Source organism: Ictidomys tridecemlineatus, chromosome 2 (assembly GCF_052094955.1).
Source record: "Ictidomys tridecemlineatus isolate mIctTri1 chromosome 2, mIctTri1.hap1, whole genome shotgun sequence".
In the NCBI taxonomy this organism is placed as follows: Eukaryota; Metazoa; Chordata; class Mammalia; order Rodentia; family Sciuridae; genus Ictidomys; species Ictidomys tridecemlineatus.
Genome location: NC_135478.1, coordinates 135,426,952 through 136,580,384, shown reverse-complemented (window position 1 = coordinate 136,580,384; position 1,153,433 = coordinate 135,426,952). Strand labels below are relative to the sequence as shown.

The following is a 1,153,433-nucleotide window of genomic DNA, read 5'->3' as shown; positions in this document are numbered from 1 at the left end:
AATGCTATAGTATCCCTTGAAGATGCTGGTAGGATTTCCCCTTCCTCTATTGTTTTCTCTTTGTTTTCCACTATACAAAGTCTAATCTGGGACAGAAAAGATCCATTCTTTATAGGACATATCAGGGCACATGCAGGATTGCCTGGAGCCCTTAGTTTGGGCAATGATTTAGCAGATAAAACTACACATGACATATATATTTTCTCTACACTAGAAGAAGATACAAATTTTCATAAAAGGTTCCATGTCAATGCTAATACTTTACAAAAGCATTTTAAAATAACTAAGGAACAAGCCAGATATATAATAAAATAATGTCAAAATTGTGTGACCTTTTTACCACAAGTTAATCTTGGAGTCAATCCTAGAGGATTGATACCTAACCATATTTGGCAGATGGACATCACACACTTGCCAGAATTTGGAAAATTAAAATATTTGCATGTTACAGTTGATGCTTCTTCTGGATTCTTGATGGGCTCCCTTCATGCTGGAGAAAAAACTAAGGATATTATAGCTCATTGCTTACAAAATTTTGCCACTGTGGGCGTTCCAAAACAGTTAAAAACAGATAATGGTCCTTGTTATACTTCTACCTCTTTTAAACAGTTTTGCTCATCATTTGGCATTACTCATATAACAGGAATCCCATACAATCCACAGGGACAAGGCATAGTTGAAAGAGCTCATCAAACTATTAAAATGTACTTATTAAAGCAAAAAGAGGGAATTGGAAAGGGGTATATATCCTCCAAAGATAAACTTAAAACAACGCTTTTTACTCTAAACTTTTAAAATTTGGATTCATCAGGGCTTAGTGCTGTGGAAAGGCATATGTGTCCAAAAAACGTACATAAGCCTAAGGTACTTTGGAAAGATATTCTAACAGGACAATGGTAAGGTTCTGACCCAGTGATTGTCTGGAGTCGGGGTTCTGTTTGTGTGTTTCCACAGGAAGAAGAGCAGTCGATTTGGATTCCAGAGAGACTAACCAAAGCAATTTCTACAGACCAAAAGAAGATTATTTGACTCAAATCCATAACAGCTGATATCCAGAGCTCCAGCTTGGCTATTCTTACATCTACGACAGTGATTAACCAGGATGCTTTTTTCAATATCCATTTTATTATTGCCTTTTCCCACATCATAAAGTTTTATTTTATTTTTTGAGCTATACAGACCTAGGTTAATGTTTTTTTGATCAGTTTTATTTTTTGACTGTGGAGTTTTAAACTTTGCAATGGAGATTTCACCTGTGTAAAGCTACAAGGCCTTTACTATTGACTTATGTGTTGTACGTTTGTGTGCACACTTCTGTTTTTTGTTGTATTTCTGTATGTGCGTATGTCCATATATCATGTATGAGGAGTGCTCATGAAAAAATAGATCCCAAATATTTTTTTTTATCCACATGATTTTAATGGTTTAATTTAAATTGGGTAAACATCTGTTGAGGATTGTTTTAAAATGTGTACAAATAAGGAGGTTAACAGATCTATTTGTTTACTTTCACCTTTCCTTTTCATTATATTTAATAATAATTCTGTTCAGGATAATGTAAATTGTTCAGAAAATTGTTTTCTTAGTACCTGTTGGAATGTTTCATAATGTTTTTTTAGCATCATTGCCAGAATTCCTATCTTCATCCCAGTGCTGGTGAAGACAATGATAAAACCAAACTACAGCTTCTATGATAGCTATCACAGTAAACTGTATAAACTGATGCATCAATGAATAATAACTCAACAAGTAATGCTCAATCAAGGAGTCGATTTACTTTGGGAGGAAATGGACATATTGATAGATTCCTCCGCTTTGAACTGCTTGCAGAACTTGCCTGGACTATGTATCATTTGTATACATTGTGAATTATCTGTTGGTACAGCAAATTGTGGTAATGCTGGTGTATCTTTGCTGATGTTGTCACCGGTGTTACAGTTTTTCCAAAGGAACCATCAGTTGGCTTGGTGTCGTGGCATTTCTGTATCCTTCTTCCTTCTACTAGTGATGGCCAAAATTGGGGGCCAACAGAGGTGAGGCAAAGAACCTCACCCCCCCAGCGGCACCAAGGCCAAATTTGGGGGCCAACAGTGGTGAGGCAAAGAACCTCACCCCCCCACTGGTGCATAGGCCTATTCACAAGTATGGCTGTATGCTGGACTGTTAGTCAGTGATTGGTATGATCCAATTGCAGTGGTACCAACCTAAGACAGGAGGCTGACGTCAGCTCATCCGATGATGGGTAAGAACCATATGTTGTATTGGACAACCTAACAGGCACGGTCCCCTAGCCACATTGCTTGTTGTTTAATTAAACAGAAGTGGGGAGATGCTGAGAGCCATAGCCAAGTAGGAATGATGCATGGCATTTTTGGTTGAAAGATGACCCCAGCAAGCCATTGAGATGACAATGATTATGTTAAGATGTGCATTCAATTGGAGATTAGACCCTTGCTATCTACCTAGACCTGCTACTTTGGAGCTCTCATGGGACTCCGGGAGAGTTCCCATTGGTTGGGGAAGTGCGGTAGAAGGGATTTCCAGAGGAGGGATTTCCTGTTGGTGTAGTGTGTCCCGGGAGAAGGCCGTGTGCGTGGCATTGGTGGGAGGTTTGGAAATAAAGCTTGTTCCTGCTTCAGTGGCTCATGATTTGTGCCCAGCCAGACTGCGGCACTCACACAAAAACCTGCACAAAATAATGTTAAAGGCAGCTTTTTCAATAATAACACAATGCTAGGAACAACCAAATGTTGGGTTGGGTTTAATGGGCAAAAGTCTCACAAACTTTGATATATCTGTAAAATGGAATACTACTCATCAATAAAAAGGGAAGATCTTAATGGATCTTATTTTTATTTTCTGTGGCTGCTGCAAAAAATTACCACTCACTCAAATCATCTTACAGTTCTGGTGGTCAGAAATCTAAAATGAGTTTCACTGGACTAGGTGTCAGGTGTCCTTCTAAGACTGTAAGAGTTCTAAGATAATCTGTCTTTTTCAGTTTCTTGAGTCTGTCTACATTGCTTAACTTAAAGTCATCTTCCTCCATCTTCAAAACCAGAAGCATTGGGTCTAGTCCTTCTCATACTGCAGTCTCCCCACAGCATCCCCCCTCACTCCCTCTCCATTATCCTTTCATCCTGCAGGATAATCTCACTATTTTACAGTCAGCTAGTGAGTTGACTGTATTTCTTTTTACCATATAGCCTACATTTTCAGTGGTTCCTGATATTAGAACACAAATATATTTTTTTTTATTGTTGGTCGTTCAAAACATTACATCTTTCTTGATATATCATATTTCACGGTTTGATTCAAAAGGGTTATGAACTCCCATTTTTACCCTGTATACAGATTGCTGAATCACATCAGTTACATCAATTACATTTCCATTGATTTACATATTTCCATTCTAGTAGAACACAAATATCTTTAGGGAGACATTAATCTGTCTCCACACTCCTCAAGTCACTCTCAAAAGGTTTCATACTTGCCAGGTGCAGTGGCACATGCCTGTAATCCCAGCAACAGGAGGCTGAGGCAGGAGGATTACAAGTTTGAGGCCAGTCTCAGCAATTTAGCAATATCCTAAACAATTTAGCAAGATCCTGTCTCAAAATTAAAAAAAAAAAATTAAAAGGGTGGGGAGTATAACTCAGTGGTAGTGTCCCTGGGTTCAATCCCCAGTACTACAAAAAAAAAAAAAAAAGAAAGAAAAGAAAGAAATTGGACTTTTTCTTCAAACCATACATGAAAATTAACTCAATGAAAATTCAAAGTATAAAACTGCCAGAAGAAAATATAATAGTCTTTATGACATCGAATAAATAAAAGCCTTCTAAGAGGTAACACGAAAAACACAAACAACAAAAGAAAAAAACCTCATAAATAAAATGAACATTAAAATTTTTGATACTACAAAGACTACCAACAAGAAAGCATGAAGACAACCCATGGAATGTCAGAAAATATTTGCAAATCACATACAGCATCTGATAAGGGACTTGTATCTAGAATACATTTGAGAAACCCTCTTACAACTGAACTGGACCATTTTTAAATGGGCACAGGATCTGATTAGGCTTTTCTCCAAAGAAGATGTACAAATGGACAATAAAGCATCAAAAGACACTCAACATCATTAATTATTAGGAAAATCACCAATTAAAATTATGAGATCCTCCTTCATACCAACTGGGAGGACTTCAAGCAAAAAAACAGATTATAACAAGTATTGGTAAGGATGTGAAGAATTCAGAACTCTTATACATTGCTGTTGGAAATGTAAAATGGCACAGCTGCTTGGAAAGCAGATGGGCAGTTCCTGAAAAAGTTAAGACATAAATAGAGTTATCATTTGTTCAGTAATTCCACTCCTGATTATATATCTGAGAGAATTAAAACTTGTGTCCAATATAAAATCTTATATGCCAAGTGTTCACAGCAAAATTGTTTAAAGAATGGAAACAATCCAAATGTCCATTAACTGTTTAATAGATAAACAAAATATGGCCAATCGATGCAATTGACTGTAATTATTCAGCAAGAGAAAGGAATGCAGTCCGTTGGGCATGAATAAACCTTGAAAACATGCTTATGTGAAAGAAGCCAGTAATAAAAGACCACATATTACATGATTCTATTTATATGAATCATCCAGAATAGGCAAGTCTCTAGAACTAGAAAGTTGAATAGTTATTGTCTAGAGACAGGAATTTGGGAGAAATTGGTATAAGTTTTCTTTTGGAGTGATGAAATTTTTCTAAAATTGATTGTAATGATAGTTGCACAACTGCCGCAGTCTGGCTGGGCACAAAATACAGGAACTCCTTTATTGCCCGAACTCCACCGGCACTCCACAGGCACTCCCCGGGAACTCCCCCCCCCCCCAGGGGCTCCACGAGAACTGAACGTGAACTCAAGGTGAACTCAAGGGGAACTCCGGGAGAACTCAAAAGTAGCCACCCTATTGCCAGACAGCAGGGGTCTATATACAACTGAATACACAGCCTGTTTCAATCCAGCATCATCCAGTCACAGCAATTATACACAGTTTAACTTCATTATCATCATCTTAATGGCTGTAATCAATTAATCCCAGGAACCCCAAGTTCAGGGAGTTTCAGAGTTTTGTATCCAGCATGTAAGGGGAGGGGCTCAGAAGTTCACAGTCTGCAGAAGTTCACATAAAAGCAGCTTTTTCTTTCACTGTTTTGGACAAATTAACCCTTCAAAGACAACACCTGAGAAGGGGAGAGCTTCTTTTCCCCTTTCCTTCCTCCTCCTGCCAGCTGTTACCATAGAGCCCAGTTGGTAACTTATCTTAAAAATGTAGACATCTCTGTGAAGCCCAGCCCAAGGCCAGAGGCCTTGTTTGCACATTTCTACCAACTACTATACTGCATATGTTTGTTAACATTTCTTTGGGATGGGCTATCTTCAAATCTGTTGGGGGCTGTTTCCTGGGCTTCATTAACATTCTGAGAGTTGCTCAGCTTTTCGCGAAATTCATTCTCAACATGGCCTCCATTTTAGATTTCACTCGATATTAGACCCGATTTACCTAACTACACTGACTACCTAATTTTAAATCTGGCTTCATTTTCTTGTAGGAATGCCCAGCCTGGCTCCTGTAGCTCCAGATCCTCATTTTTCAGCACCTGGTAGCCATCTCCAGCAAGACTCAGAGGCAGGCATTCAGGCTTTCAATAAATCGGTTCCAGCCAAACCCCGGCTCCTGACTCTGCCCACTTCAGGACACTGCAGTAAACTGGGTTGACTTCTCTATTTTCCAGGGTGACACTTTCCTCGCTCATCTTCCGCAGTTAGGAAAAGTCCTCACCACCCATACGTCCCATCCAATCTCTGGCTGAACCACACTCAGCCTTTTTCCATAGAATTAAAAAGATTACAGCCACATTCTTCCTCTAAGCCTTTTCTGAAATGCGGAATCCCTTTCCACCCTTGCTCCTCCTAAGAGCCTTAGGTCATAGAATAAGACATGACAGTGCCAGCGTTGAGAAGCAAGGGGTCGGGTTGAAGAGAGGTGTGTTTGTGGGGAATGTTAGGTGCCTGGGGACAGACACCCCAAGGGAAGCTGTGTCTCTCTGATTCCTTATTTGTCACCCTGCACCAGGCTTCCAATCGCCCAAGGCTCCAGATATTGCACTGACCTCTCTACCTACACTTGGAAATTCGCCCAGCTACCGCTGACATCACAGGAATCCCGCTCTCTCATTGGTGGCTATTTCTTAACCACGCTCTTGAGTGGGCAGGAAGAGGGAGGGTGCGCTGTGGTCTCTGGGGATCCGAGGGGAGGTTTCCTTGACGACCGCAAGCTGACTGCGCAGAGCCGCCCACGTGGGCCTCCCTGCTGGAGAAGGGATCCCCAGGGCGGACTGGGCAGCCTCGGCAGAGCCCGAAATCCGGAAGCCGGAGCCCTGGAGCCTCCCTGCTGGTGTTTACCCGCCGCACCAGCACTGGACCCAGGAGTCGCCAGGCCACCGCCAGCTTCTGTCGGGACCTGGAGTCAGGCGGTCTGGAGCATCCCGACCTCAGACTGATCTCTTGCTCGCACAGGGCATCAGTTTTTGTTCCCCCACCCCCGCCCCCTTCCCCACACCACACACATCTTCGGTACTGGGGATTGAACCCCAGTCATTCTACCACTGAATTGCATCCCCAACCCTTTTTCGTTTTTTGTTGTCTGATTTTCCCTTTGCTTTTGTTTTGTTTTGTTTTGTTTTCATTTTGTTTTGTTTTGTTGTTTGAGACAGGATCCCGCTGAGTTGCTCAGGCTGGCGTCAAACTCTGCTAACCTCTTGCCTCAGCCTCCCAAGTAGCTGGGAAAACAGGAATACGCCGCTGCCCTCAACAATGGTTCTTAATTTTGACTTCATATTGGAATCATCTGGGGTTTTAGAGAACACTGACACCTGGACCGGTTCCCAGAGATTCTGATGCAGTTGGTCCATATGTGGTCCAGGCAATGAATTTTTTTTTTTTTTTTAAGGCCTCTCAAGTAACTGCAGTGGCAGCTAAAATTGAGAATCACTGTTAGGTCTGAAGGGACACATCCTGGGTGTCTCTGGTGGGTGACTGGTTCTTTGTGGGACAATAGTCTCCACTTTGGTGACAGTGTCACTGGAATTGGCAATCTGTCTGGCAGTGATGCAAGCAATCTTACCAATGGGATCCCCGAAAACTACAATAACCTAGCATCACCAATGTGAGAATTAAACCCAGGGCCTCACACATGCTAGAAGAGGTGTTCTTCTACTGAGCTACTTAGAAACTGATGTGACTCCATTTTTGAGAAACCAGCTTCTACCTCAAGGCCTGTCCTAAGGAAGGGGGCGTGACCTTTTTCCTGGGAAAAACCCACAGAGCACTCCAAAGCACATACCCACCCTGCTGAGTGGTTTGTCTGCAAATTACAGGAGAGATCTGTGGCACCAGGTGTCCCTGACTCAGTTAAGCTAGGTGAGAACCCATAGCAACCCCCTAGCAACCACCAATCAGCATGAGACAGGGAAAATACCTGGGATGCCAGATGACATTCCCCCCCCCCCCGTAGTTTATGGTGGTTGATAACATGTTGGGAAACCATGTAGTTTAGCACGTACATCCCTCATGGCCTAAACCAATCAGTTCAAAGGAATCCCCCTCTTGTACTAGCCAATCACCCCTACCCAACTTTTCCCCCCCCACAGTGAATGTGCTAATCAATGTTAAGAGTTGTTGTTTGATTTTCTCGAGGTATAGGATGATTTGTTGTGTGATGTTGTGATGCATAGAGTATCCCCCCAAAACCTATAAAATCTCACTGAACAAAGGACTGGGACTCACTCCCTGGGACGGCTGCATCTGGAACGGTTGTGAGTCCAGGCTTGAGCTTGCAATAAAGACTCTTGTGTGATTACATTGGATTCGGCTCCTGGAGGTCTATTGGGGGTCCCATGAATCTGGCATTACACTACTGAGCTATCCCTCAAGCCATCCAATCTCCATGGGTAAGCCACCTCTGGGTGAATGGAGTTCTCATCACTCTAATTTTATCACCAAGAAGCCTGGACCAAGGAGATTGGATTTTAGTCAGATCACAAAAGAAAGAGCTGGATGATGGCAAAATACAGTATCAAAACACACCAATGAGTCCTGGAGGGAGAAAAGTAAATAGTGAAGCTCTGGGTAACAGTGGGTCCCAGAGGAGGAAGTTAAACAATGAATTCCAACTGAGTGCTGAGCTTTCATCCCTTCCCAGTAACAATAAATTTCAGACTTTTTACAATTTTTTTCCTGACCATCCAAACTGACACATTTTGCTTCAGTCTCCAATAATTAATTCACCCTCATTGTAACCTATAAAACAGACTCCTTCTGTAACCAGGGGCCATTTTCCACACTGAAAATGAGCCCCTCTGATACCTGACTGACATCACTGCTGAATAAAAGGAAACTTGATGATCCATTTGAGATCTGCTCCCATTTTGTTTATTTATGCTTATACTTACAGGCAAAAGGAGATCAGAGAATCCTCCCTGCATCTAATTGTCTTTAGCTCTACTATCCTTCATATTTTGGACAGAAACATGATTTCCTCACTGTTAAGAGGCTCCAGATGTTGCACTCACCTCTCTACCTACACTTCGAAATCCGCCTAGTTACAGCTGACATCACAGGAATCCCTGTGATGAGCATGGTGTCTGGTGCAGAAGTAGCGCGTGCTGGACCTTGAAGGATGCTGAGACATTGGTGGAAAACAATGGCTGAGACCAGATGGAAGGACCACTTAGAGTCCTGTGGACAAAGCACTGGAGATTCTGATCAGTTGACCCAGTAGCAGCTATCTTGAAAAGCACTGTCCCAGACTGGAAGGGATCCAAGGGTGAGTTGGTGAAAACCAAGGAGCTAAAGCCTTCAAGGATCAGGCAACACTGGCTAAGAGGCATCATGCCAGGCTTTGTAGTAGAAGCAGGTCTGCTTCTTTTTGTGTGTATTGCAACCAGTCACCTAAGTCATCAGGCCCTGTGCTTTCTGGGTCCAATATTGAGCTGGATATCTGGCATTTTTGCTTCCTACCTAGAAAATGAAAAAGGAAAAAAAAACATTCAAAGATAATGTCAGATCGGTGGGGGTGACTTAGGAACAAAGCACCAAGCAGCCCGAAGGTGCAAAAAAATATCAATTAGGCACTGACGGAATCACCTGTCAATCAGCAGGATCTCCTGGCAAATCCTGGATCTCAGCCAGTCACCCACCGGACCCGACCAACTTCACTGGGACAAGGGACTCTAAAAATCCCTTTTCCTGTCCCAAGCCCTTCCCTTCCTGCCATAAGCCCCATAAAATTCCAGTCCTATTGAGCCCCCTTTCGGTTTCTCCTCAGATCTTCTTCTTATCTGCTCTGATAGAATTGCCCTGGGGTGAATCTCAATAAAGCCTTCTTCAGCGGCCTTTTAAAATCTGCCTCCTTTTGGATGCTGCCATTGCCTGACCTTACAGATAATAGTAGGAAAACACACACACTCACACACACACACACACACACACACACACACACACACACACTTTTTAGCATCATAATGCAACTGGAGTTTGAGACAAAATTTGATTCTCCACTTCTGTTGGCAGATGGGGTCTGTGTAAGTTGCCGGTCTCTGCATCTGAGAAAGCCCATTTTAGTGTTAGTACTTCCTCACAGCAGGGTATGACTGCTGGCAACAGCTCCAAGGGTCCCAGCTGACAAAGCCAGATTCTTCTCCACTACTGTTGAGTGACATGTTGCAGCTTTTAATGGTGGGCTATGCCTCTGGTGTCGCAACACACCCCAGCAGCTCACCACCAATTACTTCTTTCTGGTTCTTGTTTCATGAATTTGAAAAACAATATCTACAGATGAGGAAAAGTGAGTGTAAAAGAGTAGGATTTATTCAACTGAGAAGAAAAGAGACAGAGCTCCCACAGGGACAGGAGGGGACCTGATACTGGTTGCAGTATAGAGTCTAGGGGTTTATAGAACTCTTCAACTAGAGGTGGAACCAGGATGGAGCTACATAATTTCATGCCAGTTGGACATTGCCCTTGTATTCCAAGGGCATAGGGTCAAGGGCACTTTGCTCAGAAATTGCAATTGTTTATGGGTGCTTTTTCTGTTTCAGTGGTTCATGGGTGTTCCCTACATTTCAATGATTTACGGGCACTTCCTTTGAGACAGTATCTCTCCCTTTATGCCCAAATTCCTGTCTCATACTGATCTCAGCCCATGTTTAGAAGGGAATCGAACGTTCATTCCATTTAAGGAACATTTTCCAATCCCCTACTTTGAACCAGGAACAAAACAGAGATACTGGCAATCCAAGGAGGATTTTAGAAGAGTAAATAAAGAATTACAAAACAGTGAGGCAAATGCTGTGAGGTAAGTAAGCTCAAGGAATATCACAGGAGCCCAGAGGAAGAACAGGCTTGCTTTTCCTGCAAGGTGGGGGGAGGGGGAAGGGGAAGGGGAAGGATATCACAAAGAAGAAGTTTGATCCTCCCTCAGCAGACTAGAGTAGGTGTCAGATATCTGCATGTGGGAGGCAGGGAGTTCTCAGCTTTCAAGAGCCAAACAACCATGATTAGAAGTGATGTCAGCAAGCAGTAGGGGCTGGAAGGATGGTGCTGGTGTTCCTTCAAGTCCTCCCTCTTAGGACCAGCTTGTGCCAGGACCTGGGCTGGAACTAGACTAAAGGTTAGAGGCATCCAGATGGCCTGCAGGAGGGAAATGGGGGGGGGGAGCAGGGGGGAGGGGGCTCAACTGGATACAAATTTATCTGACATCAGATAGACTTCCCTGGGAGACAGGGTGTGGCTATGCAGAGAAAAGAAAAACTCAGCAGGCCCCCAGAATACTGATTTATGACTAACTATAGAGAAATTTTAAAATAGGCCTGCCCTAGCCCACCCTTCCACTCCCTCCACCCCATCCAATCATTTCTCTAATCTCCATCTCTGTTCAGCAGTATGTGTGGAGGATCAGGATACTGAGGATACTTAGGTTCCAGGGTCTGGCAAGGTAACCCAGTCCTTTCCAAGCATCACTTTCCATCTTTAGCATCACTAGGCAAGTTTGTTAAAACACAGATTTTTGAGCCTACCCACTATTTTCTGATTCAGCAGGACTGGGTGAAATCCCTAAATTATGCTTTAACAAGTGATTCTGGTTCAAGGACCATGTTTTGAGAACTGCTGAAGAAACCTTGGCCTGGTCTAACTTTAACCAGGAGCCCTAAAGAGGCCCCCCTCAGGCTGAGGAACAGGCACTGGATCTGGAAACCAAGGCTTTGGTTGTGGGCTACTCAGTTTCCACCTGCATGAAAGGAAAACTTGGAGTGTCAAGAGCTTAGATGTGAAAGTCCTTTGTAAAAGGAGAGGTGAGATTCAATGTTAGTTATTATTCCACTCAAATCTAGAGCTGTAAAATTTGTTTGTTTTGAGGGAGGATAAAAAAAATAGGTAGAAAGAAGACAAAAGAACCGGCTTTTAACTTTAAAAGCCTTGTGCTAAAGTTCTTTATACCTTCATTCCCAAAGCCAATATTCCTCCCAGAATTCTAGGAATCTACAAATCTTCATTCATAACCTTAGTCACTGCAAATTCACCCACTTATGAAAATTGCCCTGTGCAATGTTAATTAGCCCACTAATACATGCATTTTTAGAATAGATTGAGCAGAGATATGAAATCAATAATATAGGGTAATTTCCAGTATTATCTATTGATCAATAGATAATGAAGAAGACATGAACCTAAGGATCCTGAGAACAGCCAGGCCACCAAAACCATCTTGTGATCACCAGTCAAATGTTGTACCAATGTTAGAGTAGGTAGCTAGACAGACATCAGCAAGGGAGGTGGGAAAAGGAAATTTAGGATCTGACCCTGGTGATACCAGTCCTGGAAATCAAGATCGGGTTCTTTTCCCCCCAGTGTTGAAGATTAAACACCCAAGAAACTCCACGAGGCAAACACAGAAAGTAAGTTTTATTTGAGACAGAACAGAGATAGTAGACTTCTCCAAAGAGGATCTGGGACCCAGAGCTGAAGCTCTTGGGAGGGAGTATGTGTCTTGCTCCTTTACAGATCTCTCAGGTTTTTTCCCATCTTGCCTATCAGACCAAAAGATTAAAAAAAAAAAAAAAAAAAAAAAAGAGCCACCCAGGGAGTTCTCTTTGGCAAATTCTTGTATTGGGAGGAGTGATGGGGGCATGCTCTTGATGTGTTAGCATTTCATTTCTTTTTCTTTGAATCCTTTCCCCACCTTCCCAACCCTATCATTTATTATCTACTCTGACTACCTGTCTTTTGCCCTGTTTCACTGAGTGGCACCAAACTGGGCTTTATACCACCCAGGACAGCTTTCTTGGATCAAACTCCATGTCAATCTAGAGAAAATGCTTACAATCTATGCTGTAAAAATTTCCAACATAGCAAAATTGGCACGGATGCACAACAACAGTGGGAAACTAGAGTAACTGCTCCAAATAAATAATTCATGGAGTGATGTTATAGAGCAAGGGCCCACCATAGTACCAAGGCAGCCACAGAGTTCCTCCATTCCTGGTTTTTGCAAGCATGCAGCAATTATTTCAGACATGTTGCTCAGAGAAGGAGGCATGATTTTATCAGAGGGATAGGAAAAAAGGAAAAGGGGAAAAAGGGGATGGTCTCAAAGGAGAGAGTGGATCTTCTTAGAGAGGAGAAGGATGGGTACCCCTTCTGTCCTCTAGTTTTATTGGAAATCCCAGAGAAGTTTCCAAAGAGTCCCACCCAGGTCCACCTCTTGACTTTTGACAGACAGCAGGATTGCATCAGACTTAAAAATCCCCACTGTTCATGATAAAGATCCAGGTTAACTTTGGGTCACTGGCCCACACTGACCAGTTCTAATTATCAACACTCTCTGAATTCTAGAATCTGGTCTGTGTAAAGGTGGTAAGAGTAGCCCCCCACACACACACACACCATAGGGTAATTTGTTCTTCTTAGCAGCAAGGAGGAGGCTTTTGGACCTGCATTTCTCCTGCAAAAAAACAGATCCTTTGCTGAGGAACATAGGATCTTTATTGACTTAAGCCAGGCAGGGCTTCAGGTAAATTGTTTTTTCTAAAAGAAAATATATCAGGATCAGAACAGTAGGTCCCCATTTATAGAACAATCCCCTTAACCTCTTGTTCCCACAACTCACCGTTTGCTTGTTTTCTATCAGATCTCAAACAAGCCATAAAAGTCCATGACACAGAAGCCAGGAAGACAACTCTTGCACAGTGGGAGCATTATTTACAAACATTAAAACATTAAAAAAAACCCTTGTTGCTTTTTCTGTTTGTTTTTTTTTAATTTTAATTTGTTATATATGACAGCAGAATGCATTATAATTCATATAACACATGCAGAGCACAGTTTTTCACATCTCTGGTTGTACTCAAAGTAGAGTCACACATACCATTCGTGTCTTCATATATGTACTTAGGGTAATAATGTCCATCACATTCCACTCTCTTTCCTACTCCTATACACCCTCCCTTCCCCTCCCTCCCCTTTTCCCCTTCGCCCTATCTAGAACTCAATTAATCTTCCCATCCCTCCCTCCCCACCCGCAGCATATTATGAATCAGCATCCTTGAATCAGGGAAATCATTAAGCATTTGGTTTTTTGGGATTGGCTAATTTCACTTAGCATTATATACTCTAGCTCCAACTATTTATCTGCAAGTGTCATTATCTTATTCTCTTTTAATGCTGAATAATATTCCATTGTGTGAGATATATATATATATATATATATATATATATATATATATATATCACATTTTCTTTATCCATTCATCTACTGAAGGGCATTTAGTTTGGTTCCACAGTTTAGCTAGTGTGAATTGTGCTGCTATAAACATTCATGTGGCTGTGTCCCTGTAGTATGCTGTTTTTAAGTCCTTTGGATATAGAAGTACGAGTGGGATAGCTGGGTCAAATGGTAGTTCCATTCCAAGTTTTCCAAAGATTCTCCATACTGCTTCTCATATTGGCTGCACCAATTTGCAGTCCCACCAGCAATGTATGAGTGTGCCTTTTTCCCCACATCCTTGACAACACTTATTGTTGTTTATATTCTTAAAAGCTGCCATTCTGACTGGAGTGAGATGAAATCTTAGAATAGTTTTGATTTTAATTTCTCTAATTGCTAGAGATGTTGAATATTTGTCATATATTTGTTGATTAATTGTATATCATCTTCTGAGAAGAGTCTGTTCAGTTCCTTGGCCCATTTATAGATTGAGTTATTTGGTTTTTTGGGGGGGAGGGGGGTGTTAAGATTTTTGAGTTCTTTATATATTCTAGAGATTAGTGCTCTATCTTATGTGCATGTGGTAAGAATTTGCTCCCATTCTGTAGTCTCTCTATTCACCTCACTGATTCTTTAGCTGAGAAGAAGCTTTTTAGTTTGAATCCATCCCATTTATTGATTCTTGATATTAATTCTTCATTATAGGAGACTTATTAGGGAAGTTGGGGCCTAATCCAATATGATGGAGATTTGGGCCTACTTTTTCTTCCATGAGGTGCAAGATCTCTGGTTTAATTCCTAAGTCTTGATCCACTTTGAGTTAAGTTTTGTGCATGGTGAGAGATAGTGTTTTAGTTTCACTTTGTTGCATATGGATTTCCAATTTTCCAAGCACCATGTGTTGAAGTGGCTATCTTTTCTCTAATGCATATTGTTGGTGCCTATGTCTAATATAAGATAACTCAAAATATATGTTTTTGTCTGTGTTCTCTATTCTGTACCATTGGTCTATAAACCTATTTCAGTGCCAATATCATGCTGTTTTTGTTACTATTGCTCTGTAGTATAGTTTAAGGTATGGTATAGTGATGCTACCTGCATCACTCTTCTTGCTAAGGAAAATTGCTTTAGCTATTCTGGCTCTCTTATTTTTCCAGATGAATTTCATGACTGCCTTTTGTATTTCTATGAGGAATGTCATTGGGATTTTGTTTGGAATTGCACTAAATCTGTAGAGTGCTTTTGGTAGTATAGTCATTTTGACAATATTAATTCTGCCTATCCAAGAGCAAGGTAGATCTTTTCATCTTCTAAGGTCTTCTTTGATTTCTTTCTTTAGCATTCTGTAGTTTTCATTGTAGAGGCATTTCTCCTCTTTCATTGATTCCCAAGTATTTTATTTTATTTTTTATGCTATTGTAAATGGGGTAGTTTCCCTCATTTCCCTTTCAGAGAATTTGTCACTGATATACAGAAATGCCTTTGATATAGGTTGCTGATTTTATATCCTGCTACTTTGCTGAATTCATTTACTAGACCTAGAAGTTTTCTGGTGGAATTTTTTGGGTCTTCTAGATTTGGAATCATATTGTCAGCAAATAGTGCTAATTTGAATTCTTCTTTAGCTATCCAATCCCCTTAATTTCTTTCTTCTGTTTTATTTCTCTAGCCAGTGTTTCAAGAATTATGTTAAATAGAAGTTGTGAAAGAGGGCATCCCTGACTTGTTCCAGTTTTTAGAGGGAATGCTTTCAATTTTTCTCCATTTAGAATGATGTTGGCCTGGGACTTAGCATAGGTGGCTTTTACAATGTTAAGATATGTTCCTGTTATACCTAGGTTTTGTTTTTGTGTTTTTTTTTTTTTAGTGTTTTGAACATTAAGTGGTGCTGTATTTTGTTGAATGCTTTTTCTGCATCTATTGAAATGATCATATGGTTCTTATCTTTAAGTCTAGTGATGAATTACATTATTGATTTCTGTATGTTGAACCAACCTTGCATTCCTGAAATGAACCAAACTTGATCATGGTATACTATCTTTTTGATATGTTTTTGTATTCAATTTGCCAGAATTTGTTAAGAATTTTTGCATCTATGTTAATTAGAGATATTGGTCTGAAGTTTTCTTTCTTTGATGTGTCTTTGCCTGTTTTTGGAATCGGGATGATATTGGCCTCATAGAATGAGTTTGGAAGTGCTCTCTCTTTTTCTATTTCCTGAAACAAATTGAAGAGTATTGGTATTAGTTCTTCTTTAAAGGTCTTGTAGAACTTGACTGTGTATCTATCTGGTCTTGAGCTTTTCTTGATGTCCCTATTTCCTTCTTGAAATTGATCTGTTTAAATTGTGTATAACATCCTGATTCAATTTGGGCAAATCATATGACTCTAGAAATTTGTCAATGTCTTCGATATTTTCTATTTTATTGGTATACAAGTTTTCAAAATCATTTCTAATTATCTTCTGTGTTTCTATAGTGTCTGTTGTGATATTACCTTTCTCATCACATATGTGAGTAATTTGAGTTTTCTCTCTCCTTCTCTTTGTTAGCATGGCTAAGGGTTTATCAATTTTATTTTTTCAAAGAACTAACTTTTTGTTTTGTCAATTTTTTCAATTATGTATTTATTTCAATTTCATTGATTTTAGCTCTGATTTTAACTATTTCCTATCTTCTACTGCTTTTGGTATAGATTTGTTCTTCTTTTTCTAGAGAATTGAGATGATAAATTAAGTCATTTATTTGTTGACTTTTTCTTCTTTTAAGGAATGAACTCCATGCAATCAATTTTCCTCTTAGAACTGCCTTTATAGTGTCCTAGAGATTTCAATATGTTGTATCTGTGTTTTCATTCACCTCTAAAAATTTTTTATTTTCTCCTTGATGTCTTCTGCAACCCATTGTTCATTCAGCAGCATATTATTTAGTCTCCAGGTGTTGGAGAAGCTTTTATGTCTTATTTTATCATTGATTTCTAATTTCATTCCATTATGATTTGATAGAATGCAGGGTAGTATCTCCACTTTTTTATATTTGCTAAGAGTTGCTTTGTGGCATAGTATATGGTCTATTTTAGAGAAGGTTCCATGAACCACTGAGAAGAAAGTGTATTCTCTCATTGAAGGATGAAATATTCCATATATGTCAGTTAAGTCTAAGTTATTGATTGTATTATTATATTATTATAGCTTCCTTCTTCAGCTATTGTTTTAGAGAAGGTTCCATGAACCGCTGAGAAGAAAGTGTATTCTCTCATTGAAGGATGAAATATTCCATATATGTCAGTTAAGTCTAAGTTATTGATTGTATTATTATATTATTATAGCTTCCTTCTTCAGCTATTGTTTGGAAGATTTATCCAGTGATGAAAGAGGTGTGTTAAAGTCACCCAAGATTATTGTGTTGTGGTACATTTGACTTTTGAACTTGAGAAGAGTTTGTTTGATGAACGTAGATGCTCTATTGTTTGTGGCATATATATTTATAATTGTTAAGTCTTGTTGGTGTATGATTCCCTTGATCAGTATGTAGTATCTTTCTTTATCCATTTGATTAATTTTAGCTTGAAGTCTACTTTATTTGATATGAGGATGGAAACACCTGCTTGCTTCCACAGTCCATGTGAGTGGTATGATTTTTCCCAACCTTTCACCTTCAGTCTGTGTATGTTTTTTCCTATCAGATGAATCTCCTGGAGGCAGCATATTGTTAGGTCTTTTTTTTTTTTTAATCCAATCTGCTAGTATATGTCTTTTGATTGGTGAGTTTAGGCCATTAACATTCAGGGTTATTATTGAGATGAGATTTGTATTCCCAGACATTTTTGTTTATTTTTGGTATTTAATGTGACTTGGTTTCTCCTCTGATTATTTTTTCCTTTAGTGTAATACCGCTCTCTGCTGATTTTCATCATTGTTTTCATTTCTTCTTCATGGAATATTTTGCTGAGGATGTTCTGTAGTGCAGGCTTTCTAGTTGTAAATTCTTTAAACTTTTGTTTATCATGGAAGGTTTTTATTTCATCATCAAATCTAAATCTTAATTTTGCTGGATGGCATCCATTTTCTTTTACAGAATGGTATATGTTGTTCCTTAATCTCCTGGCTTTGAGGATCTGAGTCAAAAAATCTGCTGAGATATGAATTGGTCTCCACCTACATGTGATCTGATTCCTCTCTCTTGCAGCTTTTAAGATTCTATCCTTATTCTCTATGCTAAGCATTTTCATTATAATGTGACTTCGTGTAGATACGTTGTAATTTTGTACATTTGGTGTCCTGTAAACCTCTTGTATTTGAATTTCCAATTCATTCTTTATGCTTGGGAAATTTTCTGATATTATCTCATTGAAGAGATTATGCATTCCTTTTGTTTGAAACTCTGTGTCTTCCTCTATCTCAATAACTCTTTTTAGTCTTTTTGATGCTGTCTCATAATTCTTGGATGTTCTGTTCATGGTTTCTTACTTTCTTCACTGTGTGGTCAACTTTATCTTCCAGGTTGTATACTGAGTCTTCATTATCTGACATTCTTTCTTCCAAGTGATCTTGTCTGTTGGGTATGCTTTCTATTGAGTTTTTTATTTGGTTTATTGTTTCCTTCAGTTAAATGATTTCTGACTATTTTTTTTCTTTTCAGACTCTATCTCTTTCTTGAAGTAATCTTTTTCTACCTGTATTTGCTTTCTTATCCTTTGTTGAAGTGATCAATTTTTGCTTGTATTTGCTCATTTAGGTCATTCTTTAATTTACATATCATTTTAATTATGAACTTTCTGAACTCCTTCTCTGACATTTCATCAACTTCACTGTCCATGGGTTCTGTTATTATAGTGTCCTGGTTTGTTGGGGACACATTCCTCCCTTGTTTTTTCATTTTGTCTATGTGTCTTCCTTTCTTGCAGTGTGGACCTGAGATATTACAGTTTCTACTCTATATTCTTATAAGTACCCGTGCAGATTGTCTGTACCTCACCTTGATGTTGGGCCTCCAGACCCTGCTGGTGTCCCTCCATGTATGCTACTACAACTATTGCTGGTGGCGGCAATAGCAGAGGTAACCCGAGATAAAAGTGGAGGTGCCCTATGATGGATACAATGTCTTACAGAGATGGGGCTGAAAGGGTGGGCCTTACACTGTCTTTGGGATACCTGCTCTGAGATGCAGCTGCTTCTAGGCCCTGTCTGTTGTCAAAAAGGTAGGGGCTACTGCATGGGGAAGGCTATGGTGATGTCTTCAGTGTCCCAAGATGGAAGTGGTTTAGGCTTGGGCTCCCAAATAGAGGAGGTTGCGAACTCCAACCTACCCTGGGCCTGGGTCCCATCTATGTCAGTGTGGGTGAATCTGGGCTGGGCCTGAGCTCTTACATTGGTCTGCTGGTTTGAAGAGGCAGGACTTTGTCTGAGCCTGAGCTCTGGCTGGTGCCTGCCAGTGGCTGAATGGACCTGGGCCTACTGTAGGCCTGGGTCCAGCGCAGGTCGATGTGGGTGGATCTGGGCTGGGCTTGAGCTCTCCTTTTCTGTGTTCTTGACTGAAATCTTTCCTTCAGGAAGACCTGAACTGAAGAAACTTCACCAAGTAAGACCCACATACCTTCCCATGCCCAGTCCTTACAAAGTTTCCTTTAAAAAGTGGAGCCTGAGCCCCCAAAGCATTTCTTCTTTTTAGATAGACTACATTTTACTTTGAATGTTGTATACTCTTCACTTTCCTAAATAAATCTCTGTGCCTCAATATCTGACATGTGCTGAAATCCTTTTGCGTCATCAAGGACTCTATCATCCTTAGTTGAGATTCCCTTCCCCAGGATCTCTTCAGACCTCCTCTGTGATTGTTTCTCCTAAAATACACTAGCCCCTTATCTGCAGGGGAACATATTCCAGGTCCACCATTGGTGTCTGAAACCATGGATAACACCAAACCCTATATATACTATGTCTTTTTCCTATACATACTATCTGAATTTAATGACTTCTTCATCCCCGCCCCCCAACCTTTTCATCCTAGCTAAGCACTTATCATGTACTGTGGCCAGAACGTTTGCAGTTTGAGGTGTGATGATGAAACTAGCACAAATTTCTTTTCCCTTCTTCACAGTTTCACAGATAACTTGTTCTGACTGTAGACTTAACAACCTCAGTATATGATTTTTTTTCTTTCCTGATTAAAATGAGAACTTTCACCTTTTTACTTAAAGTAGTTTACAGCTTTTCTTTGGTATATTGAAATTGCTGCCCTATAATTCTTGTCCTTTGGGGTCATTAATAAGCAAAATAAAGGTCACTTGAGCTCAAGCATATGACATCATGACAGTCAATCTGATAATCCAGACAGCTACTAAAAGACTAACAGGTGGGTAGCATATACAGCATGGATATGCAAGACAAAAAGGATGACTCACATCCTGGACTTTAAGGAGCTGGGCAGTGTGAGATTTCATTACACTGCTCAGGATGGCATATCATTTAAAATGTATGAATCATTTATATCTGGAATTTTCCATCTGGTATTTTCAGACCACAGTTGATTGCATAAAACCGAAACAGTAGAAAGTGAAAACACTGATGGGGAACTACTGTAGTTATAGTTGTGTTACTAAGGACTGTACCTACATCAGGCTACCCTGAGATGCTTTGTATAATGCAAATTTTGCTGACCTAAATCTTGGTTTGGTCCCATCACTACATTTCAATTGTCCATGCATCTTAGATGAGTATTGTGTACCCTAAGGTGTTAAAAAAAGTTAGCTTGTGTTAAAATAATTGCTGGGTGAGTGGGGGGGTGGATTGTTCCTCAGGTTTTATGGTTTGCTATTAGGCTACTAAGATCACCTGCCCTCCACCCCTACTCCTGAAGTTTCCTTGCTGCCAACTTGTTTGGGAACATCTCTTCCCAGAAGACTGCATCTCAGCAGCCTCTTTTTTCCCCCTCCAAGTCAGGGCAGGCCGGGCTCCCAGCTGTATGCCAGGCGCCATCTCCTGGCAACATGATTTTATCACTCTTTTCCTTCTGTTTTAATCGAATGCTCCCCCGCAAAGTGTTCAGAAAAAGAACCTCTCTAATGTCAGAAGGAAATGTGATTTTCTTGTATTTGGGAGTTCTTAATGTCTCTTTAAATGTCTCCACTTCTTGTGACTTGACATACCAGTATTCTGGACCGAGCTGGCCAGGAAAAGACGTTTATAATTTGCCAAAGTGAAATGCAGATTGGGTGGATCTCATCTTCCCTGAGCAATGGAATTGTTTCCTGCATGGGTGTGGCCATAGCACAGCAAGGAGTCTGGGTGGCTGGAAGAAGTGTGCCTGTGTGCAGCTTCTGGACTCTATTCAGTAGGCTGCAATTCTCTGCAATCACCTAGCATTTCTTGCTGACAAAATCACACTAGCAAATGTGAAATTCACGTTATGCTCAGATAGTTCCCTGATATAGCAATTTCATTGGAATAAATTCAAGTTTTCTTATAGCAAAAGAGAATGTACTGCTATAATGCTTCCATTAAAGAACATGCCAGTATGAAGATACCTCTAAAATAAGTTGTAATTTTGAAGTGAAAAAAAAAAGGGTTAAAAAAAAAGTGCCACATCTCTGTAGTCTGGCATAGAATGTGTTAGTGGACTTAGGAGACCTAATTAATAACCTGAGACTTCCTCTGAGCCTTCTGTCAAATTATCTGACCATTTTCATTTCAGAATCTTAGAGCTGGGGGAGGGAGTATTAGAGCAGCAATGTATACACTCAGTGCATGGGGATCTTGTTAAAATGCAGAGTCTGATACAGAAGAGTAGAGCATATAGCCTGAGATGCTATAGTATCCTTCCAGGTGGTATTGATGTTGCTGATCCACAGACCAAATTTTGAGTATAAAAGTCACAGAAGTCTTCATGGGGTCTAAGATGCAGCTCACTATTAGAGTGTTTGCCTAGCTCATGCAAGGCCCTAGATTTGAAAATGAAAAAAGGAAGTCTTCCTAGTAAATGATCCACACAGTGTATAAATTATAATTTGTTTTAAAGAGAGAGAGAGAAAATTTTTAATATTTATTTTTTAGTTTTCTGCAGACACAACATCTTTGTTTGTATGTGGTGCTGAGGATCGAACCTGGGCCCTATGCATGCCAGGCGAGCGTGCTACCGCTTGAGCCACATCCCCAGCCCTACAAATTATAATTTTAATGTTCTTTTTTTCACAGTACTAGAGATCAAACCTACGGGTGTTCTCCCACTGAGCTATATTCCCAGCCTTTTTTATTCATTTGTTTTTATTTTTATTTTATTTGGTACTGGGGATTGAACTCAAGGATGTGCTACCACTGATCTATACCCCAGCCCTTTTTAATTTTCCTAAGTTGTCAAAGGTGGCCTCCAACTTGTGACCCTCTTGCCTCAGCTTCCTAATTCACTGGAATGTGCCCAAACACCTGGCTTAATTTTAACATTCTCAACCAATGGCCTTCTAGGCCTTGCTTGAATACTTATTTTATTTTTTGTGGTACTGGAGATTTAACCCAGGGGCACTTCACCAACTGAACTATACCCCAACCCTTTTTATTTTTTATACCGAGGCAGGGTCTGGCTAAATTTCCTAAGCTGGCCTGGAACTTGTGATCCTCCTGCCTCAGCCTCCCAAATTGCTGGGATTGCAGGCATCCACTTACCATTCCCAAGTAAGTTATACTTCTAATAATGAAAAAAATATTTTGCTTTAAAACAGGTTAAAATTCCTAGCATATTTTCTTTATCTAAAATTCATTAAGCTGGACTCTACTCTTTCATGTGTAATATCATTTAGTGCTCACAATAATGCTTTATGGTAGGTACCATTATCAATCTCATTTTATATATAAGGTAAGCATAGATAGCTTAAGAGTTTAAGTAATTTGGGGCTGGGGATGTGGCTCAAGCGGTAGCACACTCACCTGGCATGCGTGTGGCCCGGGTTTCATCCTCAGCACCACATACAAAGATGTTGTGTCTGCCGAAGACCAAAAAATAAATATTAAAAATTCTCTCTCTCCCTCTCTCTCTCACTCTCTCTTTAAAAAAAAAAAAGAGTTTAAGTAATTTGCTGTCCTGGACCCCAAGTTCATCTCCACTTCTCTGTGGTAGTTAAATCTTATTGCCCTGGACTTTCCCTTCAGCTGAACTACACTGAGCCAACCAAGCTCTCTTGTCCACCAGACACCCCTTTGGGCATTTAAAGACACCCATCTTGCCTGCTCTAAAGATTTGGGGACCACCTTGTTCTCTGTTTTGAAAAGAAAAATGTTACCTTTGTGGGGTGGTTAATTTTATAAATTATCTTTTTTTTTAAGAGAGAATGAGAGAGAGGGGGAGAGGGAGAGAGAGAGAGAGAGAGAGAGAGAGAGAGAGAGAGAGAGAGAGAGAGAGAATTTTTAATATTTATTTTTTAGTTTTCAGCGGACACAACATGTTTGTATGTGGTGCTGAGGATCGAACCCGGGCCGCATGCATGCCAGGCAAGCGTGCTACCGCTTGAGCCACATCCCCAGCCCCTTTATGAATCATCTTGACTGGGTCATGGGTACCCAGATAAACATTATGCTTTTTATCTGTGAGGATGTTGCTGGGTGAGTTTGACATTTAAGTCAGTAGGCTAAGTAAACCATATTTCCCTTCTCATTTGAGTTTCATCCAATCCATTAAAGACCCGAATAGAATAAAAGACTGAGTAAGGGATAATTCATTCTCTCTGCCTGATGACCATTTTTGGACTCAGACAAAAACTCAACAATTTCTGCTCTCCTGCTTCTCAGGCCTTCAGTCTTGGACTGGTTTACACTATCTGGTCTTTATCTTACCCATGGCACATCTTGGGATTTCTCAGCCTCCATGATCATGTAAGCCCATTAAAATAAATCCCTCTCTGTATCTAGATTTCCTGTTGTTCTGTTTCACTGCAGAACCTTAGATATATTTTTGTACTGAGAGTAAAGTGTTACTGTCACAAATATCTAAAATTGGGGCAGTGGATTTGGAACTGGGTATTGGATAAGAGGTACAAGGGTTTGGAGAACCATGCTAGAATAGATATTCTGGTGATATCTCAAATGGAAATGAAGAACATGTAATTAGAAGCTGGAAGAAAGACCATCTTTGTTATAAAGTGGCAAAAAACTTGAATGATCTGCATTTCTGTGTTTTGTGGAAGGTAGAACTTGCATGTGATAAAACTGGATAATTAGTTGTATAGACTTCTAAGTGAAGTGTTAAAGGAAGGCTTGGTTCCTCCTGAATGCTTAGAGTAAAATGTAAGGCAAGAGAGGTGAATTGAAGAAGGAATGTTAAGCAAAAAGGAGATAGACAAAAAATTTGGGAAATTCTCAGCTCATCCATATTGCAAAAATAAAACAGGTTGTTCTGAAAACCTGACGTGGCTGAACACCATTTGATAAGGAGATCATAGAGAGCCAGACATGGAGGCACATGCCTACAATCCCAGCTACTTCAAGAGACTAAGGCAGACGGATCTCAAGTTTGAGATCCTGGGCTACTGAGCAAGACCCTGTCTCAAATTTTAAAAAGAGGACTTGGGATATAGTTTAGTAGGAAAATGTCCCTAGGTTCAATTCCCATTATTAAAACAAACAAAAAAAAAAAGAAAGAAAAGAAAAGAAGAAAGAAATCATGAGTGTGGTTCCTGAATTTAAGCAGCCATTTCAACAGAAGCCAGAAATAGAGATAGAATTATTCTGGCAGACACATTGCCAATTTCAATTAGTGGGGACAGAGAAGGTATGACAGAATGGAGAAAGACTGTCATAATTCTTGGGTTTTGTTGGATTTATCCATAAAGCTATTCACTATGAACATGCATTGTTTTTCAAGGAAAGAGAAGGACCCCAAGAACACTCAGGACTGCCACTTCCATTACAGCAGGCCCTAGAGAGCAAGGCTGCCTTCACCCAACAGAGCAGCATAGGGAGAGCTGCCACAGAGATCCAAAGAGATGGGGCTACCCCTCCATGCCATAGGGATGGCGATTCCACTCCAGGGGGTCTGGAGGGTAGAACATCAAATGAAAGAGAATTATTCCAAAGCCTGAAAATCTAATGGTATTTGCCTCACTAAGTTTTGGACTTCAGAGGGATGTATCATCCCTTTCTTCTTTCCTATCTCCCATTTCATAGTGAAAATGTCTGTTTTATGCCTGTCTCGCCATCGTATTTTGGAAGCATAGATTGTTCTGGTTTCACAGGTCACAGCTAGAGAGGAATTTTGACCTGGGATGAATTATAATCCAGGTATCACTCAAATATAATTTAGGTGATGTTTAGATGAGACTTTGGACCTCGGACTTTTAGATTTGATGTTCCTGTGTGATGAAACAAATATGTATGAAGCACTGCTGCTATAAACTGAAGTACAATGGTTGTCTAAGAGAGGTAGTTAAGCCATTTTTTGAGAGGCAAACTGACTTAGGACATTTTTTATAGATCACCATTTTTACTTGAAAGAATGCCTGATAGACTAGAGTTATTCAGACATGGGTATTTGACAGGCATTTCCTTGAAAATGAATGAAGTAAGAGAGCCTGTTACAACTGAGCTGGGAAAGTAGCTTAGTAGTGGAATGCTTATTTAGCAAGCAAGAAGTCCTGGGTTCAGTCAATCCCCAGTATCTTAAAAAAAAAAAGTGTTGATTGCCAATGATAAAATTTGAACTTTCTAACAAAAATTAGAATTTGGAAAAGCTGTACCCAGCACCATGAGCTTGATAGTTCCTTTCTTTTTTATTTATTTCTTTCTTCCTTCTTTTCTTTCTTTTTTTAAAAAGTAGTAGATGAACACAATACCTTTATTTTATTTATATATATTTTTATGTGGTGCTGGGGATTAAACCCAGTGCCTCACACATGCTAGGCAAGTGCTCTGACACTGAGTCACAACCCCAGCCCTTGACAGTTTCTTAATGTTTTAAAACTTTTTGGATGAGATCTGTAGTCATATTAATAAAAAATAATTTTTATACTGCCTAGTAAAATGTGTCAACTTTTGAATATTTGTATGATGTATTAAAACAATTTTCAAATGATCAATGGATGATTTTAAGAACTCACCATGAGAGCTGGGGATATATCTCAGTTGGTAGAGTGCCTGCCTCACATGCTCAAGACCCTGTGTTCAATCCCCAGCACCACGTGCACACACACACACACACACACACACACACACACACACACACACAGAATTCACTATGGATAAAAGATTCATTTAAAGTTCAAGGCAGATTTTAATGCACAGAATATAAAAAGATCATTGACATGGTTTCAGATTCCACAGTACAACAAATCTTTAGGAAATTACCACTTGAAACTTTTGGTAGTATCAAAGAATAGCCACAATGATAAAAAAAAAACTTAAAATACTCTTCTTGCCATCTATATATTGATGAGTCTATAAAAATGTGACGGTTTGGATCTGAAATGCCTCCTGTCAATCGCCCATGTGTTAGAAGCTTGGTTGATCCCTACTGTGTTGTTGAGAGCCACAGCCAAAGGGGCCCCAGCAAACTCCCAGTGCCAGTGAAGACAATGTAAAATGTTAAGAAAATTGTTTTCTTTTAGTGTCTTCTGGAATGTTACCTAATTTTTTCTTTAGTCATTATTGCCAGAATTCCTATCTTCATCCCAGTGCCGGTGAAGACAAAGATAAAACCAATCTACAGCTTCTGCAATAGCCATCACTGAACCGCTTGCAGAACTTGCCTGGACTATGTATCACTTGTATGCATTGTGAATTCACCTGTATGCACTGTGAACTATCTGTCGGTGCATCGACTTGTGGTAGTGTTGGGGTATTTTTGCTAATGATGTCATCGGTGGTACAATTTTCCCAAAAGGATCCGTCAATTGGCTTGGTGTATCTTCCTCCCTTCTGCTTGTCAAGATCGTTCAGCTAAAACTTGGGGGTCAACAGAGGTGAGGCAAAGAACCTCACCACCACCACCACCACCACCACCCCTCCCCCCGCTGGTACCTCTCCACAGGTGTGGCTGTATACTGGACCGGTAGTCAATGACGGGTAAGATCCAATTACAATGGTACCAACCTAAGATAGGAGGCTGACGCCCTGAGGTCAGCTCATCCAATGACGGGTAAGGACCATATGTAGTATTGGACAAAACTAAGGCAGGCAGGGTCCCTAAGCCACATGCTTGTTGTTTAAACAGAGAGGGGGAGATGTTGAGAGCCACAGCCAAAGGGGCCCCAGCAAACTTCCAGCTGCCAGCAAACTTCCAGCTGCCGGCTGATGATTGGCTCACAGCGGCCCTAGCAACATCTAGCTGATTGGCTCCTCTGAGGTGATGCTCATTGGGCTGTTTCCCTGCCCTTTCAGACCACGGAGCTGCTCATTGGGGGACTTCTTTGGCTCCGCCCACACGACCCAGTCAATCGGCCTCAAGAGCAGGAGGATTGTGGGAGGTGGAGAGGCTGGTGTTGGTGGGAGAGGCTTGTGGGAAGCCGGTGGTGGCAGTTGGGCTCTGAGAGTTTTTTCCTGAGGAGCTGTTTTGTTTGGCATGTGTAGTTCAGAAAAATAAAGTTAGTTTCTTTTGACAAGTGGCTCCTGAATTGTGCCCAGCCAGACTGCAGCACTGTGTCATTGTTAGAAGGTGGTGGAACCTTGAAGAGACAGGGAGTAGTTGGAGGATGTGGGTAATTGGGGGCAAGCCCTTGAAGGAGATATTGGAACCCTAGCCCCTTCTTATCTCTCTTTTTGCCTCTCAGCTACCATGAGAACAGGCCTCCTCTGGCATGTGCTCCACAGTGATGTACTGTAGGCCCAAAACAATAAGGCCAAGTGACCATCTACTAAAACCTCTGAAATTGCAAGCCAAAATAAACCTTTCCTTATTTTCAGTTGATCATCTCAGGTATTTTGTCACAGTAACAGAAAGCTGACTAATGCAATAGATTTTTTTCAATACTTAAACCATACATTGCAACAGACTGAATAAAGAAGCAGACATGAGACTCCAACTTTTAGTAAGTTACACATAAAAGAATTTTAATTTTGTAATATAATACAAGGTCAGTTCTTTTTGCTAAATGTTTTTCTGTTTTGGAAAACATAGGGTTCCTTTTCTTTTCTTTCTTTCTCTCTTTCCCCCCGCCCCTGCCCCAGTACTGGGGATTGAACCCAGTTGCACTCTACTATTGAGCTGCATCCTAAGCTTCCACCCACTTTTTGAGACTAGATCTTGTTAAGTTGCTGAGGCTGGCCTTGTACTTATAATCTTCCTACCTCAGCCTCTGGAGTAGCTAGGATATAGGTATGTACCATATAATAACCATGACAAGATTATTTATTTTTAAAATTTTTGGCGGTTTGGTGGAGACCCCGGACAGTGGGAGTCTCAGGCCCAGAGCCCCAGCCAGATTGGAGGAGCCGGGGTGGGACTTCCGGCGCGGCCGGCGCCCAGTGTCCGGTGTCCCTTGGGCCGCTGCTGGCGCGTGAGACGGGTTGCGGTGCCCTTCGTCTGTGCGGCTGGGTTGGCTCTTGACGACCGCACGCGGAGTGGGGGGAATGAATGATGGCAGTTCGCCGTGCATTAAAAGCTGTTTTGGTAGACCTCAATGGCACACTTCACATTGAAGATGCAGCTGTGCCAGGCGCACAGGAAGCTCTTAAAAGGTTACGCAGTTCTTCTGTAATTGTTAGGTTTGTGACCAATACAACCAAAGAAAGCAAGCAAGATCTTTTGGAAAGGTTGAAAAAACTGGAGTTTGATATTTCTGAAGATGAAATATTCACGTCTCTGACTGCAGCCAGAAGTCTAGTAGAGCAGAAGCAAGTCAGGCCCATGCTGCTGGTTGATGATCGGGCATTACCTGATTTCAAAGGAATACAAACAAATGATCCTAATGCTGTGGTCATAGGACTGGCACCAGAACATTTTCATTATCAAACTCTGAACCAAGCATTCCGGTTACTCCTGGATGGAGCGCCTCTGATAGCGATCCACAAAGCCAGGTATTACAAGAGAAAAGATGGCTTAGCCCTGGGGCCTGGACCCTTTGTGACTGCTTTAGAGTATGCCACTGACACCAGCGCCATAGTAGTGGGGAAACCAGAAAAGACGTTCTTTTTGGAAGCATTGCGGGGCACTGGCTGTGAACCTGAAGAGGCTGTCATGATAGGAGATGATTGCAGGGATGATGTTGGCGGGGCTCAAAATGCTGGCATGCTGGGCATTTTAGTAAAAACTGGGAAATACCGAGCAGCAGATGAAGAAAAAATTAGTCCACCTCCCTACCTAACTTGTGAGAGTTTCTCTCATGCCGTGGACCACATTCTGCAGCATCTCCTGTGAACCCTCCTGTGAATGTGAAGCAACTTGACACACAGCTTTCATTGTCTGGAATGGATCCCTTACCAACTTGGTGCAGCATCAGTAGCCACGAACCATTCAGAGCTGATTATGCTTTAACCCTCTTTTATTGTGCATTAATTAGAAAGAAAGGTATTGAATTGCATCCAGCTACTAAGCCTTGCTAATCTCTTTTGTTTTATTTTGTAAAAGAAGATGAGACCCGAAGAAAAGAAAAGCTGAGATTTTATGCCATTCCCTCTAAAATATTCATCAGGTTCGCAGGGCTGGGAGAGAGAAGCTCCAATGGGGAATGGTGTTCTCTGCTGTCTCCTGCTGGAAATCGGGAGGGGGATTCAGACTGTGAATAAAGATGAATGGTGGTTTGTAAATTATAAAGTGATGCGTTGAAAGGTGCATTAGCCTCATGTTTTGAAATTGAGTTCAACTGTGAGACCTAGCCAAAGAGCCAAGTGGAGTACAAGACAGAGGCAGCAAAATGAATTGTCCTTCAGACTGTCGAGTGAATTTACTTTAACAGATGTTGAAAACTAGATTTTCTGTTGAATTCCCAGCATGGGTGACTTCCTTTCTCTTCATTAGCCAGAGATGACTAATTTAAATTTAGAACCTGATTTTAATTTAAAATAATATTTCCATTAATAACCTATTCATTGCAGATACCTATTATACTGTGTAACAGTTGTTTTGGAAATTTTATGTAAAATTAAAACTATCAGTATTTTACAGATGTTTTAATTAGACATTGTTATTAACAGGAACAGTGCAGAAACTAAAATCAAGCCTTTAATGTCTTATAGACCATGCATTTTTGAAGTTAGTGTCCACCAGGGTCCTATTAACTGTACATTTGCAAGATTTCATTATTTTTGCCTCTGACACTATGGGAAAAATCTTTTAGAAGCTATTGGGACAGATTCAAGCTTTTATGTACTTGGTTACTACAGCTGTAAAATGAAATCTCGTCTTGTAGCATGGATTATTCTTCTCATGTTAAACCCACCCAAATGAAGGGGACTAAGTAGGTAATGATTTTCCTAGTGCATTTGCATACTGTGATAATCCTGGGCCTTTGCAATTGTTTTACAGGGCTCTTGGGCATTGAATTATTAGAATGTAATTGTACATCATTGTAGTGTTCACCTTATTGAAGTGCACGCTGATGTTAATGAGCTTCGGGTTTTGATGCTTGTTTAGAGATCAGCTCGGTCTTGGATGGGAGGGAGCAAAGTTAAATAAATGATAATTGGGAAAAAAAATAAAATAAAATAAAATTTTTAATATGTTATTTTTACTAAATATATAATATGTTTGTTATTGTCATGGTCAACCTATGTGGGTACGTGGATCCCCAATCAATATTTTGTTGGGCATTGAGACTGATAGTATCACATTCCACCCAGAGTATATGGAGAGATTTATTATTTATAATGAGGCTTTATAAGGAGAGCAGGGCAGCCTGCCAAGGAGGTCTATCAATGGCTGGAGAAAGCAGTTAGGGGAGACTGGCTTGGAGTTTAAAGGGTGGGACTGGGACAAGGGTTCCCTCATGTTGGCTGGGGTTTGTGTGGTCTGAACTTGTCAGTGCCAGAAGAGAGAGCATGTGAGCTTTCTTCTCAGTTTGCCCAGATATGAATCCAGTGGGAAAGGAGAAGGGGTAAAAAGAAATCAATCCCTCCAATGTAAAGAATGGTGTCAGCTATTAAAATTCCCCCTGATGTCTGATGACTAAAATATTCCAGGTATCATTTAATTGAATTTGAACTTGTGACAAGTAAGCCATTACAGGCTCTATGAAGACGATAGCATGAGGCTGTTAAAAGGAGGTGAGAGTTGTGTTGAGTGCCTTACTGAAGAACCCAGCATCAAATTTTTAGTGAAGTGGAATGTGTGCCTTCATCACTACCAATGATGTCTGGAACTTCAGAGGGGATAAGAAGTACCTTGATGAGCCTTCATACCGTGGTTTTGGTAAGTGTGGACACCTGAGTGATCTTGATTTATATTTTAGGTATCTCTGAGGCAAGATTCCCAGGGTTCTTTACCCCACATGGTACATTCTTGGATAAAGAGTTGTTGTTGCCATTGGCTGACCCAGATGGCCAGTTCCTTGGAAATAAATAACCCATGTGCCTGTAAAAATGTGCAGATAGGGTTGATTTTTCTCCAGAGGCCAGTGTTCATATGACTGCCTCAAGTCCAGACCATGTGATGACCTTTAGATCCCATCCTTGGTTAGGAATGTCCCAGCAAAGGGTTGAAAACCAGCAGTCCTCCAGCAGCTCCATCAGGCCCAATGTCTGCCAGGCTGTCCAGGAGTGTTCAGACATCCACCGCTGTTTTCACTCTGTAAATCTTGAGGGACTCTGAAGGTATCCAAGGGGTTTTTAGAGGGTGATCTCTTGCAGCATGATGGTATCTGGCAAAAGCTGAGACAAGACCCAGGGCTACTTTAAAGAGGGCCTCGGTCTCATTCTCCAGGCCTTAAACATCAATTATTGAAACTTACAAATTAGGTTGGTTATACCTGTGACAGAGGCTTGGTGGAACTCAGCAAAGGCAGCTAGAGCAGCAGGGATCAAAGTGCAAGCTCTCCTGCAGGCAGCAGCCCAACTCAAAGAGTCCTAGCCAGCAGGCAGCAGATCAAATGCATGTGTCAGCAGGCCATGGAGCCAATCAGCAGGCCAGAGCAAGAGAAGCAGGACCCTTTGTTGTCACCACTCTGCTTGCTGGGCCAATTGTTGGACTCACATCCTGCCTCCTTGGGTGACTTCAGAGTTATTTCTACAAAAATTAAATTTTTTTTTAAATTCTCAATTTTAATTTCAAATACAGTAAATATCACTAGATACATCTCACATAAACAAAAATTTTGCCTGGGTGGGGGGCATGTCCTAGGTATGTTTTAAGAGAATGAAAAGATCCTAAGACCAAAGAGTTTGAGAAACACTGACATATATTTATAAAACTGAAACAAAGGCACATGTGACAATGGTTATCCTTCTATCACGGGATGCACCCTGACGTTTTCCTCTCTTTTCCATTATATTTCAACCTCTTAAAAATGCTGGTTATGAGCACCAAAGGTTCACTAGCTGCAGCTTAAGACACTCAACCAAAGCATGAGGGTAGTATAATGTAATGTGGGGTCAGTTTTAATTTAACTTAAATATTGTTATTTAAATAACAAAAGTTTCTAAAGTCACATGAACTCTTTAGGATTGTATTCTCACTTCTAAACAGAGCTGAATTTGCCATAAAGTTAATGAAGCTCAGCCTTCACCATCTCTCACTTGTACAGGCTTCTAGAACCTTAGAACTATTTTTGTTTTTTTGGCTGGTTTGCATACCACTTGGGTTTTTTTCCTCCTCCTCCTCCCCCTCCTCCTCCTCCTCCTTCTTCTTCAGGATGGTCATGCAATGTGTATAAGCTTCAAGTTTCACAAAACCTTGATCCATACCTGATTCTAAACCATATTTCTTTTCCAGTATTTAAGCTGGGATGTTTTAAAATAATAAACTTTTTCTTGTCTAATTAGAAACAATGGTAGCAATTGGAAAAAAAGCCACTGTCATTAGGTCCCTTTTGGTGTCAAGGAAAGAAACCCACCTGAGTTAGTTATCTCAAGGAAAGGGAGTTGACCCTAAGGATACATGTGTACCGACACCAGGGAATCATCTGAAACAGTCTGTCCCTTTCTCCTGTAGTGGCCACATGATCTCTTGTCATGGTCTGCCTGCTTCTTGCTTGTGGGTCTGTCCACTCTTCCCTCTACAGTAAAGACTGTGAATCAGGGCTCTGTTTTGCCTCCACTTTGTAGGGTTGGCAATGAGCCCTTACCAGCTCTCATAGCTAATTGACTTTGTGTCTATTTACTAAGTGACAAATCCCTGAATGAGGAATCAGATGAACATAGATGAGTTTTCAAACCAGGTCACATCGGAGAGTGCTGGGCAACCTGATGCGTGTCACCCTTGGCTCAAATGCCCAAAAAGCCATAGTGGGGAGTGTGGGGGACAGAGTGGGATACAAACCTTGGTCAGTCAGGCAAGAGCTGGGCCATGGGTAGGGAGGGGAAAGTCTTCCTGCAGCAGTGGCTGGGTGTCTCTCTACATGCCAGGCATCCTGCCCACCTCTGGTCACTGCTAAAGGTCGTAGAGAGTGACCACATGAATTGGGGGAGCAGAAATGTGAAATCTCAGGGATGCTACTTACATGAAAGCATAGTGCATTCATTTGGTATTGCTCTTATCTTTGGGTTTTGTTGAGTGAATTTTTTAAAGTGAAGTGCACACAAAAAGTGAGAAACTCTTGGTTTGGACAGGAGGCTTCATGTACCTTCCAGCCCTGGCATTTCTACAGATCTGGGACTCCTAGAGATGCTCTAGCATTTTCTTTTTGCCCTTCCCTTAGTGCTCAGAAATTGAGACTTTTTAAAAAGATGTCCCATGTGTCATTTTAATACCTTGTCTTTTTTCTTCTTGAGCCAAGAGAAATGTTTTAAAGGAAAAATACTGGACCATGCTGTTTTAACCATATATATCATTTGTAAGAGTCAAGAGATAAAAGAATGAGTGTTATTGTGTTTATGTAACATAGATTTTCTCCAATTAAATTTATCTAGATAATTGCTCTCAATCTGCAAAATACAGCTTTTTAAAAACTTTAGTTTTTGTAGTGTTTTGATAATGATTTGAGTTGGAAGCATTTTAAATAACTACTTTTTTTGTTGTTGTCATTTAAAATGGAAAGTTTATTTGTTCAGTACACTAAACAGGATGCAAGGACCATCGTGACAAATATACAGAAATATGCAGATCAACATAAAACAATAATTTAGTTTAAATGAAGGGAAATATTTGTATATTATGACAACATACCCCCAAGAAGACTTTTTTGTTAAATTAATTATACACTTCAATAAAATAAAGGATAATGAATTAAGTAACATCAGCCTGTTAATTTTTTATAAAAATAAAACTCCAGCTCTTATTAATCCATGCCAATTAAAAACTATAACATTAGTAAACAAGCACAGAGAAGATGCAGTCAATTACCTTTTTTGCTTGAACAGTACAGAGGAAAATGGTTATTACAAATGCAGCAGGCATACTGTTAGGCTGAACAATCTAGAACATAGTACACTAAATTTCAGTCTCAAATTGTGCTAAATACACATCATTTGTATGGCAGATCTTGGCCTATGATATGATTTAGTGCCAAGACAGATTACAGTTCATTACAGGAACACACAGATTACTGTTGGTTTTTATGTTCTTTTTAACATATATATGTGTGTGTGTGTGTGTGTGTGTGTGTGTGTGTGTATATGTATGTATATACATATATATGTATGTGTATATGTATATATACATATGTTATATATATACACACATAATATGTATGTATGTATATATATTTATATATATGTGTGAGTGTGTGTGTGTGTGTGTTGAGTGTATAAATATATATATATTTTTGAAGCCAGGTATCCAGGAGGAATATACCGGAAGTAGTTTGGGGTGCATGGGGTAACATGAGGCTCTCCACAATGAGGTGCTGGATGAAACAGAAGAAAAGAATATTTTAAAGTGTCATCTAATTCCACAATAGCAGACTGGTTTCCCCCAATGAAAACAGAAATTTGGTGAATTTGGTGTACTGAAAAATGATAACCAAATTCCAATCATAGCACCAATTATATCTTTCCATTACAAACTCGTGAGCACATGAAACCAGTTTGAGACCATTGGCATGTTTAAATGTTCCAGAAATGTCTTGTCCAAATGCGTAGTCAGCACCACGTGGTGAAATACCCCAGCAACCACAATCATCTGGATCTGTCCATAACAGATCATACATTGGGCCCTCATGTGGAACTTCTTGTAAACGATCCAGGACTCTTACACGATCAAGTGTATCTATGGATGGAGAGAGGCCACCATGAAAGGTGGGTAGTAGTAGGTCCCTCAGAGCAGACTAAAGGTTCAATGTATGTTATAAGTCAGATATTGCTCAGACCTGTGCTTGCCGCCATCTCACATATATTCATGCATATGTAATTTAATGAATAAACTGACTTTCATGATTACATCATTTTCAAAGCAAGGCCTTGTTTTAGGAAAGTGTTGAGTTTAACTAAGGATACTTTGCTTTATATGATATGAAATTCCCTTCCTGACCTGTCACAGTTCTTAAACATATGGTTATTTTAATCTGATCAGAAGCACTAGAAAGTTAAGAAGATATGGAATGTTTTAATCACAAATGGGAGTTCTTCAAAGGTATTTGGTGGAGTGAAGTTGTATAAAGGATGTATAAATGCTGCAAAAACAGACTGAAATATTTTGATGATATCAGAAGGAAAAAAGGGGGTGTTTAGGATGCAAATTTGGAAAAACAAACAGTGAGAGATTGCAGCTTGTATGGTTTTGGGGTGTCAATATACCTAGTGGCTTTGGTCCTGGCCTCCATGTAGTGTTGCACTCAGGAAAGAGCCTTCCACATTCTTAAAGAAGGTGGACACAGCAGAGGGGCAGCCTGGGAATATCTCAGTGGCTCAGCATCTTTCTACCTTGCACATGTGCTTGGTAGTGACAAGCAGATGAAGCTCTTTGCTCCTGTGATACCATCACAGCATTCTTTGGAGAGTTTTAAAGTAGATGCCACACTTCTAAGGATAAACCATACCTACCTTCAGGAGTCACTGGCCATCCCGTGTATATCCTGAGTGTCCATTTGCAAAGACATTGGTATGAGTTCCATGATGGCTTATTTCAAAATGCTTCTTAGACAATTCCTCAGAGGACACCATATTTTTTTCTTGTAAATTCACTTCTATACCATCCATTTAAGTTTCAAATTTGTGTTCCTTAAAATACCCAGTTACTCCAAGTTGCTTTATGACTAAATAAGTTTGGAAAATTCTATGTAGATTCCTTTCTTGGAGAATTACCACTAAATCACTGTTTAGACTATCAGTATTTTCCAAATTTATCCATCACCATGTAAAACCAATGAATATTTAGAAGTACTAATATTTGGGATATTGATATTTAAATTCAGGATTGTTGTGTTGATTGAAACAGAGAATGCACATGGTTTCTAATGTGTAAACCTAATCAGGCCTCCATTAAAGTACAGTGATTATTATCAAACTTAGGTAAAAGTTCTCCTATATTCTGAGCAACACACACAAAGAAGACTAAAACTGACTCTGCCAGCTGCTATTGGGTGATACTATGTGAGTGGAGACGGCTATTACATTCCTTTTCTCTTATACAGTAATTCATTTGGGGCCAGTGGAGGAGAGGATGTGAATCCAGGAGAGCACAGGGTTACTGGCCACAGCTGACAGTCTACAGAACACTCAGGTGCATTATTTTCTTTCAGGGCAGCTGGATGACCACTTCTGGCACTCAGTCCCAGGCAGGTACACAAACTGAATCAGGACACACCTCTGGTTCTCATGGGTCACTCTGAGTTGCTTTGATTTTGAGTCTAACAGTGACTTGTCCCTGCTCAACTGCTTTTGCTTTCATTCAGACAACAAAGTGCACTACTGTGTTAGATCTTTGTCAGGGTGTCATCAGAACCCTGGCATTCCACATTGTGACCTCTTCAACTCCCTGGAGCCAGTGAGTCTGAAGTCCAAGATCTCTGGGTCCTAACCTAAGGTATTGGCACCCACCCACCTTATTTTCTAAAAACCTCTGATGAGGCTAAGAGTCTCTCACAGGAGTCCTTTAGCCGCAAACAACATGTCTCGAACAATCTGCATCCACAGGAAACTGTTGGGGGCCACCCTGAACTGGAGCGGAGCACACCCCCTTAGCCCTGAATAATGGGGATATAAAACTGGCATAGCACGCAGTACAGGGCAGGTGGGCCTCACCTTTGCTTAGCAAGGGAGTGCAGCTCTGGGAGTGGGTATCACCCAATGGGACTGGACTACACCTCTGTGTTTGCTTTAACACAATCCCTTGTCTTATTTGGGTGGAATTTTCTATCCAATGTCTTTCCCCTAAATGAAAACAAGGGTACAGGGTATGCTCACTCTCTTGCCTCTTGCCTCCCTTGTTCCCCTTGCCCTCTAACATGGGAGCTGAGGTCTCAGAGCAGACCTTGAACCTCCAAAAAGGTATTTCTGTGCTTGGGTCTTTTCATTACCAGCCCATTTCATGTGGAGTGACCCTGATTCCATTGCCCACGTGGGACGTGGGCGACAGGAACTGCTGCTTTTCCCTGGCTCTGAATCTTTCCAGAAAAATCTTCTACTCTGGAAGAAGCATTAAGGCCAATGGACAGGATCCTAAAGCAGTGCTGTGGGATAAGTGGAAGTTTGGGTGGATCGCTGCTTTGGGCATGCTTGCCCAGTTGCAGCCTGTTATTCTCTGCCCAACTTCTCTGCCCTGAATAGAACCTGGGTTCTGTCAGTGTTCAAAACATTAGGAAGATTCCCTACTACTGGTCCAGTCACTGCCAAGGGTTCCTCTCTCAGATTGGCATAATCCATGATAAGCACTAAATTCAGGAAAGGAGGTAGAGTTTTCTTGCCACCATGTTGCCAGCACATTCCAGATGTGATGGGGAGGCTAAAGATCTGATCTCTCACAAAAAGTGAATGATATATGTCAATGAAAATGAGGCCCAAAGGGTGGTGGAATGAATTAAGTTTATCTTCTATAACGATGCTAGGCTTAAGTTTCTAACACTTAGGGATAGATGAGGGGTCTTAAAAATGGCTGTAAAACTCTTTTACATGCTTCCCATCAAGATGTGAGGTTTATGTGTTGTGATGGCAAAAGTGCGACATCTGTAGTTGAGGGGAGAGATAAAGAATGTCCATGGACTTCTGCCGTTTCTAATATTTTATTTACTCAAATCACTTGGTACAATTTCACTCTATAGGTTATTAATCAAGGAATGACAATCCTTAATTCTGGGCATTGCAATAGTCATGATCAATTCAAAGCAAACAATTCTAAGCTAATTCCAAGCACTGCAAACACAATCATGACAGACCTATTACAGACATTCCTTCCTCATGCTGAGCTTAAGTGCTAGATTCAAAGTCTTAAGTCTTAGATCTTAAGTCCAGCAGAAGCACACTCAGACTGCAGCGACCAGGTCAGGAACCAATAGAGGCTTTTCCTGGGGTGGAGTTCATGGCTGGGTGAGGAGAAAGCTGCTGTATAGTTGGAAAGCAGTGAGGATGAGGCAGAGGATTAGGCAGATGAGAAGAGTTGGGGTGTCAGGCTCTTAGGCTTGTGTGCTTCAGTGTTGGATGGCTGAATATCTGTCCCTTTGTTCCATCATTTATGCTAACTCTGAGGGCTTCTGACGGCCCTTTCAATCCCTATTAGCTGTTACCAGGTTTCTCAGTGATGTCCTTCATTCTGAGGTCAAGCTATTTCATATGGTGGTCTCCGCCCTGAACTCTTGCCTTTTGTGTTTATCAGGGCAAAGGCAAATGACAGAGACTTCACTCTGAGTTTTATCAGGGTTGTGGAAGGTGACTTATTTTATCAGGCTATGCCTAATGACCATATTGGAGGGCTCCATAGGCATGTCTAGTGGGGACTGAAGTTTTATTTCAAAATGGAGTTACTTAGGCTAAGGCCCTTCTTAAGGTTATCCTTACGTCTTAAGGCTCTCCTTATGTCTCCTGCCTGGAAACATGAATAGACTTGTAACTACTTCAAACAATAAAATATGATGGAGGTGGTACTATGTGACCACCAAGGCTGGATGATAAGAAGCAATGAGACTTTTGCCTTGCCCATTGAAACCCTTGTACTGGAGCTACAAGCTGTCAACTTTTATGTTAGACTATCCTGAGGCTGCCATGTTTGGAGGACACCCAGATGCATGGAGAGGACTCATATATGCACTCTGGTCAAAGATCTTGCAGAGCTCAGTGTGCAAGACATCTCAGCCCAGGTGCCAGACATGTGAATGGAGACTCCCAATGATTCTAGCCTCCAGCCATCAAGTCCCCCTCATGTCTCTGAGTCTTCCTAGATGAGATACCAAAGAACACGAAGCAGAGGCAAGCCATCTCCCTGTACTCTGTCCTAATTTCTGACCCAACAGAACCTGTAACCATAATTCACTACTAATTTTTTGAGGCAGTTTGCTATTCAACCATAGTATCCAAAACAGATCTTGATGATAGTGGAAGCCTCTTCCACTCCCATACTTGAAAATCTAATATTCTTGAGGAAAAAACAGATCTGTTCATGGCAGTTTGTGCCAAATAATTGTTTGTTTTTTGAAAGGATTAATGCTTAGTATTGTAACATAAGGTGGCAGGTTTTATGCAGAGTGCAAGAATAGTTATGTTCTCAGCACAAATAACATGTAAAATGATGTGTACATTTTTTCTATCATGAGGAAGACAATATTCCATGTACAGTATTAAAATAAGTTAAATGAGTGAGAATTTTTAGACAAATTCTTCAGTATATGAAACTAAGGTATTTCTATGCTATAAGACAACAGACATATACAGTTAAAATTTATTATATGGGTATCAGGCACTGCTCAAAACACAACATCCTTCTATCCATCCATCTATCCAGCCTGCCAACCAACTTAGACAGTGGCAAAAGAAATTATCAAAAAAAGGGGAAATAAGTAGATAGCACTTCCCCCATCAAGCAGTTGCTAACACCTCTGAAGGAGGGGAAAGGTGGGACTTTCCAATACAAGCAATCACCCCCTGAATAGCTGTTTTCTGCCTTTTGGTCATGTAGACATGGGAAGAAAGGAAACCATAAATCTTTAAAGGGGTAAGACAGCCCCACTCCCATGGGCACCAACTCTGGCTACCCTGCCTACCCTCTCTCTTAAACAAAATTTACATTTTACTCTTGCCTTGGCATTTCTCAGGTATTTAATCTTCAGCACCCCAGGGGAACAACTACCCCATTCTGACTTTCAAGACCAGTATCACAATCATACATCTAACTATTCATGCTTCCTTCCTTCCCTTCATTCATCATTCATCTCTCCACCTACCTCTTTATCTGTCCATCTGTCTGTTTGTCCACCCAGTTGGACAATGAATCAACATAAACGGAAATCTCCAAGGGGTTAAGTTCTATATTAGGCTCTGGGCATCTGAAATTAAATAAGATCCACTTAAGATAGTTCTCACTTAAGATAGTTCATAAGTGCCGAAGTCCGGCTGCAGCAAGATGGGGGGGGGGTGTAACGAACAACTTGTGTAGATTGATACAGCAGGAGTGGGAGCTGTTTATTGTAGGACAACAGAGGTATTTATACATTACATATAGCTTATCTTAATTAGCATAAACTAGATACAGCAGTCAACCAATAAGGAATCTCCACACTTAATGCCTCGCTGGCATAACTTCACAAACCACTCCCTCTGGCAAAATGCCAGGCGCCATCCTGACTTGTTTACAGACTCTAACACATAAGTTAGGAGAAGTGCTTATACCAGAGAAGTTTTGACATGTGCAGGACTTTGATGTTTCTGCTGGCCCTTGGTTCAGTGTGGTTTGTGTCCTTATGATAAGATCAGGGTGGGTCCCTTGGTTCAGCTTGGCTTGTTCCCTTATAAGGAGATGAGGGCAGGGCTCTTGGTTCAGGGTGGTGTTTTGTCCTTATAAGGGGATAGGGGCGGGCCCTGGTTCAGCTTGACTTTTGTCCTTATAAGGTAAAAAGGGTGGGCTTGGTTCAGCATGGCCATTGTGAGGGAATTTCAAAGAGCAGGTATATAAGAGAGTGGCCACCACTGGGTTTTTGTCCATATGTACAGGAAGCTCTTGGTGGTGACCTGTCGGACTCCCAGATAGTTAGTGCGTTTTGTGGTGGTTGGTGGTTGGTGGCTGGTGGCTGGTGGTTGGTGATTGGTGGTTGGTGGTTGTGGTCTTCTGGGTTTTTTGATTTGATTTTTTTTTCCTTTTGTTTCTTTGCTTTCATTTTTGGGGCTTTTTTATTTTAGTTATTTGTTTTGGCTTATTATATTTTTTTAAGCTAGCATCCTAAGATGGTGTTCCGTTGTAGGATCCGCAGTGAGAGTAGTGAGAACAGTGTAGAGAGACGAGGGCGGGGCTCCTATGAGCCTGCCATCACCGACCATTATGAACTTCTGCGGGACATTGGGGAAGGGGGCTTCGCCAAGGTGAAACTTGCCCGCCATCGCCTCACGGGGACAGAGGTTGTGGTGAAGGTTGTGCCAAAAGTAGGCTGGAACCTCCCCTTCCTGTCTGAACCCCGTATGATGGCGGGCTTGGATCACCCAAACGTGATCCGACTCTTCCAGGTCATTGAGACCCTCAAATACGTGTACATTATCATGGAGCATGCAGGTGGGGGACATCTACGGAGCCTCATCTCGGAGCCTGGTGGCATGCCTGAGGAGCAGGCCCGCAGACTCTTCAGGCAGATGGTGCGCGCTGTGCAGTACTGCCATGACAAGGGCATCGCACACCTGGACCTCAAGCCCGAGAACTTCGTGCTGGATGCCAGTGGTACGGTGAAACTCATTGACTTCGGCCTGAGCACCAGATTCATAGCCGGGAGGAAGCTGAGCCGGTTCTGGGGCACTCTCCAATACTTTGCCCCAGAAGTTGTCCGGAGGGAGGAATACGAGGGCCCCCTGGCGGACATCTGGAGCCTGGGGGTGGTTCTCTATTTCATGCTGACAGGGAGCCGCCCATTTATAGCAAACAGTGTTGGGCGGGTGAGGAGGCTGATCATGGAGGGAGCCTATGGCATTCCTGAACATGTTTCCAAGGGAGCTCAGAGCCTCATCCTTGCGATTCTGAAGGTGCACCCCAGGCAGAGGCCCAGCCTAAAACAGATAATGAGCCACCCATGGCTGAGCCAGGGCAAGGAAGATTCACCCTGTCCTTCTGGCGAGGCTCTCCCCATCCACCCGGATCCTGCCATTATAACAACCATGTTCGACATGGGTTACGACCCCTATAACATCTGGGTGTCCCTGTCACATAAGAAATACGATGATGCCATGGCTACCTACCTCCTGCTCAAGTGCCAGAGAACCCAGGGGGTGGGTTGCACATGCCAGGAGAAGCCCCTGCAGCGTCAGGTGGTAGGGCCTCGCTCAGGCCCTGCAGATCCTCCTAGGGTCGACCCCAGGAAGTGTTCCAGTGAGCCTGCCCTTCACTTGCCCTGTGAGCAGCAGCAGCAGCCAGAGGAGGCCAAACCGTATCTGCAGAAGGGTGGTGGCAGTGCCAGCGTGCCTGGCATTCGTCTCCGCTTTTTCCACGTGGACACACCCCCTCCCAGCCTAGCCTCCCAGCACCACCCAGTGCCCAGCACAACCGACCCCTCCAGCCTCAGTAGGGAGATCACAGAGGACCGCAGCTCCTCCTCCCAAGCTTCCTCCACAGAGCCAACCCACCACTGCATCAGGGGTTGGAGGAGGGTGAGGAAGAGTATTGTCTCCTGCCTTCGACAGCTGTGTTTCATCCCGTGCTTCAGTCGGTCATTGTTCAGGAGCACAGTGGTTCCAGTGTAAACCCCCAGCCAAGACCAACAGAACCAATGAACAGCCCGAAGACCGAGGTGTGCCAACAGGTTTCCAGGCAGGAGCGCATCTGGGTCCACCAGGAGTCTCCTCTGCCCCCACCTGTGAAGACACCTCATAGAGACTTTGCCTTGGGTCATGTCCCCCTGTCCTGCTCTTTGTCCTGTTTCTCTCCTTGCTTTGGGAAAAATTTTTAATTTTTTTTCACAAATTATAAAATTGTTTCAAAGATTTTAAAAATGCAGTTTTTGTTTGTTTATTTTTAAGACAGGGGCCTCGGGATAAAGGCCAGTGCCCAGCAGCCATCCTTTCCAAGGCCTAGACTATTGTGCCTCCTTCTCCTGCTCAGTGTAAATACTCCCTCACCTTGAATCAGGGTACATTGGGAACTTACTTGCCTTGAGCCAATGTAGGTAGGGACTTATTCCCCTTGACCTAGTAGAGACAGATTCTTCCTTGAGCAAATATAGACTTGATTCACTTTGAACTGATTACTTTGGCCAGAAGAAATTCTTTTCCTGGTCTTTAGGCCCCTCCATGAATTGTGTGGGGAGTGTGGGGTGCAGGTGTTGAAGATGTTGGTAAACATGGCGCCCGGACTGCTTCTCTTCAGGGAGTTTAGGTCCATGACACACTGAATGGCACGTGAACCCTCACCTCCAATCCCTGTGAATGGCGCACCTCCAATCCCTGAAGTGGCGCGAACTCTTGGCCAATGAAGAAGTAACAGCCCACTCGCCTTGCTCCTCCTCATCCTGTGTTAAGCCCATAAATATCAATACCCTGTTTGTGTTCATTTTCTTACTTACTCTCTCTTACTCTCTCCCCCCTCCCCTCTCCCCCCCTCCTCTCTCCCCCCCCCCTCTCTCCTCTCTCGCCTCTCTCTCCCCCTCTCCTCCTCTCTTTCTCTCTCTACTCCTTCTCCTCTGTGACTGGCCGTTATGGTCCTGCTAATGTTACCACTGTTGACCGGTGACGAGTTCTTGCTTCCCCAATGTTGAAGAATAACACCAAAGAAGCACGCCAAGGCAAGGTCAGAGTAGAAATTAGTTTATTAAAGGACAGCAGAAAAGATTTCTCCCGGAGGAAGAAGGGGACCCAAGGGGTGGGACACAGGTGGGATTGGAAGGGATTATCACTTCTCTGGGATGGGCTATTTCCAAATCTGTTGGGGCTGTTGGTTAACACTTCTTTGAGGTGGACTTTGGCCTAGGGCCTTTTCAGGACTTCATTAACATTCCATGAGTTGTCCTGTTTTCCCTGAGTCATTCTCAGCATGGCCTCCATTTTAGATTTTACTCGGTATTAGACCCGATTTACCTAACTACACTGACTACCTAACTTTAAATCTGGCTTCATTCCCCCCTCTAATTTGGGAACTCCTTACTGCTATAAGGAAAGGGGGCGAAGAAGATCTTTCTGGCTTCTTCAGGCTGAAAAGGGATGGTGTGTGGGGCAAGCAGTTTGGAGTCCCCTTTAAAAATATGGTCTATCGAGTGGTCCATGATAGGCTGGAGGGCCATTTGAGTGATGGGTGGTCTATAAGAGAAACAAGAATTCATTAGTACTGGAACCATATTGATGCAGCAATAAATGCCATAGCACAGGAATATGCCAATGAGTATGATGGCAAAGACAAAGACTAAAAATGTTTTCCACCAGGAAGTACCAAGAACCAGAAGCTAAGATATTGTTTCCATGACAAAGTTGCTGAGGACATGGCTTCTATCTGAGCATGTAAATCTTTAAGGATATTTGTCACATTGCCAGAATTGTCAGGGATGTAAACACAATATTTAACTTTTAGGGTTACAGATGTTCTTTTCCTTAAGATACAGTCTAATAATTTAATGTCATCTGATCCTGTAAAATCCTTTTACTAGTATGACCTCTGTGTCTAATAGAGAAATCTTTAATTCTGTTACTTAGGGATGGATAACCATACTAGCAAACATTAAGCCTACCTGTGTAGGTTAGGAATATCTGTGGGCCTTAAACTAAAAACTACTCTGGCAGTTTCTTTTGATAGTTATCAGGCATTCCTACCTAAGAATCTCTTTTGTAGCCTCCAGTTTACTTATTTATGGAAGTTACATTTAAATATTATTATTATTATTATTAAAATGTCCAGGAATAGCTGTGTTTTGGCTTTGACTGTCTTTGCTAAGTGTATAAGATGAAGCAAGTCAAACTGACTTTTGTTTCTATCTATTGTTAATAGTCAGCCGAGTTACCCTGGGAGTCCTCGGGAACTTCACAGCAGCTTCTCAGTTCTGCTAGTGCCATTTGCGCTAGGATGGGTCCAGGCCTTGCTTGACCATGTGGCTTCCCTCAGAAGCATCAGGGATGTCTCCCTTTTCTGATGACCCTCCTCTTCACAGCAAATGCACTGATTGGCTTTCTGTCCTCCACTGGTCTCATTCATCTCCCTGATCAGGAGGTTATGTGGCCTAGAGTTGCAAAGCTCTTTGGAGAACTCCCCTATTCCCTGATTCAGACTGACTCAGAGGGCAAAAGCCAAATTTTTAATTTTAAAACTTAATCTTAAACATCCAGCAAGTAAGTTTCAGCAGCCTTATACTAAGAGTACTGGGCTTTAATGTCTATCTCTCTCCTGTAGGTGATAACTCATTATCTTAAATTAACCCAGGTTGTGTGTTCTTAAATCAGTACCTGTGCAAAATATTAACAGGCAATCTTTAAGCCATTTATAAGAAAACTACAAGATAAAGTTATCAAGAGTAAAAACATTTAGTTCATATAATAGCTACCTTGAATTTTGGTGGAGTATATCCCCTGTTTGAGATCCTGGCAATCGTAACAAAAACATCTTTTGGACACAACTTTAAATGTACTGAAATCTGGCCTACTTCTTTCATAGTCACTTTCACATGTAGTGAGATGGGACATAGAGTCTCAACTCAAGTAAGGCGGGGCTCTTCATAAATCTTAAATACTATAGTTCTGAAGCTGATCTTTGCTTTTTAGACATCATTTTACAAAGCCTACATAAATTGTTGTGAACTTGAGCAAACACAACATAATATCACATCTAAAACAAGAATTAAAGAAAGGCTGAAAGCTTTTAACCTTTTGTAGAAAAGTAGCAAAGCACTTTCGTGTTTTGCAATAAAACCTTTACATAGATTAGGCTCTTCATTAACTTAAAAATACATTTAAATTCTATCTCGGTGTAAAAAGTAACATGAAACTTTACATAACTTATTGATAATAAGTATAGTTATAGAACACAAATGATATAAATAAATTTCCAACATGTTTTTCTTTTAAGCCTAGAATTACCATACAATTTTAGAACACCAGCTTGATATAATGCTCTTTCTAAAGCTTCTACCTTACAGACTTGTATACCTGGAAGATATGAACACATTAATGGCACCAATTACATTGATGTTTTTAAATTAACCAAGTTTAGCTTTTAAATAAATAACATAGCACAATTCTCTAAAACAACAGCACTTGTTTAACCAGCTGTTTAATTTCTTTAAGATTACTTGCTCAAAACTTACACTTATAAGCAACTTACACAGACCTTCTTTATATCATTTACTTAAACCCTATTACTTAATCATATAGACTTTTATCCAGAAACACATTTTCCCTCTATTAAATCCATACCTAGAACCTTCTAGTTTCTCTTTTTTCTGTTAATAAAATCTCGGACAGGTAAACGGTTGTTTTGGCTTGTTGAGTTTATGGAGCTTTTCCATCTTCCTTTACAGAAGACACCTGCGGCAAGGCACTGGGGACTCCAGAGTGTTCTATGGCCTCATTTCCATGATCCTATGGGCAGGGAAATAAGATCTGGGCCAGTGGGAAGGAGAGGGCCTGCCTGCAGCAGTGGCTGGGTGCTTCACCACATGCCATGCATCCTGCCCACCCAAAGGCTCCTGCTTGTCACACCTAAGGTCATAGACAGTGAATGAAAAACCAGCCTCTATCTCAGAGCAAAGCCTGTCCAAGGAAGGGACATCACCTTTGTCCTTGGAAAAACCCACAGAGCACTCCTAAGCACATTCCCACCCTGCTAAATTGTTTATCTACAAATAACAGGAGAGATCTGCTGCACCAGGTGTCCCTGACTCAGTCAGGCTAGGTGGAGATCCATAGCAGCCCCCTAGCAGCCACCAATCAGCATGAGACAGGGAAATACCTGGGATGCCAGATGACCCTCCCAGTAGTTTATGGTGGTTGATAACATGTTGGGAAACCATGTAGTTCAGCACATATACCCCTCATGGCTTAAACCAATCAGTTCAAATGAATACCCCTTTTGTATTGACCAACCACCCCTACCCAACTTGTTCCCACCAGTGAATATGCTAATCATGTTTTAGAGTTGTTATTTGATTTTCCCTTGGTGTGTGATGATTTGCTAAGAGATGCTATGATGTATGTGAAGTCCCTGCCTTCTCCAAAGAGTGTATAAAACTGCTGCAAACCCTGGGCTGGGGGCCTCTCAGCATCACCAGTTGCTGTGTGTGTGCGCAGAGAACTGAGCTAGCTCGCAATAAACACCTCTTTGCTGTTTACATCGATCTTGGTCTCTGGTGGTCTTTTGGGGGTCCCGAATTCGAGCATAACATGCTGGTGGAGTTCGGCAATAAAGAGTTGCTGTTTTGAACCTATAAGTGCTTCGTGGCGGCTTGGTTATTTGTGCCCAGCCAGACTGCCGGCAAAAAAGTAAATTATGAAAAGTAAAAAAAAGGGCAAGGACTTCTTGAGGTTCAGGGATAGGATGAATCAAATGTGTGCTACCAAGAACACTAGAGCATTGGGAATCAGAGAATGCTTTCTCCTTTTGACCTCGGATCTCTAACAGGAAATGAGTTTGTACCAGGACAAACTGCCCCAGAAGACAGTGCAGAGAGCAGAACCTGAGTGGCCTAAGGTTTGTTATGATGGTAATTGATCATTTAGAAGCTTTACCACCAGGAGAAAAATGAGGTAAAGAGGAAATGTGAAACGGTCACAAATCATCACCCTACACAAAGAGGCCTCCAGTTTCTGTGAAAGATAGAAACTGTAAAAAATAAATAATCTAACAATAAAAATTCTTAAGTGGTGTGGGGGCGCAGGGGAGATAGCACTTAAGTTATTTTAGAAAGATCACAATTTTAAAAAAACAACCTATGGTTTTGAACTGGGTTTAAGATTATTTTTTTTTTTATTGTTGGTCGTTCAAAACATTACATCTTTCTTGATATATCATATTTCACAGTTTGATTCAAAAGGGTTATGAACTTCCATTTTTACCCCATATACAGATTGCTAAATCACATCAGTTATATCAGTTACATTTCCATTGATTTACATATTGCCATTCTAGTGTCTGATGAATTCTGCTCTCTATCCTATCCTCTACTATCCCCCCTCCCCTCCCCTCCCTTCCCCTCTTCTCTCTTGACCCCCTCTACTGTAAAACATTTCTTCCACTTGTATAATTCTTCCCTTACCCCTCACTTCTTCTTGTATGTAATTTTATATAACCCTGAGGATCACCTTCCCTTCTCTGACTGCTAGCGATGTTGAGCATTTTTTCATGTACTTATTGATTGATTGTATGTCCTCCTCTGAGAAGTGTCTGTTCAGGTCCTTGGCCCATTTGTTGATTGGGTTATTTGTTGTCTTTTTGTCTAATTTTTTGAGTTCTTTGTATACTCTGGATATTAGGGCTCTATCTGAAGTGTGAGGAGTAAAAATTTGTTCCCAGGATGTAGGCTCCCTGTTAACCTCTCTTATTGTTTCTTTTGCTGAGAAAAAACTTTTTAGTTTGAGTAAGTCCCATTTGTTAATTCTAGTTGTTAACTCTTGCGCTATGGGCCTATCCATGAACAGGGTATATTTTTCCATCTTCTAATTTGGAATTTGGAGCCCGACCCCACAGTATATAGATAATAGCCAACTTTTTCTTCTATCAGATGCCGTTTCTCTGATTTGATATCAAGCTCCTTGATCCATTTTGAGTTCACTTTTGTGCATGGTGAGAGAAAGGGATTCAGTTTCATTTTGATGCAAATGGATTTCCAGTTTTCCCAGCACCATTTGTTGAAGATGCGATCCTTCCTCCATTGCATGCTTTTAGCCCCTTTATCAAATATAAGATAGTTGTAGTTTTGTGGATTGGTTTCTGTGTCCTCTACTCTGTACCACTGGTCCACTCGCCTGTTTTGGTACCAGTACCATGCTGTTTTTGTTACTATTGCTTTGTAATATAGTTTGAAGTCTGGTATCCCTATATCCCCTGATTCACACTTTCTGCTTAGCATTGTTTTTGCTATTCTGGGTCTTTTATTTTTCCATATGAATTTCATGATTGCTTTATCTATTTCTACAAGAAATGCCGTTGGGATTTTGATTGGCATTGCATTGAACTTATAGAGAACTTTTGGTAATATCGCCATTTTGATGATGTTAGTTCGGCCTATCCATGAACAGGGTATATTTTTCCATCTTCTAAGATCTTCTTCTATATCTCTCTTTAGGGTTCTGTAGTTTTCATTGTATAATTCTTTCACCTCTTTTGTTAGGTTGATTCCCAAATATTTTTTTTTTTGAGGATATTGTGAATAGAGTAGTTGTCCTCATTTCCATTTCAGAGGATTTGTCGCTGATATACAGGAATGCCTTTGATTTATGCGTGTTGATTTTATATCCTGCCACTTTGCTGAATTCATTTATTAGCTCTAATAGTTTCTTTGTAGACCCTTTTGGGTCTGCTAGGTATAGAATCATGTCATCTGCAAATAATGATAATTTAAGTTCTTCTTTTCCTATTTTTATGCCTTTAATTTCTTTTGTCTGTCTAATTGCTCTGGCGAGTGTTTCAAGGACTATGTTGAACAGAAGTGGAGAGAGAGGGCATCCCTGTGTTGTTCCAGATTTTAGAGGGGATGCCTTCAATTTTTCTCCATTCAGAATGATGCTGGCCTGTGGCTTATCATAGATTGCTTTTACAATGTTGAGGTATGTTCCAGTTATCCCTAATTTTTCTAGAGTTTTGAACATAAAGGGATGCTTTACTTTGTCAAATGCTTTTTCTGCATCTATTGAGATGATCATATGGTTTTTATTTTTAAGTCTATTGATGTGGTGAATAATATTTATTGATTTCCGTATATTGAACCAGCCTTGCATCCCAGGGATGAATCCTACTTGATCATGGTATACAATTTTTTTGATATGTTTTTGAATCCAATTCACCAGAATTTTATTGAGGATTTTTGCATCTAAGTTCATTAGAGATATTGGTCTGTAGTTTTCTTTCTTTGAAGTGTCTTTGTCTGGTTTAGGCATCAGGGTGATGTTGGCCTCATAGAATGAATTTGGAAGTTCACCCTCTTTTTCTATTTCCTGAAATAGCTTGAAAAGTATTGGTGTTATTTCCTCTTTAAAGGTTTTGTAAAACTCTGCTGTATACCCATCCGGTCCTGGGCTTTTCTTAGTTGGTAGTCTTTTGATGGTTTCTTCTATTTCTTCAATTGTTATTGGTCTGTTTAGGTTGTCTATATCCTCCTGACTCAATCTGGGCAGATCATATGACTTAAAAAATTTATTGATGCCTTCACTATCTTCTATTTTATTGGAATATAAGGATTCAAAATAATTTCTGATTATCTTCTGTATTTCTGAAGTGTCTGTTGTGATATTGCCTTTTTCATCCCGTATGCTAGTAATTTGAGTTCTCTCTCCTCTTCGTTAGCATGGCTAAGAGTCTGTCAATTTTATTTATTTTTTCAAAGAACCAACTTTTAGTTTTGTCAATTTTTTCAATTGTTTCTTTTGTTTCGATTTCATTAATTTCAGCTCTGATTTTAATTATTTCTTGCCTTCTACTTCTTTTGCTGTTGTTTTGCTCTTCTTTTTCTAGGATTTTGAGATGAAGTATGAAATCATTTATTTGTTGGTTTTTCCTTTTTTAAAGGAATGAACTCCAAGCAATGAATTTTCCTCTTAGAACTGCTTTCAATGTGTCCCATAGATTCCGATATGTTGTGTCTGAGTTTTCATTTAACTCTAAGAAGTTTTTAATTTCCTCCTTGATGTCTTCTAAAACCCCTTGATCATTCAGTAACCTATTGTTCTTTCTCCAAGTGGTGCATGATTTATCCTTCCTTCTTTTATCGTTGATTTTCAGTTTTATTCCATTATGATCAGATAAGATGCATGGTATTATCTCTACTCCTTTATATTGTCTAAGAGTTGCCCTGTGACATAATATATGGTCTATTTTTGAGAAGAATCCATGTGCTGCTGAGAAAAAAGTGTAATTGCTTGATGTTGGGTGGTATATTCTATATATGTCAATTACGCCTAGGTTATTAATTGTGTTATTGAGTTCTATAGTTTCCTTCCTTATTTAACTTTTGTTTGGAAGATCTGTCCAGTGGTGAGAGAGGTGTGTTGAAGTCTCCCATGATTATTGTATGTTGTCTATTAGACTCTTGGACTTGAGAAGGGTTTGCTTGATGAACATAGCTGCACCATTGTTTGGGTCATATATATTTATGATTGTCATGTCTTGTTGGTGTATGGTTCCCTTAAGCAGTATGTAGTGTCCCTCTTTATCCCTTTTGATTAACTTTGGCTTGAAATGTACTTTATTTGATATGAGTATGGACACTCCTGCTTATTTCCGCAGTCCATATGAGTGATATGATTTTTCCCAACCTTTCACCTTCAGTCTATGTATATCTTTTCCTATCAAATGAGTCTTCTGTAGGCAGCATATTGTTGGGTCTTGTTTTGTGATCCATTCAACAAGCCTGTGTCTCTTAATTGGTGAGTTTAAGCCATTGATATTTAGGGTTATTATTGAGATATGGTTTGTTCTTCCAGCCATATTTGTTTATTAATGTTACTAAATCTGATTTGTTTTCCTCTTTGATTACTTTCCCTCCTTTACTGTCCTACCTCCCACTGTTGGTTTTCATTGTTGTTTTCCATTTCCTCTTCCTGTAATGTTTTGCCAAGGATTTTTTGAAGAGATGGATTTCTAGCTGCAAATTCTTTTAACTTTTGTTTATCGTGGAAGGTTTTAATTTCATCTTCCATCCTGAAGCTTAATTTCGCCAGATACACGATCCTTGGTTGGAACCCATTTTCTTTCAGTGTTTGAAATATGTTATTCCAGGATCTTCTAGCTTTCAGAGTCTGTGTTGAAAGATCAGTTGTTATCCTGATTGGTTTACCCCTAAATGTAATCTGCTTCCTTTCTCTTGTAGCTTTTAAAATTCTCTCCTTATTCTGTATGTTGGGCATCTTCATTATAATGTGTCTAGGTGTGGATCTCTTATGATTTTGCACATTCGGCGTCCTGTAGGCTTCTAGGATTTGGGATTCTGTCTCATTCTTCAAGTCTGGGAAGTTTTCTCGTATTATTTCATTGAATAGATTGTTTATTCCTTTGGTTTGGAGCTCTATGCCTTCCTGTATCCCAATGACTCTTAAGTTTGGTCTTTTTATGTTATCCCATAATTCTTGGATGTTCTACTCATGGTTTCTTAGCAGTCTTGCTGAGCTGTCTATGTTCTTTTCAAGTTGAAATACGTTGTCTTCATTGTCTGATGTTCTATCTTCTAAGTGATCTACTCTGCTGGTAGTATTCTCAATTGAGTTTTTAAGTTGGTTTATTGCTTCCTGCATTTCTAGGATTTCTATTTGTTTGTTTTTTATTACCTCTGTCTCCCTTTGTAATTGATCTTTTGCTTCCTGTATTTGTTTATGTAGTTCCTTGTCAATGTGATCTTTCATTGTCTGATTTTGCTGTTTCATGTCTTCCTTGAGACTCCAGATCATCTGAAGCATGTATATCCTGAACTCTTTATCTGACATTCCATCTGTTGCAGCTATTACCTCTTCTAAAGTTGAGTTGACCTGCATTGCTTGTGGTCCTTTCTTTCCTTGTCTTTTCATACTGCTCGCCTTTCTTTCTGCTTGGTGAAACTGTTGTGTTTTTGAAATTTTCCCCCTAATTATTTATATTGCTCTTGTATAGTTGAAAAATCTCCCTTGCAGGGTGGGTGGTGGCTGTGCTCCTCCTCTAATTGGGGTGATTTGTCTAATGCGCTGGCGGGCCGCTAGGCCTGCTCTGCCGGTCGGTCACAGGTCTGCCCACCCTGCGGGCGTGGGTGGCAACTCTGCTCTACCCCCACTCCAGTTGTGGTAACGTGACTACCACACCCTCGGGTCGTTGGGCCTGATCCGGATGCGGGCGGCTGCTCTGCTCTGCCCCTACTCCAATTGGTGTGACGTGTCTACCATGCTGGCAGGCCTCTAGGCCTGCTCCGCTGGTGGGTCACCGGTCTGCCTGTCTCTGGCAGTAGGGGAAGTTGGGGGTTGAGAGTACTTTGGCCCTTACGGTCACGCCCATGAAGAGATTTTGACGTTTCCCGGTTGTTTGTATCTGATGTGGGTGGGAGTAACACACCTGGTAAAGCAGATTCTGCTGAGAAGGAATCTCTTTGGCCGAGCTTTGGTGACTTCCCCTCTCTGCTATGGCGGGCCTCTGGCTCCTTGCCGGAGTGTTCGAAGGGAGGGGTGGAACTGGTTTGTCTCTAGTCTGACATGATCTTTGATTTTAGTTCCCACTTCCCTATTTCGTAAAGGCTTGGTTATATTTCCTTCACGTCATCTCGGCGGGGGGGGGGGGAGCCGTTCGCCAGGTGGGCAAGGCTGTTAGCAGAGCCCGGAGGGCATGGCCATGTGCTGGGCCATGCGGGGACCCTTCTAGCTGAGTCGGGCCACCGGGGGCCGCCTGAAGAGCGGGGCAGCTACAGCTGCGTGGCTAAGATCTGGGCGGGTGGTGTGGCTGTTCCCAGAGCGAGAGCAGGGCCTCCCAGGAGAGCCGGGATGGTGGGGGCGTCTGCCGGTTTGGGCAGCCACTCCGCTCCGGGCCGCCACTGCTTGCAGAAGCTGCTGGTGGCCACGGGATTGGACCTCTGTGCCTGCCAGGGGGCCACCTGTAGAGCCGGGCAGTTGCAGCCGCTTGGTTAATAGCCGGGCGGGTGTGGTGGCCGCTCGCAGGGCGGGTGTGGCGGCTGCTCGCAGAGCAAGAGCCGGGCCTCCCGTGAGAGCCCGCATGGCGTAGGCCGTCTGCCGGTTCAAGCGGGGCCGGCCGCCCTGCTCCAGGTGCCGACCGCTTGCAGAATTGGCTGCTGGCTGCGGGACTGGACTTCTGCACCTGCTGCGGGGCCGCCTGTAGAGCCGGGAAGCAGTGGCTGCGTGGTTAAGAGCGGGTGGGGCGGCCGCTCGCAGGGCGGGTGTGGCGGCTGCTCGCAGAGCGAGAGCGGGGCCTCCCGGGAGAGCCGCTTGCAGGAGCGGCTGATGGCTGCGGGACTGGACCTCTGTGCCCACGTGGCCGGTCAAGATCCACTTCTCTGGGACAAACTGTCACTTCCAATAAACCTACCCATTCTCGGCAGCTCTCCTCTTAAGGGAATTTTGCTAGAAGTTCCTCCATAGGTAGGCTGCGGCTGTTCCAATGGGTCTTTCTTATCCCGTTAAAGTGGAGACATTGGAATCGCTGTTTCCTCGCCGGCCGCCATGTTGGATTCCCCCCCCTTAAGATTATTTCATTTAAGATTTTTTTCATGGGCTGGGGATGTGGCTCAAGCGGTAGCGTGCTCCACCTGGCATGCGTGTGGCCCGGGTTCAATCCTCAGCACCACATACAAAAAAAAAAGATTTCTTCATTTACTTGAGTGACACATAGTGAAATGGTTTCAAGTGTTTTCCATTGCCATTGTTTGCATCTGGAATGTCCCCCCAGAAACCCATTTGGTAAAGGCTTGGCCTCCACTTGGTGCTAATTGGAGGTGGTAGAAACTGTTAAGAGGTGGGACCTAGCTATTTGGATCATTAAGGTGTGCCCTTGAGGAGATTGTGGGACCTCAATCTCTTCTCTTTTATGTGCCTGTCATGAGGTGAGCAGTTTTACTCTGCTATGCATTCCTATGAATTCCTATCCTGATGTGTCACTATAGGCCCAAAGCAACAGGAACAACAGATCACAAACCTCCAAAACTGTAAGCCAGAACAAACCTTTTCTTTTTATAATTTGTTTATCTCAGGAGTGTGTTATACTAATAGAAAGTTGACAGACCCTTAGTACAGACTTTTCAGAAACAGAATGAATAAATAATTTACTGCTACTTGCAATTTAATTAATTTTTGCAATAGTTCTAAGTAGCAGCAAATTAATTAAATTGCAACAAAACAAAACAGAGGCAGTAGATAGACCAAAATTTCTCTCTTAAGAGTACTGTGCTAGACACAGTGGTGCAAGCATGTAAGCCACTTGGGAGGCTGAGACAGGAGGATCAGAATTTCTGAAGCCAGATTTAAAGTTAGGTAGTCAGTGTAGTTAGATAAATCGTGTCTAATACCGAGTGAAATCTAAAATGGAGGCCATGCTGAGAATGATTCCAGGAAATGCAGGACAACTCATAGAATGTTAATGAAGTCCTGAAAAGGCCCTAGGCCAAAGTCCATCCCAAAGAAGTGTTAATGAAGTCCTTCCTGACCAGATTACTTCTTTGGCCCACCTGTGTCCCACCCCTCGGGCCATCCAACCTACATTCCATCACCAAAACTATAAAAAGGGGACACAACCGCACTTCCATGGATTCCACCTCTTGGGTCCCCTTCTTCCTCCTGGAGAAGTCTTTTCTGCTGTCCTTTAATAAACTTCTAATTTCTACTCTGACCTTGCCTCGGCGTGCTTCTTTGGTGTTATTCTTCAACATCGGTGAAGCAAGGACTCGTCACTGGTCAACAGCGGTAACAGTTCCAGGCCAGCCTGAGCAATTTAGCAAGATTATGTCTCAAAATAAAAAATTAAGAAAGAACTAGAGATGTAGCTCAGTGGCAAAATGTTTCTAGAATCATTCCCTAGTACTGTAAAACAAAGCTGTGCTGGGAAATGTTGTGTCAGGATAGAACAGAACCAAGGGAAAGAGCTAAAAGGGTGACTTGGTTTGAGTTGTATATTAAGCTTTAAGTCAGATCTACCCTTAAACTTTTCATGCTAGGGATTGAACCTAGTGCTTCATGTATGCTAGGAAAGTACTCTACCACTAAGCACATAACTTTTCATCTTACATGAGTTTAATAATTTATTTTTACAATACTCTTGAAATATGTACTAATTCATTAGAGTTCAGTTCATTATAATTGGAAGCTACTATAATTGTGTTGCTTGCTTTCATTTTTTTACTCAACAATTAAGACCGAAAAAAAAGGAAAGAAAGAAAAACTATCATAACAAGCCAATTCAAAAAATGGCAAAGGACTTAAATATCTAAAGAATAAATAATAAATAATAAATAAATAAATATCTTTAGATATTTATCTAAAGAAGATATTCAAATGGCCAATAAGCACATGAAACATGTTGAACATCACAAATCATTAAGGAAATGCAAATCAAAACCACAATAAGATACCACCTTGCTCCCATTAGAATGGTTACTATGAAAACCAAAACAGGGCTGGAGAGGCAGCTCAGTAGCAAAGTACTTGCCTACTGTGCATGAGGCCCTGGTTCAATCGCCTGCACTAGAAAAAAAGAATCCAAGCATAAAATAAAATAAAATGAAAATAACATTGTTGGCAAGGATGCAGAGAATTGGGATCCTTGTAATCTGATAGTGGGAATATAAAGTGTGCAACCAACCACTATGGAAAACAATGTGATGGTTCCTCAAAAAATAAAAAAAATTACTAATTGATTCAGCAATTCCACTTCTGGAGGTATACTCAAAAGCACTGAACGCAGCATATTAAAGAGATATTTGTACACCAATGTTTTTAGCAACAATGTTTGCAATTCCAAAATGTGAAAGCAACCCTACTGTCCAAGGACAGATGAATCGATAAACAAAACAGTACATACCTACAGTGTTACATGGAATATCACACAGCCTTAAAAGAAAGGAAATTTGGACACATGCTACAACACAGATGAATCTTAAAGATATTGTGCTAAGTGAAGCAAGCCAGCACAAAAGGACAAATTCTGTATGATTTCACTATGGGAGGTACCTAGAGAAGTCTAATTTGTGGAGACAGCAGAATGTTGGTTGAAGGGAAGGGACATTGAAAGTTATTGTTTGATGGGGAGAGAGTTTCAGTTTGCCAAGACAGAAAGAGTTCTGAGGACTGATGGTGGTAACAGAAGTATGACAGTGAGGGTGAACTTAATGTCACTGAACTACACATTTAAAAACCATTAGAATGGAAAAAAACAGAATGGTAAATTTTATGTATATTTAATCACATTTTTTTGATGGAGGGGGTACTGGGGATTGAAATCAGGGGCACTCAATCACTGAGCCACATTCCCAGCCCTATTTTGTATTTTATTTAGAGGCAGGGTCTTACTGATTTAGTGCCTTGCTTTTTGCTGAGGCTGGCTTTGAACTCACCATCCTCGTGCCTCTGCCTCCTGAGCCACTAGGATTACAGGCATGTAATCCACTACGCTGGGCTTAACCACATTTTAAAAAAAGTTTCATGGACAGAGAACTTGCTATAAAACAGACTGAATAATTTACATAGTTTGACCAAAGAACAACTAAAGTACACAATTAGATCACCCTAAGAAAGTGAAAATGTTTAAATCCCATCTGCTTTTGTCATGTAGTATTTTTCAACTATTCTCATTGGAATGGAGCTATGACCACCTATTAGTATATTAATAATAATTGGTAACATTTATGAAGTGATTCTTCCCTGCCATAGAGGTACTGTAAGTTTTTTTTTAATTTTTAAGCTTGTTCTTTTAGACAGTAGAGTGTATTTTGACACATTATACATACTGAGAATAACTTCCCATTCTTGTGGTTGTATATGATTTGGAGTTACATTGGTTATGTATTCATGTATGAACATAGGAAAGTTATGTCCAATTTATCCTACTGTCTTTCTTATACCCATACCCCCTCCCTTCCCTTCATTCCCCTTTGTCGAATCCAAAGAACTTCTATTCTCTCTCCCCCTTATTGTGTGTCAGCATCCATATATTAGACAGAACATTTGATAGACTATTTAGCATGTAGTCTCCAGTTCCATTCATTTACCAGCAAACACCATGATTTTATTCTTCTTTATGGCTGAGTAATATTTCATTGTGTATATACAACATTTTCTTTATCCATTCATTTGTTGAAGGGTACCTAGGTTGGTTCCATAGCTTAGCTGTTGTGAATTGAGCTGTTATGAACATTGATGTGGCTGTGTCACTGTAGTATGCTGATTTTAAGTCCTTTGGGAATATTCCAAAGAGTCAAATAACTGGATCAAATGCTGGTTCCATTTCAAGTTTTCTGAGGAATTGTCATACTGTCTTCCAGAGTGCTTGCACCAGTTTGTAGTCCCACCAGCAATGTAAGAGTGTACCTTTTTCTCCACATCCTTGCCAACATTTATTGTTACTTGCATTCTTTTTTAAAAATAACTTTTTTAAAAGATTGACACAATATCTTTATTTACTTTATTTATTTTTATTGGTGCTGAGGATCGAACCCAGTGCCTCACATGCATGAGGCAAGCACTCCACCACTGAGCTATAACTCCAGCCCCTGTTACTTGTATTCTAATGGAAGAGATGAAATAGCAGTGTAGTTTTTTAAAAATAATTTTTAGTTATAGATGGATATAATACTTTATTTATTTATTTATATGGTGCTGGGAATTGAACCCAGTGCCTCACACATGCTAGGCACGTGCTCTGCCACCAAGCCACAACCCCAGCCCCATCTCAGTGTAGTTTTAATTTGCATTTCTGTAATTGCTAGAGATGTTGAACACTTTTTCACGTATTTATTGACCATATGTATTTCTTCTGTAAAGTGCCTTTTCAGTTCCTTTGACCATTTATTGATTGGGTTACTTGTTTCTTAGTGTTGTTTTTTTGAGTTCTTTATATATCCTGGAGATTAATGCTCTGATTTTCTCCCATTCTCTCTTCACATTCTTGATTTTTTCCTTTGCTGTGAATAAGTTTTTTTAGTTTGAGGCCACCCCAGAGGATTGTTTTATTCACCCAAATATCAGATGTTGTGGGTTGAATTTCATACCCTCAAAAGATGTTCAAATTCTAGCCCCTGGTACCTGTGAATGAGATCTTATTTGGAAGTTAGGTTTTTGCAGATGTAATCAAGTTAAGATGATGTCATACTGGGTTAGCATGTACCTTAAGGCTAGTTGTTTATAAGAGGAAACTCAAGGAGAAGGCCATGTGAGGATGGAGGCAGATTGGAGTGATGCATTTACAAGCCAAGGATTGTTGGCAGAAATTTTAGAAAGGCAGTGAAGGATCCTTCCTTAGAGACTTCAAAGGGAGCATGGTCTATCCAATACCTTGATTTCCAGAACTCTGAAATAATAAATTTATGTTGTTTTAAGTGATTGTGTTTGTGGAACTTGTTATGTGGCAGCTCAAGGAAACTAACATGCCTGATAAAATAGGTATTATTCTCATTTTACAGATGAAGAAATTTCGGCAAAAAGAGGTTACAAACTTGCTTAACGTATTTTTGGCAGTTTGGGAAATGCAACTAATTTTTAAAGGGTCTTAATTACATAAGCATTATGTTTCAAATATACTTTTTCATTGAGTCCTAAATATGCCATAATTACTTAAAGTATCATAAATGGCAGTATAATTATGTCTTCCATACTATGTATGATTGATTCCAGAGTTATTTAAATATTCTAATGTTGGAAGTAGTATAGTCAGGCTCAGGGGTTATCAAACTTCTTCCCATGGCAAAATCACCTGGTTCCCATCCTAAGTTTCTGATTCACTTCTGGAATGGGGCCTAAAACTTACACTTCAGAGATTCCAGGCCAGATGCCATGTATCAGACTTCCAATTCACCATCTATTTGCTGAGTGACCTTGGGCAAGTTACTCAATATCTCCATGTCTTCATTTCTTTGGATGTAAAGTGAACATAATAAAGGCATCTACCTTTAGGGGTTGAAGTGAGGGGTATGCATAAAGTACAGATGAGCCAGACATGGTGGTGCACTCCTGTGATCCCAGCAGGTGGGGAGTCTGAGGCAGGAGGATCAAGAGTTCAAAGTCAGAGAATGAAGATGACAGGCCAGAGGGAGGCAGCATTCTATGTCGCTCTGTGATCTAGATCTCACCTATTGTATCTCTTGAGAGTGTTAGAGGACCCCTATACAGCTGCTCTAGAAATCACCAGTGATGTGACCCCTCAGAGCTCCAAGCCTCAGCGTTTGAGCAGTACTCTGGACTCCTGGCTCCTGACACCCAAAGCCCAAAATTAGAGAAAACACAGGGCTAGGGAGCTCCTTAGCATAATCACCTATCACCACCTCAACAGAACTCCCAGACTTCTTTCAATTGGGAACTGATAAGGGTTAGGGAGATGGGGCTAAAGTTTGGAGCCTAACAGAGAAACCCAGAACTGGGAAATCTCTAGGTAAGATAAGGAGATAGTACCAGGTGCCCAAGTCATACAAGCGGTCCCAAAAAGAGATCTATGAGGTGCAGTCTCTCTACAAGGACTGGCGGGTGCCACTCCCTGCTTCCAGGTGCCTTGTACTAGGACCAGCCTTCCCCCCTGTAGTTACTTCCACCATCCTGAGGCCAGAGACACCAGCTTACAATAGACAACCCCATCTATTGGATGGGAAGAGAAGCAGGAAGAATATAGATCTCTAAAACTAGCAACAATCCTGGCTTCTTCCTTCAAGAATTTTTTTCCTTCTCTCTTTTTCTTCTATCACTCTATCCTTCCCTCACATCCCCAACACATGTGAAACCAAGAACTTTGCATGAAATAGGATTCTGAGGACTAAGTCATCTGAATAATATAATATAGAGGTGTTGTATATGCCCTTTTTTCTTCTTTCATTATTCTTTCCCCCTCCAAATTTTACTATTTTAGCATCCTGTATTTTTCTGAATACATATGTGTGTTTGTTTTATGTACTTTGCTGTCTTCCCATGTACTTGTCTACTCTAAATTACTTCCTATTTTATTGCTACTAACCCTCTTCATTAGATTTCTCCTTCTTACTTCCCAAGATATATTTACTCTATATCCTCACATCCTACCTCCTCAGCATATTGTCCTATGCCCCATCCCCAGTTCATGGTTCACTGTCAGAAACTATAAACTTTTTTTACAAAACTACTGACTATATTATAGATAATAATTGAATCCAACATTTCTGTACATTGAGACTAAACTGTAAACATCTTAACAATAAATTGTTCTTAGGTGATTTATTGTTAATATTGGGATCTGTTAACATTGTCCTTCCCCACAAAGGATAAGTCTTAGAACCCTACAAGAGCACTACAAAAGACAAGGGAAGAAAGAGCAGCTGTATAGGGGTTCTCAAACAAATTAAGACATCACATTATTGGAATCATTTGAAGCCACAGCTCAAGAAAAGACAGAGAAGGAGTTCAGGATGTACATGGTTAAAATGTTCCTTGAACTCAAGGAAGATACAATAGAGCAAATACAGGCAGTGAAAGATGACTTCGACAAGGAGCTACATAAACAAATACAGGAAGCAAAAAATCACCTCAACAGGGAGATAGAGGTACTAAAAAAAAATCCTTGAAATGAAAGAAACAATAAACTAAATTAAAAGCTCAAATGAAAGCATAACCAACAGAGTAGACCACCTGGAAGATAGGACATCAGACAATGAAGACAAAATACATAATCTTGAAAATAACATAGATTACACAGTGATAATGGTAAGAAACCATGAGCAGAACATTCAAGAAATATGGAATAGCATAAAAAGACCAAAATTAAGAGTTATTGGGATAGAGGAAGGCATAGAGATCCAAACCAAAGGAATGAACAATCTATTCAATGAAATAATACCAAAAAACTTTCCAAACATGAAGAATGAATTGGAAATCCAAATTCAATAAGCCTATAGGATGCCAAATGTACAAAATCACAACAGATCCACACCAAGTCACATTTTAATGAAAATGCCCAACATACAGAATAAGGAGAGAATTTTAAAAGCCATGAGAGAAAGGAATCAGATTACATACAGGGGAAGACCAATTAGGAAAACAGACCCTCAAAGCTAGAAGATCCTGGAACAACATATATCAAGCTCTGAAAGAAAATGGATGCCAACTAAGAATCTTACATCCAGCAAAATTAAGCTTTAGATTTAATGATGAAATAAAAACCTTCCATGATAAACAAAAGTTAAAAGAATTTATAGCTAGAAAACCGGAACTATAAAACATCCTTGGAAAAATATTCCATGAAGAGGAAATGAAAAACAACAATGAAAATCAGCAAAAGGAGGTAGTACCCTAAACAAAAAATTAATCAAATAAGAAAATCAAGTCAAGTTAAATAACAAAAATAAAAAAATATGGCTGGGAATACAATCCATGTCTCAATAATAATCCTGAATGTTAATGGCTTGAACTCATCAATCAAAAGACATAAACTAGCAGATTGAATTTTAAAAAAAGACCCAACAATATGCTACTCCAGGAGACTCATCTGATAGGAAAAGACATACACAGACTGAAGGTGAAAAGTTGGGGAAAATCATACCACTCACATGGACTATGGAAGCAAGCATCCTCGTATCAAATAAAGTAGACTTCAAGCCAAAGTTAATGAAAAGGGATAAAGATGGGCATTACATACTTCTCAAAGGAACCATACACAACAAGACATATAAATCATAAATATATATGCCCCAAACAATGGAGCAGCTATGTTCATCAAACAAATTCTTCTCAAATTTAAGAGTCAAATTGAATACAACACAATAATCTTGGGTGACCTTAACACACCTCTCTCACCACTGGATAGATCTTCCAAACCAAAGTTGAATAAAGAAACTATAAATCTCAATAATACATTAATAACTTTCACTTAACTGACATATATAGAATATTTCAACCTGCATCAAGCGTGATACACTTTCTTCTCATCAGCACATGGATCCTTCTATAAAATACACCATATAATATACTGCAAAGCAAATCTTAGCAAATACAAAAAAAGTAGAGATACTACCCTGCATTGTATCAGATCATAATGGAATGAAATTGGAAATCAATGACAAAATAAAAATAAAAATTACTCCAACACCTGGAGACCAAACAATATGCTACTGAATAAACAATGGGTTGCAGAAGACATCAAGGAGGAGATTAAAAAATTCCTAGAGGTAAATGAGAACATAGACACAACATATTGAAATCTCAGGGACACTATGAAAAGACTATTAAGAGAAAACTTCATCGTATGAGGTTCATACCTTAAAAAAAAGAAAAAGTCAACAAATAAATGATCTAACATTACATCTCAAAACTCTAGAAAAAGAAGAAGAAATTAACACCAAAAGCAGTAGAAGACAAGAAATAATTAAAATTAGGACTGAGATCAATGAAATCTAAACAAAAGAAACAAATGAAAAATTGACAGAACAAAAAGTTGGTTCTTTGAAAAAATAAATAAAATTGACAGATCCTTAGCCATGCTAATGAAGAGAAGGAGAGAAAAATCAAATTACCAGCATACATGATGAAAAAGGTAATATCACAACAGACACTACAGAAATACAGAGGATAATTAGAAATTATTTTGAAAACTTATACTCCAATAAAATAGAAGATATGGAAGGCATCAACAAATTTCTTAAGTCACACGATTTGCCCAGATTGAACGAGGATGATATACCAATTTAAACAGACCAATATCAAGTGCTGAAATAGAAGATGTCATCAGAAGTCTACCAACCAAGAAAAGCCCAGGACCAGTTGGACACACAGCTGAGTTCTACAAGATCTTTAAAGAAGAAATCACACCAATACTCTGCAATTTATTTCAGGAAATAGAAAAAGAGGGAGCATTTCCAAACTCATTCTGTGATGCCAGTATCACCCTGATTCCAAAACTAGGTAAAGCCACATAAAAAAAGAAAACTTCAGACCCATATCTCTAATGAACATAGATGCAAAAATTCTCAATAAAATTCTGGCAAATAGAATACAAAAACATATCAAAAAGATCATGCACCACAATCAGGTGAGATTCATCCCAGGGTTGGTTCAACATACAGAAATCAATAAATGTAATTCATCACATCATATGATCATCTCATATGAAAAAGCATTTGACAAAATACAGCACCCCTTAATGTTCAAAACACTAGAAAAACTAGGGATAACAGGAATATATCTCAACATCATAAAGGCTATCTACGTTAAGCCCCAGGCCAACATCATTCTAAATAGAGAAAAATTGAAGGCATTCTAAACCTGGAAGAAGACAGGGATGCCCTCTTTTTCCACTTCTATTTAACATAGTTCTTTAAACATTGGCCAAAGCAATTAGAAAGACAAAAGAAATTAAAGGGATATATATAGGAAAAGAAGAGCTTAAATTAGCACTATTTGCTGACAAGATGATTCTATGCCTAGAAGACCCAAAAAGCTCCACCAGAAAACTTCTAGAACTAGTAAATAAATTCAGCAAAGTAGCAGTATATAAAATCAACACCCACAAATCAAAGGCATCTCTGTATTATCAGTGACAAATCCTCCAAAAGGGAAATGAGGAAAACTACCCCATTTACAATAGCTTCAAAAAAATAAAATAAAATAAAACACTTGTTGGGAATCAACTTAACAAAAGAGGTGAAAGATCTATACAATGAAAACTATAGAACCCTAAGGAAAGAAATCAAAAAAGACCTTAGAAGATGGAAAGATCTACCTTGCTCTTGGATAAGCAGAATTAATATTGTCAAAATGACCATACTACCAAAAGCACTCTACAGATTTGCCACAGTCTGGCTGGTCACAAGATCAGGAGCCACTCACAGCTTTGTAGATTCAAACAGCAATTCTTTATTCCCGAACTCACACCAGCCTCTACAAACAAGTTCTGGGGAAATCCAAGTTCTGCCCGCCAAATACATATACTCCCCCAGGCTTTTAATCCCAAATACCTTCTGAATTCCATGAGAACTCAAGGGGAACTCAGGCAGCAGGATACGCCCTATTCCCAGCAGGAATAACCTTAAACCTGGAAACGCCCTAAACCCAAATTGTCCTAAACCCTAAAGCCAAGGAGCAGGATACTTTCTAAAACCTGCAGGATACACCCTAAACCTGGATCCACCCTTTAGTCAGACCCTCAGCAACTTAGCAGACCCTGTCTCAAAATAAATAAAGAGGACTGGGGCTATAAAAAGCATCCCTGGGTTCAATCCCTAGCACCAAAAATAAAAACAACAACAACAACAAAACCCCCCAAAAAAACCCCAAAACAAAAAAAACCTCCAGCTTCCTACTGGAAAATATTTCAGATCCACAAATCTTTCCGTTTTATATAGGCTGTATCTAGAAGACAGTGAAGTGTTTTGATTAACTTCTCAGTAATTAGTTGTAAAATTTTTGTGTCTCTTCTTATGTGTTCCTTCAAATTTTTCTGATGATCAAAGAGATTTGAAGTACCAAACTCATTAGGGAAAATATTATGATAGAAATATAACCAGTGTCAGCTCTTTTTACAAAATATTATTTGGATGGAAAAGCTGTTTTTATGGCAGCATTTAAGTTTACTTTCCTAAATGTCCAGAGGGTGGCAGCACCATGCCGGAATTTTGCGGAAAAAAATATTGTTCTGAATTCACACTCCCAAGCTGGCTCTTTTGCATTTTGAACTCCTTTTCCTGGATCTCAGATTCTTTCATATCCTTATTTAGACTTTAGACCGTCACTTAGGTGGAGCGAGCCCCCTTCTTATTGGAGGACGCTGGTCAATTCATGGATTGGAAAAAATAGTCTTTTCACTTTTGGCCACAAAAGACTAACCTAGAGTGTGACTCTAAACAGGTGCCTGTGTTCCTTAGAGCCTCAGTTTTCCATTTGGGGGTGTGTGTGGGGGGAAGGACAGCGGAAGACTGTCAAACCCAGGACTTCGCACATGCTAAGAGATTCTTGGAGGTCTCAGCCCTGACAGCCCACATCTCCACAGTCAGGGCTTGTGACCTGCAGGGTGGGTGGGTCCAGATCAGAGACGGGGGGGGGGGGGGGGGGGGGGGGAAGCACTCACTGGAGTTCCAATGTGTGAGTCAGAGGCTGTAGGTGACGGAGACTCGCAAGGCGAACTCTGGGGCATTCTGACTCCCTGGAATAAAAAGTGTAAAACGGTACTGTGATTTTAAAACAAACCGGGATGTATTCGGAAACTCCACGGTGAGTCACGATAATTTTTAACATAAAACTGAAGACGTCAACAAGATTCTGTGCTTTAGAAGCCTTTTCCAGAGGCTACCTATCCACTCCTTTCTGCCCTTGAGGTTACTTCGATGGAGACCGTCACTTGGGGCAACTGTTTTGTTTACTTGAAGCTTCACGGAGTTTGTTCAATAGAAACTTTTTTTTTTTTTTTTTTTGAGACGGGTGTTCTGGCGCCCTCTGGTGACCAATCACGAGTAAGGCACCACTCACCTAATGAGTTTCAACCTCTCAAACCAAAAAATCAAAGTTTTAACATTTTGGGTTATACATTACTTTGCAAAAGCAAGGCTTCTCTCAGATGCTTCCCACTAAAGCTGACGCTATTTCTAGGAGTACTTGTTGGTTTTCTATAAAATGAATCAAATCTTTGTAGTTGATTTAACTCATCAATTTTTCCTCTATTGGTGCTTGGAGTCCAATTACTAATGCACAATCTAATAACTTTCTCTTCCTCCTCCTTCTTCTTTTCTCCTTCCCACTCCTCCTCTCCATTCTACTCTCTTACCTTTTGCTCCTCCTTCTCCTTCTTCTCCTATCCTTCTTCATTTCCTCCTTCTGGGTGTGTGTGTGTGTTTTGCTAGTATCAAACCCAGGGCCTTGAACATGCTAGGCAAGTGCTCTACCACTGAGTTCCATCCCCATCCCCGAGTGTCTGTATTTCTGCAGCCACTTACCCACCCCATGGTCAGCATGACTCCACCTACTTAGTCTTTACCACTGTCCTTGACTGGATGCACAAGCGTGAAACCCCTGGCTGCTTTCCCAGGAAATAATTCATAAGCTCCCTAGCTCTTTCATGCAACTCTTTTTCCTTCCACCAGATTTTTGTTTCTGAGGTTGCAACAAGATTCTTTATTGATCAATCTTAAATTATGCCCCCACCATTAATATAAAAAAGTCAAGGTTAAATAAATTGAATATGGGAAGTCATAAAAGTATATGTAATTTAATATACACATATTCCCTGAATAATTTTGATTTAGGTAAGAAAAAAGCTATCTACCAAACAATTATTATTTTGTGAGTTTTATTGAGATGAAGCAATTGTTGCCTCCATTTCTGTCTGTCCATCTCTATATTCACTCGACATTAGCAGGAGTAACTTGAAATTGAACACCTGTTTCTATTAGATAAAATCATCAAGGTCAAGCTCCTGAAGCCCACCACTGGAGTTAGGGACTCAGTGCTGGAGAGAATATTAGAGTCCAACTTCTTCACCAGGGCAAGAAGCCCTTTCTTGGCACTGCTGACTGACAGGACATTTTGCTGGATGCTAACTCTGCTTCTGTCTACCCTTGGATCTCTTCCAGGTAAACTTTTCATCTGAGCACCCCAGTGTCTCCTACCCCTTCCAAATGAGGCAGAGAACAACAGCCTAAAAAGTTCATTAATGATAGTTACTAGTGTTACCAGTTCTGATGTTTTAACATCCCTGACTGGTTGGTGCTGTCCAATGTGGCAACCTCTAGCCACATGCACTTAAAATGTGGCGCATGAGGTAGATATTGTAAATATATTCTGGAGGTGTAATAAGAGTACAAAGTGTCCCATTAATAATTATTTTGATTGTGTGTTGAAATTATTATATGTGGATATACTAGGTTAAATAAGATATATTGTTGAAATCAATTTCACCTGCTTATTTTTCCTTTTCAAATTTGGCTGCTCAGCAATTTAAATATGCATACATGGCACATACATTTCTATTGTACTCTATTTGCTGCTCTCTAGACCTTTCTGGCCCAGACAGAGGTATTTGTCTGACCATCTCCACTTTAAGTTCTTTTGGGGGCTAAATCCTTCCCTAAAGATCACGATCTGCCTGGTTTCTCCTAGTTTGTCTCCTCCTGGTTAGTCTCATCCTACTGCCCAAGGAGTTATGTGACACATGATGGCTACTGTGAGAAAGCATTCTAACATGATGTCCTAGGTTGTTCGCTCTGTTCTTGGATAACTCTAGCTGTTAGAAGATTCATTCTTATATTGTAGCCCAAAATATGTTTCCCTATTACAGTCTTCTATGTGAATAAATGTGAGTCATGGTTAATGACTAGATCGTAACAAGTTTATGGCATTTATTTAACCAATTCCTAGTCATCTTAGGTTTAAAGAAAATGAACCATAATGATAATTCTCCTCATAGTTAAATCTTTTTTTTTTTTTTGTACCAGAGATTGAACTTAGGAGCGCTTAACTACTGAGCCACATCCCCAGCCCTTATTTTAATTATTATAGTGAAACAGGGTCTTGCTAAGTTTCTGAGGGCCTTACTAAGTTGCTTAGAGTGGCTTTGAATTTACAATCCTGTTGCCTCAGCCTCCTGAGCCACTGAGATTACAGGCATGGTCCACTGTGCTGGGAAATAGTTAAACATTTTTAAACATGTTAAATGAGTTCCTTTGGATAAACTCTGGCCCTTATAATTACTGAATTAAATGGTATATACTTCTTTAAGTTTCTGACACCATTCTGCATTACTTCAACAACACTGGCTATTATAATACAAAAACTCTTTGTAATTTTTTGTTGTTGTTGTTATTGTTGTTTGCTTCTTGGTGGTACTAGGGATTGAACCTAGGGTCTCATACATGCCAGGCAAGTATTCTACCACTGAGCTATATCCCCAACCTTTTTTAAATTTTATTTTGGGATATGGTCTTGCTAAGTTGCCATGGGTGGCCTCGAACTTTTGATCCTCCTGCCCCAGTCTCCTGATTAAATGGGATTACAGGCATGTACTACTGTACCCAGCTGCCGCAGTCTTGGCTGGGCACAGAATCACGAGCCACTCACAGCTTTGTAGATTCAAACAGCAATTCTTTATTCCCGAACTCACATTGGCCTCTACAAACACATTCTGGGGAAATCCAAGTTCTGCCGCCCAATTCACGTCCCAAATGCTTTCTGAATTCCTCAAGAACTCAACGGGAACTCAGGCAGCAGGAACGCCCTATTCCCAGCAGGAATAACCTTAAACCTGGAACTGCCCTCTAAACCCAGATTGTCTTAAACCAGGAACGCCTTAAACCCAAATTATCCTAAACCGGGATACTTCCTAAAACCTGCAGGATACACCCTAAACCTGGATCCACCCTGGTCCTTGAGCAGGGTCACCTTTCTCAAAGACACATGCAATGTCACAGCAAATTTCCAAGGCAAGACCATTTAACATGGGGTACGCTTGGCAATGGCCCTCAGCATCTCCCCCCTTCTGATTAATTAAACAACAAGCAATGTGGCTTAAGGATCGTGCCTGGTAGGTTGTTCAGTTCAACATATGGTTCTTACCCGTCATGGGAAAACTGACCTCTAGGCGTCAGCCTCCTGTCTTAGGTTGATACCACTGCAATCGGATCAACCCATCACTGACTACCGGTCCAGCATTCAGCCATACTTGTGGATAGGCCTATGCACCAGTGGGGGGGTGAGGTTCTTGCCTCACCTCTGTTGGCCTCCAAATTTAGCCTTGTTGCCAGTGGGGGGGTGAGGTTCTTTGCCTCACCTCTGTTGGCCCCCAAATTTTAGACCATCACTAGTAGAAGGGAGGAAGACACAGAAATGCCACAACACCAAGCCAATTGACGGCTCCTTTGGAAAAATTGCATCACTGGTGACACCATCAGCAAAGATATGCCAGCACTACCACAATTCGCTGCACCAAACAATAGTTCACAATGCATACAACTGATATATAGTCCAGGCAAGTTCTGCAGGCAGTTCAAAGTGGAAGAGTCTATCAATATGTCCATTTCTTCCCAAAGTAAATCGAGTCCTTGATTGAGCATTACTTGTTGAGTTATATTCATTGATGCATCAGTTTATACAGTTTACTGTGATAGCTATCATAGAAGCTGTAGTTTGGTTTTATCTTAGTCTTCACCGGCACTGGGATGGAGATGGGAATTCTGGCAATGATGCTAAAGAGACATTATCCTGAACAGAATTATTAAATATAATGAAAAGGTAAGGTGAAAGTAAATAAACAGATCTGTTAACCACCTTTAAAAACAATCCTTAACAGCTGTTTACCTAATTTAAATTAAACCATTTAAATCATGTGAATAAAAAAAAATTTGGATCCATTTTATCATGAGCACTCCTCATATATGAAATATGGACATACACACATACAAACATACAACACAAAACAGAAGTGTGTACACATAACATACAACACATAAGACAATAGTAAGTAAAGGCCTTGTAGCTATACCTAGGTGAAATCTCCATTGCAATGTTTAAAAACTCCACAGTCAAAAAATAAAACTGATCAGAAAAACATTAACCTAGGTTTGTATGAGCTCAAAAATAAAATAGAACTTTATGATGTGGGAAAAATGCAATAATAAAATAGATATTGAAAAAAGCACCCTGGTTAATCACTGTTGCAGATGTAAGAATAGCCAAGCTGGAGCTCTGGATATCAGCTGTTACGGATTTGAGTCAAATTATCTTCTTTTTGGTCTGTAGAAATTGCTTTAGTTAGTGTCTCTGGAATCTAAATCGGCTGCTGTTCTCCCTGTGGAAACACACAAACACAACCCCGACTCCAGACAATCACTGGGTCAGGACCTTTTCATTGTCCTGTTAGAATATCTTTCCAAAGTACCTTAGGCTTATGTACATTTTTTGGATTCATATGTCTTTCCGCAGCACTAAGCCCTGATGAATCCAAATTTTAAAAGTTTAGAGTAAAAAGGGTTATTTTAAGTTTATCTTTGGGGGATATATACCCCTTAAAAATCCTTTTAATTTAAGTCTTTCAAAAGCATTCTGTCTTAGTTTTTAGAGTTACTTTAGTCCTTTTAATTTTTTGATATGGTTTTAAACTAATTTCCTTCTAGTTTAACGTTTTCTAAATTGGCTCTTGTCTATAAATTTTAACAACCTCATCTGAGACTTGTAATTTCTGCACCTCCAAAAATTAAAATTGATGGGCTTTTTGAAAAAATTACTAATAATCTCCTTGTTCTTATATTTTATCCAATATTTGACTTTAAACTTCTCTCTTTTACCTTTTTCTATCTTAAATGTCTGTATCTAATAGCTGTCTTAGCCTTTTGCTTTTTTTAACTGAAATATCTTACTTGACATTTTCAACCATTTTTTATCTTATTTCTATCTTCTACTTTTCTTCTAAGGTTTTTATATTTACCCTTAGTTGCTTTTTTCTCTCCTAGTTTTCTTTTGTTTCCTATTTTGTGGGTTTTTAAATTCTTGTCTTTGGGCTGGGGATGTGGCTCAAACCGTAGCACGCTCGGCCTGGGTTCAATCCTCAGCACCACATACAAACAAAGATGTTGTGTCCGCTGAGAACTAAGAAAAAATAAATAAATGTTAAAATTCTCTCTGTCCCCCCACTCTCTCTCTTTTAAAAAAAAAAAGAAGTCTATATAATAAAATATAAAATTCTTGTCTTTTTACATCTTTTTTATCTTCCTATATCTTTTTTATCTTTCTACATCTTCTCTCTTTTTTTTTACCTTTCTGTACTTCTGTTTTTAAAGTTTTCCACTTCAAATTTTTAATCTTCTTTATCTAAATATCTTTTATCTTATTATCTTCCCATTTTCATGGGTTTTCTTCCCTCCATCATGAAGGCATCTTAACCATCTTCAATTTAACCTTTTAAAGCCTTCCAATTAAAGGCTTAAATTACATCTATACTGTAATTTTAAATGTACTTTTTCATCACCTACAGCTTCACTCTTTTAAAGGAGGTTTAGATTCTGTTTAAATTGCTTAAATGTCAGTTTACATGGCTGTCCTTCAACCAAAGGCTCTTTTTTTTTTTCTCCATTAAGAAGCTTTGTCTCAATCTGCCATGTACAAATACCTTTTTCTTCTTTTTTCCTTTCTCAAGCTTTTAAAGTAAGTCTAGTTTCCTCAAAATCCTTTTAAATGGCCTTTACAACTTTTTACTTTACCATACAGAGATTGAGATTATCTCATCTAAAAACATTTCTCTTTCCTTTAACCTTTTATATTAAAATATATTTCCACATCTTGAATATTTTTATCTCTCTTTTAACCATTAACACTTTTTATAAATTCACATTCTGAAACAACCCTTATAAAATTTTTGAATTTAGACAAATTATTCCACTTTAATAAGATGAAATATTTTTATGTTTTCTAAGGTACTATTATACTGTAATTGAAACCCAACTGAAACTTCTTATACTCTTTGTATATAAATTACACATGATAGAATCTTAACTTTTAGTAATCTTGTTTTATCAAAGACAGACCAAAGCAATATTAAACTTTTTTCCATTTACCAATTTATGAAAACACATATAATGTTTAAATATATTACCTTATGGAACTTAATAAGTAAAGAGTACTTGATTTCATATTTAGTGGTTGATATTTTAACACTTTAGCTTTGTAAATTAATTAGATGTCTGTAAAAACCAAGATCTTAGACAAATGTAGTAAACAGAACTAGCCATCTGTTTCTTGTTGAAGAAAAATCCTTCTACAGGATACCATGATGGTCCCATTGATATACTTAATAACTCGTCTTTAAAAAGCCATGGGCTACATTTTTGTATTGTATCCATATGCCCTACTTGTTCTTGGTCTCACTGGGGTGACTTTTTTCTCTAACAATTTCTCTTCCTTGGAGGCGAACAACTTGAAACCTTGAGTCAACCATTTTCCCCAGTTTGCCTGAGAAAGTTCTAGGAACAGGCAACTTGAAATAAAAACAAAATAAATCAAAACAAGAACACATTGTTTTTTGAAATGGTCACCCATTTTTTTTGTTCTCCTTCAGGAGCGAGCAAATTCACTTACCTCCAAGTTTCAGATGTTCCCCGTACGGGCCACCAGATGCCGCAGTCTTGGCTGGGCACAGAATCACGAGCCACTCACAGCTTTGTAGATTCAAACAGCAATTCTTTATTCCCGAACTCACACCAGCCTCTACAAACACGTTCTGGGGAAATCCAAGTTCTGCCGCCCAATTCACGTCCCAAATGCTTTCTGAATTCCTCAAGAACTCAACGGGAACTCAGGCAGCAGGAACGCCCTATTCCCAGCAGGAATAACCTTAAACCTGGAACCACCCTCTAAACCCAGATTGTCTTAAACCAGGAACGCTCTAAACCCAAATTATCCTAAACTGGGATACTTCCTAAAACCTGCAGGATACACCCTAAACCTGGATCCACCCTGGTCCTTGAGCAGGATCACCTTTCTCAAAGACACATGCAATGTCACAGCAAATTTACAAGGCAAGTCCATTTAACATGGGGTACACTGGCAAGGAAATTTCGATGCGTCATTCCTTACTTGGTAATGGCCCTCAGCACCCAGCAGTATTTTTTAATTCTTATAAAATGACTTTTTAAAATGGCAATTTATTGCATTAGTGGTATAATGCTTTAACTTTAGGGTATTCTATGCATTTTCCCCACACCTAGTTTTCTTTTCTTTGCATTTTCATATTTTTTATTGTTCTTTTTTAAAGAAAATTCTAGATTGGTTTTTCTCCCCTTCTTAACAAATGTCACCTGGTTACTCTAGCCTTGCAATAATCACAAGAATCTACTTTCTTAAGTTATTTCCAGATGGAAGAGCAAGCAGTCTATTTCTGATTGTCCCATGAGTCCTGAGTGACCCACGATGACAACTTGCTACTTTTGTGTCTTGTAAACTGGAAAAGATGAGCACCCATGTCCTTGGCTGAGGTGCAGAATCCCCTCCTCTAACACTTGCTGGTAGAGACAACAGGTAAGAAATGAGTGATTTCTCCTGCTTGTAAGGAAGCTCCAAACTCTCTCTCAAGGTTTGTTTTTCTCTTTTATCTTTCTGTTATGGTTTATATAACAGGTGTCTCCCAAAAGCTCCTGTGTGAGACAATGCAGGAATGTTCAGAAGTGAAAATATAGGGCTGGGTTTGTGGCTCAGTGGTAGAGCACTTGCCTAGCACTTGTGAGGCAATGGGTTCGATCCTCGATACCACATAAAAAATATTGTGTCAATCTACAAATATATATATGACTGATCAGGTTGAGATGAGAGTTGTAACCTAATCAGTGAATTGATCAACTGATATGGATTAACTGATGTGGTAGTAACTGTAGGCAGATAGGGTGTGGCTGGAGGAGGCGGGTCATTGGGAGGGTGCTTTTGGGGCTTATATGTCGTCTTGTAGAAGGGAGCTCTCACTCTGTTTCTTGTGTCATGAAGTCGCTTTCCTCTACTACACTCTGTCTCACCTTGGACCTGAGCAACGGAGTCAGCCATATGTGGACTAAACCATGAGCCCAAAATGAACTTTTCCTCCTCTAATTGTTCATTTCAGGTTTTTTTTTTTTTTTTTTTTTTTTTTTTTTTTTTTTTATCACAGCAGTGAAAAAGCTGACCAAAACACAAGCCCAGGGAAGCTGGGGAAAGAAACTCACTGACAGCCACAGGAAAGGCATCTTGTCTTCTTATCAGTGGGTGCCCTCTAGAGAGTGTTTCACAGGGCATGAGTGTTGCCATATTTTACACCTGCTGTGGTTTGGATGTGGTTTATCCTCCAAGGGTTCATGTGTGGAAAACTTGGTCCTCAGTGGTGATTTTCAGAGATGAGGTCTAGTGGAAGGGCCTTAGGTCACTGGAGGAGCTCTCTGGAAGGGACTAAGTTTTGGTGGGACCCCTGAGTTAGTTTTTAGGAGAGAGTTGTTATAAAAGGAGTAAAACTGCCTGTCACCCTGACCCCTTGCCCCTACACCTTCCAGGCTGGTTATGTGATCCCTCCCTCTCACACATGCTCCTGCCACATATTATCTGCCATTAGGCCTTTATCAAAGGCTGAACTGATTGATGGGAACTTCCAGTCCTGAACTTTCAGCCTATAAGACTATGACCTAAACAAACATTTTTTTCTTAGTAAAGTATCCAGCTTCAGATATTTTGTAATAGCAATGAAAAACTAACTGCTGGGGTCCCCATTTGAAGACTTTCATCTATATGCCTGTGCCCCAGATCTCCTTGTCACCGATTTCCTAAAATTTGTCCTTCCAAGTCCATGGCCATTTGAGTCAGTGTGAATGTGTCACTATAGTTCTCTACCTCAGGCTACCCTCTTCTTTCACAAGAAGACATAGCATATAGAGTTCTGGCCATATAAATATTCCTTCATTCCTGTTTCTCAGGACCACCCTTTAGTAGAGTGTAGTATAGCAGAAGTCCATTTCCAGCAAGTGATGGCCTACTAGGCAGATAATTATAAACCTGGCCTGTGTTTCCTTCTCCCCTATTAACTGGCCATTTGGAACTCCTCACAAGGGCGTTGGCGTGGACTGAGAGATGACAAAGTATGGAGGTCTGTGCCACCTGTGTGTGCAGGATTCTGTGTGTTTATAGACCTTCTTGTAAGGATGGGCATATCATTTACATTTTATGAGAAACCTGTTGTGTGTAACTAAATTTTTATGTTTTGATGGAGCATACAATGCTCAGTTCAGGATGGGCAGCTTTGGTCATAAGTGTCTGCCAGGGCTTGGAAGTAATTCAGGAAGGTTTTCTTTGTTGTTGTTTGGTCTGTTTATTTTGCAGTACTATGGATTGAACCCAGGAACACTCTATTATTGAGCTACCTCCTGGCCCCCACCCCCTTTTAAAATTTTGAGACAGGGTCTTGCTAAGTTGCCTAGGCTGGCCTCAAATGTGAGATCCTATATCTCACCCTCCTGAGTTGCTAGGGTTGCAGATGTGCATCACCATGTCCAGCTGTTTTTATTTACAAATAGAGAATAGTTGAAGGCCTTTCAGGAGCTGAGTCTTTCCAATAAGGGGTGTGCAGCCATTTTATGGTGACTCCTTTGGAAGCTGGAGGAATAAATATCCTAACTTCACTATCCTTCCTCTCTCTGATCACCTTCTGGGTTTATTGTGGGCAGAACCCAAATGGAACCCAGAGAGCAAAAGGTTTATTAATGACTGCAGACAACCTTATATGTCACACTCCTACGGCACAGAACAGGTGAAGAAGGATCAAGAGTGCACCCGTAAGGGCAAAGGAGAGGTATCCTCTATCAGGTGATGCTAATCAAGGTCAGAGCAAAGGAATTAAGGATAAGGCAAGAGATCATAAAATTTAGGTTGGGAAAGGAGAATGACAAAGATACAGCAAGACAGTAGTAGGAAAGAGTTAGGATACCATAACCATTGCCACAGTCTGGCTGAGCACAAATCACGAGCCACTGAAGCAGGAACAAACTTTATTTTCGAACTTCTGCGAATGCCACGCACGCGGCCTTCTCCCGGGACACACCACACCAATCGGAAAAATCCCTCCTCCAGAAATCCCTCTTCCCACATTTCCCCAACCAATGGGAACTCTCGGGAATCCGAGCTAGAACTCCAAAGTAGGCTGAGGCGGACAGCAGGGGTCTAATATACAATTGAATACACAGCTTAACATAACCATTATCATCTCAATGGCTTGCTGGTGTCACCTCTCAACCACTCCATTCTGGCAAAAATGCCATGCATCATTCCGACTTCGCTATGGCTCTCAGCAAACCATAGGGTCCAAATGGAAGTTGCTGGAGTACTTAGGTGGGGATACCAGAGAGCTAGCTAGAAGGTGCTCTTTAATAAATGGGCCAGATCCTGCCTCAAATATAAAAAGGGCCGTGATGTAGTTTTATAGGTAGGATGCTTCTGGGTTTGATCCTCCATAGTGAAAAAAAAATACAACTATAGCAGACTTATGAATGGAAAAAGTCACTTGGGACCTATAGCAACAAAAAGTGGCCAACTGGCTGACTTGAGGGTGGAGGAGCAAATCCCTTCTCTTCTTCTTACTCAGAGATTCCTATTCTATTGTGGGAGTTGAGTGGCTTTCTAGAGGAAAGGATCTGTCCACACTCAAACTGATTCCTAGGGGTTTTTTCTTTCTTTCTTTTCTCTTTCTTTTTATATGGTAATGGGGATTGAACTCAGGGCCTTGCAAGGGCTAAGAACACACTTTACCATTGAGCTACATTTAGCCCCTTAAGTTTGCTTGCTTGCCTGCCTGCTCTGCCTACCTCCCCTCCCCCACCCCCCTCATACCACCTCCCTCTCATGCTGGGGATCAAACCCAGAACCTTGCACAAGCTAAGCAATCACTCTGCCATTGAAATACACTCCCATCCCTGCCAGTGGTGCTTTTTCTAAAAGGCAAAAGGATGTGGAGATGGGGGCATCTGAAGGTTAATTTAGAAATAATTACCTTCTTCTCATTTATAAATACTATTTTTATCCTTCATCCTTACCATATCAGGCTTTATACACAGAATCCCTAGAATGCAGGGTAGTGGGGGTCTTCTCTTCTTCCACAGAGTGGCTGAGAGTGAAAGAGAGTTATGTATTTAAAGAAAATTAAATTTAATAGTAAGTTAATAAAGAAAAGACAAAAGATTCAATGCTGCAGTGGACATCAGGCTAAGCTTGGCCCTCACCTTGGGGAATGAGTCAGCCATGGCATTAGGAGACCAGATGAGATCCACTGAACAAGAGGCTAAGGTCCAGTACTAGAGCCAGGTGAAGCAGAATGAACCTGAGTGCAGCACAAACGCAGTGTGCTGTATTGCTAGTACTTCAAGCTTCACTTTCTCCTTCTGTAAATGGTAATAGCATGAACTCATATCCAGGCTCAGATTATTCACATATACCATCCCAATAGTATCCACTCAGATAGATGCTGGCTCACACTATTCATGTATACAATCCTAATATTATTATAAGAATTTTATACCAAAATGAGGCGACTAGCATTCTCACCATTTCACACATAAGGAAATTGAGCAAAGAAAGGGTAAATGAATATGATTTCAAAGGCAGAACTCAAATTCATCTAACATCTTTTACATCTTCCACAGTCCCAAACAAGTCCTCATTGAAATTCCATCAGAGGACTGAATTTCAAAACTTAAGAGTGGCAGGGCCCAACAGCCCATGCCCATAATCCCAGCAACCAGGGAGGCTGAGGCAGGAGGAGTGCAAGTTTGAGAGCAGCCTCAGCAACATAATAAGGCTCTAAGCAACTTAGTGTGACCCTGTCTCAAAATTAAAAAGTAAAAAGGGCTGGGGATATGGTTCAGTGCTAAAGCACCCCTGGGTTTAAGCCCCAGGACGAGAGAGAGAGAGAGAGAGAGAGAGAGAGAGAGAGAGAGAGAGAGAGAGAAAGATTGATTTAGGCATAAAAGTGAGTTAAAGTTGACTATGTATGCAAATATTATAAAGAGTAAAATTCTAAAATTGCTTAATTGATTTTATAAAATTAAGAGGTGGGGCTGGGGTTGTGGCTCAGTGGTAGAGTGCTTACCTAGTATGCATGAAGCACTGGGTTCGATCCTCAGCACTACATAAAAATAAAATAAAGATATTGTGTCCACCTAAAACTAAAAAAATAAACATTAAGAAAATGATGTGCTCTGAAAACAGTTTATTAGTTTTGGAAGTGCTCAAAAATGAATGATTTCTGTTGAATCAGAGTGATGTTAAAGCATACACATAAGTCTCATTCTTCCCAATAGTTTTCAACAGAACTGATCTCATTTGCCAGGCTCAGCAGGAGAGCTGCCATCTTTGAGATCACACTTGCTCTGACTTGTCAATACCTACCTCTGTGTTTTCCTCATGCCAAGTAACAGGCTCAGCTATCATAACCTCTAATCCCTTGGATCCAGCTGCCTCTCAGACTGTTAGAACCTAAGCCACATAGTTCCTATGGACAGCAAGCCTCTTTTAGATCTGAGTGTTGCAAGGAAATGAAAATGAGATGGAGGAATTAATTAAGCAAAGGCCCTCCATCCATACTGATAGAAGTAGAACTCAATGATTATAATGAGCTATGAACTGTTATTTTTTTTTTGCACTTTATAGAAATTACAGAGAGAAACCAAGACTCTTGTAAAAATAGGGTTACTGCTTTCCAACCTTCAAACCCTCAGTAAGGCGATACGGGAGTGACGTTAATGTGATGGAGGCAGGCAGCACTCTTAAAAGAAGATTGTCAGTTCCCAGAAGCAGAGTAGAGATGAGGCAATTCATAACTGAATACTTTTCTTGTTAACTTTATGTATTTCATCAGGCCATGGAAACAGAAACTGGCACCTGTTAAACAGAGTTATTACCCTGAGAAGCTAATACTGGAAGGGATGAGAAGGCCATCCAATGTTAGATTGAGTCAGGTGTCCTGGACATCCAGGGCTGCCTCTCCAGTTACTCCCCTACCCTAACCTGAAATGTGGGGCAGGGCCAAAGGTACAATGGCAATCTATATTGGTTCCTTTCATGGGGAGCTGAATGGTGGCTACTACTGATGTGAACACTCACATGAACTATCCTTAAGGATTTTTTTTTTTAATTTTTCATTTTGGAGGGAAAGAAGAATCTCAAATATGGGGTAATGGGATGCTGTATAAACAAATTTCAAACATTCCACCAAAAGAGAGAGAAACTGTGCTGTCAGAGGGGAAACAATGTTTTATGTCTCTATGGTCTTGTGTCCAGATTGGTGTGCTCTATAGATATAATAGGACTCAACAAATCTTTGTCATCAATGCTCATAATGAAAAGCCTTTATTTTTAAAAAAATCATCCAGGACTTTTTGGGGCAGTGGTCAGAGAATGAAAATACATATGCTTTTTTTTTAATCTCATGAAGCATTAATGAGTTGTCCTTTTACAAAAAACTATAAAAATATTTTTAAAAACTTTTTATTGATTTTATTATTTTTTTAAGTACACAACATTGGAATGCAAAAAAAATTTTCAAACTATTCTATAGACTTCTATTCCCATTTCATCTCCTTTTCTTTCTTAATACTTACAGATATTACTTAAGTTTCTGTTTCTTGCTAGTTGTGTGATCTTGAAAAAATTACATGATTTCTTTGAATTTTATTTTTAGGTCTGTGGAGAAGGGATGATAATAATAATACCTGCCTCCTAAGGGTGTTTTGAAATATAAACAAGTTCTTGTGTGTGAATGTATTCAGTAAGATTCTCAATGTACTGAATTGCTATAAAATTACTGGACTTAGAAAAACATCCAAAAATGGCAATTCAGGTTTGCTGATGATATTAAAAATTATATCTTTTTATAAATCCAAAGAAAAAAGGAAAAGAGCAAGGAATAGTCCATAGTTTTGAAAGTACTTTAAAAGAAAGACTATGACATGTAACTTAAAGTTTTTTTCTCAGATTTGGACCAGTTTTCTTTTCTGGTCAGTTTGAATTTTCTTTTCTTTTCTTTTTTAAAAATTTTGTTTAAATCAAAGACATCTGCCATTCTGGGTTTTTCAGATATAACAACAACAACAATAACAAAAGAAAAAAAGTCCCACAGCATTTTTGGTTTTCTCTATATTTGAATTGATAGTCTTGCCATCTTTTTTTATAATATTTTTTTTTCAAATAGGGCACACCATTTAACCTTCATGAATCCTGTCATACTCAATTAAAATTTTTGTGCAAAAAACCTCATGCAGGGCTGGGGATGTGGCTCAAGCGGTAGCGCGCTCGCCTGGCATGCGTGCGGCCTGGGTTCGATCCTCAGCACCACATATAAACAAAGATGTTGTGTCCGCTGAAAACCAAAAATAAATAAATAAATATTTAAAAAAAAAAAAACCTCATGCAGTAAGTTTCTGTTGATATGTCCAAAGGGAATTTGAAGAGATTAAGTCAGTGTCTGTCTGTCGCTCTTTTCCTCTCAGAATTGAACCCAGGGGTACTTTACTGCTGAGCTATACTTCCAGGCCTTTTTCTTTTTTAAAATAACATTTACTTTTTATTCTCAAAACATTGACATGAACGTACAAACAAGACTAAACTTGATTCCCTCATTAGCTGTCTGTGTGCCATGAAACACTTGTGACAAACAAAAACATATATAACCTTTAGGGTAAAGTTTAACAAGGAATCCAAATATTTTCCCCCAAATCAGGGTAGGAGCAGGAGAAATCAATAAGTTAAAAATCAGAGGTTTCATTTTATAAAAAATAGTTTGAATAATCTTATAAATCTTCAATGCTTACAAAAGCAGGGAATACATTTAAAATAGTCTTTTTAACACAGATTCATTTGAACAATGTGAATATGGTAAAAAATAAACCTCACTAAATGATATTTCAGTAGTCTACATTCTCTTCTCAGCAAATTCCACATAAAAGTTAACCAATTTATAATTCAGAGTAAGACTTTTTTTTAATATTTATCTTTTAGTTGTAGTTTTTATTTTTATGTGGTGCTGAGGATCAAACCCAGGGCCTCGAATGTGCTAGGCAAGCACTCTACTGCTGAGCCACAACCCCAGCAATGTCCCCAATCCTAATAAGACTTTAACTGCCAACAAGGTCAGACTAGTTGTAGTTAGAACCAGAATACCAAGCTCTCTTCCATCTAATATACTACACCGAGGTTTTAATACAGTTCAATGACAGGTACTGATAACAGTACTTGACTGCGTGGTTTCCACTATGAATACTGCATTGCAGCTTAAAACATGCTTTGGTCAGTAAATTAAAAAGACATAGATCAAATAAAAAGACCAGAGTAGCTGTTTCAGAACCAATTTCCTGACATTAAGAAAACTTTAAATACATTGAAAAGACAAGGAAAAAGTATGATCGTACCTAAAGTTTATTACTTTTCAACATTTAGCTTTGTATATTAATAATTTCCCTGCTTAAAATATTATTTCAGGGCTAGGAATGTGGCTCAAGTGGTAGCGTGCTCACCTTGCATGCGTGAGGCACTGGGTTCAATTCTCAGCACCACTTAAAATTGAAATAAAGATATTGTGTCCACCTAAAAAACTAAAAATAAATATTTTAAAAAATATTATTTCATACTCCTGTGCACTATGGACCTGCAAGTGAATTTGCTGATAATCAGAGGCAATATTATCTGTAGAGGAACCACCAAATGTTCTTTGGTACTCCCTCTTCTACCAATTTCAGTCCTGTTACTGCATCTGCTGCTGAAAAACCAATCTTTGAAGTTAGAATCAGAAGGCAAAAATGTCAGAACTATTGGCATTTTTATAATTGCAAAAAGCGGCTTTAAATGTCTATGATCCCTTGTGTTTGTTCTTTTACTACCGGTACTTCTTTGTTTTCTTTTTTCAGAAAGGCAACTAATGTTATTATTTAAAAATATAGTTCCCCAGGGGGGGGAAAAAAAAAGAAACTCAGAAAGAGTAACAATTCCCCTTGGTTGAGGCTGAAATGGCAAATATTTGTTACAATAGTCGACTGATTCAAGGGCCCAAACCAAAACATTGCCCTCAAAGTAGCCAGTGGTTTGGCCCACGGAATTGCCGGTGTAAGCGCAGCCCATGTTTTGTCGGGATAACATAGTTAACGCCTAGCCATGGTGTCCTGAGTGGTGGCCAAGAATTCAAACAAAAAGATTGTCACAGTGAAAGAGACTGCATCGGACTCCCAGGCCTTTTAACTTTTTATTTTGACATAGGGTCCCATGAAGTTGCTGACGCTGGCCTCAAATTTGTCATTCTCCTGCCTCAGACTCCCAGTAGCTGGAATTATAGAACCAGGTGACTGCACCCAGCACAGACTAAGTTGTTTATTTTTTAAATCATATCATTGATAAATAGTCAGTGAATGTCTACTATTTTATACAATATGCCAAGAAATGGAATATAATTCAAGCTTTGGGGAAACTTACATTCAAGTCATAGGAAAAGTAAAAGGAAAGGTAGGAAATTTGGCTATAAGTGAGATTATTATTCTATGAGAAAACAGTCCTCCTTCCATCATAGAATTTTTTTCAGGTTTTTTTTTTTTGCTATTTTGTATAATTTTGATGTTGAAGTCTGGGAAATCCTATGTGGGGAATTGTAATAGGGTAATTGAATTATTTTTTACTTTTTTTTTTTTTTTGAGAGAGAGAGAGAGAGAGAGAGAGAGAGAGAGAGAGAGAGAGAGAGAGAGAGAGAGAATTTTTTGATATTGTTTGTATGTGGTGCTGAGGATCGTACCTGGGCCATACGCATGCCAGGCATGCTACCACTTGAGCCACATCCCCAGCCCCAGGGTAATTGAATTATAAAGGGATCTGAGGGTGGGGTTAGAAAGAACAAACAGGGACTTGATTATTCATAAGGTTTAGGATTTGTCCATTATGTAAATGAGCTGAGAACTAAAGCCATTATTTGAAAACATTCTCAATAAAGACCAGTATTTTTTTTTAATGTCATAAAGTTACAAATGTGAGATCAATGTTAGAAGACAATGAATGAAGAAGCCAAACTTTGATGTGTTACCCAAAAAGATGCTAGGAAAATTCCAAGATGGCATACAACCCCAATTGGAGTAATTTACAGGGTTGCTTCCTGGTGGATGGTAGACCTAAGTTGAACTTTCATGGACAAGCAGGATTTAGCTATGGTAAAGAGGATTGTGAAAGAATTCCATGTCCAGAAACTCAGGTTCAGGAGCTAGTATTACCATATTTGCACTGATTAGAGAGAGAGGGGTGAGGCCAGAGGATGAACAATGATCAGATCTAGAAAGACCTGATGTTATCTTGCAGGTAATAGAGATCCAGAAAAGGATTTAAATTATGAGAAGGTCTTAAACAGATTTGCCTTTGGGTAAAGTCCGTTAGAACTAGTATGGTGATTAGATTGAAGAACATAGTTCCATTTTCCTAAATGGCTTAGAAGAAAGCAACATGTAATAAACCTATTTCTCAAGCTTAATTTAATTTTAATTTCTTAATATTGTTCTCAGAGACATACTAGAGCTCTTGAGTAACTGCCCAATTATATCAATTAAACTTGCAAACTTCATGGAAATATACCATGCTAATATGTTAGTAGGTTTTTTTTTTTAAATAAAAACAAGAATTTCAAGATAATCTGGGTATTGTTCTAGAGATGATTTTACCTTTTGTACAATCTCTATGGTTTAATTCCTTTGGATTTACCATTTGAAATCATTAGTCATGCCATATGTCATGAATAGTTATATACTTAGAGGATCAATATTCCTTTTTTTTGAAGAGCACAAATAGCTCCATGGAACAGATGTCACTTTCAAGGGTTTTTCATAAGTGACTGAAAAATGAAATCACCAAAATGTATTCTTAGTTTTTTTAGTTTATCAGTATTGTAAGACTTAACAGATACAATTTTCAGTAATTTCATTTCCATAGTTTAAAACACACTCTGAATTAAAGACTCTTGTGACCTTCAAAAAAGACAAATTCTGGGGTTGAGGATGCAGTTCATAAGTAGAGCACATGCCTAGCACGCAGGGCACTCTGGGTTCAATATCCAGAACAGGAAAATCATCATCATCATCATCATCTGGAAAACATCTATGGTGAAAACATGTACATTTTGCCTGTTCTTTTAAAGATGCTAAGGCCTATTTTTCTCCAGAAAGAAGTGATGCTATTGATATTCCTCCAAACTTTCCCCAACTGTTGGCTTCTATATTGCTGAGGGCTGAAGTGAGGCGGGGAGGCCAAGCATGATAATGCATACCTGCAATCCCAGGGATTTAGGAGGCTGAGGCAGAGGATTGAAAGTTCAAGGCCAACCTTAGCAACATAGTGAGGCCCTCCCCAACTTAGTGAGTCTCTGTTTCAAAATAAAAAAATAAAATAAAAAGGGCTGGGGATGTGGTTCAGTGGTAAAATCCACTCCGGGTTCAATCTCCAGTACCCAAAAAAAAAAAAAAAAAAAATCAAAGAATATAGAAAAACTTATAATAAAAGCAATGTCACCTATCCCCCTATCCCACTCCCTATACAATTTTCTACAATTTTCCAGTTCAAAATTTAGACATTTTCTTTTTATTTCCTGCTATATCATTGAAGATTTAATAAACTTATACTACACCTCAGTTCACTAACCTCCCTTCTAAATCCTGTTAGTCATATCCCTATTTGTATTTAGTTACTGTACTGCAGTTTGCAAACAGATGGCCTACAGGCTGGATCTGACTGTAGATGTGTTTTGTTGAGATTACAGAGTTAAAAAAAAAAAGACAAGATTAAAAATTTGCAAGATTTATCATTTTTTTTAAAGAACCACACAAACATGTGCAGTCATTTTTTTTAGAGAGAGAGAGAGAGATTTTAATATTTATTTTTTTAGTTATTGGCTGACACAACATCTTTGTTGGTATGTGGTGCTGAGGATCAAACCCAGGTCGCACGCATGCCAGGCAAGCGCTACCGCTTGAACCACATCCCCAGCTCCAAGATTTATCATTTTTTAAAAATTTAAATGCTTAGTTTTTCACAAAAATTTAGTTGTGGCATATCTTAGTTTCATAGTATTGCTATAACAAAGTACCACAAAATAGGTTGCTGAAAAAAAAAACCAGAAATTTATTCTCTTGCAGTTCTGGAGGGTACAGCTCCATAATCAAGATGTCAGCAGGACTGTGCTCACATCAAAAGCTCTAGGGAAAGGGCTGGGGATGTTGCTCAGTGGTTAAGCATCCTTGAGTCATTCCCCAGTACCAAAAGGAGGAGGGGAACTCTGGTTAGAAATCTTTCCTTGCCTCTAACTACTTTTAGTTGCTGCAGCAATTCTTGGTATTTCCTGGCCTATAGTTGTATCACTCAAATATCTGCCTATAGTTATTGTGGATTTTTCCCCATCTGACTTCATCTTAACATCTTAATTATGTATGTGAAAAGCCTATTTCCAAATAAGATAAATTTCTGAGTTTCCAGGTGGACATGAATTTGGTGGGGATACTAACATGGCATAAGACAAGTAAGGCCCCTATCCCAATAACTGACTCAAAACTGGTCAAGTGACTACACTCTGGGAATCAGGAAGATTCCAAAGTTCTCATTACATCGGTAAGGTAAACATGTGCACTGATACCTGAGCCCTACTTTTCATTTATGTGACCTACTTGACTCTTGTAAGCATTTCAGTTTGCTAGCCATGCTATTTACCTTTATAACTTTTAAATAAAATGTCTAAAACTCTTATTTCGTGTTTCATAAACTTTTGTCAGTATCTCATGATGTCCTTGCTATTTTGTAAAACCAGGATATTTGATTTTTTTTCCTACCTTTTCCTCTGTTTTGTCTCATAGATTTTTTTCATTTTCCTCCCATCTTACAAATTTTCTTAGTGGCACTTTTTTCTATTGTTATGGATTGCATTGTGTCCCCTCAAAAATTCTTATGTTTAAGTTCTAATCTTGAATACCTCAAAATGTGGCCTTACATATTTATTGCAGAGGTAATTAGTTAAGATGAGGTCATACTGGAGGAGGATAAGTCATTAATCCAACATGACTGATATTCTGAAAAAGAGAAATTTGGAGATAGACATAAACAAAGGGAAATGCCCTTGTGTTAGCTTTCTGTCACTGTGTGTGTGTAGCGGGGAAATAATTGAGAAAACCAGTTTAAAAGAGAAGAGATTCATTTTGGTTCTCAGTTTTGGAGTTTTCAGTCCATGGTTAGTTGGTCCTGTTGTTCTATGCTTGTCATCAGTTAGAACATCGTGGCAAGAGTGCCTGGTGGAAGAAGTTACTTCCCAGTGGCCAAAGCAAAGGGGAGAGATGTGAGATGATGATTAAAAGAAAGAAACTAAGGCTTTTTTTTTCTTTCATTTTGCATATTGTTTTCAAGGTTCATGCATGTCATAGCATGGATCAGAAATGTCTTCTTTTTTATTGCTGAAAAAACATTCCAGGGGTGGGGATGTGGCTCAAGCGGTAGCGCGCTCGCCTGGCATGCGTGCGGCCAGGGTTCAATCCTCAGCACCACATACCAACAAAGATGCTGTGTCCACCGAGAACTAAAAAATAAATATTAAGGGCTGGGAATGTGGCTCAGGTGGTAGCGCGCTCGTCTGGCATGCGTGCGGCCCGGGTTCGATCCTCAGCACCACATACCAACAAAAATGTTGTGTCCGCCGAGAACTAAGAAATAAATATTAAAAAATTCTCTCTCTCTCTCCCCCCTCTCTCACTCTCTCTTTAAAAAAAAAAAATAAAAATAAAAATAAAAAATAAATATTAAAAATTCTCTCTCTCCTCTCTCACTCTCTCTTTAAAAAAAAAAAAACATTCCACCATATGGATATGCCACATTTCATTTATCTTTTTGTCAGTTGATAGATATTTGAGTTGTTTTCACATTTTGCCTATTATAATTTATGCTACTATAAACATGTATGCACATGTTGTGTAGAAATATATTTTCAAAAGTCTTGGGTATATGCCTAGTAATGGAATTGCTAGGTCATATGGTAATTCTAGGTTTAGCACTTTGAGAAACTGCCAAACTGTTCCCCTCCCTGCAGTGCTGGGGATTGAACCCACAGCCTTATGCAATGCAAGGCAAGCACTCTACCAATTGAGCTATATCCCCAGCCCAAACTGTTTCCTAAAGTGGCTGTACCATTTCAATCTTCCCACTAGCAATGTCTCCATATGGTTAACAAAATTTAACTATTGGTTGTAGTCATCCTGGTGTTTGAAATGCATCTCATTATGGTTTTGATTTGAATTTCTCTATTGGCTATTATCACTGTGTTGTATATTGTACTTCTAGAACATAGTCATTTTGCATAACCCTTTAACCATTTTTAACTGGGTTATTTATCTATTATTGAGCTATTGGAATTCTTTATGTATTTATTCTGCATACATAATATGTCAAATATATGATATATAGCTTGCAAATTTATGGTTTGTCTTTTCACTTTCTTGATGGTATCATTTCAAGAACAACAACAAAAGATCTTTTGATGTAGTCCAATGTATCTACCTTTCCTTTTTTTGAAAAAAAAAGTTATTTTTTAGTTGTAGTTGGACACAATACCTTTACTTTATTTATTTTTATGTGGTGCTGAGGATCGAACCCAGGGCCTCGAATGTGCTAAGAGAGTGCTCTACCACTGAGCCACAACCCCAGCCCCTCTACCTTTCCTTTTGTCATATATGCTTTTGGCATTTTATCTGAGAAAGTTTTATGTAACTCAGAGTTGCAAAGATTTATTCCTAGGTTTTCTTCTCTGAGTTATATAATTTTGGCTCTTACATTTAGGTCTCAAACCCATTTTTTAAAAATTTTTATTTCTTTATTTTTTTGGTGGTGCTGGGGATTGAATCCAGGGTCTTGTGCATGCTAGAAAGCGCTCGGCCAACTGAGTTATATCCTCAGCCCCCTTGATCCATATTTTTTAATATGGTATCAGGTTGGGGTCCAACTTCATTCTTTTGCATATGATATCTAGTTGTCCCAGCACCATTTGTGGAAGACTATTCTTCCCCAGTGAATTGTTTCAGCACATTTGTTGAAAATCAACTCACTATAGATATAAAGGTTAATCTATTTTTAAATGTTGATTCTAATACTCCTGTTGTAATGTTCTGTAAATAAGATTCACATTACCAGTTAAAAGTTCTGGTAGGGGGCTGGGGTTGTGGCTCAGTGGTAGAGTGTTTGCCTAGCATGTGTTGGGCATTGGGTTTGATTTTCAGCACCACATAAAAAATAAATAAATAAAGATATTGTGTCCATTTACAACTAAAAATATTTTTTAAAAAAGTTCTGGTAAGAATTATTTTCTGTGACCTGTTTCACTAACAATATATTTAAAGATGTTAATGACTCTACTTATGAGAAATTTAAAAACATAGATGAATTGTTCATGTTTGCTTATACTTTCTGTCCAATTCTTAATTGATGTAATTAATAATTTAATATTCTTATTCTGCAGTTGAACTTCTAAGTATTCCTGAATACCAATCTTCTAGAAATATGCAGATTCTTGTAAAATTAAACATTAACAGAATATTTATCCCAATAACATATGTTCCTTTAACATTTTGACCTACTTCAATGCATGGATTTCCCTCTACAACTAAGGTATAACTAGTATATTATAGTTGTAACATATATAGTTTTGTTCTAGGGCATGTATCCTAAGGTTTTGGACCAACAAATTCAGCACATAATCACAAAGTGATTCTGGGATGGAAATAAAAAATAATTTTAACTCTGGTACTATCTATCTTGCTTTGTGTGTGAAGGATTCTGAGGCTATATTTAGGATGAGTGGGAAGGAGTATTGCCATTCATGGAAGTGGATGGAAATGTGGGGTTATACCAAAATATTTAGGAATTTAATTTAGCTGTAATAGAATTGAAAAAATCAATGGCTTAAACACATTAACAATTCTTTTTTTGTTAGGGATTGGTTTAAATCTATGATGTCCTGGGGGAGGCAGGCCCTTCTTTCCTTTACACAGTCATTCTTAGCCTGTGTTTGTTCCTTTGCAGTCACATGATGGCTCCTCAAACTCCAGAACTGCATTTGAGTTACAGGTGCAAATATGTAAGGGTGAAGGGAAGAAGACACAGGTAACTAAACTGACCTTCCATTTTAAGCATTTCCAAAAGCTTCATTCAAGAACTCTCAATTAAGATTTGACAAGCTTGTCACATTCCTCACCTGCAAAGAATGCTGGTAGATGTAGGGTTTTTTTTTTTTAGCTAGGCACACTAATACCCCCAACAAATCCTGGTATCCTTTGTAAACAAGGAAATACCTTAAAGGAAGACAACTAGACGTTTACTCCACTATTCCTGTTCTATAAACAGGTACACTTCAGCTTTACTGATTCAGCAAGAATAAACATTTTCTAACCCATAGACGCAACATTGCTCTCTTGCAAAATGTTGCTAGTATGATGAACTTTGTAAAAGATGAGCAGGGGGGAAGCAAATCTATTACTTCATAGTTTTACTATTTTTTTTTCTTTTTTTTTTAAAGAATTTTTAATATATATTTTTTAGTTTTCGGCAGACACAACATCTTTGTTGGTATGTGGTGCTGAGGATCGAACCCGGGCCGCACGCATGCCAGGCGAGCGCGCTACCGCTTGAGCCACATCCCCAGCCCCCAGAGTTTTACTATTGAAACTGATCTTTCCAGTTATAAACTTTTAAATAAATTCTTTTTGATTTTGTCTTTTTTTTTTATTACAACAGAATAGTCCAGACTGGGTGATTTATAAAGTATTTATAAATTTATGGTTCTGAGTGCTGATAAATTCAAGCGAATAGAACCAGCACCTGCTCATCATCTGGTGAGTGCTTTCTTGCTGTATCATAACATGGAGTGCATTGTATAGAGTAAATGTAGTAGTTTGGGTCTCTTTCCTTTCCTTTTTTCTTCCTACTTTCTTTTTTCCCTCTCCCTCCCTTCTGGCAATAGTGATTGAACACATGGGTGCTCTACCACTTAACTACATTCCCCAGACCTTTTCATTTTTTGAATGAGGGTGTGACTAAGTTGCTCAAGCTAGCCTGAATCCTGTGATCTTCCTGCTTCAGGCTCCCAAATTGTTGGGATTATAGGTGTGTGCTACTGTGTCCAGCTATACTTTCTTATTTTACATCAGGAATATATTACCATAATTGTATTCAGTATAAAGCGCAGGAGCACTAATATCACTGTGAAATAACTTGTATTCTTAAAAGCATGGATTCAAAGCCAGACAGACCAGGCTTAGGATCTCAGATCCAACTTACCAGAAGTTTAGTTTGGGCCAATCTCTCTCTGCCTTACTTCCCTCATTTGTAAACTCATAATAATTTTTACAGTATAGTCATCACATAATTTATGTCTAAACTGGGAAATTTATGTCATTGAAAGGAACATTATTATTATGCTTGAACAAGTGGCATAAACCAGGACCACTCCAGGCAAACCCCAAAGTATTGTTCTTTTGAGAAGATTAAATGAGAAAATACAGCAGTTAGCACAGAGTCTGAAACATGATAAGTGTTCAGTAAATATTAGCCAGTCTTAGTTTGAATTACTAAATTGAAAAGTTCCATTGTCTAAGCACGATCTTCTTTTAACATCTGACATGCTTTCTTATGAGAGAATAGAGGGCTCAAATGAGAGTTTAAAATTTTTTCAAGGTTGAGGAAAATCTTAATTGTAAGTCAAACGACCAACTCCTCTAAAGGGAACAATATTGGCAGATACTGCCAAAGTTCCTAGTTATAAGATTTTGTAATGATAGTGTGTGACTTATATGTTCTTAACGTTATGGACTGTTTTTACTATTAAAAGCATTAAGGGAAAAATCATAATATTTTATGATTTAGTATAGCATTTGGTCTGAGGTCATTTAGTTTTAAAAAAATTGTGAGGACTGCAAAAAAATTTTTATGCATGAGTCATATTTACCAATATTTACTATATTAGAAATAAAAATTGAGAAAATTAAAAGAGCATTCATTTATTTAAAATAACAATGGCCACATTATAATTTAACCCATTTCAATGAAAACAAAATATTTAGATATTTAGCTTATTGTTTTACTTTTCTGCAAATCTCTTTATTGCCTAGTTTAATGTAACTGAAACTAGATCCTCAGATCTGCCTTTTTATGCTATTTGTTGCAAAATGTGGTTTTGGTGGAAATACATGAATAAGAAATGTTGTTGCAAAAGGGAGGAGTATTTTAATAGCTTTTCTAGATAACTATGGTTATTCTCTGATAATATAACAAAACAGCATGGTAGTTTCTTACAGGTTCCTTACAAGTGAAATATGAAATGTCAATGATCTTTTTGTACTTTGCTACATTAAACCCCATGTCCATCTTGCACTTTCAATGAATCTTTTTACTCATTTTGTAACATCATCAATTGTTCATTTGGAAAATACTGATTCACTAACTTATGCAGATATTCCAAATGTTTATGCATTTTAGAAACTAAATATATTAGAATATTCTAGAAAAAATATGACATCACAAGCACACATTCCATTTACTATCAGAATGATGATGTCATCATGCATCATAATGCCCCTGTTAAACTCTACTATATATTTGTGAGAGAATGACAGTTAAAAAAGGAGAAACTATTTCTCATTACTATGAAAATAGTTCTAATTATGCATATCCACTGAAAGGGTCTTACTACCAGAGAATGCTTTTAAGAATAGCTGATATGGTATGATATGACCTATCAGATAAACAAAGAAAGTAAAAAACTTACCATCTCACTTAAAAAGCAAAACAAAACAAAAACAAAAACACACAACCACATACAAAAAACAAAAACAGCAAAATACAAAAATATATTCCCAGTGGCAATTTAAAATCTTTCCATGCAGGCAAAAATAGGCTTATAGAAACACCTAGCCTTTAATGTGAAGCCATTTCCATTTTCTGGAGTTTGAATACCATTAATTAGGAGTATTTAAAAATACACATTTGAGTAGTGAGCTCAAAATGCTCTATTCACAGAACCCCCTTCCCAAGATATATATTTGTGTGTGTGTGTGTGAGAGTGTGTGTGGTGGATTGAACACCCCAAACATTATAGGTAAACACTGAGCTATAGCCATATTTATTTTATTTTGATATAAGATCTGGCTAAGTTGCCCAGGCTGGTCTCAAATTTGTGATTTTCTTGCCTCAGGCTCCCAAGTAGCTGGGATTACAGGCTGCTCCACCAGGACCAGCTCCCAAGATAAAATCTTTGAGGAAACAGGTGGGTGACAGAACCACATTAAAAATATTTTAGAGGGCTGGGGTTGTGGTTCAGTGGCAGAGCACTTGCCTCACATATGCGAGGCACTGGGTTCAATCCTCTGCACTACATAAAAATAAATAAACAAGGGTTGGGATTGTGGCTCAGCGGCAGAGCACCCACCTAGCATGTGCTATGCCCTGGGTTGACCCTCAGCACCACATAAAAATAAATATATTAAAAAATATTTTAGTACTGGGAACTACACACTTATGGATCAAGTTTTTTTAAAGTATTAGATAACACTCTCAAGTGAAACTGGTTATGGATTTAGGGAACTGCTAGATAAACTTCTGTGTTCTCTTTTTTATATTATTACAGGCTTTTGAAAATGGGAGGATGGGGCAGAGCGAATGCATATTTTGGAAAAAGCCACTTGATGAATAGTTTTTAGTAGGAGGATGACTATAGGATGTTTATTTTGCAATACATTCAAGGGAAAAATTGTTTTAGGCATCTTCTATTTTTCTATTCAGTTTCCCAATGTCTTTCCATTTTTTTTCTGGTTGCACAGGTCCCACTGTGTGGACGTCATCTGGGAAATACTCTGACTTGATTACCTATATTCCCTTTCCTTTATCCTTTAGCAAACAAACACCCTTTGTATTCTGTCAGTGAAGTCTTATTTTAGATTCAGTCCAATCTGTGATTAAAGTGACATCAAGCTGATTAAAATTATTTGTACCATGAATGTTGGAGAGTTACCAAGTGTTTAAGAACCAAGTATTAAGGGGTGGGGATGTGGCTCAAATGGTAGTGTGCTGGCCCGGCATGTGCAAGGCACTGGGTTCGACCCTCCACATAAAAATAGATATTGTGTCCACCTAAAACAAAAAACAAAATTATTAAAAAAAAAAACCCAGAATTAACTGATGATCTGAACATATAAACTTGCAAAGGGATGACAACGTATAGTTCTTGAACAGACTATTTAGTTTTCCATACTAAAAGCCAATAAGCCATTTAAATTTTAATCTAATTATCCTGAGTACCCAGCCTATAATTGAAGGGCAATCCTACTAAAACAAGAAATGCGATGTGAGGTCATCATTACATGGTTGTTTGGAAGTCCTATAGCTTTAAATATTAAAGTGAAAGTGGGTGAAGAACTAGGAGGATGGCCCTGATTTTTACAAGATATTTTATTTAAGGCCCTCGGAAAATTCTGGGATTTTTTTCAGTTGTCTCTCTTGACATTCCATTTATTCCCTAGATCGACTTAGTTTTTTTCTTAAGTAAACTTTAATGTCACCGATCTTCGAGGCTGTGATTAATAAGTGTATTTTTAGGTTAAGATAGATCCTGAAATTTGGGAGTACGTGAGAGTAGTTAACCTAAGGTCATCTCTGTCCTCTTTTGCGGGTTGCAGTTGTTCCCATCCCGGGCTTGGCTGAAGGCTGAAAACGGGGTGATTTAGTAGGTCATCCTCCTACTAAAAACACATTATTCCTCCCAAAGTCCAGGAGATGCTTGTTCGCTCCATGACCTTTCACTTAACAGACAGGCAGTGAGGCGTCTGCGGAGAATCAGGGCCGAAGCCGGCAATTCGCCCAGGACTCAAAGCAACAGGCATGATGGGCGTGCCACCACTGGGAGAGCCTCAAGCGACAGCAGTGGGAGGAGCACGACTCCTCTCCTTTCTTTAACCCTTCTTCACAAAGTCCCACCCTTACCGGAAGCAAGGGTTTCTGCTTTACGCCACTTCCGGTGCGGAAAGGCGGACCCTGGCGGGAGCGAGTACGCCAGTGCGCGGCAACTTTGTTCCCGCCTCCCCTGCCCTCGCCGCCACTCACCTTCAGCTTTGTCGGAGCGTGACGTGCGTGCGCGCTCTCGGACTTGCGTCTGGGCTGAGGGGAAAAGCCGAGAGAGCAAGGCGAGAAGGAGGGGTTGTGGAGGTTAGGGCCCCACCACCAAGTCCCGTAGCCCTCCTCCTGACGAGGAGCGCAGAGGGAAGGGGAGGAGCGAATCGGGGTCGGCAGCTGCACACCCAGAGCTTCCTCGTGGAGTGGGGGGAGCGAAGGAAAGGGGGAGCTCCGCTGCTTCTGTTGGTGGTGGCGAAGGAAGAAGAAAGTCAAGGCCCGTACCCACAGCCACAGACTCAGAAACGCCCCCCACCCCCATCTCCCCGGAAACAACCCCCCGCCCAGACCCACACACTTGCCGCCCCAACCGTGAGCCGCAGCCCGGTCGCCCCCGCCTCGCCCCGCCCCGGCGCCCGTCCCCGCGGGCCGCAAGAGTGCGCGAGGCCTTAGGCCGGGACTTGTTGTCAGGCCCAGGCCACTTCCGAGGCGACCGCGGGGTGTCGCCGCCACCACAGGAGGACGACGTCGACGCGGAGGAGCAGGCGGCGGAGGCGTGTTGTTGTCTCGCCCACTCCCCTCCCCTGAACTCGCTCCTAACGTCAGGGCGCGATGGAGTGAAGCGGCGACGAAGGTGGTACTTCCGCGTTGCGCTCCCGGAGCTGAGAGCGCGGCGGAGGCCGCTCCCCCACCCCCGGGGGCACTTGGAGGACTCCGGACTCCCCTGCGGGCCAGCGCCCGGCGCATTTGGTGTTTTTGCTGCCGAGGATAGGACGACGAAGGCGATCGAGAAGCTCTACCCTTCGGATTCCTGCTTTCTTCAGGCCCGGAGGCCTCTGCGTACCCCACTGTGACCTGGAACCTAGGGACCCGAGTCCCGATCCGGATTATCGTGGCGCGTTTCCCTGCCGGCCCTGGTGCTCAGTGTCCCTCCGCCGCCGTTCCCGTTTCCGGAGGGGGCGATGGCCAAGATCTGACCCGGGAGGAGGCCGCACCCGCGCCGCGCTCTGCGGCGGGCTCTAGGCGATGCCGAGCAGCTCGGACACGGCGCTGGGGGGAGGCGGGGGCCTGAGCTGGGCGGAGAAGAAGTTGGAGGAACGCCGCAAGCGGAGGAGATTCCTGTCCCCTCAGCAGCCGCCGCTGCTGTTGCCGCTCCTGCAGCCGCAGCTCCTGCAACCGCCGCCGCCCCCGCCGCCTCTGCTCTTCCTGGCTGCCCCCGGCACGGCCGCCGCCGCAGCCGCCGCCGCCGCGGCCTCCTCCTCTTGCTTCAGCCCGGGCCCCCCTCTGGAGGTCAAGCGGCTGACGAGAGGCAAGAGGCGCGCAGGAGGGCGGCAGAAGCGGCGCCGCGGGCCCCGCGCCGGGCAGGAGGCGGAGAAGCGTCGGGTCTTCTCGCTGCCCCAGCCGCAGCAGGACGGCGGTGGCGGTGCTAGTAGCGGCGGGGGTGTGACCCCGCTGGTGGAATATGAGGATGTGAGCTCCCAGTCCGAGCAGGGGCTGCTGCTGGGGGGGGCCAGCGCGGCAACGGCGGCGACGGCTGCCGGGGGAACGGGGGGCAGCGGCGGGAGTCCGGCCTCCTCCTCCGGCACCCAGCGGCGCGGGGAGGGGTCGGAGCGCAGGCCCCGCCGGGAACGCCGCAGCAGTAGCGGCCGCAGCAAAGAGCGCCATCGCGAGCACCGGCGACGAGATGGGCAGCGCGGCGGCAGCGAGGCCTCCAAGTCCCGCAGCCGCCACAGCCACAGTGGCGAGGAGCGTGTCGAGGCCGCCAAGAGCGGCAGCAGCAGCAGCAGTGGTGGCCGCCGGAAAAGCGCCTCGGCCACGTCCAGCAGCAGCAGCAGCCGCAAGGACCGAGACTTGAAGGCCCACCGGAGCCGGACTAAGTCGTCCAAGGAGCCGCCTTCGGCCTACAAGGAGCCGCCCAAGGCCTACCGGGAGGACAAGACCGAGCCCAAGGCCTACAGGCGGCGGCAGCGGTCCCTGAGCCCTCTGGGCGGCCGGGACGACAGCCCGGTGTCCCACAGGGCCTCGCAGAGCATGAGGAGCCGCAAGTCCCCCAGCCCGGCAGGAGGTGGCAGCAGCCCCTATTCTCGGCGGCTGCCGCGCTCCCCGAGCCCCTACAGCCGCCGCCGTTCCCCCAGCTACAGCCGCCACAGCTCCTACGAGCGGGGTGGCGACGTGTCCCCCAGTCCCTACAGCAGTAGCAGCTGGCGCCGCTCCCGCAGCCCCTACAGCCCAGTGCTCAGGTGAGTCCCGCCCCCCTGTCCTTTGCTTTGGCTTCGCTGGCGGAAATCCCAGGAGTCAGGGAAAGTGATATGAGACTCCTTAAAACCACCAAGTCCAGAACCTAGAGTAGAGAATACCACCTAGGGTGGGACATCTATTAGGGGTCGGCGATTCGCGCGCACATGACACTTTTTAGGAGGTGAGAGGGACTAGGCAACCGGGCGAATGGAGCTTTTCTGTTCTGGCGGTGAAGATTTCTAAGAGTTCAGAGTTTTAGACTTGTTGCTTTAACATATTAACAGGTATTTCTGAAAAGCTCGAACCTTTTCCAGCCCAGTTAGTTTAAATTGTTTTAATTTTGAAAGCTCAGTAAGAAGAGGTTTCACTGATGGCGATTAGGAGTGGACTGCAGTTTAGGGACCAAAAGCTAATCACAATCGGGTGATGATGTCAGAATTAGAAATAGATTGCAAATATTTTGTAATATTCAGGGATAGGGAAAAGCAGCTTTTCTATAAAGTTTATCCTTTTACTATGTGAGATGTTTAAGTGGAAGTTGATAGTAATAAATTCTGAAAATAATTTATTTTGTGATATTGTGTGGGTATAGCTTTTTACGTGATCTTTCAAAGTCGTCATTTTAAGAAGTAGAAAACGACAAGGTTGTGGTTTCTCTGTTGGTTTGTGATCACTCTCAATTGCCAATAACGTTATAAATCTAGGTAGTGTAACCCAGTGTAAACAAGTGAATGGATTAGAACATTTGCCTACCATATAAACCTGAAATTGCTTAAAGTTAACTAGGCCTTTAAGTATCAGGATCTTTGTTCAGAAAAATTTAAAGGGTTATAATTTAATCTTTAAATTGGAGTAAAACTTTTATGTAGCTATTCTGTTTTCTTGTGATGCAATAATATTCTCCAAAAAAAAAAAAAGGTGTATTGACATATGCTTAGCCACTAAGCCAAGTGAATTAAAACCTTTTTGAATATTTTGTAGGTTTTGTGATTCTTAGTTTCCTTAAGCTATTTGGAAATTGTAGGCCCTATGATTTAAGGTATTGCAAAAATAACATTTGGATTGCTGTTATTTTCCTATTGTTTTTAGTTTTCAGTAAGCCCAGGTGGGTACTAAGTACATCAAGTATGAGGTATGTGGAATCTAACTCAATACAATCTGTGTATCTGTAAAATTTGCAGATCTCTTTGAAGTCTCAGCATCATAAGTGTTTATAAGGATGTGATGAGAGTAGAAATCTGAACGTGAGTTTGTCTTTAAATCAAAAGATCTACAAAAATTTCTTTATTCTTACAGTGTTCGAATACTTAACGTGGCCTGTTGATAGTTTAAGAATATCTTCATTGAAGGCTGGGGCTGTAGCTCAGTGGCAGAACACTTGCCTACCATGTTCAAGGCAGCACCACATAAAAATGAAACAAATAAAATAAAGGCATCTGTATAACTACCAAAGGGAAAAAAAAAGAACATCTTCATTGACAACTTTTTCAACAAATTTAGCAATTATATCTTTTATTGTTTCTATACTTTTTTGTTCATTATATGAAGCTTTATATTTTACTATTTATTGTAGTATTTTAGATTTGGCAAATGGTTTGCATTTTCACAATTGGATTTGTTTTGTTAACTAAATAGGGTAAGTTTCAGGATTTCAGTTAGTGATTTTAATTATGTGATATCATTTTAAGAATAGACTAAACATTTTTTCATTTTTTGTATTATTTATTTTCACAGTATTGGGAAATGGATGCAGAGTACACTACTACTAACCTGTATTCCCAACCCTTTTTACAATTTTATTTTGAGATGGTTTTGCTAAGTTGCCCAGGCAGGCCTCAAACTTTAATCCCCCTGTCCCAGCCTCCTGGATGGGCTGGACTGTGCAAAAGAATGATTTTGTATTTTTAAAATTTTTAGTTGCTAGATGTGTTAGGCCTTATTTTGTATAATACTGTACGTATTTTATTTAGTAATGGTTTATATGATTAGGTTTATCTATATTTTGCAAATACCTGAACACATGTGCTCAGTACTGTTTTAGTGACTGGAATATAGAACGGGAGAAAGACAAAGTCATTGTCCTCATGGAGCGTACATTTTAAAGGAATATTCATTACTGAATCATTTCATGGTGTGTGTATTGACCACCAATATTTCTAAAGAATTGGGTTTGGAATAAGCTTTTGAATATCTTGGCCAACATTCCTGACAGTTGACCATTTGGTGTGTAGTTGAGTACATTTAGAGGTAGGAAATACATTCCTTTGAGTCAGCCTGTTCCATTACATTTTGGACTTGAGTTCTGGCACTGGTTTGGCTAGTTCTTTAGCAAGACTTTTGAAGACTGAGTGTACTAAACTGTAATGGGGAAATGTTTTTTGTTTTTGGCTTTTTAAGGAGCAAGTGAAAAACTTTTTTTGTAAACAGCCCCATGGAAATCTAAGATGGTTGAATTATTATTGAATAGCTTGAATTGTTAGAATTGTTCATATGAAATAGAAATCCATGTCCATGTAACTTTGGAATGGTACAGCGCAAACTAGTTTTTTAAAACTGAGCCATAAAACTTTTCTTAAGCTGTGGTTCAGATTTTTTTTTTTTACAATACATTATGTATTAGTCAAATGTCCTACTTCAAATGTGGTACCCAGAATTAACAGTTAAAATAGCTGATTGAAAAACTGAAAGATTTTTTTAAAGCTAACACATGTAATTATTATTGTTTAGGAACAAATAATTGAACTCATTTGACCAGTTTAATGCAAAAAAGTTTTATATTTACTTCTAAAATTTAATAATAATGGTAGGTGTTCCATGTTTGTTAATGAGCAAACTGCTCCGTTATAAGCTCCATGAAGGCTGTCCTGTGTTGCCTACTATTGAATTCTTAGTGCTCAGTTTTGTATTTGGCACATATAGGTGCTTAATAAATAATTATTGAATAGGCAAGTGAATGGGTTATGGTGTTTTATTGAATATGGAAACTTATTGTGGATCTGGATTATGTACTTTTGGGGGAGACTAGTGATTGGACCCTAGAGCTTTTACCCCACTGAGCTATACCCTCTGCCAGCCCTTTTTAATTTTTAAGACAGTGTCTCACTAAGTTGCTTAGGGCCTCACTAAATTGCTGAGGCTGGCTTTGAACTTGTAGACCTCTTGCTTCAACCTCCCTAGTTTGCTGGATGTGATTATGTACTTTATTTAAGTGTTTATTATAGACTGAGTGTTATGCTGTAAGAAAAAGCATTGTGATCTTTTCTTCCGTCCATGTAGACTTTACATATTAACAAATTGTCAGTGCAGATATTTTTAAGGAAATGCATACTCATCTAAATTAGTATTGAAACTATGGTAAAAAGATATTTTTTGATGTTACATCCTAGAATATTATTCTTCTCCATTCTACTTCACAACCTGTTTTTTGCCCCTTTTTTTTTTGTATTTTCAGTCCTCAGCATGTGCATTTCTTTCTTTTTTTTTGTTTTGTTTTTTATAATTTTATTTTTTCAATGTTAGTGTGCAAAAATACAATTGATTTTTGTGTATAGACCTTTGATGTTGTCATCTTGTTGAATTCAATTATTATCTCTAATATTTTATTTGGGAATTCCTTAGGATTTTCTGTATATAAGATCATGTTACCTGCAAAAAGAGACGGTTTTACTTCTTTTCCAGTCTGGATTTTTTTTTTCCTTTTTCTTTTTTTAATTTGTTTTAGTTAGTTACACATGACAGTACAATGATCTTGACATATCATACATTAGAATCAGATGGGTGCATTTCTTTTCATCAGTTCTTCCTTAGCTTTTTTTTTTTTTTTTTATGCTTGATTGAGGTGTGTAGTCACTGAATCTTTCTGATTGGCCTTACAATAAATGTGAAGTGTATTGAAAAGAAGGGCTGTTCAGGAAAGGAAGAAAATGGTACTTAGTATAGTGTTTTACTGTTTGCCAAGCATTTATAAATACCTACCATTACATTTGCCTACAAATCCTTGTGATAGATAGTCGGAAGCATTCTCATTGATGGAGTGGGAAATAGAATCTCTAAAAAGTTAATTTGTTCTAAGGTCAGCTTAGATTCAAATCCTGAGCCTTTTAAAAAGTACATGGTCTTTGCTGGGCACCCTGGTGCACACCTGTAATCCTAGCAGCTCAGGAGTCCGAGACAGGAGGATGATGAATTCAAAGCCAGCCTCAGCAAAAGTGAGGCACTACAAAACTCAGTGAGATTCTGTCTCTAAATAAAATACAAAATAAGGGCTGGAGATTTGGCGCAGTTGTTGAATGCTCCTGAGTTACTATCACAACCAAAAAAAGTACTCGTCTTCATATTGTGTTGTTTTGAGCCTCAGCTGGCATTCAGGAAGCTGGCTATCTTACTAAATGACCTGTTTTGCTAACATTCAACCCATTGGGTGTTTATATGTTAATTTCTATTCTTTGACCATTTTTTCAATGTTTTTAGAATTTTTTTAAAAAATGCTTTTTTTCTCTAAACATTCAGCTTATCTTTTTTCTTTTTTTTTAATTGGTTGCTCAAAACATTACAGTGATCTTGACATATATCATACATTTGATTCAAATGAGGTATGAATTCTTATTTTTCCACATGTCAGCTTATCTTTATTAATTCATAGGTTTTTTGTTGTTGTTGTTTTTGAGATACTAAAATGGAACCTCTTGCTTGTGGCCACCTCTCTACCTAGAACTATACCTCCAGCTCCAATTTGTAATTTTTATGAACACTGAAAGGATTTAAAGCTTTTGGATATTCTACTTTTCTACTTTGTCTTTACAAAGATTGGCCTAAAATATTTCTTTAAGATATTATAATTAATTATCGAAGATTGTTTTACTGTGGGATGTGTTGATCTTAAGTCAGTATGATTAATTTTTATATATAATTGGTTCTTTTTATCTCTGGAAATTCCATATTATCAAGAAGCAGCAGAAAGCTTTATTATGGAATAATATCAAGACACTGAGAATCTTAAGAATATAGGTACATCCTAGATATAATAAGTGGAACTATGTTACTTTTTAGCCTATTCTATGGAAGTACCTCTGTTATGAATGTTTTATCCTGAAAACTATTGTTCAAAATTATGTAAAATGAAGATATTTTCAAATTTTAAAAGAACTTGTATTTCTCATAAAATTTACTGACTTGATATGTACTTGATAGAAAAAGTATCAAAAATATAGGATACTAGAATAAGTGCATAAATTCTCAGGAGTTGGAAATTGGATTGAGGTGTTTAAAGTCTCTCAGAAGATGTCTTTATATGTTGCTCCTTCTCTCAAGAGTCTTATATATCTAGTTTTTTATTTACTTTTTTTAGTATATATATTTTTAATTGTAAATGAACATAGTACTCTTTATTTATTTTTATGTGGTGCTGAGGATCAAACCTAGTGCCTCACACATGCTAGGCAAGTACTGTACACACCCATTTCATCTTCGAAATATGTTAAGAAAAGTAAATTATCAGAAAAGGGAGAAAATGCTACTTTTTTTATTTTGATGAGAATAAAATGTAAATAAAAACTGGAATTTGCATAAAATGTAATGAAAAGGGTAGTGAGAGGAACTGAACTACAACCCAGCCCCTAGACCTCATTTTTACATCTAGTCGGTCCTCCTCATATTTCTTTTCTTTAAACACTAATATTTATTCCTGCTTTTCCATTTCCAGTGCAGGCCATCATTTTAAATCAGTGACCTTAGTGCAGGCCATCATTTTAAATCAGTGAACCTCCTATTAGCACTATCATTCTGTTCTTCATAGTTTGATCTAGTTTAAAAACATGATTAGATAATGTCCCTTCCATTATGTAGAATTAAGTCTGAATTTCGTAATGCATTGTCAGTTAATGACTTTCAAGTTCTGGCCCCCTCATCAGAACTTTTAATACATACTTTTACTTCTTTGTATTTTTTATATTTACTGATCTTTTAGCTTGAAATGGTAGGAGATAACTTCAAACTCTTTTCATCTTCTTTGCCCCACTTGGCATTCAGAAACGCATTTCAGATCCCATTTTGAAGACTTTCTTCATTCATCTTGGAAAAGTTGTAATTTTTACCCTGTGTTCCCATAGCATTTTGCTTTATCTTTGTTATAGAACTTTTAAAAATTCTAGTTAATATTTTAATTAGTTTGACAGCTTCAATTGTGTTTTTCCTGCAAGATTATAAGCTTCTAGAAGACAAATTCCAAAGCACATTTATTAGTAGTAGTTTAAGTAGTTTTAAACACATTTTTGCTCCACAGAGTAATGCAAAATAATCAACACAAATACCGTTTTATCTCTAAACTTGCTTGCTTATTTGGTTCATATATACTCTAGGATTGGGGAAATAATTGTTCTAATTTGTAAGTAAGGGATTTAAGAACTTCCCTTTTCTACTTTACTGGAATGAGTAGAGGGAGCTAGTAGCTACTTTATTATGAATATGTGTTCAGATCTACTCTTTATATTTACATTCTGTTATACTGATCAGGATAAATGACCTGTTTTTCTTGGTGAATTTGAATTAATCTTTAAGGTGGAAATTCAGATTACATCAAAATTTTTTTTATTTTCCAACTCTGGAAAAGTGTAACTGGTTCTGAAAAATCAGTTGAAAATGACTGTTGCTTTCTATTTATACTTAAGATTATTCTAATCTAATCCCTTGTTCTGTACTTTTTTGTGGATATTTTTTCTTTTTTGTTTTTGGTGGTGGTAGTAGTTGTTACTTTTTTTTTTTATATGTAGAGATTTAAAGGCTTTGAAGTAGGTGTTAGAAGCAAAAGTATCAAGCTTTAATCAAAACATTACTCATTTGCAGTGACATTGTTTCTTAAATTTCTACATGTTTAAGTTATGGGATAATTTACTTTTCTTAACATATTAAAAAGATGAAATGGGTGTGTACTAGAGAATAAAATGTAAATAAAAACTGGAGTTTGCATAAAATGGAAATGAAAAGGGTAGTAAAAGGAACTGAAAGTGGTAAATGGGTTATCTGCCTCTCTACTGTTTGTGCATTTGCCATTGCATAGAGCACTTTTGCTGGGATATTTTGGCACTCTAAACACAATGTATTTAAGATTAACTATTTCATCTCTTTTTGGAATCTTTCCTTTTTTTTTTTTTTTGCTACTACTCTTATTTTTCTCCTGTTTACAAAGACAATACAGGCTCATGGTAGAAATTTTCAGTTAGCATAGAAAAGTGTAAGAAAAAGGGCCTTTAAATCCAGCCACCTGAGATGATCATACTTTACATCTTGAACGTTTATCTAGACTTACATAAATAAGAACATGCTATAAATATTGATGTGGCTGCATCATGATAGTATGCTGATTTTAAGTCCTTTGGGTATAAACCAAGGAGTGGGATAGCTGTGTCAAATGGTGGTTCTATTCCCAGTTTTCTGAGGAATCTCCATACTGCTTTCCATAGTGGTTGCACCAATTTGCAGCCCCGCCAGCAATGTATGAGTATACCTTTTTCACCACATCCTTGCCAACATTTATTGTTGCCTGTATTCTTTTTTTTTTTTTTTTTTTTTAATTGAAGCCCAGAGAGGTTAAGTGATTTTAACCTGTCTTGGGACTTGTTTATGGATTCTCAGACTTAAGAAATTTTTTTTTTTAGAGAGAGAGATTTTTTTAATATTTATTTTTTAGTTATTGGCGGACACAACATCTTTTGTTTGTATGTGGTGCTGAGGATTGAACCCGGGCCATACGCATGCCAGGCGAGCACGCTACTGCTTGAGCCACATCCCCAGCCCGTTGCCTGTATTCTTGATGAATGCCTATGGAACCAACCTAGTTGTCCCTCAATAGATGAATGGATAAATAAAATGTAATATATGTATATACCCAATGGAATATTACTGAGCTTTAAAGAACAGTTTTGCTGTGGGATGAAATTATGGCATTTGTAAATGGTTGGAGTTGGAGAATATCATGCTAAGCCAAATAAGCCAGTTCTACAAAACCAAAGGCCAAATGTTTTCTCTAATATTCGGATGCTAATTCACAATAAGGCAGGGATGTGGGTGACTATGGAAGAATAGCCTCACCTTAGATTAGGTAAAGGGAAGTGGTGGGAGGGGAAGGGAGGGGATGTAGGGATAGGAAAGATAGTAGAATAAAACAGACATTATTACTTTATGTATATGTGACTACATGACCAATATGATTCTGTAACATGTACCCTTAGAAAAATGAGAAATTATATCCCATCCATGTATGATATATCAAAGTGGATAAATGCATTCTACTGTCATGTATAACTAATTAAAACAAATAAAAATATTTTCTTAAAAAGAACATGCTACAGTGCTGCTTTGTCCAAAGTACTATTTAGTCTATTCTTTTCATTGGCTTCTAGCATTCTGTTGTAAGAGTGTAGCATAATTTGGCCAAATCTACTATGATGAACTTTTAGTATATTTATTAGTTTTGCTATGTGTTATGTATTAATAGTCAATTTTTTGTAAATTTTTCCAACTGTCTTAGAAAGATTGGATTTCTTAGGAGTAAAATCACTGAGTCAATGATAGTACGCATGTTAGAAATTTTGATAGACTTGTCAAATCGCCCTGCGTTTTTACCAATTTACATTTCTCATTAGTGCCAGTTCTTCAGTTTCACCAACACTTGGACTTGTCAGACACTCCATATTGTTTTTATTCGTACTTCTCTGATATCTAAAAAGGCTGAATGTATTTTCATGTGTTGGATACTCTTATTTTCTATTTTTTTTAATATATTTTTTTTTTTAGTTATTGGCGGACACAACATCGTTGTTTGTATGTGGTGCTGAGGATTGAACCCGGGCCGCACGCACGCCAGATGAGCGCGCTACCGCTTGAGCCACATCCCCAGCCCTGGATACTCTTATTTTCTTGATTCATTTTTCTTAAAAGAGGCTTTTGCTTATTAAATACTATTTTGTATTTAATAAGCAAGAACATTGCATGAGGTTTTTTTCCTTTTAACTTATTATGTAATGTTTTATTTTTAAGTTTTTGATTTGTGTGTCAGCACCTGTATTATTAGTAAAACAGTAGTTTCTCCCAGGTAGCCAATGTTAAAACTTTAGTAATACTTATCTTCCTCCTTGCCAAGTTTTAATGAATTACTTATTCCGTAATTCCTTTTACAGTGGTCTTTAGTACTTTTAGTACTTTTTTTTTTTTTTTGGTACCAAGGATTGAACTGAGGGCTAGCCTTTTTTTATATTTTTATTTTGAAACTGGGTCATACTAAATTGTTTAGGGCTTTGCTGAGTTGCTGAGGCTGGCTTTGAACTTGTGATCCTCCTGTCTGAGCTTCCAGAGCCAGTGGGATTACAGGTGTGTGCCACCATGCCTGGCTTTAGTCCACTTCTACTTAATTTGGAAACTCCATAGTTTAGGGATTTATTGTTTGCTTTTGGACTTTCTGTAGAACCCTTCCATTTTCAGCATTTAGACTGGTCTTAAAATACCACTTTCATTGTATTCTTTTTCTAAAAATCATTATTAATTTGTAGTTGGATACAATACATTTTATTTATTTATTTATGGTGCTGAGGATTGAACCTACCGCAGGCCTCATACGTACCGCTGAGCCGTAACCCCAGCCCTTCTAAAAATTACTGAGGGGGGGGGATTATTTATTTATTTATTGGTACTGGAGATTGAACCCAGGGATGTTTTATCACTGAATTACATCCCCAGTTTTTTTTATTTTTATTTTGTGGTAGGGTCTTAATGAAGTTGCTTAATAGCTCACTAATTTGCTGAGGCTGGCCTCGAACTTCAGATCCTCCTTCCTTGGCCTTCTGAATTGCTAAGATTACAGGCATGTGCCACCATGCCTGGCCAAATTTTATTTTGAATCAGAATATTAATTGTATGTATTTTGGGGGTACAACGTGAAATTTTGATATATGTTTCTATTATGGAATGATTGCATTAGGTGTAATTAAAAAATCAATCACATCTTTAATTTTTTCTGGTGAAAACATTTTGTATGTACACTTAGCAATTTTGAAATACAAAGTGCATTATTATAATAATCACCATTCTGTGCAATAATAGCTCACTAAATCTTTTTTCTCTGTTTAGCTGAAACTTTGATCAGCCTGTCCCCTTTCCCTATTTATCCTCCTCCTCCAGCCTCTTTAAATAACAATCTAGTCTCTGCTTCTGTAGAAAGTGTATAAAGTCAAAATCAAATTTTTAAGATTCTGTATAACAGTGAAATCATGCAATAGGGTCTTTTTTGTGCCTGGCTTGCAGAATGTCCTTAGGTTCATCCTTGTTGTAACTGATAGGATTTTCTTTTCTTTTTTTTTTTAGGCTGAATAGTATTTCATAGTGTGTACATACCACATTTTCTTTTTCTTTTCTTTTTTTAATTTAAATATTTATTTTTTAGTTGTAGTTGGACACAATATCTTTGTTTTATTTATCTATTTTTATGTGGTGCTGAGGATTGAAACCAGGTCCTCACACGTGCTAGGTGAGTGCTCTACCACTGAGCCACAACCCCAGCCCATACCACATTTTCTTTATTCATTCATCTGAGAATGGCCACCTACGTGAGTTATTGTGAATTATTGCCTATTGTGAGTAAAACTGCAGTGAACATGGGAGTACAGATACTTCTCTATCGGACTTAGTTAAGTTCCTTTGGATTTATATCCAGAAGTGGAATTGCTGATTGTGTGGTAATTTTATTTTTATTGTTTTGAGGAACTTCCATACTGTTTTCTATATCAGCTATATTAATTTATATTTGTACCAACAATGCAAAAGGGTTCCCTTTTCTCCACATCCTCACCAACACTTACCTTTCCTCTTTTTAATAATAACTATTCTGCTCGATGTGAAGTGATATTTCTTTGTGTTTTTTCTTTTTTTTTTTTCCTTTGTGGTTTTTCAATTTGTATTTCCATGATGATTAGTAATGGTGAGCATTTTTTCCATGTACTTACTTCCTGGCCATTTGTATGCCTTCTTTTGAGAAATGTTTATTTAGGTCCTTTGTACATTTTTAAATTGGGAATTTTTTTTTTCCCTATTGAATTGTTTGGAGTTTCTTATATATTTTGGATGATGACTTCTCTCAGGTATGATATACAAATATTTTCTCTCAAGTAGTGGATTCTTTCTTCACTCTGTTAATTTCTTCCTTTGATGCGCAGAAGCTTTTTAGTTTGATGTAGTCCCATTTGTTTATTTTTGCCATCATTAACTGTGCTTTTGGGATTGTAGCCAAAAAATCTTTCCTCACATCAGTGTTGGGGAGCTTTTCCCCTCTTTTTTCTTCTTCTACTTTTGCAGTTTTAGAACTTAAGTCATTAATCCAGGCTGTCTTGAGGAAGTTAGGAGTGGGATTGCTGTGTTGTATTTTGATTATTTGACTTTCTAAACTGCAAAATTTTCCAAAATGGCTGTCAATTTTGTATTCTGGGTCAGCTGTGTATGAGCTTTTTGTCAGTCTTTGATTAGCTATTCTAGTGGATGTGTAAAGTTATCCCATTGTGGTTTTGTATTCAGTTCTCTAATAATGTTGATCATCTTTCCATACATTTGCTTTCCCTTCGTATCTTTTACTGTCTTGATTTTTTTTTTTAAGTTGGGCTATTGTAAGAATTCTGTATGTATTCTAGATACAGTTTTTTGTTTTTTTTTTAAAGCACTGGGAATTTAATCCTGGAGTGCTGTACCATTAAGCTGCATATCCACCTCTTCTTATTTTTATTTTGAGGCAGGATCAAATTTTCAATCCTCATGCCTTAGCCTCCTGAATAGCTAGAATATAGGTGTGTGACACCGTGCCCATCACAGGTATTTTGCAAATATTTTCTCACAGTCTGCTCAATTTTCTTAATAATACTTTTGAAGAGCAAAAGTTTAAAATTTTTTATGAAGGCCAACAGTATTTTTTTCCTTTTATGACTTGTACTTTTTGTGTTTTAAAAAAAAGAATTTGCCCAATCCATAGTCACAAAAATTTTCTCCTTGGTTTTACAATGTTCATCTTTCATTTATCTGTCTACATTCATGTATAATGTGACATCACAGTAGCACACTTTCATTTTTTTCCTCTCTTGTACAATTCTTTTTTGTTGTTGTTGTTGTTACCAGGGATTGAACCTAAGGACGCTTAACCACTGAGCCACATCTGCAACCTTTTTATTTTTATTTTCAGACAGTCTTGCTAAGTTGGGAAGGCCTCACCCTTCCCAGTTGCCAAGATTATAGGCACGTGCCACTGGGCCTGACTCTTGTACAACTTTTGTTGTGTTTTATTTCTAAATATTGTTGACATTCATGTTATATAAATATGAAATTTAAAAATGTGGAGTCACTATTTACTTATTTACCTTTTCAGATGCTTTTTGTTCCTTTGTGTAGATTCAAGTTTACATATAGTGTCCTTTTCCTCTGGCTAGAGGAATGAGCTTCTTATTATTCAAGTCTGCTGTTTTGTATGTCTGAAAGTATGTATGTATTTTGAAAGATGCTTTTGCAGAATATGGAAACCTGAATCAACATTTTTTTCCTTTTGCTACTTCAACTTGTTCAGTGTCTGGCTTTGCATAGTTTGATGAGAATATCTAGTCTTGTTTTTGCTTCAGCAACTTGATTGTAAATACTATGAGCTTCTTTTGTAATCTTAGTATCTCTTAAACACCTAGTATTGTAGGTTTCAGTAGGTACTCAGCAAGTGATGTTAACTTTATTAGGATAAGAAAATGTCCAGTGCCAGAGGTTTTTTTTTAAGCCTGTTAATATTAAGGTTTAGTGATAGACCATGAATAAACTCTCAGTGACTAGAGAGGGACCAAGTATGTGACTTTGTACAAATCAAGTGTGGAGTGTGATGTCCTCCAAGTATGGAGTCTCCTGCTACTACTACTTTTTTTTTTTTGGTACTGGGGATTGATTTCAGGAGTACTTAATTACTGAGCCATATACCCAGACCTTTTTGTATTTTCATTAGAGGTGACTCTCACTGAGTCACTTTGGCCCTCATTAAGTTGCTGGATTGGCTTTGAACTTGAGATCTTCCTGCCTCAGCCTGTGGAGCCACTGGGATTATAGGGTATGCACCACTGCGCCCATTCCCTGTTACTCTTCTTACCAACTTTCCTTTTTCTCACTTTCAGATATACATCTTGAGGCATGGTTCATTGAAACATGAAACAGTTTATGCTCAGTGGACCAGAACTTGTTTGTTTGAGCTAATCTGCAGAAAGTCAGCCATGTGTCTTTTGTTTTCCTTTTGCTTTTAATGTGGCAGAAGGAAGTAAACTTTCAGAATCAACATGAAATATTTCTTTTTAAATTTTTTTTCTAGTTTTAAAAATAACATAGTATATGTGATTCATATACTATACAGTTTATTCTTATTAATTTAATTTTTATTATTATTAGTTTTGAGACCATTAATAGTCTCTTACTGTCATGCCTTGGCTAGTCTTGAACTTCTAGTGAATTTCTCGTCAACCTCTCAAGTTGTTGGGACCATAGCTGTGCATCACTTACTTAGCTGCCAGTTGCTCTTATAAATTGTACAGTTCATTGGCTTTAAGTATATTCACAGTTTTGCATCCATCACCATTAATATTAGAGCATTTTAATTACCCCCAAAAGAAACTCCAGTTATATACTCTCCATTCCCACCTCTTCTAACACCTGGCCACTGTCAATCTATTTTATGTCTTTATGGATTTACCTATTTTGGACATATCATTTAAATGGAATCATTCAGTGCATGGTCTTCTGTGACTGGCTTCTTTAACTTAAACATGTTTTCAAGGCTCATCTGTGTTGAGCATGTATCAGTAAGCTATACCTTTTTATGGCTTAATAAGATTTTTCTGTATGAATAATAGCACTTTTTTTTGTCAGTTGATAGACCTTTGGGTTGTTAGCTTTTTGGATGTAATGATTTATGCACCTGTGAGTATTTGTGTATAATTTTCACATGAGTGTGTGCATGTTTTTATTTCTCTGGGATATTTTCATAGGGTTGTTCGGTCATATGGTAATTTAACATTTTGAAGAACTGCCACACTGCTTTCCAAAGTGGCTGCATCATTTTTATATTGACACCAGCAATAAATAAGTATTCCCCTTTCTCCACATCTACCAGAAAAGTGGTGTTGGAAATAGTATCTCATTTTGCAAAGCCCTGGGGTTCAACCCCCAGTTCAAAAAAAAAAAAAAGAAGAACCCCATCAAAAAATAAATAAATAATAAGATTTTAAAAAAAAAAACCCTTTTTGAAATGGTATTTCATTATTATTATTTGATTTGCATTTGTTTAATGATTAGTGAAGTTGAGCATCCTCTCATGTGTTTTGGCCACTTGTTTTATCTTTTTTTGAGAAATGTCTATTCAAATCCTTTTCCCATTTAAAAATTTGATTGTGTTCTTATTGCTGAGTCTTGGAGGTCTTTTTTTTTTTTTTTTTTACATGTATTAGATATAAGTCCCTTACCAAATATATAGTTTGCCAATAGTTTTTCATTCTATCACTGTTGATGTGTCCATTAAAACAAAAGTTTTTTAACCTGATGAAGCCTAGTTTATTATTTCTTTTATTATTTTTTTGGTGTCATATCTAAGAAAGTTTTGTTGAATCCATGGTTACAAAGATTTATTTCTGTATTTTTTTCTAAAAGTTTTAGCCCTTTAATTCATTTTGAGTTTTTTAAAAAGATTTTTTAATACTTTTTTTTTTTAGTTGTAGATAAATGCAATACCTTTATTTATTTTATGTGTTGCTGAGGATCGAACCCACCATTGAGCCGCAACCCTCACCCCCCATTTTGAGTTTTTGTAGGATAAAGAAATCTACTCTCATTCCTTTGCATGTGGACATTTAATTGTATCATTACCACTTGTTGAAAAGATTTTTTTTCCCTTTCAGCTGTCTTGGCATTCTTGTCAAAAATCGACTGACCAGGCTGGGGCTGTAGCTTAGTGGTAGAGCGCTTGCCTAGCATGTGTGAGGCACTGGGTTTGATCCTCAGCACCACATAAAAATAAATAAATGAAATAAAGGTATTGTGTCCATCTGCAATTAAAAAATAAATAAAGGAATATTGACACATTAAAAAAAAAATCGACTGACCATAAGCTGAGGGCTTATTTCTGGATTCTAAGTTCTAATCCATTGATTTATTATTTTAATCATTCTCATGCTAGTACCTCATAGTCTTATTTAACTTTGCATTAAGTTTTGAAATCAGGAAGTGAGTTTTCCAAAAAGATTATTTTGACTATTTGGATTTTTTGGATTTCCACAGTTTTGTTATCAACTTGACAGTTGGGGCTAAAAAAAAAAAAAAGCAGTTGGTTTACAGATACAAGAGTACTTGAGCTGGGAACAGTGGCACAGCCTGTAATCTCAATGGCTCAAGGGGGTGAGGCAGGAGGATCTCAAGTTCAAAGCCAACCTCAGCAAAGGCAAAACACTAAGCAACTCGGTGAGACCCTGTCTACAAAGAAAATACAGAATAGGACTGGGGATGTGACTCAGTGGTTGAGTGCCCCTGAGTTCAATCCCTGGTACCAAAGAGAGAGAGAGAGAGAGAGAGAGAACATTGAATTTAAATTTAAATCCTTAAATTTATTTATTAACATCTAATATGTGAACATGGAATGTCTTTCCCTTAGACTTATTTTTTTTAAATATTTTATTTACATTTTAGTTTTCGGCAGACACACCATCCTTGTTTGTTTGTGGTGCTGAGGATTGAACCCGGGCAGCACCCATGCCAGGGGAACGCGCTACCGCCTGAGCCACATCCCCAGCCCCTCCCTTAGACTTTTTGTAATGTCTTTCAGTGTGTTTGTGGTTTTCAGGGTATAAGTCTTGCACTTCTTTTATTAAATCCTCAGGTATTTTTTTCTTTTTAAGGCTATTGTCTGTCAGCCCCTACCCCATATTGGGGATTTAGCCTAGTGGCTCTTTACCACTGATTTATACCTCTAGTCTTTTTTTTTTTTTTTTTTTGAGAAAGGGTCTCACTAAGTTTCTGAGACTGGCCTTACACATGAAATCATCTGCCTCAGCCTCCCTAGTCGTTAAGAGTACAGGCATTCACCACCACACACTACTACCACTACTACTACTATTACTTCTCCTCCTCTTCCTCCTCCTCCTCCCTCTTGTTGTTGTTATTATTATTATTATGACTATTAGGTACCACAGATTGAACCCAGGGGAGCTTAATCACTGAGCCACATCTCCAACCTGTTTTATTTTTTTTATTTTGAGACAGGGTATTGCTAAATTGTTTAGGGCATTACTAAGTTGATGAGGCTGGTTTTGAACTTGTGATCTGGTCCTCTAGCCTCAGCCTCCTGAGCTGAAGGTATTATAGCAGTGAGTCACTATGCCTGACCATACCCAACTTTTTTTTTTTTTTTTAAATAAGGCTATCATAATGGGGATTGTTTCATTTTGGTTGTCATTGTCAGCATGTAGACTTAAAATTGTGTACCCTCCTATATTGACCATGTAATTCTGATACTTTGCTGACTCATTTATTACTACTACTACTACTTTTTTTGTTTTTTAGTGGATTCCTTAGGATTTTTCTACATACAAAATTTATCAAGTGAAAATACTTCTGTTTTTTTCCCTCCATTCTGGATTCCTTTTATTTATTTTTCTTGCCTGTTGCAATGATTAGAACCTCAAGTATGATGTAGAAGTGGCAGGAATGGACTTTGTTTTATTCCTGATTGTAGAGGGAAATTTAGACTTTCTACACAAAATACTTAGCATTGGGTTTAAATTTTTTTTTGTTTTTAATGAAGAATAATGGCTATGAGCCTGGTGCAACAGCATATGTTTGTAATCCCAACTATTCAAGAGGCTGAGGCAGGAGGTTTGCCGTTTGAAGCCAGCCTTAATAACTTAGTGAGACACTGTCTCAAAATAAAAAAATAAAAGGGGCTGAGTAAAACACTCCTAGGTTCAATCTCCAATGCTGGGGGTGTGGGGGGTGGGAATCAGTATTTTGAAAAATCTAGGTTTTTATGTCAAGAAAGATTTTTTTTTTAAGTGCCTTGGTTGACCTCCTATTTAAGCATATATAACTATCCACTATTATTCTAGAGGCTTGGCATAGAGGAAAGCTCCTATTTTCTAGTCAGTGTGTAATGATTTGCCATATTGGTATCCTTATATTCTGTGCCCTGAAGAAACCTATGGACAATGTTTAGTAATGAATAATGAATGCATTAATGTTGGAATGATTAAAAAAGAGCCTGTCATGTGATGATTTAAACATTCCAATAGCCAGGAGTATCGACTTCTGCCTGTAATCCCAGTGATTTAGAAGGCTGATGCAGGAGGATCCAGTCTCAGCGACTTATAGAGGCCCTAAGCAACTTAGTGTCTCAAAAAATAAAAAGGGCTGGAAATGTGGCTCAGTGGCTAAGTGTCCTTGGGTTCAATCCCTGGCACAAGGAGAAAATAAATTCCAGGGGAAAAAAACAATTTGTTCTAAGGCACCAACTCAGAAAGAAGCTTGTTTTTTCAAAGAATCAGAAAGAGGGTCAGGGTGCCTGGAGACTAGTGAGTGAAAGAGGGTGTAATAAAGATGAGAGGCAATTTAAGTCTTGTGAGTCATAGTACACAGTTTGGTTTTTATTCTAGTTGCAGTAATAATCCATTGGAGATTGGCGAAGGTGTGGCATAATCTAGTTTATGTTAAAAGATAAAGACACGAAATAGAAGACAATCTGTGATTATATGCTAATATATAAATTATATGCTAATATAATTTTAGCAAATGAGGAGGTTATGCAGGAGGTCAGAATTTAACTTGAGCTGTAAAAGATATGTAAGAAATAAATGGAGGAGAAATAGAATGGTGTGATGGCAATAAATAGTTGCAGCCTTTGAATTGGAAAACTTAGGTTCTTTCTGTTCATGGTTCGTAACCTCTAAAGAAATTTCTTAATCTCTTTATTTTAATTCTGCCATCATCTTTCTCTGAAGTTTGGTTGCTGTGAAGAGTAAGGAAAATTAAATATTCTCATAAATGTGTTTCATAGACTTGTCAGGTTCAGTGTGTATATTTGTTTATTCAAAAAAAAAAAAGCCGTCCGTCTGGCATTAAGCTATTGGCTGGTGGAGTGATATAAAAGTAAATGAGACTCAGATTCTGTTCCTTTAAGAATGTGATAAATATCTAAAATACAAAGTTAAGAGTGAACCTGGCCATAATAGGAGTGCAGAAAAAGCCAGGTACAGGGGTACATGCCTATAATCCCAGTTCCTCAGGGAGCTCAGAGTGCTGAACAGCAGGTTCAAGACTAGCCTGGGCAATTTAATGAGATCCTGTCTCAGAACAAAAAATAGAAAGTGCAGGGTATGTAGCTCAGAGTGCGTTTGGGTTCGATCTTCGTACCACCTTCCACCCCCTCAAAAAAAAAGGTAAAGTGCTATGAGATTCAAAGAAAAGAGAGTGTGCTTCTTGCTTGGAGCTAGTGGTAAGGCTTTTTTTTTTGTAATTAATATATATATATATTTTTTTTAGTTATTAATAGACCTTTATTTATATGTGGTGCTGAAATCAAATGCAGTGCCTCACACTGCCTGGTAGGCTTTTTGAAGAAGGAAGGACTGTTGCTCTAGGCATTAAAAGATGGGTAAGATTTCAGTAGAAGACAGGAAAAGTGGTACACTTGGGAGCAAATCTATGGAAGTAAAGACATGGAACTGCTGGGCAAATCTAGTACTTGATAGAGAAAGTGAGATTAGGACTAGATAGACCACGCAACACCTTGTTGGTAGGCTAAGGAGGTGAATTCCATTCAATAGGAATACCATTAACAGTGTATTTACTGGTACAAATATTGAGCACCTGCAATTATGAAGTTTGTGCTAGGCCAAGTCTAGGAACATAAAAATAATCTCGGTTATATTGGAGAAGATAGCTTGTTTAATTATGTTTTTTCCAATGAGATTTGAGCCAAGTGTCATAGGTTCATGGAACAAGGAACATTTCTAGCTGCCTTACATTAAGGGAAGACTCGTAGAGATGGTTGACACTATGTTGAGATAAAAAAAATTCCTTTATTTAGCAGATAAATGAGGTGAAGAGAGAAGTGTGAGATGTTATAAGCCTGGTATTTTATGTGTTTTAGCTTGACTGGACAAGGACTTTATGTGTATGCCTTGGCTAGAAAGAATTTTTGTAGGAAAAAAAATTATTTTTAAGTTTTGTTAGAGTGGTAATTAAAAGATTATTTAGGTGGCAGGATGGAGTCAATTAGAAAGGGTGTAGATTTGAGAAGGAAAGATGGCAAAGAAACTTTGCACTGGACCAAGTGAATGTTGATTTAGAGCAAATGTGGAATAGTAGTTTTGGAATAAACTGTCTTGAAAATTGGAGAGATGTTTAAAATGTAGAGTTGGTAGGACTTGGAAACCAATTGGGTGTGGAAGAAGGGAAGAAAGGGGACTATGTGGAATATAGAATAACTTCCATGTTTCTGCTCCTTTGCTGTGTGCCATTGCCAAGAATAGAATATATTTAAGGAGAAAGAAGATGGATTTGAAGAGGATATCTAATAGTTTTAGCTATATTATACTGAAGGTACATGTGTGATAGTTGGGAGTGAGGAGGGTGATAGGTTATTCAGCAATATTAAGGTGATCATTTAAGTTATATCATATAATTATAAAATAAATTGTGTGAGAGAAAGAATATAGTAAGTAAGATTTCAGTGAGGATATAACCCAGATTGTATTTTTTTAGAAGTTTATAGGAAATGAGAATTTTTCTATAACTGGAAGGATTGAGAAAAATACAACAGTAAGTATCATCACTTACTCCCCCATCCCATGTCTGTTTTTAAAGATCTTAAAGACTTGGATTATTTATTTCTTGAGGGGAAAATAGAATTGAATGGCAAAGATTTAGAAGTGATCAAGTAAGTAAGCCAGTTACAGCCATAGTGGAGCCTAGCATACTGTCTTTCAAACTTTAATGGGGATATTGTTAAAATGCTGGTTGTGATTTTAGTAGGTCTGATCTGGGGTCTGAGGTACAGCATTTGTGGCAAGCTCTGCTACTGGTCTTTCGACAATACTATTCTACAGAGTATGGGATCCATAGCAATACAGAGGAGTTAGTTTTAGGAGGTAGAGGAACACTTCTCTGAAATGAGGTGGATGGAAATATAAAATTTACATGAAGAGGTCATGCTTGATAGTTTTGGAAAGAGGTTGTGAGTTAGAAGAAAATTGTGAAAGTTTGGAATAGCTAGCGAGAAGAGGAAAGTGAGTGAATGTGGATCATGTAATAATCAGTGAACACTACGGATTAGTTTGGTTATGGTGTCTGTAAAAATAAATGGAGCAGAGATATAATATGTAAAGAGTTTGACTAAGAAATTAGTGAAAGGGATGCTTGAGGGAGATGAGTTTTTGAAAAAGTAATACCACTTTATATTTAGTGCAACAGTGCTTTTCAGTTCAGTAAGCATTTGCATCGCTATTTAGGAAGTTAACAGGGTTTTAAAATTTTGATTAATATTAATTTACTTTGGTACTGGGGATTGAACACAGGGGCTTTCTATCCCTGAACTACTTCCCCAGCCCTTTTTATTTTATTTTTTTGAGACAGGGTCTTGCTAAGTTGCTGAGGATCTTGTTAAGGCAATCTTTCTAATTTCCAATCCTCCTGCCTCAGCCTTCTGAGATGCTGGGATTATAGGTGTGTACCATCGTGTCTTGCCAACAACAGTTTTTAGAATGTGAAAAAAACAGAAACGTTAGGCTCAAAAATAATATAGATACTGGCTACTGTATTGAACATCACGCGTGTAGAACATTACTATTATCCCAAAAAGGTCTATTGGATGATTCTGTTCTCAAATATTTTATCTAATAAAGATTTGGACATTACTATAGTAGAACTCTTAGGAAGCTCAAAATTTGGATGTAGGCACTTAAAAATCTGGGTTTAAGTCCTGGTGTACAGCTAGATGAGTCAAGTTTGTAGAAAGAAATGAATCCAATTTACATTTCAAGAGACTTAATGAAGGAACCACAGAAGGTGGTAGATCAAAGGAACTCAATGGGGATTTTTTTTTTTTTTTTAAACTAGTAACAAGGAACTCCAAAGGGGTAAGAAAAATATAGTACTTTTGGAGTCTGGTCATAACGGTGGAGAAAAGTTTGCATGACAGGAGCTGTGATGGTGGTGGTGGTAGTGGTGTGGGGGATAAAGCTGTCAGAATTTGTGTTTGCTAATTAGGCACAATTTTCAGAAGACCTGGATTTTTGGAGAGCTTAATATAATTGAGTGAGCAGTATACCATGGTCACTTTCTAAGGAAGACTAATTAGCTTAATCCTGGTTCTATTTGAGTTGTGTGAATTTAGAAAAAACTCTTATAAAAATAGTGAAGTTTCGTGTGTGTGTGTGTGTGTGTGTGTGTGTGTGTGTGTGTGTGTGTGTGTGTGTTACTGGAGATTGAGTCTCTGGCACTCTTATCACTGAACTATTTATTTTTTACTTTGAAACAGTCTCATTAAAGTGCTGAGGCTGGCCTTGAACTTGGAATCCTCTTGCTTGAGCCTTCAGAGTAGCTGAGGTGACAGGTGTATGCTGCCACACCTGACTAACTTTTTTAAAGAGGTCCTTTTAAAATCATTGAAAACAATCAAGAAACAATTAACTAATATGTGTTCATTGTGGATTCAAGAAAATAGAAATATTAAAATCACTTTTTAAAAATAATCTCTTATTTATAAAAGGTTAGACTTGATGTGTACTACTACCCTGTTCCAAGTCTTTTAGTAAGACATTATAATGGTATAATTTGTTAATAAAGTTTTAAAGAACACTTCTCTCTCACCCTCATAACTTTGTATGGCTTAAGTATTAAATTAGATAATGACCTAAACTTGAGTTTTGTTATTATACTTAATTTTACGTTCCCAGACCATGTTTGTTTTAAGCAGTAAATATATTATTAGAATTTATTAGCAAGTTTGCAATGTCTGAGAGAATGAAAGTTTTTAGGATATAAGATAAGGAAATTTTGTAAAGAAATAGAGGAGTTTGGGAGGAATGGATGGTGAATCTAAAATCATTTGGTATAGCATTCAAGTACCATTAAAGATGTCATATTCAGAATACCCTTTTTTTACAGAATAGAAAATTTCTAAGTTAACTGATAGTTCTTTTATTCAGATCTTGTTTGTAAGAGAATACTTCAATAAACCAGAAGAATTAATTTGTTGGGATTTGACCTATTTTTGTATGTCTTTTCTTAGACAGGATTCATTCATAAATATCTCCAGTAAATATAATTTGTTGTGTTTGTACGAAACTGATAGTTTTGCCAGTGTTGGAAAGTTCATTTTAGAAAAGTTGCTTTCTAAGCCTTTTGTCCTGTTACCTTTGATGAGATGGTGGTCTCTTTGCTTTCTCCTACTGCTCTCCAATATCTAATCAGGGGATAGAAATGTGACTTACATCAGACTTGTTTTAAGATCAACAGAGTTTGAAGGGAGAGGAAATTAAAAATATGGTCAGATGTTTTATAACATTTGTTTCCATATTAAAGATACCCAAGTTATTTTGCAACCAACTTAATGACTTCACATTTAACCAAGCATTTCTGCTCATTTGCATGAATAATTGTAAGCTTATTGGTAATTTTAAATTGGTGCATAAGAATACTTAGTAATAAGCAAGTGTTGGATTATTTTCTAAGATAGTGTTCCCATTAATCTGAAACAATCTTAATATGAAGTTTTATGTAAAGTACCCAGTTTGTTTGAAGTGCTGTCTCAATGCTGAACACTAGTTGGCCCTCCACACATACTTATTTTTGAAAGGATGAGAGAGAAATTTAATTGCATTTGAGTTTATCCTAACCTTAATCATCATTTTGTTTTCATATTATAATGCAGAATGTTTTTTAACACCTCCTTCCACTATATTATTAGTGTCAGCTATAAACAGAAATTTCCAATTACTTTGTCTGATTTTAATTATGGAGTCCTATAGTTTCTTTTTTTTAATATTTATTTTTTAGTTATAGTTGGACACAATAGCTTTATTTTATTTATTATTTTTATGTGGTGCTGAGGATCGAAGCCAGCACCTCCTACGTGATAGGCAAGAGCTCTACTGCTGAGCCACAACCCCAGCCCCTATAGTTTCTTTTCTTCATTTATTTACCCTCTCCCCATAATTTCTACAAAATTTCAATTACCTTATTCCTATAATTTTTACAGCATTTCAGTAAGAGCTGTTTCCATGGCAATATGTTCATTGGGTTGGCCTACCTAATTTTGTTTAAAAATCTGATTTTAAGACCTGATGTACAACGAAGTCAGTCAAGGTTCTAAAAGTAAATGGGATCCAATTTAGATGGTTCAAGAGGTTTTAATGAAGAAACTGCAGAGGTGGTGTGGATTAAGGGAATTTATAAGGTATGTTTTTGCTAGTAACAAGGAACCTTGAAATGGCAAGAAAAATACTGTGCTGTTGGAGTCTGGTTAGAACTGTGGAGAAAAGAGAGGGAGCTGGGAAGAAATAATCTTGCCTTTCTTTGTCTTCTGGTCTTCTGCCAGTGTCAGACAGCTCTGGAACCCAGATGAATCTGTTGTAGTTAGTGTACTGGGTACAGAATAAGGCAGAAGAGTATTTGCTAGATAAGATAGTAATAAAAAATAATAACCAACACAATTACTAAGGAATGTGACTCTGATTTCAGGTAACAATATTACACATAAGTTTCTCATCTGTTAAATGTATGTAATTTAATAGGCTAATGTGGCCATTAAGTAACATGCAGAAATAGTATCAAGAGTCTTTGTCTTGTGAGTATATTAAATTGTTTTATTTTCATAATGTGTGGCTTTGAAAAGCTTTGGAAAAGCTTTGAAAACTCAGCTTCATTTCACTTGATGCTGTGCCAATTTGTTTTGGAACTTTGGTTTCCATCATCTATATACATATAGGTATATTTTTTATGGTGCTGGAGATTGAACTCCGGGCCTTGCAGATGCTAATACAAGTGGTCTCTCAGCTACATTTCCAGCCCTCATATTTTTAAATCTATAGTAATTTTTGGATTTTTCAGTAATTTTTGATAGTGAATTATACCATTATTATTAAGTAGTTTCCAGAATTTAGTTTTTTATAATTTTGTAGTCTGGAGCCTGATAACCTATAGTTATGCTTACTTTACCTGTCTGGACTTTTCTCTTCTGAGAAATTGGAGTATAACACTTACCTAGTTCATTTTTTTTTTTTTAATAACTTAATCTTATTTGTTTATTCTTTTTTTAATGTGGTGCTGAGGATTGAACCCAGGGCCTCACATGTACTAGGCAAGTACTCTACCACTGAGCCACAATCTCAGCTCCTGTTTTTTATTGTATTATGGTAAAATAAAGTAATAATTGTCAAACACTTTGAAGACTCAGTTTTATACATACATATAAGTTTTTTTTGCCATTTATTTATGAAAAGGTTATCAATAGCACTTCAGATTGAGAATGGTTGTATGGTTTTTTTCATTGTATTTCCTGTATGAAGTCATGCATATAAGCCATTTTGTATAATATTTGAATGTATACATTTTATGCCATTTTGTGTTTATGTGGGTGAAGCGATAATGCATATGCGTATTTTAGTCAGTGTATAACTATCTTTCTGAAATTAATCTTCAGAAAAGATTTTATTTATTTATTTATTTATTTATTCATTCATTCATTCCCTGATGGTAGCTTTTTACTTCTGAACTTATGGGTATTTGGAAATGTAGAAACTGTTTTCCTGGTAAATTGATATATCCTCATTGCTTGCTTCTGTTTTCTGAGATAACAGTGATGCTTTGTCATTTTTTTCCTCCTGATTTTTACAGTCTTTTCTTTTTCTTAATAAGGTATACTTTAATCCAGTTTCACCTTTGAGCATTCATAGGCCAGAGAAGGAACAATCTATTTTCAAGAAAATTATAGTTACTGGATCATTCATACACACACACACACTTACTTATTTATTTTGGTGGTGCTGGAGATTGAACCTGGAACCTTGTACATGCTAGGCAAGTGCTCTACCGCTGAGCCACATCCCCAACCTCACTGGATCATATTTTAACTATAAACCACTTTTTGATTTTTAAAAAGTCTTCCAGAAAAGCTATATTATAATTTTGAAATTAAATAAGCTTCATTTCATTTCACAAACTTAAGTTAGCACTCTTTGTAAATTTTAGACTAACTTTTTCAGTTACTAACTAAATCTTAATTATTTTCCACCAGACGATCTGCTAAATCCCGAAGCAGAAGTCCATATTCATCTAGGCATTCAAGATCTCGTAGCAGGCACAGATTGTCTAGATCCAGAAGTCGTCATTCTAGCATTTCTCCCAGCACACTAACTCTGAAGAGTAGCCTGGCAGCTGAATTGAACAAGAATAAAAAAGCACGAGCTGCAGAGGCAGCACGAGCTGCAGAGGCAGCTAAGGCTGCTGAGGCAGCCAAGGCTGCTGAAGCAGCTGCCAAAGCTGCAAAAGCCTCAAACACTTCTACACCTACCAAGGGGAACACAGAAACTGGTGCCAGTGTATCACAGACAAACCATGTGAAGGATGTGAAGAAACTTAAAACTGAGCATGCACCTTCTCCCTCAAGTGGTGGAACTTTAAAAAATGATAAGGCAAAAACAAAGCCACCTCTTCAGGTAACAAAGGTAGACAATAACTTGATTGTAGATAAAGCCACCAAGAAAACAGTTGTAGTTGGGAAGGAGAGTAAATCTGCTGCTACAAAGGAGGAACCAGTATCTCTTAAAGAGAAAACCAAACCACCTACGCCAAGCATAGGAGCTAAAGAGAAGGAGCAACATGTGTCTTTAGTGACTTCTACATTACCACCATTACCTTTGCCTCCTATGCTGCCTGAAGATAAAGATGCTGATAGGTAAGTGCAAACAAACTGACAGTAACTATTAAAAGGAAAAATAGCAGTTTGGAGTAAGAAATGATTTAACTTCCCTTAATCCCTACCTCCAAAGTTAATTTAAAAAGACTTAAGTGAATGAATTTTCTTTATTATGTACATCTTTGCTTATAACATTTCAGAATTATTGTTTATGCTGAGAAGTTTGGAAAAAATTGCCACTGTCTTGGGATATAATACAATATCTTAAGATGAGTATTAGAAATGCCAATAATCTCTTTGACTTAGTTATCCATTATAATAACTATCATAACTGGGTCATTTTGTGAGACTCTTCCCTGTGTGATATGAATCTCATTTATTTGTTTCTGTTTTTTGTTGTTTGTTTTGTGATGCTGGGAAATTGAACCCAGGGTCTGGTATATGTGAAGCAAGAATTCTACCACAGAGCTTTACACCCTCAGCCTTATCTCAGTTATATCTAATTTTCTTTGGTGGCCTTATTAATTTATCACATTCTTTATGGATTTATTACTTTTTAATAAACTTTTTAGTTTAGTCTTTTCCTAACTCAGATTATATTAGATTATTTTACAACTAGGAAAGTGAAAATGAACATATTGTCTAATACTGTAACAATGTTGTATTACAGACCTAGAGCTCTGTTTGTAAGAGAGAAACTATTGTTGGCTCCTGCCTGCTCTTCTTTCATCCTTTTATAAAGCAGAAACCACTCACAGCCAGCCTCCCCATTTCTTCTCCCCCAAGTACCTTAAAGTAACCATCATTTTGTGTTTAAAATTTTGTTTTTATAATCTTGTATACTTTAAAGAAACCATCTTTTCTGTTAGAATGTGCTTTAGGAAACCTGAAGATAGAAGAAATCTTTATTTACTTATTCCATGTAAATTTTAAAAGAGAATAGTTTGTATAATCTTGTTAGGCATATCTTAGGGAAAGTATCTTATTTTTGCTTTCTTTAAATATGCCTCTTCTATTCCTGGTGAACTGTTTTTGTTTATGTCTCACAAAAATTAGCAAAAGACTATGTGTTTTGTGTGACCTTTCGGTTTTGCAAATCTGTACTCCTTTAGTACATTGTTACATTTCACTTTATTGGATGACCAAGTAAATTATCTCCTCCTCTCTGACATCTTTTTTTTTCTTATAAATATTCAGAAATTTTAAAAAGTTGAAAGAATAATAAAACTAACATCTGTATAACCTCTAAATATATTCAGCAGGTGTTAGCATTTTCCTTTATATGCTCATGTTCTATCTCTAGTTAATTAAGAGAACTAATATAGGAGATGTATGTGTGTGTAGTACTTTTTGCTGGACCATAGGAAGATAAGTGGTAGCTGTCATGATACTTTACTCTTAAATACTTCATTTGTCTCTCAAGAATGATTCCAGGCTCCTTTTCAATCATATTACCATCAATTACCTAAGAAAATTAAGAGTGGCATAACATCATTTACTACCTATTCATATTTAAATTTGTCTGGAACTCCCCACCCAACCCCTCCACTTTTCAAAGAATCTTCTGGATTTGTCTGATTATTCTTACTGTCCTTTAATTTAATTTGTTCCTCTGGAGCCCTTCTATTTCTTGTGAATTGGAGATTAGGTAGTCCTTGATTGGATTAAGAATAAACGTTTTGTTATTGTTTTTGCCAGAATATTTAGGTGATTTTGTGTACTTAAAACTGTTACTACAGGAAGAACAAAATGTTGTATATGAGGCTAGGTATATAGTTCAGTGGTAGAGTCCTTGCCTGACACTGACCAAGTCCTGGGTTCAGTCCCCTCAAAATCTTGCCCCCATCCTCCCAAAAAAGAAGAAAAAGAAAAAAAAATCATGTCTATTTTAGTAATAGTGATGCTGTCACTTGGTTAAGGTGATAACCAAACTCAAGATCTCCCCATATATAAGGTACATTTTCTCCTTTGCAAGTAGAGGTAAGTTGTACTTTGTAGTGTTTTGAGTATTTTTTTCTCTAACAACCTGTCATCTAATAATTTCACACCCATTATTGATATTTGTCTTAAATCAGTTAACTATAGTAGGGGCTCCATACAGATAGTGATTTTCTAATTCTATCATTCCTCTTCATACCAGCTGTTAATAAAGCTAATATAAATGCCTCTCCACCTGATTTAATCGTTCTAGTCTTGTGGAATTTTATTTTCTGTTACTATAAGTCACTATTTTTATTTTTGGTACTGGGGATTGAACCCAATGACCCTTTACCACTGAAATACATCCCCAGCCATTTTTATTTTTTCTTTTGAGACAGGGTCTCACTAAGTTGTGTAGGGCCTTTCTGATTTGTTGAGACTGGCCTTGAACTTGTGATCCTTCTACTTCAGCCTCCTGAGTTACTGGGGTTACAGACATGTCCCACCATGCCCATCATCACTGTTATTTCTGATGCTTGAATTATCTGAAATTTGGCCAGTGGGAGCTCCTTTTAGCTGATTCTTTTATACTTTATATATGATCTCATTTTTTACTTTTTGGGATACCGGGGATTAAATTTAGGGGCACTTGACCACTGAGCCACATCCTCAGCCCTATTTTGTATTTTATTTAGAGAGAAGGTCTCACTGAGTTGCTTAGCATTTTATTTAGAGGGGAGGTTTCACTGAGTTACTTAGTACCTCACCATTGCTGAGGCTGGCTTTGAACTTGGGATCCTCCTGTCTCAGCCTCCCAAGCTGCTGGGATTACAGAAGTTTGCCACCATGCCCAGCTGACCTCATTATTTTTTAGTGCTTTCTTGCTTCTTAGCCAGATAACTTTGAATTCTACTTCTCTTCCCAAACTGTAGACTATTTGTCCAATATAAGATAGACTGTTATCAGTGTGTTTTCATGTAATATCATTTTCTTTTCTTTTTTTAGGATCATACCAAGTATAATGTTTCTTTCTTTTTGCATTTAGGGTGTTAGATCTTTCCATGTTGTTGATAGGTCCATGTCCAGTATTCTTATCTATAGAAATGGATGCATAAGTCAGGTGTGACACATACACATCTATAGTCCCAGCTACTAGGGAGGCAGAGAAGGAAGATGCCAAGTTCTAGGCCAGTCTAGGTAACTTAGTGAAACCCTGTCTGAATAATAAAATAAAAAGGGCTGAGGATGTAGCTAAGTGGTGTAGCACTTGTTTATTAACACCTGCTAGGGCCTGGGTTCATTTCCCTAGTACCTCCAATAAGAGAAAAGGGAGAAAAAAGAAAGAAATGGCTGCATTATGCTTTTCACTATTTATTTTTTCTATAATTGTTATAAACTATCTTTATATGTTAACAGTTATGTGATAGTAATTTTATAGGATAGGTGCATGTTAAAGTATATGCATTTAAAAATTGGTAGGCACTGCTAAGTTGTATCTTCGTTATTTGTTTTTTATTTTCTACCAGGGATTGAATCCACAGATACTTAACTATTGAGCCACATCCCCAGCCCATTTTTATTTTATATTTTGAGACAGGGTTTCTCTAAGTTGTTGAGTCTGGCTTTGAACTTTGGATTCTGCTGCTTCAGCCTCCAAGCTGGGATTACAGGCATGTGCCTCTGCACCTGGCCCACATTGTATCTTAATAATGCTGTATACCAATTTATATAATCAGATGTGTGGAATTATTTTAACAACATGGATAGTGAATTTTGCATTTTCCTGATTGATAATGGGGTATATTTAATTATTGGTTATTATTTCCAGTGAATTGTATGTTACTGTCCTCTGCTGAATTTTTCTTAAAGTTGTGTCCCTTTTAATAATTGGGTTTTGTTTTATTTTATTTTGATATCAGGCATTGAACGCAGGGTGCTTAAAGGCTGAGCTATGACTCCATCCTTTATTATTTTTTTGTTTTGAGACAGTCTCCTTAAGTTGCTTAGAGCCTTGCTAATTTGCAAGTGGCTTTAAACTTGTGATCCTCCTGCCTCAGCCTCCTGAGTCACTGAAGAGTCATGTACCACTACATTTAGCTTAATAATTTGTCATTTTAGGTGTTCTTACGTTAGGAATTTTGACCTTTGCTTCTTAGAGTGTATTGCTTTTTGACATTTTGTTGTTGTTATATTGATATTTTCCACTTTTATGTAATCAAACCTATTATTTTTTTCTTTTAAAATTTGCAGATTTATCAAGTTAAAAAAGATTAACTCATACATTGTTTTTAGCTATGGTGTGAACAAGGAAAAAGTTGATTCTCTGCTCTTACCGAATTCAGTGTTGTTACCAATATTGTTTATAGAATGACTAATTTGAAATTCCATGTATAAAAATTCTTACAGATAACTCTATCTATAATTTTTCTGTTGACATGTTTTATTCCTTTGCCTAGTACCTTACTGTTTTAACATCTTTAGGTACATGACATATTAGCTTTCACTAGAAGCAAACATAATATAAATTTGAAGGGACGGGAGTAAATTAATGATTAGTGAACATCTCTGCTGTTGAGATCCAACTTGAATGCTGCTGTACAAGACTGGTCCCAGTGTTATGAAGCTTGCTTTTTTTTTTTTTTTTAATCTTTGTTTGTTTATTTTTATGTAGTGTTGAGGATCGAACTCAGGGCCTCACAGTGCACGGCAAGCGCTCTGCCACTGAGCCACAACCCCAGGCCCCCGCCCCCCAAGCTTGTTTTTTTAAAAATGGAAACCAGGAATCTGAATATTTATGTAAATCTTTTGATTTAAAAACATTGACAATTCATAGGTTATTAGAGAACATTGGATAGATCAAGTAAGTTCTTTGATTTCAACCACCTTCCTGATCTTTTAAAATTAGCTGTTTTTAAAAAATATATATTTTTTTAGTTGTAGAGGGATATAATGACTTTATTTTATTTTTATATGGTGCTGAGGCTCATTCCCACTGAGCTACAGTCCCAACCCTCACCATTTTCTTTTTTTGACTGGACAAATCTCTCTTAATTTTTCTTTTCCAGAAAGTTTCTTTGTAATTATTTTGCCTTTATTCCTTTTTTTTTTTTTTTAGTTTGGTACTGGGATTGAACCCAGGGGTACTCTCTACCACTGAACTACTTCCCCAGCTCTTTTTACTTTTTGAGAAAGGTTCTCACTAAGTTGCTCTGGCTGGCCTTTAACTTGTGATCCTCCCATCTCAGGCTCTTGAGTCACTGGGATTACAGGTGTGCATCACTGGGTTGGTGCTTTTGACCTTATTCTTAAACAGATTTTTTAATAAATCAGCTTGTTAAATTGCATTAAAAAAATTTTGCTTAGGTTTTGTTTGGGTCTCTGTTAAATGTAGTAGGGTATTTTAGAGACAGACAGCTTTACAGTTTCACCATTTCCCAAACAAAAAACATTCTTTTTTTCCATTTGTTCAGATCTAGTTTTATGTTCTGTAGTCAAATATTTTATTTTTATTTTTATATTGGTCTGACAGTTCTTATTAAGCTTTGTTTTATAGAATATGGAAACTTTAAAAAATCATTTTCTTTTTTGTTATGCAAGTATTCAGTAAAAATGTAGTATTTTCAGTTATGTAATGTTATTCTTCCAAAGTAATATTTGATAATTCATGTGATAACATCTGAATAGAAGTATCTTTTTAAATTAAAAATTTTTTGAATTGTAAGTTAAATTATGACTTGTAATCTCTCTTTTCAGTGTACATTTGAATCTTCACACAAATTAAAATTTTTGGCTAAAGTATAATTACAGGTCAGAGGCTACAGTTTTCTAATGAAGTTATTTCAAATAGGCATATTTTCATTGTTCAAGTGGGATATTTTCTAGAAAGAAGCTTTTCTCTCCTTTAACTACCACACTATTCTGGGAATCCATTTGTGTAGTACTTTATCCTTCTACTTACCTGATTTTGTCTTCCAAACGGTAAAGTCCTATCTCAAAGGAACTATAGTGTAATATATTTGTTGTTATTGTTGTTAAGTCTTAAATGCCTTATAACACCTAGCAGGTAGAAGTTCACAATATTTGTTGAATGGAGAGTCAGTAAAATTGAGAGTGGGCTGTGTGATATACTGCTTTAACTGATTTCTCTTTAGTATGTTTTTCCCATTAAAGAATCTTCCAGTGAGTAACAGGGTTATTAAGAAAAGGCACAGTTTTATTCTGGTAAGTAGTTTTTGTCAGATGGTGTCAAAGGATCTATTTGTTCTCATAATAATATTGTTCAGTATGAATAGAGGAGCAAATGAAAACTTAAAGGTTTTACATTGATAACATTTTTATTAATTTTGGACCATAACAGTATAGTCTCACTACTTTTTTTCATTATCAGATGCCTAACTGCTTTGAAAGTATATAAAAATCCAAATTTTATTTTGATCATAAGATTCTCTTTAACATGCCGTTATCAGAATATGAATTTTCTGGTTATCTGGGAAATTTAAAAATCATCAAGCATCAAGTTAAGATATAATACCTCTTAGTGCACTCATAAAATTATAGAACTAACTGAGCTTAAGTTTCACATGTAATTTTAGTGAGCTGGAGGCTTAAAAAAAAGTTTTAGAAGAATCTTCGGCTAATTTAGAGAACCTAAAAATGAATTAGTTGTTGTTTATGGTTATTTAGATGCATTATAAGAAATAGTATGTTATTTATATGTAGCATGTGGTTTTATTTATTTCTTTTAGGAAAACATCTTTTGCTTCTCCACTGAAATCAGTCTAGATGATAACAAAATGAATGAGTTTTTCTGCAAAGGGTGTTAGTTGATTAGTTGATTTTTTTTCAATTTTAATTACAGTTTTGAAATTAAGGATATATTGTTTTTTAAGATCAACATTATTTTTTAGAGCAGTTTTAGATCTGCAGAAAAATTAAAAAGATTCTGTAGAGTCCTCATTTTCCTTGTTTCCATCTTTCTTATTAGTATCCTATCTTTGTAAGCTACATTTGTTATAATCAAATCAATATTAATATATTAACTCAAGTTCCTACTTTGTACAGATTTCTTTAGTTTTTTCCTAATTCTGTCATTTTACCTCTAAATTTTATAATTTTCAGTTGAATAGAGTATATAATTTAGTTGGAAAGTAGGGAAATTCAGATTACTGTCCCCGTTGTCGTCGTCCTCCTTAGTTATCCTCCAGTTAGTGTCTTGTAATGTGAAATAGAATGGAAAAGTCATGGCCATTGCATGCTGCTTAAATGTAAAAATGTGAGCACAAAAAAAATTTGGTGTTTTATTTGTGTGGCCCTCCCCTTTTTTTTTAAGCTTAAGAGGAAATATTTCAGTAAAAGCCGTTAAAAAAGAAGTAGAGAAGAAACTCCGATGTCTACTTGCTGATTTACCACTGCCCCCTGAGCTACCAGGAGGAGATGATCTTTCAAAGAGTCCAGAGGAAAAGAAAACAGCAACACAGTTACATAGTAAAAGGAGGCCTAAGTATGTGCTTGCTTTTTACCTGCTCTTAAATTGTCCAGAAACCATTCTGGCCATTTTAAATTTACAAAACACAAAATTAAAATTTAGAATGTAAAGTATATTTATTTTTTCAACGTAAAAATATAAACAAGTTTCATTAGAGTTTTGAATAAAAAATTTTATAATTGTAAACTTATCTATATTAACTAATAAAACCAAGTTAAATTTTCTTTCAATGTTTTTAATGTATTAATTTCTTGGGGTATTATGTGTGTTAAAGATAATTTTATAATAGAGTTAAATAACCCAGAAACACTGAAATTAGACAAGGTGGAAGTTAGTGTTTATTGAACTCAAACAAAATTAGTACTGGGCAAGCTGTTATTTTGCTATGTGTACAACTCCTTTCCCACATAACTAAATGCATTCTTTGCAAGAGATTGTATGGGAGAAAGTTTGAAACCTGTATAATAAATTAGCTACAAGTGCCTAGGTAAAATTTTTTTCTTGAAACCTTCTCATTAGTTCTAAGAGATAAAACACTGACTACCTTTTAAAAATTCTCAACCAAAGGAAAGTGTGAGACTTTTGAGTTATATTTTACTTTAGAATTCCTATTTAGGTAGCATCTAATATAAGAGTAGGAAGTCTTTTTAGTGTAAGTAGAAAGCTAGGAAACTTTAAAAGTGGCCTCCTTAATTATCCCAGCCTTTTTTTTTTTTTTTTTTTTTTTTTTTAAAGAGAGAGAAGAGAAGAGAATTTTTAACTTTTATTTTTTAGTTTTCGGTGGACACAACATCTTTGTTTGTATGTGGTGCTGAGGATCGAACCCGGGCCGCACGCATGCCAGGCGAGCGCGCTACCGCTTGAGCCACATCCCCAGCCCCAATTATCACAGCTTTATTCTTTGACTTTCTGTGATCTTCTGCAATATTAAAATTTCTTATAATATATCTTATATATTCTCTGTGGATTGCTGTTGGTGCCTCTTAAACAGATTTTTTTTCTAATGTTTCCATTTTAAAGATTATTTCATCTAGCTTCAAAATCTAAATTTGTCATTAGGGTTTATAGTTAGATTTTTGTGTTTGTTTTCAATAGCATAAATTTATTGTCAGTGAATGAAAGATGAAATTTTCTGGAGGTTAGGGTACAGAACTTTGACTCTTTCTACTATTGTTGCTTTGACTGGAGTTATATTTTATTTCTGAAATCCCTTAATAAATGCTATGCTACTTCTCTTTCCTGGCTTAAGTACTAGTCTACAGAAAAGTCAGTATGTTGAAATCATACCTTGGTTTTTATAGCTTATGTCCAATCAGTCTAATTTGTCTTGAATAGACAATCACTATATTCAATGGAAAACAATGGATATAAGATTAGGTACAGGATGGATATTGATTTATTAAAAAGTTGGTTCAATTTGCTTGATTGTATATGAAAACTTCAGAACTGTATTTAATAGAATATGTGGGCCTCGCTATGGAGAAATCAAAGAAAAAGATATTGACTGGGGAAAACGCTGTGTGGATAAATTTGATATCATCGGAATTATTGGAGAAGGTACTTATGGACAAGTTTACAAAGCCAGGGATAAAGACACTGGTAAGAATGCTAAGTTTTGGGTATCTTTGGATCTGTGGAATATACTTACTTTGTGTTTCTCTTCTATATATAGTTTTAGGAATTTGCAAAAATGCAAAATTCCAATTTACTGTTCCTTTATCTTGTTTTAATTTTATTTTGTATTCACTTACATAAGAAATGTGTACATGTAAGTGGTTGTATATACATATGTATTTTCAAAAATGTTTCTTTAATATTTGTGATGTTCTGTATGATGCAGTTTAGGGTTTTTTTTTTCCTGTTTTGATGAAAAAAATACAGCACATACGCACACACACAGACACACACATACACCTCCAAACCCTTTACCTATTAGTAATTGGAGGAAAATTATCTTGATTTGAATTTGTCTATAGTTTAAAAAAAAAAAAAAAGAAAAAATTTACCCCCCTGTGGAAATTATCCCTGGAGGCCAGATTTGCCAGCTTAATCTTTCAGAATGTATCCTGGGAGGAAGTTTTTATAAGACTCGCAAGGAGAGAAAATGTAGCTGTGTCAGAAGCATACAATAATGCATAGAAGTAGTATTTAAATTTCTTTACTTACAATTCTTTGTTGACATAAACCAACAGATTAAAATTGCCAGCTCTTCGAGGACATTTAGTGTAGAGGAGACAGTTGTATGGGAATTAAGTGTAATGTGTCAGTTACAGTATAGAATAACAATTAGCAAAAAGAGATTAGATTAAAACTTTAAAAAACTTTAATAAACCAAGGAAGCATACTGTGTTATAGAAAGATATAAAATTGAATATAATAAGATTTAATGATAAAAATTATTAAACTTTTTTCTTTCAGAAAATTTACAAGAACAAAATTTTTTTTTTCTCCAAAGTGAAATGAACATACTTTTATTTTTATAGTGAATTTTTTCTTATACCAGTTGATGCTCAACCTTTAAATATGGATATGCAGCTTGTGATAGGTTTTGTGTGTGTCCATGTGTGTTATTAATTAGATCTTGTCTGATACAAAACTCATTCATATCTAAATTTTTTTTTTAATTTTTTAGTTGATTTTTAAAAAATAAATGACAGCAGAATGCATTACAATTCTTATTACATATATATATAGCACAAGTTTTCATATCTCTGGTTGTATATAAAGTATGTCCACACCAATTTGTGTCTTCATACATTTACTTTGAATAATGATGTCCATCACATTTCACCATCCTTGCTAACCCCCTGTACCCTCCCTTCCCCTCTCACCTCTCTACCCTATCTAGAGTTCATCTATTACTCCCGTGCTCCCCCTCCCTGCCCCACTGTATGTGAGCCTCCTTAGAGAAAACATTCTGCTCCTATCTAAATTAAGAGACAGTTTAATATAGTGGGAGGAAAAAAGACATATTTTGAGACAGCTAACCAGACTTTAAATCTCAGTCTTACTACTAGATGACTGGTTAGCTTTGGTTAAGTGATATATTTGAGGATATTTTCTCTTATATTTTATGTATATATGAGAATATTAACCCTTTGTTTCTTTTTAAAAAAATGGATGGTAGTATAATATATTCACTCTTTAGCATCTTGTTTTTTTTCACTAAATGTATCCATTGGAGAATATAAAACAACAAATATACAGACCTATCTCATTCTTCCCAATAGTTGTATTTCTTGAGTTGTATAAATATTCTGTAATTTATTTGAGAGACTTAATTTCTTAAACTGCAATTATTATTTGGTATGTTGGAAACTAAAGTGTAATTTACGGATTATAATTTAAAAAAATATTTTTAGTTGTAGATGGACATAATACCTTTATTTTGTTTATTTAATTTTATATGGTGCTGGGGATTGAACCCAGGGCCTCACACATGCTAGGCCAGTGCTCTACCACAGAGCTACAACCCAGCCCTAGGGTTTATAATTTTAAGAGATAAAAACAGAAATTATGAATTAAAATAAATTTAAAATTAAGCAAAGTGTCATCTGTTTTTGTTAGCTGGTAACTTGATTTTATTTAACCTTTTAATAGGAGAAATGGTAGCCTTAAAAAAAGTGCGTTTGGATAATGAAAAAGAAGGCTTTCCAATTACAGCCATTCGAGAAATTAAAATTCTCCGGCAGCTTACACACCAGAGTATTATCAATATGAAGGAAATAGTGACTGATAAAGAAGATGCTTTGGATTTTAAGAAGGACAAAGGTATGTATGTAGATTTTAATAACCATTTTTTTAATAACCATTTCTTAGTTTGATATTTAACATGGTTTGTCTTTTAACCTTATTTCTCATTATTATTTATTGTGCAGTAGAAACTAGAGTACTGGTTTGAGTTAAGTTAAAATGTGTAACTTGAATTTTTAGCATTATGATCCTATTAATAAGGCTTTTAGTCCTTTTATACATGAAAGGGAAACCTCTCTCTTACCAAGTAGTAAATATTGAGTTAAGACCTTAAACAAGAAGGTGATTTAGAAATGTTATTTGCATTAATCTCATCCATCCTATAGCCAAATAATATATTTGCTTTTATTCCATTATATCCTGAATCTGCCACTTCTTTGATCTGTGGAATCACCTTCAGTCACTTTCATCTGTGGAATTACTACTTTTCTCAATCCATCTTTATCATTTTTGATTGCTCAACAACCTTCAATCACATGGATAGTGAACTTTTTATACCTTCAAGTCATTATGTTTAATTCATTACATGTGCTGCTTCCTGGGATTAGACCTCTTTAAGACACACATGCTCACACACACAGTTTGAAAAGCTGACTTCTTACCTGGAGATCAAGGTCAGGTCTTATCCTGAATGATGCTTCATTCATTAGGCCTTACCTGACCAGTCTTCCCACTTTCTATGGCTTGTAGATACACAGTTTAAAATATATTTTTCCCACTGAGATTAATTACATTAGTTTATTACTTAATTGTTTCTCCTTATGAAGATGGGAACCATATTTGTTTTATTATTGTTATGCCCCCTACCTAGCTCAATGATTTGACCATAGAAAGTATTAAATGACTAGTTGCAGAATGAATAAGCTACTTATTATAAATAATTCCATCTATGCTTTATTATTTTTAAAAGACTGCTACAGGGCTGGGGATGTGGCTCAAGCGGTAGCGCACTCGCCTGGCATGCGTGCAGCCCGGGTTCGTTCCTCAGCATCACATACAGACAAAGATGTTGTGTCTGCCAAAAACTAAAAAATAAATATTAAAAAAAAAGACTGCTACAACCTCTAAACATATAAAATGTTTATGTACCTTCAAGTATATTATATTTGTGATCATAATTATTTTTTTCTTACCAGATTAGAAATTCTTTAAAGCCTTTGTTTTGTTTTGATTTGATTTGATTTCTGCATATATATAGCTCTGTAGTTACAGATTTTCATATATTTGTACCTTTCCCAATTTCTCTACTGTAACCCTATTTGTAATTGTATAAATCAGGATAAATTAGAGTGAGAAAGTTACATTTAGGTACCAGGTATTAGTTAAGGATATTATTAATAGAGTATGGAGAAGTGTGAAATTTGAAACATAGTCCTTTTTTTAAATCTAATAAATTTGATGAGAACTGTTATGGGGCAGCATGATTTGGTGCAAAGGGAAGTAGGTTTGCGTTTCTTGGATTCTAATCCTGATCATGCCAGCTCTGTGACATTATACTAATTGTGATTGCCATACAGGAGCAGGAAAACAGTTTGGGTATGTTTCTGACTCTGAGGGCTAGTCTAATAAGTTTGATAGGATAAATAACATGTGAAAGAATAAGACTATATATTTAAATATGGAAATTATAAACAATACAAAAATTAATTAAAAATATTAACTTACAGAAAATAAACATTTGCAGCATTATAGCACAGGCCATTAACTAATGTGTGTATACACACATTAGTTATATATATATATAACTAATATATATAAAAATTAAGGTACTTTTTAAAAACTTGGTTTGGGACTGGTGCTATAGCTCTGTTCAGACCACTTATATGTGAGGCCATGGGGTAAATATCTGGCACTGCAAAAGGGGGAAAAACAATGATAAAAACTAGGCTATACTTAAAAATGGAAAGTTAAAAGAAATACATTCTTAAAAACATATATCATTGGGGCTGGGATTGTGGCTCAGCGGTAGAGCACTCGCCTAGCATGGTCGTGACCTGGGTTCGATCCTCAGCACCACATAAAAATAAAGGCATTCTGTTGTGTCCATCTACACCTAATAAAATAAATATTTTTTAAAAAACAGATATCATTGTCATGAACACAAAGGGTTTAAAAGAAGACGTACAAATGAACAACAGTTATATGAAAAAAATGCTCCACACCAGTGACCATCAGGGAAGTGCAAAACTAGAATGAGATGGGGCTGGGGTTGTGGCTCAGCAGTAGAGTGCTCGCCTAGCAAGTGCAAGGCCCTGGGTTTGATCCTCAGCACCACAAAAAAATAAATAAAATAAAGGTACTGTGTTCAACTACAAGTTAAAAAAGTATATATTAAAAAAACATCTGATTAGCTGTGAGTGATTGATTAACCTGTTAAAAGGAGAAAAGTGAGACACAGATTGTGATCACAGGCATGGAAAGGAAGTCAGATGAGTAAAAGTCTGGATCAGGCAATAAGAGAAACATAAATAACAAGCAGTTATGTGGGTTAGAAATGGAGAATACAAGAGAAAGCTAAGGAGCAGATGCTCTAATAAGACAGAATTCTGCAGGTAAACTGTACATTGGGAGAAATGCAAGTGGTGAGTGATGGAAGTGGCAGAGTACCATTTAGGGAATGTAATTTTTTTTAAAAATATTTTTTTGGTTGTTGATGGACCTGTATTTTATTTATTTGTTTATATGTGGTACTGAGAATCGAACCCAGTGCCTCATACATGCTTGGCAAGTGCTTTACCACTGAGCTACAACCCCAGCAGGGCATGTAATTTAAAAAGAGCTACTGGGCTGGGGTTGTGATTCAGTGGTAAAGCACTCACCTAGTGTGGGTAAGGCACTGGATTTGGTCCTCAGCACCACATAAAAATAAATAAAGTAAAGGCATTGGGTCCACTTACAACTAAAAAAATAAATAAATAAATAAAAATAAATAAAGAGCTATCACTTTGCTGTACAGTTTTTGAACCTTCTTAAGAGGAAGCAAATAATTAGCCACTATTTCTTTAAGATGAAAAGAGGGACAGGACAGTCAGGCTTAGGCAATTGTTTTACTTTTGCCTCTTAGCAGTAGTATGATGAGTAAGTTCTTCACTTTCTTTGAGCCTTGTGTGTTACAAGGAGATAATTACGTGTTTCAGCTTTTTCTAAGTATTAAAGTATTGAAAGTATTTTATATGTGACAACATATGAAATTTCTTAAATAGTTTACCATTTTTTATTTATGCTTAACATTAGAGTCAGCCCATATTTTGGAATATTTCTCTTAGAATATAACATGTCATAGGAGAGACTTTATATAATAGTTGAGCCATTATGCAGTCCACATAAGACAGCAACCCCCTTCCTTTCTTGTCACATGTTATAGGTTGAGAGGTTTTGTGCCAGGTATCATATCTTTTTTTTTATATTTTTTATACCTTTATTTTGTTTTACTTTTTTTTTTAATGTGGTACTGGGAATTGAACCCAGTGCCTCACGTGTGCTAGGCAATTTCTCTGTCACTAAGCCACAACCCCAGACCCCAGGTCCCAGGTGTCATTCTTAAGGAGTTGAAGATAAATATAAACTGTGACATAACTGTTCTTTTAAACAGGCATAGTTCGTATTAGGTTTACCATAAGAGGCTGTAAACAAGCAATAAGAAAAAAATAAATGAAAGAAAAAAAGCCTCACTGTAAAAAATGTAACTTAAATGGGATTTTTTTTTTACCTTTCAAAAAGGCAAAAACCCTTTTTTAAATGTAGTGATTTAACATTTGGTTTAGTAAACACTGGAAATATAGAAATAAAAATCATAAGTAAGTAGAAGGGGAACATATGCATATGAAGAATGTAGGAGATACAAATACTGTAGTGTGCCTGAAGAGTCATGGGTCTTTCCATCTTTCAGTTACTTTCCAATTTTTTTTTTTTTGGTGCATAACAAGCATACACATTATTTATACTTTAATGTTTACGAAATTGAGGGCCACTTTGACATTGTGCTAAATAGACACATTTTTATACCATTGTATAGCAATTTAGAAAGAGAGCTGGGGATGTAGCTCAGTGATAAAGAGTGCTTATTTTGAGTGCAAGGCTGTGGGTTCATTCCTTTCTACCAAAAAAAAAAAAAAAAAAAAAAAGAATATTGTAGTTCTGTAACTTGGATGTATTTTATTAACTTTTCCCTTGTAAATGTATTCAGGTTATTGATTTTTAAAAAATTTTTTAATTTTTATTTTTTTAAATTTAAAAAAAATTGTTCTTTTTAGTTATACATGACAGTAGAATGTATTTTGACAAATTATACATTCATAGAGTATAACTTTCCATTCTCTCTTGTTGTATATGATGTGGAGTTACACTGGTTGTGTACTTGTACATGACCATAGGAAAGATTATGTCAGAGTCATCCTATTGTCTTTCCTATTCCCTTTTTCCCTATTCCCCCCTGTCCAGTGTGGTGAACCTGTACTCCCCTCACCCCACCCCCTGTTGTGGTCAGCATCTGCATATCAGAGAACATTAGACCTTTGGTTTTTTGGGATTGGCTTATTGCATTTAGCATGATAGCCTCCAGTTCTATCCATTTACAGATGCCATAATTTAACTGTTCTTTATGTCTGAGTAATATTCCATTGTGTATATGTACCACATTTTCTTTATCCATTCATCTATTGAAGGGCCCCTGGTTGGTTCCATAGCTTAGCTATTGTGAATTGAGCTGCTATGAACAATAATGTGACCATGTCACTATATTATGCTGATTTTAAGTCCTTTGGATATATGGGAGGAGTGGCATAGCTATGTCAAATGGTGGTTTTTGTATCTATGTTCATCAGGGATATTGGTCTGAAATTTTCTTTCCTTGATGTGTCTGGTTTTGCTATCAGGGTGATACTAACTTCATAGAATGAGTTTGGAAGGGTTCCCTGCTTTTCTATTTTGAGAATAATTTGAGGAGAATTGGTGTTGGTTTTTCTTTGAAGGTCTGGTAGAACTTAGATGAGAACCCGTCTGGTCCTGGGCTTTTCTTTTCTTTCTTGGTAGGCTTTTCATGGCATCTTCAATTTCATTGCTTGAAATTGATCTGTTTTAAATTTTCTATGTTCTTCCAGTTCAATTTGGGTAGGTCATATGTCTCTACCAATTTGTTAGATTATTGATTTTTAGGTTCCACTAACAGTTTTTTACCAAACATCATTCACTGTAAATCTATGTGCGTTTGTTTAGACTTGTATTGCATATATTCCTAAAAGGGAATTGCTAGATTAAATGATAAAGCTTTTTTATGTTAATAGTTATAGCCAAAAATTAACGTAGAAAAGCTTATACCAGTTGGCATTCTAATAAAAATTTTGTGAGTACCTTGTTTACTGAAAGTCTTATTATTTTTCTATTTTGCCCAACTAATAAGAGAATTAATATTTTTTTCCATATGTTGAGGTTTCATGTTTTATTATATTTTTGCCATTTCTTTTGTAATTGCCTGTTCCTCTGACATTTTCTGATTTGAGAACTTATAGATCTTAATGTTTCATGTGTCGTAGATAACTTTTTCCCTCCCTCTCTCTCCTTCCTTCCTTCCTTCCTTCCTTCCTTCCTTCCTTCCTTCCTTCCTTCCTTCCTTCCTTCCTTCCTTCTCCCTCTCCCTCTCCCTCTCCCTCTCCCTCTCCCTCTCCCTCTCCCTCTCCCTCTCCCTCTCCCTCTCCCTCTCCCTCTCCCTCTCCCTCTCCCTCTCCCTCTCCCTCTCCCTCTCCTTCTCCCTCTCCCTCTCCCTCTCTCTCCCCCCTCCCTCCCTCCCTCCCTCTCCCCCTCTCCCCGTCTCCCCCTCTCTCCCTGTCTCCCTCTCTCTCCCTCTGTAGGGATTGAACTCAGGGGCACTTAACCACTGAACCAAATTTCCAGCTCTCTTTTTATTTTATTTTAGAGACAGGGTCTCACTGAATTGCTCAGGGCCTCCCTAAATTGCTGAGTCTGGCTTTGAGCTTGAGATTCTCCTGTCTCAGCCTTCTAAGCTGCTGGAATGGCAGGCATGCACCACTGCACCCAGTTAGTTTATTTTGCCTGTTCTTCAGTTTGGTTTTCTGTGTTCTTTTTATTTTAAGTGTGTCTATTTGGTGGCTTTGTTTTTTTTTTTTTTTTTTTTGAAGGAAAGTAGTTTGTCTTAAGTTTAGGAAGTCCAGTACACTGGAAATTTACAAGAATGTTTTCCTCAAGAGTTTTTTTTTTTTAAATAGCATATTTACATTTTTAAAAATATTACAGTGTTGGGCCATCTTTATCCTATATAAAGTTCCCACGTCTTCTGAGCTCTCTGTTTCATTGATATTTTTGTATATCTTGGTGCTGTTACTTCAAGAAATAGAACCAATAAGATATACATTAATATATGAAGAGATTTATTTTAAGGAATTGGGTCCCATGATTATGGGGGCTGACAAGTATGAAATTTTTAGGACTGGCCAGCAGGCTATAAATTCTAGCAGGAGTTGATGTTGGAGTCTTGAATCTAAAGGCAGTGTTTTTTCCTCTTTGGTATACCTCAGTCTTTTTTCTTTTTATCAGTTGATTGGATGAACCCCACCCACATGAAGGAGGGCAATCTTTTGACTTCAAAGTCTACTGATTAAAATAATAATCATACAGGTTGGGCATCTCTTGTCTGAAATGCTTGAAATCAGAATATCCTGGATTTCATATTTTTTTGGAATATTTGCATATATGTAATTATATCTTGGGAATGGAACCCAGGTCTAAACAAACAAAAAAAAAAACTTATTTTGCCATGTATACCTGTATGTATAGCCTGAAAGTAATTTTATACTCTATTTTTAGTGCACCCATGTTTTGACTGTAACATGTCATGTGATGGTAGATGTGTAATTTTCTACTTGTGTTATGTTGGTGTTCAGAAAGCTTCATATTTTTGAGCCTTTTGGATTTTGGATTTTTGGATTAGAAATGCTAAGTCTTCATTAAATGACAAATGACGGCCTTTCACAACATCTGGACTAGTTTTACCCACTGGGTATTATCGCCTAGCCAAGTTGGCCTTTTAAAATTAACCATCACACTAAAATAGGATGATTTTATCAAAGTAACAGAAAATCCAACTGAAACTATATAGAAATCTATTAACTTACTAGAGAAACAGTCCAAAGATAGGGCAGCTTTAGAGCTGATTTATGTAGTAACATAAGGATCTATTAAAGATCCAGGTTCTGCTAGTGTCTGCCTCATTCTCTCTTTTTGAAAGGGCATGTGGTCTAATCTGGTGACAGAGCCTGGCTTCTCATGGTTCTTTGAAATATGAGAAGGCTTTTCTCTGAGGTGCCTTCCTTAATGCCTTATAGACTGAAATGTACTTATGCCTAACATTTTTCTATTTAGAGGTAGTCTTATGTCTCTACGACAGGTGGAAATTGGAAGCCAAATGTGCTGCATCATAAAGTTAATAGTTTAATGGCCATTTTTAATTTAGGATGCAGCAGGTTGTTAATATCCTCTTTTTCAGCATTCTGACTTTTATTTCAGTGTATGAAGTTATTACTTCTGTGCTGCTCTTCCGTTGCTGGGCTTGTGAAGAGTTTAAATTCATTTTACCTGTAGATTTTCAGGCGCCAAACTTCAACTTGTGGATTCTGTGATCATTTTAGTGTATAATGGGATTGTCTAACAAATGTTATGCATTCATTAGATTTGTTCATTTTTCATATATTTGGATAATAGAATTGAATGATTTTTGCACTTTTATGAAGCTTTTTTGTTATTTGTCTCTGGCTTTAAGTGAGTTTTTATAAAGTGATTTGGAATTTTATATTATGTTAAATCAAATTGAATATAACCAATAAATTTGAACTTGCATGAATTCAGATTCTTTTTATCACTTTGTTATTTCTGCAGTAGTCACTTTGCCAAAATTCCTTTTATTGACATTTCCAGGCACCTTTACTGTTATATTTTTAATACCTCATAATGTTCATCCTATATATTTTATTGAGTAAGAAAGGCTTGCTACTTCTAAAATGTGGACACTGGTTGCATTTGTCCCAGAGTATAACTGAGGTTGCTCATGCTTCTCACAATACCTCCTATTCTTAGACTAGATCCTGTAATAAATGGTAGCAATTTAATGAACCATTCTTAATTAAGCTAAAGAAAAATTGCTCAAACAATGACAGATGTGCTTTTAAGATGACGGCAGTATGACTGTAGATGAAATAAGTTTTAGGTAAAGTTCTAAAAAGCAACATAATTGGGTTGGGGCTGTAACTCAGTGGTAGAGTGCTCACCTTGCATGTAAAGGCACTGAATTTGATCCTCAGCACCACATAAAAATAAATAAATAAAGATATTGTGTCCATCTACAACTAAAAAAAATTTTTTTATAAAAGCAACATACTGCTATCATGTATAACTAATTAGAACAAAAGAAGAAAAGTAACATAACTGAAAGAAAGATTAGTTCCAAAAATTAAAATATTGTAAATAAATAACTAGAGATCACTTCACAGGATACGTTTTAGAAATAATAATTTTGACTATTTAATCCTTTCAAGATATTTCTCTTAGCCATAGGTAGCTCAAAGAAAATAATGAGAACATTACTAAAGTAGTGACTATGGAAATCAGTATGGAGGTTCCTCAAAAGACTAAGCATAGAACCACCACACGACCCAGTTAATAAATACTCTTTGGTATTTATTCAAAAGAATTAAGTCAGGGATACATGCAAACCCATTTTTATAGCAGACACAGTTCACAACAGCCAAGTCATGGAACCAGTTTAAGTGTCAGCATATGAATGGATGAAGAAAATATGGTATAAATACATCATGGAGTTTTATTCAGCCATAAAGAAGAAGGAAGTTACGTTATTTGTAGGAATATGGATGGAACATGATAGCATTGTATTAAGGAAAATAAGCCAAACTCAGGAATTCAGGGGACATATGTTTTCTCTTTAACATATGTGGAAACTAGAAAGAAAGAGGAAAAAAAAAATGGGAGTGGGCTGGGGATGAGGCTCAATCGGCGCGCTCGCCTGGCGTGAGTGCGGCCTGGGTTTGATCCTCAGCACCACATACAAACAAAGATGTTGTGTCCACCGAAAACTAAAAAATAAAAGTTAAAAATTCTCAAAAAAAATGGGAGTGAACATTGTGGGAAACAACAGAGACCAAAGGGAGGGAGGAAGAGAGAAAACAGAGAAGTCCAGGGGAATTGAGTTCACAAAATTATTCTGTGTGCATATACAGATATGTCATAATAAATTCCACTGTTAGGCACCAATAAAAATTAATTTAAAAATCAGGGTCAACGTTGTTCAGAAAAGGAATTAGAAACTTTTAATAAATTGATAATATAGTGTTTTATTTGATTTACAGAAACATATAATGCTTACTGTGGGCCAAGCACTATTTTAAGTTTTTTACAAATTTAACTCTCATAATCCTCATAGCCATAGAATAGGGAAGGAAATGAAGTACAGGATAAGTGCAAAATAGTGACTAGAAAGTGGATTGTCATTTCAGGTTGTTTGATTTTAATAGGATGTGAAAAATCTAATTATGTATCCTGGTATACTTACAGGAAAGTATATTTGAAACTGAAATTTTGAGGCCACATACACACCTATGTCCTCACTCCCAGTTGTGGTGCCATTAAATAGATTCCTTGTCTTTAAATTCCTGTTTCACTTTTATTAGTGGGGGTGTTTCCTTATCTGGCTCACTATCTTTGGTGGTCTTGCAGGCCTGAAAGTAGGAATGAAGATTGTGATATGAAGAGCCAAGAGCTTATTAAGTTTTCAAAGTTTGAAGCTTGAGGGCCAGAGATTTCTTTGGGCCTCTTTTCAGTATAAACACTTCTTGTTTTGAGATAATTAGTTTTAGGTTGTCAAAATGATCAGACCTTTCTCTTTTGCCATTTTAAGAGTTGATTTATTTTTTTTATTACTACTACCACACTTAGCCACTATTTCTTGTAAAATGCAGTTTACATGTATCTTTTTTATTTGTTTATGACCGCTGATACAAGTGAGAAAGGGAAGAATGTAGGTTCCTGAGAGGTAGGGTTAAGAGAATAGAGGAAATATCTTCTTTCTTTCTTTGTCTCAATTTGAACAAAACCAGGGTTAAAGGAGAGTGGAGGGATATCCCAATTCCCCCTTCCATGATATGTATATTTTGGGACTCTTTAAATTGTCTTCCTTAAATTATTTTTAGTGCTGAATTTGAGAAAGAAGAGTTCTAATAAAACTTACACTTTATTTTTTGATTATGCATTTTTTTAATAAAGTAATGGTATTTGGTTGTAAGGAATGATTTTCTATTTTCCTTGTAGCAAGGAAACTTATACCTCTTGATATTTTGTTCCTCTGTCAAGCCTGTCCTAACCTTTGACTTTGGATTGATTACTTTTAAAAATACTAAACTTGCTGGAGGAAAATTATACAATCATGTAGGTTATTTTCTCCTCAGATTTATGGTCTACAAAGCATGGACTTCAGGGCCACTAGATCGTCCTTTTCTTTTGGCAAATCCTCCTCTAGTCTACAAAGCAAAGGTTCCTGTTCAGCTTCTTTTCTCTTTCTCTTAAATAGAAGACATTGCTTCATTTTCTGCAGAGAAAGTCACACTTACCAGGTGAGAACTCACTTTCTCAACTTCTAACTTTACATGCACTTAACTTACTCTGTACCTATTTCACTCTTCTGTCTGAGAGAAAGTAATATTTTTCCTTCCTATTTGAAGATGATTCCTTTTAAAGCTGAGGAACTTTAGTATTTTTACCTGTTGTCCTCTCCTGGTGCTTCTTACTTTCAGCACTAAACATACTCACATCTCTCGCGTCTTAGAACAAGAAAAACATTTTGTAATTTGAGTCTGCTTGTGAATTGTTACTATCCTTTTCCTTTCCCTTTGTGTCAGGCTTCATGAAAAGAGCAGTTGGGACTTACTGTTTGTATTTTCTCACTTTGTCATTTATTCACTGATTGTTCTGAATTTTCAAACTACTTTATAAAGATAAAAATACTAATAATCTCCTGTCAAACCCAATAATAATTTCTTAGGTTTTTTTTTTTTTTAATTTGATGTGAGCAGCATTATGTTTTCTTGCTTCTTGAATCTTCTGGCTTTTCTGAAAGAACTCTTACTCAGATTTGCTTTCTTACTCTTTGGCTATTGCGTCTTAGTCGTCTTCTCTGTCTCTCTTTCTCCTCTACCTTATCTTTCATTGTTGGTGTTCCTGAAGGTATGTCCTTGGTGGTCTTTTACCTTCTTCCTAGATACTGTCTTTGCGGTGTAGTTTTTATACTAATGTCTCCATGCCATTACAAGTGCATAGAAATATTTCCAGATCTGAGCTCAGGTTATTGACTAGATACCTCCATGTTCACATTTCAAAAAGGTATCTCAAACTCAGCATGCCTTTCATTTCTATCAAGTCTGCTTGATCTTAGTCCTGCTTTAAATCTCAGCCTAAATACCTCTTCCTGATACCCTAGTCAGATTTTCTCTTTTGGAATATCACTGTGTTTTTAAACGTATCCAGTTAAAGCATTCTAATATTGTAGTTTTTTATTGACATTTGTTTGCAGTGCTACATTAATGAGGCTCTTGAATTAGTGGCTCTTACTTTATCTTTGCACTTATAAACAATAAATTTGTTGACTACTTTGTTGAAGAAAATAAAATTCCAAAATAAAGAGTTTATATGATTCGTAATTTTTTAAATACTTCAGACTAGAATTTGCACATATAAATATAGAGCCTTTGGCCCACATTGACTGTTTCTGTTCTTATGTCTACTTCCAGCTTTACCAACATATTAGTCTTGAATTAAAGTAGTTAAGTTAATATACATGTTACTAGAGTGGATAATTGAAAGTTGGTCCTTCACATCTTTTTCTTGAAATGGGGTTCTCCATCATTAGGAATGATATTGCTGAAGAATTTTAAAATGCATTTTTGTAAGCTGTGCAAGTTTTGATTTCCAAATGTTTTGGTCATGTGTCAAATACTATTTTGGAATCAGTAATAAATGAAAATTAAGTTTCATCTCCCTTAATCTGTACCACTGAATTTATTGTTGTTGCTGCTGCTGATGATGATTCATGTAGTTTCTCCCTCTTTCCAGTACTTGGAGAAGCAAATCAATAAAAGCTTTTATTCTCTTGATTTTAAAATCAGTTCTGCTAACGGGTTGTATTAATCAGCCTTTTGCCTCTGTGACCAAAATATTTGATGAGAACAACTTAGAAGACGAAAGTTTATTTTGGACTTAGGGCTTCAGAGGTTCAGTTGGTGGTTGGCTGACTCCATTGCTTTGGGCCTGAGGTGAGGCAGAACATCATGGCTGAAGGGCATGGCACAGAAGAGCAGATCAGCTTATGGAAGCCACTAAGAAGAGAAAGAGTGGGGCCAGAGACAAGATATAGTCTAAGGGCATGTCCAGAGTGGCCAGCTCTTCCACCCAAATCCCACCTGCCTACAGTAACCACCCAGTAGTCTATTTAAATTATTATTGACATTGATTAATCTACTGATTATAGCTCCCATGATCTAGTCACTGACTAAAAGCCCCATCTCTAAACCTTGCTGTATTGGGAATCATGCTTTCCAAATAAACTTTTTGGAGGACATTTGTAGAGCCAAGTCCTAACAGGTATTTTTCTGTATGAAGACATTTTTTTGTTGTTAATGTATTTCAAGGTTTATATTCTTAATGTCTGTATTAATGGAGAAGACTAGTGGGGGTTCATTTGGTTCTATCTGTCCTTTTTGCTCTGATTCTTCTTTACTTGTAGTTATCAGTCACAAAGGTGTCTTCTTTAAGTGCTAAACAGGTGGGGACAGTATTTGGTAGCAGAAGTAGTAATAGCTACCATGTGTTTTCTAGATAACCTCATCTGCGTCACTATTAAAACTGAAAGTGAAAGGGTTTTCTTTTGTGGGGAGGCTGTGCTGGGAATCAAAACCAGGGCCTGGAGCATGCTAGGCTAGTATTGCTTTATTTATTTATTTTTAAAGAGAGAGGGAGAGGGAGAATTTTTTTAATATTTATTTTTTAATTTTCGGTGAACACAACATCTTTGTTTTGTATGTGGTGCTGAGAATCGAACCCGGGCCGCACACATGCCAGACGAGTGCGCTAACGCTTGAGCCACATCCCCAGCCCCTAGTAGTAGTAGTGCTTTACCACTGAGCTGTATATTCCCAGAATCTCAAGAGAAAGAAATTCTGTATAAAAATACCATTTTAAAATAATCCTATTTTTTTAACTCTTTCCCCTAAACTATTAGTTACCTTATAAATAGCCATGATTTTTTTTCACTTCATCTAGAAGGATCCCTTTACTTTTTTTTTTTTTTTTTTTAGCTTAAAACAGCTGAAACATGCTATTAATAGGGTAAAGGGTAATTAACTAGATTTAATAGACTTTTACTGTGGTTGTCTTATAGTTCAGAGCTTATCGTATTACTTTCTCGGTCTTAACTTTAAAATGAAAATATTGAAAGAAAATTGGGAAATAATCTGAGTGAGTTGTATCTAAAGTGGTAGTTGATATATTTTCTTCAAGATATTTTATTAACTTTGGAAAATAGGCTTTTTCAAATTATTTCTGAATTAATCTGGTTTCTCCTCAGGTTGTTAGTTTATGAGGCAGATGATTCCATATTTTTGGAACTTTCACAGTGCTTTTGAGAACTTTTAAGCACTTTTAAGAACACTACTAGCTGGGCATGGTGGCATACAACTGTAATCTCAGCTGCTTGGGAGACTGAAACAAGAGGATCTCAAGTTCAAAGCCAGCCTCAGCAATTTAGTGAGACCCTAAGCAACTCAGTGAGATCCTGTCTCTAAATACAATACAAAAAAGGGCTGGGATGTGGTTCAGTGATTAAGTGTCCCTGAGTTCAATCCCTGATTACAAAAACAACAAAAACCACTGCTGTTCAGTAAGTATATGATGCTGGTCATGTATGTGTTTATTACATTTTCTAGAAATACCATTAAAATAAATAAAATGACAAGTGAATTTATTTTAACCCCAAATATAAAAAAATTGAAATTTCTTTTTTTGTATTAAATCTTCAAAATCCACTGTGTATTATATACTTAAAACACCTCTCGCCTTGCTGTAGCCTTAGTTCAAACCGTGTTTGATCAATGCTTTTCAGTTAGACACTGTAGTTTTAAAATGTAGCTTGATATTGGCCCGGGGAAGATATTATTCTGTATGTTTGGGACCACCCACTACCAATTTATCCTACTTTATATAACAGCCTTGGGCCTTTTGTTTTTGAATATTTACCTTTCAAAGATTGATGTTAATACCTTTATTTCTGATTAATGATAGTCTGTTGTGTGGATGAACTGAACATTGTTTATCCATTTACCTATTGAAGAATACTTTGGTTGCTTCCAGCTTTTGACATTTATGAACACAGCTGCTATAATTTATGTACAGGTTTTTGTGTGGGTGTAAATTTTAAATTTCTTTGGGTAAATACCAAGGAGCACAGTTGTTGGTTCCTTTGGTAAGAGTATGTTTAGTTTTGTAAGAAACTGCAAACTGTCTTCCAAATGTGATTGTTACCATTTGGTATCTCATAAGCAACATATCAGAGTTTCTCTTGCTTCATATCTTCATCAGCATTTGATGTTACTGTTTGGGATATTTGCAATTCTAAGATATGCAATACCTTTTAATATGCAATTCTCTGATGAAGTAATGTGGAGAGTCTTTTAATATGTTTATTTGCCATTTGTATATCTTCTTTGGTGAGGTATCTGTTCAGATCTTTTGCCCATTTTTTATTTGAGCTGTTTTGTTATTGTAAGATTTTAAGAATTCTTCAGGTGTATTGCATACCAGTCTTTATCAGATGTGCATTTTGTGAAGATTTCCTTCTAGTTTCTGACTTGTCTTTCCATTCTCCTAATCGGGACTTTCAAAGAGAAAAGTTTTAAATTTTAACAATGTACAACTTAATTTTCTCTTTCACATATTTTGATTTTGGTGTTGTATCTAAAATCACCATGAAACCTAAAATCCGTAAGTTTAAAATTCATTTTAAAATTTTTGTGAAAGGTATAAAAATCTATGTAAAATCATTTTTGTTTGAATACTTATGTCCTCTTGTTTCAGCAGCATTTGCAGAGAAACTATCCTTTCTCCATTGAAATGCCTTTGCTGCTTTGTCGAAGATAAGTTTGACTATTTTTTTCAGGGTCTATTTTCATGTTTTCGACTTATCTGTTTTTCACTGCTATCACATTATGTAGATTATGGTAGCTTTATAGTATATCTTAAAGTTGGATAGAGTCAGTTCTCTAAGTTTATTCTCCATCTTTTCTCCAGTATTGTGTTGTTGTTCTCAGTTTTTTTGTTTTGTTTTGTTTTGTTTTGTTTCTTTGCTACCCATATAAACTTATCTGCAAAATAACTTGCAAGAATTGACACTTTGACATTGAGTATTCCTCTCATATACCTGAAATATTTTTCCATTTGTTTATATTTTTATTTTTTTCCATTAGAATTTTGTAATTTTTTCTTATAGATGTTATACATATATGGTTTTAATTTCAAATTCCATTTGTTCATTGTTGGTGTATAAGGAAGCATCTGTGATTTGGTATCTGCCATTACTTTAGGGACATTTTCTGTCATTGCTTCAGATATTTCTGATGTTTCCTTCTCTCTTCTCCTCTGGTATAACACCTCTTGTAATTATTCATTGTATACTTTGTTCTTTTTTTTTCTTTGAATGTCATTTTGGAAGTTTCTTTTGACATATCTTCAAGCTCATTGAAATTTTTTTTAAAAATACGTTTTTAGTTGTAGATGGACAAAATACTGTATTCTATTTATTTATATTTATGTGGTGCTGAGGATCAAACCCATTGCCTCACATATACTAGGCAAGTGCTCTACCACTGAGCTACAACCCCAGCCCCAACCTCATTTATTCGTTGGCTAAATGTGGTATGAGTTATGAGTCTATCAGTGATATTCTTTATTTCTGTTAACAGTGTTTTTGATTTTGAACATTTCCTTTTGAATTTTTAGAGTTTCTGGTTCTCTATTTATGGTAGCCATCTGCACTGACCTGTTGTTCACTTTTTTTTTCCCAATAGAACTTTTAGTATAGCTATCATAGTTTTAAAATGTTCTTGTATGTCTGCTATGTTGACCCTTATGCTTACTTTGTTTTTTAAGACTGTTTTAACCTATCTTATTAGGTTTTGATTGAAAGCTCTAAATAATATATGAGATTTGAAAGAACTAAGGTAATAGGCCTTTTGTGTAAGGTTTCTTCTGAACAGAGTTAGTAATAATGAAGGTTTTGTCTTGTGTACAATATCTGATATTTTCTTAATCAGTGTGATATTGGTTTTAGGTTTCATTCATTACTATAATGAACTTCGAAGAAAGAATCCTCCCGTTCCATGTTTACTGGGAGTTATTTTGCTGTTTTTAATTAGGAATCGATTATGAACTATGATTAGTTACTTACCATGAAGTTAAGAATTTTTCTCTTTTCTCAGATAGTTGTAATGCATTTTGTTAGGTTTTCTATTCTTGAATTGATAAATGAAACTTTAACTTGATTATGATATTCTAATATATATGATATATCTTTGGATTCAATTTGTACAAGTTTTAAGGTTTAATCAGTACAGTACAGTTGTATGGTTTATGTGTTTATACTAAGTGCTATTTTATGTTTTGGTTGCACAACCACATTAGTTTTAGAAAATAAAGTTGTAACTTCTATGTTTTCAAGAACTCTAGCTGTATAAACAATTAAATTGTATGTTTATTGAAAGCTGGACTGTCTAAAGTTCATCTGGGACCACTCCCCTTTTTATTAAAAGCAGTTCTTTTAACAACTTTTCAGTTTCTTTTAATGAACTCTACTCTGGGGGGAGGGTTCTGCTGAGACAATTTGTCTAAAACACTGAACAATTTATTTTACATTAATCATACTCCTCAGGTATTTTTTTATCATAAACTTTCTTTAGGAAAAGGAAACTAGTTTGTGTATTTCCTTTATATTACATTCTTGGAAAAATTTGAATGTGATTAAAGTGATAAAGTAGCACTTTCAAAAATTATTTCCTAACCATCAGCAGTATTTTATTGTTTTACAATAACTCTTGTATAGGTACAATGTATAATTAAAAGTCTTTAATGTAGTAATTATTCTCATTCTTAGGTGCATTTTATCTGGTCTTTGAATATATGGACCATGATCTAATGGGACTGCTGGAATCAGGCTTGGTTCATTTTAATGAAAATCACATAAAGTCATTTATGAGACAGCTCATGGAAGGTCTGGATTATTGTCATAAGAAGAACTTTTTGCATAGAGACATTAAATGTTCAAATATCCTTCTAAATAATAGGTATGGATATGAGTTTGATATATATGTTTAAAGTAAGTGTTATATACTATATACCTTGATTCTGTAAAAAGAGTTTCAGATTAGTTCATTGCTTTAAACTATTTTAATGTAATCAACATTACAGCTTTGGGCTACCTCTAAAGTTGTGTTAGATATATTTTAATTAAATTCACTTCCAGTGTAGTTTGTAATGTACATATAATAATACTTAGTTGCCTTTCTTAAAATATCATGAGTATTCTAATAATTGCTGATAAGCTTTCAGCTTTACATTAGAATTTTTAGAATTTTTTAAAACATTTGTCACAATTAGAAAGTGAACTTTTCTGAAGTTGTGTATGACGCTTATGTTAACTATTTCAGTAACTGCATAACCTGAGCTCTGGTAGTTCTCTTGTAATTGTTACTCTTATAATTTTGCTGTTTGTTAGTTTAAATGAGGCATGCCTGGTCATGATTTTAATTAATAGAAAATGTTCTGTGTGCTCAACCCCACTAAGAGCTGGAAAATTAAACAAATTTTAAATGATTTGACATTTCTTGAATATTATCGACTTGAAAAAGTTTTCAAGTCTTATTCCTGAGTAATGAAGATTCTCATTTGTTTTCATTGAAGTACACTTTTCTAAATACAAACTGAACATTAACAAAATTACTATTATACAAATACTATATTATAATAATGATAGTAATAATAGTAACAGAGTAATTCTTTGGTACCCATGGGAGATTGGTTTCAGGAACCTCCTCCCCTCTTGACCTAAATCTGTGGATGCTAATGTTCCTTATATAAAATGGCATAGTGTTTGCATATAACTAGTACATTTTCCCATATACTTTAAATCATCTCCAGATTATTTACAATACCTAATGCACAGTAAAAGGTTATGCAAATAGTTGATAATTCTGTATTGTTTAGGGAATAACAACAAGAAAAATAAGTCTGTATAAGTTTAGTACAGATGCATTTTCCCCAAATATTTTAATCTGCATTGGTTGAATCTGCAGATTGAGAACCCATAGCTATGGATGGACGCCTCAACTACTAGCAGCTGAAACTGTTTAAAGAAAAGTACTGTTTGTCATTGGTTAATTTTTCTATTGCTTGACTTTTCTTGTAAGACATTGGCAGTATTGCAGTGTAATCAAAGTTAATGTGTCTTTTTGATTAGTTCAAGGAATAGAGTATGAATCTACATTATCAATTCAGAGTAGAATAACAGCTGTTGTCCATTTTTTATTTCCACCAGAGGGCAGATAAAGCTTGCTGATTTTGGACTTGCTCGTTTGTATAGCTCAGAAGAAAGGTAAGAATACTCTTAAATGAACATTGTAGACACTGAAGTCTATTTTTAGGATCTGTACTTAAAACACCTTATTTTTTAATCATATTTTTTAAAAATGACATTAACTTTTCATGTTTAAATACACAAAATAATGACACTTTTTACTATATTGGATTGCCTAGTTTAGTTATAAAATTTTATGTAGTCAATTTAAAAGTAATTGATTTTTGGCACAGATAAATATAGTTTTGTTAAAATATGCAATTTTAAATATGACTGAATTTTAAATAATTTTAAAAATTAATGCTTATTTCTGATGCAGATACAGACATTAAGATATTCTTAATTTTTGTATTTTCTAAGAAACCTTAATGTATGCTTTTAAAATTATACATTTAAAAAACTTTTTTCTTTTTTGGCGGAGGGTGAGGGGTGGTGGTGCTAGGGATCAAACCCAGGCATGTGCTCTACCACTGAGCTTACACTCTAGCTGATAAAACACCATTTTAATTATTGTTTTAGACTTCACTTTGTGTGTGTTATGTCTGTAGTTGTGTTACTTTTTCTTTGTTTTGATAACTACTTGGAACTCTTTAAGCAAAATATTATGAGGAAGTTATATATGTAAAACATAAAAACGGTAGAGCTTCTGTGGCTAAAGTTGGGTGTGTATCTGATTTGATTTCCTTTGGGTCTGGTGATGAGAAATATGACTTGCCTTGTTAGTATATAGCAGCTAAAACTGTTTAAAGAAAAGTACTTTTTGTCATCTGGTGAATTTTTCTACTGCTTGACTTTTTAACATGGAATTTCAAAAATAAAATATTATGTGAAATAGCAGCTTTTATACAGATAAACTCTGAAATTAACAGATTCATGAATATTTGATCAGTTTAGCTCAATCTTATTTACTTTTGGATTTATTGATATATAAATATAATCTGTGTATTTTAAAATTTTATGGCAATTGTGTCATTTCTTTAGTGTCACCTTTTAATAGTAATGAAACATAAGTTGATTGAATTTCTTAGAAATAGTTGTTTGCTTTCAGTGAATCTTTGCCAATTTTTGGTTAGTTGAGGAAATAAATAAAAATTCTTTTGTTTCAAATTTTCAGAGTGAAAAATCTTTTGATTTTTCGGTACCAGTGACATCATTGTGTAAAATCTTTGCATTGTTTATTGTTCTAGAGTAAAAGTTTTCAAATAATGATCTGAGAGTTTGGAGAAACTCCCCAGAGAGTATTTTATGAACAGAGTTGTGATTGGACAGGGGTCTTAGTTCTCTATATCTACTTTTATGAGAGTTATTTTCTTTTTATTTTACCCACTGAACTCAAAGTTAATATTTGAAGAAAGGGTTGTATGGATTTTTGGTGTGTTTGTGTGTGACTGTTTTATAAAATTGTTCTAGAGCCTAAAAAGATAATGCTCCTCAATTTGCATTTGTGAAAATTGATATCCAGACAGGATTGAATGATTTTCTTTTTAAAAACTTGTTTTTAATTGGAATATAAAAGTTGTATATATTTGTTGTGTACAGTGTGTCATTTTGCAATATACATATATTGTGGAATGCCTAAATGATCCAAGTAACATGCCTTACCTCAGGGTTTTTGGTTTGTTTTTAGTTTTGGTAAGAATACTTAAAGTCTACTCTCAGCAGTTGTCAAGAATATAATATATTGCTGTTAAGAATCACCATGTTGTCCAATAGATCTCTTGCACTTACTATTCCTGTCTCACTGACATTTTATGTTCTTTGACCAACCCTTAATCCCAATCACAGCCTCTTGTAACCACCACTGTATTTTATACTTACATGAGTTCAACTCTTTTATATTCTACATATAAGTGATATCATACAGTCTTTGTTTTTTGTTGCTGGCTTATTTCACTTAATAATAATGCCCTTCACTTTTATCTCTGTTGTCATAAATAATGGAATTGCCTTCTATTAAGAAGAAGAGTATTCCATTGTGCTTACACACACGCACACACACATACACACACATCCCATATTTTCTTTTAACGATTCATTTGTTAATGAACACTTACATTATTTTCATATCTTTGCTATTATTAAGGATTGAAAGACTAAAAGTCAGAAGATATTGGCAATGTATAGTTCAAGGTTTTCTGCTCTCAATTTTTTTCTTATTCCATCATGTGTAATAGTGCCCTTTTGTAGAAGATGAAAAGAAAAGCTGATCTTAATGTGTACTTAATATAAAACTTAATTGATATGATATTTTTGAATGACTAAATTTCTGTGCATTTTTTTAGGGGGCACTTTAGTTAATTAAGGGTTTTGTTTGCTTAACTGGTTGAGATTTCACTGTAATTATATTATCCTTAATACAAGTATATGTTTGTTGTACTTGAGTATAAATCTCATTGTTTTTATTTTCTTTTTTTTTTTTTTTTTTTTTTTTTTTTAAGAGAGAGTGAGAGAGGAGAGATAGAGAGAGAGAGAATTTTTAATATTTATTTCTTAGTTCTCGGCGGACACAACATCTTTGTTGGTATGTGGTGCTGAGGATCGAACCCGGGCCGCACGCATGCCAGACGAGCACGCTACCGCCTGAGCCACATTCCCAGCCCCTTTATTTTCTTATTACGTTTCAATGAAGATGGGAAACACCTCATTACCATTTGAATCCATCCAATCACTTCTTATCATGCAGATGTCTGTCTACACCATTTGGAATAGAGTTGTTTCAAAAAATTTACTATTAAGCCATATTTTATAAATCAAAACTCTATTTTCCCATTGATTTCTATTTTAAATGTAGTGTTGGTTTCCAGTGAAGTGTCAGAAATATGACAGTTCACTGGGTCATGTTCTTTATTACCCTGTTGGATTCATGGAGGAATTTTGAGTTTAGAAAAACAGGAAATTTAAATCTTTTAATTTTGCATTTTTCAGGTAATATTAACTGAATTTTTCTGGTCAGTGAAATTTATAAGAGAGATGATTGGTGTCATTTTGTTTTATAAGCAAATGTCTTATTCTGATTAAGAGATTTATATACTCCTTTAAATTGCCCTCTCTCTTTTTTTTTAATAGTAAGCTTTCCTTTTTTTACAATTTTTTTAGTTGTCAATGAACCTTTATTTTATTTATTGATACATGGTGCTGAGGATCGAACCCAGTGCCTCACACATGGTAGGCAAGCGCTCTGCTACTGAGCCACCATCCCAGCCCACCCCCTCTTTTTTAAGGTAACAGTTATTCTCTTCAAAATCCATTGGAGAAATAGGCTTTATTTTTGTAGAATGCCTTCAAAATATGTATTTTCTTCTAGTGAATCTTAATAACACTCTGATTTTAAAAGAAATTTTACTGTAATATACCCATGTACATTTTAAGTTACTTTGAAATAGTTTCTAGTTAGCTACTATAGATAGAATAATTGAAGTGTTTAAAAATTTAGTGTAAGGTTTTTCATTTTAAAATAGAGCAGATTTCAGCCTGTTACTGTAATAGCATCAACCACAACTGTCATTTAATTTTTGATATGCCTTCTTTTTTAATTGTGAGAAAAACTGGTTAGAATTATAGCTAGTACTTTAGGTCTGTAATCAGTATGGACCTCCCTGTTACATGTGCTATAATAGAAGAAAGAAAGAGAGTCACTAATTTAAAGTTAGGACGGTAGATGATGAGAAGTAATATTTGTTTTAAACCTGAATTATTTCCTCATTTTGAATATCAATATTCACACTTTATTCTGTTCAACATTGGAAACTTTAGAACTATATAACCTATGTTTCAGTACTATTTAGTTGTCAATGAACCTTTATTTTATTTATTTATACGTGGTTCTGAGGATCGAACCTCACACATGCTAGGCAAGCGCTCTACCACTGAGCCACCACCCCAGCCCACCCCCTCTTTTTTAAGGTAACAGTTATTCTCTTTAAAATCCATTGGAGAAATAGGCTTGGTTAGTTGAGGAAATAAATAAAAATTCTAGAGCCTAAAAAGCTAATGCTCTTCTTTTAAAAGATTCTGTGCAACTTTCCCAGAATCTTCGAGTCATAGTATTTCCCCTTTTCTGAGTCTTTATTAACAAATTATAGGTGTTTTACTAAAAGATGTAGTTACTCTGTGTGTGTCGTGTGTCTCCCATATGACATATAAATTAAAATTAACTTCATTTCCTGAGAGGAAAATATGAAGTTTACTTTTTTGATACAAAGAACATAAAATCCACATCCTAAATTAGGGAATTTTTGGTTCTAGTCCTGGCATTGTTGTTTAATCTGTTGTGGAATCTTAGTTAAATTACTTAACCTCTCTGAGCCTTGTTATTCTCGATATAAAATCTCCCAAGTCCTGGCGTGGAGGGGAGCTAAGTGGTAGAGCACTTATCTAGAATACAGAAGACCTTAGGTTCACTTACCAGTACTGCAAAAAGTAAAATCTCCAAATCCGTTACTTACATAGTATTGAAAAGCATCTTTTATGGTTCTAAAAATTACAGTCAAAATAAAATAGATTCTTTGAACAGTAATCAAAGAATCTATTTTACTGCATTTTTGTGTGAGGGAGAAAAGAGAGGTAAGTAAAAGAGTTTTGAGTTATAAAACACAATAAATACCACCCTCCCACAGACCTTTTTGAAGGCAATATCACCATCTAGTGGTCCTCTAGAAAGTTGCAATTAAAAGCAAAACTGTTTTCTCAAAGCTGGTACCAGGAAAAACAGTAGGACCTTATGATAGTCATCTAAGGACTAGATGAAAATACTCAGCATTAAAAATTGCTTCCTAAACTCAAGTCATTATTGCTTGTGTACTTAGTCACTCAGTCTATAATTATGTCATTTTAAAGGCAGATTATATGCATACTTCTGGAGGTTTTTTTGTTTGCTTGCTTGTTATGTGGTGCTGGGAATTGGACCCAGGACCTCATGTGTGCTAGGCAAATGCACTGCTGCTAAGTATACATCTCTATCCTATTTTTAAATTCTATGTGCCCTAGAACATCAGATGTATTTACAGTAAATCCCTCATTCTGATCCAGGAGAAAACTATCCCAGTCTGGTATAAATCAGTGCAGGGAATTGTTGGGGAACCAGGTAATAAAGAAGCATTGGACAAGAACCATGTTGTCATAAAAGATTACTATGTAATAACATAGGACTAACAATAATACAATTAAACAAGCTTCAGGAATGGATATGTTCATTTAGATCACTGATTTAATATTTAATTAGATAATCAAAATTAAATTGTAGTTCCTCTGGTGTAGATATGGTAGTCTACGTTTTAAATCATGTAAAACGAGAAAGGCAATTTAGTTCTTTTGGATCACAGTGTTGCCCCTTCCTCATGTTGAGGAAGTCTCACCTGTGTTCTTAATGTTGAACACTTATTAATCTAAATTTTAGGCTTTGGTCTTTTTTCTCATCTCAAATCCTTTGTGTTTGCTAAACATCTTCACCTGTATGATGTGGGGTATTTTAAATTAAACCTTGGTTTCAAAACCACTCTGATCTCTTCCCATAAAAAAAGTTGCTCCTTTCCTTTATCCTGTTTTAGTTATCCAGTTACTCTCATAGGTATGTCTCATATGATCCTTGTAAATAGAATTCTATTGGCTTTCCAACCTCTTTGTCCCTAATTTTCTTCTCTCCTGCAATTTTTACCTGATGGCATTCCCAGCACTCCAGATAGTAATGATGTTGAACTATTATCAGTTCCCTAAGCATGCTATGCTCTGAAATGCCTTGTCACTATCTAAGATTTTTTGTATTGTGTTATACCTCTTATTGCCTCAGCCTGCAAATTTTTTTTCCTTTAGTGTGCAGTTAAGGTGTTACCTCCTTTGAAATCTGCTGTGAATCACATAGGCATCATTGGATGCATCTTCCTTCATTTGTTCCAATTATATTATTAATTGTTCTATATAATACTTATAATACATTTTGGAATATATATATATATATATATATATATATATATATATATATATATATATATATACACATTATATCTATATTGCTTTCCAGATTTTAGGACTCTAAGCACTACAACCATGTTTTTTGTTTGTTTTATTAGACTAACCATGCTTAGGCAGTACACTGTCCAGCTCAGAGTCTCAATAAATATTTGTTACTTATAAATATTTAAATATCTTAACAAATATTTTAAAAAGCAAAGGAAAGAACAAACTTAAATAGCATTTGTGTATGGTACCTTATTATGTATAGTCCTCCTTTCCCAAGAATTAAGAGAAAGTCCTCTGAGATGGGTGATGTAGGTTTCATTATTCTTAGGCACATGTTAGGGGAAACTGAAGTTTACAAAATTTAAGTGTATTTGCATCATCACACAACCAACACAGTGGTAGAATGAGGAATGAACTGAGGTCTTTTGAAAGAAAGATAGTTAATTTTCTTTCTTTTTTTTTCAGGTTTTTTTTTTTTTTTGTAGTTGTAGATGGACAGAATGCTTTTGTTTTATTTGTTTATTTTTATGTGGTGCTGAGGATCAAACCCAGGACCTCCTGTTTGCTAAGCAAGTGCTCTACCACTGAGCTACCTCCCTAGCCTAAGATAGTTTATTTTCATTATAGTGTAGTGCTTCTCTGATAAGATCCTGGACCCAGCCTTCATTATCTAAAAGTATCTTCCAGGAAGAGTTCCTGAGGGGCCTATTAGATGAACTTTATAAGGTACCATTAGGCTAATGACCATTTTTGGAGTTCTTTGGTACCAGAAGGTCTACTGAAGTTACTTTCTCTACTTTCTTACTCTCCAAATGTAACATTTTATTTTTGTTAAGTGACATATGTTTTAGTTCTAGCCTTCTAGCAGGTTAGCAAGTTGTATGGTATTTCCATTTCTGAATCTTATTGAATTCCATTGTTTTTTAAGCAGCTTTAAAGTTTCTTAAACATCTAATGAGAAATCTATAAATAAGATATATTTTGATAGCATTATTTAAAATTACCTGACATTTCCCATGAAGGTGGTGTTATCAAAGATTTTTTAAAAAAATATTAGTTTACCTCATTGATAAAGTGATAGTATGCACCTTCTTTAAAAAAAAAAAAACAACAAAACTGGTTATTAGATTTGCAGAGGAAGAAGCTTTTTTGAGGAGGTACTGGGAATTGAACCCAGGAATTTTTTACCACTGAGCCATATCCCCAGTCCTTTTTTACACTTTATTTAGAGACAGGGTCTCTCTGAGTTGCTTAGAGCCTGGCTAAGTTGCTGAGGCCAGCTTTGAAGTTGCAATCCTCCTGCCTCAGCCTCCTGAACCACTGGGATTACAGGCATGCACCATCATGTTCCAGCTTAATTTTTGCCACCTAAAAATTATAGCTTACTGGAGTTACTAATTAGTTTTTCTAATTTAGGTAGATGATGTGCGGGTGTGTTCTGCTATGTAATATAATTTATTGCTTGCAATTTATTTTTAATTATGGAAATAAATTTTTAAGTGTATAACACCTAAAAACCTGATTTTTTAAATTTTTTAGTTCTGTTTCTTCAGTAGGTACTTATTTGTTGTGAAAAGAATAGGAAAAGAATGTAAATATTTTTAATTCACAAAAATAAAAGGAATCCTGTACGTATTATCACATCAGTTTGCTTATCATGTGTGTGTGTGTGTGTGTGTGTGTGTGTGTGTGTGTGTGTGTGTGTGAGATCTTTAGGATGTTGACATTGGGTGGCTAAACCCAGAAGACCCAAGTTTGGAATGTTCATTTTTGAGGATTCTTGAGTTTTCATTTACTTACTTTTGGATGATCTGTTCTCATATTATAACAGTGCATTAATTTTCCTGGGATTTAGACGTTAGCCAGAAGGCTTCAAAAGATAATTCAATCTCTCAATTTTTGTCTTTACATTTATAAACACAATGTCTTAGTGATAACATGAATATTTTCTCAATAATACTATAAACTGTTGAATGGGATGATGCACAAAATTGTCCTGTACTCTACTAATTCTGCCTACCTTGAAATTTCCTTTTGACTGCAGTCATTCTGTCTGTATACTTTCTCAGTGTTTTCTTCTTTCTCATCAAATAATAAGGTAGAAAGTGAGGCATAGTACCTATTTTGCATAGTTTTTGAGTAAATCTCATGAATTTTTTTTGAAACCAGTTTATTGAAAATATTTGAAGCATATTTAAAAGTCCACTCACTTCTTGAACAATCTACCTTGGCTTTATCTGCTTGCTTTAGAAATTGTTCATTTGCTTAGCTATTTCAGGGAACCAAAAGTTCAATGTGATTGGGTCATGAACCAAATAAATTATTTTATATATCTTCTGTGGATATTCACCAGGAGGAAGTAATACTAAAATTGTGACACATTAACATTATGTCTTACACTATCAGTTTGACTGTGCTTTGGAAAGAGAATTGGTCTTTTAAATCTGGAAACAGGGACAACCAGTTAGAAAACTATTACATTAAATTTAGATAGGATGATTCTGGCTGAAACTAGGGAATGGGCATAGGTATCAGAGATAAATTATATCGTAAGTATATATTGGAGAATTATTAAAACTTGGTGATTGAAAATATGTTGTGAGCCACAATCCAGTCTCCTCTCTTACTATAAGGTTTCTGTCATAGCATCTGGATAAATGGTTTATTAGTTAGGATAGGCTAAGCCTATTTTAACAAAAATAACCTCAAAATTAGCCGTATAAAGAATGAGAATTTATATTTCTCACTTAATGATATCAAATAATTGTTGCTTACCTAATTTACCATTAATATTTAACCATATCATCAGGTCAAATGATGATTGTTTCATATAGTGATCCAGGAAACCAGGTTGGATGATCTGCCATCTTCTACAAATGCCTTCCAAGGCTGTTGCCAGAAGTAAGAAAATAGGGAGAAACGTTATGATGAGCCAGGCCTAGAAATGGCATGTATCACATGTATTCCCATTCCATTGGAGAGCATTTGTCATATGGGCACATGTCACCACAGTGAGCCTGGGAAATGTAGCATAGCTGGGCGGCTGCCATAGAAAAAAGGAATAACAAATTTTAGAGGACAACTATCGTTCTCTGCCACAAATGGTGATGCTGTTTGCTGAGACAGGAAGCAGGAAGAGAGAAGCAATTTGCAGCAAAAGGTAATAAATTTACTTTTGGATGTGTTTTGATGTAGGTACTTGTAGGACTTACAAATCTGCATGCATAATAATGGACAAGTGATCTTAATAAGCATCAATTGGAAAAAATTAGTCTTATTTTTCTATAACAATATGTTAATCCAGGGATTTAAAAGTTATTTTTCTTTGGGAAACAATTGAAAATAGAAAAGGAGAACTGCAAAAAATGGTTATGTTAGTTGTTATGTGGTTATGGCATAAGTCAGTCAATTAAAGATGTTTACTCTATGCCAGACATGGATCTGAGTAATACTATTGGCTAGATATTAGAGATGAACTTATTTATATGGTGATAAGAGAAGTTTTGAAAGGGTGGGACAAAGGAAAAAATTTAAAATATAAAATAATAAGCGTACTACAAAGCAAATAAAATAGTGACTATACAACCCATATAGGAAAATGATGGTGGTAGCTAGGATAATTTTCTCTAGGGCAATTTAGGATGGACCTCTTTAAGGAACTAAATTGCAGGTAAGACCTGAGTGATGAGAATGAAAAAACCTGAAGAAGGCCTGGGCAAAGAACATAGGAATTAAAAAGTAGAAATATTGAGTTAGTGGATAGCCTGGGAATAGACTTGGAAAGTTTAAATGTCATAAAGATGCCCAGCCTGATAGTAGTTGGTGTACATTGATATCATTATACAATGATATCAAATGAGGTAAATTTTATTTTGTTGCAGTGGGAAATCTTGTTAAAATACTTTAAAACAAGTAGGTGATAAGATCTGATTTTATGCTTTAAAGACAGCAATAACAAAAGTTTTTAAAAGAATTGAGGGAAGGTTAGGGTTGGAGGGAGGAAGCCAGTGAAGGGATTGATACATTAGTACCAATGAAATGATATTAATGACTGATTCAGATTATAGCTGTTGAGTTAGATTTAGGATTTAAGGGAAAGAGGATCAAGAATGACTCCTGGATTTTTGATCACAGAAGCTAGATAGGATAATAGAAATCCCAGATTTGCTTTCCAGTTAACTGTGGCTCTCCTTATTTGATTCAAAATCACTATAAATTACAATATAAAAGAACCAGTACAGATTTTATTATATGTGTTGTGGGAAAAATTAAACCTTTTATAGCTAGCTTAGTATATTCTTTTATATGACTCTTTTTTCCCCCTTTCTTATAATCTTGAAAGCCCTAAGGTAGGGAAGACCATAACCATATTTCATCTTCCCTTTCCTTCTCCTCCAATCTCTAGAATTCCTAGGATTGTAGAGGCAACACATTGGAATCTATCATTAAACTGATAGAAAATTTGTAACAGAAACTAATTTTTAGAAATATTCAGAAAAGCCAGTAATATATATACATTAAGTATATTTGCTGTATGCTTAGAAGTATATTTCATCTCGTTTTGCATTTAATCATTTTTTGAAAATGAACTGTTCTGAATTTGATGAGGTCATTAAAAATTAAGCTAGTTTTAATTGTTAAAGATGACTATGTAATATTTCCTGGAGTTTGGATATAGTGTATAGAATGATCTTTTATTTAAATATTCCTTTTCAATAAAATTTAACCTGAATTTGTATAGTTTCTGAAATTCAGTATGCTTTTTATGTAAAAATAAAATTAACTATTTACAGATAGATTTATATTAATTTAAACATTTTAGACTTAGCTATTCAGTTGCACTTTCATAACATGACTATAACTTTCAAATGCTTATAGACCCTTGAAATATCTTAGAAACTACTCATCATGATACTCAGTTTTGTTCTCCCATCCAGCTAATTTTATCTATGTCACCTAAAGTTACAGGGCCACATACATTAAGGTGCCTGCCCTGTGTCTGGCCTTGTTCTGGGCTTTGTATGAGGGTTCATATTAAAGAATGGTATGGGTTCTTTTGACTTCCTGGGAAGATAGAAAATATAAGAGAGTTGAAGACAGTGGTAAGTATATGAAGATCAATTATTATGAATAGAAATTAGAATTTATGGAGATGGATTTTTGACTATGTTGTGAAGGAAGTACAGGATTTAAATGAGAAAAACTGGGAAGGGTTTTAAAATTTCAAAGGAGCAAAGCATAAAAAGGTAAACATTTTTACAGAATGATTTAGAGTAGCTAAAGATCAAGGTTCTTCCTCATTATTCCAGTAAATAAACAAAAATGACTAAGAAAAATACATTAATATTAGAAAAGTCTAATCCTAATTTGCCATTACAGATTTACATCTAGACTTTTAAGTTTTTTACCAAAGCTATCTAAATTTTCTTCTGTCTTTGAAACATTGTTAATGCATTCCTATCTATGATAATGCTGTGATGCCCAGATTGATGGCTTTACTATTAGTGTTTAAAAGTATTTGGAGAAATGTGGCTGTGTGGGTTCTGAGCAAGTTAGACGTATCTTTCAATGTCTGGGACTTCAGGTCTATATTTGGCAAGAGGGAATTGCTTTATAAGTTGTATGTTTCTTTTCCCCAAACTGGTCCAAATCCAAGCCAATCCCTGGTACATGGGCGTGGAATATAGTGTTTCTGAGGAATTTGCTATGATATAAGAAAGATTTAGAATTGATAAAGATGTATGTATTCACCCACAAGTGTATATTTTAACCATGGATCGGTTAAAAGCATCTGACTTTTTAGGGCCCTCTTTTTTCATGTGTATCACGTAGACTTTGACTTTGCCAGACAAAATTTGTACTATGATGGTCCAACTTAACTCTAATATAACTTCACTAGATAATCTCTTCTATGGCAAAGAAAGAGTTTCCGTATGTATGTCTTCTTTTTAGTTGGTCACACACACACACAAAAATCTGATTAAAGTGCCATATCTGTTTTTAGTGGTTCTTTGCAGGATAGACCCCAGTTTCTGTAGACTACATTTTTGTACTCTCTGTTCACAAGCCAGAGTGGGTCAAAATTAATGCAGTTTTGTCGAAGACTTGGACAGTTAAAAACTTTTGTTAGGGGCTGGGGTATACTTCAGTGGTAGAACACTTGCCTAGCCTCCATGAGGCCCTGCATTCAATCCCCAGTACCACCACCACCACAACAAACTACAAAGAAAAAAAATCTACTCCACCACTTTTGTTAGGAAATCCCAATTTGAGTCTTGTCATCTATTAGTAATTTGCCAGATTTGGCCAAAATCAATGAACTCCCTTTTAAATAAGTTAATTTTTAAAATATTTTATGAAAAGGAAAACATTTTTTAACAGTTGAATTGATACAATGACCTCCTTTTAACGAAATTACACTTAACAGTCAACTACTTCTTATTAATTTCCACATATAAAGGAAGTTTTTAATCAGGTTTCTCTCAGGTGCATTTTATAATCCTCTGTTAGATGCCTTAATATATCTGCATTTGGTGGGCAGATGAAAGTGATTTTAGTTAGGATTGTAGAACTGCTTTGATAATTCAAAGTAATATTTTTCTAAGACAATCTCTTTTACTTCTACAAATACTAATTCTAAAGGGTCCTTTCTGTGTTTTTTAGTCGGCCATATACCAACAAAGTTATCACTTTATGGTACCGTCCACCTGAACTGCTGTTGGGAGAGGAACGATACACACCAGCTATTGATGTATGGAGCTGCGGGTAAGATAGACTCATTCATTGGTTTATTCTACTTAAAACTTTTGGTAGTGGATTAAATCAGAACATTTGGTTAATGGTGGGTGTTTTTTCCATTAGATGTATCCTTGGTGAACTCTTCACTAAAAAACCTATATTTCAAGCAAATCAGGAACTTGCGCAGCTAGAATTAATAAGGTAAGCTGCTGATGATAATATTTGTGGGATTGGGGTATGTCATACTCCATAGGAATTTTAAAAATTTTTCTAGCTTGTCTTTGCAGGAGGAGGACAGCATGGTTGTCTTGAAGGCTAATGACTGCTAAATGGAGGAGAAATCAGAATGTAGGCTCTTTGATAACTATAAGGATCTTAAAGTCTCTAGTTCTTTTTTCTTGGGAGAAAGGGGATGTTAAATTACAGGATTTGAGGCCCTAAAGATAAGATTAGGAGGTAAAAGTAAATACAAAATAGGAGAGAAAAAATAGTAGGCACTTTAAAAAAAAAAAAAGTATTGCATAAAGGAAAAATAAGTGTTTTAGAATACTGTAAAGATATACTCTATTTTCTGTGCACCATGGTATATTTATGGTATATTATATATGTATACCCACCAAAATATGTATATGCCCACTAGCATAGGTCTTTACCATTTGGAGCCTATCGTACAATCTAGCTCATAATTGGTTATTCATACATGTTAAGTTAACTTTTTCTTCATCTTAGTTTTAAAAATAATATTTAAAGGGGCTTTGCTTTTATATATTTAAGAATATAAACTTGGGCTGGGGATGTGGCTCAAGTGGTAGCGCGCTTGCCTGGCATGCGTGCGGCCCGGGTTCGATCCTCAGCACCACATACAGACAAAGATGCTGTGTCCGCCAAATACTGAAAAATAAATATTAAAGTTCTCTTTCTCTCGCCCTCTTAAAAAAAAAAAAAAAAGAATATAAACTTGCAACTTATAAGACTTTCATGAGTTTCAGAGTAAGGATGAAGTCTTAGGAAAAATGTTAATAGGCACAGATTTATAGAATTTTACTTTGCCAGTTGAACAAAACGAACATAAAAGTAACAAATACTAATCAGAAGGATCACAACTTCATCTGATAAATTTTAAAGGTATTATTCAGAAACAGAAAACTTAAAAAGAAGATCTTTGACATTGACAAATAGACCTTCTTTGGGGGTTTACCCTCCCCTGCAAAACAACAACAACAACAACAAAAACAAACAAAAAAACACCAGAATTCCAAAACCTTAGTATTAACCTTTTTGGTGTTTTGGTGAGTTGTTGTTTTTTTTTTTTTGTTGTTTTGTTTTTTTAACTGTAGGGCTCTTTAGCGAAAGATGAGTGTCAAGTTAGAACCTGCTCTTGCTCTGGACATAATTTGGCTATAATCAGAAATACCTAAGCCAGAAACTAATACCGCTTTAATTCAGCCATTTGCCTCATTTGAAAATGGAAGTATATGTCCCAGACTTGGCCAAGGAGCTTTCCAAGCACAGAATTATAATGAAATTACAAAGAGAAGGGAGTATTGTCCATTTTCTTTTGTTGTATCTGAATACCGCAGACTAGGTAATTTATGAAAAATACAAGTTTATTTAGCTCATGGTTCTGAAGGCTAGGAAGTTCAAGATTGGGTAGCTGCATCTGGTAAGGTCCTTTATGCTTGTTTGGAAACTGCAAAGTCCCAAGGTGGCACAGGAAGGCAGACTAAGCTAGTAGAGAGCACTTGCTTTTATAAAAAACTATTCTTTGAATAACCCAATTATAAGTAGAGCCCTCACGATCCATTCACCTTCCAAAGTTCCCTTCTCTTGAATACCATCAACATAGGATTTTGAGGACTAAGTTTCCAACATATGAAATTTGTGGGACCCATCCAAGCTATATAGCAGGGAGAGAAGGAATTCACTTGATGCACAGGAAAACTTTTATCTTTCATTGTGTGACCAACAAATAAACAATGATCAGGAGGAACTAATACTCACCAAACTAAGAAATATATTTTTATGCTAATCGAACATTGAAAAAAGTTAGTTATATATTAGTAGAAAAATAAAACCAGAGTAAACTTCAAAATAGTACTGACTATATTCTCTAAATAAAAATAGAATAAAACTAGAAATTAATGTAAAAAATGGAAACAGTCTCTCAAGTATCTAAAAATTTTAAATATGTTAAAAAATGATAGACTAACTATGGGCTCAGATGGTTCAAACCTGTGCTTTTAGAAAAAAATTACACCCTTAGATATAGTCATGTGCTATATAGGGATGTATATAGCAGGGTCTGTTTTGTATACAGGGTCTGTTTTGGTCAACAACAGACCTGTATACAATAGTGACCCCCATTATAATGAAGCAGAGTTGGATTTTGTGGTGCACACTTGTAATCCCAACAACTCAGGAGACCGAGGCAGGAGGATCACAAGTTTGAGGCCAGCCTCAGCAATTTAGTGAGGCCCTAAGCAACTTAAGACAGTGTCTCAAAAAATTATAAAAGGACTGGGGATGTATCTCAGTGGTGAAGCACCCCTGGGTTCAATCTCCAGTACAAAAGAAAACAAAACAAAAACCTGAAAAATTACAGTCTTCTGGTGATGTCATAACTGTCGTGGCATCATAGTGCAAAGATAACTCACTTTTGTGGTGATGCCGAACAAACCTACTGTGCTGCTAGTCATATAAAATTATAGCACATACAATTATGTAAGTACATAATACTTGATAAAAATAATGAGCAACTGTTACTGGTTTATGTATTTACTATACTATACTTTTTATTGTTATTTTAGCTTGTACTTCTTCTACTTATATATAAAAAAAGTTTACTGTAAAACAGTATGCCGTGTTACGCTGGCAGCAGCCTCATACAACTCGTGTTTACTGCCTCTCTTGATTGCATCAAGAGGCCGCGTCAAGTGATTGACCTATTCCATCTAGGTTTGTGTAAGTACACTCTATGATGTTCATACAACGACAGAATCACCTAAACACAGTTTTCAGAACGCATCCTGTCGTTAAACGACACAACTGCATAGTACTAAGAAAATGAAATTAAATGAATCATACATTCACCTGACAAGCTAGGGAAAAGAACCAGCAAAATAAATCCAGGGAATAAGAAAGGCACTTAATGAGTTCAATAAGAAAAATGTAGAAAAATACATTTAAGATATAATCTTATTCTTATACACATGCAATATAAATTAACCTAGTAACTTATTATGAAAAAAAAGTATAAAGAAATACAGTGAGGGGCTGGGATGTAGCTCAGTTGGTAGAGTGCTTGCCTTGCATGTACAAGGCCCTGGGTTCAATCCCTAGCCACCCCCTTCCCCCCAAAAAAAGAAATACAATGAAAATTGAATAACTCCAATGCCATTTGATTCACCCAACTTGAACCTAGAACATAATACAAAACTCAAATATGTGAAATAGTGCTGACAAATCATTAATCAGAGAACAAGGCTCCAACATTTTCATAGGTGAAATCTTGCAGGTCTTTCAGAAACCAAAACTTTTAATATTCTTTTAATTACTCCATAATGAAATAATGTAGTAGAAACTTTCTTATCCAGCCTTTTGTTGAACAAAATTATTAGGTTATTGATATTCTCCATTCCTTCTATAAATAAATGTTAGCTTGATAATTTGGCATGCTAAATGCTTATTAGCTAGTAGGCTGTCACTTGTTAGTAAGACTATGTGTTTATCCTGTCAAAGAATGTTTATCTTGTCAACCAGGGAGGTGGGTGATTGTTTTCATTTTTTTATGCAGATATATATGGTTTAATTAAATATAGACAAATGTAGTACTTTGCAAAAACTTTATATTACTATTTTATTAGAGATGGACAAGTAACTGCATAATTAGAAAGAAAAATTAAAAATTTGGAAGGGATTAGCATGCCAGTTGTGTTGAAAGTGTTTTGAATTTCTAGCTTTATTTCAAGAAACCCAAACTAAAAGTTGTTGATGTGTATTATGGTTGTGGTTTGTGCAAAAAAATTAATGTAGAATTCCATTCAATAAATACTGTGTTAAAAAAGAAAATCTTGGGCTTTTGTCAGAAGATTGGAGAATAAATGTATATTTAAAAATTTTCAATGAAAATAAAATGCTTAAATTGTGTTTCTTTGAATCCTCTTTTATATATATAATTCCCTCTAATTCATTATTCCATTTAACCAACTGTTGGTCCTAATTTTATTAGGCATTAGGGCTTTTATCCATGATAGTTAAGAGGTTTATACACAATAGAAACTTTCTTCTAAGACTATCACCTGAATTATTTCAGTTAAACTTCATAAAAACCCTAGTATTTTCCTTCTGTAGATAAGAAAACTGAACCTCATTGAAGAATTTATCCAGGGTTAGCAAGTGACCAAATCAAAATTTAAATCCAAATATTGTATCTTATCTTAGAGTCAACTTTTTAATCATTACTGTGTTAAATAAAAGGTCTAGAACTTTTTATATAGTCTGACACAAATATCAATCTTTGGCAGAGGCATTTTGAGAAATTCCTGTTAAGATATTAATACAAGGTTTCTAAGGGATATATTAACAATTAATTTATAGGTTCATCTCAAGAATTCAAGAAAGTTTAAGAAATCTTAGTATAATTCAGCATTTTAATAGAAGTAAAATAGTGTGCCTAACTGCATAAGCTTTTATAAAGGGGTGTTCTTTTGACATGATAAAAATATGTATCACAAACTAATAGCCAGAATAATATTTGGTGGCAAAATGCTAAAAATTGTAAAGACAAAAATGAGGAAAAGTTGTCTTTTATTGTTGTTTCCTGTTCATGTATTAGAAGTACTAACCAATTAGCTAATATTATTAGGAAAGTGAACCTGTAAGAGGTACATAAAGTGAAAGCAGGATTGTTGTTAATTTGTGTAGGATAACTTTGTATATAGACTTATACACAGAAAATGAAAATCACCTGAAACACTTCAAAATAAAGTGTTCGGTAAGCCAGGTACAGTGGTGGCGCATGCCTGTAATGTCAGTCAATCAGGAGGCAGGAGAATATTAAATTCAAAGCCAACCTCAGCAATTTAGAAATGCACTAAGCAACTTAGTGAGTCTGTGTCTCAAAGTAAAGAAATAAATAAAATAATTTAAAAAGTGTTTGTTAAAATAGCAGAGAAATGATATTAGTATACACTGTGGAAACACAGTGGGGGGAAAAAGATACCTTTAATAAAACACCTCCACCATATGTAACTCAGGAATTTTAAAACTATAATGTCCCACTTAGTAAGATTCTTTGAAAAACTGTTGTAGAGGCATACATTGTTTGGTTAAGAAGCCTTTTTTTTTTTTTTTTTTTTTAAAGATGGCAGTTCATCCTATATTTAGTCAGTACATTCCTAATGAGAATTTCAAAAGACTGTTTTTGAAACTTAATAATGGATGTTGTGTTTATCTAGTAAAGATAAACGTGGAAATAAGTAGGAAAGTTCTTAAAAAGGAGGAAAATTGTGCTGGGCTTGGTAGCACATGTCTGTTTTCCCCGGTACTCTGGAGGCAAAGGCAGCAGGGGCAGCAGGATCATAAGTTTGAGGCCAGTCCAGGCAGCTTAGACCCTCTATCAGAATAGGGGCTGGATATGCAGCCCAGTGGTAGAGCACTTGCTTAACATGCACAAAACCTTAGGTTCCATTCCAGGTACTGAAAAACAACAACAAAAAATTCGGGAAAATTAGGGATATCATGTTAAGCAAATAATAGTAGTTACTAATATTATAATGGCTTTAGTTAAAGCCATCTAGGCATAGATATTTCAAATAAGATGAATAATTGAACTATATATATATATATATGTTGTGTGGTAGTTACTAGGCGCTCAGGATACAATGGGGGCCTAGGGGAGAAGGGCAGAAAGCTTGTTTCCTACTTGCTTGTGGACTAGTTTCCTTCTTGCTAGGGGCAGACAAAGCAAATAAGCAAAATATATTAGGTGGTAGTTAAGTGTAGGGAATGATATACCACAAGGTAACAATAGAGCAAAGATCTAAATACAATGAAGGAACAGCAAATAAAGATTTTATGACATGGGTGTGCTTTTTTAATGAATATATTAAGTCAGTTTATGACCTATATAGGTTAAAAAAGCTCAGCTCATTAGCTTAGTAGTATTCTATACAGTTAATAAAAAGGAGATGTTTAATCTGGAAATACTGACAAAAAAAGCAACATAAAAAGAGCCATTGTACAGAAGGATGTGTTTAGCTTAAATACACCGAAAGAGTCTGGAATTGTTAATCTGAACATGGACTTATGAGAAAGGTAGAGAGGGAAATTTTTATTTTCTGCTTTATATATTTCAGAATTCTTTTATTAAGGTACCAAATATTTATAATATGAGAGATGCTTCAGTTTTGATTTTGTAGCTTTGACTTAAAAAAATGAAAATGAAGGTTCTGATAAATGTCTCAGTGTAGTGAGGCGGCAGATTATATTGAAAAGGGTGTGAGCTTTAGAATCTGTCATACATAAGTTCTATGCTAATTCAGTTACATCTGGCTCTTGTTACTTAGGGTAAATTTTGTAATATTCTAAATTTGTTTCTTCATTAATAAAACAGGACTAATAACATGTTTAGGGTTGTAAGAATTAAAATATGTATTCTATGTACATATTTTCCCCCTCACTTTATTTGCAATAATGCTAGATTTTTTCCCCCTGTTCTAAAGGCTCAGACACAATGAGAGCTATGATAAGTATTAAAGGCATGTAAGGAAACTGGTCAGTAGTGGAAATACTGATCAGTCTGTTTTAAAGAGCTTTTCACTACAATGATTTTAATTATTTATAATTGGATTTATTCCAGGGAGCATTTTAGGAAGATTACTAAAGTTTTGTAATAGAAGTATGATGGTTCAAAAAATGATAGAAAAAGAACAGAAAACCTAAATGGGATGAATTGAATGAATGAATGAGAGCAAAAATGTTCTTTGTGGTCATAGATGATAGGCTCACACTTTAAACTCCAGGCTTTCTAGAATAGCTAGCTAAACAAAGAGTTGGCTTGCAATGTGCATGCAGTGTGTATTTCTTATGGAGAAAAGAAGACTTAATCACTGAATAAATTATAAGTAGATTAGAATTAAAACAATCTTGCTTCTGGCTTCTGACACACCGTATCCGAATACATACAAAACTTTAGGCCTAGATGATCACTCAGGTAAGATTGTTAAGATTTAACAGGAATGGATTTGGTTTTACTTTTTCCAAAATATAGGAAAAGAAGGAAACATTATAAAAGATGAATCATATACCTTCATATACCAATAGCATAAAATATTCTGTACAATTACACTTCTTAATCTTTTTGGTCTCAGAACTTTTTTACACTCAAAAATTATCGAGGATCTCAAAAGCTATTGTTTTATATTGATCGTATTTATAATTATCATTTTAATACAATTTAACAGCATTTCAATTTTAAAAAGTCTTTCAACCTAAGATGAAAGTTGCTGGTATGAGTGACATTGTTAGACATTTTTACAAATCTTTAAATGTTTGGCTTAATAGAAATCATACTTGGAAACTCATTTGTAATGTGCTGTTTTCAATAGACTTTTTCAGATAATTATGCATATTCTTTTTGAAATGACAAAAATTATGTAAGTGGAAGTCTTTTACAGGTTAGTTGTAATGTGCAATCAATTCATTTGAAGGAATATTTTGTACTATATAATGAAAACTGATTGGTCTTATACTTTGAGTAGGTCTTTTATCTGATGATTTTATGATGTTATTCATTGATCAATTGAAAATGTTGGCTCACTGAATAGAGCAGAACTTCCAAATGTAACATGTCATTTTATATTTGTCTTCACTAATCTTATCAGAAAATCCTTGTATTTCTAATACTTGTAAAAATCTTGTAAAAAGTTGTCAAGCTAATAGTACTGAGTACAGGTTTTCCAATATTCTAATTTCCCTTGAAAATTAAAATTTTACAATTGACAATAAATACTGTTTGTTTTCCTTGAAGTGAAAAGCGCTTTGTACATATTTGAGAAAATATCTGGTAGATACCCAAATCTGAATGCCAATCATTTGGTAACTTCTTGCGGGTAAAATGGAAGTCCATTTAAAAAGCAGTAACTTCACTTTGCAGCTCAAATAATTGCATAAATATCTTTCCTCATATTGTACATATGCAGCAGAAGTGCTGTATGAGTATATCCCATTTCATCACAGAATAGTACAAAGATATATATTCAAATGTGAGAATCAAATAATATTATTTATTGCTTTAACAGGTATATTATGTGAAACTGATTCCACTTAGTCCCCCAAATTGCATGGTAGTAAAGAGTACTTACCACTAATATAATATAATAAGTTACCAGTAGTTTATCCACCATTGTTTTTGTACTATTCATGCAAGTTAACATACTTGAAAAAGACAAATAATGTCTTAGTAATAATTTTGACTGCTATAAGGAAAGTCTCTAGATCCCACTTTTGAGAACTTTTGCTATTCTCAAATCTTACGAATGAATACTGATACAAAACATTTAAATTAACAAGTAGAAAATGTAGTATTAAACTGAAATACTGGTTTTATTAGGCTCAAGTGGTATTTCCTCCTTTGAAAGTAAAAATGAATACACATTAGGAAATCTCTTAATAGAATTTATGACATTAGTAGCCCCGGGTAGAAAATGCCCATGATAAAAATGATGAGTTTCTTAGAAAACTAGTAAATCTGAAGCACATTTTTAAAATATAAAAGCCACAAAAGTAAAAACTCATAGTAAAGAGTAAATAATACTTTCTTAACAGGAATAAGTGTCAGTTTGTGTATATATCTGTCAATATCTTTATTATGTGTGATACTTATAGAGTTAACTAATATTGTGCACTACCATCATCGTTTTATCATATTTGAGAATTGCTACATAATACAACAAATCATAATGATAAAGACAAAATCATTTTGAAAAAAATATAGACAGATTCTAACTATAAGTGAAATTATTGTAAATCTGGATATCTTCAAAGAAACAATGGTTAGTACTTGGGAACTCAGAAATGTCAGATGGGTATCTAAAAATTTTATATATCAATATTTGAACTTTTCCTATATGAATTAGTTGCTTAGAAAATATGATAGGCTAAAAGCATATTAAAAGCATGAAATAGAATCTATGAAAGGAAGTACAAAGCTCATTGGAGAAATATGTAAAACTGAGGAAATGAAAGAATATTACTGGGATAAAAATATTAAGCATTATAAAGATAGCAGCCATTTCTAAATTAATTTATAATTTGAGAGCAGAAGTTAAATCCCATGTAAGGCACCATGTAGTATTGACACCAGACTGGATCTGCTGATCACAATAAATTCCCTTAGGCATTTGGGAATTTAGTATATGCTTTACCATGTGATGCATTAAAAGTTGTCTTTAGTAAATGATACTGGGATAGCCAACTGACCACAAAAGCACATATTTTGTTAAAATGCAGTTATCAATTGCTGTTGTGACTGCTAGTTTCTAGAAAGTTCCCATCTTATCATGTCTGTTCCATTGTGTATGCCACTACTAGTTAGAGATCTTCAGTACTCAGTTATCTTCCACAGCATATATAATAAAACAATTTAAACTTTTTAGCTAAGGTTAATAATTTTATTATAGGGTTTAATAGGCAGGTGCTAGTTTGTGTAATTTTATAGTTCTGAAATAAAATTAATCTCCATTTTACAAGAGTAGGTTCCTAAGCAGTGCAATTTGACCAATATCACACAGACAGGATTCAATTTTAAAGTTTGTTTTCAGAGTTTGACTTCATTATAGGTAGACTCAGTGACTCAAAACTTTGTGTTACCCCAACTCTCTGCTTCCAGCTGACCTTGAGCCTGAAATTCCACCTACATTGTTTTACTTAATCTTTTCCCCAAATGGTTATTCTTCGATACTTCCATGACTTTGCATGTATTATTCTCTCGGTCAGTGATAGTTTCTTTTATTCTCTTTCTCACCGATTTATGGTCTACTAAACTCTAGAATTATAACCAATATTCTTTGCTTCTTCCCTTAGTTTTCAGGTTTGTTTGTGATCAAAAGTATCCTTAATTATCTCTCTTCTAGTATACATTATACTTCTACTATTAATGTACATTATTTTGTGTGGTATTAATTTATGTAATTACTTGGAGAAGTATACAAAAACAAGAGACATAGTTTCTGAAATCATAGTAGAAGAAACATGTAAACAGTTAAAATACCAAAGCAGATGAAACTAATGTCAGTGAAACAAGTAGTATGTCAAGAATGGCTATTCTAATCAGCATTTGAAGTTAGAGAAGAATTTGTTGAATAAATTGCATTTGATCTGAACCTTGAGAAATTAAGTGAAAAGGATTCAGCTGCTTAGAATCTAGGGAGAAGAAACATAGACACAAAGGAGTGGTCTGTGGAGAGAGATGCATTAGGAGATGAAATGAAGCAGACAATTTAGTACCATATCAGGGAGAGCCCATGTCCTGGGATTCTGACCTTCCCTAAGGGAGGAAGTTTGAGAAAGTTGTGAAAATTGGGTTTAAGGCAGAAGAAAATGGGAATATATAAAAAATAAGATCTTGGCCTGGGGATGAAGCTCAGTTGGTAGAGTGCTGGCCTTGAATGCACAAGGCCCAGGGTTCAATCCCTAGCACCAAAAAACAAAAAAACATAAGATCTTAATATTTTAAAAACTTATAGAAATACTAAACTATATTGAGACCAAAAAGTACATTTCAATGACAAATTTAAAGAACACAAAAAGTTTTCTCATATATATGTGTGTGTTTCTGAGGTAGCATTTTAAAACTCATCTGAAGAAAGTTTGACAACTTTGGCCATCTCTTTAGTATGCATTGTTACCTGTGTTTATGTTATGTGTAGAATATTTTTTATCTTGGACTCAGAGATGAGTAGACTTTTTTTTTCATATGTGGTAATTAGCTGACAGTGATATACACAACATATTTGATATATTTAAGTTAAGCATATTTAACCAATATTTCATTTACATATTATTAAATCAGTTTTTTAATGTTCACCAGCTAGAGTTACACATATTTGTAGGATATCTTCTGAAAATTATAATAGTTATCAAATTAATGAGTAGTTTCAAGATATAGATAGCAGAGAATAAAGGAGTTAAAATTTTTAAATGTCTTGTGATCAGTGGCACTACTTTAAACTGATCTTTAATATTTTAAGATCGTTATCTTTAGGGTCCTCCAATTTACATTCAGTTTCAGTCTTTACTACAGTTAGCTTCCTGAGGTGGTATACCACCTCAGAAATCTGTTTATGCCATTACTGTAAACAATTTTAATTCATTTGAAGAGGAAGTGCCAGGTAGCCAGAAAACAGAGTGAGATATATGCTTAAATTATTGTCATAACATTTTTTAAGTTGGTTTTAAGAATAGGCCATGTATTTTGAAATATGAATGTTCTCTACGTACTGGAATGCTTGAGTTGCTAGAGGCATATACTGAAAACAATTTGATTTCTTTAATTATCCTGTGAATTACTAAAATATTTAATCAGACATTTATACATTGTATAAAAGCTTCAACTTTTGTGTACTTGAAAATCAGTTAATGTTTGTAGAATAATTGTGAGTATAATTTTTTTCTATGTGGTTCATAGTGATATACTTCTTTTTGTGTGTTGTTTAGCCGTATATGTGGGAGCCCGTGTCCTGCAGTGTGGCCTGATGTAATTAAACTACCATATTTCAACACCATGAAACCAAAGAAGCAGTATCGTCGAAAGTTAAGAGAAGAATTTGTTTTGTAAGAAGTGAATGCTTAAGCATCCATATTGCATTGAATTTGTTATTTTTTTTTGTGTGTGAATTCTGAATGTTACTTGATCCTCTTGATTTGTAGTAGATCTATCCAGTTCTGCTAGGCCATTTAATTTTGAAGTTTGCCTTTGGTATATGCATATTTCCTTTTCACCACCACTGTAGAATCAGTGATTTGGATAGTATGGTTGGTGCTTATACCAAAGAATTTCATTGATATTGTTTTAAGTTTTATTGGTATAACTTTTAAGTTACTTAAGTTTAGGATTTCACTTTGGTTTAGAAAACTATTCTGCTTGGTTTCTACTTTGATATAATAAAATTGCCCATAGAATAATAAAATACGTTGTTTTCCCCAGTTAGTTATAAAAATTGTGTAATTAAATATTTCTTCAAAGGAAAATTTGAGATTTATTGGAATAAAGTATTATAAACATAAAATGCTAGCATTTAAAATAATTTGATTTTTAATTTAAAAAATTAACTAAAAATATTTTGTTAAGCTTCTAAAGAAATACTATACTTGTGTCTACAAAACATATATGACTTTTGTAATCCTCTCATATAGTATTCCTGCAGCTGCTTTAGACTTATTTGATTACATGCTCGCCTTGGATCCTAGTAAGCGGTGCACAGCTGAGCAGGCTCTTCAGTGTGAGTTCCTACGAGATGTTGAACCCTCAAAAATGCCTCCACCAGAGTAAGTAGATTTTTATTATATTAGATTTCACATATGTAGACTCTGGACAGTTTTAATAACATCTGTATATAATGATCAAAAAATATTTTCCATGCCTAAATAAGTTGAAAGAGACCAAAATAAGTAAATAAAACTGCAGTACTATGTGTAATTTGCACATCTAGAATACAGTTAGATGCTTGCTTAATGTTGAGCTAATCATGGGATGCGGCCTTTCTCTAGCTAATGTTGGGTTAGTTCAGCAAGATATTGTAATGTGTTTCAGCTTTAAGAAAATATTGTTGCTGCTAATTCTGTCAATACTTACACTGCTAGTAATATTTATAGATAAAATTTTGAGTATTGTGGTATTTTTCATGTATTATATTAATCTTTATAATCCTCTAAGGTAGGTATTATTATCCTTCTCACCATTTTACAGAGGAGGAAGCAGGCTCAAAGAGGTTAAGAAACTTGCCCAAGAATACAAATCTAGTAAAGGGTGGAGCCATCTCTCAAAATTAAGAAAGAGAAATTCTGAAAATATTCTATAGCATCCTCCTGCACAACAGAAAATCCTTATCACTGACTAAAACAATTTTAGTATCGGAAACATGTATAGAATGAGTTATTATCTGATGGAGGGAAACTGCATTGTTTCAGAATCAGAATAGCTGTGCTTTTGAACCTTCACATTCTCATGACTCTTATAATATCTTTAGGATTGATTCTGAGAGAGAGAAGGGGAGAAAATGGTTCATTTACTTCTTTCTTGATAGGTTTCTAGACCCTAAGTAATTTTTAACATGATGGGTTATATTAAAAATAAGACTAATCTTATGTGTCTTTAAATAAAATTAACATAGTTTGTATGAACAAACATGGGCTTTGGAATTCACATTATAGCTCGGAAGATATAGCTCAACTTATCAGGTTGGGCTTACTGTATTTTGTGAAGCTGTTATATTTAGCATCATTAGATTTTATTGAGGGTTGGGGTGGAGCACTTGGCCTCGCATGTGTGAGGCACTGGGTTTGATTCTCAGCGCCATATAAAAAAATAAATAAATAAAACAAGATTTAAAAAGATTTTATTGAACTATGTTTGGATAGGCTTTAGGATGATTTAAAAAAAAAAAAAAGGTGAAAAGAGCCTGTCATCTGACATGGTGAGGAACTGAATCATTCACTATTAAATTGAGTTTTTCTTTTTTTTTTTTTTTTGCTTATCAGAATGTGTTAGTAGTCTCAAAACTTTGACTCTCCTCCCTGTCAAAGAATTTTTTTATAACTTTTAATTTGTAATCTTTTCAACTCTACCAAAAAAAACAAAACAAAAAATAAGAACAATACAATGAGCATTCATATCTTTTACCTAGATTCACCAGTTGTTATTATTTGGATACATTTGCATTATCACTCTATATAAATTTTTCCCTGAACTAGTTGAATATTGTTTTGTGGAGGTGACACTTCATTTGTAAATATTATATATCTGTAAGAACTAAGACTTTTACGTACTTAAAATACTATTATAAAACATAAGAAATTTCACATTATAATAGCTAGTAGTCCATATTTAGATTTCCCTAGTGGCCCAATAATTTTTATTGACTTTTTAAAAAAAATTAAACTGATTCAAACTTCACACATTGTATTTAGTTAGTGTGTCCTTAGGACTTTTATTGTGTCATTCTTTGAAAACCCCAAGCTAGCTGTTTCATAAAACATTCCACAATCTGGATTTGATTGCTTTCCCATGATTAGAATTAGTTTAATGTTTTTTCAGGGGGAGAATTCTGTCTAGCCAGCTGTGGTAATACACACCTGTAATCTCAGCATTTTGGGAAGCTGAGGCAGGAAGATCTCAAATTTGAGGTTAGCCTCAGAAACTTAGAAAGACCATGTCTCAAAAAATAAAAAGTACTGGGCATGTGGCTCAATTGTTAAGCACCCCTGGATTCAATCCCCCACTATCCTCCAAACAATAAAGAATATTATCTGCATGGTGATGTGTGCTTTCTCTTGTATCACATTAAGAGGAATATATTATTTTATCCCATTATTAGTTAATTTTAATTTTAATCACTTTAGTTTGTGCTCATGAGAGAATTCTGCTAAAACTGTATTGAGGATATTTTCTGTTGATTTCTAAACTTTTAAAATTAAGGGTTTAAATAGTTATAAAAGATATAATTTTTGATATCAGCAGTTATATTAGTCTTTCCCTGAACTAGCAAATGTATCCAGTAGGATCTAAATATGGTAACATTCAGTGATCACTTAGAAAATGTTCCACAGTTAGACATTGTTCCTTTTTCATCTTGAAATTCCATCACTTCTGTAGGTTTTTATTATAACGTAACATGCATTACATTAATTACCCTATATATATACATCTCATACGTAAGTTAAAAAAGGAAAAAATCAGTGAAATCTAATGAAGGTGTACCTGTTGATTACTATTATTCTACAGTGAGATACAGTTCCACATTCATTGTTATTTTATTATTTATTTATTTATTTTTGTTGCTTGGGATCAATCCCAGGGCCTCATGGATGTGCTCTACCACTGAGCTATAGCCCCAGCCTTATTTTTTATTCTTAGGAATACTCTTAATAAGTTAAGTATTTGAGAGTAGAAGGAGCTCTTCATAATTATATTACTGTCTTTGAATTTCTTCCATGTTATGTATCCAAAAGTTTTAATCAAGTGATTTTCAATAACTTTAAGACATCAATTTAAAGTTTTTTTCCTTCAATTTTCTTGATAGTAAAGAATTGGAAACCATGTTAACTATGAAAGGATTTCTTAACCAGTCATTTAAGTATTCAGTTTTCATTGGCTTTATCTTTTTTTTTTTTTTTTTTTGATACCTGGGATTGAACCCAGGGGCATATAACCACTAAGCCACATCCCCAGTCCCCTCTTTTTTTAAAAAATTTGAAACAGTGTCTCACTAAGTTATTTAGGGCCTCACTAATTGTGCCTACTGTGTGAGGAACATATTCCAAGTGCTTACCTATAGCTTTGAACTTGGAATCCTTCTGCTTCAGCTTCCCCAGCTTCTGGGGTTACAGGCATGGAACCTGGCTATCCATATTTATTAAATGACTTTTTGTAATACTTGTAACTTTTTCTTATGAATTGTAATTAATGTTAAATCACCTAAAGCACTTAAATTTTATCACAGCATACCTGACTGCATTTTTTTAAATTAAAAATAGATATGTTAGTACATATTTGAGGGACATTCTGTAAACCAGTAATATGGAATGTATTTTGTTAGATAAATTAGTAAAGCAGTCAGGTTGAAATTATAATGGCATTGATTTAATATTTAAGTAACAAAGTTATGCAAGCACAGAGCATTTTATTTTGTAATTCAATGCAAGAGTAGCAAAAAATATAAATTATGAGTTAAGGACTATGAAGAAAAGCATGGGTATTCCTTTGATAAACAATTTTTTCAGAATAATCAAATGAGAGTGGAGTATTAAATAAATCAGAAAAAACTCCATTAGTTGTTTTATAAGGTGAAATATGATTATCATTGGAATAAATATTTCATGATATGATCTGGTGAAAATAGTTTTAACCTCCCTTGTTGAATGATGGTCAGTTGATATCAAACATGAATATTGTGCCTACTGTGTGAGGGGCATATTCAAGTGTTTACCTATATTAACGTATACTGCCTCTACCCCCATAGAGTGGGTAGTATTGTTAATACTGTTTTTAAAGGTAAGGAAACTGAGGCACAAAGGCCAAGTTACTTGCAAGCCTGAATTTCAACCATACTTCCTCCATTTAGTTATTTGGAAAATATTTCTGATCTATCTTAAAGAATCAGCATTGCTAACCTTATTATTTTAGCTGTTTGTAGGGTAATGTTTATCTGGCCTAGAGTCAAGTGTTGAGATAACCCTTAAAGAAACTCTGAAGTTTAAATTGTGGGAGGAAACACCCTTTTTATGGATTACTTTGCTCTGCTCTTATGAGGTTCTCCTGTAAGAGCACTGCATTTCTTGACCATCACGATGTAAGAGGGGATATCACTTCATTTACCCATTCTGTAGAACTATAATATATCTGAATTCAGAGTATCCCAGTAGAGGCTAAGGCTTACATGCCACACACACACACACACACACACACACACACACATACACACACACACACACACACACACACACACACAGAAAGAGAGAAAGGAAAGTCTTTGGAGGATTTGTAATACCTTAAAGCTTCATACCAATATTTCAAATTGTACCTTTGTTTGTTACTCCAGGAGGTTTTTACACGCTGAGGCAATGCACCATAGTAAGATGGCTGAGAGGTATGCCTTTGTTTTGTTTTCAGACCTCAGGTGCATAGACTTGGTTTAATCATAATCCTTGTGTCACTCATCATTGGTCCATGCATGGCTCTCTTTTATTTTTTAATTAGTTATTTTAAATAATGTTAATAAGCAGCCATGAACCTACCAAACAAAAGCTAGAACTTTGAAAATAACCTATTTTAATCATATCATAACCCTTCTTCCCACTTATCCCCTTGCCTTCCTCCACCTGAGGTAACCATCATCCCTGTTTTTTTTTTGTTTGTTTGTTTGTTTTTTTCGGTATATACTTTTTGTTGCCATCTGTATGTACTCATAAATTATATTTTAAAATTTTAGTTTTTTAAATTTTATAAAAGGTGTCATGCTATCTGTAATCTTTTGGAAATGACCTTTTTTACTAATATTATATTGCTAAGATTCAACCACAGTGTTGCATATGCCTTTATTTTATAACACAAGTAATTGCAAAAGAGGAGGTGTGAAAGAATTTGCTTGAACATGCAGGCAATTTTCAAAGTTCAGTCTTAGGAAAAAAGACATGTGGATATGGAAATTCCCTTAAAACAATTTCAGGTGTAGCCCTTTGGAAAGGCTTCATGTGCTTCTCGAGGTAAAACATCCAGGTTGAGGACTTACAGGTATATATCACCAGGTAGGGTTGCTTAAAGAAATTTATAGATATTCTGGGCAAGTTTACTAACCTTTCCAAGCCTCAATTTTCTTATCTTTAAAATAAATAAAATAGTAATGTTTGCACAGGATTTTTTGTTAGGGTAATAAGAAAACATTTATAAATCACATATTTATGTCTTTCTTTAAGCAAAATTATTCAGTAGTGATAATACTTTTATGAAATTACATTCAGGTCATCATTTCAAAATTGTGGGTGATTTTGATAGTTAATTAGTTATTCAGAACTCTGTTGATGAGTGATGACCTTCTCAGTGCCTGAAGTACCTATTTTTGAAATTCATCTGTAGCATCAGGATAATTTCAGAGCATTTTATTATCAAGAAATAAAAACTTTTCTTAGGAAGTTTTCCCACAAATGTCATATTCTAGCCTGTATTTTTTTTTATCTTGTATCTAATTTCTGCAAACGCATGTTTCTGCCTCCTTCATGTCCTATTCAGTGTAAGATGTATATGATAAGAATTGCCTATAAAAATGTTGCACCAAGGATAATGTTAGCCTACTTTTATGAATATATATTCTTCATTCAAAATTTTTATAAGTGATTATTTATTGATTATTTAAAAGACAAAAATTGTTCATCTATAAAGAAAAGCCCTGAAGGACATGGGGCAAAGATGATTTTTATTGGAGGAGTTTTACAAAGTCTACATATGAAGTCTTCAAGAATGATTTGGGGGCTTGGGATATAGCTTTGGTGCTACATAGTAATGTTAGCATATTTTTTTATTAAGAAATACCATTCATGGGCTGGAGTTGTGGCTCGGTGATAGAGTGCTTGCCTGGCATGTGTGAGGCACTGGGTTCGATTCTCAGCACCACATATAAATAAATAAAAGATCCATTGGCAACTTAAAAAAAAAAAGAAATACTATTCACAATTTAATACTCATATATATATTTTCAGCCTTCCTTTATGGCAAGATTGTCATGAGTTATGGAGTAAAAAGCGAAGAAGACAGAAGCAGATGGGCATGACTGATGATGTTTCCACAATTAAAGCCCCCAGAAAGGACTTGTCTTTGGGCTTAGATGACAGCAGAACCAACACACCCCAGGGTGTGTTGCCATCTACACAACTGAAATCTCAGGGCAACTCAAATGTAGCACCTGGTCAGTAATATTTTACATGGGTTGATTTTCTTCACATTGTTTTATGGCTAATGTTGATTATATTACTCTGCTGTCAAAGCATCTGGCTAAAAAGATGAAAATTAAGGTTTATTCATGGAACTTGATGTTTCCTTATTGTTTGTGCCAGTATAGAAGTTTCATTGCTTCTTGGCAACCACAGTTTTTAGCAATCTCAAGGTAAGATAATTTCTAAAGAAATATCAACTTATTTATGATTGGTGGTTGGTCAGATTTCTCTTTTTCCCTTTTTCCCTAGTGCAGGACTCAGTACATCTTTTACTAACACTATTCTCCGGGAAGTTCAGCGCTCAATGTCTGTGGATACTTACGGAATAGGAAGAAGAAGATAGGAAAGACAGCCAAAAATCATAATGGGAACTCTTTCATGCCATTTATAATGTCCTCAGGTCACTCAATAATATGTATTTGTTACATCATAGAATTTCAGATATTTGTGCCAGAAATAAAATGATAAAGAAAGATATTTTATAGCCACTTATTTTGGTAAAAATTTAGATTTCTTCCTCTGACTCAGTCTGTCATAGAAGTAACCTTCACATATAAAGTACCTGAGACTTTAAAAACCAAAGCAATGGTTATTTGTTGTTCAGACATATTCCGTCTTGAAATAGTGAAGTTTCCTTCAACATAAGAATATTTGATACATATATAACTTTAGGAGACACATCTGTTTTATACAGTGAGGGTTAATCTATATCAAGTTCAGTATTATTTTGCTTTTTAAAAAAATATGTAAAATATGAAGAAAGGCAAAAGAGAACAGTAATTGTTTATATTAATATGTTATGTTTTATATACTGTATTACTCTAAGAGGATTTGAGAATGGAAATAAAGAAGTTTAAAGGGTATAGTCTATTATCTCAGGTAATAGTTGTCTTATTTTCATGACTGTCAGGAGGAGAGTAGGAGCAAATCTAGAAGAAAAGAGGGTAGTTTACTTTAGCTGGTAAAAAATGAACTGCCTTCTGAGCTTATTTTATACTTTACTTAGCTCTGAATTATTTTACAACTCTACTTATGGTGGAGAGTTTTAATATTTTTCTTTTACTTTTTTGATAGTTTTAAAAACACATTTATATTAAAAAGTGAGAATTTGGGCCTGGGGTAGTTCAGTGGTTGAGCACTTGCCTCGCATACATGAGGCACTGGGTTTGATCCTCAACCCCACATAACTAAATAAATAAATAAAACAAAGATAAAAATATTAAAAAAGCAAGAATTTTCTTTCTGCTTCATTTCCTTTATCATCAGTGGATTGAAATAAGAAAATGCTTCTATTCCAAAAGAGACGCTTCTGTGAGAGGGTGTTTCCCTGAGTTCACATGGAGATTATTTATGCTAATAAGAAAAATAAAAAGGTATCTGGGGCTGTGGCTCAGTGGTAGCTCACTTGCCTGGCATGTGTGAGGCACTGGGTTCAATTATCAGTGCCACATGTAAATAAATAAAATAAAGATCTATCAACAACTAAAAAAAAAAAAATTTAAAAAAAAAAGAAAAAGAGGAAAACTGGCCCTTGGGGTATAGCAAACTAACATGGTTCTTTATGAATGCTCGTGGATCATAAGAAGAATTTGCTCAAGTTTGTTTTGAACTAAGAAGTAAAAAAAGTATCTCAAAATATATAAGTGATATAAAAAGATAGTAATATGAATGGCATTAATCATCAGCCTTTCATCTTCTTAGAGTCACTTGTCTATGAGTCTGACATCTGTGGTAATGGAAATTGCTTATCAGTATCATCTGACCACCATGTATAGTATAATATGCATTTGAGCCTTGTTGTTAAATGTGATTCACGTAAGCTTGCACAAGAACCTATGTCAACCATCCCAAATCTAAACTGAAAATTGGAAAGAACAATTGAATCTGTTATACTGGTGATGAGTTAATGCTGTTAATACATATAATAAGCATGTTTCTGAAAGCATTCCTAACTTATTGAAAGTAAAAACAGATTTTTTTTCAGAGTTGGTAATACATCCTAATTTGAATTTACTTCAAAGATAAGGTTAGATTCTTGAGTAATAAACTTTATTTTAAAGAAGAAATAGGTGTATTAGTTTAAGAGCTAGGATTCTGGAATCAGACAGAGTTGAGATATAATTTCTGCAGCTTATAAATTCTATGACCTTAGACACTAAGTTACATAGTCTGTTTAGGTCAGTTTCTTTTTCAATAAAATGAGGCTAATATGAGAGCCTGCCTTGTAAGGTGGTTGTGAAGAATAAAGGATATAAAATGCTAAGAAAATATCTGACACTCTGTTAGCTATCATCATTATTCAATTTCCATTCACAAAGTGATATTTCCTGGTTAAATCTTTAGAGTGGGATTCTATTGATAGCTTTGATTTTTCTTTTGAAGTATTTACTTCTTTCGAAGTATTTACTCTTAAAGATTACTTATTGAAAATTGACTGCAGTTGTCTTTTGTTCTAATTTATGTTCCAGTTACATCTTACAAGTCATGATAGGGAACTAGGTTGAGGTGCCCTTTTCACAGTGTTTTTGAAGTACTCTCCCTTAAATGTATATTTTAATATGGTAACATGGAACCATTTGGAGGGTGGGAGGAGCTGTGGATTATGGCAGTTCTAATTAATACAAATTTTGTCTTTAGTAATAACAGGCCCTGGACAGCAGTTAAACCACAGTGAATTGGCAATTCTACTAAACCTACTACAGTCTAAAACAAGTGTTAATATGGCTGATTTTGTCCAAGTGTTGAACATTAAGGTAAACTCTGAGACTCAACAGCAGCTAAATAAAATAAACCTTCCTGCTGGAATTTTGGCAACAGGTGAAAAACAGACAGATCCATCAACACCACAGCAGGAGCCTTCGAAACCATTGGGAGGAATTCAGCCTTCTCAGACCGTCCAGCCTAAAGTGGAGACTGATGCTGCTCAGGCGGCTGTGCAGAGTGCATTTGCAGTTCTGTTGACTCAGTTAATAAAGGCTCAACAGTCAAAACAGAAAGATGTGCTACTAGAAGAAAGGGAAAATGGATCAGGACATGAAGCATCATTACAACTCAGGCCACCTCCAGAACCTAGCACACCGGTATCGGGTGAGTGTATAGATACCTGACCTACTTACTAACACAGCTGTATTCATATTGTTTTCTCGATGTTGCTGATTTGCTATAATGCAGATTGTTAAGTGACATTGCTAAAGAGATGGGTCACTGGTGATAGGTTGGTTTCCTAGTTTGTTTATTCCCCAAAAGAAATTCTTTAACAAATTATCCAGGTGTGACATAATTCATTATGAATGCTTATAGACTTTTGTAAGGTCAGCCTAAGGTTAAAAGATAATCTTTTATTCCAAATACAAAAGAATGTGTGATCAAGGCATAAACTTTATTCATACTATTATCCTGTACTTAAATGATAGTAGGCAACATTACTTGTAAACTTGTAAACTTTTCTCCTTTTCATTCAGTGTTTTTCCAGAGATATAACATCTGATCATCTTTAGGACCACCCATAGGAAACATCATCTATTTTGAATATTCAGTTGTCTAGCTTTTGACTCTCTTTTTGTTTTGTTTCACTTAGGGCAAGATGACCTCATTCAGCATCAAGATAGGAGGATTTTGGAGTTAACACCAGAACCAGACCGGCCTCGGATTCTGCCTCCTGATCAACGTCCTCCTGAGCCTCCGGAACCACCACCAGTCACTGAGGAAGATCTCGATTATCGGACAGAAAACCAGCATGTACCTACCACTAGTTCCTCATTAACTGACCCTCATGCTGGAGTGAAAGCAGCCCTGTTACAGCTGCTTGCTCAGCACCAGCCCCAGGATGATCCCAAAAGAGAAGGTGGTATTGATTATCCAGCAGCAGACACTTATGTGCCCACTTCAGACTACAAAGACAGCTTTGGATCCTCTTCTTTCTCTTCTGCTCCTTATGTTAGCAACGATGGTCTAGGAAGTAGTTCTGCTCCACCATTGGAACGACGTAGCTTCATTGGAAACTCAGATATTCAGTCTTTGGATAACTACAGTACTGCTTCATCTCATTCTGGTGGTCCACCTCAGCCTTCTGCCTTTTCTGAGTCATTTCCCAGTTCAGTAGCTGGATATGGAGACATTTACCTCAATGCTGGTCCCATGTTATTTAGTGGAGACAAGGACCATAGATTTGAATATAGCCATGGTCCTATTGCAGTCCTGGCAAATAGCAGTGACCCTTCCACAGGGTCAGAGAGTACTCATCCTTTGCCAGCAAAGATGCATAACTATAACTATGGTGGTAATTTACAGGAAAATCCAGGAGGCCCCAGCCTCATGCATGGACAGACCTGGACCTCTCCTGCCCAAGGGCCTGGATATTCACAAGGATACAGAGGACACATTAGCACATCAGCTGGCAGAGGTCGAGGGAGAGGGTTACCATTTTGAGTATCTGTTTTTCCTCAGGCACATCATTTTTATCTGGAAAGACTTTTCTAGCTGCAATTTAAGGCAGCAATCCAAGAGACTTGAATAATATTAATTCAACAACAGCTTTATTTTTATGTGGAAAAGGGTCTTGCATACAATAGTTAAAAAAAAAAAGAAAAAAAACTTTGCTTAAATTCATGCTGTTCTTAAAACTAGATCTATTGATTGTACATCTTCACAATTCTAGTTAACAATTTTATTTTGTATTCTTGCAGTTTTAAGTGGATGCTAATCTTAGGGACATAAGCCTTTTATGACCCTCTTGCAGATCTTCTGAACTATGCACATTTGTGCTTTTTTTGTAAGTTTGGACCAACTTTTATGTAACAAACAACCCCTTCCTGCCCCCCTCCAGTTTTACAACAATCAGAAAGGGCACTGATTTATTTGGTATTTTTCTTTTTACAAAGCTACCTTTAGTCAAAGGTCACTGTCAGTCTTTGCACCTGCTTTCAGTGTTATTGTGAAAGGTGTACTTTGTGCTCATTTCAGAAAATAAAACACAACCTTTCTCTTGATGCAACAGTTTTATAAAAGAAAATGGTCAACGTTATTTTTGTTTGTTTTGCAGATTATCATAGCCTAGCAAAATGCATTCAAATGATATAGTGGGTTTTATATGAAAAATATGGGGTGGGGAGGGTTAAGTAAGTGCCTTAACTGGTGAGCTTAAGGTCTGAAAAGGTAGTTAACCTTTACACCCATTTGTCTTTTAAAGGGAATCAATGCATTGTACTGAAGAGGCAGCAAGCTTTCAAGTTTGGGGTGGCTGCCTATTCAGTCCCTGTGAGGTCCATTCCCTCTGCCTGTCACACTTCATTTTCTGCCTATATTTGGGCCATGTTATCTTTCACTACCACCTTCTCTTGGTAGGGGAGTGAGAGCAAAGAAAGGGAGTAGACCTGCTGTCAGTACCTTTTGTTACTTCTGAGAAGTTCTAAAAAGTTTTGTTATAAATGGTTGAAGGTAATAGCTAAATGAGAATTTTAAGATACCGTTTTCTTTCAGGCTGCCATATTATCCCTATTTTCATTTGGAGTTTAGAAGCAAGAATTAATAACATAATTTGCATAAATGTATTAAAATGATCATGGGAGGAGGGGTGGCAAACACCATATTTTTTAAGTTATGCAGTTGCCATTTTAAGAAAAAGTCAACTCATTAACTAGAAATATTGCCTAGATTGAATTTATCGAAGCAAAAAGAAATAGAGAAGACTTCTTATCTTCCTTCCTCTCAACCTTCTATAAAGTTTATTATGACTTCTGCCAGACATACAGAATCTTAGTTCATTTTAACATTTTTTTTCTTTTATTGAAGGTAACAAAGAAAGATGGAATAATTGTTATTTAAACAGTAATGTTTTTGGGTCTCTCGTTTTGTGCGTGTGTGTGTGCACGCATGCGCGCAAGCGCACGCTTATAATAATTTTGGAAAGGAACCAAAGGTAACTAACAAGTGTTTCCATCATCATTAAATGGAAAAACAGACTCTGGAAATCAAAAGTTGTGCCAATTAACCATTTTGTTTTAATTGTTTAATCTTTTGATTGGAGTCTTAAATTGGAACAATTGTTACAGAATGAAAAATGCTCCAGTTCTAAAGCCAGTTAACCCTGTGCTCTCTGACTTGTGAACCTGCATTTCAAAACAGGATGTGGGAAACATAGTTTGGTAACAGTAAGCATATTTTAAAGAAGCTAATTTACATTTTACTATTATAAAATGAATTGATGTCAGTTGACCATTTTATTTTTTGGTGGAATTTTTGTTGTTTGGGAGAAAAAAAATGAATGAAAGAAAAATTATTTTGCTTTTATTTGAATATTGGAGTACTAACAACTTATAATAAAACTACATTACAGGAAGTGAAGAAATATTTTGAAATTTAGCAAAATAGCTACAGTATTCAAGTCTCTGAAATTTTAATATGGTGAGTCTTAGAGCTTTAGACTTTCCTATAAGTGACAGTATCTAAGTTATTCTTAATAGTCACACTTAATAATTCTGCTGGCCATAAGCAGCTAACCCAAAATTGAAGATATTTATGTGACATGAATAGCCTGTGTTTTAAAAATTAAATATTTTATATAAAAGTGAACTGTGTTTGGATAGTTTTTCATAGTTTTTCTAATTAAGCATTTCAGTTACTTTCTTTTCCTGGGAGAGTGGCTGGGAGGACAGAGATATTGTTGACTTTGAAATGGAAATTTTGAACTACACTTTCTAACATTATTCTAAGACCGCATTGCTTATGAGACACACCAATATCTCATGTGCCACTTAGAAGAAAAAATGTTGCCATTTAAAACACAACACTGAGATGCCATGAAGTGTAAGATAATCAATCCCAGATGTAAGATTGTTATTATATGAAACAATGTGTCATATAATTGATGAAATATGATGTAAAAAACCCTAATGCCAGCCCTCCATAACATTTATACCTCAATTCAGTGAATTTGGATTAATAAATAGAGCATGGTTGGGAAGTTACCGATTCTTTAGGTTATTTCTCCTACAGTAATCAATGAGCATTGCATAAAATCTAAGGAATATAAAATATTGCTTAAGTGTTTTGGGAAGAAGCAGGTAAGTGAGATTGTAAGTAATTTAAAAATAGGATGTGACCTAGGAAAAGAAGAAAATATCTTTTTTCATACAGACTTGAAATTTTAAGTTACTTTATGTAAGGCTAAGTTTATTGATTAGAATAAGTTGTGGAATGTGGTTTACGATAACACATTAGCTATGATTCAGTGTTTTATTCTGTCAACAAATATATACTTGGTTCCTGTCATTCGATATCAAATTAAATCATATTTCTAGTAGGCTGCCAGTACCATTTTAAAAAATGTCTGGAGAGGCTAGTGGTATTTGTTACTCCCAGTTATATCTAAATTGTACCTAAGTGAGTACAAGAAATGGAATTTTGAGTTGTCTTTGTAAAATTTCAACTCGAAATTTGAATAGAGAAAGTCTGGTATGGAAAAGTCTCTGAACAGATTTTAAGTTGAGTCTGGCCAATTCATGATGGCCCAATTTGTAGGAAATATCAAGATTTTTTGAGAAAAATTAAAAGAGAATGGGTTAAATATTTCCAAACCAAAATGCTTAGTACTTCTAAGTTAAGGTTTTGATTTATTTGCTATGAGTGTAATCTAATACTGATTGGTTACTTACCCCTCTAGGTTTGTTGTTTTAAATAAAGCTGAAATATAAGTTTTGATTATATATCTACTAATTTTCAAGGCTACTGTTTTTGATACTTTAAAAATATGAACAGCTTTTACCAGTAACCAAAAATTATATGGTAATTCTCCAGCTAAGCAAAATGAGGCTCAAAGGGTTTTCCAGGACCTTTTTCTGACAACTGGGGTGACAGAGCTTGTTCCTCTAAGCCACATCTACATTATTTCTTTTAATTCAGAAAAAAAATAGGAAAATTTCAATTTTGGAAAACTTAATTAGAAACCTGTATACGTGGACTGTATATATAGAGAGACAGTCTTCAAAAGAAGAAGTTCTGTGCTTCTATTTATATATTTAAAAAACACTATACTTGTGTACCTAATTAGGTACATAAGTACCTAATACTTATGTGCCTAATCAAAGATTAAGTACTTACGTACTTAATCTTTGATTAAGAGTGTTTTGTATTTATAGATGGAAGATTTTTGTCAGCAAGCTTGCAAACATATCTTTTTAAACCCTTTGATGGTTTTATAATTTCAAGAGACTTTATAAGGGGAATAATAAGGGCTTGTCATTTACCAAAGACATTTTCCATATTCGTGATATGACGGGGTTTGTCGGGTGGGGTGTGGTCTTTGTTTTTGAGGTACTGGGGATTGAACCTAGAAGGCACTCTACCACTAGCCCTTTTTATTTTTGTTTTGAGATAAGAGACTTGCTAAGTTTCTCAGGCTGGCCTTGAACTTGTAGTCCTTCTGTCTCAGTCTCCTGAGTTGCTGGGATTACAGGCCTTCACCACCACACCTGGATTCCAGTTAACTGTCTTAAATTGTTTCTAGTTTTTACTACTAATAAAAGCTGTTTATAGGCTGGGGACATAACCAAGTGGTAGAGTACTTGCCTGGCATTCTTGTGGCCCTGGGTTTGAACTCCAGAACCACCAAAAAAAAAAAAAAAAAAGCTATAATTAATAAGCTATCAGTCATGAAATCTAATTGAAAATGTGGAAACCAAAACTTTGATCATAATGGAAAGAACTTCTTTAAATTGTAGAGACTAACAAATTTAGTGGGTTTTAACTTCTTTTCATAGAACAAGAATTTTCTAATTGTATTCAAATGAGACTGTAGTGATTATAGAGTATTACCCTTTAAAATTTTCCCCAGTTTTAAGTTAATTGTTGTAAAATTGTTGTATTCTTTTACAAGACCTTTTAGTAAAGTCTTGTAACTTAAATCTACTCTATTAATATAAGCCACTTGTTACTTTTTGGAAAAAAAATCCTATTTGATAGTCTATAAATTGCTTAAGAATTCCATCCACCCCTCCCCCACCTTTTTAGTCTTATTCTCTCTTTACTTATATCCAGAACATAATCTTAAAATAATCTTTTATGGTAATGGTGATCAATAATCTTTTATGGTAATGATGATCACTTGTAATCCACTGAGCCATATTTTGTTTGTTTGGGGGTTTTTGACAAAGCTAAAAGCCTGAAACAATTTTCTCTCATCTTTTATCCCTGTGTATATATGTATGTATTAAAAAATAGGAACAAAATGCAGAGATAACCATTAATATTTTCCCTTTGATGGATGTACATAAATACATGTTTATTCCCCCTTAGAATAATGGGACTATATTGCTCATAACTTTGTAATTTTTTTTTCAATTTATAATATATTGTGGACATCTTTCTATGTCAGCCAATTAAAGTACCTATCTTCTTTTTAATGGTTATAAGTTATTCCTTTATAGGACCATAACTTAGCAATTACTTATTCCCATACAAAACTTTTATGTTTCAAATAATGTGAAAGTACACATATTCAAGCATTCATAATTTCCTCAGAGTAGCTATGTTATAGCACTTAAAAAATGTTTGCTTAAGTTTAATCTGATCTCAGGAAAAGCTTAACAGCTTTATATTCTTATTCCTTCTCATTCAGTGATGGTTACCTACATTGGGTATTCAAAATTTAGATCTTTTTTAGTTTGATGATGAATCATCTTGTTAAATCTGTATTTCTTTGAATATTATTGAGATTCGCTATTTCACTTGATATCCGAGTCTTTGTTATTAACCATTTGTATGTTTAATTATTAGCTTTTCTCTCTATTGTTCTGAAGATCTCTTTCTATAAGAGCCCTTTATGAATTACATACCTAAAAGCCTGGTTGTTATTGGAAAATATTTTTTACATTTAATGTAGTGAGGTCCATTAATCTTTTGGTTGGTCTTTGAAAAAAGCTTTCCTAAGATTAGTTAAATATTTTTGAAAATATTATTTTTTTAGTTGTAGTTCAATACGATACCTTTATTTTATTTATTTATTTTTATGTGGTGATAAGGATGGAACCCAGCCTTTCAGGTCCTAGGTGAGCGCTCTACAGCTGAGTCACAACCCCAGTTCGAGATTATTTAAATATTCACAGAAGTTTTAGTTTAGTTCTTCTCTGGCTTTCTACTTCTACTTTAAAAAAAATTTTTTTTTGGTTCTTTTTAGTTGGACACAGTACTTTTATTTTGTTTATTTTTATGTGGTGCTAAGGATCGAACCTTGGGTCTCGAATGTGCTAGGCCGCAACCCCAGTCCCTCTATTTCTACTTTTAATTCTCAACCATTTAGAATTTAGTTAGATGTTGCAAGGTAAGGATTCAGTTTTATACCTTTTTTTTTTTTTAGTTGTTGTGCTAATCGTGCCAATAACATTTTATTTATTTATTATTTTTATTTTTTGAACTGGGGATTGAATCTAGGGATGCTTTACCAGTGAGTCACATTCCCAGACTTTCTTACATTTTATTTTGAGACAGGGTCTCGCTAAGTTGCTTAGGGCCTTGCTGAGACTGGCTTTGAACTTGGAAGTCAAGGATCTTATACAAAAGGCACTCAGTGTATGGTAGCTAGGAAAGCAGCTATACACAGTATATAAGAAAGTGTAAAGCATATTATACTTTCCCTAGTTTGAAAATATCATCAAGGTCTTATTTGATTGTATTCCTTGGCTTTCTGTTGTATACCACCCTGATCTTTCTCTTCTTTTTACAAGTACTACACTTGTATCCTTTAGTGGGGCAGAGGGGAGGCACCAGGGATAGAACCCAGGGGAGCCATATCACCAGCCCTTTTAAGATATTTTATTTAGAGATAGAGTCTCACTAAATTGCTTAAGCACTTGCTAAATTGCTGAGGCTGGCTTTGAACTTGCAATCTTCCTATCTTAGCCTCCAGAGCCTCTGGGATTACAGGCATGCACTACCACATGTACTATGCATCTGATGTGTGTGTGTGTGTGAGAGAGAGAGAGAGATGTGTGTGTGTTTTGAATTAGTATTCTAATTCCCGGGACAATCAGTAGCATATGCAGATAATTTGTTGTAGGACAGAAATATTAAAAGTAGTTTTGTTTCCTTTTTTAAAGTTTTCTATACTGCCTATTTTTCCATGTGAGTTTCAAAATCATTTACATCACGTTACCTGAGTTTTAATTGAAAGCACATTAGATATTTAAGTTTATGGGGATTATTTCATTGAGAGCATATAATAATTTTATGCCCCTCATTATAAGTTGCAAAATTTATTATAGTTCTGGTGTCTTCAAAAATATTTTTCTTGTTCCTAGATATGGACTCTGCATGAGTACTGCATTATTTTAAGCTAGTCATTGCTTATATAGGAAAGCTATCCTGTTTTTGCTTTTGAAATTGGCCACATTCCTCATGTTTTCTAACATTTTTTAGTTCATTAGAGTATAATGAGCATTCTAATTATTTTCTGAATGTCTAATTTTTCATGTTTGACCCTTATGTATAATAAAGTATATATCAGAAATAAAAGTTTAGATTTTTTTCCTGAAATTTATTTGATAGAATTAGATGTTAATTTTTTTAAATACTGGCAGGTTTATGTGGATTTTTCCTTTGATCTATTGATGATACCAATTATATTGATAGAATTAAATTGTCCATTTAAAATGTTCCTGTATTGACTGAGCATGAATTTAGGATTTTGTATCTAAGTTTATTCATATGAGATTAGTCTGGTTTTGATTAACAGGTTATGACAGATTGGCAGAATACATTGGAAAATTTTATTTCGAATATATATCCTGAGGGCTGTGGCTGTGGCTTAGTGATAGTGCACTTGTCTGGCATGTGTGAGGCACTGAGTCTGATCCTCAGCACCACATTAAAAAAATAAATAAATAAGGTATTGTGTCCCTTCTACAACTAAAAAAAATTAAAATAAGAATGTCCTGAGAAAGTGTTAATTGAAGTGAAGCAGTTTTACTTTTTGTTTTTTTGTTTTTTTAGTTGGATACAATACTTAATTAAATACTCCTTTTAGGTGGATACAATATCTTATTTTTATGTGGTGCTGAGGATGGAACCCAGTGCCTCACAGTGTTCTACCACTGAGCTACAGCCCTGATGTCTTAAAATATTTTTTTAAAAGTATTTTAGTTGTCAATGGACCTTTATTTAATTTATTTAGAGGCGGTGCTAAGAATCAAACTCAGTTCCTGACACATGCTAGGCAAGCACTCCACCACTGAGTCATCACCCCAGCCCCTAAAATGTTTTTATTGGAACATTATAGTTACACAAAAAAGATGTGTCCATTTTGACATAATAATACACACATGGAATATAATTTACTCCACTTTAGTCCCCAATACTTTTCTCTTCTTCAAGCCCCATTCACCTTCCTACACTGCTCTTCCTTTCATGTATTTACTTAATTTATAGATATACATAAATGTGGAACACACTGTGGTATGTGCATATATGCATAATTTTGTCACTTTTATTCCTCAGTTCCTTTCTTTTCTCATCCCTCCTTTCAGCTCCCTTCCTCTACCTCAGTGATGGCCCCTTTGTTTTCTTGAGATCTGTGCCCACCTCCCCATTCCCTTTTGTTCCCCCTTACTTCAGTTTGAGCTCTTTTACTTATAACCAGATACTTCTGGCTCTTTTCTAGAAGGTAAATCTTTCACACCTTTTCTGTTTTCTTAGGTGTTCTTGTTCTGTTCAGGGTTGTGGTTTTAGTAAATAATGGTAACTCCTTTTTCTGGAAATTCATATATTCTGCCTTATATTTAAAATGTATCATGCAGCTGCACATAATAAGCTCAATGTTTTAAATACATAAATCATCTATTATGTATCCTTTTTGTGTCTTTATTTCTCTCCCCCAGTCCCAGTTGTGTTCCTCAGGCTGGCCTTGTGTTCCTCTTGGTCTTAAGTGATCCTCAGGCTTTAGCTTCCCTAAGTAGCTGGACTACAGGTAGGCATGACTGCACGCCTGGTTTTTTTTTTTTTTTTTCCTGATTAGCCTAGCTAGGATTTGTCCCAGTCTACCTCCATTCTTTCTCTAATTACCAGGGACTAGTCTACAGTTTATTTATTTATTTATTTTGCCATTTTGATTTTGATTCTTTCCTTCTTCCTTTATTGATTCCTAATTTTAAGTTGAATGACTGGCTTATTTATTTCTCTTTTGAATCAGGAAAAAAAGTACTTTTTTATTTTTAAGAATTTTTTTTTAGTTGTAGACGGACACAATATCTTTATTTTGTTTATTTTTTTATGTGGTGCTAAGGATGGAACTCAGTGCTTCACATATACTAGGCTAGCTCTCTACCACTGAGCCACAACCCCAGTCCCAGAAGAGAAGTACTTTTAATGTTAAGAATCTCCTTATTGAATTTCTGTGGCTTTATCCTATAGATTAAGAATACTGTATGTTTTGTGTTTGTTGTTTTCTAAGTTGGCGCTGCTCATATGATCCAAGGTTATTTAGGATAGCGTTTCGATTTCGAGGTGGTTGGATATATTTGTTCTTTAGTTTTTTGTTAATAATTTGTAGTTCTAATACATACAATTAATTTTTGTAGCCTGCTTTGGAAAATTTATTTTAAAGGGATCAATTTTAGCCTGTTAAGACAAACATTTTGTAAATATTTTCTGGGGGCTAGGAAGAGTATGTTCTTCACTACAATTTATCATATACTTTTAAAGCATTATTTTTTATTAACTAAACACTGGTGAGATTCCCTATATCCTTATTTATCTCTCAAGGAGAATTGTAAAATAAAATATGCTGCTATTATACTTTTTGCCTTATACATTCAGAGCTGTATTATTCAGTATATAAAGGTTCATACCTACTTAATCTTTGTTCCATTTCTTTAAGTTTTTAACATTTTCTACATCCAACTTTAGCATACAATTGTTCTATTTATTTTGTGTTCTCTGCTTGCTTACCCTTGCCTCCCAAATACCTTGCTAGGTTTGTTTTTAATCTTTTCTGAAGAGATTTTTTTGAAAATTATATTTTGGGACCCTTGTTGATTTGTATTGTATTCATACTGTTTTCTAATCACCTTTAAGTATTTAAAAGACAAACTCCTTTTTCTTTCTTGTGATGGTGGGAATCGAATGCATGCTAGGCAAATGTTTTACCCCTGAACTACACCTCCTAGCCTAAACATTTGTTGAGTAAATAACTTAAGGAATAAGAGAGTTGCTGTAAATGATCTCTCTGTTTCTCTTTGGGGGAAGGAGATACTAAGGATTTAACCAAGGGGTACTCAACCACTGAGCCACACCTCCAGCCCTTTTATTTATTTTTTTAAATTTTGATATTGGGTCTTGCTAAGTTGGGTCTTGCTAAGTTGCTGAGGCTGGCTTTCAACTTGTGATCCTCCAGCCTCAGCATCCTGAGTTTCCGGGATTACAGGTGTGGGTCACTGTGCCTAGTTATATGATCTCTTAAATAAAATGAAATTTGCACACTTTTGTTTTATTCTAACCCTCTATTTCCAACCCCTTTATTTTGCAAAAATTAATGATTTTAGAACTATTTTTTAAAATATAATCCTAAAGAACAAGTATTTGGATTTGCTATACCAGATATAAAGATTCCTAAGGCAATATATTATCTATAAATATAAACGTGGGGAGTGGGGGAGACAGATGTTTAAATAAATATATACTTCCTAGGTCTAAATGGCAAAAGTTTAAAATATTGAAGAAGAAAAATTGCACTTTGACCTAGCACTTCTATTTCTGGAAATCTATTATTCAGAAATACCTGTATGGATGGAAAATATATGAAATTATTTATAGAGAATTACAAATATTCATCTATAGAATAAACATTAAATATTATGGAAACAATAAAAATGACTACTTAATTAAAGATGTCCATATACAGCGCATAGAAAAGAGGTAATCTGTATGGCTTTAGATAAGTTATTGAAACTGTATCTCAGATTTTTTTTATTAGTGAAATGGATACAGTACCTGAAGTTTTGCTTTGGGGATTAAATAAGCTTGGAGTCAAACTATGTTTGTTGTTTTTGTTTTGTTTTGTTTTGTTTTATGGTGCTGGGGATTGAGCCAGGGCCCTGTGCATGCAAGGCAAGCATTCTACCAACTGAGCTTCATCACCAGCTCTCAAGCTAGGTGTTCTTAATCCTCATTTTCACTTTCAGATCATTTTTATTTCCTCAAAACTACATACCTTGACTCTCTTGTCATCTAGCCATATTACCTATTCTTGATGCAGTCATCTCCTGAACTCTTGACTCATTCTTCACTTTGCCCACCCATTTTTCAAAATGGTAAATCCTGGCTGACCATCACTTTTTCCTATTTCTATTTCACATTCAACATTCATAAGGATATTCTTTCAAATTTTAGCTTCTTTGTTTCTTCACCAGTTCTCCAGTGATCCTATCCTTTACCTCATCCTAGTTACCATGCCCTCATCATACCATGGACTTTATCAAAACCAACAGTATTAATCTCAACTTGAGGCGTGCTACTCATTCTGAAACAACTCTTCTAGCTTGCACTACATTCCCTCTAGTCCTCCAGCTACCCTTTTTATTACAAATGCTTCCTTGCCCCACATGCATCTTCAACTACTCTGTCACCTTTCTTCCCTGTACTTCCTTGGGAAAACTAAAATTATATTTATATTCAAACTCTCAAAATTCTGCTTTTTGTTTGCATCCATGCAGTTGAACATTGCTGGAAACAATCAAGGATGCTGACTGGTTTCATTTTATCTCATAATTACTAGCCTTATATAGGCCCTTAAAGTCCTTAACTACTCTATTTCATTAATTCTAAAACATAACACATTCTCATACTTATCTCTGAAATGAGGATATATCTTACATGTGGCACTGTGGAATGTCATAATTTAATGTTTTTTTCCTTTCTGTACCTAATATAATGGTGTCTTATAATCAGTGCCAACTTAGATTTGATTTTAGAATAGCATTATTCCCTAGTCCTTTTCATTCTTTGATTCTTCCAATAATTTGATTCATTAATCCTCTGTATTGAAACCTCCAGAACTTACTCTGTGTATATTTCCTATCACAGACTAGGTGGCATTATCAACAGATATTTATCTTCACATAGTTCTGGAGGCTAGTAGCTTAAGATCAGTGTCAGCAGCTCTGATTTCTTCTGAGGCCTGTCTCCTTGGCTTGCTGATAGCTGCCTTCCCACAGGGTCTTTCCCTTGTGCTTGCCTCTGTCCAAATTACCACTTCTTATAACGCTAGGTGCAATGGCACACACCTGTAATCCCATCAATTTTGAAGCCTGTGGCAGGAGGATTGCACATTCAAAGCCAGCCTCAGCAAATTAGTGAGTCCCTAAACAATTTGGTGAGAACTGTGTCAAAATAAAAAGGGCTGGGGATGTGGCTCAGTGGTTAAGCACCCCTGTATTCAATCCCTGTTACCAAAAACAAGGGGGGTGGGTACCAGTGAGATAGGATTAGGGTCTATTTTAATAATCCATTTAATCGTTGCTTTAAAGACTGTCTCTGAGTATAGTTACCTTTTGAAGTAGTAGCGGATAAACATGAATTTTGTGGGGTACAATTCTGCACAACACTCCCCTGTCCTTGTTTTCAGTTGATCACTTTTTTTTTTGTATAAAACAGATGAATAAAAAAATCCCATAGTTCCATCTTTTGTAATTGTCCTTACTTCACTAACTTCTTGTTACTGTGGATAAACTAACTGTTCCTGGAAAAGGCCTGCTTGTCAGAGAACTTCCCTACAGCTCACCTTTCTCTCTTGCATATTTTTTCCCATATAAGTTTCATAAGGGTCAGAGGTGTTTTATTTTTTCTTGTTTTGTTGTGTTCTTCTTAGTTTTTATATTGCTGCAGTTCTATATTCAGTGACTAAGAATAAAATGGAACAAAGTTCAATCAGTCCAAGAAATTCATAGAACATACAAGAACAAGATGTTACTTGCTAAAGTAAGTTATCATTTGGAGGAAAAAAAGAAAAAGAAAGAAACTCAGATCTGGCACACAGCAAAGACAAAGAAGGTTATCTTCCAATAGAGATCTGGAGTAGAACAATTGGCAGATCAAAGAATGCACTTTACCAATAGGATCATTTTCAATTAGGGTATGTTACGTGCATATGGTTTCAACCTGTGACTATTTTGTTTTCAATTCTTCTAATGGAAATTTCTTTTTCTTCTCTTTATTGTTTTTCCCAATGTTGTTACACATTTTTTGCTACCACTGCATGTTGAGTTTGATGGAATCAATAATTTAATAATGGTTTACCATGGGGAGTTGTATTATATTTAGACCTGAAAAGAGAAGCTGGAGTCAGTCAGAGTACTAGTGGGGATGTACTGCAAACCTAGAAGAGTTATTTCAGAATATGATAGTATGCTTGAAATTGATATTAATGTTGTTGGTGTTGAAATTATCCAGAGGTTTTCAAACTTTAATCTGAATAAATACTGAGACTTTGAGTTGTCTAACGAGGTGTGTTTTGTTGTATGTTAGGTAGACTTGGTTGTGATTACTTTTAAAAGCATATGGAGGGGATGGGGTTGTGGCTCAGTGGTAGAGCACTTGCCTTGAATGTGTGAGGCACTGTGTTAGATTCTCAGTACCACATATAAATAAAAAAATAAAGGTCCATCAGCAATTAAAATGAATAAATAATTTTTTAAAAAAAGCATATGGATGCTAAATACATGGAATGCTAGATTGAATCCTGGAACAGAAAAGGATCATTATTGGAAAAATTGATAAAATCTGAATAAAGTTTGTAGTTTGTTTGACATTTTTAGTTTTAGCAAATGCACTATGGTTATGTAAGATGTTAACACCAGGGAAAATTGTGTAAAGGTGACATAGTAATTCTGTACTACTTGTGCAGCTTTTCTAAGAGTCAAAATATAAAATTTAACAGTTAAAATATCAAGTAAACATTTTTTTAAAAAGTACAAAATAGGCCAGGCCTGGTGGTGCACTCCTGTAATCCCAGTGGCTCAGGAGGCTGAGGCAGGAGAATCCAGAGTTCAAAGCCAGCCTCAGCAAAAACGAGGTGCTACGCAACTCAGTGAGACCCTGTCTCTAAATAACCTTCAAAATAGGGCTGGGGATGTGGCTCAGTGGTCAAGTGCCCCTGAGTTCAGTCCTAGTACCAAAAAAAATAGAGTGTATGAATATATATAAATAAGCCAATTTATAGAAACTGGGCTGCCATATAAAATGTCTTCATGCTGACATTCATTTCCCCTTTTGTCAACAACGTTCTGCTTTCTATGGGGAAATTATTTCATCCTCCTCGGTCTGTGGTTCACATTGGCACTAATTCCAAAGTTGGTCCTAACATGTACAATGTTAGCCAACAATGAGAATTTCTTTATCTACAAATAAGAATTTTTTTATTTACATTTTATCAGAACATTTAGGACAGTTGCTCAATATGTCCTGGTACCAACTTAAAAGCAATGTTTTCCCCACAGAAATTACTAGTCCAAGTTTTTTTTTTAAAAATCTAATAATGTAAGCATGATTCTGCTAATCACTCAGAACAAATGTCAGCAACTGGTGACCTGGGATTGGGATTCAGTCGTTTTATTTGACTCAAAGTGTCCAAACACTTAAAAAAAATTGTTGGGCTTTTTACACTCTTAGTGGGACTGTAATTAGTAGAACCACTACGGAAAGCATTATGGTGGCTCCTCAAAGGACTAAGGAAACACTGTAGGACCTAGCTATGCCACTTCTCAGTATCTATCCTGAAGAATTAAAGATATCCTTAAAATAATAATAATAATATATATACACACTATATATATAGTTTTATATATATATATATAGTAATATATATATATATATATAGTTATAGGTAGACACAATATCTTTATTTTATTTTTATGTGGTGCTGAGGAACGAACTCAATGCCTCACATGCCAGGTGAGCACGCTACCTCTGAGCCACAACCCCAGCCCCAAGAATTACAGTTATCTTTCTACAATGATACATGCATACCTGAGTTTATAGCAGCACAATTCACAATAGCCATTATGGAACTCTGGAACTAGCTTAGTTGTGTATTAATAGGTGAATGGATGAAGAAAATGTAGTATGTATGTGTGTATATACATATACACATACACATACACATACAATGGAGTTTTGTTCAGCCATAAAGAAAAACGAAATTATGGCATTTGGAGCAAAATATAGATCATCATGTTAAGTGAATAAGTCAAAGTTGTTTTCTCTCATTTGCAGAAGCTGGAGAGGAAACAGGAAAACAGGGGTAGATATACAAATCAAAGGGAGATCAGTAGAGGAAAGGGAACAAGGGGGAGGACGCCTGGAGAGAAATCCTTGGGCATGATATTGGACAAATTTAATTGTATGCTGTACAAATATGTAACAATAAATCCCATCAACACATATAACTATAATGTACCAATAGCAAACGTAAAAATTTTTTTTCAAAGCTTGAGTGTGGTTGCATGCCTGCAACCCCAGTTGTTGGGAGCCTGAAGCAAGAGGGTTGCAAGTTGGAGACCAGCCTGAGGGATTTATGGAGACCTGTCTCAAAACAAAAGGGCTGGAGATGCAACTCAGAGGAAGAGTGCTCCTGGGTTCAAGCTTCAGTACCCCCCCCCACACACACACCAAAAAAAAAAAAAAAGCTGGAATCACAGATGCACCTGGCTCTTTCTAGAAAAAAAAATATATATATATATGTATATATATATATATATATATATACATATATATATATATATATATATTTTCTCCCCGTCCCTGAATACCAGTGATGAGATGCTTTACTACTGAGTGACATTCCAGCCCCCAACCCCTTTTTTTTATTTTTAAATTTTGAGACAGGGTCTCACTAAGTTGCTTAGGGCCTTGCTAAATGACTGAGACTGGCTTTAAACTTGCAGTCCTCCTGCTCTGCCTTCAGAGCTGAGATTACAGGCATGTGCCACCACGTCTGGCTGTGGGAGTCTGTTGAAAAATGAGAACACCCTGCAAAGATATATTTTCACATTGGGGTTACAAAGTGATTAGTTTCTCACCTTCTTTCACATGTTAAAATAGCTAGGAAAAAGATCCCAAGAGACATGCTCCTTCTTTTGCCTTAGCAGTCCTCTCTGGTAACTAAATAATACAGTTGCTTCAGTAATATACGTAGACTACCAGGTTAAAAGATCAAAGGAAGAGGTAATATGGACCTATTTACTTAAATGTTTTAGAATCATCAAATTAGAAATCTTTTTTAAACATTTATTTTTTTTAGTTGTAGGTGGACACAATACCTTTATTTCATTATTATTTTTTAATGTGCTAAGGATCGAACCCAGTGCCTCACGCATGCTAGGCAAGCTCTATATCTCTGAGCCTCAACCCCAGCCCAAATTATAAATCTTAACATGTTTAAGGGTCATTTGGTAACAAAAACAAAAGGAAAAGCGTGCTGATACTTCTGAATGATGAAGCTTTCCTAGAATACAAAGTAAACAAGAGGAAATGAAATTTGAGTGCTGGACTCATAAAACACAAATTTATCATGAATAATGTGCTCACCTAAAGAGAAATGAAACAGTTTCCCTTGGCTGCCATTATCCTAGCTTCATATTTCATTGGATTTTAGTGGTATTTCTTTAACAAATCTAAAGTATTAGAAATCAAGTCCTATTGGGACCTGGAAATATTTGCGGCATTCAATGATATTGTACATTGATGTAATGAAAGTCAGCCTGTAATTAACAACTCCAGCTTCACAGAACATGCCAGTTTTGCTTTTCCCACTAGTCATTCCCCTTATAAAAACAAATTAATAAGAGTAAAACTTTTCCTTTTTACATCTCTATGAATGGTATGATGCTTTTAACTAATTAGGGTTCAAAGGCATGAAACAAAATTTATTTACAAAAGTATTAATTATAACAAAAGTATTAATGTGAAGGGATTTAATACAGATATTTCGGGTCTTAAAAAAATCAGAGGAGGAGCTAGGCTAGAACTCTTTGTAATGCTTCCTGAATAATATAGAAGAATCCACTAGGGAAGTTACTGGCTCTGAGTTCAGGCTAGATTTGGAGATATCACTAGCAGTAGCAACATCTCTACAACTAAAGATGCCAATATATATATATATATATATATATATATATATATATATATATATATATTTATTTATTTATTTATTTAAAATTAATACACTTTACTTTTCTGACCAGTTTAGGTTTACAGAAAAGAGCAAAATGTACAATTAATTCCCTTATATCCTTTCAACTTCTCAATTTCCCTTATTGTTAACATCTTAAAATGGGTGCTGGAGTGAATGCCTATAATCCTAGGTTCTTGGGAGGCTGAGGCAGGAAGATCCTGTATTCAAGCCCAGCCTGGGCAACACAGCAAAACCCTATCTCAAAACAAAATGAAAATCTTGCATTAATGTTATGATTGAGGAGCCAATATCCATATATTAACTAAAGTCATAGATTACATTAGGTCATTAGGGTTCACTCTTTGTATTGTATATTCTATAGGTTTGTGAAATAGGGTTACACGGTTATATGTATCCACAATTACAGTATCATACAGAATAATTTCACTTCCCTAAAATAGTGCTTCACCTCTGTCCATATACCCTTCCTTCCTTCCTTCCTTCCTTCCTTCCTTCCTTCCTTCCTTCCTTCCTTCCTTCCTTTCTTCCTTCCTTCCTTCCTTCCTTCCTTCCTCCCTCCCTCCCTCTCTCCCTCTCTCTCTTTCTTTCTTTCCCAGAGGTGCTTTACCACTAAGCCACATCTCCAGCCCATTTTATAAATTAATTTTTAAAAATATATTTTTAGCTGTAGTTGGACACAATACATTTTATTTATTTATTTTTATGTGGTTCTGAGGACTGACCCCAGCACCTCGCATGTGCTAGGCAAGAGCTCTACTGCTGAGCCACAATCCCAGCCCCCATTTTATTTTTTATTTTGAGACAGGGTCTCACTAAGTTGGTGAGGACCTTGCTAAATTGCTGAGGCCAGCCTCCAGCTCACCATTGATCTTCACCACTGTGCAGGGCTTCCCAGCCCTTTCAATTCCTGGCAACTAATAATCTTTTTACTGTCTCCATAGTTTTCCCTTTCCAGAATGTCGTAGTTGGAATCATCTGGTACGTAGGTTTCTCTGTGGTTTCATGGCTTGATGCTCATTTCTTTTTTATTGCTGAATCACATCTCATTTTCTCAATGTACAAGTTTTTTAACCCATTTACCTACTGAATGATGTTTGTTGCTAACAAGTTCTGAAAAAAATGAACAAAGCTATTACAAATACTTGTGTGCAGATCTTTGTGTGGACATAAATTTTCCACTCATTTCAAAAAATATCAACAAGTGTGACTGCTGGATCATATTAAAAGAGTATGTTTAGTTTTGTAAGACTACCAAATATCTTTCAGATTGGCTGTACCATTTTGTACTCCAGCAAGGAGAGTTCCTGTAGTTCCTATCAGTGTTTTGATATTTTGATATCATAATACGTGTATAGTGGTAATTTCTGCTGTGTTGCAAATATTTCTCCCCAGTATATGGCTTTTCTCTTTCTCTTCTTTTTTTTTTTTGTACCGTGGATTGAACTCAGGGACACTTGACCAATAAGCCACATCCCCAGCCCTGTTTTGTATTTTATTTAGAGACAGGGTCTCATTGAGTTGCTTAGTGCCTCACTTTTGTTGAGGCTGGCTTCGAACTCGGGATCCTCCTGCCTCAGCCTCCCGAGCTGCTGGGATCGCAGGTGTGTGCCATTGCACCCAACTTAAGTGTCATTTACAGAGCAGATTTTTTTTTTTTAATGAGATCCAATTTCTGAGTTTATTGTTCATGAGTCAGGATTTTGCTGTTGTTTCTTAAAAAAAAAAAAAAAAAAAAAGACATCGCTAAGTTTTACCAAGCTCTTTGGGCACGGCAGTCTCCTTGTTTGCCTGTCTTCAGAGCTTGTCATTGCTCCGACCTTTACACTTTTTAATATCCAGGACTCGCATCTGTTAAAGAAGGGAAGCTCTTCGTGGGAGGACTCAACTTCAACACCGAGAGCAGAAGCTGGAAAACCATTTCAGCAGCCTTGATCATATATCTGAGATGCTTGTCAAGGCCTGAGAGACTCAGCAGTTGCGCGATTTTGGCCTCATCGCCTTCACCAACCCAGAACGTGATTCATAAGCTATGAAAGCCATGAGTGGCGGACAGCCACTGGATGGTCGTCAGATCCGTGTGGAGCCTGCAGGAAAGTCTTCCCAGGGCGCCAGCGGGCGTTCTCGGAGGCCCCCGGGAGTGGTCGTAGCCACTCTAGAGTGGGGACCAGGGCTAAGAGAGTGGCAGCTAAGAGTTGGCCTGGAGGATACGGATATGAATATGGATGTCCCCAGACTATAGTAGCAGAAGCCAACGTGTTTAAGATAGCTACTCCGGAAGGAAAAACTTTTTTTTTTTTTTTTTTTTTTTGTAGTACCGGGGATTGAATCCAGAGGCCCTAAACCACTGAACCACACCCTAGACCTTTTAAATTTTTTATTTAGAGACAGGGCTTTGGTAAGTTGCTGAGGCTGGTCTTGAACTTGTGATCTTCCTGCCTCAGCCTCCCAAGCATGTGTCATTGCACTTTGGCAGGAATAACACTTTTAATGGGGATCATCCTTCCAAATTGCTGTATTTATTTATTTATTATTTTTTTAATATTTTATTTTTTTTAGTTCTCGGCGGACACAACATCTTTGTTGGTATGTGGTGCTGAGGATCGGGCCGCACGCATGCCAGGCGAGCGCGCTACCGCTTGAGCCACATCCCCAGCCCAAATTGCTGTATTTATAAAGATTTTTCCAGCTGCGCTAAAACATGCTTTAGTACACCGACTTCTATTTTTTGATTGAACTCCCAAGGTAGCCTGTTAAAGATATTTTTAAAAACACCATGTGTTCTTAACACACACACACACACACACACACACACACACACATATATATATATATATATATATATATATATATATATATATATATATTATAATCATTTAAAGATTTAAAGACAGATTCTGGGACATTCATAGAGCCCAGATATTTTTCCTTTTACCAGTTTTTTATCATTTTTTGGGGGGGGTGGGACTCTCAAGATCATTGCTTCTGGAAAATAAATAAAAATTTGCCCAGGTGAATTTTTAAATACTGAAGTGCATCTAGGGACATTTTATTTATTTTTATTAGAGCTTTATAGTTTTATATATAGTAGTTGGATTCATTCCAACCAACTCATACATATGTAGAAATTGATTCCAGTACATGACCCCCCCTCACTCCTTTTCCCTCCTGTCCTTTCCTCCCCTCTCCCATTCCCCTTCCTCTACCCTACTACAACTTCCTTTTGCTGGTCTATGAATTTTTATTTGATTTATGTTACCCTATTCTTACTTACTCCCTTTTCTTTATCTTACTATAGCTTCTGCATATGAAAGAAAACATTCAACCTTTCAGTTTCTTGAGTTTGGCTTGTTTCACTTAATATGATATTCTCCATTTCCATCCATTTACCAGCAAATGCTATAATTTCATTCTTTTTTTTATGGGGAAGCAGAACTCCATTGTTTGTGTGTGTATCTCCCAACTTCTTAACCTATTCATCTATTGACAGGCCTCTAGGTTGATTTCATAATTTAGCTACTATAAATTTATAGTAGCTATAAACACTGAGGAAGCTGTATTGCTGTAGTATGCCAATTTTAGATCTTTTGGGAAATTACCAAGGAGTGGGATAGCTGGGTTCCTGGAGAGGTTGTTCCATCCCTAGTTTTTTTGTGTGTGTGTGTGTGTGTGTGTGTGTGTGTGTGTGTGTGTCAGGGGGAGGTACCAGGGATTGAATTCAGGGGCACTCAACCACTAAGCCACATCCCCAGCTCTAGTTTTTGTGTTTCACTTAGAATCAGGGTCTCACTGAGTTGCTTAGGGACTCCCTCTTGCTGAGTCTCATTCCAGCCTCCTGAGCCGCTGGGATTACAGTTGTGCGCCACCATGCCTGGCATCCATCCCTAGTTTTTTGAGGAATCTCCATGCTGCTTTCCAGAGTGGTGGTATTAGTGAGTAGTTCCACCAATAATGTACAAATGTACCTTTCCCCTTATAACTGCATCAGCATTTATTGTTGTCTGTATTCTTGATCATTGCTATTCTGACTGGAGATGAAATCTTATTGTAGTTTTGATTTGCAATTCTCTAGGTACAATTTAATAACCTGTATGTAATGTTTATAACTAAAAACTGTACCAACTTGCTGAGGATGGTCTTGAACTTGCCATACCCCTGCCTCAGCTACTGCAATTATAGGTCTGCATCACTGCACCTGGCAGGATTGTTTTGAATCTACAAATCAAGTTGGGAAAAAATGACTTGCTGACATTATTATGAGTCCTCCTATCCATGTAGATGGAGATTCTCCATTAATTTAAACTTGATGTCTTTCTTCAGTTGTAGTTTTTGTCATATAGATCCTGTACATTTTTTTTGTTAGGTTTATACCTAAGTATGTCTTTCCCTTTCACTTTTTTTGGCACTAATGTAAATGATATTGGACTCTTTTTTTTTTACATTTATTTTATTTATTTATATGTGGTGATAAGGATAGAACCCAGGGCTTCACACGTGCTAGGCGAGTGCTCTACCACTAAGCCATAACCCCAGCCCACTGATATTGGATTCTTAATTTCAAGTTTCAATTGTTCAAAGCTGGTATATAAAAAATGAATTGATTTTTGTATATTAACCCTGTTCCCTGAAACAACATAGAAACTAGTTGCTTATTAGTTGCAGTTTTTTTTAATCCTTTGTGACAACCGTGAGCATGACTGAATCTGTGAAGTTTTATTTCTTCTTTCCTGATCAATATATAATTTAATTACATTAGCTAGAACTTCCCACATGATGTTGAACAGAAGGAGTGAGAGAGGACATCCTCACTGTTCCTGATCTCAGTGGGAAGGCATCCCCACTGATGTCTTATCATTAGTGTTAGCTTTAGGTTTTTGTGGATGTTCTTTATCAAGTTGCAGAAGTTCCATTCTTTTCCTATGTTGCTGAGAGTTTTAATTATGAATGAGTGCTAGATTTTGTTAAATGATTTTTCTATTAGTCTGGTGATATAATGAATTACATTGACTTTTTTTTTTTTCCCTCCCAGTGCTGGGGATCAAACTCAGGGCCTCACATATGCCACATTAGTGCTATACCAACGAGTGACATCCTTAGCCCACACTGACTTTTGAATCAACCTTGCATACCTAGAATAAATATCACTAAGCCACAGTGTATGATTTTTTAATATACTTTTGGTTTGCTAATTTTTTGTTAAGAATGAGTGATACTGTTGTATAGTTTTTTTTTCCTTTGTAATGTCTTTTCTGATTTTAGTATTAAGGTGATGATTATGTATAGAATGTAAGGTAGTGTAAATTTTTATCATGAAATCTCTCAATAAAGAGAAAATTAAAGTGTAACCTATAGTCAGTTTTAATGAATCTTAATATTTTCTGAATTTGGATTCCTTAAGATACATTCCACTCATCTAGCTAAATTTATTCAAAGTCTATATAGCCTCAACCCCAACCCTGGATAACTGTCATGGATATAACATTTGTAACTTTGTTCATGTTTGTATATTATTGCCTTAAATTTATGTCTATAAACAAGATAAAATATTGTTTTCTTTTTTAAAATTTATTTTTATACTGGTGATTGAATCCATGGATGCTCTACCACTGAGCTACATAACCAGTCCTTTTTTAAAAATATATTTATTTTGAGACAGGGTCTTATTGCTAAGTTGCCTAGGCTGGCCTTGATAGGATATAGGATGTTCCACTTATTAATAATTAATAATCTTGCTTCAGCCTCCCAATTTGCTGGGATTACCAGGTATGTAAAGTATTATTTTGCAGGTTTTTAAATTATATGGTAAGAATATCACATATCCTTTGCTTTGCCTTTTGTTAACATAAAATTATGGTTTAAGATTCATGTATCAAGTGGCCATAATTTACTTGAAGGCTGATTTCTATTACACTGTGCAAATATACAATTTACCTTTTCTACTACTAATGGTCATTTAGATTATTGCTAGTTTTTTGATCTTACAAACATTACTACAAAGAACATTTCTGAATATACCTCTGTACACAAATACAAGTGCAAGCATTTCTCTAAGTTACATATTGTGGTAGAAAAAATTAACTCATATTTTTTTAATTCTCATTTTATATGCAAAAATAATTTTGCAAAGACCAAAGCTTTCAGACACCTTTATTCAGCAAGAGGATTAACATATTTTGATGCTGAGTTAATTATAAACACAGTGAAGTTATGATCAGTTATCACAAAGTTAGTGAGCAAATAATTTGACCTATTATCACAAACTCTAATAAACATAATTTTTTGTGCTTAATTATTTTTAAAAGTTTACATTTTGGGGATACTGGGGTTTGAATCCAGGGACTTGTGCATACTAGGCAAGTGCTCTACCATTGAATTATATCCTTCAGCCCTCTGTTTTACTTTGAGAAGGGTCTTATTAATTGCCTAGGAGAGCCTGGAACTTTTGATCCTTCAGTGTCACCTCAAGTTGATGGGACTTCAGGCCTGTGTTAACATGGCTGGCTAATGTTTTATTTTTCTATAATACCATGTTGATAGGTTAACAGTCTTTGGAGGACATTAAATACAAATATAAGAATTTTTTTATTTTTAATTTTTTTAAAAAATATTTTTTAGTTGTAGATGGACACAATATCTTTATTTATTTTTATGTGGTGCTGAGAATCAAACCCAGTGCCTCACATGTGCGAGGCACCCGCTCTACCACTGAGCTACAACCTCAGCCCCTAAGAATGTTTCAAAGGATTAATCTTTGAGTAAACACTAAACAAGCACATTTAATGTAAATTTTATGGTACGGCCTATGTAAAATTTGTATATAACCTTATAAAAAATCCTTCTAAATATATCCACATTCTCCAAAGTAACTTTAACAAGTCTTAAAGAACTTTCTTATTGAATCTTTTTTTTTTTTTTGGTACCAGGGATTGAACCCAGGGATGCTTAACCACCAAGCTACATCTCCAGCCCTTTTCTGTATTTTATTTAGAGACAGGGTCTCCTTGAGTTGTTTAGGGCCTCACTAAATTGCTGAGGGTGGCTTTGAACTCAGGATCAGGCTCAGCCTTCTGAGTCACTGAGATTACAGGTGTGGGCCACCATGCCCAGTTTAAATCTTATTTATGAATGTTTTCAGCCTCAATCTTAGAAAGGCTTGAATCACACAAGCTAGGGTCACAACTTTCCATTACCCAGATGATATTGAGCTTTGTCAGGTTTATTATACTGCCAAATGCAGTAGTTGGTTATACTAGTTTATATTCCTATGAGCATTTATATAGGATGCTCCATATATTAATAATTATGTTTAATTTGAATTTTATCAATCCTATGAGTGTAATGATATTCAGAGTGCTTTAATCTATTTTTTATTATTAGTAGTAGGGATTAATTTGCTTACTTTCTATCTGGATTTTTTTTTCTTCTTTAATTGTCTTTCTTGGTCTGTTGGGCTGCTTGAGTTTCTTTTTTTCATTGATTTTTCTGAATTTCTTTACATTATTCTGAATGTAAAATGTGTTATGTACACTGTGAAAGATATTATCCTTTAACTTTGTAGTATCATTTGTTGTGCAAAAATTTTAAATTTTAGGTCAAATTTGCCAACCTCTTATGTTTTTGTATATTGTATAAGAATTCTTATTACAGGTTCATAAAAGGTAAACTAAATTAACTAAACTTTAAACATTTAAGTTTGGCTTTTGTATTCTACTTGAATTTAGTTTTGAATGGTATGAGGTAGGAATCCACTTTTATTCATTTCATATTCATAAACAAGTGACCAACATCACTTCTTGTCAATTTTCCTCCAGTAATTTATAGGGCTATTGTGTAAATTTTTAAAAAATATTTATTTTTTAGTTGTAGTTGGACACAATACCTTTATTTATTTTTATGTGGTGCTGAGGATCGAACACAGGGCCTTGCATGTGCTAGATGAATATTCTACCGCTGAGCCACAACCCCAGCCCTTATTTAGTAAACTTTTTACATGGTGTTTCTAAGGCCTCTACTTTTGTTTCATTCATCTGTTTATTGCATCAATCAGTCTTTAGTTTTACAGTTTCCTTGTCTGATAGAGCGAGTCTATTTACCTTTCTTCAGGATTTTTAAAAAATATATATTTTTTAAATTGTTAATGGACTTTTACTTTATTTATTAATTTATTTCTATGTAGTGCTGATAATTGAACCCAGTGCCTCACACATGCTAAGCAAGCGCTCTACCACTGAGTCACAACCCCAGCCCTTTTTCAGGCTTTTTATGACTAACTTTGGTCCTTTTCTTCTTTCACATAAAATATTGGAATTGCTTTGCAAGACCCACAGAAATTATTTGGAGGTTGTGTATTTATAAATGTACAATATTACCTTTCTATCAATGAATTATCTCTTTCCTTTAGTTATGCTTTTTCAAAAATGCTTTATGATTTTTTTTGTTCTTTCCTCCTCCAAGATCACAGCTTGGTATGGAGTGTGTAGCATTTTTGATGGGTATATAATTGTTATGGTTTGAATGTGAAATGTGTGAGACAAAGTAAGGTTTGGAGGAGAAATGACTGGGTTATAGTCTTAACATAATCAGTGAATTGATCCCTATGAGAATAACTGAGTGGTAATTGGAAGCATATGGAGTATGGCTGGAGGAAGTGGTTCATTCAGTGTGTGGCTATGAGGTGTGTATTTTGTATCTGGAGAGTGGAGTCTCCTAACTTCCTGATCATCAGTGAGCTGCTTTCCCCCGCCACACTCTTTTTGTCATGATGTTCTGCCTCACCTGAAGCTCCAAGGAACGGAGCCTGCTCTCTATGGACTGAGGTCTCTGAAACCAAATTTTTCCTCCTCTACAATTGTTCTGGTCAAATCTTTTAGCTGACTAAACAAACAAACGAAACAAACAAAAAACCAGGAGTACTGTAACTGCATATTATTCTTGGACCCAGAATAGTTCAAAATTTTCCTCTTCTTTGCAAATAAGGTCATTTTCATCTCTTCTGTTTTAACTCTCATAGCTCAGTTCTTTCCATTTCTCTAACTAGTGTATCTAGTTTTAAGGATGCTTCTTCTTCAATCTAGGTGCCCTATTAAAATAGATCTTCTCCTTTCCAGTTAATAAAGTATATTGCAGCAATAAACTTCCAGATGCTGAACCATCACTGAATTCCTGAAATAAAACTTTATTGGTTCATTTTTGTTTGTAACTGAATTGTGGTCATACCATATTTAGGATTTTTGACAACTATGTTCATAGTGAAATGTCCTACAGCTTCCGTTTATTTCCTTAGTAAAATTTGAGATAACTTGTTATCACAGGTTTAAGATATGTTACTTTGTTTTTCCTAAAAGGTTATAATAATATAGGTATTACGTATTTAACATAGGTTTGGAAGTCTGGTGTCTTATAAAAGAAGACATGTTTATCAACTCAATATCTTTTAAATAAATTATTCTGGTTTTATTTCATTTCAATTTTGGTAACATTTTTCTAAAAAATGTTCATCTGTTTTCAAGTACTCTGATAGTTCGTATTGTTACTTTGAAAGCCTTTATCTGTTGTAATACAATTTCATTTTTAACCCTCAGTATATCAGGAAAAAGAGTTATCACTTATTATCTGGGTTTAATTCTTAACTTGGAAAAATGCAGTATAAAATTATTTAGAAACAATTTTATTAGAACTTTTGAAATGTCTACATAGGAAACCCAAATTTTAATTCACTATCGTCCTGGTTTTGAGGGTATTTTTTTATGTCCCTGAATGTAACTAGATGCTCACCCAAATGTTATGAACCCAGAGCATATTTATCTTATGAATACTGATACTGAAAATCAAGTATCAAATTGCCTCTTATTAGGATCAGTTTTGCACTTGCATCATCATAATGTAATACTTTATATACATGCATATATTTTTTCCTGCCAAAGGATGGCAATATTTGCTTCATAGTTGGAAAATATTTTTACTTTCATTTATAAACACAAATTAGAATAGACTATTATATTGATCTCTTTCTTTAGAAAAACCTTTGATACATACTTTTAGTACTTGCCTACTTCCAAATCCTATCAATTATAATGGACAATACAATATTTTTATTCTTAGCAATCTATCATACAGATTAAGCTTGAGAAAATTTTTCTAAGATATTGTCTGAAAATTTTATACTCTGAAGTTTTGCTTATAAGCTCTACTTTACCATCGTTTTTAGAAGCCATAGGGCATATTTGTCTAATAATCATAAAACATGTTATTTTTCTTGATTATTAAGGATCAAAAATGCTGTACTCCCAGTTTGTGCATGGTGGCGCACACTTGTAATCCCAGAGGCTCGGAAGGCTGAGGCAGGAGGATGGCAAGTTCAAAGCCGGCCTCAGCAAAAGGGAGGCTCTAAGCAACTCAGTGAGACCCTGTCTCTACCTAAAATACAAAATGGGGCTGGGTATGCGGCTCGGTGGTCAAGTGCCCCTGAATTCAATCCCTGGTACCAAGAAGGAAAAAAAAAATGCTGTATTTCCAATTGTCTGAGGAAAGCTTACAGATTGTGTCTTTAGACTGCTTTTGTATCTTCCTGAAACATAATGCAGTACTTGGAGCAATGCAGTAAGAAGAGCACAGGATGATGCAATACTGACTTATTTACTACTGCATTATCCTTTGGGTGATTCCATCACTGTTGTTTTCTTACTATTTTATACATTTTTAAAGCACAGTTCCTGATGTTATAACAAAGATTAATATTTTTCCTTTTATTCTTTTGCTTTTCTTCCTCAATCTTTGTTTAGTTTATCCAAAGAGGCAACTTTGCTTTATTTATTTTATTCTCTACAGTTTGCTTTATTTCATTAGCTTATTCTTGAATCTGGTGGGGCGGGGTATTTTTGTTGTTGTTGTTGTTGATTCTATTTATTTATTTATTGAGGGAAATTGTATTTCAAATTCTACAAGATAAAAATCCATATTGAAGGGAGGGGTATTTTTTGTTTTTGTTTTTAAAATTTATTGATACTTCAGTTAGAAAACATCATCTGTATATAAACCAATTCTTTGAAATGTGCAGATGCTGACATACAACATTCATAAAAAATGTATATATGTACCTGTAAAGAAATATATGTAAATCATATAGATATATTGTCTATTTTGTATGTAGGTTCTCTGTCTTTACAAATTCTGTTATCTCCTTATGCATTTTTTAAATACAAGTATTAAAATGTCCAGAGAGTTAGTTTAAATATACCATTTTAGATGCATGTTTCTCAAACCAGCAAACAGGTCCTATTTTTCTCATCCAATCTGATTTTTTAAATGTTTTCTTTTTAAAGGAAATTTTAGACTCACTGTGACTACTGAAATATTTGGATTTTGTTTTATTTTTACACCTTTTTTCATCCTTCTTTGACTTTTCTTGGATTCATAGTTTATTAAAACTTCAACTGGTCTGAGATCTTTAAAAATTTTGGTACCATATTCTTTTTTTTTATTTAAATACTTTTTAAAAGTGTTGATGAACCTTCATTTTATTAATTTATTTATATGTGGTGCTGAGAATCTAATCCAGTGCCTCATACATGCTAGGCAAGAGCTCTACCATTGAGCCACAAGCCCAGCTCTGGTTCCATATTCTTAAGAGCAATTTTGGAAAGTAAAATACCCCTTTATATATTTTCAAGTTGACATAAAACATTTTTATCATTTCAAAAATTACAAAGTCATTTCTGTAATATTAATAAATTAATTGTATTGGTTTAAAGTGCTTAATGAATTCTAACAATTGAATATATACCATCACTCCTTAACACATGAACAAAGTTTTATTTAATAGAATATTTGTATTATTTTGAATTTGCATTTTCATTATACTGCCCCATGTAATTTAATCTCAATATAGTTTAGTGCTTAAATGTCTTTTACTGCTACCTTAATCACATCTTTCAAAGTATATTAAAATCATATTTATTGAAATAATTTTTTTTCAAAACTTAAAATAATAATTCCAATGACTACAAATCTCCAAGTGTTGAAGACTGTTGTCTTCAACAACTACTATTCAATTGATAAAAATAATAGTGTTAATAATGCTAGAACGAGTTAATAGTGATTGTGTTACTATTTTAAAATCTCATTCACAGATTTAAAAACGGATAGATAGGTGCTGTGGTTGTGGCTCAGTGATACAGCACTTGCCTAGTAACTGTGAGGCGCTGCGTTTGATCCTCAGCACCACATAAAATTAAATAAATAAATAAAATAAAGGTATGGTGTCCAACTACAACTAAATTTTTTTTTAAAAAAAGGGATAGAAAAATATCTTGTCATAATGATGCCACTAAATTCTTGTACTCCTTCAAAGTTGTATGCTAAGTCATAAATTGATCTATCACCAAATTATTTTTATAGTCTGTTATTAACAATTCAAGGTTTTTTTTTTCCATTTTGTTAAAAGCAAAGAACTGAAAACTACTCCTGCTGGGTGTAGCAGCACATAAATGTGAAGGCAGAATTTTAAACTCAAGGCTAGCCTCAGTAACTAATGTAACCTAGTCTCGAATTAAATTAAAAATGGTTGGGGATGTAGCTCAGTGGTAGAGCATTTGGTTAGCATGCACAAGGCGCTGGGTTCAAATACCTATACAAGAGGGAAAATAAGAAAACCAATCTCATAGAAGACCCCATTTTTTTAAGTAATGCTCAATTTCTTGGGAAGTTATCCAAAAGGCTTTACCGTGACTTATCTATGTCTTTAAGAGTCATCTTGCTTGTGGTACTTAAAACTAGAACAGAATAAAAGCACCACCATAACATAGGAAATTATACAAATTTCCTAGAGATAACTATACACACTAGAGATTTTATGACTGATAATTTATGAGTGAGAACAGAATATACATATTTGATAAGCTGATTTTCTAGTTGGACACACTATGTCCTAAACTATATTTTGAAGACATTCTCTCCTATCTTTTCAGTGTATATGGTACCTCATCAAACTAAAGACAATTTTATTATCTCAGAAATTGACATGTATCTTAAAATCGATAGCATAAGTTTAACTGGCAGTGTGTTTACTAACTTATCATTGTTAGGATTTGGATATGAGGTGTCCTGTGTTAATGCAGGAATATTCATAGGTAAAATATTGGACTGAGAGCTGTAACCTAATCAGTCCATACTAGTTTGAATGAATTAATTGGGTGGTTAATTGCATGCAAGTGGAGCATGGCTGGAGGACCTGGGTCATCGGGGGCATGTCCTGGAAGGGTTCATCTTCCCTGTGTCCCCTTCCCCTTTTTGCTTTCCAGATAGCATGAATGCAGCACTCCTCCATCATACCCTTCCACCATGATGTTCTGCGTCATCTTGGGCCCAGAGCAATGGAGCCAGCCCACTATGGATGGAATGTCAGTAACTGTCAGTTAAAATAAACTTTCCCTCTTCTAAGTTGTTCTTTTTGGGTATTTTGGTCACAGAGATGAAAAACTGATATATTATATAAAATAATGAATCTTATAATAGTCTTAGGTGAAAAATTTTAGAAATTAAGAACAAAAATGGGGAATGATATTGGCCAAGTTACACTGTTTGCCATGTACAAACATGTAACAACAAATCCACCATTGTGTACTAGGATAATGCATCAATAAAAACTATGGGGGAAAGAAGAAGAATGCATCAATAAAAACTATGGGGGAAAGAAAGAAAAAGTCACTAGTAAGTTATGAGGTATACTGATAACTACCATGTGTCTTCTAGTAAAAACCACAAAGTATTTGTTAATTTAAACCTAAATACCTAGTAGGAATGAAAAAAAAAAAACAGAAATGACTGAGTATCAATAGCAGGATACTGGAGCCTACATAAAACAATACAGATCCATGGACACTAACAATGTACTGACAAAGGTTAATGAAAATATTTCTTTAAAATATGTTCCAGAAAGTATAAAATTACAAACTTACCTCTAAAGCATGTTCTTTTAACATGAAGATGTAATGTTAATATGACAGAAGTAAACATGGAACTTTTCTTCCTCCTTGAAATCATGCAAATTATGCTGAGACAGGGATTGAGACACATTTATCAGGCTCTTTATCATGATTGAAATGGTAGAAATACAGAAAGCCTGCTATACAGCAGATCAACCAAAACCAATCATGCTTTTATACAAAATTCAAATATTCTAATTCTTAGATGAAGCAGTCTTACCATTTACTTGTTGTCTATAAAGAAGTATTTTTGCTTTCATGTATGTTCATGTTCTTAGCTTTCTTTTCCCACAGTTCACCCGCAGAAATTGTTTTTTTAAATAGGAGATAAAAAGGCAATGTCAACAAACAGTCATCTCCTTACTTGACAGTATTTAAAAAAAAATATTTGTTTTGGTTTTTTTTTTTTTAATGGTAGGTGGATACAGTAACCTTTATTTTTAAGTGGCCCTGAAGATTGAACCCAGTGCCCCATGCATGCTAGGCAAGCACTCCACCACTGAGACACAACCCCAGTCCACTTAACAGTAATTCTGAATTCTGAAGATTTCCACATGGAATTAATGTAACCCATTTCTAACACATATTTTGCTTCTTAGGGTTGTCAGAAAGGTCTGCTTAGGGTAAAGGGAAGGGACACATCTTGATGGGGTAATGGCAAGGTTCTGGAAGAATATGGGGAAATTTGAATACTGTTGGGGTAATTTTTGAGAAAAACAATATGGTACAGCTATATTTATTTTAGTTGTAGATGGACACAATACCTTTCATTTTATTTATTCTTATGTGGTGCTGAGGATCGAACCCAGGGTCTCGAATGTGCTAGGTGAGCACTTTACCCTGAGCTAGGACCCTAGCCTACCACAGATTTCTTTTATGAAATGGGAAAGGATAGAAAGTGGAACTAGTATTATCCCTTTACCATGGGCATATTCTTAGGTAGATCTTTTTCTAACAAATACTTCATATGGGAATTGAGGATCTGAATTTGGATTCTGTTAAAACTATCCATGCCTGCGTATTTCTTGGAAAGTAAAATACTCCCAGGAGTATGCATACCCTTGTTTGAAGACCCTCTCTGCAGTTTACATTGTCACCATTCTTTAATTATCTGAATTCCTAAGAAGCACACTCAAGGATTTTTTCAAAAAAGATGCTCAGCAATTCTATGAAGAATTCTAGAATGTGTATTCTGAAATATTAAATATCCAATCACTTTCTATTTTAAAGAATGATCAATTCCTTTCACTCAGCTAAACAAAGAATAGAAACTAACAAAATGACCAATGCCATAAGAACTTTGATTAGAGAATACAGTGATGATGGTGTATATACATTAAAATGTTTTCTTAAAAAAGTCAGACAAGGCCAAATCTCTGTAAGTAAATATTGGTAACTTGGCAAGAAAGAAATTTTAAATATATTTCACTTATAAAAGTACAGTAGTGAAATAAAATGCACAAAAACCATTAGAAGAGTTACATCTGAATGTCTTCCAAATATTGTATGAATACATTCACATAAAATTTTTCCTAATTTTCTTTTCTTTTTTTGAGACACAGTCTAGATAAGTTGATCATGCTGGCTTAAATTTTGTGATCCTCCTGCCTCAGCCCCCTGAATAGATGGGATTATAGGCACCTGCTATCATACCTGGCTTCCAAACTTTTTTTGGCCAATAATCCCAACAATCTCTAGAGACTGTAATAATTATTTCCAACTGTCATTTCCTTAAGATATTTCTTACCTATTAAGTTCAATAAAGCTATTTACAAAAGTATCCTATTTTTGTAGAGAATCAGTAATTTTATATAGTATAAGTTCATCATACATCATGATCTCAACATGGAAAGATGTTAGAGAATAAGAGCTTTTAAAATGCTGAGTGTAATTACTAATCTGTTCCTTTTATATACATGGAAATAGGCAGATAAATATCATAGTTATAATTAGAATTTCTATATTTACTCATCAAATATTTAGAGCCTACAAGTTTTTTTAAAGAGCGTATATTTTTAAATACTTTTTATTTTTTAAAATTTATTTTTATGTAGTGCTGAGGATCAAACCCAGGGCCTCCCACATGAGAGGCGAGCACTCTACTGCTGAGCTACAACCCCAGCCCCTAGAGCCTACAAGTTTTATAGGCACTATTCTAAAAACTGAGGACACAGGGATAAATGAGTGCTTACTATGTGCCAGGCCCTAGCCAAAGAGTTTCACATATATGAACCTATTTAATCTTCAAACACAACACCTCTGACAGATACTGTAAATTTCCTCATTTTACATATGAGAAAATTAAGGCACAGAGAAGTAAACTCATCCAGCTAATAATTGGTAGAAAGAGAATTTCCAAAGTGCTGGCTCTCCTGGAACTATCATTAATCTAAAATCCTTCCATTCTGTTTTGTCCCCATGAGAGACCCAATGAACTGAACATAACTGGGTATGGCTCAAACATTTCATTCTTAGATTTTTTTTTTTTTTGCGGGGGGGGGGTTGAAACAAAATTTTAACTAGCTCTATCTAGTTTGTGCCTTCAAAACATCTAAAAAGATTTCATTGCACATTGTAAGGCTTGACTTTGTTTTTCATAATTGAGGAAATATTCATTTTTTTTACTTCCATTGTTATAGATACATACACATAGCTTTCCTTTCTTTAGGAAACCATTTCTCTACTCCAAGTAGGCTCAATGGGGCTAAAGATCACAGAACTGTCTTCTAATATCAGGTTGGATATGTTATTCAAGCTCAAGGGCCTTACTGCAATGGTCAAACTTAATTGGCTTAAGAGTACAAAACATGTCTGAGTATGACTTCTTCAAGACTGATGGAATTAAGAGATGCTCTTTTTGTGATGGAAGTTATTTGGGTTTGTTGGTAAATATCTTCTTTGGTTTCAAAAGTAAATAATTATAGTGATAAGAGATAGAAATTCAGATTAAATACATTGATCTACCTATGCATGAATATCCTTGTCTTTTCTGGTTTAATGAGTATAAACTTATTCTAAGTGGGGTTCTGTGATTTGAAATCAAGTTTCAATGTGTTTCAATAGAAGCATTAAATAAAATATGCATGTAGAACAATATAGTGGATACAAATAGAACTTTGCTATTTGCTTCCTTTTTAGGAATATAGAATTGTCTATAGCTAAAAGAATAGACATGAGATAGAAATAGTTTATCTAATTCATTTTCAAAAACAATTTGCAAAACATTTACCTATAAATTCTAAGTGATTACAAAGCATTATTTTAGTTATTCTACTTCTTTATCATACCACAAAACCACAATATAGCTACAAAGACAAAATGTTTTATTTTAAAACATTAGAAAAACATTTAAAAGACAAATGTCCATTATATAACCAGGAATGTTAAATATATTGAAACTGTAAGTCTAAATGTGATAGGCACTTTCAGAGAACTAAATACTGAAAATTATCCTACATTCTTCTCTAATAACAACACTTGATATAATGAAAAATACCAAGGCCCTACTAATTATTCAAAATCAACATCTTTGGGTTCAACTTATTTTCACAAGTAAAAGTTTTGTCCAAGATGTTCCTGACACATGAAGCTTCCAGTTGAATTTCAGAAATGTTAACAAAAGTATCTTCCTTTTTTGCCTGTGAATGTTTGAGTATTGCTGTATTGTTGGCTTATGTCCACTACAGATACTGGTTCTAGGCCAGCCCAAGGATCTTCAAGCATTGAAGGCTTGAAATAACTTTCCAACTCATTAGACATTCTTTTTTCTCTACCACGCCCTGATCCAAATGGTGTGGATGTCCTTGGAGAACCCTTTAGGAAAAAAATCATCAGTTAAAATAAAAAAAACATTTAGTAGAGGTAACTGGTTTTTTTTTTTTTTTTAAGGCTAATGGGGATCACATTGCTGGTTAAAAGCTGTCATATGAAACCAGGTATGTTCAATTGCTAAGTCCAAGTTTCCTTTAATCTAGTTTGTTTGTGTTAAAGGTATTTAAAAAAATTTAGCATACTTATTTAATAATAATTCCATGCCCACTGTCCCCTCAACTACTTTTTTGAGTTGCCAATGTAATAAATCTGCAATTATTGAAGACTAATGGTGATGAAATCAAGTACAAGCCGTGACAAAAGACTTTTTTTTTTCCTGGAGAAAAATTAAAACTTTTTTTTTTAACCCTACACATAACTTCTAAAACCTTTCTCATAGAAATTTACAACTCATTAGCTCCAGGCTCAAAGGGGTGGGGTTGGTTTAGCATATACAAAGTTGGAAAACACTAAGCAGAGCCAAGCCAAAGAAATCCTTGACACAATACTCCCGTCTTGTATTCACTGAGAAAAGGGAACTTCCACTATTACCGACCTTCCCTTGAGAGAATTTGGCCCAGAAGACAATGAAGCTCAAAAACAGAGTTTAAAGAAAAAAGAAAGAAAAAGTTGACAGTTGCAGGAAGATGGCAATAGCCTATAACCTAGAAAAGTTATATACTGGGATTCTTTCACTTTTGCCTCCCTCAGAGCCCAGTTGCTCAAAATACTTAACTGAAACGAACTGGTAAGGTCCAGAGCAAATAAGAGATAACGGAGAATTAGGGCAGCCTACTGGTTAAAAGCACAAAGGCTCTAGAGCAGAACTACAGCTCTACCATTTTTAGAATAATCTTAAAATACTTCTCTAAGCCTCAATTTACTCATCTGCAAAACAGGGCTAACAACAGTTATCTCACCTCACAGAGGATTAAACAAAATAATCCACACAAAGGGAATATTAGCACCATGCCTGCCATACAGTAAGAGCTCGGCAAACGCTGGCTATTATTACCTGGGGGTGGGTCTGCTGCTGCCCCGGGGAGTAGCCGAATTGCTGCTGGGACCCCGCGGGGGACTTGGAGTACGAGCCAGGGTAGCCGCCAGGAGACGGTGACCCGAACCGGCCCCCCGAGAAGCTGCCGCCGTGTCGCGGAGAGTGGCTGCTTCCGTAGGGCCTAGACCGGTGCCCGTAAGGCGGCGTGTGGTGCGGGCTCCCGTACCCGTCCCGAGGGGAGGGCGGCCGTGGTCCGCCCCCGCCCGGGGTACCCCGGAAGCCGCTCCCGCCACCCCAACCTCCTACACCCGGGGCTGGGTAAGGAGGGGTCGGGGGTCGAAAATTCGGACGATGCATTTCAGGAACCAAAGCCGAAGTCCTCACGGCCGCGTTCTCTCACCGGAACTGTGCCGACCAACCCGCCACAGATAACTGGTTGTCCTTTGCCAAAGCAGTCCTCCAGCTGCCCGCGCCCTACCGCGCTTGGGTTCCGACCTTATAAAGGTTCCGCAAAAAGCGGCAACATAAATAGATTACTGCACAGTGGGGAGATAAGGTAGATTCAAGTGAAGGAAAAAGGATAAAGGAAAAACGGAACACCCAGCCGAGCCAGCACGCTTCCAGAATGGCGGTCTTCAGGCCGACCTACAGGAAAGTAGTGCGCTCGGCTGAGGGCGAGACTTGGGTCGCACTCTGACCCGCCCTACTGGGGCGGGGCTTGGCGTGTCCGCGGGCGCCCCCAGTGGCTGCGGGTGGTACGGGCCTGGCTCACACCCGGACTCGAGACATCTGAGAAGTGCGCGATGCAGGCGACGCTTGCGAGGGTGGCGGCTCTGCGGAGAATCGGTCTCCTCTCCGGCCGGGTCGGCGGGAGGGGGCTGTGGACAGGCCGCCCGCAGTCAGGTACCTTCTAAGACTCTGTCCGGGCGGCAAAAGGTGCCCAGCCCCAGGTTTCTACCGCGGGGTGTCTGCGGAGAGCGTCCCCGTCCAGTCCTCTGATCTTTCTCGCCTCCTGGCGTCCTGGCTTGGTGGCTTGGCAGTCGTCTTCGCCAGCTCTCCGGGCTCCGCGGGTCCTCGGGTCGCCTTGCTTGGTAGCCACTTTCCAACCCCCGACTCCGGCCTAAGGGCTCGCCACTGCGGGCGCGTTCCCTGCTCGGTCACACTTGGCGCTCCCCTTGATGCTTTCCTTTACTCCTGCCTTGCCCCCAAGTTTAAATACTTAAAAAGTATACATTATTATTATTACTTTTTAAAGTACGCCTAACGCTTAGCTGCATTTCAGAAAGCAGCTCTCTGCTTTGAATAACTTGAGAAGCTGTAGTAAAACAAATGAACAAATGCTGGACTTCACCCTCTTCGTTTCAGTTCTCTCTAAAAGGGAGATAGTCAGGGAGAAGGTTAGGAAGTAGACTAATTTTCAAAAAGAGCAAAATGTGGCCAAAGCTCTTAAAATCTTGATTGTTTTATAAAGTTGTGGTTAGAAAAAAAAAGTGTAATATTTAAGAATGACACTTCATGTATAATAAACACGACTTTGTATCAGATGTCTGTTTCAGAATCTTATTTAGAGGATGAAATTTAGGTTTACTACTGTTTTATAAATCTTTCTTTACTACCTCAGAATGTGGTAATAGGGATCCACTCTGAATTTTGAAATCTTAACCTTAAGACTCATTAAATCACAGCCTGATGGGTAGCTGGGACCCATGCTTTTCATTGTTCTTCTTTCAGTCTCTTTGACATGTTCTGTGACATGCCTTGTTGAAGAGCGTGATGTCTTCTAGGCTTCCATCCTCCTTGATGAACGGAGATTTAAACACAGACTTTTCGTTTTTTGTGGTTTATTCTGGACAAATTCCATGGTTCACCTATATTTCTTTTCTCCTGTAGACATAAATTGTAGAGTCATTTAAGGTAAGAAAATGCCATCAAGGCATAGTGATGGAATTAAGCCTTGAGGACTCCAGTTTATCCACATTATTATAGTCCTGTCCTGGCTAAAAATCCTTTTTTTTTTTCCCAACCATCCTGCTTAACTTATTGTCCTGTACTTGAAGACTCAGATCTTTATTGAATAAAAGCTGGGGATGGCAGAGGCCTTCCTTAGTGTGGGCAAAACCCTGGGTTCAATTCCCAGTACTGCAAGAAAAATAAAATGCTGTCTTCCTCTCAAGTTTAAATACTTAAAAAGTGTACATTATTAAAAAAGTACTAATTTACTGAATAAGTCACATACATCATGTAGATCAGTGATTCTCACCTTTTTTGTCATCAGTCTACATTATGGAGGGGCCAGAGAAGTGAAGGTAGTGAGGGAGTAGAGATCAGAATTACCTTTTTTTAAAATAACTTCAAGTGATATAAACAATTTGGTCTCAACTTTGTTAGTAAGGTAATATAAGTAATTTTTAAAAAAACTTGGCTTATGCTTCGGAATGTTTTTAGCTTTTACACATATTAACTTGCATTGGAAATGGGAGAGGGTTGGGGTTGTAGTTCAGTGGTATAGTACTTGCCTGTCATGTGTGAGTCATTTATTGGGTTCAATTCTCAGCACTACATATAAATAAATAAAAATACAGGTCCATCAACAACTAAAAAAATTTTTTTAAAAAAGATAGTATGGGGAAGAAATATAGTGGAAAATTTTGACAGGTAGATTATGCATGACTGTTTGCCTCTCAGCACATTTACAAGTATATATGAGGACTGAGGGAGAATGAATTCTTAGTAATTATATGAAACTCCAGATCCAGTTGGTACTCTTCTGAGACTAGGCTACTTTCTTCTTTACAGATAGGAAATTGTCCAAGAGAAGTTAAAATGACTTGCCTAAGTTCACAAAGCAAGCAGAAGTAGCACTAGAACTGAAGTTCCAAGAATTTCAGGCAAATTTGCCTCCTAAGAAATATAAATTGATAAACATTGCATCCTTTGAAAAATGCAGTAGGTAAAGAAGCATGTAGAATTTTGAAAGTGGAACTACTGTGCAGCTTTAGATTTAGAGATTAGTAGACTTAACCTTAACTATTGAATCTTTATAAGTATAGCCAGGGTGTTGTCATGTTTTTACCAAGGAGTTAAAGTCTAGATGTCTGAGCTGGTGGGCATCAGTTCCCCCAGCATTTATCTGTATTGAATTTCTTTGTGTGGAGGTGAGCTTAGGGGAAGAGAGATGAAAGGGAAGGGAGGAAGGATCAGTGACTAGGTGCTATCTTCAAATGGCATTGTGTACAGAGGGATCAGTAGGTAGAAAAACCTCAAGAACTTTCTGAACATCTGCCTGAGGAACCCCCCCAAAATAATTGGTTAACTTAGTGGTGGTGATGTGTTTTAGAAGTACTTCATTAAAATATGAATACCAAGACAAGGAAATTTAAGTATAAATGTAAATGGGCTCTTGTCTGTTTTTATAAAGCTGTGGATCTTTATTTATATCTAAGTTTTTTTGTGTGTTCATTTTTGTGGGTTTCAAAGTTTGTTTTTTTTCTTCATAGAGCTTTATCTTTTTAAAAATATATAGTTTTAGTTGTTGATGGGCCTTTATTTTATTTGTTTAAATGCAGTGTTGAGAATCAAACCCATGGCTCACACATGCTAGTCAAGTGCTCTACCATTGAGCTATAACACCAGCCCACAGAACTTTATCTTGAACAACAACAACAACAACAAAAATACTTGGACGCAAAAGAGCTATTTGTAAAGCAGGAATTAGGGTCCCAGAGCCCTGCTTACTCTATACCCCTACATTTACTATCCTCTGCCTTCCACTATTACCAAAGAGGCTCTGGGGCCCCTCTGAAGAATTCCTAGAGCTCTGTAGAAAGGGTTTGAATACCACAATCTGAAGTAGGTGTCAGGTATTAACCAGTGCTACAAATACATATACTTTGATTAGTTTTTACTAAGTAATATGGAGAAATAAATATTTCCATATTTCTTCATTGTCAGGGCTTTCTAAATTAAGAAAACTGGAACCGGGTTAAAGGATAAGCTGTGAAAGTTAAAAGATGACTGAATAGCTAGTTGAAGAAATTCTAGGAGGTATATGTTTATATTTTAAAAGATATGAAATCCAGAGCCTTGGAGACAATGCCAAGACTGTAAATCCAGTATGCTTGTTTTATCTTCCCCCTGGAGACATTTATTTATATTCAAAGGGTTAAGAACCCAAGGGCTTTCTTTTCTTCCTGAGGAGAATTTGTTTACCTTAGGTAGATTTAGCCCTCTCCTTTGTAAGGTAACAGTGGCAGTTAGATAATTATCCTGTACAAACTCCCAGATTCACAATTTTGGCATTCCTTTCCTGTGGTTCTGTTCTTCCAATGTGCAGGCCTAACCAAGGGGTTCTCATTCCATCATCATGAGGTATTAGGTGTGGGGAAACGGTGCATTTCTTGATGTAAGGCATAATAACTCTCATCTGGGCTGCAGAAACCTTGTGTTTACTTTCATCTTGTAAATAAATGCAGAGATTAAAATTTATCATGTATTTTTGATGAACACTTCTCAGCATGTACTTACTTTCTTAGAAATTATTATGTGTACACTTAGAGCATGATTTTTTTTTTTTTTTTTTTTTTTTTGCTACTAGGGGATTAAACTCAGGGACACTCAACCGCTGAGCTCACATCCCCAGACTTTTTTTTTTTTTTTTTTTTTTTTTTTTTTATTTAGAGAAAGGATTTCACTGAGTTGCTTAGAAGCCTCATGTTGTTGAGGATGGCTTTGAACTCCCCATCCTCCTGCCTCAGCCTCTTGAGCCGCTGGGATAGAGCATAATCTTTTTTAAAGAGCATAATCTTTAATATTTCCTGAAATTTTCCCGATTATCTCTTTTCCTTATAGAGCTGCCTCTTGTCAGCTGTGTCATGTTAAGGTCTTCTAGTAGTGGAAAAGTAAATGCCTCTCTAGGATGTAAATAGCTCATTCACTGATGTGGTTAGGGCTGTTTTGACCATAATAGATCACTTAACTCTCACTTAATATTCTTATTAAAAAGAAGAATTAAAAGTGACTTGTTTTCAAGAGTCTCTAAGAGTCAAATTCCACTGCTTCATTAAAATTTAATCTTGGGCTGAGGCTGTGGTTCAGCGGTAGAGCATTTGCCTAGCGCGGGCGAGACCCTGGGTTCGATCCTCAGCACTACATAAAAACAAATAAAATAAAGGTATTGTGTCCAACTGCAACTAATATATATATATATAAATTAATCTTTTTATTTCTAAGTATGCATAGTGGCCAAGCATAGGTGAAATGTTTTATACAATTTACTTCTTTGTAGACTAATATATTTCACCCAGGTATAGCACAGATATTAGTGTATTAAATCATACTTATAAAAAGTTTTAATTGAAAATAATAAAACTGTTGGGCTGGGGATGTGGCTCAAGCGGTAGCGCGCTTGCCTGGCATGCGTGTGGTCCGGGTTCAATCCTCAGCACCACATACAAACAAAGATGTTGTGTCTGCTGAAAACTAAAAAATATAAATATTAAAAAATCCCCCCCCTCTTTAAAAAAAAGAAAATAATAAAACTGCTGACAGAATCCTCCTACATGAAAAAAATAAGAGCATATGAATATTGTTTTTCAGACACAAACACTAGAGGTTTGTTTTAAAATGAGTAAATAAAATTTTAATATCATTAGAATCTTCATTTTTGTATTTTCCCAGTTAAAAAAAATGCACAGTTGCCATGATTTGAGTGTCCTTTCCAAAACTCATGTGGAAATTTAATTGCCACTGTAACGGTATTGGAAGGTGGGGCCCTTTAAGGGACCTTTAGTTCATGAGGGCTCAGATCTCATGATGCATTAGGGAGTAGGTTAGTTTTTACAGGAGTGGGTTATTAGAAAAGTGAGCTCAGCTTCCTTGGCTTTCTCTTGTTTGCCCTCTTGTCCTCTTGTTTTCTGCCATGATACAGCACAAAGGTCACATGCAGGCATCATGCTCTCTTGGACTTTCAAGCCTATAGAACTGAGAAATCTCTTTTATAAATAAATTATGCAGGCTGAGGTAGTCTGTTACAGCAGCAGCAAATGAATAAAGATAACACTTTTTGTGTGAAAAAATGTAAAATTTTTTAGGAAAATAGAAATTTTAAAAAATTGATATTTTATCTAAGAAGCAACCACTTAACACTTAAATAGGAAAAAATAAATCTTAGGTAGTTTTACTATTTAATAGGAGAAGGAAAGCTTTTTAAATGGAGAAGATAATTATGAATGAATAACTGTATAATCTGAGGTTGGAAAAACATAACACCTATGTAGAAAAGAGTTAATATAGCAGGCCTCGGGCTGCTGTTTCTGAAAGACCATCTTATAAATATGGTCTCTGGGAATTTAGCACTTGTATTGCTTCATAATTAATGAAGGCAGTTCATGATGTTTAGCTGGTTTGACAAACAATGTGATTTATGGTAAGCATCCGCTTTTCTTCTGGGAGTCTGAAATTTTAGTACACGGTAAGTAGAGTACATATGTGAATGTCTTCAATAAAAATCTTGGGTTCTGAGTCTCAGGTTTTCCCCAAAACATGTAATATGTATGTGTGCATGTACATGTATACATACACACACACTTTTTAAAATAAATTATGTGTCTGTCTATCGCCTTTTAGGTTCTCTAAGAAACCTGTGCATGAACTTTTTCCAGTATATGACTGTGTCTTTCCCTTTTTGGTCCTCTTATATGTAATTTTGCTGCAATAAACCTTAGCTGTGAATAAAACCATATGCTGAATCCTGTGACTCCTAGCAAATCACTGAAACTATGGGTAGTCTTGGGAAATTTTGAGATAATACCAAATGCCATAAAAGAAATTATTTTTTATTTAAAAAAATGAAAAATTGAAAGCAAAGAATAGACAGGGAAAAATTTCTTTTACTAAATAATGACTGATAAAAAGGTAATATTTCTACTACCTAAATAAACTATATAAATCAATAAAGAGAAAGATAAATGTACCTATAAAAATATGGGCCAATAACAAGATAATTTAAAAGAAAAGGTATGAAAATCTTTGATATACAAATTAATGACAGTGGCATGCAAATTTTTACTTGTTAAATTTGTGATAAGTAAACAAAAAAAAAACCCAAATCAAGATTATATACAGGGTTATGGAAGATGATAGAGAACACTGTTTTCATACATTGATGGTACATATTATATATAATCTTTCTGGTAGGCTATTTGATAATATATATGTTAAAAATTTTAGCTGGGCATGATGGTGCAATGTGTAATCCCAGTGACTTGAGGGGTTGAGGCAATAGGATTGCAAGTTTGAGGCCTGCAACTTAGTGAGACCCTGTCTCAAAATAAAAATAAAAAGGACTGGGGATTGGCTCAGTGGTAGAGCACCTCTGGATTAAATTGCCAGTAAAACACACACACACACACACACAAATTTTAAAGCATTTGCAACATTAACATGGCTAGGCCACCCCAAGGCCTCCCAGTGTCTGTAGAAACAAGGATTCCTCTTCTCTATTCTCTCAAATTCTCAACACTGAAATGATTAATTTTTATCTGTATTACTTGAAGAGAAGTCTCTTGGAGGATTCAATGGCTCTTCACCCAAAATGAATCCAAAAGTTTTCTCTAGACATCTCTTCCAGATACCCACTGGAAGCTATTAACAAAAAAGCAGACCATAAAACATATTTTATCCCACAAACATGTTCAATACCACATTTCTTCCATGCTGTTCCTTCCCTTCCCTTTCCCCCTAGTTATTGCAATATTCTGTGAAATAGGGCTCAATATATTTTTTACATTATTAGAAGGAGCTCCTTGTATTCACAGTCTAATATTGGAATACCCCACTGTCCTCCTTCTGGCACTCCAATCCTCATGTACATTTTCTTCTATGCTGTGATAATTATAACTTCTCAAGTTCCTAGAAAGATGTTTCATCAACCTAGAGTGCCTAGAGTGGGCTCTGTTTTGTCAGTTGTCCTCTGGAGGAGATGCCTTTTTCTGATTTGCATTATGGGTCTTGGCTTTGACCATTCTCCCAGAGGAGAACCACTTTTAACAATATTGAGGAATTCAAAGGATCTCTTGAGTTTGTGGTACTCTTACATTCAACAGTTATTTAGGGGGAAGTAACAGTGATTGAACCCAGGGGCACTTAAGCACTGAGTGACATCCCCAGTCCTTTTTATATTTTATTTAGAGACAGGATCTCTGCTAAGTTGGGCCTTGCTAAGTTGCTAAGGCTCTGAATTTGGGATCCTCCTTCCTCAGCCTCTTGAGTCACTGGGATAACAGATATGTGCCACCATGCCCTGCACATTCAACAATTTGTAACTATCATTTTCTCCGCTAGTTTCTTATTCAACTACTTCTGATCCTCTGGACAGCTACCTAGCTACAGGGTGGACCATCGAAGAAGGCTGAGCATCTGAGAAATTTTTTTCTTCAGCTTGTTGATTCTGGACTATAAATTTTATACCTATGAACATTGAATTATGAAATCTGTACATTGGTACTGTTTCCTAGATATCTACATACCAATCTATTGTAGTCTAGCTTCTAAAAGATTTTTGAAGAATAATTCTTTGCCTGTTTTTAAGTTGATATTTGAAAGTTGTCATCATTTATGTGGAATTTATGATAACTCAAATGAGGGTAAGACCTGGGACGTGTAAGGAATATGCATCTCTGTAGAACAGAAGAAATCAGGTTAATTGGTTGTAGACTGGTTGTAGAGAAGAATAGATATGGAGGTTGATCTGGAAATTTATTTCTTCAAATGATTTATTCATCCTTTAATAAAGTCTTTACATACTCTAGTTTGAAAAGACTGCTTCTAAAGGGACAGTGAATCAGTCTAATCTGAAAGGACTTTCTAGTTGTTGGTTTTGATGCTGTGAACTTAGAACTCACTATGCCTCCAGTGCTTGGCATCCTTATTAGTCAGGATAGGCTAGGTCTTGCTGCACTACAAATTAGCCCACAATCTCAGTGATTCAATACAACACTAACATGTTTCCTGCATATCTTGCTATACTATTTGAAATGTGTAGCCCCCAAGGGTAATAGAGGATTGGAGGATTTCATGGGATGCTTTTAAGAGTCAGGCCAGGAATTGGCTTTTATGAGTGCTGCCTGTCTTATTTTCTATACCCATTGTTTGACCCCAACCTAACTGCAAGAGAACCTGGAAAACATAGAAGAGCAGAAAGATTAGGATTAGCATTGATTTGTACTTTGATTGTGGCCTGATTTAACATTGACTCAAAAGCCCCCTTTCTGACACTTTTTATACCATTATTCCTATAAATTTCTCAAGTTTTCATTAAAACAGTATTGTCCAACAGTTCCAAAATCTGCTTGGTTGTAAATTTTACAATAATAGGAATGTTTTGAAGGGAAGGGAAGTTCTAGGAAATAAGGTGTCAATACTTGTTGAATCATACATTATTCATCTAAACTATTATCCTCCAAATGTCCCTAAGCAGTGTAATTGCTTCATACCTTTAGTGTTACTTCTGCACTAAGTACCTTTTGGGGTTTATAGTAGGATCTGAAGTACCATAATAGCTGAAGTCTGATTGACTTGTACTTTTTGAACTTCAATGAGAATCAGTAAGCTGGTGTTCTTGGTGGAATGCCTTTAGCTTTGTTCTGTAATGCCAGTTTACCCTGAAGTTTAGCTAAGAATTGCACCTTACATCTACAATTATGAATGGCATCTCCTAAGTTATTACAGGATAAAAGTAGTTTATGATATCATATATAGCACAATTAGATTTTTTGAACAAAAATGGTATGACTGTATATCCATTCATCCATCCACCTGTTGTTGTTTTTTTTAATCTCCAAAGGCATTTGCACCCAAAACACTAGCAATTATGAGCTTTGACAAAAAATGAGTGATTTTAGTTTTGTTAATTTTATTTATCTATATTTTCTTAAAAAATTTTTGGTGCTGAATTGTTTATTTAAAGAGAAACGTTAGAAATTAATTGCAAAAGTTGAAGATATTTGTTTTTTTACATTCTTTCTTACTATAACAAGAACTTCAGAAATTAATATTAATTAATTGAATTAGTTTAGTTTCTATTTTATTATTATTTTGCTTTGAGATGAATGACACTATATTGCCTATATTGGTCTCAAACTTGTGGGCTCAAGTGATCCTTCTACCTCAGCCTCTTGTGTAACTGGGACTACAGGCTACATGCATGTGGTGCTGTGTCTGCTTTGTATTTTTATTATTTATTATTTATAAACATTTGATTTTTAAACATTTGAAGCTGAAAATTCATACCCCCTTCCCCCTGAGATTTCAGAAAAAGAACACTAATTAAAAATTATTATCTCACAGGATTGTTTCATGAAGGTTATATTAGATAGAAATAGTGTGGATTCATGAATAAGAGAATAATTAATCTGTAATTACTATCAATATAAACACGAGTTTGTTTGTTTAGGTTTTAGTGAAGAATAGAATAGAAATGTCCTTGAGTCCAGGGAAGTTTCTTAGTTTCCTTTTTCACAAACCTTGCTTATTTCCCAAAAACCTAGAAGTAAAAAACAATTACTTTCTAGCAGTCCACAAATTATAGTTTCCCTGTAATGTCTTCCAGTTGATTCTGATTTCCCTGGGCCACTACCCTCCAGAATAACCTGCCATGCTATTAGAAACAAAGCTTCTTTTATGACTTCTAAGGCATTCTAGAAAAAGAACATCATGCTAGCTATTATAAAGCTTCAGAAGATTAAAAGAGCATGCCTTGAAGAGATGTCCATCTTTTGCTTTCTCATTCATTAATTCAGGTAGTTAAGTTCTTTTGTAAAATATCAAATAATCTTTTTGGTGTATATCACATGTTATATTTGACATTGATATTTCCTAAGTTTGTTTTATGACTTGGCCTTTTTTTGTGTCTCAGTAGTTGGATAGTTCAAGTGGAGAGGAATACCATGATTACTGTCACATAGATGAGCCACTAGTGTTGTCATCTGTCATTTATCCCCACTCTGGTGCTGCTCAAGTTTATTTGTGTTGTAGAAATCCTGGGTCCAAGTACGAGGAAAGTAATAGCAAGCAGCTCTGGCAAGCATCTGGCAGCTGGAAGTTTGCTGGGGCCCCTTTGGCTGTGGCTCTCAACATCATTGATGGCTGCTTCATTATAATTATACTTCTCTGCATGGTTGCCCAGCTATATCATCATAATAGCTTTCCATTACTAGAGGCCAAATAAGACAGAGGGATATACAAACTGGCTCAGTGTATTTCAAAAAATTACAATTGATGCCTTTCCCCACTGCTTTTCCCCTTATAATCACCTTCCACTTCTACCCAGCTTATTAATTCTTTCACAAACGGGCAAAATACGGCTCTGGATATCCTTTTAAAGAATAGAGCATTGAGAACTGTATCATTTTTTCCTTAAAATAATCAAATATATTTTCTTGTTTTCAAATCTGAATTTTAAGTTATTTGAATAAATGGTGTGACTGTAATACATATATGATGATGATAACAATTGCAAACTGTTAGTGAGCATTTACTATATTCCAGGAAGTGTGCTACACACATTACATACAACATTTCACTTAAGTCTATGGATCCTATGATGTGGGTACTTCAGAAGGGGAAAGGGAAGCTCAAAGCGTGAGGTGATTTCACAAGTGTTATGTACAATTTGTTATATTTATATAAACATCATTATTATGTAGAATATATGTAATATATGTAATAATATAAGTATGTAACGTATAATTTATTATACATAAATCATTCTTCAATAAAATTGTTTAAAAAACTTAAATACATCAGAAAATCAAAACAATTCCTTTGTGATGGTGCACACTTGTAATCTCTGAGGTTGAGGCGGGAGAATCACAAGTTCAAGGCTAGCCCATGTTTAAAATTACTGTATATTGTATTATCTCTTAGGCTAAGTATCCTTTTTTTCTTCCTCCTTCCTCTCAGTTTTGTTGGCTATTCTTGAGTATGTACTCATCAAGGTGAATTTTAAAATAAATTTTATCAAGTTTTCTTTCCCTCTTCTTCCCCTGTGGGAAGTAGTAGAGTCTTCTTCCCCAATTACTTTTTTTTTTAAATGGAGTCTTGCCATTTTTCCCAGGCTGCCCCTAAACTTCTGGGCTATCGTGATCCACCTTGCTTGGCTTCCCCTAATTTCCCCTAATTTCATTTTGATGATAATGGCATTCAGTGTTATCTGTAGAGTTCTCATGGCTGGCCTCAGGCTTCCAGGTGAGCTAGCCCTATCTTTCTCTTGCCTCTTTAACATGATCAGTTCTTTTTATTTCACAGTAATCATGCTCTATAAAATCAAAAATAAGAGTGAATTAGTGCCAGTTGCAGTGGCACACTCCAGCAAGAGGGGAGGATCACAAGTTCAAGGCCAGCCTCAGCAACTTAGTGGGGCCCTGTCTTAAAACTAAAAAGAGCTGGGAATGTAGCTTAGTGGGAAAGCATCCCTGGATTCAATTCCCAGTAAGCCTCTCTTCCTCCCCCAAAAAGAGTGAATTAGTGAATACTGAATACTGTACCATTGCTCCTAGAGCAAATCAGGTTAGGTTTCTGTAAGCCTCCATTAACTCATTAAAATATATGCTTGTTTTATGTGTGTTTGTGTTTAAAGACATTTTTAGACAAAAATATTGTTTATTTATTAACATTGATTTCATGATCAACAGCTCAATAAATCAAAATTGAATAAAGTGTTTCTAACACATGTATTTTCTATGTCAGGCACATTTCAGCTTTGCTGTGCTTAGTAATACCAGATAGCACTTCAGCATTACTTTTGTGGGCCATTTAAAACATCAACAAAAACACAAAAATTTGAAAAAATGTGAAAAATTCCCCTAATAGACACTTTACAGTGAAAGCTGTCACAAGAAGACTGAGGTTGCCTAGTTTGATCTCAGCTGAGAATATATGTATTGGTAACTCAGTTTTCCTGCATTATCTGTGTGTTCAGAAGTTGTAGAAGCATTGTGTATAGTGATTTTGAGGTTGCAAATTATATATATATTTATTTATTTTGAGTTGGGATCTTGCTATGTTTTCCAGTTTGGCCTTGAACTCGTGATCTTTCTGCTGTAGTTTCCTGAGTTACTGGGATTACAGGCATGCATCACCATACTTGGCCTTTTTTTTCATATATATATATATAAAATATATATAAATATAAATATATGTGTATAGTATACAATATAAATCTTAAATATATACACATATATACATATATACAATAACATATACTTATATATACACACACACATATACATATACACACACATATATATGTATATATAATTTTTTTGCAGTGCTGGGAATTGAATCCAGGGCATTATACATGCTAAGTGAGTGCTCTACCACTAATATACATCACAGGAAAAGTAAATTTTAATGAATAGTCAAGCTATCAAATAAATGGATTGACTGTAATTTCTCTTTGATGCTACTGCAATGTGTGTAAATAATGAATCAGTAAAAGCTTCAGAGTGGCAATATTGATAAAAAAAAACATTGCAGGAGGTGCTGGGATTGTGGCTCGGTGGCAAGAGGCATTGAGTTTAATCCTCAGCACCACATAAAAATAAATTAAATAAAGATATTGTATCCATCTACAACTAAAAAAAATTAAAAAAATATTGAGGGGCTATGCAGTGGGAAGTTCATGGGATGATGTTCCACTGTGTTGCTCATGAATATGATATATAATGATATATAATATTGAATAAGAATAGTCAATGGTCAGCATTCAGAAGTGATGGGCCCTAATCAAGGTCTGGTTCAAATGCAGAGACCACATCAGGAGGCTAGCACATAGAAATATTAATGTGCACTGAAGGATATGGAAAATGACAACCCCCCAAGACAATGTGACCCAGGAGGAGGGACAGAGGAAGAAGGTAAAATATTGATCCTTCCCCAATAAATCCTTCCCCAGTGACAAGACAATTGGTGGGAAGGAGGCAAACATCAATCCTAAAATGGCAGTCCCTCGTAAGAGGACAAACATTGATCCTTTCCCAGTGACAATGAAGCCATACGTTAATCCTGTCCTAGTGACAATACAATGATCGCCCCCCCCCCCCCAGGACAAGGTAAGTACTGGGCCTGAACCTTGGACCCTCCATCCTTTCTCAATAAACAGTTTTCAAATTCTCACAGCCTGTTTGCTGAGTGCCCAAACTGACACATTCTGTCAATAATAAGTCACCTCTCAATGTAACCTATAAAAAGCCAGGCCCCAGTTGTAACTGGTGGTCATTTTCTATCCAGAAGGTGAGAACCTCCGCTGAATGACTCTGCTGAAGAATGAAAGACATAGCTGATCCATGAAGTCTGCTCACGTCCCAGTTATTTGTGCTTTCATTATATCCAATCTCTTTTTCACATCCAAAACTATGCGGAAACTGTTTTGATTATTTTTGCTTACACACACCGTCAAGGTCTAGTTCAAATGTGAAAGACCTTGAGGCTCTCCCATCGGAACACTCTAACCAACTTGTTTGTCCCAGAGAGGTGGGAAAATGGAAGGTGGGAGTCAACCCAGATGGGAGTTACAGGAAGGATTAAAACTCAGCCTAAAGAACATAGCCAAAACCATTTCAATACCTATTTAACATAGATTTTGTACTATGCTCTACCCAACACCATATAAGCCCCTAAGCTAGCACGCCAAAATGGGTTTTTCTGCTGTCTGGTCTCCTCCCACATCTCAGTGTTCTCTCTCTTCTCAATTCAATAAATCCATTTACTCTTCCCTTCTGATATTGTTTGTAGATTTTATTCTTGAAACTTGCAAGACAAGAACCTGGAAGAATATTGGCAAAGCCGGGAATCTCAGAGCTCTGGTTTCAATATGATATATAATTTATCTTTTCATTATTAACCTTATAGAACTTCTGAAGCATAGGTAGAACTTTGATTTTAAAAAATGTGAAAATTTGCTCCAAGGTCTTACAAAATAATGACTATTTATAGCTTTATAGTATAAATTATATAGAAATAAATTTTATAGTAGAAATTATATCACTTGCTAGTCAGGGATTATGATCCCTGTGGTAAAAGTTAAGCTATCTTGTAAGAAAGAGATTGGATGTGATATCTCTGGGTAGTTTGGAGAAAAGGGTCCACTGTACAGAAGGCCATCAGGAGTTAACAGTGCTTCAAAGGTCAGTTCACACTGGAGTGGTAATGGGTGGAATGGTGGTGGTAGGGTGAGGTGTGTCTTTTGCAGTTTAATGTGTGTCTGAGACCTGATTAACAATGGCTTCCAGACTCCATTTTAGGACCCCTGAACCAGTGCTACTCATTTTGAGTTTTTTCTTTGACACTCATCCTGAGTATTCCCTTTTTCCTTCTCCTTGAATGACTCCATATCTTTTTCCTATTTATCTTGTTGGTGATTAGTTTTAGATTACTAAAAGAACTAGTAATTACTTTTAGAACTAATTCTCTTAGAAAGTTATATTATAAACTCCTTGATTATTTCTATAAGTAATTTTTCTCTAGAAAGGATGTTGCGAGGGGAAAAATTCTGACATTGCAGTCGAGGGGAGAAATAATGTCCATGCACTTCTGCTCCTTTCAATGCTTTATTCACTCAAATTACTCCATACAATTTCACTCTATAGGTTCTTAATCAAGAAAACGACAATCTTTAGAGCTAGGCACTGCAATAGACATAATTAATTCACAGTAAACAATTATAGATTAATTAATTCACAGCAAACAATTCTAGATTAATTCTAAGCACTGCACAACACAATTAATCATGATGGGCTAATGACAGACATTCCCTCTGCGGCTAAGTTCAAAAGTCTTAAGCCTTGGGCTTTAAGTCCAGCAGATGCACACTCACTTAGACTGCGGTGATCAGGTGGGGAACCAAGACAGGCTTTTCCTGGCATGGAGTGGACGACCAGTTGAGGAGGGGATTGTAGGGAGGAGTTGCAGCTCTCACCAAGGTCCAGACGAGGTGGTAGAGTTTGAGAGCGGTGAGGTCATGTAGAGGCTCAGGAAATGATGACAAGTGATGGGATGTTAGGCCCTCATCAGGCTCTCCAGCTGCATCCTTGTTTCCGCTGGCTGAATCCCTGTTCATTTGCTCTATCATTTATACTAAATTGGGGGGGGGGTTGACCTGCCTTTCAATCCTTATCAGCTACCAATGACATCATTTACCCAGAGGTCAGAAACATCTGGTCTGGTGATCTCCACCCTGATCTTCTGGCTTTTCCCTCTTATCAGGCGAGAACAGCCTGCCAGGGGCTTCACTCTGTTTATCAGGGTGAGGGGAAGTAACTTGTTTGGAGGGATCTGTGGATGTGCCTGGTGAAACTGCAGGTTAAACTGGAGTTTTAAAAATGGAGTTGCTTAGGCTCAGGCCTAAGGCCATCCTAACAAAGGATATATGGGAGGTAAAGAGTTTGAAAATATCCATGAATGGAAATATTGGTTTTACTTCTCTCATGGCTCATGGCTTGATTGGGTTTTGAATATAAGAGAGAAATAATTTTTCCCCTAAACATTTAGAAAGTTTTGTTCCATTTTTATTTTAGATTCCACTGTTGTTGAGAAATCCAGTGTCACTCTGAACAACAATACTTTATATAAGGCCTGCTTTTTTTCCCTTTGAAATGTTTATGACAGAAAAATGTCAGTCTTCCATATTTTTAAAAAATTTTTTTTAGTTATAGTTGGACACAACACCTTTGTTTTATTTATTTATTTTTATGTGGTGCTGAGGATCAAACCCAGTTCCTCACATGTGCTTGCCAAGCGCTCCACCACTGAGCCACAACCCCAGCCCCAGTCTTCCATATTTTTACAGTGATGTTTTGTTGGGCTTGGTGTGTGTCTTTTTAAAATCGATTATTTGGGGGCATGAAAAAGGACTCTATGCCTTTTCAGTTTTAAGAAATTTATCTCAATTATTTGCTTGGTAATATTCTCTCTTCTGTTTTTTGCTGTCCCATATTATTGTGATTTATTTTTTTATATTTTTATGTTTTTTTTGTTTCATATATATACAAAATATATATATTTCTATCTTTCTGCCTTTCTATTACATTCTCATTTTTTAAAATATTTTTAAATTTCAAAGTGAGAGTTTTATCTTCTGAACATTCTTTTTTAAAAAAAGTACTTTGTGCTGTTATGGATACAAAATCTCATGTTTCTAAGTATATCAATGACTTTCTTTTTAGGGAGATAAAATTTGCATATGGTAAAATTCTCTTTTTAGTGTACAGTTCTATGAGTTTTGACAAACATATGAAGTCATGTAGCTACCACTATATTTAAGATATAAAACAGTTCCCTTGTTCAAAATATGTAATTATTTAATTTCCCTGTACCCTGTCTTTGTTCACTTTGATCTGTTTTCTATGCCTATCATTTTGCCTTTTCCAGGAGGTGTTATAAATGGAATCACAGTTAAAAAAATATTTTACCTGTCTTATTTGTTTCCACTGAGTTTCTTCTTCATGTTTGTTTTGGTGGCTTCTCTTTCCTTGACAGAGGCTTTCCCCACATTTTGCTGATTCTCAATTCTTCCCTTGTATGATAAGAGAGAGTCTCACCATCTCTAGCAGTCAGAGAAATGCAAATCAAAACCACCCTAAGATACCATCTCACTCCAGTAAGATTAGCAGCCATTATGAAGGCAAACAACAACAAGTGCTGGAGAAGTTGTGGGGAAAAGGGTACTCTTGTACATTGCTGGTGGGACTGCAAATTGGTGCGGCCAATTTGGAAAGCAGTATGGAGATTCCTGGAAAAGCTGGGAATGGAACCACCATTTGACCCAGCTATTGCCCTTCTCGGACTATTCCCTGAAGACCTTAAAAGAGCATACTACAGGGATAGTGCCACAACGATGTTCATAGCAGCACAATTCACAATAGCTAGACTGTGGAACCAACCCAGATGCCCTTCAATAGATGAATGGATAAAAAAATGTGGCATTTATACACAATGGAGTATTATGCAGCACTAAAAAATGACAAAATCATGGAATTTGCAGGGAAATGGATGGCATTAGAGCAGATTATGCTAACTGAAGCTATCCAATCCCTAAAAAACAAATGCCAAATGTCTTCTTTGATATAATGAGAACAACTAAGAACAGAGCAGGGAGGAAGAGCAGGAGGAAAAGATCAACTTTAAACAAAGACATGAGGTGGGAGGGAAAGGGAGAGAAATGGGAAATTGCATGGAAATGGAAGGAGACCCTCATTGATATACAAAATTACATATAAGAGAATTTGAGGGGGAAGGGAAAAAAAACAAGAGAAAGAATTAAATTACAACAGATGGGATAGAGAGCAAAGATGGGAGGGGAGGGGGGATAGTAGATAATAGGAAAGGTAGCAGAATACAACAGTTACTAATATGGCATTATGTAAAAATGTGAACGTGTAATTGATGTGATTCTGCAATCTGTATTTGGGGTAAAAATGGGAATTCATAACCCACTTGAATTGAATGTATGAAAAATGATATGTCAAGAGTTTTGTAATGTTTTGAATAACCAATAAAAAAAGGAGCTAATTAGATACTGTGCAAATGGATAGGGCTTTGTTGTGGGCTGAATTATGTTCCCCTCCAATTCATATGTTGACTCCTTAACCTCCAGTAGCTCAGGATGTGACTGTATTTGGAGACAGATAATTTAAAGAGGCAATTAAGTTGGATGGAGGCCATTGGAGTGGGCCTGAATCCAGTCTTTCTGGTTTACCTATACAAGAAGAGATTAGGACAAACAGAGGGACATCAGAGTTGTAAGAGCATAGAGGGATGACCAAGTGCAGAGGCAACACGATAGTAGCCCTCTGAATTCAAGGTGGAAGGCCTTGAGAGAAACCAAGCATGCTATAGCCTTTTTTTTTCTTATATACATGACAATAGTAGAATGCATTACAATCATAATTATCCATTCACAGCACAATTTTTCGTAATTCTGTATATAAAGTATGTTTATGCCAAATTATGCCATTATACATGAGCTGTCTTTTTTTGTTTTGCATTACAATTCTTAATACACCTTTATACCACAATTTATCATATCTCTGTTTGTATATAAGGTATGTTGACACCAAATTCACATCTTCATACATGTATTTTGTATAATGATGAGGGTCTCCTGCCACCATCCATGCTATTCCTCTTCTCCTTCCCTTTCCCTCCCACACCTATTCTCTATAAAGGTAATCTTCCTCCCATGCTCTCCCTCCCAACCCCATTTTGAATCATTCAGCATTTGTTTTTTTGGGATTGGCTAACTTCACTTAGCATTATCTTCTCTAATGCCATCCATTTCCCTGCAAATGCCATGATCTTATTCTTTTTTATTGCTGAGTAATATTTCATTGTGTATAAATGCCACATTTTTTAAATCCATTCATCTACTGAAGGACATCTAGGTTGGCTCCACAGTTTAGCTATTGTGAATTGTGCTGCTGTAAACATTGATGTGGGGCTGTGTCCCTGTAGTATGCTGTTTTTAGGTCCTTTGGATATAGTCCGAAAAGAGGAATAGGTGGGTCAAATGGTGGTTCCATTCCCAGCTTTCCAAGGAATCTCCATCTGTTTTCCAAATTGGCCGCAGCAATTTGCAGTCCCACCAGCAGTGTATGAATGTACCTTCCCACCCCCTTCCCGTATCCTTGCCAGCACTTGTTGTTTGTCTTCATAATGGCTGCCATTCTTACTGGAGTGAGATGGTATCTTGGAGTAGTTTTAATTTACATTTCTCTGATTGCTAGAGATGATGAGCATTTTTTCGTAATTTGTTGATTGTATATCCTCTTCTGAGAAGCCCATTTATTGATTGGATTATTTGTATTTATTTGGTGCTTAGCTTTTTGAGTTCTTTATATACCCTAGAAATTAGAGCTCTATCTGATGTGTGAGGGGTAAAAATTTGTTCCCTGGATGTAGGCTCCCTGTTCACCTCACAGATTATTTCTTTTGCAGAGAAAAAAACTTTTTAGTTTGAATTCATCCCATTTGCTGATTCTTGGTTTTAATTCTTGTGCTATAGGCGTCTTATTAAGGAAGTTGGGGCCTAGCCCCACGTGATGGAGATTAGGGCCTACTTTTTCTTCTATTAGATGCAGAGTCTCTGGTTTAATTCCTAGATCCTTGATCCATTTTGATTAACTTTTGTGCAAAAGAATTTTCAGGAAGTATAAGAACTACTTAAGTTTGAGGAGATAGGGAAGAGAGAAGATTCAAGAATATTACTTAGGTTTTCCCTGCTTGGGTAAATGAGCAAATGGGCATGCCATTCATTGAATTAAGGAACACAGGGCAAGTTTTGTGAGAAGACGGAAATAATACATTAACTGACAATGATGGAGCACCATGGCTGACTGCTTATAAGGCTTTGCTTTATTTAATTTTTTACAATCTTATAAAAATAGGTACCAGTATTATCCCTATTTTATAGATAAGGAAATCAAGGTAGAACAATGTGAACGATGAAAATAGAGTAGCAATTTGAATGTGTGTCACTGTAGTTAAGTATACATCTCAGTTTTCATTAATAGAACATGGAATAGGAGAGAATATGATGGCTTTTGTCTTAGTCTGTTTTCTGTTGCAAAATACTTGAGACTGATAACTTAAAGAATATAGGTTTATTTGGCTCACATTGCTAGAGGTTGGGAAGTCCAAGAGTATGGTACCAGCATCTGGTGAAGTCTGTTTCATCATAACACGGGGAATGCATCACATGGTGTGACAGAGTGAGCTTGATCGCTTGGATATCTCTTTCACCTCTCTTTTTTTTAATTCTTTTTACATATGCTTGTCAGTAGAGTGTATTTTGACATACATGTATCATAACTTCCTATTCTTGTGGTTGTACATGATGTGGAGTTACACAGTATTCGAACATAGGAAAGTGTATTATTGATTCTACTGTCTTTCCTCTTCCCATCCTCCTTCCCTTCTCTTCATTCCCTTTGTCTAATCCAATGAACTTCTACCCACTCCTTATCATTTGATAGCATCCATATATCAGAGAGAACATTTGGACTTTGGTTTCTTCTTCCGTTTATAAAGCCAGTAGTGCCATCTTGGGGATCCCACCCTCGTGACCTCATTTAACCTTAATTTCCTCCTAAAGATCCCATCTCTAAATGACATTAATATATGAAACTTAGGATTAAGTTTCAGCACATACACTTTTTTGTTTATTTTTTTATTGGTGCATTATAGTTGTACATATTGGTGGGATTTGTTGTTGCATATAACAATATAATTTGGCTAATATAATTCCTTAATATTTCCCCTTCCTTCTGCTCCTCCTGTCCCATGGTCATCTTTTTCCTCTACTCTACTGATCTTTCTTTGATTTTCATGAGACCCCCCCTTCTTTTCCTTTTTCCTCTCTAGCTTCCCTATATGAGAGAAAGCATGTGACCTTTGACCTTCTTCTGAGTTTGACTTATTTCACTTAACATAATGTTCTCAAGTTCTATCCATTTTCCCGCAAATGATATAATTTAATTCTTATCTATGGCTGAATGAAACTATTGTGTGTGTGTGTGTGTGTGTGTGTGTGTGTGTATGCATACATACCATATTTTCTTTATCCATTCACCTATTGATGGACATCTAGGCTGGTTCCATAGTTTGACTGTTGTGAATTGTGTGCTATAAACATGAGTATGTATGTATTGCTATAGTATCTGGAACATGAGCTTTTGAGTAACACTTCAAATCATAGCAACTTTCCTGATTGTATCTTTATAGAATGATTAGCCCATATGGGGAACAAGGGTTACTTAATGGGAGTTCCCATTCATTTCCTACCTATCATAGCTATTCTAGTACCTCTTTCCTCTACCAATTCAGATGTGAAACTCAACTTCTTTTCTTTGATTTCCCCAGAACCACTCACACAGAGCACTTGTGTTTGTGCTGAGCTTTACAGAATCAGTTTGATGATTTTGGAGAGATACTATTTGCAACTTGGAGTATTTGTTATTTTTTAAAGCTATTTGGTTATCTTTCTTTTTCCTTTTTCTTTTTGGTACTGGGGATTGAACCCAGCAGTGCTCCACCACTGAGTTTTATTCCCAGAATCTTTTATTTTTCATTTTGACATAGGATGCTTGCTAAGTTGCTTAGGGCCTCACTAAGTTGCTGAGGCTGGCTTTGAACTCACAATCCTCCTGTCTCAGCCTCCCAAATTACTGGGATTACAGGTGTGCACCTCTGTGCCCAGCTGGTTATCTTGCTGATGGAAGTTTTCCCTGGTGATTTTTCTCTTTTGTTGCCCAGTTTCCTTTCTTTTAGTTTTCCTTTCTGTTCTAACTGCTAAGCTTACCTGCACCCCCAAATTCCCATTGGCTTCTTTGGCAAAACTGTTTCACAGTGTCTTTGATTAATTGTTTCTTTATTCTACCATTTTCAAGCCCTATACAAGAGAGAGGGGAAATGTGCTGTCAGGAACTGCCACATTGGGACCGAGCACCCCTTAGCTTTGAGCGACCAGAGTGTGGAGATGTGGCAAGTTAGACATGGGCTCTGTGTGTGTGAACTATGAGCACTGAGCACACAGGGTGGACTGAACCAATGTTGCCCCTGTGTTTGGGCTGGCGACATATGAGTCTTTTCGATTGCTCTGCCTATGATCCCTACACAGCATATGAGATGGATGTGGCCTTCCTAGATGTCACTCAACCTGCTGACAGCAAGACATCAGGAAGCTAGACTCAACCCCCTGAAACTTGACCCCTTTCCTTATTAGAATGGCTTCTCCCCAATAAAAGGGTTCAGCACATGCTCTTCACTCTCTTTCTTGCCTGCCTTGCCCACCTTGTGGGAGCTGTGGCTGAGGAGCTATCAGGGAACCCAAAGAAAAGGTACTTTCTGTGTCTGTGTCTTTATTTTGTCCCCAAATTCACTTGGAGTGACCCTGACCGGTTTAGTCATGTGACACAAAAATGAGCTACCTGATTTTGAGCATTCTGGTCTCTTTTATTAGCATACTAATTATCAAGTATAATATAAGAACCATATGATCATCTCAATAGATTCAGAAAAAGCATTCAATAAAATACAGCACCCCTTCATGTTCAAGTATATGGATCCCTCCCTTCCTCCATGCTTTAACTTCCTCACAGATTCTTTAATTCCTAGTGAGTGCCTGCTAAGTGACAGCTATGGTTCTAGACCGGGGAATGCAAGACTGACAAGTCCTGCCCTATTGAGATTGTATTCTAGTGAGAAAGATGGTAGTAAAACTAATAAATAAGCCTACAGTATACTGTAAGGTAATAAGTATTATAAAGAAAAATAAAGCAGGAATAGAGATTCATAGGGGTTCTGTTTTAGGTAGAATGATCTGGCAAGGTCTCTCAGTGTGATATTCAAGAAGAAATTTAAATGAAGTGAGAAGAATGCAAATATATAGTGGAAGAGAGTGCCAGTCCTAAGGAATAGTAAGTGCAAAGGCCCTGTCACATCTTGTGTTTTCTGTAAAGCAGTTATTGAGACCATCAGAAAGGCAAATTTTGGGGGCAGTAAACTCAGTTAGAAGAAAAGGAAGAAAATCCAATTGGAGGGAGGAGCTGCCAGACTGCATGTCGACCTGTTGAAGTCTGTGCCAGCCTTGTGGGGGGTTCCATAGCTGACAGCCTGAGGCCCACTACAGCACCTCTGCAGTGAGTGGAGGAAATGACTAGGCCTTATTTTCCACTCTGCTCAGTCATTTGACCATGGACTTCCCTGGTCAAATGGCATATGCTGTTAGCTGAAATAGGCTGAAGTGAACTCTGACTAAGCTGATACTGGAAGTTGTAAGTTAAACATGCTTTCTGTATGTGGACAGTAAATCCTTTCTTGAAGAGCAATCTGCCCAAGTCCCTAAAACATGATCAAAGGACTGCAAGAAGGCTGGAGAAGAGTGAGAAAGAGAGTGATAGGGAAGGAGATTGGAGAGGCAACCAGGGGCCAGAATAAGCAGGATATTTTAGGCTGTGGAAAGATGTTGGATTTTTTTTTTTTTATTCTGGGGACCGAACCTGGGGAACTCTACCACTGAGCTACATCCTTAGTCATTTTTTTTCTGAGATAATATCTCACTAAGATGCCTAGGATGACCTTGAACTTGTGATCTTTTTGCTTCAGCCTCCTTAGTTGGGATGACAGGTGTGCACCACTGTGCCTGGCTATGCCTTGCATTTTAAAAGGATAACTGGCTGCTACAACAGGCTGCTTCTGCCATAAGCCATGATTTCATTTTATTTATTGCTGTCTCACAAATCATCCCAAGACAGTAGCTTAAAACAATACTGGTTTATTTTTTCTCAAAGTCCTGTGGGTTGACTGGACAGTCTTCAGCTGGATTTACCTGAGCTCACTGATGTGGCTGCAGATAGGAGGTGTTTGAGGTGGGCCTGGGTGTTTTATACATGGCTTTACTTATATGTCTGGGGCCTCAGCTGGGGCTGCTGCAATGACTGAGATGGCCAGGTCACTTTCCATGGGCTCTGTCATCTTGTGCTTTTTCACACGAAGCCAGAAACATTCTGAAACATCAAGCCTTAGGAAGCAAGCACTTATCCAAGCCTCGGCCAGTGTCAAGTCTCTTGATGTCCCATTGCTGAAAACAAGGCAAATGTCCAAGCCCAGAGTCAACATGGGAGAATATGCAAGGTTATGCATATCTAGAATTGTGATTCATGGGTACTGTAGCTGTAGTAATCTAGTATGCTAAACATTCTTTTGGCTCTTTTTCATTTTCTGATCCTCTGTTCATCAATTTTCCTTCTGATTATAATTTGATTTTCCACATAATAGTGCTTACAAGAAAATAATGCATCAATCACATGGACTTAAAATATTTTCTATTGCTTTGACAGTAATTTCTTATTGTGTTTGCTTATTTCAAGGAGTAAACATTCAGTGTATGGAGTTCTAGTGTTCATTACTGTAGTAATGTGGTCTTTGGACCCCTACCTAAGAATTATTGTATTCCTTGTGGTTCATCTCAAGCCTATGAGAAAATGTATGAATTCTAACCTTCATTCTTAATCTGCTTGTGATAGAGTTACTTTGAGAATTAAAAAAAAAAACATGTTGAATCAAGTAACTCTCAATCATTGTTGATGGGAATGAAAAATAGTACAGCCACTTTGGAAGACAGTTTGGCAGTTTCTTACAAACTAAACATACTCTTACCATACGGTCCAGCAATCACGCTCCTTGGTATTTACCCAAATGAATTGGAAACTTATGTCCACACAAAAACATGCACACAATGTTTATAGCAGCTTTATTCATAATTGCCCAAATTTGGAAGCAACCAAGATGTTCTTTAGTAGGTGAATGAAGAAGCTGTGGTACATACAAACAATGGAATATTATTTAATACTTAAAGGAAATGAGCTATGGAAACTTGAAAAGATTTGGGGAAACTTAAGTGCATATTACTAAGAGAAAGAAGCCAGAAATGCTATATTTATACTACATTTTGATAAAGGCAAAGAAGTTAGTGAAGTGGGAGATGAATAAGTGGAGTGGAGCACAAGGATTTTTAGGGCAGTGGATAATATAATAGTGATAATATAATAGTGATTACATATCATTATGCTTTTGTTAAAACTCATAAAATGGGCAATATCAGGAATGAGCCCAAATGTAAACTATGGACTTCAGGTGAAAATGATGTATCAATGCAGATTTATTGATTATAATAAATATACTACTCTAGTGTAGGATTTTGAAAGTGGAATGTTATGCATATGTAGGAAGAGTTCCTCTGGAACATTTTTGTACCTTTCACTCAAGTTTGCTGTTTGCCAAAACAGTTCTAAAAAATAAAGTCAATTAAAAATAACTGAAGTGATAGTTCCCAATTTTTCACCTGAAGGGCTTGACCTCAATCATTATGAGGTCATAATGACTAAACTATGTAAGTCATTTGGCTAAAATTTGATTTTGTGATTTAATGTTGATTTTGAACATGTTTGTTTGATGTGTTATTAATGTACATATCAATTTAGCTGATGAGTGAAGAGAAAAAGGGAAGTATGCATTCGATTGTAAACTGTTTAATATACTTTTAAGATTCATTATTTCCTCCCTGTCTTGAGAGAACAAATATTTGGAGATCTTTGTTGTTGCTTTTACTATCCTATATATTACATGTCACTATTTTAGTTTTTATTTTTCATTAGAAAAAAATATTTCAGTGTTGCTGTGGATGCTATTAATTGGGAATATTTTATTATTAGAGGCTTTAGTGGACATTCACTGGGATCAGGGTGAGGTTTTTGTGTTAAGAAGAATCATTGTGAAGAAAAATTATTGTTTTTGATAACAATAGAGACTACATTAAGCTCAATGTGGAGAAATCTGCTTTGTTCTTTCTGAAAAGTATTAATTAATATTCTTAGAATGTTTTTGTTTTGTTCCAGATATTGACAACGTGAAGCCATTGGCGGGTGTAAAAATTCTAGATCTAACAAGGTTTGTATTGTTTATTTTCATTTTAGTGATTAGTTTTTCCCTTCTCTCAACAATTTTTAATTATTTTTTTCGATCATAGGGGGATACTTATTGCTTATGTTCAAATTTTGGAGGAGAAAAGAAAAGAAAAATTCCTGGACTCGCACTATTCTAAGAGACAATTAGTGTAATATTTGTGCATTTTTGTCAATCTACACATTTATATATAATTTTAAAAATAATTGGAACTATATTGGAATTACAGTTTTATTGGCATTTAAAGCATACAACAGTATGTTTTTTTAGTTTTATTTGAATTTTTGGAAATACTTTTTTAACTTTTTTGTTCCCTAAACAAACAAACAAAAAAGCATAATTATTCTTAGTCTTATACCTCTATCAGTTGAAATATGAGATATTTAAGTGCTTATGAAATACATTAAGAAAATACCTGACTTGGGCCTTAAGGACTTCATGAGATTACTGTATGGGAATAGCTAAATATACAGTTTCCTTTTGAATATTTTTCTGTTATTAAAAATTAAACAGGGCTAGGATTGTGGCTCAGCAGTAGAGTGCTCGCCTAGCACATGTGAGGCCTTGGGTTCCATCCTCAGCACCACATAAAAATAAATAAAATAAAGATATTGTGTCCAACTACAAGTAAAAAATAAATATTAAAAAAAATTAAACAAAAAATGTAAGATGATATTGTATTATATAGATTTTAGTTTTAGTTTTTAATTACTTAATAATCCCCCAGTATTTCACATTTATAAATTAGGCTTCCTTGGATACAAATATTTGCCTCAGTTTCAATTTCTTCTTCAGGATAGAATTCTAGAAATAGAATTACTAGATCAAAGGGGATATACTTTTTTAAAGCTCTTGATACATATGGCCAAATAACAGTTTCTACAATTTTGTTTCTTGCTAGTATTATATAAGCTTATCTGTGTTGATGGACTATTAAGAAAATAATTAATAAAAAATTTCAAGTTGGTCTTTTTTTTATTCTTGTTAACATTGTAGAGTGCTGGCAGGACCTTTTGCTACTATGAATTTAGGAGATCTTGGAGCAGAAGTTATAAAAGTGGAAAGACCAGGTAAAGCTATTGCTTGTTTTTAAAAAATAGAATCAGGCTAATAAATATTTTTAGTAATTCCTTAAGTTTCCATGTTTGGATATCCTATAAATGGGATGAGGAGATAATTTAAATGATTATTTTCTTTTTTCCACTTCTGTGTTCCTCTGAACCTGTGCTTGTGATCCCTTTTTTACTCTATAAAGGTGCCAAGGACTAAGACTGAAGTTAGTTCCTTCTCACATACCTGAAACATTCTGTTAAAACATATAACAATGATGATAAAAACAATTATAGAGCCAGGCTAAGTTCTAAACCCATTGCCGGGCTGGGGTTATAGTTCAGTGGTAGAGTGCTTGCCTACCACTTGTGAGGTACCAGGTTTGATACTCAGCACCACATTAAAATAAAGATATTTTGTCTATCTATTAAAAAAAGAATAAACCCTGTTGACTTTAATTTAATCTTTACAATAACCATATAGGCTGATATTATTCCTTGTTTATAAATGAGAAAATAGAAGCATAAGACACAGAGGTAAAGCAATATGTTCAAGCTTACATAGTTAGTAAAGAGTATCTAGGTTCTCAGCTCAGATTCTGTTTTTTCTAGGCTCCATACAAGCTGCACCATTGAGATTGAGATTAGAGTGAGTGTGACCACATTCCCTGAGCATGGGATGAAGGGATGGCAAAGACAAGGGCATGATAAAAGGGAAGAAATAAGATACAGAAGGAGGAGAGAAGGAAAAGGAATCAAAGCCCATCAAAAGCAACCCTAATACCCTAACCTGTCATTCTATTCTATTTTTAAAAAAATAAAAAAAACTTTACCACTTTAGAGTTTAGAGGTTTTGAGGCGGGGCTGGGGCTGTAGTTCAGTGGTAGAATGCTTGCCTAGAATGCTTGCGGTACTGGGTTCAACCCTCAGCACCACATAAAAATAAACGAATAATTAAAGGCATTCTGTCCATCTACAACTACAGAAAAATAAAAAAATAAATAAATCAAGGGCTTGAGAGGACAACATATCAGCTTATATTAATTTTTTAATCTCACATCTTTCTAGTTTTTTTTCCTTCTTTTCCCATCAAATACATGTCTTCTGTATATGCAATTTTGCAATTTTCACTTTTATTTGGTGCTTTAAACATTATGGTGATTAGTTCATGCAATTATTGATAAAGTTGCTTTGAAAAGTATCTTTGTTGTGTGCCATTTTTTTTCCACAAGCACTTAAGTGGCACAGATACTTTCTTCATGTCATTATTCTGTAGACAGCTTATCTTGGAGTTATCAAAAATTAGTATTACTATTTATGTTCTAAGATTTAGTCCTTATGGATTTGGAACAGAATTCTCAAATTAATGAGAATGGTCTAGTGCTGATTAGTGTGCATCTATCCATAAGGCTCATAGGGATGAATTTATAATTATATCAACATTAATTTACCATCTGTGATAAACCATATTTTAAAGTAGAATATTTGACCTGGAAGATTCCATTTCCTGCTAATCAGATCTTCCTATGAGGCTAAAGCAGTTAGCAGAAGACTCTCTGATCAGCATAGGAGTATTATATATTATTGTATTTTATCTTGTTATATTCATCTGAGCCCGTGTTTATCAGTCTCAGATAATAGAAGTGCCTGGAGGGTCCTGCTTTCCTGAGACATTTGCTTCATATATCCAGTCAACAAAGTTTATCACTTTCTGTCATTACTGGATACATACTGAAGAATATTTATTTTTTTAGCTGAACACTCCCCACTCCAGTTGTTAAAAGCTTCTAATTTATATATTTTGATTTGATTTCAACATCAGAGCACCTCCTGATTTCAACTATTGGTTTTCTTGTGTCTTCCTTTCTTGTATGGAGCATCCCATCTAATTTTTCTTTCTATTTCAGTTGGTCAACAGTTTAGTAATTGTACTTACATTACTTTTATAAATTATTATTCCTTATTTACTTATCCCTGTTTCTCCTTTGTACTTTAGGTTCCGCTATGAGAACTTTCTTTGTCAAGGCCTTTATTACCTCTCAAACACCTAGTAGGTGTTTACTGCTCCTTTTTTGGCTGATAAACCCTCTTGCCCAATACATTTTAATGTTCATAATATATATTCAATTGTTCTGGGTTTTTGAGATACTTAACGTGGATATGAGGAAAAATGACTAGTAGCAGTTTCATTGAATGCAACTTGATAGTATTTCTAAATTCCAGTAGACTTTCTTTTTATGTCTACTTTTCCATTTCTTCAATTAAATAAAATTTGATTGCAGTTTCTGACTTAGGACTTATTCTTACTTATGTGATCGTAAGAGCATATCAAACTTAATTATAGTTTTTATCTTTTCTTTTAGAGTTAGCAAGTCCATATGTGTAATCTATAATGCCTGCAGGACCTGGCAGGATATGTAAATGAGTGAAACGGGCTGGAGGGGCAGTAAATGAGGCCACTAAAACTCCAGATTGTACCTATAAGCAGGGATATGAGATCAGGAATTTTGGTCTTTTGTTCACTGCCATTTTTGCCCTGGATAGAGCAGTATCTTCACTTAGCTGGTGCTCAATAAGTGTTGAATCAATGAATGGATTGAAAAACCATTTAAGAAAGGTTAAGTTTTTACATGAGATTTCCAGATTTTGAAATCTTAGCAGATTGTTAAAAACTTAGAAACTCTGTGGGTCGAATAAAACATGTTTTCAAGCTTTCTGGTTTCATAGTTTGTGATCTTTTATCTTATGTTTCGGGTCAAATAACACTAATCTTTCTGCCTTTCTAAAATCATGGCTATATTCTAAGGACAAGAGAAGAGACAAGCTTTCTTAGGCCTCCAGTGTAACTTCTGACCTACTTCTACCTGATAGATGCATGCAAATATTTAAACTAAATGAATCTCAACTTTATATTGGCATTGTTGCTTCTCCTCTTCCTTCTATTTTAAAATATTGTGAGTTAATAAAAAAGAGAGTTGCTGGTGATTCTGAGAGGTCCTATCATATACCAAATATCTGGGCTTTACATACCTTTCTCACAAAGTCACTGATGGGCTTATTATTGGGTAGTTCTCTTTGTGGACCCTTGTAGTTCATTCTCCCCAACTCCCTCCTTCCTGTCAATTTTTGAGTATGTCCTTCCATTGGTATTTAGTATTTATTGCTTTGTGTAATTATTGGTTTATTTCCTGTTAGAACTAATACTTCTTTTCTATTCTTACTTGTGCACTCTATTTCTCTTGTGGGTTTTTAAAAAATAAATAGATTTATTTTTTATTCTCTTTTTCCCTTCAAAAAGATTATGCCTTGATCCATCTCAATAAAGTTTAATGGTTAATAGATTATATCATTTAAATGACTAGAATTTAAAACTTTATCCAAGTTCATAAATTCTTTACTTTTTAGAGGGCTAGTAATAAAAGTTAATTGTTATTGCCTATATAGGTAATTATAATGGTTAATATGTCACACTAATACTTATTCAGAACTTATAAAAATCTCTCATGATGTTTTGAAGCTAAGAATTAACAGCTCATGTTGTTATTTTTAGGAGCTGGTGATGATACAAGAACTTGGGGGCCACCTTTTGTGGGTACAGAAAGTACATATTTTCTCAGTGTTAACCGAAATAAAAAAGTAAGGATATAATAATTTCCTTTTTTTTTGCATTATTTATGTAGTTTTTATATTATCACAAAGCTTTGGATAGCATTATGGCTTTTTTTGTAGATATAATTAATATTTCAAACAACATGAAATTTTCTTTATTCATCAGTTATCAAATAGAAGCAGGGATTTTAAAATTAATCTTTCTCTATTAACTTAAAACATTTCATGAGAATTTATAGTGGAAATCATTTTATGAAAGAGAGAAATCATTTGATTCTTTACATTGTTTTAGAGAATGCTAACTCTCTAATACTCATATTACTATTGAAAACCATTTATTATAATCCTTGACATCATTCTGATAGCGAATATAATTAGTAAAAATGATTTAAATAATTCTTCATTAGGGATATAATTTTGCTTTAAGAGGAGAATCTACGATGTGAATGACTCTCTTGTTGGACTGTCAATAATAAAATAAAGCCTTTATGATAATATTTTAAATATATATATATATTTATTTTTAGAGCATAGCTGTTAATATCAAGGATCCAAAAGGGGTGAAAATCATCAAAGAGGTACAGTATACTCTATGGAAGGCATTTTGCCTACCACTTGTTGTAATTTGTGATTTAAATATCAGAGCAAAAGTGTTTTAAAACTATATTGTATGACAATTTGTTATTTTCCTATAAACTACATCTAAGAAGTTAAGTTGGCTTTTTTAGTAAATATAATGTGCCCTTGTATATCGTGTATAATTATAGTCCTAGCTACTATCTACCGGGTGTTTTTTTGCATCAGATTCTGAACTTGGGCACTTATATTATCTCCGATAAACCTCAATTTGCTTTGTAAATGAAGCATTAGATCCCCATTTTCATAGAATGGCATTGAGTCTCATAGGGTCTAAGTGGTGCTCCAAAGTAAGTGGTGCTCCAAAGATTACATAGCTAATTCTAAATTAAATTATATTTGGCTTAAAGTTGCCTCAGTATATTGAAAACTTAAAATCTAATTTAGTATGTAGACCAACCAAAAACTAATTAAAGAGTATGTTCTTATAACAAATAATGAAATCTCAGCCAATTTCAGTTGCAAACTTCAGCAAATCACAAGCTTCCAATTGATCAGACCATGTCCATATGAAGCAAATGTCGGACTACAACCAATCACGTTATTTTGGAATGTCAGTTCATTTTTTTATTTCTAAATACTGCCTGCCCACTTGCTGGGCAGTGGGTGGAGAACTCTGAATCTCTCCTGATTCTGAGAGCTGCTTAAATAATAAATCATATTATTCTCAAATAAATTTTTCTAAATTTAATTTATTTAACAATTTTTCTTTTAACATTAGTAAGGGAAAAAACTGACATTTGAACTCAAGTAATATCATTGGAAAACCTAAGCTTTTTATAGAATTTATTCAGATAGCCATTATGTCCAGACCTGACTCATCATCTTTCATAGAGGGGAAGGATGAAATAACAGTTAAAAGTACTATCTTTAAGTGAGTTTCTAATGCTGTCTTGCTAGCTATATGAGTTCAGGAAGGTTATTTAACCTCTTTGTGCCTCAATTTCCTCATCAATTAACTGGGAATAATATTTTTTTAAATGTTTGCTTTTTTTGAGAGAGAGAGAGAGAGAGAGAGAGAGAGAGAGAGAGAGAGAGAGAGAGAATTTTTAATATTTATTTTTTAGTTCTTGTTGGACACAACATCTTTGTTTGTATGTGGCGCTGAGGATCGAACACATGCCAGGCGAGCTTGCTACCGCTTGAGCCACATCCCCAGTCCCTGGGAATAATATTATTAGTTTTTTTTTCTAGAGTTGTTGTTAGAATTGAGTTTTTAATGTGCAAAATGTGTAGAAAAGAGTGCCTGCCACCTAGTCAACACTAATTAAGCAATATCTATTATTTCCTTATGCACATGAGGATGGTTTCATTATGTGAAATTAAACTTGTTTGCTGTCTTTAAGTTTTATAATCTACTCTAATGGATGTATGTATTTGATTAGAAAACCAAGTCTGAAATCTTAAATTAAAAAAAAATATTTCTTACCAAACTAACTTTAACCTCATACATTCTGCTGCTGCTTTCTTTACTTACCTGGGTGTTTGAAAAATCATTTCTTTTAATTTTTTAAGATCAGAATCAATGATGATCTCTTTTGGTTCTGCAGGATCAATCCCACAAATTTGGAATATTTTTTTTGTTTACTAGATATATTTTGAACCCAAAATTGCCCTGAGATCATACCACCCTGCTTTTCCATATCTTTTCTACAATATCACTTAGATTTATCTTTATTTTTCTTTAAGTTGATAACTCAGTTTGATTTTTTAAATTGCTCTCCATCATTGTTGGCCTGCTTTATTTTCTTACTGTAGCTACCATCACCTTGGACCTAGCTCTCATTGTCTGCATTCTCAGTCCTTTCTCTTCTAATTCCTCTTCCTCCTTGTCCTTGTCTTCATCTTCCTCCTCCTCCTCCTCCTCCTCTTCCTCCTCCTCCTCCTCTTCTTCCCCTTCCTCCATTTCCTATTTGTTTTCCTCTTCTCTTCCTTCTTCTTATATCATCTAGGCCATTGTTCTTTTCTCAATAATACTTCTTCTGGTCTTTTTTTTTTTTTTTGGTATTTGTAGATGGACAGCATGCGTTTATTTTATTTGTGTATTTTTTTCTGTGTTTCTGAGGATCAAACCCAGTGCCTCCCATATGGAAGGTAAGCGCTTTGCCGCTGAGCTACAGCCCCAGTTCTTCTTCTGGTCTTTGTTGCTTATTTAGTTTAGTTTCAGTGTTCAAAGTCCTGTTTTTTGCTTCCACATCAGAACATTCTTTTATCTCATCCTGAATAGTTAAGGTTTCAGATTTAATTGAACAAATATATTTTCATTAGGGTTTCTCAGTGGGACAGTGTTAGGTGGAATGTGTAACTGTCGCTACACATTATGTACAGATGAATATTTTAGGCCAACATGTATAATTCTGACCTAAATAATTGAGTTGCTGGTACTTCCTTCCCATATTATTTGGATCATGCCAGTGTGCTCTATGAGATTGTAATAATTTAAAATTAAGTTTCATTGTGGGCTTTATTGCTCTTCAAGTCTGATGAAGTAAGTACATTTTAACTCACATTAAATTTAAATAGATCATCTGGGACATTTTATTTTTTGGTGATGGTGCTGGGGATTGAACCCATGGCCTTGTGCATCTTAGGCCAGCACTCTACCAGCTGAGCTATATCCCCAGCCTAGAAACATTTTTTATGTTATTTGCTTTTAGCATAAGTTATATTTATATAACTTATATATAATTCAGCCTAAAGGGAGAATTATTTTTGCCTACTCTTTTATATTCTTTCTGACAAGGATTTCTCTTTTGGCCATAAGAGTAGCAACAACAACCTGTACATTCAGATCTTAGTGGCTACGATTACTCATATAATGAGTCTAGTTTATAGAAATAGTCCCAAAGCATTATGCAAAACAATTAGCTGGATAACCAAGAGTTTCAAAAGTATAACTCCTTTGTCTATGAGGCCAACCAAAACCAGGCTTTGTTAAAAGCAAAATTCTGCTTAGAAAATCTACATGGAGCTTGGTATTTTCATAGCAATATGATTTGATCACTTTCGAACATATGTCATCCTATATTTCAAATAATTTGGTATATTAATTAGTTGACAGACTATCCCTTTTATGGGCATATATCATGATCAGGAGAGCATATAATGTAAGACCATATAAAAACTGTGAGTTTTGTTTTCTGCCAGTATTTTATTATGAAAATTTAAACCATAAAGTTGAAGGAATAGCAAACCCTTTACTCTACTTAGATAAAGCAATGTTAGCATTTTGCTATGTATGCTTACACATGTACAACATGTAGACTCTGTGTGTGTGTGTGTGTGTGTGTGTGTGTGTGTGTGTGTTTGAACTATTTGAAAGTAAACAGAAGATGTGAGATTTTGCCTTTAAATTCCTCCAGTATACTTCTGTAGTTAAAGATATTCTTTGATATAATATTTTAAACTTAACTTTATGATTTCCTCATATGTGTGGTTAAACTTTTATTTTTGCTTACCCTGTCCTAAATTATATCTATAGATAAAACTCAGATTAGATACTGTATATTTCACATTGATTTCACTTATTCTGTGACTGAAAGGAAGATCATTTTATTCCTTTCTTAAGTAAATAAATAAATATGGTGGTTTTTCTAATTCATACAAAGTTATTCTTGCCTTTTATTCTGGGAAAAATTCTATAATAGATTTTTGGGTGATTTGTGAGCACTCAGATAAGGAAGAGATGATATACAGTAATATTGAAAAACAGTCTTTTTTACTCCTCATTTTATTTTCTAGTAGATCCTGGTTTATCTCTTCAAAGAACCAACTCTTTGTTGCATTGATACTTTTACTTATTTTTAATTACAAATTTCACTAATTTTGATCCAGATCTTAATTTTTCCTGTCTCCTACTAATTCTGGAATTCATTTATTCTTCCTTTTCTTTAAACAAAATTTTTTTGTAATTATAGATGGACAGCATGTCTTTATTTTGTTCTATTTTTATATGGTGCTGAGAATTGAGCCCAGTGCCTCACACATGTGAGGCAAGCACTCTGCCATTGAGATATAACTGCAGCCCATTATTCTTCCTTTTCTAAGACCTTGAGGTGTAGCATTAGATTATTTATTTTGGATCTTTCTTTTTTATTTTTTTAATATAGACACTCAATGCTATAAACTTTCCTCTTAGAACTGCCTTCATACTGCCCCAGAGTTATTGTATGTTGTGTCTCTGTTCTCATATTCTTCTAAGAATTTTTTTGATTTCACCCCTGATTGTTTTTATGATCCATTTCTCATTTAAAAGTACATTATTTGATATACAGGTATTAATATGATTTCTGTTTTTATCTTGTTATTGATTTGTAATTTCATTCTATTATGATGTGATGAGAGGCAAAGAATTTATGTATTTTTTTCCATGTGTGAAGACTTGCTATGTGTCCTAAAATAAGATGTTTTTTAGAAAAGGTTCTCTGTACAGCTAAAAAAGTGAATTCAGTTGTTGACAGATGAAATAGTCTGTAGATGTCTGTTACGTTCATTTGATTAATAATATTTTTTTTTGGTTTTAAAATTCATTTTATTTATTTATTTATTTATTTTGTTGGTTGTTCAAAACATTACATAGTTCTTGATATATCATATTTCACACTTTGATTCAAGTGGGTTTTGAACTCCCATTTTTACCCTGTATATAGATTGCAGAATCACATCAGTTACACTTCCATTGATTTACATATTGCCATACTCGTGTCTGTTGTATTCTGCTGCCTTTCCTATCCTCTACTATCCCCCCTCGATTAATAATATTTTTTAGTTCTGAAGGGTCTTTATTTATGTCTGCATGATCTATGTATTGGTGAAAGAGGTATATTAAAATCACCTTTTATTATTGTGTTGTGGTCTTGTTGGTTCTTTATATCAAGAAGGGTTTGTTTTATGTATGTAGGTGCACTGATATTTGGGGCATAAGTATTTACAATTATTGTATCTTTTTGTTGGATGATTCCCTTAACCAGTATTAAAGTGACCTTCTTTGTCTATTTGGGTCAATTTTGACTTAAAATCTACTTTGTTAGATGTGAGAATAGCTGTTCCTGCTTACTTTTGGTCTCTATTTGCATGACATTTATATTTCCATCTTTTCATTTTTAGCTTGTGAATGTTTTTGCCTGTAAGGCGAGTCTCTTGTAAACAACATATGGTTAGGTCTTACGTTTTTTACTCCATTCTGCCAATCTATATCTTTTGATTGCAGAGTTTAGATAATTTATATTCAGTGCTATTATAGGGAGATGATTTTTATTTCCTTTATCTTGATTTATTTCTATTGCTTAATTTAGACTTGGTTCTTCTTCAATTGACTATTCTTCTTATGAGATTCATCCATATGCTTTCTCTGATATTTATTTTTCATTTCTTCTATGTGAAATATTTCATTGAATATATATATATTTATTTAAAAATTTGTTCTAATTAGTTATATTTGATAGTAGAATGCATTTTGACACATTGTACACAAATGGAGAAAAATTTCTCATTTCTCTGGCTGTACAATAATGCAGAGTCACACTGGTAGTATAATCATACATGTATATAGGGTAATAATGTTTGTCTCATTATACCATCCTTCCCATCCCCATACCTCCTCCAGCCTCCTTACTTCCCTTTGCACAATCTAAAGCTCCTTCATTCTTCCCTAACTGCACCCACCTGCCATTATGGATCAGCATTTGCTTATCAGAGAAAACATTCAGCCTTTTGTTTTTTTATAGTTGGCTTATTTAGCATGATATTCTCAGAATCCATCCATTTACCTGCAAATGCCATAGTTTTATTCTTCTTTAAGGCTGCTAATAATCCATTGTGTATATGTACCACATTTTCTTTATCCATTCATCTGTTCAGGAACATCTAGGTTGGTTACATAGTTTAGCTATTATGCTAGCTTAATGGTTATGAATACTTTTTGTTTCTATCTTAAATTCTAAAGAATAGTTTTGTTGGATATAACACTATTTATTGGTGCCCATTATCTCTTAGGGATTGGTATGTATTATTCCAAGTCCTCTGACTTTTAGGGTCTGGTATTAGAAATTAGTAGAAATCCTAATTAGTTCACCTCCAAATGTGACCTGGTGTTTTTATCTTGCAATTTAAAAAAATTATGTCCTTGTTCTGTATCAAGAAGAAGATTTTTTATCTGTTTCTTGAAGAGGATTTTTTTTTTGGTGGGGGACACAACCACTGAGCTACATCCTCAGTCCTATTTTGTAATTTGTCTAGAGACAGGGTCTCACTGAGTTGCTTAGCTCCTCACTTTTCCTGAGTCTGGCTTTGAACTTTCCATTCTTCTGCCTCAGCCTCCTGTTCCACCGGGATTACAGGTGTGTGCCCCCTGGCCTGACGAAGAGGATAATTTTTAACTTGTCTGTTTGAGGTTCTAAATGACTCTTCATTTTGGATTTTCATCTCACTCCTAAGATTTGGAAAATTTCCTGATATTATTTTATTGAAAAGGTTGTACATTTCTTTTAGTTTTTGTTATGGTGCCTTCTTCTATGCCAATAATTCTTAAATTTGGTCTTCTAATATTATTCCAAATTTTTTGATTATTCTGATGATCTCTTTACATGTTTTTTTTTTATTGTTGACTTTGTTTTCAAGTTTATATACTTTGGCTTTGAGGCCTGAAAATACGTATTCTATGTGGTCTAGTCTATTGGTGATCTTTCAATTAAATTTTTAACTTGATTTATTGAGTCATTTTCAGTTTTGATTCTTAGAATCTCTGTCTCTTTATTGAAATGGCCTGTATGTTTTATTCCTTACATCTTTTTTTAGTTCTTTGAGCATTTTAAATGTGAACTTTCTAAATTCTTTATCCAACATTTCCTCCACTGTGGTGTCAATGGGATCGGTTGTTGAAGTGTTGTGGGTTGTTTGGCGTGGTAGTTTCCTTACTTTTTTGTATTGTTTGTATGTTTACCCATCTGCTGGAATGTTTATATTTTCTACTTTTGTGCAAGGAACTATTTAGTGAGTTTCTTTTCCTTAATTTCCCAGGCTGGGCAAATATCCAAGTATTCATATTCCCATTCAGTGTATGTCCTCTGTTATGCCTAGTATCAGTACCACTTTGAGAGAAGATACTAAACCCTATTAGTTACAATAACATTGGAGCAAAGCCATGTTCTACTAAGCCTTACAGGGGAAAAACTTATTGAAAATGTTCTTCACAGCCTCTCTAATATAATATGAAATTGTAGTAATGTTCTGAATATGTTGAGAAATTAGTTATTAAAGATAGTAAAATTATTACACTATATAGGGGATGAAAAGTGGACAAGAAGAAAAATTGGCAAAGAAAAAAAGAAAGAAAAAGAAAAAATACAAATAAAAGAAAAAGAAGAAAAAAGTAAGGTGAGTATTTGAGGCAGGAGAAGGTAGTGCAAGAGAGAAAAGAATGACTAAAAGAAGGAACTGTAAAATTGAGGCAGGAAAGCAAAGATAAAATAATTACTAATAAAGCTTTAAAACATCAAAAGAAATAGAGCAATCAATTGGGTCAAGGGCTGCAAAATCAAATAATAAGGGGATATTTATCAATGCAATATGAAAAGTAATATTTGTAAGATCAAAACTATTAGAGGTATTTATGATATTTTATGCCAAAGAGTGGAGATTTCTTATGGAATCTTCTTGATTTGGATTTCATCAGGATTTGTAACCTTTAAAAGATACCCACTACTCCTCAGCTTTACCTCTAATTTTCCCTGGATGTGGAGGTAGGATTCACACTGGCTGACTTCTGATATAATTCTAGAAGGTCTCCTTTGATCTTTGAGGTGTCCAGGTTCCTACTAGCTTTCTGGTGGGCTAGAGAACATGGCTTCTAATTGTCTGTAATTTAGGAGCCAGTTATTCCCTGTTAGTGAATGCAGTCTGATGTGTCCCCCTAAAGTAAAGCTTCATGTATCTAGCACTATCAAATTAAGTGTGGGCTTCCCTGTGTATATTTTGGGGTGTGTGGGGAGTGTGGTGATATTAAGTAGAGTTATTGTAGTCTGGTTGTTGTGGTGCTGGGTGCACTATGGTGGTCTGAAGTGCATAGATCATAGGTCACAGGTTGGTGGGCTTGTATCTGGTGGCTGGTTTCTGTGTGATACTGCTCTGTTAAGCCCCTTTGAGGGCTGTGCTGCCTTTGTGTATGTGTTGAGGTTCTCCACTGGCCTCTTGGGGTTATCCTCAGGAAATGCCTTCTGTGATTTTGTGTGTCTGAGTTAAAATTGAGTTAACTGCTGACTCTGGTTCTCACAGCTATGGATCCTCCTAGAGATGATAGGACACAGGAGCTGCTTTCCTGGTTTCTGTGGTTTTCTCACCAGCAGTACTTGTTAGTCAGCCCAGGGGCCCAAGTGTTATTGGAGGGTGCTGTGTCCACTAGTTGTTACTGTTGGGTATGGGGACACAGTGTGCAGGGCTTAGGGCTCTTGTTGACTGCTGTGGGATGCTGAATGTCCATTCCCTTCTTCATGGCCTTCTTTATAGCAGCAAAGAGCTTGGTGGTTATCTGCTACTATAGATCCTGTGATTGCAGACTCTCTGTGGTGCTCTGTGGCACAGAAGCTCCCACCATGACTGATGTAGATTATTAGGGTACCATCCCTGTGACTGGGGTAGAGTATTAGTTGGCCCACCTGCATCTGAGTTCTTTTGGCTTGTGGTTGTAAGTTGCTGAGCACTTGCTCCTCTGGGGCTTCCATGTGAGCAGTCTGTGGCTCAGAAGCCTTCACCCTGGCTGAAGCAGATTTCCCAGGATACGGTCTCTGTGACTGGGGTAGGGTGTTAGTTGGCCCACCTTTGCCTGAGCTCCTACTGCTGGTGGCTGGTTGCCGTGAATCATGGAGTGCTTGCTCCCCTGCTCCCCACTGGAGGGGTGTCTATGTAATGGTGCTGGCTAAGCACTTGGTGGCCTTTGGGAATTGTGGAGCCTGTGATTGCAGGCTCTATGGGCTCTCTGTGTTACAGAAGCCTCTACCCTGGCTGCCACAAATCACTGGGGTTTTACCTGTCACTGAGATTGTGTCAGTTGGTCTGTCTTTGCCTGAGCTCCTGTGGAGACCGGGAGTGCTGGGTTGGGGTTAACATTCTCCTGGAGTGATTTGCTCTCAGGTCAGCTCCACCCCACTCCCCTTGTCCTTGGTGAGGAGGAGTGGATTTCAGTAGCCTTCAGCTAGCAGCAATCCCTCTACAAGTGCTTTCTAGATGGATTACTGAGACAACCCACTTCAGAGTCTTTCCCTATAGCTTTATTTTTTACTATCTGTAGATGGGAAAAAGCTGTATTGATTTAATTTCCTCTAGGGAGGCTGGTTATCTACAAAATGACTTTCCTGCCTGGCAGTTTTCAGCCCACAATTTGGGTGCAAAAGTGTAATCTTCTTCACTATCTTTGCTGCTTCTGTCCTCTTTCACCTTGATCTGCTTTTCATTCAACTGTTCTTAAGGAAGTAAGCTCATGGGCTTTTTCTGTCCTTCTTTCTTTCTGTTACCCCTTCCTTCACCCCCACCTTTATCAGGGTTCAGGTTCAAGGACTTCTGTCCTTATTTTATGCTCCAGTAACTGTATTCCACCTCTGTCCTGTTAGGAAGAACTTGATATAGATAACACCATTTTGAAACATTTCCTCCATCTTACAATAAGAATCACCTCATGGCTACTCTGACTCAACCTGACCTAAACCACAGACAATATTCTCATCATGCAAGGAAACCCCAACATTCTGTCATCATAAGAAAGGGAATTGTTATCTGGGACTGAAATCCTGAATAATACCTGGTTCCTTAAAAAGGCGACACCACAAAGATCCTTCCCTGACAACCCCCATCAATGGCCTAACCACACATTACATCACCCCTCTCCCCTATATCTACCCCAAGATATAAGAGGAATACTGAGTCTCATTCTCTACTGGATGCCCTTCAGGAGGTTTGTCCTGAATAAACCTGTGTAGTATATCGTTGAGCTGCCTCTCCTCTCTATTTTCTTCATTCAATTCTTTCCTTATATTTCCATGTCTCAAACTGTCCAATATTGAGTTTTAGAGTGTTAACTCTGTCATCCACCTCTCTGATTAGCTGTTCTTTTGCTATTTAGTTTCTGAAATGTGAATGAGTTGAGGCTTGCTGCCTAGATCTTCTCTGCCATTTTCTGAGTCCAAAATTCCCAATGACATTCTTCCAGAAATGCTCATAAAGAGCTAAAAGGGTCTCCAGGTTAACCACAGAATTGTTAATTCAAAACAGCATATTGTATATCTTTCACATCTCAATGAAGACTAGATATCAGTATTCCAACTGCTTGTGATCTTTCATCACCTAATAACTTGATAATCTTAGAATCTGCCAGCAACTGACTGGTTTTCATCACACCTTTTTTTTGTCCTCTACATTTTCTAGTCTGTACCATCTCATACTATTTTTTTTGGTACTGGGGATTTAATCCAGGGGTGTTTAATCACTGAGTCACACCCCCAGCCCTTTTTAGTTTTTGATTTGAGACAGTGTCTTGCTCAGTTGCTTAGGGCCTCGCTATTGCTGAGGTTGGCTTTGAACTTGAAATTTGCCTGCCTCAGCCTCCTGAGCCACTAGGGTTACAGGTATTTGCACCATGCCCCACTGTTTATATACTTTTGAACCAGCTTCATGGTGCTATTGTAGTAAAGTCCTGAGGCGAAAACAACAAAGGTATGTTCTCAAAGACTCAACCTTTCAGAGCTGGATGCAGCAGGACACACCTATAATCCCAGCCACTTGGGAGGCTGAAATAGGAGGATCACAATTTTGAGTCCAGCCTGAACAATTTTGTGAGAACCTATCTCAAAATAAAAGTACCCTGGTTCATTCCCTATTACCACATCCTTCTGCCCCTGGCAAAAGACTGAATCTCTTGAGAGGCCAGGAGGACACCATGAATGACTTTTCTAAGACTATAAGAAACATATAAGATCTTGAATGGGGGTTATTATGGTTTGGATATGAGGTGTCCCCCCAAAACTCATGTGTGAGACAATGCAAGAAGGTTTGGAGGAGAAATGATTGGGCTATAGCTTTAACATAATCAATAGATTAATCAATCCTTGATGGCATTAACTGAATGGTAACTGGAGGCAGGTGGGTAGTGGCTTGAGGAAGTGGTTCCTTGAGGGTATGGATATGGGGTATATATTTTGTATCTGGAGAGTGGAGTCTCTTTCTGATCATCATGTGATCTGTTTCCCTTAGCCACACTCTTCTGGCATGGTATTCTGCCTCACCTGGAGCCCTAGGGAATGGAGCCAGCCTTCTATAGACTAAGACTTATAAAACCATGAGCCCTCAAATAAACTTTTCCTCCTCTATAATTGTTCTGGTTGGGTTCATTTAGTCACAGTAGTGAAAAGGCTAACTAAAACAGGGGTATATATCCTAAAAAAAAAAAGAGAAGGAGAGAGAATACTTTAGATTACCGACACTCTCTAAATATTACTATCTCATAAGTCACTAGTACATATTTATTTCAATAAATATTTTTCAGTTGAAGAAAATAATTTCTGTCATATCCTCTTTTCCAGGGATATTTAAGCAATAAATATCATAATGCATACATATTGCATTCTTTGGTGATCATAAACACTGCTGGGCAAATTTATCAGTAGCAATCTATAGCTTCCAAATTCAACTTGTTTTTCTTAAATATTACAGAGCCAGACTGTATGGTACTCTGAGCAGTCCTCCTCCTCCTCTTCCTTTTCCTCATTGTGCTCTTTTTCTCATCCTTCCCTACCTTGTCTTCTTTGTGCTGGGGATTGAACTCAGTATTAACTGAGCATAGCTCTTAGTTTTTATTTTTATTACCTGAGTAATGCTTGTTCATGGGTATTATTAGTCAGTTTCTGTAACTATAAGTAACTGAGCTAATAAACTTATAAAGGGAGAAGGTTGTTTTGGGAGAGTGTTGTTTTGGTTCAGTTTTAGAGGTATCAGTCCATGATAAGTTGGCTCCATTGTTTTGGGTAAGATAGAGCATCATAGTAATAGTGCATGGCAGAAAAAAACTGCTTACCTCATGGCTGGAAAGCAAAAAAAAAAAAAAAATGAAGAAGAGGGAATGGGGTCTCACTATATTTTTAAATGGCATGCCTCTAGTGACCAAAAGACCTCCCACTAGGCCTTACCTCTTAAAGGTTCTACCACCTGACATTAGCACCTCTCTGGACACCAAGCCTCCATACACGGGCCTTTGGGAGACATTTAAAATCCAGACTATAGCAATGGGTAAAAAGATTAATATTTTCATATATCATATTCAACTGTATCTTATGCTTTTGTATACTTATTTCTCCCCCAAAATATGAGAAAATATCATATGTGTTCTTTATATATAATCTACTTTTCTTGTTAGCATGTTCTAAGTACTTTCTAATATAACTAATTATTGGCAAAAAGCATGTAATCTTCTTTATTCAGATTTAACATATTCTGGATAATTTGCTATTAGCATAACTTCACACTTTTGTCTCACTGGATACTTTATGTAAATCAAGATATGGCTTATAATTATATAGAAATTTAAAAATACATACTGCATATGGTTCAAAATTTTTTATTGTAGCAAAATATATGTAACATAAAAATTTTCATTTTAATCATTTCTAAGTATTCAATTTAGTGGCATTAATTAAATTTGCAGTGTTATACCATTACTCATCTCCCAAATGTTTTCATTACCACTTTAAACAGAAACTTTGTATTCATTAGGCAATAACTCTTTATTTCCTTCTCCCTTAACCCCTGGTAATCTCTAATCTACTTTCTGTCCCTATGAATTTGCCTGTTTTATATATTTTAATATGGGTGGGATCACACAATATTTGTTCTTTTCTGTCTGACTAATTTCACTTAGCATACTGATTTCAAGGTTTATTCATGTTGTAGCATCTATCAGAACTTCATTTCTGTTGGCTATTTTGAAAAATGCTGCTGTGAACATTTGCATACACGTATTCAAGTCTTTGTTTTCAATTCTTTTGAATATGTTTCTAAGAATGGCATTGCTGGGTTATATAATAGTTCTATGTTTAACTTTTTAGGGGATCCTCCACAGGGTTTTAAAAATAAAAATAAGTTATTTAATGCCATTTACATAATAAATAAGGTACTATATCCTGTACCATGAGAACTACACAACAGAGAGGTGACCAGCAAGGAAGTCTAGATGTATTTGTACAGTTTGTTTTCTTTAGTGCCTATAGGAGTGCTTTGTAAATAGCATGGTTCAGAAAAATTTGTGGAATAAATTAAGGAATAACTGATTTTTAAATTTAATACTAACACTTCCTCTCTGATCCCTGAAGCAATGCTTGGTAGAATTATTAACAATAAATAAATGCAGCTGGGTGCAGTGGTGCATGCCTGTAATGCTCATGGCTAAGGAGGCTGAGGCAGGAAGATTATGAGTTCAAAGCCAGCCTCAGCAAAAGCCAGGTGCTAAGCAACTCAGTGAGACCCTTTCTCTAAATAAAATACAAAATAGGCTTGAGGCTGTGGGCTGAGTGGTAGAGTGCCCCTGAGTTTAATCCCTAGCACCCAGTCCCCTGCCCCCTGCAAAATGCATCTATTGAACCTAACCTTGGGGTATGGCTACATGTTGAGAACCAGCTTAATTTTTAATTAGCATCTGAAATTTGGAAAGAATGCCTTTATGACTGGAGATTTGAGTCAAATTTTCTATGTTTGCTCTTTTTGGATATAGTTTGAGCATGTCCCCAAGGGTTCTTGTGATGGAAGTCTGGTCCTCAGTGTGACAATGTTGGGAGGTGGTGGAAATTTTAAGACATAAAGCCTAGTGGAGGTGCTGCCCTCAGAAGGGAGTAAGGTAGTTCTTGCGGGATCCTGGTTGTTTTCACTCAAGTGAGGTGTTATAGAAGAGCAAGCCTGACTCCTTCCTTCCCTGCTCTCTAGCTTCCCACTTCACCAAGATCCCTATTGCATGTGTTTTGCCATTGTGATGCTCTCTGACACGAGGTCTTCACCAGAGCTGAGTTGATACTGGCACTAGGCCCTTGAACTTAACACTGTGAAGAAAATAACTTGTGTGTGTGTTTGTGGTGGCGTTCAAACCCAAGGCCTTGCACATGTGAGGCAAGCTCTCTATCATTGACCTATACTACCAACCCTAAACCACTTTGTTTTTTCTTTTGGTATTGGGGATTGTATCCAGAGATGATTTGCCATTGAACTTCATCCCCAACTCTTTTTATTTCTTTTAATTTTGAGATACTAAGTTGTTTAGAGCTTTGCTAAATTGTTGAGACTGTCCTCGAACTTGTGATCTTTCTGCTTTGGCCTCCCAAGTCACTGGGATTATAGGCATGCACCACTGTGCTAAAATGCTTTTCTTTATACAGTACCTAGCCTCAGGTATAGCTACAGAAAATTGATTAACATGTTCTCTCTCTTTCTCTCTTCCTTATTCTTCTCTTCATTCTCCTTTCTTTCCCCCTCCCTCCCTCTCCTCCTCCTCCTGTTCTTCCTTCTCCTGCTCCTCCTCCTTCTTTTTCTTCTTCTCCCCACTACTTCTTCTTCAGCTGTGGATTGAACCTAGGGCCTTATTCTATTCTTAATGTTTTTATCATTCCTCTCCTGAGAGGTAATTATCTGGGTTTCTAGGGCCTTTGTTTCAAGAGCTCTGGAGAATGAAAGCTTCTTTCCTTGATATAGCACCTAAGATTTTCTCAGCCTCTTAATTTGTTAAGCAAGTCATTTCCATCTATAATCTCCAAGTTTAGTTACACATTGACAATTTATTATTTTATTATTTATATTTGTACATCCAAAGTTATATTAATTTAACCTATACTATATAAAGTAGAGGTTGGCAAAGTCTGTGAGCTAAATTGGGCTTGCTTTTGTACACCCATGGATGTTACTTTTTTTTTTTTTTTTTTGACGGTGCTGGGGATTGAACCCAGGGTCTTGAGCATGTGAGGCAAATACTCTACCAACTGAGTTATATCCCCAGAACCCTGGATGTTACATTTTTAAAGATTGTTAAAGAAAAACAGAAGGGAGACTAGAGGGAGGGGAAGAGGAGCGAGGAGGAGGTGGAAAGGGAAAGGGGAGGTACAGAGAACAAAATTGACCAAGTTATTTTGTTATATTGTGTGCATGCACAAATATGCAACAATGTGTTCTATTACTATATATAATTATAATGCATCAATGTAAAAAATTACAAAAGATTGTTAAAGAAAAATAAAGAAGAATGTGTGATAGAGAATGTGTGTGGATTGAAAAGCCTAAAATGTTTACTACTTGACCCTTGATAAGTTTGCTGACTGTTTATCTGGAGTCTTATTATGTTAATTTGTATGTATGTGAATATATTTAAAATCTATGTGAATGTGGGAATAACAATTTTTATTTATTTATGTATTTGCAATGCTGGGGCTTTAACTTAGGGCCTTGTTCATGCTAGGCAAGTGCTGTATCATTGAGCCTATCACTAGTCCAAAAAAAATTGTGTTGAATAGTTATTAGGCTCCTGGATATATTCTAGAATGATTATAATCAATGTCTCTGAGTGATCTACTACAATTTTTGTCATGATTTTAAATAAAAAAATTTTTTAGAAGGTATGCAGTCACATTTGAGATTTTGAAAATAAAATTAAGATTAATGTTTGTAATGGTTGATTGTCCTCTAAATCTATTTGCTGTTATCTAGTAATCAAAATCTAGGTTCTGTTTCTGACAGTTGCTGATTCACTGGGCTGCAAAACAAAACAATGGTTCAAAAAGACATTTAAAACTTTGGAAAGAAAGCATCTGAAAAGTGTGAAGACATTTCAGAATCACATGTAAACTAAGTGCATATGATGAGGTATATTATAATGAGGTATATTGTAATGAGGTATATTACATAAAAGGAGTGGAGAGTAGTGAAGATACTGTATTTCGTTATTTTTGGTAAAGGTTTCAAAACATGTTTTCCTAAACTTTATATATGCATATTCTATTATATACCTATACTTCTTTTTATATTTTCAATTAGTTCTTTTTAGTTATACATAACATTAGGATTTGTTCTGACATAACTATAACTATAAAAGCATAGAATATAATTTGCTCTAACTCAGTCTTACTTTCTCTTTCCCTTCCCTGCTCCCTCTCCAATTCCCTTCCCTATACTCTACTGATATTTTTAAAAATATTAATTTTTTAGATTTAGGTAGACACAATATCTTTATTTTACTTTTGAATGGTGCTGAGGATCAATCCCAGTGCCTCATGCATGCTAGGTGAGTGCTCTACCACTTGAGCCACAACTCCAGCCCTATAAATTTTTTTTCTAAATTAGTGCCTTGTGGATATACATAAAGGTGAGATTTGCTGTGGTATATTCTTATATGTACATAGGAATGTTAAGTCAGGTTCATTCCACTGTTCTCTTATCCAGCACCCCCAGCAACTGAATACTCTTTTTCAATTATACTGATTCCTCTTCTATTTTGATGAAATCCCTTCCACCACTCCTCCCCTTCTTATTTTGGAGTAACTTCAGTATATCAGAGAAAACATTTGATCTTTGACTTAGTGTGTCTGGATGATTTCACTTAGCATGATGGTCTCCAGTTTTATCCATTTCTCGGCATTTTCTGCTTTTCATAGTGGTGGCACTAATTTGCAGTCTCATCAACAATGTATGACTGTACCTTTTCTCTGTCATCCCTACCAACATTTATTATTATTTGTATTTTTTTTATGCTGAGAATTTAACTCAGGGGTACTGTACCACTGAGATACATGTCTAGTCCTTTTAATTTTTTATTTTCAGACAGGGTCTCACTAATTTGCTTAGGGTCTTACTAAATTGCTGTGGCTGGCCTGGAACTTGTTATCCTCTTGTCTCAGCCCCCCAAGCTGCTGGGATTACAGGTGTGCACCACTGTACCCAGGTTATTTGTATTCTTTTTTTTTTAAAGAGAGAGAGAGAGAGAGAGAGAGAGAGAGAGAGAGAGAGAGAGAGAGAGAGAATTTTTAATATTTATTTTTTAGTTCTCGGTGGACACAACATCTTTGTTGGTATGTGGTGCTGAGGATCGAACCCGGGCCGCAAGCATGCCAGGTGAGCTTGCTACCGCTTGAGCCACATCTCCAGCCCCTTATTTGTATTCTTGATAATTGCCATTCTGATTGGAATAAGATAAAATCTCAATGTAGTTCTGATTTGCATTTCTCAGATTTGCTGGAGAAGTTGGAACATTTTTTTTCATATATTTATTAGCCATTTGTATTTCTTCTTTTGAGAAGTGTCTGTTTAGTTCTTTTGCCCATTTATTAATGCATTATTATTTTTTGGTGTTTTTTTAACTTCTTTTTTTATTCAGGATATTAATGCACTATCTGAGAAACAGGTACCAAAGATCTTCTTCCATTCTGTAGGCTCTTTCTTCACACTCTTGTTTCCTTTGCTTTGTAGAAGCTTTAAATTTGATGCCATCCCACTTACTAATTTTTAGCTTTACTTCTTGTACATTAGGAGTCTTGTTAAGAAAGTTGAAACCTATGCCAATATGTTGGGATGTTGGGCCTATATTTTCTCCTAACAGTTGCAGAATTTTTTCTGGTCTAATTCTTAGGTTTTTGAACCACTTTGAATTGATGTGTTCAGGGTGAGAGATAAGGGACAAGTTTCCAGCACCATTTGTTGAAAAGGCTCTTTTTTTCAACATAAGTTTTGGGCACCTTTGTCAAGTATCAGAGGTCTCCATCTATGTGGATTTGTCTCTGTGTCTTCTTTTTTTTTATTGGTTGTTCAAAACCTTAAAAAGCTCTTGAGATATCATATTTCATACATTAGCTTCAAAAGCATTATAAACTCCCATTTTTACCCCAAATACAGATTGCAGAATCACACCGGTGACACATCCACATTATTACATAATGCCATACTAGTAACTGTTGTATTCTGCTATCTTTCCTATCCTCTACTATCCCCCCTCCCCTCCCCTCCCATCGTCTCTCTCTACCCCATCTACTGTAATTCATTTCTCTCCTTGTTTATTTTCCCATTCCCCTCACAACCTCGTATATGTAATTTTGTATAACAATGAGGGTCTCCCTCCATTTCCATGCAATTCCCCTTTTCTCTCCCTTTCCCTCCCACCTCATGTCTCTGTTTAATGTTAATCTTTTCTTCCTGCTCTTCCTCCCTGCTCTATTCTTAGTTGCTCTCATTATATCAAAGAAGACATTTGGTATTTGTTTTTTAGGGATTGGCTAGCTTCACTAAGCATAATCTGCTCTAGTGCCATCCATTTCCCTGCGAATTCCATGATTTTGTCATTTTTTAGTGCTGCATAATACTCCATGGTGCATAGATGCCACATTTCTTTAATCCATTCATTCCTTGAAGGGCATCTGGGTTGGTTCCACAGTATAGCTATTGTGAATTGTGCAGCTGTGAACATCAATGTGGCAGTATCTCTGTAGTATGCTCTTTTAAGGTCTTCAAGGAATAGTCCGAGAAGCGCAATACCTGGGTTAAATGGTGGTTCCATTCCCAGCTTTTCCAGGAATCTCCATACTGCTTTCCAAATTGGCCGAACCAATTTGCAGTCCCACCAGCAATGTACAAGTGTACCCTTTTCCCCACATCCTCTCCAGCACTTGTTGTTGTTTGACTTCATAAAGGCTGCCAATCTTACTGGAGTAAGATGGTATCTTAGGGTGGTTTTGATTTGCATTTCTCTGACTGCTAGAGATGGTGAGCATTTTTTCATGTACTTGTTGATTGATTGTATGTCCTCCTCTGAGAAGTGTCTGTTTAGGTACTTGGCCCATTTGTTGATTGGGTTATTTGTTATCTTATTGTCTAATTTTTTGAGTTCTTTGTATACTCTGGATATTAGGGCTCTATCTGAAGTGTGAGGAGTAAAGATTTGTTCCCATTATGTAGGCTCCCTATTTACCTCTCTTATTGTTTAAGTCCCATTTGTTGATTCTTGCTATTAACTCTTGTGCTATGGGTGTCCCATTTAGGAATTTGGAGCCCGACCCCACAATACGTAGATCGGAGCCAACTTTTTCTTCTATCAGACGCAGAGTCTCTGATTTGACATCAACGTCCTTGATCCATTTTGAGTTAACTTTTGTGCATGGTTAGAGGAGGGGATTCAGTTTCATTTTCTTGCATATGGATTTCCAGTTTTCCCAACACCATTTGTGAAGATGCTATCCTTCCTCCATTGCATGCTTTTAGCCCCTTTATCAAATATAAGATAGTTGTAACTTTGTGGATTAGTCTCTGTGTCCTCTATTCTGTACCATTGGTCCACCCGCCTGTTTTGGTACCAGTACCATGCTGTTTTTGTTACTATTGCTCTGTAATATAGTTTGAAATCTGGTATCGCTATACCGCCTGCACACTTCCTGCTTAGAATTGCTTTTTCTATTCTGGGTCTTTTATTTTTCCATATGAATTTCATGATTGCTTTATCTATTTCTACAAGAAATGCCATTGGGATTTTGATTGGCATTGCATTAAGCCTACAGAGAACTTTTGGTAATATCGCCATTTTGATGATGTTAGTTCTGCCTATCCATGAACAGGGTATATTTTTCCATCTTCTAAGATCTTCTTCTACTTCTCTCTTTAGGGTTCTGTAGTTTTCATTGTATAAATCTTTCACCTCTTTTGTTAGGTTGATTCCCAAGTATTTTATTTTTTTTTGAGGATATTGTGAATGGAGTGTTTTTTCTCATTTCCATTTCAGAAGTTTTGTCGCTGATATACAGAAGTGCCTTTGATTTATGCGTGTTGATTTTATATCCTACCACTTTACTGAATTCATTTATTAGTTCTAGTAGTTTTTTTGTAGACCCTTTTGGGTCTTCTAGGTATAGAATCATGTCACCTGCAAATAGTGATAATTTAAGTTCTTCTTTTCCAATTTTTATGCCTTTAATTTCTTTCGTTTGTCTAATTGCTCTGGTCAGTGTTTTGAGAGCTATATTGAATAGAAGTGGTGATAGAGGGCATCCCTGTCTTGTTCCAGATTTTAGAGGGAATGCCTTCAATTTTACTCCATTCAGAATGATGCTAGCCTGAGGCTTAGCATAGATTGCTTTTACAATGTCAAGGTAAGTTCCTGTTATCCCTAGTTTTTCTAATGTTTTGAACATAAAGGGATGCTGTACTTTGTCGAATGCTTTTTCTGCATCTATCGAGATGATCATATGGTTCTTATCTTTAAGTCTATTGATGTGGTGAATAACATTTATTGATTTCCGTATATTGAACCATCCTTGCATGCCAGGGATGAATCCTACTTGATCATGGTGCACAATTTTTTTGATGTGCCTTTGTATCCGATTTGCAAGATTTTATTGAGTGTTTTTGCATCTAGGTTCATCAGAGATATTGGTCTGTAGTTTTCTTTCTTTGAGTAGTCTTTGTCGGGTTTCAGAATTAGGGTGATGTTGACCTCATAGAATGAATTTGGAAGAGCTCCCTCTTTTTCTATTTCCTGAAATAACTTGAAAATTATTGGTATTAATTCTTCTTTAAAGGTTTTGTAAAACTCCGCTGTATACCCATCCGGTCCTGGGCTTTTCTTGGTTGGTAGTCTTTTGATTGCTTCTTCTATTTCATCCATTGATATTGGTCTGTTCAAATTGTGTGTATCCTCCTGACTCAGTCTGGGCAAATCATATGTCTTAAGAAATTTATCAATGTCTTCACTATCTTCTATTTTATTGGAATATAGGTTTTCAAAAATAATTTCTAATTGTCTTCTGTATTTCTGTAGCATCTGTTGTGGTATTGCGTTTTTCATTCCGTATGTTAGTAATTTGAGTTCTCTCTCTTCTTCTCTTCATTAGCATGGCTAAGGGTCTGTCAATCTTATTTATTTTTTCGAAGAACCAACTTTTAGTTTTGTTAATTTTTTCAATAGTTTCTTTTGTTTCAATTTTGTTGATTTCCGCTCTGATTTTAATTATTTTTTGCCTTCTGCTGCATTTGCTGTTGTTTTGCTCTTCCTTTTCTAGGGCTTTGAGATGGAGTGTGAGCTCATTTATTTGTTGGTTTTTCCTTTTTTTGAGAAATAACCTCCAGGCGATGAATTTCCCTCTTAAAACTGCTTTCATTGTGTCCCATAGATTCTGATATGTTGTGTCTTTATTTTCATTTATCTCTAAGAATTTTTTGATTTTCTCCTTTATGTCTTCTGTAACCCCTTGATCATTCAGTAACATATTGTTCATTTTCCATGTGATATTGGATTTTCCCTTCCTTCTTTTATGATTGATTTCCAGTTTCATTTCATTATGATCAGATAAAATGCATGGTATTATCTCCACCCCTTTATATTTACTGAGGGTTGCCCTATGGCATAATATATGGTCTATTTTTGAGAAGGATGCATGTGCTGTTGAGAAAAAAGTATATCCACTTGATGATAGTTGATATATTCTATATATGTCAGTTAAGTCTAGGTTATTGATTGTGATATTGAGTTCTATAGTTTCTTTATTCAACTTTTGTTTGGAGGATCTGTCCAATGGTGAGAGAGGTGTGTTGAAGTCACTGATAATTATTGTGTTGTGGTCTATTTGATTCTTGACCTTGAGGAGAATTTGTTTTATGAATGTCGCAGCAGCATTATTTGGTGCATAAATATTGATAATTGTTATATCTTGTTGGTGAATGGTTCCTTTTAACATTATAAAATGTCCTTCCTTATCCCTTTGGATTAATTTAGTCTTGAAGTCAATTTTATTCGATATGAGGATGGCCACCCCTGCTTGCTTGCGAGGACCGTGTGCGTGATATATTTTTTCCCAACATTTCACCTTCAGCCTGTGTATGTCTTTTCCAGTCAGATGTGTCTCCTGGAGGCAGCATATTGTTGGATTTGTTTCTTTAATCCATGTTACCAGCCTATGTCGCTTTATTGGAGTGTTTAAACCATTAATGTTTAGAGTTACTATTGATATATGGTTTGTACTTCCAGCCATGTTTGATTATTTATCTCTTTTTTTTTAAATTTAGTTTGTTTCTCCACGATTAGCTTCCCCCCCCCTCCCGCTGTCTATCTTTACTGAGGTACTTCCCACTGTTGGCTTTGGTTATTGTTTTTCATTTCTTCCTCATGTAGTGTTTTGCTGAAGATGCTTTGCAATGCTGGTTTTCTGGCTGCAAATTCTTTTAGCTTTTGTTTATCATGAAAGATTTTTATTTCGTGGTCGTACCTGAAGCTTAATTTTGCTGGAAACAGAATTCTTGGTTGGCATCCATTGTCTTTCAGTGTTTGAAATACTTTGTTCCAGGATCTTCTTGCTTTCAGCGTCTGTGATGAAAAATCTGTTGTTGACCTTATTGGTTTACCCCTGAATATAATCTGCCTCCTTTCTCTTGTAGCTTTTAATATTTTCTCTTTGTTCTGTATATTGGATATCTTTATAATAATGTGTCTTGGCGTTGGTCTACTGTGATTTTGTATGCTTGGTGTCTTGTATGCATCTACAATTTGTATATCTGTTTCCTTTTTTATTTCTGGAAAGTTTTCTGCAATTATTTCATTTAGCAGGTTACTCCTTCCCTTGGTTTGAATCTCTATCCCTTCCTCTATCCCAATGACTCTTAAACTTGGTTTTTTTATGTTATCACATATCTCTTGGATGTTTCTCTTGTGATTTTTAACCAGCCTATCTGAGTTGGCTAGACTCTTTTCAAGATGATATATTTTGTCTTCATTATCTGACGTTCTGGCTTCTACTTGCTCCACTCTATTAGTTATACTCTCATTTGAGTTTTTAATTTGGTTTATAATTTCCTTCATTTCTAAGATTATTGTTTGATTCTTTTTTTATAATCTCTATCTCCTGATAGAGATGCTTAACTTCTTCTTTTATCTGTTTATGTAATTCATTCTCAATGTGTTCTTTCGCTGCTTGAATTTGCTGTCTCGTATCCTCTTTAAGGTTCCATTCCATCTGTCTAAGATATTCCTTGAGTTCTTTTTTTTTTAAAGAGAGAGTGAGAGAGGGAAGAGAGAGAGAGAGAGAGAGAGAGAGAGAGAGAGAGAGAGAGAGAGAGAGAGAATTTTTAATATTTTTTAGTTCTTGGCAGACACAACATCTTTGTTTGTATGTGGTGCTGAGGATCGAATCCGGGCTGCACGCATGCCAGGCGAATGCGCTACCGCTTGAGCCACATCCCCTGCCCCTCCTTGAGTTCTTTTTTTTTTTTTTTTAAAGAGAGAGTGAGAGAGGAGAGAGAGAGATAGAGAGAATTTTTAATATTTATTTTTTAGTTCTCGGACACAACATCTTTGTTGGTATGTGGTGCTGAGGATCGAACCCGGGCCGCACACATGCCAGACGAGCGCGCTACCGCTTGAGCCACATCCCCAGCCCATCCTTGAGTTCTTTATATGACCATTTTCCTGATGACTCTATATCTTCCTGAATATTTAGGCTGTCCTGCATTGTTTGTACTCCTTTTCTTCCTTGGTTTTTCATGCTGCTCATGTTGCTTCTTGTTCTGTTTGACTGCTGAGTTACTGTTTACTCCTATAAATTTATTTGACGCTTGGGATGAAAGGTATTAGAAGGGAAGGGAAGAAGTCACTAAAGAGAATGAGAGTAAGCAGGTAGAATTCAAGGAAGGGGGAATAAGAAAATTGAAAAGAAATGTAAAGACAGAAGAAAAGAAGAAAAAATGAGAAAAAAATAGAAAATTAAAAAGAATTAAAAAAAAGTAATAAAAATGAAAATTAAAATTTAAAAAATGAAATAAAATAAAATGAATCAAAAAAAATTAAAAAAAAATTTTTATAAATGCAGTCTTAGAGTTCGATTAACTATTCTTCCAGTAGGTGGAGCTGTGCCCACTGGGCCAAGCTTCTCCTCTCAGTAGGCGGGAGCCAATCACTGTGCAGCAGCTCTTCCTTCCGGACTGCTCGGGTCTCCAATCCTGAGTGCCTAGGGCCTTCTCTTGTGTCTAGTCACTTCCTCACTTTTTCTCGAGCCAGGCCCCGCTCACCAGTGACGCTCACCACAATACTGGCTACATGCCAGGTCTGCTGCTCCTGTGAGCCCTGTTTTCATGAACGCCTGGGCACACTCTCCCTGTTTACCATTCCCTCGGACCCTAAGTTTGTAGAGCTTGGGGCTGAGAACCCACAGCGAATTTGGTTGCCCTCTGGTAGCCACGCCCCGGAAGCTGGTGCATGAGACCTCAGTTGTCAGCACTGGTGGGAGCGGTAGCCAGGAGTTCTGCTCCACGGGTCCCATGCCACTCCTGATTTCTCCGTGTGGGCAGGGCTGTTCGCAGAGCCGGGCAGACGGGAGCTGTTCACACGAGGGCGGGGGATGGGGGCTTGTCTTTGCAGTGCCGAATTGGCGGGAGGGGGGGGTCATTTGCAGCGCTGAACCGCCAGAGGCGGTTCACAGAACCAGGCCGGTGGGGGCCCAGGCAGGCAGCGGTTCGTACGTTCGCTGCAACATGTGGGCAGCGGCCGTTCTGCGGCAGCCGGAGGGACTATGCTCCTGCTTTACGTTGCCGAGATTCACTCGTCTGGGACAAACTGACACCTCCAATAAACTTACTAACTCCCGGCAGGTCTCCTTTCAGCGGAATTTTGCTAGAAGTTTCTCAGCAGGTCGCATGTAGGTGTATTAATGGGTCTCTCTGATCCTGTTACTGCGGAGGCATTGAAAGTGCTGCCTCCTCGCCGGCGGCCATGTTGGGTCCCCTCTCTGTGTCTTCTATTCCATCAGTCTTCATGACTGTTTTAGTACCAGTAGTATGCTGTTTTCATTACTACAGCTCTGTAATATAATTTGAGGTTCAGTATTGTGATGCCTTCAACATTGCTCCTCTTGCTCAGGATTGCTGTGGCTATTCTGGATCTTTTATGTTTTCAAGTGAATTTTAGAACTTTTTCTAATTCTGTGAAGAATGTCATTGGTATTTTGATGAGGATTGCATTAAATCTGTATAGCACTTTTGGTAATATGGCCATTTGATAAGATTAATTTTGCCTATTCAAGAACATGGAAGGCCTTTTTTTTTTTAATCTTCTAAGGTCTTCAATTTCTTTCTTCAGAGTTCCATAGTTTCCATTGTAAAGGTCCTTCACTGCTTTGTTGTATCAAATCCCAAAGATTTTATTTTATTTTTTGATGTTATTGTGAATAGGATAGTTTGCCTAATTTATTTCTCAGCAGATTCATTATTGGAGTTTAGAAAAGTGATTGATTTATCTATGTTTCTCTTATATTCTGCTACTTAACTAACTTTATCAGCTCTGTAAATCTTCTGGTAGATTTTTTTGGGTCTTCTAAATGAAAGATCATGTCATTACCAAACAGATTATTTAACTTCTTTTTTAATTTGTATCTTTTAAAATTTTTTTCTTTTGCCTGATTGTTCTGGCTGGAGTTTCAAGGACCATGTTGAATACTATATATATATAGGCTCTTAACCTCTCAGTCACATCCATAGCCCATTTAAATTTTTTTTTGAGACAGGATCTTGCTAAATTGCTTGGGCCTTGCTTAATTGCTGAGGCTGGCTTTGAACTCACAATCCTTCAGCCTCAGCCTCCTGAGCCACTGGGATTACACGCATGTGCCACTGTGCCTGGCTACCTATACTTCTTAAAATATATTTAGACAGATCACTTAGCCTAAATATTTCTTACTTTTGAAGGATGTAAAAACTACTTAATATCATGTTAATAGCTATTATTTTACTGACAAATACTTCAAATAGTTGATTATGGCTTCTCATGTTTATATGAATCTACTTTATCTATTCTCTATTTTTTATGGACTATTGCAAATTAAGAATCAATTGTATTTGTTGAAATTAAAGTCCTATTATGTGGGAAAGTTGTTACAATTTGTAAGTCCCTTAAGAAGTCTGATTCATCTTTACCTCTTCCTTCAGCTTGCAGCTGTTTGTGATGTATTTGTGGAAAACTATGTCCCTGGAAAACTGTCCACAATGGGCCTGGGGTATGAAGATATAGACCAGATTGCTCCTCACATCATCTATTGCTCCATCACAGGTAGTTCAATCCCATACCCTTGCTAGGGAGTAAGTTTTTCAATTATTTCATTTTCTTGCTTCTATAAGAAACTTCTTGCAGGTATTGGTTTTCTTAAGCGATTCTGCTTTCCCTTTCCCTAAGCCATTTAGACTATTAAACATTAAGGAACATTAACTTAAATGAACATTTTCATATATTTATCTACTGTTTGTATTTCTTTTTTTTATATTTATTTTTTAGTTATTGGCATACACAACATCTTTGTTTGTATGTGGTGCTGAGGATCAAACCTGGGCCACATGCATGCCAGGCGAGTGCACTACCGCTTGAGCCACATTCCCAGCACTGTTTGTATTTCTTCTTTGAATTGTCTGACTATGGTTTTGCTATTTTTCTATATTGATGTTTTATAAATGTTTACAAAGTACTGTTATCAACTAATACAGATGAATTATAGGTGAAATATTGATTGATTTTAATATAACATAGAAACTGAATGTATCCCTATAATGTATCAGGAAGTGCCAAACCAAGGGAAGGGGAAGAGTATTATAAAGTCTTTTGATTGTTAAGGCCTTGCCAGTGAACCTTGTGTGTGTGTTTATGTGTGTAGATTATAAGGAAAAAAGTCACAGTATTACTTAGTTTTTCATATTTTAAGTGGCTCTTAAAATAGAAACTTGTTAATAGTTTTGTCATAAAAATTTATAATATTTTTAGTTTTTATTTATTAATCTATCAGATATTTATTGTAGGCTTATGATCTGGGAAGTATTCTATTGCTCTGGTTGCAAGAGTAAAGAAACCACACCTGTGCTCTCTAGAAGATTTATATTCTAGGATAGGGAAATATATATATATAATATATATATTTATTTAATGCAGTTTAACACAGATAAGGGCTACAGGACAAGAGGGATGGGGCAAAGAGGAGATGTTTTATACTGGGAATAGAGAGAAGGCTTCATTGAGGAGTTGACATCTGAGCAGAGATTTGAATAAAGTAAAAGAGTGTACCACTTAAATATTTGAAAGAAGGAACTGACTACGTTTGAGGACCAGCTATGTCAGTGTGGCTGAATCAGAATGAGTAAGGGGGAATGTCATAAGAAGAAAATCAGGGATATATTCATTAGCAAGATCATAAAAACAAAACAAAACAAAACAAAACTCATGGGCTACTTTTAAGGAATTTGGCCTTTACCCTGAGTTACATTGTAAGCTAAAAAGGGTTGAGCAGAAGAATGATATTATCTGACATATTTTAAAAAGGATATCTCTAGCTACTGTGTTGAGAATGGATGTAGAGAACAAGGCAGAAGCAGAAGCACAGTTATGAAGCTGTTGGAAAGTACCAGGCTAGAGATGACAATGGCTTGAATTAGAGTGGTAGTGGTGCAGGCAGTTGCAGAGTGATAGAATTCTGAATGTTTTCAGGTTAAAATGGATAGGATTTGCAAATGGATTATAGGTGAGTATCAGAGAAAGAGTAGGGTTAAGGATGATGTTAAGATTTTGCCCTGAGCAGTTAGAAGAACAAAATTACTATTTACTAAGATGAGCAAACAGGAAAAAAAATTTGTGGGGAAAATGTCAAGAGTCAGGTTTTGGATTTATCTTTGAGATGTCTGTTAGATAGTCAAGTGGGGAAGTGAAGCAAAGGGTTGGAACTAAGAGTCAAGAGTTCAGAGAAGATGGAATATTTGGTAGTTGTGAGCAAATGTGATCCCTGGGTGCAATCTTTGAGAGTGAGTGCAGAAGAAAAAGGACAGTACCTGAAGTTGAGGTCAATTCACTCCAGTGACTAGAAGTGTAGATGATAACTAGGACACGGTAGAGAAGGTTGAAAAGGAATTTTTCCCCAACATATGCTCAAGAGATTTTATATTTCTCATTAAAAATTAGAAATGGTTTTAACCATGTGGCTTTGGTTTATATCTTACATGTTCTTTTTTTATTTGTTCTTTTAGTTATACATGACAGTAGAATGTATTTTGGCAGAATTTACATACATAGAGTATAACTTATTCTATTTAGGATCCCACTTTTGTGGTTGTACATGAGGTGGAGTTACTCTGGTTGTGAACACAAATTCAAGGCTAGGAAAATTATGACCCATTAATTCTACTCTATTTCCTATTCCCCTATTCCTCCCTTCCTTTCATTTCCCTTTGTCTAATCCAGTGGGTTTCTGTTATTCCCCTCCCCTACTTCCCTTGTTTTGGGTTTGCATTCACAAATCAGAGGGAACATTTGGCCTCTGTTTTTTTGGGGGTTGGCTTATTTCACTTAGCATGTTATTCTCCAGTTCCATCCATTTACAGGCAAATACCATAATTTTGTTCTTCTTTATGGTGAGTAACATTCCAGTGTGTATGTATGTCACATTTTCTTTATCCATTCATCCTTTGAAGGACACCTAGGTTGTTTCCATAGCTTGGGTAGTGTGAGTTGAGCTTCTGTAAACATGGATGTGGCTGTGTCACTGTTATATGCTGTTTTAAAGTCCTTTGGGTATAGACCAAGAAGTGGGAAAATTGGGTCTAATGGTGGTTCCATTCCAAGTTTTGTAAGGAATATTCTTACTGACTTCCATAGTGGTTGCACCAATTTGCAGTCCCACCAACGATGTATGAGAGTACATTTCTCCCCATATCTTTGTTAACATTTATTGTTACTTGTATTCTTTATAATTGCCATTTTGACTAGAATGAGTTGGAATCTCAGTGTACACTGTTTTAATTTGCATTTCTCCAATTGCTTAAGATGTTGAACATTTTTAATATATTTATTGGCCATTTGTATTTCTTCTTCTATAAAGTACTTCTAAGTTCCTTAGCCTGTTTATTGATTGGATTCTTCTTCTTCTCCTCCTCCTCCTCCTCCTCCTCCTCCTCCTTCTTCTTCTTTCTTCTTCTTCTTTTTTTTTTTTTAGTGTTACATTTTTTGAGTTTTTGTATATCCCGGAAATTATGCCGTATCTGAGGTACTGGTGGTGAAGATTTTCTCCCAGTCTGTAGGATCTCTGTACATGTTATCAATTGTTTCCTTTGCTGTGAAGAAGCTTTTTAGTTTGATACCATCCCAGTTATTGATTCTTGATTTTACTTCTTGTGCTTTAGGAGTCTTATTGAGGAATTAGGTTCCTAAGTCTACATGATAGATTGTTGGGCCTATATTTTTCTTCTAGTAGGCACAGGGTCTCTGGTCTAATGCCTGAGTCCTTAATCCAGTTTGAACTGAGTTTTGTGTTCGGTGAAAGATAAGGGTTCAATTTCATTTTAGTATGTCTGGATTTCCATTTTTCCCAGCACCATTTGTTGAAGAGGCTATCTTCTCTCCAATGTATGTTTGTGGTGCTTTTGTCTAGTATGAGATAACTGTATTTAGGTGGGTTTGTCTCTGTGTGTTCCATTCTGTTCTGTTGGTCTTCATGCCTGTTTTTGTGCCAATACCATGCTGTTTTTGTTACTATAGTCTGTAGTATAATATAAGTTCTTGTATTGTGGTGCCTCCTGCATCATTTTTTGGCTAAGCATGCTATTCTGAGCCTGTTATTTTTCCAAAAGAATTTCATGATTGCTTTTTCTATTCCTGTGAAGAACATCATTGGTATCTTTATAGGAATTGCATTAAATCTGCATAGCACTTTTGATAGTATGGCCATTTTGATAACATTGATTCTGCCTATCCAGGAACATGGGGAGATAGTTCCATTATCTGAAGTCTTCTTCAGTTTCTTTCTTTAGTGTTCTGTAGTTTTAATTATAGAGGTCTTACACCTCTTTTGTTAGGTTGATTCACAAATATATTATATTTTTGAGGCTATTATAAAGGGGATAGTTTTCCTGATTTCTCTTTCAGCTTATATATCCTTGGTGTATAGAAATGCAATTGATTTATTGGTTTTGATTTTAAACCCTGCTACTTTGATGAGTTCATTTACAAGTTCTATGATCTTTATTGTAGAGTTTTTTTTGGGTGTTCTAAATATAGAATCATGTCCTTGGCAAATAGGAGTATTTTGAGTTCTTCTTTTCCCATTCATATCCCTTTGGTTTCTTTCTTTTTTTTCTGATTGCTCTGACTCGAGTTTCCAGGACTATGTTGAATCACAGAGTGGTGGTGGTGGTGGAGACATGAATTCCCTCTTATTCCAGTTTTTAGAGGGAATGATTTCAAATTTTCTGCATTTAGAATGATGTTGGTCTTGGGTTTAGCATATACAGCTTTTACAATGTTGAGTTATGTTTCTACTATGCCAAATTTTTCTAGTGTTTTGAGCATGAATGGATTCTCAATTTTTTTGAATGTTTTTCTGCATCTCTTGAGGTAATCATGTGATTCTTGTCTTTCTTGATGTGTCAGTTGTGTTTATTGATTTCCATATATTGAACTAAACTTGATCCCTGGGATGAACCTCACTTGATCATGGTACACTATCTTTTAAATATGTTTTATATGCAATTTGCCAGTATTTTATTGATAATTTTTACATCAGTGTTTATCAGGGACATTGTCTGAAATTTTCTTTCCTTTGAGTCTTTGTCTGGCTTTGGTATCAGGGTGATACCATCTTCATAAAATGAGTTCAGAAGGGTTCTTTCCTTGAAAAGGAATTGTTAAAGGCATAGGAAGAGAACCTCCTAGAAGTCAAGTACATAAACAGTTTATTTTCATAGCCAGTTTAAGCTTAACAGTATAGAGAGTTTGAGCAGAAAGACATAAAGCATAATGTATTCATTGACCTGAATTACTTGTATTTCCTAAATTTTCTATGCTCTTTCTCACTTCTGAGGTTGTTGACCATGATGTTCTCATTGTTTGGAACACTGTTCTTCTGCCATAACCTGTTCTCTCTCTCCTTTTCCTTTAGATCTCAGCTTGGATATCATTACTTCTGTTCAGATTTTCTTCGTCTCTAAAGATTGGGTTGAGTACTCTTGTCCATGTTTGTGTTTGTCTCTTTACTTGCCTTTCTCTCCCTCTTTCCTTCAGGTTCTTGTTCTGTTCCCACATGGTAGGGGCTCAACAACTGTTTCTTGAATCAATGAATGAGTAATCAAAACTTGACTAAAGAGTTTTAAATAGCTGCCATTATCTCTGCATTCTGCTTTTCATAGAGAAGTGGTAAAGATATGCATACATTTTCTGAAAAAACTTCCAGAGGATAACCTGGATGAGTGCATACTTGGCCTAATTTGATATTTCTTCTATGGCTTGTCTGTAGTACTCTACAGTTATCATTGATTTACGATACCAAAAGAACTTGTACATGATGTAAATATTCAATTATTGACATAAGTCACTATACCTTAAGTCTTTTCCTAAGGCAGGGAGCGGAACTAGTGCATTTAAAAAGATTTCAAAAAGAACTAAGCAAAAACTTTACTCCTTATATTACAGTAAATTCATCTTTAAAAAATCTCGTTTTACAGCAAAAAAGCCATAATATCTGTTGTTTATAATGTTTATTATAAAATTATAACAAAATTCTTATATTTCTGTGCATTCAGGTTGATTATTATAATATTTTGTTTTTCAGTATAATTTTCTTTGTGGTATTATCATAACATAAAGTAGGTTGTAAATTCAATTTTCACATGATTATTATTTTAGGTGGGATGAAGAGTGTAATGGTCATTAACTTCTTCTTTTTTTAGTACTGGGAATTGAACCCAGAGGTGCTTAACCACTGAGCCACATCCAAGCTTTTTTCTTTTTTTTCGATTTTAAATCTGTATTTTTTTCTTTTATTTAATTTTTTAAATTAAAAAAATGACAGCAGACTGCATTATAATTCTTATTACAGTACAATTCTTATACAGTACAATTTTTCATATCTCTGGTTATATATAAAGTATGTTCACATCAATTCATGTCTTCATGCATGTACTTTGGATAATGATTTTTTCTATATTTTATTTAGAGAGACAGAGTCTTGCTGAGCTGCTTAGGGGAGTTATTAACTTCTTTCTTGAATCCAGTTGAGAGACAGGTTCTACATAAGGTGGATCTCTCTATATCACTAGATCTGACTCTTTTTTAGAGTTACTGTTTTTTCTGTATGTAATAAGTTTTATTGTTATATTTATATATCAATTTTTATATCTGTGACAGAGAAGAGAGATTTTTTCCTTAGAATTTCAAATCCAATGGAAATATTAAGGTCTAAAGTACTTAAAAATTTTTTAGTTGTAGATGGACACAATGTCTTTATTTTTGTTTGTTTATTTTTATGTGGTACTGAGGATCAATCACAGGCCTCATGTGTATGAAGCAAGTGCTCTACCACTGAGCTACAACCCCAGCCCAGGTCTAAAGTATTTAGATAGGTAAATTAACATCTTTTAATTATCCTATTACAAAATGCTGTATAACTAACATGTGGAAACATATTAAAATAACTATTTCTCTTTTCTATGTCTGTGATTGGCTGAGAGTCAGGTGATATAGAATGGTTAGGTTTGGCTCTAGGTTGTGGGTTGAGGGACCTGGTCTTCTCTGCATGTCTTTTATTTTTCCTGGACAAGCAGCTACCAAATGCATGATCTCATAGTGAAAAGTGGGAGCAATAGAGAACAAGCCCAATTCCACAGACATATTTAAGTCTCCTTCTTACATCACATCTGTTAACAGGCTATTGTAAAGGGGATAGTTTTACTGATTTCAAAGCAGTCTCATGGCCAAACCCAATACCAACGATGGTTTCATTCAGTCTCAGTAGTCTTTAGACAAATGTAAATTAAAGCAAAATAATATTCTATTTCACACCTATGAGATTGGCAGACATTTAAAAGACACCCATGGCAAAGAGCATGGGTTTCAAGAAGGATGAAAATAGGAAATAATGCATTTTATTGCACCATTCAGCCAAATAAAAAGTTATTCACTTGGGGAATCTCACATTCCCCAAAGGTTCACATTTATAACTAACAGAGGTTAAGGTTGAAAGTTTTATTGAGTATTGATTTATGACTGGAGAATCTTTAAATTTTCTGCCAATTCTCAAATTGTGTATTTTAATGTACAAAGAGGTTTGGAGAAAGATTATCTAACCCAGTAATTCTCAGCTAAGGGAGAATGGGTGGATCATATGGTTTCTGTGATAGAACAGGAGAGTAAAAGTGTGACAGGCAGAGGCATGTGTAATCTGAAAAATTACTACTCATTATTCTGTAATTTTCTCCATTCCTATCTCCTGATGGTCTGTAGAATAACATTTACAGTTTATTCTCCTTTATTTCCTGATAAGGAAACAGGTCCAGAATGTTTAAAAGACCTAAGGGTACACTTCTATTTATTAGCAGATTGGCTTAAAATTCAGGTTTCTTGGCTTAATATAAAGTGACTAAATGTCTTCCATACTCAGACAGATCATTGTTAATTAAGTGCTGACATGAATTTTGTGATTATAAGACACTGAACTGCTCTACTTGAGAATTACTTTTGCCATTCTTTTTCATTTATTGTAATCATGTTTGCAATGGTGGAAATCATGAACAAATTTGCTAGTCAGAAAGTCTAAATTAAACAGATTCTGGAAGCAAAAATCACTTATGGGTCATGAGCTTGTGTCATTATAAAGCAAAGTTCTCTTTTGTAGAAGTTTGGTATTTTCAGTAATTAATTTTTTAAAAATATTTTTTCTAGTTGTAGATGGACACAATAACTTTATATATTTTTATGTGGTGCTGAGTATCAAAACGAGTGCCTCACACGTGCAAGGCAGGTGCTGTATCACTGAGCTGCAACCCCAGCCCAGTAATCAATGTTTTAATAAGACTGATTATATCAGTCTAAGGTTGCACATGTCATGATTGGAATCCTAGACTTTCCTGATGTTTCCCAGTGGTATTGCTGTCTTGTCAATGCTTTCCAAGTCCAAGTTGTCTGTTCTCACTCACATGTTGGCCTCATTGCTGATGAGAGTAATCTTAGAATGGCTGGGAGATTTACTTTAATGCACTCTGACAGTTGTGTGGTTGAAATTGCCTCAGTCTATGAAATCTGGTCTGCAAGACAAAAATGCTAAACTGATCTCAAGGGAGGAAGGACCTGATTGTTTTTATTAGTATGTCCTGTTATCATTTCAGAGGAAGCTGAGTATGCACATTAGGGGGCAGTGTTTAAAAAGCTATTTTCAGGCGATGGAGTCAGTGCTGGCGCAGAGATGAAGTTGCACAGCAGTTTTTTCATCAGGCCCTGCAGCTAGTGGGCCACAAAGCAGGGGCATTGACAAGTGAGATAGAAGAACCAGGTTGTACTCTGAATCCAGAGAAAATTCAGGTGCTAGGGCTCCAGGGCCAGGCAGTAACCAACAGGAAGAAAAGTGCTTTATAGAGTGTGGGGCGGAGGGCACTGTGTTGTCACACCTAGCCTCCTGAAATGTCTTCCTAAGACTCTTTTTGAAATGAAAAACTTAATTATAATTAATCCACATGTGTATACAAGTAAAAATGAAGTTTCTCCCATTTTGAAGGGCAGCTCACCAAATATTTGGTTTGTTTCTCTGAGATCTTAGAAACTCAATGGAAAGTCAACAGAGAATAAGAAGGATGGAAGAATTAGATGTAAATTTCACCTAAATTTAGTTTCTTAAGAGCAGAAAGTGAAGTTAAAAAGCAGACATTTTGGATGCTATGTGATATGTTGTTGGATCAGAAAGTATTGCCTGGGGTTGGGAACATTATCAAAAATGAAGCTGTCTTTGACAGTGGTTTCTATCCAGCTGTTAAAGTTTGTCAGTTAACAGCTCAACAGACCCATAACCTTGTGAAGAATTTAAGTGATTTCAGAATTTTCTTTTATAGGTACCATAAAACAGGATCAGTGGTCTTTAAACAGTAAAGTTTAGAAGCGTTTTAATTGTTAATACCCCTGCAAAGTAACTGTGTGTCACTTAGGGGAGAATAACAGAATGACATATTTCTTTCTTTATTGTCAAAATAAAAACAAAAACAAAAAAAAACCTCCTCAACATGTTGATGCATGCAAACTGCAGCTAGAAATACTATAATCATTTGGACATCTAGCTGAGGATCTGAACAGCAGGGGACCTGTGTGGTCTGTACACTAATAGGCCATCTGCTAAGTCATATGAGACTTGCTCTACTTCAAGGCCTATTGATTTAGTGCTTAAGAATGAATAAAATTCTATTGTCATCAACAGCTTGTGAAATACCCTTGTAATAGCTTTGAGAATATAGATACAAAGATGAAGGTCAACTGGAAAACTCTATTTGGAATTATAACTCTTGTCTTACCTGATTTTAGCAATAAATCCAGTATTTGGGGGAAAAAAAGCCAAAACTTGATACTAAGTGGGAAATATCAAAACTGTCTTCCTACAAAATGTTTAATGATATCTAGCACCCCTCCAAGGAAAGAACAAATTATACAACTCAACTATCCAACAAAGTAAACGTATCATCCACAGTGGGGCTCTCAGAATTATTTAGTCCAGCACATAAAAAAGAGGAAACTACAACTACTTAGAACAGATCTCAAAAGTTGCAAACCTGGATTTTCTAACAGTGAACTCCAAACTAATATGACAGATGGTTCTTGTACCTTAAATGTTGGCAGTCCTCAGTGCACTAAATACAACCACCTCTGTGTTCTCCAAGTTGTGAAGAAGGATGTCAAAAACAAGGAAAGTTAGTTTCATACTTTTCCTCTACCTAGAGAAGCACAATATGGATTTTTCAAATGCTCAGATTTGTCTTTCCTATTCTGCAACTGCAGAAAATACTCCATCATGATAGCAGTGTTGAAGATTGGACATAATAATGAAAAAAAATGTTTGTGTGCCCTTTTGAGAAGGAAAAACAGTGCATTTTTTTCCCTAGTGGGTAGAAAATAGGTCAGAAATAAAAATTATTTCAGGATGCTAATATTTTCTCTATCTGTAAAGTATCTGACATTTAATTTCCTCCATATTTTTATAATGTTTACTTCCCTTATTTAATAAAAACTTGTAGAATATCTATGACACAGGTAAATGAAGTTACTGTAGTATTTAAGAACTGCTATTGTTATTATCTTTTTAATGTGTGTCATCTTTCCATCTTATGACTATTTTTCCCTTACATTAATTAATCATTAAGATATTTCATTGGATGTACAGCATATTCCATTTATGTATATTTAATATGTGTAGCAATGACAATAATAATTTTAGAGTGAAAAAAGGCTACCATTCACTAGACATTACTTTTGGAGAAAATAGCAATGTTTTATGTGAACTACTAGAGAGAATCTGTGAAGGCACATATTTATACATTTTTCTTTTTTAAAAATTTGTTTTTTTATATATATATGAAAGTAGTATATTTTGACATATTATACATATATATAGTAGAACTTATAATAAATAGGATCCCATTCTTGTGGTTGTACTTGATGTGGAGTTTTCCTGGTGGTGTATTCATATATGTACATTGGAAAATTATAGCAGATTCATTCCACTGTTTTCCCTATTCATATCCACTCTCTCTCCCCTTCATTTCCCTTTGTTTAATCCACTGAACTTCTGTTTTCCCCCTCCCTAATTGTATATTAGTATCCACATATCAGAAAGAACATTTGACCTTTGGTTTTTTTGCAATTGACTTATTTCACTTAGCATAAAATTCCCAAGATCCTTTCATTTACCAGCAAAAGTCATAAGTCATTCTTTTTTTTATGACTGAGAAATATTTCTTTATCCATTCATCTGTTGTAGGGCACCGGCAGTTCCATAGCTTAGCTGTTGTGAGTTGTGCTACTGTAAACATTGATGTGGCTGTGTCACTCTAGTATGTTGATTTTTAACTTCTTTGGGTATATACTGAGAAGTAGGATAGCTGAATCTAATGGTGATTCCATCCAGGTATTCTGAGGAATCTCCATACTGCTTTCCATAGTGGTTGCACCAATTTGTAATCCCACCAGCAATGTATGAGTGTATCCTTTCCCCCACATCCTCAACAATATTTATTATTGCTTATGTTCTTGATAGTTGCCATTCTGACTGGAGTGAAATGAAATATCAGTGTAGTTTTAATTTGCATTTCTCTAATTTCTACAGACTTTGAATGTTTTTTTCATATATTTGTTAGCCATTTATAATTTGAAAGAGGGTCTCTCTAAGTTGCTTAGGTTGGTCTCAAACTTTTGATCCTCCTGAGAAAGCTTTTTAAATCAAAGCAATCACTGCATAGCCCTTTATATTTGTAGACTTAAAATGGTGTGTCCCTTAACAATTTAATTTTAAGTTGTACTTTTTTCCTTTGTGTCTTCCATATATATTATTTATAAAAGTTTAGCAGTAAGACTCCTCTTCACATTTTAAAATATTTCTTTTTCTTTATTTTTTTGTTCACTTCATTACTCCTTTCTTTTGGAAGGATAAATATATTATATTATTGATTACACTACGTTTGTGAGAACATTGTGTATGTCAAATAAAATTCCTTATTTTTCTTTTAGAAAAGGGGTTGGAAAAATGCCATTTTGACTTTTGTGAATTCCTCAATGGCATCTTTTTAATCTTTTGCCTTTCATGGACAGAGTGCAGAAATCCTCATAAAGTCCTCATGCAGGACCTCTGGACTTAATTCACAGGGAATATTCAACAGAGTTAGACTTACTCTTTAATTTTAAATAAAAAATGCTTGAGAGTTGTATGAAGCAAAAGAATAGCATTTACTAGAACAAAGGTAAAAAGATGGTCAAGATAGTTTTTAGAAAGAACATGTTAGGCAGATTTGTCCTTTTTAGATATTAAGGCTTATTATATAAGAATAATTAAGACAGTGTGGTACTTACATAAGGAAATAGATATAGACCATGTAATAAATTCTGGAGCTCAGAAACAGACTGCCACATATGTGGAAGTGTGTGTGTGTGTGTGTGTGTGTGTGTGTGTGTGGGTGGGTGGGTGGGTGTGGTGTGTGTGTAACATATTTATATATATAAATTTTAGCTTAAACTGTAGATCATTAAAGAATGAATTCTAGAGTAAATGATGGTGGAATAATTTTTTATCCTTATGAAAAAAGTTAAAATTGAATTTCAAGTTTATTGGAGACACTAAAGTGATGTTCCAGATAGATTTAAGTTCTGTATATAAATAGCAAAACTTTAAAACTTTTAGAAAGCATAATTATGGAATATCTTCATGAGCTCAGGATGTGGAAGAATTTTGTATATAACACACAAAAGTATAAACTATAAAGCAAAATATTCATAAGCTTGACTACTTATTAAAAATTTAAGTTTTTATGTATCAAAAGATACCATAAACTAGGCAAGGTGGTACTTGCCTATAATCCCAGCAACATGGGAGGTTGAGGCAGGAGGATTGAAAGTTCAAAGCCAGCCTCAACAGTTTGGTGAGAACCTAAGCAACTTAATGAGGCCCTGTTTCAAAATGAAAAATAAAAAGGGCTAAGGATGAGCTCAGGGAATATGCATACCAGGGGTCAATCTCTGGTGCAAAAACCAACAAAACCAACCAACCAACCAACCAACTAACAAAAAAACTAAAAAGTAAGAAGATAAGTCATAGATTTTTGGAAGACAGCTGACAAAGGATTAGTGGTGGTAGTATCCAGAATAAAAAAAATTCTTTCAAATCAAAAATAAAAGAGGAGAGAGAGGGGGGGGGGAGGAAGAGAAGAGAGGAGAGAGGAGGAAGTGAGGAAAGAAGGAAGAGAAACAACAGAAAAATGGGGAAACTCCAAAAAAGAAATCCTTTAGTAGGTAGATAAGGATAAATTACTCAATCTAGGTAATCTTTATGTAAATGCAAAATGAAACAAAATATTCCACTTCTCACCCATGAACTTGACAGACATTTTAAAGTAAAACAGTACAAATTATGAGTGAAGCAAGGGTAGTGTTGAACAGTGGTGGTAGTACTGTAAATGGTATATCCATGTTAGCAGGCTATTTGGCAAGCTCTTGTGAAGTTTAATGAGTCTACCCTCTGACATACTGTTTTATTTTTACATATATACTTATGGGAATGGAAATGGAAAGTGGAAGTTTCCTAAACTTTCCAGAGTTCAGAAATAAAAGTGAGGAAAACAAGTTACAAAAGATGATATACAGAATGACACCATTTACATAAAAAGTTAAAATCATGCAAAATGTTATATGTATATATTTAGTAATGCCCTCATGTGTACTAAAACTGTAGATATACATGGTAATGAAAAGTATTAAATTCCAGAGAATGATTATCCTTGGAGAGTGAAGAGAAGGGATATGGGCTAGGGAAGAAATACACACAGGACTTCAACTATATTTGTAAAATAAGCTGTCTGGTTGATATGTATTTGTTATTCTGTGTTTTACAATTGAAATAATAGTAATGAACGATTAAGAAATGTTCAAGTAATTCTCTGCTTATTTCCTTGTTTCTTCTCTTCATTGCCTCCCCACCCCTAAACAAATATTTTTTGAGCTTCTGCATATTCCTGGCTGTGTTGAGTGTTTAGAGCAAACATTGAAGACATGGTTCCTGCCTGTAAGGAGCTTACAGCCTAGTGCTAGAGACATTTTATAAACAAGTTAAAAAATAAAATATGCTGTATATTAACAAATTGTGCTTTAATGAAAGAGCCAGAGAGAGTACTGTGGTAGAGGCTAATAGAAGAAAGATGATTAGGGAAAGCCTTTCTGGGGAGGTAACATTTAATAGACATCAGGGATGAGAAGGAAACAGCCATGTAGTGAGCTGGAGAAGTAGTTCAGGGAGAGAATACCAATTACAAGAGTCTAAGAAAACCAGCATGCCTGGAGTACCAAAACTGAGAGCAGAATGCCAGAGAAGACACCTCAGAGGTGGCTGCTGGAGGGGGTTCAAGCACTAGAGGATAGGATCATAATCTTTAAAAGAAATAGGACTCAATTCCTGGTGACTTGTCTCATTATGAACTCTGGATATTAAAATGAGGTTCATGCTTTGGAATGTAGCTTAGAGTGTCTTTAGATTAAGGCTGCTATAATGTTTCAAAGTAAATCACAGAGAATGTGAGCCCAAATATGTATGACCAGTTGTCTAGCCATTTCGGTGTATATTCATATCCTGGCAATGAGGATACAAAACAAAACAAAACAAAATAGTGCTGCCATTAGATTCTTATGGGATGAGCTAGTCTTTGTCTGTCTCTCTCTCTCTCACACATACATACACACATATATATCCACCATTTTCTGTATATTTACCACACAAACCCTTCATTTATTTATTCGCCTATTTACTGTGATGATGAGGTTCAAACTCAAGGCCTCATAGATACTAGGCAAGTGCTGTACCAATGAGCTATATCCCCAGCCCCACATCTTCTAAAAAGTTAGAATAAGTAGAAATCAGCCTGTTCTGTAAGTCCATAAACTTTTGAAAAGGAGAAAAAGAAGGCTGAAGAAATGGAAAAGAAAGAAAAAGAAAGGGAGGAAGGAGCAAGTGGAAAAAAAGGAAGAAAGAAAAAGAAGGAAAATGAAAGAATCCAAATTAAGTCAAATGAACTATCAAATATCAATAGGCAAAGTTTTGTTTTGTTTTTTAAACTTTAAGAACCACAGTCTAAGCTGGGCATGATGGCACAAGCTGGGAGGCTGAGGCAGGAGAATTCTTTGAGTCTAGGAGTTCAGATCAACCTGGGCAGTATAGCAAGACCTTGTCTCAAAAACACCAAACCAAACCAAAACCAAAACCCCCAAACCAAACAACCAACAAACATATGCCCCCCCCTAAAGGAAAAAACCTCAAAAACAAAGTGAAAAATCTAGTAGTCCAAGTTAGTTCATTTCTATACTGAATAAATATTCAGTTATGGATATGACAGTTTTTGACACTAAAAGGTCCTCTCATAGTCACAATAATTGAAAACTACTGTTATAAATTGATGGGTGTCTCTGTTGTTCCCTCTCCTATTAGTAAATATTTTTTCTCTAACTTCAAGGTCAGTGATCTTTAGCAAAAGTATGGCTTGACATTTACGTTTCATACTAAACTCATTATTTAAACAGATAATGACACCATCTCTGCAGAGGAAGAAAAACCATATAGCTACATGGTTTTAAAACATAGACCCTAGGGTTGGGGTGGTGGCTCAGTGGCAGAGCGCTTGCCTGGCATGCGTAAGGCACTGGGTTCGATCTTCAGCACCACATAAAAATAAAACATTCTGTCCATCTATAATTACAAAAAAAATTAAAAAAATATAGCCCCTAAAGCTAAGGACTGAGATTATATTTTATCTGTAGATGTGGACCATTTCCAGAAAGTGACTGCATGCCTTAATTTTGTCCCCCAGTGCATAACCTTTTTATCTTAAAATATTTATTCTTATCCATACATACATTACAGATGTATTACAAGCAGACACTTGCATTATTGGCTCATTTTTCTTGTTCATGGATAAAATCCCGGGCAAGTCCTATACATTTTTTAATGCTTATTCCATTTAAAAAAGTTCAGTCCAATCTAATATCAGAATTTCAGACTCTTGTCCAGTTTATGATTTCCACTTTTCTCCAATGATTGTTTATACTCAAAGTGATTCTGTTAGGATCACCTTGTGCTATAGGCAGCCCATATGGTAGAATTTCTCTTCAGACAAACTAGTTCTGTTCTCCTTATGGGTCACTTGGCCTACAGGGGGAACACCCTCTTCCTCTTTCTCACTGTTGACAGGAGAATAGTTTATTTCAGAACTCTGTTAGTTCTGCTGATGTAACCGTAACATCTTGTCTTTGGTATTTTTTTAAAGGTACTTGCCAGGTGCTTCGATATTTCCAAATTCCCAGAACATAGGCTAAAGTCTCCAATGCTTGTTTTGAAGTCTGTCTCATGTGGTTTAAAGTAGGCAGGTTTTCCTTCTATGTTGAGAAGCAGTGCATATAATAGGCTTTTTCCAAGGAAATCCTTGCTAGAGGTCTTATTTATCTGTTCACCTTTTCTCTAGTACTTAATCAATGAGTGGTAAGATAAGGGCAGGAGATCTGATTTCCCAATCTTTTAGTACATCCGGCATTGGTGTTCTGTCGTATAGGGCATTCTTTGGGGGTTTGAAACTTCAGCATGGACAAGGAATCTTGTGAACATTCTTTAATTCAACTTTTGCTAAAGAAATATGTTTTTCTGGGAGTAAAGGATAACACTTCAGAATTTATGTAGATTCTTTCCATCTTTGCTTCCCTCCTTTCTGTTTTCCTTTGAGTATGTATAAGGGATGAAAATGCATAATGTCTTTTCATCATGCATCAAATGGGTCATGGATGACACTTCCATAGCAAAAGACATGTTAGCAAGAGAAAAGCATAACAAATTTTACTTAGGAAGATTTTATGGGCTATGGAAGCCTGCAAGGGTGAAGATCCAAACACTCAAGAGAAAACTGTATTTTTATGTTTGGGTTTGATGAAGAAGGGACAGTTACATAGCAAAGTGCACAAAAAGGCATGGTTTTATGGTAATAAATGCACGGAAATTTAAAAAGATAACATTAAGTAGAAGGAACCTGAGATTTTCCACCTCATAGTTAAGTGTGAAAAGATAATATTTAATAGGTTAAATATTTAATAGTTTTTCCTTTATGAAACCATGGAATTAATAAAATCACTTAACAAAACATAGATGAAATGATTCTCTAGTATGTTCAAAGAGATGATACTACTCTTCTTAAAAGACTTCTGCTGATATGTAGAGTGTCATGATATGCAAGTGAACACCATTTCATGACAATATTCACACATAAATGTGGGATCTTCTCCGGTTCCTAAGTATTTTTCTTTTCCTTTTACTATTGATTGATAGAAGAGAAATCAAAGACTCAAATAGGAAGCTGAGCTGTTTTTCTACATGCACTAAAATTGTAGCATTATTCTGTGTCTAAAAATGTGGTATAAATCTAGTATGACTTTTTGCCCACCAGAATTAGTTGGATTCATATTTGGACTCTAACTTCTGGTGTCTGGATATAATAGTTCCCAATTTAAAGAATCTTTTGAAGACCAGGGACCAACAAGAGGGAAAATATGACAGTGTTCGTTAATGTCAAAGCAGTAGTTATTTCAAAACCTTCCCAAATTGAATGTTTCATAGATTGTGCCAGATAAACGTGCCAAGATTTAGACACCATCCCAAAACCCTGTCATCAGAACTAAATCGTTTTCCCTTATGGTAATAGGCTTGGAAAGTAAATCTATAAATTTAAAGAAGCAATGCTCGATAAGAAGACATTTTATACTTAAAAGGATAAAGAATAAATGTTAAAGTTCAGAAAGCATTTATTTCATGAGTGCTAATGATTTTTTCCATTCTTTAAATTGCCTTCCAAGGCAGCATTAGTGCAATAATAACAACTTTCAGCCCTTTATTTGAATCACAGTATGTTTAGTCACAAAGGTCACAAGTATATGGAGTAAGGGTCATGAAACATGAAGGGTTGGGATGTTTGTAGAATACCAGATTATGGAATCAGTGAAATCTTATTTGTAAAAGAAACACATCAAACCCATAAAAAATTTTCAAATAAATAATGTCAAATTTCAAAATTTTGGCAAACAGTTGATTTTAAGAAAGAGTAGCTATCTAAAAACCCAATTAAAAAGTGGGCAAAAGACTTGAATAAACATTTCTCCAAAGAAAATATGTAAATGACAAGCACATGAGAAGATGTTCAACATCATTGTCTAGTAGGGAAATACAAATCAAACCACAATGAAATACCACTTCACACCCCTTAGAATGGCTGCTATAAACAAAACAAAACAAAACACCAAACCCCAAACAAACAAACAAACAAAAACCCAGGAAATAGCAGGAGTTGGCAAGGAGGTTCAGAGATTGGAATCCTTGTATGCTATTGGTAGGAATGTAAAATGTTACAGCCACTGTGGACAATAGCATTGGGATATGAATGTAACTACTACCACACAGAAATTCCACTTCCAGGTATACACATGAAAGAATTGAAAGTAGAGTGTTGATGTGGATTTGTATATGTATGTTCATAGCAGTGTTATTTATAATAGCTAAACGAGGAAGCAACCCAAGTGTCCACTGATAGGTAAATGAATTGTATATGCAACAATGAAATATTATTCAGCCTTAAAAAGAAAGGAAACTCAGACACATGCTATAACAAGGATGAACCTTGAAGATATTATTATGGTAAATGAAATAAGATAGTCATGAAAAGACAAATACTGTTTTAATTCTACTTAGATGAGGTATCCAGAGCAGTCAAATTTTATAGAGACAAAGTGGAATGGGGCTTTCCAGGGTATGGGCAAGGAAAGCATCATAAGTTACAATTTGTCAGTTACTAACTATTTAATAATAGTTACCATTTAAAAGTGAAACATAGTTCCACTTTCCAACATGAAAAAGTCATGAAAATTGATGTTGGTGATGTTAATACAACAATGTGAATATATTTAATGCTATTGCATTCACTGTATGTTTAAGAATGGTTAAAATGGTACATTTTATGTTTTATATTTTTACCATAATTTTTAATAGGTTAAATGAACAAGAAAAAAGGAAAATCTAGTCTCAACTATGAGGTATGCCATGGAAGGAATTCACTAGTATGTCAAAACCATAAGAAAATGTTATTTTAATGTATGTTGATAGTGGCCTACAAATACAAATATTTCATAAATATATATTGAATATATAAAGCACTACTTAGTTCAAGAATAAATTAATACTATGGATATAAATTAGATGCCTTTTCATTTAAGAATTTTGTCTTCTATTTCTTTTTAATCTGAAAGGATTAGCATGCTCTGGGACATATGGCTGTCACTTGCTTATTATTAAATATTAACCAATATCCTGTTTTTGAGTTAAAATCCTATTCCATATGCTAACTTTACATCTTTAGATTATCACTGATATTCATCCTATTTTATCATTATATTATAAAAAATTTATAAATTCTACGATTGTTTAGGAAATTCTCTAAGTATTGAGGAAATGGAATTTAAAATCTTCCTCCCTCCCTCCCTTCCTTCCTTCCTTCCTTCCTCCCTTCCTTCCTTCCTTCCTTCCTTCTTTCCTTCCTTCCTTCCTTCCTTCCTTCCTTCCTTCCTTCCTTCGACTAAGCCCAGGGGTCCTTAATCACTGAGCCACATCCCTGACCCTTTTTATTTTGAATTTTGAGACAGATCTCACTAAGTTGCTTAAGGCTTCACTAAACTGCTAAGGCTGGCTTTGAACTTTTGACCCTTCTGCCTCAGCCTCCCAAGTCACTGGATTACAAATGTGTACTACTGAGCCTGAAAAGAATTACCCATTAAGATAAATAGGTATAATCATGAAAGTTCTAAGAGAATTTCTGGTTTTACTTCAAAGTGAAAATAGACTATATTACAATTATTTAAAAATTTTAAGGGTTTGGGACATAGCTCAGTGGTAGAGCACTTGCCTACCATGTATGAGGCCCTTGGTTTGACTTCCAGTACTATTTAAAAAAAAAGTTCTGAGTTTTTATACAAGGGCACATTTTCCCTATGTAGTCCAGCTAGAAATTTTAATAATGGTTTCTAACAGCACTCCAAGGAAAGCCAAATGGTAGTGTGGAAACAGCCTTCACCTCAGTTAGACACCCAGAATCTTATTTATTCTCTCATCATCCTCATACCTTGAATCATCTCGCCCCACAATATCCTCAAGCTCTTGTTTCCCACAAATTCTTGGTTCTGTGTTTAACTCAGCATAAACAGTGCAGTGATTTTTGTGAGCCATATATATATTCTTGTTCACCCACCACAAAAAGATCTTATTTAGATCTTGTTTAATCTTTCAGTGTTTAGTTTTTCAGTGAAGATGTGCAAGATCAGTTATCAGTAACAAAGTCTTCAGTTTTTCTCTTCAGTGTTTTATGTGGATCTTTTACTTCTTTGAATGGGATAATCTATGCTTCTGTCTGCTAATCCTGTCACCATTTCTGATCTGATTTGATCTGTCACTTGAATTATATGTTATGTACATAAAACTGTGGGGATTACTGGACATAAACCTTTTGGTCCATCCATGACCACCTTGTGCTATGCTATTATCTGAGAAAGACAAAGTTAAAGTGGGCAGTGTAGAACAATGGACAATGTAGCCAGATAATTATCAGATGAAGATAGTGGGGAAAAAGAAATGAGACACATAAGAATCTTAGATTATGAGATACAGAAGTGGAAACAGCAATATGTTAAAAAATATTTTCCTCTCATGTCCCCACTTGTCCCCCACCACACTCCAGCATTTCCCTTGATTATTTTGTATTTTGAGATAGGCTCTCACTAAGTTGCTGAGGTCAGGGACCTAGAAAGGCCTGTGGGCCAAAGGTAACCAGCTATCTCTTTTTGAAGCAAAGTTTCATTGGAACACCGCCATGCCCATTTGTTTATAAATTGTTTATGGGTACTTTTGTGTTACAACAGGGTAGTTGAGAATTTACAACAGAGACCCCAAATCTTGCAAAGTATGCAATGTTTTCTCTCTGTTGCTTCCTTGGAAAATTTTGTAGGTCCCAGATCTAGAGTACTTCATGGCTGAAGACAGGTCTGACACTACAGGATGGAGAGAAAAATGGTACTTTATTTCTACCTTTTGAGCTTCCAAAGTCTAGGCCCTGAGGATATTTAGAATTGAAAATGCATTATGATGTAAAAGCCAGAAATCTTGGGTTCTGTGCCCACATTCCTAAGTATGGAAATAGTTCATCACAGTGAAAATGATTACAGAAGTACTGAGAAATGTTAGTAGGAAAGTTTTACATTTGATTTGGCAATGTAACATAATGTCTAATATTTATTGGATAGTAACTATGTGATAGGCACTGTGATAAGTATTTATTATGTTACATAATTGGCATATAGGCAAATTAAAGCAAAATTATGATATCAGTATTAATTGCTTATAAATTATGAAAACTATGCAACACAATTAAAACCTATCAATTTTGATACATGAGACTGGTATTATAGTGTTTTGTAACTTAAAGTGTTATGGGAACACAGATAAGGAATTGACTAACTGAAATAGTGGATGTGTGCTGTGGTATAAAGAAGTATTAACAAGGAAAATAATAGTTAAGTTGGCTTTGACATTATTAGTTTTATTTCCAGGCAGAGAGTGGTGGGAAAGGACTTTCTAGATATTAGGATTAGTCAGGCAGAGAAATTGAGGTATAGGTGTGTTCAAAGCACAGTGCAGAGTCCTATGGTAATAAAGTCTTACGTAGGTACAGAAAAGTAAATTGCAGTCACACAGGATTTTATAAGCCAGACTTATGAGCTTCATGTTCATCTTTTTATCAGTAGAAAATGATAAAAGATGTTATGTAAGGAAATGTCATAAATAACATTTTAGGAAGGTAACTAACTGCAGACTGAGAGCTACATTTAATAAGGGAATATTCTAATAGCAATCGACCTTTATAGAGCTATAAAATAGTGTTATAAAGTGACAATGACTGCAAAGGAAGCAGAAGAAGTAGAGATAGAGTGGAGGAGACAGGTTAAAGAAAGATTTAGCTTATGAATTGACTAAAAGAAAGGCAAGAACAAGGATTGAGATGATTTTGAGTTTGAGCCATTGGAGAAATATCTAGGAATCTAGAAGAGATGAAAAATGAAAATATGTTTAATATTGGGAGCCTTAGAAGGAGAGAATTTCAAGGGGAAAATGAAATCATTAGGATCAAATACTGTGCAGAGGACATTTCTGTCCTTGTGTTCCCAAACTCTTTTTATACTGTTTTGATTTTAACACTTATTAGATTGTATTCACCCATCTAAACATGCTTGTATTCATGCATGCTTCCACATGCCTGTTCATTCATCAGCAATCAATATCCTACTCCTGTCCTAAAATGTAATTATTTAAGTGATATCCCTCTTCTCTCAAGTGTGAATTACAATCATCTTGATAGCAATATTATGTCTTTTTTCTTTGTATCTTTTTTTACAATATTTTTTTAGATGTAGATGGACATAATACCTTTATTTTATTTATTTATTTTTATGTGGTGCTGAGGATTGAACCCAGTATCTCATACATGCTAGACAAGTGCTCTACCACTAAGCTACAACTGCAGCCCCTCCTTTGTATTCTTAATACTCGCATCATGGCTATGATGATGTTATAATCAAAAAATGTTAATTATTGAGCCAAATGGGCTACAGATTATAAAAGAAATCATTAAATTAAAGAATTAAGAGGTTATTGTTGAACCTGTAAGAACAATTCATTAGAAGCCAAATTAGAAAGATGTTTAGGAATGAATGGAAGTGAAAATATATACAATAAGCAATCTATTTTTCATGATTTTTTAGGTTAAAGGAAAGATGAGCGTTTGGATAGCAGCTTCCAGGGACAAAGAGTTGAGAAGCTTTGATAATATCAAAGTCCCCAATTTAACAAGCAGTGGTGTGGGAGTGATAACATGTTCAGTAGAAACTGAACTTCCTTTTTTTTTTAAGTTGTAGATGGACATAATACCTTTGTTTTATTTATTTATTTATTTTTATGTGTTGCTGAGGATTGAACCCAATGCCTCACATGTGCTAGGCAAGCATTCTACCACTGAGCCACAACCCCAACCCTTAACTTCCAGTTTTGAATTTGATTTACTTCCTAGTTAGCTGTCTGTATTATGAGAGAGGATGTATTATTTATCTCTACCCTGCTATGATTCTCCTGTGATGCAAACAGCAGAAATGAGCCCCAGTTCTCAGTCAGCTATGTGATCAGGAGGCAACAACACGGGCAACTTGATTAATATCACAGTTTAACAACAGTTTCATGTTGTTAAACTGTGATATTAATTAGATTGAGTGTATTAAGTGTTTTCTTCACCTACAATATTTTTAACTTATAATGGGTTTATCTGGATAGAAGTCATGGAACATTTGTATTTATTTTTGGATTGCAGAAATTGTTACAGTACAATGTAAAATTTTAGAGATTATCTAGTACAACATTTAAGCTGTGTATATATATTTTTAAAACAAAAGCTAGCATAGCTAGGTAATTAATTGTTGACTAGATGCCTTCTAAGTCTGGTGTCAATGCTCAATTCTTTTTTTTTATTGGTTGTTCAAAACCTTAAAAAGCTCTTGACATATCATATTTCATGCATTAGCTTCAAGTGAGTTATGAACTCCCATTTTTACCCCAAATACAGATTGCAGAATCACATTGGTTATACATTCACATTTTTACATAATGCCATACTAGTAACTGTTGTATTCTGCTACCTTTCCTATCCTCTACAATCCCCCCTCCCCTCCCCTCTCATCTTCTCTTTCTATCCCATCTACTGTAATTCATTTCTCTCCTTGTTTATTTTCCAATTCCTCTCACAACCTCTTATATGTAATTTTGTATAACAATGAGGGTCTCCCTCCATTTCCATGAAATTCCCCTTTTCTCTCCCTTTCCCTCCAACCTCTTGTCTCTGTTTAATGTTAATCTTTTCTTCCTGCTTTTCCTCCCTGCTCTATTTTTAGTTGCTCTCATTATATCAAAGAAGACATTTGGTATTTGTTTTTTAGGGATTGTCTAGCTTCACTAAGCATAATCTGCTCTAGTGCCATCCATTTCCCTGAGAAATCCATGATTTTGTCATTTTTTAGTGCTGCATAATACTCCATGGTGTATAGATGCCACATTTTTTTAATCAATTCATCCTTTGAAGGGCATCTGGGTTGGATCCACAGTCTAGCTATTGTGAATTGTGCAGCTGTGAACATCGATGTGGCAGTATCCCTGCAGTATGCTCTTTTAAGGTCTTCAGGGAATAGTCCGAGAAGGGCAATAGCTGGATCAAATGGTGGTTCTATTCCCAGCTTTCCCAGGAGTCTCCATACTGCTTTCCAAATTGGCTGCACCAATTTGCAGTCCCACCAGCAATGTACAAGTGTACCCTTTTCCCCACATCCTCGCCAGCACTTGTTGTTGTTTGACTTCATAATGGCTGCCAATCTTACTGGAGTAAGATGGTATCTTAGGGTGGTTTTGATTTGCTTTTCTCTGACTGCTAGAGATGGTGAGCATTTTTTCATGTACTTGTTGATTGATTGTATGTCCTCCTTTGAGAAGTTTCTGTTCAGGTCCTTGGCCCATTTGTTGATTGGGTTATTTGTTGTCTTATTGTCTAATTTTTTGAGTTCTTTGTATACTATGGATATTAGGGCTCTATCTGAAGTGTGAGGAGTAAAAATTTGTTCCCATGATGTAGGCTCCCTATTTACCTCTCTTATTGTTTCTCTTGCTGTGAAAAAACTTTTTAGTTTAAGTAAGTCCCATTTGTTGATTCTTGCTATTAACTCTTGTGCTATGGGTTTCCTATTAAGGAATTTGGAGCCCGACCCCACAATACGTAGATCGGAGCCAACTTTTTCTTCTATCAGACGCAGAGTCTCTGATTTGATATCAAGGTCCCTGATCCATTTTGAGTTAACTTTTGTGCATGGTTAGAGGAGGGGATTCAGTTTCATTTTCTTGCATATGGATTTCCAGTTTTCCCAACACCATTTGTTGAAGATGCTATCCTTCCTCCATTGCATGCTTTTATCCCCTTTATCAAATATAAGATAGTTGTAACTTTGTGGATTAGTCTCTGTGTCCTCTATCCTGTACCATTGGTCCACCCGCCAGTTTTGGTACCAGTACCATGCTGTTTTTGTTACTATTGCTCTGTAATATAGTTTGAAATCTGGTATCGCTATACCACCTGCACACTTCCTGCTTAGAATTGCTTTTTCTATTCTGGGTCTTTTATTTTTCCATATGAATTTCATGATTGCTTTATCTATTTCTACAAGAAATGCCATTGGGATTTTGATTGGCATTGCATTAAACCTACAGAGAACTTTTGGTAATATTGCCATTTTGATGATGTTAGTTCTGCCTATCCATGGACAGGGTATATTTTTCCATCTTCTAAGATCTTCTTCTACTTCTCTCTTTAGGGTTCTATAGTTTTCATTGTATAAATCTTTCACCTCTTTTGTTAGGTTGATTCCCAAGTATTTTATTTTTTTTGAGGATATTGTGAATGGAGTGTTTTTCCTCATTTCCGTTTCAGAAGTTTTGTCGCTGATATACAGAAGTGCCTTTGATTTATGCGTGTTGATCTTATATCCTGCCACTTTGCTGAATTCATTTATTAGTTCTAGTAGTTTTTTTGTAGACCCTTTTGGGTCTTCTAGGTATAGAATCATGTCATCTGCAAATAGTGATAATTTAAGTTCTTCTTTTCCAATTTTTATGCCTTTAATTTCTTTCGTTTGTCTAATTGCTCTGGCCAGTGTTTCGAGAACTATATTGAATAGAAGTGGTGATAGAGGGCATCCCTGTCTTGTTCCAGATTTTAGAAGGAATGCCTTCAATTTTTCTCCATTCAGAATGATGCTAGCCTGAGGCTTAACATAGATTGCTTTTACAATGTCAAGGTAAGTTCCTGTTATCCCTAGTTTTTCTAATGTTTTGAACATAAAGGGATGCTGTACTTTGTCGAATGCTTTTTCTGCATCTATCGAGATGATCATATGGTTCTTATCTTTAAGTCTATTGATGTGGTGAAAAACATTTATTGATTTCCATATATCGAACCATCCTTGCATTTCAGGGATGAATCCTACTTGATCATGGTGCACAATTTTTTTGATGTGCCTTTGTATCCGATTCGCCAGAATTTTATTGAGGATTTTTGCATCTAGGTTCATCAGAGATATTGGTCTGTAGTTTTCTTTCTTTGAGTTTTCTTTGTCTGGTTTCGGAATCAATGTGATGTTGGCCTCATAGAATGAATTTGGAAGAGCTCCCTCTTTTTCTATTTCCTAAAATAACTTGAAAAGTATTGGTATTAATTCTTCTTTAAAGGTTTTGTAAAACTCCGCTGTATACCCATCCGGTCCTGGGATTTTCTTGGTTGGTAGTCTTTTGATTGCTTCTTCTATTTCATCCATTGATATTGGTCTGTTCAAATTGTGTGTATCCTCCTGACTCAGTCTGGGCAAATCATATGTCTTAAGAAATTTATCGATATCTTCACTATCTTCTATTTTATTGGAATATAGGTTTTCAAAATAATTTCTAATTGTCTTCTGTATTTCTGTAGCATCTGTTGTGATATTGCCTTTTTCATCCCGTATGTTAGTAATTTGAGTTCTCTCTCTTCTTCTCTTCATTAGCATGGCTAAGGGTCTATCAATCTTGTTTATTTTTTCGAAGAACCAACTTTTAGTTTTGTTAATTTTTTCAATAGTTTCTTTTGTTTCAATTTTGTTGATTTCTGCTCTGATTTTAATTATTTTTTGCCTTCTGCTGCATTTGCTGTTGTTTTACTCTTCCTTTTCTAGGGCTTTGAGATAAAGTGTGAGCTCATTTATTTGTTGGTTTTTCCTTTTTTTGAGGAATGACCTCCAGGTGATGAATTTCCCTTTTAAAACTGCTTTCATTGTGTCCTATAGATTCCAATAAGTTGTGTCTGTATTTTCATTTATCTCTAAGAATTTTTTGATTTTCTCCTTTATGTCTTCTGTAACCCCTTGATCATTCAGTAACATATTGTTCATTTTCCATGTGATATTGGATTTTCCCTTCCTTCTTTTATGATTGATTTCCAGTTTCATTCCATTATGATCAGATAAAATGCATGATATTATCTCCACCCCTTTATATTTACTGAGGGTTGCCCTATGGCATAATATATGGTCTATTTTTGAGAAGGATGCATGTGCTGTTGAGAAAAAAGTATATCCACTTGATGATGGTTGATATATTCTGTATATGTCAGTTAAGTCTAGGTTATTGATTGTGATATTGAGTTCTATAGTTTCTTTATTCATCTTTTGTTTGGAGGATCTGTCCAATGGTGAGAGAGGTGTGTTGAAATCACCCATAATTATTGTGTTGTGGTCTGTTTGATTCTTGAACTTGAGGAGAATTTGTTTTATGAACGTCAAAGCACCATTATTTGGTGCATAAATATTGATAATTGTTATATCTTGTTGGTGAATGGTTCCTTTTAACATTATATAATGTCCTTCCTTATCCCTTTGGATTAACTTAGTCTTGAAGTTGATTTTATTCGATATGAGGATGGCCACCCCTGCTTGCTTGCGAGGACCGTGTGCGTGGTATATTTTTTCCCAACCTTTCACCTTCAGCCTGTGTATGTCTTTTCCAGTCAGATGTGTCTCCTGGAGGCAGCATATTGTTGGATTTGTTTTTTTAATCCATGTTACCAGCCTATGTCGCTTATTGGAGTGTTTAAACCATTAACTTTTAGAATTACTATTGATATATGATTTGTATTTCCAGCCATGTTTGATTATTTATCTCTTTTTTTAAAATTTAGTTTGTTTCTCCATGATTAGCTTTCCCCCGACGTCTGTCTTTACTGAGGTACTTCCCACTGTTGGCTTTGGTTATTGTTTTTCATTTCTTCCTCGTGTAGTGTTTTGCTCAAGATGCTTTGCAATGCTGGTTTTCTGGCTGCAAATTCTTTTAGCTTTTGTTTATTATGAAAGATTTTTATTTCGTTGTCATACCTGAAGCTTAATTTTGCTGGAAACAGAATTCTTGGTTGGCATCCATTGTCTTTCAGTGTTTGAAATACGTTGTTTACCTTATTGGTGTACCCCTGAATGTAATCTGCCTCCTTTCTCTTGTAGCTTTTAATATTTTCTCTTTGTTCTTGTATATTGGATATCTTCATAACAATGTGTCTTGGTGTTGGTCTACTGTGATTTTGTATGCTCGGTGTCCTGTATGCATCAACAATTTGTATATCTGTTTCCTTTTTTATTTCTGGAAAGTTTTCTGCAATTATTTCATTTAGCAGGTTACTCATTCCCTTGGTTTGAATCTCTATCCCTTCCTCTATCCCGATGACTCTTAAATTTGTTTTTTTTTTTGTTATCACATATCTCTTGGATGTTTCTCTCGTGATTTTTAACAAGCCTATCTGAGTTGGCTAGACTCTTTTCAAGATGATATATTTTGTCTTCATTATCTGATGTTCTGGCTTCTACTTGCTCCACTCTATTAGTGATACTCTCATTTGAGATTTTAATTTGGTTTATAATTTCCTTCATTTCTAAGATTATTGTTTGATTCTTTTTTATAATCTCTATCTCCTGATAAAGATGTTTAACTTCTTCTATTATCTGTTTATGTAATTCACTCTCAATGTGTTCTTTCGCTGCCTTAATTTGCTGTCTCGTATCCTCTTTAAGGTTCCATTCCATCTGTCTAAGGTATTCCTTGAGTTCTTTATATGACCACTTTTCTGATGACTCTATATCCTCCTGAATATTTAGGCTGTCCTGCATTGTTTGTACTCCTTTATCCATTGATTTTTCATACTGCTCATGTTGCTTCTTGTTCTGTTTGACTGCTGAGTTACTGTTTACTACTATAAATTTATTTGATGCTTGGGAGGAAAGGTATTAGCAGGGAAAGGAGGAAGTCACCAAACAGAATGAGAATAAGCAGGTAGAATTCAAGGAAGGGGGAATAAGAGAATTAAAAGAAATGAAAAGACAGAAGAAAAGAAGAAAGAAAAAAAAAGAAAATTAAAAAGAATTAAAAAAATAATAATAGTAATAATAAAATGAGAATTAAAATTAAAAATAAAATAAAATAAAATGAATTAAAAAAATTTTTTTAAAAAAACAACAACAACCAAAAAAAAAAAATTTAATAAATGCAATCTTAGAGTTTGATTTACTATTCTTCCAGTAGGTGGAGCTGTGCCCACCCGGCTAAGCTTCTCCTCTCAATAGGCAGGAGCCTGTCGCTGTGCAGCAGCTCTTCCTCCCGAACTGGGCGGGTCTCCAATCCTGAGTGCCTAGGGCCTTCTCTTGTGTCTAGTCACTTCCCCACTTTTTCTCGAGCTAGGCCCCGTTCACCGGTGATGCTCACCACAATACTGGCTACACGACGCCAGGTCTGCTGCTCCTGTGAGCCCTCTTTTCATGAATGCCTGAGCACACTCTCCCTGTTTGCCATTCCCTCGGACCCTAAGTTTGTAGAGCTTGGGGCTGAGAACCCCCAGCGAATTTGCTTGCCTTTTGGTAGCCACGCCCCTGGAAGCTGGTGCAAGAGACCTCTGTTGTCAGTACTGGTGGGAGCAGTAGCCAGGAGTTCCGCACTGCGGGTCCCGCGCCACTCCTGATACCCCTGTGCAGGCAGGGCTGTTCAAAAAGCCGGGTGGGTGGGGCCCGTTTGCCATGTGAGCAGGGCCTTTCGCAGAGCCTGGCGGGCGGGAGTTGTTCACAGGAGGCGGGAGGGTTTGGTTGGTGGTCATTTGCAGCGCTGAACCACCAGAGGCAGTTCACAGAGCCAGGCCCGCGGGGGCCTCCAGGCAGGCAGCGGCCGTTTGTACGTTCGCTGGGACGCGTGGGCAGTGACAGTTCGGTGGTGGCCTGTGGGATTGTGCCCCTGCTCCGCGTTGCCAAGATTCACTCGTCTGGGACAAACTGACCCCTCCAATAGACTTACTAATTCCCGGCAGGTCTCCTTTCAGCGGAATTTTGCTAGAAGTTTCTCAGCAGGTCGAATGTAGGTGTATTAATGGGTCTCTCTGATCCCATTACTGCGGAGGCATTGAAAGTGCTGCCTCCTCGTCGGCCACCATGTTGGGTCTCTTCAGTAAATCAAATTTCAGTCAGAGTGCTGAAGGAAATTATATTCCTCTTGGCAGATCAGGTCTTTAAGTAGATAAGAGAAACTTAAGAGAAAGTCCTTTTCTGCATTTTCTGCTTCCCAGGTGCTCTCTGTTTGAAGTTCAAAGTGGCTATTTTGGGTATAGTTTTCTGATCCCCACTAAGTGCCTATTGTATACTAGGTGCCATTTTAGGTGTTGGAGATAAAGCAGTCCTCAATTCTTAAAAATGATAAATAGCTTCAACTCTATATAGAAAATGATTATAATAAATAACCCCCAGATCTCAATGCTTTTATGCAATAAAAAATTTCAGTAGTTTAATGCTTTCTTGTGTTTTTCTTTTTCCTTTGGTGCTGAGGATCAAACCTAGTGCTTCATTCATGCTAAGCAAGCACTGTATCTCTGAGCTGTATCCCCAGCCTTTTATTTCTTTCTTTAGTCATAGTCTAATGTGGGTCAGAAAGGTTTTGCTCCATGCAGTCATTCAGGTATCCAGCCTTATTGACCAATGAGATAAATTAAAAACAAGTGACCTCCTTCTCTTAAAATCAGTAACAGGTGTGAAGGGCTTAGGAAAGGCCCTGTGAATGAGGGACATTTGAGCAACAGTCTGAAGAAGTGAGGAAATGGTTTATACAGTCTGTAGGAATCATATCCAGAAAAAGGGCATTCTAAGCAGAGATTAGTTAAGTGCAAAGGTCCTAAGGTAGAAGTGAGCTTTGCTTGATCAAGGAATATCAAGGGGCCAATATGAGGTGCAGAGTAGGGGAGGTGAAAACTAACAGAAAATTAAGTTAGACAGGTAGTTGGGGACCAGATTCCATGGATGGTGTGGGAAGTTATAAGGACTTCATCTTTTACTTTTAGTGAGCTGGCAAGCCCATGGGGGGATTTTTGAGTTTGTCTTATGTTTTGAAAGAATGAAGCAGACTCCAGTTAGAACTGTATTGCTTTAATCAATTAGAGGCTGATGGTGCCTTGGACCAGGAACATGGTGCATGTGGTGATAAGGGGCCAGATTCTAGATATGTTTTAAGTTAAAAGTGACAGCATTTGCTGATAAATTGAATGTGAAATATAAGAGAGAGAAGAATCAAGAATGAATAAACAGGAATATTTTAGTATATTAGTTAGGGTAAACAAAATTCTTGATTGAATAAGTCCCACATCTCAATGATTTGTCAGTAGTTTAATTCTTTCTTGTGTCACAGCATGAGTTATTGTGGGGGTTTTGGTACCTAATCATCCCAGAACCTGTGCCTTTTCATTTAGTGACAACCATTTCCTTACGTATTGGAGTTCTGCAGTGGATCCTCTTAACCCAGCTTTCAGATATGTGGAAGACTACATGTAGGAGTTATGAAGATCAACCCAAAAACAGCAAGATAAACTGGAAGAAATCCTCATCTAGGTATATGTGATAAAGTTCATAATGATAATTCATCAAAGATTGATGATTCTAAAGATATACAGTTTCTTGCTTTAACTGCCTGATCCTATGATTAAGCTAGGGCCACAGGTATCATTTGCTGTTCCTGTGCCTTCCCTGCCAATCACCCTGGCCATGAATTGCTTTCAGAAGTGTTCTTGTTTCCACCCTTTCTGCTTTTCCATAAGTATCAAAGCATCTCAACATTCGTGAACTTTTACCAGTCTTCACCTACTTTCTCAAACTCTGTTATGTACTGGGAACTTGGCTATAGAAACAGAAAAAAATGGGTGGGGCTGATGAAGACCAAATTCTGCTTCTGGAAAACTGTCAGTTGTTCTTTGACATAGTTTACCAATTCTAGAAGTAATGCTTGTTGTAGGTTATCTTTGGAGAATTTTGTACTTGTGGATAGAGACATTTGGCCTCTTGCCTTGTGACAGTTCTTTTGGAAAAAGAATGAGCTTGAAAAACTGTTACTAGTGTCCTTCCAGTTGGTCATGCATAATTGAGGAGTTCCATTCCAAGAGAATAATTTATATGATTTTAAATAAAGCAAATGAAAGCAAGAGGTTTTCTGCAAAATTATTTTATTTTGCTCTTTGAGGAAATATGCACATGTACTACTTTGCAGGAGTAATGTTTCTGTTGTAGGACAGAGGAAGCCTAACTCCCAGTTCTGTAAATGAAGGAATAAAAGGGGAATATTTGTAATTGGATATCATCACAATTAGTCATCTCAGTTATAAAAGTCAGGTGTGTCTTTAGGAGGTAGTGACCAGGCCCTGTTAATGCAGATTGATAATGAATGGCCTCTTGCCACTAGTGGTACCAAATGATGATGGTAGTAATGTGATTGTTTGGATAAAGTGAACATTAAGTAGACAAAAAAAATAAAAAACTTCCTAATGGGTAAAAGGTTGCACAATCAACACAGATAAAACCTTAAAACAGAAATTAAAGATAATTTGATAAATAAGATTCCTTTAATCCAACATTTCCCCCCCTAGAATTCTAAACCTTTGGTTCACTGCCTTGTAAAAAGTGTTGTTTAATTAACTAAGACCTGTTAAAGATAAGGAAGTCTAACCCAATCCCTGGGTTATTAGGATCATGTTGGGAAAATAGTAACTTTCCCCCCCAACTCATTGGAAGATGGTTTGTGGTATTCTCAGTAAAAATAGGATACATACGATTTATCTTTCAAGAATGTGCTTTTTAGTTCTTTGCATCAATGATGCTTTTAGTGGGAATTCTCTACTAAATATGGTATGTGATATTATCTTCCCTATAATGTTCCTTCCTTCTTGATCAGTTTTAATCTTTATCATATTTCTCTGTACGTGTTTTGATGGAATGAGAGGAAGCATGAAGACATGGCTCTTTGCTGCCATGTTAACCCAGGAGTTTAAAGAATGAATTTAATGCATTTTCTGATAGTCCATTTGGCTGTAATGATATTTCCAGAGTGTTCCAGAAATTTATTTGCATCTGGTGAAAAGTTAGCATTAATTAAAAACATAAATTTGGCTTTGAAACTTGACTGTATTAGGAGGAAAGTTGGTATTGGTTAATGACTTTGTGATAAGCCTCTTACCAAGTATTCAGGCCATCATTCTATTAGGTCAAGTAATAGTCCCTGAGTGACAACGGAGGAAACATCACCTAATCTAAATTCTATGTGGAGATGACAAAATCTGAAAGTCTCTTATCAGTTTCTTGAGCCCATTTAACTTAGGACTGCAATGGAAACTACTCTGTATGCAATGGTTTATTAATGTGGAAATTTTTCTATTCTTGGCACAATCCTACAAATACATAGAAATATCCATTTTCTAGGAAATAATGTCAATCTTAGCATAGTTTCTTATTATAGCATGATAAATTCTAAATTATTTATTTCTGGGTTAGCCACAGAAAAAATTTGAACCTGAGCTGATTCCCTCAACACAAAATGTTTTGCCATCATCTTCCTTACCATTATTGGACCATTGAAAGAAAATGTAAATGCCTTTTACTATTAGTTTAGGTCAAATAATGAGAAAGGTAAGTTCATTGAAATGAACCCACAATCTGCATGGAAGATTAAAATTTCTGTTTTGAGGTGCTGGGGTTGTAGCTCAGTGGCAGAGTACTTGCCTCATATGTGTGAGGCACTGGGTTCGATCCTCAGTACCACATAAAAATAAATATAATAAAGATATTATGTCCTCTACAACTAAAAAAATCTTTAAAAAATTTCTGTTTTGGCATCTCGGAGTCAAGTGTATTCACCATCTGTGAAGAAATCAAATTCATGAATATAGTCAGATCTCCTTTTGATATTTGTCACACATTTTGCAAAAAATAAAAAAACAGAAATAAAAATAAAAACAAAAGGCAATTTTCATTTATATTAATATTATTCTTTGTAATTATTATTGCCAGAAATATAATTATAGGATAAATTAGACATTTATACCATCTATTTTTAAAAAGCTATTATTGTTTTTTACTAATCATAAAATTAATAGATGGTCATTTTGAAAATAGAGAAGTATAAAAAAGAAAATACAGATTATAATGCTACCACCCTGACTTGAGATAATTATTTAATATTTTGGTACACTTCTAAAATAATTTTTAATTAAAAACTATCAATCAAATGTGCATAATTTCAAAAGAAACAGTTTTATAGAATTTATCATCTAAAGCCAAAGGAAAAGGCATTCAGTGGGACTCTGGGATGATTTGGTTTTTATTCTCTGGAGCTTGGTGGATAAGTGTATGATTCACTCCTGAGATAGAGAGCTAGAGGATGTCTAAGGGCTGCGGTTTGGGAAGCCACTGCAGTCCTGCCAGTATTTCCTGTGAATCAGGGTTAGAAAGGGGAAAATACTGTATGCTTGTTTTTGATCCTGTCCAAGCTGGTGTTAGTTCTGATAGTGCCTAGAGTTGAGGAAAGACAAGTGACCGTCTGGAACAGAGATAGATAGTCTCACTACACTAAGAGACCCTAGACATTAGGAATCTCCACTGATGGAGTAAGGGAAATCTTTGAAGAACCCATTATAATGCTCTGTATGATAAGTAGGCTTTAAACCCCTGCCAAGCTCAGAAATGAACAACACTAGATCATCATGATAGCACCAATTATGAAAGACCTTCATTTACTACTGCCCAGCTTCTCCCTTAATCCTTCTAGCTATGCCCAGCCATGGGTATGTTATAAACTATGCTCAGCAAAATGGGGTGCTACACAGATACTAATTTTTTTTAAGTGCTACTGACCATATATATACGGTGTGTGTATGTGTGTGTGTGTGTGTGTGTGTGTGTGTGTGTGTGTGTGTGATGTACTTTGAGACTGTGTAACTATTCTGGGATCCCTTGAACTTTCATCTGCCAGTTTTATCATACATTGATGATTCTTGCCTGAGTAATATGATATCGGTAAATAGTGATTTTTCTAATTACACGTTTTTTTCTATATTTATTAGTTGGCTTTCTACTACAAGGAAGAATTTTCCTTCTCCTTTATTTATATCAGTTTGGACTCTTACTTCCATATTTTATTCAATAGGTTATAATCGTTAATTGTCATTTTTTATTTTGATGCTCAAAATTCCCTACATGTGGCCAGTGGGAATATCTTCAAAATGACTCCTGTGTACTTTTGCTCTGTCCTCATTATTTGTTGAACACCTTATAAACTTTTGACTCAAGATTTTCTAGGTTCATCTCTGCATCCCTACATGCTCCTAGAATTAAACATTTTCTTCAAAGAGTCCTGGTTCCAATGAGTGGAGAATGATATTTAAAAATGAAGGTCTGGGGGTTGGGGTTGTGGCTCAATGGTAGAGTGCTTGCCTAGCATGCATGAAGCATTGGGTTCAATCCCTGGCACCACATAAAAATAAACAAATAAAATAAAGATATTGTGTCCATTTACAACTAAAATATATTTTTAGAAAAATGAAGGTCTGGGCGCTAGATGTGTTTTTACTGTAACTATAAACTTTTTAAACCTCACTTCAGTTATTCTATAAGTGGTTGTTTTCACCAGGGCCATTACACATTATGCATGTATTATATGTTTTTTTCTTCTGATTTCATGTTATTTCTCTTCCCTGGAATTTGGTGTCATTGAGAGTATTTGCTAAATTAGAAGGTATTGCTTACTCCAAAGTCTGCACGTTTGAAAAAAATTTATTTGCTCTCAACTTTGTACTGGTCAAAGATTATTAGATTTTATTTGATGTCTTCCTTTCTTGGGTTACTTTTATTGTTTTATTTCATTTATTTCTGTTAAATAAAGATGAAGATTGTCCTTAATTGGGTATTTTCCTCTTGGCAGTGCAACAAGGCTAAAGGTGATTCTTGTTAAGTTATTACTCATTTGGTTATCCATTTATCTGGATTTCATTTTAGATGATATTTAGTCTTGGTTTGTAAAGAGGTCTGCACTGAACATTTTTGTGTTCTTTGCCTAAAATGTCCTTTCACAGGCTGACGTAGTGCTGCTATTTGGAGTGTGGGAATCCGGCTATAGGGAATTGGTTTTATGTGAGAGTCTGGCTGGGTTTTTATTTTCTTTTCTACTCAAACAGTTTGTTTTACATTTCTGTCATTTAAAATTTGATTTTCCCCTGAAGATGAAAAATACATAACAATGGTAGTTCTTTTCATTCCTTTATGATTTCATGGTGCATCTAATCAGAATGTGAGCTGCATCCATCTTATAGAAATAGTGAGTCTTGGGTTATAGAACTAACTGCTGATGTAGACTAAATTCCATTAAAATATATTTGAATTCTTAATCTGAGGACAAACTCTGTGGTTTATTTTCATTATATCAGTGTTGTTTGTAATATTTTTTCCCACCCCACTTGAATAAATATGCTAGGATTTAGAATAATCTTGTCTTTGTATGTTTGTATGTCATTGTGAGTGTATTTATGGCCACTTTTAGCAAACTGCAATGGCATGTAATCATGACCTTTATAGTTGGGTGATGATATATATTTGGATGATGATAGTTTTGAAGACTTTTTTTTCCATAAAAAAACATTGTGTATTATAGACAAGACAGTATCTTGATACCAAATAGCCCTAACTACTTCAGTTCTTTGAAAACAATTATTTTGATAGTTGTAAAGAATATCATAGGCATGCATGGAATATTATAAAACATAAAAATATGCACCAGTCAGATGACAAATATTTATTAAGTTCTTACTGTGTACCTAGTATTATGCTACCTAGATGGGAAAATGAAATATATGCATATGAAATAATTATCAGGCAAAACATACTTTTATATATTAGTATTGCCAAATTGGACACCAAATTGGTAAAACAAAATAATAATTATGTTATAAATTCAGATATCAGTATAAAGTTTTTTTCCTGCTCACTATGATTTTGCTACATCACAGAATGGAGAACATTTATATTTTCTTTTCTGACTAGGGACATATGCTTACTAGTATGATATTTTAGATGTTTCAAGTGCTTTGCAATTAACCAATTTTGCTGCCTCTCTGTGATAGAGATTGAGGGGTCTAATTTTAAATCTAATTGAAGTAGAAATTACATTGTCTTTGACAATGAGTGAATTGTGGATATTCTTAATCACAAGAATCACAATTCTTAATCACAATTCTTAAACATATTTGATGCTCATGGAAATATTTTGTAAAATATTTTTTGTAGTAATGAGTACCAACAGCTCAATAATTATTTACTGAATCATGGTAAGTAGCAATGTGACCTTGGATAAGACACTTAGTTTCTTAAAACTTAATTTTTCTCAACAATAATTAAAACATGAAATTTATATCAGATGTATTTTAAATGAGATGTCATATGAAGCATGAATACAGTTCCTGGAAATGGCAAGTGCTTTATATATGCTATTGTTATAACCCCAAATTACCTCTATTATTTGGCCTTATGGAATCATTGAGTGAGGTGTTATTTTAAATTGGCTTACAGGTTACCTCATTGGAATCCTGCTGAGGTTAGTTTGCAGACTTCATTTGGATGATGATGGTTTTAAAGACTTACAAGAATAAATATCTTCCAGGTTAGAAATAGTGTATCAGTACTTGAGAGGAGGAGATAAAAACAAACAAAACAAAACAAAATGAAAACAAAATGAGTATGACTAAGAATGTAAATTGCTATGCATATAATAGAATGACACATTCTATTAAACTGACTATGTAATTGTGGGAATTTTGTTTTGTTTTGTTTTTGGTACTAGGGATTGAATTCAGTGGCACTCACTGAGCCACATTCCAAACCTATTTTGTATTTTATTTAGAGACAGGGTCTCTCTGAGTTGCTTGGTGCCTGAGGCTGGGTTTGAACTTGCGATCCTATTTGTTTTAGCCTCCCCAGCTGCTGGGATTACAGGTATGCACCACCACGCCCAGGGTGGGAAAAATTTTTTTCAAGGTAATGGGAAGGTTTTTCATGGGAATAGAAAAAGTCAAGTGCAAAGTGACAAGATTGTGAAATTTTGGCTCATTTGCTGATCATGTCTCATATTCTCATGTCTCAGTGGAGGAAAGAGGTACAGTAAGGGAAATGTCCACAAAACAAAGCACAAGAAACAATCAAACAAGTAAGAAACCTAAAATGCTTTTGAGAAAACTGACCTTAAGTGGCTAAGGAGAATCTTCACAATACAGTATAAACTCTACTGTTCAGATGAAGTAGAAGCAGATTGGAAAACTAAAAAATTGAGCATTAGTTCTAGTTTTGCTGTTAATTGGACAAGTTATTTAACCTCTCTGGATCTCAGTTTTCTCATCTGTAAAGCAAGAAATTTTGCCCCAGACTCATTCAACTCTAATATTCCTTGGTGTACTTTTAGACATAGGAAATGAAATTTATATGTAATTTTAGAATTTATTATTTTAAACATATTATTGTGAAAAAAATTTAAATTCCTTGGAAAGAAGCATATAATGGATCTTAGTATGCTGCTCAATAATGACCAATTGGTGGCTGATCTTGTTTTATCCACAAATTTATTTTTGCTCCCCCTTCTGAATATTTAAAATCTTATTTCAGTCTATAAAATTTTCTTTGTAAACATTTCAGGATATATTTAATAGAGAAAGACTCTCCTTAAAGTTTACATGCCAATACCATTATTACATGTAAATACAAACAATAATAATTCCCATTAACTGTGCAGATGGTATTCAGATTTTCACAGTTCTCTTTCTCCTTTCTCTTCCTTCTCCTCCTCCTCCTCCTCCTCCTCCTCCTCCTCCTCCTCCTCCTCCTCCTCCTCCTCCTCCTCCTCCTCCTTCTTCTCTCTCTCTCTCTCTCTCTCTTTTTACAGTGTGTAATTTGAGTTGGGCTCCAAATGAAGGCAGATCATTGCAAATGTCTCATTTGACTTATGGTTCCTGCTCAATCTCTTTTTTTCTTGTTTAAATACTAGTTCATTAATCCTGTTGTATTTTTTGTGTTTTGCTAATTACATTACCATGATCTTTAAATTCTTATTTTTTTCTTTGTAATAAATCAACAAATCTACAAACTTGATCAGATTTTTTTTTTTTCCTGTTTAGGGCTATGGTTGTGGCTCAGCTGTAGAGCACTCGCCTAGCACGTGCGAGGCCCTGGGTTCAATCCTCAGTACCACATAAAAATAAATAAACAAAATAAAGGTATTGTGCCCAATTACAACTAAAAAATATTAAAAAAAGAATACATGATAGAGGGCTGAGGATATAGCTCAGTTGGTAGAGTGCTTGCCTCGCATTCACAATGCCCTTGATTTAATCCCCAGCACCACAAAAGGGAAAAAAAAGAATACTTGATAGAAAGTGGTGTGTTGATCTACTATAGGGCACATCATGTCTAGATATGGATCTTTTTGTGATGTTAGCAGCCATTAATGATAATGGCTTAGATCTATATATTCATTAGAAATTATAAAGTAATGCTTTTCTAACTTTGCTGTTCTTTCATATATTGGTTGGAAGATCTCTATAAAGCAAATCATCAACCATTTGATTACCTTAAGGTATAGTTCACTTAAAGGCAGGGTAGATGTAAAAAAAAATTCTTTATTTACCAGTTGTTAAAATATTGAATTTATTCCTTACAGTATACAGAATTTAACATACTTGATGTGTTTCAATCCATTGTGGTTATTATCCATATTGATTTTCACCTTTTCATTTTTGGCCAGTGAAGGCTTTTTCAAGTTGGCTTCTGCATTTTTTTTTTTTTACATGATGAATGTCTTTGGTAGCTTCCTTCATTTATAGTAACAGTGATTCCAGGAGAATTTTGTACATTTCCTGTTCCATTTAGGAATCAGACATTTCCCTGAGGACTCTTAGTTCCTTTTTGTGGAAAGTAATATTTAGAGACCCATAGCCTGGATACTAAGAATATTCTGGGCTACTGAACTAGTTTTTGCTTCTAGTCCTTTTTAGTAGACAAAAAAAATAAACATTTTTTTTTTAAAATAAAATGTACTGTGAGTTTATATCCTATTATTTTAATTCAGAAACATTCTTCAGACCTGGGGACAAGGTGGTAGAGTGTCTAATACAACAACAAAACAACAACAAGAAACACCCTTCACACAGAAAATGAGTAGAGAAGGAAGCAAAGTCTATATATTTACATACATTTTTAAAGAATTACATTATTTAATGTAAAATATTTTATTGCCTTCTGTTCTTTCAAGTAAATGGTCTATTGGAATTTCTATTAGTATTAGCAATCTAGCTGATAACCATGGTATTAATTTTAAACATATTGCTTATTACTACCAGCATAGGTCCTAGTCTTCTTTGAAACCTCCTTCTTTTTTATCTAAAAAAGCCCACTATTGACTAGGTCACAAGTAAATTGGCCTGTGCAGAGGCCCAGAGGAATTAAAAAGCCTTGCCTATTTGGACTTAACCTTTTTAAGTCTCAGTTTTTATAATTGTAAAAAGTAGCTAACAGTTCCTAACTTACAGAGTTATTGTGTGGATTAAGTAACCTAACTGACAAAAATTCAGCAAGAGTGCCTAATGCCAATACCTCCATAAATATTGTCATTATTATTCTATCTATAGATGTTGCCAATATCTTGTTTGGAGCATGGAATTGATGAATTTAATTAAAACATTGAAAATAAGAAGACAGGGAGGCAAATCTGAACTATTGGGAAATATCAATAAAAAATGGGAGTTCATAACCCACTTGAATCAAATGTATGGAAGATGATATGTCATGAGCTTTGTAATGTTTTGAACAACCAATAAAAAAAATAGTCTAAACTAGAAATTTAGTTGTCTTCACTTTTCCATTCTGTTCTCTACTCTCAACAGGTTATTTCAGATATTACTGGAGAAAGTACAGATTTAATCTTTGTCTTATAGTCAGTTGTATTAACCATTTTTTCTATTTCCCAAGTGTATTTATTCACATTGTTATGGTTGAATATAAGCTATCCCCCCAAAGTTCCTGTTAATGCAGTAGGTATACTGAGAGGTCAAGTGATTGGATTGTGAGAGCTTTAACCTAATCAGTCCATCCTAGTTTGAATGGACTGACTGAGTGGTAATAGTAGGCAAGTGGGGCATAACAGGAGGAGATGGGTTACAGGGAGTGTGCCCTGGGAGTGTGCATCTTCCCTGCAGCCCCTTCCCCTCTCACTCTGTACTTCCTGACCCTGCCATAAGCTGAGCAGCTTTGTACCCCTGGGCCTTTCCCAGATTATGTGCTGCTTCATCTTGGGCCCAGAGTAATGGAGTTGCCTACCTATGGACTGATACCTTGTCTATGGACTGAGACCTCTGAAACTGTGAGCCCGAGTAAACTTTTTCTCCTGTAAGTTGGTCTTGCCAGGTATTTTGGTCACAACAATGAAAAGCTGACTAACACAGGACTTTAGATAGGGCAGTGGGAAAATTGAGGAGTTGAGACTAGAAAGCAGGCAGTGATCAATCCATGCAGGGCTCCCTAAGTCAGGATAAGGGGTCTGAATTTATTCTGAGTTGGAAAGTCTCAAGAAAGCTTTGGTTGGAAAATAATACACTCTGATTTACATAAAAAAATCAGTGTGTTCACAAAAGACAAGAATAAGGGAAGGAGACCAGAAATAGGAGGCTAATGAAATAGTGTAGATGAGAGATTTTCTTTTGCTCTCTTTTTTCCTTCTATTATCAGGCAAAAGCTCCATCCTGAAGCTCTTGGTTGCTGGGAAGCCTCAAAGCTGCTCCAATTCAGGTTCCTGTGAGGAGAGCTGTCCTAGCAGCGATTACCTATTGAGGGTCCTTAGCCTGACAGTTTACCCAAGGGTGCATGATGGGTTCTAAGAGTAGGCACATAAATTCAATTACTTTCTTCTGGGCAGAGTTCATAGCCTCTCACCAGTTTGTCAAAGATATTTGTGACTTTCCAAAGGGTAACAGCCATGGATAGACAGGGTATTGAGCACTATAGGAGATGATAGGAGTTATGGGAAGCAAGAGCACCAAAGGTAGATACAATTAAGAAAAATGAGTGCAACTAGAAGTAGGCAGACCAGATCATTTGGGATTCAGTATAAATAGTAAGAGATAGGAAATCTTTTCACTTCAGTTTCTTTCCCCCACATTTTTACTTACATTTCTGAAAATAAAAGTTTTACCTTATAGTCAATGTTCCTAACAGCCACAAGATGGCAAGATTGCTCCTTAAAATGCATGTAAGTCAGAGGTGGGGGGAAGAATGTGTGTCTAGTGTTTCTCTCCACAACCTCTTTAATTTGCCTTGTTCCCTTACTTGGCTATAAAGAACTGATGTGTTTAGATTTTTCCTCTTTAATTTGAATTCGAACATAGCTGTTTTTGAAATTGTAAATCTAAACATACAATTAGAACTAATTGGATCTCATGCTCATCTATTTTTCAGCTCCTTATTAAACTTTTCAATAAATCCAATCTGTCCATTGTCAACAGAGTAATCTTAGCAAACTACTATTTTGACAATGTCAAAATAGTACCTGTTTTTAAGCTCTATTTATTGTCATAAATATTTGTTGATAGTATTAGTTGCCAGTATTCAAATAGTTAAGATAAGAATAAGGTGAAAGAGTGGAATAATTGTTACTGATATTACAGAAATATCTATCTATCTATCTATCTATCTATATAAAACATACATATATATACAATTGTTGTTAGCTTCTTTAAATGAATAAGTGTAAGATTCTAAGTACAAAAATTTTCAATTTTTACAGATTATTAACGCAATTTAAATGCTGAGAATCTATTCTCATTATTTCAACACACCTCAAGGCAGTTTTCTTTTTGTTATTATCAATATTTTATGAAAAATATAAGCTACTATATTATTAGTGCATTGATTAATGCATATTTATTGATACATTGATAAATTTAATGCTCAATGTAAAATGTACTTTTTAAATAATCTTTTTTGTAGTTGTAGATGGTCAGAATGCCTTTATTTTATTTGTTTATTTTTATGTGGTGCTAAGGATAAAACCCAGTGCCTCACACATGCTAGGCAAGCACTCTGCCACTGAGCTACAGCCCCAGCCCTAAAATGTACTTTGTTTTGCTGTCTTATCAAATTGAATCCCCATAATGTATCTGTGAGATAAATGTGAATATTGCCATTTTTCAGATGAATATGTTGAGGTTCAGGGAAATTAAATGAATTATCAAAGATTTAAAGATTGGCAAAATTGTAATTTGAATTCAGACTTTTTTCAACCCTGAAACTCATTCTATTTTTTTTTTTCATTATGTCTACTGCCTCCAGTGAGAGTAACTATTTGTATATTTCTTTAATAGAAATACAGGAAAGTTGCAATTTAAAGTAATTAGGATATTTGTGCCTCCCTCTTGTAAGCAGAACAAAATGAGAATTTGTACCACAAGGGAACTATTATGGTGCATTTTTATTTAGTAAGCCATTTATTTTTCTGAGCACATTTTCCTACAGGCCTTTATTTAGAAGGTAACATTTAGAGCAGTGCTAATGGTGGTGGTTGGGGGTAGGTCTATCCCTGTCTGAGGGATTTGGGCTGCTGGCCAGAAGCACCTATTGATTTTCATAACCTTGAGTGGACTGAAACTTAATCCTTGACTTCCTGTTGAGATAAAAGGTGGTTCAGGAGTACAGAGCATTCCTGCCTTTTGGTGGCAGCTTCTCTTTGCTCTGAAAGGCCAGTTCAATGCTGAGAACCACTTGTGGTTTGAAAACCACTGTATCCAAGACTGTAAGTGGGATAGGGTACTGTTTATAGCTACAAACTAGCAAACTTTTCATTCTTTAAAGCTTGGGATAAATTTCTATATCTCTGCATTGGGAACATTGACTTGTACTTTACATCCCCTTTTGGCTTTTTTAAAGATTTAAAAAGTAATAGTTCAGAATTTACACATTTTGTTTTGAAATGGGGAGAAAAACTTTTACCTGAATCAAGACATGAGTTTTAAAAAAAAATTTATTATTTTTTCTTCATACAGTAGTTTTAATAGAAAGCTAAGTATAATGAAAGAAGATTGGCTATGAATAAATGATTATTGAAGTTGGCTTGATGGCTTATTATAAATTCTATTTTTGTTTGAAATTTTTCATAATAAAACATAAGGAGAGATGTGTTTTGAAGTCTTCTCTGTCATTAAAAATGACAAATATGAATTAATCTTAAACAATTTTATTTATTAATAATAAGTGATGATTTTTTTCTGAGGATTTTTGTTTTACATGCTGACATTTCTGACAAAGACTGTTTCTGGTAGCAAATGCATCTGGTTAGGTTAGTTGGTTATTAGTCATTTACATATTCTAGTTACTTTATTCACTTATATTTTATAGTTTTTTTTTTAAATTTTGAATAACAAGTATTCATTTATTCTTAGTCAATAAATGTTATTGAACACTGTCCTAGATAGTGAGGATACCGCCGTGATTCAAATAGAAGAGACAACATAAATCAATAAATGTATAAGTAGATTGTATATATATGATATATATATATATCATATATATATCTGATGATAAGGACTATGAAGACAAATATAATTGGCTAAGAGGAATTGAAAGTGCAAAGTGAAGGTGCTCTTATAAAAGGTCATCAGGGCAGTCTCTCTGATAAGAGACATTTGAATAGAGGCCTGCAGGATGCCAGGGAATGAGGTGGAGGGAACATTTCAGGTGGCAAGTGAAGCAAGGCCTCAGGGAACCCTTTTTCTGAAACTTCTAGAACAGGGAATAATGGGTATAGAAAGCAGTTTATTCCCTCTCTGGTTGATGGATTTGGAGACAGACTCATGTAGCTCCCGACATAATTTTTATTACTGAGCAATAAATACCAAGACTGAAGAGAGCAGGAGAGAAGAATTCTTGTGTTCTCATGATTCTTGTTGATGCCCCCTCACTCCTCAGAAGGAAGGAAGTAAGGAAGGATGGGAGGAAGGAAGGAAAGACGGAAGGAAGAAAAAAATGTGACACCTTAAAAAGCACTGTTAGAAAATGTAATTGTTTTATTTATGTCCAATTACTTTTTTTTCACTTTAAAAATTTTTATTTTGTTTTTTCTAGATATACATGACAGTAGAGTATATTTTGATATACATACACGGAATATAACTTATTCTAATAAGGATCACATTTTTATGGTTGAAAATGATGTGGCATTTCATGGGTGGCGTATTCATATATGAGCATAGGGAAGTTATGTCAGATTCATTCTACGGTCTTTTCTATTCCCATTACCCTCCCTTTCCTTCATTTCCTTTGTCTAATCCAATGAACTTCTACTCCTTCCCCTCCAACCCCACCATTGTGTGTCAGCATCTACAGAGAGAACATTTGGCTTTTGTTTTTTGGGTTTGGCTTATTTCACTTACATGATAGTCTCCAGTTCCATCCATTTACCAGCAAATACCATAATTTCATTGTTCTTTTGCCTGAATAATATTCCATTGTGTATGTGTACCACATTTTCTTTATTCATTCATCCATCTGTTGAAGGGCACCTAAGTTGGTTCCATAGCTTAGCTATTATGAATTGAGCTGCTGGAAACATTGACATGTCTGTGTCACTATAATATGCTGATTTTATGTCCTTTGGGTATAAACTGAGGAGTGGGATAGCTGGGTCAAATGGTGGTTCCATTTCAGGTTTTCTGAAATGCTTTCCATAGTGGTTGCATCAATTTGCAGTCCCACCAGCAATGTATGAGTGTACGTTTTCCCCCACATCCTTGCCAACATTTATTGTTGCTTGTATTCTTGATAATTGCCATTCTAACTAGAGATGGAATCTCAGTGTAGTTTTAATTTGCATTTCTCTAATCGCTAGAGATGTTGAACATATTTTAATATATTTGTTGACCATTTGCATTTCTTCTTCTGTGAAGTACATGCTCAGTTCCTTAGCCTATTTATTGATTTATTTTATTTTTTTTTGTGTTAACTTTTTTGAATTTTTGTTTTATATATCCTAGAGATTAGTGCTCTGTTGGAGATGCAGGTGGCAAAGATTTTCTCCCACTCTGTAGGCTCTCTCATATTCTTGATTGTTTCATTTGCTGTGAAGAAGTTTTTTAGTTTGATACCATCCCATTCACTGATTCTTGATTTTACTTCTTGTGCTTTAGGAGTCTTGTTGAGAAATTAGGTTCCTAAGCCTACATGATGGAGTGTTAGGCCTACATTTTTTTTCTAGCAGACACAAGGTCTCTGGTCTAATGCATAGGTCTTTGATCCAGTTTGAGTTGAGTTTTGTGTAGGGTGAAAGATAGGGGTTCAAGTTCATTCTACTACATCTGGATTTCCATTTTTCCCAGCACCATTTTGTTGAAGAAGCTATCTTTTCTCCAGTGTGTGTTTGTGTTGCTTTTGTCTGTTATGCTATAACTATATTTATGTGGGTTTGTCTCTGTGTCTTCCAATCTGTTCTATTGGTCTTTATGCCTGTTTTTTGTGCCAATATCATGCTGTTTTTGTTACTATAGCCCTGTAGTATAATTTAAAGTCTGGTATTGTGATGCCTCCTGCTTCATTTTTCATGCTAAAGATTGCTTTGGCTATTCTGGTCCTCTTATATTTCCAAATGAATTTCATGACTGTCTTTTCTATTTTAATGAAGAACATCACTGGAATTTTAATAGGAGTTACATTGAATCTATATAATGCTTTTGGTAGTATGGCCATTTTGATGATATTAACTCTGTGGATCCATCTTTCCATCTTTTAAGGTCTTCTTTAGTTTCTTTCTGTAGTGTTTTATAGTTTGGATTATAGACTTCTTTCACCTATTTTGTTAGTTTGAATCCCGAGTATTTTACTTTTTTTGAGGCTACTATGAATGGGATAGTTTTTCTAATTTTTTTTTCAGCTGATTCATCATTGCTGTATAGGAACACAGTTGATTTATTGGTGTTATTTTTATATCCTGCTACTTTAATGAATTCATTTATGAGTTCTAGAAGTTTTCTGTTGGAGTTTCTGGGTCTTCTAAATATAGAATCATGTTGTGGGCAAATAGGAATACTTTGAGCTGTTCTTTTCCTATTCATATCCATTTAATTTACTTCTTTTGCTTAATTGGTCTGGCTAGAATTTAAAGGACAATGTTGAATAGAAGTGGTAAAAGAGGGCATCCTTGTCTTGTTCCTGTTTTTAGAGGGAATGCTTTCAATTTTTCTCCATTTAGAATGGTGTTGGCCTTGGGTTTAGCATTAAGGCTTTTAATGTCCAATTTCTCAATTTATTATTTATGTTTTCTTTTCATACTTGAGAAAATATAAGAATCTATGGAGACACTGCTTTGCTTGTTTGTATATTGTCATGTGCAGATCAAGAGTTGTAAATATCAACTGGGGCATGGGAGGTAAGTTAGATGAGTGAATCAAGTTGAGAAGTTCAGGAGTAAGGAGTGGTAGAGCTCCTGGCAGGCTGACGTGTTCTTGTCTTGTGCAAAGGGGAGAGCTGTTAGTTCAAGATTGTTGCCCTTTAAGAGTGTTGTTAAGGAAGTTGGTTCCTTAACAATATATTAGAGTGTTAACCTACATTTTATCTGGCAGTTGCAGAGTTTCTGATCTAATTCCTAGTGGATCCTAGATCTTGGATCCACTTTGAGTTGACTTTTGTGTGAGGTGAAAGATAGGGATTGTTTTTATTCCTCTACATATGGATATCCAGGTTCCCCAGCACCATTTGTTAAAAAAGGCTATTCATTTGTCCAGTGTTTGTTTTTGGCATCTTTGTTGAGTACCAGATGACTGTATCAGGGTGGCTTTGTCACTGTGTCTTCTGTTCTATTTCATTGGTCTTCATTTTTATTTTGGTGCCAGTTCCATGTTGATTTTTTTCTTTTCATAACTCTGTAGTATATTTGAGGTCCAGTATGGTGATGCCTCTAGCATTACTCTTCTTGCCTAGGATTGCTTTGGCTATTCTGGGTCTCTTATTCTTTCAAATGAATTTTAGAACTGTTTTTTTTTTCTAATTCTGGGAAGAATGCCATTGGTATTTTGATGGGGAATGCATTCAATCTGTGTAATACCATTTTGATAATATTAATTCTGCCTATCTAAGAATGTGGGTGGGAGTTCTTTCCAACTTCATGTGTCATCTTCAATTCATTTCTTCACTGTTCTCTAGTTTTTATTGTAGAGGTCTTTCATCTCCTTGATTATATTTATTCCCAAGTACTTTTTTTAGGTTATTGTGAATATGATTATGGCATTTGCTGGTAAATGGATGGAACTGGAGAGCATCATGCTTTGTGAAATAAGCCAGACCCAAAAGTCAAGGGTCAAATGTTTTCTCTCATATGTGAAAGCTAGACCAAAATTAGAAAAAATAAAAAGGGTATGGGAAGGACACACCATGAAGAGAGATCAGTGGAAGAAAGGAAGGAAATTGAGGGGGAAGGAGGAGAAACGGGAAAAGGAGGAATAGTGGAATGAAACTGACCTATGTATATATATGAATATGAATATGAATATACCACAGTAAATTTTACCTTTCTGTATGTCTATAATGCACTAATTATAAAACCCCATAAATACATAGAAGAAATACCAGTAGAATAGAGGAAAGGGGACAGGGGAAGGGAGGAGGGGAAGGAAAGAGGAAGTATTGGGGACTGAATTGGAGCAAATTAATTCCATGATTGTATAATTATGTCAAAATGAATCCCAATATTATGTATAACTATAATGCATTAATAAAAAAAAAGAAAAAAGAAAAGAAAAAAAGTTTTTCTGTCATGTAAAAATTTAAGCCTTTCTTTGAATTTATTTTCTAATTTTTCAACAAAAAACAGAATTTGCATTTTTTGTGTTATCTCTTGACTTTTAATTGTTGGCAACTAAATAAGATTATTTTAAGATGTTTTCAGGCCAAACAAAACACTTATGCAGGTGGGATCAGCAGTTTTTTACTTTCTGGGGTAGAACACTGTAATGAATTCTTGGTGTCTCCTTTAAGGGATTGAATAGATCTAAGTAGGAACAAAATGCTGCAAGATTTCTGGAAACAAATGGTTTCAACACACTATTGTGAAATGGTTATAGTGCACCCTGCATGGTGCTTATCATGTCTATTCTTCTTGTTTTAGGTTATGGTCAGACAGGCCCCATGTCTCAAAGAGCTGGTTATGATGCCATTGCCTCTGCTATTTCTGGTCTGATGCACATCACAGGGCCTGAGGTAGGTATTCTTCTTAGAATGTTAATAATTTTATATTCCACACAATTTTTCTCTTCATTAACCTATAGGATTAAGTTAGAATTAATTTTAAAAAGAAACCAGTGAAATCAAATGACTTACTAAAGTAAAATGGAAGTGTGTTCATTACAGTTATACTGAAGCCTAAATTTCAGTATGGTCCCATGAAAAGAATACTCTTTTTAGAAAGAAGCAATAAATCAGGTAGTGAACACATTTCCCACATTTATCATATTATCCAAACTTAATAACCTTTGTGTGATTTAGGAATATTTCTTTTGTAAAGTAGAATGGCTTATTAGACCATAGATGTTCACTTTTGCCAGAGTGTACATAGCAGAGGGTTTTTAATATGTGTACATAGCAAAGGGTTTCTTTTTTCTTTTGGAATATTATAAGTAACTATGTATTTGAAGATTTGTTACCTAAATCCTCAGGCTTAGTCGAATCTGATTTGTCTTATGTGTTAGAGTTTGACAGTGAAAGAATTATTTCATTTTATGACAATCTCTCGCCACCAGTATTTGCTTGGTAAGTTCCTAAGGAGTATATAAAGGGACAAAATGTGGTTGTTTAGATTTTAAAAGATGGAGTCTGGGGGTAAACAATATGAAGTGAGAGAAAAAAAAGAATACTGAATTCTAATAAATAAAATTACTGAAAGGCATGCATTTCAAAACAAACTGAATTTGTAGGCTTACAAATCTTGTTCTAGCAGGTATTCTTTCCCTGAATCACTTTGTTCAGTCAATTCTTTAGGAAATAGTGCTGCAGTGTTGGGATAACCAAGGGGAGTAACTTCAACTCTTCTCTTTTGCAGTCTTTATTTCTTTTTAGTTCAAAACACCTGTGGGATTTTAATGTCTTATGATATAAGTTCTTTTGTGCTTTCATCCTCTGTTGTTTAATTTTTATAAGTCACAGAAAAAAATGTGTGGCTTTTTCTTAAAATATTCAGAGTACGAGTTTCTTTCTACTTATTTAGAGAATGGAGCATGAACATATTTCTCTTTATTTTATCCCATAGTCTCTTATATGGTCAAGCATGCACAGTAATGAGTGCTGATTTTAAGGACACTGAATTCAATTGGGAATATGTGAAAACATCTGGGTCTTTTAAAATTATAAAAGTGCTAAAATGAATGAAAGACTGCTGAAGTGAAGGACTTTCATTATTCCTATACTACACCATACTGTTTCTGAAAGGGATAACCATACAGTGTGTCCTCAGCCTTATAATTTACCAGTCAACAACAACTTTCCTTTTCTTTGGTACCATACTTGGGTAATTTTTGTTATAGCTAAGCAAATAATAACATGTATTGAGCACTTACTATGGTGTCTTTAAACATTGTTTTATATACTTTTAAGTATATTAAATTAAGCAAACTTAATTCTCCTGTACTGTATCTCTTTCACCTAGATACAGTTCTCACTCTTTAGGTCATTCATTGGACCAGTGAAAAGTTATTGCATATATTCCAAGGACTAAGGAAGGCACTGGGATTAAGCACACTGTAGGATAGGCATAGTTCTTGCCCTCCTGGAACTGTCAAGTGGGAACAAGCATTAGCAGAAGATACCCATTGCATACCAATAAAAGGAGTGCTGAAGAAGAGTACAGGGGGCTATTAGCATTTATAATATTATACCTCAGACCATTATCATACTTCTAAGTATCTTCACAAAATGTGGTTGGACAGCAAAAAATAAAAGCAGATTAAAGAAATCAGGTCATACTGGGAGTTCTTAAGAAAGTTGTTTTTCCTTATCTTATCAGCAATATATGTTAGTTCCCTAAATCTCTCAGCAGCAGCTTCATAGGTGGGTTCACTTATGAAGCCCTGGATAATTTCGCTTGCTAGCTTATGCTCACACAGGATTGTATCATGTTGTGTGTGAACTTTTATCAAACTGCACAGCTGTATATCTGTGCTGCAGCATAACTTCATGCTGTCAGATGATTGATTGGAACCAATTCAGGTTGCTCTATTGTTAGGAGAATTTGCCACATCACCCTTCACAGTGGAGCCTCATCTTTACAGGATGGTCAGTTAGGAAAGGTTTCTCTGAAGACTTGATGTTTCAGGGGGGACTCAACTTGGCAAAACCATGCATGATGCCTCCCTCCATTCCAGAGAGTCTGATAGGTTTGAGGAATCAAAAGAAGGCCAGTATTATTGGATTATTGTGAACTAGCAACAAAGGGTGCAAAACAAGATTGAAGAGGGAAGGAGTAGTGTGGCTATATTTATTGTTTATAGATATTACGTTAGTTTGATGAGAAGAGAAGGTACATTATTATGCATAATTTTTTAGAGGTTATCGCATGTATTTCTCCCTGGAAATTGAGTGATGTTCCAAGCATAGCCTGGTACTCTAATGGAAAAACTCAAAATGTATTTTTTTCCCTAGTGAGTAATATGCCATTTTTATCCCAGAGGAGGCATACCCAAATGTATAGTATGGGATAAAATTTATGAAAGCAGTTTTATGATGGGATTTAAGTCAAACTGGGTACAGTTGACCTCCACTCAGTCTAAAATCTAACTTTTTAGGTTTGTTATGGTATTGTCAGACAAGATTCTGATTTGATTGTGGAGAAAAAGAGAACCAATTTTGTGTACCTACTCTGTCTAGGCCTATGCTAGATGTTTTTCTTGTTATCTCTTCAGCCTTCATGTTGCTCCTTCCAGGTAGGTATAGGTACATTCTGTTAACTGAAGCTTAGAGGTTTAAATAACTTGTTCAGAGTGTTCAGATGTTCAAAATATGTTTTCCTCCTGGAGCCTGTATTCTTTCCACTCTTCATGATGTCTACAGAATGAATCTTGGTTTATTGTATTTGTATTTTGTTTGTGCATGCTGCTTGATATATGTTACACTTTAGTGAACAGGCCATTGGTACAGTGACTCAACTAAGAGGCTGAGGCCCAGCTCCAGTGCACACCTGTGTAATGTTGCCCAAATGGGTCTCAGTAGAATATGAGCCTTTAAGAAAGACCATGGTCTTTGCTTGGGTCACTTATGTCTCTGTGCTTAGAATAGAGCCTTAGTAAACATTCAATAAATGTACGTTTAGTGAATGAGTAAATGAATGCCTGGCACTGTACTCTGTGATCTTGTATATATTACATAGTTTACCGTGTTCCAGAGAAGTGCTTCTGAAAGTGAAGCTCACATACCTCCTCTAAAAGATATTGTGCAGTGCAAATTTAAGATATCTTTTGTAAAATAAAAAAAGCATGAAATTATGTATAACATAAGGTAGTCAATTTCTTATTGTAACTGCAGGTTCTTGAGTTCCACCCTCAGAAATACTGATTTGCGGGTAGAGCAAATATGCATGTTTAATGATGGGCCCAAGTGCTTTTAATAGAGGTGTTTTGTGAACCACACTTGGAAATAGTTATGGGAGATATTATTATTATTATTAAAAATGGTTTTACTTTATAAATAGCAGGTATTCTTTCATAGATTAAAACAGAAGTTAATAACTTATTAAGGTCTATAACTATATGCTTAAATTATAATCTTATGTTTAGAACAAAATCATATTCCCTTATTTTTTCATTCGTGGCACTATGCTAACCAATTTTATTCAAAAGAGAATATTCTTTTTTTGTTTTTTTTCAGCATAGGGCACACAGAAAAGGTATTGGGAATGAAACCAATAAGTATGAGAGATTCTGGAAAGTAAATGACACAAACATGTATGATATGAGTTCTAAGTAAAGGGTTAACTATAAGTCATGGCACACTTAAACATCAAGAAGAATGATGCCAATTGAAAAATCAAACATAAATCATACCTGTTTATTTTTGGATTAGGTACCACAATAAGTTACTCTATAAGGAGCAGATAAGTTAGCTAGATCAGATATACATTCATAAGAAAATCAGAAAAATATATAACTTCATAAAATTAAATGTTATGTTATATTGTAGACAATACAGAAAATTGTAAAATAGAGATGTCTTTTTTTTTTTTTTTTTTTTTTTTTTTTTAGGATACACAACCTTTGAAACCCTACTGAGTTTTATAATTCTAGAGGTTTGGGGGCTAGGGACACTGCATGTGTGCATATATGAGAGAGATGTGTTGACACTGATATCAGTTATTATTCAATTCTGTTCTAGTGCTCAATAAAATAGGTGTTCTTAATTTAATTTTTTTCAAAATTAATTGAGAAAATTTCAAAATCTATTTATAACTTACATTTAATGTGATAGAGAGAAGTTCTTATTATAATTGGAAGAAGTGAGATGTAGCTTAGGGTAGGACTTCAAGGAAATGGTAGGACTTGAGTTGCTTGGTACCTTAAAAGATGTATGTGATTCAGATGGAGGGAGACATTCCCAGTGGAGATCACACTAGGAGTAAATACAGGGAAGCAGTAAAGAATCAGGTGTATCTATGGGCCACTTACAGAAAAACTGAGAGTTAAAATTTCAGAGCAGTGTGGGAAGGTTGGTTGAGGACATACTTTAGAAAAATCTTCAAGGTCAAATAAAGAAGGTGTGATGTAGTTTGCTCACAGTATAGTTAGGTAGATTTTTTTTTAGAAGGGGAATGATATGATGAAAGCTGTGCTTCTTAAGATTAGTTTGACCCAAGCATACAGGTTGAATTAAATCAGGTTAACGAGCTTCCTAGATATTTGTTTTACCTTATAAGAACCAAGGAAATGCACATAATTACACAAAGAAAAAATGTTCTTACATTGCTGTCAAAGGCACTGTATTGTATTTTCTTTAACATTTTATTTAATAAAAAAGATGTTATACATTCATGTAATACTAAATCCAAAAGTCATATAAGTAGGTTGACCATACACTTTGTCATACAAAATAGGACATTTTTAAGAGTGTAAGAGGGCTTTCTATCTACTAACAGTGTGACATAAACAGGGCCTTTTTCCCCCTATTATCTAGGAGTCTACAATATAAACCTTATTTCCTCTGACCCAACTCATCTTCTCCTTAGAGGCAATCTAGTATTGTTGCTTACTTTTTGCATTATTTCAGAAATATTCTATTCAAAATCCAAAATACCCTTCCCCTATTTTGAAAAAAACACACTTGATGGCATAGTTTTTCAATCTTTTAAAAATTCATTTACAAAAAATGAGGTAAATTTACATACATTATAGTTAAAAATCTTAAGCATATGATTCAGTGATTTTTTTTATTTTTACAAAAATAAAATACAACTGGAAAAATGCAACTTAGTTCAAAGCAGCATATTTACATCACTCCAGAATTTCTTTATGTGTCTTCCCAAGTATATCATCTCCTCCCAGAAGTAGCTACTGTTTTAACTTCTTATACTGTAGACCGGTTCTACCTTTTCTTGAACTTCTTGGATGGAACCACATAATACGTTATATATGTAAGCATAAGATATATGCTTCTTTAGCATAACATAATATTTTCGAGGTTCATTCACTTGTGTGAATCATTAGTGTGTTTTTGTTGCTGTATAGTATTCTACTATATGAACATACCCCAATTTATTAAATGTTTTATTGATGAGCATTTCAATTGTTTCCAGTTTTTGCCTATTATGAATTAAATGCCTATGAACATTCGTTGGAATGTCTTTTGCTGGACATATACACCCATTTCCCTTGAAATATTTAGGAGTAGAACTGATGGGTCACAGTTTCAAAATAGTTTTAACTTTAGTAGACTGCCAGTTTTCCAAAACGGAAGAGTTTATTCCTTATTAGTAGGATTGACAGTTTTGAATTCCTTTATCAACTCTTGACAATATAATCTTTTAATTTTGAGCCATTTTTATAGTGGGTATGTTGTGATTTTACATTGTGATTTGAATTCACATTTCCCAGATTAGTAAAGATAAACATTTTTTCATATATTTAGTTGCAATTTAGATATACTTTGTTGTAATTTCAATGTCTATGTGAATTGCATATACAAATGACCATTTTTTTTTATCTGAGTTAGTCTTTTACTCAGTGATTTAAAGGATTACTTTCTATGTTTTGGATATAAGTATTTATCAGATTTCAAAATGAACTGATATTTTCTCCTCATCTGTGGCTTATATTTTACTCTCAAAATGGTATCTTTTGATAAGTTTTAAATTTTAAGTTAAATTATTTTTTCCTTTTATCATTATTCTTTTATTGTCATCTTAAAGAAATCGTTGTCTGCCTTCAGTTTTATTCTATCTATATTTTTGATTTTTATTTTTAGAGTTAACTGAACTAAACATTTTGTACTATCTTTTATTTTGCTCCATATATATTGGAGATTATTCTATATCAGTACACTTGCTGGATATTTAGCTGTTTTCTATTATTTTACTATTACCTTAAGATTACTATCTTTATTTACACCTGTCGTTTTATACATATACAATTATATCTGTAGGAAAAATCCCAAATACAGGACTGTTGTGTCAAAGGATTTGTTCATTTTACATTTGGTAGATGTTGATACTCTGTAAGAATGAGCCAATTTACACTCCTATCAGCAAAGTCTGAGAATAAGGACCTATGTAACTTTGAAAGATCTGTGTAAATAAAACAACTAGAGATGTGACCCTTCTCAACACACACACACACACACACACACACACACACACACACAAACACAGACAAATCTACTATATTTGCTAACTGGTTGAAATATATGTTCCCTAAAAATGTGTCATAATTAATTTTGTGTCTCTTGTGCTGAGTGGAAAACTCCATGTTTATTAAATCCTATAGGGGTTACAAATTCATAGGCATATCAGATATATTTCTTATGACATATCAGGATATCTTGATCTTGATCTTATTTATTTATTATAAATGTTAATATCAAATAAAAAATTAAATAGCCTATGTTAAATAATCAACTTTTTCTTAACTTATATTCCTAAGATGATACAGCTTAAACACAGCAGGCCATTGATTAGTCAGAGTTAATGGTGAAATAAATTCATTTCCTCAGTTTTATTTATACTTTTAAAAGTAATTATTTTATAAACAACACATATATATTTTAAAAGTTAAGAAATACAGAAAATAACAGAAAAGAAAATAACAAATGGTCCTAATCTTACCATTTAGAAGTTCCTACTTAAATTTTGGAGAGTATTAGACCAGACATCTGCTTATGCTTACATGTGGGCAATACTCAGAGGGCATGATGAATAAAAATAATTTTATGAGGATGAGATCATAATACTCTTGCTAATATAAAGCAAATAAGTATTAAATTTAATTGAGTTTAACAGAGAAGCAGCTAGTTGAAGTGGAAGTTATTGCTTAAATTTAGCTAAATTATTTCATCTTAACAAAAGAAATTGTTACTAGAAAATAGTTTTGAGGTTGAGACAAGAGATTATGGAAACCCATAAGATTAATTAGAGTTGTTTCATGCTTTTAACCTACATTTTCAATTTTAAACATCATGGATTGAGTTCATGCTATGAAAAATGATTAGCATTCCTACATTTCTTCCCTCTACCTTCCCGCCTATCTCTTCTTGACTGTTGCTGATTAAATATTTGTACTTAGACAAGGTTTAGTTTACAATTAAATACTTTTGTTTGGTAAGCACTCTAATCTTTCTTGAAAGTCTCATGACATTTAAATTCTGTTCTAAGACAATAATTTCCCCAATTTGGAGTAGAACTGGGATGAGACTGCAGAGAAGTTGTGGTAGGAAGCCAAGCCATGAAGGGCTGAGAACAGTCTCTTCTGGGTTTAGAGTTTAGCTTTCTTTATGAGACCCAATCAATTATCTGTGCTAGCTAGGCCTACTCCATCCAGCTAAGGGTGAGCCCACTCCTGTGTGAATGTTACTGGCAAATCCTGCCAGCACCTTTGGTCATGGCTCTGTACCCGAGTCTTTCTCCTTTAAAGATATTTTTGTGACTTTTCCCAGTGTCATCTATTTCCTATTTTTATTGTGCTCTTACCTCCCTTAGAGATTTTTGATGTTTTTTTCCCCTCAGTATCATTTGGGCAAGGAAGATGCAGAGAGGGTCTGTTTCATATGGGTAGCACCTCAATCTTAATTTCTTTTCTTGAACTTTGACCTTCAAAGTTACTAGTTATCCCCTGTTGTCGTTTGGTTGTTAAATGGACCAATTTGTATGACCTAACAGACAATCACATTATCAACAAAAAACCAAAACAACAGAGATAAAGATGTTTGTGAGTACAAATGAGTTGGTAGGATTCTGCTTCAATGTACTGTTTACTACAGAAAACTGGAGGATTTTTCAATTTTGCTTGAATTTTCTTGAATGAAATAATGTTTCAAATAATGAAACATTTGAATTATTTATTATTTTATTATTTAACTATAATAAAAACTCTAAGGATGAAACTGTACTTTGATAAACTATAATTGTGTTATGAAAATGTTTTGAGGTAACTTCCAAACAATGTAAGATATTTTGTGAAACATGACAAATATTGTTGAAAATTTTCAAGTATATTTGCTATAGAAGTGATGAATAGTAATTTTCAAAGTAGTACATTTTTAGAATTTATAGCATATGATTCTTTGTATTTCCCAATGCCTCTTAGAAATATAGTATATAACAGCTATTAACTTTATTAAAATTTACTAACACTAATGAATAATAGAACTGTGGTAATGTATTGAAGTTTGAAAATAGTGAGGTATTCTGATTTTGATTGGAATAGTGTGTGATATAGCATGAAGACTATGTGCTTTGGAGTTATACAGAGTTCAGATCTAGGCTCTGCCATTTGTAATGCTGGTAACTTTAGACAAGTTACTGTAAGCCTTTATCCATCTGTGAGATGGAGAACATGTCTATTTTTCATGGTGGTTGTAAAAATTGTACCTATTGTAGTTCCTAATAAGAGTAAGTGCTCAATAAATGGACTCTCGAATTATTTTCCTACATTGAGGTTCAGTCCTGAAAGGGTGACATCATTGGTAGCTTGTCTGCCCATTACCATAATATTTCCAGTTACTCTCCAACCCCTTAGCCTTCTTTATTCTTTTTTTTCATAATACTTACATTTGTATGCGAAGTTTAGAAATGTAAACTTTTTAAAATTATCTTATTTAAATGCCAATTTTAAGATAAGTTTCATCTTATTAGTTTATTTATTATTTTCACTTTTAACATGTAAAATTCTTTAAGGCCAGGGGCTGGTTGTTTCTGAACCCCCGAATCTACATTCTGGAATGTAGTTTTCCTAATTCAAAATATCAATTTACTGAATGTGTAAATACATTTACATGTGTTAAAGCCACTAAGTTCCAGGTTAGTTTGGTAAAATTTCAAATAAATTTAGAGAAAATAAGGTATCATGTTTTCCTGCTTTACAAACCGATTTGTTGATGGCCTGTATTGACTGCTTAATTTAGTTTAATTAGTTTAAACAGAATTGTATGGGAGTAAAGTCAGTCCCCAGTGACTAACACTTATACTTCTGATATTTGTTATTGGTGCTCATTTGCTATTTTAGCTGTTATTCTATAGAAATTATATCATGATGTAGTTCTACCTTGCTGTTTTCACATTTGACCCATAATGGAAGGAAACTCAGAGGGGGAGGGGAGATATGGAGGGAGATATTGAGAGAGAGAAAGAGATCTGTGAAACTTTCATAGGCTTGCAACAGTTCTCAAATTCTAAAACCTCTTTTGGGGTTCTAGTCATAGGTTTCACAATTATGTGTACACACACAATCCCAGTTTTTCAGAAATAACATTGTTTCTTTTTATTTCTTCACGCTGGTTATATCCTTATTTTGAGATATGCTTATTCTTCTTCCACATTGCAGAGCTGGTAGATCATTGTAATTCATCTACATATAGCATTAATGTGCCTGAATTTGTAATACTGAGTTAGTTTGTAGGCACCAAAAATGCCAGAAAAATGTCAACAAATTAAAACATCTCAGAGAAATGTTAAAAAAGTCTTTTTTTTTCCCTAAAGGAGGAAATATTGAAGTAAAAATAAATGGTTTATTTTAATGTTGTAGGACAAAAGGTCACTTAAGTATACATGAATACCAATAAAGAAAGAGACTTTAGATTGGTATATTATACATGCATTTATTTTTTTTCAAATTGTTCTCAGTTGGAGGGTGTGCATCCTTGGCTGTTCCACTTCCTGCAAACTCCAGACCAGGGGCAGTGTCTGAGGCTTCTTCTTTCATTTTTTTGGTGGTACTGGGATCAAATCCAGTTGTGCTCTATCACTAAGCTATAACTCCAGCACTTTTTTATTTTTTATTTTGAGACAAGGTATCATTAAGTTGTTGAGGTTGGCCTTGAACTTGTGATTGATCCTTCTGCTTCAGGCTTCCAAGTCACTGGGATTACAGATGTGCACCATTGTGCCCTGCTTGTATTATTTTCTTGAAAATTGCAGACTAGATTGTGTTTTTACCTTAAAAGTGATAAATGTGTGAAGTAGTATCTATCTTAATTAGTTCAATTTATCCATTCTACATGTTATATGTATTTCAAAACAGCATGTTGTACATGCTAAATATATACAACAAAAGAAAAAATATCATTGTCAAACAATGGTAGAAGCATCCAGATGAGTTATGTGTGAAATCATGCTATTGTAGTCTTATTCAAATGCCGGTTTTATGGTTACCTTCACTCACTAATAGTCATTTGATTAACCCACTCAGATGATCACATTTTATATTTATGTAAAGATTCCATTTTGGGATCTTTGTTTGATTGCAAATTCCTTGATTTTATTAGCTCTCTTAAACTTTTAAGCCCCCCACCTTTTTCCTATGCATTTAGTCATTCAATTCTCCCTACTTCCCCTGCTCCTGTCTATAACTGTGACAAAGTAGAATGGTTGTCTCTTTACTATGTGAGTTCTGAGCTTGAAGTATTCTAGGTTAGTAATGGTTTACATCTGGGGTAGGAAAACTCCTGATGAGTTTTAAAATGAATGTGTGGGACAAGTTTTTTTTTTTAATATTTATTTTTTAGTTGTACTTGGGCACAATACCCTTATTTTATTTATTTATTTTTGTGTGATACTGAGGATTGAACCCAGGGCTTTGCATGTGCTAGGTGAGCGTTCTAACACTAAGCCACAATCCCAGCCCGTGGGACAAGTTTTATTAGCATTTTGTGCTTGGAGAAGGGTTGGTAAACATCCTTCATGTATGAGATGGGCTTGCAAATCTAAATTTCTTCTTTCAAAATGGCGGTAGTGCTTATTGAATGCATTACAGAGTATGCAGGAGTTCTGTTCATCCCTTATGACTTTACTCCTTTTTTGGCTTTCTTAGGCATATTTTGCTGCTTCTTTCCTTGCTCCTGTATAATTTGATTTATGCTGCTAATTGTATGCCTGTGTGCCTTCTTTAGAAATAAGTGGTCTGATTCAGGGAGAAGGTCTTTGGGATATTTCCTTTGTATCCCTGGAGTATAACACAGATCCACTATGATTTGGTGCTCATTGATTATTTGTTATGAATTTGGAACTTTTAGTTGATCCGGGAAAGATTCAACTTTAGTTTGATAATAAGAGGCTGTTACATGGTAGCCATAGTTTGAGATTCCTTCTAGAGTTATTTAAGGTACACATTTAGAAAGAAAAGGAGTCTTTTTAACTGGGAGACCATTTAATCTAAACTTCATACTCAGAATATGTGAATATAGAATTTCTGGTTTGTGCATATTAGAGAAAAATAAGGTATAATTGTTAATATTCAGTTTGAGGGAAGGATTAAAAAACATTTAAATAAGTTAATAACTTCTATATAATGGTTTTTCTCTCTGAATCTTATGAAAGAAGTAACCATTCCCACATACACTTTCCCCCCCTAAGCAAATGGTTACTTCTGAGAGTGTTATATTCACTCTGGGTTATCATACTTCAAAAACAATTTTGTAATCCAAGAAGATAATGAATTGAATAACCCAAATTGTCTCACGAATATAAAATAGTTTCTTCAATGAAAGCCTATAGTAATTGGACTTGTTTACACTGGTTAAGGCAAGAAAATTATTTCTGTTTTTATCTGTTTTGATGGAGAAGTGTAATAATTATTTTTATTATTCTTAGAACAACAAACAAGAGAAAAATCAGCTCACATCAGAGAAGAGGTTTTAATTAGCTGAATGGGGAACTTTTTGACCACTAGAGTAATGAGCACAGTGATGTACAGAGAAACAGATTATGTAGATTTTATCAGCATGGTGTGGTGGGAAGATCCTGGACTTTGAGAAAATCTCTCTCAAAGTCCCTGAGCCTTGAGGCTGGGGTTGTGGTTCAGTGTAGAGTGCTTGCCTTGCATGTGTGAGGCCCCGGGTTTGATCCTCAGCACCACATAAAATAAATAAAAACCCAAATAAAATAAAGATATTGTGTCCATCTACAACTAAAAAGAATATTTTTAAAAAAGTTGCTGAGCCTCAATTATTTTTTAAAGAATATTAAGGCATATACTAAAAGATACATTTAGGTTAAGTGATCTAATATGTAGATAAGCACCTGGAGAATAATGCTAGCGCTGAGCTTTTACCTTACTAGAGCATCCTGAGAGATCTGGAAACTCTAAAGAGAGAGGAATTAGCATCTCTCCTAGATGATTTAGAAATTTATCAGCTAAAGACAGGGTGTTGGACCAAAGAACCGTTTGAGATTTTTTACAGAGTTCAGAGGAGGCCTGTTAAATATGGGATGGCATATTTATAGATATGAATAATGTGAATATGAATATTGTTTTGTTTCATAAGTTAGAGCCATTGGCTTTCAGATTTGTTTTTGTTGCTTTGATCCACAGCACAGAAAGCTACCATACTGAAACTGTGACTTGGATGCTTTGTTGAGAAACAGTATGAACAGAAGTAAAATAAATTTTTAAACTATTTCTTAGTCCCTCCCTTAAAATATCACATTCCCCAACCTTCCATTCCATTTTCTCCCAGTCTTACCCTATTTAAACTCATGAGGACAGCCAGACTACATGATATTTTAGGCATCGCACTGTGGGAGCTAAGTCAAAATGATTTAGATGGTTTTTAGTCACTAGACAAGAAAATAGTGTAATCAACTAATGTATTTAAGGAATTTTTGAAAAATTTTAATTTTGGATATTTTTAATGTAGTAGGCTCCCAGTGAATGAAATTTCTCAGTTATTTTCTGAAAATGTTTTGGTTTACATTTTTCTAAGTAGTATAGAACATGTTTCTCCAAAGATAAATTTGATTGTTTGCAGTTCACTCAAATTGTATAGAACAAACCATCCCATATAAGGGCTTGATCATTTCTTGACAGTAGTTGTAGAAATGACAACTCAACTCACATATTTAAAAATTTTTACTCTTTACTGATTGTCTGAAAAGGCAAAATGATAGGTATTTTTTTTCATTTTTTTTTTTTTAGTTTTAGGTGGACACAATATGTTTTATTTTTTATTTTTATATGGTGCTGAGAATCAAATCCAGTGCCTCACGCATGCTAGGTGAGCGTGCTACCATTTTAACCACATCCCCAGCCCCACAAAATGATAAGTATTGAATAAAATAATATGTGAAGAAAACGTGGTAGCAAAAAGAAAAGTAGTTTTTGAGTCAGAATTCTTGAGTTTTAGTTCTATTTGTGCCCTTTGTTCTCTGTGACTTTGACAAGTTACTTTATTGTCTAAGTATTTCTTTTGTAATCTATAAAATAGGGATAATATTGATACTTACAGCATTTCCAATGAGAGTTAAATTTGATAGGATATGTTAAAGCATTTTGAAAAGACATGAAGTATTACATAAATATTAAGGAATGAAGGAACCTGAATATACCTTCTTACTGACTTATTAAGTCCAAACTTGATCATGTAACCTTAATTAGAGAAGGCAAATTAATTCAGCAAAGTGGCAAAGGCAGCAGATTTGGGCTCATTTGATTTGGGATATCATCTTGACTTCTGAACTTGCCTCAGTCTGGCTAGGCACAAAATCACGAGCCACTCAAGCAGAGACAAACTTTATTTTTTGAAACTGCCATCAATGCCCCGTACGCCCCGGGAAGAATCCTGATCCACCCACGCACGGTGTTCTAATGGAACCCCAGAGGAAGTTCCTCCCCCGGAATTCCCTTTTACTGTACTTCCCCAACCAATGGGAACTCTCCAGGAGTCCCGTAGCAGGCCGAGGTGAACAGCAGGAGTCCAATATCCAAATGAATGCAAATCTTAACATAATCATATCATCTCAATGGCCAGCTGGCGTCACCTTTCAACCAAAAATGCCATGCATCATATTACTTGGCTGTGGCTCTTAGCATGAACTAAATGACTCTAACATTTTACCACATTTTAAAAGATCTAGCTGATCTTTAGTTTCTCATCTGTAACAAGGATTGCTTTCTTTTAAGGCTGTGTAAAGAGAAAGTGGTTTAAAGAGTAGACTATAGAATGTTATAGATCTGTAAGTCTAATACCTCTATGTTATGCCTTTAAATGTTTGGAAGGATAGAAAGATTTAATTTATTAGAAAGAAGATAATATTTGGTAATCAAATATTCATAAGAGGTCCAGGGAATATAAAAATTCAACTTGTTACTTTAATAAGTTGCCTGTTAACTAAATTGCCTGTCTGATGTGGTAAGTCCATGTAGGACCAAGGTTAGAGAGTTTTTGGTCTCTTCTGGCCTTCATAATCCCTTCCTTCCTTCCTTCCTTCCTTCCTTCCTTCCTTCCTTCCTTCCTTCCTTCCTTCCTTCCTTCCTTCCTTCCTTCCTTCCTTCCTTCCTTCCTTCCTTCCTTCCTTCCTTCCTTCCTTCCTTCCTTCCTTCCTTCCTTCCTTCCTTCTTCTGTCTTTCTGGGAACCAAATTTATTGTGTTTTTGGCTCTGACTTGTGCTTTGTTGACCTGGAGGTTTATGGGTAAGGGTTGGGCTGGGCATTTTGAGCATTCAGGATATGATGAAGAAAAAAAATCTTCCTGTACCAGTGTCTAAGGTGAAACATGAAACTTCTCTCTTGATGTTTCCTACCATGTGTAGCCTCACTTCATCCAGTGCACTGCAATGCTAATACTCTTTTCTCCATTTTGTGTGGGATATGTTTGACATTAAGTAGCAGAGATTGATCTTTAAACAACAAATATAGTTTCCTGCTCTCTAGTTCTCCCAATAAGTGTATTAAACTATAATGTCCTCCCAGGTTCTAAAACAATGATTAAGTTTGGAGGACTCTATTAGTGTCATTGAGAAGCACAGGTAATAGATTTTCTTTTGCCTGTTAATTAGATGAGACAGTGAAAGTTAGAATCTTTAGTTTTGAATCCAGTGTTTCAACATTAAATGGAATTTACTTCATTCAGGGGAAATGTTTCTTTGTGGAAATTTGTATGTGAATGTCACTGTCAGCACATTTCTAGCATTGATTAGTGAATCCAGTGGATGGTGTATTTGAAACAGAAAGTTCAGATACTGTCTATTTGCAGTCTGCACCCATGAAGTATGAAGCCAGTGATGGTGGCAACTGTGTTCTGTGTGTACTAAAACCCTTGTTTGATTCAAACATACTCTGTTCTTTGTTTCCTATGTGTCCTTTGCACTTCTACTAAAGATGTTTTTCTTACTACTTAGGGTGAGAGTCATGCTAATGGTGGTTTTCACAATCAATCTGTTACCTTTGTATGAAGAGATTTAATTTGCTTTTGATTGTTTCCCCATATCAATTTCATTTTTCACCCCCTCTAATCAGTCGATAAAAAGAAGATCAACCTTCCAATTTCATGAATCCATCCTCTCTTCTCTGACCTTGATTGAGATTCTTACTTTGTTTCTTTCCCCTGAATTATTGCCAGGTGGTTTCGATGGGTTTCCCAGGGCTGCTAGTATCTTATTATTTCATCTGTGCAGATTTTTATATTCATTAAGTGTTTTTTTAATCTGATTTTCTTATTTAGTTCTCCTACCAAATGATATAGTAGATATTATCCTTATGCACATTTGATAATTAAGAAAAAACTCAGAGGCAAGGAGTTTTCCAAATGTTCTGCAATTGGCCAGAGGTTGAAGAATTCATATTTCAGAAAATAGTTTATTAAAAATTTCTTGACGGGCTGGGGTTGTGGCTCAGCGGTAGAACGCTTGTCTCGCATATGTGGGATCCTGGTTTGATCCTCAGCACTACGTAAAAAATAAATGAGTGAAATAAAGGTATTATGTCTAACTATAAAATAAATATTAAAAAAAAATTCATGAACTTTAGGACAAAAACGAAGTTTTCTGTAGACTTTATTAGTATAATGAAGGACCCAACACAGAAACACAGATGCATTTAAGGATCATTTTTTTAAATTTTGGAAATGAGATCAACTACTTAAAAAGAAAAGAAAGTTCTAATGTTTGTTGTTTTATGAAATAATTAGATTGAGTAATGTAACAAGAGAAAAATGCTTGATGAGTTTTCAAATGACTCCTTATTGAACATAAGCCAGAATTGATTTACAGTTTCTATGTTCTTTTTAACAAAACAAGATATAAAATAATAACTTCAAAAAACACATGATTTTTTCCTTTCTTTTTCTTTTCTATTTCATTTGGAAAAGTCTGAAAGTAATGAGAAGAGATATAGAAAAAATGACTTAAAATGTTAGTTTTAATTTGTGCCTGGGAAATAATTTTAAAAATTTAAATTCATAATTTAGGAAATTGTGATGTAAAGGAAACAAACAGCAGCAGCAACAACAGGGTAGTTGTGTGTTTTACCCCTTTTTTTCTATATTGAATAATTAAAAAAAACAAAATCCCAAAGAAATTTCTGCCATCATATTATTATATTTTATGTTTTAAATAAATATTTCAGGTTTAACTTTTGACTCATGAATTATAAAATAGTTTTATGCTTATAAAAAGCTGTAAAAATAGCATAATATGCTATACTTTTCACTGTTTCCTGTAATGCTAACATTTTACAAAACCATAATACTATGTCAAAACTAAGAAGTAAGAAAAACTTTATACTTTATTTATATGTTATTAGTTTTTCTACTATTGTTCAGGTTTTAGTGAGTTTTGAATATGTGAAAGAATGGGGGATAAGGGAGTATAAGAAGATAACATTGATCCACTGAACTTATATTCTTCCCCTGTCCTTTGTTGTGTGTTAGCATCTACATATCAGAAAGATCATTCAACCTTTTTTTTGTGGGGGGAGGGGAGCTTGGCTTATTTCAGTTAACCTGATAGTCTCCAAATTTTATTTCAAAAAGCCATAAAGTCATTCTTTTTTTTGTGGCCAAGTAATATTTGGAGAGGAAAAAAAAAGATAGCAATATTGAGGTCAGTGTATGTGTGTGTGTGTGGAGACTTTTAATATTTTTATTTAATACTTTGTCTTTTTACTATAACTATTGTGCTTTAATTTCTAACTAGACTCTCTTCTTTTTCTTGTCTTGTTGATGAGGGACATATCTCTTAGCTTTATGGGAAGATTATCACAAAATTTTCTTACAAAGGGACTATATTAATTATCTAAATATACTGGAGATATAGCTCAGTGGTAGAGCATTTGCTTAGCATGCATGAGGACCTGGGTTCAATCCCCAGCATAACCCCCCAAAAGGATAAAAGGCTCTAAATACATTTAAAGCAGCTTCTCTGAAAAAATAAAAATTCTATTAATTTTCCAGGATTAAAATAAAAATATAGTTCAGTTTCTAAAAGTCTACATATAAATTTAAGTCCAATTCTTCCAATAAATTATGGTTGTAATTCTTGGGTATATTGTTTAAACAAGGTCAATTATTTACCAATTTTCCCTTAAATGGATTTTTACCAAGTATTCTGAGGATGAATCCCCAAACCTGTTGACATAGACAGTACTGGCCCACTTCTCCACCGTTAAGGGGAAGAGAGACATTGTTTTGTGTTGTTGCAGCAGTGGGCCTCCCTTGAAGTTCCAGATGTGGAAAGGGAGCATCATATCCCACATCTATACAGTCCCTTCTCAGATTTTCTTCTGTTGCACCTGGGAATAGTTAGTCACTTACAGCCACAGTGTGGTTCTCTGTGGGGCTTCCTGCTCACTAAGTGGTAATTTGTTTTCATTTCCTTATTTTGTTGGCATGCTGACAATTCTTCAGTGACAGGAATATATTTATAATGGAATCTCATAGTATGGTGTTGTATCTAAGAAATCACTGCCAAATCCAATATCATAAAGAGTTACTCTTTGTTTTCTTCTGTTTTATAGTTTTAACTATTATGTTTAGGACTTTTTATGTGCTTAATTTACTTTTTTTTAAATTGTGAATTGACAATTTATAATTGTATAAAATTATGGGGTACAAAGTAAAGTTATAATTTGTGAGAATAGTGTGGAATAATTAAATGAAGCTAGTTAATATCCATCACCTCAAGCACATAACACTATTTTGTGGTGAGAACATTTGAAAATTTATTTTCTTAGCAATTTTGAAATGTATAACACTGTATTATTAGCTGTGTTCATCAGGCTACACAATCGAACTTAGAAACAAATATCTTCCTCCCATTTAATAAGTTTTGTGCCCTTTGACCATCATCTCCTCATTTCCCCTGACCCTCATCCTTGGTAACCACCATTCTACTCTTTGCTTTGTGAGTTTGATTGTTTTAGGTTCTATATATAGGTGAGAACATGTGGTATATATCTTTCTGTGCCTGTTTTTTTTCACTTAGCATTATGATCTCCAATTCTGTCTATATTGTAAAATGACAGTCTTTTATTCTTTTTAAAGGCTGAATTATATTATATTATGCATGTACATCACATTTTCTTTATCCATTCATCTGCTGATGGATACTTAGGTGGAGTCCATAACTTGGCTATTGTGGGTAGTGCTGCAGTGAACATGGGAACAAAGACATTTTTTTGACAAACTGATTTCTTATATTTTAGGTAGATACCCAGAAGTTGGATTGTTGTATCATCTGGTTATTCCTTTTTTAGCTTTTTTGAGGAAACTCAACATAGGTTCTCATAATGGTTATAGTAATTTATATATTTATATTATGACCAACAGTGTGTGTATATGTGTGTATATCTGTGTGTGTGTGTGTGTGTGTGTGTGTGTGTGTATAAAATCATTGAAAAGAGCATTCTTTCCCGATTGTATTATCTTGGTAAGCTTATCAGAACTAACGTCATATAAATCTAAAAATTTTTTATTATTTATGCATTTATCTTATGCTAGTACCACATTGCCTTTATTACAAAAGTTTTGTAGTAAGTTTTGATATTGGAATATTAATGATACAGGATGATCACTGCAAACAGAGTTGGTTTTATTAACTTTTTGCAATCTTTTCCTTGATTATTTTGGCTACTCTTTTCCCCTGGTGTTTCCATATAAATTCTAGGATAAGATTTTATTTCTGTAAAAATGTCAACTAGGATTTGTATAGGTGGAATTACATTGGAAGCATTGTTGTATTAAGAATATTGAGTCTTCTGATTCATGACCACAATATGTCTTTCTATTTATTTAGGTTTTTAACTTCTTTTTACCATGTTTTATAGTTATCAGAATATACATTTGTACCTCTTTTGTTAAATTTACTTCTATGTATTTTACTCTTTTTTGATGTTATCATAATTGGAACTATTTTATTCATTTCATTTTTTTGCTTGTTTATTACTTTTGTGTAGAATACAATAGACTTTCATATATTGTCTTGCAATCTTGCTGATTTATTAATTCTAAGAGGTTCTTAGTGGATTCTTTAGGATTTACTAGATACAGGATGATCACTGCAAACAGAGATGGTTTTATTAACATTTTGCAATCTTCATTTCTTTATTTATTTTTCTTCTTTAAATGCACTGGCTAAAATCTCTAATATAAAGTTAAATCATAATGGTAAGAGTGGATTTACTTGTCTTACTCCTGATCTTAGGGAAAAATCATTCAGTCTTTCAGCTTTAAGAATGGTATTAGTTGCATATTTTATGCTCTTTATGAGATTAAATAAGTTCATTTTTTTGCTCTTTATGAGATTAAATAAGTTCATTTCTATTCCTAGTCTGTTGAGTGTTTTATTATGAAAAATGTTGATTTTTAGTAAATGCTTGTTCTGCATCTGTTGAGATGATCATGTTGCAATACAATGTTAGCCTGAAGAATGAGTTGAAAAGTGTTTCCTTTTCCAGAGTTTTTGGAAGGTTTTATGAAGAATTAGTATTAATTATTTAAATGTTTGGTAGTGGTGGTGGTAGGGAAGCCTGAATTTTTTGTTTGTTGTTGAAAGTTTTTTGATTACTAATTTAATCTTTCTAATAGCTGTGCATTCAGTTTTTCTATATATTCTTTAGTTAGTTTTTCCATTTATGTCTGGTTAGGAATTTTTCATTTCATCTAAGTTACTAACTTTTTGACATACAATTGCTCAATAATCCCCTTGTAATCCTTTTTATTGCTGAAAGGACATTAATGATATTCTTTTATTCCTGATTTTAATTAAGTCTCCCTCTCCACTTCACTTAGAAAATTCAGCTAAAAGTTTTGTCAATTTTGTTGGTCTTTTCAAAGAATCAACTTTAAAAATTTTCCTGTTGGTTGTCTACTCTTTATTTCATTTCATTATTTCTTGCTCTGATCTATATTATTTCCTTCCTTTTTCTTGCTTTGGGTAGAGTTTGTTCCTTCCTTTTCACCCTCTGAAGGTAGAAGACTAGGTTATTGTTCTGAGATCTTGCTTTTCTAGTATAGGCAGATACATTTCCCTCAAGCACTGCTTTATTTGCATTTCATAAGTTATAGTATCTTGTGTTTTTTTCCATTCATCTCAAAATATTTTCTAAAATTTCTTATGATTTCCTCTGTTACTCATTGATATTATGGGAATATGTTTTTTACCGTTGACATATTTTTGAGTTCCAAATATGCTTCTGTTAGTTTAATTTCATCCTGTTGTGATTTGGGAATATATTTTGTATGAAGTCATTTAAAATTTTATTTTAACATTTTTAATGCTGTAGGATACGGTCTGTCCTAGAGAATATTCTATGTGTATTTGAGAAAAATGTTCATTTGTTGTTTTTAGCTGTGTTAGATATTGTTGGTTTATATTGTCATTTTTAATTTATATCCTATTTAGTTGTTTAATCCACTATTAAAATTTGCTGATTTCAGTTTACTATTATTTATTCTTGAATTGCCTATTTCTACCTTCAAAACTGTCACTTTGGCAGTTCTGTTGTTAGGTGCAATGTATACATATATAATTTTTACATCTTCCCAATGTCTTGCCTCTTTTTTTATTATGAAATATCCCTCTTTTTCTCTAATATTTTTTGTTTTAAAGTATATTTAAAATATATTTTCTGATATGAATATAATTACTCCAGTATTCTTATGGCTGCTAGTTGCATGATCTATCTTTTTCCATGGTTTTATTTTAATATATTTGTATTTCTGATTCTAGAGTGTGTTAGTAGATCTCTTTCAATTAGTGATGAATGACCTTTTGGTCATTTTTACCAGTGAAAGTGTTGTCTATAATAGGGGGTAATATATTATTTCATTTGTATGATTTATATAATTAGTATTATTGTTTTTTAAATGTTTATATATCTCATATTGTTATCCTGGATAATGTAGTTATATTAATCAGATATAATCCCCTGTTATACAAAATTAAAATATAATTTAACAAATTTATTATCTTAATTTTCCTACTTATTTGAGAAGAGGATAGAGGATAAAATATATTTATTTTATAGCAAGATACCACATGTCTATAAACTTAAATTTGAACTTTTATCTCACTTTTTTTTAAGAGTAAATTAATGTTTTTTTTAAACTTTTTATTTTTTTAAGAGAGAGTGAGAGAGGAGAGAGAGAGAGAGAGAATTTTTAATATTTATTTTTTAGTTCTCGGTAGACACAACATCTTTGTTGGTATGTGGTGCTGAGGATCGAACCCGGGCTGCACGCATGCCAGGCGAGTGCGCTACCACTTGAGCCACATCCCCAGCCCGTAAATTAATGTTTTAAGAAATCCCTTTCAGGTTAACATATAGATTAAACCTTAGTTTTATATCAGTACATTAGTATTTGACCATAGAGAAAACCTTTAAATAGCTTTAACTGATTGTTCTACATACATATAATCAACTTAGTTACACATAAACTTGTTGAAATTTGCCCTTTACTTACATAGACCCCCATGTTGTTTATTTCTTTTTTAAATTGATTCTAAAAAATATAAATGGCAGTGGAATGTGTTACAATTCATATATATACTATATATCTCATAATTTTACATTAAATAATTTTAAATTCTAACAACAAATTTGAAGTTTGCTGATTCAAGCCATTACATCACAAGTTTTGATTATAGTAATAGAAGGCTGCTAGATATTCCCTGTTCTCATGGTACTATCTTCCTTGAAATCCTGTTGAAAAGGAGTGTAAAATTTTTAGCCACTGCAATGTCTCAATTATTTTCTTTTAACATTATTTAGAACTCTTGTAAGATGATTAACATTGTATATGCATATGCTGCAGGAAAGGATAGTTTCTAAAAATGACTCAATAGCAGGTGGAATTAATAAATAAGAATATTTATGAATGTCAACTGGATGAAATAGGAAATGTGAGTTTTTTTAAGATATCTTTTGCAAAGAAAGGTTTAGCAAAATTCAAAGGAGTCAAAGTAGAAACTGTCTGATATAACAATGACTGATAATAATGTGGATAATTTCCATAGGTGATTTGTATAGAGAACTTAACTGTGTGTCAGACACAGTTCTAACATTTTTACATGTGAGCCAAAGATTGGATCATTACATAGACTTACATGAATTGGTGGTACTAATAAAATCAACCTTTATTTATAATTCCAAGGACATAAGCAATTAAGAGGCACAAGTAAAGCAGATTCCTGGATATTGAGAGAGGCAACCAGATTCTTTCTTACCACCATAGATAAAACTCTCAGGTTCAGAGCAGAAGATTTTTTCATATAAGAAATTATATAGACTATCTCATATAGAAAGCAGCATTATAGGCCATGAAATATCTTTATTTTATATCCAGATAATTGTCTAGCTCATGCCCCATGTCCTATAAATCTATAGATTCTAGGTTTGTCATAGTAATCCTAAACCAGAGGTATCTTGATAAAAGTCTTTAATAGAGAAGCAGTCTTTTTTCTTTTCTTTTCTTTTCTTTTTTAAGTAAATGCTGTTAGGTTATTTTCTAACTATTAGCTTGATCATAATAAATTAGGTCAGGCTCTCCAACTTCTGAGAGAGCTTTGTACCTAACAAAACAGGATTCCTTTACTCCTTCCTTTCCAACAGATAAACTTATTTAAATTCAAATTCAATTACTTATTTATTGTTTAGAACAAACAAGGTCAAATATATTAAACGAAGAACTTCTGATATGTTTTAAAAATCTTTTATTTCATGGTTTGGTATAATTTGATTATAGGATTGGGGAAAGAAATATAGTGCTAAATATACAATAAAATAAGTATATTCCCATCACAGATACCTCAATAGTAATTTGTGATTTATTTGTGAGTGTGTTTGTGTGTTGTATATGTGCATGTATACTTCATACATAGTTTTTAAAAAATTTGTTTTAAGTAGTTATACATGACCACAGAATGCATTTTGATTCATTATATACAAATAGAGTACAATTTTTCATTTTTCTGGTTGTACACGATATAGAGTCGCACCATTCATGTAGTCATATATATACTTGGGATAATGATGTCTGTCTCATTCCGCCATTTTCCAACTCCCATGCTCCCTTCCCTACCTTCACTCCCCTCCACCCAATCCAAAGTTCCTCCATTTTTCCCTTCCCTTGCCCCCTGCCTCCATTATGGATCAGCATTATCATCAACATATCAGAGAAAATATTTGGCCATTGGTTTTGGGATTGGCTTACTTAGCTTAGCATGATATTCTCCATCCATTTATCTGCAAATGTCATAATTTCATTCTTCTTTAAGGCTGAGTCATATTCCTTTGTGTTATATATACCACATTTTCTTTATCCATTCATCTATTGAAGAGAATCTAGGTTGGTTCTACAGTTTAGCTTTTGTAAATTGTGCTGTTATTAATATTCATGTGGCTGCATCACTATAGTATGCTGATTTTAAATCTTTTGGGTATAGACTGAGGAGTAGGTTAGCTGGGACAAATGGTTGTTCCATTCCAAATTTTCTAAAGAATCTCCATACTGCTTTCCAGAATTGTTGCACCAATTTGCAGTCTTACCAACAATGTATGAGTGTACCTTTTCCCCCACATCCTCACCAACTTTTACTGTTGCTTGTATTCTTGATAATTACCATTCTGAGCGGAGTGAGATGGATTCTCACTAGAGTTTTAATTTGCATTTCTGTAATTACTAGAGATGTTGAACATTTTTTAATATATTTGTTGATTGATTTTATATCTTGAGAAGTGTCTGTTCAGTTCCTTAGCCCATTTATTTTTTTTTAAATTGAGTTATTTGGGTTTTTTTTTGGTGTTAAGTTTTTTGAGTTCTTTGTATAACCTGGAGATACATATATAGTTACTTCCTTTATTTAAACTTAGAATATTTAATGAATAACATAATGTTTTAATTTTCAATTTTCTCTATTTTTCTCAATCCAACTTTAAAATCAGGATGGTGATCCAGTTCGCCCAGGAGTGGCCATGACTGATCTTGCCACTGGCCTGTATGCATATGGAGCCATTATGGCTGGATTGATACAAAGATATAAAACTGGAAGAGGACTGTTCATTGATTGTAATCTACTGTCATCTCAGGTACCAATTCAAATAAGATTTTCAGTAATAGTTAACAAATATGTGTTTGAGTTACATTTTCATATTAAATCCTATGGTTACATGTGCAAAAAAACCCCACTAAAACCGAAAAAGCAAAACAACAGGCGAAAGAAGCAACAGAAAATCATAACAAAAATCGTTCTGTTTGATCCATGTTTTCATATTAAAATTAACAAACCATGAAGATTTTGTTGTAATATGGATGTTATTGAGGTAGAATTTTAAAGACTTCTTAATAGAATATTTTTGTTCTATCGTGAGCCAATGGTATAGTTTCTCCTACTTTATTGTCACATGAACTTTGTAACTACTATTCATTAGAGCTTCTTCACCTTTTATGTGCCTTGGACCCCTTTGGTAGTCTGGTAAAATTTGTGAGCTTATCTTGAAATCATGTTTTTAAATTAATAAAATGAGATACTCAGTGTTACAAAGGAAGCCAATATATTTCAATGTAAAAATATTTTTTATATTATAATAAAATGTGATTTTTACTAACATATTAAACTGGAAGATATAGCAATGGGTCTAATACCATTACAATATTGAGACATGGTTGAGCATAGATGATATTTCAAGAAATCTGTAATAACTAATATGATATGAATATATATATATATAATATTTATTGGTGATAAAGTCATAGGTAGTGCTAATATTCTGGTGATTTTGTTATCTATATTCATAATTGAAGAAAATGCTAAATTTTTGCTAGAGATTTATGAAAATAAAGATATAACTTTTCTCATTAAAGTTAATTAACTTTCAGAATTCTGTCAATGAATTCCAGATTAACACCCCTAGTTTAGACAGTTATTAGTTATGTTGTGCTAAATACTAAACTGTTGAAATGAAAGGGTTAATGTACTCTCAACATGACATTTTGCCTCCTTTTTACTGGATCAGACCCAGATGCTATACCATATGTGGAAGTTGATTCTGAATAGATAATTTTTCAGGGTAGAAAAAAGAAAATATCTAATTTGTGCAAGGAGACATTTTACTGTGGGAAAAATTACTTTCTAGACATAGAGACCTCAGTTGGGAATTTCGGATTTAAATGGCATACATGGGAAAATAGTAAACTTGGAACACTGCTTTGGAGATTTTTTTTCTCTTAAGCAAAATTAAGGAGGTGTATGGAAATAAAAAAAAAACATCAATATGGTTGAAGGTGAAACACTTTGTATTTGTATGGGTTTTTAACAGCAGCTTTGTGTCACATTTAGAATTTTAATGGTTTTATAAAAGGATTAAAGAACTCTCTTCAAATGAGTAGTTTTGTTCCTTTACAGAGAAATGCTTGTTATGGGAAGGAGCTGAAAATCTTTTCTTCCCTTTCTTAATTTTAGAGTGTAAGGCACCTCAAACCTCAGGTAGGTTAAATTATTGCACAAATATAGCCCATCTAATAAGTATAGAAGCCATGAAGTTTTGATGGGTGTGTGACCTGTGCAGTCAAGAGGGTCTGGGCTTAGTTTAAATGTCCTGTTTTAACTGTCTTGAAATTCTTAGAAATTTGTATGTAACAGAAGTGAGTCTGTATTATGTATTTGGGGAGTTCAAAACCCAATTGAGTCGAATGTATGAAAGATGATATGTCTTGAGCTCTGTAATGTTTTGAACAATCAATAAAATAAAAAAAAAAAGAAAATTTTGAACAAAAGACCTATATTTTAAATTTTGCACAGGTCTCCCAAATTATGTAGCAGGTCCTGGAATTGGGACTCTACTTAAGTCTCCTGATCTCTACATAAGACTACTTTATATTTCAATTATTAATTAATTTAAATTGGAAAAAAGTTGTATCATAGGGTTTAAATATTTTCTAACATGTAACTAGAAATTCACCATGTGGAATGTTTTTCTGTGGGGGAGCATTTGGAGGAGGATGGAATCACCTCTAGAGCTGCTTCAAAGTGAGTGTACACTCATGCATACATATACACAGATATAGATTTTAGTCATTTTTTTGGTGTGTGTTGTGTGTTTGTATGTTTGTTGCCCATGTTGATCCTTGAGACTGTTAAGTTTCATGATTGTAGTGACAGTGTTTCTTTTTGTTTTCCACGGTATTCTCAATGTCCTGCCTAGTATTAGTCAACCCTAACTTTTCATAACAGAAAAATCTTAAACTTCACTTTGTCTTTCAATTTGAGTTAACATTCTATATGCAAAAAGAAAACACAACAATCAAACCACAAAATGATTAAAATGTGCTTTATGTAAATGAGATGGGTTATTTCTAGATAGTTTTCATAGTAGCATAATAGGAAACATTATCCCTTCTTTTTTAGTGTGTATATATATACACACATGCTCACCTGCATTAAACACAACATTTGTACATAATTTTAGCTGCCTGTGAGTTTGATTTTATGCATAAGTAAAAAACACACTTTTCTACTTGTTTTGATTGTATTTCATAGGATAACATATGAATTATTTGTCAGCTGACAAAAATGAATCCTGTACTTCTCTTCAAAGTGATCTAGTGTACAATATACAAATTATATTTGATTTGACTAGTAGCTAATTATTAACTCAGAGATAATTGCCTCAACCACAACAAAACCATTTCAAGTAGTTCATTGTGGAGACATGACAACTGCCGGGATGTGGTTTATAGTGGGCATCAAAATTTTTGTAGTTTCAAGGGTATAAACTTTTAACCCTTGTCATAAAATTCTTTTGATTTTTTTAGTCTTAATATGATTTAAAGTTGTTCACTTGAGATTGTCTAATGTCAGAATCTAAATTGTGTTCTTAGATGATATTGGTAAACAACAAGGAAGTGGGTTGGGATGTGGTTCTAATTACTGTGTTGCTCTTATTCCTCTATTGTGGCTCACAGAAATATCTTTTGGAAATTTTAATATCCTTCCTGTACTTAATTGTAACCAGGCTCCCTTAATTACTTGCTACAGTGAGTTAGTTTTTTAGCACCATAATTATTTTCATGTATAGGACATTTTGTTGTTTGCGATACCACAGTCTTTTCCCCAAATTTGTATATTGTTTGTACTAAGTATATCTGAACATATTACTCATTATTTTAGAATATTTTTGTCAATAAACTTTTGAATCTCAAACAAGTATATTTTTTCACTTGAATTTTAGAAATTCATATTTTTGTATCTTCATATACCTATGCTTCAGCTTTCCATTTTACTCTTTTTCAAAAGTAATTTTATTCAGGTGTATATCACAAATAAAATTCACCCTATACTGCTACAGGTTAATGATTTTTAGTAAATTGAGTGAGTTATGCAACTATTACTATAAATTGTTGTTGGAAATGAATACTCATATAATCACCTCTGTTCTGGGCTGAGGTGGACAAGTGTTGAGTAGGTAGAAATCGGGCAGGAAATGACTCAGGAGAATTCAGGGTCCATTTTGACTTCTGTGGATCCTAGGAACTTTTGTGTTGCTGGGCTCTTTCCTATATAATAATACTTTAAAAATATGTTCTATTACAGCATTGATATGAAAGTACAAAAATGACACTTTATTATGTGTTTATTATTATTACATTCATTTTTATTCTGATTTTAAAACAAAATTAAGACATTTTTGTATACTGCTAAATAATTGTGAATATTGGACATTGTGCCTAATCATGAAGTCATTGTGAAGAATTATGTTGAGAATAATCAATAAGTTGGCAAATTTGTAGGGAGAGAAAGTTATATATTCAAGAAAGAAGTGAAGACTGAAAGCTGAGCTTATGCTGAAGCAGTGGCAGAGGACTGAAGAGTAGAGAGGCACATAGTCTATCACCAAAGAAACTGAGACAATAGAGTGTAGATAGAGAGCTCAAGAAATTAGGGAACTGTAGTTTTTGGTTTTTAAAATATTTTTATTAGTTGTTGATGGACCTTTATTTAATTTATTTATTTACATGTGGTGCTGAGGATCGAACCCAGTGCCTCACATGCTAGGCAAGTGCTCTATCACTGAGCCACAACCCAGCCCAGGGAACTGTAGTTTTGCATTTGAATTTCCCTTTTTTGGGGTGGGGGGAGTCTGTTGCTTTCCAGTCTTAAAGGTGCTTATCAGCCTAACAATACTTAGTTTTCTGTGGCCAATTTTTAAAAAATATTTATTTTTTAGTTGTACACAACACCTTTATTTTGTTTATTTATTTTTATGTTGTGCTGAGGATCAAACCCAAGGCCTCTCACATGCTAGGCAAGTGCTCTACTGCTGAGCCACAACCCCAGTCCAACCAATTTTTAATTCTAGTCCAGCTTTCATTCTTTAACCAGCATTTTCCCTAAGACCTGTCATTACTCTATTGACTTAAACTCAGGGGATACAAATGAATATTAACATTAATCTGCAGTACCACATGAATTTGAGGATTTTTTTTAATTCTACGAAAAATGTCATTAGAATTTTAATAGGGATAACATTCAACCTGTAGATTGCTTATTACTTTAACAATGAATAATATTTTAATCCATGAATACAGGATATCTTGTCATTTGTTTGTGTCTTTTTCCATTTTTTCACAATGTTTACAGTTTTCAGTGTATGGATTTTTCATCTCTTGGTTAAATTTTGTTTTGTTCTTGATATTATTATAAAAGAGTTCATGTTCTTGATATTTTTTGGATATTTTGTTGTCAGTATATACAATGCTCTTGGTTTTTATAAATTGATTTTGTATCCTGCAACTGTGCTTATTAGTTGTAACAGTTGTTTGGTGCAGTTTTTAGGGTTTTCTGTATATTAAATCATGTTATCTGCAAACAGGAAATTTTACTTCTTCCCTTCTAGTTTGCATACTTTTTATTTGTCTTGTTTAATTGTTCTGTCTAGGACTTCCAGTATCATATTAAACAGGAGCATTCTTCTCTTGTTCCTGATCTTACAGGAAAAACTTACACCTTTTCACTGTTATGCTCTTCATTGCATGCTTGTGGTATATGGCCTTTATTGCATCAAAGTATATTTCTTTTATACCTGATTTGTAGAATTTTTATCATGAAAGGATGTTGAATTTTGTCAGTGCTTCATATGCAACAGTGTAGGTGATTATATTTTTTATCCTTCATTCTGTTAATGTAACCAAAACAGTTTTGAATGAAAAGAACAAAGCTGGAAGCATCACATTTCCTGATTTCAAAATACACTGCAAAGTTATTGGAATCAAAACAGTGGAGTACTGGCATTAAAAAGCCGTAGAGACCAAAAGAACAGCATGGAAAGCACAGAAATAAATCCACATATTTATGGTTAATTGATTTTCAACAAAGATACCAAGAAAACATTTTGGAGAAAGGACAGTTTTTTTGCAATAAATTGTGTTGGTAAAATTAGATATCTACACACAGAACAATGAAATTGGACCCTTATCTGACACCATATACAAAGATGAACCCAAAGTGGATGAAGGACTTAAATACAAGACCTAAAACTGTTAAACTTTTAGGGGGAAAACTTCTTGACATTTTTCTTGGTAATGAATTTCTGCAAATGATCCCCCAAAGCACAGGGAATAAAATAAAAAATATACAAATAAGATTGCATCAAACTAAGAAGATTTTTCACAGAAAAAAATTAAAAAACAAAAACCTATGGAATGGGAGTAGATAGTTGCAAACCATATGTTTAGTAAGGGGTTAATGTCAAAATTATATAAAGAACTTAAACAATTCAAAAGCAAAAAAAAAAAATTAAATAAATAAAAAGAAAGAAAGAAAAAGAAAAAAAGAAAAGCCATACCGGTTGAAATCATGATTACAAAAACAAAGTGGAAAAATAAAAAAATAAAAAAGCCCTTGCACACTATTGCTGGGAATGTAAGTTAATACACTATTACAGAAAATATCATTCTTTCTCAAAAGAATTAAAAATGGAACTATCCTGTAGGAACTAGCAATCCTACTCCTGTTATACACCCAAAGGAAATGACATCAAATATTGAAAAGGTATCTGAACTTTCATGTTCATTGCAGCATCATTCATGATAGCCCAGATATCATGAAGCCCAGATACGGAAGCAACCTCAGTGTCCCTCAGTGGAAGATTAGGTAAAGAAATGTGGTATACATGCACCATAGAATACCATTCAGCCTTAAAAAGGAAGGAACTCCTGGATTTGTGACAATATGTCACAAATGGATATTATGCTAAGTTAAATGGGAACACTATGTTAAGTGAAATAAACCAGGCACAGAAAGATAAATACTGCATAATCTCCACTTACATGTGGAATCTAAAAATGTTGAACCCAGAAATAGCAGCACGGTGGTTACCAGGGGTTGGGAGTAGGAGTGGGGTATTCGAAGATGTTGGTTAAAAGGATACAAAACTTCAATTACAAGTGATAAGTTCAACAGGTCTATTATACAAAATGGTGACAATAGTAATAATAATATATTGTTTTCTTGAAAATTACTAAGTATATATTTTAAGTATTCTCACCTTAAAAATGACAAGTATGAAAAGTGATAGATATATTAACTAGATTAATTCAATAATCTCATAGTATATGCCTATGTTAAACATCTCACTATATACCATACATATATATATATATAATTTTGTCAATTAAAAAAGCCAAAAATCATTAATAAAAACAAAACAAAATTTTAAAAAGTGTGTAAGGTATTCCTAAGATAAGGAAGGCAAAGGCATACCAAAGAATGAACAATTTGATAATTTCCAAAGAAAACTACAAAAAGTTTAGATGATCTATTATTTTATGTTTTTATTTTATGCCATTGGATTAATTGCAGATTGATTTCAATAATATAATATGGCTTTCTGTCTGTTTAGAGAAGATTCAGTGAAAAGCAAGTGCATTAGGAAGATGACCTGCTTTTGTAAAACTAAAATCATAAATTACATTTATTGGCATTGTATATTTTTATATGACATGGCTACAAATTAAGGACATTAAGGCTTTAAACTTGTAGTAATTGACAATTACTAGAAGAATATCCCAGAGGACAAAAGAATAGAATGAAAGATAAATTATATGGTAATCTAATTTAAATTTATATATTAGATAATTTAAACTTATTATGGGATAATTTCAGATGTTCTGGGAAAAAAAGACCCAAATTAAGATTATGATATAAAAGCAACTGAAAGAGAAATGTTTATTTGTGTTGACATGTATTTCCTGGGAATTTAGATCTTCTCCTTGCAGACTATTATAGAAAATCGTTCATTGACTACTCATAAGGACTTAAATGTATTAGAATCACCTATATTCTTTGCTAAACTACTAGAGTTAAAAAAATCTTTTTTTTTTTTTGTTCTAGATTCATCTACTCCGTCTTTGCACTTTCTGGGGTCAGGAAATTTTACGTAGAATAAGATTATGTCCTCTGGTGTTGATTAATTAATGACTGTTTATCTGTCATAAGTTATCAACCAACTAAGCATTAGTGGGTTATGTCTATTTGGCCTGGACTATTATGCATTCATTGTAGCTTCAGAATGAGTAACCCACTAACATCTAGCATGGTGGCTGAGATTTAATTCCAGGACAATTACTCCAGTTCTTTACAAAATAAATATGAGGTATAATTGTGAGTACTTTTAAAATGTTTGTCATTCTTTTATAGTCTAGTTATTATATACCAGTAGTGCATAAGACCTTAATTAACTGGAATGTTTAGCACTCTGGATATTATGGGTAATTTCATTTTTCTAGATGACTAAAAGTTAAAAGGAAACTATGTTGGTTTCAATCCTTGGCATAGAAAATTTTCTACAATTCTTTAATTTATTTTTCCATTGTGGTGAATTCCATATACTAAATTTATTTTTACCTTAAAGGTTATTAATTTCATTCCTAGTTATTTTCACACATTGATATATACTTTCAGGGTAAGAAATTAAGTCATATTTGTTAATAGAATCCATTCATCCAAGCATCCATCCATCTTGCCATCCATCCATTCCTTTTCCACATCTTCTACATTCCAGAGTATACAATGAATGATAAGTAAGCCAGCAAGTTGACTGCCACATGGAACTTTCACTCTAGTTAGAGATACAACCAACAAACAATATGTGATAAATGCACAGAAGAAATGAACAATTCAATAAAGAGAACAGGGATACTTATGTTAGGCTGGTTAAGAAAACCTGCTCTGAAAGGGCTCAGTGGTGGAGTGCTTGCCTAGCATTGAAAAGTTTCTGGGTTCAATCCCCAGCATAGAAAAAATACCCCCCCCCCACCAAAAACCAAAAGCAAGCAAACAACTCCTTCTCCCAAATTATTCTAAGGAGTTAAAATTTAGGGATAAGATGGAGATTGCCATATCACTAGCTATGTCAAGATTGTTCCAGACAAGGGGCTGGGGCAGATCAGTGGTAGAGTACTTGCCTAGCATGTGCGAGGCACTGAGTTCAATCCTTAGCACCAATAAAATATAAAATAAAGGCATGATGTTTACCTACAACTACAAAAAAAAAAAAAAAAAGAAAAAGAAAAAGAAAAAAAAAGGAGTGTTCCAGATAACGGGAACCATAAAGGCAAAGATCTGAAACAGCACTTATTCTTGGAACTAATAAGAGATTGGTTTGATTGACAGACCTCTAGTTGTTTACATGGACACAAAATCTGACCGTTTATACCCATCTGAAGAGTAAATGTGGGGTATAGCATTTCAAATAATAATCCAAAACTCTCTAAGTAGTACTAAATCTTCTTGAATTGTTTAGTAGAATTCATTGTGAAACTAAACAAACAAAAAAGACTGGCTTGTTATATGTCTAATTAGTTTTTTTGTTTATTTAGTTTTTCTATTTATTAGTGTTAGTAATAAATAGAAAAAATGTTGCATTATATAGGCCATTTATATTCTCCAAAGTTATTTTTTTGTAGGAATTTGTTTATTTCATTTAGGTTAATTTGTTGGCATACAATTGCTTATGGTATTACTATATAAAGTCATGTATTGCTTAATAATAGGGATACATTCCAAGTAAAATGTCTTTATGCACTTTTGCCAATGATTTTTTTTGGGGGAGGGGATAGTGGAGATTGAACTCAGGGGCCCTTGACCACTGAGCCACATCCCCAGCCATATTTTCAATTTTATTTAGAGACAGGGTCTCACTGAGTTGCTAAGTGCCTCACTTTTGCTGAGGCTTGCTTTGAATTCAAGATTCTCCTGCCTCAGCCTTCTGAGCTGCTGGAATTACAGGCGTATCACTGTGCCTGGCTTGCCAATGATTTTACCAGAGTATAATTACACAAACTAAGATGGTCACTACACCTCAAGTAATATAACCTATGTAACTACTGTCATCTGTGATCTATCATTGACTGAAGCATTATATGGCACATGACTGTAATTCTTTTTATTACTGGAAAGTCAGTAGAGATGTTCCCTCTCTCTTTCCTGATTTTGGCAACTTGAGTCTTCTCTCTTTTTCCCCCCTTAATGAATTTAAATTAAAGTTTGTTGATTTTTAAATTTTTTCTATGTTTTTATTCACTTTATCTATTTTATTTCATTTATTTCTACTCTTTATTATTTCCTTCCTTTTGCTAGCTTTGGGTTTAGTTTACTCTCCTTTTTACAGTGTTTTTTTCTTTTTTTAAATTTTAATATTTGTTTTTTATTTATAGTTGGGCACAATACCTTTATTTATTTATTTAATTTTTAATGCTTTAAAAATTTTTAATTGATTTTTTAAAAATAAATGACAGTGGAATGCATTACAATTCTTATTACACATATACAGCACAGCACAATTTTTTATATCTCTGTTTCTATATAAAGTATATTCACACCAATTCATATCTTCATACATGTAATTTGGATAATGATGTCCACCACATTCCACCATCATTGCTAACCCCCTGCCCCCTCCCTTCCCCTCCCACCCCTCTACCCTATCTAGAGTTTGTCTATATCCCACTATGAATCAGCCTCCTTATAATATAATAATGAGAAAACATTCAGTATTTGTTTTTTGGGGGATGGGCTAACTTCACTTAGCATTATCTTCTCCAATGCCATCCATTTACCTGTAAATGCCATTATTTTATTCTCTTTTATTGGTGAGTAAAATTCCATTGTGTATATATGCCTCATTTTTTTTTAATTCACTCATCTATTGAAGGGCATCTAGGTTGGTTCCACAGTTTAGCTATTGTGAATTGTGCTATTATAAACAGTGATGTTGCTATATCCCTGTAGTATGCTGTTTTTAAGTCCTTTGAATATAGACCGAGGAGAGGGATAGTTGTGTCAAATGGTGGTTCCATTCCCAGATTTCCAAGGAATTTCCATACTGCTTTCCAAATTGGTTGCATCAATTTGCAGTCCCACCAGCAATGTATGAGTACCTTTATCCCCACATCCTCTCCAACATTTATTGTTGTTTGTATGCATAATAGTTGCCATTTTGACTACAGTGAGATGATATCATAGAGTAGTTTTGATTTGCATTTCTACAATTGCTAGAGATGATGAACATTTTTTCATATATTTGTTGATTGATTGTATATTCTCTTCTGAGAAGTGTCTCTTTAGTTCTTGGCCTATTTATTGATTGGGTTATTTGTTTTTTTTTTTTTGTGCTTAGCTTTTTGAGCTCTTTATATACCCTAGAGATTAGTGTTCTATCTGATGTGCGAGGGGTAAAAATTTACTCCTAAGATGTAGGCTTTCTGTTCACCTCACAGATTGTTTCTTTTTCTTTTTCTTTTTTTTTAATAGACTTTTACTTTCATTTATTTATATGTGGTGCTAAGAATCGAACCCAGGGCGTCACACGTGCTAGGTAAGCACTCTACCTCTGAGCCACAATCCTAGCCCCAGATTGTTTCTTTTGCTGAGAAGAAACTTTTTAGTTTGAATCCATTTCATTTATTGATTCTTGGTTTTAATTTTTGTGCTATAGGAGCCTTATTAAGGAAGTTGGGGCCTAATTCCACATGATAAAGATTAGGGCCTACTTTTTCTTCTATTAGGCAGAGTCTCTGGTTTAATTTCTAGGTACTTGGTCCACTTTCTGTTGAGTTTTGTGCATGGTGAGAGATAGAGGTTTAATTTCATTTTGTTGCATATGGATTTCCAGTTTTCAACCATTTGTTGAAGAGGCTATCTTTTCTCCAATGCATGGTTTTGGCACCTTTGTCTAATATAAGATAATTGTAATTTTATAAAACTGGAACAAGATAGGGATGCCCTCTTTCACCACTTCTATTTAACCTAGTTCTTGAAATACTGGCCAGAGCAATTAGACAGATGAAAGAAATTAAAGGGATACCTATAGGAAAAGAAGAAATTCAATTAGTGCTATTTGCTGAAGATATGATTCTATACCTAGAAGACCCAAAAAGCTCCACCAGAAAACTTCTAGAACTAGTAAATGAATTCAGCAAAGTAGCAGGATATAAAATCAACACTCATAAGCCAAAGGCATTTCTGTATATCAGTGAAAAACCCTCTGAGAAGGAAATGAGGAAAATTACCCCATTTACAATAGCATCAAAAAAAAAAAAAAAACAAAATAATACAAAACGTGGGAATCAACTTATTGAAAGAGGTAAAAGATCTATACATTGAAAATTACAGAACCCTAAAGAAATAAACCACAGAAGACCTTAGAAGATGGAAAGATCTCCCTTGCTCTTGGATAGGCAGAATGAATATTATCAAAATGACCATATATCAAAAGCACTATGCAGATTTAATGCAATTCTGATCAAAATCCCAATGATATTTCCCATAGAAATAAAAAAAGCAATCATAAAAATCATCTGAAAAAATAAGAGACCCAGAATAGCCAAAGCAATCCTTAGTAGGAAGAGTGAAGTTGGTGGCATCACTATACCAGACCTTTAACTATAATTCAGAGCAGTAGTAACAAAAACAGCTTGGTAGACCAATGATACAGAATATTGTATTTATTTATATGTGGTGCTGAGGATCCAACCCAGGGCCTTGTACGTGTAGGTGAGCACTCTACCGCTGAGCCATAACCCCAGCCCCATTTTTCCAGTGTTTTTTAAGGTAGAATTTTAGGTTATTCATTTGAAACTTTAAAAAGTGGGCATTTTCAGCTATATTTTCCTCTAAGCACAAGTCATTTCAAAATATTTTCTAATTTCCCTTGTGATTTCTTCTTTGATCAGTTGTTTTTTTAAGAAATGTATTGTTTAATTTTTAGTTGTTTGTGAATTTCCCAACTATCCTTCTATTATTAATTTCTAACTTCATTTCTTTGTAGTTAGAGAATATTCTCTGTGTAAATTCTGTCCTTTTAATGTCCCAGGACTTGTTTTTTCTGGTACAAATGTTCTGTCTTAGAGTCTCTATGTTCCAGGTACACTTGAGAAGAATGTGTTTTTCTGTTGTTGGGTGGAGTGTAACATATATGTTTATTAAATCTAGTTGGTTTGTATGGATGAACTATGTTTAACATTTTGAAGAACTGTCAAATTATTTTCCAAAATGACCTACTTATAAATTGCAATTTATGAGGTTTCCAATTTCTCCATATACTTGCCAATACTTGCTATTCTATACCTTCTCTTTAGCTATTATAGTTGGTGTGTAGTGTCCAGGTTTCCTCTTCCTTATAGGGTCTGCATGTTTGTGTCCAGATTCCTCTTCTTATAGGGGCTCCAATCAGTAAACACATTTCTTAAATATCTTATGTGTAAGTCTGATTGCATTGTGAGGTGTAAAAATTTGGTCTTAAACCTGTTAATTTAGGAGGAGACAGCATAGAATTCAGCTCATAATATATGGTATCTACTTTTCATTTTTTTAAAAAAGTTTAGCTTACGTTCTTTTATCTAAAATACAACTCTCTTCAATTGAATAAGGTGATTTTTTTTTAAAAAAGAAAGCTGCCAGATCTCTGCTTTTAATTGGAATGTTTTACCCACAAACATTTAATGTAATTACTAGAGTATAATTTATGCTTATAATTTTTTCTATTTTTTATATGTTTCATGCCTTTTCTTCCTCTGTCCCTCTATTGCTGCATTTTTTTGGTTAAACATATATCTTCTAATGTATCATTTTAATTCCCCAGTTTTCATATATATATATATATATGATATATATATAATATTTGAATTATATATTATTATATTATTTTCTTAGCGGTTTCCTGGAGATTAAAATTAAGACCTTAATTTAAAGCAATGTACCTTGGGTTAATACAAATGTAATTTGAATAGTATGTAAAACTTCCTTCCTGTATAACTTTGTTTATTCCCTTCTTCTCTGTGTTGTTACTGTTATACATTTATATACATTGTATGCTCATCAATACAGATTTACAATTATTGCCCTATTCAGTTCCCTTTTCAATGAGATAGAAGAAAAAATTTTAAACAAATTTATAAACAAAAGATATTTATGCTGCCATTTATAATTGCCTATATAGTTAGACTTACTGATGCTCTTTTTAAATTAATTACTTTATTTAATTGTTCTGATTTGTTATACATGACAGCAGAATGTATTTCAGTTCATAGTACACAAATGGAGCACAATATTTCACTTCTTTGGTTGTATACAAAGCATATTCACACCATTCATGTCTTCATACATGTACCTAAGGTAATATTGTCCATGTCATTCCACCATCTTTCCTACCGCCATTCTCCCTTCATTCCCTTACCCCCCTTTGCCTTATCCAGAGTTTCTCCATTCCTCCCATGCTTCCCCATCTCATCCCCATTATAGATCAGCATCCATTTATCAGAGAAAACATTCAGCATTTGGTTTTTTGGGATTGGCTTACTTCACTTAGCATGATATTCTCCAACTCCATCCATTTACTTGCAAATGCCAATATTTTATTCTCTTTTATTGTTGAATAATATTTCATTATTTATATATAATGCAGTTTCTTTATCAATTTATCTATTGAAGGACATCTAGGTTGGTTCCACAATTTAGCTATTGTGAATTGTGCTGCTATAAACATTGAGGTGGCTGCCTCACTGTAGTATGCTAGTTTTAAGTCCTTTGGGTATAGACTGAGAAGTGGGTTAGCTGGGTCAAATGGTGGTTCCATTCCAAGTTTTCTATGGAATCTCCATACTGTTTTCCAGATTAATTGCACCAATTTGCAATCCCTCCAGCAACGTAAGAGTGTGACTTTCCCCCCACATCCTTGCCAACACTTATTGTTGCTTGTATTCTTTATAACTGCCATTCTGATTGGAGTAAGATGAAATCTTAAAGTAGTTTTGATTTACATTTCTCTAATTGTTAGAGATGTTGAATATTTTTTCATGTATTTGTTGATTGATTGTATATCTTCTTCTGAGAAATGTCAGTTCAGTTCCTTAGCCCATTTATTGATTGGAGAAAAGATAACCTCTTTAACAAATGGTGTTGGGGAAACTGGAAATCCATATGTATCAAAGTGAAATTAAACCCCTATTTCTCACCATGCACAACTCAACTCAAAGTGGATCAAGGACCTAGGAATTAGACTAGAGAGTCTGTGCCTAATAGAAGAAAAAGTAGGCCCACATCTTCATCATGTGGGATTAGGCCCCTACTTCCTTAACAAGACTCCTAAAGTGCAAGAAATAAAATCAAGAATCAATAAATGAGATGGTTTCAAACCGAAATGCTTCTTAGCAAAAGTAACCATCAGTAAGGTGAATAATTGAGCCTACAGAATGGAAGCTATTTTTTACTACATGTACATCAGATAGAGCACTAATCTCCAGGACATATAAAGAACTCAAAAAATTTAATACTGTTGCTCTTTATTTCTTTGGGTGTTTTTGTATTACTCTCTAGAGGATTTTCATTTCTGTCTTAAGGACTCTTTCTTCCCCTTTCAAAGATTTTGTGTTGTTTGTTTAGTGACCTTTCTTCATGAACTTGATAGTATTTGTTCTTTGAGTTGTGTAGCTTCTGGAGTGTCTGCTTAGTTACAAATAGTGGTCAGCTGTAGATTAAGTAGAGAGCTTAATTACCTGGAGCAAATCTGCCTCCCAGCCTTTACTGAGTCACTGGGTATTGGAGCAGAGTTTACAACTTTACCTCAGCTGTCACTTCATGCCTCTGCAGGACCTCCCTCTGGTTAAAGAACTCATGTTCTGTGCAAGCGAGGATTCATATCAATTTTGATTCAAGATTTACATCAATGATTCACGTACCCATTTTTAATTTCAGCAATTTTAGTTTTTTTTCCATAGGAACAGGGGGCTTAGACATTTTTGAGAGACTGTTGCCAGAAATTTCAGGGTAGCTATAGAATTTGTATATTTATCTATGAAATTCCAGGAACACTATGTTTACTTGGTGGATAGTTTGTTTTCAGTTCAATCAGTTTATATGAAAAGGACTCACTGATAGAACAGATGATAGTTCAGATGAATTCTGAGGTTTTCTTTTAAAAAAGCAGCAGAAATTTAAAGCATAATTTGGAATCATGGAAATCATTGCATCTTTTCTGAAATGATGCCTTCCTTTCCACCAAAAAGCTCTGTAATTTTTTCCTATCTTTGTTTTGAACTCAAGTCAGGCCACAATAATAAAACTAGTTCATTCTCTTTTTGTCTTCTGCCTCATCTATATGCTTAGTCTGAAATTTGTACTGAATTGAATAAAGACATACTTTTAAAATTCTGTGACTATAATTTATTTTTCAATGTATTCAAATATGATGTCTCAAGTTTAATAATGTATGATTATATAAGCCCCTGATGGAAATCCAAGAGCATCTGCTAATCATTTTAACAAAGGAGTTCTTGAGAATGTAGTTCACAGACTCTATTTCTCCAATATTGGCACCTTATTGAAAATTTGGTCTGTTCTGATATACATTCTACTTCACCACTTCATCATATTATTTAATGAGACTGATTTGAGAACATAAGTTCAGAGTAATACTCGAAGGATATTTTCTGTCAGCAGAGGCTGTACTTAAAAAAAATTTGTTTTGTGTTTGTTTTGTGTTTGTGTAAAACTGTCAAAAACTTCTTTCCTTTTTTTTCCTTTTATATGTAGTCATATTTGGCAATGAGTTTGTGTGTGTGTGCTCAAACCATATTTGATGGAAGCTTATTTGTTGCCACCAGGACTAACTGGGAATGAACCATTGTTGTTGTTGTTGTTACTGTTAGAAGTCTCACGTTGAGTGTGCTTTGACACCTAGGAAGACTGAATTTGTCTCTGGGCTACACCTTGACCCTTTTCAATACCAGTACTCAAATTTTGCTGCATGTTGGAATCACCTGGGGTATATCCCAAACTACTTTTGCCTGTTTCCCACCCCCAGAGATTCTATTTTAATTGGTATAGGGCCCAGCCTGGGCATAGAGATTTTTAAGTACTCTCCAGATTATTATGATGTGCAGTAAAGTTTGAGAACAGTTGTTTCTCATAATGATTCGCAAACTTATGATATATGAGTCACCAGGGTGCTTAAAAAAACAGATTCCTAGGCCTCCCACTCAGGCATTCAGATTCAATAGGTCCAGGGAAGGATTCAGAAATCTGCATTTTGAAGCAGCAACCAGGTGAATCTGATACAGTAGACTTGTGGGTCACAGTTTAAAAAGAATGGTTGTCTTAAGGTATATTTCTAGGTATGTATATTCCGCATCGTGGAACTCCTTGGATGGTTTCACTAGTATTTTCTTGATACTCTTAAAATTAAATGGCATTGAAGTTCCTCCAAATGATTGATATTCCAGACTGAAGTCAAACTTGTAGGGATTTCTTGGAAGGCCTGTGGATTTAGTCATGGACATCATTGTACTTCATGTTTTTGCTCTATAAGCTACCATGGGATCTTTGTTGGACAGGGATCTAAAAGAACATTGAGCGGTTAAGAAAGAACCGTAGGGCTTTATGACTTTTATATATATATATATATATATATATATATATTTTAGTTTTAGGTGGACACAATATCTTTATTTTATTTTTATGTGGTGTTGAGGATCGAACCCAGTGCCTTGCACATGCCAGACGAGCACGCTATCGCTTGAGCCACATCCCCACCCCACTTTATGATATATTGAACACAACTTTAGGCAGCAAGGATATGGACTAATTGGAAATCGGCAGTTTAGTATTCAGTGTGACTTGCAGTCTTTTGGAATCTTTAGAATTCTTCATCCCAAACTCTTGACTTGATGGGAAACAGCTGCAGAGAGACATCCCTGAGGCCATAGACATGAACCTCACATCAGAACTCATATAGTTGTGACCAGAATTCACTTATTGGTCTTTTTAATTATATTCACTCCTGTCTATATTAATCATGGCATCTATATATGACAGAATTGAAAAGCTAGATTAACTATTAACTTGAAAATATTCCCTTCAAAACGATGAGGTTCTTAAGTAATTATGTGGTGAAGGGTGTTTGTTAATTTAAGCAAAAGCTATGTTTCATTAGTGTATGTGAAAATATCAGTTGCATAAATGACTGAAATGTATGAAGGCTATATAGAAAATAGAGTCATATCTTTTTTTTCATTGTTCTTCATAGTGGCATCATGTACTTCACCTGTGTAAGAGGATGGATGGAAAGACTTTTCCACATCTTTAACGAGAAATACATGTTAGGAAAAACATGCCAAGGCTATGCAAATATGCAACTTAGTGAGTCAAAGGTTTATGCAATTCCACTCTTTAATGATACCTACTATTAGAAGTGTGGTGAATACTTTAGGAAAAAAATCATATTAAAACAACTCATTGTTGACTCTTTCTTGAATTGCTTCCAGAGACATATATAATTATTTTCTCTTAGTAGTATAATTGGTCATACATAATGGCTTTGAATGAAAACTCAACTTTAGAATTCAGTTAAATCATAATGTAAACTTTCTCTATAAGAGAATTTTCAAAAAGTAGTGGCCTATCTATTTAGGTATATAGGCAATTTTTTCATTGTCGGATACTTGCCCAGGTCCCTTCTGTACACGCCTATGATTCTCTTCTACCATATCTTACTTGCTGCATCCCTTCCTTTTTTGGACATTTCACAGTGCAGGTACTGCTGAAGGGGGAAACTATTCCCAATTTACATTAGTGTTTGGAGCAGGTGCTTTCAGTCTTTATCACTAACCACTTTTCAACAACTAACTGACATGCTCTGGATGGTGATAATATGTCCTCATTAGGTGACTGACATGCTCTTAAGAAATAAATAGTATGATTGCTTGAGGAAAAGAAAGCACTCCATTAAATTATCAGAAATTCCTCTTACTTCTTATGTTAATTGTTGGGATTGGTCCAGTCACAATTTATATATTTAAATAAAGAATAGTGTGTGGGATTTGAATGTAAAGCAATTTGGCAAAAGTTATGCTAAAATAAAAGATTATTACTGATTCAAGGTTGTTATTTATATGAAAATTCTGAAGTAGTTTTACAAAGGATTAATGTAACTCTCATTCTCTTGCACGTGTTTCACCTGTGTTGTCACTGGATGGCACTGTGTGCTTGTGGACTACACAGGAAATGGGATCTCTTTGGTAGTTAAATATTGTACTCCCATATTTCTTGAGAGGGCTTTTAATAATTTTTTGTTAAGTTTGTAATTGTTATATGCTTCCAGTTACATATTAAACTTTATATTGTTTTTTAGTAGGAGAATATTTTAATCTGAATGCAATTTTTTTCCCTATAAGGTAAAATTTGTGTGTGTGTGTGTGTGTGTGTGTGTGTGTGTGTGTTTAATTAATTTCAACCTTGTTGTTGAATTAACTTTTTTCCATTGTTAACCTTCCTCTATAGATCTCTGGGGTACTGGGTAGGAGCCAGGACTCTGGAGCCAAGCTACCTAGATTTAAATTCTCAATATTTTACTAAGTAGCTGTGGCCCTTGGGCAAGTCATGAAATAGATCTATGCTTCAGTTTCCTCATTCTTCAAATAAGAATAATAATGGTGTCTGTCTCCTAGTATTAATGAGGATTAAAATGAATATATGTAAAATGCTTTGGAAATGCCCATTACATAGTAAGCACTAAATAAATGCTGACTTTTATCATCTTGTTATTATTACCATTACCTTTTTCTTTTTCACTTATGTTAGTATTATGTTTGCACACTTTTGTTAGTATTACATCTCTTAATCTTACATGTTCTGCCACAGGAGCCTGCTGGTTATTGTAGAGACTGGTTATTACCCAAAGCCCTTACTTTTGAAATCTTGCAGCTATTTAGAATGTAGACATAAAGTGTCAGGGTCTTTGTTATGGCCTTTTTTTTTAAATCAAAGAAATATGCATGTTAAACCACTTCGACCAAAACTAAATGAAAAATACTGATGACATATATATCCTGGTTGGTATTTAGAATAAGCAGAGAATTAAGATGTCTTGAAAGTTCAGGAAATACATCTTTGTTGGTCACCTGCAGTGGAAACCTGAGAGGAAAAAGTACTCCAGCTCACTTTAGTCTCTTTCACTAGAGATCTTGAGTTAACTGAGGTCTAGTGACTCTTTTGCATTAAATTGGTAAAAATCAATGCACATTAAAAGAAAGCTTGACAAAAATTATTATATTCATGACATATTAGTGAATACAGGTAAAACTCTTTTGGTCTTTTAGTTTTGTTTATTTTTCTATCTAAAAATTTGTCTTGATTTTAGCTGGACTGTATGTTGGGCTTTTTCTTGAACTGGCAAGTATGTCCTATTGGAAGAATGTTGAAAATCAGAGGTAAAATTTTTTTCAAGATGATTAATAAAAACAGTATTTGGATTCTTATCCCTGCCCCAAATTTACCTTAATAACCATATAAAAGGTCACATTATAGTTTTTTTCCTCTTTTTCTTTTTAAAATATGACCCTTTTTTCTCGTGTTAACCTCAAAACATGGTTATGTCCTTCCTTTATCTTTCCCTTCTTTCTTTTACCAGCTGTCTTTCCCCTCTTTCTATCTTTTCCTCCTCCTCCCTCATCTTTCTCTGTATTTCCTTCCTTCCTTCCTCTATTTGTTTTCTTGATTCAGTAAAATTGATATTATAGTTTTTGAGCTAGGGTAGAATTCCAATTATTTACTATTTCTGAGCATCTTGACAAAAAAAAGATTAGTTACCATGTTAAAGTACGCCTAAGACTGGAAACAGGTTTAGTGGAAGTAGAGGAGGGAAGACAGATTTTTTTTTTAAAGTGGTACATTGGAGTAGAGATGCCTGTCATGAGCTCAGATTACCCATTCTTTAAAGTAGAAGTAATTATTGCTAGAACAGTGTTCAGAAATACAAAACCCATTGATGGAAACTGTTTTTGGAATTCCCATTTGTCTTTGTTCTTTCTCAAATTTTGTACTCTGTATTTTTTTCTTGGGACCTTGAAAGTGGTTACTAGAAAATGCTTTTCTGGCAGTGGGTAGGACTATGATGTTCATGCCTCCAGGGAAGGGAATGATAAATGAAAGTGCTATTGTCTTTGGAAACACAGACCTATGTATTAGGGCAGTATAAGCAGCAGTTATCTGTATATGAATCCACTTGATGTAACATGAAAGGGAATTTTTCTGACCACTATCATATCTAGTTTCATGTTCAGACATTCTTATTGATAGAGTCATTTAATCAGAGGTTTGTTTTGTGAAGGATTTTATTTTCATTTGCCCAGGTTTTCAATTTTCCATTAAATAGCCATACAAAGGTGTTAGGTAAGCCAGAAAACCTTCATAGTTTTGAGAGATAATGATCACATTTCCCTAGAAATAAAAATTTTCAGTTTTCATATTTGTTTACGAGTATACAATTAAATAATGTGCTTGTCTTTAAAAAATCCTTTTTTTTTGCTGGCTACTTAATTTTGACTTGAAATCTATATTACAGTGTTCTTTTGTGCTGAAATTACAATGGTTAGAAAATGGAAAAAAGGAATCTAAAGGTGGTATTTCAATTTGTCCAACAGTATTGAATTTAAACTTGAACTTTCTTTGCTTTAATTCTCAAGCAAGCACAATGCCTTGGTTTTTTCCTGTGTGATCATCTAAGAAATTATTTTGGGTAGAGTATGACTGCAAACCAGGAGTTGCAAAATTGAATGCTTTTAATATGTGTGGTAGCTATTAAAATGAATGAACTGAGTTAGATGAAAAACAATGGGAAATAGGATGGATATATACTTCCATTCTACATAGGATGCATATGTCCTGAGGGTATAACTGTTACTTATTCTGGCCAACTACTTAAGGTGGTGATCCCAGGGCAGAAGTATATTGGTAAATGTTTAACAACTGGTTGCATACACATACATAAAAGTTGTGATATATAGCATTTGCCTATTTTCACAATGTAAATATTCCCATGTATGTGATTTTTAAGCCTGTACTATGATTGTCAAATAACCTGTTTTGAAGAGATATTAATCACTGGCTATTTTGAGTAAGTACAAGTCAACCCCAACAAAGCACTAGCCCAATATATCCAGGTTTGCAATATTTGAAGCCAGAAATCTGAATTTTTTATAAAATTTCTCAATGTTTGAAATATTATGAAGGTCAAAAAATTAATAAACTAAATCATATTTATAAGGTGCCAATTTGTCACCTCTGTAGGTAAATTAATAGTACTTGCTTAGAAATTTTATTAGAAATCAATTTTGCTACTTTGTAATCAAACTGCAGATCTTTTTATTAAGTGATTTCCGCTAGCACCTTTCTGAATCAAAGGTATTTTAATGTGTGTTAAATATTTGGAAAAGGTAAAAATCATCAATTTAGAAACTATTCTTTGATTAATAAAACAATCAGTATATTTAGAATTTCTAAAGCTGACTAATTCGGTTTGCTATATGAGGGAGTTGTTTTTCCCAGATGGATTGTATTACTGAAAGGTAGAAAACACCAGTCTAATTCATGGAAATTATTGAATTATACAGCAAAACGCTAAGTAAGCTATTTGATCTGCATTCCCTGCATGTTTTAAAAATAATATATTTTTATATTTTTGAGTATTTTCTTTGAGACAGGGTCTCACTAAGTTTCCTAGGCTTCCCATGAACTTGGGATACTCCTTCTTCAATCCTCTGAGTAGCTGGGGTTATAGGCATGTGCCACTCTGCATAGCTACTTTTGAGTACTTAAAAAGCACTTTTTATAATGTTATTCTGAATGCATATAAAGAAGACTTTGGAGAAGTCAGTGATATTTTGTGAAGTTGATCCAAGTTTTAGGACTTTATGATCCATAGTTGTGTATTGAGGTGCTGAGCTGAGACTGGGTGTTGGGCCTCAGAATCTAAACTTCTTCCTACCATTCTCTGTTGAGAATGCCAAAAAGATTCAGACTATGCTCTTTTCCAAATTGTCTAGCCCTCCAATTGTGGTTAAAAAGTAAGTGGAGGATATGGCTCAGAGAATGATCATAGTCTGATGAATACAAGAGTTGATACAACAAAGCAGAGTAGCTCCTGAAGAGTTTCATCATATTATAGTCTTTTAGCATATTCATGGATATGTTAGAATGCATATCGCATACAAATGAGCTGAATTAGTGACATATGAAAATATGCATTTATGATATAGTATATCATCAACGGCTGACTATATTGGTGAACCTTTGAGGTCCCTGAGAGGTGGTGTTGAAAAATCCAAATGTGTCTACAATCGCAGCTTAGACCTTAAGGGCCATCCAGCTGTGTCATATTGTCTATTATTGTCTATTGTTGATGAATTCTGACTGTGATATGTTAGTGGTTTCTGAAATCGCTGTCCTTGTTTTCTTCTTTGCTGAGATGTCTTAGTAAGAACAGAAGAGAGATTGGCCAGATGTTTGTGTAAATGTGGTCATAAAGTGGCAATTTTATTTGCCTGAAATATTTTGTGTTGGGGAGTCAGGTAGGAAGGTTTGAAAATAATGTTTTTGTCCTGTGAGCTCAACTTTGGGATGTCTCCTAGGTCTACTTCCAATCAGGTTGCTGCCCCCAAGTTTTCAAGATCACTGAATTTTAGAATGTTTCCTCTGTGTCTTCTCACAAGACTTTGTGTTCCATAAGGGCAGATAATTCATCTCTTTTTACTACTGTCACCCAGCATTTAGCACAGTGCTTTGACCAAGTTATCACTCAATAACTATTTGGTGAATAAAAATAAATAAAATATAAGTGCAAGATTTTTAAAATGTTCAAATAAAACAGAATTAGTTTGTAAGAATATAAAATATATTTTCTCTCCCTTGTTATGCTTAGAGTTTTTTCCCCATCACTGAGTTTTTTAAAATTAATTAACCCAATAATTCTTGGCATTAAGTAACTTTGTTCCTTGCATGAATTTTTGCTTGAAGTGTAATGTCATAAGACATATTTTATCTGTTGAATCAGTCAGTCATTGACATCATAATTTCTTGTTCCCATCTACATCTGGCTTTTCACCTTTCCCCAAAAGTCTCATGAGGTCACTTTAAGAAGAGTCACTCCTAAAGAACTTAGTCTTGCATTCTACTGAGTCTCCCTTGCTATTCTGGGAGCCCTTCTTTGGAGGCTCAGGGGAGCAGAGCAATGCAAAACAGTCAGACAAGGATTGTGCCAACTGTGATGTGGATCATAAAAATCGTCTTTAGATATGCCTTTACAAGCTTGGATTTTAGCTAATCAGAATGATCAGATATAGGCAGACTGTGTGAGTCAATTTGTTTTGTTTCATGCTGGGGCTTGGTTTAAAATTTGTTGTTACATGTAGGGTTGTTTTATACAGTTCTGTTACTTAATGGTTCTAAGAACATGCCTGGATTACAAATTCTTTCTTCTATGAACTGGGGAATATGAATATGCCTGAAATTCCACTAAGAGAGATTTATTCCTTAACTCTCTGGAAGGCCTTTGGATCTTTAAAGGGTAATATCATGAATAAACTTTACTTGACACCATTTTTGGTGATTTAGCTCTGTATTCCTGCTATTTTTCTCTTTCTTCATTTTGATGCCAAACTTGATGTGTTATTTGTATTAGAGGTTCCTACTTCCTACCAACTAGTTCTCAATCCTTTGCATTTATGATACCCACTGTAATTCCTCTACTTTATTGCCTTTAAAGACTAATTTACTTTTTTAGGTAAATGTTTAAAATTTATATATGACTGCAGAATGCATTACAATTCTTATTACATATATAGAGCACAATTTTTTCATACCTCTGGTTATATACATAGTATATTCACACCAATTCTTTGTCTTCGTACACGTACTTTGGTTAGTAATGATTATCACATTCCACAATCATTAATTACCCCATGTCCCTTAACTTTCCCTCCAAACACTCTCCCCTATCTAGAGTTTGTCTATTCCTCCCATGCTCCCTCTCCCTATCCCACTATGAATCAGCCTCCTTATATCAAAGAAAACATTCGGCATTTGGCATTTGTTTTTTTTTGGGGGGGGATGGGCTAACTTCACTTAGTATTATCTTCTCTAACTCCATCCATTTACCTGCAAATGCCATGATTTTATTCTCTTTTATCGCTGAGTAATATTCCAATGTGTATATATTGTCACTTTTTTTAATCCACTCATCTATTGAAGGGCATTTAGATGGATTCCAGTGTTTAGCTATTGTGAATTGTGCTGCTATAAACATTGATGTGGCTGTGTCCCTGAAGTATGCTGTTTTTAAGATCTCTGGGTATAGACCGAGGAGAGGGACATCTGGGTCAAATGGTAGTTCCATTCCCGATTTTCCAAGAAATCTCCATACTGCTTTCCATATTGTTTTCACCATTTTGCAGTCCCACCAGCAATGTATGAGTGTGCCTTTTCCCCCACATCCTCACCAACTCTTATTATTGTTTGTATGCATAATACCTGTCACTCTGACTGGAGTGAGATGAAATCTTAGAGTGGTTTTAATTTGCATTTCTCTAATTGCTAGTGACGATGAACATTTTTTCATATATTTGTTGATTGGTTGTACATCATTGTCTGAGAAGTGTCTCTTCAGATCTTGGCCCATTTATTGATTGGGTTATTTGCTTTTTTTGGTGTTTAGCTTTTTGAGTTCTTTATATACCCTAGAGATTAGTGCTCTATCTGATGTGTGAGGGGTAAAGATTTGTTCCCAAGATGTAGGCTCTCTATTCACCTCACAGATTGTTTCTTTTGCTGAGAAGAAGCTTTTTAGTTTGAGTCCATCTAATTTATTTATTCTTGATTTTAATTCTTGTGCCACAGGAGTCTTATTAAGGAAGTTGGGGCCTAATCCCACATGATGGATGTTAGAGCCTACTTTTTCTTTTATTAGATGCAGGGTCTCTGGTTAATTCCTAGGTCCTTAGTCTACTTTCCGTTGAGTTTTGTGAAATTCCACTAAGAGAGATTAGGGGTTTAATCTCTTTGTTGTGTATGGATTTCCAGTTTTCCCAGAACCATTTGTTGAAGAAGGTATCTTTTCTCCAATGCATGTTCTTAGAACCTTTGTAAAATATAAGATAACTAATTTACTTTTGTTGAGTCCAAGATTCTCTTTCTTTGTACCCCTTGATCTCAGTTGACTCTTCAACATACACTATGTGTTCTTCTAACACTATTCTCCAGACACCACATCTTCCTATTAGCCTTCCCACCTTTACAACCTTCTCTTTCTTGTCCCCTTCTTGATTGACTAGTGGCCTGCCCTTCTGCTTTCCATTTTATTACTCAGGGTAGTCATCCACTTCAGTGATTTCATCCTTCTCTTCATTTTCTAGTCCTACATAACACATTATCAGAAAATTTTCATAAATGTAGCTTAAACAACACAAAGTTATTATCACTTGGTTTGTATGGGCAAGAAGTCCAGAAATGACTTAGCTGGATCTTAGGCTAAGATCTTAAAAGGATGCACTCCAGGTGTCTGCTGAACTGCAGTTCTCATCTGAGGTGCAGAAGTTTCTATCAAACTTAATCAGTTTGTTGGCAGGATACTATGGTTGTAAAGCTCACGGAGGCTATGTCTTCCAGACCAGCAGGAGAATGTCTTTAAAAATTTCTCAGTTTAGATCAGGCCCAGTCAATATAATTGAGCTTCACTTTCTTTGAAAAAAGGTCTTGCTACATTGCTTAGGCTGGTCTTGAACTTCTGGACTCAAGTAACCATCTCAACTCAACTTCCTAAGTCTCAGCCACTCTGCCTAGCTAATTTCCTTTTTGATGAACTCACAGTCAACTGTTTACTGACCTAATTATGGAAGTGATACCCCATCATACGAGGTGTGTATTGTAGGGGGAGGGAATCTTGGTGGCTACCTTCAAAACCAACCTGCCACAAGCTCCTGTGTGGATGGCCACTAAATAGCCATTGCCCTCTCTCATAACATTAAGTAGCTGGATTGCAAACACTCCAAGGATATCTCCACTTGGACCATGTTTTTAAATTAAATGCTTCTCCCCCAACAACAACAACAACATCTGAACAAACCAACCTCCCAAACCCAGTATATATCTTCATTAAGAAAGCTTCTATAAGTAAATTCACATTCTTTTTTTGGGGAAGACTAAAAAATTATAACTTGTTTTCTATTCCCTTACAGTCTGTTGCCAGCTCTTGTAATTCCTTTTTCTCAGATTTTCCACTTATTCTGTTTTCATACTATCCATACCTGTGCAAGCTGAGCTGTATTCTTGTGAGGAAGCTGAATAGTCTAAGGGATATCTACATGTACTGTATCCCCTACCTGCATAGTTTCGTGCTTTCTGACCCCTTTTTGAATTGGATAACATATTATTGAATTGTGTTGAATAAGCAGTAACAGAAGATCATCAATAAATAGAGGAAAATGCAACCTGAATTAGAGGAAAACCTGGCAATTAGAGAATTGGAGATATACTCTTAATAGTATAACTAAATAAATAGTATGAAACTCTTCCCAAGATGAAAAACAGAAGAAATGCTTTCTTTTCAGAAGAAAGCTTTCTTTATAGAAGAAAGCACATTCCCTCATGAAACCATGAGGGAAATGTGTGGAGATCAGTGAAAATCAGTCTTTATTCAACTTTTTTAGCTTTTAAACTGTCCAGTGCTCTCTTGTAGAAGCTATTGGTCATTCTAATTACAGATAAACCCCACTCCCTTTTCCTGGGACAATTCTGATTTCAGAGGAGTATTATTGTTTGATTTCTATACCCATCCATGAATCTTTATCATCATCCTGCACTCAATTTTAGCCCTATGACATCTTGGTCCCTGAAAATTTCTTTCTTCCCTAAGCCACCTTTACTGCTCTCCTCACCCTGAATATGGGACCTCAGGGCCTGACATCACTTTCTAACTCACTCTCTGTTTGTCCATCTGGTATGTGGTGAAAGGAGGACTTGTTTGGAGTGACCACAGCAGACAGAGCCAGAGTTCAGAGGGAGAAAAAGGCAAATTTGAGCCCATCACTTTCTATTCTATGAAGAAGATTTCTGTTGTTATACTTTTCACTGGAAATTGTGTCCAACTTTTCTTTTTCTCTTGAAGCATTTCTTCTTCATTAAGACTCACCTGTCAAATTAGAGGAAAACTAGCACCTACAGTTAGTGTTCCTCACAGATAGTGTTCCTGCTGCTGGGGAGAGAGCCACAAACATGTTGGATAAGTCCTTTGCCTCCTGAAGCCTGCATTATAGTGGACAGAGATTCAGAAGAGGAAGTGACCCATCTTAGTGAGTTAGGAAAGATTTCACTAACTTAACCCTTCCACTTGTATTTTCCTTCTTACCCTCTTACATATTAATGTAGGATTTCATATCTTCAATTATTCTTTATTTTCTTGCATATTTAGATGAACTTCAATTTTTTTATCCTCAAAAATAAAAACTTTATTCCTCCTGCTTACCCACAGGAGCTACAATCAACAGGATCTCCTTCCCTCTTTACACAAACCTCTGTAATACTCTGTGACTCCACATTCTTTTTATTTATTCCTTATTACCTTTTAATCTGGATTTGATCCTTGCTGCTTTATTGCCACTGTGTCTTTAGGAATATCAATGATCCCCTGGTGATCAAATCCCATGTCTTGACTCCATTTTTATTCTCATTCGTTCAAAAGACCTATGAAGTTTCCATTCTTATAACTTTGCCCACAATTTCTTTCACTTGGAAAGCCCTTTTCCTTGTTTTTGCATGACTAAATTCCCTTTATCAAGGTCAGTTCAAATGCCATTTTTTTTATCACTACTTGATTTAAAAAATTCTCTGTGGCTCTGATAACTTATATATATATTTAAAATATTTTTCTTTTTAGTTGTAAATGGACACAATACCTTTATTTGTTTATTTATATGTGGTGCTGAGGATCAAACACAGGGCCTCACATGTGCTAGACAGTCACTCTACCACTGAGCCTCAACCCCAGTTTCTGACTGATAATTTATATTTTGATTTATAAATTTTAATCTTGAAAGATGTAGTTCTCAATAGTGCTTATTAAACATCTGCTAAATGCCCAAAGGAAGTAATAAATGGAAATAAATTGCGTTTAATTCTTAGAGCTTTTAGAAATCAGTGTTGTGGACAATGCATTATTTTATTCTTTGAGCAGAAATATTTTGAAGAATTTTTATCAAAAATAAAAAAAAACATGTTTGAAGAAAACATCTGAAACTGAAGACATGCTGTCACAGGAATAAATAAGTATACCATGTCATTAGATGTTACTTTCCCACATTTCCACTTATTCATCACATTTTTAAAAGTTGTTTATAACCACTTTTTGAGTCATATGATTGACTGGGTCAGTGGTTCATGGTAAGAAATATGCTTGATATATTATCCTAAACAAGCTTTTGAAATTCTGTCTGTCTTTGCTGTCTGGTCTTACCTTCTGGCAGTTGATATCCAGTTACTTTGTATATCTGATTTTGATTCAGAGGGATTGGCAAACTTTGAGCATAATAAAAATCTATTTTTATTTTGAGTTCACATATGAAATAAACACAGAAATGATTTGACTGTCATTAGTGATAATGCAGAGGAATGGGAAATGTGTGTTGTTCCTTCCATTAAATTAAAAAATTGATATGAAGAGGGTTTGACAATATGATTTTTCTTTGCCAAGTATATAAAAACAGAGATTTTAAAATTATATAACAACTCTATTGGTTTTCAATGATTACAGGTAAAAGGTTTATGTGTTGAAGTTTATAATATCACAAAATAAGTCAGACCATATTTGCAGAATACTTTGAGTTCTATACTAAATATTAGTAATAACCAAGGTCATATTTATCTGTAGGGGTTTACATAGTTGAAAGGATGCCCAGTCACAATTTTTTCTTTACTCATTAGTATGGTACAATTAAGCTTTCCAGAATCAAGACCACTCAGAAATTGTAAGCAGCCTGATTCTGTGTGTAAAAATGGCTCATGCACTTAGTTACTGGGCATAGAACCTTGGCAGATTATTAAACAGTTTTGTGCTTCATTTTTAATTTGTGAGATGGAATCACCAAAATACCTCTCTCATACAGTTATGAGGATTAAGTAAGATAATTAATGTTTGGTCAGTGCATGATGAGTGCTTGAATGAGTGGTAGCTTTTTAAAAAATTTTATTTCTCTTTATTCATTTACAAAACCCAACATTTAATAATGACATATTATATGCCTATCATTATATTGGGTATAATGAAGGGGATAGACAAAATAGCAATAGTAGTTGTCCCTGCTATCCCAGAGTTTAGAGTCAGTCTTTTTAAAATTTATTTTGGAATTTTAAAAATTTTTTATTCTTTTATTTGTTCTAATTTGTTATACATGACAGTAGAATGCACTTTGATATATCATAAATAGATGGATATAATTTTTCATTCTTCTGGTTGTACATGATGTGGAATCCCACTGGTCATATAGTTATATATGAACATAGGGTGGTAGCTCTTATTAGTAGCAAATACTAGAAACTCAAAATGACAAATGTGGTGTGAGTTTTTAGAATTCATATTTTCTTTTCAACATGGGTTAGCCAAAATACTCTATCTACTCTTGGATGGTTTTTCCTCCTGAACCCTTGTTGATCTGAAAGAATCAGTTCACCTTAAGATGTGAGAGATGGTATTTGACAAGCAGAGTAATGGTATTAGGATTAGAAAAAAAAAGATATGGGTTACTCAAAGCTCTTTCTAATGGGAGGCCAAATTTCTCTTCTCAAGAGATATATTCTTTAAAAATCTAGCTCCTTCATTTCTCTTTTAACATTTTCCCCATATGATGTTTTATAGTTAGTAAGTGAGTGAGGTTGAGCAGAATCATGTGAGGAGAATTAATTGATTCAGTTATCGATGTATTTTTCTAAGCAAGTTCAGAGGACAGTGGGCTCTTATGAAGGGCTTTTGTTCTACCCCAGTGCCTTGAGAGCCCACCTTGCAGGGAATACAGTGAAGCCAGGGATATAACCAAGGATATAGATGCAAAGCTATGCACTACCTAGGTAAAAGAGACTGAGGCAGGGAGGTAGCAAAGAGGAGATGGTGGTGAAGGGATGGCTCATTGACTGAACTGACCTGGGTATGAGTCATGGTGTTTTCATTTACCAGCTGTGAGACTTAGACAAGATATTTTATTTCCCTATGCTTTAGTTTCTTTCATCTATAGAATGGAAGTTGTAATAGCTACCTCACATGAGGTAATTTGGTGTCATTCATTATTGCCCTTTCATCTTCCATATAACATCCAAGTGATTTAATTACATAAATCAATGGTTTCCCAGGACACTTAGAATAATATCTCAGATCCTTATTCAGGCCTACAGTGACCCTTGTGATGTGGCCCTTAGCTTCCCTGACCCCCTCTTGTACTAGCACCTCTTTTACTTACCACATGCCAGCTACAATGGCTTTCTTGTTGTTTCTTACCATGTGGACACCTTTCAAACACACACACACACACACACAAACACACACACACACACCACACATTCAAGTTTTTTTAAGTGATTGATCTCATTGGCTAGGATGTTTTCTTCTGTATTTTCAGATTTGTAATGCTTTCTCCAGGTCTCAGATTAAACATAACATCTGCAAAAAGTAAATGAGCCCCTTCTGTGATTCTGTTTCATTTTCTTGGCAGCATTTACCATATTCTGATAGCTTTCTACTTATTTGTTTATATCTGAATGTAGTTGGATACTGGAATGTAAGCCTCATGAACAGAGGATCATGTCTGTCTTGCTCACTGCTATATCTCCAGTGCATGGAATAATTCCTGGACATAGTAGGTGTGATATCAGTGTTTTTGAGTAGATGAGGAAATGAGAGATGCTGATTGACACTAAAATACTTGTTTCCTTTCTTCACTCTGTGACTCCTCTTCTTTATATGTTTTCCTGTAAACAAGGAAACACAAAGATGAGTCTAGGGCATCTTTCAGTGCCACAAAGCAAGGAATGCTAAGAACAAAAACTCCTCAAGAACGGAGGTTGTGTCATAGAGAGTCACAGGAACCAATTGAAAGAGCTCCCAGAGGCCAAACTGGAATATTTTGGGCAGTAGTATTGAATTATATAGCAAAATATAAAATGAATATTCACATGACCATGATGATGTAAATAAGTGACCTGAAAAAACAAATAAATAAGGGAGATTAATAATGGCTAATTGTTAATTAGTGTAACTAATGGCTAATTATTAATTAGTGTAACTCCCTACCATTTCAGTGTGGGTTGCATGTAGTGACATTCTTCCAAAGAGAGCAAGCTGGAAAGAGGGAGGAAAAAACAGTAATTGTGCAGTGGATAAAAGTAATAAATTCTGCCTCAGCCAAATGATCAAAGTCAATATAAAATCATGTTGATAGTATGTATCTTTGATATGATATATTGGAAATGTCACTTTATTTTTGTGGTCTTCTTTCCAAAACCCTGTAACTACAATTAAATTATGAGGAAAACATCATAAAAATATTAGTTGAGGAACAGTCTCAAAATACCTGATCTTTACTCCTCAAAACCATTAAGGAGAAACTATTGCAGCTAGGAGCACCCTAAGGAGACCTAATGACTAAATATAATGTAGTATTCTGGATGTAATCTGGAACAGAGAAGGACATTAAATAAAAACTAAGGAAATCTGAGCATATGGAGTTTAGTTAATACTAATGTATCAATATTGGTTCTTTTTTTTTAAAGAGAGAGAGAGAGAGAAAGAGAGAATTTTTTAAATATTTATTTTTTAGTTTTTGGCGGACATAACATCTTTGTTTGTATGTGGTGCTGAGGTCGAACCCGGGCTGCACGCATGCCAGGCGAAGCATGCTACTGCTTGAGCCACATCCCCAGCCCTCAATATTGGTTCTTTAACTGTAAAAGTATAATAAACTAATGTAAGATGTGGAGTATATGGGAACTCTGTAACTATCTTGGTAATTTTTCTATAAAATTTAAAACTGTTCTAAATTTGTTAAAAAGTTGTGAATATTTTTCACACGATGCTATATTCTTCTGTTGTATAATTTTAAGTGCCAGCATTATTTTCTATTACATGTCATATCAAAGGTATTTAACTTAACTCTTATTTTGGGGGCATTTAAATTGGTTCTAGTAGTTTGTAACTAAAATTTTTTTTACCATGCCTGTGATTAGAGGAAGGACTGTCTTTGACATGAAGATTTATCTTCTTTTGTTTTATATTATTTCCGATTTTGTATTTATCTTCTGTTTTCCCTAGTTGATGACTTCAAAAACTTTTCATATGTTGATGACTGTTGATTCTGTCAAGGCATCACAAATTTAGCTTATTCTGATATGGGCTCTTATTTTCTTTCCCCTTTTAATTGTTCCTCTCTGACTTTATTATTACTTTTAATGCCATCATAGTTTACCCAGATATTCAGCCAGGAATATGGAATTTATGTTTATCTTTTCCTCTCCATCAGTGTTCTATCTCTTAGACTCTAACCATGCCATCTTTTTTATTCTTCCTGCCCCTGAAATATATCTTAAATCCACTGATTTTTTTCTATGTCTCTTGCCACTGACCTAGTTTGAGCTATCATCAACATGCCTGGACTCTTGCAGTGTCCATAACAGTTCTCTTTTTCTCTTGTCTCTTTTTAGTTTATTCTTTGCATATAATTGCAAATGCAGTGGGAAGCCCTGTGAATTTTAAATAGAAGGATGACATGATACAATTTGTTACTTTAAAATGACCATTCTGCAAGATATTCAAAGAATGTTCTTTACCATGACTTACAAAGACTGGCATGATCTGGCCTCTGACAACCTCTATAATATTATTTCATGTCTCTTTTCACCATGCTTCAGTTGTATGGTCTACATTCAGGTTTTTTCCTCTGTATGTCTGAAACTGTTTAGTTATCTTGCCTACTGTTCTTAAATCCAAAGGAGGTTAGATTATATAGTTTTCATTTACTCATTTATACTCCATACCTAGCATAATACCTTATATATAGAGTCACTCACTATTTGTCTAAAAAACAAGTAGTATCATTTTTTAAACTCTTTTGTTAAGAAATTTAATGTTCAGGCTCTGTTTAGGTTTTATGAAAACATACAAAGGGTTTTATAGTACATATTTTCTACCCTAAAATAGACACGACTTAAGCCACAGGCCAGCATCATTCTGAATGGAGAAAAATTGAAGGCATTCCCTCTAAGATCTGGTACAAGACAGGGATGCCCTCTCTCACCACTTCTGTTCAACATAGTCCTTGAAACACTGGCCAGAGCAAATAGACAGATGAAAGAAATTAAAGGCATAAAAATAGGAAAAGAAGAACTTAAATTTTCACTATTTGCAGATGACATGATTCTTTACCTAGCAGACCCAAAAGGGTCTACAAAGAAACTATTAGAGCTAATAAATGAATTCAGCAAAGTGGCAGGATATAAGATCAACACGCATAAATCAAATGCATTCCTGTATATCAGCGACAAATCCTCTGAAACGGAAATGAGGACAACTACTCCATTCACAATATCCCCCCAAAAAATAAAATACTTGGGAATCAACCTAACAAAAGAGGTGAAAGACTTATACAATGAAAACTACAGAACCGTAAAGAAAGATATAGAAGAAGACCTTAGAAGATGGAAAAATATACCCTGCTCATGGATAGGCCGAACTAACATCATCAAAATAGCGATATTACCAAAAGTTCTCTATAAGTTCAATGCAATGCCAATCAAAATCCCAACAGCATTTCTTGTAGAAATAGATAAAACAATCATGAAATTCATATGGAATAATAAAAGACTCAGAATAGCAAAAACAATGCTAAGCAGGAAGTGTGAATCAGGCGGTATAGCGATACCAGACTTCAAACTATACTATAGAGCAATAGTAACAAAAACAGCATGGTACTGGTACCAAAACAGGCGGGTGGACCAATGGTACAGAATAGAGGACACAGAAACCAATCCACAAAACTACAACTATCTTATATTTGATAAAGGGGCTAAAAGCATGCAATAGAGGAAGGATAGCATCTTCAACAAATGGTGCTGGGAAAACTGGAAATCCATTTGCATCAAAATGAAACTGAATCCCTTTCTCTCCCCATGCACAAAAGTTAACTCAAAATGGATCAAGGAGCTTGATATCAAATCAGAGACTCTGCGTCTGATAGAAGAAAAAGTTGGCTATTATCTACATACTGTGGGGTCGGGCTCCAAATTCCTCAATAGGACACCCATAGCGCAAGAGTTAACAACTAGAATTAACAAATGGGACTTACTCAAACTAAAAAGTTTTTTCTCAGCAAAAGAAACAATGAGAGAGGTAAATAGGGAGCCTACATCCTGGGAACAAATCTTTACTCCTCACACTTCAGATAGAGCCCTAATATCCAGAGTATACAAAGAACTCAAAAAATTAGACAAAAAGACAACAAATAACCCAATCAACAAATGGGCCAAGGACCTGAACAGACACTTCTCAGAGGAGGACATACAATCAATCAATAAGTACATGAAAAAATGCTCAACATCGATAGCAGTCAGAGAAATGCAAATCAAAACCACCCTAAGATACCATCTCACTCCAGTAAGATGGGCAGCCATTATGAAGTCAAACAACAACAAGTGCTGGCGAAGATGTGGGGAAAAGGGTTCATTGGTTCATTGTTGGTGGGACTGCAAATTGGTGCAGCCAATTTGGAAAGCAGTATGGAGATTTCTTGGAAAGCTGGGAATGGAACCACCATTTGACCCAGCTATTCCCCTTCTCAGTCTATTCCCTAAAGGCCTAATAAGAGCATGCTACAGGGACACTGCTACATCGATGTTCATAGCATCACAATTCACGATAGCAAGATTGTGGAACCAACCTAGATGCCCTTCAATAGATGAATGGATAAAAAAAATGTGGCATTTATACACAATGGAGTATTACTCTGCATTAAGAAATGACAAAATCATAGAATTTGGAGGGAAATGGATGGCATTAGAGCAGATTATGCTAAGTGAAGCCAGCCAATCCTTAAAAAACAAATGCCAAATGACTTCTTTGATATAAGGGGAGTAACTAAGGACAGAGTAGGGACGAAGAGCAGGAGAAGAAGATTAACATTAAATAGGGATGAGAGGGGGGAGGGAAAGGGAGAGAGAAGGGAAATTGCATGGAAAGGGAAGGTGATACTCAGGGTTATACAAAATTACATACAAGAGGAAGTGAGGGGTAAGGGAAGAATAATACAAGTGGAAGAAATGATTTACAGTAGAGGGGGTTGAGAGAAAAGAGGGGAGGGGAGGGGAGGGGAGGGGAGATAGGATAGTAGAGGATAGGATAGAGAGCAGAATTCATCAGACACTAGAATGGCAATATGTAAATCAATGGAAATGTAATTGATGTAACTGATGTGATTCAGCAATCTGTATACGGGGTAAAAATGGGAGTTCATAACCCTTTTTTTGAATCAAACCGTGAAATATGATATATCAAGAAAGATGTAATGTTTTGAACGACCAACAATAAAATAAATAAATAAATAAATAAATAAAATAGACACGACTTTAAAAGGAGATATAGGAGAAGAAACAAATACTATCATAGCAAGGGAGACAGCAATTTCAGTGGAATAGTTTATCATCTGGGTGACCTCAGATAAGTTATGCCTCCTCCTCCTCTCTACTTCTTTATTTAGTCATCTATTAAGTAATTTGACTGAATTTTCTCAAGGCTTTGATTCTTAAATAAGATGTGCAACTAATAGTTCACTGGTTAAATTGTTTTTTCCCCCAGCTTCTGTTTCTGGATTCAGGAGTTCTGGGTAGGTCTTAGAATTCCCTAGGTGATTATAATGTACAACTAGGTTTAGGAACAATTGATCTAGGTCATTTTAACTTTGTCATCTTAAAATTATAATCATAGGATAAGGCAGTCAAAGTGCAGAAAGAATCTTATGGCATTGTATTAATTCAGAGTCAGGGAAAATATTTTCTTGCTTGGGTTATGGGAGTTGGGCTTAATACAAGATGATGTTGAAATGGACTTTCAAGAATGCTTAGAAATATGGGGAAGTTAGTTGCATGGTTGGTGTTTAGTCCAATTTAGTTGGAGGCCAGAACATATGCACATAGCAGGAAGAAAAAACTTACTTGTTTTGATGCAATGGACCATAGTTCTAGTTTTGTTTTATGAGAACATACAAAGGGTTTATAGTACATACTTTACCTGCCAAACTTATTTCCCTTTTAGAGACTAAAGATTCTATTATTGCAGCTTGATCATTTTGAGGAAGTGACACATGTGATCAGGTAGTGACAGACATCATGAAGGTGCTTTGGACAATATTTGAGCATATTTTTCCTCAAATCTTTTCGGACTGTTCTTTTTGAGATCCACTTTGACCACCCCATTGGTTTTATGGTTAGAAACAAAAAATATCAGGACACACTCTGTTATCTAAAATAATAGTTTTGCTGTCAGAATGATTATTATTAAACCAGAGATGGCTTTTTTGTTTAGATGAAACCATATAAAGGCAACATTCTGAGTAAATTATATAGCGTCCACTTGATGAAATAATGAGCCTAAGTGTAGGGGATGAAAGTAATGATCCAATGCAATATTTAGAATGGATATACAGTATATAGTTATTAACCTAAAAGTCACATCCTGCATTCTTTTAATTTGTGGAAAATTTGTCATTAATTGCCCAGGAAACCTCTGATTTTTCATACACAATCATGTCATAGCTACTGACTTTCTCCCCCTTCTCCTGCCTTAAAATAAATCCTTGTAAATAGTGGATTACTTTCAGATTTGTAATGCCCCCTTTAAATATTGAGTTACTAAGTTTAGCCCTGTTGCTTTCTTTTTGTAAACAGAGTTCATTTTCCCCCTTAACTTTGCCTTTGAGTAGTTACTGACAAATCACACTTTGTTTTTTCAGTGGCAACGAGCTTAAAATCTTATTTAACCTTCTGCCAAGCGGTAGCCCTGCTGATTCTGAATTGCTTTTTGTTTTCATTAATTACCACTGCATGGAGGAAGTAGATATGGTCTTCCACTTATCAATAATTTCTGAGATAGGTTCTGACCCGTCATTTAAATTCACTCTAAGTGGGTCAGGGTCAGAAACACAGAAGTCAAAAATTGAAAGAATAAGGTAGTGGGTAAGAGATGGGGCAGCCAGGTTGATAACTAGCTTAGAACCCAGCCCTTGACAATTCCAGGCAAATATCTCAGGTTGTTGTAGGATTTACAGATAAACTTGTGATCATCCAGCTGATCTGTTACCTCATGCAGGCCTTGCTAATGTTGCTCTATTGACCACCAGTTGACTTTGAAGTAGAGAAGTAGAAATAACAAGCCTCTTGTGATTAATTGCTTGCAAGGAATTACCTTTATTAATTTGAATTCTTAGCCTCCATTTGCATCCAAACTCCTTAAAGGGTGACTTTCATTAGGATTTATTTGAAGGAAAAAACAGCCACAACATAACTACATCAAAGCTAGATCAAAGAAGTGCCTCTCTTATAGAACTTCAGACCTGATAAAATTTCCCCAAATTCAGGAAGAGGCTCTTTGAGGAAGTGATTTGATTGTATTCCTTCTGTATTTTTATCTTCCAGACTGTTAGGATGAATAATAGAATCAGAAGCATAGACCTTGGAAGCAAATTTAAGATCATGTACTATTTTGCAAATTGTGATCCGTGTTCATGCTCCCTGTAGTGATGTTGCAGGCTTGACTCTGATTCATCCAAAGCACTTTGGAAATTTCCTGCTTATATATTAGGATATCATGTGTTATTTGATTTTATGTAAGAGTTTTGATTTTTTTAAAGTTTAAAAACAATCAGTTTAGTTTAAATGTCCAAGACTTTACAGAGAATGTATTTGAAGGTCAAATAAGTTAAATTATATACCTGCAGTCATGAAAACTACTTAGAGGTTGACAGAAATTAGAAGTCATGAATCTGGACTTCTCATCCAGGGCATTTTTTACTACAAAATGTTGATTTTATTTTCCATTTTGAAAGACACAGAAGTGATCTGTGAAATGGTGATTAGCACTAGGCAGCCCCAGGCAGCCCTGGAGTGCTCCATGGTTCAAATGCCCAAGACCAGATGGAAGTCCAGAAGTGGATGACTCAAAGTTTATTAGTTTTGCCACCTGGGCAGTGCAGCTGAACCAGCTGCCATAAGGCAGTTCCAATTTCAACAGAGCAGTAAATGAATGTAAAAATGCACATAAAGCTCAAGAATAAAGTAAAGGAGAATAGCTGTTCCAGCAAGGAGATTCATCCAGGGTGAGTCCTATTGATATTTCTTGTAGGAGGTGCAGCTGCCATGCCAGGTAGAGGAAAAGAAAAGGTTATGGCATCAAGCCCTAAAAAAAAAAAAAAAAAAAAAAAAAAAAATCAACCCTTGAGTCATTCCCGGATCTAATCTCAATGTTTGAATTGATGTATTTGTAGGCTTCCAGTCACATCTGATGATCTAGATAGGGAAAAAACAAGTCAATGCAATATCATGGTTATGTCATGAAGTCAGAAGCATCTCTCCCACCCCCACCCTGGAAAATATGGGAAACCATTTGATCAACTCCTTTACATATTTCTGGTCCCTGAGGTACAGGTATTCATTGGAACCCCAAACCCCAAATTCACATCCTTATGCTATCCTCATAGATAATTGAAGTATTGTAGGATTTCAAGATCTGTTCATGAAATACTGCAAGAGTCGGAAGTGAACCCTGAGATTTTAGATGATTTCTTTAGTAGATTCTGTGGTGCTCACAAAGAGAAATGAGTATAATAATGAGGGTATGGGGGTTAGGGCTAAGTTGGGAGTGGTACAGTAATTTTTGTTTAAATGAGGATGGCTCACTAGTATATTTGAAAAATATCAAAAAATCTTGCTACTCTGTGTCAGGATTCTTGAGCAACATGTATCAGAAAACCCAACTAAATTGACTTAAACCAAATTCAAGTTTACTAGTATTATTTTTTATGTATGAGAATTTTAGAAGAATGTAGCTTCTGACTTTGGTTCATCTTCCCAGTAATGGTTTTTATGTGTTGCCTTGGTGAAAAGTGAAAGGATACAGGTGGAGAGGAGAAAAACACATACTCATGGCCCATGTATTTTGTTATGGCTCTGATGCTCAAGGCTGGACTGAAGATCCAAATGCTTGGTCACCTTCTGTCTTCAGATGATCTTTTCAGGAACTGAATGTTTATGTGTTTATATTTCTCAGTTGACTATTATTTAGTCTCAAGCAATAACATAACACTGAGTATAAATGCCTGTATATTTTCTAACTGGTTAGGCAGTTTTTTTCTTCTATAATGACATGAGGTGAAATAACTTTCATATAATATTCTGTTCATGAATATGGATAAACTTAACTGTTTTTATTTTTCTTTCTTTTTTTTTCTGGCAGGTGGCATGTTTGACCCAGGTAGCTGTTAATTATCTCATTGGCCAAAAGGAAGCAAAACGTTGGGGCACTGCTCATGGCAGTATTGTTCCTTACCAGGTAAAAAATACATCAGTTTAGCCTGTTTCTATAATCTGAAGTTTTGTGTGATATGAATTTGAGAAATAATTTCTTTTTACACTCTCCAGGGTATTTTGTAATGTATTTCTGTCTGATTATAACAAGGTTCTGTTGTTCACTTTAAGTTCTGTGTTTTGCATATTTCTTCATCAGAAGATTAGTAACAGGACACTTAAATGGATTAAAGGAATTTGCTGAAAGTGAGTGACTTTGGGGCTCACATGATGGTTTGCTTTTTTTTTTTTAATCCAAAAGGAGCATTGACTATAGCCACTTTATAAAGCAAGATTTGTTACCATGTCATTCACAAAACAAACGTTACTTTTCCCATCTGATGATAATATTATCACAGGATTGGAGTGAAATGAAAATTTGCCTCTGACTGATCTTAATTTTTGGGCAATGCAGATGGCTTAGGAGCTGCTCTTTTTCAGTAAGTGTCTGAACTTATCTTTAGAAATTCTGGACTTTGGTTAGTATGAATTCTGGACTTTGGCTAGTGAAGAAACTGTGATCTTTCAAAAGTATAAATAAAAACAAAAACATTTCCTCTTCTTTCAAACCCCTAACCTGTGCTTAGTATAGTTGCATCACATTTCATTGCATTTATTAATATATCTCTTGTTTTTTATACTATATTGTAAATTTCAGAAAAGGGGTATCTTTTTTATAATCATATCTTTTTTTCACAACCAATATAAGCACAGACTAGGCACATGTAAATTTCTGCTGAAAGAAGGAATGAATTTTACTTAAGGTATTTCAATATTAGTGCTCTTGATAGAAAACATAAAGGTCACCATTTTTAATTTGCCAGCAAATCCAAGAATACTGCTAATCATCCTGTTATTTTTAAGAAATTGTTTCCCTGGGTAAAACTGGTTTTTTTTTTACACTTTTTAAAAATTCAAATTTGAAAAAGCAGTGATCCAATGTGTATCCAGGTTTCTTCCCTCTCTGTTTATGGTCCTTTTATTCCTGAGGCATTCCTATGATTTCACCATAGAAGTGCTTTTCAACACATTAAGTAAGCACTGGAACTTACTTGTATAATTTCAATAAAGGAGATGCTTCCTTCAGTGCCTCCTCTCTTTTTTCCATCAGTGGTTTCATGATCATCTTAGGGACATTTTGTTTCTCTACTTGCTAGCCCTTTATGACTGATTATGGACTTCTAGCCAGAGCTACCTTACTTTATGAAAGTCCTTGCATTTTTAAAATCTCTTTAAATATCATCAAATTAAGCCTTCTTATTTTTCAGATAAGAGATATGATACCTAGATTGAATAGATGAACTCCAGCTCTGGTTTTCTGCCTTCTTGTTGAGAATTCTTTTAGAGCCTGCTATCATTGAGAGGAGATTGCTGTGATCTCAGTTCCCTTCCTCAAATTCACTTCTATAGCCTCATAATCCAATTTGCTCCTAGCTCAGAAGTCTTATTAAATAAATTATAGTCATGATTAATAATGGAAATCCTTCTCAAGGGCATTTTAACATGGAATAATGCTGGAATCTATGTGAATTCTTATCAAATAATGGAAGTTCGGGCTTTAGACTTTGATGGAGAAAGTTTTTCTGAGGTGAAAGTATGTGTAATACAATTCTGAACATCCTAAAGGCAGAAGTAGAAATTTTATTTTTTTGTTTATTTTTAAGACAGGGTATTTCTTAAAAAAATTTCTGTAGACATCAACTACCCCTCCTAGACATTCCACATAGAATTCTGGCATCTTGAATACACTCTTAATTATTTCACTGTGAGATAAAAAGAAATTTAGACTCTTTGGCTTTTATTTTGTAAGGTCAAAGATATGAAAGAGTCAGTGTGTGTGTGTGTGTGTGTGTGTGTGTGTGTGTGTGTGTGTGTGTGTATGATATGTGTTATATATTAAATATGTATATATATGCATAATGTATATATATGAATGTGTATATGTGTGTGTGTTCTTCAAAGATGGAAATGTGCTTTTCCTGTTGAATTGTCCCAGTGATATAAATGGTACTGTGATTATTGATCATAGTTGATTGCATCTTTATTACCTGTAAGAAATAAGAGATCTACTAGGGTCTTTCCTCAGGAGCCCAGAATTAATTTGTTTCCTCTTGGTAGAGAACTGGTTCAGCCTATGATTAAGAAATAAATGCAAATTTAGGTTGAATGAAGCTAGCATAGCAAGATAGTTCCTGGATATGCTTAGAGATCTTAGTCTGTTTTCAATTTTTAAATATATTTGGGGAATATTTTCATGGGTGATTGCCAAGATAATTATAATCCAGTTTTCTATAATAATTACAGCTTTGCATCTAATTTGAATTGTCTGAATTTTGAGCAGAGTGTCTATACTGGAAGACCCCAGTGGTCTCAGATGCTAGGTAAGGTGCCCAGCTCATTTTTCTCTCAGTCATTGTTAATCCTTTCTGGAAAATCATAGACCTTGAGATACATGAAATGAATTTTTTTTAGAAAGAGAGAGAGAGAGAGAGAGAGAGAGAGAGAGAGAGAGAGAGAGAGAGAGAGAGAGAGAGAGAGATTTTTTAAATATTTATTTTTTAGTTTTTGGCAGACACAACATCTTTGTTTGTATGTGGTGCTGAGGATCGAACCCGGGCCGCTCGCATGCCAGGCGAGGGGGCTACCGCTTGAGCCACATCCCCAGCCCCATGAAATGGATTTTTATGAAAAGTAATGATCCTTTATTTGTGTGTTATTTCATAAACATGAAATGCTTAGCTTCTTAGATGGATTATCCATTGAGCTTTGTCCCTCTCTATTCTCTGGCTGCCAACTTTTTAAGAATGAGCAATTTAAACAAAAGTAGATATAATTGAGAGGGCAATTTTCTGTTTGTTGAACAATTAACATATTTTTGGATGTTTTTATGAGAATTCAGATTTTTAAAAAGAATATTTTGATTTCATTGATGCTTTTTTTTTGCATTACTATTGCCCCAGAAAAACACCTAGCCTAAGGAATTAAGAATTATGTAATGTTCAGTGTATATTTTTAACGCATTGGTATGTTTTCCAGTCCCTTAAACAAGTATTTTTGTAAGAACAAGAGAGTTTTTGAGATGAAAAAGGAGTGTGCATAGAAAGAAGATAGCTAGTCCTCAAAAATAAGGCAGCTGTCCTTTAGATAGATGACTGACATTATTCTTCAAAGCTCTCTTCCATTTCTTAAAAAAAATCTTCCTAGGAGCCTACATTTGAATGTTCCCCTCTGCTTGTGACAGGGCTGATCTCCAACTCTTTCCAATATCAACAAGGTTCCATTTAAAATATACTCATGTTAACAGGAGACTATACTGAACATTTTGAAGAAAAGCAGAGAGTTTTAAAAAAATATTTATTTTTTAGGTGTAGATGGACACAACACAATGCCTTTATTTTTATAAAGGTTCTGAGGATCAAACCCGGGTCCTACCCGTGTTAGGTGTGTTCTACTGCTGAGCCACAATCTCAGCCCAAGCAGAGGGTTTTTATTAGAGGAGAAACTTACCCAATCTCAGAACAGGAGGCCTCACATTTCTAATCATATCCTTTAGCTGCTACCAGGAAGCTTTACTGTCTTGTATTCCCCACCTTCTATTCCTTTCTCCCTTATGAGAGTCCTTGTCTCTCTTCTTTTCAAGAAAAACAGACCCCTCTAGGGCTGGGGTTATAGCTCAGTGGTAGAGTGCTTGCCTAGCACATGTGAGGCACTGGGTTCAATCCTTAGCATCATATAAAAGTAAATAAATAAAGTAAAACTATTGTGTCCCTCTACAACTAATATATATATATACCCTAGACCCCTATCGTCTTATATGGAGTTATGACACTCTCTAGTACAAACATAGATTTTTGGGTAGTTATCCTAAATCTAAGCAATTAATAATTTTTTGTATAAAGACAATTCGTTGCCAAGGGCATGCTGATGTGTGGATCTAAAAGAAGCTTACCATTTCCCCCTCAGTTACTCTACATGCACAGTCTCATGTGCTCCTAGTACAACCACAGCTCTTTCCACTACAGTATTGCCTCAGGATCAGGACAGATTGCCCAAGAGACCAATCCTGCAATGAGGCTATAACCACAACTATCTCCTTCTCTTAAAAGACTACCAGAACTAATCACATAATTTTTGCTTTTCCATTCTACTTCTTTTCTTTTGTCTTCTCTTTCTTGTTCTTCCTTCCCTCCCTCTTTGTCTCTTTTTCTTTCTCTCTCTCTCTATGTAACCCAGGCTGGCCTACAATTCCTGGGCTCCAGTGATTCTTTGCCCTCAGTCTCCAGAGTAGCTGGGACTTTAGGCAAGTGCTACCATGCCCAGCTGTCCCATTATTCTTTCATATTCATTTGCTTTAATCACCAGGACTCCAAGCCTCACAGGCTGTTTGTTGTCACCTGGACAATTTCTTATATGCCTATTTCTTTGACTCTGTCATTCCTCCTGCCATCAATTTTGATGGCTGTAAAATCTACCTAGAGGAGTCATGTAAAGCTTGATCTGTCACTTCTTTAACCTGTCCTCTCTCTTAATGATTTTTTTTTCTATTCTCACTTGGCTCCAACTCATGTATTTCTCAAGTTTCAAAGTGCATATGGATCATTTAGAGGTCCTATTACAATACAGATTCTGATTTGAGGCAATGTTGATGCTGCACCATGAGCACCAAGATTACAGATATACACTTCATTGTTGTTAATGATGACACCATTCCTTTGTACTCAACTGGCAAAATCACAGTGCTGATTAGACTTAATACTTTATCTATTCCATGCCTGTACCCAAACATAGTATATGGCCAGAAAACACACTACTGTGCTGTATGCCTCGAATCTATGGCCATCTCTCTGAAGTGGACCCCAGTCTTACCCAGCAAACTTAACACATTCATCTAATTTGTTCTCTCCCTCTCTGAGATGACTACTTCTTATCTTCTCTCTCCTCTGATCTTCTCCATCTGTCTGTTTATTTTTAACTAGACTTTGTCTTTTATTTCATTAAAAAGTTGTGCAGTCAGAATGGAACTACTTCATCTTTTCTCTACTATAGCTCCCAAACCCCTACATTTATATGCACACATAATTCACTGAATTTGCTCCTGTCATGATGGTTGGATTGTCCCTTTACATATTTTGTGTATCTAAAGACATCATTCTTATACTTTGTCTCCTCTATCACCTGTGTTACCTACGGTGGATAAGCACATGAACTTATCTCTCAACTTCAAAAAGCCACCAACCTTCTAGGTCCCCAAGGTATGTCTTTTTCCATCTACAATTCCATTTATTTTTTTTTATTACAAAACTCCTTCATAGAGTTTTGGGTGGTGTTTGTTGGAGGGAAGGACTACACCATCTTTTTAAAAATGACATTTGTGTCTCATAGGCAAGGATTTTTAATAGCGCTGAACCTAGGAGTTTGGGTGGAGTGGAATAGCTAGGGGCAGTTTACTTTTGAGTGGTTCATTAATGAAAATACCCCTTTTATGCTGGTTTTTGAGCCTTTCAAATGAAGAGCCTTCAAAGGGAATTTTTTCTTTTAAATGGCTTGATAAATCACATGTTGATTTCTTCTAAACTTTTCTTCTGAAATAGCTTCTAACTCAAATATTAAAGAAAACAATTAGTTAGATGATTAAATAACATCTTCTTTGCTTTAGTTTGGGTTTATTCAATCAAGGAGTAAAGTAGGAAGCTGTGCTTTGTTATTTCTGGTAGGGACATTATGCTGTATATTTAATTTGGCACAAGCAGAGACTTAGTAAATTCCAAGTTTGAGGAGATGCAGCACTTGGTTATCATTCTTTAGAAAATGTCAAAGTGCTGTTAAATCATGGCAGATTAGGTAACATCGAGAATCTGTTTTTTAACCCATGTTAAAGATGTTTTTGGAAAGTTAAAATGTAAATGATATTCATTTGTCTTACATGACTTTTTTTTCACCTTAGTTATACTAAGTCGACGGAAGTGTGAAGGTACAGTTTAAACAGGCATATGATTGTATTGTATATTTAACTCAATTGATAACACTGTATTAATGGCGATAAAAAATCATTCTGGCTACCACTGAACACATACTATGTGATTGATATATCTCTATATCTGAAGGCCTCTATATTTATGTCTATAGATACAGATATATATGTAATTTTTTCTTTTCATTTTATATTGATGAAAGGGAGATTTGGAGAAGTTTAGCAACTTTCCTGTGTCCTAGCCTAAATTGTAGCTATGGTTTTAAGATTTCAAGATTTATTTCCTTTCCCACTATATCCAAAATGGTAGTTCTTGCAGTGCTTAATAAAGTGTGGTTAGCTGTCTTTTCATTTCTTTAGCAGATAGAAAAATTCTTCTGTTTTCATTATCTCTTTGATAAATGATATACTTATGATTCTGGAGAGACCAAATTAATAAGTAGACTTGCTAGATTTCTGAGCTATGGGATAAGTGTAGGTTTCCCTCTACCTTAGTTTCAGTTCAGTTTCCCTCTTTCATATAATTCTTTTTTTTGTATATTTTTTAGTTGTAGATGAACACAATACTTTTGTTTTATTTATTTATATATGGTACTAAGGATCGATCCCAATGTTTCACACCTGCTAGGCAAGCCCTCTACCATTGAGCTACAACCCCAGATCTCATATGATTCTTGACAAACCAAGTAAGTAATAAGTTCTTGATCCTCCATGAGTAGAGACTTTTTAGTTCTTTTTTTTTAAGAGAGAGAGAGAGAGATAGAGAATTTTTTAATATTTATTTTTTAGTTCTCGGTGGACACAACATCTTTGTTGGTATGTGGTGCTGAGGATTGAACCTGGGCCGCATGCATGCCAGGTGAGCGCGCTACCACTTGAGCCACATCCCCAGCCCAGAGACTTTTTAGTTCTGAAAGTTCTAGGAGAGAAAGAACTGGGCCGCCAATTTCAAGGAACTCAGAGACAATATAGCAGGCATAGCCAGGAGAGCTTGGAGTCAGATAGACCTGGGGAAACTAGGAGAGATAGTATTTTGTGCAATACCTGACTCTAGTAAGCATTTAGTAAAAGGTGGTTTCTATTACTATTGCTGAAGTCTAACTAATAATTATAACTTTGTAAATAATAGTTTCTATAAAAGTGTTAAATAATCTCTTATGAAAACTACCCACGGGAGCTTGGGGCAGAGTAAATAAAGATACCTTAATGGAATTTTTTATTTAACTTTTTTTTTAAGAGGAAAAGGTGGGAAAATGCTGTGGTAGTTTTCTGATTAAAAAAAAATTCTTCTCAAAAAATTCTCAGATCTTTTTCAGAAATTGTAGTATTGAGCCATTGCCTCAATGTAGCATTATAGAAAGAAATACATTTTAAGGAGGATCACATGGGATACCACTCAGTTGTTAAAGGGATTAGGGATTCTGTTTTACTGAATTGTCTAATTAGTTGAGATTTAGTATCAATTAATAGTTAACAAAATGAAACATGACACATTTGATTTTTAGAAGCAACCTTTAAGATGCCTGCAAAATGGGACTTACAAAGATGCAAACCCATCTTTTTGAGAGCAAAAAGTTATGGAATGTTTCTCCTGAGTTTTAAAAAAGGAGGGAAATTCAGAGTATTTTACACCTATTTGTATAACCTCAAGATTGCAGTGAGCTTTGATAATGTTTACCCATTTAAAAAAAATCCCTGGAGATTTATTGGGAACAAATGAGCAGGTAGTAGCAAATATATTAGATTATACCTCACAAGTTTCTGCAAACTTTTGGATTAATTATCACTGGCAAAGAAATTGGATTCCTTGTAAATGAAAGCATAGATTGTCTGAATTTCCCTCAACCCTTTCAATCTAAAGGTTTTGTCTAGGTATCTTTTACATATTTGCTTCTAAGCTTGTGTATGCTTGATCCTTATACATTTGAGATTCTTATTAAAACAAAATAGTCTTTTTTCTTTTATGACTTTGGTTACTTTGAAACCAGTTGGTGAGGGCTTTGCCATAGTCCTAAGAAAACAGGACATTGGGCAGTCCAAGAAGTAGATAAAATTAGGGCAGATGTGCCAATTACTGCCATGGTAGTTGCCACCCCTGGGCTTCTCCTAAGGAAAGGTTTGATTGTCTGTGATTTAAAACAGAATTCTGAACTTAAAATAAATTAGGTAATATGATGTCCAAGGGGATCAAATTACATAAAAAATAAATGTACTTAAGACTGTTCAAAAATTATTTTGATTTTTTAAAATAAGAATTGCATACATTTGACAAATACTTCTAAGTGCATTTTACTGAGAGGTAAAATGGAAGGAGGCACAAGGAAAGGTAATATAGTATAAGAAATAAATTTATAATTCCTTTAGAGTATTATCAGCTTCTCTGAATTCTCAGGACATGTTCAGAATTGGTGGTTTTGTATGTTTTCTGTATCTATCAAATTTGGCTAAAATTATTCCAAAGAATCAAATGCCATTTTGAATATTCAGTTAATGAGAAAGTTAAATAGTCATTACTTTTAGTCGTATATTAGTAACAATCATTATAATCATCAGATAACATTCATGAATGACTAATGTGCCAGTTATTATATACTTTACATACATTAATTCACTCCTTACAACAACCCTTGGAATAGGTTTTGTTCTCATTCCCACTTTCAGTTGAGGAAACTGAGGCATAGAGTGTTTAGGTAACTGCTGTAAGAGAGCAAGTGGCATAACTATGATTCTAACCAATGTGAAAGTACTTGAGCCCACATCATTGCAGAGATAGACAATAGTTCTGCATGTTTAGTTTCACTTTCTATCTTCATCCCACTTTTGAGGAAGAATTATGTGACATTTCCCTCTACATAATTTCCCTTTTAGGACTGCCAAGAGCAATCGAAGAGGTATAAACAATTCTGTTGTTTACTCATCATAGGGATCCTTAATTATGACTTAAAAGCAAATTTCCTTCAGGAAATCAGGTTGTGCATCTTTTGAATAAATCTTTTGATTGCATATGCTAAAATTGTATTAGAATCATAATTAAGTCAACTTATAGGAAAACAGCTCTATCTAGCTTCATCTACTTATTGAGAACAATACTGTCCTTGAGCAACATAGGAGTTTGAGGTGATTTTATCAGCCATGAGCCTTAGAGTTTCTAGTTTTCAAATGGCATTTCTGTGGGGTTGGTAGACAAGGGCAGGAGTTGGGGTGGGAAGGAATTGGGGCATGAGGAAGGGGCAGCCTGGGGAGAAGCCAAGTAGGCATCTCTCCAAGTACTCCAACACCATTTCAATCAGAATAGTTCTGCTTTTTGTGGTGGTGTTTGTTGCTTTGAAGTAGAAGTTTCACTGCTTAAGAATGTTTATTTGTTCGGAATAAATCAACTTGTACCAGTGGATTCTACTGGTCTAAAAAGTGGATTTTGGGTATGTTTGTGTGTATATTTTGGGGAAGAGACTCATTTCTCTCCTTGTTGGAAATCAGTAATATGACTTCTAGAACTGTGAACACAGAATCAAAGAAAGGGTTTTATCTGGTGGAAAAGGAGACTTTGGTGGGTAGAGTTTGTGTATGGTCTGGCAGAGCTCTTCTGTGTTGGTGTGGACACATTATTCCACAGCTAAGAGACTAGTCTTGTGGCTGTGTGTGAAATCAAGGCTCTCTGGGTCAAATATATCATACAGGACTAGATTTGGACACAACTGGATTAGATGTAGTTGCACATCTTGTTCAGTTCTTAGGAGTGTCCAGGAGAAATCTTGTTGAATTTCTGAGTAGATGGGCTTAGCATTAATAAAAAATCCTGCTGGATCCCTGCTCAGGTGCAGATTATCTGCGGAAAAAGGAATGGAGTTCTGATATGGTGCAAAGTACTACTATACTATGATGCAGTATTGGGCAGATCAGATAATTACAATGAAAGAAAACCTGTGAGAAGTTAAGTGCTGAAGTGAATCCATACTGGAGACTTGAACAAATCATGTGTGAGGATGAATATGGCTATGAAGTATCTCATTTTCCTTCTTAGATTTGCTTCTGGCATTTAGGAAAAGGAATTCTGTTGCATGGACTCTGCTAACAGGGTATAATAAGTGTGCTGCTGAATGGGATTAGTGAGATAGAAACAATAAAATCATGTTAGCAGTTCTTTTGACCTACTTTTAACCTGAAAATTTTTTCTCAAATGTCCCTTCCCTCTTCTCTCTGGAAGGTAAGAGCAGGTATGAAATGTTCTAGGTCCTGGCCCCTGAGTGGTCCTTGGAGTGGCAGCATTGGCATCACCTGTAAGTTTGTTAGGAGTGATAGATTCCATTTTATTCTATTGAACTGTATCTGCATTTTAACAATATCCCCAGGAGATTCATTTGCAGGTTAGACTTTGAGAAATCCTGTTCTAATGTATACTTGAAACTCTTTTTGTCATTCTAATGTGAGTCCACTAGATGTCACTCTTGTAACCTGGTAATGGGATGGCATTTTTCAATCAGGACTTGCAAGAATCCCTGAACATGATCATATTATTAGATAATTTTCATCTTTCCCTTAGAGCTACTGATATACACATTGATTATTTAAGGTACAGTTACCTTACTCTGTGGTTGAAAGTACTGGAGAGAGATTCCTGGAAATGATTTTCATTTGTTGAATTAGTACTCCTGCCCACTGTCTTTCCCTCCTTCTTGAAGCCCTCTTGCATGGGTTAGCTTGTCATTATGTAATCTTAGCACAGAACATGCTGCTGATGCTCTGACTCGCTCACTGAGAGAGCATTGCCCTGGGTTTCTGAGCACAGAAAAAGAATAAACATACAGGTTTGGTCTCTGTGAAAATTATTGAGAGCAGAAAGGAAACAGGATTGTATCCTGAAATTAGTATCAACCTCTACGATCTGATTGATGAAAGAAGTGCTGACCTTTCTGAGCTCTTAAGGTGTCTCCAGGGTGGTTTTATAAAGAAGTTCAAGCTTAGGAAGAAGTGTCTCTTTTTAGGGTGTTAGTTTCAGCCATGAAAATGAAAATAAGGACATTTACAAGTAAAGCAACATTCCCAAAGGAGAGACATACTTTCAGAGATGTACAAGGTCCATAAGAAAGGTCCTGTTAACAACTATAGTTAGGTCTGCAAGTTAAGAAAGATGGGCAAAAAGGTTAAAGACTCTGCTTTAGAAGATCCAATTTTTTACCAGTTGCCCAGCTTGAGAAAAAGTTAGTTCTTGAAATAAATCAAAACTCTTGCAAAACTCTCCTCCCTCTGAGTTTGATGTGGTTTTTCATCTGTTTCAGTTAACAAGGGTAGCAAACAAGTCATAAAGTAGCAGGTGTGTGTGTATGAGTGCTTGAGAGTGCTTTGCAAGTGTATGTATTTCCTCTTTTGGATGTCAGGAAGGGCATTTGATTTATAATATGTATCACTAAATGATTAAAAATGTTTAGTTTGATTGATTTTAGCCAAGAAAAATATTCTTATTGATGTAAAAACAATATGGTTTTAGCTTAAGTATAATTTTCTTTTTTTTCAAAATATTTAAGGTGACCATTGTATTTACTTTTAAGCTTAAGAGTCCTTCTTCAAATTCATTTATTATGATATGATTCTTTTTTTTTCTTTTTTTCTTGTTACTGGAATTGAACCCAGGGACACTTAACCACTGAGCCACATTCCTAGTCCTTGCTATATTTTATTTTGAGACAGGGTCTTGCAAAGTTGCTTAGGGCCTCACTATGTTGCCGAGATTGGCTTTAAACTTGAGATCCTCCTGCCTCAGCCTCCTGAGCTGTTGGGATTATAAGGCTTGTGCCACTACACCCAGCTGTGATGTGATTCTTTTATTTTTTATTTTTTGGTGGTGGGTATTGAACTCAGGGGTTCTCAACCACTGAGCCACATTCCCAGCCCTATTTTGTATTTTATTTAGAGACAGGGTCTTACTGATTGCTTAGGGTCTTGCTTTTGCCAAGGCTGGTTTTGAACTCACGACCCCTCTGCCTCAGTCTCTCAAGCCGCTGGGATTACAGACGTGTACCATAGTGCCTGGCTTATGATGTGATTCTTTATGACCATAAGCAGAATTAATTTTAAAGCATCTAACTGAAAAATTAATCTTATATTTTAAAACAATATATAAAATTATGGAAAACAAGCCTAAAATGCTCATTTCTATTCCTAGCCACAGCCTAAACTTCTAGTTCTAAAGTGTTAGGATTTTACATGATTGTGCTCTTTAATGTTGATTTTTTCCTTCCTTCTTTTTAATTATTTCTGCTGAGACTCTGAAGTTGCCAGAGATGGTAGCATATTAACATGTATTATTTTGAACTTGGGTTGTGGAGTCAGGGAGTCCTTGGCCACATTATTTTGTTTCATTAAGTTTCTACATTTATGAAAAGGGATACTACTACCTGATTCAAGAATTGTTGATAATTCATTAAGACAGTGCATAAAAAGCACATGGCATGAAGTCTGGTACATATTACATGTTTATTATGTGGTAGCAATTATTGTCATTCCTGTATCCATCCCAATACGCCAGACCTGTTGTTGTTAACCCCATCTCTCTGCTGTTATACCCAGTCACCAGCTGAGACAATGGTTCCTTATAGTTTTTCTTTACGAACACTTCATGAAGAATTCTTGCCTTTCCTCTGTCTGGCAAATGTGTGCATGATGCAGTAGGTCAGTAAGATTGCAGAGCAGTAGGGAGCATGTTGATCCTAGAACAGTAACAGGGAAGGAAGTTTTCCTTACAGCCCACATTGAGTTCTCAATGAAAATTTCCCACAGCATTATATGTGGTGACCCAGCTCAATAGATTTGTAGCACCATTAGGATTGTCAGTAGAGCCATATCACAGGCTGGTGATCCCAATCACCAACTTAAACATTATTTCTAAAAAGAAACACTCTGAGATGGACAAATGGACAAATCTCAATTGATTTTTTTTTAAGTTCCAGATTGCCTGATTTTTTTTTAATTATTTTTACTGATTTGGGATGGCTTTTTTTTTCTTTGTTTTAAGTCTAGGGAGGACCTTTATACTTTCAATAGCTATTACTCACACACATTGGGGTCATTGGAACATGACCTGGTTAGCAGCTTTCGAGCCTCAAAAAGCTACTATGAGGAAGTCTGAAGAGACCTTTCATCCTGCACACGTCCTAGAAAGAGTCTTTGCACTTCCACCATAAGCAGCCCTATGGTTTTATTGGATAATATCCTGCTGATGAAGAATGAAGAGGACTCTGACCAACTGTGTTACTGTGCTGTCTCAAATAGAAGATATAAAATATTATAGAATTATCAGCACTTAATTAAAAATGAACCTAGTTTTTCTTGCTGTGGTTTTGCAATTGCATTGGATTTTTAATTTCTTTAACGCAGTTAATATGTATTTTTGGTAATTGCCTAAAATGCATTTCATAAAACCTTAAAAGGAGTGTGGATTGCTCCTTTTTACTCCCTGTGCCATTCTTGTTTCCATTGTAGGAATCAAATCAGTTAAGTTCAGTCCTAGTTCAAAGAAGCTGGGGAGGGAGGTAGGGAACAAAACTTATAATGGTGTTACTGTGTTGATTGCAAAAGAATCTGAGGTTTGTTCAGCAAATATAATGGTGCATTGAGGTGTTGTGTTAATATGAGGGGCCAGAAAATGAGCTCTGTGTTTAGCAAATCTTCTAAGGGCATAACCTAAAAATTGGGAGCAAGTTGATAAGTACAGAGGAAGCATGAGACCCAATTTGACACAGACCATGCTAGGGTTATGGTGATAGTGAGCTGTGGAGGGGGAGTGAAAGGAGAAGGGGATTTGGTGGTATGTTGGATGAAGATGGCAAAATAATTGCAATCTAGAGAGAAAATTGACAGTTTTTTAAGAAAAGTAAAGCCTCAGGTATTTATATTTATTTTGAGTGTATAAATTTTAGAAGCATAAACAAAGAATATCATTTGGAGATCTTCATTCCATTTTCCTTTCACAGACTTGATAGAATGAGAAATGGTAGAAACTAGTGGAAGTTGGTACTGATGGGTAAGGAAATCTAAAAAACATCAAAGATGGATGAAGCAGTGGGATTTTAACATTTAATATACAGAAGTGATGTAAACAGAATAAGTATAATAAAAAAGCAAAGAAAAATTGACAATACTGAGCAAATAGATTCTCAGTATGTAGTAATATATTTAGCGATACACATGGACCAGTGGCTCTTGTTTTTAAACTGAAATTGATTTGAGAAACACATGCCAGCTATGGAATACTTTCACAGAGAGGTACATAAACCCATAATACATCTATTTTTTTCTGTGATTTTAATTACTTTTTAGATTTTTCCAGAACCCATGCCTGGACCCTGTTAAGATTCCTTACCAAATACCATGTACATAGTGTGTGAATAGTGAAATTATATTGAGAACACTGGCTAAGTAAATTTGGCTAAGTAGTAGTATGAGATAAATAATACCCTGAGTCTAAAACATCTCCCACAAATGTCTTATTCATAGGGCAGTTTTAGAATTAAGGAAGAAATGGAATTATATTGGACTTGGACCTCAGACTAGACAGAGATTGGTACAAGAAATATCCTATGACTATTGTAATGCTTACAACTCAATAACATTCAACTTTCTGAAGGGAAATCAAAGTCCCCTCTCCACACCCCCAAAAAAGATGCCATCACATTATTATTCAGTTTTAGAGAATGGAGCTATGATTAAATCAATGTGTGTATTAAGTTAAAATTGAAAGTAATATTTTAAAAAGTCTATAACTTGTAGGGAATCTGGAAATGCTTTAATACATTAATGGAAGGGCAAGAAAATGTGTCACATATCAAAGATTAGGAGCTCATAGAAAAACTTTTGCATCCATTTTACAAAGTAAAAGAAGCAAAAGTTGGGGAGAAAGTAGGCAAAAGATTGTTCAAGTGAGAACAGGGAAGACCTCCAAGTGTGACAGGTCAGGTGTAAATAAGAAGCCAGTCCAGCTATAAAGGAATCCAAGAAACAGCACAAAAAGGATGGCAATCCAGAAATAAAAGCTTTTTTATCCATGAAAGGCAGAAGGTCAACTGGAGAATCAATGAGACTGCTTGATGATCAGGGTGCTGAAGGGGAAGAAAGGAAATCTAGAGACTCAATGAATTTTTTTGCTTTGGTCTTATTTGAAACACAGAAATCTCCACTGTCATCATGTCTTTTGAAGCAAAGAGGTGAGATATGTAGTATTAGATCAAATAGTGGTAAGGGAACAGGATGTTCTGCCTTATTGGTGTGGTGGACATAAGTAAATTGCTGAAACTTTATGACACCATAAGGGTCTGCAGAAACTCAAGAGAATAAATGGACCTAAACGTGTAATAATTTATTACACTCGTTCTTTACTGTTTGAGAATTACATTCTTGCTTCCATTCTACTGCCGCCTTCTGAGGAGGCTCTGCAATCTGTTGACTGGTTAATCTCACTCATTCACATTGGTGGACCCCAAAAGTTGTGGGATAATCACCCACTTCATTTAGTTTTAAGGAGAAAAGCATCCTGTTTTCTACAACAGGCTTGGGCTATTTGAAAGATAAATAAGCACCAGGAAAAAAACCCTAATATAATTTGTTTAGACTTTTAAAAGTCAGTTAAAAAGTTTTAAATAAACCTAATCCAAATTGTGTTACCAGGCTATTAGGAAGAATATTTTGTCACACATAGGTATTGATAGAGGAAACAAAAAGTAGAATGTGTGAGCCTGCTGTTGATGGAGACGGGTAAACAGTGAGGTACCCAGTAGGGATTTCTGCTGGCCCTCTTTAGTAAAGATCTTTATAGATAATCTGGAAGAGTAAGCACATAATGAAATTTCCACGGGTGCAGGACTAAGCTTTGTGGCTATTGAAATTATGAATCAACAGAAATATATATTAAAAGACCGTATAAGGAGACAAGAAGGTGACAGGGAAACCCCAGTACTGTGACAAATGCTACCCATTTAGGGAAAAGAAACCAGACTAAAACTGTAACATCATTGGTTCTGAATTAGTTAGAAACCTAGGAACCAACAAAAGAACTTGGGTCCAGTGCAGTGGCACATGCCTGTAATCCCAGTGGCTTTGGAGGCTGAGGCAGGAGGATTGCGAGTCAAAGCCAGCCTCAGCAGAAGCGAGGCACTAAGCAACTCAGTGAGACCCTATATCTAAATAAAATACAAAATAGGGCTAGGGATGTGGCTTAGTAGTCGAGTGCCCCTGAGTTAAATCCCTAGCACCAAAAAAAAAAAAAAAAGGTGTTTGGAATCATTGTAGATGTATCCTTCTGAGTAAGCCAACAGAATGTTGGAAGGTTTAGAAGATAAATGGAGACTGGAAGCAAAACTGCTGTGCTCTTGTGCATTATTTTAGGTCCTAAGTCAAAAGAAGAGAATGGGGAGATGAAAGGATCTAGATTATAATTCTTCAAAATCTTTTGAGGACCAAATTAAATACAAGTGAAAGTGTCTAGTACAATAGTCCATGCCAAATATTTAATGTGGAATCTCCCTGGCTAGAAGAAACCAGTCTCTTACCTGGTACAGGAACCTTCTGAGAAATTTTATTCCAGATGTTCATCCAACTTCTCTCCCACTCAGCTGTAAGAACTCACTTCTACCAATGGAACAATTTACCTTTTTCAACAATTTGACTATGCTTAGTTGAAAGCTGCCTTTCTGTAATTTATAGATCAACAAAATCACAGAGGAGAAAGGGGACTTGAAAGAGATATTCCGATGAACCTCTTATTTTATGATTAGGGCCAGGAATATGTAGATGAAATCAAATGTTAAGAAAGAAAGTAAATGTCAAAAAAATTACTAATCTATGAACTCTAAATTATCAGTATTCAATCATAAAATTCCCTACACACAAACCTATACATCACTATTTAGTTCATAGTTACTTAATATTGATTAATTATAGTGGTCAGTGGTCAACAGTGTGGAGAGTACTTAGTATTCTATTTTTGAGTCATTTGAAAAGTATTAGTTTTCCAGAGTGACATTTTCCAATTCCAGTGTATAAATTAAAAGATGGTCCCAATAGCTTAACAACAGGTCCTTCGCAGCCTTGAAAGAATCTGGTTTGGAATATATTACTGATTTTAGATGAAGGCCTATAAGAAGCTTGCAATAATCATTATTTATGTGAAATAACTATTATTGCTAAAAATTTTTGCTTAATTTTTAAAAAAGGTGTATCTGAAGCCTAAGCTATGAAATGATATATACATCTTTATCTGCTTTCAATTTTCAGTTTTATCACAAAATTTTATCCTAATTCATCTAAGGATAAATTCTTCATGTCTATGATTATTGTTATAGTTATTAGAAGTTAGCATTAATTTATTAACTCACAGCTATTCCAATTACTTATATAATGTAAGTTAATTTGCATACTAATAATACATGATATTGATCTATACTAATTACCATCATCCCACGTCTTAGGATGTGCAGAGCAGATTTGACAGATCTGAGACTTGAATCCAGGTTCTTTTAAAGCTCAGGAATCAGAAACTTCCTTGAAATTGAATTATCTAGTGTTTTAGTCCTTGACTCTTAAAAAAAAATGGGAAAGGAACCTTAGAGACCTATATATGGCATTTCACAAAGCACAACAACAGAATCTCTTGGGTTGATCTCTAAACTCAAAACTATTTTTTTCCTTCATACCTCTCCTTCCCCTTCTTTCCCTGGAAGCATTTCTATTAGTTAAAATTCTTATCTCTTTTTCCTCCCTGCTGTCCATGAAAACCTTAGGCCCATACCCAAGAGCTTGAGTAGTGGATATTCAACATGCCTGTGTTACCCTCCAGACAGATGTATTGACTCCAGCTGGTGGAATGCATTCTAGGTTCAATGATGGCATCTTATTCTCTTTCTTACTTCACTAAAACTTGGGAGATTATAAATCTAAATGTCAGATAGGGATGTATTTCTAACTACATGAGTTCATAAAGCATTGCCTCAATGATATTTCTGTTTGCATTATTTATGAGTATATTTATTTATCTTGGTATTTTTAATGCCCTTAATATCCAGTCCCATTGTGACTTCTTGTTTAGCATTTATTAGCAGCTTTTAGCACCAAGCCTATTGTCAGGCTGATTTATTTCATTGTCTATTCTGTAGCTAAAAATTCTTTAGATCAGGGATTGGCAAACTATGGCCCATGGACCTGCTGATTTTATGTGAGCCTTGAGGTAATGTTAGTTTTTACATTTTTAAATGGTTGAAAAAATCACATGAAGAAAAAATATTTTGTAATACATGAAAACTACAGGAGATTCAAATTTCAGTGCATATAACTAAATTTTATTTAATCATAGACACACTCATTTGACTATGTGTCTAAATGCTTCTGAGCCACAACAGCAAGAGTTGAGCAACAGGGACTTATATTCTGCAAAGCTGAAATTACTTACCATGAGCCTTTCACAGAAAAAGGTTGCTGACCTTTCTGCTTTAGAATGTTTCCAAAGACCCAATCAGCATCATTCTGCATTCCCTCTTGGGCTTTTGATCTTGTTAGCTTAGCACACTGGGCACTCTCCAAAGTGTCTACAAAAAGTTATTAGGAATGCTTCAGTTATCTATTATCTTCGGTCAACTCCAGACATTTTGCTAATAATGTTATTAATGGTTTTTTCCTGCAAATACACCATTTTTTTCAGAGGTGGCCATAGTAAGTGTTTGGGGTAGAAAAAAAGTTAAATATAAAGAACTATTCCTTTTATTTATTTATTTATTTATCTATGTATTTATTTTTATATCTACAAAGTCCTTTTATTTTCCATATAAGGTAACATTCACAAATTTTAGGGATGAAGCTATTATTCAGCCTAGCATATATACCATCTGAAAATGCACTAAAACCCAAACCCAATTACCACCTGTTTTCTTTTTTTATTTAAAAAATTAAAAAATATTTTCTAATTAGTTATACATGACAGCAGAATGGATTTCATTTCATTGTACACAAATGGAGCACAACTTTTCATTTCTCTGGTTGTACAAGATGCAGAGTTGCACCGTTTGTGCAATCATATACATACCTAGGGTAGGATGTCCATCTCATTCCACCATCTTACCTACTCCCTATATCTCCTCCCCTACCCCCTCTCCTTTCTACAATCAAAAGTTTTACCATTCTTCCCATACCCCCATTATGGATCAGTATCAACTTATCAGAGAGAACATTTGGCTTTGGTTTTTTGGGATTGGCTTACTTTGCTTTGCATGATATTCTCCAACTCCATCCGTTTACCTATAAATGCCATAATTTTATTCTCTTTTAATGCTGAGTAATATTCCATTGTGTATATATACCACATATTCTTTATCTATTCATCTACTGAAGGGCATCTAGGTTGGTTCCACAGTTTAGCTATCGTGAATTGTGCTGCTATAAACATTGATGTGGCTGCATCACTATAGTATGCTGTCTTTTGAGTATAAACTGAGGAGTGGTATAGCTGGGTCGAATGGTGGTTCCATTTCAAGTTTTCTAAGGAATCTCCAACTGGCTTAGGTATCAGGATGACAGGAGTCTCATAGAATGAGTTTGGAAGGGCTCCCTCCTTTTCTATTTCATTGAATAATTTGAGGAGTATTGGTATTAATTCTTCTTTGTGGGTCTTGTAGAACTTGGCTGAGAATCTGTCTGGTCCTGGGCTTTTCGTAGTTAGTAGGCTTTTGATGGCGTCTTCTATTTCCGTGCTTGAAATTGATCTGTTTAAGTTGTGTATGTCCTCCCGATTCAGTTTGGGCAGATCATATGTCTCTAGAAATTTGTAAAATAACTTCTTCATAAAGGGTTGACATTTCATATTTTTAATAAAATCTTCATGAAAGTAGTAAGAATCAAAATAAAAGACCAAAATTTAAGTTCAAAGATCATAACTTATAATCTAGTTTGTAATATCTATATTTGGATTGCTTTGGATGTCTTGCAAGTAAATATAAAATATCTGCAAAAGAATTCCTTAGACATTTTTATCCTCAGACAAAGAAAGATATAAAATACATTTTCTTTTTCTTCTTATCTGGCATAAATAGTAGGCAGTCCCATTCAAATTATGACATTTAGTATGGAATGGTACCTGAGGGTACCAAGGAAAACAAACCTCAAAACCAGGCTCCCACAGTTGCAGGCAGTTTTGGACTAACACAGACTAGCCAGATAAATCAAATACAAAACATGTTTTTATGGGGATCAAGGATTCAAAGTTATTCACCTTTTTATGATAAAAAATTCATAAAGACCTGTCTACCTTTCTGATGGTTACATCCTTGCTCTCTCCTGGTCTTAAGCAGCGCTTGGTTCCTGGAGGCAAGTGGATACAGAGGTTTGTCCAGTGGAAATCTAAATTGTGGATATCTGAAAATGTTTCCCAAACAGTTTCAAATTGGCTTGATTTCAGCCTAGTTTGGAGGAGCCATTGTAACAGGTCAAGAGGTGGATCATTAGCCCAGGTGAGGTTAGCTTTCTGACAAATATTAATAAAGATTTTTATTTCTGAAATGAAAGCTGGTTCATTGTCCTTTAATAAGTTCTTGACCACTTCTCTTGATTTTCCTGTATGGGTAGGATGTCCTGGGTAGAACATTATAACTACTGCTGAATGGTATGAGACCCCCTTCAGCAAGGTCAGAATTTCCCTCAAGTGTTTAATATCTTTATTACTGGCAAGTAGATGACCTTCATTCTTACCAGATGGCCCCATGAACATATATGACCAGAAAGGTATACCTGGAATCTGTATAGATATTAATCTTCCTGGCAGGCAATTACGGTGTCTTTGTCAATGCTGAGTTCTGCCTTCTATGTCAACTTCCTGGATGGTAGGGACTTTGCCTCTTTCATCTATTCACTTGTTACCATGGTGTACCACATATGTTGATGCCCATGTTCCTTGAAGCTGTTTCCACTGGTGAAAGTTTTCCAATCTGGTTATTTTAGTGATTGATGTGCTAGGTTAGATATGTTGGAATACACTAAGTCCATAATTTTTGTACAATGAAGTTCTAATATGTTTTTGTTGGCTTGGAAGCTGAGTGGTGAGACTAGTAGTCAACTAAAGTTTAGCATTCAGATTTTCTAGGCAAAATAAACCCTCTTTTCATCTACTATTCCACCTATGAGCCAATAGTCAAAATTATTTTATAAAAGATTCAATAAAATTTCATAAGTGGCAATTATAGTTCTCAGATATGGGGGCCATCCTGTCACAGTTTGTTGTAGCTGTTTGGATTAGTAAGCAGTTGGTTAGGGAATATCCTCTAGCATCTGGATCAATACTCTATTTCCTCATACATGGGGCCTTTCCTTCTCATAAGCACTTAGATAGAAGAGGAGGTCTTGGCCCAAGAGTGGAATGGGACATTCCAGTATGTACAGAAAGCTGTATTTCAGAGTTAGGTGCCCTATCTGACACTCAAGTGACTATAGAATGAAAGGTCAGGATTTCTCCAGTATCAACTAAAAAGTCAATTAGTTTGTTCCTTATTGTGTTTCACACAGGGCTCATGAGGGGAAATGTAGATTGGGTGACTCCAAAGCAGACTTTGGACTCTTTTAGTCCTTGTAGAAAGCTCCCTGACCAAATTGAGTTCCTTATTTGGTGTGAGAGTGTGAAACCTAACCTGTTATTTTATCCTCTTATTTTTTGAACCTTCCTCACAAAAATATATTATCATACATCTAACTTAATTCATATTTCTCTCTTTCATATGTACTAGTTCATTTTGGCCTTATTTCCATTCTTAAATTTACATTTGAATCAATCCTTCCAAAAGACAACTGTTTTACCCCTCTAGGCTAATGCTTTACACTGTGAGAAGCACTAATCCTTTCTTGCTCTTATAGGTGGTGTCTTCTACATATAGCAGTTTCGATCTATATGGCTGGATTTGCCAAGAAAAAATTCCATCTTCAGAACATCATCAGACAAAATTTGGTATTATTTTTTCAATTTTTTAAAAACAAAGTACAAAAACTAAAAATTAAAAAAGAGCAAGAATATTGTTGTCAATTAAAAACACAAAACATTTTTAAATGAAAGCCTGTAAAAGACTACTGTTGCAAACAATTTTAATTTGGCGGATGCCAACTTGGTAAAGTGCTTTCTAAGCTTTGCATTGTCAAATCCTACACTTTGAATATATAAATTATAGAAAATGCCTTTAACAGAACATTGTTCATTGGGAGAACATAAATACATTTAATATACAATATAGTCAGTAAAATTAGCACCACAGCTACATGGAAATCCTTTATATACACCAATGTGGGTTTTACTTATAAAACAAAACTCAGAATCCATGCCTCAGTACCATACTGTAATAATGTTTCTCTGCTTTTTAACAGGTCTACATAAGTTACTAGTACAATAGCTTCAGACCTCGTACAAATTTAGAAGACAGTGCTAGTGACCACAAACAAGACTTAACTACTGCATGTCCAAGTACAAATTCACTGGAAATTGCTGCACATTGAAGTTTTAAAAATCTTTCTACATATAGGAAAAATACAGTATGGATGATACAAGTACATCTTAAATATCTAATAACCAATGGCTGGCTACTCAATCAAAGCAAATTGATGGTAAAAAATATTATAGGAGGTTTCTCTGAATAACCTTGATAGCAACCATATAAAATTTCCTTTAAATGCTTTTTCAAAACAATTTCTTGATATTTACAGAAGCATCACTAAAAACTTCTTATGCTTAAGTTTCCGATACAATGCATATTGTATAAAAGAGAACACTATTTGTTTCCTTGCATAAGTTAAACCTATGTACATCTTAACCCTATAAATATCTGCATAATATTTAGACACTCTCAGACACACATCATACTTAGCCCTGATATATACATGCATCTCTATAGGGTGTCAAATATACCATAATAATTTCATGTAAGGTTTGAAATTTGGTGACAAAATGAGAATAATCAAAAGTATTATTTTGCATGATTTAAAATATTGAGTTTGTGCCTAGGTAAAGCTTTAGTTCAACATAAAAAGAACTTTCATTTAATTAAGCAATATTATAATCTTGACCACTTTGTAAACACTTTCAATAATAGATTCAGATATTTTATCTCTTATATTTACCTGATTTACTTATTTTTTAACCATGTGTTTATTGTACATTATACTTAGTCATAATAGGGGGGTTCATTTGACATAATCATACATGCATGGAATACAGTTTGAACCATTTCAGTTCCCAGTACCTTGTTCCTTTCCTTCTTCTCTCTCCTTTTTCACCTCCCTTTACTCTGCTGGTCCTCCTTGTATCTATCTATTGTTTGTTTCTGTGTGTGTGTGTGTGTGTGTGTGTGTGTGTGTGTGTGTGTTGTGTTAGCACTTTATACATAAAAGGGAAACTCACTGTGTTATATATGTACAGAACATAATTTTGTCAATTTCACTTCAGTTTCTGCTTTTTCTGCATTTTTCTCCCCCCCTACCCGTTCTACTCCATTAATCTTTCTTCTATTTTCATGGGAAAATCTCCCTCTTTTCCTCCTTATTTTGCTCTAGCTTCTGCATATGAGAGAAAACATTTGACCTTTGATTTTCTGAATCTGGGATTATTTCAGTTAGCATGATGTTCTTCAACTCTATCCATTTATCAGTGAATGCCCTGATTACAATTTCTTTTTGGTTTAGTAAAACTCCATTTTGTGTGTGTGTGTGTGTGTGTGTGTGTGTGTGTGTGTGTGTGTGTGAGATCACATTTTCTTTATTCATTCATCTGTTGTCAGGCACCTGATTTGGTTCCATAACTTGGGTATTGTAAGTTGTGCTGCTATAAACATTGACGTGACTATTTCACAATAGAATACTGATTTTAGTTTTTTTTTTTTTGGATAAATACCAAGGAGTAGGATAACAGGTCATAAGGTGGTTCTATTCCTAGACTTTTGAGGAACCTCCATACTGATTTCCATAGTGGTTGTACTAAGTTACAATACTACCAACAATGTAAAAGTATATGCTTTCCTTGACAGCAGTTATTATTATTCATATTCTTGAAAATTTCCATTTTAACTAGAGTGAGATGAAATCCCAGTGCAGTTTTGATTTGCATTTGCCTGATTTTTAAATATATTTTTTTTCATATATTTGTTGGCAACTTATGTTTCTTCTTTTGGGAAATGTCTGTTTTATTGTTTTGCCCATTTATTTCTTGGGTGGTTTCTTGGGGGGGTTTGTTTAGTTCTTTATGTATTCTGGATATTAATTCCCTGTCAGAGGAATACCTGGCAAATATTTTTTTCCCCATTCTGTAGGCTCTCTCTTCATTCTGTTATTTCTTTTGCTGTACAGAAGCTTTTTAATTGCATCCTGTTTCACTTGTTGATTCTTGGTTTTATTTCTTGATCTTGAGGTGTCTTGTTAAGGAAGTTGGTGCCTGTGCCAATATGTTGAGTACTGAGCCTACATTTTTCTTCTAGCAATTGCAAAGTTTCTGATCTAATTCCTGCAAAGACCCACTTTGACTTTTGTGCAGGGTTAAAGATAGGCATCTAATTTCATTTTTCTATATATGGATACCCAGTTTCCCCAGCACCATTTATTTTAAAAAGTCTATATTTTCTCCAGATGGGTTTATTTCTGTGTCTTCTGTTCTATTGGTCTTCATATCTGTTTTGATGCCAATTTTGTTGTTGTTTTTGTTACTGTACCTCTCTAGCATAACTGAGATCAGATATTGTGATACCTACAACATTGCTTTTCTTTCTTTGTATTGATTTGACTCTACTGGTTCTTTTATTTTTTTTTCCTGAATGAACTTTAGGTCTACTTTTTCTAGTTCTGTGAAGAATGTCACTGGTATTTTGATGGAGATTTCATTGAACCTGTGTAGTGCTTTTGGCAGTATGGTCATTTGACAATATTAATTTTTCCTATTTAAGAGTATAGGAGGTCTTTCCATCTTTTAAGGTTTTCTTCAATTTCCTTCTTCAGAATTTTATAGTTTTCATTGTAGAGGTCTTTCATCTTATTGGTTAATTTCATTCCCCAGTATTATATTTGTTTATTGTTTTGAGATTATTACAAATAAGATAGCTTTTCTAATTTCTTTCTAAAGATTCATTAGTGGAGTATAGGAAAGCTATTTATTGATGTATGTTGTTCCTGTATTCTGCTACTTTGCTGAATTTGTTTATGAGTTCTAGATGTCTTATGGTGAAATTTTTTTAGGGCCTTATAGATGTAGTATCATATCATCAACAGAGATCATTTGGCTGCTTCTCCTGTATGTATCCTTTAATTTTTCTTCTCTTTTCTGATTACTCTAGCTATAGTTCCAAGAACTATGTTGAATAAGATGAGTGTGAATATCCTTGTCTTGTTTATGATTTAGAGGAAATACTCTCAGTTTTTCTCCATTCAGTATGTTATTGGCCTTGGGTTTGTCATATAGAGCCAAGTTTCTCCGGTGCTTTTAGCATGAATTGGCACTGGATTTTGTCACATACCTTTTCTGCATTTATTGAGATGATCATGTGATCTTTTACTTTAATTCTGTTTATATGATGTATTATATTTATTGATTTCCATATGTTGAATCAAACTTGCATCCTTGCGATGAAAACTATTTCATCATGGTGTACTGTCTTCTTGGTATGTCTTAAAAATGTGGTTTGACAATATTTTATGAAGGATTTTTGTGTCTGTATTCACATCAGAGATATTGGTCTGTAGTTTTTTTTTTTCCTTTCCTTGATCTGTCTTTGTCTGGCTTTGGTAATAGAGTGATAGTGGTTTCATAGAATGGATTTGGGAGTGTTCCTGCCCATTCTCTTCCATGGAATAATTTGAAAATAATTGGCATTAATTCATCTTTAGTGTTCCAGTAGAACTCAGCTGAGAATCCATATTGTTTTGGGCTTTTTACTTGTTGGCTGCTTTCTTTTTGGGAAGACTTAATTGCTGATTCAATCTTGCTGTTGGATTTTGGTCTGTTTAGGCTTTCTATATTCTAGGCTTTCTATATTCTATATTTAGGTAGGTCATATGCATATGAAAATTTGTCAATATCTTCTAGATATTCCAGGTTATTGGAGTATACATTTTAAAAATTGTTTCTAAAGATCCTCTGTATTTTAGAAATGTCTGTGGCGATATCTCCCTTTTCATCTCTAATTTTGTTGATTTGGGTTTTCTCTTTCTTGTAGTTAGCTTGGTTATGGTTTTATCAATTTAGTGTATATTTTTTAAAAGATCAGCTCTTTGTTGCATTGATCCTTTTTGTTGTTTTTTATTCTCAATTTCATTAACTTTAACTCAGATCTTAATTATCTCTTGTTGTCTACTGATTTTGGAATTAGTTTGTTTTGTATGTCACCTTCTGAGTTTGTTTTACTTTTATTGGGCTTTGAAGTATAACATTAAATTATTCATTTGTAATCTTTCAGGTTTTTATTCTAATGTAGGCATTCAATGCTATAAGCTTCCTTCTTAGAACTGCCTTCATACTGCCCCAGAGATTTTGATATGTTGTGCTTCTCTTTGCATTTGTTTCTAAGAATTTTTAGATTTCTCTCCTGATTTCTTCTATGACTTATTCTTCATTAAAAAGTATATTATTTAATCTCCAGGTGTTTATACGATTTGTTTTATTTTTTGTTTTTTTTTAATTGATATCTAATTTTATTCTCTTATGTGATAGGTAGCAAGGAATTGTCTATCTTTTTTGTATTTGCAAAGATTTGATTTATGTCCTAAAATATGGTCTATTTTTTTAAATTTTTGTTCTAATTTGTTATATATCACAGCAGAATGCATTACAATTCATTTTACACATATAAAGCACAATTTTTCATATCTATAGTGGTATACAAAGTATATTCACACCATTCATGTCTTCCTACATATACTTTGGATAGTAATGTCCATCACATTTCACTGTCTTTCCTACCCCCATCCTGCCACTCTTTCCCTTCCACCCCTTTACCCTATTTGTCTATTCTTCCCATGTTCTCCCCCCGCAACCCCACTATGAATCAGCCTGCTTATATCAGAGAAAACATTCGGCATTTGGTTTTTTGGGATTGTCCAAATTAACTTAGCATTATATTCTCCAATTCCACCCATTTACCTGCAAATGCCAAGATTTTATTCTCTTTTATTGCTGAGTAATATTCCATTGTGTATATATACCACATATTCTTTATCTATTCATCTACTGAAGGGCATCTAGGTTGGTTCCACAGTTGAGCTATTGTGAATTGTGCTGCTATAAACATTGATGTGGCTGTGTCCTTACTATGCTGTTTTTAAATCCTTTGGGTATAGATGGAGGAGTGGAATAGCTGGGTCAAACGGTGTTTCCATATCCAGTTTTCCAAGGATTCTAAATATGGGGATTTGACTTTGTGTCTTCCATTCTTTACTATTGGTCTTCATGCCTGTTTTTGTGCCAATACCAAGCTATTTTTGTTACTATAGTCCTGGAGTACAATTTAAGGTCTGGTATTGTGATGCCTCTCGCTTCACTTTTCTCACTGAGGATTTCTTTGGCTATTCTGGGCCTCATGGTTTTCCAAATGAATATCATGACTGCCTTTTCTATTTCTATTCTGCCTATCCAAGAACATGGGAGATCTTTTCATCTTCTAAGGTCTTTTTCAAATTTCTTTCTTTAGTGTCCTGTAGTTTTCTTTTACCTCTTTTTTTAGATTGATTCTCAAATATTGTGTTTTATTGAGGCTATTGTGAGTGGGATAGTTTTCCTAATTTCTCTTTTAGTTGATTCATTACTGGATATACAGGAACACAATTGATTTATGGATGTTAACTTTATATCCTGGTACTTTGCTGAATTCATTTGTGAGTTCTAGAAGCTTTGTGGTACAGTTTTTGGGTCTTTTCAATATAGAATCATGTCATAAGAAAATAGGGGTACTTTGAGTTCTTCTTTTCCTATTTGTGTTCCATTAATTTCTTTTTTTTTCTAATAATTGCTCTGGCTAGAGTTTCCTGGACTGTTGAATAGAAATGATTAAAGAGAGTATTCCCGTCTTCTTCCAATTTTTAGAGGGAATGCTTTCAGTTTTTTTTTTCATTAAGAATGATGTTGGCCTTAGGCTTAGCATATATACATTTTAAAATGTTGAGATATGTTCCTATTAGCTCTAGTTTTTCTTTTGTTTTGAACATGAACCAATGATGAATTTTGTTAAATGCTTTTTCTGCATCTGTTGAGATAATCATATAATTCTTGTCTTTAAGTATGTTGATATGATGGATTGTATTTATTAATTTTTGTGTATTTATTCAACCTTGCATCCCTGGGATGAATCCCAGTTGATCATAGTTCATTATCTTTTAAATATGTTTTTGTATGTGATTTGTTGGTATTTTTGCATCTATATTCATCAGGGATATTGGTCTGAAGTTTTCTTTCCTTGATGTGTCTTTTTCTGGTTTTGGTATAAGGGTGATACTGGGTTCATAAAATGAGTTTGGAAGTATTCCTTTCTTTTCTATTTCATGGAAGAATTTGAGAAGTATTGGTATTAATTCTTCTTTGACTGTCTTGTAGAACTTAGTTGAGAATTTTCTCTTCCTGTGCTTTTTTTTGTTGGTAGGCTTTTGATGCTATCTTCAATTTCATTGCTTAAAATTAATCTGTTTAAATTTTCAATGTCCTCCTGATTAAATTTGGGTAGTTCATATGTCTCTAGAGATTGGTTCATGTCTTCAATATTTTCTATTTTCTTAGAGTATAAATTTTCAAAATAATTTCTGATTATCATCAGCATTTCAGTAGTATCCATTGTAATATTTTCTTTTTCATAATGAATTTAAATAATTTGAGTTTCTCTCTCTTTGACTTCTTTAGCATGGCTAAGGGTTTACCAATTTTATTTATTTTTTTCAAAGAACCATTTTTTGTCAATTTTTGGATTGTTTTGTTTCAATCATTGATTTCAGCTTTGATTTTAATTATTTCCTGTCTTCTATTGCTTTTTACATTATTTTATTTCTTCTTTTTTTCTAGCACTTTGAGATATAATGTTAGATTCTTTATTTGTTGACTTTATATTCTTTTTAATGAATGAACTTAATGTAATGACCTTTCCTCTTAACACTGCCTTCATAGTGTCCTGGAGATTTTGATATGTTGTGTCATTATTTTCATTTACCTCTAAGTATTTTTAAATTTCATCCCTGATCTTTTCTGCTATCCATTGGTCATTCAATAGCATATTATTTAGTTTCCAGGTGTTAGAGTAGCTTTTATTTTTTATTTTATCATTGATTTCTAATTTCATTTCATTATGATTTTATATAATTCAAGGTGTTATCTCTATTTTTTTATTTGCTAAGAGTTGCTTTATGGAAAAAGGTATGGTTTATTTTAGAGAAGGATTGGTGTACTGATGAAAAGAAAGTATATTCAGTCTTTGCTGGATGAAATATTCTATATATGTATGTTAAGTTCAAATCTTAATTGTATTTTTTAGTTCTATGGCTTCTTTCACTTTTGTTTGGAAGATCCATCCTGGGTGAGAGGTGTGTTATAGTCACCCAGTATTATTGTGTTGTGGTCTATTTGATTCTTGAAATTGAGAAGGGCTTGTTTGTTATACATATATGCTCCATTTTGGGGAGCATAAATATTTATGATTGTTATATCTCATTTATGTATGATTCTCTTAAGTAGTATGAAATGTCCCTCTTTGTCCCTTCTGATTAAATTTGTCTTGAAGTGCACTATATGTGATACGAGGATCATATTGTTTATGTGATCCATATGAGTGGTATGTTTTTTTCCCAATCTTTTACTTTCAGTCTGTGGATATTTTTAGCTATGAGATGAATCTATACATAATTCGGTATTTTCCCCTCATGGACTTTAAGATTTTATCCTTATTCTATATTTTAGTAATTCTCATTATAATGTGCTTTGGTGTAGGTCTACTGTAATTTTGTACATTTGGGGTCCTGTAAATCTCTTGTAGTTGATTTTCCATTTCATTTTTTAGATACAGGAAATTTTCTTATATTATGTCTTTGAAAAGATTGTAAATTCCTTTGGTTTGCATCTCTGCTCCTTTATCTATCCTCATAAATCTTAAATTTGATATTTTCTTGTTATCCCATAATTCTTGGAAGTTTTATTCATGGTATCTTACCATCTTCTCTGCCTGGTCAACTTTATTTTCAAAATTATATATTTTGTCTTCATAGCCTGAGGGTCTGTCTTCCAAGTAGTCTAATCTGTTGGTGATACTTTCCATTGAATTTTTAATTTGGTTTGTTGATTCCTTCATTTTGAGGATTTCTGCTTGATTTTTTTTTCAGAATCTCCGCATTTCTATTGAAGTGATCTTTCACTTCCTGTATTTTCTTTTTGATTTCACTCCTTATACCATCCTTTACTGTGTAGATCAGTTCAACTATTTACATTCTAAACTACTTCTCTCATATTTCTTCCACTGTGGTGTCAAAGGATTCTATTATTGGAACTCTTTGTTTGTTTGGGGTGATTTGTTTTCTTGTTTTTTTTTATGTTGATTTTGTGTTTTTCCATCTAGCAGTATTGATCTGAGGCAGTACAGTTTCTACCCTGTAGATGTATAGTATCCCTTAAGGTTTCCAGTATCTTGCCTTTAAGGGGGAGATGCATTTTGACAGCACTCAATGTAAACAACATATAGCCTTAAATCTAAGAGCTCCCATTAAGATGTCTACAGTTTTGTTGCAATAAACAGAAATGATGTGTTCAATTATAGTCTACAATATAAACAGCGAGTTTACTAAAAGGGTTTACAATTTCAAATGGTGGATAAGGAGAGAAGAGAAATTGTAGAGGATGTGATGTTTCTGAGGGGAGAAGAAAGAAGATAGAAGTAAAAATTTATGGGAAGAATGAAAGTAGAATTGATAGAGGTTGGTTGTTACCTGGAAAAAAGAGAGAAAGAGAATCTAGGGAAACAGATAAGTGAGATGAAAAATATATACATAATAAAAAAGAAAAGATAAATAAGTAAAAATATAAGATTACACAACAAAAATATAAAACACTATTTATATATCCCAGTCCTCAATAAACTGATGCATGAAAAATATTTGGTTCCAAATATGGTAGAGGTGTAAGAGAGGAAAAAAGAAAAATCTCAATGGAAAGTTAAACTATTATTTCCTTTTATGTTCAAAAGTTTCTCAGTTTCCCTTTTCTGTTGATAGATGGGATTGTCTGGAGTTTAATGGAAGTTTCAGTTTGGTGGGTACTGGACTGGCTGCTGAATATGCTGATAGCAAGATGCCCTCTTACCCCCTTCCAACCTTCCAACCAAATGTAACCAACCCTGACCATCCCCATTCATTTCAGGATTGGCAAAGCTGGAGAGAGCCTGGATTTCTCCAACCTGTGCTCCAGTCTCTAACTTTTCACAGGATTGCCTGGCCCCAGACTGGCCCACACAGACCCAGTCACTATCCATGGATCTGGGCTTAAGATACCCCAGGTTTGGCCATATTGCAGTCCCAAGATCTCAATGCCATTCCAATTTGCAGAGAGACCACTAGGGTTGCACTCACACAAAGGGGCCATTCTGTGAAAATGTAGCAAGATGGAGGTGGCTAGCAGTTCCATCAGGAAGAACTTAGGTGCAGCCAAACACTTAGGCATCCCAACACTGGACCTCAAATGGCGTTGGCAGCAAATCTGCAGGCACCACTGTTCCCCAGACCCTGGCTAGTGTCCCAAGATAGAAGTGGCTTCATGCAACCAAACCTGCAGGCACTCTGGCAGTGGACCTCTGGGTGGGGGAAGCTCTTGAGAATGGACCTCCGGAGGCAGTCTTTTACAATTTTTTGATTCTTCTAGGTGTAGGATCATATCATTTGCCAGCAGTGATACTTTGACTTCTTCAGGATTTTGCTGTTGGTGTATACAAAAGTTACTGATTTTTGAATGTTGATTTGGTCATTGAATAAATCTGAGGGAAAATTTTAAAATTCATTGAATCAAATGAAAACATAAATGCAACATTTCATAGCTTATGGGATATAACAAAAGTAGTACTAAGAGGGATATTTACAGCAATGAATGTCTATATCAAAAAGTAGAGAAATATCAAACAACCTAATAATGAACCTCAAGACCTAAGAAGAGCAAGAAAAATAAAAATAAAAAACAAACTCCAAATCAGTAGAAAGAAAAAGAAATAAAGATCAGAGCAGAAGTAAAATAAATATTAAGAACAATACAAAAGATTAATGAAATGAAGAATTAGTTCTTTGAAACGATAAACAAAACTGACAAATCTTTAACTATGAGGGAGAGAGAAAATGAAAGAGGGAGAGGAAGAGAGAGAGAAGACCCAAAGGAATAAAATTAGAGATGAAAAAGGAGACATTACAGGTGATACCACAGAAATTCAAATTAAAAGCATCATTAGAAAATATTTTGAAAAGCTACTTGCTAGTAAATTGGAAAACATAGAAGAAATAGACATATTTCTGTATACATGCAGACTATCTTGTAAAAAAACACAAATAGATTCAAACCATTAATGAAATTCAGTGAGTAATAAAAAAGTCTCCCAACAAGGAAAAGTTCAGGATGGATGGTTACATGGCTGAATTTTGCCAAGCTTTTTTTTTTTCCTTTTTAGATATACATAAGAGTACAGTATATTTTGACATATTTTACATACATGGAATATAACTTATCCTAATTAGGATCCAGTTCTTGTGGTTGTATATGATGTGGTGGAGTTTTGCTGGTGGTGTATTCATATATGAATATAGGAAATTTATGTCTGATTCATTCTACTGTCTTTCCTAATTCTCCTTTCCTTCCCTTCATCCCTTTGGTCTAATTCAAACTTTTAAAGAAGAACTAACACCACTTAGGTATCATATCTCAATATAATAAAGGCCACATATTATAATCAACATCATACAAATGGGAAAAAACCAAAAGCATTTTATCTAAGATTGAGAATAAGATAAGGGTGTCCTCTCTCATTATTCTTATTCAATACAGTAATAGAAATTTTAGCCAGTACAATTATGCAAGAGAAAGAAATAGAAGGCATATGAATAGGAAAAGAGGAAATAAAATTATCCTGTTTGTAGATGATATTATTCTATGCATAGGCAAACTTACTTCTACTATACCTGGAGATCCTGGGGTCATCTAAAGCTCCTGCTGCAGTTATTTTGATGAGTGTCCCTATTCTCTGCTTCCAACTTTATGATACTTGTTTTGGGATCTGGAGAAATAATTTTAAAGACAAAGCACTATGTTGGGGAAAATGAAGAAGACCAGAGGGGTAGTCCAACTACAATAAGTATTTGTTATTTTAGGCTATTTTCCAACCATCTTCTGCCTCCATTTCCAACAAATGATAAACTTTAATATTTATAGTTATTTTCTTCCCACTTTCTTCCTTTTCTTCTATTATAGTGGGAGGGAATTCTTAGTTTAACCTGAGGAAAAGTAATGTCTAATAGGTTTTACAAAGATGCATCTGAGTGTAGAAGGCTGAATTACAATTTGAAAAAGGGACTTATCCGTCAAGGAGGCAGCTGAAAACAGAATTCAGCCTTGAAAGTTCTAATGGAGGTACTACCCATAACAGTGTGGGCAGAAGGCCAGAAAGGGATAGAGAAGCAAGAAATCTGGAAGCTGTCACCTTTCTCTGTAGCCAGAGAGATAAGAATGATAAGTTTCTGGAACCCCCATCAGAGCTAGAACTATAGAGGAGAGGCCTCCTGGTTTCAAGAAGTTGTAGTCCTGCAGGGACCTGGCTACTTAGTATAGTGTCTATACTAAGAGGGAGCTATGAAGAAGTTCTTTGTTCTATTCCTCTGCCCATTCAATGAATCTAGTGAAAATCCTTATAGTGAGGGAACTTGGTATCACAATTCACAGGGTTAGTGTCAAGAGCTCTCATGACATCAGAGAAAGTTGAGAATGGATGGCAAAAATAAAATAATTGGGAGATAAGAGAGGAATAATAATTCCAGGGAGAAAGAAACTTATTTATTAATGCACAGAAAGGGACAATAATGACAACAGGCAGCAGGAAATATGGAAGGAAAGTAGTCTCAGGAGATGAGACTAGATAAACAACAATAATAATAGCTAATACTTTGGGTGCCAGATACTCAGCTAAATACTCTATGTGATTTATTCAATCAACACATGGTTATGAAGCCATATCATGTAGCAATTATGATTCTTGGCCACAAATGTATATGATTTATTTTTTACAATGACTCAGATTTGGCTCTGAGCCTTTTTCCTGTTTTGAGAAGTTGTACCTCAGTTATGATTTTAGCTCCAGCCTTCTCCTAGAGTTGCATAAAATTCCAGAAGATTTTTATGGCAAGAAGATAAACAGGGAGGGACTCTTAGCCACTGGATTCTTCTCACCCCCTCATTTTTACCAAGTGATTTCTTGAAATTCTTGAGTTCTCAAGCTGTTGGTGGGACACTGTAGTTTCTTTGAAGGCCATGAGCCCCATCGGGATGACCATTCTCTTTGTATGTTTTCCTTTATTATTCATAACGCTTTCGAACAGGATTATACCTAGACCATTTATATTGGTCATCTATGATAATTTTTATTATTATGTTTTTGTAACCTATTCTATTTTTAAGAAATATACACTTTACATGTTTTTTTTAAAGTCTATGAAATGTTCCATTTTATCACCAACTCTCTTGAGCAGAGTTACCAAAAGTTTTTTGGTAAAATGCCATATGGTAAATAATTTAGGCTTTGAACCAATGTGATCCTGCAATCTGTACACATGGAAAAATGAGAATTCATACCCCATTTGAATCAAATGTATGATATGTCAAGATTATTGTATTGTATTGTCATGAGCAACTAATTAAAAAATGATAATTTAGGCTTTGAAAGCCAAAGGGCAAAATTGAGGGTTTTATGCACGTACTTAAACAATAAAGAACAAACAAGTTTCATAGAATTTTAATTGATTAAATATAATACAGTCATTTTTTGTAGTACAGATTTTTCTAATGAGTAAAATGGAATTTTTTTTGGTGGGGGGAGAATTATACTTCACTTCATCAGAATTGATTGCAAATGTTTATTTCTTAATGCTCTTCTATAATAAGAATTTACATATTTCAACTTTGAAAATGTCTTTTTACACAGAAAGGTGCTGCCAAATAGTGATATCAATCTGCAAGCATATGATTTTAATTCAGCGCATTCATCGCCTGGAAGGCATTTGTAGAATTTATTAGGTTTTTCTCTTGATATTTTCCTTCTACATGTCATTGCATTGCAGATTAATCACTTTCAATTGAAAGTTAGGTGGAAACTCTTCAATTGCACAGTTAAATGGGTTTTGAAATATGAAATTTTCCTTTACAATTGCATCAAGGTCTGAAAAACACTTCTGTAGTTTGAGCTCACAAAATAGATTTGTTCCAAATTCGTGTGGGAATGGAAATCTCACTTTTTACTTTATCTTTGACAACATGGGAAGTATATGAAGAAACCTGACATTACTTGTGATTCAAACATTAGTAGACATCAAAATAAGATCTTACCATTGTAAAGTTTTGCATGTAAGTGCTATTTTACCTTGTAATTTTAGATTTAATTAATTAAAAGGCATTATCAAGTTCATAGAAAAAGCTAATATCTAAAGATATTCAGTGTTTAATGATAGTAGTTGGGGTGTTCTTTTTTAAATTTATTTTGTATTCTACTTTGTTACATATGACAGCAGAATGGATTACAATTCATATTACACATATAGAATACAATTTTTCATACCTATGGTTGTATACAAAGTATATTCACACCATTTGTGTTCTTTTGATTTGGAAATATTTCACTCTTGATCCTGATCTCAAAAATCACAGTGAAGTTTTATCATTGCGAAGGCATTGAACTCCTGAGTGGTAGGGTCAGTTAGAAAATTGAACTTCTATTTCTACTTGACTGGACTGACAGTGATTAAATATGTTGGAGCAAATGAAGATTAACATTTTATTCACTGTATTATTCATCAGAAAGTACTTTTCAGAAAATACTTAAAAATATCATGTGACATGGATGACATTTGACATTATTCATATGGTAGTTCTGAATGGTTTTTTGAAAAATACCTGCTGATGATCAATATAATGAATAACCATAGGCTTTAAACATTCTTCATATTTTTAATATAATAAATATATAGCATGGTCATTTATCACCAAGTATTATTATGCACATAACTCTATATGCTGTACCTTCATTTGACTGGCACTGTGGTAGGTGTTTTTACACCACCATCACCACCAACATGGCAGTATTGCCTTGTACTATTTTGTTACCACAGTTAAGTCATCACTAAGTGGTAGTTTTTTTATTTCCATTATGATCTTATCAACCATCATCATAACCACCTTACTTTCCTTTTAGGTACTGGGCATTGAACCCAGGGATACTTTAACCACTGAGAGACATCCCCAAATCATTTAAACTTTTTTTTTTGGGGGGGGGCGGGGGACAGGGTCTTGCTAAGTTGCTTAGGGCCTTGCTAAGTTGCTGAGGCTGGTCTTGAACTTTGAGGCTAGTTTTGATCTTTCTGCCTCAGCCTCTTGAGTCTCTGGGATTATAGGCATATGCCACCATGCTTGGTGAACATTTTACATTTTTTTAAAAAATTATCTGTTCTTTTTATATATACATGACAGTAGAGTATATTTTGACATGCTTATACAAACATGGAGTATATCTTATTCTAATTAGAATCCCAATCTTATGGTTATACACGATGTGGAGATTCATTATGGTGTATTCAATGTATATACCTAGGAAAGTGGTGTTAGATTCATTCCACTGTCTTTCCCATTCCTATCCCCACTCCCTTCCCTTCATTCTACTTTGTCTATCTACTGAACTTCTGTTCCTCCCACTCCTTGTTGTGTGTTAGCATCCACAAATCAGAAAGAACATTCGGCCTTTGCTTTGGGGGGGATTGGCTTATTTCACTTAGCATGATAGTTTCTGGATCCATTCATTTATTGGCAAATATCATAAAGTTATTCTTCTTTATGGCTGAGCAATATTCCATTGTGTATATATACCACATTTTCTTTATCCATTTATTTGTTGAAGGGCACCTAAACATCTTAAATTTTTATAAGATCTGTAAATTTGTCCAAGTCTCTTTGCTCCACATATAATTTTTACCATTCTAAGATGTAACATAGCTTAGCATATTTCACTTAAATTGTATTGAATTAATGTTTTATCAACTTTTTGAAAATTTTCTTGCTTGCATTTGTTTTATGCAGTCTATTTGTAGAGACTAAATTTTTAGTTACTTCAAAATCACTGATTTTAGTTACTTTTGCTCTACTTTTTGTGTAAAGAATGACTGAGTAGTATTCATAACATCTGTCCTTGTCAGAAATTAAGAAAGAACTTTGAAAATAATTTGATTATTTTAAATTGCCTAGTGAGTTGATGTCCTTTATCTTTGAGCAACTCTTTTTAACAGTCCTAAAGAAGTTCATTTTCTTTAAACATATTTCTTCAACTGCTACAATCAAACATCATGTAGTAAATTCATTATTGGTAAATAGTTTTCCTTGCTTATCCAAAGAAAATGAGCCACTCAGAAATTCATTTTGGTTGTGGTCTTATTTTTATTTTTTAAAAAATTTTTGTGGAGAAATTCAGCTATGATGAGATGAGATATTGTTTTAATTTTATAATTTTTCTGACATTGCTTTCCTATGAGTTAGGAATGTTGTGATGAGCACTTGATCTGGTATTTATTGTCTCCTTTTAGCACAGTTTTAGTGTCATTGCACAATAACAAGATGCACTGTCATCTAATTCAATAACAAAACAATCCACCTTCCAGCATGTACTAAAAGCATGGCATTTAAAAGTCCTTTTTCTTTTCTTGTTTTGACAAGTTAGGTATACACTGGTAATAATAAAAAATGTGCTATGGCAATACACGTGACAGCTAACATGCTGTTAAGTTCTAAAGGAGTTGCTATGGTTGGTGGTGCATTAACATGTGTGAAACAATAAACGTGAGGGTGCCACTTCTGCCAAGTTGGTACAAAATCAGCCACAGATGTGATATTTGAGTGTGGTGTATATATGTGGTGAATGAGCATATTTACAGACAGTAAAATTTGAGTTTTTATATTTTTCATTTATCATGAGATAATTTCCTTTTTTAAAAAACAATTTAGAAATGTAAAGATCCTTTTTAATTTGTCAGCTATGCAAAAATGAGCAGTAGGCTGAATTTGTCTAGCAAGTTACTGTTGCTGACCTCTGCTATTGAGAACCACTGATCTCTGATTCAGTAGAATATAAGAGACATTGAAAATATAGACATCTAAGTCCTGCTTTAAGACTTAGCATATAAGAGTAGGAAGCCTTGTTTTCTTGTTTCTCATTAAATCCCAAGCACAGAGACACTCAGCAAGTATTTTTTGAATAAGCAAATAATAGACAATTTCTGGTACATAATAAGTAAAGATATCTTGAATAAATGAAATGCTTGAATGATTTTCTGTCTATATTATATGATATGGGAGTCTAAGTATGATGGGATTGACATGAATTATCTAATTTTTAGTATAAAAATAGGGAAAGACCATCCCTGAGAAGCATGAAGAAGTGTTTAATAGCTGGGAATAATTTTGGCCAGGTTACTAATTTAAATAAAAACAACTTGAGAACATATTATTTTGGATAATTTCAGATGTGAGAAAGGTTTAGCAGGCAAATAAAACACTCTGGACTATTTCTATGAGGTGCTTTTATTGTTAGACTTTCCAACAAAATTCTTTGAAAAGTGTTATTCAGAGAAAATGAAAAGATTTTCAATAAGGAAAGAAATTCATGCCAAAGAAGTTACTAGCCAATAGCATTTTTCCAGAAGCATGAACTCAGTCTTAGGATATTTTAACTATTTAATATGCTAGTCTATTTAAGTAATATCCCCCCAACTTTTGTGTATCTTGCTTATCTCAAAGATGGGGATAACTGTGGAATCTATAATTCTAACCAAAGCTACATTTTACCTTACATTTTCAAACTCAGCTCAGTCAAATAAAGGAACTCAGTAAGCTTTTAAGCATCACCTTTGGCATGAGGCTGTTCCTCATATGCTCAGTCTTATCAATGCAAAGGAATTTCTATTTTAGCAGCCTTAACTTTGTGTTCTCTTATGTACTAGAGCAAGACTGGAACTGATGAAGAATTGGAATCTCCTTTGAGGTCAGGTGAAGCAATGATGAAGGGATTGCATCAGCATGAGGAGCAGTGAGAATAATGGAAGAGATTTTTGAAGTCTTTTAAAAACATTTTTATAAATGCAAACATGACCTTAAGGTTAGCAGGGGGTTTAAGGGGAAGGGGCACACACAGACATTTTCAAATAGAAGTAAAATTTTGGCAATAGCATGGAACCAAGCAAAGACTGTGAGCAAGGAGGCCAGTTAAGCCTCCAGACAAGAGGAAATGATGGTAACAGGGATGAAGGAAGAGAAAGCAAGCAGTTTCAATTCCTCAGTTTTTAACTAGCCGTTGAATGGATGACATTAAGACCAGGCACTAAAGTCTGGAGACATGAGGATACGATGAACTAACTTTTAAGATTCTTTTGGTGCATATGGGATCTTCAGTGAAGATTCAATTAAATGTTTGTAACTGAGGAAAGGCATTCTAGCCCAGGTTTAGTTTCCCAGTAGGCTATCTAATCAGTCCTTCGTGATACCAACAGGGCACAGGCATCTTGTCCCTCAAAAAGAGAAAATTTGAGCAGTACAGAAATAAGTGATTTAAATTACAACATATCCTTAAGTTTGGTAATTTTAAAAACAAAGTTTAAATTTTTGTTATAATTTATTTATTTTTATTTCTTTTTGAATGACAAACAGATTTGGGAGTCACTGGTAGAAAAATGATTATTGAGATGATTGAGTGTGATCTCAGAGAGGACCAAGAGCAGTAGTTGTCTTTCCTGATTACGCATAGGAATCACTTGGGGAGCTTAAAAAATATCCTGATGACTGAGACCTTTCCTCAGAGATTTTGATTATGGCTCAAGAAACACTGGCCTAGAGTGAGAAGAGATCCCAAGGAAGAATCTTTGGGAAAACAATATTTAAGGGTCAGGCTAGAGAGAAAAGTAAGACAGGCTGCCAAGCAGTTTTGGAAAAGAAAACATTTTTAAAAGCATAGGGCATAGTTGTATCATTTGTACTTGATTCAGATAATGAAGAAGTTCAAAAAACTCAGCCAACCAACCAACCAATCAATCAGTATGATTCTTCAAAACTTTACACTACCAACTAAATTATCCTGGGATGCATAAAGATGAAAATTATTGCTATGGTTCAATATGATATCAAATTAAAAAGCTTTTGTACAGCAAAGTAAATAAGAGAGAGAAGGGAGAACCTACAGAATAGGACACTATCTTTGCCAACTGCTCCTCAAGGCATTAATATCCTGAATATACAAAGAACTTAAAAAAAACCCACCAAAACCCAAAAAACCCAATAACCTAATCAATAAATGGGCAAAAGTACTAAACAGACACTTCTCAAAAGAGGAAATACAAATGGTCAACAAATTATGAAAAAATGTTCAACATCTCTTGTGATTAGTGAAATGCCAATTAAAACTACAATTGAGATTTCATCTCACTCAAGTAAGAATGACAATTATCAAGAAAACAAGTAACAATAAGTGTTGGCAAGGATTGGGGAAAAATGTCCACATATACATTTTTGGTGGGACTGCAAATTAGTTCAACCACTCTGGAAAGCAGTATGGAGATTCCTCAGAAAACTTGGAATGCAACCACCATTTGACTATCCCATTTCTCAGTGTATATCCAAAAGATAAAAAAACAGCATACTACAGTAATGCAGCCACATTCATGTTTACAGCAGCACAATTCACAATAGCCAAGCTATGGAACAAACCTAGGTGCCCTGAAACAGGTGAATGGATAAAGAAAATGTGAGATACACACACACACACACACACACAATGGAGTGTTACTCTGCCATTAAGAAGAATGAAATTATGACATTTTCTGGTAATTTGCTGGATCTTGAGACTGTTGTGCTAAGTGAAATAAGCCAGTCCTCAAAGTCAAAGATCAAATGTTTTTTCTGATCTATGGAAGCTAATCCGAAATAAGGGGAAGGGAAGAAGGAAGGAGGGAAGGAAGGAAGGAAGGAAGGAGGGAAGGAGGGAGGGAGGAAGAAAGAGAGGGAGGGAGGGAAAAAGAAAGGAAGGAGGGAGGGAGGAAGGAAGGAAGGGGAAAGTAAGGTTAAAAAAAGGAGAGGAATTTTATTAAAATAGAGGAGAGATCTGTAGAGTAGATGAAGGGGATTGAGGAGGAGGAAGAAGGGACTGGAAAAGGGAAGAATAGTGGAATGAATCTGACTGAACTTTCATATGTGCATGTGCATTTTGGCACAGTGGGTTTTGGCATCTGGTGTATCTATAGGACACTGATTAAAGAAGAAGTAAGCTATAAATGGATGAAGAGGGACCAATGGAGTGGAAGGAGGGGAGAAGGGGACAGGGAGAGAGTGCTGGGGACTGAATTGGAGTGGTTGTGTTCCACGCTTTTGTGATTATGTCAGGATGTATCCTGGTATTGTATATAACTAAAAAGAATAAATTTAAAAGAGAAGATTCTTGTAGTAATCTGAATGCTAGAGGAGGGAGCTTGGAAAAAGATATATAAGTGTCCCATTTTCCCAGATGTGGAACACCTATAAAAACTTAAATATAGTATGTAATATATAATGTACTTATATAAAAATAGGAATGTAATTGCATTATAATATAATAATATTATTAATTAATAAATAATAAGCTTTAGATTATAATTTCCAACCAATTTTAATACACTTGTGTCAATTTCATTGAAATATTCACAGGATTGTAAATTTGAGAATTATTAACAATGGTTCCATTCAATATAGGAAGGAAGTTGAAAGATAAGTCTACAAACAATAATGTAATTTTTATTGAGACACAGCTCAAATACTATAAATCTGCCTCTTTAATATGGTACAATTAAGTGTTTTTTATTATTTTCACAAAGTTGTGAGACTAACTCTACTAATTCTAGAGTTTTGACCTATATGGTAGGATAAGAATTTGCTTCTAGCCATTATATTTGTAAAGTACAGTTTTGTCTAAGAGTATGTTGAAATAGCTCTAGTTTTTAAATTACAGAGCAAAATCCAGGCATGGTAGCACATGCCTGTGATCCCAGGGGCTCATGAGACTGAGGCAGGAGGATCACAAGTTCAGAGCCACCCTCAGCAACTTAATGAGGTTCTAAGCAATTTAGCAAGACCCTGCCTCAAAAAATAAAAAGGGCTGGGGATATGGTTTAGTGGTTAAATACCTCTGGGTTCAATCCCTGGTACCAAAATTTGCCAAAGAAACTCATTAAAAATTGAAAGCAAACCCTCAAACAACAACTCGTTTTAAAAAATAGCTGGCACTGAGATATTCACTAAAAGTATATCAGCTCACTAAACAACACCTGCCCATACAAAAAATACTTAATTTTTTAAGACAAAGAAATGTTATTTTACTTCTGTAAAAGGAACACTGGCATCACTTATATAAGAATAACAACTACTAGTTTGTCCTTTGTATCTTTCCTATTTCTCCTCTTGTTTCCATTGTCTCCATCACAGATGTATGTCTTTTAGAGCACCACAGACTGTCACTCTGACCTCCCTGCTTCTGTTCTTGCCTCCCAATCATGATGTCAACTGATGTATTCAAGGATAAAGACCCATTCTTATGTTGGCTTTCCTGGTCCTGGAGGTCTGTCTGTCCCTCCTCTCCCTCATCTCCTACTAACCATTCTTCTGTTTTGCTACACTTCAGGGAAACCACCTGCTTTCATTTCCTCAGACCTGTCACTCCTCTGCACCCTCTAAGTCTTTTTGTCTTCGTGTCATTTTCCATCTTCCTGGAACATTCTCCACTTCTCCCAGCCCTTCACCTGGTAAACTCCTACTTATACTTCAGATTTTGTCTTTAAGTTCATCTCTTTAGAAAGTCTTCCTTGACCACATCCACATACTTCCTGCTCTTCTCTACTGAGTCAGATCTCTCACTGTAAAGTCTTAATCTATTTTTGTGCATTTACAGTTTGTGATTTTTAAATATTCATTATATAAACCAATAAATTGTACATTCAATAAGAGCAAGATTAAGTCTGTGTAGTTTATTCTTATATTCCCCACACTTAGCACACTGTCTGGCACATAGTAGGTTCTCAGTACAAGTTTTCTTGATAATAATGAATGAATAAATGAACGATCTGTTGTTCTCAATCAGCCTCATTGTGTGTTCCATATTCTTTGTGATCTATTCTGACTGGAATGCTTTTCTTATATGAGGCTAATGTGTTCATTGCATAAATTAGAATACTTGATTTGCAATTGCCTCAAATTCAGACTTTAAGTACAGGAGTGTGTTCATTGGCCACATATCTATAGCTGAAATTAGATTTGATTATAACTCAAACTAGACAATCGTGGAATTGAAGGAAGTCCATTTTCTATAATGTATTGGTACTCTAATCTGGTTGATTTTCTAGAAATATTTCACCATAAAATCCCTGGGATTTAGACTTACTGAATTAGAACTTTTGGGTGGGTCTGGGTGTTTGTATTTTTAATAAGCTCTCCAGGTGTTTCACATGTTGTGTGATCAGTACTAGACTATAGAGTGGCATTTGAGAAACAATCTTTCAAAAAACTTGCCAAAATGTTTGATGCAACTGTCTTCTCACTTTGTTTTGGAGGTGGGTTGGGAGATTGAGAAGGACCAGAGCATTGTTAGAGATTTCTATGTCTTTTGTGGGAAGAAAATGGATGTTAAATTAAGGTCTTTTAAAAAAAATTGACTCCTAGTTATGCTCATGACAATTTCCTTATCAATTCTTTCCCTTTCACATATCAAATATTGTATTATTACTTGACTTCTCATGTGTACTATTGAAACAGCTTGTTATATAACTGTTTAACAATTCCGTATACATTTGTGTCTTGAAACTCAGGAAATATACAGTAGGCCATTGTGAAAAGACAGGAGATTAAGATGATATAGGACCATGCCAAAGAGTGACTCTGTAGTAACTGTGGTCTCAAGAGGGGTGCTAGGGTTCAAGAGACATATACAAGTTTAATATTCTATATCAGTTAATATTAATATCTGTGATTCCAGTTGTGATAGGCAGGAAGTGACAGTGGAATTATTGGATGGAGGCCACAAGGAATCATGTGGGATTTTAGAATAGGATCCCAAGAAAAGCTTAGTCAGTTGTAGTAGTCCTTAGGCATATGAATGTTTATGTTGAGAGCAGGGAGAGGGCATGGAAGGGAGGAAAGAAACCATTGTTGTCTAGCAGCATATCTGAGTTATGCTGGGTTAAGTAATGGCCATGGCCAGGCTTAAAGTCCCAGCAGGGAACTGAAGTCTGAAACTGGACAGGAGATAAAACTTCAGCTTGAGGAGGAACAGTGCCTGCAACACCTAGTGCTGTTTGTGCTGCACGTGGCATGTTTGCTAAGTTGGGCAGAGGGGAAGGTGAGACACTCTGTTCACATTGGATCCTGGGTATAAGGAAGTACGTAAGTATCTGACTTTCTCTGCTACTGGGATGGGGTTTCTGAGCTGCTTCCAGGTTGGTTCTCACTGGCAACATGAGAACAGTGGAAGACTGCCTCATCACATCTGCCTGCTGTTTCTCTCAGCTTAATTATTAAAGAACAGCTAGAGAAGATAGGAAGAAAGGAAGGAAGAAAACAAAAATAGGTCTTACAGAAGCCGGGGAGGGATCAGTTTTAATGAAGAGACAGTTCTCTTGTCTTTTGAAACCTTCTCTGAATTCCTTATTTTGATTGCCTTGTTGTCTAGTTTAGGAACTTTGTGTCAGTCTTGAATTTTCTTTTTCATTTGCTCTACCCAACTAGATGTTGATTCTGCCTCCCGAAGCTCTGCTCTGTCTCCCTTCCTACCCTTAGCCATTTTCTCTGCCTCCATGTCTTCCTTGTTGCAATGTCTCCTCAAAGAATTTTTTTTCTCTCTATACTGAAAATCTGAGGGTCAGTATCCAGCTTAGAAGGCTTCAGTGGTTTCCTTTGCTGAACAAGACATTTCCTGAATATTTCTGAACCTTCATATATGCAGCTAATTCTCATTGTTTATGATTTCTGTATTGGGAATTTGCTTACTTGCTAAAATTTGTTACCTCCAAATCAATACTTATGGTGCTTTCACAGTTTAGAGCATTGCACAGGGCATGGGAAAGTATGAGTCACTTGACATGCACATTTCTGGCTGTGGTGAAACAAGGCCATGATCTGCTTTCTTGTTTCAGCTTTCATGCTACAAATAAATGTTCTTTTTGTGATCTATTTAGTACCATGGTTTTCAAATTTTTATGCTTTTTCCTGTATTTTTGTTGTCTAAAGTAGACCCAAGTATAGAACTGGAGGCTGCCTACTATTCCTAAACTCAAAGAGCCTACAATGTGTCTGTGGGAGAAAATATATGTTAGATAGACTTCGATGAGGCCTGAGTTGTAGGTTCCTTAGCCATGAGTTCAATGTTAATGAATCACAACCCATATCAGAGGCATACATATAAAAGGTTGTGCATTGATTAGTCCAAGGCAGTGTTGGGGCCAGCAGCTCTCAGGAATCTGACCTTTTGTTTTTCGCGGGACAATGGTTCAGTATTTGTTAATTCAGTGTTTGCTGTGACTTTATAGCTACTTCAAAAACAAGCATTGATTGACTATTGATTCAATTAATTCTTATAGATATGCTGCTATTATTGCTGTTTTATGAATGAGGAAACTACAGCTCAGTGGGGTTAAGTAATTTCTTCAAGGTCAAGTGAGTTGAGTATTTAGAAAAAGTGCTCAGAACAACACCAAAGTTCTTTCCCTTAATGATAAGGTGCGTGACCTACAAGAAATGAATTACAGTAGATGGGGTAGAGAGAGAAGATGGGAGGGGAGGGGAGGGGGGATAGTAGGAGATAGGAAAGGTAGCAGAATACAACAGTTACTAATAGGGCATTATGTAAAAATGTGGATGTGTAACCGATGTGATTCTGCAATCTGCATTTGGGGTAAAAATTGGGAGTTCATAACCCACTTCAATCTAATGTATGAAACATGATACGTCAAGAGCTTTGTAATGTTGTGAACAACCAATAATAAAAAAAAAGACTTAGCAGGGCAGATGAACTACCATACTATTTGGACCTGCCTCCTTTCTAGTCTTTTCTTTTTCCTAGTTTTCTTTCTGTAATAGAACATCTATGCTGCTTCTTTATAGGACACATTTAATTTCCTGAAAATGCCATATTCCTTCAGCTTTTCTGCTTTTGGGCACAATGTAATCTTTGCACTTTTACTTTGTTCTTTGTCTTGGTAAATTCATACCCATTCTTCTCACATTTTAATGATACCCTTAAAAAACTACATTGACCTGGGGTACTCAGTTATAGTTGGATGGGAGTAAGAAATTCTGATGTACTATTACAGTAGGGTAATTATAGATGACAACAATGTACTGAACATTTCAAAAAGCTAGAAGAAAGAATTTTGATTTAAACATTACACAATGTATATAGATATCAAAACATCACAAATACCACATGCTTATGTACAATTTTAATATTTTTCTGTATCAGTTAAAATAAATTTAAGAAATTAAAAAATTTAAATCACATCAACATGGAAAAAACATAAAGCAGGTTGCAGCCACAGACAAAAACATATTCCTAGGTTCTATGTGGCATGGCAGTGAGGATTAACTAGTGAGAATCCTGGAGGGAGAATGAATCTTCAGGGGAGATTTGTGGGATCCTCAGCTCCAGCTGTTCTTCGCTGCACATATATTCCCCTAACTTCTGAACCTGGAGGATCAGGAGGGAATCACCACAAGAAAGATCATTTTTGCTTAGTCCCCATGTATAAAGTTGGTTGGTTTATATGGAGCAGAGGTACAGGAAGAAATATACCCAGAGATCCTCACTTTCAGGGATTCTTTTCATTATGTTTAGGGTAAGTAGGGAGGGGAAAAGGAGGGAGAGAGGATGGGAAAGTAGAAGGGAGGAGAGAGAGAGAAAGCTAATTGTGAATGTGGTTATCTCTTGGCTTGATTTTCATTATTTTCTTTTGCTCACTAATGTTTCCTAAATATTTCTGACATATATATGAGTATATATCACTTTTCAATAAGAAAATATTTTTTAAAGTGCCTTAGCTGTGATTTGTATTTAGAGGAAAATACAAATACTATATGCTTTAATTAATAACAAGATTTGTGTTCATTAACTCAGCATCTATGGTGTGTTATGCACTTCATCTTAAATAACTCTCAGCAACACTGTGCAAGATATATATTATTATGGTCATATAAATGGAAGAAGCTGATGCTCAGAGAAAATACACGACTTGCCCAGAGACTCATGTGAAAAGTGGCATAAGAGCTAGATAGTCCAACTTGAAAAACTATGCATATTTCTTTCATGCCAGTTGTTTCCACTATTATGAACATTCGGAAAAATGCCAGAAAAGAAGATTCTATTTTGACCAGTTCTTATCTGTGACTTATCCAATTTATTTAATTTTCTCCTTTTCTTAGTTACTTGAAAAGAATTTATTGCCGTATAAATGCTCAGTAAATGTTGATTGGTTACTTTCATTGACTACAGGATTTAAACATGGAAATAGGATGCGCCAGGAACTGTTTTTTGTTTTATGTTTTACATTTGTGCTTGGTTTGTTTGTTATTTTTATTTCTTCTACAGCTGGTTGGCATATAAGTAGTAAATGGTAATGTCCGGTGAGGAAAGATTTGGAAAGATTGCACAAAAGAAAATCAGTCACTAACATTCAGGAATGCAGCTGTGAAGTTAGGTTAAGGCAAAGCACACTTTCCTGTGCACTTCAAGTTTCTTAAAAAAAAAAAATAGACAACAACTTTATTGTATTTTGTTTTCTCTGGGGTTGCTCACTGGGAAGGTTTAAGATCTTGCCAAAATATTGCACATTGTTTAAAAACATTACAAAGAAATTTCAACCAAACAATGAAATTCACTAAATTCAACAGTTTTAAAAGATATTTTTAGCTGGTAAAGACTTTTGGGATTACTTCCTTAGTGTTTTAATCATCACTGTTCAATCAGAGATAACATTCAGCTTTGTGCTGATATTTTAAAAGATTATTTAAAAATTTCCATTTTATTTCCTGAGGTATAGTAAGATGAGAGTCTTCTGATTTTCTCTTCTTTAATTTAAAAATGATGTTCATAAGACATTTTTCACAATTCTTTTAAGTAAACAGGAAATACAATTATTTCCTTGGGATATGTATATCTGCATGTTAAAAATAGTATAGGTTGAGGAATATAATGTGTTTTCTAAAATCAGGGTTATTAAATACATACTTGAAATAAGATCCAGTGTTTTTTTTTAAATATTTTTTTCGTTATACATGGACACAATATCTTATTTTGTTTATTTATTTTTATTCTGAGGATCAAACCCGGTACCTCACATGTGTGAGGCAAGTCTGCCACTGAGCCACAACCCCAGCCCAGTGCTATATTTTTGATATGATTTTACTAGTTGGAAGTTTTTTTTTAAATAAAGATTTTTTTTTGAATGTTCTTCCGTTTTTTTTTCCCAAGTCCAGTAATGGAATAAGAGTTGAAGAACTGTCAGAGTCACATGGAGACAGCCTTTATAACATCATCTGTCAGGTGTCTATCTCTTTAGTCGTCTGGAATTCTGAAGACTGATTGAGGCCATTACAAAATGTACTTCAGATTTGAGACCCTACATCTTTACTGTTCACAAAGCCCTTTGCAGTGGTGAAAGGAACTGGCTGTTGAAATATGCTGAATGGTTAACTCTTTTCATATTTTTCTTTTATTTCTATTCAGATGCATTTATCTCATTTAAAAAAAAACTGTGCATGGATGTTCTCAAGCACGTTTTTTTTTTTCCTATTGAGTTCTTTATATATTATCCATCATTTGCATAGGATAGCTTCTATAGTTTTGCTTCTCATATTTTCCTAGGAAATATTGCTAGAGGCTATAGTTTTATTTCTCAACTGGAAGACATCATTTCAATGTTATATTAATTCTTAATATAATTAATTTTTTATGTTAATGGAAAATGTATAAATTATTAAAGAAAATAAACCATACATCTGTATAAACTTTGAAAAGACAAACCCTACAATTTATAGAGAATGCTCTCTAAGGGAATGGGGAATTCTATGAAGAATGCTTGTTAACAAGAAAAAGTAATGTTTGTCTAAAACATAGGAATAAATATGACTGAGGAACATTTCTGGCTTTAATAACTACAAAGGATTCAGTTCAAGTAACTTAGATTTTCTGTTCTCCAAGAATTTTAATCTCAAATTCATACTGTTTTTTTCATGAAAAGAAATTGTAGCACAAATATGTAAAAACATAGAAGATTATTGGGTTTTAAGGAATAATTCTAAGAATCAAGATTTGTACTATGTATAAAACACAGCACATATCATGTGGTATAATTTTATACCATAGTAATAATTATTATTAAACAATTTCATGGAATTAATAGGTGAAAACTACTGCCTGTAAAGCCTGAGGAATAACATCACGATAGTATGTGTGATTTATAACTAGAAAGTTAAAGTTTTCTTCTCCTTTTACTTTGCCTTGTATGAAAAAATGATTATAGAAATAATAGGTATTTAATTCTTTGGTTTTGTTCATACTTAGCTATAATAGAATAGGGTTTACATAGAATTTAGATGAGTGAAAAGTACCTTAAAACTTTATAAATTTTATCCCTGAAGAGCATTATGAGATTTTTTAAAAAATGAGTTTTTAAGTCAATAACACCATCATAATTTGGTGATATTTATAATACTGACATTAAGAAGTATATACTCCTAAAGAAGAAATATAATGTTGGTTATTCATATCTTTGGACAAGGTAACTTAGTTTTTTTTTGAATAGTCTTTTTTCCATCATTTTATTGGTGCATTATAATTAAACATAAGAATGGGTTTGTTGTTACATAGTCATGCATGCTCATTATATAACAATATAATTTGGCAATATAGTCTTCCAGTATTTCCCTTTTCCCTTCCCTCTACCCTTACCCTGATCTCTTTACTCTACTGGTCTCTCTTTGCTTTTCATGAGACCCTTTTCCCGCATTTCTTTTCCTTCATCTTCCCTAGCTTCCACATAGGAGAGAAATCATATGAACTTTGATTTTTCTGAGTTTGATTTATTTTGCTTAACATAATGTTCTCAAGTTCCATCCATTTTCCTTCAAATGACATAATTTTGTTCTTTATGGCTGAAAAAACTCCATGGTATACAAATACCACATTTCATCATCCATTCAGCCATTGATGAACACTAAGGCTGGTGTCTTTTCCTTTGCTATGCAGAAGCTTGTTAATTTGATGCCATTATGTTTATTAATTCTTGGTATTATTTCATGAGCTTTAGGAATCCTATAGAGGAAGTTATTACCTGTCTATATGTTGGAGTGTTGACCCTACATTTTTTTCTAGGAATTGCAAAATATTTGGTCTAATTCCTAGGTCCTTGATCCATTTTGAATCCACAGAGTGAGAGATGGGGATCTAGTCTGATTTTTATTTTTTAAAAAATATATTGATATATTTTATTAATTTTTTATTCAACAAATTCAAATTTTCAGGCAATTTGCAAAAAATAAATTTCATTTATTTTACAGTATTAATTAACCAGACTCTACAATACAAATATTTTTGGCAATAATATTAATCAACATTTAATCTGTATTACATTTCAAAGCTCACAATCCAACCTGATCCTGTGGTTTGAATCAACTTAGGTAATTAATAAGATACTCTGAGTACGGGAGTTCTAAAAGAGAACATGACACTAAGCACCCATAGCTAATGAGTCACATTGAGAATGACAAGGGATTTGGTTTATTCAGTTTCAACATTGTGCTCTTTGCTCTTCAGGCTGTGACTGAATCTCTAAATTTTTTTAAAATTTAATTTGTTATATATGACAATAGGATGCATTAAAATTCAAATTACATATATAGAGCACAATTTTTCATATCTCTGGTTGTACACAAAGTAGAGTCACATCCTTTGTGTCTTCATATATGTAGTTAGGGTAATGATGACCATTGCATTTCACCATCTTTCCTACCCCTATGCCCCCTCCCTTTCCTTCTCTCCCCTTTTCCCTGGTCCCCTATCTAGAGTTCATTTAACCCTCTCCCCCATCCCCTCACAGCATATTATGAATCATCTTCCTTTAATTAGAGAAATCGTTAGGTATTTGGTTTTTTTGGGAGATTGGGTAATTTCACTTAGTATGATATTCTCTAACTGCATCCATTTACCTTCAAATGTCATGATTTTATTCTCTTTTAATGCTGAGTAATATTCCATTGTGTGTGTGTGTGTGTGTGTGTGTGTGTGTGTGTGTGTGTATATATATATATATCACATTTTCTTTATCCGTTTATCTACTGAAGGGCATCTAGATTGGTTCCACAGTTTAGCTATTATGAATTGTGCTGCTATAAACATTATGGCAGTGTCCCTGAAGTATGCTGTTTTTAAGTCGTTTGGGTATTGGGTATAGACCAAGGAGTGGGATAGCTGGGTCAAATAGTGGTTCCATTCCCAGTTTCCCAAGGAATCTCCATACTGCTTTCAATATTGGCTGCACCAAATTGCATTCCCACCAGCAATGTATGAGTGTGCCTTTTTCTTTTACATCCTTGCCAACACTTATTGTTGTTTGTATTCTTAATAGCTGCCATTCTGACTGGAGTGAGATGAAATCTTAGTTTTTATTTGCATTTCTCAGAAGAAGATTAACAATCAACCAAAAAATATATGAAAAAATGTTCAACATTTAGTCTGATTTTTCTACATATGATAACCAATTTTCCCACCACTATTTGTTAAAAAGACTATCTTTTCTCCAGGGTATGATATCAGTGTCTCTGCCAAAGATCAGATGACTGTATCTGAGTGGGTTTGTTTCTGTGTCTACTGTTCCATTATTCTATCTGTCAGCTTTTATGTCAGTACCATGCAATTTTTGTAACTATAGTTCTGTAGCATAATTTGAAGTTAGGTATTATGATGCCTGCAGAATTGATTTTTTGGCTTAGCATTGTTTTTGGTTATTCTGGGTCTTCTTCGAAGTGAATTTTAGGATTTTTTCTAATTCTATGAAGAATGTCTTTGGTATTTTGATAGGGATATTTTATTCAATGTGTAGATTGTTTTTGGTTATATGGCCAGTGAAGGGATATTAATTCTTCCTACCCATAAACATGGGGCATCTTTCCATTTTCTTGTGTTTTCTTCAATTTCTTTCTATAGTGTTCTATCATTTTCATTGTAGAGGTTTTTTTTCCTCCTTGTTAGATTTATTCCCAAGTGTTTTCATCATTTTTTTTGGGGGGGTGGTACTGGGGATTGAACTCAGGGATGCTTAACCATTGTTCCCAACCCCAGTCCTTTTTTTAAAAAAAATTATTTTGATACAGGGTCTTGCTAAATTACCTAGGATCTTGCTAAGTTGTTGAGGCTGGCTTTGAACTTTTAAAACTACTGACTCAGCCTCTCCAGTTGCTGGGATTACAGGCATGTACCACCATGCCCAGTTCCTATCTTTTCTTGTTTTGGGCTGTTGTGAATAGGACCATTTTCCTGATTTATTTCTCAAAAGATTCATTATTGGTACATAGGAGAGCTCTTGACTCTTGTAGTTTTATTTGGGTATGTATAATTGTTTTTTGGGACAACTAATTAAGGCAACTCTCTTTGAATGGACACTTTGGGTAGAGGTAGCATTTTTCTTCCAGTTGACCTTTGATTCTTTTGAGGAGAAACAAGGTTATTGGGAATTATCTATAGCTATATTCGTTGAATGCCACAGTCTGGCTGCAGCAAAATAACCGGGGGGTGACGAGCAACTTATGTACATTGATACAGCAGGAGTGGGAGCCGTTTATTGTAGGACAGGAGGGGTATATATACATTCCACACATCTTATCTTAATTAACATAAACTAGATACAGCAGTCAACCAATAAGGAATCTCCACACTTAATGGCTCGCTGGCGTTACTTCACAAACCACTCCCTCTGGCAAAATACCAGGTGCCATCTTGACTTGTATACAGACTCTAACAGTTGAAATCATGGATTTCCCTGAATTCCTGACCTCAGGGCCTGTTATGATTTGGAGGTAAGGTATTCCCCCAAATGCTCATGTGTGAGACAATACAAGAAGGTTTAAGGGAGAAATGATTGGGTTATGAGAGCCATAATTAATTGATGACCTGATGGGATTAATTGAGTGGTAATTGAAGGCAGATGTGATTTGTCTGGAGGAGTTGAGGCATTAGGGGCATGGCTTTGAGATATATATATTTGTATTTGACAAATAGATCTCTCTCTCTCTCTCTCTCTCTCTCTCTCTCTCTCTCTCTCTCCTTTCTGATCATCATGTGAGCTGCTTCCCTCTGCCACACTCTTCCACCATGATGTTCTGCCTAACCTGAAGCCCTGGAAAGTGGAGCCAGCTGTCTATTAGAGTGAGACCTCTGAAACTGTGAGCCCCTGAATAACCTTTTTTCCTCTATAATTGTGCTGGGTGGGTCTTTTAGTCCCAGCAATGAAAAAGCTGACTGAAACAGGGCCTTTGTACATGCTTTATTTCCTGCATAGGATGATCTTCCTTTATTGTCAGTAGAGCTGATTCTATCTTATGCTTTAGGGTCTTTTCCTATCAGCATAGCTATCCCTTCTTAAAGAGATTATCATATATAAAATTTCCCTAGAGACATGTAAGAATGTATTAATAGTGATTAACTGAAACTGGAATTGAAGAAAAAAAAGTTTTGCTTTTCCTTTATAGCTTTTTTTTTGTTATTTACACATTTTGTCTCCAGAATGTATTAATTGTATTTTTGAAGTTCTTCTTTATCAGAGTGAAACTTTCATGGGATGGCTATAAATATGAGGTCCTGTGATGCCATTACATATTGAATTATGTTATAATACACACTAGAAACACATCTTTATCTGGCACAGGAGTTCATGTTGTATAAGCTCATTGATACCCTTGATATTTTTCTTCTTCAGTTACATTCCAACCACTTATTCATTCAGTCGACAATACTTTCTGAGTGTCCATGGAACTAGATTATAAATCCATAGACCCTATCCCTGTGGAATTTGATTCCTAAGGTGTCCTAATGGATACTTTATTGTGAGGGTATGATACCGTAAATACAAAAATGGAAAAAAAAACAATTACAGATTGATGAATGCTGTGGCAAAATAACAAGGGACTAAGAAATAGAATAAAGGTAGAAGAAGTTTCCTTCCTTTTAGATAAGGTAGCCAAGGAAAATCTGCTATTAACAGTCATGAAAGGAACTGAAAGTCAGTATCACAAATCCTCACTCTCTTGTCTCTAATTGACACATATCAAAATTTGTGGTAGAAATTGCCATCTTCTTTATTTTTTCTGCTGGTACATTTTGATTTTTCCCTTTTATATTTGTTTTGTTAGATTTTGGAGGTAGAGGTTTTGTAATTCTGAGTTTCTTTTTTCTTATGATCATCTTTTCTGAAATGATTGAGTATTACTCACTATAAAAAAATAGTAAATGTTTATCAAATGAGAATATGGTTCAAAAAAAAGGTGTAGCTTTTTCTTTCTGCCTGTAATTAGTTAGTAAAGACAGTGTCTACTGTGACCATATATAGTTTTTGATACTGAAATAATAGCATTGACATGTAATATTATCAATATTTACTCTGAACAGGTAGGGAGTAGTACAATATGTTGAGAAGAATGAGAGAATCTATTTTGTTCTGTACTTATAGAGTCTTTAAGAGTCTTTTGATTCTCTGAGTCAACTTGATTATTATAGTAGTACCATGGTGTAGTTCTGTGTGACTCTGAATATGGCTGGCTGCATAAAATATATAAGAAAGACAAATACCAGTAGTACTAGTAAAAATAAACTTTTATAAGAAGAAAATTCTCTTTTTAGCTCACTTGTGCAGGAGTGTTATAAGGTAGTTTATTTTGGCCCAAGATTTATAATACTTTGTTCTTTTGTTCATATGTGTAAATATTATTACTATGAAACTGTCACACTTTGTGATATTTTTTAAAACTGTGATATTAAAAAATATCATAAACTTTTAGAATTTTCCCACCATCTCATTTGGATCTTGCTGTTCCCAGCTTCCAAGTCACTTTCCACCCTTTCAGCATATAACTATTAAAGAAAAAAATGTTTTGACATATTTTCTTGCCCTGTATATTATGGGGTGAGGAAAACACAATTAAAATAAAATTTAACCATGAGGGAAATCATGCAAATCTAGACCAGTCAGTGTGGTAACCAGTTTCAGTTCTGGGAGGTGATCAGTGATGAAGATAGTCCCCACTGGTACCTACCATGGGGTCAGTGAATTGAAGCTAGACTACATCTCTGGTACTACAGTGAAGCCCAGGTGACAAATATATTCCTCATGTTATCTTGGGTCTAAAATGGTAGATCTACAATGTAAAGCCATGACTTTGTTTGCTTTCTTTTGGCCACATCTTCAGACCAGATAACTTTGTTTTTGGTCAATCTGCAGCAGGTAAAAGCTGAGTCAAGAGCCACTATTCAGGGGAGACTGAGCTGATTGACTCAATTCTAGATAAGATATGGAAGGAGGTTGAGATCGCTCATTGCCTGTAGAAATTCCGGCTGACCTAGTCACTGAGTGTGGGCACAGGCCCTTGAATGCCTGCTCATCAGCAACATTCATACATCATGGATACCTTCAGAGTGATGCAGTCACCCCAAAACATCTTACACTGTGATTGAGCCCTACAAGACTACTTCTCTGTTCATCAGTTCATGGAAGAGAGTGATAAGATGTATTGTGTTGACAGCAAGGCCTATATATTATCTTCTTCTTTATCCCCAGGATGATCATACCAACCTACAGGAACCTGAACCAACTCATTTCAGCCACCGTGAGCCATGCAATCACCAGCCTTTTCATAACCATTAGCCTCTGCTTTCTTAGCCAGTTTTATGCTGACCTCTGCAACCTGTTAGTCAACATGGTACTCTTTCCACATTTCGACTTCTTCATGCCTGGTTTTGATTCTCTCACCACTGTGGGGGCCAATAGTACTGTACATCACCATGTTTGAACTTACCCATCAGGTCTTTCATGCCAAAAATGGATGGCCACCTGTTATCCCTGCCATGTTCAGTTTCATTCATTGTGGCTAATGTTTTCTGTGGACAGATATCTGTGAAAGAGGTAGATGAGCAGATACACAACCTGAAGGGCAAGAATAGTATCTACTTCATTGGATGGATCCCTAATGGGCTGTTAAAATGACTCTCTTGCCTCTTGGTCTCGAGATGGCAGTCAGCTTCATTGGCAGCAGCATGGTTATCCAAGGAGCTTTTCAAGCACATCTCCATATTCTGCCAAAAGGCCTTCTTCCACTGGTACAAAGGTGAAGGCATGAACAAGATGGAATTCACTGAGTCGGAGAGCAACATGAACAAGCTTGTGTATGAGTATCAGCAGTACAGGGATATCACTGCCAAAAAGGAAAGGGATTTTGGTGAAGAAGTAGAAGAGGAAAAGAGCCCTACTTCATCTCATCTCTCAGTTCTCTCAGCCTTCTTCCTCAATTGACCTTTTCCTCTCCCTGGGAATTTGTGTTTGCTGCTTCCATCTTGTTTTATTCTTTTGGAAGGAGTATAGAACAATGCCTGGCATATGGTTAATACCCAGTAAACATATATATTTTAAAATAACCTATCTTCAAAGCATATGGCTTTAACTTTGGTAAAGAAAAAAATCACCTAAATCTGTTGACTAATGGTTCAAAAAATTATAAAATTAAGTAACTTCCAAAACAGTGTGTAGGATTATTTCTGTCTCCGAAGATACTCTAGACTTAATGGTGTTGTGCTAGCATGGATATTATCAAACTTAGTACATCAGTAAGGAATATGTTGATGAGTCTGTGTCATATTATTTCCCATCACCTCCTATGTATTGCATTGTGCCAGAATCCCAAGCATTAAAAAGTTACAGACTCCATTTAACCAAATAATCATACCATTTGGAAATGATAGTTTTGGGTATGTGACCAAAGATGAATGGTATTTTTGTATGTCCATCATTTTGTGTTTGTATTTATCTCATATTTATGTTTTGTTGGACAATTACTTCAGAAGGAGTTCATAAATAACACTTATTCATTCAGTATACCATGCCAAGTTCTGATGATAAAGATCTGGGGTAAATATGATTCCTGCCATCAAGGGAGGTGTGTGTGTGTGTGTGTGTGTGTGTGTGTGTGTGTGTGTGTGTGTGTAACCTAGGAATTTATTGAGAGTAGTAATTAAGATATATAGACTTTTAACATAGCTGCTTTTATTTCTCAAAAAATACCTATAATGTCTGAAAGATAGTCACTGCTCTTTAGTACATTTGTTTGCTTATGTCTCTATGTAGCCTATTTTAAGAATTTTATGGGCATATACCTTTACTGATAGGCTGCATAAGGTTTTTGGAATTTTGCATAATCTAGTGACCTTCAGAATTATGTTGCCAGGAATAGAATTATTGCTTGGGGGTTTACTCTTCACACATTCGTACATGTGACTAAAAAAGTAAAGAGCTATTTTATATTAGGAGTGAACTTAGCTTGTCTTATGTAGTCCCTTGAGAGAACTCAGTCTCAGGATTTGGTGCCTTCAATCTGTTTTATTGGTTAGGAAGAGGTCATGGGTCACCAGTCTCAGTCAATTTCTCTTGTTGACAAAATAGAATAATTCCCTGTGTACAGAAAGGACCATGTGAAAGAAGATCTAAAGCTTTGGCTTTGTTGTCTAACCTCTTTTTTTTTTTTTTCTGTACTGAGGATTTAACCCAGGGGTGCCTAAGCACTGAGCCACATGCCCAACCCTTTTAATTTTTTTATTTTTTATTTTGAGACAGGGTCTTGCTTAGTTTCTTAAGACTGATAAGTTGCTGAGGTTGGTTTGAAAGTTGACATCCTCCTGCCTTAGCCTCCCAAGCTGCTGGCATATGCCACCGTGCTCAGCTGTGATATAACCTCTTACCTTTAACTCATAATTATAGTTCTAACTATAATGTCTTAAGTTTAGGAAGGACTTAGGACTAAAGTGAAACAGCTTATTAAAACAAATGTATTTGCATTAAATAGCAAAGAGCTAGAATAAAACAAAAGAGGAAATTTAATTTAAATTGCAAACTTCAGAAAGTTTATCAGAGATCTTTGAATATATACATTTTGATTAAATGATAATTTATGCGTTTTATAAATTTCATCAATTTTTAAAGTTGTGAAATCACCTAGCTTTGTGTCTGTTATTTTTGGAAAGCATTTGAGTGATGAAATATTTGATATTATATAGAGAACTAAAAAATGTGTCCCTGCTTTATAAGATCTTATATGCTAAGATTACATTCATTCATTCATTTTTATTGGATATAGAGGGGAGAAGCAAGTATAGACCTTACTTAAACAGTAACAGAAATAAGTAGAAATTATCAGGGTGATAAGTCCTTCCAATTGGAGATTTATGGTGCTGCCATCAGATTGTTATATGGTGGGATTTGGTGTAGATACATTCTCAGGGAAACCTCTCTGGGGAAGTACTGATGAGTTCTGAAGGAAGATTAAGAGTTACTAGGCAAAGGATGAAGAATTGTGTTTCCTCTGCTTAAAATTATTCATTTATGTTGTATTGTACAGTGTATGTTTATATTAGAAATGGACCAAGATTGGTTTTAGAACTGATAAAGCTTAAATAATTTGCCAAGTTTTGTAGCTAGCTCATGAGAAATATTGGACTAGGATTCTGGTTTTATTATTAATGTTATTTACATTAGGATAGGTTCATGATATAAGAACAACAGAACAAAAATGAACTTATCTTTTTATTCATTAACTTATTTATACACCTTATAATTGTAAAATACCTACTGTATAGAAGGCTCCGAGCTACTTGAAATGAAAGATAGAGGTAAATGACATGTTACATTTTCTTAGGAACATTTCCTTTTACTATCTCTTGGAAAATAGAAAATACATGTGTGGATTAATAGAGTGACATTATGTCAATAGAAAAATATAGATAAAATGTAGGGACTGAGATGAGGAAGGGTTGTGTCTATTTGGAATGAGTTTGTGATGACTTCTTGAAGGAAATGATAATTGATCTGGGCTCGAAAATGAAGGACATTTGATAAAGTAAACTCTGTAATCAAAGGCAAAAATGTCATGGCATCAGCAAGAAGCTCCTGTTAGGTGAAACTAAAATGTGTGAAGAGAGGGATGGTAGAGAAAAAAAAAGAGAGGGATGGTAGAAAGTAAATTTGGAATATAAATTGAGTCTTTATTATGGATTAAACACTTTAGGTGAGGGGTAATCTTTAATTTTGTTTTTAAAAGGGGACAAACTAATGGTAGTTGTAGTGTAATAGTGCTAAGTGTGTTGGGTAGAAGATTAAAAAAATTTGAATGTGTAGGAATTCTACAGAGAAATGGCAACACAAAAATGAATATATGCAATTTAGGAAGTAAGTGTGACAGACAAAAAAATAGACAAAGCCAGGTGTGACAAAAATCATGCCCAGGATGGGAAAAAGAGAAGCTATTCTCCTATGGAGTTTGGAAAGGCTTCAAAGAAAAGTGGGGTTTTACTTGTTAATCTCTACTTGCTGTGTCTTCTTGGATCATAGGTTTTCTCTAAGTCAATCCTGGTCTAATAGTTTACAATGAAGTTTTACTTCTAGGTGCCACCATTATGCCATGCTTTCTGTCACTCAGAAGACTGCCTTAGCCCCCTCAAAGTCACTCATTCAACAAAAGTTTATTGAGAACCTCTTATGTGCCAGGCACTATGCTATGTGCTGAGAATAGTATAAATGAAGATAGCCACTTTTCCTGCCCTTTAGTCTGGCAGGAAAGATGTGTTAAGCAATTGAAATAACATGTGATATATTATAATCAGGTAGTATGGAAGTTAAAGCCAGGATTCTGGTCAATGATCATAACATTCAAGGAGACTAAAAATGGTCTTAGTAACTGTTTTTCCCCACTTTGGTACTGGTGGTTAAACCCAGAGGTTCTTAACCATTGAGCCTCATCCCTAACCCTTTTTATTTTTTATTTTGAGACAGGATCTTGCTGAGTTGCTCAGGACCTCACCAAGTTGCTAACTCTGGCTCCTCAGCCTCCACCTCTGTGTCCAGTTTGACATGTTTTAATTTTGCACTGCCAGAATCCTTGATGGCCACTAGAAATAATCCAGATTAATTCTGAAAGGCATGAAATCTCTGCACTGTTTGTAGGGTGAAGAAAGAGGGAGAATTCATGGACAATCGAGTTCATGATTGTAACCTTGGATAGTACTGCTTGAAATTCTGTCAGGATTTACTGGCTGGGTGATCTCCTATTAGCAACTTAAAGCCACTGCCTTCAGCTTCTACACTTAGTAAAATGGGGATTTTATATCTACCTCTTAGGATTATAGGAAGATTTAAATGAGATGAGTACTTGTAGTGCCTGATACTACAAAGTGTTCAATTATCTTTTTCACCTTAAATGCCAATTAAACAGCCACATGCATTTAAAAATAGAATTTAAAAAGACTTGAATAATAAATGAAGATAGGCACTTTCCTGTCTTCCAGGGTCTGTAATCTAGCAGGGAAGATATGTTAAACAAGTAATTAAAATAAAGGTGTGATGTATTACCAACAGGTAGTATGGACATTAAAGCCAGGACTCTGATCAATGATTATAAAAGGAAATTTAAAGTAGTCATCTTAGTTTAAGTTGATTAAATATTTAAAAAGAATGCTTCTAGGAGGACAGTGTTTATATCTCCACGTAGATTTTTATCTCATCTCTGCTGATTACTACTTTTTAGGCAAGAAATTTAAACTTTTTGTATTGCTTCTCCCACATACAAAAAGAATCATGTTGTCTCTTCCTTCTTTTTTAGCAAATAGGTATAAAGATTAATTTACATCATATATTTTTTCATGTTTAGATAATGGTGCTATATAAATGGTATTTTATTACTTTCCTCAATTCTATTTTTATACTAAAGTTGAAAATTATTTTTCTAATTCCATTTTTCAAATGCACATGGCTGTTTATTTAGCATTTAAGGTGATATGTGGACATTTCTCACAAAAACAGTAATTTGTGTCACTTTATATAGCATTTCAAAAATCCTTTCTTGCCAATCTTGTGACATGGAACAATTGTTAGGTGGGCTGTGTGCATATACAGATGCTTAAGCAGATTTTATTGATTATAAATAAAATAGCTTAAAAATAAAACTTTAAAAATATAATTTATGCTGCCATTTTTTGTGCAAAAAAGTGGGAATAAAGGAACATTGGGTGTCTCTTGGGGACAGAAGGGTGGTTGGTTTCTTTTCATTGCTCTGAGACACAGATGCAGTATGGAAAGCCATCTTCTGAGCCATCTCAGTGCAGAATTCTGTGTGTTCTCAGGAGTGCAGAGATGACAGGACAGAGCTCAGCATGCTGCATGAAAGCCCTGACACCACACTCCCAGTCTGAGATTTCTATAGGGGACACCAGTATTGCCAATAAGCTCCAATGTGTAAGAAATGTCTTATTATATATTTTTAAAAATTGACATAAATTCAACTCTAAGTCCTTTCCCCAGTTCAAAGGAGATTCAATTTCAATTATTCCAGGGCTCCCTATCTCACAGAGGGAGGTGTAGGAGGTGTTGTACAGGTGAGAGACCCTGAGTCTAAATCACTTTCTTCTTTGATGCCCATTGTCTTCCAATTTCTCTAATTAAAGTGTTACTTATGGTGGGAAGTTCTTGTGGTATAGTCTGTCCTTAAAGAATGTTTTTTAGCATCTGTGATAATTGTAAACAAACAAGCAAATACATTCCCCACTTGCCCAAAGCCCCTTAGTCAAAACCCCAATACATCTACTTTAATCTGCTGCACCAATCCCTTAGACTTTATGGTGTCAAGACTGTTGTGTCAAAGAATCAATGTTTTATCCTGTCAATTTTTTCAATTGTTTCTTTTGTTTCAATTTCATTGATTTCAGCTCTGATTTTAATTATTTCCTGTCTTCTACTGCTTTTGATGTTGATTTGTTCTTATTTTTCTAAGGCTTTGAGATGTAATTTTAAATCATTTATTTGTTGACTTTTTTTTTTTCTTTTAAGGAATGAACTCCATGCAATGAACTTTCCTTTTAGAACTGCTTTCATAGTGTCCCAAAGATTTTGATATGTTGTATCTGTGTTCTCACTCACCTCTAAAACTTTTTTAATCTCCTCCTTGATGTCTTCTGCAACCCATTGCTCATTCAGTAGCATATTATTTAGTCTCCAGGTGTTAGAGTATATTTTATTTCTTATTTTATCATTAATGTTTTATCCTGTCAATTTTTTCAATTGTTTCTTTTGTTTCAATTTCATTGATTTCAGCTCTGATTTTAATTATTTCCTGTCTTCTACTGCTTTTGATGTTGATTTGTTCTTATTTTTCTAAGGCTTTGAGATGTAATTTTAAATCATTTATTTGTTGACTTTTTTTTTTCTTTTAAGGAATGAACTCCATGCAATGAACTTTCCTTTTAGAACTGCTTTCATAGTGTCCCAAAGATTTTGATATGTTGTATCTGTGTTCTCACTCACCTCTAAAACTTTTTTAATCTCCTCCTTGATGTCTTCTGCAACCCATTGCTCATTCAGTAGCATATTATTTAGTCTCCAGGTGTTAGAGTATATTTTATTTCTTATTTTATCATTAATTTCTAACTTCATTCGATTATGATCTGATAGAATACAAGATAATATCTTTACTTTTTTATATTTGCTAAGAGTTGCTTTGTGGCATAGGATCCATGTGCTGCTGAGAAGAAAGTGTATTCTCTCATTGGAGGATGAACTATTCTATATATGTCAGTTAACTTTAAGTTATTGATTGAATTATTGAGTTCTGTAGTTTCTTTGTTTAGATTTTGTTTGTAAGATCTATCTAGTGATTAAAGAGGTGAGTTAAAATCATCTAAAATTATTGTGTTGTGGTCTATTTGACTGTTGAACTTGAGAAGAGTTTATTTGATGAACATAGTGGGATGGGCTCAAACTAAGAAGTTTCTTCTTAGCAAAAGAAACAATCTGTGAGGTGAACAGACAGCCTACATCATGGGAGCAAATCTTTACCCCTCACACATCAGATAGAGCACTAATCTCTAGGATATATAAAGTATAAAGAACTCAAAAAGCTAAACACCAAAAAAAAAAAAAAGAATCAATAAATGGGCCAAGGACCTGAACAGACACTTCTTAGATGATGATATACAGTCAATCAGCAAATATATGGAAAAATGTTCGTCACCACTAGCAATTAGAGAAATGTAAATCAAAACTACTCTAAGGGGCTGAGGATGTGGCTCAAGCAGTAGCGCCCTCACTTGGCATGTGTGCGGCCTGGGTTCGATCCTCAGCACCACATACAAACAAAGATGTTGTGTCCGCCGAAAACTAAAAATAAATAAATAAATTAAAAAAACTACTCTAAGATTTCATCTCACTCCAGTCAGAATGACAGCAATTTTGAATACAAACAACAATAAGTGTTGGTGAGGATGTGGGGAAAAAGGCACACTCATACACTGCTGGTGGGACTGCAAATTGGTGCAGCCAATATGGAAAGTTGTATGGAGATTTCTTGAAAAACTGGGAATGGAACCACCATTTGACCCAGCCATCTCTCTTCTCTGTCTATACCCAAGGGACTTAAAAACAATGTAGTACAGGGACACAGCCACATCAATGTTTATAGAAGCACAATTCACAATAGCACTGTGGAACCAACCTAGATGCCCTTCAGTAGATAGATGGATTTTTTAAAAATGTGGCATATATACACAGTGGAATATTACTCAGCAATAAAAGAGAAAAAAATCATGGCATTTGCAGATAAATGGATGGAGTTAGAGAAGATAATGCTAAGTGAAGTTAGCTAATCCCAAAAAACCAAATGCTGAAGGTTTTCTCTCATATAAAGAGGTTGATCCATAGTGGGGTAGGGAGGGGGAGTATTAGAGGAATAGACGAACTCTAGATAGGGCAGAGGGGTGAGAGGGGAAGGGAGGCAGCATCGGGTTATAAATGATAGTGGAATGTGATGGACATTATTATCCAAAATACATGTATGAAGACACAAATTGGTGTGAATATACTTTGTATATAATCAGAGATATGAAATATTGTGCTCTATATATGTAATAAGAATTGTAATGCATTCCACTGTCCTATATAAATAAAAAATTAATTAAAAAAAAGACTGTTGTGACACCAAAGATGTGGGAGTGCATTGGGTTCAGGTACTCTCAAAAGAGAGTCTGGGTTTCCACTTGGCTTGAGTTTCTAAGGAGACAAGCCTCTTTCCTCTATCTCGGTAAGAGGGAATCTTTGGACCCTTTTACTTGTGGGTCATACAGATGTAACTGCTTCTGCCACATTTACCACTCACTCTCACACAAAGGCAGTACTTTAATTTTGTCTCCATGCTACAAGTCTTGGAAAACCATAGCAAGTGAGAGAAGTTCTCTTCAGGCCATTTATGCTTTAGTTCTGCAAGCAGGACTTCCCTGTGACAAGGGAGTGTAGAATGTCTATCTTTTCTCAGAAGGGAGGAGTGAGGCATAAGAAGGAAAAATGGAGAATACAAGTTACTAAATATGGTTTTAATCTTCAAGTTACTAAATATGAAATAAACAACAAGTTATTCAAGAGCAGCAAAATGAAAAATCAAATTAAGATCTTAATATATTACTCTGCCACCTAAAGACAGATATTAAACCATATTTTCTTCAAAAAGAATAATTCTGTTCTACTTTTATGGTCTGATTTCTTGACCATGGGGAATTTGAGCTCTGTATCTTGGGCAAATATGACATATAACCATCAGGTAGGGCTAAGGCAAAAACAGGGAATAATGTGAAAGGATTCATGGCTACATTTACTTTCTATTTGGGTCCCTCAACTAAACAACAGAACTTTGAAAATTATTTGAGTGACTATTTTTCTCCATTTTTCTGTGGAGGATATTTTTGAGTTTAATAGGAGAGAAATTAGTTCATTACACACAATGGATATTTCTGGGAATTAGGGTCTATTTTTCTTATTGACACCCATGGGTATTTGGTACTAATCCTTGCTTATCTAGTAATGCAGTCTTGTGAAATAATCAGAATTGTGGTTTAGAGAAGGCTTCTTATGTGTTTAAAGTGGATGATAATCGTGCCTACCACATAAGATTCTTAAAGGATTAAGGGTATTAATGTATATGAAATGCTTAGAACTTAGGGAGTACTATGTAGGGGATAATGTTAATATGCATAGGAACTATTTAAGTACTTTGCATCTCTGTGCTTTCTCACTTAATTCTCCTTTAAACTTTCCTGAAAAAAATATAAACTCCCATTTCACAGATGAGCAATATGAGGCTTAGAGAATTTGTTTCTTGAGCCCAGCCTATAAGTGGAAGAGTTGGAAATGGTTTCAAGTACAGAAGGAAGTATCCTCTCTGCAGATGTGGGGCAGAGAGGAGCTTGGGCTTACTAATTTTTAAAGCCTCAATTTTTAAAGCCTCAGTCTGTATTCTGTTAAGATTTGTTCCCTATATGTCTGCATTCTGCTTTCAACGAAAAGTAAAAATCAAACAAAAAGTTACACAGTGTTAAGGCTGAAAAGATAAATCTTAGAATAAGTCTGTTGAGTACAGAGCTTACACGTGTGTTTGTGTGTGTGTGTGTGTGTGTGTGTGTGTGTATATATTTTAATCTGCTTTACACTCTACTGAAAAATATGCTATAATTATAGGCATTTAATGAAGAATATAATGGACACTCTTATAATGATTTGCATTTTATTTTACATAGTATAATGCATAGTTTATTAGTTTTTTTTTGTACCAGGGATTGAACTCAGGGGCACTCAACCACTGAGCCACATCCCCAGCTCTATTCTGTATTTTATTTAGAGACAGCATCTCACTGAGTTGCTTAGCACCTCACTTTTGCTGAGGCTGGCTTTCAACTCATGATCTTCCTGTCTTAGCCTCCCGATCCACTAGGATTATAGATGATTTAGAATTGAATTCAATTTTAATACAAGTCATTGGATGCAACAAAATTCAGAATACTTTAATATCTTTAAATTAGCAGATGTTCTTACAGGACTTCATATTTTATATTTTCACATCATCATGCTCTGAAGTAAAATAAAAGCAGGTCCTCTGTCACCCTGCATGTGGATTATTCATAATGATTTAGGTATAAGGAATCTTGTTTTTCCTAGAAAAAGTCATTCATGGTCCTTAAGTTTTACTAATTAAAAGCTTTTAAAGATGATTGAAATATTCATGTGTGAAAAACTCCTGCTATTCTTTTCATTGGCAGGCATGTCACCATACTTTCTCTTTTGTTATTGTTTCAATGTATATCAAAATTTCCGCGCCCCCCCCCAAGGAAGAGATCTTTGCAAAGCCATAATAAAGACTAAATCAGAAAAAAAACTTTATGAAGATTTTCTTGCAAAAGTAAAGCTTTTGCAGAAGAGTCACTGAACCCATATAACACAGTTTTGGGTTTCTGGTTTTGAAATCAACAACAAACATTTATAATAACATCTACAAACTTTAATTTGTTGGGTTCACACCCTATGCCAGTTTATAGCCTATGTACTTTATCTCCTTAATTATTAATGAAAAACAATAAGGTGAATGTTATTACTGTTTCACATAGGAAGGAACTGTGGAATTAAGGAATCCAGATAAGAGAGTTGAGAAATGGAGTGATCTGAATCTCAATCTCTGTGATTATCCCGTTCTCTTAACTACTGCATCATGATATGAATAGTATAGAAAACACAGGCTATTGGGATCACACAGAGATCGACACTTCCATACCTGGGAGACATGAGAATATGGGAGGTGGGTAGAGGGAATAGTGGGGAGAAGCAAGAAATTCCAGGTAGAGGCTTCTGTAAGGAAGGTTCTTATTATTGTTATGTGTAATATGTTGAGTATATTAAGTAAAGCGGGAAGATGATAGCAGAGAGCTAAGGTCCAAACTCTGGAGAATATGTGCTGAAGAGCTTGAGCAATATCTTGTGGAGTAGAGACACTGATGGATTTTAGACCTATAATTGATGTGGTAATATTTGTGTTGTAAGTAAATAATCCTTAAATGGGTAATTACAGTGATGGTTTTAGCAGGCAAAACTGCAAGTATAAAAATCAGTTTCAGTCTTTCCTTTGAAAGATGATGAGACTTTGGATTAGGTCAGTGGTAGTAGGAGGTCCATTTGAGATATAATTAAGATACGAATCTACAGGACCTAATAATGCTTAGCTCTGGGTAATGGGGGAGCTAACAATAAATGCCAGTTTTCCTACCTGTATGTATCTGGTCAGTTGCAAAATCTCCATTTGAGAATTGAGTCAGGGAAATACAGGGAGAAAGTCAGGCAGAAGATAAAATGATTGTGCTTTGGGGCACATTGGGTTTGGTATAGTCAAACAGTGATTGTATAAGGAAATTGATTGTGAGTCTGAGATGCTGGGCAGGGATTAGCAAGCTCAGGAATCATCAGTACCTATGGTAAATGGAACTATTTGAGTGATTGAGATCATGTTGCAGGTGAGAACAGTGGACTGTAGATGGAGCACTGGAGTACCTAGGTGGGTTGAAGAATGGAGAGCCCACCAAGGACACAGAACGGGAGTGAATAATCATAGTTATGACGAGAACCAACAGTATGTGGTGTCAGAGAAAGAAAATTTCAGGAAAATAACAGTGTGTGATGCTGTGGAGAAATGTTATGAAATAGGGTTAAAAATTTTCCACTGAGTTAGAAAATGGAGATAATTGGTGATGTTTTCAAGAAGAGATCTAGTAGAATGATATTGACTGAAATCATGGCATATTGTGTTTAGAAGCAAATGTTAGACTGGAAATTGAAACAGAATGTGAAGACTTTTTCAAGTATTTTGGAATAATAAAGGGAGAAGATGAGTAGTAGCTAAGGGTGTATTATTGGGGGAGTGTTTTGATAATGGTAGAATTTAGCAGGTTTCTAGAATGTGAGAAAGGTGGCTACCAAAGGGGAGCATTTAAAGACACAGGATAGGGCTATGATTGATGTGAAGGTCCCATATAAGACTCTAGGGTTGGAGTAAAGAGTCAGAGGGTGGACCTTGCCTGGGTCTACAGGTCATAGCAGGTGGGTGCACTTGTAGCTGATGTGTAGCTCATGTGTGTTTACAGTTTAGTGATAACAGTTGGTTTCAACCATCTATAAGAAGAAGAAAGCAATGATAACTCTTGAAAATAAGTGTGGTAAAGGATGAAGAGACCAGTGAAGGTTTGTACTAGTTTTCATAAATGTTAGACTTAAGAGCAACAATAATAACACAAAGCAACAAAGATTCATTGTAGGGATTATATCTTGTTTTGTAGTAAGAAAAATGTACAGATTTTGCAGAAATAAGCTGTCAATAGTTGAAGACATGGACTTTAAGTTTTCACTTTGTGGTTTTGTCTATAGTGCTGAGACATGGGCAGGAAGAGAGTATTTCCTTTAGATAAGTGATTTTCCAATCCAACTACTCATAGTAGTCATTTGGAGAATTTAAAAAAAAATGATGCTGAGGTCACCCCAGAGACTCTGGATTAACTGATCTGGTGTAATAAAGGTCAGAAATATTTCTTAAGGCTCCCAGGTGTTTTGATTCTACAACAAGCATTGAGAACCACTGCTCTAGGCAAGTTGTCAGTAAACATTTTCTGTAAAAGGACAAAGAGTAGATATTTAAGGTTTTGTGGACTGTACAGACTCTGTTGCATCTATTTAACTCTGTAATATTGCAAAAGAAACGTGGATAACATATAAATGAATAAACATGCCTAAGTTACAATGAAACTTTTTCCTTTAAAATTTTTATTAGTTTACTTTTAACTGATGAAAAAAATTGTATACATTTTTACAGTAAAAAATGATATGAAACATAGATACATTGTGAATATTTAAATCAAGGTGAACACAACTAACTCATTTGTGTATGTGTGTGTGATGAAAAGACAAAATTTTTCTAGCGTGATATATGTTTTTTATTAACTGTAGTTACCATGTTATATAATAGATTTCTTAAACTTATTTATCCAATCTGACTGAAGTTTTGTTTCCATTTTTGATCATATTTCCCCTTCCTCCACCAGCCCCTGGTAACACTATTCTACTCCCTGTTTATAAGTTAGACTTTTTCAGACTTCACATGTAAGTGGTAACATGTTGTATTTGTCTTTCTGTATTTGGCTTATTTCACTTAACACAATGTCCTTCAGTTTAATCCCTGTTGTTACAAATGTCAAAATTTCCATGTTTTTTCTCAGGCTGAATAATATTCCATTGTGTACATATTATGGTTTAGTTATGAAATATCCTCCAAAAGTTCATGTGTGAGACAATTCAAAAACATTCAGAGGTAAAATGATTGGGTTGTGAGGGCCTTAACTTAATCAGTGAATTAATCCCCTAATGGGGACTAACTGTGAGTGGTAACTGAAGACAGGTAGGGTGTGGCTAGAGGAGTTGGGCGTTGGGGCCTGCCTTTGGGTTATGTATTTTGTATCTATGAGTGGAGTCTCTCTGCTTTATGATAATCATGTGAACTTCTTTCCTCTGCCACATTCTTCTTCTATGATATTCTGCCTCACCTTAAACCCTAAGGAATGGAGCCGGCTGTCTAGGACTGAAATCTATGAACTATGAGCCCCCAAATACTTTTCCTTCTCTAATTGTTCTTGTTAGATCATTTAGTGGTAGCAATGAAAAAAACTGATTAAAACAGCATGTCTTATCATACTATCTTTCTCCATTTATCCATTGGTAAATACTTAGGTTGGTTGCTTTTATAAATAATACAATAAAACAATGGACACTGACATGAATTTGCTATAATTTTCACGTTACAAATTATTCTTCTTTCAGTTTTCTTCCAAACATTTAAAAATGTAAACAAACAAAACAACAACAAGAAACCCCAAACATTCATATCTCACAGATATATTCCAGGGCTGCCGTTTGTTATAGACTGTGTTACTCAAAGTATGATCCTGAACTAACAGTATTGGCATGGCACTTGGGAGCCAATTAGAAATTCAATTTTGAGTCTCACTTCAGCTATTCTTAATCAGAATCAGCATTTTGACAAGATCTCTAGATGATTTGTTTGCAGATTCAGGTTTGAGAATCATTTATCCACTCTAGACTATCTTGCCCCTATTTACACTCATCAACCCTGATGTTGTCTCAGTCGTCTCTCACTGAAAGCTTGAGAACATTCAAGGAGTACTCTGGTAAGAAGCTGTCATCCAGGTGTTTGGAATTGCTTCACAATTTGGTTAGTCTGGCTTTTTAGGTCCTAGAAATACAAATATAAGTTGACATGCTGTTATGAAAATGAAGAATTTAATTTATATTCTAACTCTTAAAGAGAATCTATCTTTGTATAGAATAGAAATTCCAGGGTTCTTAGAGGCAGGGCCAAGCATTTCTTTAAGAAACACTTTGAATTTATTCAACAGTTTCTACAATAACTTTTTTTTGAGACAGAGAACTAAAGCCAAGAGCATGTCACAGATCATTTTAACATTGCTTTGTGGGAAGAAAACCATGGAAGAATATTAAATACCTAAAAACTAGCATCTATAATGAGATTATTGCTGAAGTAAGTGTCCCTTTTTGAAATGTACAAATTCAAACAGTGAATTATTTAAAGCAATTAATACTTTTCTTCTAAGAGTCATTTCAGGTATAGTGGAAAAAAGTGAGACTCAAAATGCCTTATTACAACTCTGATATGAGCACAGTTAACTTTTTTGGGGACCTTGGGTTTTAATCTGTAAAACGAGGGTAATGTTTTTGGACCAATTTTTTTTCATGGAATTATTCTAAATATTAAATTGATTTTCACATGTTATAAATTATTCTTCTTTCGGTTTTTCCAAAAACATTAAAAAATGTAAATAAAACAAAACAAAAAACAGCAGCAACCAAAAAACCCCACAACATTCATATCTCATAGATATAGTCCAGGAAATGCACTTTGAGGTGTACTAATTGATTTTCATATGTAAACTAACCATGCTATTATGTACTCATAAGATCTAGAGTAAGATTGTATTTGTGGGTTGGCAAACCAACCACTGAGACTGTCTAAAATAGTTCTCAGGCTGGACTGAAGTATTTGTTCTACAAGAAAGAAGCAATTTTCTTTTTGCTTCAGTTATTACACTTCAGCCAGTTTACTTCCCATTCAACTCTGGTAAGAATAAGATTAATAATAGGGCCTCAGCAAGACTAAAATGTCAATTCCCCTAGGATGTGAAGAAAAACCACATGCATACAAATGTGTTTAACATTGATTTCCCATGTTATTTATTTTGGCTAATTTCCTTTAAACTCACATATATGTGTAGATTCAAGCACCTGTTGAAGAGAGTATTAAACATTTACTTATTTTGTTCATTCACCTTTTTTATTATCTCATTCTATCACTTGTTTAACCTATAAACAATCACTTCTTTCTTAAAGCAGTCATTGCACAAAGACAAAACGTCATAGGCTCTTACACTTTTCTGCTATCCTCACATGATCATAAGGAAATGACAACTTTTGACTTTTTTATTCCCTTTCAACAAGTTTGATCTTGTGGAAATTTTAAAATCTGAATACCAAACTGATATAAAAATATAACATATAGTTAATAGGTCTTACTACCAGAGGCATTAACGTAACAGCACTTTAAGGATTGAAAGCTCTGATAATAGATTACTGAAGTGGTTAAAAATATATGCAGAGGGGCCCTTTCCAGCCATTCTCCCTGTACATTTCTGTGATATGTACATTATGCTCCAGCCAAACCAGACTGTTTCTCAAAGGATCATGCATTTTTCTGTGGTTGGAACTTTACTTATAATATGCTCTATATTTAGAAAGCCCTCTAGCCACCTCTTACTGACAAAATCCTATCCATCCTTCAAAGCTCAGTTCACAAGCCTCCTCATTCACATATCCTTCCTCATCCTGCCAACTGTATGTGATATTTATCTCCTCTGAGCTCTCAAAGCACTTTGTATGTACCTCTCTTGTGGCACTCAGCTCATTTTGCCTTATGTTTTAGTTATTTGTGACCTTGACTTCTTTCCTCCACAAGGCAGTTGGAGAGCAGGGACTATGTCTTCTTTATTCCTGAAACTCTTGAAAGTTAATGCTCCTGTTTCCTCAAGATCATTCTCAAAGAAACTAAGCCTGGGCAAAAAGGGACATTATATGAAGCCTAAGTTTCCTTTGTCTTTTGGGTAATATCGATCAAAGGGGAATATGTTTAATAAGGGAATTGTATCTAGGTTAGTAGAAATGTAATATATTAAGTAGTTGAATGAAGATGCATGTAGAGACTGTAGAGAAATCCATGAATTAATGAGGAGGAGAAAGAAAAATGTTGGCATTCTTGCAATTGTGAGGATGAAGTGGAAGAATTGGAAGTTCAGTTGGACAGTGTAACTGATGCTGTTGATGTCCTATTTCATATCCCTTCTATCCACGCTGAGTTCTCCTGCAAATGTGGAGATAGTTCCTGTACTCACTGACAATCATCTTTGTCTATCTGAATCTCTGATTGAGGACTTAATTTGTATCACATATACTTGCTTACCCTACCTAAGGCAGTTTGGGAATGCCAGAAATTTCTTGACTCAATGGGTAACTCTCAACCAGTGAGGTGTGGAGGTCAATGGTCAAATCTTTCTCTAGACAATTCTAAGGTATATTATAGGTGATTCTTCAGAAAGACCCTAGGGGGATTGAATCTCAGTTAGCCAGAACAGTAACACATTCTTCAGTGGTTTTCTCTTTTCCTGATATTCTTTTTATATATCCCTAAAGTGTGTTTCCCAGAATCACATGCCAAATAGGATCTTCTTTTTGAGTCAGCTCATTCTGAAACACTATGATTAAGGAAAGTTGAAGTTTTAGAAAAGAATAAATTTCTTCTATTAGAAGGCAAATCTTCAAATTAATGATGCTGGAATGACAACTGCTACAGGTAATAGAATAATGGAGTAATCATTGGGAAGAAATGTGGTTTTAGTTGGCATCATTTTGGAGAAGGAATTCTGGAGGTGTGTTAGAGAGATTTGTATAATGAACAAAGTATGAAATTTTAAGAGGATGATCTTGGGTTGTAAATTAAAGTGAGTCTTCATGATTGAGAATATAATGTGTTCTATATACTTTTTATAATGTCTTTGGTTAAAATCAGTATAAATATAATAAATATGGCATATATACACATTACACAAATCCATCATGTCTGATTGCTATTCTTTTGGCACTTCAGTGTAAAAAGTGAATCTAGAAGGGGTATAACAAAGGGATTTACATTGTCTATCTTTTACACTATTGAAGACCCTTAGTAAGGACTGATTCTGATTTACCACTTGTGGAATTTTTCCATATTTTTATTGGTGCATTATAATTATACATAATGTTGGGATTTGTTGTTATATATTCAATGTTCACATGATATAACAAGATCATTTGGTCAGTATCATTCCCCAGTATTTCCCTTTTCCTTCCCCTCCTCCTTCTTCCTGGTCCTCTTCCTTTACTCCTTTTTTCATGAAATTTCCCCCACCTTTACCCTCTCTAGTTATTCTCTGTATAGAGAAAATATACAACCCTTAACTTTCTGAGTTGGGCTTATCATGGATTACTTGAAAATTCATTATACTATATTTATTTCTCACATATGTGGCAGCATAGTATTCCTTTGTATTCATTTATAATGTTATTTTTTTCTATTCAAGTGAGATTTTGAGATAACGCTATGAAAAAAAAACAGAAGCAAAAGAATTAAAAAGTCTAATCCTTCAAAGGATTTAAAATATAAAGGAAGATAGGAAGAAGAAATTAGGACTTGTAGATGATGAGTGACAGAAAATTCTAACCTAGATTAACTTAAGGCAAAAATAGAATTTATTATTTCACGTAACTAAAAGGCCCAAGCATGGAATTAGTATCAAACCAGCTTGATCCATGGATCGTTTGTTTTCAGGCGCTGATCCTAATGAGGTAATTCCAGTTTTCACACTTTGTAAGGCAGATGCCAGAAGTTTTAAAGCCTCTTCACCACAATAAAAGATAGCACACTTGGAGAGAGCATTCATACCAGATTCAAGAACTGTTTGTGTACCTGTGTTCAAACAGAAGCCAGGATAATTAAATGAGGATATGCATTTGTTTTACTTTTTGCTTTCCAATCTGTATACCATACTACTAATTTATTTTTCTTATATTATTGGCTAGGACCTCTACACTGAATAGAAAAGGTAGGATTGGTCATATTTGCATTATTCCTTATATTAGAAGAAAAGTGGTTTAGTGTTTCACCATTAAGTATTCAAATATCAGTTGTGGTACTCCCTTTTTATTTCTAGTTTGCTAAGTTTTTTTTTTCCTTTTAAACCATGAGTTGATGTTAACTTTTGTTACCTGCTTTTTTTTTTTTTGGCATCAAATGAGATGATTATGTAGATTTTCTTTTTTATTCTGTTAGTGAATAAGCAATTAATGTTAATTAGTGTTAATGACATTAATTTTTGTTTCCTGGCACCAAAACCACAAGATCATAGTACATTATGCTTTTTATAAGTTGCTGACTTCAATTTGTCTTGTGTGCACATTTGATTTTCATATCCATGTTTTATCTGACTTTGATATCAGGGTAATGTTGGTCTTATCCAATGAACTTGGTTGTATGTCTTCTTCCTCAATTTTCTGAAAGAATGTATATAGGAAGATTAAGTTATTTTAACTTATGATCTTACTCAGATTCTCAAAGGGAATCAGTTTTACCCAAGTTCATGATTTGACAATGGGAGAGGGAAAATTTTGAAAAAAATTGAGGTACCATTGCTACAGGAAAGTTGAGTAATAAGTCAGATAGGAGATGTAACAAATGGCAGTTATTCATAAAGAGGCAGAAGAAGGCTTCTCATGACCAGGAACAGATAAGATTTCCTGGTTTGGTGGGGCAGAAAAGATGGAGGGGTGGAATGAGGGTACAAGTCATGAACAGAGCATACTGACAACCTGGAGGCTACCCAGTGTTTACTCCTATGGAAAATCTTGGGAGCTGACTTTGGTGTCCACCCAAGAAGTATCTGTTAATGTGTTGCCTGTGGCAAGGACTTGCACAAGCTGCTCTTCTCATTGGTATTTAGTGAGGATCTGACTACCTGTGGCATGTCTTCCATTGGCTTTCTGCTGGTGTGATGCATTTCTGTGTCTGCATTTTGCTCACTTCCTATCCTACTTAACTAAAGTGATATTTCACCTTTCAGGGTCTTTGGATACTCACCTGACCTCAATCCAATCCTCAGAATTAAAGGGTGTAAAACCTGTATCCCAAAGGAGTGATGGGAAGATGGGAGGGGAAAAGCTTCATGAACATGCAGTCAAATAGGTTTGAACAGAACCAGATGGAACTCTCTAGTACGAGTAATCATCAAAAAGCAACCCTATCTATCCTTTGAAGTTTCTAAAATGATTTTTGTTTTATATCTTTTTATCTTCAGGTTCATCTTTAGTTGTGACTTACCTCTTTCTTGTCAATCATGAATTTTTCTTCTTCTGAGATTAAGCAGATAACTGATTTGATTCTTTTTCTCTCCAGACTAGCCTGTATTTCACAAAGCCTGTGGTATATGAAAAAAAGTGTACTAGGTGATCTTCTAAACGAGAATTTTCCCTTATTACCAGGTGGTAAAATTTTTATTAGACTTTTATTATTCTAAATTTAAGAAATCATTGTAGGGCAATGCAAGATATAGTATTGCCTTATACATGTCTCTTAAGCTTTTTAAAGGGTTTCGTGTATACTAGGTAATAATAAGGCTGGACTTCAGATGATTAGACTAGGACTCTGCTCTCTGTTTGCTCTATAATTCTGCAAAAGCAGAAATGTTGGTCACAAAGAACTGTACAAGAGGACAAGGAAATGGAATAGAAAGTGAGGCTACTAATTTACTTACACATATAGGACCCTAAGAGGGGCAAGCAGAAATGATCAATTGAGGATTCAGGAAAGGCTCATTAATGATTCTTATTCTCTGGGGCTTGCACTTACAATTTGGCAGTGTGGGATTTGGCTGGTCAATTAATCTAAGATGTGATTAAGCCCTAGGGGAAATGGACTCAAAATGACCAAATTCTGATTGTAGCTAGACATGAGTGTAATAACCTAAAATAGGAAATATTTCTTCCTAGAAGGGAAGTTTAAATAAGATCAGAAATAACAAGAGCTATAAATCAACACCAGAAAGCAAGTTGGTGATTATGGAATATTTGAACAAAGAAGGATCCCTAAGGAATAGCCTATCCCAATCATTTGACTATTCTTGTTGTCTAGTTAGGAGGTCTTTTCCTATTAACCACAATGTTTCATTCTTTCTGGTAGCCTTTCAAAATGCTCCAAGTTTCTCACTTTAATATTTTTGGTTTCAACACCTTTTGTTCCCCATCAAACATTACAAATTGCTTCATGGAAAACACTTTAGTGAGTACTCAAGAGACTGAAAGCTAATATTTATTGAGCATTTATGTGTCAGGTTGCTTTATATGGATTATCTCTTTTATCCTTCATAAAGGATGAAATAGATATTATTATTTCTTTATCTTTTTTTTCCAAATGGGAGAAACTGAGGTATATGGAAGTTAAATAACTTACTGAAGGTCACACAGTTAGGAAGGGTGGCTTTAGGATCTGTGTGTTTGAACAGTCTATGATTCTGCCTCCATCATTTTTTTTTTTTGAGCTGGTTAAAACATTGGAGATGATTTGGTATAATCTGTTTTTACTTTTAAGATGAGTGAATAAAGAAGGTTATGGGATCTTTGTATATGCTGACGTAGAAAACCAAGCTGCATGCTCTTTTTATTCTTTCTGACATGCTGTGGCCTGGAAATCAACTGCTTTAGTTAAGAAGGGCAACTTGTTACGAACTTCCATGGCAGTAAAATTCATAAGATAGAACAACAAAACCCCTAGCAATCCAGTGCAAAGGCAATGTGATTTTTTTTTTGTTTTCCTGGTATTGCTTATTTGCATGTGCTTTCTTTCTGTTCTTTGTTAAAAGTCCACTTTTGAAAATATTTGTAGCTTTTTGGCTTGAATGTGCTGTGATGGGAATTTGAACATCCATTTTAATAAGAACTACATTAAGTGGTTTATTGAAAAAAATCTTCCCCACCTCCTTTTAGAAAATCCTCTGTCATTGCTTCATCCTGGTTGGGTAGGATCCACCCTCTTCAGGGTGAGAGGAAGTTCAGCCTCCAAACAGCTTAAGTTTTGGCCTCTCTAGAGCAAGCACTGCCAACTTTCTGATTTATGTGTGGTTTTAGTGATGAGGACTACTGTCTTCCATGGATTTAGGTGAGAACAGTAGAGACTTTTTACTGGAAACCTCATGTTGCACTTCACTTAATTTCTAATATGTTAGAGGTCGCCCAAGACATGATTATGTCCATGAAAGCATTATTTGGTCCCAATATTTTGTGGCACTTATTATATTTAAAACTGTAACCTTATTCCTCATGTCCTATGTTCACTCTTACATGTATTTTTCCATTTTCTTTCTTTTGCCTTTGGGGAGTAGATGATATAAACTACATGATAAACATAATAATTTTCTTTTTTGCTGTCATTTTCCATAATTTTAGTAGGTTTTGCACAAAACTGCAAGTGCTTCTGCTGCTGACCTGGCACAAAAATAAGGAAGTAGATAAACTTAGCAATATTAAAATCCTTCTGTCAATAAATAAAGAGTCCCATGCAGGTTTTGTTCACTAATAAGTAAAATAAGTCTTGTCATACTGCATGAAGCTGGATAGTGTTTTACCCACCACACACTTGAGTAGGGTGCAATTTATTTATCTTACTGTATTAAAAGGGTGGTAACATTTTCAGGAACACTGACTTTTGCTAGAGGAATTGCAATCCTAAAGGGACAAGGGAATAGCATTTGCAAAGGAGGTATAATAACAGTATTTTAAACTGTCAGTATGTTGGGCAGGAGAAAAGATACAGCAGGCATAAAATGGAGGAGCTATTTTAAAATTCAGGAGGAGTGTTTCTGTAACCTGAACAGGCCACTTACTGTAACTGGACAAAATACCTAAAACTTAATTGCTGTCTGAGGATGCCCTGTGTTTGCTTTTGATTTGCTTAGATGATTCTTAACTTCTTTCTACTCTGTTTCTTTATAGGATTGATGCAGTTTGATGACAAGCATGTTTTCATGGTTTCTTTATCTATATGGCAAATGTTGAGTTTACAGTGTGAATGTGTCCTTTTAATCTCTTTGAAGATTAAATTTGAAAGTATTATTGGCTCCTGGGGACTCTTCATGACTGACTTGCTGGCTGATGAAAAGTAATCAGTGTAGATGGGATTGTGTATTGCATTCTTGGTCACTTCTTTTTTTAATTTTTTTAAAGCTGTAGATGGACACAATACCTTTATTTTTTATTATTTTTTGGTTATTGTTATGTGGCGTGGGGGATTGAACCCTGTGCCTCAGCCATGCTAGGCAAGTGCTGTACACTGATCCACATCCCTGGCCCAGTCACTTCCTTTTTAAAAAATAATTTATTTATTTGTTCTAATCAGTTATACATGGAAGCAAAATGTTCCTTGATTCATTGTACACAGATGGAGCACAATTTTTTACTTCTCTGGTTGTACCCAAAGTAGGCTCACACTATTTGTGCCGTCATACATGTACATAGATTGATGATGTCTATCTCATTCCACATCTTTCCTACCCCCTGTCACCTCCCATTTACCCTATCCAAAGTTCCTCCACTCACCCCATACTCTAACCACTACCAGCATAATGGATTAGTATCCACTTATCAGAGAAAACATTTGTCCTTTGGTTTTGGGGGATTGGCTTAAAGAAACTGTGGTATATCTACACAATGGAATATTACTCAGCAAAAAAGAGAATAAAATTATGGCATTTGCAAGTAAATGGATGGAGTTAGAGAATATTATGCTAAGTGAAGTAAGCCACTTCCTTTTTTTTTTTTTTTGGTGGATGTTCATCTTCAGGTTTTAGCAACATAGGACAAGGAGTTAAGGAAGGAAGGCATGAGAAAAAAGGAATTGCATTGGATTTACTCAAGGATTGAATGCAAAATGGACTGGTATAGATCACTTTGGAACTGAAGCAGACACAAGTACTGTGCTCTGCAGTGGAAGAACCCCTGCCTGCACCCAGGAAACTCCTCTTCTGGGTGACCTTGAGCAAGTTACTCAATTTCTCTGGGTTTGAATTTCTTTATCAGAGAGATAAGAGTTGATGAGCTTTCTAATGGAGTTAGTCTTCCAGGATTCTGTGTAAAAGAAGGAAGGAGACACTGTTCTTGCTCATTATGCAAAGGTCCTGACACCTTGTATAAGAGATACCAAGGCAGAGACCTCTACAGTCATTCTTTGTATGTTTTCTTGGTGTGAGGAAGATATTACTTTGGAGAAGTCTCTAGCTGTAGTTGTCACTCTGTCTTTGAACACAGGGGAAATTCTGATGGACATCTGACAAAATAGAGAAAAATGCTTCTCAGGCCAGCAGAGGCTCTGGATCCCATGCTCTGTCAGATCCTTACTACTTACAGAGAGATGTACCCCAGCAGCACTGGGAATAAATGGTTCTTATTCCTAATTCTGGTTTTGTCATACAATTATCTGGGCTTTTAGCCTAAAACTCAACAGCAGAGCTCTCTGCTATGCTGAGCTGGGGTATATAGTTCAATTTAAATTTCTAGGCCTTTTCGTCACCTAAAATACAAACCTAAACCTCATTACCTTTCTGCAAGCTGCAGAGGAAATCAGAGATGGGAATCTCCTAGCAGATCCCTCAGAGCAGTTGAGGAGTTTAAATAACTGGGCCTCCTCCTGGGCTGTTTTGACAAGACTAAGGTATCAGTTTACTGATGGCTGGAAGAAGCAAAAGAGTACCAATCATGGGGACACAATGAATTTGTCCACAGGTAAACAACACATTTAATATTTCATACTGGTTTGAAAGTGATAGAAGATAGGTGTTACAGGAGATGTGTAACGTGAGTGTGGACCACAATTTTTCCATTTCTGCGGTGAAGCTGCAGTTGTATCCTTTCCCATTACCATTAAGATGATGTTTCCTGCTTTACACTTAGCATTTGAGTATGTAATGTTTTAATTACTACAAAGCACATTTACTCCTCTTCTTATAATATGAATGTTACTTAATACACAAAATTAACGTTTTTAACAATCAGAAAATATCCTTTTTGGTTTATGAAATCCTATAATCCTACTATTTTGGAAGATTTTGGGGGGGATGCTGTTAGGAAAGTTAAATGGCTTATATAGAGTAATTAGAGAGTTCACCTCATTAGTGCTTGTTCAATTTTAAGCTAATTTATACTATTTTTTTTTATTCAGAAAGTTGCAATGTAGTCATAAAAATATAGCTAGGGGATAAGTTTGCCAAAAATCTGTCCTCATCTTTTGAGAAGTTTTTAAAAGAGTAAATAATATTGCAGTGTACTGGTTTTTTAGGTGCTCATTCATATTCAATGACAGCTGAGAGAATTCTGAATTTTTACAATGATCATTTGGCTTGGGAATAGAAACAAAGGATCCCTCAGCTATTTTTGCTGAGTTTTAAATTATACATATGGAGAGAAAACTGGAAATATAATGATAGTCTAGGTTCTTGGTCTAAAACAAATGTCGAAACAATGTCTACCTTACAAAAATAAAAACTTCAATACATTTTTTAAAGGAAAAAGAGAACAAAGATCTTTAAGGCCTTCTTTTAAGACTGCAACAAAGAACCTGTGAATGAGAATGAGAACTTAAATGCACAAACTTATAGAAAATGCTTGATATTCACTTATTCTCATCAGATTAAAGTTTACTGTTGACATCCCTTTTTTTGAGTCAAGACAATTGTTTTCCTAACTTACTTGATTCTGTGAATTAAATTGTTGTTGTGCTATCTCAAAAACTGGGCAAAATGATTTTGAAAATTTGAGAACAATTATAGATATTTTATTTTATTAAGACAATAAAAGTAAAAAAGCACTTGACTATTTGAATTAGTGTAAAAATTCATTTAATCATGTTTTATCTTTTAATTTGATGAAAATATAAAATTTTGTGTGTACTAAAACACAAAAAGTATGTCATTATTTATGATCTGATAAAAAGTGGTCTAATTTAAGTCTTCAGAAGACAGAAATAGTAAGCTTCAAGACTTTAGAAGGTCATGCCAAAACAACAACAAAAAAGAATTAAAAAGTATTGTTGGCTCTGTCTGTGAATTATTGAAGAACGAACAACATTGACAATACTTTGCTTTTGATCTTTACCCATTCAGTTTTGGCAATACTCAACAAAAGGATTTGGCAGATTTGAGCTTTTAGAATACTTTTTGAAGGAATAAATTGGAGTACTGCATTCCCCCTTTACCCTCAATTTATTTCTCAGTGCACACAGAAGAATTGGCAACATAGACTAGAAGAACATTTTCGTTTGTATTTCTTCTAAACTAGACTATCTTAGCTTAAAACAGGACCCATTCTCTGAAATAAGAGTGGTCCAATTCATTCCCTAGTGAGGCTAGTATAGTTTTCTATTACCAAAATCTCACTAACCTACCCCTGAGTTCAGATGTTTTCTTTAGTTCTGTTTTACCTATTTCCCTTGGAAGGATATTAATGATTTGTTGATTTTGATGCCAGCAAGCTCTTCCAAGTCATTCAGACCAAATGTACTTTTCTGTAGTCTTATTAGTCTTTATGTAAAAATGTTTAGAAGGCAAATTGAAGGTGATGCCTTTCTTTTTAAAAATACAATATTCCTAGAGCACTAACCTTAAAAGCAACTTTCATTACAGTTATCTCCTATCTTAATGTCAAAAGACAGAAGCTTTTAGCTGTTAATGTTTAATGTGCATACTTGTGTGTTCTGTTTATCATATATGTTGGAACTATTCTTTAGAATTTATTCTTCAGTTATTTTTCTAGAGATGTTCATCTGCAATAGGATTTTAGGGAAGCTACTCACTTTCACTTGAACATGTGTGTTCCAGAAACTAGGTTAGAAACTGGCTTTGCTGAGAAGGATTGACTTTGATTATTTTTATCCCTTCTAGGATGCTCTGTCTTCCCATGGAAGGTGATCTCTTGGGTTACCCAAGGTGATCACAGTTCCCCACTGTGGCCTCTAGGTCCTTCTTCTTCAAGGCTGCTGCCAACTCTATAAAAATATTTCACTCCATTTCTCTATCAGTTTGCCTAAGTTATTGTTTATTACTGAAGCACCTCCCCCACCAACCCTGCCACTAGTTGCCTGTCCCTATGAAAGGAATTTCCAATTTATAGAATTAAAGCAAATATATTTCACTTTTTATTTTAAAATTACAAATTGAATTAAGCCTATAGCACTAAAATAACACTTATGAGTTTCTTTTGTCAAAAGTTTTATTGGTGCACCACACATGTATATAATGCTGGGATATGTTGTTACATATTCATACATGCATACAATATAACAGCATGATTTGCTCAAAATCACTCCCCAATATTTTACCTTTCTCTCCCCTTCTCCCTCCCCCTAGTCCTTTTCCTCTACTCTACTGATCTCCCTTTGATTTTCATGAGATTTCCCCCACCCCATTTTTCTATTCCCTTTTCCTCTTACGAGTTTTATCTAATTACAAAATTAAAACATTTTATTGTTAAAAATTTGGAGAGCTCAGGAGAATACCAAAATGTTAGGGAAAGACAAAACAAGCAAAACCAAAACAAAATAATAATCATTTGCTGAATGATAACTATAGTTTTATATACTTACATATAATTTGTATACTTCAAATAGCCCATTAAACTATAACCATCTATTTATAATCTCCAAGAGATTTGGGCATATTTTTTAAAATTTTTTTTAGTTGTAGATGGACACAATATCTTTATTGTATTTATTTATTAATTTTTTTATGTGGTGCTGAGGATCAAACCCAGTGCCGCACACATGCAAGGCAAGTGCTCAACCACTGAGCTAAAACCCCAGTCCCAATTAGGACATATTTTATGAACACAAACATAAAGGCCCACAAGATTCTGAAATTTATATTCTGTTCCACTGTTTCTTACTGCCTCAGTTTAACTATGATCATTTTCTTGGTTTTATAATAAGTTTGACATTTGTTTAAAAAAATTCTCTAGCATTTTTGTTTTTAATATTTTCTTGTCTATTATTATCTGTGTATACTTTCAAAGAAATTTTTGAGTCAAAATGTCAAATTAAAAGCATCCTTTCAATGTCATCCTTGAATGACATTGTTTTAAATATAAAAAGTGATTTGGTTAGAGTTAACTTGTTGTCCTGTTAACCCAATTGAGTCTTCCAATCCAGGAACATGGATGGTGCTAGTCAGCTCTTACAGTATGCCTCTAGCTAGGTTTTGCAGGTTTTTTCATATAGGTCATATAGTTATATACTGCTTATTTTATATTTGGCTCATAACTGGCCACATCTCCAAAATATTTCTAATTAGCTCTAATTTATATGCCTTAAAATGTTTTCCTCCAATTTAATTAGTTATTTTAAGTTATTTTTGCATCCAACTTAATACTGTTTCTCTTGAATCCTATAAAATTTACTTATATATGTGACATTATTTTATTTGTTTAGTTTAAAGAAGGCAACAGTGACATCATAGATTTGAAGGGATTAGAGAATATTATCACCCATGCCTGAGAGTCAGTGTTGTGATCTCAGTCATGTGTTCTACAGCCAGAATGGCTGGGCTTGATCCTCGTTCTGCCAGTTTTTACCTATGTATCCTTAATCCAGTTACTTGTGTTCTTGTGCCTCAGTGTTATCTTCTACAAAATGGGGATGTTTGAGGATTTAAATGAGTTGTCAGATATAAAATGCTTGAGGTAGTACCTAGATCATACTAATACTATATTAGTATTTGCTTTTATTGTTATTATTCTTATATTTATTTTAAAATTTTGATTTTGATATGTCATTTATTGATGTTTTGTTTTTCACTTAAGTACTCTTTTGTTTATTACTGATATATTTGATTCTATTTCTGACATGTTATTTGAATTCTAAAAAATCTTTTCTGATGTCTTCTTTTGTATCTTTTAAAATTGTGCCATATTGATTCTCTTTGTTCTTTGGAGGGTATACATATGCTTTAATTTTTACAACTATTTTTCTTTTAAAAATTAATTGAAGATGTATTTTTCTAATTACCTACATTAAGAATAAAACCATTTTAATTGTATCCCTTGATGTGAATTGAAGTAATTTAGACTCTAATTTTTTTTTTTTTAAATTTACTTGTTCCCCTACTTTGGCTTCTAACTTCTGTTGATATAGTTGTTTATTTGTGATCTCAGTTATCACTAATTTTTTTTTAAAGAGAGAGTGAGAGAGGGAGAGACAGAGGAGAAAGAATTTTAATATTTATTATTTTTTTAAATTTTATCGGCGGACACAACATCTTTGTTTGTATGTGGTGCTGAGGATCGAACCCGGGCCGCACGCATGCCAGGCAAGCACGCTACCGCTTGAGCCACATCCCCAGCCCATATCACTAATTTTTTAAAAATATTTATTTTTTGTAGTTGTAGTTGGACACAATAACTTAATTTTATTTATTTTTATATGGTGCTGAGGATTGAACTCAAGGCCTTGCACGTGCAAGGCGAGCCTCTACCGCTGAGCCATAACCCCAATCCCTCAGGTATTATTAATTTTAAAATGATATATCTTTTCTTTCAATTATTATCATAGCCATTTTAGCAATCATTTAGATTCAGTTCTGAGATTAAGTGGGAGCAACATTCATTCCATATCTTTCATAGCACAACTTGTATATTCACGAGGTTTTTTTGTCTTATCTGTCTCTTCTGTGATTGGAATGAACTGGAATAAACCTCTCAACTTTTATGTTTCCTTCAAGATGCATGGGTGACATATTCTATAAGCTCTTATATAATTTGTCATTACCCTTTTGTTCTCTGTACAAGAGAATGGAATTTTTCTGGATGTAGAAATCTTGAGAAACAAAAATTTTTCCCATTGGAAAACTTTATAATTTTATCTTGTCTGTGATTTTTGTGATTACTTAAGCTAGGCCAATCTACCTTTTAAAAAATTTCATGTTTTGGCCTTTAAAAAAACTTTGAAAGATATTCTTCAGAATTTGTCTAGGTTTAATTAATTGCACCCTGTTTAAGGTGAAGTTTTGGTTAGTAGATTTAGATTTTTATTCAGCTCAGTAATTTTATTCATTTAAAAAAAAACTCTGGGCTTAAAATATGTGGACTAGGCAAAATGGCTCATCTCACATTTCCCTAACCTATTGACACAAGTCAATTTTTCATTATGCATTAAAAAAATTTTGAAAGAAATAAAAAACAGGAAGAAAAGAAAAAAGGTCAATTTATTGATTGTAGTGGCAAAAAAAGCGGCAGGGGATTCTTCCTGCCTGGTTTACCCAAATCCTACCAACTTTTTCTAACCTTAGTCAGAGTTCATATATTCTTCTTATGGTTGAGCATTGATGGCAAATATGACATAAATAAATGGCTTCTTGTTCACAGGCAGAAATCCAAAGGTGCAGGAGGGTTTTATATCCTCCATTCCTTTAGTTTATTTCTAACCCACAGTCTTGCCCCTTAGAGAAGAGGTAAGATTAGACTCTTTGTCCAGAGATCTTATGACTAACCCATCAGAAGCCACACCCCTCTTGCTGACTCATTTCCTCCTGAGTTTGATTTAGAAACCAACTATTTAAGTCTTATTGGTGCATCTAGTTAACTTGTTAGGAAGATGAAGTTTGACTAGGAGCTAGTGGCTAAAATGTTTTATCCAAGACAGAATTCTTCTAGGTATAGAATCATATCATCAACAAATAGTGATAACTTGAGTTCTTTTCCTATTCGTATTCCTTTAATTTCTTTCATCTGTCTGATTGCTCTTGCTAGAGTTTCAAGAACTATGTTAAATAGGAATGGTGAAAGAGGGCATCTCTGTCTTGTTCCAGTTTTTAGAGGGAATGCTTTCAATTTTTCTCCATTTAGAATGATGTTGGCCTGGGGCTTAGCCTAGATAGCTTTTACAATGTTTAGATGTGATCCTGTTATCCTAGTTGTTCTAGTGGTTTTTTTTTTTTCCTTTTTAAAAAAAATTATTTATTTAATTTGTTATACATGACAGCAGAATGCATTTCAATCCATACTACACATATAGAGCACAATTTTTCATTTCTCTGGTTGTACACAAAGTAGTCACACCCTTTGTGTCTTCATATATGTACTTAGGGTAATGATGTCCATCTCATTCCACCATCTTTCTTACCCCATACCTCCTCCCTTCCCCTTCCTCCCCTTTCCCCTATCCAAAATTCCTCCATTCCTCCCATGCTCTCCACTTCACACCCTCATTATGTATCAGCATCCACATATCAGAGAAAACATTTGGCCTTTGTTTTTTTGAGATTGGCTTACTTCACTTAGCATAATATTCTCCAGCTCCATCCATTTACCTGCAAATGCCATGATTTTATTCTATTTTATTTCTGAGTAATATTCCATTGTGTATATATACCACAATTTCTTCCTCTATTCATCCATAGAAGGGCATCTAGGTTGGTTCCACAATTTAGCTATTGTGAATTGTGCTGCTATAATCATTGATGTGGCTGTGTCACTGTAGTACGCTTTTTAAAAGTTCTTTGGGTATAAATCCAGGAGTTCGATAACTGGATCAAATGGTGGTTCCACTCCCAGTTTTCTGAGGAATCTGCATATTGCTTTCCAGATTGGTTGCACCAATTTGCAGTTCCACCAGCAATGTATGAGTGAGCCTTTTCCCCCACATCCTCTCCAACAATATTGTTGTTTGTATTCTTTTTTATAATTTTTTTCTAATTTGTTATATATTACAGCATAATGCATTACAATTCATATTACATATATAAAGTATATTTTTTCATATCTCTGGTTATATACAAAATATATTGACACCATTCCTGTCTTCATATATGTATTTAGGATAATGATGTCCATCTCATTCCACCATCTTGTTTACCTCCTTGCCCCCTCCCTTCCCCTCTCTCCCCTTTGCCCTATCTAGAGTTCATCTAATCTTTCCATGCTCCCCATCCCAGCCCCACTATGAATCCACCTCCTTATATCAAAGAAAATATTTGGCATTTGTTTTTTTTGGGATTGGCTAACTTCATTTAGCATGATATTCTCCAACTCCACCAATTTACCTGCAAATGCCATGATTTTATTCTCACTTATTGTTGAGTAATATTCCATTGTGTATATATACCACATTTTTTTTTATCCATTCATCTACTGAAGGGCATCTGGATTGGTTCCACAGTTTAGCTATTGTGAATTGTGCTGCTATAAACATTGATGTGGCTGTGTTCCTGTAGTATGCTCTTTTTAAGTCCTTTGGATATACATGGAGGAGTGGGATAGCTGAGTCAAAATGTGATTCCATTCCCACTTTTCCAAGGAATCTCCATACTGCTTTCTATATTGGCTGAACCATTTTGCCACCAGCATCCCACCAGCAATGTTTGAATGTGCCTTTTCCCCCACATCCTTGCCAACACTTATTGTTGTTTGTATTCATAATAGCTGTCATTCTGACTGGAGTGAGATGAAATCTTAGAGTAGTTTTGATTTGCATTTCTCTAATTGCTAGAGATGATGAACATTTTTTCACAAATTTGTTTTACATCTTTGTCTTATATAAGATAATAGTAATTTTGTGGGTTAGTTTCGTCCTCTATTCTGTACCATTGGTCTACCAGTCTGTTTTGGTGCCATTACTATGCTGTTTTTATTACTATTGCTCTGTAGTATAGTTTAAGTTCTGGTACAATGATGCCATCTGCTTCATTCTTCTTGCTAAGGATTGCTTTAGCTATTCTGGGTCTCTTATTTTTCCAGATGAATTTAATGACTACTTTTTTCTATTTCTATGAGGAATGTCATTGGGATTTTGATTGGAATTGCATTAAATATGTATAATGCTTATGGTAGTATGATAATTTTGACAATATTAATTCTGTAAGGTAGATCTTTCCATCTTCTAAGGTCTTCTTTTTTTCTTTCTTTATGTTCTGTAGTTTTCACTGTAAAGGTCTTTCCCCTCTTTTGTTAACTTGATTCCCAAGTATTTTATTTTATTTTTTTGGAGGCTATTGTAAATTGGGTAGTTTTCTTCATTTCCCTTTCCGAGGGTTTGTTACTGTTATATAGAAATGCCTTTGATTTATGGGTATTGAATTCCTGCTACTTTGCTAAATTCATTTATTAGTTCTACAAGTTTTCTTGTGGAATTTTTTTGAATCTTCCATGTATAGAATTATATCATCAGAAAAGAGTGCTACTTTGAGTTGTTCTTTTCCTATCTGTGTCCCTTTAATTTCTTTTGACTAATTGCTCTGGCCAGTGTTTCAAGAACTATGTTAAATAGAAGTGCTAAAAGAGAGCATCCCTGTTTTCTTCCAGTTTTTAGAGGGAATGCTTTCAATTTTTCTCCATTTAGAATGATGTTGGCCTAGAGCTTAGGGTAGATAGCTTTTAAAGTGTTGAGATATGTTCCTGTTATCCCTAGTTTTTCTAGTGTTTTGAACATGAATTGGTGATGTATTTTGTCAAATGCTTTTTCTGTGTCTATTAAGATGATCATATGATTATTATCTTTCAAGTCTATTGATGTGATGGATTACATTTATTGATTTCTGTATGTTGAACCAACCTTGCATCCCTGGGATGAACCCCACTTGATCGTGGTGCACTATAGTTTTGTATTTGATTTGCCAGAGTTTTTTTTTTTTTTTGAGGATTTTTGGATCTATGTTCATTAGTTATTAGTCTGAAGTTTTCTTTCTTTGATGTATCTTTGCCTGTTTTTAGAATCAGGGTGATATTAGCCTCATAGAATGAGTTTGGAAGTGTTCCCTCTTTTTCTATTTCCTGAAATAATTTGAGGAATATTGGTATTAGTTCTTCTTTCAAGGTCTTGTAGAACTCAGCTATTTATCCATCTGGACCTGGGTTTTTCTTGATTGGTAGGCTTCTGATGGCATCTTATATTTCTTTCTTTCTTTCTATTTTTTAAAATATTTATTTTTATTTATCTTTTATTTTTTCAAAGAACCAACTTTTTTAAACCATTTTTTTTTTAGTTTAGTTGGACACAATATCCTCATTTTATTTATTTTCAAACCCAGTGCCTCACATGTGAGAGGCAAGTGCTCTGCCACTGAGCCACAAACTCAGCCCCTCAAAGAACCAACTTTTACTACTCAGATGACTCTGATTTGTGAAACTAGTTGTTCTTTTCTTCATTCTTTATTTTCCAAGTTAAGGTGAATAACAATAATAATTACAACCACAATTATATTTTTAAGGAAAGTTTCTCATGTAATATTAGATGTTTGTCTTATTTGATCAGATTCCTTGTTCTAATTCATTACTTATATACTGAATCTTCATGTTATATTTTTCATAATTTTTATAATTTGGATGCCATTTATATATATTTTTACCTTTCCTCATCAGTCTTATCTGAGTTTGTAAGTTTGCCCTCCCTATAACTTATGAGATTTTCCATAAACTAGATTTTAACTGTACAAGTTTTAGTATAGTTAGTCTCTTGACACATACCCCTCCCCTTACTTTTTTTTTTAGTGAGCCTGTTAATTTTCTTTTTCTTTTATTTATTTATTTATTTTTTTTATTAATTTTGTGTGTTTGTGTGTGTGTAGTTTTTCTTAATTCACTTTTATTTTCTATTTTTTTGGAGAGTCCTGAGTGTTACCTTTAATTTCTGTGAAAGCTCAAATAAATGCTTTCTAAAATTTACTTTGTTTTTTCTGATATGTTAAAAATATATTGTTTACCTTTACAGGTTGAATTTATTTCCTTTTGTAGGGAAATAATATATTTATGGAATTTATTTCATCTTTTTATATTTATTCTTAAACAAAAAAGATCTCTTTGATATTTGCAAAAAATATATATACATTTTAAAATTAACATGGGTGAATTTGTTTCAAGTCCTATCAACATTCTCTTTTATGATATTAGGATTTATTCTTTAGATCTAAAGTTGAATACTAGATAGGGTGAATTTATACTAGTGATCCAGTAGTCTGGAAGAAGTTGGAGACATAGTGTATCCAAGCAGGGAAATTTCCTCTCTGCTTGGTTTATTGTCTGTACATAAGGAAACTGCTATTCCATGGGCCAGCTTTCCATAGCTAGTCTCTTTCCTTCTGGCTTCCCCTCAAGAATAGTGCCTGGCTATGTCTGGCCTCCTTCCTGGAGCTCCTGCCTGCTGTTTCAGGCAAAAACCCTACTCAGTGGGGAAAGTCAGATTCCTAACTCACTTCATCCACCAAAATAAACTCCAGATGGATTAAAGATTTACATGTGAAAAAATAAAATAAAACTTTACAAGTACTTGAAGAAAATAGGGGAAAACATTTATACATGCTTTGGGCAAGAATGTACATTAAATTCGATTCAGGGGCAAATTAAATTACCAATAGATTTTTAACCATTTTAAATATTCAATGTCTGCACATGAGAAAGATCACTCCATATAAACTGTTATATAAAAATATTTGTAACGTGATTTGATGGTCAAAAAGTGAGTCCTTATGTACAATGAACTTTTACAAATTAATAAGGGTAATATGAAAATAACTAATAAGAAAGCATTAAGGGATGATCATAAAAATTGAAAATATGAATGATTAATAAGAACAAGAAAAGAAGTCCTCCAGTTATATTACTAGTTAAATAAATGTAAATAAAAGTAATGAATTATGATTTACTTTATTAATAAATGTATATTAAAAAGAGTACTACTTCTTTAGTATATCTTAGGAAGTCTCTTTTTCTGAGACATCATTCTTTTTAATGATTGCGCACACTTTCAAGGTTTGGTTATAACCCTATAGATAGATAACATATCATTTCCATTTTTTGCTATTATAATAAATGCTACAATAAACATTATTTTTATATGAATAAAATATGCTTATCATAGCAACAAATTAGATTACTGTGAATGAAATTATTATAATTAAGAGTTTAGAGGAATTAATGGCCAGATTTATTTCTGAAAAGAAAGTAACAAAGCACATTTTTCCAATGGTGTATGAAAGAGCCCTTGTCCAACCTCTAATTGTCTCTAATATTGGGAATTATCACCTTTAATTTTTTTTGCCATCCTAATGGTGGAGGAATTGAGTAGCAATGTTATTTTTTTTATTCTCCTTCTTTTTAAAATTATATTATGTGGGTTTATTTTGACAAAGTCATACATGAATGAAATTTGATTTTAATCCCTGTACCCCCATTTCCTCCCTTTCTCTCTTCTACTATTTTCACCTCTACTTATCTTCTTATATTCCTTTCATTCATTTATTTTTTTAAAAAAAATTTAGTTGTAGATGGATCCAATACTTTTATTTTTTATTTTTTTAGTTGTTAATGGACCTTTATTTTACTTATTTGTAGGTGGTGCTGAGAATCGAACCTAGGCAAACACACTACCACTGAGCCACAACCCCAGCCCCTGTTTATTTGTTTTTATGTGGTGCTGAGGATTGAAACCAGTGCTTTAGATGTGTCAGGTGAATGCTCTACCACTGAACCACAATCCCAGCCCCTATTTAATTATTTTTGATTGGTACTTTCTACATATACATAAAGGTGAAATTCTCTGTGATACATTTATATATGCATATAATGTGATTTTGTTAAATTCACTCCTTATTTCTTTTGCTTTCCTATCCATCCAGCAATGCTATTTTAATATTTGGTTCTCTGAATTTTATTGAGTTTGTTTATCTTTTGTGTTTACCGAATATTTGCATTTCCTATTCATATGTTTCTTTTGTTTGTTTTTAATGTTTTTTTTTGGGGGGTATTATAGTTAGACATAAAAGTGGGCTCCATTTCAACATGATCACATATACATAGAATATATTTTGCTCCACTTTGGTCACCAGTACCTCCTTTTCCCCTTCCTAACTCCCTCCTCCTGTTCCCCTTACTCTATTCTATTGGTCTTTCTTCTATTCATTTATAGTTCTTTAAAATTGGTATTTCATCCCATTCTGTTCTTCCCTTTTTCCAAACCACCTTTCTCCCTCTCTGTCCCCTTTCTTTGCTCCATTGATCTCTCTTCTATTTTTTTTTAAAGTACTAGTGTTTTTTTTTAAATTTTATTTGTTTATGTAACTTTATATTCAGTGCTGAGAATTGAACACAGGGCCTCACACATGCTAGGCAAATGCTCTTCTACTGAGCAATAACCCCAGCCCTCTCTTTGATTTTTATGAGATTGCTTCTCACTCTTTTATTTTCTTAACTTCTGCTTTTGCCTTTTTTGACCAATATGCTTTTAACATTGTTGCGATTTTCCCAATTCTTATTATCTTTGACTGTTTCTTTAGATGAATAGGTCTAGAACTCTTGGTTTTCTAACTTCAATTTAAAAGGCCTTATTTTTCTGGGCATGGTGGTATAAGCCTGTAATTCCAGTAACTCAGGAGGCTGAGGCAAGTGAATCATAGGTTCAAGGACACCCTCGGCAATGCAGAGAGGCCTTGAGTAACTTAGTGAGAATTTGTCTTGACAATAAAGTAATAGAATGAATCAGACTTAATTTTCCTATGTAAACATAAAATACACCACAGTGGATCTCCATATCATTTACAACCACAAGATTAGGATCCTAATTAGAATAAGATGTACCACATATTTGTATGAATATGTCAAAATATACTTGGCTATCATATATAACTAAAGAGAATAACAATAACACAAAAAGAATGGGGATGTAGATCAGTGGTAGGGTGCTCCTGGGCTCATTATTCAGTATGAAAAAAAAAAGGCTTATTTTAAAGGCCTTCTCAGTGAGGCCTGGTGGTCTTTGTAATCTCAGCAACCCAGCAGGCTGAGGCGAGAGGATCCCAAGTTAACAACCAGCCTCAACAACTTAGCCAGATCCTCAGCAATTAGCTGTCCCAAAATAAAAAATAAAAAGTGCTGAGGATGTAGCTCAGAGGTAAAGCTGCCCTGGGTTAAATCCCATATCTATCTATCTATCTATCTATCTATCTATCTATCTATCTATCTATCTATCTATTCTTTAAAATTTATTGTCTTAAATTTTATTTAATTTTTAATTTTTAGTTTTGTGTTTCATTCTACATGGAATATATTTATTTATATGGTGAAAATAAGGACTCAATTCTCCCTCTCACACTTAATACAGTTCTACATTTCATACACCAAATTCTTTTATATGTAGAGATAAACTACTAGGTCTTTCTTTCATGCTAATTAATAATTTATTTATTTATTGTTTGATTAAGACGCTGTTATAGCAAATATTCTTAGGTAGAAAAGTCTTTAAATTACTATTGTTTTCATAATTTTATCTTCTTAAACGTATTTTTCTAGCATATCAACACTAATATCACTTTAACCTTATTCAAAATTTAATTGCTTTCAAAGTATATATATTTTTAAGGATTATTTCATAATATTTTGGCATCAAATCTTTCTTTCCAAGGACATATTTTGCCTATGTACTTGTCCAAACCTTATTTTGTGTTCAAAATTAAAATTTTACAGCTATTACATAGACTTTTTATCACTATCATGAATAGCAAATTTTCTCTATCTTAACTTTTCTAGAAAATTACTCATTTATGTTTAAGCACAGCTGCTTTCAAATGTGTCATCAGAGTTGCATATAGTATTTTCAGAAATTTTTCTAATTTCTCTGCATCTGTTATGATGCTTTTGATTTATTTGTTTTTGTTAATTTTAGCCCTTTCTCCTTTCTTTTTATCCAGTTTTTGATAATTTGTGCATCTCGTTTCTGGAGAGAGTTTTGGATTTTTTTCTTCAAGTTTCAGTTTTTTCTCTATTAATTCTACACTTTAAATTCTTTTGTCTTATTTTGTGGCTTTTTTTCCCTGTACTTTCTCTTAAAATTTTAAAAATGTGTACTTAATTCCATTATTTTCAGTTTTTCTTTTTTTTGTCTTGTTACATTTTTTATTATATCAATATCAATCACAGCAACTGTAAAAGCTGGAGACAGTCTGAGAATAGCTGCCATTCTTAAACCAGGAGTTTATTATTCTAACAATTATGATGACTTCTGTCTTTATCTAGTAGGGGTGTTTATAGACAAATTGTACTGGAAACTATTTCTTCAGTTATTTTTTTTAAGATCTTATTATATGGTCTCAGTTGTAGTAAGCAGTTTTGAGAAGTTGAATACATTAGTTATCCTTGTTCTCAGGTTACTGGGTACAGATAATTTGCCACTGTTATTTTTCTTGTTAAGAAGACAGGCTATGAAAACATGAAGTGATGTTAGACCATGAAAGCACATATTTATGAGCAGAAAACAGAATGCACGGTGCTAATAACAGAATCCCCTTTAAATGTCAGAGTTTCATTAAAGACAAAAGAGGAACTGACTCTGGGGAAAAGTATCATGATTCTCAGAGAATAGAAACTACTTTGAGTTTATACTATTCATTAAACAATATAATTAAAAATAATCGGTAGAGATTTTAAATGATGATTAAAAATTCAGATGATTTTTCTTATTTAGACTATAAAGGGTAACAGAGAAAAATATAAATGTGGAAAAATTGGATGTTGGAACCTCACCTGAAATCTTCTGCTGAGTGAGAGATGAGCCTGGTTGGCTGAGGAAAATCATCCTTATGGCTCAGCTGAGGAGTTCCCAGAGGGCTCTCTGAACTTAGAAATAAAAGTAAATTTACAACTCAAGATCAACAGCAATTCTTCTTCAAGTCTCAAGTGTAATTTCTTCAGGAAGGTCTCACCTCACCTACTTGCATCATTAACCTCATTTGAATTTTCTTTTATTATTATTAAGTACATAGGATTGAACTAAAAAATCTCAATGAGTCCACAGCACATTGTAATCACTGGTCAGTAGTAAGACCCTCCTCTCCTCCTTTGTCTCCATTATTTTTTTAATTGTTGGTTGTTCAAAACATTACATAGTTCTTGATATATCATATTTCACACTTTGATTCAAGTGGGTTATGAACTCCCATTTTTACCCCGTATACAGATTGCAGAATCACATCAGTTACACTTCCATTGATTTACATATTGCCATAATAGTGTCTGTTGTATTCTGCTGCCTTTCCTATCCTCTACTATCCCCCCTCCCCTCCCCTCCCCTCCCTTCTTCTCTCTCTACCTCCCTCTACTGTAATTTATTTCTCCCCCTTGTATTATTTTTCCCTTTCCCCTCACTTTCTCTTGTATGTAATTTTGTATAACCCTGAGGGTCTCCTTCCATTTCCATGCAATTTCCCTTCTCTCTCCCTTTCCCTCCCACCTCTCATCCCTGTTTAATGTTAATCTTCTTCTCATGCTCTTCGTCCCTACTCTGTTCTTAGTTACTCTCCTTATATCAAAGAAGACATTTGGCATTTGTTTATTAGGGATTAGCTAGCTTCACTTAGCATAATCTGCTCTAATGCCATCCATTTCCCTGCAAATTCTATGATTTTGTCATTTTTTAATGCAGAGTAATACTCCATTGTGTATAAATGCCACATTTTTTTTTTTATCCATTTGTCTATTGAAGGGCATCTAGGTTGGTTCCACAGTCTTGCTATTGTGAATTTGCTGCTATGAACATCGATGTAGCAGTGTCCCTGTAGCATGCTCTTTTTAGGTCTTCAGGGAATAGACCGAGAAGGGGTCAAATGGTGGTTCCATTCCCAGCTTTCCAAGAAATCTCCATACTTCTTTCCAAATTGGCTGCACCAATTTGCAGTCCCACCAACAATGAACAAGTGTACCCTTTTCCCCACATCCTCGCCAGCACTTGTTGTTGTTTGACTTCATAATGGCTGCCAATCTTACTGGAGTGAGATGGTATCTTAGGGTGGTTTTGATTTGCATTTCTCTGACTGCTAGTGATGGTGAGCATTTTTCCATGTACTTGTTGATTGATTGTATGTCCTCCTCTGAGAAGTGTCTGTTCAGGTCCTTGGCCCATTTGTTGATTAGGTTATTTGTTATCTTATTGTCTAATTTTTTTGAGTTCTTTGTATACTCTGGATATTAGGGCTCTATCTGAAGTGTGAGGAGTAAAGATTTGTTCCCAGGATGTAGGCTCCCTATTTACCTCTCTTGTTGTTTCTTTTGCTGAGAAAAAACTTTTTAGTATGAGTAAGCCCCATTTGTTGATTCTAGTTATTAACTCTTGTGCTATGAGTGTCCAATTGAGGAATTTGGAGCCCAACCCCACAGTATGTAGATCGCAGCCAACTTTTTCTTCTATCAGACGCCGTGTCTCTGATTTGATATCAAGCTCCTTGATCCATTTTGAGTTAACTTTTGTGCATGGTGAGAGAAAGGGATTCAGTTTTATTTTGTTGCATATGGATTTCCAGTTTTCCCAGCACCATTTGTTGAAGATGCTATCCTACCTCCATTGCATGCTTTTAGCCCCTTTATCAAATATAAGATAGTTGTAGTTTTGTGGATTGGTTTCTGTGTCCTCTATTCTGCACCATTGGTCCATCCACCTGTTTTGGTACCAGTACCATGCTGTTTTTATTACTATTGCTCTGTAGTATAGTTTGAAGTCTGGTATCACTATACCACCTGATTCACACTTCCTACTTAGCATTGTCTTTGCTATTCTGGGTCTTTTATTTTTCCATATGAATTTCATGATTGCTTTCTCTATTTCTACAAGAAATGCCATTGGGATTTTGATTGGCATTGCATTAAACCTATAGAGAACTTTTGATAATATCACCATTTTGATGATGTTAGTTCTGCCTATCCATGAACAGGGTATATTTTTCCATCTTCTAAGATCTTCTTCTATTTCTCTCTTTAGGGTTCTGTAATTTTCATTGTATAAGTCTTTCACCTCTTTTGTTAGGTTGATTCCCAAGTATTTTATTTTTTTTGAGGATATTGTGAATGGAGTGGTTGTCCTCATTTCCATTTCAGAGGATTTGTTGCTGATATACAGGAATGCCTTTGATTTATGCGTGTTGATTTTATATCCTGCCACTTTGCTGAATTCATTTATTAGCTCTAATAGTTTCTTTGTAGACCCTTTTGGGTCTGCTAGGTATAGAATCATGTCGACTGCAAATAGTGCTAATTTAAGTTCTTCTTTTCCTATTTTTATGCCTTTAATTTCTTTCGTCTGTCTAATTGCTCTGACCAGTGTTTCGAGAACTATGTTGAACAAAAGTGGTGAGAGAGGGCATCCCTGTCTTGTTCCAGATTTTAGAGGGAATGCCTTCAATTTTTCTCCATTCAGAATGATGCTGGCCTGAGGCTTAGCATAGATTGCTTTTAAAATGTTGAGGTATGTTCCTGTTATCCCTAGTTTTTCTAGAGTTTTGAACATAAAGGGATGCTGTACTTTGTCTGAATGCTTTCTCCGCATCTATCGAGATGATCATATGGTTCTTATTTTTAAGTCTATTGATGTGGTGAATAACATTTATTGATTTCCGTATATTGAACCAGCCTTGCATCCCAGGGATGAATCCTACTTGATCATGGTGCACAATTTTTTTGATATGTTTTTGAATCTGATTTGCCAGAATTTTATTGATGATTTTTGCATCTAGGTTCATTAGAGATATTGGTCTGTAGTTTTCTTTCTTTGAAGTGTCTGTTGGTTTCGGAATCAGGGTGATGTTGGCCTCCTAGAATGAATTTGGACGTTCTCCCTCTTTTTCTATTTCCTGAAATAGCTTGAAAGTATTGGTATTAGTTCCTCTTTAAAGGTTTTTTAAAACTCTGCTGTATACCCATCCGGTCCTGGGCTTTTCTTCGTTGGTAGTCTTTTATGATTTCTTCTATTTCCTCAATTGTTATTGGTCTGTTTAGGTTGTCTATATCCTCCTGACTCAAACTGGGCAGATTATATGACTTAAGAAATTTATCGATGCCTTCACTATCTTCTATTTTATTGGAGTATAAGGATTCAAAATAATTTCTGATTATCTTCTGTATTTCTGAAGTGTCTGTTGTGATATTGCCTTTTTCATCTCGTATTCTAGTAATTTGAGTTCTCTCTCTTCTTCTCTTCATTAGCATGGCTAAAGGTCTGTCAATTTTATTTATTTTTTCAAAGAACCAACTTTTAGTTTTGTCAATTTTTTCAATTGTTTCTTTTGTTTCAATTTCATTAATTTCAGCTCTGATTTTAGTTATTTCTTGCCTTCTACTTCTTTTGCTATTGTTTTGATCTTCTTTTTCTAGGATTTTGAGATGAAGTATGAGATCATTTATCTGTTGGTTTTTTCTTTTTTTAAGGAATGAACTCCAAGCAATGAATTTTCCTCTTAGAACTGCTTTCAATGTGTCCCATAGATTCTGATATGTTGTGTCTGTGTTTTCATTTATTTCTAAGAATTTTTTAATTTCCTCCTTGATGTCTTCTATAACCCATTGATCACTCAGTAACCTATTGTTCATTCTCCAAGTGATACATGATTTTTCCTTCCTTCTTTTATCGTTGATTTTCAGTTTCATTCCATTATGATCAGATAAGATGCATGGTATTATCTCTACTCCTTTATATTGTCTAAGAGTTGCCCTGTGACATAATATATGGTCTATTTTTTAGAAGGATCCATGTGCTGCTGAGAAAAAAGCGTAACTGCTTGATGTTGGGTGGTATATTCTATATATGTCAATTAAGTCTAGGTTATTAATTGTGTTATTGAGTTCTATAGTTTCCTTATTTAACTTTTGTTTGGAAGATCTGTCCAGTGGTGAGAGAGGTGTGTTGAAGTCTCTCATGATTATTGTAGGGTGATTTATTAGACTCTTGAACTTGAGAAGAGTTTACTTGATGAACATAGCTGCACCATTGTTTGGGGCATATATATTTATGATTGTTATGTCTTGTTGATGTATGGTTCCCTTGAGCAGTATGTAGTGTCCCTCTTTAACCCTTTTGATTAACTTTGGCTTGAAATCTATTCTATTTGATATGAGTATGGACACTCCTGCTTGTTTCCGAAGTCCATATGAGTGATATGATTTTTCCCAACCTTTCACCTTCAGTCTATGTATGTCTTTTCCTATCAAATGCGTCTCCTGTAGGCAGCATATTGTTGGGTCTTGTTTTGTGATCCATTCTACTAGCCTGTGTCTCTTAATTGGTGAGTTTAAGCCATTAACATTTAGGGTTATTATTGAGATATGGGTTGTTCTTCCAGCCATATTTGTTTATTTATGTTACTAAACATGGTTTGTTTTCCTCTTTGATTATTTTTCCCCCCTTTACTGTCCTACCTCCCACTGTTGGTTTTCATTGTTATTTTCCATTTCCTCTTCCTGTAATGTTTTGCCAAGGATGTTTTGAAGAGATAGTTTTCTAGCTGCAAATTCGTTTAACTTTTGTTTATCGTGGAAGGTTTTAATTTCATCTTCCATCCTGAAGCTTAATATTGCTGGATACACAATTCTTGGTTGGAACCCATTTTCTTTCAGTGTTTGAAATATGTTATTCCAGGATCTTCTAGATTTCAGAGTCTGTGTTGAAAGATTAGCTGTTATCATGATTGGTTTACCCCTAAATGTAATCTGCTTCCTTTCTCTTGTAGCTTTTAAAATTCTCTCCTTATTCTGTATGTTGGGCATCTTCATTATAATGTGTCTAGGTGTGGATCTCTTATGATTTTGCACATTCAGCGTCCTGTAGGCTTCTAGGATTTGGGATTATGTCTCATTCTTCAAGTCTGGGAAGTTTTCTCATATTATTTCATTGAAGAGATTTCTCATTCCTTTTGTTTGGACCTCTATACCTACCTGTATCCCAATGACTCTTAAGTTTTGTGTCTTTATGTTATCCCATATTTCTTGGATGTTCTGCTCATGGTTTCTTAACAGTCTTGCTGAGCTGTCTATGTTCTTTTCAAGTTGAAATACTTTGTCTTCATTGTCTGATGTTCTATCTTCTAAGTGTTCTACTCTGATGGTAGTATTCTCAATTGAGTTTTTAAGTTGGTTTATTGCTTCCTGCATTTCTAGGATTTCTGTTTGTTTGTTTTTTATTACCTCTATCTCCCTGTATAGGTGATCTTTTGCTTCTTGGATTTGTTTATGTAATTCATTGTTGAAGGGATCTTTAATTGTCTGATTTTGCTGTCTCATGTCTTCCTTGAGACTCCAGATCATCTGAAGCATGTACATCCTGAATTCTTTATCTGACATTCCATCTGCTGCAGCTATTACCTCTTCTAACATTGAGTTGACCTGCATTGCTTGTGGTCCTTTCTTTCCTTGTGTTTTCATACTGCTTGCATTTCTTTCTGCTTGGTGAAACTGTTGTGTTTTTGAAATTTTCCCCCTATATATTTATATTGCTCTTGTATAGTTGAAAAGTCTCCCTTGCAGGGGCGGGAAGCGGCTGTGCTCCTTCTCCAATTGGGGTGATCTGTCTACCACGCTGGCGGGCCACTGGGTCTGTTCTGCCGGTCGGTCGCAGGTCTGCCTACCTTGCAGGCGCGGGCGGCGGCTCTGCTCTGCCTCTCCTCCAATTGGTGTGATGTGTCTACCACACCCATGGACCGCTGGGCCTGTTCTGCCGGTCGGTCGCAGGTCTGCCTACCTTGTGGGCGGGAGTGGCTGCTCTGCTCGGCCCCTACTCCAAATGGGGTGATATGACTGCCACGCCGGTGGGTGGCGTGGGTCGCGGCTCTGCTCTGCCCCTCTGGCCTGATGACAAAGTGAGAGAGACTCAGGTGTATGTGACTCACTTTCTTTACCAGGAGACCAACTGTTTCTGTCGCCACTGGTATCAATGAAGTTATCTCCTCCGCTGCTTTCTGATGACCTCAGATCTCTGCCATGTTGGTATTCCATGCAAATGGCAACATTTTGTTCCCTTTGCTGGGTAACCAAAGCAACGAGTGAGTCCTGACCGGCCCTCACAAGCCCCGTCTCAATCCTGTTGCCACTGCCTATGAAGGCTCAGTTGGTATTTACCTCCACAGTATTCAGCAGGACCCGGACCGAGAAGCAATTTCCGTGGGTTCTTTAGCCCTGGGCCAGAGCAGTTCCGGGAGCCAGAATTCGGCCACTCCGGGCTAGGTGTATGTTCTGATAGGAGCAGGCTCCAAGAAGCAGTTTCCACGGGTTCTTTAGCACTGAGCCTGAGTAATTTGTCTGGGAGACGAAGGCGAATGGCAGCCTGAAATTACTGTTCTATAGCTGAATGAGCTGCGATCAGTCGAAAACAGGGATGGTGACGTCAGCTCTCCAAGATGGTGGCCGCTGGCTTTCTCTTTGACCAGTGTGGAGAACCGAACTGGACTGCTTCCTTCCCCCGTCTCAAACCCAGAATTCAGCACTGAGTACAGTGATTGCACAGCTGGCAGGAGCCCACAGAATCTGCAGTGCTGTATCTTTGTGTTGCTATCTCGTCCTTTCCCAGTGCGCGCCGCAGACTCTAGCCGAAGGGCGATTTGCTGAATAAGCAGCGTGACCCTCCATGCAGACAAATCACTCGCGTTTGAGCCCCCGTAGCTGATCCTCCTGCGATGAAAATCCTTCCTCTAGGTTTTGGAGCACCCCAGTTTTGCTGGAAATTCCTAACAAGATAGCTTTTAGCCGTTGTTCTAACTCGTCAGTCATTCTCCCGCACAGTGATGCGGTACACGGGGGTGATGCACTCCCTTCGCCGCCATCTTCCAGTCCCCCCAGTTTTTCTTTTTTAACAATGATTTTTAATTATTTTTTTTTAGTTTTTGATGGGCCTTTATTTAATTAATTAATATATTTATATAAGGTGTTGAGAATCAAACCCCAGGTCTCACATGTGCTAGGTGAGCACTGTGCCACTGAGCTACAACTCCAGCCCCCCTTTTTAATAATGCTATTTAACACTATGTTTTTATAAGTGAGACTTTATATCCTGAAGGTTTTAGTCTCTTTTTCATTATAGACAGTAATTGCAGTTTTCATTTATTTTCTTTTTTTTTAATAATGAGAGAGAGAGAGAGAGAGAGAGAGAGAGAGAGAGAGAGAGAGAGAGAGAGAGAGAATTTTAATGTTTATTTTTTAGTTTTCGGCAGACACAACATCTTTGTTTGTATATGGTGCTGAGGATGGAACCCAGGCCGCATGCTTACCAGGCGAGCGCGCTACCGCTTGTGCCACATCCCCAGCCCTTCATTTATTTTCTGATCTAGGAATTATAATGGGAAATATTTATGAATTTCCAAAAAGTTTGGCTTAGTTTTACAAGCTTTTTATTATGCTTTTCTAATTTATTGGTTTATGATCAGAAGATGTGAACTATATGATTTTTCAGGCTTTGAACGTAAGCATTTCTTTTTGTTCAAGTATATGATTTAATTTTTAAAAATGTTCTGTGGGGATAAATTTAATGTTTGCTCTTCATTTAAAGTATGTGAAATTGTATTTTAGGTGTTTATATCAAATTTTCTTTCCTGATTAAATTTAATTTTTTCTATATACCTACATATTTTTAATGTGCTAGCTTCATTGTATATTTTTTTAAAGAGAAAGTGAGAGAAAGAGAGAGAGAGAGAGAGAGAGAGAGAGAGAATTTTTTTAATATTTGTTTTTTAGATTTCAGTGGACACAACATTTTTATGTTTATGTGGTACTGAGGTTTGAACCCAGCAACCCACGCATGCTAGGCGAGTGCGTTAGTGCTTGAGTCACAACCCCAGCCTTCTATTGTATTTTTAAAATTAATTTTATTGGTGCATTATAATTATACACAATAGTGAGATTCACTGTGATATGTCTGCACACACACATAATATAATTTAGTCAATTTCATTGCTCAGTACTTCCCTTGTCCCTCTCTTCCTTACTCCCCTGATCCCCTTCCTCTTCTCTGATGGTCTTCTTTCTTTCTTTCTCTTTTAAAAAATACTTTTAGTTGTAGATTGACACAATTCCTTTATTATAATTGTTTTTAAAATATTTATTTATTTATTTATTTATTCATTCATTCATTCATTCATTCTTATGTGGTCTTGAGGATAGAACCCAGAGTCTTGCACATGCAAGGCAAGCGCTCTACTGCTGAACCACAACTCCAGTGCACAATGCCTTTATTTTATTCATTTATTTTTATGTGATGCTGAGGATGGAACCCTTTGCCTCACATGTGCTTGGCAAGCTGTCTACCACTGAGCCATCACCCCAGCCCTAATGGTCTTCTTTTTAACTTCATGCAGTTCTGTGGTATTTAGAAAGATGGATATTAATATTTTTCTCAGATTGTTTTGTTATTCAATTTTCTTTGCATTTTTATTAACTTTTGCTTTATTCTCTTTATTGTTTTTAATTTAATATCTCTGTGATTTAACTTTTAAATTACATGTTTTGAAGTTAAATCTTTCTCATAAACCCTTCTTTTTATTATGGTTATAGTGACTTTCTTTGTCATGTTTAATACTGTTAGTCAGCTTTTCATTGCTGTGACCAAAAGACCTGACAAGAACAACTTAGAGGAGGAAAGGTTTATTTCAGGCTAATGGTTTCAGCGGTCTTTTTCCATAATCAGCTGATTCCATTCCTTTGGAACTGAGGCAAGACTGAACATCATGTTTAGTTTTATAAGAAGTGGAGAAAAGCTTCTCAGCTTACAGTAGCTGGGAAGCAAGGGGAGGGAAAAGAGAGAGAGAAAGGGACAAAATATAATCTGAAGGGACACCTAGTGCCCAGCGACCTATTTCTTCCAGGTACACTTCATCTACCTACAGTTAGCACCCAAGTAGTCCATTCAAATTTTTAACCCATCAAATGGATTAATCCACTGATGAGGTTACAGCTCTCATCATTACCCAAAAGCACTACCTCTGAATCATCCCCCAATGGGAATCATGTTTTCAAAACACGAGTTTTTTGGGGGACATTTCTAGATCTAAATTACAATAAATACTTATAAACTTAAACCCTATAATGTTGAACAGTAATATAACCACTCCTGCTTTCCTTTTGTTTGACCTTGAATGATAGTTTTTGTTCTTTTCATTTTATTATATGATTTTTAAAATGTTTCTCATTAACAACATGTTGTTGGGTATTTTTTTTAAATTTTAGTTTTAGTTGTAGATGGACACAATACTACTACTACTACTACTACTACTACTACTAATAATAATAATAATTTTATGTGGTGTTGAGGTTTGAACCCAGTGTCTCACACATGCTAGGCAAGTGCTCTACCATACAGCCCCAGCCTGGGTATTATTTTTAATACAATCTGTGGTTATATTGGTGTAGCCATCTAGTCCATTCACCTTGTGTAGCAGCCACTAATTTTATTTCATTGTTTCCTTTTTTACCAAATGATTTAATTTTGTAGTTCTTCTTCATTATTTTTGTTGGTTTATGAACTAAGTATCCATCCCCCACCCCCTTGTTTTTTGCTTGCTATTTTGGAAGTTCTGTGCTTTCTTGGTTCATTAATAGTTATCTTACTATTCCTAACACTCCCAAACAGATTTCTTTAGTTTTATACCAAGAAAAGCCACTAAGTCTACACCACCTAGATGACCTGTTTCCTTTTTTACTGTCAAACCACTTCCTTCCCTTGGTACATTTATAGCTCAAGTCCCCTAGTGTTGGCAATCCCTAATCCAGTATCTATTATTTTGTTATTTAAAAAATGTCATATGTTCCATGGTGTGGGTGTACCACAGGTTTTTTTTTTTTATCATCCATTCATTGAAGGACATCTATCTTGTTTCCAGTTTTTTTGTTTTTTGTTTATTATTAATACATCTGACAAGAAAATTAGCACACAGATTTTTATGTGTGGACCCAAGTCTTATGGTAGTTGCATGTTTAGTTTTATAAGAAGTGGTCAAACTGTTTTCTGCAGTGGCTCCAATATTTTATATTCTTATCAGAAGTGCATGAGTGATCCATTTTCCCTGCCTCCATACTAATATTTATTTGTTATCACTTTTTTATTTTAGCCATTCTGATAGGTAAGTGGAGATATTATGGTTTTAGTTAGCATTTCTGTACCCACTAATGGTGCTGAACATCTTTTTACCCAAACAGGTAAAGTTTTTAATTTTGATTAAGTCCAGTTTGTCACTTTCTCCTTTTTCTTTTATGGATTATGATTTTGGTATTCAGTGTAAGAATTCTTTGCCTAGCATTAGATCTCAAAATTTTCTTCCCTTTTTTGCTAAAAGTTTTTTAGTTTTGTGTTCTATATTTAAGTCTGTGATCCACTTTGACCTGATTTTTATATAAGATGTAAAGTTCATTTTTTTAAACCTATGGATGCCCATTTGCAGCAGACCATTTTTGAAAGGACTATCTTTTCTCTATTAGATTACTTTTGTAATTTTTCCAAAATTAAGTTGGGCAGATTTAAGGGGTATTTTTTTGGTTTCTCTTTTCTGTTTCATTGATTTATGGGCCTATTTCTTAGTCAATGCCATACTATATCTATTGATTTTGTAACAAAGTCATATTTGCTATTTATAGAAAATCTTATTAATGTTATAATTATACCTCTTTCAGTCATCTTATATTTATTTCTTTTGAAATGTCATCTGACTTTTCTAGTAGTTTTATCCCATCAGGAGTTGTCTGTTCTAGTATTCTTCTTGGTCTTTCTCCTATTTACTGTTTTTTTTTTCTTGAATGCTTTATTGTTTTTCTTTGGCCATTAATGACTTAGTCCAATTTTAGTGGTTAAGACAAGTTTGTAGGTCACAGTACAGGAATTTGGTTGGGGGAGGAGGCCAGCATTGAACTAACCAGCAAGCTGTCCATCTTCTTCTGCTTTGAGATACTCCTTTCTTTGCTCTTAAGTCTTGTTTGAATGTGTGTAGCCTTTGGGAATGTATTTGCCTATTTCTGTTTCTTTCATATAGTTTCTCTGAGACCAAGGAACTTGGGAGGGTCCTCCTGGAACAGTATTCTTGAGGGATGATCCCACCGTCTCTTGGTTCAGACTGAGCTATGGGATTCCTAATGGTGCCACAGGCATCTTTGCTGTTGTTTCCTGGCCCAGAGTAGAACAGAGTCCTAGGCTTAATTTCTCCTTCAGAGATTTCACCATAGCCTTGGATTTGATTTAATGCTAAGACTGACCAGCATTCTGGTTATCTCTTTGCCCTCAAGAAGTAATTGAATGGGACTTTGAAGTCAAGGTTTTTAATTCACTTAATCGAACATTTACTGAGTGATTATTAGGTACAAAAGCTTCACTAGGAGCGATGTATGGGCAATCCCTGCCCAGAAAGTGCAAATGTTGTTGAGATAGAAGGAAAAGTAGAACAATAATGGAAGTGTGATAAATGCTACAAGAGAGATGTATTACAAAATTACATATAAGACGAAGAGAGGGGAAAGGGAAAAAAACAAGGGGGAGAAATGAATTACAGTAGATGGGGTAGAGAGAGAAGAGGGGAGGGAAGGGGAGGGGAGAGGAGGGGAGGGGGGATAGTAGAGGAGAGGAAAGGCAGCAGAACACATCAGACACTAGTATGGCAATGTGTAAATCAGTGGATGTGTAACCAATGTGATTCTGCAATCTGTATACGGGGTAAAAAATGGGAGTTTATAACCCACTTGAATCAAATGTATGAAATATGATATGTCAAGAACTATGTAATGTTTTGAACAACCAATAATAAAAATTAAAAAAGAGAGATGTATTAGTATGAATAATCATATAATAAAGTGAAAATTAATGTAGTTTAATGTTTTTATTTAGCAAAAATAACATTTAAAAATTTTTGACCTTTGGAGTCAAACTTTGATACACTAATAGAAATCAGAAAAAAAGATTAATATATCAAAATATTAAATCATAAAACATCTCAATATATTATGTCTTTAAAAAGGAATAAATTTCTAGATAAAATTATTTATAGTTATGACCTATATTATATAATGAATACCTATGAATTGAAAATTAAGATATCAGTAGAAAAATAATTAAAGAATGTAATTCCTATTAATAACAATAATTCTATACTTAAATATAGGAAATTTAAGCCTTACTATGATTAATGTAACTTAAAACAAAAATCACAATTTTGTGGTTTAAATTTGCAGAAAGCCAAATTGATAATAACTAGTTTTATAATGTTATTAAATACTTTTGCATTGCCTCAGCCTATGTAAATAGGTAATCTACTTTGGAAAACTACTTGGCTTGCCTTTTAAGAAATAAGTACATAATTATGCTTTGGCTTATACTTTCCACTTTTGCAAATTTTTCCTAAGGATTTTTTTTTATGATAACCACTAATAACAAATTTAATACCTGCTAGGGAGAATGGTATCTTTGTTTTTTTTTTTTTTGGTACCAGGGATTGAACCTAATGATGCTTAACCAGTGAGCCACATCCCCTGTCATTTTTAATTTTTATTTTGAGCTGGCATCTTGCTAAGTTCTTTAGGGCCTTGCCAAGTTGGTGAACCTGGCCTTGAACTTGCAATTCTCCCGTCTCAGCTTTCTGAGTTGCTGGGCTTATAGATATGTAAAACCTCTGTGCCTGGCTGGTATCTTAAATTATATGTATCAACTTGATGGATTGTTAAATAGCCACTGAAATTTTATAAAGTCTGCAGGTGAACTATTTGTGCTATGGTATTTACATAGCAATAATTTTATTCAACTCTATTTATGTATCATGCATATTTTTCTGGATATGAGTAGAAGAGTTTATGAAAAATGTAAATTAGCTGTTAGTGTTATTATCTGTTATGGTTTGGATATGAAATGTCCTTCAGAGGGTTCATGTGTTGAAAGCATGGTCCCCAACAGCAGCAAGGTTCAGAGGTAGGGATTTTAGGCAATGAATAGATCACAAAGACTAAATTTAATCAATGGATTAATATACTTGATGGTTTAATAATTTGAATGAATTACTGGGTAGTAACTGTCAGCAGTGGAAGTGGGTAATTAGATTATAGCCTTGGAGCCTTTATCTGTCTCTGGCCCCTTCTTCTCTCTCTCTGTTTTCCAGCTGTCATGAATTGAGCACCTTTCCTTCTCCATGCCCTTCATGATGTTTCTGCCAGTCACTGTGGACTTTCAGAATCCTCTGAAACCATGAGTCCCAATAAACCTTTCCTCCTCTAAGTTGTTCTTGTGAGTTATTTTGGTCACAGCAACAAAAAGCTAATACATTACCTTTTATAAGTGCTATTCCATAAGAACGTTTTTGCAGTTAGTAATATGTTTTCATATGGCAAGTGAGGGTGTGTATGTATGACTTTGTATTTTGTATATTTGCCAGAATTACTTCTAAAGAAACTTCCAAAGGAGAATTTTTATTAGTTTATACTGCAAATAGAAAAGAGAGAAGTATGATACTCAGATATATTAATTGTCTGATTAATTTTCCTTAATTATCCATCTCTTGTATAATTTCCTCCCCTCAAAGACTGGTGGAACTTCATACTTGCTTTTAGCCAATAGACTATAGTAAATGTGACATACTCACTTTTGTGATTATGTTAAGTCCCACAAGTCTTTGTCATGGCACATTGAGCTGAGAGAGCCTCTCCTTCTGGCTTTGAAGAAACAAACAGCCAAATTGTGAGCTTCTCGTGGACAGGAGCAGTTTCTAGCAAATGAGCACCTTACTACTACAACCACAGGGAAATTAGTCAACAGGCTAAGAGAGATTAGAAGGGAATTGATCATTCCCTAATGTAGCCTCCAAGTGAAAACCAAGTATGCCCAGACTTTTAATTTATAGAATCTGAAAGATACTAAGGGGATGCTGTTTAAACTGTCAAACGTTTGTAGTGATTTAATTGTGCAGCATGGAATACAAATACCTATGATGAGTATATATTTCATTTGAACCTTAGGCTTCATGCTATGTTAACTGGTTTAGGATTAATGTATATTTTTTTTATGAATATAGCCCTAAATTGTTATACTTATTTCATTGTTTAAACATTGTTTAAAAATCTTTTGTGTTAGATTTTTGTACTGTATATTACTGTGAAATAATTTTTTTCTGAGTTCTGAAATAGTTGTACTAATAATCCAATAAAATACTATGTCAGATTCATTTGTTTCTGAATGCAAGGAGCAGAGAATCTCTCAGCAAAGGGAGGTTTATGTGAGGATCAGATGGGAAATCTCAGGAAATGTTTATTAGTCGAATGCTGTAATCTGTACTGACTAGTTTCTGTGCCAGTTCTTTGCTATTGTTTTATACCTTCCTTATTTTGGGTTGTCTGTATTGCTGCCATGTTCCTGACTTACCACTAACCTTCAAATCACATTTTTACTACTGTCTTCACATTTAAATGAATCAGTCTTTACTTTTCCCAGTACCAAGTCTTTGGGAAAATAATGAATTTTGATCAGCTCAAATATTTGGTCAGACACAGGCTACTGGTTGGCCTGTGGATGAGCTGAAATTGGGTAGGCACCTTGGTCTAACTTCTATTAATCATGGCAAGAGGGAGGTCTATGATAGAAAACTAGTTTGCCTAGGCTGCAGGGATTTTAGGTAGGTAGATTGCAATAAATTGATTGTAGACAGGCAATGACAGCTTCTTTTCTATAATCCATCAGTTACCAAGAGGATCTTTGTTGATTTATTTACTTTGGTACTGGTGTTTGGACCCAGGGATACTTTACCACTGACCTATACCCCTATATTTTTTATTTGTTTCTGAGATAGGATAGTTGCTCCAGGTCTCACAAAGTTGCTGAAAATGACTTTGAACTTGTAGTCCTTCTATCTCAGCCTCCCAAGTCATTGGGACTATAGTTGTATACTGGCTCCACCAGCAGGATCTTTACATGAAGAGTACCATCTTTTTAGTTTTTATATGCACTTGGAGTTTTGGGCAGTGTAATTCTAACATAGTGAAAAGAAATTGAAATGCCTAGTAGTGCACACAAATCCATAAACAGATTCATTTCTAACCAGAGTTTTAATATTTGTTAGGGTCCTTAAATGACACTTTCTTGTTTTTCCTTTTTTCTGCCTATAATAGAATGCTGTAAATATATTTGAAAATTATTATTACCTGAAATGTAACTTTAACGAACATACATTGAGTGCATTTTTTTGTAATGAAATGCAGCAGAATCATAAAGGAATATGTTCATTTATAGGGTGATGAGTTACTGTTGCACGGAAAAAAAAAGCAAAGTTCATGTTTACATATTGTAAATTGATATTGTAAATGGATCATTCTTCATGGGTTTTATTGATTGAATTTCCTTGGCTGATGACAAAGGTATAAAAAAACTAGTTAATGAGAGATTTGATAGCAGGAATTCAATTTAAAAAATAACTTAATTAACCACATCCACTTCTGTATATTGCTAGCCAACTTTGAGCCTACATGGAATCCCCAATATACTTATGAATCACTTGATTCATTACTGAAAAGGGAAAATTAATTTTGGCTTGAATTAGAAGGAAAAGGAGAAGGTAATAATTTAGTTGATAAAAGCTTCTTTCTCAAATTTTGCTTTTTAGCCACAAAGCTATACTACATTCACTTTGTACTTTGGAGGGTTCTCTCTTTGCATGTCTTCTTTTCTGGTGTCTATGAGAGGAAATGAGGAATTGATTCAAGAATTTGGCCACTCTTTGTGCTTTTGCAGTACAGGGCCATTTTGAGAAAGTCCACTGCCAAGAGGCAACATGTGGAGGGAAAAAGGGTTGGGAGGCTGGAAATCTTGGTGGAAAATCTGGTTCTGGTCATGACTTTGGTGGTTGGCTCTGGCTAGTAGCCTAACCTCTTTCAGTGTTTTGTCTGCAACATTATAAGGACAATTAATAAAAAAAGCTGTGTTATGTGGTGCTTCTGTCATGCAAGGCACTTTGTTAAGCTGTTTGCATTTATTGTCTTATATACTCCTTGCTAAAGTCCTTGATTTAAATGTCTGCACTGTGCAGAGGAAGATAAGGGCAAAGGATTATATGTTGCTGGCAAGTCACAGAAACATGAACCTGTTCTCCTAAACTTTGCATTCCACTTCCTCCCACTGTGACTGGTTAGAGTTTCAGAAAGGAGACCAGAAAATCTAAATTAGCACTTAGTGTGTGGTAAGTGCTGTGGCTGAGATATCAAGGGCTGCGGTGGGAGTTCATGGACTGAGATCAGAACAGAGCCTTAAGAAAATCAGATGCTAATGTGAATTAGAAGTATGAGAAGGACTTGACAAATGAAGAGGACAAAGGATGTTCTGGTGGGCAAGGAAGAGCATTCTGTGAAGGCATGTGAGTAGGCAGCTGTAATGAGGCATGCTGCTGTTACTAGCTGCAGGGAAAATCTCTTGAGAGTGATGATGGGAAATTATGGTGTAGAAGTGGGCAGGAGTCAGATTATATTATATAAATTGCTTTACAGAAAGAGTATGCATGCATACTTCATCCCAAGTTTTTAAGAACCATGGGGAAATTGTCTTACTGGCTCACTTTTTGTGTTGCTGTGATTTGTATCTTCATTTGAATGGACACAGACCTACCTCGTTTTTTATTTGCCTGGACTATTGTACAAGCCATAACTTTTCTCTTCCTTCCAATATATGGGTACTTGAATTGTGATAGGGTTACATCACCATAAACTCATCATTACTTAGAAATATAAGTAAAATTTATTTAATACACCTAACCTCCTGATGATCAGAGCTTAGCAACACACTACACTGTAGAGGATTGGTTATTTTTGCTCATGACGGTATGGTTGATTGGGAGCTGTGGCTCACTGCCACTGCCCAGCATCATGAGAGAGGATCTTGCCTTATGTCAATAGCCAGAGAAAGGATTCAGATTCAAAATTCACAATACAGTTTGACCTGAATGCTTTCACACCATTGTGAAGTCCAAAAATTGTTAGAAGAAACCATCATAAGTCAGGGATGGTCAGTACTCTCTTGAGTCTGGAAGCAGAACTTTGACAAGGTGTCTCCCTGCTCACGAACTCACAGAGGCTTGGTGTTATTGATTAAAGTCAAGCTTCTTTAACATGGAAGCTATTAAGTCTCCAATCCACTTTTTCAACTATTTCTAAAATCTCTCTTCACCAAACCTGTATTTTTATCTTAATCTACTTGTTCATATTTCTGCCCTGTGTATTTGTTTATGTAGCTCTCTCACAGAAATCCCCATTTACCTCCCCACATATTTGAGTATGCAAAGACTATTTTCTTCAACCAGGTGGAGAGCTATAACAGCTGCTTCTTAAACTTACTCCTGAGACCTCTGATTACCCTCAGAGATCTTCAAGTGTCACTCTTTGCAGCTCTGAGGATTTTTTTAGCCTCTACATTCTACTTTCAACATCTCATCCAGTTTTTTAATATCCATCTTGTCAAGTTCCTGGAGATCTGTCACTGGATTTTGCTTTGTTATCTCATCTATACCCCATTCTTCCCTCATGAGCATTTGTTCTGAGAGGCCCCAGCTCAGCATCCCTTTTGGTCTCCAGTTTGGAAGGGTGATCAACCTGAATCCCATGTGCCTCTTGATTTATTTTGCCATTAATTCCCTTAACAAAGGTCAACTAATTATCTATCTTTTTGCCAGGCACTGGAGGTGTAGTGGTGAGCCAAACAATAGACATATCCCCTTCTTTTAATTAACTGTCTAGAAAAAGAAAACAATTTATAATCACTTAAATAAGTATTTGATTGCTGGAAATGAGAATGTATGATGCAGTGACAGCCTTCCATTGGGAGATGGGACATGGCTAATGAGGTCAAGAGTTGTTTGTCAGGTCAGCTTGGGACATGACTACAAACATTAGGCTGAGACTTGTCACCATTTCTAGGACTATACATTAACTTATACTTGGCATCATCCCTAGGACTATGCACTAATCCTGAGTTGTGTGAGTTGTGGCACACTCACAGATAATACCAGGTCCTCCTGAACACTTTGCAGAGAAGAACTTTGACCTTGCACGTTGGTTTCTTCTTGCCCCAGTTCTCTCCTTTGGCTGCTTAGGGTTATTTGGTGTTCTGGCATCTCACATTGGACTTGTAGTAATTACCATTTATGACATTCCCCCCCTCCCGCCACCCCCAGATCAAGACCATGCCTAGGTGTCCTAAGGCACTATTTACACCTTTTGTTGTTGTTGTTATTGTTTGTTTATTTTGTTCTCAGAAATCCCATGAAAGAGAATTAAAATAGATTTAAATGCTTCTAAATCAATCTTTAATTTATAATATAAACTAAAAGCAATGTGGTAGGAGTTGGTAGAAATGTGTTGTGTGGTCCTATGTTTATGTGTTGGTATAGTATTATGTTACTATGTGTTTAGAATGTGGTATAATTAAATTTTTAATAAACCAGTTTTTAATTGACTAGCTTTTTGAGTGGTTGGTATGAAGAAAACACTTGTGCTAAAAGTTTACCATACATATTAGTTTGTTTAATTTTTTTGGAAAAATTTTCAACATATTCTCAGAATCATGTATAAAAAAATTTCTTGGTCCTTTCACGGTTTAATCTATGCCTTCATGTTTAGCATTATTTTCATCTTTGAATCCCTTGTTACAACTAAATATATATTTCTGGCTATCTTGTGTGCTCTATTCTTTGCTCTTCAGATCAGACTTCTAAACTTGTAAACTTGTAGTTGTTACCCCTTTTAAGATATTTCAGTCAATCTGTGTTCAATGTAACCTTAGGCTTTTTCTTTTTTTCTTTTTTTTTTTTTTTTTAGTGGTGCTAGGGATTGAGCCCAGGACCTTGTGCATGCTAGGCAAGTGCTATACCCCCTGAACATCTTCCTTAAATAGAGTACATGCTCAATCAATGCTTATTGGATTAATTATCAGGAATTTTGGGTATCCTTTCTGATTTATTACATTTAACTTAAGAAGATTTTTGTTATAGTAGTTAATTAACATAATTTGAGATGATTTGCTATTCTTCATTCTTGCCATTTTAGATAATTAATCAGTTATCAAAAAACAAGTGTCCTCCGTAAGCCTATAATTACTAAGAATCACTAATATTTTATTTTGAGAAATTTTCATGATCTAAGAATACTTAAATTTGTATTTAAATGAAGAAATTTCCACAAAGACTAGTTTGCTGCTATTTGTTTCAGTAAATGCTCAATTGTTTTAAATAAAGGGACCTATGACATGTGTTTATTATTTTATTATCAGTTTAAAAATGAGATGTCTGAGGCACAGTGAAGCTAAATAGCTTGTCTGGGTTGTGCCAACTTGCATCTGGCATAGTTGATACCTTAACCCATGTGTCTTCAAGTCTTGACTCTCCTCCATATTCCTGATCTTGTTCACAATTATCAGAGATATAATTTTAAATGAAGTCTAATTTCACATTTAATTTTATCATTACTCTTTGGTATATCACAATAATACCTGGACTCCTAAATTATCTGATGAGTTAATGTTTTTTTTTCAATAGTTGGTTCATTTTTATTGCTGGATAGTATTTCATTGTTAACGATTTTAATGTTACTGTTGGGATGTGTGTTGTATTCAATAAGGAGGTGCTTTGCAACCTGTCTAGGTTCCTACTATTTATATTATAGAAAATGGTTTGACTAAATTTATTTGGCAACAGACTTCCAAAATATATTTATAAATCCAGTTGCCAAAAGCTTTTATATAACTTTCCGTATGGTACCTGTTCCTAAAAGTAATTTTAAAAAATCTTCCAGTGGTCAGCCAGTGCTTTTAGTTTATTTTCAGTTTTTAAAAATGTTTCTTACTAAGAACACACTTGCCAGATTTCACTTAATCGCATTTTTATGGTTCAGTCATTAACCTGCTGAAAAAGAGTAGCTTAAATGGAAACATTGACATAAGCCTCATTACACTGGCTCCAATGTATTGCTATCATAAAGTATCCATCTTCTATATGTTTGTTTTCATAGGACACTATTGAAAAGGTAATGGAAAATTAATGTTGCAATGGAGAATTTGATTCTGTGTATAAATTTTTTAAACACTCCAACATAGTGTATGTTTACAACATCAAGGGGTTTATTTGGAATTAAGGTTTATCATAAACTTTATGATATTTAAAATGTTTTACAACTGGCCATATATTATTTTTGCTCACCATTTTCAAGTTTTTCTCATTTTTTGGACAAAATATTTGTTATGTATCTCTCTTTGGGCTGGTGACAGACTATTTATAATCACTTTCAATAAGAAAAAATACCAAGTTTAGCATCCTGGAGTGGTCAGTCTATCACAATTTCCCTCATAAATTATTTTTGACATTTAATTCATAAAGTATGCCATGGTGTGATAGTATCAAATAATAGAAACACTTGAGTCTGAGTTGATCATTTGAAAGATTCTTTATCATCATCATCCTCATCACCACCACCACCACCATCATCATCGGCTTCACAGGTTTGGGCAGAGAAACTGATCTATTTAATTTTGGAAAAGAAAGCAAGATGCGGGGAATGGAAGCATTTGAGATAGAGGAGTACTAGAGTATGCATAATCTTGGTGAATTATTTCTTTTCAGACATACATGATGTATGTTTAGGTGTGTGGAAAGCAATGGGAGTAGAACAATATCCTGATTTATTTGAAACTTTATAAAATTGCCTTATCAGTTGGATCATCCCAGATATCAATATATGAAACTTGAAGAAATGGGTGCTTTTCTTCTAGATATCAAGCTTCTACCAGATTTTAGGTGGTTTTAGTTAATGGTTTGTGTAAATTTAACTCTGTACACGTTAATGTTTCTATAACTATAAAATGCCTATAAAATGAAGATTACAATAGTGTCTAACTGATAAGGCATAAAAGAATTATTGCATATAGTAAATATTCAATAAAAATCATTACTATTATTATTAAATAAATGAGTAGATTTATTTTAAGTTGTTTCAGGGCAGAATGGCAGAACAGAATTTGACAGGCTTGGGTTTTCATCCTGGTTTCTTATTTAATGGTTGTTTAGTTAAGCTAGTATCCTCTTTGAGGACTGATTTTCTTAAGAGTACAATGGTATAGTTACACATATTTTCAGGCTTTTGGAAAGAATGAGATTACATACGTAAATTACCAATAAGAGGTGCTCAATGAATGAGAGCCATTATAATCATTTACAAAAACAGTAATAATTAGATTGAGTGCCAAGGACCCTATATCTTTACAAAATAACATTACTTTATTCAAACATAAAGAAAAAAGTCAGTGTTCTCAGAGAGTCATGTAGTTGAACATTACCTCTCAGCCAAAAGAAATATATTACAGTGTAAGTGGTTGTAAATGCTATGTTCTATTTATACATGATGAAGGTGTTGTGGACTGTGGAGCCACGTTTTAAATATCATGTGTGAGGGCTTTCTTGTTTCTTACCTTGTAAAATGTCCTCATTTTAAAAGTCTCTAAGTGTATGTAAACATGTATAAACTAGCTCCAAACTCTCATAATAAAATAAGAAAGGTCTTCTAGACCAGGCCATTTTCTTTTGCACTGTTTTATTGTAATCTTCCTATCAGGATTTCATGTTTGATCTTAAAATCACAGAATTTTATAGCTGGAAGGGACTAGTCTAACATCCTAAATTTATACACGAGGAAACTGTGATCTGACAAGTTTAAGTGATTTGCCCAAGGCCATACAGTAAGTTAGTGGAGGAATCCTGGTCTTTTGTTTCCAAGCCCAGAACATTTAGGGAAAAGATATAAAAACTGGATCTAGACAAAACTGAAGGTTCTTTAGCAAAGGGAGAGGTGGCATTTGGGTACTGCAAAGTGACTCTTAGAATACAGATGAAAGGAAAAAGTAGTAGGGGCTGGTGCTCAGAATCTTTACTTAACAGCAGAGGTTGTCCCTTGTGAAATTACCTGGATGGAGTGGTACACCACATATTATGGTATGTTTGGATAATAGTTATCCAGGATGTCAGGTTATTCTCAGGTATGTTGGGATAACAGGTACCCAGGATGTCAGTTTGACCCAGAAAGCCAAGCAGCATGTAGGTTTCCAAGGAGTGGGGCCTCAGATTCAGTCAGAAAAGTAATAGCACCTTAACTCTAGGGAAATTGTGCAAACAAATGCTTAAGGATGTTGCTTCTTTTTCAGTGTGCCTGTTTCCTGAATATAATAAATTTATAATAATATATACATTTGAAGGTTGTACGGGTCATTAAGCAAGGTAATCAGATTAATTTAGCATTGTATCTGGCACACAAGAGTAACCACTCAATAAACAATAGCTACAATAGCTAGCAGTGTAATTTCAGGTGGTCAGTCTCTTTTCAGTAGAGAAGACATGGAGATATTAATGGCTCAGATTTTTTAAAGTAATCACTGAAAGAGGCAATATTGGAACAGAATTAGCATCCATACTAGTTAAAGCAAAAATGGCATTTATTTTGAAGTCAGAGAGAGCTGAATTTGAATCTCAGTTCACTTAGCAGTGTGACACTACCTAGACAAGTCACAGGCCTTCAGATACCTCTCATGTAAAATAAATCAATAATCATGTTTTAGATGGTATATATTATTTCAAGGTCATCATTATTATCATCACTTGCTATCTATCAAATAAATACAAATATCTTAGCTAGGCATATGGTGCTCCTCATAGTTTAAGCCCAATTATCCTCTTCAACCTAACAATTCTTTTTTTAGCATTTGATGTATGTTTAGGTGTATGAATGTATCTGTTTCCCTTAAAACTTAAAATGTGTCATTCTTGGAAGAAAAAAACTCTTTCTCAAGTTCATACCTTCTATTTATACTTTTAGCCCCCTATTGTGGGCTTCCATCCTGGAATCCTTCAGAAAAATATCTTAATTTATTTTTTGATTTTTTAATTTATTTATTTTTATTAGTGCTCTATAGTTATACATAGCAGTTGGGTTCATCCCAACCAAGTCATACATGTAAATAAATTTCAGTTCCTGATCTCCCCACTTTTTCTTTTCCTTTTTCGCTCCCATCCTATCTCCCCTCTCCCATTCTCCTTTCTCTACTCTATTTGACTTACTTTTGCTTGTCTATTAATTTATATTTGATTGCTTCGTTTTCTTATCCTATCCTCCCATCCCCTTTCCTTTATTTTAAATACTATAGCTTCCGCATATGAGAGAAAATATTCAACCTTTGAGTTTCTGAGTTTGGTTTATTTTACTTAGCATAATATTCTTTATTTCCATCCTGCAAATGCCATAATTTTATTCTTTTTTTATGGTAGAGTAGAACTCTGTTGTATATATTTACAATATACAATTTCTTAACACATTCATCTATTGACAGGCATTTGGGTTGATTTCATAATTTATCTATTGTGAATTATGCTGTTATTAACATTGATATATCTGTGTTGCTATAGTATGCCAATTTAAAATCTTTTGGGAAAATACCAAGAAGTAGGATATCTGGATCATATGGTGGTTCCATCCCTAGTTTTTTGAGGAATCTCCACTGCTTTCCAAAGTGTTTGTACTAGTGTGCGGTCCCACCAACAATGTACAAGTGTATTTTCCCCCTACATGCTCACCAGCACTTATTGTTGTTCATATTCTCTGTCATTGCCATTCTAACTAGACTGAGATGAAACCTTAGTGTAGTTTTGATGTGCATTTCCCTGATTGCTAGAGATGTTGAACATTTTTTCATATGTTTGTTAGCAATTTGTGCTTATTCTTTTGAGAAGTTTCTGTTTAGTTCTTTTGACCTTTTGTTGATTAGGTTATTGGTGGTTTTTTTTGTGTGTGTGTATTGTTTTTTGATTTTTTTGTATATTCTGGATATTGGAGGAGATGGCTTATTTTATATGACCTCAAGTGATTAAAAAGTATTTTCAGTAAAAGTGAACTATACAGAGACTTGTTTGGATTAAAAATAAAATACCTCTTTTAATGGGCAGAAACAACAGTCTAAACTTGCTGATTTTGGATGGTGTTGACTTCTGGCTCATTGAAAATCTTCGCAGATGGAAGACAGCCCTGCTGTGGAATGCTTAAGGTTTTATAACACTGCAAAATCTCTGTATTTTTGATTAGTGAAAGTTTATAGAAATAATTGGGTAAGCAATGATTGAAATGTAAGTGTGTACAGAATAATATCAGAATACATCTTTTTTTTTTTCTTGTGAGAGCTTTGTATTCTGGAGTTGGTTGAGGTATATTTTGAGACATTAATGCCATAGAAATTGAGCATGATTCCTTCCATAGACTAAGCCTGGGCCTGTTTTTCCTTCTTAAATTCATACATGGAAGGGCCTATTTATCTTTCTATTGGCAGATTCAGGTTTAACTTAGTATCCACATTCATGAGGACTTGAGAAAGGAAGTAATTAAACTGTGCTAAACTCTGATCATTTTACTTTCTGAATATTAAGTTACCAAAGAGAATATTCAGTAGTTCTATTGTCTTTCAGTGTTTGGGCTCTTAATATAGATCTTTCTAATTATACAATTCATTTTTTTTCTAACTATAGCAATTCATTCTTCTGGTATCTACCTTGATCTCACATACACATTAGGTGGTCTGAGTTAGACTTCCATGACTGGTCACCCAGGATAAGGAAAGATTCTTTTAGAGATTGAGCCCAGGTCCTGGAACATGACACTCTCATCAAGGTCCTGTCAGATGCTTTCCATTTTTTCCATCACCTTCCTCAGTTAGAAATGTCTATGTAATTTCCCAGATGGAGCTTTCTGGAGTTGATATACTTTATATATTTTGTTATTCTTTAAGGACTACCTTTCACCTGCTTCCATGGTTTAGCAGGGCCCTCCCCAAAGCATCCATTCTCCACTGAAAGAGCTGAGTAGCTACTTCCACTTCCTATGGTTCACTAAGCTCAGAGGTGTTTGAGTCTGGATATTGAGATTTTAGGCCCCTAAACCAGAATGCATTTATATTTTGATGGCAGTGACTTCCAGTATTATGTCCAATTACCTGGTAGTAGCTATCTAGGGTGTTTTCTAGAGGTGGTACTAAGGCTGATCCTGTATGAGTCAAGGCTTAATTTTGACCATGGTAAAAAGAATAAGAAAAACAGTCTAAGCAGGACTGAGGTAATCATTGCTCCAACTATGGGACACCTAGAACACCTAAGGGAAACATTCACCATTTCCTTTTATCTTCACCCTTAGGCATGGGTGATCATCCTTGAGGAAGGAAGTTTTTTATGAGAATCTGTTCTCAGTGTGTTTGCCATTCTCAGTTGGTCCCTAACTTTGAGTCACTGATACTTCCTCTTCTGCTCTATTTCATGCTTCCCAATTTTGCTCTAAAGCCTTTTGTATATTGTCTAACATTTGTTGAATTGCCTAGTTGGATTCATACATTGGTGTTAATTTAATGACCTGTACTAAGCTCCTGTTACATAGCAGATATTGTCTTAGATGCTGGTATAACTACAATAGGCTAGCATGTTAGACTTTTATGTTGCTCTTATCTGCTATCCAGACTCCTACACACATCAGAGATCACGGTCTTTACTTCATATGCCATTTTCAAAGGCTTGGGATTTTGCTTTTGACTGTATTCTCTAAGTTTCTGACTGAGTTAGTTGCCTTATTTCTGCCCCTCTATCCTTTACCTTGCTATCTCAATACCTTGTATGTGAATTTGGAGCCAAGTTTCTGAGCCTTATCCTCACAGCGGGGACCCTGAAGCCACTAGTTAGTCATTTCATGGGTCAACTGCCTGCTCTGGGACTTTCAAGAGTTGTTCTATCAAATTTCTTATTCATTCCCCTATACTTTGTCTTGCTGACTGCTTTCCTGAACAAAGCTTATTTGAATTTTCCACACTTGGTTGAATTTATGCTGTCAGATGGGCCTGTATCCCAATGCCTCTTCAGGTCTAGTGGGCAGGTTTAATATCAGGCCTCTCATTAATCCCTGTCTTACTGTGCATGTCATATATTTTGTCATTGACAAATTCTGAGATATGATAGAATTAAGATGTGCTTGGAAAATATTATTGGCAATCCACTCTAAAAACCACTTTAGAATATTCTTATTCTAACTATAGCAGATATCTTTTTCTAGCTTGATTTTTTGCTTGAAGGTAGTGAAATGTGATGGCAGTTTGACTAAAGTTCTGCTCAATTCATTCTTGTCACTAGTCTGAGGTAAATGTAGGCTCATTGTCAGAAATGATATTTTCATGTATGGCACATAACTCATGGAACTGTGTTGTTGTAACATGTTTGAGATACAACAAAGAGAACTTTAAGAAAACTTGATACGCCAGGAAATTTTTATCTTGGAGTGTTACTGAAAAATCACTATGGACTCCTATATAGTATTTTTGGTTACTTTCCATAAAGAGTGGGTGTTTTGGGTAGGCTATTCCAAATAATCTGGCTTAAAATTCATTATAATATAATCAGATCAGAATCATCAAAATCAGTTTCTGGCCCATACTTTTCAGGAAGAAAAACCTCATGTACCATTTTATATTGTGTCCAAATTCATTATGACTGCCTTCTTGAATAGAGCAGACTTTCCTCACAAAGGACTATAAGAAAAATAACATTCATTGACAACTTGTGAAGAATATAAAAATTTTAAACAGTTTCCCATTTCCCTCTTTGTCATTACTTCTACATCCAGTGCCAGAAACAGAATGAAAATTCTATATCTGTTTGATTTGAAGTGAATTTAATTATCTTGAAGAACCTCAAAAATACCTTTGAACATTCAAAGTTCCTATGGAATTGGCAAATCCTAGCCTGGATCTGGGGCAGGAAATAAGTATATAATATTGCTTTCAAGGTTACTCTAGAATTATGTAATTCAAGATGAGAGCTTACGTTTAGTAATGAGTTCTCAAAATGGTTTATTCCATCTAAAAAAAAATGTACTGACAAAACCAAATTGATAGTAGGTGAAATTGGAGACTCCTGGGCTCATTTACCATTTGCTGCATCGTTCTGTCCCATCGATGACACTGTTCTTGATTTGTAAGCAGTCTGTGCCTCATTGCCATCTGGCTCAGCCAGCTCCAGCACCATAAGGTGAACTGAACTGTTAGTGGTAGGAAATAGTGCTCTATATTTGTCACGATGTACTAGCACAGACCCCGAAGTCAACTGCTTGACATTCCAGAAAACATTCTCATGGCAGTGAGTCAAACTTCCTGGAATGTCTTTTTCCAGTGGATGATGAAGTCCTTTAGCAATGGTTACCTTTTGTGGAAGAAAATCTTGTTGAAAAGTAAGTAGCCCCAGGAAGGCTTGGAGTTTGTACTCTTGTTTCTGAAGTAGACACCCTACCAACTGTAGGCACTGCATTTATACCAGAGAAAACACTAGATGTACAGATATGGTAGGTTAAGAAGATAACATAGGAAGGTCCAATTGTACATTTTTCCTTTTTCCATTTGATTATATTTATATTGAGCCAATATGGGGCTTCTAAAAGTTCTTCTGGATTTTCTTCTGTAGTCAGCTTAATAATTAGCACATCATTACACTAGCCTAGTAAGCCTAAAAACTCAGAAAGAAATTTCTGGGAAGGACTACTGACTTCCAAGAGCAATGTAAATTCTAGATTGATCCTTCTTTCTTTGCATCATATCTGCTCAGTGTTCTCTACCCCTGTGTTTTATACCTTTACTCCCAACCTTAGGTGTTATCATGACTTACTTCTGAAACTACACTAACTAAAGGATATAATCTCTGATCTCCCATTTCCTTTTGCTTTACATGTCTCCCAATTTGTTTAGGACGCTTGTCAGTTTCATTGGGACACCTAATCCTTGTACTAATCAACCTTCTCAGCCTTGCAGAAACTCTCCTGCCTCTACCAGGAAGGAATTTTATCATGACTAGACCATGAAGACTATCTTGCTTTCATTTGGTCTCCTTACCAGTAGATTTGTCACCCGTAAATATCAAGAAGGATTTCTTTCATCAGGAAAAATAAAACCTGTTCTCCTGTGATGAAAGGCTTGGTTTTGACCTATCCTTTTAAAACTGTAGACATTTGCCTGTGTTGCCTGCTACCTCCATCAATTCACACAGAAGTAATTGTTTCCTTCCTCCTAAGGCTTGAATTCCTTACAAGAGAAACAACCCAGCCCTGAATGTTTGTGCCCAATTTAGGTGCTTTTGGTTTGAGCTCTCTCTCTGATGGAAAATTTGCCCATGGTGTGTGCGTGCTTGGCATCTTGTTGCTTGTCTTGCCTGGTGTGAAGACCAAGGCATCCTAGGGAGGGAGGAGGATCAGAGTTGGTGAGGCCCTGAGTGCCAGGATGCAAGGGCTTAGAATGCACTGGGAGTTCCTTTCATGCAAGTCTTAGTTTTTTTTAGTAATTATTTAATGATGATGATGTATCCATTACATAGCCCCACTTCATGTCAACATCCATTTTACGTACTGCAGACTGTGACTCTCTAGTTATAACCTTAAACCACTTCACTTCTGTAATCACAGAATGAAATCTTTTGTGTTCTAATCATCCTTATCTCCTGTTCTTCCACCTTTCTTGTTCAACTCTTCATATTGTTCTTTCTTTTTCGTAGATTTCACTGGGATTCCTTATCAGCTGATGCTGCTCTCTTTGCCCTGTCTGTGCCTCCTTTCTTTACCACCTTCTTCCTTAGATAATCCATGGCTCTACTGCTCAATAATATTCTGGCTAGTCTTATAATTTTCCTATACCTGTCCTTTTCTTTCATATCTATCTGGCAAAATCCTATACTCAGTTAATGTAAACATGCCTTTATTCTTTGGGTAACTAGGAGATGGTGGAGAAAATCATTCAGCTGGGCTCTCAGCACTTTAGCTCTCAACAGCGTTTCTCTGGTCACTTCACTGTCCCTTAGTCTGACACCTCAGAACTCTTTATAGTCTTCCAGTTGCATATCTCCCTGTCGCTACCCTCAGTTAGTGACCTCACCCCTTGTTTCATAAAATAGAAGAAGAATTCAGTGGAGCTTCCTCAGCTTCCCTCCACCCAGCCCTCATGGGAACCTGCCTCTGCATCTGTGCTTCTGTTGTGCTCTCAGTCCTTGCTTGTTCCTCCTGTTTATCACCCAGCTTCTCAGATGTTTTCACCTCCTCTGTTTGTTTAATTGGATCCTCAACCCACTCCAGACTTCATTCAGTTGTCATCATAATGCCAGCTCTTGAAACCCACCTTGCAGGCCTTCTTCAATCCTCACCCTGCTCTCTGGCTGTTTCTCTTCTGTCTGTCTAGACTTCAGATGGGGTGGTCTTCAGATTTCTCACCTTTTTTTCCCCTACTCTGAAGTATAAACTCTTCCTAAATTATCTCACTTTTATATTGAATTCAGTCATAGATTATAAGCAAAAGAGTGAATTTTTATCTATAGTTCAGACTTTTATCAGGTCCCCAAGTCCTACTCCGGTGAAATTTCCAATGGGATCTCAAAAGCTTCTTAAAAACCTAAGTGTAAACTATGAGACCTTCCTTTCCCTTATCCTTTAACTCTTAATCATCATATTCAATCCATTACCAACTCCAATAGGTTTTACTACTTAAATATTTATTCAATCTATTTTCTTCCATCTGTGTCATCATGACCCGTAATCTAAGACAACATCATCTTTTGCCATGATCATTTTTGCCTCTTAATTGGTCTATTCAAGTCTAATCTTATCCTCCAATATGTTGTTACTTCACAACCAGAAAGTTTTCTCAAATGCAAATACAATTATTTAAGCCTTTTAGTGACTTCCCATTAGTTTTATAATAAATTATTTCACAAGATCTTGGACTTCATATAGCTCCTTGCCTATTTCTATAGCCTTCACTATGCTGTTTTCCCCTATATTCTCTTATGGCTTATTGCTTCTTTCCACCACAGGTCCTTTGCACACATAGTTTCTTCTGTCAGCAATGACATTTCTCCCAGTTCTTACCTAATTAATGCCTACTTAGTACCTTAGCTCAAAGATCACTCTTATAGAGAATCTTTCCGATTTCTCAGCCTTCAACTGAGATAATTAGGCCCACATATTGTCAGATCCCCATTGTGGCCTATACTTTCCCTTTCTAGTACCTGTCTCTGCTTGTAATTATTTGTGTGAGTGTTGACCAATGTCTGTCATTTTATTGAAATGTAAGTCTTCTGTGATGGACCATAGGTATTTAGCTCATCATTTTGTACCCATTGTACCTAATATCTAACACATCATAAATTATGTTTTAAAAGTATTTTTAAATACACAAATGAATGTGCTTTTAATCAATAGCCATTATAATAATTCTAAAAGTAAGTACTGATCATTCCTACCTTTTAGAAGAAAAAATTGAGGCTCTGAAATTAGGTAACTTGCCTGATATCATCCAGGTTGCATAAATAGTAGATCTGGATTCATTTTTGCTATTTCATTTTTATTATATTGTTTTATTGGGATAAAGATCTATTTTAAAAGATCTGAAGTAGATATTTTATTTCAGAGTTTTGTTATGAAATTAAAATTATTTTTTATTAGTGATGTTAACTGCATGATATGGGGTCCAATGTGAGAAAAAAAAATATCCTCCAGTTTAAATGAACTGAGAATGTGTTAGCAAATTTTAAAATATATATTTTTATCATTAAAAATAATAACATTCAAATATGCTTGTGAGAGGATCTTAAATTAAAAAATGAAGATTATTAACTTATCTATAGTGAAATACTAATTACATAAAAGTGAACACAAAGAGACTAGAAAGAAGTCTACTTGCAGGTAATTCTTCTGGGTGATGGTGTCATGGGTAATTTATTTCATCCTTGTATTTTCTCTATACTTGCCTGATTTTCTATAATGATAATGTGTTATTTTTAAGTTTGCATATAAAATACATTTATTAAATAAACACTGGTGAAATAATAATTATAGGGAAGAAAATTTTAAAGAATACACAATCATACCTTAGTAGTTATAAGAACTGTTTGATAATCTTTAAGTCTGATAATAGTCTGGTGGCTCAGCTGCTAGTCAGTTTTTACTTCTCAATTGATAATCAAGTAGTTGTCTCCTTAAAATTTTAAAATGTTTATATTGATAAAGATATACTTCATGATATGTTAGAGAGTGAAGGAATAAACAGGAATTTCTTCATTTATTAAAAGGAAATTAACACCTTCCAAAAAATTAACTTATAGAATATGTTACTGATCCAAAGTTTTGTAAACCTTTGTTTGTGTTATACTTATCAGCATGTGGTTACTTCTCCCCTTGTTTCCTTCTGATTAAAAACAGCAAACAACCTGTGTAACTTCATACTTATCAATAACTCATTGAGACACCTCAGCTGAAATCTTCTTTGTACCTCACCCACAGTTCTATTACAAGATTCCCTTCTGTAGCTTTAGAAACACTAGTGCATGGACACTAACTTTGCTTTTGCCCTTGTGGACAAGGGAAAATGCTTACAATAGTTCACATGATATCTTCTTAATAGCATTCCTTACCAAATCAAGCAAGAGTAGAATAAAATCTCATAGGTTTTGCATGAAATCTATTTTAGCCACAATTTTGTTATCTGGAATTAATTATTTGATTGATTGCTTATACTTACCAACTATTTATTAATTGCTTATATTCTTTAGATATCATGTTAGGCCTTGTAGGAAGATTAGAAGAGAAAAAAAATACAATCTACCATCACTGTACACCAGAACTTTCTATGATGGAAATGTTCTATACCTGTGCCTTCTAATCCATTAGCCACATGCAGATATTGAATGCTTGACATGTATTGGTGTGACTGTGAGTCTGAATTGTTAATTTAATATTTTAAATAACAGCTTTATTGAGATATAATACAATACTATTTTATTGTATTGTACATATAATTCAATGATGTTTTACTATATGCAAAGTTATGCAGTTATCACCACAATCAATTTTTGAACATTTTCATTACTCTAGCAAGAAACCTGATACTCATAGCAATTGCTCCCATTTTCCCCCAACTTCCCCAGCTCTAGGCAGCTGCAACTTCCCCCCCCCCCCCAACTCCATGGATTCTCCTATTTTGAACTTTTCATCTAAATAGAATTTGGTCTTTTGTGATTCACTAATTTAATTTTAGTTTGTTTAAATTTAATAGTCATATGTGGTGAGTAACTATCATAAGAAGCAAGTGAAGTAATAAGACCAAAGACAGATGCTTAAGGAATGCTGAAGACTGAAGAGAAGAAAATCCTGTAAAAGGTGCATAGGGAAGACAGATCAAAGAGATAGGAGATGAGTCTGGATAAAGTATAGAGCTAAGACAGGATCCTGAAGTAGAGGATGGTTAATTATACCAAATAATGCAGGGGAGTCAAAGAAGCATAGCTTCAGTATGGTGATAGTATAAAGACTCTTGATGCCAAAGGACACTGCAGCATGGTGTTGGTGAGCAAGCATAGGCAGGTAGGCTGTGCTTTTATGTCATCAAGAGATGGAGGGAAGGAAGAAAAATTCAAGACAGCTTGAGAAGGATGTCAGGATTGATGAAAAATGTTTGGTTGCTGTTAGGATATTTTCCTGGAAACTGGAGCCTACCTGTAGGCAGAAGACAGGGATTCAGTCTCTGAGAATGTGGGTAAAGGAAGCACTATGTTTATTAACATAGGAGTAACTTCTACCATAGAGTTAGGCATCATTGTTCTCAGAAGCAGAAGCAAGTGAAGAAAATGTAGGTGAAAATACAGAGCAAATTTTACATAGAAAGAAAGGAAATTCAGAGTTAATATACTTTGGGAAATTTGAATGAGGCCTTCTGAGGGTAAAATTTGGGTCCTCCTGCTGCACTGTGATCCTAACTGGAGAAGGGTGGAGGGAGCATGGGAAGGATCTTCAAATGGTTTGGGGCCATGGGTGTCATGGGTTTCAGTCACTTATATGTCCACAGCTCACTCAACCTTCCTTCTTTCCTCTTTCCTTGCCTCCTTCACTCTTTCTTTTGTTCCTTTCTTTTATCCATCTATTCTTACACTTGTAGCAAACAGTGCCTTTTGCTCTATAGTGTTCTCTGCCCTACAAGAAAAAATGGAAACAAAACATAAAGCTTTTAATCCATATTACAAGGAAAATGAATTTCATGTTATGAGTTATAATAATAAACTAGCATTTTCTTAATTTTTGAGTCACTTTTTTTCCCGATATTGTCATAGTGGAAGATCTAGGAAGTACTTTGAAAATTCTAAATAAAAACAGGTATGCTAATGTAAGAGAAAAAGGTACAAGGTAGTCGATATTGAATTAATTAATAACATTGTTTTAGAGAAAATCTATATAGATTTCTTAGATCCTAAAAATCAACTTTTATGGTCTTTTCAACATGTAAACATATATTTACATATATTTTTCTCTTTTAGGCTTTTAAAACCAAGGATGGCTATTTTGTAGTTGGAGCAGGAAATGACCAACAGTTTGCTACTGTGTGCAAGGTAATCTATAATCATTGGGATGAGTGGATGATATATGCAATAATTCATTTTGTGCAAAGCTAGGGCAAGTTTAGTTTTGCCTAGCACAATGATGCTAAGTCAATAACCAAGTTAGAACCCCGTACATTAGTACCTAAAAATATAGCATTTTCAAACTTATCATACATGATAATGACTGGATTTGAATTAGCACACAATTTTTTTAAATTATAGCATTCAGTTGGATTTTGAAATGAAGAAGTTAGCTTAAATTGTTCTTAAACTTGATATATCTATTATTCAATATTAAAAGGGGAATAAAAGAAAATGAATTTTAAGGCAATATTTAATAATGGGAATTTTCCTCCCCTCCTTCCTTCTCCTAGGTCTTTTGTTTTTATTTAAGACCTTAGATATCAGTTTACTTTTCCCCTCCTTCGCTCTCTTCTTTCCTTCCTTTTTTTCTTACTGTCTTCCTTCTTCCCTTTTTCTGCCTCCCTTTCTTTCTTCCTTCTTCCTTCCTTCCTTCCTTCTTCCAATATCAGGTTTAATTAGGTCCATATATAGTTAAACACTCCCAAATTTATTTTGTTCATCATTAAAAAATTTCTAACTTTTTCAAAAATTAACCTTTGCTTAGAGTACCTTTTATCAAAATTCATGTTTAAAGATTTTATAAATTAAGGTTGTATTAGAATGTTGTTCCTCACCAAGGCCTGAAAAAAAAGGCGTTGGAATCATTTAAAATAACATGGTAGGGATATTCTAAATTTTAAACATTGCTTAGACATTTAAAAAATGTTTTATTATATATATCTAGAACTTTTGTTCTTTGTTTTTACTTAAGACATTAGATATGAGTTTACTTTTTCCAGTTTTATTTTTCTTTTTCTTGCATGTAGAAAAAGAAAAGGCTTTACTTATTGAGAATTTTCTTCTGATTGGAGGACTAGGTTTTTGCTAACCACATTATGGTGAGCTTTCAGCTTTTTAAAAGATGCCTGTGAGTTCCTTGGAGGAAACTTATTTATTATAGTAAATTTATTATGTACAAAAATTATTTATTACTGCACCTCTTTTATATGAGGTTAATGAGAAGAGCTAAAAACCACAGCAAAGTGGTGGGAAGTACCACAGTAAAGGTGACAAATGGAGATAGTTCCGACTGTAGGAAGGGCTGGCACATCTGAGGTGGGAAGGAAGGGAGCTTTTATAATGGTGACTCAGTAAGTGTAGAGAAAATTGATTCAAACATTTGATCTGGGATCAAAGAATCTTTATTATGAACGGTCAATGTTAAAAATATGAAACATACGGAAGTCCTTGCCTGTGAAGTCATTTGCGTACTCTAACTGCAGAGATGTAAAAGCTGGTTCATTGCTCTAAACAAGTACAGATTTTCTTCCTGGGCCATATGTTTTGGAGTTTTCTCTCTCTCTAAAAAAAAAAAAAAAAAAAAATTAAAAAGGAAAGGAAAAAAAGGTGGGGAGGAGGAGGACTGGTTGACATATTCTTCACTGTTGAAAATAACTATACTGAATACTTTTAATTTTTGATTCATTACTGTTGATCAATTTGAAACTTTTGAACTTCTTTATAAATATTTGTAAGAACATTTCAAAAAAGATTTTTATTTCAAAGCAGAATATTTGCCATAATTGTTAGTACTAAAGTTATGACTTATTGGTATGGTGTGTAACTATATAGTTTTTTTTTTTTAAAAGGCCATCAGAGGCCTGGGAGAATGGCACACCTTAATTTTCCCATATGTGAATCAGAAATGATAATCCCTCTTTGAACCATTAAGGAGATGTCTACAAAAACTCTTTGAGGTACTCTGAAGAATAATTTTGTGTGAATGGGATTTTAGTGTTATTTACATAATTTACTAGGCATCTTGAGTGAGTACTGCAATTTGGTCTTCTCAATCTTCAGAGCGAGTTATATGCTTACATGTAAATCTGTCCTAAAAATATTTTCTTACCAAAGAAAAATCCTGTTTTCCTACTCCGATGCAAAGTTGTCTTATTCTCCCAGTCATTTTTAGTGACTATAGTTAAGTATTTTTAATTCAAATATGCCTATTGATGAGGGGTTCATTGCTCAAACTGTCCTTATAGAAGGTGAGGTCCCCTTCATTGTTTTTGCTCATTGTTTTTGACAATGAGCCTGTAAAAATTGTTCTTTTTATAAGTAAGTTTCATCAGGAAGAAAGAGACAGCTGTACCTCCTGGGGAGAAATGTGGCAGCATTGTTTGTGATGAATGAATGGGATTTACTTATCCCTTCTCTTTCCAAAATAGAATTTGATATACTGGTTGATTTATACATTTTGAGGAGGGTTTCCATTAGGGAACTCTTAGGGTCAGGGGTTGGAATGGAGCAAGAACATTGGTTCAAGACTTGGCTGTCAGAATGTCTTGCTGTGTATAAAATGAACCTTGGTTTGTAACAAATTTTATTTTATGTCCCTTAACATGATACAGAAGGGTAGGGAAAGTGAGCATATGTAAGCTATTTTAAGCTGATTGATGCCAACACTAATGGGTATTTCTATTTGAAGTATATTGACATCCTTTTAAAAATCATTTAGACTGAAGGCTTCTTTTATTGGAGTCAATATGCATTGGTTCTCAACTTTAGTATGCATAAGAATCTCCTGGAGGCCCATTCTCAAAGACTTGATTTAGTGTGTCTGATGTGGGTCACAGGGAACTTCAATTTTAACAAGCACTGTAGTTGATTTTGGGGTAGGTGGTCTAAGGACACTCTAGCATAATTCTTAAGGCCTATTGTAAATCTTGTTACTAGTCAGGTAACTTCTGGCAAGGTACTGAATCTTACCTAAGTTTCCGTTTCCCCATGTATAAAATGTAGACTAAAACACGTAACTACAATAACTTGCATGGTTTCTTAAGAGTTTGATTAGGTAAGTAAAACAGTACAATCCTGGCTCATAGTATGCACTTTATAAATGGTCTCTATCAAAATTGGATGGGGAGATTGTGATTCTAGGGAGGATCCAGTAAGTACTCTTCTCCCTACTCTTCCACCCAGCACAGTGATAAAACCTATGCAGGATGCATGGAGTATCTGAGGATTCTGAAAAGTGAACAGTAGGAGAATTGAGTAAGAACCTCAGAATTTAGAGTACTTCTAAACTGGCAGTAAATTTACCAGTTTTTCCATTATATGAATACAGTGGAGCCTGAAGCTGTAAAGTGGATGCCAGGCAACAAAGCTAAGATCTAGAGATGCTCTTTATTTCTGGTGCAAGGAACCTGAAAAGTAAGCTCTAATGTAAGAGTGTGGAAGTCCTCTGTTTTTTTCCCTCCCCACTTTCTCATGCCTAGCCCTTGAGTAATCCTGTAAGTGGCAGGAAATTTCATCTTCATTGCTTAACTGAGGTCCTAAAGAAGGGATGAATCTTTATTGCTTTTTCTCTATTTTTCCACTGCTTAGCTTTTCTTCTCTGGCAGTATGCTTTAGAGTGGGGTAACTAATGGGAAGCCCCAGGGAACTGGAAAGTTCTGGAGAAATTGCAAAGAGTGAAAAGCTTTGAAAAGCAATCCTTGAAGTTGTTCCTGAACTCCTGGGCTCACCCCTGAGCTGCACATGCACTGGTCTGATTCTAATTAGCACACCAAACATCTTGAGAACAGGGTTGACAATAGATGACTGCCCCAGTTGTAGTGTGATGGAATGTTAAGTGAGGCATATGTAGGACACATTCAAATAATACTGCAAAGACTTTGAAACTGAACCAACATTAGAACCGAACACATAGAAGGTAATTGGGAAGTTGGACCTAACCAGGTCAGTTGTTTGCAGAAAACAAAAACATCAGAAATGTTCTATAGGGGCTGGGATTGTGGCTCAGTGATAGAGCGCTTGCCTTGCACCAATGAGGCACTGGGTTTGGTCCTCAGCACCACATAAAAGCAAAAAAATAAAAATAAATAAAGTTTAAATAAAAAAAATGCTCTGTAGGATTCAAACAAGACCCAGGGACTCCTGACACAATATTCAAAACATCCGCGATACAGTCCAAAATTACTCAGCATATGAAGAACCAGAACTTGCATGACAAAAGACAATCAATAAATGCCAATGCTAGGACAACACAGATGTTGGAATTAACTCATGAAGACTTTAAAACAGCTATTATAAAAATGCTCTAACAAGCATTATAGACACTGTTGAAATAAATGGAAAAGTAGAATTGTTTAGATAAAGAAATAGAACATATGAAAAAAAGAAGGAAATTCGAGAACTGAAAAGGACAATAAGAAAATAAATAATACTTTACTGGAGATGACAGAGGAAATAATCAAGGATTTGGAAAATAAATCAATAAAAATTATTCAGGCTGAACAACAGATAGAGTAACAGTAACCCTTTTTTACTCTAAATCAATTATTGAACATCTGTATAGAAGAAAATAGTAACCAAAATCAAAATTGATAAATGTAATACTAAAAATTTTCAACAAATTTCTATCTTTCTGGATAGGAAAGGGAAAACAAAAGAATGAAAAAAATAATAAATTTCAATAGTAATCTCAAAGTATCAATAACAACATTAAATGTGAATGACTTAACCACACCAATGAAAAGACAGATGTTGTCAGAAAAGATAGGAAAAACAAAAACAACAGCCAGGTGTGGTGTCACAACCTGTAGTCCCAGTGACTGAGGAGGTTGGGGGAGGAGGATCACAATTTTGAGGCCAGCCTCAGCAACTTAGTGAGATCCTAAGCAACTTAGGAGACCCTTCCTCAAAAAATAAAAATGGACTAGGGATGTAGTTCAGTGGTAAAGCACCCTTAGGTTTAATCCCCAGAACCTGCCAACCCCTCCAAAAGAGTGGAAAGTTAAGGTTTGAGCAGATTTAATAAAAGAAAGGGTTAGCCAACTGAATGTCTGATGGAAGATGTTCCAGCCAAGGAGGTAGTTGACTGTTAAAGTCCTGAGGCCCACATATGGTAGACACATTCCTGTTCCAGCAAGAAGCTAGCATAGTTGCAGTGAGGAACCTAGGGGGAAAATATGGCAGAAGGTGATGTCAGGGGAAACTGACTCTGCTCTGTGGAGCCTTTGAGGCTGTCATAAGGAGGCTGTTGTCAGCTCTTTGTGTCATCAGGTGATGGGAGCACTAGAGTACTTTGCCGTTTCAGCTATCATGTTTTACTATTTTTATGGAGCCAGTCTTCTTTTTCTTCCCTCTCTTCTTTGAACAATATACTTCTTTATCATTTCTTTTAAGGGAAACATTGCTTAGCTGCAATAGTTCACATTTATTTAGTACTCAGTAGTTAAGCATTTTCATAGACAGTTTCATTTCATCCCAGGCAACACTTTTTTTCAAGCCCCTGAAGAATGGATGTGATCACAGCCCCTGAAGACGTCTGTCTAGAAACAGTTTGAACATCGGCCAGCATAGCTGCAGACAGAAGGACAATTACTTTGACCCACCGTTTCACACCAACTTTAAAAGAGAAAAGAGGTTCAAAAAGTCAAATACAGAGGACATGTGGGCACCTCAGTCTCCCTTGAGTGTAGTCACTCTGTACATTTTTATGTAGCTATGGTGTATTCTGGGTGAGGCCAGACTTATAAATTTTACCTATGATTTCTTGAAGGCACTTGTTTTTTCTTGAAATGACTTCTGAACTCCCAGTTGGGGAGGCTTTCTGACCACTGGACAAGCCTTGAGACCATTCTGGGATCAGATGTGTTGATAGTGAGGTTTCTAGCAAAAGCACTGTATTTGGTGTCGCCATTTTTAAAATCTCGAGAGTAACGCTGTCTATATCATTCCCTAAAGGAAACGAGTAAGTGGAACATGGGAAAGAGGAATTACACCATTGAGATGGTCTCTTTGCTCCAGGGAATCTTCTTCACTTCTCTCTCCTTTGTAAGATGATTAATGGATTAATTTTATTTAAACTGTGGGAAACAAATGAAACCATTAAATGTTTATATTGAAAGCAAATACATAATAAAGGCAGTGAAGTTTTCTGTAGGCCACATGGCCTGCCCCCAACCCATAAATGCACCTTCTGACTTTCCAACACAACTGCCAAACCCTGCCTCCACACATTCTTTTCAAAACGTCTTTTCCATTCCAAATCCACTTGGTACTTTCATTATGGTCTTGTTAAAATTGCAAGATGTCCAAAGGGATTTGCAAGATAGATTTTCCCTTTAGTGAGAAGCAGCAAAAGAGGAAGTATATAAAAGCATTTCTAGTCAGTATTTCTTCAGGGAGACATACTAAAGAAAAGTAGTGTCACTCCTATAGGAAGAAGATCTTTTAATTTGATGTCATTTTAATGGTTAGCATTTGGGCAAATGTATGGCTTTCCCTTTATTTTAGCACCTTGTACAACATCCTGGATAGTACTATTGGGACAGATAATATTATTTTATTTACATGTGGAACAAATAAGTGAAGGTACCTATAAGATATATGTTGATTGTGGGCTTCATGTAAGGGCAGGCATGTACTTAGGATTTTGGTTCATAAAATTAGGTCAGTTTTATCTGATTTTGAACCTCTCTCCATATTTTGTTCAGATAAGACTTTTTGCGGATCTGATAACTCTTCTCATAATCTCATATATGAGTACAAGATATTATGGAGGTCTGAAAACTTTTTTTCTGTGCTCTCATTGTAGGCGTATATACATAAATGTAGTGAAACCTTATTGTAAATGACAAACCTATTCATTGGCATGACCCATCCTAATTGTGTGATTGTTTCTTCCATATCCCCTTGTTGAGAGTTATAAAGATCAGAAAGGAATGGTCTTGGAAGGGACACTTTCATAACACTCTAAACTTCTCTTTGTGGGTTTTTGGATCTGAATGAACATGTGAGAGGTTTTTCCATGTTGAAAATTTCATCATATTACTAAATTAGACCCAGTCACTAGGATCCAGTAGGATTTACAGGTACATGAAATACTTTGCATATATTTTTCCCTTTTAGATCTTGAATTTGCCTGAGTTGATTGATGATTCCAAGTATAAAACCAACCATCTTCGAGTGGAGAATAGAAAAGAGCTTATTAAAATACTATCTGCACGGTAAGCTTGGATCTAGTACATATACATTTAAGAATTAATATGCAATAATAATTTATTTGGTGTTTTGTGGAGTCTTTTGTGCTTAGTGAGATTGGTTTGTAATTCTCTTCCACTTCCCAAAATTGGGTTAATGGAAAGCTATTTTAAAGCTATGGTTTTCTCTGTTGTTCAAAGACATTTGAAAGTATTTAAATGTTTTATTCAGTACTTAGTCATAATGATATAAATAAGTCACAATGACTTGAATCAGGTTTCCTCTCTGTGGCTTATAACTGTTTGGATTTAGTATATCATACATAATAATAACAACAATAATAATTTAATATTATTTTGGTTTTTTACTGTGTTAAATGCTCCATACATTATCACTTTTATCACTTATAATCATTGCCTGAGGTAAGTTTTATTATTCTCATCTAACAGATACGGAAACTTTGGCAAACAGAGGGAAAACCAAGAGTTTACTGGTTTTTCTGAATCGCTTGTGTGAATCAAGATGATGATTCTGGGCCATTGAAAATACCAGATTGAGTTATGAGTCATAAAAGATTAATGTTATTTAATGACAGTACTTAATTTCCAAATTATCCATTCATGTCAGGTTATGCTTTTGTATTGACTTTGCCTCAAGGGGGGGAAAAAACCTCTAAACCCCAAAGTAATAATTCCTACTGTATCATAAAAGTTTCACTTTCATTTGCTTCTAAACTTCTCAATCCATAGATACAGTCTTTGTGGATTTTTCAGATCCAAAATGCCCATATGAAGAGTTCTTCCAATTGAAAATTTGTTTTAATCATACAAATAAATTAGGCCTTTTTGTTCAAATACCATATCCCATCTTTTGAAAAGGCCCACTTATTTCTATGTAATATCTATCAAAGTTCTAAGAAAATATAATTGTGCTAATGTTGCTTTTTTGTTGTTCTCTTTATATTTTGGGATTTGTACATGAAATTATGAGTTAATATTCATTTGCTGATTTTCTCTTTCTGGATTTTAAATATTTCTCTACACGGCCTATCCTCTATGTACCAAATGCTGTTCATGTCAATGGGGACTCTGTGTGTGAGATTGATACCCACAGAACAGGGGAATGAGAATTGTGGCCCCTTTCTTGGTCATTAGTTAAATACGATTCTGATTCTACCGCAATGCCCCAGAGCCCTCAATGATTAACCTTTCTCTACATGAGAATTGGCCATTTATTTCAGCCTTTTGCCTCTTTGCCTCTTAAGCATTTTAAATTCATTTAATTCATTGATATGACTTTTTCCTTTCACACCATGGTTACCAAGTTTCAATAATAGCCACTTGTGAGAATCTTATCAAAAGCTCTTTGATAGTCTAAATAAATTATGTCCACGCTGTGAGAAGAGCAGATCCCAAGAAAAATATAAAAACTAGGCAGATATAAGTATCCTCCCATTATTTAGTTGCCAGCACTTTGATAGCTTCAGAAACCACAGAGTTAAGTCATTGGTTTCCTATGTCCTCAAACTTTTATTCCTTGCTAAATTCTGTTATAAAATTTCATTGTGCAAAGACTTTTAGCAGGATGTATTACAGATTTTTATTCTTCTTCTTTGGGGTAAATTAGTCTGTCGCCTTCTTTGCACTTTTGTACACACAGAAATGGGAGTCTCAGCATTTTTGAACTCTTAAGGTCTGTTATATTTCTATCAGACTCAAGAAGATCAAGTAGTCACAGTACACTGAAGGAGATGGGGTTAGTCTGAAGGGAGGAAAATGGGGAGGGAAAGCGCATCATCACAGATACTGCTGTTAAAATACAGCAGTCTGTTTGGAGGCCAGGTTCACGCTCTCTTCTACTGGTTTGTTGACATTTTTTGGTGCTGTCTTATGACTTGCCATTTTCTGAGTCTCTTCAGCTCAAGTCTCTTCTCCTCTCTGTGGATCAAACAGTGATGACCAGGGGAGATTAGAGAATTGATTCCTTCTCATTTATTATTTCATCATTTGCTTTTTTGAACAGGTTGGCACTGGATTCATTGGTGCTGCTTATTGCTTGGCTTTCAGAAGTCTTTGCTAATGTATTGAAATTTATCATTTTCATTCTATGATTTTAGGTTTTTTTTCTAGTACTCAAAAACTTTAGCCATTTTCTACAAATTATGAGATTAAATGTGGTCTCTTTAGTCTGATATCCAGGGTTTTCCACATCTCACATCATCTTTCCTGCCTGCTTTTTCTCCTAATCTGCTTCCATAAAAAGGTCCTGCTCCAGCCACACTCCCATTTGGTTTCTTTTGTTTCTTCTCTGGAATACTTCCCAGACCAGGCGTTCTGTGAAGTACAGTCCCGCCTGAAAGGCCAGTTCTACATCTCCATGAAGCCACCCCTGACATCTCTATCTAGGCTCCCTGTCAGGTGACAGCACCTGCAAGAAAACAGGCATTCTTTTTGTGCCATGTATCTAGCCATCAGTTTTCAAACACAGGCACACTCAGTGTTCACTGTTGCTGGGAATGAGTTTGCTTAGGGGTCTGCTTAGCCTGACCTTCTGGTCTTGTGCATGTTGTTTCTCTCATTTCACAGCCACCTCAGAACTTGGGAATTACTGTAAATTTGTTTCATTAAAAACAAAGCCACAATTAGCTCCTAATCACAAAGAGGAAGCAGGGAGAAAAGAAGGAGAGGAAGCAGCATTTGGTGGATGCTAAGTACAGGCCAGATAAATATTATTATTGTTATTATCTTTCCCACTTTGCAGATGAAAATTCTGAAGTTTAGGGAGGTTATTCCTAAGTACAGGCACATAGTAAATATTTAGAAATGAGACTCAGAAGTTCATGCCTTTTTCATATATCACAATATCATATTACTTCCCTGAAGTGGTACATGATGTTATTGTGTCCTTGTTTGTTTATTTGCTAAGTCAGTATTTACTGAGCACTTACTACATGGCAGCACTTTTGCTAGCCTACCATAGGGATAGAGAAGTGAATGAAACAGACCAATTAAGTTATTGAACAATAATTCAGGGAAGGGAAAAAGAGAGTGCCAGAAGTTGGGAGTGAGGCTGGGGCTTTTGCATTTAGGTTGGTTAGGAGGACCTGTCTGATAAAGTGACATATGATCAGAAGCCTGCAGAAAATGAGAGCAGGAGACTTGGAAGACATCTGGGAGGAGCATTCATGATAGAGGTGCAAGGTGGAGGGTTAAGGAGTGGCATAGAAGACCTGCCTGTAGGTGGGTGAGCAAGAGAAAGGGTGAGGAATGGGGTTAGAGAGAGTGGGGTAGATGGTAGCAGATCAGGTAGTGAAAGTCACTATAGCCTTATGAAAAACTTGTAAAATAAAGGAATTCTTTTGAGCATAACATGGGTTTAATTATCAGCGAGTTTGGTTTTCTAGACTGAAGAAAGAAGTCTGGAGGAAACCCTGTACCTGTAGAGATGTCAACGTGTTCCAGTGATGTAGAGTCCATAAGGGCTCCTTTCTTATCTGGAGAGACCAGAAGAAATCATGAGTGTCAGTGTTTTTGCTTCTCATTCAATCATTTGCACACCACTTATCAAATATTTATTAAACACCTACTGTGAACCAGAGACTGTTCTGAATATGGCCTTAAAAAAATAGGCAAAAATAACCTGTCCCCTGGACTTTGATTAGGGTGACCCTTTCAGACTTTCTCAAATACATGTTTCCTTTAGTTGTCATTGTCCTTGTTGTTTTGAAACTTGACACAACAACATTTGTTTTGATGAGCCTAAGAAGTTATTCTTCCATATTTGTCATATAACCTTTTCAAAACATTTGTTTTTTGCTTTTGTAAAAAATATTGTAGCTACAGGCTGTGCCTGCTAATCATTTGTTGTCTGTTTTTTAATTTTTTTTCTTTTGAGCATGTTGATATACATGCTACTTTTTTTTTCCCCAGGGTGGTTTGCCAATCACTTCTATAGTAAAAGCATATGTTTAGTGACAGTAGCTACATTACCATGTGGGTGTACCATGTTTTTGCCTGTTGTCTGCTATTAAACACTACATCATAGGCACTTTTCCTCAATGCTCATACACATTTTCCTCAGCTTATATTTTTACTTTAGAAAATCTTTAAAATATGTAAAAATGTAGCAGGATTTGTGAGAATGAATTAGCAGTGCAGATTACTTTAAAAATAAACTCTAGGAATGATGGATTCACTGCATTTATTAAAAAAAAATCTCACCCTGTAAACCATATTTGATCTCCAAAACTGAAACATTTATGGATTTTGACAGAGTCTGTTCTCTTAAATAGACATATGAATTTCCTCTTGTGCTTCAAAATCTTACTTTGAAATATTTATCTTGAGCAATTTTGAATATTTCCCTCTCTGTCCATGATAAGCATTCATTTAAAATATTGAGAATCAGGTGTTCTCTTTGTGTGCTACAAAACTCATAGACTTTTAGAAGTGCCTGTTAGAGATGTACATCACTTACCTCATTTGTCTGTTGTTCTTGCTAAGTACAGTTTGAGGCTGCTCTCTGATAGCATCGGACACATTCCGGACAGCAGCTGCCTGTTTTGGTCATCAACTATGTTTTCTACAGCCAGCACACACAATTCCCCTCAAGTGCTCTCAGGTGTTGCTATTCCCCAACCATGCCTGTGAGCAAGTCTTTCTTAATTTTTTTTTTTTTTAACGTGGAAGACTGTCCCCTTGAGCTTGCCATTTTATCCAGAGTGTTGCAGAAAGTCTGTTTACCCAGCTGCTAGCACTGAAACCTAGGTACAGCTAAAGCATATTAAAAATCCCTAGCTAAAACAAGGAAAAAGAAAAATTAATAGAAACTAATTCAGGGCCTTATAAAGCAAAACTCCTTATTTGCAATGCTAAAGAAAAACAAATTCTTAACCCTGTGCTATTGACACACCGGATGAATGATAGTTAGGCATTCAAGAGAGAGATGGAAAGTTGTGATGTCTGCTGAATCTGAGTAGGATAAACATAATGTATTAATGATTGGGGAGAGATAATAATAAGATATGAAATGAGGATGAAGGAAAAGAGAAACGGTGGAGAAAATACAAATACAATTCATTTTATTCTTTACTCTTTCTTCTCCTTGCCAACAATTTATTAGCCACTGACGGTGTACCCTGGTCCTGTAGGTAACAAACATGAAAGATGAAGCTTAGGTTTTTTGAGGAGTTTATGGCTTAATCAGGAAACAAGTAAAAGATGGTTTTTTTTGTTTTTTTTTTGAGTGAGATAGCTTGTTTTTGGGAAGTGCCAGGGTTAAAGTAGGCACACTGCCTTCTGGGGTCCAGAGAGGGGGCAACTACTTCGGGTGTGCGTACATCAGGGAATGCTTCCTGGAAGCCGTGCCACTTCAGATAAAGAACAAAAAAATGGGGCAGGTGAAGAAAAAAGTTAATTTAGAGAAAGAAATATTAACCTGATACTGATAGAACTTTTAAATTTGTAAAAAATGTTACCCAAGTAGAGGGAGTATATATCTAAATGGTCCTAGCAAAACTATTTCTAAATATTTGGTTACATGGACTCCTCATAAATAAAAGTAACAACATTAGATAAATTTGCCTTTTCAAATATCATGGCAATTTATTTATTAATTAAAATCAATAATTTATTAAAATTATAATTTTTGGTTTTCAATGATTTGATTATTTTCTTAAACTAAGTTTGTGATATATAATATTTATTTATTATAAATATTTACTTATTTTTCAGTTAACTGTATTATAATATTGTGAAATTAAATGACATATTTCAGGACCTTTGAAACAAAGATGCTAAGTAAATACTTGTTGAGTTGAAATAAGGGTTTATTAAAGACCTTCTAATCTGATCATTTTTAAAATTTGGCATCAAACTACTTTTTTTTAAGAGAGAGTGAGAGAGGAGAGAGAGAGAGAGAAAAGGAAATTTTAATATTTATTTTTTAGTTCTCGGCGGACACAACATCTTTGTTGGTATGTGGTGCTGAGGATCGAACCCGGGTCCCACGCATGCCAGGCGAGCGCGCTACCGCTTGAGCCACATCCCCAGCCCCCATCAAACTACTTTTAATAGCCTTGCAGAATATGGTGGAGTTGAACCTGGATCATTTCTTGGCTCTGAAATTTCAGAGGTGTATAATTTAATGTTAATTTTAAAAAAATCCTGACATTTTGATATGATTAGGCAAATTTGACTATTCTTCTTCCCTGCTTAGGTCTTTTGATCCAGAGCTTTAAGGATGAGTTTAAACCATTAACCTTAATACGTGTAATTGCCTCTCCCCCTTGTCAGCATTGTGCCAGCCACACGGAACCATTTAGTACTTCTTATAATGTGGCCTGATCTTTTAATCCTCCATGTCCTCCTGCATGCTTGTTGCTTTGCACTGAAATGTAAAGAGTCTTCATCTTACTGGTCCCTATTATTCCTGTAAAATAAGCACACTTTTCAGAAGCTTTTTCTGCCTCTCTTGTCTGTTGTAGGCAGTCCCTCCTACGCTGCTACATCAAAGCATCTTTCGCACTCAGCTGTCATCAGTCACTTATTTCTCTTCCTCCTTGACAAGACAGTAAATTTCCTAAGGCAGAGACTATGTCTTTTTGATTTTTATTTCTAGTGCCTATTTGAGTTTCTGGCACTCAATAAATGTTCTTTCAGTTAGTGAGTGCATGAATCAATGATGGGTGAAGTTATCCAAGTATAGCAGAACTGGCCAAAGGGAAAAGAGGGAAGATCTCCAGTGTCAAGGCCTACAAAACACAAAGAGAACAGAGGTGGCCAGAAATGACTCTGCACTCATCAAGGAAGTTTGTATCATGATCAAAGAATATCAGAAGGCCTGATTTGGAGACCCTGCTCTTCCATTAACTCTGTGGTCTTGAGCAAGTCATCTGATTTCCCTGAGACTTAGGTTCTCCTATATCTAACATATATAACAATACCTATATCACAGTGAGCCTTACAAATGGGAACAGCATGAAAACAGTACAGTGCTGAGTGTTCAACAGTGCCCAGACTATGGGAGGAAGCTCTTGATTGTAAATTATAAGTTTCCTAATTTTTAAAATTTTTCTTTTCTTGCTTTCTTTTTTTAAATCATTCAAGTTCTATATCATTCTTAGATCCATGAACCTCATGTATTGAAGAGATTTTTTTCTGCCAAACTGTAATTATTATAAGAATCTATTTAATAAGTTTAATTTAACTGTCAATCAGGAATCTTGATTGGGATTACATAACTATGTATTATTATTATTCTGATTTGATTTAATTCTAGCAAGAATAAGGCATGAGATTTTAGTTGGTCTGTAAGGCCTTGTTTTAGGTAGATAAATCGTTTCAATTCTTTTTTTGGAAAAATTAAAAATAGCTCACAGGACTTAGGAATACATTTAACTTGTACAACTTTCCTAATGAAGGTTATTAATAGTGCCCAGTTTTTTGTTTGTTTGTTTGTTTTTAGCCCAGAGTAGATTTTAAGAGCCCATATTTTTTCCCTTTCAAAAGACACTTGTTCCTCAGTGTGGGCAATGGATTTGAAACTTGAACTTGCGAACACTCCACTTAAGTTATTCCTTGCATTTGTGGCTATACTTCTGTAAAGAATGAAATGCTTTTCTTGTGTGTCCTTTAGTTGGTATGCTGTGTTAAGAACCTCTATGAAAAGCTTTAGCCAGGGTCTTTGAACTCTTAAGTTGGATACATCTGTGAATTCTGTGCTGTTTTTAATGGGTAAATTTTTCAAAGTTTTAATGAATATATTTGACCTTCCCAACAGCAATTGAATTAACTTTTTCTATTAAATAACATCTATCATTTCTTTATATTTTTAGTAGGAAATAGACATTTAATTTCTCACATTTAATTTCTATTAGCTCTCTCTTGCCCCTTTCCTCTTTGCTCTTTTCCTAAACCCTCATTTCATTCCTCCCTCCTGCTTTTCCTTCCTTGCCACATCTTCCTGCTCCTTTCCTGCCTTTCACAATTTGAACTGTTTAAAATTAAGTAATAAATGGACATGGATCACTTTCCTAGTTGGGTTTCACTTATTTGTTTGATAAGTTACAAGCACTGGAAGGAACCACCATTCCATTACACAGAGTTTACTGATTTCAGAGATCCTCAGGTTTTATATCATAGATTTTTTTGTATTAAAATTTTGCTCACTATTAAGTTTCAAACAGTACAGGGAGGGTTAAAGGATGAATTCTTATTCTTTAGTGTAAATAAATTTTTAACAGTCCTTTCCTCAAACTGGGTTTTAATGTAGAGTCAGTAGTCATCAAAGCACTGGCTGTCTAAGGTGGGTGAAGAGTTGTGGAATGGAAGAGCAATCAGGAGCTCCAGAGAAGAAGTTCTTCCTCCTGACCCTCTTTCCCAGGACTGGTAGGTTGTGGAAGACTCGGATGAAATCTACCCTTCCCTTAACCTGGCAACCATCAACTCTCCCATGTCTACATGTTTTTAATATACTTAGAGACACTTATTGTTTTTCTCCCTCTGAAACTTTTTATGTTGGTCTATATTCCATAATGACCACATTTTAAAATCTCTCGTGCCAGCCTTCTGCCTGATTTCTATTAGCTTCTTATGAGGTTGCATTTCATTTGATGTATGTATATCTTCAACCTGCATATTTAGTTTTGTAACCTTCCCCCAACCCCTCGTAATGCTTTGAATCATATCATTGTAGGTTTATCTGGCATCCACTGCAGCAGGGCTAATTGGGATAAATGGATCTGATGTTCAGTGAGGGTCACATTTGTTTTCTTATGCATTCTTTGGCAGCTCTGCCATTATCAACTAATAGATGGTCCCTTGTAAAATGTCTATATTTTATGTAGTACATTTTCTAAATGTTGGTTATTTGGAGAGAGATTTAAGTGGCTATGTTTTGTTACTATAAAATCAGCCTGCAGGGTAAAAGGAACACGGCTCTGGAATGCATCCTTTTGGCTCACCACATGCAAAGGGAACCCCTGCAACTCCAAACAAACTCCTCGTGACCAGGGCTCTTTCCACCCTGTTAAGAGAATTCTTTGTGACTGAGAATCAAATGATGTCCTTAAGTGAGTCAGGATGGAATGGAATGTCATCCCACTCCCCTCACCCTCTACTATTTTTTTTCCAGGAGGACTATAAACCATTCCACACTGCCTTTTAGTAGAAAGAATTAGGTGGTGGTTGTGGGATATTTATATGTACGTGTTGGGAGGGGATGATGGTGGGGGAGGGAGTCTAGTAAACTCTATTTCCCTGGATAAAACATTTAATACCCTCATTTCTCCATTGGAACTTAATGTATATTTTTAGATTTATAGAATGTTAGAGCCCTAAACACTTGGGTAGCTGGATAGAACTTTGGATGTCATGAAATTTAACCCTTTCCTTAGTGTAAGAACTTAAATATAACAGTACTGTGGGCCAGAGAGGTTGAAACCTGATGGTAGACTCCACAAGCCAACTCTCTAAAGGCCTTCCTTTTGGGAGGCTGTAGGTTCATCTCTCCAGATTTTTCTGGCTGACCTTGTTTTGCTCTTGACTTTTGAATTGGATGGAGAAACTGTAGTTTGACTAAATCTCCTGATGCTCTTATTTGCTTCTTAGACTCTGCGACTTATTTCCATCCTGCCCAATTTCCTGCCTGCCTGTGGGTCAGACTGAGTTCTATTCTGCAACTACTTTGCCTCCCTCAGCTTGGGTTCTGTTCTTCTCCTTTTAGCTTTGGCTTGCCTGCATAGTCCTTCCTTGGGTCTTTGATCTTGCGTCAACGGATGTTTCTAGTATAAGAGCTGAGTCCTCTCATCCAGTGCTGACAGCTGGCATTCCTGCTGAGTCTTGATTTCCAACAGCTGTCCAGCATCCTGGACGATTCTCTTGTGACCAGCTACTCCCAGCCATCATCACCTGGACAATTCATGGTAGTTTTGGCAATTCATTCATTGCTTTGATCATCAGACTCTATCTACCTTAGTTCTAGTTTAATGTGCTCTCCCCAAAATCACACTGTTTGTTGGTGAGACTTAAATTGGAATTTCTTGATTATCAAAGACTTTTTCTTTTTCTTTTTTTATTTAATTAGTTACACATGACAGTACAATGACCTTGACATATCATACATTTGAATCAGATGGGATATAATATCTCATTTTTCTGTGTATACAGGCTGCAGAATCACATTGGTCATGCATTCATATATATATAAACAATAATAATAATGTCTGCTTCATTCTACTATCCTTCTTATCTCCCCAAACCCTCCCCTCCCCTCCCATCACTTTTCTCTATCTAATCTAGGGTAATACTATTCTCTTTTTTTTCCCCCTCACATCTTTCATATAACAATGAGGGTCTCCTTCCACCTTCCATGCAGTTCAAATGGGGAAGAGAGGAAGAGCATGGGAAGAAGATTACCTCAAAGCCTTTTTTTCATAGTACTCACAAAATATTTGCTTACTCCCCCTTTTTTTTGACTATACATTTTATATTCAGAATAATCCTGACTAGGAAAAGAAAATGAGTGTCATTCTCTTTTCCTACTTCCTTTTTTTTCTCTCTCTCCCACCCCACCCTCTCCCCATGGAAAGTCATATATACACAACTTTTAATCTTTTAATTTATGAATTTGCATTTTCCTTTCTTAATGATCTTTCTTTCCTCTTTTGTGAATTGTTTTTCTTTTCTCATTTGCTAACTTTGGAAAAAGAAAAATCCAGACATTGGAATGTCTGAGTTTATTTAAGTCTCAGTACTCTGTTCAATTTAATGAATGGAAACAAAAAAAGGGAACTCAAAATGCTGGCCTGGATTGAGGTGGCTCTGGGATTGGCATGTATTGGTAACCATTCATGTGTACTGTTTTTGATAAGTAACAGTAATGAATAATCTCAAGCTATTTTCAAATATATCAAAACATAGAAATATATTATAAAATACAGAAATTTAGAACTATTAGAAAACCAGAGAGAAATTGCTAGAAACACAATTGTTATTTAATAATTTAGCATACTGTTATCTAAAATAGAAGAGGGAAAAGAGAATAAAGTTGGTCTCTGAATGTGTACTTGTTAGTACACTTTGTTCACATAATAGTTGTTAGATTAAATACAGAAAGTATTGAAAAAATACTGAATATAATATTAAAGTAACTCTTAAAAATTGCAATTAATAGAATTTCATGTAACAAAATATAAAAATCAATGTACAGAAAACAGTACTTTCCTATATAATCCAAATAATGTAATGAAGGAGAGATTCTTGTATGATTATCAGCAGCAGTAGCAAATACAAAATGCCTAGGGATAATGGTAACAAGATATGTGTGGGACTTAGGTGACAAAATCCCTCCCAAACTATAAGAATTCTTGGCTAACAAGACTGAGTATCATGGATATGTTTATTTTTCTCATGTTAATTATTTAACAAAATTCCAAACATTGTTTCAATGGGGGTATTTTTAGCATTTAACCAATTCTAATGTTAATTTTCAAGAATAGACTAAAAAAATTACAAAGTATTAAAGATGACAATCCCTACTATATATTAGGAAACTCTAATGTTAAAGCAACTGATATGCCTTTTTTTAAAAACTGGAGAAAATATTTCCAACAATAACTACAATAATTGTAGTTATTTTACAAGGAGACCACTAAAATAGACCTGGAAAAGAAGTCACAACAATCTTTGTAGATAACTTGAAAAAATAATTTACAAAAGCTGAGATCTTAATGTTGAATTCATACATTAAAGGATGTCTTACTAGAAGTTAAATATATGCAAATTAAAATGACTGAATTATGTTTTTCTTTTTTAAATCATTCAAGTATTTAATAGTAGTCAATAGTTAGTGGTTACTAATGCAATGTAAATGATAATTAGTGTTACATAATGCATATTAAGATATGTAGATTCATTCCCTGCTGGGGAGAAACATTTGGACAATAGGCATATAAAGCCTTTAAGGTGTCATTCTTAGAGCCTCAATAATTCCATTTCAAAGTATTCATTCTTCATGTGCTACTAAGTTAATCTTTAGAGGAATCAAAATGAAGACAATTTAAAGTGCACAATTGCAAAGTTGTTAACAATAATGTATATTGTGAGGCTTGTAAACATCTGCCATGATGCTAGGAAATAAATATATACTTTGGAATATTGTAAATCCACTAAAAGTTAAATTTATCAAGAATTTCTTATTTCATGGGAAATGCTTTTTATATAATATTAACTTAAAAAGGCAAACTTATGAGCTATCGATGGCCCTCCATATCTCTGGGTTCAATCAAATATGGATCAATTAGAAAAAAATTGTAATGATCATGTACAGACTTTTTTCCTGGTCATTATTGCCGAAACAAAAACCAATTTACATTGTATTAGATACTATAAGTAACCTGGAGGTGACTTCAATTTATGGGAAGATGTGCCTTGGCTGTTTGCAAATACTATGCCATTTGCATAAGTGACTTGAGCATTCAAGACTTTTGATATGCTCAGGGGGGCCTAGAATCAATTCCTCATGGATACCAAGAAACTATATGTTAACAACAACACTATGGAATAGCATCAAAGAAGGAAGCTAGGTTTTAACTCTGGTTGTTTCTGGAAAACATTGTAGGTGATTTTAGTTTTCACATCCGTAGATTTCTCTCTGCTTTCCAAAGTTTTAATATGATCACATTGTTAGTCAATAAATTAATAAGGGGCTGTGGTTGTGGCTCAGTGGTAGAGTGCTTGCATAGTATGTGTGAGGCACTAGGTTCGATCCTCAGGACTACATAAAAATAAATAAATAAAATAAAGGTATTGTGTCTATCTACAACCAAAAACTAAAAAATTAATTAATTAATTAATAAAACCAACAACATTGCAATATAAGCCCATTCTTAAAAGAGAAGTCAAGATTATAATCAAAGTAACCACAAATAAAAAAAAATTCTGTGCTCTAACCTAACTAGTAAGCATACCAGCAATTTTATTCCAAGCTTTTGGTCAGTGAAGGCCCAAAATATCATGGAACACAGAAGTAAAAAAAAAAAAAGGTAAGCAATTAACGCTATTTATGGAAATGACTCCTGTCATCAATTCATGTTCTTTAACTTTCACTTCATGTGAATATCAATGTCAAAGATATCTGTGACTGTTTTCTAATTTTAATGTTATCGTAGATAAATGGCTAAATTTTCATAATAATGTCCTATTCCATTTACTTGCTTTTATCCTTACAGATTGAGAAATTTGTACATTTTCATTGCTTTGACTTTTTAATGGGAGGGAAAGTATAAATTTGGTAAGAGGAAAAAAAAAGCTAGCTCTTATTTGTGTATTACAGAACTTAATTTTCAGTGGTAGAAAGAATGTTTTGATGAAACACAGTCTACCAATGACTTCTGCCATAAGTAGCAGAATCTACTAACAATTTATGCATGCTTTTTGTGGTTGTTTACTGTATTAGTCAATAAAACTTATATACTTATTTTAACAGTAACCATATGAAGCATCTTAAAGCAACATACACATATAAAAACTGTAAATTTAGAAATGTCAGTAATTTTATGATCATTGGTTACCTTATTTTTACTAAATATATGACTACACACAATAGCAATTGAATGTGACATTTGATTAAAATTATTATTTTTCAGTATAATAAAATAAAAAAAGTAAGAGTAGGCTTTATTTTTCCCATTCTGGCTTTAAGCTTGAATTGTTTATTCTATCCTGTGGTAGCCCACCAACATTGCCAACTTACTAATAGTACTTTTTCCCATCTCTTGCATATGTTCCTGAATTATAAGAGTTTAATTGTGAGCCACAAGTGCAGTAATAGGGGTAAAGCAAATCGTGGCATGGTTTAACTAAGGGCAAGAAATAGTTTTTCAGTTTGCAGCTCAGTTAGATTTAAAATTCTAAATGTCCATAGTCCCCTCTGGGCATATCCAAAAAGAAATGAACTCAGGCAATCACCTTTCTCAGAAATATTCTTGAGAGGGAGCTAGTTATATAATTTGGTCCTGGGAGTCTACAGGTATCTGATGGAATGGTCAAAGACTTAAGTTTTATTTGTGTTACAGTAATAAATTCAGAATTCCTATGTCATATGCCTCTGCCATTATTCTCCGTTCCCCCTTCCTTGTCTTTCTCTGCTAATAGTGAGTTTCATAGGTAGCAAGGAAGAAATCAAGCTAACTCCTCCCTTCTTCCTCCAAACACTAGTTTAACTCATGAAACTTAATCAAAGAATGTTTAATTAATGCCAGAACTGTCTGGTATGCTTAAAAATATATATTACTTAAATTCTTACTTTAATTAAGTAACTAATTATATTCAGTAGAAATTTAAGAATCAGAAGCAGCAGAGGGTAATATCTTTATTTTGCCTTAAAGCCAAGCCAGTGGAGATTTGTGGGGACAGGTAATTAATTTGGGAGATGATTCCAAGAAACAGAAATGAGCCAGTAGAGATAGGGGGACATGAGGCAGAGAAACATGCATTGATGACCAGATTATTGTTGTGAGTAGCTGGGGCTCAGGCATCTGCGGACACTGTGAAAACTGTGTGGAACATACACCAGAGGATGGGGGTGCTGGAACATTTATCACCTACCTCCTATCCCCCAGTATGAAGTTTTCCCCCTAGAGGTATAATACACTAAACTCCTATGGTGTTGGAGAAAGACAGGCAAAGAAGAAGCATAGGCATTTGAAATGGGAAGCTGTCTATACTTGGAGTAGGACTTATGGGGCAAGGGATGGAGCATTTCTATCCTCTACAGTTACTGGTGTCAGAGGACAAGAAATGCTGAGTAGAATTGTGGTTAACATAAGATGAAGGTCAAATTAAACTGCTCAAATTTCAATACTTATCCTACACTACTAAGACATTATAATAGTCAAGTTATATAACTTCTGTTTCAGATGATTTTTTTAATCTGTAAATTGGAGTAATAAAAGCAGTGCTAATTTCTATTTCTAGAGTTGTTGGAGAATTAAATGAGAGAATACAGTAGAGTTCCTTGTTTTAGGGGACTGGAAGGTAGCAGTACAGAGTGGTGGTGGATTTTTTGAGTAACAGTTCTGCTAATGAAGTGTAAGTTTTCGCTCTTATTTGGCAGCTACATGTTATGTTGACTTGCATTAAGTCTTAACCACAAACCCCCTATATAAAAAAAAAGAACACAAACAAAACCACCCCAAACCTTGGCAGCTACTAAGTCTTGTTTTTCCTTGTGCCTTTATTATTTCTGGGCTTAAATGCTTTTTTAATATATTCTGCTTAAAACAAAATCAACTCTATTTAAATCAACCTGATTGCTGAGTCTACCAGCTTCTTGTTATTTACAATTCGGATCAACATAATATCATCCAAGTCCCCATTTAGGTTAAAAAATAGAAACCTTCCTCCATGCCCCAAAGTAAAACTGAACTCTCTGGTTGCATTGTTTAAATGCTGGGTGCAACCTTAGCATTCATACATTGGTGTCATTATGTAGACTTCATTTCTCTATTTTATCCACAAAGATATTTTGGGTGACTTTGTTTGTAACTTTGGGGAAATCAAGGAATATTTTGTCCATAGGGTTCCTTTCGTATGCCTTTTTAGTACTAAATCAAAAATAGAAATTAGTTTGGTTTGGTATTACTTGACTTTAAGAAAATTATATTGATTACTAATTCTTACTATTTCCTTTCCTAAACACAAAACAGTTATGTAAAAATCCTTTATTTAACAAAAAAATATGTGAAGCTCCCACTCTGCTAAGCATTATTTTGAGACCCAGGATGACTTTTCAGGAATCCACACCAAATTAACAAAATCCAGTTTCTTATCTCCCCAAATGGGCAACAATGCATCTATACAAGGTTGTTATGACAATTCAGTGAGATAATATGAAAGCAAATAACAGTGTCAGATCAGAGAGTTGCTCAGTATGTCAGTTTCCTTTTCTAGGTTCCACAGAGAGTAAACACAAATAATTCTTTTATTGATAGATTGATCAATGGATCTATCCACCCACACATTCATCATCTTTTGTTACTTCATTATGAAGGGGTGGTATAGTGAAGAGGTGGGTAGATGGGAAGAGCATAGATTCTGGAGCTCATGGTGTTTGGATTCTAATCCTGTTTCTTGCTACCTGTATGACCTTGACAAAACACTCAAACCTGTCTATGCTTAAGATTCCTGATCTCCAAAATAGGGATGATAGTAGTATTTATGTTACAAGATTATCATGATGATTAAATGTGTAATATATGTAAAGCACTTGAAAATGTTGAGAAAAAAGAATACCATGACTATTTCTAAATTTGCAAATTGTTTTTATAGTTTTGTTGATGTATATTCATAATTAATATAATTATATATACATATGTATATAAAATTAGGAGTTCTATTTTTGCATTTATTTATTTCTGTGTACATGTCATACTTTATACATATTGGTTATATATTTACTTTAAATTGATCATATAGTAAACTGTTATAAATATCCCTTAGTAAAATAGGCAATTTTAACTATTTTGTTGGAATTTAGGATAATTAAAATTTTCTATTGCTATTAGAAATATTTTATTTGAATATTACAGTGCAAATGGAGTTGTTCAAACTCAATGAACTGTAGTTATTACTTATTAACAAATTGTTTTAAAGAAAATTTGACTTGATCTCTAGCATCTCAGCAAAATGTAAACATTCCTTTTTGCTACTTAATACAGCATATAATGATACTCAAAATTATTGAGTTTGCATTTTAAAAATAGCATGTAGGACATGTTTCCCTGTGATGATTTATTTTCATCTTTTCCTTTTGAATAAAATATCATTTCTCCATTGATAAGCAGGTTGTGGATTATATAAATTTTTTATCTATGCCATATTGAACGATAGGTAAAGTATGATATAGGGATATTTGGCTTATAGAAGAGAAGATTTGGTGGAAAAGCATGGCTTGTTTAAAAAATCTGAAAGAATGTTATAGGGAAGAATATTAAATGAAGTTACTCAGGACTCAAAAAAGATTAGAGGGAAGAAGTTTGCTGTGGCAGATTCAAGAATGAACATGAACAGCTGTGTTTTCACATTTGCAGAATTGGTTTTTTCACCAGAAAGAAATCTTAGAATCTTCACCAGGGACTGGAAAATAGTATGGGAGGGGTTAGGGAATATGGATATGGAGCAGAAAGATTGGGAAGCTGGAATCCTAAATTAGATTTCCCAAAGTAGATGAGTAGCTTCTGTTAAGTACTGTGTTCCCTGACAGAACACTTATACCCTGTACCTACAAAAGAAGGTTGGGTGACCACTCTTCTGGGTTCCAAGGGCTGAAGGAAACTGCCAGTAAAATTTATTCCACCTTTGGAATCCTTTGAAACCATAAGTAACGTTTCCTAATCTATATTTCTTTTTCTTTTTACCATTTTTATGTTAGTGTATTCTGTACAGTAACAAAATTATGTTCCCTTTCCTAAGGCTATTCATGCATGGAAGGCACCCAATGAGAAAATGGGTAAATCTGTACAACAGTAGATTTTCATACTTCATTTGAAAATTTCCTTTCTTTAATAAGTTTAAATTAAATTCAGTAGAAACATATTAAAAACAGGATTTTAAACAAAAAAATTAAAGAGGGGTTGTAGGCCTCTGTTTTACGGTGTATTGTTTTTCATTACCATGTACTTGAATTCAGATTATGTTTGATACATTGCTAATAGTTGAATGTGTACTTTAAGTGATTTTAGCTTAATTATTGGTCTTTTTTAGGTGTGTCAGTACAGGACAAATAGATTTTAGAGGAATAAGTGTCACAATGACATTCCCAATAATAATACCTAATTTTTTATTTAGTGTTTCCTTTCACATGCTGGGCCCTAAAATGAGTTTCATTTATGTTGCACATATTTCCTTTACCCCTCACAAAACTTTTACAAGGTAAGAATTATTATTATATCTTTATCATTGATTATGAAAATAAAGTTTAAAGGATTTAAGAAAAATTACATATCTATCACCTCAGATAGTTTATACCATTTTTGTTTTGGTGGAGAGAACATTGAAGATCTCCCTCTTAACAACAGTTCAAGTAAAAAACAGGATATTGTTAATTATAGTCACATTGTGTTTGATTAGCTCTCCAGAACTTATTCATCTTGAATAAATGGAACCTTGTTTCTCTTGACCAACATTTCCCCATTTCCATCTCCCCTAATTAGATTTCACATATATGGTTAATCTAACCTAATAGTGATCTCATCTATTTTTATTATATGTGCATAAAACAATTTAATTAGATTATACACACACACACACACACGTATTCACATAGTATGCACATGGTAATTGCCTTTCTGGGTCTGGCTTATTTAAGTTAACATATCATCCTCCAAATTCATCTATGTTGTAAATGTCAAGATTTTTATATATATATACACACACACTAAATGATATTTTAGTGTGTGTGTGTATATATATATATATATATATTGCATTTTTAAAGTTCCTTTATCCATCAATGGACACTTACTTTGGTTGTTTCCATATCTGTGTTTTTATGAATAGTGCTGAAATAAATGTGGGAGTGCAGATATTTCTTCTGAATTTTTTCTTCTTTTATTTAATGTGGTGTTGAGGATCAAACTCAGTGCCTCATACATGCTAGGCAAGTGTCCTACTACTGAGCCACAACCCTGGTTTGCTGGATTATAAGGTAGTTATTTTGAATTTTTGAGGAAATTCCATACTGATATCCATAGCGGCTCTACCCATTTACACCCCTCTCCACATCTTTACCAAGACTTTTTATCTTTCATATTTCTCATGACAGTTATAACAAATGAGAGGTGATGGGATCACAATAAAATAAACATTGCCCATACCACTATTAAGGATGCTTTTCTGTATTTTCTTCTGTCTATTATATGGTTTCATGTCATATACTTTAGTCTTTAATCCATTGTTAGTTTTTGTATATGATGTGAGAAAAGGGTCAAATTTCTTCTGCATGTGGATATGCAATTTTCTCTTTGTCTTTTATTGAAGAGACTCATCTCCATTTTGTGTTCATGACACTCTTGTTGAAGAACAGTTCACTGTAAATATGCGGGTACTCCATTCTGTGCTCTCCGTTCTGTTCTATTGGTCTATATGTCTGTTTGATGCCATGACTATACTATTTTGCTCACTGTAAGTTTGTAATATATTTTGAAGTCAGGAAGTATGATGTTTCTAGTTTCGTTCTTTTTGCTCAAGATCTCTTTGGCTATTCTGGGTCTTCCGTAGTTCCATATAAATATTAGGATTTATAGAAAACTATTTCTGTAAAGAATCCTATTGAAATTTTGATGTTTTCATTAAATCTATAGTGCATTTAGGTATTATGCACATTTTAGTGAGGGTAAATCTTTAAACAAAAAATGGAAGACTTTCTGTTTATGTGTCTTCTTTAATATCCTTCCTCGATGTTTTATAATTCTTAGTGTATGAATATTTTATTTTTCCAAATTTTTCTTGGGAAATCAAGGAAAATTGTGAAGGGGGAATCAAGTAATTTGTTAGAGAATTAGCTTCAAACCATGAAAATGACTGGAGAGATAGTGACCTTCATTCACACACACAACTAAGTGAGAGTCCAAAGGAAAGTGATATGAAGTGACCATATGTTCTCACCATGTAGATACATAGATATAGTACAGGCATTAAACATGGGGGTAGAGTCGGAGTAGCATAATAAAAATTAAAATATCATAATGGATCATGGAAGGGCTCAGATTTTTATTCTGAGGTTATTGTGTATGTGATGCAAGATAAAGTAAATGTAAAATCTGGGAACATTCTAGTTTTATTACCATCTATCTTCTCGAGAACCAGAATTACTCCAAAAATTTTATACATTGGAAAATCACTATAAAATAAAATTAAAAAGTGCAAAACTGGTTTAATATACTTAATATAAAAACCTTTTACACATTAATAAGAAAAGGGAAAAGCTCAATAGAAAATTGCTAAAATAGAATCAGGCATTTTGCAAATAAAATATGGAAATTACCAAAACCACTAATAATCAGTAAGATGCATTTTTCCCTATCAAATTGAGAAAAATAAAATCAAATGATGAAAATAATACTCAATTTTGGCAATACAAGCTGCCGATTTTGTGAATTTAGCACTTATCCTTCTCAGTGAGACCTTTCCAGTTACCCTATTAAAAAGTGCAACACTTCATGAAAGGGTATTATTTTTCTGTTTAATTTTTCTCCACAGCAGTTACACAAATTATGTATGTTTTACTCATTTATCTCTCCCATAGGAAAACTATATGAAGATCATGACTTTTTGCTTATTAGATTCAGTGCTGTAACCCCATACAGTGCCTGGCACCAAAAAGTAACTCAATAAATATTTGTTTAATGTATTAAAATAATAATGTCTTGAAGTCATGCACATTTAAAGGATTTCCATTTCTAGGAATGAATTCTAGGGAAACAAGATCATGTATAGTCATTTAGCTATAAGGATGTTTATTGTAGCAGTATACACAAATCTTAGGAAAATAAAACAAATATCTAAATAGGAAGTTTACTTAAGTACCTTAACAATGGATCTTATAACAAACACTCTTCAGTCATTAAAATAAAATAATAGGTAACTTTTCTTGACATGGACATGTGATTGTTAAAATTGAAATGGTAACAAAATACTGTGATTACTTTTAAATTTTTAGTATATGTTCATACAAAAATGCTAAAGAATAAGCAAAATCATTTCTGTGTGATAAGGTTTAGTTATAGTTAGTTTTATTATTTCTTTGGTGCCTGTTTACAATTAAATAACTTTTCTACAATTATTCTGTTTTGCTTTGCTAGTAATTCTTCATAAGGAGATCTCAACTAAAGAGGCTTATTTTTAGAATGAATAGCCTCTGGTATGAGACATCACTGGACTTTGGAAGCATGGACATGGACAACTTTCTCATATTATGTTTGGGGCAATGCTGCTTAGGCCTTTTTGACAGAACTATTCTTCTCATGTCAAATAATTATAATAGTATGATTCACAGTTTATTTAAAATCTGTATAAAACATTTTTTTAAATCTGTACTGTGAATGATAGTATGAACCAGAATTGTTAATGTGTTAATAATTAGTATGAGTCTTAAGATATATTGGCTACTCAACCTAGTATCTCCATGTGTTTAAAAGCAAGTTGTAGGGAATGTATTGAATGACCCTGACAGGAAAGGCAGTGACTAAATTCCCTGGATGGACTCTTATGCCATCTTTTGTGTGGCCTGCAAATTGACATGCAGAAAATGGAGAAAGCTAGTGAATGCTAAGGGGAAAAAGATAACTTTAACTATAATTTATCGGTAATATGTAGAGATAAATTCCTGAGAGGAAATAAGGTCTGAGGAAATTACAGGAAATATTAAATCTGCGATTCTGTTTACGGTAGAAACGCCGACCAACAAATTCCAGCTGTTTCTCTGTGGGTTACAGAAGTGTCATAGGCCTGTTTATAGTTACTGAATTGTAGACTCAGCCTGGATCTTATGGAGTCCCATTGGTTTGGTTGGGTTTACACAGATTTGTCTAAAGGGACATTTCCTATAGGCAATGCCTTCTGGAATGCAGCCGTGCTCCACAATTTTGTTTCTAAAACTTTGATTCCAGTTTCTTCCTTCTCCCTGCCAGCAGTTTGCTTCCTCTGAGAGCTAGTGTCATTTTATTTATTTAACATTTACATAACACTTTTACCATGCACTGTTCTAAATACCTTCAAAGCATTAATTAATTTAATTTCCCATTACAAGCTTGTAAACTAGGTTGTGTTTTTTACACCAACACAAAATGCAAAAATCTTAAGGGAGAAGAATTGTTATGTGTCTACATTACCGTGAATATCTTCTTACATGAAAAAAAGAAGGTAAAGTCCATCGACAGGCTATAGTCTAGGAGAAGAAATTTTAAATGCCTTTAAAATTATGCAAAATTTTCTGTAAGTCAATAAGGAAAGACAAACAATTTCAAATGAAAAATGGATATGAAGAAGAAAGAAACAAACAAAACAATTCCCAACATGTAGTGGCTGTTAAGCTATGAAATGATGCCTAATTTTTCCAGTTGTAGGAAATACAACTTAAAATAAGCATGAGATACCATACTATCTCTATCAGGTTGACAAAGCTTTAAGTCTAACAATAACAAAAGTCGATGAGAATATGGAATGTGGTAGAAATAGCTACTCACATGAACTGCTTGATAGGGCTATTTAACAAAATGTAAAATAGTTGAAATTTTGTCTGCTTTATGACTTGGCAGTTCCACTTTTCTATATTTGCCCTAGGAAATTAATCTCAAATGAATAATGTCATGTGTAAGGTCCCATTGAAGTTTTGTGTATAGTAGTAAGAAATTGTAGACAATGGATTATAAAGTAGGAGAAAAGATAAATGTGGCATATTCACACGAGAAGGTGTCTGTGGGTACAATAAATGAGCCACATCTACATGTATAATAAGTATAAATCTTGAAATTAAAATATTGGAGTATAACATGTACAAACACCCAATATGAAACTTACATTGCTTATGGATTTGTCCAAGCAGATATATGCCTCTGTAATACAAATGCAATAATATGAACAGGGAGATGCAAACAAACTTTAAAATGATGGATAATTCTGCATAGAAAAAGGGGCTAAGATTCAGAATAGGTACAAAGGAGGTTTTACGCAAGTTTTAAATATTTTATCTTTTTAACAATATGAAGCAGATATGCTAAGATGTTAACATATTTTTACAATATGAACATGAGTATTTGTTATTTTATATTCTATACTTTTCTATTCCTAAACTTTTTGGTATATTTGAAATATTTCACAATGGTTAAATAAAAATCAAATTTAATAATTTAAAAACTAACTGTAGTGGATGGTATTTCTTGTGAAATTTCTTTTCAAAATCCTTGGGAAACATTGCTTTGATTTTAAGATAGATTCTCACCCCCAAAGTTTTATGTTTTTAAGTTTTATATTCAATTCATATGGTACTATCATTATTTGCAATTCTCAATTACTTTTGTAAATCTCTGCAATATATTTATTTAGCTTTCTGATTTTACCACAAATTTACATGGAGCTCAATGCCACAGTTTTCTGAACCTCATCTTCTAATAGCAAGGAATATTAAGAGATATTTGTCGGTACTTCCCTGGAGAAGTCACCCTGAAGGTCTAGGGGAATCCACAGTTGTAGATATTCATGTAAGGGAATGATGAGTACAGATGTAAAAAGATTATGGGTTTTTGCCGCAGTCTGGCTGGGCACAAAATCACGAGCCACTCACACCTTGTAGATTCAAACAGCAACTCTTTATTCTGGAACTGTCACCGGCACTCTACTCTACACGCAGGTTCTGGGAAAATCCACACCTCCACCAGGCTCTGCATCCCAAATACCCTCTGAATCCCATGAGAACTCAACGGGAACTCAAGGAGTGGGCACCTGGAGGCAGCAGGATACGCCCTATTCTCAGCAGGATACACCTTAAACCTGGAACCGCCCTAAACCGGATTGCCCTAAGATCCACCCTAAACCCGGATCTGCCCTGGTCCTTGAGCAGGGTCGCCTTTCTCAAACATTCATGCAATGTCACTGCAAATGACCTAGGTCCAAGGCAAGCCCATTTCCACAATGGAGAGTCCTCCCTCTAAGCAACGTGGGGTAGGCTGACAAGGAAATTGCCATGCGTCATTCCTACTTGGCTATGGCTCTCAGCAGGTTTTGAATTTTAAATATTCAAATATCAAAACTTACTTTCAGAAAACTGCCTTTAACTCTCACAGAGAGAGTATAGCATCAAGACAAGTATACCTTTTTATTAATGTGTGCATAAAAACATGAAAATTGAATGTTTGCAAATTAAAATGTTGGAGTATAACATGTACAAACACACAATATGAAACTTACATTGTTTATGGATTTGTCCAAGCAGCTCACCCAGTACACTATTGACTGGAGAGTACTTTTATCACATAAAGTCATATTTTATATGTTAGTTTGTTACATTGGATTTTCATGAGATAAAACCTCTCTGAAATCTATATTTCTAAAACCCTGAATATTCATGTAGGAAATGATTGAGAAATTTCAGAGATTTAAAACCTTGACAGAGTTTGCATATATATTCCTTGAAATTTTTTTCTGACTCAAAAGTGGGAAAAAAATGCATGACATCAAAAGGGATATGATTTTACTTGTGTCACAGACCTTGCCCTAGTCTTTGCTCAAGAGAGCTCTGTAAACCATAGAAAAAGTAACTTTGAGCACCTTACAAACTCTTGCAGGAGAGAAGGAAAAAAAGAAGCATTTCACTTGCTGCGAATTGCTGTCATTGATTTCTGAAGCCATCAGATTTTGTCCAGGGGCATACACCTTCTTAGGACAGGGAGCCTCATTCAGATATGGATTCAGCATGGAGCCCACAAAGCATATTCACTCTTCGCTTGTAGGATTAATGCTTTGGACTTTGTCTCAACTGTTAGGAGGATATTTAAAAATCTCTTCAACCTGTTTGGCCTCTCTACAAGCTATATTGATGTTGGCATCTCTTTAAATTGTTTCAAAACTGTCCTGTTTATTGGTCTGGTAAAATGTGCCTGATTTATTACTTCCTGCCCAGCTTGAGATCTCTGCATCATCACTCCCTACAATTGAACTCCGAGGCTAATGAAGACCAAGTGGGATTCCTGACCCTGGTCATCACCAAACCCCAGGATGCTTCAGTACAAACAGATGTTTTATAGAAAAATAAACAAATGACAACAGTACACAACAATAAATAAACACATAAATACATTCGAGAAGTCCCAGAAGTTTAGACTTGTAAGCCTAAAATATCTGAGATGATCAGTAATAAACATGAATGCTATATAAATTAATAAATTTTTATCTTAGACTTGCAGTTATAGACATACTATTTTATTATTGTATTTTTATTGTAAATAAAGGTCATTGACTGGGCATTTACTATTTGCTGTGCTAAACAACTTGCAACAGAGAGAACAGAGAGAACTGGAGCTAGAGAAGTTAAACAACTGACAATATCACAAGACTAGGTAAGGTTATGATTAAAAGTCATTCTTGTCTTCTCAATACATTTTATTGATTGATTTTCTTCTATATATGATAACACTGTGTAGTGAGATGAGATCTGGGTTTAGAATGCAGACTTGAATCTGAGTCTCAATAATATTTTAATTAATTAATTTTTCATCTACAAAATAGGAATAATTTATCCTTCTCATAGAATCTTCAAAGGATTGGTCCAGAAAAGCTTGCCAATGTTATGAGACATTATAGAATCACAGGTTTGAACAATAGTCAGCTGAAAAGAAGTCAGGAATGGATGGATTCTAGGCAGCTCACCCAGTACATTTTCCTCTGTTCCCCTCTCCTTCTCTCAGTCCTGTTGGACAGACAGTAAGTTGACAGCCAATGGCTGAAGGGTGGTATCACATATTAGAGTTTTATAGGGTTGTTGTTAACATCTGTGAATCTACCCTACTAAAAGGGCCTGGGGAAAACCAGGTTCAGAGCCCCACAAGCTGTTAGATTTGAGCCTTCTGATTCACAAACTGCCTTTAAAAACCTTTCTATGCCTTTGTTTCCTTGAATATGAGGATAGTATTACTCACATTATAGAATTATGAGGACTAGAAACAATAGATGCAAAGTTTTTTCTCGTGGAGCTTGGCATATATGGTTTTCCGTTCATGGAATGCTAAGATGTTAGACTTCGAGTGCCATCTTTTTCATCCCTCTGGTCCTCGGCAGCATATCTTCCACAGAGCTTTGCTTGCTCTGTTGTCCTGGGCATCACTGCCAGAAGTCAAGCAGTATTTAGTGGCAGTTAACATGTGGGCTTTGGATCCAGGATAGAATTTCTGCTTTGCTACATAATGCTTATCTAAATTTTAAAGTTACTTAAATTCTCTAACCTTTGATTTACATATCCTTAAAAGAGAGCATAATGAGTACCTCTCTCATAGGATTGTTACAAGGATTAATGGACATAATGTGTGTAAACTAATGAAGACAACCAATTGCATAGAGCATTATTCTTAGTAAATGCTTAATAAATGATTGCATTTATTTAAAAAATTACTAATATTATTAATTTATATTTTTATGGAGATCATATGGATAGGAAGTATTGGCAAAGCTGGGACTATACAAATCCAAATCTATTAAAAACTCATGTCTTTTCCTTGAAAGCATTCTTTCTGTGTTTGAATAATTCCAATAAATCTGACTTCCAGTGAGTTCCCTATTAATAAATAAACTTATTGTCAGTATACATAAGATGATGATTCTGTAGGCTCATAGGAAACAATGGATTTTAAGGCCCTTTGAATTCCTGAGATCTTATGATTCTCTGGATAGCACAGAAAGTCCCTAAATTGAAACATCATGTTTTAAGTATTTGTAAATTATGGGGAACTGGAAATTTATTTTCCCCAAGAAATACTGCTATACAGAATTTAGGGAACAGTGTAGAAAAAGAAGGAAGAAGAGAAGATGCTGTGACATTCAATTTAAACTCAAGGACTTAAATTGTCTTCCTTCCACCAATCTCAGTTTCTTATGAAACCTAGTCATAGTGAAGGTTTAGGGAAAAAAATCATCATACTTATTTAGGCTAATGTGATTGAAAAACTCTTTTTCTTCCCAACTCATATATCCATTCATTCAGCAGGTAGTATCAACTACTTTCTGCATTCTAAGGATAAGATAGTCAATAAATAGTATGTTCCTTTAGTGTGAGACAGGATAGTGATCCTGAGGAAGGAGGTAGTTGAATAGATTTGAGACATACCTGTAATTGGTGACTTATTTGAAGGAGGGAGATTGGAGACAATAAGTTTTAAACTAGTCCTTACCTCTATCTAAGTGTGAAGCACCAGAGTCCATAAGTGTGATAGTTACTAAGGGAATGGAGGAATACTGCTTAACCATTGAAAAGTTGATTGCACAGGATGATTATATATGTCATAAGAAATGATGGGAAGGAAGGAGTTCCAGATAAAGTCAAAGATAAGAGTTTAGGCAAGGGACAAATTCTAGGTTTGTGATGAAATGGAAATTATAAAGTCATCAGGGCCATGGTATATTACTGGTGGTAATAGTGCATCAGGGTGGAATTACCCTATGTACTAAAAAAAGGGAATTGGGGAAAAAAAAGCCAAGGCTAAAACATGGACTTTGGGGTTTTTCTGCACAAGGATCTCAGGATAATTTAGTTGAGTGTGTTACTCAGCTTTGCATTACTATGACAAAATACCTGGGATATTCCAGCTCATGGTTTCAGAGGTTCCAATCTATAGTCAGTTGGCACTGTTGCTTTTGGGCCTATGGGAATGCAGTATATCTTGACAGAAGTGTGGTGAAGGAAGCTGCTCACAATGGCCAAGCATCAGAGAGAGAGTCTCTCTCAAGGAAGGCCATACCCCTCAAGACCTAAATTTCTCCCACTGGGCCTCACCTCTTTAAAGTTCTAACAACTCCCAGTTGTGCCACAGGTTGGTAAGCACATTTTCAACACCTAGGCTTTTGGGGGATACTTATCCAAATCATAGCAGTGAGTAAAAGAGAATAAGGAATCTTGGGATTGGCAAAAGAATATAAGAAATAGAAATCATCAAAGAGATATGAAAGAAAACTTAAGTGTAGTGAGTGTCACTAGACCTAAATTTAGGATAGTCAGAAGCATCAAATAGTATGTAGGAAAGAAGGACAAAGACTCAGAAAGGAATATTAGATTTGACAAGTGATCACTGGAGACCATTGAAGACTGGATAAAAAAAGAGCATTGACCACCAAGCCAGATTTTAGAGGGTCAGATAAATAAACAAACAAACAAACAAACAAAAAACCTTTTTCAAGTGGGACTTATTTATTACTGACAATAATATGGAAGAATTGATAGATTTGAAATGCATATGTTTTTACTATGAAGTTTCCTTATCTCTAGTTTCATTGGCATAGGTCTGTTCTCTGTATCAGTGCCTAGTATGTCAGTCCCCTGCTTAAAGACCTCATTCCCAGTGGAAATTCAATATCCCTAGCATAGGAGACAAGATGCTTTACACTCTGATTCTAACCTTCCTCTCTTATTTCATCTTCTCCCACTCATGACACAGGAGATTTCAGATTCTTTCCAGGTTGGATCTTCGTACACATTGCTCTCTCTCCCTGGAAATCCTCCCTCCCATCTTTCACATGAAAAATTCTAGCTTGTCCTTCAACACTTGGCTCAAATTTTACCTTGTTATTGGACTTTTTCCTGCCTTCCCAGGCCCAGTGCAAGTTTCCCTCTTTGATGCTTCAACTGTAAGTTGTTCTTTCATATCTTTGTCTTAGCATCCTGAATTGTAATTCATCCATTTCCATAGCTGTGTTCTCTATTAGACTATATAATCTCTGAACACAGGAACTACCTTTTTATTGTTTTGATTTTCACAGCTGACACAAAACAAATTTCTACTAAAATCATAAGGATTGAGTAAATATTAATGTAAAGGAATATATATTGAGCCATATAAGATGTAAATAAAGAAGGAAATTAGTGGAAAAAAGGAAAGTTTTCACCTATGCTATTCCTTTTAAAAAAATCTGTGATCATTTATAATGCATGTGATGTGTGAAGCTATGCATCTTCATGTATTCTGCTACAATCATTTTGTACTAGAAAGTGACTTTGGAGTTCAACAGTTTCCACTTCAGATGCAACCTCTGACCTTAAAAATCTCTATGAATTTGAGCAAGTTAATTTTTCTGAACCTGAGTTTCCTATTGGTCAAAAGAGGATAACATTTTCTTACTAGTAGTTTCTCTTTGTTCTTAGATTTGACTTCTTTGATACTTAATCCATTTTCTAAAGAGATGGTTTGTGTTTGTTTTTTAAAGTTAAATTCTGTGTTTTCTGTCATATGCTGAAGCTAGAGTAAAATAAAGGGAAGGGGGAGGGAAGGATAGGATAATATAAAGAACCAGTCAAATACAAATTAAAGACTAGTAAAAGGAAGTCTAGTAGAGTCGAGGAAGGAGAATGGGAGAGGGGAGGGAAGACAAGAGGGAAAATGGGAGATCATGAACTGGAATTGATTTCCATGCATTTATGAGTTTGTTGGGATGAATCCAATTACAATATATAACTATAATGCTCTAATAAAAAATTAAATTATGAAATTAGGAAGTATAAACTCCAGTGTATCTTTATTCAGCAGTACTTCATATACCTAAATGATGCTGTCTGGTTAATAATACCCATTCCTGGCATTAAGCAAATTCAACAAAATTCAAGAATTGTATATGTGGGTTGATTTAATAAGTTCACAATTAAGTCTGGATTATGAAGCTCCACATAACTTCCTAAAAGAGGCCCTTCCTTTGAGGCTTGCTGAGCTGAATCTAAGGACACCCTTTCTGTCTTTATCTGCAGGAGTCTATTGCTTTGAGTGGCTTGGATCATCTCCCCTCAACCCCCCGGCAGAATTTTTGTGGTTAATAAAAACATGTGCTTACAGCTTTTTTTGCATAGATAAAGGAAAGGATTCCACATCAGATTTAGATCAGAGATAGATTTTCAGAAGAAAATGACGGATCTGTCCTCTGGGAACAGCGGAATGCAGCGTGTTCTGTCTCTGATTGATTGAGTTTATGGCATTAAAGAACCTTTCCACACCCACACCCACACAGAGATGCAAACAGTGGTCACAACTGCAGATTCAGACTGTCTCTTCCCTAAGTCTCATTTCCAAAGTGCATCCGTTGTTTTCCATAACATGAAATAAATCCCTCTCTTTTGCCCAGTGGTGAAAAGCTTATATAAATACTAGAACTTCAGCTATTCCCTGGAGTTTTCTTTTGGCTAGCCTGCAGCCATGGGTCTGTTTGGATATTGACATGCATTTTCTCTGCAGATCTTTCAGGCCACTTGGGTAAGTCCAGTGGTGATTAATTTACTTGTCTTGAAAATTTATCAGACTAACCATTATAACACTCCATTTATGAAAAAAAAAATTGAAACCCTGATTGAAAAGGCTCCAGGTTTAAAGTAACTCTTTTATTCTTTTAGCATATATCTTTCTGATGATATGTCTCTCTATATATTTTAGGAATTCTTGGCCTAGGAGATGATTTTAACAATTCTTGAAAGAAATACTAATGTGAAGAATTGATTAGAAACAAGACACTTAACCTGAGCCATGATGTTTCTATGAAATAATTTTTTAAAATATTTAGAAATGAAGTTTTCATTTATACCAAAGAGTTAACATTATTGGGCTGAAATTAAAACATATAATGAAAATTCTTTAGTCATTGTAATTGGAGAGAAAAGGGAAGGCATTGTACAAAAAGGCAAGAATCAATGCTTGGTGTATACAGAAGTTACTCATTATCTAAATATGTGGATAAGATGAATTAATTCCTAGTGAAATATAATACTATCTTCATTAAAAACTTTTTGTTATGTTCTTTTGTAAAAATTGTTGATCAAACATCATTGTGCATAGAGTAGTCTTAGAGAATATATTAATTTTATTTTTCCTTTTAGTTCTTGGTTTTTTTAAAAAATTATCTATTATTTATCTATCAGTAATGGTGATCACAGAAGTGTCCTCCAAATACTGATACTGTTTTTGCACATTTTTTTAAAAGATGAAAAAAGTATCTTTTTCTAATTTCCTGTGGAGTCTGCCAATCTGAGGCCAATTCTGGCTATGTACAAGAGAAACAGAATTCCATGCATATGAAATATTTTAGCCATAGTTCTGCTGGTCTTTTCATTTTGGGGGAGTATTTTACTTGTTGGCAATAATCCACTTTATCTAGTATTTTAAAAAAATTCTTTAGTTGCCAAGTTTATTAATTACATATAAGTGGTTTGATATTTTAACAATGAGCAATTCTGAAATTCCTTATACATTAGAAATTATGATTGTGTTTTGTTGTCCCTAAGGATCCAAGATTTTCCTTCTGTGTTTATGGCCCTAACAGAAAAGAGGTAAAAAAAACCCCACCAAATCTCATTAATAGATTAGCTCCCCTTTTCTTAAGACCTAATAGAGAAAATGAAGAAATATATATGTATTTTCCTGTCTGTGAGGTTCATTTTTAAATTATAGAATTTAAAAAGAGATAAAGAACGTGGATAATTTGAGTTTTGTTGGCTTTACCTGAAACACAAATCTTTGCATGTCTGTAGTTTTAATTCACAAGTCACAGTTCAAATAAACTAATAGTTAAGACTATTTTTAGGCCAATGATTATTACTTTTAATTCTTATGTACCTTAAACATAGCTTTCTTTTAAAATAACTATACTTGTTTATTTTTTGTTTTAAAGCATACTTTTGTTTATCAACATCTCTCTACCCTGGTATACTATACATGAGACCTAAAAAAAAAAAAAAAAAGAGCAGTCCCATCAGCAATGTATGAGTGTACCTTTTTCCCCACATCCTCACCAACACTTATTGTTGTTTGTCTTCATAATAGCTGCCATTCTGTCAACATCACATTTGGAATTCAATACTGTCTTCCTTACAATCTTTCTTTTCCAATGGACTCTGTCAGAAAATACACAGGGATAAAATTAAGAGAAATTACATATCTAATGGAGTATTTTCAAACCCTGGGATCTGGGTGGCCACTCAAGTCATTTCATATAGACAATTTTCTCTCAAAACTTGGCTTCAAGAAAGCCTAAGCAACACATACTTGTCACTATCGGTTACTGTGAAAGAGAACCATATGAGGAAAGAAGTTGTGTTGTATTCTGTAGATTGTAAAAAAAAAAAATGCATCTTTTCTTTGTTCCTAGGTTTGAAGAAGAAATGACCACTAAGTGGTTATGTCTCTTTGAAGGCAGCGGGGTCCCATATGGCCCAATCAACAATATGAAGGGTGTATTTACAGAACCTCAGGTTTGTTTTTTGAAGTCCTTGGTTGCTTCTCTTTCCTATCCAGATTGATATCAAAAGGTACATTAGTCGTTGATCTTAAGTCACATAATATGATGTTTCAGTGTTATGTTCAAATTGTTTGTGGTTTTGGGATAAAATAAAAATAAAAAGTATGATTGTAGAACTGGCTGTCTACAATCATACTTGTGTCTATTGGGTCTAACATATTTCATTATCAGCCACTCCATAAAATTTTCAAGGTGAAAGCTTTTACTTTTTTCTGAAAATTAGAAATATAGACAATTGAAAAGTTGGAATCAGGATTTCAGAGATTTTTTTTGTAGAAAGAAATATGAGAAATTTTACAGTTATAGCCTACTTCTAATCACCACATAGCTGTCTTAAAATATACAAAGCATATTTAGTTTTGCAAATTAGAAGCTTTTGTATGTTTTGATTAATATGTCTTTTTTGTGGGGCAAGATTTATACTTTAATAAAATTTTGCTCTATACATTGCTTAATAGGTTCTTCTTGGGGCACAGGAAGAAGGGTCACCACCCAAAAATATTTTTTATAACATTGTTCAAGTGGATTATTTTTAGATGTCAAAAATATCTAAAGGTGAATCAGGGTATCGCCTTTCCCATATGCTTACTGCTACTTAACCAATAGAACTATAAGCAATGTACCATGTCTTAAATTCACATATTAACCCTAAAATGTAGAGGACCTCCATTTTTCTGTGAATATTTTATTATGATGTTTCACATATCTTGTCAGTTTCCAACATTTCAAAATCGTAGGAATTTTTTTCTGTTGGTACTTCATATAGTAGCAGATTTTTGTTTGAAATGAATTACTGAAAATGAAATATCCATTTTCTGAGGAAGAAGATCTTTGTTGGGAAACTGAACTCTTTAACATTGTTACATTTTTCTTGCATAAATGTCTGCTTAAAAGGAAATTAGAGTGTATTTAATTCAGTAAAAATTACAATATTTACTGGAGAAGAAAGGCTAGAGAATTCAGAAATGCTATTTTTTTTTGCCCCAGTGAAGAATTTTATTCACAATAAAACAATGGTCAATATGTATTGGAGATAAGAGGCCCACTTGGTATATACTGTGTAAATTCATCTGAAAGGAAGCCCAAAATTCAGTGGATTAATATCTGGTGATTCCTTGATCTCCACACCTGAATATAGGCCAAGTACCTGGTTTCTTTAATTCAAAACTGAGAATCAGCCTTCTCATTTTAAGCTGTGGTATTTTAGAGGTGTGTAGGACTTCGTATTTGTCTCAATTTGAGGTCATATTTCACAAGAGATATTTCCTGAAAGTTTTCCCATCAGCATTTCTGTTGTTTCATCTGTGTTTTATCAGAGATAAACAAAGAAAATCAAAGAGTTATTCTTAAATATCAGTAGGTATATTCTAATTATCTGGGTTTTTTTAAGGTTATGATATACAAAGATACAAAGTCTTATTATTTTTAAATTTTTTTAAATTATGGGCTGGTTCAGAGTGGATATAGGCTAAATAGAATTTTTATATCTGTTTTCCCCTTTTAATTCAGCTTAATTAATACAAGGGAAATTTAATTAATTTGTTATCTTTGTATCTCAACTGCTTTGGACCTGCAAAGTATTTATTTTTGGTCTATGTCATGGTGTCATATTTTTAGTACTTAGCCTACTTACCAAATGGAGAAGTTTGATATTATGTAAATCAAGATACCAGATTTCCACGTTACCCTCAAAATTTCTAAACTGACCTCTTAACCCCATCAAAAAGTGGATCCTAATTATTACAGTTCTAAAGTAAAAAATACTTAACCATAGCATGATGTTTATTGATAATTGGAAACCAGTAGTAAGGGTTCTCTTTCATATATAATTTCACTCTTCATTTGTAATTTTAAGTACAAAAATATATGTCTGTAATTTATTGGATTTTTAGAAAGACTAGAGAGTAATGTACTATTATTACATTTTTTAAATAAGCCAAGATTACTCTGGAAATTGTAAGTATTCTAGTTATGTTTTGCACGAGAATCAGGGTTATCACCTTTTCCTTATGCTTAGAACTGTTTGTCCCTTTTCAAAAAGACTTCTATAATATTTTGCATTGTATAATGTGAAAAAATCAAAAAAACCTTGTATGAAGTATATTATTCAAAAGCACCTTAAGGTGACATCTATGAATGACAATTTAGAAAATTCTTTCATTTATTCAATAAACTTTTATTTTATTTACTAGGTGAATTAGTAAGGATTTAGTATGAATTTAGTATTCTATGCCTTTCTGAAAAATAAACTCAAAATTTACTTCAATAGCATGCATACAATAAATGTTCATGTATATGTAAATAAACAAATGAATAAGTTGTTAACTGTGGAAAGTGTAGGTTTTCCAGGGCTGGGGATGTGGCTCAAGCTGTAGCGCACTCGCCTGGCATGCATGCGGCCCGGTTCGATCCTCAGCACCACATACCAACAAAGATGTTGTGTCCGCCAAGAACTAAAAAATAAATATTAAAAATTTTCTCTCTCTCTCCTCTCTCACTCTCTCTTTTAAAAAAAAAAGATGTTGTGTCCACCAAAAACTAAAAAATAAACATTAAAAAATTCTCTCTCTCTCTCTTTAAAAAAAAAAAAAAGAAAGTGTAGGTTTTCCAAATGATCAGATGGTTCATGTACCCTAGCACTAATGAGCATTATCTTTAGCACTAGTTGAATTGCTCTTGATGATTTCAGGGGGACTGATGCTTGTTAACGGTTTGGGTTAAGATGATGGTTAACATCATATTTTCAAATTTGGTGGACAGTTTTATAACTTTGCAGGCTTTAGTTTTCTTAACTGTTATATGGTATAATAGGATCTTATCTCGCCAATGTTGAAAGTGTTAAATGAGATGTTAATTAAGGTAATAGTACAAGAATTGACAAATGCTAAATGCTCAATGCATGGTAGTGGCTCTCATTATAATGGTGCCCTTGATGATTATATTCTTATTAAAACACCTTCTTTAAAAATACCTGTTTTAGTGAACAGTGGTACATCCAGTGCTGCCACAAGTATGGGGATCATTAACTTAGAATCGCAATCTACTATCCTTTTATGAAAATGTATCTGCAAACGATATGCCAAGAGTTCCCAACCCTTCATTATTTCTGATTGCTGACAACCCTCTTATTTTTCATTTTCCATAAAAGTGTTTTTTTTTTTTTTTTTAAGTTTGATTTCCGTTTGAGGTGTCCAAGGGAGCTTTCGCTCTGATGAGCAGCAGTTTCTTGGCCCTGGGTACAGGGAACTAGCCACTTGTGTTCAATGTGGGAATGCACCACTGGCGTAGTGGCCCAGCTCTCCATGTGCGCTGTGCCAGCACAGCTGCTCATTTGACTGAAAATTACTTTTGGTGAAGTACAAGGCTTGGAACATGGCGCAGGAAGGAAAGCTTTGATGAAGTGAAAAGGGGTATGTCCAACCAGGGAAAGAAAAAAAAAAAAAGGAAAAGATTGGGAACCTCAAGGAATAGAAGAGAATTTTGCATGCTTTTTATTCAATGGACCATGTATGTTTCTCATCTGTGGCTTGAAAATCTTGGTTGACAACAAAAATGTGCTTGATGGTAGAAACTATATCTAACCTAACAAATTCATCATAGTTCATATTCCAAGAAGATTTCATTTTTTTACTCAACTGAAATGGGAGATGATATGTTTTATCTTGGATAGTTGGAAGATTGTCTACCTTTTATCTTATGATAAAGTGCTGTAGACCTTTGCACAGTAAAAATGAAGTCACGGTTGTCCACGGTTAAGTCAATCAAAAATACTATGGGGGCATTTGTTTGCATTTACTGATATTTCTGACAAGTTTTGACTAAAAATTCTTAAAGTGGTAGTTTTATTGTTTTTCTCCCTCAATGACAAATTATCTATGGAAAGCTCTGTGCATTATAGAGCATAATATAGGTTATCTGCACATAGATTTTAATAGCCAGTCATTTTTTCAAGTACTTTCTTAAAATATCTTCTTCTAATCAGGCCAAGATTGTGTAGTACATTAAAGGAATTCTTAAAAAGTTTCAAAAACTTACTAGATGACCTCAGTATGGTCCTATTTAACATACCCTTGGGAACATGTGCATGAAATACATTGTGGTTTGAGGGTTTCCAACCCAAATAAACTTAAAAGAAAATGCAGCTTTTAATAGAAACTATTCAAATTCCTGCAAAAATAGGTATGGATGTCACCATTGAAAGGGCTTAAAAGCATCATTATCTACACTGAACATCAAAAGAGAACACACCATCCTGCTTTCAGAATTTTGCTTAAGATTGTATATTTAGTTATTCTCATGTATCATCATCTTTGGTTGAACTGCTAAGTTAAAAAATATGAATTATGAATTATTGGAACTTCTGATTAGTGTTTTTTTTTCCTTGATGCCATGACCTGAGAGTACGGTAGAAGGGCAAAGGGTATCCTAAAACTGGTGTTGCTTAACAGTCTTTCCATTTGTACCACACAAGTTGAATATATCAGGTGTAAAACATCACTCTGAAGCATCACTTCTGAGAACTATTGGGAGGGAAATATCAAAATTATTGAAATATCACAGCTGGCCCTGATTTTAACTGGTGCCAAACACCTGCAGGCTCTAAAAGGACACCAAAACAAAACCCCGCCCTGTGGCACCAAGCCATCCCTAACAATCCTTCCTTAACTTTGCATCACCATCAAAACTAATTTAACATTTTCTACAGAAACTCTATTCTTCCTGTCCCTGAAGGCCATTACAACTCCTTTTGCAAATATTTCGTATGGGATAAATATGTCATAGTAACAGAGTGAAGTATTGAAATATTTGATGGCTGAAAATTATCTGTTGTTTTCATCTCATTATTTGTGGAAGTCTGTGAAGTTGGAGGTTTTATTAATCTCTGAGCTAGCTCATATTCTCTAAGTGATTTTGTTTTAGCACATTTTGGCAAAATATCTGAGCATCTGGGGGGAAAAAGGCCTTCAATATTCATGTCACAAAGTGTCAAAAGCACCCCCAAATACAGAGCTGTTTTTTAGTCCTTTCTATTTCTCCTACAACCACTTTGCTCTCCTTCTTTCTCTCACACATACACACTTGATCACCTTTTGAGTGACATTAGTTAATGTTTGTTGAAATGCAGTTGTGTACTCTCAGAGAGTTATACAAGTCAAACAAAGTTGTTTCTTTGTCTTTAGGACTCTGAGTATATGTGCAGTGGTCATTGTAGCTGGAAAATTGTTGATGAAGATGTGAGGTAAAATAATTTGTCTGAAAATATTTCCTAGTAGGTCGGGAGATACAAAATATTTTTTGAATATCTTTAAAAATATATGGCACATTTTATTTTATTTTTTTATTTTTTATTTTTCCCTTTTTTATTGTTGGTTGTTCAAAACATTACATATGACATGGCACATTTTAGATGGTGTACAAATTCAGATAGCACTGCGTGTGTTTTTTTCATGATAGCTGGGTATGATATTTTCAATTTTTAAAGAAGCTATATATCTCAGACTTATGTGAATGAAGTAAACATTGTGTTTATTTTATATTAAAATATAAATTATATCCAATTTTATTTTATTAACAAAAATCCTAATGCAAAAAACTCTGTTATTATTTAAGAGGAAATTCATTGAAATGTTGAATGAAAAGTAACATTATGACTTACAAGTAACATTACTGGCATTTTACATTTACTTTTCTGGTTGCACTTTTAATTGACAATGATTTCTTTGAACTACCATACTTATTTAAATTTAGAATGCCTTGGACATCACTTACTGTATATTTTAAAGAAAAGGTGAGAAGCATGGTTTAGGACAAATTACCTGTTCACTCATTTAGTCATTCACTCCTTCATTCATAATATAAATGGATAGCCTGCTATGTGTACATTCTTCTGTTAGGAATTTGGCAAGGGGAGAGGTTGATAGTTCACTTTTGTTCTCTTGATTCATTGTCTTCTATCAGGAGGTTGCAGTCTAGCTAGAAAGCCTTCTGTGTCATAGAAGAATCATACAAAAATGCTCTATTTTTAATAGCAAGAAATAATATGCATAAAGCATTATAAAACTCTCCTAATTAGAGGTTTAACAAAAGTTTAACATTTAACAAAAGAGTTCAAAATCTTAATCTTGAAACTTACCAAAGAATTCTTTATTCTTTTAAAAGCTTCTTGTAATAAGGTTATCTTTATTATTAAATTTCTCTTCATTGATTAGGAAGGAGATAATGGAGGGTTTCAGCTTTTATTATTTAGTGACTTTGAAATTATTTCTGGTCTGAAGATATCAAAGTTTTCTTGATGTTTTATAAAATTAACTATCTCTGTCTCTGCCTCTCTGTTTTTGCCTCGTCTTTCTTTTGTGTGTGTTTATGCACAAGCATGCCCTTTATTCACCAAGTTTCAAATATGTAGCTTATGTTTTCTGAGCATTTCCAAAATATTTCACAGTAGACATATGTAGTATATTCATTTTGCAAATCTTGACTTTTCAAGCCAAAGACATAATATATTTTTTAAATGAATAAAAAAATGAAAATCAAGAAAGGGTAGTTAATTGTATCTGGGCATTTTGAGACCCAGAATGAATTGTAATTAGCACCAACTAATTTTAGAAAATGATTTACCACAATGCTCTAATAGGAATATAATGTAAGCCACCTATGTAATTTTAAATTACCTAATAGCCAAATTAAAAAGAAATAGAAAATTAATTTTAATTATTTTATTTAAACATTTTATCCCTACACTGTTTCTCAGTTTAGATGAGCCACATTTCAAAAGCTCAGAGGCCACATGTGTCAGTGGCTACTGTTGCAGTGTTTGTCTAGCCAGTTACAAAAATATCTGGTAGTTTGTTCTTTACTTTTTTTCTGCAGGTTTGTACACTTTTAATTATTTTAATTTTTTTAGCTATTCCAATTAAATTAAATTTTAATTTGGGGATATGAATTTCATCTTTTAGAAGTCTCATTTTATATCAGTATTCTACTGTTTATTTGTTTTTGGCTGCCACCTAAATTAGTATTGATTTTTATGTAAACTTCAACCTTTTGTACATCAGAAGGAAAAGCTTTTGCTCAAACAAATATTTTTCTACAGTAACAGTCTGAAAAGATGTGATAAGTTATCGGCTTTATTTTGTGATACATATGCAATAATTTATAGGGACTATAGCACCAATATTTAAATTTCTTTTTCTAAAATGATCTTGAAGGAGGAACAACTTCTGTACTGCTTTCCATAGGGTTGTACCAATTTCCATTCTTACCAAGGATGTGCAGGTGTTCACTTTCTTCCATGTACTCACTGGTGCTTGTTTTCTATTGACTTTTTGATACTAGTCACCCTAATAGGTTTGAGGTAGTATCGCATTGTGGTATTGATCCTAATTTTTCTTATGATTAATGATGAGGAGTTCATTTTCATATCCCTGTTGGCCATTTGAATATTTTCTTTAGAAAAATATTCAAGGTCGATTGCTCATTTTAAAATCAGGTTATTTGTTTGTTTTGCTACTAAATTTTATGAGTCTCTTAAATATATTGAAACTTCCATATGGCCCAGGAATCCCACTTATTTTTCTTTCTCTCTCTGTGTATGTATATATTTTTTGTTTCATATTATATATGTACTTATATAGTATGAAATAAAGTGACTATTTCATAGAAATATCTATTCTAACTTGTTCATTGAAACATTATTCACAAAAGCTAAGATATGGGAACAACCTAAGGGTTGATGGATAATTAGATAAAGAAAATATAGTATGATATTATTCAGACATTATAATAAGAAATCCTGCAATTTATAATAACATGGATGAACCAGAGGATATTAGGCTAAGTAAAATTACTCATACATGAAAGATGAATACCTTATTATTTCATTTATATATTCAAACTAAAAAAATCTGAACTCATAGCAACAGAGTAAAATGGCAGTTACCAAGAGTTAGAAGGTAAAGAAAATGGTGGGAAAACTGGTTAAACTCTGCAAACTTTCTGTTATAAGATGAATAAATTCTGCAAATTTAGTGTACACCATGTGATTAGAGTTAATACAAATGCATTGTCCACTTAAAAATTTGCTGAGAATAGATCTTAACCCATGAAGTTCCAAGTTTTAAAATCTGTATTTCAATAAAATTGACAGGCACATTAATATAGATTAGAAATCATAACCTTGACCTTACATTTATTATTATATTAATTACCATATTATATTATGTTTTAATTACATCATGATCTAAAGAGACTTTGAAAAGGGCTCCTATGTTCTGTGAATTTCAGCAGTTAGAAATGGTTCCTGATCTGAGGTAGATAAATGAATAAACTCTCATTTCTTTTCTTTCTTCTCTTCTTTTCCCAGCCCCCGTCCCCTCCTTTAATCCTCTTTCCTTTTTGATGTCCCTTGTCTTCTGTTAAAGAATTTCCTTAGTATTCATTGTAATATAGGTTGTTTATCAATGAATCAGTTCTCTCAGCTTTTGCTTATCTGAAAGTTCATTTTTCTTGTTTTGAAATTTACTTTTGCTGTATATAAGATTCTTGCTTGACATTTCTTTAGCAATTTGAATTGTCCTGTTCCACTGACTTCTGACTTCCATTGTGTTTGATGAGAAGTTATATGTTGATCTCATTCAATTTCCTTGTATGTGATATGTCATTTTTTCTTTGTTCTCTTGAGAATTTTCTTTTTGTCGTTGAACATTTTGAGTATAATATGTGATATTCTCCTGACATTTATTCTACTTAGAGTTCATTGATCCTCTTAGATGTGAAAATTAATGATTTTCATGAAATTTGTAAAGCTTTTTTTTAATCCTTATTTTTTTATCTCTTTTTGGTACTCACATTTATGTGTATGTTGGTACACTTCAGTGTGTCCTGCATTTTTCTGAGGCTTTGTTCATTTTTTTTTCATGTTTTGTATGGATCTCTCTTTAAATTTGCTGGCTCTTTTTTCTATGAGTTCAAATCTGTAGCTGAACTCTTTCAGTGAATTTTTCATTTCAGTTATTATACTTTTTGATTCCAGAATTTCCATTTGGTTTCCTTTAATAATTTAAATCATCTCTACCTCTTTCTTGATATTATCTCTTTGATGAGACATTGTCATCATATCTTCCTTTAATTCTTTAACTATGGTTTCCTTTTGTTCTTTAAAAATATTTATAATAGCTGCTTTGAAGTTTTTTTCCTGCTAAGTCCACCATCTGTGACTCTTCAAAGGCAGTTTGTATTGCCAACTTTTTTCTTTCTGTATATTAGCCACATTTTACTATCTATGTAGGTTTTATAACCTTTTGGTGATAACTGGACATCTGAGATCCTTACCCTGTCACAGAAGTTGTTTTGTTTGTTGTTTGCTAGGTCAAACAACAGTGACTCAGTGATGAGTCAATTCTGAGAGGTCTGCTTTTCCTGTGCTACAGAGATTCTGATGTCCCAATTTTGATTGTTTTCAATTCTTTTACTGTTTTACTGTGGAGTCACTCTTTTTTTTTTTGACATATCCCCTTACTGGTAAAAGTTGTTTTTGCCAGTTATATTTTTAGCCTTTGAAACTCTGTGTGTATGTGTGTGTGTTTATCTGTCTTGTAAACTACTATTACATTTAAAGGGAATTCACATTTTTTATGTGTTCCACCTTCAGCCAGGGACTAGTAACTTCGAGTTTTCCTCTGTGATTACTGCCGAGTGGCTATCACATTGAATATGTACAAAGTTAACCAGATGTCCAGAAATAAGTATGATTTAAATTTTAATTCTACCTTCCTAGATATCATGCTTGAGTCAGAGCAGCTTACTGTTGATTCAGTGTTTATTTGGCGTTTCTTTAAGCCCCCGGTGCCAGTGGGGCCTCTGTCTTGTTGATGGGTCAGGGTGCAACTTGGTGAATGTTTTCATGTCTTTCCCACATCTTGCTTTGATTATTCCTTTGGGTACAGCCTAGCATATGTGCACAGATTTTCTGACATGTAGAGTTGACTGTGATCTTAGGAGGGCTTTTCTTGATTATCACTTTCCCTGGTTCTTTCTATTTAATACTAGTCTGTTGCTTTGCTTATAGCACAGAGATACCAGATTTCTCTTAATTGTTGTCCCATAAGATACTTATTTTTTTAACAATGATCTTAGGCATGCAGTTCTCCATTCTCTCCTCCAAATAAGGTTAATCAATCATAGCCATAGATAAGGAGTTCCTCATCCTTATGACCTTCCTTTTCTCCTCAAGAACATTTTTGTCACTGTATTAAACATGGGAGATAGGACTTATTTTCCCTTAATAATACTTCTGTTCTAAGAATGAACACTAGAAGTCTTGGTGTAGGCAAAAACCTTCTGGCTTGTTCCCTCTGGAGTGGTTCCTTTCACTTATAAGAAAGCTATAGCTGGTACAACAGAAGCTCACATTTCTTAGCCTGCTGTAACTGTGGCTGCAGTATTATGTCTGCCTGGACTATAGGCAGCTCAGGCTAAGGGTAGTGAGAAACACAATAGGCTGTCCCTAGTGAGATAAAAGCATAGTAATTTAGCAGAAAGGTGAAATTGGTAAAGAGGAAACTTCCATTGTTTTGGTGACATCTGCTTAGAGTGGAATGCCTAGGTTAAAGTTTTTGTAACATGGAGCTATACAATGGATGATGGTGATAGGTTAATGGAGTTAATGGTGATAGGTTAATGGTCCAAATGCTATGGATTCACTCTTCTTATTGAACTTGAGTAGATTTTTTGTTGAATGAATGTTTCACCATTTGCTGTATTTTCCAGAGATTTTAAATGTAATTTTAAAATAATTTTCACTAAGAGAATTACTGTATTGCTAGGGAGAGTGCCCACTATTTCTTATTCTACCATTTTAGAAGTCCTATCCTGCATGCTTCACTATTCTTCCTTTGACAATAATCTGAAGTCACCTTTTCTCTATCAGAAAACCCACATGCTAAATGTCTTTTCTTTTGTGCTTGGTGCTCATCTCATTCCATCGATACCCTTAAGAAGTTCTGATTTTGCCTTGTTGGGCTGCTTATCTTACTTGTCCTTAACATGCTGAATTTGCTCTCCTGTCTCATTACTTTGTTGTTGTTGTTGTTCTTTTTAGTTATACATGAAAGTAGAATGTATTTGACATATCATACTTACATGGAGTATAACTTCCCATTCTTGTGGTTGTACATGATCTGGAGTTACCCTGGTCATGTATTCATATATGATCATAGGAAAGTTATGTTCAGTTCATTCTACTATTTTCCCCTTTTCCATCCCCCTTCTGTTACCCCAATATCCCCCTGTCTAATCTGGTGAACCTTCATTCCCCTCCACATACACATTATTGTGAGTCTGCATCCACACATCAGAAAGAACATTCAGCTTTTGACTTTTTGGGATTGGCTTATTTCACTTAGCATGATAGCCTTCAGTTTTGTCCATTTACCAGCAAATACCATAATTTTATTCTTTATGGTGGAGTAATTTTCTATTATGTATATGTATCACATTTTCTTTATCCATTTATCTATTGAAGGGCACCTAGCTTGGTTCCATAGCTTAGCTATTGTGAATTGAGCTGTTATTCCTGTCTCCTTGCTTTTTGAACACTACTTCTAAAAGACCAATCTAAAAGTTTTATGGTAGTGTTTTTGGTTTGATCTGTCAAAGAATATCTTGGCCATAATTATCCAGGGGCCTTGTTAAAACTCATGTTTCCATACCTAACAAAGTCCAGGGATTTCTATTGTCTATGGGCAGGGCTCATAGACAATATGTCTTGGCATATGTAGATTTCTAGGAATTATTCTGTTGCAGAGTTATGTACCTGTAGTTCCCAAGCAGTTTCACATCATCATATTCCTAAGTTTTTCTTTCATAATGTCTCTGGCAGTTTTCAGTTGTATAGGGAGGCTCTTTTTGGTCCTTTTGGCCAGAAATCTATGGGTTTAGTTTTTAGTCTGTCTTTAGGGCCAGGTTGTAAGGGAACAGAGATAGGAAAAGAGTGATGAGATTTGGCTGCACTGTTTTGAAACTGTACATTTCTGTTCTGTTGAACCCAGAGGAAGGGCCTCATCCTCAGGCCTTGGCTTTTGTTGGCTCCCATTGTCTTTGTTGTTACTTCTGTGGCTACTACTGCTATTGCAGTTTTGCCTGAGGTCCAGGGGTTAGGAGAATGGATGAAAGTAAAAGAAGAATATGGAGGTTTCCACATTATCTCTAAGTATTATGCATTCCCTTTCCCTTACCTTGAGCTAGAACTAAAAAAATAAAATAAAGTAAAAATCTTCCCCAGAAGCTGTCTGCAACTGAGGGCTCACTTTGTTTGCTGTGTTAAATTCAACATGGGTACAGCAGTAAAATAAATTTGTAGTCATAGAAAGTAGAAAATTAATCTTATCCTAACACTTATTTGGTGGAAATTCTTTTCTTCCTCAGTTCATCTTCTGCTACTTCTGAGTCATCAAATGACTGCTCTATGTAGTCTGTACAGAATCTATAACTCTGTTCTGTCTATAAGACAGTAGAGTACTTCTCCTCATCCCTGGAATCGGAATGTTTCAACTTAAAAGCAAAATCTTCTACTATTTTTAAAAAGTTTCTTTAAGTTGGATCATCTTGCTTGAAGAGCATCCTGATACAGTTGTTAAATTGAAGTGCTCAAAAAATTCATATTCTCCATGTTCCCGGTGATTGCAAAGACAGAGGCAGGAGGATTGAAAGTTTGAAGCCAGCCTTAGCAACTTAAAGAGAACTTGTTTCTCAAAAATAAGACAAAAATGTCAGGGGATGTAGCTCAGAGATAGAGCATCCCCGAATTGGATCACCAGTACTCTGTAACTATTTATTTATACCATTAAAATTTTTATATAACATGTAAACAAGACAAACAAATAAACTGGATGAAAGTTTTAAAAAATAATAACTAGACTGGGGCTGGGGGTGTGGCTCAAGCAGTAGCGCGCTCGCCCTGCATGCCTGCGGCCCAGGTTCGATCCTCAGCACCAAATACAAACAAAGATGTTGTATCTGCCGAAAACTAAAAAAAATAAATATTAAAACACTCTCTCTCTCTCTCTCTCTCTCTCTCTCTCTTTAAAAAAACAATAACTAGACTATTATATAAAACACCATTTCTGGACTGATTATAAGGTTTATAGTTTGATATATTAATATTAATATATTTATACTCAGAATTGCTTTTGAATGCTTTATGTATTAGGATTCTATTTGCTTTAAAATATTTTCTGCTTAAAAGACAAAAAGAAAATCGTCTGATTTACAAGAATGAATAGTTAATGGTCCTATACTACTTTCCTCAAATATCAATTTTCCATGTCAGGCATTTGAAGTTACCTAGCACTTATTCAGCATTTTTCTGGTAAATGCATTGTTTTCAAGTGTGAGAGAAACAGAATTTTCAGAAAGAGAAGAAACTTATCAGAATCTGCAATGATTAAGACTGAGTGAAAACAAAAAGTCTGTTTGCTCAGGTCTATGCAATACTAAATTATCCATATAGTTTTTTAATGACAATTGTAATATAAATCTGATACATCTTCTGGTGCCAGTAAGTAATAATAAGCTCAAAAGTGATAGGAACATGGCAAAGATATGAAGGAGTCATCTTCAAAGAGTTCACAATAGCCAAAGTGTAGCAAAATAGTGACCAAATATAATTATATTAATGGATTATAATTAGTAGAATAAAATAAATATCACTGAGAACATACTAATATAAACAAATAGTAGAATAAATAAATAAACAAATGTTGAGGAATTTTAAAATCTCTTTATACTGTAGAATTTCAGTTAATAAAAGGAAAGAAGAGAATAGAAAATTGGCCTTAGATAAATACCATAGTTATGATTACTGCAGGAAAATCTTGTGGATTCAAAAGTTATGAAGAGAAAGAATTTTTACATAATTTCCACCTTATTAGTTACAAAGGAAAAAAATAATAACTTTATAGTGACAGAATTTAATAAACACCAGTTTAACCAAGTAGTCACCCGTGCTAAGCTCTGTTATTTCAGGTATTGTTTGATATGGCATATAACATTAATTTCTTGCCCGAAATGCATAACCTTAATCAATAATGGGAAAACATCTGACCAACTCAAATTGAGATAAATTTGTTAAAATAGCTGAATAGAATTCTTCAAAAGTGTCAAGGTTATTGGAGATAAACACTAAGTAGCTTTTCAGATTGGCAAAGTTTAAAAAGACATAACATCCTAATGAAAATAAGATATACTATAAGTTGGTATAAATATGTCAAAATAGACTCTACTATCATGTATAACTAAAAAGAACAAATAAAAATTTTTTAAAAAGAAGAAAAGAAAAAAATTGTATATTTACATGCACTGTGGGCTCCTGGACCATATCTCAATTCAGCGAAAAGAATATTTACACTTGCTAGAATTTGAATAAGGTCAGTAGGTAATGGTATGTTATCAATTTTTATGTTTTGATTTTAATAATTTTATTATGTTAATAGTAAAATGTTAATAGTAACCAGGTGTGATGGTACATGCTTGTAATCCCAGTGACTTGCAAGGCTGAGGCAGGAGTATTGTACTTTCAAAGCCAGCCTCAGAACTTAGCAAGGCCTTAAGCAACTTACTGAGATCCTGCCTCAAAAAAAAAAGAAGGGCTGGGGATGTAGCTGTGGTTCAGTGGGTAAGTACTCCTGGCTTCATTCCTAGTACCAAAATAAATAAATAAATAAAAGTTTTTAATAGTAGGAGTTGGGTAGGAAGTATATTAGAACTGCATTTTGGGGGTTGGGGATGTGGCTCAATCTGTAGCGCGCTCGCCTGGCATGCAAGCGGCCTGGGTTCGATCTTCAGTACCACATACAAAGATGTTGTGTCTGCCAAAAATATATTAAAATATATATAAAATATATAAAAATTTTAATATAAAATATATTAAATTTCTCTCTCTCTTCTCTCTCTCTTTAAAAAAAAGAACTGCATTTTGTAACTTTTCTTCAAGTCAAAATTATTTCAAAATAAAAAATAAAATTAATACAAAAATTTTATTTCAAATACTACATATTACATAAACACAAAGAGCCTTGATTTTTAACATATACAAAATGTAAAGTAGCAAGGGCCCTGTATATATGCTGTAGGTTTTGGTTTTCTATCATTTCACATTTATCAATTTATAAATTGATAATTTTTATCATCTTTTTACTAGTCCAGAATCATGGCACATTGAGTAGTGTAAGGCCTAAATTGTTATTAATATTTTTGCATCATAGTTGAGATTTTTTTTCCAATGCCTGTAGACCACTGAGACAGCCACACACTCAATCAAATGTTCAGATATTCTCTACACAATTGTAGTTGATCCCTTGTCAAAAATTTAAATGAAAGATAATTTAAATTCATTTTTCTTTACAAAACAGATTTTTGCTAATTTACAAAATGTAATTAAAATGTTACCAGAATGCAGTTACTCCTGGAAGTACATCTCTACAGATTCTTAGTTTTGCAAAATAGATATGTCTCACTTAACTATTTTGAAAAGCACTATATCACCTAAATTGGTTTCAGATGCTATCCAGTTTCTAGTGGTATACTGAGTGTCAATAGTGGTTCCAAATCTTCTATGTCATCAGATAGTGGCTCTCAAAGAGGATGTGCCTTAGAGTCAGTCACCTGGTGAACTTTTCTAAAAATGCAGATCCCAGAGTGTTAGCAGCGGGGGTCCTGAAAAGACAGGTCTAGGGTGAAGGTAACTATATTAGGAGTTTTAAAGGATTCCCCAAGAATGCATTGTAGGACCATAAAATACTTAAGATAGAGAAGAGCATTGTGATATGCATGTGGTCTCTACAGTTGGTCAGACCTGGCTTTTTGTTTGGACTCTTCCACTTACTCAGGGAATGACTGTGGGCATAACTCAGTCTCCATATGCTTTAGTTTTCCTCCTCTATAAAATGAGTATTAAATTGCATCTCATTGTTTTTTAAAATGTGTCTATGAGATACTTCATTTGAAGAACTTCAAATCATGACAATTTTGGATTTTTTCAGATGATTAGATGTGTTCTGGAAAATGTGGTAGTAAAGGAAGAGTTAATGCAGGAAACAGCAGAAAGAAACAATAAAAAAAAGTAGGAGATGTGAAACTTCCTTGAGAAATATGAATAGCTCAGATAGTGTGTGTGGTCAGAGTATAGTGTATGAGTAAGAGGTAGCAAGAGACAAACTGAAGAATTCAAGATTCAGTGGAATTCATGGAATTATTCATGGAATATTCATATGCTATGCTGATGAGTTTGATCTATATCCAAAATAGCATGACACCAGCTCCTGGAAGTGGAGCAGAAATGCTCAGACCACTAGTGATATGTTCTGAAAAATATGAGTACCTCTTGATCTTTCTGCGGGTCAACACCCTTCTGGACAATACAACCCTGGATGATATAAGATGCCTATGTACAGCAACACATGAGATATATAGAGTACAACCATCCTATAGTAGAAATGCAAGAGAGAAGATAGAAGTCTTCAAATCCAAGCTACTTTTAACACAGTCTACCAAAAAACATGCATTGTGAGATTTCTCAGAAACTTGCCTGATTTAGCTCGCTCTCTCTCTCTTTTTTTAAAATAAATACCTGCCAACTACAACTCTTGGTTTGAGCTTCTAATAACCTCAAATTCTGATAATAATCAAGCTATAGATAACCAATTAATGAATACTGTGAAGAGAGATGTTATGCTCAAGGTTAAAGTCAGTTACGTCAACATACATGTATGGGCATTTTAGGGAACAGTGTGAATTCAACTGCAATTGGATAACATAACCTGCTCTAAGTTCTGCTCCTGTCCTTCTTGGGTTGTAAATGTTGTTTTAAAGAATAAGACTGTTCCTAGTGCCGCGGAGCTCCATTTTACTTATTCTCCAATTGTTTCTAAAATAGGATGGAGCCAGGATCTAATTGTGCAGGGATACCCATGTGTATGAGCAGATACATGCAAGGCAAAATGCTTATCTATACTTTAGAATCCTTTTAAATGAAGTGCTCAGTGACACCACAGTTTTGAAACAGTGAACTGCATCCCCCCAAATTTATGAATTGTAACCATGGCTTAACTTAAATTGGAGAAATCTCATAGGAATAATGGTGATTGAGCTAGTCATGGTAGCACATGTCTGTAATCCCAGCAATATGGGAGGCTGAGGCAGAAGGATGGTAAGTTTGAGGCCAGCCTCAGCGACTTAGTGAGGACCTAAGTAATGTAGTGAACCCTATCTCAAAATAAAAAAATAAAAAATTTATGTGACTCTGTGGTAAAGCACCCCTGGCTTTAATCCCCAATCCCTCTCTGCCAAAAAGAGAGAGAGAAAGAGAGATAATGGTAATTGAGTGGTATTTAGGCTCAGAGAAGCATATCTATGCAAACTTTAGTAGAGGTAAAATTAAATAGAACTATATTTTTTTTCAGAGACCCAGAAACTTGTATGTTGTACAGGAGGAGCCTAAATGGAGGTTAATGTTTCCCCTTTAGGCCAGGCTTACAACACTGATCTTTTATCATCTGTGGCCTGAAGAGTTCGTTCATTAACCAATGCTTTATGAGTACCAACTGACAAAGTAATATGATAAGGACTGCAAAGAAAGAATTATAATACCTGTTTTACTTTTTCAAAATAAATATGAAATTAATTACTAAAGAGGAATGCCACATTTTTCATTTGCAATGAGAGAGATCTTTGCTTTAGAGCCTGAAGTATATATGTCTATATGCCAGGTATATCTTTCTGGTTATTAAAGAACCAGTGGGGAGTCAAATGAGTAATCAGGGCATTGCTGATAAGGATGAGATTGGAACTCTTAAAATAACATGTTTTTGTTTTTATTTTGGGGGGTCTGGAAATAATTAAATTAAAATAAAAACTTAAAAATGATATGGAGTGGTCCTGTGGACACCTCTTTTGGTTTCCCTCAATGATTGCTTCTTACATAATTATAGGATAATAATTCTGACATTGGCACAGTATCATTGGAGAGTTCTATATCATTTTATTATATGTGTAAATTTGATTTGTATGACCACAAGCACAAACAGTACATGGAACTGTTCCATAACCACAAAGATGTCTTTCAGAGTCCTAGCTCACAGCCCCTCACTCCTAATCTATGGCAACCATTATTTTGTCTTCTGATCTATAATCCCATCATTTCAACAATGTTATATAGGGCTGGGATGTAGCTCATTTGCAAAGCGTCTGCCTTGCATTCGCAAAGCCCTGGGTTCGACCCCAGTTCCAAAAAAAAAGACAAAAAAAAAAAAAAACAACAATGTTATATAAAAGGAATAATACTACATACGACCTTTTAGAAAACAACTTTATTGATTTATATTCAAATTCCATAAAATTACCTTTTAAAGCATATAGCTCATGATTTTAGTACATTTCAGACTTGCACAACCATCAACACTATCTAATTTAAGGACATTTCCATAATAACTAAATGAAATTCCATTAGCAGTCACTACATATTCTTCCTTCCTAAGTTTCAATAATCTTTTTCTAAATAACTACTAATCTATTTTGTGTTCTAGTCTTTTCATAAAGTGGAATCATTCAAAATATATCTGTTTGTATTTTTCACATAGAATAATCTTTTCAAGATTCTTCCATGTTGTAGCATATACAATCGCTACTTCATTCCTTTGTAGGACTGAATAATATTCCATTGTATGTGTATACCACATTTCACTTATCAACTTATCAGCTATCATGAATAATATGTCTGTGTAAATTCATATTCAGGTTTTTCAATGCACATATACTTTCATATCTCTTGGGTATATGCCTAGGAGTAAAATTACTGGTTCATATGATAACTCCTATGTTTAACATTTTTAGTGGATAAACTGGTTTCCGAAGTGACTCTACCATTTAAAAATCCCATCAACAATGCATTGGGATTCCAGTGTTTCTATATCCATGCCAACAATTACTACTTTCCCTCCCTCATTCCCACCTGTATGTCCTTTTTCTTCTTCTTCTTTTTTTTATACCTAGTCATACTAGTAGTTGTGAAGGGATATCTCATTGTAGTTTTGATTTCACTATTGATAGTGATGTTGAAAATTTTTAAAAATCTTTTGTGTGTCTACTCCAGTAAAATGTCTATTCAAATATTTTGCCCATTTTAAGATTTGGATTATTTTGTATTATTTTTGAGTTCTAAGAGTTCTTGAAATCTTCTGGATACAAGTTTCTAATTGAATATGAAATTGACTTGAAAATGTTTTCTTTCATTCTGTGAGTTGTCTTCACTTTCTTGATGATGCCCTTTACACTTTGAAGCACAAAAGATTTTAGTTTCTTTGAAGTCCCATTTACATATTTTTCTTTTGTTCCTTGTGTGTTTGGTGTCATATCAAAGAAATCATTGCCTAATCTAAGGATATGAACATTCATGAATGGACTGTTTTATTCTACAACTTTTGTCTTCCATATATTTTGAGTAATTTTTCCTATATATGGTGAGATGTAGAAGTCTTACTTCTTTATTTTCATGTTGTAGTTGGTATAGCACCAATTTTTGCAAAAATTATTTTTTCCCCATCAAATTATGTTGGCATTCTTGTTGAAAATCAGTTCACTGTAAATGTAAATGTAAGGGTTTGTTTCATTAATTTATATGTCTATCTTTTTCCCAGAAACATTTTGTCTTGATTACTATAACTTTAAGTTTTGAAATGAGAAAATGTGGGTACCTCAACTTTGCTTTTTTCTTTAAACATTGTTTTTTTTTTCCAGGTCCTTTACATTTCTGCCTAAATTTTATGAATAGCTTAGTAATTTTTGCTAGGAAGCCAGAGGAATTTTTGATAGGAATTGTGTTGAATCTATAGATTATTAGTTCAGGTAGTATTGCCATCTTAGCATATTAAGTCTTCTGATGTATAAAGTGGTAGACATTTCTATTTTTATGCTTATAATTTCTTTTGAAAATGTTTTATAATTTTTAATGTACAAGTTTTGCATTGCTTTGATTAAATTTATATCTAAGTATTTCTTCTTTATAATGCTGTTGTAAATGCAATTTATTTCTTAAATTCACTTCTGTGAATTTTTTAATAATTATTTTTTTAATAATTATTGTCATTCTGGCAGTTACTAACTTCTCATCCTGGTAAATCTTAAATACATTTTGCTATATGCAAGAAGCCAGACACAAAGAACTGCATGTTATGTAATTTAATTAATATAATATTCTAGAAGAAGCAAAGCTATGGAGTCAGAAAACAAATTGGTGATTGTACGTAGGGGTAGAGACTCATGGTATAAGCTTAGAACAAGGGAATTTGGGAGTGATTCAACTGTTCTGTATGGCAATACAGTGGTGGATAAAGAACTTTATACATCTGTCAAAGCTCATACACATTTCAGTCTGCACTATAAAAATTACTTATAATTAAGAGAAAAATCCAACCAGAATATCAAGAGAACCCAAGATGGAATCCAGACTGTGACAGACGAATGACATAACCATAAGGAACGGGTTAGGAAAGAAAAGAGCTGAACTAATATGGAAAACAAATCTTTTGACCAGATATGTTAAAGAAAAAAATGACCACGTACAAACAGTGTCCTGTAGTTGATAAATCTATTTTTTAAATGGGCATGGGTTAAAAAGTGTGAAACTACCTTACGTATACACTAGGGTTGAACAAATAAGTGAATATATTATAGATAATGAAAGTAAGATTTCTTATGTTGTAGAAAGAACTTGTAAGGAAGCATAGTGAGAATGATAGAATGAACCCTGTACTGCTGGACTGAAATCAAAGATAGAAGTCCCAAATCATATATTCTTTTAAAAGTCATATATATATATATATATATATATATATATATATATATATATATATATATCAGTTAGTAGTCAAGCACTTGGTGTACTAGAAGCAGTGATACCCTAGTAGTCAGAACATATTTAACTCCTAGATCTTGCTTTTTGAATATTTTTCTCCCATTAAAAATATCAGAGTTTCTTAGAATAGTAGTTTCTAGTTCAAGTGCAGAAAAAAATCTAAGATAAGTATGGACCTGTGGTATTTCCAGAAAAAAAAAGTAAGTATGGGGACTTGTCAAAAAAAAAAAAAAAAGGAACTTTCTTACTTTTTTTTCTTTTCTTTTCTTTATTGTGGTGCTGGGGATTGAACCCAGGGCCTTGCTCATGCGAGGCAAGTACTTTACCAACCGAGCTATGTCCCCAACCCCTTTTTACTTTTTTAAAAGTACTATGTATAGAATCAGAAATATGAAAATTGTGCTCTATATACGTAATAAGAATTGTAATGCATTTTGCTGTCATATATAAATAAAAAATTTACATAAAAAATACAGGAGCTAACCTGAAAGAACTCCTAATGACCAAAACTAAAACAGATTACACAACAAAATGACTCAGGCAACAAATGTAGACCAAAATTCTTTGAATTACAAAGAATAAAATAAACACTAATTCATACTTATACAGTAAGTGATAAAAATAAATAAATGAATAAGGGAAAAGGATCATTCTTTTTGAAGAACTCCAGTTAATGTGGAAGAGGTGAAAAAAACAGAGAATATCACAGCAATAATTACTGTGGTCAGAATACACTGGTGAATGATTACATGAGAAGGTGAATGTTTAAAGAGAAATAGAATATTTGCAGTACTTTACCATCCACTCCCAAACCACAATAGGAAAAATGTTAACTTTTTAGTGGAGAAAACTGGTAGATACACATTAACTGTGTTTTCCTGGTAACATCATCAGTAATAATATGTCAATATAATGTATTCCTGGATGTAATTTGCTAATTAATTGTGAGATAATATTCTCAAAAGTTCATAACCTCGGTCTAATCAAAAGAACACAGCAAATGCAAGTGAAAAGCATCTAAAAAATACCTGATGCAATCATCGTAATTGAGTAATTCTGAGTTGGAGGAGGCAGGACCACTGTGTGATCCTGAATTAGGTCCTTGTGTAGGAAAAGGACATGAGTGGAAAAGTTGGTGAAATCTAAATAAAGTCTCTAGTTCAGTTATATTATTTTCTTAGTTTTGGCAATTTCAGCATGGCAGTGTGAGAGGGTAGCATTAGGGGAAGCTGTGTAAAGAGGACACAAGAACTCTTAAGACTGTTTTGTAACCGATGTGATTCTGCAATCTGTATTTGGGGTAAAAATGGGAGTTCATAACCCACTTGATTCTAATGTATGAAATATGATATGTCAAGAGCTTTGTAATGTTGTGAACAACCAATAAAAAAGACTGTTTTGTCAAGTCTGAGATTATTTCAAAATAGATAATTTTAAAAAGTAAACAAATATTACAGTGAAACAGCACTGTAGATACATATGCATTAGATACAGAACATTCTTTTAACTGAAAATAGGCACAGGTGAGAATATTTTGAAAGCATGTATTTGAATTTAATCTCTGATAGAAATTGTGAAAAGAGTAGAAATCATAAATGAAAATTGCAATGGGGAAATTCACAAAATACGGGCTGTTTTGAGCTTTATTAGCTTAGAATAGCAAAGAGACTTTATTTTTTATTGATAATGAGTACAAATGGCTTTTCCTTTTAAAGTAGAGGAGACCTATGTTGCCAACATAGGTTTCATGTGAAACTCTAATAAGAATTAAAGTAATTCAGAAAAATAATAAGTAGGTAACTTAGAAAGGTATTCAAAAAATTTCAACTGTAAAAAATCCTCATTTTGACTGCTCATTTGTTCCAGGAACTGAGTAAATGACAGAGTTACCAATAGCATGTGGCTCTGTTATACCATATGATGCTTTGGAATTTGGCCTATCCTTAAAAAGGAGCTGGATAGCTTCCTGAATTTAAAGTTTAGAAGACTATCAGAATAATAGAAAATGGCTCACTTATTCAGACAGACAGAATAATCAAAAGCATATAATATGGAATTTTTGTATTGAGCCAGACAGAAAAGTTCAAATAAGGGTTGACACCCAATTCACATTCAGGGGATACTAATAGTTAGTTTCCTAGATATATGGAAGAAGAAGAACAACAACAACCAAAAAAAAAAAAAACAACTAAAAGACATGTAATATCCTTATAATACTAGAGTTAATACTAGAATAGTCATAATTTTCAATATATAGTATTGAATATAATTTAAAAAGCTACAAATGAAACAGGTTGAAGAAATTCTGGTTGATGTTAAAGATAAACTTTGTAAGGGCTTTCATGGTTTAGAATAATTTGGATCAGAAAATCTGAGTTTTAATTCTGTAATTTAGAGTAGGTCTACCCCTGTGAACCTCAGCTTCATGATTTGTGAAATGGGGATATTATATATCTCTGAATGTTATCATGGGATCCAATGAAATAATTTATAGGAAAGAACTTTATAAAATATTAATCATTACATTTCATGAAAAACATTTATCTTCAGAGTACAAAATGCTACAAAACAAACAACTAGGACTCTTTCAAGGTATTTGCTGTAGTAGGAAGAAGAAAAGAACAAATTCTTGGCAGTGACAAACCAAATTTAAGGTGAGAGATTTGCCACTCCATCTGTGCTCTCACTTCTGTAATATTTCTGGTTCATGGACAAAAGTATCCCAGGTAAAAATAACTTGAATAAGAGTTTCATTTTCCTATATAAGCTGGCAGCGTGTGCACATGCTTCTGCAGTCTTTGAAGGAGGTGTTTATTGCTGCAATTTAGATGGCAAGAGAAAGAATGGAAAAGTTTGAAAGGGAAGCAGTTTCTTGTATTTATCTTTCAGATTGGCAGGTGTAATTTCTAATATTTAAGTTCTGAAATCAGATTTCAGCTCAAAACGAGTAAACAAATTTAATTGCAAGAGTGGCTAGTGGATTTAAAATAGTTATAATTGTCATGCACTGAGGAATATGGTAGAAAAACCTAGATTATGGAAAATATGATAAAATGAGAATGGTCAGGTAAGAAGCAATACTTTCATTGCTTGTGTTCTACCTTTAAATGGTTTTCACTTGAATTTATTGTTGTCTAGTCTTTAAAATCAAGAAGTATTGCCATTACTAATCAAACCATTTAACTTCAGGTACTTTCTTCTTTTGTTTTTATCCTTCTTTTCTTTTTCCTTCCCTCCCTTTCTCTCTGTCTTTCACCAATAATGAAACACATGACATTCAGAATCAGAAGTGGCTGCCTCTGTCATTAGTTAAGTGATCTTGAACAAGTCAACTTTGGTTTCCTCATTTGCAAAATGCCTGACATTGTCCATTATAGGGTTGTTGTGAGGATTAAATGAGATAACATAAATATTGCTTAATACAGTATTTGGTGTGTAATAATAACTTACAAAAATGTAAGTTCTCGTTATAATTCCTACTATCATCCTTGTAAATTTTTATTTATTGGGTAGCTTCTATGTGCCACACATAGTACTTGGTGATTATAATCCAAGCAGTTATGCAAGTAGATACCATTACAAACTCGCTCTTATTGGGGAACCTTGAGATATATTGAATTTAATATTCATTTACTTCTTTTATATACATATAACATTAACATTATCTTCTTTAACCTGAACTTTACCCCTTCCACTTTTTCTGTTTTGGTCATCAACTTTCTGGAGTTTTCATTGCCACCTATTTCTGTCATCTCCTGCCTTTTGACCATGTCTAATCAATCTCCTACTTGCTGGGCCCATTGTGACTTCTTGTTGGACCCATTGAAATTTGGCTATTTTCATTTCTTATTTGAAACTGCTCTGTTAAAGGCCAAAAAATATGACTTCCTATTAGTCCAGTCTTGACCTTATACATGATGTACATAACTCTTTGCGGTAGTGACCTGGGTAAAGAATGTCACTTTCTTTTTCCTTCTTCTTCTTCTCTCTCTCTTTTTTTTTTTTTAAAGAATGTCACTTTCTAAAACATTTTTTTTAGCTTTGTTGATGGTATAATCACATCCTTTCTGTTTCAGTTTTATCTTCTAGTTTCTGTTCTTTTTTCTCTCTTTCAGAGACACCAAGGAATAATGAGAGGTATATAGGCTAGAATCAAATAGATCTGAGGTTGAGTCTTTACTCTTCTAGTTTCTATTTATAGCAGAGAGAACATCACTGGATTCTCCTAAAATTACCAAATCTCTCTTGGCTTCAGTTATCATAACCTCTTGATAACCCACCACTTTCACCCTGTAGGGCACAGAGTGTAAGATTTTTGTGTCCATATTCATGCTCATAAAAGATTCTCAATAACCAGACAAAAGATAGCCTCTTCAACAATGGTGCTAGGAGAACTGGAAATCCATATGCAGCCAAATGAAACGAAACCCCTATCTCCCGCCATGCATAAAACTCAATTCAAAAGTGGATCTAGGATCTAGGAATTAAACCAGAGACCCTGTGCCTAATAGAGGAAAAAGTAGGCCCAAATCTTTATCATGTTGGATTAGGTCCCTACTTCCTTAACAAGACTTCTAAAGCACACAAAATAAAATCAAGAATTAATAAATGGTATGGACTCAAACTAAAAAGCTTATTTCCAGCAAAAGAAACAAGCAAGATAACATATCTTTTATGGATGGTTAGCCTTCTTTCTCCATTACCCCAGTACTAATCATGGTTATAGAGATTGAAGCTGTAGATAAATTTAACAACATAGATTTTTTTCTCACCCAGATTATCATGCCTACTGCTACTGTTTAGTGCTCAGGCTTTACTACCTGGGTGTACCAACTAGTGGCATGTTGATTTTATTGGAAAAGGAAGGATATATGCACCCTAGTATTGACATATAATATTGATATGGATTTGTCTTCCCTGTCCATAATGCTTTTGTCAGTCCCACCATCCAAGAACTTGCAGAATTTTTATCTGCTATCATGGTGTTCTATATAGCACTGATTCTAACCAAGGAAATAATTTCACTGCAAAAATATCTAGCAATGGGCTCATGCCTAAGAAATTAACTTCTTTTATTATGCATCACCCAGGAGCACCTTTCCTAATAGGCAGATAGAATGAAGATACACACTGGAAGAATGAGGTTATGTCTCAAAAGTAGGAATATATGCTTTGAGTTACAGTCTAATATATCATGCTCTTACTCCTGTGGCCAAAATACCCTGAAAATCAAGGATTAGGAATGAATCATTTTACTGCAATACCCAGTAACCCATTCTTAGATCTGGGTTCATGTTCCCAAAACTCTAAGCTCCCCTGATTTGTCAGCATTGTGTCCCAGGAAAGAAATGTCTTAACCAGATGAAACAATGATGATTACATTGATTGAAAGATAAGACTGCCACCAGACCTTTTTTTTTTTTTTTTTTTTCTCATATCACTGAAGCAATTGGTAACAAAGGTGGCTGGCTGTTGTCATTGATCCTGATTATCAACGAAAAATTGGGCTGCTACCACACAAAGGGATAGGGAGGATCTAGGGCATTGTCTTAGGACTCTCTTAGTACTTCCATGTCCAATAATAAAAGTTAATGAAAAACCACATTCACCAAAACAAGATTCAGACACTTCAGGAATGAATGTTTGGATTACTTCACCAGGTTAGAGCACTGACTAGCAGAATCTTGGCTGAGGGTAGAAGAAACATGGAGTAGTTAGTAAAAGAAAAAAGGTATAAACACAGTGACAACCTCATGACTAGTTTCATTAAAAAAAAAAAAAAGACTGTAGCATCAGTGTGTATGTTCTTACTTGCTTTTGCTTGTAATGTGTGTGTGTGTGTGTGTGTGTGTGTGTGTGTGTGTTAACTTCTATCTCCTTTCTTATAGATTTTTTTTAAAGGTATTAATTAGGGGGGCTGGGGATGTGGCTCAAGCTGTAGCGCGCCCGTCTAGCATGCATGCGGCCCGGGTTCAATCCTCAGCACCACATACAAACAAAGATGTTGTGTCTGCCGAAAACTAAGAAATAAAATGTTAAAATTCTCTCTCTCTCTCCTCACTCTCTCTTAAAAAAAAGGTATTAATTAGGTAAGAAAAAATTCAAATGGGACTATGACTGAATTTGGGGAGCAACATAACAGAGGGATAATTGTTGGAATTTGTTTCTCCTTAGTCAGAAGAAAGGGTGTATTTTAATATATATATATATTTAAAACACACACACACACACACACACACACACACATATATATAAATATATATATATATAGTTGTTGGTAGACCTTTATTTTTTTATATGCAGTGCTGACAATCAAACCCAGTACCTCATACATGCCAGGCAAGTGCGCTACTGCTGAGCCACAGCCCCCAGCTGCAAAATAATAATAGTTACATCATCAAAGGGGAATGAAGATATGGGGGGATGGGAATAGAAAAGACAGTAGAATGAATCAGACATAACTTTTAAATGTTCACGTATGAATACAACCAGTGAAACTTCACATCATGTACAACTACAAGAATGGGATATGTCAAAACACATTCTACTGTCATGAATAAATAAAAAAAATAAATAAAAAAGAATAGTTACATGGTGAGTGGAAATATTGAGTTGTATAGTACAAAAAGGTAGATGTAGATGTGGATGTGGGTTGCCAATGGTGTGCACTCTATCAGCTCTACTGGGTTGTTTCTCAGCATCTCATTCACCCTTCTATCTTCTGCTTTCTGCTGTTGGAGCAGAGCTTCTTCACTTCACATTTCTGCATTGCCACCTGACTTCCTGTTTAAATCTTGCACAAAAGAGGCACTAGAAGGGGTAGGCATGGTGAGAAGGACACAAGACTTTGTCTTTCCTGTTTTTTTCTGCTTTCTTCTCATGCACTCCAGGTCTTTTGTGGCTCCTAGACTCATCACCCCAGCAACACTTCACCTCAGCAGCAGCCGGTCTTTCATGTAGCAGCAGCTCAATCAAGTTTGCAGTTTTCCTATCACTTACAGAAACAACTTCAGACTATCTTGTCAGAGAAAGGAGCCCTAACAGGCCAGCACCTTTTTTTTTTTTTTCCAGAGATCTGAGATTTAGCTTCATAGGCCTTTCCTTTAAGTTTCTAAGCTTAATGAGCCCAGCATTTTGCAGTTTTTCTCCGACTGTAGTTGCTTCTTGTAGATGTTACTGCTTTTAATGCCTTAGAGTTCCTTTTTTATCCTTTCAGTTACTGAATTACCAACTTTATCCTTTTTATCAAATTACTATTTTTAATATGCTATCTCTGAAAAGAGAAATGATGTGATTTAGGTTTTCTAACTTGACCCTTTCTGATACTGAAAGTCTCAGAAAAAAATATTTAATTTGGAGAAAATTTTATGTATCAAACATATAAAACATACCATAAAGGAAAACACCTCACAAATATTTGAGATTATCCATTAAGGGAATAACAGATTGAGTTGTTCCCTCTCCTTTAGCTTTAGACTAATGTTCTATCTATCTATCATCTACCCATTGGAAGAAAGATTTATTTTGTCCCGTAGTTTTGGTCCATGATTACTTGGCCTGGTTGCTTTTAGGCTTGTAGTGAAGTAGAACATCTTGGTGGGAAGAATGTAGTAGAGCAAAGTTGCTCATCTAATAATAGCTAGGAAGCAGAGAGAGCTCACTTTTATAACAAAGTCCTTCCCCTGAAACCCATTTTGAATCCACAAGTGGATTAATCCATTGAAGAGGTCAGAACGCTCATGATCCATCACCTCCTAAAGTCCCCACCTCTGAACACTGCTTCAATGGGGACTAAGCCTTCAACACATGAAGTTTTTGGAGACATTTAAGATCCAAATCATGAGAGTAGATCTACTTGTAGATACTATAGGAATAGCCCCCAGCTTCCAAGATATAGAATGCTTTTCTCATTTCATATTAATAAGTCATTTTCTCTCTTTCCTACTGGGAGGTTCACACTACTGTTGTAGATGGCAATGTCAACAAGAGTAAATTTCTATACTGGTTGATTTATGAAATTTTATTTAGAAAATTCCAACTCAAACTAACATTTTGCTTACTTTCTAGAAATTTCAGAACACAAGATTTGTTACAAAAATATAGTTTATGCATAAAATTCAATGATATAATTAATTTCTACCAAACTGTTAAGTCAATAATGAAATGTAACAGATGAATGCCCCTTTTGATCTCTATTTTATTGACAAATAATTTGGTAAGAGTATCAGTAGAATTAAAAAAGACATAAAGAATGTCCAGATGAAAAAGATATTTAGGATAAAGTTGTAAGTTGTCTTATTTATGAAAGTATCTCTAGCATAAATTCCTTCAAAAAAGTATCTCTAGTATAAATTATTTCTCGTTAAGAATGGCATGCGCAATTTGAATTTTAGTATAAACTTCAAAACTTCTTCAAAAGACTGCCAATTTTTACTCCATTCAAAATCAAATCAAGAATGCTTATGTCAGCATACCTTGACCCACACTGGATATAAGTCTTTGTAAATTATGCTAATCTGATTGGCAAAGGGAGATGGCATTTGCATTGCACCAACACAAGAACTTTCATTTCCTAGATCAAAAATGAGAATGGTCATTTTGTCCATTTGCCTTCACTGTTGAAACACTTTGCCTATTTTTTCTGTTAGATTATAGGAAATTTTTACTCTTAAACATTATGGATTTTATAAATAGCAAATTTTCCTTAATTGCTTGCATTTTAGCTTTTCTTATGCTATTTTTGTTTTGTTTTGCCAAATACAATATTTGGTTTTTAATGTATTCATTTAGTTTAGTCATTTAATGTAGTGAGTCTTTCCTTTCTGATTCCTGGGCTTTGTGTATTGTGGGAAGGTGTACCTTCTGTTAAAGAAAAGTGGTTAAAGGTAGTAAAGGAATCTTTATTCAAGGAGGGATTGTTATGATAGGTGGAGGAATTACTGTAATAAACCTTGCAGAAAGAGAGAAAAGATGATTACAAAATAGAGTGGGAATTTATAGCCAACGAGCAGGATTGAAGTGAGTGAACAGAAAATTAGTAAAAGAGAACATTAGGGGTAGGAGAGATTCTGGTTAAATTTGCCGTAATAGGAATCTTGCTCAAGGCAGGCTAAGGGTGATGGATATCACCTGGGGATGGTGGAGGATGAGGAAACTGTTTAGATATTAAGGAGGATAGATATTAAGGATGACTAAACTACTTATGTCACAGAAACAAGCTTGAAAACCTGAAATTTCAGGCATAGTTGACAAAGAGCTCAGAGGAGCCTGAGGTAGAGCTCAGTAAAAGAAAAAATTATTATCAACATAAATTTCACATACACATGGATCCTTGACTGGACTCTATCCTGTTAACTCATTAATCTATATGTCCTTAAATTAATACCTTGCTAGTTTTTTCTATTGTAGTTATACGTTAGGCCAAAGTTTCAATCAATATTCATCTTTTTAAAAAATAATTTCTTGTTCATTTCATGAATCTGTTCAGCATAGATTTTAAAATCATGGGGGTTCATTTAATTTGTAGATTAATTTGAAAATAAATGTACACCTTTATGATATCGAAACTCTCATTTAGGAGCATGGTGTTTTTCGGGGATTTAAGTGTTTTATGTCTGTAGATGGACAGTTTTTAAAAATATGTTTACACATTTACTTTGGCTTCATTCTTACTGATTTTATGAGTGCTTTTTAGATTCTTAATGAGATATTCCCAGGTTTCATCTTTTAATTTGTGGTTGCTAGCATATAAGATAGCTATCATTAATTATATATGTTGATATTATTTCCAACTGACTTTGTAAATGCATGTTTATTTTAATATTTTCCAAATATTTCACTGGATGTCAGATTGTTGGTAAAGAGTATCAGTTTTTTTATGCAACTTATTCCTAATGTCTTTTTCTTATTATATTGAAATTACTAGGACTTTCTTCTTGTTATAAGAGATTTCTTAAAATCTCCCAATCATTAATCAAATCTTTATCTATATTCATCTTTCGAGTTAGTTCAACTATTGATTTTTTTAAAAAAAATTGGCCACAATGTTTTTAACTTACTTAAATGCTGATTATTCCTCTTTTTCCTCTTCTTCTGAATATTTTATAAACAGTATTTTTAAAGGAATGAAATTCTTCTTTAGCCTTATTTATTATATTAATTATAGTCGTTTATAAATTTCTGTTTCAAAAATTTTGATTTCTTACAAATCAGTCCTTAATTGTCATATAGTAATTGTGCACATTTATGGGGCACAGTGTGACATTTCAAGTGTGTATACAATGTGTAATGATCATGGTAATTGGCATATTTATCACCTCAAACATTATTTTTTCTTTGTGTTGGGATCATTCAAAATATTCTCTCATAGCTATTTTAAAATATATTATTAGCCATTGTCATCCATAGTTCTCCTATTGCTCACAGCATTTTATTACACTTTTGCTTTGCCTTAACTGTTGTGTTTCTTGGTAGTTTTTTAAAAGTTATATTTGAAAAAATTCAGATGAGTGGTTTTGATATTTTGAGGTTTTTCCACCCCCAGGCATAAGTGGGAATTCCTGCTCTTTAAACAGTGATTTTGGTGAGACTACTGGTGGTAGTGATAAGTGCTGGTAAGTATAGGGGGTGCTTCTGTTATTCATTCCAATGCTGAGCCACAGAGCAGAAGTGTTTTTTCGTTATCAGTATGTTTGTCCTTGACATCTGGGTTATCAATAGCTTTATATTTAATTCAAGTGCTGCTATGTAGGTTAAGCAAAGATCTATGTTAATCTTTTAAACATCATTATTTTCTCCTAACAGTTGTAAATTTAATATGGCAGAATAATGAAGTTGTAAGTACTGATCTATAATGAAATCCTAGAGAGTAAGGAGACTATAATTTATCCTATACCTTAATTCCTATTCTCACTTTGGCACTTTGCATATATTGCTATTTGTCTGAAGCTATAGAGGGAGTTGCAGAAGAAATACTGGAACATTCATGACTTGTTTAGGAGATGGTGAGTGAATATAGAACTGTAATTGGAATTTAGGATTTGCATTAAGAATGAATAGAAGATAAAGACATAGCCACGTTGGGAAGTTGTTCACATTTATGTCTAGGGAGTTAGGACACTGTCAGGAATGCAGTGTTGATGGGTTTTGAGCAAAGAAGCATGTTGGTAAAAATGGCTTTGCCACTGGTGTTCAAGCAAAGTGTAATGGAAAGAAGGAGATTTAGAGTCTGTCACTATAATACAGGATGAGATGATGAGGGTCTGAGAGAGGAGTTGGAATAGAAAGGAAGTGACAGAGTTGAACAAAGAATGTTAGAATTTGATGATTTCTTGGATGAGAGTGAATAAAAATGAATACTCAAGAAATATGAAGGTTTCAAGCCTAGGTTATTATAAAGAAATAAGTATGATAAAATTAATTAAAAGGATCAAAGAGAAGTGCTATTTATTTTCTGTCATTTGAGTACTTAGACAAAATCATGTTTTGTGTCTTGAATTCTTCTATACTTTCTGTCCAATGACACTAAGAGGTTCCACTAGATACATAAGGAAGCAGAGGTAGAAAAGATGGTGTTGAAGGTATGTTCTGGTCAGATATGAGGACAATCTGGTTGCAATATCTGCCATCTTACTTGTCACCAAAGGTATTCAGTCAATCTAACTACTTAGACTCACTCATCTTCCATTCTGAATCATAATGAATGATATCAGAATGAAACCAATTCAGAATGTTGATCCTTGAGAACACTAGACTTTTCAATTTTTCAAAAGAAATTTTAGAAATGTAAAACTATTTTATCCATAAAAGTTTCTTTAAAAATATGTAAAAATCCTCTGTTAAGGCCTTTTAAGGTTTTTGTCTTTGTTGCTATTAGTAGATATTCATTTAAGAAATTCCCCATTTTTATTGTTTGTTTTTCTTTGTAAATAATTTTAACCATGCCTTCTCTAGCTGAAGATTTCCAGTAGTTTTATACAGTTGTCACTGGATAAAATAGGCAACTATAAGCTATATGCCATGGAGAGTGCTTTGTTCATAGTAAACCCTCAGTAACTGGTCAATATTAGGATTCTCCCATTAACAAACTTCATTATGTTTTACTGATCATGCCATAAATTAGGGTAGTGTGTCTCAAACTTTAGTGTGCATTAAAATCATCTTTAGGGTTGACTAAAATGCATATTGCTGGGCTTCACCCTCAAGGTGATTCAGTTGGTCTTGGGTGGATCTTGAGAATGTGTATTTCTAAAAAGTTCTCAGATCACATTGATGCTCCTGGTTGGAGACCAAACCTTGAGAAGCAGTGGTCTGGAAGAGATGGAGGGGATGCTATTTGAGTTAGTAGTGAAGGCAGTTACTCTGTATTAGGAATTCTGTTCCCTGTGGCTGTACGTTCTGAACCTGTGTCGGCTATACTCTTTGTTTTCTGAAGCAGCAGAAACCAGTCAGCAGGTGACAAATTTCATTACTCTACTTTCTTTGAATTTTCCCAGGGAGTGCTAAGTATACCACTGTTAGTGCTGGCACTTTTCTGTTATTTTAAGGATTTGTTGGTTTTTCCAAGGTAATTTTTTCCTCAGTCCAAAAGATGTGAATAGGAACACTAAGATGATGTATTTGATATGCTGCAGAATTTGTTTTCCACTTAATATTAATTTATTATCTATTATTTTCTTTCTTACATCATTTTCAATTCTTAATTAATTAGAGTTACAAATGGCATTGCTTATAAACATGCTTGTTGTAAGCACAGCAGTGTGGCTTTCAGCATCTCTGTAGTGAAAGTTTAAGTGCTTGGAACTCTAGCTTACATTCCTTTAAGTCTTTATGATCTAAATATTCTTTTCCATGATGCCAAAAAGGTTCTGTGTGATCATCTAAAGTTTGAAATTCTTTTTCAAATCAAAGGCACTGCCAAACTCAGAAGCAACTGTGTGAAGAAAATGTGTGGAAACACCACTCATTACAGGTTGGTTTATAAAAAGAGTTGCAGATTGATAGGTCTTTGAAAAATGTTTGGTGACACAAAACTCTTTCAATCAGTTCCAAATCTGGCAACTCTCTTGTTGCATTAAATTTTCTTTCCCTCACTTTTCTTTTCTTTCTAACAGAGACAGACACATCCCTTTTCCTGCGCCCCATTTTAGATGACTGATGGAAAAGTAAACACCAAATATGAGCATGTGGGGATGGTTTATTTCTTTTTGCCTTGACTAGAAGGCAGTGTTGAAAAGGAGACACTGCTGTCATTTCACAATGTAGGAAATTTAGAAAAGGTGTTAGAGCTGTTTTAAATAATTTCTATTTTTGGATTATGCCATTCATGAGGGTATGTAGTCTTTCCTTTATAGAAGGAATTTGTTTAAAGTATATCTGAGATCTCTTGGTGACAAATAAACAGTGTGTTCAAAAGAAAGCCCTGTAATTTTTTCATTAGATGATTCATGCTTAAAAATGTCAAATGATTAGAAATGAAAGACCAATGATGGGGTCATTAGAAACATATGGTTATGGGGATTATTATGCATGCCAACTCTAAATATGGAATCTCAGTCCCTTCTTTTGTCCTTATAAAGATGGCAGTCTTTTGTGCTTAGTTCTGTTCTTTTTATATCCTAAACTCAGTGTCTTTACAGCTCCTTTGTGTGAGGCAGTATGGCACAGTGGACTCTAGGGTGAGTTTGCCTGGGTTCAAATTCTGACTCTACTATTTATTCACTGAGTGATGTTGAAAAAGCTACTTAGCCTTTCTGTATCTCCATTTCCCAGTTTAAACAATGAAAGTAATGAGTATATTTACCTTGAAAGATTATAGTGAAAATTGAAAGAGAGAATACATATAATGTCCTTAGAACAGTTCTTGGTACATAATAGGTGCTCAATCAATATTGGCTTTTATTATTTACTTTGACTAACTTTCCTATTTTGATTTTCATTACTGCCTGCGGGGAGTGGGGTGGGGTAGGGAGATGTGTGTGTTATGAGAGCCCCAATGTAAATTGCTACTCAGGATATTGCTTCAAAATGACTCAGACTTGAAATGGTTTAAATATTGTAAATTTATATTGTCATCTTTGTGAAAGTTGAATATATGATATTTTGGTCAGGGGTTTAGAGATAGCTTTACATACAGATGCACACACACATACACACACACACACATAAAGGAAGAAGGATTTTATTTTGTGGCATATTGACAATTGTATGTCAGTTTGTCTGTTTCATGGGATTTGTAAGCTGAGAGACTTTCATGCTAGCTTAATACAAATAAGATAAAATATTCTTAACAGTGTATGCTAACTACATGTGAGATTCATTTGATGATGTTTTTCATTTTCTTTATAAAACATATTTCAAGACCAGTAGCAGTTATGTTTCAGAAGTTTAAAATTCAAAATGAAGTGATATGGTGAGCAGTGGATCTACCCTCCCTAAGCATTCAAATTTCAGGTTCCACTAACCTAAAGTGAATGCCTACTGTGTCAGACAACCAAGCCAAATGTACTTGTGCATATCATACATTAATTTAATCTCTCTCTTTTTTTCTTTTACCTCTCTTTACTCTGGGTTAGGCATGTGTCAAGTGTATGTGAGATGGAAAAGGTTGAAAGGATAGTTTATGGACTCAAGGAATGAAGAATGTGGTCAGGGATTTGGACTAATAAACATGAGCCTGAGAGTTGGGCTGATTCAGCTTGAAGGTGATTAGGGGAAATGTTCCTTGGGTCTTGATCAATCAATATCAGATTGTTATCCAAGTAGACAGAGAAAGGAAGCACTGTATACAAGGAAAAAAAGAGAAGGTGAGAACTTTAAGAAGTTTTAGAGCAGAAGATACATGTTGAGAAAGTAGTATGATATAAAAGTTGAAATGTTCAATTAAAGCCAGATCATGAACTAACCAATTTGAACTGCATAGGAACTCTATAATGCAGGTAGTATTATACCTATTTTAAAGATGAGGAAACAGACCCAGAGAGCTCAAACAACTTTCCCATGGCTACACAGAAGTAGCAGAGTGGGTCTTCTGACCTGAACTTCAGTCGTCTGCTCACTATCATAAACAGAGGAGTTATTGAATTTTTGGTCTCTTAATGTCCCTTTTTGCTTTATATGATAAGTGAGAAAAGTGAGAAAGTATTGAATTAGTTTGATTAATGGTGAAGAAATGGTCTATTTGGATATCTAAACTACTATGAAATTATTAATAAAAAATAACAATAGCTCTTAGAACAGAAAAGGAGATCCTTTTCACCTGCATGACCACATGCTTATTGAGCATGCTCCTATCACATATATGGGCAACCTTCAAATCAGTCTTTCTGAATACCCACCTGTTCAGATGCCCAGGAGATGAGATGAAATCCCTAAGGGAATAGACCTAAGGGAAGGGGCAGAATTGAATTGTGCAGATTTTAGATGAAGTTAACAAAATCATTCTCAATTTCTCCTTCTAGAAGAAGGATCTAATACTTATAAATTATTTGATATCTTAGAATGACTTGTGATAGCAGAAATATTAAAAATAATTTAGTCTAGAACTCTCAAAACAAAAGAAACTTTAATCATGTCTTATAATTGCTGCATGACCATCAGGGGACAAATAATCACTCTTTTGAGAGAAGATTTATTAACCTTGAGCCAATATTTCCTAAGGAAGGTCCAATGTTAGGCTTCAGCTAAGTGTATTAGTACATGTGACTTTTTGGGAATGCAGCAAAGCTATAGAACCATGCATTCTTAAACAGACCCAACAAATTATGAAAGATTAAGAAGTATCTCAAATATGGCATCCTAAATAATGTGTGTGTGTGCACGCGTGCGCGTGCATGCAGGAGCTTGGGCATTTGTATTATTACCTTCAGATTACTTGGTCTGTAATGTTAGATTCTCCAAAGTTGATCCTGGAAAAACAAGTAAGAAGTTTTCAGAAACATTTCAAGTTTACATTTGGCAAAACATTTTCTTTTAATATTAAGAAAGAATTTTCATAAAGTAATAATTCATTGTGTCATCCAAACAGTAGAATCAACATTATGTTCTACAACAATAAAGCTTTAGGCCTGCAAACTAATGTTTCATTTGTGAATTGTAAATTATGATATTTAAATTATGTTAACTCAAAACCACATCATTAGTCTCTTGGCGCATGTGAATAAATAGAACCACAAATTTTAAGTTCCATTGAGTTGCTTAACAATTTCTGCTTTTAAAACTTGTGGCAGGCTACTAAATCTCTCTACCTATAACATAATTTCAGGTGATGCAGGATAGAATATGAATTGCTACAATAACTGTACAAGCTAAAGTGACATATTATATAATAGTCATAAAATGCAAGGAACATTATTGACATTTGTATTAAGTAAACAAAGATCCAAAATGTATAAAGGTGATAAGTCATAAGTTCAATTTAATTTTCTGTTTACAATTAAAGTTAAAATCTGAGAATCATATCATTTATGAAATTTTTATGTGTCCTCATTTATGTCATATTCGTTTCTTTTAAGGATACCTCTGAAATTTTTTTCATTTTGTTTAAATTATTGACCTTGAAATTTAATTTTGTTTGATAATCATGTATCTAATCTAAATAATGCATATTTTAGAATATTAAGTAAATGTTGTTATTTACACTTTCAGATTACTGATAAAATATATACATCAAAAAACTATGATTATTATTATTCAAAGTACAGGAATAAAGACACGAATTGGTGTTAATACACTGATATACAACCAGAGATATGAAAATTTTGCTCCATATGTATAATAAGAATTGTAATGCATTCCACTGTCATATATAAATAAAAATTAAATAAAAAATTAAAAAATTAAATAAAAAATTTAAAAAGCTATAATCTTTAGCTTTGTAATCTTTTGATGTTTCTGTCTACTCTGAGAAGAAGAAATTTTTGTGTATTTTAATGCTTTTGGAGAATACTTTTTATATTCTTTCTTCCTTTGAAAATGTATTTTGAAATGTAGCTGGAGAACAATTTCTAATTTTGAAGGCAAAGAAAATATCTGTAATTCTCTATTTAATCTTTTTAGAAAGAATTCTTATACATGAGCATGTGATAAAATTTTTAAACAAAATGTCAATTCAGATCTTTAAAAGTACCAAATTTCTTTATTTTCTAGCTGATTATTTTATTTAAGGATAATTTTCTGCAACATTAGTGATTTAATAACCTTTGGAAATAATTTAGTCACACCTGGTAATGCAGCATCATATAAATTTAGCATGTTTTTAAAAATTATGTAGCACCTTGAACATTATTATATTCTATTTGTTGAAATTTCAAAACATGAACAATTATTTTTCTGAGATGCATACAAAAATGGGTGGTATTAGGACCAGTTTGAAGTTCTTTAATTGATATTTTCTCTGTAAACTTTATCACTGCTAAATCCAGTGAATATACACAAAATTTGCAGCTTACTGTTTGTATGTGTTAGTGGCACAATCTTTGGCCTGGCTTAAAGTTTTTAGGAAATAACTGAATTGTTGTAATTAAGAAAATCCCTGCATGAGATGATCCCATTATTGTCTTTAGACTGGTAAAACTCAAGAATTTCTCTTTAAAATGATTTATAAGGCTAAAAAAACAACTCAGTGATGGAGTGCTTGCCTAACCTGTGAGGCCCTAGGTTTGATACACCTCAAAAATGAAATTAAATTTAAATTTAAAAGGATTGTTTCTATTGTTTCTGGTCTTGTGAAAATAAATTCAGTTTTGGGATACTGTTGATTGCCACATCTGATATTATTTAATAAACTGAAGAGCAGAGGTCTCATAATTGCCTGATGAGCATTTACTCTTCATAGTGCCAATTATTTTGTATTCAATGTAGGCATATTTATGAGTAGTAAAATTTTAATTATATTAAAATATTCTGTATCTTTCATTCTGATTTACAATAGTTCTCCAAAATATCTTGGTCACAGTTGAAAATTATTTATGCCACTTTAATGTATAGATCTTTTCAACCATAAGGTTTTCGTACTCTTCTTCACACATTTTATAATTTATTGGTGACAGCTGGTTCCAGAGTACTCACTCCAAACCTTCAATGCTTCCAAATATATTTATTTTTATGTTTTCTGAATATTTTCAATGTTTTGCAAGTGACTTTTTTATTATTATTATTATTTGTTCTAATTAGTTATATATAACAGCAGAATGCATTTTGTCTCATTGTACAAAAATGGAGCACAACTTTTCATTTCTCTGGTTGTACATGATGCAGTCACATCATTCATGTAATCATACATGCACATAGGGTAAAAGTGTCCATCTCATTCCATCATACTTTCCACCCTGGTACCCGATCCTCTCCCCTCACTCTCTTCCGCCTACTCCAAAGTTCCTCCATTCATCCCATGTGCCCATCCCCATTATGGATCAGCATTCACATATCAGAGAAAACATTTGGCCTTTGGTTTTTTGGGGATTGGCTTATTTCGCTTAACATGATATTCTCAACTCCATCCATTTACTTTCAAATGCCATAAGTTTATTCTTCTTTAAGACTGAGTAATATTCCATTGTGTTTATATGCTACAGTTTCTTTATCCATTCATCCATCGAAGGGCATCTGGGTTGGTTTAGCTATTGTGAATTGAGCTGCTATAACATGTATGTGAATGTGTCATTGTAATTGGGTGGTTTTAAGTCCTTTGAGTATAGACTGAGGAGTGGGATAGCTAGGTCAAATGATGGTTCCATTTCAAGTTTTCTAAGGAATCTAAGAAATGCTACTTTTCAGAGTGGTTGTACCAATTTGCAGTCCCACCAACAATGTATGAGTGTACCTTTCCCCCACAGTGAGTGACTTTTTTGTATAAACTAAATTTTTTCTGGCAGAAGAAATTTGTAATATTCAATTGCATATTCAATATAGTTATATATAAAACGTAATATCCCAATTACCATTTATCTAAATATTAAGATACCTTATAATGTATTTTTTTAACATTTTAAAAAAATATATTTATTTTTTAGTTAGAGGTATTTATTTAAGGTATTGAACTTCCTAGAGTAATGGAAAGGGTTTAATTCAGAAATTAGGAGAAGGAAGAGATACTTTATGCTCTGAGATTGACAGAAAGAAGCAGGTATGTGTTGGGTAGGGCGGGTAGCTGATGTCAGAAAGTGAAGAGACAGGAAATAAAGGAAATTGAGTCTTGTCCATTTTCTCAAGTAGAAGGCAAAAATCATTTATGAATGGCTATAGAAGGCAAGATGATTGTGAGGGTTTTGAGAATTAAAAGTTTTGTACTGGCTGTTCTCAGAATTGGATGTGAGATAGCCAAGTAGGGTCAAGTCAGTAGTTAGCTTTGTGGTGTGAAGATCCATTAATTTGACTAGCATTTCCCGAACACTTCCTGTATATTAAGTGCTTGATTAGGTCAGGGGGATACAGAGATGAAAGAGTTGGTCCTGGCTCCTCAGGAGTTCACAGACATGTAAATCACTAGTTATCTTGTGGGTGCTGCTAGGGCAGCTAGTAGGAGCAGCATGTTAAATTTTCCCAGAAGAAGAGCTTCTTAGACTCCTTCTTCACGCCTGCTTAGCTTATCTTATCTGCATTTTAATCAAGATTATCCAGTTTTCAAGAAAATTCTAAAAGTCTAATTTATGCACTGCTGAATGATATCTGCAGGACAGAAGTAAATTAACAAACCACAAATCCTTAAAAAAAAAAAAAAAAAAAACCACCAACATTAGCCAGACTCCTTCAGTTGCTAGAGTGACCAAAACCCAATTCAAAGTGGATAAAAGAAGGAAGAAAAAAATGTAATTCAGACCATTGCAAAAATCTAAGAGTTGCTCTTGGCTTTAGGAATGGCTATTTTAAGGGTTTAAATAGTATCCAGTCTTGGTCTTTCTACATATCTGAGAAAGGAGCCTCCTATTTACTCCAGCAGTTTCATACTATACCATAGTAAGTCTCTATTCACATTTGAGAAGGAATTTTTTTTCTTTGTCATAGCTATATGGCAGTCCCTTACATTCCAGGATCAGCAAAGCTGCATTCCCTGTCCTATCTACCACTGAATCTGATGGTGGCATTTTGCCTCACAATTATAGGAACAAAAATTTTTATTATTCATATTTTTGTTGAGATTTGGGCTAAACTACCAAATCTACATTTCAAGACTATCATTAATTCCTCCCATTGGTTGGATTAGTTGAGTACTTTTTAGTCTTGCTTTATTCATTAATTTTGAAAACTTCATCTTTATTAACAAAATAACCACTGATTACTTGAACATAGTTCTGAATACATACCATGTGCAAATCGGGTGTTTACAGTGAGTAATTTAAACATTAGAAAATAGAAATATACATTAGAGTCTTAGATGCAGATGTAGACTAAATTACATGTGCTTGTTTAAGAAAGAATTTTTGTGGTTATTCAGTTCTGAATAGATAACCATTATAAAGTCTTCATTGCAGGATCCTTCTCAACATTCAAATATACTGACCTGTTCACAGACATTTTAATGATTTTAAATTTAATATAATCCAAATGACTATTAAGTACTTTTGCTAATATTGTTTAATACTTTCAGGAAATCATATAATATTGAAAATTTAATAAGCCTAGACAGCTTCTCTTTAAGTAAAAACATAGTAGCATGAGTCTAATTTTAAATTATTTAACTTTGTTTTGTGAAAAGAAATTGTGTTTGGGAGTTTATAAAATAATGTTTATATATTTTAAGTAATTAATCATTATGGCTTATTTTATTTGCCTTATTGCATATATTGGAATTTCTTTGGTCCTTCTTTTGGTCAGAATAATGGTTATTTCCTTTTTCTGGTTTACTTTAACTCCTGTACAACCACAATGGAATTCATCTGTAGATGATCATTTAGGATTATCACTGGTGCTGCTCTTATAATAAGTTATTAAGTGCACCTAGGGTGAAACCTACCATAAGTCTGTGATTTTGGTTGTCCAGTTTAATCAGTACAATAAATACTATTGTTTTTTGCATCAATTAACAATAATATTTTTTACATAAGAAACAATTACCACCATCAAGGTAACAAACATATCTGCTTTTCATTAATAATTTTTAAGGCTTGGATTCTGATACTATATTTGAAAGTCATTTGAAGGATGCAAACATAAGGCTTGTTGCTTATTATCAAATAAATGCCCTTGTATGGAAGATACAAAGCAAAATAAAAAAGTTTCTGCACAGTCTAGGGTAGAAATGAAAGTTTTGATTTGATCTTTGCAGTCAAAATATCCCTTCCCCTCCTTAACACTTTCTCTACCAGATAAGTTTACGGTTATGGTCACCAATTTTTGTGTTAGCGCAGGGCATTCTGTCCTCAGTTTCTGTTCAGGGGTTGAAACTATGTAAAACAAAATAAGCACCAATGTTACATAAACACTACATTTAGACAAGATGTGTTTAGCTTTGTAAGTAGTTCACAACATTAAAGATTAGAATATGAAAGTTGTAAGTTTGGGGCAGATTTTCAAGAAATGTGTCTAAACAAAAGCCCAAACAAAGATTAAGGGTTGGTGCTCACAATACAAAGGAATGATAATAAGCAACATTGGTATTCACCAAAGACATTTTCTGTAGTGAAAACTTTACTCAAAAGACCTCTAACCATATAAAAGTTGATATGAGGTTGAAAAGACTGTGATGCCTTGTTGTTACTCAGAGGCATAAAAAAGACACACAGATAAAAGATGGCTAGCCTTTAAATGGTTCAAACTTGAAGTTCAAACTCATTCCTCCCCAGCTTGTGATTGACATTGTGTTTCTTGTTTATATTTTCTAACTTTTTTTTTTTTTTTACTGAATAAGGTAAAAGATCAATAAGAAAATCTGGGAAAGAAAAATATGGGTAGGAATGCAGAATTCGAAAATGTGTCTGGTGATGAGATAAGGATGTAAGCCATACTGTATAGTCCAGCACATTCAAAAATAGCCTCAAGTTAGATTCTGAGATTTCTAGCAGCTAGCAAAAAAGAAGGAAGCCAGGCCAGATACAAGCATCACCTTTTTCATAAGAATAAATAAGCAATTGTTCTAGAGAAGCAAGACTTTTTTTTAAACCTTTATTTTATTTATTTTTATTTTTATGTTGTGCTGAGGGAGGAACTCAGTGCCTCTCACATGCTAGGCAAGCACATGCTAGGCAAGCACTTTACCACTAAGAAAGACATTTCTTCTTTTGTCCCTGCACAGTTAGGAAAAGGGTGGCTCCTTTTTTCTGGCTCAAATGTTAGGTAGGACCTTTTAATTTCCTAGAATACTAAGTAGAAGTCAGAAGACTTTCTAATGGCAAGGTAAAAGGTAAAATGTTTTTTTTTTTTTTTTTAATCCTGTGGCTACAAGTAAATGCACTTCTGACTGACAAAAGGTCAGGTGGGTAATCTTGAGCCAAAATATTTGCTATGATTTTTTTTTTATAATTTTATTTTTTTTATTGGTTGTTCACAACATTACAAAGCTCTTGACATATCATATTTCATACATTAGATTGAAGTGGGTAAAATGTTTTTTGACACTACGTTATCCCTAGAAAAATGCTCTTAGCATTTTGATTCTTGTTAAGATTCTTGTTGTTTTTGTTTTCAGCACTAACTAAATACTGGGAAAAACAACTAAGATACTGTCAAACTATGGAAATCAATGATAATTAATTGTGTTTATGCTATTTTGTAGTTTGCAAAGTGCTTTCTCATTATCATATGAAGTCTTTATAGTGTTTGTGAAGTTGATAGTACTATCCCTATTTACAGTGGTCTGCCTACTGATTTGAGGTCAGGAGATATACTTGAAATCACACAAGAAAGTGATATAGCTAGAACCAAACTTTAGTATTAGAACCAAATACTTAGAAGAGTATTTTTTCCACTATAATAATTGTAATTTAATTTTGCAGGGAAAACTTCCCAATCATTTGTCATAAGTATAAGCATTTCTTTCCAATACTTAATTTCATATGTTAACAGCATACTTTTATCTGTTGCTGTAATCTTGATAATATAGAATAGGTTAGAGAATAATAGACATAATAAAATAATTACCATTTATTGAGTACTGTGCTATTATTTCACTTATTATAAAAGCTCTTTAAGGTAAGTATCAGTTCACATTTTGCAGCTGAAGAAAGTGATGTAGGAATACGTGAAATAGTAATATAGTTGTTATGTGGCAAAGACAAAATCCTAATCTGATCTGTTTGATTCCAAAACCTTCATTCTTGGTCACCATGTTGTATGACTTGGGAACTTTCGTGACTGACATCATACAAGTGTTCATGAGAGTAGAGTTAATTGTTGCTCTTTCTCCTAGCAGGAAAATTATAGAAAGTATAGGTTCTTGTATTGACTACTTGGTAAATGTCTGTTTATTCTCGAGGAAGTATTAATGTTGGCAAAAAGTCTTTTTTATACCAGTCTTTTATTTAAGAGCTTTAAGTTTCACCAAGCTAAAGCTGCCATCCTGATTCACAACAGGCCCCCAAAATGAGTAATGAAGTGAATATCATTGCATATCTGGCCAAGGAGTACTGGTTATACACCTCAGAATAGAAACTGCACTTTCAAATTCAGCACACCAGCAGTTTCTTTCTATTCTTTATTCTGACTTTTGAGATAGTAAATAGGTGCTGCCATTTTCGGTTCAGTTGACCAAGAGAAATAATAGTTTTAGCCAAAAAAAAAAAAAAAGGGTGAACCACATCCAACTTGTTATTTTAGAATTCAGAGCACCCAGTTTTCTCTGCAACCATTACCACCCACTCATACTCCTATGCACTCATTTTATATTTGTGTTCTTATTTTATATGTTTTCTCAAATATCATGGTAGGTGCTGAGTGAGTGCAAAAATAAGCAAAAAGAAGCCTCTACCTTAAAGGAATTTATAGTCTTTTTTGAATGAAGAGAAAAAATAAGTATTTTAATTAAAGAAATCCTCCAGGCTATATAAGCTAAATGTACAAGAAAAAATGGAATAAAGATTAAACATGTTAATAAGTGGAAATATACAAATGAAAACAACAATGAGATGTCACTAGAGTGAAACTATATAAAATGGCAAGAGTTAAAAGGCCAGAGAGGTCCAATTTCTGGCAGAAATATATACATGTGGGGGCCAACATGCAATGCTATTGATGGTTTATACTGGTGCCAACATTCTGGAGAGAGGTTTGCAATTAATTATTCAATATATTCCTTTAACACTGCAATTATGTTTCTGAGCAGATATCCCAATAAAATTCTCAAACAGGTCCATAAATGGTCATAAATGAAATAAATTCATTTCTGGTGGTTGGCAGTTCATTGTTGAAAGTGCAGGCAAAATATGGACAGTAAGTACCATGGAGCATTAGACAGCAGTTAGGAGAACCTGTAGCAGTTTGAAAAGGCAAACAACAACAACAATAAAAAACAGCATGGAACAGTAAAAGAAGCATAATGGGGCCTATCATAGAATACAGTTACATAAACTAAAAATAAAGGCGTAAATGCCATACCTATTTTGCAAGAATACTTATGAATACAAAGATTTGTATTAAATATAGTGGAGTGATTTCCCATGGGAAGAGGAGAAAGGAGAATGGTAATTTGCAGTAAAAGGGAAAACAAATAGGACAGAATGACTATGTATGAATCAATGACTATAATGTGCCATTAAATGAGGAATATGTTTAATTTGATCTTTTACCAGAAAGAGCAAAAAACATGGAGATTCAAGGGGGTTAGGGGTCACAACTTGAAGAGTTTGGGAAATACTTCATTGTATCAGTGCCACTTCATTGTGCCATTTGGGCTGTATCTTGAAGAATGGGTTACAGTATTGATAGATACTGGAGAGAATGGAGAGCTGGTATGGGAGCTAGGTAATGGGATATATGATGAAAATCTTACAGGGAGAAGGGTCAGGATCAGCAAATGCTTGGCATTACAGTGGCAAGGGGCAAGGTTCCATTTAAAAGAGAAAGAGTACTTCACCTTGGTTGGAGCACAGGGTATGCATGAGGCAATGTAGTAATAGCCAAGTTTTTAGCACTAAGTGTCAGGCATTGTGCTGAGACCTTTGTGCACCATACCTAATTAATCCTCACAATGGCTGTATAACATTGATGATCTAATTATAATCATAGTTGTCACCATCATTATTATCCACTTTACAGATGAAGAAAATGTGTCTCAAAGAGGTCAGTAACTTTCCATATTCTGCAAATGCCAGAGTCATGATAAAAAGTCAGGTATATCTGACTCTCTCATATTAGACTCCCTTAATTCAGAGAAATTGGCACCTTTGGAAAATGCTGTTTATTCCTGTCAGTATAGATGCAAAGGGACCCTGTGGTGAAGTGGTTAAAAAATTCAAATTCAGCTCTATGTTGGGTATGGCTTTAATTACCCAATACTACTGATTAGTTTGATAGCAAAAAAGGATATTCGAGAAGGAAGCTGCCATGTTATAAAGGACTGTCTGTCTTATATAAGCCTTTCTTCTCATATGTCTCTCATTGAAATGATGGAAGGGCTCTGCCAACATCAAACTAAATAAGGAGAAAACATTTATAAGCACCCTGTTAACCCTGGTAAAACTATGCATTCTGAGATCCCTTCAGCTAATGAATGGGCAAGAACAAAAGTGGCAAAACTGTTCTTTCAACTACAAAGACTGAAGCTAAAGCTTTAGAGAACCCTATTTATCATGCTGACTTCACACAGTTAAACTCCAAGCTCTTACTCTGTTAAAGATGGGGGAAATGGCTACAACTATAAGGCAGGATTCTGCATCTCAGCATGTTGAATTTGAATGTAGGACAATGTTGGAATAGAATTGGTTCATTGAAAATAAATAGCTAGGTAAACATTTAGGCCAATCACTATGGCCATTTCATGTTTTAGAAAACAACATTTGCAGGGCAGGGTTGTGGCTCAGTGGTAGAGCATTTGCCTAGCATGCATGAGGCACTGGGTTCAATTCTCAGCACTGCATATAAATAAATGAATAAAGGTATGTCAACATCCAAAAAAATAATATATGTATATATTTATTTTATATATATATAAAAGAAAATGACATTTGCAGCATGAGAAAACAGTTAAGTATAGAAGCCCACCAATGAAAACAAAACCCAAAAGGGCTTTTAGTGACAGACCCATATGAACTAAGTTTCACAAAGTCTGTTTTTTATTTATGCCTTCCTCTTTCTTGCATCTCTACCCATTTCTCAAATCTTCTCTTGCTATATACACATCAAAACATCTGGGATTGGGCTTCCAGCACCTGCCATAGGAAGTTGAGATAGTACTGCTGAAAATCATATGCTTTTAAATGGCAAAATTTAAATTAATATTCCTAATTTACTTCAAAAGCAATATGTTTTAAAATCTGTTTCTCCAAAACAAATACATAGCTTAAAAACAAATCAACAACAAAACAAATATCTAAACCTGGATATCTTGATAAAAGAATTTAAAAAAATAAAGGATATAACACACAGAATGAAAACAGACTCTTCATAGTTTAGACCTGGAAGACTGTATAGTACATCTGTTTAACATCTTGCAGTTTGAAGAACTCTGCCTTGAAAAATCTTCTGGACCAATGACACACAGAATAAAAGGTTATGTTATGACTTTCAGATGGAAACCTGCAAAAGTTTATCTGCTGAACTGGACTGTTAACTCTTGCTGCTTTTGATTTTTTTAGAAAGATTTTTCATGTGTGAATTACAATGAACTTTTAAAAGTTTCTATCAGAAAAAAAAAACAAAAAGTTTTAGTTGGAGAGAATGAACATGGTATGGAATAAATAATATGATTCAATCATGATATCCAAATGTAACTAAAATTGCCCCAGTAGAGATTTTATACTGAGCATTTTAATAATGAACATATATGCCTGTATATTGAGTTGGGAACAAAGACACCAACATTTATTGAAAGTTTAGTTGAGAGAATAGGGTCTGTTTTTTTCCAGAAAGGTCTACAGAAAAAATATTCTTATATTGATGTGGCAGAACTTATACATTATATAAGGAGGTGGTCTGGTTTGGAATAATATAGGAGAAAAATTAGAAATCCTTTTTGAGATTAGTTTGCTACCAGAATTGTATCATCTTTACTTACATTTTACTTGGTTCTGGAATGGTTAGAAAAAGGACGGCAATTTCTCTACACCCAGATTCTGCTGTGTTTAGTAGCCATGTGGAGGTGCATTTTTTTTTAATTTAGGAAGGAAATACTTTCTTTTCCTCAACTACCCATACTCTCGCCTCTGTGCCTCCAGCATCCAGTAGACATGTCACAGAAATGCTACTTGAAGCTCATTGTGCAGTAAGTGGGTGTGTGAGAGGAGAGATAGCGTTTCCTTCAGAGACGCACACACCCTCCGACCCAGACGGAGGAGGAATCTGTTCTGCAGTGGACTTGCTGCAAGGGATTTTCCATGTGAATTTTATTATATGCTGAAGCTGACCGTGGTGACAAGTTCTACATTAAACAGCTATCTGTCTTTTCTGAAATTTCACATTCTCTTCTCTTTGCAGGGAAAGTGATGTAATACTCTATTGCTTGTGTAAACAGTATCATTTAATTAGAAGGTGTCAGTTTTCCCTTGTGGACCATGAAAACTGCATTCTCCTCCCTTGGGTGCCATCATGGACTTTGGTTAGATAGTGATTACCTGTGCTTTTGGGGACAGTGGGGTGCATATACTGACACTGTTAGTAGCCAGCAGTTTTCACTGGGGAAATAAGTTTAGTACACTGTTATTAATTTAGTTTAGAAAATAACTGCAGAGCGCTCAGACAAGGAAGACATAGCAGAACACATGGTCTTCGTTATTCAATAACTATCCTTCTGCAAAGGAAACATGGTCTATTTCCCATTTGAGAAGGAGCTTACAAAAACTAGTAAATATGGAAAGAGGGCTACACATGTACTATAATTTTATTGAATAGTTCTCCTCATGCACTTATACAGCCTTTCTCAAACCCCCGAAACACTCACACAACATGTCCATATAGATGTATTCCCAGCTGGTATTAGCATAATCATTACCACATTATAAACAAGCCTGTGGAGAAATAGCCTGAGAGATTTAGATGGCTTGTTTTATAAATGAAGGGAGATGGGGATAGAAAATCAGATATTTTGGGAACAAATTTCTTTTTCCTCCCTCTTTAGAAACAATTACTTAGATATCATAAGCTTCAATTGATAGCATGGACTGAAGAAGTGGAGTTGAAGAGACTCATGACATACTCAGTGTTCCTGCATGAAGGTCAGTGAGAGGTTCTCCATGGAGCTCTTCAGCTGGAAGAAGTCCTCATTCGATATAGAAATACTGAGCATTTTTCTTTTCTTTTGGAGCACACGTGGAATACTTTTCTTCTGGTTTAATATAGTTCCTGTTCGTCAAGGTCTCTGGCTCTTTCTTCCTTTCTCTATTGTACTTTTTCTTGGAGTTGACTGGATGAGAAATCCTGACTTAATGGCTAATTCCAAGTTTACTGCCAAAACCAGAAATAAAATATGATGTAAATTATGGCCTTACCTGAAAGCTTAGGGACATTAAATGCTGTTAGATCCAGGTTTAGTAGTAAAATGAACCAAGACAAAGGAAGGAAAATAATTTTTTTTTAAATAAGAGCTGGTCCATGTATCCAGGTTCTAAGAGATCAGACAACAGGCTGAAAAGAGATTTAGTGTGCTGTTCTAATTTTCCCTTCCCTTTCCTTTTCTTTTTCTCCCTTCAATTCCCTTTCATTTCTTTTCCTTTCTCCACTTGATTTTTACAGGAATATGGAAAATAACTAAGTATGCTAGCCACAGAAGAATCATGGGTTCTTTTAAACTTCTGCCTTAGGAAATACCTAGAGAACTATAAGATTAAGAAGGAGATGATGTTTGTGAATGTGGTTGAGGAAATGTACTCATTGGGTTTACTACACTCTTGTGGTCTAGTGATGTTTGTGAGATCATCTTAATTTGATCAAATAGATTCAGCTATTCTCTAAAAGCAAAATCATATCTAGTGTAGATTACATGAATTTAACCATGTAGGAAATGATTTTTAACTACACTGTTCACATATCTTTCAACTTTGACAGTGGGATTTCTGTTTGTAAATTTAGCAAGACTCTCTTCTCCTAGTCCTGCTCAAACTCAGATATAGATCCTCCCTGTGTTTAGCAGACTCATGGTAAGGGCCATTTAGACTACTAGAACCTCTCTTTAACCTCTGTGCATTATCCTCAATTTCATCAAGTGCTGAGGTTACTTAATGTTTCATTATAAATAAATTATCTGATATGAAATGTGTTATTCTCATAAATTGGCTTTTCCCATGATTAAGAAAGAGAATTAGATTAAAACAGCCCATTTCAAAGTAATGTGCCTATTTTTCCATTATATGTTTGCAAAGTTAATAAAGTAATTGATATTGTGAAGACTTTGCCAAAAGGCAGGGCATTTCCAGCTCTCACAATTAAACCAAGATGTCCAAAAGAGGTTGCTTAATGTATTATTTATTGAGCACTGATGGAATTTCAGTGTAATATACAACCTCGTAATCAAGCCAATGTATTCACAGTTTGAATAAGAGCTCTAAATATTGTTTCCTATTGATGGTAGAATTTTAGATTTAATGTTTTTTTGCTCACCTTCAGCAGCATCTTTCTGGCTATAGATGCGTAGCCTCTGAGTTGCCCCAACTGCAATCCAACCTGAATGCCACTATAAGATTAACATCCTTTAGATATAATTGTTATTATGAATGTCATCTGTATTAGTTAAGATTCTTAAGAAAATGTTATATATATGTAATTATATATATGCATAATAATTATGTAAATGTGTATATAATATACAAATTTGTATATAATTAAAACAAATTTACATAATTAAATTTGTATATAATGTAATTTGTAAATTTAGCAAGGCTCTTTACTCTTGGTCCAGCTCAAAATCAGATATATAATGTATGTAATTATATATATATATATATACACACACACATACACACACACATAAATATGCAAAAAATACATATGTATATTTATACTCATGTATATTCATACCAGATACCTATTTTAGCTATGTAATATCTATATATAATTACTTAAAAGTTCCATATCATATAGCATATAATAATAAGAAGGCTTTTTTGCTCCATGGATAGCTCAGACTAAGGTATAGGTCTTTGCTATGTGTAGCAGAGCTATGGTAAAGGCTGTTTAGACTACTGGAAACTCACTTAACCACCATATCATGTATGGAAACTCACTTTAACCCTGAAGATAGCAGGGTTTATTTTAAGGAACAATATATATATATGATTTATTATTATGAATTGAATCATATGATTATGGAGGTTGAGAAGTTCCAAGATCTTCAGTTGACAAGCTGAAGATCTGGCTGGTGGTGTCGTATCAGGACTGAGAGCAGAAGGTCAGTGTCCCAGTTCAAGCAGTCGGGCAAATAGAGTTTTCCCTTATCAATCTTTATTCCATTTAGGTTATCCATTGACTGGAGGGAAACTTATGAAGGACAGTCTGCTATATTCAGTCTACAGATTCCAGTGTTAATATTATCCAACAGCATCCCCACAGACATACCCTGAAGAATGTTTCATTATAAATGTTTGGGCACCACATGGCCCAGTCAAGTTGAGATGTAAAATTTATCATCTTACTTTCCTTACAAAATTATGACAGTTGTGTTTTTTTTTCCTATTTTTGTGGAACATTTTATTCATTTCAAAACTTTTTTGTGGACTTTATTTTTTGGACACAGAGGAGGAAGGAAAACTAAGTGCAAGACTGCTCTGATGTACCAAGAGATTTTTTTAATGTTTAATTTTTTATTATGAAAGAAAGAAATGTTCATCATAAGGATTCAGATAACATCAGCAACTTAGTGAAGCGCTAAGCAACCAGTGAATCTCTGTCTCTAAATAAAATACAAAAAAGGGCTGGTATGTGACTCAGTGGTTAAGTGCCCCTGAGTTCAATTCTTGGTACAAAAAAAAAAATTCAGATAACAGAGATAAGCACAAGAAGCAAATAGATGTTTTCCTTAATCCAAGGATAAAAGCTAATCTCTTTATAGATTTTTAAACAGTTTTGTGTGTAGTTTTTTAAACTATTAGACATAATACATATTCTCATGTATTATCATAATTTTCCATTCACAAACACTTATAAAAATGAAAGGATTCTTTTTCTTTTCATAGTATTTGCCTGATGGATGTCACATGATTTATTTAATTTTAATCCATCATTGAATATTGTGATGGTTTCTATAACTCCATATGTGAAGCTTTATGCACATACCTGATTATTTTTTTGATAAAAATTCTCAAAAGTGGAATTTTATGTTTGTTATCACATCAACTATTGACTATTTTGTCTATTTTATTTTTTCATAAACTTAGTCATATTTTCTACAACTTTCTAATACCAGTCTCCTGTTTAGTGACCTCAGTTTTATACTGTTTTTCTATTTTTGTTTTTCCACATGTGTTAATTTTAATCCTCCAAATAAGCCAAAATTGTTGGCATGTTTTTCTTCTTTAGAATTTGTGTTTTAGAGAAGTTTTGAGTCCAGAGAAATTGAGAAAAGGTAGAGAGATCTCTCATATTTCCCCTATGCCCATACAAACATATTCTCCCCATTATCAATACCCAACACCAGAGTGGTACATGCATTATGGTTGATGAGCTGTAATGTATCATGACATGTATCTACCATTGTGACACAATATGAAATAGTTGTACTCTCCTAAAAACCCTCTGTGTTCTTCCTATTCATCTTTTCCTCCCTTCTAACCTCAAATTAATGACTTTTCTCTCTTTTTCTTGAAGGGAAAGTCATGCTTTCTACTTTACACAGAAGTTATAAGTTATATGCAAAATTATAAACAAAATGAAACAACTGATTTGAGTTATTAGTAAAAATTACTGCAGATGTTTATACGATTTTCACAGTTTCTGTTAGCTTTAAGATTTTGCTCTTAAGAAAATTTATGTGTGAATGGTAAACTTCTCAATCTGTTCATCAACTGACACATATTATTGAGCACTTTCTCTAGGTTAGTGGAATGGTCATATTTGATAGTGCAATGAAATACAAGGGTCACTATTTCATTATGTAAACATATAACTGATGATACAGGTTATATACGATGAATATGAAATTATTTGGGATCCAAAATAATAATGCTTGTCCTTGCATAATATTCCATGAGAAAAATTGTTCTATTAATTAATGACATAGATGATGCCTTTTGTGAATTTGACATTCACTGTCACATATTTCACTTGCTATTTGGTCTGATGATCTAGGTCTGATGATCTGTGAGCTTGGCTAATGAATTATGGATAGAATATTAAAATTGAGCTCTTTTTATACTAAGAATAAACAAGAATAAGTCTTAGAATGATGACTAAATTTAATTTGGATATGAAATTAAAGCCAGAGGTCAAGAAACACTTACCTTTGTCTGGAATTTTGTCTAGGAGGAAGACACAGAAAGGATAAGGCAGTATACTTTTGCTTAAGAACCTTATTATCTAGTCAGAAATTTGGACACATACAACACTCCAGTGTCAGGTTCTAATGATGATAAAATCAGGCATTAGAATAATGTGGTTGGAACATATAAGCAATAAGAAGTATTTGTGATCAAAAGAAGGAAGGAAAGGTCTATTGAGTGGACATTTTGAGCAGAATAATAAAAGAAAAATAGGATTTTGGTGTTGATTTGTGGAAAGTGAACAGTAGCACAGTGTGAGGAGGCAGTATAGACATCTGAACATATAATTGCTTCTGGAATGTTGAAAAGTCTAGTGCAGCAGATGCTAAATATAAAACAGCAAAGGTGAGTTGAGGTCAGAATCTGAGGCCTATCTAGCGCCATCCTGAAGTAGTTTGGAATTCACATTATGGACATTGGAAAACAACCAGGAGAGGATTTTAAAATGGAGATGGCATGGTTGTGTTTATCTACTACATTAATTACTCTGACTTTGTCACAAAATATAGATTACCATGGCTAGACACTTGAGACTGAGAGCAGTTGAAAGACTTAACAAATAATTGAGGTTGCTTATCAGTAGTCTTGAATTGATATGTGCAATAATGGCTCTGCCACTTGAAGAAGAGACACCGTAGTGGAATTTAAGCCCTCCTGGATTTTTTTCTGTGTCTTGGAGCCTTCCGTACTCTCACAGTATGCCAATTCTCTGCACCTTCTGTCTGCTATTGGTGGTATCGCCTCCCATGCGGAGGGAGTGTTTGTATTGTCTTCAGTGTTGCCAAAGATGCTAAGGATTCCCACTATCAGATACTCCAGATTTCTTCTTCTGTAGAATACATGGTCTTTCATGAGGTTGCATTTGCTTTCTGGCATAAGTTTTGCCTCATGTCACTTTTTCTCTTCTTGGGCAAGAAGGCAGGAATTGAGACGGATCCTTTTAAGAACTGATTATTCTTGTTTAAGAGGGGCTGGTATTTCCCTCCCTGCCCTCACTTTTGAGACATGTGTTATAAACACAGTATCCTTTCTGTTTTCTTGTCATGAAACTTAAAACCAAAGATGATTTATTTAAGAACCATGTGGTCATATGCTCTGAAGAAAATATCAGCTAAATGTATTAAATAATTATTCGAATCTTACAAAGAAGTACAAACATATTTCCATTTGGCCACCAGTCTCACTTTACTTAGAAAGTTCTCCCTAGCCAGAATGGGCATTGCCCTTTTTTCTTCGAATTTTACTCTCATTGTCTCTTTTGTTGTCTTGCAAGGTGCTTTGGATGTTTTGCCAGGTTCTCTTAACGTTTCAATTTCCACCCCCAGTTCCTATTTGCTATCTTACTAGAGTTCTCCTGATCTGTCTACAAAGTCATATTGGAACACTTCCTCCTTTTTCTTGTTTCCTCCTCTGTTCCCCATTTCAGGTCCCTGTGACATGCTTCATGTGTTCATCAGGCAGAGTTCCCTATCTGCGTGACCCTTCCTGATCCTTCTCAGGCCCTCTGTGTTCAAGTGGGTGTGCTCATGGCCCACCAGCTTCTCCTAGGACTCCATGCTGATTGTCCTCTTGAAGGACTTTTGTTTTTATGGATTACAACCACTTCCTATTCTTCCACCCCACCCTTGGTCAAATCCTTAGAGGTTCCCCCTGCCTTGTCTTTAAAAGCTGATTTCTATTATAAGAGGCCTAATTAAATTTCTGCTGCAAATAATGTTCTATTTTTCTTCTCTTGAGATATCTTGAATCTTTGGAGGGAGAAAACTGACTTCCAGGCTGAATGCTACCAGGAATACTATTGCTTTTATAAACATATTCAATCTATCCTCAAATATAACTTTAAAACATCTTTAAGCTATCTCTCACAAAGTTTGTAAACAGAGAAATGGTTTAGTTAAATCATGAGGAAGTATACAATCTAAAACAGAACGGGAAATAAATATATATTGTGCTTGGTCATAATAAACATTGACAATTCAGGCTGAAGTATATCCATTCATTTACTCCATATCCACCAGTGGACACCATATGTGCTTGTTTCTGTGGGTGGAAGGATACCACATAGGTGTGGTTTTGTGGATGGAATGCCATTTGCGTTTGGTCCTGTCTGTAAGAACTGACGTCTGGTTGAAGAGATAAACATAAATACAGATGACTGATTATAGCCTGGTAGGAGAGGTGTCACCATACTGTAATTATGTGAAAATCATCTTGAGGACACAATTAAGAGAGTGAATAATTCTGACCAGCACAGGATTCTGCTTTGAAGTAGTCGTGCTCAGTTAGCCAGCTTACAACAGAAAGAGGGAATAAATGAACCATCATGGGTCATTGTTACACCTGGTTTGCAAGCTGTACAGGGCCCCTTTCAGCTCAATTATAGAGTCTATCAGAATCATTAAACCAGAGCTACACCATCTTGGAGAGAGCTTTTTCAAACTTTAAGGATCCAGATTTTTCTGGAGAATAAAAGCATCTATGAGGTGCTGGAGAATTGTTCTTGAGAGGTCATAGGCTGCTGCTCCCCATGTCGCATGACACTTTCCCTTAGCAGCGTGACAGCAAAGCATTAACATCTGTTTCTATGTGACTACGCTGTGAACACATTGAAAGGGACAGGCGCGGTTTAGCATAGCCAGTGACTTGGGAGGAATTTCATATGGAGAGAATTCTACTCTGTGGTTCTGAAATTAGGGAAAAGAGGAAGTTGCTTTTATGACTGTGGCATAAAGGGGCCCCTCTGCCCTCGATACCTCTTTCTTTTTCTAATTTGTAACCATTTCCTGACTGACGTTCATGTTGCATGCTTTTTTCATAAGTTACCCGATGCTCACATCAGCTAATGGCCTGAGCTGCATTCCGTGAGCCTGGAGCCTTCTCTGCACCTGGGCTCACCCTGTTAATAGATCACACAAGGCCTGCTGATGGCCTCTCATGAGGCCAGCTGGACCAGCTCAGCCCCTTGCTCATCTGTCATATTACCATGTTGGGAGTTTGCCCTGCTTGCTCCATTCACTTCCTTTGTCAGCATAATTAAGATCAAAGTGTAAGAAGGATACATAAATGATAACCTAGAACTTTGCCCAAACACAGAGGCTGCGATCTGGGCACCTTCTTCCAATACACTTTCCCCAAAGGCAAGGAAGGAAAAGGGCAAATTATGTTTAAGTATAGCCTTTCTTGCATAGTCACTTCAACCTCCCCCACCCCTTGCTTTGTTTCCTGAACCCATCATAGTTGTATTAATCAATTGGTTCAGGGATTTGAGATTTCCTGACCTAATCACAGGATTTGGGAAATCCTGATTTCTGTTTATATGAAGCTATGGCTGTGATTGCAGACTTTGTACCTGGCTGACCTCACATTTTTCACTGTATATTCAGGGTTTGATATGGCTCTGGCCATTCTCCTGATGAGTGGGAATGAATTATCCCTGCTTGTCTTTATAAGCAGAAAGATAATTTACTTCCAGAGAGCATTTTGTTTAACATAAAATGGACAACAAGTGTTCATAAAGGCATCAACAGTTTTAAGGAAGTAATTCGGCAGGTAATAATTACATGAGGACTTATTTTCCAGATTACAAAAAAAAAGTACTTTGCAGTGTTTCTGAATTTACTTTTTTTTTAACATTTAAAGGGAAACTTTTATTCTTTCTTTTTTTAAAAATTTTAATTTGTTATTATGATAGCAGAATGCATTACAATTCCTATTACACATATAGAGCACAACTTTTCATATCTCTGGTTATACACAAAGTAGAGTCACACCATTGGTGTCTTCATACATGGTTGTGCAATTGTGCTTCATTTCTTCAAAAGGAATATTGATGCATTAAAGAAAGGAAAAGATGAATTGGTGTGGCTGCAAGTTAGGGTAAAAGTAGGAAGTAACTAAGAATAATTATTTTAGAAAAATAACATTCAGGTGATACCAAAGACCGTTAGTTATTTAGAATTTATTTGATTTCTGGATTAATGTCTCTGAGAGTTTCATCATAGAAAATTGACATGGAAGTTGAATGAGCTGTACTTGCTTCCTGCAATTTTACATACTTAATGTTTGCTTTGTTAAGATGATTTTTTATATTTGATAGTAAAAAATGAGAATTCCTCCATGGATTTTTCAGAAATCACAGGTAGTCTATGTTATTCCTCTCTGAAAATAGCTTATCTGTGTATTTATCTCTATCTCTACATATTTATCTGCATATATGACCAACTCATCCCAAAGACTGACAGTCATTAACTGAGTAGAAAGCCAAAGTGCAAGCACTTCCCCCACCACTATCTCCCCTACTAAGCTGCCATGTTATTTGTGTGTGTTTGTGAATTACACTATATTTTAAATGCCCTGTTTTCTTTCCTAGAGAATACTGGTGTGTTTGGGGAATACTGAGGTTGTCACCAGAGTATCCCCCACATCAGACAGTGGAACAACACTGCCCTGGGACTAATAAAACTCAGATTAGATCTTCCTGGTAGGCTCTTGTGGAACCTGACCCTAGGCTTCTCTGGGCTTCATATTCCATATCTATAAAATGGTGATAATAATGACTACCACAAAGAATTGTTAGGAGGATTAAACTAAAAGAGAGAATGTATGAAGAAAATTGCTCAGTGCCTTGAACTCTGAATTTGAGGTCAGCAGACCTGGATTTGAATCCTGGTTTTTCTACTTAAAAGCTCCATAATGTTGGGCAATTCATTTAATTCTGTGTTTTAGTAATAAGCAATATAAGGCATATAATGAGCATAGTGCCTTACACAAATTATGTACTCAATAAATATTTGATATTAGTATTAAATAGTAAAAATAATACAGATTTTAGCTCTTTTATGATGAGCTCATAATAAGACATGTCTACTTCTGAGGGTGGCTGGTTTCTCTAAACCTAATCTGACAGATCTAGAGAGTTTAGTGACATGGAGATTAGCATTTCATTGATTTATAAACTGCCAACTTTGTGGGGTTTGTATTTGTAGGTTTGTATTTGTAGGTTGCAGCTAAAAGTGTGATCATGTGCATTTGTCTTAAAGACACCTGGAATTATTTAGCTTGTTCAAGTTTCAGAACTCTTCTATGTTAAGTTGGAGAGTTAAACAGCATTTTTGTGGTTGCATCTTCTCTATACTGTTTTATTGTGTGGATAATCTTAATCACCATTGTTTTAAGGGTAAGAATGAATTTTGTGTTTCAGCTAAAAAGCACACTATGCAGAGAGGTATATATATATATATATATATATATATATATATATATATATCTGTAGTCTGCATAAAAACATCTCTTTGTTTTTTCTTTGCTGAACATATGTCAATTTTGTTTCTACCATTTCTTGTGTGTTTTTCTTCTTTATCACAGTTCTACTTCTGAGCCTTCTAACAGATTTGTCCTTTTCCAGGATCTCTCCTTTCTAAGCTATTTTGCACACCCTGCCAGATCCATTTTCCTAAAGCTCAACCTCTGTTCACTTTCCAGACCTAATGCTTCCTCAACCCAATCTCAGATGTCTTCCCCCCAGATCATATGTTCATAAGTCTTTTCTGCACAACTTGCCCCACTAAACTGTTCTATTTATTTTATAAATCATATTTGTATATATTATATATTAATTGTCACTTCTCAACCATTTTTCTGTAGAAATACCTGAACTTCTAGACCATACTTTACATATGATTTCAAACTGTGGTGGTGCTACCTCCATTTCTCCTCAGTTGATATAAATAGTTGGTCAGTCATTTTTTGAGGAGGGTTATTATGAGCCCCTTAATCTGACTCAGCTCTCAAAGAAGGAGGAAGAGTCAGAACTCCAAGAACTCGAAGGAAGTCCATAATGAGGATCCAGCTCATTTAGGTTCAGGCCCTGCTATCTCATCAATGAATTCATTCCTCTGTCAGGTTTTTTCCTCTCTGAATGGGCCTCATGGAATTCTGGACCACTTGAGACTTGAGCTTGTTGTTCGCAAGAGGCTGCTTTCTGGGATGACTGTCCCTTCATCTAGTCAGGACAAGGAGTGGGAGAGGGTACCTCTGTGTATCTGTCCTCCAGCTTCTGAACACTTTGTTTTTTACCCACCTGAACTTGTAACTTTCTTCAGAGGATCGGGATTATTGGAGCCACTCTACTCAGGCACAGGGAGACAGACTTAGGATTGCGTGGAAGTGTACCTGGCCAGCAGAAGGATCTGTAGCCGGTCAGTGATGCAGCAGTGCAAAACCCAGCTGTCTTGCCTTAAAGAGGATGCACAGTAGTCAGCTCTCCCCAAGATTAGACTGAGGTAGGGACCTCACCTGACACCAAACCATTGCTGGGCTACTTCTTTCTTATCCTGCTTTCCTCATTCCCTTAACTGGTTTCTGTTGGGATAATTTTCTTAATAAATTTCTTATGCATGCCATCTTGTGTTGGAACTTGCTTCTGGGGAACTGGCAGGTAGTGTGTCAATGTTTGTTGAATGAACTGATGCTTGAAAAAGGACCGCAGCGCAATGGGAGCATGTACTCCAAAGTCATGGGTTTAAATCCCAGCTCTACCACTTATTAGCCATGTGACCTTGCATAAGTTATTTGACTTTTTTGTGCTTCCATTTCTTTATCCATGAAGTGGAATTAAAATAGTATTTCATCAGGTCATTATGAGGACTCAATAAATGATGAGACAGTTGTCTGCAAGAGAATGAGAGTTAAGTGCTTGTTAAAACAAGTTAAAAAGTAATGCATTGATCCAAATTAAAAAGACATAAGTAAATAAAAAGATATGCCATGTTCATAGATTGGAAGATCATAGTCCTAAGATGGTAATATTACCCAAAGTATTCAATACAATTCCTATGAAAATCTCAGTGATATTTTTGGCAGAAATAGGAAAACCTATTTTAAGGGATTCCAAGTAGCCAAAACAAACTTGAAAAAGAATTTACTGTAAAAATTACTATAAAGCTGTAGTAATCAAAACAGTATGGTTTAGCAGAAAGGCAGGCATGTAGACCAATATAATAAAATAAAGATCCTGGAAATAAACCCACACAGCTTTCAGGAGTTAATTTTGACAAAGAAACCAACACCAGTCAATGGGGAAAGGAGTCTTTTCAACTGGAAAAACTGGGTACCCATATGTAAAAGCATGGAGTTGGATCTTTATCTTATACAAAAATTAACTCAAAATGCATCAAAGGCCTAAATATTAGTGCTAAAACTATAAAACTCTCAGAAGAGACTGCTTTGGGGCCATAATCCTGAATGTCAACAATCCTAAAAGATCAAAATTTCTAAAGTTGAGAATCTTGAAGGCTGAAAATCCAAAAAGTATAATTCTGGAAAAACTAATAAGAATCTTTTAAAGATATTTATTTACCTTTTACAAAAGGAAATTTATTTGAGAGACATATTAAAACATAACAGAACACTGCATAGTGTACATATGAAATAAGCAATAACAACATGCATATTTTTGCAAGCATAAATGCTCAAGTATACTAATGACAGTCACATTGGAAAAATAGTTGTGAGCCAACAAACCATAAAGAAATAGGTATGTACCTAGCTTTGTAACTGTGGTCATTCAAAATACTGTGATAGATAACCTGTCTTTTGATGAGATCAATGAAAAATTGTGATGGATCACCCTTGAATATGAACTTGCCTAAAGAAACAAGATATTGAGAACTTTTATCTTTCCACAAATGTAGACATGAAAAGCATACTTCTTCATAAGGAAGTTTCACTGTTTTTTGTGTACACACACGATGCTGACACAGTATAACAAGGCACTTTCTCAGAGTCATATTTTCAAAAGCTCCATAAAATAAATTAGAATGCTCTAAAGTCTTTACCCAGTTTGCACCTCTAGTATTGGAAATCTTGCAAAGATGAAACACACAGAATAGCAAATTGTAAAAATTAATGCTGATAATTTATATAGTAGAAAAAACTAAAAGGAAAAAAGTTAAAAGAAAAATTCACCATGTAAAAAAGCATATTACAAACATAGATTGTAGGCAGTTCTGTGGGGGGTGGTCAATGACAGCTGGAAGAATTTCACAGCTATTAACTTTATCTTGAAGCCTTGTCTGAATAAAAATGTAGTATATATTTTTCTACATATTTTCTACTGGAATATCATTCACTCATAAAGAGGAATAAAATTCTGATCATGCTACTACATGAATGAATTTTGAAACATGTCAGGCTCAAAATGACAAAGATTTCACTTAACATGCAGTATGTAGTGTATACATATGCAAATTCTCAGAGATTGCAAATAGAACAGAGGTTACAGGGACTGAGGGATAGAGTGAGGAGTTAATGGTTATTGTTTAATGGATACAAAGTTATTTTGGGAGAAGATTAAAAGAAAAAATTTCTGTAAATAGTAGTGATAATAACACAACATTGTGAATGTACTTTATGCAATCAAATTATATGTTTAAAAGTGTCAACGTGTCACATTTTATGTTATACATCTTTTGCCACAGTAAAAAGAATATATTATTCCTTGTGTTGCATTTTGCTATTTCCCGTTCTGCCTCTGGGATTTTGATATCTGTATCACTAATTTTTTTTTCTTTCTCATGAGAGGAGTACATGTGAATTTTCCCCCGGCATCAAAACAAGGTGCTTGGGTAGCTTTGAATTTTAAACATCCAATGAAAATAAAGAGAAAAAAATTTCACTGTATGTTACATGAATAAATAAGAGAATAATTAGATTACTTGAAAAATTTTTAGATCTTGTCAAAATTTGCAATGACCCCAGGAGTGTGCTGAGACTAGCTTAATTATTAATGCCATAAAGCACTGTAAGCCTAGGATGTTCTTCAGTGTTACTGTTTATGATTTCATAAAAGCTATCCAAATGGGTCCACTCGGTTTGGGTTCATAGGCACATTGGTCTTTAGCCAGATACTCCATCTCCTTATGTATCACGCCTCTCCATAGAGCTGAAATAGTCCCCTAAGAGAAACTTTTAAAATACCCACTAACTCTAATTTGGATTTGGCAATCACTGTACTATGGTGTTTGAGTGTTTTAGACCCTTAGCACTAAATAATATTTAAAACTTCCAATGTTTTGGGTTTTAGTCACTGGATTCTCTCTTTGTATCTATAGGCAAAGATCCTAGATACCATTATATCTAATAGCATTGTTTGTTGGTTAAGATTGTCCTTCCCACATTATAGACTCAAATTCTTCATTTTTTAAAAATCATGAACAGTGAAATGTAATAGAAGAAGAAAAGGGGAGAGAAAGTGTATTTATGTATGAGACAGTATCCCTTAAGGAATCAGTTAAAGTCTTGACTAATCTGTAACATTTACTCTGACATACTCTGCATCTTGTTTTTCTGTAATTTCACATGGTTTTCTCAAAGTGTTTGGGGTCTTCATCAGGCCAGTCCAGTATTGTGGGTCTTTGGGACAGAAGACAGACCCACTTGAGGGTGTGTTATTTACATCCAATTTCCTCAAAAGGAATACAATAGCAACAAAAGGAGAAATTCCATTTAATGATACTTTTCAAAACTTTAGCCAGTCTCAATCTTATTTCAAGCAACACTACTTTGAGTCCCTTCTAGAACAAGGCAAGACTTAAAGAGAAAAAACAGTAATAAGTCAAACTATTTAATATAGAAGTTTTGGTTTCTGGATATGTATTTAACCTTTGCTATTTGGATTCAAAGCAACTCTTGTGTTGTCGGTGTAGGGTTCTTAGCTGAAAGAATAGCTTGTTATGAATTATCCTGTTTAAAATGTCATGATGTCACTAGTGGCTTTCTAAATATACAACCTTTCTAAATATACATCCTCTCTGCATGGAGTTAACTATGGTGAGAGATGAGTGACCCTAAGCATATAGCTAGGCTAAGTTGATCATGTGGGTATTTAACAAATATTTACTAGTTTAAAATATGAAAATTTGGAATCTCTCTCCCACACACAGAAGCAAGCATGCAAACATATACACATATGAAATGCATATATCTGCATATGTACATCTATATCTCCTTTCCCCCCCTTTTTTGACATTGTTTTTTAGACACTGTCAGGGGCAATGGATAGGGAAATATATAAAGTAATGGCTATAGGGCAAAAGCAAGAATTGAAAGGTAACTTGTAAAACTACATTTTTAGTATTACTTACTCTTTCCATACAAGGCAGAAAATTATTCTTGCAAAGAGTTAATAGCACTGATCCTGCATATACTCCTTTATGCAGGCACAGAACTCCTGGGAAGTCTCTTAAGAGAAATGTATCTTAAATTGAGTAGAAATCCTATCCCCCAAGGACCTTAGATTCCTGAGGAGAGATTATACTGATAGAGACAAATTAGTTATTTCCACTCAATCCTTCAAACCTCACCGTTTGGCTTTGTATTAAAAAAAATCAAAATTATATCTTTATTTATTTATTTTCATTGCAAACTTGCACACTGAAAGTTTGTTGATGTTCAGTGAGTCCCTGGTAAAAAATTACTAGAACTCACAAGACTACGAATATTTGTTTTCAAATGGATTTTTAAATTGACCTTGATAGTTTTCGATGTTTCCTAATTAGTGTTTGCAAATCTGCTGATTTTACGAAAAATCTGTTTCTTGCTGTATTAGAGTATAGCATCACAACAAAATTAGCATTCCATATGTTGTTTTGTTAAACATACTTGGTGGCTTTCTTTAAAATCCCTTGGGAAATGTTTTGAAATTTGTTGAAACAAATATGCAACACTTGAAAATAAATGGTGATTATCACCACATTGTTCTTTCTTTAAAGCACTGCCTGTGTTTGGACTGTAGGAATGTTATCACTGAATACACACTCTTCAGAAATTACTCACAAGTGGCTGAGGCCTAGATACAAGCCTTTTTACTTATGTTATTGAAAGCAACTTGCTGTAGAACTCGAGTAGCACCATGATGCCATGATGGAACACATCCAGTTTACCAAAGGGTAGAGCGGTATAAACCATGTATAAAAGCCTTCATTTGGGGTGTTCTTTATGGGATGAGAAAAATTCAGCTTGCTTTTCCTGAAATCTCCTTCAGAACTCATAAATAAAAACAGACAAACATCTTTTATCTGAAATTGGTGAACTAGGTTATGTTCCATTCGTAGTAGTGATGATTTTAACTATGTATTGAAACTGGGATTTGGAAAAACATTATATATGTAATTTCCTTTAAGCTATAAATTTAGTCAACAAAGACGTTGAACATCAATTGTACCAGGCATTGTGCTTAAGTCTCTATTAGGAAAAAGATAGATATATAGTCTTTCTTTGTGGATGTCATAGGTTGGCAGGGGTGATAATGGGAAGCACAACAGGGCTGCAGGGAGGGATTTGGGGATGGTTTCACAGGGAGGGGATCTCCCCTTAAGCTGAGTCTTAAAGGTGAATGTCAGTTTACCAGTACAAGAGGCAGGAAGGGCACTTAGGCGCAAGAGGGTGCAGTATATTGATGTGATGGCAGTTCCTTCAATGTGACTAAAGCATAGGGATCAGAATGGGCCAGGGGTGTATATGGGGGTGCTTTTGGCAAGGTGGGGAGATGTTTTCTGCTGTGATGAGGAGTTCAAAATTCATCTTGCAGAATATGGAGAGACTTTGAAGATTTTTAAGAAGGGACAGAAATTCCTTAATATAGGAAGGTAAAATAAAAAGAGTAGTAATTAGAAAGTCATTGTTATAGACTGGGAGACAATGTTGAGAATCTTCAGTGGCAATTAAAAAGCTCTCTTCCTGGGCTGGCATTGTAGGTCAGTGGTAGACCTCTAGACTGGCACTTGTGAGGCACTGGGTTTAATCCTCAGCACTGCACAAAAATAAATAAATAAAATAAATGTACTGTGTCCATATACAACTATTTTTTTTAATTTAAAAAAATTTTCTTCCTTAGATCTGAGAGATATTTAGGAAGATGGACCAGTTTCACTCTGAGGAATGAGAGATCAGACTAAAGGAATCATGATGAAGTCCAGAGTTTGTGGTATGCTGAGTGTCAGCAATATCCATTGCTAAGGAATATAGTAGAGGTTTTAAAAGGAAGCAAATGAGTCCTTTTTTGGACATGTTGAATTTGAGGTTATACTGGAATTGACTGGAAGTATGCATCTTTTCCTTGGCTCAGATAGTTGAAACAGTTCCTGCCCCTCTTTTGGCAGGTTAAGGCTCTGACTCCCTGAGAGAGAAGGGTTTAATCCCTGTCCCTTAGTGGCAGGTGGTTATCACTTGTGTATGTGTGCCACTGAAGGGTGGTCTCCAATCTTCCATCCTATTCCCATTTTTTTCCTCAGGAATTGGTGGATACCATGGAAAAGCACTTATTACAGACTTCACTACTTTCTTTTTTTGTGTGTGTGATGTCCTGTTATTCTGTCACGTTCTTCTAAATTCAGAGTTCAAGAACTTTTTAAAAACTTCGCTGTTTTCTTCTTACCTATTTTTATGGCAGGTAGTTCTTCCGAAGCTCTGCCTAGAGTGAAATAGTTTGTGTACTCCATTTCTCCAAATTCTAAAGGAGGATTTGTCAATATTTTAGAATTCAGTTTACCTAGTTGCCTTGCTATATTAGTTCGAGCATGTGCTCAAGAAAAGTTATTATTTGTAGATTATTTGACCTTGTTGCTAGGGCAAGAGCCTCGTATGGCTTCCTACATTAGGAGTGTAAGAAGTTCTCCCTCTATGGAATGAATTTTGATAATTAAAGAATGAATAGTTAATTTACTGAAAGGTTGAATTGTGCTGGCAATTAAAGCAAATAAAAAGTGCTCACTCAGGTATGGCTGTTTTGGTCCTTAAAAATTCATAGCAGGAACTGCGATACCCTTGTTAGGATATTCTGGAGTGTTGCCCCATTTAGAATTGCCTCCATTGGGTGCCAGTACCACTGCCTCTTTTATCTCCATCCACCTTGAGAATGCCATCTTGCAACTGAGGATAAGTAAGATGAAAAGCAAAACAAATCAGAACTGGTATGTCCCAGAACCTCTATATTCAATAGGGACATATTGATTTTGAAACTTATAATATAGACTGAGCATCCCTAATCCAAATGCCAAACTCTGAATGGAAAATTCCACACCATGAAACTTTATTTCATGCTCAAAATTATTAGAAGCATGGTATAACATCATCTTCAGGCTATGTATGCAAGGTCTATATGAAACACAAGTGAATTTTGTGTTGAGATTTGGTTCCTGTCCCCATGATACATCATGTATATGTAGTATTCCAAAATTTGAAAAGAACCCAAAATCTGAAACACTTGTGAGCCCAAACATATGAGATAAGGGATACTCAATCTGTATGGAAAAACCTAACCAAATCAAGATAAATGTGAAAAGGGGGATAGTTGGACACATATGCAATATTTTTCTTCCACACATTCCGTGGGAGGTGGTGCTTATGTGAGGCAGTCAATGTTTTCTGTAAAAAGCCATCTAGATAATAGTATTTTAGTCCTTGTCCTCATGATATTTGCAAGAATAATTTTCTGCCTTGTACAGAAAGAGTAAGTAACGCTAAAAATGTAGTTTTACAAGTCACCTCTCTTTGTTGTAGTCACTCTATTGCACCTTAGCTCTGCTGTTGTAGTGTGAAAACCACATTAGACAGTACAAAAGCAAATGAGTATGGCTGTGTTCCAGTGCTTTGGAACACAATACTTTGGGACAAATAAAGATCCAAAACTTTATTTACAAAAATAGGTGGCAGCTGGATTTGATCCCAGGGATGAATGAAGTTTGCCAGCCCCTGAGTTAGAGGATTGATATTGAAGAAAGGGCATGCTACTTCTCCATTTGTGCCATCTGGCAATCTACACCACAGAATTTGGCAAAATAATTCACTTAACTGAGGCCTAACTTAATGTAATTATTAGAATATTTGCCTCTGAGATACGGATTCTACTCTGTACAATAAATAATGTTTAAAAACAGTTGCAAATGTCCATTACATGGTCACCCCAACTTCTTTGTGCAATGAGGCAGGGAATTAAAGACATAAATAGTACGAGTAGATAGGTATATATGGGGAAAAATAAGTATAAGGAAACATACCAAAATGTTAATGCTTTTTACCTCTGGGTTTGAACTTTTGGTGTTTTCTCTTTTTGTTGAAAATATGCAGCATCTCAAAGAATAAGTCTGTGGGACAATTATGATCAAAGAAAAGTTATTTTGTCATAAAAGAACACATGTATTCTTTCCTTGCCTTAATTCATGAATTAGAATCCTTGTTTCTTTTCCTACTGGAGATATGTTCATCCTTTAGACAACTACATAGTATATTGAGAATGAAGATAATTTCTATATACAACCTAGAATATCAGTCAGGGTCCTCTAGAGGAATAGAACTAATAGGGATGTGTACATACGTGATTATTATAAGAAGATTTATTAAATGCACTTCCACAGTCAGAAGCTTGATAGTCCTACAATGACTGTCTGCAGACTGGAGAGCCAGAGGAATCAGAGGCTGCTCAGTCCAAGAAGCTTAGAACAAGAGGGACCAACCATGCAGCTCTGCTGAGCCTGAAAACTCTTACCAGCAGATTCGCTGGCAAGAATCTGCTTTGAAAGAGTGGAGGAGCTGGAGCATGATGTCCTCAGGTGATTGCAGTAGCAATGGAAGCACCAGCTCCTGAAGAATGGAGCTTATGTCTTTCAGCTTCATCCTTCTTCCACCTATTGTTCCATTCAGGCTTCCAGCCTATTGGACGTTCCTGTCCACATTAAAAGTGGGTCTCTTCCCTTAATTTGTTGTCCCACCTGCCAATCATTTCTGGAAATACCCTCATCAATATACCCAGAAGTTTCTTAATTGTAGGCATCTCTTAGTCTAATCAAATTAACAACCCAGATTAACCATCACACCTGGCAAGGACTTACTATTACTCAGTCCTGGGTCAATAGTACTTGTTGATATGCCCTCTTATAGAGGGGGCTGGGCCAAACTTTCTATACCTAGTGCTGGAAGGAATCAGATCTCCCTAATGGCCAATTTCCCTATTTGCACTCCAAAAACAGATTTATTACTCTATTTATTTTTTGGGGGGGTACTTGGGATTGAACTCAGGGATACCTGACCATTGAGTCACATCCCCAGCCCTATTTTTGTATTTTATTTAGAGTCAGGGTCTCACTGAGTTAGTTGCTTAGCGCCTTGCTAAATTGCTGAGGCTGGCTTTGAACTCACTATCCTCTTGCCTCCACCTCCCAAGCTGCTGGGATTATAGGCATGGATCACCATACCCAGTAGATTTATTACTTTAGAGCAGCATTTTGTATACTGAGAATGAAGATAATTTTCAAATTTCTCTAAGGCCCAATGTTACTCTGTTCTAGGTACAAAATACTTGCTAACTATGTTCTTGTATAAGCAACACCAGATCCAATTTTCTGTACTCTGGGAAGAATGGAAATTCAGGAATGAAAACTGAATCCTTCAGCTAGAAAAACTGAATTCTGAAGGAGTGTGGGCAGTGAAGATATGTTGTGGATATAGACAGGTGTCATTACCAAGGATGATTTTTGGGCAGTTAAAAAATAAGCAGAATTCACTATTATTGTCTCCCCGCTTTAGTAGCATTCCCTCTTAAGAATATAATACACAACTCTTAACCCCTTGATTATTTTTTAATCCAGATTCTCTTCTTAAGATCTTCCTAAATGTGACTTGATTTCCACTTATAGTCCCTTTGGACCAAATTTATTAGTCAACTAATTCACAAAACACTCAGATGATTAAAGTAGCTAAGTTTTTATACTGTTTTGCAATGAAAAAGAAAACAGGATTTTGATTAAAGGAATAAATGTCTAATTGTGGATAAGTTTTTGGGGGGCATAGGCTATTATCATCATATATTCATTCAATACATCTTGATTGAACATGTACAACATGCTAGGTTCTGTTTTAACCATCATGCTGAGGGAAACATGGTCTACTTTAGGTGGAAGTTCTAATTGTTTGACTTGCCCTAGTTATTGAACACTAGGATCATCATGCCCCTTTTGTGCTCACACCTCCCAATGACTTTCCATCATAATCAATAGGAATTCCAGGACTGGAATAATCTGATCCTAGTTTCCTCTCTTTGCTGCCTCTGTCCAACTTTCTTGCTCTACTTCAGCCCCGTAATTGCCTCTGAAGTTCCTCAAGTATAGTAAGCAAACTCATGCTGTGGTAGTCTTATATTTCCTGTTCTGTCAGTATGGGATATTCTTTCTACAAACGTCCAGGGGCTGTGCTCAAATGGCACCTCAACAGAGAAGCACCTCTTTCTGTTTATTCTGTTTTATTTCCTTGATTCCTTTTCTTCATAGTGCTTAACATCTGACATGAGATATACATATATCTGTATCTCTATGTATACTATGTGAATGGCATTTCTCTCCACCAGAATAGAAGCTTCTTCAAGCAGGTGTTTTTTGTTGTTCATGGTGCTATACCTAGCACCTGGAAGAGTTTGATCACATTATAGCTACAATTAATACTTTTGTGGATTGTGAATGATCCTGGTCCACATGGAACAGTTATAATGCAGTGCTCTTAATCTTGGGTTCAAGTCTATTACCAGTACATAACAAACTAAACAAAGAAAGAATACGATTACTGCACACACACACAAAATATTTATTAAAGTGGTTCAATTGTAAGTTCTGGTCATTAACCAAAGATACAATTAATATTATATTTGCAAGTTCCTCTCCTAAAGCCCTGTTTTTAGGCCATTTGGCCGCTGTGACTTTGGTTTGGCTCTGCTGTTATTTTTACATGGTGTTAATGTGTTCCTGACATATTTCAGAGACCAGGCTTGTCATTTACTTTGAGGGGTCCCATGAATTTCTCTCTTACACTTTTGAAATGAAATTTCAGAATTGAATCAAATTTATTGTTTCAATCAAAATGGATTTGAATTACAGATGTCTGGATCCCTTAAAAACAGATCTAAAAAAAGAAGGCTTCCATCAACTTCAGTTCTTGTTTTCTTGTCTCTTACAAACAAGAACCAAGGACTTTCTATAAGACTTTAAAAGCCTTTATTGTGTTAAGAATATCAGTGCATATTAAGCTAAGTACATTATATTGGCTTATGTTTTAAGGCTTGTTTCATCAGAGAAGTGGTATAATCCACTAGCAAGTTGTGTATGCTTTTTCAGAATGTGATTATTGCTCATAAGAATGGTTTTAATTGAAAATTTTATGTCATGGATAGCCTATAGCAATCTTAGATGTGCATACCTGTATTTATGTGTCTATAATTTATTTTTTAAGATTCCCTATGCAACACTATTTCAAAATTACTAAAGGGATTTTCTTTTTGTTATTCATCTGGGTAACTTTAAAAAATATTGCCGTTTTGTTCAACTGTTGGCACAGTTGCAGACAACTAAAAGCTTAAGAAAATTATTCCCCCACCCATCCCCCTGAAAGCCACATCTAAAAAGGTCACAAAAGGAAACACACAATTCAAATAATCTCCATGCTATATCTGAGATTAACTTGGACACAGATGTTTTAACTTACAGTTTGATCTGGCATAATATATACATTTAACAAAATCCTGTTTTGTATTGCTTCTATAAACACTGAAGTCTGATAAAAGTGTATTGATTTTGCTGCTATTTAAGAGCTTTTGAACCAGTGCTTAAAGCAGGTTTTCTCCATGGCCTAAATTAACCCTTTCAGCATTTGACTATAGGTTCTGTGTAGGGGTTTGTGTATGCATGCAAGTATGTGTTTGTTTATGCTTCAAATGGATTAGAATGGCAAACCGTTTGTGGTCTGCAATATTTTACTTGCTAGGGATAATCATTAGTCTTTGTTCTGGACTTTTTTCTTAGAAGATGAAATAATTCAACACTGTTCATTACTGCTCATTTCCTAACCACACTGTAATCATTATAGACCTAGATATTATCTAAAAAAGTTACTGAAAATATTAATACAACATGAAGAGGGGTTTCTTCTTGCACTGTGGGTATCTATATATGGACATGCTACTTCCTTTTGCCAGCCCTTAGGGCTTTGGTGCAAGTGACCTTCATGGGAGAATCCCTTTCCCTCTGTCATACTGTCAGAGTCATTCTCACGCCCTCTTCTGGGGAGGCCAACATTCCAGCACACCACAGGGCCTATTTCCTACCTTGTGTGGGAGCACAGCAGCCACCAAAACTGTGAATAGACTTCTCCAAATAATTGAAGTCTTCACTTCAGAATTGCAATCTGGATGACTGAGGAAAAAAAAAAAGGATCACTCAATTTAAACTTTCAAAAGGCATTTCCAATTCAGCAGCACCACAATCTATGGAAGCTACAGAAGGTTGTTCTTAAGTGGAATGTCATGATGATATGGAAAACAGGTTCTAAGTTAGACAATACCCTGGCAATTGGAGGGCTTATGGGACTTTGTCACTTATAAAAGATCTTCATGGGAATGGTTCTATGAAACTTTCTACAGCAGGTATTTTCAGTGTCTCCATTTTGCAAAATGACAACATAATCTGGGAGAGGATAACTGGTTTAGACAAGATATAAATTCTGTATTTCTTCTGTTTCACAAGACAGAAAGACCATATCTCTCTGGATATAGCAGACAAGCAAGCATCAGTGTAAAGTTTGTAAAATGACTACTTATGATGTTGTATCACATTTCTTAATTTATAAATTCATCGTTCAGGTACACAGTAAGTATATCTACACTACTGATAAGAATTTTATCAGACACATTCTCTCTCTCTCTCTCTCTCTCTCTGACAGGGGATGACAAAAGCAATACAAAAATCCCAAACTGAAGCATGTAAAGTTTTTTGGAAAAAAAAATAAAACATTGTCTTCTAATCTTAAGATTTTTCTTCTTGGGTAGGGTGGACACACCTATAATCCCAGAAACTTGGGAGGATGAGGCAGGAGGATTGCAAGTTGGACATCAACCTTGGCAACTTAGCCAGTCCCTGACTCAAAATAAAAAATAAAAAGAGCAAGGGATGTAATGCTCATTGGTAGAGTGGCCCTGGGTTCAATCCCTAATATAAAAAAAGATCATTCTGAAAACTTACAGAAAGTGAAAATCTGTTTCAACGATAGCTATAAAAACTGCTTTATAGAAAATTTGTTCCTCAGCTATCAGAGGTTGCCTCTTTCACTGGTGGGAGAATCCCTTTCTGTCTCTCATACTGTCAGAGTCTGGGACAGCCTTCTTTTAAATCCACAGGGGGCTAGGGAGTAGCCATTGCCAGCTACATTCTCTGAATAGGAGGCATGACTTGTGTAGACCTCTGACTAGGAGATGAAATTGTAGAGATGTTATGAATCTTTAGAAACCCAGGACACATTTTCAGGTAAAGATTATAGAAATGTTTTGCATATATTTGTGGAGATTTTATCTAATTTGCATTCTATCAAAGGGGAATGGCTTCCTTTAGTAGAAAGCAATGACTTCCTCAGTGTGGAAGAGCATGTGTGGAAGCATACTGGTGGAGGGCAGGAGAGTAGCTTATGTCTGAAGGACATGGATTTGAATCCTGGATTTGCTGTGCACTAGCTGTGTGACCTTGGGAAAGTGAATTTTTCTGATCAAGTTTGTTTTCTCATTAATAACACCTACCTTGGGGGGTCGTTTCAAAGGTTGTAGATAATATAATGACCCAAGACAACTTTTGAAAATCAAATGCTTAACTTATGTGAGTAATGGAACTTTGAATCCTGAAAGACTTCATTTCAGGACATACATTCTGCCAAGGACCTCTAAGTCCATTACCTGAAATACCTAAATAAGGGTGAAAAGATTGAGAGGGCAGTCATTCTAGATGTAAGGAGATCCTAAGGAGACACTCCAGCCCCTCTACTTCCTCTAGTGGTTGCTGAACCTTTGGCAAGGCACTGCTTACCTCAGTCATATGTGAAATGTCATCTTTATGCTCAGTGTCTCTTCCCATGTGTCTTTGAGTTATATCTGCTCATTTTATCCACTAAACTTGCTTTTATTATCTCCAGCTTTGTGAAGCCAGCACATCTCTGCAGGAACAAGCTGGATCTGATTCTGCTTCTCACATCCCTGACAGAACTGTCAGCTTCCTTTCCATCAAGCAATCTTGGTAGCTCCTAAGGGTGTCAGAACTCAATGTTTCCCACTCCAGGTTGAATTGGCACAGCTGGGGCAGAGAAGAACTGTCTTTAGACTTGTGAAGTGAGCAACTTGGACTGAGAAATCATTGAGAAGATACAAATGTGGGTTTGAATTTCTTCTGTAAAAATATCAATTATCTACATGTGGAATGATCATAAAAAAGTAACTTTGAATTAATTGTCTAATAATTCAGAGTTATAAGAAACAACCAGACCCTCTGGTCCCTTTGACCTGAGGTGTGTTTTGAATATTATCATGATGCATTAAAAAGCCTTTAGTCTTATTCAACCTCCAAAACTGACTTAAATGATAAGGCAGCTATTGTTTTGCATTGAATTAACTGGAAAAATTGGTAGGGAAACATTTATAAAATTATGCTCAAAATATGAAGTAATGGTATCCAGAGTTGATGATATGTAGGTTGCTGTTATAAAAATGAAGCCTGCATAGCTACATTATTACAAAATCTTATTTTCATTGCAAGAAAAATGTGGGTTTTAAGAGAAATTATGACATTAAGTTAGTAGCTCAGTGGCGATTATGTTACATCCCAGAATATAAGAATTTTTCTACATATTCAAAGTTACTGCTGCTTATATTCTTAAGACAGAGCTATTATAAGCATGTTTTTTTTTTAGTGGGTATGTTCCATTCTTTGATTTTTTGGCTAGGATATTCTAAAGGTAGTTTGTTCTGAAGGACTCAGGGTTAACAGTATGGTATTATAGTATTTACCTTTTAATTTATTTATTCAAAAATATTTTCTGAGTGTCCATGCAGCACTAGTTACTGCGTGAAGTGAATTTAGTCTTAAAGAAAGAGACTCAGCCATGTCAAGAGTAGGGAGAAGAGTTCCAAGTAGAACAGTGTGAACTGTCCCTGAGGTGTTAAGGCACTTGGCAAGTTTTATAGAACTGAACAGTGTGATTAGATCTTAGTGAGGAAGAAAGAGAATGGAACAAAAAGTGACTGAGAAAGACTGAAATGCAGTAAACCACTAGGGGCTATTCATGTACACAGAGGTGTTGCCCTTAAATTAAATGTCACCAGACTGCTATCCATTTTGTGACATGTGTATTCATTTTGTGATTTTTTTTGTCTTTTCCTCCAGTTTCTTCCTTTACTGTTGTTAATTCTTTGATTTTTCATCAATTATCATATCTGATTCTAGTAACATTATGATTTTTTTCTTTCTAATTTGCTTCCTATTTGGTGGAAGAATTATGCAACCAAACTCATTAGAATTATGTCTGGAGTAAGAGTGAGAAAGTTGTGAGTGTGAAATAGAGAACACTCTATTGGATGAAAGTGATATATGTTTACAAATGTACCACCTTCCTTCTGGGTCTCAGTTTCCTCATCTGTAATATCAGTCCAATGATCAAAATACCACATAAGTTCCCTTTCAAGTTGTAATTTGACTTGCCATGTTTTATAAATAAAATATTTGGAAAATATAATTGCATATTACATTCACTTATAGGTAATTGTGCTCTAATTTATCTGCAACCTAGAGAAAAGAAAATATTAAAATGTTGAAAATCCCTATCAAAATGAGATAAAATATTATTTATAAATAATTTGTTCTGTTACATTTTTCTTTATCTGAATACAAAATGTAATGAGAAAATGTAAACTCAAGTGCAAATTATAGCTTTGAGTTCCTATGTCTGATAATTTCTGCATTTGGGAAATGCACATAATTGGACTTCTGTTCCAGAATTCTAGATTCTAAACTCCTTGTATACAGGAGTGCAGAGTTATGCTTGGATTACAGCTACTGACTTTAGGGGTTCATGCTCTCACAGCTATGTTCACATGAATGGCATCATTTGCTCTAGTATTTTGAATAAAATAGATATTCAAGAAAAATCTAATTGAATGAATACATCAATGAATAAAATCTATTGGCTGGAATCTGATTCAGTCTTTGCTAAATGCATGAAAAGTCATCAACCAACTATTCTTTTGTCTTCAGAAAGCTTTTATCAGGCCCCAGTTACTTAAAAATAAAGTGTGTATATGTGGTATTCTAACATTCTTTGGGATTATGGAGGAATGTGTAAGATGATGTTCATGTGTCTCAGGAGAAAAGGGGTTAGTAAGCAACACTCACAGAAATGAAATAGCTTCAGACAGTGGTCAACCTTGGCAGAGCATTTGCAAATTGGCCATCAAGTGACTTCTTGCCTTTGTTTTTGGGATCAGAAGGTGTCTGCTTACCTCCAAACCTCACTATTCACTAATTGCAGGGGCAGGATGAGAGGAAGGTGGGGTGCTGGATGAGCGTTGACAGCTGTCCGGAATGCAACATCTTGTTTCCTACAGGTCCAGATCTGCTTACCATTACACAGTGTTTAGCTTCGGTCAGGATGTGGTCAGCATTTGCTGGAAGGTGTATGAGAAACTGGCTTTCCAGGAGGAACTCTCCCCCAAATTTACACCTTGCATGCAAATTCTAGTGTAGAAAATTGCCTGTAAAAACTTGGGTGAATTGTGGGGAAAAAAAATGTATTGGTTTGGCAGCAAGGAAAGTATTTCTTTTGCTTCAGCAAAGGGAAAAAAATCCACAGGTCTAAATTTGAAGAGAGATAAATTCATTCCTAGAAATATTTGGGGGTCACTGGCTTTCAGACAGCATGGGGTTTATTCATTAGTGGTCAGAAGACTCTGGAGAGCTGTGTGGGAGTCAAGGAAGAAAAGATGAGCTGGGACTGATGCCTCATGAGGGTGCTAGGGACACTGGTGATAAAACAATCCTTGAAGAACCTGAAGAAGTGTGACAATTATTTATTGTATTACTCTGGGCCTAACCTTAATGGGGATTATCTTTTAAAGAGCAACGGTGGAAAAAAGCATTGGGGAAAAAACCTTAACACCTCTGATAGAAATTTATGATTTTAATCTCATCACATTACTATGGTGTTTAAAGCATTAACTTTTCTGTAAGAATAAGCAGCTAAATTGATGATGTGTGAGGTCCCTGCTGGCTTTAGATTTCAGTGATGCCATGATTACTGAAAAATGAAGGCAGAGTGCACCTGAGAAAGTCCTTACATATCTCCTTATTTCCAAATCGCTTGGTGTCGTTGTAATATCGCATTGTGTTACTAAAGTTCTGTGGAACAAAAGCAGACAGGGTACAAATGGTATGGGCAGGTATTCATCTTGAAAACATGTGACCTCTGGATTGCTTGGAGGGAGGGCTGGGGAAGGGCACTGAGGACCGTTGCAGTAACAGAGATGCCTCCCAGCAAGATGTGTGAACACAAAAATGTTCAGTTTTTTGTTTCAGCTTGAGCCCTGACCTCTCAAAACTGCTTGCTCAGTCTTTCTTAATACCAGAGCAACTTAAAAACAAATCCCATCTTTTACCCAAACTGCATAAAACAGCTCCTCTGGGCCCCTGGCTTTGACAGGATTCATTCTGAAACGGTCCTGTGTCATATAACCAATGCAGCAAATTTGTTACTTTTATAACAGAAGACTCAGACAGGATTTTCCAGAGTCCAGCTGTGGATCTTTAGATTGTCGTCATGTTACTCAGAACAGAACAACTGTTTGAAACAAAGCCAAAGATGTCCTTGAATCATTTGGTATCAGGGCACTAATGAGCTCTGCAGACATTTCAAATTCCTTTTCCTTCCCCTCTCTCCCTCCCCATCCACCTTAACCAGGTGTGACTTAATCCAGTCTATTTTTCCCCTAAGTAATAAACTGTAACACACACACACACACACACACACACACACACACGATTTATAGATCTATATTTTTTTTGTATTATGAAGTGAGTTTTCAAAACTGATTTGTTTGATAACCACCAGATACTTTACTGATTTGTTTTATTAATAGATATTTAAGTGGAGCTTCAATTTTCATTGTTCTTTGAGTCTTTAGAGATGGCAGATACTGTGATGATCTACCAATCCAACTCAGAGTGTTAGGAGGTGAGGAGACTAAGACTGAATTTGCAGAGATTTGCCCAAGATCCCCCAGGTAGTGTCTGGTCGAGCTACCCTTGAACCAGCTATGGTGCTCTTTTATTTGGTGCATACAATTTGAGAGTCATATTATACCCTTCCTATTTTATCCATTTAAAATCATTTGTTATAAATGGTCTAGTTTTATTCACCTATGAGGTTTCTTTTTCTTGTTTTTCATGTTGCATTTATGAAATTTTTCATGTTGCATTTATGAACAATATAATATCTGTCTGCCATGTTCACTGCTCCCCCTTCAACCACATCTGTGTGATGAACTCCCATTGTCACCAAGGCCCAGTCCTCTGTGGGTCTCTGAGCAAAGCAAAATCTCCCCTGAATACATACTTACCTCCCCTCACCCTTGGCAGCTGGTCCTTCTCATATATCCTAGCAATTCTTTATTTACATGACCATAGAACTTTTATATTGAATTATATTTTTTTAATTTATTCATTTATTTATCTCATTTTTAGGCCCAGATCTATAATGTAGTAAATTATTTATAGAAACCTTTAAATATCTTTAAAACCCTTAAGGCCATTATTTTTAATTCTGTTGCTGAATATGTATGACATTGCCTATAGTTCAATATTCCAATAGATTATCTGTGAATCATCTTTCTTTTTTAAAACATTTTTTAGTTGTAATTGGACACAATAACTTTATTTTATTTATTTATTTATTTATTTTTATGGGGTGCTGAGGATCGAACTCAGGGCCTCGAACGTGCTAGGTGAGCGCTCTACCACTGAGCCACAAACCCAACCCCTGTGAATCATCTTTCTATTTTCAATTAAATGACATTTATTGAGTACCTAGTGTTCCAAATAACCATAAACATTGCTCCTACTGACATTAACCCATTAAGTTATCATAACAAAGTTGTATTTTGATATATACCCCTAAAGAATGCTATGTTTTAAAAATAGGAATCAAATTGCAAACTCTCACCTGTACCTGGAATATTGGTTTAGTACTTATTATTCGTAGCTGTCTGTGCTACATGCACATTTCAGGGGTCATCTACAGTTTAAACCAAGTTTATAGATTTTTCTGGCTCTCTCATCTGGGATTTCCCTGCTTCCCTTTCTAATAGCTGTAGTTACTTGATTTCTGTTCTCCAGTTCTTTGGGCCAGTAAGATTGTAAGTTTTCTATGGGAGATTTATCTTCCATTCATGGATCTGGCCATTTTTTATTAATTTTCATTTATTTATTGATAATTTTATTTATTTATTTATTGTTCCTACTTTTTGTTTTAAATATTTAGTTGTATTGTGGTTTGGAATATCTTGATTCATGATTAGGGTGTGTGTGTGTTTGTGTGTGTAATGTTTATAAGTCATGCCTTTATCATTGTAGCTCTCTTTTAGTATTTTTTCTTCAAATACCACATCATTTTGTATTAAAATTACAACTTCAAAAAATAAAAATAAAATAAAATTACAACTTCTACCTTTTTAATTTGCATTTTTCTATATTCTTTATTTATATCAAATCTTCATTAGTTTTTTTTTTTTGTTTGTTTTTAAAACTATAATCTGTCAGTCTCTTTTTAAGTGGAAGACTTAAGGCCATTCATGTTTATTTGACCAATGACATACTTACTAGGTTTTTTTTTCCAATTTCACTTTACATTTCATATTTCTTTGTTTTTTCCATTTTGAAACATTTTTGCTAATTTCTAAAGTTGTAATTTATTTTCTTTAATGCCCTTGCTAAATAAGTTTTCAGTTTTATTTATGATTATCTTTACTTTCCAGTGCTGATAATCTTACATGTATTTCTCTAAAATGACATGATATCAAAGTACCAAAGCTTCTAACTTTCAGTACTTCTGAGAAAATTAATGGAATCTGTAGGAAAGTTATTGATTATTCCTTTCTTCTCATATACTTATCCCCAAACTCCTAGGTTGTGCTGAGATAGTGAAATATTTTAAGTCCTGGGAACTGTTAAAATTTGTTTCATGACATGTACATTTTATCTGAGGAATCCTAACAGCACATATTTTATACATTCTTAGACTATTATCATGTTATAATCTATAGATTTAACATAGGTATATGTAGATATGTGTATAAGTCTATTTCTACTCAATATCTTTTCCTTTATTGCTTTTTTCTTGAGGCTTCTGTTCATATCTAGGGTTTTGCTAGATTTGTTTTTTATTTTCTTTAGCTGGATATTGAGATCATTTATTATTTGAATATTTCATATATGAAGATATGGGTTATTTTTTTCAAGTCTGATGATTGGTAGAGATTCTTTTGATTACATTACCTCAAATAATCTGATATTATTTTACTATCTTCTAAATTTATAAATTAGGAGTTGTATTATATATACTTAAAGATGGAGGAATTTCATTATTTCTTCGATAATTATTTTTTCTTTATTAGTTTTTCTTCTTTACACTCTAAGTACCCTCATTCAGATGTTGAGACTCGAAGGTTTATCTGAATATTATTTATCTTTTTGTCATAATTTTCTATCTTTGTATATTTTTGCTTTGTTTTTCTATGTTACAAATTTTACTCTCAAAGTAGACCAATCTATCCTTCAGTTCATTTATCAAGTTTTTAGATTAAGGATTATGTTGTTTTAATTTCTTCTGTTTTCTGGTTAGGGTACTGCTATGGTTTGCATATGAGGTGTTCCCCCAAAACTCCTGTGTTAATGCATGAATATTATATGAATATATGAATTTTATTTATAATGACTAGATCATGTGAACTATAACTTAATCACTCCATCCTAGTTTAAATGGACTAACTGGGAGGTAATTGTAGGCAGGATGTAGACATGGATGAAGGAGGTAGGTCACTGGGGGTGTGCCCTGGAAGGGTGCTTCTTCCCTAAGTCTTTCTTTTTCTCTTCTCTCTCTCTCTCTCTCTCTCTCTCTCTCTCTCTCTCTCTCTCTCTCTCTCTCTCTCTCTCTCTCTCTCTTGGCTTCTGTGAGATGAGTTGTTTTCCTCCTCCATCCTTCTGCCATGTAATTTTGCCTCAGCTTTGAACCAGAGCAGTAGACTGGGCAGACTATGGACTTAACCTCTGAAACCCTGTGACAAAATCAACTTTTGTTTCCCTGTCATGGTTGTCAGGTATTTTGGTCACAGTAATGCAAAATTGACTAACACAGGTACCACAAGTGGTTGTGGTCATGGTAATGGTGGAAGGTGGGTTGTCTCTGACTTCAAACAACAAGCAGGTGGTGAGTGTCATGTGAAGACACCAAAAAGACACTCAGTTCCATGGTTTCCATACTCTCAACCTCAATGGGAGAGCACATCCCCCACATGGCCAATACAACTGTCAGTACTCCACAGTATTAGGCTCCAAAGATGCCAGAAGGCTTGGCTTTTCAGACTCTTCCTAAGATTGTTTAGGATTGGCATCCAGGGGAGCAAGAGTCCAAAAGAAAGGGACCCTGATCATGTATCTATGGCATGCCAATACCCCAGGTTCCATTTGATCCAAGAAAAGCACTTGGATTGAGGCAATGTTTGGAATGGAGGGAAGAGAGGTATGTGAAGCTGCCCTATTTCTGGTACTAAGGCAGCTTTGCTGGCAAGGCAGAGAACTTCAGAGAGACTGAAATTGTTCATTCTTTTGAAAAAAAATAAGGCAAGTATACATTTCCTTTATTTTTATTTCCAACTGTAAATAGTTACCCTTTTGCATTATATTAACAAGGTTGTCTATTCAAAGGAGTTTCACAGCAGTTTAAGCCTTATGTTGATCATTGTTGTTTTTGATTGTTTAAAAACTATAAACATTTGTTTTATTGCTTGAAAAATTTTGTTTTATAGCACGAGCCTTTCACTGGTTTACACATTCATAAAATCAAAAGAGATGTTAATATTCATCCTACTATAGAGACATTTCAGAAAGATACTCATTTATTCATTAATTACTCCTTCTCTAACCTTATCTATACTGCAGACAGATTCCTCTGTAGTTCTAGCATAGTAGCTCTCCAACTTTAGCCTACATCAGAATCATGTGGAGGGTCTGTCAAACACAGATTGCTGAGCCCCACTACAGAATTTCCACTCCTTGAGAACCACTTGTTTAACTGGGGTAACCAGCTATCCTGATTTGCAAGAGACAGTTGTAATTTTCACACCGAAAGTCTCAAATCCCTGGAAGCCCAGGCAAATGGTCACCCTAAAACACTTGTCATATGTTGGATAACCTGAGCAGTTTTCATAAACACCATTGCTGGACATCTGTCTATTAGAATTAAAAAGAAAACATTTAATCAATATCAATGCTCAGGCCCCACTTCCCACACCCAAGAAAATCAGCCAGAGAGGGTGTAGCCTAGCCATTGATCATCCTTTACTCTTTTCCTGAATTCTGTCAGGCAGCCAAGAAGGAGAAGCATTGTAATTCTCTCATGGCTATCTTAGCCATTCAGTGAAAAAGACCTATTATATCTATTCAATTTAGTTCAGCTTCCCACCATACACTTTCTAAGAGCACTTAATCACTTTATGATATTTTCTTTATTCAATTCTCTGTTTGTTTTCTGCATACCCCCTATTAGTGTAATGAGAACTTTATGAAAACAAGAGTTTTGTCTTGTATCTTCAGTTCTTAGGACATGATGCAGAACATGTAAGCATTCAGTTAATATTAATTCATGCCTTCAATGCGCTAAGCACTGTGGTAGGCCTCTGGAAAACAATAATAAACAATAATACTGCCTATAACAGAGAAAACATATAGTCCTCTCTGCCTTCATAGAGCTCACAGTCTGATGGATTATTTCCTTTTTTTAAAAAAATAGTTGTGGGCTGGGGATGTGGCTCAAGCGGTATCGCGCTTGCCAGGAATGCGTGTGGCCCGGGTTCGATCCTCAGCACCACATACAAACAAAGATGTTGTGTCTGCCGAAAACTAAAAAAAAATAAATATTAAAAATTCTCTCTCTAAAAAAAAAAAAAATAGTTGTTTTAATTTCATTCTATTTATGGCTGAGTAATACTCCAGTGTGTGTGTGTGTGTGTGTGTGTGTGTGTGTGTGTGTGTGTGTACGGGTGCGTGCACGAGAGAGAGAGAGAGAGAGAGAGAGAGAGAGAGAGAGAGAGAGAGAGAGATTTTCTTTATCCATCATCTGTTGATGGGCATTTAGGCTAGTTCCATACCTTGGCTTTTATGAATTGCACTGCTATAAACCCTGATGTGGCTGTTATTACTGTAGTATGCTGACTTTAGTTCTTTTAGGTAAATACTGAGGACTGGGATAGCTGACATTTGCAAGTAAGTAAATGGATGGAATTGGAGAACATCATGCTAAGTGAAATAAGCCAGACTCATAAATTCATGGTCAAATGTTTTCTCTCAAATGTGGAAGATAGACCAAAAGAAAAAAAAGGGGGGAAAGGGTTCCATGAAAATAGAAGTGAGATCGCTGGAATAGAGGAAGAGGATTGTGGGGTGGGAAGAGGCAAAGAAAATGAGAGGAGTGGTGGAATGAAATTGACCAAATAATCCTGTGTTCATATATGAATATACTATAGTGGATTTCACCTTTATGTTATCTATAAATTATTAATTAAAAAACTATAAAAATAGAATTTTACATAACTGTACTAAACCTCAAAAAGCAAGTGGTTAAGCAGATAAAGTGAACACATTTCACCACTTAATGACTGCCACTAACATCTTGTCATTTTAACTATCTGGTGAATTTATGGTACCAGCAGCATCTCTGTATGGTTAAATGAACTCAGTGACTTATAATAACTGAAGGGACATTATATCCCTGCCTTATGACATCCTGAGCCATGCATTTGTGGTTCTGTGAATTTATTTTGCCTTTGCTTTGCAGTTTGGTGCTGTCGAGAAACCATGAGACTATGCAGCTTCCACCCCCACATATCTATGGAGAGAGCCTCCCTGGTGGTCTAAGGACCCAGCCAAGTCTTCCTGTTGTGGTTGAGCTGCAGGAAATACTCTGCAGTCCCCTGTTCATTCAGACAGACACATGAAAGGGGCAAGAACATGCACAGAGATAAGACATAAGCAAGTCTGTATTCATTCATTTTATGGACATAAATGGTATGGGGGCGCTGTATACATGGAGTATATAGATTCTAGAGGGCTTAGTCAGGAGATGGTAACATATCTTGGGGAGATCAGGACTAAGTATTATAGGTCAAGTGGATGACATGTGCAAAGTCTCAGAGACTTTAGCTAACACACAGTATGTTCCACCAAAGCAAATGGTTCCTGTACTGATCTTAGGGTTCCTTCCTGGACTGGAGTAGGACAGTTTGGGATTGGGTAGAGTCATCATTTCTTTTTCTTTTTTAAAATATTTGTTTTAGTTGGAGATGGACACAATACATTTATTTTGTTTATTTCTTTTTATGTGGTGCTGAGAATTGAACCCAATGCCCCACATGTGGGAGGCGAGCACTCTACTGCTGAGCCACAACCCCAGACCCAAGTAATCGTTTCTTTATATTCTCTTTCCTTCTGAGATAATTCACCTATCTGGTCAAGTTTCTTGGAGTATTAAAAGAAAAAATTGTAAAGCAGATCATCCAGCCACATGAATCAATCTGCATAGCCAATTTAGACACTATAAGGAAAGACACCTCAGCTAGATCATGTAGATTTATTATATCTTTAATTATCAAGCACATAGAAATGCTTAATCTAGAGCTTTATTTTTGTAATACAGAGTTATAAAAATAAATCATTACATGATAAAAAATGAGTGCTAACAAGATGTTTTTCTATGTATAGTATACATATATTTAATGTATGTATGGCATATATTATATATGTATTTGTATCTTTATGCATATTTATCAATCTATCTAAATGAAATGATAAAACAGTTTGCTTAAAAGTAGTGACCATTATACTTAGGAAAGATGTTTAAAATATATCCTATTAATATTAGCGTTTAAAATATTTAGGTTAATGGTGAAGGAAATTGAACAAAAATGTTAGAAGACAAAGTCTAGGCATAACATCTACCTAATACATTTTCTTTTAACTCATGTGGGCCCCAAACCAAGTGATAGCATTTAAAGGTCAAACCAGAAACTCAGAGCATCCCAGGTAGTGCATCTAGCCTGGCCTTGTGCTTTGCTTCGAGCTTAAGAAATCAGCTTATTTGTGACCTCACTAAGTAGAGGAATTCAAATGTAGTGGGGAAGGAGAAAAGCACAGGACTTTTCTTAATGTATAACTGTAGATTTACTTGAAAATGTTCTTTCACCAGCTAGACACAGTTTAGGTGTTTTATGACCCTGTATTTTACTTCATTAAACAACTCCTTAGCCAGGCATGGTGGCATACGCCTGTAAGCCCAGTGGGCTTGGGAGGCTGAGGCAGGAGGATTGCAAGTTCAAAGCTAGTCTCAGCAAATTAGCAAGGACCTAAGCAATTCAGTGAGACCCTGTCACTAAACAAAATATGACAAAAGGTCTGGGGATGTGGCTTAGTGGTTAAGTGCCCTTGAGTTCAATCCTCAGTACCAAAAAAACAAACAAAAAAATCCTTCATATGAAAACCCTGTTGTCTGTTTTACTATTTATTTAATCATTGATTGAATACATACTTATCGTATGTCTCTTATGTGTGGGTACTGATAGGTACTAAGTATAAAATCAACTAAAATTTATAATTATCTGGAATAGATAGGGCATTAAAAACTCTATAATCACAGGCATGTAAAGCAGGAATGAAAATGATGCTCTGAGAGACTGATGTGAGGACATAGTTCAGGTGGCAGGTGGGGCAGCTAAGTGACATTCAGGCCTAGAAAGAGTTTGGCAGCCAAAGAGTGCTTTGCATTTTGGGTTTCCAGAAAATCTATAAACTTGACATATTTTATTTCTAAAACCAAATGCAGAAGAGGGACAATAAATGGTTCAAATTTTTATTGTATTTTGGGGGAAAGACATGGTAATTAATTTTTCCTAAAATATGGTAATTGTGTAGGAAGTTTGAAAACAGGATCAATTTACTTTTGTTTTAAGAATGTTCTTTTTATCACACACATTTAACACCCTGTCTCTCAAATGATGCATGTGTGTGAGTGTAATCTTTTTGCTGATATGTATCATATAAAAAAACTATATTTGCACAGGAAACAAGAAGTAGGAACACCCACAGGTTAGAATATTTGAATAATTTCTGCAAGATGTAGCACAAATAGGACCTACCCACTTAAGGGAGATTCTGCTCAGCTTGCCATTTATGCTGGGGAAAGAAAAGTCCTCCAGGAAAGTAAGCAGAGAAGAATCTCAAGGATCTCAAATCACCTCTCCATGTTTGTAAAAATTGGTCTATGAAACTAAAAACAGGAGACTGTTGGGCACAGAAGTAAATGTTCCTCCTCTTGCATGACTAGGCTGGGGAAATAAAACAACAGGAAACATAATCTTCAAGCAAAAGAATTTTTTTTCATAATATAAGCAGTAGGATTATTTTCTTTTTTTGTTTTTCAAACTCTAGAAACTCTTCTGTATGAATAAGTATTTCTTTCATGTTTCTAATGATTAATTTGTGTTCATTAAAAATTAAATGTCTTGGTGCTGTGGCTCTGGCTCAGTGGCAGAGCACTTGCCTGGCATGTGTGAAGCAGTGGGTTCGGTTCTCAGCACCACATCTAAAAACCAAACAAACAAATTAATTAATAAAGAAATAATAAAGTTCTAACAGCAACGAAAAAAATTAAATGACTTTGCCATTGATAATTCAAATTTATCTTCCCTGGAATTGTCTGATGATCTTGACTGAGACTAGGTCAATGATTTGACCTTTACATCCATCCACAGGGCCAAGTTTAAAATTAGTTCTTAAATACTCAAAATAGAAATAGAAAAGAATGTTTTCAAATGAAAGCAATGGCTCTTTTGGTATCTGCAGCATGCTTTAATTCCTACCATGTATGCGTAAATTGGCAAAGTAATCCTAATGGCTTGAAACAAATGTATTTCTATCATAGAGTAAGTCCCAAGCCCATCTACCCTGAATCTTTGGATAAAGACAAAACTCCATCCTGCCATGCACCTGGTCGGTTGTGCAATGCTGACCAATGAACAGCTGCTAACAATAAGGGTATTGTGTTTATGTAACACAGTTCAGGATCTGATGGTTAGTCTCTCGATAAATGTTGAAACGCTAGGGAATTTTCTCTTGCCAGTATGCCTGCTTCATGGAAAGTACTGTGTCTAGTTTAAACTATATACTTAAATTTTCTCTCTGTATGAACTGGTGGACTTGCATTTTACAAGATCATATTAACCTTTCCAGTTGGTTTGAGGAAGTTGAGGATCTCTCAGCTAAGAAATGGCCATACATTGTGTCAATGAAGGTTAATTTTAGCAACTGTTTTCTGTGGACTTGTTTTACCAAGTTAACAAGAGTCTGTATTATGTTTTTTTCCCATTGATGTGGGTGTGTCCTTGTGTGTGTATTCAAGAGAGGCTTCCGTTTGTTGAGTGATCTTCATGCAAACATCTTGGAGTGCTTTACAAAAGAATTTTAAAAATTAAACCAAACAGGATATGAAACTGTGCTGCCAAACAAGTAAGTCTTTAGGCATGATTTAAATTTAGTTAATGACATAAAGAGCTAAATCTGTGAAAGGAAGCAAGTTCTTTGGATCAGAAAAAAAGAATCAGAAAACAGATACTCATATTTTGTCTACATCTTCATTCGAGTAGCTCCAAAAATGTTCTTTTAGAAGTGCAGTTGGAAAACCCTGGGCTAAGTGAACTCCAAGAACCATTGTTTTAGGGATAATAGTTCCCATGTGCAAAGAGATCTGCAGATTACAAAGCAGTTTCCCAGCCATTATTTAGTTTGATTGTCACAGCACCCTACCAAAGTGGTTAAGGAATGTGTTATCCCATTTTACAGAAGAATAGACTGATGACAGGAGAAAATTAAGGGATTAAACTAAGGTCATCCAGCTAGATAATGATAGTGTTAGGACTGGAATATGTGTCATGATCTAAGCCCTGTCCTCTCTTTACAGTGCCATGAGTTCCAACTGTGGCAAAGCATTTACTCTAGATACTCTCCCCCTGCCATTATAGCCATCTGTCTCTGGGGTGATATTAATGATTTTTGTTTCCCAGGACACTCTGGCATTCTACTTCCTCTCAGAAGGAACTCCTAACATTCTTGTTTAAATAGAAAATTAGAACACTAGGGTCTTCTAATGCAAGTGCATACCAAAAACAATTTTATGACTTAATCCTTTCACAATATTTAAAGGGGTTTGTTTTTGAAGTCACTTTCCAGGGGTTCTCAGAATCTTCTTGAGAAGATGCAGTTGCAATAATTAGATCCTTAGTTCTGTGACTGTAGATGGCTCCTCCTGGTAAGACTTGTAGTAGAAAAAGAAATGGGGGATTCTTAATGAATTTTCTTTCCATTATGATCTGGGTTAGTCAGCTTTCCATTGCTATGACAAAAAGACCTGAGATAGTTAGCTTAAAAGAGGAAAGACTGATTTTTGGATCACAGTTTTGGAGGTTTCATCCCAGGATTATTTGGCCCATTGCTTTTGAGCCTGTGGCAACGTAGTGCATTATGGGGGGAAGCTTGTAGTGGAACAAAGCTGCTCACCTCGTAGAGCCTGGGAAACAAAGAAAGAGGAGAAGAGACCAGCATCCCAATATCTCCTTCAAAGGACAGGCCCTAACTTCTTTCCACTAAGTTTCACCTCTTAAACATTCCACCACCTCTTGATAGTGCCAATCCGAGGACCAAACTTTTAACATGTGGGCCTTTGGAGGACATTTAAGATCCAAACTATGGCAGTGACTGTATAGGGTTATCCTTGAACCTGTGGGGTTCTGTGTGCATTGTGGTCTCAAAGAGTCCTAGCTTTATGCCAGCTCAATGGTTGTTGAAACTGGATTGGTTCGTGAGATAAGGTACATAGTATTATCTCTTTAAGGAACATTCAGAAGTGACACTGTGAAATTGCTGTCAAGTTTTGTTGTTGCCATTATTTTGCCTCTTCCTCTAAAATTACACTTCATTTCTCATTCAAGGTTTGAACATTAAACTATTTACTTTTTCATTGATGTTTCTATTTGCTTCAGACAAATCTGGGAAGAACATTGTTTTGTGACTCTAGATCTTTTGGCAGAGCACATGGGGTGGATCTCAAGAACAAGCAATTGAAACCATGTCTCTGTAACCAGATTCTTGAGCAGGTCACTCAAGCTAAAAAGGAGCGCAAGCAAGGTGATGGAGAAATGGAGGGACACTGTGAGGGCACCAAGTACCTTGCAAAAAGTTAATAAATATAAGGATGTTATTTTTTACCTTGCACTTCAATATAAGTTTTCCAGATTTCTACATTTATACTTGATTTAAAAATATTAATATAAAGACTTCAGCTATCTTGCCCTAGCCAATAAACACAGGCTATCCAAAAGATTTATATGACTTCCATATGTCATTTGAGCATTTGAGACAGGAAGACAAACCATCCCATGTGGAAATATCAAGGATAAAAGATAGCTTGGGAACAGTGTTCCCAAGCTGGCTGCATTCCCCAATCCCACCTCCTGTATGGGCACACATTCTCTTTCTTGTCCTTCAGTCTCTCTGGTGATGAGTTATTTCTGGCTCATTTTCCTAACCTTTGGATACTGCCTTTTTCCTTGCACCAGTGTTTATCTCAGTTTCACTTTGATTACCTGATCCCTATTCCTTTATTCGTTTCTTTCAGTTTGATTTGATTTTGCTCCTTCACCTCCACCTCTGGATTTGCTCTATATTTACCCTTGTCAATCTGTACTTAGTTTGCTCTGCTTTAAATATCTTTCGTTTTTGTATATTCATCACATGATTGCCACATGTCACCTTCTGTAACATGACTGCATTGATATCTGTCTCAGTAGCATTGTGTTTGATGCTGTGGAAGGAATATAAAAACATGTAAATTAGGGATCTTTCCTCTTTTCTACTTGCCTGGAATACCTCTTTTCATAAAATCTTTAATTCTAATGACCAATTTTTTTTTTCTAATCAGCCAGACTTTTGGTAATTATTTCTTCTTGAAATTTCCTTTTATATTTATTGTCCACGTGGCTCAAGATCCCCCAGAAGATGTTGTATCATGACTTAAGTTGTCACTAGCAGTGTCTTACACAGAATAGAAGCTCAGCTAGTGTCTGCTATTCGTTTTGCATGGGATATAAGACTATGGGCACAGATAAGACTATATCATGTAACCAAGTTCTAAGTAGAACTTTAAGTTAAAGTGCTATATTTTACAATAGAAATTTCTGTGGTGATCAAAATATTCTATATCCTCATTGCCCAAAATGGTGGCCACTAGCCACATTTTGTTACTGAGTACTTGAAATGTTGCTACTATGACTGAGGACCTGGATTTAAATTTTATTTAACTATAAATACTTTAAATTTTAAAAACCTCACATAGATAGTGGCTACAAGATTGGATAGTGCATGCTATAGGAATGCAGAAAGGGGAAATATAAGTATGAAATACAAGTTAGGCAAGTGCTAATGGAAGAAGATGAATTTGGAATTGGAAGATGGTAAACAGAGAAAAGGATATTTAAGGAAGAAATATAGCAGAAACTCAGAGGTGATTGACAATGTTATATTTGAGACCACTTTGAAGATGAGATAGAGCAGGGTTTGAGAACTAGTGATAACAGTAACAACAGCAGCCATTGATTGATACAAAACATACTAATTTAATCTTAACAGCAATATTATTACTCAAGAAAATATAAATGATTTGTCTAAGGGTACGAGTTAATATTGGACCTGGAATTTGAACATAAATCTGCCTAGTTCAAAAAGCTAAGCTGGACTGGGTATGTGGCTCAAGCGGTAGCGCGCTTGCCTGGCATGCATGCGACCCGGGTTCGATCCTCAGCACCACATACAAACAAAGATGTTGTGTCCACCGATAACTGAAAAATAAATATTAAATTCTCTCTCTCTCTCTCTCTCTCTCTCTCTCTGTTTTTTTAAAAAGAGCTAAGCTTTCAGCTAACATACTATGCTGTCTTATGATTTTCCATGTTAAGAAAGACTTGTAAATAGGGAATAGCCCAAATGCCCTTCACTGGTAAATGGGTAAACAATAGAATGCATCTGATCAATGGAATACTACTTAGTAATATGAAAGGAACAGAACTATAAATATGTGTAGCAACATGGATAAATTCCAAATGCATTGTGCTAAGTGAAACAGGCTGGATGTAAGACTATATAATATGTAATTCCATTAGATGATATTTCAGAAAAGACCAAAGACATATCTGTAGTTGCCAGGGACTGAGAGAGTAAAGGGCAGGTTTTGATTACAAAGAAATACAAATTTTTTTTTTCAGGAGAGGTGGAAATATTCTATATCTCAATAATATGGTAGTTACACGACTAAGCATTTTTCAAGATTCACAGAACTATGAACTGAAATGGATGAATTTTACTGAATGTAAGCTGTACTTCAATAAACTTTACTGAAAAACAGAAACTTAAAGTACATGCAAGTCTATTTTCACAAAGACTGCAGGAATATGGTTAGTTATTATAATTCAGATTATTTTGAAAAATAAATAATTATAATTTTTGGGTCCAAAAATTCTCATGTTTATGGTATGTAGATATACAGCATGTTTAAGAGAAAATGATGTAGGAATTAAAGCCTCAAAAAAGAGACAGATATATGTGTGCATATATCTAAAACAGTTAAATTTGTATTTAACATGAGTTGACACAGTAAATGTTCGTTCAACTTGATGTTTATTTGCCATTGGCAAAGGAAAGAGGGTGGAGATGGAGGAGGAAGAGTTATTTTAATTAAATCTGAATGGTAAGATGTTATATGACTTATCCTATTTTCCTTTTATTTTTATTTAAATGAAAAATAACTATCACATGAGGTCATCAGCCTCTTTGAAAGCTTGCTTTAGGATTTCTCAATACATAATGAAATTTTCATTTTTACAATAATCCACTTATACGAGACAATAGTACAATTGATATCTTTTAGCATATACTGATTTCCTCCTTTTTATTTCCAAGAAAATTGGCATGCAGAATTAATTATCTAAAAGCCTTGTAGGATTCCATTTTCACTAATTTTATTGAGTGTTCATATAACCATAGATTCATATAATTTTAGGCAGAAGAGACTTGAAGTTATTATCTGGCCCAATTTATTGTCTGCAAGCAGATAAGGTGTTATCTGTTTTATAATAGAAGAGGTAACACAAGAGTTGTAAATTTTCCATACATTTCTAATGATTAGGGTTTTATGTTTAAGAGTTATTACTGTCAATAAATAACTACAAAAAAGATTTACTAATGATTGTGATTTAAGAATTTTACTTGATTCTCTGCTTTAAGAATTTCCCTGGTTTATTAACATCACATATAATAGTATGCCAATATTCCTGGTTAATCTTCAATAGTCTCACGAGGGAAAGTATAAATTAGATAATAAGTTATTCTTTGAATGGACTGCATTTATTAATGTGGAATTTGAGGTAATGAATGTGAAAACACTTTGAAGGCTGTAATACACTGAACAAATATTGCTCTTTCCCCTTGATTTTATCTTTAGTCATTTGCTTATCATTTTCTCTAGAATCTTGAGTATTATCAGGCATACATTTGCAGAGAAAATTGATATCTGATATTTTTGCTGGATAGAAAATAATTGTATAGTTAAGCATACATCTACATATAGTACATTTCAAGTAATGACATAATTTAAATAATACCAATAAAATAACTTTTTGAATGGAAAGAAAACCAGTAACTGGTGTCATGGTTGACTTGTCACTCTTCAGTAATCTTGTAACTAGATATGTGTATGTTGTGTGTTTATCTGTCTTTATGTATATGTTGTTAAGACTATGATCCCAGGTAATATTTCTATGTGTACCACCTTTATTTTTCTTCTTGTAATTTCCCAATAAGCTATTGTCTTGGTGTATTTTGTTCTGCTATAACAGAATGCTTGAGACCTGTTAATTTGTAAAGAATGAAATTTGTTCTTTCACAGTTCTGGACTAGGAAGTATAAGATTGAGACATTGGCCAGGTGCATCCTTCAGAGGAGAGACATGTCATATCCTCACATGTCAAAAGACCAGAAAAGAGAGGGAGGAACTCTTTGTTCTCACATGGCAGAGGGGCAGGAGAGAGCAACCCACCTTGGCAATCCTTTATTGCATAGGCATTGTAGCTCTGCTCTCATCACCTGAACACTCCTAGCACTGTTGCATTGGGGATTAAGTTTCCAAAACATGAATTTGGGGGGAACATATTCAGACCATAGTAGATACATAGGGAGAGTGAGATTAAATGTAAGATGGGAGAATTTATTAACTTTTGATTGTATTATGGCAATATTAACATCTCCATAAATGTATTTTTTGATGGTTATTGAAAACTTAAACCAAAGAATAAAGTGGTAAATTTGACAAAATTGCGTTTTTAAAAGATATTTTTATCTACCTGAGGCATTCTGTATGTATTCTTTTGAATTCTTTGTCCTTTTCTAATTATGTCTTTCCACAAAATATTGTGTGAAAAATACTTTGTTAAAAGATGGAATTTTCAAACCGATGATAAGAAGTACCCAAGTGTACATTGGAAGTCAACTCAAATAATATTAACAAACAGGTTTAAACAATTATTGAAAAGTTGAGTTAAATTTTCTTTAAGGCTAATTTCATTTGTGTGAATTGCTAATCCCCATAGTCACGAGTTGGACCAGCTTAAATATTGATAACTGATGACCGTTAGTGTAGGGCTCAGGTCTCATTGTCACTTTCATCCCTTTGTGGCAGAAATTCAAACAAAATAATGATAGCTGCTATCCCTGGGTTTGCAGACCACAGAATAGGCAGTCCTACAATCACTAGTTCTCTGAAAGGGAAGGTACATCTCAGGCCTACTGACTGGGTCTGCAAGCCCAGGGAAGATGGATAGTGAGTTGGCAGAGGGCACCAAGAGAAGGACTCAAAGAAATAAGAAGTTAAAAGAAAAGGGATGGATATCTTTGTACAATATAAAATGCAAGATTGCTAACCTTGGGAGATACATATAGGATGATGGATATATGGGGAAAAGTGTTACAAATTTAGATGTAAAATGCTACCTGGGTTTTCTAATTTATTTTTAGATTCCATATTTGGGTTGTATTGAAGTTCTGTTGAGGAAGTACCTACCTAGAACCAGTAAGCGTTTTGAATATGGCTGTTATTGATATATTTTGATTTGTGCTAAAAAAGAAAAGCAGTAGAAATTTAATGGTTATTTTCATTTTTCTTTCTCATGATCAAGGAGGTAAGAGGGGGTTCTTCAGCTCATTGCTGTTCTTCATGTCTGGATCCTGGGAATGGTAACTGCAGTTCAGGGGTGTCTCTTGCTCATAATTATCAGTTATAAATGGATTATAAAGTGATTTTAACATTTCAACACTTTTATATCAAAAGTCCCTCTAAGGAGCTAAGCGAAATATCCTGCTTGTAATTAAGGTCACAAATAAAAGCCAGGTGATCAGTCTAGATCAGGGTCTATGAGGAAAGCATAGCTCTGGGCCAGATATTGAGTGGCTGGCAGAACATAAAGCGGGAGGTAGGTAGGCACAAGTCCAATGGGATTGATAAGAATTTGGATCTACACAGGCCAAAGTAGACTAGGAGTACAGACCAGGGAAGGATCTGAATGACACAATTCTGTCCTGCCCAAGGCCTAGGACTTACGGGATCTTAGCAGGAGCCCTTTTCCCTTTTTCTTGCTTAGCTATTTCTCTTCTTTTCCTCCTCAAACCCACACCCTCCTATATGCCCCGCAACAGGCATGGGAAGTAAGTATAGTCAAAGGATATTATTCTCGTGTGCTGATTTCAGGCCAGTAGATGGATTTTTATTCGTGACCAGGAAATGTGCATTCTCCAAGGGAAATGGTTATAGTTATTGTCCCCAAGAGTGTCCTGTCTGAGTGGTTTCATGGTTAAGAAAGTTCAAGAACACTATTCTAAAATCAGTAAAAACAAGTAATAGTCTTAAAGATAATTTTAAGTTTTTAAATTTCTTCTTTTGGGGGCAAGTACTGGGAATTGAACTCAGGGGAACTTGACCACTGAGCCATATCTCCAGCCTTATTTTGTATTTTATTTAGAGACAGAGTCTCACTGAGTTGCTTAGCAACTCTCTTTTGCTGAGGCTGGCTTTGAACTCTTGATCCTCCTGCTTCAGCCTCCTGAGCCACTGGGATTAGAGGTGTGTGCCACCATGCCTCGATTATCTCATTATGATTTTTTAAAATAAATTTCATATAAAATTCCAACATATTATCAGCTTTACCAAGTCATCTCTCCTATAACTATAAAAATATGATCACATTTCCTCTTCATATCCAGCTGTTTTCGTGGGAGACTCTACTTGCCAAACTAAGGATCTAGCCAATTTAAGAATATTTTCAAAGATGGAGTGACCCTACGTGGGACAAGTTTGTCATCCTCCTCATGCTTCAGTTTCTTCCTGTTTAAAATGGTGGCCATGCCTGCCTAGTAGAGTTATGGTGAGGAATAAATGAGTGAGTGTGAAGTATTTAGAGCCTGGCACAGGTGGTGCTGGGTGTGTGTTAGCTTGTTTCTACTTCATGGATGCCCAAGACTTCTTTCTGCTCTGCCCTGAGTTTGTCTAGGTCAGACACCTCAGTTCCCATAGAGGTTCCTCCAGAAAATACACAGAGCTAACTGTGTACTCCCAGTGACAATTTCTGCCCCCATACTTTTGTTTCCAAAGAAGGATATTCTGTTTTCCTCCAAATGTGGGTGAGGCGTTTGGCTAAATCCAACAGAGCCCATCCCATTACTTTATGTGAGATATAGGTAACATTTGGGGATAAAGCAGAAAAAGACAGCACAGAGGAGGAGACTCCATTGCAGCACAAGTACAAATCCAGTTGTGATTCTTATTAGGCTGGCTGCTGTGCTTTCTCAGCCTCTCTCAGGTAGCAGGGGCCTCTAAGTTAGGAATCTGGGCCCAATCTTGGCTCCAGATTTACCTGCTCTACCATGAAATTCTTTCAGGATTATCCATGGTGGGAATAGCTATTCCCTTCTGGGAAAATCCCTTTGCTCTTCACAGAATTTTAGTTAGCTCCTGTGACACCAATAAGAAAATCCATCAGGAAGCCGTCATTGGTGTATTTCCCACATCCTACATTTATGCACAGTCAGTCTTTGTGAAAAAGGACCAAGCACAGCTGATTTGGTTAAAGTACAGTGAAAAACCCAAGTCCCCATGTGTGTGTGGGTTTCACCAGCCCACCTCAGCAAGGCCAGGCCACTCTATAAGTTTGTGAAGATCATGTCTTTAAAGTATTGGGTCTTTAGTAATTTAGGAGTCATGTATCAACAAAGTCCCCCTTTTCCTATGTAATCATTGAATCATTTTCACTTAGTAGCCACAGGCACTGATAATGAAAAAACAAGGAATTTTATCGAATGTCAAGATAAAAAAGTTCGCCATTTACTTAATATTTCAAGAGAGAAACCAAAAAATGTAAACCTTATAATATGCCAGGTAATTTAAAATATCTTATATTAGCATCTGCTAAAACTCTGTAATAAGACTATGATCTTTCATGTTATGGTTGATTAAAATGAGCTCCTTAAAAAAGGTGAAGTTATTTGGCATAGGTCAGAAGGCTATTAGGTGATGAATCTACATGAAACTAAAGGCCATGTTCCTTCCATTCTCCTCTTTCCATCTGTGGAAGTCTGACGAAATGTTTCTTTAATTTCTGCTGTAATATATTGTTAAAAATCTGTTACTGCTATGAACAGAGGCTGGAGTAAAGCCAGGAAAGTTTGAAAGACATTCCATAGAAGTTTTGAGCTTTTAATTGACAAGTTGAAGTTGATACAGCTGACAACATTTAGAGGCAAAGCACGAGTCAAGCATCCTCAAGTTGCTCCTTGAACAGAGGCACAGAAAAAGGGAAACCTTGACCACTCCCTTCCCTAGTGTATGTCTGTGGGCTACTAGTCACACCCCCTCCCCATCTTCCCCACAATTTGCCACAGAAAGAAAAACAAAATACCTTTTTAGTGTAAGGGCAGGAAGTAGTCACAGCTCTTGCTTCACTCCCTTACTCACTTAACTATCTCTACTCATTTTAGGGCAAATTGGTAACCAGAATATGGAGATTGTCTTTGCTAAACAATGTTAAAGGGTAGCAGGCTAGTTACACCTGTGAGCAGGGTAGGATTTAGATATTGTGTCTGGTGTCTTATAACCTTAAATTCAGGGGCTTAAGCAAATTGTATTCATCAAGAGCTATTATGGGTACCTTTGTTCCTCCTTAAGCTGATGGGAAAAAAAAAAAAGGTCACATTTACTTGGAAGCAAAAACATCTTAAAATAGCACTGAATCTTGCACATGTTGAGGAACAAATAGTCACATCCCCCTATAGTGCGAAATCTTCATTTTACTTAGAACATGGCTGACATGTTTATAAGCTAAGTTTCTTTTCAAACCAGTGAATCCCGCAGATGTCTCATCTGGGAGGACTTATGAGCTGTGTGACTTACTTTATTGTTATTGTTAATAATAAAACAAACTGTTCAATTTAGAAATAATTTTTTAGCCTTTTCATGTTTTTTTGCACATTTCCTTTGTAGCTTTGAAAGAGTCCTTTGTATTTTAATAGTTTATTCACTGATTCCAATAAAAATATTTTAAAAAAGGAAATAAAACTACAATAGGCATTGGAAAAACATCATGTCTTTAGAAACCACATTGGTTCTGCTGATATTAACAGGACCAGGTAGGAACAGATAAAACTTCTCTGATAAAACTTCTCAGATAAAAGTGCTTTTCTGAATGTACACAGAGTGTTTGGTTATATATTGATGTTGCAATGTAAATTTTCCTATGATGCTTAGGAAATTGGATTACTAAGACTGAAGCAAATTATTGTAAGCTGAATACCTAGGAACTATATGGGGAACCCAAGAAGACTCTATAAGCTATTCAAGAAAACATGACACTTCACTTCCATAAATGGGCCACACACTATTTGACAGATTTGACTTGACTTATTTCTAATATCTCAACATGTGTTTCATTGAACACTAGGAGTCCAGGAAATGGAGATGGACGAAGATCATCTTTCATCTAATGCATGGGATGTTATATTTATATTTTATATTCCTTGCCTTTCCTATCGTTTGCCTTCTCTATTAATAACCATCCTTAAGGGGTTCTTGTAGCAGTGGATATAGCAGATTAGTGGAAGTCGTGTTAATTTTCATATAATGTCTATCCATACTTGCATTAACACATTTTATTGTTTAGAATCAAGTGATTTCTATCACTACTGGCAAATAGATAAGATTCATAAGTCAAGTATCATGTATTTTCCCCCTTATTTTCTGTATTACCTATGCAACCAGGTATAGGCATCCATCCAGTGGAAGGTAAGTGATTAGTTGATATTTGAATGAAATCTATTTGTCTCTTTATGATTAGAAATACTGAAGCATAAGACTTAAGGAACTCTTCAAAGTTACACAGCAGGCAGGTATTAAGGGAATAGGTCTCATTTTTTTTGCTCTTCTAATTGATCCCTGTTTTCCTCCAGATTCTGCTTCCTTCAAAATAAAACAAAAACCTTATATAAAAATCTGACTTTTTTACAGTATATTTATCAAATATATTTACAGTAGATTAATTTTTTTACAGTATATTTATCAAATGAAGAATTGGTTGGCCTGGCTTCCTTGACAAAAGCTCTTGGAGATGTCATCGTGCAGTTGTACAACTTCAGGTTTCAATCATTTTTTTTTCTAGAATCTTTCAGACTGAACAGAGATTCTCACAATAGCTATATACAATGTCCATTTCATTCACTGAAACTAAATCAAAAGAAAAATCTCTTTCAGTCAAATGCAATTCAATTTATTGTAATAAGTGTGATCTACTTCATAAGCTTGGGGTACAAATAAGGTCATGTGGTAGTCATCAGTGCTGTTTACCAAATATTTCCAGATTTTGACTCCTGGCAACATGATAGGATTGCATTTCCTGGCTTTCCGTATGGTGGGATGGGATTATGTGACTAGATTTGGCCAAAGTGCTGAGAACAGGGTGTATGTCATTTCCAGGCCACAGTATTTAATCTCCATCTGAGACCCTACACTGAACACTCTTTCTTTGGCATGGTGGATGGGTAAATGCTTAAGATCGTAGCTTCTCCATCAGCCTGTGTATTTGAGTGATTAAGACAAGCAGAGTCCTCTATTGACATTAGCATTGATAAGAAAAGAACCTTTGATATTTTAAGTCACTGAGATTGGGATTGTTGTCACTATAACATAATTTATTTGTTCTGACTCAAAGAGGTGATATTTCTTTTATTTTTCCAGGTAATCTTTGGAAACCTTAACATTATCATCTTCCCTCTGCATCAGTTTGTCAAAAAAAAATTCCATGATTTTATTATATCCAAAATGATCATTAAAAAAAGTTAAAGTGCCTTATCAGTCAAGTACTGCCTTTACTCTGATGTTGGCCATGTAGTGTGCCCATGGTTTCTCACAGATGAATCATTTTTTGTCTGCTAACATGATGATGCATACCCTAGAAGATACAGATCTCTGCCTGGGTCTAGGTAGGGCCACATGCCAAGATAACAACTATTAAATTTATGCCTTCATCCTTAGCTACTGCCCAAATTACACAGTAGGAAAGGGTATATGGACCCCAGCACTCACTGTATGGAACCATGTCTATCTCCTGAATTCTGGGCCATGATGGAAACTTCTGGTGCTTATTGCTTTATTCAGTCAATGGACCCTATTTAGAACAGATGATCCATCAGCGAGATTCTAATAGTCTTTGCCACCAAAAAGGAATAAATCAATGGTTCATGTAGATAGACATACAGATACACAATTAATTCAAACATGTTAACCTGACATGTCATTATCAGAGTGACTGATGCTCTTTTGAATTGGAGGAAGATTTATAGAGGTGACCATTGATTTTTGGCCTCCAACAATAAGATTTTTTTTCTTATTAGAAAATTGGAGAAAGGAAGTACAGGGAGAAGGACTGAAAATGGACACATGAAAAGTGTTAAGGATATAAGTAATATAGAATGGTTTGAGCAGGTGAGGGTGGATGATAGCAATCGTATTTGTCAGGATGCATGGGCAGTGGGAAATATCTATAGATATTATTTCAGACAACAAGACAGTAAATCAGATGGCAACTTCCACCAGAGAATGACAGCTACTATCCTAAATGCAGCATCCTTGGAGACAGAATGTGAATTGCTAAACCTTATGTGGGACACATGACTCCTAGAATTGTTACCTTGGGTTAGAGAGAGGAAGCATATTGGGCTTTTAAAATTCATATTGGGCTTTTAAAATTCAGACAAAGAAATAATGATTCTGAAAGAGATCATGTCCATCATCTCCAAGGTCATCTCCTTTTCCATCCATAATTCTAAACATTGTGGTGACCGTAGAGCTGGGATTGTAAGGGAAACCTCAAGGTAGCTTGCCTTCCTAAGAACTTCCTCCCTAATAAAATGCTGTCTCTTGTTCCTGCCACCCATTTCATATGCCACAGGAAGCAGCTATGCTTTGTGGTCAGACCAGGGAGAGGGGGATTAAAACCAACACTTTAAGGCCAGCCAGCTTGAGATTTGCTGGCTACCCATTGTTATCCATGCCACAGGATACACAGGCTTGGGGGAGTTTTCTGCAAAGTTTGTGGGTAGCTTGTGCATTCTCATTAATTAGGAAATTAGATTGTTGACTATAAATTGGAGGGTACGGAATGTTTTTATTTTAAGTTGAGGAAATGAAGCGTGGGAGGAGAGATGATAGGCAGGCTTTTTACATCAAATTGCATGGTTTGCTTGTCTTTGCTTTGGGGGTCATGTTCACTTCAGCACCAAGCTGGTCCCTTGGAAGCCCACTCAATCCTCCTGAGGATGGATTCGTTTTACAAGACTTCCTGTATGTGCATGATTCTGAGTAATATAAGTAACCATATTGATTATGAGTCTTCTTTTTCTTTCCCCCAAATTGCCCTTCAGATTTTCTTGCTTAAAACTCAAACTTAAATCTCAATTGCTTTTAATCTTTAAACCAAGTCTCTCAAGCTTACCAGTTTGTGGATAATACATAACAAATAGTAATAGTATCTGTACTAGTTAGTGTAATTCTAGACCTCTAGCTGTATTTTAAGCAGTTCTTTCTTATTTTTCCCACTCTAGCTTCCCTTACTGGGATCCAAATCCAAAAAACCAATGAGGGGTGGTGCCTTCTATGGACACAGGGGTTTTCTCTTGAAACTGGTGCCAACATCCAAAATCTGGCACCAAATGCTCTTAAAGTTCTTTCAAGGCCCCTTACAGTGCTGAGGTCCCTGCATTTCTCATTGTAGAGAAGCTATGTTGGATTCTATACAAATGAGAATGCTTCTCTTCCATTTAGTAGCTGTGCTTCATCTGTTGAACCCCGGAGCTCCATTGTCCAAGTCAAAGCCTATGGCTCTCAGCTTTACCTATATTTTTTTCCTCATAGGACTAGTACTAGGGCCCATACCTGAAGTAGAAGCAGTCTGTTCTGTTCTTCGCTGTAACAAATGAGAGCAAAAAATTCCAACAAACAAGGAATAAAAGCTATAGTTCTTATCTACTCACTCCTGAGGTTTATGTAAATTCCCATTCAGACTCAATCTGGATCCCTACACATCTAAGAAAAGTTACTTTGTGCGAATCTTCTTTTAACCAAATGGAGGATGTGTGAAATCTGGTATTAAAGAGTAAAAACAGTAGCTTTTCCATAAGAGTATATATGTGTGTGTGTGTGTGTGTGTGTGTGTGTGTGTGTGTGTGAGAGAGAGAGAGAGAGAGAGAGAGAGAGATATTAAATTAAGTTCCTATATAATGAATAATGCTTTTATGATTAGAAAGTAGGAGAGTAAGTCAAGTCACTTGATATTTTCTTCTGGGTTTAGATGGTTCTAATAATTATGGTCTGCATGAATAATGATCCTTAGGGTTGTTCTGGGCACAGAGCCCTGGGTCTATGGTAAAGCAAATGGCAAGTAGACTCGAAATACAAAAACTCTCTGTTTTTACTGGGATGTTCTTCTTTTCAAAAATGAACTATCATCATTAGTAAGCATGAAGTTTCATTTGACATTTCATATTTGATATGTATAAGCATGTCCCACTAGCTTATATTTCTAGAATGATTTTCCCAATATGCAATTCTTCTCATGTCCCTGCCCTGTGTAAAATTTCTCAACAGATCTGTGGCTTTCGGATATAGATCATTCCCTTCAGCTCTATTTGCAAGTTTCATCTTTCGTTATCCTCAAACTCCCCTGCTTTGTTTTCCAGCCATCCTGAAGCATCCACAGTTTTCCAGCAATCATTCTTTATCCTGGTTCTAGACCCTTGCGTAGGAGAGGCAGGAGGTTCCTCAATGTAAGAGTTAAATTGCAGTCAGACTTCTCATTTTTGTGTCTGGTATATTTTGAAGGAAAAAAGAGTATTTCATGTCATCTTTCTGAGACTCTTGCTATTTTCTCCATCCCAACAGGTTTTGAGCTTAATAGAGAAAGCTGACAATCTCCCCTAAGGGCTCTGATGTTCCTTTGTGCTCCTCAACAAAAGTAGAGAAGAAACTTTTAAGGTTCCTTGACAGTAACATGAATCTCTCTTAGTTCTTTTTTATTTTTCATTTTGTCTTTCTAGATCAATGGCCTTTAGTTTTAAAATTGGCTCACAGAAGCATCTGCCTTTAGAATGTGAGAGCATGCCATAGTCTTTCTCCCCTTCTAGGAGTTAACCCTCATAAAATAAAAACAATGTATTAAAGTGAAGAAGCCTACTTATGTCTAAGCCAAATCACTGAGAGTGGAAAATAATTTTCCATTCAAGTTGGAGGGAAGGGCATATTGAAAACTTCTACCTCTGTGCTTCCTTATTTACTCAGAGGAGAAAGAAATCAAAATTTAAGATGTAACAAGTTTAGGATACTTTCCCGAAGCTGTAATACCAAGTAGGAGTGTGTTAAATTTCCTTTTCCAATAAAAGTATCACACTCCTAAGTGAACAGCCTCACCTTTACCCTCTCCCCATTTGCTCTAAAAGTGGTGTGCCTGAGATTTGGACTTCACTAACACCTCATTGTGAGTAGAAAAAACAGAACAGAGCACCACGGAGCAAGTGAGGACAGAGGGTCAGTGCACTGACCTGGATTCTGGGACTTGAGTTTGTTGAACACCTTCACCCTACAGGGTCAGGCTAATTGACCCATGTTGCCAAGGATTGAGGGCTATGCGCCCTCTGCTGGGCAGAGCAACAGATGCGTCCACCCTGCAGCACCTGGCCTAATGAAAGTTAAACTTTTGCAAACACTGGGGCAGATGTTCCTGTCAGTATTCAGAGAGATGATCACAAAAGTACAGCCTGGACTATTTAGGGAAATATTAAATCAAATCTGAAGAATTAAGGGAGAAGAACTCATTTTATGTTCTAGCCAATCAACTTCATAGGCACACATTTCTTTACTGAGGAATGTAGCTATAAACTTCTTCTAATGACATTTTTATTCAATAACACAATACACGAATGTGCGTGTCTTGCTGTTCAGAGTAAATGGAAGCACAAGGAGAATTACTGATTAACTCAAATTTTCCATTCAACGTAATGTACACTTTTGGGGGAGTAGAAAGTTTGATATATATGTATGCTTTTACTTGTGTTTAACAAAGGTCCTTCTAAAACCAATTTACTAATTTCAGGCCTTAAAATTTTATCTTGTTCATGTACTTATGTATTTATTTTTATTTTTTGCAGTGCTTGGGATCAAACCCAGGGCCTTGTGCATGCTAGGCAAGTACTCTACCACTGAGCTACATCCTCACTTATTTTTCATTCATTCAACACACATTAATGGGTAGCTTCTATATACCTGGCACTATGTATTGGATAGAGCACTAGGCGATGAAGGAGAGAGGAAAATACCTAGAATGTTGAAATGTTAGTCTTCTTATGGTTTGGATATGAGGCATCCTGCAATGAGCTCTTGTAAAAAACAATGCAAGTATGTTTAGAGGTGAAATGAATAGATTATCAAAGCTGTAATTGAATTGAGATTAATAATTTGAATGGAATACTAGGAGATGAATGTAGACAAGGTCAGGTGTGGCTGGAGGAAGTAAGTCACTGGGGAGAATGCCCTTGGGGATTATATTTTGTCCTTGGATTATCCCTCTCCCTCTCTCTTTGTTTCCTGGCTCTCAGGAGCCAAGCAGCTGTCCTCTGCCATACTCTTCCATTATGAGGCTTTGCCTTACCTCAGGCCCAGACTAATGGAGTCAGCTGACCATGGACTGAGACCTCTGAAACCATGTTCCAAAATAAACTTTTCCTCCTCTAAGTTTTTTCTCCTCAGGTATTTTCGTTACAGTGATGAAAAGCTAACTAACACAAGTCTAGAGGACTTACAACATAATATCATTAATAAAGAAGGGATAAATTGCTGGGATGGTTAAAAAAAGAGGTGAGAATAACAATACACAAAGGGTCAGAAATTAAGATATGCTTTGCATATGGTGAGGAATAAGTAATGAAAGAGGTTTGTGTGTTTGTTAGACAAGGTGGGATATGGCAGGTAGTAGATGGTAGAGAAAAGAAAAGGTAGGTGTGTGTCTTACTGAGTATTTTGTGAGGCCATAAGCCAATGTGTGTTGCATGGAGAAGGTGAGGCTAGTGTGGTGATGTAGTATCACCTTGTCTAGCATGCTGAGCAGATTGAATTTTATCCAACTGGAGAAGAGAAGTTATGGAAGGATTATAATCAGGAGAATGTGATCACTGCTCTTCATTTTAGAAATATTTATCAGAAAAGTAGAGGATGGGTAGAGGGTTGGGAAATGTCAAAAACAGCAACAGGAAGCAATTCATCTTCTGTTGGAACAGAAAAGACTAAAGACAGGTCAGTGAGAAGGAGATTCTGGAATAAGGATTAAATGGAAAATTCTTAAGAGATGGAAACTGTTTGGATGTGGAGGATAAGGAAGAAGGAATATGGGGGGAAGACTTGAAATGGTGATGACCAGGATGAGCAGAAAAAAAAAAAAAAGGTTTGGAGTCACCATCAGTAGTTTCACTTAGGGCATGTTAATTTACAACAACTGCATGTAAAGATACCTACTAAACAACTGGAGAATTCCGAGACACCAAAGAGCTAAAGAGTTTGAGGCATCAGGGAGAACATCCAGGAAGGGTAGGAAGAGAAGGGGATAGAGGGGAAAATGAAGCACGTTTCTTTTTTACTTGGTAGAGTAAGGTGACAATTTTATTATCTACTTCTTGAATATCAATTGAGGATGGAGATTTGAGTAATACTGTCTTAATTAGAAATCTATTGGAAAGTAGGGTATTTTTAAGTAAAATTTTATTCTTGAACTTTACATGCTTAAGTCTATCTTGTATTTAAAGTTAGTGGATGTATGATTTCAAAAAAGTCATATTAAATCAGAAATATCTTAGAAATAAACTCTACATGAACTTAAACTATTTAAGGATTAAGTTATATACATGGTAATGTATCAAAGATTGAGTTCTTTTTGGGTGGGCTTTGGAATGGGAAAATGGAAAAATATTTGATTCCTTAAATCTCAAGGAGGGATAAACATCTATTTTCCTTTATATTAATATGCATAACTGGTTCTGAAAAATGCCAAGAATTTTAGCCTTTCAGTGAGAAGGGAAGATTTTATAGGTCATGGAAAATCTTATGTCTTACAGATTAGGAAACTGTACAATAAATTTGAGGAACATAGAAGGCTTTATTTGTGCATGTTTTGGAGAATCTTAATTCACATTGTTACTTAAAGGCCCTGAGAAGTTCTGTAGTAAAGAAAAATTGATTTTGTTAACCTAGCATTTTCCCATCACATTTGATGGCTAAATATTTCCCAGAGTTTGGATAAAGTTGCTTTAAACATTTCCTTTATAATTAGGTGGAACAATGTATCTAGCTATTAGCCTTAAAGTTCAGTTCAGTTAGCAAACATTTATTGAACCCATGATATTATAGTTACCATATTAGGCCCCAAAGGCATAAATGTTATTCACTAAACAACAACAACAATAATAATAGCTAAAATTCATTGTGTGCTCTGTAGGTAAAAGGAAATTTGTTAAATATTTTATATATTCTATGTTATTTAATTTTCACAAACACCATGAGAGAAGCATTATTTCCCATTTTAGAGGTGAAGAGATTAAGGCTTAGAGAGACAAAGTGATTTTTTTAAGGTCATAAACCTAGTGAATTATAGAATTGGATATAGTTTCTTCATCATCTTATGGCTCACATTCTTTACCACAGCAGCATCCCTTGGAGAATTTATGGTCTAAACAATGTCCATAAACATTACCAGAATGTGCTGCAAGTATTTTGACATGAGGATCTTCAACCTGTGATTTTTTTATATTAGTCCCTGATGTTATACATTCCCCTGGAAAATATTCCTAATTTAGCAACCAGGGCAGTCCCCTTTTCCCTTTGAATCTGAAGCTCTTGGTATCAAACAGCCCTTTGTTGAGATATAGGATCTCATTTCCCTCACATTACATAATGCAACATGTATGAAGTAGATCAGGATATAGCTAATTTACAACTTTCCTGTATGGTTCCTGAATATTCCATTCTCATTTTTTAAGTGGGAAAAATAAGCATTATATTTTAAATCTTCTTTATACACTCTAGGCAATACTTAAACATTTAACTCTTAGCAATTTGTGTTTTTAATGGAATAGGTTTTCCTTTTGGGTCATTTTCATAGAGTAACTTTGGTTGTCCAAACATATTCTGAAATACGTTGGGGATTATGGTTTCAACACATGTAAGCCTAAGGCCAAAGTATGACTAACACATGATATTTTGTTACATTTCATGAACAAACCACTGTTTTGTGGTATAATACAAAACATAGCTAAGTAGTTTAGATCACTATCAGGCATTACAAGGTTAGGTTTTCAATTTATGTGATTACTCAAAGCTCATTAGAAATATATTCTTTAGCTCTAGGGAATGCAGCCTAGAAACTTGTGGTTTCCCTTGTGAAAATGGTATATTTTTAGCCCATTTATTATGTTTTTAGTTTATCTCAATTGTATCCCTTTGTACTTTTAGAACAATAGTCAAATTCACAAATAAACTTAAAAAGTCTATTTTACCAATGAGCCAAAAGGGGAAAAGAAAGAAAGAATAAGAAAACACATTGTTGTTATTTATTAACTTGAATTCTGTTTTCAGAATGTCACAGACACACTATTGATGAAACCAATATTGCAGATTGTGCTCTTCAGAGCAAACTGACCATTATGAGGCAGAAAAGCTCTGAGTTGTAGTTCTGGCTCTAGCATACATGAGAAACCCAATTTGGGCTGCTGATTTTGGTTTACTCACTTACAAAATGGGCCTAGTGTAATGTGTCCTGCTATGTGACAGCTCCTTTAAGGTATGTTAAGAATAAATTAACATACCTTAAAGGAGGTATATTACATTTTCTTGCTGGCTCTGTGATCTTGAGCACAGATTCACCTTTTTTGAACCTAGTTTCCTCATCTGCAAAACAATGATAACAACAGTGTCTAAGTGATAGGATTATTGTGCATATTAAATTAGGTGATGCACGTAAATACATGGGCCAGGATGGGTGCTAGGTAGCTTCTCACTGCTTGCTAATATCTTTCCTTTCTTCCATATAATAGAAATACTTCAACATTTCATTTTTTAACACAGTAGTTTTTTATTCTTATTTCTGACTACTTCTAGTAAAACCCTTAAAATAAATAAGATGAAAACAACAAATGTGGATTGTGACTGTAAATCTGATACCTGAAAAACTGGGCCTTATTGGGTCCAATCTATATTACTGAGCCTTTGCTATGCATAATGCGTTGAATTCACAAATGGGAGCTGAGGTTAGTCTCTTTCTGAATTCTTGAGAAGTCTACAATTCACAATACTGGTGTTATTTTTTTGTTGTTGTTGTTGATGATTTAAGTAAAATAAGAATGCATTATTGGCAATAAGAGTACCGTTATTTGGCAGTAATTCATTTCTCTGGCTTAAAATGGAAACATTGACCATATTTTTAAAAATAAAATGTCATCTGCAGGGATGTTCCTTCTAGAGAGTTTAGGGGCCTTAGGGGAAAAGGTAGCAGGATGTTGCTTTGATGATACGTGTGTGAAGGAAATATATATGCAGCATTAATCTGTAAGTCTTGAGTAGACATAGGTTTATTGAAATACTTGCACATGTAATTTTTGAATAATCATTTAAATCCAACTGTCTATGTTCAATCATCTTAACTTAATTTTGGGAGACTTGTTTCTTATTGCTTTGACACTCCAGAGGCTTAAAATTGAATCTGTGGCCCAATTATAATAACAGTGCTACTTTAGCTTGGGTTTTATTTTTCTTGGCCCCAGTGTTTGAAATCTGTCTTTATTTTGTTATCTATTAGTGATCTCATAAACTCCATTTAGTAGGAGGGAGTTTCAATATAACAAATAAATAAATAGGAAAAAAGTCTAGGAAAATATTTTGCTAGAAGAGATATAGTTTTGAACTGAGTCAGATATTTGACTGGTAATGGATAAGAAAAGCATAGGTCACCTTAAAACATTATCTGTCCCCTTCCCCAGAAATTATATTTGTTTTGGCAAAGCCCAAATTGAGTGTTTGGAAAGGGGGTATTCTGAGAAGAGACCAGCAAATTCTAATGATTCTGCACTGCCCTTGGGATCAGAGTGCAGGTTTGAACAACAATCCTGATTTTTAACAGCTTATAATGCATGGCTGCATTTTGGGCCGAGGGGATTTAATCATGCTTATGATTTGACATTCCATCATGAACCTTAGTGTTGCCCCATGTCAGTCTAAGATGAACTAGAGTAATTCTGAAAGCAGCTAAGAGCATGTTAGAGTTTCCATCTGGCTTGACACTTCTCCTCTATTCCAGAACCAAGGATAGGGAATGAAATGGATTGGAGAGGGCCATGCATTTTAGACATTTCCCATAAGCATGCTTGATTCTGGTACAAGGCTTGGACTGCCCATGGTTGACATTACCAGTAGGTTCCTTCTTGCATATTTGTACCTTTTCTGGCTCTCTCATGTGCTTTCATAGTCAGAGTGTATCAGATTTAGTAATGAAACTCTAGAATTACCATATGCTTTGAGGTATAATTCCTTTCCCAACATTAGAACTGAAAAGTCTATTAGGCTATGAATCTGTAAACCATCAGGCATTCCCTTGTTCAAAGTAAAGCAAATTAGCATAATTTATCAGCAAATTCAATTTTCTTTAAAGTACCATTTATATTCCCATGCTGTAACAGAATGGTTAGTAATGACTTATTACAAATAACACCCTAGGAAGTTTTCCATTTTAGATCATTGATGGTAGGATATGATTGAAATAAGAACAAAACATACTGAATGTCCTTTCACAAACTTTGGAAAGTAGAGTATTGAGTTTTCATGTAGCGTTGATTTCATTTTAAATCAAATGCTGTGCCTGCCTCAGATGTGTATATTGCTTCCTTGGGAAAATGATATTTGGAGGAGAAGAATCACAAGATAAGCAGAGTTATGTAGTGTAATTCAAAGTAGTAGCTCTAGTGATAGTAACAGTGTTACTATTAATAATAGCCAATTTTTTATTGATATTAGGTTTGTCTTTTTAAAATTTTTTATTTGCTTTAATTAGTTACACATGACAAAAAATGCATTTATTCATTTTGACATATTATACATAGATGGGATATAATTTCTTATTTTTCTTTCTGTACATGTTATAGAACCACATTGGTCATGCAGCCACATATATACATAAAGCAACAATGTCTGTTTTGTTCTAATATCCTTCCTATCCCCACATCCCCTTTTCTCCCCTCCTTTTATTTTCCTCTAACTAATCTAAGGTAACTCTATTCTATTCTCTAGTGCACCTCCCGCTTATTGTGATTTAGCATCTGCATATTAGAGAAAACATTTGGCCTTTGGTTTTTTAGGATTGGCTTATTTTTGCTTAGCTTGATATTCTCCAACTCCATCCATTTACCAGCAAATATATGAAGCAAAATGAAAATAGCCAACTTTTGTTGAGTATCTGCCAAACTTTTTAAAAGTAATTTAAATGTTTTATCTCATCGATACCTCTGTTATGGTTTAGATGTGAGATGACCCCAAAAGCCCATGTGTGAGACAATGCAAGAAAGTTTAGAAGTGAAATGATTGGGTTATGAGAGCCTTAACCTAATCAGTGCATTAATGCCCTCAACTGGATTACCTGGGTGGTAACTGTAGGCAGGAAGTATGTGGTTGAAGAACGTGAGTCACTGGGGGCATGCCTTTGGAGTTTATATTTTGTCCCTGGTGAGAAGAGCTCTCTTTCTATTTCCTGGTGCCATGACCTAATTGCTTTCCTCCTCCATATCCTTCCTCCATGATGTTCTACCTAATTTCGAACCAAGAGCAACAGATTCAGCCACTTATAGATTTAAACCTCTGAATCCATGAACCCTGTGAAACCCAAATAAACTTTCCCCTCTTTAATTATTCTTGTCAGTTCACAGTGATGAGAAAGCTGAGTACAACAATCTCATTATCCTATAAGGTGGATATTATTCTGATTTCCATGTTTCAACTTCATAAAGACATTCTTTATAGGTAAATAAATGGAGACATTGGCTGAGTAAGGAACTTGCCCAAGGTCACACAACCATTAACTGGTAAAGCTGATCTTACATGGGCAGCCTGTGTGCAGAGCTGCTGCCTCAACCAGTATCACAGAGCTACCTCCTGGTCACTTTTTATTCTCAACATTTTATTGCTTTATTTTGCCTTAAAGCACTTCTAGAAATCTTGAATCCCCTCACCCTTTAAAAAATACATGACTAGTCATAGCATCCCTAAATCACAGTAATGATCCCAGTAATGTGTTATGAAGGTGGAGTTATGTTATGAAGTATGTGTGTGATATGTCCGGTGGCTAATGTTTATTGACACACTATGCCAGGTATTGTTCTAAGTTCTTTACATGCATTGAAACATTTGATGCTACCATTATTTAGGTATCATTAAGGAAAATAATAGTCCCCTTTTCATAGATTGTTGTGAGAATTAAATATGTTAATATATGCTGAGTGCTTTGGAATGCTTGACACATAGTAAGCACTCACCATGTGCTAGTTATTATTATCCTGCTGGGCAGGATGAGACTTTAGTGGGACTTAACACTTGCTCCTAGACTGTCCCCAGCTTTAAGGCCACTTCTAAAAACTCTAGAGCCCACACTCAATCCATGGCACTAGCAAGCAAAAGCAGGACTTTTGTTTTTACATGCCTTTTTTTTTTTTTTGCCAAAATAAAGCTTTTGTTCTGGTTATAGAAATCAGCATGGTATAGAGTCTACAGTCTGCCTCCCAAGATTGGAATATCATTTACATCCCTTGATAAATGTGCATTCTTGGTGCCTTGGGTTTCTTATCTGTATAATGGGGATAATTTTAGTAGTTTGTTATTTAACAGCATTGCTGTGAGGATTAAATAAGAAAACTAAAACTTTTAATATAGTGCCTGGCATATGGAAGTATTCAAATAAGATTAACTAATATTATGGCTATTAGGAATAAAATTACATATGTATTTTGCAAGTATATTTGGAATTTTAAAGCCATAGATTACATCCTGGGAGACAATTGCAGTGAATACTGTTAGAAACTGTAAGAGCTTCTCTTTGAAGAGTATGGGTTCTCATGGCAGGGCTTTGGGAGGATCACTGTGAGGCTGCTTACATAGCTAGAGTAGTTAAGTAGCACTGTATAAAAATGCTGGAAAGATTCAAATGGTCCCATTATTTGGGGCATTTGGAAATTATTTAGATGGCTTGTCCTCTAGTTTAGTGAGGAGTCAGAATTCCCCTGGCTCCATCAATGACTTTGTTTTCAAGAATGGAATAGATAGAGATGAGACAGTGAGAGTCAAAGACTATGTAATAACTCCTTGACATTATTTCTTCCTCATCTTTGATTCTTTTATTCTGGAAAGATCAACCTCCAGTGGTATAGCCTTGCAACAGCTAGACAATATTTGTTGTTCCTGCCCAGTCTTACAAGGGACCCAGAATTTCTAAATAGCATAGTGGTGAATCTGTGGGTTAAATTTTGAATTTTATTACTTTTTAAATTGTTTTTGTTGGCTTTTTTAAAAAATATTTTTTTAGATGTTGATGGACCTTTATTTTATCCATTTATTTATATGTGGTGCTGAGAATCGAACCCAGTGCCTCACATATGCTAGGTAAGTGCTCTAACACTGAACCAGAACCCCAGCCCTTCTGTTGGCTTTTGAATGTTTTATCTAGGCTAATTCATATGCTGATAATTTTGCAGTCCCCACTTTCTGAAAGCCTACAGTTTCATTCAGGGAATAACCCTAGGAAGGATGGTAAAAAGAAACAAAAAAACTATAAACAAAACTTCAAAACCCACCTCATTATCCAATTGACTTTGGGGATGTTGCTTCATTTTTCTTGCATTTCCTTGATTTTACTGAGTTCTGCATTCAAGAAGATGAGGAAATCCCACATGGCTGCAGCAGACTTCCCTAGTATGCTAACAGCATGTGCTGTTTTGCCTTGGATTGGCAAGCATGGCCTATACAGGTAACCAGGCTTCTTTTCTACTGGATTTCCCAGAACCTTTACTAACCTAATGCATGAGTCTCTGTTACAGAGATGGTCATATTTTTTGTTTGTTTGTTTGTTTGAATCTAGCATTTTCATTTCTTACAACATCTCAGAGTTAGTGTCTGAAATATTTGGGAAATGCCTGTTTATACAGTTGTCATTGTTAAAGATGAAAACAGGGAAAGGTGCCCTAGCATAATAGTAATTGTGCTGTTACTTTTTAAAAGATTAGATAAGGCCATATCATTCATTATTTGTTTATTAATTTTTCATGGTTCAATCCCTGCTACCAAAAAATTAATAAACAAATAATGAAGCATATGGCCTTATCTAATCTATGGCTAGAGGTGATGGTGCACACCTGTAATCCCAGCAGCTCCAGAGGCTGAGGCAGGAGGAATGCTAGTTCAAAGCCAGCTTCAGCAAATTAGCAAGGTCCTCAGCAAGGCTCTAAGCAACTTAGCAAGGCCCTGTCTCTAAATAAAATGTATAAAAAAAGATGGGGATGTGGCTCAATGGTTAAGCACCATAGATTATTATTCAGCATTAAAAGAGAATAAAATCATGGCATTTGCAGATAAATGGTTGGAGTTGGAGAATATAATGCTAAGTGAAGTTAGCCAATCCCCAAAAAACCAAATGCTGAATGTTTGCTCTGATTTAAGGATGCTGATTCATAATGTGATGGGTGGGGGAGCATGGGAGAATTAGATGAACTCTAGATAAGGCAAAGAGGAAAAGGGGGGAGGGGTTAGGAGGGAGCATGGGGGTAGGAAAGATGGTGGAATAAGAATGGACATCATTACCCTAAGTACATGTATGAAGACATGAATGGTGTGACTCTACTTTGTGTACAACCAGATATATGAAAAATTGTGCTCTATATGTGTAATATGAATTATAATGCATTCTATTGTCATATTAAATTAAACAACAAATTAAAATTTAAAAAGTTACAAGTCAAAAGGTAACAAACATACAAAAATCTTGAATTCAAAACCTAGTAGAGTGTTTGTTGTTGTTGTTTGTTTGTTTGGTAACAGGGATTGAACTCAGGAGCACTCAATCACTGAGCCATATCTCTAGCCCTACTTTCTATTTTATGTAGAGGCAGGGTCTCACTAAATTGCTTAGCGCCTCACTTTTGCTTAGGCTGGCTTTGGACTCAGGATCTTCTGCCTCAGCCTACAAAGCCATAGGATTAGGCGTGTCCTACAGCACCTGGCTAGAGTGTTTTTTGGTTTTTTCCCTGTATTGAAACTAAGACAAAGAAGTAAATTATTAAAAAATTTTAAAAAGGAATATATCTAAAAATCATACTTCTAATTCTATATTAAATCCTGAATCCATAGTAATCCTAATTTAAATCCATAAATTTAAATTAATTTAATCAAATTTAATCTGTGAAAACATTCTACCTACAATTAGATTAATGAAAGAAAGCTCACTACACCATGAGCTCCTAAATCTTCAAAGATGTTCTTTATTTTATAAACCAGTGTGGCAGGATCATATAGATGGAAAGATAACCAATGATATTTTATAATAGTGATAAAAACAAAAATATTTTCTAGACATCTCTGGCTACTCAGCCATTTTCCAGCACCCTCCATTTCCCATGAAGATAATAGGAAGATTTGTTTCAGTGATATTTTAATACATGCTCTTTAAGACTTAGGTGGGAAGAAATGTAATTTTGCTATGAATATGTGGGGAATCTAGAAGGATACTCAACTGAAAATCAGAAGGCCTTGGTGATCTATTTAAATTCACACCCCAGGGGGCACTGTGCCTGGTAAGGTACCCAAAGCCTTACTGAGGAATGAACTTCATCTGCCTGTGCTTTAGTTTCTCATCTATGGTTCAACAAAGAGAATGAATGGAATACACTACCTAGTGGTTTCTTCAAAACATGGAAATAGTGGGCTCTATGGTATGCTGTAGTTCTTAGATTGTTGAGGAAACATAAGAAGTGGATACAATTTTCAGCTTACTGTATCTCATAAGGAGACCCAGTAAAAGCTTTAATTTTAGAAATGTAGTCTTCCTCCCATACAACTTTATCCTCTTGGTTATATACAATCTGTTTTCATATGTTAATAACAAGTGCCTTTCACTAACTACATAGAAAGTAAAGCAAACTACTATTGATGGTGATAAAGAACAATTTACTCTCAGTTTTGAAAGTCTTCCACACCTTTTAAAATGTTTAATGTCACTTGGGCTTTATTAATGCACTTGAGTAACTCTTGGAAATATGACCAGTATCTTTTTTTCCCCCAAAGGTCGCTGTTTTTGATTCTGGAGTTGCTACGTAAAATGTCAAAAATATAACAAATAAATGACTAGAAAACAGAGTTAATAATTATTATGTGCCTATTATGTACAATATAATTATTGTACAATATATTTACATATCTCCTGAATTACATGTCTTCTTTTCATTTAAAGAAACCAAGGAACAGGGTATGATAAATTAGTTTTATACACAAGAAAATAAAAATAAATTTCAGGTGATTTACCTAAGATCAAAGGTCTAGGAAATGATAGAATAAAAATATAAACCTAGTTACCTTCGGAGGAAAAGAAAATATTTCAAGAAGAAGTAGTCCACTTGAAGTGCATGGTAGATTGTGTTATGGCATGAGTCTTAGGACAAAGGAAGACTCCACAGGTGGCCTCCTGCTTAGGACTTTATGGTCTTATGCTCAGAGAAAAGACCTGCCAGGGAGATGTGTCCAGTTGAACTGAGGTATGATCTGCCTCCTCACTATTGCCATTTGACAGGAGCTGAAGGTCTAAAGTTGCATTCCATTCTGAATGGTGGTGATCTGGGCCAACACATTTAATAGGATATTTTAATTTGATTAATGTTGTTTGACCTGGCAAAATATAGATTTACCCATTTGCATATAAATAAACCCAGATATTCAGTAAATGTTTTCACTTTAAATATGAAAAATATATCTTTAGTAGATAAAAGGTCAGTCATAGTTATGACTATTTTCATACCATGTTATAGGATAGTCATGTCTTTAAAACATTTATTTATTAACCAATTTTTCCTTCTTATTTAGTTTTTGAAAAAAAAAAAAATTCCAAAGACGTTTGCCTCTATTTCTCAGCATTTTGAAGAAATTGTTCCTAAGGACAGGAATCATGTCTTTAAAAGATGGAAGAACACCATTTTAATGTCTAGCGGGATGCCTTTGTCATAAGGGGCTAATGAATACCTTCAGATGATCAAGGTTGGATGAAAGCATTGAGAGGTCACCCAGTCCTAGCTTTGAATAAGATCACCTCCAACGTTTCTGTCAAGCTTGAAGTCTTATGCTTTTATGCTATCTGAAGTACCCATGAAATGTCTGCTTTTGACATATTTTTAAAGAAGAAATTTGACTCTCACTGTATAAGAGCTCAGATGTCCAGTAAAATTCTGAGATGAATTCAGCTGGTTGGGGGTATGTGTGTGTGTTTCTTATTAATTGATCTGCTTTTCTAGCAAAAAAAGAAAATTAGCTACTTTAAAAAGTCATTGCTGATATTCTATATAAAAATAAGTTGTACTAGGATCAATGAGTGAATTTTTCAGTCTCAATACAATTAAAACATTTCAGAATGTTTTATAACTTTCTGACTTTTCCTATAAAGTTGATTCTAAACAATGAAATTAATATGTGCATATTTATTTTTCAGTGGAGAACTATGACTTTGTTTTCTTCTCTATGTTTACTGTGACATGACCTTTGTGTTATTTGAAAAAAAAAAGTCAAATACATTCTTCTTCCTTATCTTGTGCTTGGTTATTTAAAATTACTTCAGGTTTTCATATTTTCCATTAGGCTCTCAAATTATATTTTATTTTTGGTTTAATTGTCATTCTATACAATTGAAAGAAAAATGATTTTACTTCACTCTAACCCTGTTCCTTAGTCCCATGTTTGTAATTCCATTTCATTCTTTTTCTAGAAGGCATTCTTCTTGAAACCCACTGATTTCCTGATTTAATTTTGACTGATGATTTTTTTAGGCTGATTACAAAGCTAGCATCCTAAGAATTATTTTCAAGGAACTCTTGTGTTGGTTACAGCATTATAAATCATGATGCCTTTCTCTTTTGATCTCTTCATTCTTATTTTGTTAGAGTCCTTTTTGATATCTCTACTTGGATCATTTATAAACATCTCAAATTTAAATTGATCTTCCTACCAATCTTGCTCTACTCTTGTCTTCTTAATCTTTATTAATGGCTATTCTATCTTTCTAGTTGCTCAGACCACAAATCTTGAAACCACATTTGACTCTCTTATTCTCTACATCTATTCCAACAGGAGTGTTTTACTGCCCAAATATATCAGAACCTAAGCAGCCCTTTACTGTAACATGGTAAAGGGCTTTTACAAATAATAGGATCTCATCTCTGAAAGAAAATGTAGAAGGTATCTCCTAACCAATATGGGAGTCCTGTGTTGTTCCTGTGCATAATCAAAGTGGTATACATACTGATGTCTCAGAACTGTTAGGGGACATATAGATGAGGTTGGTGGGAACATAAGATTAAGGAATAATTCTATAAAATTGGCCCACTGTGCTGATCTTCACATGCTTTCTTTGCCAAAAAGCAATCTGTCTGTAGCCTTGCCTGGCCTAAGTAGACAGAATATATGTCACATTCTTTAGTAAACTACCTACAAGGAAATCCAGGCAAGAAATAACGTTGACAAGAAAAACCCAAGTTACTTTGATAGGAGAGACTTTGTGGCCCTTTTTACAGACCAGATTCTGGAAGATAAGGGTAGTTCCTCTTAACCATAAAATCTGAAAGAATGTAATGTTAAGAATCCAATTAGAACTGGTCAGCATGGGCCAAGGTGACCTCGAGTTGCCATGGTAGTGGGGACATGAAAGTCTGATGTCATCCTGCTGTCAGTCACAAGAGGTGGACCTGGGTAGGACTCTCTGGAAACTTCTCTAGGATCCCCAATAAAACTGGAGTGCAGGAGAAATACATTGTCCCTCTCTTCTCTGAGAGAACCCACTCTCTCTCTTGAGAGTGTCCCCTTTCCTTCTTCCTTTCCTTTCAAAAATTCAATCTTGTTACTCTGAGAGACATATCTGAAATCTTTCTGACTTGGTCGTGAGAATCAGCATTTGAAGAGGGGATCTTTGTGCTGCCTCAGTTTTTTGGAATGCCTGAGTTCTGCAACAAGTGAACATAACCAAATAAGTTTTCCATGATTGCCAAATTGAAAACTTAAGTGCAGACAGTCTGGCTAGTACTATGTTTTGATAAATTCCATTTTGAATATGAAATTTCCCTCCTTTAAAAGTACATGTATAAAGGCACAAATTGGTGTGAACGTACTTTATATGCAACCAGAGATGTGAGCAATTGTACTCTATATGTGTAATAAAAATGTAATGCAAATAAATACATAAATAGAATAGGCAGTCAGGGTTAAGAACAGACACTTGGGATTCCTAATCACCCCAGAGGTGATTTAAATAAAAATTTCTACCTCTTTAAAAAAAATTCTTGATTTCATTTGGTAGGTGTTTTCTTCTCTCTCTCTCTCTCTCTCTCTCTCTCTCTCTCTCTCTCTCTCTCTCTCTCTCTCTTTTTTATACCAGGAATTAAACCTAGGGAAGCTAGATTTAATTCCTGGTACTAAAAAAACCCACTAAGTCATATCCCCAGCCCTTTTTATTTTTTTCTATTTTGAGACAGGGTCTTGCTAAATTTCTGAGGTCAAACTTGTGATACTCCTGCATCAGCCTTGTGAGTTGATGGGATTACAGGTGTGTGCTACTATGTCTGGCTTGAGTAGCTATTTTCAAATAACTTTGGGACCTTCAGATAAATGAAAATAGTAAGAAGTAATTATTGGAGTTCACATTATCTATTACTTATGTAGTATCTTAGTTTATTAAACACTTTATATAATTATCTCATTTGATCTTCATAATCTTTCTAGGTAGCTACATTGTTTCATTGATTTGCAGATTAAAAACAACAACAATACAACAATAACAACTAAGAACAGAATCTAAATTGATTTGACCTAACCTTGTTAATGGTGATGATGTTATAATTTGTTAAAAGTTGAATCTGGTTTTTGTTTCTAAATTTTAATATTCTCTATTTCATTTATCTTCTGTTCCCTGGGACGCATACTTAGGACTATAGTCTGCACTTACAGATGGAACATTCCATTGAATAAAGATGGACACTCTCATAATTAGAGCTTTCCAACATTGGAATGTGCCCAAACCTGCCATCTCTGGGGCGCATTCTAATATTGGACGCCTCTATTTCCACCTACTACCTCAATCCTGGCCAGGAATAGCACAGGAGGCCTCCAGGGGTTGGGAACCACCTTCCATATTGTCTTTCAGAGATGAGATTCTATTTCCTATAAAGGCCCATGGGCATGGCTACTCCTGTAGGAATCCACACATGGGAGACACGACTGGGTCTCTTACCATATCATTTCAATATAAATTATTAAATATTAAATATTTTATTAAATTGTTTAAACTGTCTAATTATTAGTCATGATACTGCTTTGATTATTTTTTTTTTAGTATTTAATATGTGTGTTGTTTTCTTCCATCCTGTAGAAGGCCAGAATACTTAACATGCAAGCTGAAGGAATTTCCTAGCAAATAGTTGGAAAGCATATTCTTTATTTCATGTAGCTAAATGGTATGCATTTATTAATTTTTCTTGCTTTCTCTTCATCCAGAGCCTAAACATTTATATTAAAATATAAATCAAACAAATCATTTCTGACAATTTTATGATTTTTAGAAAATATTAATAATGAATGACCTTTCCACCAGGCTTACATTTTTTTTGTTTTGGAGTTTTAAATGCATCCGATAATATATTTTCATAATATACTTTAGAAATCTGATGTAGGAGCAAAATTTATTATAGTTTTATGATCACACATAAAGTAGATCTTACCTTTAATTTCACAGTTTTTTTCAACCAAGCAAAACTGTTTTTTTTAAAATTATTTTCCTTCAGATTCATCTGTGGTGTAGCACCCCTCTTATGATTAAAGTAGATGTCAGAGACTTGCTTTTTTTTATCTGCTCTTGTCTTTTAATTTTGGACAGTGGCTCTGTTGACTTAGGCTCACCTTTCAAAATATAGATATGATTTTCTCTTTTCCCTTTCATTAGTAGTCATGAGATAGACAGGTTTTATAGACATTGACTTGATACAGACTTTGTCATAGAAGATGAATAGATGTGTGTTTTGGAAAGAAACTAGTTGGAGACATTTGAATGATTTTAGCACAATGTGGTGGACAGATGAAAAAAACAAAGAAAAGTCTGGATGTTACAGTTGAGGAGGACTGGGTACTCTGCTTTTCTTTATTGGATTATAACATATGGTTTTTTGGGGAAAATAACTTTAGTAGCAGGAAGCTAGGCTCGGTGTCAAAAGATGTTGATCTTTTCCATTACTAGACTTAACATGCTTTATGTGATGTTCCCTTGACATAATACTTTCAATTCAGCTTTCCAAGTTGTCTACAGTTTTCACTTTTGACTCTGACTTTGCACAGTAACAGCAGGATAATTTGGTGGTGGTCCTCTATATTTTACCTTTTCAATGAATGGAAGGTGAAGCTGATTTCTACAAATTATTTGATATTGCCAGGATAGAAACATGGCCCATCTCCAGCAACCTTCCTTGTACAGCTGAAAGAATGCTTCAGTGTATGCGTATTTTTCCATTTTTGGAACGAAGCTGGCCTCTATACAGGCCTTGGTGTGCTGGGATGCATGCCCTATCTGACAAGATGGGGTCCTGCACATTTCTTCCCAGCTCAGTGTTCTGTGACATCGCCTGTGTAGCTTGAAATCCCTTGCTGGGAATGTCTACATCATGGGAATCAACAGTACAAAAATCAGAACTCTCTCCTTGCTGCAAAGAGTTGGACATTAAACATTTATCAGCACAACACACTGATTCAGGCACATTTAATGTGTGTGAATTTACTCAAGATAAATCAACTGCTTCATTTTCTATCTCTGTAAAATATGGGAAGCTAGTACCTATTTCATAAATTTTTTGGATGAAAATTAAATGAGAGAACAGATGGTTCTTAGCATGGTATTGACATGTAAGAATGGCTGTATTAATAATGAAAATGGTAGGACTAACTATTGTTAGTGTTAACTTAGAGCACTGCTTTTCTCACTATTAACTAAGTAGCAAGAACAAGGGAGCAAGATAATAGGGGAAATTGCATTATTTGTATGTGGATGTTGTCTTGGTGAGCCTTTATACTTAACAGTCTTTTATCTTTTTCTGGCCTAATTCGGCATCACTTTGTTTTTGGTATGTATCACGGCAAACCACTATGATAAGCAGAGTGAGGAATATGTTTTCTATTTTTCAACCCGTTTTCTTTGGTCATTTCTGAAACAGGGAGTAAAACAGTTCTAGATGTAAGCATCAATTATTTATTTTCACTCATCCTATTGTCTGTTTTATTTATTTATATGTAATATATGTGTTTATATATTATTATGACTATATTTACTGTTGTAGCAGATTGGGGAATAAATGAGAAGTGAGAAATTGAAGATGCATAAGGAAGTCCCAGTTGCAGCCTGTTGAACACAACATAAGAACACTGAGAACTGGGGAGCTTCCTCATGTTTGTTATTTTGGTTTCTCCTGCCTTTTTCCTTATCCTGATCAGTGATAAAACTGAGCCAGTGGATACTCTTAGAGCCAACTGGAGATGCTAAGCTGTATTTTATTCCCGGCCTTGAAGTCTGAAAGGTTGAAGTCTCAAGGTTAGGGTGGGTGGGAATAGTTTACCTACGGAGCAGGAGCAGGTTGAATCTCTGGGGCTCCTGGCTGTAGAGCAAAGGAGTACAAGGGAGGCTGGTCTCAGCTTGCAAATGAGCCCTGAGGCTGATCAGAAGGGTTGGAGTGAGGTTTCCTGACATATGGATCAGTAGGAGAAATCTGGTGATAAAAGAAAGAGGGGTGTTTCAATAGGTGGAGGAGAAGGTAACAGGCATGAGAAAATCAGAGATGCAGGATGTAAAAACGAAATGATGGAACTTTCCTGCTTAATGTAGACCATCTGGCTCTCTTTTCTTTAAACTACTGATTTCTCAGGCATTTTTCATCTTGTATCTACCCTGACCATGTGTCCCAGACTTCCTGGGAGGGGCCAAATTTCAAATATTTCTGCCATGTTACACCATTGGTCCCAAATCAGGACTAGAAAATATGATATCCCCTCTGATATTCCCTCTCCCAACTTCTTGTTCCCTTTTCAGATGCATTGGAAGAAAGCCTACAGAGTCTCCAGGTAACTGGCAGCATCATAAAGCAGCTGCCCAAAGCAGTGGTTCCCAAATCCGACTATGCATGAGAATCACAGAGGATGCTGATTAAAACATCAATTCCTGTGGCACCCACCCCACCCCTCTAGCTCCATAAATTCAGACTCAGTTGGATGTGGGAAATATTTAGATATCTGTATGTCTGACAAGGGCCCCATGTGATCATGAGGCAGCTGTCTCGTGGATAGGTTTTGGAAAGCAGAGGACCAATCAATGCCATTCACATCTTCCTCTGAACATTCAAAACCTCTTATAATAGTGCTTCTCATACTGGAGTTTTTGGCTTATGGGGATCTTTGAATTCCTGAAACTTTAACATTAAATTTGCAACTATGAGTTCATAATCAGTTCCCTGGGAGAAGACCTTAGCTTTCACCAGGTTTACAATGGATGAAATACCCAGAAAGGTTACAGACCCAACGCATACAGGCCAGGAAAGCAAGGAGATAATCCAGAATGTGGAAGGTACCTTTTTAAAATTGATCTTAGATTTCACTTTCTTCATATATTCTGTCTTCCTTTCCTTCCTTTTTCCATTTCCTCTCTATTTTTTTCATCCTCTTAAAAATAACAAGGAGAGAAATGAATTACAGTAGATGGGGTAGAGAGAGAAGATGGGAAGGGAGGGGAGGGGGGATAGTAGAGGATAGGAAAGGTAGCAGAATACAACAGTCACTAATATGGCATTATGTAAAAATGTGGATGTGTAACCGACGTGATTCTGCAATCTGCATTTGGGGTAAAAATTGGGAGTTCATAACCCACTTGAATCTATTGTATGAAATATGATATGTCAAGAGCTTTGTAATGTTGTGAACAACCAATAAAAAATTAAAAAAGGATATTTTGTAGGGGAGGAGAGAGAGGAAGCTTTAAGCCAAATAACAATGATATTATTATTATTATTATTATTATTAAACAAGAATTTTCTTTCTTCCCCTAAAAATAAAAATAAAAATAATTACTGATCTAATAGGAATAGCCTTTCTGAATTTAAGGAAAACACATATATGCATGTAAATATATATCTCCATCTTCATACCCCTTCACCTATCTACTGATGACTTATTCTTAAAATAATGACTTTTTTTTCTTTCAGACAAGTATTTTCAATTTTTTTTCACACAGTATCATTTACTAGGATGTGCATGGTGTATATAAATGTGTGTATGAGAGAGACAGAGAGGAAGGGAAGAGTGGTGGGTTGTCCGGTGGGGGGATCTGATCGCCTAATTAAGCCTCCCTATTTTCTCAGCCATCCTCTCCTCCCTGCCCTCCTGCTTTCCATGTGTATTCACCAAAACAGGTTCTGGATCTGTGATCCAGTGAAATCCTGTCTGGTTTAAACCTTGGGTTAATATTCTCCAGCTGTGTTGCCTCAGCTCCAGGGAGACTCTTTCCTTGTCAAGCGTTTGTGGTTTAGGAAGCCAAGCAATTGATTGGAAACTTCAGTGGGCTGTGAGTTCTAACTCTGGGTCTGCACTGACACAGTGTGTGACCTTGGGCGATTCATTTGATCTCTGTCCAAACTCTCTGATGCTTGATAACAGGATTTGCTAGAAGTCTCTTTGCCAATAAAGGCATATGGAACCACTCCCTGGTTCCACAGGGGAAGGCTACACTTCATTATCCTTCAGCCCTTTAACTCTTTCTCCATTTGCCCATCTCCCCATAAAGGACTCCATAGTTTAACTGTGGCTATTTTCTTTCCAAAAATGCATCAGCAATGCTACTCTATTTCAGCCCTGCCCAAGATTTGAGACTATGTCCTTAAGTGTTTGCCCCACAATTCAATTGGCCAGGTTGGTTTGGAACAGTGAATTGTGTAAACTGGGCTCTGCCTGGATTTCTCATGGCTACTTGTAAATAGGCAAGCTAAATTTCTCATTATTTTTGTATTCTATAAAGTACAATTTATTGTTTTATGAGATTCCACAAATCATTTTTATATTCTCTCTACTTTTTAACGTCTCCTTTTATAGGAAATGATTAAGTTAATAAATTTTATTAAAAGCAATACAATTCTGAGAATTTTTTTGGTAGAAAATATGCACTATTTCTGCTTTCAGTCTTTATTAGAAGATCATTTACTTAGATAATATTTGCCTTTCAAGTTTTGGGAAAACACACATATACACATACCCTAATGTGTGGTAAAGATGGCATAGAGATGGAAGAAAATTCTATTTTGTAAGAAGGTTTTAAAATTATTGATAATTGTGGCTCCTTAATTTAGCATAAAGCTGAGGGAGTGAAATTGGGAATATTTCTCATTAACATTTTCTTCTGTTCTGCCTCAGGATTCCATGTCCCTCTGGGATATTGGGTTTTGTTGCTTTCATCACTTTTTTTTCTGTCAATGATAATTAAGAGTTCTTGGGCCAAAATACTAATAAGGGTTAGTGTGTGGTTTTTAGTAAATCAATCAAATGGGCATAGTTTAACAGTTAATGGAATAATTTCTGTTGTATGTTGTAAGTCAGATTCTCTTGGAGTTGGAGTGATGTTGTTGGTTCCTGTTCTGAATTGCAGAACCTTTCTTCCCTGGGGGGCCTTTCTCCCTTTCCTTGCCATCCCCTGGACACTGTTCCAGAGCCTCCACCCCAGACCTGGCTCCCTGGGAGCTTTTTTTGCTCTGAACTGTCCTCTTTCTTCCACGAATACATCTTTTAGTAATTGCCAAACTAGAAATGGTTTAATATAATATCTCTATATTATTTCTGTACAAGAGAAGAAATATATGAAAGTCCCAATTATAGTTAGCATTTAGTATTTGCTCTGTGCCAGCACTTTTTACCATACTTAACATGTAATGTTGCAGTTAATCATCACAATAACTCCATGGTGGGGATGTTTGATTTTCTATATCCACTATAGATAAAGAAGGAGATGGTCATCATACAAAATACATGTATGAAGATGTGAATTTGGTGTCAACATACCTTATATACAAGTAGAGATATGGTAAATTGTGGCAAAAGGTGTATTAAGAATTGTAATGCAAAACAAAAAGAGCTCATGTATAGTGGCATAATTTGGTGTGAACATACTTTATATACAGAGTTACAAAAAACTGTGCTGTGAAATGTATAATTATGAATGTAATGCATTCCACTATTGTCATATATGTAAGAAATTTTTAAAAAAGAATAAAGTAGTGTTAAGGCAATTTGCCTAAAATCACACAGTGAGTAAAGGTAGTCAGATTTGAGACCTTGTATGCTTAACTAGTATACTAATAGGCTGCCTCTTTGAAAAATAGCTAGATGAACCTGTACATGGTTTTAAAACTGTGATGATCAGACCCCTATCAGGGTGGAACAGCTCAATAGGTGAGAGGAAAGTAGGGAGTGGAGGAAGCAAGCAGGCAGGGTTCTGCCTCACACTGCTGCCGTCTCTCTGTCATGCACATGAACACACACACACACATGAGCCAGGCTAAGCAGATATTCCTTTATCTGTTTTTCTGTTTTCACACTGAACTTCCAAATAATGTTTCATTTGAAGAAAGAGTTTCTCTGTTTAAAAAAAAAAAAAAAAAAAAACTTTGTGAAAATTACTGCCTTCTACAATCCTACTTATCACAGTGCATTTTTATCTCTGCGCCCCAGACTGGAAATGCTAATGTAACTCATATGTTAGCTGAGGTCACCCTTGTCTCTGAGGTCACCCTGTCCTTTGAGATTTAAATACAGTTGCCTCAATCCCCCATCTCATATCTCCTGGAATGTTCCAATGCCATCCCCCGTATCTCTGCGCATTCTCTGACCTGTTCTTGCGGGGCATTCTTCTTTGTGCACTCTTGACCTTGCTTCCTCTTACTACCCTGGCTGCCCATTTTTGTGTGTTCTGTGCTGACCTAGATGTGCAACCCAACCCTTTCTCCTTACTTTCAAACCCTTTCACCCCTACTTCACTCCCACAAGAACTCATTCCCTAAAGAACATTTCCAGCAATAAGAGAGGGTTGCATCACAGAATAGTAAGCATCCTTGTTCTTTATCATTCTTAATCCACTTTGCCATTAGAAGTTCTTGTTGACTGCATTCCTTTGCCACTCCAGTTCTGGTTGTCTTCCTCTCTCCCCCTCATCCCTCTTCCTCCTTCTTGTCATCCCTCAATTCAAAATCCCTCTCTGTTACTTAGGCTTTGTTTGCTGCCTCTTCCTCAAGTATGTCTCCTAGCACCTGACCTTTTCTACCCCAGGCAACTTATTAGGTTATTTTTCCAAACTGAAACAGTTTTCTCTCCAAGAGAGACTGTGGTGCACACTATTAAGATGAACTTTTCCTCAGCTACATGACTGTAGTGTAGCCTACTGGAGGGGTGTAACCAGGCTGATGGGTGAGCCCACCCAGAGGCTTGACCTGATCCTGCTGAACAATCAGGGGACTTGTGTAAAGGATAAAAAAAGAACTTCTTTTTCTTTGAAAAATTAATGTCAAAAAACCAAAGGCTAAATGTATTCTCTAATATGCAGATGCTGATCCATAATGGGGGTGGGGCTAGGGAAGAATGGAGGAACTTTGAATTGGGCAGAGAGGATTGAGGGGAGAGTAGGGGGTATGAGGGTGGGAAGAATGAAGAATGGTGGAATAAGAAAGATATTATTAACCTATGTACATGTATGATTGCACAAACTGTATGACTCTGCATGTGTATATCCAGAAAAATGAGAAGTTGTGCTCCATTTGTGTATAATGAGTTGAAATGCATTCTGCTGTCACGTATAACTAATTAGAGCAAATTTTTAAAAACAAATAATTGGCAAAAAAAAGTGATTTAAACCAAACAGTAGTTAGTTGCTCAGCATCAGACACTGTGCTAAGTACTTCAAATTCTTCATTTAATGGAACTTTCCATACTCTGTATAAAGTACATATTTATATTTTCTTCTGACTAAAGGAAGAGGTTAAGCAACTTGCTCAGAAGTCACAGAGGTAGAAACTAGTGCAGCTTGTGTTGAGCCCTACATTGACATTTTATGTCCTTAACTACTGTACTGACCTCCAACTATTTACCGGGCAAAAGGACATCTCTTTTCCTAAATGTTCCAGTCTACCTTCTGGTACCCTTTGCTCCTCTTGGGAAGTTCTCCAGACTTCATGTTAATTTTATGCCTCCTGAGAGCCTTTCATAGAATTTAAGGGATATAATCATTTTTAACTCTCTTCTGGGAAAAGAAAAGAATGAAGTATGCTACGTCAACATTCTTTTCTTCTCTTTTTTAACAATAAAGAAAGAACTTGTAGGGAAAGGGCTGGTGGGATCAGACAGACATGCGCCTAAATCCTAGCTCTGCATGATGTTGTGTGCACTATGTCAAGTTGTTCATCTCCTATGAAGTCTCCATTTCTATATATTAGGCACAATAATATCTCTTTTCCTAGCATAGAGTCTGACACACAGAAAATACACAATAAATAGTTTATTTCCTTTCATATTTCTAGTTCAATTTCTCATATAATCATATTGACTCAGCATTTGTTCAAAATATCCAGTGGTTTTAACAGTGAAACTTGAAAGCACTATGATGAAAATGCTCTATTTTCCAATTTTATTTAACTTTTATATGTTTTCTTTATAAAGAAATGCAAAAGAGACATTTCAAAGTGCCATCAGAAGAGGACTGGTTTACCCAATTTCTCCCTGTTATCCAATTTTGGTGGAGAGTAAAAGGCATGTAGACAAAAAGCACACGTGGATCTAGGACCCATGAAAGTAAGCTTCTCTGCCAGGGTCAGATGGCAGGACAGCTCTTTACTGTTCTGGAAGGCACTGAGTATTATATGTAAATCCTCAAATTGAAACATGTGGTCTGTGTTCATAGCAGTTTATTGAGTTTAGACTTTGGATTTTATGTTATTATCATTTACTGTATTGATAATTTTATATCCAAATTTATTTTATAGCCAAGGTGCTCACCCATGGTAGACTGGATGCTTAGACCTTTTAGCACCAATCTAGTGATTTGACAAAAATCTCTTCTCAATAACTATAAGTGCAAAACATCTCTACTGCACTTGTCTATAACTACTGGTTAGAGATATGACTTAATCAGTACAGTATGCCATTTAATTTCTCCTGAAAGCAGAGGCTCCTGTCAGGTGGTGTAACATCTACATAATGGCTTTCTGGCTAGGTGAGAATACACTCAAGGAATCCTGTAATCTGGAATATAGACATTTCACCTGACAACAAATCCTGATCCTTTCTTCTTAACATCACTAACTATAAGCTAAAAGGGAATGTGTGCCCAAGATCGAGTCATCTTTCTGCTTTCAGACTTGAAATTATTTCTGAAAGTGAAGAATAGTAAAGCTTTGAAAGTTCCTATGTTTCAGCACTTGTGGTCTACAGCATTGGTTCCCAAACCTTGAGAATTCCAGATTGGGATTATATTCCCAAAGCATATATGATTGTGCCCCACTCATAGGTTCTGACTGAGTCCACTTGGGACGGATGCAGGCATCTTGATATTTCAAAGCTTCTTTCAGCATTTCAATAAAGACAGTGTTTATCTTTCAAATCGCTGAACTACAGATTGCAGGTACATACAAAGAGCTTCATCTGCTGCTTCTCTACCTCTGAAATACCTGTGTCTTCCTTCTTGCCCTCCAGCACCCCCAATCCCACCAACATGCAGCTAATGCTATTTATTCATGGAAAGTTTGTTGGGTCTCTATGGACTCTGAAGTAGAAAGAGGCCAAACAATGGTAATTAGCAAAGATAACTCTTATACAGGGATTGCAAGCAAGTCTAATTCACCTAAACAGTGATTGGACCCCTATCCAAAGTCATATTGTACTTGTCTCTATTGGTCAGAATCCATTAAAGTTAGTATAAACAGACAAAGATTTAGTACTAGGGATTAGGTATTTCAAAATTTTGGAAGAGCTTGAATGGAAAGCTGACCTATCAGAGACAACTAGAAGTTCACAGAACTTATTATGCTTCTGATGTGCCTAAGAAGGCTGCCAAGACATCTGTAGGAAGCTGATGCTAAGGAAGCTATTGCTACTGGTGGTGACTGCAGAGTTCTGCTGCTCTCGGGAAAGTGAAGTGAGGACCTAACTCAGGATCCACACAATCTCTGGCACAAAGTGGGGTGCTCCCTTCTGCTTCTCTACAAGACTCCCCACTCTAAATAAAAATAACATGGAAATTCATGTGAACAATGGAACCTATTTCTTTTCTGAAATTCTGGTCAGAATAGTGTCTTGGAATTTCTTTCCTATTTTTACAACTCTGTAGTCTCTTGCTAACTAGAAGGGGCTGGAATAGATATTGGGTCAATGTATACTTTGCCTCCACCCATTCTCTTGCAGCTTGAATGTTTTAATTTCATGTTATACTTTTCAAAACTAAGTATCATCATTTAAAAATCAATTTGAACTCAAAAATTCTGTGAATACCTTAATATTAATCATTTCTTTTTTGGGGGGGATTGGCTGCACTTTTCTTTATTTTTTATTTACATATAACAGTGGAATGCATTAAAATTCTTATACACATATAGAGTACAATTTTTCATATCTCTGGTTGTGTACAAAATATATTCATACCAATTCATGTCTTCATACATGTACTTTGGATAATAATGATAATCACATTCCACCATTATTTCTAACCCCATGTCCCCTCCCTGCCCTATCTAGAGTTCGTCTATTCCTCCCATGCCCCCTCTCCCTATCCCACTATTAGCACCAAAACAGACTGGCAAACCAATGGTACAGAATAGAGGACACAGAGACTAACCCACAAAATTACAATTATCTTATATTAGACAACTGTGCCAAAAACATATATTGGAGAAAAGGTAACCTCTTCAACAAATGATGCTGGGAAAACTGGAAACCCATATGCAACAAAATGAAATTAACCCCTATCTCTCATCATGCACAAAACTCAACTCAAAATGGATCAAGGACTTAAGAATAACCAGAGACCAGAGACCAGAGACCCTGCAACTAATAGAAGAAAAAGTAGGCCCTAATCTCTATCATGTGGGATTAGGCCCCAACTTCCTTAATATTCATCATTTCTGTGAGGGAAAAATACATTTTCAAGATCAAATAACATTTTATTACATTTTTAGATTGAAAGTCTAAGTAATATGGAGAGCTTCTTTAAAAAATGTATCTTCTTAGGTAGAGGTATATGCATGTGTGTATGTGAATATGTGTGTGTGTGGGTATATATATATATATATATATATATATATATATATATACCCACACACACATATCCATATACATGCATGTATGTTCTATTAATACAAATTATCATGATACATTCCACAGTTAATATTGAGGTACATAATGATCAGCTGGAAGTCCTGTCAGAGTCTAAAGTATCATGATAATTATAATTTTCTGAACCCTTGCTTTGCATCAAGAATTATATGAAGTTTTTTTTTATGTGTTCTCATATGTAATTCTTACAATTTTATGAACTAGATATCATTACTGTCATCCCATTTAACACCACCACCAAAAAAAGGAAACTGAGTCTAAGAGAAGTCAAATAACTCTCAAAATCCATAGCTGATAAGTGATCTAGTCAGGACTTGAATCCAGAACTCAAAATTATCCAACAAAATTAATATTAGTATAACTTTGGTTTTACTATTTTTTTCATATAATGCCAGATGGTATAGATATTTTTTCTTCTTGTTTCTTTGCTGACACATGTACAAATATGGGTATATGAGTTAAATTTTGGACATGTTGACTTTGAAGTCCAAGAAGAAATCTTTTTATTGTTTCATCTTTGTTTACAATAAAAATGTAGGATAAAAATTTATTCATCTATAACTCCTTCAAAAGAAGTACTTCCCCACATGTATCCAAATGGTAAACAGTAAATGAGAATGTGTAGGTTCACAGCTCATGAAAAACTAAAATATCCTTATGATACTTCACCATCTGGTGGTCAAAAACTCAAGTGAGCCATCTGGGCACAAAATAAGCAAAGGCCATGATTTGGAGTGCTTTCCTTCTTAGGTGATAATTGTGTTATATGTTATCCTAGCCAGTTTCAAAGATTGTTAACTGTCATTTTAGAATGAATTCATTCATCCATTCTCTAACACATGGAAATCTTAGCATACAAAAGAATATTGTGCACTCCGGCATTCCACTGTCAGAGATTCTGGTACTTTGCTACTCCATTTGCACTGAGGCTACTCATGACCCTTTCAATCATTATTCACTAGTATTTTGCATTCTTGATTGTTTATCTTTTTAAAATTCTATCCTCCCATGCCTCTCTAATATTCATTCTCAGTTACCTCCTTAAAAGTTCCTTGAGTTTATTTAGTCCTTAAAATATAGAAATTTATAAAGATCATATCTTTGACCTTTTGGGTCCAATGGAAAATTGTTGGTAACTTCTAAGTTTATCCCTAAGGAAGAAGAATGCTTAAGTGGATCAAGGGCAATAACATGTACTAGATGGTATAGGGGATTCTCATTTTCTCCCCCCACTTTCTATTTCTTAAATAATTTTTTTTTTGCTCTTGCCTTAGCATTTCTCAGATGTTTAATCTTCAACACCAGGTGAATGAGGACAAGATCCTGATTTTCAAGACTGGTATTACAATAATACATCTAGCTATTTATCCTTCCTTCCTTCCATCCATCCATGTCTCCAATTACTCATTTATTTGTCTACCTGTCTATTTGTGCATCCATCCACCCACACACCCAGTCAGCCAAAAAACAATTAACCAACTTTAAGTGAAAAACTCCTAGGTGTTAAGTTCTGTGCTAGGTGCTAGGTATCCAAAATTAAATAGGATCCAGTCCCACTTAAGATAGTTCATAGGCTAGGAGAAGTGCTTATCATATAGAAGTTTTGACATGTGCAGAACTTTCATTTTTATCACAGCCCTTGGTTCAGTGTGGTTTGAGTTTTAATAGAGAGATCAGTGTGGGGCCCTTGGTTCAAGTGGCTTGTGTCCTTATAAGGAGAACAAGGTGGGCCCTTGGTTGAGTATGGCTTGGGGTCCTTATAAGGAAAACAGGGTTGTTCCTTGGTTTACCATAATTCATGTCCTTATAAGGAGAACAGCATAAGCTTTGATTCAATGTGACTTGCTTCATTATATGATTATCTTCCCTCCTATTTAGTTGATTATCGGAGTGAAATATTTTAATTCCCTTTCCTCTCGTTTTGGGTATGATATACCAGTATTTCTTTGTACCTGCCATGGGGGTTCCATTTAATGTGAGAAGGAGATGCTGCTCTGATGTGAATCTGTAGCAACATGACTACAACAGCATACACATGTGGTGCTGTACCGCTCAACCCTTCCCCTTCAGTTATTGATGTTACAGTGTTATATACTATATTTATTTAAAACCATAGAATAAAATTGCGGTGTTTTGATACATTATTCTCTTAAATGTTGTAGAAAAACAAAAGTAGGACTAGCTTTTATAATTGTTATAAATTTGCTTTATCAGGGATCTTTCTGTCTTCATCAAGGTCTGAGTTGCTATCTAAGGTCCTTCAATGAAACCTGAAGGATTCCCCTCACACGGGGCATATCTAGTGGGGACCAGCTTCCTGTGCTCTTGTTTATCAGGTGCTGTGGTTTGACTGTGTGTCTCTCTCTAATATTCCTGTTGAAAATTTAGTAACAGTACTGAGAGCTGGTTGGGCCAGAAAACTCCAATCTCAGGGATGGGATGTGCATATTGAGAGAGCTTCTCCAGCATATGCAAGTTCCTGTTTCAGTTCACAGCACCCCCCACCCACACACATACATACACATACACACAAGTACATTTGTCAAGCTGGGTGCAATGATGCATGCCTGTAATTTAATTGGCTTGGTCGCTGTGACCAAAACACCCAACAAGAACAACTTGGAGAAGGAAAAGCTTATTTGGGGCTAACAGTTTCAGAGGCCTCAGTTCATAGACAGCTGAGTCCATTCCTCTGCCAAAGGTGAGGTAGTCTATTATTGGGGAAGGGCCCAGTGGAGGACAGCTGCTCAATTCAGGGCAGTAAAGAAGCAGAAACCATGAGTATAGATATGATGAGATCTTCCAAAGCCACAAAGTTATTACAGATTTTCAGTCTCAAAATGAAAAGACCACTGAAGTATACAACAAATTTTAATTTCTAAATAAGTAAATATCAGCCTCCATAACCCACTAAATCAAAAACCCTTCCAGAGTCCTTCTTATTCTTATTAAGAAAGTGGAGGGCTGGAGATGTGGCTCAAGCTTGGCATGCGTGTGGCTCGGGTTTGATCCTCAGCACCACAAACAAAGATGTTGTGTCCGCCGAAAACTAAAAAATAAATATTAAAATTCTCCCTCTCTCTCTCTATCTATCTCTCTATCTCTCTCCCTTCTCTCTTTAAAAAAAAAGAAAAGAAAAAAAAAGAAAGTAGAAATTTCAGCCAGGTGATACTAGCCTTCCATTGCCTCACCAGGACAGAGGTGGTAGTGAAAGTCACATTGAAGACAGAGGGGAACGAGCCCGTCCTATCCCAATGGGATTGGTTGATGGCCCTGGAACAACAAAATGTGATCCAGCTCTTCCAGGTCATGGAGACCATTCACAATAGGTACATTGTCATGCAGGTGGGGGACAGCTTCAGTGTGCATCCTGGAGGCAGTGGCATACCAGAGAGGAAGGTCCCCAGAATGTTCAGGCGGGTGGTGTGTGCTATGAATTACTGTCATAATATTTAATACTTCGTGGTGGATGCCAGGGGCAATATCAAGCTCATTGCCTGAGCACCAGGTTCAAGCCTGGGGAAAAGCTGAATGAGTTCAGGGGCACTCTCCTCTGAACTCACCCAGGCAAAGGAACTTGAGGAGCCTCCCAGTGTACATCTAGAGCCTGGATGTCACTCTCTATTTTATGCTTAAAGGGAGAAGGCCATTTAGGGTAAACACCCCTAAGAAGCTGAAGAAGTGGATGTCACAGGCAAGCTACGACATTCCCCTGCATGTTTCTGAGGGAACACAGAGCCTCATCCAGCAAATCCTGATGGTGGACCCCATGCAGACGCCCACCTAGAGCAGGTAATGAGGCACCCATGGTTGAGCCAGGGTGGGGAGTCTTTACCCAGTGATCATAGAGAGCCACTCCCCAAATGGCCTGACCTTGCCATCATGACCATCATGTTTGACATGGGTTACGACCCCTATAACACCTGGATTTCCCTGTCAAATAAGAAATATGACAATGCCATGGCTATGTACCTCCTGATCAAGCACCGGAGAACCCAGGGGGCAGGCTTCACATGCCAGGTGAAGCCCATGCAGCATCAGGTGGTAGGACCTCACCCAAGCCCTGCGAATCCTCCTAGAATCAGCTCCAGGAAGAGTTCCACTGAGCCTGTCCTTCCCTTGCCCTGTGAGAAGTAGCAACCTAAGGAGATCAAACAGGCTCTGCAGAAGGGTGGAGGCAGTACCAGCATGCTTGCCATTCTCTGCTTTTTCCACGTGGACACACCCCTCCCAGCACGACGCTGTGTCCCGCATAGCCAACCCCTTGAGCCTCAATAAGGGAGGGAGTCACAGAAGACAGCAGCTCATCTTCCCAAGGTACCTCCATAGGGCAATCCCATGACCGAATCAGGGGTTGAAAGAGGGTGATGAGGAGGATCACCACCTGGATTCTATAGGTGCTATATACCATACTTCTGTCAGTCAGCATTGAGGAACAGAGTGGCTCCAATAGAAATGCCGAGCCAAGACTGCCAGAACAAACTGACAGCCAGAAGACCCTGAAGAGTGCCAACTGTTTCAGGCTTCTCCACATGGATTCCAGGCAGGAGTGCCTCTGGATCCACCAGGAGTTTCCTCTGCACCCATCTGTGAAGACACATCAGAGACTGTCCCCTGGGACACTTACCCCTGCCTTGCTTTTCATCCTTTCTCCCATCTTTTGGGAGAAACTTATTCTTAATTTCTTTTCTCCACAGATTGTATAATAAAATTGATGTTTGATGTTTCAGAGATTTTAGAAAGGTAGTTTATTTATTTATTTATTTATTTATTTATTTATTTATTTATTTAATAGAGGGAGGCCTCAGGACAAAGGCCTGAGGCTAGCAACCATCCTCTCGAAGACCTGGACCACTGTGCCTCCCTCTCCTGCTCAGTGTAGATGCTCCCTAACTTTGAACCACAGTAGATGGGGACTCATTTGCCTTAAGCCAATGTAGATGGAGACTGCTCCTCTTGACCTTGTATAGATAGAGGTTCTCCCCTTGAGGCAGTGTAGACTTGATTCACTTTTAGCTGGTCATTTGGGCCAGAAGGATTTCTTTTCCTGGTCTTCAGTCCCCATCCTGAAGTCTGTGGGGAGGGTGGGATGCAGCTGTTGAAGAAGACATCTGTGGCAAGGCATTGGAGACTCTGGAGTATTCTATGGCTTAATCTACAAAATCCCATATGCAGGGAGCAGGAGCTGCACCAGTGGGCAAGGGCGAGCCTACATGCACCTGTGGCTGGTGCCTCACCACATGTCTTGCAGCCTGCCCACCCAAAAGCTCCTCCAGGTCACAGCTAAACATCATGGAGACAGTGAACAAATGGGATTTGGGGAGTGGAGATGTTAAATCTCAGGGATGTTATTTACATAAATATAGTGCACCCATGTGGAATTGCTCTTCTCTTTGGGTTTGGCTGACAGTGAATTTTGTAAAGTGAAGTGTACACAAATAAAAAGAAATGCTCAGGTCAGGATGGGAAGCTTCACGCACCTCCCAGCCCTGGCATCTCTGTAACTCTGGGACTCCCAGAGCTGCTCTGGGAGCTTCCTCCTGCTCTTCCTTTTAGTGGTCAGAAGTTGATACTTTAAGAAAGATGTTCCATGTGTCATTTTAATAGTTTGCCCCTTTTCACGTTGAGCCAAGAAAAAAGTTTTAAAGTAAAAATACTCTATCATGCTGTTTTAACCATATATATTATTTGTAAGAATCAGGAGATAAAAGAATGAGCATTATCATGTTCATATAACATAGATTTTCTCCAATTAAATTTATCCAGAAAACTGCTCTCAATCTGTAAAATATAGCTGTGAGAATTTCAGTGTTTGTAGTGTTTCGATAATGATTTGGGTTGGAAGCATTTTAAATAACTCCAAGTTTTATAGTTCAATTTTTAAAAACTTTAGTCTTATAATAACATGGCTCCATTAAAAAATTTTGTTCATAGCAAAGTGTTCCCAGCAATCTCCTGAAGAGTTGGTAAAAAGGCAGCCCTATAATGGGCCATGTGCTATTTCAGTTGAAAATGCTATGTGCTCATCAAGCCTATAGTCATAGAAGTGACAATTACTCTAAAAAATGGTAAAAAAGTTTTATTTGTTGGGAATTCCTTGTTAACACTGAAGACTCTGGACACCAGGCTGTCTGAGCTAAAATTCCTGCTTTAACCTCCTTGTGCCTCATTTTCACAAATATAAAATATGGACATGGCTCAGCATCTTTCTACCTTGCACATGTGGCAGGGAATGAGAAGCAGATGAAGCTCCTTGCTCCTATGAGATCATTACAGCCTTCTTTGGAGAGTTTTAAAGTAGATGCCACACTTAAGAATAAACTATCTTCAGGAGTCACTGGCCATCCCATGTGTATCATGAGTGTCCATTTTCAAAGATAGCAACATGAATTCCACCATGATTGCTTAAACTCTACCTATTTCCAAATGCATCTTAGCCCACTCTTCATAGGACACTATATTTTCTGTCGGTTCACTTCTGTACCAACTGCTCAAGCTCCAATTTTGTGTTCTTTGAAATACCCAGTTACTCCAGGTTAAGTAAGGTTGAGATAATTCTTTGTGGACACCTTTTTTTGGAGAATTACCATTAGTATCACAGTTCAGACTATCAGCATCTTCCAAATCTGTCTCCATGTAAAACCAATGAATATTTAGTGGTCCTAATGTTTGGGATACTTGATATTTAAGTTCAGGATTGTTATGTTAATAAAAACAGAGAATGTATATTGTTTCTAATGTGTAAAACATAATAAGGGCTTAATAAAGATAGAGTGTTAATTATCAAGATAAGCTAAAGGTCCTGATCTATCCTGAGCAACATACACACAAAAGAAGACAACAGCTGGATCTGTCACCTGCTCCTGGGTGGTGCTATGTGAGTGGAGATGGTTGTTACATCCTTTTTCTTTTACATGGTAATTTATTTGGGGCCAGTGGATGAGGTGATGTGATTCCAGGTGAGCACAGGTTTACTGGCCACAGCTGAGAGCCCACAGGACACTCAGGCACATCAGTTTCTGGCAGGGCAGCTGATGCACCTCCTCTGGCACTCAGTCCCAAGTGTGTATACCAACTGAACCAGGACACACCTCTGGTTCTCATGGGTCACTCTGAGTTGCTTGGATGTTCTGCTGGACAGGATATAGGGGTCACCGGAATCCTGGCATTCTACATTGTGACTTCCTCAACTCCCCAGTGCCAGTGAATCTCAAGTCCCTAAATTTCTGTGCCCTTTATTTTCTAAAGACCCCTGATAAGGCTAAGGAAGAGTCTCTCACAGGAGTCATTTATCCCCAAACAACATGCCTCAAACAATTTGAATCCACAGGAAACTGCTGCTTTCCCCCTGGCTCTGAGTCTTACCAGAAAGCTCTTTCACTGAGGAAGAAGCATTAAGGCCAGTGGGCAAGATCCTAAGGATGGAGAGTGCTGTGGGATAGGTAAAAATATAGTGCAGGTCACAGTTTTGGGCAGGCTTGCTTTGTAACCTGTTATTATGTGTCAAACTTCTTTGCCTGAACAGAACATGGGTTGTGTTAATGTTCAGAATATTGGGAAGGTTCCCTGACACTGGTCCAGCCAGTGCCAAGAGCTCCTCTCTCAAAATTGGCTTAATCCACAATATGCAATGAATTCAGGAAAGGAGGTAGAGTTTTCTTGCCACCACATTGCTAGCACATTCCAGGCATTATGGGGAGGCTAGAGATCTGATTTCTCACAAAAAGTGAATGATATATGTCAAAGAAAATTAGGTCCAAAGGGTGATGTTTAAGATAAGATTGTCTTCCGTAGGGATTCTAGGCTTTTTCTAACACAGCTCTGAGGAGTGTTTAGAACATTACTATAAAACTCTTTTACATGCCTCCCATCAATGTGTGAGGTTTATGTCTCCTGCCTGGAAACATGGATAAGACTGGTAACTACTTCAAACAATAAAATATGATGGAGGTGATACTATGTGAATCCAAGGCTGGCTGATGACAGGCAATGAGACTTCTGCCTTGCCCACTGGAACCCTTGCACTGAAGTCACAAGCTGTCAACTTACATATTCAACTATCCTGAGGCTCCCATGTATGAGGGATGATGCACAGTTGCATGGAGAGGACTCATATATGTACTCTTGATTGAAGGTCCTGCAGAGCTCAGTGTGCAAGATGTGTGGAAGTCATGGCTCAGATTCTGGACATGTGGTGTGAGAATTAGATTTTCAATGATTCTAGTTCAAGTCATCAAGTCCCCCTCATATCTTTGAGTCTTTCTAGATGAGATACCAGAGAACACAAAGCAGAAGCAAGCCACCCACTCTGTACTCTGTCCTAATTTCTGACTGAACAAAACCCATAACCATAATCCAATCAACATTTTTCACTACTAAGTTTTGAGGCAGTTTTTTAATCAGCAATAGTATCCAAAACAGATTTTGATGATAGTGAAAGCCTCTCCCACTCCCATAGTGGCTATACTAATTTATAGTCCCACCAATAGTGTTCCTTACCACATCCTTACCAGCACTTGTTTTGTTTTGCTTTGCTTTAACAGTAGCTGTTCTGGCTGGGTGAGATGGACTCTTACTGTAGGTTTGATATGCTTTTCTCTAATGACTGAAGATATTGAACATTTTTTCATATATTTATTGACAATTTTGTACTTTTTAAAAGAAATTTCTATTCAAATTGACTTTCTTTCTTTCTTTCTTTCTTTCTTTTCTTTTTTCTTTTGGCACTGGGGATTTAACACAGGGGTACTTTACCAACAAGCCCACATTCTCAGACCTTTCTATGTTTTTCTTTTGAGACAGGGTCTGACTAAGTTGCTTAGGGTCTCAGTAATTTGTAAGGCTGGCTTTGAACTTGCCATCCTCCTGCCTCAGCTGCCCAAGTCTCTGGGATTATAGGCATGCACCACTGCACCCAACAGATCATTTTTGTTGTTGTTGTTGCTGAATTATTTATTTTGTTAAGATTTTTGAGTTCTTTATGCATTTGGGACATACTTCTCTATCCATAGGAGAGGTGACAAAGATTTTTCTCCATTCTGTAGATTGTATTTTCACTTTGTTGGTCCTTTTATTTGCTGTGCAGCAGCCTTTTAATGTGATATAATCCTATTTTTAAGTTCTTGTTTTGGTTTCTTAAGCTGTTTGAGCTGTATTCAAGAAATGGTTGCTTGTGTCAGTATTTTGAAGGGCTTACCCTATGTTTTCTTCTAATAGCTTTAAGGTTTCAAGTCTCACATTAAGGTCTTTGATTAATTTTGAGTTGATTTTTAGACAGCATGAGAGATAGGTGTCTAACAAAATAACTTTGTTTTTAGTTATAGATGGACACAATACCTCTATTTTATTTGTTTATTCTTATGTGGTGCTGGGGATTGAACTCAGTGCCTCACGCATGCTAGACGGGCACTCTACCATTGCCACAACCCTGGCCCACAAAATAACTTTTAAAAATATACTTGTACCAAGAACTTTCTAAATCTGTCTGACAGAAAGATAATAAGAAATATGTTCTGTCCCCAAGGGGTTCTCAGTCTAATACAGAAGGTAAATTTATAACAAATAATTATATACTTGTATGATAAAGTATATAAGAGATTCTTAGATACAGAATGAGGATCAATTTACTGCTTGGGATGTGTGTGTGTGTGTGTGTGTGTGTGTGTGTGTGTGTGTGTGTGTGAGAGAGAGAGAGAGAGAGAGAGAGAGAAACAGAGATTTTAATTTGTTTTAAACAAAAGTCTTGTGATATAGCTATCAGTATTTTTGTTTATAGATTAGAAAATGAGGGGCTCAGAATGGTTGTGTAGTTTGATCCAAGCCACCTAGTAGGTGGCTTGACATTCATAGCCAAATCTGTCTGACTCCAAAGTCCAATGTTGATTTATTTTATTCCACTCCCTCCTGTCTCTGTAAACCTTTGTTCTGAAGTGATAGAGGAGAACAAATGTATCAAACAGGAAAGAGGAACTGTTATCATAAACACTCTATTGTAACATCAATGTTTTGTGCAGCTTCGCTTTGATTCTGTATTTCTTTCAGCCTTATTTCTATGTTACAAGAAACCAGTTAGCCTTCAAGATATCCTGATCATTTACAGTTATTAACACCTTTTCTTCTTGACTTTCACTATATATCTCTGGTTATGGTTTAGGGACATTATATGCATCCTGAATGAAAGTTGAGATGACCACACAATCTTTGTTGACCTTTCACCCACTGTTTATATTTAGTTTTACAATTCAGCAAATTTAGCACTCAATGGTTTTTACTCATTAAAACTAAACCAGTGGTTGCCTTCAAGTTGGCAAAAGAGCCTTTAAATGATCTGAAACTCTGTGCCTGGACTGAATCTGGATAACCATAATAGGGATGATGTGATTCATTTTTAGACCTTTTCTATTTCAACCAAGAAAGTACTATCAAGTAATCTGGATCAGATCCTTCCTGCAGATTTCAATCTCTCCTGAGACATAAAACTAATTCCATCTCAGAGGCCTGGATGGAGTATGTAAATTTTAGCTAGAAGACCCCTGAGTTGAGATTCCCTTAATGATGCACAGGCTCCTAACTCTTTTCCTAGGCAGATACCAAGTTCTATCTTTTTGTCACATGAACTTAACCAACACTAACATTTGCACCCACCTTCAAATTTTAACCCAGCTTGATTTTTGAAGCTTCTGGATTTATTATTTGGGCCCTGAGCTTAACCCCTGCAGATGCTCCCAGGGCTAGAGCCCTTTCTCCCTATTCTACTAATGTCATGGGAATAGGACCTCAGTCACCATAGCCTCTCCAGGACCTAGAATAGTGCCTTGATTATTTTGTGTCCTGGGTACCACAGGGATTGTGATTTAGGCATCTGTTCTGCACATCATTTTCCATTTCCTAGTCAACTTCACTCACCATGAAGACAAACTAGACAGGCATGAAAAAGGAATGTGCAGTTACCCGTTATCCTACCAATACCTTTCTTCTGACTTTCCTTCCCTTCTATACCTGAGCAAGAAGAAAAAGAATATGTTTCCATGCAGATAGTGTAAAACTATATTTATTAATTTTAAAATGATTTGAGTGACAATTATAGGACAGTCACACAAGTCGTTGAAAGTATGATTTATTTTGTATTACATCTACAAAAGAAAGAAGAGATTCTTCTAGTTAGAAATAGTAACCAACAGTGACGAGTTTACAAATTCCCTCAAAATTTAACCACAATAGTATTTCTAAATTTCACTAAGGGTTTCTTTAGTAGTCTGCATATTTCATAAGTTTGGGAACAGATTATATTATAAAGAGAGTTTTATTCATCTAACTAAAAATGTATGCCCCAGTAGGATATCTTCAAAAGCCATGACAAAGAGAGAGTGGGGGGCACTGATTTATTAAAAGTTTCATCACATATCAAATAACTATGCTATAAAATTAGTTCCTGGAGGAATTGTGTGTCTTTTTCTTTTATCACCCCGTGGAAGGTACTCAGTAACTAATTTCTGAGTTCCTTTGCAGACATTTTAACATACAATCAAAACCAAAATTGTTTGCATTGTTTTTCCTTTTAAATATTTTGAGTACTTAATACCGTCTTAAAATAATGTATCTCTATCCTTTTAAATATAAAACAAACATCCTAGTAGACATCCTATGTGCAGAAACTGATTTCTTTGCAGAGAGACAGCCCGGCACTAAATGAGCTGACATGACTCAAGATTTTGAACATATCAAAGTTTGCCCTCAATTAACTGACATAGACAAGTATTTATAAGGAGTCTGTTGTCAGTGATTATGTCAAGTCACCTGCCCTTTCAGCTAGGAAAATGATACCTTTTAGCAGGTGCTTGTACAAAATCAGGTCATCAGAACTTGTTTTTGAAAATTAGAAGAGTTGAAGAACCAGTTCTCACTTGACTAGGAGCTTGTTTATGCCAGAAATCGAAAGCAAAATCCAGCAATTCAAAAGATTTAAGGGCTTCTTATCATAGAATTGTGTAGACTTGCAAAGGGTTCATGGGACCTTTTATATATCTTCTGATTTTGCATAAATCTACAAATACATGCATTTAAAAGTTTCATTCTTTTGGTCTTCCTAGCACTGAATCAAATCATCAGATTCCTGCATTACCTAGAATACTTGTGACAAAGTATTATTTTTAGTTCTGTATTAGAGCAAATTTATCATTTTATGCAATGATAGAATTACTTTACCCTATTCACCCTGATGAATATGAAAATTTTAACTGTGAGTATGCTATCTTTGAATATGGTTTGTGCCATCAAAACTCATGTTGAGGTTTATACCCCAATGTAAGTGCTGAGAGCATTAGAGTCTTTAAGAAGGATTAATTTCTCATTCATGGGAGTGAATGCTGTCTCTGGTGGCACCAAATTGGTTGCTGTGAGGGTGGGATGTTATAAACAAGGCTTAACATATATATCCCTTTGGTTTATCTTGCATCTTGCTTTGTTCTTTCATGCACACCTACTCACCATTTTTGCTTCCTTTCTTATTGTGTGTTCTCTTCCGCTTGAGACCCTCATTAAAACTCAAATTTATGCTGGCATCATGCTGTTGACTTCCAGAATGCTGAGCTAAATGAACCCCTTTTCTATATAAAGTACCCAGTCTGAGGTATTTTGCTATAGCAATATAATATGGACTAAGATGGAAAATTACAGGGATTTTCATGCAAAATGTGTGGACAAGAAGAAATATTGTTATTCTATTCTTTTTCTTTTTGTGGTTGAAACGGCAAAATGGGTACATATGGGGTGTGCAAGGTAGGGAGTGCCTCCCTGTTCATATGGAACATAGAACTTATAAAAGAGAACTTTTAAAGAAATATAGAGATTCTTTTATAAAGTAGAACTTAAAATGCAGATCTCTGCTGAACAAAACCAAAATGAAAATCCGCATGGTAAATAGGAACTAAAATACCCAAGGTAGTGAGATTGAATGAGGGAATAAACCATACATACCTTTAAAAGTTTCTTTTTTTTTATCTTTCTAGCACTAAATCCTATGAATCACTCAATGCACCCCCTCCATGGTGAGGATCACATTATAAACCACCTGGCAAGGATAGGAATAGGAAGTACTTCCTTGTCCCAGTAAATTTATCCAGTGATGCCTCCACATGCCACCATAGGAATTAAACTTGGTTTTCTCTGGCCAAGTCCTACAAGCTTCCGGTGTTAAGACCTTGTTCCATGCTGTGAACTCTGGTGTCTGGCCTGGTGATCATGAAACTGTCCAGTATGCAAGTGAGTTTAAGAAAAGATAAAAACAATGAAACAAACTATATTTTGAAGCAAGAAGAGTTCATAAGTCCAAATTTTAAAAACATGTGAAGATTCAGGATTATAACAAATAGACAGTATCCCCAACAAACTGGAGGAATTATGCCTGAGGAATTAGAAATAAGCAAGCATTGCTCAAATTATTTGAGAAAAGTTATTTCATAAGTTCTAAATTGAACAATAATAGAGAATTATGAATAAAAATTAAAAATTTTGAAACTAGCATAGATGAATATGGCCAAGAATTTATTATAAATCTTGCAAATGAATTCTTTATGTAGAGTAGAAGTTAAACAAATACTCTGATTAAAAGCATGAATAGGGCTGGAGTTGTGGCTCAGTAGTAGAGTGCTTGCCTAGCATGTGCCAGGCCCTGAGTTCGATCCTCAGCAACACATAAAAATAAATAAATAAAGATATTGCTTCCAACTAGATCTAAAAAAATAAATATTTTTTTAAAAACATGAATAATTATCTGGATACAGTTGCAGCAACAGCTAATGAAATGGAAAATTATACAGAATTGTGCAGAAAGAAAGGAATGGATGCTATGAAAGAGACGAGACTCAAAGAATGAATCAAGACATGAAATATATGTCTAGTAAGAATTCCAGAAGGAGAGAATAAAGAAAAGGTGATAGTCAACAAATTATAGTATTTTTTTCTAGAACTGCAGAAAGCCATGAGTTCTCAGCCAGGCTAATCAAGTTAAATTAACACAAAGTAACAACAAAAACCTGTATACAAACACATTTATTAATGCTGTTAGTAGATAATATTTTAAATTTAAACATTTATAATTTATTTGAAGGTGTGTTGTTGCCAGAACAGTCTATCTTCATTATTATATATCTTTCTCCTCTCAACCTATTTTTATTGAGAATATTAAGTTAAAGCGCAAGTGATCACAATAGTAAAAAAGAAACAACTTAATTTTGATTTCTTTTTTTAAACCAAGGAGAAACACACACTTTTTGTTCTTACCAATGTCTCGCCATGTCCTGTGCCGGCAATGGAATTTGGGGTTCCTCTGAGTGAAATGGACTGGCTGCGAAATAAAGCTAAGAAAAGAAGGTGGTGAAAAAACCCCACACAACACAGAAAGTGCTTTTAGAAAGCAAGGACCCGATGGCTCTTTAACCATAGGGGTCATCTTCCACACTGGAAAAAGAGAGCGAGAGACCGTGTTGGCTTTATTTCAAAGGCTTTCCATAGACTGTTCTTCACCAAATAAGGTAGATGGTGGGCTGTCTAGTTCCCAATGGGTCACACCCAGTTCTGGAGCTAAATTTTCCAAATTCTTTTGCTTGTTATATGGGATATATAGAGGGATGATGTTCAACTGATATACACCTGTGTCGTGTATTGGCTACCATGCACTTTGGTTGGTATTCCACTTACCTGTTGTTGCATAACAGTAAAATGATGACAGCACTTATCTTGCTCATGAACCTGTTTGAGGAGGGCTTGAAGAGTCCAGTGTCTCTATTTCACTCAAAAGCTGGGGTGGGGATAAACAACACTGCAAGGAAAGCAATCAGGCAGCTGGAATTAGCTGAAGGCTCACTCACATGTCTGATGGCTGATGACACCTGTTGGCTGGCACCTCAGTGGGGTTGTGACCAGAACACCTGTCCAGATAGCTACTTGTGTTCCTCTGAGTGTGGGGAATGACTTCCAAAGCTTGTGGGGGAAGGAAGCCTGGTAGAATCTGTATCACCCTTGTGTCCTAGCCTCAGAGTCACTGGGTGACACTTTTCTTTGTTCTGTTCATGAGAAGTGAATCAGGAAAGTGGGCCCATTTTGAAAGGAAGGGAAATAAAACTCCACTTTTAATGAGAAGGAGTGTTAAAGAATTTATAGACATTACGATCACTATAGTCTGTACACCAGGTACCTAGAATAGGCAAATTCATAGAAACAAGCACAGTAGTAGAGGTTACCAGGGGCTGGGGGAGGGGGTGGAGAGTTAGTGTTTAGTGAGATGATGAAAACCTTTTGGAAGTGGATAGTGGTGATGGTTGTACCACATTATGCTTGTATTTTGAATACTTAAATTGGTTAAAAGTCTAAATTTTGTATTATGTATATTTTGCTTCAATAAAAAAGCCACAAACTGTCTGCATTCTTCTAACCAATTAACTTGAAAAATATTTCTTCTAGATGGAAGTGTGTTCCCAAAGTATTCAGGAAGGTATTGACTCCTAACCTGTCCTGTCCTGGCAAGAATTTCTCAAAGGCAGAAGAAGATATTTAATGGTAAAAGCACTGGTGGCTTTTTCTAGCTATGTACTTCCTGGGGCTTTAAGATCCAGGAAAGGTTGGCAAGAAACTATTTCTGACCTTATTTAATGAGCAACCCAATAGGGCAGCTACTTTTAATAAGTGTGGCTCACTGGTGAAGTTCATGTTTTCCATATATGTTTGGTGAACACATAATTTTGTTTAAAGAGAAGTCATAATTTGAAAAACTTCCCAGGCCAGCTTCCTGTTCATTAAGGTCAGGAAAATCCAAATATCCTTAATGATCACGGAGTTACATTGGAACTTTCCAGAAAGTGTATTAAGACTGACTACCTAGTGTATGGGAGGCATTCTGTAGCCTTGTCAAACCTGGCAACCTTCCCCTAAAACACTCAATTTCAATATCCTGCATATAAGAGAAGTGTAGCTGAAACATAGGAACTAGCATCTCTGAAGGAAGAACTGCTGGTCAGAAAATAAGAAAGGGCTCTGTACCTGGGATCATTTTATGTAGCACTGGACACTGGGCTAGTCCCATGGATAAAAGTATCTTTTTGGTATATTGGTGTTAATTCTTTAGCATCAGACACCACTCAGAAAACTGGTGCATGGCTATGTAGCTTATAAAATTGGGTTATCTACATTTCAGTGTGATGGTCCTTCATTAGCAGTATCAGAGCTTAGTCTCTTTATGTTTTAATTGAGGTCCCTGGGGCAAGTGTTCTAATGTATTCACTTCTGGTTTCTTAGTTTTATAAAAATGATAATATCCATAGATTGGCTAATTGGTTATTATGCTAATAACCCAGATGTACTCCTCTAGGAATATGATTTGGTAGTTTGAAAGTTCTTTAAAAGGAAAAGTTTAGAAGACATAACATTCCTACATAACTGGTCAATGTAGAATGAAACCTTTGGGTTTAGAGAGTGTTTCTCCTTCTGACTTTTATGGAGTACTTGTAAATATTTAATAGCATTGTTATTTGTACTGATACCACTTATATTTCTCAGAAAATCCTACAGGATAAGTACTTGATCATATATGATGAATTTTATCAGAATTACTCATGACTTCAGCTAATTTGCAATACAGAATCTTCTATTGGTCCCTGTTTCCATAGTTCACCTCTGTTGAGCAGTAATTTGCTTTATAAGTAAAGATCAGTTGCCTTTAAAAAGCAAGGTTATCAGACACTATCTCCAAATATACTGAAGTTGTTTTAGTGGCAGGTTTGTAAACCTAGTGCCTCCATTGTGTGGTGTGTTGTAGAGCATAGGCAATTAATTACTACTATTAAAGTGAATTAGAGTGGCTTATTAAAATTAAGGCAGATTCAAGATTTTTCCCTCTAAGAAAATCACTCTCACTTGCATTCCAAAATGCTTCCTTGATGGAAGAGAGCAGGTGAAGTTGTGGCTGGATCATTCCCACGTGAGTGTCTCCACAGGCAGGGGTCAGCCATGGGTGTGTATTGATGAATTCTGGTTAATCTTGGCACTTGCTTTTTGTCTGATTTTGAAAAATCTCAAGACCACAGTGGTGAAAGCTGGATTCAACTGCTTCCAGAAAATTTCTAAGTTTTCTGCTTACATGAAGAGAGGACATGTTACCTTAGAATGATATGAATATGTTCTTTCTGCCTTTGGGGAGTTGTTCAGTCCTAGCATGCAAAGGTGCTATTGAGGTCAGTAAGGGAGGAGGGGAGAAGACTTGTACCAGACAAAGGATGTAGGAGGGATGCAAAGCCTGTGATGTAAGGGAACCTGGGGAAGTGTGATGGAGATGAAAAGGTCATGACTGGGTGAAGGCGAGGGAGTGACGGATCACTGCAGAGATGATACAGGCAAGACGTGTTGGAGTGGACGGCATTAGAAAAAGAGAAGACATTTAAGAGTCCTTGCAGTACCTCTCATGATTCCACCTGGCCCTTCTGAATTCACAGTCAAGCAGAGAAAACTGACTGGATGTTGTATTTAAAGAAGAGAACAAAATATCAAGATTGAATTGAGTGAACTGTGGCATGACTTGAAGTTTGGGGAATGAATGTGATTATCCAGCAGATAGTTTTATATGGCTTTAGGTACAAAATGCAGAATTCATACCATTCCGCCAGGTTCTGGCTTTTGTCCCCTAGTATGCTATGCTGTCTTTCTGGCTAAATTGTAAACTATGAGGGAAGGACCATATCTACCTCACCAACCACTACCTTCCCAGTATACTTCCAAGCAAAATCTCAGTGCTTTCTAAATGTTGGCACGAGAGGAAGCATAATCTAGAAGAAAGAACAAGGTTTCCCAAACCAGATAAACTTGAGTTTGAATCCAGTTCTACTACCAGACAAGAATTTGAATATCAGATATGTAACTTGAGCCAGTCACATTCATCACTGTCACTTTCAGTTTCTTAGCCTATAAAATGAAGGTAATTAGGTGTCTTCCTAAAAATACATTGTAATAATTAAAGACAATGCATATGAGGACTTCCTTTAGTTTCTAACTCCTAGTAGGTGCTCTATAGTTGCTTTTTATTATGCATGGTAATTATATTAAAGGCATCTTTTTCTGACTCTTGATGGCTTGGAGAGGGACAATCAATGCAATAAGAAAGCTATGAAGCATCAGTACCACTGTATTTGAATATATATGGACAGATACGTAAGTATCCCTAAGATGCTCACTAGAAATTCTTCATTTCAGAAGACTATAAAACAATGCTTGCACCTTCTTAATGAGCCCTTCCTTCAGACTTCTGGTGGTTGCCTTTTCCCATTAAACCCCGCAAGTTGGAAAATCAAACAATGAAACCAAGAGGAAAAAAAAAAGCTAAAACTAACCATGGGAAGTGAAATAAATATTTACACATGGCTTCCATAAGCATGATATATGTTTATACCTTTAGTATGTTTTGATTTGTGTATCCTACCACCTCAAGATATAAGCTTCTAGCAGCTGGGAACCTTATCCTGGACATATTTTGTATTGTGCTTTATTGTATCTAATGACTGTCAGAGTTCACCAATAAATATACCAGACTTCGTGTAGATATATGCATGGCTAATTCAACAGGCACTCTTATCTGAAATTTTGTGTTTTTTACTTGGCTGCTCTATCAGTAGACTTGAAGACTCAGCTACAGCTGTCCTGAGAGGCTATCTATAAAAGTGCAGGTGTTCAGCATTAGCAAATAGTTCTTATTATATGGATCAACTTTTGGCAGCTAGTAACGATGTTTCCTGAGATTGAAAAATGATTTTCTACCTTAAACAGTGGTTTCACATTACTGGAATGCTGGATTAAAAAAAAAAAGCACCCCACAAAATTCCTCTCATCAAGTAGTACTGAAACTGTTTTTGTTAGTTGTATACATTTCATGATTTGTATATTTTATAGTAGAATGTAAGCCTTTCTTTTTAACTGTTGTGGTTAGGTTTAGGTCCTTTGCCAAATGAAGCAGACTATGAAGAATTAGGAAGCATAATGCATCCTGGGGTCTGTTCCTGGTAAGGGGGCCCTGGGCCTGGCTAGAAGCCAAGGAAGGACCTGGGGCTAGAGATGTTTTCAAGGCTTTAAAAATATTAGGGCATTTTGTGTTCTACTGTTAGAGACTTGTTTTGCATCATCAGATATTAGCAAACAGCCTTTTATCCCCATTTGCAAGGAGTTCAAATGCCCTTTGTAATGTAACTCTTCTCATTCTTATCCTGAAAGTCAGAAGTGGGCAGAATTTGAGGATCTTGTTTAAAATGATTTATGGAAAGTTGAGAATTATTCTGTCTGCCGTCCCTCCATTTCCTACAGATGTTCCTATTGATTAAGCCAGTTGATGAGATATTTGATTTGTTTCAGTTAAAAATACAAGTCTGAAAATTGAAAGTATAGGGACAGAGACATTTTCCTTTTGGAACATTATAGAAAAAAATATGATCATTGGCAGTGGGTTAATGAAACTTGCATTTAATATCTGAGCTCTTCACTACTTGCATGGGAGTTTGCTGAGCCAACAGAGAAGCTTGTTTAGCTAAATAAATAAATGACAAGAAGGTGTGTTGGGTGAGATGGGGTTGTGGGACTATATTGAATCCAACTTAAGTAGGGTTGGTTCTGTTAAATAATTTTCCTTACTTTGACAACACATCACTGACTTTTTGGAGTCTTTACAGGACAGGTAAGATTTGATTATCGAGGAAAACCAAACAAACCAATGTCAAGATCTGAGCTAATCTCTGCTTTGGCAGACTTGAGTTACAGCCTATGGCAGGAAAATTCAGAAAAGTCCCACGTGCAAAGGTTTCCCCTTTATCATCTTACCTTCTCTCTCCTTCAGTTCTTCTCAGCAGAGTGCATTTCAGGTTTTTGTTCAACATATGAAAGGCTCAATTTCAAAGGCTCCGTTTTTCACATCCATGTCCATATCACAGATTGAAATGTGACACTGGTACCTGGCTGCATACTTCCTTTAAACCTGAGCCAGTAATACTGCAAAACGTTAGGGGAGGCACTCTTTCATCTCACACTTTAAAGTGAGGTTTGTTGATGTAACCCAATTTCCAGTCTGTGGAGGTCACCCTGTAATGTAGTGCAATGACGATAAGCCCATCAATCCTGTTTGATGTTCAAATTTCCCTTCCCCCGCTTTTTACCTCCACTTTGTTTTGTAAAGTAAGTTTGGTAATAGTGATATTCTGGCTTGCCAATGTGTGATGATATGAATTCCCCTGACACTCACCAAGTGGCTTTTTAAACAATGAACGTGCTTTTGCAGGGATTATACTGTGGATGTAATTATGAAGGGGGTAATAGAAATAAATATGTTATTACATGCCTTTGATAATGTTCTTAGGAAGAGATAGTGATCAAATGCAGAGATATCAAGCCCGGGTTCCTGGCCCTCCTATGACCTCTGAAGGTAGTGAAAGTTATTCAGTATTCTAAGTGTTCAGTAGTTGGTATGGAGTCCATTGGTGGTCCCAGTGTAATCTCTGTATGGTTTGTGTGTAGGGGCATAAATTGAGGGCAAGGGATGGTAATGGACAGGAACCAGTGTTACCAAGAGGAAGGACATGATGTAGTGCCTGGGATGGGTTCCATGGCCCTTGGTAGGATACACATAACACAACAAAAAATTGCACATTTTGTGCTAGTTCCTATCCTAAGTTCAGACGCAAAATCAAGGATGACCAGAGACCAGCCCCATTAACTGGAATACTGGAAGGGTCCAAGTTGTTTGGGAATCAGGCCAGTGAAATACAGATTGAAATATATAAAGAATTTGGTGTTTGTGATTTACAAAAATATACAATTCAGTGTTTTCATTTCATCTGATTTCATATAACTAAGTTCTGTATTTGGTTGCCAAATTGGTTTTATTCTTTTTGTTTAGAAATATCCCCTAGTCAATCTCTTTTGTGAAAGGAGCCAGGGCAACAGATTCTAGTGAGCGACTGCCTATTGACAAATGGCTGTTGTCTTTGTTGCCGATTCCTCTGGAAAGGAAGAACAAGCAACAAAAACAAAAGACACAAAATTCAAATGATAGTGCTGGAGGTAACCTGGAAGCTTCATACATCCATCAGCTTTCCTCCAATTGAATCATTCTGATTACAATTACTTGTCCTTTTGCAAAAACCTGCACCAACAGCAGTGGCAGTGAAGGGTATTCAAAGTTTCTTATAGTGGTACTTTTCAGTGTGAAAAGGCATAGCCTCTTCTAAGACCTCTGGGCATTACTAGATGGGATACATGGTAGTAGAAATGAGACCTGTATTGATATAAGTCCCTACAAAGTGAGTTGAAACTCTGTTGATTTCAAACCCTTGGAAAGGTGAAGTGACCATGATGAGATATACTAGTAGCCTCATCTCCACCATTGACTCAGCTGCATGATTGGGTAGCCACATAACATCCCTGGTTAACACTTCTCCAGTGCAGCAGGACCATTTCAGAGCACTGAAAATGACAGTGTGAGGTTCTAGGTTCCCCTGAATTGCATTTGGGTGGCTACAGGGGAGAAGAGGGGGTTGTGGTTAAGCCTAGACTTACCACACCTCTGCGCTTTGCTCCTTTCAATCTGAACAACTCGGTCTCCTGTGCTTTACTGAAGAAAGAATTCAGAGCTAAAAGAAAATCTTTTGAAAGAAACTGGGTCAAAGGATGTCTAGCCCTTTGCCTAGCTCCTTAAGAAATTAGAATTTTTCTTCTTTAAATATCAAAACGTACAATCTGACAGTATATGCCAGTATGCAAGGAGAAAAATTTTCTTCCTTTCCAGGGATCCCTACTGAGGCTCATAAAACAGAAACATCTGTCTTCAAAAAAAAAAAGAGGAAATTTCACCCTTCCTGCCAGCCCCCTCTCAAAGGAAAGGGGACCAACCCAACTGATTTCCTGATTGTAGAAAAGAAACTGACTTTCTGAGGCACAGCCCACTCTGGGTATCCTTTCTTTCAGCCCAACTTTACTTCAGGCAGGACAAGATCTTGCTTCCTTGTGGAAATCTTCAAGAGCATGCCATGTCTTAGCCCCAGGAACACCTGTGGTCTGGGATGGGTGTGGAAGTTGGAAGCCTGATTGTGATCTCAGGTACCAGCCACATTCTTTGATTCTGACTTACTAATAATCAAGGTTATCTGTTGATCCTGTGTGATTTCTTCATCAAGTTTTCTGAAAGTTCTGAAACTTTCAGAGTAAGGAAAGATGGAAGAAGTGTCCTCAGTGAAAGTCCAGACAACTAAATCCTTATTCCTTGGAAGTTCATTCTTGATTGCACCTACATAGAAAACACCTCTTCTCCTGAGTTTGACCTAATTTGGTGACTTCCATGTCCAAACCAAGAACCCGTCCTTTCCTTTGTGTGGCCAGTTCTCCTAACCACTTCTTCATTCTGGGATGTGCCCACAGCCTGTATAGGGTTGCTCACTGGGTTGGTTGGCCTCTTAGTACTGATCATGCTCTGCTGATACCTCTGCCTTTCCCCATTTTGCCTCTCCTTTCAGTTTCATTCACAACACTGTGAACTGCATAGATGGATCTGTTTTTTTTTTTTTTAACAAGAAAGTAAAAAAAAAAAAAAAGCAACTTCCTATAGCTCTATTTGTTGATTCCAAAAAACCATGAGGGAGTTTAGCCCAGGTTAACAAGAGCAGCTGGCTGGACCACGAGCATTCTGTGCTGAGACGTGCTAAACCCTTTAATGTCAGGATTCCTTCCTTCCTCTGTTCCTTTGTGATCAGAGATGTTGCCAGTTGCATGCTGTGGGGAACCATGCTGTCTGGCAGGAAATGTGGCAGCTCCTGGAATTCCCTGCACAGAAGGAAGCTCCTGTCCTTCCTTTGTCTCTTAAGCTCTCTATTGGGAAGACCCTGTATGTCACTTGCCCTCCTCAGACTGACTCACAGAGTCTATCTGAGTCCCTTTATGGGGCCGGCCTCATCTTTGTACCTGGGGCCATGGAGAAGACAGATCTTCAGCCTTCCTTCAGCTACACGGAGCCTGGGTTTCTGCCTCAGCTGCTCATCAAGTCTTATGGTATGCTCTTGCTTGTTCCCTCTCCTATCCCACACCAGTTTTCCTTGGCATGTGAAATTTGCTTCAGCTGACTCTATCAGAAGAGGCAGGTCTTCTTATTCATTGGAGGAGATATGAGTCAAATTGCTGGTGGTGTTATTCTGTATTGTCCTATAGTGTGTCCTTTTTATCTGATACTAGCATCTACCTTAGGGTGGAGAGACACTGAAGTGCTGGGAGCTCCCACTCGGGCCACATCTCCACTCTGCCTCACTCCTATTGACTGTTCTGCCTAAAATGCCCTCTCCAAACTTGGATTTGGACAAGGGGGCCAGGGAAGCATCCATCTAGAGAGCGAGTGAGAGGATAGTCTTGGAAGTCCCTGAATGCCTGGTGCTGTGGGCTAGGGTTCTCTTGTTACTTCCAGGTCTCTGTGTGGTGTGCGAGGTCACACGTGCAAAGGCCAGGGACTCAGAGGACATGAAAGGACAGTTTTTCAGGCTTGTGTTGCTTGTGTACCCCTCAAGTCTCACACCACTTGAGAAATACCTTTTCAGTTGCACACAAAGAGGGCTATCTATACCCGATATTTTCCACCCCATCTCCATCTTTCATCCTTACATAAACTATGGTATTTTTCACAATGCAGAATTCAATATCATTTAGTACTTTATTCACTAAGTTCCAGGTTGGAGGGCATGATACAAGTACACATTCTTGTATCAAAGAATATTGACTGCATGAAGGAATCATTTAACCTGGTGTGTAGTTCAGGACAAGCATAATGATGCTGCTAGCTCAGAAATCAGTTTTGTTTTTCATTTTTCAGCCTCTTTTAATATTTTTTAATCTGTTATTTTTAGTTATACATGACAGTGGAATGTATTTTGACATACATAACATGGAGCATAATTTCCCATTTTTGTGGTTGTACATGATGTGGAGTTACACTGATCATGTATTCATATATGAACATGGGAAAGTTATATCCAATTAATTCTACTGACTTTCCCATTCCCATCCTGTTCAATTCTCCCACTCCACCCTGTCCAGTCTAGTGAACCTCCCCTTCCCCCCACCTCCCACCTATTTTGAGTCAGCATCCACATGTCAGAGAGAACATTCAGCCTTTGTTTTTTGGGGATTGACTTATTCCATTTAGCATGATAGTCTCCAGTTCCACCATTACCGCAAATGCCATTCTTCTTTACGGCTGAGTAATATTCCATAGTGTATATATATTACACATTTTCTTTATCTTTTCATCTGTTGGAGGGCATCTAGTTTGGTTCCATAGTTTGGCTGTTGTGAATTGAACTGCTATAAACATTGTTGTGGTTATGTCACTATAGTATGCTGATTTTAAGTCTTTGGTATATATGCTGAGGAGTGGGATAGCTGGGTCAAATGATGGTTGCATTCCAAATTTTCTAAGGAGTCTCCTTACTGCTTTCCAGAGTTGTTGCACCAATTTGTAGTCTTACCAGAAATGTATGAGTGGGCACATCTAGTAGCTGAGTTAGTGCAGTAGACAAATCCCAGACCACACATCTTGGGAACAGTGCCCTGAACATGCTGGGACTGAGCAGAACTAGAGTAGGTATACCTGAGGGTCACAGACTTCTAGCACCTATATCTTGAAAGGTCACAGCAGGAACAGATAAGAACAATCAGACCCTTCATCTCTGTCTGTGTAACTGGGGTCCAGATGGGTAACTGAAAGTTTATGATATTAAATCATTGTGAGATCAAGATACTTGAAAGATATCAGAGAATGTCTGGAAGTATATAAAAAATACCTACTGATTTTGGAGGGAAGGGACAGGTATAACTAACCAACCTCCACCTCAGGAAACTAATGATATTGTAAGTCTGTTCTTGAACAAATCTGAGAAACTTTTTCCTTAAAATACTTAGGACTTCCAGGCTTGGTGGCACAGGCCTGTAATCCCATCAACATGGGACACTGAGGCAGGAGAACTGCAAGTTCAAAGCCAGCCTCAGTAACTTGGCAAGACCCTAAGCAATTAAGCAAGACCCTCTCTCAAAATAAAAACTTAAAAATAAATTTAAAAGGGCTGGGAGTATACCTCATTGGTAAAGAGCCTCTGGGTTTGAGTCTACAACAACAAGAAAGTAAGACAACTTAATTGATTTTCATTTCTTACTATCGTTAGTATAATTGCTAAAACTTCTTTGAATTACTTGATATTTTTATATGCTTCACTGAATTACCTTTTTGGGGGGTTTTTAATTGCTTATATTTTTTCTAGTGTTTTGAAATAGGTGTTTTTATTACTTTTACATTTTTCCAAATCATTTTGACCTATATTTTTACACTTGTCAGAATTAAGATTGAAATAGCAATATTTGAGTCACCTGCGATTAAGAAAGATATGTCAAGATCATTGTACTGTCGTGTATAACTAATTAAAACAAATAAAAAAAAGAAAAAAGAAAAGAAAGAAAGGAGTTGAACAAAGGGGGCACAAGAGCTTTTCCCTCTTTTCAACTTTTTGTTCTTAAAATACAGTGATAATAGCTCACATTTACTAAGTAGGTACTGTGATAGTCCTTGTGCATCATATCTCTGCTTTTACAGATGAAGAGACTAAAGCACTGAAAGATTATGTAACTAGACTTAAGTGACTAAGAAACTTTAGCAGAGCTACCACTCAAATTCTAATAGAATCATTGAGCTATGGCCTTTGTCACTGTAATAGCAGACCTTCCACATAAATTCTGGGGTTTTCAAATCTCATCTATATTAGATTATGATATTTTACATTGATTACATCTTCTGGTTATTTGGGGGTATATTTCCTTTTGGTATTAAAGATAGATTGATGCTGGATTAATTGATTGATTAGCTGATTTCTAAGCTGGTGTGGTCCATATCAGAGACTTATTACACATATGAGGTTCTTGCTCAAATTAGAGGTGTCTCTCATCTCAAGGCCAAGACTGATTTTCAGTTATTTAAGAAGACACCATAGTAGTTTAGTACATCATGAGACACAGAGATCTGTTAAAGAATCACTTACTATCCTCATACTCTAGAGAATAGTACACTGAATACACTAAGGTGTATTCAGAATTAACGAGTTATATATTGGTTACTTATTATAAAACAAATTATCCCAAAATGTACTAACTTCAAACAAACCATTATTATCTCAGGTGTGTGTGTGTGTGTGTGTGTGTGTGTGTGTGTGTAATATGAATATGGCTTCAATGGGTGCCTCTGGCTCAAGGTCTCTCAGAAGACTGCAGTAGACATGCTAGCTTGGGCTGCAGTCACACCTGAATGCTGTTTGGTGGAGAAGGTGTCAGAAGGACTTGTTTCTGAGAGCAGGAGCCAGAAAGATGATAGGGATATGGGGCAGGGACCTTGATTACAACAATTCTGTGTACAGAGTATCTGATGAGCCAGACAGCACACGATAAAGCATGATTAGCACATGAACAGTGTATGATTATCATTCTGCTTAGAGAGGAGGCACATGATCACCCAGTGTCTCACTCTGATTGGATGTAGAAACTCCCCTCTCTAAAAGTTATTAGCCAATAGCTTTAAAGGTTACCTCCAACAATACCTGGACAGCAGCAACTCAGCAGAAACCCACTTGGGACCCCTCCCTATGGGAGTTCCACTTCCTTTCTGTTTCAAGAATACATTCTGTTACTTTGCTCTCACCCTCCATTGTCTGTGGGTCTCATTCTTCAGATTCACAAGGCAAAGAACTTTAAACTTGCTGCATCTCATTTCTCACAAGATGTTGGACTGGGGGCCTCTGTTCCTCACAGGCTCCTGGATATAGGCTTCCCTAAATCGATTGCCTGGTGGATCTCTCTGTGGTGCAGGATATATCATTGAAGTGGGAATACTCAGGGTGAGGGAGAGAACAGGCTGCCAGAATAGTTAAAAAAAAAAAAAAAACAGAAGCCAGTCTATTTGTAACTTAATATTGGACATGACGTTCTTTTACCTTTGCCACATTCTGCTCATTAGAGGGGGATAACTAAATTCAATCCACATTCAAGGAGGGGGATTATACATGAGTGCACTCCAAAAGATGGGGATCGCTGGAAGCTATTAAGAGGTTTCCTACCACATGTTGGCTTTAGCTCTCTTTTCCTGAGATGACACTTAATAACCATACTTCTGAGCAGGTCTGAATCACCTGAGGCTATTTGGGGAAGTTGACATTGAAGGTTTCACCTGCCACTGTATATATGCTTTAGGAAGGAGTGTTTTAGTTCCTCTCATAATTTCTCAGGCAGAAATGATTGAAAGTGATCACTTGGACATATTTTAACCACATTTCAATATAAATTAGATGTTCTTCCATTGTCAGTTGTTATTTAATATTGCAAAAGATATTGCTAGGAGTGATCAAAAATTGTTTCTTTTATGGAGCCTTTTCACTTACTCTCATACCTTAAAAAATGTCTCAGGATGTTCTGGGAATGCATTTTTTTTCATGGATTTTCTGCCATCCCTTTCCTGAGAACAGTAAGCTATAAGACCATTGAATCTGAGTACATTGAACTTTCTTCATCTCCACAAAAATCTTTCCTCTTGTACCTTTAATTATTGTTATTTTTTTTTCATTTCATTTTTCAGAATGAGAGAATCCTCAACTTCTAATAACTGTTTGGCCTTGACTTAGCTTTCTGAATTTTATCACCAATAGCTGTTTTTTCCTTCATAGTTTTTTTTTCTTTATATTCTAAGAAAACTTCTGTGTTCATCACTTATTTGTTTTGGGGTCATTGATTCTGCCCTACCCTCAATGCAAATTTTAAACTTTAATAGTGTAGTTTTAGTGTCCTTGAAATTCTTTAATTTATCATCATCCTTTTTATTTCTTTGCCTTTTATCTCTTTGCCTCAACCTGTTCTTACCTTAAGGTTTTTTGTTCCTATTTATAGATGCCTCTTCTTTTTGTCCTTCATTGAAGAAATCAACTGTTTTCTTGAAATTTCTACTCAGTCTTGAAATACACAATGTTGTAAAGTATTTTATTCTTCCCTGTCTTCTGTATGCTATTTCTATGCCTTTTCTGCAAATTATTTTCTCCATGTTGGCTTTCCTTTTCTCATCTTCAAACAAGTGTCTAGAGTCAGTATTTTTCAAAACACAAGGAAACTAGACTGTACATCCTTTAAACATCCTGAGATTGAATTACAATCTTAGTTTGGCTCCCATTTCCTAACAGGCAATAAGTTATATTGTACTTTTATTCTGTTGACAGAATAACTTGCTCCTACCCTGACTTCTTGTTTTTCTGGTTTGATGAATTGATTAAACACAAAACATTCCTGATACCAGGGCTATATCTACACCCATCTTATAAGATGTACTATTTCACCTCTAGATTCCACCGCCTCTTGAATAATTACCACTCAAGGCTTTCTTGGTTTTGGTCTGTTGCCATGAATAGAAGGATAAAGAGATGTGAGAGGGCTGGTCCAACTCCAATTATCTTATAATTATTGCCCATTTTCCTAAATTTGGACACCATCTGTTGATATTGGCTTTATGTGTATTTTACTTTCTCTGTGTCTTCATGGATATTTTAACAAGAAGTTGGGAGTGTTGCATTGGTAGCTTCTGCCAGATGTTCTTTTGAAAGAAAAAAATTGTGTTAATAATACTTGCTCTCTCCAATCTGTTTGATAATGGCTGCCTCAATATCTTCGTAACAGGCATACATTGGATAACCCTGTCTTATACCTTTTCAATGCCTTTCCCATAGAAGCCCCTTATTGTGGAAAATTTGATCTTCAAAATCTCATGTCTGAGCCGGGTAGAGTAGCGCACACCTGTAATTCCAGTGGCTCAGTAGGCTGAGGCAGGAGGATTGAGAGTTCAAAGCCACCTCAGAAAAAGAAAGTTGCTTAATAATTCAGTGAGACCCTGTCTCTACATAAAATACCAAATAGAACTAGGGATGTGGCTCAGTGGTTGAGTGCCTCTGAGTTCAATTCCCAGGACGCAAAGGAAAAAAAAATCTCATGTCTGCCTAAACCTCCAGGCACACCCCCACAGTGTTCCAAACCTCTGTGCTTTGCCTGGTGGCATTCTCCCTACCTTATTTGCCCTGGCCTCCCACTTTATCCTGAAATACCTGTTCCACTTTCAAGATTCAGCTCCAGGTTCTTCTCCTCCATGAAAAGAGACTTGATAATTCCATCTCTGTGCCTCTATTGGGCACCAAGCATGGGATGTTCTTAATGCTGCTATTTCCATATTTTACTTTATCATGGCTGGGCAGAGGAGGTTTCTAATTTATTTCTGTACCCCTAAAGTCTGGTATAGTGCCTGACACATAGTAACTGCATTTAAAAATGACTATTGATTAAAAAACAAAACTTTCTCCTAATAAAATTAAAAGCTAGTTTCTCTCTTTAGTTCCTCTTTTCTCTTGATGATTTGAGCCAATTCCTGAGCTGTTTATTTTTCCCCCAAATAAAAACCCCTGATCTTTTAAATTTTATAAGCTACACTGTGACTCTATCATTCATTATCTCCACTCTATGACAATTTGGGTACATTCACCTTTCCAATGGGAACAATGGCTTAGGATGGTAGCTTGCTCTTGAACAATCATTCCCTGGGTATATTTAAAGAGTTGAATTCAATGGTCCCATCTCATTTTCCCTCCTTGTCCTCTCCCTCTCCATCCACTTCCAGGATTGTTTATGGTTGCTTGGGAGTTGCCTGTCATCTGCATGGAGACCTGATTCTGGCTAGGTAGGTGTGGATCGCTGAGAAAACCATTTATCCTTTTTGGTGTCTTGCAGTTAGCCCCTAATAATGAGTTTGACAGGTTCCCTGGGTTGTTTCACATGAAATTTGTCTATTAAGTAGCAGAAAATTAGTGTTGTTTTTCCTTTCCTGGTTGCTAAAATTAGTTTCTGTGGAAATGATTTCCTTGTTGTTAACAGTATTGTGGACTCCTGTGTGACACAGTAGCAAGTACATATCAGCTGTTAAAAAACAAAGATCTTGCTTTCTTACTGGAGACATATGGTTAAAACCACAACAACAACAACAAAAAAAGGGATACCAGAAAGATATTTTGCATACACAAAAGTCAAGAGAATTAATTTTAAGGACTTTATCACTTACTTTTTCATGAAGTATCAATATCTCACAAGCACTGGATAACATTGATCCAATGTTTAAAAATTTGATGTTTAATTAAAATGCTAGTTACTTTAACAACAGGGCTATGGATAGTGCACATTAGGGAGCGAGAAATGGTCTTTTGCTGTTGTCATTTGTAAGAATGAAAAGTGTACGAAGAACTCAAGCAGAAAAAAAAAATTCATTTCTAATTGCAGTACAGCCCACAAGCTTGCACATCCTATAATGAGAAAGCTCCCTGTTAGCTGCCAAAATCTGCCATCCAATCTGTCTAGTAGTTGATTTCGTTATTACATTTTGATGTGCCCTTGACAAGCTTTAACACACAAAAACTCAACACCTCCTCCTAAGCCCCTGTGGTACCAGACAGATCATGGAGGGATGAGAAAGGCCTGTGCTTGGCATTTTATTATTCACATAGCTGGAATGTTTATAAACAGATCAGAGTGTAAGGAGAGCAAATGCTCAACCACACCAAGCGTTCCCCTGTCTTGCATGTCATTTAAATATCAATTCTATCTCATCCTGCCCTATGTGCTTCAAGCACACAAAGACCGGAAAATTAATTGCCTGAAAACCGTCCCTAGAGAGTTTCAAAAAGTGGACAAACAACTCTCTTTTCTTTTAGTAATTGTATTGTTCTACCTTTTTGGATCTGAGCATATCTTGTTTTTGAAATCCTCTTTAGATGTCACTCTGATCTCCTTGGTTAGCACTGGTCCACTTTGTCCTCTCATCCTTGCAGATTCACTCCTACACCTGGGCTAAAATGTAGAAAATATATAATTAAGTTAGAGGACATTCACTATTACTATAAGATCTATATGAAATACATTATAAACATTAAAAAAAAAACTCAGGGAAAAGCAATTACAACAACCAGTGCCACGGTGCCTTTGCAAATATATCTTCTCTCCTCTCTTTTCTATTCACTGGTGTTAATGTGACAGAAATGTTTTGGCTGGATTTCATATGAAAGGTCATAACCTGCTTCTTGTGAGTAAAATGTTGCTTTCAGCGTCATTCTTAGCTGGACACAAAACTTTTTCATTGCAAAACAGAATTCTCTTCTATACTCTGGGCAGAATATTAGCTTGCATACTTGTCCACCACTGACCTCAGATGTTGGAAAGGCATCTGTTACAAAGGTGATGACACATTTCAGTACAGGATATCCTGCAACCCTGGGACCTGTGATTGTCCAGATTGTGAAGGAAGAAGATGATCAAAATATGCTGCTACTATTTTTGGTGAGGGTGGGGGAAGGACAGTAAATCATAAGGGTTCAGCTTGCTACATTCATAAAAATATGTCAGGAGTTACATTTCATGAACTGCATTTAACTCCTAACTGACTTTTTTGAGATATGCATTGGAGAATACTTTCAAACCCATGTATATGCTTAATTTCTTGTATTCTCCTGTCTATACTACTGATGTTTTAAATTGTAGCTACAAACAGCTTCCTGTCTCATTATATTTGCCAAAAAATATATTACTTTTGGAAAAGTAAATTTTCCCAAATAATAGGAGGTGGGTGGGAAAGAACAGGAGGGACAAGAGAGTTAACATTTGTTAAATAACTTATGTAGCAGATTGTTTCATAATTGTTTGGTATTTTACCTATGTTGTACAATTTAATGTAATAATCAAAACACAGATCTCTTTAACCTAAGAATCATTCCCATTTCCTAGATAAGGAAAAGATAAAGAATGATTAAGTAATGTTCCCAAAGTCACACAGCTAGTAAATTAAATCTAGGTCAGTATTATGCCAGAAGTATGCTTATTCTCAAAGCATCTTTTTATTTGTCTATAAATTTCTAATTCTAATTTGTTATATATGACAGCAGAATGCATTATAATTCATATTATACATATATAGCACAATTTTCCATATCTCTGGTTGTGTACAAAGTCACCATTTGTGTCTTCCTACATGTACTTAGGGTAATGATTTCCATCTCATTCCACTGTCTTTCCTATTCCCATGCCCCCTCCCTTCCCCTCCCACCCCCTTGCCCTATCTAGAATTCATCTATTCCTCCTATGCCCCGGTCCCAATCCCATTATGAATCAGCCTTCTTAATATCAGAGAAAACATTCGGCATTTCTAGATTTGAGCCTAACACACAGAAACTCAGGCAGAATGTACACCTCAAAGGGACATTTCCAGAGTTGCCTTTGTCAGTCAACAGCAGAAAGAAACTGCTCATGGATACAGTATTAATGGTCCTGGTTAGAAATAGGAAGCAAATATGTTCACTAGCTAGAGGTAGCCCATTTGCATTTGAGATTAGCTGGCATTCCTAGGTTAGTCTTTCTTGTTTTAAAAATGTAATTAAACCAACTGTCCCAAGAAAACTCTTCCTTCTGTTTCACATGTAACAAATTCCAGATGTGAAACTGCTTCCCTGCAGTAATTGGTTGGTGTTTTACTCTGACTGCCTTGACCTTTCTTAAAACCTACTCCTCTCTCAAACTCATTTAGATGCTAGTTTCCAGACTGAAATCAAATTTAGACCCTAAAATGAGGAATGTCTGCAAACTGAAAATTCCAATTTAATTTACACTGTTCTCGAAACATTAGAATTTGAAGGGAAGGAAAGAGTGATGTTCTCCCAAGGACCAAAGATCAACCCTACTCTTTGGTGTGTTCCTGTGGATTAGCCCCTCTTCCAGGCGAGACCCTCAACTGGGGCTTTCTTGGCTTGGAGTCATTTTGCTGCAGTTAACATTTAGTTCACACATCATTAGGTGAAGCCCCAGTTACAGAGACACACTGCTCTTGTCATAGCACAAGCATGCTGCATGCACCTGCAGTTTGAAGCTCTTGTTGAGGGAATAGACTGCAATGAATGAAAAGATTGAAACTATTTACTTTTTTTTTGTACTCCACCTGCTGTGGTATATTTTTGTTGGACAGAATAAGTAGAGGTGTGTTTATAGCTTCAGGGAAAGAATACATTAGGGGTTACATGGTTTTAAAGCTCTTTTTTTTTCTTTAAAGCTATAAATCAAATTTCTATGAAAGCAGTTATATGTACATAACTGTTAAAGATTTTGTGAATCTATATATGTACATATTATATTTTTTATTTCCCTTTGGCAAGTAAGGAAAGAGTAATTTCCTTTGCTGTTATCAACCCCAAAATAATTTGTCCATGCTAACAGCATGTCAGTACCATGTCTGGGCTGCATTTGACATTAACAATAAAGTTAGAACAAAAGTAGCCTACCATATTTGTAAACTCACAGACTCCCAGTTATCACATTCTGCTTGAAATATCTTTCAGGAACATGTATCAAGTACTGGGCCCTATTACTTTTGATTAGGAATGTCACAAAGTAATTTTTTAAAAAAATTTTAGTTGCAGTTGAACACAATACCTGTATTTCACTTATTTATTTTTATGTGGTGCTGAGGATCGAACCCAAGATCTCACATGTGCGAGGTGAGCGCTCTACCACTGAGCCACAATCCCAGCCCACAATGCAAATTTTTAAATTCCCATTTTTTTGAATGGAGACCCAAGGTCAATGAAGATAAATGACTAGCTGAAGCACTTGTAACTTTTCAGTGGTAGAGTTGAGATGAGAACCTTGATCTATTAACACTAAATACAGCAATCTACTATATAACATCAATACTAAAAAACCCCTAAAACCTCAAATGATAGTCAAATACATTTTTGCTTCGGGGCTTCAGTTAAACCAGTCATTTCTATGACTTGTAGGTAGTCTGTGTACATGGCATTTCTGTTACTAACCTCTTAATAAGTTGGCAGGAAGATTTGAAGAATGACCTCTATATTGCGGAGTCTTAACTCATTGAGATAGAAACATGAAATGGTCTTATTTTTTTTCATTTACACGTTCCAATTCTGTGAAATTGAACCCTCTTCCCTTTCCCATCATATTGGATGACTTATAGATTTCCAAGTATTTTAATATCACATCTATTATTCGTCTAATCCCATCCTCAATTTAAATCCTTTTATTTATTTCATCATAGCCTAGAATTTTTCTCTAGAGTAGGTGGGTGGTTATACCCTGATTTACTTTTCCCCCATTCTCCCATAGACTTAGGTCCTTATCTATTGGGGTCAGGGAGGAAGAAGAGCTGAGGCAGGAATTTTCTTCTGTTACTCTGGTTGCATGCCAGTGTGGGAAGAGGCTCCAGGTAACTCTAATTTAGAATAGTAATGTCTGATGTTAGGGATTCCCTTTAGGTTAATGTGTTTTAATAAAATGAAGAATTTTCTTAAGGTAGGTTTAAAATTATTTTAGCCTGCATTTTTGTATATACTCTCTATAGTCTGTTTACTCTCCCTTTGTTACTTTCAGCCATGATATTTCATACCCCTCACTGAATAAGGTAGCTCAGTGCTTGTCCTGGAAGCTTCTTGTATCACCCTATGGCTTTCACTGGGCATTTAACCTCCATACTTCATTACGTTAGAAAGTTACAATGCATTTCACCTATGCCTTTTAAGGGCCCTGGGAAAGGGGTGTTATGGAGTTTGGCTCATTTTATTCCTAGACATGCTACTGTATTTATCTCTACAAGACTTTTTGTTAGGGCTGCTCCAGTGAGGCTCTCACTTCTGGAAGTTTCTAGTTCAGGAGTACACTTGGCTCTGTTTATAAATGCACCCAAACTTCAGAGAACAAATAAGGCAGGTTTTCTCTGATTTTATAATATAGTAGAAGAAATCATCCCTAAATATGGGGTTTAGCCCAACAATTTTTTTTTTTTTAATCTCATGATTTCTCTGGGCCAGGAATTTCGAAGAATTTTTTTATCTCAGGATTTCTTATGATGTTCCAATTAGATGTCTTCTGGGGTTTAGTCATCTGAAGACTTTACTGGGGTTGCGGGATCTACTTCTCAGGTAGCTCACTGACGTTGCTGACACAATGGTACTGCTATAGACTATACAGAAGGAACTGAGGCCTCTGAACAGGCCTGCTTGAGTGTCACCCTGACATGCTGTTGGCTTTCTCCCAGGAAGAATGATACAAGAGACCAAGTCAAAAGCTGTGCAACTTTTATGACCTCAACTCAGAAGACATATATTGTGGCTTATGTACTACTCTGTTAGTCATATAGAACTGACCTAATTCAATGTAAATGTTAATATCAAAGATATTAACACCAGGAAGTGAATTTTGGGGTGCCATATTGGAGGCTAGTTACCATAGTGGGCCCTCCCTAAAAGGGAGGAAAAGAAAGTAGCAGAATCAAGAAGCCAGTCTACCCTTCTTGTATACAATCATAGTTTCTACCAGTGAGAGCTTCTAAATCACTTGGCTTTGGGAAAGGGACACCTCACTTTCTCTTTAGACATAGCTGTGCTTCTCAAGGAGCAGACAGCTCACTTCTCTTCTGGTTGGTCTTCTCCTTATATAAACTAGGGAGGTAGTGCTGGGTACTGGTTGGTGGGTGGGGCCACTACATTTTAGTAGTTCTTTCTATTTTTTATGAAGTCTATCTCCAGGGACAAGATACATACTATAGGTAATATTATTTGAACATTAGCTGCTGTAAGAAATCAACCCCCAGATTTTAGTGGTTTGTTCTATATGTTTACTTTTTTCTTCCATAGAGCCTCCTAACTAGGAGAATTATTCTGTATAGTCGTTTGGGTTGAGAGAGGCTTTCCTAATTTGATGTGACACCAACAACCCTGACCTTGGCATCCAGCCAATGCAAAGAGTAAGAAAGCAGAATAAGTTTCACGTACAAGGCCTAAAGTGGCATTCCTCACTCCTGTTCCCATTTCGTTGGTTAGAACTTAGTCAAATGCCTCTATCTAATTTCATGAGATGGGACAGTGACTGGGAAATATGGTCCATGACTAGGCAGTTGTTCATCATTCTGCATAAGAAAGGGGAGTATGAACTTTCTGTGGAGAGCTGGCTCTCTCTCTGGATGGCATTAACAAGGGTAATATGATATACACAAGAAGCATGACTCTGGATAGTGCTCTGGGAGTCAGCCCCTTTCTCAGAGATAGGACCACCTCCTCCAGTCTTTAAATGCAGCAGCACTCCCTGAGTTTGCTGTCACTGAGTGCACAAACTGAAGAGCAGTCTGACCATTTACTTTCAGAGATCCCCAACTTCCACAACTACTTCTGGTTTGTAATCCACTTGATCACAGCCCATGCTCTATCTTCCAGTCCCTCACTCTCTAGACTTCCCAACAAGATCTCCCATCACTGAACTTCCTTTCAGGCCCAGTGTTTTCTAGGAAAGTTCACTTTTATTTTATTGCACCAAGTACAACCTGTCTCTCCCTTGACAATGCTACCTCTCCTACAGCCCTGTCAAATGATAGCTGTGGTGGCTTTCTATCCTATGTATCTCAGGGCTGGAAGGCCAGTCAGATAGGCATCACTTTTTTTCTATTTTCTGTTTTCATATTGTCTTCCCTTCTTCTGTCTTTTATGTGTATCAGATCAGACTTTACTACACTTAGCTGTCCCTGTTACCATCTGTTGGCCTCCTGGCCTCTCTTATTTATTGAAGATGTCAGTATTTGAGTCATTGTCTCACTCTTGACTCTTCTCCTTTCATTCTTAGCAATTTCCACATCCAAGCAGATAATTCAAACAATACCCAGGCTCCACAGTTCTCTAACCTCTTGGCTTTGAGGATCTTCTCCACTACCACATGTTGGCAATTCCTTCAGGCAGCGCTGTCTTAGATGTTGTAATTGCTTGATAATTATACCATTTTAGAAAAGTCAATTTGATAAAAAAAACAAAAACAAAAACCCAGACTTTGACCATTTCTTCCTCTATTTCTACCTCATGTACTCTATATCTGCCTTTCTAAGAACTCTGCCTTCATCTTTCACCGTACCTCTTCAATTATTCATCGTTCTCCTGAGCCCTCACTTCCCTGCCTACCTGCCTGGATTTGTTGTTCAGCATTATCACCTTCTTGGAATCCCCTGTTCCCCGCTCATCTCTCCTTTAGTTGTGCTTAACTATCAAACTCCAAGTCTGGTTAAAACCAACCACTTACTTATTTCACATGTGTACTATGCAGCTGACCATTATTAGTGAAAGAAAGAAATACTGACCAGAACTGCTTTCAGTTTCCACCACTCACTTTGTTACAGTGGAAGCTGATTCCCTTTCCATCACCTTTTACTTATTCAATCTCCTGTACCTTCTGAAAGGTTTGATTCTTACCATCATCCCCTTTCTCTCTTGAGTCATCAGTTTTCTCCTCTCTACCTCATAATCCCCGTGGCAAACACACACATACAAAAGCAAAATCCCCTTGATGATGTACCTCCTTTCAAGGGCCCTCTCATCTCTTGGCACTTTTTCACAGAAAAAAAAATCCCTTGAGAATATTATCTATCTTCATTGTCCTCATTTTTCACTTCTCATTTTTTTCTCAATCTACTGAAATTGGGAATTGACCCCCTTCAACTCCACTAAAACAGCTTTCATCCAGATCATCAGTGGTGTATGCCATGTCAATAGAGTGTCCAGCCTTTTCTATACCCAACCTCTCAGCTACATCTGTGGTCAAGTCTTTGTTTATAAACAGTGTCTTTTCTGATTTTCTTCAATACAGTGACCTCATGGATTTCCTGCTTACCAGTCTCCTTTGCTGGCTTCTTTTTCTCTTTTGTGGTTTGCCTATCAGTGCTTCAACCACACTCTTTCCCTTGGAGATCTCATCCAGTTTGTGTTTTTTTTTTTCTTTCTTTCTTTTTTTTTTAAGTCTGCATTTGATTTCTAATAGGGATATCAAAACTAACAGAAAAGAAACAGAGCCATTTTACCAAAAATATCTCCTCTCCATTCCAAAGCAAGATTTTCTCTTTTAAGCAGATGGTCTCAACAAAGGTCTAAATTCTCAAGGTAAAACCTAAGGAATAGCCTTCAGTTTTCTTTTCCAGTGCCTGTCATTCAGCCCATTGACATGACCTGTTGCTCAGCCTCCAAATTATACTTCTGTTCCCATTTTGTTGGTCAGAGGAAGGGTGCTTTGCTTTTGCTTTTTTACCACCTCCATTGCTAAAATCTAGCTTGCAGTAGACGGTGGATTGGTCTACTCCAAGATCCTCCTGAATGGTCTCTCTATATCCTCTGTTTACCTCCTATGGCTCTGCTCACCACACAGAAACACGAGTGTAAAGATGAAGTTCCCAAAGTAAGGTAATTTATTTGCTTAAAACTGTTAAATAGCTTGTTGTTATCGCAACTTTTAGGCAGTATGTGCTCAGCCATTGCCTAATTCTCTAACCTCAAAACTCTCCTTCCTCCATCACTATGTTGTAGCCTCATGAGTATTTTTCTGTACCCTAGACCTGCCAAGCTCATCTCCTTCACAGAAATTTTGCACTAGCTATATCTTCAGCCTAGAATGATTTTTCTCTTTTTAACCCCAAGAGTTGTGTGGCTTTCTCCTCCTTACTCAGATCATTTAAATTATTGCCTCCTCAAGAAGTCTGAAAGACCATAGAAATTAGAGAGCCTTACTTTAGCCCCACCTCACTCTGTTTTATCTTCCTTTTAGCCTTAATTGGGACTTGAAATAATCCCAATGTTTTTTTTAATTTTTTTTATATTACCTTGTTTTATTGATTAATTGAATTCCTACCCTAGTATTTAAGCTGCTAAAGTGCAAGTCTTCTTTTTTGTTTTCTTGTAATATTTTCAGGGCCAGAAGCAGAGCTTCATACGGAATGAATACCAATAAATATGTGCTGATTCAATAACTGACACAACTTCTGGCATTCCTTCTATAACTCAGAATTCAAAGGGATAGTGACTATTATAGCAGTAATCTTGGTTTCTATATGTAGAAAATTTTAAAACTTTAAATGCTGTTAGTAAAATTTTTAATGTCCAATTAATGAAAACACATTAATATATTAGTGTATCTTTATACTTCTGTAAAGAATTACTGTTCTTCCTGAAGATAAAAAACTGATGAGTGTTATTGCTTTTGTTTAATTTTTAATTTAAAGTTATTTTAAAACAACCAACTTAAATTTTTCTTGCTTATTAGTGTAATGTCTACATATTTCAAAAAATAGGAAAATTTGGAGAAAAAGAAAGTTCTATAAAAGTATTATCTAATTTTAAATCCATCCAGGCAAAGTTATTTCAGATATTTTGCTATAATTCTCTTTCTGTGGTCAGTTCACATGCCTGTATATCTGTCTCTTTATCTTTTCTCATAATGTGTATCAAGATGTGTGTGTGTGTGTGTGTGTGTGTGTGTGTGTGCATACAATTACTTAAAGGTTTATTTCCCTCACCCTAAGTATCTCTCAGAGATCCTCTCTGGTTGTCTGTTCTGTGTGTTATTGAATCAATCCAAAAGCCATGACCTGGTATTCTGTCTGCCAGCAGATTATACCTCAGGTAGTCTCACTGAAGTTCACCTTGGAATAGGGAGGGCTTCCATTCCACCCAGTTCCAAGCACAGGAAACATGTGAAGTAGAAAGGGAAATTTGGACGTAGACATGCATAGAGGTAAGATGACCATCTACAGGAGTAACAGAGATGCCCCAAACACATCTTTCCCTCAAAGTCCTCAGAGAGACCCAGTCCTACCTAAACCTTGATTTTGGATTTATTATTTCCAAATCTGTTGTTTAGTGTAAATTTCTGTTGTTTAAGCCACCTGGTTTATGACATTTTTAAATAGAAGCTTCAGCAAACTAATATAATGACATAGAACTACGAATCAGAATCTGTATTTTTAGACAATATCCATGCGATTTTTATGCATGTTGATTTAGAAATATGGAGTTACAATGTTTTCAAAAGCAAATAAGTGAAAATCTAACTCAAATTGTCATCAACAATAAAGAAAATTTATTGTAGTGTCTCTGAACTGAAGACTTGCTAAAATCACCTGGGGAACTTTCAAACAATATGAATGTGAGGGGCCCAACCCAAAGTACTTCAAGTAAGAATCTCTGGAGATGAGTCCCAGGTATCAGTAAGCTTCCCAGAGGAATTGAATAGGCAGCCAGGGATGAAAACTACTGATTTATTGACTTATGTAACTGAAAAGTTCTGCGTCATGTGGGCTCTGGGTGTGGTGAATCAAGGCTTTGACTTTGATTATCTGTTCTCCATATGTTTGTTTTTGTGCTCAGATGGTTTATTTCAAGGTCACAAAACTACTACTAGCAGCAATTATGGCTGTGTGCTTCTTCAATCACCTCCAGGAGAGAGGAAGAGTCTCTACTTTAGTATGACTGGGTCTATTTAGGAAATTGCTTATCCCTGAACCATAGCTAAGGCCTGTGGATCACTAGGTCCTGTAAGGTTTGAACCTGGCTTATGTGCCCGTTCATAGATCACTAATGATTATGAGGGTCAGGGGGTGCACTTTGATTAGGCTTAGACCAAATGAGACTTCAGACTGAAGCTACAGGTGGGTCACTTCCTTCCAAATTGCAGGAGTTTTGCAAGGTGAGAGAAATTTATGTGAAATTTCTGGAGTTTTAACTTAACCTATTTTAATACTGTGCATTGTGCTAATAAATATATAACTGTAGGAAATAGGAAGAAAGCAAAGAAGGGAGGGAGAGAGAGAATGAAAAAAGAGGAGGAAGGAAACGAGGAAAGTAGAGAAAAAGGAAGGAAGGAGACAGGGATGGAAGGAAAAAAATAATCTGTGGAAAGGTTGCTACCTTGGATTGTACTGGCAAAGAAACCTTTTTAGAAGCTGACATCTGAAAGGAACTGTCTATGTAAAGTAACAAGAAGTTCAAAGACTTTAATGCAAATTTGGCATTCCTGGAATAGGAGGAAGTTTATCATGGCTAGAGGACAAGATGGTTCACACAAGTAAGTAGAGGTGGATTTGTGTATAGGATTGTAGGCCAAGATAAGGACTTTGGATTCTTCCTAAGTGCAGTGGAAAACCAATAGAAATTTTTTAAGCAATATACTCAGATTTTGTGTTTTTATAAAAGAAACTCTGACTGCTATGTAGAGAAGAAATTACAAGAAAATTGGAAGCAGAGGGAATAGACTTCTCTGTAGGGTAAAGGAACAAGGATTCATACCCCTCTTAGAGGAAAAGAGACTTGGATGGGAAGAGAAATGCCTCTTGTGGCAGGCAGGCAGGAGGGAAGATTGGTGTAGGCATAGATTAAGTATTTTTTTATATATCGAGAGATTTTAAGCTTTATTTTTTCCCTTTTTCTTAAGAAGTGGTAAGCAAAGACATTTTTGAAGAATGAGGGAGGATATAAGATGGGTAGTTGGAAAATAATTAACATGTGAACAAGCTACAGTGGGTAATGCTAACCAATGATTTCTGTTTAGTGCTGAGGGTCCAGGTGGCTTTAGATGCCATGAGTATATGTTCTACATGGTTGTGATTCTCCCAACACTGTTTAGCCACATTGGTGTAGATAGGATATATCAGATAATTAGGTTGACCCAAAGTCATCAATTTACTGGGAAGATATAACAGAAGGAAAGGAGTAGATAGAATACTTCCAGGAGAATGTTAAATTGATGGATCCTGACCTCTCAACTAGAAAAAGAAGTACTGATAGGGACAATAAAAAGCAGGTGAAGGCACTGAGAGCCCTCACCAAATACAGGAAAAACAAGTGGGGAGGTAACCAGAAAACAAATTGGAAAAATATTATAATATTTTATAATATTTTATTAAAATATTATATTAAATTTATTTTATTAAAATATTATAAATATTTAAAATATCAAAAATCTTGATATCTATAAAATTGGGACACTATATGTTTCAGTCAGTTTTTTTGCTACTGTAACAAAAAGATCCAACAAGAAAAATTTTAGAGGAGGTAAAGTTTATTTAGGGGCTCACAGTTTCAGAGGTTTCAGTCCATGGACATCTAGCTCCATTCCTCAGGGCTTGAGGTGAGGCAGGACATCATGGCAGAAAAGTATGGTGGAGGGAAGAAGCTCTCCTGTTAATCAGGAATCAGAGAGATTCCACTCACCAGATACAACACCCATACACACACACACACACACACACACACACACACACACACAAAATTATATCCTAATGATCTCCAGCCACACCCTACTTACCATTCAGTTAATTCTATTAGGTGATTAATTCACTGATTGCATCAAGACTTTCATAACCCAATCATTTATTCTCTAAACCTTCTTGTATTGTCTCACATGTAAGCTTTTGGAGGACACCTCATGTCCAAACCATGACACCATATAATAATAGAATAATTGTTTAATCTCAGTCTCAATGCTCATCCCTAATCTTATGGCTGTAACTTTTTCATTCTTGAGTTAATTTTCATTTGTTATGATATAAATAGTATGTCCTAGTCCATTTGTGTTGCTATAACAGAATACCAAATACTAGGAAATTTATAAAGAAAATACATTTACTTCTTACTGTTCAAGACATGGGGAAGTCCAAGGTCAAGGGGCTTGTATTTGGTGAGGTCTTTCTTGCCGAAATCCATGGCAGAAATTAGAAGGGCAAAAGAGGGGTGAGGGGAGAAGGAGGGAACCAGCCTTCTCTTTTGATAATTAACCCACTTGTGTGATAATGCCATTAATCTGTTCATGAGGGCAGTGACCTTGTCACCTCTCAACCCTGTTGCATGGGGCATTAAGTTTCCAGCACATGAACTTTAGGGGACATATCCAAACCACAGTAAGCTACATCTTAAACTGTTTTACAGTAGCACCTATGGGTACCTGGAATGCTAACTGAGACCTTCCACATGTTAGAATGTTTTGTGTTGTTTTTAACCTGTGAACTACAATTTGTCTAAGTTTAGAGTGCTTCTTTTTGCTGTTTTCTGACAACTCTGTGGATTTTTATAGTTTACTGGCATTTGTTTTATTTCATTCCTTTGTAGATGACCCTTTATTGTTTACCTGGATCGTGTTAATTTATTATATGTAATTAAAATATTTGCCAAGATATTTTTAGCTTGTGGATCTTTGTATTGATTTATTTTCTGTAACACAGAATTTACTTTTAAAAACAAACAACTTTGGAGATTTCTGCTTCCAAGAAGATAGAATAAATGCATTTTCTCCCATTTCTTTTGTTAAGTAAAACTAAAACCCCCATATAATATAAATAAAACAAACATGTAGATTCTGCAAAGAGAAAAAAGGAGATGGGTTATGGATCTTATGATCTAAAAAGTGACACAATGATGAGTTCCTTATTTTTTTTTTTTGACTCATATATCCCAGACTTGGAGCTAAAGAAGATGGCAGAAACACTAATAGGCCACAGAAACAGAAGCCCTGAGAAAAGTCAGCTCTTTTTAGCTAAAAAAAAAAAAAAAACAAGAAACAAAAAAACAAAAAAAAAACAGGGATGTGAAAACCTAGGAAGGCAAAAGTGCTTTTCAGTGGTGTTTGCTGTATTCTAGCCAATGCCACTGAAAAGCTGTGACCTCACCCCCCAATCATTCAAAGGCTGGACTTGGAACCTGGACCTCCACCTTTGCCAGTCTGTAAAGAATACTCCAACCTCCCTGAGAGGGTCATGTCAGAGGAGTCCTTATAGGGAGTCAGGATGTTCATCACTGCCATGCAGAGACCACACATGGAGCCTGGATTTTTACGCTATAGTTTAAATATTTTTCCACTCCAAAACTTACATTGAAATTTAATTGACATTCTGGTAATACTGTGAGGTGGAGTATTTAGGTCATCAGGGGTGTGCCATCATGAATGCATTAATGGTGTCATCAACTGAGTGGGCTACTTATTGCAAGAGTGCATAGTCATTTAGGTAAATTCAAACATTCTTTGTCTCTTACATACTTGTTTTCTTGCCCTTTTCCTTCTACCATAAGATAATACAGCAGAGAGGCCCTTAAAAGATGCCCTTGGATATTCTAGCCTCCAAAATTGTGATCCAAATGAACTTTTTTTCTTTATAGGTTACCCAGTCAGTGGTATTTTATAACAATAGAAAATGCACTTAGACATTTACTTCCATGCATCAGTAATAAGACTATTCCTTGCAGTATCACTGAAGGTCACATAAGGAACAGTAACAATATTCTTATGTCCTTTTAATTCAGGAAGGTCTTAGTGGAGGATTACTGGGGAGCCCACTCAAACCTATCAGTAATGAAGGGATCTTCTTCTCCAGGTCAACAAAAACCAAATGGGAAGCTAAGACCTATAACTTCACCTGGCATAAGAGAGTGGTTCTACTGAAGCAGAGTTAGGTGAAATTAGCTAAAATAGAAGTTTTAAATATGGTCCAGAGTCATGTAACAATACTCAGATTGTGTACGTTTCAACAAAAATCATGTACTTGTGAAGAACCAGTAATATATCAAAATCCATGAAAAAGGATGCTCAATAGATAACAACAGATAAACACTGCTAGTATTATCTGATAAATATTTTAAAACAGCCATAATTAAAATGCTTTAATTAGCAATTGTAATATGCTTGAAAGAAATGGAAATGCAGAAAATCTCTCTAAAGTACTAGAAGACATATAAAAAAACTAAACAGACATATTAGAACATAAAAATTGATTACCAAAAACAAAAACCCAAAAGTAAAATATTAAAAAAAAATCAACTCAATGATAGGCTCAATGACACAATGGAGGTTACAGAGAAAAGACTCAGTGAACTTGAATGTAGATGGAAAAAAAATTACCACAATGCACACAGTAGGTATAAAATTACTGGGGGAAGAAAAGGAACACATGGGATATTACACTCCTGTCATTGGAGTCTAGGATAGATATACCAAAAAAAAAAAAAAGGTGAGGTTGAAAAACCAGTAGAAAAATTATGGCTAAAAAAAATCTCCAAATTTGGCAAGAGACATTAATGTAGAACTTCTAGAAGCCGAGCAAATCCTGAACCCAAATCTAATGAAATCCATGCCAAAACACATGCCTGAAAACAGAAGACAGAAAATATCTTGAAAACAATTTGAGAAAAATGACACCTTACCTAGAGAGGAAAATCAATGGAATGCCAGCAGTTCTTTCATCAGAAATCATGGAAGCCAAGAAAGTTTTCAGTGTCTAGTTTAGACTTGACATCAAGTGTGGGTAATAAAAGACAATAAAAAAGATAAATTGAATTTCATTACAATTAAGAACTTTTTAGGAAAGTCCCTGTTTCTTAATAGGGTGAAAGATAAGCTACATAATATAATAAGAAGGAACAAACTGTTGAAACATGCAATAGTTTGTGTGTTGAGCCAGGGAATTATGCTGAAAGAAAACAAAAGCCAATCTTGGAAGGTTACATAGAATATGATTCCTCACGTATGTACATTATAGAAATGGGAAAGAGATTAATAATTTTAATTATTAAAGGAGAAGGTGCAGCATGAAAGAAGTAGTTATGGCTGTCAAGGGGTAATGAAGAGAACATCGTAGTTACAGAAATGTGGCAATGGAGTGCATCCTACCTGTGCCGCTCTGGGTGTTCTGATTGTGAGATTGAACTATGGCTTCGTAAGGTGTTTCACTGGGGGAAACTGGGTAAAGGTTACATGGGATTTCTATAGTATTTCTTACAGCTGCATGTAAATCTACAATTATCTCAAACGTCATAAAAAATCAACTTTATTGAGCTGTAATTGGGACACAGTAAAATGTACCTTTTTTCAAGTGCACAACTTATGAGTTTTGATGAATCTATATACCTGAGTAACCACTACTACAATCAAGATATAGTATACTTTATCACAGTAAAATGTTCCTATACCTTCTTTTGTAAGACCATCTTCATCCTAGATCTTGGCAGCTTGCCTCTGTCACTGTAAATTAATTTCCCTTTCCTAGTACTTTAGTATTTGCTTTTACACTCCACTTTTAGATTGATATTTAGATCAGTAACCTATTCTTCAATAACAAATCACTGGTTTTGTTTTATTTGTGTTTCTTCTTTTGAAAAATTCTGTTCTTTTTCAGATGAAAATTTGGGATCTCTGTACTTCACATCTGATATCTTCTTTCTCAGATCATTTTCCTTTTCTTATTTCTTTCCTCTATGCCTAAATAATGGATTTGCTTCTATGAAGCGGTGTGTCTGTCACCACTACCTATGTAGATGCCAGTGTGGCTCTGTACTTACTCCTTCATAGAGGTGACCCAAGGCCCCTGCCTTTGACACCAGTGTTCTCTCACCTGCTGTGGCCTTTTGCAATTCAGTTTCTTTCTCTTGGATACCATTCCATCTCCTTGCCATCATTTGCCCTGAACCACTGAGTCATTTCCTTTATTTCAATCTTGCCTCAAAGCCTTCTTTTCCTTTTTTATTTATGAATGAAACTCTGTGAGGAGTTTTGTGGTTCTATTTAAGGGCCCTATGTAAAGCTGAAGAGTATTATATAACCACCCATAAAATGTCTGTGGCTGAAGTACAACATACACATAGAGGATATACAATTCATAAACTTCTTTTATAGTCACCTATCACTTAATAAATATGAGGGGATTAACTGCATTACGTTTTTCTTCATGTGCAAAACCAATCTTTGAGACAAAATTGCCTATGCTTTAGAGCTGATTTTATGGTTCACAGCCTCAAGTTGTATGCATTGTGAATTTATCCTGTTGGCAATGCATAAGTCCTCCCTCAACTTTACAAAGCATTTTTGCCTACCTTAAAAGATACTACAGATATCAAGAAATCTCTTCTACAACCCAAACTCATTTCCTGTCAATGTCACTTAAAACATTGACAAACACCTCCCACCACAATAACAACAATGAAAACCAGGAAAATATTTTGAACATTCTAAAGTTCTAATATACAAAACGTGGGAAGGAAGTTTAAACACAAGTTGGGAGCATAGCACATGCCTATAATCCTAGTGACTTGGGAGACTGAGGCAGGAGGATCGCAAGTTCAAGACCAGCCTCAGCAATTTAAATAAAATGAGACCCTTGGCAACTTAGTGAGATCCTGTTTAAAAAAAAAAAAAAAAAAAAAAAAAGCTAAAGGCTTAAAAACCCGAAACTGTCTTTTTTTTTTTTTTTGAAAAAAAAATTGTCCATATTAATCAAATGCTATTTATTCCTGAAAGAATGAATTTTCTATAAGGAGTGACTGCATGAGATGGAGACTTTAATACCTGGAAAGAGACAGTGGAAACTTTGGTTGTGAGCTCCCTGTTGCAGCCCATTGCATAGTCTGACACTTCTAAGAAATATAGCTGGTTAGTACCTCATATGGCAGGAGAAAGCCTTTCTATATAGGCAGGCCTTTCAGGTTACAGTGACATTTGGTCATTTATTATGATATAGCCTTTCCTATCTCTCTATGGAAACACTAATGGAAACATGGAAAAAGACAAAACTATTAGGAAAAAAAACAAGGGCAATATTGAACAAATTGACAATCAGGAATTTCCACCAACTACAAAAGGAAATAAACTGGATGGAGACCCAAAATTGTGGCCTCTGCATGTGTACTTCTACTACACAAAAAAGAAGAGCTTCACCCAGTAGCAGAAACAGAATGAAATAAAAACTGTTTTGTTTTAAAACTGAAAACAATAAAATATGGCTAATTAAAAAATTGATAAGGAGAGATTCAAACAGGCTGAATTTCTAAAAGAGGAAGTTGGTTAATATAGGGCTAGTATTCATACTAATGTATGAAATTAGTATTCTAATACATTGTTGTATTCTAATATAATATAGTCTTAGAATATGTATTCATGATAGAAAAGAATTATAGAAAATCATATCCTTAATGTAGGAGACAAAGAGGAGAAGTTCTCTCATCCATGGAATAGAAGGTGGGATGGGGCTTATTATTAAGCCATTTTTTATTAAATCTCTGCTATTTAGAGGGTAGAAGAAGTTGCTCTAGGAGTTGAATTAGGCTGCTATGATTATAGAATTGAAAGGAAATCTGTTATCCTGTTAGACAATTGTTTTAATTATACATATGTAAAGTCTTATATATATATATAAATCATATACAATTATACATTTCCTAATATAATTAACTTTATTTTATATATATGAGAAATAATATATATAAAATAAACATTTCCTACAATGTATGTGCAATACATTCACATGTATTTTTTGGTTCAGGGGATTGAACCCAAGGGTACATTACCACTGAGCAACATCCCTAAGCCTTGTTATTTTTCAAAAATTTGAGACAGAGTCTTGCTAATTGCTTAGGGCCTTGCTAAGTGGCTGAGGTGGGTGTTGAATTTGTGACCTCCTTCTCAGCCTCCAGAATCTATGGGATTACAGATGTGGTCACTGTGCTGGGTACCTGCTGTGTTTTAGGGAGGTGAATGAATCGATAAATGTTCAAGATTGGTTCAACTATGCATCTGGGTTCTTTGATGTATCTGGGAAGCTATAGCAGTGTTATCTATAATTGTATAAGTATGGGAAGCATGCAGGGTGCCATCAAGTTATTACTTTGATAATATGGTACTCACTGTAACATAAACTAATGCATGGAATACAGTTTCCCCTTTTGTTCCTTAGAAATTGTTCTTGCTTTCCAAGGGTTGCACTTTGACTAATTTTGATTTAAGTCATATGCAAGCATTTTTTAAAGAATGAATGAACTGAACTTACATTGAGACAGAGGGTAAAACGTATTAATATAGTGAAGCTAGGACAGAGTCAGAAATGAAACAGTAAGTGTTGAATTAATAGCAGGACAAGGCACTTTGAGAAAACACACAGCAGGGCCACTTGAACTAGTATTGGAGATAAGAAATGGTGTCCAACATGAAGACTCCGTAGGAATTAGGGAAAAAAGAAAGTGGGGGACTTTGGCTGTAAAAGTCTGGAACTGAAAGAGCATATGGAACAAAGAAATTCAGAATGAATGGGACACAGAATGAGCAGTATTTTAGGGAGGTGAATGAATCAATAAATGTTAGTAGCTAGAAAGCTGTGGCACAGCAGAAAAGCTGCTGAGATATCAGGTGAGGAGTAAAGGATGGGGGCTCACACAGAACTCAAAATGTTCCTGTCAAGGATAAACTCAACAAGTCATAGTCTGCAGCTGCAGTCAGACTGGAGAGGAGCCAGAGAGATGAGTGAGGTGGCTGAAGGTAGTCACATGGGGTAAGGAGACAAAAGTGAGGAATAATCAATTATCAGTATCTCATAATTGATTAGAGGTTGGAGTGTTGGAAGATATGGGGGTCAGAAACATGAGGCATTTTGGGTAAGGATATGAGAAAAAGCTGTGGTGCCAAACAATGTTTTACTTTGTAACATCCTCAGTTTTCTCATCTGGTGAAGGGACTGATGAAATTCACTCATGGGGGTAATTGTGAACCATAGATAAAATGGCATTTCTAATATGTGCCTCAGTCCCAAACATCATTATGATCAAAGGAGAAACTTGGGGGGAGTGGGTGTTAGTAGTGTGAACTCCCTCCTGCTCCTTTTAAGAAAGCTTTCACAGTAGACATCCTTTCATGCCTCACTAGTCAGAACGGATTCCATGGCTACTTTCAGGTAAAAGTAAGGCTAATAAGAAAACTGGTGTCTTGCTTTTTGAAACCTCTGGAGTGGGAGTTAGTCAAAAGAAAATGGCATTGAAAATGCCATTTGGGATTGGTAGCTATAACTATTGTTACATAAAAAAAATCCCAAAATGTAGCAGCTTTAAACCAAATAAGTATCTATTAATTTCACCACTTCCATAGGTCCAAAATTCAGAAACAACTTATTTGGGTGATTTGGATTGAGTTCTCTCTTGAATTTGTAGCCATATATAGGCCTGGGTTGCAGTCCTCTGAAGGTTTGACTGAGGCTGCAGGATCTGCTTTTAAAGTGTCCCACTAATGTGAGACTGGTCATTTGGGCCTGGATATTTATGGTGAGCTACAGTTTCTCTCTAGGAAGCCTTTCCACGGGGCATGGCAACTGGCTTTCCCCACATTGAATCATTCAAGAGATCAAAGCAGAAGCTGCAGTTTCTTTATGACCTGTTTTCAGAGGTCACACTATTACTTCTGCAGTATTCTATTGATCACACAGGTCAGTCCACAGGAATAATAGGAGAGAAAGATTGTTGGTTGCCATCTTGGAGACCTAAGGTACTGCACCTATGTTTCTCCTACTTTATATGGTTTTGGGTTTTGGAGGCCATACTGATATTTTTTTTAATGTTTATATGTTCCTTATCCATGAATAGGAAAGAGTAAATGTGTGAAGAAGAGGCTTTTTTAAATTTTGGTGGTACTGGGGATTGAATCCAGGGGTGCTTTACCACTGAGCTATATCCCCAGCCCTTTTATTTTTTTGAGACAGGGTCTCACTAAATTACCAAGGCTGGTCTTAAACTTGTGGTCCTCCTGCCTTTGCCTCCTAAGTCATTGGAATCACAGGAAAAGAGGTTTTAATCTAAAGTAATAATTAGCTGCCATGAAATAATCATCTGTATTAGAAAAAAATTCCCTCTAAACTATCAGTCACCAAAAAAGAGAAAAGAGTCCACAAGTAGGGCATGCATGTCAATTTCTACTTTTCCTTCCAGAAAATTTGCTTAAAAGAAAAGTTAGACATCACTGGGTAATTTTTTTAAACAAAATCCCAAGAAAAATTCTATTACAATAACAAATAGTGATATGAATTGTTTTCCCAGGAGTGAACTGCTCATGTAGTATATCAATGTGAGAAACAGGAGCAAAGAACTGTGATATTTTGAATATAACTTTGGGCTTTAGAATAGATATTTTTCCTGATATGAACAAAATATAGGTAATTTGATCCAATTAAAACTTACTCTGTAACCAATTTGATTTGCTTGCTCAAGAGTTTTAGGACAGTCTCTCAACTACTGCTGCAAAAGCATTACATGAAAAAAATTGTAAAATATAAATAAATAAAACTTAGCCAATTGATTGACTGCAATAGCAGCCTGCAGTTCTAGATAGTGATGACTAAGAATTCTTCAAATCAGGGACTGGATACAAGATTAATTCAGAAAGATCAGGCCACCATTCTGAAAGGCTCAGGCTATTGGGCTTACCATATTCTTTTGTTTTGTTTTGTTTTGAGCTGGTAAGGTAGTTTAATATGGTCATATTATATAAGATCAAGATCATACTCCAAAATCATATTTACACGTACATTTGTTTATTTATTTATCTATCTATTTATTTTTGTACTGCGGATTGAAACCAGAGGCACTTAAGCACTGAGCTACATCCCCAGTGGTTTTTAAAGGTATAAATTTTGGGGTAGGGTCTTTGTAAGTTGCTTAAGACCTTGCTAAATTGCTAACATTGGCTTTGAACTTGCGAGCCTCCTGCCTCAGCCTTCTGGCCTGCTAGGATTATTGACATGTGCCACTGCTCCCGGCTACATTCATGTATTCTAACAGCAAACATGAAAACTGAAATTACAAACAATATTTAGTCAGTCCATAGAAAATTAAGTCCATAGATACAAACTTAACAAAATTTATAAAGGATCTATATGCTAAAAATGCTGATGAAAGAACTCAAAGAAGACTTAAATAAATCAAGATACATACCATGTTCATGCATTGAAAAACTCAACATAATAAAAATGTCAAGTTTATCAAAAAGTCCATCTATAGATTTAGTACAATTTCTATGAAAATCTCAGCAAGATTTTTCTACAAACTTTATTCTAAAATGTATGTGCTGAACTTATTTATTGAAATAACTCAGGCAATCTTTTTTTTGTTTGTTTGAATATAGCTGTTTAATGTAAAGATGGCCCTTTATATGAGTTTTCTTTTCTTTTTTTTTTCTTTTTTTTTTTTTTAGGGCTTACCACATTCTTATATCTCATTTATGCAAAAGTGGGTAGGTGTGCCTCCCCAATGTCTACCAAGTTCATATGCTTTGACACTAATTTCAATGATGAGAGAACATTTCTAATATCCATTATGTTATAAGCAAAGCCCTTAATATTTATCAGATTTGAAGATAACTAAAGTCTATCCTGTAGAAACTGTACTTGGAGTTTGTCTTTTGATTAAGATTCTATCCATGGGCTGGGAATGTGGCTCAGGCGGTAGCGCGCTCGTCTGGCATGCGTGCGGCCCAGGTTCGATCCTCAGCACCACATACCAACAAAGATGTTGTGTCCGCCGAGAACTAAAAAATAAATATTAAAAATTCTCTCTCTCTCTCTCTCTCCTCTCTCACTCTCTCTTTAAAAAAAAAAAAAGATTCTATCCATGCTAGCTTACCACTTCTGGAGTATGTATTCCTGAGTAGAACTAATGACTAACACAAAGGTGGGGATTAAAACTAATACACTCAGACATATCAACTGCCTGGATTCAAGTATTTTAAAGGAGTCTACAATCTCATTACCACCACTCGCTGAATAGCTTGCCTCCTACCATATACAACTGCCAGTATCTTCAAGGAAACCGGGAAACTTTATTAACAATGAGTAATTCTATAGGTAGCTTTTTTACTTTGCTCCTATTTTGATGGTTTGGTACCTGTTTTGGTGGCTGAAAGCAGAGACCACATTTTCTGGTATGGGTAAAAATTGATAAAATAGTGATAATTCATTAACCTTGGAAAATTTATGTAGAAAAGCCCAGATGTTGGGGTAGAGTTTTGAGTTCAAGGCCAAACTTCTCATGAATTAGAGTTAGGTATGTTCTTGTCAAATTCATCCTCTTTTTTTTTTTCCAAAACTTGTTTGTTATCTTGTGATTGATCTTCTTTATTCACTACAGTATTCTCCCATGATGGGAATTTCATATCTAGTATAGACAATACCTTCACTAAAATGCCATTTGACAGCATTTTGTGTCATTATAAAAAGATATGCTATTTTGTTTTTAAAACAGTATTTATAATATGCATCCCTCCATTCTAAATTAAAAGGTTAGAAGAAAGAAAATGTAATGTCACATTTTGGACTATTCAGCTTTTTAAGGAACAAGTCCACATGAGGTCATGTTTTAATCTTTACAGAAAGTTTATTTTTATAGAGAAACACAATCCTTTTCCTAGGACAGAATAGAGAGGAAGGATTTACTGTTAGAATCACCTAAATAAATAGAGCTTTTTTTCTTTTTAAAGTTTGGTAATAGATGGATTTTGTTCTTTAAAAAAATTAAAGTCAGCTGTTTAACACCTGCAAAAGATTCAGGATATATTATGTTCAATAAGTGTTAACTTTTTAAAAGGGGAAAATTCAGCAAACAGGGAAAAAAATGCAGTACAATAAATGTTAGCATCTGAGGATCTCTCTTTGGCTTATGCATGAGTGTTACTTAAAAGTCTGTCTGAGGCTCATTAGGCCATTTAAAATCACAGGTCTATCCATATGTAGGCCAAATGTTTAAGAAAGGGTTGCACACCCACAAAGAAGTACAAGAAAAATAGAAGGCCTAACAGCTTTGCCTTGGGAGTCTCAGAGTGCATTCTATTGTCAAAAGATTATTATACCCTTCCCTTGTCCCCTTACCCCACCCCAGGATCTAACTAGTCCCTGTTTTAAGAGATTTTTAAAGCAAATATTTATAGATTTAACATTGGTAGAATCCCACTCTGGAGGGAATTTTGAATCATTAGTAATTAAGAATCATATAGCTCCCACTTTTTCATTTTTTATGCTTTTATTATGGTAATCCAGTTATCAGATCCAAATCTGTGATGTGTGGTCAATGTAGTCATTGTCACTCTAATCTAGAGTATTAGTCCTGTTAAGTAAGACTCTGGGGGCAGAAAGGAGATGAAGCATCCTGTTTACTACACTCATTCAACATCCAATATCACCCATTATTCAGTTAGGAAGGTTCATGCCTTTTCTTTAAACTTGAACAAAAAAAAAGTGCAAGCATATTTTCACCATTAAAAGGCAGATGAAGATTTTCTGTACAGTGTTAACTTCAAAACATCCCAGTCTCCCTCACTAATACACCTGAGATACTGGGGACATGGAAGAGGTTTGTCATAAAATGTGCAGTTCATCCTCAATGTCCCAGGTGGACTAGCTCCATGATCCTTTCTAGATATAAAAATCTATGGATCCTCATCCTTTGTATAAAATGTGTAGTAGTTACAGGAAACCTAAACACAGATCCTGGAAACTTTAAATCACCTCTAGAAATATTTATAATACCGAATGCAATATAAATGCTATAGGTAATTATCATATTTTATTATTTAGGGAGTAATGACAAGAAAAAAGGTTCATACATGTTTAGTACAGACACAGTTTTTTTTTTTCTAAGTATCTTTGATTCTTGGTTGGTGGTTGGTTGCATGCTTGGATGCTGGTCCCAAGAATCTAGAGGGTTGACTATAGTGGTCTTTGTCTCCATTTCTTGATGTATAAATCCTGAAACCCATAAAAATCTCTGGAGTAATGATATTGTGTTTTGTATGTTAATTTGATGAACAGTGACTGGCAGCTTCATGATCCAGACTGGTCATTAAAAATACAAGGCATGTATGAGTGTGCCTTTTTCCCCACATTCTTGCCAATGCTTATTATTGTTTGTATTCTTGATAGCTGCCATTCTGACTGGAGTGAGATGAAATCTTAGAGTAGTTTTGATTTGAATTTCTCTAATTACTAGAGATATTGAAACTTTTTTATATATTTGTAGATTGTAAATCCTCTTCTGAGAAGTGTTTGTTAAATTTTTTGACCCATTTATTGATTGGGTTATTTGTTTTTTTTTTGTGTTAAGGTTTTTGAGTGCTTTATATATCCTAGAAATTAGTGCTCTATCTGATGTGCTTGTGCTTGTGGTAAAAATTTTCTCCATTCTATAGGCTCTCTATTCACCTCACTGATTATTTCTTTTGCTGAGAAGAAGCTAAAAACTGAAAAGTTCGAATCCATCCCATTTACTGATTCTTGATTTTAGTTATTGCAATATAGGAGTCATATTAAGGAAGTTGGGACCTAATCTGACATGATGGAGATTTGGGCCTACTTTTTTTCCATTAGGATTAAGGTCTCTGGTTAATTCCTAGGTCCTTAATCCACTTTGAGTTGAGTTTTGTGCATGGAGAGAGATGTTTAATTTCATTTTGTTACATGTGGATTTCTAGTTTTCCCAGCACCATTTGTTGAAGAGACTATATTTTCTCCAATATATATTTTTGGTGCCTTTGTCTAATATGAGATAACTGTACCAATCTGGGAAGCAGTATGGAGATTCCTTGGAAAACTTGAAATGGAACCATCATTTGACCCAGCTATCCCACTCCTCGGTTTATACCCAAAGGTCTTAAAAACAGCAGTGATGTAGCCACATCAATGTTTATAGCAACACAATTCACAATAGCAAAATTGTGGAACCAACCCAGATGTCCTTCAGTAGATGAATGGATAGTGAAACTTTGGTATATATAGAAATGGAATATTATCAGCATTAAAAGAGAATAAAATCATGGCATTTGCAAATAAATGGATGGAGTTGGAGAATATAATGCTAAGTGAAGTAAGCCAATCCCAGAAAACCAAAGGCCTAATGTTTTCTTTGATATGAAGATGCTGACTCATAATGGTGATGGAGGGGGAAAGCATGGGAGGAATGGAGGAACTTTAGATAGGGCAAAGGGAAGGGAGAGGGTATGGGGCAAGGAAAGATGGTGGAATGAGTTATACATTATTACCCTAAGTACATGTATGAAGACACGAATGGTGTGAAAATACTTTGTGTACAACCAGTGATTTGAAAAATTGTGCTCTATATGTGTGATATGAAATGATTTGCATTCTGTCATCATAAATAACAAATTATTAATGAATAATTAAAGAAAAGAAAGGTCTCAAATGGGTTGACTGCAAATATATATATATATATGGCATAATTAGAGAGCTGGGACTTTCAGCCCTAATCCACCAACCTTTGGGAAGGGGAAAAAGGCTAAAGGTTGAATTAATTCTCAATGGCCATAGATTTAATTAATGAAGCCTCCTTAAACACCTAGGTTAGCAAGGTTCAAAGGAGTTTCAGGATAGCTAAATGATGAGACTATGGATGGCATCCTGGAGAGGTTAGGAAAAGTCTGTACTTCTGTATAACTTGCCTCATGCATCTGCTCCATGTGACTGTTCATTCATGTCCTTTGTAATTTTTTTTGTAACAAATAGTAAATGTAAGTGATGTGTTACCCTAACTTTTGTTAACCACTCTAGCAAATCAACTGAATCCAAGGAGAAGAGTGAGGGATCTTCTGCCAGTCAGTCAGAAGCACAGGTCACAACCTAGGGCTTGTGACTGGCATTTGGAGTGGGGACAATTTTGTGGAACTGAGCCTTCAACATGTGTTCTGTGATACTATCTCCAGGTAGATTGGGTCAGAATTGGATGGAATTATAAGGCATCCAGTTAATGTTTGCTGGATAATTGTTTGGTATGCAGAAAGATATTTCCACATATCTAGTATCAGAAATATTTTATTAAGTGGTATGGGACTTAGGAAAAACATTTTGGTTTCTTCTTATCTCTATTATAGCTCCATAGAAAACTGAGACAGTACCAAAGATCTCCCTATTCTCCTTGGGAATAAAGATGGAGATTAACATTTTGTTTTCACTTAGCTTGAAAATAGTCTTTGTTCCTTGTTTTATGAATGCTGTCCTAAGTTATATTTGTCTCCTTCTATTTTAATTTTTTGGTGTCTTCAAAAGGGAAGGATCTATTTGAGATTGAAGGGTGAATGTGTAGTGTGAAAATTGAAAGGTTCAACTTCATTTCTATTATTGGTTTTCTTTTTTAAAAAATTTTATTTGTTCTTTTTAGTTATACGTGACAATAGTCTATTTTGACATATTTATGCAAACGTGATTTTTTTCAACAGATTTTGGACCTTGTGCCATGTCATTCGAGGAAATAGTATTCCTTTGTATTTTGGAATTTGCCAATTTACTGTTCTTTCTTTAAATCAGTAATTTATGCTTTCTAAGTTTACTTTAGATGACTTTTCTGCTTGGGGAAAAAAACCCTAGACTTCTTCTGTAAACAGACATTTTAATAAAAACAATTTTCCAATTATCCTGTATAAATCCTGAGTGAGTTTTATGTTTTGGTAAAGAAAGGAATTGGGGCTATTTTCATCATTTGCTGGCTGTCAGGTTGAAATAAAGGGCAGTTTGTCCCTTTTCTTAAAATGGGTTTAGCCCTGAAACTTCTGGCCATCTTGCCTGTTGGAATGCCTGAACTTTTGCTCACTCTGGTGGTCAAGACCAACAGCTTCTGTTCTGCAGAGCTGACTCATGAAGTTCCAGCCTGTGCTTTTATCTCAGGTGCTCACAAATATTCAAATGACATGTTAAGCACATCCCACTGACTTGGATGCATTTGGGTATGGTCTAATAGAAGAAAGTACAAGAAATTTGGTTGCCTTAAGTTTCATTTTCCACTGTGGGAACCTTCAGATATCTCAGAAATATCTTTAAAATATGCTTAAAAAGTATGATCATCATGTAATGGGTAGACAGATACTCCATTTTAACTCTCAGTTGACCCTTGTCAAATATATTAAGAGTTACATACATGTATGTATTGAGCCTTTGGAGTGCTCACGGTCATTTTCACAACTTGTGGCTTAAGTTAGTAATTTCACAAGGGATTTAGGATTTGGAAGTCTGTATTAGTTTTCTTTGGTTGCCATAACAAAGTACCAGAAGTGTAGTGCCTTAAAAACACAAATGTCTTATCTAACTCTCACATAGAAAACTGATATGGTGCTCAACAGGTGAAAATCAAGATGTCAGCAGATTATATTTCTCTCTGGAGGTTTTAGGGGACATTTCATTTCCTTGCTTATTTGGGTTGTTGGCAGATTCAGTTCCTTGTAACTATTAGACCTGGTATCTCTGGTGGTGGTCAGTTGAGTGCTGTTCTTAGCTTCTAAAAGTCACTGCATTCCTTGGCTCATGACCTCTTCCTTCATCTGCAAAGAGCAGTCAGGATGAGTTGAGTCCTTTTCAGCTTGAATTTATCTTGCTGCAGCCAGGAAGGTATAATCAGGTAATTTCAAGGGTTGGAATCTTAATTGCATCTAAGATAACAACATAGGTTCCCGTGACTAAGACATAGCATCTTGAGGGAATGATCATTCTCTCTACTACCTAGGGTCCATTTGGTTAAGAAATAGAAATTGCAAAGAAGTGTTGCATTTTACTTGGAGTCTAATTCTGAAAGTCTGCCTTCCCTTTTAAAATCTTCCCATTTTTTTCTCCCTTCCCTTCCCTTCCCTTCCCTTCCCTTCCCTTCCCTTCCCTTCCCTTCCCTTCCCTTCCCTTTTCTTTCCTTTTCTTTCCTTTCCTTTTCTCTATTTTCATTTTGGAAGCAGTATGATACAGAGGGTAGAAATACATGCTCTGGATCAAAACTGAATGATTCTCATTTTGGCCAGTACCACTTAGTAGCTTGTGACCTCAAGCAAGTTTCTAGTTTTTAAGTGCCTCAGTTTCCTTACTGGAAAGTGAAAATAACAATAATAGCACTACCATATGAAGTTATGGTTATTAAATAAGTATATATGTATAAGTGAAAAGCATTAGTATGTATAAAGGAAAATGAATTAATATGTGTAAAAATTAAAATGTTTCTTGGAATAGAGCTTGACACATAGAAAGACAGCATTGAGTATTAATATTTCAGAATGAGGCACTAACTTTTTGACTGTAGGATAATAAGGTGGTGAGCTGGATTTTTCATTGTGGGTTCCAATCCATCAGCATCTATACATTTATTTTCATGGTCTGTTCAGTCTTCTAGAGAGAATCCTATAAATCTCTGCTTATGGGGATTAAGCCTATTTATTTGTGTTCTAGGAGCCAAGTGAGGGAAGTAATCTTGTGTTTGGGGATGTAGATTTTCATTTCTTATCTAGTTTTTTGCCCGGAATATCACTTTTGTCCTCAACTATGGATGGTATTCTAAAATTCATAGCTTTTAAGTTCAACCTTTCCAGAAAGTGAGGAAGGGGCAGTCACTTTATGTTGAACTAATGCTTGTGTTTTTCTCCTTTCCCTATGCCCGAGCCTTTCCTTTCTGGATTTCTGGTGCTTACAGTTCCAAGATTCATCAGTTTTAACTGGTTTATTTCTCACTGGATCCCTTCAACCCACATTTTCTGCTTTTTCCTGTCTTTTAAGTCAGTTACCAATCATCCATTGAATTTTCAAATTATAAAATATTATTATCATCTCTCAGCATCAGTGGTTTCTCTTCTTTTTCCTTTGAGGACTATCCTGTTTGGAAGAAAAATTATTTTACTGTGATTTTTACAAAAAATTAGGAGGGAGTAAGAGTAGTAGTAGTAGTAGTAGTAGTAGTAGTAGTAGTAGTAGTAGCAGTAGCCCTATTGCCTATTGATATGGGATACTCCAACAGACCTCGCTTCTTCAGTAATCTGTAGATGAGGGAGGGAGGGAGGGAGGGAGAGGGAGAGAGAGAGAGAGAGAGAGAGAGAGAGAGAGAGAGAGAGAGAGAGAGAGAGAGAGAGAGAAAGAATATACCATATCTAATCCTAACTGTCCAAGTTAGGCCTGACCTATTGGGAAAATAGAAGGGATAGGGAAGCAGAGTTTGACAACAATGGACCAGAAATAAGATATTCTTATTCATCTCATTTTTTCTGACTCTGGTAGACTCTGCCAAATATGTAGTGGTTATGATTTCTTTAAGTGGCTTTCAATTTTATTATAGGCCCTCTCAGAGAGTAGCAGTTAGTTTCCCATTAACTGTACTAATTACATGGTCCTTTAAAAAAAAAAGTTGCTGTATCTCTTAGCTTTTTATAGTGGCAATCTGGCAGCCCTATAGCTCCCATACATTCTCTAACCTCTGGTTCTTGAGTATATCAGGAACCATGAGTTATTTTTCCAAACCCTCAAAGTTCCACGGAGAGCTAGAATGGGTGCACCTACTCCTTTTCTTCCCACAAATGTTGTGTTCTTTCTTCTTTTCTCTCTCTCTCCTCTCCCTTCCTCTCTCCCTCCCCCCCTCCCCTTCCATCCCTATTGCCTATTGATATGGGATGCTCCAACAGACCTCCCTTTTTCAGTAATCTGGGGATGTGAAGCAAGCACTAGCCTGTTTTCCATTTGTTCCACACATACTTCCCAAGATTTACACCCAGCCCCTGAGGAACTCTTGTGAGTAGGCTTCCCTTAAGCAGCTCCAGAGAGGCTTCAGGTTCTACCAGACAGCAAGCTTTAAGTAGTAAAGAGGTAGCTATACTTGAAAATAATGGAGGTAAATTATTTTTGTCCACTTTTTGTTTATTTGGAAATGTGGTCCCAGAATTCTTATATCTATAAACTTACTTATCATTCAGGAAGTTTGGTAATGTGGAGCTATTTGTCTTTCAACAGTGTTTAATGAACATTTAGGATGTTAAGACTTGACCAGAAAGTTGTTATATAAATGTAAAGACTTAATAGGATTCTTAATGCTATGAAAAGTAGACATTGATTCTATGATAAACAAAGATCTTGGTACTCTTGTGTGCAGGCTCAACATTTTTGTTCCTGCTATGTTTCAATGTGTGCTATTAGAGATCCACTTTCTTTCTTACCAAAATTTATGGATCTGCAGGGTCAAAAGAGTGTCTCTCTGTTACCAGAGTTTTGAAGTGAGATGTTTCAACACTCTCTAGACATTTTATGTCTGAGTTCAAATTTGCACCAAAAAAAAAAAAAAAAATCACAGCTAAAGTCTTGTTCCCAGTCTCTGAAATAGTCACAGGAATACTTCTATTTGTCTTGAAATTATATTTGTAATAATAAAAAATTGAAAACAATACCAAAAGCACAGAAGCATTTATATTTAAAGTATAGGCTATTACTAGACCATTAAAATGTATATAATATTTAAAAGGAGATTTTAAGATACAACATTTCTAGCACACTTTTGCCAAAAATTATATTAAAATGTATATGAAAAATAAAAAAACCTGCAAGCAAATATATTCAAATGTTAATGCCATTGTGTTTCAGAATGAGATTATAGCTAATATTTTCCCTTTTAAAATTTTTCTCCCTTTTCCAAATTTCCTATAATGAAATTTTATTTTCTTTGAGTAAGAAAAAGCAATTTATATAAGCACATGGTAGAAATTACTAAATTAAGTTAAAATAAGCATATTTGTAGGTATAAGGAAGTATTCAAATTCTGTATTTGTGTTTTACCAGATAGTTTAGAGGGAATAAACTTATCAGGTCTGAATCTGAAATGAAATGGAGTTATGCAAAGTCAGCTTGAAGGATGGTGGAATGAGTTTTATACATTGATTCGTAGTAATATCTTATCAATGAAAGAAGGAAAAAGAGAAATATTTTTTAATTCTATGAGACAAAGACCCCACTTTAAAAGTCTGTTTTTGAAAGTCTGTTTTAAGAAAGGCATGCTCAAAAAGCTACAGACCATTATATGTTCCAGTTCACACTGTTCTGCATTTTTCTGTTTGTGTTTACTCCTTTGCATACTGTCAAATAAACGGAAAACGAAACAAAACAAAAAAACAAAAACAGACTTGGCCAGACCGGATTTCTCCTTGTTTTAGAGAAGGTTTGGGTATAGCAAGAAATGAGCCCCCAGGTTTTGGGGAAATGAAGTAACAAGAATATATTTTTATATCTAAAGTCAAACTTTCTTAGATTTCAAAGAATTGAGGAGTGTAGCTTGTTGAGAATGTCATTTTTTAGGGAAAAGAAGATTAGGTTATCATGAATAATTTCCCAATGAGAGTATTTAGCAACCTTAATGAAGAGCAATCCCCATGGATTTCAGGCAGAACATCTCTGCAACAACTGACCTTCCATAAAGACAAAAATTTCCCCTGACCTGTAGTTCTTTACTTGACACAGTGTAAAAGGTGTTATATAATAAAGACAGAGAATTATAGATGAAATTCTGGTACTAATGATAAAAAATAATAGTAAAAATCTCATTTTTTCTAAACAGACCAAGTCAGTTCATTTGTACTCAAATTCTTGTAGCAGCCAAACTCTGCTAGGTATTTCTCATTTAATGGAGTGGCAGGGAGTGGGGTAAAAGGATTGGAGGGTGGATAGTCAGAGGGTGGGGATATAGAATGAATCATGTGGATTAGCTGCACATATTAGTTTACTCAGGGTACTCTCTTCCTTAATTCCCATGATTTACCCATGTGGATTTTCCACATTTAAGCAATAAGTAGCCACTGTAAATTACAACTTAATAGGATCTATTCCTCATGTCAGAAGCATAAAGTGCTCCAACAGAAAGGAAAATTAATATTTCACTTTTACTTTCTGAAGATTGATGCTTATGGTCACCATAGTAGAAAGAATTTAAAGTTCATATTTAGACAAATGGGTTTCTCCTTCTATGCATTTGGAATAGCAACAAAAAGAAAATTTTCATGTTTGAGCCATTATTGTTGAATCAAGAAAGGATGCCAAAACATGTGTCGTTTGGGACATGGGCCAAGATGGTAAACATAATGGGCACAACTTGGTTGTCTGCAACTGTTGCCTGAAGGCTCTCTTTAAAGTTGGCATTTACAGTATCATCTTAGTTATGAATGAGAACGCTTTTGTGAAGAGTTGACTTCTATTCAAAAGACATTTTAAAACCAGAAAAGGTTTTAAAATTTGAATTATACTTTCACTCCAGTCACCTTTAGATGTGCTCTATAAATCAAATATTATCTTTCTGAAGCACTGACTTTCCCTCCCCCTTACCTAATGAAGTTAATCATTGCCTAATATATTAATTATGTTAATATGTACATTATGCTTAATATATTAATTATTGAAAGACTACATTTGCATAGGTCTTGCTGTAAATCATGTTAATGGTCTAGCAAGAGAGGGCAGGGGGAGAGAACACTTCATCCACATAAATACATAAACTGAACCTTGGGAAGACATGAAGAATGTGATTGAAAGGTGCTGACAGACCTGATGAGTTCTTCTCCTCTAGAGCTCAAAACCCATCAAGACTTGGGCATTTGCATTTGGCTTTATGATTTTTCCTCTGGAGCAGGGAAGGAGTACTTAGAAAAAAAACTGATGTTGGGGCTCTATACTATGGGAGAACTGAGGATCTCAAAGAATAGAGATGGAGTCTACAGGAACAAGTAAGCATATGAAGCTGGATGAAGTCCTGGGTGATATGGCTTTCTCTGTGAAGAAGCAAGAAATGGCTTTTGCACCGAAGATCAATCCAAATTGTCTTAAACTAAGCTGAAATATACATGAGACTGGTAGCTCCAGAAAATTAAGTGATTAATTTACACAAGATATTTTTTTATTATTGCTGTTGCTTTGTCTCTAGGACTGCAACAAGACCAGAGGTTTATCTCTTCAGAGCTGAACTAAAATCAGAAGCCATTCTACTTACTGAACATGAGATATCATAGCCATAGGGATCTACAAAGAATCGAAATCAGCACAATGGCTAAATTTCTCCAGAAGACAGGTCCAGCGTTCTGGTGAGTGTGGAGTCAGCTTTCGATGTATCAGAACTTTAATGGAGCCAACCTAAGATAGCCTGCCGTATCCACTCAGTGTCTGCAATGACTTTGTCAGTGGAGATAGAAATTATTATAGTCTTATCTTAAGAGTGGTATGTTCATCTCCATACTGGGGCCATCCTACATTCAAAGTGTTTTAGTCAATTGGACATCTCCCCTTCTTAGGGTCTTTTTGAATAGACTTGCATAAAATGTTATTGTAATTCCCCCTTACCCAATCTTTTAACAAGTATTTTTTCCTCTATACTAGGAATAGAAAAGATATGAGACTTAAGGGAGGAAGAATATAAAGAGAAGAGAAAGTGGACAAATTCAAAAGAGATACAAAAATTTGTTAAATGTTAACCATGTAGCAAAAATATTTGTAACTTTTTAAGTTAATTCTTAGAACTATACTGTCTATTCCATATATGGAGAAATAGAAGTTCATGGAACTTTTGCCATAGGAGATAGGAGAGCCAGAATTTGGCCCTAGATCTCTCCAATATTAAAAACGATGCTCTTTCTCATTATAGCACTTTTGCCTTATCTATCCTTGTCACCCTTTAATAGTGTGTCTCAATAAACCCTGCTGAGTATGTCTTGAGCATCTTAAGACAAGGCTAGGTACTCAAAACGGTTATGATACAATACATATAGTGCTTAAATAGTGGTCTTTTCTAAGTACTATGAGAAATGAGGTGTGCAGACAAGTTAGCAATTTTGTCTTGCAGGAAACGCAGCTGTTCATGTGGTCAAGGAAAACCACAGGAAAGATCTTCCCCTCAGAGAAAGGGTATAGGTTTGCAAGGAGAAGGGAACAAAGACAAGGGTGTAGAGTAGGAGAAAGAAGAAGGTATTTAAGGTTTAGGGAATGAGAACAATAAAAGCAAATATTCAGAAGCTTGAAAGTCTTGATTTTATGGACTTTTATCATTAAAAATGCAAAGAGCCCCTTATAATGCATATTAAGAGAATGAGAGTCTCCCCACAGAAGAATTTGCATGAGACAGAGCTATAAAATGTGTTGAAGGTGAGAATGTGCTGCTTCAGTGGACACTTGCACTGGTCATAGAGCCTGGCTTTGGGTCAGGGATAAAGGTAGAGGAAAGAAATTTCCAGGAGAAAACTAAACACAGAAAATGGTCAGACAACCAACACTAAACATTATTTTAAAATTCTGCAAGAGTCTGCCAGACCTCCTTTCTTTAACCTCTAAATTGGCTGAAATGGACTACAGGTCAGTAAGATTCTTTCAGTGAGATGCTCAACTAGATACACATATATTGCCCTTAGTTAGCAAAGCAGTCTGATTGAATTGAGGCCAAAGAGTTTGATTGGGTTAGTAGGGGCCATTGTTGAGATCATGGCACCTTACTCCTCCTATATGCAATTTGGGGAGAGAAAGGAACTTGTAGATGCCCCTGGAAGGACATTCAGAACTACATCTTGGACTCAATGCATTCCTAATCTCCTCGATGCTGCCTTTATTCCCATTATGATGGAAGACTGATCCTTCTCTTTAAAAACAGTCATTTTCCCCCCAATACATTACATAGTATGTGGTTGCCAGCTCAGGTTTTGTCCTGTGATAGAGGTTGTTTCAAGGTGGCTCCACTATTTAAGAGCTATGTGAACATGAATATGTTAATTTGCCTAGGAAATCCTCAATTTCCTCATTTGTGAGATGAAAGTGATGGATAGTACTCACTTCAGAGGGTCTGTGGGAATATGAAATCAGAGGAGGAGAAGAGCTAAAATTGATGGAACACCAACTATGTAGCAGGACTGTTCTTTCTAAGTGCTTCACATGCATTCACTCATTTAATTTCTCAAATAATAACTTACAAGGTACATATAATATGATTTACTCCATTTAACAGATGAGAAACCTGAGAGCCAGAGACATTAGGGCCAGAGCAGGTTTCTCTAAATCTCACAATTAGTATCACAACTGGGATTTGAACCAGAGTTTTGGGCTTCAGATGTCACACTGTTTGGCTACCCTGCTGTGCTGCCCTGAACGAGTGTGAAACACTTGGGCACATTGGCTGGAATAAAGATTATCTAGTGGAGAAATCCTGGCTTTTCTTTGAACCAGCTGTTCAGTACATTGCTCAATATTAAAATTTTGAAACCTAATCTTACCTCACCAACACTTTGATAGTCACTTCTTCTCCAATTCAGTTACATAAATAAAATTAAAATATTTACTGTTTCCGTGACCTGGGCATGTTCTAAGGGAGCCACTCCTTTAAACTGCTGTTTTCAAACAATTTCATTCTTCTGCCCTCACAAACACATTTTCCTACCATGTTCTCACCATACTTTTGGAAAACGTTCTCACAGCTCAAACAAATTAAAGATGTCAGTATCTACTGTATAAACCCCCACACATATCTGGATATTTCTTAGAGCGTATTTGCACATAAGTTCAAGCCCATTCTGGTTTTATCAGCCATTGTCCTTAAAAGGGATCTCCAGATGTTGTAAAACTTAGTCTTGATTTTGACTGGCTTCCATTTTCCTTTTCCATTTTGAAAGTTTCTGTCAAAGGCACCAAGTGTGAATGAGGAAGATTGCCTTGGGTCCAAAATCGACTGATTTGTTTCCATCTTACAAAAAGCTGACATGGAGAAAGTTCAACAAGGATGTCAGGTCTGCCCTAACATATCTATGATGGGCTGCAAAGTGTGTGATCAGGCTCTTGGCAAAACCCTGAGGAGGGAACTTATCCAGCTGAGCTCCAGCCTGCCATCCCTCTTTTGAACTTGGCACTTAATGAATTGGTCCTCAGCCTGTTTGCATCTCAGCGTCAGCCTGGAATAAGCTTCATTCTCAATGTAGGGCTTTTCAATTTTGTCTCTAGTATTTCCTTTGCAATAGAAATTTTATTAACATTCATAAATAAAGTTTTCCACATACTGTCATCTATCTCTATTCCACCTAACTTATCCCAGATTTTCTGGGGTTTGTCTGAAAATGATTCACATTCGTAGTGAACAATTTCTGCATTGTTCTCACTGGTCTGGTAAGAGAGCCATGCCCTTGCTTAAGTTCATGAGAAGGATGTGACTTTGTCTTCTTTTGGTCCCATAAAACAAACAAGTCAAAGAAGATATAAAACAATTCTTGGCATCAGCAGCCAGGTCTCTCATTTTAGAAGATATTGCCTAAGAAATGGCTCTATACTTTTTGAGATCAGATTATCACCTTGGTTCACAAGCTCAGACCAGATGCCTAAAGATGTTTCGGGTGATTTGATAGCCCAGTTCCATTCATTCACCTGGTCAATTCTAATGGCTTTGGCTTGGAGAGTAGACACATTTATGCTGACTGTCCCCTTTGTTTTATGAGGTCAATCTTTGTTCAGAATGAGCACTTATGGGGTCTTGCTGAGGGATACTGAAATGCTACTTGTACCCAAAATGATCAATTACAGATTTGCCTTAAGAATCTTAGCTTTCTGCCATTTTAATTTTTTATTTTATTAATATTTTCCACCCTAAGCACTGAACCATATTTTTTGAAAAATTAGCGTGTGATCTGTAGGGATACACAGGGTTTTTGGTGGGCTTCTAACAAAGCCAAGGGTTCCTAATGGTGATGATAGAAAGAAAGTTCTAGAGGCTGAGTTTTAGGGGTGGGAGTGGGGGATGGACAGTAGATGTATATAACTCAGCTCAGCGGGACAATGAAAGGACTTCTTAAGTGAGCAGGAAGAAGGGAAATGATAAGAAAATAAGAGAGTAATAACTTTATCTGTTTCATAGCCCTGCTAAGTCCCATTTCAGTAGTCTAGCTATTCTTTTCAACATCATAATAAATGTGTTTTTCTTTTGCACAAAGATATTGAAACGGACTCATCTTGGTAAAGAGGTGTCTTGAATTAACCTCAGAAATTGAATTAAGACTATTGTGTTGTTATACATAGTGAGTTACATAAAGCATTTAGAACTCAGTCCTTGGCACACAATAGGCTTTAACAAATGTTAGTTTACTTTTTTCTTCACTAATTGAGCAAAATTCCAATATCTTTTTCAAAAATGATAATGGATTTGAATGATAATAGTAATAACAAATATTGATATAATTGTAATACTCTTGTCTCCTTTAATTCTATCTTCCCCAAGAACTTTTTGAGGCAGGTGCAACTGCTATTATTCCATTTATACAGGATTTTTTCAACCTTACCACTGTTGATATTTTGGGCTAAGGATATTTTTTTCTTTTCGGGCTGCTATGCATTATATGATGCTTATTAGGGTTCTTTGACTCACTAGATGCCATAGGGCCTCTACTTCCCCCATCAAAAATGTCTCCACACTTGTCAAATGTTCCTGCAGGGGTAGGGAATGGGAATTTCTCTGGTAAGAACTACAGCATTAAAGAGATGATGAAATTGAGAGCTGGAGAGGATAAGTAGCTTTCCTAAGTTCCTAAGTGGTACAATGAGAATGACAAAGCATTTCTGACTACAAATGTTTACCTACTAAGTACCTGTGCCACCACCCCCTCCAACCATCCTTTTCTTCTTCCCTTTCCTGTCTAATAGCATATGCCTAGTGAATATTTTCCATTTAGATGGTGTGTGTACACTTGCATGCTTTCATGTCCTGCAACTCTGTTCATATTTCAAAGCACTTCAGAACTAACTTGCATTAATCCTTAGACACCTATCAGACAGGCATCATGGGAAAGGAAACTGATACCTGTGTTCTCATAGTAGCTGCTTCTGAGACAGTAGATGCTTGTGCGTGGAGGTCTGAGCTCTGACTATAGGTATTTGTTCTGACTCATAGTCCCCATTGCAGGTGATCCTCATTTCTTAACAGGGAAGAGCAGACAGCAACTTGAGGCATCATGGTCCAGGCTGTGTCTTATGTTTGGGGTAAGGAGACAATCCCAGTCTCCAAGGAATAAATAAATAATGTGAAAAAAACACCAAAGTGTTTCTCACCCATGTGCTGTTGTGAAATAGACATGACACCCAGAGTCATGACTAGCCAGATGTGTCTTTGTTTTCCTGCCCATCCTGTAGTCATTATCAAAACCTCCAAACTCCAAGTTTCGGCTTCTTTCCTCTGAAGTAAGTGAGCAGTGAGGAAGGTGTGAGAATATTAATAGATTTTAATGCTGTTTCATTCCCTCTTGTTGACATGACTCTTTCATGCTCAGCAACATTTTCCCCATTACTTCATAAATACATGAATATTTATTACCATGGGGGAAAACACACTACTGTTCACAATGACTGCAGCTGAAAAAATGATAATAAACATGAGAGATTAACAGGACTCAGGAGAGTAAGCAGTCCAGGGACAGAAAACCAGGGTCTGTGGAATGTTAAAACAACTGTCATCCCAAGAACAACTGAAATCTTAAGAGACATGCAGAAGGACATTATGTTAGCAGAAAGTAACCAAGGAGAGCTCTTGATTATAGTGTGTAATCAACATTTGCATAAATATTCACAACACAGTATTTTGTGCATAGTAGTAGCAGATATCCAACACAAACATACACACACACACACACACACACACACAAGCAGAGCTAAAAGTCTCAAAAAAGTGAATATTCATTTACTCATCATTTAAAATCTGACTCAAAATTCAACTGATTACAAACTCAAGTGGTTCATTTCTTCCTATCTTTCCTACAAAGAGAGGTTGATCTTTCAAGTTAGAACTCTATGGCTCTTCTGTCTATAAGCCTATTGCCCCTTTGGCATCTAGATTCCTCTAAACTGTTGAATTATCTGGCTTTGTTTCCACTAGTTTTGTTTTCCACAACTAAAATGTGTGTACTAGTAGATGATCGATAAATAATGGCTGGGTGAGCACAAATTGGTCAAGATGGGAAGACTATGGTTCAGTTTCATTTAACCCAGCAGGTTTGGGTTGTGCAGTCTGATAGAAATGTCTCTTCTTAGTGTCCTCAGGTGATGACCCTCACTGCATCTTTCTGCTCATTCTTTCAATTAGTCAGTCCACCAAGATGTTTTTTTCCCCTCAGTACTCACAATGTGCCTTGTTCCTCTGGGAACACAAGGCAGAGAAGTTAACGGGATTACTATTTGATGCCATGCATGCTGTGCTTGACAAATGTCCAAGATTTTTAGATAACAGAGAGGAAGGGATTCTGTTCCTGCCTGCTAGAGTCAGTAAGGACTTCCTTGGTTACATGAACTGAGTCTTGAATGAAACATGGGAATTGCCAAGGTGGGCTTTCCAGGCAAAAAGAGTACAAACAAGTCCTGGAGATGATGGAAGAGCCAGAGGGATGGAAGCCCAGGTTGGCATGGCTTCCATGGTGCAGGGATGCCAGTAGTGTAAAGGCAATCAGGGAAGTACAGGTGGTGTCCATGTAATCTGCACAATGCAGTTGAATATCTCAGGGCCAGGTGGCAGGAAGCCAGACTGATAGAAGGATTAGGCAGGAGGAGGTAGGAGAAAGTAGGAGGGGCAGAACACAGTTCTTCAAAATATAAACCAAAATGACACAGGCTGGTGGGAGGAGGGAGCTGAGTTTTAGAAATCTTCAAGGATGGAATGTAGATGCTTTACTGTGTGGAAACTTAGGGCTGAAAGGGAGTTCAGGATGTTGTCTCCCTCACAGGGAGGCTCCCTGAGTGGTAAGCATCCCAGAGGTGGAAGTGACTACCCTCCATTATTTATTGTGGTGAGTTCACAAATGCTTCAAGTTATATATATCAGAATATCAGCATAATCTTCTTAAATATCTTACTCTCTTTCTCTTGGACTTTTAGTCTGATTTCAAAGTCAATTTTGTCTAATTGGTTGCTAAGATTGGGCTTAGTATTCAGTTAGAGTTGAAGCATTACATTTTACTATCCAAATAATCAGCAAGTTAAAAATACTTCCAATAGTTTATGACTCATACTTTTCAAGTGATGGATGAGAAGCAACAAGGTGGGTGACTGTGGATGCCTGTGATTTTGGTATAGGCTCAGGTGCCGAGTTCCAAATGTGATTTCTGGCCTTCTGGAAAAGCCTTGACTTTCCCAATCATTCCAGTCTTTCATGCTGTGTCTGATATTTGAGCCACATCAAGTTTGTACCCTATCTACTGTGATGAGGAACATTTAAGTTTCTATTGATCAGGCAGTTTTTGTGCTTGAAAGATCTAGAAATAGGTTTTGATTGATGGTAGTTGGGTTCCAAATAAGAAGTTACAGGGTAGGGGAGGCACATAATCCAGCTGGCTTACAATTTCATAATGCATTAATTCAATTCAGTTCAATTTGCCAAACATTTACAGTGCACATCCTATATTCAAGATGCTGTGCTGTGGACCTTAGGTCATCAAAGATGGGTTTTCCATGTTGCTTGTTCCCAGCAAGGTTTCTGACTTTTAGGAGCTCTAAGATAAATATATGAATGCTCATGATGATAGCTCACGGTGTGATGAGACAGGCTTGCTAAGGGGTGCAGAGGGTAGATAGCGAGTGGGTATGTGCGTACAGCTTAGACTGGATGAGAACCTGGGGTAAAAGAGCTCAGGCTACATGGTGGTAGACACTGAGTGAGAAGGCTGCATGTGGAAACAGCTCTTCCAAAGTAGCAATTGACTTTTGCCAAGTTATACAGACCTTGGAGTTGGATTTCTCATTTGTAAAACAGGGTGAAGCCTCAGAGTTATGTTGTAAAGGTCAATGAGTTACTTGATGTTAACTTAAAACATATAAAAGGTTTAGTTCAACTGTTGTTACTTATTTAATTATTGGCAGAATCAGAATTAGAATTGAGGCTATTTGATTTAGCCCCTGAATCTCAAACTCTGATCCTTACTCAAACATTTTCCCCCTTTGCATTAGAATTTGCTTTGTTAGAGAAATCTGTGATTGCTATAGGCAGCTGCATGTGTCTCTTGATTTAGAGAGAAGGTTAGAACAAGGACAATGAGGAAGAAGATGACATTGATAAGTGTGGGTGGAGAATTCTAAATTTCATGAGTCAAATACAATTCCTGAGACCCTGGAGATGCCTGGAACCCCTCTGAAAACTGCCTTCTACCCTGGGTTTGAAATTACAGTGTAGTGTATATTAGCTAAGTAGGCAGGCCTCATATCTTCAGTCCTGTCCTAGGACTGCAAGATCTTAAAGCCTTCAAGAGGATTGAGCTTGTCTCTAAGAGATTGATCCATTCAGGCCTTGTTCAAATGGAATTATGTATTATAGGATTTAAGTGATCATAGAATGAGAGACCTAAGCATTGAATCTATTTAAGGTATTCATAATGGGAAACAGCCCCAATATACAGCTATTTGAGTAATTTGGAAAGCTGAAGAAAATAGGCCAATAACACTGTCTGAGTATTTTGAACAATTTTCCATTTATTCTGCTTTCAAATTAATTATTTCCATTTTCTTATGAATAAAAAAAAGTGACCAAAGTCAGAGGGAATGCTGTATGACTTTCCCTTGTCCTGGAAATCAAATGAAAGAAACCTATATTGGCTTTACATGTAGGCATTGGCTACTACTGTTGGAATCTTGACTTCAGGCAGCCAGAATTGAGAGAGCAAAGGTACTTGCTGAGCAGGTAGTGTATTTCCTTTGAGACCATTAGGAGGTGTGTGGTGCCAAAGAAGCCACTGCATCTTGTTCCACTTCTTAAATGTCTACTGTGAGAACATGAAGAGATTACACGTGACCCACAGTTGCTTGCTGAGGAGAAAAGAGCCACCCAGGAACAAAACCAAACCTCACATCTAAGTAGCTTCCTGTAGCAAACCCAGAGGGAAAATCATAAGCCAGGATTGGGGTTGGGAGGGGCTGTCTGTCTCTCCTCTTCCTTGTTTGGGCTGGTAGTGGTCCTGCTGAAACCCTTTATCATTCTTTCCATTTATAGTTTCTTCAGGAAAGCCCCAGGCCTCTGAGGCAGGCTCCCACCTCATCAGAGATGAGGAATGTGAGAACAGGAAACTTGTGTTAGTTAGGCTTCGTCATTTTATGACACTGATACCCACTCCTCCTCCTCCCACGCACCTTCATATGGTGCCTTCTGAAAAGCTCTGCCAATATTAAGCAACTGTCTTTTAATGTGGCTTTGGCTGAATTTGTCCTTAGGAAGTGAATGCGGCAGGGCACCCCTATCTCAGCCACAGCAGCCATTTTAGGAGCTGAGCTCATTTGCCATACCAGTGTTCAGAGGCCCATGGGCTACTGATGGCCTCTTGTGTCCAACACTGTGTGGCCTAAGGGCTCAAAGTTGGCATCCGCAGGGCAGTCTGGCAGCTCCTGGGAGCAACCTTGTTCTTTTCAGAGATATCTGCTACCAGTCTTTTGAAAAGCAGGTGTTCCAACCAACTGATTATATACTGGACATATACATAGTGTTTTCCATATGATCATCTGGGAAATGATAGGGCATTTTTTTTTATGAAATAGAAAACTACATCATGATTAAAGAGTCTTTTCAAAGTTCACAGCCCCTGGGGCACTGATAGGAGGTAAATTTCCAGATCTCCTTCCTACAAAGCTTTCTCTCATTAGCCAGTGTATTATTTTCACTGTTGAGAACTTCTAAAGTTCTAAAGCTATAACATGCTCTGCCCTCCTGGTTTGTTTTAAACTTCATTAAAAAGCTCTGTGAAGTATGTATGTGGGAGCTTCTTCCTCCTTCCCATCGGAGAAGCTGAGTTGTGGAAGAAGTTTACTTGTGGCCCAGAGCCAGACAGTGAGCTAAGAGGAGGTATGTTCTAAAAACTTGACCTCAGGTGTGGAGTCCCTGGGTTATTCCTGGGCCATGGTTACAACCCTTTGCTGACATACACACACCAAGGTGAAGCTGTTGTGTGTGATCCACCTGGGTTACATCATCACAGGATGCAACTCTCCCGTTGTCATTAGCCCTTTCTGTAAATCCAGCCAAAAACTAGTTTCCAAAAATAACGCTCAAAGAACCTAAAACCTGAGCCTTCTGCCTAGGGCCAGTGAACAGAAGGCAGCCAGGCCCTCCTCAGATTATTTAGCTGGTGAGAGAGAGGTAATTATCAGCGATCAGACTTCCTTTATATCTTACTATTTGTACTGGATGGGCAAGCAAGCTGCTAGAACAAGTTCAGAAAAAATTTAAAATCCAGTTTTTAACCTTTTACTCTTTTGAGATTATTTCTCTTAATGTGAAAGAAACTTGGCACTGTTTCAGATTATAGAAATAATAGAGTGGAAAATACACATTTTTATGTGATTTTTTTCTGTAGAAAACATCAAAGTCAAGAAACCCAAGTTAAATCATTATTCATTACCTCCAAGAGCCACAAATTACCTTCTCAGCTTCTGGAACTAGGGGCATCTGTCTGCCTGTTCCTCCCCTGTGTGCTCAGCAATGACGTTTTAAGCATATGGTATCGGTACGTTAGATTTATGTGTATTTTAAAGGCATTGAGTCCACCTCACTTTAAACCTCTCTGCTTTAGAGGTCAGCCTACTTTGTAAAGCTACTTTCAGTTTCACAGTGATCCATCAACACAGGTCTGCTCCATGTTTTCAGGGTTGAGAGAACAGTGTAACAAGGTGTTCTTAGCTAATACCCTGTAAGCACCAGTGTGGGATTTCCAGCTCAATAAAAGATCACTGAAATGCATTTCCTGGGCTAGTTTCTTATCCTCTGGGGCACTTACCTATAAAGCAGAGCTAAACATGGAACTCTTACAGTGAAGAACTATACTACTCTCAAATAAACTCACTTGGTGTGTAAGAATTTTCTGGTTCTATTTTTACATATTAACAGAGCCATTGTAACATTGCTGCTGTCTTTCTTATTCCAAGGGAAAGCATCTAATGATATCCATGTAGAATATTATAATGAGAGAAATATGTATTCTGCATGTGTATGCGTGCAAGAGAATAAATGTCTATATGTACATGTGTCAACCTGTCTTTTTTGTAGGTGGAAGTTTTTGCCAGGGCTTCTTTGACCATGGTTCTTTTGAAAAGGTTTTCCCTGGAAAGTTCAGCACAGGAAAAGCTCTGCATTGACCCATAGTATACCCTCAGAATGTGGTTTTTGAGTCCTTTTCTCCTGCAAAGTATCCTTTATATACATACTCAAATTGCTTTGGAGACTGGAAGGATTGCAAGAGCTATCTTCTAAAGTAGGTTTCCTGAAAAGTAATAAACTCCTTTCACAACATGGAAAAGTTCAGTTAATCACTTGCCCAAAGTCACACCATATGTTGGTTCCTCTTTCTTCTTAACAGAGTAACTGATATTCAGGTTTCCATACTTGTAATCCTAGGTGATCAAAGGTTGGCATATACACAAAAGCTTCTCAAACAGAAATATGGACTATCTCTGTCTTTTCCATGCATTGTTCTAAATTTGGGGGCCAAGGATCAGAAGTTATAGACCATTGTGTTAATTTTTGTGAGTGGATACCAGATCATAACAGTACCTGGTCCTTTGTGTTCTATGTACTGCCAGTCTGTGTGGGGAGACAGCTTTAAAACAACCAAGGGGACACAGGAAAGAAATGTGTGCTCATGCATAAAGTGTGGCTCCTAAGTATAGGAGCATCTGGCTTGTCAAGAGGAGATGTCTAGAGTGAGTAATCCTTTTTATAACACTGATGAGAATTAGGAAGAAAAAAGTAAAGCCTACAAAAGTAAATAAGACTGTCCAGAAGCTCATTCTAGATAACTTGGAAACCCACAGATGCTTATTGGAAAGCTCTTAGTTTAGACATGATGTGGCTAGAGGGATTCCCATCATATTGGAAATATCCAGTCCAGGTTTTTAACTAAAAATAAAAAATAAAAAAGCAACAAACAAACAACAACAACAACAACAACAAAACCCAAAACAATGGTTTGGGGATTACATGCTACTACTTGCTAGTTGAAGTGGTTTTGGACAAGTCATTGACTTCGATGAATTTTCTTCTCTACATCTCCAAGTGGTGATAGGGAAATTGACTCCATGAGGATACTGTGAAGATTAATAGGAGTAATTATGGGAGCATCAGATGACAACACTGGAGGGCTCCTATGAATATCCCATTGCCTAATTACAGTGGACTAGAAGTACCAGATTAAGATGGAGGTGGGGGGTGAACAGCCATGGAGGCAGGAGTGTTGAAAGGAGCAAAGAATTCCAGCTAGTAGTGAGTACAAGGGTAGAGGTCATTCAACATAACATAGATCATCAGCTGTCAGGATAAATGGCCAGGTCTGACTCAGTAGGAAGATATATTACAGCTCAGCACAGGGAAATTTGTCTTGATTTATCAACAATGAGTTTGTTCCAGCAAGTTACTGAATGAGAATCTGGCATCATAGAAGTTTTCCTCTTTTTTGTATTGAATTGTAATGATTATAATGACAACAAATAATCCAACACCAGGTTCCAGATACTGCTCTAAAGACTTTACATTGTATGAACTCATTTAGTGTACAGCAACAAAACTTTGAGGAAAGCACCACTATTATTCCCACTTCACAGATGGTAAGACTGATGCTTAGCAAGGTCAACTTTCTCAAAACCACCCAGGTGTCAAGTAGTGGAGTCATGATTTCACAAAAAGCAGTCTGACCCCTGATCCCACACTCTCAGTCACTGTGAATGACATATTAAGAACCACATAACTTCATTTGTCAGCTATGCTGAAACCATACAAACATTTGCCTTTTAACTTTGTAATTTTGAACATTCAGAAGTTTTCCATTTCTGTGGTTACATTTATAAATATTTTTTAAAAGATTCCTGCTTGCCCACACCAAGTTCAGCTATTCAGTTTTGTTCTATTCTATTTCTGTTATGCTTTCATTTAAACTTTATTTTGACTTTTTGAGATAATTATTGGTTCATAGGAATTTGGGAAAATTGTGGAGAAGGCCTTTGTACTCCTCACCCAGTTTCCCCCAATGGTTACATTTTATACACTTATAGTACAATATCAAAGTCATAAAACTGACACTGAAGAGTTGGTGCAATGTGTGTGTATGTCATTTTATCATATATAGATCTATATAATGACTGCTATATTTGTGATACAGAATTGTTCCATCACCACAGAGATTTTCTTTATGCTTTCATTTTTATTCAAATTTGGTTGGTTCATCTGGAATGTATTTTGATGTTATTGAGAAGTGGGGAGTATATTTTCTGATTTCCAATTTTCTCAGTACCATTTGTTTTACAAATCACTATTTTGACACTAATTAGAAACTCAGCCCTTTTGTCTCAGCACTGCACTGTACAAAACCCAGATGTTTCAGATCTCAAAGTCATTGCTTCTTCCAGCCAACTAGTTTGCCTCTTAAAATTTGAGTCATGGCAGAAATGGGATTTGCTTTTTATGCCGTCAAGAATGATGGAGCTTAAAGCATGGTCTTGGACCACTTAACTGTGCTGCTGATGTGAAATCGTTGCCTTTGCCCTTAGCATTTATCCTTGGGTCTCTTTGGAACCTTAGGAGAGACTGTTTCATCTGCTGCACTCGTGGTGTCCCCGTCCCTAGCAAGATATCTTAGACCCTCAGAGGGACTGGAGCAGATTTTTGAGTCCAGAGCCAAGAAACTCCAGGTTTCTTCATTTTTATTAATTTCCTTTTCTTCAACTTTGGTTTCCTCATCCATAAAATGAGAAAAAATATATCTGCTTCAGAGACTGATTTTTATGAGGATTAACTTAAGTAATATCTTTAAATATATAGCCTAGGAAGTGCTCCTCTTTGTCTAGTACTTCTATGATCATAATTATTTCTAATAATATTTTCTTTATTCCATATTAAGAATACTTTTAATTATGTTAATATGTACCTTGAACCATAATGGCATTTGTTATTTCTTCTTGAAAAGACAGCATGATAAGAGTTAAAGGAATGTGTTCACTGGGACATTGAAGCCCTGAGTTGATGATCAGTGAGTGGAAACATGTTCTTTCCTCCCTGGTTAGCATCTCACATAGCAGTGGTTCCTTCAGGTGGCAGTGGTGTCCAGACAGAAGCTTTCTGGAGGTTCCCCTGGCATAGGGGCAATCAGCCTTGGTCACAACACCACTTCAGGAGCAGCCATCATTAGAGATGTTGTGGGGTCCTAATCTGGAGGAGACCAAAGCATTGCCAGATGTTCTCTAGCTAGCTTTTAGGAAGTGAAGGGTTATAATCTAGATGTCCTCATTCTCCTTGTCTTATGAGCACAGCCTAGGACACCCTCACTTAACTCAGGATGAGTAGTTCTGCTCCTCTAGGGAATCCCCATGAGACCAGAAATCATGACACAGTTCAGGTAAATAGAGAGCAACTCTCCCTCATCATCCACCCTCCCTCACCCTTGGGACACAAGAATATCTTTGTGTTGGCATTGTTCCAACAGCAGCCCTGGGTATCCTATAATGGCCTAGGGTAGAACTATTTGATCCAAACTCTAATAGTGATTCAGATTACATGAATTTAAGCCTAACACTAAAATAAGAACGTGGCTTCAAATGAGAGGTCTATATTGGAAATCTCAACAATGAGCTAAGAAAATGCTATCAGAGCTAGTATTTAAATAAACAGGCAAATGGATACATTTTTAAATATAAACTTTATATTTGAAATCCCAGAATAAGTTAAGAAAATTTTATAAAAAGTATTATTTGATCATAAATAAATAAATAAGCAAAGAAATAAATATAAAGGAGAATCAGTTTGGGAAATGGAGAACATTTCTTCACTCACCTTTCCTTGCTTCATCCTTGCTTTGTTTGGGAAGGTGTTTGGTATGCGTGTATATGCAGGTTTTGCATTTCCCAGTTGTTACCAAAAACCCAAGAACAATGCTATGATGATTGTTTCCTAAAGAGGCATTTCTACAGGAAATTGGGCTGCACGGGAGGAAAAGTATGTGTTTCCCTGAAGGAAGTGATTGTAGAAAGCTAAATCTGGGAAACAAATCATGAAGAGTGTATAAATAGACTTCTGGGCCTTTGCATTTGAGTGGTGAGAATAGTATCTTTGGTCTCAAGGAAAGCAATTTCTTTTGGACATAATCCTTAAGGCATGTGAAAGATTCAGGTTTAATTTTAAAACCAGTGCCTTCATTCTTCCCGTAACCCACTTTCCCTAACCACCTGAACACAGGCACATAGACCACAACCACCAACATCAGGAAACTCACAAATGGAAAAAATGACTTCCACTTAGAAAAGGAGTGTTAGGAATCTCTATTGGTTTAAGTCTTAAATGCTATTTTAAGTAAATTTGGGTGGGTTTTTTGTTCCTTACCAAAGAATTGACTTCCTATGTTAAAACTTGCTTGTGTTAGAAATGATAATTGAAACCTTTTTGATGATGCATATAAAAATATACTGACAATCAAAGTTTAGCAACTAATGGAAGATTTTATTGGGAGCAAAACTGAAGATTTTTAGTTTTTAGCATAGATCACATGAAATACCTTCCTTTATGTATTATTTAACAACACATTTATAAATATTGAATAAAATAAAATGAAAAAATATTCTTAGCTCTGTGGCTTCAGAGAACAGAAAGTGGTCTCAGTGACTATTCCCAGCTCCCCATGTTTCCATATAAAGCCATAGGAAGCAGGGAGATGTTTCATGAAACATACTAGTACTAATGTCCGTGTCAGGCACCAGCGCCGAAACCCTTCCTGGGTACCATGTCTTTTAATGATGCCCTGTACCTACCTTAATGGAGGTGTCTGAGACTCTAGGCCTTCATAAGTCCTTCCTTCCTGCTCCAGAGTATGATAAAGCAAAGAGGGAAGGTGAGCTGCATGGAGTACATGGTGTGTGCACATACCACAGGGACATTTGGAGCTCTTGTTGGATTGAAGCTTACACGAATGGATCAGTGGGCTTCCCTGAAAACTCTTAGTGTCCATCTCACTCTTTCCCAGTCTACTGCACTATCCGTTTATCTGTAGTCCCAATTCTCTTGCCAGAACTACACAGGGAGTTCTCTGAGGTCTTCTGATCCCACCATCACAGTTACCTACAAACCCCTACACAGTCAGGACCCTGTTGACCTCCTGAACTCATCTCCTGTTACTGACTCCTTTGCTCAAAGCACATCAGCCACCTGAGCTCCTTTGATGTTGGGATCTGGATATGCAAAACCCTGCCTTGGGGCCTTTATACTTGCTCTTCTGCTGTCTAGAACACTCTAGCTATTGACCTGACTGTTCTTACTGCATGTGTTTCTCAATCACCTCCTTGATGTGCACCTCATCTTCCCACTCCTAGTTGGCATTCTCTTTTCTCCTTTCCCTGCTTTATTCGTTCTCCTTTCCCTGTTTATCTATTTCTCATAGATAATCTTTGATATCAGATTATGTGTATTCATCTATATGGCTTGTCTCTCTCAGCAAGATGGAAGTTCCCTGAGGGCACTTTGTAGAGTTCACTACTAAAGCTCAGTACCTGGAACCTAGGGGCACAGTAAACATTTGTTTGATGAATTATTTTATGTTGTGCAACATGATACCTGCTCATCGTGGGACTTCTTATCTTTTCTCTTCATACCATTGAACACAAATAAAGTTGTATAATAAATATATCTTATTCACAGTCCAGAAATCATGATGATATAAATTTTAGATCTTTAAGGTTCAATAGAGATGATCTGAGTTTCTAGTCCTCACCTATGTTTTTACTGTGTTGTCTGAGAAGACTCCTAAGGGTATTCCCATATTTAGGAATTCTTCAATATCATACAATAACCATTCCCAGACGTTGCACTAAGAAAAGCATTGCAATTATTTGTAGTCATTACAACTAACCATAAAATCTGAGTCTGGTTCCCTAAAAGAGACTGGAGAAGAGAATTTAGGAGCACAAGATATAATGAGGGAGTATTCATTTGTGGAAACCTGTAAGAGAAAGAGGAACACCATATAGGGAAGAAGAAGGATCCACAAAGATATAGGATGAGGTGAAGTCTGTGATCCACAGGGTCACAGGGTCACAGGGAAAGCTGTCTTGCCCTTCAAGGAGCATAGGCTTAAGTACCTTGTTAGTCACTCATTGGCTGCCTGAGGGCTGGGAAATTGTAGATAGGCAGCTTCCCAGGCAGTTTTGCCAGCACAGGATAAGTCACTGGAGAGACACACAGTCATAAACCCTCAGCTGTATTACTCAAAGCATCCAGGAGACAGGTACACTGGCTAGTGAAGGAGATCTGAATGGGAGATGCCTATAGGCTCTGCTACAGATGGTCTCTCAGTAAGGGTAGTTTGCTCTAGGTTATAGCAGTAGTTCTCAGTGTGTATCAGAATCACTTAGAGGTGACTTGATGCCTCACCCATCCCCAGAATTTCTAACATAGTAGATCTGAGGTAGAGTGCAATGATTTCTCCTAACAAGTTCTCAGGCACTACTGATGCTGGTCAGTGTTTGAGGACAAACTTTGAGAATCACTGGGTATAGCATACTGAAGATTGCCTAGAAGATGGTCTCCAACAAGGAACACAAATCTTACCTTGAAAGATATTGCAAATAACATAAATCTCTACTGAAACATCCTTGAAGAAGAGGCAAGCTTGTGTGTACACTACACCACACTTAGCAAACTTCCTAGGAAGTAATTCTTAGATATTGTTTCTCTCTTCAACATTTCACTCAAGTGACCACATCTCTCCCCACCCTCTCTTCATGTTAGCTACAAGATGGGCCATTCCCGAAAGAGTTGTAGCATGCAAGAGTGCACTATAAACATGACCTTGAATTTGCTTTTATTTACAGAGAAACAAGCCAATTGTAAATTTCTTGTTCTACAGAGATTAGGAGTAAATTATTTGTGATCCATCTCACAGTTTATGGAAATAATAGTGTCTCAGCCTTTGTTTTATAGATGATGATTAAGGGGCACCAAGGGAAGTAAGCCTTTTAATGTTTTGCCCCAGAGACCTTATCTAGAAGGCTAGAATTTCCTCTTCCCTCCTCCTCCTTCATTCTCATTCCTCTAAATCTGATAAAAGTGGAGATTTTAGAGATTGGGGTTTGTGGATGTGTGTGGGGGGGGTGGTTGAAAATCATGCTTAAAGAGAAGGAGATGAGAAAAAATTCTAATCACATTAAGAACTAGTCCAGAATAAAGAGAAAAAATGATGTTAAAACTAAATAATTTTATTTGAGTGGAAAAACCTAGCAAAAAAAGTGCTCATCTTATTGAAAGATCAGCTCTAGGGCTCATCAGAACATTTATTATTGTTAGAATTTTTTTTTAAATCCTCTGGGATTTTAATTTAAGAAAATTTCCTTCAGGAGTTGTTATTTGAAAGGATGCCATCTAAAATAAACTCAAGTTTCATCTGCAGTTTTTCTGTTTGGAGTGTGGACTGCAGCCCTCAATGTGTCACAAGATGTAGCCCTGCCAGCAGGATGAGATGAAGGAAGGAGTAGGAAGTATTCTGTGGTGGCCCAAAGCGGTTTATGTTCATTTTACTTAGGTTCTGGTCACTATTTAATAGGATCAACAAAACTTCAAAATCAGATATTAACAATCCCAAACGCCTACCATGGCTGGGCGGGCAGCATTGCTAAGTGGAGGTCAAAGGCCATAAGAAACGAGCAGAGACCACTGTGGTCCCCTTGAGGGTCATTTCCTCTTCAGCGGGTCCTGGGGATAAATGAGAACCTGAAAATCAGGATTTTGTTGTGAAATTTTATAATGAAGACACTGATTTGCAACATCCAGATTAAACACTGCCTATACCTCTTTTTCTATCCAATTTCATAATCAAGATCTATTCTCTCAACCTTTGGCTGCTGCTTTTGTAGTTTGCTGCCTCCTGGGGAATCTTATCACCAACTCTTTGAACCATTTATTTGAACTTATACTGTCTTATAAGTTCTGCTTTTATTTGAACTTTGAAATCATTATTAAAGTGTCTCTATATCCCCAACGAGGCTGTAGTTTTCTACTCTTTGAGCACAGTATCCAGTCAAATATGCTTCTGGGTTCCTCGGAGTGGCTCATGCCTTGATAAGAACAGAGCAGGACTGCTGGCCTGCACTTTGGTAGCACTGACTGTCAGTCATAGGTGTTTATATCTTTGCTCTCATTCAGTCCTTCTAGTGGCCCTGTAAGCAAGCCAATATCAAACATGAGGAAACCAATGTATAGCAAGTCTGCTGACTGAACAAGGTGGACTAGTCATAAGGCAGTAAAGCTGGCACTGAAAGTGACTTGGACCTTGTCGATCCTTACATGAAATAGACTATGCTTCTTTGCCTGGTAAATTGGAATTTTAAATGATGAATCAATGAGTATTCAAATTAGAGGAAGGATTAATACACATCCATCTTGTGACTTTTAAACCAGGCTAATTGTTATAGGGACAAAACTAATAGAGAAGCTGGGAGGTGAAATATAATAAAAAATATTAGCTACCTCTTCTTAGCCACAAGAGATTTTTAAGAACAGATTCAGCTGGGTTTTCTAGCCAAATAAAGCATACTGTGTTTCGTCAGGGAAGGGCTGGAAAACAGTGTATATTTCACATTATGTATTGCATGCAAGTTGATTTTTTCTCCACATAATTTGTTGTAGGGTGTTGCACAAACCTCCCAAAGCAAAATGTAGTATGGAAGAAAAACTACCAGTTGCCTCTGTAGAGAAAAAGTGATGAGAATAATAGAAAACTTGGTTTGTGTACGCAACTATTATTTGTAAAGAAATGTTGGCTATATAACATTGGAATATATTGGTTTCTTATATTTATTGGAATTTTCGATTATATAATACCTTTACAGAAAAATATGTAAAATCAGACATTTCAACATTCAGCCTCTGAATGCATCTCAGAGGAGGGTAGAGTCACTTAACCTGGGATTCCTTGTGGGAGCCTTAGCATATGTGGACTTCAGAGGATACTGCCACAGATTTATTATTTTGAAACCCTTAGCATTATAACTTGGGTCATAAATATTACCAAAGGGCTTTTTCCTTCATTGGTGATGCTATTTGGAAGTATTGAACTTTTAGGAGGTGGAGCCTAGTAGAAGAAAGTTAGGTAATTGGGGGCAGAGCCTTGCAGAGGATATTGGGACCCTGGCTTCTCTTCTTCCTCTTTTTCACTTTCTGGTCAATGAGGTAAACAGCTTTGTTCTACCACATATTTCCTGCCATGATCTGCTACCTTGCCACAAAAGCAATAGGTCAATAGACCATAGATTGAAATTTCTGTGACAGTGGGCCAAAATAAATCTTTCCTCCTTTTAAGTTGACACTCAGGTATTTTGACACAGTATCAGAAAGCTGACTGACACACTTGGCTTTCCTTGGTTCAGACAGTGCCTCTCCTGTACCTGGCCTGTTGTCATTTCTTCAGTTTTTTCTAAATCCTTTAAATATGATAAGCCTTCATTCTTTTCCTTTTTATATTCTTCCAACCTTATTAAGCCTGAGGTCAGGAGAAAGCAGTTCTTCTGCAACTCCATAGACAGGGGTGTTACTACAAAAAAATACCAGCACACTCTAACAACTTCACACCCATGAGGTAGGGGTTAAGGTTTACAAAACCAGTTTTCAACATGGTCTTGTAAGCCCTATAAAGGTAGTTTAGAACCATAACCACCTGTTATCTTATGTTTAACTTTGGGCTTTAACCAAAACAAAGGCAGAAATAATTCTATTTTAATGTAGCATGTGCAAATCCTACTGTACGTGTAGGTGTCTAGCAGCGGTTAATCTAAGTATTTGTCTGGGAAGTATCAGTTGTATTAGAATTGTTTGGATTATTCCTTCTATTTATCTCCAGTCCCACCACCTTCTCTACATCCTACTATCCCATTATGCTTTGACCTTTTCTTCTATTCTCTTCTCCCTTCTGGAAAGGAGGCATTTTGACCACATTGAGAGACATCAGTAGGCATCTACTTTTCATTTGCCATATAAAAAAGTCACTAAATTAAGAAATGTTTTAAACTTTAAGTCACTCTCCATGGTGACATTATTCAGGTTAACATTGATTATTGAAAAAATAACCCAAAAACCCAAACAAAGGGAACATATTTAACTATTCTCCCAAAATTCAAAAGATCCCTTGAGATATGTCATATGCTGAGTTAAATGCCTCTAAAATCAGAGGCTTTGGTTCTGCTGCAGTTTCTGTTTAATCTCCTGGTTTTGCCTGAAGCCATGAAGTCGACCTCAGAGCAGATCCTCTCTCCAGCCCTACTCCCCAAATGAAAACCATGTGCTGGTGTGGGCTTTCTTTGTTTTTCTTTTTCAAGTTCTTCTCCATTATTTAATGTAACTATTTAGTAATGCATAGATCTTAAATAATAAGTTTCACATCAGCTGTTATCAATTAAGTCACATTAACACAACCACTTGTTCTCAGAAGCAAATTTAACTCTGGGCATGTTTAAAACTGATTGTAACACCCTGGAGAAGCTAGAAACTCTTTGAATGTTTACAAGTAAAACTGTACAAGGCAATACATGAAAATAATATGTACATGAAACACTTAATACTTGCACAGTTTTTACCCCTCTTTTCTTTCTCCCATAGAGGCAATTAATCAGTCTAAATTCCCACTGTGAGTAGTGCTCCTTCTGGCCCTCGTTTAAGAGTTGAATAATTTAATTCACACCAAAGTTCTATTACAGTCCAAAAAATCCAGATGGATATCACAGGTCTGCACAAATAGAGACTTGAGGTATCTCTGCCTTTAACACGCCAGGAGCTAGGGTTGTTTGGAAAAGAATTGCAGAGGATTTACAAGTCATACTTTCAATTCTACTGAAATCGTAATTTTAAAAAATGATATCTCCCCTTTCTTTTACAAGTCAGCCAACTTAGTAATTCTAAGTGGGTGATTCTTGAGTATTGTTCTTTCCAGTTATGTAGCAAATGATACGCAGCTTATGGCCAGTGCGGCAAGCAGAGCAGAGGTAGGAGGTAGGAAGGGGACCTAATCTGTACAATGGCAGAACATCAGGCCTGCCTTTTGCTGCCTTCTTAAGACCCATTTCTATATAATGTTGTCCTCTCTCCTTCCCTTAAGGATCCTATTGTCTTTGACTGCAGGATGAAAGAAATGTCACCCATTAGTAAGTTCCATCAATGAGCTCTCCTTATTCCCACAAAAGGAACATACCAACAAACTCAACTCTCATTTCCCAGCAAGGATTCTCTCTCTAGGAAAGCAAATGAACTAAAGTAATGTACAATCAGATAACTGACTCACCCTGATTTTCTATCTTTCTATCCATCCATCCATCCATCCATCCATCCATCCATTCATCCATCCATCCATCCATCCATCCATCCATCCATCATCTATATATCTCCATCAGAATATTTCCACCTACAGCAGCTCAAACTCAATGTGTCTAAAACTCACAAGTTTTTCTTGGCCCCTCCTGTGTTTTTTCTCTTGGTAAATGAGCATAGTATTCTATCAAGTTGCAAGGGAGGTAGTCAGCCCAGACTTCTCCCTGTCCTTACCTTCGTATTCAGTTGTCAAGTCCTCATTTTACATCCTACCATGTCTTCCTCTGATTCTCTTTCAGTTTCCCCAGATGAGTCTTGGGACACCTTTACTCTCATCTCCTGCCATGTGCTTACTAGGCTGTTCCCAGCCCTCGTATCTCAACCTTGCCTCAGCTAAGTGATTCTTCATGTACCACTTTTGTCTAGTTTTCTGCCCTCCCCAAACTTCCTTTGGGACCATGTTGTCTTTTTTATTCTCAGATTGTACCCCCAGTGTGCATCAGTAAAATAAGGATTGCATTTTACAGCAGTTGTCATTGACTTCTCTGTTTTCCTCACTGAGGACAGAAACATTTTCCTATTATTCATCTGCCTGTCATTAGTGCTGTGCAGAATAGCTGTTTATTATGTGTTAGTTGAATGCATTGACTTGACTTGGGCATTATAAAAGATAAACTTGTGAACTCAACAGATGAATTGGGCGGAGGATATGTCCTTGGTTTCAGCATATTGCTTGACTCTGGTTGACTCTCAGTAAATTCCAGTGGAATTCTGTTGAGTACTGAAACAGAGAGACTGGAATCAGAACAGTCATCCTTCATTTTTGATTCCAGCCAGAAGGCCAGAATAATGGTCATTAGCAATGAGAAACACTGGTGTGGTTTGCTGGGACTTGTTACACATATTGTGTCTGAGCAGTGAGAAATCCAGGAACCCAATCAACTGATTGGCATTTAACTAGCAAAGTATAATCTCTACAGAAGCTCCAATCCATGATTTCAAAACCTTAACTCATTCTAATGTCTACTTTTATTTCTATGAATTTAATTATTCAATTAGTCAATCTCTATTAAATGCTTGTTGTATTTCAGGTAATAAAATGATAGGATTTAGTAATGTTTGAACAGAAAAAGCTTGAAATATGATATCTGAATACAAAAAGACTTAGTCCATAAATATTATTAGGGTAATTGGCTGAGCACTTGTGAAAAAATAATTTTGACTATTACTTTTATTAAGTATTTCAATGTAATAGAAGAGAACATAAGTAGTTATTACATACAATCAGAGAAATCACGAGCCAGACAACAAATGGAGATCATTTAATTATATAAAAAGTAAAAACTTAAATATTTTTATATTTAAATATAAATATATATTAAATATATTGATTTAATACACCACATAAGTAAAGCTAAGTACTATATTTTATAGAATTGAAGATGTCAATTGTATGATGCAACACTATTTTATAAGTACCATTAAAAAAGGAAGAAAAACAACTACTAGTTAATCCCTGAAATGTTTTCAGTTGTAAAATGTGTTTTGATTTTTAAAGATGTTAAGTTGTGGAAGAAAATTTTGCTTTTTGGAATTAAAAAAATATTATAGAGACATGGAAAAACAATACCATAGAAAAATATCATCTACTCACCTCTAGCAGGAAAGTAATTTGGTGCAGTCTTTCTGGATGCAATTTGGCAGTTATGTACTCAAATTTTTAAAACATGCATCCTTTTGACCCAGAAATTTTACTTCTTGGAATTTATACTGAGGAAATAATCAAGAATGTGTAGAAAGATTAAGCTACATATTTGTTCATTGCCATAATATTTATAAAACCAAAACACTGGAAGCAATTGAAATTCACAGAAATCAGTGATTAGTTGAATAAATTATAGCATATCCATATCAGTCAACCATCGTCAGTATTTAAATATGATGCTGCAGATGAAGAGTAATTGGCACCGAAAGATCTTCACTGTGTTTTGATTCCAAGATTTTTTCTTAAGTACATATCTGTACATGTAGTTATAGATATAGAGATATGAGTGTACAGAGAAAAAAAATCTAGCACTAAATTTATATTAGAGGTAGTTTCTGAGAGTGGTGTCATAATGAAAATTTTACTTTTTCTTTTTTAATCATACATTTTGTTTTTTAAATAATCTGTAATAGCACAATAATGAAAACTTATTTTCTATTTAAAACAAAGATGTAACTTTAACAGATATAAAAGATTTTTTTGACAGTGTAAGGGGAGAATACAAATGAAAATGTTTGAAATAAAAATAGAAACTATGCTTTTGATTTTGCTCATTAGTGCAAAATTATATTCCATGCAAAGCAATGAGCATTGTAGTACAAAAACTAGTTAGTCTCATCTTACTGCTGCTTTAATAACAAGGCAGTTTCCTATTTGTGTCTCATGCACATATTAAGACTTTAATCCCTGGAACTATATTCAACAAGATTTTGTGAAAATTTTAGAAACAAATTTTGAGAAGTAATCAGGCACTTAAAAATGAACAACCATGCAGTGTAAGCCGACCCTGAGTGTCACGTTTTAACATCTGTTTTTCATGTTGTGATATTTATTTGAGATGTGGTATTATTAAGTAATGAGGAAAATATCTTACTGTTACCATAGGTAACAGGGCAGTAACTTGAGGCTGATGGATTGGCATGCCTTGTCTATATAATGTAACTCAAATCAAGTCATAACATTTTGGCTATAGCTTTCATCTGTCAAGCATTTATACACTACTTTTTTTCTCTGATAAATGATCTGCTAGGCTTTCTGACTGGTTAATAATAGTCCAATAAAAAGGGAGAGAAATAGCTTTTGACCTTCCATTTAAAATTGCTATCAACAATAGGGAGATTTAGGTGTACCAGTAAACAGTTTAAAATGATTCTGCAGTGATTTTTTTCCCCAATGAAAGAACTTTGAGTATTTTAAAGAATACTTATTGAAATGGATTCTGCATACTTGTGCTCAAGCCAGTGTCCAAACTATTTGCCACAAACTCTGGGAACAAGTTCTTATAATATCAGAGACTGTAGAAATATTCATTTATAGGCCGTCTTCCCAAAGACTATATAACATAGAATGAAAAAAAAACATGCAAGAAAGTAGACCTTTTTGAAAAGTAATTGAATATACTTACTTTAGTTTATAAGGCTAAATTTGGAGATTTTCTGTGCAACATTCCTAAAATGTAAATTTCATTATGTTATTGAATGTCAAGATTTTTCAGTGACTCTTCATTGTCCTTATGATAAAGTTCAATGCTCCTAACACAGCTTAGAAAATCAAATGTGATCTGGCACCTGCCAAACACCAAAGGCCCATCTTTTTCTATTGGCCCCCTTTCATCCTTCAGAGTATCAACTGTACCCCGAACCCTTACATGTGGGGCGTTGCACATGCTGTTATTTCTAAAACTGTCTAGCCATATTTTCCTTCCCTCTTCTTCAGTCCTCCATAGCCCAATCTATTTCCCATTCTATTCCAGGCTCTTTGTTTCATCTCAAAATTACTATTACAGCAGTCACCCCTTGTCCTCGGTTTCACATTTTGCAGATTCAGTTATCCATGGTCAGCCACAGTCTGAAAATGTTAAATGGAAAATTCCAGAAATCAACAATTCATAAGTTTTAAATTATGTGTGAATTTTCTGAGTAGGCTGATGAAATTTTGTGTCATACTGCTCCATCCTGTCTGGGATGTGAACTATCCCTTCATCTAGCATGTCTACGATCTAGTTATTACCTGCTTATAATCAGTTAATAGGAAAAAACAATATGTTTAGCACTTGGTGCTAACCATGGTTTCAGGCATCCACTGGGAATCTTGAATGTGACCCTTTCACCTAAGGGGGAGCTACTGTCTTCTTTCTCTAACTCTCCTGCTGGTCCAGCTATCTGGTGCACATTAGGCCAGCTTCTTCACTTCTGGTCTGTGATTGCATTTGGGGGACTCCAGGTCTGAGAAGTCCTGTGCCATAGACTTCAAAATATGTGGAACTTCTACAAGCCACCAAGAACAGCAAAGCAGAAAAATGGGCCAGGCAATAGTTTGTCAAAGTCCACAACAGGAAACTCAAAATCTGAAAAGTGGGACAATATAGAAGGTGAACTGGGGTAAAGATGAGAACCTAATGGATAAGATAAGGTGAGAGGCAATAAAATTAGATGAAGCAGGACTAGAACAAGCACTTCACAAGCTCAAAAAGCAACCTGGATGACATTCACTTAGGACAAACCACACGTAATTCCAGTGTGACAACCATAAATTTAGCTTCTAATCCCCCACACTGCCAAATGTGACCTTGGGTAAGTCATTTCATTTTATAACATGTGACCCATTGTTAAGTTCCAGACTCTCTGAGCCTAAATTTTCTTGTCCATCAACTGATGAATTTGGGTTAAATCTGTTAACTATCAAAACAAGCACACAAATATCCAGAGGTACAAGGGGATATGACAGGGGCTTACAAAGCTATGGGATTAAAAACATCGCATCTTTTTAGATGTGCATTAATTTTATATAATTTTATTTAACGTAAGTTTTTAATTCATAGAAAAAAGGATATGCTGTGGGTCAAATGCAAAATTTAAATATTGTTTTATGATGAATATGAAAATATGATGAAATTTTCTACATGAACAAGCCTGTGCAGAATTTTCCTTCAAGTTTCCAAGAAACTCCTGTTTACTCCTCTCCACTAGTTGGGGCCTTTCAGTGGACTTGCTTGGGAAGCAGTAACTACAGTAATATTCATATTCCTTTCAGCTAAAACCAGAAGTTGATAAAAAATAAAATTTGTGTTTTTTATATTAACTTTGCTAACAACAGTATTCTGCCTATTTGAAATCAGTAAAATAATAACTTTCAGAAGCTCAAATGTCACTTATATGTGTCATGTAGGTTTTTTTTTTTTTTAATAAAGCACAACTATTACACAACAGTTTGAAATGGAACAAAAAAACTACCTGGTGTTTTGACAATATGAAGAAAGTTCTATAGCATTAGAAGATTTTTAAAACACTGAGCTCTGCTTTTTGTCTTTCTGGGTTTTATCTGAATTTATAACAGTGGGATTTTTTCCCCTGGCTTTTTATGAACCTTATCTTACAAAAAAACACAGCTAAAGCTAATTTTTCCAAATACTTAAACAATGAGCAAACAGGGTCTGGTGACAATGTGACAACATTTGGAACTTTGGAATTTTTTTTTTTATTTTTTCATTTTGTGGTGCTGGGGATTGAACTCAGAGGGTCTCAACCACTGAGTCATAGCCCCAGCCCTTTTAATTTAAGTAATTGTAACTTTGGATGTGCTCACTCCAGGGAAGTGTTCATGCAAGGGCCTCAGATAGGCAGGTTCTGGAGCCAGTCTGTAGCAGCTCTCTTCACTCTGAGGATGTGTTGATGGATTAGAGGTAATAAACCAGATTATCATGAAACAGAGCTCCCATTTTAAACTATGCTTCATTCAAAGGACACTCATTCAAATTGCATTTTTTTATCTCCTTAGAGGTATTCACTGAATGTTATATTTAAGCTCTTTGAATAGTTTGCTGTCTGCAACAAGGGTGGCAGAGAAGGAATGCTATCAGAGCATCTCACTGTGAGACATAATGGTGAAATGCTGCAATGCATGGAATTTTATTTGGGACTGCAATTTAATAAATGATGGACTATCTCTAGGTCAAATCTAGTCCAGATCAGTCACTACCATCTGTCACCAAGCTACAGCCAACTGGCAGCTGGTGGTGGCCATTATGAAATCCATTAGTAATTCCAGTTCATTTCTTAATTAATGGACATATTTATGCACAGAACATTCCATAATTGACCATTTTCTTAAGTGTCTTCATTCTGTTCCTGTAACCTGGACATTCTTTGCCTCTGAGGAGTATGTCTTCTAGTTTGCAGTGCTAGAGTATGGGGATAAAGTTTCTTCTGTCCCTCTTTATGCATACGTGTACAGTCTGTGTAGGGATGGTAGGTTTTGAAATTTTAACATAGCTTGAAGTTGAAAATGTGATTCTCAAAGAGACTTCTAGAATTGGAAACATTTCAAGAGTGTTCTTTCATGAGTGATTTTAGTATTGCACACATATATTCTGGGCCCGAATGGAAGACAGTCTTATAGAAGGCTATGACCAAGGGAAGAAAACCTATCCATTTAAATATTAGAAAAGCTGGCCTGTGTTTGGAATCATTTTTGCCACCAATTTGTTTTTAAATTACAATTTTAAATAATCTCTTCCAACAAAAATTGACAGAATAGAGGATTTCCTCTTTTGAGGTTGCCAACAGGCACGTTTTGCTACCAGTAAATTCTCCCAAATAATAAGGATGATGAATAACAACCGATTGGGGACAAGAATTAAACAAAAAAGGCTGACAGCTGTGAAAACAAAACACTCAGCTCTCAATTTAAAGAAATCCTTGCTCATGCTTATACTGTAATGTAGGAGAGTTTCTTGGAAGAGTCATAGTTTTGCTCTATTTTTACATAATAAATACACATATAATCAAGTGAAAATAGACCTTGATGCAGGACTCAGCCATTCCCAGGCTGCAGAGACGTTATAGCTCATTTAAATGCTCCTCAAGAATGTTGGCTCATTCAATGCAAAAACAGTCATTTTTAGACCAAATATAGTCACTTCCAAAAAGCAGGCAGACCAGTTGCATGTAGAACTTTTAACTTCTTCACTGGTAGTTTTGGAACCACAGTGGCATAATCAAAATCAATCAATCAATGGAATGAGCAAGTGTTCTAAACGCATGTGGTCTATCCACTCTGGACATAATGGCCTTCAAGGATCTCCAGTGAATCTGCCTTTTCTTAATGTTTGTGGTTGTTGTTACAATTTGCATATAAATTGTCCCCTGCCCCCAAGCTCCTATGTTAATGCAGAAATGTTTCCAGGTGAAATAATTGTATTATAAGAGCTGTGATCTAATCAGTTCATCCTAGTTTAAATGGACTGATTGTAGGCAAATGGGACATGGCTGCAGGAGGTGGGTCATGAGGGCATTCCCTGGAAGGATTTATCTTCCCTGCAGCTCCTTCTCTCTGCTTCTTAACCCAGCAATGAGCTGAGCGGCTCTCCTCCACTGGACCCTTTCTCCATGGTGTGTTGCCTTACTGTGGGCCCAGAAAACTGGAGTTGGCCTTCTATGGACAAAGACTTTTGAAACTGTGATCCCAAATAAATTTTCCATCCTCTAAGTCGTTCTTATTGGGTATTTTGGTCACAGTGATGCAAACATTGACTAAAACAGTTCTCCAAATAGGACTTTTACAGACTGGATTACAACAGGCATACTCTGGATCTGGTTGATTGGAATATAGATGCTTTGAAGAAGATTCAGGGCCACCTGGGCTGGAGTGGGAGTTGAAGGCTAGGGAGCATTCTGTTTGGAGCTTGTACCTGTGCCTCTGATGAATTGAAACACAAGTTATGTATAGTCCTCCTGCCATGGCAAATTTCTTCAAAAAAGGGATTAGCTATATTAGGAACTTACATCAGATTCAAAGGTCAACCTTTGTCTTGGTTTCGATAAAACTTGCTAATGGTTTCAATTCAGCAGGTAGCACTAGTAGTATCAACTATGCTCATGAAATTGTTCTTAGTGACTACATAGACACACCTTTCTGGATTGTGAATGAATGTTGTGCAAGACTTAGTCATTTATTCATTGATTCCTCCATCAAACACATAAGATGCACAGAAAGTTAAGAAAAATCCTGGTCCAAATCTTCATGCCACTTTGTACCTTCTATATTATGTGGACATAAAAGCACTACATAAGGGTAAAAATGTAAATCAAATGTGTAAGATTCCTGGCTGATTTACTTAAATCAGCAGTGATTAGATTGAAACTGAAAATGCAAAGCAAAACAGAAAAAAAAAAAAAGAAAAAGAAAAACCCAAGCCCTCTTACTGTTGCTGGAACCTCTTCAAGATGACTTAAAAACAAATCACAAATGTATGTAGAGTACCACCTTAAATCTGTCATTTGAAAAGCTGGTCAAAACATATAATTTAGCCCTCTTTCTTAGATAGTCTACATTTTGAAAATTATTGGCTTAGAGAAGAAATTATGAAAATTATAAAATGAATTTTAATAGTCCATACACATTACAGAACTGTTGCTCATGCATGACCTGTCATTTCAGTGAAGCTAGAGAAGAGTAAGAATGTCCAGAAGTTACTTGGTCTTCTACTTCCAAAAAGCTTGCATTTGGAAGTCTACATTTGACTGAATCCATTTAGACAAAATAATTAGCAACTAGTTTTACTTATTTTGAAGATGATATATTTTAGAACAAATCTAGTCTTCTGGATCCTGTAGCCTGAAATGAAAAAGGTTGTAAGTAAACATTTTCTACAAAATTTAAATAATAATGCAAATCTTGTCCAAAAGAAATTTTGGAGGTGGGTGGTTAAATATTATCTTTTATAAGTTTCATTCTTAAGGGTTTAGACCTTTTAGAAGGAGATGGGGGGGTGTAAGTAAATAAATATGTGGGTTACAAACACCTTACTATAAAATACAGAGTGGTAAAGCAATTTCAGAGACAGCTGACCAATACATTATTTAGCATAATGCCTGTAAAATGGGATTTTCTCTTAGTCTAAACAGAGAACAGTAGATAACTTTTTTTTGGTTGTTTTTTTTTTTTTTTGAACTGAGGATTGAACTCAGGGACACTCGACCACTGAGCCACATCTGCACCCCTATTTTGTATTTTATTTAGAGACAGGGTCTCACTGAGTTGCTTAATACCTTGTCATTGCTGAGTCTGGTTTTGACCTCATGATTCACCTGCTTCAGCCTCCCAAGAGGCTAGGATTACAGGCATGTGCGACCAAGCCCAGCCTTAGAAGTGAGTGGTTTCATAATACACTTTAATGGAATGTTCATTCCTTATGTAATTCTTCCCTAAGATGAGTTGCCATATTGCTATTTCTCTTGTCCTATCAGTTTCTTTTCAGATTGCCCCTTTGACGCTTTGAGGTTATATATTCTTTATATTCTTCTCAACCCATTTTTTTTGCCAATAAAATGTCCGAATGACACACCACTGAGTCTTAGCTTTCAATCTGATCAAGTTATTTATAAACCATATAAATCATAAATAACATCTGTACTCTCAAGTAGTGTTTGCCATCTGAAACAAATCTATCAATAGTGCTGAGTAAGTGATTTGCTCCCGAGATCAGCACGCCTGGAGCCCAAATCCAGAAAGCAAACTGGCAGAGTTCTCTATGATTTTTTAAAATAGGCTATTCAAACTGCTAACTAACTACAATAACAAACTGCTGCTGAAGGCCTGGGGGTCATACCACTTCATCAGCACACCAAGTATGTGTGCATGAGTCTAGACCTAGGGCATTCAACTAGCACTAGAAACAAAAACTTCAATTTTAGCAGCAAGAGGCAAGTGGGCTGGAATCTTGGCCCCATCATTTCTTGTGACCTTTGAAAATGACTAAACATCTCTGATTTTAGTAGTTGAAGCAGATCTGAAAGGAGATGGTGGTTGTAGGAGTAGTTGATACAGTGCCCTTCTGGAGTGGTGGTTAATAGTGCTCATATTTGTCTCTGTCTCTGTCCCCCTTCCACCCTCCTTTCCCTTCCCAGCAGGCATAGAGGCAGATGCCTTTTCTTTTTCTTATTTTTTTCCCTTTTTGCTTTCATTACAGAAAGGTACAATATGCACAGATTCCTCAAATGATCATTAGGCAAGTGATCTATTCATTTTTTGGAATGTTCTATCCCCTTAAAGTCACAGTTTCACTGAACGAGAATGAGTTTCATTTTTATTTAAAGAGAATAATTTTTGATACTGATTTATGGAAAGGAACTCCTAGTTCTGATTATTTAAATTTAATTACAAAACCATGGGAAATCTCAAATTTGTTTTTTAAGACTTTTTGGTTAAAAAATAAAAAGACAACAACACCACCAAACTACAACTTTACAAGAAACACTAGAGTTATTTATCATATAGACTGTAATCCCATGAATTCAGACACATTGGGGACAGTGAACGCTTTGTTTGCATCTTCTTGATAGGAGGTCTTATTCACCTCCATCTCAGTGCCTACCACTTGATAGACACTTGAAAACAGTTGGTTGAACCAACAAATGGATCAATATGTATGGATTTCCTGTCTATTTCCCAAAACGATTAAAAGACGTGTAACAAACACATGTGAAATAGAGCAATGAGATTAAGATAAGAAAAAGGAGATAAGACAATATATGAAGAAAGTGAAAAGAGCCAGAGCCTGGGATGAGATCACTTGAGCACTAGCTTTTCTCTAAGGCAAAATATGATCACATAATTGCCTGTATTGTTCTCTTAATCTCAAAAAATAAAGCCTATAAGGGAGACTTCTTCACATGGGGTACTAGCAAATGGGAGGATATTGTAGGTGGTTATTTGTATCTGTCTAGCATTCTTGTTGGTTCCTCTCTCCTGGTAAGAAGCTGGGGCTTAATGTAATGGCCCAAACTCAGATCCAAGTGGACAAGTGGTTTATTGATCCCGTCTCTGAAGTCATTATAATGCAATTTGAATTTGTTTTATGTATATGTTTATGTAAAACAAAATTATGTGTAAATACATATAAATTATATATATATGCTTAAATTATGTATTCATATTTATCTCATACATTAAAGGTGAATAAGTGGAACCAATTCTATATACATTGAACAGAAAGACAAATGAGAAAAGATAAAATATTAACAAATTTATTTATATTTAAGATTTGAGGAAACAAAAGGGAAAAACATTTTAAACATCTATTTGACTACTCTAAAAAAGAGCCTTGACTGCATTTGCCATTAGCCCATTTTTATAGCCATGTAAAAACTCTAGAAGTACTCAAAATTTTTGGAAGTTGCAATGCTAGACTTGAGAAGTAGGAGACCTTTCCAGTTCCTATTCCTCAACTCTTACTACAGCCAGGCCTTGCTTTTTCTTCCCAAGGTGTATGCTACAGGTAGTCTTCTCATCTTCCATATTATATAGAATCTTGCTACTCAAAGTGTGCTCTGGTAGCATCAACATCACCTGGGAGTTTGATAGAAATGCAGTATTGAAGCCAGGTGCAGTGGCACATGCCTCTAATCCCAGTGGTTTGGGAGGCTGAAGCAGGAGGATTATTAGTTCAAAGCCAGGTTCAGCAATTTAGCAATGCTCTAAGCAACTCAGCAAGACTCTGTCTATAAATAAAATATATAAAAGGTCTGGGGAATGTGGCTCAGTATTAAGTGCCCCTGGATTCAATCCCCAGTGCACCCCCCCCAAAAAAAATGCAATCTTGGAAGACAAATCTCCTAAACCAACCCTCTAGGGCATTTTTATGCCTTCTAAAGTTGGAGAAGGCTCTTAATTTTGAATGAATGGTTTAATTTCATTTTGTTGCATAAGGATATCCAGTTTTCCCAGCACCATTTGTTGAAGAGGCTATGTTTTTCTCCAATGCATGTTTTTGGCACCTTTGTCTAATATAAGATAACTGTAATTTTGTGGGTTAGTCTCTGTGTCCTCTATTCTATACCATTGGTCTACCAGTCTGTTTTGGTGCCAATATCATGCTGTTTTTGTTACTATTGCTCTTTAGTATAGTTTAAGGTCTAGTCTAGTGATGCCACCTGCTTCACTCTTCCTGCTAAGAATTGCTTTAGCTATTCTGGGTCTCTTATTTTTCCAGATGAATTTCATGATTTGTTTTTCTATTTCTAAGAGGAATTCCATTGGGATTTTGATGGGAATTGCATTAAATCTGTATAGTGAATTGGGTAGTATGGCCATTTTGATAATATTTATTCTGCCTATCCAAGAGCAAGGGAGATGTTTTCATTTTCTAAGGTCTTCTTTGATTTATTTCTTTAGGGTTCTGTAGTTTTCATTATGTAGATCTTTCACCTCTTTCATTAAGTTGATTCCCAAGTATTTTATTTTACCTTTTTTGAAGCTATTTTAAATGGGGTAGTTTTCCTCATTTCCCTGTCAGAGGATTTGTCACTGATATACAGAAATGCCTTTGGTTTATGGGTATTGTTTTTATAACATGCTACTTTGCTGAATTCATTTACTAGTTCTAGAAGTTTTCTGGTGGAGTTTTTTGGGTCTTCTAGGTATAGAATCATATCATCAGCAAATAGTGCTTATTTAAGTTCTTCTTTTCCTGTACGTATCCCTTTAATTTCTTTCATCTGTCTAATTTCTCTGGCCAGTGTTTCAAGAACTATGTTACTTAGAAGTGGTAAAAGAGGGCATCATTGTCTTGTTCCAGTTTTTAGTAAGGAATGCCTTAAAGTTTTCTCCATTTAGAATGATGTTGGCCTGGGGCTTAGCATAGATAGCCTTTATGATGTTGAGATATGTTCCTGTTATCCCTAGTTTTTCTAATGTTTTGAACATGAAGGGGTGCTGTATTTTGTCAAATGCTTTTTCTGTATCTATTGAGATGATTGTATGATTCTTATATTTGAGTCTATTGATGTGATAAATTACGTTTTTTGATTTTCTTATGATGAACCAACCTTTCATCCCTGGGATGAATCCCACTTGATCATGGTACATGATATTTTGGATATATTTTTGTATTCAATTTGCCAGAATTTTATTGAGAATTTTTACATCTATGTTCCTTAGAGATATTGGTCTAAAGTTTTCTTTCTTTGATGTGTCTTTGTCTGGTTTTGGAATCAGGATGACATTGGCCTCATAGATTGAGTTTGGAAGTGTTACCTCTTTTTCTACTTCCTGAAATAAATTGAAGAGTATTGGTATTAGTTCTTCTTTAAAGGTCTTGTAGAACTTGGCTGTGTTTCCATCTGGTCCTGAGTTTTTCTTGGTTGGTAGGCTTCTGATGGCATTTTCTATTTCCTCACTTGATATTGGTCTGTTTAAATTGTGTATATCTTCCTGATTCAATATGAGCAAGTTGTATGACTTATTAAATTTGTTGATTCCTTCAATATCTTCTATTTTATTGGAGTATAAGTTTTCAAAATAATTTCTAATTATTTCTGTAGTGTCTGTTGTGATATTACCTTAACCCCTATCTCTCACCATGCACAAAACTCAACTCAAAGTGAATCAAGGACCTAGGAATTAAACCAGAGACTCTCCATCTAATAGAAGAAAAAGTAGACCCTTCATCATGTGGGATTAGGCTCCAAATTCTATAATAAACTCCTATAGTGCAAGAATTAAAACCAAGAATCAATAAATGAGATGGACTCAAACAAAAAGTTTCTTCTCAGCAAAAGAAACAATCTGTGAGGTGAATAGAGAGCTTACATCTTGGGAGCAAATTTTTACCCCTCACACATCAGATAGAGCACTAATCTCTAAAGTATATAAAGAATTCAAAAAGCTAAACACCAAAAAAAATAAATAACCCAATCAATAAATGAGCCAAGAACATGAACAGACACTTCTCAGAAGAGGATATTCAATCAATAAATAAATATATGAAAAAATGTTCATCATCTCTAGCAATTAGAGAAATACAATCAAAACTACTGTAAGATACCATCTCACTCCGGTCATAATGGCAGCCATTATGAAGACAAACAATCATGTGTTGGCGAGGACGTGGGGAAAAAGACACACTCATATATTGCTGGTGGGACTGTAAATTGGTGCAGCCAATATGGAAAGCAGTATGGAGATTCCTTGGAAAAATGGAAAGGGAACCCCATTTGACCCAGCTACTCCTCTCTTCGGTCTATACCCAAAGGACATAAAAAAGAGCATACTACAGGGACACAGCCACATTAATGTTTATAGAAACACAATTCACAGTAGCTTAACTGTGGAACCAACCTAGATGCCCTTCAGTAGATGAATGGATTAAAAAGCCATGGGATATATACACAATGGAATAATACTCAGCATTAAAAGAGATTAAAATCATGGCATTTGCAGGTAAATGGATGGCATTGGAGAAGATAATGCTAGGTGAAGTTAGCCAATCCCCCAAAAAACACATGTTGAATGTTTTCTCTTATATAAGGTGACTGACTCATAGTGGGGTAGGGAGAGGGAGCATGGGAGGAATAGAGGAACTCTAGAAAGGGCAGAGGGGTGGGAGGGAAAGTGAAGGGTCAGGGGGTTAGCAATGAAGGTGGAATGTGGTGGACATTTTTATCCAAAGTACGTCTATGAAGACATGAATTGGTATGAACATACTTTATATACAAACCGAGATATGAAATATTGTGTTCTATATGTGTAATAAGAATTGTGATGCATTCCATTGTCATGTATTTTAAAAATAAAAGCAATTAAAGAAAAAAAAAGGCAGTTGGAGGGTTTGGTCCTCAGCACCACATTCAAATTTTTTTTTGAATGAACAAAAGAGGGAATGAATACATGAAAACTGCATCTTTAGTGTAGACATTTAAACATGTATTATCTGAAACTTCTTCTTAGAATTATAATATCAAAATGATACAGTGTGTTTTCTATTCTGGTAGAGAAGTACTGGCTTAAAACCTTCACCTCTTTTTAATCTTTAGAGTTTCTGTTTGCTCACTTTTCCTTCTAAACAAAATTCTACCTATAGGTGTTCAATATAACACAAGAAGGGTCATAAATGACATCCAGCAATATGAATCTCTCCTTTCCTGTAACTTTTTCAAGCATTCACTTACAGAATTTCCCCCTTCATTTTCTTTCCCTTCCCTTTCCTTCTCCATGTTTAGCTTGTATATTTCTTAGTGGGAATCTTTTGGAATTCTATAATTAATTGTTTATACCTACATTGAAAGCTTGTTTCTCATCAGACTTAAAATAAAACCTGTAGATTCCAGAATTACTATGAATTTTTTGAGTTCCACACTATTTTTATGGAGAAATTGGATTTTTCATATTTCTACTTCTTCAAATGCTCTTACAGCCCTGATTTTTGAGGATCCATTCTCTTTTCAGACAAGGTACCCCAAGAAAGAACAAGAGAATATAGAACTTTATAGAGAAGAATAGTAAGCAGCTCCTGGTGAAATAATAGAAATCTTGGTCATCAAGAAGACAATAATTAGAAGACAATATAGAATTGGAAAGAGACATTTGGCACTTGGTATTTCCAAGTCAGATCCCAATTCTGACACTTAAACTAGCTTTGTGGCCTTGACAAATTATATGCCTTATCTATGCCTCAGTTTCTTTTTTAGTACCCTGGGACCAATAGAAATGAAATGAAATGATATGATGCCTGGCATACAGTAGGTGGCCACTAAATGTTGCAATTATTACCTAATCTGTATTTAATCTGCTTCCCTCAGGCACTAATACTTCCTTAGATGTTTATAAAGGTGAACATGTTGTTTCAGTCGAGTAAGTCATGGAGAAATATTGCACTTGGAACAAGGTGAAGGTGAAGCTGGTTTGCCAGGTTTATTTTGGACAATATTGGCAATCAGTTGTCTCACTGCTACCATGAGGATAGTGTAACTGAATTCATGGGTGCTATTTGGAATAGGCATTTCATGTGAGGACAAAAGCAATTGTTGGGGGAGGAGTTAGTACCCATAGTCAAAGAACTACACACTAGGAAAACAGCAAACAATAATGATATATAAGCAGGGTGCAACACTTTCATGGCAGGTGAAAAATGAATGTGGTACTTAAGCAAGGCTCCCGAGACAGTAGTGTGTGATTGAAAAGTCTACTCTGACTATGTATACCGTGTTTTGAGAAATAGGCAAGCCCCCTGGGCTGTCAAATGCTGAATAATATATTAGCAGGAATAGTATCATGTTATTTTTAGGGACTCCTTTGCTCACCATTAACCTAGGCAGTAACTTTTTCTTTATTCAAGGATCTCCTGACCTCTGAGATTTCCTTTTTGCCTTCCACAGTATACTTTTCCATGCTAAATAAAAAGGTGTCATGATTTCCTTAGCAGGAAATTTGTTATTATTGTCCCTTGGAAGTTATTCTTTAGCTTATCCAAGAGAGATAAATTTATTTTTGCATTTCTAAGACACAGTTGTTGGTTCCCTAGTCTCAGTTGATATAAAGCTGTAGGATTTTGGAAACTGTTTGCCAAGCGTCTTTCATTTTCAGCAATGAAATCTAGCCTACTGGACTAGATTGTAACAATGCAAGCAGTTTTCCTTTAGATAAATCCAAAGGCCTTTATAGTCACTCTCTAATCATATACTCCATTTAATTACAAATGAAGACTGTTGCACCTAAAACATTGTTGTATCTTTCATCTCTGATGTCTTGTTGAGGCTCGGCAACAAAGGACCATATCCTTCCGTATAGGCATGGTTTCTACCAAACTGGCGATCCAGTTATGATAGGATTTGAATTTTTCAAACCTTGATCTTTCACAAACAATGGAGCTATCAATTTAATATAACTTGTTTTATTCAGTTCTATATTCATGAGTCATAAAGTTGAATTATTTAGTTATTCTAGACAGAAAGAGAATTTTAGCTACCGGGAACATCCTTGCCTGGAGGAGCAAGTCCCCTGTACCCTGGCTGCAGAGCTATAAGAGCTCCCCCTGACACCCTGGTGGGAGGGGTCTCCAGCCTGGAGGGGTGAGTTTCCTCGACCATACCATGGCTGACTATATTCATGAGTCATAAAGTTGAATTATTTAGTTATTCTAGGCAGAAAGAGAATTTTGGCTACCCAGAACATAATAGTTCTAGGTATCTATGTACAAAATAAGAAAAATGAAATTCCTTTCATTTTTTTCCTCTTAGCAGTTAGGATTATCTTATTTATATAAATTTGTATTCTGCATTTTTAGTGACTTTCTTCTGTTTTTAAACAACTTTGTGAACATAAATTTTAATATCTCCTTAATGTTCTATCATGTGTCTGTATTATTATTTATTGATTTTTCTACAATATGTATATGAAGGCAATTTAATAATGCTACAGATATGCTGAGATGAGTACTTTTTATGTAAGTCTTTTTACTTATTAAAAATTATTTCTTTAGAAAAGAGACATAGAATTAGAAATATTTGGTGTAAGGGTAACTTTTTTTGACGTTCTTTGTATATATGTGACTAAACCCGTTTCAAAATGATAGAAATTTACATCTTCACCTTCAAGGTAAAAATTATGTTCCACTTTTTAACCTTGAAAATCCCCCTGCCCTAATTTAAGAATTTGCATATATACAAATACTGTAAATAGATGACATTTCATGGTAGTTTATGCACATAGTAACTTATGGTTTGACTTTAAACTAGGCTTTCCTTTGAATTTATTTGTATGAGACTAATTTGAAGCTTAAAATGAAGAAAAGCTTCCTGACAGAAGAAGATCCACCTGTGGGAAAAGAGAACTTGGCAACTTTTATATTTTTATATTTGTATTTATGTTAGTAAAATCTGAGACTTCCCTATATAGCCATGTCACTATAATGCTGATCCACAGGTCTACTCAGTGGGGGATTTTTACACAAGAGAGACTTCTTGAAAAAGGTTTTATGTAATGAAATAATGACAACAGTAATTTCAGCTAAATTAATTTAATGCATTATGCCAAATGCTTTTTGAGTTTTATAAATATCGACATAATCCTCTCCACTACCTTTGAATGAAGTAGAATTCTTATTGTTGGATTATTTGGAAAGAAATTTGGAAGACATTAAGCATTTGGCAAGTAGCTGAGCTAGAAAGTTTGACTCCAGAGTCTGCATTCTTAGTCACTACAGTATGATGCTATATTTTCTCCTTTGATGTGATCAAAAGTGAAGTTCATTCATATTAAACTCAAGTCTGTGATATCTAATACTATTTACTCTAACTGAAGACAAAACATTGGCATTTACTATATGTCAAACAGTGGATAATCATGTCAACATATTTATTTATTTTTAGCTAACACTAATACTTCTGTATACAAAGTACTATTCTAGAGGCTAGGATATAAAATTAAATATTCATAGCCTCATTTTTTGGGAGCTGTATATCCGAAGCTGATTGAAAACCCAAGTGATAAATGCTTTAATGTGTGTAAGATTTAAAGAAGTAGCACTGAATTGCTCTGGGCTGGCCAAATAAAACTTCACAAAAGTGTGCCATTCACAAGAGTTGGGCAGGATACATGTTTTCAAAGAATAACATAACATATGGACATGTATGCAAGTGAGGGAGTAGACACATTAAAAGTCAAGGATGTTTGAAAAAAAAAATGTGATGCTTAGGAATTAGTGTTCTATCCCTCATTTAGGGGAGATGAAGTGGAAAATGTGGTCCCATCCAAGAATCTGAGGGGGTTTTGCCCATGCTAAAAAGTTTGCACTTTATCCTATAGAAGTCACAGAATGTCTATAGGTACCAGACAAAGTCCATGAGTGCCCAGTAGGGTATGGCGGAGTCTATGGAAAACAGGAAAGCACATACCACAGCTAAAGAGAATAGCTGCTTCTTGGCATGTGTAGGTTGGATCCAGATTTCAGATCCTTCAGCTTTACCTGAAAATTTATAAATATAGGTTCGTATGCAAAATCCGTAAGTTTTTCAGTCTTCATTGTAGGATGACAACGAACCTTGGGATTGCATTATTGACCTTGAGAGGTCAGGGTGTTCAGCTTAAAGTGGTCTTAACAAGACTATGAGGTAGATCAGGTATTAGCACGGTTTTTAACAGTGTGGAAGTTGAAGTCCGAAGAGGTTAAAAAACTTTGCCTGAGCCCTTTCATCCGATTAGTCGCAGAACCAAAATTGTTCAGTTTTCCTTCTGTGAATCAATGCTGCTTCTAGATAAGACCACGATTTCTGAAATACTTATACCTTATCTCCTTAGTTTAGTTTTTGAGTGCTCCTATGTTATAGGAAAAAACAAAATCAAAAAACAAAACAGAGCATTTGTAAATCATGCCTTCATATTTTGAGACAAAAACTTGAGAAAATCAATATTCAGGAGTCATCAGACAGTAATAGGGTCTACTGAATGAATCAAGAGTGAAGATCATAGGCATCTGCATTCGCATAGTACACATTTCCCCAAAGTACCAACCTGTGCAGGAGTTCAGTATCTGCATAAACAAATCACTCAGGTGGAAGAAAGGTAGGTTTGATATAAAAACAGCATTTGGTTTTAAGTTTCTCCTAGGTGATTGAGAGTGGCAAAGCTAGTTCCAAAATACTGCAAATATAAGATGAAAACCATTATATTTCTTTGTGAAAACAATTAGGATAAAATACGATCTAGTAGTTTACTTAAGCCTAATTGTTGCTCAAATTATTCCTATCTTCAGAAAAGTTGGCATCCCCTATGGATTACCATACTGGGCAAGGTTTCTGTTTGTCTAAGGGGGGCTTATTTGTTTACTTGGGGGTACATAAACTAAACTGAGGATTATAGTTCCTGACAATCTGAGTGTAAAACAAGAGCTAGGAACTATATGAATTACTACAAACTGAATAGCTTAAAGTGACAGCTGTTTATTCACTGGTGGTTGTGGATGCCACCAGTCCCAATCAAGGTGTTGGCAGGCACATTCTGAAGGCTCTGGGGGAGGATCTTTCCTTGCCTCTTTTAGTACCTGGTAGCTGTAGGTGTCCTTAATTCTGTTCTCTGTCCCACTGGTCACATTGCTGCTACTTCTTCTGAAAGTCTGCTGCCTCTTGCCTCTTTCTTAGACATAGCATTTAAGTCCTACCCCCATAATCTGGGGGAATCTTATTATCTTAAAATCCTTAATTTAATACTGTTGGTAAAACACTTTTTTTCCTGAATAAAGTAACATTTACAAATTCTGGGGATTATAACTTGATATGTTTAGGTGGTCATTATTCAAATGGTTACAGACAGTATAAGGTTTGATTCAAGCCCTAAATAAGATGTGTCTTTAGCCACAGGACTCAGTTCTAAGGCAAGATTTCACTGTGAGCAGAAGCCCAATGTCCAAAACAAAGTGATAGAGTTATATGTCATAATTATAAATGATTATAAATAGGAAGACACATGACACAGCTAGGAGCTAGGAGGCAGTGTTTCCTACCACACTGAAGCAGGCAGAAGCAGCAACCTCTCTTCTGGCAGCTTCTTGAAGATGTGACAATGCCCTGAAGATACAGGCTAAAAAATGTGTGGATAAGGCAGGTTGATGACACATGATTACAATGGAGTCAGCCAGTAAAACACAAATGTCTAGAGGCCCAGGCCTCACTCTTAGCTGGGCTCATGTCTCTCAGTTTCAGTCTCGGTATGTTACCATCCCTATCCCTCTGCTCCACAATCTGACTAATTCAAGCCAAATTTTTTTATACATGACTCAGCCTTTTCTTGTTGATAATATCTCTTGGCATATCCAGAGGGTCACTAGTCCACAAGGTTATCGTGACCTGCTCATATTTATCAATATTATCTTCCCACACTGAGTCACGTGGCCTCTTTCCTAAAATAGTTCTCCTTATCGCTTTCCCTGGAGCAAACATGCATCTGCTGCAATGAGCAAAGCATTTCCCGCCTAACACAAATTCCCATGAAAACCAAAACAAAAGGTTAAATGGAAAGACAGAATGTATTGAATTTTAGAACCACTGCCTTAGAGCTTTTAAGTCTTAGAAACATGTTAATTGCCATCACAGTTCATTCTCTCATAGTTTATTCTCTCTTTGAACCTGAGCAATTTTTTTCTTTTTTCTTTTTCTTTCTTTCTTTCTTTCTTTTTTTTTTTTTTTGATTAATCAGGTTCAAGGAGAATTATAGTGGACAGGACCCATGATTCATCTGTAGCCACTGGACTGTCACCTGATTGCCTCTTGGGTGGTTGTGTTTCTCTGGAATGACTTAAATAAAGTGAACATGTGACATTGCCTCCTCAGGGTAGAAGACAGAGTAATTGGCACATTTATCAACTGCTACTCTGTTTGAGGCCATTCAGATATCTTTGTGTATGTGCTGTGACATCATTTCCTCTGTGGTTTCCTGATGCTGAAAATCTTTCCTGGTTAAACTTATATCATACTGTATCACGAATGATAAAGAGTCTTAAACATATTTGGCATGCATGACATTATTAAAGAAGAAATTAAGGAAGCAGATGTGCAGATGTTAATGCTTTGTTACATTATGCTGTCCCTCAGATTTCTGTGGACTTTCTAAAGAAAAGCTTTACTATACCAAATAAGGTGATGCCTTATTGCAACTAGATTCCAAAGATTTAACTTCCATAGAATATATAGCACACTGCCATCAAGGAGACAAAGAGGAAGACATATATTAAATATAACTTATATCTTACTATACCTGACTTTCTTAGGCAGCACCTGTGCCTGCAGGAGAAAGGACAAAGAGCTAATGGCAATCATGTGGAGTCTTTGGTGTTGTCAATGTTCCTTTCTCCTTATGTGTGTGTCCCCCCCTCCCCCGACTCCCGCCATGTCAGGAACACTAGAATCTCAGCATAGTGGGAAAAGGCACTGAATACTTTAGATAGTGTAGTGTAGGAGAAAGATGGTAGCCTCTGCCATCATAAACTTTCCCCTTCTACTCATGATGTCTTCTTCTATAAAACAGAAGCAATCTGGGCCACTGTGCAGATAAAATGAGACAGAGAATGCTAATTGCTGCCCTTAGTAGAAGGCAGGTGCCAGGGACCATCCTTTCACACTCAGCCCTGCCCTTTATTCTCATCATGCTTCTTAGACTGTCTAACCCTGACATGCCTTATTACAGCTGGATTCAAAATTTACAAAAGCTATGCTCACTCAGAGCCCACATACTTTTCTTTGGTCACACCATGTTTTCGTCCAATGGAATATTTTACTCTTCAAATTCCTTCATTTCTTTGGTCCCCAAGAGATGAGAGTGATTCATGCTGGCACTGATTCATATTTAAGTGACAATTTCTAGATCAATAAATGAATGTTAGTAAGAAAAAAAGTTTGCTTCGATGAATTTTGAAAAGGACCAAAAGCTATTTTACTAAATAACATAGGTGGCTTCTGCCCCTCAGTCTGGACTCCTAAACTTCTATTAGAAACCTTAGGGTCTATGGGGGAAAAAAGGTCTATAACCAACCAGGAAGATGAGACATTTGAACCTTTCTGACCTTTTTTTAGAGTTAAGCAAAAATCACAGTTTTCTCATTAGGCAATTGGAGAATACCTGAGAATGAAGGAGTTACATGGTTCTCACTAGGTGAAGACAGCACACACAGTTGCTCTACTCATCTTCTCTTGGAGTGGTTCCTCTTGCAGAGTTTTGCAGGCTCCTGTGCTAGAGGGGAAAGAGTGTTTTTTTCCCAGCTTTCACCAAAGTTTGTAGTAACTGGTTCTGGGATAATTTAATTAATGGCCCCACTGCCAAGGAGGATGGAATTAAAGATGTAAGTCTGGACTTCTAATATCCTGACTTTAAAGTTCATAAATCATCTTTACATTTCCCTGGGGTTTATTATTTTTCCTATTTTATTTAATAGTTTCTATTCTTTTTATTTCCTGGGCTAATTAATCTTGGAAAATATTGGAACCTCCAATTAAATCTGAAAAATATAATATAAAGAGAACACAATGATATCTGGAGGGCCTCTGTTCCTGACAGTATGGAGGACTAGAATAATCCACTGGTACAGAGATGTGTAGAAAGCATTACACAGAGAATAAGCTGCAGCCAGCACTCTCTGCTCCTTGTCTTAGAACTTAGATTTTTATGTGTTATAAGAAATTGAGACAGAATGACTATCCTGAAGATGGATAGTAGATGGGAGATTAAATACAGAATTCAGACTAAAGCTTGAACATCCAACAGATAGTATTCTCAGTGGATGAACTAGATTAAAATCAAACAGAATAAAAAAAATTAAATCTACATTCTAAAACCTGCACTGAAAATTGAAGAGGGAAGCAATAGAGATTCTGACTTGTTTTTAACTTTGGCTCTTGTAGGAAAGATATAAAGGGAAATTCTCCCATGAGATGGCCTAGCCATAAACTTACTGTTCTGCATATAGGCAGGAATTAATTCCACTTGGGGCCCAAAAATGCTCAAGCAGAAAATTTAATTTAATGTGGTTCTATTTTGGTCCTATTTTCCTGAGCACTTGGAAAAAAATGCAAATCATCTCTGGATAAAACACAACTATACAGCAGACAAATTAAATATTAGACACAGTAGAAGAAGGGATACAGTGGAAGAGAGAATTTATGGTCTGGGACATAGACTTGAATAATTTTAGTTAGAATTCATCTCAGAGATACAGAGAACACAAATATAGGGGATGTAGAGACTTACAGAATGATCAAGTCTAATATATAATTAATATATGTTTAATATAAATGTAATTGAATTTGCTAGAAAGGCTAGGGAGATTAGAGGCAATATTTGAACATGGTTGGGAATTTCTCATAATTTTTGGAGCCAGTGAGATGGCACATGCCTGCCATCCCAGTCACCCAGGAGGGTAAGGCCAGCTTTAGCAACCTACCAAGTCTTTGTCTCACAATGAAAACTCAAAAGGTCTGGGGACATAGTTCAGTGGTAAAACACCCCTGGGTTCAGTTCCCAGTACTAAGAATAAAATAAATAAAGAAAGAAAGAACATATTTTTAGAGGCACATTTCCTCTAATTCAAAAAGTCCTAAAGACTAACTCGATTAAATAAATATGTGATAAATTAAAGAAAGGAAAATTGAGGTCTAGTCTGATGGTGGTTAAGCTGTAGGAAACCAAAGATATACAGAAGATTTTTAAACCAGCCAGAGAAATAAATATGGATTACCTACAAAGCAATGACAATGAGACTGGTGGCTGACTTCTTGAGAACAACTGTGAATAATAGCATCTGTGGAATAGTAACATCTGCCAACAGAGAATAATAGCTCAGAAACGTATAATCAGTAAAACTTCTTTTAGAACACAGGACAAACAAACTAACTTTCAGGAATATAACAACTATGAGAATTTACTATGAGCAGATGACGAAGGAAATTCTAAATTATATTTTCCAGGAAGAGGGAATATAACCCCGAAAGAATACCTAAAATTAAAAATAAAAAAAGTGAGGAAAAATTATGGAAGACATGAAGTAAGCTAAATATCATTGATTTTGAAAAATGGTATGACAGTGTCTGATTTTTCAATTAAAAAAAATATATTGAACTCAATAACATGTGACTATAGTTCCCAAAGTGCATCCTGAGGTGTCCATGGCATCCCAGTGAACAAGCAGGAGACCCACAGGATGTTTTCATTTTCTAGGAAAAAATGGAAACATCTGTTAGTGACAGCATAGTAGGCCAGCTCAAGGCAGCTCACTTTGAACCCTGAGCCGCACTGCTTGCCTTTCAATGACTGTTTCTCTTCTTGTGCTGCGAATGGAACCCAGGGCTTCTCATGTTAAATATGCAACTGTTCTACAGGTGAGCTTCCCCTCCAGCCCTTCAATGACATATCTGGCAAACTAGGTTTTTAAAAATATATTGCTATGAAAAAGAACATGTACCAAGAGAAAATCAGTATGAAACAAGAAATAATGATTGAAATAGCTGATTTTATTCTAAAATTTGACAAGTTTTTTAGTTCCTAGCATGGTCTTATGCTGTTAAATGGCAATTGTGGTAATTCAATAAAGAAGTAAAAATGTTATTTTTTTCTTTTAATTTGTATATATTACTTTTTTCAAATGACTCCTAAGTTAAGGCATAAATAATATCGTTTTCACTAATTGTTGAAAAAACAGAATTAATATACTAAACAAATGTTTCCCTTTTTGCCTGGTCACACTGAGAAAAAATTACTAAGGCTTTAAAAATATTGGGAACCAAACCAATAAAATTTGCAAACATCTATCATATAAGTTGGTAGGGGGATAAGTGGATAGGTATTGTTTAACTTTTTATTGTGTTAAGCATGGAAGTTAAAATTGCTAGAGAAAAAGAATAGTTAAAATATTGAGTCTCTATCTTCCAAACTATTAAAAGTGACAAAACAATCTCAACCAATCTTCACCAAGGTAAGATGGATCTTTTTTTTTTTTTGGTGAGGCAAAAAACAAGCACCAAATAAAAAAAAAAACTAAATGAATTAAAACAGATCTGTAATCCCAATTCATACAAAGTGAGTTCTCCAGTTAAAATGGAAAGATATAATAGGACAAATCCCTACAATTTTCTGTTTGCAAGAGCCATACCTAAGACTTAAAATTCAGAAAGGTTAACTGTACGGACATAAAATGTATGAAGAAAATCCATACCAAAAAAACCCAAAACTAGTATACCTTTCATAATGTTAGACATTATGGGACTTTATGCAAGTCACTTTTTAGCAATAAAAATTTTATCAGAAAGATATCATTATTCTCAAGTTGAAAAATATTGAACAATTTTAAGACAATATATTCGACAACTTAGTAGAATGGTAAAATTCCTATAAAATTAGGTTTTTAAAATTTACTCCAGATGAAAGACAAAAATCTGAATTGTCCTATCCATAAAAATTTTAATTAATAATTAAATAATTTTTAATTATTAAAAATCTCACCAGGTAAGCACCAGCTCTAGGTGGTTTAAAAACAATTTCCCACTAGTTATGGAAAGACCAAGCAATTCCAACCTTTCACAAACACTTTCAGAAAATTAGAAAAGAAGGGTTATCTAACTCACTTATGAAATAGTTACTTTAGATACAAAAACCAAACAAGGACAATACAAGAAAGAAAAATTACAGGTCAATATCATTCATGAAAATTTATCCAAGAAAATTTTAAACAAAACATCTTAAAAATTAGTTTATTCTTGAAATGTAAGATTGGTTAAATATTAGAAAATGTATTAATTTTTATGTTAACATATTAATGGAGAAAAATATGATTATTTCAGTAGATGGATAAAAATATTTTCTAAAAGTACACATCTAAAACAAAAGTTCTCATCAAACTAAAAATGGATTTCTTAACTCAACAAAGTATGCCTACAATATGTATAGTCAATGATAAAACCTTACATACATTTCCTTTAAAATTGGGAAGATTAAAAAAAATGCTTTCTACTAATACTGTTCATCAATACATTGGAATTTGCAAGGCAGCACTGGAACTTGATAACTAAGTTTCTGAAAATGAATATATTTTGGAAATTCATAAAGCAATTTCATGTCTAGAGAACTCCAGGGATTTATTAAAAGCTTAAAACAAAGAAGACTTTCCTTCACCCCTATAAAATAATGAGACTGAAAAGAGATACCTACTACTTACCTGATTAATCCAACTTATTTTTTTTAATGCAATAAATATTTATTAAGCAACTATCAGACAGTGATAGACAACGGTCATGCTCTGGTCATATAGCAAAGGACAAAATGGATATTGTTATGTAACAGACTAATAAATACATTTAACTAAATATCTCCCATACAGGGCTGTGAACTTTCAGAGGGCATGGATCCTGCTTATTTGGTGACCTAGTTTTTTCTCAGCTCTTTACAATGCCTGGCACATTTGTATGAATCTAAGTCATTACTGTTAATCACTTAATCTATTTGTTGCATGAATATATGAATGTGCCCCAAAGCCATACAGTTGCTACTTGGAAGATCCAGAGATTGACCCAGTCTACTGACAATGGTGAAAGCAGTCACCCCTTCCTGTGAGCTTACTCTGGAGCTTGGCCTATGCTCAGCACTATACACTTGTCATCTCACTTAATCCTCAAACTCCTTAGAAAAAGATGTTATTATCCTTTTTTTAACTGGTAAGAATTCTGAACCTCAGAGAACTTAAGTGCCTTGCCCAACATCACCTGCTGGGTCTGTCCCCTTCAAAATCTGAGCTACTGTAGGCCCAAATCCTTCTCTTTTCACAGCAATTGTATGTGTAGTGCCAGAGGATCCTTGGCCACCTCCAAGGGAGCAGTTCAGTTTATTAACTAATTGGGCCTCCTGGTGCCAAGCAATCCGTTTGGCTGATTTTCTTTCCACACTGAATTGACTAATTTGTTTTACAGCAGTGACCACATCAGCTAGTTATTTTCATGGTAAATCAAATCATCCTTGTCCATTTCTTTGACTGTCTCCAACTGCCAGGAATCTGGCTAAGCACTGAGGGACAGGCATACCTAATCTATAACTCTACTTATTAATTGTGAAATCTTAGTTAAGGACTTAACTGCTTTAAGCTTTCTTTACATTTTCAGTAGAAGTGGAGTTCATACTAATTCCTGCCTTGTCTGCTTAATGAGGTGATTAAATCAAACAATTGTAAATAGCTCCTAATATAATGCCTGATCTCTCAGGAGTTTTGTTGTGCAGTAGCTGCTGTTATTAGATTTATTATTTGTAGTGTTAATCTCAATATTTAATTTCGGTATTATCTTTGTTCCAGTAAAGAGGCCTTTACTGACCTCCTTGACCTAGGTCATTTAACTTTCTTCTAATATAGGCAGAGTGAATTACTTGGCCCTTACTGGTTATTGCTCCTTTATTATGGACTTTAAATTGTGTTGTAAAAATTGGATCAAGTCTCTTATTCCCTACACTCTCTTCTAATTGCAGACACTTTTAGTATAAGTTCATTCATCTTTTTGCTAAGATGAATGAACTTACCCTTTCCATTGTGCCTAGCATAACAGTGTTATGGAGTTTACTGAATTGAATGAATAGGTCAAATGACTATTCACAGTGAATGGATTTGTCCATTCTCTTTTGTGCATTGTTGCTGGTGCCATTGATAGAATTACCTTGGTTATGATATGTGTAAAGACGTAAGTCTTGAACTAGATAGCTTGCTTTTAATAAAGATTTTCACTGTCTATACAGAGAGATCAATTTTTATTTATGGCACTTTTTTTTCCTTGCTAGTGCTATATTACAGACTTTTTCTTCTGCTGTTCCTGCCATAGGACTTTATAAAAAGACTCCTTTACTTTTATTTAAACTTTTATTTCCCACATCACTTTAAGGTATACATTTTACTCTTTCTCCCTATCATTAATACATTACCATTTGACTCTATCATTAGGCTGTCAATCTGTAAAACCCTGGAGGAAGAAAGAGAGTCCTTATTTTAAATAGGCCTGATACTTTGCTAAAGAGGTTAGTGCACTATCTACAATTCTATTCTTGTCAAGAATAGGCTTTTGAAATTTTGAAGAGAAGAAATGAAATTTAGAAGAGCTACCAAACCATGAAAGACCTTGGAAGAATAAAAGAAGTAAAAAGGAAGGAGAAAACAGTATAATCCAGAGACATTGATTGACAAATAGACAAAGCTCGATATAGAGTTCTAGGGAAGGTTCTTGCCTAATTTTGAAGTATCTGTGCAACAAGAAGTGCCCTGAGGCTAAAATCATGAAATTCACCCTAAGGAAAAATTTGTATTTCAAGGTTCCTAAAGATCAGGTCCCTCGTCCATTGTTAGTGGTCAGAAAAAATGGAAATTGGAGCATTCACTGGGTAAGAAAAAGAAAGGTAAATATTTAGTGACTATTCTGAGAGAAATATTTTGCAGGTTGTGGGAGCAGGTAGTCCTTCCATTTCCAGTGACGTTTGGGTGTGACAATGTGCCTGAAATAAAGCAGGAGAGATTTTTGTTGGGATTTGGACAGACCTCCTGGGTTCTCAGATACTCAAAAATGTTACTAAGCAGAATAGAATTTTCTCTACAAATGAGGCTGGCGAGTTTCCCAAGATTCTGAGTCTTAGGCAGGGACAGTACTGGTTTCCTGAGACAGCACTGCCACAGCCTCACTTGTGCTCTGGCACAATCTGACCCGATTCACAAAGAAAGCCTATGGAATCTTATTAACCTCAGACTTTGAATAAAAAGTTCTTTCTGCAGATGGGAGCTCAGAGCAGCAGCTCATTCCCTTCATAGTTGCGCTCATTCTACAGCAAATGAGAAACTGCAATCAACTTCTTTTGCCAAACATAAGAAGAATTTATTGTTTTACTTCAAACCGAATGGTTTTTGATGCAAAAGAATTGATAAGGCTGAAATTTCATATTGAAAATATTACATACAGATAGTAATCAGGGTAGGGGAGAAGGAAGTACAGTTCCTTGCACTGCTTCCGTCGAAATTTTCAATCAACTGCAGATAGCTTTTGCTTAGCAAAACTTTGACATATGTCCCTTGACCTTTACCAACTACCCTTTCACGTTTGACACTTAACATTTGCTACATGATTAAAATTCAGCGTTAATTAATTTCAACACTATCAGTTAAGTTAAATTTAGCTAAGAACACTCACTTTTGTCTTTTGTGAGTAGCACAGCAGTGTTATTACAAAGAGGTAGTCAGGAGGGCAACAGAGATACGAGAAGAGAAGAATGATTCAGTGTGCAGATAATTGTTTCGAGTGAAATTTAGCTTGGTATTTTTGTTCCTGTCCTCAGTAGAACTGAGATTTAGCACCTCCCGCTGGCATTTAGCCCCCACCGTCATGCAGAAGGAGGCTGTGCTGGGTGGATGCTGAGAACGAGCCACACCAGAATTAAATTATAGCACAGTTCTAACACTGGCAAGAATTTTCTCTGGCCAGCTCTTGGGTGATCCCAAAAATGAGACAAGGCATTGCTTGAAAGGATCTCCATATGGTGTGTGGCATCATCTTCAATGAGGGAGAGTGACATGGTTGTTTAAAGAGCATGGCCTCCAAAGTGCTGACCATTCCCAAAGAAAACAGTGGAAGCCAGAATATTGAGCCATAATATGGTTGTAGTTCTGTGCTTAAAAAGGTCATCTATGAAGTTATATTATTGATAACTTATTCCATAGAACAACAATAACAAAAGATTATTAGAATGAATAAAACCCTTGAAATTTGACCTCTTTCACTGAGTCTTCCAAATGGAAAAAACAAAGCAAAGCAAAACAAACATTTTTATTAGCTTCTGTCTTCCAATTTCTTTTTCTCTGTGAAGAGGTTATAATAAGAATGTGGATAGGCATTTCTTGCTTTTACCTGAAGCTCAAAATGCTACACAATACCTTCAACTATTACTCTTTGCAGTGAAATTGTGGTCCATAAATTTATTGAGCCACTGAAGTACTTTTATCCTTTAGATGCACATACAGCCCTTCACTGGGTTGAGAGTATAGGTCAAATACAATTTATATGCAAATTGCTGATATGTGGCTTGCTGAAGATCTATTACTAGATATTAAGTTCTTTGACATAGTATACTCACGTATCCCTCAATTGTTTATAAAAAACAAAACAAAGCAATTTTGTAGCATTCAAATATCATAAAACATTTTGCTTCCAGTAATTCAACTTTGTTTTCTTCTGGGTTTCCAGTCACCTGGCTTTGCTGCTATACTTCTGTGTTCTTCCATCTCCAGCAGTCACTGGGCCTCCTGGACACCAATTCAGCTTTCAAACTGGGCTGGCTCCCCACATCTTCCCTGAATACACTTCTAAGAATTCATTGCCACCCCTGTGGGCTCCCCTGGTCTCAGGACCCCCATCCTGCCTTGCTGTAGTTACCTTGGCTCACCTGCCATTGAAATGATGCAGGAAAAGACTGAGTTTTAATATTCAAGGAAAGCATACATAGATGATTGTGCTGGAAAGAATCATCCACTATGTCTAAGAGCAAATAACATTTTTTTAAGAGTGGGAAGATTTTATACAAATGTGGTTTTCTAGTTCTTGGATCTTCTGGTCTTTTTCAGGTTTACTTGGTGGATAATAAGAAGAAATTGAATTTGAATATTTATTTTCAAATGAAAATTTATACATCTCTATATTTTACAATATTTTCCTTCAATGTAGCCACTAACATATCTTAAGATTGAAAGTAGTTTTATGTTATAAATTATTTTTCTCTTGTTTTTCCATTTTAAGGTGCTACACAATGGCCTCATTATGGATATGAAGCATCCGACTGTGGGGAAGATTTCAGTCCCAGGTTTGAAAATATTTGTTATTTTCCATGACACTGTCCTTCATTGATTGTCCTACATGCTATTTCCTGCAGGTACCTAGTGTTTCCCTAAACAACTTATGAAGACATTATCCAAGCTTATAATTCTGGATAAAAGGGGAACCCTAGGACCAGACCATAGGAATGTATACTGAGACCACAGAGCTGTGTCTTAGCTCTGTGGAATGTCTGATTGCCTCAGTGACAAAAAATGTTTATATTTCCTCACTCTGTTTTGTGTAGATATGTACACACAAAAGTACATTATGTAATTACCAACTGATAGATAATAATAAATATTGCACATATTAAGAAATATAGTAGGGTTCATATGAGAATGGGAAAGGAAAACAGGCGAGAGAGAAATAATCTTTTTTATTTCAGAACTGTGGTTTAGGGTATGGATCTTGGCTTTGCAAGTCGAGAAACTAAATGTTTTCATTAAACCTAGAATAGATTGAATTTTTTAAAGTTGACTCATACCAGACAAACTCACCAAAGACTGCTGCTTAAGTCAAAATGCCAACGTTTTCATTTCCAGAGGTGGTCTCTTCCTGGTTGTTAGGAGCCTCATGCCCACTCTCAGAAGATCCTGGTGGGTGATTCAGCCAAACTATAGTGAGAGCTTATGAGCAGTGTACTGCCCCGCCTGATTGATTTCATTATAACATCACCACCTTTCATATCTGTTGTTTCTTTCCTTTGGGCATTGCAGGAAAAATACTCCATGTTCTTATTCATTTTATCTTTATTTTCTAGACGGTATGTAAAGCATACATTTATAATTTATTTTCTTCTTATAGAGGAGAATGGAATTAGCTAGGATATAACTTTTGTTGTTGTCTTCTGGAAGCTCTTTCCTAGTCACTTTCTTGAAATTTGGATAGTCTTAGTCATCTCATTCAAATGGCACAGAGCATGTGTTTCTGCAGGTACCTGACCTCATTTGTTGAATAACAGTTACTGTTAATTTCATTCTAAGTATAATCTAATTCTAAGACTTGGGGTCAGCTTGACAATTTCCCACAACATTATGATAATGACCATTGGTAAGCAGAAAGAATATGGAGAGGCAAGAATAATGAATAGAGCAAGTTGTAAGAGACAATGTGAAGTACTGGTGTGTAAGGAATGTTTTGTGTGGATTTAGAAGATAACTAGGAGGCTAAGTTTACATCGCCATGGGGAAATGCCATATGGTATAGAAAGGTGGTGGAAATGTGTTGATAAAAGTAAAAATCCTCATTCATTCATTCACATTATTGAATATTTACTGTGTGCTTTGAGTCCTGGGAATTAAAAAAAATAAACCAGACTGCTTGGTCTCTGGCCACATGGAGACTGTGACCAATGAAAATATAACTAACAAATGTTTATAACAGCAAAGAAAGGAAAGGATCATATGCAGTCACAGAGAAAAATGGGGCAAAGTGAGGGCCTCAGGTAATCTGAATGGTCAGAAAAAGCCTCTTTGAGAGGCTGGCTGATAAACATCAGACTGAAGGATACAAAGGAGTTGGCATTTGAATAATATGGGAAGAGCATTCCAAGCAGAGGGAATAGAATATGAAAAGATTTCAAGGCAGAAAAGAGCTGGGTGTGTTTTAAGCCAATATGAAGGAGCAAGAAGAGGAGCAAGAGGCAGGAAATGAGATGAAGAGATGCAGAGGCTTGAGGTCCCACTAAAGCTGGGTTTATCTTAATTTTAAGTAGAGGAGTGAAAAGGCACATTCCACAACTTAAGGAAGAAGGGAGTAAAGTCAGGAAGTTATTACAGGTGTAGATGATGATCTCATAAATTAGAGTCATAGAAATAGAGATAAAGAGAAGGGGGGTTATCAAAATAAGGACTGTAATCATAGTGCTTTCAGTCTGAGGTGACTTTAAATGGCATTTTGTCCAGTAGTTTTAATGTTTTAAGAGTTGAATTGATTTTCCAAATGAAATCTGGATAACTAAAACACATTGAAGCAGAAATTTGATGATTGATAGGTTAGCACTTTAGTTGTTTAACTTTCCTACTTTGACCCTACCATGCTATATGACTTTCCAAACATCACTTTGTGAAACCACAGGCCCCAAGCTTCAATTCAAGAATCACTGATTTAATTTAACCCTATGCATTTACAAATGAGGTCATCCAGTCATTGTTATCCCCAGTGCATTAGAGGAAAAGCAAATTGTTAACATGAAAGTGAGAGAAAAGGCAAGTCAGTGGCCAACATAGAATGAATTAATTGGATGTAACACTTTATCCATCAACCAGATTTTTACTGGCTTTCATGGTAAAGGAATGAAGACCCAATGTGAGGAAAGTGGAAAATGATATGGTTTAAATGTGAGGTGCTCCCCAAAAGCTCACATGTGAAACAATACAAGAAGGTTCAGAGAAAAAACGATGGGGTTATGAGATCCTTAACCCAATCAGTGAATTAGTCACCCGATGGGATAAATTGAATGGTGACTGAAGGCAGGTGGGGTGTGGCTGATGGAGGCCAGGCATTGGGGTCATGGCTTTGGGGTATATATTTGTATTTGCCAAGTGGAGATTTCACTCTCTGCTCCCTGGTTATCACATGGGATGCTTCCTTTTACCACACTCTACCTCCATGGTGTCCTGCCTCATCTCAAGCCCCGAGGAATGAAGCCTGCTGTCTATGGACTGAGACCTCAAAAACTGTAAGGCCCCCAATAACCTTTTTCTCCTCTACAGTTGTGCTGGTTGGGTCTTTCAGTCATAGCAGTGAAAAAGCTGACTAAAATAGAAAACTAATTTTTTTCCCCTAGAATCCTGGTGGAGAATACCCATTTTGCTCACTTTTTACATATATCAGGTAGCTATTGTCACAATAATACTATGTAACAAAGAACCACAAAATCTTAATGGCATTCAAACATAAGCACTTATTTATTCTGTGCTTGTAGATCAGCTGGGTGGTTCCCTTCCTCACTGCAGGGTGAGCTCAGTTTTGCTGTGTGTTGCTCATGGTCTTGTGGCAAACGCTGAAGAACAAGAGGTCAAACAAAAATCATAATGCCACATAAGTTGTTGGAGTGGAACCAGGAAAACTTTCTGACTGCAGTCTGTTTGTCCAAAGCAAGTTTGGGGTTCTATCCAAAGAGGTATAAAAATATATGTGACTCTTTTGAAAAGAAACTTCAGTTATCTGATAAAGGGCATGAGCACAAGGAACAGTAGTAAATAATTAAGACCAAACATTCACTGCAAGAAATTCTCATCTTGATAGAAAACATTTTTTTTAAAACCTCCCTTTGGAAAATTCTATTTTTTGTCTCTTTAAATTCTATAAAATTTAGGCATCTTTTTGGTATGTCTTTCTTATTGCCTTAGCTTATATTCTTCCTATAGACTTATCAATAAAATATCTGAATTCTTCAATTTGAGATGAAATGGCTATGTTAGTTTTTGAATTAGAATATAAGTGTCTCAGCTGGATTTAGTAGTGCACATTTATAATCCCAGTGGCTCAGGAAGCTGAAGCAAGAGGATCCCAAGTACAAAGCCTCAGCAACTTAGCAAGGCCCTATCTGAAAATAAAATATAAGAAAGGATTGTGGATGTGGCTCAGTGGTTCAGTGCCTCTGGGTTCAATTCCCAGTACTAAAAACAAAGAATATTAGTGTCTCTTGAGGGCAGTACATGTGGATTCCTCATAAAGGGGAATGACAATTCTGCTTATAGACATCAGATAAGAAGATGCTATTCTGTCTTCTAATTCAGTATATTATAGTAAGAGACCACTTGGGATAAGAGATACTAAATGCAACAGAAATTTATCAATAATTAAATTAATTTTTTTGAGGATTATATTTTACATGATTTTTATTTATGATAGCTCTGCTTCTCTTTGTGAGGGATGTTTGCATTGGAGATTTCATGAATGCTATAGAATTTACTCAGATTCTCCCATAATGCCTCAATGACAGGAGTCTACCAATGCAGGAAACCAAGGTGAAGTTAAATATAACTTTATACTACACTATTTTCTGGTTGTGTTGTGGAGAGAGACATTTTGAATTCACTAAGTGTAGTTCTATAGATTTACACATATACCTGCATCTTCATATTTATAGTAAAAAAATCCTTATTAAACATTACTAAATTCTCCTTATTTATATTCCTTTTCTTATTAATGAATTCTGTGATATACTGAATTTTCTATACATCGTACTAAATTGCTTGAAGCATTTTGTATTTTAGCTATTATTTGAAATGTGTCTCTTGAAGAACAGCAATAACACTCATGCAATATTTATTGGTGCCTTGATTGGAGCTATATAAATCCATATTGCATTCCTCAGGTTAGACCTCCTATACAGGAGCCCTTGGTTAATACCTTAAAGGTACTAGTCAACCAATGTTTGAAATACTTTGATCAGGAATGATAAATTACTTCTTCAAATCCTTTTGACTGCTTAAAATAATAATCTTAACCATTTAGTACATTGTCTCAATATTTGTAATCATTACCAATATTAAAATACAGCAAGCAGTATGATCTAAACAATTTCCTTAATTAGTTCATGTCTATTGTGAACACTGACGTTTCATATAATTTTCTACCACTTTTATCCTTAAAGAAATAAAAAAGAAATGGCATTTGTGTATGTAGATGACATAGTTAAAGCATAAAAACTAGTTAGTGTTCATCAATTATTTCTAAATATAAGTTGTAGTTATGCTAATACTTTTGTTCTTAATTTCATATATTATTCATTAAAGCTCTCTCATTTGAGCTTTAAAGTCTATTATGCAGTTAAAGGTGAACAAATCCTGAGAAAAATTATCAATGGGAGTATAACACATGTCACATCTCTCTTTGCCAAGCTTATATTATCTGGTGTTCTAAGAGTCCTACTCCAAGAAGGGAGTAGCTGTTAGTTTGAGCTTACCATTGGTTTAGTTTATTAACTTAGATACAAGTATCAGTGCAGTAAACACTTTGCACTAATTTTCTCACCATCAACTAGTATAACCTGGTACAGCTAGTATAACCTGGTACTTTGTTCTGGTACTTTGTTTTTTGGCAAGAAAGGTGGATGGGCACAGTCCCTCATGGAGTTTGTGGGAAGCAGACATGAACAATAGATATGGAAAAGGAGGACAATGCCAGACAATGCTCTGCGACCACAGACCAGGAAGCCTTACCTAGTGTGTGGACTGAGGAAAGGTTTCCCTGAGAGGTGACATGTAAATAAACACTTGAACACTGAGTGTGAGGCACCCTGGAGGTGCTGAGAAAACTCTCCATAGAGAAAGTGGGAGGGGGCAGGCTCACAGTTACCCTGGAGGGGGAGCCAGAGGCCTGAAGAATAAAATCTAAAATAAGGCTCATGGCCAAGTTAAGAACACACTGTTGATTTCAAAGCTATCTCGGCTGAGGTTTCTTAGTGTCCTGCTGGAGGGCTGAAAGTGGGATCTAGAAATGGAGCTTGAACAGGAACCTTGATGCTGGTTTGGCAGATAATCCCATAGATTGATTTTAGGAGTAATTTCTGTCTCTGTGGGAAAACTCGTAATTTCTTAAATTTTAAACTACAAAATTGATTAAAAAAAAACACCCAAAACATATGTTTAATAAGTACTGAGATAAATAGGCATATTAACATTCCTAATAAAACATTTCTGCAATAAGAAATCAGTCACTATATAAATGTCACCTTATTCATCCCTGGAGTGGATTTTGCATAAATTATCACATTCCTAAGGACTGCCAGTTTCCACTGAGCTAGCCATCATTTGCATCTTCTTTGATAATACCATTGTCCATGGCCTTTTAGCCAGAGTGAAGCATGCTGTCCTTCCACATACCATGGAGATGCCAAAATAGTCTTGGTGTTGAGTTCCAAACTTCAAAGGATGTCACTGAAATAGAGTTTGATGGGTAGCTCTAAAGTTTCTCACCAGGACCTTTTTCATATACTTCCCGGTAAATGCACACAGTAGTTATTGGATCCCAGCTGCACAAGTCTGAAGCGCTCATTGGTGGGCCTGTTAGTGTTCTGGAGAAGACACAGTCGTCTAATTATGTGAAAGAAGTCTAAATTGAATTGCTTTCACCTGCTGGTCATTGATCTGTGTTTTTCAAAAACCAGCTCCAAACTCCTATAAGTAAAATGTTTCTTAAGCTGTTTTCCCTGTAGTGTTTTAATATTCACAGTTAGAACCTACATCGATTTTTGGCCAGTAGGTGTTAGATGAAGGCAGAGTAGTCATCATAATGGATTCATGCAGGTAGAACCCAATTATTGGAATATTGATGGTTGGATTTTGAGTTGAATTTTAAAGAAGCTAAGTTACTTCATAATTTGATTATCTGACATACTGTATTTCTGAATGTTTTCCAAGACCTTTTATAAATGGTGATCTAAAACCCCTTTCTGGGTTTGAGACAGTATGTTTTCCTAAGCTTGTGGAGAGCAAATGTGCTATCATTTAAAGTCCCATCAGAATCCTCTATTCCAACTTTAAAAAGTCTTTTGGATGATGATTAGTATCAAAACCTATTAGAGCTGGGGAAATAGCTCATTTGGTAGAGAGTTTGCCTCACATGCACAACGCCCAGGGTTCAATCCCCAGCATCACACACACAAAAGATGATTTGTGACAAATGTATACAGTATACACTTTTTAATAAACAGACTTGCTACCTAAAGAAACATTCTGAAAATTATTTAACTTTTTTACTTTGTTTTTAGTTTGAAGAATGTACAATAAATGGAGTGACCACCTAGACTCTTCCATGGTTACAAATCTTCCTCTTCTGGGCTACCCAGTTCTTCACCTTGCCCTGTTATTTTTAGCTTTTTTTCCCCTCTTCCTGTTAGATAGAAAATTAGATAATGTTTCTGAAATCACATATCCTCAAAGTGCAGTTAAATTTCTATAATGGATAGCAGCAATGGGGAAAGCTGTCACAAATCTCACTGGGGAAAAAGAAAAATTAAGAGGAACCAAAGTTCCAGCTTATATCCCTCCATAAAAATTTAAATATGTTGGTCCTCAGAAAGAATTCAAAGTAAAACCAATGGGAGAATGAGAAGTAAGATAAGTTATTTCTTCCAGGTAGAAAGGCCTTTCAGATGACAACAGGAAAAGTGTGTAAAGTTTTCATGTTGTATGTAGTGCATAATCTGTCTTCTAGAAAGAGCATATTCCTTCAGGGATCAGGGTATGCTGCAAAAAGAGGAAAGAGATGAAAGGAAGTCTGTCAACAGAACGAGAGAAAGCTGGCAGGGAAGTGAATTTGCAAAGTGACTAGCCATGGTACTTCCCGAAGTCCTTAATTATTTTCAACATTATTAAACCCTGAGCCCATGGCAGGGTACTGAGAGTGAAATCAATCAGTCTATTCTCAGGGGATTTGACACTGAGGGCCTGTAGCCTTCTCTGGAAGTCTTGTTACAGTGAGACAAGACCTTAGACATTGTTCCCATTCAGTGAGAAATGAAAATCGCAGTGACTTTCCTTCCTAGGAGAGCTAGGAGGAAGCAGAGGAGGCGTGAATCCCATCCCCAGGAATGTCTTCCATCAGGAACCAGAGAAGCTCTGAGAGCCAAGTTACTGTCGCTGGTATGACTTAGGATCTCCATCAACTATGCTTATCTGTGCCATGAGGAAGAAATATTTTGTGAAACCTGGACTTTCACTCTCAGGGAATTCATGTTCTGTAAGTTGGGACTGGGAAAGTGGCCAAGAACTCAGTTGTATCTGTTAAACTTGTGTCCTCATCAACCAGACCCTATCGGGGTTTCCTGGTAAGTGACTAACCAACAAGGAAATCCTTGTTGCAGATTAACCCTAAATTATCAATTGATTTCTGGGGTGCAGAGTTGTTTTCACTATGAGGAAGTGATATATAAGCTAAAGAATTTTCCTGGATAAATATTTAATTGGATTTATACATTCTTTGGGATTTTTTTTTTTTTTTTTACTATCACTATGCAGAATAATCCCTAAGCTTAGAGGTATGTTTGAAATAATCTAAGGGGATCACTGAAATGTCCATCCAAATAGAGAAATCAAAACAAAAACAAAATAAGAAGGCACAGGAAGAGTGGAAGCATGCGTGATTGTCAGAGTTTCTTTTTTATTGTCCTAAAAGATGGGTTAGACATCTTTCTAGGATCAGTTCTTGAATCTCTGTTGTTTTAGCTGTAGCCAACTCTCATTGGTACTTGAAGGAATTTTTTTCTGGATCAAATTTATATACTAACTTCTGGTGGGTCTTTAGAGAATACATTAAATTAATTAAATGTAATTAGGTATGTAAACCCTTTGGAGAAATTAAAGTTGATATCATGTAGTAGTAAAATACAAAACTTTTAAAATATCCCAGTTTAGACTTCTATGTCATGGAATTTACTTGGATAATCAGGAAGATACATTATCTTTGCCTCCAAATGGCTTTTACCTGGACTGAGTTGCTTGCCTCCATTGCTGAGTTTATTTGTGGTTGGAAACCAGTCATTTTAGTCCTCCCCAGAAGGAAGAGTGGCTCTGCTTTTCTCCAGTAGCACTGCCAAGAAGGGACACAATGGTGCATCCAAAGATGACAGTTGGGCTGAATTCCATAGCTAAATTGTTTTCTTTAGATAGAAATCCTTAACATTTCAAGACATATATATTCCTATTAAGAAGATCTAGCCAGAGAAAATATTAAAAGAATAAACCATATATTTAAAAAGACTTTAAAAGATCATTGTTTAATTTTAAATAAGTGCAGTTAAATTTCTATAATGGATAGCAGCAATGGGATTTAATATTAACACAGTGTTAATATTAAAAAGAGATGTTGGTGGGGTGAAGAAATTGTAGGAAAAGGGTTAAACAAAATCTTCTAACACCAAACCCTTGGGCACTGCTGTGGGTCTATGCTTATCTCCTAGTTTGAGCTGATGCTGTCTCCTGGGTGCGTCCATTGTGGATCAGCTTTAATGAAATAATATTTACTTGTTTTCACATGTTAATCTGGCTATAAAATTAGCACTCATTGTGTTTCTGAGTTTATCCTCTGAGTAGGATAGAAGGAGAGAAGGCCTCAGGGGCCTTGAACTCATTTCCCAGTCTGTCCTTCATCTGGATACATTGTGAGTCATAGAACGCTGAGTGACTCTCAGAGTAGGTATCCCCTTGGTCTAACTACTCAGAGTCCTTGTGTCTATTAAGAGTGTATACAACAGCCAAGTTATAGAACCAACCCAGGTAACTGTCAACAGATGATTGGATAAAGAAAACAGAGCATATATGCACAATGGAGTTCTGCTCAGCCACTAAGAAGAGTGAAATTATGACATTTGCTCCTAAATAGATGGAACTGGAGGACATCATGCATGAAATAAGGCAGAGTAATAAAGTCAAGGGTCAATTTTTTTTTCTCAGCAGAAACTAGAGAGAAGAAATTCTAAAGGGGGGATTTCATAAAAATGGAAGGGAGAAGCGTAGTCTGGAGAAAGGGGATCTGAGAGATGGAGAAAGGGAGGGAAAGGGGAAGAAGTGCAGAAATAAAACCAACCCAACTATGCCAAACACATGCAAGAGTGTATCACAATGAATCTCGCTTTTTTTGTATAATCTACCAACTAACAAAATAAATAAACAGTAAAGTAGGGGAAGGGTGTTCATGGAGAGGGAAGAAGGAGGCAAAGGGGAAGTGCTAGGGAATGCAGTGGACCAAATTTTGTTATGTGCATTTGTGCTTAGGTCACAATGAATCCCACTATTACATGTGATTATAATGCACTAATACAATTTTTTGAAGTGTTTTAAGAGCTTTGGTTATTTCAAGAAGCAATAAACTTTGCAAAACCATTAAGCAAAAACTTAAATTCAGTTAAAAATGAAAAAAAGAAGTTAATATAATCATTTTAGAAATGGGCAGAGAGTGCATGATGAAATAAGAAAGCCACCAACATGTCACAGCCACAGCAAGCTAGAAAAGCACTACCCCATATGGCTGTAAAGACAGTCCGCAACTGTTTGCCTCCTTAAGACTGAATCTGCTTTCTCCATCTTGTGGACCTTCAGGTTAATGTGTGACCTTAGATAATTCACTTTACTTTCTAGTGTCTTTAATGGGACAAACTTTTTTTCTAAATCTCTTTCCATTTAAAGGAAACATGTAATTCATTGTATTGCATATAAATATATTTTGTGAATAGATTTTAATGGCATCATTGCTATGGAATATTCAGATTTGAAAGTAGAATGTAAGTCAACATCTCTTGAGTACTCCCCTATATGTGGTGCAAATGCAAGCATATTATAGGTACAATTTATTTAATCTCCAGGTCAATTCAGAAAGCCGTACATTATTGTGTCCGTTTCACAGCTGAGAAAAAAGGACCCTTGTTTTATGTTTCTAACTGAATGTTAGTATAGCAATTTAGACTCAGGTCTAGATATTTCAAAAAATCTGTCTTCTTCTAGCTAAAAAGGAAAGTTAAGCTGATTATTGAGAGTATTTTACCTTACAACTCTAGTCTCTAATTTAAAGGTAGCTGAGTATAGTTGTGTTTGAAGATCAGCTTAGAAAATTATTTAACTAATGCTTAAATTTCAAGAATTTAAACTTAGATTGAGTCTATCTCCTTTCCGGAATAAGTTTGTGCTTTTGAAAGTCTATAATTGTGTTTCTTTTTTTTAAAAAAAAAAATCCATCAGAAAATGTATTGTTAGGCCATTTTGATAGTCTCAAGGGCATATAAGTGCAAACGCACCAAAACATGTGGATTACATTTCCCTCAAGTTGTACTGTTTTCACAAATTAACAGAAATGCAGTTTGGAAGAGGGGAAAAAAGAGAAATGTTTGGGATGTATATGGAGATTTCAATCATCAAAAAACCCAAGATGTTAAGCAGCCACCCCAACTTACCCCTTCGCTTTGTATTTGACCTGGATGCTTTGTCTTTGCAGTGATCTGCTTATGGCCCTGGGGCTGAGTTGGGAAATTTCCACTTGTGGGTTTTGTTTTAAAGTTAGAGCCTGATTTTCTTTGAGAAACATTAATAAAACTGCAAACAATGATTTATTGGTATAAGAAAGTTAAGATGATTTTTTTCTGAGTATGTGGTTGATAGCATTATCAGAGCAAGAGTTTAAAAATTAATTAGTAACAAATATTGTGCTTCCTAGAATAGTCAAAGACACAAAAGTAAAATGGTGGTTGTCAGGGACTGAGTATAGTGGATAGGGAGTCAATGTTTTATATAGACTCCCAGTTTGGGAAGAAGAAAAAATTCTGGAGATGGAGGACAGTAATTGTTGCATAACAACATGAATGTACTCAATGCCACTCACACTAAAATTTGTTGACAAAATACATTTTATGTTATGTGTGTGTGTATCTACAATAAACTTATGATTAGTGAGAAAAATTAATTTGCTAACTTTTGTTTTCACCTATACACCTGATATGCATATATGGTATGCATACAAATTAGGATAGGTTCCAGAGACCTGAGATCAAAACTACATTTTGTGATTTCTAATTAGAGATAATTAACAGTCTAATCTGACTCAATAGTATCTTTATTTTTTTGCACTACGAAGATCAAATACTTATTGCAACTTACAGTAATCAAATAATAGTATATGCCAAGTACTTAGCACATAGAAGGAGTAAGTGGAAGCTCTTGTAGATAATTAATGAATTTTTTGACAGCATCTACAGTAGCAAAGAGTCTTGGGTAAAAATAAAACTAGCCACCTTATTAGTTATTTTTTTAACCATAAAACATCAAAATAATCATGTGTATTTCTCTAAGAATTACACAAGAACAATTTTTGGTTTGTTTAAAAAAATGTTGATTTAGTAATTACTCTGTGCCATATGCTGACTGACAAGCAGCCCAGAAAAGGGGCACATCATGGAGACCAATCAAATGAAATGCACTGAGGACAGGGAGATCCTGAGACTGTTGCCGTCACATCTGTGTGAGGCTGAACCGACTCCTTTATCTGTTTTCTGACTAGAAGATCTTGGATGAATATTTTATATATAAAGTGAGTGGACACCACATAGTGTAAAAGTGTCCTCACAAAACAGTTTTCTCTGACAGATCATGCAGGTGAAAATAATAATTCAGAGTTCATGGAAGAAAGTGTCACAGCTTTTTCAGGGAACATTAGAGGAGGACCATGACCAGTGCAGCATTTCCAAAATGTACCCTGGAGGATGCCCAGGTTCTTGAATTGGTTAGTGATAATTGTTCCTCCAAGTAATGACCATATAGCGAAACATCTTTGGAAGACTGCATTAGACAGAGGTCAATGGGTTTTCTTTATCTTCACATTTCTCAAACTGTAGACATTCTCAGATGTGTCTGTGTCTCCAGGAGAGGGGTACAGAATGCCACGTTTCCTTAAGTTATTTGACAGTTGAGTCCTTTCTCTCCCTAGAGCTTTTATGAAGATCCTGAGGAAAAGTGATTTGTGGGTTACCCCACCAGGAACATGTGTCCCTTGGAGCTGCATGAGACAAGTTGTAATGGCCATTTACTGGAGAAATTGGCCAGTTTACACAAACAAAGTGAGAGGAAGCCAAATGAAACTGACTCTCCTCCAAGGGTCAGGATTTCTCCTGTTTTTTGTTTTTGTTTTAGCTCAAGGGACCAAGGGTCCTGAGGTACATTAGAAGGGGGTCCATGAGGGCTGACCACTAGGGAACAGTGGGCAGGAGCATGCCCAGGGAGGGTGGTAGGAGCCCATGAAGCCAAGAGATCATGGGGAGGGGGTGCAGTGCTTTCTCTCCTAATGGGCTCAGCCCCCACCAGTGAGAGTGCCATTTGACAATGAAAAGCATTAATAAGAAATAGATGGAGGGCAATGCTGAAGTGCAGATCAGGAATAGCTCACACGGTGATGCTCTTGCACTAGAAGCAAAAACTATCCTGGGATCTGAAGAAATCACTTAAGAAGAGAATGCTTTCTCTTCAGTGAGCCTCAGTAAAGCTGCACTAGGAGAATTCTGCACAATTGTTCCTACTCTAGCTTAGAAAATGGAGTTGATTAAGTGGAAGGCAACTTTAAAATGTGACAAAGATGATGAGGTGATTAAGGGGTAGGATTTAAGTGGCAAGATGTGGAAAAATTAAGATGTGTGACTGAGTAGCAGTGACAGTGGGGTATATGATAGCTGCCTATAAATACCCAATTAATTGCCTAATGTGGCAAATGAAAAGAAACAGGCTTCAACCACCAAAAAGGAAACTTGATTTGGAGAATATTAGGGAATTTGTATTTAACAGGAAGGGTGATTTGACTGCCATTATACAGAAAATCAGCTGAGTTATTTGAGTAAAGATTCAGGATGATACTTTACATCCTTATAATATCCTGATGTCAACAAGGTGTTTTTCTTTGAAAAGGATGTATCATTCTTAATGTCTGTTCAGAGCAGAAATTGAAGAATAGAGGAAAATGTTTAATTTGCTACAAGGTGTTGTGATTGGTGATAATGCTTAGGGTTGCTTTAACCCTCCAGGTATGTTCTCCCTTAGGCTGAATTATACCAATATCTTGGGTGATATGAATCATAGAATATCTAGACATTGTGTTATGCTGTATATGAAGCTATACCTTATCACATAAACCATACCAAAGACAGTTATCATAAGGGGCATTTGACAAAACTACTTAACTCTTAGTGAGCTCAATAATGCACTAGGTGCTTTACAAATATAATATCTAATAATCACATAAGTACTCTGAAAGATCCATTCGTATCCCCATTTTACAGATGAGTAAACTGATCCTTGGAGAAATTAAATAACCTGACCGAGAACCTGCATTTTATTTTGAATTACTTAAAAAAAAAAAATCCATGCCCTGTTACTGTGATGCTATACTGCCTCCTGAAGGCATTTTTGATCATCACTTTTATGAACTTCAGACCAATGGCTTAGTATGTATGAAGCACTCCTGAGAAAAAAACTCGTTTGCTTGTGTTTGAGTGTGGGGGATCACTAAAGGCATTACTCACACTTAACCCAGATAACACTATGGCAGGGCATCAGCCAGCCACTTTTCTCTAGCTGTGCAGATAGGCAAGGATAGGAGAAAGGGCGGCTGGCTCCCATCCCCTGAGCATTTATAGGGAGGAGAACTGCCAGATCTAAAAAGCAGCATCCAGATTTGATTATAACTCCTCTTTGTGGGATTTGAAGCTTTTTGTTATTTCTTCCCTTGCCTCATGGACTTCAGATCTATTTTCACATAAACAGAAATGATTCCTCCTTTCTGAGCACTTCATTTTTGGTGGCATCATGGAATGTCCCAGGAAGGGGGGCATGGGACCAATTATAAAGGAGAAATTCCTCTTTGGCTTGCATGTTTATATGAAAATGCCAAAGCCATCAGCTGCTGCGACAGCAGGCCCGGGGTGAGCCTTTTCCCCAACTGTCTTACAGCAACTACACAGCAGGGGGAGATCACTCTAGTAGGCCTCATTAGAAGATGATAAATAAAAGAAATTGTTCCTCCCGAAGTGTCATCCTGCATTGTGAAAGAAGCTTGGGAAGTCTATGCCTTAGTATATATATATATATATATATTATTTTATTCTAGTAAGAAGTGCCCAAATTATAAGCATAGAAATGATAACTCAAATTCCAACCACTCTCTATTAAATGCCCTATCTTGGCTTACTACTGAGGAACATTTTCCTTGAATAGAGAGAATGTAGATTGAAAAAAATTAATTTCACATTTCTATTTATGGGACATTTGAGACAAACAGCCCATCAGTGTTATTGTTACCTCATTCGCCTTTTTTAGCCATCAGCACTGGCTGCTTATGTCTTTTACATTCATGGAACGCATTTCAAATCTGAGGAATTCAGTTCCATAGCAGGATCTTAGCAGAGATGATATATATCATGTTGTTTGGCTATCTTCATAATGCTTTCTTCTTTCTTGTGAAAAAAATATATAAATGGTGTATTAGTATTGATGGAAAAACCAGATCTGACAGGAAGGTTGAAAAAATAAGTTACTTAAACAATTCTTCTGGAACCATTCAGGAGAGAAGGGTGGAGTAGAGTCTGAAACAAAACAATACAGTGCTGAAGGTTATATTTTTTAAATGAAACTAATTAGAGCTATTTTTAATATATCTGCCCTGTTATCACTCCCAGTAGGGGTAACCTCCGTCCTATTTGACTTCTTTGCCACCTAGTGTACAAGGTGATCTGTCAGTTTCCTAGATGTGAGCAAGATTAGAACTGGTACTCATACCCAGCTCTCCCAGGCAGAGGGTGTGTTCTTTCTGTGGTGTGGAAGCTCCTCTTTCTCTATTATTCCAAATTCGGAGGTTCTTCATGCTCATGGTATGATGTGATGTTTTCTAATTTTCTTTGCCAGTGAATAGTGATAGACCCTAAGTCCTCAGAAACTATAAGTGAAAATGTATTCCATATTTGATGTTGTAGATCCAACAAGACCCAACAACAGTTTTCTTAGTTAACTTCCCTTCATTATTAGTAAATTATATATTTTTTTCAGATCCATTTCTCTGAATCTTTAATTATGAAACTTTCTGATAAGACAAGTACAAAGAGCTATTATTTAAATATATTTGGTTACGAATCAGATTAGAACTACAGAAACTCCAAACCAGAGGCTATTGTTCCAGGTGAGTTTCCAAGACATTTTCTATGAAATTGGATTATTATCATTAAAAAAAAAAAACTAAAAGATTTTGTGTTTTGAAATGTACTTACAAACTCCCTGCCTGGGATCCAAAGAGCTCAATGCAAATACTTTCAGGGATGTATAATTTGTAAACTTTTATTTTTATTTTGGGAGAAATAACCAACTTAATTTTATGCCTTCCAGTCATAAATTTGACTTTTGAGCATTTTAGTATTCATGGATTCAAAAGAAAAATTAACTGTTTTGAATCAGTAGTTTTTCAAACCATCATAAAGAGCAAATTTTATTTTTTTTTTATCATTTAAGTTTTTCCTGTCCTTGCTTAAGTGAGGATTGGAGGTAATTACAAATACTAAAAGAAGGTACCTATGGGTAGAGGGACTGGAATTTATGATTGAAAAAAATAGAATACTCAGTATTTGAATGTTTTCTGAAGTAGTCTGACTCTTGTACCACCGTCAACACTTACAATTTCTCTGAAACGCAGGGAAATCTTCTGACAACATGGCCTCTTTCTGTACTTTTCTGGAATATCAAGCATCACCCTCTAAGTTTTCAGCCTTGTATTTTCTTTGGAATGTTCTTCTTTACCCTTCTTAAATACTTCACATATACAAAAGGAAATGTCAACATTTAACCTTTAGTGTGAGTTGTGAAAAGGGAAAAGTTTATTTCAATGCTCTTCTATTTAAACACAATGGAACTCTGTTATGATATAACATTTTATTCTTGCATTCCAATATAATATGTTTGAACTATGAACACCCAAAAGCGTAAAAAAAGTGATGCCATTATAATCCATATACAAATCCTGGTGTCAATCCTGGTATTATAACAAAATTCAACCTTATATCTTCATATGTGGGTATGCTGGTTGTGATTTTTCTCCCCCAAATCTAAATCCTTGCAATGTCAATTTACTTTTTTTCCCCTAATAGAAAACAAAAATCTCAGCATGTTAGTAAGAATAAAATCTTTGAAAGAAATTTTGTTCTCTGCAACATTGTATCAGAGAACATATAAAGAACTGATGGATAAATGGACAAAAAGGCAGTTTTAGACTTTAGCAGGCACACATATTTTTAAAATTTTTTTAAAATAGTTTTTAGTTGTAGTTGAATACAGTACCTTCATTTATTTATTTATTTTTATATGGTGATGAGGATCGAACCCAAGGCCTCACACATACTATGGGAACACTCTATCACTGAGCTACAACCCCAGCCCAGACACACATATTTTTAATATAAGCTGCCCAATCTCCTGGCTTATATATGCAATTTGAGATGTATGTGTATTTAATGTGATCTCAAATATTTTGTGCTATACAAATGTAGGTTATCCATGTGATTCTGTATGTGTATTTACTTTGTGCCCAGGGAAACAATGATGTCAGATCCAAGTCAGGAATTTAGTGTCATAGTGGATATATGAAAACTAGAATCCACACTAAGAGAAGACCTTAGTTTTGTGATAATGATATAATAACAGCAATATCTCCACATCTAAACTAAGGAAAGTTTGGGTATGTATTTACTTATTAGGTGCTTTTTAAGCACCTTAATATCTTTAAATCTGTATTTCACAAAGAAAGAGACAAGTTGACCTGAACCACAACACTAAAAACAAGTTGACTCATAGGAATTGACCTCCAGATTAAAAAAATAAGTAAACACATAACTACTAAAAACAGTGACAACATAGGTGGTCCCTTTATAGACACAAAAAGCATATTTTTCATTCTTATGCTTAAAATACCCTCTTATAGCTATGCCTATAAAATGCAAATCAAATCATGCAATATGATTTATGGTATATCCAAGGGTTGTCATTCAAATACTATTCCATTGAGGCACTTTTCAAAGTGTCATTGGTCCAAAGAATCTCTTAGGGGACCCTGAGTCTTATATCAGATTATGGAGGAGAACAGTAGTGTTGGTAACCCCAGCAGGTTGGAGCAGCACATAAATGTGAGAGCTGCATGACCCACTTTGTGGGTCCAAGGAACAGCAGTGGACAGCTTACATATGATCATTGGAAAGATACTGATTCAAGGGATGTGGGGGGAGTCACAGTAACTGGTAAATATGGTACCAGAAAACCTAGCAAGAGATAAAAAAGAAATGTCCTGATGGTGCACTAAGCACAGACACTGTAGGGTTAAGGAATGTCATAGAATCCTAGCAGATAGAACTGCTGCAGACTTCTGTTAGATCCTTCTCTATAGCAAGTTTTGGTCATAGAGCTTGTCTTCCAAAGAAGAAGCCAGTTCCTAACATAAGGGAAAAATAGAAAAGGCAAAAATGAGACATAATCATTGATTTCTCCAAATACTGAAAGGACAAGGCTACTAGAATAATTTCAAAGGCAGAACTGAAGCCAAGGGAATAAGGCAGAACCTACTTTTCAAAACTTGACAAAACGTAGGAATTTGTTTTAGGCAAGTTTGAGCTAGCTCCACAACTGGATTGAGGCCCATTGTGAGTCACCTGAGCTTGGACCAAGAGCTCTTCACACCCCTCAGGATCCCAGGCTCTGTGGAACCAGAGGAGGGTGAAAACCCAAGCAGAACATCACCACCCAGAGAAGGTTACACCTTAAGTCCTGGGTTTCTTCTACTCAGCTCAGCAGGAGAGATTCCACAGGCAGGGACTTAAGCTCCTTAGTTACCCATTTCTCAGAACTTTGCACAGCTTTAATAGAAGAGGGCTTACAACAGCAGTCTGTAGGAAACCTAGGCTGTTTCCTGTGTCCTGAAAAACTTTCCAGGAGTTTTCTGGAGTCCTCAATGGCACCATCGACTCCTCTCCATGAAGGACATAAGAGTGATGCTTCACCTTCCCTAGGACACTGCAGAAGTCTCCTTTTGCCCAGGGAGCAAGGTCACCCAGAACACTGTTCACTCCAGTTGATATCAACAACCATTAAATATTTTAAATAGCCCACAGACCCAGCCTGTGTTTCTGTCATTGTTTCTAGAAAACTATGTTCAATATGGCTAAGACCAAATGCTGTTTTTAAAAAGAATATTTGCTATGAAGACCAGGCTGGATACAAAAAATGGGACCAAATAGCCACTTCATTTCCTTTCAAATAATTTTGTCTTTACTATGTTGCAATTCAAATATCTTCAATGCTGCTTGTGACACAGTTATAAAACACTTAAATATTTATAGTTTTCAATTCCTTTTTCTATTTTAACATCTAAACAGACATGCAAAGGAATATGAGTAGCCTGTACTATCAAATTATTGGAAGCCATACTCTGTAATATATATTACAAATTGTTCTTCTTCTTCCCCTCCTCTTCCACCCCCACCTCCTCCTTTTTCTTCTAACTGGGGATTGGCCTTGTGCATGCTACACAAATGCCCTACCACTGAGCCACTTTCCCATCCAACAAATTGTTCTTTAAGGAGAGAATGGCCTACAAATTTGCAGAATGAGGCACCTTGAACTCATATCCTGCACTGGGCATGTTTATTAAAATCTTGTATATGATGTTTAACTTAGGGATATTCCTTCAGAGGACAGACCTAGGAATAATAGATGCTACAGGAAAGGGAATTGAGTTAAATGTTGTAAAGGCAACTCTCGTAGATGTGGAGAAGTAAAGAAAAAGGAAGGGAGCAATGTTGATATCCCTGGCATGATAGTGAGCATGAGAGCAAAAGTAGAGAGCAAATGTGCTTAGCAGGAATTTTACATATATTTAAGTGGAGAATAGGGAGTTGACTTAAGTGACTTTAAAAGTGACTAAGATTGAATCAAAATTCAAATGTCTCATTTCCTGATCTGGGATTTTTTTTACCCGATTCTTTGCTATGGTCCAAATATGTCAATGTCCTAATCCCTAGAATGTGTGACTATTAACATATATGACAGAAAGGATTTTGCAGACTCTTAAGTGATTCTTAAGAGAAATCAAGAATATTGAGTTAAGGAGATTATCCTGGATTATCTGGAGGGCCTGATAAATTACTATAGTTTTATAAGAGGGAAACAAAAGATTTCAGAGTCAGAGGAGAAGATGGCATGATGATGGAAGCAGAGATGGGAGTAATGTGTTTTGAAGATGGATGAAGGAACCATGAGCCAAGGAAAGCAGGTGACTACTAGGAATTGAAAATGGCAAGCAAGTGGGTGATCTCTAGAGCTTCCCATAGGAATGCCACTCTGCCAACATGTCAAAATTCCAATCTCCACAATTCAAAGGAAATACACATGTGTTGGTTTGAGCCATCAACTTTGTGATATTCCATTCAGCAACAACAGAAAACTAATACTCTGCCTTTCTTTAAATATGGTCTGAAATTTTATGTGAGCCCTAAACAAGGCAGCCAAAAGTGTGCACATGAATGAAGGAAGTTTCTGAATTTCACTTCCCTTTCCCAATATCAGTTGTTGATTCTTGAACTGAGCATATGTCATTCTTTTCTTATGAAGTTACTTCTTATTTATTCACATACATGGCCTATGACTTTAATTCATTTATATTTTAAACACAATTTTCTTCACATGCACAAGCCATGTCATGATCAAACTTGTATTTCCCCATCTGCTTCTCCCTTTAACCCCTGTCATGCTGAACTTGACAAGTTTCCTGAAAGCACCATTGCTATATTGTCTCTGTTGTTTTGTATGTATTGTTTCCTCTGTAGTGAGGGATTTTTATTTTATGTTTTGACCAGATAACTTTAACTTAGCTGCAACAGGATTATGTTTAGCTATAATAGAGACTCCCAAATAATACATTATTAAATAGAAAGAAGATAATCCTCTTTCCCAGTACAATCTGGAGAACCCCATTTCCTGAGGACCCTAGCACTGGTATGGCATTTCCACTTTGGGGTGTCCTTGGAAAATCAAATTCCTTCTAGTTGATTGCTCTACTGGAGTGTACTAGATGACACTTAGATTTCTGGCTATCACATCTATCTTCCAGGCCTAGGGGTAGAGGAAAATACAAAGAGGAACAGAAAGATCACACCCCAGTTATCTTTTGAGGACAGTCCCTGGAAGCTGACAAGTTCTACTCATATATATTAACAAGCACTTAGTCATTAGGAGAGAGGCTGACAAGTGTCTTTTTTTTTTTTTTAATTTTGGGGATGGTAGTGGCATTTGCTTTACTGAAAAGCAGATGCTCTATAGCTGTGGAAGAAGAGAAACCATATTAATGGACAACATACTGCATCTCTCACAACATCATGTAAGACTCAGCTAGTATGTTTCTTACTCTGAGAAGACTTTTCTAATCCCCAAGTGCATTGGTTATTCCTTCTCTTTGTTTCCCAAATGACCTGTGAATACTAACCTTACTTTGAGAACAAATTGCTGACTGGACTGTGAGCTATTTGAGGCAGGAGCTCTATTGTTATCACTGTATTGCCTAACACAGTAGCTACTACATGAATGAATATTTCTATTAAATGAATGAATAAATTAACTCTGAAAAGATTTCAGATACCAGTGCCTAGAAAATTTTGAAATTTAAGCAGATATTTTAACTTAAAATGTAGTATATTTTCTGTTCTTAAAATAATTTTGTAGCAATTCCTAGGAAACTATGAGTGTGTGCAAATATAGAGAAAAAAGTAACTGTGTTGTATTTTATGTTTCAAAAAGTTGAAATTCTACTCATAGAAAGACATATTTCCACCTCCACTTTCTCTGTAAAAAAAAATTAGAAAGGTGTAATGAAAGGAAATTTGTGTTAATTTAACCTATTACAATGCAACAATCTATATTAATTCAACCAAATTAGGTAAATAACTGTAATACTATAAAATAGACTAATAGTCATAATAAATCATAAAAATCTATTGTGTAACAAAAGACTCCATTTCTTTTCTGGCATTTCCCCCAACATCCCCTCTGTAATGTATTTTAACAGTGCCCTACGTTTATCAACGTGGTTTAGAATAATTTATAATCTTATAGCACTTTCAGTTCAAGCAACTAATTTTGCCTTAGGAAAAAAAATATGATTAGATAGAGGACTATAAGTGTAATTGTTATTTATATTATTTTATGTATATAGGTCTTCCATGTTTCTTAAATACACTCTTTTGAAATTTAATATATTTACTATCTAATGAATAAATAAAATGGACTTGAAAGGAAATATAAGACATGATTCTTGCTCTTATCTTGGAATTCAACAGGGAAGAGATTATATTAAAACTAGTGGTGTTAGGGCAACTTTTAATTGAGGTTAACTAAGCAGATGAGTGAATGAGCATGTGAATTAGGGAGACTACTTCTTCAGGGTATTGTATGGATATTTTCATGGATCACCTTTAGTATTTTTCCACATCCTCTACTTCTATAAATGAACAGTATTTTCATCTTGCTCCTTAAACTAGGGTGGCCACATGTTCAGTTTGCCTGGGACTCATTTAGTCTATGCTTGTTGTTCAAGCAAAATTATTGCCAGTTCTCCCTTTTACTCCCCAAAGGAAGCAGTCATCTGATAGCCTGCTCCTCTCTCTACAACCAAATTTACTTTCCCTCACTTCTCCCTTCTTTCTCCCTTTTCACACCAAAAGCACATGGGAGGAGGAAAAATAGTAGCATTCTGGAAAGCTTGTTTCTGGCTTTGGTTCCTATATTCCTGTTACCACCTGTTGAAAATCAGCCCATGCTCAAGTCTTGTAGATTGCTTCAAGTTCCTGTGGTTTACAGATAAAAGCTTCTATTTTTTGGAGGACAACATGTTTTTGGTTTAAAAAAATAATATATTTCCATGTTTGAGCTCATGAGCATTTCTTTAAATTACTAGGGGTCATCCTGTATCCATCATAATAGATGATAGATCAACAGAGCTTATCCTTCTAAGTGCTAATCCTTTTGAAATATTTTCCTTTTTCAGTGGAACTTGTTATAAAATGACTTTATAAAATACCTTCCTTATTCTCTTGTATAATTAGGAATGTTACTTATTTTATTTTCATAATAAATGATGTCCTTATGAACTAGAGAGGCACATGAGGTTTTGTTCTTTTTCTATAATTTTTTGAATTACTGTCTTTTAAATATCATATTGCCTTGTGTATTAACTCTTTTAGTCCCTTTTTCTCACATAGATTCATTTCTTCTAATCCACTGTTGGCTCAAAAACAATTACCAGTATAATGATTAGAATTGTTAATAAAAATCAAGGTACAATTGCTCTAAATGACTAGCTGCTCTCTGATGGGGGAAAATTCATGGGATTTTATGACATCACTCTGCCTGCAGAGATTTTTTTCTTTTCTGTCTGCTTTTTGTCTGTGTTCCAAGTAGTTGAGTTTATAGAATAGTTGACCTCTAGATAAGTGAAATGTTTTTGTAATTCCATTTGAAAATTAGTGTGGAAAATTAAGGTTTGCACCCCCATGGAGAAAGTTGAGGTCAAGTAATTCATTCCCTAAGCTGTGCAGTCATAAAGATTCCCATACCGGCCTCAGAACTAGTATGAACCAATCAAATTGCTCCCAGGGGGGTGCTCACTTCCTAGGTCAACTCTTAACACTCCACATAGCCATTTTAGCCTTCCAAATACTTGCTTGGTGAATGGACAGAGAAACAGGAAATCAGAGTGAAAATTGATGTTATAAATCTGTTTTGTAGAGAAATGCATTGAACAACTTTTAGTGAAGGCAAATATACTACACTGGGTTTTAGAATACTGCAATATTCCCTAATTTATCTGGGAATCTAAATCTTTCTTTTTTTACACTTCTTTCTTTTCCTAATTTAAGATTCACCAAGATTGTGTAAGGCTTTTGATTATTTCAGAATTTTAGAAGAAAATCTTCCTTCCTTTTTACAAAGAGTAATCACAATTCCTTTAAGAATCACAAGGAAGATAAGCAATTTTATAAAGCAGTTCAATTCATCTGGTGAAAAAACTCAAACTCAAATATTTGCTCTAATTGTTCAATAAATATAGTAAAATATACATAGCTTTTGTTTTACCTTTAGGAATAGATGTTATTATTTAGCTCTGAAAAGTTCCCAGATGCCTGGGTCCCAGTACATTGTCATTTGCTTATTACTCATTGTGAAGATGGGAGATGGCTAAGTGTGTGGACTTTTGCTATGCTTAAGTGAAACCTATAGACTAAAGACATTGTGTTTTATTGGAATGTAATTATATTTCCAAACAGAATTATTTCTGTGTTGATGACACTTGTACACAGATTAGAAAGTCTGAAAAGACTTTTTGGATTTGATTATATGTTGACTTTTTCCCTCAAATTTCATATTTTCAATCTACCCTAAACACTGCAACTATAAAATGTAATGACTGAGGCATTTGGACAAAAAACAAACAAACAAACAACAAAAATCCCCACAAATGTATCCTGAACATTAAGAAATAATGGGTCTTGAGTTTTTATGGCCATTAGTGAAGTCCCATTAGTGATGATTTTGTTGGCCAAGAAAAGGAAAAAACTTAAATAAAATAATTCACATCTTTGTAATTATGAAACACTAATGGTAGAAAATACTACATGAGACAAAATGCTTGTTATTGGGAAAGGTATACTTAAAGCAGCTTTAAATATTTGTTTTTGGAGACTGCTTACTAGACTGGAATTTCCACTGTGGTATTATTGTTTTATTTTTTTCTGCATAGAAGATAAACAAAAACAAAAGGAAAAGAATTTATACCAGAGCCCCAAGAGTTGTCTGAACATCTCTGAAGGTTTTGAAAAAATCATCTGCTTTACCATGAATATAGCTATACTAGAATGAGGTGGTCTTACAGGCCAGCACAGGCTGATGAACTCTGCTCTAAATGGGTGGGATGTCCTCCATCCATTTACATGCCATGTTTTACAAATAAGTGTATTTTATTTCTGGTCTCAGCCACTGACTTGTATATGTGGTCTCAGGCACAATGTGGAGTCCCTTATTGGAAAAGCACTTTTCCATAAGCACTCTCAGTTAACACTATTAAGAGGTAGATCTGTAACTTAAAGTTAATATGCACGAGTGCTCTCTCTCATATGCTGTATCAATTGCCTAACATGTGCTTTTAAAAATAATCTTCTATCTTGCCAGGTGTGTACTTTTTTCTCTGTTCTACAGATCAGAAAATCAAAGTTGAGAATGATTAAGGACATAGTTGAGGTCACACAACTGTCAGAAGGCAGGGATAGTGTTCCAACTGATGGGAGTCTGATTTTAAAGTAATTGCAACGAGTGACTCTTCAGCTTTGCTTCTCCATGGGAGAGAATCTTGCCTGGTTTTAAGTGGCCATACTTTATGCCTTTTAGAGGGCAAGCCCAAGATATTAAACTGTCTCTGGCTTAAGTGTAAAGTGAGTGGATTAATTCTGCACTTTATCTCCTTCCATGAAAGCATAAATAAATCAGTACAGGTGCAATCTTCCAAATTCACTTAAAAAAGCAGCAACATAAAATCAGGTCAGCATACTATGTAAGAGGGAGGAGCTCCATGCATATTTTGAACATATATAAGTCTTTCAGAATGGTTCAGCTGCTGGAATTGTTACTTTCTTTCTTTTACTGTTTCCAAAGTTTCTGTTCTAAAGAATGTATTCTGTTATGTTTTCCTTCAATGTCTATATCTCCTGACCTCTCACCTGACCTTTCACTTTATACACCTTTGCCAAACTCCAGCAGAGCCATATTGCAGTTTGCAGTGAGTTTGCTGTGAGGTGGCCAGTGCTGCCCCATCCTTCCACTGTGAAAGTTCCCCAGGGGATCTACCAGGAATAACACAAATCAACTCTTCTATGCTTATTTAAAAATATATTTTAATTGACAAATAATAATTGTACATATTGATGGGGTACAATGTGATATTTGAATACATGCTACAATGTTGATATTTGAATACATGCATTTAATCAAATTAGGATAATTAGCATATCCATCAACTCTTTTATTTGGCAATCCCAGAATCTGCTGTTGTTTCATGTTGGGGTCTTTGAATCAGTGTTTCCTTGCTACCCTGTCTCAGTTTCCCAACTTCCAAAATAAGGAAAAACAAAAGTATATAAGTCCTGCAGCGAGATTCCAGCCTTATTTAGGTTGAAACAACTTTTGAGATGTTTCTTTAGAATTCAAGCCCAGTTTGGTTATATCATCACTTTCATTCACTTTAATGGTTATCTGTCTTTGATGGACATACGGTCCTTTCACCTCACTGTAGAAAACCCTGTTTCCTGGTTTTGAGTTTTCATATTCTTTTAAAGTTTTTGTTTTTGTTTTTGTTTTGTTTATAGATATTCATTACTTGATCTTACTGTTTTGGAACCTAGAGATTATAAGTTTAATATTGGTTTTATTTTTTCTATGTTAATTCAATTTAAATGTCAGTGTTCTATCTAAAAGGGATACTTGAAGCTGAATCACTTTGTGCTCGGCTGAAACATATAGTGTTCTAAATTAAACACTTGCTTATAAGTTAAAGGCAAATTACAGCTGGTTAGTGCCTAGCATTCTGGCTCTTTTTTTCCTGCTCTGCCAGCAGCAGACATTGCTAATCAATTGGAGGCTCTTTCCCACCAATCATAGACACCACTTAACCATACAGAATGCTTCTTGGTACAAAACTCTAACTATTAATGGCATTAGGGTACATGATGAAATTCATTTGCCACCCAAGGAACAAATGCCTCATATAATCAGCACCAAGAAAAAAATATTGATGTTTTTCTCCTCAGGGAGCACTTTGAAAACATAATGAAAAGATACTTTGCAATAAAATGGAGAATGGAGAAGGCTCTGACATTCTTAGAAAGCTCTATAATGGTGTAATGGGATCTTATCCATGAAAAGCATTTTATTTCTTAAATAAAGTTTTGAATTAAAAAAAAATTCCATTAGCAGGACCAAGGATGACAGATAATTTTCTTCTTTTCTATAGACAGCTTCTTATCATACTTTATATGAGGAGGTTGTTCAGATTCAAGTTTACAAAACATTGACAGAATATAACTCATATTTTTCTGTGTGGACCCCAATATTAATTTCCAGGACTGATTCCTACTTCCTTTTTTTGTCCTTAGATTGAACTAAAAGCCACATTATGAAAATGCACATCAGATAGGACATTCATCTTCTCCAGGAGCATTAGGATAAATTAAATCATAAACACATTCATGTTGTGTTAGTAAAAAAAACTAGATCCTAATTTATGTTTCCATGGTAGAATTTTTTTTAACCAGTTCAACCTTTGTTCTTTTTCTTTCTTTCTTTCTTTTTTTTTTTTTTTTCCAGTGCTTGGGATTGAACCCAGGGCTTTGAGTGAGTCAGGCAAGTTCTCTACCACTGGGTTATACTCCCAGCCCTTTGTTTTAATTCAAATGTGAAGGGTATTAAATTTAGGTGATACTTCATATTAATTGGGAGGAAGATGACCAAATTGCTTGAAATACTGCAGTGTATCAGGAGCTACACTAGGGGACACCCTCTTCTGTGAGGCCTGACATTGCTGTGGGTTTGGGGAAAGCTGGATCTGCCTGGGCCTGGACAACGCAATGATTGGACTACTCTAGTGGGTCTTTAATCATTTCCTCAGGGGCCTTTGTTCTTCTCAAAGCTTTCTTGGTTACAAGAAACAGACATGCACTGAAGTTGCCTCACGTGAAGGAGGATTTATTGAAAGTCTGTGCATGGGAGAAGCTGAATGACCGGCTTCAGCAAGAGCAGGGCCCGAGCTACACTGCCTTTTCACCTCTGTCTCTGAATCCTGTGTTCTTGTCTCACTCTTCTCTTTCTTTCCCAGCTGGCTTCCTTTGCATATTCATAGTCACTCTCCTCTCATAAATACAGCATGTGCATTGCCCATAATGGCCACTCAGATCCACCTACCACCACCTTTGTGCCACAGTGGCCACAGTTGATAGCTCAGGGGCTCGGCTTCCCAGTTCTCTATTCCACAGAAAGGTATTGGGTACAATTTATCATTCCAAGAGAACACATTGATCCTAAAATCACATAGACAGAAGTGCAAGGAATAGCAGCACAGTCAAAACCCTATTGGTTTAATTGACTGTGGCCAGAGATCTTAGAATCAGACTGTTATAACTTCCTTCTACAGCACTCTTGGAGATATGAGAATATGATCACCAGGTCTGGGATTAGAATCATAAGGCTATTGTTGACTTACCTGGGGAGTATAACAGCATGGTAGTCATTTCCAAAGCTGGCTCCAGAAATCGGACACCTGTGATCCCAGTGACTTGGGAGATTGAGGCAAGAGAATTGCTCATTTTCCTCCAGTCTCAGCAACTTAGCTAGGCCCTTGCTTCAAAATGAATATGGCTGGGCATGTATGTAGATCAGTGGTAGAGCACCCCTGGGTTCAATCCCCAGTATTATCCCCTCACAAAATAATGTTAATTTTAAAAGAACATTTAGCTATGGCATTTAGTCCATTTAAAATTTACATCTATCTTTTTATTTTTTTTCCTGCAAGTGATAGAATCATTTCAGAGGCACCCATTTCTTTCCAGTAGTTATTTCCATTGGCTTATTTCATAATTCAATGATCTAGGAATGTTGTCTGACACCTAAAGGTAACTCTACAAAAAAGGGTGCTTTACATTCTGCTCTGCACTATGGAAATGATCAGATAATAAAATGGATCATAGGCTTGGAGGCTGAGGAAGTTGGGCTTATATTCTGTAACTGCTTGATATAAAACTTATACCGTTCTTCCCCTGACATTTCTAATTAATGGAATGTGGTGTTAATTAGTAACTTGGGATCAGACCTGAGAGCCTTGAAGTTGAATTTTGTGTAGAAACATATTTCTGTGGTAGGTAAGACAAACCCAGAGTTTTTTGGATGAGAAGGAGATTTTCCACTCCATTGTTATTTTCTGTATGGCTTTTACTGAGTACAAATCAAGCCAATATTACAGTTCATTTATCCAGCCCTTTCAGCTCCCTTCCAGGCATCTCAGGAATGTTAGAATGGACATTGACTAAAACACCCGGCCTTGAGTGGAGGAGGTAGGTACCACTGTAAGCAGAGAAGTTGGGGAAACAGATCAGGCAGGAAGGCTCAGAGGTGTGAGATCCTGCGCTGGGTAGAGCTTATTCTGGCTCTGTTGATATCATTGCCCTTGAAAAATTCACCCAATTTCTTCCAGGTCTCAGTTTTCTCACCTGCAAAATAAGAATCAATGCCCCTGTCTCTAAGGAGCGTTGGGAAGTTTGCTTATTAATGATGCTAAGAATGCTAGGAACGTATAAATATTTCTTAAGAAGAGCTGGTATCTTTCCTCTCACTATAAGATTGGAGGAAATATGCAACATCTCTTCTGTTCATCTGTAATTTAGTCAGCTTGTGTACATACTGCATTGCATTAAACGCTGAACTCTGATCCTAGTGTTTAAACATATTAAATACAAAATATGAGTAGTATAAATTGTATGAAACACTTTTGTCTCCTACTTGGAGGCCTAACAATGCAGGGTCACCACAAACATTATACAGACACTGCAAAGAGTAAGTGGAAGTCTTTCAGACAGTGACTGGAAAATAGTCTTACAGCAAAAGTAGTAGAAGTCCAGCACTAGGGAATTTATAAGTAATCCAAAGAAAACTGAGGGTGGGCAAGGGCTAGTGAAATTTGTTTATTTCATTTGCACATTAACTTTTATAATACTCTTCCTCTAAAGAGCATAAAAAGGCTTCACAGATAACAAACTCTATCTTTTAAACTTTTCATTCCCACAACAGCCTTGCTGGGGTTTGCTGCCATAAGAAAACATCACTTATTTCCTCTTTAGAAAAATAAGGTTTCAGGACAAAAGCATTTTCCATTATGGTTTGGGGAGAAAGGACATCACCATAGGTCTTTTATCAGAGATCATGGTTCAAGCCTTTCAGTAATAAAAACAGAACAAATTTCACTTGGAAGGTGCAAAGAAGCGCAGTGCCTTAGGAGGACTGTGTGAAGATAACTTGGGTGCCTGTCGTCACCCAACTCTAATGGTTTTCTTTATTTCAGGATCTTCAAATTATGGATATTTTTTCCTTTTTTCATATATATATATATATTTTTTTTTTATTTGACCACTAACTTGTAGCCTTGGCATCTCTGCAATTGTATTTCTCCAAATTCACAGTGGATATGAATCAAGCCATAGCTGAATGTCTGTGTCCTAAGAGACTTTGTAAACTTTTCCTTGGTATATCACACCATTTTTTCTGTTTTGTCCTGGACTGTATTTTTTTCTTCTATTTTACTATAATATTCTGAGCTCTTTAATATTTTCCCTTGGGGCAAATTTCAAGAAGAAAAGAAACTCTCCGTGAATAGTGGTTAAAAACTGTTGACAAGGAAAGTTGAAGATAACCATGTTTTGTTTCACTTTTCAAAAACTGTATGTGGACATAGAAGAACCTCAGCAGTTCACATATCGGTAGATCCCTCTGTCCTCTGAAAAGAAGGGAGAGATTTATGGAATTGACAGGGGTGAGGGCCACATAACCCAGTTTGAGCTTACAAGGCACTAGCTCCTTAATGCCAAGTAAATTTTGGAAATGATTCTCCTTTGCTGACAGTACCCTCATTACTGATTGTGTAGAGTAATTTATCAGGCATTTCTTAAAATAAACCGTTCATTTATACTAATAGGACTTGGCAGGAAGAAAAAATTGGCAGGACTTGGAGTTCCTAGTGTGGGTTTTTTTTTCTTTCCTTTTTTTTTTTTTTCAATTTTGTTGCCTTTAAAAAATCTAAAACACTGACTTTTCAAAGTTTCAAACACTTTGAGGAAATAGGTTTTAGGGGCCAGCTTGAAGTTCATGAAATTGTAGAGAATGGCATTAAAAGTCTTCAAACTGGAAAAAAAGGAAATAATTCTAAAAATGAAGTTCATCAGACAGAAAATAAGTACAATGTTACCAATTTTATCTTTTCACATTCTTTAGGCATTGGGCTCCTTGATAATTTTGTTACCTACTTTTGGCATTGCATGGGATGGGCTCACTTCACTTCTCTTCCATGTTTGATTCTATGCTCCTTCTCCTTGAAGTCTGTATCAGCTAGCTGTTTCTCTTTAGTTATGCACATAATGTATCACAGTTGTTTATATAGACCCAAGATAGTTATTCTCAAGGCTTTCTTATTATCTTTGTATTCTTAGCCTTGGGCTCTGACAATTAATTTCCATCTTACGTTTCCTTGGAATTAAAAGGATCTTACTAAAATTGATAACACTTTCTCCCATATAAAATAATAGTTATGGAAATCATAATAAAACATAAGCTAAAATTGAATCTTTAGGCTCTGGAAAAATACATCAGTTCTCCACCAGCACTGGGGATATGGAAGGCCAGAGAGCTAAATTCTGACACAATGATCAAGTGCACAACTGCACATAGGTATGTTTATGTGCATATGTATATGTATATAATATGTATACATACATACACATTTGCATACACACATGTATGTCTATTTTTAATAATAATGAAGTTGTATGAGTTATAGCATCTGTTGAGACTCAGACATAAGAATAGGTTATGTGAGGGGCTGGGGTTGTGGCTCAGTGGTGGAGCACCTGCCTAGCATCTGTGAGGTACTGGGTTCAATTCTCAGCACCACATATAAACAAACAAATAAATAAAAGTCCATCAATTACTAATAAAGATATTTTTTTAAAAAATAGGTTGTGGTACTGCAGACCAAAGCAGAAATAATGTTCTCTGGGAATGAATGAAACTCTTCAAAAGTTCAGGGCTCTATTGGTGGTTGAATCCCACTAAAAAGAGTAACATGCATTACATCAAGCTGATAGTTATGGGCTGGAAAGTGGTTTTTACACCATTGAATTGGTGATTCCGCTTGCTTCTTAGAAGCTTCCATAGCTGACATTTTAACATCAAATGGTGGTTATCTCTTTTGTCTCAATCCTCTTTTTGATCAGGATCTTAGAGCTTGTTATTTTAGTAAAACTAAATGTTTAGATTGCTTTATAATTTTCAAGCTTTTGTATACCTGATATTATAAAGTTTATGATTTCCCAAAATGCCTAGCTGTTGAATATATCTACATATTAATAATTATTATGATGTTAAGAATAATAATTCTGGGTGATAAGACTGGGTAATTTTTCCTTTTGTGTTTTTCTTTATTTTTTTCTGACAACTTACAATATTATCTTAATATTTTAAATGTCCAGTTCCCAGCACTGCCAAACAAATAAAACAAGTTTTAAAATGTTTTCAGAAAAAAAGGAAAAAGAAGAATACCTTATTTATTTTAATTTTAATTTAATTTAATTTTATTTTTTGGTCCTGGGAATTGAACTCAGGAGCACTCAACCACTGAGCAACATTCCCAGCCTTATTTTGTATTTTATTTAGAGATAGGGTTGCTTAGTGGCTTGCTTTTGCTGAGGCTGACTTTGAACTCTTGATCCTCCTGCTCAGCCTCCGGAGCCACTGGGATTACAGGCATGTGCCACTGCACCCAGCAGAATACTTTATTTTTAAAGATACAGTTATAAAGAGATACAGTTATAGAGAATTATAAAGGTTTTTCTTACAAAGTTTAAGGTATACATTTATGTCTTACTCCTTATGTATTGAGAATTAGGGTTGTACACAGTCATATTATTTCTTTATATCCTTGGTTTTATTCTATATTCACAATTTTAAATGTTCTTGACCATTCACAAATAATTTCTAAATCTCTAGCTTACTCATTTTTTTCATTGCTGATATAAGAATATTTGCTTTGTTTTTTTTTTTCTTTTTACCTATCTATTAAAAGAAACATATGCCAATTTTTTGAGATCCCATCACCAGTTTATTTCAATTGTTACCTGTGGCCTATGATAAGGAGGTTCTTGTGCTTTGGAAGTTTCTTTATCTTCTTAACCAAGGGTTTCTCACAGAAGTTTTCCTGCAAGGCCAAATTTAGACCATTGCTTTTAATCCCAAGCCAAATGATTGTCTAGAAAAATTTGAGGGCAGTGTATATTTGGAACAGCAGACAGATTCATTGAGCCTAAGAACAATAAAGGAATCCAGAAAAAAATTAAATGGTTTTTGTCAAGGAAAACAGTAATACCATGAGCCTCATTTCTCACCCATTTGCAAACTGAATCCATCTTGTAAAATTCTATGTTCTTGTTTAGTAAAGCAACAGGAAAAGCGGGGGGGATGGAGTTATTTGATGATGATTCTTTTTTAATCACAGCAGCTTGGGATAGCTAACAAGTTCAGGACTTTCCACTACAGGTCTCTAACTTTTCTATTGCATTTTCTTTCCTTTCTACACCTTTCTGGAAAGAGAACTCGGATTAAATAGGTTCAAGTAAGAGGATAACTTCTGTGTAAAATCACCTATGTGAGTCCTGTGGCTGTCAGGAGATATTGGAATTTATTTGATTCTGTACTGAGAAAAATTCATCTTCAGTGTGGGCTTCTTTTTGGCATCAAAAATTAGCGAGACCCCACAAGCACCAGCCAGAAATTGGAATGGACTGTGTCTTTTGTTAAAATTTCTGTATGGGCACAGCTCTCTGAAGCTTGCCACAAGGAGGGCAGCTGGTGCTAGCAGGAGGACATGGGGCTACCTTGCTCCTGGAGTTGTTTAGTCCTGGGGCTGAGAAAGTAGAGTGAATCTCAAGTAGAATGAAACAGAATTTTCAAGCCCCACAGGCCAACTAGATTTGACAGATTCAGAAAACTTTTCTCAGTCAGCTTGCCTACTTGTGTAACATTTTCCTTATTTCTTTTATGTTCTTTAATATTTAGTAAAGAAACTTTTGAACATTTCAGCCAATTTCTGCTAAAATAAATAAAGAAGACACATTTTGGTCATGTTTATTTTGGGCATTAAAGTAAGGGAGCAGTAAGGGGCTCCTGATAGAGTGAATCAGAGCAGAAAAACTGATAAGGAAGGCAAAGTTCAGAAGGATTGAGTTGGTGTTATGGTTTGGATATGAGGTGTCCCCCAAAAACTCACGCATGAGGAAATGTAAGAAGGTTCAGAGGAGAAATGTTTAGGTTGTGAGAGTCTTAACCCAATCAATGAATTAATCCCCTGATGGGGATTTAACTGAGTGGTAATTGGAGTGGTAGGTTGTGGCTGGAGGAGGTGGGAATTGGGGCGTGGCTTTGGGGCATATATTTGTATCTAACAAGCAAAGTTGTCTGTTTCCTGATGATGTGAGCTGCTTCACTCTGCCACACTCTCCCACCATGATGTTCAGCTTCACTGCAACTCCCAAGGAATGCAGCCGGCCTTCTGTGGACTAAGACCTCTGAAACTATGAGCCCACAAATAATAAACTTTTCCTCCTTTAAATTGTTCTGATCAAATCTTTTAGTCACAGCAGCAAAGAAGCTGACTAAAACAGTCAGGGTTCATTCAGATATGCATCTCTGTCCATAGATTCTCTGGTCAATGCTAAACTCTGAAGATTCCTGAGTGTGCCTTATTAAAGCAAATAGCCCTGGTGGTGAATTACTAAGAAAATGGGCAAATTCTCATGTGTACACAGTCAAATGTAGATACATTTAGGCTAAGATCATAGATTTGCTCTTACCTCTAAACTTAAGAGATTTCTTAGTTATTATACCTGGATTGCTATGATTTACTCACTTAAGAAGTAGTATGCCATAGCAAAATTGATTTGTACTCTCAGTAAACTAACATAAAACTAATTTGTACTAAAAATCCAACTGGAGAGGAAATATGGTGAATGATATTGGCCAAATGAGATTGTTATATGATGTGCATGTATGAATATGTAACAATTCCCACCATTATGGAGAACTATTATTCACCAATAAAAATATGGAAAAAAAAGAAAAGAAAAATATAGGAGAAAAAAAAAAAGCCAATTGGATTCCGAGCTCCAAAAGGGCAATAAAATCTCTAGCACTTTTGATACCTCAGGTGCGGAACATGGATGTATAACTCAGGAAATGTTGAATGAATATGTATTATATTAGTGTGGAGCCTTTTATAGTGTCTGAGTATTTCTCTCCCTGCTCACTGTACTTTTTTCAAAAGCTTAGTGTGGCAAGTCAGTATTCACAAGATGATTATTGGAACCTGGCTTCAGAGCAAACAGAAGCTAGTCTTTGGAGCAGGTGTGGGGAAGGACAGTTCTGCTCCCTTCATCAGCATGTCTTTGTATATCTGAGACTCAGGTTCCTGTGACAGTCTCCCTAGCACAGGGCTTGCAGCATTCTTTCCTTCTCATTTTCAGTTTTAAGTGGGCCATTCAGAACTGCTCAAGTCACCCCTCTTCTCCTAGTTATTTCAAACATTTTCATATCATTAAAATCCTATTTTTCTGGGTATTACATTCAGAGTACTAGAGTCACTTGCTTCTGGGAGGAACTCTTGTACTAATCCCTTATTAACATACCAGATTTTTCATCTCTTAGGTGAGCAAGTGTTCATTCACTGACCCCCTCTAGTTCATTTTGATGTAGAAGGGACTGGGAAAGAAAATAAATGTAAGACAATTATGACTTGAAAATTCCTTGAGAATAGATCGAGCTACATCAGTAGACATGATTGGAGCATATTCCAGTGCTACTCAGACTGTGGGGAATGGCAAGGTCCAGCCTTAGAATTCAGCCTTTGTTCTTACGTCTTTTATTATTTGAAACCATTCACTTAATAACACTGAGTGTTCATTTCATCACTCTAAAATAAATGACTCATTACTCATGTCAGAAATAAATAATATTAACATACATGTCTGTAGGAGTCCATATATGCAAGGTAATATTGTGTATAATATCTTGATAGAACAGTATTCTTATAGAAGTGAATTATAAGGGTGTATTCACATTCTGAGTAAACAGCTAGCCAGCTTTAGTCAAACCTATGGCATTGCTTGCTACCGCCCTTCTCCTTAGGACGATCCCTCCAACATTTGTAAATCTACATTTTTATCAAGTGAAAACTGCCTCTCAAAGTGAACTAGGATGGATACAAAATTGGTGTCATCCATTTCTTCTGATAAGAAGCATAAACTGCTAGATTGGCCACTCCCTGAGAAGGTGGCTGTTTCCAGATTGACTTGATTTGGCTACCTTTTTTTAAAAAAAAAAAACAAAAAACTAATTCTTTAGTAATAGGAACCATGATTAAATTAGCTCAGAGATGAATTCTGACAATTGAGTGGGTGGTCTTCCTGTATCTTATAATCCAGTCCTTACAGTATCTTCAGAAATAAGTAAATCTCACAAATTCAACTAAAAGAACTTCAGTTCTAGTTACAGAATATAAATTTGATATTGAGATTTCTTTGGACCAAATTAGTAGCCAGGAACTTCAAATAAATCCAAGAAAAGTCTCCTCCAAGACTTGATCACAATAATAAGGAAATATTAATACATTGATAAGCACTTTTCCTTTTATGTGTAGCATACAGTACCATTTCAAAAGTAGCATATAAAAAATTTAAGGCACTAAAGAATACACACAATATTTTCTAAATGAGTGGGTTTCAGAATGAAAAATTGTAACTTCAGAGTGAAAAATTATTATTGCATTACAATTTAGCAAAACTGTTAATTAGGCATCTGCTTGTAATTTAGTTCAAAGAAAAATAATATTAGCTTACATAATACTTTGAATTTCCCTATAGAAGGCCAGTAGGTGAAATATTGATTAAGGCTTATGAAATTTGAACACAGTATCTCAGACAACCATAATGACAATAGTATGCTGAGACCACAGTTCAAGAAGAAAATAATCTAATGAAAGTAGACTGAAGATAGCCACTATTAATGAATTTGCTAATGATTATTTTCTGTAAGATATGTGTTATATAATGTTCCCAGTTTCATGTATGCAATGTACTATTTTTGATTAGCAAAGAGAAAATTATTATCTCAGCTATGAGATTGGCCTTATCAAAAGTTATTTGGCTTAACTGGGCAGTCATGTGTAATTTTAATTATGATAATAAATGGCAAAGATATTCATATGCTAGAAATTAAAATAAGGTACATTAGAAGAAACAATTCTGAATATATTTTAATTATATAGTTGCATAATATACAAATAAATATTATACAATTGTATGTTAAAATTATACCAAACAATTCTCTGTGGAAACAACCAAGAGTAAAACATAATTAATTCCAATAGTAAATGAAAAATCAAGCTAGGATATGTATGATCTGGGTGTACAAAGGAGTGGCATTCAAAATACTTAAAAACAGTCAGTCATGGGCCCTCACCAAAAATTACAAGATGCTTGTCATGGTATTGAAGCAGTGTGTCCCTGAAGCTATATCCTGAATTAGATGTTAGTCCTTTAGATTTTGGACCACTGAGAATTTCAGCAGGATTCCAAACAGGCCACTGGGAATGTAAGACAATAATCATTTAGTAATTAATTTGAAATATATCAATATTTTTATAAGTGTGGGTGTATTTGTGCATACATGCTGAATATCAGCCCTGATGAATGTGAAATTGTCCATTTATAAGCATTTGATTCATTTTTCATTAAACTTGAAAAGCAACCTCTCCTAACTCCAGAGCCTCCAAGTCAGAATTAATTTATAAACCCAGGGAAGGTAAAAAAAGAAGAAAATACTATATACAACATGGCATCAAAATGCTTAAAGATACTAGGGCTCCATTTCTGGTTTATAGCGTATCAAAACATTCACCAGAAAATAAGGAAAACTGAATATTTTAATTTTTAAATTTGTTTGAAAGCACTGAAGAAGTACCAAGAAAATCAGGGTTTCAATGGTATTATCCTAATGAGAAAGGAAGCACATTAAGTCCTATACATCCTGCCCTTGGGCATTGCCATTCTTTGGTGCCTGACATAGAGATCTGCCAGTAAATGCTTGTATGAGTTTTTCTGCTTTTGAGTTGAGAGACACTTAAGTAAGCCAGAGCACAAAGGACCAAGATCTCAGAGAAAAGTGGATATTAGAGATAAACGTGAGACTTTGAAAGATGGAGAGAAGGCAGACCAGCTAGGCATCTTGGGATCCGAATATCCACTTGGCAGTGAGTTCCCTGGGGTTTCTTTTTACCTAGTATTTCCCAGGCTGAGTGTTGGAGAAGCTATCAATCAAGAAATACTAAGACTGGGGGGAAAAAAAGAAAACCTCAAGAAATGCTGGCTGTCTCTAAAACGGGGCCACCAGAAAACATATAGACAATAATGTACCTAGTTCAGTCAGATACCACAAGAAAACATAGTAGCTGCACCTGTAATTCTGTCAGCAAAGGCAGAGAGGGGAACCTAGATTTTCACCCTCGACCAGCTGAAATGGTGATTGGCATATCCATCCTGCAACATACACTCATGGTGGGGTTGAATCAGGGGAAAGTAGGTGGGGATCTTGGACTTTAATCCCAGCCTGGCAGGAACAAGGACCACTCCCTTAGCAAAAGCAGAAAAGCATGGAGAGAATGGACTTCCTCTCCCTCCCAGTAAGTTAACAAGGCACTCCGCCCATCCCTGCTGGGATGGTGTCAGAAGAGGCCAAGAGGCCTCCATTATCTCCCAGTAATAATAAGACACCCACTTTGCTTGCTGTATCAGTGGAAGCCACAAGGGTTGGAGCAAGTAGGTTCTCCCTCTCACTATGTATGAATCAGAGCAGTTTTGGCAGAGACTTAGTATGGAATCTGAACTCCCACCTCTGACCAGAAAGAGTCATTACTCCTTAGCAGGGTACCAATGGAGGTAAAATGGGGAACATGGACTTCTAAACTTACCTTGCAGTAATGAGGCAACATCTCCTTCCCCTGCCAGCATGAACACATAGGAAACCTGCTAAGATGGAAAATTTAAATAGGATCCAGAATCTCATCTATACCAAGTGTCTAAGGTATAATGGAAAATCACATACTTAAGAACCAGGAAAACTCAACTTGAATGAGAAACACTAGACATACTCCATAGTTGTCAACAATGAGAATGCAGAGAGGTTGGAATTATCTGACAAGGGTGTTAAAGCAACCATCCTACAAAAAGAAGGAAGGAAAAAAAAATAACAAAAACCTTCAACAAGCAATTACAAACACACACAGGGAAAATATAGAAAGTCTTAGCAAAGAAATAGAATATCTCTGCAAAGAAATCAAAGATGTAAAAAAGAAACAAGTGTAAATGATAGACCTTGTTCTTCAGATGAATCTCTGTGGGGTGTGCGTGCAAAATTTAGACTTTTCTTCCATCTCTGTCAGATTTTACTCTCCACTTGCCCTCTCTTGACTATTCACAGTGTTTCAGGGAGAGCTTCTACCACCTACCTTGGTCCATGAGGGAACATGAGTCTATTGGATTTTTCTGGTCAGAGAATTTAGTTCAGGGTAGGGCACATGACCAAATCAAGAGAAAATTTTGGGGTTATTTCTGGAAATATTGGAGAAAATAGCACTTTTTCAGTTTGATTTGCTCAAGTGTTAAAATATAAGCTCAGGCTCTGGGTTGACCTATTTGTTACAACTTAATGGGAGGCTGCTTGAGGTCAGCTATTGACAGGAATGAAAACTGGATGAAAGGATCCTGGTGATGTGATTTCATACCTAGATCCATCAGCATGTTTTTGAGTTAGGTTTTATTTTAAATTTTATTTAATTTTCCCTATTCACTTATTATTAAAATTTTAATTGATATAAAATTATACATATTTATAGGTGTAGTGTGATATTTCAATACCTGAATACTGTGTGTAAAGACCAGATTAGGGTAATTGGCATAGCCATCATCTTGGACATCATTTTTTTGTGTTGGAAACAATGAAAATCCTCTCTATTGAGTATTGAAATGCACAATTAACTGTTAATTGCCAGGTTGTAGTTGTTGTACTGTGCTATAAAATATTAGAAGTGATAATGAACATTTTTTCATGTATTTGTCGATCAGTTCAGGTCCTTGGCCCATTTATTGATTGGGTTATTTGGTTTTTTTTCGTGTTGACCTTTTTGAGTTCTTTATATACCCTAGTGATTAGTGCTCTATCTGATATGTACAGGGTAAAGATTTGCTCTTAAGTTGGAGGCTCTCTATTCACCTCACAGATGGCTTATTTTGCTGAGAAGAAGATTTTTAGTTTGAGTCCATCCCATTTATTGATTCTTGATTTTAATTCTTGCGCCACAGGAGTCTTATTAAGGAAGTCTGGGCCTAATCCCACATGATGGAGGTTAGGGCCTACTTTTTCTTCTATTAGACGCAGGGACTAGCAATTAGAGAAATGCAAATAAAAACTACTCTAAGATTTCATCTCACTCCAGTCAGAACAGCAGCTGTTATGCATACGAACAATAAGTGTTGAGGAGGATGCAGGGAAAAAAGATACACTGCTGGTGGGACTGCAAATTGGTGCAGCCAATATGGAAAGCAGTATGGAGATTTCTTGGAAAATTGGAAATGAAACCACTATTTGACCCAGCTGTCCCTCTCCTGGGTCTATACCCAAAGGACTTAAAAACAACATACAGTAGGGACACAGCCATATCAATGTTTACAGCAGCACAATTCACAATAGCTAAACTGTAGAACCAACCTAGATGCCCTTCAAATAGATGAATGGATAAACAAAATGTGGCATATATACACAATGGAATATTACTCAGCAATAAGAGAGAATAAAATCATGGTATTTTCAGGTAAATAGATGGAGTTAGTGAAAAAATGCTAAATGAATTTAGCCAATCCCCCAAGAAAACAAATGCCAAGTGTTTTCTTTGATATAAGGAGGCTGATTCATAGTGGTATAGAGAGCGGGAGCATGGGAGGAATGCATAAAAAAAAAAATACCAGAAACAACATTGTATTAAAATCCTAAGAAGATATTTGATTGGATTTATTGCAGTAATAACACTTAACCTGAGATTTATCCTCTTAACTCAATTTTGTATGCAACCCAAAATTGTCAACTATAGGAACAATATTGTATGCAAGATCTTAAAACCTTTTTCATATTGCATAATTGACACTTTATGCCAATTGATTAGCAAATTCCAATTCCCCCTCTCTCTCAGTCCCTAGGAATCACCATTCTATTCTCTGCTGTTATTAATTACACTAGTTGAGATAACTCCCCAAAGTAGAGTCATGCAATATATCCTTCTGTGTCTGGCTTATTTTGCTTAAAGTTATTTCAAGTTTCATACATATGGCATGGATTTCCAAAACTATTCAAATTGCATATGGCAGAATTTCCTACAAAAAATATTTCTTTATATGTATATACCACATTTTCTTTGTTAATTCTTCCATGAATGGGCACATCTTAGAGTGAATAGTGCTGCACTGAGCAGCAGGCTCTAATATCTCAGAGAGCCCTGTAAAACAGAGAATTTAACAGAGAAAATATCTACTTTATATTATAATTATGTAAATTAAAATATAGAAAAGAACTGACTTTCTTTATGTACCTATTGTTTCAAAGCCCTGTATTGTGTTTGTACTTATTGTTCCTCTGTTCCTCATAAAACCCAATGTTGTGAGTATAATTTTACACTTAACAAACGTGTAAAGAAGGAAACTAAGAAAGGTTAGAAAATGTGTCCAGATTCTTGACTAATTAATGCCCTAAGAGAAATTCAACTCCAGAGTGGCTGCTTCCAAAAAGCTACCTTCCAAATAAGATTTATCTATACATATATGAGGAAGAGAAAAATGTGTTGTTACAAATAATAATAATGGGCTCATCAATGAATTTTCACTACTGTAGTTCAAGTTTTAGAGATATGCTAATTTGAAAAGCCAAATATGTAGTAGTAAGCCAGCATGCAAAGAGGAGATTTTTCTTAAAACATCTTTTCCCTGAAGTAAGTTTAACTCATACTTAAAGAACAAATCTAATAAATAATAGAGTAATAACACTATGGGCTACATAATTTATTTGAAGAAAACTAATTGCAATGTGTCAATGAAAAAAATCTAGAATATTATGCCACTGTTATTTCTGTGGCATAATAATTTAAATTTTGATCTCTTTACCTTAGAAAAATAGAATTTGAGATATTATCAGCAACTTTTTAGAAATACTCTATAACTTAAAGAGTGTTAAATATCTGAATGTGGTCTGTTTGGAATGTAGTGTTATATTGTCTATGGACAATGACTGTCATGCGTGCATTATTTCCATCCATAAGCAATGAGTTAAATTACTGTTTTGATGTAGTCCTTTTATTTGCCAGTCAAAAAATATTACAAATGATTGAAAGGATTTATAAAATGAGGTGGCTGAGATTTGTTCTTATTTGCTTGCAGCTGAAAGCATAATACCCTTAATGCTTCCAGGATATGGAGGAGCTAACAGATGTCAAAAGAGCAGAGAAAGCTATTTTGCAAAGATCATTCAAAAACCAAACAAAAAATCTTTTCTTTTACAAAATTCACAAACTTTACTTATCAAACACTAATCATAGTTGACAGAAAATGCATTTTATGTTTACACAAAATGTATCCTTTTCCTCTTCAATTAAAAAAATAAAAGTTGTTATGATAAAGGTAAGACCCTGGATTAAAATTAGTGTAACACAAGTTTTTCTTCATCAAGTAACTAAGAGTTCTGTCATTGTAACTCTTTACTGTATATGCAATGTAAACAAATAATTTTGCTTAAAGATAAAAGCAAAATAATTTAAATCAAAGAATGTTTTCCTTTGCTTATTTAGCTTAAACAGCTTTCTAACTGATCTGAGTTTCCAGAAACTGCCATTTAATTCTGGAGAGTGTATTCAATAAGTTCAGCAACTGTGAGTGTACAGTAGTGATTAGGTCTATAAGGCTCACTAACTAGGTCAACTTAGTAAGTCTGAAAGGAGAACCATCATGTTGCACATTAGAATTTTAAGATAAAGACAGTCATTTGAGGAATAAACTGCTTAATGCTGTTTCCATAGGTCCCATGTAAACAAACAGAGGAATGTTGGCAAGTTTTTGCAATCAAGGCCAATGTTTAATAAAGACAGGAAGGAATAAAAAATGAAAATATTATTTCTGGATTTACATTTTGTCTTACCTCAATCCAAATTCTCACTGCTAAAACAATCCAAAAATATACTTCAGATCTCACCTGGGCTGCCACTCTCCTATTATAAACATGTTACTTAAATGAACTGGTTTGCTTTTCCGAGAAGCTCTTTATCCATTAATCAAGGATACTACAAATATAGCAATTATTTGATGTTACACACTTTTTTCTTATTTCCCTCTTTTGTTGGCTGAGCTTCTCTTTTTTTCCCCCCCCTGGGGTAACTCTTCACATGCATGTTGATAATGAGCAAAGATTCTAATCCTGAGTTCTGACTAAAACATGCTTGGTTAAAAGTTGACCTAAAATGGGTAAATACAAGGCATGGCCACAGAAAATTTGCAATTATAATGGAAGAAATAGTTTTTTATATGCCAGAGGTGCATCATTTTTTAAGTCACATTAAATTTTTACATCTGTTTGGATACATGTCTTGGCTTAAGACATCTGAATATGTTTCTGTCTTAGAATAGAAAAATAAAACACTATATTTAAAAGGTTTTCATCTGAAGCAGGTTTAGCAGTTAGCTGAAGAGTTTCATGACAAAATTCTGTGCACATCCCAATGCAATCCAAGTGTTCAGAGTTCTGTTATCAGGATGATCCTTTGTTCAGAGATGATTGTCATCAGAAGGCCTGCATATTCTGGTCTTGTATTGAAAACCATTCCTTTGATGGGAAGGGTGTTTAATGGAACCTTCAATTTATCTTAATCCCCTTGTTCAGATTCCATGTTTATTAGCAGCCTACTAATTTCCATGGAAAAAAATACGCTGCTGAAATATTCTAGACTTCATGTATCTTTCGGATATGAATGATAGTGGTTTCTGATTCAAATTAATGCAGTCTCTTCTCACAATTATATTTTGCTATAGCTGACTATAGGTGGAGAATGGACCACTCATGGCAACATGAATATTTGTGCTTCACATGATAGCTTATACACTAAAGAGTAGCATCTCTGTCAGTTTTAAAGGCAGTTTGATTTCGAATGTGTCAACATTCATAGGACTGAGAGCTGATAAGAACCATGATCAAAGTCTTTGGAGCACTGGGATAGATGTACCTAGGATTGCCTTAGATTAATTGTCCCTAAACTTTTCAGTGTATCAAAATCACCTAGGGAAGCTTTTAAAAGTATTGACTCTCATGCTTGAGATTCTGCTTTAGTGAAACAGGCATGACTAACTATTTGTACTTTTGAAAACCATCCCTGGATGGTTCTAATGCATACTCTTGTTTGAGAACCACTGTTTTCAACTTTTTCTCCATGCAAGAATCATGTGTACCTTTTTTTACTGATTTTTTAAAGATATAATTAGATTTGGTGAGTTTCTAGATTAGCCTACATTTTACACATAAATTTGATCTTAGATGGTATTTGTTTTTTATCCATAATACACATATCTGTGTTTGTATAGGTGGCAGTGGTGGTGGACACAGAGGCAAAAGTGAAAAGTGGCAGTGGCATCTTTGGTGTGAAATAGGCAGTCATACTTCAGAAAGGGCTCTGCCCTTGATGTGAATGATGCCCATTCTCTAGTAAGTCGTTTTATTGGTCAGCCTCTTTCCCCTTTTACTTTGTTCTTTAAAGAATATTATACAAAAGCATTTGCACTGACTAGTAGATTCATGCTTCTGCCTTCATTTTTATAGTGGAAATCAGCTCTCTACACAAGAGTTATCATAGGCAAACTTTTCTCTTTCTCTCTAGTTTAAACCTTCCTCTTGTACATTGGTTTCTGTTGTTGCTGTTTTTAGTTAGTTTGCAGTTTTACTAGGCCATGTCTGTGTGTGAATTTATTCATATATATTCTTTTTACCTTACTATAATTTGTTTGGCTTCCTGAATCTAAGAAGGCATATCTTTCATCTGTTCTGGAAAATTCTTCCAATGTTGACACTCTATGTTCTCCTTTCAAAACTTCAACTAGATGTGTGGTAAGCCTTCTCACCTTAAGTTCATATTTTTTAACTTCTCTTTCATATTTTTCAAATTTTTGTCTCTTCTGGTAATTGGCAATTTGTATCTTTTTTTGCAATTCACTGTGTCTTCAGTCATATGAAATCTGATATTTAACCTCTCCTTTGAGTTTTTTTATTTAATGGTTTTATTTTTTCACTTCTAGAAATTAGTTGTGTTTTCAAGTATTGTTTTTCCTATAGACTTTTAAAGACTGATTACTCCTCTTCTTTTTTAACAAGTTGCTATACTAGATCTTATGATTTACTAGCTGGAATATTTGAGGATCTGATTCTTTATTTGTTTTCTTTTCTATTTCCAGTTTGTGGTGATAAATTTCCAGATGTGGTGTGTGTGTGTGTGTGTGTGTGTATGTGCATGTGTTACTGTCATTGAAACTTATAATTCTTCAAGGCCTAGATTGAAGGCACATTCCTTTTGTACTTGCTTTGGGTAGAGACAAATGACACTACAAATTTAACTACTCCTTAAACTGCATTTCATCTTAGAGGTTTTATGGTCATCAAAGTGGTATGAATGCAATGCTCCAAACTTTTATGAAGACTAATTAAGGAAATTATTTTATAACTCTCCATGCAAAAATCAGAGTCAGACACAGAAATGTTCTTGTCATTGCACCATGTAAGATGGACTTTAAGCTATAAGTAACCAAATTATGGATAACCAAACAAATTCCATCTGAGGTTATCTCATTTCCATCTGAGGTTATCTCTGAAGGGATTTTACCAATGACCCCTCGTCTTTGAGAATCCTTAGGCTACATCTTCTTTGCTCCAATGGGCATTCACAGCTATAGCCCAATACGCATTGGCATGATGCTGTTGGAGAAGAGGATGGCTTTGGATCTCATTGAATTAACATTTCATGATTTTCTCTGTCTATTGGGTCTTTCTCTCCAACTTCTTCCCCAAATATATGGTTAACTTAGCCATGCATTTAAAATGTTTTAAAAATATATCCTAACATAAAAAAGTCTTGGATCAAGATGCTTTTCTTCAGGACAAATAATCTACCACATTTCCATAAATAGGTTCCATTCTTTTAAAAATTTAATTAAGGAAAAAATTCCATCCTCCAATTCTTATTTCACACCAGAAACAATTGATCAATCAAATCATATAAGAATATTTAAGATGTTAATATTTATCTTTTCCAATACCCTGACTTCTTACTTTTGATAAGTAAAGGTGTGCCTTGAGAAGCACTTTCCAAAGAAAATGTTCCATAGAAAGCTAATTGTAGTTCTCTGGTGAGAGAAAGCTGGAGAAACACTGAATTAAACAGAGTCACAAATTTTCTTATTGAAGAAGTTGTATGATGTGCAATAGGAGTACTCTTGAGAAATGAGGATAACTCAGATGACTGATTTGAGGAAGGCCAGCATAGAGAGAAAAAGAGACTTCCCAAGGGCATAGAGGTAGTTAGTAGCAGGTCATCACTAGCATCTGCTTCTTCTAAGTTTCCCTTCCTCTTTATTATCACAATGTAACATTTGGTAAATAGCTACTTGGAAAACAATTTCCAGTAGTACCCCTTCCCCAAATCAAAATGCTGTTTAGAGGCCATCTTTCACTAAGTGAAAGGAAAGTGGGCTCCTCTCCTAAAAACAGCTAAACAGGTATGTTCCAGAAGTTCTTTAAGGAAAATAAAATATGATGTCAAAATGCAGTGGTTTTAGATCTTGGCCTGAAGTGGAAAATAGATGCTTTCATGGGGCTTCAACCCAAATCAACACCAAGAGATAGTAATCCTGTGTGATTATTAAGAGGGTGTGTGCTCTCCTGAAATCATAGTTTTTAGTTGGCAGGGAGCAAACTTCCAAGAACAAGTTGTGACAGAAAACTTTTTTAAAGACCACTTTTGGATTTCGCCCAGCAGAATGTGCAGTTTCTGACTGTTAGTGTATTCTTACCTCTATTACAGAAAACGGACTGTGGGAACTTGGGAAAGTGAAGTGCAATGTTATTTACATTTTTGTGCCAAAACATTATGAAGTGAAATAGTAAAACATGCTGAGTGAGTGCAGCATATGAAAATTAATAGGAACATTTTGAGTATGTGATCTTTTACTTGAAACAATATAAATGAAAAGAGTTCTGTCAAGGTCCTTTCTTGACCTCTTTTAAATGTTTCTTTCTTTCTTTCTTTTTTACACTCTCAGTTGTTTATAATAACTCCTCTGGATACGAGGTCTAAAAATTCTTTCTTTTAGAATTTTTCTCTGCTTGTGTACAATTCATACCTTTCATGGAAAAAAAAACAAGCATAAAATGATCAGTAAGTTATTTCTAATAGCTTTGAAATAGGACCACCAGGGTGAGTATTGAGTTTGGAGTCCTAGTGTTGGTTTCTCCTTTAGTCATCAGTCCTTGAAAACAAGTGTGTTGTGCAAAGATATTCAAAGGTGTTGAGAACAGAGATATTATAAGGTCAGAACTTCCAACTGAGGGCTAAAGAACAATCTAAGCATTTCTGAGAAAGTGCTTTGTTAAATGGCTTTGCACTAAGAAGAACCATATTATGAATTCATAATGATTAGAAAAAGGAGGAGGAAGAGAAGAAGAAAACTGAACTTTTGCTCTCTGTTAGATACTGGATTAAGCTCTAGATATACATTAGCTTATGATATTTATACCTCAGAGCTAGTAAGCTGATCTCTGGTCACTCTTCTTTTACACATGAGGCTTAGAGAGTTGAAGTAACTTGTTAAAGATCTACATCAAAGAATACATTGCAGGGATTTGAACTCAACGCTTTCCTGACCCCACAGCCCTATTCACAATTCCTCAGCTGTCTTGCCTCCTAGAGTAGATGTGACTACAAGTTGCATCTTTTTTGTTTGTTTGTTTGACAATTTGGAGAAAGGATTTGACTTTATACTGTGAATCTGGACTGGTGATAGTCTGGAGCCAAGAAGTCCAGGCAGTCTTGGCATAGGCAAATGTTGTCAAGAGAGGTCAACATCAGCTGAGACAGGGCAATGACCCTGAGCATTATCTAAGGACAGCCTAGAAGCTGACTGTCCAAAGAAGAAGGCAGGTTAGGGCCAGGTTGACCGGATATGAACACTACTGATAAAGGATTTCTTGTGGTCACAAGCAGATTTCCTCAATTGCAGCCTATGAAACATACTAGAGGGGATTATTTAAATCTGGTTATAAATTTTCATATGTTCAATAGGAAAGAGAGGGGTGATGCACAGCATGAACTTATTTTTCAACTGTTAACTGACTTTTGATATTATTATTTAATTTAAAGTATGCAAAAGCATTTCAGAGTTTCAACAATAACCCCAAGTTAAAATAGCTGCCTTATCCTCACACAAAAGTTGCATATTGAGAAGTCCTTAGAAACCAAGATATTTCATTTGGAAAATAGGTCCACTCTGTCATAATGCATGACTCAGTCATTTCAATCACCTAACTCAAGATCTCTCAAACTATCCTAGTTATCTATCCTCTGAAATCCTCTTGTATACACCATCTGGATTGTTAACCTCCTCTAGTTGGAAACTAAAATCATCTGAGTCTGCCTCATCTCCCTCAACACCCTCATCTAACAGGTCAACAGAGCACTTAGTTCCAAGTCACATATATCCTGTAAGGTTACCTCTTCCTCTTCATTCCTGCATTCCTTATCCCACCTACCTTACAGGCCAATGGGATTCATCATGTATAATTTCTGGGTCAGACACTGCTTCTCATCCCACTTTACTATGGCCAAATTTAGAAGATCATGTGATTGTAAGCATAGGCCCCAGAGGAACAGCCAGGAACTGCTTTGCTTAGAATGAGTGATGAAAATGGTAGGTACCTTTAGGATTTTAGGCCCCTCCATACTGTGTATTAATACCATGTATTCCCTTTCTTGTATCCTGGAGTACAAGGAACTCATAACCGGGACTTCATCCACCTTCCCTGCCTAACTCCCCCTACTCCCACACTTGCAAGGTGTACATTAGCCACTCAGGCATATTTGCAGCTTTATGCAGTTTCATGTTATTTCCTCTGCTGAAAGTGTAGGGCCCCATAATGTCCACCATGAAATCTATAATCCCTCCTTTAGAATTCAAATGTCAGCAACTCTGATGGAATCCCTAGCCACAAGCAGATTCTCAGCGCTGCCTTACTCTTTGTAGCTACATTTTCTAGCATTTATTACACCATACTGTGATAATAATTTGTCATTGTCTTCTCCATCCATGGTGATCTTCTTGAGTGTGGATACACATTTTATCTTTTGTCTTCAAGCTATAAGAAATTTCCAAAAGCCCTAATTTTTTTTAAGGCCTAGCTTGATAATTGGATCTAAGGAGCAGAAGGGACCAATAGGAGAGGTCAGCACCAGACCCCTTTAATGGGAGCCTTCTCTGGTGGCTTTTTAGAGTATTCTAGGATGTATAGTATATCTAGGATCCAGGTCTGATGCCTGGATCCATAAATAGTCATGTTAAAGGAACAATTGTGTTAAAATTAATTGATTATGAAAAAGAATGATTCGGATACAAATTCTGTTGTTTCTATTGTGCCTTTCTTTTTTTTTGTGAGTTTGAACTGTATAGATGAATAAATATTACAGAAAGTAAAATATGTGTTTTGGGTTGCTGAGGTAGAATATTGGGATACCAAAAAGACACAGGGATTATTTGTTAATAATAGTAAAAGACAAAGCCAAAATTAATTGCTTGTTGACATAGCTTTAATCAAAATACAAAGTGAATCCTAACTCATTTTGGCAAATAATGCATCCTCGTTTTAGTAGGTAATATGTCAAAGTGTCTTGGATTTTAAATTAAAAATATCACATTTTCTTTAATGCTGTAAGGTTCAAATGCCATCATTTATTTTCTTGGTGTCCTTCATGCCTTGTGCATGCTGCTTAATGTCTTTGAGCATGGTAATTCTTACCCTGAAGCATGGGAAAATGGTACCTATCTTTTAGAATTATCACAAAGTTCCAAGAAGGCAAAGCATCTAAGCTACTGAAACAGTGGCTGACATAGCACTTAATAATAAATATTTATTTCTCCTTTTAAAAATCAATTTTTTAGATGGATTGTACCCCCAAGTATTAGATTTACCAATATATAATAACTTGTCATTCTTCATTACAAACTAAACTACCCTAGCAACATTGTAAATCCCTGCAGATCTTTGCTTTAGGAAGATTGCTTTAGACTGAATGAATAGCTTTCTCTGGAGACCAATAGACCTATGGAAACATACAACCACTTTGTGGAAAGGAACTCCTGTGGAGTAGGATGGATGATGGACCCAAAACATCTCCAATAGGACCCAGAATACTCTGAAAAGCTACCAGAGAAGGCTTCCATGAAGGGGGTCTGTTGCTGACCCCTCCTCTTGGTCCCTTCTGCTCCTTAGATCCAACTATCAAGCTAGACCTTAAAAGAAATTAGGGCTATTGGAAATTTCTTATAGCTTTCATATAATATATTTTGCTTGGGAATAGGACAGTCCTCTTGAAAATTTCAAAGGAAAGCATATGAAAAATATCTGTGCATTTTCCATGAAAAATTGACAGAAATATGATTTCTTAAAGAAATTACCCAAACAACCAGAAGGAAAGTAAGACAGAGTAAAGGGGGAGACAAGGGTTGGTTGATGGCTGACATGTGAAACCCTTTACCATTCATAAAATATTTAGGTTATTTGAGCTAAGGAGGAAATTGCTAAGGATTAGGTTTATAGCACTTGTCCACGTCTCAGAAGTGCTACTCTGTAAAACTTGTCAAAGACGGGGGAGAAAAAAGGAAAGAAAGAAAGAAAAGAAAGCAATCCCATTAGGAAGCCTGTGCTTTGCATCCTGTCGTTTATTAAATTTGTCAGTCGAGGCAGTTGGGATTATGGTAGTAGATTTATTAATTTTTCAGAAAAACCTGGCATGACAATGCCTTACTCTTGGCACTAGCCTTGGAGAATGCAGAGAAGCAAGTTAGTGAAACAAGCAAATGCTGAATTCCTGCAGAGAAAAAGTCATTACCATGCAAACCTGTCCCAAAGGAAGCCAGGTAACCAGTTTTAGAAGGGCTAGTTGCTTGAAAATCTGCAAGCTTCTATTCAGATAATAATAATGATATTATCATTATTATTATTATTATTATTAATTTCATGGTGTATAAAGGAAAATTCTTTCTTAGCACAAGTTCTATGGTAGTTCCAGTCCCTGTGGGCCTGGAAATTGATACTTTGCTCCAGGCAGACTTTTGTTTTCATATCTGACATTCAAGAGTCATTGTTGTGAGTGTCCAAGGATTCATTCTGCCCTTCCAACCAAAGAAGCAGGACTTTTTCCTTCACATCGTGGTGGATGCTTGCAATGTTCTGGTCTTGCTGATGTTCCCTGCCCCAGACAGTAGATATGGTCTGTCTGAGGGTGGTTGTGGTCAGGGGCAGGACTGGGAGAATGAGGGAGTTTGTCCTCTTGGCCTTTTAAGGCCATGCTGTTGATTCTTTTGTAGACCACAGAAATTGAGATTCCCCTTATTTTCTACTGTGGTTCATTGCAGAAAACCTGCAGTGTCTCTGTTTCATTGTTTTATTTCTAGAAGTCATTTAGAATATAGAGAGGATTCTATATTATGTTCAGAAGTTGATGCTGTAGTGCTCTAAATATAATAATAACTGTAAAGCATTTTCTATGCTTATAGGCAATATTTTAAGTACTTTACACATAGTGATTAATCATATGATCTTTTCCCTAGCTCTGTGAGGTAGTTGATTTTGTTGCCATCATTTCAGAGATGAGGAAACTAAGAGTCAAGTAAACATCTTGTCCAGGTCATAAAACCAGGAATTTGCAGCTGGGTCTGAGGTTTATGTTCCTAAGCACTCTCAACTCTTATCTCAAGCAGACACTCCATGGTTGAAGAAAATATATTTAAAACAAATCAGATCAACTTGCTCACATAAAACAGTGGTTTGGTTGTAAATACAAACAGGTAGGAAGAGGAGAAGATGCATGCCAGGAAGTGGATAGATATCAGAAGTTTGTGAACACATTCCTGGATAGAGCCAAAGGACTAAAACCTTTGGTAATCCTACTTTGGCATGCACACAAATGCCCCGGGGAATTTTATAAAATTTCCCCCACCCATAGAAGATTCAACAAGCCATAGTAGGGTTTAAGATCTATGTTTATGTAAGCATTCCCAAGCCATTCAGAACATCTTGAGGGTGTCCAAGAAATATTTCATTAGAGATTTGTGCCTTATATCCTCAGACTTATGGGAGGAGATAAGGAAACTACAATTTTATACTAAACATCTTCGTCATCCAGGATCTAGTGGATGTGTCTTGGTAAGAAGTTTTGCCACTCAAATTCATCTACATGAGCATGTTTCACATAGGCAAGGAAGAGGGCATTTGTAAAAGCTGGCAGTGGTGAGCCATCTAAGATCCTAACCATGAAAATGAAAGTTGACTTTTTCACAGGAGGATGCCCTTTCTCCTGGAGCAGATAGTAGTTGAAGACTCTTGGAAGTTAAGTTTTGAAATGAAAGCCTATGGGACATTTTTAAATCAGAATGAAATTTGAGCTCTTATTTATGGAGCCAGAACACAGGAATGTGTATGGAGGGGGGGGACCAATAAATGTAAAGACACCATGTAAAATACATGGTTTATCAGATGTGCTCAGGCCCCCTCTGAGCCAGCATATATAGAATGTAAAATGCCCTCACAGTTACACCAGAAGAGGAATTGGCTGCAAAGCCAGCCAATATAGCTTTTTTGAACAAGAAAGAGATCTACATACAGTCATACATCCCTTCTAGCAAATGCTAGACATGGCTATAGAGAAAAACCCAATTATTAAAAGTTGAAAGAAAAAAAAAACTGTGTCCGATGACATGAATTTAAAGGACAAACATTTTTTTCCTTGAATAGAAACAGTGAATTGAATTGGAGTTGAATTAAGCTAAATAAGAGGAAACAGTGAAATTTTGTAGACTGTTGAATAGTCTCACTGGGAACATTTTGGAAGGCCCATCACTTAGTCATTTCAAACTAGACCAGACAAATGACTTGAAGATATGCCGTGAGAAGCAGGGTTACAGAGAATGGATAAACTTTTCTCTATTCCCCTATGGAAATTTCCTAAGTGGTGTCAGCATTCATACACACACACACACACACACACACACACACACATACACAAAGTTACTTTCCAATTTTCTCCTTGCTGACTTTCCAACTTTCCAACTTGATCATCACCAAAACAGCATTTTAAACCCCCGCCCCCACAAAGCCTCTTTATATTACTGGGTCTACATTTACTGTCTCTTCTGATCCCCCCCCCCCCAGCCTTGGCCTTCATTATGGACAAAGTTTTCTATTAAGACTATAAAATTCTTATAGTTTCCACTTCGTCATCTTTAAAGCCTTGTAAACACCTTCTCCACCATGTCCTTGTGATTGCAAGTAGCGAGCCGTCAAGCTTCCTTTTGAAGAAGCAACAGGGAACAGAGAAGACAAACAAATTTCAATCAAACGGAGACTTCAAGAAACTGAGTACTTCATCAGCCTCATCTAACACACCTGAAAACCACTGAGCATGCCTTCTGTCCCTTGAGCAGAGCTCAATTTCCATAGATAGCTGGTTGGAATCCCAATACTGAAGAGCCAACTTGTTAATTTGGAGCTGAAAGTGAGAATTTTAAATATCATCCTCACTCTTGGCCTTTTTTTTTTTAAGTTGAGGTATCTTGTAACAGAGATACATAAATACCAGAATTTATTTACTTTTTGTTGTTCCTTACTAGTAGCTAAGCAAAAAAAAAAAAAAAAAATTCAATGAAATCTAAAGATTACTTATGGCTGTTCATGTAAAAGCAATAGCTTTGGTCTCCTGCTTTTAGGAAATTAGAAACTGGTTATATGTTTCTTTAGAAATAATGTATCTCTTCCAGGTGGTTAATGATAATTGGATAGACTATGAATATACCAGCTTCTATTTTCAGCTGTAATATTATTTGGACCATGAAAATGTTTCTATTTTTTTTTCATTTCTTTTCTTCTCTTTGCTGTTTATGATAAAGATCAAACAATTTTTTCTCCCCCTTGCCATATGCTGTATAACAATAAAATATAACATGAATAATAGTAAAAATTAAAAAAAAACTGCAAGCATTTATGGAGTGCTTATGGACATGTCAGCTCTTGTACTATGACCTTCATAGACATTGTCCCATTTTATGCTCACCAAGGCTCGTTAGTAACATGTTCTTATTTTATTGATGAACAGCTCGATTTACAGAGGTTCAACTATGCCTAAAATCATGTAAGTATTTAGGAGAAATAGGATTCAAGCCAATTTTTTTTAACCCCAAAGCCTGCACCTTTAACTATCTGCCATATGCCTCAGAAAGACACATATTATTTAAATGTTAAGGAAATTATTGTATTACCTCTATCCCTCCTTTTCCTCATATTGCAGCTTTTTTATTATATCTTCATGAAGGAAACAAGAATCCACCTTCCCAAGTAATATTTTTGAATCATTACAAATAATAAACAAAATTATTATGATTTTGCCAGTGATTAAAACAATTACCAAAATAACATACTCATGCAACTGTGGGTAAATTCTTTGGGCAATCTAATGAACTAAAGCATTAGTTCTAAAGAAAATCATGTAGTACATTGAAGATTATTTTCATCAAAGGCATGCTGTTGCACTATTGTTTCTTTGAATGCTTGTTTTATTCAAGAGTGTAAAGCATATTGTTACAATCCATCATGAAAAGAGTAATGCTTTGATTAAATTTACTTCTGGAAGAGGAGGAAAGGAGTGGTTTATGTTACTTTTCTAGTTCCTTGTCTAGAAAGATCAACTTCAAAAACCCAAGTCTATTTACTCTCCACATGACAAACAGGCCACTGTAATATGGTGACTAGTGGAAGGTGGGTTTTGAGACAATAAGGTTTTATTCATCGTTGCAAACATGCTGATCATAATCATCCAGGAATTGATGACTGTTGTCCCAGAAGAAAAAGTATATAGACCTCTTCCTGCTTTCCAAGAGCTTATAAATCTTGTCTGCATTGTACATCTTAAGCATAAATATTACATTGGACATGAAGCTAAGAGAAAAAAAATTCTTAGAAAAATGTAAGCTAGTATTTCATTAAGCAATTAAGCATTGACATAGTTATTTTCTCTTCTCCAATTAGAATACAAAGTTCCATGAGAACAGATACTTGGTACTTTTTAATTAATTGCTGTTTCTCTAGCACCTAGAAAAGTATCTGGCACACAATAATGCTTACTAAACACGTTTTAGAAAATGAGAACGTAAAGAGGAAGAATGATGTGGAGGCCACACCATTCACTGTGCCTACTTCTATATCTGTGTATAGAAATTATGGGATGGTCCTCCTTCCTTTCCTTAAGAATATCACTAAACAAGCCCCTTCTCAGACAAAAAAGCAACCCCAAAACAAAACAAATATAAAAAATGAAACAGTCTTTCGGAAAGTGTAATTGACATTGTGAGTGGTTCAAAGACCGAATATCTAAGTGAAAGCATCTGTTAGAAAACATGATAAGGTACTCAAGTTCAAAGTCCTTGTCATTTATATGTTCTGAATGATGCCTAGCTTCCCGTGGATAAACACTGAGTCCTAAATGGCCCTATAAAAGAGCAGTGGCATTGTTATAGAAGGGCACTGTGTTTCTCCCAGCTTAGGCACAGAAAACAAATATTGGCACCATGGGACTCATTCTGCACCCATGTGGAATAATTTAATTCCATTAATAATGCTAGAAATGTTAAGAAAACATTGCAGAAGGAAAAAGCAGAATATGGGGCATGCAGAACAAGCTTTGTTTCATCTGAGCTCCAGCATCCATTTGTTTTCCATTGTTTGCTGTAGTTATTCTGGATCTGTTTTCACTTTTATTTGTGGTCAGTTTCAATATGTCTACACGAAAACACACTTCAGAAGTAAAAAGGACTCTGTCTTTTTACAGTATGATGCCAGACAGTTGGACAGTTTAGGATTCACTGGTTCCTAGGTCAGGTTTTTCATGCCTGCTTGAGGCATCCTGGTTAATATGCTACTAAGAAAAAAGGCATTGTCACTAAAGCACACAAATCCCACCCATAGAACTAAGTTCTGGGCCTAAACCAGGCCCCTAGCTGCATAGCTTCCACCCCATCTAAATTCTAACCCCAAGAAATTCTCATGCCATTTTCATTGACTACAGTGGGACCCATGGGCATATCCAGGGGCAGAATCTTGCTGGCTGCATGTAACATACTGCTTGGGCTGGGGCATAAAGCCAAACAAGCATTGTTTACTATTTATATGAGTCTTCACAAATTTCTGGATGCCAAAAGAGATGAACTCACTACTTCTGAATAACTCATTCATCAAAACAGACATAAAAATTTTGTTCCTTGGGTCTGGTTAGAAAGCAAATAATTTGTTGGTTTACTATCTAGAAGCCAAAATATGTTTGGAGCTGTACAGTTCAAACCCAGCTGACAATCCCCCAGCTGACACCACCTCAAAGCAAGATGACTTGCTTTTGTTCAGAGAGTCCTTTGTGCAAGCAAATTTGGCCAGGGGAGTATGACAAAGACATTGAGCTTAGGTTGCACCTTCTTAAAATTTTCCTCCAAAGTCTGAGTTCCTATTAAACCATCTGGAGAGGAGAACTTTGGTATCATCCAGACTTGAATCCAGCCTAAGGAATTGTTAATATCTCCACTGTCAGGAAACTTCTGTGTACTTGACTTAATGGCATTTGTCATTTGTTTTATGTCCTTGTGAAAAGAGCACATATTCCTTTGGGGTACTTTTTAATATAAAAATTCTAGTGCTTTGCTTTTGAACATATTAAATGGTTCCATGTGTATTATCAAGCTATTGTAGTAGCATAGAATAGGGTGTTGCTCTGACTCGGTCTAAAATATATTTTTTTGTCTGTGTAAAGTGTCATCTAAGGAGCCTCAGAAATATAATATAAAGCAATGAAAGAGGGAGAGAGGGAGAGAAGGAAGGAGGGAGGGAGGGAGAGAAGGAAGGAGGGAGGGAGGGAGGGAGAGAGAGAGAGAAAGGAGAGAGAAAATAAAATGGCTTTCTGAAGTACTACATGCATCTTGGAAAGCCATTTGGGAGTCTCCTGAGAAGCAATGACTGTATATACTTCCAAATCCTCAAATGTTAAGCATCCAAATGAAAACCATTAAGTTTAATTGAGATCCTTTTTCTGTAAAATAAAATGAAAAGCTTAAAGTAATTTCAAATTTATAAGTACCCAGGGCTAGATACTTTGTAGTAAATTCCTGATTTTAAGAAAGGGGATGTCCATCTTGACAGTATTCATGGAAGTTACTTTTCAAAGTTTCCAGGCAAGTCCTGTACAGCCCATTTCAGGGTTTTATCAAAATCATAGTCAACACATGTAGATGTCCAGTCCTCAATCCATGATGCTTTAAATCTGTTTTATCCTAAGCTATGTAAATGTGGAGAGTCATTTCTTCCTTTGTCTTCCTGTCAGCCTCAGTCTTCCCTTGTCAACTCCATCATTGTGATCACCCTCACCAGCCTGATTTTCTTCTTTGCTCATTGGCTACTTATTTTTAAATTTTATAAAATAAGACAAATTTCAATGATTTTGATTAACCTTGTTTTTTTACATCCATCCTTCAATAATTTTATCCTAATTTTCTCCTCTTCCTTTAATTGTTAGAAAAAAATCATTAAGAATATTTATTCTGAGATCAAGTTTTGATTTCCACATATTTGAATTCTTAATCATTCCATCATTTAAGCAAGCTGCTTTGCTACTTTTACTGGTGCTTCACAACATTATCAATATAATAGAAGAAATTTTAAAAAAGATCATATCTGTATAAATGCTGTGTTTAGAACCCTGGAGTAAACAAATGGGTCTACTTGAGGCAGAGATGAGGAGATCTGGCCCAGGCTCTGCCCAGCTGCCCTGAAGACTGGGGAGACCTGTGTCATAAAAGACTCATAAACTCTTCTCCATGCAGAGTCAGGCACATCAGTTGGCAATTTATTCCTGCATCTCTTTATATACCAACTTCCTGATCTGTAAAATGGAAAGAAGGATATTCATTACCCATCTTTTCAACTCGTAAAGCTTAACTGAGTTCATACATATAAAGGATTATCCTTCACTCAAAAGATGCAAACTAGTAATGGTAGTAGCAGTTGTAGAAGTAGCAACAGCAGCTGTAGCTTTATTTCTTTATAATCACATTAATTGGAGAAAATTGTTGACAAATCATAGGCTAATCCTATTTCCTTTTTTCAAAGAGCAATTACTTTGTCTGATGTATGATGCTATAGAATAAAAAATCTTGATGTTAGACTTCATATATATGGATCTTAAAGAAACCAAGACAGATGAGGAGACAGACTAGGGGAGACCAGCATTCCTAGGCAGATAGAACCTGAAGGAAATTACTTGTTTTTTTTTTTTATTTTTTTCAGAAACAAGCAAACTGCCCAAGGACAAGGCCATACAACTAAAACTTGGTCAAATAGCTGAGATTTAGGAAGGGGCCTTAACTTTGACATAGCATTTACAGGAAGAAGATGGATAAGCAGACAGAGTCATGAATGAGAGTAACTTGGGTTAACTGAGGGTAATTGAGTTATACTGGAGGGACCATCTGTCTACCCTGGATATGTCACTAGGCCACCCCTCTGTTACTAGCAAGGGAAGTACAAGAATAGGTGGTTATCCAAAGGTTTTGCAGTGGATTCCAGCCTGGGAAAGCTGCTTGCCAAGGTTAATCTAAAGGACTTTGCTTGTGAGACTGGTCCCTGGCTTTACCTGAAGATTGGATATATCAGACATCCAAAAGCAGAAGGCTGGACAGTCTGAAGAAGTGGGAACAGAGCTCTTAAAAATTAAGAAGACTTAGATTTGCAATAATTGTATTTAGCCAAGTCTGGATTATCTGCAAAGAGGCATCCATATGTTTGGATACTGTCTTTTCCTTCACTACCCAACTGGTCTACATCCAGCCATGCTCCCTAGGGACATTGCTTCCATTCCCCAAGCCTTACTCTTCTGCAGTTTCACAAAGCCAGTTGGTTTAAATTCTTTGTCCTTCCATTGTCCAAGCCTAATATGGAAGTCAGTCAGCTGTGGGTTGGGATAAGGAACTGGTGGTAAGGAGGAACATTCCTCCAAGGGCCTTTTGATCTTTAAGAGACTATAAGTGGCTCAATTCCCTGCTTTTATGCAAAAATATCTCTTGTGTGTGTCATTCAAACAGATTGTTTTCCTTCCCATGCATGTAACTATTGTCTCTTGGAGATTTTATAAGAAACAGAATACAGGGCCTTCCAAAGTCAGGGAGAGGAGGAAAACACATGACTTTATCTTGTTCACCTCCCAAACTTGTCATTCTTACTTGTAGACATTTGACTCTAAGAGTCATATAGTTCAGTGGCAAAACTAAAGGCCTCCAGGTAATCCACACCTGTTCTTGACTACTCCTAACCAACTGTCGTTTGTGTGTGAAGCTATTTCACACTTCTGGGCCTCAGTTTTCATACTGTAAAACTTAGCAAGTTGGATTTGACAAGGTCCATTTAGCAGGCAGTGTGTTGTTGCTGTTGGAAAGATGGATTTTGTAGGTGACTGTATCTGATTTCAAATCCTAGTTCTGTTGTTTCCACAGTGGCTCAGCTGCATCAAGCCTGTGTTTCTTATTTATAAATGAAGTTATAAGAAATATATAAGACAATGTTTAAGGTACTTAATAAGGCCTATTAGAAATGCTAAATAAATGATGGCCCATATTATTTTTTTCATTTATAATTTTCCTTCCACAATTAAATTTTACATGTAAATATATTTTATAAAGAGTTAAAGAAGGAGCCTGAAGGGCACGGGAGTGGAGTGAGGGAGAAGTGTTTGTCTCCAGTGTCTTTTGAAATGAGAAGTTTGGAGATTCTAAACTAATATGTCTATTTTCTATTCTTTGTGGGTTTTGATTTAACTAGGATGTAGGAGATTCTTTATTTCGGTGTATAATACTGGCAAATATCTTTTCCTTTCTTTATTAATTTTCTTCTTATCCACTCAAAAAATCTATTAGTATGTACCTGTAGTTGACCAGCTTTGAGTTAGGTGATTAAAGTACAAATGTGACTAAAACTGGTTCTCTGCCCACAGGATAGTCATGGAAGAGATAAGGAAATCAACACTCAGTAAAGTAGGTTGGTTCTGTGAATGTAGTATACAGCAGGTATAAGACAGATGGATCTGAATGGGGAATAGAGAGTGGAGTGGTAAAGATATTTTGGAGAGAAATTAAACTGTGGAAGAAGGGGGAATAAAGGGACTGGACTTAGAATCAGTTTCATGACTGGGATGGTTTAGGACTTCTGTTTTCACCACATATAATCTGAGGATCTTGTGGTATATCCATAAAATGGTAAAGTGTCAGAAAACAAGTCATTAGGATTTAAGTGGAATTTGAAGTCATGTGTTGATATATACTTCTCCAGAAAGAGGATATATATACACATATATATGAAAAGTAGATCATGGGATGCTTAAGGAACACCTATATTTAAGGGTGTAGATAAATAAATAGAGATGGTGGGCCAGAAAGAGAAGAAATGGCCAGGTAAAAGGAATACCAAGAAAAGTTGTATCATATAAGCCAAGAAAAAGAAAAATTTCAAAAGGAACTAGTGATCAACACGATCAAAAATCACAGATGTAAGACAATAGCTGCTGGGTGTCTTATTATTTAGGTTTTCTGCTACCAAAGAACATGTGCATTTAAATTTTCTTTATAAAGAAATCAAGAGGCTTGGACGTATACACTCAGAAAATGAGATAATTGTATTGTAATGCAACCAAGTTTTTATAGACTAGGAACCAGAAGTGCTAGGCTTCATAAGAAATTGAATATGTCCAGCAAACTAGAAATTTGTTCAGGTTGCAACACAACATTTGCAATGTTGCTTCCTCAGTGGGAGGTGCCCCCTGATCGATTTGTAGGAAGCTTACTATCAGCCTGATTCTGCTATTCTATTGGAATACACACATTTTGGTTCCACTGTCATTACTCTATCTCTAGTCCAGACCTTCAAGAAGAAATTCAAGAAGAAAATCCAATTATTCTAGTCCCCTCATCTCTCTCTCTCTCTCTCTCTCTTTGTATTAGGGATTGAACCTAGAGCATTCTACCACTCAGCTCCATTCCCAGACCTTTTATTTCTTCTTTTGAGACAGGATCTTGCTAAATTGCTAAGAGTCTTGCTAAGTTGCTGAGGCTCACCTCAAACCTGTGATCCTCCTGCTTGCACCTCCTGAGTCACTGGGCTTACAAGTATGCACCAACATACCCAGGTATCTCCAAATTTCTAATCAGGCAGAAAAACCTCATAGTGCATAGATTGGTAGGTATTGGATATATTTGTATTGCCTTGCTTCCTGGGGTTCAGCAAGTGATAGCCAGGGAGACAGAGTAATATGGTATTCAGAACATGACTACCTCTTCATAAGAGCCACCATGAACTGTTTTCCTCAAAAAGGGGTAGTGGCTCTGGAAGATGTGTCCTATTTTAAAGCCTTTTCTTTAGTATCCTGGACATTGGTAATAAAGAAGTATTATACCTGGGAGAGTAGTTTCAATGAATTTTGTATTTTGGTGGATTACTGAAAAAAGGGGGATGGAGTCAGTGGAGACAGGGAATATCAGTGAGTCTTTGGGAAGGAAGGTAGGAGATACGGCATCAGAACTAAGGGGACTTATGTTTCCAAGATAATATTGTCCACTCAAATAAAGGATAGTTATGCCTATTTATGTAGTAACAGGACAGCTGGAGAGAATGACAGGGTGCTTGTGTGGCAGAGAAGATGACTACTAGACTGAGAGCCCTAAGTAGCTGAAAGTGAAGCTGGCAGAACTCTGTTATTCAACTTGTCCACATTTACACTTAAAATGCACTCACTTATCTGAGGAAATCAGTGTTGGATGTGGAGAAATTGTGAGAGAGATGGAGGAGGATTAAATGAGAGTGAGAGAGATAAAGGAATGGAGCAATACTATAGGGATAAGAAGCTACAATGACAAATGGGAAGAGAAAAAGAAAAAATTGGGAAATTTAGAGAAAGTGAAGAATCTGTATCCACAAGTTTAACCAAATATTCTCAAGACATGGGTTATAAGCACTCTTGGATATTCTAATGCCTCTTAAGGGCTACGTGTATTTCTTTTGATGTAAGTAAGAAGTCAAAAGCAGGCCTTGGTTGTGACATCTCATACAACTCAGAGCAGGCAGGCCCTCAGATTTTCTAGAGCTTCTTATTCTGCATCAATAAATATTAGCTACTATTATATTATCTCAGTAATGGTTTTTACCATACATCCTGTCTGCATTTCTTGGAACAGCCCCTTTAAAAAATTTTAATACCAGAAATAATCCCAGTGGATAAGTCAATTAGGTCTTAAAAATAGAACCTTTGTTAAAAAGCCATTCTGATTTCTCTGCTGGCCTTGGGTTCTGTCACTGATAAATTGCCCCAGGCTTCTTTCTTAATATCTTAGGTTAAGACTATCTCTAGTACATACATATACCAGAAACTCTGATTTTTTTTTCATTTAAAAATAGATCCAAAGGCAAACAAATTTCAAGTGGATTTCCTACTATGGGGATTTCAAAAACTAACACTGGAGAATGAAGGTAGAAACTGTGGTTTCACCTTTGTACATAGCTAATGCAATATCTACCCCCCTAGTTTTCCACTTCCTTCTAACTCAATTACAATGCTTACTATTAATATGGGTTAGAAAGATAGACTTTCGAGCATCTGAAGTCTCTTTTCATATTAGAAAAGAAAATGAGCCTCTTCCAAATTTGCTTTCTTCTGCCATCTCTTTATTTTTACTCCTTCTCCTTCTTTTTCTCAGAAGGGGAAAAGAAAAACAATTATTTGAAAATGAACTAAAAGATGGTATTATGGATTTTAATTTTCAGTTTCCCTAAATTTCAGATCTGAAATTTATGTAACTTTGAAGTAAAAGAAAGGCCAGGCAGCTGACTATAAAGTTGCCCTAATGTCTTTTGACCGAATCAACCAAATTTCTTTCCTGGTTTATGATCTTACTTCTAAATAATAGCCAATATTAACTGATCACCTAGTGATCACCAAGTATTGGAGATTAAAAATGAATATATATTGGTCTGTCCCCGAAAAGAACTCACCCTACAATGGTGCTCATTTTGTAGTAGCTTAAGATTAATCTGACAATTTAGGGGAAGTAGAAGTTAGAAAAAGAAAAAAAAAACATGGTAAGCACTTGTGTGATAGTTTGGGTATGGGGTGCCCCACCAAACCTCCTGTTAATAAAAGAATATTCAGAGGTGAAATGATTGAATTGTGAGAGATATAACCTAATCACTTCCTTCTAGTTTATAGACAGGTGAGGTATAGCTGGCAGAAGTGGGTCAAGTGTGTCCTGGAAGGGCGCATCTTCTCTCTGCCCCTTTCCCTTCTCTCTGTCTTTCTCTCTCTCCCTATGCTTTCTGAGCCTGCCATGAGCTAATCAACTTTCCTCTGCTGGGCCCTTCCCCCATGATGTGCCACTTCATCTTGGGCCCAGAGCAATGGAGTTAGCCAACTATGGACTGAGACCTCTGAAACTGTGATCTCAAATAAACTTTTCCCCCTTTAAATTGTTCTTGTCAAGTATTTTGGTCACAGTGATGAAAAGTTAACTAAACAAATGAATAAAAAAAAAATCTCCCTTTTTCTCATAGAAGCTCATGACAAGAAGCTAGCTGTATCCTTAAATTCACTCTGTAACTAGAAAGAGCAAAACATACTCCTTGCTAAAAAAAAAAAAAAAAAATCCCCTAAGGTAAGAAATTTGTCTATAGCCATAAAGCGGATGGATGTCCTTAGAGTCCAAAACGTCTTTACTGACTGGCCCACTTGACATTTCAAAGATGAAGAAGTGGTGTGTAAAAGGTAAAAGTGTGAGTAGGTATGTGAGGACAAAGGAAAGGAGTAAAGGGGGAAAAGTACTTATGAAGATGAAGTAGTTGTTTTTTAATTTTTATCTAAAAATGATCATAATAGGTGAGTTAAGAAATAAGCAACACGAAGAGTATACATGATGTAACATAGCATGCTACTAAATGGGATAAATCTCAAATAATGATTTCTTACTTGACCCTGTGTTTTAGTTCATTTTGTGCTGCTGTATAGAATACTACAGATTTGGGTACTATATAGTAGACAGAAACTTATTGGCTCCCAATTCTGGAAGCTGGAAAATTCAGTATTAGGTGCTAGCATCTGCTTCTGGTGAGACTCTTCCTGTATGTCATCCCATGGTAGACGGTGGAAAGGCCAGGAGAGAGTGAGAGCAAGAATGAGAGACAGAGCAGGAGAGAGTGGGGTGTGCGGGGTGTCAGGAAAGCACATTAGTACTTCTATAATATTTCATTTCCCAGTACTATTAACATGACAGTTACATTTCAACATGAGTTTTGGAGGGGACATTCAAACCATTGCAATCTGTCACGGTCCAATATATTCATGGGAGGGAATTTACCACATACAATGTTTCAGTAACCCAGGCTCATTCTATCTTATAATAGCACTGTCTGCAAATTTGGTCCCAAGATTACTATTCAAGAGTAAGAGTGTTGTTAAATATTGTGTGTGAGGCAAGAAGGTCAGGGCCAGGCTTGGAGGTAGCATATGCCAATCTTGCTTGCATTCTTTTGGCTAGAATTGAATCATGGCCCAAAACTAATTGCAGAAGAAACTGGAAAATGTAGTCCTTCTGTATGCCCAGAAGGGAAATTAATGTTTTTTTTTAGTGGACTATGCCAATATCTTTGATATGTGGTAGTATTTTCATCAAGCTAAAAATTGGCAGGGATGAGTTCTTAAAAAGATATAGTGAGGTATTGCCCTTGTTGAAATTCTTGCTTTTGGTGTTTCATAGAAAATTTTGAATCTGAATACTTATTTTTGTATTGTTCTTGAGTGAAGACACTTTCTAGGGTTTCAAATTTTCTGAGGAAACTTATTTTGAAGTGCATGGCATAGTCTAGAAATCTGTTTACTGCAAATCTTCAGTATATTAGTTCCATAAAAATATAAAAGGAAAAGAAAAACTTGACTTCTTTAAAATCCTAACACTCCACATGAGTAAGGAAAATGAGAGTGGAATGTGGTGTGTGCTTGTGTGGAAGGACATATTTCTTTCAGTTCTGACTGTCAGACTCAGGTCACCAGGTGGGTAGACAGTGGCCCATACTGCAAGGTGTCTGATGGTTCAAAAAGGCAAACTTCCCTGGGCTGGGATAGGGGGGCTCCTTTTGAATTGATTTACATAGATGCTTACATCCCAGCTAGAACTTCCACAGAGCCTCCATGACATAGAAACTAGAGGAAAAAAATATTTCAGAATTATACATAATATGTACATAAGTAACACATATATATTATTTTCCCCTAAAAGCCCATTTTACTAAGTGCCTATAGACAATACAATTATGAAGGAGACAGAAGCTTAAAATGTAAAAGCATAATAAACAACAAAGCACTGTATTTTTAAATTCTCAGATTACACAGCTGTTTGTCTCTAAATTCTAAATGGTAGTTACTAAAGCATACCATCAAGGATTACTTTTAGCAAAAATAACATCTGGCTTTGAAATTAATTTGAAAATGAATATAATCTATAACAGGTACATATACAGGGGGTGAAGTAATTCCTGGCATCCTTTTACTGATACACTATCTTCAAGTTTAGGGCAAAACATTTAGTATGTAGGAAAATTACACATAAGATTGTATTTTATGATTTTTTTTCCCCTGGAAGTGTATGAACAAGCATTAGAAGCATGCTGTACACCTGCTGTAAGACCTAGCATTATGGTAGGTAACTAGGGAATATCCACAACACTAGAAAGAAACCTGGATAATGAATCAGGCAAAGAACAGCTGGTGGAGAAATCAGATGGAGAATGAGAGTAATCTGGGAAAGGTATTTGAGTTCACTATAAACATTTTGCAAGCATTGGGTGAAGAAGCTAGACCTCTGGGCCTCACAACCAAAATCCAGGCTTGTTGCAGACTAGAGAAATGGTTTTCAGAAGTACACAGCTTAAGAAAAAGAATTACCCTTTAAATAGTATATGGGGAGTGTTACTTCTAACTGGGGCTGTTTCTGAAACACCCACAAGGCGTCAGTCTTCATAAGAATTGGCCACAAGTTTCTAGAGAGTCTGGGCTCTTGGGTCCTCTGTGTTTCACTGTTAGCAACAAGTGCATCACTAAAGAAAGAGTATTTCTTTAAAGTATTAAGTAAGTGCTGAGCAGGAAAGAACTTCACCTATCCCTTAAGACACAATATAAGAGCAGTACGATGAATAACTTGAGAATATGGCCAAGAAAATAAATATGTTTGAGGTTTACAAAATGAGATGCAAGTTTGCTTTCCTTCACTCCCCAATCCACTACATTTTCTCATTTTATTTTTCTCTTGGCATTCTGTGCTTCAAATCTTTGTGTTGTGCATAATTAAAAAAATTATTTTAAAGGAATTGCCTCTCTTACAAAGGAAGAGGCTCAATGAGCTCAGACCACAATAGAAAGGAGGGGTGAGAAGGGAGAATAGCACAGGAAAGAAAAACACAAAAACACAGATACTGGAGCAAACTCAGAGCGTGGGTCAAATGAAAACCCACCAGTGCAAATGGCAAAGGATCAAAGGTGACAGGGTGTGTGGGTGGAAAGTGCTGCCCTGCTCTGAGACATTCCCTGGTGGAGAAATTCCACTGGAATCAGGCACCTGCTGCTTTAAGACCAGAGCCTTGGAAAAGGGGAGAGAAACCTTAAGTGGAGATGGGAGGAGGGAGAGAGCAAAGAGTCTATTGGGCTCAGATCAAGGGACAGAGCTCCCACATTAAAGGCTAAAGTGTCAGTTTTCTGCTCATCAACTTCAATATGACTGTGATTTGGGGCTTCTAGCCTATTCTGTAATCAACGAAATGTGAAAAGTTCTTAATTCCAGTAAAAGGTTAGACGAGGAAGCTTGGATATGTTACTAATCATGGGGATCATTTCTTCTCCAGGGTGTGTCCCAACCCAAGCTTCTGGGCCTGATTCCTTCTTCTCTCTGTGGCCAGGAGAACTGATGTCTGCAACATTTTTTGCCCACCCTTATCTTTACCATTCAACTCCACAAAAGGTTGGCAAAGGGGAAAAGCCACAAGAACGCAAACTTCTCAAAAGCAATGACAAATCTTGCTTCACTGTGGAATCCACGCTGCTGCATAGAGGCTGGCATGTCTCTGGGTAGTGTTTAGGTACGGTCAGCACAGGAGTGGCCACTTTGTCACAGATGGGCATTGGGCTCTTGAAAACCAACCCTGTCCTCTAGCTAAGCTCCATGATGACATTGATCAAATTGCCACTTTGAAATTTATGCCTGGATTCTTATGTGGAATGTGCCCTCTGTCTACCCCCATCTCTTTGGAGCTTAAATCCAAACATCGCCTGTTCTGTGAAGACTCCGAAATAAAAATAAAACAGATAATTGGGCCATGAGAGAGCAGAAAAAAATAGCAGTGACCAGCAAGAATAGCCCTTATGTTCACTTTTATTTTGCTTGTGGAAGAGAATCTGCTTGTCAATTCATGAATACAGTGTGATTGCACCACGATCTCTACTTTCTGTTTCTTTTCAGAAAAGGGGTTCAGGCAGTGGAACAGGTTCGGGACTATAGAACCACATGGTCTTTAGGGTTCTTTCTTGGCCTTAGTGTTTATAATGTAATATTGTCACAACGTTGAACAGTCCTCCTCCTTTCTCTCCACGTGCTACGCAGTTAAGGAGAAATGAAAAGGACAGAAGGGAGAGAGAAAAACTGTCCAGAGAGTCAAAGTATCTGGACTCTGAAAGTATACTCTATCACCCTCTCTGTGAGGGTTTTGTTTCCTCTTCCTGTTACTCTTATTTTCAAAACTGGGTCTGACACATTAGATTTTTTTTAATACTATTTTAAGAACTTAATGTTGAGTGAAAAACATCAAGTACAAAGAATTAGTACAAAAATTATTGTTTTTTAAACCATACAAAACTATGCTGCCTATTTTTATGGTGATACAATTATAAAGTATTATAGTGTGAACTAGAAAATGCATGGAAAGAATCTACATCAACTTCACAATTATGGTAACAGGCTGCTTCCACCTGACCTTGATAGTGATCTTAACCACACATGATTTGGGGGCTGTTCTCAATGCTAGATCCTATAGGGAGGAAAGCAGAAGGGGTTGGAGTGGCCATGACTTTATTTGTCTTTGAAATGAATATTAGCAAAGTGGCAAAATGTTCACAAGTTTGAAATCTGGGTACAGTGTTGCTTATTCTCAGTATTCAGTATGTTTGAAATATTTTGTAATTTCTTAATTAGAAAAAGAAAAAGAGAATAGTAAGAAGAAAGGTGATTAATTTTAATAAGAAAGAGCCCCTTCTTCGCAGTGACATGCCTTCTCAGTCTCCATTGATGGAGCACTCACTACTCACCAGCAGACGGCTAAATGCTACCTGGTGTCTTCCTCCCTTGTCTCTACTGGAGAAACCCAGGTGACCATATCTGAGCCTTACCTTAAACTCCAGTGTCTCTTTCCAGGCCTGCACACTACCCTCATGTCAGGGCCTACCTTATATCTCTACACAGATACCCAAAGGATGTCTCCAGCTCAACTTGTTCAAAATTGAAACTGATTTTCACCCACAACAACTTCTCCCAATGCCCCCATCACAGTCACTAGATCACCTTTCCAGTAAAGTCTTTCTCAGCTCCCATTCTTCTCTCAGTCTCCAAAACCAAGCCTTCATTCAGCATACCTGGCTGGCCCTGATTATGGAGTCTGCATTGAATCAGTACACTTCTACACCTCATCCCTACTGTACCAGCCCTGGCACATTATCTCAGGCCTGCTCCAGTGACCACAGTCACCTCCAACACTTACCCAGCTTCTACCCTTGGGTCACCACTGTCTTTCCTCCAGTGGTACCTTTACAACTTATATGTCACCACCACTCAAGACCTTCTAAGGGCTTCCCTATACTTAAAACTAAGTAGAAGACATTTTGGCAGTCTCAAGTGGGCACATCAACAGGCCATGGTCCCCCCATGCCTGTACTTCCCCTCCACTAGTCACCAAGGCTTCTGAAGGCCCATTTACTGTGCTATCCCACTTCCTGGATCACTCCTCCTCTTCCCTCTGCCTAGATGCCACTTTACCTGGCTGTTTCCATGGCTCGCTCCCTCCCTCTCTTCATTCAGGTCTCTGCTCAAATCATTCAGGTCTCATCTTGTCTGACCATCTCATCTGCTATAAAAACCCTTTCACTACCTTTCCTTTTGCCCAGATTTATTTTTCTAGGACAATGCATGGCCCACTTGGATGTTTAACATGTTTGTTGAAATAGCCAATCAGTAATACTTCCTGACTAGCTGTTTATAGGCATTGCCATATACATTAATTAATGTACTATTAACAAAAGCTTCAGAGGACAGAACAGAAGACAGAAACTCAGAGTGTGCAGAGGCTCTCATTTGTGTGGATTCTGAGTTTGGAATTCAAATCCTTTTTTTTTTTTTTTAAATCTTTTCCTTAAACCGCATTGCACCTCTTAAAGGAAGAAATTGAGGAAAAGCAGCATTTCTAGCTGCTCTGCATTCCCAGGGATCTTGCTAGTCATATTTACATAATTACTTGGCTCCTCAAGTAAACAATGCCTCAATTTTAGAGATGAGAAAACTGAACCTTCTAAGAGGTTAAATATTTACCTTCAAATCACCATTTCTAATAAGCGACAAAATGTACTGGGCCTGCTTCTTGCAACAGCCTGTGCTTTCTTAAAGACATCCATCCAATCTTCCTAAAAGTTGCATGTGAGATTCCCATAAATGGCCTGTATTCCGTCAAAAGCATGGATTTACCCAGTTTTTGCTGCCTGATGAATAATTACAACTCTGTCTACTTCCTTCTCTTCACTCCCTCTTTCTTCTATTAGGACCTTTCTCCAGAACTTTCACCTTCTCCTCATTGCTTACGCCTGCTGTTGTCTCAGAGGAGCAATAGCCTTCACAGGCCACCCAGAAGTTGGACACAAGAAAACAGGTTAGGTCAGAGAGAGTGAGCCAGAGAACAGCCAGTGCTGGAAGACAGACGGTACCCAACTTGCAAATGGGTTTGTTTTCTAGAGTTTCTTTGGAGGGCTATCATATGAAACTCTAAACACATTTCCTCATAGAAACAATATTATCAATGATGGATAGGGTCTTAGGGTCCCATGAAGTCTTGTATAATGCAGATGTCTAACCAAGATATTGCTAGATACTCCTAGAATTCTTGAACCTCATTAGCAAGTCAGCATTAGTCACATGGATTCTACGGGAAAATGCAATTTTTGAGTTCCAACTGGGGACACCAAGAACACTTCTCCTGTTCACATTTTTTTTTTTACCTCTGCCTCTTATCTCTATGTGAGAGTCTCCTTTCCATTCACTCCTTCTGCAAACCAAATTCAACAGAGCTGGTTGTATGCCTCTTATGTTGTGGGGGGTGAGCATTTTAAGGAAGGACTCATACAAGGCTCCCACCCTGGCAAAAAAGGGGTGGAGGGGACCTCAGGGGCCTATGGATTGGGGGTCTTCTGGTGAGGAAATACCCTGTGCCTAGAATATGCATGTAGCAGTGATTTCAATTTCAGGACCACAGCATATGTTGGGCATCTTGTGTGATGGGATTCATTAACCTGAGCAGAAAGAATGATGAAAGGGTATGAGCAGTGGGCAGTCAGCCACCATCCAGAGGGGCCATTCATGCAGAAGTCTGACTGCCCCAGAATGTACACTGAGATCTTTGGAGACACTGATAGGAGACTTTGGAAACTGATGAAACAGGGCAATACAGAGCCATGAGAAGTACCCAGAACAGGAATCTGACAACTCTAGTTTTTGCTCTGTCCTTATTTGGGGGACTCTAGGCAACATGTATCCTCTCAGACTCTTATTTTTCTCTAATGCTAAGTGGAGAAAATAATCACCCTCCATTCCACTGGGTCATTGTGAACATTAACATGATATGATGGTGAAAACACTCTGTATTCCATTGAACACTGAGTTAGTATTATTCTTAGAATTGCATAATGGGCCACATGTTCTCTAACAATATTTTTTAGTGTTCTGACACCAAACAGCCAAGACAGAGACAGCTACAAAATGCTATCTATTCACTATTTTTTAAAATAAGCATTTCTAGTAACAAAATTATCTAAAGAGGAACATTTTAGCCCAGACATTCCCACTGCCCCAGGCCTTCTCACATCTGGTCACTCTCACATCTAGTCCTCCATAGCTGCTGCTTGCTCCAGTCACTCAGACACTCATCCTCTGACTGTCCTGCAGGTTCTCCATCTAGAAGTATTCAACTTTTCTGGTAGTCTGTTCTTCTTTGTTTTTCTATTGGAGAGAGGTTGTTTTAACCTTCTTATAATAATCAAATAGATTCCATTGTGGTTATAGATTAGAGAGAGAGAAAAAAAAATCTCTATCCAAACTCCAAATGTTGGAATGCTAAGTTTATATGTGTTGATTCTTAGACTCTGAACATCAGAAAAAACATTAACAACCTAGGGAGGCTTCCCTGTTTAGAAAACTTTTGTTTTTTCTATCTGCCAAATCATTTCTTCCATTTGTCATATAATGTTCCCTACATAGAAAATAAACACTGACTTAAATATCTCCTTTTAAATGACACTATTTTCTGGAGGAAAAACCAACCTACTTAGTGCTTTTGCCATTTCAACATGTGTTCATACACTTATTAGTTAATTTGCCAGATTCCTGTTTTAAAGAACCAGACTGCATTTGAAAATTGAAGTCATGAACACAAACAATTTTCAAGTTGGGAGAAACACTACAAATAATTAAACCCTGAAATATTTCTCTAGAACCTTGGCCATCCTATATTGTTAATGCAGAGGCACCTGCTTGGAGATCAAGTGCTGCAAGATTTCCTCTGTTTGTCTCTAGACTGAATGAGTCCATAAGAGATTTGGTTCTAAAGCTTCCCAGCTGGACAGTGATGAAGGCAGCATTTAGAACAATGAGTTCTCCTCTCCCACATCCACTTCAAAGATTTTTATACAAGAAGTACACTAGGTGCTGCACTGTTGCAGCTATCATCACCTCATTAGAGTTTGGTTATTACTGTTTGAAAATCAATGGAACCATTTCTTACTGGAACAATGTTCTCAGCATTGTTTCAGTAAGAAATACTAGAGTAGCCCACTGTGGGGTGCAAGAATTTAATTGCATCACCCTTCTCCAGGGTTAGTGAGTTCTCTTTTGTACTATAAAAATCTTCCCAGTCATATTAAGCAAACAAAATTCAGAGTCTGCTTTTAACTTCCTGGTAAAAGGGGAAATGCAATGTAGTAGGTTCAGTAAAGTCTAGATTAAAGTTATGTCTTTGTGGGTAAAATAGAGGAACATGGATTGCAAGCTAGTGCAGTTGGATAGAGTTGTGAATGTATGGATCCAAAATGTTTGGAGACACTAATAAGACACTTTGGAAATTGATGAAATAGGGTGCAGTATACAGTCTGGGTGGTGGTAAGTTTGAGTGATGGTAAGTATTCTTGATGATTGTTGGGCTGGGGATGGGTGGTAAGTGTTTTCCAAGGACATATGCTTGGTCTTTGTTTTTAATGTTTTTATCAATTACATGAAGAAAGATGTAGGAGTCCTTGCTTTTATATCTGATATATAATTGAAAGGATTGATGAGTGTTCCACAGAAGAATTTAAAGTAGAGTAGTGATCCACTTCATAGAGACATTTTTAGAATTAAAATACAAAATGCTTCAGTTAGGTGGAACAATGAGCTATATTAGCCAGATTTTATTTGACTAAAAATCCATTGCAAATAAGCTGATTGATGAGGTTACTCAAAGGCACCTTGTAATTGCATTGTATAAAAACAGACTCTTATTTTAGGATCTTGTTTCTGATATCCAGTCTAAGAACTCTTTACCTAGTCTTAGATTCCCAAGATTTTCTCCTGTGTCTTTGTTCTAAGAGTTTTATAATCTCACATTTTACATTTAATTCTGTGATTTTTCTAGAAAATGGGACTCAAGTTGAGATTGGGTTGCCTGTGGATGGTCACTTACTCTAGAACCATTTGTTGAAAAGGCTATCTTTTGTACCTTTGCCAAACATGTTTGTGAGGATATATTTTTGTGTTATCTATTTATATTTCATTATGTCTTATATATCTTTATATCCCTTCACTGGTACCATAATGTCTTGCTTACTGTAGCTATATTGTATTTTTTTAAATAGGGTAGAGTGATTTTTAAATAGGGTAGAGTGATTCCTCCCAGTTTATTTTTATTTTCAAGACTATTTTGATTATTCCAGATTCCAAACTTTCAGGAATTTTGATAGGAATTGCATTAAACATTTATGTATCAATTTGAGAAGAATCAATATCTTTAGATGTTGATTCTGTTTAATTTATGCAACAGTATGTCTCTCTACTTACTTGATCATTGACATGTTAGTTACATCAGCATTTTGTAATTTTTGACATACTTAACCTATAAAATTTTTGACATATTAACCTATAAAATCTTTGTGACATTTATACCTAGTTCATTTTCTTTGGACCAATTAGAAACAGTATTATGTTTTAATTCATTGCCTCATTTTCCTTGTTAATACATAGAAATGTGATCACTTTGTGTGTGTTTATCCTATATCCTGAGAACTTCCTTTTTGAACTCATTATCTAGGAGTATTTGTGTGTGTGTGTGTGTGTGTGTGTGTGTGTCTGTGGTTGTAGATTAATTAGAATTTTCTACATCGCCATGTCATCAACAATAGGGACAGTTTATTTCTTCCTTTTTAACCTTATGACTTTTATTTATTTTTCTTGCCTTATTGTACTATCTTCAACTTGCAGTTCTGCATTGAGTTAGAGTACGGGATGAAAACTATTGGGTTCTGTTAATGTTTTTAAGCTCTATTAAGTTTTTAAGTGAGGTATAGAGACCTTAGCTCCCTTTAAGTTCCTTTTCCATGCCTATTTATAATGAAATTGACTTGAATATTTCCTCTTTATATATCAAACTTCCTATTGGATGGTTTTGTAATTTTTACTCCAGTCATCAAATATGATTTTTAAAATGTATGATAAAGATGTTCTATTTATTTATTCATATTTTTACCCACTTGCTATTAACAAATTATTTTGGTTTTCTTCATCTGAAAACATATAGCTTTCTCCTTTGATTCCAAAGTATATTTTTTGCCAGAAACACAACTCACAGTTGGCAGTTCTTTTCTTTTAGAACTTTAAAAAATGTCATCAAGGTGACATCTGCTTTATTTAGATGGAAAATGAGAGATCTTCCTCCTACCCCATCCTGCTGACTCCACTAGGCTGGGAAATCAGCTTCTTCAGGGGTGAGGTAGATCAACTTTTGGCTTGACCTCACTGGAATCACTTGGCCATGGCAGTGGTGGGTCTCTCATTGGTGTTTGGCCAGAGGAAGGCAAGTATTGCAAAAAAGAAAAAAAAAAGTTTTTTGGTTCACTTTTTCCCTAGTCCTCTGGCTAAAAGGAACAGGTTTTTCTTAGCATTTATCTTGTCCATGCATTCTCATGGTTCTGGATTAGAGGCTTCTATGGTCTCTTGAGCAGGAATACAGGAGGTGTACTGGTTAATTTGAACTGTCAACTTGATTCAATTAAGGATTAAGAGATGCCAAAGATTAAGAGGCTGCTGGGTGTGTCATGAGGGTGTGTCTAGGAATGATTTATATGTGGGATAGCAACTGAAGTGGTAGTGTGTGGCTGAAGGAGGTGGGAATTGGGGTTTGGCTTTGGGGAAGGTATTTTGTATCTGGAGAGTGGAGTCTCTCTCTGGTTCCTGATCATCAAGTCAGCTGCTTCCTCCTGCCACACTCTTCTGCCATGATGTTCTGCCTCACCTCCAGCCCTGAGGAATGGAGCCAGCCTTCTATGGACTAAGACCTCTGAAACTGTGAACACTACATAAACCTTTCCTCCCCTAAAATTGTTCTGGACAGATTCTTTTAGTGACAGTTGTGAAAAAGCTAGCTAAAATAGAAGGCAACAACAAAAACCCAGAAAATCCCCCCATGGTTGTTTCTCAAATCCCAAGATCCCTTGACAGTACACTGTTTACTCTCCACCTCTCAAACTTTTCATATGCTCTCCTTGCCTTGTGCCTAGTGCTTTTGAGTCACAAGACGGAACATCTGGGAAGAATGGAGCTATTTCATTTTGGCTAAAACCAAAAGTCCAAGGTATTGATTTTTATGTAATGTTTTGTTCAGATTTTATTTTCTATTTGCTAACAGCAAAATAAGCAGGCTCCTTTTAGAAAGATACTCTGTTCTGGATTCCAGAGAAGATCCTAAGTGTGAGAGTGAAGCACTGCTGGCCATCCTCAAGCAGAATGTCAGTTCTCACATCATCCTCCCCTCAGTCCTCACGGTGTTCTTTACAATAAGAAGAACTAACAATTTACAAGAACGTCCTGTGTTCCAGGCCCTGTGTTAAGTACCTGGCATCCTTTAATTTTTCACAACTAACGCAGGAACTCAATACTCTTATCACCTTCATGCTCCACCTGGGAACTCTGAAGCAGCAAGACATTAAATGATTTGCTCAGTTCCTAGAGCTAGGAAATAGCATGGCTTTTCCAATATAATAATAATAAACCTTGACTTACATATTCAAATTCACATGTACTACTCCCAAAGATTCTGGTTTTAGTAAGTGTAAGGTTGGGCTCTGTAATATATATTTTTTTACTTACTTGGCAAGCTAAAAAATGGAGGCAGGAAGCCCTTTATTCACATTTTGACAAACACCAATGGCTTGGAGACATCCCATCTCCTCTTTGTCAAGCTGGCTTTCACCAAAAAAGGATGGGAATAAATAACAAAAAAAAAAAAAAAAAAAAAAGAAAAGAGCTAGACACAGCAGCACACGCCTGTATTCCCAGTGCCTCCAGAGGCTGAGGCAGAAGGATTGAAATTTCAAAACCAGCCTCAGCAAAAGTGAGGCTCTACCAATTCAATGAGACTCTGTCTCTAAAAAAAATACAAAATAGGGCTGGGGATGTGGCTCAGTGGTCAAGTGCCCCTGAGTTCAATTGCTGATACCCTCTCCCCCAGCTCAAAAGAAAAATAAAAAGAGAGAGAGATAGAGAGACTTCAGGGATACCTAATGAAATCTCAGGACTTTCTCTGCATCTCACTCTGTGGGATTGGCTGTGTATTCACTGTCACATCCCTGAGCTGGGCAGTCAGACTCACTAGAAAGTGTCCACTTGGATGTGTCCTGTTTTGTTTCATAGGAAACAAAATCATGGTTATCCTTAAAATACGTATCATTTATGGGGGGGGTACTTTTTATCTTTTACCTTCTCTTTTTATAGAATATCATCTCCCAAGTCCTTTAACAGTATGTAAAAATAGTCATGTTCCTCACATAAATTGTTTTATACTTCTTCATGTAATTTTAAGGTTTACTTTCAGAGAAAATATAATCCACAAAGGATGTTTAAATCTAGAACTCATTATTGTTATAATAGTTAGACATTTTTGTGTGATTCAAACCATCACATGGAAATCCAATCATACTACTTCATGTTCACTTATTAATATATAGAGTAAAAATTTGTGGACACAGACAATGACATTTGTTATCACAGATGACAAGTTATCTAAGGCTCATGGCTCATCAAGAACTTCCTTTTGATGACCTACTCATCATTATATAGGACCAAGTCTTTGGTTTTATGGACCTTTGGGCTTAGTCCTAAGAATGGTAACATTTTATTTTATTTTTTCCTGGTTCTTTTTAGTTATACATATCATTTGGATTCATTCTGACATGGAATATAATTTGTTCTATTTCTGTCCCCTTTCCCTCCCCCTTTCCCTCTACCTGTTCCCTTCCCTCTACTCTACTGATCTTCCTGCTATTTACTTTTAGTTTTATTTAATAGTTAGTGTCTTGTGAATATACATGATGGTGAGATTCACTGTGATATATTCACATATACAAAGGAAACTTAGGTTAGATTTATTCCTCTGTTCTTCCCTTATCCCATATCTTGTCTCTTCATCTCAGTTTCCTTCATCTAGTCCACTGATCTTTCTTCTATTTTGATTGAATCCCCCTCCTTTTCCCTTTCTCTCTTTCTCTTTTTCTCTTTATTTTGGACTAGCTTCTGCAAATCAGAGAAAACATTTGACCTTTGGCTTTCTAAGTCTGGCTTATATCACTTAGCATGGTAGTATCCAAGGATTTGCTTCTCATTAGTTTGGAATATATGATCATGTAGATGGGGACAGAAAATGAGGTTTAATTTTATACTAACTTTAAAAAAACGAATAAACTATTGGTTTAATTATGATACCACAGGAAATGTTTCAATTACACTTAAAAATAAGAAGTACATTCAACCCCAGGACAAGTACCCTTTGTAGGCAAAAAATTGACTTACTAATTATAATCCACTTGTTTATATTCTTAAAGTAAGTTTTCTTATGAGTTCATAAGACATTTCTGGCCTAGTTTCATTTACTTGTAAGAAATGATATGTTTCATATTTTTCATTTACTCAAGTTGCATTGTTACTAGGTTAGGCAAAATTAATGAAGTTCCAATGTGGAAAGAATGTCTTCCCACTCAGCATGGATTAAGGATAACCTAACAAACTTCATCGACAATGGCCAACTCTACCGTAAGAGGAAGGGAGAACTAGTTTGTTTTTTGGAAACCATGCAAAAAGAGCTCCGTAGGGAGAGAGAATATTACTTGTGCATTTAATTAGTCCGTAAAAAAGACCATATTCAAATTTATAATGAAACTGTGAAAATAAAAGCAACGTTTCAGATTTTCAATAGTAATTAGTTCGTTTCACCTTGTGTATTAAATGCTGTTGAACAATTCAAAAGATATTTGGAAAGAATAACCACAGAATTAATGGGCAAGAAAATTGGCAGGGAACTTTGTAAGCATCAATCTAAATATCTAATAAGGACACTATGGAAAAAGGAAAGAAACAATAAATTGGAAAATGTTTGTGTACCACAACAGACATGTATTATTATGATGATTATATGAAATTTGCAATAGCCACTAGCAAAGAGAAACATGGGAAACAAAATAAAATTAATGTGCAATTGTAAAAATTATAGTCTCATATAAATAAAAAACAAGAGTTATGTTTTCCAAATAGAAAAATAAATACTCATTAAAAATCTAGAAGAATTTTTATTTCCTCTAAGAAAAATAATAAACATAAAAATGTTCTGACATTTTCTGGGCTATTTTACATGGTTCCTAGAATTTTATGTATTATTATAATAATAATATATTAACTGCTAATATTAAATTAATGTAAACTTTGGTATCATACCAACATCTGGGTGATAAAACTTTCTTTGTGTGAATAATGAAATTATACTGCCTAATTTCTGAAATTATAGGAAGCCCATTTCTTTCATTCATTCATTTAAAAAATACTTATTGAGTATACTTATTTTCTAGTATCTAGACAATACAAAGAAAATAGATAGGCTTTCTACCCTTATGGAGTTTATTTGTTTATTTATTTTTATGTGGTGCTGAGGATCAAACCCAGGGCTTCGCCTGTGCTAGGAGAACACTCTACCGCTGAGCCACAACCCCAGCCCCCTTATGGAGTTTAAAAGTTCTCCAGCACAACTGATTTTATCCAACCTATAAAGTGAATTTCTATTCTAAAAAAAACTATTAAACTATTAGAATGTTTGACCTTTGGAATTTTTCAAGGCTTCTTTCCTTGAGGGGACACATAAATGCAAGTCATACAATTGTATAAATAAGATGCAATGAGAATAAACATTTTGCATTTAACACTTTTGATTCCATGCAACTATTTTGGTTCACACTCAATAAAAGTGCCTCATCTTGCTTTTGGATCTAACAGGATTTATTTTTATTAGAATCTTGAGGTCTGAGGGTGTCAACACATTGAGATTTATTATTTTAGAGAACTGAGTACTGAATTCAAAGGTCAGTTAAAATAAATCATTCATTCATCATTTTAGCAAATATTTGTTAAAGAAAACAGGCAATGATCTCTGTCATTACAAAGAATATATTTTAGCAGAGGGAAATAGGTAAGGAATGATAGGCATATGTCAAGAGTACTATGCAGGAATGAGAGTAGAGCTGCCTAAGTGTCCCAGGATAGGAAGTGTCAGGGGCAGGGTGGCAGGTTGAAATCGTCAATGTGGTGTTTGAATACACCTCACTGAGCAAAGACTTGAAGGAGTTGATGGAATATTCTGAGATAAATAATAAACATAAAATGTTTTGACATTTGTTCTGGGCTATTTTACATGGTTCCTAGAATCTGAAGTATTATTATTATAATAATATATTAACTGCTAATATTAAATTAATGTAAAATTTGATATCATACCAACATCTGAGTGATGTTTCAGGAGGAAGAGTGTTCCAAGCACAGCGAACAGCCAGGGCAAAGACATCAAGAAAGAGAATTCCTGTGATCAGCGAGACCAATGTGTCTGGAACAAAGTGAGAAAGAGGGAGCCCTGCTGGAGAGGAGGCCATGCAGTCTCAGCTTTAGTGGGAAGGGGTTGGGGTACATATAGCCCAGTATCCCACTGTCAAGTGAAATGGCCAAAGTGTCCCAATATTTTGAGTAGAGAAATGACTTGCTCTGACTTGTATTTTTAAAGGATGACTCTAGTTGCTTTATTGAGATGTTGAAGGGAAGCACATGAGCAGGGAAGCCTGGTCAGGATCACTCATAGAAGAACTGCAGGCGAGAGAGAAGGGTAACTGTGACCAGTCTGCTTGTAAAAAGTGGTTGGATTCATATGTATTTTTGAAAGCAGTGTCAATAGAGTTTGCTGATGGATTGGATATGGCACGCTCAAAAGGGTGATCATGACTACATTTAGCACAAAATATACCAAATTGCAAACCTTGACCTCCCTTTCATTCTGCATTTTACATATTTCCAGTGGCCTTGTTTCCTAATCTAAGACTCCAGTGGGGTTTTTCATTTTGTTTTGGCCTAATTCTTTCAGCAGTTATTTATTGAGCACTCACCATGTGGTAGGTACTACGAAGGATACAAAATGAGCAAAACATTAATTTTGGTCTTAGGCAATACCACAAGAGACAATCTAATTAGAAAACCAGATGTACCATGGAGGAAAATCAGATCAATGGTTATGGGAAGTTGAAGGAAAAGAGAGGGATCATTGCTTGCATTCCTCTGGGTTATGGGGAAAAGGGAAGGTTCAACATCAAGTTAGGCTGGACAGATCTCTAAGAAAAATGAGGACTTGAGGATGGCCAGTTCAGATTGGTAAACTTAGCACCAGGAGGGAGGAGTCAGAATACCATAGTGGAAGGAATGGCTGGGGAAAAGATTGGATAGATTTTCTTCTTATTGTGGTGTACTTTGGACCAAGGACGTGGCAGAGAAGATCAGAAGTGTAGGTATGAGTGATACACATATCTGATATAGGATGCTAGGAATAGCAAGGTGTCAGAGATAAAATGGCACTGTCACTCTAAGTTGGTCATGCCATAGGAGCATAGAGAGGAAAGGCCTTCCCATAAAATCTTTGTATAAGCAAAGTAGAAGGGAAATACTGAAGTAAACTCCTTTTGGCAAACAATTAACACATCTCCAGTTGAAACAGGCCTAGAAGCCATTCTTGATATTCTATTTTCTAGGAATATGATTGTGATTTATGTGATCTTACAGACTCTTGGGAAAGAAAGGAAGATGGAAGATATAAGGCTGATTCATTTAGTAAGAGACTTAAGATTTTCAAAACATTTTTATTGAATTGCAAAAGACCTCAAAGATTTACAAAAGAACTTTTCAAAGCTCATTTGAGGTAAGAGCCACAAATAACCACCTGCTCTAACTCTGCTCAGTTCTTCCTCTGAAAACTGAATCGAAATGCAATCTGGCTTCTCTGACTGGAAACTTCTTCCGGTATTTTCCTTAATGGAGCACAGAGGCAGAGGAGGTGAGGAGAAGGTCACTACTTTGAAGGTCTATGAAGCTTAAAATGTTCTGGCTACAGACGTTAGCTGAACCAATTTTGTTTTCCATGGTGAAGTCTAACCAAACAAAATCTTGGGAATGTGCCTAAAGATCTTTTATTGAGTATTTGAATTTTAGAAGGCAAAGAAGCAAAAGAATTGATTATTTTGGCAAAGAGACATTGTCAACAAGGTGTTTCTTCACCCTTCCTAGAGTTTTCAGAAGTGTGAAAAACAATGAAAAACAAACAGAAGTGCTGGAAAGAGCATTCAGGAGAGCATTTCTTCCAGCCGGACATTTTTCAGTGACTTCAGCAGAAGGTTTGGGAAGCACACTTTGAGGGGAGAGTGTTTACTAATGAAGGTGAATAGCATTTCCTTATGGCCCGTATATTTTTCCAGTAGGAAATGGATAATCAACTATGACATTTCAATGGGTTGAAACAAGATAAATACATCAAATACAAATTTCTCTGTTTCTTTTTCAAACGAAAAAAAATGCCTTAATGGATTAGCAATCATGAAATATATAAGTATTTGTAATACAGTACTGCTTTATAACACCATCTGCCAAAGAACAGTATTTATTCAGCCACTGATATGAGAACAGATTTTATTCCATATTATGCAGAGAGGAAGTACATCCTAGTGTTAACGAGCATGCACTTTGCATTTAGCCAGCCTAAGTTCTAATGAAATTCTTTAATTGACAAGCTGTGTAATTTTGGTAAGGTTACTTAACCTTACTTTTCTCATTGATGCAATGGTATCATACTCATCCTACCTTTTAAAGTCATAGAGTGTATCAAACTCATTAATATGGGAAAGTATTCTGCCAAGTGCTTCACACATGTAAGTTCTCAATAAATAATAGCTATTATCACTTCATGGTTGAAATTGGCTATAAACAAAATGAGCAGTTTCAAAGTATTTGGAATGTGTGGACTGAATGCTTTCTAAAGGATTACTGAAGAAATAGGTTAATGAGTTCCCCTTCTGGTCCAGGCAAAGGGTCTCTATACTAAAACTGAGGCATAGGATCCATCTTGATAGTCTCAGTTATGCTGCAGTAACAAACAACAGTGGTGTTTTGAAATAGCACAATTATTTCTTCCTATACTACACATTCATCATGGGTTCACAGAACTCCAGGCTGGAGGAGTAGTCGTGATCTCATGCATTACCGTTATCAAACAAGAGAAAAGAGATTTGGAAGGCATTAAATGGGAAATTGAATGCTTTGCTCTGGAGGTGGCATACATTTCCTTTCCACTCATGAGTCACTGGGCTCACCTGACCCTACTGAACCATACAAGAGCTGGAACATGCAATACCTCCTCTATGTTCCAGGAAGGTAAAAGCTGGAAATTTGATGGGCAACACTTACGATTATCACAAGGTGATAGACATAGTGGAAAACAGACTCTAAACTTATAGTGGCATTTGAAGCACTCTTTATTAAGTTAAGAAGTAGTGAACCAAAGTTCATTAGAGTAGTAGTGATATATGATGCCTCTGAGCCCTGAGTGAGGCAGGAGTGACCCAACCAAGTTGGTGGTACATACCACATATCACACTGAGTTATTGGGACACCTGATCCCACAAGCAGTGCTATAGACTGAGCTCTGTTAAAGATGTTCAAAGCCCATATTTATTCCCTACGGCTTTCCCCCACCATTCCATGCTAGTTTAAATGGATTTGTCTGTTTTTATCTCACATTTAATGGGTTTAATGTGTTCTAACTGCATGGCTCCATTTGGCATGTTGGATGCTATGGCTGAGAGGTGCCATATAAAAATATTGTTATTATTACAATGATGGGTTCAAATACTTGAGGGAAATTGTGAAATAACTCAATACTAGTGCTATTTTTATTTTTAGAAAAATGAAGTTTAATTTCTTATTATACTTATAAGCCCTGAAGATTAAATCATATCTACAGCATGTGTCTTAGCAATGGACCAAAGAAATAAAAATAAAAACATTCAATATAACATTTAATACATTATGAAACATATGTTTGCATTTTAGTACTTTTGATAATTTTTGAGATTGACATCATACGAAATTTAAAATTAAAAAATGCAACAAATGAAAAACAAAGGAACATATTTAATTTTATGGAAGTCATTCTTGCTTCCATAGTGATCAGACTGGTTAGCTGCCTTAATTAATTTAAACCTTCATGCTAATAACTTGCTCATTAGCTGGAAGATTAAGGAATAGGTTGTTTCATTGCTTGGAAATACATCATTAAGAGAGGAGGTTCTTCAAATTCTGGGAAAAGGGACTGTGTAGGTACCTTCCCTCATGATGATGTGATATTTTGTTCTCATTACTTGAATATTCATTATGGCTTCCTACGTATTTTTGGCTACCTCTGTTTCCTGCAACTGTTTACATTATTAAGTTGATCTGGCTTATAGATATGTAGCTTGAATTCTGGAGGTAGAGTGGTTTAGGATGTTCACATAGATTGGGTCAATTCCCTTTTCAGCCTGAGAATTACAGAAGCTTTCTAGCAGGAGGTGAGACAAAACAGGATCTTGTTGTTGAAGGACTTGAAACAACAGATGGAAAACACTACAAGGCTAGTCTGAGGAATTCTCTGGCATGCCAGGCACTGGTCCTCCTTGTGCCTTGAGCCAGACAACTTTCCATAGAGAGCACATGAAGGCTTCATTCCTTTCAGGGTGAGTAGCATAGGAGAATATTGGCTGACTCAGGAACAGAAGAAATCAGGTTGTGCCGATTGTGCCATGAGTACAGGACTTCCTACAATGGGATAGATACCATATGACAAATTAATTTGAAAAAATAAGGTGATGATCAGTAATATATGACAAAAAAAAATCTTAACGAACTCTGATCTAGGATGCAAAGGACAGACTGGTTAGATGATGAAGACTGAAACTGTCCTTGGCACATTCTACTTCAGGATCCTTAAGTTCAACCTCAAACTAAAATAATTGTGTTCTACTTTTTCTCTTTCATTTTGAAATGGTATGGCCAACTGGCAAAAAGCTAGGATTCTGGAGCAAGACTTTCTGGTGCAAGTCATAGCTCTGCTACTTGTTAGCTCTATGATCTTGAGCAAGTGACTTCCATTCTGTCTCTGTCTCCCCCATTTGTTAAATAGGGGATAATGATTGTGCATTCTGGTGTTGTCTAAAGTGCTGAATGATGCAAATGGGTTAAGCTTATGTAACAGTGTCTGGCACATATCTAATGTTTATTAAGGAAGTAAAATAAGTCCCATGTTTCCAAAGTTGCTTCTATTATAATGAGTTAAAAATCATGACAATACAAAATTAATTTCTGGTACATGCTCTGATGTTTTGGAGACACCAGTTGACCATCTACTAGCTAATGTGCAGTGTGAATTGGCCAATCATTGGTCCTCCCTTAGACTCTTTTTCATCATCTATAGGAAGTGGGAAATGGGTTATTATGAATAAACAAAATAAGTGTTAGATTCTTGGTATATAATAATACTTAAGTAATGGTTGATTACTTCCTCCCTTTTTCATTCACTTTGAATAAGTTCATTCTTATTAAAGATGCTTAAGTTAAAACTATTATCCTCAACTTGCTTTCACAAATCTAAAACTTATCTTTCTTATCAGTGTTCTGAAATTGGTGACCAGGGCTTCAGTAGAGGTATATAGGTTGCTAAGGTAAGCACCATAGCACAGGATATGAGCCTAGACCCTCTGGTTCCAGAACCTATAGTCCTAACTACCTTGCCCTATCATTTCTTAGAAACAATGGTTATGAAGTCATCAGAGCTATATTTGCATCCACTGTGTGCTCTTGTATAGATTTCTTAACTCTCTGAACTCCATATTCCTCTTTTGTGAAATGGAGACACAGTGAATTGGAAAATATAAAAAAGGTCTAAGGTTATTGTGGAAATCAAATTAGATAATAAATATAAAACATCTAGCCTTGAATCTTGGTATATCATAAACACTGACTTAACAGTATTTTCATAAGTTATCCCCTATGACTTAGAAACAGTGGTGAGGTCTCTCCAAACCCACCTTTGCATTTTGTCAACTGCCAGTTAACTAACTCTTAGTTCTATGAAATTCATCCATTCAGTCTCCCAGATATGCACATAGGCAGTAGTTAAAGCAAAAAGGTTTGGGCATTTTTCTAAAATGATATAGAACCATCCCCTAGAGGATCATAGGCAGATCACACTTAGGCCTTCCCTAGGGTGGGTATAAACTATAAGCTATGCCACTCAACTCCCTTTCTTGTGAGTAATATAAGGAGACTCAGGGCTTGACTACCAAGCAGTAGACTAGGTCAGTACCTCACAAGAACAGTTCTTGGGATTCCAGGTTTCATACTACTTGATGTGCTGGAAATTGCCGAGATGTGCATTCATTTCAATGTTTTTCAGTTTGCTTGCTTTTAGTAAAATAGAAGAAAGACAACACCCCACCTTAGTTTGTCCCCAGATGGCCATGACCCAGGATAAGAGAACTCTGGGTTGCTTTCTTTGCTTCTTTCTGTGGGGTACAAAGTCCACAGTTCTTTCAAAGTAAAACTGTCCTAATTTCTATCCTCGAATCAATGGGGATTTATCTGTTGAAGGCCAAGAATAGGGGATTTCTTCTTTTTTTTTAATGTACTTATCTCTAAAATTATGAGCTTTTGAGATTAGCTTTTTAGTCACTTAATTTGCTTTCTGTGGATGCAAAACATTTTGATGCAATGGATATTGGTTAAGAGCTTAGATAGTGGAGAAAAGACTGTATAAACAACTTATTTTTAAAATCCCAGCATCAGAGATGTTGCAATAATGCAATTGTCTTGGAAAGATATTATTTTAGAATGGGAACATTTTAATGATGACCAGCTTCTTGATTCTATATACTAGCCAAAGTTCTTCCCTGGATTCAAGATTTGTATAGCTAAGGCCCACAGACAGCTGATATCTCTCCTTGGATATGTCATAGGTATCTCAAACTTTAGCAAATCCATAAAAGAATCCTTGACTTCTTCCACCCAAAGTTTTCCATACAATCTATCCCAACTTCCCCCATCTGGTTAGTGGCCCACCTCTGAAATGCAAGATTCTCCCTTTATTCTTCTCCTTCTCTCCCCAACTACCTTGACCCATGTGTTCATCAGCATCCTTTCATTCTATTGCCAGAATTCCTCTTGAGCACCCTCACTTTTCTCAGACTCTCCAGTCCAGGCGACCATTATGTCTTTTGATCTACTCACAACAACTTCCAAACACATTGTATTCTCTGTCTAGCAACAAGCATATTCCTTGCTATAAATCTTGTCACTGCTTTGCTTAAAGCACCAGTGGCTTCCTACTGAATCCAGAATAAGGTCCAACTTCACTACTGTAGCCTATAAATCCTTACGTATTCTCTTCCTTGTTTCTCCCTCCAACTTTTATCAATTGATATCTGCCCAACTTCTGGTACCTATGTATTGTCAACTCATGTTCTAGCCACACTGAGTGTTTTTGTTTTTCAGTTTACATCAAACCTGTGCATGCAGCCTAGAATCTTCTTCCTCTCACTATTTGCAATGATGTCTCAACATAAACTCTGGCCTTCAGTGAACATCCCATTTAGAACACCCCTTTATTCCTACCACAGCCCCTTCCCACTGTGCTTGCAGCATTGTCCCCTTTGCAGGTTGATATATAATCATTTTATCATATTTTAACCAAATTTTATAAATTTATTTATTTTCTGTTTATGTGGGTTTTTGTTCTCTATCTCCCAAATCAGAAACTAAGTTCCACAAGAGTAGGGTCCAGTTATGTTTTGTTTGCTGATATATATCTAGATCATACTTCCTAAAACTGACACAGTGATACTAAAAACAGATTAGGTGATAAATTCACTGATATGATATGAACACTATTTATTCCAATATATTTAATCATTAGGTATCACTAGTTTAACAAGTTTGTATCGAGTGACCATAGAGTCCAGCAGAAGGTCTTGTCCTGGATCTATCACTTATTAGCTGGATAAATTTAGACAAATTAACTAACCCTTAAAAGAGTCTCAGTTTTCTGATCTGTAAAACGAGAGGTATAATAGTCTCTACTTTATATAAATTGAGAAGTCCAATGAAACAATGAAATTAAAAGCACAGCCTGCAGTCATAATGAGTGTCTAAGTAAAGATGCCTGCCACACTGCCTTCATTCTGTAGGGAACACAGAAGTATTGTAGGGCCATTAGGAAACACAATTGCCATTGTTCCTGCCTCTACCAGGGATATAAGCAACTAAATAGATAAATTAATACATTATGTTAAGTACTGTTAAAAGGTTGCAAAAGGTTATAAGTGTTACTCAAATGAATGTTCTTGGCATCAAGGTCAAATGGCTTTTCTTTGCTTATATTCCATCAGTTACTTAAAATCATGCCACATTTTTGGACGTGATTCTTATTTGGATATTGATTTTTCTCATGATTTTTTTTTTTTTAGAATTTCTAATTAGTTTTTCTTGTATCACGTAACTTAATCTCATTATTGTATTTTCCCCAACCTTTCCATTATCCTACTGATACTGTTATTTTTGTCTTCTTAGAGGATTTTGCTTTTGAAGAGCTTTGTTCTCTTCCATCTCTGCCTTACTGGTTCTCCAAGTCTAAGATGTGACCCTGGGAGTGACCTTCCTCCCTTCCTTCCTTCCTCCCTGCCTCTTTACATTCTTTGGTAGGTCTTCAATGTATATGAAAATCATGGTCTTTTTCCTCTCCTCCTCCTCCTCCTCCTCCTTCTCTACCTCCTGCTCCTCCACCTCCTCCTCTTCCTCCACCTCCTCTTTATTCTTTTCTCTTTTTCTTTGCTCATTTTCTTCTATATCTTACTGGAATCATCTTCAGGAAACTTAGTAGTCTTACACATACCTTGAAAGTTTGCAAATTGGCAAGTTTGTGAGAAGTTAGTGCAGTCTGATGTTATTCTTTCTTTTTATCTTATGGGTTTGACAACTCATTTTCGTCCTTGTGCATTAATCTTTAGCCCCTGACTTGTAACCCTTGCTACACCCTTAGAAAGTGTTCTCAGTCCTTTGTAATGCTGATTTCCTAATTTTATGTGAAAATATCAACATGTAAATCTTTTGTTCATTCATTGTGCTGGGTTTCTCAGTTGATTCTTTCAGCCTAAAAACGTATTTTCTTTCCATTTCTCATATTATTTGTTGCAAAATTTCTCCCCTGTACATTTTACTTTCCTCCTTTTTTGTTTTATGAGATTTCTGAGCTGCTTTCTCATAATTTTTGGACCATTTACATTTTTTTCCTGTACATGCTTGGCGATGTCTTTTACTTTATTTTCTAGTTTCCTAATTTTGAAACTAATGTTGAAAATTTAAATACTAAATCTTGTTTTACTTGTGTCTTTTGCATAGTATTCTGTTCTATGTATTTTTCATTTTTTCTCTTCTATGTGGTTCTCATATTCCTGGTATTTTGATTGATTGTTCTTGCACAGAAAAAAATATTCTAGATGTCCAAAATTGATTTCCTCTATTGTTGAGGATCACAAATTATAGCCAATCCAAACTGTCTCAGTTATTCTGGAAGACATTCAATCCTGCTTTCAATCCTATTTCTAATCCCATTTCTGTCTCTCTCATTACCAAATATTTTAAGATCAGTCTTTGGAGGGTGAAACAGACCAATAGTCACCCACCTCTTCTCATCCACCTCTTCACAATTTCCTTATAGAATATTCTAGGCTTCAGCTTTTTCTGCCTCTTTTACCCATCAAGATGATCCCATCATCATGTTTCTGAAGTTAGTTGGAAATAATCTCATTCACTAGGGATATTCCTTTTGATTCCTTTCATTTGTATGCTTTTCTTTGTTTGTTCAATTTATATATTTATATTTCAGCATGGTTGCAGGAGGATGTAAAAACAACCAAAAAAGTACAACTCGGAATTACCAAATATAGTATGTCATCATTTGGACGCGCTGTAATTAATCTAATCAGTCTTAAATTTTGAACATATTTCCTGTTGTTTTTCCCCTTATTATAACTATTTAACCTCTTTATCTGGGAGAGAAAGATTAGAGATAGACCTATGGAATCAATACATAAAAGGATGAAGAGCTGAACACACAAAAAAAGCAACCTGCAAAGCAATAAGCAGATACAAAAAATTAGGTAAAATAGGAGTTCTTCAGATTATAAATGTAACTCAGCTAGGACGTTTGCCTAGCATTTATGAGGCCTTGTTTTGATCCCAGCACTGCAAATAAACAAATGAATAAACAAATAAGTAATAGTAATAATAAGCTGGGCACCATGGCGCACACCTGTAATCCCAGAGGCTCAGGAGGCTGAGTCGGGAGGTTCACGAGTTCAAAGCCAACTTCAGCAAAAGTTGAGGTGCTAAGCAACTCAGTAAGACCCTGTCTCTAAATAAAATACAAAATAGGGCTGGGATGTGGCTTAGTGGAGTGCCCCTGGGTTCAATCCCTGATACCCATCCCACAAAAATATAATAATTAACAAATCCAGAATCTCACCAAAGAACTTTCCTGGGCTGTAGGGTAAAAATCCACATAGTAAGTCAAGAGTTGCTAAGATTAACAAGCAGATTTAGAAAATTGTATTCATCCTTATCTATAAAATTTATCAACTTTCCAGATTATATTTATAGGAAAAAAAATTTAAATGTGATTTCTCCACTCAACATGTGAATGCTTTAAAAATTTTTGATATTCAGTTGGCAAATTTTTCAAGAAGAGTTGCATCAATTTATACTTTGACCAAAAGTCAAATTCCAAAAACAAAGATACTCACATGATTGACTAATTTTATAAACATAATTTCATCTTGTATTTATGTTCATATACATTTCTTTGACTATTACTGATATTGAATATTATCTAGATTATAATATTTAATAAACAAATAGACCCTCAATAGTGTATGGTCAACTTCATTTTATAAATGTGTAGACAGAGTCTTTGGGCCTTCAGGAATTCTCAAGATCACACAGCTTGCAAGTATTTGGAAGTGTAGAAGAACATAGATGATACCTTGCCAAAAATTTAAAAACATGTGACTTGCTCATCTATTTTTTAATGGAAAATAAGATTATTCATTCTTCTTAGACATTAGATGTAAATAATTGTCAAACATTTTCTGCTTCTTGAAACAAATGTATTTGGTGTGCCCTTTTATTCTCTTTGTGCAAAACCTAAAATGGTAGAGATATCTTTGTCTTGACAAGTATAAAAAATTGCTGAAGAATAAAATTCCACCAACCTAAATGCTTCAAGATTTTTTATGCAAAAAAATCTACACTGGTAGAATAGCCTTTCATGTAGCCCTAAAAGCTATCAGAAAACTATCACATGAAAGGAGTGACACAGTTGAATTGCTCTTTAGTATGGTTTGACATGCAGAGTTTCCTCATTTGATCACTGCATGGACATTTAAAATACAGGTTCTAGGTACTGACACAATGTAGATGAATCTCAACAATATTCTGCCAAACAAAAGAAACACATAAGCTATTTCATTTATAAGTATTATCAAGACATGAATTGGTGTGAGTATACTATGTATAAAACCAGAGATATGAAAAATTGATCTCTCTATATATAATAAGAATTATAATGCATTCCGCTGTTATATATAAATATAATTAATTAATTAATTAAAAATATATAAGTAAGAAAGCCTTGTGGGGTATATAAGTAGAAAAAAAGAAGAATAGATAAAATGGGTATGGTGGTGCATGCCTGTAATCCCAGCAGTTTGGGAGGATAAGGCAGGAGGATCTCAAGTTCAAAATCGGCCTCAGCAACTTAGCAAGGTCCTGAGCAACTTAGTAAGAACCTGTCTCAAAATAACAAATAAAACAAGCTGGAGATGTGGCTCAGTGCTTAAGTTCCCCTAGTTCAATTTCCAGTACCCCCCCCAAAAAAAGATGAATTTATAGTGACAGAAAGTAAATTAGTGTTTATCATGGTTTGGAAGGAGGAAGGTGAGGGACAAACTGCTTAATGGGTATATGGTTTTATTTTGGAGTGATAGAAATATTTTGGAGCTGAATAGAGGTAATGGTTTCACAGTTTTGTGAATATACTGAATTGTTAACTTTGATATGGTTCATTTTATGTTATGAAAATTTATCTTCAGCAAAGTATGCGTACATGTAACTATATGAGTGTATGTTTATGTCTTTCTATCTATCTGTCTGTCTGTCTATCTATCATCTATCTACCTACATTTTTAAGACCCAAGTTCTGGAAACCACCAGAATTGAAATTGGATACTGACTTTATGAGGATAAGGCAGGAGGATTGCAAGTTCAAAGTCAGCCTCAGCAACTTAGGAAGGTCCTGAGCAACTTAGTAAGACCTTGTCTCAAAATAAAAAATAAAACAAGCTGGAGATGTGGCTCAGTGGTTAAGTTCCCCTGGTTCAATTTCCAGTACAAAAAAAAAAAAAAAGTTGTTTGACCTTGGCCAAGTTATTTTAATCTCCTACCCTTAACTCTAACACATTTTCTTTGAAACTTCCATTCCCTCTAATGTTTTAATTTGGAAGAATGATTATAATAATCTACCCTGCAGACAGGCCCATAATCTTGAGCCTTATGAGAGATGATATATGTAAAAGCTTTGGTACATGTTTGGCTATTCTTAAGGAGCAGTAGCTACTGCTACAACAATGACTACTCCCTCCTCCTCACTGCTATAGCTACTACCACCAGCAGGAGTAGTAGCTGTGTTCCAACCCAGATTCTTGGTACAGCGACATGACTGCATTTCGTTCTGTAGTCTCACTCCAGGTAATTCATTTAATATAAAACCACATGATATTGACTTTAGGTTGGCAATCCCTCAGAAGAGCTCTTCTTCTGAAAGACAGAATTTGAATTAAAACTGTTTTAAGTTGATATCAAAATGGAACAGAGTCTGAGGGATCAAGGAGTAAGAATGAAATAGCTAAAACATAAAATCATCAACAATCTTGGGAAAGTGGTGGACCTTACTTCCTCCCTATGTGTGCTGTAATTGTGTCCTCCTTTACAAACAGAAATCAATCCTTGAAAAAAGAGTCATTTTTCTAAAATTAGAGAAAAATATGAGAAGAAAAAATGAATTTAAGTAGGCTTCAGAGAAGGGAAATTTTAGGCATCAGTTGGAAATTGTCATTGGTATATGGTGGATGGTAAGTGGCACAGAGAGCTGCAAGTTGATGGTTTTAAAAGATCTGTGAACACTGTAAAAAATGGCATGTACAAAAGCATTTTTATTAATGGAATTCTCCAAAGAGTTCAAAGCACATTTGCTGTTTTACTGACAGATATTCCATTACCTACCCACATTTTATTTTCCTTATTGTTCCTATGGCTCCTCAAATCATCAGTAGGCTGGGGGAAATTTTTTTAGGACATAGAAATGTATTGTTTTACAAAGTCTTCCTGGGACCACTATCTAATTTGTTCTCATGAAGCCTGATCAAATAGGATGTAAAGGACACCCAATATAAATACCATTTACTGAATGAGGTAACAAAGGTAAAATTTGTCAAAACATGTTCCCCAGTGTCCAGCTTGTCCACGGAGAAGGGAGAAGTAAGAAGAGGCCACTGGCATTATAGAAAGTGCTTGGCCTTTAATATGAGACATGGAATTTCATCCTGACACTGTTATTAGCCATGTGGCCTTGAGCAAAACCTTAGCTTTTGGGGCTTTCGTGTCATTATGTGAAGAATGGGGATAATAAAATCCATTTCTAGCAGTTGTTGAAAGTATTGCTTGAATTACCCTGTTTAGAGTGACTTAGTGCTTGGCAAATAGCTGGCAATAAATGTCCTTTTCCCCTTATGCTGCAAGCTTCAAGAGAGATGTGGCAGCTTTTCTAATCATAGTAGCCAGCAAGTTGTGTGCGTTATTATGGGCTAGGGAATGCTAACTTAGTACTTTCTGCCTATTTTCTCAATTAAATCCTTACCTTGAGCCTGTGTGGTGAACATTATCATACCTGGTATGCAGCTGTGGAACACGAGGTTCAGAGAAGTTAAGGAATTTTTCCAAGAGGGTCCTACTTGATATTGAAGCTTGCACGTGTGACCTCCTCTTACTGCTGAAAGTCTAACTAAGGTCTGGTTGCAGTCTGGTTGGTTTGAATCTATCCAACTAAATCTTGTTGCTGTATAACAGACACTGGATGGTAGCCTTTCAGGTTGTCTTCACCTCAGTTCAGATTTCTAGCCACAGAGAGACACTTTGTATCTGTGGTTGTTGTTCTCTTGGACCCAGGTTTGGATATCCTGCATCCGAGGGTCCTTGTAATTAGGAGGGACAACTTCTGAGCAGGCTTAGCACATACCTACACATAAACATGCAGACTACTACATGGCCATAGGTCAGATGACCACTACACAGTTGGATGAACCTGAGTCAAGAAAAGCCATGGGCATAAATACATTCCTTTCCAAAAGGATGGTGCATCTGCAAGGGTGTAACTGGCACTGATATTCTTGGCATTCATTGAGAACACCCCAGGCTGCTTAGGTAATTAACTTCCCAGGGTTAGTCATTAACAGGCTTCCTGCTTTCCCCCTCCTTTGACAGGCCCAGCTGTGAGATACAGTAAGTTCAAGATGTCAGAGGCCAGGCCACCTCCCCTGCTTGGGCAGCACACAACGTGCATCCTGAAGGAGGTCCTTGGATACGATGACAGGGCTGTTGGGGAGCTGCTCAGCGCTGGAGTCGTGACCCAACACAAAACCAAGTGACAAAAGAGAAGCACTCTCTCTCAAAACCACAGTCTGAGTGCACTTTGCTGGTAAAGGTGATACTCTCTGGATCCTTCTCCCCAATCCTGATGCCAGGATTTCCTGCCTGGAATCTTTGCAATAACTCTGGAATTAACGAGCCTCGTGCCCTTCAAATATACCCCACCTTTTATTCCCTAACATTTTCTTTCAGATGATGGTTTAATTGTGGATTTGTGGATTTTTTTTATAAAGATGTAATAACTTTGTTTCCATCCAATAGAAATGGTATATATTTAAGGTGACAGATATGTTAATTAGTCTGATTCAATCCTTCCATAAAGTATATGTGTATGAAGCATCAAATTATACCCTGTAAATATATACAATTACTGTTTGTAATTGTATATACAATATACAATTCATTAAAAATGAATCAAACTTAAAGATTTAATTTTTTTTCCTGTAAAAATACACTTCTCATTCTAATTACTTTAAAGGCCTAAATGTTTGCCTGACCCGCCCACACAGGCCTGAAAAAGAGCAGATCTCTGGACATTTTCTACTTGTACATAAAGTCCTCATTTAAATCTTTGTTAGGAAGTCAAAGCAATAAGCAGAATGACAGTCTCTGTGATTGATTTTAAACAGAATAACTTAATTTTGAGCTCATGAATCCTTTGTTAGTCTGTAATTTAAACCATAGACTTTGCCGATGTCCATCATAAAACTGAGCTCCATTCTCCCTTGTGGGAATAAATATTTGCTTTATGTTGTACTTCCCTGGTGATTTCATGACATGTGGCAGAAAATCAATTTCCACCAATGGATTTGGGGTGTCGCTATCTATCTGTATGATTGGGAAGAAACGGCTCTTTAATCGGTACCTTACCTTGAGCCATATCCAAATGAAACAGATTTTTTAAGAGTGTTAGATGACTCTCAGGGTACTAAATAATATATAAACAATGACATGTAGAACAATGACAGGAAAACATTTTTGTAATCTGAGCATCCACTTTAGAAGACTGTATCATGCCTTCATATTTTAATTTGCCAGCAAATTCAAAGTATAGAAAAATATTCTGCTGGAAGGTGAAGAGTGATTTATACATATATTCCAGCATAAACTTTCACTCAAGACAGCCGAGCCCAGGTACAAACCAAGGAATCAGGCAGCCAGTGATTAGTATCCTGATACGACCTCAATTCATGGTTATTAGGCACACATACTTTAAAGCAAAGTCATTACATACCAAGTGGTAATTGAAAACTAAATTACAGATGTTCATCTTTCAAACTGTGATTTAGAGTTAGTTTTCTTTTCGTGTTCTTTTCAATTGGAATGATTTGAGTCATTTATCCAGGCTGTAAGGACCAATGTTTCTAGAATTAAGGATTCCAAATAAATACAAGCTTGTCTTCTGACAAGGCCTCCAGAGACTTTATAGAAGAATGCCTACTATTTTTCAAAACAGTTATTGTCCTCCCTGCTTTTCTGTTTATGGACATCCTATTCTGCAGAACTCCTGCTGTTATTTAACTAGTTAGAATGTCTGGGGACCAGGGTGATCTGATGCCTTCTGCAAACCTTTTTCCCATGAGGACTCGTTCACAGATATGCTTTGGGAGATATTCACTTCAGGCCAAACATTCTAATACAATTTCTTGATGTTAATATAATTAGCATGGAAACTGGTGAGGGGGTTGGGAGACAAAGAATTGGCAAAGCCATGTATCTTGAAAGATGGATCCACCATTTTTCCCACAGATCCAGGGAGAGATTTCAAAATGCAAATTACTAAGTTGCCAAGAAAAAAAAATTAAATATCTAGGTAGCCATATGTAGGAGGATCCTAGTTATATAGAGGGTCTGAAAATGCCTCTATAATTTTCAAGTTACTAAAGATTGCAGGTCAAACTGAAACAAAGATCATGTCCCCAGTGTAATCAGCTATGTAGCTATTCAGATTTCCACCTACACAATTCAAAATGATCCAGGAGCACTTTGAATCTGTTGGTCACCCATCTAACAGAACTCATTTACTCAAGTGATTTAGTGAAAGAAATTATTCAGAGTATGTTTTAAGTTCAGATGGATAATTAGTCCTTAAAGAAACATTGTGCTTGCTAAAATTTCTAGCAATATGCCCCAGATCAAGTTATGCTTATAAACAAATGTGCTGTTTTAATTATCAGGGACTATTATCTTACACATCCCCAAACTGAACACACTCCTAAGATACCATATGCTCAAGTTCAATTTGTCAAGGTCTGCCTTCTGGCAGGTTTGTGTCTGAGGTTGGCCTAAGAAAATTCCTTGAATCATGGGTTAATCGTTATTGAAATGGGGGTATGTGTCCACAAGCTAATGGGCTTCTTTCCTTTTTGTTTTTTTCCTTCCCCTTAAACTTTTTAACTGCCATTATTTCCTGGTTAATCAAGTGTATTTTTCAGCAAGCAGTCTGATATGCTGAATTTTTCTCTAGAAGAGAAATGAGCATTGATCCACTTTCTGTGAGTACCCTCGTTATTTGGTATGATCTTTTCTTTGATCCATCTACTAATGCTTTAAGGAAACATTTTTCTTACAGAAAATATTTAATAATAGAAGGACATTAGGCTACTAAGCATGGACAGCACCACATGGTGGGGGGCTTTTGCATGCAGACTTCATGAGACCTCAGTTGAATCTAGTATTTCACCATGGACTCTTGGGTCTAGACTTTGGCATGTTGTGTATTGAGAAAGCTTTATAGATGTGAGTCTTGCTGATCACTTGCTGCCTTCATCCATAGGATTCATTCTCCAGATAATTGTCCCAAAGAGTCTGAGAATGAATGTCAGGCACAGGGCTGACACACTTTCCAGATCTTCAGCTTCTTAAAACTGTCTACCCTTCATGCTCAGTGGAACAGGAGATGAGTGAAAAACAAAGACACAAAATATTCCATACTCTCACCCTGAACTACTCATTTCCATGCTTATCCCTCAAAATTTCGATGTTCTCCTCTTTGGCTTCTATCCATGGGAGACTCCCTACTGTAATGTGCACTTACAATTAGTGGGATTCTTGAGGTACAATGGGCCTAAAAAATAATGGTTGCTAATCTTTCTTGTCATATCATTGATCCTTGGGAGTCAGAATATCAAGCTCACTCCCTCTCCTTCTTGATTTTGTAATAATCATGGATGCAATCATTATTTGGTAAGGAGGATAAAGAGGTTCAGGAAAAAGGTGCATATTTCCATTTTGAACAGCAGTTTGGAATAAAACACAAAAATACATCATAGAAATTCTTACATTGAGACATAAAAATGTCAAGCTTTGTGATACAATTGTATTTCTCCTTACAATCCTACTATAGCAATACCAGGATTAAAGGCTTTAGAATCTTACTCTGATAAGATGCTTAAGAGTTTCTCTATGCAGACATACTGTAGTATCTTCCAAGCATGAATGGCCATGAATTTTTAAACAAAGTTGGCAGTACGCAGGAGAGGTTGACGTGGTCAGGGTAGTGGAGTACATAAGCAACTCCAATTCCCCAAGACCCATTCCAAAATATGCCTTCCAGTATCACTTTAGGAGTTTGAGGTATTATAGAAAAATGAATTCATATCCTTTGCATTAATGCATTTATTTCACATGCAAGTACAGCAAGGGAGAGCTTTGAAGGAAGGAGAGTCAAATAGGTAAAATTGATTACCAGGAAAGAGAAAAAAGCATGCCCAGAAAGGCAGATCCAAGAACACACTAACTCCAAAGGTCCTGGAGAGCCATGGGCAGAGGAACCCAGTCTGATATGGAGTGCCAAGAGGAAGGGGAACGGTCTGAAAAGAGCTCAAGTGCTCCCCCAGAAAACATATTTCATTCACCCCAATTTTTCTTGAGACACAGCTCTTTTATCCCCCTTTCATTAATGCCTTAATGTTAAAAGGACAGGCAAGAAAATCACCACTGTGAAAATGATCGTTGGCTGCCTTCTTGCTAGCCCATTTTTGGGCTCCTTTGTTTCTTTTTATCTGGTTACTTTCTTTCCTACCTTTCTTTTTTTCTTTTTCTTAAACCCCCTAGCCTCTCTTTCTTTGTGGTAATAATCTTCCCCTCCTCTTCTTCCTCCTCTTGCTTTCCTTCTCCTCATCTTCATCATCTCTCTTTGTCTCTCTCCACTCATAGACATGCACACCCCAGAGTCACAGATCCAAGTTACCCAAACATGAATACCAAAATATGTACCCAACCTTCAGAAAAATAGGACTCTCTCAGTAATTTGAAAGATAACTAGTGGTAATTCTGGCTATTACTTCACCTCCACAAGCAATCTTGAATTAATCTCTGGGTGGGACAGTTCTTTAATAACTAGCTGTCACTTCTCTCTTGAAACCCAGGGAAAGAAATTAAAGAGTGTTCCAAATGCCATTCTGAGAAGTGGCCGAGCCCTCAGGCTTGCTACCTCTCTGTCATACGCCCCCAGTTCCAAGAAGAAGAAAAAAATTAAAGTATTAAAATAGAATACAGAGCCGAGTCTACACTCCACAGACACTGGAGCTCAACAGCTGGAATCTTGCAGCTGCTGCTGTCTGGAGATTTTGTCAGGGTAGATGCAGGCCATGTTGGTGGATGTTCTGCTCTAGGACTAACATTGGCTCTGACTTGGTTTTTTGCTCTTCTTTTTAAAAGACAAGCTTACTTGACCTTCAGATGGTATTTAATCATTTGTCACTAGCCATTTTAGTGAAATGGCCTCTGAAAGGACAATGCCTTCTCTTCCACCTTGGTTTTCGCAGATGTCAAACAGGATGATGGGATCCTCATGGCTTCCTTTTCTTTTTTCTTCCAACAGGATGCAAAACATTTGACATAACCCTTCCTTTTCCTCTTCTCTTTCTTTTTCTTTACAAATTAACCACATGGTACTCTATTGGTTTCTTTGGCTCCTGACCACATAGATTGGAGGAACAGTTTTCCTGCTACTCATCCTATCACCCATGTGCCTTCCTCTCACCCAGAACCTCTACACAGGTCTCATCCTGCAGCAGGGCTGTCAGCTTCAGAATATAAACTGAGATGTTGAAAGGAGAAAAATTAATGACAGCCATGGATTTATGTTTTCATATTGTACAAAGAACTTCCTGCCCGTTATTAACAGAAGCTTTGAAATATACAGTTAATGGACACTACTCTTTCTTCTGAGATCAGGTCAAGAAAATTGTAACTTTCATTTTGAGGGGACTGTTAAAGAATCACTTTTTTTTTTAAGAATAAGAAAAGCAATCTCTTTTTGAGTAGTTCTGCTCTGCCCATACCCAAACCTGCTTGTGCTGGCATTGGCACAGACCACAGGGCAGGACAGAAATGCTACACCCACAGGTTCACCTATATGGAAATAGAGCCAGATTTTTCTGAGAATCATGTCTTCCTCTGCTTAACTGCAATAGGGAAGCCTGAGTCAACAGCAAACTAAAGAATTTCATTCTTGAAAACAAAGCAGAGCTAGAAACCCAGTCTAAGCCCTGTTTCCCATGGGCTTCCCACCTCTAAGCCATGTTTCCCATTTTCTAAGTCCTAAACAATTTATCTCATTCTCTTTAGCTTTACTTTCTGGAGTGTGTGAAAAACCCAGTGAAGGAATGCAGGCCCAGGACTCCGGTGCTCAAGACTTGCTATTTGAATCAGTTAACTGAACTCCTTGGCAAACCGTGGGGAGGTGACAGAGATCAAATCTCAGTGTTTTATGCAGCTACTCTCATACAACCCAGGTGACATGAGGTGAAATGAGTAGCTTGGTGGGTCTCTGTGTGGGTGCGTTTCTGGGGGAAGGTTTATTAACTTGGCAAAAAGAGTTCTCAGGGCCTAGAATAGGCCCTGTTATGGGAGGAAGAGGACTCTGACAGTTTTCAGAGTTATTACCTTTAATTTCCTGCACAAATGAAAGTAGATTTACAAGAGTCATCCATGTGAAATAAGAAATTTTATTATATATAATATACCTTATATAATTTTTTTAGAATGCATAATGGATAAAGTTCAGCAATGCTAGCTGGCCATTGCATAACCTCTATAATTGATATCAAATTTGATGCTACAAGATGATGTTGATGATGATAAATAAATCTATTAAGTTCTTACATATAAGACACTGTTCTAAGTGATCTGCATGCGTTAACTTAGTAAATGTGGCTGGAAATGCCTGATGAATATTCTGTTGACGAGGGCATTGTTTCATTGTGAGCACACTCAGTGCTGTCTTGTCTGCTGTGCTTACTGAGAGTAAGGACTCCCTTACCATTATTGTCAAGAACCCTACTTTCAGATCATGTTTCTAAACTCCTGAGTCTTAGGGCTTTTGAGATCTTTAACAGGGTAAAGATCAAGTCATGTCAAGGGCAAAAAGACCCTAATTTGGTTATTTCCACCTTTGCAAATGCTCTAGAAATAACAGGATTCCCAAGAGGTTTAGCTCAGCATGAAAACACTGTTCGCAGATTTCTCAGTAAAGGCTCCCCCCACCCCACCCTGATCCTCTGGGGATGAGCAGTATAATTCTTTATCTGTTGAAAGTCCTAAGAATATTTTACTCAGAAAAGTGATTAACTTAAAGGGTTTCTTACCCCTGAAGATTTTCGTTTTGTTCTGTTAGAATATTTAAATGGGCTCATAGATTCATTGATGAAGTAAGTCAGAATCAACTCTCTTCTAAGGACCACTGCTGAAAAAATGAGAGAGCCTAATGCACTTGGATTTCACCACTGAGAGAGCAGTTTGGTGTAGGAGGGAACAACTGGTATACTGTTGAGGCCTAAAGGATGCGGAGAAAGAGGAAATCCAAGGTCAACAAACTGGCTTATCAAAAATCGTGAAAAATGTTGGGAAATGAGGGCTTCACATTTCCAATTAAATATGTGATTCTTGGGCAAAAGAGAAGTATGGGAGGTATTAAGCATGATTGATATGACTCCAATAGGGGTTAACATTGTATAAGGAAAATATGCTTTTGCATGAAAACCTAGTCTGTCATCGAATAAAATAAAAAAACATAGTCTCACAAAAATAAGAACATTTAACAGTGAATAAGTACACATAATTTCTTTTGGTTTGTTTTGGTTTCTTAGAATATTTTCAAAGTATTAAAGAAGAGGTGAGAGGGGATGTGACTTTATGTTTATCAATGAACCATGGAATAAATTTTTTCTCAGCTGCATGGTTGGAGGAGATCTCTGCATCTCACTTGGTGTTTCGGTCTCCTGAACATATCTGAGCAGGAGTTACCACACACTGAGTTACAATTACCTGGGGACTGGTGGTGTCCTCCCATTCAACTATAAAACTCTGTGGGTGCTCTTCACCATTGTATCTTCAGTGGTTATCATTGTGCCTGTTCTAAGGGAGAGGCACAATAAATATCTGTCGAATAGACATTCTCTTGCCCACCATTTCCAAGTTCTTTGAGAGAGGAGCTATTTTATTGTTCAGAATGCCTGTAGTACTCTTCAGAGATGATCACCACCACTTCCTCCCTCACTATATGCAAATTTCTCTCTTCCTGTCATGCACTTTGTCTTTCTTCCCCTTGAATATGAATGAGATGATCTTGTGACTTGCTTTAATTGTTTCAAAGTAATTTCAGATCATTTCTTTTAGATTTAAAAGAAATTTTTAAATACTACATAGAATTCCCCATATGTTATTCATCTATTTTCCACTACTGTTAACATTTTATATAACCAAGATATAATTATGTGAGCCAGAAAATTAACATTGATCTATGTTATTAATAATCAATAAACTTTATTAGAAGTATACCAGTTGTCTTACTTCAGCAGGAAGAATTCTCAAGTGGTCCCCCAAATTCCAGATCCTGATATATAGTCTTGCAGTCATACAATGAAACACTAATCTAAGTGCTGCTATAGAAAGATTTTATAAATAAAGTTAAGGTCTAAAATCAGTTGACCTTCAGACAGGGATCTCATCTGGGTGGGCCTGACCTAATCAAATGTGTACTTTAAATATGGGTCTAGAAGTCAAAGACATTTAGGCTACAGATTTGAAGCACAAGGAGGATTTGATACATAGAGTCTCCAGTACTGGAAGGAGTCACATGGCAAGAGATTCAAGTGGCCTCAGAGCTGAGGGAGGCCTCCAGCTGACAGCCAGTGAGAGAACAGGGCTTCAGGGTGACAACAGCAAGGAGCTGAATTCTTCCAATAACTCTAATGAGTTTGGTAGTAGATTTATTTCCAGAGCCTCCAGAGGAGAACTCAAACAAGCAAACATCTTGATTGTAATCTAGTGATACCTTCAGTAGAGAACTAGGTCACACCCTCCAGAACTTCTTACCTTGAGAACTGGGAGCTAATTAATAAATGGGTGTTTTAAGTCTCTATGCTTAGAAAAATCTGTTAGGCACCAATAGAGAATTAACTGACCCATTAATATCCTTCTGTTTCAGGATCCATCTAGAATTCCACATTGCATTTAACTGTAATTATTCTTTAGTCTGCTCCAATCTGGGTAAAGTCCCCTATCTTTCGTTGTTTTATGGTCCTGACACTTTTGAAGGATATCGTGCTTTTTAAATTTTTTTTTTTGTACCAATGATTGAACCTGGGGGTGCTTAACAACTAACTGAGCCACATCTCCAGCTCATTTTATTTATTTGTTTGTCTATTTATTTATTTATTTATTTATTTATTTATTTATTTATTTATTTATTTTGAGAAGGGTTTCACTAAATTGCACAGGGCCCTTGCTAAGTTGTTGAGGCTGGCTTTGAACTTGTGATTCTCTTGCCTCAGCCTCCTGAGTCACTGGGATTATAGTTATACACCACCTCACCCAGCTCATGCAGTTATTTTGAAGAATCTCTCTCAGTTTGGTTTTCTGAGAAATGTGCTCTCTCATTATTAGATCAAGGTTATACATTTTTGCTAAGAAATTCAGAGGTGATTTTTAGAACATCTTAGTATATTCTAACATACTGTTTTAGTATATTGTATTTCTAGTGATATTAACTTTAATCATTTGGTTGGGATTATATAATCAGCATTCCACATCCCTCCCCTGTAAAGTTGCTGGTTTTTGTTTTTAGTTTGGCTGAAGCAGGAGGATTGTGAGTTCAAAGCCAGTCTCAGCTAAGCACCTTAATGAGACCCTGTCTCTAAATAAAATACAAAATAGGACTGGGGGTGTGGTTCAGTGGTTGAGTACCCCTAAATTCAATCCCTGGTACAAAAAAACAATTATAAGTAGAGATTTTGTATTATACAAAATATCTGTATTAAGTAGATATACTGTATTAGTTTCCTTTGGACCCTGGAACAATTATCACAAACATGATGGCTTAAAACATACAATTCCATTCTCTGACAGTTTTAGAGACCAGAGGTCCAAAGTCAGTACCACTGAACTGAAATAAAGGTGTCAGTAGTGCCGTGCTCCATGTTCAGGCTCTGAGAACCCCCATCCTCACATTTTTTTAGCATCTTGAGCTGCATTCTTTCAATTCCTTGTCTCATATCGTTTTTTCCATCTTTAAAGCCAGCTGTGTGGCATCTTCTCTCTGGAACTCTGCTTCCCTTGTCTTCTATTACATGATCTTTTGTGTGCTGTGGAATCTCTATCTGTCTCTCTCTTGTAAAGAAACTTGTGGTTTCATTTCAGGTCCACCCACACAATCCAAAATAATCTCCCATCAAAAAATCCTCGACTTAATCATATCTATGATTACATATCATATGACATATACATATCATATAGTAATTGCTACTAGCCCCTCCGAGCAGACCGGGGAGGAAACATGTCCAGTCACACATAACACACAAATCTATATTTATTTCTCTATCTATCTATCTATCTATCTATCTATCTATCTATCTATCTATCATATATCTTCTTTCTCTATTTTTAAAACCATGTGCCAACTTGAGGACAAAACTTTAAAAGCTTGCCTTCTTCCTGTTTTGTTCTCAGATATCACCACCATGCTAGAAGTCTGACCATCCTCTTTAGAAAGCCCAAGTTAGCCAGGTGGATAGATAGATCACTTAAAGTAAGTACCAATATGCTAGACAGGCAATTGAAGCTTTTCCAAATCTCCAGCCTCCTTCAGCAATCAGTTAAATGCAACTAAGTAAATAGTCCCATCCCATGCACAATTGCCCAGTTGAATTGTCCAAATTTCTGACACACAAAAATTAATGTTTGAACTCAGTAAACTTGGAGGTGATTTATTATATAGCAATACATAATTTAGTATTTAACTCAGGGAGATTTCAATGGATATTTGACAAATGATTTGATGAATAATTGTCATGTAATATTGGCTGACTGAAAAATATCATAGTATGCTATGGTTTATAAAATATGTTTTTTCTATTGAATGAAAGCCACCAAAAGCCTGTTTTGTTGAAAGTTCTGCTAAAGTGGATTGACCTACTATTCTATTCTTTCTCAGAATGGAGTGTGTCAAATTATTTTGAGGATGTTGTTATACCTTAGGATCAACATTCTGACCAGAGGCAGATGAAACTGCAATCCCATGCTCAGATGGAATGGAGGATATCTTCTATGATCAGAAATTATGAAGGGGAAGGGTTTTAGGTTAGGAACAGTTCAGATTACTAAGTGGTTTATCAATTAGGCAGCCTTTCTGGTGGTCCCAAGTGATATGCAATCTTTGATATTCACATCCTTCAGTCCTCTCCACTCTTTGTCAAGCCTTGTATGGAGATATTTTGAAGAATAAGGAGAGTTTTTTCTTGCTGTATATTAAGTTATTTGGCAAAGCTATGGACACAAATTAAAGCGGTATGGTAGAATTGGTGGTGGGGGGTGCGGAACACAATGAAATCTCCTGCAAGGGCCATTTAGAATAATCTACAAGTCTATGTTGTATTCTTGACCCATGGTTCCACAGAGGGAGGGGAACAGATTTTTACCTTGAAGAGACTGTCAACAGTGTCTGGAGATATTTTTGATTCTTGTAACTCGGAGAAGTATGGCAGAGGAGGTAAAGGGGAAGGAAGTTTGCTACTGGCATCTAGTGAGCAGAGGCCAAGGAAGCTGATCAATATCCCACAGTTCATAGCAGAGCTCTCACAAGAATAAATTATTCAACCTGAAGTGTCAATAGTTCTGCAATTGAGAAATACTATTTTAGAGGAAGCTAATCCCTGAGATGGGAAAGTAGGTGCTTGATTGGTCATTTTTATGTCATTTTTTCCTATATGATTTACTTTTAAGAAGAGATTATTAATTCACAAATAAGCCTATTACTGTTTTTTTCCTGTTTTCCCCCTCCCTCCTTCCCCCTCCTCCTCCCCCTTCTCTTCTTCCTTTTCTCCTTCTCCTTCTTTTGGTACTGGAGGTTGAATCCAGAGTGCTTTTTATTTATTTATTTTTATTTTGGGACAAGATATCACTGAAAGGGTCTTGATAAATTGCTGAGGCTGGCCTCAAACTTGCAATATTCCTGCCTTAGCCTCCCAAGTCGCTGGCAATAAATGTGCATACCACCACACTCAGAATACAGCTGCTTGTTTGATGGAAATTATTGTTTTGAGTTCTTTTACATCTTGGGAAATTCTTATTTTGATTTCTTACAATGAATATGTTTCTGAAGTTGAGAGAAGAAACTATTATATTTAATTGAGGATTCTTATTAATCGTTTCACATTTTCAGTTACAATAAGGACATAAATCAAATTTCAGGAAAGATCTTAGACCTTAATATAGCCAGAGGTCTGTAATATGTCCATGTGACACTGGCTTGGCCACAGTCTCCTCTCAATCATAGTCTACTTTGTAGACTAAGGGACTCTGATGAGATCATTTCTAAGATCCTTATTTTTGAGGTCTTCCAATCTATGGTTCTTCCATGGAAAGTCATACTGTGAATGCACAGAGAATGCTATAGGTATAGACAGAACTGAAGGACAGTTTAAAACAATGACATTGAAAGGAGAAAAAGACCTTGATTGAGGAATCAGCAGTACTTCTTCCAGGTATCTGCTAATACAGAATTGTAGGGAAGATAGAATGTTTACACAGTCAACATAAAAAGTAGGGTGACCCATGTATCGTTTGGCAAATTTTCATGTCTGTTTGATGTATACACCCTGTAGATTCTGCTTCAGGGAAGAGTTGAGGTGGATTGAGGCTGAAGTGTTGAGCCTGGGAGGGGTCTCAAGTTTGGGCCAGCTGCTTGGATCACAGTCGCAGCCTCAGCAGAACTCAGTTGATGCCTTAATCAGCACATACCCAGTAATGTCCCCTAATCCCCTGAAAATCTGCAGATCTGGATGTGATAGGATCTTCTCTACAACACAGAGCTTTGGAGGGAAACATGAGGACATGAAAAAAAAAGAGGATAAATACATGTGCAAAGCATTAATCAACATTTGCAATTCTGTCCAATTGTTCTGACAAGGTTAAAGTGAGAACCAAACAACTCACCAACAAGCTTCCCATTGGAAAACATTACCTCGTCAAAGGAAATGATATTTCAAAGAATTGAATGGAAAAAGAATGTTTAAAGGTCATAGATAGAATTTAAGCCTAGATGATGACTTTTTCTTGGCCCTAATTTTCAACTCTATAGACCTAAGCAAGTTACACCTAGAAGATATGCAATGGGAAGGGCATGTGAGAACCAGAATTTTGCACTAGTTTGTTGACTTTACTCCCTATCAGGACTCAGCTAGGCTTCCAGGTCCACCCATCCACATCCACATCCTTTTCCATGTCCACATTCACCATTTTAACCCATGCTCTCCTTGTTTCTCTCCTTTTATCCCTTCTCTCATTTCTGTGCTTTCTTCCAAACCCAGTTCTAAAAGCCATCTATCTTGTAATCTGTCTTATAATTCATCCCAGTCCATCCTGATTATAACTGATCACTTCTTTATTCTGCTCAACAATTAAGTCTGATGGAATTTTGTCACCAATAGCATTTGTTGGAGATTTTACTATTCATTATTATTTATTTATTATTAGGCTTTGGACCTAAAGAGAGCATTGGGACAAGGAACTTGAAATTGAGCTGGGGCAGCAAGACACACAAACTTGATTTATAATAATTATGCAACTACATGAGAAATGCCAGTGCTATTGGAGTTCATAGATGGGAACAATTCTGTAATCTGCTGTGTTTAGAAAAAGTAATTATGTAGGAAATGAGCCTTCATCTTCAAAGGGAAGTGAGCTTTATATAAATGGAGACAGGAAGAATATTAAATGCAGAGATGATCAAACTGGGGAGGCAGGAAAGCCATTGGCATATTTGGAAATGGAGATCTTAAATAAACAGTGTTAGTTAAAGAGAGCATTTGAGTAGTGAAAGAGGACCTTTGCATTGGCAATAGATTGGAAGACTGGAAAGGAGCAGATTTCAGAGAAGAGCTGGAGGTTTGGTAGTCAAGCAGGAATTTTCCTAAAGGCACCATGACACCACTATTGCAGATTTTCCACCTAGGAAGTGACATAGCCAATGATGTACTTTCAGAAAATGGCTTCAGTGGCTGTGTATTGAGTAAATTGCAATGAAAAAGGATGCAGTAAAAAGAGCCAACAGTCAATAACCTGACCATGACACAGTAAGGTCCTGAATCACAGATGATACCTTTGTATTTTGCTTTATAAATCTTGTTCTATGTATCTTTGCTGAGCTTAACCATATTATAAATGCATTATAAACCAGAGATAAGCTTTTCCTAGTTTTATATCAGGCTCCCTTTTGCCTGACAATTTTCAGATTTAAGTAACTGTTGGTAACTGTTGGTGTTAACAGAACCCTAAAATTTTCATTGGGCTTATCTGCTTCAAATGAGTTTAAACCTATAGCAATAACTTGGAAATGTAAGAATTTGTAATTTAAAATATATTACCTATGTAATATATTCCCTAGGACCAAGCGTGCAGAGCCACTTAGATCAAATCAGTTACATTCAAGCTGTGAATCCCAAGGGTTATGTTAGAAGATGGAGCAGGAGCCTGAGAAGTTATGACCACACTTTCGGAGCTCTAGAAACTTGCACCTCATCAGGCTTTAGGATTTAAATTGTTCTGGAAGAATATGTATTTATACAAGGTCATGATAGTGGTTACAGTTAGCACATGGGAGAAATTGACGTTAAGTCTGAAAAACTCTGTGGCCATCTGTCTGCCTGCTCCATGGAAAGTATCAGTCCCTATTACAGATTTAGGCTGAGCCCATATGTCAATCTGCAAAACAGCATGCAGTTAATTATGGGATTCTCCCTGGTCAGTTTAGTCATGGCCAATTAAAATGGCTGTAGCAATTTCCTTGAGCTCTGAATTCTAGATTGTCTTGTTCTACTATTTAACACATTACTGTTCACATGTTTTATTTTCAGAGATAGACTGGACATTTCTCAAGGGTAGAGTTTGTGTCTTACATTGCTTTCGTATTCTGCTTAGCATCCAGCACAAAAGAGAAAATGAGTTAGTGCTCTGTAAATAATTCTCAAATTGGACTATTGATAAAACTCCCTCTCAGAAATACCAAAGACCAGCTATTATTTCAAATTTACTCTTTACCGCTGAAAATGCACTTCTGGTTTTAGTCTAGAACTCTTGAGGACTTCTGAGAGTTTCCATGTTGTCTAACATTTAAAAGGGGGGAAGAAACAGAGTGTATAAGGAGCAGCAATGTGTTCTTGACTTGTACTTGTGGCATTTGATGAAGCCATACCTTTTGCCCTAGGCCAGTTCCTATAGCCTATACATTTTCCTTCCTCTCCCAACAAAGAGCCTGAAATATCACTCATAAGCACCACTTCAGATATCTACTAGAAAGAAATCTGAAGTGACACACATAACACACACAGAGATAAAATTACTTCCCATTTCAAGACTTGGAAGTTCTACCAGTTGCATCTTTAGCAAAACTTTCGAGTCCATAAAGGCATCAGAATGGTGGAAAATGTTAATAAGAGCTAGCCTTTGGGAGTACTTAAATTATCTTTTCCCATATCATTTCTCCTCCAAAGATGAGTCTGTGACAATCACTGGTGGTTCTTTTCTCATTGCAGTGATTATTTTAAAATGGACATGTGACCCAATTCTGATCTGAGGAATGAGAGAAGGCTTCTGGAAAAGTCTGCCTTGCCCTTTGTTACTGAATATGAGCAAAAATCAATGCCACATAAAGCTACAATGTTGTCCAGGGGTGGTCATAAGTGACCCAGAGAGGAAGTAGCTTTGGAATAAAATCAGTACAGAGAATAGCATACAGAAGAGAGAGTCAACTGGGGGCTTTGGCAATCCCTTGAGTTGTCAATCATCTTGTGCTGGAATTCTGCTCTTCTGGATTCCAACTTTGGTGCAACACACATTAACTTATTTTCTTTAACCACATTGAAGTGTTTTTGTTGTTGTCATTCTTTATAGCCACAATATCTTTAGGCAAGAGAATATCATACTTTACAAATATTATCTTAATCCTCCTTTACAGTTATACTTTGTAAAGTTGGCCCTGTCTTCGTCCTCACCTCTCAAATGGGCAAAGTGAATTTAGAGCATTCAAATAACCTCCCTTCGGTCATAGAGCACATACAGACTGGAGATCTCATTTGTCCCTGTGAAGTCTGACTCTAGAACTCACACTCTTAAACATTTAAATCCACACTCTTAGAAGCTGCCTGTCAATTTATTCCACAGAAAAAGCAGAAGGATCACACTAGGAAATATACAGGCTGGACAGGTTGAAGTTTCTAAAAAGACCATTTAACACATTAAAGGAAAGGGGATTATGTGTCTATACCATGTTGAAGATATAACCAAGGTGCTAATACCACCCATGACTTAAAAGTCTGTGTATAAAAATGTTTACTTTGGCTTCTTTCCTTCTAGAAGCCTGAGGTTATACTTTAGAAGGAAAGAAAATTTCTCCTCCATAAATCAGAAGGCTATCCCCAAATTCCACAAGGGCTCAGGCCCATGGAAGGCAGAGTTGTTAGGTGGAGATGGTTCAAGCCTTTAGAGGTGGGTCAATGAATCACCCTGTTGAGTGAGTATGGCCTGCCACCCTTGGTAGATGCTGCCTAGTGCCAGAGTTCCCTGTCTCTGGGCACTGCTTCTCCTGGAGGGGCCCCGGACCTGGTGCCACTTCAGAATTCCATATCATTAGCATTTTAATTTCCCCTGAAATCAGCCATTTCTTTTTTCACCAACACCCTTCCCTAGAATTCATAAATTCAATAATCTGTTTTTCATTGTTCCCATGGGTTTTCTTTTCCTTTTTTTTCCCCCTTAGAGACTGCACAAGGTTCAAAAGCTTTAAAGCTGAGGTCTACTTAAGGTTTTTTTTGTTTGTTTGTTTGAGGGATGATCATCCTTTTGTGTATTATCAATTCAAACCACTTGAAGCTTCCTTTAGATGATAAATCCGCTCAGACGAACAGTTTCTTCTGAAATATGGGCCTGTAATCAAAACATTAAATGATCTTTAGTTGAAATGTAATAAACAATTTGGAAAGAGCTTCCTAAAAATCTTTCATGTTATACCCAAATGTCTATGTCTGTGTGTGTTTACTGGAAATTACATGTGATTTCAAGGCTCATCATTGGATATATTCCTCCAAATCATTACCAAATGAGTTATAAACACTTTGATAAGTATTTTCTAGACTCAGCCAATGGGAACGTAAGTTTGACATATTTTTTTTTTGCATTTTTAAAAAGTAATTTACCTCAGGGCATTAATGTGTAGTTAGTGAGAGGGGAATGTGTGTTAGTAAAGTTTTTCTCAAGATGTAAACCTTTCCTTTTTTAAAAAATAATTTAAACATAGCTCTTATTCAAAAACCACATAGTCCAAACTTTCAAAACCAATATGACAGCAACTTCTCTAGGGAATTTACTTCACTGTGAGAGAAACTTAGAATTTTTTATTTTTGGCTCTTAACTTGTACACACCAAGAGTTGACAAATCGTAAAGAGAGTAGACTTTTAAGATTTTTTTTTTTTTTTTGCTTTTAGAAATATAAAATCCTGGCAGAGTTATTAGATATTTGAGAATTTACTTCATATTATATCAAAGTCGTCTTTGGGTTTATATTTCCAGAATAGATTCATCACATTAAATTGTATCTGCACATGTTCATGTCACATATTCTGAAACTACATGGAGACAAATCCAGTCATGATGAAAATGTTGGAGACCTTAACAAAGTTCTGGTGTCTCAGTGTCCCTGCAGTTAAATGACTCTCCCACCCTCCTCTTGTCCACTTTGTTTTATTTCCTTTTCTAGGTGCCCCAAATACTTCCTTTGCCTTCCCCTTCCCTTTCATTTCTGATGGGAACTATCTGTTCTCTTTTTTCTGCTTTATCTTCCTCCTCCTCCTTCTGAACCACTCAGGGTAAGGATTGGTATTCAGTGTTGATTTCCAACAGTCCTTTGTTTGCCTCTATTCTTTCTTTCCTTTTTTCTAGACGGTTCTTGTCTTAATAACATCGTCTTGTTTCCAATCTTGGTTCTTTTTAAAAATTCTTATCCCGTTTCTGAATTATGTCTGTCTTCCCTGGTGTCACTTTTCCCATGTTTCTCTGGCAAGCTGTAGGGTTTTTCACAACTGAATGGCAATCCCCAGTAGTCACATTTTAGGATAGAGCAGTTGTGACTTGTCTGATATTCCTCTTTGGACAGGGCTGATTGTCAGATAGTCCACTCTGTAGGATGCACCCATAGGAACTGACCATTATTCCAGAAGACTCTAGAGACTGCATTCTGGGGTGCTTTGCCCTTGGACACCAGTGCCTATGTTTACTGTCTTAGCTTTGCCTAGACAAGTTTTGTTTAGTTTTTTTTTAAACAGAAAAGAAGTCCAGTGTTTGTCACCTGGAAGGTAAACACTGTAGTAGAGCTCACTCTGTGTCTAGGTGTGTAAATGTAAAGTCAACTGTTGGGTAGACTTTCACTTATGCTCTCATTGTCAGCTCCGTGCTGTGTTCTCTTGGGCAGATCAACACCTTTTCAAGGACAAACCTCCCACCACACACACTTGAGAATGAGGCTTTCTCAAGCTTACATTCTAACTCACCGTTCGCTCAACAACTTTTCATATTCCCGAAATTTCAGAATTTTCTTGCCTGCTGCTGATTCCCATCCTTTTCTGCCATTATTTTTTAAGAATTTTTATTTGTTATGATTTGAAAATTGATTAGAAAAAAATTAAAAACATATATAAAATTAGAGATAATGGGATATTTAACCTCCTTGTGCTTGTTACCCAGCTTTAATAATTATCAATATTTTGAGAATTTTTTTCCATCCTTTTATTTTTTTGTTTTTGAAATGTTCAAAAGAAAATCCAGACATTTTGTCATTTGTCCCATGAATACCTCAATGTACATCTCTAATTCTGAAATACATGCATACACAAGGATTTTCATACCAAATAAAATTAACCCCTTAAAATTTCATAATACACCAACATTATTCAAATTACTTCAGTTGTTGCAAAAATGACATTTTATAATTTGAGTTGTGCCAAGTGAGGTCCAATCATGGTCCACAAAATGTCTTCAAGGTTTATCTTTAAAATTTAATTTCATTTCTTTTTGTGAATACTTTTTTTTAAACTCCATATTAAACTCACCTGATTTGTTTTAGTAGCAGATGACCTCACAATGGAAGTAATAAAAGTGACTCCATGACAGTAAACCCACCAAAGGCAGTAGGCATGAATACATGATCCTCTTGTGGAAAGAAGTAGTGAATGATTGGTCATATAATCCACTGCATATGTCTCTGATCAAATAGAGAAATTTGGGGATATTTGTCTTATAGACTTTCTCACATTCTGAATTTAACTGATTTATTCCTCATGGTATTTGTTAGTTCAGATTTCTTGGAAACTGATATTTAGGTCAAAAAGACTGATTAAATTTGGGCTCAGTATTTATTTTTCTTGTGAAGACTATTTCATAGGTCATCCTATGTGCTCCCTGTTGTGTCTCTGAAGTCACAATATAGCTTATTGATCTACTTACACTAATGCTGTTGATCAGTGGGCTCAATTGATAACAGCCTGATCCCTCCATGATAAAGTTCCCCATCAACTTTACATCATATGATTTTGCATCTAATGATGATTATTTTAGCTTTAGAGCTTTTTATTATACACAACAGTGGGTTTCAATGTGTGTTATGATTTGGAGGTAAAGCATCCTCCAAAAACTCACATGAGAGACAACCTGAGAGGTTTTTGAGGGAAAATGATTAGGTTGTGAGAGCCTTAACCCAATCAGTGAGTTAATCACCTGATGGGATTCATTGGTGATAGAAGGCAAAGTAGGGTATGGCTGGAAGAGGTGGGGCATTGGGGGCATAGCTTTGGGGTATATATTTGTAGCTTGCAAGTGAAGTCTTGCAAGTCTCTCTCTCTGCTTTCTTATCATCACATGAGCCTCGTCTTTCTGCCACACTATTGTGCCATGATATTCTACCTCACCTTGAGCCCTGAAGAAAGGAGCCTGCTGTCTACCAATTGAGACCTCTGAAACCATAAGCCCTCAAATAAACTTTTCTTCCGTTACAATTGTTCTGGTTTGGTCCTTTAGTCACAGCAGCAAAAAAGCTGACTAAAACAATGTGTCATATCCATATATGCGTATAATATATTTTTATCTTTTCTCACTCACAAATGCCTAAATGTATTGTTTCATGAGGGACTACAACATGATAATTTTCTCTTAAATTCTACTATGTATCTTCATTTATTAGGTAAGGGAAATAATAAATTATGATCAACTCCCACATTGAATCCTAGCTGCTACATTTACTTAATAGTTTGGAGATCTGGGTAAACTTTCATTTGAAATAAAAACTATTAAAAACAGTTTTTAAATCATTGGGCCAGAGAATCTCTTGTGTATTTTCTACCTCTAATGGTTTAGAATTCAGTATCTTGTAAAGAACAAATGATTCATGACAAGAGAAGTACAACTGATAGGGAGAAGTTCTATTGTGAGAGTCCAGAGTTAGCTGGTTAGAGTCTCCATCTAGCTTCAAAGAGACTGTTCTATGAAAAAACCATGGAAGATCTTTTATCCAACTGTTTTCTGTAAGGTGATAAAGAATGGCCTGCAAGGCTTGTTTATTAGAAACTATACAGAATAATAATAATAACTATTAATATTATTAATTAATAATAATAATAATTATTATTACTATTATAGAAACTATACAGAATAATTATTAGATAAAGTTATACAAATATTTGTACTTCACAGCAATGTAGCATATAAAACTGAAATCCCAAAGTATAACAAAACAACCTCTTCTTTGTCCCTTCCCTAGTTCATCTACTCTATAAGATAGTCAGCTTTCTTTTCTTTTTTTAAGCAATTATCTAATGTGCTTTGTATAGTTCCAAGCACATTTTTATTGATGTTTTAAAAAAGTAAATGACAGCGGAATGCATTACAATTCTTATTACATATATACAGCACATTTTTTCATATCTCTGGTTGTATATAAAGTATGTTGACACCCAATTTGTATCTTCATACATGTACTTTGGATAATGATGTCTATCACATTCCACCATCCTTGCTAACCTTACCCTGACTCCTCCCTCTATCTCCCAACCCTCTGCCCTATCTAGAGTTTGTCTATTCCTCCTATGCTCCCCCTCCCTACCTCACTATGAATCAACCTCCTTATATCAGAGAAAACATTTGGAATTTGTTTTTTTGGGATTGCCTAACTTAGCATTATCTTCTTCAACGCCATCCGTTTACCTACAAATGCCATGATTTTATTCTCTTTTATTACTGAGTAAAATTTCATTGTGTATATATACCACATTTTTTTTATCCATTCATCTACTGAAGGGAATATAGGTTGGCCCTCTAAAAACTGGAACAAGATAGGGATGCCCTATTTCATCACTTCTATTCAACCTAGTTCTTGAAATCAATTAGACAGATGAAAGAAATTAAAGTAATATGTATAGGAAAAGAAGAACTTAAATTAGCACTACTTGCTGATGATGATTCTAAAAGACCCAAAAGACTCCACCAGAAAACTTCTAGAACTAGTGAACTAATTCACCAAAGTAGCAGGATATAAAGTTTATGATTTATGTGTGTTGGCCCATAAATCAAAGGCATTTCTGTGTATCAGTGACAAATCCTCTGAGAAGGAAATGAGGAAAACTACACCATTTACAATAACCTAAAAAATAAATACTTGGGAATCAACTTAATGAAAGAGGTGAAAGATCTATACAATGAAAACTACAAAACCCTAAAGGAAGAAATCAAAAAAGACCTTAGAAGATGGAAAGATCTACCTTGCTCTTGGATAGGCAGAATTAATATTATCAAAATGACCATACTACCAAAAGCACTATACAAATTTAATGCAATTCTAATCAAAATCCCAATGGCATTCCTCATAGAAATAACAAAAGCAACCATGAAATTCATCTGGAAAAATAAGAGACCCAGAGTAGCTAAAGCAATCCTTAGCAGGAAGAGTGAAGCAGGTGGCATCACTATACCAGACCTTAAACTATACTACATAGCAATAGTAACAAAAACAGCATGGTATTGGCACCAAAACAGACTGGTAGACCAATGGTACAGAATAGAGGGCACAGAGACTAACCCACAAAATTACAATTATATTAGACAAAGTTACCAAAAATATGCATTGGGAGAAAAATAGCCTCTTCAACAAATGGTGCTGGGAAAATTGGAAATCCATTTGCAACAAAATGAATTAAATCCCTATCTCTCACCATACACAAAACTCAAAGTGGATCAAAGACCTCAGAATTAAACCAGAGACTGTGTGTCTAATAGAAGAAAAAGTAGGTCCTAATCTTCATCATGTGGGATTAGGCCCCAACTTCCTTAATAAGACTCCTATAGCACAAGAATTAAAACCACAAATCAATAAATGGGATGGATTCAAACTAAAATGCTTCTTCTCAGCAAAAGAAACAATTTGTGAGGTGAACAAAGAACCTACATCCTGGGAGCAAATCTTTACCCCTCACACATCAGATAGAGCTCTAATCTCTAGGGTATATAAAGAACTCAAAAAGCTAAGCACCAAAAAAACCCTAAATAACCCAATAAATAAATGGGCCAAGGACCTGAACAGACACTTCTCAGAAGAGGATATACAATCAACAAATATATGATAAAATGTTCATCATCTCTAGAAATTGGAGAAATGTAAATCAAAACTACTCTATATCATCTTACTCCAGTCAGAATGGCAGCTATTATGAAGACAACAACAATAAGTGTTGTAGAGAATGTGGGTACAACTCATACACTGCTGGTGGGACTGCAAATTGGTGCAGCCAATATGGAAAGCAGTATGGAGATTCCTTGGAAATCTGGGAATGGAACCACCATTTGACCCAGATATCCCTCTCCTCAGTCTATACTCAAAAGACTTAAAATAAGCATACTACAGGGACACAGACACATGAATGTTTATAGCAGCACAATTCACAATAGCTAAACTGTAGAGTTAACTTTCTTTAAAGCACCCTGCAACTGTCCCCACACTCTCATAGAGTCATAACATATTCTCCCATGTTCTCAGAAACATTGGGGCACCCACAATTAACCACTTCTTTTGACCCATCATTCACAACCTTGCCACTTTGAAACCATATCTACCACCACTATAGAATATAGCCTTGATCTCTACACTTTCCAATATGCTAAATAAAGCTTCTCCCATTCCCATTGAAATATGGGACAAATTCCTCTCTTTCATATTTGTATTTTATTTCTTTACATAAGAAGAAATGAAATCTTGGACATGCAATGATTTACAGTGATTTTAGTTTCAAATTGAACCCACCTCTTCCTCTCTTAAGACAACAGGCACATTTTTATGGAGCTTGAAGAAATAGATATTTGGGATTGGCTAACTTAGTGTTATCTTCTCCAACACCATCCATTTACCTACAAGTGCCACTTTATTGACTGTTAATGGCTTCTTTTGTTGACTGAGCTGGGAGATACAGGTGGCCCCTTGCTTTGCTATGAAAGAAAATATTGCTGGATCCTTTCTTGACATAATAGTTGCAGGCCAATTAAAACAGTTGACTGGGAGATAAATCTGGATTTTTTTTTTTTTTTTTTTTTTGCAGATCCTACATTCAGTGGCATCCTTCTCTATGTGGAAGTTGATACTGGCTTCTACCATGTAGGGTGGCTCTGAAGAGAGTCAAGGAGGGATATTTTTTGATAGAAGGATTGCTTTTACTCTGAAGTCCTCACTCCCAATCAGGGAAAGAAGACTATAGAGGAGCAGCAAGACATACAGAATGATAAGATCATGCCTTGGAAAGTGGCATGATCTAAAGCAACATTAAGAACTATTATAGTAAAAAATATGCATTCAAAAGCCATCATAGAGAAAAAGCCTATTTGGTTGGCTAAGTAAATCAAAACTGGTTCTAAGTGTTGTCTAATTGTTGCCTAAATCCCTTGGAAATGTTCTTCTTCTTACTGCTTTGCTTTCTTGCTTCCTAGTTTCCTTTTAGAGAAGTTCTTGGAAGTTATGAAATGTACTTGTTATAGATGAGAGAAAATCACTAGATCTGCCACAGAGGAAGATTTCCCATTGTGTGCCATGGGATTTCCCCCATTGTATTCCACTGCAAACCATTGGATAGATTTTTATTTGTTGCCAGGGTATAGAAAAAAAAAACACCTCAGCTACCTTCTTCCTATAGAATTTCATCCACTTTTCTCTTATGGAAGGCAATATTCAATGTTCCATGTAGAACATATACTATTTGTATCACACATCAAGGGAGATGTGTGTGAGTACATGTATATCATTAACAAAGAATGAGCATAGAGGTGCTAATTGTTTGAAAACATAATAAAGCTGGGTGCAGTTGTGTACATGTGTAATCCCAGCAACTCCTGAGGCTGAGGCAAGAGGGTTGCAAGTTTGAGGCCAGCCTTAGTATTTAGCAAGATCCTCAGTAACTTAGCAAGATGCAACCTCAAAATAAAATTTTTAAAAATTCAAAGGGCTGGGGAATGTAGCTCAGGGGTAGAGCACCCCTAGGATCAATTCCCAAAGCAACAACAACAAAAAAGAATACTCAGTAAAGCTTTTAGATTGATGCTACACTAAGTGCATGTGAAGTCTGCTCCCTACTGAATTCAGGTGAAAGTAGTAAAGGTGTTACAGGTGAATACTAATCCTTTTGAAATTGCATAAATATAGTTGATGAAATGGAAGAATCAGAAAATCATGAATTTCTTGGATCAATATTCAAGTAAAGAAGAGAAAAAGAGGTGATAAGAATTGATGTATTATCTCATAAAATCAGATTCATATTATTTTAATTTTTATTCTGGAATCAGCAATTTATCTATAGTCATTTCTCAGAATGATTAGTTCTCTATGGTTTTTTTGGAACTTAAAAAGTGTGGACATCTGTGGGTCTATCTCTTAATCCAGTCTTGAAAAAGCTTTCCCTGCTCCTGGATGATCCCATGTGGCTCATCCTGTTTCCTTCCTTTGTGAAGCACTCTTGTCACTCTATCCTTGGCTCTGACAACAGAGGGCCTAGTGTTGGAGAACTGTCTCTCTGACTCTCCCCCTAATGGTTTCGTTGTCCTGACTAACTGAAAGTGAGAGAGAATGCCAAGGCAGTCAGGACTTGGTGTTCCTGACTTAAGTTTGTATTTCTTTCTAATGATATAGGTTTATTAATTAGGTATCTCTCCAGCTCACGAGCTGCAAGAGGTGAAGACCTTTCCCATGCACATTTGGAATCAAAAGCAGCATGCCTTTGGTGGTTTGGGTCATTGACCCCAGTATCTATGCTGAAATTATTCCAAGAATCAACCTCCTTGTGTATCTTTGAGAATAATCAGGGTTGGGGTATAGGAAGCAACGATTCAAATGGGATTCTCTGAGTTTCATATTTGATCTATGTCGGTGGCATCACATAGAAGTTAATAGCCTGGGCACTGGGATCCAACAGCCTAACTCCAGATCTTCATTCTGAGACATAGTCAATATGAACTTAGAAGTTTTTGAACCTCTCTATGTCATTTTTACTTGTAATTTGGGGGCATTATGTCCACTTGTCTCACTGGCTTGTCATGATGGTTAAATGAGGTTTGCATGCAAATTGCTTAGTACCGAGTAAGGCCTTATTAAATGTTGGCTGCAATGATTTCAGATAGTATTAAATGGACCTTCTAGAACCTTCTCTCAGGACATACATCCTCTGTCTTTAAGTTTCAACATGCAAATGCTCTGAATGGATTTTCTAATGTGAAGTATGACATAATTTCCCATATATTTTACCATAAGTATAAGCAGTTGATGTGGCTCCACCTCAGTTCTGGTACAGACAAACCTTGTCTACCAACTTCTGGGAGTGCCCACTTAACTGGCACCCAACTGTGGGAGCAGGATACAAAACCACAGACATGGCCTCTAGTAAATGCAGTTGCCAGAAGCTTAAATAACAGAACTGTTCTGCAATGGCACATTTGTTCCAGAAAGAGGAATACTGTGAGCATAGCTCATAAAATCAGACTAGACTTTCACATTCTCTCTTGTAACCCAAGTGAAAAAAAATATCTGACTGTCAAGGAATCCCCACCCTATGCAAGATTTATGTTCAACTTTTCTGACATTTAGGGCTTTTACTGGGATCAACCTCATTCCAAGGTGTTCATGCTTGAAAAGCGCACTGGAAAATTTTCCAGGCCAGAAGTAGAAGACTGCTACCTGGCTGATCCTCTTCTCAGCTGCTGGCAAGGGAAAGGAAAAGACTTCAGGAAACTTCAAGAGCCTGTTTTTCTCCCTGTCAGGGTCTGCATCAACATTAACTCTTTGCAGTTCATAATCAATAATTATATTTTAGGCTTCCAGAATTATGAATATTTCCTTACCCCAGAACATTCTGATGAGAGATCATGTGCTTTTGGATCCTGGAGAGAATGGAGCATCCCCTCATGACTGGGTTTCCTGAGTTCAGTTCACTGCTGTGGGCTCTCTCAGTGCCATTATGATGAGAATGACAGATGCCTTTGGTTTTGGCTCAGTCTTCAACTGTGCAAATTTGGCCCACCTTTGCAGTAGTAATAGATGATGGGGACTGAGAGCTTTAGTGAAAGGGATCATTTTTTGCCTGCATTTTCAAGCAGAGGTCACAGTGACCTGCTGAGAATACAAGGATGGCTGTAGCAATATTTAGAACAGAAGAAGCATGTCAACCACCTCCTAATGGGTAGATTTAGGCAAACCGAGTGTCAGTCCCAAAGATGGAAGAAGATTGGTTATTCTAGATTGCTCTGGAGTCGCTGAATGCTTGAGTGAGCAGGAGAGGAACAGTTAGGGGGAATGAGAGAGATGAAGAACAAGACTGATATTTCCTTTATCATTTGTTGTTTGTTAATATAAGCTTTTTATTCTGCCCCCAAGACAATATTTTATGTGGCATAGTAACTGAGAGCACAGCCTCAGTGTTAGATTCTGCCCCTTATGAGATGTATACTTTGGTCAGGTTGTGTGACCTTTCTAAACATTGGTTTCCTCATTATTAAAGATAATAGTTTCTGTTATATAAATTAAACAGAGAGTAAACATAAAATGTCTAGAAGAGTACCTGCCAAATAACTTGATAACACTGAAGGATAGTTAGTGGTAGTGACGGTGGTAATGGGGATGGTTGTAGGTGGTATTGGTGGCAATGATGGTTCTGAGGATGATGGTAAGGATGGTGGTATAAGAGGAAGAAGAGGCAGCAATACATGTAGGCTCTAGTGTTTTACCATACGAGCCAATGGCCATCCAAGGGTGCCATAGCAGATGTACTTGATTGGAGGGACTCCAAGCTTGTTGGCTTCATCTCTGCTGCCTCCTTGAAAGTACATTTTCCCACCACTTCTGTCTGCTTTATGGGAATTAAACTTACAAATGGAAAAAAATTAAACAGGCCCCTATTCCTGACACCTGTCTTACCTGAGCTCCTCCGAGACTTGGCAGTGAAGATTTCCTAAGGACCTTGGTAGAAACTAGTCTATGAGTCTTCCTCTTTGGGGACCCTGTTGCTCCCTTTCCTGGATCTCCAGCCAGACAGGCCAGGTGGTTTTCCATGCCATCAGACTGAGCTTAGATTCAACTTCAGTCCTCAAAGGGAAAGGTACCATTTCCTTCCACCAATCCCCTGGAGCAAACCTTCGTGCTATGATTGGCCTTCCCCCAGAGTGACTCATCAAACCAGAGTTTGTCCTTGTGCTGACCCCTGACGTCTTCCTGAGACGGGGGTGAGACCTGCTGGGAGGAAAGGCAATCATTATATCATCCCTGAGCCGAGGCCACATAAACACTTCCCTTCCCTACCCTAATGAATGGGCTCCAAAGGGCAGGCTGACTTGTCTTGGTGTGGCCCTCCTAGGCCAAGGGTGTGGATAAGAACTTAAGCTGATTGGTGTTGGGAACATTTTAGATATCACTTTCCCAACTCTTTCTCATTATATCATAATGTTAAAGGATCATTACCCACCCACCCCCCACCATTTTAAAAGACTTTACAGAAGTAGAAAAGGAAACTACTCCATTAAAAGTGTATAGCCTGAGAAATGTCAGGGTTCCATAGGCTGTGGAGGCCTAGGATATATGAAGATGAATCTGAAGGAACATAGGGAGATAGACATGTTTTAAAATGAGACAAAAGAGTGTAACCACTAAGACAATGCATGACAAAGTAAGATAGATGCAGGTTGAGTTGTGACAGTGAACATGCCACTTCATTCTCTGGGCCTCAGTTTCCTCTTGAGCAAATTCAGAATGTTGACAGTACTTTTCTCGTAGTTGCTATGTTAGATAGGGCTTATAAATTGCTTAGTGCTATGCATGGTAGGCACACAACTGATGCTCAGTCCATGATAGGCTATAGTAATGATTATTAGAGGGAGATAAGTACCATGCTCAGAGAACACTCAGTTGCTTTTAGAATGAATACCTAGATTAAAGGATTTTATGAACTAGCATCAGTCTGGACCCTAAAGAAGAATGCGGTTTCTGCATGGGCTGGGGATGCATCATGAAAAGGGAATGAACACAGAGCTGTTAAATGTAAATTTATCAAGCAATGTGTCATTTATGTAGAACAAAGTGCAGGTGTATAGATAGAGCATTGAATGAATATATATATAATATTGGAGGTTCTTGACTAACATACCAAGAAATTCTTCCATAGCAGAATGGAATTCATCAAAATTGGTCCATCATTTCAAATCTGCTAGCTAGCCAACTTTCAGTATTACTAATCCCAAATTGCAAGAGAATTCAGAGATAACCATACTGGTATATAGAGGATACTGCATCGTATGCCTAGATTTGTTTTCACCACTGAGTTTTAGCTCTTTTGACAGTTTTGAACTATTGGAAGGACAAGGAGATTTTAAACATTTATTTATATAAAAACTTGGGGTACTATAGAGAAAAGTAACTATTCCAAGAACTTGATTCTTGGTCAAAGATGTCAGCTTGACAGAGGAAGGACAATTCTTAATTCAGTGAATCTCTTACTTCAGTTTCCCTTGGACCTACATCTAAGTCATGTATGAGATAAAGGTCCTAAAAGCAGAAGTGGCAGAAAGTGCTAAGCCAATTGGATTGTATCTGTAAGGATCTTGAGGTTGGAAAGAGGACCAATATATCTGGGGCATAACCAAAGACTGGGGAAGTGGCATGGTATGAACTTGAAGAGTTAGGCAAAGACCAGATGATAAAGAGCATTCAAGTCTTGGAAAATATTTTGAAGTCAGTTCTATGTAAAATGAGAAGTTACCAGAGGAAATGTAAGCACGTGTGTGACATAATCTGGATTATGAGTTTTTAAAAAATATACTTTTTTTTAACAGAACAAGTTTGGAAGCTGGAATCAGTTAGGAAACTACTACAGTCATCAGAAGGAGAGGTGATGAAGACTTTAAATGCTATGATGGTTGTGGCAGGGGTCACAGTGACAAGTAGAGGTTCTAAACATTTTTAGAAATAGAACCACAGCACTCAATAATGGATTAGAAAAGTAGAAGACAGAGAAGGTAGAACCAAGAAAGTTTGTCAAATTTCTGGTCAGCAACCTAAAGGAGTGTTCCCATTAACTCAGATGAAATGTGTAGAAATGAAGAAATGCTTTGCCTGAGAGAAACAAGAGTACTGATTTTTTGAGGAATTTAATTAGGGTCTCAAGGAGGTATTTATTTTCCAAGAAATTTCAGTGTTCCAGGAATGGTATAGATTAGAGAGACAAAAGTGAGAATACTGAGTTTCCCAAGGAAGAGGAAAGGGGTAGGGTTCTGGTACTAAGCCTCAGCAAATCCAAAATCTTGTGCTTGGGAGGAGCAGGCAGAGTCACCAAATGGTACTGAAAAGAAGTGCCAATTAATTTGCACAAAAAGCAGTGGAGTGTGCCACCCAGAAGTGGGGAATAGAGAGTGATTTCAATCAAGGGGGAGCTCTGCAGGGTCTGGGGCCAGTGAAGGCCTCACTGTGGCAGGTGCAGCACTAAGCACTCTACATACAGTATTTTACATTTGATCTCTAAAGTGCAGAGCTGGGTTTGAAAACAAAGTGTGTCTGATTCCAAAGCCAATGCCTTTTCTTACTACACGATGCTCCTTAGGCATCCATGCCCTCATTTCAGTGAATAATAGCATTGGAAGATAAGGTGGCTCTGCTGGACTGTAACCTGGGGTGTCTCACTCCAAAATCCAAATATTTTTTCTATTACATCAGCCTTCTTCTCCTACCCTGCCCTCAATATGAGCTCAAAAGTCTGGGAATATATGGAAATGATTCTCATAGAAATCTAACCACAAAAAAATGGAGATATAACCAACATTGTGTTTACAGCAGTGTTTTGCAGACTTAGAATAAAACAACAGCAAGTGACATTCTTCGTCTTGTGCTTTAAGGTACATTCAAAGAGTTTTGTTTTTGTTTTTGATGACCATGTCACAAAAAATGCAAGGTGTACTTTGGGTGTGGTAGCCAGGAGTACCAAGCAAGTACCTCAGGCACGGATTGGTGCGCAGACCTTGGACCTTGGTGGGGAGGATTATGGCAGACCATAGGCAGGCACTGCTCACTGCCTTAGCTAGAGGCATGCGAGCCAGCTGGGAGGAGATGCCCAGGAGGAAGCCTGAGAAGCGCCCAAGTCCCCCTTTCCTGAATGTAGGCCATAGGGATCTCAGATGCTGCTAGGGTGGAGTAGCGTCCACTTCTGTTTCTGGAACCTGAGCCATCCCTGCTTCTCAGATGAACTGGCTCTGCTGCTCTCCTCCCTGAGCTGTCAGAGTCAGTTAGGCTGAGACAAACAGCCTGTGGCCTGATGCTGCATGATTGTGTTTTATTTGACTGATTTTATTTTGGCACAAAGGCGGCAGGAAAATGCAGACGCACTGGAGCTCAACTGTGACAGATGAATTGCGGGATCCAGGAGTTAAGCTATGCCCTGAGGCAGGTTGATGGACTGGGATGGAGGTGGTGCATCACAACTGGTGGGATCATGGGCCCCAGTGCCTGGAGTGGCCAGCTGGCCACCAAGTCTCTGGGGAACATCTGTGAAGTAGGAGACATCAGTGTGTGTCTTCTAGCTGGACTCCATGCGTAAAGCATATGACCTGCGGTGCTCCCAGGAAGGATTGCCAGTTGCAAACATGGAGGACTGTATGCTCTGCAAAGCCACCTTGTTGGAAAGAGAGTATTTCTCAGAACACTGTTAACTTTAGAGTGGGCCTTAAGCAGCATCCAGACAAGCTTATGCCTTGTTGAGAACTTAAATCTCATCGAGAGTAGTTCTCAGGACCCATTTCAGTAGCTGAACATGGGCCTTAGATGTTTTCAGAATCGTAAACATGGTCAGGTCCTCATACCCTCACTCAGTTCATTCTCTGAGGCTCTGAGCAGATTCTTGTCCTTATAGACTAAGATCTTTTTTTGTTTGGTTGGTTTTTGTTTTTTGTTTGTTTGGGGGAATATCACATGGACACATAGTAGATTTCCCCAATCCTCAATATCTTTTCCAACCAAAAAATAAACAAACTATTTTTAAACTATATTTTTGGTTACTCAGTCTTGTTCACTGGGTCTTTTTTTTTCTCATCAAAACTTTGAAAAGGGTTGTCCCTCTTCCTTGTTTCCTATTTATTCTGGAGCCCTCCTATTGTTGAAATCATCAATGGATAGGAATAATAAAGGGTATGCTGTAGAGAGAACTTTCCTGCTTCTTTCTGTTGAGAAGTGGTAATTGCTTTTGCTCCATGCAAATGCATAGTGTGAGGAATGTGTAGTCCCCTCCACCATTAACACTCTTTAAGATCCATTCTGCACATAGCAGCTAGGGACATCTTTTAAAAATGGAAATTAGGCTATATCCTCTACTTGCTCCAAACCTCCAATAGCTTCCCATTACAATTACACTAAATTCTAAGTTTCCTCCCTGGTTTTAATCCTGTTTCCTTCCCTGACCTCATCTCCTATCTACCTACTTCTCCTGGAATGCTAGTTCCTCACATGCTGTTCTGGTTGCTCACCTTTCAGGTCTCTGCTCAGATCTACCTGACCAAAGAGTCTTAGTTTCATGGACTACAAAAATAGCCTTATGATTTGAGTTTTGCCCTTCCCCACCTTGTTTTTGAAGGATACTTGCCAATTATATTATTTCAGTATTTGTTTTTAGTAACCCCTTTCTCCTGTGGAATGCAAGCTCTATAAGGGTGGTCATTTTGCATCTCTCATTCAGCATTGACAATGCCTAGCATATGATGGTTGGTCCATAAATACTGATTCAATCACTGATTGAATAAAGAGTCAATATGATTATCATATGGGGCTTGATGAGGAAAAAGGCAAACAGCTAGAAGATTAAGTTAAGGCTAAGAATATGCAGGCTATTGAGTACAGTGTTAATTGGTGGCGGGGTCGCGGGGGTTCATTCCGGTGAACCCAGATTCCATGTGTACTAAAGCCTACAGGCCAAACACCTGAGCCCAGGCTCTAGGCTCATTCCCATGGGCTCAAGGTTTAGGCCTGTCCCCATGGATCAAGTTACCAGGTTCACCCAAGTGGACCCTGGCAGGAGATCAGCATCTCTACATTCAAGCTCCAGGTCTGATTGCCTGTGTGCTGACCCAGGCATCAGACTAGCCCACCTAAGGGCTCCAGTCACAAGCCCGCCTATAAGCTTTGCCAGTTGGTCTTCCTATAATCTCTGTATAGATTGACTAGTGAAGGGCTTTCCCTATTGAAGAGTTTATAAGGACTTGAAGAGGTGCTAACTTTTTAATATGTACAGACACCAGAAATGGCCAAATAAATAAATGTAGTGAAACTGCAGGACACTAACATGAACATGCAAAAGTTCCTTGTTTCCAAATGCTAGCAACTGAGAAAAAAACTTTAAATCCCATCTACAATAGCATCAAAACACCTTTACAATTCTTCAAAATAAATTTAATCAAGAATGTGATCTATTTATGAACTGCAGGCACAAAACTTTGATAAAAGAAATTGAAAAAGACACAAATACATGAAAAGACATCTGAATTTATAAATTGGGTTAATACTGTGAAAATGACCATACTACACAAAGACATCAATAGAGTCAATGAAATCATTATCAAAATGTCAATAACATTTTTCACACATATAAAAATTTCATATGAAACCGCAGAAGTCCCTGAATAGTCAAAGTAATCTTGAGCAAAATAATGAAGTTGGAGACACTAAATAACATGACTTCAAGATATACTCTAAAGATATACTGTAATAAAAACAGAAGACAGTCTAGTGCTATGTAAAAACATAGATATAGACAAATGGAACAGTTTTTAATCCATTCATCTATTGATGGACATATAAGTTAATTGTCTATCATAGCTTTTGTTAATACGATGTAAAGATGAGAAGAGTTCATATTTCACTTTTATATACTTATTACACTACCTTTGGATTCTCCTTTCACCCAGAATTAGAATTGTTGTAACATATAATAGTTCTCTTTTTATATTTTTGAGAAATCTCCACACTGTTTTCCATAATGGCTGTATGTACCAATTTATATTCCCACCAACAGTATAGTGTACAGGAATCCCTTTTCTCCAGAGTCTCACCAGTATTTGTTAATATTATCTTTTTCATGGTAGCCTTCCTAACAGGTACAAGGTGGTTTGGTTTTAATTGATACGGATAGGAAAATTGTGTGTGTGTATACATATACATATATAAACACATATACATATGGATATATGTATATGCATATACACACATTCCCCCCTCTCTCAAATAGAATATTATTCAGCCTTAAAAAGGAAGTCCTGTCATTTGAGACAATATGGATGAACCTAGAAAATACAATATATTAATGTATGCTGTAGGGAGTAAGACACACAGAAAGACAAACACTGAATGAACTCACTTATATGGGCAATCTGAATGGGTTTATCTCATAGAAACATCCAGTAGAAAGGCCATTTCTCAGGGATAGGGGGAGGGGAACATGAGATAATGTTGATCAGAAAGTACAAAGTTTACGTTGTACAGAGTAAGTTCTAGATATGTAATATACACGGACTAAATATAGTTGTTAATACTTCACTATATAGTTGAAATCTTCTGCGAATAGATTTCAAATGTTTCATTACATTCACACATGTACACACACTGCAACACAAGGTGATGGACATGAAAATAAATGGGAATATTTTTATAATGTATATGTACATTAAAACACACTTTCACCTTAAATATTTACAATTTTTATTTATTAATCACACATCAGTAAAGCTGGAAGTGTGTGTGTGTGTGTGTGTGTGTGTGTGTGTGTGTGTGTGTGTGTGTTTACCTCCTAGGCACTCTTGCAGAACCCTCCAGGGTTCTGAGGGGTGCTGCAGTGGGTAGAATGAGGTTCAAGCACCCCAAGGAGCCTGTCACTGCAGACTCCCTTCCTTGACATGTGCAGTGTGACACTCTTCATCTTCCTGAGCAATGGCTGGCATCTATGGCCAACATGCCTACCAAACCACCAGTCCTCAAGGGCAGAGGTTCTCTGCATTGCAGACTCAGTGAGCCACTTTCCTAAGGCAGAACCCTTTCTTTCCCTCTCCACCTCCCACTTTGGCACCTCTGTTGCTATAAATACACTCTGTGAATGTAATTACGTGATGGGACAGAAGTGGCTCCAAAGCCTCCTTGCTCCAGGCTATTGTGTCAGCAATATACCACAGAGAAGCATATAAAAAGACAAATGACTGGGGGTAATGCACAGGCGGAAAAAGAAAGAAAGAAAAAATAAAAAATAAAACAACAAACAAAACTCATAAGACTACATTATGAGTACTCCCAGGAGAATAAAAAGGCTCCAAAAAGGTAATTCCACGTCTCTCGAGCACACAATATGGTTTTTATAAACTTCCAGGTCTCTCTTCTATTTTTTTTTTTTACCATTTCACCCACAAAACACACTTTTTTCTTAAGGAAATTAAACACAAAACACCTACTGTATATTTAATTTGAAGAGGAAAAAAAAAAAGCCAAACCACTCAATGTTGAAATATCATTAAGAAGGGTGACGCAAAGCTGGAGAGGCCAGGAAATTGAGTCTTTAACCTGCCACTCCTTCCTAGCGTATGGCCCATATACACCATTACACATCACTCTGCTCCAAAGTATAAATTAAGCTTGATTATAAAGATAAAGAGGGAGGCCCAGGCCTGGAGCTTCAACATTAGCAGGAGCCTGAGACAAAGAGCCAGCTCTGGCTGAGGCAGACTTGGGGAGGAGATGGACTTCCGGCTTAGATCTGGAAGTCACAGTTGCACAAGGACTACCACCTTCTTCATTTTGGAGAGCTGCTATAAGGCTTCCTCAATGAAGCATTTGCCAGACGGTGGAAAGAGCCCAAAATGGACATCCAGAGCTTCCTTGCTTAGAAAACTTGGCTAGTACTTTTTCTTAAATTACCTTCCCTGTCTCTGCTTGTCTCAAGTCTTTCTGTTCATGAAAGCCCAGAGCAGACACCATAGTCTGCTTGAAGCCATCTTTAACCAACACCTACCTCCCATCATCCAGCTTTGTCTTTTTTCTGATGCTCTCTACCTTCCTGAACATGCATCGTTAAAGTTTTGAATTGCTAAGACTTTTGCCTGAGTTCTTGGCCGTATTTTACCTCCGTGGATAAATTACTAAGCCCCTTTCTGCCTTTATTTCCTTATGTGTAAGATGAAATAGTTGTGAAGATTAAAGGCAGTTGTGCCTAAGAAACAGTCACTCCACAACAATTACTTAAACTACTATTGTGGACATGGTAGATGGATGAAACATTATCTTCAACCCCTATTGTTCTCTAAAGTTAATTCCACAGATCTGACTGACTAGAGCAAAGGTATAGTCACTGTCCAAACCTGAACTGTGTGAGTGTCAATGGATATTAAATAGACCACTGAAGAAATCTGAGGGTCCTTGTCCATAATATTTTCAGATATTATTTGTGGTTAAATAAAGCCCATATTTCTACAAATTGCTGAACTTCCATAAGGAATCTAGAGGGGCTCAGAACAGGATGAGGAAAGCTGGACTGAAATGAAGGAGAAGCCCTCGTGAGCAACATGACACCTCATTCATCTTCCATCTATGAGCTATGAGCTATAAATGATTTTTCTTCAAGCATTTTAGGTGGTCCTCAAAAGCACATGCAATTCAAAAGCTAAGATAAATGAGGGCAATTATATATAATAGTTAGTCTAAGGATTATATTTGGCCCATTGAACTTAAAAGAAATAAGTCATTTTGCATGGATGTGTACGTTTGTGTATGTTGTATGGGAAGGGAGTGAGGGAAAATTTTCCAACAATAAGCTTGTGATTCATACTATGTTTGGCTTCAGGAAGCTTCTAGTCCATTAAAGAGAACATATTCCTCATAACTGATATTTCTTATGTGAATTCAAAGCAGAAATTGTTTACAAAGAAGTGGAAAAATGACCCAGGGAGCTTGGTGCTAGGGAGGTAAACAGTGATGAAACTACTCAGGCTAGAAAAGAAGAAAATCATGACTCTCTTGGATGGTCCTAAATCTCCTTTTCCCTCATCAAAATCCCTTTTTCAGCTGGGTGCAGTGGCACATGCCTGTAACCCCAGTGGCCTGGCAGGCTGAGGCAGGAGGATTATGAGTTCAAAGCCAGCCTCAGCAAAAGTGAGGCACTAAGCAACTCAGAGAAACCCTGTCTCTAAATAGTGCTGGGGATGTGGCTCAGTGTTTGAGTGCCCCTGAGTTCAATCCCCAGAACCCCCATCCAAAACAATCCTTTCTTCATCTCTTTGGCCAGGCAAAACTTTTAATCTCTTTGGCCAGGCAAAACTGTTCTTGTCATTTGTTACTGCTTATTTGTAATTGCCCAGGAGGGCCGCCCGCCTCTCTCATAAGGATACATTTTTAATCTTTTCAACATACATTGCTCAGCAATCATTGCTTTAGAGTGTCAGACATTCCCGTTGGTGTGCACCCATTTAGGTCATCCCCAAGGCATCGTGGAAGGCCAATCTGCCTTGATTTATGGCCATCTTGAGATTGCATCATAGAGCACTCCATGTTCATGTTGACCTGGTGGTTTTCTTGGCAAAAAGATGTCAAAGCAGAGATGTCAGGCAATTAAGTCAGGAGTTAAAGTGAGAAATAACTACAATGAGGATCAAGAGGCATGCAGAATATCTCTGGTTTCTGATGGGCATAAATTGGATTGCAGTTTTAAAAATCCCTTTAAAATGTGCAGAAATATTGACTGTGAAAAGATGTGTTGGGTATTTTTAAGGTAGAATCTCAGAACCAGTGTCATGATATAGTAAGGTGTCACTGGACATTTTATATAGTGGTGTCAGAAATAAAAAGTATAACATTATACACCAAGCCAAATCTCAGATGGTGGAAGTGAAGAGGTAATGTGGGCTTATGTTAAAACACAGTATCAATATCCTGCCCCATCAGGGCTTACTGCAATTCTCACAAGAACTCAGGGCTCTGTACCATATAGAGATAGCACAAGCTCCAGAAGTGCTTCTGCAAAGAAATAAATAAGAATCTGTATCTTCTTTTCTTCCAGGTAATGGAGACCATGAGATGAGAGTTCAGGTTGTTTTTCCTGTGAATTCAAGCATTGTACATAAGCTTGTGACTGTACCAAAAGCAACAACAACAACAACAAAAACATTCTATAGCTAGAATATATTTGTTTGATATTCTTTCCCTGTTTGTTTTTCAAAAGAGGTGGAACCACAAAGAATTTACAAAAAATCATGCTGTTGATCTATGAATCTATCTCCTTGTATTTGTTTTAAAAGGATTTAATACTGATAAAGTTTTCTGTCCATGATATTTTCATGGACATTGACATTGGCTTTCAGAATCTGTATATCTCTGTTGCTCTAAGTCTAAACCAGGATCCTAAAAACATCAATTCCTGTTTCAGTTCTTTTCTGTCTTCATCTTTCTAAGAGGATGGAGGACCAGTGGCTACAGGAGATATCCTATAGCTCAAAAAAAACAAAAATTAAGTGTTAAAGCTAGAAAAGACTCTAGATAATGGGTTTTAACCCCTTGTGTCACAAAGTAGAATCTAAACCTTGAAAGATAAAACAACTTTCCCAAGTTCAGAATTCCTGACTCCAAAATTGAGGTATTTTCTACTGTCCTGGCCCTGGATCGATGGCCAAGCCAAGGTGGGCTAGCCATTTGCTTAAGCAAAACATTCACCTCTTAAACACTGGACTGCTTTGTCTGGAATGAGATGGATCTAAATAGGTGAGACGAAGCATCACTCTATACCCTCCCCCTGGACAGAGAATTATGGAAAATAACTGAGGACAGAGTTGGGCAAAGGACAGGACCCGAGGACAGGAAAAGAAGAGCAGTATCTCAGTGAGACCATAGCCTTTGCTCAGACTCCAGGCTGCTGAGACAGAGTCTCCTTGGTCACTTTTGGAAGCATCCACATAGGCCTGCTGGTGCTAGTTCCCTTCTGTCCTTGAGGGATTCACTTCTTAGTTATACTCACCCCAAAACTCAGAATGATGAGAGGGGGAAACAGCAACTCCCTTTTCCTTGGCTAAACCTTCCCCTACAATCCCTAAAGCAGGAAAGAGTTCTGACACACACACACAAGGCAAAGGCTGGCACATTGGACTTTCAATGGAAAATGTTTCTAGCATGAAACAATCATGGTTTCTCACCTGCATTCCAAATGTTGCTCCATATCTTCCTGCCCAAAAGGAAGATCACTATTATTTAGGAGACTTGAGTTTCTTTAAGGGCACTTCTATAGCTCTAGCAAGGCCAAGATTGACAGTGTAACAATCAGGAACCCATCAGTACTTGATACATTTGGGCATGGAGAATGTAGGAAAGATGAACCTCTGTAAAGATGGTACCAGATGGCCACAGCCCAAGTTCTGCCTGCATACCATCTTTCTTAGCTAGCCAGCCAGGCTTGGCCTCTCTGGCAGTGTTTGTGCTAGCGATCATTATGACTTTATTATAGCCCCTTTCAGCAACTCATGAGTTTTTACAGCCAAATTACAAGTCTGTTTACAGTTAAATGGCAGCGAGTACTTTTAAAGCAAGTACTGTAGATATTTTTACGACTGAGTTTGCACCATCAGAAAGACAGAGTATATAGGCAGGGCCCAAAACGCCTTTGAGATGGTTTAGGGTTCATCTGAATAGTCTGAATAAAGGCGCTTTGTGTTTCTCAGATGGAGACAGGTCCCTACCAGGCCCAAACTTGGATTCAATTACCAAATCATGAGGTCTTTTTATATATACTGTTGTTGGGTTGATCCTATAAGGTAAGGGACATCATTTACTTGATTAACCATTAAAAATGTGGATAATTGTGTTATAATTTCAAAACATTACTGGCAATTGTCAAATAATAATATAGTTGAATTTGTAGAGGCAAAAAGTAGAATATTGATTGTCAGGGATTTCTGGGAAGAGGGAATGGGAAATCATTGTTTAATGGGTACAGAGTTCCAGTTTGGGAAAAATGAAAAAGTTGTGGAGATGGATGTGGATATAATTAATGCCACTGGACTGGATCCTTGAAATTATTAAAAATTGTAAATATCTGGGTAGATTTTATCACAATAAAAAGTCACTTGGAAGTTGAAGACAGATGCTATTGCCCTCAGTTAGAGGTTGGGGGTTTTGGATTAGGGAAGTAAATATCTATCTTTCCATGTAGATAAAGATATTATAAAACAATCCCTTTTTCAAACTTGTATTTAACTTCTTATTATATTCTTTGATAGTACCAACATTCAGATTTAGTATAAAATGATGAAGACATCCTAACTTTATCAGATTTGCCAGGTTTTGCCTGCTGGTAAATCGTGGCATCATTTTGAACTGAAATAAACATGAAAAGATTAATTTATGATATGAGAAATTTAGTTATGAAGAAACTTCTAATAGTGATCATCAAATATTTTGGTAATGGAATCATTTGGAAAAGTTTGAAAACATCAGTAAGTATGTGCACCAAAATAAATAAACAAACACTTAGTACTGAGTCAATCTTTTTACTTCAATTGCCTGGATCATAAAGATGCCCTATCCTTCATTACCAAGCAGTAAGAAACCTTCAGTTATAAAAAGACAATTCCAAACACCATATGCCTGAAGAGTTAATTTCTTTATGATTTAAAACATTCTCAGCTTTGTATCATCACTTGAAAAGTTTTCTTTTTCTCATAAACTGACAGGGTGAATATTAATGACATGAAACAACAAAAAGAAAGGAAGAAAGTTTAACAAACATTTTGCATTGAGGAGGGTGCATAAAATAACAGAAATTTATTCTCTCCAAGTTCAAGTTCTTATAGGTTACTTTGCACTACGTCTTGTTAGTATAACCTCCCTCTATTATTTACATTTCCCTGTAGATTATAAATTCTATGTGGGCCAAGCATCCATCTCCCTTACTCACTCTACATTGCACACTCCCTGGCATGGAATAGTGCTTTGAGAAAAAAAAATTGTGGTAAAATATATTTGGCATAAAACTTAACATTTTAAACACTTTTAAGCATACAGTTCAGCAGCATGAAGTGCATCCATATTGCTATGCAACCTTTACCACCATCCATCTATGGACTTTTTTGATTCAAACTTTTCAACAGTAAAACAAGGCCATAGTGGAGAACATTTTCAAGAAACTCAAGGTTGCATCCAAAAATTATATCCAGCAATGCTGTCCTAAATAGATTTGAACACACTAATTCAGGTGAGGCTATATTCAGAGCTCTTTCACAGGATCATCCATGGATGATTTTCATTCAAACCAGAAAGCACTGAGAAAACTGACCAAAGGCCTGACGGTGAGCACTAAAAATCTAAGACATAGATCTAAGACAAAAATTAATCTTAGGACAATGGTGGAAATATGATTCCATTTATTGTTCTGACAAAGTATAATAACATAATTAAAATCTGGGAGAAGAGAGTAAAGAGAAATAGACTAAGCACCTTGATTGCTGCATAAGTAATAGGTGCGAGTGAAATTTTCTGAAAATACTATAAAATACAAAGTTGATAAACCAAATACCAAAATATACCAAAGAGAAATCAGTTCTTTCCGGCAGTGCTGGCCTCATGGAGAGTCAAGATGGTTCCCTCTTTTCTTCATGGAGGTGCTGATGTCAGGAGCAAGGGGCCCACCTGGTTACTTCTTCATCCTGTAATAGGATGGGTCTTGAGTTCACAGTAGAAAGATGGAAAGTAAGGATACAGGCCTCGGAGAAATATTTGTCCTAAGTGTGAATGTGTGTGTATAGAACTGTGAGAGTGGGAACTCGGGTTTTTGGTGCAGAATCATCAGCTTAACTGAATTCTGAACCCCTTCCTGAACACAAAAATCACTCAGCACTTTAGTGACCTGGAAATTTATCAGTGTCCTGACTCAGCTCGTACTCTACTGTATCCTGTGTCTTATTCTCAGACAGAAATCAACATCACTGAGACAAAACCCTATAAGGGATGGTGCCTAATCTAGCTAATAGGTTCTGAATTCCTAATTCTAATTGTTAGACAGGGCCTATGAATAACAGGTGTAACAATACTAGTTTAACATACCCAACATTTATTGAGCTATCATTCCATGTCAGGTGCTCTGCTTGTAAAATGGAGCATAAATATAGTTAACTTTTAACTATTACTAATTTTATGTGCATTGCTTCCTCTAACGCTCACAAAAAGACCCTATGAGGTAGATGTCATTACTCTTCCCATTTCACAGCTGAAAAAACTGAAACTGAGATTAGGTATATTGCCTGATGTCACATGGATAATAAGTCACAGAAAGAATTTGAATGCATATGCTTTTAACATTGCAATTCATGACTACATTAATTTGGGAGGGGATCATTAACTGAGAATTGTGTAAAGATGAGGAGAGTGTGTTGACAATGCCCAGGACATGTTACATTTCACGCCTGTAATCCAGGATGCCTGATATCATCTTCAGCAGTACTAAGATATTAGAACAAGAAAAGTGTGTTAATCTATTAATTTATGAGTCAATATAATACCTTTTAATACTTAACCCTAGAAAGTAGAGGTCTAGTTTCATTAGAGTTTAAAAGTAAATATCTAATTTATATTTGTAATTATATATACGAAGATATATATTTCAATAAAAAATATATAATATATACATGTATATGTGTGTGAGTATGTGTGTGTATATGTGTGTATCAGTAAGAAAAAGACTTACACCTAACCTCAATCACAACTGAAAATTTTTAAAGGAATTGCCAGGAAGGACCATAAAAAGATGATAAAATTTGCTAGCAATTAAAAAACTCATAAATTTAAAAATTAATAATATGCCAGTTTATTCAATCAAATGGGAAGATTTAAAAAATGACTAGTGCATAATGTTGGACAAAATATGAAGAAAGAAAGGAAGTATCAGAAATAATCTGGACAGCAGTTTGGCCAGTTACATCAAAGGCCTTAAAATCTGCATACTCGTCAAATACATCACTTTTCTTCATCTAGGAATTAGTAATACAACATAATTTATGAACCATAAAAAATATTTAGCAGCAGAACATATAGCTACCAGAATTTCCAAAGTAGTAGATAATAAGGGAATTGGTTGCTACTTTGTAAGTTCCAAAGTTTAATCTCATGCTATTAACCTTACAATTTAATCATATTAAACACTGCAAGATCAAAGTCTTGACATTAATGACATTAATATTACATTCTGATATAAATGGCTACTAAAACACAGTGGAATATATGTAGCTGTGGGATGTCACAGTGAATTAGTAAAGAAAAAGGAAGTTATGCTGGGAGTGATGGTATCAGCTTGTGGTCCTGGTGACTGGGGAGATTGAGGCAGGAGGATTCCTGAGGCCCAGACCAGATTAGGCAATATAGTGAAATCCCTTCTCAAACAAAGAAAAAGGAAAAAGAGGAAAAAGAAGTTACAAAATAGTATGTATTCTATTGAGTTGCACAGTGCACTTTCTGTATATATTGCTATATTTAAATTTTAAAAATAACCATGGATTGTATGGCTCCATTTTTTAAAAATATGTTACTACATCATATGCAGAAGAAATTCTTTGGAACAGAGTACCCTAAAAAATACTCTCAAAACTGTCTCAGGCTGGTCATTAATTGTGTTTGTTCCTTTATTCTCCTGTGCTTTTTCTTTAATGAACATAAACTACAAGCCTAATAATAAAATTTTATTAAGTAGAAGAGAGTGGAGATCCAATATGTTGTGGCAGAAATACGGCCCCAAGCCATTTCCAAAATCAACAGTTCCTTCTGGGGTCACCTGGATCGGAGCTCAGCCGAGAACAGGCCGAGGTCTAGAAGGCAGTAGATCACTCGGTGAGCCTGGCAGAACCAGGAGCGATGCTGCCGGACACAGCGTTTGGTTTCACAGTGAGACTTGTCCAAACAGTACTCGCCTCCACCTGTCTCTTTGACTTACTGCCCTGCAGAGTGGCTGCATGTCACACCCGGGTTCACTCAGCCCCTGCTCGTGGGCTGGGGGCCAATGCTCAGTTACAGAGAGCTGTTTTATTTTATGACAGTCAGAGTTGATTACTAGATGCAGCACAGCACAAAGGCCACAGAGGTTTATGCTGCTCATCTTCCTTGTGGTGTCCCAGAGAGCACAGGATGAGAAGGCAGCTTTAAACATCCTGTACTTCTTTGCTAATGGTGGCCTGCACTTGGCTTTTCTTTCTGTGTAACTTTGGGATTCTGTTTTCTCATTATTACCTGCTTCCAGATATTTCATGAAAGATTGCAACTGGGCCACTTGTCTGGCAGTTCTGGCACCTTCTAGACAGGCTGGCTCCAAAGTTATGAGGTAGTTTGGACTCATCGAGTGGCTTTATCAGGAAGGTTTTCAGAAGGGCGAATTCGTCTGTATGGAATTCCTACAGAGTGGCGGCTTTTAGAGCCAACGCGTCTGAGTCTAAAAACAGCAACTTTGTTAGACAGAGGCCCACCCAAGGGCGTCTTCCAGGGATGTGCTCACATTACCAACTGAATCTTTGATCTGGGGTGAAATAGGCTAATTGACTTTTCATTTTCCTTGTTGGAAGCTGGTGACAACAGGGACAGGATCCAGAGTTGGAAACTTGTGATCCAATCCAGCTGTTCCTAAATTAACCTGAATATAGGGTTGTTTGCTTCTCTCTCCCTGCCCTTACCCCCAGTCCTTCTTTCACTCTGGTTTTCAAAATGGCAAGTGTATTCCCAAGGCTTACCAGTCCACAAAGAAAGGGTCCACTGACTGTAGATAAAGAGTCTGAAACAGGAAACAATCATTTAACCAGAAATGTATATCAAGTGGGAAATGGAAGACTAAGGATGAGAGATGTTAGATCAAAATATAAGAAAGATGGTGAAGTGCCTGCCCATTGTGAGATGATCAACTTTTAATAGAGGGTAGCAAGAATCATAAACTTACGTTGGTTCTTACTATCTACTAACAATAGTTAATTTATCATAGGTTGCGTTTAAGACACATTGAGATGTCTACCTGTAAAATTACAGACACTTTTTATAATAAGAAACTTAGAAGTTGATCCACATTTATGAAGTATATTGGAATGCAAAATGAGAGAGTGCACCATAATGGCATTTAGAAAGGAAGTAGGATGGAAATAAAAATGGCCAGTTATGTTTAATATTGATTAAGATCATGCTGGCAATGGGTTGTGATTAGAGGAAAGAAGTAGACTCAGAGAAGGAGGAGATTGTGATAATAGGTGCCAAAAATACATTGAGGTTTATTGATATGGATTTGTGCTCCCTTTGCTCTCCAGCTCCAGTCCCTCTCTGGCAGAGGTGCTGAACCCCAGAGTGCTTTATCACTGAGCTATATCTCCAGTGGGTTTTTTTTTTCCTTTTTGAGACAGGTTCTCACTCAGCTGCATAGGGACTTGCTGAATTGCTGAAGCTATTTCGAACTTGTGATCCTCTTGCCTCAGGCTACTGAGTTATTGGGATTTCAGGTGTGGGCCACTTTATCTGCCTGCCTTACCCCTTCACCATGGTTAGCAGGCATAACTTCTGGGTCTTCCTAAATACTTATCCTAAAGAGGCCCTGGGTGACTTTTTGTTCCAGGATATTACCCAGGCAGTAAGGAAAGATTAGAAGAACAAAGAAGAAAAACAGACAAAGCAACATATATCAAAACAAATTATATATATATATATATATGTATGTATATATATATATAATTTTAAGCTCAGTCCTAGGTTATTTAGATGTTATGATTGCTTTTATAAAACTTCTAAACTTTGAGTCCAGTTGAAAGTCACATTATTTTAAAATTTTCTAGTTGTACTTTAAGTCCTCTAGTTGCTACTACTATACATCCAGAACAATAAGCAGTTAATGATAGCATTTATTAAACAATAAATATTAGCTGATTCTGTGCCTCCTTATTTCTGAGAGACTTAAGCAAATTCACCAAAATCAGGCAAACTTTGGATCAGCACAATCCAAACCCTTTCTCTGGCCTTCATCCTCTTACTCTTTCTTTCTCTTTCCATCTGTTATGGTTTGGATGTGAGGTGTTCCTGGAAGTCTCACATGTGAGATAATGCAAGAAGGTTCAGAGGACAATTGATTGGGCTGTAAAAGTCTAAACCCAATCAGTGAATTAATCCTTTGATGGGAATTAACTGAGTGGCAATTGAAGACAGGTGGGTATGGCTGGAGGACATGGGAATTGGGGCATGGCTTTGGGGTATATATTTGTATCTGGCAAGTGGAGACCTCTCTCTTTGCTTCCAGATCACCATGTGATCTGCTTCCCTCTGCCACACTCTTCCACCATGATGTTCTGCCTCATCTCGAGCCCCAAGAAATGGAGCCAGTCTTCTACGGACTAAGACCTCTGAAACTGTGAGCCTTCAAATAAACTTTTCCTCCTCTACAATTGTTCTTCTCGGGTTATTTTACTCACAGCAGTGAAAAAAGCTGACTAAAACATTATCCATGTGTTTACTTATTTAACAAATACATCTTAACCTACCACTTAATGTGCCAGGTACTGGGTTATGATCACAATGATGAACAAAATAATCAAGTCTTCCCGATTTCTTTGGAGCTTATGACGGGGCTACTAAGAGTTACTTCCTGTTCAATGATAAAATAGATTATTAAGATTTACTGAAGTGAGCTAAATAGCTGAGTCTACATCTTTTTCTACAGTACAAATTGTTGTATGGAAAAGGGTCTTTCAATTTTGGTAAAATAAATATTTGAGGCCAAATAATTCTTTGTGGTGGGAGCTGGGAGAAGTGCATTGTAGCATGTTTAGCAGCATCCCTGGCCTCTACCCACTAGGTGCCAACAGCACTCTTATTCCAGATGGGGCAACCTGAAATGTCTCCAGACATTGCTAAATGTCATGTGAAGTCATGTTTAGTTAAGAACTCCTGCTATAAAAGAACCTTTAAAGGGAGTTTACTTGGTGTTGCTTCTCATACCCCTGTGCTCTGACACTAAAGAATTAGAGTAACAAATAACTCACACATCGAGGGAGGGCATGTGTGTGTGTATGTGTGCATACACAGGTGTCAGCTAATTATAAATGGAGGTAGATGGGAGAGTAAAAATTTAAATTTAAGGTCTGTTAGTGTTATGTCCTAAGCACTCTTTCCCAAGGTCTTGCATTTCAAGAAACAATATTGGCTTTTATTTGACAAATTTACAGCAATGGAATTTATTGAGGAATGAAGAATGCATCAGTTAAACTCACTATGACAGCTTGCTTTTCTTTTCTTGAAGACCCAGGCCTTAACACATTATCCTACAAAAGTCTTAATTCAATGTTTACAATAGCTAACTTTCTATTCGTTTTAGATCGGCCAAATTTATGATACATTAGGCCTGTGTTTTATGTGTTATTTGTAAATTCTTGCCCATTTTATGGTACTGGGGTCATAATTTTACTAATTCAAATGATTTTAGAGGTTTATGGCTGTTGTATCTTGCTTGCATGACATATTGTTGGTTATATCTATGATTTATTTGCTGTTATGTCCTTGGTCAGGACACAACTCCCAATTATCCAACCAATTATAACATTATTTCATGGGAAAACTTCAGCAGCTGAAAACTGTTGACTAACTATAATCAAAAAGAGCAGCTTCATATCAGATAAATGAAAACTAAAATTTTGTTTTGGTCGACAATCACCAGTGTTCACAGGGCACGTCCTAAGTAGTTCCATCTATTGTTGATTTATTCTATGTAGTTTCCCATGCGGGATGGGGCCATGGTTACAGCTATTTTATGGTCAAAATGGCCAAGTGGTAGGAATTTTTCTGAACAATTTCCAAATTAAAAATAATTACTTTCTTACTACGAGATACAGTTATCTGGGTTCTGAAAGACTACATGTTCAGGCATTCAAGTATATCCAAAAAAGCTGACTTCATCATAGGCAGTTCACTAGTTTTCACAACAGAATACTAGTTTGTTCTCCATTAATTTTTACTTCATCAATATTTAATAATGCTGCTTAGATACTTGAAACTCTTGTCTTGTTAGAGAGCAGACCCTTGATCTGACTGCTCCTATCCTGCCAACCCCTGCAGTCCTTTGTGACCGGAATTGCTGGAATGTGGGAGACTAATGATTCTTCCTTTGATGGACATTGGAGATGAGAGCTGAGAAGATGGAATAATACTATACTACATTCCATTCTGTTGCATGTACATTGATTTTATAGCAATCCTGTTTTCAGAAAAGCTAACACGGGGGGAAAGTGTACATTTTTAGGCTAATAACATTAAATCATCCACAAATTCTTATTAATCCACCGAAGTAAACATACAATCTAAATTAGAACAATATATTTACTCTGTAAATGAAATTTCAAGATAATATCCCTTGCCCCATATTCTGATCATATATTTTTTTTAATTTTAGAAATTCTAGACAATCCACTGCAGGATGATTCAATGAGATATTGCCAACTAATGCTGCCTAATGAACAATTTTAAAGGCTGTGAGTGCACTATATAAGGATTTACTCTCTCATGTGTGACACTGTAGGCTGACTTGCAGTTCAGCTGAGCTAGAATGGACTCATCTCAGTGGCTTTGTTTTTGTTCAGGCTAGGGCTCAAGCTAAAATGGATAGCCCTTCTCATGGCAGATTACCAAAGAACAAGAGCAAAGCTAAAATGCACAAGTTCCTTTAAGACCTCTTTGTGTCATGACCACTAATATCCTGTAGTCTATGGAAAATAGGTCCATGTCTTGCTTCAGTGAGTCAAGAAAACAGATTTCACCTATACAAGAAAGGGAAAAAATAATATTTTTGAACAATAATCCAAATTATCAGAAAAATCTATGGCATTTGAAAATGAGACTAAAAACTAAATAGAAGTTTTCCTCCTAGTTATTTTTTTTAGCTCACTGTTGAGTTAACAAACAGGCAATATCACTTTGAGTGACATATATTACTCAAAGAACAAATCACATTCCCTTTGTCACAATGATGAGTGCATATTAGGGCAAGGCTGATAATGCCTTTTTTCCACCTTTCAGTTACATATAAAAACAAATATTTAATCCTGGACTCTATTTTGTCAATTAATGTCCATGTTGGACACTTTATGGATGGATCTTCACTGACAAAGAAATATTTACCAGGAGTCAAGTGCATTAAGTAATAGACCCTAAAACATGAAGCACTAAGCTGAGAAATTACAGTGTAAACATTTGAGAACTCTTTATTTGCAGCTGACAAGTTGGTGACCCAAGTCATTTGGTTTGTAGCAGTATCTTAAATCACTGAATCTCAGACATTAAAGCATATGCATATAGATATTGCTACATTACGGCATTTGGTAGGAGAAATGTAGGATACTGGAATATGTGAACCATCTTTTGTCACTTGTCAAAAGAAACTCATAAAGGTCCCACCAGAACTGAAATCAGAGTGGAAAGAAAGTATAACTTTGATGTTGGACATCTTTCTGCATGAAACTTAGAGAATAAGAAAGTCATAAACTGGATAATCTGGATCTTCGCAGGTTGGAAAAGTTTATTTTATACTTCAATAAAAATTAGTGCAATCCCAATAAGGAAAGCAGAAACTGTATTTGAATATTCCATTAAAATAAGAGGGAAACATTTTAAGATAACTGCCAAGCACCTCATTTTCCCTACATGACAAACAGGATGATGCCCTCTGTGTTAAGATGCATTTGGTTGCTGCCTCTGTGTCAGATGAGTTTTCCTTCCTCAATTATTATTTCCTATTTCTCTGGAGCAGTATAAAGATGAAGATCATTATAAAGAAGACTTCAGAGATAGACCAACCACTAATCTTATTACTGAGAAAAGAATTTCTCAGGCTGATTCCAATTTCAAGGATCATGACCCAACAAGATATCTGCCTTTGAATTTTACCAGCTTATGGAGTTTAGTATTTGGAACTGGATGAAATATGAAACATTTCTAAATGCATAGTAGGAATTGTCTATGAATATTTAGTCTCTAAGGAAACCCTCAGGACTCAGAAATATTGTCAACAAAAATAGGCTACTAATGGGATCACTTTCAACAATGCCATGCTCTGATATGGCCAGGGGAGACAATAGAGCAAAAGGATTCTACCAAAGAAAAGAACAGTTGATCTCAAGACTGGAGGAGCCATTCTATCAAACAGAAGCTGAGTGAGGAACTTATTCTTCTACTAGGATAGGAGGTCTTTGCTCTCCTGTCCAAATCTGTATTCATTGATTATTTCAACATATAACATTGTACCTACTGTGTTCCAGAAGTAAACAAAACAGAAGTTGATATGTGCATCAAATGGTAACTATTACTATTTCCCATCCAAGTGCCATTTTTCCCCTCTCTCCATCATTGTATATAGGGTGTATTGATACCTGGTTATGAGGATGGCACATCATTTAGTAGTCCTAAAACTGAAGTGTGGGTGATGATACTATCAAATGAGAGTTCAGTTCCTTTTTCTAGGGATTGAGTAAGCATGGTAGTTATGGATGTAGACAGTAAAGTAATTACTATATATAATAACATAATAGTCCTAAACTTGTATATGAATGTGAGGCAACCAAGAGGCAAATTGCAGTGGATGGTTGCTGTATGTTTTTCTATCACCTATTTCCCCTTATTTCGGTAATAGATCTAATATTTTGTTTGGGATTGCTCCACCCTCTCTCTTAGTCCACATAGTTGGGATGTGGATCCATTTACAAACCTAGGAATAGAGCATGTGACCCAGGCCTGAGCCAATCAGTGCTTTGAATGTGATTGCAGTGGTTGATTGAAGGATAGGTATGAACAGAGCAAGGAAAGACAAAGTGAACTCCAGGACTTTGACAATATTAGGAAAGCCCCTCACTAGTTTTCAGGAGATTTGAACCCAGGATTTTGAAGATCATAAGTTTCCAATAAATCTTATGATAAGGAAAGAGTCTTATAAGAATAGGACCAAGGGGTTGGGGTTGTGGCTCAGTAGTAGAGTGCTTGATTAGCCTGTGTGAAGCTCTGGGTTTGATTCTCAGCACCATATATTAATAAATAAAATAAAGGTCTGTAAACAACTAAAATAATAAGGTCAATACAGATGAAGAATGATTAGCTGAGTCCTTCTAACATAGGTGAGCATGGTGTCCTATCATAACTAAAAGTAAGTCTATCCTTGAATAGTTCTGACAAGTTGCCATTTTGTGATATTCTACTGTTTGATGATTTTTTTCAACCACTTAAAACAATTTTATGTAAGTGCATGTATTTTTATGATGTATAAAGAAAAGATAAAGATTTGCTAACTGCCACCTTTTGAGTGTCAAACTGTATCAGTTTTATCATTTTATTAATTAATTTCTCTGTATGCAGATATTATACTCTTAAAAATATCTACTTGTGAAGCTATTGACAAAAACATCAGGAGTCTAGAATAATTACAGAAATTAAGTCATATGATTTACTAACCATAACTAAGATTGCAAAAAGGCAGACACTGTTGGTTCAAGTAAATAAGGAGGCGTAAAAGATAAAAGAGAGCCCCCAGAGATTCAATTTGTTATGTAATCTTCCTGGCTAAGAAAATAGTCCAGAGAATATCATACACAACAATAAGCAATTATTCAAAAGACTATGTGAGTAACATCAAGGATTTCTCAATCATACAAAATATATTTCTCTTTTGAAGACTTTAGATAAAATTCATGACTGTCCATTATGTGGTACACTTGCTTTGCATCTTTGAACCTTCTAATCATTACAAAATAACTTTCCAATATTCCTTAAAATTTTTGAACTACTAAGTTCCTATTAGAGGAAGGGGCAGATCTAACACTCAATTTTTACTTTATATTAGAGCAGATAGTTTGCTCTTATTAAAAACAAAAATACTCCCCCCCACACACAAATAAAGAGCTACATAGGATGAAAAGTTTATTTTATCCTAAAAGTACAAGAGGAGAGGTGGTGTGATCCAAACAGCCATCAAAATTCCCTTCATCTTATGAATAAATCACCCTTTAGGGCTCTGCCATCACCTGTGTGATGCCAGTTCAGGCTGTTGTAGCAAAGTACTACCACATTCTATGTGGGAAAACAGCAAATACTTAGATTTTTAATAGTACTTGAGACTAAGAAGATCACTGCATGCTTAGAGCCCATCATTCTGGTTTACAAATCTCTACCTTGTTGCTGTATCCTCCCATGGCAGAGAGGAGAAACTGTTGTATCTTCATTTCTTTATAAAGACACTTAATTCCGTCATGGGGTCTTTATCTCATGACCTCATCTAATCGTAACAAGGAGGGAAATGAGACAGATGACATTTTTTGGTGCCCATCCTGGTTTTAAACCTCTTTCTTTAGGTCTAAAGTTCCATTCTTGGTAAACATAATTGCCTCCCAATGTCCCCACCTCCTAATACATTGGAGGTTAGAGCTTCACATTGAATTTGGGCTCAATACAAATATTCTGTCCAAATACACCTTTCCTTAGTCTTGAAGGTCTTGTATAGGAGTGACAGGCACTTTCCATTAAAGAAAACAGGTGGTCTTTGCAAGAGAAGATGGGACATTTTGCCAAGCTTTGGGCATAGAGATGGAATAAAATTGAGAAGAAATTGTACATTTTACAACACACTCAGCCACAACAACAGGATGCACTTAGATCCTTCACTGTCTGACTTTAGTAAGAAGCAGGGAAATACAGAGATTATTAGTTTATTAAAGCATCAAGTCTATGATTAAGAGAGTAGATCCAAACTAATGCAGTTTTAATTCACTTGTTTTATAAACTTTTCCTTTATCAGTCCTTACAGTTGTTGGTCATAGTGAATGCAGTGGAATCCACTGAGTGAGATCAGAATCCTGGAAAGAAGATGATTGTATTGAAAGGATATAACAAGAAGGGAAATGAGATAGATGATATTTTTTGGTGCCCATCCTGGTTTTAAACATCTTTCTTTAGGTCTAAAGTTCCATTCTTGGTGGTTCATACCTTTGTATTAAAAAAAAAAAAAACCCAATAGCCAGAATATCTTAAGTGTTGCTTCCAGAGGGCTGGGTAATGCTTTCAATCTTTTACATCCCAATTTGATATGAATATGCTTTCTGTCCATGTCAGAAAGATCTGGTGTCTGAGATATTCTGAACAGATGAAAAAAAAATCCTTTCAAAAGTACAGGCAGGGAGAACCATCTACTTTCCTCACTCCAAGTCATCTTCCAGAATGGCTTATTTCATCATATGCCCTTAACTCCCTTGTAGGTACAGATAAACTCACGTGATGATTTCTACAGCCAGACCTTTCCTCAAGCTTCTCACCTGTTTGTCTGATGCCTACCGGACATTGTCACCTGAATGTCCCACGCCACCTTCACATTCTGCTTAATACTCAGTCGTTGCCCCTAAATAAGTTTCCTCCTGAATTCTATGGGTTATTTGTTGGTTTAATCATCTGCTCAGATGCTTGGGAGTTGAATATTTCCTCTCTATCATGTTTCCATTTAATCACTCAGAAAGTCCTTTTAATTTTACCTCCTAAATAACCCACCCCTGGGGGTTCTTAATTCACTTTGTATGATCTCTTAGCTGGAAGTGTTATAGTAATGACTGATGTGTCTCCTTGTCCATTTTCTTCTTCCCCACTGCCTCCTCTCCTCATGTATTTTTCCTAGGTAGTTGCTAGAAGTATCTCTCTGGCCATCTCACTTCCTTGTGTCAAGCTTTTCCATGAACATACACCAATTAACAAGGCTGCATACTTCCAGGGTGCACTCAGGCCCTTCACTGTCTCACTTCCTCTGCTTCTTTGTTCTTAGCTCTACAGCTCCTCTGCACCTTTTTGTTCTAGCATCACCTCTAATTCCCTGGACCATCCTGCTCAGTCAATGTTTGCTTGTGCTTCTTTATTCCCATGTGTATTTTTTCAGTGTGTTGCCTACTTTTCCTTTGTAACTCAGCTCCAGAGCAACTTCTCTAGGGGTATCGATTTGACTGCCTTCTCCCACCTCCTCTAATTGGCTAAGTGTCCTTCTATTGCTCCCACAGTCTCCTATATACTCCTGATTCCACCCCCTTGTGACTTTGTATTGAGATTTTTGGTATGTCTTGCTCACCTGCTGGACTGTCATTTTCTTAAGGAGTACTCTTTGGCCCTAAGTGCCTAAATCTGGCATATAAGATACCCATAAGAAAATCATTCTTCCTTTGATTTGGCATCATGTGTAGAGAAAGCATATGTCATATGCAGGAAAAATGACAAGGATGAGTGAGATTAAAAAAAAAAAAAACATCACCAGAAGCTCTGGAAAGTTCAACATTTCCTAGCCCCTGCTATCTACCTGCCAAATAGAAAGGGCTGAGAGGGCAGGTGTAACTTTTCCACGAACAACTGGACAAAGGACTCCTAACTCTACCCATCTCTAATCCGAGCAGTTGAGCCATTTCCTGTTTGCATGTGGTCGTGTCAGATCTTCAGAAGTGAATTAAGCTTCAGTTTTGTTATTAATTGGTTTTGTTTCTTCTCTTTCCCATTTATGTAGGCCAGAATCTGCAAGAAACTATCAATTGGAAAATCTTCTGTTTGGTCTCAGGGTGTCTCTGGATACCTAGATAGAAGAAAAAGGATGACTTGTCTTTGAATATTCTCATAGAAAAAAGGAGAAATAATGTAAGAGAATGTGACCAAGAAGTAAGTGAAGGATAAGCAAGTTTAAGCTTTAAATACTTAATGTTTTTGTTTTGAAATGCCAAGCATGTTCATTTGAATGATGATTAAATTGCAGACCTATTTCTGTGAGTGGCACTTCTGCTACACTTGAAGGTAAGATTTCCCAGCTGGAAGTATACAGGTTGGTGTTGATCATCAGGGTAACTGTTTCTGGGTTGGGCAACATTATATCAATCTCCTACCCTGCATTGTAAGGTGGCCATTCTTGCCACCTTTCTGCATTTGCCAGTGCTCGAAATACAGCTGGAAGTGCATTAACATGGATATAAAATATTAGTCTTGTAAGACTGATAATTTCTGGCAAGATGAAATTTTCAAATTTTCAACAAGAAGACACTTTTAGGAAGAGTGTTGGGTCAATTTGTTCATATATTTTAGAGACTTTCTAAAAATAAGGAGATATAGGTTCCTGAACCCTGTGTTTTCAAATGTCAAAGTTGTTATGATCTGTCAGGGTGGAAAGATTTTAATAAAAAGGAACTTCAAGATGTCTTTAAGAGCATCTCCATGGAGCTAGAGAAAGGCAGGGTATGAATTTTACCCCTAGACTAAGGTGGGTCTTAGAACAGTGGTTCTGAGGCAGGGATGGAACTCTGACCAGTCCTGGATGGAGTGAGGGGGAGTTCCTGGTCTAGGGGAGAGGAGTTGGTATGGAGAGACAAGGCTTAGTATGGGCTGAAGCCCTCACCTCTGAGAGTCACCATAGCCACAGGAGTCTCAACTTTCTCCAGTGGCAAAGAAGGAACCTGCTAGTGAGAACAGCACAGTCAGGGGCCTCTGTATATCTCTGCTGTCATCTGCTGCAGAGGCCTTTGTCTGCCCCAAACTTACATATTTGCCAGGATAGTAGTTGTATTCTCCTGCCTTTCAGGGAAGCCCCACTAGAAAGTGATGTTGCCCTTGCATTTGAGAAATTATGTGTGGGCATGAAGAAGGGAGGCTCTAGCCTGAAGAATAGGACCATCTCAAAATAAGGAGTGGCAGCTTCAGCCTTTTCCTTAGGACATTAAAATCAGATATTACTATTTTTTCAGTCCAACCTGGAGAAGTTGTACATATCCATAAAGTGAAAATAAATCTTTAAGGGGTAAGCTAACTTCAGATTCCAAGGAAATTCAAGATGTTCCTAAATTATCTCAGATATGTTAGGAGGAGCAGGGGTGGGGGAGGACAGGAAGAGGAAGAAGGACGGAAGGAAGGAGGAGGAGGAGGAGGAGAACAAAAAGAGGAGGAGAAGGAGGAGGAAGAGGAAGATGAGAAAGAAGGAGGAGAAAGGAGGAAGAGAAGGAGGAGGAGGAGGAGGGGGAGGAGGAGGAGGAGGAGGAGGAGGAGGAGGAGGAGGAGGAGGAGGAGGAGGAAGGAGAGGAAGGTGAAGAAGAACCTTCCTATTTTGTCCCCACTTGGATTGTTTCCTTATGGTCATCCTTACCTTTGAGGTAAAACACCTGATTTTATGTCCTGGTTTAGAGGGATAAGCTCCTTCATGTGTAAGTTTAGCATTTCTCTGAATTGAACTGTTTTTTAGACTTAATGAAATATTTGCCACATACCACTAAATTGACCAGAGGACAGCAGAGGTTGTTTCTTGTGGCCTTCCTGGCAGTAGAAGCACCAATATCCCAGCCCTAATTTCAAGGACCCTTCGGCCCTTTGACCAGTGCTTGCTAAGACCCAGCCAACTCTGAAGAAAACACATTTTCTCCTTCGGGTTGGTCTTGCAACCTGCCCCAGAGTTTATGCCTCAGGACTCCATCCTGGCTCATGGAGTAGGGTTCTTGGACATTGTCAAAGAGTCAAAGACAGGAGCCTCTAGCAAAATCTAAATCACATATCCAAAAGAAAGCAAAAACACAAGATTCCATAGTTTTTAAGTCTTAGACAACAGCCTCTTCTCTTGAAAGAAATCTACTGGTATATTCCACATTGTCCGAAAAAAAAAAAAAATAGAGTAGAACTCAATGAGAGGCCTAGCAAGCTTTGTCTTTATGAGTAGAAAGGTACCCTTGGCCCTTGCCTCAAGTGGGAGTCAACCACATTCTGATATCATGAGTGGAGACAACCTTGCAGCAAATCCCACAAGCTTGGCTTTCTCCCTCTGACATTATCCTCTGCAGGCATCTCTCCCTTACCTGTATGTCCCAATCATATTGATTGCTCTTTGGCTGTTTTACACAGGCAACACAAAGTAATTACTAACAGAGGAGGCTTGCCTCCTGACCTATCTTAAATATGACCAATTCTTAGCAGCAGGACAGTCCCAGGATAAGCCTTTGGGTGCAGCATTTCACTTGTGCTCCTGGGAAGACTAGAAAGCTGAGATGGCATGCAGAAGTAGATGTCATTGTCGGCTCTCAGGATTCAGCTGGAGACTCTATAAAATAGGAGTTTAGGGAGGCTCCTTAGCCAGACAGTATGAAGAAGAGAAGAAAGACAGAAATAATAGTTCATGTAGGGTATGTGCCCTGTGGAGATTTCATGTGGGAAGTTATGACCTCCTGATACTCTGCCTGGTTTTAAAAACATTGTAGTTCTTGGCAAGAGAGAGTGTCAGAGGACCTCATAGGACTGCCTGCTCTTTGTGTTGAAGATATTATGAACAGGAGACCTCTAATATCTGGAAATGCCCTTTGAGAATCAGAAAAAGTCATTAAACAGTTTTCGCTAGAATTCTCTCTCAAATAGTGATTTGGATCTTATCATTAATAATCGTTAAAATCATTACCAATGATTTTGCACCCTTCATTCATTCATTTAGAGCATATAAAGTACTTAGCCAGAGAGTTATTACTCAGTAATTGAGAGCCCTTGGTGAAAATAAAAATGTTCTTTTACTTTAAGGAAATAGAAAATAATTTATGGCTTGAGGAAAAATATGCACAAGCCCCTCTAAGTGATCTTCTCTAAGGTGCAAGAACAGATCAATCAAGGTTCTTTGGGGGGACTGCTATGGTTTGGGTGTAGTTTATCCATGCCAAAACGTACATCAAGGCTTAATTCCTCAATGCAACAGAGTTAAGTGGTGGGGTCTTTGAGAAGTGATTAGGTTATGGGGGTTCTACCCTCATAATAAGATTGTCTTTCTAGAGACTGGGTTAGACCTCTTAAAGCTGGATTAGGTATTTGAGTGTGAGTGGGTCCCATGAAACTGTACTAGTTACTAAAGTAGGTAGTTATAAGGCAAGGTGACTGCTGGTGCTTTGGTTTCTTTGGAAAGCACTTGCTTGCCACTCTGCCATGTGAAACCATCTATCATGTTATAATGCAGCATGAGGCCCTTGCCAGATGTGGTCAGCCAATCTTAATTTCTCTGCCTCCAGAACTGTGACCTAAATAAACTTCTCTTCTTTATAACTTACCCAGACTTGGGTAGTTTCCTTTTTTTTTTTTTTTTTTTTTTTTTTTTTTAGTAGCAACATGGAATATACTAAGCCAAGGACCATCAACTTCTCTAGTCCTGCATTTTTCTCTACTCTACCATCATTGCTATATTCTTAGCAAATTATGTCACTTGGTGTGGCAGAACCCACTTAAGTTATCTTCTCTAAGTGAGTCCTTACTACTTTTCGCTCCTTCAAAGTCAGTTAAGTCATTCTGAAGGCCACAGATCTTGAGATCTCTGACCTGTGAAAGGAATCTTCCTTCTGTTGATGATGACATATCTCATTTAGTGCTATGGTCTGAATTTTTGTGTACCACACACAACTCATATAGTAATACCTATTCCCCAGTGGAATGTATCAAGGGGTGGGACATTTGTGGGGTGATTAGATCATAAGGACAGAACCCTAATGCATAAGATTAGAGTCCTTATAAAAATAAAGGCCTGTAAGGCCCCTCGACTATGTGGATATATAGAAGGTGCTATCGACCAGGAATGGACAGTCACTAGACATCATATCAGCCGGTGCCTCAAATTTGAGCTTCTTAGCCTCCAGAACTGTGAGAAATAAACACCTATCATTTGTAATTTATCCAGCCTAAGGTATTTGTTATAGCATACCAAAATGACTAAGACATTTGGTCTTCAGCCAATGTGGCCTAGCTATTTCAGTTCTCTATATTAAACTCTACAGAAAGATCCCCTAGGACTGATTTGAATAATTAGCCCATTCATCATCCGTGTGGGTCTAAATATTTCAGCTCTCTGCTTCACCTAGATATGCATTATAGGGCACACTTCAACAGAGAGGATCACCTCTGGGGTTCAAATACACAGCATTGCGTAGAACACAGGCTACATGCCAAGAAACTCATAATCTAAGATTTAGATGATGTGAACATAAGAAGGAAACATAGACATTGTTTGTTAATCATTAAGTCTGTGTTATCAGCAGTTTCAGTAAAGTCAAAGTGAGTTTTTTTTTTGCTTATAGATTCTGTGATGCTTCCACTTTGTTTTGTGTACCATAGTACATTTATTTTCACTGTAACATAATATTCTATTGTAAATATCACAACTTATTTATCCAATATTTGGTCATATATATATATTACACTGCTATGGAGATTCCTGAACATGGCACTCAGCATTCTACGTGTATGTTCTCCTAGTTAGTGCATATACCTGAAACTTTTTGTGGTCTCAGTTTCTAGAAGGCAGAGGTGTATAACACGTCACAGTTTGCAAAGCTTTATTAATGGTGTCTTTGGGTTATGAGAGCAAGCTTCCAACTTTTCCTGGAAGAAAAAACTTTTAAAAAGTGAATCCTGACTTTCTCTTCTTCTTGAAGATTTTCTAACTTTCTGACAATGTCCAAATGTCAACATTCACATTGAGGATGGTTTCTCATCTTATGAAATGAACTCACATGCTGTTTCCTCATGTAAAGACTGTTTTCTGCATGAGTTTTACATTTTGAGATTCTTGAAGGGGAAGGAATGAGTCTTTTCTGACTTACTCTTTAATATGTCCAAAAGAATACAATCATGATGCATTCATTTTTCCCCAGTTTTCCACATGTGTGTTATCTTTCCATAGATAGCTAATGTGACAAACCATGGCATGATTTCAATGTTTTGTGAATTACCATGTTTACTTCCAGTTCTGCCACTCTCTGTTCTGCAAATCCATTCAGAAAGACCTCAATAAGTATACCCATGTGCAAAGAACAGATCTTTTGAGCTTTCCCTTTGCATGAATCTGGTGAACCCCCAGTTGCATATGGGGAACAGGAAGTAATTGAACCAAAGACCTACATAAGGAAACTAGATAGTTCCTTATCCCCTTCAAATGATGTATTTGGTGCTTTGCTTAATGCACAGTATTTAGGGAATCTCAGCAGAGTCATGATAAAAAAATAATAATATTAATAATAATATCAATGGAAAAAAGCAAGTAAATCAGGCTGAAAGAGAAGGGAATGGAAAGAGAAGGTCCTAGACAATAAGACTGATCAAATTACATTTGTGTATATGTGAATATGGAATGATGAATTCCATCAGTATGTATAAGTATACTGCATCAATAAAATAATCATACCCCAACCAAAAACTCTGGATGAATTTTAATTTTAAATTTTTAACTTTGTTGTTCATTCTGTTAATTGAGAACCAACTATTAGTGATCAGTAAATTCTATCAACTACAGTGTTATACTTTCTAAACAGGGCCATACATGTTATATAATATTTCAATAATACTAGAAATCTTGAGTCTTATTCTTCCTGGCTTATAATGGAAAACATAGAAAAGAAATGTTTAGGATTGAATATGGTCATTGATTTTAATGCTTGTTTAGTGTTATTTAGCCAAACATCCACAAATGGAGAAAAGATAACTTTTAGGTACTAAATCAGTAGATTTCCTAAAATTGCTATTGGAAACCAGAAGGTTACCTAAAGAGCAAAAATGAAAATTGTAATCAAGCTATCAGAGAGTTTCTAGATTCAAGTAGTTTACTTTATGTCATTGACTGAATGATTGTGAACCTCCCACCCTAAATTCATATGTTGAAGCCCTAATCTCCAAAGTATGTTATTTGGAGATGTGTTCTTTAGAGATAATTGGGATTAAAGAGTACTTAGTATAGATGAGATTAGTGTCTCTTCTTAAAAGTTCACTAATATTTCTAGCTTTCTCTCTACCATGTGAGGGAGTCCTTGCCAGGAAGCAAACCAGTTGGCACCTTGATCTGTAATTTCCCAGCCTCTAGAAACAAATTTCTAAGTTCACAGCAATTTTTTATAGGAGTCCAACCAGAAAAATACACTTTTGCATTCTATCTTTCAAGGCCAAATACTAGTTTAAGCTCAATTCCAAGACTACTTTATTTTAATAAGCTGCCAGGCCTCTTATAAACCTAACTGTGCCTACAGGTCTCTGAATGAATCATTGGTTATTTCATTGTTGATGAAGAGATCATGTGCAAAATCTGTGTGTGGGAAAAGTTTTATTTTATGATGGGAAAACAGTGCCAGAGCCATAAAAAATTTGTATTTATTTATTTATTTATTTATGGTACCAGGGATTGAACTCAGCAGTGCTTAACCACTGAGCCACATCCCAGCATTCACTAAGTTGCTTTGGGCCCTGCTAAGCTGCTGAGGCTGGTCTTGAACTTGTGATCCTCCTGCTTCAGTTTCCCTAGTCTCTGTGATTGCAGGACTGCACCACTATGCCCATCCCAGAAAGAATTTTTTTAAATATTATTAAGAACTTGTGTATATGTAGCATGGCAAAATAATCAACTGTTCCATAGTTTTAGAAATGAAGAGAAAAATGTAACTGCTTAGTATCTCATCCTATTCATGAGTGCCCACCCAACTAATAATTGAAAAGTAAATAAAATTGAATTTTAAATTGTTACTTTGGGATGTCTTAATCCTGTGGTATAAGCCCAGTAATATGGGTTCCCCCCCCTCTCTCTCTCTTTCTCTCTCTCTCTCCCCACCCCCTCTCTTTTTTTGCCCTGGATCTGTATGGCCTGTGAATATTGGTAGTACAGAGTGGTGGAAGAAGAGACCTTTTAACTGTACAATATCTTGTATTCTTGCTCTTGTTCTCTGTATTAAGAATGTGTCATTTTCCCAAATATATACCTACTTATAGATTTAATTGTATTTATCTTGTTCATTATTCACAGTATGCTTTCACTATAAAAATGCAATTCTTCAATTATGAACAATACTCAAATTTTATTTTCCAACATTAATTCCACTTCTTTTATGAGAAAAAACTTTCATTAGATATATGTTGTAACCTATTGATCTATTTAGCATAGCTCTTTACTACTCTTTGAATTAAGTTTTAAAAAGCCCTTTATTTCATTTTGGTGAATTCCTCAATAATATCTTGCACTAAATCTTCACTTTGATTCTGTCAGATATAGAGATATTTTTATATTAGTGAAGACATTTTCTTATTTTCAATGATTCTTCTGTTTCATTATTATTTTGATACTTTCTGTCTTTTTTTTTTTTACATTTTTAATGTTAAGTGCTCCGATGATTATCTTTCAGAATGGAAAAACTGCCATTTTAAAGACTAAGTAAAAGTATGAAGAAAATGACCGACAGATGTCATCGGGAATAAAATTATTTATTGACTGATTCTCTTCATCAGGTTAAGATGTTTTTATATGCGCTCATGTAAGTCTAACTTATTAAAATTGGAGATTGAACTCACATACCACAAAATCATGCTTTATATTGTACAATTCAGTGGCTTTTAGATTTCTTACAAAGGTGCACAAACATGAGTGTTATTGAATTTGAGGACATCTTCATCACCCCAAAAAGAAATCTCATGGCACTAGCAGTCACTCCAGTTCCCTCCTGATCTCAGCTCCCACATTTTCTTATTCTATTTCAGAAAAATTGAATCATATAATATGTGACCTGTGTTTGGTTTCTTTCACTTAGCATAATATTTTAAGGTTCATTTATGCTGAAACATGTATCTGTACTTCATTTACTTTTATGGCTACATAATATCCCAATATGGACATACACATTTTGTCTATCACTTGATGGACATGTGGTTACTACCACTATTTGACTATTATGAATAATTGTGACATTAGCAGTCATGTATAGTTTTTTAAAAGAATGTTGTTTTTAACTTGGGGGCATGGTCTATGCCTAATAGTTGAATTGCTAGTCCATATGGTAACTTACAGTTTATATATGTAATGTCCCCCTAAGACTTGTGTGGCCCCATGTAGCAATGTTCAGAGGTGGGACTTTTAGAAAGTGATGGGATTGTGAAGGCTTTGACCTCATCAGTGGATTGATCCACTGAAAAATGAATAGACCACTGGGATATGGCAGAGGCTGTGGGAGATAGGACCTAGTTGGAGGAAGTAGGTCACTAGGAGCATGTTCTGGATGGATATTTCTTGTCCCTAGCCTCTTTCTCTTTCCCTCATGTGGTAGCCTTCCCACCCCACCCTTCTCCTTTCCAGCTGTTGTGAGCTGAGCAACTTTCCTTCATTACATCCTTCTGCCATGATATCCTGTCTCACCGCAGGCCCAAGGCAATGGAGCCAGTCAACCATGGACCATGAAACTGAGGACTGTGAAACTGTGAGTTAAAATAAATCTTTCCTCTTCGTAAGTTGTTATTCTCAGGTATCTGTCACAGTGATGAAGAGCTAACATAGTAACTCAGTATTTAAATTTTTCAGTAGCTTTGAAACTAATTTTCCAGAGTGGCTGTGCCATTTTATATTTCTTTCAGCAGTTTATGTGAATTCCACCTTTTCTGCCTCCTTAATAGCATTTGCTACTGTCTTTTTAATTAGAGTTATCCTAATGGGAGCCAACCACTATATTCTCTAGTTTTGATTTTTATTTCACTGATGGCTGAAAAAGGTGTTATGTCTTGGATAAAATTGGATTTTTTTTCCTTCTTCTTCAAAACTTTCTGCTTGGAGTAATCAATCCACTTGAATTTATTAGAATTGCTGGTGAGATACAATTTATATCTTATTGCTTTTTGTTTTTCCTGTCATATATATTTTGATTGTTTTTATTCCTCCATTGCTGCTTTCTTTTATGTTAACTATTTTTAGAGTATAATTATAATTCCCTTGTATTTTCTTTATTTTTTTTTTCAGTTTTGGGGTGTCCCAGGGTATTATCAGTTGGCCCTGTTGCTTTTAGGCCTGTGGTGAGGTAGTATAGAACAGGAAGTATACAATGGAGCAAAATCATTAATCTCACAGCCAGAAGGTTAGAGAGAGAGGAAGGGACTGGGGTTCCTCTACCCTCCTTCAAAGACATGCTCACAGTGACCTAGGGACTTCTTACTAGACCACACCCTTTAAATCCTGCTACCTCCAAAAAGGCTGGGGACCAATTCTCTAACACATGATCCTTTAAGGGGCACTTAACATCCAAATTATAATATCAAGTTAATTTAAATAATACACACAAACTTTCCTCTTACATGACTCTATTCCTTCCCTCTCTTTTGTGCTATCAGTTTCATAAAATTAAATTTTACATAGGATTTTCTCAACAACAGAGTCTTATAACTATGACTAATTTATAGAATTTTCTTTCAAATCAGGAGGAAAAAATATAAACAAAAACGCATTTGCACTATTTTTTATATTTACTTACATGCTTGTTTTTACTAGTGTTCTTTATTTCTCATGTGGATTTGAATTAGTTGTATTTTTTTACCTATGAATTTCATTCTAAAGTGTTCTACTTACTATGCCTTATATGGCAGGTTTGCTAATGTCACAGTCCCTCCCTTGGATTTTAATGTATCTGGGAATGTCTTCATTTCTTCTTTTATTTTAAAGAAAAATTTGTCATATCTCTAAGTTTGCCAATTCTTCCATCTTCCGTTCTGCTCTTGCACCTGTGTGTTTAATTCTTTATTTTAGTTCTTGTATTTTTAAACTCGAGTTTCTATTTGGTTCTTTCTTATGAATTTTAGTCTATTGATGTCCTCTAATAAATTTACTTTAGTTTTTTAGAAAAAAATTTCATTTTGTTATTTGAACATATGTAAATTATCTGATTACAATTTTTTAGTAAGTCTGATGCTTGGTTTTCCTCAATCACAAACTCTATTGGCTGCTTTTGTGCCTGTGTATGAACCATATTTTATTGTTTCTTTGCATGTCTCATAACTTTGTATTGAGAATTACACATGTAAACTAATACCGTGTAGCAACTCAAAATCAGACTCTAACTCCTCCCCAGAATATGTTTTGCTGCTGAGTTTTGGTATTGTTGCTGTTGTTGTATAATGATTTTCCTAAATGATTTTTATCAAATTTATGGTATAGTTTGTATCTAGAATGTTGCCCCAAAGCCCATGTTAAAGGTTTGGTCATTAGCCATGGCTCTTGGAAGTGGTAGAACTGTTTTAGTCAGTGTTTTCACTGTTGTGACTAAAGGATCTGACCAGAACAACTGTAGAGGAGAAAAAGTTTACTTAAGGGTTTATAGTTTCATAGGTCTTAGTCCATAGAAGGCCAGCTCCATTCCTCATGGCTCGAGATGAGGCTGAACATCATAGTAGGAGAGTGTGGTAGAGGGAAGCAGCTTACATCATGGAGATCAAGTAGCAGAGAGAGACCTCACTCTCCAAAATGTACATAATGTATACAAAATATATACCCCATATATATAAATCCCCAAGGAACCACTTTCTCTAGCCATACCCCACCTGCCTCCAGTTACCACTCAGTTAAAACCATCAGAGATTAATTCACAGATTGGCTTAAGACTCTTACAACCCAATCATGTCTCTTCTGAATCTTCTTGCATTTCTCACACATGAGCTTTTGGGAGATACTTGACATCCAAAACATAAAACAAACCTTCCAGCAGGGGTCCTAGTAGGAGATCTTTTGATCATTTGGGGTATGACCTCGAAGGACATAGTGGGACTCCAGCACCTCTGCCCATGAACTGAGCAGTTTTTCTCTATCATGTATTCTCTGCCATAATGTGTCACCTCTCCACAGGCCTCCAAACAACAGGGTCAACTAACCATGGACTAAAGCCTTCACTATGGTGAGCCAAAATAAACCTTTTCTGATTGTAACTTGATTATTTAGATATCTGTCATATTAATAGGAAGTGAATATATTCTATATTCTTTGTCATGCATAGCCACTGAAATCTCTGCTCAAATAGTTTAACAAATTATTAGAGATTTCTTTAAATGCTCCATTTCCAAGCCTTTTCCAAAAGACTTTCTGGGTGTGCTGAGAGACGTCATCAGTGCTCAGATAAGTAGTTTATAACTCAAACTTAACCTTCACTTATTGCTTCTTTAGAGTCTCAAGTTCAGCCATTATTGTCTTGGTGAGATCATAAAGAATAGCAGTAGGAATGTCTGAGCTTTCCTGCTATATCCTGCTATATCCTGATAATCCTGATATATATATATATATATATATATATATATATTATCAGGTTAGCCAATATTCTGCTAGCCAGCAAAGCCTCCAATTATGGAAAAGAATCAACTAATGCTCTTCCATTCTGTATTTAGCCAAACACAAGGCATAATGTGCCATTAGCTGGTTTGCTTCATCAGAGAACCCCTCTGGATATCTTAGAGTTTTTCCTTGTGTCCTATGATGTTGCACAAGAAACTAAATGTCAAACAGAACAGAATTTTTGTAGTTTAGTTCTCTATTTGTTATTGTCATGCCATTCCTTTTCTGTGTGAAGACACCAGCATGGCTATATCTTTAAAGAAATTGCTACCTATGATCGTGTTCCAAGGTAGTTGCAAGATAAACCACAAAAGAAATTTTTTAATGGGTGACTTTCTCCATCATTCCATGATTCATTTCACTTGGACTATAACCTACAGACATATTTAGTGTCAACTCTGGCAGCATCTCTGCTCCCCCAGAAACCTTTGATGCCTCATTGCCCAATTGCCTGTGATGACCGTTAGATTTGGAGCCCTTTGTTAAGTGGGGAAAAAAAAAAAACTATTCCACAAAGGGTCATAGCACCTCATTTGTACTCCCTGCCTCAAAAGTTGCTTCTCACAGGGGTCTCTACAATTTATTTAGAATTTGGGACTTTCAATGTAAAGATCTCATGTTTATGCCTGTATTTTGTTCCCTAGTTTATTCATGCATCAGCCCAGACATCTAAATGACAAAATCGTATATGTAAGGAGAGTCCTATTAGTGCCATCAGAAATTTTCTGTTTTGCTTTTGAGTCCAAACAATATGCTGAACATTGCAACACCATTTCAGATACTATAAATATTTTCAAATGTCCCATAGGTTTTAGAATGTTGGATATTCAGAAGCATACACTGTAGTGAATCAAAAATATATATTTTACAGAGAAACATTACAAATATGTGGCACATCAATTTGGCAAATTTTGGAGTGTCCTTTTCCATTTGTTGTTCTTCTAATCTTCCTCATGACTCTAGATATTTTCCCCATCTTAATAAAATCTTCATCATTACATGCCATTTATGTTTCTTTTTGTATACTCTCCCATACCAGCATAATGAGTCTCTCCCAGAACATAAAGCATCAGTCTACAATATGTATATGTTTCAGTTTGACACATACTTACATCACTGGTAAGCAGGCAGATGTGAAAAGTATTAACTTACCACAAGGATTTTTGAAGCTGAGTGTTTATTCTTGGGAGATTTGAATACTTGCTTAAGAAGGGGGAAAAAAAAAGAAACCCCACCATGCACATACACACGATATTAGGCAATAACACTGTCGTGGTTTACTGTAACGGAAATGTGAATCCTTCCTCCCTAACCCCCTGCCCCACACCCCTGATATCAGGTCACTTTAAACTACATAGTGGATTCAAAATATTTAGAAATACTTGACGAATCTTGAATGGTTTCAAACTGGAGTAAAGTTCACCTAATCTAATTTAAGTGTCCTTTAAAGGTTGAACAGCTTGGCCACATGTGGGAACTGTCCAAGGGAAAGCTCTGGAGGCAGAGGAGATCACACACAGCATCCCACCCTGCCCTCCTAGGAAGGTAAGAGAGTTTGTCCAAAGACTTCCTCACACCCTTGAGTCTTTGGCCACACTCCCTCACCGTCAGAACTGTCATCTGTTTCTTGTTCTTCTCTTTTGTTTTCAATTACCTGCCTTCCTGGTCGTGGCTTCTGCAAGTATGGACTTCATCTCACACATTTTATTGCTGAAGAGGGAGGGGAAGACTCAGAATACCCAGATCTTTTGCATTTGCTTCAAATGCAGTTAAAATCTAAGATAGGAGACAGGTACAATACTTGTACCTTTTGTATCAAGTGGATAATGTTGTCTCTGGATCCTTCAGATCAAGTGCTTTCCAGGCCAGTAGGCCATGTTCACTAAGAATCCCCAGCCTCTACTATGTGGACTCCTTCAAAGAACTACACACACACACACACACACACACACACACACACACACACACACACAGCAACTCAGAAATACAGTGAGTTCTGCTTGAGCAGGAGCACACTTGTGTTACTAGTGAGAAGTTCTAGGTTGTAAAATAAATCAGTGCCATGAAAACAGCATGTGATTCAGTGGGAAAGGGTGGGTGATTTGGCTCTTCCTGGGCTGATTGCACAATGGCTCCAGGTTGACTTTTGATAAGGAACACAGTTGAGTTCAGTGTTCTTATTAGATAGAAGTGTCACGGATCAGCTCCTGGAAACTGTTCTACCCTAATCTGCCAATTTATTTATTTTCAAATCCACATATCACTCTTTTAGGCAGGTTTCCAGGAGGATCATCTGGAGATAAGTTTATTTCTAGCTCCCTCCCCTTATAATAACGGCCAAGAAGAAGATGACCAAACCAAAGGAATTGTATTTTAAACATCATCTGCACTTTTTCTGAGAATTCCACATAACATTTTTATGCTATCCCACCCTTGTACTTTTATAAGTTTCCTCTTCCAAGCTATGCCATTTCAAAATGTACCCAATTATTAATTATTTACACATGTTGTATTATGCTTATTTTACTTTCAAGTATTTCGTTGTTTGTACCCAGAAGCAAGAGAGATTTTTGGCAGATATAAAGATATCATTGGCTGCCCAAGTGAAGATTGTCACCAAACTCTTTGGCCCACCAAACAACAATGGAATGTATTCTATTCCAATTCAGCTTTCTAATGAGATAAAGATAAATGTTCTTTGTTGATTTTTACCATTCCCAATTTTGACTCCTTCCAATGCAAGTAATGTATTGTCTACTTGTATATTAGAATTCAATTAGTCTTTTAACATCTATTTATTCTCTGATTTTAGGAATGAAAATACATTTTCTGTAACCTGAACAGCAGGTTATGCTTTCCAGGAGTCAATTTGTTTTGTCTTTTTCTTCAGAGAACTGTGTTAAATTAAATGGAATACTCCTTTCCAAGCTTATTTCCATATAAAATTTAATAATGCTAAATGGCATTCTATGGGATAAATATGGGGAAATATTACTTACATAGATATGTCTTCTAGTATGAAACTTTCTAGTTTTATGCAATCATCAATGTGTGCTTGTTCTTCTCACTCTTTCTGGTGGGATAAATACACCTGCATGATCTATAAGCAGTTGGAAATCATAAAGATTAAAGTTAAAAATAAGAGAGGTCACACACAGTGAAGTTTTATGCTTTTAAAGTTTTGATTCTTCAAGCAGATGTCTAATACAGATTTAGACCATGCATTTACATGAAGTTAACATCAATCCTGACTAATTCCTTCATCAGCAAGGGCATTCTGGATTTATTGAAACTAGTTGTCTTTCCTTCCTTGGAGGTAATTGTTTCTCACTCTTGAGGTGATGTCTCTCAGCCCACTGAAGGCCAAATGGAACAGGTGGGTTTGGGAGCTTCAGAAAGACTTTCACCTTCTACACAATGTTTCTTGTCATGAAGATCTAAAATGTCTTATTGTTTCTCTTTCAAGAATGCCTTCTCTATTCATTTCAATCAATCACTCATACATTGAAGCAGATTTGTATTGCTATGTTTGAATAAACTTGGATATTACATATCTAGTTCTCGGTTGAAAATGTCCTTCCAGGGAGAAAACAAGCCCCATGAAGGTTAGAGGAAAGTATATAATGGGAAACACGAAGGAACCTCTTAAAATTTAAAATTAATTTTAAACATTTTATTGTATCCTAAAGAAGTATAGCTAATCTTTGTCAGGATGTTGTTTACCTGTGAGTTAAGGGATAGGCTTGAGACTTGGATTCCAGAGAGGGGTTCAGATATGCACAGTTCAGGTAAATGCCTCAGATATCACAAGTACGTAGCTCCCTCTTATTGGAACTTGGTCACTTCACAAAACTCAGACTAGGAAAGATAGACAAGAATAGGCATCACTGAGTGAGAAAGCTCTGCCCCAAAGCTGTTCCATCTGAATCTGGGCCACTCATGAAAATGATTCCATCTGGATGGGCTTCTTCTCTGTTGGCAAAAGGGGAATGTTCAATTCTTTCTTTATATTCTGGACACATTTTCCAATGATAAGTTATGTCTACATTCACCCTCAGAACCTTCCTCAGTTGGAAAATAAGAGAAGAGTAACAGCTACTCACTCATCACTTGATTACAGTAAATCCACATCCAATTCTTGGTTCAGACTTTCTGGCCTAGGACAATGAATCTGCCTTCAACCACCTCATCACATCACTGGCCTTCTACATCCCCACTGAAAAGACAATATTGAAACATTTATTTTCCAGCTATAACAAAAGTGGTCTAAAAGGTAAGCACTCCATTCATTCCCCCAACGAAGCTAGACTGACAGAAAGATGATGACTTGGGCTTACAAATTGTCTCAATTTGAGTGTGTTTTAGTGTTGTATCCTTGATTTTTTTTCTTTTTTCTTTTTGCAACCTTGATTTTTACAGGGGACTCAATCCTTGCTTATAGGACGCCAGTTGAGTATATTGTGTATGTATGACATCATTCAGAGTTTCTCCTGAGGCCCCACCAGACTGATTTCCATGAAAAATGAGTACAAGAAACATGCAGCTTTATTCCCTTGAGGACCTAGTATGTTTCTTCTTGTCTAATAATGGGAACTATGCAACTGACCATATCTCCTTTTTTTCTAACAGAGGACTTAGAGCCAAATGTAACAATGTCTGCAACTAAAAGCCCATGACCTGTGTGTGTATTTGCATCCATTTTTCATCTCTTTTCCTTTATTTTATTTTTCCTTTATTAATTTTTTAGTTGTACTCTCATCAATTACTCTGAGAAAAGAGTCAAAAATTAATGATAATATAAAAAGTAGATGGTAATTTTAAAAATGTTAATTTCCAAAAAAAAGATTGTCTCACTGTAGCATGACTATTGACAACTGCCTAAATCCATATAATTTCAGTTGCATGTATTGTTTCTTTTAAAATATATATTTACACTAAAACAAGTGAAACAAAATAAAAAATACTTTTGTCTTTTTGTTGATTTGAGTTTCCAAAAGTTGGGCAATTCTGCTTCTGAAAAACAAATCAGATCATTTTGAAAATAAGCTAAAGCAAAAACCTGATGTGAAACCAACAAAAAATATCTATATACTATTAGAGATGGACTCTTTCATTTTAAATTGGAAATGAAAAAAATAAGTTGTGTTTATTAGCTGTACTTCACTATTTTGCAAATCCTATGACAAAAGAAGACTGTTTATTAAATATCTCTCCTCCCCCAAAATTGTTTTAAGTGTTCAGTCATGGTGATGACCTAATTTTAAATTCTACAGGACAGTTTCCCTCTATTGTCACTGAATTCTTTTCTGTACCATCATTCTCTCACTTCAGAAAATTTATTTTTTCCAATAAAAGAACAGAGATCAGGGTCCCTGGTAGTAAAGGACATCAAACATACACAATAAAATGGGAGTATTAGAAGCAAGATGAGAGTCTGTTTATCATAAACATCTCGACTTCGAAGAACCTAAAGCTACTTCCAAGAATGACCACGACCCTTTAGATTTGACAGTTTTTACAGGTGGTATAAAATGGGGCAGCTGGTTGAGAGCCAAATTTCTGGGAGGAAGGAAGCAGGACAGACCATGAAGGAAGACAAGGAAAGAAGGGCTTGGGAGAAATTCTGCATTGATTGAAAACAAACTAATAAACAAGCTGTTTTTCATCATCCTCTGGACATACATCGGTGCCCATATGATAGCAATATTTTCTCTTTGGTAATGGATTGTCCTCTTTTGCCCCTTTAGAAGTTAAGGACTTTATTAAAATCTTATTAAAATCTTGAGTCAAACATAGAGGAATAGACTCCTGTGGTGGAAGTGATTCATGGTTTGGTTGAAAGAACTTCTGAAAGGAAGAGTGAACAAGAAACATGTGAGACTCTTGTAGGAATTGTTTCAAACAGTCCATAGATATTTAACTTAATTTCTTGTTCATTATCCAGATTAGATCTATCAGACCTAATTTTTCTTCCTTTCTCCATTTTTGGGGAGTTTGATCTTACTTAACACAATGACTTCATGGCTATTTCCAAGCACCCCTTCTATGAGATCAATATTCATAAATCAAAACTTTAGGTATAACTTGGACAATCTATTTTGTTACCAAATGGATGAGAACCCACTATCTCTTCCAATATTGCTGTCCAATAGCCAATTTAATCTCTCTAGCATGGAAGAGGTACAGCCAGGTTCCCAGAGGTGGGGATATTATCTTTGTCATAGCTGCAAAAGAGCAAGTTGAGATTGGATCATGAACTATTATTACAAGTCACCAAGTTCCTGTGTCAGTAATGAGAGAATCATAGAATCCCCATTAAATAACTATGAAGGTAAGCACCGAGTCCCTGAGAATGGAGTACATTTCACAGGACACTGATAACCAGATCCTCCCACACCCAAGCAATTAAAATAAAATAACCTCCTCCCTGCTTCCCAATCTACAATACTCCTACCCTCAATCAATCTGAAGTTTAAAAAGTGCTTCCGTAAATTCTGGCTATGTAGTTTTGAATGTCCTCTCCCAAAATATGGGAGTTTGTGGAACTAAAACAGTGATTCTCATATAGAAATATACAGAATAACCACAAAACAAACTCACACTATTTCTCTCCAACAGAGTCTAAGCCTGGAGTCAATGCATACAAAAAAAAACAAATACTGGACATGGTACATATTTTTAATTTGTGAAGCATCATTTTAGCAATAGATGATATTTAATACATTTCTATGAAAACTTCCATTTTCCTTCCTTTCATGAACCTAAGAAAATTTTCACATGAAAAACACACTTATCCCATTCTTTGAATAGTAGACATGATGAAGCTGGGAACAAAAGCCTATATCTTTGAGTCGTGTATACTGTCTTTCTTGATATATGAAGGGTAAGAATAGACGAAGAAGAAGAAGAAGAAGGAGGAGGAGGAGGAGGAGGAGGAGGAGGAGGAAAAGGAGGAGGAGAAGGAAGAAGAAGGAGGAGGAGGAGGAGGAGGAGGAGGAGGAGGAAAAGGAAGAAGAAGAAGAAGAAGAAGAAGAAGAAGAAGAAGAAGAAGAAGAAGAAGAAGAAGAAGAAGAAGAAGAAGAAGAAGAAGAAGAAGACAAAGTTCTCTGTGGCCTATATCTTTGAGTCGTGTATACTGTCTTTCTTGATATATGAAGGGTAAGAATAGCTGAAGAAGAAGAAGAAGAAGAAGAAGAAGAAGAAGAAGAAGAAGAAGGAGGAGGAGGAGGAGGAGGAGGAGGAGGAGGAGGAGGAGGAGGAGACGACAAAGTTCTCTGTTCCTTCTGGAAAAAGAAATATTGTTGATCACAAAACAAATAGACTTGGCTGGTTAAGGGTAGAGGAAGGATTCAGGGCTTAATGTTTAGCAAGCCAGAGGGATTCATCAAAACATGGGGAGGGGAAGAGTTTTCTGGACCAAAGTCTTAAACAATAAGTTCCACCTGTTGTGGGCCATAGTAGGCCTTGGCATATGAAAACGATTGGTTTGACTGACTCCAATACAAAATTCTAAAGATGCTCAAATCCCTTACATAGAATGACATAGTATTTACATACAACTCGTGCACATCTTCCTCTGCACTTTATTTAACTCTGTCTTACATCCAATACCTAATACAATGTAAATGCTATATAAACAGTAATTATACTGTTTTGTGGAGGGAGTAATGTCAAGAATAAAATCTGTACATGTTCAGAACAGAAGCAATCTTTATGGGCCACACTATATAGTAAATGGTCCTTGGTTGGTTGAATCTATGGAAGCAACAGAGAGAGCTGACTATAGATAATTCTGTAAAAATAGAAAAGAATGATATGAGACAATCTAGATATATATGAAACATTTGCAAAACAAACTCTCTTGCAACAAATAATACACAATACCCATGGACTAGGCCACAAATGGAGCTGTATTTTTCATCTGTCCATAAAGTTGAATTGAACAATGGAACTGTATTTGCAAAGTTGGCTCTAAGGAATCTTGCTTCAAGATCTGCCTTACTTTATTGTCAGGGGCTAAACTCAAAACCAGTGAAGACACAATAAATCATAGTCAGTGGATTATGCCACCTCTCTCTCTATGTAACTTAGTAGTGGTTCCAGCTCAAGGAAGCAGAGACACTGATGTGGTATACATATATTATTAGTGTCCAGCCTCTGATACAGCCACCTCAGAGATGGAGATCAGTTTCTGAGGGCAAAAGAAACATCAAAACCTGGAAAAAAAGTTCTCCATGGCCTATGGGAAAACAAGTGCTATTGATCACAAAACAAATAGGCTTGGCTGCTGAAGAATAGCAGAAGGATCCATGCCTTAATGTTTAGCTAGCCAAGAGGGAATCTCCAAAGCATGGGCAGTGAAAGAGTTCTCCGGAGCAAAGCCTCAAGCAATAACATCCATCTGTGCAGGGCCACAGTAGACCTGCTGTGGGACCCTATTTACTCTAAGTACTACCCAGACCTGCTAAACCCATGAGAGTCAAAAGCCCCTTTTCATGAGTCCTTATGGAAAGAGTGTTCAGGGGATGTGCTTGTAGCCACATGGTTCCTGACTAACCTCTGGAAACCAGGTTACCTTCCAGAAACCCACTGGTTATACATCATTCAACTCTTATCTGTCTGACCAAAGTCAGTTCAAGACATTGCAGGTTGCAAGGAAGGAAAGAAAAACTTTTATGAAAATATGTTCTTCCTGATCCTGACTTAAGAGATAGCTCTGCAGATTCCATTATGGTTGATTGTTCCAAAGCTTTACTTGCTAAAATCCTCCAGTTAGAAATGACTCATCAGGTCCTAACATGTCACATGTTCTCTCCTGACCTTTCAAATCATTTCAGGAACCAATAGGATATGCCCAAAGGGATCACACTAAAGAAATGTTAAAAATTTCAAACATACACTTGGGTTGGTGTGGAGGCACACATCTAGTAATCTCAGCAATTAGGGAGGCTAAGGCAGGAGGATGACAAGCTCCAGGGCAGCCTGGGAAACTTAGTGAAACCCTCAGAAACTTAGTGAGACCCTATCTCAAAATAAAAATGAAACAGGGCTGGGGATGAGCTCAATGGTAGTATCTGAGTTTAATCCCCCATTCCTCCCCCCAAAATAACAAACTAGAAATAACATATGCTTGTTCCATATTTTAGAGTCTTATTCCAATGGGTAGGTTTTAAATGGAAGGCATTTCCAATTTCAAGTCATATCTCATAGGGTAAGTACTTCTGTCTAAATAAAGATATTGTTTGTTTACTTCATCTGCTTTAGTTAACCTGAGTTAACATGTATTTCTTATAAAATATTTTAATAAATTACAGAAAAGATTTACACTGTCTCTTACTATGCCCAATTCCACAAGATAATCTTATAAGGCATATTATGCTTAATAATAGTCAAGGTGTCAGGTTGTCCTGTTGGCTTTTGTCCCAGTGATATTGACATGCTCAAGATGTTTTCCCTCCAGGGGCCATAGAGGGAGACTACTCTGTCACAGTTGGAAATAAACATTCTTGAATATTCCTGAAGTGACATTCTTTGCAAGTAAAAATCCTCAGATTATTCCCTTTCTAGGTAGAATGGCAATATATTGAGGGGTCATCATAAGGTTCTCTGAACTTGGAACTTTTCAGAATCAAGAAGATTTATTGATTATGTTTGAACTCAAACTCTGGTTCTAATTATATGTGTTTTTCATGAATAGATTCTCTCATTTGTGGAGCTTTAGGATTAGAAATTGATTACATTAAGATAAGATATGGTTTCTTCCTTCAAAGTGTTCATAATCAAATAGGGAAAACAGGCATGACACAGAAGCAAAGGGTGGTAAGAGTTCTGATGAATTTGCATATGACCTAGTGGAGACGCCAGTGATAGAATTCAAGTTGGAGAGGCATTATAAAACTTCTTTTAGACAGGGTCTTACTAAGTTGCTTAGAGCCTCGCTAAATTGCGTAGGCTGTTTTTGAACTTGTGATCCTCCTGCCTCACCCTCCTCAGTCACTGGGATTATAGGCCTGTGCCACCATACCCTGTAGGAGCTGAATGTCGAAGTAAATATTTGCTTGAAAGGGTGGGGTAAAGACATTTTCATAAAGAAAATGGTAGGAAATCAAAAGAATGAGTCTGGAAAGAACAAGGGAACAACCAGAAACAAGTTTAGTGAAGCCAATGTGTGAGCCTTACATGGTGGTTCATTTTGCAGGTATTTGGGAGATACTGAATCATTTTAAGCAAAGAAGTAACATGCTACGATTTATGTCTTAAAAAATCATATGGAATCCCCTCTTTTTTTCCTTCTTATGGGGAGAAAGGAGGAATGAAGTAGGGAAAAACAGTGGAATGAATCTGACCAAATTATCACATGTATGTACATGAACATACCACAGTGAATCTCAACATTAAGTACATCCAAAATACACTAATTAAAAGAAAACTATAAATAAGTTGCAGAAAGATAAGAGAGCAAGAAGAGGGAGGAAGGGAGAGATAGAAGTTCTAGGGACTGAATTAGAGCAAATTATATTCCATGCTTTTGTGATTATGTCAAAATATATCCTAATGTTATATATGACTAAAAAGAATCAATAAAAATTATTGAAACAATTTTTTAAAAAAAATTAAATGTGATTGGAACAGGTTAATAACAACAACAAAACCACATGGAAGCCAAATTAGCCATAGTCCAAGGAGTATAAGTGGGTATAAGCAGAGACTGGGTCAAAGAATATTACAATATTTAGAAAAATAAGAAGAAGAACTAAATTCTGGCTAGAGCAGGAAACTAGCTGAAAGGCATGAGAATGAAAGATCTAAAACGGAGGTGTATGTGTGGAGATGAATCAGCGGGATTAAAGGATAACTCCCAGGACTCCTGGACTGAGTAATTTATACCTCATAGAGCTGAGAGATCGATATTTCAACAAATAAAACAGTAGGCATACTTTGTATCCCAGATTCTAAATATTAGTTTCAGTTGTCCTAAGAGGATTTTTCATACTGGGGATATATCCATATTTTTCCTCATTCAGGGTCTGTTGGTCATCATCTGTACCCCATGAAGAACTGTATTCAAATGGGACCCTCACTTCTATTTGCAATTTCCTTTGCCATGATGTGGCACAATTTGTTTCAAGTACAAGTGTTTTGTCACATACTTTTTCCCTAGCAGTTCTTTTTTAGTTGATATCATTATTTGGTTACTCAAGTAAATATTTTTTTACAATAGGAAAAAGAAAATCATACCAATGAGAAAAATAAATAAATAAAACACATTCAATAAATCCAAAACCTTGAGAAAGCTCCAGTTAACATATTTTAGAGAGGACCATCCAGAAATTGTGAATACACACACACACACACACACACACACACACACACACACACACATATATATATACATATATTATATATATGTGTATATTTTATATACATGTAAATGTTCATACATATTTTTGTGGCTTGATTTTTTTCACTCAAAATATAGTATTATTTACATGCCAATACATATACATCCTGAAGTTATTCCAAATATCTGCATCAGTATTTGTGCATATATGTATCATAATTAATCAATTTCTCCAGAGGGGAAAATTAAGTAATCTGGAATTTGATTTTACCTTCCTCATTGGTTAAATGTAAGGACACTCTATGCACAAATACTGGCAGAAGACAAAGACTCCTGGGTCAGAGAACTTTATCTCCTATAGCACAATAGGCAATGTAAATATCAGCATGTGTATTGGCTCCCTGATCTCGAAATCCCACAGGGATTATTCCTTGAACCCAGGTGGATACTGTGCACACAGTGGGTTTTCACTGCACCTGAGAAATACTGAGGAGAAGCTACCCATTCTATGTAAACCCATATGAAAACTTGTTCTTTGTCTCAGAAGAAGACATTATTACCTCATTCTCCAAGGTTTCTAGCTATGAGCACAGTCCTGGAAAATGGTCTTAGTAAAGTGTGGTAAGGATGTTTCATTCTTGGCGTGTGTACCCAGGAAGATGTCCAGTAACACAAGAAAGCCACAAATGACTATATTCCAATAACAAGCATCCTTACATATTCATTTTAAAAATATCTTTAGTATAATTTCAAAGGAGTAAAATTACTGGATCAAAGTGTTTGCATTGCTATAGGCTCTGTGTCACTGTATAATCTTGTTCGTAGAGGTTTGTTTTCTCAATTAGTTCTGTAAAATGACTCTTGCTGCTCCCTTCCTAGCTCAAGTTTGGCCTTTCTCATCTGGCTACTTATACCCTTGTTGCTATTCTCTGCTTTTTTCAGGGAACTGTCTCATTTGTATTAACAGGAAGGGTATTTTAGCAGAGCAGTTTCCTGATTGGTGTCAAGCTGAAAACAGATTGCTTGCCCCCAGGTTGGTGGAAACAGGAATGCTGAGATAAGCAACAATATTGCCTCTCTCCCCTGCAGCAGGTCAAGTCTCTTCCTACTCAGGAGGCCTAGGCCCCTGTTTTCTCATTTGATCTAACACTCTGGACAGGTGTTATGTTATGTGTGTGTGCTCATAGGTGAATTTTAATGATATTTCAAGGCATTCTGGAAAAAAACACAAAGTAATTCCTTGGATTGCTTTTGTCAAATAATAAAATTATTTGACATAAGTCTCATTGAAAGCAGATGTGGAAATATGCAATTCTTAGCTTTTTACTCTCCTTCCCTGGGGGATTTTGGCTTATGCCAATCTGCATTTTGAAGTGAAAAGTCTTTGTGTCTCTCTTTTCCAGGTGTGTTGTCTTTAATACATAGGAAAATTTTGTGGGTAGGAATCTTGAGCAGTAGTAGCTAACACTGCTGAAAGCAAGACTGGAACATGACTCCACTAATTAAGTAGGAAATGTTTGTCCTTGGGCCAAAGCCTAGTTTAGGAACAGACTATGATGTGCATGTCCTAGTGGTGGATGGAGCTGGTGGCTTGGGCATTGTTTTCATTGCAGACTTTTCTTGTAACCTTGGCACATTCACTTCATTTTGGTTTTCTTCTATTAAGTGAGAATAAAAGTATTTGACCTTAACTTAAATTAGAGAATCATCTATAATAGTCCCTGTGTGTTATTTGTTTGTGTAAGACTTAAGTATATAAACCTAGACAGTATTTTATATTTTCTTCATAGCTTCTCTCTACTTTATACCCAGCAATTTTTCTCCATTGTCTTACCCTTGGCCTTGAAAGTCTGTACATGGAAATAGACTAGCTATTGGTTAGATATGATATTTCATTGAAGTGAATGAATCCAGAAAGGGAGTATGGCTATTATATCCTAAAGATGATTTAATTTTGTCCTCATTCCAGGGATGTTGGTATGTGGTGGTGGTGGTGGGGGAGGAGTCCACAGTGCCTGAAGAGTCAACTTCAAAGAAAAGTGATTCAATTTTTCTTCATGATCTTGTGGTATGGTTTATGCAGTGTTCCTTTTGAGTGAATTTTTCCCTACTTCTAATAGAGGAATAACCAGTCATTATTAGGAACTGATGAATATCTGTATCTCCCCCACAAACTCATATGTTAAAGCCATAACCCCAACATGACTACATTTGAAGGTGGAACCTATGAAGAAATGATAAAGGTTAAATTGTGTCTAAGAGATGGGTTTTAATCTGATGGGATTGGTGCCCTACTAAGAAGAGGAAAAGACACAAGAGCTCACTGTCTCTACAATGTGAGGACACAGTGAGAAGGCAGCTACGCTAATAAAATCCAACCCTGCCAGACTTTGATCTAGGACTTCCAGCTTCCAGAACTGTGAGGAAAAAAAATTTTTTTAGCTGTTTAAGCCACAGTCTGTGTTGTATTTTGTTGTAAGAGCTTGAGCAGACTAATAAAGTTATGTATATATTCAAAATACTATTACCTAAAAATGGGCACGAAGGAGTCCAGTCACTTTTGAGATGAATTATCGAATGTGCAAAAGACTGTCATTTCATCCTGTGAGATACCAACCGAGTCCTTTTTTTTTGGGGGGGGAAGCATATATGCTAGGTGAATAAAAGAAAGTAGGTTATGTGAGCTCAATTATTTGTTCTTAGCTAAGGTGATCAATTTTCCATTTTCCTGGGAATCATATGCAGATCTCAACTATCTAGACACTCCTCAAAGAATATAGGAAGTATTTGCTGAATCATCTGGCTTGAGGTCTATATTAAAGCTCTCTGAAAGTAGATATATCCTGTTAACTATGGTATCAGTGCACCTGGTACAGTAGGTACTCAATAAACCTTTGCTGCATGATAAATGAATGAATGGATGACAAATGGACTCTGCAGTGACTTTAATATCCGGTCAGTTTGACAAATTATTCCGTATCTTTTCTATCTTTCCAACAACTTTCATTATTCAAGGTTTTCTATCATCTCCTTTCAAATAACCCAAAGAAGCCTAATCAGTGTACCTTCATCCAGTTCCAGATTATAAGGGAGAGAATATTTGGAAGTGGGCATCTCAAGGACCATCTTCTTTGCATGAATATGCAATATGTTCTAGATCTCTATGTGTGGACTTCTTTGGTCCCCATGTCACATTTGAGATGTTCAAGTCATTTAAGTCAGTTTTATAAAGGAGTGCAAGATAATTTTCATGGTCAGCCTAGGAAGCCACTGCATCTCTGCAAATATTGTAAAATCCAACTCAAAGGAGCTTAAACCAATAGGTATATTCTCTTTTCAACATATGTTATGAAGACAGGAGATAGGCTATTCTTTATTCAATGCCTTCATTCAATGATCCTTCAGATATCTAGCCTTTTTTTAGAAAGTTTTTTTCCAGATAGCCACCTCCCCTCCAAATACATCATCTTTCCAGTCAGCAGGAACCTTGCCTCTTTATTTTGGAACCCATAATCCAACTTCAAGAGTTCTACCTGTATCTTCTTGGTCAAGACCACATGGCTTATCTACTCTTATATATGGTAGGAGAGAAGAAGGCAAAGAACTGGTTGAGAAGGCATGTTGAATGAACCAAGCTCCAGTATCTTCTACGTTACCTTAAATAAAGAAAGAAAAAATGTGTAGAATCCCAAACAAGATTTGGAAATAAGGTAGCTTCTGAGAAGTTAAGAGTAGGAGGTTCTGGACATTCTTTTCACATCTCTGACTTAAATTCCATAGAGACCTAATATGTGTTATCTAGTTCCAATCTGAATGAACAAACCAGGATTGGATGTCCCTCCCACCCTTTGTTATCAATCATGGCTAAGGAGGCCTGCTAGCTAAGGGTCAGGGTTGGATCATTCACACATAAAGTCCACAAAGTACTGACAGAAATGTTTAGAGAAGCGGTGTCATTGGGAGCCAGGGAGCCTTGAGGTGGATCTACTTACTCTTGGAGTGTTACTGAATGATCACTAGATTCTTCTAATATTGCCACTCTCAGCAGTCTCTAGATGTGGTTTTAGAGACCCTGGAGAACAGTAGAGCATCCAAAGACAGGCTTGAATTCTGGATGTGAGTTATGATTTGGAACAAACCATCCCTTAGACCTCCATTGTCTCATCTGTGAATTAAAAATAGAAATAAGTATAGATTAAGTGATAAGATGGAATAAGCTCACTCATGCAGACCTGAATTCTGATGTAAACAGTAGGTATTGCTATGACCTTTATCTTAGAACAGTGTCAAGTTGTGATTTCCTTTCTTAGTCATTTATAAGTCCCATGTCACTGAATTTGATCTCATAAAAATAGGTCATCAATATTTTCAAGAAGAATTTTCTTAACTACAGCTCCTCCTTTGCTTTTCCCAGGCCTCTGTTCCCCTTTTCACCAGTCACATTCTCTTTGATGAGTGGTTGGGAAGGGAGGTAGTATTTATGTTGGAATCATAAGTTGTGTCTTATGATCCTATTTGAAGTGAATATGGACAGAGAAGGTAAAACCCAACCTCCCCCTTCTCTCTGGAGTTCACACAGAAAGAACCCACGGGGTTAAAGCAACATTCAGAGGAGCTGCACACTAAAGCCCCTAGTGGGCCATCCAGTGAGATAGTTCCTTGACCACACTATTTTCAATGAGGTAATGGTCCCACATGCACCCTCTTCTCCTTGGTAGAAGATGCATAAAATATAAATAAATGATCAGGTTACAGAATGAACTCTGAGTGACCAATTTTGGTTCAAGTAAAGGCCTTTCCCAACCTCATAGTTCCCTGACAATAAATCTTTCAGCAACAGGCTGATCCCTCTCAGAAAACAGACTGTCTAGCACTGTTTTCACCTTCAGCACTTGTCAGGATGGAGTACGTGTGAGGCGGAGGCCGAACACACAAGCCACCACAGACAATTGGCCTAAGTGGGTTTCCTCATACAAAGCTGTTTGGCTGATACTCTGGCTGCTGCTGGGAGGGGGAGAGAAGGGAACAGGTTGCAATGTCAATAATAATAGCAAATGCAATAGACCATCTGCAAAAGGGAGCTGCTGATCTGACTTCCAGAGTCTGTTGGCTACAAGGTTAAAGGGACAGGACGGAACTTGTATGACTTAAAATGAATGGCAACCTCACTTTCAATTTCTTCATCCTGTGAAGACATTTTCTCTTGATATATTTCTTAAAGTCTGTCATGAGGATTTGTGAATTCACAAAGCAACTTTCTTGTGCCATCTCACTTTACCCATGGGAGAAGGAATAAGAAGGAATTAAGGTTTCAAAATATTTCTCAAACCATTCTATGGTGACAAATCACAGGAGGTTTATCATGGAGAAGGTAGACCCAAGCTTATGAAGCAGTGGCTCTGAACAGAAAGGCAAGCCTCTTCCATCTCATGGGAAGTTATTTTTGATAAACCTTTTAGAAGCAGTCAGAGTATATAGAAACAGGAAAAATTATTCTCCTTTGCCTCCTTCATTTGGTTCCCCTGGCATTTGCTTTTCCCTTCAAATTAATTAGGGTCAAACTGCCCTAAATTAGTACTTGGGCAGATTTTATCAAAATGCCACCATTCCTGCTCTTGTCTGGAGGCTCTAGTGTTGGGTCTGGCCAATGTCTTTCTGTGATCCAAAGGGTATCTCTGTGGCCTGGTGGGTCTACCACTTGACCCTTGAACCTCAGCCATCTGGGACTGAGACTCAAATTCTTCCTGGTTATCCTTTGGCTTGCTGGGCTACAACTTCCTAAAGTTATTAACAGGACCCTGGATAGCCCCCACTTTCTTTTTGTGTGAAATTCCAAAAGCACTCTCCTTTTGGCAGACTGACTATAAAAGCATCTTGCTGTGGAGTGCAACAGTTTGACCCAGGGCACATGGCTGACCTGTGGAGCACAGTCTGATCCTTGGCTCCCCATTGTATCCATCACTCAGCGCACAGACACACGCTGTGGGCCTGTGTTACGGTCTGTTCTCTCCAAAACTCATGTTGAAATTTAATCCTCATTATTAGATATTATAAACTAGGACCAAGTGGGACTTTTAAGAGGTAATTAGGACTCTGTCCTATTAAATGGAGGAATCCATTAATCGATCAATTGCTTAAAGGGTTAACGAGTTACCTTGAGAGTAAGTCTGCTATAAAAGCCAGTTTGGCTTGGTCTGTCATGTTCCCAGTCTCCTACTGTGTGTTGTCCTGCACCACTTTGTGACTTGGCTAGCAAGAAGGCCATCACCAGATGTAGCCCCTCTGCCTTAGGCCAGAGTCATAAGCCAAAATAAACCTCTTTTCTTTATAACTCACTCAGTCTTTGGCATTATGTTATTAGCAACAGAAAATGGACTAAGAGTGCCTGGTATATGGAAATACTTTCCTTCTCTGTGCCTCTGGCCAAAGTATCACAGAAAAGTAGACTCAGAGCAAGCCAGGCAGTGCTAGTTCTCTGGACTCCTTTGACTCCTGCAAGAGGTCACAATATTCCAGCATGTTCAGCTTAACTCTTGCCATGAGGACTTTCAATTCATTCATTCATTTATCTACTTGAATATTTTCCAAGTGTCAGGCATATGTAAGGTGCTGAGTACACTGAAGGGACACAATGACAAGACACCTCTGCAGACATGGTCCAGGAGCTTGTGGGTGATCTAAGAGGGGGGCAAGTAAAAGCATGTCAGCAGATGTAGTAATTTCAGATTGTATCCATGGTAAGGAAGTTATAACCAGGGCACTGAGAAAGAAAATAACAGAAAAACATAAGAGTTAAACTTGGAATGGGACATTTGTATTGAGATCAAAAGGATAAGCATAAGCCAAGGTCAAGAGAATGAGTGGTCCAATTTGAAACAAAAACAGCATAGGCCAAGGCCTCAAGGCAAAAAAGAACAGACATACTCTAGGAACAGAGGGAAGGCTGGTGTGGAGGGAAGGATGCTAGAAAAGTAAGGGAGGCATAAATTGAGGCTATCAAAATGTGCATAAGACAAATCACTGCAGGAAACAATTGAGAATTTGCAACTTTATTCTTCATGCAGTGGAAGGCATTGAAAGGCTTTAAGCAGGACAATGACATTATCTGGTTTTGAATTTATGAAGATTACTTTGACTGAGAGGGTTAATTGCACAGAGGTGCTACCTGCCTTGCCCAGCCCATAATGCATTTCCCTGCCTGCGGTAGGTGCAAAGTGGATGCACCCAACACATTCATAGTTGCTTCTCCCCACATGCCTTTTCCATGATAATTTTATCCTTATGCTTCCACAAAATACTTAATCCAGTATTTGTGAGAGAACTTTCCTTGACTTGGTTTTACTTAGCATTGTGTACTTTCCGAGCACCAAGTTATTCACAGACGAACATCCTTGAGGCCTTTTTCCCACTCATGAAAGAAGTGTGTCTCTCCTCACTCTACCCTTAACCAAAACTCAAACCTGATCCTCTTAACCTGACATATTGTATGTGCTAATCTAAAGACCAGAAATGCTGTTGCAAAATGTTTTACCTATACGAAGGTACTAAATACGTATTCATGTCTTTCTCCCAGGGCTCCAGTTCTCACCAGACCACAGAAGGCCCACGGCGTGGTGGTCTGATGAGCTGACTGCAGTGTGTGTCATTGGTGGGTCCTCCAGGAGACCCTGCAGCTGAGCTGTCCCTGCAGGGGCATGGCTGCATCTGGTGAAACTTCATTTTGACACAGGTGTTGGTGACATGGTCGAGTCTTGTAGAAATGAGAGATTCAGTTGCTCCCTTCCTTTGTGGCCTGCCTCTACAGCTTCCGGAGGGGAGGAGTGGGGAAGTTTTTATCCCAGTACTCAGACATATTTTAAGAAGGAAGAATAAATCCAAGCACCTGGAAACTTTAGTAAAGTCACACTTTTTCTTATCCATTGGTGTAAGGGAAACCAGGAGACTTAAAGTTATTTTCAAAGAGGATACAAAGCTTTCTCTCTAGAAATTCTTTGCGGGAGGCGGCGGGGGGGGGGGGAAGGACTATGGAGAGTGTGGTATAGTTTATCAAGTAAAAAGTACTCAAGTCAAACTTCTAGGTTTGAATCTCAATCCTAATACTTCCTAGGATGTGGTTTAGTCTCCTTGGCTAAATACCATAAAGTGAGTGACTTAGACAACAGAACTTTATTTTCTCACACTTCTGAAGAGTCCAAGATTAAGGTGAAGGTTAATTCTATTCCCCAGTGAGGGCTCTCTTTCTGACTTGAAGACACCTTGTCTTTTTGTGGTGTCCTCACATAAAAGAGGAGAGAGGGAGAAAAAGAGAGAGGAGCTCCCTGGTATCTTTTCTGCTAAAGGCACTAATCCCCTTGTGAGAATCCCACCTCACTAACTCATAAAACTCTAATTACCTCCCAAAGTTCCTATCTGTGAATATCACCATTACATTGGGGATTAGGGCTTCAACCATGGGCTGCTCTCCAGGTACCCTGAAGTGAAAAGCATCATCCCCACAGGTCAGTGGGGAAGTACCGTGTCTTTGGCTATTTGTGTCAATTCTGCCTAGACATAGTTCTGCTGGGTTCTGGTCCAAGCTTCTAAAACAAAACAGGTGGAGGGAGCCTGATCTGTGCACTCTCCACTAGAGGTGGGATTGAAGCTATGATAATGTCTGACTTGTTGCTGGGGCCTTTCTGGCAACGTTTCTTCTTCCTTCCCTACCTTATCTGTCTCTTTTAGTTCAAGCTAGCAATAGTCTTTGCTGGTTTATCCCATCTCAATTCCTGGCTTCTGTAGAGATGACTGATTAAATTCATGAGTTGCATTTATGATCTTTTATCAGGTGGTTGTTCAGTTACCCTTAGTATTCTTAGAACAAGCTTTCATTTTCTTTTCTTTTTTTTTTTTTTTTGCAATATGGATGGACTGAGACTCTACACTCTGGTTCCTTTGTACTTAATGATTTCTTCTTTAATTCAATTCTCTCTGTCCTCATAAGCAATCAAGAGATACTAATCCACTCCTTAAACTGCTTAGAAATCTCCTATTTAATTTCATTGCCCACAAGTTCTACCTTCCACAGAACACTGGAACACAAATAATTCATCCAAGATCATTGCCATTTCATAACAAACATTGCCTTTCCCCTTGATTCCAATGACAGATTCCTCATTTCCCACTGGGACCTCACCAGAATCTCCTTTATTGTCCATATATCCAGCATGAGTCTCAAAACTCTCTCAGGCTCTATCCGTTGTCCAGTTCTAAATCCACTTCCACAGGTTTAGAATTTGTTATCCCAGATTTCCGTTTTTTTTTTTATTGGTTGTTCAAAACATTACAAAGCTCTTGACATATCATATTTCATACATTAGATTCAAGTGGGTTATGAACTCCCATTTTTACCCCAAATACAGATTGCAGAATCACATCGGTTACACATCCACATTTTTACATATGCCATATTAGTAACTGTTGTATTCTGCTACCTTTCCTATCCCCTACTATCCCCCCTCCCCTTCCCTCCCACCTTCTCTCTCTATCCCATCTACTGTAATTCATTTCTCTCCTTGTTTTTTTCCCATTCCCCTCACAACCTCTTATATGTAATTTTGTATAACAATGAGGGTCTCCTTCCATTTCCATGCAATTTCCCTTTTCTCTCCCTTTCCCTCCCACCTCGTGTCTCTGTTTAATGTTAATCTTTTCCTCCTGCTCTTCCTCCCTGCTCTGTTCTTAGTTGCTGTCATTATATCAAAGAAGACATTTGGCATTTGTTTTTTAGGGATTGGCTAGCTTCACTTAGCATAATCTGCTCTAGTGCCATCCACAAAACTACAACTATCTTATATTTGATAAAGGGGCTAAAAGCATGCAATGGAGGAAGGATGGCATCTTCAACAAATGGTGCTGGGAAAACTGGAAATCCATATGCAACAAAATGAAACTGAATCCCCTCCTCTCGCCATGCACAAAAGTTAACTCAAAATGGATCAAGGAGCTTGATATAAAATCAGAGACTCTGCGTCTGATAGAAGAAAAAGTTGGCTCTAATCTACATATTGTGGGGTTGGACTCCAAATTCCTTAATAGGACACCCATAGCACAAGAGTTAATAACAAGAATCAACAAATGGGACTTACTTAAACTAAAAAGTTTTTTTTTCTCAGCAAGAGAAACAATAAGAGAGGTAAATAGGGAGCCTACATCATGGGAACAAATTTTTACTCCTCACACTTCAGATAGAGCCCTAATATCCAGAGTATACAAAGAACTCAAAAAATTAAACAATAAGATAACAAATAACCCAATCAACAAATGGGCCAAGGACCTGAACAGACACTTCTCAGAGGAGGACATACAATCAATCAACAAATACATGAAAAAATGCTCACCATCTCTAGCAGTCAGATTTCCATTTTGTATTAGTCTCCTTGTGCTGCCATAAGAAAATAGTCAAGACTAGGAGCTCTGAACAGCAGGTATTTATTTTCTCACAGTTCTGGAGACTGGAAGTCCCAAGATCTGCTGTGAGGAAACTAGAGACTCATGAAAGCTGATGTGTAAGATCTTGTCTGAGTCAGAAGTTCTCAAATTAGGAGAATCTTGTAAGTTCCAATCCAAGGACAGAAAAAAAAAATAAAGTCCCTTCTTAGTCTTTATGTCTATCTAGATCATTGATTGATTGATTGATTGAATGAGACCCAGCCACATTAGGGAAAAGAATCTGATTTACTCAGTCTACCAATTCAAATATTAATCCCATCCAGATACACCCTTACAGAAATGCCCAGAATAATATCTGACCAAATGTCTGGGTACCCCACGGCTCACTCATTTTTACATATACTTTATAGACATTCCCAGAATAATATCAGACCAAATGTCTGGGTAGCTCACGGCTCAATCAATTTTACATATAAAATTAACTATTATAACATGTGATATCCATGCTTCTTATTCTAGAAAGTGGGGTAATAATAAAATGAACCTCATAGAGTTGCTTTGAAGAGTAAACCTTTAATGCTTATATATAAAGCACTTGGCAGCATCTAGACCACAGTAAGGATTCGATATATGGTGGCCATTATTAATTATTATTATCACTGGATTGTCCACATCACTAAACAGCAAAACTATGGGGAAAGTTAGAATTTTCATAAATGAGTTATACTTACCCATGATTAGTCATAATGCTGTAATGTCAGGAGTCTTAGTCTTGAACATATGAACCCCAGTATGTCCTGCCGTTCCACCTATGGAGACTAAACATCCTTTCTGGACTTCTGTGTAATATAGTGAGTAATATTACCTGTAATAGAAGTACCTTCTAACTTGTTAAAAATACAGATGCTCATGCTCCACATAAAAAATAGTTATGGTAACACTAGTGGGCTAAGAAGCTCAGGTATCTGCATTTTTAACAAGAGCCTCAGAGACCTGCCCTGATGGCACTTAGAACATGCTAATGATTCATTATTTCCCTCCCTTAGTTTTAGTAAACGCACAGAAACTACTGTGTTTTAATGTTGTTGCCCCACTTAATTTCTGTTAGTATTTTGTTCTTGTCTTCCTCAAGTTGTGTTGTACTCCTTCAGGGTGGGGCTTAAGCCATTTTCTACTTTGGTTGATGCTTGTGGTCTGGGGCCTCCTCACCCCAAGCTGTTTACTGCTACTGCACACATCATCTGCTTGCTGCCCTCGACTGCAACAGACAGCCCTGCCGACTCCCTCCTGATTTATCCTGTATTGTATTACTTTCCCCCCACCCTTCTTGGTGATTTAAGGAACTGTTTTTATTGTTTCTAGAGCCAACACAGCTGTCATATATTTCCCTCCAACTTAAAAACATTGGAAAATCACTGGCTACTGAGCACAAAGTTGTGCCTGCACTAGATGAGCATTTCTTTTGCAACTGTCTCTCAATGAGCAAGACTGAGCTTTCTAGGCTTCTGCTCTCTGAGCAGTCAGAATGAGGACCTTGAACCCAGAGGAGATGAAGTAGCCCTCTCAGCTCAGGTTTGTGTATATCATTCCTTAATCTCGTAAATTAAAGTCAACTTTGTGATTTATCCATATTTTATACATCATTATTCTATCTATCAACATAGAAAATAGAGCCATGTCTGGGTGCGGTGGTGCACACCTGTAGTCCCAGTAGCTTGGGAGGCTAAGGCAGGAGTATTATGAGTTCAAAGCCAGCCTCTGCAAAATCTAAGTGCTAAACAACTCAGTGAGATCCTGACTCTAAATAAAATACCAAATAGGGTTGGGGATATGGCTCAGTGGTCAAGTTCCCTGAATTCAATCCTGGGTACCAAAAAGAAAAAAGAATTTAGTTTGGCCTATAATGGTTACTTCTACACTGAACATGTGTAGACTTTTTTTTTGCCTTGTTGTTATTCCCTAAACAATGTATTTTAACAAATGAGATACATGGCATTTATATTGTACTAGGTATTATAAGCAATCTAGAGGTTATTCAAAGAATATGGAAATAATTGATAACATGGACTTCATTAAAATAATAATAATAAGCTGCTCTGTGAGAGACAATGTCAAGAGATTAAAAAGACAAAGACTGGAAGAAAATGATTTCATCACACATCTGATAAAGGATTGTAAATAAGGAACTCTCAAAATTCTACAATAAGAAAATTAATAATCTGATTTTAAAAATGGGTAATGTATTGAACAGACACCTTACTAAAGATAGACACAAATGTCAATCAAACATACAAAAAGATTTCTATTAGATAATTGCAAATTAAATTGTCATGAGACAATTTCAAATTAAAACATCAATGAGATACTACTGCATGCATATTAGAAAGGTCAAAATCCAAAACACTGATGACACCAAATGATGACAAGGACATGCAGTATCAGGAATGCTCCTTTCTCACTATGAATCGGAAGGGTGCAGAATGGTGAGACCACTTTGGAAGACAGATTTGCAGTTTCTCACAAAACTAAACATACTCTTTTCACACAATCCAGCAATCAAACAGTGTTATTTACCCAAATAAATCTCAAGCTTATATCCATTAGAAATCCTGCACACACATTTACAAAGGTCTTATTCATAATTGCCCAAACTTGAAAGCAACCAAGTTGTCCTTCAAGGGGTGAATGGAGGGACAAAACTGATACATTCAGACAATATATTATTCAACATTTAAAAATGAGCTGTAAAGTTTATGAGATTATGTACATAGGTTTTAAGTTAATTTTGCACCATTTATATTAGAAATGAGCATTTGCAGATTTTAATATTTTGGGGGGTCCTGGAATAAATCCCTTACAGATACTGAGGGATATATTAAATATATATATGTATATTCATTTTATATATATATATACACACACACACACACACACATACACACACGTATGCACAGGTGTGTGTACACATCTGTGTATATACATACATATATATATATATATATATATAAATTTTTTAAAACATATAAAGAAACCAAGTCTCAAGGTGCTTAAGTAACTTATTTCATTGTACCAGTAATAAGTACTGAGCACAAGTTTATCTAACCTCAAATTGATTGCTTGTCCACTCTGTATGATGCCACCTCTGTGGATCATCTTCACCTCTCTTTTTCCCATGTATTCTAATGAGTCAGGCAAATGGGACTTGCTTCTTGTGTATTACATATAACATATCCATCTGAATAATAAAGGGTATTAACAAAATTGTTTCTAAACCTCCCTCCATCTGTGGCATTGTGTGTTCCCATAACCACATTCTGGTGGCTACCATTTTAGAATGGCATGAAGTATATAATTACAGAGCAGATTTGGACAATGTTGATGGAAACATTATCGCTATCGAGTGTAATGCTGTTTTCTTTGGTCTCATGCAGCCTTCTCTGTAAGATTGTTACTTCTCCCGCCAAGTCAGTTCCCTGAAATCTGTTAGAAAACTAAACACAGGCCTGTATCCTTGTGGCAGTGGCTGCCAAACATACAGTTCCTGCTGTCTAGTTGGTGACATGCTGATCAACCTTTGATCTTCTAAATGACTGCATCTCAGCAGAGACTCAAGGGGATGTTTTCAAAGAAGACAGTGTGTGTTCACCGTTTTCAAGTAGACAGGGGGTGGTCATTCAAGTCATCACTCCTGATATTCCCTGGGGTACATGTGGTTTTTGAATAGTAACTAAAAGCTACTTGGACACTTTGAAGAACCATATCCCTGACTTCAGTCTGGAACTCCTGTCTGAAACTGCAACTTGAGTTTAAAAGGCTTAAGTTGTGGGTGTGTTCCCTCTTCATGAGAAGCAGTTTGTGATTCATTTATTCAGTTGCATTGTAAATGGGCATTTATGGAGCACCTGCTCAGGGCTAGGGATTATATTAAAGCTGAACTTTTCATTAAGAAAAAAAAAAAAAGAATCCTCAGTACAACGTGTGAAGTAGATATATAGGTAAACAAATAGCGAAAATGCTGACGACAGAAATGGCATCACTTGAGTGCCTAGAGAATGTTCTAGAAGAGCAGAAAGAAGGGAACCACTAAGAGTTTGGGAGTAAGTGAGGAAAAATAATCCCTCCGAAGTTATTTTGGAGTATAGTCTTGATTGTAACAACTTTATTTGAAAGAAAAGGGGGAGGTATTTGAGGGCAGGAGAACAAAAGCTGATAAGTTTGGGGACCTGCAAGTTCAGAGTGATTATGAGTTGCACAGGAGGAGGAAGGAGACAGTGAAAAGAGAATTTCAAAAGGAGTAAAATGGGCCATAATATGAATATTCATACACACCATGCAAAGGTATTTGGGTTATGTGAATAGAGAACCATTGAATGCTTTCACTGGAGAGTGATGTGGTCAGATTTGTTCTTCCACAAGATCACTCTGCTGACAGAACGATGGATTAGAGTGAGAAGGGCAAAGAAGCCCCTATGGATAGTCAAGTTACAGGTACAATTTTTCCATTTTGGTAAGAATGTATAAAAGAGTGAGAAGACCCCTCATTTTTCATAGCCTCTTTAAAAATATGAAAACCACGAGGATCAGATATGAAGATATGTGGAAATTTCATTAGGAAGTAATTACAGTGTTTATTTTCTTTGACTAGCATGGTTTTTTTTAAAAAAAAAATATATATCAGTATACCTTGACTTTGTAATGACTTAAATTTTATATAGCAGGAGCCACAGTCTGTCCTCTAGTTCCATGAAATATTTACCAACTCAGTCTTCAATTACAATGAGTTCCTCAGTTGTTAAAAGATACTATTTCTTATTGGAAGATTTTCACACCAGTTCTCCAGCCACTGAGAATGCTTATTTAATGTCAATGCTGTGTTCAAGAACTCCCAAACATCTATCAAGTATCACTGAGCCAGGTCAGAAGAATGAATGTGGACTGTTTTAAGACATGTCAAAGTGAATGAGTGTTTTATTAAGCTCTTCTATTTCTCATACAAGCCAGGGAAAAAAACAATGAGCAAGTCTTCAGTGTTGAGATGGGAAAATACAAAAACCATCCGGCTTCCTCCACTCATCACCATGGTTTCATCATTTATTACACAGTAAAACAAACATAGCCACTGACTATAATTCTTAATGAGCATATGTGACTCTGATAATATTTATCAGGTTTATTTGTTTGAGGCTAAATGAAATGAAAAGAAAATAGTGCAACATGGGGTCATTAGTCTCTTCTGACGTGTGCTCTAATTCTAAGGAAAACATTAGTGGCCTATTTATAGCCAAGTACCTTCAGCCACTGAAGCGATAATGGCCTGTGGAATAATCCCCGGGATGGAAAACAGAAATTCCCAGAATTAAACTTTCTTGCTCATCTGTTCTATGGTCATAGGAAATCTATCAGCACTGTCACTTCTCATCAACATGGAGAAATGTTTTACATCAGACCATTATGCAATTCTCCCCAACCAGACTGTCTTCACCTTCATTTCTGCTTAAGTCGGGGTCCTCCCAGCCAAAAGCAATGAAAAAGGTCACTTCCTCCAGGAAGCCCTTCCTACATCAACCCTATCATCCACAAATGTCATCATTTGTGCCTTATATATTACTGGCACTTACTTAATCTTTTATTATGTGTTTTTCCTTTGTTCAAAATAACTTAAAACTCATGTAGATGATATTTGCAAGACATTGTTCTAGGCCCCATGGTGATGGTGTCTGAAGAAAGTGACAGATAGATGGAGATGCAGTTTTTTTTTTTTTCCCCAGTAGTGCTACATAATCCAAGAGGAATGGTAATATACATCAGCAGGGTCAAAATGCAGTCCTCAGCCTCATTTCTCCTCAGCATGTGAGATAGATGCATCTCTGTTGCCAATTCTGGAACTCACCTCTAATTGACAAGAAGGTGTAGAAATGATAAGATGGCTGGAATCCACTCTGGTGGGGTGGGAGACAGGAGGATGTGGAAAGCAGTTTGAAAATGGTTAGTAGGCACTGATATTTGGTTCAAAGCAGGATCTTTGAAACAAAATGTGATATGGATTTATATGCAGGACCTTCCACTATCTATGCTATTTTTGAAGCTATGTAATTTTTTGAGCCAAATAAGATTAGTATTAATATTAAATTATTTTGTAAACTAACTGATGATATTGTCTAGGTTATAATAAGTTTACAAGAAAGGTTTTGTTTGCTTTTGTTATACTATTTTATGCTTCTGAGAGGGTATACCCTCACTTCTTCCTCTTCTGGAGGGAGGGTCCTTGCATTGAATTGTGAACTATTCCCCAAGAGAAAAATAGAAGAAAAGCAATTCTATGACTGGAGGAAGAAATCAGACAGCTTTCTGGAAAGGATACCGTGACAGATGGCTTTCAAGGGTTAATTATAATTGAAGGAAACAAGGATGGAGACAGAGACATCTAACCCTGAGCCAAATAATAAATAGAATAAAAGGAGTGCATTTAGCACATTTCTTTCTTGATATTTCAACATGAATTTCAGGCATTTGTTGGATATTCCCACCAGAAACAGTAAGCTTCTTAGAACAGGAATTTTATTTATTATCCCTGTAGAGAAACCAACGGTAAAGAAATAAATACTTCATTGATGATCTGAGACCCATATAGAAGTCAAACCTACAATTGGGAGGTTGATTGATACACTGTGAAATCAATCCCTCCTGCTTTGCATCTCAGGAAAAGAGGCTTGGGGAAAACAGGGGTGGATCAAGGGGAGTTGATTTCTACATGGTTTCATTTGTGTGAACCCCCATCCATACTCCCCAAAGCGCATGGCATGTGTAACAAGTGCTTCAAAATCATGAGAGTTTGGGTTTATTGATCTTTTGTAATTCTTTAGTTATTGGTAAAGTCTTTTATTTTAAAGATTTCCAACATGTTTTCAGCTAAGCAAAGCAGCAACTAAATGATGGTGTTTAAGGTGTGCAGAAGTTTCAAAGGAAAAGAGCAACCACAGAATGCCTGGGTGCGATAAAACTTATGATAAGTGCTACTCCAGGTAAAGGAAGGTGGACTCATTGGCTCATCACTGCTCCCCTGAGAAGATTCTTCTAGGGCTACCGGGTCCTGGGGTTCATTTTTCTGAAAAAGAAAAAATTCTTTCCATCAAGGTATCTTTGTAAGTGGTATAAGCTATTGAGAAAATAATGTTCAATAAATTGTGTTATACAAGGCTGTATAGCTGTGCAGATTTTACCTTTGAATACTGGCATTAAGGGTAGGAATAATGGTAGGGGGGAAAATGTATGGTTAAAATGTTCATTTTAAATATATGCTCTACAAATAAGATCATATTTATTGTCGAGAAAAACAAAATATTCAGAAAAGTATCAAGAATACAATAAGGTGTTCTCATAACCCATTGATTGAAAATTCATTTATATTCTCCATTTTATAGACAGACACACACTTAAAGGGAAAAATAAGACATGCAAGATTACTGAAATTCTCTTCTTGTGACTTGATTGGGTTTTTTTTTCAGTTAGTATATAATCTTACCAATAAGTATACTTCTAGCACATTCTTAATTTTTGTAATATTCTTGGTTCCTCTTTTATGCTATTCTTACTTCACCTTTGTAGTCTGATTTACTTAGTATACAGCAAGAGTGGGAGAATTAATTTTCTTCGGTGGAAAGCTGTACCTGCCCCTGTCTCAGGATGTCCACCTCTGCCCTGTGATTGGAACATGAATGGGCATGAAACAGTTTGGGTTCATAAACAACAACAGAGTCTAGAACAAGCAAGAATCAGAAGAGCATTTCTGTCTTCTCACTGGTATCTAATAATGTGAAGCTTGAAGTTTTCTTGGGTATCATGTGGCTGAGTTGGTGCTGGGTGGGGAAGTTGGGGAGCCTCTGAACCACAAAAGAAAGGATCCCTGCCATGTGCTTACAGGTTCCCATGTCTGGAGAGGCTTTCTGGAAAGACAGGGCCTCAAGGTCTTGTATAAAGTAGTTCTTGTTGTAATGGGAAAGATTTGGCCTTGGAGGGGGCCAAACCTGGCTTTAAATCCCAGGCACAGGCACACTTAGCAGAAGTTATTTTCTCTTTAAACCTCAGTTTCAGGACCTGTGAAGCAGAGGCAAGAAGCCATCTCTACAACTTGTCAGAATTCAAAATGTGTATTCAACAACAAGAGTGTTGTGAGATTTGAGTGTTGGGAGACAGACAGACACAATCACGAATGAGAAGACAGAAGGGGTGGGTAAGAGAATGAAAGAGGAATGACTGTATGGATGTCCCTGAACTCATACTCAGGGGAAATCAATTTCTCCTGCATAGGCTGCTCAAAGTTGGATGTGCACATGAACCACCTGGGGATCTTTTTAAAAAGTAGATTTTGATTAAGAGTTCTTGGATGAGCCCCCATCTCCTGGTGACATTGCTCTTCTGGTTTGTAAAACACTACAGATCATCCATGAAGACGAACCTCATCACTCTTATCTTTTATTCCTTGTAAGTTCCCCCTCAGTGCCCATTAAATGGGCCGTCACCTTGTGTTGCTTGCTGTATGAAGGAAAAGAGCTTAATTATGTAATTATGGGAGGTGCAGGGGTGCCCCAATCACCTTTGCTTTTCCTGTGAAGCTTAACTGCTGAGACCTTTACAAATAGAGCTGGCCTCAGAAGCCAGGAAGCATTGGTGGAGCCCTGGCCAAGGCCTGGGTGGAGGGATCCTCTGGAGGGAAGGTGGGAAATGAAATGCTCTTGGTGTCACCAATTCCCTCCATTGTTGGATGTTCACATCTCTTTGCACAGGAAACAGCTTCATCTGCAGTTTCCTCCTTGAATTTCTCCAGGAAGAGGAAATCACTCCTTGGAAGGAGGTAGGTAAGAAAGTGACTTATTTCCCATTTGCAAGCATTTTCCATGTGGACAGCATCCAGTCCCAAGGTTCTGAACCTTCGAGGTGTAATTAAAGAGCAATAGATTCAGCATCAGGGGAGATGGATGCCACCCAGCACTTGAAATCGGGGAGATGGATGCCACCCAGCACTTGAAATCACCTGCTCAAGTCCTTGGACAAGGTATCTCTCCTGCTGAGATTCCATTTTTCATCTGTAAAATACTGATTATCAAATAGCACAAGCTTTCCAATAACTTTCTTGTGACGAATAAGTGAGAAAATATCTGAAAGAACTTTAAAACATTATTGTACAATTGTAAAGGATTATGGAAACAAGACTACTAAGGCAGCTGAGCTATCCAATTTGCAACAGTAAAATAATGCCCAAGACCCTACAACCCAGTCAGATAGGCTCTAACTATACCTGAGAAGGGACAATGCAGAGAGAAAGGTGATAAGCTGCTCAGGAGATCTATTGTGCCCTCCATACCCCATGCTGCCTTATGTGGCATGGACACTCCTGGTCCAGGTACAGGATGCAGGTCAGACAGGGTCCACCAGAGTATAAACCCATATGATCGATCTGCTTGCACCTTGCACTATGCACTCCACATTTAGCTTGAAGTAAGCAAATCATCTTGCTTTAATAAAGCACATTTGAGCAAGAAGATGTGTCTTTCATATTGTTAATACAGATACAGACAAAGAAAATATCCACATCCCTCCTTTCTCAAAGAACTAGATCAAACTTAAAGGGCTGCCAGCTTCCTATTATTATTATTATTATTATTATTATTATTATTATTATTATTATTATTATTATTTGTACCAGGGAATTAACCTAGAGGTGCTTAACCACTGAGCCATGCCCCCAGCCCTTTTTATTTTTTATTTTGAGACAGGGTCTCATTAAGTTGTTTAGGGTCTCCCTAAATTGCTAAGGCTGGCTTTGAACTTGCAATCCTCCTGCCTCAGCCTCCTGAGCCACTCAGCCTCCTGAGCCTCATGTGCCACCATGCCTGGCTAATACCATTCTTTTTTAACACCTTGATCTAAATTAGCAAGTCTCATGCTCTCATCCTGAAGAAACTGGAGCACATGCTACTAATAGGTTTCTTGATATTTGGGGAGAAATAGGAAGAACTCAGAAACCACTTGACATCCAGAGCAGGAAGCCAGGGACAAGGCCTGCAGAGGTGTAGAAAGCAGGTGCTGGATAACCCTTTTTGTGTCTTTATCCACTTGGTCCAGTAATTAAATCTTCTATTAGACTTCACAAATAGCACATTTCTGACAGATAATGAAACTGATGATGCTGAAAATGAAGATTTCAGTGGCTAATCTCCAGGGACTGGTAGTAGAAATAATGAGGAAGTCCAAGGGTCAACTGCTGGACGAAAGAATGGTTCTTTGATTTAGCCATTAGATTTGGCCTAAAAATTAGTTGTCTTCTTAGTGTGCCTTTATTTATTTATTTGTTTACCTATTTATTGCAGTGCTGGGGATTGAACCCAGGGCCATACCCATGCTATGCAAGCATACTACCATTGTGATACACCCCCAGCCTCTTAGTGTTCATTTCTCTGACACCCACTAAACAAGACACATATACATATTTCCCCCCTTGTTTTCTTCCCAGTCTTCTTAGTACTTGGTATTTCATATATTTAATATATTTAACTTTCTCTCTTCCATTACTCTAAAGAAAATGCCATGTACACATTGAATCATCTTTCCAGCACTTAACTATGGTCTGAAAGTAATAGATGCTCATTAAATATTTCTGAATGAAGGATGCCCTGTGTGATGTCTTGTTCACTGTTCCTAAACGCTTCCCCCACCTTATCATTTTAGATTCTTCTGCTTCTTTTCTTTGTTCTTTCTTCTTTAATATTTTTTCAATTTATTATTTTCCTGTATCATCCTCCTCATCATCATCCTCATCACCACTATGCTCATCATATAAAATTATTTGCACTTCTATACATAGAGAATTTGAAGGCTAATAGGCCACCATGGTAACAGCCTCCTGGCAGTGCACCTCTCGGCACAAGAAGGGCCAGGAATTGCACTCTAAGCTGCACATTTCACAGATTCCTTCAGGAAGACTGAATGCTTTGTGAAATCCATTTCTCAGAGTATGTTTCTTTCCAGGGCATTTATGAAAAAGGACTAGGTTAGTTGGATAAAAGGCAAGTCACAAAATCACCTTTTTAGTGATTTCATATATCAGGGGCAAATGGCACGCTGGTGTTCCAACTCCTTGAATTGCCTAGTGACTTCTAAGTGGCAGGAAGCATGTTTCTCCAGTGTGAGAAATGTTGTCCCAGATGGGGAAGTATCTTTGGAAAATGTCTGACATATTATAGGCACTCAAAATTTTTGGAAGGAATGCATAGATGAAATCCCCATGACTGCTCCCTTTCTCTCTCCTATGTTGGTGGCTTGAATTTTGGGGATTTGTGGTAGAGTTAAGTACATGTCCATACTTTCTTCCTCTGAAGCCCAGCTGTCACTGTGTAGCCTCTGTCTTCCTGTACATAAAACATTCTCCATGCATCTGGAGACTCGAAGAAAGGACCCCGCCAGTCTGCACATGAAATTTGCAGCACTCAGCTTCTGCACCTGTGGGCTGAGCGATCTGGAATATATTTGCATTTCCCGGTCACAGTTGGAGCAGTGAGATTTGACCTTTAGAAGGCAGCGGTTTGTTGAGAGCCTGTTCTTAGTTCTTTTTAAATCATGTACACATTGCAAGAGCGGGACACCTCTGCCTACCGAAGGCTGAAGGAATGTGCCTCAAAGCCAAGTCTAGACAGAATTCCTAGGCAGGGGAATCAGTGGGGACAGGGGTAAAACACCACAGGGTCTATGCCAACTTTCTGTCCTGAAAATTTTACCATTTTTGTATTTCTGGATTTTAGCCAATATGAGAGAAAGAGGATTTCTGTGCCAAGAACGGCCATAACAAGCGGGTTGGGGTTTCCACTGGAGGTTAATTTAAATGTTCCACCTTCGTCCTCAGCTCCTCATTTGAAGTGCATTATGTTCCCCAAGGCAGCCCCACAGCCTCTGGTTTACTGAGGGGAGATGTTAGGGGAGGCCAAACTATTCTCTGTCATTTCTCAGTTTATAGACACCTGTAATCAATCACCAGATGAATGGGGATTTAGAAAAACAATTGAATTAGGAAAGTACTAATCCTAACTGTCAATGTGATGAGTAAAATAGAGAATAAAAATGAAGGAAACAGGCAAGATCATTCTGTTTCAGTTTCTGCAGATGCTCAAGACAGATTAACAACTCAAGGCTGAGCCAGCTTTGAGCAACACAGCTGGCACCCCATTAAAGCTGGCACCCCAAACCCTTGTGTGCTCCATTCTTTTGTTTTTAAACTGTTTATCCCGTCCATTGTAAACTCCATGGATTGAGAAAAGCATTCTCCAAGCACCAAGTATCTGATTCTTTTTTATTTAGAGCCTGCTCTCTCTCAGTTTGCCATGAAATTTTGCTGATTTTTCCTACCTATTCCATTCCTACGCATCTACACTGCTATCGATCTGTGGGAGTTTCTACCATCCTTCACCTGGACCTTCTTCCCCCTCTCCTCTCCTTTCATTAAGTTCTCCACCCTAGACCTACTCTCAACTCCATTCCCCAATTTCATCCAGCGCCAAGGATCTACCAAATATATCTGAGCTTGCTCTTTCCTGTCTAACATGCTAATTTTTGATCATATTAGATAGTTTATGGTCTACTCACTAACCTGCTGGATTGTGACTTTGTACCTTTGCCCTTGTTTTGTTCTCTTTCTGGGAATTCCCCACTTGCTTCACTTGGATTCATATCTCAAGATGTGAAGAAGATAGTATCTCCTAGAATTCTTCTCAAATGCATTGCCTGGGGCCAAAGGCCTCTTCCCACTGTATACTCAGAACTTCCCATGTAATTTTTGAAATTACCTAATGATATCTCTTTCCTAAACTCTCAGATCCTAAACAGTAGGATTGTACCTACAGTGCCTGGCCTGATACTTGGAACACAATAGGCATTCCAGAAATCTTTTTTTTTTTGAAAGAAAGTGATCAATCTCACTTTCCCTCAAACCATTGTTCTTGGTGTTGATCCCTTAACTCATTTGACTTCCTGTCTTAACAGTGGTATAGACCATTCCTTCATCAGTACTGCCCCTTATATCCTGGTGAACACGCCCCTCCAATACTGAAATCCAGGGGATTCTCTCAGCGGTGGTTGTGGGGCTCAGTCCTGGGTTTCCAGCTCTGAGTTCTCTCAGTGACCTCTCTGTAGTTTTAAGAAAATTTTTAAATGATGATTAAAATACAGAATGACTTTGAAACTAAGTGTGGTGGGCTGAAGATAAATCACTATTAAATTTAAAAAAGCATCCCAGAATAGAGAGAAACAAGAGTACCTGTAAAAGGTCATAACCTTATGGCATTTCCTGGATATAAAGTTTGGTCCTAGTTGAAAGGTAAGTAGCCCTAGTGCCTAGAGTTACTAAATCAGTATTTGTTTCTGGAATCCAGCTGAATTAGCATCATGAGGGGGCTTATAGAAAAGCTAATACCCAGGTACAACCCCAAAGATTCTGATTTAAGTGGTCCAGGTATAGAAACCTAGTATTGGGATATTATATAGAACCCCACTGCTCTAAGATGGTTCAAACATGTAGAACTGAGAAAGTTTGGTCTACAAGAAGCCTCTGTCCATTAGGCTTTGTGAAACCCCATATCCCAAATCCCTAGCTCAGAGCTAGTTCTTTTTCACTGTGGCCTTAATGACAGCAGATTTCACAAAAGTTTAGGTAATTTCTCTTGAGCACAGATTTAAATGATTTCTCCAAGTGGGATTTTACTCTGAGAGGAATTTGTTGAAAAGAGAAACACACTGACCAAGGATGGCATGTATGTTTTGTAACAGTTAATTTAAACACTGATGCACGCATAAATACATTCCCAAAGCAAGTGTACCTTGCTGTGTGTACACCTCCACGGAATGTGGCACAGAAGGCAGTGCCATGCTGAAAGCTGCTGGAACAACACACCTTTACCTTCATCTCTGACCTGCAGAAGCCTGGAGGTTGGTCTCCCTCAGTTCAGGTGGGAGGAAAGAGTCCAAGCTGAAGAGACGGCTTGAACAACACAGTCTTCTACTACTATTACTTGCACTTTTTTTTTTCTTTTTTAAAGCATTCTTTCTGTATTCCTAAAGCAAGACCAGCTATCATTGAAGAGATTAAAAACTACATTGGTCTTTGGGACTAGACATTTTTTTTTTCTTCTTCATCTCTTTCGTGCCTACTATGGTGGAGTTACAAGAGCAACATTTTGTGTGTGTGTTCAAATCTCTTTTTGTCCTTAGGTAGCATCCACCTTGAGAAAGAGGTATGCCTGCAGAGGCTAAGCCAGGTGTTTGGGACATTCTTCGTAGTCATTCAAGAGACTGTAGGCTATAGGACTTAGTGTTGAAAAGCAGGTGAAATAGTGCCTCATACCCCATTGACCCTAAAGAAGTGTTAGGTAAAAACAAAAGCAATGTAGTAAAATGTTGATATTTTTGATTCCTTGTGTCTCTTCTTCCAGGTACCAACCGCCTCCCTCCCCCATCAATGAGATGCCAATAGGGTCAGAAATCCTAAAGTTCCTTTCCCCAAACTTCACTCGGGGGATCAAGGCCTCCAGTAGCAGGACTGCAGTATGGCTTCCATGAGCCCTTTTACCACACTATTCTTTCCTTGCCCCTTTCTTCATTAAATAAAAATTAAAATTACATTTTATGACTGCCTTGTTATAAAGAGGAATATAATATAAGCTGAATTTATTGTTACATATTCATTATTATTATTATTATTATTATTACATTATTTTTTCTCCTCTGATTGTAAAAGGAACTTGAAACATTTTCATTGGCCCCTAAATGTCTCATGGGTCCTGAGCGCTGTGTGTCTCATGGATAAGTCATCCCTGTCCAGTCGTCTCTTTGAAAAGGCCTACATTTTGCCAGCAAAATCTCTCACAAGATGGAAGTGTTTTATTTTGTTTTGTTTTGTTTTCGAGATTTGGGAGGAGGCAGATTTCATAGAGAAATTATAAGTCAAATTCAAAGCACTCAACAAGTTCTTATTAAGCATCGCTATCTTTATGTGTGTGTATGTATGTATACCTCATTATACTTACACACACAGGCACTTAAATTGGTCTCGGCTGGTAGGAGTTTGCAATCTGGTTGATATGTCCATAATTTATCCATACCCCAAATGTTTTCCTACAAAGAGCCAGGCATTAAATGAATTCTCTTCCTAGGCTATGCAATTACAGTTCCTTGATTGTAAGCAACTAAGTTGGACTCTAACTTGTGTTAAAAAAAAAAAAAAAGATTTTAGTGAAAAGGCACTGAAAAACTCTCAGAATTAAGAAAAAGTTTCATTATAATTTTTTCTTAAAAATACTATATCGTGTTTAGTAAGCCAGGGTGAGAAATTTGGATTTAATTGCCATGTGTAAGGAAGCCATGGGATAGATTTAAAGGACGGAAGTGGTGTGATTTGATTTATATCTTTGAATAACATTTTTAGCTGCAATAAGAAGAATAAATTGTAGATGGGTGGGATCAAATCAGTATAGGTTAGGAGACTCATTTCAGAAACCAGGTAAGAAGTGGTAGGACTTTTGGTAGGAGGAAATATCCACATGAAGAGGACTGGATAAAGGCCAAACCTGAAGATTAAGATAGGAAAAGTAAGCTGGGCGTGGTGTTGCTTGCCTGTAATCCCAGAGGCTTGGCAGGCTGAGGCAGGAGTATCAGGAGTTTAAAGCCAGCCTCAACAAAAGTGAGGTGCTTAGCAACTCAGTGAGACCATCTCTAAATAAAATACAAAATAGGGCAGGGGATGTGGCTCAGTAGTCAAGTGCTCCTGACTTCAATCCCTAATACAAAGAAGAAAAAAAAAAGGAAAGGTATCAAAGAACAAATCCTAGTGTTTTGGCTCCTGGGCTTTTGACTTGACCAGCTAGGTGAATAGTGAGGTTGTTTACTGAGGGGAAAAAAAAAGAAACCTGTTTGAGGGTGGTATCAAAACTGCTGTTTTGGCAATTCAAAATACTTATTAGGTGCATGAAGATGACAAACTAATCAGGAGTAGATAACTGAGTTTGGAGTTTCAGGAAGGGGTCAGGCCTGGAGATATTTATTTCCAACTTTTATATGAATTGATGCTTAAAGTGTTCATTCTGATAAAATTCGGAAGTACAAGATACTGATAGAGAAGAACAGGAGACCAAGATGGAGCTCTTGGGTAGACACTGTGAGGACAGGTGAGGGGGGAGAGTTTGGTCACAGAAACTCAGAAAAGGAATTGTAAAATTAAGATGCATAAAATCCTGCTAAGAAGAAAAGTGAAGAGAGGTCACAAGTGGATCTGGTCCTTGGGGATTTGGAGAAATGGTGGGAATGGAAGTTTTAGTGGAATTAGTTGTGGAAATAATGAGAAAGAGTCAACTCAGAAAAATGAGGAGCAGAGAATAAGAGGTGAACTGGAGGGGATGTCTTATCTCAGGCTGCTATAACAAAGTACACAAAGTGAGCATTTTATAAATAATAGGAAGTAATTTTCTCATGGTTCTGGAGTATAGAAGTTGAATATCAGGATGCCAGCATGGCTGGGTTCTGGTGAGGGCCCTGCAGAGTGTAGGCTACTTTCGTAACCTCACATGGCAGAGAGAGGATGGGAAAGCTCTTTGGGGTCTCTTTTATAAGGGCACTGATTCCATTCTGAATTACTTGCCAAAGGTCCCATCCCCTAACATCATCTCCTTGGTGGTTAGAAGCTCATCATATATATGCTGAGAAGTATCCAATCCATGGCAGGGGCATAACCTCAAAGCTGCAGTAGTTGAAGGTTGCATGTTTGTCTGCTGAAGACAGGGACCTGATAGACAAATGGGTGAATTAACAGAGCAGGTGCCAAGCCTTGCAATAACAAGAAGGCACAAGATCCAGGTGCATATTGCATAGTTATCTTTCAATGGGAATGGGAACTGAATTCCTTGTCAAAAGACAGAGATCAGAGAACAGGAGTGCTGGTGAATACAGTGGGCAAGGGAAGAAAAGGCACCCAGCCAATTGCTTGTTTTCTCAGTAATGAGGCAAGGCCATCAGCCGAGGTTGAGAACGGTAGGGATGAAGAAGATGGAAGGATAAAGGGGTGACAAATCGCTGCTAGGCAGAATCTAAAAGTAGTCACAAAAGGGAAATACACGTAGGGATGCCTGGCACAATTAAGTGTCCCTCTGAGACCTTTTGACATGATGTTTATGAGACCAGTCAGTGTAGTTTGTTTTTGTTCAGCTGCACAGGGACAAAAGTCTTAACTGCTAATAATGACAATCAGAGCAATATGAAAAATATATTCAGTGCTTACTATGTTTCAGACAATTTCTAAAGAACTGTACAAATATGATTGTTTATTTCTTATAACTATAGTACTTTATGATGAATGTACTACTGTTCCAGGTGAGGAAACTGAGGCACAGAAAGATTAAGTAATTTGCTCTAGGTAACACAGTTTGGAAGGGCTGGAGCCTTTTACAAATCCTGTCAATCAGATTTTCATTCATATAGTACTACTATTAGCATAAATAAGCCAAGCATACAAAGCATCTACTACAATGCTCTGTCCATGGGAAGCATTCAATGAATGTTAGCTACGCATAACAGCATTTAGGGAATAAAATTATCTATCACACAGAGATTTTGTAAAGTTTTTGAAATTCTGAGTGTTGTACCTGGAACTTAATAAATGTTGGTTCACTTTTATCCCCCTGCCATTCCATATAATAATATTCTGACATCTAAGCTTTTAGATTGCTAAGAACTGTGTTGCTGCTGGGAGCCACTAGGTGGCGCCACCAAGGAGCAAGTCTGTTCCCTTTACCTTCGTATTTAACTCAGATACAGGTGGGCAAGCAGAAGCTGGACCTTGACAACCAAAAGAAGAGTTGTCATAAATAAATAAACAGATGGATAGCAAAAGGGATAGGGTTGCATTTAAAGCATATATTTGGGTAAGCAAATAAAACAAAGAGCATGTATATCCAAAGAGACTGTTAATTTGATAGGCAGGCAACAAGGGCCAATGCAAATTTCCTGTGCTTGAAAGCTAAATAAAACAGAAATCTTGCCTACTTTCTCAAAACCAAGCTATGTTCCAAAACTGCTAAATCCAGGGATCAGACAAAATTGTGTGTGTGTGTGTGTGTGTGTGCGCGCGCGAGGGTGCGTGTGTGCATCCTTTTCATGCCCCCAACATAGGTAATGGATATGCAGAGCTGTAACTGAGTAAGATCTGTGTCCCTCCTCCACCTTCAGCCCAGCCCAACCTATAATTTGATAGCTATCTCTCTAGCTGCCAACCCCATCCAAGATCAACAAATGAAAACACCTACTGTTCCAAATAACGTTGCCTCATAAGGAGACTATTCCAGGTATCCCTCTTTGTGCAACACCTACATTCCAGGTGCTTCTCTCTGAATGGCAAAGGTCAGCAACAGAAACAGAACAGCATGCTTTTCTTATCTTTCTTTCCCTCAGAGCAGTGATGCAATGTTATTGAAATCTCTGCCTGTTTATCATACCATCACCCTTAGCTCTATGAATCTATGGTAGTCTCAAAAAGGTATAGATAGAATTAAATAAAAACACACCCCACCACATTATCGTGGCCTTTGGGTACATTTTCCAAGTTTCACCCTCCCCATCCCTGGGCATACTTTATGTCTTTCTATTGCTTCCTGGATCGCCCCACTAAGGCCATATGTATCTGCTTGTAGCCAGTGCAACTGAGCTCCCCAAACACAGATTCCCATGAAAACTGAACAAAAGAGGAGGGAGAGGCAGAGCATGTTAAATGTCTCATTAGGCCTTCTGTCTGATTCTCATTAGATTCGCTGACTGCTTCTCATTAGGCCCATTGCCTCAACTTCTTTCAGGCCCTGAATATGTAGGCCAGTGCTTATTGTCATGGTTGGTCGAGAAGATCTATTTCATTTATTCATAAATTGAATGTGGCTTCTGAAAAGTCCCAGGCAATTTCTTTTGGCAAAATTAAGACAGGCTTATTGTTGTTATTTGCTATTTTTTGAGTAATCCTAAGCAGGGTGGGCAGGAGAAATAATTTAAAAGACCCAGCATGAAAACTTCAAACACTGCTGCAGAATTGGGGCACTAGGAGATAATTGTTGCAGCCAAAAGACCAGCCTCCTGTGCAGACATCTGCAATAGGACATGATGGGCAAAGTCACAAATGGGTTCAGAAAGTAACCACCGTAGATATTACAAGGTGCCCAGTGGGCAGGGTATGGCAAAAGATAGCTGTTGGGGACATAAGTAAGCTGCAACTCCTGTCCTCTGTGCCATGTGGGAACATACACATAGTGTATTGAATTAAAAGGCGAATAATAGCATGGAAAAGCCACTATAAAGTTGAATATTCTTTCAATTATGTGTACAGTGTATTACCCTTGTGCAAAGAAATCACTTATAACTCAATATTCTTCTCACTAAAACAAGTGGCTGATGAAGAAATTTCCCAAGATAGGGCAGACAGTGACCAGAACTGAGAGATGATGTATGGATCATGACATCAGGGGTCCGGACATTGACATATCCCACAAAATATACACCTCTAGTGGTAAAAAACAAATTGGCAAGCACTTTTGCCCCCAAGGTGTGAGGCAAATGCATACTTCCTGTATTCTCTCTTTGCTCTTATTGTTCATCTAGATGTTTGAGTTTCTCACTTGGATGACACGATGGATCCAACATGGCTGTGAGGGTCATCGGAAGTCCAAACCCAGAGATGTGACTGTCCTAAGTATTTACTCTCCCTACCCCAGACAGTAAAGTTTGAAGAAGTAAATTTAGTAACTTTTGGGAAGCAAATGTGTTTCCCTCAATCAAATATGTGATCTATGTGTGATTCAGACCTAGAGAGGAAAGGCAGACCGCCTAAGAAAAACCTGTGTGAGAAATTGGATATCAATATAAAATTTGAACTTTCTTTCTGTCCCATCCCTCCACCCAGAGAGGAGAGAAGACATGTCTCCATATAAGGCCTTCTCGTCCATCAGGAAGCAAGGCGGGTATTCCCCAAGGAAGGAGAAGAGCCATGACTCACCAAGGAGGGAGAGGGTGGGGTCCCTTTCAGAAATGCTCCAGCTGCTCCATAAGCCAGAAAGACATGGTAACTTCTTCTTTGCAGGTTTTGTTCAAGTTTGCAATGTCCTGTTATGAAGATAACATTGGAATCATGTTTTCATCGTGTGCTATATGAGGAATTTCTGTATGTAGCCATGATCAACAAAGTCACATATTTTTTAAGTCTGTTGCCTTAGTGTCAGGACATGTGGTCAATCTTAAAAGAACCTACATGGAAATAAGAAAGCAGAACTTGGTGTTAGGAAAGGGAATGCTCACTCCAAAGATGCTTCTATGCAGATACCCCACCCCATGTTTAAGCAGGTTTCAGCATTGTTGGTGAGCTGCCCTCATTCTTTTATACTCTGACTTTTGGAGGACTTGAACTCTGAGCATCCCAGGAAATGTGTGTTGCAGACTTCAGCGTTCATTCGCCCAAATAAAATATTTGTCTTCCAATTGGCTCCCGGAGTACACTGCTTTGTGGAAACCCGTCTGAGATGGCAGGTCTCTGAGAATGAATGTTTGAAAGCAACATGCTTATTGGTGCCTGTGAGCCATGACTGTGGGACTATGGGGATGACATACAGATTTTGGCTTCAAAGCTTTAGCAAAAAGCCTAGTTCAGAGACAGGCTAGAACAATGGGCTGAAAATGATCTTGGCCTTTCAAGTGCTTTATCCTATCCAAAGTTTCAGTGTGAGAACCTGATCTCCCAGAAAGTATTTCTTTTATTGCCAACCATAGAGAATCACTGACAAAACTAATTAAAGAATTTGAACCTCATTCCCTCTTTCGTTAGCTGACCCTCAACCAGGGGCTGGAACTCTAAACAAAGGCGCTCTGAGCCAACAAGATATAGAATGTGAGTCTCTCACCAGGGTAAGGAGGGCCGCATGCTCTCATTCTGCTCTTTGAAAGAGCTACTTGAGCACAAATTACCTTGCCTTTTTTTTTTTTTTTACAATGGAAAAATATTTGGGTTGCCATCAGAAATAATGAAGTTTGAAGTTCCTGAAAGTTATTCATTTATTGGACTTGACTTTCCACCCTTCCTTGAATTCCAGGAGCCAGGTCAAGACAGTGAATTCTCATAGAAAATTAAGTACTTTTGCAAAGGTGCTTAAAGAAATATGCTTGTTTCAGGTTTCAGACTCTCGGGGGGATGATGGTCATTGATTTGCAGGCTTAAGACAACGGATAAAGACTTCCAGATATGAATGGGCTTGTATGGAATCCAGCCAGTTTACCTGAAAGGCCTCTTGCTGTAAAATACTTGGTCTTGTCCTGGATATTCTCCCTTCTCCTTCTTTATATTTTCTCCATACTTAAGATTGCATCACTTGGCAGTCATTGTAATGATCACATAGAATGGCATGTATTGATTGACTATCTTGGCTGATTGAAGAATCACTATTTTAAGATTGTGAAATGATTCCTGAAAGTTACAGGATGCTCTACTAAAGTGAAAGGCTCTATTATAACATATATCTTTGTTAGTTGGTTATGCAGCAGACATAAATTTAAAGAAGAAGAACCTCAGGGAGACTCCTGGAAAAAAAATTTCATTTTATTGATATGGAAAAATATTAACCTTAGAAGTTTATAGTTGATTTATAAAACTAAGGATCAGAAACAAAAGCTATTTTATTTTAAAAAGTATTTTTTTTCTGTTTTCACTTCGTTGATAATGAAACAAAGGTTTTGGCATGAGAGCTATCATCTGAAAATAGAGGGTGGGTCCCTCTTTTTTCAAACTGTACACTGAGCTGACCTATTGTTAACACCGTCTGCTAAATCCTGTTTGATTAACTAAGAATGCCCTCATTAAGCACACTTTTACAAAAGCATTGTGCATGAGGTCAAGTCTCCTTGATTCAGAGTAAAACTACCTATTTACAAAAGTGGCAAAATATAAACAAGGGTAAATGCAAATATATATTCAGAGTGGGAGCTCATGAGTTCCACTCTGGGTCTTGCAGAGTATTGTTTTTGCTGTGTTCATGCCTTAGGATATCACCCAGGGAACCGGATGCAATGCTTTGGCGCTTCATCTAATTCCCTCACTCTGGAGACCTACTCACCAATGCCAGATAGATTCTCTTGCAAATGACCAAATACTTGACTTTGAACTTTTGGTGAAAGATTTAATGTGCAGTGATCAATGAGTGAAACTACATTGTGCAATCCCAGAAATATGCAAAAAGTAGGAAGGAAAGGGGGAAATTAACATTCTTGAGTTATTTGACCATGAGAGCATGGAATTTGCTTTAAGTAAAGGCTGCTATGACAATTGCAACTGAAATCCAAAGAAAAATGAAAACCATCTTATGTATTTTTTAAAATCACTGTGTTCAATTGTGCTATGTAAAATCCTCTGTTTTTTCTTCCCTTAACAAAATCTTGGGTGTATTCCATAACTTCCTGGTCACATTTGGTAATTAAAACTTAGTGTGGCTTAATTTAAACCCTTAATTGCATATCCAATTTAAACCTAGAGCTGTGACTCTGGCTGCTTAGAAAGAGGGTGGGGGGCAAGATCTGGCTCTGGAGCAATGTTATCCTCCCCCTCCTTCAAACCCAGCTCCTCCGGGAGCCTGAAGGAGAACTGAGGGACTCAGAGAAATCTCTCCCTAAATTGCCACTTGCAATGGGAGGGAGCACCTCTGGGCATTGTTCTGCTTTTTTTTTCTCCCATCTACCAATAGTGATTCCCATGGAGGTGGCATATGTGAATTTTTTAAGATTTCTTCACCCTCCTCTATGCAGGCTTACCTGCCATCAGTCCTGAGTGGGCGTCTCCAGTCTCAATTTGGTGGCAACTAAAGGAACCCCAGGGCTTTGGCGCCTCTGCTAGTGTCTATGCTCATGGGAGTTGAGCCTTTCTGCTCCTTCATTGAAGCCTTGAAGGGTTCCACTTTCACAATGAAAGACCTCTTTCATGGCATCTGAACATGGAAGAAAGCTAGGTGGATGGGGGAATCACCTTGCCCTCCCCAGGTATTCCTGCAACAGTTCCTCAGAGTTCTAACCCTTAGACCTTAAGAAATTTCTGGACTAAAATCTGACCATGGCTTCCATATTTCTATATTCCTGTGCCACACCTCACAAGTACAGAGCAAATACCTCCAAGAAGTCTGGTATGAATCTTGTATGGAAACATCTTCAGTCTCTTTTTTGGAAGCTTAGAGGGCCTCTAGTTGGGGAATGACATGCCAATTTCCCTTTATTGTAGGTCCCTCCAGTCACTATGAATAATTCTCCTGAAATCCCCTCATTTTTTTTTTTTCTGAGAGGGGAATATAGTCTTCTCTGTCCTTTGGTAGAGGTGAGAACAGACACAAGCACTATAATTCTCACAAGGCCCTTGCTTAGCACCTCTCCCACATCTCCCCTGGACTAGGGAAGGCCTAGTAGGATGGTGCCTGGTAACACTGAGACCATCCTGCTATCTCTCAGTCTTTCTGGGAGGTGGCATCTGGCCCTAAAGTATGATGACTTCTTGATAGTTCTCCTTAAAATATGAAGGTCTGTTTCCAGTCCTATTAAACATCCTGCTTTATCAGCAAAAGTGGACATGATTTAAATGGACATGCCTTATTTAAGAAAAATATGGTTCTAAAACATGCAGTTTTATAGTCAATGATGGACAATTGAGTAGAAGATTACATTCCACCCAATCTGTGTTGATTATTTATTCTCAAAATTAATTGTGCCCCAAGGGATCAAAGAATAAACTGTTTCTTTATGAAAATGAGGAAGGAGACTGAACTGAGTTTGCCTTCCCAAATCATAGGTATAGTGCTTCAGGAGGAGCAAAGTGAGCCATGCATGTGTACACTGTATCAGATGCTCTCATGAATTGACTGCTAAACACAGGGCATGTATCCATCTGCCACCTGTCCTTTCAACGCATACTTCATTCATTCATCTTTCTCAGTGTCTTGATTGTTGTCACTTAAAGGTTATAATGCAGTGTTTTCATTATATGGTCCAAAGGTTAACTGTATCCAAATAGACTGAGGTATGGACTTTGAACAAGGACTCAAGATAAGTCCATCTGAAGTTTGAGAAGCTCTTGTTATCCTGAAGACCCTAGAATGATACCTTCTCATCAATGAACCTGATCAGTGTCCTTAGTGATATTTCAAACCAGGCATGCCTGGCCTCATAAAGAATCGTCCCTTGAGTCCTGTGCAAAATGTTTTATTCACAAGCAAACTTTGCCATGAATAATTCAATCAAGTGAGTCAACAAGTGTTTGCTTGAGAGGTGGAAGATTCTTTAAAGTTCATTTCAAAAGAGAGAGTCCAGATCTCAAGTACATTCACTTTCTGACCTCTAGCCTCACATCAAGCAATAGTACTTTCTTTACCACCTGAAGTTATTGCATATTGGTTTATGGCACATTATCCACCTTCTCACACCTGTATATGAATGCTGTGATATTAAGAACACTTCCTGTTGATTCACTATTGATCCCCAGAACCCAGAATAGAATCCAACACATTGAAGCATATATAAGAAGCATACAGTTAGCTTCTGTTAATGACTCATAAATATGTACAGGCTTTTCTGAAATAATTGATTAACTAAGGATTGCAGTGGTTTGAAGAATCAATAGCTTAGTTTGGGAAGCATTTCTGGAGGTATATAGATCATGAGCTGAAATGTGAAAATCCTTCTGAAAAATACAGGGAATGGAAGGTAGGAGTGGGTTCCTCCTCTGTAGACCTGCTCAGGTAGAGGCCATGAGATAGGTACTGGGGAAATGTTTTTAAAAACAAAAGTGCAGCCTGGCTGGAGCAGAGCGACCCTGGAGAAGAGAAGTAACACATAAGAATGACAGTAGGGTGGGGCTGATGGGGGAGAGTCCAAAGGCAATGGTCAGAAGTTTATATTTGGTCCAGATGGTAATAGCAAGCCACTGGAGGGCCATGTTTACACATTTTCAAAATCCAATTAGGATACCACATGTTTTTATGGTCTAATCACCCATTTTGGACCCATTAAATAAATTAGTTGAAAGAGAAAAACAAAGGAAAAAAAATAAAACGATATGTCATTTGATAGCATTAGGAAATCATGGGATAAATGTGTTAAATTGGAATGTTTGACCTGGAACCAAATTAATCCAAATATGGTCTTGATGACTGAGTCTCGAACTGAACCAGGCCCACAGCTGATGTTTGAAAACATGCAGTTAAAAAGGGAAAAAAAATGATGGTGGTTTGGGGGAGGAAAATAGCCCTCTATCCTGTTGACTGGTTTAGACGTTCCTTTGCTGAGGGCAGAAGGCTAGGCCAGCTGACTTCTCATGCTGGGTTCCAAGCTCTAGATTATCACAGTTCTATAAGAACACCCGTCAATGTGCTTGAGGAGGAAGCAGCTGTTTCAGTGCAATTCCCTGTGGAGAGGAAGGAAGTCCAGCCATCCAGATGGGAACGGCAAGGGGAGGAGGACCGGAGGGAAAGCAGGCATGGGAAGAGGAGGTCAACACGCCTGGGTGTGGTGTGGTGCCCCTGGATCTATGTATCCTTTCCTTAGCCTAAGCCACAGATCAGCATATATAGACAAGGGGGTGCAATGATAAAATGGAGGTAGAAAGATGGAGATCAACCACTGTTTTCTTGAAAGAAAGTAACAATCCTCATTCTCTTGTGCTAAGATGAATTTATTTCCTAGAACCCCTGTTATTCAAAGTGTGGGAGCCAGAGGTGTAACTTGGTGCTTGCTTAGAGTGCAGAAGGCCCTGGGTTGGATCCATAGCAACACAAAAAACAATGTTGCACAGTGTGGTCCTCCCACAGGACTAACTAGAGGAATGAGATGTGGGGTGAGCTTCTTACACATGCAGAAACTTAGACTCTGCCCCAGATGTACTATGTAAGAATCTGTGCTTTAACAATCTTTCCTCAGTGATTCATAAGCACATCAAAGTTTAAAAAGCACTATCCTGTTAATTGGCTTTCCATTGCTGTGAAAAAATACCTGAAATAATCAACTTAAAAAATGGAAAGATTAAAAAGTGGTCATGGTTTCAGGGGTTTCAATTTCTGTTCACTTGGTTGCATTGCTTTGGGCTTGTGGCAATATAGTAAATCCCAGTGGGAGCACATGGCCGAGACAGGACTCACTCAGGGCGACCAGGAAACAAAGAAGAAGAAGGGAGGGGTCTGGGGTCCTAATCTTTTCTTTAGGGTCAAAATCCCATGACTTCACTTCCTTCCACTGGGCTGCACCTCCTGAACGTTATATGGTCTCCCAGTAGCACCACAAACTGGCAACCAAACCTTTAGCTCATGGGCTTTTGGGGGACACTCCTGATCCTAACCTTAATAACTCTATTAGAGAATTTGGAGCAAACTACATAAAACAAAATAATTAGAGATTATCAAAGTTAGAGAATTGTAATATGACAGCATAAAAAATAGAAAGCAGTGCCACCTCTCACCCAACTGATTCTACTTAGGTTGTAAGAGTTGCTATAGACTTACCCTCATATATTCCACTATAGAGACTCTAACCATAGGTATACATTTGTGTATACAAATAGAAATCTCCAGGAATGCACTGGTGAAAAAAATTTCTGCTGTTCCAACTCTGAATCAGCTTGTTTGAATCAGCTCTTTTTTTTAAATTTAATTTTTTTGATACTGTGTCTTAGGAACTACTGTCTTTTCTCTGAATCACACCCAGTTCCCTTCATCAATGATGTTTTATGCTCTTTCTCTGTTTCACTTTATATTCCACTGCTGTATCTTTCTTGAGTGCAGCTCAGTTCAACCAGTAACTCAGGAAGCCAAACAGAGACAGTTAGACCTGGAATTATTTGCTATTCAGCCGGAAATATAATGATTCCACAGTTTCTCTAGCATGGAAACTTCCGGAACCAGCCTCTTTGCAGGACCTAGGGAGCCACCCTCATTAGTTCCAGTAAACTTTGCTTCCTCTTAAGTCTAAGACTCCTTATGAGGCTCTGGATTTGGTTAGATACTGCTCTACTGGTCTTTTCCCATAGCTTCTCAAACTCACTGGCTTCCTTTATAGTTTTTAGCCTGTGTAAAGTGTGGGCACTACAAGGACTAAAAGCAGTGATTCAGTGTCTAATGGGCTTGTGTTTCACCCAAGCTTCATGGCTCTGTGATCCTGGTTACTCAGAGCTATAAATTTCTTATCAGAAAAATAGTAACAATCATCCCAGCTGCACAAGAATTTGTCTTTATCAAAAAGAAAATGTAACCTAAAGTAGCAGAGTACTTGCATACAGCAAGTGCTCCAAAAATGATAAGTGGCAACTATTTGGGGACTTTAATGATAAACTCATAGGTAATCTTAGCTTATAAGAAATTTCTGTACATCCAAATGCCTCATTTATACTTTGATGACTTCAATTCTCTCTAGACAGGGCTTCCCTCAGTTTTATGGACATTTTAGATGAGGATAATGCCACCCACATATTTAATTACACTAATGTTTTATCTAGAAAAATGAAAATAAAGCAGAATGCAAAATTGGGAAACATATAAGGTTAAAGCTATGATCGTATTTTGTGACTCTCAGGATCTATGATGAAAATTCTAAATGAAAAGCAAAAGCTCTTGACCTCGTTTAAATATTTCCAGATTCAAAACTCTTGTAAATTTCTGTATAAGTGAATTACATGGTTTCCTGCATAATAACACCATTTGTAAGTCAACAAGGACAACCCAAGTAAAGAACCTGATAAGTCAAATATATATGTGTACATGTATATACAAACACACATATACAGGTATATATTTTACTAAGAAGTTCATTTATGTGTTCTCAGAAAGTTTTGTCCCACACAATCTACTGCATTCTTTCAGAACAATGATAAATACAAATGGCATTTTACTTCAAACTGTGGAAATAATACATGATTTCTGTTTCTTTGGCTGACCAGTCATTTATCACAGGTCATTTACATGGAACTGGATGGCTTGGTAAACTAATCACTAAGCTCTTTCATGTAGTACCGTGTTCTTCTTAGTGCGTCATGTGAAATTAGTCTGATGATTTCAGTTCCTTCTCTTGGGATCTATAACCCAATTTATAGACAAACCGAAAAACAATTTGGCTGAACCCATCAGCCAGGGTCCACATAAGGGGATGGTCATGTCTCAAGCTGGACTCCTTGATAACCAGTGAGTCACTTCTGACTTTTGAGAAGAAACTCTTACTAAGGTCATAGATAAAAAGATGGTGATAAAAAGTTGTGTGTGTGCACGCATGTGCATAGGTGTATGTATGTATGTTCACTTGAGTATATTATGAATATATGTATATGTATTACATGTGTCTGTGTTTGTGTGTGTGTGTGTGTGTGTGTGTGCACGCACACCAGTTTATAGTGAGTGATATAACATTAGCAGGACATATTCTCACAGAATTTCAAGTAGCTGCTTAATAAAATCCTGATCATGACACATTTTAGTTGCTTTTGTGAAAAAGGAATCATCAAATTTAGTTTAGGGTTTTTTTTTAACACAAATTTATCTTACTAAATATTTCTGGTACCATATATTCTTTCAAAGTTTCACTTACTCTCCATCAAAAGGTGAAGTCTACATTCCCTCTCCTTGATATCATGTAGGACCATGTGACTGCCTCAAAGAATAAAATACAGAAGTGAGACTATTATGTCCAAGGATGGGTCATGAAAATGACACAACTTCTCTTCCTCTCTCTACACTCCCTCTACCTCTATTATCCTTTCTCCACACATACTCTGGGGCCCCTGAGCTATGGTGTGAGAAGTCTCTCTACAGAAGAGAGATCCCATAGTAGAAGACAGGCCTGAGTACTAGGCATGCATGCGACTTGGGGAGCTTTCAGACAATTCCAGCACCCCCCCCCAAGCTGCCCTGACTCAGGCAAAGTAGATCCAGCCTTTGAACCACCCAGCTGATATGGGATGATGGAGAGGGACAAAAGCGACTCACCCCATCAAAGCCTACACTGTTTTCAGATTTGTAAGCAAAATAAATATTATTAGAAAAATAAATTACTTTTGGGTGTGGTTTGTTACACAGCAATGGATAACTGGAATATATATCATAGAAAATCATTTTAGTTTGTAACTGGGGGAACCATAACCTGATTCAAAGACAAATCAAAATATCTGGACTGAACCCACTGATCTAGGTTCATAAAGAGGAACAACTGAAATTTAATATTGATTGACTGACAGTTTATTTGGGGTTCTGAGAAGAAGGCTTTGGCTGGAGGAGCAGAAAATAAAATTCTTAAAAGTGTACACAACTAAATGCAATGTGGTATGCTGGATAGGAGCCTAAAAGTGAAAAAGGACAGGACACTTAAGGACACTTCAATACAATATGGATTATGATTAATAATGATGAATTCATATTTGTTCATTAATTTTGACATATACCATACTACTGCAACAATGCTAATAATAGTGGAAATTCAGTCTGTGGAAACTCTCTGTATTACTTTCATAGCTTTCTGTACATATAAAGCCTTTCTAAAGAAAAAGTGTTTACATTTGTATTTAAGTGAGTGCTAAAAAAAAACTGCTGCTCCTGTTTTCCCACCAAGCCATGAACTAGGTCTACTGAGAAATATTATTCTGGTATTCCCCTTACATTTGTTTCTTTCCTAACATTTCTTCTTTCTACCTTGCTTCATCTCAAAGCGATCATTTCTCAAGACTAAACTTTGTTTCAACTTTCAAATACCATGCTTTGTGGTCTTTTAAGAATAAGGACCAAAACTGTAAATAGTGGGAAAAGTTACCCATATACAAATCTAGGAAACAACTTACCTGACTTCTACTAGCATAATTATATTTAGACTTTTCCTGCTATGAGTTCTATTATTAACATCAGTAACATATACAAAAACTTAATTATATTTTCCATTTTCATATGTCATCCTCAAATTCTATGTACAGTCTGCTAATATATTCGAAAATTCTAGCAAATGTTAATGAAAAAAACTTTAAAGGCCTTACCCTTAAAGATTTATATTTTTCTATTAAATAGAAAAGATTTCTCATTGTCAGATTAGTTTTAGAAATACAATATCCCATAACACAATTCTGGAGACCTATGTAAGAGTCTTAGAATATCTACAATAAACAAATTTGCTTCATTTGCTTTAATTAAACATTTCTTAAACTTCTTTGACATGGAGTTCCTTTAAATTTTCTTATATCCTTTCTTGCTTATTATCCATCAACTTCTCATGGATTGAGATATTCTTCAAACATACCTTAGTAACACTCAAAAGTGCTAGGTTAAATATTTTTTAAAAAATTCTTTTCACAAGAAATAGATAAAAGAGGGAAAGAAAGAGCATATCTCTTTCTGTTTTTTTTTTTTTTAGCACTCACCTTGGATTTAGTTAAAAACAAAGTTTTTTGTGTGTTTCCTATTTGTGTCTTTGAGCAGGTTATCCTCTCTGAGCCTTACACATTTTATAAGAGAAGACTAATAAGGTTAGTCTGAGTGTTCACTGGGTGAACTAAATAAGAAACCCAACCTGTAGAGTTGTCCTTCTTCCTGGCTGCTACAGAGAAGTACACAGTATCTGAGTGACCTGCCAGCTCAGTGTTGACCAAATGAAATAAACTCCATGACCTTTCACTAATCAAGAACTAAAAAATAGACTAGAAGCAGTGAAAATGGCTCCTGGCAGTCAATAAGGAAGATTCCAAAAGAGAAAGCACCTCAGGAAAGGTGCAGAGTGGTATAGGGACTTATGGCAGCATGGCCATATCCTCAGTGCCAGGCATTGGAGCTCACTGTTGTCAATAACTCACTATGTGCTAGGCATTGTGGTAAGAGCTTTACATTCATTAGCTTAGTTAATGTAGGTGATACCCTCTGATTATGACCTTGAAGGGTTAGAAACATATCTATGGTCAGTAAATGATGATGTAATGATTCAAATCCAGACAGACTCCAGAACCCAGCTACTTACCCTATATTATTCCTTCTACACTTCTCTTCTCTTTCTGTTTTCTTAGGTATCCCTGGCAAGGAAACATCTACATTCTTGACCCAAGTCCCCTTTCCTGGAGGAGTCAGGACACTAGCATGTGCCCACCTGAGCCTACACTTCTGATCAAGGTGGAGGAGAAGAACTTTATGCAACAAAAGAAACATCTCCTTATTCCTCCAACTGTGCTCACATGGGAACAGCTCTTACAGACAGCACCGGCCTTGACAACAACTCAGTCCCTCTCTTCCTACTTACCACTTCTCCTGCCAGCTGACCTGCATCTCCAGAGGATGTGCCTTCTACTCAGCTACCCAGCAGGAATGCCACTCTACCATTAGTCCAGTCTCTAGTGTTTCTCCAATGGCAGCGTGCAACAATGGAGCGTAGTGGAGTAGAGGACAGGTCCTCCGATGATAGAAGGAAGCAGGCGACAGGTTCTATGGAAATTATAATGAGTTCAGAAGGATGAAACCTAGGATAAAACCTTTCACTGTGTCTTCTGTTTTTCCCGTGGGGGAAAAAATTGTCCTCATGCCCCAACATCATAGAGATGTATACTATGATTTGAATATGTTCCCCCCAAAGATCATGTATTAGAACCTTAATCACCATTGGGGCAGTGGAGGAAGGTAGGGCCTAATGGGAGGTATTTAAGTCATGAGTGCTCCACCCTCACACATAGATTAAGACCATGAGAGTGAAGTTAGTTCTCATGGGAGTGAGTTGCTGTAAGTTTTTCTTCCTCAGCTTCTTCTTGCCTCCTCTTCACCAAGTGTCCCCTTCCACCCTGTTATGAAAAAACACAAGGCAAGAAGATATTGCCTTGGATTCCATAGCTTCCAGAACCATGAATCAAAATAAAACCTCTATTCTTTTTTTTTAAAGAAACAACTTTTTTTTTATCTTATTTGTAATTAGACACAATCCCTTTATTTTATTTATTTATTTTCATGTGGTACCGAGGATCGAACCTAGCACCTCGAATGTGCCAGGCGAATGCTCTACTTCTGAGCCACAACTACACCTGCTCTGTTCTTGATATATTTCCCAGTTTGTGTTATTCTATTCTTGCACAGACAACACACTAAGACAGTGTACATTGGCAAAGTAATTTGTCATCCAAAAGCATCAAAGGGTGTACTACTGTTTAATATTTGCTCTTTAACTTTCTTAGCTCTTCAGGAAAATGAAGAGCTGGTAAGTACATGCAAGGTAGACATATATTAACAAATCTTAGTGCTTCCATGTATGTGCAACAAATAGAAATATGTTATTTTATATTGCAAAGCAGAACAACCAACAGAAAAGTGTACTATATCCAGGATGGACTTGCCAAGTTGGAGCTCTGGATTCCTATCTCCCTCAGTCTCTTGATTCTGATTCTTATTTTTTCCTCTGGATTCCCCTTAAAATTCAAAATTGTTTTTTTTCTAATTATAACAATATGGTAGGAAATCTAAGAAACATTAATAAAAAAATCATATTATTTTTGCAATCCCATCACCCAGCAATAGCCACAGTTAACATCTTCCAGACATTCCAATATGCACACTTGTATGTATAAGCCAGATGTTGACTAGGTCTCTCTGCTCCTTGCTGCCTAGATAAGATGGCTTGGCCCTTCATTTCATTACTGTCTTGAAGATTTTGGCAACTTCCCAGCATCTCACATTCTAATGCTCACCTGTGACTCTGGCTTCCTGCTTCTTCTGAATTCCATTCTCAACTTCTCAGCCTACAGCTGTTCCTTTGTTTTGCTCTGGCCATGGACCCAAATGTGGGAATCAGGTTCTTTCGTGATTCAATAGTAACAACAAATCATCCATACAAGGGCTTTTCTGATGCATGGATGACTTAACAGAATGTTTCAGGATGCGAAGACCATTACACTTGAACATTAGACATCCTTTTCTTAGAATTCTTTGGTCTTTAAGCCATGCTACTCAGCCATGCCCTTTCTCCCACTTGCTGTTCTCTTTTTGCTGTTGTCTTCTTCTACAAACATAAATAATATCCTCCCCCCCTCCATTTTTTTTTTCTTGTAAAACAGCGCAGATGGTAAAAGACCTTGCCTCCAAACTTAACTTTGGGAATTCCTTTTCTATACCAAAGTCTCCCCTGAAACTTTGACACTGTCACCATCAATAGAAGCCTACATCACTAGAAACAAGCCATGAAGCTTCCACAGAGGCACAGAGATGTAATACGTGGTTAAGACCAAGCCAGCTGACAACAAGACCACATGAAGGAAATTTAAAGAAAGACGGTAAAACATCAGTTTCCCAGGGGGATAGTAAAAAGATGAGTTCGTGGGTCTCTCCCTCTCTTCACCTCACGAATATAAAAGGGATAGAACTGGAGATTAGGAAAGATTTCACTGGGTAGAGCAAGAATAATCCCACCCCAACAAGAAGTAGATGGGACTCAGATTCCTTCCCTTTCACATGAAGTCAAAACAGAGAGGTTTCAAGGGCTACTCCAGATTGATTTGACATGTGTCTTCTGCAGCTGGAGAGTCACAGTAAACTAATGCCTGACTGTGTTTGGAAAAACTTAAAAGGCAGATGGGATAGATGTGCTACCCTACCTATCCTCAGTGCAAAGAAAGGGTGAATTTCTTTTGGATTGGCAGTGGACCCACAGTTACGGAGTGCAGGTTAGCATGTCTTCAATCTTCAGTCCAACCCAAGATGATTTCTTGGGGGCCACTGGGATTTACAGGGACAGTCTCTGGCAGGGACTAATTGGAGAGAATTCATGACAAAGTCATATAATCAAACATATTTGAATGAGGCCAGAGGGGAGTGTGTCCAGAAAAGCCATCAAAGGGCCTACCAGGAAAGCTGAGCTCTAACTCCAACCAGGCCCCAATAATGGTGCCTCTTATTACAGACAAGGTAAATCACTGTCCTGCCCCTCTCTTCTTCCTTTCCACACTGGAACTCTGAAAGGTTCAGAAGCCACAATCAACAAAGTAAAGGGAAAAGAGCACAAACATAGTGGGCAATGAATAACTAGCACTTCCAGACCACCAACTGCAGAAGGCCAGAGTCAAAGGGAAGTTCATCTTAAAACTGTTTCAAGTTTTTTTTTTAATATTTATTTTTTAGTTTTAGGTGTACAAAATATCTTTATTTTATTTTTACGTGGTGCTGAGAATGGAACCCAGTGCCTCATGCATGCTAGGACGGCACGCTACCACTTGAGCTACATCCCCAGCCCATCTAGTTTTGATGATAACATGGCCTTCAATACTTTAAATTACCAAGTTAAGGTTGTGTTTGTCTTAAATAACCTATCGGTATTTAATTATCTATGAATGACTTTAAAAAACAGAATGAAACATACATGAGTCTCTCTAAGTTCCATCAAGGAATATAGATTCTTTTTACCCTTTACCTTATAAAGACAGAAGACAAAAGCACAGATGCTATCTGATGAATTTTTCTGTTTCACACTAACATTACTTTGAAATTTTTAACAATTACAAATAATTATTAATAATATTAACCATTCTGTAACAATGCTATTGAACTTCAGTTATGTTTTGTTTTTCCCTATAAACAATAGTAATATTAATCTCTTATGTCCTGAATCGCCAAGTTCAGACCAATTGACGTGTCTTGTGTGTGTACAGTTACTTTAGCTATCTTAGGACCTTCAGTTCATTTCCTTACTTTGACTTTGCTTTCCTGACCCTGACCCTGACACTGACTCTGACCCTGACCCTGACCCCAACCCTGTGGGTTGATATAATATAAACTTGTGAAGGAGAGCACATGCTTTCTCTGTTTCTGTGGTGATGCTTCCCTCCCATTCATACTTCTATACTTAAGAATGCATGTCAGAAATCCAAACCTGCTCATATTAGCAGATGCCTTTATCTTATTTTTATAGTCATTACTATGACAAGATAGATCTGAAAATTCACCCTTAGGTATATGCCTTGGATAGTTACTTAGTCTTGAATTGGAAAAACAAACACAGTGAATCAAATTTTCTAGCCTTATATTTTCCTTCTAAGAAAGATGCAATTGGCTCCTGATCTCCCAATCTCAGTTAAAGTTATAATTAAGTTGATTCATTGATACAGCTTTTGCCAGAGGAAGTGTTATCTATAATCTTTCTTATATTAAAAAGAGGAAGGTATAGAAGGGCTCTTAGTTTTCTGGGGCTTTCACTCTAGGGAAAATAAATTTTTAAAAAAGTTAAGAAATATTTCAAAACAGGACTTTAATGAGCAGTAATCTCCTCTATCCATATTTGGCTATGAGGTATTTTCCTAATAAATAAAATTCCTAGCTGGCTGTCAATTGTAATTTTCCCTGTATTCAATATTCACCAACATAAAGGTTCTATTTTGCCAACTCCAAGCACTTAATTTTCATTCCTATTCATTTTACCATTTTTCTTAAGGTGAAAATAACAATTATCAAGAGGATTGAATGCATTGTAAATAACAATGCTATCTGACTCTCTGGAACTTATCTCATGCTATGTTATGGATTTACCAGGTCTTGCAAAATATCAAATATATGAGCCTTAAAGGGGAAAAGTCTCCATACTAGTATATGAAAAAATTCCTAAATTCCAGAAGGGTGAATGAACAGATGGATACTTTTGGGACATGTGTGTGTGTCATTTTTGTTTTACATTTCCTTGGCTCTGCAAGAGAACGCATTTTCTACAAAGTATGGTAGCTAAAGTGAGGGATCATATTAAACTAAACCTGGAAACAAGAAATGAGAAGTAAATAGTTTAGCAAAAATGCAGTTCCATATGTTAATTCTGAAAAGTTTCGTTATTGAAACCATAGATGTAAAATAACAGGGCCACGGACTAAGACACAAAAGATAAATAGTGACTGATGTAATGGAGACTGTTTTTCTTACTTGGAGGTGGAGCTGCCATCTTAATTCATTCATATGTGTATTTTGGGGGTTTTGCTCATTAAGGAAATTGAGTTTTAATAAACTTCCAGAAAAATATTTATAAATTGGTGCAACTATCACAGACCCACCTTTTGCCTTTTCAAACTTATGAAATCTGGATAAGTTAATAAGTAGCACAACATTTTAGAAAAACATATCTGAGGAGGAAAAATAAATAAATGAAGGGAACCCCTAGTTGCCAGAAATGAAGAATGAATTTCTGACCAGAGCAAAGCCTGGTTAGAGTAGTGGTGTAATTGAGATCTAGATACTTGTCCTACAATTTATTGTCTGAATTATAGATGCTCACATATAGAGAGGAAATGTGGACTTTGGTTCCCATGAGGCATAGTGCTTGAACTGAGATGGGGATTGAGCCCTGCTGGAGTTACCCCTCTCTGTGAAAGAAACCTTCACAGAAAATCCTCATGACCAACCTGGCAAGCTGCAGGAAGCATTCTCTTCCCCAAACTAGGGAAAGAGTAGAAAAAGAAACAACTTTCTTGAGAAATTGAAAATCTGACTGGCCATACACAGAGGAGTGACAATCTGAGTTATGCTACTAGCTGGTGCAGAATGTCAGCTCAAAAATTGCCATGAAATCTGGTCTCAGACAGGAGAAATCCTTGGTCTTTTGCAGAAACAGGACAAGTAGGTATTTCAAACTAACTCATGGGGGAAAAAAGTATTTCTTTTACTTATTTTTTCTTCTGATACAGTTTTAAAAGTGTCCTGTCAGAATTTATCCAATAGATTTACAAATTGTGTAGCTGGAGATGAATCTATACTAGCTTAGTTCTACTTGTTGGCATCAGGCAATGTACTCTTTTCTATGTAAGAAATAATCACTCAGGAAAAAATATGAATCTGAAAAATGATAAGATGAGCTTAAGAGAAAAACATCAAAAATAACACAAGCAATTTTTCATCACAAGGGAGAGTTGACAGACACAGTCTGTGACCTCAAGACCCAGGAATAATTGAACAATCTGATAGAAATTATGAAACAAAGCATGTCTAAAATTATTCAATATTTTCTTTGAAAGGATTAGAAAACACAGTGAAAAGCATTTCACTATATCTAAAGCACGATTTAATTAACTACCAAACAGAACCTCTTTCCACAAAGACAAAAAAAATAGTAACTAAAAATTCAAAATATAAACTAAATGAAGCACTAAACATAGCAGCTGAAAGACTTCATAAACATAAATATAATACCTGAGAAATAAAAGGGAAAACAGTGTGAATGATATATAAATTGAAATGTGAAAGAGAATTAAGTAGTATGCAGAATAGTTTCAGGAACCCTAAAATATACACATTAGAATTCCAGAAAGAAAATAATAAAGTTAAAAAAGAGAGGTCACATTAAAAAACATAATGGCAGAGAATTTTCCAGAATTGATTAAAGTCATCAATTCTCAGATGCAGAAGCTCAATGAATCTGAAGTTAGATTAGGACGGATTCCTCACCAGATGCATTACCATAGAAATATGGAATGCCAAAGACAAGGAGAAGATCTTCAGAGTAGCTAGAAAAACTAGTTTGAATAAAAACTATTTTAAATAATACTATTTTAAATAAAAGAACTATTTTAGTTAAACATTCTATTTAATTAAATATTAAACTAATAATGATCTCATTACCAGAAATAGGTCTGAAGAGAATGGAATCATGTCTTCTTAAGTTTTGGAAAACTTAAGATTGAAAGCAAACTTCAGCCTTGGGATTATATAAGTAGCTAGAAATCTATTGTGGGTGCAATAAAGACGTTTTCTGTTTAAAAGTATGCATGGGAGTTTTTTCTCCAAAGATATTTGTTCAAAGAACTACTTAAGGAAGTAATTAAATTAGCAAAGAATTAGTCCTGGGAAAGGGAGTGGGATACAAACAGCATCTGACAGAAGATGATTGTTAAAATGGCAGATGAATCTCAAAATATATTTTTTAACATTTCGGAATTGACTTAAAAGCAAGGTGGAACTAGAATGCTAGAAAATAACACAATGGAAGGTGATGGATGCCATAAAAGATCAGTGTATTTTGAGTTTTTATAGTGTTTGGAACAAGAGTAGAAATATGGATTTGCTGCATTAAATACACTTATTAAAATTTTAGAATAAATATATAGAAATAGAAATTGAATATATATTCTTTATTCCAATAGATGAGAAGCAAACTAAATAGAAAACACAAATAAGTCCATTTATCAGTATTCATGGTAAAAAATATATATAATTTACCACATAATATGCCTTCTAAGATTGAATTTAATTTTAAAAATGCAGATATCTGTTGTGCATTTTATCTTGGAAGTTACTAATGCTATCCCTACATATTTCTTAACTTCATTCTGGACTCATGATTTGGATTTCACTTGCCTGTCTGATATAAGTGAGGTACGGCTATATAACATGTGAAGATCAATTCTATGTGAGCTGAAGTCATGACCATTTTGGGGTGGTAACATTAATACCCAGTGTATGATGTGCCATATCTTCTCTTCTCTTCTCTTCTGCTGCAACCACTAGCAATGCTACTTGACCCTGAAATCTGAAGGGGAGTAAAGCTCTTCATGGATCTTTGAAGGACATGAAGCTCAAGAGAGAAAAAATCTTCATCGCACTGAACTATAAATATGTTGTGACTGTTTATATCCCCAGCATAACATACAGCCATCCTCAGTGACATGAATAAAATATGTAAAACATAAAGAATTATAATTTGAAAATAAAAGGATGAGTAAAGAGAAACAGCAAAGTATTAATAAAAATCCAGCATATTAATACAATTCTGGATAAAATAACCTACAGGTCAGCAAAGAATTGTTAAAGATAAAGAGATAAATAAAAATATACCTTGCATAAGAATAAAAGAAACAATCTTCTGGGAAGATTAAAATCCTGAGTGTGTATGCATACAACACCATAGAATACATGAAGTCGAAGTATATGAAGCCAAAGTAGAATGCTAAGGAGAGATGAACCAATCCACAAGGATAAATCCATTTGTGCAGTCTTGTTTTCTTTTCCAAACAATGATGCATGACTTCCTTCCCAGGTCACCTGGAACCAGACAATGGAGTGTGAGGAGCACTCTCTAGTAGGGCTTTGGGAAAATTTTTTTTTCTTTTTTTCCTGATAAAAGTGAAATGCCTTTCAGATAACACTTTGCTTTCTGTCTTTGGAAGGGTTTTCATGAGCAAGTGAATGTTGAAGCAGGAACAACCATTTCCCTTCAGACTTTTTGTTATAACAAATTTTATAAAATCTCACTTTTTATGACATTGTTTTTTGCATTGTTGATTGTTAAAGCATTGTTATTGTTAAACAAATACAAAGATGAACTTATTAGTCATCAATACTCATGGACAAGTTATGGTAATTATAAATCTTGATAATAGGGCAGGACTAGACAAATTGATTGATGGAAGACATATACAGTCACATGCCACATAACAATGCTTTGGTCAATGATGAACCACATGTGTGATGGTGGTTCCATAATATTAAGTAATCTCGTGGTGCCATCATGGACTTAATCAATGCTAAGTACACTCTACAATGTTCCCACAATGATAAAACAGCCAAGCAATACATTTTACTGAATACATCCCCCTAGTTAAATGAAAAATGACTCTATATGAACTTGATATATTACAGAAATAGCATTACAAGTAAATGAAGACAAGATACACTCTTAAATAAGTGATCCTGAGGAAACTTCATTTGGAAAGACATAAAGTTAGAACTCTACCTCACTCACACAGAAAATTATCTTCCAAGGTGACTGAAGACATAAATATGGAGAGCAAAACTTGTAAATATTTAGAATGTACCGAAGAATATCTTCATAAACTTGGAGAGAGTTCTCCAAAGAAGACATACAAGCCACAAAATACAAAACCAAAGAGTGACACATTTAACTGCATTAAAAATAAAGTCTTCTCTACAACAAAAGGCAACTCAAACTAAGCGAAAAAACAAGCCATCAGTTAAGAGAAGATATTCTTAGGGCTGGGATTTAGCTCAGTGGAAGACACTTGCTCTAGCATGAGCAAGAAGAAGACACTTGCTCTCTCAGTGTCAGAGAAGGTATTTGTTATAACCAACAAAGAATCCATATCCAGAATGGGCTTGGATTGTAGCTCAGTGGTACAGCACTTGCCTTGCACAAAGGAAGCACTGGGTTTGATCTTCAGCACTCAAAAAATAATTAAGTAAATAAATAAATAAATAATAAAGGTATTGTATCTATCTAAAAGTATTTTAAAAAGAATCTTTATGCAGAATGTATAGAGGCTTACTCACAAAATAAAGACAAATCAGATTTTAAAAAGGCAAAGGATATATATACATATATATATACTTACCAGAAGAGAAAATCCATATTGACCAATAGACATGAAAAAAGGCATTATCTCATTAGTGACACGGAAATGAAGAATAGATCAGCAATGCAATATCTTCACACACAAATATAAACATTTGGAAAGCAAATATGTTTAATGATAATAAGTGTGGGAGAGGTAGTGAAATTGGGAAACTCAAAAATTGATTGTGGGAGTATAAATTGGCACAGTCCTCATATGGATATTGTCAGATACCCTCAACTTGAAGATGCTCAGACTCTACAGCCCAGTATAACTTGTTTGTAACAAATAGGAAACAATCTGAAAAAAAAATCCTTAAAGACTCAGGCATGATGCATAGGTAAATTATCCTTTATGCATATAGGCGCTTATAAAATAGCAGTTAAAATTAATATTCTAAGTCTTCATGTATGGACATAGATAATAATCCAAAAGTGTTGAGGGGAGAAAAAACAAACTGCAAATGTATTATATGATTTTAATAAAATTAAAATAATAATAATAATGCTATGGATTTACTTAAGTGCCAAAATATAAAACCATTGATTGGAAATCTTAAAGATTGTGGTTAATTTTGGAGTGGAAGGGAAAGAAGTATGGGGCATTTCAAATATATGTGTAATAATTTCTTCTTTAAAACAAACAGATCTGGAAGAAATTTGTCAAAATGTCAACACTTATTAAATCTAGGGTTAAGCTGGGCACAGTGTCACACACCTATAATCCTAATGGTTTGGGAGGCTGAAGCAGGAGTATTGCAAGTTCAAAGTCAGCCTCAACAACTTAGTGAGGCCTAAACAAGTTAGAGAGACCCTGTTTCAAAATGAAAAACATTAAAAGGGCTGGGGAGGGGCTGTGGCTGAGGCTCACTGTTAGAGCGCTCACCTAGCATGTGGGAAGCCCTGGGTTGGATCCTCAGTACCACATAAAAATAAATAAATAAATGCATTGTGTCCAACTACAACTAAAAAATAAATTTAAAAGTGGGGGGGTCTGGACTGGGGATGTGGCTCATCAAGCATCCCTGATACGAAAAAAAAATTAAAAATAAACAAACTAGGGTTAGAGATATTAAAAAATAAACAAACTAGGGTTAGATATATTTGGACGACTGTATATAATTTTCAGTATGTTCGATTTGTACTTAATTAATTTGCATGCTTGAAATATAATCAACATGAGTGTTGTTAAATAAAAGGATAATATGGGTTATGTTAATTTTTAAAAGTTAAATAAATGATTATAGGTGAAATAATGTTAAATGCCACTGTTGGAGGAAAGACATTCAGATATTCATTCCATTTCAGAGCAGAAAGAAGGAAAAGATTTATTAGGTCCCTACTCCTAGTCCAGCTACACATCCACAGCTCTCTAACAACTCCTTGTGAATTCTCAGAGACTCCAGCAGGCACTTCAAACATGTTGGCACTTTTAAGTCCTAGAACAGTCAGAAGGGGTAATAAATGAACTTCAAGAGGGGCAGCAGAGGCAGCCCACCTCCCTCAACATCTGTGCTGGGTCTTGCTCTGAGTTTAAGACTCAGAGTTTATCTTCCTCACAGAGGGAAGTGAGGAAGCTCAGGTCTGTGCATGTTGCTGCACCTGCCACAGACACATCTGACCACTTAGGTGGAGTTTTCTTCTGGCCACAGCCAGTTTCACAAGCCTGAAACCTTCACAGGTGCACAAGGCTTGCCAAGGTCTGGGCTTGGCACCAGAATCACGAGCCACCACACAGCTTCGTAGGTTCAAACAGCAATTCTTTATTCCCGCTCTCACACCGCCTCCACACAGGTCCAGGGGCAATCACGTTCTGCCGTCTCCCTTACAATTCACCTACTCCACAAGGCTCTCTCCAAATCCCATTTTAATCTCAGGAGAACTCAAGGGGAACAAGCAGCAGGAACACCCTAATCCCAGCAATAATCTTCAATCTCCAACTTCCCTAAAACCCATTATCTTAAACTGGCAACGCCTTAAACTCAAGGAGCCAGTTACTTCCTCAAACCTGATCAGCTCTAAACCCGGATCTGCCTTGGTCCTTGAGCAAGGTCACCTTATTAAAGCATGCATGCAATGTCCCATCGAATGTCCTCTAAGCAGCGTGGGGTACGCTTGGCAAGGAAATTTCGATGCGTCATTCCTACTTGGTAATGGCCCTCTGAGTTTAAGACTCAGAGTTTATCTTCCTCACAGAGGGAAGTGAGGAAGCTCAGGTTTGTGCATGTGGCTGCACCTGCCACAGACACATCTGACCACTTAGGTGGAGTTTTCTTCTGGCCACAGCCAGTTTCACAAGCCTGAAACCTTCACAGGTGCACAAGGCTCCTCTCCAGGAATGCTCCACTGCCTTTCTCCCACTAAGAGACTCTGAATTCTCATTTTTTCACCAGGCTTCTTGTAATAAGTGGCCAGTCCTGCTCCTAGCAACAATAGAATGTCAATGTATCCTATCCTCACCTGGTCACCACTTAAATTGAACTTCCTATTTATGTTACTTGCCAGACCCCTACAGGCACCTTCTTGCTGTCTCAATTTTATAGCTTTGACTTAGCTGATTCATCACATATAGCACCAAAGGGTTCCTGGACAAAGGTGCCCTCTAGCATCAAGCTCTTAAAACTTTGAATGCCCAGGGCAGAAGGCTGCATTCCTCTCGATTTTCATGTCTGGGTACTAATTCTGCCTACATTCAATGAAACTAACAGCCATAATTTAAAGTAAAAGTGCAACGAAAGATGTATAGAATCTCACAAATGATTATTTAGGTTGCACCCAATCTGTATTTACACACCATAAGCGCACGTGCGCGCACACACATACACACACACAGGAGAGAAGTTTGTTTCAATCTTTATCCATATTAAAGACATTGGCTAATTCAGATTTTTTTAGATGCTGATTATCATAACCTCAGTTTTTATACTTAAAGCAGTATTAAAGGAAAGCAATACTAGATTTACATTATCCCTATGATCCAGACATAAATGGCTAGTTCATACACTCACACATTTACTTTTGGGAGCTGATGTGGTCTGGAAAAAGAAGCTCAGAAGCACAGCTGAAAACCCTAATGGCTGGTGTTCTAAAATCTTCCAGCCTCATCTTGCCTCCTTGCCTTCCACAGATGTCTCAGGGAATTTTAGGGCAAGAGTCCTAAGAAAGGGCTTGCTCTGGGCACAATGAGAGGAGGTCCCCAGCTGGGAATGAGAACTTTGGCCAGGTCAGAGCTGGGACAAGTCAAGAACTTTTATCTGCCCCAGTCCCCAGTGGCTCTGTGATGTCCTTGAGTAGAAGAATGTAATCCTTCAATGTCACCGATGAGGTTTGAAGCTTACATTATATTGGGGGAGGGGAATTTCCCTTTTAAAAGACTCCTTAATTCCTGCATATGTAGAACATTCTGTGGTGTAAGAAGCATGCCCGGAATGGAAGGGACAAATATGCAGGAAGTTTGTACATCCATTTTATACATCCTAAGATTTGTGGTTATGAGAGAATCAAAGGTATTCAGGAAAATGACATTCTCAATTCATGCTCGTGGGGAATATAAACCAGGCGACTCATGTGGAAACGCCTCAAGCTCCCACTGGGAAAACATTATGAGAAAATAGACATAACAGGGGCATATTTAGTTTTCTAAAGTCATCTAAAGACCACAAAGAGTCTGTGATAGGAAGATGTTCAAATTCCTCTTTGATCTACGTAAACTGAATAATCACTGTGTTATCACAACATGCAGGGGTCCCAAGAGTCTGAGACAGTGTAGATGTCATCTCAGGATGTCAGGCTGTCTGCCTCTGTGTCAGTTCACTCAGCCCCTCCAAACTGTGTTTTCCTCATCTGTAACATGGGGATGATATTGAAGTTTTCTTCATAAAGTTTTGAGGATAAAGTGATAATGCAGGATGAAAGTATAGCACAGTGCCAGTGTTCAGGAAGCCCTGGGGTGGTGGGGAGAATAGTTAGAAAGATCATTAGCACCCACCGGCAGGCAGGTACTACTTGTACTGAGGCATGCCTCTGGTGTCAAGACCCTACCTCCTATCTCTAAAATCAGTGAAGAGAGACATGAGTTACACTGACAAATCTAGCAGCCAAAGAAAGAAGTCATATTTCAATTCTTCTGAGGCTGAGACCTCACATACATGGAGAAAATTTCATAGGATAAAGGGACAAAGTAGATCAAAGAAAGGCTTCAAGAAATAAAAAAGCATTAGGATTTACTGTATCTATAGAACATTAAATAATACCAGGAAGGATTAAAGGAATCACTGGCCATCCTAAGTGACTAACATAAAAAGCAATATACCTAAATGAGTCAATTTGCCAGCCCTGAAGGCAGGCAATTCCAAAATGCCCTCACTGGGCTACATGGCATGCTATGGTAACTCCATAAGCCTGAGTCCCTGCGTCTCTAAAACTGGAAGATCAATGGTGTCTCCCTCACGGGCTGGTTGAAGTGTTACATGTTTAGCCTTCAGAAGTATTGACTGGTATTTTTGCCACAATAGAGATTGAAGCCAGGTAATTTTACCACTGAGTTATATCCCCAGCCATTTTAATGTTTTATTTTGAGACAGAGTCTAGCTAAATTGTGAGAGGCTGGTGCCAAACTTGCAATCCTCCTCCCTCAGCCTCCCAAGTAGCTGGGATAATAGGCAAGCACCACTGCACCCAGCTAACTGGTATGCTTTTTAATAGGTCCCCAGAGAAGAGCTGTAAAAGACAAGACAGCACCACAATCAACATTTTTGGCATGTGTTTCAGACAACAGATAAGAGGATTATCAGTTATAAATGTTCAGTCTGACTCAGTCCCTCTTTCCTGGTGTGTTTTCCTCCCCTCGGGTTCTGAGTGATGTGGAAGCCCTTGGGAAGACTTCTCCACCAGCCAGCCTACATGCAGTGTGATGACCTGAAAGCCCAGTCATCTGTAGACTGTGACGCAAGCATGAGTCACCTAACTCTCTAAATGGTACACTGTACAAGGTGAGTACTTCTTGTTTGCATAGACAATGAGGCCTCGGCTATATGTGATCATGTCTCCTTGGAAAATCTTAGTCACACATTAGTCACAACACCCCCAAATCAGAGGGGTGAGCTTACCTCCAGAGTTTACATATAACTTATGGAACCCCCCCAGATCCCCTGATTCCATGTTCCATGGCTGGGGATGGGAGCGTGACTGAATAGATGGAAGTCCATGAAATAGTTCCCTCCGCTTTGTGGAGCACCCTTATGAGACAGGCCCAGCACTAGCATCATAAAACTCCCTTGTCTTCCTTCCTTCCTTCCTTCCTTCTTCCCTTCCTTCCTTTCTTCCTTCCATGCATAGACTTTTTAATGTTTTTTTTTCAGTAGATGTTATTTTTTTCTGGGCAGTTTTAGGTTTTTCAGCAAAATTGCTTATAAAGTATAGAATTCCCACATGTTTTCTTCCCTTTAGTTTTCCCTATTATTAACACATTGCACCCTTTTAGTACATTTGTAAGGATTGGTGTACCAATTAGTGATATCCTAATATTAACTAAAACCAATTCTGCTAATTCACATTAGGGTTCACTCTTTGTGTTATTCATGTCTATGGATTTTGACAGATGCATAATGCCATGTATCCACCATTGCAATATCATGCTGAGTTGTTTTGCCCTAACATTTCCTTTTGCTTCGACTGTTCATTCCTTCCTCCCTTCTACACCTCAACCTCTACAAACAATCTTTCACTATCTCTATTGTTCTGCCTCTTCCAGGATGTCAGATGGTTAGAATGATGCAGAATGCAGCCTGTTCTGATTGCCATATTTAATTTAACAATATAATTTTTTCATAGTCTGACAGCTCATCTCTTTTTATTATTGAATAATACTCCATCATAGGGATGTACCACAGTTTTTTTTTTCACTTATTGAAGGATATCTTGGTTGCTATCAATTTTTGATAATTATGAATAAAATGACCAGAAATATTCATGTGCAGGTTTTCGTGTGAACACAAATTTTCCAGAGACTGTTTTTTTTTCCTTATTAAGATTTGTAGACTGATTCTAGGTCTTCTGTTTCTACTTGTTTTTTTCTTAGAACTGAAAATGGAATTTCAATTTTAAACCCTTCCTCCTTTGAAAGATGATTTTCATCCTTTAGAAGTTATTTTACCTTTCTTACTGCTGCTTTCTCATTCACTAGAGGGATGATAAAATAAAAACTGGAAAATGTGTGTGAAGATGATGGTTACATCGTAATAAGCAGCCACAAAAATATTCATCTTCCTTGTTTCCTTGCACTCTTTACTTCTTTCTCCCTTCCTTCCTTTCATCCTTTATTGCTTAGAAACCAAGAAAAGTGGACTCCCAGATACTCTTCTGCTTGAATTCAGTAGGTGAGGATTTTCAGTATTACCCTAATTTCCATTTTTTATCAATCACACATTGTAAATTCTGAATGGATGCTGACATGTCTGGTCTCTGAAGTTAGGATGAAAAAAGAAATAGGATTAATCCCAAGTAGAGTCTTTGTTGGCCAGAATTAAGACTGTTGCCCTCCAAATTATGGGATGTAATTGGGGAAGGGTCAATGAGCAGAAAAGGATGGAGGGTGAGGGTCATACACTCCCACAGGAGGGGAATGGAGAGAACAGTGGTTACTCATGGTGGGAGGACATATTAGTTCATCATATATGATGTGGTGGATAGACAGTGTCAAGGATATTTAATCTGGGGCCAAGTCTAGATGAACTGGCTTAGGGATAGAAGGCTTTAGATGGCATGGGTCAGTGAGGACACCAGCAGTGTGGTTTGATCTCTCTGATTCATAACTTTTGGGAGGTGTGTCTATACAGCACTGCCATAAAAGGTTGAAGAACAAAACCATCTGTTTCCAACCCAATCATTTCCCCAAATAAGAGCAAAAATATCCGAATAGAATTTTCTGTATTGATTGATCAATGTTGGTAAAGCAATCTTTTGCAGAGAGGCTACCAGAATTGAGAATCAAGGTGATTCTCTGATCTCTCTACCTGTATTTACAGGTTCAGGCATCTCTCTCCTTCTACAGGACTGCAGTCTCCATGAAAGCAGGAGCCTCTTCATCGTGCAGGTAGCTGGGCCTTGCTCCTGACAACTAGTAGAGGCTCAACAAATGAATACATAAATTAACCTAAAATTAGATGGAAGTAGTTTGAAGCACACGTTAAAATCTGAGGGACTGTGTGAAGAAGAAAGGAATTTAGTATCACTGTTTTTTCATCTCACAAGTCTAAGGACTCTGGAACTCAACTGAGAAGCAAGAATTATCTTCTCCACATAAGCCCAGGTCATATTTCTAAATCTGGGACATGCACTGTTGGCTAACTTTCCAGTATCCATATTTCTCCTGTTCCTTCCTTTAACATCCCACTTAAGTTCAGTAGACAGTCTCATGTTAAAAAAATCAAAGCTACATTTCCCATGTTGCCTCGCAGAAGGAAGCAGCTATCTCTGAAATCTTCACCCGTGAGAAGTGGATTGCTAGGGATTCTGAAAAGTTTGGTTCCCCTGAAACACATGGTACTTTTCCTCCTGTTGCTTCCTTTTTGTCTGTCGTGCAGAGGGGAGTGGAGGGTAGTACCTCCAGAATGATAAAACTACTTTCTAAGAAAGGGATCAGAAAGACAAGAGCCTTGAACTTTAGGAATATAATGGCATCCACCTTCAGATGTGTCATTGCATGAGTAAAATAAACTGGTTAAATCACAGTAGGCTGATTTACATTCCATGCAGAACTCAATCTCTGAAAGACAGAATTTCATCACTAGTCTCTTAAAGTGAGTGCATTTCGGTGGGGAAAAAAAAGGAAAAAAGAAAAGAAAAAAGCCCCAATTTAAGCTCTTATTTTGTATGGCCTAAAGTCTACAGGGCAGAGGAAAGTAGCAGGGCCCACATATTTGGTCATTAAACATGTAGGTGGCTCATTAACCTCAAGTCTTGCCACTGTGGAACATCAGAACAATACATGATCTAAAATTTGAGGAAATCAGATTCGTAAGTACAAACTTCTTTTCCTCATTCCTCTTTTCTCACCTCCCATGCCAGTCTCCCATCTACTACATACTTTCTTACCATACTGGCTCTCTTTCTTGGCTTTTGTTTGGTGAGGTATAACCATTTAGACTTTTCCACTTATCTATTGGCTTTTTGAGAAGGGATGAGGCCATCAGTAATTCAATCTGAGAAGCTTGCATGCATCAGGAAGTTTAATTTCCAAATGTTTATACATCTCCCAGCCAAGGCTGACTCTGAGAGCATTGTCCTGGAATCTCCAAGCCCTCATGGTTTACAAATCTCTCTTATGTCTCTGGGAGGAAAATGCTTTATCTCCGTGGTTTTTCTCTGTATATGTGCTTATGCATGCCCATAGTCATTCTTGGGAAAGTTATTTAAAGTGATTTTTTCTATTTCTTACTCCTAGAATTTTTCATTTATTAGGTGGAGTCTAGAAATTTGAATTGTCAATCAGCACCCATGTGTTTTGGCAGCAGGTGTTCTCTGGGTCAGACTTGAGGAACCACTGACATATGTTGAGCATGAGGTGGCTGTATGTGGATAAGCTGGTCCCCATCTGACAGCAAAGTTTTAAGGGAAAGGAAACTGGAGTCAGGTCTAAGGAGCCAAGTAGGTCAGAGATTCAGGAAAAGATAATCAACATGAGGTAAGAGTAATGATACTGACATAGATGAAATTGTCAAAGAGAAAATTTTTCATGTCCATAGAGGGAGTGCTGCCCTTGTACCCTACAGAGACAAGGTGTAGGTGTCACCTGGCTTTTCTGAGCTTGATGATTTCATACTGATTATAATAGATTATTAAACCGACACAATGCAGTAGGCATGAGCACATCAATTATAATGTGCTTAAATAATTTAAACTAGGATTTGTTGGTATGGCTCAGCTTCTTGCTCAAGTTAGATCATTTGAATCCAGTAGAGTGTGCCTGTGTGCGCATATACGCTTAAGAGTGTATGAGGGAGACGGGTTGTAGGGTGGCTTGATTGAGTGATTCATGTAATGCTTGTGTGGTCCAGAGAATTCTTATTTTAGAGGAAAGTAAAAGGTTTAGGAAGAACAATTAATTATCTCTGGACCACAGTCTCTTTTTCCTTAAGTCAAATCGGCAAACATTTAGAGCTGACCTGAGCCTTGAGAAAGCAAGGCTCCCAATGCAGCATTTGGACCCAGGAACAGAATTTTTGCAGGGGCTGGAGGGGCCAGAGCTGCCTGCATATAGTGCACCAAAGTCAGTTAATGAGGACTAATTGGGCCTTCCTGTGCACCAGGCTGAGGGTAATTGGGTCCTGGACACACTGACCTTTTCATTCACTCACCATTTAATATGAACTCTTGGCTACCGTATTTGGAGTTTAAACAGTGGTACATTTAAGGGAGCAGTTATATTCTTCCTCATGACCATCCAAACTTCTTTGCCTTTTTCTTTCCTCCTTCCTTCCTTCCATCTGCCTTTCATTCTGGCCTTTGGAGGAAGGCAGAACAGCCTTCAGGTGGAGTTGTTCTGCCATTGGAACAGACATTCCTTGTTGCCTAACTTTCTCTCTAAGGGTGATGAGGGGCAGCACTTGAGGAGGCACTCATCCTTAGAACTGGAGTTGAATATTTGAATTGCATGGCTCTGGTTCTGCTTAGTTGCTTCAGCTGTCCCTTCAAAATCCTCTTCATGCAGACCAGCCAGACTTCCTATCTCCCTATTCCACATGCTAACAGGTTATGAAGCAGGCTCAGTGCCTGGCCTCTGCTTCTCAATGGCTTTCTTTTTCTCCTTGGGCTGCCTGCTGGACTAACTCTATTCCTTCAGCCAGTAGAGGGCTGAAGTGCCCAATGCACACAGGTCATGGCTGATTTGCAGCATCTGGACCTCTTGTAGCTGCAATCTTCTTATTGCTAAGAGGAGGATGTTCCTGAAATTATATATTTGGCTATTTAGTGCAACAAGATGACCTCTAGGAATCTAAATGTGGTAACTAGAAGGTGGATGCACATTTGTTCTTTTGTGCTTTAACATGACCACTTGCAGTGCAATTCACTGCTCCTAAAGCAAAGTGACATAGAACACTCATTTAGAATCCCTGGGCCTTTCCATCCTGAAATCCTATGCAAAGTCTACACATGAGTGAGTGCATGTGCTTAAGGCCACGTGATGCAGAGAGAGGTTCCACTGTTCCCATTACACTCTCAAAGGAGACCCCAGCCCCCAAAGTTTAAAACTGACCAATCTATATTCTCACCCCAGCCCAGAGTGTTAACATTTTCTAAGCATATGACAGGTGACTTATAAGATACATAGGTGAATTATTTTATTTTAATGTCTTGGAAAAAAATAAAGACAACATCAAAATAACAACTTTATGGATTTTCAATTTGAAATGATTATTTTTTAAACAGTTAATCTAAGTAAAACACCAACCAAATAATTATGCAGGTGGTAAGCCAATACATCAAAAATCAGGAAGAGGGTGACTTCTTGATGTTCTGGGACTGACTTTGGCCATTCAGGTTTCCTGGTAACTCCCTAAAACCATACAATGTCTACACCTGGCCTTGCAGGTCTGTCCCTACCTGGCATGTTCTTCCACCCTCCCTGATCCCACCTCACATGACTCATCTTGCAGGATTTAGATCTGGCCACTTCATCTTTGGAACTTTCTTGACCCTCATGTTAGCCCTTAGTGCCTACACTGTCTTCTCCCACACCCCTTTCCATAGACAATGGATATTTTTGTTTGAGTATCTTTTGTTTGCCCTGAGGCTATAAGATCCTCTAGGAAAGAAATCAGGCCTTCCTAATACCTGCATCTTTAGTTACTTGCCAGATTCTGGGCTCATTATAAATCCTAAAAACAGGGGCTGGGGATATGGCTCAAGCGGTGGTAGTGCGCTTGCCTGGCATGTGTGCGGCCCGGGTTCTATCCTCAGCACCACATACAAACAAAGATGTTGTGTCCGCCGAAAACTAAAAAATAAATATTAAAAAATTCTCTCTGTCTCTTTAAAAAAATAAATAAATAAATGCTAAAAACAGAGTGTAGAATAGGTGGATGGATGGATGGATATCATTCACCTCATTTTATCAAGAAAAAATCAAATTAAAGTATTTTTCTTAAAAATATTTTTATCTATAAAACGTTTTGTAACAATTTAGGTAAAAAATTGTTCTATGTCTGAAAAATATTTAAAAATAAGACAAACAAACCTAAATTCTAAATCTGTTTCTGATACCAAGAAGTTCCATGACTTTAAGCAAGTTGCTTAACTAACTCTTCAGTTTCCTGATTGTAAACTGGAGGTAACAACAAGAACAGCTCATATTGTTCCTGGGAAAATTAAAGGTGCTCCTTCTTATAAAACTCTTAGCTTCTGGGTTGGGGGTATGGTTCAGCAATAAAGCATTTGCCTAGCACGCAGGAAGTTCAGGGTTCAGCACTGCAAACAAAATAAGAAAACAAAACCAAAAACCCCAATAGTTTAGTAGCTTAGCACCTGGCACATAGAGCATTAAAAAAAATTCATTTAAAACTTTTATTTTTGGCATATGCATACAGTCTTTACCCACAGATAAGCACATTCCTATCTCCTTCATTGATATCAGGCCACAAGATGTTATTTCTCCTACTATCACACCTGCCTCTCTCAGGATCACACCACATTTCTTCATTCCCACAAACAGATATCTTCCTGCTGGTTTCATCAGCAGCTCCACATCTCACTTGCCTTAATTGCCTCTCATTCTCCAGAGACCCCTGAGGCTGGTTTCATGGGAAATGAAGTTCCATGGGCAGAGTTGTCCTTGGTCTTCCTGCCTTTCCAACCAGTCTGTACCATCTCTCCTCTCTCCAGGCCTGGCCTCTCTACCATTTCCTTTGGAATTTTATTGTTTTTGCCTCTACTTTATTCCAGTACACCATTGTCTTCACTGACATCCTCCCACACCCACAAATGAAGCAAAATAGACTCTGGGTTACTCCTAGCTTAACACTCGCAGCCTTCAGAGTTAACTTCCCTGACTGTTCTGGCTTTCTTAACTCCTTTGTCCTCCTCAGCGAGCTCTATTCTATTTTCTTACCTCAATTATCTAATAAAGGCCTCTTTTCAGACACCCCAGCCACATTCTCATGGGAAGATCCAATAATTATTCTCATCCCATTCAACCTCTTGCTAACATTTGTACCATTTATTGATCTTATTCATTCCTTAAAAGCCTATTTCTTGATCCTATTCATTTCTTAAAAGCCTATTTCTTGATTTTCATGGTTCTATGTTCCCTTAGTTTTAGTTACTCCTCTGTTTTCTTGGTCCCACCTACTGATACCTGCCATTATCCCAGAAATCTATCTACAGCTTTCCAGAACCCTTTCACCCACTCTCAGACTACGATTTAGATGCCTGAGTCCTAACTGTGGCTTTTAGTTTCCATAACCTTACACAAGTGGTTTTGTCTTTCGTTGTCTCAGTTTTCTCACTTATAATATAGAAGGACTAATCCTGTAAGACTTAAAACCCACCTGGATATGTGTGGATAAAATAGAATAAAGCATGTCAAATTTGTGGTATGAAGAGAGCCCCCTCCATCAGGACTGCCTTCACCACCTGCCAACCAGGGGCCTTGGCCTGCATCAGTGGATTTTAGCTACTCTTGCCTGTTGTGACTTAGATATTAGGTATTCTCCCAAAAGCTCATGTGTGAGACAATTCAAGATTTAAAAGGAGAAATTATTCGGTTATGAGAGCTTTAACCTAATCAGTGAATTATTCACCTGATGGTGCTTAACTGAGTGGTAACTAAAGGCAGGTAGGGAGTGGCTGGAGGAGGTGGGCATTGGCAGTGTGGCTCTGGGGTATATATTTTGTATCTGGGGAGTGGAGTCCCTCTCTCACCTTCCTGATTGTCATGTGAGCTGTTTTCCTCCACCACTCTCTTCTGCCATTATGTTCAGCTTCATCTCAAGCCTCAAGGAAAGAAGCCAGCTGCCTATGGATTGAGACCTCTGACACTGAGAACCTGTAAATAAAACTTTTCCTCCTCTAAAATTGTTCTGGATGGGTATTTTAGTCACGGCAGTAAAAAGCTGACTAAATCACTGCCCCTCTGAGGCAGAATCATCTTTTTCCCATAGACACTCTCTCCCTTGAAGCATGAACTAAATGTCTATGAGTCTCTCTTATCATGCATGCCTTTTCTTTCATGTCCTTCCCTCTAAATTCTGAGTTTTTTATGAATCTGAATTCCCACAGCAGGGAGTCAACAAACTATAGGTGCATGAAATTGAATGAAGCTTTTTATGCTTATTTTTATCAACATGGATTAATTAACAAAAGAGTGGGTTTCAGAGTTATATTTCAATGAAGTTTTTTAAAAATAATATACTGCATAATATTCCATAGATTCTAGAAAGAAGATGGTAACGTCCACACACTCAAACCTTCTTTGCTTCAAAGCATTAAGTTCTGAATAATTGAAATTGCTGAAAAAGAAAAGTGCAATTTTCTTAAGTAATCTGGAAAAGATTGCTAATTCAAGGACTATTTCAGTTGCAATCCTAAGAAGACTTTGTAGGTAGGGCTTCCCGTCTAACACAGAAACTGTGGAAATGCCTTAGTTATCAGTTCACTGCAATGTGAGTGCTTTTTTTTTTTTTTTTTTTTTTTTTTTGGAAAGGTAGGTTTGAGACTCCCTCCAATTTTTCTTGAGAAAAGCTGAAAAAATGGAAACTTCTTAAGTAATTGATTTAACTTCCCTGAAGCTCCCAGTTCTTGGCAGATTTGAGGTCGGAAACTGCAATAAGATTCCTTTTTCTGTTGTGTTTTCAACATTTGGTTCTTAATCCATATAAAAGTGCAGTTGCTATGAGGGAATGTTGTTGGGTCACTCAGAACACAGGAAAGGAAAGGAATTATCTTATAACACATACACACCCTGCAAGGGGAGACTAGTTCTTATCCTTCTTGCATTTTTCTTGCCAACAAAGCCTTAAAATGGAGGAGACAGAGGAAGAGTTGTGAGAAAACCTTGAAAAGTGGGTAGCTAAGGCCACCATCTTGCCTTCTTCAGGCTTGGACAGGCACAAGGCAGCGGTGACCTTTTGCCCTTCTTTCCTCTTCTTCTGTTGGCTCTGAGTGTAAGTAAAGGGTTGCTACAGGGCTGTGTAAAAAACTCCTTCAAGTCTCCTGATCTAAAGACTTCCAGCTGGAGTCTGCAGTATGTTGACTTGTCCCATTCTGCAGGAAGCAAACTGAGACCCTGAGAAACGAACCCTCAAAAAATGGCTCCTTGACTCCCAAGAAAGGCTGATGGCCTCTGTTTGTTCAACAAACATTCTACATGTGTATTCATACATGAGAAGTGAACAGACAAGCTAGTTTTATTTCATACACTCTTAATGTGCCCAGGGCTCCCAACCCTTCTGTGACCAGTACAGATTTTGGAAAGGGAAAAAAAAGAGGAGTCACCTCTTTCATTAATGGTGGAATACCTTCATGCTATGCAATGGCCTTGTAAACTCAGTTTGAACTCCCCACAACCTGGCTCTGTATGCAGGAAAAACACAATCACAGGATGCCAAATCTCTGTCTTCCAGACCCTACCTCATAGTTTCCATAAAAGAAAGTACTTTGGGCTTCATCTCTCTTGTCTTCACTTTCACCATCAGCAAGCTAAAGAGAGTAAGACCTCACAGCAGCACTATCAGAATTAAGTGAGATAGTTCACACAACACATATAATGTAGAGCCTGCCAAATAGAAAGTGTCCATAAATCATAGTTATTGAGTGTTTTTTTATTTGTGTTTCATTTGAGTCTACCTCTGTCATTTCACTAACTTCTCTGTCGGCAACTCTTTCCCACAGTCTCCTTTTCCAATTCAAAGTCCCCTATAATTCTCTATTCTATCTCAAGAAGGCGTCACAAGATCACTCCTTGAAGAAGGTTTTGCTATTGGAAGACAATTTCTCCCCATTTCGTGTGTGAAGGATTGTGGGAGACCAACCTTGCACGTGACTGAGTCACACTCCCCGGCTGGGTGCTGAGGCGCTCAGTCACAGAAATGTGGCAGAGCTTTCCCCACCCTTCTTGGGTGCAAGGGTCGATGTCTCCTGCATGGATGGGTCTTGCTACAGCCCTATGGGTGAAACTATGCTCACCTGTTCCTTTGTAATATAACCCCTTGCCCTGTTTAGGATAGAATCTTCCATGGAAGTGCCTTGTGTGTGTGTCCCCTTCTCTTACTGAGCCCTTGGGTGTGGCCTACCCAGATGTCAGTCAACCTGCTGATAGTGGACATCATGAAGATAAACTCAGCCCCCTGAAACCTGACCCCTTGCCTCATTTGAATAGCTTCAATAAAAGGGGTCAGTGCATGCTCTCTCTCTCTCTCTCTCTCTCTCTCTCTCTCTCTCTCTTTCTTCCTGTGGACCCTTAAGGTCAGAGGAGCCATCACAGCAACCCCAAAGGAAAAGGTATTTGTGTCTCTTGTGTGGTTATTTCGTGCAGCCCAGTTAGCCCAGTTCACCTGGAGTGACCCCTGAGCCTTTTAGTCGTGAGAATAGAAACCCAGCAAAGGACCATAGGCATTAAGGAGTTGGCTGTTTGTGAGATGAAGATCAAGGTGGGAAGAGGAGGTGTACTGTGTGTGGCAGTTGTGCGACTGTCTACTCCTATGTGTGTGTTTTGGTCAGCTTTTTCACTGCTGTGACTAAAGGACCCAACCAGCATAATTATAGAGGAGGAAGAGTTTATTGGAGGCCTCACAGTTTCAGAGGTCTTAGTCCATAGAAGACCAACTCTATTCCTCAGGCTGGAGGTGAGGCTAAACATCATGGCGGGAGTGGGAGGCAGAGGGAAGCAGCCCATATCACGGTGACCAGGAAACAGAGATTCCACTCGCCAGATAGAGATATATTGCTAAAGCCATGGCCCAGTTCCCACCTCCTCCAGCTACACCCTACCACTTCACTTAACCCCAGCAGTGGATTAAATCACTGGTTGGGTGAAGACTCTCACAACCCAACCCAATCATTTCTCCTCTGCACCTTGCATTGTCTTACATTTGAGCTTTGAGGGGACACCCCATATCCAAACCATAACAGTGTGTGAGCGTACGATGTGGTTGGGATTGAGAGGAGAGGATATAGGGGCTTTGTTGGAAGGATTCATTCATAACCCAAGGATTTCTTGAATTGAGAGATCACAATAGTGATACTAGGGAATATTTGAGAAGGCTAATGCCTCCTGGGATGGGCAGAGTGCTAGAAAGGAGGAGTCGGGAGAGGGAATCCTTCTTCTGCTTTCCACCACTGGCGTTGTTGAGCTTCAGGAGGATCCTCAGAGTGAGATGTTAGGTCCTGAGAAAATCTCTGCACTCACTTGCCCCGCACCACCTGGGTTGCCTTTATTCTTGTATTCTTGCCTTTTTTTTTTTTTTTTCATGTTTCCTTGACTGTGCCACTGCTGCTCCCATGGACCTCTCACCACTCTCTTCCAATGTCCTAACAAAATTGTCTCTTCTCATATTTCTTGTTGATCATGTGTCTTTGTAAGGGAGGAAAAAGTAAAAGCTTTATATATCCACTCACATATCCAGCCACAGTGTTTTGGGTTGAAAGAGGTATTTCCTACGGAATTTGGTGTTTTTATTCTGCCAGGCTCTAACCTTCTGCCACTATTGGAAAGAGAACTCACTTTCCTAAATGGTCTCAACCCTCTACAGGGCTCTATAAATCTTATTCTGTTTACCACTCATCTCCTTTGTTCTACAGCTCTCAGACTCCTGATTTCATGGATGTAAATACAGCACAAACTTCCCACCTAGAATTGCTCAGGTGAACCAAAGACCCAGCTGGGAACCTCAGTGCCTGTGAGAACAGAAGGCAGACAGGGGACACTATGGCTAATTAAAAAAAACCAGCTCACCTAGCTTATGAGGAGAGTGTGATGGTTTCAGATTCTTGTACAGAGTAATCCCCTTGAACTGAAAAAGTGTTCTAGTATTTTTATTGGTTACTCATAGGCAGGTCAAAAAGTGCTATGTATTTAAGGATTCCATTCCAGTTTAAACCTGAATAGCTTTCTTCTTTATTTTTTTTCCTCAAAATAGGATTTTTGATAAAGTAACTTTATTGAACAAAATAATAAAATTGAAAGTCCTACAATTACATTAAGCAAGTGACTCCCTCTTGATTCAGCCCTGTTTCCTCATTGGTAAGGATAGGTATACATTTCCTTCCAGGAATGTTGAGGATTAAAGAAATTACCATTATTTGTAAAGCTTTTAACACAAATTCTAGTACATGGAAAGTGCTCTTGCTAAATATTGGTTGCCTTTGCTTACATATTCCTGAGAATACAATGGTGAGGGAAAATTGGATTGTAAAGGAAATGAGGTCTACGTGGTGGGTCTTTTGTCAAGAACCAGCAACATGTGTCTGTGGTCTCTCCCTCTCAGCTTTTGGGGTTGGTACAAGGTTCACCCTAGATTCTTTAGGCCAGCAATATTAGAAACTGCTCCCAGTGCTTCCATGGGGCTCTCCTAACTGAGATGACTCCTCATCCCTACTCTCAGGAAGGCATCAATTTTCCCCATGCAGGTTTACCTGAGAATGCTATCACATTCATATTTTCCACTAGGGATTATTGTCAAGGTGGAGCAGAACTATTGATGCATATTGTCAAGATACTGCCATTTCTCTCCACAACTCGTATCTCAGAAGTTTCCATTTTTTCTATATCTTTTGTTGGAAAACTAATATTTTCCCAGAAAAGTGCCCACTCAGCAACCTCAAGATCCTTGAGTGGCAAATGTGGGTTAGGGTCTTCTATCCTTCAATCTTAATATTAAGGTATCAAATTTTGGAAAGCGTATCTTACCTACTATCAATGCTTCCTGACCTATGCTCCAAGTTGAGTGTCAGATTAAACAATGCTTTGTGTATTGTGGAAGGCTTGGTCAAAGCTGTCCTTGAATGCGCTGCATAGTCTTGTGCTAGGTAATGAGGTAGGCAGGGTTGGAGTAGAAAGAAGGAAGAACAGAAGAAAAAGGAAGCTAAATTTTGTGATATTTGTGGGCCAAATGAGAGGCAGTGGCCTTTTAGCCAAGTAGAAATAATGACTATAATTTACTAGTTAGGAAATTTTCAAAGTTGCCTCACTGTTTAAGAACACTACTTAATCTTTCATCCTCTCAATGTTTTCCCCTTCATGATTTAAAGTGTCTGAAATAGTTTCTATCATTTCATATGTTATCACTTATATGAACTAATAGGAAGTAAATTAGTGGATAATTTACAACTTTTCCCTGAATTAATTTCAACCCTCTGAAATCTGAGTCTAAACTTATCTAGAAGCACTTGACAAATGTGGGTAATAGACCTAGAGTAGATATGTCAAGTTGACAAAGCAGAGAAAGGCAGTGTGGTCCAGTGTGTGTGTGTGTCCTCACAGAGTGACCTCTGGAGGGTGGGATCACCTGAGGATGCAAAGTTCAGATCATCCCTAGATCTATAAATTTAGAAACTCTGGGGATGGCATCAGCAATCTGTGTTTTAGGAAGCTCTCCAGATGAATCTGATGCACAACCAATGTTAAAAACATGCCTTTATTATCCACAATCCACAACTACTCTATATTGAGCACTTGCAGTGTACTTGGCTAGACTCTCATGTGTTATTTATTAATTATAACAATCCTTTGAGGTTGACACTATTATTCTTGCCAATTGGTAGATGAGAAAATGGAAGATCAAATAAATGAAAGATTTTTTCCCCCAAAGAATTCATTCTGTGTCACTTCTTGGAAACAAGAAGCTTGGTTGCATATCCTTCCTGAGACTAGGTAGAAGGACATCCTGTGCTGATCCAGCAGTTTGGATTTTTTTTTTCCCTGAAAAAACAAAACAAAACAAAAAAAAACTAGAATTCCTTTTGCTTGTTAATTAAAAAAAATATTTCCTTTTTTACCATGCTGGGGATACCAGGGCCTCACACATGCTAGGTAAGTGCTCTACCACCAAGCCATACCCCCAGCTGGTTCAGGTTTTTCTTCCAGTACCAAAAGATGTTAACAGCTAAGTGGTGACCCTCTTGATCTCTGTTTTCTAAAAAATGTCACTTATCTTCCTCAAGGCCCCAAAGTATAAAAGTATGAGCACACTGTGTTTGACCCTTGTACTAATTGATACCACACATTATTAAGAGAGTTCATTAATGGCCAGGATATGCTCAGCATGTTCTGGACACATTAAATGCTTCCATGTAACATCTTCTCCCTCTCATTTTTATTTCTAAGCATTTTTTTCAATATATTTTTGCTCTCTAAAATATCACTTCTATACCTATTATTTCATGTATAAATATCAACCATTTTTTCCAAACCCAACTAAGTCTATCCTTCCCTATGCTTCACCAGAGCCCTGTATCTTAGAAATTCTCTAAGCCTCACAATACCCCCAGAGGGGGTACACTACATGTCCCAGATAATCAAAATTATTTGTTAAATGTAGAGATAAATACAACATGGAAAAAAATGTAGACATCCTAGAAATACCATTTTCTCTCACTGTTGTCATATGAAATGTGAGCAATATGTAGGCATTCTATATCATATTCTTTCTCCAGAAAATATTCTCTTCTCTGGCACTTGAAGGGTATTAATTTATGTCATTGTCCACTGTCAAGTTTCTCATAAGAATAGTTGGTGGGACAAATATGAATACCAAAAGTCTACAAATATGAATACCAAAAAGAATTCACTTTGTGTACCAGCCAAGCACTCTTGGGAGAGCTGTAAGTCTCCTGCTGTGTAACTCAAGTGGAGAGATGTCTTAGATGCTTTAATGTCTGTCATGGACAAATAACCCAAGAGCAGCCACTTGTGTTCTGCAGTCATTGAGCAGCCTGTGCAGTTGTTCCCACTTTTATTTATAGTGTCTATACTCCCATATTTTCTTTATTTGTCATCATGGATTTATTCAAAAATTCCTCAATGGGCATTTATTAGATGCCTAATGTACACCTGAATTTTCCTTAATGCTGGGTTAGGGGATTATAGGCAGAAAAATTGCTGTGCACAAGGGCGAGAGCTGTACAACAGCTCAGAGTCTCCATTGCCAGTTGGGCCATTGCCCACTTACCTCCCTGGAGATACCTGCTTATCCAGTCTCAGAAGCTTTCCTGCAGCCTGCAGATGGCACTGACCACCTGTGCTATCTCACTGCACCCTGATTCCTAAGATCCAGATCGTGGGGCTATAGTATTACACTTATTTACCACCGGGTCAGTCCATCAGTGAGAGGAACATTTTTAGTCTCCTGGACCTCCCTGTGCCAAAATATCAGGCACTTATGTATTTTGGAATGAATGGATGGAATGTTGGGTACATGAGTGAGAAAATAAATATAACAAGTTTGGGCCAATAAAGGATGAGGTGCCAAGTTATCCAATTCTGACATTATATACCAATTCCCTTAAAAATAATAGATCTGAAAAATGTTCAGGTGGGTGTGTCCTAGTTACTGAAGATATTTCAAAACCAGCTTATTTCAAAGGATCATCACAGGAAAGTGAGGGGCTGAGGAAGCTGTTTCTGCCTACTTTTTACACAAGGCAAAGATGGTTCAGTGCATAGACATGTGTCAGTAGGACATGGCACCTTGCTTTGGAAGGTGATGTGTTCTTTCGGAGATAGAACTTGGGTTTCAAGTAGTGGCTGTACCTCAGTGATGGTCCCTGGCCTTCCATGGGAGAGGGAGTTTTAACATATTACAAGACAGCAATGGGCCTGGGGAGTGAGTCATTTCCTCTTTCTGGTTCTCTGTGGGGTTGGCCTGTGAGGCTCTGATTTGGAACACATTAAGAGTGACCCCTGATGTGTCCTCACCCCCCACAAAGTAGCCTTAAAAAATATCTTTGTGCCTAACCGGACGTGAGTTAAACTAAAAAATGAGTCTGTGCTAGCCAATAATGTAGGTCATCAAGCTCAGGGGCGGGGGTGCAGCTGGTGAATGGTGCTTGTATTGCCTCACTTACCAAAAGTGCCTCTTGGGGAAGGGAGAAATGTCAGGGAGGACATCCTCTGAAGAGGGGCAAGCTTAGTCCTAGTCCAAAGTTTCTTAAAACAGCTACTGAATGAGGTCACATCACTCAATGACTGCAGAAGTGGGACCCATGGGAAACTTGGAAACTTACAGGACAGCTGGACACACACACACACACACACACACACACACACACACCCCCAGACACTCCCATGCACGGACACTCCATGGTGGGTGCCTTTTGTAAAGTGATTCCTCTGCTTTCAGCACCTGACAAGTGCTGAACCTGCAGATTAGCAGGGTCACTGTGGCTGTGGAAGTTTGTGGGGGGGTATGTGTATGTGTGTAGTGGGGGTGATGGAAAAGCACCTGCTCCATAACACATTTCTGTGCTGACAACAGGCCTTCGTGATAATACACAGGCTTCATAATCAGCTGAGCATATCTGTGGGATAGTCTTTGAGAGTCTACTGGGGAGAAAAAGCCAGAGAAAGAGAGAAAGCCAGCTCTATTTTGCTAAAAGAGAGATTAAATTTCAACCCCTGGAGGAAAACAAAAAGTGAAAATGAAAAATGAAAAAATGTTAAATGCAGAGTTTATTTTTGGCACTTAGTATTATTTTTTAAAGTGTACCTGTCTTTTAAACAGTTATAGAACAGCAGATGCACGTGCTTCATCCCTAGCCCGCCTGGATTCTGCCTTGTGCAGCTGGGCATCTCTCTGACCTTTCTTTCTGGCCAGAGTGGTAAGGGGGAATGGGAAGCCTCACCCTCCGCCTTCTGTCTGATCCAGCACAGCTGCGTTTTCTTATTCTTGAGAACCGGACGAGTTTCCTGAGCCCCAGGTTGATATACTGTACCATCTTTGGTGCAGCTGTAATTTTAACAAGGGGAGCTGACTTGAACCTCTCTAATCCTTACTCCAGACACCTCAAACTCCTGAGACTGGTGTGTATGTGTGCATGTGTTTTTAAGGGTTTATCAGCTGTGCTTCTGAGAAAGTGGCTCAGTCCAAAGTTTAAAAAAAGAAAAGGGAGAAAGGGGGGAGGAGTTCAGTGACACATCTGTCTGACCACGAGGTATTTTGTAGCCTTAACATTTACAACAGCAAAAATAACATTATTATTCCATGCTCACCTACTTGTGTCTTTCAATTCCTGTTTCCTCTTCTGGGGTCGAATGATGGACACTATGTCCCTTCCTCTGCTTTGAACCGTGGAAGACTTAATCCAGAATTAAAAGTATCAGAGGCGTAGGGGGAAAGGCTTGGAAATCAATTGCAACTAGTCTCAGAATTGCACAACCAACTTGGGATATTTTTTTTTCTTTTCCTCAAGACTTATATTTTGGGAGGGAGTCTTTTTATGAATGGGTATAGGCCTGACACACAAAATGCGTGGGATTGGTCTGAGGGCCTCGTCTGGGTCAACTGTGACATCTGGCTCTTATGAATCTGGCATATTGTGACTCACAGATACACAAATAGTAATCTTTGATAGTGACCACTTGTGACTGCCGACAAATAACGTCAAATGCCAGAGAACTGCCGTGGTGGCCTGGCCAGGATTCTCAACCTCCAGTTACCCCTGATGCTGGGGTGCGGTCTGAGCTGATGTCAGGGAATAGTCACCAAGGTCTGGGCATTTTTAGTCCTGTAGGACCCCCAAGTAGCCTGACCCAGAGAAATTTACAGAACTGGTATTGAGTTCTTCTCTCTTATGAAAGTTGGTTTGGGAGTATGCAGCTCTGATGGCAGATGGGGTGGGTTTGAACCCCAGTTCAGCCACTTACTCATTTGACAGTATGGCAAGTTATTTAACTCTCTGAGTCTCGGTTTCCTCATCTGTTAGGAAAATTGATGAAACAGAGTAATAAAAATAGCTAACAAGTATTAAAATTTCCTGAGTTAGGCAACCTGTTCTAAGCAGCATTCTGAAAGTATTTCAGTTTAAAATTATTTTATTTGGTACTAGAGATTGAATTTAGGGGCACTTAATTAATGGACACATTCCCAACCCTCTTTTGTATTTTATTTAGAAACAGAGTCTCGCTGAGTAGCTTAGTGCCTCACCATTGCTGAGGCTGGCTTTAAACTTGCAGTCCTCCTGACTCAGCCTCATGAGCTGCTGGGATTACAGTTGTGGGCTACCATACCTGGCCTCAGCTAAGATATTAACAATCTGACATGGCTGGTACCTTGTCAATGAGGAGACTAATGCATAGCTATGCTGATAGTAAACACTGGAGCCAAAACTTCTTGAGTCTTTTCTGAGACACTGGAGCAGTGGTTCTCAACCAGGGCAATTTTGCATCCCAAGGGACATTTGGTAATGTCTAGAGATATTTTTGGTGCTCCCTACTGGGAGAGGGAGGAGGGTGCTACTGGTATGTATCAGGCTGTGGACAGGGATGCTGTTTAACACTCTAGGGTGTACAAGACAGTTCCTGCAACCAAGAATCATCCAGCCCAAAATGTCAGGAGTGCTGAAGTTGATAAATCTCACCCAGAGCTTATGCTTTTTGCCACCATACTCATTCACTACCTGACTCTGCTTAGCAGGGCTTTGGGTGGGATAAATGGGATGACACTCCTAAAGCACTGAGCATAGAACCTCAATTAATTCAGTTTGCCCTCACTACTGCTGCTATTCCTATTTGTTTTTCCTCAATCTTTCTTCTCTGTTGCCAGTGATGTCTTGAAGACTTCTTGGACCTTGTAACACACATTTCCTTTTGTCAGACAGGTCTGGGAGGTATGGTAAGAAAGGCAGACGTCTTCCAAATTTTTCTTCCTAGCGCTAATGCTGTTTCCCTGTGAATGCTCCTGGGCCCAGACCTCCACTGGGGCTTATGCCTGGCTTACTCCTGGGAGGTTTGTTGCAGGAATAGTTTTCTCCTAGGCTGTCCATGAAGATCACCTGGGCTACATCAATGGCTGTGGCCACTATCAGTGACAGAGAAATAGAAAATTCACCCAGGAATGGGTTATACCAATTGTCAAGAAGTTTAGGAAACCAGTCTCATGAATAAAACTTGGTTTGTGTAGTCCTGTAACATGCATAGACACTGTGGAATTCTGTACTATCTCCAAAATTCTCTTCTTCCCTAGCAGTTTAGTGGGCCAGGAGACAGTAAGAGAAATAAAGACCTAAAAGATCAGCAAATACTAAAAACTAAAAGATAGTTTTGGGGGAAGAGCATCTTGACTTCTCTCTGTACCTCCTCCCAGTTAAGGATAGCAGTTCCAAGTGGATATTGTCATTTCTTGGAGCTACTCAGTTTGCCTGTTGCTAAGGTTCTCATTGTTCAGGAGCCACCAGAGAGGACAGCTTCACAGGTTCCAGGTTCTTTGGGGCCAGTCCATTATTTGGGAGGGTAGGAAGCTGTATACCAAGAAGCTTATGCAAGTAGGTAGTAATAATCACAACCACATAACTATTTAAATTTACCATGTGCTTGGCATTGTTCTATCCACATAACATGGATTACTTAGTTTTGTTCTTATAATAATAGAGAGGTTCTATTTTAATTATCATTTTAGATACAAGACACAGAGATGCTAAACATTTTATCCCTAGCTCCAAGATAGCAGGTGGCAGGGCTAGGGAATAAACCTTGTAAGAGCAACCAGAGGCCATACTGATCATTTGCTACCTGAAAGGGGTCAGAGGTCATTTAATTGAAGTGGGCAAAAGTTCCAAAGTTCAGAAAGAGACAGCAGGAACAAATGAAACACATACTTTAGCCACCCGCATTCTTTGAGAACTTTTTAAATATTTTTCACTAAGTGCTGACGCTGGTGAGTGGCCCCTGTGATCACAGGTGAAGGGACTTTACAAGCGTGTAGTTTCAGATGGGAGGATAATCAACAAGCGATGTTGTATTATGTGGCATATGTGGGTCGGGGCAATGGGGTTACAGAGAAAGTCTGAAGTGTTGATCTGAGAACTGCCAGGCAGCCCTAGCCAGGTATTCACAAATACATACCTTCCCTGGATCACTCAACATGCATTTTCTAAGTGTCCACTGATGCCTCCAGGGGACCAAGTTGGCACATATGAGTACATCAAGGCAAGACTGCAGCAGCTAAAGGAAAACTTTATCACCATGCATTCTGTCATGGTGGGTCTGTTTGGAAGGAGGTTTTCAAATAGAGCATTACTCTATAATTATGTCCTAAGTTAGAACAGTTCAGCCTACATCTTTAAAAATTCGAGGATTGTACAAACTGTAGGGACTGTACTTCTTAGGGAAACTGAGAGCTGAATCAATATCCTTGATAATCCCTTCCACACAGGTGAGGCCCTGGAGTTCTGGTCATCTCTGATTATCATTTACAATTGAATTTATGGTGCCTACTAGACTCTATTAAGAGCCACTCAATCACTAGGTTGTGTCATCTATCGACTGGGAAGACTGGTGTTTGTCAGCTACCAACCTGCTACCCTGTGGCCAGGAGAGGTTGCTGAGGGGACTGTGTAAATGTACTGACATTATTAGATCTTAGGACTACCATAATTATATGTGTGTGTTAATCCTTAAAATTCTTTCTTTCAAATGTTGCAATGAATTCTGACTCCTTTCATCTTCTTGGATGAAGAATGCACATGTCAGGCCATGTGCATTGTGTCCAGTGGAGGATGAGAATAAAGACTAGAAAGTGAGTCTTTGTTCTGTGCATGTCCTAGGAATGCCTGCAGATTTGCTCCACTTCCAAATGTTTTTCTGATCACCTTTGGAACAAAAGTCTATGGCATTGCAAAATAAATATGAGGATTAATGTGACAATCTGTATGGTTACACTCACTACCATTTTGACCAGGCAAGTTTCCACCAATTCCAAGCCCTTTACCACTTGTCCCCTACCATGCCCCCACCCCAGTCCATGTCACTGAGGTTCTCTGACAAGAACCACTTTTTTCCTAGTCCTCACCTTACTGGCTACCTGCACTATCTGCCATGGCTGCCTCTGGTCTCCTAATCCCCTGGGTCCTTGGCAAATGTGATTGGCCATTTTCAGAATGGCCTTTCTTTTGTTTTGACATGAGCTCCATCAGGGTCCCCTCATCTCACCTTCAGACTCTTGTACCTAGCTCCAGGGGACCAAGTTGGGGCACATGGGTATATTAAGGCAACCCCTAGCTGAAATTCATTCCTGGAATTCCTAGAATGATCCCACACTTATTTTGTTTCAAACTTAAGCTATTATCTTTCCATCCCCCACTGGTTCCTCTTTGTGAATTCCATATCCCAGGGAATATGAGCACCATCTCCCTAGTGACCCGGTCAGATACCCAAGGAATGAACCAAGACGGCAAACTAGATATTTAGTCTCTGCTCCCTTTCCACATCATTGTTTCATTCAAGCCTTTGTCTTTTTCACCCCAGTGTGGCTTGATAGTGTCATTTGTGGTCCTCTTGCCTCTAGCCTGTCTTCTTTTTGAAACTATCCTCACCATAGTCAGCCTCATCTGGACTAAATGTAGGTTTTAGGTCAAACAACCTTCTGTTCTGGATTCCTCAAAGTGTCACATTGTTTATATGTTACAGTATAGAGGCCAAAGTTGTTATTTTGGATGCCTGTATATCTGTGTGTTTGTGTGTGTGCACGCACACAAACACTTCACCTCAACTGTACAGGATTTACGGTGTCGTTTTGCAAGTTTTCAAAAGCATATTCTTTTGGGGGAGGGGAAGTATACTCTACAGTAGAAATTGAGGAAATCAGACAGGCAGTTACATGGAAATTAAATTAAAATTAAATTACATTAAATTAAAATGTAAGCTCCTTTAAAAGACAGCTGCTCATGGTCCCTCGTTATGCCTCACAACACTCTTCGAAGTACCTTGTTTCATGTGATTGGGTTCAGACCCAGGAAAGAGGGAATGTGGATTAATCAAAAGCAGATGGGGGCACTTGAGCCTCCGCAGGTTAAAATATGCCAGTCTTTTGAGAAGAAAATGGAATGGATTTCAGAAACAAAATATTTGTGTGTGATGAGTTGGAGTTTGGGGGAGGTTTTTATATTTTGCCTTTTTTTTTTTCAATGGAAAAAAGAAGCCCAAAAGAGCCAAGAAGACACTAATGGATGAAATGCTTTGCACATATGGGATGGAAAATTACGCTCGGTTAAGTCAAAAAGCAGCTTCTGAAGATCTTAATGCGGCTGTGGCCTCACAGGTGCCTGACCCCCTGGCCCCACTACATCACTGCTCCATGTGTTTGGCCCTGGTTCTCCCCTCCAGCCGGCCATGGGGGAAGATCATATTCAGTGAGGCAGAAACTTCTAGAACTGCTTGGAACTGCTGCTTGTGCCAAAGAAGATCCCCTCCTTCTCACCCTTTTATCCACACACAGGAGCATTAAAGAACTAAACAGCTCTCATCTCGACTTCCTCCCAACCTCACTCTTTTGGCTTAGCCTCCTCAGAGGAGCAGCTGTTTTTCAGCTGATGTTGAAGCTCACACACTCTAAGTGAAATTGTTCTATTTCTTCATAGAGAAAAGAGCTCCTTTTCTCTGATTTGTTTTAATCTTTCATAGATAGCGTTCCTACAGTAGTGCCTCACTTTACACATTTTTAACTCTTTTCTGGAACAAATGGTTTATACATGGCAGTACAAATCCAGTATCTGCAAATGTGAATCAGAATTTAAGTGCACCAAGAAAGGATACCATTTAAGGTAACTATGTGGGGAATCCTTTTCTTTTTTTATTTGTTCTTTTTTTTTTTTTTACTATTCTTATTATTTTTCCCCCTGAAGCAAAGAATCCTTTGATAATGTAAATGATTGTTTTTCCTCACTCTTTTTTCCACAAGACCACTTCATTTTTATAAGCCTAGGAAATTTTGATTGATGTGCATTGGTATGTTTCAATATGGGACACACACTTGTTCTGAGAAGAGCAGTTATTCGTGGGGCTGTGGAAACAACTCTATATGTCTCCCCTCTTTTCCCAACTCGGCACTATCTAATAAAAGTATTAGAATTCATACATCCAAATGAATGTCATCAGTTCTAATCATGTGGCACAACCTAGAATATTCTAGTACTGTATTTTGGGTATAGTTGATTTGAGTTCAGATTAGTGAATGGCCCCAATGAACCTGCTGTCACAACATGACAGTTCCAAGGACACTGGTGGTCCTGCTATGTGCTCAGAACCTGGTCATCAGGAAAGTTGCTCTTCAGCATCCCCAGTTCCTTATTGGTCACCCTTAACTTCTTGATGGCACCATGCCTCTCCAGCCCCATAGCTCCACCTTTAGCAATATCAGTAACAAGACTTAATAGGAACTAGTATAAATCAGCACAGTTCTCCCCCCTTTGCATACACCAACTCATTTCATCTCCACAATAACTCCATGAAGTTGACTCATGGTCTTTATCTCTATTTGGCACAAGAAGGCTCAAGCACAGGGAGACGCAGTTCATATAGTGGAAGATTGGCCTAGGTTGGGGAAGGAACCAGATTTGACTTCACATCTGACTATGTCTGCATCCTTCTTAATTCTTTCTATACCAACAGTACATCATGATTATTTTTCATTCAGTGGATATGAAGTCTTTTGCTAAGTGGTTTTGCTCTTATTTTATACATCTAATACTCCTGGTGATCCTTTTAATTATCCCCATTTGAAGTGAGGAATCCAGGTAAAATAACTCATTCAAAGTTATGCAGCTCTCTAATTGGAGGGAATTGGATTTATCCACAAACTTTCTTCACCATGGTATACATAATTAAGCTATATGGAAAGACAGGATTGGGCCTCCACTAGAGAAATTTCAGAAAAGTGGATGGACAGGAGGTTTTTGAGGACAGGATTTGAAGTCATTGAAATTTTATCACACAAATCTGACTCTTCTTACTGGATCCACCTTTTCCTCTCCATTGCACAGCATTGTGTGCATATATATCCATGCACAATGCTGAGGGAAAAAAGTTGCTTCATAAACTAAGATTTGTCCATTATGAAATTCAGTACTCTACTGAAAGTTATAATCAGCTGAACAAAATTCCACAACTCAAACCCAGCCCCTTAGGACTCCTTCTTCCATGAGAGAGTGCTTTGCTAACTTGATTGTCAGGTGGTCACTTCAATCCAGGCTCCAAACTGCTCATTCTTAGGAATCCCTTCCTTCCTTCCTTCCTTCCTTCCTTCCTTCCTTCCTTCCTTCCTTCCTTCCTTCCTTCCTTCCTCCCTCCCTCCCTCCCTCCCTCCCTTCCTTCCTTCCTTCCTTCCTTTCTTTCTTTCCTATAGATTTGTTTGGGTTACTATCTTCCTTAGAAATTTACCAAGCCTTCCCATTCTTTTAAGAGTCCTTTCTACTTCCTCAGTTTCTCACTCTGAATCTTTGAAAATGTGTTCCAAACTTAGGTCCACTCTTGCCCTATCTCTCTTCCCTGTCACCATGCACCTACACTCTTGTCCTCCAGGATGACAATCTTCTTTAAACAGGCTAAGAACTTTCCATCCTTACTTACTTTGGTCTGGCTGTTCCTTTGACTTCTGTTTTCTCTAGGCATATTGAGCTCCTTGGGCTTGGCTTACACGTGTCGCTTCTATGAGTCTTTCCCTGATGGTCAACCTTAGCTATAGTATATGCAAACTCTTTAAGTTAGAGGAACAGCACTAGAGTAACAACTATATTTTACTTAGTGGGTTCCAGAGCCTGCTTTAGTCACCTATACCTTTCAACTCTAAGTCCTCTCGACAACCCAATCTTCATCTCATAGATAAAAGAACCTGAGGTACACACAGATCATAAAACGTTCTCAAGATCATGCTGAGCAAGACTGAGTCTGTCTCATTCTCTTCTTTTTTAATGTGTTTACACAAATATCAGGCAGCATGAAGTCTGGGGAGGGCAGGGACTGTTCTGTGGTCAGTCTTGTAGATCCTCATACAAGGTACTTCCATGCAGGCTCATGACTGAAGAAAAATGTGCTGATGCTTAAGACAAGTTGATTAAATAACTGAAGAACATTTTCATGACGAGAAAGATCATAAGGTAACTTCTGCTGTCCTGGTAGAGAAAAACCAGAGATGAAAATGTGTTCTCCATCCTAACTTGTGCCTGAGTTTAAATCAAAGAATGCTGATGGAAGTGATTATTATGACTCTTGGATTCTTAGTCAAAACACTTCTAAGCGTTAGCTTGAGCAAGCTGGGGGCATCTGCATCATTAATTTCAATGTTGACTTCACTTTCAAAGCCCTGTAGGACCTGAGTATATTGTCAATCTTTCCACATACACAAGGGACTCACCAGTGGCATTTCCAGGGGGCCTGGGTCACATCCCAGCCTCTAATAATCACTGGAACTTTCTTGGGAGGTTTAACCCAGGCTGCCTTGCATAGGTGTGCATTGTACGGAGCTGAGGCAATGGTGGGAAAGAAGGAGAATTCATCGGGCTTCATTTCAATGCTTAGAAATAATCAAGCCAGAATATTAATTCTGTGGCAATTACTCCCCCCTTTCATGTTTATGGAGAGAGAGAGAGAGAGAGAAACAGCTGGGGCGGTTGACATCTGAAACAGGAGCCGCTGATTGTTACTTGCACAGCAGATGGGCTTGGGTTATGAATAAGCAGCAAATGTGAAAAAGAGAGTCACAGGGTTGAGCCAGGCTTGCTTCGTGCAAAACCAGTTAACCCTTGCTGCTTGCCACTGGTCCTCAGTTGGAATTGCTGGGCTGCATTTTTTTTTAATGGTCAGAGACCTGGTATCACCCCATGTGGCAATGAACAGAGTAAAACTGTACTAAGGAAATACCCCAGCAGAGCCAATGTATGTTTGATCAGTGTGAAATCAAAACACAGCACAGACTGTGCTATGAGTGAATTGCAATAAAGTCTTCTGCCTGTATTTATACCCTTAGCAGGTGCTTAAATCAACACTTCAGTGGTAGGTCAGCGTCATGAGGAATAGGGAATCCGTGTGATTGGAATCCTGATCTTGATGTGATTCAAGGGGTTTCAGAAAGCTCCCATTTTCCACCAACATCTTCCTAAGTAACTTCTCACTAATGCCTGCAATTTTATATTTAGGAGAATCTTCCTTCATATTATATAACTGAATGAAGCTCATTAAAATTCAATGTCCTTGAGAAGGGTGACATTGAAGCATTAGTGTATCAGATCCTTTCCAAACTTCATCTTTCCAAGCTCTCAGAAAGCAACTCCCTGTGGGATTAGACAAATGATGGAGGAGAGGTAAAACTACGGAGGGTCTTTTAGCATAGCAAAGGTCTTAAGTCTCTGGTTTTCCTAGGCTGTATTTTCTAGTCTTGTGATCTTGGGCCAAGTCTTGACTTTGGAGCCTGTAACCTTGCTGTTCTAGAGATAACTCTTGTGAAAAAAGTCAGTGCAGTTACAGGTACTACGAAGGGGTGATGGGGGGGGGGTTGTGCTACTCAGACATGGCAGAGATTATGGAAGCAACTGGGAAGCCTTGAATATACAAGCATAAGATAGCAATGGTTGATGAAGGGGGTTGAAAAGTTGGGAGGGAGAATAGAAGTGGTTCTTGCAATGGGAGGCAAGAAACTTTTCAAAAACTACATATAATATTAAGAACAGGTTGGAGTCTCTGTGACTCATGAAACTAAAGTCTTCACCATAGGAGGCATAAAATGGCTAAATAGGAAGAGCTCCTGACTTTCAGTTATAGAGGGGATTCCTACCAGTATTGCACAGAAGGTGACACTGAGTTTCCATTTCTGCTTAATATTGAGTGATATTCTGACTTAATCCAAGGGGCAGAATTTAACTCTTCTATGGCCAGTGCAGGCAGTGAAGACAAATCAAGGATTTCAGGAATAATCTGAAACTAATCTAGGAAAAGCTAGAGGGAAAATGGGAAAGAATGTCAGTTGCCAGAGTCCCAAGCAGAATGGACAGTTAGTGCTTCCAGATTGGCCTAGGGAGAAACAAAACCTCAGTAGCAATTCCTAATGAAGACAGGGCTGTTTGTTTTGATACTGGATATTGAACCCAAAAGCATTTCACTTCCCTATATCTCCAGCCTATTTATTTATTTGTTTGTTTGAGGCATAGTCTCACTGAGTTGCTTATAGCCTCAATAAGTTGCTGAGGCTGGCCTTAAACTTTTAATCCTCCTGCCTCAGCCTCCTGAGAAGCTGGGATTGCATGCATGCACAACCACGCCAGGCTTGAATACAGGTCTTATACTTAACTCTGAGCAGCTTTATCAGCAAGAACTGTGAGTAAAAGACTCACAGAAAGAAGGTTATGGGACAGATTTGCTTGTGTTAACACTGTATGAGTAGAGTAAACTTAGCAGAACTTTATAGATGGCACAACACCAGACTGTTCCTAGTCTTGTGAGTTTCCAACAGCTCCTACATGAGGAAAAACAGTGAAATTACAGTAGGACCACTGATAATTTATAGTATATGGTAACTTGCATTGACTTATATATTAAAATAATATTCTCCTTCCATTTTCAACAAATCCTCCTCTGTTATCTTCATAATATCTTAAGTTCAGAAACACTTGCAAGGAGTTTTTACAGGTAGATATGTGACCTTGTGGATGGGTTCATCATTATAACCAAGATATTGACATCTAGAGTCATGGCTTGCCAGTGGTTCATGTAACAGAACATGTAATAGAACATTGCTTAAAGTATGCTGGCAACTGGGTTTAATCCATAAGACGCACTCGTACAACTTGAACACTCTTCTCTAAACTCTTCAGTTCTAAAATTCTCCTCATCTTTACCTCATACTATCACTTAATGGCATTTTTCTTGTATCATCAATCCTCACTGGTGTGAGATGCACACACATGTGTACACACATGCACCCGAATACTTCTATCTCTCAACTGCTCTGTAAATGGCAATTATTGTTCTTGGGTTGGGTTTTATTTCAGATATTGCTGGTTTGAAAATTGTTTATCTTCTTTGAAATGCATGATGAAATGATCATTGATGGTGTAGGGAGGTAGTATCTTTAAGAGGTGGTTAGATCATTTATTCAGAGGGGTTAGTGCCTTTCTGTGAGGGTTAGTTCTCCTTCGCACAGGATTGAATTAGTTATATGTGGGGCTGGGACTGTTATAATGTACCTTATATTTTGACTCTTATACATGCTTTCTTTCCTTTATGCTTTCTACCATGGGTTGAAGTAGTATAAAGCCCATAAGGAAAGCTGAGAAGGTGTAGGTACCATGCTCTTGGACTTTATAGCATCCAGAGCCATGACCCCAAATAAACCTCTTTTCTTTATAAATCATTCAGTCTCAGGTATTTTGTTACAGCAATAGAAAATGGACTAAGACTCTTTCTAACATACTAAGTCAATGGAATCTCAAAATTAGCTAATGCTTTCTGTACATTCCAAAGATGGAGCTTTTTTCTCCCTTAATTTATTATTTTTCTTTATCTACTCCCCTTTTTAGGACTTTTTCTTCATTTTGTTTTATTTCTTTTCTCACCAGAGCACATGCTTTTCTGATTCTTCCTCTACCTGCCAGTCTAGGGCTCCAGCCTTTTCCTAAAGGTGCCACCATGAAGACAGAGTTAATAAATTTGAATGCATTCTTACCCAGTTCTCTTAAAGCTCTAACTACCCAGAATCCTTTCTCTCCTGCTCCAGCTCTTCCAGTGTCCCCTCTGTCTTCTCTGATACCTCAAGACAGTCACATTCACCTTCAAGGTGCTCATATCTGTGGTGAAGCTCTATAGGCCAAAGCGGCTCAGGATTGCTTGCAGGGATTAGAATTTCTTCATCTTCTTATTTTTGAGTTTCACTAAGATAAAAGAGGACCAAAGTCAAACTTTTAATCTCTCAAATTATTTAGTTATCAAACACTACCTCCAACACTGCCCTTTGAGATTGACTCAACACCCTGAGTGTTTGCCACACACATGGACGCTATCATGCATCAATCAAAATGCACCACACTTTGTGATCTCACCAGCTTGTCTCACCTATGGGCCAGAGATGAGCATCAGGACCCAATAGAGTCCTCTTGGTTATCAGCCAGTGAGCAGCAGATTGGAGGAGAGTTCTGATGAACAGGGCAGTCTATACTAGCCACCAAGTGGCACTCTAGCTTAACCATCAAAATTTTCCTTTGGTAGCTTAAATTCAGAATTTATAGATAGAAGATACAGCATCAAAACTGTAGAGACCTGGAGCAGAAAAAACCCCAGGCCCTCATCTTGGGGTGCATTGGTATATTGGCCAGTGTGTTAGTCAGCTTTTCATTGCTATGTCTAAAATACCTGAAAAGAACAACTTAGAGACAGAAGAGTTTATTTGGTGTTTACAGTTTCAGATGTCTCAGTACATGTTTGGTCCATTCTGTTACTCTGGGCTGGAGGTGAGGCATAACATCAGGGTGGAAGGGAGTGGCAGAGGAAAGCTGCAAAGTTGCTCAGCTCTTGGCATCTTGGAAAGGGGTGGGGAGGGAGAAGAGAAGAGAAGAGAAGAGAAGAGAAGAGAAGAGAAGAGAAGAGAAGAGAAGAGAAGAGAAGAGAAGAGAAGAGAAGAGAAGAGAAGAGAAGAGTCGAATCAGGGACAAAATATAACCAAAGGCAAGGCCCTCGTGATCCTCTTCTAGCCTCCTCCTACCTGCCTACAGTCATCACCCAGGACAATAGTCCTTTCAAGTTATTAACCCATCAAATAGATTAATCCACTTCTTAGGTTACACTTCTCATTGTGCAATTATTTCACCTCTGAACATCCCTTCCATAGCACAGGAGGTTTGGGGGAATATTTTGTATTCAAATGATAACCCTCAGCAGGGTCTGGATTTTTCCATAGAGTTCTGGAAGAGAATGACCCCTTTACTCTGTATTGTTTTAAGAAGCAGCATCCAAATAAGGTATCACAGTACATCTGTTTATTGTAATCTGAAAAATTCTAAGGACCTGACTCTTATTCTCTTTCAGTGGGGGAAAGTGCCCTCCCATGCTCTCCTGTGTGAGTGACATAGTATTCATATGCTGCCAACTGGGCTTCTCCTGGAAAAGAAAGTTCCTTGTTCCTTAATCCTTTTGACACCAGCAATTAGAGTTCATAGAGGAAAGTAACAGCTTGAAACATACCTAATGCAAAGCTAGTGCCAGCCAAGGTGCTGTCCCTGCCCTCATCAATGCCAGAAACCAGGAACTTTGGGCTTAAGTACTAACTACAGAATTGGGCCCAAGCTGAGTCAGCTGCAGCCCCTGGCATATCCCCAAGTGAAAGGAACAACAGGTTGAGGGTTACTTAAGATATGAACTCTTTAAACAGTCTCTCTTTGGGAATGCTTTGACAAGCCAGCCAAAGTGCCTCCTTTCCCTTGCCCCTCCTCATCTCTGCAAATGACAAAGTGCAGGTTGTTGCCTGCAGGTGAGCACAGCTCTGGGGAAACAAGGAAAGCAAACAAATACTGCTATGTGGTTGAATGGTTCCCAGGCTCTATTTCAAAGGTAGTCCCTTATGGCTTTGTTTGCTCCTGTTTTTCCCAGCATAGGTGTTTGATATCACACAGACCTATTCTGAGATTTCCTAGGAGAAAAGTATTTAGTTTACAGTGGGTAGCCCAGAATTTCCCAGTTTGAAAAAGGGAATAAGTTACCTGTCCACTGTGTATATTTAAAAGTCCCCAATTGTGCTGGTATCAAGGTGCTGATGGGACATGAGAAAGTTCAAACTGGGTATCTGAAAAAAGCACTTATGGCAATGAATTTTCTGAGTCAACTCAGAGGCACTGTTTGTCCTTGATTTAAGAGCAGCTTCCTCACTGGGACAACACTCCCCTTTCCCAACTTCCTGTGTGGCAGGGGAAGACCAAGACATCAGATAATTGTTTATACAGGTAGATTTAGAAAAGACAAAATAAATTTTAGGGAAAATAGAAAGTGTGAGATTCTTGTAATTCCCCCATTCGTCAGAGTCTTAGAAGTCTCAAAACTCTTCCCCACTTTTCCTCTGACATAGACATGGTGGAACTTGTATTTTGCTCCCTTTTATGCTGGCTTAGGTGAATGCCAAAGTGAGCAAGTATCAGTAGCCATCACGAAGGAAGCAGGAAAATCTGTCTTCAACCAGAGGAGGTTTGAACATAGACAAAAAGAGATTAAAGGGACAGAGCCCTCCATGAGGGAGTAGAGAGTAAGGGGGCTACACTCTGTATCCTGTGCCCTGACCAAGCAACCAGGGTCAGCCATTGATAATGAGGCATGTTTTTCATTTTCCTACCTCGACCCCTCTTCCAATGATGCTCATCATTGTGAACATCCCTTTCACACCCAGAGACCAGTACATTTATGCTGCACCTGACCCCAGTCAAGCCTGCTCTCCGAAATCATCTTTGAGAAGGTGAGAACAAGAGACAGAGGACAACATATCTTTCAACCACTCCATGGGTATTTGCATCTTAACAGAGGAAGTTGTTTTCATCTCTTACTTATTGAAAATGGTACTTTAGTTTGAGGTCTTAAAAAGGAACTTGTAGGAAATGGCACATAGGCAATGGCACCTGCCTGAATAATATAGATGATTTATCCATGGAACATAAAGGATATTGTTAGCAAAAAAAAAAAAAAAGTCAATTTTTGAGAGCCTGAGGCAGAATGATCACTTGAGCCCCAAAATTTGAAACCAGCCTGGGAAACATAGTGAGATTCTATATTTCAAAAAAATCAAAATAATAAAATCCTTTCCTCTTTCCACCAGTGCCCCTCATTCCCAAGCTTATGCCCTGTACAGGAAAAGGTCCAGGCACTCAGGCAGTGCACTGCAAGCTAGATGTAGCAGTTTGCTGGTAGCTTTATAGTGTACAACGAAAGCTTAGGCCGTTTTGAGACCTAACTGACAATAGCAAGCAGGGTGGAGGTTGTCCTCACATGCACTGGTCTTCTGCTGGTGTGACAGACAATACCTTTGCATCCAGCCTGAGAGTTCCTACTCTACTATTGCTATCAATAAATGATTCACACAGTCTACAAAGGAATACGCTTCTAATCATGTGGTCAGCCATCAGAACAGCTTGGATGGATGCCTCTGTTCTGGGTGTGTCTAAGTCATGCTCCTCTGAAGTAAAACACAGCCTGGGCAGAGGGAGGAGACCATCTGGGAAGTGGGCCCAGCCACCAAGTTGGCACCATGCTCTTCTCACATCTGTAGTCTGTAGTGTGGGTCTGTGGTGCCAGGGATGTGAAGAATGTCAACAGAGCACGTCTGGAGCACTTACTATGTGCCAGGTGCTTTTCGGGGGTTTCATATGAATGTTTTTTAATCCCCATCTTACAGATGATCAAACCCAGGCTTGGAAAGTATCTTCTTTTCTTTACATCTATACATGACTGAATACCCAACAGGCTACTTAACATGCCAGGCAATGTGAGAGAATTAAAAGTATGAGAATGTCACCTGATTTCAATGTCGCATATTTTTAAATGTTTCCTCTAGATATTTTCTAAGATGACTACCAAGAGACCCATGGAAGAAAAGGAGTTACCCTCCCCACCCAACTCCTCCATATCATTGAGGTAGCAATACTAATCCATATAACAATTCCTGCACTACTAAACCTCGGGGGCCTATTTCAAAATATGTCTGAAAAATACTTATTAAAATTTGAGAGTTAATTTTAAATAAGACTCATTTAAGTTAAAAACTACAGCTATCTATATGTTTAATAAATGCAGTTTATACAAAGGAAAATGCATGTAATTAAAATTAATGCCTCTGTATATCCAATGTACAATTTGATTAAAGAAAAAATTCAGGCAGTTTTCAGTTTGCATATTTATAGCAGACAATTTAAAATGACTAACTACAAACATGCCTTTCATTTTTGTTCTAGTTCTTTCTTTAAATGAAACAAAAAAGAACTTTTATAATAGAAACAGCCTATAATTCTATTATTTCATTTAATAAATAATATTCTTCATAATGTTCTAAAATTTGTAATTTTTTAAAATCTGTGAGGAAAATCTCTCCATAATTTTTAATTTAAAATGAATGTATTCTAATTTACTTATTCATTTTGGTTGGTTTTATATAAGGCAGTTCTAAACAATCTTGCTCTTGTTAGCTTCTTAAAATTTTCTGATTATGTCCTCAGGACACATCCTATAGCAGTAGCACTGGGTCAGAAAGTATGAACTGTTTAAAGTTCTTGATGCTTATGACCTCATGTTTTTCAGAAAGATTTAAACAATTTTATTTCACATTATCAAATTACAAGAGCTCCTGTTTCCTGTTTTGACACTTTGAAAAATTTTTAATTCATAAATTATTAAACCATGTCCTTTAGTTAGGATTCTATTATAAAGTAAGTATTTTTCTTTTTGATTTAGGAAAAATTATTTACATATTGAAAAACTGATCTTCTGATTTTTTTTTTTTTGTAACTGTTCCCTCCATTTCTCCAGTTCATCTTTATGATTTCCTAAGATGTGTAGGTGTAGCTCAGGTAACATGCTACTAATATCCTGTAAAATCTCACTCTACTTTCTCTTCTGTTTTCTTTTTCTATTGCTTTTAACTTTAGAAAGTTTATGTCCATTCTCATATTAGTCAAATATTAGCTAAATAAAAATTACTTCATTTCCTCAGATCATCAATTTCATAAATTATATGTGCACTGAACAATTCCATTGATTAATATGTCATTTTATGCCTGTGATATAACATTTGAATTATCATTGCATTTAAATATATTTTTACATCTTTTAGAGCAAGTCTTAGCTATTCTCATATGCATTTTGTTCCAGGAACTTTAAAGCCATTTGCTCACGTTCCAATTACAAAATAAAAATAATAGTTGTGTCAGGACTTGTTGAAGTATCACATCTGTACATCCTTGAGCTATCTTCCAATCTATCTAGATTTGTGGCTACTTTTAATTAGAATGCCTTTAGCATTTTATCACTTCGCATGATTTGTAAAATAGATGTTCCTGATTGTAGTAAGGAAGTAGTCATCTATTTCTTCTTAAAATTTGGTTTAAAAAATCACATATAGAATTAGAGTCTGTCCAATGTGTTTTCAACATCTATTGAGATGATCATACAGTTTTCTCATTACTCTTACATGGACTCTTACTCAAATTAATCTGCCTGCTCATTTAAAAAATGTTATATAATTTTTTATAATCACTTTTTTTCTGGATACTATTGTGTATTAGCCAAGATTTCTAGGTGCAAGTGACAGAAAACCAAAGCACAACCAACTAAAAAAGAAAAAGAGCTGATTGTTTGACTAAAAATCTAGCAGCACAGTTGATCCACAAACCTGCAGAATGCCACTATGACTCAGTTTTGCTTTCTGTACTTACCAAAACTTCATGCTTTCATCTTCGCACACACAAGTCCACAGGAACAGAGTTTTGTTTTGTTTTATTTCTTCGCCGATATCTCTGTCATAAGTCCTATGCCATTCCTTTACTGCCCCCAAACTGACCACGTGCTCATACCTTTCAAATTACCGTGGCCAAGGGTTAGGCAAGGGGACTGTCTGAGGCTTAGGATACTTGTCCACATGGAGTCTGAGAACAGGGAAGAATTGAGTGCAAGGAAGGGTATTCTCACAAGAACAATCACAATGGTGTTATTAAAAGAACAAGGATGGATTCCAGAAGAATGCACACATTTAGTGTCCACCTCACACTCTTACTATTGTGAAACCTCCCAGAATTGCAGAGCCGAAGTTCCTGGTTTTCTTATATACAGATTGTTTATCCACATTGTCCAACCAATTGAGCTTTCACCTTCTTTTACTATCACAGTAATCCTCTACCAGTTACACTATGAAACAAGGTCTGAACAAGTGGTAGCTCAGCTTGATTTTAGCCTGAGTTGCTTCCCTGTTCAGGGTTTGCTTGGCATTTCTCTGCTTAGAAGAAATCCACAGTGACTTCCTCAAGTTCCATTGCTCAACACCCAGGCTGGGTGGTGGATTATCTCTCCAGCTTCCCCACTTGAAATTCCATAGACAAGAGCTTCTACTCACTTCCTCAACACAGGAATCCAATTGCTGATCCCAGTACAGGGACAACAGACATAAAAGCAGAAGAAAGTTACTCTTCTTCCCACATTTTATGAAATCTTTTCCATCATGGTTGCTGATTATGGTTTTGACTTCCTTGTTGAGGTAGTTGGTTGTTGCTCTTCTGCTCTTTCTGAGCTAAGATCTCCCCAGACCTTCTTCCTTCTGCCACTATTTCACCACCTCCATTATCCCCATGAATGTCTCTTTTCTTCAGTGGGTCCCTAAAGGGCCCTAGAACTAAATGAAGGGGCTCATGGACCAGAATGGTACTTTGCATTAGTTAAGAGCCCCTCTCTGGGGACCTTCACTTCAAAGTGTCCCTGTCACATTTAATCATCATTTTTAGGACATTTCTGAGGATAATAAAGGAAACTTACCCAAGGCTGAAAAGAACGGCTTTCAGTTACCTGCAGGACATAGCAATTAGAGTAAATATGTTGGATCTCCCTACCTCACAGGAGTGTTGCAAAGATTAAAAATAAAAATGTTTAAGCCAAATAGCCTTTCTTGGTAGATAAATAAATAAATAGATCAATCAGATAGACCCAGGAGAATATTAAAAACTGAAACTCCCCTTTGAAAGAAAGAGGATTGTCATGGGCAGCTATGCTGACCCAAGGAGGGTTGCCAATGAAGTGGCACAGGGTAGAATGCTGCTTTGTGTGGCTTTGGGTAGGGTTAAGGGAACCGCTAAGAAGCAGTGTAATGCCTTCAGGCTGTGGGTGAGAAGGTGGAGGAGTAATCCCTGATAAATTTGTCAAAGTTCCCAGCAAGGTTTGGCTGCTCAGGCTAAGGCTGCCTCAGTCCGGTGCTTTTCAAATCAATGCTGAGAAGCACCATTCCTTCCTTGTTTGTCTTGCACTGAAACCAGGATGGGGATTTGGTGGCTCTCACCAGCTAGGAAACCAGTAAACATTCTTTACTTACGTGGTTTCTCTTCTCTCTTTCATTTTTTTGTCACTGCTTTGCTTTTCCTGAAGGCTCAATGGCTCAACAATTCACTACATCCACTATTAGGATGAATTTAGGCTTGTGGGCAAAGTAAAGCTATCATATTGGACCCTGCAGAAGCTCTCTACTGGTGTTTCCAACTGTGAAAGGACACAAGGGAAGAAAATGAGCATTGCTTGTTACCAAGCTGTACCTGGAGAAAAGAAGAACAACCTGAGTTAATCTACACTGTTTTGAATCTGCCTGACTTTCTCTCTTACAACTAAACACTGTGTATTTTCCTGATAAACAGGAAAACGAAATGTCATTCTTTTGCACAAGTCAAAAATCTCTGGTCATTTAGCCTAGAATGCCAAGTACTTTAAAAGATAGTTATATAACATCTTATTATCCAGTTGCCTGCTTATTATCCATCTTTTTCTTCACAATTGAAAACCAACAGACATCATAATTGTTATTGTAGTTCTTTAGATAAGAAATGCTAAAGAGATACATCTTAATGATAACAATAGCCCATTTCAATTTGTGTGTGAGTATGTGTGTGTGTGTGTGTGTGTGTGTGTGTGTGTGTGTGTGCCAGAGATTAAACCCAGAGGCACTTAACCATTGAGCCACATCCCCAGCCATCTTTAACATTTTTTAAATTTTGAGACAGAGTCTCACTAAGGTGCGAAGGGCCTTGCTAAGTTGCTGAGGCTGGCTTTGAACTTTGCCAACCTCCTGTCTCAGTCTCCTGAGCCACTGGGATTACAGGAGTGCATCACCACACCCAGCTAGTCCAATTCATCTTAACTTGGTACTACTGGGCTTTTGTCCATAAAATGGCACTACAATTCATCTTTGCTGAAAATTAAGAATTCAGTGTGCCTGGATTCGTGAATCCCATTGGACATCTTGCCCTGTGCTACTCTCTCATCTCTGAGTTTCTGTAATATGAAAATGTAAAGATAACAACCATGCCAAGGCTTCTCTTGTATCTGAAATGTGTTTGGCTATTAGATACTTTGAGATATTAAGTGCCATCGGCACAAGAAATTCAAAGTGATATGGAAATGGGACATGGATTTCCTATTCTTATCAAAACTGTTAAAGATATTATGCTACACAGAATATCAAAAGCATGTATTATCCTGAAAGACAATGTTTGATTAAAAACACATAGGGGCTGGGGTAGTGGTTCAGCAGTAGCACGCTGGCCTAGCATGTGCTAGGTGCTGGGTTTGATCCTCAGAACCACATAAAAATAAATAAATAAAGGTATTGTGTCCAACTAAAATATTTTTTTAAAAAATACATAGAAATTAGTGATCTTCAATCAATAACATCTAGGGAAAATCAATACAAATAATGGGAAGGTTTTATATAACTATTTTCATTCAGATACCTACCTTTGCATTATTCCTAGCAATGGACAAAAGGATTTATAACCTGTAGGGTCTAGTCCCTAGGAAGACATAAAATAATCTAAAAAGAAAGGGGATTTGGTTTGAAAAAATAATATTCAATAATATAATGTCATTTTATATTTATATAAAAATGTCATTTTAGCAATACAAACTTAAGAAAGAATGAAGTAAAGCTGGTCAAACTTATCTGACCAAATTGGTTCCAATAAGTACAGAAATTCTCAGCCAGTGGCCTGTCAGAATCCCCATAGCGGTAGTGTATACATGAGAGAGAGAGAGAAAGAGAAAGACAGAAAGACAAAGAGAGAGAGAGAGAGAGAGAGAGAGAGAGAGAGAGAGAGAGAGAGAGAGAGAAAGTATATGTATCGATTTTTAAACATGCTGAAATAAGTAGAAACTTCTATTTCCTACTTAGAGTTGTTAACTTTTCTAGAACTGACAACCAGAAAGACAGTGTGTTGTGCTATGTCCCTGGGAAAGCACCTGCACTGATTTCATGTGTATCTGTATGTGCCCCTAATAGTCATAAGTGGCTTATTTTGCCATGACACTGTTGCAGGGTAAATTACTGCTCCAATATTATTTATAGACAGTGGTTGAGCCTCCAGATTTCTTTTCCTTGTTTGGGTGATGGGCCCTAGGATATCAAATTTCCTCCATCTTTACTTTTGTCCCATGAAACTACTTGATTCTAGAGAATGCAGAGTTTGGCAGTCCTTGATGAAGCATATTTATGAGTTAAGTCCCAATGAATCCAAAACATATGGATTAAATTTCCCTTGAAATATCTAAATTAAAGGTGGGAAGTACTTAGAATGCACTGGGGACCTGGGTTCCTCAGGCCAATGTTAAAGTTTGAGCTATTTTCTTCCCAACAGGAAAGCTCCAAGCTTGCCCATGCTGCCCAGTACTTGAAGAACTCCATCTTGGCTGTCTCATGGCTGACAATTTCCCAGAACATACAGCCCTTGATACCCCAGCAATGATCCCACCAAGATCCACAGGTTCATGCATCAGGCAGAAGAGGAATGCTTTATTGAGTGATACAGCTTAATGTCTCTTCTGGGTTCCTGCCTCATCCAAACCTTAAACACAATTAATGTCAAATTTATAGGACTAAAAAGAGAGCCAGGAAACCATCCAAAAAAACATTTCAAGACAGAATAAAGATGACTTTGACTTTCCCTCCCACAAATCAGAATCATAGTGAATAGCTCAGTAATGTTTTAAAAGGAAAAACAAAACAAAACAAAAGCTATTCAGTCATTACAGCTTGCCTTATTTTTCAGATAAACCAATATTTCTTAACTTCTGGAACAACTATATAGTAGCTGACGTTTACCCCATGATCTGGATTTTTTTTTTTTTTTGCACTCACTATCTTGAATTCTAATAGAATTATCTTCAAATAAATCTGATTTGATTATCTCCTGATGTTTTATCTTCTCTCTCTCTTCTTTGTACAGGTGTATTTTATTCAAGGATCCCAAATCATTATGAACATGAATAAGTTTACTTTTTAAAAATCGTCATGCCTTTTCTACATATCTGACTGCCTAGGTCTGAAAGAAAATGATTCTTGTATATTTTCTTAAAATAACAATTAACTGTATTTGTCTTTTCCCTCCATAAGATCACAATAATTTTCCCTCTTTGGCCTCAACCAGAATATTTCAATGAAGTTACAATCTCTCTACCAATGAATTGAAATTTGGAAATTTTTATCTAGCAATTTGCTCTATTCATGACCAAAGAGATCTGTGTTTTCATTTGATGAAGTTTGGCTTTTCTCAGACTAATGACTCCTTCTTTGAGGCCAATGGGTCACCACAATTCAATGTTGTCAAAATCTGACCATGTGCATTCATCAGAATTCAAAGTTGCAATGTCTTTAGGACCAAACACAGCTGAAGACTTTTCTTAAGACATCAAACAGGCTCTTTCTTGTTATTGCTATGGCCATTAGACTGCAATTGATCCCAGGTGAGTCACTATAATTTTAACATACCTGAAACAAACTAGATCTCTCTTTCTCATCTAAAGGAAATGAGAAGAAAGGCCTGCACTTAGTGATATTTTAAAATCCATTATGAAGGAGATTGAGTTTTATTCCTTTATAATTAGCATTTATCACAATTAAATATCCTCATCAAAATAAACCTGTGCTAAATAGATTCTAGTTGTCAGGGATTAAAAATTGTCATCATTTGACTTTTTGTCAAAATTTTAGCTCTAATCTTGACATTCAAAGTCTTTGTAGACTACAAACATGAATTTAGAGAAGTGGATTTTTAATAAACTAACACTTTAGGGAAAACAAATTTTAAAAATGTAGAGCAAACATCATATTTTGTGGATAAAACCTTCTGATATTGTTTGTATCCAACTGATAGCTCACTATTTCCTTCCCATATAGTTACTACTTTGCTGTCTAGATTTTATCTTGCCCAACTTTTCACAGGGAGAAAATTACAAAAACATTGGAACAGATAACACCTTATAATATATTTATTCTCAGTGACCCTAAACCAACAGTTAAGGCCTCCATCTAAACAAAGCAATACCTCTCCCGAGTCTCTGAGCTTCCCCAGAAAGACCAAGTGTTTTAATTCGAGGTTGTCTTGCATAGAGATGCTAAGTGGATGATGTCTCTTTTAGGGTGTTTCTGTTCTGTGCAGACATTTCCTCCATCCTGTCATCATCCTCCAGGCTTTCCGGGCCAGACCTCCCTGTGCTTTGACCCCCTGGCTCCCTCTTGTAGACTTTAAATCTGTTTTTCAAGGTGCTGCTGAAAAAACAGGAGATCATGAACTGAAATTGAATTCCATGTATGCATGAATCTGTCAGGATGAACCCAACTACTGCATATAACTATAAAGCTCTAATAAAAATAAATAAATGCTTAATAGAAAGATAATTGATACATCTGAAATATAGAATACAAAAAAATGGTAAAAAAATGAACTATGTGGATAAATCTCACTTATAGTAGGAAGTCCAAGATCTTCAAAAATAGCAATTTAAATTCAGCAGCACCTTGAAATACAACATAGGATTTTTTTCAGGAATGAAAAGATGGTTTCTTATTAGAAAAAAAAATGTTTATTTCAAGTAGATCAAAGCATAATTTATGTAATTTAACAACTGCTCATTTTTTTAAAAAGAATCCCTGACATAGAATTTAATACACTCCTGTGACATGTTGTGTGGATGTGTGTGTTATTTAGATAGTGTGTGTGTTATATGGATAATTGTGTGTGTGTAAACACATGCAATAAAACCTACTACCATATTAATGATAAAATACTAGACATGTTCTTATTAAAGATTAAGAGGGAAGTCCTCTATAACTATTTAAAATTCCTCTGCAAAAACTATAAAATGCAATTAAGGAACATGTAAAAATAATAATGTAATAAATATAATAACTGAAATGTAGGTACAAATATTATCATTATTTGCACAACATATTCTTAAATACCTGGAATTCCCAAGAGAATCAACCAAAAATTATTAGAAAGAATAAAATCATATAATCAATAGCTAGTTACAAAATTAAAATATAAATCAATAGCATCCTTATATTACACAATATGCAATTAAAAAATGGATCAGAAAAGCATTTCTCCTTAACAGAAAATTAGAGAATATATATATTTTAATGTAAATTACCTAAAGGACTTGAAAGAAAACTCAAGTATTAAACCATATCACATCCTGCATAGAAGCAATTTCAAAAATATTCTTTTGTTTATTCGTTCACTTATTCAAAATATATTTGAGGACATGTTGAACACTGTTCTAGGTCCTGGGGTGACAGCAGTGAACAAAATAGACAAAAGTCTCTAATGTCAGGAAGGGGGACCAAATGAGCAGAGCACCCACAGTAAAACAAAATATATTATATGTGATGGTTTTCAGTGTTATAAAGAAATGTCAGCCAGGTATGTTGGTGTATGCCTGTAATGTCAGTAGCTCAGGGCTGAGGCAGGAGGTTCTCAAGTTCAAAGCCAGTCTCAGCAATTTAGTAAGGCTCTAAGCAACTTATCCTGACCCTGTCTCTAAATAAAACATAAAAAAAGGCTGGGGATATGGCTCAGTGTTTGAGTGCCACTAGGTTACAAAAAATAAAAAAAGTAAAGCAGGAAAGAGTGATGGAGAGTGCTGTATAGTCCAATAGTTGAAGAGAAGTGTGCTCTTTTAAATAGCATGTCCAGCGGGCTGGTCAGAGAATGCCTTACTGGAAGGTAATGCTTGAAGCTGTGACCACAGAAAGTAAGGATGCAGGCCTCACTCTAAGAAGGTACAACGTTCTAGGCAGAGGGAAGAAGAGTTTGTGCAAAGTTCTTTAAGTGGGAGAAGCTGCTTGTATTTAGAAAAATCAGGCAGGCCCGTATGATTGGTGTGGAATAAGAAAGAAAGAAATAGGAGACAGATTAACAAAGGAAGTAAGGGCTAAACCATGTAAGGTCTCTTGGCCAATGAGGATCTCTAGCATTCATTCTGAGTAAGATAGGAACCCTGGAAGCGAGAAGAGACATGTTCTTACTATGTTACAGGATCACCCATTTTAACAATTTTAAAATTACAGCTTAGTAATATTTTTTTCTGCAGAGGAAATTATAAAAATAATAATAATATATTTCATTTGGCAAAATATAATGTTCAAAATTATTCATAAAAAAGAGGAAAAGGCATTAGTCAAATCAGACATTGCCACGTCGTGAGGCTATCATAATCAATACATTTTTATAGCAGAGTAGATCATTTAAATGAGTGGATTTCAGTATTTGATAATTCATGTATTCTAAATCAGCACTGAAAAAACAAAGCAGTCAACAAATAATAATGAACCAGCTAGACATTCGAAACATATATGAAATACTTGTGAATACTGTGATGTTTTATACTGAAATAAATTTCAGTCCTTTAAACATATACACACAAAAAAAAAATACAGAAAAGATCTAGAAGACAATATGAAGGGAACAGTCATGTCTCTGTGTGTGTTGCTATGCTATAGTTTGGGTCCTAAGTGTCCCCAAAGGTCCATGTGGTAAAGACTTGATCCTTGGTATTGTGAAGTGATGAAAATTCCAAGAGGTAGGGCTCAGTGGAGGTTTTTTAGTCACTTGGGGTGTCAGCTTGAAGGAAACAATGGGACCTGAGACCCTCTCTTCCTCTGTCTTTTAATTCCCAGTCATGAAGTGAATAGTTTTGCTCTGCCACACACTTGCACCAGGATGTACTGCCTCAAGCCTGAAACAGAGAGGCCAACTGATTGTGGCCCAGAACCTCTAAAATTGTGAGACAAAATAAACATTTCCTCTGTATAAATTCATCTTTTCATATGTTTCTTAAAGTAATGGAAAGAAAACTGTATTAAATTGAAAAAAAAATCTTTATAAGCATATACCCAAATCATGACCTTATAAAGAAAAACATTAAGATAATATATAATAATAATAAAAACTGAAATTAAAAGAAAAGCTTGAAAAATTTTAAAAGCAGCCTTAAGGAATAGAGTCTAATTTATTTTAAACAGGACTTTTTTTAAAGTATAAAAAAATCTAACTTTCTGTTAGAAAACAACATACAATAGGGCAAATAAATATGCCAAAGCTTGTTTGAATCTACTTTCCAGTTTAAATATTCAAAAGCAAAAACAATGACAGATTTCCAACTAGTAACTTTCCAAACCGTCTTCATAACAGGAAAAAACTAGAAACATCCAAATACCTATCAAGAGTTCTAGTTGAGTTTTTAAAGTGTATATGCATATAATAAAATGAAATGTGGCTATTAAAAAAGAATGAGATAGCTGGGTTCAGTGGCTCATGCCTGTAAGCCCAGAGGCTCACTGGGCTGAGACAGGAGACTCAAGAGCTCAAAGCCAGCCTCAGCAAAAAAAAAAAAAAAAAAAAGAAAGAAAGAAAGAAAAAAAGTGAGGTACTAAGCAACTGAGTGAGATCCTGTCTCTAAATAAAATATAAAATAGGGCTGAGATGTGGCTCAGTGATCCAGTGCCCCTGAGTTCAATCCCCAGTACCAAAAAAAAAAAAAAAAAAGAGCAAGAGAATTCTTTCCTATATACATATGTGAATATACCACAGTGAATCTCACCATCATGTAAAGACACAATAAATTAATTTTAAAAAATAACTATGAGTAAATGGCAGAAAGATCAATAAAGTAGAGGGAAGGAATTAGGGGAGAAGGGGGAAGAGGAAGGAGAGGTACTAGGGACTGAATTAGAATAAGATATTCCATGCTTTTATAAATTATGTCAAAATGATTCTACTGTCATATATAGCCAAAATGAACCAATAAATTTAAAAAGTTTCTTATCAGCACATAAATAAACCAAAATGGGATAGATCTGTTTACAAGGAAAGACCTTGTTGCTATTTTATTTGATAGAAAAAAAAGTAAGGTCCCAAACAGAATGTTTGGTATGTTTGTTTGTATAAGTTTTTTAAAGGATTTATTCATAAGTAACAATTATATTAATTATAGTAATAAAATAATAATAATACCCAGCACTTATTTAATTGTTACTATGTGACAAGTACTATTTTAAACACATACCTTACTTCTCAACAACTCAGCAGATGGGTCCTGTGTCTTAGAAAGTTCAAGGAAATTGCTTGTGGTCCTAGTAAGTCAGGTAGCCAGGATTCAAACCGAGACAGTCTAACTCCAAATTCTACACTGTTAACTTTACTACACTGATGATCTTCTGGGGGAAAAAAAAATATTAGTTGTAGTCATCTGGGATAAAATAATTAAAGTTGGGTCTTAGAATTTATGACACTTTACTGTCATTTTATAGCTAACTTTCTGTAAGTTTTGGATTTAAAGAAAAATGTATGGTGTTTTTTTTTTAGTTTTTTACTATTTTCCCAATAAAACATAAGAAAACAGAAATAAAGAATGAAAGAAACAGAGAGAAGAAAGGAAAGAAGGGAGGGAGGGAGGAAGGAAGAAAAAGAAAGCAAGCAAGGAAGGAAGAAGTAAGGGAGGGAAGGAAGAAATTCCAAGCGTCCTCATGAACTCTAGGGAAAACTGACCACAGCTGGCAGAAGCATCTCTCCTTGGCACAGAGCAATGAAACCTGAAGTTGCTGAACCTGAGAGCAGCAGGCCTTTGCCTCTGGACTCCCTTTCCTGAGATGGTGTATGGGACTGACTTGCTGGGGCAGAACCTGGGCGCCACTGGGTTGCATTTCCTATCAGCAAAGAGATCAGAGAAGGATGCTGCCCTCTTTATCATGTCCTATCTATTGATCAAATTCTCTCCTTTTCTGTGTGCCTGACACCATGATACCTAGGAGCTCAGAGTGCTGCTGGACTCAGAACAAACAACACTGCCAGGGGGGATGCTCATTTACGGTCCCTTGGGAAGGGAGGCCTGAGAGCCAGCACTGGGTGGCTAAGTCTTTGGCAGAGAGGCTTGGTTTCTTTGGCAGGATAGAAGTCACCACATGCCTCCAGACACCGGCTAGATTGCCACCTCCAAAGGGGAGTTAACTGTGTCCTTCACTAGTAGACTCCGGTGTCAAGCATGCTGGCAAGCTCCTGGCTGCCACCTGAAACCTCTAGAATACTGCATTGTTCTTTTCCAGGTCCTGGGGTAAGAGAAAGAGACCTGGCCATTATTATTGGGACACAGAGAAATAAAACCAGCCCCACTGCAAGTCCACAGTCCATATGAACTGATAAAGTACCTGGTGCAAGAGTTAAAAACAGAAAAATGTCATGAAACTCCAGATATCCTCCCTCATGCATTGTTCAGTAGAAGTTTTCCAGAATTTTACCTTCATTTTTTCAGGTAATTTAAGGAATAGTTTCAAAAAATCCAATCCTAACCGTGAACCCGTGACTCAGAGAACTGAGTGGTCAGAAAACTTATAAGTGGAGAATACACTGTTTGTAGTGTGCATGTATGTGTGTATATGTATGAAAAAGTACCATATTCTTTTCCAACAGTGAGGCATCAGAGAGTGAATGTGTATATTTACAAGTTTGGAGTATAGGAAGAAATTGCAGAGGCAGATTGCATGAACTCAAGGCAAAGTGTTTAGGAAAAAAATAGGCACACTGTTTCCATATATCATTATTCTGGCTGCTTCTTGAACTGATTTCTTTTAAAAACTAAAGTTAATCAGTCTCAGATCAGATTTGTAGCTTCTTCTTTTACAAAAAATTACTGACATGGGGTCTAGTTCTCTGGTTCTCAATCTATCTGGTCTCAGGACCACTTTGTACCCTTGAAAATTATTAAATATCCCAAAGAACCTTTTTATATGAATTATATCTGTCTATATTTTCAATATTTTAAAATTACAACTTAAAATATTCTTAAATTAAATAATTTATTAAAATAACTATAGCACTCTCTGGGAAACTCCACTGTCCATTCTTAGGAGAATGAGAGTAAAAGAAGATAAATCATGTATTATTATTATTATTATAGTTTTCATGGCAAAGATCTTCTGAAAGAGTTTGAGGACAAACAGGGATTGCCAGGCCACATTTTGAGAATTATCAGTCTGATTAAAAAGCAGATAGTAAAGTACTTGAGGGAGGTTTCCGGGAACCACTGACAGTACTGGTCCGAATAAAATACTACTAGCATTACTATTTCTAATATTAAAAAGCTACTCACTGGAAGATGAGTTCTCTGGGTTGCAAGAAGGCAAATTATGATTCTGAAAATCCTGACACATGAGGTTGTGCTTCGGAAAATCTTGTAGAAAAAAAGAACAACCCATGTTCATGTTCAGTTCAACAAAAACCTTGACCACCCAGGACCCCATCATGCTCAAGTCCACAGTTAATGTCTAGGTAATTTAAGGACATCTGATGAATTCACTGATTGAGAGTTTTCAAGCTTTCAGAAATTAGAAATCTAAATACTTTTTCTTTTCTTAAAATAAGTGTTGTGTTTGGAGCACTGTGTCAAGGTCACTTTGCATAAATAGTGCTCCAATTGTAATTTAGCCACACGTTAAATTGGACCAAACAGATCTTTTGATTGGAAGTTTATTTTTATCTCTCAAGGATTTGTATGAAAATTATGAGAAAATAAAAGGAAAATAACATTAAGAAGCCAGTACAATAAAATATAATATTTATTTGTTTATTTCTGTGTTTGGTTGACTTTTGGAAATGTCTATGTGGGATAGCTGCCATGTTAATGTCCAAAATGTGACCTTCAGGGAATATATGGACCACACAGGAATCTGACCTTCAGGGAATATATGTACCACACAGAGAGCTGAAAATGGGAATAAGCAGTAAGAAATTTAATACATTAAAATTCAAAAAGAATTTCTCACAAGGTCATGCATCTGAAAAACACAAATTGGCTTATGGCAAATGGACCCAAATAAACTATGAAAATTGAACTATTTGTGATCACAATTTTTCCCCTTAGTAACTAGAGAGACTACTGGACATGAAGATTATAGGAGTTTGCTGCACAATAATCCTAAATAACAAGAACACACTCATGCACACATATACAGATATACATACACACAAAACATCCTAGGTGCAGGCTTCCCTCTTTTATGGGTTTGTCTAACTCCAAGTTTGCTTACATCTTCTAAATTGAAAGTACCAAGAGACAACACCAAAACAATTTCTGATCTTTTCTAATAAGCATAGCCTCAATAGTGGTAAAATCTTTGGCAAGTTAATTAACCTATGAATATTAATTATATCAAACAATAGTTATAACATATTCCTTGCAGAGTGGTGAGGATTCAATGAAATTATATGTGCAAAGATCCTATTTGTTGCCTGATACTTAGAACACACTGAGGAATTTACTCCATTCCTTCTTATTACTCCATTTGATTCCAAAGATCAGAGCAATTCTAAAGGCCTCTGAACTTTGTATTTTGACATGAAGACTCTGAGTCTGTAGGAGATGCTTTAACAGAAAGATTGCATTAAGATTAATTTCTTGATATTTGGGAATTTGGTTTACAAATTAGAGAAGAGAATGCCTTTGGGTGTTAGTGGACAACATTGTTAGCGAAATAACTTGTTAGGAGAGAAATGAAAGCCTGTCATGTAATTGAGGGGTGAGAAGGATGCTACAATTGTAAATAATTGCATTATTTACATTTGTAATTGGTGTGAAATGTAAGGTTAATTGTGTGCAAGCAAACCAGACCAGATTTGCTATTTTTTCAGTTTTATTCCAAGTGTAGACTTCAAGATAATTACTTAAAACGTTTCTGCCAAGCAATGCTAAAAAAGAAATACGCACAGTTATTTAGTGTCAGTGCAGGAAGAACTTTGAAGATGATCTTCACTGTTTTTTAGTCAAAGGAGTCCTGCTTCCAGGCAACTTCAACTGGTGTGGGAACTTTCTGTTGTAATAACCAGTAGGGAGGGCTGCTGACCTGGCACTAACTTAGCACTTCAGGGAACCAAGGATGCAAATTGTCTTATGGCATCTCCTAAGTGGGTAAGCAAGGAGGCCTCCTCTGACTTCAAATGCAAAGAGCATCCCTTCCAGAAACCAGAAACATAGACATTTTGGTGGAGTGGGGCACTTATCTGATTTCCCAGTGACCAGAGATCTAGTTGATTGAATTAGGATTCAGATCATTAGCTCTGTGCCTCACTGCTTATTCTAATAAATATCAATAATCATGATAAAGATGCATGAAGAATTTGGTGAATGAGAATAGTTCCTACTCTGGGGATGATAAAATATTTTATCATTTTTTAAATACAGTAGGTTAACATACTTGAGGAAAATAAAGTTTCTAATTTAAGTCATTTACTATACAGTTATCTGCATATTTCCGTACAAGGTTTGCTTTAGTTCTCCACATTGTGCAACAGAGACCTGTTAGCTTACAACCACAAGAATAAATGACAAGAGCAAAAAAAAAAAAAAAAAAGTTTTGCCACACATAGGTGCTATCTTCTTTTACAAGCATTACACAGGCAAAAAATAAACATGGTCTATCATGTTACTGAATCTATGACATACAAAAGTTTGTAGTATCATGTACATATCAACATTTCTTTAGTTAAAATAGCTGTTGAAATAATTAATGCACTCAATTCAGCAAAAATCTGCCTTTCGGGGTCTTAACCTGCTAAGAGAGTGGGAAACATCAGAACACAGATGATTCAGGTGAATCAAGTGTTGGGATTTCACGAGTTCACAGATAAAAACCATGGCTCCAGATATTTGAAGTCCAATAGGAATGAATTTTGGTGCCATCACAACTTGTACCTCAAAAAACAGGTCTGCAGTCTCCATGGTCAGTTGGCAAACTTTTTCCCATGGCTCCACATTGCGCACACAGATGATAATTTACAATTTCCAGTTCCTTAACTAAAAAGTCAGAAATAGAGACTCCACTGGCAACAAAGGAAAAATATACATATATGTGTATTATGTGTTGGTGGATTATTTTTCTTTCTGTGCCATACATTAATTTAAATCAAAGGCAATCATTCTCCTTGACTAGTATAATAGAGATAAGTATTTTTATTATTTCTGTTTGTTTATTTTTGGAGGATTTGGCTGAGATTTCTCTCCTAGGAGGGAAGGACAGGCTCCATGGAAGTGATACTGAGAATTCTTGAATCCATTTAACATTGGATCAGGTATCTGTGGATGAGGAACAGTCATGGCTTTTTCTGACATTTTCACCTCTGTTCAGTGAAGGTAAGAAGGATTCTCCTGGGAGCTGTGTATTTGTATCAGTCAGGGTAGAGTTTTGAGTAAAGGAATAGAGCAGTCCAACAATAATTCATCAATAGACACTACAGACAACAGTGGACATCAGACAGCCATGGACGTCAGATGTTCCATTCAGGTCCAGAAGAGCAGGAGAGCAGGGCTTCTGACACTCATCCCAAAGTGCTGGAGCAACTTTTCAGTTTCAGCTTTGTTTTACTCATTGTCTACTTTCCTCTTTTCCTCTAATATCTTTCTTTTTCTACTACTATCCAGCTCTTTTTTCATTTTCTTATCCTTCAGGGTTTTTCCTTTGTTCTCCTTTCTTTCTCTTAATTTTTACATTATCTAACCATCCCATGAGATAAATACTTATGGTTACATACCTCAGTATGCTTGAATATAACTGCATATTGCTTATGTTTTTCCAAAATACCAATTCCTATTCTCTGAGCACTCTCTACATATTCACACATTTGAATATTTTGCCGATTGTCCTCTCTGACACCCCTGTGTACTGATAACTGCCAATATTTCAAGTCTCTGTTCAGATATCACCTGCTACAACAAACTTTTGGCATCTTCTTAGGAGTCTTTCTTTAGGTGGTCTCTGTATTGTCTCTTTTGGTCAACTAATCCAATCTTAAAACTTTATTTACTACTTTCATGTTACTAGTACTTAAATTGTAATTCTAGATGTAACCTTGATCTAATATCTTATTTAGATAAGATCTTATCTAATGAACTTATCTAATATCTCTTTATGAGTGTCCAGCTTATCCTGGAGGACAACAAACTCCCAATAAAATACCATCAACTCCTAAATTTGCAAAAATACACATACATACATATGTACATACCACAATGTTAATGGACACATAAATAAAATTCTATATGTTACAAAGAAAAAATTGCAATTTTGTGAGCTGTTTTGTCATTCACTGCTTTGTTTGCCCTCTCACGAAGGTACACCTGATTCATGATGTCATACTGCACAGACCCCTGTGGTCCTGCCCTCTGCAGGACCTAGGGAACCTCTAGCCATTCACAGGAGCAATGATTCCTACACCTGTTAATGAATGCCACCCTTGGTAAGACATAAGAGTGAAGTGTGCGGTGCTCTGAGATTCTTCCGACACTCTAATATTCTGTCTGGAAAGAGGCCTGCAACTCACTTAAAAATGTTCCTTATGAGACAGACTATCAGAAACACAACAGCCACAACACAGATGGGAGTTTATTCTAAACCAGACTATGAAGGGGACTAGACAAAGAGGTCAGACTGACACATATCCCTAGTGCCTTCTGGATACAATAAAGAAATTGGGTCTCTGTTTATTGAAAATTGCTATGGTGGTTTCCATAAATAGTGGTTTGTGTATCCATATGTTTATGTGTCTGTCTGTGTGGCTACTTATATTCTAAGAGGACTTGCAAGCCAGAGGGAAACTAAGGCACTCCATTATGTACTCCTTCTTTGTCAAGCTAACTATAAATTCATTAGTATTGATCATTTTTTTAAAGCCTTATATTATATGTTTAAACCTGAAGAACAAAAAGAAGATTTAGACTTTCTATCTTTGTCCATGCTGTGTAAATTTAAAGCTAACTATGGGGAAAATTCTTTATTTGATTTCTTAATATAATTGTTATGTTTTCTTCAATTATATTAAAAATAAACTATATCATATGTGCATAGGCAGTTAAAACAGTAATTATTTATAGTTCTATTAATTTGATCAGTAGGCTCCAAACTTTTAATGCAACAATTTATTCAGAAGGGAGAAATTTTTTAAAAAAACTATCCTTGACAGATTTATGTCATGTAAATATGGGGGAAACCACTTCAGGAATTTCAAGGGGAAGAGTTTGTTTCATCAACTCATGTCAAGCTTCCTCACCACCACTTTCAATCTACTTTCTGGATTTCTGAAAAACTCACCTCTTTCTTTCTTGAACTCCCTACAGAAGCTGAATCCTTAGACATACTAGATATAATGGACTAACTATGCTATTAAATGACAATGTTAAAATCAGTCCATTTGTATAATAGGTATAGCTGTGCAAAAACATAATAGCTTTATTCTCTGATTTTTTTTCTCTATGCAGTGGAGAAGCCAATTTTATGAATAATTCCCAGCAATGCCCAAGTTAAAATCTTCTGGTGTGTTGGAAGCTAAAACCACTGATGAATCATCATATTGACGAATGGCCACACAAATTCAGACCACACAAGACTTCAAACCAGGCCTAGAGTAGGTCAAAGAATTGTGAACCATTTCAACTTCCTCATGAAAAAAATTGTTACTGAGTATTGAAGTAGAGCAAATTGTATTCCATTCCTCTATGAGTATGTCAAAATGAACCCAATGTTATGTTTTAACAATAATGCAGCAATAAATAATAAAAATAAGCATTAGAATTGGTTGTTTAATTAATATTTTAAACTTATAATCTGGAAGAACTAACTCAATTTAATGTCCCTTGATGGATGTTTTTAATTCTTAAAGTGGTTATATTCTGTTAAATGACTGATAATAGTTACTACAAAGTTGTTTTAAATGTAAATTGTGATTAAATGAATTAAACTTCCTTTTCTCATTTTTTTGTTTTTAATAGTGTAGTTTAACTTTTGTACTTGATATATTTCAATTTTTCATTAAAATTATTTAAAGACTCAAAATCCCCAAAGTAAGTTGCACCTTAAAAATATACATAATATTGTAACCTAGAAGAAGCCTTTTTTTTAAAAAAAATGAGAGACATCTATCAAGATAACAGGAGAAATTTATGGAGAGATGTCATGGTAGTTATTATTACTGTAACTAACTATAATTTGGATTATACTACTTCTAAACTGGAAAACACTTTTAATAAATTGTATTCTGAAATGACTGACTATAACTCTTATTAAAATAAAGGCTTGTGAATAAGATTATTGATTCCAGGGAACTGTATATTTTGTTCTGTCTGTCATCTATCATTATAGTCCATCTAATTACAACTCGTTAACTGTTGTTAGTCATTATTTTTCCATGCTACCTTCTCCAATGAGCCGTATCACAAACTTCACTCAGGGTAAGTGAGCAGTTCCTAGGCTTGATTGGACAGTGAGGCACATTTCTCCTGATAATGTTAATCACACTGCTTTTCAAAAATAAACTTTATTTCTTAAAGAAGTTTTAGGGTCACAGAAAAATTGAGCAAAAGGTACAGAGTCCCCTTATATTTCCTGCCTGTACATAGACATCACCTCTGCCATTTCTACAAACAATGAACCTACAGTAACATATCATTATTACCCAGAGTCCATATTTATATTAGGATTTACTCTTGGTGTTGTACATTCTATGGCTTTTTAACAAATGTACAATGACATGTATCTACTATTCTATAGAATAGTCCTTCACACTATTCTATATACCATTTATATTCTATATAAATGTCCTCTGTGCCCTACAGGATAAGTTCCAAAACTTAATGTCCTCTGTGCTCTAACTATTCATTTTTCTGTCCCCTTTTAATCCATAATTTGCCTTTTCCAGAATATCATGTGATTCGGGTCACAATGTTTACCTCATTTTTTGATTGGTTTATTTCCTTTAGCAATATGCACTTAATGTTTCTCTATACCTTTTCATACTTTAAAAGGTAATTTATTTCAATATTCCATTGTATAGATATACCACAGTAGATTTATTTATTCACCCAAGAAGAACATCTTTGTTGATTCTAAGTTTAGGCAATTATGAATAAAACTAGTATACACATTTGCATGAAGATTTGGGGTGAACATAACTCCTTTGTGTAAATACCAAGAAGAGCGATTGCTAAATCTTAGGGCAAGAGTATGTTTAGCTTTGTAAGAAACTGCCTGTCTTCCAAAGTGGCTGTACCATCGCATTCTCACTAGCACAAATGAACTTCCTGTAATTCCACATCCTCAGAAGCATTTAGTGTTGTTACTTTTTCAGATTTTGGTCATGTAACAGGTGTACAGTGGTGCATTGTTGTTTCAGTTTGCAAATCCTTAATTACATATAATGTTGAACATATTTATATAGGTCCATTTCCATTCATATGTCTTTTTTACTGAGATATTTATTCATATCTTTTGCACACTTTAATCAGATTATTCATTTTCTTATTGTTGATTTTAAGACCTTTGTGTATATTTTGCATAACACTCATTAATCATATATAGCTTTTGTAATTTTATTTTATGTTTAGGTACTGGGGATTGAACTCAGGGACGCTTGGCCACTGAGCAACATCCCCAGCCCTATTTGTATTCTTTATTTAGAGACAAGGTCTCTCTGAGTTGTTTAGCACCTCCCTTTTGCTGAGGCTGGCTTTGAACTCATGATCTTCCTTCTTCAGCCTCCCAAGCCACTGGGATTATGGGCATATGCCACTGTGCCTAGATATCATATCTTTTGAAATATGTTCTACTTCGTGGCTTATCTTCCTATTCTTTTCACAATATATTTCACTGAGTACATTTTAAATTTTAACAAAACATAGCATATTTTATTTTCTTGTGGATCATGCCTTTGATGAGGTATCTAAAATGTCATTACCATACCCAAGTTCATTCCAGTTTTCTTATGTTATCTAGGAGATTTACAGTTTTGCATTTTACATTTAAGTATTTTAGTTAATTTTTGCAAAGGGTTTGATGTCTATAACAAGGTTCTTTGCTTTTTGCTTATGGATATTCAGTTGTTTAGCACAATTTGTTGAAAAGATTTACTAATTTCTCCATTGTATTAACTTTTCCCCTTTGTCAAACATAAGTTGATTATATTTACGTGGATCTATTTCTGGACTTTCTATTCTGTTCCATATATCAATTTGTCTTTGTCTTTTTGTCCATCCCACATTGTCTTGACGACATAGTTTTTTGTTGTTGTTGTTGTTGTTTTGTTTTGTTTTGTTTTGTTTTTTGGTACCAAGGATTGAGCCCAGGGGCACTTAACCACTGAATCACATCCCCAGGTGGCCCCTTTTTACATTTTATTTAGAGACATGGTTTTAAGTAGCTCAGGAATTCTCTAAGTTGCTGAGGTGGCCTAGAACTCATGATCCTCCTGCCTCAGCTTCTCAAATTGCTGAGATTACAGGTGTGCATCACAACGCTGGCTGACCATAGTTTTATGGTAAATCCAGAAGTCGGGAATCTCAGTCCTCCATCTTCATTATTCTCGGACCATATGTTTGGCAATACTAAAGTTGATGCTTTTCCTATAAACTTTAGGATCAGTTTGTTCATATCTACAAAATAACTTGTTAGGATTTAGATTTAATTTAGATTAAATAAGATGATAAGAACTGATATCTTGATGGTATTGAACTTTCAAATCAAGAAACATGGATAATATCTCCTTTTATGTAGTTCTTCAGTTTCTTTCATCAGAGTTTCATAGTTTTCTTCATATAGCCCACATAAATATTTGGCTAAATTTATACATAAACATTTCATTTTTGGTACTGATAATGTAAATGGTAATGTTTTTAGTTTCAAATTCCATTTCTTCATTGCTGATGAAGCAATGGTCGAATAATTGACTTTTTTAATAAATTTCTTTAGTTATACACTGATACAATATCTTTATTTTGTTTATTTATTTTTATGTGATGATGAGGATTGAACCCAGGGTCTCATGTGCAAGGCGAGCACTCTGCCACTGAGCCACAACCCCAGCCCCGAATAATTGACTTTTATATATTAACCATATATACTCAAGCGTTGCTATAATTGCTTATTAGAGTTTTTTTTGTCATTCTTTCAGATTTTTACATAGACAAACATGTTATCTGTGGACAGTTTTAATTCTTCTATTCCAAAATATATGCCTTTTCCCTTTATTGTCATAATTCTTTATTTAGTTGGAACTCATATAATATTTAGAAGGAAGGACTGATGATTAAACCACTTGCTTTGTTTCTGATCTTTTGGAAAAATCTTCTAATTTCTTACTATTAAGCATTGATGTCAACTATAAGCTTTTTGTGGGTGTTCTTTATGAGGTTAAGAACATTACTATCTATTCCTAATTTTCCAAGAGATTTTGTTAAGAATGGACATTAGATTTTTTTTCAAGTATTTTGCTGCATCTATTGATGTGATAGTATTATTTGTCTTTAGACCACTATAGATTATATTAACTGATTTTCTAATAATCAATGGGCTTGCATGCGTAGAATAAGTCTCACTTGATCATGTGGTATAATTCTTTTTATATTTCATTACATTTGATCTTTAAATATTTTGTTGAGGTATTTTGTTTTTATTTTCATGAGAGATATCAGTCTGTAGTTTTCTTTACTTATAACATATTTGTCTGGTTTTGGTGTTATTGCAATGCTGGCCTCGTATAAAAAGATATTCCATCTGTTTCTATATTCCAGAAGAAACTGTAGAGAGTTGGTCTAAACTGTTCGCTAAATCTATAGTAGAATTCATCAGTGAATCACTTGTGACCTGGAATATTCTGTTTTAAAAGATAATTAATTATTGATTCAAAATTTTTAACAGAGCTGGGCCTATTCACATTATACCCATTAGGCTTGGCAGACTGTACTTTTCAGAAACTGGCACATTTCTTCTAGGTTGTCAAATTGTAGGTAAAGAGTTGTTCTTGATATTTTTTCATTACCTTCTTTAATGTCCACAGAATCCAATTCTGACATTGGTAGTTTTGCCTTCTCTTTCTCTTAGTCATCATGGTTAGGGAGCTATCAATTTTTAGTATTTTTCAAACAATCAGTTTTAGTTTTGTTGATTTACTCTATTGATTTCCTGTTTTTAGTTTCATTGACTTATACTTTAATTTTAATTATTTCTTCTCTTCTTCTTATTTCAGATTTGATTTGCTCTTTATAAGCGTCCTTACTTGGAAGCTTAGATTATTGATTTTAGACATGCCTTCTTTTTTAATATTTTCACTTAATGCTATAAATTTCACTTTAAGTATTGCTTTTGATACATTATACAGTATATGATAAATTTTATTTTAATTTTCACTTAATTGAAAATGTTTTAAAATCTCTTGAGATTTCTTCTTTGGTACATTTGTTATTTAGAAGTATGTTGTTTAATCTGTAAGTATCTTGGAATTTTCCAGCATATTTTTGTTATTGATTTCTCATTTAATTCTACATGCAGTGTGAACGGAGACATTGTATGATTTATATTTCCTTAAACTTGCCATGGTGTGTTTTATGGCCATGAATATTGTCTGTGTTGGTGTATGTTTCATGTAAGATTGAGAATAATATGTATTTTGGTATTATAAGATGAAGTAGTCAATAGATGTCAATGATATTCAACTCATGGATGGTGCTGCTGAATTCAATCATGTTCTTAGTGTTGCCTGCTGGATCTTTCCATGTCCTTACTGATTTTCTGCCTCCTGAATTTTTGACACAGAAGGGGGGGGCGCTCCCATCAATAGTAGATTTGTTTATTTCTTCTTGCAGTGCTATCAATTTTTGCGGAGTATATATCGAAGTTACGTTGTTACGCACATACATGTTAAGGATTTTTAGGTCTTCTTAGAGAACTATTTTATCAAACGTAATGCATCCCCTTATCCTTGATAAATTTCTTTGTTCTGAAGTCTGCTCTGAATAAAATTAACTTAATTATTTCTACTTTTTAAATTAGTGTTAGTATGATATATCTTTCTCCATTTCTTTAATCTTTATGTTTTTATATTTAAAATAGTTTTCTTATAAACAACCTATAGTTGTGTTTTTTATTATTTTATCTCCTCTGAAAAACTCTATTCTTTAATGGGCCTATTTAGGTCAATGATTCTAAAATGATTATTGATATGGTTGGATTATTATGTTAACTGCTTTCTATTTTTACTCTAATTTTTATACTATTTTTGTCTTTGACTCTTTTTCTACTTTGTTGTTCTTTTTGCAATGCTGGGGATCAAACTCAGGGCCTTGCAAGTGCTAGACAAGTGCTTTACTACTAACCTATCTCTTCAAGCCCTGTTTGTTAATTAAATATTTTATGTAATTACATTTTCTCACTTTTCTTAACATATTGATTATATTTCTTTAATTCTTATATTAATGATTGTCTTAGGGTTTGCAGGACACATTTACAAGCTATCCAAGTCCACTTTCAAATAATACTATACAGGTTCACAGTGAAAGTATCTTACAATAGCAAAATATTCCTAATTCTTCCCTCTCATCTTTGTACCGTTGATGATCTTCATTTCACATACACATAAACATGCATAATCATACATTTGTACATACATACATAATACATAATCAAATACTTTGCTGCTATTATTATTTTGAACTGATATCTGTTAGATCAAAGATAAGACAGAATATTTTATTTTTGCTTTCACTTAATCTTTCTCTAAAACTCTTCCTTTTTTAAATAGGGATATGATTTTGTGACATATTTTTTCTTATTTAACAATTTTTGCATTAGAAGTTTACTGATAACAAATGCCCTCATTTTTTGTTTGTGAAAGTCTTAATTCCTTCTCCACCGTTGACAGACAATTTCATAGAGTAAAACTTGTCTTTTGCTTTCAACATTTAAAATTCTTTTCCACTCTCTTCTTGCTTGCATGATTTGTGAGATGAAATAAGATACAATTCTTATCTTTGTTCATAGGTAAGTGATTTTTTACCTTGGTTTCTTTCAAGATGTTTTTATCTTTGATTTTTCCATAGTTCAAAAATAGTATGTGTAGATATAATTTTTAGGCATTTATATTTCTTGGGCTTCTCTATATCTTGGGTAGGTGGTATGGTATATGACATTAATTTGGAGGCAATATTTATTCATTATTGCTTCACATTTTCTTTTCTCACCTTTCTCATTTTTTTATCCTTCTGGTGCTCCTATTACTTGTATGTTATATCTTGTGTCCCATAGTTGTAGTTGCGTTACAGTTTTTGGATATTCTGTTCCACTTATTTTTCAGGATTTTTTCTGTTTATCTTTTCATTTGGAATTTCTATTGACATGTCCTTGGACTCAAATATTCTTTACTTAGTTATGTACAGCTACTAATGAGTTTAATAAAGGTGTTTTTCATTTTTGTTAGAGTATTTTTTATCTCTAGTATTTCTTTTGATATTTTAAAAGAAGTTATATGTCTCTCCTTACATTTGTCCTTTGTTCTTGCATGTTATCTTTTTATTCCCATTAAATATGTTATATTAATCATAAAAATTTTTTAAATTCTTGCTCTAATGATTTTAACATTTTTGCCATAGTTCAGTCTGGTTTGATGTTTTCTCAGCCTCTTTGAAATGCTTTTTTTCCCTTCTAAGTAGGTTTTGTAATTTTTTCTTGATAGCCAGACATCATATACTAGGTAAAGAGAGAAATTTAGCAATTAGGTATTTTGTACTGTGATGATAAGATGTGGGAGTAGGGGAAGTATTCTACAGTTTTATAATTAGTTTTTAGTTCTTTAGAAGCCTGTGCACTTCAGAAGTAATTCTGAGATTCCATTCCTTGCCCTCCTGGTGGAATAGATTGGCTAGAGTGAGCTGGTATTGTTTCCCTTTCCTCATATCAATTGGGCTCTGATATGTAAGATTTATCTGTGATCAGCAAGACTGTGGTAAAATTGTTTCTCTTGGAAGCAGGCCTTAGTAAGAAGAACAAAATGTTCTGGGGTACTTTTAAATGGTTACTTATACCCTCTTTCTGTAGGATGATCTACAGGGAATTTTTCTCTGATCTTCACTGTAAAAACCTGATAGAGTTTATGGAGGTAAACTTCCAAAAGTGTGAGGGTTCACTGTGACTGGCCCACCTAGAATTTTCATTTTTCAGGTTTATCCACTCAGCCTTCAGCTATTCATTTTTTATGGCTTGAGTTTTTCCTCCTCTGTCACTGGCTCTAGTGGGGACTTCTGCTTCTATGTTTCTTTTCTGGTAAGTTGTGATTCTCAGTATCCTCCTACATATCTTTCCCATTGTGGGGGCAACACTTTTACCTATGACCTTACTCTTTTGATGAATCTAACAATTGTTGATTTTTCAGTTTGTTTAGATTTTTCACTTGTTAAGAGTGGATGTATTTCACTTGTTATGGAGTGATGGCTTTCATGCTCCTTTCACACTAGACCAGAAACCAGAAGGCTCATGCATAACTGTGGAAATTAAATCCTTTTTTTTTGATGGGTGTGTTTTTATGTGGGTTTGTCTCAGTGTCCTCTATTCTGTACCATTGGTCTACAAATCTATGTTGGTGCCAATACCATGCTGATTTTGCTACTATAGCTCTGTAGTGTAGTTTAAAGTCTGGTATTGTAATGCCTCCTGCTTGACTTTTCTTGCTAAGGATTGCTTTAGCTATTCTGGGTCTCTTATTTTTCCAAATACATTTTATAATTGTTTTTATATTTCTATGAAAAATGTCACTGGGATTTTAATAGGAATTGCATTAAATATGTATAATGCTTTTGGTACTATGGCCATTTTGACAATATTAATTCTGCCTATCCAGTAACATGATACATTAGTGAATATTAAAATCCATCCAATGGGGGCATGCAAAAACACATACATTAATATAATTGAAAAGAGATGTCATGAAATAATGTGAAACCTTACCACTTAAATGTAGGATATGGATAAAATATCTGAGTAATATAATTCTAGAGGCATGGTACTAACAGAATTAACATTTTATCTTCTACCCATGTGCCTAGGTCCAGTTTCATTGCGTTCCTGATTTTTTTTCTTGCATTTCATTTTTTTTTTTGTGGGGGGTGGTATCAGAGATTGAACTCAGGAGCACTCTATTACTGAGCCACATCCCCAGCCCTATTTTGTATTTTATTTATATATAGGATCTCTCTGAGTTCCTTAGTGCCTAGCTTTTGCTGAGGCTGGCTTTGAACTTGAGATCCTCCTGTCCTAGCCTCCCAAGCCACTGGGATTACAGGCCTATGCCACTACACCTAGTTTGCATTTCATTTTCCTATAATGATTTTACTTGGTGCTCTGTTACCTATTTTTTCTCTCTGAATATCTTCACATTCATTTTTCTAGATACAATTTAAATGTTTCTTTTTCTGGAGATTCTGAAATAAATTAATCACTCCTTTTTATGTGTGCATTTCACATTTCCTATTATGAGTTAAATTTTCTAAATAATTTCATAATTTATATATGTGTATACTTGCCTCAACACTGAACTTCATGAGATTAATACTGTAACTCATTTTTAAACCCTCAGACTATTAATAAGGGCCGATTAAAATATTGTTAATAGATTAATGGTTGAATAATTGAAGCAGTATGCACTTAATTCACGCTGCAAGGACTTCAAAGGAATGTGTTATGGACTGGATGTGAAGTGTCCCAAAAAGCTCATATGTGAGATAGTGAAAGAAGGTTTGGAGGAGAAATGATTGGGTTATAGCCTTAATGTAATCAGTGAATTAATCCCTTATGGGATTAACTGAGTGGTAACTGGAGGCAGGTGGTGTGTGGCTGGAGGAAGTGGTTCTTTAGGGGCATGGCTATGGGGTATAGATTTGTATCTGGAGAGTGGAGCCTCTCTCTCTTTCTCTGCTTCCTGACTGTCATGATATGAGCTGCTTCCCTCTACCACACTCTGTTGCCATGATATTCAGCCCTTCATGGAGTCCAGAGGAATGGAGCCAGCCTTCTATGGACTAAAACCTCTGAAACCATGAGTCTTTGAATGTTTCCTCCTCTACCATTGTTCTGGTAGGTCTTTAAGTTACAGCAGTGAAAAAGCTGACTAAAACAGAATGGTTTTAGCTAAAGTAACTATCTTCTAGCTGGCAAAAATTGCTTCAAGGAATTGAGTTTCCAAGACCTGCTCCTTTCACACTTATTACTAACAAAAGGTAGACATGTGTTTAACATTTTAAGAGACTACAAAATAGTTGTACTGTTTTATATTCCCACAAGCAATGTATATATGACTGATGATGTGGGCATTTTTTTCATGTATTTCTTTGCCATTCATATATATTATTTTGAGAAGTTTCCGTTTAAATATATTGCCTATATTTTGTGGGTTATTTGTATTATTACTATTGAGTCATAAGAATTCCTTATATGTTCTAGGCACAAATTCTCTGGTGGATACATATTTTAAAAGAATTTTCTCCTAGTCTATGGTTTGTCTTTTTATTTTCTTAAGTGTCTTTTAAAGAGTAAAAGATTTTAATTTTGAAGGAGTTCTATTAATTAATTTTGAAAAAATTTGTACTTGTGTTGTATTTAACAAATCTTTGACAAACAGATGTTCTATCCTTTTTTTCAGAAGTGTTAACATTTTAGATCTCACATTTAGGTATAGGATCTGCTTTGAATTAACTTATACATGATAAAGCATGGAATTAAGCTTTTTAAAAAAATATTTTCAAATGCCAACCCAGTTGTTTTAACATTATTTCTTTTCTGATCAAATTGCATGACACTTTTATTTAAAAAAAAATAAAATATGTGTGTGTCCCACCAGGTATGGTGACACACCCCTGTAATCCCAGGTACACGGGAGGCTGAGGCAAGAGGATTGCAAGTTTGAGGCCAACTTTGGCAACAGAGAGAGACACTGCTTCAAAAAAAAAACACACATGGCTTGTTGTGGTGTCTCATGCCTGTAATCCCAGTGGCTCAGGAGTCTGAGACAGGAGGATCTCAAGTTCAAGGCCAGCCTTAGCAACTTAGTGAGTCCTTTCTCAAAATGAAAAATAAAAACAGCTGGGAATGCACCTCAGAGTTTACGTACTTCTGGGTTCAATCTTTGGTTAAAAAAAAAAAAAAAGACTTGGAATCACGTACTGTAAGTCCTCTTAAGTTTGTTCTTTCCAAAGTTGTTTTACCTCTGTCAAGTCCCTAGCATTTTTGTATGAATTTTAAATTTGTGAATTTGTATACAAATTTCTACTCAAATTTTGACTTGAGATCGCACTGTATTAACAGATCAATTTGGTAGAAATTGACATCCTCATGATTTTTGAGTTCTCTGATCCATAAACAGGGTATAGGTCTGCATTTACAGAGGTTATTTTAATTTATTTCATCACTTTTTATATTTGATGTCAATTTCTGTCAGCAGAAAATAATTATACCTTTTTTCTTTGGTACAATTTGATAATATATGCCTTTTTATTGGAATATATTTACTAATTACATTCTATGTGATTAATTATGTGCTTGACTATAAATCTATACTCTTACTATTGCTTTTATTTCTCCCATTTTCTTTGTTGTACCTTCTTTTGGATTTATTGAGGCCTTTTTCTGAAACCATTTTATCTTCTCTGTTGGTTTATTATCAATAGCTTCATTATTAGTGGTTATAAAAATTAATTCATTACAGTAATCAAATAATATTTGACCCTTTAAAAACGGTATAAGAAACTTCTTAACAATATACTTCAAATTCCCTCTTCCTACTTTTGTGTTACTATTGATGCATATTTTACTTCTAGATATGTTTTAAATCATAATTCATTATTATTTTTGCTTTAAACAACTAATTATATTTTAAATACAATTTTATAATAAGCAAAAAAGGGCTTTTATATTTACTGACAGATTATTGTTTCTAGTGCTTTTCATTTCTTTGTGTATGTCCACATTTCCAATTGGTATTATTTTCCTTTTACCTTATATCAGTCAAGGTTTTTCTAGAGAAACTGAATCAGTATTTTCTAATATATGTACACATACATATATATATGTATGTATATATACACCCATATATATTAGAATATAATATACATTATTTAATATACATAAATATAAATTTATGTTTATGTAGTTTAGTTTTAATGACTGATATATATATATATATATATATATATATATATATATATATATATATTTTTTTTTTTTTTTTTTGAGTTCTGGGGATGGAACTCAGGAAGACATGGCCACTGAGCCACATCCCCAGCCCTATTTTGCATTTTATTTAGACATAGGGTCTCACTGAGTTGCTCAGTGTCTCACTTTTGCTGAGGCTGGCTTTGAACTCTTAATCTTTCTGCTTCAGCCTCTTGAAGCCCTGCAATTATAGGCATGTGCCACCATGCCCAGCTTGTGGTATCTTTTAATGTCTTTGCCTACTAATATTCTGAGTTTTTTTCTTTATTATGGGTCATATTTCTGTACTTCTATTAACACTTGGTAATTTTTGTTTTGTGCTAGACATTGTGATTTTCTCTTCTTAGTTGCTGCAAATTTTTTTATCTCTCTAAATATATGTAATCTGTATTTTGGGATATAGGTAAATTGCTTGGAAATGATTTGATTATTTTTTAAGATTTATAGTGAAGGCTTTTGTATTATGTGTTGTTCTTCCTACTACTGAAGATGTACCTTTCTAAGTATCCAATGCTTTGTGGATTATGAAGTTTCCCTCTTTATATGTGGGCTCTCTAGAGATTATTCTGTCTGCCTCTTTTCATATGCTTCTTTCCTTGACCTTGAGAATTTTTTTGACATGTATATAACCAGTACTCACTTGAAGTCTTGAGGGTGGATCTTTGTACATTTCTGGAGTTGTCTTTTAATGCAGCTCTCTCCTCTCTGGTATGTTTTCTTTAAATTATAGCTTCCTTGGTCTCTTTTGGCTCAAGTTCAGGAATATGGCAAAGGTCTTCCTAAGTAACCCCTTCTTGAGCTGAGGCATGGAAACTCTCCACAAATAGCAAGCTTTGAAAATATATACCATGTTTGTACACACTTTTCTCAGAAATCACTGTCCTGTGATGCTAGTTATCTTTTATGTAAAAATGATTGTTTGTATAGCTTGTTTAGGTTTTTACATTGTTTTAGGCAGGGAAACAATAAAATCATATCTTAGAAAAAAAGTAAAAGTCCCTTTACTTTTAATGAAAATTATTTTTATAGTATAAAAGAAGAGATTAAGAGATTATAAAAGTAAAATGTACTTATCATGACTTAAAAATGTTATCTGCTTAAAATTGTGAAACTAATATCAATTCTGCTAATAAAGATAATGTATGTAATTAATATATTTCAAAACTAAGAAATAAACTAGATAGAGTTGTAATTATTAATTTATAATAATTATAATTATTAATATATGTATATACCACAGCTTACTATTTGTGGAGAGTTCATTGATTTACATATTCTTTTCAACAAATCTTTAGCTTTTACCTGTCTATAAGAGAGGCAGTGTATCAGGCACTGGGGAACAGAAGGCTGAATTAGACAGATGGGAGGTTTAGATTGTAGTTGGGGAGAAAGTTACTAAAATAAACAAGGAAATTAAAGACTACAATAAGTGCCAAGAGGACAATCATAGAACATTCTTAGATGAGGTAATATTTGAATTAATTTGAAATATGAAAATAATCCACTTATAGGAAGCACTATGGGGAAAAGTTTTCCAGGCAGAGGAAATTACAGGTCTAAAGACAATGAAGTATTATAATTTGTTGTGTTTTAGAAGTGGAATAAAAGCCAGTATCTTGAAGTGATTGTGGGAAATAGTTGTAGAAGACAAGACTAGAAAAAAGAGTCAAATTTAGATTAATGTTATAGGCCAGGATAAATAATTTGAATTTAATTCTGAATATAATAAAAATTTAAGGAAGAATCATAATTGGGATGGGGGGTTCCACATAATCTGATTTATATATAAAAGGGAGAAGACAAAAAAGGGAGGATATTAAGTTGCCACGTGGAGAATAGATGTTGGAAATTAAGAATACAATTAGAGGGCTGGGTCTGTGGCTCTGCAGTAGCGTACTTACCTGGCATGTGTGAGGCTGGGTTCGATTCTCAGCACCACATATAAATAAATAAAATAAAGATCTATCAACAACTAAAAAAATAAGATTAGAGTGCAAATTAAGGGCTACTTCAGTTATCTAGGTGAGAAATTATAGAGATCTGAATTGGTAAACAATGAAATCAGAGGAAATTGAACATCTTGGGGTTATGTTATCAAGATAGATCTTGCACAATGTCCTGATACAATCAACATAGAAAATAGAAAAGCCAGAGAACACTTCTTAAATTTCGGCTAGATCAGTTAAATGTTTTATTTATTTATTTCATGCATTGAAAGATGGAAATATAGCAAGAAGCAGGCTGGGAAGTGAACAGAAGAGACATAAAAGAGTTTCATTTAACACATAGTAGGTTTGAAAGGTTTAGTAGATATATAAGTAAACAAGAAAAATAATTAAACGTAAGAGTCCATACATTAATGTGAAAGACATCAGCATGGTATTTAAAGTTATGAGATCAGAATAAATCATCAAGCGAGAAACACCAGACAGAAAATAAGGCTTACAGGTCTCAGCCCAAGGAATCCACCATTAAAATCAGGTAGAGAAGAAGGAAACAAGAATAGATAAAGAGCTACTGGGAGGTAGAAGAGTGACTGAGAGATGTTAAGGAAGCCGCAACAATTTCTTAACTGTGTCATAAGCTAGTAACAAATTAAAGAAGGACAAAGGCAGAAACTGTCAGAACTTTAATGAATCAAAAAAGAGACCCACTTTGATGCAAATTATGCCACCTGTGAAGAATGAATAAATTACTGAGAAAACGGCCATAATGTAATATGCAAGGCAAAGAGACATATGGATTTTGATGAACCTTCTAAAAATGTCATCCTATGTAGACAGCCCTTTAAATTTTATTCTCTGGAAGAATGATGCTTGGAGTTGACAGGTACATTTGAGAATGGATTTTTACATACGCTAATGTATACATAAGGCATGCTATTACCTTTGGAGAAGGTTAATTTTTTGTTGACTTTTTTCTAAATATAGAGAGAAAGATCGAAAGTGCTTACTAGAAGGAAAAAGAGCATTTTAAAGTGGTTTCTTTCTGAATACTTTTGCCTAATAAAGGCTATTTGTGGTAAGGCAATGAGAGAAGTAGGTCCTGACAGAAGAGAGGACCAATGGTAACATTTTGTATGATATGAAAAGAAAAAAAGGAACATACTTAATCAGTATTTAATCATACTGATTAAATTCCATATGAATAAATGTCAAATAATGAAGACAAGGTCAAAGATCTAGAAAAGGGAATTATATAAAGCTTAGCATCTTTAGGAAAGAGAATTCTGAGGGACTGGGAAGATAAATTCCCAGGTCTCCAACACAGACTGGGAATAAATCGTTTAAAGAAAAGTCTGAAAAATAGAACGAAAATGAAAGGAAATTACAGCAGACTTCTATAAAGGATTAATAAGGCAACATAAAAATTGTGGTTAATGATTCTTGTCACATTGATAAAAAAGTGTGTGGAGATGGCAAGGGTGAAAAACGGGCTTGAGGTCTTTGAGGTATTTAGTCAGGTCAGAGAAAGTACAGCAACCACTGCAAGGGCTGGATCAGGGCAGCCTATCAGTGCAGTGAGTGATGCCAAAGGATGATGTCATTCACTGTGGAGCATTTCTGTGATCTTTTGGAAATTTCTGGGTGAAGAGGAGGGCAGAGGGTCATATAATTGTGATACGTGAGATGGAGGGCAGGATGTCTGGTTAGGATCATGATTGTTTGACCCTTTTAGAACACTCATGTACTTTACTACCTGCCTCTGTCAACACAACCATTTGAAGACTAGCATATAATGTTTTGTTGTTGTTATTACTTTGTTGATCTATGCTGTGTTTACCCACTTCAATTGCACATTTCCTTAAGAATTGAAGAGTCTGTATTAGTCATCTTAGCATCCACCTAGTCATAGCTCAGGCTTTTAAATATAGAAGAAAATCAGCAGAATTCATAGGCTCATCCTTCACCAAATATGAGTAGCTTTTCACCAAAGAGGTTTTTCAACAGCTTGGAAGAAGCCATTTGAGGTTTTGGATGTGCTGAGTCTACATTTTTTTGGACATTAAAAAAAGCAAAAGGTTAGTCTATTTTAGTCACTACTCAAGATGTAGTCATTATTATGAGACATATGTTTAGAAAGATATTTTCTAACATTTCTTTTAGAATATCTACTTCAGAGGTGTGTGTCATTGTGGCTAACCAGTATTAGTATGACTGATGATTACTGTTATTTTGTTTGTGTGTCCTTACATGACTGTGGAAAAGAGCCCACAGACTGCCTAGTAATGCATTTAAAAAGTAATTCCTCCAAAGACAAGGGAGAACTTGTTCAAAATTGCAAAGACATTATCTCCTGATATAAATATCATCATTCCTTTTTAAAGCTTCCATAAAAATTGCTTATGTAGCATTCTGTACTACAGAGTATAATCATTTATGGAACTTTCTAAGTGCAGTTACCAATGTTTCTGTTCTTCCCATTATCCCACTTAATACTCAGAGAATCTCAAGTTATTTCCCTCAGGCAACAGATAAAGAAACTGAGAGGTTAAAATTTTCCAAGATAATATAAGAGTTAAATAAAGATTTGGCATACAAAGGCAGGTTTTCTGATTTCAAATCACCTATTCTTTTATAGTAAATTATAGAGTTTTCCTATAGTAATTATTTAATAAATGCTTACTTAGATACATTAAACAGTCCAAATAAAATCAGTATGTGAAAAAACATGACACAAATTAAGCCAAAATGTGATCAAAATCCAACATTGTTTTGTTTCCTCTTATTCCTTTACAGTATATTTTGGATATGGGATTGTTAGTCCAAACACCAAGATTGTTTCAGACACCTCTAAAATCACTTTAAGTTATAAATAAGTCAATTGATAAATTCACATCTATATTAAGATAATAATTTCAATTTTAAAAATATTTAGTTGTAGGCAGACACAATGCCTTTATTTTTATTTTGCTGAGGATCAAACCCCATGCCTCTCTGGTACTAGGTGGGTACTCTACCACTGAGCTAGCCCTATAATTTCAATTTTTTATTCAAAAATTAGACTCCTCTATCCCTTCCTCTTGTTAAGGCCTAATTTGGGCAGCTACTCACCATTGGGAAGGAGTATGTTTATCTCCCTCTCTTTCTCTCCAAGTTTTTATCTGGTGCATTATTCGTACTTCAGAAAACTGGCCCCTCTCCCTTCAGATACTGGTTCTCAGATGATCTTACCCATGCCCAGTTTCTTTTGATGGATCCTCTTCCTTCCAAGCATCCTCTTCAGTTGGACTTAAAGAGTTCTAGGCCTGTTGTCTTCTGTGTGATCTATTAGAACTCACGTAGCCCTTACCATGTCATTGATGAGTGATTAATTGCTTCAGTTTCTTTATCTGCTTGCATTCCTCTATTCTCCCTATCCTGCCACAGACCACATTAAACATCAGGCATGAATAAATCCCTGATCTGAGATGGGCTCGCATTCCAGGAACAAACTCAGGTTCTCCATATGGCTCTATTGTTGAGGTAGAGTAAGTAGCAAAAACCCACTTCCCATCCCATCACCCAACAAATCCCCTTAATGTTGGAAGTTACTCACCCACATATCAGAGAATTGCAATTCTTTTAAAAACTCACAACTCTTCCTTTGCATACTTGATCCCCTTTAATTACCTTGATGTGAAGAAGGCTTTGAGGGGTTAGTTGTTCACCATTTCCTTTGTGAATTTTTGCCTTTGGGTAGGTAGACTGATCATGAGTGTTAACTTCATAAATCAGAATAGCATGAAGTTCTGTGACGCTCTTTCCATTTTATGGCTCAGTTAACTTTCTCAGGGAGTGATCCATCTGAACCTTCTCAAGACTCTTTTCAACTTAGGAACTAAGAAAAAGAGGCAAATACAATAGCACCTTTTTTTTTTTTTTTTTTTTTTTTTTGCTTTGAGGTATGTCTTTGATGGAACTTTTTAGTTACAAATTCCAACTTAGAAGTATCTCCAAATATCTCTGAGACTGTTTTAAAAAAGTAGTATACTGCTCTGATAGAGGGTTCTTTATGCCATTGATAATTCCCCTGCCCTAGGATTCAATGGAAAGAAGACGAGGAAAATATCACCTGAATGCTCATATATGGTTAAACTATATGGGAAATCCTGGAAGACTTTTGAGATCACTTCTGAGTTTCTGATATATTCAGGCAAACAAACTCTATCATGCATTAAGGTGGCAAGTAGGGCTATAGATTGTGCCTAAAGAATTACTTTTTTCCCTTCCTGGTAATAAAGTACAGGAGACACCAGCACAGTAGAAGTATAAAACAAAGGTCAGTGATTGAATATTAGGATAAAAGATGTCAAGCACTGACTGGTGTGGATATCAAAATTAGAATTGGGTGTAGGAGCCAAGTTCAGACACTGCAAGAAGTCATGGGAGCTTAATTTGGAGAGACAGTAACTTGCTGGCATCTAGCTACTTAAAAGAACAAACTGCTTGCCTTCCTAGTAGTGCTAGGGATTATCTTAAATATGCCATTCAATGATCAAAAAGGTCAAGAGTCATTAAAATAAAGACAATGAAGAGAGATGTAAGGAAGTTAAAATTGGCAAGATATAGTGATTAATTGATTTAGGAATGTGAGGGGAAAGAAAAAATAAAAATGGATGTCAAAATTTCTAACTCAGGTAACCCAACTATTGTTATAATGATTAATTTGAATGGGTAATTATAGGATCTTGGCTACTCTGGAGAGGAAAATGTAGTTTGAGGACATGATATATGAGAGAAAATATAGAAATAGAAATTAAATCCTGAAAATCAGAATGAAGGGTAAATTTGAAAGGCCCAGTATAAAAGTGAGATATGAAGTCATTTTTTTTAGACCTCGGTTGAAGTACAGATGAAGAAACCTTGGAAGATAAAAGGAACTTGAAATTAGGTAGGTGAAGCAATGCAAAGCTACTTGAGCAGAAGATAGTAGGGAGGGAAAACATCTCATTTTTTTTCTAACATTACAAAACATAATAACAGCTTTCTGGGTCATATTAATGACAAGAGATAAATAACTTCTACATGACTAAATATTTGGCATCAGCATAATTTTTAGACAATAATTATTTGGTTTATAGTATAATTCAATAAGATTAGCTTTCTGCACAAAATAGTTAACAGGAATTGTTAGTTTATATAAATAATAGAAGGGTATAAACCTGTTGATAATCTAATTTTGTGTTCCTATTTTCTTTCATTATGAGATCTGGTCATAGAGTGACCAACAATCACAGTTGGCCTAGGACTGCCCAATTATAGTTGTGAAATTCCCATGTATTAGGAAATTCCTTAGCACCAGGTAAACCAATCACTCCAATTCTGGATATTGATAAGGTTCATAGAAATCAGAAAGCAAAGAAAAACAGACTACAACTTGACATTTATTTATAGATATAAACACTTCTTAATGTAGAAAGCTTGCTAAATAAATGATGAAACATATAATAGCATATATGTCACTCATAATCTTACCAATTAAACATGTTTTCTTAATTATCTATGCATATTTTATGACATAATTTATATCCTACCATATTTTGTATCATTCTCTTTATTCTTTTTACATCATAATAATTTGTTTGGGGCATTATATTTCTAAGTAAGCATAATGGTTGTTGATTGTATGATATTCTACTGGAAATTTATGGATGTTCTTCTTAGTTAATCTATCATTTAACATATAGGTTGTTGAGTATATTTCAATATGTATATGGCAAAGCATATCTTCATTACTTAATTTTTATCTTTCATTTTTATTATTTCTAAAGATTATTTGAAAAATTGAAGGTATCAGAGAAAAGATTTATCTAAATGTATAAACTGAAAGAGTATTCTTTTTCAATTTTCCAAGTAATCTGATCAACCAAAAGATAATAATTGCAGAGATATTGACACATGACTTTTTTCAAAAAATTGAAGCTTAAAGTCAGCATAATGCCACACATGCTCAAGAATATGATCAATTTTTGTTGTTGTTTTGCTTTTATTATGAGCAAAACCCAAAACATTCTCAGACAACTGATGAAAACACTTAGAATGGCAGAAACAAGCAACTTGGAAGGAACAGAGACTATGCAGAGAGACTGAAATTATATATGTATTTTTTGTTATCCCTGCTAATTATGTTCTGCTAAGTTACTATGAAACTGAATTACAAAACTGAACCCTTGCTCCCAGGAGAAAATATATGGTTAGTTTCCTGTGAAGCGCCAATGACATTTTTATCAATCTTTCAAAACATAACCAAAAAAGTACAAAACTGTGGCAAAAGTGGCAGTAAACAGACTTTAAAAAGAACACTTGTTTACAGTATGAAAGCTGAAACAAGAAGGCATAGCATTACCTTTTTTGATTTCTGCTGTAAACATACATATCAGGTGACCCCAAAATTTCATTATTCTCTACCTGTTTATGAATGGCTATTTTAAAGCACCACTACAAATATCTGTGAAAATGAAGATCACTCTGTGTGTGCATGTGTGTTGTGTGTGTATTTATACAAACATACACACAGAGATAGAAAATGCAAGCTTTTAAATCTAAAGGGGAAAAACAGTAAAAAGTATGTGTGCATGTGTATGAAAAAATAGGTCTCAGAAGCAAAGAACAATGTAGACAGCAGAAATGAAAATTTCAATAGTGGTTAAGAAAGTATAGTTAAGAAACTTCTTCAGGAAAATAAAAAAGATTGCAATCTGAAAGAAGGCTTAAGACAGTAAAGAATAGAACCCAGAGAGCCCAAAATCCACATGATTTTTTGATTTAGAAAAAGATAACATATAAGATTTATTGAAGAAAATAATTAAATAATTCTTTTTTTAGGATTAAAAAATAAAATATGCATAGATAATTAAGAAAACATGTTTAATTGGTAAGATTATGAGTGACATATATGCTATTATATGTTTCATCATTTATTTAGCAAGCTTTCTACATTAAGAAGTGTTTATATCTATAAATAAATGTCAAGTTGTAGTCTGTTTTTCTTTGCTTTCAGATTTCTGTGAACCTTATCAATATCCAGAATTGGAGTGATTGGTGATTAATATGACTCCCAGAATAAAAAAGACTTAGAGTGTCTGACAGAGGAGAAATTATAAACACACCAAGAGGTTTCATTCTTATATTTCAGAATGTTAAAGAAAACAAAACAATTTTAAAATCCTCTAGAAAGAAAAAAAAAGATTATATAAAAGATCAAGTATCAGAATGTAATCTAACTTTCTATATTAGACTGGAAGCAAGACAAATAAAATGGGTCAATGTGTTTAAAATTGTGAAGGAGAAAGAATTCCCTTCTATAATTCTATACCCAGCCAAACTATCAATGAATTATCAGGGTAAAAATGCAAGGTTTCAAATATCTTGCCTAATCTATCCCTCTTTTCAGGAGGTTATTAACAGAAGAGGTTGACTTCTAGAAAGAGGAATAATACAGGATTCAGAAAACAGGAGAGTCAACTCAAACAGGAAACAAGGAAGAAGGGAATTTCCAAGACAACAATATTGCCTCAGGGTTGAGGTAAAGCAGTATAGATTGAAATATTGCGACTCAAAATATAGACATGTTGAAGTATGTTATGAACATGATTTTTGCTCTAGTACTATATATTTAATCTGACATAATGGCTAAAGGAATTACTCCTTCAAAATAAATAAGTACTTCATTAAAACAGAAGTCATGAGGCCCAAGAGACAAGGAACCCAAACAAGGAGTAAAGCAAAGGGAATTCCAAGGTTGATGGACAGAGGGAAGTTCCAAGATGACACTTAATGATAACAGGCCTAGAGTTGTCTCAAAATAAAACAAACAAAAAACTCCAAGGCATGAAAAGATTAGTGATACAATTTATCTTGTGGAAAATTAATCTCATAAGCTTTTGGAAAGAAGTTTAAAATTTTAACAATACATACAAAAAAACAAAACAAATACAAAAAGGCATCTAGTCATTTTAGTAAAAATTGAAGGAAGAGAACAGAATCATGATACAATATAATGCTAAGCTGTGAGTCATATTTTATGGGCATAACAATGCTAACTTATTTGAATACTGATTTGATATGAAAATACAATGAGTATGGAAGAGAACACAAAGAGAGAATGGTTGTATTAGACAGCTAAATCCTAATCTATCAATACAGCAAGTCATTGATAATATCTAAAATTTATGAGCCAATAATGAGTAGTATAATACTACTTGAGATGTGTAAGTGCCAGAAATCATAGTGGTAATATTTAGAGTCAAAGGGGGTTTCCTTGGGGCAAGACTTTGGTAAATGGAGAGAAATATGGTAAGAAACTCCTATTTTTAAAAGCCTCTTAGTATAATTTAACTTTAAAATTTGTACTACACTTATTATTACATAAATGGACTTGAAAATAATGACAGTTCATACTTCTTTCAGTAAAGGTACCATTCAAAATTGATTTCTGATAACAGCAATCCTTGAGGTATTGGTTGTTGTGATCATCTGGTCCAGCAATTTTGACCAAATGGATTGCTCACTCTCCAGGTACTACAGTTGTGCCTGAACCAATAGTATAACAAAGAAAGCTTTTTGGAGCTGGATTGCAGCTACCCAGACCTCCCAGTATTCTGGCTAAGAACACCCTTCATTTAACAAAGAATTATGACCAGGATTGAATTGCAATAAGTTAACCTTTCATTTAATTTCATTCTTACTGTTGGATTGGTACTAAAATCTATTTATGGGTTTTTCCCTTTTTCTTCTTTCTTCCAGGAACATTATCTGGCATTCTAAACTTGGGGAAAGTCTGTATAAGGAACCTCTAAATCTTGGCAGAAAGTGTAAATTGTTAGAGATCTCATGAGTAAGACCAAGCTGTGGGATGTCTCAGAACTGACCTTCAAGATCATCTTTTCCAACCCCCTCATTTTACATGTTATAGGAAAATGCAGCCAAAAAGGGCTAAGTGATTTATCCAAGGCTGTACAGCTTGTTAATGGCACAGAAAAGACGAGAATTCAGGCTTCCTGATTTCCACCTCTATGGTTCTTTCACTGCCTCAAACTAACCTAAACTGCAGCACACTACACTGTGGCACACAGCACAATAAAACATCATACCACACTGTACTTTCCAATCTATGTAATACTCTATTGCCCACTACACTACACCACAACAGACTATAACACACCACACACTGCTGTATTACTCTGTGCTACACTACTTTGCACTGGACTACACAGCAGTATACCGCACTGCACAATGCAACATTATCCAACATGTGACTTGGAACGACTTTTAACCTCCACTCTTCTGGATTTAATCTACTGGCATCCACTAACAGTTCCAACCTGCAAGCCAAGTCCAGATGTAGTTCTTGAGCTGATACTGACTCTCTCCGTGTCCCACATTTCCCAAGTTTCCTGCACTATTGCAGTGGCTCTTGAATTTAGTTGCCTTTTGCATACTGTTATTATGGTCTTTCCTGATTTCCTGGATTATGCTGGGTGTTAATATAAAGTCATTGCCCCAGAGCTGATCCCTGGGGCCCTCTATTGTTATTGGTTCTCCTCAAAGGTGCCTTATTTTGAAGCTAGAGTTTCATAAATGACTCTGTTCTCAAGTCTTTCTGAGTGGTATAATTCACAGGGCTGGACTTTGATTTTGGTGCCCTAATAGTTTACGAGTTCCTCTGCTCATTCTTCCAACTGAGAAGACCATGGCTTTGGTCTCACCTTGCCCTCTCCTCTACCCTAAGAAGTGGAGTCATCTACCATGAACTTGGGCTGAGGACATCATTCCCACCCTTAATAGCAACAGTCATGTGGCAGTGGTAGCATCACCATTGTTCTAATCAAAGAGTAGTTAGATTTTTAAAATAATATGAATTTGGCTAATACCTCTGTACTTGATGTCATGTCTGGATTTTGCATTTCCCAACCGGTAACATGAGTTTGCTGCGGTGTGAAATGGAGACATATTAATAACATCTATCCCCTACAGGATTGTTGTACAGATTAAATACAATTATGTACAATAGACTTTTTGCACAGTATTTAACAAATACTAAGTGCTAAATAAATATTAGACATTATCATTATTAATTCATTCTTTTTAAAAAGTGCTTTAATAGCATTATCTGAAACTGAGGTTCAGAAAATTTTAGCAAATTGTCCAGAATCACAGTTAGAAGAGGTGAAAATGAGACCAGAAGCTCATGTTCTTTCCCCTTCTATATCCTGCCTTTCAATAATCAAGCCCCCAGTCAGTCAGATTTTCTGAGCAATGCTCTGCCCACCTGTTGGGTGGCTCCAGCTTGGATCCCCCTAGTGCCAGGCGGCTGCCTGAATCGTGACAAGAACATGTTGATCCCTGTTGGACCTGTGCCTAGCCCACCCAGCAGAAACTTCCCCGCCAGCCTCTGCAGCAAGGACAGCACTCAGCTCCCGTTCCAACCTACAGATCAGGGCTGATGCCAACTCTGTTCCCTGCCCCAGGCCTGTCTGGCTGTAGGTAGGCTGTTCTGACTCACTGGAGAATCCTGGGTTCTGATTAATCTTTTGGCTAATGCCTTTTGCAGGGTCAACATTATAGCCACATTATAAAAGGGAGAGGGGAAGAGAAGAAAGGGGAAAAGGAAGAAAGCTTATGCTCATTCTCATCCCCATGAAGCCGACAGGAAATGGCTCAGGGTGGATCAACCACCATACTGTTTTGAGTAAAAGGGGATGATATATCTGAGTGACTAAAGAGTTAATCATGATGGGGGTCGAGAGTTTATCACTCAGAGTTCTATGTTTGAATTTTGGAGAATTCCCTTTGTTGCACTGCAGCCTGTTCACTTCAGTGCCTGTGTCTATTCTATTTTAATACCTTGGAATGCAATCCCCTTTGCCCATTATTCTCTTTCACTATGGGTTTTTCCGACCCTAGGGGTAGATTTATGCTTCTAGCTGAATGATTACTCAGTGAGTCTTCGCCCAGGGATGTTCTGTTCTAAGAATGACACATCTCTTTAGGGATGACTCCCTATCAAACAGGGGTGGGTGGGAGGTCAGGGGAAGCCCCTACCCAGGAGAAAATAGTTTCTTTGTGTGCTTGAAGAAAAACACTCAGATGATGAACAGCCTGATTTGGGGGCTGTGTGTGGGTGAGCCACTCCAGTGAAATCGTCCTCAATGCTCCCTCATAAGGAGAGATTATGAATTTAATGAGCAGAAGAATTCTGACAAGCCTTAAAGCCAAAGGCAATTAGCAAAGGATGAATAACTTGAATTCCTTGCAGTTATGAAATAATTTCCTCCTAATGAAATTATACATACATATATCTTTGCAATATATTATCTATGAATCTAGATAACACATAAGACTATATTGTATTAATCTATTTGCATAGTCAAGGATTTCCTACTGTGTGTTCAGTGGCACAGTTGTCCCAGGAGATACTAGATGAATGCAGAGGGCCATGGTCCAATCTAACTGGAAATGTCATATGCTGGAGCACCACCATGGCAGTACACAAAGGACACTGGGATAATAAATATTCTGAAAAATCCTACAATAAGGATTTTGTTTAACTTCATTGATCCCAGCATTCCAAATGTAAACAGAAAATCCTTCTCCCCACCTGAACACTAAGCACTAACATCCCCAAGCAATCAATGCTTCCTATAATATTCTTTGAGAAATGCTGATGTCTTAAAACAGGAAGTTAAGTCTTACATGATAGTTCATTTTGATTATGCCAATGCTTAAAATTTTCATCATTCTTATTCTATAATCTTATTAAGATTCTTTGTTGCTCTTTAGAACATCCCAAAAGGTGAGAAAACTTTGGTTTTTTGTAGTGTTTAGATTTTAGAAATGGCCCTCACTCACAGCTTATTAAGTGATTGATTAAGCTAAGTCATTATTAATTAAATAACAAAATATCCTTGTATGACTGAAAAAAATTAGTTTTTAAGGTCTATGTCACTTTTCATTGAAATTATTATACCAGTTTCTGGATTGGATTCCCCAATTCTATCCTGTTTCAACCTATTCCACATTACATCTAGATTGATCTTTCCAAATTCAATAATAAGCAACAGTCTCCTTGATCAAAGTTTTTGCAGGATCCCAGGTCAAGATTTTCCTGCATTACTGTGTATTGCTGACTCTTAACAGCATTTTTAAGATATCTGGTTTTAAAGATTTTCCAAAACTTCCATGAATCCAAACTTATTTCTTTCTCCTCCTCCTCTTCCTCCTCCTTCTCCTTTCTTCTTCTTTTTTTTCTTCCAGTATGGGGGATAGAACCCAGGGACACTTTACCACTGGGTAATATTTATTTTTTTTTCAATATTACTAGTTTTAAAAATTCATATCTTTTCTTTTTACTTATACATGACAGTAGAATCTATTTTGATTTATTTATACAAATATGGAATATATCTTATTCTAATTAGGATTCCAGTCTTGTGGATGTACATGATGTTGAGACTCACTGTGCTATATTCATATATATATATGAAAGTTATGTCAGCTTCATTCTGCTGTCTTTCCTTTTCCTATCCCTCTTCCTTCCTTTCATTCACTTTATCTAACCCACAGAAATTCTATTTATCCCCCACTCACACACACTTGTTATAGATTAGCATCCACATGTTAGAGAGAACATTTGACCTTTGTTTTCTTGGGACAATCATGTAGCATGATAGTCTCCAGATTCATCCATTTACCTGCAGAATTCATTCTTCTTTATGACTGAGTAATATTCCATTGTGTATATAACCTACATTTTTAAAATCCATTAATCTGTTGATTAACATTTAGGTTGGTTTCATAGCTTAGCTATTGTGAATTGGGCTGCTTTAAACATGCTGCTGAATCACTGTAGTATACTGATTTTTAACTCCTTTGGATATATACTGAGGAGTGAGATAATTGTATCAAATGGTGATTTTGATATATTTATACAAATATGGAATACATCTTATTCTGATTAGGATTCCAGTCTTGGAATTTCCAGTCTAGGTTTTTGAAGAATCCCCAAAGTGTTTTCCAGAGTGATTGCACCAATTTGTAGTCCCACAAACAATGTATGAGTGTACCCTTTTCCCTATATTCTTGCCAACATTTGTTACTGTACATTCTTGATAATTGCCATTCTGACTGGCAGGAAGTGAAATCTCAGGGTAGTTTGAATTTGCATTTCTCTAATTGCTCGAGATGCTGAACAATTTTTTCATATATTTTTGACCATTCATTCATATTTCTTTTTCTGAGAAGTATCTGGTCAGTTTCTTGGCCCATTTATTAATTGTGGTTTTTTTTTTTTTTTTGGTGTTAAGCTGTATCCTGGAAATTAATCCCTTATCTGAGGTGTGGGTAGCAAAGATTTTCTCCCATTCTGTAGGTCCTCTCATCACACTCTTGTTTCTTTCTCTGTGAAAAAGCTTTGTAGTCTGATACACCCCCATTTATTGATTTTTTTAAAAAAAATTATTTCTTGCATTCTAAGAGTTTTATTTAGGTAGTTGTTCCTGAGCCAACATGTTGGAGTATTGGGCCTACAATGTCTTCTAGTAGGTGTCGGGTTTCTGATCTAATACCTAGATCTTTGATTCACATTAATTTATGTGTTGATTGATAGATAGGAGTTAAATTTCATTCTACTACATATGAATTTCCAGTTTTCCTAGCACCATTTGTGAAAAGTCTCCTTTTCTCCAATGTATGTTTTTGGTGACTTTGTCTAGTATGAGATAATTTTATTTATGTGGATTTGTTTCTGTGCCTTCTATTCTGTTCCATTGATATTTATGCCTGCTTTGGTGCCAATACCAGGCTCTTTTTATTACTAGAGCTCTGTAGTGTACGTTAAGGTCCCAGTCCCTTTTTATTGTTTATTTTGAGACTGGGTCTCAGTAAGTTGTCCAGGCTAATATCAAACTTAAGATCCTCCTGCCTCAGCCTCCTGAGTTTCTAGGATTACAGGAGGTGTGCAACATAATGTCCAGGTCAAACTTATTTTCTTCCATTCTCCTCATCAATGACATCACCAGACTTAGTCTTGTTTTACCACCTCATAATTTCATAGGCTCTCCCTCTCCTAGAGCAAATGCCTGAAATATTCAGCTATTTCTCTTCAACTGATCTATAATTATCTTAGGTGCAAATTATTCTTATTCTTATCTTTTCTTGTAGAATTTATTGAATATGCAAAAATTCAGCAATGTAATTGCTGTCTAAATGTCCCCAAGGATTTTAGGCTACATTACTGGTGACTATATCTTCCAATCCAAAACTTATATGTTCAGTCTAATAAAAAGGAACCTATGGAAAAATGTTGAAAATATCGAAAACTTCTCAAATGTATAAAATATTCTAAAATATCTGAGATAGTGTGGAATGTACCATATACTGCATGTGATTCAGACTAGAATTTTTTTACTTTTACAATATAGGACAATTACTTTTTATTGCTGACTCTTAACAGCATTTTAAGCTATCCGATGCTGAAAAGACATATCTTTACCCCCTCCCTCTGTGCCTGCAAGTTAGGCGGAAATCTGACCACTGGCACATCAGGCCCAGCGGCCTGCTGAGGGGCGGAGCAACCCCCTCCCCCCGCACCTGCAAGGTAGGCGGACCTGCAAACCACCGGGAGGTTAGGCCCAGCAACCTGTGGAGTGGCAGAGGTGCCCCACATGCCTGCTGGGTAGGCGGACCTTCGACCGACCAGCAGAGCAGACCTAGCGGCCAGCCAGCGTGGTAGACAGATCACCCCAATTGGAGGAAGATCACAGCCACTACCTGCCCTGCAAGGGAGATTTTTCAACTATACAAGAGCAATATAAATAAATAGAGGGAAAATTTCAAAAACACAACAGTTTCACCAAGCAGAAAGAAACGCCAGCAGTATGAAAAGTCAAGGAAAGAAAGGACTACAAGCAATGCAGGTCAACTCAACTTTAGAAGAGGTAATAGCTGCAACAGATGGAATGTCAGATAAAGAGTTCAGGATATACATGCTTCAGATGATCTGGAGTCTCAAGGAAGACATGAGATAGCAAAATCAGACAATGAAAGATCACATTGACAAGGAACTACATAAACAAATCCAGGAAGTAAAAGATCAATTTCACAGGGAGATAGAGGTAATAAAAAACAAACAAATAGAAATCCTAGAAATGCAAGAAGCAATAAACCAACTTAAAAACTCAATTGAGAATACTACCAGCAGAGTAGATCACTTAGAAGATAGAACATCAGACAATGAAGACAAAGTATTTCACCTTGAAAAGAACATAGACAGCTCAGCAAGTCTGCTAAGAAACCATGAGCAGAACATCCAAGAATTATGGGATAATATTAAAAGACCAAACTTAAGAGTCATTGGGATACAGGAAGGCACAGAGATCCAAACCAAAGGAATAAACAATCTATTCAGTGAAATAATACGAGAAAACTTCCCAGACTTGAAGAATGAGACAGAATCCCAAATCCTAGAAGCCTATAGGACGCTGAATGTGCAAAATCATAAGAGATCCACACCTAGACACATTATAATGAAGATGTCCAACATACAGAATAAGGAGAGAATTTTAAAAGCTACAAGAGAAAGGAAGCAGATTACATTTAGGGGTAAACCAATCAGGATAACAGCTGATCTCTCAATACAGACTCTGAAAGCTAGAAGATCCTGGAATAACATATTTCAAACACTAAAAGAAAATGGGTTCCAACCAAGAATCGTGTATCTGGCGAAACTAAGCTTCAGGATGGAAGATGAAATTAAAACCTTCCACGATAAAAAAAGTTAAAAGAATTTGCAGCTAGAAAACCATCTCTTCAAAAAATCCTTGGCAAAACACTACAGGAAGAGGAAATGGAAAACAACAATGAAAACCAACAGTGGGAGGTAGGACAGTAAAGGGGGGAAAATAATCAAAGAGGAAAACAAATCAGGTTTAGTAGCATTAATAAACAAATATGGCTGGAAGAACAAACCATATCTCAATAATAACCCTAAATGTTAATGGCTTAAACTCACCAATTAAGAGACACAGGCTAGTTGAATGGATCACAAAACAAGACCCAACAATATGCTGCCTACAGGAGATGCATTTGATAGGAAAAGATATACATAAACTGAAGGTGAAAGGTTGGGAAAAATCATATCACTCATATGGACTGCGGAAACAAGCAGGAGTGTCCATACTCATATCTAATAAAATAGATTTCAAGCCAAAGTTAATCAAAAGGGATAAAGAGGGACACTACATACTGCTCAAGGGAATCATACACCAACAAGACATAACAATCATAAATATATATGCCCCAAACAATGGTGCTGCTATGTTCATCAAGCAAACTCTTCTCAAGTTCAAGTCTAATAGACCACCATACAATAATCATGGGAGACTTCAACACACCTCTCTCACCACTGGGCAGATCTTCCAAACAAAATTTGAATAAGGAAACTATAGAACTCAATAACACAATTAACAACCTAGACTTAGTTGACATATATAGAATATACCACCCAACATCAAGCAGTTACACTTTTTTCTCAGCAGCACACGGATCCTTCTCAAAAATAGATCATATATTATGTCACAGGGCAACTCTTAGACAATATAAAGGAGTAGAGATAATACCATGCATCTTATCTGATCATAATGGAATGAAACTGAAAATCAACCATAAAAGAAGGAAGGAAAAATCATGGATCACTTGGAGAATGAACAATAGGTTACTGAATGATCAATGGGTTTTAGAAGACATCAAGGAGGAAATTAAAAAATTCTTAGAGTTAAATGAAAACACAGACACAACATATCGGAATCTATGGGACACATTGAAAGCAGTTCTAAGATGAAAATTCATTGCTTGGAGTTCATTCCTTAAAAAAAGAAAAAACCAACAAATAAATGATCTCATACTTCATCTCAAGATCCTAGAAAAAGAACAGCAAAACAATAGCAAAAGAAGTAGAAGGCAAGAAATAATTAAAATCAGAGCTGAAATTAATGAAATCGAAATAAAAGAAACAATTGAAAAAATTGACAAAACTAAAAGTTGGTTCTTTGAAAAAATAAATAAAATCGACAGACCCTTAGCCATGCTAGCAAAGAGAAGAAGAGAGAGAACTCAAATTACTAGCATACGGGGTGAAAAAGGCAATATCACAACAGACACTTCAAAAATACAGAAGATAATCAGAAATTATTTTGAAGCCTTATACTCCAATAAAATAGAAGATAGTGAAGGCATCGATAAATTTCTTAAGTCATATAATCTGCCCAGATTGAGTCAGGAGGATATAGACAACCTAAACAGACCAATATCAATTGAGGAAACAGAAGAAACCATCAAAAGATTACCATCTAAGAAAAGCCCAGGACTGGATGGATATACAGCAGAGTTCTACAAAACCTTTAAACAGGAACTAATACCAATACTTTTCAAGCTATTTCAGGAAATAGAAAAAGAGGGAGAACTTCCAAATTCATTCTACGAGGCCAACATCACCCTGATTCCGAAACCAGACAAAGACACTTCAAAGAAAGAAAACTACAGACCAATATCTCTAATGAACCTAGATGCAAAAATCCTCAATAAAATTCTGGTGAATCGGATACAAAAACATATCAAAAAAATTGTGCACCATGATCAAGTAGGATTCATTCCTGGTATGCAAGGCTGGTTCAATATATGGAAATCAATAAATATTATTCACCACATCAATAGACTTAAAAATAAGAACCATATGATCATCTTGATAGATGCGGAAAAAGCATTCGACAAAGTACAGCATCCCTTTATGTTCAAAACTCTTGAAAAACTAGGGATAACAAGAACATACCTCAACATTGTAAAAGCAATCTATGCTAAGCCTCAGGCTAGCATCATTCTGAATGGAGTAAAATTGAAGGCATTCCCTCTAAAATCTGGAACAAGACAGGGATGCCCTCTCTCACCACTTCTGTTCAACATAGTTCTCGAAACACTGGCCAGAGCAATTAGACAGACGAAAGAAATTAAAGGCATAAAAATAGGAAAAGAAGAACTTAAATTATCCCTATTTGCAGATGACATGATTCTATACCTAGCAGACCCAAAAGGGTCTACAAAGAAACTATTAGAGCTAATAAATGAATTCAGCAAAGTGGCAGGATATAAAATCAACACGCATAAATCAAAGGCATTCCTGTATATCAGCTACAAATCCTCTGAAATGGAAACGAGGACAACCACCCCATTCACAATATCCTCAAAAATAATAAAATACTTGGGAATCAGCGTAACAAAAGAGGTGAAAGATTTATACAATGAAAACTACAGAACCCTAAAGAGAGATATAGAAGAAGACCTTAGAAGATGGAAAAATATACCCTGTTCATGTATAGGCAGAACTAACATCATCAAAATGGCGATATTACCAAAAGTTCTCTATAGGTTCAATGCAATGCCAATCAAAATCCCAACAGCATTTCTTGTAGAAATAGACAAAACAATCATGAAATTCATATGGAAAAATAAAAGACCCAGAATATCAAAAACAATGCTAAGCAGGAAGTGTGAATCAGGCGGTATAGCGATACCAGACTTCAAACTATACTATAGAGCAATAGTAACAAAAACAGCATGGTACTGGTACCAAAACAGGTGGGTGGACCAATGGTACAGAATAGAGGACACAGAAACCAATCCACAAAATTACAACTATCTTATATTTGATAAAGGGGCTAAAAGCATGCATTGGAGAAAGGATAGCATCTTCAACAAATGGTGCTGGGAAAACTGGAAATCCATATGCAACAAAATGAAATTGAATTCCTTTCTCTCACCATGCACAAAAGTTAACTCAAAATGGATCAAGGAGCTTGATATTAAATCAGAGACACGGCATCTGATAGAAGAAAAATTTGGCTATCATCTACATACCGTGGGGTCGGGCTCCAAATTCCTTAATAGGACACCCATAGTGCAAGAGTTAACAACTAGAATTAACAAATGGGACTTACTCAAACTAAAAATTTTTTTCGCAGCAAAAGAAACAATAAGAGAGGTAAACAGGGAGCCTACATCCTGGGAACAAATCTTTACTCCTCACACTTCAGATAGAGCCCTAATATCCAGAGTATACAAAGAACTCAAAAAATTAGACAATAAGATAACAAATAACCCAATCAACAAATGGGCCAAGGACCTGAACAGACACTTCTCAGAGGAGGACATACAATCAATCAATAAGTACATGAAAAAATGCTCACCATCGCTAGCAGTCAGAGAAATGTAAATCAAAACCACTCTAAGATACCATCTCACTCCAGTAAGATTGGCAGCCATTAGGAAGTCCAACAACAACAAGTGCTGGAGAGGATGTGGGGTAAAAGGTACACTTGTTCATTGTTGGTGGGACTGCAAATTGGCACAGCCAATTTGGAAAGCAGTATGGAGATTTCTTGGAAAGTTGGGAATGGAACCACCATTTGACCCAGTTATTCCCCTTCTCGGTCTATTCCCTAAAGACCTAATAAGAGCATGTTACAGGGACACTGCTACATCGATGTTCTTAGCAGCACAATTCATGATAGCAAGATTGTGGAACCAACCTAGATGCCCTTCAATAGATGAATGGATAAAAAAATGTGGCATTTATACACAATGGAGTATTACTCTGCATTAAGAAACGACAAAATCATAGAATTTGGAGGGAAATGGATGGCATTAGAGCAGATTATGCTAAGTGAAGCTAGCCAATCCTTAAAAAACAAATGCCAAATGACTTCATTGATATAAGGGGAGTAACTAAGGACAGGGTAAGGATGAAGAGCTAGAAAAGAAGATTAACATTAAACAGGGATGAGAGGTGGGAGGGAAAGGGAGAGAGAAGAGAAATTGCATGAAAATGGAAGTTGATCCTCAGGGTTATACAAAATTACACATAAGAGGAAAGGAGGGGTAAAAGAAGAATAATACAAGTGGAAGAAATGATTTACAGTAGAGGGGGTAGAGAGAGAAGAGGGGAGGGGAGAGGAGGGAAGGGGAGGGGGGATAGTAGAGAATAGGATAGACAGCAGTATACATCAGACACTAGAATGGCAATATGTTAATCAATGGAAGTGTAACTGATGTGATACAGCAATCTGTATATGGGGGAAAAATGGGAGTTCATAACCCACTTGAATCAAACTGTGAAATATGATATATTAAGAACTGTGTAATGTTTTGAACTACCAACAATAAAAAAAAGACATATCTTTAGCTCGCCTGTACTCCTCTTCCTCATATCATATGTGCATGTTTCTTAAGTCTTTTCTAGTATGAGGATGAGTAAAAAATAAATTGTAAATACTTTTAAAACTGCATTGGTTATTTTATATTTCAGAGTTACAGTATGAACAACAGAGTTGAGCAGTTTCTGCTTAGGTTAATGTTCTGTCAATTTCTCCATTTCCACATTTTATCTTACCATCAAACACCTCTTGCACTTACAGGTACCATCCAGGAGAAAGAGTCATGGGGCATCTTATGTAATTCAGAAATATCCATTTAAATGGTACTTTCCAAACAAAAACAAAAGACAAATCCAGATGATCTAAAGAAAGAAGAATGTAAATCCCCAAACCTCCTCTGTTTCCTGGCTACAGTCCTTCTATATATTCACCATACTTCTCTAAGGGTGTGAACTATGACTCCTCTCTGGAAAACTCAGAGAGGATGTATGTAATGTGTGATTGATCCTGAGAAGCACTGTAGACGTGATGTTAGAGGGAGGTGAAGTATCTCTACTAGAAATTGCAACATAATGAATCATAAATGACATTACTAATACCACTCATCTTCTTGCTAGTAAATTAATAATTATCACAAACTTCTTGTAGACTGGCACATCCTAGGGACTAACCAATTGTCTTACACATTTAGAAGAATTTTAAAAATCGGAATAGATTTATCTGATAATTTCTCTTCATGAATTCCACATTTTTCATTAAAGATAAAAAGTTATAGAATTTGAATAACTTCATTGAGTCAAAAGAAATTCTGGGCCCATAACTGATCCAAACTTACATGTGTGTTAAGGCTAAAATTATCTATCAATAAAATGAATGTGTTGTTCCCACTTCATATATCTGGGCAATGACATTACTTATTGATATTATTATACATTATTATGATTAATTAGGAAATATACAAATGATCTTAGTATGCTTTAGTGACCTATAAAACCATTATTCTTGAAAACATGTTCTCCAAATTTTCTTTCAACTCCAGAAGCCTGCACACAGAGCTGAAAGTGAGGGAAACAGAAGATAGCCATTGGGCTGTTTACATCAGCCATCTGTAACATGACAATCAGCAGAACATTAGAGAGCATAGCCACTGATCTCTTATCTTGATGAAAAGTAAAAAGACCACAGTTAGCCAGTTTCCCAAACATGTAGAAATTTGTGTTTTAAAATGTCACCAAACTTTAATCCATCCTTGGTTAAGTCAATTTGTATACAAAATTTATCAAGAAAATCATGATGCATTTTTTTTTTCCTGACAGAAAATCTTTATACTTAGGGTCACTGAATAACTTACCTTCCAAAGCAGGCTGACTTTAGAGGCAAAGTGACCACTGTTAATACTTACTGCTGGATATGAACTATAAATTCATATCTAAATTGGAACACTATACTAAATTGAGATATAGAATAAGCTAAAAAGCTAAATATCTGATGGTACTTCAAAGAAAGACTAGGATATATTAAAAATATGTAAAAATTAAATAACAAGTAGATAACTAAAAAGCATGTATCAGTCTCAGATATTAAAATTACTCTTTCCTTGAACTCCTGCCAGTCAAATATTCAAAACACTTCTTGCTGAGAAGCAATCTTGTTGAGAAGCAGCCCAATAAGAAGTGCTTAGCACACACAAGTCCTTAGCTCCAGTGTTTCTGAAAACTTGGAAGAAGAAGACCTTGACTTTGCCTCCAAGAAGACCTTCCTTTCCTCCCCAATGGTGATTAGTCACTCCGTGTTTAAAACTGAAACGTTCATTTTAAATACTACAAAAATGTGGCACAGAGCTCAGGCAAGGCATCTGTTCCAGCAAAATGTTATGTTTTGATCATTTTCAAAAATGATTTTTCTGTTTTTAAAGAAAGTGTGTGGACATGGAGATGAGTCAGTCAATCTGAGGGGTACTGTATGCTGGGTTATTTTGAAAGCTGCAAAATTTAAAAATACATGGAAAAAAATAATTTTCCTTAAATATTATTTCAATTTTATTCTTTGACTTAGTATTTTTTCTTTTTTACTCTTTCCATAGCATCAGATTCATTGCCAGAGGAAAAAAGTGCCATCATTGAAGGCAGCTATACAATCATCATCATATGGAATTCTAGATACAGACCTACAAGAATGTTTATAGTTGTATCCATGGATCTAGGTAATCATTTACTTTGAGTTATGTACAGGTTGATAGATAGGAGTTAAATTTCATTCTACTACATATGGATTCATTCTACTACATTAGGAAAGAATGGTATATCTTATGCAAAGGTGATTTACTTAGGTAGATGCATTTATTTTTAAAGCAGTTCCTGATTAGTTCAATATTTCCCCAAATTAATCTAGTCATTAATATTAGATGCATCATTCAGGGGCAATGATATAAAAATTGTATTATAACCTCAATATTTTTGTTCTAATCTATATGCCCTTTCATTTTCTAAGATGAAATTCCTTTAATTTATTAACATTGATGGATATCTCTCCAAAATGTAGGTTATTCTCCACATAGAATATTTACAAACCTCCTTGTAGTAGTATACAATAAAATAAGATTTCAATAACATTTCTCTTACTTTCTATTTTTCTCTTTTTTTAGTTTTTCAGTGTTTCATTTCCATGGAAGCTAAAAAGTAAACTGTAGTGCTCTGTCTCTATGAATACTCTACACAAATTCTAATAAAGAATGAACACCAACTTGCTGTGCTTTCCAAAGCAAATCACTTGAATTCTGATCCTATGTTTTTATCTGGAAAGATAGAGAGAAATGACATTAATATACCTGATAGATTGTTGAATACTAAGATGTCAGAGATTATTTGCATTTGTACAGCATTTATGAGTTAGAGTTTGTAATTCTACCATATTGATTGAAACAGATCATAACAGCTACCCAACCAACTATTTTTATCTTGATCTGTTCATTTTGGCCATCTAAAACAGCACAATCAATTGGACCAACCATTCTGAGATACAAATTGGCTAGTTAGTAAAGCCAAAACACCAGATTGGCTGCTTTTTTTAATTGGTGTTTTTCACGATATGAAAATATTGGGTGAAAATGGAAAAACTGAGTCAAAGATCCAGATGTTTGATCTGCCTGTTGCCAAATAGCCACACATTTTGTAGTATTCACATTTGCAATTGAATTTCTCAGCTTTTACCAGAAAGCCTGTCATCATATAGATATTGCCTTAGAGGAGCTATAAACACAAAACTGATAAAGTCCCAAGAGAAGAATCTCTATTACCCAAGATGACAGTTGCTTGTGCATCTGCTGTTTTCTCCTCAGTAGGCAGCTTCCTGGACAGAAAGAGGAGAGGGTACATTGTTCAAAATCCTATGCTGTTCTTTTCATTATATGAGCCCAATTGTGCCTAGAATGAAGTAAGTTGGGTAAGTTGAATAGTGGTCATGACAAGAACAGCCTCTCTCTCCTAAATGGGCCCAACTGGTAATTCAGATATAGATGCAAAAAGCTATCAGTAGAACATGACCCAGACCCTTGTCTTTTGAGTTGGTTTGTCCCATTACATACTGATACAGTTCCTACTAGGCATTGGAATGGTATACATCAAGCTATAATATATAGTCTAAATCTAGACCTCTAAAAAACCTTACATGGTTTCAAATGAGCGTAGCAAAAATTAATAATATTGCCATTATGGGTGAGAGTGAGGGGCTGAAGGTGAAAGCTACTGGTTAAACATGTTGCCAATTTGCCTATTTTTGATGGCTGACATTTGTTTGCTTTACTTCTTCTGCACCCAGGCACATATTAATTCAAAGCCATAACCACAGTATGTATTATCTGTAATTTTTCTTTTCTCCTCCTTGGATTCACTCCTTTTGAAATATCACATTTTAATTATGTGCATAGCAATGACTTCATTGCTTCTTAACTCAGCAGCAGCCAACTCATTTTCCCCCGATGGTATGATGACCTGTCCTGTGGGAGAAATCCATCTGTTTATATTCTTTAAGCTGTATCTACACAAGGAACAGGTTTTGTGTGTTTTGAAACCATCTTTCCTTATTTCACTGCTTATTGCTTGCCTAGAAAGGAGAAACCAAGAAACCAAGAGGAAGCTCTTACAAATCAATAAGCATTTCTAGCAAAACCAATTAAATTAGCACACTTGTATAAAAAATGGCCTAATTTTTTTCAAAGGCCATGTATTTAATTCCATTTAAGTATTTTATCTTAGTGTCAAATACATATATAAACCCTATAGCATTGGGCTTGGTATATGGCATAATAAATATTAGCTGTATTTTCATTGGGATTACATATGGAAGGACCAAGAAATAATTATTTGACTCTTGGTAATGTGTGCCTATTAATGAATTATATATATATATTCTTTTTTTTTTTTTTTTTTGCAAACCTGGTTGCCTATCTGATGCTAATAATAGGGTTATAAAGGAAAGTGATTCTACCTGTCTGGCATGAATTCCTGGTTTGACAGTAAACATTGGTTGAAATGTGCTTAATAGAGTGCCTTCAAAAGAAATTTTGTACTGTCAACTTACTTTTACAAGTAATTGGGGAAGATTGTTATCACCTGTCACAAGAAATGTGTCTATGGGAAAGATTTATTTCAGAAAGAATGCAGTGTTCATTTGTAGAACATTTTGCTCACCCATATAATTTCTGGGTTACTCTACCAAGAGCATAATGGTCTTCATTAATGGTGGCCCATAGTTAGTTTTGTAAATTCCATACAATGAGATAATATTCCAGATTTATAATCAGAGGAAACACCATGATCAATTTTGGGATATAGTTGGCAAAAGTTTGGAAATGTCTCCTTTTCAATCCATAGGGAAGGCACATTTTCACAGGGAAAAATGAGTGTAGTTTTTCTATACACACTAGTTTATCAAAGAAGTATGTAAAGACTTATAAAGATACAAAGCATTGTCTAATCTAAGCATTGTCAAATTTAGCAAATCACCAATTGTCCACAATGATAATCAAGCACAGGCTCATTCAAACATAAATTCTCCATCTTGGAACTCATGCAAATTTAAATTAGTAGGGTTTTCTTACAGATAGTTAGATTCTTACAGATAATTATGAACTGCAGATAATTCATTAGTGTCTCATCCCTAAGGTCTAAGAGCTTGGAAGTTATGGGGTCCCGGGTTCTAGAAAGGGTGTGCTACTTCAATTAATTTCCTAATCCCACCACAGGATGCAGACTATATGGTTGGCCTTTCTTCTTTGGTCATGATTTTTTTTCTACCAATTCCTTCACATATCTCTCTACTTGCCAAGATTAGACAAATTTGAGCTAATCTATAGATGTCAGCCACATTGTCAGGCCTCTTTGTCATCATTTGCTAAAAAAAAGGAAAAACATAGTAAATGTAGTGGCAGCCAACAGAAAGGAAAAATCATTTTGGGCTGGAACATTCAGAAAAAAATTTCCAGAGGAAAAGAATGCATATTGAGTTTTGAAGGTGGACTAAAATTGATAAAGATTTTTTAAGAAAGAAAATGATGAAAGAAAAGAAAATCTAAATTGTAGGGGATTTGAATTACCTGAAAATGAACAGTTACAACTAGAACCCAGAAAGTCAATGATGTGTCATTAGTGAAGAACAAGACCTAGCACCTCTACTATTGTCTCCAACCTTCTTTCAACAGAAGAAAGGACATTGTGTTTACTGAACAACTATTCCTTTTTAGGTAATGTTCATAGACTTATGTCAATTACAGTGTAATTATATATTCCCAAATTACATTTACAACCTAATTTAATTGTATTTAATTATACTTAATATCCAATTGCATATTCTCCAAATTCTGGTAAAACATTTTTTATTATCATTACGTATTCTGCCAATTATTAAATTTTGTTGTCAGCTTCAAACCCACTCTTTTACCATAAGCTTTGTGACAGTGGGTCTAGGATTATGAAAAATCACTCTCCTGCCCAGTCTGAGGGCTCCATCAGAACTAGGTTCTGCCAAAAGAGGGAATAGAGGAGAATTGTGGAGTCAGAGGAGAGAGAACTTGCGTTTCCCTGTCTGCTCTTTAACACCACCAGGGATGGTTCCTTCCTGGAGCAGAAGATGAACGAACACTTAAAATGAGGCTCATAAATTTCCTTCAGAGACAACCAATAATAACTGAGAAACATCTTCTCATAGGCCTACATCTAGCTCCTTCAAGCTTGTAAGAATTGGTAATTCCAACCTCTTCCCTTAATTCTACTAGCTCTGAGCATGGTAGCTTTGTCCTGCAGTTGCTACCTCCATGAGACTTCAGAAATATCCTTTTACTTTTTTCAGTTATTCTATATACACTCAACAATTTTTTATATAGAATTCTCTGTTAAAATAACTAGAATGGTTTCTTTCTCCTAACTGGACCCTGACTGAATCACAGATGAAGAACTTAAAAAACTTAGATTGACTAATTAATTTTTTAAGCTCCAACAACTGACTTGTAATGGTAGATTTGAATTATAGTTTATCTGACTAAAGCCCTTACTCTTTTAGCTTCACTGTAATTAGCCTCCAGGTAGACATTTGCAGAAACAGAGTATTTTTTTCTAACTAATTACAACCCACTTGAGTTAGTCAAGACTTTTATAGTTTTAGGTGGTAGAAGAACTAAATCAGGCCAAAGAAAAAAATTCTGACTCATATAGGTATACATTAGGAAAGGCAGGGGAATTCAGCTGGGTGTAAACTACCAGGCTTATATGGAATGGAATAACCTCTTTCAAGACCCTTGACTCCCACGACAATAGACAGACGACATCACATTTCTGCTTCCTATTTCAGTTTTTTAAAGTGCAGGAAATCCATGCCATGTGCTGGCTCATATGTTCCAATTTCACCACCGGGAAGAGCAAAAGATTTGCTTTTCCTCTATTTTTAAGTTCAAAACTTCCAAGTAAGGTTTTTGTTTGTTGGTACAAATTGGATCAGGAGTCCAAACTCCTTAATCATCGATGATTGGTTGTAGAGAAGGGCTGGAAGTAACACAGACACTGTTCCAGTTTGCCTTAGATATCTTTCCTCTGTAACAATAACAGTAGCTGGTTGGAGGGAGAATTTACAAATCAAGGGACATTCCCATTTAAATCCTGAAGTTAAATTGGAGGAAGTATTTCTCAATAGTAAGATTGTATACTAGTCTAGGCAAGCAAAACAATGGGTGTCTAATACCTTACTCTTACCATAAACTTTGCATTCATACTCTGCATGTCTGCAGCATAGCATAGTAAAATACATGCCTATGTCTTGTAGAAACAAGCTATCAATTATTACTAATAAAACATATGAATGGTTTGCATAAATGACTAGTCATAAACATACTAGATTTTGAAATGCTTTCCCTTTTTAGTTCCTGTATTTGTAATTTGGCTATATAGAGTTTTTTTTTATAATAGTTTAAATGTGTTAAAGAATCAATAAAGTCATAAGTCTCAAGCACTACACATCTTTTATTTAGTATTTCTGTGGCCAACTCTGGAATCCTTTAGGGTAGAAAATTTTTATTTTAAGATATATTAACAAATATTAAGCACTGTGTCCTAGACATTGGCTTTAGGGTTTTAGAAACCTTCTATTTAACCCATATAATGACTCTCTGAAATGAATATGATCATTCTCCCATTTTAGAGGAGGAAATGAAGGCTGTTGCAATCAAGAATTTGCCTAAATTGATGAATCTAGTAATGGGTAGTTTACAGAATTATAAAGTAGATCTAAATGTGTCACAATCCCATTTCATTTTTTAACACCTGGGGTGTCTCCTCGCTGAGCCTTATGGAGTGCTGTGTTTAGCAGCACTACTCAGGGGCTCCTCTCTTTCCTACTCAGCAGGCCTCTTGTGGCTGACTCCACCTTGCTCCCACCACTGCATCAGAGAGCAGTTCTGTCATCACACTGTATTCAATCAGGACCTCCCTTGAAGCTTTCATTAAAATAAATTAAACCATGGCAACTTAATGTTAGCATCCCTTCTCTGTACTGGATGTCAGTTGAACTGTCTACCTTAGCTGTCCCCATCAAAAACATCCTCAGACATTTTCAAATGTCACCTGGATGGCAAAATCACCACCCCCATGGCTTTGCCAGTTGAGAACAATTGTTTTAATATACCTGTCTCTCATCTACTACTAAGGTCAACAGTGATGTTTTATTGCAGCCTTATTTGTGTTACCACATTTTCAAAGCCTAAATGCTATAGCCAAACACTGAGAAAGTATCTCAAGAGTTAAAAATTTACTCTCATCTCTGGTATTTGATATAGTTTTTCATTAATACTCAAGTTTGTTTAAAGCTGGACATTATTTTGGGGACTATCACTGGAAGGAAGGGTCAAGAGATGATTTCCTGTATCACTCTGCCTGCCCACAAATTAAAACCATTCAATGACCTAGGTCAATTTTCAAAGCAGAAAAGTATGGGCACTACTGTCTAATTATTGCCAGGATGAAAGGTAACCGATGATGTGTTAGTCATCTTTCCATCACTATAACAAAATACTTAAGATAATTAACTTATACATAGAACAGGTATATTTTGACTCATAGAGATTTTGTTCCATGATTGATTAGCTTCCTTGTTTTGAGGCCTGTGCTGAAGAAACCCATTAAGTTTGGCAGAAGCAAACAGCTCAACTTGTAGCCAAGAAGCAAACAAACAAACAAACAAACAACAACAAAAATTGAAGAAGGGACCAAAGTCCCACATTTCCCTTCAAAGGCTCATTCCCAATGACTTAAAGACTTCCAACTAAGCCCCACCTCTTAAAGGTTTCACTACCTCCCAATAGCACCACACTGGGGACTAAGCCATTAACACACAGGCTCTTGGGATATATTTAACATCTAAACTATTGCAAATATTATCACCTAAAATGAAAGTTCCTGATGTATCACTGGCAATCTTATTCAGCAAGTCATTTCATATATTTAGATTGACATAATTCTCTAGAGCACAAAAGAATTAGCCCCTGATTACAGCTAGGGCATTATATGGGGGATTTACTTAGGATGTTCTAATTTATAAGAGAAGTTATTTGGATCACACAAAATAAAAAGGAAACATGAGAACACAGTGGTTCATTTTATTTTTCAGTGAGTTTTCAAAAATTATTTTCTGAAAATAATCCTCATTTTAATTATTTCTAATGATTTCTTTTTGTTGCACTTCTCAATTAAAGTATTTTATATGTTCTTGAAAAGTGACTTAGTTTTTCTCCAGGAGATGCCATTCTTACCCTTAACTGGCTACTGAACTATATTAAGACATAAACTTCTTTCCTTGGGACTGTAAACTATCTCTGTTCCAAGTGTACAAGGAAAACAATATATATGAAGGATGACCAAAGCATACTTAATCTACTTCCCCTGGAGATTCTTTAACTGTGAGACCTAAGTAAAAGGCTATAAACACTAAAAAAATGGAAAAATATGCAAAAATGTGCCTTAAATTTGAGGAAGTTAAGAAATTGGATAATTTCTCAAACATCTCAGTTCAAAAAACTATTTCCCTTTTAGACCAACTCAGAGAAACCAAAAAATATATAATCTGAATTAGCCTCCCCCATAGAAATGCTTTGACAGATTACACTTCACTGATGTGCCTTCAATGCTAAAGGCACATCTTAGAATATTAATAGTTATATTTCCTGTGGAGATGTTTTGGGGTGTTTTCTGTTGCATTATACAATTTATTCCTTATGAGTGATCTCTTGGGGAAAATTCTCTTTTGGTGGATGATAAATAGTTCTGCATTTATTAGTCGATAGTTTTGTTTTTGTTTTATGGGTAGAAGAAATAGCACAACAGCATATATTTCTCTCCTCATGGTGGATGTAGGAAAGTTTAAGGCTAAATTTGCAGTCCACCTCTTAGCAACTGGTAGGGGCTCTATAGTTTGTTTGAATTAGTCCCATTCCTGGCTCCATTTTTTTTGTCCCTGGGGTTGTTGTTTTTCTTTTTTCAAAATACTAATATTTATATTATATTTTTATGCTGTATTTTACAACTAAATTCTGAATCCTTTTTTGAAACAAGGTGAACTCTAAATAAATACATCTTTATATTAATAAGAAGCAACAAAAGCAAAAAAGAACAGGGAAAAATTAATCAATGCTATTCCATGTTTGGGAAGAAACAGATGATGAACAGAACCTTGGAATATGGACAAAATTCTTCTACTGAAAAAGTAGAAACAAAAGCATTGCAATCCTGGGAATTTCAGTGACAATGACAATGGCATGAAATGGGTTTAATGAGTTAAAAAAAAGAGTGTGGCTCTATATTCAGTATTATAGAGAGAACATGAGAAGCATAAAGGTTGAAAAGTCAAGTTAGACTCAGGTTGTTAGGTGCCTGGTACACCATGCTATGAGTATGGATTTATCTATAGACAGTGGAAATTGATTAAGTAATTAAAGTCATAAACTGGTATGATCATGATGTGTCTTAGGAGGAGGATACTCTAATATCCCTGAGTAAGAGGGAATAGAACTAAATGGAGAATAAAGATAAAGTGACCTATTAGTGTTGATCTCAGCCTGTCCCAGCCCTACATCAGCATGCACAATTAGGGTGAATCTGGTTCAATAAAACCTGGGCCAGGTGATAACACTATTTGACTCTAGAAAGTAAGTTCTGAAAATATTCTGGTGCCCTGATTCTGGACTACTGTGTATATGGGAATGTAATGTCCCTGCCTTTGTGATCTCTCCTCAGGTTTTAGATGTCTGTCTGTTCATGATCTTCTTTCTAGACTCTGGTATACATGTCATTGCTCCATCACATTAGTAGCTCTTTCCCATTTGCTGCTGTCAGTTTATTTATACCTAGGTATAGATCCTGTATTCAGTATTCCAAAATCTTTACTTAAATGCCCTGTCCTGGATTAAAAAATCACTACTACATGTTGATAAGAGCCATCACCTGGAAATTGGGATATCACAATTTTCCTACCTTCGGTATCCACTGATTATTGATCTTGATAAGGATTGGACTTCAACTTTATATAGCTCACTGAACTTAGTTTTGAATTGTTAGATTGACAGAGTAAGAGTGGAAGATATTCTCTGCTATCCTAGTCAGCTTTCTTCATCTCTCACCTCTGTTGTTCTTGTGATCATATCCTATTTTCTTCCCCTGAGGGAAATTCAAAAATTACGTGAACTTGAGGATAGTCTTTTTACTGATGAAAAGGAAACTCTTGATATATTAGTAAAAAGTAACTGAGTTATGAAAAGTGTAAAAAAAGGGATTGAGAGCTCTTTATGAGATTTAGATGTTAGGATTTTATGATTGGACAATAGGGTTGAGTGATAATCAAAGAAACTATGTTGTTTTGGAGCTTGGCTGACTAGGTATTGATGATGACACTGCTTTGTCTCTCTCACCATGTTTTGTCACTGGGCATGCTAAAGTGTCCCCCTTTATCACCTCCCATTCGATTTTTACTCACTCCAGGACAAACTCTCTCTCCAGTTTGTATCTCCCCCCCACATACACACACACACAACACACACACACACACACACACACACACACACATTATTACTGTGTAGATGTCATGGCTCCAGTGATGCCACCTTCTCACCCGGTCCCTTTAGCTGAGATGGATGAAGGTGTCTTACTATTGCTTAATTTCTATTCATCTCTAGGTTACCCCGTTTCCTATCAGCTTCTCAGTTTTTTCAATATCTAACTACTAACTCTACTGGTATAATTTCCTTCAGTGTAAACAGAACGCCTTCTCATTCATTTTTGTTTGTTTGGATTCTCAGAAATACATTTATTTCCTTTTCTCCTCTTTGAGACTGTATTGTAAGATACCCTTATCTCTTCTCTGGGCCCTTCCCTCTAGCTAGTCTTCTCCACACCTAATCTTCTCTTTCTTTGGTCTTTTTACGCTATTGCCAGAAGCATCTTTTAAAAACTCAAATCATCCCATTTAATGGCTTTCATTTCTATGTAGGATAACAGACTCATTCCTTAACCTGCCTACAAGGCCATGTATACTTTGGTCCCTGCTTTTCTAACATTACCTCCCTCATTCTATGCCACATCCTTTTCCCAACCTCCTACAGATCTTCCCCTTTTCATGAAACTCCTATTAACCTATTATAAAAAATTGGTCCCCTCCCTCTACCCTGTTATTTTCTCCTTTGATTTTCTGGTCTTGTCTTTTATTTGATGTAATATGATTTCTAATCATATATTTACTTTCATGTTTATTGTTTTTCCCTCAAAGCTTCAAGGGGTCAAAGAACAAGATTGTAGTATTATCATCACTTACTTTATTTTTAGTGCCAGTTTGACTTGTAGTATGTATTCCTAGAGGATTACAAATAGTGTATGAATAAATGAATGCAAATTATTCACACCAGCATTTTCTTCACTGTTAGGTTACTATTGTTCCTTTAAGATCATAATTAATAACCAAATCATCTGTTATATTTGGAGTTATATCTGGATTCAGTAAATGGACCAATCCCTACTCTTCTAGGTAATAATTGTCATTATGCTGGAAGAAAACTAGGGGAGCTGTGGTTTGGGTATCAGGATTTAAATAGTCACAGATACTCTCCCAAACCTTTCTCTTACCCTTTTTTAATCATACTGCTTTGTCTCTTCAACTCTTTATAATAAAAACTCAAAGGTTTCAAAAAAAAAAAACCCAAATTTCTTAGTATAACATGTAAGGCACTTGTTAATCCTGTACAACGTCTTTCTACATCCAGGAAGTATCTGACCACTTTCTGTCTCCACTGCCTATACTCTGTCAGCATGGATGTCTCAGAAGTATCACTGTCACACATAGCCATCTCTTCTATTCCTTCATCTGTGATGTTGCCCTTTATTTCTCTTTTCACTGAGAATGGCTTTCCCCCTTGTTACATGAGAAACTCTAGTCCCTTTCCTGATCTAATGAGAGTAGCTCCTCTTCTGTGGAGCTTCCCCTAACCTCCACCCACTGTCAGTTCTCCCTCTGTGTCCCTCAATGTTTCTCTATTAGACAGTTTCTCTTGTTCTATTTTAATACCTTATTAAAAGACTCATATTTTACAAGACCATGAGCAGAAACTGTATCTTGTTCCTATTTGCATTCCAACACAGAGTTCAAGGTCTGAAAAGCATTTAATAAATTTGCATTAAATGTTTGAGTGAATTATAATTTGACCTTTTCATATTTTTATCATCTCAAGAAATAATTTTGCCACGACATACTTCTATTTGTTTCCTTTATCTTTTCAGTTCCAAAACTGCACTTTTTAAGAGGTTATTCTCCTTTCCTAATACTCTTCATTTTATAGCTTTGTGCTCTGCCAACCCCCATCTGCTCCAGTGCTACCTGGCCTATTGACTGTATCTCCTGTTCTCACCTTGCTTTCCTCAATCTTCAATAGCAAATCTAGCCTTTGAATCTCTATTTTCTGTAGGGACAGAAAGCAGGTCTATCAGGACTGTGATCCTGATGGGGTTGGGGGTGGCACAGAGTGGCCCTGCCACCCACTGCCCACCCTCACCCAATCTTCAGTACTGAGAGCAGTTCGGGCCTGATGAGCTAATCCATTCCTCCTCAACCATGAGAGTGCAGTGGGAGGAGACATCCTGCAAATCAAAGAAATAATCAGAGATTCATTTGCATGCACTATTGATTTTGGTTCCAGGAAATGTTAATAGCAGCAGAGAGTAAAACCTTCATACCTCTTTATGCTGAAAAGAAACTCTTCTTCCTTTTCCTTTCCAACAGCATTACTAGAGAGTGATTCTGTCATTTAATTAGTGAGAATATTCCAGGCTAAACATGTCTTTGTGGAGTAAGGGTGATGAACTCTAACCTTTCCTAATAAGAAAGCCTCTTCACATCTTCAAAACCAATTTTTTTAAAAAGGCAGTCACAAAACAATGACACTTTTTGCATGTGTGTTGCTCTATTTCTATCACTTGCACAAGGAATTATCTGTTTTTCCTTCCACAGTGCTCTTTCTCAGATGAAAGGACTAGGAGAAAGCCCTGCAACCCCACTAGTCCGCCCGTTTGTTGAAATCAGTTCAAGATCATCCAGGTCTGCAAAACTCGGCTGAAGCAGCTTGTTGCATAATTTACCAGAGAAGAGAGGGCCATCTGGAGAGCCAATCTGGAGAACTCGAGCAAAGGCAGAGTCTTTTTTTTCCCCCCTCTTAAGTTATCCTGATTGACTCCCTGCCTATATTAGGCCTCCACAATCCTTGGCCTGCGTCCTGAAAGATGGCAGTCTAGGTCAAAGGCCTTGGCCTTCTGGCACTGAACCCTGGCAAAGTACTACCTGGCCCACAAATGCTAGTAGCCCCACCTACAATAGCTGTTCAAGGTTTAGTCAACTCCCACTAGTCTTACCCCATGACACTGTGGGGGCCTATGTCATTCCAAAGGACAGCTGGTTTACGCATATGCAGAGGAGGCAGCTACCCACAAAGGGATGTGGGAAAGTGCTACCAAATGAAAAAAAAAATTAAAATTAAAAAAAATTTTTAAAAAGAAAGAAATCTGCCTTAACCTCTAGTCAGGGAGTAAGTCATTGTTTCCACAGAAATTAAATCCTTTGTGTTAAAGCAATCTATTTCTTTTGAATTTAAAACCTATAAATGATTCTATAGAATAGTTAATATAGCAAACTTATCAGAGAATAGTACTTTCTCAATTTTTTAAGTAATCTTTTAAGGGTATAAAGCATTCCTACAGAATTCCTACAGAATTACCCCTCCCACCACAGATCCTGGGGAGAAAGCTAAGAGTCTAGGAAGGAAGGAGGTCTCCATCTGCCAGCCCCTGCTTATCTCCTCCACAGTCCTACCCTATCCCATGCACCTGTCCTCCACGGGATCTAGGTGTCACCTATGTTCTGGATCCAATTGATTTGTAGTGATTTCCTAAAATGTTCCAGGGAGCAGCTTTTTTGGGGTTAGAAAGGAAACAACACAGACATGGATTTAAGAGGTCTGACACAGGTATTGGATGAGAGGGTATGCCAGGAATTTTCTTAGCCCATTCTACACACTTTTCTCAGTCTACCTGTTCTGATATGATCATATATAAATGTAGTCAATATCTATCCTAGAATTCAGCCAGTTAAAAGATAAAGTCCTTTTGAGACTGACATTAGGTAAAACACATCATCTTTCAGACTTATTTTCTCATTTATATAACAGAAATAACAATACTTATTGGATGAAAAATTTAAAAATCCAATATATGCATAAACCCACCACATATCATGCAGATCCAATTAAGACACACTTGTTTTTCTTTTTCTTTCTTATGTTGTCTAAAGTGCATAGGTTTTGCTCATACTAATTTTACTAGTTCAGCAGTGTAGAATTTCCTCCATGTATGCCTCCAGGGTACTAAGGTTCAGGCTCCAGGGCTCTGTTTCTTGAATGGCAGGGCACCTTCAGTTTCCTTTCTTGCCAAAACCTTGAACTCTGGTGTGTGGGACAGGGGGTGGGGTGGATTTGTGCAGTCTTGCATGGACGTCTACAGTGCCTCAGATGAACAATGTTTTAATTATGGCTTTTCAGTCTCAACTGCACCTGCCCATTTCACTATCAGAAAGAAAAATCTCTCTTTTCTTTCTTGCTTCACTGTTATACTTTAGAACCATGATTGTTTTGCCGAAATAGATATTGACTAGAGAAGGACAAACCTCAAAGGGTTTGGATTAAGTTCTCTTTCTGATAAACATGATGGAGTTTGAATGCTCCAGGGAATCTTATTCAAACTATCTTAACCTTTGGGGCTCATGAAAACTGGAAGAAAAATTTCTTTCTTGTCACTTTCTTCGGTTTTCTGCCCTCAGAGGAGACCGAGCTGCAAGCACATGTCACTCCAAGGCTTTTAGCTGCAATTATTTGATAACGTGTTCTGAGATCCTAGAAAGGCAATCCTTGTGTGCACGCAAAATATGAATAATAAACTGATCCTTGGCACATCAGGGGTTCTTAATCTCTTTTACCCTTTGGACTGTTAAAGTGACAGTCTGGTGAGGTCCATGTACCCTTTTTCTATTTAATGTCTTTAAGTACACTTATTAAAACACATAGGACTTAAAGAAACCCAATTATATTGAAATATTGTTTTTTCTGGGAGCAAACTAGTTTCTCTTGGAATATAGATACATCTATAAAAGTAAAAATTTGCTGCCTTTTTACTATTAGAAGTGCATGCTTATTAATCAGTAAAGATATACAATTTGGATATTATAATAAAATTATAAAGAAAAACTTTTAAGTCACCCAGAGCTTCAATTTCAAAAGAATCTTTGAACATTCACTCGCCTCTGATAGTCAGATTATAAAATATGAGTTGTTTGCTTTTCTCAGTGCTTAACCCACAGTAAAGTTATAATGTATAGTGACAATAACATTTTATAAAAAATCTACTTATTTATTTATTTGTTGATGGAAACAATAGCTTTATTTTATTTATTTATTTTTATGTGGTGCTGAGGATGGAACCCAGGGCTTTGCACATGCTAGTGAGTGCTCTACTGCTGAGCCACAACCCTAGCCCCTTTTTTTGGTACAGAGAATTGAATTTAGGGATACTTAACCACTCAGATACATAATTAATCCTTTTTACATGAAACAGTGTATCACTAAGTTGCATAGATCCTTGCTAAGTTGCTGAGGCTGGCCTTGAACTTGCAATCCTCCTATCTGAACCTCCTAAACCGCTGGGATTATAGACATGAGCCACTCTACCTTGAGAACAACTTTTGAGAACCTTTCAGTCAACACCTAGGCCTGGAATATTGTGGGCTGAATGGCTAACAGGAGGTCAGTTAATCTAGAGACAGGACCTAGTATGAGTATTAGATTCATCTGGGGAGAGTTTTTACAATTTAGGGTTTTAGGTTCTTTTCTAGGTCCCCTAATCAAGAATCTTCAGATAGGTTTAGGGGATCTGGACTTTTAAATGCTGCTTGGGGACATCTGATTATCAGCAAGTCTTGAAAGCTATTGATAAGTCCCCCACTTCCCTCTCAGTGCCCAAAGCTCTCCACATAGGTCTCTAAATGCTTCCTTAAAAGTCTATTTGGGATTGCAGATTCAGCTCAAATGCCTTAACCCAGACTGTCCTAAAGTGCTACCACCATGGCCTATGACAATAGTAGAAACACAGGTAATATTTCCTATTTCAAAGTCTGGATTTCCGCTTAGCTGCATCCTCATCAGATAGTTACTTTCTATATCCCATGCCCAAGTGCTCAGAAGAAGGGGGAGGAGCAGGGGGGTGGGAGGGAGCTGGCTGGCTCTAGCATGTGGCTGGACAGAGTGAGAGCTATATTTGAGGGGGGACTGGGGTGGGGAAATTGATTCTTGGAGTGACTCTCTGGATCTGGATCGTGGGCTTTTTCATCCTTGTGAAGTCTACGTGCTGCGTTTTATTCATTAGCACCTACAAGGGACTAATTGCCATCAGGCATGTAGGTGGAAATCCTGGCAGGGAGCAAGAAATGGAATAGGTTTGATGACAACCAATGATCTGCCAAAGCCCTGTCAGAAGGAGAACAGAGTCTTGCTGTCACTCATCCACCCCTTTAAATTCAAATGAAGATGCTTCTGGGTAGGAAGGGGGAGGGGGCTGGCACATGTCCAACTTTGCATTGAAGATACTGTACATTTTTACTGTATATGTGAAAGTCCCTGCTCCTAGTGGTGCTGTTTCTAAAATGAGGGAAAGAAAGGGGGAAAAAAAACACCCAAAACAAAAACTACGGCCTTGTGTCAGGCCAGCTGTATTTGCTAGTTTCTGTAATGTCAGTGGTTGCAGGTGACTCAGGCATTCGTCAACGGGCATCAAGAGGTCTGCACACTTCCTCTAGCTGTCTACAGAGTCACATTTGAATTATGTACATATTTCCAGGGGGCTCCTCATTATCTCAAGTGTGCTATGCTCCACAAAAGACTAAGACTGTCTTGAGATATTCAGAGGTCACAGTCTTGCAAACTGAACCAGGATTCCCCAGCAGGAAGCATTTCAAGCTACCAGTAAAGTCTCACTGATCCAAATTGCAGTTTTGCATGTAATGGTAATTTTATGAAGTTAGATACATGAGGCATGAGCTGCCTGGGTGTGTAATCACATCCCCCAATGACAGTGGGTAGTAGTATCAGTGGGTAGTAGTGCTCATATATTTAAATCTAGTTATCCCTGACAAGTGCCAAGTATGCTCTGAACTCTTCAAAGTAACAAGCTTCACCAGTTCAAGTAAAACTTAGCTTTTTTCATAGGGGATAGCCCCACTTTTCCTTCTCATTCTTGTGGCCCATTTTCCCCTTGTTATTTTCTGTGGCAAGGAGGGAATAAACCAGTTCCAACCTCTGCAGTGCAGATCAACTGTTACTCTGTAAAGTGAAGGTATGACTCAGCTACCTCATGCTGATTTACTGAAGGAAGCCACAAAATCTCTGATCTCAAATATATTCAGCAGAATGATAGAAAAGGGATTTATCTTGGGTAGTTCTTTGGTTGAAAGAAGAGTTCAATTAGATGACCCATGCAAGACTTTTGAAATTAATAAGTCAGTGATTATTTAAAATTATCACCACAGCCTATGTGATATTATAAGCCTTTAAAAATCATTAAATGTGTTTTCAAAAAGTTTATCATACTGATTTACTTGACTATTTATTTTACAAGTACTTTATTTTGTTTTTCTATGCTTGGAATGACTACATTTTCTTAAGATGACTACAAATGTTACACCAGTGACATTTGTAGGTGGAATCAAAACAACATTAATTAGTTTTATTGAAGAGTTCCCTGACTTTATCCCATCAGTAACAAAGACACAGTATATTTTTCTTAGCTGTTATGAATAACTAGTCCTTCATGGCTCAACATGTTACCTTAAAGCACCTCTACATGGAACTAAAGAAATTCATTGGTTAAAGAGATTCTGTATAGTAACATATAATTGGGAGAATGTGTGGTTAATGAACATGTTTATCCATTTTCTGATGGATAATTTTTTATACATTCCTAAAATGGAGTCATGGGCTTCATATTAATTAATCAGTTGAAGTTTACACGTTTTAAAAGGTTGTTTAAATATCACATGTTAGTGAACCTTCTTTTGAAACTATAAGGGTTAGTAGAATGGAGAGATGATAAAGAGTAATTCAGGCTGTGTAATTAGGAAAGTAAAATTGGCTCTTTACATTATTCCATTTTGTACTCTGCTATTTGGAAAAGAACACAGCTTCATCTTGCTGTATTGTTGATAGATAAATGATGTTGTGAAATAGGAGCGAGATGGACGGAGAAAAGATAATGCAAATAAATGTAATTGTAGATATGCAATTACACCAACGAGAAAAGACAGGCACAGGTAAGAATAAACTTTCAAAATCCCTCTCTTTGAACTTTTTCTTTAACCCATTTCCACTGAATAAATGTACATATTTTCAACCTAATGAATTGTATATTGATGTTCAAGCAGAGTCCCCTAATACACAATGGGTTTTATGAAATAATAGTATGGTACAATATTAACAAAATTGTTCATGAAATGGCTAAGGGAAAGCAGGTTATGAAGGATTTATTCTGAAAGTCAGAATTAAATTTGTTCCAAAAACTTTAAAGGGAGGGGCAGAAATATTTTTTGACACAGACCTAAAGTTAAAGTATGAATTTTCCAGGAAAATAAGACATATCAACAGTTTCAAGTAGAGGGAACTCATGAGCAAAGGCGCAGAGGCAGGCAAGTATTTTGAATGTTCAGGAAGTTGTGAATAATCTGATGTAGTTTGTAAAATGCTTCTCAGATGTCTATCTCCAAATATCCATAAAGAAAATTCAAAATATTATACAAGTTTTGAGGTAAGGATGGAAACAAACTTTCACAAAAGTGAAATTTGTTTCAAGTGTTTTGCTTTCTTGTAAAAATTATCATGTCATTCTATTCCAAACTAAACCTACATTTGTTTACCAACAATGTTTACAAATTTCTTACTGTATAAATTATTAATTTTTCTTGAGAAGGTTTTGGAACCCCAGAAAGATGCATCAAGTTCATTTTGTTGCTTTGTGTATATCCTGCTTGCTTCAGAAGCTTTTTGTACTCTCTAACTGCCTTAGAAACTACTAGCTCTGACTTTATACTATCCTGTCTTACTTGAGGAGCATGGACTCAAGTGTAAAATGTCTAAATCAAATTTGGAGATAAGATTTGAAAAATAGAGGCTGATTTAGTTTATGAAATATTCAGATCAATGATGTAATATGATCAGATTCAGATTTTTATAAATGTATCAAAATAATCTTTTCATGTAATATGTGTTCTAGTATACAATCTATGCAAAGCAGTTGGTTACTTTGAAAATAGCAGATTATTTAATTTATATTTCCTTAGAGACAGATGATTGTTTTTTTCCCACTATCCATTAATTTTTCCTAATTTCTTTGTTGCTTGCACATATATATTCACATCTTTTTCAGGGATACAAAATTACTCCTTGACCCAAATACTTTGTACAGTTGCCTAGCTTAATGATGGGCAGTTGGAAAGGATGAGCAAATTCACTTTGAAAACTTAGAAGTGCTAGGTGAGTTTGCAAAACAGTTTTCCTGGACCAAATTAGTGACTTTAACAGGAAACATACAAATCTGGCTTTCAGTCTGTGAATTATGGTGCAAAAGTGCTATGAAAAAATTCAATTCTATTAAAGATTATTCATATTTGATAAGTTTAGTTCAGATTCCCCCATCCCCAACACACATACTCTCTCACATACCTTGGACTACTTGAATTCCTGTCAAGGCTGGCCTCACACGTAGGTCACTGGGAAGGCCCTCTGCCCCCTCTCCCACCTTCAGTGATGCCTGAAATACTTTAAGTAGGAGATCAATCAATCAATTTTGCCTCCACAATATGAGTAACAGCTAGACCTAAATTCATACAAAGAGATGAAAACTGAAAACTGAAATCAGACATTTCCTAAGGCAGCAAGTGTGGGACAATAGAAAGGAGGAGAGCACACAGGGGTGCTCAAGGCCAGAAGGAATACCAGCTGTACCAAGTCTCAGAGAAAGCAAAAAAATTATGAATAGCAAAGCCAAATGTCATCAATGCCAGTTTACCCAAGGCCTGTGTTAATGAAAGTCTACTATTTACACAGTGACCTCATGATGTATAATGTACTTTGTATTCTGACAGCTTGTGCTGTTAAATGTTAAAGATATTAAAACTGCAAGTAAATATATATTTCATAAAGATTCTAATAAGAAATTTTCATTTGACTCCTTGCCCTCCCATTTAAAGTATCTCTAACAAATCAGTTGTAAATGCCTAGAAACATCTTTAAATTTGGTCCAAGTCCCATAAACAAGAAACATAATAAAGTAATATAAACTCAAATAATCTTTCTGAGTGCAAATGAATGTGATGAGACTATGACACAGGGTTCACAATTCAATAATCTTTGGTGCTTTCTCCAAGACTTAAAAGTAACAATGAAGAAAAGTGTGTGATTATTTTGCTTGTACAAGTAAGTGTAAAATGTTAGTTGATGATTCTTGTAAAAGAGCAAGTAATTTGGATGTTGTTAATAACAAAATCAGTGAGAAATAAAAAGTACTTTGTACCTGATTTTTTTTCATATTTTGGAGGAAGGACAATTTTTAGTTTACAAAGCAGAATGAGTTTACTCTTTATACTGATGTTCATTTATGTTCTAAAGACCATAAGTGACTATAGGGAAGAAAATACTACCCGGATGTAGTAAAGGTAATTCTGAGACAATAGAGCAATGATAATAAAAGACATATTCAAAGCATCATTAGTTTGTTCCTCCTGCCCTTAAACTCTTTGGAGTACTATTTTCTACAAAGTCCATTAGTGGAGGAAATATCCAATATTTGTATCAGTTTGTGATAGACTGTGTAACTGAATTTCTGGAGTTTTCCTCAACCATAAAAAATTGAGAATATCAGCTCTTCTTTATACTCTTGAGGCATGATTTTTGAAATCAGGTTTCACCTGACAAGTCATTGTCACCACTTTTGTCACAGTTTGTTCTTGCACATTCTATGTTAAGCATTGGTTTTTGTTTTGGCTCCCATGCTTCTAGCTGTCTCTGTATTTATGCTATACCTTTTCAGTTTTTTTTTTTAATCAAAGAAGGGTAGACTTAGAGAAAAGAAAAAATACTTCATTGATCCTTTGAAATATGTGTTAGCTGAAAAATGAAGAAAGAAGTTGAGGAAGAGGAGAGTTATCGTCTGCCTTCTCCTTTGGGACACTAAAATCAGATGAAATTCTACATAAATGGAGTAGTCTTTCTAAAATAACTCAACAAACTCTTAGACTAGGATTCAATTAATTTTTAAAAAAATATTCCACATTATATAGATCATATTCTTGTATTTTCTGACTTAAAAAGCGATACAATTTTGGTAAACATTTGGGTGGGTAGGTTTTACAGTGTTTTCAGGTTAGAACCATAGGCACAACATAGCTATAGAGAATAAGTTTTTGAATACAAGTGGATTTTTCATTTGTATAATCTTAGGAATTGGATCTTAAATGTGCTTTAAGGCCCAGAAAACAGGTTGTCAACCTGTGACATTATTAAGAATTGGTAAAATCTTTAGGGTGTAGAGCCTAATGAAAGAAAGTCAGGTTATTGGGGGCTTGACTTTGAAAGGGATATTTAAATTTTGGCTCCTTCATTCCCCTACTTTGCTTATTAGGTGCCATGAGGTGAGCAATTTTCTCTATTATGCTTTGTTTTCTGTAACATACTGTCTTTTCATAGGTCTAAGGGCAAAAGAGGCAAGTGAACATGTCTCATATATACTCAGTATAACTCTATACAACAGACAAACTGTGGCTGGAAATAAACCTTTCCTCCTTATAAATTTATTTTCCTATGTGTTTTGTCACAATGATGGAAACTTGATGAACACACCAGAAATTCACCACTTTAAACCAGTTTCCTCAAGTATTTCTTAATGGAAACTTCCTAAAATATGTTAAAATTATTCAAAGCATGGCTTAACCTATTTTGAGTGACTAAGAAAATACTTTTCCAGTATTGTCTTACTAAAGTGTAAATTGTTACTTAAACTCAATGACCTGTTGCTTTTTTTTTTTTTTTTTTTTTTTTTGAGATGCTCTTTTTCTGCCTGCACTACTAAATCTAATCAGGTGATGATTTGACAACACCTGTCCTCTGGCCCTACCCTTCTGAATTGAATGAATTCTAATCTGAAAGGCTTGAGAAACTTGGGCCTCAAACTTTTGGAACTAGATTTAAAGAAAGAGTAGGAAAGGAGCTAAAAAGAGTATATAGACTTTGTAGTCATTATGGGTTACTTTCTGTGTTCATGTTAGATTTTTAGCCATACTACACAGATATAAGCTGTTGAATAAATGAACACTGGATGAGTAAGATAATAAAAAAAGTTTTTGCCATAATTCAGGTTCTCATATTTTACAAAACTAACATTTCATTTATATTTCAGGTGTAAAAGATGCCCTGTTTTATTTTACAACAATGATCTGTTTAACATGATTACTAAATACATAAATCTCATGAGTTTACAAGACTGGTTTTCCTACAAAGGCCAGCCCTGTCTAGGAGTATAATAGTTCTTTCAGTCTTTCAGGTGTCTGAAGCAATTAAAGGAAAACACTATGTTTGAATTTGCTAACGCTGTTTATTTCCCTCTTGTTGCTATTTCATCATGGTTACTGGGAGGGGTCAAAAATGCATTTTTTTTAAAAGAAAAAGTAATTTTTAGTTTTAGTGAAAGGGTATGAGCAAATGTCTGATAGTATCTCTGAGGTTAACAAGATGGGACAAAGCCCAGTTTCAGGCCACAAAATAAGGCAGAGGGATGAATGTGATATGTTATTTCTGATGGGATAGGACTATGAAAATTGTTCAATTTGGGGGGTTCTTTTTGGTTATAAACTAGAATTTCAAATTTCCAGACTTATATACATCTGAATACTTGTACACACAAGCCCAAAGACAGACTATGTAACACTATCAAAACATCTGCATGTACATTTGCATAATTGGTTTAAACATCATTTCTGGGAAAATTTTGTTTGAATTGTCTTGTCTACATCGGTTTTGATTTTAAATAAAATATCAGAGCCATTGTATATTCTAATTTTCAAAATATCCATGCATACACAATAATTAAAATAAACCTATTAAGAGCAGAGTATTAGTTATTAGGTAAGCATAATGTTAAATATTTTAATCTCTGCAAAACAATTCTGGCTTTAAAGAGAACACAGTCCATCTACTTCAATGACATACTTGATCAAGTTTACTATGCCATTGGATTCCTGAGGTTTTCTTCTATTTAAAAAATACTTTTATAGCATTTACTATGTATACCAGAGATTATTTGAAGCCCTTTATGAGTAACAACTTGTTTTATTCTTGTGACAATCTGAGGTAACAATGTAATACTAGGATCCCTAAATACTGGCTGGTTCAATCCAGTATATAGGGTCTCATCCCCAAATGGATTTCGAAGCCAACAGTTTGACCACAGATGTTGTACTTAATCACTAATATGCTATCTTATGAACTTTCATCCACATGGAACATGGGGTTAAGCCACTGTTGGCCAAAATACCTACTACTGTTCCAGTCTAGCTCGGTCACAGAAGGTGTCAAGACTCAATGACACACTATACTCAGTATAACTCTATACAACAGACAAAGTAGACTAGTATAACTATACAACAGACAAACACTGGCTTTGAGTCTAGTGTTCACTTCATGCTCCTCATCTTTCATCAGATCTTTGTAATTATTTTTGGTTTGGAGGGGTAGGGCAGATAGGAAAGCATTGATTTCTTTTCCTGCCAATGATTGCAGATGGATTCCTCAAAATCCATTAGAAAATGTCTAGGAATGTGGAAACTCAAGATAGAAGAAGTGGTGGTGTCAATCCGTTTGCTTCTTGAAGGTCCTTTATACCTATGCAAATTCATACCCACTTCTTCCCAGCAAGGAGCTCTGAATAAAAGGGGTACTGAAAAAATACCAATTCCATAATTATAAAACTTGTAGTATATCCCTTTCCCAAAGCAATGCATGACAATATACTTCCTTTTTACTCTCCTCCTCCTTTTTCTTCTTCATTTAGAAAGGTCACTCACTGATGCCTCCAACTTAAATTGGGCATTAATTAGCAAATCATATGTTAGCTTCAATCAATGATACATGACTAAACTTAGATTAACCAGATTATTGCCACTACCAAACCTGTAAAATCTAAAAAGAAATATTGGAGTTAACAAACCCTGTGCTTAATAGAGAGGCCCAAATCATGTCGGATTAGGCTCTGACTTCCTTAACAAGACTCCTAAAGTGCAAGAAATAAAATCAAGAATAAATAAATGGTCTTAATGGATGGTCTTAAACTTAAAAGCTTCTTCTCACCAAAAGAACAATCAATAAGGTAAAGAGATAGCCTGCATTTTGGAGCAAATTTTTGCCACACACAAGTCAGATAGAGCACTAATCTCCAGGATATATGAAGATCTCAAAAAACTTAACACCAAAAAAAAAAAAACCCCAAAAAACAACAACAACAAAAAAAACAACCAACCAATAAATGGGCTAAGGAGCTGAACAGACACTTCCCAGAAGAAGATATACATTCAATCAACAAATATGTAAAAAAAAAAAATTCAACATCTCTAGTAATTACAGAAATGCAAATCAAAACTACTCTAAAATTTCATCTCGTGCCAGTCAGAATGGCAGTTATCAAGAACACAGACAACAATAAATGTTGGCAAGGATGTGGGGGAAAAGGCACACTCATACATTGCTGGTGGGACTGCAAATTGGTGCAACCAATCTGGAAAGCAGTATGGAGATTCCTTAGAAAACTTGGAATAGAACCACAATTTGACTCAGCTATCCCACTCCTTGGTCTATACCCAAAGGATTTAAAATCAGCAAAATATAGTAACACAACCACATCAATGTTCATAGCAACTCAATTCACAATAGCTCAACTGTGGAAGCAACCCAGATGCCCTTACATAGATGAATGGATAAAGAAACTGTGGTATATATACAAAATGAAATATTGTGCAGCATTAATAGAGAATAAAATTATAGCATTTGCAGGTAAATGGGTGGAGTTGGAGAATATCATGTTAAGCAAAGTCAGCCAATCCCCAAAAAACAAAGTTCTCTCTGATAAGTGGATGCTGATCCATAACAGGGAGGGGGGAGGTATGGGAAAAATGGAGGAACTTTGATTGGGCAAATTGAAGGGAGGATAGGAAGGGTGCATGGGGGCAGAAAAGATGGTAGAATGAGATAGACATCATTACCCTAGGAACATGTATGACTGCACATATGATGTGACACTACCTTGTGTACAATGAATCAAAATGCATTCTGCTGTCATTTATACCTAATTAAAATAAATAAATTAATTAAAAATGATATCAGATTTCTCCTCAAATTCTACAGCCATTTGTCTCTGGGCTATTAGACAGCAAACTCTGTTTAAGTGCTCACAGTTATGTCTATCTCTTCTTATCAACATGGCTATCACTAATCCTTTGAGGATCATTTTAGGAGGATAAAATAACAAAATTAATTAATTTGATTTGAGATATTTTGATTATAAAGTATTTTTAAGATATCTAAGAAGAATAGCTCTAAGACATTTGAAAATATTGGTCTTGAACACACAGAAGTTAGAGACATAGTTAAGAGATTTGAATCATTTCCATGCATTTAAGTTGAAAAGTTCACTTTATGCAGTGTCTTGCTATTAATAGCAAGAAACAATTACTTTAAAAATTAGGGTCATATGGCATTCTCCATCTTCAAGGAGTCTAGGCCTATATCTATACTTTAGAAAGTATTCCAAGGATATAAAGGAGGGATTATAAAACATCTGAAAGAGAAAATACAGTTGAAGCATTCATGGAAATAAAAATTGATGTACAGGAGAGGTGAGAACAAATAAAAGAGAAATAAAATGATAAATAAATAAAATGCCATTTATAAGAAAATGGAAACAATTCTTTTGTTTTAATAAGAGAAAGATTTGCAGTTTATTTAGTTTATAGAGTCAAAAGAAGGAAATCAGGAGAACATAGCAGAATACTTGACTGGAACAGGAGAAACAGGGATTTTTATGATCATGAGTATGTCTCTAATATTTACATTTAAGTGGTTTGTGTTACTGTGATATTAATATGGTGGGTTTTAGGTTTGTGGTGTTTTGTTTACCTTTTTTGTGAAAATGAAGGAAACAAAGCAGATTTGACACAAGAAGACATATGTGGTATATCAATGTCAATCCATAAACTAAATTGAATCAGCAAAATCTAAGCTCCCTCTGAATATGATTGTGAGTTTGAGTCAGTTTATACTTTAATTCAAAGAATAGGTTTTTTTTTGCAATAATTCGGTTCTTTGGGACTGTAGAACTATGTGTACTCAAGCAAGAAGGAGAAATATATACCCTCCCACAGTCTCATGAAGCTCACCATCTGAGCTTGCCAAGATGAGTACATAAACACCAGTTAGAGAAATGTAAACTTGACACTAAACCTTAACCCTCTGACAAAACACAAATTTAAATGTCTAAACACTAGCTGCTGTCAGCTCATGACAAACTATTGTTTTCTTCTACCAATCCTGAGATTGTAGGACAACACTGTTAATGTACTGGGTGACGTCAGCCAGACAGAGTATCCACTCAGAAGGATACAGAGATGAGTAACACATAGTCTGGATCACTATGAAGCACATGGTCTACTGAGAGGAGTATTTATCTCATATAGTTAGAAAGAAGTGCAATGGTAAAACTAAGAGCTGAATGATACAAAATATCCCAGAGGAAACAATAACTAATTCTTTGGATATTCACTATAATATTTGTTTCCCTTTACTTTCCTAGCTCCACTTCCACCTTTGACATCCAAGAGATGAAGTTTTTGACTTCTGAAATTTTAGACATCAGACATTTTTGGAGATGTGAATGTTTTTTAGAAGATTCACATGTTAAAGTTAGCATTGCCTGAGAGGAAAAGGAGATTGCAGTATTCTGGTAGGTGCTTTACATGTGTTATCTTTTATAATTCTCCTACAAATTATATGAGGCTGGTATTATTTTCCTGACCTAATAAATCATGATACAGAAGCATACAGAAAGGTCTACTTAACTAGTCAGAATTCAAACCATTATCTGCCTTATTCCAAAGCTCTCACTTTTCCCACCATATCTCACCATTACTGATTGTGTAACACAGTATGTGCAATGTAATGTCTGCCTTAATATATACACACATATATGTTAATATATATATATATATATATATATATATAAAATCACTAGTCATTAGGCAAATTCTAATTAAAACAACAATGAGATATTACTACACACATAGATTGGCAAAGAAAATAAAAAGAAGAAACAAAACCTGACACAACCAAATGATGGTGAAGATTTGGAGTAAATGAAATGCTCTTATTTTGCTGGTGGGAAGTCAACAATATGGCTTGGCCATATTGGAAAAGTTTGGCAATATATTCTGATGTTAAACATTTAAGTATAGAAACCATGAACTTGAATTCTAGGATTTTACATGAGGATAATGACAATATTTTTATGCACAAAGACCTGTATATGAATTCTTACAGTAACATTTTTTTCACAATAACTCAAAACTAGAAATAACTTTAAAATTCATCTTCTGATGATTTATTTAACAATATGACATGTTTATATAATGGAATGATACTCAAAAGTAATGAGAAAAAATACTCATATGTATAACAACATGGAGTACTCTCAAATCTAAAATATTTCGTTAATGAAAGAAGTAAGGCATAAAAGACTACATATTATCTCATTTGTATGATCTTCCAGAAAAGGTAAACATGTAAAGGCAGAAATCAGAGCAGTGGTTGCTGTAGGTTGGGGTGAGAGAAGGGGATGTACCTCTATGGGACATAAAAAAAGTTGTAGAGTGAATTAATTTTTCCATATCTTGACTTTTTAAAAAATATTTTTAAAGTTATAAATGAACAAAATATCTTTACTTTTTCTTTATTTTTATGTGGTGCTGAGGATCAAACATAGTACCTCATGCATGATAGGCAAGAACTCTACCCCTGAGTCACAACCCTAGTCCCCCACATCTTGATTTTAGTGGTGGTACATGAATGTTCATGGTTTTAAAAATCATATAATCAAATGATAGATTTTGGTTCATATAAGGTATATTTTAAAAGTCATAGAACTATATTCCTACAAATGGCGATTTTCCCCCATATATAAATTTACCTCACTAGTCCTTAAAACTCCCTCACACATATAATATTGTTTCTAGAAGTGTGCATTTTAATACAAAACTAAATGTTTATATTTACTCTCTTTGAGCAATTCCTGCTTTGCCTTTTTTACAAATCCAACCCACAAGGTACCATCTTTTATGGAAGATTTTGTAATGCAAGTAAGGATTGTAATGCAAGTAAGGAAAACAATAAGTTAGTAATTTGTTCCATCCACCATCACCCTGTTACAGATGCAGACAAAGCATCTGAGTGTGAAAGGATTTGAGCCTATTACCAAGATTAATGGAAACCCAGATGGGGATTCTTGAAGAACTAACAGCTTCATCTGAAATCCAGTGGAAAAACAATTGTCTTAGAGTCATGTGAAATGCTATAAAAGCTGAAACTTACAACTAAGTCCTACTGCCCTCCGGCATGGCTTGACAGCCTTGTGGGGTCTGAGAGCAGAGGCCTGAGAACAGAGATTTATGCCACAAATTAAGCTCCTAAAATCCCAGTGGAATATTTTGTGAGCCCCTCGAACATATGTAGCTGCACTGCTGTCACTACAAGAGAACATTCTAAATATGAGGTAGAATGGGGTGTAGGACAGGGCATATTTAATTGAAAAAGAAAAACTGTTTAAAAATAAAATTTTAAGAGATATTTTGCAATTCCAAAACTTGCTTCATGTCCCAATAATGTCTGAAAATGCTTGGGGCCATCATTTAAATTATTTTTTTTCAACCAGTGGGGTGTACTTTTTGAATTACTGAAGATGTCCAAAGATAGTCATGTTTTTCATCTTTGAAAAAATGCATGACTTTTTCTGAGAATTTCTACTTGCCCTACCTATTACTCATTTTTGAAGTCAGCTAAGACCTTTGAGGTCAAGAGGTATAAATAATATAAATAATGACACTGAACAAACAGACAAATGAAGAGCAGGACAAAACCAGAAATTCTGTTCCAAATGTGTCTCAAAAGAACCACATGGGGTATTGCATATTATTGTACAGTTCATGCATTTCCAATTCACTGTTTTCCTCTGCTCACAAGTTGTTCAGCATTAACACCTAAGCTAGCAAGAGGAAGCATTTAGAGTTCATTAGGTAGGATCATGAACAGTGAATAAACAGGTGGAGGCAGGTACATTATGAACTTCTATGCATTTTGAAAGCTTATATCAATATGAGCAAGGCTTTCTTTCTAATCCCAGGGGCAGGATTTCAAAATAAAGCCTTTGTTGGAATATTTATCTACTTTCTCATCACCTAAGTAAAGCCAAATCCTAACCGCAACAAATAATTGGTCCATTAAAAGATGTAGTTTTAGCAGCTCTAGCAGATGAATCATTAGATACACGCACACATTTATGTTCCTTTTGGCTACACATGAGCAAACAAAATGAAGAAAAACAGTAAAACATGAGAAAACAGGATGCATGTAAGCAGTTTCCATGTAACTGGTCTCTAACCTTCTGCCTTCAATACACAGTAGAGGTTAAATTCATCTAAATGGTTTTAAGTGTCAAATAACCTGGGAAAAAAGCCTACAGAAAGAATAACATTTCCTTCAGGACATAAGTGAAGAGATGCAGAGGAAATTCGGAGAGAGATTTTTCTATGTGAATTTTGTTTCTTGGATTCATCCTAGTGTTTATTTCTATCAGCCTTCTTAAACTTGAAGTATAAAATTTAAGGAGGTCCTGGAAGTCCCAGGACCATGAAGTCCCTTTTGTGAGAGACTGTATCTGGCAACAGTCGGCAGGGGCTTCACAGCGGTTACCATTGCCAGTAGGATCTGGACCTCAGGGCGTTCTGCCTAAAACACCACAGAGTTTGCCTGACATTTAAGTCATTTTCATTTCTTTTCCAACTTTTTTGGGGGGTGGGGGTACTGGGGATTGAATTCAGGAGCACGAACTGCTGAGCCACATTCCCACCCTTATTGTGTATTTTATTTAGAGAAAGGGTCTCACTGAGTTGCTTGGCAATTCTGTTTTGCTAAGATTGGCTTTGAATTTGAGATCCTCCTGCCTCAGCCTCTGGAGCCACTGGGATTACAGACATGCACCAACATGTTCAGCCCAATTTTTATAACTATCTCATTTCAAAGATTTTGCGTTATGACTGAGAAGTAGAAAGAGATTTTTAGTATATATTGTTATTTAGTGGTCTCCAAAAGGGCTTTTGAAGAGTATATATGTTTCTATATATCTATATCTATATATCTATCCATGTATCTTGATGGATATGTATCTGTATATATATATATATATATATATATATATATATATATATATATATATACACACACACACACACATATACATGTAATCATGGTAGTGGGGCCATGGCCAAATTCCACAATTGGGACTGTCCCATGTCTGCTACATTCTATCTGCCCAAGACATGAATCTGATGTCCTGGAAGACCTTCCTGAACAAACCAAAAACACAGAAAATGGTTCCTGCATATACTCATGGACCACAGCAGGACGTGGCTTATTCTCCATACCTGTTCTGATTCTCAAAGAGTTTGCTTTCAGCATCCTTTGACAAAACTTCATGATCCCCTCAGTCATTTCCACAAGGAACTCAGAGAGCCAGTATGGTGTGGCAGTCCCAGGACCATGAAGTCCCTTTTGTGAGAGACTTTATATGGCAACAGTTGGCAGGGGCTTCACAGCTGTCACCATCCCCAGTAGGATCTGGGCCTCAGGGCATTTTGCCTAAAACATCACCGAGTTTGCCTGGGGCTGCCTGAGGCCTGCACACCAGGCTTGGCTTTCAGTCACGGTGTAGCCCAGGCTGCTCCAGGCGCCAGGGCTTCAAATAGGCCACCAGGGCCTAATAAGGGCCCACGTGTGCTCCTAAGAGCCCCAGCACACCTCACGCACCAGGTCCACCCCCTCGTGCCTCAGTAGGTTCGAGCCTCTGTAGGCTCCACCCCTCGCAACTCTGTAGGCTCCACCCCTCACGCCTCTGTAGGCCCCACCCTCGCACCTCTGTAGGCTCCACCCCTCACACCTCTGTAAGCTCTACCTAGTGCCTCTGTAGGCTCCACCCCTCGCCTCTCTCCAAGGGGCTGCTGGGTAGCGTCCTGGACTTGCGTCTACCCT

At 36.1% G+C, this 1,153,433-nt stretch overlaps 5 protein-coding genes, 3 long non-coding RNA genes, 1 other non-coding gene and 2 pseudogenes across 22 annotated transcripts; 10 read left to right on the top strand and 1 right to left on the bottom strand.

The window, feature by feature from the left end:
• The first annotated feature begins 28,243 nt into the window (after window positions 1–28,243).
• On the top strand, window positions 28,244–30,347 carry LOC101976113 (haloacid dehalogenase-like hydrolase domain-containing protein 2). The gene has a single exon (XM_040291855.2). It carries the CDS (start codon window positions 28,375–28,377, stop codon window positions 29,155–29,157), a length of 783 nt encoding a protein of 260 aa, XP_040147789.1. The 5' UTR covers window positions 28,244–28,374; the 3' UTR covers window positions 29,158–30,347.
• A 10,848-nt stretch (window positions 30,348–41,195) lies between these two features.
• Window positions 41,196–42,692, top strand: LOC144364704 (sperm motility kinase-like). Its single transcript, XM_078027765.1, has one exon. It carries the CDS (start codon window positions 41,196–41,198, stop codon window positions 42,690–42,692), a length of 1,497 nt encoding a protein of 498 aa, XP_077883891.1.
• A 52,458-nt stretch (window positions 42,693–95,150) lies between these two features.
• Window positions 95,151–190,382, top strand: Cdk13 (cyclin dependent kinase 13). Of its 4 annotated transcripts, none has more exons than XM_078039838.1 (15): window positions 95,151–96,619; window positions 121,945–122,604; window positions 129,815–129,985; window positions 131,430–131,569; window positions 133,571–133,741; window positions 150,936–151,125; window positions 152,376–152,432; window positions 165,033–165,134; window positions 165,231–165,308; window positions 176,823–176,939; window positions 177,522–177,653; window positions 181,925–181,972; window positions 183,579–183,784; window positions 186,630–186,899; window positions 187,390–190,382. In XM_078039838.1, the coding sequence occupies exons 1-15, from the start codon at window positions 95,406–95,408 to the stop codon at window positions 188,238–188,240; spliced, it is 4,407 nt and encodes a 1,468-aa protein (XP_077895964.1). In that variant the 5' UTR covers window positions 95,151–95,405; the 3' UTR covers window positions 188,241–190,382. The 4 variants fall into 4 exon arrangements, with proteins under 4 accessions (XP_077895964.1, XP_040147790.2, XP_077895965.1 ...); XM_040291856.2 differs by having other exon boundaries at window positions 186,450–186,899; XM_078039839.1 differs by lacking the exon at window positions 181,925–181,972.
• Window positions 190,383–222,272: 31,890 nt separating this feature from the next.
• Mplkip (M-phase specific PLK1 interacting protein) lies at window positions 222,273–224,473 on the bottom strand. Its single transcript, XM_005319212.5, has 2 exons — window positions 223,792–224,473; window positions 222,273–222,779 (listed from the first exon to the last, which is right to left on the bottom strand). The coding sequence occupies exons 1-2, from the start codon at window positions 224,128–224,130 to the stop codon at window positions 222,579–222,581; spliced, it is 540 nt and encodes a 179-aa protein (XP_005319269.1). The 5' UTR covers window positions 224,131–224,473; the 3' UTR covers window positions 222,273–222,578.
• Sugct (succinyl-CoA:glutarate-CoA transferase) lies at window positions 224,453–904,107 on the top strand. 8 transcript variants are annotated; one of them, XM_005319213.5, is made up of 14 exons: window positions 224,453–224,676; window positions 250,221–250,272; window positions 251,284–251,357; window positions 254,887–254,972; window positions 255,473–255,523; window positions 281,538–281,658; window positions 330,344–330,435; window positions 355,074–355,217; window positions 394,986–395,081; window positions 523,841–523,912; window positions 530,885–530,982; window positions 562,837–562,939; window positions 809,664–809,727; window positions 903,187–904,107. In XM_005319213.5, the coding sequence occupies exons 1-14, from the start codon at window positions 224,577–224,579 to the stop codon at window positions 903,348–903,350; spliced, it is 1,317 nt and encodes a 438-aa protein (XP_005319270.2). In that variant the 5' UTR covers window positions 224,453–224,576; the 3' UTR covers window positions 903,351–904,107. The 8 variants fall into 8 exon arrangements, 7 of the variants coding, with proteins under 7 accessions (XP_005319270.2, XP_077895962.1, XP_077895959.1 ...); XR_013435050.1 differs by lacking the exons at window positions 809,664–809,727; window positions 903,187–904,107 and adding exons at window positions 756,465–756,621; window positions 779,138–779,362 and having other exon boundaries at window positions 224,517–224,676; XM_078039836.1 differs by lacking the exons at window positions 809,664–809,727; window positions 903,187–904,107 and adding exons at window positions 661,301–661,385; window positions 661,984–662,093 and having other exon boundaries at window positions 224,517–224,676.
• Window positions 228,441–238,548, top strand: LOC144375348 (uncharacterized). The gene is made up of 3 exons (XR_013435049.1): window positions 228,441–228,943; window positions 237,578–237,686; window positions 238,060–238,548. It is a non-coding gene; the product is annotated as an uncharacterized LOC144375348 (long non-coding RNA).
• LOC106144674 (endonuclease 8-like 3 pseudogene) lies at window positions 284,613–291,498 on the top strand (annotated as a pseudogene).
• On the top strand, window positions 347,941–348,009 carry Trnaa-agc (transfer RNA alanine (anticodon AGC)). The gene has a single exon. It is a non-coding gene; the product is annotated as a tRNA-Ala (tRNA).
• On the top strand, window positions 450,564–458,645 carry LOC110597560 (tubulin beta chain-like; annotated as a pseudogene).
• Window positions 904,108–953,816: 49,709 nt separating the features above from the next.
• Window positions 953,817–974,363, top strand: LOC120891980 (uncharacterized). Of its 3 annotated transcripts, none has more exons than XR_013435048.1 (6): window positions 953,817–957,122; window positions 964,619–964,747; window positions 965,628–965,683; window positions 968,089–968,137; window positions 970,019–970,113; window positions 972,627–974,363. It is a non-coding gene; the product is annotated as an uncharacterized LOC120891980 (long non-coding RNA). The 3 variants fall into 3 exon arrangements; XR_005736581.2 differs by having other exon boundaries at window positions 970,019–972,841; window positions 972,988–974,363; XR_005736580.2 differs by having other exon boundaries at window positions 970,019–974,363.
• A 17,552-nt stretch (window positions 974,364–991,915) lies between these two features.
• LOC120891981 (uncharacterized) lies at window positions 991,916–1,005,005 on the top strand. Of its 2 annotated transcripts, XR_005736583.2 has the most exons (3): window positions 991,916–998,818; window positions 999,121–999,188; window positions 1,004,812–1,005,005. It is a non-coding gene; the product is annotated as an uncharacterized LOC120891981 (long non-coding RNA). The 2 variants fall into 2 exon arrangements; XR_013435047.1 differs by having other exon boundaries at window positions 999,121–1,005,005.
• The last annotated feature ends 148,428 nt before the right edge of the window (window positions 1,005,006–1,153,433 follow it).

Excerpts from the sequence above, each read along its gene's own strand:
- LOC101976113 (XM_040291855.2), top strand. The coding sequence starts at position 28,375 with ATGATGGCAGTTCGCCGTGCATTAAAAGCTGTTTTGGTAGACCTCAAT.
- LOC144364704 (XM_078027765.1), top strand. The coding sequence starts at position 41,196 with ATGGTGTTCCGTTGTAGGATCCGCAGTGAGAGTAGTGAGAACAGTGTA.
- Cdk13 (XM_040291856.2), top strand. The coding sequence starts at position 95,406 with ATGCCGAGCAGCTCGGACACGGCGCTGGGGGGAGGCGGGGGCCTGAGC. Across the intron at positions 129,986-131,429 it reads CATAGTAAAAGGAGGCCTAA|AATATGTGGGCCTCGCTATG; the intron begins GTATGTGCTTGC and ends TGTATTTAATAG. Across the intron at positions 165,135-165,230 it reads ATTGATGTATGGAGCTGCGG|ATGTATCCTTGGTGAACTCT; the intron begins GTAAGATAGACT and ends TTTTTCCATTAG.
- Mplkip (XM_005319212.5), bottom strand. The coding sequence starts at position 224,130 with ATGCATCGTCCGAATTTTCGACCCCCGACCCCTCCTTACCCAGCCCCG. Across the intron at positions 222,780-223,791 it reads AGCAGCAGACCCACCCCCAG|GGTTCTCCAAGGACATCCAC; the intron begins GTAATAATAGCC and ends TTTTTCCTAAAG.
- Sugct (XM_005319213.5), top strand. The coding sequence starts at position 224,577 with ATGCAGGCGACGCTTGCGAGGGTGGCGGCTCTGCGGAGAATCGGTCTC. Across the intron at positions 254,973-255,472 it reads GTGTTAACCGAAATAAAAAA|AGCATAGCTGTTAATATCAA; the intron begins GTAAGGATATAA and ends ATTTATTTTTAG. Across the intron at positions 281,659-330,343 it reads CATCTATTGCTCCATCACAG|GTTATGGTCAGACAGGCCCC; the intron begins GTAGTTCAATCC and ends TTCTTGTTTTAG.